At 42.1% G+C, this 1153433-nt stretch overlaps 7 protein-coding genes across 26 annotated transcripts; 4 read left to right on the plus strand and 3 right to left on the minus strand.

Annotated features, from left to right (window-relative positions):
* Nucleotides 1-44172: 44172 nt before the first annotated feature.
* FN1 (fibronectin 1) lies at nt 44173-122861 on the plus strand. Of its 8 annotated transcripts, none has more exons than XM_053364369.1 (46): nt 44173-44349; nt 46793-46921; nt 48748-48885; nt 50664-50795; nt 51441-51578; nt 56078-56236; nt 57812-58003; nt 58528-58707; nt 62818-62994; nt 63508-63660; nt 67434-67562; nt 69952-70095; nt 73645-73766; nt 75167-75344; nt 76675-76851; nt 77333-77461; nt 77581-77670; nt 78058-78252; nt 78642-78914; nt 80656-80922; nt 84442-84536; nt 85609-85777; nt 86891-86977; nt 87658-87849; nt 90679-90951; nt 92130-92312; nt 93279-93368; nt 93869-94138; nt 95554-95670; nt 96726-96890; nt 98457-98612; nt 99808-99921; nt 102194-102463; nt 103515-103702; nt 104875-104962; nt 105902-106078; nt 106439-106528; nt 106765-106944; nt 107703-107792; nt 109088-109527; nt 117184-117322; nt 117888-118052; nt 119666-119791; nt 120515-120621; nt 121382-121492; nt 122110-122861. In XM_053364369.1, exons 1-46 carry the CDS (start codon nt 44199-44201, stop codon nt 122185-122187), a joined length of 7413 nt encoding a protein of 2470 aa, XP_053220344.1. In that variant the 5' UTR covers nt 44173-44198; the 3' UTR covers nt 122188-122861. The 8 variants fall into 8 exon arrangements, with proteins under 8 accessions (XP_053220344.1, XP_053220352.1, XP_053220363.1 ...); XM_053364377.1 differs by having other exon boundaries at nt 122113-122861; XM_053364388.1 differs by lacking the exon at nt 102194-102463.
* A 5762-nt stretch (nt 122862-128623) lies between these two features.
* On the minus strand, nt 128624-160180 carry ATIC (5-aminoimidazole-4-carboxamide ribonucleotide formyltransferase/IMP cyclohydrolase). Its single transcript, XM_053364446.1, has 16 exons — nt 160070-160180; nt 157429-157555; nt 154541-154617; nt 151555-151621; nt 149686-149774; nt 148495-148646; nt 148254-148410; nt 147105-147230; nt 146234-146341; nt 144812-144897; nt 142693-142782; nt 141336-141464; nt 139720-139812; nt 131338-131520; nt 129556-129711; nt 128624-129119 (listed from the first exon to the last, which is right to left on the minus strand). The coding sequence occupies exons 1-16, from the start codon at nt 160089-160091 to the stop codon at nt 129000-129002; spliced, it is 1782 nt and encodes a 593-aa protein (XP_053220421.1). The 5' UTR covers nt 160092-160180; the 3' UTR covers nt 128624-128999.
* Nucleotides 160181-202651: 42471 nt separating this feature from the next.
* ABCA12 (ATP binding cassette subfamily A member 12) lies at nt 202652-306060 on the plus strand. Its single transcript, XM_053377235.1, has 53 exons — nt 202652-202724; nt 208906-209053; nt 212297-212385; nt 213894-214000; nt 215018-215203; nt 219247-219425; nt 220133-220245; nt 220975-221068; nt 222131-226144; nt 228215-228330; nt 229171-229277; nt 230159-230412; nt 230529-230641; nt 231908-232032; nt 233077-233250; nt 236571-236735; nt 238566-238767; nt 240215-240354; nt 240676-240795; nt 245785-245875; nt 246730-246909; nt 248663-248978; nt 250850-250964; nt 256009-256338; nt 257282-257351; nt 257456-257590; nt 258769-258924; nt 260421-260607; nt 261928-262146; nt 262968-263164; nt 264023-264183; nt 266115-266351; nt 267250-267382; nt 271485-271737; nt 273522-273608; nt 275187-275280; nt 278044-278171; nt 279039-279126; nt 280951-281056; nt 284259-284313; nt 284639-284816; nt 287522-287637; nt 288275-288434; nt 290793-291061; nt 292955-293171; nt 293860-293969; nt 295330-295474; nt 297521-297655; nt 299584-299687; nt 301846-301938; nt 303957-304062; nt 304652-304789; nt 305639-306060. The coding sequence occupies exons 1-53, from the start codon at nt 202652-202654 to the stop codon at nt 305756-305758; spliced, it is 11748 nt and encodes a 3915-aa protein (XP_053233210.1). The 3' UTR covers nt 305759-306060.
* Nucleotides 306061-341760: 35700 nt separating this feature from the next.
* BARD1 (BRCA1 associated RING domain 1) lies at nt 341761-399368 on the plus strand. Of its 4 annotated transcripts, XM_053364459.1 has the most exons (11): nt 341761-341931; nt 343423-343479; nt 353861-354006; nt 364692-365662; nt 376977-377057; nt 378726-378898; nt 385708-385819; nt 388383-388518; nt 390653-390745; nt 397318-397415; nt 398794-399368. In XM_053364459.1, the coding sequence occupies exons 1-11, from the start codon at nt 341795-341797 to the stop codon at nt 399124-399126; spliced, it is 2337 nt and encodes a 778-aa protein (XP_053220434.1). In that variant the 5' UTR covers nt 341761-341794; the 3' UTR covers nt 399127-399368. The 4 variants fall into 4 exon arrangements, with proteins under 4 accessions (XP_053220434.1, XP_053220461.1, XP_053220443.1 ...); XM_053364486.1 differs by lacking the exon at nt 353861-354006 and having other exon boundaries at nt 341823-341931; XM_053364468.1 differs by lacking the exon at nt 343423-343479 and having other exon boundaries at nt 341913-341931.
* A 51203-nt stretch (nt 399369-450571) lies between these two features.
* On the minus strand, nt 450572-566473 carry VWC2L (von Willebrand factor C domain containing 2 like). 2 transcript variants are annotated; one of them, XM_053364599.1, is made up of 4 exons: nt 566320-566473; nt 563375-563844; nt 521744-521873; nt 450572-454280 (listed from the first exon to the last, which is right to left on the minus strand). In XM_053364599.1, the coding sequence occupies exons 2-4, from the start codon at nt 563765-563767 to the stop codon at nt 454132-454134; spliced, it is 672 nt and encodes a 223-aa protein (XP_053220574.1). In that variant the 5' UTR covers nt 563768-563844; nt 566320-566473; the 3' UTR covers nt 450572-454131. The 2 variants fall into 2 exon arrangements, with proteins under 2 accessions (XP_053220574.1, XP_053220583.1); XM_053364608.1 differs by lacking the exon at nt 450572-454280 and adding an exon at nt 506901-507761.
* A 1217-nt stretch (nt 566474-567690) lies between these two features.
* SPAG16 (sperm associated antigen 16) lies at nt 567691-963124 on the minus strand. Of its 2 annotated transcripts, none has more exons than XM_053364500.1 (16): nt 963008-963124; nt 956614-956660; nt 954185-954283; nt 951452-951579; nt 942739-942876; nt 939836-939943; nt 937963-938080; nt 934720-934789; nt 926525-926673; nt 902708-902838; nt 779936-780079; nt 755392-755577; nt 723776-723902; nt 684299-684364; nt 668529-668655; nt 567691-567978 (listed from the first exon to the last, which is right to left on the minus strand). In XM_053364500.1, exons 1-16 carry the CDS (start codon nt 963057-963059, stop codon nt 567803-567805), a joined length of 1866 nt encoding a protein of 621 aa, XP_053220475.1. In that variant the 5' UTR covers nt 963060-963124; the 3' UTR covers nt 567691-567802. The 2 variants fall into 2 exon arrangements, with proteins under 2 accessions (XP_053220475.1, XP_053220486.1); XM_053364511.1 differs by lacking the exon at nt 567691-567978 and adding an exon at nt 627309-627383.
* Nucleotides 963125-1003162: 40038 nt separating this feature from the next.
* IKZF2 (IKAROS family zinc finger 2) lies at nt 1003163-1110943 on the plus strand. Of its 8 annotated transcripts, none has more exons than XM_053364532.1 (8): nt 1003163-1003469; nt 1006270-1006318; nt 1006844-1006948; nt 1059628-1059897; nt 1070554-1070721; nt 1089159-1089296; nt 1096456-1096599; nt 1101895-1110943. In XM_053364532.1, the coding sequence occupies exons 2-8, from the start codon at nt 1006285-1006287 to the stop codon at nt 1102617-1102619; spliced, it is 1584 nt and encodes a 527-aa protein (XP_053220507.1). In that variant the 5' UTR covers nt 1003163-1003469; nt 1006270-1006284; the 3' UTR covers nt 1102620-1110943. The 8 variants fall into 8 exon arrangements, with proteins under 8 accessions (XP_053220507.1, XP_053220562.1, XP_053220553.1 ...); XM_053364587.1 differs by lacking the exon at nt 1003163-1003469 and adding an exon at nt 1004473-1004570; XM_053364523.1 differs by lacking the exon at nt 1003163-1003469 and adding an exon at nt 1004644-1004779.
* The last annotated feature ends 42490 nt before the right edge of the window (nt 1110944-1153433 follow it).

The raw sequence follows: 1153433 nt of genomic DNA on the forward strand, positions 1-1153433 counted from the left end.
CTAGAAATTTACAGACTGTTTTCCTTTGAAAGAAAACTATATGAAAATGATGTATAGATGGTATATCACACCAGTACAAATAGCAAAAATGTATAAAACCGGGTCAAATACATGTTGGAAATGTAAAGAAAAAGAAGGTACTTTGTATCATATGTGGTGGGAATGCAGAGAAGTTAAAAAATTTTGGGAGATGATATATAATGAATTGAAAAAAATGTTCAAAATGACATCTGTAAAAAAACCAGAAGCATTTTTGTTAGGGATTTTAGGACAAGACCTGCCAAGGAAAACAAAGAACTTATTTATGTATGCTACTACAGCGGCAAGAGTCTTGTTAGCACAAGGATGGAAGAAAGAGGGAATCCCAACGAAAGAACAATGGCAAGAAAAACTGATGAGCTATGTGGAGTTGGCAAAGTTAACATATAAATTGCGTAAGAAGGACAACCGTGACTTCAAGGAAGAATGGGAACTTTTTACAAACTATTTAAAAAGACAACAAAAGGATTTGGACTCCTTGGCAGGTTTTGAATAAACACCCACAAATCTATTAGTAGAACATATGATAGATAAGGCAGTGATATGTACAACTGTGCAACATGCAGAGAATAATATGTCTAAACAAATTAGAGAGGGAAGCTGAGGGAAGTCTTTGGTGGGCGGGAGAGGGAGGGAAAGGGAAAAAAAGGGGGGAAATGTAATTGGTCATATTGATTTTTAATTTGACTTGTTAAATTTGTTCAATAAAAAATATTTAAAAATAAAATAAAATAAAAGGATTTCAGACCAATAAAAAGAAATGAAATTGAGATCTCTATTTCTTTATTCCATTCCTCCCTCAATACCTGTATATCAAATTGGTTTGATGGTAACAAAGATTTATATATGTTGATGGCCGTTTTTTTGTTGCATATGAATTAATCAACTGCTTCAATATCTCTGGGGTCTCATAGGCTGTAAAAGCTGCTGGTCCGTAGATGGTGGTTAGCAAGTGTTTTATTTGGAGATACTGCCCTTGAGCATTTCTAGGTAATCCCTATTTGTCTCTTAAAACGGAATATGTATAAAGTTCACCTTCTTTGTTTATCAGCTGGTTTAACATTAATATACCCAAATTCATCCACCTCTTCCATACAACCATTTCTTTCCTGATTTTTAAAGATGGGTTTCCCCACAAAGTCATTTTGTTGTAGGAGAAAAGGTCAAATTTATATTTTGGGGGCATGTGGTGCCATATCGTTCAAACTGATGTTATTGTTTCAATAGCATCTCAAGTATTAATGTATTTAGAACCGAGTGCCGCCCATCTTTCTAAAGGTGCTACATAGGAATATTCCAGAGTAGCCCAATTTGGACAGTTGTTTTCAGTTGTGGGTCTCCAGAATTGTGTACCTGACAGTAAAGATGTTAAGATTTTTTTATCAGTGTTTATTGAAGAAATTAGGCAATAGTTGGCACATTGCATTAGGTCCTTGCTGGGCTTTGGAATAACAGTAATATAAGCGGGTTGAATAGTGTTGAGCTGATTCCTTCTCTAAATACAGTGGTACCCCAGGTTTGTCTCTTCAGGTTACGGGTTTGTACGCTTCAGGTTACAGATGCTTCAGGTTACAGACTCCGCTAATCCAGAAATAGTACCTCAGGTAAAGAACTTTACTACAGTGTGAGAACAGAAATCGTGCGGCAGCAGTGGGAGGCCCCATTAGCTAAAGTGGTGCTTCAGGTTAAGAACAGTTTCAGGTTAAGAACGGATCTCCAGAACGAATTAAGTTCTTAACCCGAGGTAACACTGTATCTAGGTCACAGGAGATAAATATATGGTTTATACCATTCCACTGGAAAACTGTCTAGCCCTGTTTGGCATACAGCATTTGAGATTGTTTCCCTAATCTCGGCTTCTGATATTGGAACAAATCAGTAGTTGTTTTTGTGTATTCTCTAACCCTGGTAGTTTAATTTTTTTTGAATTTTCCCCCCATAACGTCTTCTGGTACCTCTTCTGGTTTACTATACAGGTCCAAATAGAATTTTAGGAACTGGTTGTTAATTGCAGTTGGAGATGTCTGAACTTCACCTAATTCACCTCTAATTTATGACATTATTGACTTTTCTTTCTTTTGCATAAGTCGATTCGCCAGAATCTTACTGTCCTTTTGCCTGTCTCCCAATACTTTTGTCTGGCTTTATTTTAAATTGCATTGTTTTAGCTTTTTAATGTTTGTAGCCCTGGGGTCCTTTGGGTTGGGTAGAAACTCAACAGACAGGCCTTGATAGAACATTAATCCACCTGCTTCTCTTTCTCTCTTTTACAGCCTTCTAAGCCAGTGGCCAGCATGTCGTCTGGTGGAGGAGAACTCTACAATGACCGCTCCCCGCTTAAAACGGGGGGCGCCCTTTGCGTGGACGTGTGCAGCCCCTAGATCTGTAGCGGCTCCAACAGCATAGGCTTGGTTTTGCCTTCCCTCAGGTGGGATACCTGGAGGTCTCCGCCTACCTCAGTCAGTTGTCCAATCCCACCTGGGGGAAGCGTTGCCAAGGAGACCAGGCCAGGTAGGGGAGGGATTACCTGCCCACACAATAGAGGGAGGATCTTACCTGGGAATCCTCACTTGGCTCCAGAACTTCTCCCACCCTACCCACCCTCAGTTAATGTCTTATTTTGCAGCTTAACTTTACTTCACAGGTATGTGGGCGCTGCTACGTTAAGGTTGCTGTTAAAGGGCCGGAAAGGAATTTCCCTGCATCGGCAGGTTTTGCCTTTCCCATAGCAAAACGTCACAACTTTGGCGGTATCAGGCCTTGGGCGGAATCCTTTAGTCCATCTTCCTCTTGCGGCGGCGATACCAGGGTTCCCCGTTAAAGGGGTTTTCTGAAGGGAGGCTTTGACCGTACGCCGAAAGGTCGTCATTGCTCTCCCCTGCGGCGGCGGCGTAACGGGGGCGGCTATCTCTGCTTGAACATATGTTCTCCAGAGCCGGCCCATCCCCCCCCCACTGGATAACCCTGATGCTCCCTAGGTCCCCGGCTGGGGACTGGGAAGGGAGAACGCCCAATGCCTGAGCCAAGGTCTACCCACATTTGAAATTTAATAAAGTTGTGGCCAATTTAATCCCATAGCACGTTGTCTTGAGTCGTTATTCCACATGACGGGGGGACCGCGCGGGATCTGGGGACTCCGCCTGTCCACGCAAATTAATTGTGCAATGAGTGAAGATGTACTTCCCTTTTCCTTTCCTGAATCCACTGCCAATTAGTTTCATTGACTGATCTCAAGTTACTGTATACTCTTTTACCTTTTACCTTTATTGTATGAGAGAGCTAAGGGTAAAGAATCTGTATACAGTGGTACCTCGGGTTACATATGCTTCAGGTTACATAGGTTTCAGGTTACAGACTCCACTAACCCAGAAATAGTACCTCGGGTTAAGAACTTTGTTTCAAGATGAGAACAGAAATCGTGCTCTGGCAGCGCGGCAGCAGCGAGAGGCCCCATTAGCTAAAGTGGTGCTTCAGGTTAAGAACAGTTTCAGGTTAAGAAAGGACCTCCGGAACGAATTAAGTACTTAACCCGAGGTACCACTGTACATTTCTGCTGCCCTTCATTCATTGTTTAGTTCATTGTAAACTAAAAGAGCCAGAGTCCACTCACGAGTCTCACTAGCAGAAGCCTGCACAAGGACTCCCACCAGCGCAAGGGGGATTTCCCCCTTCTCCTTGCCCCATGTGCCCTTCCACTTGGCTCAAGGGAGGGGGGATCAGGAGGCCCCTCCAGAACGACCCACAGAAGGAGGAAAAATGCTTGTGCTGCTGGCACAACCATCACAGCACTGCATTGAATTCCTCCCAGTGGCCCCAAATTTTAGGGCTCGGGCAGAACTGTATGCAGTGCAGCTGCACCAGGCAACTTCTCCCGTCTCGTGCATCCATGCAAGTAGGATTATGTCGCAGGGAGAGAGGAGGAAGTGACTAGTGCATTAATTCTGAGGAGCAGCACATTTCTGTACATAAACAGTGCTCATAAGAGTCAATTAGTCAGGATGTATATTTAAACCAAAGACTCATTTCAGCTCTGCTGGGTGTTGCTTAATGTTAAATTATTTTAGTGCTTTGCAGTCAAAAATTCGGCTCCCTTACAGTTGTGGGCGCTATAGATGGGGGTACTTGAATACGAATGGCTGCTATTGCACTGAAAATCAAAGCAAAGTCTGGCAGCACTTGTGAAACCCTGATGCTTTGAAATTTATCTTTTTTTGCTGCAAGTTTCTAGTTCCCAAGCTGATTGAGGACATTTGAGTGGGTGTTTGTTTTTTGCAACTGGAGGCTAGAATAAGTTTTTCTAATATTCGGTAGCTGTGAGTTCTTCTCATGTCCCACCTCCTTGTCCTGCTGCCTTTGCAGAATTACCCATAGTTTTAAAAGTCTTTGCTGCTAATAGATGATTTGTGTAGCTGGGGAGGGGGGAGATATCCTCTTACCTGATAGCGAGATAACTTGTACTGAGAATATTTCCTTGGTTCAAATGTTATTGTGTTGGGACTTCCGGGTTAGCGCCATCGGCAATGGCGGAATTCCTCTGATCCAGAGGAACCCGCTCCGCGAAAATCGGGTCTTGCCGCCGCGGTGAAGGCGGAGACCCTTTAAAAATCCCAGGCGGAGGAAGCCTGGGAACGTGGGATTCGGCTGACACCAGGAGCGCCCCCCCACTCGCAAGGAAACCCCTTTTCCGAAGTGACGTGGGGTGAGCGGCGTGGTGTTTTGAATCGACCGCTATTTTTACGGAGTGAAGCCGCACAGCCGTTGCCGGAGAGCACTGACTTTTTCCTGTGGACAATTGGACTCTAAACAAGTACCCGTGAGTAGAACGGAAAATTGGATTAAGAAACATTTTAATTTGGCACTGAAGCAGGAAGGTTCTAAACAGGAAGTCCGCCTTCCGCTTTTGTAAATAGACTGAAGCAAAAATTGTGCAAGCTAAAGTCAGGAAAGTCGTATATAAAGGTTTAAAATTCCTCCAGTTTTAACCACCAAAACCCCTCTTGGAAGCAGGAGTAAAGAGGGGGAATTTTGATTGTTCAAGCCTGCAGGAGAGAGAGTAAAGAAAGATAAATTTCCACCGTCTCAAACCTGGGAATGGGGTGTCAGAGACAGAGATTTTTGGAGAAGTTCATTGACTGTGAATGGAACGCCTTTTGACAGATAGTTAAAGAAGAGAAACAAATTGATTCCAATGTTGCCTTTTGCATTTAAAAGAAACAAAGTATTTGAAAAATGAAAGTAATTCTCTTTTGTTGGACCTGCTTTCAAAAGATGGATACTCTAGAGGGAGCTTGTTAAATTGTTGCTGGAGTCGATCTGGGGATTTCACAGCTGTGGAGATTAAGATCGTGGGACCAGACTCTGACCTTGAATAAAAATGTGTTTGGAAGAAGTTTTGGTGCTTGCTTTTTGCAAGACAAGCGCTTTGTTGGAGCAGATGCATGAGAAGATGGATTTGATGACTGTTGCAGTCAAAAACTTTGGACAAACAGTGAATATTTATACAGAAACCATTCAGGAGCCAACGCAGGAACCTGTTTTGACAGGGCAAGTGTAAATGCAGAAGATAATGGAGGAGGTTGCTGTTGAACCTCAAGTAACACAAATGGAAAGACCTGAGGCCCTGCAGGAGCATAAGCCGCTGTCCTTGAAGACTGAATTTGGAGTGGGCCGGGGGGGTCTGGAGATGTGGAGGCCCTTAATTTTGGAGGGACTTTGAAACATGCTTTTAAATATTTTCTGGACTACACTGCCGACTGTGGGGAATGGGACTGTGGGGAATGGGCTGATCTGTTGAGGAGAGACGGAGATATTTTTGAGTTGGGGTATCCCTGAGACCTACTCCTCAACGAGAAATAAAAGAAATTAAGAAAGAGATCAACAAAAGACAAGGTAAAGTGCAGGTACAAACAAGAAGAAGATCTGCAGAAGGGACATGGAAAAGACTTAAGAGCCTCGGACATAAGATTACCAGGTTGATGGACTAGATGGAATGGACAGTAAGGCCTGACATAACCCGAGACCAGGAAGAAGAGACGTTGGAGGAAGATTGGAAGAAATTTTTTTAAAAAATTTATTTTGGGAATTAGTGCAAAATTAATGAGCATTAGGAAAAATGTTGGAATAAAAATATTTGGCTTTAGTAGAAATGATATAAGGAATTATGTACAAATAAATATTAAGTTTTAAGCTTTAAGGTATTTTATGGTAAGATAAGGTTAAAATAAATTAAGGTAAATTGAATGACAGAATATAGTGAAAGATGGAAAGGATTTGCTGAGTTAATTAATAGGTTAGACTGTTAAGACAAATTACTCAATAAAAATTGAGAAAGATGGAAAGAATTTGCTGAAACAAATAACTAAACTAGAATACAAAAAGGGAGGTGTGAGGAGGTCGATGAAACAAGTAAATGAAAGATAAAGATATGGAATATTGGATGTGTGTTTTTTATTGTTATTGTTGTATTGATTTTTATGTTTTTTTTCCTTTTTTGATGTATTGTTATGTATGTTTTGTTAAATTTTTTGTTGTTTTCTTCTTTTCTTTTTTCTGTAATCTTTGAAACTTCTAATAAATATCATTTAAAAAAAACCAAAAAACAACAACAAATGTTATTGTGTTGCCCAGGTGAAAACAGAATTTTGAAACTGAGCTTATATACCAAATGTAGTAATGTCAATTTGATTGGGTAAGCCACTTTGAATTGCCCTTGGCAAGATAAAGCAACTAGCAAATATAATAAATTATTATTATTATTGTTGTTGTTGTTATTATTATTATATAATAATAATTATTAGAGCTATTTATTAAACTGTTTGGATTTATTTATTAAACTGTTTGGATCCAAAGCATGTCTGTCTCATCAAGGGAGTTATACTTATCAGAGAATTATGGTGAATTTGACTCAACTGTAACAAGGGTGGCAAACCTATAAGCAAATAAGTAACCAAGACACTTAACTTTTTAGCAGTTAAGTTGAGGGTAGGCAAGCCATCGTAAAGCCAAAGTTGGCAGGCAGAGGCATTTCCTTTCAGTTCCTTTCTTTGGTCACAGATGGATGGTGACATTCAGGCTGAATCCCCATCTGTCAATATCAGGTAGTCAGTTTGAGAAACAGTTTGAGCTTGGTCAGAGGCGTGGCTCCAACTAAGAGGCAAATCACTGCTATCGACACTAGATGAAGCTCCAGAAAAATATTCAAGTTCAAATCCACACTGAACAGTAACCCTGTCTCAAGATTACATGAATTATGGTTTTGGATTATGGTATGCCTGTGTCCAAAATGAATCAAAGAATCATAGAATTGTAGAGTTGGAAGGGACCTTAAGGGTCATTTAGTCCAACCCTCTGCAATGCTGGAATTTCAACCAAAGCATCCATGACAGATGGCCATCCAATCTCTGCTTAGGAAACCTCCAACGAAAGAGAGCCCATCGCCTCCCGAGGGAGACCGTTCTACTGTTGAACAGCTCTTACTGTCAGAAAGTTATTCCTGAAGTTTAGTCAGAATCCCCTTTCTTGTAACTTGAAGCCATTGGTTCAGGTCCTGCTCACTGGAGCAGAAGAAAACAAGCTTGCTCTATCTTCCATGTGACAGCCCTTGAGATATTTGAAGGTGGTTATCATATCTCTTCTCAGTCTCCAGGGTTAAGCATACCCAACTCCATCGACTATTCATCATAAGTCTTGATCATCTTGAATGGGTCTCTTTGCTGCCCATCAGGCAAGGGCTTGTTCTACCTGCCTTGCCCCATCCTCCATCCCTCATGGCCCTAGAAGCCTTCAGAACAGAGTTGTTGCCAAATACACGTTGTATGTGTGCCTTTTGAAAAACTGAGTAGAAGATTATGAGTCACGCAGGTGGGGAGAGTATGTGTGAATTCAACAATGCTTTGCTTTGCTTTGGATTCTTAGTTTGTTAGTATTGTTATTATCATTTTGTGGATTATGAGCGCCTGTAATGCTTTGTGAATTTTATATAATGACTTTTCTTGTGGTTGTGTTTAGCCTATTTTTAAAGTTGTTTTGTTAATAGTGTTTTATAGAAGGTGGTTGCTTTACCGATGATTTGATAGTTATTTTACATGATTTTATATGATTTGTGTTTTAATTGTGATGTTCTACCTTGTTATTATTTATTGTATGTAAGCTGCTTTGTGGTTCGTATGAGTGAAAAGTGGCAAAATAATGATAATGAAGAAATGAAATGAAATAATCTTTAGAAGGAAAGCTGAGGTAAGCATTCAAACAAGTAATGGGTAAAATCCAGTTGATGACCCATGTTCATTCTTTATTTGAGCCAAGGGTGCCCAACATGACAATATCACTCAATCATGGATGAAAAACTAGAAATTTGACCGGAAAAATGATTATCATAGTGCTAACTGAGAGGAATGGCTGCATTATCATGGTAGGTTTTGCCTGCACAAAGTCTCCAGGCTCAATCCTGGGCATTCCCATGTACCTCTGGGAAAGATCCCTGCTTGATATCCTGTTTCCAGTTTTGAGCAAGAAGGACCAGTGGTCTGGCTCCGTATTAGGCAGCTTTCTATGTCCCTACTGATTGACATGGAAAGTATGGGAGATGGTCTTCTTATCAAAGAATTTGCTCCTCAGTCTCCTCTAATCTCTATAAAATATTCAGAGAAGACTTGTAGCCTTCTGTGTATGAGGGCCAGTTTTAATATAGATCTGACCCTTCCTGTCTGTCAAGTGTCAAGTTCTACCATGAGAACAGTGGTGGACAATGGGAAACTGACAGAAGAAAGTGGATCCCACGAGACTGGTGCTCTGCTTAGCTATTTCTCCCATGTTATTTTCTCACGCTGGTTCATACTGCTTGAATTAAATATATTATCATTGGTGACTCATTGCGTGGCTGATTTTAAGCAAGGCTGTGGCCTTTTGTACAGAGCTGCAATTCATGTTGAGTCCTCTTCACCACAGGGGAGGAAGATCCCATGGTAACTGTAATCAGCACTATTTTTCCAGAAAAAGAGGTGCTGGAACTGATCCTTGTTCTCTCAGAATGGCAATAGCACCCACCTGAGAGGGGCTGGTAACTGTGAGTTCTGGCTGAAAAAAAGCCCCGACAGTAATATATCAGATAGCCAAAAACATACAGCCACTAAAATGTGTTGAGGAAAACTCACTTAGAATATGCGTTTTAAAGAGCCAAGTGACTCAGCGGCTTCCCCAGGAAGAATCAAGATGGAACAGAACATACTATTTGCAGGTAACACAAAAGCATACAGTACTTGTCTTGTACTTCACTCCACCAGGTATTTTGCTGGATGGTTCACAAAATTTCATGGTAAACAACAACTAAAAAAGTATGTCTGACTTTTGGGTCTAGAGTTTGCTGAACTCCTAAATAATAAAAAGTCAATTAAACAACAATGCTTCTTTGCATTGTTGGAGTACTTTGAGGATGGTATATTGATATCTATAGACCCATTTCGTTCTGGGTTCAGGCCTTGGTCACCCCGGTGGGTGCTGTGGGGGGGAGGGAAGTGTGTCACTCTTGATTTGATTTGTGCCTCAGTTGCTTTTGTTGCCATCAACCATGGTATCCTGCTGGACTGGCTCTGTGAGCTGGATCTCTTTTTAGATGTTGCCTTCTTTGTGCCACACAGCTGTACACAGTTTGTTTTTTAAATAGGAGGTTTGCTGCGAACCTGGACTAGCTGCAGTCTGATTGCTGAATTTTTAAAATTTCATCTTTCAAATGTGCATCCCATTTTAATTCCTCTCTTTCTATCATTGTGATCAGCAATTTTATTTTCTTGCATTGTATCATATGATTTTGAGTAAAGGGTGTCGAGCACCAAGTGGCCATTTTATATATTTAAATTTTTTAAAAAGAACTTACTGTACTCTTTTATTTCTGATTAATATTTGCTGCTACATTTGAAAGCTGTAATTCAGGATTCTTGTTCTGACAATGCTATTTTATTTATTTAGTTTCATAATGTATATTGTACACTGACTACACACTTACACACTTTCACATACCTGTCAACATTCCTCAAATTTCTTTTTGATAAAGTAATTATTAATACTTTTCACATTACAATAAAAGACAAACTAACTAAATACATAAATAATGATAATAATAATTAGAATAAAAGAACAGAGAAAAGATAGAAGAGCTAGATAAGTACAGAATTCCCTCTCGCAGTTAAATCTGAAATTTTGTCCCATACAGAAAACGGTGTGTCCTGGCCGTTCACATCTGGGAGCACCCCTCTCTTCTCTCAGCCTCTCACCCTGAGAGATTTCCACCTCCAATAATTTCCCCCAGAAACTTCAAGGGTTTTGCCCATTATAATTTTTTTTCATCTGTTCTCTCTGTTCCTGGCATAAATCTTGTAACACTGCCAGGCCCAACATGGTTAATTATATTTAGGCTCTGCTAGTAATGGCTGTTCTGTCTTCGCATTCTTGACATTCTTGGCATTCCTTTCTGCCTGCCCCTGACACTGCAGCCGCCATTCATTTTCTCACAAAATCTTATTTATTTAATTATTAAAGATTTTCTTGGGTTACAAAAGTATGTGCTTTGTCTCTATTTTCAGGTCGCGAACTCATTTCTACAGATCAGTTGCATTCAATGTGAGCCATTAATGTTGTATACAGTATAAGGTTGGGGGAGAAGAGGGTTTTTTGGTAAATCCACATTCTTTTACTTAGTGTATCTGTGAGGTTTTTGTGTCACCATCACTTGGGTAGGTTCTCTTTCCATTCATTTATTATTTTTCCTTGGCAGTGAGAACAGTTGGGGTGGCCCAGGGCATGGCTGCTTACCTTTAGTTGACTGCATTGAGATCCCTTAAAAAACAAACATCCTCAAAAAATAGCAAAATAGAACAAGACATCCTGGCCCTCTCATCATGCTACAAACAGGAACTAAGAAACTCCTTAAACTCATAGAACAAAAAAGAAGGGAAACTGACTCACTCAAAATCAATAAAACAACAATCAACATCCTATACCCAAAATAACACTTCTATGAATATGGAAGGAGAAACTTCAAACTACTGGCCAACAGGTGCAGGAAAAAAAATCACTCAAAACAAGAATACACTGCATAACCAAAAAAACATGGTAACATAACATTCTCCTCCAAAGAAATAACCTCAGAATTTGCTGGATTTTACTCTATACACCTCCCACAACCCATCTGAGCAGGAAATCAGAAACTTCCTAGCAGGGCTGACCATGCCAACCTTAACCACAGAGGAACAAGAATTCATGGATAGTCCTATCACCCTGGAGGAAATAGAGATGGTTCTAAAAACCTGAAACCACACGAAGCCCCAGGCCCGGATGGCTTCACAGCAGAATTTCATGAGACATCAGCCTTTGGGGGAGTGGATATTTTGCCCATTGAGGAGAACACAATGAGACATGCTAAGCATGGATGCTTGTTATCTTAATTAACATTTACCTAGAAGAAAGCTTGCACCCTGGGGCAGTCTATCAAGATACGTTTAAACAAGCTGGAGTGACTATAAACACTTCCGGAAATCACATCTGCCATCTGGTATGTTCCTTGCAGGGAAAGTTTTAGATTTACTATGACATCCAAGAGTGTGACGTTAACCAATGGCCTTTTATCTGTAATCGTCTTGAGATCTGAAGAATCTTGCTTGAAGAGTGACAGTCCTGGAAAAAGTGCTTTAGAAAAGTTCTTAGCCCACTTCAAAGAGGAGGATGGGTTTGCAGTTTAGTGATAAATTTGGGACCTACTGTTCATGGAAGACAATCTTACTTGGCTGTGAGTGATCGCTGAAGAAGAAGACATATTTACAAAAGAGGAAATCACAGATCACTTTAAGGCACTTTAGTGATCTAGTCATGTTCATTCAAATATTGTGGACAGTTTGGATCAGTATCTACTGCCTTATATACTTCAGCTATAATTATGAAAAATAGTGAGTTTTGGAAAGTGTATAATTTGAAGTCACCAAGACTGATGTTTCATAATAAGGAGTCTCTGAAAAACTAGGTCCTTTTAAGGTGTCACATATATTCAAAACCTTGAGTTCTTGAAACCATGGGCCTAAGAATATTTGAAGTTAGAACAGACAGCTGCCAATGATAGCCCATAAGGTTATGCCCCCCCAAATAAAATATTGTTTTATGTACACCAATTTTTTAAAAAAATATTAAGTGATATATATATATATATATATATATATATATATATATATATATATATATATATATATATATAAATCTTTCAGGATCCTGGAAGGATAATATATTAGCAAAATTCTTTCTGAACTCTATTACTGCCTATAAATTCCATCATTAATACTTCTGTTAATATGTCTAATTCCTGAAGAGGAAAGAACAATGTCCAATAAGCCCCAATAAAAAAAAGAAATTGTAAAATGTCCATTTACCTTCAGACATCAAAACTGCCAAGAAAAAAAGTGTAATTTCATATCTAAATACATCAATGAAACATCCCAACAATGGCACTCTGAAAGAGAAAAATGTTTTTATGAGAACAGAAACATTCATCAATCATGTTTTGATGTATTTAGTTGCTTATTTCCTGTATAAACAAGCAACTAAATACATGTTTAGCAGGGAACCAATATGATCTTCCCATTTAGATGCCCAGTAATAATTCACATAATTCTCTACTTGGATTTCAGATCTATGAATTTGTTTATTTTTCAGACAGAAGATACAAGTAAATTTGCCAGTGATATTCTCAATAGGAATTGCAAATGATTAAAAACTAGATAAATCTAGTTTGTTCAGACAAAGACTGGGGAAAAGAAGCAAGAAGGTATTACAAGCAACACACTAGCATTCTTCTTTCCCAGATGTGCTCTTTGATCACTGTTCAGAGCCGGATGCAGGCAAAACCAGCTCATGTTCTTACTAGTGAGCCTGGACTTGTCAGAAAGGTGTGTTTAAGTCAAAAGGTGAGTCCAGAGTGAGTTACAACTCCAGTTAACCATTTTTGCACTCCAGTATTTCCATCATGGGACGCGGGTGGCGCTGTGGGTTAAAGCCTCAGCGCCTAGGACTTGCCGATCGAAAGGTCGGCAGTTCGAATCCCCGCGGCGGGGTGAGCTCCCGTCGTTCGGTCCCAGCTCCTGCCAACCTAGCAGCTCGAAAGCACCCCCGGGTGCAAGTAGATAAATAGGGACCGCTTTATAGCGGGAAGGTAAACGGCGTTCCGTGTGCTGCGCTGGCTCGCCAGATGCAGCTTGTCACGCTGGCCACGTGACCCGGAAGTGTCTGCGGACAGCGCTGGCTCCCGGCCTATAGAGTGAGATGAGCGCACAACCCTAGAGTCTGGCAAGACTGGCCCGTACGGGCAGGGGTACCTTTACCTTTACCTATTTCCATCATATCCATTTCATTGATCTGTTGTGAACATTCTTTGCTGGATCTCAGCTGCAATAATTCACATTATTCACTGCAATATACTTTTATCCATGCAATTGCTCACCAGAACCTTATTATCTCAATGCATATGAAAGTCCTTTTGAGTTCAGTGGGGATTATTCCCAGGTTAATGAAGTTGTGACTGCAGTTTTAGCATGTGTACACACTACACCCTTGTGCAAATTAATTGAAACAAAGCATGTTTTCTATGCCATATCAATCACCATATCAGTCTTTCAAGCACCCACAAAAGAAGATATTTTGGGGATGCTTCAGTTATTAAGGTGTTGGAAGCCTGCATCCAATAGAAGGAATGATGCACTTGCCACAATATATTGAGGTTTGTTTCAATTAATTTGCACAAGGGTGTATACACTTAAATCACATTATTTCCCTCTAAAAATTCTGAACACCCAGCAACACTTCACTAACTACAGGGACCCTCAAATTTGTTTGCAGGAAATAATGTGCTTTAAAGATATAGTGTGTGTACACAGCCTTAGTCCTGAAGATGCCACAAGAACCTTTTGTAAATTTTGCTGCCCAATGACTAAGTCAGGTTAATCCTCTGGAATTTGTCACCTTCATCGGATACGGGGATCCGAAATAGCAGTCACAGAGCAAATTGGAGGGAACAATTTTAGCTTGCAGAGACTGCATGACGGGGACAGCATTTAGCAGCCAGGGGAAAAGACAAATGTCAGCTCACTTAACTTTCACAAATGGGCAAAATTAGCTCCCCACTGCTGTTGAGTTTTATTTCAGAGCTGTCATATGAAAACATTACATTACATAAGGTTTTTCTCCAGCATTCAAATTGTGACCATTATTACTGTATTTCCAGATGAAATTCAATCCCATATTTTCCTCAAATTCCCTACCTGCATATGTAGAGAAAAATCGTTGTTAGCAAATGTATTTAGGTAATGTTATCTTTTATTATCTGTTTTTGTGCAAAAGTAGATGAATAGGGGTATAGAGTGCTTCAGCAGTTGAATCAGTACAAGTTTTTTTTAGAAAAAAGAATCCCACACACATTGTTTGTATAGAAAAGTCGTATGAAATAGTCTCAAGATCTTAATTACTGTTGACATATCTCAACTTTGTAAAGAAAATTTAGTGTCCAGGCAGCCATGTTATAAAGGTGACTCATGAATACATCTGCATGGAAGTTACACCAGAAAGTGTTTTCCTTGTGTATTTCCTGGGGTAAGATTCAGGTAAGATTCTCTCTTTAAAAAATTCATTCGCACAAATAATATTCTTACAAATATTAGAATTTTACACAAGATTCTTTCGAATCCTAGGACTTCCCTCTTCCCCTCCGTTGATTCTTTAAGTAACCTTTTCAACTGCATATTATACGTCCATCCAGTTTACAGTCCTCCATTATATCCAAAGTCTTTGCATCATTGCAAGTTATTTAAAGGCTGCCAACGAGTCCAGGTGTTTCCAGTGGTCTTTTAAATGCAATCTATATTTGTCCCATTCTCTGTTGAAGTTTTGATCCTCCTGATTTCTGATTTTCCCAGTCAATCTTGCCATCTCTGCATAGTCCAATAATTTCATGCGCCAGTCCACCCTCGTAGGTCTCTTGTCATCTTTCCAGCTCTGGGCAAGTAGCATCCTTGCAGCTGTTGTAGCAGACATAAAGTCTTTTCAGTTCCTTCGGTATCTCTACACCTACAATTCCTAACAAAAAGGCTTCTGGTTTTTTAACAAAGGTTATTTTAAACATTTTTTTCCAATTCATTATATATCATTTCCCAGAATTCCTTTATCACTTTACCATTCCACCAGATGTTCCACCACCACACTTTACCGTTCCACCTTCTCCTTACATTTCCAACAAACATTTGAACTTGTCCTGTCCATTTTCGCTAATTTCCTGGAGGTTAAATACCAGCGGTACATCATTTTCATATACAGTAATTTTCTTTCAATGTATAACACGCTGTAAATTTCAAATCCTCTCTCCATAGTTTTTCCCATGTAGCAAACTGTATTTTATACCCAAAGTCTCTTGCCCATTGAAGATTCAGGTAAGGTTCTCATGTTTCTCAGTTTACTCCAACAGATAAGAAGGCATCTCGGGGGACTCCCTCAGAGCTTTTGAAAGGCTCTGTGCCTGTGGCTGTTTCCTCACCCCACTCCAAGAAATGAAACCAGAGATCAACGAACGGGGCATTATTTCCCCAGAACACTCCAATCATAGTAAACATGTTTGCTTGTTAACATGGATATATACCTTTCCTATGCAAGTCAATGGTAGGATCCCCCCCCCAATCCATGGCAAGGCAAGAGCCCACCCGCCACCAAACCTTGGGGTAACAGAGTTTATGCTGAAGAGGGAGTAACACCCTGCTCAGTCTTTCCTGAGGATTTCCCCCCACCATCCTCACCCCCTATGCAAGTCAGTGGAGAGATCTTTCTCTCTCAGGGAGAAGAGGCTGTATCCCTAGTAATTGAAACCCAACCCACACCCACCCTAAGATTCATATGAGTGGTCGGTTTGCTTGCCTCATCAGGGGTGGCCATGCACATCCACACCCTCCCCAATGTATCTGTGTTATTATTCCACACCTCCGGTGCTGCAGATGAGATTGGTGTAAATCACATGCCTGTCTGGGAAGAGTGTTGGAACAGAAGACAGTCTTATCTCTTCCGCTGTATGCACTATTGTACTGTACTTTTGCTTTTACTTCTTCCTGTTCTTCTCTCGGAGCTGGAGAGAGAGGACGCCATGAGTCCTTTTTCTGTACATAGTGTGTAAATAAATACATAGATTAGCTCTACGATGTCTCACGCTTCTTGCTGTGTTATGCTGGAAAATTAGTGTGCATATATCATTTGATATATGTCGCTGAAGCGCACTGGAGAAGAAGGGAAATGCCTTTTCCAGAACTGAGCATATCGGAGAATGCTCAGAGTTCGGGGCTGCAGGGACACCCCCAGGGCGTTTCCCAACAATCTGCTCATAAACTGGCATGCTTAATCCACTCTGTAAGGATTCTACAGTCTATAGAGGTATGCCTGCAAATTTCATTCAGTTCTGTGAAAAGGGGAGAAATTAATAGTAGGTTGAATGCGGATGGGGAGCAGACCCTCATCTTTGATAGATTTAATTTAATTCCAAATAACAGATCTAATTGGAAAGACACATTTTGGATCCAAAACAGACTGTGTTGCTTTCCCAAAACTATAGATGCAGGTTGAATCTTCCACAATCATAGTGGAATTGTTCATTATAAAGGCTATGTGTATACTTTTAAAAAACTAATGATGTTATTGATCAAACTGAATAGATTCACAAAGGCAGCAATTATTGCACTATGGATTTTTAAATGATTGTATTTAAAATGTTGTCTTAATCAGGTCCAGTTTTATTAAGAATGTATAGTTAATGTCTGTTACAGTGCTTGGTAACAAACTTTTATCATAGCATATGGACTAAGGTTGCAAAGGCCTTAGGCTATACACAATTAAGCAACTACAGCAGGGCAATTCAGTCAGTGCTTCATGAGGCTCTTAACCTCGGGGTTATGGGTTCAAGCCCCAAATTGAGTAAAAGATTCCTGCATTGCAGGGGGTAGACTAGATGACCCTGGTGGTCCCTTCCAATTCTTACAATTCTATGATTGCTGTACCAATGGATGCAGGTCCCTGATCAGGGTCACCTGATACCGCATCCAACTCACTCAAGTGAATGGAGAAGGAATGTTCAAAATAAACAATATGGTTTACAAAACATCCCCAGAAAATGGAATGAGTAACTAAAGAGTTAAATATTTCATTTCATTTCTCCACTAAGCTTTTTTAAAAAAATAAAAAAGCCAATGCAATTCTGGGCTGCATCAATAGGAGTATAGCATCTAGATCAAGGGAAGTAATAGTGCCACTGTATTCTGCTCTGGTCAGACCTCACCTGGAGTACTGTGTCCAGTTCTGGGCACCACAGTTCAAGAAGGACACTGACAAACTGGAACGTGTCCAGAGGAGGGCAACCAAAATGGTCAAAGGCCTGGAAACAATGCCTTATGAGGAACGGCTAAGGGAGCTGGGCATGTTTAGCCTGGAGAAGAGGAGGTTAAGGGGTGATATGATAGCCATGTTCAAATATATAAAAGGATGTCACATAGAGGAGGGAGAAAGGTTGTTTTCTGCTGCTCCAGAGAAGCGGACACGGAGCAATGGATCCAAACTACAAGAAAGAAGATTCCACCTAAACATTAGGAAGAACTTCCTGACAGTAAGAGCTGTTCGACAGTGGAATTTGCTGCCAAGGAGTGTGGTGGAGTCTCCTTCTTTGGAGGTCTTTAAGCAGAGGCTTGACAACCATATGTCAGGAGTGCTCTGATGGTGTTTCCTGCTTGGCAGGGGGTTGGACTCGATGGCCCTTGTGGTCTCTTCCAACTCTATGATTCTATGATTCTATTCTATGAATCTCTTAACAACCTTCTTCTCTCACAGTATAAGAAGAAAAATCTTCCCATGACATCCTGCAGTGTTACTATTTTATTTACTTTTGGCTAAATACTTTGCAAACAGATGTTATTCTGAGAATCTGGTCCATGGGAGCCAAAGTTGCTTTCTTCTTCTTCATGCTTCCTCATCCTTTCCTTCTCAGATTCTTCCAAACGTAAGATGATATAAATGAAATAAATGGAAGGCAGGAAGCTCTGTCGCTGAATATATTTCTGCATGCAGAGATCTGCAGAACTTTGAACTGTTGACATTTTACCATTTGTTGCTGGCAGATGGTTGCTATCAATGGCCCATGCACAAAAACATTATTTTCTCCGCATGAAGGCCACCCCATTGGCTGAAACTGGGTTCCACAAGGATCCACTGGAAGAGGCAAGCTAGAACTGCTCACCCAATTTAATCAACTTGAACACTACTTTAGGCTCTGTCGAGACGCAACATTTTTTGTCTGCACTTCTTTGAAATGAATTTGTGACTCAGCAGTGAAACAATGCCATAGCCATACGTGCATAATGATACCCGCCTGTTTTCTGATTTAAACTTTTGATCCATTTCACCATTATGTTTCAAGCGGTTCCACGATGGGCATTTATTGACTGTATGAAATTACTTACAGATATTATTGCCAGCCAGGGAGACCTCGGAGGTGACACCAGATCGTAGCAGCTCTTCAACACTAAGTGGTATCACACAGTTTTACAACAATGGCACAAAACATCAGGAGGAAATAACTTTGCACCCAAACTAATCCCCATAAGTACATGCCCATTTCTCCATATCGCCAGCTGACCCCCAGCACAAGTGTACCCTAAATGTGAAGAACATTAACAGCACTTTCCAAATACAATTTTCATTTTGCTAAGCTGTATGCCTAATGAAAATTTCCAAGCAAAGTTTACTTTTCACTCTAATTCTTTTGTATTGCTTGCCTGTTAGCTTTGCTTATATAGAGTTTGATTTATAAATGTCCCAGGCTTATGGAAAACAGCGGACTAAGGAATGACTGGCACTCCTCCAAGCTTAGAAAACTATTATGCTCATTGAGTCACTTGGGTCTTGTTTCATCCACTTGCATTTCAAACTATTTATTAAATATGGCTGGTTTCTAGAAGCCAAAGTGTGTTCATAAGGTGTCCGGATAAGAATGATGGGAATGACAATAATATTGTGGTTGTAACATTAGTGGATTAACCAATTTGGAATGAGAGGCTTTACTATTATTACTTGAGGGAAGTAACCTTAATGTTACTCATGCCTTTGGAAAATACATCTTCAATAAACCTCTCCGCCCCAGTGCAAAGTGTTCCCAAGGAGACCTTTGTGCCTCAGCCATAGTACAGTCAAGCTTGACCAGAGTCCTCTGAGGGAATTCTGGAACTCCAGAAACTGAGGCTGAAACTCTATCCTGGATTTGGGAGAGAGTAAATGTCATTGGCATTTATTTATTCTAATGTGTGGGGACAAAACCTGCAGCGCAGCTCCAAGACTCACAAACTAACATTTGCATACATGTATCCAAAATTAATGTCTGATCTAAAACACTACAAGTTCCGAAACTATTTATTTCCTTAATTTTAGGGCATAGAAATACTGGTTTGCAGCAGATACTGTTCAGCTGACACAGAGTTATCTTAAGAATGCTAGACTCAGCCAGCCATTAAACACCTGATACATAATAAACAAAGAAGAAATGCCTCTTAAACTGTAGGGATTGCATTTAGTCACTACAGTGCTAATCACTATGTATCTGAGATAAAGCAATATCCTGAGCTCTGGCTGCTTAATCTACCCACAATCCCCGCCCCTAAATCTACTTATTTGACAAGCTTGGGTTGATAATTAAGGTTTGGAATTTTTGTAAATAATTATGCCAATAATGCTGTGCTATAGTTGGCAAAGATGTGTCTGGACAGGACCACTTCAGGACCACAAGTAAGGGTTCACATGATTAAATGCTCCTCCATACCCTTAAAATAGATTAATATCCATGTAGAAAACTAGCATGCAAAGTATAAGAATTCTAGTCCAGCCCTCTTGCTGACATTCTAGTTTTCTATGTGCAAGGAATACATTATGTAGTATATATAAAGTGTGTGCGTGTGTGTGCGTGTGTGCGTGTGGGGAGAGAGAGAGAGAGAGGCCTCTGTCCTTCTTTCCTTCCCTCCCTTCCTCTGATGCGCCTCATGTCTTTGTCTCCCAAAGGCTTGTGCAGTGGCAGTGGCCCTGGCTACAAGCTCCACAGGCAAACGGTGCCCGTGGGGTGCCGGTTCCTGAGGTGGCCTCCGAGTAGGCAAACAAGTGGGTGAGGGAGCCCAGCCAGCCCGTCCGCCAGCCCGTCCGCCAGCCCTTGCTGTTGAGAACAGGTGGATAAGTGGGAGGCCAGGCAGGAATGCAGTGTGCAAGGCCTGCCTGGGAGCTGAGGGTCCGGGTCCGTAGAGGAGCCTCGCTGCCATGCAGGCCTGGCGGCATCTGCTGTTGCTACTGCTGCCTCCCAGAGTGAGTAAGGGGCCCTGGGAGCCCTGCATCATTTTCCAAGACTTGAAAAAAATGCAAAAATGACACAGAGTATGTGGGGTCCGTGAGCAGGTATGCACTCTGGCCCCTGTGAGCCCAGTGCTGCTGTTGAGGCCTCAGAGATGCCTTCTGAGGCCTTGCAAGACCTCAGAGGTTGCGCCGGGGCCCCTGTGGTGTGGGTGCTGAGCCCACCAACAATTTTTTGTGGGGGCTCAGGCACCCAGCCCCCTTTATAGTTGGCACCCCTGGCCTGGGGTGACAGCCCCCTCAGCCCCCTCCCACATGCTATGCCACTGGCATGCTTGACTTGGTAGGATGTTGTGCTGCTACTGAATTAAAGAGCAGCTTGGCATACAGAAATTAACTTTTTTTCTAGCCCAGATAAAAAGTGATAAAAAGGCTTCCTCTGCTTAATTTGTGTCTCCTGTCAGTAACAGTAGTATGGCCAGCTAAAAAAAATTAAAATAAATAAATTGGTCACTGTGTGAATGGATTACACCTGAAATGGATGCAGATGGGATGGGATGCAGTTCTTTTCTGAATGATGATATTTCTGAAGGAGACAATAAAAAGCTGAAAAGGAAATGCTGGACTTTGGCTATCAGGTCAGGAAATCCTCCCGCTTTCTGGTTTGTCAGCATGAGAAAATGTTGCCATTCTATTTGCCCCTTCTTGCCCCGCACCTGCCTTCTCTCTGAGCAGCAGGGAGGAGCAGCTGATACAACAAACGCTCTGCCAATTCCACACACCTTTTGTGCAAGTGAAGAATTTCCTTACATCTGGGGAACAGCCTAGTTTTGAACTTCATTTGGCCTCCATCCACTTTTTCTCACCTGGGCAGCATTGCGCCATGGATGGTATGACACAAAGTATCCAGAGGCAGAACATTTATACTGTGAAGAAAGGTCAGATTCGTTAAATGTTGTCATCCTGGCAGGAGATCTGTTTTCATTCTCATAGGTTTAACAGCTCATTTGCTGATTATGCCATTAAAGTATCCATGTATTTTCTGTCTCCACAGGGTCATTACTCTTGCAAAAGCATCATAAATTCAATTCACTGGAAGGTCACCAACACAATTAAATCCCTATTTAAGTCTATATGCAAGTGTCCACTGGCTGAGAGAGGCGTGGGTCTGTCTGTTCGTCTGCTTAGGTTCAAATTTTTCATCACATGGCAATTTCATCATTGGCTACTTTACTTTTCTGGCATTTCCATATACTATACACGACGTACAGCTTATATGGCACAAATCTGTGGCTCTCACATTCCCTTGCTTGTACATCCCTGATGCCTTGCTTCTCCATCGCTGCTGACACTTCTTGTTTACATTTAGCACCAATTGCAATCACTTTAAATTCAGAAGTTGGGACTAACAGTTGTATTAGTAAGAAGCTAGTCAAATTTGCATATCTGTGTCAGTGAGGCACGGGAGAAGCAGAGCAGTGTTGGAGGGGATGCTGGGGGCAAGATCAGCCCTGGAGGAATCCTCTGCACTTAAGTGCTAGCAGCTGTTTGCATCCAGCCAGAGAGGCTTTGTAAACAGGATGTGCCTTGTTCTGCATCCAGAGAACACAATTGGGGAGCTGACCTGGGACAGAGAGGCTACATTTAGGTCTGTGTACAAAAGGAAAATGTTCCTAGATTGAAAAAAAATGTCCTAGGTCACCCTCTTTATATTAGTAGATGCAACAATGAGTATAAATCACCAACACTGGTGGAGAATTAGGAGTTTTCTCACTGACTCTCAGTATAAAAAGATAAAGAGAAAACAGCTCATAAAGACTTGAACTTTCAGCCCAATTAGGACAAACTAGAGTAGATATGTGAACAGCACCAGATTGATTTGTTTGAATGGATAGAAATGGAGTGCAAGAGCAAGAGCAGCACAGATAGCTCCACTCTTTCCCTTGCCATTCTTTTTGTTCAAAATCATCCTTCCAAAAAATCAAAAAATGACTCCACCACCAAGCAGAGGGGACACAGAAATGTCCCCTAGGACCTCCCTGCTCTGGGGCTACAAATATCAGCTGCCTGACAACTCCCAACAGGCATGTGTGGGAAATGTGAACTGTATATGTTATGGTTCTTTTTGCCATCCTTTTCTTCTTTCCTACCAGTCTTTGCCCCCCTCAATATTTGTTGGAAAGGGCCAGGGACCCCTCAATTTAGACATCACACACAGCACGTGGTGTGCAGCACAGCTTCAGGGGCTGGCTCCTCCACAACACTTGGGCTTCTCCAGACGATGCCACCTCATTAATTTGGTGTTGTTTTCTTCTCCCTTTCTTTTTTCCTTGGCAGATACCTTCAGTCCCTTTGCTTGTCTGTCTGATGCCTCCTCTTACTTCTCAGCTCTAACCCTCCCTCTTTACTCTTTCCCCATCACTGCTCCAAAGTGATATAGTCCATCTTCAGGTCCCAGTTTCTCATTGGAATGTGCACGGAAGCAGATGACTTTCTCGGTGCAATTTTGTTTCCCATCTCCCTCTATTTTGTGAAGCAATTCACCTTATTGTCATCCTCTTTTTCTGAATATCCCAACTGGACTTTTCCATCTGAGATGATGAAGCTGTTCTGGATGAGAAGATTGCAGTGGAGGCAAGTCCATCAGGGGGAAATGGGACACTGCCCAAACTAACTCTGCCCTTGACCATTCTTATTTGCAACCAGTCTATTGGCTTCCTCATCCTTAATTGTAGTGTTGCCCTGTAGAACTCAGCAAGGTGTAAGATGGGGCAACATTAGAATTAGTTGGCTCTGTTTGTCACTGGCAGATAAATGGTCTCCTTGCCTTCTGCCCTACCAACCTAAATGGGCACCAGCCACCACTGGAAGGATTACTATTTGTGCATATTCCACATACCTGTGACTACCCATGACTTAAGTGGGTTACCAAATGGCTATAGCAGACCCAACTCCAAAGTAATGCAGGTTTATATTCTCACGTGGTCAGTCCAAGTGGTCCAGAAAACAACAGAAAAATGTAAGGTCTCTCTAAACATTTTGTCAATCAATAGATTTTGTTGTATTATACTGAGGTTCATAGCGCAAAGGAGAAATATGACTCCTAGCTGCTAAATGTAGTCAAGAAACAGGAGTTGGGAGAACAATAACAAATCCCAGGAACAAGTTCAAACTGAAGAAACTTGCCTGCTGAAATAGGAAATTGGGGGAAGCAAAATGGTGTAAATTGGCTTAGTGCTTTATTTTCTGCATCTGAGAATTCCATAATAAGAAAATTATTGCTCTCAAGTGTTGCTTTTCAGTGTTAATAATAATCGGGGAGAATGAAGTGTATGTTTTATCGCAGGAAAAAGAAAATTCCAGACAGCTAGACAACTGTGTACCAAGGCTCCTATCTCTGGTCTTGACTTGAGCAGACAAAAGATCTTTTAAGTCTGCACTGCTGTTCTTTCTTCAAAAGACATCTTATCTGGCTGGCTATCTACAATAATGCAAGAAAAGAACAGAAAAAGGAAAACCTGAAAGCTTCTCCAGAGAAATAGCTGAAAGTCAGAGCGTGACCTCAGCAGTTGTTAGCTCTAGTTATTTGACCTCACTGTAACTGAAATTAAGTGGTTTTTGGTTTTTTTTAAAGAGATCATTTCTCATGTAGCTATAACTTTCATGCTGTTCCTTATTTGGTATTGTTTCAGTCAAACACGACAAAGAAGATTAGAAGTTTATCTTTGGGTAAGTCAGAGGTGTGCCACATTTAACTGCCATTTGTTATAATTTACAAATCCCCAGCCCTGACAATAGACAGACATTCTGGAGCCCTTGACTTTCTGCACCACAGGTCTATAATGTCTTTCAGATCCATTAATAAATTGCTGCCTTCATAACCGTTTAGATCTGTGATTTTTCTGATTTGTTTGTTGGATTTTGATTTTATTTGGTTTAAATTATGAGTAACAGATAGTTCAGAAAGTAATCAGAGGCGAGACCAGTTAAGCAGCCTTCCTAACAGGGGGCCCTCCAGACATGCTGTGGGGGCTGGTGGGAGTTGTCGTTCAAACCATCTGGAGTGCAAAATGGCAAGAAAGGCCAAATTTCAGCAGTGCTTCTCAAAAAGTGTGCCAGGTTCCTTCAAAACTCCACGAGGCAACCAGTAATGATGTTAGGCAAGCTTCTTTGAAAGACAACTTGCCACAACAGCCATCAACTTTGCAGCCCCAGGAGAGTCTTTAGCATATTTTGGGGGTGCACGCTTAGGTGAGACACAGGAAAACTGTGTTTTGTACATGTTTTGAATTGGGCTCTCATTTGGGCTCTGAGCCTTGGTGCTGTAGGAAGTTGTTTAAACCTTTCCTTCAATGCCACTTTCCCACACTTATCCTCTCCCAGAAACAGCTGCTTGCTGTATGAGGGAAAACAAACACGTACCCACATTTTAAAGACCAGCTTTGAGAAGTAGTTTAGATTTGGGGGCGGGATGGTTGGCAGGTGGTGGTGGTGATTAAACTTTCCCTTCTCAGCACCACGGCCCAGATCTGCTCTCCCTCCCTGATACATTTTTGCTTTTAACTTTAAAAAGATAGATGAAGGTGTAATGTCTCTTGCATTACACCTAAGTTACATTACACCTCAGTTCTCAGAGTGAAGCTCAATATACCAGTAAAATACCTCATGTGAACAAAGGGCATCTTGTATCATGCTGAACTGGGATCTATTAGCAGATGTGACATTGGACCCAATCAAACATTCATGTCAAAATGCAGCTACTGTAGCTCTTGATCTTAAGAAATCCTGAGACTGTCTAGTTCCCTACAGAAAATAATTGTTCCCTCCCACCTCCCATGAGTTTATATTTTTTTTTAACATTATTGATTTTGCCGTGTCTATTTGTCACCACTAGATTTTCACCAGGATTTGAGTCTCACCCATGTTGGCTGGATCTTACATTCACTTGCCTGGATTCTATATTAAGTTGTGCTCTGCAAGATGGTGACAACCCTATTGCTATCTGCTGCATTGCTTGAACTTTTGGCCTCACTTTGTGAATCAGCAATTTGAATTAGAGAACTAAAACAAAAACGTCCACAAATGAAGACCAATTCATTCTCTGGAAGCAGGGAGGAAGACGGCAAACGTCTGTTGCAAAGCTTTGTTTGCTCCAGCAGACTAACTTTGTCTTTAGAGGCACATTCAGGGCAAAGAGTGCTTTTGAGTAATTGAACTACATTATCACATGTAATTCCATAATTATGTTTTTTTTCTGCCTCAAAAAAAATACAGTGAAGCAACTCAAGTTGAGAAAATTGGTGGATGAGGTGGGGCTGAGAGTAGGATGTTTAATCCTTCCTTTGCCAGCTATTTGTCAACTCAAAATTCATCCCTTCTTCCAAAATCCTTCCCACTGGAGCAGGTTGAAGGGACTTGGACAAATGGCTGGCAAGATGAGGGTCAAAAAATATCCTCCTTACCTGCCACTCAACCTGAAGCCACCAATAGGAGTTTTGCTTTTCAAAAAGAAGTTGGGAATAACCATCATGTAAGGTATAGTTAGGCCCCATATGTTGTTTTTCCCAAGCAGATTATGACTGCTGCCCCTCAGGAATTTATCTACATGGTATATTTTGTGTTACAACATTACAGTAGTTGTAATGATTTTCTGTCAGTTCTGGATGACTACTCATTTAATTTTCCTCCCACGTGTACTCATGTTTGTTTACAGATAAAATGCTTCAGGTGTTGAATTTTTCCTTGTAGGGGAGTTGCTTCAACTGCCTGGTAAATTTGAGTTGCCCTTTTCTAGCTCTGGAATATTATTTTTGAGGTACAGCACCAGAATTGTGCACAGCACTCCAAGGGTAGCCACACCACAGCAGTTTGTATAACAGCAGTTTTAGTTTCCTTTCCTAATTATCCTTAACGTGGAATTTGCCTTTTTTCCACAGCTGCCACACACTGGTTTGACATTTTCATTCCGCTGTCTACCAGAACCCAGGATCTACCAGTTCCATGGGATCTATATGTGGATCATTTTATTTTTTGGCCCACTTTACACTTGCTTACACTGAACTTTGTTTGCCATTTCAAGTGCAGTTGTAGAGTTGTGGGGTAAGAGCATCTTCTATCCCTAGGTTGCAAATCTGAACCAGGATATGATACGATATCTTTATTGTCATTGTCCCATACAGAATATGATCATCAATAATATTTGGTTAATACAGACTAAGCAATTTGGGCTTTTTTTTTTTAGTGAACTAATACGTGTCTACTAATACATTACTTTCCGTGCACCGCCCCCCGCTGCATCATACCCAAAACTTGCTGATGCACATTAGAAAAAGGGCATGGGGAATTTGATAACTCATGGAAGTCCAAATTGCATTGCTTACATTACTGTTATGCTGACACAACTGATTAGATGAAAAAACTGCAATTTACAAAAAAAAAAGTACTCTACAACCTTAACAAAGCATTGTTTCAGCCAGTATTGCTTGTTTGGAAAGTATTCAGCACTAGTGTTACTCAGAGTAGATCCAGTAGAGTTAATAGATGTGTGATATTAGATTTGTTAATTCCTTTGGGTTTGCTCAGAGGAGAACTTAGTTGAATACACTCTTTATATCTTATCCCATCCCAAGAGATCAGGGCAGTTAGCTGCAGTTTTCAATGATAGATAAATGATAGATAGATAGATAGATAGATAGATGATAGATGATAGATAGATAGATAGATGATAGATAGAGATGATAGATGATAGATAGATGATAGAGATGATAGATAGATAGATAGATAGATGATAGATAGATAGATGATAGATAAATAAATAACCATGTTCCCTAAAGAGTTCATAAGAAGACAAGGCACATAATTTTTAAAAAGGAAATTAATCAGCCAGCGTACCAGATGGAGCTGGTAGACAGTTGCCCTGGACAAAGAATTAACCTGTGACTCCATGGACTGCTGTCCAAAATGACTTCCAGGCTGCACACCTGATCCTTCAGGAGCACAGTCACCCCATTCACGACTAGAGAGTCTCCCACCCCGCCCACCCCCTGTGCTCCAGGAACAATACTTCTGTCTTGTCAGGATTCAACTTCAATCTATTAGCTGCCATCCATCCTGTATCTGTCTCCAGACACTCACACAGGACATTCACCACCTTCACTGGTTCCAGGTAGAGCTGGGTATCATCTGCATGCTGGTGAACACCCAGCCCAAGCCCCCTAATGATCTCTCCCAGCCACTTCAATGTCATGTTGTGTCATGTTACATCACGTTACGTCACAGACGTCATTGGGCACCCATAACCTGGGGCCAAAGTCAGTACCCCTGTCACCCACAGAGGAGAGAGTCTTCCTCACAGAGCAGTAAATTCCAATACAGTCATACCTCAAAAGTCGAACAGAATCCGTTCCAGAAGTCCGTCTGACTTTAGAAACGTTCGACTTCCAAAGTGCGGCTTCTGAATGCCCCGCAGGATGTTCAGCTTCCGAAAGAACGTTCGAAAACCAGAACAATCACACTTCCCGTTTTCAATCATTTGGGAGCTGGAATGTTCGACTCCCAAGGCGTTCGGGAGCCGAGGTACGACTGTATGTCATTATTGGTTAAATATTGGTGCCTTTTCCTCCTGTTCTCCACCCTGTCTTTGAAAGATGTGAAACGCTTCAATTCTCAAGAGCTAGAAGCAGCACCCCACTTCTGCCCTCATGAGCAGTTTTCCTTTAGATGGACACTTCACATTCCACGATAATCTTGAAGTGATGAAGCCACAGCAAGGAAGGTGGGTCTTGATGGTGGCAGTGGCTGAAAGACAGGTTCTCTTGGGGTCAGTCAATATTGACTGACTTGATTGATTTGGGGTCAGTCAATATTGACCCCAGCCTGGCGTCAGTCAATATTGCTGCCTAAATCCATCTGGGGGTGGAGCCAGCTGACAGCCATCTTCAGTGCACATAATTTTTTCCTAACTAGCTTCCAGTTATTTTACAGGTGATCTACTGGCTTGATCAAAACTTTGCTATGCTCTTACAGGCCTCCCCTTAGAGACAGCTACTTCCGTGGCTGTGGCTCCATAAAGAGAGCTATTAATAATGAGCACACCTCACCAGTCACATATCTTCCAACATTCCTCAGATGAAAATAGGGACATTTCCCACCCCCCGCAACTGATCCTCCATTTTTGTCCCCACTCCACCCCCGCAGAGCATTTCCTATCAGAAGAAGGGCGAGTGCCTCAACCAACACACACACCCTCCACTCTCCTGAGAACACCCCTTAATCCAAATTTTATTTTATTATTTGGTAGATTTATAAAAAGAAAAGCACACACCAGTAAATAAATTTTAGAAAGGGGCAAGATTAGATGTGGACGCACAAAGCATTTATCTATTTTTTTAAAATCAAGACTTCTTGTCTTCCACTCCCTCTTTCTTCCCGCTCAAGGTGGCCCTGTCTTCTGCCTTCCCCTCAGAGCTGGCGCATCATATGGGTCTGGGCTGTGGCGGCAGCAACCTCCCTCCTTGCCCGCTCTTCAGCAGTTGCTAAGAGCTGTCCAAGGGAGGAGGCCAGCAGCAGCAGATAGGATATTTGGCTCTTCTTCCAAGCAGACAGAGCGAATTTGTGTATAAAACAAGAGAGGCACAATCTAGCAGGAGTCCCATTGGCTTGAATGGAAGAGTTCAATATATGCTACAATCTCTAAAGTGCTTAAATGTGACTGGGTGGTGCTGTGGCTGCTTATGTTTGTTGACATCCACCATGGCATTTAGTCCAACAGCAGTCAGGATGAGTTATCATCACAAGGGAACAGCCATATTTTTAATGGAAGTGCATCTGGCAGATGCATGTGACAAATGGTCACAGGAATACAGATGGCTGCTTCCTTCCTTCAGCCTGGATGTTGATTCCAGGTTCTTCAAAGGAGATGTGGAAGTCAGGAAGCCGAGTAGGAATTTCACAATACTTTTGGGAAATATCAAAACTTCACATTTCATACCAACATTTGAAATCTGTAAACTTCAATCACTAGGAATGACATTTCTAGGCTACTGGTAGTAGAAGAGGACACTGTTGATGATGTCAGCGCAAGAATCCAGTGTACTGTCTTTGAAATCTTGGAAGAAAGATGGTCAACAGAAGAATTTCACTAAATGCATATGAAGTGGACATGCAATTAAATATTCTTTTTCCATTGTGAGACATTCAGTGCTATTCTCATGCAGTTATAAAAAATGTTGCTTATGGCTCAGAGACTTCCTTTTCACTGCTATTAAATTATCATGTGCAACACACACACACACGTTTGATACTGGCCATTTTCCAGCTCTAGGTATAACGAGGCAGCAAGTAATGTTTTCAACATTCTGGCAGCTTCAGACATTAATTCATGCTGTAGCTGCTTATGTGTTGGAGTCTTAAGTGAACAGTTTTAAGTCCAACAATTCTGAAAACTACTATGCTACATCCAAGCATAATTGCTTTGATATTGATTGATTTGAATTGATAAAATTGGTGAATCAAAGATGCATTGCTTTTCGTGTTTATGAAACTGATGAGAAGGTTCTGTATCTGCTTAATTGTTATTATTTTTAAAGTCTACAATGTGTAATGGAGTTGAGCCTGCTGTTCTCTAATAATTAATCAAGATACTTGATATTTATGGGGGAGATGAGTGTGTTTGTTTCTAAAAGCAGACAATGGAAGCTTCAGCCAACAATCTGCATGCTTCAGATAAGAATCTCTGACTTCCCTTCTATCTTAATAAGAGACTTCCATTTAAGAGTTTCCTTTAATGGTAATCCAATAAAGATTTTCTCACACATGTGAATGTAATTTAAACAGTCATTAGAGTTTCTGATAAACCTAAATCTCCAATAAATGATTAGCAATGCAATTGTAGGCATGCTTCTTTGGAAACTTGGAGTGTAGCTTACTCCCAGGTAAGCGTGCATAGGATCACACAATGGGAGTCATATTCACACCATACATTTAAAGCACATTATTTCCCCCAAAGAACCCTGGGAACACTCTAAATGAATTACATTTTATCAGCTCCATATTATGGATAGTGCAAGACTGACCCATAGATTTCTTCTCTGTATCTTTTGAAGTCTTCCAAGTTAGAGATTAAGCATGGTAATCGACTAAATTTCACTCAGAGTGGACCCACTGAAATTAAGGAGCATGACTCAGGTAGGCCCATTAATTTCAGTGGCCCCACTCTAAATAAAACTTAGTTCAATACCACTCTCAGCATTTTCACACATTCAAAGTGTGACCCATCCAGCAGAGTAGCAATGTCTGCCAGCACCTGGGGTGGAGCTTTGAGATATGGATAGTGGTTCCACTGCCCTGCATTGAATTACTACCCAGATGCTTAGAAAATTGAGGTCCATCTCATCCGCAAAGCAGACTGGAGCAGTCTGGTGGGGGAATCTAAGGACTGCTGCTACCAGAGAAGTGAAGGGAAGCGCCTGCGGCAGCTTCTGGGTTCCAGCAAGACCTTGTGATATATTGCAGTGCTTTCATGAGATCTCACTGGAGCTCTGAAGCCACAAAAGGCTTTGGCGGGGGTGGCAGTGCACAGCATATCTGCAAGGCAGCACCTACCTGTTTCGCCTTAGGCAGTGATGCACTAATCAAGGTGCAAACAATATCCACTCAGCCCTTGCAGTGGGAGAAATAACTCCTGTTCCCAGTACTAAACATTGTGATCAAAGATGTAATAATCCTGCAACAAGAGCACATGAGACTGCACAACCAAGGAAGAAGCAACTTGGCCTGTATTTAACCAGAGAAATTAATAATACAACCCCCCCCATGTACTCTTGAGCGTTCTTTGTCCAGATCAAGAAGATCAACACAAGATAAGCAGGAGTGAGTAACAATAATTTGTCAATAATTTGTCAATAAACAATAATTTGAGAGCCAGTGTGGTGTAGTGGTTAAGAGTGGTAGACTCGTAATCTGGAGAACCGGGTTCGCGTCTCCGCTCCTCCACATGCAGCTGCTGGGTGACCTTGGGCTAGTCACACTTCTCTGAAGTCTCTCAGCCTCACTCACCTCACAGAGTGTTTGTTGTGGAGGAGGAAGGGAAAGGAGAATGTTAGCCGCTTTGAGACTCCTTAAAGGGAGTGAAAGGCGGGATATCAAATCCAAACTCTTCTTCTTCTTCTTCGTCAGATTTGTAAGATTATGTGCTACAACTCTGCTTCTCGTAGTGAAAACTTAAACCCATTGGCCCAACCGCTTGTTTCAAACTCGTGCATCGCATTTGTGAACATTGTTCACACAGGATAGCAAGTGGAAAGCAAACGGTTTTAAGTCCATTCTAAGTCCATTCTATTGAATGATGAATGTCGCAAATGCTAAAAATTTAAATGACACTTGTGAACATGAATTTAGGCATCAATGGAATTGCAAACCCCAGCCCTAGACAAACAGACAACAATTCAACATGTAGATAAGCTCCCTGATGTAAGTTTCCATTTAATTTATGAACTGTAGACATTACATGGAAATAATCCCCATTGATTCAAGATCACTGATACGTAACAACCCCCAGTGGCTTCTTCTTGGCAAAACAGCTTCTGGAAGAGCAGGTAGCTGTGGAGATGAGGCCAGGAGCCCTTGACCCTTCTCCTGCCAACTGATTTTCTTCTCGAACTCATGCCAGCTGTTCCTCTGCCAATGCAGAAAAACCCTGCACAAAGGGAAAGTATATGGGGGATTAATGATGTTTAGTTGTTATTTTTACTATTTAGATATATTTTCCCCACCCTTTCTTCAAAGAGCTCAAGGCAGCATATATGCTTCCACCATTTCTCCTCACAAGAACCCTGTGGAGTAGGCTAGGCAGAGAGACAAGTGGCTGTCCCAAAGTAATCTTTGTGGCTGATGGAAAACTGACTTGGGCTGACGGAAGTTGTAGTCTAAAACAGGCATAGGCAAACCCAGATGTTTTGGGACTACAATATCCCTCCAGATGTTTTGGGACTACAATATCCAGCATCCGTGACTACTGGTCCTGTTAGCTAGGGATGATGGGAGTTGTAGTCCCAAAACATCTGGAGGGCCAAGTTTACTTATGCCTGGTCTAAAACATCTGGATGGCACCAGGTTGACAAAGGCCAGCATAGAAGCAGCAGCCTGTGGTTGTGGGTGGGTGTGTAACATGAAATTTAACAAGGAATATTTCGATTAAAAGTTTGATCTCAGCACTTACCATTCGGTGCCCATTTAGGCTGCTAAAATCCCATGACAGCTTAATGTTCCTAATTAATTGGAAAGTATTGATAGGGCTGGTACTTTTTCCTCTCATTGCATCTCTCAAAAAAGTCATTGAAAAGAAGTGCCATAATTCTCAGCAGAAATAGAAACAGGAGCTCCATGCTGCCCTCGCATATTTCACTACACAGTTTCTCCTACTTAGCAGGTTACCTTTTAATACATGAATGCGAAGATCTGTAAGATACACTGTTTAAGGAATTTTGTTTTTACCTAGTATGTCCATGATATTACTGTACAGTAACAGACTAGATGGAAAATGTGAGTTTGGACTGGAGAGTATGAGATTTGCTGTCTTTCCAAGTCATGTATCTTCAAGTTAATTCAAAGCAGAAGTACTCTGTATATTCAGGCTCCAAAGCTCTTACCCCATTCTATAATTTTTACAAACATATAGCAGACAGCAAAAAGGGATTAACTAATCTAGCTAGATGAATTGCCAAATGCACCTGAGAAGTTGCATATGGTAAGGCTTATTTTCCTGTTGCCATATCAGACAATATGAAGTTATGTCCTACAATAGATATTGTTCATGCAGGCTTTTCAATGAAAGTGGAGCAACCAAGTAGTCACTGGGGTAACATTCTGAGATTGGGGTTAGACTCAATGGGCTTTTGGTGGCCCCAACCCTGTAATTCTCATCACAGAAAGAGAGTGTTAAGAAGGTCAGATAGGGTAGATAAGCTTCATATTTAAAATCTCTTTTGCCTGCAAAACAAAAGAGCTGGCCAAGTACAAGAAACTTGTTGCCACAGAAACGAAATAGCTGGGGATCCTTTGTGAGGGTCCTTATCCTCCTCTCCCTTGGCTGCAGGTGATGACAACATCAAGGTGTCTGCTTTGGAAAGAGAGCAATCCTGGGATTGGAGTCTGAGAGAATGAAAGTGCTGACTTGCTATGGCATTTAAAAGCTAATGGGAGAGCAGGACCCTTCAATTTTATATCCAACCTATTTATATGTGCATCTATGTGGTTAGGATTGCTGTGTAAACATAATATTGACAAAATACAATAAACCCCATAAAGCTGCACATGCCACATGCTGAACATACCCACATTGGGCATGCCAAGCTACCAAGACATTTCATTTCGTGAACACAGAAATGAGTTATGAGTTAATACGTTTGGCAGAGCTATCCAAACGAGTGCTGCAGTGATTACAACAGAACATGTGCAAACAATTATCAACTTTCAGTGCCAACAAAAGAAAACTTGAACTCCCCATAAGGAATATCTAAGAGTTCAGGACTAATTCAATGCACAAATCACAGAGCAGATATGCGAGGGTTAGAGTTCGAAAGCCTTCTTTCAGGGAAGACTGAGTTAGAAATAGAAATATTTTGACTACCTTGTGAACCTAGCCCAGGTAAAAATGTGTAGAGGTAGGACAGAGGGTTGTGTGCTCAGACCTTGGCCTCTACATGTTCAAGGTGTTATTTGCAAAGCAGGCCATAAGTATACACTAGAATATAGTATACACGTGGCCTTGTTTCCCCCCCTTTTTGAATGGGAAAACTGAACGAGAGGGAGAGATAATGAGGCTACCAGTCTCCCTAGTGAATATAGCATACAGACCAGCTCCTTAGCTCCATTGGACTGAATCACAAAGTCTCTTCACGATAAAGTACGTATTGAAAAAGTGCTACTTCAAATGAAGACTTGAGAAAGAAGGGTTCCTAGCTGTGAACTGGACATGAACTTTCCCTAACTCAGAGGGGCATATTGCTCATCTTGCCAAAACTTGTCTGAATTTCTTCAGTGGTTTGTGAGGCAATTGGAGGAACAGATGTGGCTAAGGGGAAAAAAGACAGTCAATGGTTACGACACATATATATGCTTAAAGGCCCTATTAGGTTTGTGAATCAATGTGCAGAAAGGCTACCTCCACTCTCTGTTTTCCCTGTGTCATCTGCAAGAAACCAATATGTGTGAAGGGGGGTTTCAACAATTGTTCTTCCACTGTAGGCTACAAGAGGACTTTTAATGCACCAACAGCCACACTTAGGGGTATCTTGCTATCTTCCATTCTCATGCTGGGCATGGCATAGCCGCTGGGGCAGAGCTGACCCCTCCCTTCTCGATTGGTTGCCACACACACCTTTCTCCCAATATGGCACTGCTCCTCTCCATGACACTTTGACACTCTGTTTTTGGTGTGTGCTTGTGTGTGTATGTGTTTACAATTTGTGAAGCAGTAAAATTGAATGTGCTTGTGTGTGGTATTGATTTTTAAAAGGCTAAAAGGACCGCAGCTAGGATGATTTCTTAGTAAACACGGTTACAAATTGGGCTGTAAATTTCATCTGAATTTCACATGATGGCGTCTGACCAATTTGTTTGTTTGTTTGTTTGTTTATTTAATTATGAATCACTTACCATGAGGCATCTCTAGGTGATTTACAATATAATAAAAACATACATAAAACAGACTAAAGGTGTCCCATTGGACATCTGATGAGCTAGTCAATGGCGCAGCTGGATCCAGTCATATCTACTCAGTTTCCCTATCCACCTACAAAACTTTTCAGTTTAATTTTCTCTTCTTGGTCACTGTGTTATTCTGCTGTGTGTGATTAAAAAATTACAATAATGTCTGCAGGTTAGCAAATTGCAGTCTTGCAGCTTAACCTACACGAATCTCAGAGATTATTCTGTAAGAAAAAAGATGGACGAACCTTGGGAAAACATGCAAGGATTACAACTGGCTTACAATGTCATTGTAAAATTACATGTAGAAGGCATGGCAAGTGCACGCTTAGGTCACATCCACACAGGACCAGCCCATTTGTGAGGCAAGATTCCTAACTGCCGCAGTGGCAGGGGGCAGTGGATCCCAATGTAGTACTTGCTCCTTATGTAGATCTTGACTCACCCTTCTTCCCTGGCTGGGGTGGGGGTGCCACTTTGTCGTTCACTTCAGGCACCAAAAGGTCTTGGGCTGGTCCTGCATCCACAAGGCTTCCCCTAAGCAGTGGTTTTCAACCCGTGTGCCGTGGCACCCTGGGGTGCCTTGAATGGTAGTCAGGGGTGCTGCAGGCAACACTGGCCTCTGTCGCTCTTCCATTGCCTCCCTCTGATGCCCTCTCCTGTCTCTGCCTCCCAAAGGCTTGCACAGCTGTTTATTGTAGCAGCCCTGGCTATAAACTCAACAGGTGAATGGTGGCTCTGGAAGGCACCTCTCTTTGGAGCAAGGGAGACCAGGGGCAGCAGCAGTTGCCTGGAGGACTCCCAAGGAGAGGGGAGAGGAGAGGGGGCTGAGGGCACACCCCACAAGGGAGAAATTCAAAAAAGGGTGAGAGGCTGCCAGCTCTGCAGGCAAGGGGTGACATAGCAGGACTCCTGAGCCCCACAGGGGTGCTGCAGAAAGAATGTAGTTGGTCAAGGGAGCCATGGACTCAAAAAGGTTGAAAACCTTCCCTAAATAATCCTGGAAACTGTAATTTTTGGGAATTGTATCTCTGTGAGAGGTGACACTTCCCAGAATGCTTTGGGGGAAATCATATGCTTTAAATTTATGGTGCAGATGTGACCCTAGAAAAGGATTCCTGGATCTCCTTTCCAATGGTGAGCCATTAACTCCAAATCTTAGCATTGTTCACAAATTTGTATGCAATCATAAATATTTGGGTGGTGAAGGATGTATAAACTATTTTTTGCCACAGATCTTCTTAGGGTTGGGTTCTGGGGTTTTTTAACAGCATAACCCTATGCATATTTATTCACAGGTAAAGTCCACTATGCTGATCTGAGTTCACACCATAGGAAGCTTATTTAGGACTACAGCCTGATTATATATTATTGTATGTTACCTTTCTATAAAATTATTCTAAGCACCCCTTAAATAGGACAAAGTAGACATATTTTAAGTGCCTTAGAATTATAACATTTAGTCTTGCCCCAGAGAAAGTGGTGCAAGTTAATAAAGTTGATGTGTTTGGCAACTAATGGCTGGATTGCAGCTGGATTCAAGATTACCAGGCAGCAGAACTGACAAAACATCCTGAACCATTTCAACTCCCAAAATGTTCAAGTGCTACAGAAAAAAGTCAAAGACTTTGTATATTAATCATTTTGTTCAAGTGGAACTGCCAGCATTTAATTCAACAGTAGCACCACAATAGCTGGATCTCAAATGTCATCTGTACTGACATCTGCCAGGGTCACTTGTGACACGGGATGAACTGTTTTTCTTCTGCTTCTTTTCTTGAAGCACAGGACTGGATTTTTGGCTGCCACTGAACAAGCAGAACTCTGTTGGACTTCACTTCTGTTAAGTACATGGTAGTAGATAATTTCCTTTAACAGTTCTTAACCTAAGTATTAGCAAGCAATCCAGCTCCTGCTGAAATTGACTGGAGAAGTCCAATTACTTTTAAAGGTTCAGGATTCAGTCCTAGCTGAGTTTTAATTCCGCATAGCTCACTAATCCACAAATAACTTAAGGCAAACTTATTTTAGCTCCATTGAGATCAGTAGGGCTATAGTGCCTTACATACAACTTGAGTATAATTGGGAGATGAAATCAGTTGTTTCAATAACTAAATATTAGTTATTATTGCAACCCACTGTTAAATCAAAGACCAGCTTTTAAAAAGTATTTTGGATGTCACAGAAAAACTTAGATTTCATCAATAAAAACTCCAATATGCTCCAACTGTAACTAATATCTTAAACATTATATGGAAGTTACATTTACTAAGTTACAAAGGAAACTTGCTCTCTAATAATAGGCCTAGTACTCAGTGGTGGAGCTTCATGCTCCAGCACCGGGGGGCGGAGAACAGGTGGGGGTGGGGCGGCGTGAGTCCTGGGGGCATGGCACACTGCCTGCAGGGGCATGGTGCCCAGTGTGGATGGTGGGGGGCAGCCGTGATGGCACCCTACCAGGATCACGCTGCCAGGGGCGGGGCAGTCGCCCCCGCACTCCTCTTCCTCCACCACTGCTAGTACACTGCTGCTGTGAATCATTTACAGGGGAGAATTTGACCAGAGGTTTCACACCACGGTGTAGAAGAAAACAGTAAGTAACTGCAGCCACACTTTTCTGTAGTTGCAGGCAGATAAAAGGAAAATATGTTAAGAGCCACATTTGCATGTGGGGTGAAGTCCCAGGGGGGGTATCCCCAGAGAATTTCATGTACTGTAAAAAAAAATGGGGCTGCCCTGTTAAGCAAACATACCATATTTTTCGCTCTATAAGACGCACCAGACCACAAGACGCACCTAGTTTTTGGAGGCGGAAAACAAGAAAAAAATTATTCTGAATCTCAGAAGCCAGAACAGCAAGAGGGATCGCTGCGCAGTGAAAGCAGCAATCCCTCTTGCTGTTCTGGCTTCTGGGATAGCTGCGCAGCCTGCATTCGCTCCATAAGACGCACACACATTTCCCCTTACTTTTTAGGAGGGAAAAAGTGAGTCTTATAGAGCAAAAAATACGGTATATTTGTGTGTCGAGGCCCTGTGACCACGCAGTTCCCTAGGGTTCAAATAACTTGACAACACACAGAATATTGGTTTTGGGATCAAATAAGGCCACAACTTTATTGGTTACAGATGTGAAGGTTTGGCTATAGGCACTGGGGTAAGCAAATGTGTATATCACTCCAGCCCGTCTGCTGGTGGTGTCACTAAGGGTTAAGCCAGCTGCAAGGGATGCCCTATGACCTGCGTCAAATCGGAGCAGCCCCCAAGTTGGAGGAGTGGTCTGGCCCCAGCCAGGAGCCACTCCTCCCAGATACTTTTAACAGGATACACTTTTACCCGTGGAGGGGCAGGCAGAGGCTAAACCTCCCCTCCAACCAAGACCTATGCTTACCCAGTGCCTTACAAAGTTGTGACGATTGCTATGAGGAAGGCAAAAACCAAATGGCTGGTGCCAATCTGCCAGATGGGGGAAATTCCTGCCTGGCCCCAAAATATGGTGACCAACATCATCCATAGCAAGGTTGTACCATCTGCAACATCCATAATCTGAGGGAGTGTGGGTAGGAGAACCGGCACAGCGAAAAAAGAGGCCAAGATTCTGGCAAGCCCAGAATTTATCCTGGTCCTGGGTGCAGGGCCAAGTGCCACTATCGGGAGTGGTTTCACGCCCAGGGAACGCCCTCCAATTCCTGCCACCATTTGGCGGTGGGGGATGATCTGGCCTGCAGTATGCCAGTTCACAAGGCAGGCCTGGGGCACACCCACAAAGCTGCCCACCCAAGAAGGGATAAACGGATATAGCCTGCAGAGACATTAGCACTCTGCTGGTTGTGAGTGCTAGCAAGTCAGGAGTCTTCTAGGTTTAGTCAAGACATGCAAGAATTTTGACCATCAGAAGGCAAGCTCTAGAGAGGTAATATAATGGGGAAAGCAATAAATCAGGATATGTCCCTGGTTCAGTTCTCATCCCTGCCATGAACAGACTAGTTGGCCTTAAGCAGCAAGTCATTCATTCTGTTTCAACCTGTCAGTCTTAATGTTAGGACAATCATTCTGACTTAACTTGCAGAGTTGTGAGGATTACACCAGGATAACGTACATGAAGCACTTTGAATAAGGAAACTGTGTTATATAAATGCTTATTGCATCCCTCTCAGTACCAATGCTACATAGTTCCAGCAAAACATTTAATCTGCATGCAATGCTAACTGCAAGGAACCCAGAGCTATTTCCCAAAAGGACCAAGCTAAATTGAATTCCACCATAACATCTACCCCAACTTACGGTACTCCATGGCCGAATGTCATTCCACTGTGTGTTTCCACGCCTCAATTAAGCATTATTTGCAGTCACTGATAGTGTACACTGTAATGATGTCAGGACATGAGGTAAGCTATACTGGCTATTACAGACCGGGAGGGGAAAACTTAACATGGACCTGGTGCTGCGGCAACAGCCACCCCCCTTGTCTTCCTTGTAATGTTTAGTTTTGTCTTGAAATCAGAGTGGTAGCATAATGGCATTTGAGAGTTCTAGTACAACAGAGCTCTGGGAACACCAGAAAACCAAACATTTGCTTACATCACTGTGTGGTGGCTGGCGTCCATTGGAACTGGAAGGGCAGAAGGCAGGGAGCCCAACGGTACGTGGAGCCAGAGCCAATGACTTTTATCATCTTTTTTGTTGAGTTCTACAAAACCTAACTTCCATTTGCCCTATGATTTCAAGTGATTTCAAATCACAGGTCTGAGTGGTCCCCACACACTGCCCATCCTGCCACTTTCCCCATGAAAACCTGATGTTTACTTCTGAATATTCAGTATTCAGTTAGCCACTGCCAGGCACCAGAAATGCAAAGATTTCAGCTCCTGGCCTCACAGAGTTTCACTTCCAGCTCACAACAGCGGCTCTTGCAAAACATCTGATAACTCCAGGCAGCACTGCTGGGTCTCAATGTGTCATGGGAAGAAATCCTGTTTTAGTGAGATTTCCACATGACAGGGAGAAGGAGATACCAGATAAATCAGTGATTGCACAATAATTGCACATTGCACAATGATTTCCTGTGCTTGTTCAGTTCAGACATAAGGTTGCCCCTCCACTCTCAGGTTTAAAATTGTCTGCTGCCTGGTATTGAAGATAAGATAATTAGACAACCAACATTATGGGAATCACCACAGGGTTCTAGGCTTTTGAGTAACTAGATCAGTTGATAGATGGCCGTAGCACCGCTATCTGTGTTCCTTTCCTTGTTGGGAGAGACCATTCACTGCTACGTGAAGTGGGGAAATGGTTGCCCATGGGGTGTGATTGAAGAGGCAAAGGTGATGAAGCAGAAGCAAAGCAGATGCCCTTCGTCTACAAAGAGATATTATCTCTGAAGGAAAACCATAAGTGGGAGTTCACCCATACTCATTTGGCCCCAAATACTGCCTGGAATTGATGCAGCCTGAGTAGCTTAATCAATGGAACAAATTGTGCTCCCAGTCACCCACACATGTAATCCCAAGTAAATAAGACTGTCCACTGTGAGTAAGAGAGAAGAATTTATCTTACTGGCTGTGAGTTTTATTGGCAGACAATCCCATTGGGTAAGGCAAGTCAGGAGAATATCTTAAGCATGCTTGGGGTGGTTTCTAGAATAAACAAGGAATCTAAAAGGAAAATGACTTTTTTAAAAGAGTCCCTCTGACTGTCCTGTCTGAAGCCCAAGAATTTGCAACCAGATGAAAAGGAGGGCATTTGACCCCATTAAGGGTCAGGAAATGTAACTAAAAGGTAGTTAAATGTTTGGGTTAAACATTACCATTAAGCAAAGATACAGAAGGTTACTTATTTTTAATCTCCATTGGCTTATTAAAATCCCAGTTGAAAACCAGAGCACACACTACTGACTTTCTAAAACAGGGAGGAGAAAAATCTGATGTCTAGCAGCCCATAGCATTTTCCCACTTAATGCTTTTGGTGTGGTGTAAAGATTAATGGGATCTCCTTGACTTGACAGACCCAAGCCAAGATGGTCAAGCTTGTGAATATCAAAACATTACATTGGTTTTAAATCTAAGGACAATGAGTTAGCATAATGTCAGCAGAAGAATGCAAAAGTCAGGTCACAGATGTGATTTTTAAAAGGCAAAGATTCGTTATTGTGAGTTGAACCCATACCTATGTGAAAAATGCAATTTAAGAATCAGATTATTAATCATCTCTAAAATAGTATTCACTGTGGAAGAGCTTTCCAATTCTAGTTTTGTCCATTGATTTCTCCATTAAATCTTTGCAGGACATTTGACAAAGTTCGCCCAATGAGCAGCACTGCTGGGCAGCCCATCATTTTATCAATTGCATCACATCCCTCTCACATGAGTGTGAGTGAAGAGAACTGCTGCGTGGCATGCACAAGGCAAGCTGAGAACTACGGTTCACCTCTGACTTTAGCCATGAACTCACTTGGTGGCCTTAGGCAACCCACTCTGTCTCAGCCAAGCCTCTCACAACAGGAAGATAACAATAGTGACCTGCCTTGCAAGCTGAATCCCTTTCTCTCCCTCTGACAGACATGTCTAATATGGACTTACCAATATTCATGAATGCTGTTTAAAGACTTCACCTGATATTATAATTTAATTATTTAGCTGTTTCAACATTATACCAGGAAAGAAATTGTGTTGCTGTTAACAATTAGTTTGCAGGAAAAGTTTTCCAAGCTTGGAATCCTAACCCCATTTAGCTGACAGTACGCCTTATTAAATGGAACAGAAATTACTTCTGAAGTGACATTGTTAGGGTTGCAGTGCACACGTGGTATACATGTGCACACTGCAAGGTACACATGTAGAAAAATATCAAGCCATTTCATATCGGAAATTTCTCCAAAATGAATGGTTTTGTATATTAGGAAACATGTGAAAAACCAAGGGAAATTAAGATTAGCATCATGGGTTCTTTAGAAAATATTTCTATATTGCTAATCTCTATGCTTCCTTTTGGGGTAATTCATGGGTTCTGAACCTCCTAGCCATCTGGTATCCAAGTTGAAAGTCTGGCCAGATCAGTCTGCTGTTGACTGTATTTATGAATGGAGCTCCATTGTCTGCTAGCCAATCCTCTGGAACGCCCGTCCCCCCTCCCAATTCAGTTCTGGTAGAAAGTGGCTGCATGAACAGACTGTAACATCACCTCTTCCTTTAGGGCTATGATCCACACATGCAGGTGTAGCGTCTGGTCGCCTTTCCACATGCCTTCCCATAAGACACTTGATGTTCGTATTCAGAGTTTGTAGATGCCACTAACCAAATGTTTTAAATAAATTGTATAAGCAGTATTTCTTTGTGTGGGTAGATGTTCAACTATGCATCTTTTTACAGAAAACTACACAACCAGACTGCAAGGGTTCCATTTCGCAAATGAACGTTTAATCCTAAATATGAATATGTGAGGTATTTCCAGTTCTGGATGGTTTTACATGTCTACTTTTGAAGATATTTTGAAGATTATTTTGAATTAGAGCACAGTTGGCAAAAACAACTGGAAATAATTGTGTTAGAACAAATACAATTTTGGAAAGGATTCTGACAATTATTTTACAACCAAATCATGAGGTTCACTTCTCAGTCATTCCCTCACTGGCATGACTTGGGACAAACCACATTCGCAGTTCTCTTATTTATTAGATAAAAATAAAAATGACGCGAGGATTGCATTGACAGAAGGCTTATGTCAAACTGAATGACATACTAGAGACTGTATCCAAATTTATAATTAATTAATTAATTGCCACTCAAAGCAATGAATTATAAATGTGTCATACACATTGCTTGGTGGGAGCATTTTCAACAATATTGTCAAAGTAGTCAATGAAGTTCTGAAGTTGATCTGGTTTTGAGTTTATTATGAGAATGCAAAGTAACATGGAAAGAAACTTAAGGAGGAGTGCTGCTTGCTTCTCTATTGCTTTGTGGGCATTCTACCTGTGCAACTTATAAGCTTGAGATGAACTGGACCAGTAAAAGCTGTTGAGCTTTTTAAAGTTTCGCCCAAAGTTTGCTTTCTTGCAAAATGTAGAAAAATAGAAAAGTTTTTGAGCTATTTTTATTGACATTCGTCAAAATCTACAGTCCTGGCATAGGTTGCCATACACCCACATTTTCACGGACATAAAAAACCCGATTCCCACCCAAACCCTGTTTCTGACGGCCGATTTCCGTCTGCGTCCGGGAAATCCCGGGCGCAGGGCAACCCTAATTCGCAATGCTCGGGCGGGATTGTGCAAGGCGGGGGGCTGGGCTGGGGGGGGGTTCTAGGGGAAGCCCCGCAGCTCCTGCCTTGCCAGCACAGGGTCTTGGGGTTCATCCCCGGCATCTCCCGATCCCAAACCCCGCCGAGCCACTGCTGCCAGCCCGTGTCCGCAGCCCCGAGCTAGGTGGACCCAATGGTCTGGCTGGGGGCAAGGCGGCAGATCTGCTCCTCTCCTGTTCCGGAGGCGGATCTGCTCTCAGCCCTTTTCCCGGAGAGGGCAAGGTGTGGGGGGAAAGGGCCCTTGGGGGGTCCGGCTCAGGTGCCACAATGTCTTGCTGTGTCCCGCTGCTTCAGGTTGTGCTCTGCCCCCCCCCCCACCTGGGCGGCTTTGATGCTGGAGATCCCTCGGGCGGGGCTGCGGGCTTCGATCGGGCGGCGATCTGGCGTCGGGGCCGCCCCCCCCCCAACTCGGCTCGCCTTCGCCCCTCGCCCGCCCGCCGCGTCTTTTGTTCGCCCTGGAATGCAACTCCCCACGACGTCACCCGCCGGCCCGGGCCAATCAGCGAGCGGCTGGCCCTTCCAAAGGGGTGTCCCGGGCGGCCCCTCCCCGCCCCCCCCCCCCGCGCGGGGTCTCCGGCGCCAGGAGCTCCATATAAGCCCGCCGGGACCCAGCGCGCTGCCCTTCTCGCCAGCTGCAAGGTCGGCGCGCACCCGCAAAGGAGCGAGAGGCAGCCAGAGGAGGAGGAGGACGGGGCCACGGCAAGGACCCCCCCCCCAACCGCGAAGGAAGAGGCGCTTTCTCTGAAGTCCGCTCTGATTCCCCCTCGCAGCTCGCGAAGATGCCCGCCAGCCCGTCCCGCCGGCTGCTTCTGGTGCTGCTGAGCCTCTCCTTGGGGGCCGGAGTCCAGAGCACCAAGGTCCCGGCCGAGAAGACCCGCAGGCAAGCCCAGCACATCGTCCAGCCCCCGGTGCCGGCCGGCCAGAGCAAGCGTGAGTGCTCCGAGGGGTGCCAGGGTAGAGCCAGGACCGGGAACCCTCCAAATCTGAGGCGGGTGAAGGAGACAGAAACTCCTCCGAGGGTCTCTCTTCTTTTACACCCGTTTCTCCCTCGGGGTTTAAGAAACTCGGGAGAGCACAGGAAGTCTGCCTGGGCCAAATGCGCCCCCAAAGTTCCTTATCCCATCCTCCTATTGAGCGCTGTAAACTTGCAATCCTGTAACGGATTACCTGGGAGTGAGCTCCAGTGAACTCACTGAATTGCAGTATTAATTGGTGTTGTTTTAAAAAAAATAATTAAATCCTGATGTTTAGTGTCTCAAGCGAGACGCATCCAGTACCTTGCATGGGGCTCTGGCTATTTTTTAAAATACCGGCAGTGCTGGGGTGTTGCTAAATAATGGAGGGTCCTTTCAGGGAAGAGACATCTGGCAATCCTATTGTGCTTTGGGCAGAGGTGTGAATTGATCTGGAAGTCTTCCTGTTCCTCTCCCTCCCCCTCCCCCCAACCTTGTGCTCTCGAGATGTTTGGGACTAAAAGTCCCGTCAGCCCCTTGCAATCGGAAACATCTGGAGGGCACCAGGTTGGGGAAGGATGCTCTTGCCCAACTCCCTACCTGTTTTCTTATTACTTTAAAAGTAATTGTGCAGTGTGTGTGTGTGTGTGCGCTATTCAACACATGGGGTTGGGAATCCTGAAATATTTGCTTCTGCCTAAAAAAACGAGACATTTGCCAAAGTCCTTCTACTTAAAACCCTCAGAAGTGGGAGAGAAAGCTTTCGAGGAGGTGGCTGTGAGGGGAATGTTTTCTGGCACTCCAGTCTGTTAAACATGAAATACTCATTCTAGAGAAATAGGGTGAATAGAATTTACCCATAACCTCATTACCAGGAGGAAAACCCATCTATGTGTTTGCTTATTATATTTGCATCCCTCATTTTTGCTTCCTGGTATAAACAGGGCTTGCAGACAGGCTCCCATCCAGGCCATGATAAGACCCAGGTCCACTTAAGTCAGAAAGCTAAAGTTAAATATCATTGATCTTAAAGGGAGTCTCTGAGTAAACATGTTTAGATTTGCACTGTGTTGATTTAACTCAAGTTTCCCATTTTTTTAATTCACACACTTCCTGAACACAAGAGTGTATATTAATTGTTTGCTACAACAATTAAACAGGACAGTAGATGGCTAAATAAAGGCTCCAAGCTATCTAGAAGCTTAACCCAACTACTCATGCAGACCATAAAGCTATTGGACTACACAGTGATAAATACTTAGAGAGAAGAGAGGCCACTGGGAAATCCATAAATTTCTGTTTGGGTCTGTTTTCTCATGAAAGGACACTAAGCAAGGTTACTTCCTCAAAAATAAGGGGCCACTGCAGGTGTGTTGGTCTGTGGGGCAGATGTCCAGAACTTTCAAGAAGCAAAATCGGCAGCTGCTCAACCAAACAGTGTTTCTGCATGAAATGGAAAGGAACTACAGTGGTACCTCGGGTTACATACGCTTCAGGTTACAGACTCTGCTAACCCAGAAATAGTACCTTGGGTTAAGAACTTTGCTTCAGGATGAGAACAGAAATCACGTGGCGGTGGTGGGGGGCCCGATTAGCTAAAGTGGTACTTCAGGTTAAGAACAGTTTCAGGTTAAGAACGGACCTCCGGAACGAATTAAGTTCTTAACTCGAGGTACCACTGTATCCACGCTGTTTAGTTGATAGGCCTAAATATCTGTAATATCTGGCTTGCTGTTATAATGCTTCCCTCAGAAATCAAATAATTATTCCTTATGGATTTTCTTCTGCTGCTGCTTAGAAAAGCAGCCTTTAATGCAGTGAGTTTGTTAGAATGCCACAAATTATGTTTTACAAGTTAAATGCAGGATGTAACATTTGTTTTTCATTTTAATAAAAGTTATTTGAAAAAAGTGTCACTCTACCCTGGGAAGTGTCAGTGCTTTTAATGTAAAACTAAAAGTGAGGAAAATGCTTGGAACTGGAGGACTGTGCTGTGTCTTGCCAAAGACACGCCTGCCTGGGAGAGAGAGAGTTTTGTCCAAATGCACTGGGGTCTTTCCATTGTCTTGCATGAAAATTTGGATCAGGCCTCCTAGCTGAGCAATCTTTTCCATCTGTTAATGCATTGCTTCAGAATTTGAAACCTCCCGTGGTTCAATTTGAAACATGGTGGAAAAGAGACAGACAAAATCGTTTTGAATTCAAGCCGAGTGCTGATTATCATGCACCTAAAAACCTTCATCCTCTTACTGAGGTTTCAGGATGCAAAAGGAATGCAGCCTCTGGAGCTAATGTATATTCCATGCATGCCAAAGCTAAGATCCACCCCACCCCATTGCGCACACATCTCCCCCTTGCTTGGAGAACCATTTGTGGTCCAGACAAATGAATGTAATTGAAGACTCCTCTTTCTTTTTCAGCTGGCTGCTATGATAATGGGCAGCACTATCAGATAAACCAGCAATGGGAGCGCATTTACCTGGGGAAAATTTTGGTCTGTACCTGTTATGGAGGGAGCAGAGGGTTCAACTGCGAAAGCAAGCCTGAGGGTAAGCAGAAGATTGCTATTACTACCACCACCACCACCACTCCTACAAAAACAATATTCTGGGGAAACTAGACATTTTTTCAAAACAAAAGATGTTGAGATAAACAGAGCTACTTTGTCCGAAAGTATCTTTAAAGGTAGCCTGTTCATAACTCATTTTACTTCTTGACTATCCTCCCTACAACCTTGTTTGGCTTTGATACCTCTGAGTGTAGGACTGCCATACATCCGGATTTTCCCAGACATTACCGGGATTTCAAAGGCGGAATTGATGTCTGGGGGAAATTCCAAAAGGCAAGGTGCCACTTTGTCCTGGATCTTAGGCAAGTCAGTTGGAAAATCGTGTGTTTTTTTGAGTTTTCATAAAAGAAAGCTCAACAATTTTGGGGGTGTCTTGGTTTTTACTTTTTGAAGTATGGCAACCCTATGTGAGTGTATCTTTGCTTCTCCTGTCTATTGTCATGTGGAAGTCTTCTGGCCAACCACATTTTGTGCTCTGCACTGCTGCTAGAGAAGCGATTTTCAAACAAACTACAGGCAGCAAACCCTCTCTTACAATGATGTGTCTACCAGGGAATCTCTGTGTGGTCAATAGAGAATGTTCCTTTCCCTGCCGCTCTCAGCAAGGGCTGTAGAACATGTTCTAGGGCACACAGAACATTTTGGGCCTCATTGTCTGAGGAGTCTCCAGAAGTTGCAGAGAAACCTTTGTGGGGATGGGCAGGCTCTCTCCAGGAGTTGGTGTTGGTGCCACCTTTGCCTTAAATGTGTGGATTGGCTTACTTGGCTTTAAAGGGGACAAGTCTATCAGTGGCTAATATCTGTGATCACTAAATTGAGCCTCCAGATTCAGAAGCAGTCTACTTTTGCAGACCAGATTCTGGAGACAAGCAATGGGAGAGGGCTTGTTGGGCCTTTGTGCCCTTTGGGACAGCTTCTTGGAAGCTTCTGACTGGACATAGTGAGAAACGGGGTTCTGGAGCAGCAAACTCTTGGTCTGATCCAGTTGGGTTCCTCTTAGGAATGCAGGTGCCAGGTGCTTTGGATGCACTGTGTGCAAAAGGGCACTTGAAATGATAGTATTAAACTAGAAGGAACTTGTGGGGGGCACACACCGTGTGGAATAGATGGCAAGGTGTTAAAGCTAACTGAGTCAGGCTTTTTTATTTTGGGGATAAGATTGGCAGGAGGGGTATAAAGCAGTCAAGAAGGGGAAGTTGAGGAGCAGCATGCATATCAGCTACAGCCAGAAAGCAGATTAGCTGGAGATCAAGAAGCTCTCCCTAATGGAGTGATGGCTATGTACTTTTTAAGAGCAACCAGGACAGTACAAACCATGGCAATGAGGAATGCATGGCCTCTCTTGCAAGAAAACCTAGGGAATATTACTAATAAAGAAGGACTCCTAGTCCATGAGATCGCATCTTATGCCACGAGGGACCTGAGGTGGAACTACTGGGATGAGTCATTCAAATCAAGATGTGAACTTCACTTCTGGGTGGGCCCTGCTTTGATCTCTGCCCATTCCCTTCCTGTTTTCCTTCCCTCTCAAGACCCTTCCCTTTCACTCATACAGGTTGCCTTCTCCGACCCAACTTGTGTGTTTCTAGGGCTCCCTTCTTTTGCTCTTTCTGTCTTAGGCCCTCTAGGATCTAAGAAGCTGAGCCAAGTGCAGCCAGAGACTTTTCTGCCTGCCTCACCTCCTAGGTGACCCAGTCACCACCCCTGATCCCTTTATGCATGACAATTTGAATGGCTGGGGAGGGGGATTAGAACCTGCCTGCAACATATTCTGCTATGGTGATCTACTCTTTCCTTCCCACTCAGCGGAAGAAACCTGCTTTGACAAATACACTGGAGCTACATATCGAGTCGGGGAGACTTACGAACGACCGAAGGACTCCATGATCTGGGACTGTACTTGCATTGGGGCTGGCCGTGGTAGAATCAGCTGCACTATTGCAAGTACGTATTGGAGATGGAGAGGTGCCTAGGTGCTTAGAGGCAAATGTCTTATGTGCTATATGTCCTATATTTACTGACACTGTTGGGGCATTACAGAAGTCCACCATTGCTCACCACCAAATTGCAGGAATAGCAAACAATGTCACAAGTCTGTAAGGAATTTTCTCAGTGGAAAAATTCACAGTTCAGTCAGGAACTTAGCATGTAAATGCTATAGAGAAGCCACAAGGTTTCCATTGTCTATTCATTATTATAACTACTATGTAAAGAGAAGCAACTTGCCTTTATAACATGCAAACTTTATTAATAAGTGTTTTTATTTGTTGATATGCATAAAAGAAAATATTTCTTGAGTCAATTATTTCTTTTTAGTGGACACTTATAGGTATTCTTTCTATCAAATGATTAGCTTTTATTTCCATTTGGTGCAAAGAATTTGAAGCATAAATTTCACTGTAAAGTAACATGCATAAAAAAACCAAGAGCAGAGAGATTATCTATAGTGGAAAATGTGCAAGAAGATCAAGGAGGTGTAGGTTTGGCCTTGTGCAGTCAACCCTTCCTGTGAGTCCTTGCAGGAGCACTCCTGCCCTAGAGGGTGGCCCAACTGGGGCTGGAGTGCCCAGATTGGGAGCCGCAGTCGGCCTGGTTGGGGCAGGTACAAATGGTGGAAGGCAATGTGATCTGAGAGGATGACGGACCAAACACTCCATGCAATTGAATTGGGTGGTGTATGTGGGTGGAGAACTGTGGGAGAATAGTTTCTTTGGGGTCATTTCTCAGTGTAAGAGGTTTTTTATTGCTGTTTAAGAAGGTTTACTGTTTGAGAGTTTTTTGTTGTTGCTGTTTGAGGAGGTTTTCATATTCTGTTCAAATAACACCCCCCTTTACGTATTGTCTATCAAAGATCCTATAAAGAACCTGCAGTGTTAATTGGCAACACAGCAATCTCTGCTACAAATGTAAGGTTTTCCAGATTAAAACATAAGACATTTCTGATATTACAGGGATTTGCCAAGTTGTAGTCATTAGACATTTCTTCAACTTAAGTGATGCGTATTTCTGTTGCCCATTTGGGAAAGAGCTCAGACTGTTCCTCTAAGAAGGACTGCCTGGTAGGACTGTTGAGGAAAATGGCTGCTTTATAAAACACCTCACACTGGTCTGCAGGGCAACTGAACTGGATACAGGATTCTAGGGAGTCATCTATGAGGAGGAGCCATATTTCAATGGTAGGGCATTGGCTCAGCGGTGGAGCATATGCCTGCACATCCCAGGGCGGGCGCACTCCCAAAGGGCGCGCGGTGTGGAGGGTGCCCTCCCAGGCATGGGATAGCCACTCAGGTGCACGGAGCGCTGCGTGTGCTCTGCAGCCAGGGGCGGAGTGAGCCACTGATGGCGGACATTCAGCACACCAGTGACTCCCAAGCCCCTCCCAGCTGTCAAAACGAAGGGGGAAGGGGGGAATGCCGCCGGCAAAGCGGCGCAGCTCCCCCCTTCCCCCAATGGCTTGGGGTAGGCTTGGGAGTTGTGGGCGGGCGGCATGCTAATGTCACCCCCCTCAGCGAAGACACCCGGAGCGGTCCGCCCCCACCACACTCCCTTCCTCTGCCCCTGCATGTGCTTTGCATGCAGAACTAGTTAGAAAGGTCTTGGGTAGCAAGGTTGGAAAACATAATTGCCTAGAAACTTGGAGAGTTGCCACTAGGCAGAGTAGGCAATGCTGGACTGGATGGACCAATCCAGTGTCTGTCTAATTCTATGTGCAATTTTTACAGATCGCTGTCATGAAGGAGGTCAGTCTTACAAGATTGGGGATACCTGGAGAAGGCCTCATGAGACAGGGGGCTACATGTTGGAATGCGTGTGTCTTGGCAACGGGAAGGGCGAATGGACTTGCAAACCAGTTGGTATGTATTGGTTTATGTTTGTTCCTGAGGTATCAAATATGGATCTGCAGGCGCTTCAGATTCAGTAAACAAAGCTCTTTATGGCAATGGTTTGAGGTAGATGTTGGCCTCTTGATTCTTTGACAGGATGCTTTCTTTCAAAGATAAATGTGTGTGTATGTGTCTATTTTGTACACATATCTATTTTTCCTCCCTATTTTATTGATTTGAGTATGTTCTAACATCCTTAGGAAATCACTTAATGTAGCTGGTATGGCAATTGGGCCTATTTCTCACTCAGGTGATCATTCTGAATCTGGGGAGAGTCATGATTGAATGCTCTCAAATACAAAACAATCCCTGCCCCATAGAAAAGGAATACAGTATTCAAGCTACTTCAGAGCATTACTTTTTCTTTGTATGGAAAAGGATTCATTCATGTGATTTCTGAAGTGAAAGGTGAACACCATAGTGAGAACTGGGCCTCATGTTTAACATATTTTTTAGATATCCACATGCTGTTTTTTCACTTCACCTATTAGTGCAGTTTGGAAGGAGATAATGGAAGCAATTTCTCCTTCCCCTCCTCAATTAAGAAATCTTGTTTCTTCTTTTGACTGAAGAACTTTAATAACCAAAGTATCTTTCACAAATATTTTTTTGTAGCTGAGCGGTGCTACGATAATGCTGCTGGGACTTCCTATGTTGTTGGAGAGATCTGGGAGAAGCCCTATCAGGGATGGATGATGGTGGATTGTACTTGCTTAGGAGAAGGCAGTGGACGCATTACCTGCACTTCCAGAAGTAAGTATCACCTTAAGGCAGAACGATGGCCATGCACCAATATGTTTTTTGTGATAATCCAGCTCCCATTAGCTCTGAGCAGCATGGCTAGTAGGGAAGATGGGAGTTGTAGTCCAGCAGTATTTGGGGGGGGGGGGCAAAGGTGTGGAGGTCCTCCACACCTGCTGTAAAGTATTAAGTGGAATGTGCAGGCTGCAAGACTAAGCACACACTTACTTGGGAGTAAGCCATATTGAACATACTGGGGCTTGCTTCTAAGTAAACATGAGTAGGATTGTGCTACACCAGTGCAATCTTGTGCATGTTTACCATGTGTCCTGCTGTGTCCTAGAATCATAGAATCATAGAATCATAGAATCATAGAGTTGGAAGAGACCACAAGGGCCATCGAGTCCAACCCCCTGCCAAGCAGGAAACACCATCAGAGCACTCCTGACATATGGTTGTCAAGCCTCTGCTTAAAGACCTCCAAAGAAGGAGACTCCACCACACTCCTTGGCAGCAAATTCCACTGTCGAACAGCTCTTACTGTCAGGAAGTTCTTCCTAATGTTTAGGTGGAATCTTCTTTCTTGTAGTTTGGATCCATTGCTCCGTGTCCGCTTCTCTGGAGCAGCAGAAAACAACCTTTCTCCCTCCTCTATGTGACATCCTTTTATATATTTGAACATGGCTATCATATCACCCCTTAACCTCCTCTTCTCCAGGCTAAACATGCCCAGCTCCCTTAGCCGTTCCTCATAAGGCATCGTTTCCAGGCCTTTGACCATTTTGGTTGCCCTCCTCTGGACACGTTCCAGTTTGTCAATGTCCTTCTTGAACTGTGGTGCCCAGAACTGGACACAGTACTCCAGGTGAGGTCTGACCAGAGCAGAATACAGTGGCACTATTACTTCCCTTGATCTAGATGCTATACTCCTATTGATGCAGCCCATCAATAGTCCTGTGGCTCTTAAGTGTACATCAGACTGTGGATGAAGTGCTAATCATGCTTTATCTTTTGATGTAACACCTTTCATCCACGCTGTAATTGTCCTCAGCGTAATTTTCCTGCTTGCTCTTTGGTCTTGCACTTCATGCTGGGAAAAGTTTTCCCATTCTAGGAGTATTGTAAAATTTGATCAGGAAAGCTGTAACCAGTCCTTTCTCTTTTAGAGAAACTGGAGGTAGACTTGTGAACTTCAGAAGCAGCTAGAGTGTTCTCCTAATGCTGTTTCCCAGAGACACTCAGAATTACCGACAGATAATTTAGTGCTGCATCAATTATTTTTGCCACAAACTTAAAAGTATCTACAGGAAACCATTGGTTGGAAATTGTGGTTTTGTCTTCATTGGAATTTACTAGGAAGGCACTGCCTTGGAGCCTAGAATAATTTAGAGTGAGGAAGTTCATTGAAGGAAAGTTTCCTGGCCTTTCTCTGCACCAGCCACCTGCGTCCCTCTTCCCCAGAACCTGTCCATGTGGTGCTGGTGGTCAGGTGGCCTCCTAAACAGTGTGGGACTAGGTTGAGGACTGAGGGAATGGGTACTTTTCCTTCCATGCAGTTACTTAAGTTAACTTATCTGAGGACACATTGTGATTAGGACTGGAGTTTGAAAGATAACCAAAACAGTGAACTTCTTGCTACTCAAGCGTTGTAGATATGCAGTCCTCTGTATTTACAGCTCTGAAATGGAGCAGTTACCCTGAGGTGTGTGTGTGGGGGGGACCCCATGTATAGGTGATGGAGCCATTGGCATACATAGGAAGCATTTTTATTCTGGAGTTTGAACCAGTGAAATGTTTACAAGAAAAGCTTCCATGTTTTTCTTTTTTTTTCCTTTAAAAAAAAAGCCACTTAAAAGTGAGATCACTGACTGAATGTAAAACCCATATAATCTGACTTTGGAAACATCTGGTCTTCTAAACTTTGTGTCTGGTAGGTTTTGAGATCTCTTCCTTTAGTTTTTAATTTGTGAGGCAAAGTCATGGCTTTTTACTAACATAAACAATAGGATTTTAATGCCCAAACCCTCAAAGTAGGTTTGCTCTGCCTCCATGGCAATAATTCTTCTGAATACCATGTGACAGAAGCCACAGGTGGGAAGAGTGCTCTTCTCCTCAGGTCCTGCTTGTAGGTTCCTCTCAGGCGTCTGTTTGGCCACGGTGAGACCAGGGTGCTGGACTAGATGGGCCATTGACCTGGTCCTTCAGGAGTCGTCTTAGGTTTTATGTTCATACGAGATTAAACTTTAAAGCCCTGGAAGACAACCTTTCATTTGTAATTGCAGTCTGACTTGTGGTGACAATACATATGCATTACCAAATGGGGAAGACCAGGAGGTATAATGTTTGCAATTACCAGTAAAAAGACATGATCCAATTATTTGACATTGATATAATTTGTTTCATGACATGATTTGTCTATCATGATTTCTCTCCTACAGTTTACTGTAAGAGAGAACAGAAAGTTTCATTATCTTTCTGAAAGTTAATGAAGCATCTTCTACAAATCTAAAATGGAAGCAATGGATTCAGTACAAATGGTGGATACATCTTTGCTAATAATCACAGGTTTTACAGTGTTGCCCCATAGATTATCTCAGTAGCCCTACGGAGTAGGCAGTGACTGTTCCTTGTAGGCAGGCGAATTCTTGGGCTTATATAGCAGGCATGAGGAACCTCTGGCTCAGAGGCCCAGTGTGGCTCTTGGGGCCTCTGTATGTGGCTTTGGGGACTTCCCCAGACCACATACCTCACTGGCCCAGCTCCATGCTGCCTTTGACCACTTTTTTGCCTGGCTTTAACTGTGATAATGGCTCTTGATTTCTTGGATGGAGTTTGAGAAGCTGAGCGATTGTAGAGGAGTTGTAGAAATGCCTGACTTTGTGTGGTTGGCATGTAGCTTGTTGTACAAAACTAAGGGTTATATCCATTGCACTGTCCGTTTTTGCCTCTGGCCAGCCCACTGCTGCCGTGTAGTCACCAGAAAGTCTGCTGATGAGGGAATGTCTCCCGCAGGCTGGAAAATGGACCCAGTTCTTATACGGCATGTGAAAGAGCTGCTTGCAGATGACATTGGGTTTGTTTATATGGATGGATTGGCATTTTGATTCCTGGTCTATGTTGGTAACCATATCTGTGGACTTAAGCCCTTTTTGTATGTTGTTATGGAGTTGCTCCACCACCCACAATACCACAGCCTCTGTTCTCATTTTGCCACACTGCTGTAGTCATTTTGGGGGATCCCCCAAATTCAGGCACCAGTTCTGGGGAGTGAGCCCCACTGAGCTCATTATAACATACTTCCGATGGAATGTACTGTTAGAAAGCTTAGTTTTATTGAAGCTTTTCTGGCCTTTTTATGAAGCATGCAGCTGCTGGCCACCCAAGGATGGAGATCTCCTTGTAAATGAGCAAGCCTCTTAGAACAAACCACCATGTTTTATTCCCACAGAAGTTTCCTTGTTTCCCAGCTCTGAATGTTTTGAAAAGTGCTTTCCCAGGATTCCATTCACACACATGAACTTGGTGTATAAAACCACAGACCAGCTTCCTTGCCAGGCCATGGTATTCTGTCAACCTGATCTCATGGTTTTCTCAAGTATTTCCCACATGTTGGTTTTTGTGGCCAAAGTGCAACAGCTGAGAAACCATTTGGAGTGATTCAGAGGTTTTCTTCTACCCAGCCCCAGTATCTCCAGAGGGTGCCCACCCCATGACCCTGCATTTCTCAAGGGTGGGTTTCAGCTGTCAGGCACAGCGGGCAGGAACTTCCATGTGCCACTTTGTTTCAGGGAAAGCAGATGCATGAATGGTGTGCTTGCACAGAGAGGTGCGGTGAGTGTGGTAATGTGTGCAGGAGAAAGACTTGAAGCTATCAGCATGTGGCAGGAGGAGAGTGGAGGAAGGCGAGCCTTGGAACGGAATATTTATTCACTGGCCAATGGATGGGCCAGTTTGTATCTTCCTTGGGCACTTGCTTCCTAGGGCACAGGAGGTATGTTTTCCAGTGTACATGACCAGTGGCAGATTATGCCCCTCTTTGGCCCTAAGGTATATTTTTAATAGTCTCATACATATGTTTGCCATTACTGGGAGGGTTGCCTGTGTATCTGGATGGCAGGATTTATCCTCTCATAATTGTCCAAACTGCAGCAGGCTGTTGAAGTTGCTCATATGGGCTTTGATAAAAAATCCACAACTGTCCCTGGGCAACTGACTCATCTCTCTGTTTTAATCCTATAATTGCAAAATCAAAATAGTGATTTATCTCAATCCATTGTTAACTAGCACGTAAATTTTTCAAAGTAGTAGAAAAAATAATTCCACTTGATTCTTGGCAACTAAAATAGACTGTTGGTGTTTAATTAGATCAGTCTGTATGACAGATCAATGACTGTGTGAAAAAAAATCAAATGATTTTACCAGTCCAAGTGGATCAAGGTATCTGTAGCACATGGGCTGCTGAAATGGCAGGGGCTTCATTTCCCCATTGTGTGTTTTCATTTCCTTTACAGACAGGTGCAATGATCAGGACACCAGAACATCTTACAGAATTGGAGATACCTGGAGTAAGAAAGACAACAGAGGGAATCTACTTCAGTGCATCTGCACAGGGAATGGCAGAGGGGAATGGAAGTGCGAGAGGCATTCATCTCTCCAAACCACAGGCATAGGTAGGTGATCAACCTGGATATGATCATGAAATCTAAATGCATCACATTGGTGCTGTAACTGATTTGCTTCTTTTTCCTGCCTCCTTCCTACGCCTTCCTCAGCCTCTCACAAAAGAGTCCTTGTTCTGTTTGTGGGACTTAGAGGGACGCGGGTGGTCTAAACCACTGAGCCTCTTGGGCTTGCCGATCGGAAGGTCGGCAGTTCAAATCTCCATGATGGAGTGAGCTTCCATTGTTCTCTCCCAGTTTCTGCCAACCTAGCAGTTCAAAAGCACACCAGTGCAAGTAGATAAATAGGTACCGCTGGGATGGGAAGGTAAATGGCGTTTCCGTGTGCTCTGGCTTTCGTCATGGTGTTCCGTTGCACCAGAGGCGGTTTAGTCCTGCTGGCCACATGACCTGGAAAGCTGTCTGTGGACAAACGCCAGCTCCCTTGGCCTGAAAGCGAGATGAGTGCTGCAACCTCATAGTCACCTTTGACTGGACTTAACTGTCCAGGGTCCTTTACCTTTTACCTTTACTTGTGGGAAGAAGTTGGTTAAGCTGGGATTGTGTATAGAAGGGAGGAGCAGTAGGAGGCAGTGGCACTTGTGCTCTTCATAATTGCAGGCTGTGTGTAGCAGGAGTGGGGATGGGGGCTGGAAGATTACAAAGCCTATGGGCTTTTCAGGTGCCATGGCTGTCCTCTGTTACGCTATATATAAACTACTAGCAGGGAGTTCCTGGAGCGGCCCAGGTATTCAAAGAAACCCAAACATACGATGACTTTTAAATTGATAGTATAATTTGTGAGAGTTTGGGCTGTGTGCACACACATACACCCACACACCAACCCAGGACTCTGACCACGTGACCTTGCCCTGAATAATTTTTTAGGGGTGGAAGAACTAATGATTAATTTGGGTTCATTTGGTCCACCAGCTTGATTAAAAAATGGTACCTGGCCTGCAAACATAGATGAAGACCACCTCCTTCTCCTTGGAAACCCTTGTGCCAAGTTTGGCAATGATGTCTCAAGAGGCATCTGGACTTGCACAGGTTGGAACTGTACCACCAAACTGGGCAACAATATTTTCAGTGGTCTCCAAACTGGCACATTTTGAACTCATTGTGCCAAAGTCACATTTTGGACCCCCATATTGATTCAGAACAACAGCCGGGGTCCCAACATTGATGAAAAGTGAGAACCCTCATGGCAATATATCTGGAGAGGCATTTGAACGCACAGAACAAATGAGCAAACCGTTTCCCAAAATACGTAGAAGATAAGAACCCTTGGTCTGTTCCAGCAAGGAAGTTGGACACAGGAATAGAAGCAAAGGTGCCTCTGAATACCACATGCTGGGGAGAAGCCTTTACTTTTTCTTTAACGTGTTCTAAAAACAAAATAGGCTGAACAGTTAATGACTTTTATTTCCCCATTTCAAATCTTGCAGATTTAATGAAACTTTAATTGGTTGATTAAGTGACTCAAAGGAGATAATTAACTGGCAAAGATGATTTAATCAAGGGACAGCCCTGGCTTTATGCAATGTGAACTGCAGGGTTTAATTGCTATCACACTTTCCTCTGAAGGAACTGCGTCTGCTACCATCACAGATGTGCGAACGGCGCTCTACCAACCTCAGTCCCAGCCTACTCCATATGGGCACTGCATGACTGACAATGGCATGGTCTACTCTTGGGGGATGCAATGGCTGAAGACCCAGGGGAGCCAGCATATGCTGTGTACTTGTCTGGGCAATGGAGTCAGCTGCCAGGAAACAGGTACGGGGCATTTCAGATTCATAAAAGATTATCACTTAGGGATACTTGAGACTAATTGTAGGGGCTAGGTTTGATTGAGGTAGGTCTTTTAAAGATTGGCGCACCTTAGGAGAATGGATCACACCTTAGCTGTTTCACTGCTACCGACCGCAGTAGGACTCAACTGGATCATGTAAAGGTACTGAGGTGCCCTGCCTATTTCTTTGATCTCCTTTGACTACTATGCCTGAGTCACCATTTATGTTACCATGTAACACTTATTGCTACGATGTGATCATAGTTTAGAGAAGCTAAACTAGTTGAGAGAAGCAAGTCTCCCCATTCAACATCTCTCCTCAGAGAAAGAGGAGAATACAAGAGCATTGAATACAACAGTTGAATGGTGCTGTAGAGTAAGTTATGATAGCTTCAAGCTGTAGGAAAAAGGGGAAAGGAGAAAAAAGCTCACTGTTAATGAGGACATTGCATTGCATTGTACTTGTGATTAGATGATAGGATAATGATGCAAAGTTTTCTTTCTAAAGCTGTGACCCAGACCTACGGTGGCAACGCCAATGGGGAGCCTTGTGTCTTGCCATTCACCTATAATGGGAGGACTTTCTACTCCTGCACTTCTGAAGGCCGAACTGATGGGACTCTCTGGTGCAGCACAACCTCAGACTTCGATCAGGACAAGAAATACTCTTTCTGCACAGAACAAAATGGTAAAATTCTTTAAAAGGAATACATACTTGGGAGAAATAAGGTTTTGGGAGGGTAGCACTGTCCACAGTAGCACAGACCCATTAACTGAAATTTGCCATTGCTCCACTGAATTCAGTAACTGACTGTTTTTTCCCTAACGTGACTTGTGAGGATGGAGGAAGACGCAGCTTCAAGAAATACAGAATATAAAAGTCTGGTGGGTGTTGGTAGAGCAGGATGAGAAGTAGGATTTGAATCATAATGACCTCATAATAGAGCCAGTTCAGTGCAGTAGAGAAAATATTTTTCTACACAGAAACCTAGGTTCAAATCTCTTGTCCTTACCAAATAGCCGCTGGCAGGTTATTTATTCTGCATGTTTCCATTTTATAAGACTGGAATTAACAGTAACATGACTCACCAGTTCACTGGCACTCAGACCATAGTCTGAATAGAATGTAAATCTAAATAAACGAATCTGCCACTCCGGTTCACAACTGGTTTCTTCTTGGGAAAACTGCACTTCCAGAGATTGGGTTGGAGAATTCTTCTTAGGAATGATTGGCTGAGGAATGCTTGGAAATTACTCTCTAATTTCTCTCATGTGCTTCTGCCCCCTGTCTCATCAGCTGGTTCCTGGAAATGCACAAGGAGTAGTATGTGAAGTTAGAATATATGTGCATGTGCAGTTACGTATATTTGTATGCTACCTTTTCACAGTTCATTCCATGCTCAGGGCCACTTACGACATAAAATTGCATAACTACAACATAAAATGTAATTATAAACAATAAATAAAACACTAACAAATACAAAACCAAGCTGAACAATTTCCACATAAATCACAACAAATTCAAAAACAAAGATACAAAAGACCAGCAGCAACAACCCTCCCCTCCCAAAGAATACCCCAGCCCCTACGATGGCAGTTTGCTCCTTCTAGTCTTGTGGGGGAAGGAGATTGGATAGAAGTGAAGCTGATAGTTGGAATAGAGCTCTGCATCCTGGATCCAGGGCCCTTTCTCTGTAGTTGTCTGACTGGCTTCTTTTTCTTTTTCCAAATTCCACTAAGACCTATGTCCATATTAGGCTTGAGGGGAAAGATGCCTCATGAGTATGATCAGTGCAATGCTCTGATGTCACTCCTTAGATCTTGAATCTGCAGCCAGGTTGCCATATATAGCAGCAAACAGAACCTGAGTCTTATGTGGCCTTTTCCCCCACCCCCCACCCCCAAGCATTTTGCCTCTGAGATGGGGAGGGAAATTTGCATTAAAGCAGGGATCTGCCTGTAAAGCGAAATAGTGCAGCAGGGAGTGGAGCTACTAGCTTTATAATACCAAGGCAGAAGCTGCCTGTCCAAATGATGTTAATGCTTTTAAACAATTGATTTGTCCATTATACGAAAGAAATACACCCAGTGCTAAAGTGCTTCAGATAAAGGATGCCTGCTGGAGTCTCCTTATCTGAATTTCTCCCCAGATTTTAGGGTTCTCAGTTAATTGATCTTGTTTGCTAATGTGCCGGTGCTGCTCCACAATGTGTCTTTCTTCCATTTTTTATTTCCATTCTTAATGCAGCTGAGCTGGTGTAATTTGCTATAGCTTCCAGTTTCCAGTCCCCCATTACAGGCTATCAAGGTGCACGAGTGTTTATAGAGTATTGCACTAGCGCTGGTGACACCACAGTTCCAATATGCACTTGACCATGAAGCTCTCTGAATGACCTTGAAACATTGTCAGCTCACTGCCTTGCAGGTTTGTAAGAATCAGGGGCAGGAAGCAGGGAGAAGACCCATATTCATCACTTTAAGCTCCCTGGAGGAAAGGCAGAAAGGAATAGAATACCTAAATAAATAAATAAATAAATAAATAAATAAATAAATAATAAGCACACTGGTTAAAAGATCACATGAAAGGGAGACCTGATGTGATTGCATTGTTAATCAAAATCAAAGTTTGTAAATGTCATGATCTGTGTAAAATGTGTTCTCCAGTGCATAATCTAATAATTACTTTGGATCGCTAGTAATCTGCCTCCTTACTTAAAATGAGTATATTCCTAGCTCTTTTAGTTGCAATAAAAAACCCTGGAAGCATTAGAGCTCAGGTGATGCTTTCTAGTAACAAGAACTGCAATAGCTGGTGGCACGCAGCACTGACAGGACCAGTGGTCAGCTGCTTACTGGGAGGGAGAGGAGTGAGGTAGCAGGCAAGACTGGCATGGTGCAAATGCACCAGCGAAACCAGTCCAGTGCAAATGCACCAGCGAAACCAGTCCAGTGCAATTGGGTCTTCCTCCTTAACCTCCATCTCAGCAAGCAGCAGCAATACAACCAACCAGTGGTCAGGTAAGCGCTGCTGCCCCATCATTTCTGAGTTTCATTCCTTTGTTTACTTAATGTTTGTTCATCACTTTCATTTCCAAAAGTAACAACAGCTGCTAACAACAACATACCGGACTCCATACAACCAAGTTCTCATGTGCTTGCCTACTCTGTGGCCAGGAATTGGGGCATTACTTTCATGCTGCACCTACTTTTATCCCACTTTGATCTTTTTAAAGAATGAGCTTCCTTTAGCAACTGGGAGTGGCATTGATTATAATGTTGCCATGTCAAGGTCCACATGGAAGAGGGGAAAGAATAATTAAAATAGAACCACACAAGCATCTGCCTAGTCTTACTGGCTATTTTAAACCATTGGGTTGTAATTAGGGATATAAGTTAAGGTCTTATTTAAAGGCTTAGAGAGTGGTTCTGCTCTCAGGCAATCTGCCCACCATCCCACTGATTTTCCAGGATTTGAGTAAATTTGTCCCTGCCCTGCCCTAGTAGCTACTTCTGCACTATGATGAAGCTGTAAAGTCAGTGAGTTAAGACCTCCCATTGCCTCCAACTTAAAATAGCCCTCTATCTCCCTCTCCTTTATTTACATGATTAAGAACAGAGAGATGTTATACAGCCCCAACCAAGGAGCAGTGGCAGATAAAATTAATAGACTGTGCCGAAATGGCAAAACTCATGGGAAGAATTAAAAACCAGGAAGAGTTAACTTTTAATAAATGGGGAAAATATATAGTTTATTTGAAAAATTATTGCAAACAATTAAATTCATTAGCAGGTTTGATGTAAACTTGTAGCTAAAGAATTGAAATAAGGAATAATTAAGGATTAGTAAAAATTGGAAGTATAAAGGAGATGCAGTGGGGATAATTATAACATAAGGGCCCACAAAGGGGTGGGAGGGAAGTCAAAGGATATGTACTTTGCTTTGGTTTTTTTTATTGTTTTGTAAAATTTGAAAAATTCAAAAATTAAAAGAGCAGAGAGATGTCTCTTAGTGCACATCATCTGCTCCGGTTTCCCAGTGCTCCAGCGATGTGTCTTTATCTTTCCCCGCCCAGTCTCTAGATTAGAGCATAGATGAGGCCCTGTTTTAAAAAAAGCCTGAGGATCAGCTGCATTTCTGAAGCTTCAGGGAATGAAAATGATGACTGTATTAGATTCACAATTCTTGAGCAGAGCAGAGTTTGGTTTTCACATTTGCCAGGAACTTTTTTTGAGAGGGTGGAGAAAACCATTTGTGTACAGATGGAGGACTGCTTTTGCAACTTAACCAGAGTGTAGACCATATTGGTTAGATGCTTTGCATGTTTATTCCATTCACCCACACAACAACCCTGTGTAGGAACCAAAGGCTGTGGCTGAAGATACATGAAGTCTTCTCGCAAATTTATTTTAATATTTTATTAATTTTTTTCTTCAGAAAGAACATAACTTAATCACATAACTAATAAAGTGATGGACATAATAATTGGGGGCATGTGCTTGGTTGAGGGTGACTCTGTATAGGTTTTTTGATCTTGTGTAGGATTAGGACTCTGTAAGGAATGCCCTGCTGAGCTGGAATTCAAATCAAGCTTTCTTAAGAGCAAAGACTCTGTCTTGCAGCAAATTGCATACTCTGAAGTGACATATCAAAAACACCACTATCCTGGATATTGTGATGTTATGGAGATGGGTCTCTGTGAATGGCAGTCATGCTAAGAAGTCAAGATAAGGCTTTGCAAGGTCCACTTGCATGGCTATTTCTTGAATGTCCACTTGAATGGCTATTTCTGTCTTGCAGTCTTGGTTCAGACACGTGGTGGTAACTCCAATGGTGCCCTGTGCCACTTCCCCTTCCTCTACAACAACCAGAATTACACTGACTGCACTTCTGAGGGACGGAGAGACAGTATGAAGTGGTGTGGAACCACCCCAAACTATGACGCTGATCAAAAATTTGGATTTTGTCCCATGGCAGGTATGTTGAACACATATTTAGTGAGAGTCCAGTACTAAGATCTTTGACTGGTGCTCTAATTCTTTGCGGATTGTGAAAGAATTTTGTCTATGTGATGCTGAAAGATCACTAAGCCTCAGCAGCTGTCTATAAATATTAGCCTCAATCATATTCAGCCAATATTCCATTCTGGAATCTAGAATCTTGTGGGACTGCATCTTTTCCTTAATTCAAAATAAGAGTGCAAGCTTCAGCAGTAGCTGTAAATTCCAAATTGCACCCCCCCTCCCAATGTAAATTAATCTCATTTGATATGCATTGCTGAAATAGTTTTACATTACAACTTTAGCAAACACATTGATATCAAAACTCTTATGGAATCAGTAAGACAGAATGAAAATTTGTTCAAATATTTTAACAAAATTGTTTGTTCAAAAAAGAAGATTGCCACTGTACTTTGCTTAATATGAGGTATGGCATACACAAACATAGGCCCCAACAAACAAACCTCACTCTTTATTATTCCTTGAACAGCTCATGAGGAAATCTGTACCACCAATGATGGAGTCATGTACCGTGTTGGAGACCAGTGGGACAAACAGCATGACATGGGCCATATGATGAGGTGCACTTGTATGGGAAATGGGCGTGGAGAGTGGACCTGCATTGCTTATTCTCAGCTTAGAGGTATTTGCCCATTTCTGTTTGTATGCTCAATTTGATACGGCCATTTGCAGTCTGTATGACAAGGATTAATCTAGAGTGGTCCTATGATGTGGGTGCAAGGGGGAAGGTAATCTTCAGATATGATTTTGTTGTTGTTGTTTAGTCGTTTAGTCGTGTCCGACTCTTCGTGACCCCATGGACCACGCCAGGCCCTCCTGTCTTCCACTGCCTCCCGCAGTTTGGTCAAACTCATGTTGGTAACTTCGAGAACACTGTCCAACCATCTCGTCCTCTGTCGTCCCCTTCTCCTTGTGCCCTCCATCTTTCCCAACGTCAGGGTCTTTTCCAAGGAGTCTCATCTTCTCAGGAGGTGGCCAAAGTATTGGAGCCTCAGCTTCAGGATCTGTCCTTCCAGTGAGCACTCAGGGCTGATTTCCTTCAGAATGGAGAGGTTTGATCTTCTTGCAGTCCATGGGACTCTCAAGAGTCTCCTCCAGCACCAGAATTCAATTCTTCGGCGATCAGCCTTCTTTATGGTCCAGCTCTCACTTCCTTGCATCACTACTGGGAAAATCATAGCTTTAACTATACGGACCTTTGTCAGCAAGGTGATGTTTCTGCTTTTTAAGATGCTGTCTAGGTTTGTCATTGCTTTTCTTCAGATATGGTAAAGCTCTCTTAATTCTTTATTAATTTCTAGATTACATTATTCCATTGGCTTCATTGGGAATTGAGGGAATCCCTGCAAAACTCAGGGCATTTGGTGCAGCTATGAGTAATAATGGGCAAGGCTCTTTGCTCTCCTGAGCAAAATCTTATGAGGAGTGTAGCAGTCTCTGGTGGAAAATTTCAGTTCCTGAAAATCGCTAGAGACACATAGACATTTGCTCTGAGACAAAAATCTCACACACAAACTTCTTGAATCCTTCTTTACCATTTGTGCATTTGAGGCCTCGTACAGACCATTTTTGTCTCCTTGCGGTTTCCCACAGGAGAGCGTGAGTCTGGGCTTGGAAATCCGATGGTCAGCACAAGGCAGTGTCAAACTGGCTCCACCATGAAGGGGTGGAAGTTTAGGTGACGCTGGTGGTCCTTTGCCAGTCTGCTGGGATGGTGTAAATTGCAGCAGCTCCACAATATGGCATGGCAGTGGGCCTGCACTCATTTCTCTGCTGCTTTGCCATATGCACCGCAAGCAATCTGAGATCTTAGGCTGATCTTCTGGCTTCTCAAATGCTGCTTTGTACTCCAATGCTGGATGGTGCCCAAAGCCAGCTTTCAGACTTCTGACCTTGAAAAAAGAAAAGAATTGCTGAGTAAATATAATACATCCCCTTTGAAATGGGATAAAGCATGTGCAGATGAAATGCATGCATACTAATTTGCATAAACAGAATCTGAGGCGCTTTAGTATAGGATCTCCTGTATCTACCCTTTTGGTACCATGTAGACACCACTCCCAGATTAGTTTGGTTGGTACAGATGTGCCGAAGGACGAGTGTGGAGCTACTCTCCCTTCTTCAGTGATGTCTTCCTTGGATGAGGAGGAATCACTAATCTACAGGAAAACTGGGTAGGAAATTCTACTGAAAGTTCCTGAGTCTATGGATAGAGAAGTGCTTAGACAGCATGAAAGAAAAATAAAAGAAGGTGAGAGTGCAGACATTTCATCATCTCGCATTTGCCTCACACCAGTGGATTACTGTTTAGAAGAAACAGGGTGGAGAGAAGACTTCCAGCTGCTGCTGAAATGGAATATAATTTATAGGGGACAGTCTGTTCCTGATTTTTCTTTGGCACGTTATGTAGCTCCGTAACTCCCCAGTTCCCTGTGTTAGTGTTGCCCAAAGTGTAGGTAGGCTTAGAGCGATCCCTAGTTGTGCTCGCCCTGCTATGTCACTACTGTACTCTCCACTGAAGTGGTGATTCAGAATTAAAGCTGATTTTTACTGCCACTAGGCGAACAAGTTGTTATTCTGTACACCTGAGGGATTGGTGTTGGAAGGAAAGCAAAATACATTTTAAGATTTTGAATTGTGTTGGCTTTTCAGTCTTTTTATGAAATTCAGTATCCCCTCTCAAACCTTTGTAAAGAAATTGGGAACAGGGCTGGGCAATATTAGGTTTTCAACACTGGGGTGTATCACCAGCCAAACATCATGCTTTGGCGATATGCCGTGATGTTGAAAAAAGATGCATTGTCCCCAGTGCTTTGCTGGTCGGGGCCAAAGCAGCTGAACCAGATCCACTCAGCTGGGGGGTAGGAGGGCTCCTGCCCCACAGCTAAGCGAGCCCATCCTGTGATAGAGCCTGACAGACTCCGACTGCAGGACTTCTTCCGCCTTCACCGGCATGGGCGGGTTGGTGGGCAAGCAACCTCCTTCTCTCAGGAGAAAGAGGCATCTCTCTCTCTCTCTCTCTCTCTCTCTCTCTCTCTCTCTCTCACACACACACACACACACACACACACACACTTGCCCAAAGATGGAGGGAGCCCAGCGATACACCTTGCTTCTCCCTCTGCGCTGGCATGAGGGGCAGACTGTGATGGTGGTTTTACTCAGCAGGATATCTGCTTCTATTGCCCAGCTGCAGCTGTTTCTCCCTCAGCACACTGGGTCCTGGAGGGACTCAGGAGTGGTGGCAGTTTCACTGAGTTAAACCATTATTGGGGTCTGCCCCTCATACCAGTCCTGGGTGATATATTGATATATCACCCAGGCCTAAGACTGATACTGAGAGTAATTATAGCATGAAAGAACCAATGTTAAAAAACACATACACACCAACAAGAGTGTTGGGTGAACAGAAGCCCCTCCACATGCAACTGGCTCCATGAGGAAAAGGGGCTATAGGGGCTGTGCCACTGGCTGCAGCCCATTTGTTGCACCACTTCTTCAGTCCACACACTGAGCTGAGGGGGAATCCTCTGCATGGACTTCCACATGAGTTGACCTCTGGTGATATTGTGAGTGTCTTTCCCTTTTGTAGATGTCCATTCTCAGCACTTGGATGTTGGGGGCAGGGAAGCTGTGCAGCATCGCTGGGTAGGGTTTAAATGCCTGAATCACTTTCCTCTAAAGATGAAATAGGGTAGATTCACAGCTCTGCATTAGGGTGTCAGCTGTTAACATTTCAGTCGATCGAATGAAACAGGGTTCTATTACAGTATGCATGAAGGAGATTATAAGGCTGATGAGGATATAAGTGATGCATACAGCTATTTTGCACCCATAAAACCAGCTTTTCTTTAATATTCAGGTCAAAGGTCTGTATGGGTATGTGCAAGGCCATAGCCTGGATTTGCAGTTGTTTCTATTTCTTCTCTTTAGCCTGCTTGGTTTTTTAACAAAGACTAAGGATTGAAGCAAGAGAGAAAGCACGTTGGTCCCAAATATAATGTTTAGTAGTAGTACTTTGCTGCCTGATGTCTAATAGTCTTGTAGAAGAAACAGCAGGATAGTGGTCAGAGACTTCATTAAGGGGTTTTAGAGAATGAGCCCTTTATAGAAATTGCATATTGTCTAGATTTTATTTCTTGCATCAGAATCTCAGTGCCAAGAAAAAATGCAAGCTTGTGGAGCAGGGGGTATTTTAACCTGATTGTGTAGACCTATAGTTTTCTGTGTTTATGTGAAAATTGGTTAATTCTCTGTAGGTGACTTTGCTGTCCTTTGGAAAAACTTGTGCAACTTGTTTCACAACAGAGCACCATTAATCGGATGAGAGTTCAGTTAGCTGTATTTGTTCAAAGTAATCAATAGCACAAATATTGTACTTGTATCTTAAAACAGACCAGTGTATAGTTGATGGGGTCACCTATGATGTAAACCAGACCTTCCACAAACGCCATGAGGAAGGACACATGTTGAACTGTACATGCTTTGGTCAAGGTCGGGGAAGATGGAAATGTGATCCTGTGGGTAAGTCCATTCTCAGCTGAACTTCCTGAGATATCGAGAGCCAGAGAGAGGGGGAAGGCACTTAATGAACAGTTAGGCTTTTGCCAAACCCCAGTTTGATAGCAGGTATGATAATAAATGGGTGAAGCTACATTTGATGTTAAAAGTCAGCTCACACCATCTTTTAAAGGCTGCATTCTCTGTAAAACTATTACAAAAATCTGTTACCAAATACTGCCTACCTAAAACTTTGCTGAGGGACACAGGAGGCACTGTGGGTAAAAGCCTCAGTGCCTAGGACTTGCCGATCGAAAGGTCGGCGGTTTGAATCCCCGCGGCGGGGTGCGCTCCCGTCGTTCGGTCCCAGCGCCTGACAACCTAGCAGTTCGAAAGCACCCCTGGGTGCAAGTAGATAAATAGGGACCGCTTACCAGCAGGAAGGTAAACGGCGTTCCGTGTGCTGCGCTGGCTCGCCAGATGCAGCTTGTCACGCTGGCCACATGACCCGGAAGTGTCTCCAGGCAGCGCTGGCTCCCGGCCTATAGAGTGAGATGAGCGCACAACCCTAGTGTCTGGCAAGACTGGCCCCGTACAGGCAGGGGTACCTTTACCTTTACCTTTAAAACTTTGCTAATGTAACTAGTATATACCACCTCTTCACAGCATTTGAATGTAGGTTGTTTATAAGCCTGTAGTATACACAAATCTCCCTGCTTGCCCATGAATTGGGGCCATAGCATTTAATTTTCAAAGATGCAAATTGGAATAATTTTTAAAACTACTCCCATGAACATTTTGAGATGACTTTGGTTTCTCTTTGACCCGATCCACCCTCTTACTCACTTTTCTCCAAACTAGAAAGCCCCAAAATAGCATAGCCTCTCCTCATATGGGAACACAGTTTGAAACTTTCACCATGAAGTTTTTCTAGTCTCTTGAACCAAAAGCTTCAAAGCCAGTTCTAGCAAATATTATCTTACCTGAGGCTAAGCCTGTTTTACTTGGCTGACTGCACTCTGCTAGGACTAATGAAGATTTGAATTGTGTGAACAGCACTCTTGAACCTGGTCATAGCTAAGACTATTTCTAAGAATGAACACATGGCTGTTTTCTGACCAAAAAAACATTCCTAATTTTGTTTGCATGTTTAGGCCTGGGTGTTTGATAGCTGATTATTTAATCCCTGGGGAGCTTTAATGTTTTTCCTGGCAAGCATTTATAAGGTCCTAGTGGTTAAGTTCTTCTTCATTTAAAATAGATCTGTGCAGGTTTACTGAACCACATTCTGCAGCTTAGTAAATGTGAGGCTGTTGCAAATGGCTCCTTGGGGGAAAGGGAGTTTTGTTTGAAAATGAGTTAGAAAGTTCTGTAAAATGGGCTGTTTCCATCTTTGCCATGCATTTTTTGGGGGAAATTGCTGCAGTTAGCACCTAGTAAAACTTATTAATAAAGCTCCCATCTGCAATGCACTAAGATAAATGTGAAGCAACATGATTAAGGCTCATTTAAGTATTCTGGAATTTCAGAATCTACTTTCCACTTAAAACTCTGCTCCTAATAGTATAGTTTAGAATTACAGGGACAGTGAATAAGAGAATACAAAGATCTAAATATTGAAATGGCATGATTCTACACCCCTAAAATACATTGAAATTTTGCTATTTCATGTTATCAGCAGAAGCAGAACTGAATTTAAAAGAAAGCAAATTTTGGCCATTGGTGGAGATACAAATGGGATGTATATTTGTCACGTACCCCAAAAGCACTATTGGCTGTTTTCACATTTTCATAATAGAATCCTAGAGAAATACGAGTAAATCTGCTCCCACCGAAACGATTCCCTTCTATACAATTATTTATGGTACATGTGTCCTACTTATCAGACATTACATCAGAAAGCCACAGACTCCTTGACTAAATCCTTTCCTCTCAGCTTTAGTTTTCAGTCTGCATGATAGAATTAATAATGGTAAGTTGTGTGATAGTTGTGTTGAAGGGTTCTCTGCTGTAGTCTTTCTATCTGGCCTTGGGCATGTGACTTTCCCTTAATAGGTGGGAAGGAGCAAGGTTTTGAATGGAATTAATTCCATTCAGGCACAGGAACCTGCTGGTGATAAGGTTCCAACCCTGGGCCAGTGACTCAAGTGAGAAATGGATCCTGATGGGTTGCCCCTCTAAAAGACATGCCAAGGCTATGCTATTGCAACAGATGGGGAAGCCCCAGCTGGGCCCACTTTGAAACCCCACTTCTTGTGAAGAGCACAGGCAAGTTGGGGGGGAAATATGGGAATTTCAAAGGGCCACATGGAAATGTGGAAACAGGAGTGTCGAGTCTGTAAGCCTGAAGAACCCCACACTTGAAATTTCTGTGAAATAACCACACATTCCCCACTTGGTTTTCTGCTTCCAGACCAGTGCCAAGATTCTGAAAGCCAGACCTTTTACCAGATTGGGGATTCGTGGGAGAAGCACGTTCATGGTGTCAGATATCAGTGCTACTGTTATGGCCGTGGCATTGGAGAGTGGCACTGCCAGCCTTTGACCGCATACACAGGTAAGAAGCTGTGGGATGAACAATCGGTTGTTGTTTTTTTAAAGGATCCAGTATGTATCCTTTGAGCATGTTTTCTTGTTTTCAGTGATTCCATGTGAGCAGAACTTTGCATAAGACCCTTTTCTCTTGCAGAGAATCCTGTTTCCTAAGAATCTTATCTTTTATGGTTTTGATCACATTTTTAATGTAAGAGAGAGAAGTTAGAAAGTAATCAGGTCCAAAACATGTGTCCCATGAATTACAAGAATCAAACTTGCATGTCTTTAATGTTATTTCCATTGAATTGTACATTTGGGTCTCTATACTATTCACATTGTGATTTTTAAATTATTATCATTTTAGCATCCTTCCAGCTGCCTCTTCACCATATTGATTTTCAGGGCAATGGTTACTCTGTACTTGCACACACCTTTCCTTCTCTTTACTTGCACACACCTTTCCTTCTTTTAGCTGTCCAGACTGATTTTTTTTTAAAATGGATTTTGAAGCTCACTGTTAGATACTTTTTTTCTCCTGGTGGGACTGCTTCTATGCTTCTAACAGCTTCATGGCAAGGATGATAGCTTTTAGTACCTGGCATGACCAGCTTTCTGAACAAAATGTTTGAACTGTCCTGATCATCCAGTTCCAGGAATTTTGCATAGATGTGGTTGATACGAGTTTGTTTGTTCAGCTCCAGCCTTATGCGCATACATTGATAAGAGAGGCTGCTGAGTTGACCTTTGGGCTTTCAAACTGCATTTGCAGCTTTGTTTTTACTAGCTTTTAAATTTATGGATGAGCATAACAGTGCCTAGTGGTAGGTGGTGGCCTAGTTATCCCACAAAATAAATAACTTGTGAGTAAGCAGGAGTTTATTGCTTCCGCATATTGATTCTGGGATTATAGCCCGGGAATTGCAAGATTTGCTTTGGGAAGTGTGTCTTTTTTCTTCCCAATTTTTTGCTGATATAGGATTAGACAGGGTTTGAGGTTGGACTGGAGCTCTGTCTGAAGACTTGTGTGCAACTCAAGCATAGTTGCCTATCCTACCCCATTGAAGATGAAGGAACAAAAGACACCTCTGTTCCAGGCTGAGTCAGTGATGAATATACAGTATTTTGTTAGGGGGAGACCTAGACAGTCTTGCTGTCTTGCTTTGCTGTGGGTCAGTGAACTTGGCTGCCGGATTATATGGCCAGAAAGTTCTAAAAGGTAGTTAAATCCTATCACTGCAAGGCAGGGTTTCCATTCATCATGTGCTTATCATGTGCTGACCCAAACCACCCAGAGCTAGTATGTGCTCGAAGTGGAAGGTAAGATGTTGCCTACTAAGTGGATGGCTCCCTACCTTAAGCAATATGGAACTCCAGTGTTGTGGGGAAAAACATTCCCAGCTCAACATTCTTTGAGGGGCAGTAGTAGATGGAAAATTAAGGACCTTTTTTCCACCTTGCCTTCCTTCCTTAATAGTCCATTACAATTTTGGAATGGTTTATAGTCATTCTTCTGAGATAATAGTCCATAATTTTGTTAGAGCTTCTAATCTGTTTATTCAAGGGAATATCCAAGAGGTTGAAGAAGGAAGTACATTTTGTTCTCTGGTATAGATAACTGAGTACACATAACTTGCACCAGCTGAGAATGGCATAGTAACACAAACTTTTCTTGGGAAAAGTAAGTAGTAATCAGGAAAGAACTGGGTTCCATTTTTATGAATTTTGTAGTAGAAAGGGGCATACATTTAAACATGCATGCACTATGTTCCACCTGTTGCAAAATATGTATGTTTTGTACTGAGATGGGAACAGTAAATGTTGAATGAGATGCAGCCCAGACCAATTTGACAGCCCCACTCAAGACTATTTATCTGTTGAGTTAATATCCTGCTTTTCCATTGGCATGTTCAAGGCAGTTAACAATGTTGCACAAAACAATTCCTATAACTGTTCACATGGAAGATGGTTCCCACAGGAAGCTGGAGAACTGGATTTGACTCTTCCCATGACTGCTGCCAGTTAACATTCTTTGAGGGACAGTAGTAGATGGAAAATTAAGGACTGATTTTCTTAGATTAGGCCTTCTTTGTGACAAAGTATACTTTGTGGGATTCACAGTTCACCAGAGGAACAAGAATGTTGACTCTGGAGGGTCAGCATGCATTCAGGGCTGAAGCACCCTGGGATTCCGTGTTCCTGTAGGCAGTGTTCTATTACCTCAGGATAACAATTCTGAGATAGCACCCCTGAAAATAGCAAGACTTATTTTGGGGCTGGTTGAGCAGTGAGACTCAGGACATAGAACATGAGGTGGAGTGTGGCCTGCATGAGTGTCACTACTCCAAAGTGATAGCATTCTGTTGAGAGAAATAGTACATCTTGAGGCATGTGAAATGAAAACACAAGTCCTCAGGTTCCTCTGGTTGGCTTTTGCAGTTATAATTGAGTCCCGGTATTCTTGTGCGACTGTTACAACAACCCATCTCAAGGAGTTATGTGAAATATGTGTACCCTCAGAATAGTAGCCAAGGCCTCTTCTTAGATACACGATGGATGGAAAATGTGGGGGTAAATCAAACAACCGAGTTCCTGAGTATCTCTTTGGCAGTTGAGACCATTTCAAAGCTAGCCCCAGCATGGGAGGGGGCTTGTTTATATTCAAGCTTTTAAAAGTTTCCACAGGTATGTATGCTGTACAGTTGTCCAAACAAGTTTGCAAAGGGAAACTTCTTTAAAAGGAAGAATTTAATTGCTAAAATAACAGAGGGTTCCACAGAGCCAGACAGTTCCTTGCTGATGTGCTGTGGGGATTTAAGTCTTGCTCACTAAACACCATATACTCATTCAGAAGCTGTACTGAATCAGCATTTAGCTGGAAATTCGATGCAGGTGGTACAAAACAAACAAACTGAAGGTTAAAATGAGTTGAGCATCAATAAAATGAAAAACAGGGGCTGTGAATTTAATAACTTTTTATGCTCATGGGTGACCTGGCAAATCACTAACTCTCAGCCTGACCTACCTCACCTGGTTGTTATGAGCATAGAAGAGGGAAAAGGGGAACCAATAAGTTCTGAGTGTGAGTTAATTTGGAAATTAATGCAATACATTTGGAAAGCCCTTGCATGTGTAATGCAGCAGCCATATCACACTCCTTTTGTGATGTGCCAACATCACAAAAACTTGTATATATTTCCTGCTTCCACATTTCATTTCCTGGTGAATCCCACCATAAGAATACCATACTTTTCCATGTATAGGTTTTTTTTACTCCAAAAGAATGTTAAAAAACAGGGATCATCTTATACACGGAGGTCATATTCCCTCATTTTCATAAATTTAAGTCCCCCAAAATAGGGGTCGTGTTATACATGGAAAAATCCGGTAACTCTTGAAGATTGTGTTGTGTTTTGCCAAAAAGGAAAAAAAGTTGAACACAATCCTTATATTACTGTACAATGTAGGTGGGTTATGATTATTGGAGACAGGAGGGAAATATGAAAATAAATTTACTTGAAAAAGATGCATAGATGTAGCTGCAAGTAAATTAATGGAAAAAATTATATTTTAGGTTCTACTGGCCCTGTCCAAGTTATTATCACAGATGTCCCAATTAATCCTGATTCTCATCCTGTCCAGTGGGTTGCACCTGAATCCTCTCACATTTCCAAGTACATCATCCGATGGAAACCAGTAAGCACATGTTTCATTTGTAGAACAACTTTTTCTTAGTCCCAGGAATCTAGAAGTCTTGCAAGCAGATGGAAATTTGTTATTGCAATCTACCATGGCAATACAATAGAAGTAATTTTTACTCTTAAGGCTTAATTCATTTCAGTACTTAACAATCTATATATTCTGTAAGTGTGCCGAGGTTGGTGGCCTAGCCTAAACCAAGAGGATGAGTTGGGTTAAAATACCCATCCTCAATTTTGCAGCTGGATTTTGCGTGGAGGACTGTGGGCACTGGTGAAAATGTTCATGGTAGACAGGGGAGCCTTTTCCATTGCTGTGATCACTGGGCTGATGCTTCTTAAGCAGAAGTCAGTAAAAATGGCAGTGTCGTCATTGCCATAGTTACAGGAATATGTTCCTTTCCGTCATTTCAAGCAAAGTCAAGAGATGCAGCTAAATCTGATTGGCTGAGTGGTACTGTGCCATCACATCCACCCAATGACCCATAATTAGTCTGGGTTGTATAGCGAAGAAGGAACCTTTTTTGAGATGAACAGAATGGTGTCAAAGTAGCTGCCAAGGGAGGCAGGGATTAGGTCTTGGAAACAAGCAAAGTTTCCCAAATATCATGTATTTGGCAATGAGTGGCTCAGTCGGGGGAGTTGGGGTAGAGCCACCAGCTTCATGGGGTCAGATGGAAGTCTAGTGGTTCCTTGCTTCACCTCACTCCTGCTGCAATAGGAAACATGCAGCAGTTAATGGATGCATTGCACGTCAGGCCTCCAAGGGGTTACATAGAGGCACTTCAAAAGATCCAGCCTTCTAATGAAAGAGATTGCTAAAGACTGTTTGGGGACCAAATGAAGAAGAGGGCATGTGCTCCTGCACATTTAATAGTTGCACTGAAGAGAGTTTCGGCAGGTGTTGCTTGTCACACAAGCGAAAACTACGCAATTTCCTCTCCTACAAACAAACTGCAGGAGCCTTGCGTACATTGTTCTCTGGCCAATTTAGGGATGGAATATGCACCATGAGGAAAAGAATAAGCCATATATGAACTATTAGGATCTGTTTGGTTTGGTTTTTTGTTTAGTTGGTTTACGGTACATTCCTCCTTTTCACTGAAGTCTTTGGACCGGCTCCCATGACATGTGTGAACTGCAGTGGATATATCACAAACCATGCATTCAAAATGGTGCCTGTGTCACTTGCTCTTCAAAATATGGCTTGGTCCATGAGGTACATGTTGAAAGAAGCTTTTATTCTGTGTTCCTTCCATATCATTGTCCCATAAAGGAAATGCAGATGATATTTAGAAATGGATGCAAATGAGAATCTTCCTCATAATGAAGGAAACACACAGACTTCTTCTGTTGTCATATTCCTGTCCTAATATCCTCTGTGTTTTGCTCCTTTAGAAAAATTCTAGAGTGAAATGGAAAGAGGCCACCATCCCAGGCTATTATAATTCTTACACTATCTCAGGCCTGAAACCTGGTATCGTTTATGAGGGGCAGCTTATTAGTGTTCAGCACTATGGCCAGAGAGAGGTCACCCGTTTTGAATTTACCACCTCTAGCACCACAGCTATTTCAAGTAAGTATTATTTCATTCTCCCAAGACAGACAGATGCTAACGTCCAGGTACAGGGCGGTATACAAATTCAATAAATAATAATAAAAAAGAAATTTGGTTTGCAGTGCTGGTAGTATTCACTTTAATGTATTTCAGTCTTGAAACAGGTGACAGGCATATATCTGAACTTCTGATAGTTGCTGTGTTGCTAGCACACGGCCAGCCTTTGTTCTATAGTATTGTTGGCCATAATATTTCTTATACCAATGGCATAGAACAGTATCCAGTAGCTTCATATTTCACCTTGTCTCTGTGCATTTTTTAAAAAATAACCAGTCTGCTTCCCTGTCACTCTGTGCTTTCTCTGCTTTGATCTAGGGCTGGGTGATATCTGGTTTTCAACATTGTGACACATATCACTGGTATAACATTGTGATATACTGATATAGCACGTGTGTGTGTGTGCGTGTGCGCGCGTGCGTGTGTGCCCAGCCCTACTTTGATCTGTTTCAGGTTCTGTATAAAACAAACCTCTGTGTTCGCCATTCACTATGATGGGGAATCTAAAAATGGCTGTAAAGTTTTCACCTTTTTGCTAAAGTGGAAGAGATTCATAGGCACACAAGCTCCTCCACAATGGATTAAACCTGCCAAACTGCAAACAAGCAAATGCAGGGCTTTTTTGTGGGTGAAGTCAAAGTGATCCACTTTCCACCATAATATCTTGTTATGTGGAGGGGTGCAGGGGGTATTTGTTTTCCTGGTCTTTCTTACCTTAAAGTAAGAGGTCGCCAAGTGGTATGCATATTTGCTTGTACATCTTAAAATTTATAGCTTCCCTTTGATCTTCCCTTTCCAGTGCATGCTTGTGTCTTCCGTTGGCCTTGCAATGTGAGGCTGCCTAGAATGCTGCCTATGGACATCTCAAGAGCTCTGGGGTTTTGCAGTTTTTTGCTAAAAGAACTATGTAGGATTTATAAATGAAGCTTCAAACTTTTTTTTATATAAAAAATAATCTAATGCTGTGCTTTAACAACAACACCAACCCAGAGGCCTTGAGTGTTCTGCCGTCAGGGAGCCAGCCAAGAACACCCCACCCCAAGTTGCAAGGGTTTATTGATGTCATGGTTTCATTCAGGAGGGGAGAAACACCCCCAAATCACCCCATTGTTCAGCCCTTTTGCTATCAGTTTTAACTCATAATTTAATTAACAAAAATAAAAAAGCATTAAAAGTCTGTATTAAAACATACTTTTGCATAAAATCGAAGCCTATGTAAGGCAATAGCTCTTGATTTCTCCTGTCTTTCCTTCCATGAAACTATTGCTTATATATTACTTTTGCTTTGCAGGTACTCATGTGATAGGAGAAACAACAGCACTTCCTTCTGTGGTTTCTATCTCGGAATCCATCACAGAAATTACAGCCAATAGTTTTGTGGTTTCCTGGGTTTCTGCTTCAGACACTGTCTCCGGATTCCGCGTGGAATATGAACTGAGTGAAGATGGGGATGAGCCCAAGTACTTGGGTAAGATTGGATGAGCATCAGTAGCAGATGACATAAACAGGGTTAATTTCATTTCAGCCTATAAAGCTTATCTAGTATGGTTGCCCTCATAGCCATATCTACTCAAAAGTAAGTCCCTTTGAATTCCCAGCTATGTTAAGGATTGCTGCCTGTCGTTCTGCTATTGAAAAATCTAAGTCTCATAATTATAGATATATGAATTATTTAGAATTTTCTGAAACTGCATACAATTGTGTATGGAGACTTCATTCAGGCAGATCATGCCTCTTAATTTCTTGCCAAGTGAGTTTCACTCCAGGTTTCTGGAGTTTTCAGAAGTGCCCAGTGCAGTCCAATCTGATACATGTTTTCTTCAAAAGAATTCCTGCTGAATTCACTGGGGTTTGCACCAAAGTATGTGCATGGTGTTGTAGCACTAGAATCCTGGTTGTTTGTTTGCACATAACTAACATTCCCTGTTTTTCATTTGTTCTTTTTAAAGAACTTCCAAGCACAGTCAATTCAGTTAGTATCTCCAACTTACTTCCGGGTCGCAATTACATCGTCAAGGTCTATGAGGTCTCAGAAGAGGGAGAGCAGGATTTAATTCTGTCCACCACACAGACAACGGGTATGTTGGACCACACAATATTTGGCAAGGAAAGACACACACCAGGCCACCATGTTTTCCCTTTGAAGCTGGTCACTTTGTGCCATTGGACTTTCATATTTTTCTCTCTCCTTAAACAGCACCTGATGCTCCTCCTGAGCACCATGTGGAAAAGGTTGATGACACTTCAATAGTCGTGAGCTGGAACAGACCAGAAGCTCCAATCACAGGTCTGGCTCATTTACTTGTCTTGGTTTTTAAATTTTGGTGCATTTTGTTTTTCTTCAGTTGTAAGAGAGGCAAACGCATGGCGATATAGCCGAGGACTAAACTCTTTATACACCAAAAAGTATATATTTCAGGCATGCAGGAGGTGACTATCAATCCTGCTGCCTGTCTAATAAAAGCAGAGGGCTCTGAAGTATTGTGATTCATAATGTTATAGTCCTCCTAATTTTTAATTTATGCAGGCTCACTAGTCCAGTTTCTGAAATGTGCAGGATCAAATAAAGGCTTGAATAATAACGGTGACTAATTCAACATAGGGATGAGCAGATGTCTCCTATTTGGTTTTGTTTCTGTGCCATGGGCTAACCATGCATTTCTGGCTACCTTAGGTTACCGAATTGTCTATACTCCATCTGTGGAAGGCAGCAGTACAGAACTCAACCTACCAGAGTCTGCTACCTCGGTGACGCTCAGTGACTTGATGCCTGGTGTTCAATACAATATTAGCATCTATGCTGTGGAAGAGAATCAGGAGAGCTCTCCTATTTTCATCCAGAAGACGACCACAGGAGCACCACAGGAAGGTAGTGCCTACTATATTTCCACTGTTCTTCCCTATGTCCCTCCAAAGCTATACCCCCCTCCAAATGTGAAAGAGAAACTGGACTTCCTGGATTCATCCAACTCCACCAGAAGCTAATTGGTTTTCTTGAGTGACACAATGGGAAGGACTTTTGAGGGACGTTGGGAAAGGGAACATCAATTCCTCTATGATATGGTAGTGGGATGTAATGGGCATTCTTTTTACTTAGTTTTGGTTACATTTAAACCATTCCCACCTGGCAGCTACTTTCAAAATGTGGCAGCATGAAAAGGGCAGTTGTACTATGGAGTCCAGGTTAGCCCCCCTCCTTGTCATTGCAGTCACTTTGCAGTTCAGTAAGGGGTGTGCTTTGTGCATCTTTCTGGCTAGGTGTGATTCCTTCACCCAAGGATTTGCAGTTTGTGGAAGTCACAGATGTCAAAGTCACCATCATGTGGACCCCCCCTGAAAGTGCTGTGACCGGCTATCGTGTAGAAGTGATCCCAGTTAACCGCCCTGGTGAACATGGTCAGAGGCTGCCCGTTACTAGGTATTCGTTTGCTGAGGTCACAGAGCTTTTGCCTGGAACAACCTATGTTTTCAAGGTCTATGCCCTCGGACAAGGCACAGAAAGTGAGCCACTGACTGGAGAACAAACAACCAGTAAGTAGATTTCCTTTAACTATGTTTATATATTTGTTCCAACTTCATCCTGCCAGAAATCTCAATATTTCACAAATATTTATTTACAATTAGAAATGTGGACATTAGTGGCCAGGATAGTTCAGCAAGAGAATTTCTTTATCAAAAGCTGCTTTTCTGGTTCAGGAGTTCCTTCCAACTGAACTTCAGACTTCCTTTTTTTGAGATGGAGACTGTTGAATTAAATATTGTGCGCATACATAGGCACTCACACCTAACCTTTAGTGAAGGATTCTTGGTCACAGCCACTGTATTTGTAAAACTCAAAACACATATTAATGCAGAAAGTCAACATGATCTTGTCAGGGTAAAGCAAAATAGCAATCTACTGTGCTGTCATTGTGATACAGTTTTAAAATTGTGTATTTTGAGGGCAGTGATGGACCAGATCCCAAATGTAGTGCTGAGTACAGTTATTCTTAATAGGCATGGCTTGAGCTGGTAACAGGTGTCTGCAACTGTGCTTTCCATTCATTATGATCATGACCAGAATTGCTTCATCTAAACCACAGTTTGACAAACATTCACATAAATCCTGTGATATAATTGAAATACCCGTATTTTTCACTCTATAAGACGCACCAGACCACAAGATGCACCTAGTTTTTGGAGGAGGAAAACAACAACAACAAAAATATTCTGAATCTCAGAAGCCAGAACAGCAAGAGGGATCGCTACGCAGTGAAAGCAGCAATCCCTCTTGCTGTTCTGGCTTCTGGGATAGCTGCACAGCCTGCATTCGCTCCATAAGATGCACACACATTTCCCCTTACTTTTTAGGAGGGAAAAAGTGAGTCTTATAGAGCAAAAAATACAGTATATGGGAAAAGAGAACAGACAAGATTTCCCAATGAATAATCCCCCCCCCAGTCCTTCAAGATAACTAGTCCTTCAGACCAATTGAATACTTGCTTATGAAATCTATGGATTTCATCTATACAACAAACATATATAATCACAATTTATTTTAAAAGTTTTGGAAACATACAAGTATTGCCTCTTTGCTATGCAATGAAGGGATAGAACTGTAGATTTTGTGATCATGGTTGTTAATTGCTGTAACTAAAGACATTCTGCATATGGGGAACAGTACAATAGTTGGCACAGTATGTGTTTATGTAAGAAACAAACCCAAGGAAGGAAGATTAGGTACCTGCGCCCCTTTAAAATACCTCTAAATATCCAGGTGCCAACTTGGATAAGAGCCCAGATTCCAGTGGCTCATAAGACCTTAAGAAGAGACTGCTGGATCAGGCCACTGGCATCCAGTTCTTACAGAGGCCAACCAGATGCCTGTGGGAAACCAGGGAGCAGGATTGGAGCAGGAGAGCACCATCCCATCCAGTGGTCCTCAGCAACTGGTATTCTAAAGCATTACTGCTGCCATCGTGGCTAGCCGTCTTCAAGAGCCCCACCCACCATGAATTTGTCTAATCGTCTTTTAAAGCCACCAAGATTGGTGGCCAACACTGCCTCCTCTGGGAGCAAGTTCCGCTGTGTGAAGAAGTACTTTCTTTTATCTGTTCTTATCTTAACTTTTGGCAATAGATGTGAGGTCGCTGTTATGAAATAAATACTGACTAGTGGTAGCAGTAGCAACTGTTGTGTGAAGCCTTGCTCTATATGTTTAGGGGGGGGGGAGGAGGGAAGAACAATGGCTTCCTAAGAAGATGTAAGATGTTTGTTTGGCTTTCCCTACTAGGACTGGATGGCCCAACTAACCTGCGTTTTGTCAATGAGACGGACTCTACTGTGCTGGTGACCTGGAGGCCCCCCCGTAGCCGCATTGCAGGATACCGGCTTACTGTGAGCCTCACAACAGGAGGGCAACCCAAAGAGTTCACCGTGGGGCCATCAGTCACCAGATACCAGCTGAGGAACTTGCAGCCTGGCTCTGAGTACACTGTGTCCCTAGTGGCTATCAAAGGAGACCAGCAAAGCAACCCGGAAACAGGAATCTTCACAACTTGTAAGCAAGAAGCCGTTTTGGATATTGTTTCAGTTATCCTGATATTTCCCAGGCTTATGATGAGGTTGTGTCTAAAAAAAGAGAGAGAAAAATTTATTAGTATAGAACATGAAGCTGTGTGAGGTTACACGTAGTAAGGTTTGTAGTTGTGTGTGCTGAGATACCTGCTGTCATCAGTGGAGTATAAAAATAATAAATCTGCCAGCTCCTCCCTGTGCCCTAATACTACCAGATCACCTTCCATTAGCATTGGAAATTGCCGCCCATTTTTTACTCCTTTACTCCAGTCTTCCATTGGAACCTCCTTAAGAACCGTAGCTAAGGTGGCCAGTACAAAAGGCAAAGGAGTGGGTCAGGGTCCCTTTCGTTCCTTGGTATTTTGAGCATAGCTTCTGCCTAACACGTTTTGGGAATTACTTACCTGTTAGTTGAAGAGAGAGTTCTAAGTTTTGGTTTCATATCATAGCCTGTAGTAATCTGATGACCACAGCTCTGCAAGATCAACCTTGTTGGATACATATTGCCACCTTGCGTGATGAAATGCAGATTTCTACCACAAGATCCAAAAGCCATCTTGAAGTGCAAGAATCATGTGAATTGCCTGACTCTACTGTGATAGACAGAATTAATGGTTGGATGGCCGTCTGTCATGGATGATGTGATCCAGCCATCTGAGCATTGCAGATTGGCCATGCAATAGCAGCTCATCTGGGGCTCAGTAAATCTCCTGGTTTTGTTGCCTTCCTGGCATTGCAAAAACAAAGCATGGGATTAGGTTTCTCCATCAGCGGCTAGTGTGGTGGATCAGAGTAGCACTGCCACCCTCCCAACGTCAGGGTGGCGGTGATGCACTGTTGGAGCCAACTTGCATGCCACAATATGTGACTTGTAGGCTGCATTTGTTTTGGTGGGTCACAAGTTATGTAGACCTGAGTAGACTCTGCTGGTCACCTGTAGGTGGTGTCTCTGCAATTTGTTTTGAGATGAGACTAAAGCTTCAGGCTGATTCCAAAGCTGAGTTGATCAATGACATAGCACATGTACAAAAGAGCCATATTTGGTTCAGACTTTTAGAATATTTGGTTTAGAAAAGTCCTGATCTTAAAACTGCTGCCTTGGTTTTTTATTAGCTGTCCGCTGGCTTGTATCTGTTCCAAGTTAAATGGGCCTGATAACTAGGATCTAAGTTACATACTTATTAATACTCTAATATTGCTTCCAGTCCCCCCCCCCCCGCCCAGTAGAGTCATTCTGGTCTAGCACTGCTGGAAGTGATAGCAGGCTGTGACTCAGATGTGGTGTGAAGCTTTCACCAGAAGGAACCAGTGACAGATTTTAGAAGTTGTCACCCTGTCATCTGTGTGGGAGGGATGGACACACTTGGTATATAGGTGTCCTTTTAATATAGCTTTTGATTCCTGGGCAGCTGGCTACATTTTTATACTAGCTCAGCTGGCTCACCAGACCTAACTTTGGAGCCACATCCTAAGTCTATTTAATTAAGTGCATTTGGGTGTATACTTAAAGTTGCTACTACACAACAGCCAGTGTGTCTTGCAGACATTCCTTCAGAGGCAGTTAATTAGGGATTTTTATCCCAAATTGGCAACATTTTACTTGTTTACAGAGGAAGGGAACCCGTTGTTTTGGTAGCCATGTGGTGTTGTTTTCTCTGCTGGGTAGTACTTTGAACTCACTTTGAAGCTGATGTAAATAATGAGATCCCTCTACTTTGCAAACCAGAAGTAATGCACAGTGCTCAGGCCTTCTGCCGGCTGCTTCCAGCTTTGCACCCAGGAGCTGGTTTGGGGTTCATATGCATTCATACACGTAAATGTGTTTTGTTGGAATGAACCATCTCCTTTGGTTAGCCCATGACCCTGAGGACCAGGTGGCAGGAAGAAGAGTAGCCTGGTTACTATGGCAATGACTAAATCTGCTTTGGCAGGCAAGAGTTGGGTTGAAATGCAAACTCTTTATCCTGGTACTAAAGAGTTGAGCCTGGCCTACTGAGCTTCTGGGATGGCTGCCTCCCTGTGCTGTCACAAGAACTCCCCTCCTCATGGGAAAGAAAGGAGGTGGTGGCAGGCATGGTAGTAATGGTTGCAAAACAGAGTGGGGATAGGAAGGCCAAGGAGGAGGAATCTCAGGACTTCTGGAAAAGCCTGCTAAAGAGCTTGTGCTGCTATCAGGACAGGAAGACTTTGGGGGTAGAAGTCCTGGGCCCCCATTCAGCAAAATGAGGACAACTCTCAAACATAGCAGACCTGGCTTCTCACATTTTGTACACATTCCCACCACCACCACCAGACCATCAAACCCAGAGTCTCAAATTACTTGACTGCACCATGAACCTGTGGAATGCTAGACCCTCTTTCCTTCTCATGGAGAGATAACTGCTGGGGGCATGGAATATGCTCCTATGCCTCTCTGGTTACCCACATAGTATGCTTAAAGACCATCTTTGTAGGAATTTGGGTTCCAGCTGACAGGACTAGAGTCCAGCTCTCTTTAATTAGGCCCACAGAGTTTGTAGACTACTCTTTATAACAGGACTAATTTCCTGGTGAGAATGCCCACCTCCCGCTGCAAACTTTGGGACTGCCTCTGAAGACTCCAGTTGGTGCAGAATTCAGTGGCCTGGCTGCTAACTGGGCAGGACGGTTCAAGCATATACAGTGGTACCGCGGGTTAAGAACTTAATTTGTTCCAGATGTCCGTTCTTAACCTGAAACTATTCTTAACGTGAGGTACTGCTTTAGCTAATGGGGCCTCCCGTCGCTGGCGTGCGATTTCTGTTCTCATCCTGAGGTAAAGTTCTTAACCCAAGGTACTATTTCTGGGTTAGCAGAGTCTGTAACCTGAAGCACCTGTAACCTGAAGTGTCTGCAATCCGAGGTACCGCTGTAACTCCAATCCTGGCCCGACTGCACTGGCTGCCAATCAGTGTCAGAGCCCAATGCAAAGTGCTGGTTTTTGACCTTTAAGCAGCTCAGGACCGCCTCTCCCCACATGAACCAGCTCTGACCTTGTGCTCAGATTCTCAGGCCCTTCTTTGTGTGCCTCCTCCTTGAGAGGTCCTTTTCTGGGGTGGGGTGTCCTTCCCAGGGAGTATCACCTGGCTCCAGCATTATATCTCTTTAGGCACCAGCCAAAACCTTTCCTCTATAAGCAGGCCTTTGGCCTTTCATTATCTGCAGCTTTTTAGGGTGTGATGTTTTTAATGTATTTCTCTTTCTTTTTGGTTTTAATGTACAGTATCTATGTTGGGTTTGACTAGTTGCTTGGTTGTAAGTCGCTTTGGGTTGCGCTGGGCAAGATAAGCGACTGACAAATTAAATAATTAAACTAGTCCAAGGAAATTCCATGCTACAAATAAAAATATCACAGCAACAGATGTTGTATATGACACTCTTACAATATGAGGCAAACTATAAAATACAGTTCATGGCAAGCTGGCATCTCTAAGTGTCGTGATATTGTTTAAATGGGACCTCTTTTTGTGATTTCGTCTTATAGTACAGCCCTCAGGCTCTGTTCCTCACTATACCACTGAAGTGACAGAAACATCTATTGTTATTACCTGGACACCAGCTCCACGAATTGGGTTTAAGGTAAGAAAACAGCCACAAATTCCCACCCTTCCAGTACTTCAGGTGTCACTTAAAGAGACATGAAAACCAATCTACCTCAGCAGGGGGAGAGACCCCTGGTTCAAAAGGGCTTATTACAACTAATGGCTCGTGGCTATTTGACAACTTGTAGTAGCAATTGATACACTGGCTGAACGTCATTTGTTTTAAGCCTGATGTAACAGATTAGAAGTTAAAGGAGGTGGCATTCGTTCAAAGGTTCCTGGAGCAGCTACAAACATTTGTTTATAACTTATAAAATCCACAGTTAAAAGTGGTTTGAATGTAATCTCCTAAGCAGCTAACAAAGAAGCAAAAATTAACAAGAAATCACACACACACACAAAGCATCCTGATGAAATGAAGTTGTGAAAATGTTGTCTAGCATATGTTATCCTGCTAATGTGGCCTTGGTGCAAAAAGGGAACCTTGCTCCATCGTGCATAAGATTTCATGTTTGATGTTAATCATTCTTAGTTCTGGTAGTTCTTGTGCCAAAAAAAAAAAAAAAAATCCAGGCTGTGTTTCAAGAAAACTCTTAGTTCTGAGTCCAGAATGAACAATTCTACAGTGCATAAAATTGCTTAATAGAAATAATTAATCATTTCCAAACTTGGTATTTCATTTGGTTGCAGATAGAGTTGTTGTGGGTTTGTTTTTTTTAATGGAGTGGTTAAGAAGCCAAGGGAGAAGGGGCAGCAGAGGCAAGATGCTAGGAATGGAGAGTCAGCAGAGAAACCGGAAGCTGTTAGAGCCACAGAACTCTTTCCCTTTTCCTCCCTGCTTTAGTCTCTAGCATGAGCAACTATACAGTAAGTGCCTGTCAATTTCAAAAGATTTCTCTGCAATACTGAGGGCTAGGTATCTGCTTTTCTGAAATGAAAGCCTGAAGTTCTCAGAAAGCTCGGGTTCTACCATGCATATATCTTTGCAGAATTCAAATCCTAATAGTTTTGATCATCCACATTAAGCTATACTGGTGTTCTTCCCAGGAGTACATACTATAGTAGCCATTGTTAGCTGTGAATAATTCTTCATTCTTTTCCTACTGCAGTTGGGTGTGCGACCAAGCCAAGGTGGAGAAGCTCCAAGGGAGGTCATCTCTGAGTCTGGGAGCATTGTCATCTCGGGTCTGACTCCTGGGGTGCATTACGACTACACCATCACAGTACTCATGGATGGACAAGAGAGGATCACACCCATCACCAAGACAATAGTTACACGTATGACATATTTTAACTATCACATAATGAACACTGCTTTTTTAGGCCAAAGATCCCAAAGCCATGATCCCCCACAGAAGTCTGTGGAATTATTTTGGAGTGGTTTCTTTGTAAAATAAATCGGGCAGATTTGAGCCAGTATATGTGGAAGAGGGGGTAGCACAGGTGTATTCCTACCACAGACAAGACTTGTTTCTGGCTAACCTGGGCCTGGTACATCCTAACACCTCCAGCAGACCAGCCCATAAGGATCAGACTGCCATGAGGTGCTGCTGGACTTTGGTAGCTCACAACATGTCATGGCTAGCTTAGAGAGCAGGGGTCAGTCCATGACCCAGAGAAAATAGTGTGAGTTGGAAGAATAGCTCTTGGAAGAAGCTTTTGATGTTCAGGTTTTATATTTCCAGGTGGCTCTGGTGGCGCAAAATGCCTTCCATCAGCTTCAGCTGCTGGCCCCACCACCCCTACCCTATATGGACAGGGATATATTTGTGTTGTCTCTGCTCTGGTAACCTCTAGGTTACTGTAATGGATTACAGTAGATTACTGCAATGGGGCTGCTTTTGAAGATGTTTCAGAAACTGCAAATGTTGGAGAATTCTGCAACCAGGTTGCTCATGATGGTCTGAGCACAGTGTGCAGTGAGCCTGTGTGCAGTGGCTGCCAGATGGTTTACTGGCCCAATTCAAAATGCTGGTTTTTACCTTTAAAGCCATATGCAGTTTAGGACCCCAATGCTTCAAGGACTGTCTCTTCCCACATAATCTGATCTGCACCCTGCATTCCAAGGGAGGTGCAGAGGGTGGCAGTGCGAGAACAGGCTTTCTCTGTGGTGGCCCCTTGTTTATGAACAAGGCGCTGGGCAAAAACATTCTTGTTTATCCATACCTTTGGATCTTAACTTCCTGCTTCTCTTTTAGTGTGGTGGGGTGGAGTTTGAGTCTATTCTATTTATACATGTTATATGTTTGTAGTTTGGGCTGTTTTATCATTGTTTTTAATGGTTTTTGTAAGTCACGTTGAGTTTCGTTTTTGAAAAAAGCAACTAATACTGAAAATTCTTTCTGTTGCCGATCTAGTGAAATCTTAAAACAATGATTTTACTACTTACAGCTCTGTCACCACCAACCAACTTGGAACTTGATTCCAACCCCAAAACTGGAATCCTCACTGTCTCGTGGGAAAGAAGCACCTCTCCAGGTATTTATATTGTGCATGGCTAGGAACTGCCCTTTTGACTGTGCAGCACTGTAGATCCTCAGCAATCCTGCTCATCTACTTGCTTGGTTTATACCAAGAGGAGCTGTCATTTTGGGCATTGTTAACCAGATACTGGATACATCTGTTATAGTGCCATTTCTAGTACAGAGGGAAAGGAGGGCATTTTGAAAAAGAATAGCACCACTGAAATCTGCCCACTAAGAAAACAAGGAGGGTAAGAATATGGTAACTCTTCTACAATGTATTGCATTTCTTTGTGAATGCCCCCCTCAAAGCTATCAAAAACCTTTAAAAGGTTGTCTTTCACAAGATTTGTGTTAAAAATAATGTCTTTAGCAGAAAAATGGAAAATTAACATTGAAACACACCATAGATCTGTGTCTCAGTATGTTCATGAAGCACATCTCATTGGATTATATTGAAAGTATATATTCCTACAATTTCTATAAGTCTATAACAAATGGAAACATCAGAATGCTTCATACTTGCCCCACATTCTGTGAAAACAATTATGTGTCACAGGCAATTGGAGGGGACCTTCTTGCTGTCAGATTTCCAGATTTTAAGACCATTTAATATCTTTAAATAGCTGTGCTCCTGTCTAGTTTTAAGGAAGTACAGTATAAGTGCCAACTAAGCCCTTTACATCTGTGCTTTAGATGTAACTGGATACAGAATTACTACTGTCCCGACAAATGGACAACAAGGTTTCACTCTGGAGGAAGAAGTTGATGCTGAACAGACATCCTGCACCTTTGAAAATCTGAGTCCCGGAGTGGAATACAATGTCAGTGTTTACACAGTCAAAGATGACCAGGAGAGCTCGCCCATCTTTGAAACCATCACACAAGGTAAAATTTAAAAACTCAGCAGCAGATTTGACAAATTTCACAGGGAGCCGTCCTATAAATTTCTGTACTTATGAAAGCTGTACCTGAACATCTTTCGGTGAAGACTTTTCATTGGTTGTGTGTATGTTTATTCATAAATAAATCCTGTTCATTTCAGTGCGATTTACTTCTAATTAGGATCACAGCCCTGGACACCAAGGCAAACATACTTGCTCATTCCATATGGTTTTTATACTATTGTCTTATTTTGCATAGGTATACGAGAGTGGTGAGCAGATTAGCCTTGGATTCGCTGCCTCTGACTCAGGGGAAATGGATCACTAAACATTTTGGTTTATTCATATGTTACATTTTGTGTGGGTTTCCGTGTTGCTGTATCAAATCTAGACAAACCAGATCAAGCGCCAGTTAATAATGGTCAGAGGTGTGAAGAATATTTTAGAAAATAAGGTTCTTATTTGTTCAGGTGACATTGCCCATTGAAAATCAACAGTGCGTGATGTTTAGAAAGATTCTGGTGGAGGACCAATGTTCTCTGCTGCTGGATAAGCTCACTCAAGAGCCAAGTGTACCTTCTGTATATTGAGCTGTTGCCATGCTGATCCCAGATATCATGATATACAAAATGAGCAAGTTGATCCAGTTGATCCCTAGTAAAATATTAAGCCTTCATCTGTGTTTACTCAGATGTTAGCCCTACTGTATTAACAGTGAGACTTGCTCACAGGTAAATGTGCATATGATTGCAGCTATAGACCAAGAAAAAGTATCTCTTTGCTCTTTTTTATGCTCAGAAGTATGTGTTATGACTGAAAATGTACACCCTGCCCTTCTTCTGTTGTAGAAGATGACGGTCTGGGATGTCTCAGTCTAGCCTTGTGCTTGTAGTGCTGTAAAACCCCAAACCTGTCATTATGGGATTTTGTCTTATCCCCCCACCCACCCCCATGGCTCCCAGCTCCTGTGTTTCACAGATGCTTGCCATTAACACTGCTTGGCATTTCTGTGCTCTTGTTGAGTCTCTCTTTGCTCCTATGGGCAACTAACACCCTGGTTTGAGTTAATTCAACAATCAGGTCCTTAACCCAATGCCACTTTCTAACACAAAGAAGCACTGGGGAAAAAATTTTGGTATGTCTTTAGTGCTTTCTTTACAGGTGATATGGTAAGCATATCCCACAAAGATAAGTGGTTATTTGGTAGAAAATTGATACTTTCTTTTTCGGTTCTGCTCAGTGGTTTTCCATAACAGAATGGAAAAAGGTTCTGCAATTATTAAACCAATGTTTTGCACCAGATGTAGACCACCTTTGAAAGATTCCTTATCAATTTAAGAATTGTATACTCCTCCCACCAAAGAAAACATAAAACACACATTTGCCCTGAAACAGGCTGTGCCCCTTTGCCCATCCTTCCCAACCCTCTATAGTATAGTAGCACATAACATATTTTACATAAGCGCCTCAAAACTCTGCTTACATTCAAAGACAAAGTGAGGTAGGACTCTATTCCTAGAGTGATCTATCAACCAGCTTTGCTACAGCTGTTGCTCATAAGTCTTACTTGGCCTTAGAAATTGCCTGTTGAATAATCACCAGGCTGTGTAATATATACTACATGTAGGGCTGGATGTACAAAATCAATATTTTGCTTCAGGATGATTAGCCCATGAAAACAATGTCAGGTAAAGGAACATGTCTCATTCATTACTTGACTAGAATCCTTTGCCATTTTTAACTTCACAAATGACAATTCTGTAAGGATGGCATGTTTTATATTTCAGACTGCTGTACTGTACACAGTTACCTGGTGGGATTAACTCCGAGTAGGATTATGTTTCAATCTTTCTAAAAGTTTGCACTCAGAAAAGAATGGCTTTGTTAGATACTGAAGTTGATAGGAGTGAACGTCTGTAGTGCAGGTCAAAAAAGCAGGCATGAAAGAAGCAATATTAGTCCCGTTACGATAATAATAATTTATTATTTATACCCCGCCCATCTGGCTGGGTTTCCCCAGCCACACTAATGAATCCATTAAAAGTGTTTGAGCCACTTGATCACCATCCTTAGCCGCTCTTTTTTTACAGTGTCTTCTTGGTTGTGTACTGGTTGGCAACTTCCCCCACCCATAAGTCTACAGCCTTCTGGTCTGTGACATGACGCATAGAAACGGTTTCCTCCCCACTTTATCCTAATTGAAAGTAGAATATTTAACCAAGGCAATTGTTTTCGAGTAATACTGCATCTGGCAAAACAATCTTGAACCTGATTATCTGTGTGGAACATGTATAACCCAGGCAAGCTGTCATTAACCACTAATGATTTGTACAAGGAAAACTTGGTACGGGCAAGCATATGTGTTAGTTGGAGAAGCAAACTTTTAAGACTGTGGGGCTCAAGCGTTAGTTGATAGGGTCTCATACCTTCCTGCCAATTTGATTCCCCCCACCCCCCAGAGATGGGCTCCTTTGTTGTTTTACATATGCTGGAGCAGGTGCCATTTTGCTCCATCCTAAAAACATATGTGCTGGTAGAGTGTTTCATGAGAATTGGCTGCAAATCCTGCAGAACATCTCTAATGACATTCAGAAGAGATGTTTTGCAGGTATTGTAAGAGGGTTTAGCTATCTAACCCATTGCTGTACGTTGTAAATGCTGGACTTGCTTTTCGTAGGGAAATATCACATATCACCACAATTACTTCACTAGTTCTTCACTTTTAATTCACTACTGAATTCACTGATGATCACTGCTTTTTCTCTCTCTTCCTTCTTGTTGTATTTTGCCTCCGTTTGTCTTTGGCTCCCTGTTTTGCTCTGTAACACTATAGAGGTGCCCCACCTCACTGACTTAAGCTTTGTCGACGTAACTGATACAAGCATCGGCCTGAGGTGGACCCCACTAAATGCCTCCACCATTATTGGCTACCGCATCACAGTAGCTGCAGCAGGAGAAAGTGTCCCCATTTCTGAAGATTTTGTCGACTCTTCAGAGGGACACTATACGGTCACAGGCTTGGAGCCGGGCATTGATTATGAGATCAGCGTAATCACACTCATTAATGGCGGAGAGAGTGCCCCTGCTACGCTGACTCAGCAAACTGGTGATTGTTGAAGACCTCCTGTGTTGAGAGGACTGTTTCATGCTGTCACTAGCTGCTTGGACGAGAAATGGGCCTTCTTGCTTTGTTTAGGGAGAGGTGGCCAGGGGACATTTTTTGGAAGTTCAATGGGAACAGATATACAGTATTATACACATAATTTCCTTTTAGTATTTCCACCAATTTGAGGTTGAATCTTGCATCTCAATAGCAGGTTTCCAAATCTTGCCAAATTCTCAGGGGATGATAATTTATTTGGCTTTTGCAATTCTATCTCCTAATGTTTTTGTGGATAGAAAACATTTCTCTTTAACATTTCTTCTCACAGCTTTATTATCATTTCAAAGTGCATATCTGAGCTGGGCTTGAACCCACATCTCAGAAGTTTCAGAACCTATGTGATGTATCCACATTGGCTTTCCTAGCCACAGTGGAGATAAATGGAATAATCCAAATACAAAAGCAATATCTTGGAGTCCATTGTCCTAATCCTCACTTAGTGGCCCAAGTGTTCAAGTGATTCCCCCAAAATATTGTGGGGATGAAGGCATCCTTCAATCACGCTAGTGACAGGCATGGCAGTCTTTGAAACCTCTGTAGTGCATGTACAGAAAATGACCTGGGAGTTTGTTTTGCATGGAAAGACTAGTATGTTCACCTTAGCTGGGTAAGGCTTTATAACCTTTTCCTATGTAAGTAGTTGTAGAGTCCTAGAGACTTCACAGCTATTGTTCATCCTCCCATCTGTATGCATGTTTGTGTTATGGAAGTGGTGCCTTTTCCCGTCTCTGAGCTGCTGTGGAGCACATTGGGCCTCTCTGATTTGAGATGGATTGCAAGATCCATAGGCAAAAGACAACAATACAGGAACTCACTGCTTGTCTTTTTTCTTTTTTAAAAAAGTAGTATTATGGAATACATTTGGAATCCATAACGGTTTTGCTGAGAGGTTAAAGGTGCTTTACATCAGCTTTAACTGTGTAGTGAAAGATTGAAAGATTACTGCAGCTTATTTTCGTGGAATGAAACATAGTTTAGTAGTACATTTGCATGGGTTTGATTTTGTAATGGATTCCTCCCCCCCTTTTTTTTGCATGGGATTGTTTGTATATTTTTGAAACACTGTTGAATCGAATTCCGGTGCTTCTAAAATTACTGAAAATATTGTCCTTTAACCTCAGCTGTCCCTCCTCCCACTGATCTGCGTTTTACCAATGTGGGCCATGACACTATAAGAGTAACTTGGACTCCACCAACATCCATTGAACTGACCAACTTCCTCGTTCGTTTCTCACCTGTGAAGAAAGAGGAGGATGTTGCAGAGCTGTCTATCTCACCATCTGACAATGCAGTGGTTTTAACAAGTAAGAGACTGATTCATTGATACATTTTATCCAGGCATCAAACTGATGTGATTTGATATTGGAATTGGTAGACTTTGGGGAAGATGATTGGCTAGACGTCTACTTTAGACTCTTGCTGTCACTCTTTATCTGCATTTTCTATGGCTATTTTTCATTTGTTTTCCCCTCAATTCACCAAATCTCATTTTGATGGCCTCTATTTCATTTTTCTCTTTGTAGTTACTACTTTAAACTCTATGCAAAAAGTCTTATGAGGAAATCATGTACTGGAAGAAACATGTTGTATTAAATTATAAATACACAGTCGGGTAGCCCTGAAAAATTATGTTTCTGTTTGTTTGGAATTTATCCATCCCACAATAGAATATGAGCTCTGTCACCAGAACCTAAGTCCTGGTAGGCCAACAGTACATGACACATCTGACCCAGCCTAAACTCTCTGAGATGCTCTTAGGTTAAACATTTTCTGCTGGCAGTGTTTCTCATCTCTCCCAGACAGTGAAAATGAATGTCAGAATTAAAGAGTTGCTGCCATTTGTACTTTAGTTCTTATGTGCATTTTTGACAAGTACACAATTTGCCAAGACCTTGGTAGAAAAAATTAAAGAGTTTTGTTGATGGAGGTAGATATGGAAACAGTACAAACTTCAGAGCTTTTCCAGTAAAGAATATGGAAATTCTAGCTGGAAATGCTTTGTGAATAAATGACAATCGGCAAAACTGTCAGAGAGTGAGAAACTTGTTTTGTAAGCTGGAAAGATCCATTGGGGGGGGAAACCAGCAATTTTTTTCAGCATATAATGCTGCATGCTCAGGTAATGTAACATTTAGAACTTTGCTAAACAAAATAGCTGGAAATGACCATTTTTGTTTAGCAAAGGAGCTCTGCTGGGTAAAAAGCTGAGATTTGCAATTGTTTCTAGAGGAATTTAAATATCCTAAATCGTTGCTGTTTTAACTCTTCAGATCTTCTCCCTGGCACTGTGTATTTGATCAGGGTTTACAGTGTATATGAACAACGTGAGAGTAAACCTCTGAGCGGAGAGCAGAAAACAGGTCTGTAGAATGACAAATATTGAAAATGTCTTCACTTTCTTTCTACTAGTTTTATTTCAAACAAGATTTGTGTGGTAGCAATTTATTAAGATGGTTCTGCTATTTCAGTTGTTCAAAAATATTAAGGATTTTGAAAATTTTTGTGTAGATTTTGCTTTACAAATTGGTCTTAGCAAGCCAATTTTGGAAAGAACTATCATGCCATGATGGCTCTGTTGAAGTTGGTCCAATACAATTTCATAACTTCAGGACTCCACATTCATAGCCCTATCCACTGTTGTTATTCCTTCCCCTTTCAGTGGAGGAAAGGTTTGGTGTTTGAACAACCTATTATGGCCCACATCTTTAAGAGCTGTGGTTGATGGGACTTTGGTTTGTCTGAATGTTTCCTATCTATTTTAATATATATCCAATGTATATGCATGCTTTTTCTACAAAAAAATGACATTGACTTTACTGTTCAGCTGGTTTAAATCTCCTTTATTTTCCTATGAAAATAGGTCTTGATTCCCCAACTGGGCTTGATTTCTCAGAAATAACAGCCCATTCTTTCACCGTCCATTGGATTGCTCCTCGTGCCACCATCACTGGCTACAAAATACGCCATTCCCTAGAGCAAGGGGGAAGCAGACCCAAAGAAGTCCGCATTGCTCCATCTCGCAATTCCATCACACTCACTGACTTGATTCCAGGGTCTGAGTATGTGGTGAGCATTTCTGCATTCAATGGCAAAGAGGAGAGCTTGCCTTTGATGGGACAGCAAAGTACAGGTAAGACCTAGACAAGGAAAATAAAATACAGCTTGTAAGTTCTTGAGACCAGGTCACGGAGTTAATTGAAATGGAACTTAGATATGGTCAATTCCTCTAACAGCTCAGGGGAAGAAATTGAGTCAAGAAATTTCACTACAGATTGCAAGTGAGGCATTGACCATATAACAGTAAGAACCTACAGGTTTACTGGATGGTTTTGAATGGCAGCTCAAGAGTTATAGGAATCATTCTCAGTTTTATTCTGCTTCTGCTACTCATGGAGTTGTGGAAGGGACTGCAGCCAACTGCTAGGAAGCCAGTCAAGGCCCCTCTTCATCCTTCCTGAGATTTCCTCAGGCACATTGTCAACCCTATCAGTGTGGCCTCCAGAACTAGAAAGTTTTGGCAGGTGTTAAGAAAAGACTAGAAAACAGAACTAAACAATATGCAGCATATGTACACGATGCTGAAAGCAGCAGCTTTGTGTCCCTTGCTCCTCCCAGTAACATGGAGGCAAAATACGTGACATTGTATTGAGTTTCCCAATCCCTTCATGTGTAGGTAGGGACACTCGCAGACAGTGATTTTTGAAGTTGCTGCATTTTTAAAAAACCCCACAGCATTTCTGCTGCTGAAAGTAGAAGAGAGTAAGCAGGACTTTGAGCAGAGCCAGCTCTACAATTGGCGCACTGAGGTGGCAGCCTCAGGCAGCAGAAACCTTCAAGGCGGCAGCCCCACCAGGGCCCCTCTGTCGCTGGTGCAGAAGCAGTGCCAGTATCGGCACCAATTTCAGATGGAATTGTGGGAGATCATGTGGAGCATGCAAAGATATCTTATGACTTTGGCCAGATCTTGCTTGAAATTGATGCCAATGCCGGGGTCACTTCTCTGCCAGCAGCAGAGGTGGCAGGGCAGGTGGAGAAGTGGTGGCGGCAGTGGCAGGGCATTTGCCTCAAGCGGTGAAACAGGACATGCCGCCCCCGACTTTCAGTGACTTTCAATGTTTTATATTTTCTGCTTTGGGCCATAGGTTTTCAAAGTGCTGAATATCACATGTCCAGTACCCAATTCCATGGATTCTTGGTACAATCACAGAATCAAAACCCAATTGAAGATTCAGATATGGGTTTAAATGGCAGCTTTCTAGTGGGCTTGCAGGGTGGTGCTTGGCTAGTTACTTTCCTTCAGAATTATTTCCACTCCAATAAGATGCAAGTGCTAGTGATGCATCTCAGAGGGGGAATACAGTGATGAAACATTGCCTGCCTTGGAACCAGTGCAGAATATAGTTCTAAAATACTACCTTGTCTAGAAAGATGTCTGCAAAAGGAATCTAAAAGCTTTACTGGGCAGTTGCACTGTACAGTATGACATGTGAACTGAGAGGATGTGGAATATTCCTAATTTCCCCTTTCTTAAACCCCTCTGTCTAGTTTCTGATGTTCCAAGAGATCTGCATGTCACTCCCACTGGCCCCACCAGCCTGGTCATCACCTGGGAGGCTCCTGCCGTTACCGTGAGATACTACAGGATCACATATGGCGAAACAGGTCAGTGCTAGGTGGTCTTAATACCTAGTATTAGAAGTTAAAGCAAGACTCTGGAGGCAAGATTTTAAGTGACTTAAGAACACTGCAACACTTTGACTGCTGTGGCTCTGATAGACACTGGATAATTACAATTCAAATACAAGTTAGAAGGGAGGTAAAAGGGATCAGAGCTACTGGCTCAGCCCTGACAGCTGCATGTTCAAGGGAAAGGGGCTGATGTTTACATGGAGCAGCTTGTGGGTATCAAACCCCTTTCACACTAACGCTGAAAAGATGAATGTCTGTGTTGGGGGCCGTATATGTGTGGGAGGGGACATTTGTGTACCCCTTAATTTGTCCAAGTATTGAAAACTTAACATTTGAGAGGACTTTTTCTGCACCTGTTGGTCTGTCATCATTATACACAGTATTAATTGGTACTAAACACAATCTTCATGGGTTTCCCAAAGGCAGTCCCACACTATGTGCATTACAAGGATCTAATTTAGGCATCCTGATGGCATTAATTGCCATGGGGGGATTGTAATGCTACTTTCTATGTATTTTATACATGATTGTTTTATTACTTGTTAATTTTTCTGCAAATTTCTTTGAACCCTTTTTGGGGAGAAAGACCATTTGCAAATTTAGTTATTAAATTTGATCTGCATGTCACTCCTCCTGGCCCCACCAGCTTGGTCCCACACCTGGGACAGGAGTGCCAGATTGAATAAAATAATTGATCACTTGATGTGGTGCACACACACCATTTGAATGGCAATGCCCACCAACTTCAGAGGGGCAGCCCCCTCAAATATTTTAGGGGGGCCAAGACCCCTCGGCTTCTAGGTGTTGGCTCCTATGACCTGGGAAGCTCCTATGACCATTAGCAGGAGAGCTCACTCTTGATCTCAGGGTGGTGGGTTTGGGCAAAATAATCCTGCATTGCAGGGGGTTGGACTAGATGAACCTCATGGTCCCTTCCAACCCCGCATTCCATGATTCTATGTACTACCACCATTGTCATTTTTAACAACAGCTGTGAGCTTTTGACCATCTTCTGCTATTGCTCATAGGTGGCAGTGGGCCTGTTCAAGAGTTCACTGTACCTGGACATGTCTCCACTGCAACAATCCCTGGACTTAAGCCTGGAACAGACTATACCATCACTGTGTATGCAGTCACTGGACGTGGAGACAGTCCTGCCAGCAGCAAACCAGTCACTGTCGACTACAGAATAGGTAAGACCAGGACAAATGGACATTTAAGAACTATTTATTCCATCTGCTCACTTTTTCTTTTTCTTTTTTAAGGGTGGGAGAGCAAACCAAATTATTCACCCCACTGGCTTAATTCAACAATTCTGTCCATCATGCAAAAAGACTTCTAACCCATTTAAAACACTTTCATCTTGCTTTTTGATGAGCTTGAGATTGCTGGCAAAAACTATGGCTTTGTTTTCTACAACTCCTTGATTTACACCAGGATGGCAACACAACAGTGCTTTCCATTTGTTTGAATCCAAATACGTTGCAAATGTGGCCTGCAGTAAATGTTGGCGTTCTTATTCATCTAGTTTAGCGCTCGTTTCCAGCAATGGCCAGTCAAATGCATCTGGAAGACCAATCACCAAAGGAGAAGGACAACAGTGGCCCCTTGTCTGCTTCAACATGTGATATTTCACTATGTTGTGGTCATGTGGAGGCTCTATTCAATTATTGTAGAGCATAGGAGAGGCTTATATGGGATAGGTGAGGTTGAGTGGGTGGAGCCAAAGGAAAGCGCAGCAACAGTGATTTGGAAGAGGAGCAAAAATTTTAGGTCCCTCATGGTGGCAATCCATGGTTTTAAGGATTATGCTGGATCCCAAAAGTGGCTAACACATCCGTGGATTAAAGCAATATTATGCTCAACCATATATATTAATTTTGTTAATATGTATTTTTGAAAGATTTATACCCCACCTTCTCAAAAATGAAGTTCTCAGAAAAAAGACCCTTCTAAAAATATAACATAAGGTAGCATAAAATGAAGTAAAGTGGAACAAATAAATTACATAAAATATTTAAAATTTAGCAGCACCAGTATAAAACAACAAATTAAACATCAGTGCAAAAGCTAAAATGATAAAGTAACAAATAAAGTCTCAGGAGCAATAGCTATTGAATCATTCAGTTATAGGGTAAATAAAATCTTAGACTGGTACCTAAAACTGAACAGGCCAAGCCTGAGGCAGGCTGCTCATGGAAAAAGTGTTCCAGAGTTGGGGTCCATAATAGGGAGAGCTGTTTTGGGGGTAGCCACCCACCTCCCTTCTGACGGTGAAGATAAAGGCCTATAATGATTATCATAGTTGGCACACAGGTTCAAATTTGCCATAACATTTTTGTGTGTGAAGAACACTCGGAGGAGTAATGTATATATATTCCATTATTTAATTCCCCTTCTCTGTTAAAATCCCAAGATCTAGCTTGCAGATAAAAATATTAACACTTTCAAATAGCGCTTTTTGCTGATTTCCCCCCCTCCCACTTTCTTCACGCCAACTTTCTTATCTACAGTTTTTGAATTCTTGTTTCCCAAGACCACATCATGGAGAAACAAGGCTCTGGTGTTATCACTGCAGGTTCCATATGAAATTCAGAATATTGTTTAGTGTCCTTGAGAAATGTCTTCTAATTGAGTTACTTTAGGCCTTGGAGGACCAACATGGCCACACTTCTGCTGAACACAAGGTGGTCAGTCTTCTCTAAGGTCTGTCACGGAAGCCAATGAGAGGTGAATGATTTTAATTCTTTTACGTGCAGAGATTGATACACCATCCCAGCTACAAGTGACTGATGTTCAGGACAGCAGCATAACTGTGCGATGGCAGCCTTCTTCTTCCCCAGTTACTGGTTACAGAGTGACAGCTGTTCCCAAAGATAACCATGGTCCCACAAAAACCAGAGTTCTCTCTGCAGGTAAGAACAGTGCATACATAAAACTCAGAGAGGGACACCCAAGGGAAGGAAAAGTCCATAATCTAAGCCTGACTTACTAGCAAACCAAAATGTTGGGTCACCGCTGCACCTTCCCCATAGGCCAGCTTCTCTCTCTTATGCTTTTTCAGAATGCACTAGCATGAACAGAAATAAAAAAAATTAAAAGCCTACAGGTCATAAGAAGCCTTGGCAGAATAGCAATGTCTTCCTCAGTTACCAAAATTTTCCATGGAGTTCCACAAAGGGCTGAGATAACATGCTAAAATCAGAATTGTGTACATGACTGAGGCAAAACGTGGGCCCTGGAGAGGCACAATGGCCAGGACCTAAAGAACCACGCAGTTAGTTCCACATACCTAGGTGTGTATGCATCTAATGCTAAATTATGGTATAATACTCTATGCACAAGCTGGAATGAGCTTCAGGGAGGCATGCCTCTCTTCTCCTCCCATCGCACTGATGTGTGTGAACCTAAGAATCATGGTTTATTACAGACGTTGATTCTTCCCCCATTCATACAAATCAAGTTCTACTCCGATTAGGAGAAACAGGAGGAGGAGCTCAAACCTGAGGCTTTGCTCAGGCTTGTTCTGGCTCATGCATTTAGTTCTAGGGCAGCCTCGCCCAACTTGGTGCTCCTCTAGCATGCTGGCTGAGGGTGATGGGAGTTGTAGTCCATTTAATAGTCACGTGAGACTAAGGCTCTGCACATAAAGGCAACATCTTCTGGACCAACATGGTGTTTAGTGTACCTCTTCTAGAATGACAGAACAAGTCTGCAGCAGTGGACAAGCATCATGGTCTTGAGATGTGTTGGCAACATCCTAAGAGTATTTTTGTAAAGATTGCAAATATTGTTATTCATCTTTAATTAGACATCTGATTTCCTCCTTGCAAATGTTTGTTAAAAAGCCCCCAGTGTATAATATATTTCATTGGAACTGGCTTATAGAGCAAAGAATTTCTGCATTTTTCATTCTGAAGAAATTTGAGTGTGCAATCCATTAACAAAGCATCTTTTGATCTGAAACTATTTGTGTTAATCGAGAGCAAGTTGCCTTTCCACTTGGAGCACAACTGAATACTTGCACAAGGGTCTCAGTTGTGACAGAATGAGGCCATCCATAAATAATGTTTCATTCCTGATTAATGTTTTATTGGCCTTTTGTTGCAGATCAAACTGAAGTTACAATTGATGGACTGCAACCTACAATTGAGTATGTAGTTAGTGTCTACGCCCAAGGTCAAAATGGAGAAAGCCAGCCTCTGGTTGAGACAGCTGTTACAAGTATGTATTTTGCATTTTCTGAGTTTTACAGCAGGAACACAGTGTCTCTGAATGCTTGAATTCACTGGACATATCTACTTTCAGAAATCTGTGCAAAACACAGAAAACAGCATCATTCCCACTGATACAACCTAGAGAGGCTGCTAAAACTCTGCTGCTCACCCCAGCCTCAGAAGATGTGCTTTGAGTATGGCTAAAAATGGTCAATGCAAAAAATGAAAAACCTTGACTCTTAATTGCTTTTAAGTGTGTGCGAAACATTGTACTTTCTATGGTAAGATAGTAAAGGTGACAGCTGGAGATTGCAAACTCCTTTTACATACTATCTGACAAAGATACCAATGCTGAGGTTGCTTTTTTCTTTTCTTTATTCCTGTCAGCAGCCTGTGGGGAGGTAAATAAGCAATAACAGTGAAATTAAGTCACTTGAAAGCATAAATTCAAAGTTAGAAATCTGCATATCAAATTTTGATGAAAAACAAAGTGGAGGAGGAGACTAGCTCTCTCTCTCTCTGCGTGTAGCACAATCCAGCATTTTCAACCCTGAAGTAAATCTGCACACTAACAATGCACATTGAGGCACAAATACTTCCTGGTGAATTCATCAGCTGGTGAGTTTTACTGCTTGCCATATGCTCTGTGCCCTGACAAATCAGGGCAGACTTGCCCACAGTAATACAGTCAGGATATGATCTTTCCCTGTCCAAACACTCCGGCTGTGTGGGATCAACAGAGCTCTATTTGTTCCCCCCCCCCCACTCAATGTATTCACAGGAGAATGGGAAGTCTATGTGCACCTTCCATATCCCCATCCAGCCTTCCTTCCTTTGCCTGTACATCTTGAACAAGCAGAATGGGGGAAGGATTGGATAATAATATATGAAGAGCATGGCTAGATCACACCAAAGGTCCATTTTATCCAGCATGTGCACAGGTGCTGTGCCCATGAAGGGAAAAATTAACCCAGCTAAGAAAAGAATTCTGGAATTGAAGGAGAAACAAGACAGCATTCTGAAACCCCAGACTTGTGCAAAAGAAGTCACCTTTTCTATCTGGAAAGCATAGAAAATGCACAATTCTAACATCCCTTTGCTATCAATGGTGGCAAAATATGCAATCATTTGAATCTTCTTTTTAAATGAAAAGACTGCTCCTTGGCTCACAGAAACTGGCTGAGTGCTCAATTCTGTGCATACTTACTCAGCAGCAAGGTAAATTGTGTCCAATGGGACTTCCTCCCAAGTAAGTATGTATAGAATTGCAGTGCTAGTTTTACCGACATCTTGAAAAGCGATCCATGCTGCTCTCTGTTGCCTAAGAGCTGCTTCTGATGTTACTGTTTAAGTACATGGAAGCACTCCCAGAAGTTACTTCTGTGTTTGCAAACATCCTGAGGAAATGGAAGAAAATATATGAACTCCAGGACTTCTGAAGCAGTCCATGTCTATCCTGGAGCTGATACTAAGTCTTCCAACAGGCTGTTTTCAGTCATGGAAACAGAATCACTAATACGCTGAAATTGTTACATCAAAAGTAACATCCTGGTCTGCCAAATACTATCTTTAATTTAAAGATAAAGCTTCGTATGCATATTATCTATGCTTATGGCAATAATTTGCAAGAATGGTGTGTGTGTTTTGACAAATTGATATGTGGATGTTAATTTGTTGAAATAGCTACCTTGAGGCCTTTCTGCAGTCACTTACAGCAGTACAAAGACAATGATCAGCTTGAGTCTCTGATCTGGCTGGTGCAGAGCGCTTTTGGGAAACACAGTTCCTCCATCAAAGAGGTTCTGGGCTAGCAAAAATAGTTGCAGGTCCATGGGAATAGTATTTGAGGAGGGTCTTTAGCCAAGGCTATTTTCTGATGGGGGATTGAGCTTGCCAGATTCCAGGCTCCTTCCTTGCTTCTGCCTGTCCGGTTTTCTGGGTTGCAGCAAAAGCATCAATGCAATGGTCAGATCAGGTGTGCTGCTGTAACTACCAGCCATTCGATTCCCAATAAGCTTGTGCTTTATGCTGATTGCTGTTTGCAATAGCATAACATACAGCTGAAAAACATGGTACAAGTCTTAACTGCTACACCTCCATTGTGCTGATGTAAATGGCTCTGCAGGCTGCAAAATAAAATAAATAAATAGTTTCTATTTCGAGATGTGGAGAAATAGAAGATTGCTTTGCATGCCTATAACAAGGTGCTTTGTGCTACCCAAATCTGCTTCCCCACCCTTCCTCTCCACTTAATCTTTCATCATTAATTTGCCTAACAGACATTGATCGCCCTAAAGGACTGACATTCACTGAGGTGGATGTCGATTCCATCAAAATTGCTTGGGAAAGCCCACAGGGGCAAGTCACCAGCTACAGGGTGACCTACTCAACCCCTGAGGATGGAATCCATGAGCTATTCCCTGCTCCAGATGGCGAAGACGACACTGCAGAGCTGCATGGCCTCCGGCCTGCTTCTGAGTACACTGTCCGCATCGTTGCCTTGCACAATGGCTTGGAGAGCCTGCCTCTGATTGGGACCCAGTCCACAGGTACACACATAGCAATGCCTCCCGGTGGCCAGGGCAGCTGCTGCCTTCATTGCCTGGCTGGCCAGAATAGTTTCCAAGTGCTGCTGGTTTCTCATCTATGAGACCCCCAGTTGGTGTGGGGACATAGAGAGATGGGTTTCTTTTGCATGGAAGATGAAGGATATCAGAAGCAACACACACACACACACACACACACACACACACACACATATTGACTTTGGAATCAAGGGACATGTAGCCTTTTCCTCCCTTAAAAAGATTACCTTTGATAAAAGAAAAGGTGATTAGTTTTCGCTTTTTAAAAAAGCCTTGGGCAGGGGTCCTGAAGGTCCCCTGTGACACTTCCATTTGCCCTTTCTCACCACCTTGATCACCATTGCAGCCGATGCCCACAGTCCTTCCTTGCACATCCTTTTAATTTCACTAGTACTCACACAGAACATTTGAGCACAGAATTTGACAGATTTGGGGCATTCCCCTTTGTCAGCCTAGTCAATAAATGTCGGTAAGTCTCTGTAACGTGTTACCGTCATATAATCTTGATTATTGTTGATTCTATAAAATCATCATGATATTTCCAAAATCACATAATTGACCCTGTTTTGGGGCAGGCACAGCAGAATGCTGCCTGGTTATACCTATAACCACTCTTTAAAATTCTAAATCTGTAACCAGGGACATTAGAAAACAGCACCAATCACCTCCACACCTGTGCGTGCGTGTGTGTGTGTGTGTGTGTGTGTGTTACTCAGTTAAATTGTGGCAGCATTGTTTAAAGATGACTTTGTAGCTTAGTTGTTCCCTGTTTTTCCAGCAACTATCTTCCATTACTGATGATCCATGTATAAAAATATTTCAATACATATTTGTCTTGTTCACGGCACCTGGATTTTGAAACTTCCTTTCTATTAGATTTTTTAAAGATACCTGATCACATCATCAAAACTGCAGTCACCTGAAACGATACCGGTGACTTCACAGCAGGGCTAGCCATTTCTGTACTCATTACTACTCCCAAAGTAATCTAAATTTTTAATCCTAAATTTGACAGCAATCCCACCTCCTATGAACCTGAAGTTTATTCAGGTTGCTCCAACCAGCCTGACAGTCACCTGGACTGCACCTAATGTTCAGCTTACTGGATACCGAATCAGAGTGAATCCCAAGGATAAGAACGGGCCAATGAAAGAAATTAACCTCTCTCCAGATAGCACATCGGCTGTTGTCTCAGGACTCATGGTAATTCTTCTTTTATTTTTTTGAAAGGATTTTTTATTTGTGTTTTTACATACAGTTCAAAAAGAATAAGTAAAGAATAAATGGAGAAAATGAAAACAAAACCACTACAAACCAAGGACACAACGCAAAACACCTAAGGACTTCCCTTCCTCTCCTTCTCTGGTATCTTTTCTTTTCTCTCTCTCTTCTGCGTATTCTTAGTTACCAAAGTTCTACTCTTTGTACTAATTTTCTCCTACTTCCTCTTACACTGCTGAATTTTTTCAAGTCCTGCTAATCTGTCCACTTCTTTACACTGATTTTTTAAAATACTCTACAAACATTTTCCAATCCTTTTTGTATTCTTGGGGACTTCTGTTATGTATTCCCAGAAGAAAAACTTCTGGTTTCTTGAGAAATGTTCTCTTAAGTATTTCCCCCCCTTAATTCCCATAATTCCTGGATTATTTTACATGATCACCACTTGCGGTAAAATTCTTCTTTTTAAATGCATTTGGTTTTAATTGTTTTGAAGCCACAACATTATTTGGGGCAGAAGTTCAACCTCTATTGAGCTTGACTACACATTCAGCCCTCTCTCATAACTGCATTTGAATGAAGCAAAAAATAAATACATTACAGCAAGCGGCATAGGCACTGAAACCACCTCCCGTTCCTCCAAAAGGGGTTTCCATTGAAGACAGAGAGTTATGGGTATATCTCCTGACAGGCCCTGGGACTGCAGTCACTGTTGCCATGTGTAACTTTCATTTTATATATCTCATAAAAGATGCATATGGACAGTGGGGTTTTGTTTTTCTGAAAGAAGGTGGTGCTTCTCACCATGAAGTTGTTACAGTAAGTGACATACTTTTAACATTTGGGGGTGGGTGAGTGCTAGTACTGCATACCCTTGAATTCCCCCAGAAAAAAAGCTCTACGTGTGGAATATGCAATTCTCCAAAAGAGCAGATAAAAGCTAATTACCAAGGGATGCAAGTCACTGAAAAATCCTCGTTTCTTTGTGTCATCTGATTTTCTGATTGCTCAATAAGGCTCCCAACACTTCACAATGCATCAGATTAGAGAATATAAATGAAGAGCAGGCTTACTGAAGTGGCTTATGCGTCAGCTTTTCTTGACCTCCTGGAGGATGTAAATCTCTTAACAGTCCATGGTTTTGTTACATCTAGGTGGCAACCAAATACGAAGTCAGCATCTATGCTCTGAAGGACTCTCTGACCAGCAGACCTGCCCAGGGAGTAGTCACTACCCTAGAGAGTAAGTTACTCAACATTTCAAAATAGCCATAGAGTCACTGATTCAAAGGCAAAAACATTTGGAGCTTTTTCTGTTTCGAGAAAAGGCAAATAAGTGGGAAGGGGGAGGAGATGATAGAGGTGTATAAAATTATGCATGGTGTGAAGAAAAAGGATAGATAAGTCCCCCCAATTGCCCAGTATTAGAACCCAGGACCATCAAATAAGGCTGAGTGTTGAAAAACTCAGGGGAGACCAAAGGAAGTTCACACCACAAATAGCAAATTTCCTACCACAATCTGCTGTGAGGCCCACCAACTAAGCCCATGAATAATCCTCTTTTAAAGACATCTATCAACAGTTGCTAGTCATGATGGCTGTTGGAGGGTTGGAGGCAGCAGGTTTCTAAATAGAAGTCATTGGGGGGCACCAGCGGGGCTCTTTCCCTGGTTGTGTCTTGCTTCTTTCCTTTCCACAGACATTTAGTTGGTCATTGTTGGAATACAGGATGCTAGTCTAGATTGGTCCTATCCCTCTTCTCATATTTGTTGGGAGTGCCTGGAAATGGGTTCCTAGAATCACTGGTTCTAATCCTGAGTGAGAACTAGGCAGATTGGGTTTGGAGGTATAAATAAGTGATAGTTCTAAAGCGGCCTTTTAGTGGAATTTGCCTCAATGCATGTTTGCAAGACTGCATGTTTGCAAGCACATTTGAAGCACTATCCCCCACTCCAAAGAATCCTGACTGTTGTAGTTTACCCCTCACAGAATTACAGTTCCCAGCAACCCTTCACTACAGTGCCCAAAATTCTTTGAGAGAAGAAATATGTGTAGAGTGCTTTAAAGGTATAGTGTGTCTGCAGCCTTAAGTCTTCCAAACAGCTGTGTTTGACTGTGGTACTAGCAGACTGTTGTGCTAACGGACGGTTGCCTGACTTTTGGTGTTTGTGTGTATGTGCAGATGTCAGCCCTCCCCGTAGGGCACGTGTCACAGATGTCACAGAGAGGACCATCACAGTCGTCTGGCGTACCAAGACTGAGGCAATCACTGGTTTCCATATTGAAGCTGTCCCATCGAATGGTCAAAATCCTGTTCAACGAACAATTGGCCCTGATGTTAAACCCTACACTATCACTGGTATGTGAACTTATTCACACCACCTCTGTGACTGCCCATCGTCCCATCTGCGCCCAGGCTCCGAGTCTGAGTCTCTTTGGCTCTTCCTTTCCATACCTCCACTACTTTTCAGTATGATTTCAGAATGCAGCAGGGATGTCTGCAACAAAAACTCTGCTCACCTTCAATAGGAAGCAGCACAATAGGCCCTAATTCCCATCCCCGCCATTCATGGTGATGCCACCCTTAGGGCTTGTCAGCCAACTTCCTTGGAAGCCCTTGCTAACATGTTTTTATTGACTTGAGGTGCAATGCTGTTCAGAACAGCACTTTATATGAGCAAGGTTTATTTTATTTTTAATATTTCACTTTGAATCACAGGCTTGCAGCCCGGCACTGACTACAAGATATACATCTACACCCTGAACGGCAATGCTCGCAGCTCCCCAGTAGTGATTGATGCTTCCACTGGTAAGGGTAGTTTATAAAAACTCATATTAACTGAAATGGTGGTTTCCTTTCCTTTGATCATGTAAATCATCTGTGGCATGTTACAGCAATGATTCTCTTCCTGCCGCTTGGGCTTTGGGGAAGAAGCAGAATGTTCTCAGACTTGTAGCTGAAACATATGGAAACTGTATTTCCCCCTTGAGGGATATGATGTCATATTAAAATACATGCACTCAATGGTTTTATTTGTTCCTCAGCCATTGACGCCCCCTCCAACCTCCGCTTCCTTACAACCACAAGCAACTCCCTGCTGCTCACTTGGCAGCCACCCCGGGCCAAGATCACAGGATACATCATCAAATATGAGCAGGCTGGGGGGCAGCCTAGGGAAGTGCTTCCTCGTCCCCGCCCTGGTACTACGGAGGCCACTATTACAGGTATGTACCCCTCCCCAAAGACGTCAGCTGTTCAGCTGAGAGGTGGGGTAAGCCTGTTCCTTGCTTGACCATCCCGGGTGGGTTGGGGGGGTTTGGTAATGACAACCTTTGACCCTGCCTCAACAATTTTGCCTGTTGTCACTAGTGCATTATGTCCCAAAGACCTGAATAGGAGCAGTTGAGAACTAAGCCTGCTCCTACATGCATAGCAACAGTCTGGGACCATATCCTGGCCATGCTAAAATGTAGCAGGCCAATAGACCACTTTGGTTCAGTTGTTTCAGAATATGAACCTTATTAGCGCTTCTTACCTTTTGAAGCCTGCCTCTATCTATTTATCTATTTAGAAACATGTATCTCCCACCTTTCCACTGTGACTGCATTTACAAGATCTGAACTTAAACAGGACAACAGATGAACAGTATTAAATAACAGAGAGATGAAAGTAACAAAACAAGAAAAACAGAGAAATCATATTAAAATATAAGAAGTTAAACCAGCAAAACCTTATCCTGGCAAGATAAATGCCTATCTGAATAATAACTAGATGGTAGTAAATGGGAGCAGTGTGTGTATAGAGTACAAAACTAGAAACCTATAAACACTTATCTGGTAGTAAGCTCCATGAAAAACAACGAGGCTTATTTTTGAGTAAACATGTATAAGATTGCACTGCAAGCTGTTGTGCCGACTTTGAATACTGCTTCTTTTGAATACTGCTTCCTTTTAAAAATGGGCTTCTGCCAATCCTTTGTCAGGTCTGGAGCCAGGAACAGAATATGTCATCTATGTATTTGCTGTGAAGAATAATCAGAAGAGTGAACCATTGATTGGAAGGACAAAAACAGGTAAAACACCTTCAATCTTACTGAGCCCGAAAAAGAAGCTAGGTGCAGTTCTGTTTTGAATTTCAGTTAATGCCATTGCCACACAACTGATGGCACATCACTGCTTAAAATTTCCTTTCTATATCTGGACACAAGTGGAGACACTCATCAATCTGTATACATATATTCAGATAAGTTGGTAATCCTGACCTGCAAAGTACTAATGCAGTTTAATAGATTTGGCTGCGGTTGACAAACCTCCTTTCACCTTTTGTCTTTCCTGTTTCCTACTTTTAAGATGGTTGATTTAATATTGCTGCTTACCTCTGAATCTGTTAGAAACTGAGGGTACACTCCAATCCAAATTAAACATGTCTGCTCAAAATTAAGCTTCACAACATTCAATAGTATATGGGGTGGCATCCTCAGCATTTAATTTGATTGGTGAGAGGTAAGCACTTGCTTAACTCTCCTTAAGTGTAAATCAGTGGAACCTACAAATGCTTGATTTGATCTGGATTGTAAACCATCTAGCTTTTTATAGATTCAAAAGGAGAAATCTATATTGACTAGTAGATATCAGTTGATGCAAGTCTGAGTGACTTGTTCATACATTATTAAGACACAAGAGTTGCTTTTTTCTCAGAAGAAAGGGAGTCAAGAGCTTCAGTCATGGATGATTGACATAACGCAGTTAGTTTCAAACCAGATTCACCTTTGAAGTGTGTGGTAAGTAGTTGTAAAGTAGAGGGGAGTTCAGGTGTTATCATCCTAAGCTAAATGATTTTGGAAATAGGTGTAAGGAGTAATGTAGTATATAACATTTCTCGCCTTTATCTGAAATTACATCAAAGGAACTGAATATGGTGGTCCCAGGACGTAATTTGAGGGTACATGACTCAGCCTGTTGAGAGTCATGTACACACTGCCTTCCATGGTGGAAGAGTGGCAGAATAGAAATGTCCTGCCATTTATTCATTCATTCAGCAAAAGATAATTTGTGGCAAGAAGGTTATTTTGCTTCATAGGGGATCGTCTCAAAGGTACAAAAATTGTCATCACTTTGGCTCATCTTGAGTTCTGTGGGCACATGCTTTTGCCTTCTGGCTGAAGCGCTCTAAGTAGCCTCTGTAGAGAAACTGCATGATGACTTTTCAGGACCATGTAGCACCCTTGAGAATGCTGCTAACGTTTAATTGCTTGAATTAGGCAGTGTTTTTGGAGCAGCTGCTTAGTTTGTTTCACAGTGAAAGCAGCGCTTGCTGAAGGGTGCTTGAGAACCTGGCTTTGACTGCTTCTAACCTCTCTTTGGCTAGATGAGCTTCCCCAGCTAGTAACGCTGCCACACTCTGGCCAAGGTGTGTCAGAGAACCTGGATGTGCCCAGCACTGTGGAGAACACGCCTTACCTCACCAACAACCCGCATGATAATGGAAATGGTATCCAACTTCCAGGGACTTCTGGTCAGCAGACTATACTGAGCAAGCCAGGCCAACAAGTCATTGTGGAAGTATATGGGTCTCGGACCCCTACAACTGCCACCACCCCAGTGGGGCGTAGGCCACATGTACAGCCTGGAGACCTACCAGACGTGGATGAACATGCTTATTATCCCCACAACTTTCTGCCCAAGAATAATCACACGAGGCCCCAGGAAGCAGTTTCTCAGACAACCATTTCTTGGACGCCCTATTCAGAGACCACGGAATACATTATCTCTTGTCAACCTGTTGGTGCCGAGGAAGAGCCTGTAGAGGTAACTTGGTTTTGTTAATTTCTAAAATGTAGTGGTAATTCTGGGAAAGTGTTGTTGCCGTTGTGCTTGTTTAGATAACGCCCTCACTGGCACTTTACCAAGTTTCATAGGCAAACTGTCTTCAAGACCCCATTCTCAAGGAATTTGCAATCTAATAAAGACAATGATGAAAACAGGGATGGCGTGCTAAAGGTAATGGTTAAATGTACCCATTGAAGTTACACCTACTTTAATCTCAGTTGGATATTACTACTACTACTATTTAAATTTCTATACCACCCTTCTACTGAACATCACAGGGCGGTTTACAATATAAAAATACATGTCATAACAAACAAAAACAATACCCCCCCCCCCAGTTTAAAAGGCAATAGGTGGTTTAATTGGAGGCCTGGGAGAAGTGGAATGTTTTTGCCTCAAAATATGTAACCAAAGCACCAGGCAAGCCTCCTTGAGGAAAGCGTTCCACAAATGGGGAGCCACGACAGAAAAGGCCCATTCCTGTTTTGCCACCCTCTGGACCTCTCTCAGAGGAGGTGCACAAAGAAGGGCCTCAGATGATGATCACAGGGTCTAGGTTGGTTCATATGGGGAGAGGCAGTCCTTGAGGTTTTGCGGTCCTGAGGATGAAGGAGAAGGAAAGCAGAGAAATGGCATTAATACACATTTAGGGAGGAAATTCCTGGCATAAGGTGTAGTAATGGAAAATAGGTCATGTAATGAGTCATTGCAGGCAGCTAATTAGTCTGCTAGGGTAATGGTAGAGCTATAGGGAAGAGAGACTACAGAACAGATAGAAGAAATGAGAGCTAAGATACCGGAGAAATGTGTTGAATACTTCAAAAGTAACATGCTTTTGCTGCTGCAGATGGGAATCCATGGTTGTGAAGAGGGTTTTTTCTTGGTCTAAGGCAGAAATGAGGAGCCTGTGATTCTCCAGAAGTTGCTGGATTATGACACTTGTCATAACTGACTACTTGCCATGCTGGCTGGAGCTGATAGAAATTGGAGTCCAACAATATCTGGTGGGGCCACTCAGGTTCCTTATCTCTGTCCTATTGGATAGGAAATGCCTTGTCAAAAACAGGATGGGCTTATCACTCCTGCAAAAAACTGGGACAAATGCTGGTGTGGGAAAGAGACTCACTGTGAGCTCCTCTTTCAACATTACTAGAGCTACACAGGAAGAAGACTTTGTGGCAGCTCCTCGCCATGAAGGTGACATCAAAAAGTGGCCAAGCAGTAAATTGGCTCCTCAAATCTCACCCTGTTCTTGACAACTTGAGTAGATCTAGGTAGCCACATCACTGCATTTGTAAAAGAAGGGGGAAAGGTGCTGGAAAAAGGGAGATTTGTCTCATCTCTTTTTTTTTTAATGAATATTTATTAGATTTTCCAATTTTATATAAACACATAAAGAAAAAAAGAAGAAAAATATTAAAAACAATTCAGTTTCAGTAACATTTTTTCAATCACATGTTTCTTTGACTTCCTCATACCTCCCCTTCTTGTTCTCTAATTCAATTTGTTTATTCAGCAAATCCTATTCTCTTAACATTCCTTTTAAAATATCACCTTATTTTCCACTCACCTTTTTCTTTTTTTAAATTTCATAACAAAAACAATTATAATCCCCATTATCTTTATCATAACAGCTAGAGACCATCAAAGTTCAATCCAACATCTTTTCAAAATTCATTAATTTTATAATATTTCTGTAGATATTCCTTAAATTTCTTCCAATCTTCTTCTGCTGACTTTTCTCCCTGGTCGCGGATTCTGCCGGTCATTTCTGCCAGTCCCATATAGTCAATCAGCTTCATCTGCCATTCTTCCAGAGTGGGTAAATCTTGAGTCTTCCAGTACTTTGCTATGAGTATTCTTGCTGCCGTTGTAGCATACATAAAAAACGTTCTGTCCTTCTTTGGCACCAAATGGCCGACTATGCCCAAGAGAAAAGCCTCTGGTTTTTTCAGGAAAGTATACTTAAATATCTTTTTCATTTCATTATAAATCATTTCCCAGAAGGCCTTAATCTTTGGGCATGTCCACCAAAGGTGAGAGAATGTACCTTCAACCTCCTTACACTTCCAGCATTTATTATCGGGCAAGTGATATATTTTTGCAAGCTTGACTGGGGTCATGTACCACCTGTATATCATTTTCATAATATTTTCTCTTAAGGCATTACATGCCGTGAATTTCATACCTGTGGTCCATAACTGTTCCCAATCAGCAAACATAATGTTATGTCCAAGATCTTGTGCCCATTTAATCATAGCTGACTTAACCGTTTCATCCTGTGTATTCCATTTCAGCAGCAGGTTATACATTTTTGACATGATTTTAGTTTTAGGTTCTAACACTTCTGTTTCTAGTTTAGATTTTTCCACCTGGAAGCCAATTTTCCTGTCCAAATTGTATGCCTCCCTTATCTGAAAATAATGTAGCCAGTCTCGGACTTTATTTTTTAATTTCTCAAAACTCTGCAATTTCAGTCTATCTCCTTCTTGCTCCAAAATTTCCCAATATTTTGGCCAACTGGCCTCCATATTGAGTTTTTTCTGAGCTTTCGCTTCCATTGGTGACAACCACCTTGGGGTTTTATTTTCCAATAAATCCTTGTATCTAATCCAAACGTTAAACAAAGATCTCCTAACGATATGATTTTTAAACGCTTTGTGAGCTTTAACCTTGTCATACCACAAATATGCATGCCATCCAAAGACATTGTTAAAACCTTCTAAATCCAAAATGTCTGTGTTTTCAAGAAGCAGCCAGTCTTTCAACCAGCAGAATGCTGCTGACTCATAATACAGTCTAAAGTCTGGCAGGGCGAAGCCACCCCTTTCCTTTGCATCAGTTAAAATCTTATATTTTATCCTAGGCTTCTTGCCCTGCCAGACAAATTTGGAAATATCTTTCTGCCACTTCTTAAAACATTCCATCTTGTCCACAATTTGTAATGTTTGAAACAAAAACAACATTTTAGGCAATACATTCATCTTTATAGCTGCTATTCGACCCATCAAGGAAAGCTTCAAGTTTGACCATATTTCAAGATCTTTTCTCACTTCTGACCAGCATTTCTCATAATTATTTTTAAATAGGTTCCCATTTTTAGATGTCATATTAATCCCCAGATATTTCACCTTCCTCACCACAGACAGACCTGTTTCATTCTGGAATTTCTCTTTTTCAAACAATGTCATATTTTTCTCTAAAACCTTGGTTTTGGTCTTATTCAATTTAAATCCTGCCACCTGACCAAATTCTTGGATTAATTCTAAAACTCTTTTTGTACTAGATTCTGGCTCCTGTAATGTCAAAACTAGATCATCTGCAAATACTCTCAATTTATATTGTTTGGCTCCGACCTGTATACCTTTAACCAACCGGTCCCTTCTGATCATGTTCAGCAAAACCTCCAGGACCGATATGAAAAGTAAAGGGGAAATTGGGCATCCTTGTCGTGTCCCTTTTTCAATCTTAAATTGTTCCGTAACCACATTATTTACAATTAATTTGGCCTTTTGTTCAGAATATATTGCACCTATACCATTTTCAAACCCTTGGCCTACCCCCATACCCTGTAGGTTCTTTTTCATAAAACTCCAAGAAATGTTATCAAAGGCTTTCTCCGCATCCACAAATATCAGAACAGCTTTAGTATTTATATCCACATCTAGCTTTTCCAAGATGTCAATTACGTTCCTCAAATTGTCAGATATATGTCTTCCCGGCAGAAAGCCCGCCTGGTCCTTATGTATCTCTTCAATCAATACTCTTTTCAATCTCTTAGCCAAAATGTCAGCAAAAATTTTGTAATCCACATTTAATAAGGATATGGGACGGTAGTTTTTAAGTTGGGTCTTTTCAGTCTCTGTTTTCGGTATAAGTGTAATGTAAGCCTCTTTCCACGATTCTGGTGCCTTTTTCCCTTCCAAAATCTCGTTGCAGACTTCCTTCAGAGGTTGTACTATCCGATCCTTCAAGGATCTATAATATCTGGAAGTCAGTCCATCCGGTCCCGGAGATTTGCCCAATTGCATATTTAAGATGGCACCTTCTATCTCCTGATCTGTTATTTTACAGTTCAACAATGCTTTACTTTCCTGTGAGATTTTTTGTAATCCATTTGTTTTCAAAAATCCATCAATGTCCCTTTCATTCTGTGGCCCTTGTGCGTATAATTGCTTAAAATACTTCTGAAAACAATTTCTTATCTCATTTGGGTTGTTTATATCTTTTCCCTCTACTTCCAGATTTGTGATTGTATTTAGTTTTTGTCTTTTTTTCAGTTGCCATGCCAGTAATTTCCCACATTTATCCGCCGATTCAAATGTCTTCTGTCTCATTTGTTTAATTTTCCATTCTATTTCATCAGTTCCATATATTGTGTTTGGTAGATCTTTATTTCTCTCAAAATCTCTTGTGACTTCGGCTTGGCTCTCAATTTTTTCTCACCTTCTTTAATTTTCTCCAAAATTTTATCTTTTTTCTCATTTTGCCTTCTCTTTTTTAATGCATTCTGTTGTATCCAAAAACCCTCTCATCACGGCTTTACTTGCGTCCCAGATTACTCTTTTCTCCACATTTGTTGGCAAGTTTAATTCAAAATAGTCTTTTAAAGTCTTTTGGGCCTTGTTGTATACTTCTTCATCTCTAAATAGGGTGTCATTCATCCTCCATCTAAAGGTACCGGTTGTTGTTGACTTCATCTCCATCTTTACAGCGTTATGGTCGGAGCATGTTTTAGGGCAGATTTCCACTTTTTTTATCTTTGGAGCCATTCCTCTAGTAATCCAAATTTGGTCAATTCTGGTCCATGTCATCTTGGCTTCAGAGAAGAATGTTCCTTCTCTCTCCAAGGGGTTCTTAGTTCTCCAAATATCGATCAAGTCCATGTTATCAGTCATTTCAAAAAAAGTTTTTGGTAGTCTACCATCTTTGGTAACTACCTGTTTTTGGGCCTTGTCCATATTAGTTGATACCACTCCATTCATGTCCCCCATCAAGATTATATTGTAGTCCATAAAGTCCATCAAAGTCTCATGCAACTTCTTGAAAAATTCCGACTTCCCCTCATTTGGTGCATACACACCTACTATCAAAAATTTTTCCCCTTGAAACTGAATTTCAATAGCCAAATATCTTCCTTGCTCATCTTTGAGGATGAATTTCGGTGAAAATTTCTCCTTAGCGTAAATCACCACTCCTCTTTTTTTGACTTTGTCAGACGAAATAAATTCTTGCCCTAATCTTTTATTTACCAATATTTTCCTGTGTAGCCTCATAACATGAGTCTCTTGTAAGCAAATCAAGTCCAAATGTTCTTTCTTTAATATATAAAATATCTCTTTTCTCTTTCTAGGGGAGTTCAATCCATTACAATTCCAGCTTAAAAGTTGCAGAGACATGATTAGTTAATTGGTTTTCCCTCCTACTGCACCAAGTTGTTGTTCTTCTTCTGTCGGTGGCTTGTCTCTCCTTGGGCCGGAGCGTCCAGATAACAAATTTGCAATCTCCAAAAGTCCTTGTCCTGGCGTCAATACGTCCTCAGCAGAGTCCACTTCCTTCTGCAGGTCCTCTTCGTGATCTTTCAAAAACTTGTCCTTGTCATTCACTGTCCTTATTCTTATTTTCTTTCCTCTGTATTTAAAAGATAGGCCTTGGGGGAATTCCCACCTAAAAATTATTCTGTTTTTCCTCAACAACGCAACCAAATCTCTATAGTGGGTCCTTACCTCCAAGATATGTTTAGGTATATCTTTGAAGATTTCCACGTAAGTGTCCCCAATTTCCAGGGTTCTTTGATAGTGTAGGTTCAGTATCTTATCTCTTTCTTCCTTAGTTTTCAAAATTATCAGACAGTCTCTTGCTTTGTTCTTTCCTTGCCTTCTGCCAAGTCTGAAAGCACTCACAATAGTGAATTCTTCCTCCCCCAGGTCTTTTTGCCAAAATTGTGTAAATTCTTTTGTAAGAAATTCTACCAAATTATCTTTCTCACCTTCTGGCACGCCTCTTATTCTTAAGTTTTTCGCTTTTCTTTCAAGATCTATCATCGACAGCGTCAAATCATACTCTTCAAATTTCTTATGTACCGGTGGAATCTGTTCCTGGGCAGCAGTTGCAATTTCCTTGGCTTCCTCAGCAAGTTTTCTGGTTGTCGCCGATTCTTCCAATAATTTTTCAATAGACTGTGTATTAGAATTCACCTTTTTCCCTAGTTCATTTATACTTGAGGTATTCAAATTAATGCTGGCGGTGTTCGCCTCAATTTTTGCACAGGCCTCTGCCACTTGTTTATTTGTCTCTTCAACTCTGTTTGCCAATTTCTCCAGAGATGCATCAATTTTACCCAATGCTTGGGCTAACAGTTCATCAGTTGACATAACCTTTACTTTTGCCTGTGGGGCAACAGCTCCTGCTGTGCCCACTACACCCCCCGTTGAGGGCCTTCTAGTAGTGTCTACTTTATATTGTTTTCCGGACCTGGTAGTTTTGTCCTGTGTCAACTCTGCTTTGTCTGCCATAACACTCACATGCACTCCCAAGGTCAGTCACACACTTAAGGAATTTGTTTTGGTAGAATAGGAATTTTCCCACAGCAAAACTTGCAGTCTAAAGTGTCTTTGCAACGTAGTTGCCACTAGGGGTCTCAGGCCAGCTTCTTATTGCAACTTTATAGCCAATAATGTTCAAAAAGCCCCCGTTTCTTAGTGTCAAATTAGTATCAAATTTTTAGTCCCAAAATGTTGCTTTCCTTTCCCAGCTACTGTATCCTTTGCAGAGCTAAATCAAACTTTTAACTCCATTCTCCATTGACAGTTCCCTCTAATCGGCTTCTCTGTCATAGGCAGTCCGTTCCCAAGTTTTAAAGTCAGCAGATGTATTTTAAAAAATTCCTCTCTTTGCAGGTCTAAGATCTTTCAATATCTCTCCACTGTTCCTGCTAACAGTGGGGTGAGTTTTCTCTTCAGATATTGGGTTTTAATCCTCCCGAAAATCCTCCCGAAAAAGTCTCAGCTTTGAAGTCTCTTTACTTTGATCTGTTAACAGTCCGGGAAGACAGACTTCCTGTTTTTTGCCTTTCCCGTTTTCGGCCGAATTCTTTAAAAAATTTTCTTTCAAATAGTGTCAAATTCCTACTCACGGGTAGTTGTTTTCGAGTCCGATTAACCAGAGAAGAAATCAGCGCTCTCCGATCCTGGCTGTGCGGCTTCGCTTCGCGGAGACGGGTAGACGGCTCTCAGCTCCGCACCCTTTACCCCCGGTCCGTTCCGGAGCCTTTAAAAAGGCTCCTTTGCAGCGGGGGGGGGGGCACAAATGGAGCCCGCCGAGCCTACAGTTCACAGGCTTCCCCACCTGTGATTTTTTTCGGGTCCCCGCTTCGCCGTAGCGGTAGAACCCCAGCTCCACGAAGCCGATTTCCTCCGGTGTTTAGAGGAAATCCGCCATTACGATCGCTGGCGCTGACCGGAAGTCGATTTGTCTCATCTCTATTTGGGTAAAGAGAAGCCATATCCTCATTGGATTGGACCCCAGAACCCTGCTCTCTAGAGAATCAACTTGATATACAGCCATTTCAGAGCCAGTGTCTCATTCTTCAAGAAAGCAAAATTCAACATGTTTCTACATCTTCTCAAATTGTAGCTCAGAGTTCCTGGCACATCGTCAAGTGCTACACTTACTGGTCTTACTAGAGGTGCCACCTACAACATCATAGTGGAAGCAATTAAAAATAGGAAAAGGCACAAAGTCCTTGAAGAGGTGGTCACAGTGGGCAATGTCGGTAAGTAGAAAGCACTTTGGGGGAAGGGCTCCACTCTTCTTTTGTGTAATAACCTTGGTTTAGGATCGCTGATAACTATGGTGTCCTTGTTTGGCTGGATTTCACACTTGTATCACACTAATCCTTCATGGAGTTCAGGATGGCATGCATAGGGGTCTCTGTGCCACATGCCAGTTTAACCTCCCAGGGAAGTTAGTTAGAGAGAAAGTGACCCTGGCCAGCTTCATGGCCTGATCTCCCCACTACTGCACTCTAACCACTGCACCCTTCTAGCTCTCAAACTCCTCTTTCAATTGTGTATATTTCAGCATACATTTCTGCCTGTTCTTTTGCTTCCTCTGAGTTATATATTCAAATAATCTTAGTGGGAAAGGAAGCCTGTTTAAGCAATGAAATCCAGATCGTTATCTGAACAAAGATAATTAAGATAGGTTTTTGTGCTATTTATCGCTGCATGGAGACTTCATTCTTACTGGCACCATTTTGACTGTGTGTGTGGGGGGGGATTGTTTGCTAAGAAGTACTGCATGTTGTCATACTACTTTTCATTCTGTGTCCTTTCCAGTTCCTGGAACATCAAACCAACCAACAGATGACTCATGTTATGATACATTCACTGGCTCCTTCTACTCTGTTGGGGAGGAATGGGAAAGAATGTCTGAAACTGGATTTAAACTCTGGTGCCAATGTTTAGGCCTTGGCAGTGGACACTTCAGATGTGACTCTTCAAGTGAGTAGCTTCTTGAATTTATTTGGCTCCATTTCTAAAATTTGAGGCAATAAACCCCAAATACCTACACCCCCCCCTCAGAAGGATGGTGAGGAATCCCCAGCACAGAACTATACTACATCGCCAACCAAGTGCACCACATAATCCCATGCATTCTAGAAGATGAAACAAAACAATGGGTACACCTGGAGAGAGACATAATCGAAAATACCCCCACCATGGCATACCCATTCCTCCCAAACAAATCCCACAACGCTAAACAGGTTCACACAGACCATGCTTAAAGCATGGAAGGAAGAAGCAGGTAAACTTTCCCCAACCCCATTCCCACTAACCCCCCTGGCTCACTACCCACTATTCCACCACACAGCACAAAACCTCCAGATAAAAACCTGGCAAGCCAAAGCCTGCTAGGCTTCTACAAAAACAACAAACCCACATTGACACAAGAAATACAAGACAAACTAGGGAACACCCAAATGCCCTGGTTAACACACCACCATTTTCATTGTGCTGTGATGTTAGACAACCCAGAAAAGGGGATAGCACACATTTGCGTAGCTGGTTGTACAATGGACAGTATAAAAGAATATGTTCTACTGGGTCCAGCACATTCAAAAAACATCCGCAATGCCTATCGTTTCAGGAGATGTTTAAATATCTGCCCTTAACAAAAGCTGAGGGAAAAACTTACAGTTGGCCCTGCGTTGGACTGGAATTATTAACTGTGAAATATAAGTGACCCTGCTATTTGTTGGATTTAAACCATAAAACATAATCCAGCTAGAGCTGTCATTAATTCTGGTTTACACCAGTTTTTTTCCAATTAAAGTTCAGTATTTTGTTTGCTGCAGGACTTTACCAGCTGACTACCCTGATGCCAAACACTTATATTCTTGTTTCTCCCCAAGATAAAATAAGACACCTAATTGAACATTGCCTCTTCTGTGTGTGCTTCACATTTACAGATACTGACAGCCAAATCAACAACTAAATAAATCTTGATAACTTGAAGACAATTTGATAAAACCGAAATACTATGTCTTGATCATATTGCAAGTTATAGCCCTCATTGCCAGCCTTGTCATATGTATCCTAGCAGCATTAGAGCTTTCTAAAATAATCTTAAAAGCCAATTCACTTTCTAAATATGTTCATAATATGTTCCAGTGGTGAAGCACTGCTCAACCCTTAGCAAGATCAACTGCTTCTAGCTCACCCTGGGATAAGTGATGGTTTAAGCAGCCTCACATAGCAATCACAGTAATGAGGAGACCAACAGCAGGTGGATGTGGCTGAAACACCCTAGAATTATTTTTTGGATAGGCGGAGACTGTTAACCTGGGAACAATAACAGGAATTATTTTTTATGGATACTAAACATGTCAGGCCCCCTTTTACTTCCAAACTGTGCCTAGCTGCCAGTTGACTGAATAAGAGCTCTTTTTTGTTGAAATATTGTTCTTTGTAAAGAGCTCCTTCTACCAATCTGAGGCTTTTGTCTATGGGACCCTAAGCCCCAGAATACATCAAGTGACCAACACATTGTCAGACAGGGCTCAGTGTGGATTCAGCGTCACCTTATTGATCTGTCGTTTCTTTGGTTCATTCAGAGTGGTGTCATGACAATGCTGTGAACTATAAGATTGGTGAGAAGTGGGACCGGCAAGGAGAGAACGGACAGATGATGAGCTGCACTTGCCTTGGGAATGGAAAGGGAGAATTCAAATGCGAACCTCGTACGTATGGACATTACCTTTCTTGATGTATAAAACAACATTCCTGCTGCTTGTGCTTGTCCCCAAAATAACCTAGAAGTGAAATCTAGGGTGCTATTCAACTGGGTTTCACTCAGAGTAGATCCATTGAAATTAATGGGCCAGACTTATGGATCTACTCTGAGTTAAGCGTAGTTAAATGCCACCTCTGGTGATTTATTTTTCTGAATTCACCTCTAGTGATTTATTTTTCTGAATTAAAATGAAAAGTTGGGGTCCGATTCCTGTCCTCTGGGACAATTCTTCTTACAGGAGTGTTTAACTGACAATGAGGGTGCTCTGCAAAGGGTTGTTCATTCTTTATACCACAAAAGGCAAGAAAAATGTGTTCCTGCCATCAGGATAAAGTTTCTGCCCGGTTTAGGTGCTCCCTCTTACAGGAAAGCACTGGCAACTCATGGCCCTACTGCCAATGCTGGTAGCCATAAATCAGCAGTACTCAACTAGGTTTTCTTCCCTCCTCCTCTTTTCCACAGGCTGGCAGGTCGGAGGAAACCTGAACATCCTGCTAACCTGTTGATGAATACCACACTGGAGATAACCTCCTAAATTGTCTTAAGAATCTTCCTGGTATAGGTTGGCACTGTTAAGGTGGATTTAATAGCTGAGATGTTTTGCCCTCCGAGTGGCAAAGTACATGCCAATTATTAAAAGAATTGCTTGTTCCTTGGCTTTTTTTTGTAGATGAAGCAACTTGCTATGATGAGGGCAAAATGTACCATGTAGGAGAGCAGTGGCAGAAGGAATATCTTGGGGCCATCTGCTCCTGTACTTGCTATGGAGGACAGCAGGTAAGCATTTTAATACCGGTGCTGTGACTTATAATAGGCAGCATGGTGTGTGTGAGAGAGTGGGGGGAGGCAGGGGGAGATGTGACAAACTTGCAGAATCTGGACATATTTTGTGGATAATGCCCACTCAGGTACAGAGTTCATTACATTTTAAGTGACTCTACAGTAACAAGCACTACAAATGAAATTGTTAAAGGGGAGCCTAAAGCAGAAATAAACATGTGATATTATGCATTTTTGCCCGGTTTTACAGGCATGCTCAGTATATGAAATCTGATTTACCAATACTAATGTTACTTTCAGAACAAGTACTTTTGCAGCATTGTGGATGAGCTGTTTAGAGCTGCCTAGGTGACACAGTACTGTTCCTGTCTCCTAACATGTCTTTCATTCAGATAGCTTTTGTAGTTGTTGAAATATTATTTCCTAAAATGATCAGTACATCTGTTCATGCAACTTATTTAAGCCTATACTGAAAACACTTAAAACGACCTTGACCTTAAAATGCTGTTAGTTCCTCTGCCTACTAAGACTGTAATCATACACAGTGAGTTCCCATTGACTTAAAATCAGTAACAATTTACCTGTATGAATGAACCCATGATACCTAGTGAATCAACCTCTCATTTTGATGATCTTTTCCCTTAGGATACGATGGGAAACAATTGTGTATGCCACTTTTCTGCAGGGAAAAATTTGATATATATGGCATCTTCCATTCAGAAGCTCATGCTAAAATGTAGTGTTTGTTTATTTAAAGGGCTGGCGTTGTGACAATTGTCGTAGACCAGGTGCTGCGCTCTCACCTGAAGGTTCTCCTGGTCACACCTATTCACAGTACTCACAGAGACAGCAACAAACTTCAAATACTGTAAGTATAGAAGCCCCATTCATCTGACAGCAGCGGCTGTTCAGCACTGCTCACCATTGTTACCAAGAATGCAAATTCCTGGGAGTCTTCCACTATAGACAGGCAGCTTCTGTTGACTTCATGGGTCTCCCAGCAGTTTCTAATCTAAGAGACTGATCAGATGCTTAGCTTCAGAATCAAGTGCTTCTAGTCCAACCCCAAAATATTTAGAATAAGTTAGTCATCTGCATGGCCAGCCTAAAACAGTTCTAAACCACTTTCATGTGATGACTAATCAAACGTTCCTAGTCTGACTGCCACAGGCTTCCACTTCCCACAATATCCTACGGTATGATATGGTATGAAACAAGACTGGAATGCAGTTTGTGTCAAGAGTGAGTGTGTTTATTGGACCATGTCCAGGTTAGCGGCAGAAGGAAGGGAAACCAATACAGCCATCACTTTGATGAATGCAATGGAACAGGAACATTTCCATTCCCTTCAGCAGAACTGCTGCCCATCCCTCCACCTCACAATTCATCTGTTAAGGGTTTGCATTGTGAAATGTCAACAGATGCAAGATACTTTCCACCTTCTAGACCTGCTGAGCTGATTTCCTTCCTCCTCCTTTCTTCCAGCAGAATGTTCACTGCCCCATTGAGTGCTTCTACCCTTTGCATCTACAAGCAGAGACGCCAAATCGACGAGGAGACTAACACCAGCCAAGGAAAGTCTTTCTTGCCAAGACCATCCACTCTAGAATGCTGCTAGAGGAAAGCAGGTCTGCTTCGGGTGGCCAGAGTGCCTTTCTCGGCTTTGCTCAACTCACAGCTTCTCCAAGGGAGGCCACTCTTGGAGCGTCTCAAGACTTCTTTTCACAAAGGATAGTTGTATACTGTCTTCTCTTTTGCTCAGTGTTTCAATACCATTCAGTATTTTCCCTGAAGACAACTCATACTAACTCATAATTTGCTCAGCAACCAGTATCCATAAGGGATTAAGGGGAGGGGCTCTCCTGCCATAGGGAATGAATGAAAATCCAAAGTTCTGTGTTCATCTAATTGTGCAGCTACCAATAGGGACTGCAAACCCCATCACTGTGATATCTAAAAATATGCACAGTCCTAATCTTTCTAAATTATCCTAATTTCTTTCCCTAGCGGTATGTTTGTATCTCGTACTGTTATTTATCAACATTGTTCTTCCTTTCCCTGCTCCCTCCCCTCCCCCTCAGTGTTTTTTTAACAGGAAAATATATTAAAGACACTTAGTACACCATTGACAGAGGAATTTGGTATAATTATGATCAGTGATTATTTTTTATACTGTAAGTGCCAAAGCTTTAACTACTGTGGGAGACAACTCTTTTAATAAAAAGATTTACAATCCAGCTGTGTGTCTAGTTGTCTCTTTCTTCTTTGGATTGTGTAGCTCATCCCTGGAACTGGAACATGGAGCTCTTCTGCATCCCCCTTCTAGGCACTGAAATACAGGTGCTGTATAGCACCATTGGTGCAAGCGTGGATCTATCCCAACATAAAAATACATCACCTTTATATTTTTTGAGCTTTTCATTTTTCAAAACATCACCAGCCATGTCTCCCCTGCTCATTGCCTCCCTCAGTTTAGGCTGATAGGTGGCAACTGGCCTAAGGCTGCCTAATGAGTTTTGTGGTTGAGTGAAAATTGAAACTGGAATCACTAATTCATACAGCAAAGGAAATTCTCTCTCTTAGGCTTTCTTGCTATAAGACACCTGTCTTGTGAAACAGGTGAAGAAAGCCCACCCTGAATTTATCATGGGGGTGAGGCATCTTTAGCCTACCTTGATGGCCTTTTCTCTACTCTTGCCCCATTCTGATCTAGACCATTTGAAGTAGTCAGGGGAGGAGGTGATGGTATGGAAAGATTTTGCTTTAGGGGCAACAAGAGGGGCTGGTGCTGAATGTTGATGCTCTATGCCCAGTGATTCTGACCCTATTTTTAAAACATTTGGCAGCGGTACTCCCTGAGATCTTAACCGTCTTCAGTCACAACATGAAACACAAGGCTAAAAACATACAGAACCCAAGACTGCCATGATTACAACGGCAAAATGCTAATACTGCAATACAGCTATTGTTACACAATATGGCTTGCAATACTGTTAATGTTGCTATCATGAAAATTGTTGCTTGCAGTCTTTACTGCAGGCCAGAAGAAGCAGAGCCAGTTGTTAGTGAAGTTAACTTTACTCAAGGCAACAAACATAAACTCAACAACACTCTTTGAGTAGGTCTTGCCAGGACTGATTGTCCCCACCTTCTACCCCCTCTAAGGCTCCTCTCTGCCAGATGTTTCCAAGCAGTCTCAAACTGCATCTGGGCACCTCTAATCTTTGTTCCGGCCTACGCATCACTCTGCGTGTCCTTGGAGACAAGGGGGAGGGAAGCTTGTCACAGTAGATGTTAGCTATTTGTCATCAAAAATAGTTGAATACATAAATGGTTGAATATAAATCTTTACTTTGTGAAATACATTACAAATGCTAACAGGAGAGGCAGGCTCCCTGTCGTCTTCTGCAGCCTCTTGCCTGCCTCCTCTGCTCCAGCCTCGCTGTCACCAACTTGCCCTGCTCACTAAATCCTGTTGACCCAACAGCATTCCACTCCTTGAACTCTCCTCGGTGTCCCATCACCAATCCCTGGGCTCTGAGCCTTCCTCTTCTGGGGTTTCTCTTGGGGGTTCCTCAGCTGATGGCTCCCACCACTGCTTGTCACCCAGCCGTTCTCTTACAACAGGAAGCTTCCCGGGGGACGGGGAGTATGTTACGGGCCCTGTGTGCATAAGCGAAAGTGGGGAACCCACTGCAGCTTCCCACCCAACAGGGCAGGGATGTTGGGTCCAGAGTGGGAGAGGGAAGCGGTGGGCAGGGAGGGAGACTGTCTTGCCCCCTCCTACCCTTTGCATGGCTGGCGCTGAAGCCACTTTGTGGCTGGACTTCCTCTTTTTCCTCCAAGAGGACAGGTTGTTGTTGGGATACTGCCAGGGAGACAGAGTCCATCTGAGCCCCCAAGCCGGCTGCCGGACGATCCATCGATCTCCCGTAGACACACAGTATCAGCAATTAGCAATTAGCGACACAAAGCCTCAGAAATAGTATTCCACATTCTTAGGCTGGTGCACGCTCTATCAGCAGAATTCACACAGCGAGAGATGCACAGCAGGAGAGCATATTTACAGTTTATTCAGTGTTGGTCAGAACAAAGAAAAACATGACCGCCTGCATCGGTCTGCTCAGGCAACAAGAAGGAAACGAAAGCAACTGACACAACAGAAACATCCTGTGAACAGGAAATACGCAGACTCTTGTGACTCACAAAGCCTGCTCCCTTTTAAGGTGGAGCGGAAATATCCTAACAGTTTTCACCTCCTCTTTTTTCTGCCTCATTCAGGGGTAGGCAACCTAAGGCCCATAGGCCACAAGCAGCCCACGGGGGTTGTTTAACCAGCCCATGAGCCACCCCCAAACCAAGCCGCCCGCTCGGCAAGCCCCCGTGCACTGCACTAAACTGGCGCAGCACGATGTGGGGACTCGCTTCTGCGGCACCAGAAATTGCATCTGCGCAGACAGCGGAAATCACAGGGACGTGTGCTCAGGTGTGTGCGCAATCCAGCCCAGAGAGGGATCTCGAATGAACTGGCCCAGGCGAGGTAAAACTTGCCGACCCCCAATCTCATTGTTGGCGTTTTTAGCACGGTTCCATTTGTGGGGGTAGCGAGATTTGTTAGGTAGCGTGGGGGAGTCTCAGAGTGAGCTCTCTCTAGTCCACCATCTTCCAAGAAGTCCCCGTCGTTGAGTGGGAGAGCGTGGCAGCAGTGAGAGCGTCCGCACACCATTTTGAGCCCTTGGAGTCTTTTTTTCTGGACTTTTGGCTCACCGGCGTACTCTATGGCCTCTGAGGAGTGTCTCCTTGGGGGTCACAAGGACTTTCCAGCTCTAACTCACCATTTCAGGTTAGAATTGTGTTATTTATTTATTTCACAATGCTGCATGTATGCAGTCGCATGTGACTCAATCGTGCACAAGTAAGGGGATGGCTGTATTTGCTCCTAGTAAAACTGTCCTAAAAGGCAGTTTATTTTTTAATCAATGCAAGCCACCAGTTCAATATGTTTGGCACCAAGCTGGTGCCACATATATTGTCCTGCTTTCCTTTGTGCCCCATGAGTGAAGCAGAGAGGGGTCTTTTTGTCTGGGCAGCACAAGACCTCCCTACACACTGCCAAGGCTTGTGCCCTGGGGAGGTCACTCAGTGCTGCAAATGCAGCCGTTTGACTTCACCTCTGGAGGCACACTCCATTGTCCCTTGAGACAGATGGATGCCAACAGGAGAAACCACCAAGCACGTTTTCCTACCTTCATTTGTCATCCAAGGCCAGTTCATACAACCGCATAGTTGCAGGGTCACAAATAGCACAAAGCATTCCCTTTGTAGGCTGGACCATGCTGAACCTTGCTTTCAGAGAGATTCATTCAAGTCCCACCACCTCCAATGGATATTCCACCCAAACATGATTACAGAAGTCTTTCTTTTAGCTGTGCACTTCCAAACAAGCAACTTGTTAGGCAGTGCTGCTTGAACAGGTTGTGTCCCTCTAGCCAACTACAGCACAACTTGAAATGAGCCAAGAGGCAGGGAGGTGGGTGCTCTTCTGTTCCAAGTTTCGTTCTACTTCACTTGAATGCAGCCAGTGTAACTTGGTGCTCTAGATTACACCACACCTGTCTAACAAGAGCCTATGAAGGGTTTTTCTCCAGCAGCTGCAGTTCATTCTCATCTACCACTGCATCTCAACTATACCGAGTGTTAGATGAGCTGGACAGCACCATCTCTTCAACACTTGCCATTGGTTAAATTAAAAATTAAAAAGCTTTAGCTCGCCAGCTATTGACTTTGTTTTTGGTATAGAAAGTAAAGTAAAATCAAAAGCTCTTGTCTATTTAGATTAAAGTGAATTACCCAGGTGAACATACTCACACTGTATTTCCAGGCAAATTAAAGGCTTTCCTAAAGGAGACAGAAGTGCTGACCCAACTCCCTAAAAAAATGAACAATTCTCTCTTAACACTTTGGGGGAAACCCTTTAGAAATTGAGTCAATTTTGTTGCTTGATCACTTTCATGCCTGTAACAAATAACTTCTGACACCAGGAGCCCTTTGTTTAAACTGCGCATCTGATCTGACAACCACAGCAAAACATGCTTCAGAGTATTTCACAGTGGAGATATTTTTAATAAACCACCAAACATGCAGAAACCATGCTGCCAGTTTCCTCCCCCTTGGCAGTGAAAATTACCTACTCTTACCACATATTCTGCTGTCAGCACGGCAGAAGTTATTTCCATCACTTTATAATACACCTCCCCAAAGACAGTTCACATTTAATAATTCCAACTAAGCATAAGGCAAATCTTTTTAAAGCAGCAGATTGAAGCACCACTGCTCCATATTGTAGCTCGCTGTTTTGATTTCAGAGTTTTGAAAACGGAAACAAACATTTAGGAAGATGAGGCTTCAGCTTCTGTAAGTCTTTATCTATCCTGGTCTTATGTGAGAGTATGTAGAGTAGAAGAAGCTGCACAGAGCATCTTGATGTCCCGGTGCAAGTGCTGGAGTTTAACATATTTATAGTTGGACCACAAGTTGGTGTCCAGGTACCTAGCACTAGATACAGAGAATAAGCCTACAGGGGCCCGATAAAAGCTTCAGACTCCCGCACCAAAGTTGTTGCAGATCCTCCCGCAGTTGTTCCCCAACCCTTGTTAACAAAAGAATGTACTGTGGTTGCTTATAACGGCATGGCTACAAACTACTACATTTATTCTATAAATTTAGGTAAAGGTAAAGGTACCCCTGCCCGTACGGGCCACTCTTGCCAGACTCTAGGGTTGTGCGCTCATCTCACTCTATAGGCCGGGAGCCAGCGCTGTCCGCAGACACTTCCAGGTCACGTGGCCAGCGTGACAAAGCTGCATCTGGCGAGCCAGCGCAGCACACGGAACGCCGTTTACCTTCCCGCTGGTAAGCGGTCCCTATTTATCTACTTGCACCCGGGGGTGCTTTTGAACTGCTAGGTTGGCAGTTGCTGGGACCGAACGACGAGAGCACACCCCGCTGCGGGGATTCGAACCGCCGACCATGCGATCGGCAAGTCCTAGGCGCTGAGGTTTTACCCACAGCGCCACCCGCGTCCCTTCTATAAATTTACTCAACATGTATTATATTACTTGTGCTGGACCCCCTTGAAATTCTCACTTATCCGTGTGAGTGCAGCTTCTCCCATGCTTGTAGGTCTATAAATCCTTCCATCCCCTTAAAAAAGAGGTTTAGCTGTTGTGGAGGCAATGTCTGCTGAGGGTGCAGAGTAAGCTTTGTAGTTGCCAGTCACCTCATCATATTTAACCATGATAGGAGAAACCACAGAAGAAGTTGCAATCGGAGTGGCCAGTGAACATCACAAGGGGTCAGACACCCCAAATTCAGAATATCCTGTCTGTACAGTGCTAAGTTTTTGGCACCAATTTAAAACCACCACCACCCAGGCCTTTGCCTCTATGCCTATTGCTGTGAAGTTTACTTATCTTGCTACCATTTTATATTGTTAATGCTTGCTGATGCATTACATTTTGTTTTACCTATTTTATTAGCAATTGTAACTTGCTCTTCGAAGCGTGCAATAGAAATACCATATTTCACCGCATCATTGTTGCATTTTTAATGCTCTTCCCCCCCCCCAAATACCCCATTATGTAGTGAATTACGGTAATGGCTGGAAGCTGTCAAGGTGGGTGGAAGCCGTCGTGTCCCACACGCAGGCCTCAGCGGTTGGGTGTGAGCCAAGTTGTGGGGCGCTGGAGTTCCACGCCTGCCAAGTTTGAACAGGCTCCGGCAGCTCGCATGCCCCGAGGCATGAACAGATGGAGGGGCCCAGAGAGGCAAAAGCAATCTGGCACCCAGGTTGAATGCCCTTCCCAGTCAATAGCCGGCAATCAAGGCCATTGGCAGCCCAGCTCCACAGATCCTCCTGCTGTCGAATTATACCCTGCAACTATTATGTGGGGAAAGCACTGGAAGCAATTTCAGAGCTGCAAAAATGGGGGTGAGACTATTATGAGATTAAATTTGGTATTTTAATATCAAAGTACAATGATTATCTGCTTCCCATTCATACAATGCCCAGCTGATTATCTGCATACTGCAAAAGCCAATAAAACCAATGTCCACACCTTGAATGCATAAAGAATTTGATTTCAGACACATTAGTGACAATCACTTTTGTCCATTAATTTTTCAAGAAATGCATCAGAGGCTAGCTACTTTAGTTTTCTCAAAGCAATGGGTATTATATGTAGAATATAAAGTGAAATGTTCCCATGAAGACCGGCTTTTTAGAAAGCAAGCAAGAACCCGTTAATGAGGATGCTTCCACAAGCAGAGAGACAAGCAAATGAGCAAAGAGGAATGTCTGGCAACGTGGGGAAGCTTCAGTGGTGGAAGAGACGGAGGCTGGTGTGAACAAGAGTTATTCCCAGCTCATCGCAGGCTTCGATCACAACTTGGTCAGCTGCTGAACCAGAAGGGGCAGCAATGAACTGGACTCCACTCTGAGAGAAAAGGAGGGAGACAAATACAAATCAGCTTTATTGAACCATTTCATTAGCTGTTGCACAATTCCGCACATATGGGGTGCCCACAAAAGCTGTCAATCACTTTTAGGGAAGATTGTCCTAAACGGAGGCCGGAGAGGATACTAAGGGTGGTGAATCTTCTCTTTGGAAGGTGCTGAAAGATGAGAATTGCAACCTGTCCGAGTTTGAGTAAGTATCACCAGCTTTCCCCCGAAATGCATGTCTGGACTAAATATCCCTACAGCTACTCCTGCTTCCACTTTGATACCTCTTACCTGCAACCGTAACCTACAAAACAGACTTTAGGGAGCCAGCATGCAGAGCAAGAGCAGCTAATCGGACATATTCTCCTCAGGCCTGTTAGTCATTAAGAGTCACAGTCACCCCCCCACCCCCAATTCCACAGCCTTACCCGCTTTGCTCTATCCACGTTATCCCTGAAAGGGAAGAAAGCATCAGAGCTGAGCGAGACGCCATTCAGTTTCCCAATCCATGCCTTTTGGTCTGCCTCAGTTAGCAAAGCTGGGACTTCCTCAAACAGCGCCTTCCACTTGACAAGATCTTCATCCTGCAAAGGGGCATTTTTGAAATTCACCTGCTTCATTGATGGCATCTAATTCAACAATGCAGGCAAATACGGTGACAAGAATGCAAACATTTCTCCAAGTTCCCCGCTGGAAGGTCACAGCTATGTAACACCTTGCTACAAAATTTGTACTCGGAGGTTTATTAAATTCTAAGCCCCTCTGGTTCCTTTGTTGTTTAAACTAATACATACACGTACCCTTATAGCTTCCTACTACAAAGCACCCTGCTCATTTCAGAGTCATTTGCTTTGCTTGGCCTATTTTCTGCTACTCCAGCCAGTGAGTAAACATCAAAGCACCCAAACAGACCATTTAGTACAAGGAACCCAACACAACATTCAACAAAACAGGATTTTGGCTCACTGTCCTCTGTCTTGAGTGCCACTGATCCAGCTGCCGTTTGCCCCAAGGAAGCAATCAGACTTCTGACATGATTTGCAGAATGTCTGTTTTAACCACATCCCTGTTTGCTTTATTGCATTCAGACTTTATTGCATTCCGAAGGAGTGTGTAGTTTACCAAGTTATGCAACGTTTGTGGAAGCCCTGAACTTGCTAGAGAAGCATTCCAGTAATTGGAATAAGACGTCAAACACCCTTCTGCAGCTAAAGGGGGTGGGGGCAGTGTTCAAATTTGGGTATTTGTTTTTAATGCTTTCGGCACAAGCTTTTCAACCAGAGAGCTGTCACTCGTGGTCCTTTTATTCCCTTAAAGATCTCTGATGAGAACTAGGCAGCAGCTCTGACTTAATTTCTTCTGGTACTTCAGATTGAAGTCTTTAGGAAGCTTCCCTCTTTACGAACCAGACCTTCTCGTGGAAGCAGCTATAAACCGGGTACCCGGTTGGATCTTCTGAAATATCAGTTGATAAATATGATGTGTGACTAACCCAGATCTGGAAGGAAGACACTTGATACTGATCCTAGTTTTATCTGAATCTGACTCTTACCTTTCAGATGCCACATCATGATGGGAGTATTGTTTGCCTCTGAGAAATTCAGAGGTGCCTGGCCTTTTTACTGAGGCTTCCAAGGGGGGGGGCTCTACCCTAAGAAGTCTAACGCACTTGGAACAAACTTGCCTGTTTTTCATACTGTTGTTTTTTGTAATTAAGTACTATATAAAAGCAACAGAGAATTGCAGCTTCAATAACTAACAGCACATAGATCCAGCCACGGCAATCACAACAAAGAGCTCCCACCCCAAGTACACGAATATGCAAGGCACACCCCTTTCTCCCTAGGCTTTGGCTATCCTATTGAATATTTGAATAAGGCAGCCCTTGGCACAGAGCTTTCGCAGGGTTGCAAGCATTCCAAGGTGCCTCCTCTGTGAGTAGAGGTTGCACGTGGCCTAGTGGCCAGAGCGCCAGACTTGGGAGGCCAGAGTTCAAATCCCTGGTTCGGCCAAGAACCTCACTGGGTGACCCTGAGCCAGTCACTGCCTCTCAGCATAACCTACCTCACAAGACTGTTGTAGGGATTAAGTGAGGAGCAGGAGGAATCATGTAAGCCACCTTGAGCTCCCTGGAGAAAGGGGTATAAATGCAAGCACCATTCCTGAAGAGATTCTGGACTTTGTCTCTAGCCAGGTGCCCCCAGGCTTACCTCTCCAATGGTCCCTGTGACATACTGATCAATAGCATTAGAGATTTCCGCTCTTTTCACTCCTGCTTTGAACTTCATGGAGAGCACCCGCGGGTGATGCCTGAGCCACCAGTGGTTTGCCTTGTCTCCAGCCAGTCGGGTGCAATGGATTCGGGACTGCTGCCCTGCCCCAATGCCAACCACCTGAAATAGACAGAGCACTAAAGTTATTTGGAGAAAGAGCAAGCTTCCATGGGCACCTTTTCCTAAGAAATTCACTCAAGGCCTCACCAGAAAAGCCAAACCTTAAACAAACTGTGTCACCGATATGTACCAGTTTAGAAACAAGATTCCTGAACATTACACACCCGCCGGGGGGGGGGGGGTTGGGAAGCAAAATATTTGTTAAGTTAGGAAACAAGACTGCTTTTTCTTCAGTAATCTCTGCATTGAGCCAAGGAAAAGGAAGCACTCAAGTTATGAGAATTTCTAGGCATCTAGCCTGCTCTGGGAAAGCAGTTGCACTGCGTGGTCTGAGCTGTTTTCCAATGTGGGAGTCCCAACCACTATGGAGAAAGCTGTAATATTCTCTACTACATTGTAAGCTATCTTAATTTCCACAATCACTACAGACTTCATTGAAATGGGCAGATGGTGCAGGAGTTTAAGGCAGCCAAAGAGAGTCAATTCTGGCTGAGTAAATAGGTGTCACTGGCCTAGAGAAGGCTCCCTGCAGCCCTGAACCTCTGGAAAAGATTAGGGGCCCCAACCCAAAGGGAGATTATAAAGCTCCAAGATATTTCCTTGGAATTCAGTCTTACCAGGTTCAATAGGCTGTGTAACCTAATGCTGTCCAGCATTATATGAACTTGTCCACGTAAGCAAAACAACATATAGGAAAATTGTCAAAGGTTAGATTTGCAAGCAGGGAAATATACAGCTCAGGAGTAAGTAAGTTTCTAGCTGAAATTTATTCATTACTTTAATACAATTTTGTATACTGCTTGACTGCAAAAAATCCCCCGCAAAAAGCACAAAAAACCCACCATTTTGGTTTACAAAATGCTGGAACATATGATGATACAAGAGTAACATAGAAACTGTTGAGCTTTTTTTGAAGGGGTGGGGAGACACAACTCATAGGCCTCTAACGTTAAGGAGAAAGAAAGAGGGGCAAAGAGATAGAGAATACCAACATCCAAAACTTTTGAGTTCCAATCCCTGCATATTTTTTCCTGCTGTTACCACTTTAGTTCTACATATATTTTCAAACTTTTTTTCCACAACAATGAGGACTAGAAAAGCGGGCGGAATCTAAATGAAATTTAGAAGGAAGACTGGATTTTTATATACTCCAGGTGCTATCCAGTCAGTTCCAGGCAGGAAGCCTGGCTGCGCAGGAGGGCAACTGCAGTCACACATTTTCCACGTTCCCAAAGAGCGCAGTCTGGCTGTTCAGTATCAAGGCTGCCTCCTAAGTCCATTCAACATTAAAGTCATTTGCCTGAGGCACACCATCTCTTTTGGAAGTGATGGCTTGGGGCAGGGAGGATGAGGAGGCAACAGTGGATGTTGTCCGGATGGTAGTGTTGTGGTCATTAGGCCAGAGGAGCTCCAGGGGAGCTGTGGCAGCCCCACAGGTACACACAATGCTGCTGCTTCTGCGAGGTCACAATTTCCCCCCTTCCCCTTACGGAGGCACCTATACTGGGCATTGCCAAAGCCAGTAATAATTAACTGGTGCGGAAAGACAACTTCTTCTGCTAAGCTACTGCCTTTCTGCTTAGTAGCAAATCCAGTTTCTTCCTATCTAAATTCTACCTGCCTGCATGTGCTCAATCTGAAGCAGAAATAGCAGCAATCCATCAGAAAACCCATGCATGTGAAGACAAGTTCTTAAGAAACTAGTCTACTTCAAACGGCTGTCCTGTAAATCCACTAATAAATGAAGAAAGCGAAACGGGGGTCAATCACCCTCACGCGTGAAGTCTGGCTAGCAAGCTTCTTTTAGCATCCAAAGTTTTTGTGGTCTCAGCCCTTCTAATATGCTGTTATATCTATCTAAAACGCTCCGGGAAAAGTCATTACATAATTTATTTTACAGGTGGGCTGGAGAGCAGTTTAGCAGACTGACTGGAGAGGATACTTTTAAGAAGACAATATATGTTTTATTTTGCGTAAAGCCAAGAGCAGCGTTACACCACCCTCCCCCTCTCTACAGACCGGGAGAAATGTTAACCTAAAACCAGGTCATCAATAACAATTTCCCTGCTCATTTTTTCCAGGGTCCGCAATTATAGAAATTACCAGTTATTATTATTCATGACTGCAATCCTATCTAGCAGCAGGGCTTAATAACGTTTACTGAAAGAATAGCATCTGACACTCTAAACTACAATTTGGGTGTAGAAATTATGATTGTTGGTAATGGCAGATGAAGGTGATGGACTATATTGAATTGGCAGAAATGACCGGCAGAATCCGAGACCAGGGAGAAGAGTCGGTGGAAGAAGATTGGAAGAAATTTAAAGACTATTTACAGAAATATTGCAAAATTAATGAATGTTGGATTGAAAGTTATGTGGTTTTTAGCTATAATGCTATAAGGAGTATGAAAAAATGGACTATTAATAAGCAAAAATCTAATGTTACATTATTTTAAGATTAAAGATTAGGATAAGCAAAGAGGGGAAGGATTTGCTGAACTGACAAATTAAACTGGAATACAAAAAGGGAGGTTAGAGGAGGTCCGGAAATTAAGTAAATGAAAGAATGTAATGGAAAGATGGAACTGTTTTTTTTATTTGTATTTTTCTTTTTTCATTTTGTAAAACTTTAATAAATATTTTATAAAAATAAATAAATAGAAATTATGATTGTTGGGATCAGGAGTCAAGGGACCAAATTCAAACAGCCGTTCAGCCACAAAGCTAATGGGTAGCCTTGGGACAGTCACGTCTTTTCAGCCTAAACTACCTCCTGTTTTGAGGATAAACATCCATCGGTATGTGTGTGTATGTGTGTGTTTTACGAACCATGCATTCTGCTCTGCGCACCTTGAACTCAAGAGACAGAATAAAAATCTAAGCAAATCCAGGGAAAGGTGTAAACCTCATTCTAATGCAATGAGGACTCAAAAGCTATGCCACAACTGTACATTCACAACCCTGCACTAATTCAGATAATAATACCAGCTCCATGCTTAGGCAGTGAAACTCTATGCATTTTTACTCTGAAGCAATCTCCATATGCTCAGATCGATCTTATTACTGTAGATTAAAATTCTGAATTCATTTTTAAGCCTGTATTTAAAGGGCAGTTGTTGTAAATAAAAATATGCCCTTTTCCCTTATGGGGTATCCAAAAGCCCGTATAGAGTTCTTACATAGGTTCCTTATTGGTAGGAGAAAATAACAGAGGCCAACCAGAGAATATTGAGAAGCAAAGCAGCTAGGTTGATGTTTTCTTTTCTTCTTTTCTTTTTTTTTGGTATGTGTTGGCTATTTTTCTTTTTCTTTCTTTGCTGTTGTTTGGTTATAGAAAATGAATAAAAAGAAGTTAAAAAAAAGAGAGAAGCAAAGCAGCTAGTAAGCTTTGCAACAGATCAATAAAGATCAAGCTTACTAGCTGCTTTGCTTCTCAATATTCTCTGGTTGGCCTCTGTTATATGGGCTCTTGGATACCCCATAAGGGAAAAGGGCATATTTTTATTTACAATGCAGTAAAAGGCTTAAAAGCAGTAAAAGGCTTACTACCTCCAGTGCCACTGCAACAGGGAACTCAGAGAGCAAATAGTCTCTTAAGTTAAGTGACTGACATCAGGGAGGTAGCCTATAATCTCAAATGGCCAAAACTCAAGAGTTGCATCATCCACATGGATTTCATTTCCAGCTCAATTATTTTTGGGGTTTGGGCCTTCATTCTGCTATGTTAAAAACAGGTTGGGGGGACCTTCCACTCTCCTCACCCCCACCCTCTGCAATATTTTGGGACTGTGTTCCCGTTTCCGCCCAAGGACAAGCTCTTTAGAAAGGAGCACCAGGGGAGAGATGAGTTCCTTGCTGGGTCAAGAGGCCTGGCCACTGCCTCAAACTTTCCAGGCTGGTTAGGCTGCATTTCCAGATGTTAAAGCCCTAAGGCCAAGGCCAAACTGAAAGAAATGAACCATTTGCTGTCTTATTCCTACCGTGATTTCACATCTTGCCAGGATCATTTTAAAAACAAAAATAAGGATCGTTCCCCAATGACAGGGAATGAAAAATCTGGACTTGTGTCCTTTTTTTAGCAGCCAATGAATAATATGCTCCTTGCTAACAAGTCAGCCACTGGCATTACACAACATTGCGCTTGTTTAATATTCCTCAGGGGCTGCACAATGAATGGATTTACAGAGTCCTGCATGCTGGGCAGCTGCAATGTTGTGCCTGCTCCATTAGAAAGGTCTTTTGCCTAACATGGCTTCTCCACTGGCTTCAGGACTGCATTGAACCTCAATACAAGCTGATTTTACACATCAAACAACACTCTTCATCTTCACAACAAACAAAATGCTGCACCTCAAAGCAGTACAAGTGCTTGGTCTATGGCAGTAGCTCTCAAAGGGCAGGCCTTGCCCACGGGTGTACCAGGAGAGGGTGGGAAGTGCGGTGGGAAGATTCAAGGGCAATCAAAGAAACATTCGAACATTTCAGTGTAGCATAGTATCAACTTAAAAAATAAAATAAAATGCAGAATATGGATATCTTTTTAAAATGAGAGTGAGAGCACTGGCTGTTTTTCTACAGTTCTCCACAACATATTGTTGTGAACAGGGATTTTGAACTCTGACAAATATGAAAGATCAGAAAAGAGAAAGGCTTCTTTGTGTTGAAGAGCTGAGTTTGTTTGTATCAAACTACACCTAATATAAATGTGATTACTCATACTTAAGGCACAGATGAAAGAGGCTCATTTATAATTACATTTTGGAAACGATTCATGTTCTTATGAAGCTGCACTGTTTTATACTTTCTGGATGTCTCATGACCATATTATATAGCAGTTGTGTTCTGTGTTATAAATCAAGCACTGCTAGGAGTTTTTTCTTTGTGTTTTCCAATGTATTTATTATCAATAAAAAATCTGATGTGGGGTGAGCTAATTTATATTCTGAGAAAAAAAGTTTGAGAACCTGGTCTGTGGCGTTTGATTTGTTAATTCTTGCTCCTTCGTAGTCACTGAGTGAAAGACAAGGTGTGTGAAGTTGCTTCCCTTCCAAGCAAAGAGTGCTCAGGATCCTGCGTGAGCCTCTACGCTCAAGGAGCCATGCAGCAGAAACCACGACTCCCTCCCAGCACTGCTCCTTAACTGCCCCATGGCAGCTCCTTACAACCTCCACCTTCAGATCTGCTCCCAGGGCCAAAAAGCTTCTTTACCCCTGCATGATAAAGGTAAAGGTAAAGGTACCCCTGCCCGTACGGGCCAGTCTTGACAGACTCTGGGGTTGTGCGCCCATCTCACTTAAGAGGCCAGCGCTGTCTGGAGACACTTCCGGGTCACGTGGCCAGCGTGACAAAGCTGCATCTGGCGAGCCAGCGCAGCACACGGAACGCCGTTTACCTTCCCGCTGGTAAGCGGTCCCTATTTATCTACTTGCACCCGGGGGTGCTTTCAAACTGTTTCTACCAATTCCCCAAGCCACATGCAGCCCCTAGAAAATCTACCTTGCTTTGGTGGTGGCAAAAATATAGGTGGCCGTGGCAGGGGAGGGGGTGGGTCTACAGGAAATTGCAAAAATCACAGCAGGGGTTTCCATTGGATGTGAATGGAAGCAGCCCTTCTGTCCCTGGGGAAGAACAATTCAGGAGCTAAGGCCATGTGCTTCTATTACCTTTACTCCTTCATAAGCATTCTGGGTTGCTTATTATATGCCTCTCGTCTGAGTAACTGAATTTGAGTACCGTGATTCTTAATTAAGGGGGAAAGCAGCAAATCCTGTCAGCTCTGAAGATAAAAACTCGAGGGGCACTTAGGGCTCCCTCCACGCTCCCCCTTGTCCCGTGCCTAGAAACGTGGGGGTCTGAGCTGTTTCCCCCTGCCCTGCACCTTCCCCAGGGAAAACCCTCTAGCTCTGAAACGGAGCCAGCATCAACCCAGAGAAAACCCAAATGGCGGTTTGCTCCAATTGACTACTAAAGAACTTAGTTCTCAGCTGAGTCCTAAGGAGTAAACTCTTTTCCCTGGGGAAAAGAGTGGGGCAAGAGGAAGTGTGGATAAGCCCTCAATATCAGGAGCTGGACAATATTGAAGCACATCCCAAGGTGGGGGGGGGGGAGTCACGGCACACCCCCCTGAAAGTTAAGGGGCCGCTCAAGGGCTTGTTCATTCTGGCTGTGGCCCTGATCCTTTAAGATTTACGGGAGATTTGCCACGAATTTCAATGGCTCTTGAATGGTGCTAAAAGCAACTGAACATTTATACAGCCAATACTATACCAGCCAGGTACAAGGTATATCAAAAGTACCCAATGTAGAGTTGCCATTTCAGGTCTGAATGACTTGTTTATTGCAATGAAGAATCTCAGTGTATTCTAGTTAACTCTCTTGGGATGTTTGCAGAGACTGCAACAGAATACAGCCCTCATGTGTGTCAACTGAAATGACGGTATAAACAGTTCAATCATTTATCCGGAGAAGAAACAGAAGCAGGATTAGAATCCTAAATTATTCCAGAAGCTCCCCCCCCCCTGTTTTTCAGCTCAGCCTAGCCTCTGAATAGCCCCCTGAGCACATAAACAAATCACAGGACGAAGTCAACTAAGAGGCTTTTGACACAGAGAAAAAAGCTCATTGTGTTGCTATAACTGCTACCATTAAAAAAGTGTGTGTGGTGGGGGGAGGGTAGAAGCCCAACATCCAGAGAAAAACAAGCACAGTTCAAAATGTACCATACACAAACAGAATCAAAATGTACACCATTTGCCCCAAATAGCAAAGAGTCGTCTTCCTTCTGCTTGAACCTGAATGGAGTCTCTTACTTCCCCAGCATCACAGATGGTACAGTCATTATTGCAACGCTCCAACAATGGAAAATGCAGCTGCCTCTGCAAAGGCTCTGGAGGAAACATCAAGGAGGGATGCTCAACACCGTTCTTGAAAGGGAGCAGCGGCAAACGCACTTTGTTCCTGGACCAGTCCTATTTATTATGCTTATGGGGAGGACATGAGCTTGAAATGACCTGTGAGACCAGCAGCAGAACAGCTACAGCCCATGAGGCTTCTCTGAAGCACTTTAATAAGGTCAAAATTAAAAACTGTACCACCAGCACAACACCAAGCTCCTCACCCTTCCTGGCAAGCGACAGACCTGCTGGGAAGCTCCCACAATCTCCCACCTTGTAAGGTTACAGTGTTGATAAAGCACAGGACACACGACTGCCACCCTAGACTCCTTAGGAGAGCAGAGCAAATTGGCAAGTTATAAAAAAAAGGTAAAGGACCCCTGGACGGTTAAGTTCAGTCAAAGGCGACTATGGGGTTGCGGTGCTCATCTTGTTTTCAGGCCAAGGGAGCTGGCGTTTTGTCCAGTTTCCCTGACTCACTAGAGGATTTCCCGCCAGTCTGCCCCTAGCAGCACTTCAATGCAGGGAGACATATTGACATTTATGGTGCAGCGGCAGTAAACCTGTATGGCACCACAAACGAGACTCCTTGCAAAGGCAGGAGAACTCTTTCAAAGTCAGCAGATTGGTCCCAACAAGCCAAACCGTCTTTAGAAGGAAAGCAGCAACTCAACAGGACTCAATATCCCAAACACAGTTTCTAGCTCAACATCACCACTCGTAATTGTGGGCAAGTTCAGAACTGGGAAGTATGCAGAAAGGTCTGCCATGCACTTGAAAATAATAAACAAGAGGTGTGACGGGGAACACTTCCAAGGCATGCAAGTAGCACTCTTAAGTCTGATGGGGGAGTAAAGATGGCAGTGCTTGGTGGAGAAGAGGAAGCACTCTTTGTGCACGAAAACACACTCAGATTCCGGATGAAGACACGACTGCAGTGGCAGCGTGGCGTAAATGGTTTGAAAACACATTCACTGTACACCAAGGTATTTCTTTTCTGGGCAGCGAATGTGCCCTCAGTCACTTACAATGGATGTCCATCATCACCCACTATGCTGCTGGCTTCAATATAGTAAACACACACAAGGGAAATTTTGGAGTCTGTGAGCCAGAGAACATAGAAAAAGGTGGGAAGGGAAGAATGTATCAAATGGAACTTAGCAAAACATTTAACTGCAGACCCTGCAGAAAGATGTCTAAATCATTGCACTTGTATTTGTTTCACAGCACCAAGTTTCAAAAGCTGACGTTCTGGCCAGAAAGTACAATGGGATGATCTCCCTTGAACATTTCCAAGCAGTTACCTGTCCATTTTTGGCATAACAAACTGAATTAGACTGGGTGTATTTGACAGCGATGCTGGCAACAATCAGATCTCGGACTGCTGGCTCGGGCAGCTGAAACAACAAGAGAGAGGTGGCTGTGAAGGTATCACTATTAAAGTACTGGAAATTGGCTGCAAAGGCAAAAGGAAAGGAAAAACCCACTTCCTAAGCAGCACTACTCCAGACATAAAACTGAAGATCAGGGCACTTTACTTTAATAACTGTTTTGAGTCTTTACTCTAAACACTCTGCAAACCAATTATCTTCTATAACCTGAGTGGTTAGATGACTGTTGAATTAAAATGAAGGCACAACTGTTTTTTTCTAGAAAAATCTAGGTGGTCTTTAACAGAATTCCCCTGCAGAGCAAGGCAGCTGTCTCCATGAGACACTGACATCTCTTCACCAGCCCTGTGTCAAGTCTCTCCTCTCTCTCTCTCTCCTGACAGGGCTGCCTCTTCCCTGGAGACCAAGAGGGGAGTTGAGAAGAGGGGGGCTGGGGGCCCTGACATTTATTCCCAGAAACAAAACAGAAGATGCTAGAAGCCAGGGCGCAAGGTCACTGTGAAGAATGTCTTTACCCATGCACTCTTCTGTACTGGACAGTTAAGAGATGTTTAGTCTAAACTCTTCTCTCAAACTGTGAAGATGTGAGAGACGGTCTGGCAGTTTTTAGGGCCAGGCCTGAGCATTAAGTTTAAACTGCCTCGATCAGGGCTCTAGTAGAGGCTTTGTTTTGTATAGTTTGTAACAGCCACGCTTAAAACTGACCGTAAAGACTTGTGTCTGTACTCAATCATTTCCTGTGATTTATTTCCACGTGCCGTGCTAGTCTTGGAACTCCCACATGCTGTGGAAGCTGCGTGATTGCTCTGCTGCAGAGCAGGCCAGGTACCTGGAAGTGGGCTGGACCCAAAGACAGCTGCATGCCAAACCCCAACAGGTTATGGAAATATCCAACAAGCACCCAAAGGATTTATCTGAGCAGGAAAGGTGGATTTTCAGATGAGCAAGTTTCACCAATTGGCTTCTGCTTCTACCATCCTCACTACATACAGGATCTCCAGCCCGTCTCCAGATTTCTTGGCATCCTTGTATTACTAGTGAAGATGGACAGTTTAGTGACTGAGCAGTAGATAAACAAGCCTGGGGAAAGCAGGCAAGCAGCGATGTTTAATGGCAACCTGATTAATGGCAAAGTGTTCTGCAGAGCCACCTGCTGATCTTAAGTGGTACTACACCAACAGGTTGGGTGCCTGCCTGTCTTTGGTGAAAATGACGAGGTTCTGAATGGGCTTCTGGACTTGTTCGAAGGAGAGGTGTTTTATTGGGGGGGGGGGGACATCGGCCTTTGGAGAGGACTGGTGTTTGGATGCCACTTTTCAGAACTGATGCTTGGTGTTCTGTTCTTTTCAACTCAAGATAAAGGAGGATGGAATCAGAGGGCTGTATGTCCAAAGCCTGAGTCCTGCCATTCAATTATATACTGTTAAGGCTGAACCATTAAATGGTCTCAATGTAGCGCTCTAATTTCCATTCCTGACAGGAGCATTGTCAGCCAGCTCTCCTATCAAGGCATCCTTTCCTTCACTTACACTTTTATTTTTAGTGACGATGTTTTTGAAGAGAGATCGGTCAATCACGCCATCGTTCCTCTTCTGCATCAGATGCAATCCAAACAGAGTGCGGATTTCGTTTTCATCCGGCTCATAAGCTGGGTCCATCTAAAAAGCAGGATTCTGTTCTTAATACCATGTCGATTTAATACAGTTTCTCTTATTGCTTATTGTTAATGAAGTATTGCACACCTGCTGGAAAGCAGGAGCCAGCAAAAGGTTTACCAGAAATGTTCAACTCCATGGTCCTCACAAATGCCAAAATACACTTCAAAACAAGCAAGCGGCACCTGCTGAAAGTTTCTGTGTGGCGGCTTCCCAAAGTGTTATTCATCTTTCAGGGTTTCTGGCCTCCTTCTCTTAAAGTGACTATGACTGCAGTCCTAGAAACATTTCAGTAGGGAGCAAGCCCCCCTGAACCCACTGGGACTTGTTCCTGAGTAAAAATGTAATGGGCTACCCCCCCAGCACACAGATTGAGGGGTTTTGTATATAAATAGCTATATTTTTGTCATTTTATTTCTTTGCAGAACTTTTGAAGAAGAAGAAGAAGAAGAGGAGGAGGAGGAGGAGGAGTTTGGATTTGATATCCTGCCTTTCACTCCCTTTAAGGAGTTTCAAAGCGGCTAACAATCTCCTTTCCCTTCCTCCCCCACAACAAACACCTTGTGAGGTAGGTGGGGCTGAGAGAGTTCAGAGAGAAGTGTGACTGGCCCAAGGTCACCCAGCAGCTGCATGTGGAGGAGCGGAGACGCGAACCCGGTTCCCCAGATTACGAGACTACCGCTCTTAACCACTACACCACACTGGCTCTCTCTCTTTTGAGTGCAAAATCTGCTTGGTCCTATGCAAGTAGGGAATACTTCCACATTGGGAGATTTGAAACAGGAACTACTTTCAAACAATATGCCATTAAACCCTAAATTGATGGCAATGTTGTATTCATTACCTTTTGGACCACAGCCATATTGTCAGTTTTTTCTTACCGAAGGTTTTTTCTTACTGTCAGGTTTTCCTTACTTCTCATAGTTTTATTAAACCATCAATGCACCGAATACAAATTTATATTGCAAACTACAAGTATACTGTATGGAAAACAGTTTGGAATCACTAAAATGCGTCTCCTCAACCTAAGAGGCAATTTTAAGAAAAGCCACTGCACTTTGAGGTGTTAAGATGTCATGAGTATATCTTTATTGGTTTTTGCTTAAATATCATGCTTTAAAAGTAAATTGAGGGAGGGAGCAGGGAAGTCTGGACGTAGTTGGATATGACTGAGGAGTTGAGAGAAATCAATTGTCATATTCACATATCCTGTAGCAGTTCAAACACTAACCTGGAGGACACAGTAGCTTCCATTTTTCTTTTTGGATAGGATTTTGAGGGCTTCATCATCATAGCCAGGAGCCACAATCCCATCAGATACCTGTATGCACAACACATGTTTGCAACAGATTCCCTTTTTCTATTGGATGAGTCACATATCTTCGCGCTTATTAAGCAGAGGCTACTGGACCATGAAATCCCAAAACTTCACCCCTTCCAGCCTTCCGTATGCTCATCTGCTCACTTAGGATTTCAGCCTCACCATGGAGTAATGCCTAATTTCTTTTATAATTTAGATACTCCATAGCATTGCAGAGCTTTTATGTTGGCTCGTCAAAGGCACCCCCCTCATCTGTCTTGGTTGGAAGGTTTCAAAAGATCCCCTTCCAGAACAGATTCTGCCCCTGTATTAAGAAAACACCAGATAAAATACGTCACATAATCTTGGATTGCCCTCTTCTCGACACCCATCGCAGAGATCTCCTAGTGGCTCCCTTTCAGCTCAAAATACCCACTTATAAAGAATCTATAATCCAATATCTGTTGAGGGATGATAATCCTGAAACTACCAAGATTGTTTCGGGTTATTTAGCCGAGATTTTTAAAGCTAAATCCAAAGTTGTCTGATTTATTCAGCGGTGGCTAGTGAGCCTTTTATATATTGTATGTGTTTGGATTATTAATATATTTGGGTGACTTTGTATGATTTTATTGTTTAAACCTATGCCAATAAAGGTAAAAAAAAAAAAGTTAAGCTAGCCAAGAATGTCCAATATCTTATCAGCAAACTAAATTCTAAGGTAGTGTCAGTCCTATTGCAGCCAGAGCAGAACAGCCACAGATGAGAGGGAGGTGTCAGCATGCTCAAGGGACCCTTAAGGGAAAGCTGCCCAATAAGGAGTTAACCCTTTGAGTGGTCAATGAATCCTGTCTGACATTTGGGAGGGGAAAGTTCAGAAAACTGAACTGAACTGAATACTTTGGAAGACTACATAACTGCTAGCTTGCTAGCACCCTGGACAGGATCCCTGCCACCACTACTGCAACGTTTTGTTGCAGGTTCCACTGGTAATTACAGAAGCCTAAATCCAAGGAGGCTAACTCTGCCCTGCAGGAAGGGCTGGAGCCTCGTTCTAACTGAACCTTTTTGGGGGGCAGAGAGACCGTCCATGGATTTGTTAGACGGCCTGCCTTTAAAACCAAACCAAACACAAAAACACAACTTAAAGCAAACGCTCAGCTGGGGGGGGGGGGGAGAAATCTCAATTGGGATTTCCAGCTTGTATAACAACCTGTCAAACAGCCTTAGGTATCTCCCATGAAATATAAAACAGAAATTGATCAGGAAAAAGGGAATAAAAGTTAGGTATAACCCTATGTCCAAAGGCTTAGGAGTATCAATTTAACAAAGGGCGGGGGTGGGGGAGAAAAGATCAGTTCAAGAATATGTTCTTTATTCTCCAAGAAGTGCACATAGTTAGGGGAAATGATTAGTACGGACTCCCTGTTGTTCCATCTCATCTGCTGCTTTATAAAAATCAGGCTGAAACTGAAATCAGGCTGAAACTGAATCCAAAAGTTTTAGGTGAAGGGTACAATTATGCTCTTGGGGAAAACTGGCAGCCGTGACCAGTTATTCTGGATCCATATTTCAGAACTGTGAAGAGGAGAGGGGATTTCCTTTTTCGTTTTTTAATGGTGAATGGCAGGGGTTTAGTCAGGCATTGCTCTGGCTACAAAGGAGCAGCGTTTAGTGCTCAGCATGCTTACGTTCTGATCAACAAAGCTTCCCAGTGCCTCTGTGTACTTTAGAAACTCCTTCTTCCCAGCCATTCCCTTGGACTCACTTCTGCCCTTTATTGCAACATGGGCAAAACCCAGGCCTAAAGGTCTGGCCTTCCACGCACTACTAGGCTTGAGGGTTTCAAGATCAGGGCAGGTTCCCAGGGCAGCACAGGGATTAGTGAGGAGGACAGGGGGAGAACAACACCCATTATAAGTAAATTATATGCAACAAAATCACTACCAGCCACCTTATCCCTACCCACCATCTACTCTATGGTCACGCAGTGGTCAGGCCAACTCCAGCCATAGTGACCAGAGAGGTGCAGAATGCCACGGGGACTGACCTCTCTGGAAATAATCTTCGCTGTGGGGACGTCACAGATGTCAGAGAGAGCAATGAAGTCACCAAAAGACGACATCCTATCAGCACCTGGGGGAGAAAAGTAGCATTTTGCACCAGAAAGGTCACCTACCAGAGTCAGGGACCCCAGAATTTAGCTTCTTAAGTGTACAGCTTAATCCCAGGTGCATTTACTTTTGAGTAAGTCCCAATGCGTTCAGTGCTCCTTACTCCCTTGGGACTTCTGGCAGGTTTCTTCTTAACTGCAGCCCAAGTTACCCAGGGGGCAAGCAAGCTCAGTGTAGCAACTGAACATTTTCAACACCACAGTATTGCTGTAGGTGGTTCGCTGCAGCATGAATAACCAAGTCGCCAAACCTGTGTGGTACCTGCCAAGCACCACAAGTTAACAAAATTGCTTAACTAGCAGAAGAATCCCTTCTCCATGGAGTTCTTCTGTCTGTTGCCAGGAGCCACAATGTGGGGGGAATGTCTAACCAGCCCGGGGCCATTTCCAACAGATGGGGCACCACTGCCCCACAATGTCATGCTATAAACAGGGAAAACAATAATTCTACACAGGGCAGTAAGATCAAAGGCATGGATGCAACCCTGATATGAAAACCCAGGCTGGATCTATACAGATATTAAAAACACTATTATCAAAAGCTATAGGGGAGAAATGCTCCCAAGGCAATCTGCCATTGACTTTGGATTCTGCTCTACAACGCCATCTGGTGTCACATTTTTATAACACATTTTAATGTTATACCGTATTTTTCGCTCCATAAGACACACTTTTTTCCTCTTAAAAACTAAGGGGAAATGTCTGTGTGTCTTATGGAGCTAATGTGTGGTCCCTAGGGCTGGGGGGGAGAAACGGACAGGCTGCGCGCAGATGCCCCGCGTTCCTGAGCAGCTCTGGGGTAGCCCACGAAGCCTCCGTAGGGCAGCAGGATAAAGGCTCCCCGCTGCCCTGAGGAGGCTTCGTGGGCTACCCCAGAAGCCAGAACAGCTAGAGCAAGCGCTGCACAGTGCTCCCTCTAGCTGTTTTAGTTTCTGCCTTAGTGGTGCAAAGCCCCCGCTGCCCTGTGGAGGCTTTGTGCGGCTATCCCTGGCTTTTGCGGGAGGTGGGGGAAGGGACAAAGCGCGGCTCTATCCCTCCCCCCACCTCCCGGAAAAGCCCCCAAGAGCCGCGCTCCCTTTAAAGAGCTGCCCTTCTCCCTCCTCGGGGAAAAGCCTGCAAGCGTCGCACACGCGCTCCACACAGCTCGTGAAAGGGAGCGCTGAGAAGAGCCGGGGATGCATACAGGCTCTGCTCAGCCCTTCTTTTAAATAATATTTTTTTCCTTGAATTCCCCCTCTAAAAACTAGGTGTGCCTTATGGAGCGAAAAATACGGCAAATTGACCTGAGTCCCCACTCACCTCTTGCTCGCGCATATGCAGATGCCAAGGGTGTCAGCGTGTGGTGCATGTCGTGCACCATGCAGACTTGAGCTTCCTGTTCAGTGAGAGGTATGCCAACAGCTGCACCTGGTAGGCAAAAGAAGTAAAGGCAGTAAGAAGAGCTTTGTAAAAAAATAATAAATTATTATTATTACATCTGAAGGCTGTAATAATAATTCAGGGAAGTTTTTAATATTTAACGCTGTATTGTTTTTAATACTTGATTGGGAGCCGCCCAGAGTGGCTGGGGAGACTCAGCCAGATGGGCAGGGTATAAATAATAAATTATTGTAAATTATTATTTGTTTCTCTACAGCGGCTGTGGCCAATGGGGGCTTTGCAGCCCAACCTCTGGAAGGGCCACAGGCCTACAGATGCAGTACCATTTGTGTATGGCACTCCCCACCTGCAAATATCGGAACCTGAGCTTCAAATCGCAATTCCATTTTTCAAACTACAAGAAAGAACAAAAAGACTTGGACTAAGCTATTTGAAACTGGAAAAGACTGCCTTGGAAGGTGGTGGATTATCCTCTCATAGAGGTTTTCAAGCAGGTGTTGGATGGTGACTTTTTGGAGAAGCTATAGCAGTAGATTTCCTGCATTGGTAAGGGGCTGAGGGACCTTTGAAGCCCCCTGCTAACTCTACGCATACATGCTACTCCAAGAAAGAGAAGTGCACAACAGAGCTCTAGTTCACCTTTCTGTTAAGCGCCTCAGTTCTTCTAGATAGGACATTAGTGCATCTCTGCAGATGTAACACAAGAAATACAGTCTCCTTTAACACAGAGCACAGCTGGAGAAAGCCAAGCAAGTTAACTGGGACCCATCCTTGGAAGTCAGAGTCTTACCTGCTGGGCTGACATGTTTGAAGGAGGCTGCGGCTGGAATGCCCAAAGCCTGTTTGAGCTCCTTGACCAGCTGCCAGGCATTCAGAGCATCACACAGGTTTATAAACCCAGGAGAGCCATTCAGAACTGCAGGCAGAACATAAAAGTAAATTCAGTCATAAAGGCCATTCTTATGTAGGGGCACCAACAGCCAAAGCGGAAGGTGCCATTCAGTTTAGGAACAAAGTGTTATGAACCATTTCTCTTTGCTTTTAATCCTACCAATGGTAAACACAAGGGAAAAGGAAGGAAGGAAGGAAGGAAGGAAGGAAGGAAGGAAGGAAGGAAGGTCCCCCTCCACTTTTACATTAACAAGAGCAATGAACGAAACATCTGAGGGCTTGAAGAACTTGACAGCACTCCAACCACTAAAGCACACTGCCTCTATCAGTAGCATTACTGAGAGCCGGGTGAAATGTAGTGCCTAAGATTAGGAGGTATATCTTAGGTATGCCTAAGATTAGGAGGTATAGCTCCTAATCTCACCTCTTTTACCTGTTTTGAATGTACTGAATAAGTGTTGTTCTCTACAGTCTATGATGTGGAAATATCAATTCTGACCTACCTGATAGTAGTTCTTGTAAAGATTACAGTAGAAATGTGTTCTGTATATTCAAAAGAACTGTTTCCTAGTACACAGGTCCCACTATCAGAACTCTTGTTATTAAAAAAATCTGTTATCTGAACACAAAGGATTATGCCCAAACCTCACTACACGAATGGCTGATTCAGATATCCGAACAGCCAAAGTTTGCCCACTTCCTTGTTTGTTTGTTTTTTGCTGGTTGGCGGCAGCCATTGGGGCAGAAACCGTGGGGGGAGGGAGAGAGATCAGAGAAATCAAGGAGCAGTGGAGATCGGGCAGTTCAGTTTTTCCTTTGTATGACTTTTGCTGATTGGCTGCAGCAGTTTCAGGCAGAAATCATGGAGGAAGGGATGACAAATCACAGGTTATAGATATGTTCCCATAGGAAATCATCAGTTTGCTATGCAAACGTTCACTTAATGAACGATTCCCTGGGAACGCACTGTGTTCAGAAAGGAGGATCTGCGTGCATTGTTACAGTACCATTATAAGGTTATTCAGAACAGACTTACAAGGCATCCTACCTGAAAGAGGAAGCTTAGACCTCAATGTATAGAGCTGAGCAGGAGTCTGGTGTGGATTCATGCCATACCTCAGCGGAAGTTGAGACACCCCTTTGCTGTACTGTTTCCTGAAGTAATCAGAGATGGCCATATCATACTGAGCCGTATGAGTGAAAGCCTGCAGAAAGTACATTGAGACTAGTCAGTCACCAGCATTCTTGAAAAGTTGTGGGAAAGCACCATGCACAGCCAGAAAGCCGACCTTCAGAGCCAGTTGCTGCCGAGTTTCCAAAGTCGTATCCTTAGCGCTGGACGCCTGCATTTCCTTTGCTATGGTGGGATAGTCCCCAGGATCACACACAACAGACACGCGAGCATGGTTCTTTGCAGCAGCCCTCAGTAAAGCAACACCTCCTGCAATTAAAAGGAAGCCAGGAAAACCATCACCATTCCTCTGTACATCACAGATTGGAAGCTTAAGGTCCTACCTTCAAAGACACCAAAAACACGCAACGCGCTGATCCATCCAGGGTCTGCCAGAACCCTCAGGGGAGGTGCCGGAACGAAGTTGAAAAAAAGCCTTGGTCCTCTGGATGTTGCCAGACTGCAAATTCCACCATTCCTGACCAGCAGCCATGCTGGCTGGGGATCATGGGTACTAGAGTCCAATGAAGTCTGAAGGCCCTCAGGTTCCCTAACCTTGCTATACAATATCTCAGACACACCAAATCTAGTCATCTCACATACAACTCATTTCCTCTCGCACACAGGGTTTGCAGGATTTATAGCATGTTCTACAGCCAGCCTTCCAACAACTCAACAGATTGTATGACAACCACTGGGTTGTATCCGATGCACCATATAGGTGCAGTTCCACTATGATGGGATTTCTTTTTATTTCCCTCCCCTCCATGCTCCCTCCCCGCAAAATCTGCTGCAGAGGGTCCTTCAACCCCCTGGAGTCAACTTTGATGGGGGGGGGGACTGGAGGGGACAGGACAGGAGCCGAAGCCACACTGTGTGCATGGAAGTCCATTGAGTCAGCAAAGCTTCATCGTTGGGTAAGGTGGATAATGCAGCGGTTTCTGCACTGGCTTCTCAAAGTAAATTCATCATTCATGAAAATTTCTCTGGCGGAAAGAGAACCTTTAGAAAAATTCAGCTAATTACTACATACAAAATAGATTTTAAGGACCCTTTTTGTCCAAGGAACCATTTCCAATTCCGTTTCTGCTTGCCCAGGTCACAGAAAAGCCACCACGTGGCCAGAAATGCAGCGTTGCAAGACAAACATTGGGATACCCAGCGGTGGTGGGCTTGCACACATGCATCCCTTTCCACACCCCTCCCTGAAGTCTGTTTTCAAGGAAAAGATGAAGCAGTGACAGCCCCAAAGTTGCTGGCACAAAGTTGCAAGGCACAATCCATTCAAACCAATGTTCCTTTGACTTACCTATGTCAATCTGTTCAACTGCTTCTGGGATAGTTACACCTGGAGATGAGACTGTCTTGACAAAGGGGTAGAGGTTGCAAACTACAACTCTGGAAGGAAGAAGATTGAATGGCTTTAAATTGTTCATTTCAGACAGGCAACTGCAGAGCTATGGGGCTGATGGAGCCCACGGCACCTTGGAGCCAGCCCACATCTCCCCAAATTGGCCACAGCCGCCCACTTTAAAAGTGCGGGACATCCTGTTCATGCAAGTGGGAGCCCTGCTCTGCTAAGCCGAACTGCTGTGTGATATGTGTGCGTGTGATTCATAGGGGACGGCAGCTTAAGGAAGGGCTACCCCTCCCCTCCACACATGATCCCTGAGAATCAGACTCCTTCCCTGCACCCACCCATGCCAAGCTTTCTTGTGGAAAGGGGGAATTGTCAACAGGCAGGAAGGAATGAAAAGAGGGGATAAGAGGGTGGCAGAAACAAACAAGGGAGCAACTACAAGCTCTGGCTCTGCTGACTTGTGGCTTTGCCTCCACCGCCTGCATCACTGGTATGCAGTACCCCAGACGTATCCCTCTGAGGGAAAATGTGGTCCTTGACTCCAGGAAGGATGGCAGCTATAATGCAGCAACATCTGTAGGGGGTGCAGTTCCCCATCCCTGCCCTAATGCAAAGCGATCATTTATCAGATCCCTGCTGAAGCAAAACAGAAACAAGACCCTGACATGGGGCACTCAGGACAGCCACACCCCAGCAGCTGCTCTTCCAAAGGGCAGGTTCAAAAGACAGGACGGGAGCAGCCTTTGCAACACTACCTGGCTCAATCTGGCAATCCAGAGTCAGGTCATCACCTTAAAGTTGTTTTCAGGTAGCCCACCAAATAAGAGGAACGTGCATTTCATCCATACGGAACCCAGTTGAAAGGAAGCAGTGGGCAAACAGCAGGTGATCTACACTGCTGAGATTGTGACAGAATGATAATTATCGGCACAATCCACCCACTAGTTCCCACAGGAGATGGGGGAAAGAGTATTACACATATGCTTAATTCTCCTCTGAAATCAGTAAGATGGACCAAATATTTTGGTTGGATTGTGCCCATATTGTCCTTTATTAGGTTAAAAAACCCAGTATCATTAAGATGGCCCAGAAATATAAAACACTAAAAGTCATCTGTCCAGGTCACTGGGTGCTGATGGTACAGAATCAGGTGACCAGTTGCCAGACAGTGACCCACGTTACGTTTCCACTGTGCTTTACACAAAACTGGCCAGTTAAGAATCACTTTTATTTAACTTTGATGCTTAACTTTCTGATTTCCATTTAATGAATAACTTCTGTTTGGCGTCCAAAGTCACACTTTGCACCACTCCCACATCAAGTTGGCCAATCAAACGAAGCTGAAGAATTATTGTGCTGCCTCTAAGTTAAGGGATGGGGCAAGAGGTGCAAAACTGAAAGGGGGCGGGGGGGGCGTGCACAAACCAAGTCTTCAGCCTCAGGGTCCTCAGCCTCTGGCCCTGAATTTATGCACTCTTACGTCTGAAGTTGACTTACATGTTGAAATCTAAACAGTACTGTGTAAATCTCAAAAGGGTATGTTTGCCAGTGTTTCAAAATTAAAACAATGAATAGAAGTATAGAGCCTTTAAGTCTCTTACACTATTTTTTTCCTCCCTTTTCCTTTGCTCCAAAAATGATGACAATGACACCACCTCACAAAATTTATGCATCTGATCTATTTTTTACTCTAACACACAGATAAAGGCTTGTTTATGGAGCAGAAGCCCTGGTGTCTACGGCAAATGAACATTTGATTGGTTGCAGGTTTATGTCATGATTATTCATTAACTCACAGTGACCCTTTAAACATTTTACCTTACAAGACTGAAATCCAATTTATCCATGTCAGCTTTATCTTGTGGGATGTCCCGAGCCAGAATACCTAATGGGGGGGGGATAAAAGAATTAGAGAAAGGAGTAGGAAAACCAATGTATGATTAGCTAAGGCTGAGAATGCCAGATTCTCCTGTAGAGATTTCATAACTGAGATAAGTGCCAACTACTTTCCTAGTTACTCAAATATTACTCATGAACATCCCAGTTAAGTCTTAGCATATAGCTATCGAAGTTGAGACAGCATGAGCCAAAGTATTTTTAAATCTAAGTGAGACCCGCTATGTGTACTGGGCTTATTCCTTCCCAGGTCTATAAAGTGTTGAAGCCTTAAGTCTCAAAGGCACCTACTTGACTCAGACTTTGAATTGCTCTTACAGCACAAGCCTATTCCAGCCTACTCAGACCCAGCAGGTTCAATGGAATACTCCCCAGTAACTGTGCACAGGAATGGAGCTTTAGAAAAAGTTCCCTCTGAATTTTTTAAGGCTTCCAAATTATGACAGAATACTGGCCTACGTTTCTAGCAGTATTTGACATGCCATTTTTTTTGGATTTCTAAACCAACATATTTTCACAACGCCAAGTTTTTCAAAAGGAGGGGGAAGGGAATCCCTCATGTCATCAAGCTCCTATTATAGGAAAGTGGCTGAGCTATGTATAAAGACAAATGACATAGTACTGCCCTGTGGGGACTATATAACTTCAGAACGCAGGTGAGAATCACATAAATGAAGAAGAAGAAGAGTTTGGATTTGATATCCCGCTTTATCACTACCCGAGGGAGTCTCAAAGCGGCTCACATTCTCCTTTCCCTTCCTCCTCCACAACAAACACTCTGTGAGGTGAGTGGGGCTGAGAGACTTCAGAGAAGTGTGATTGGCCCAAGGTCACCCAGCAGCTGCATGTGGAGGAGCAGAGACGCGAACCTGGTTCACCAGATTACGAGTCCACTGCTCTTAACCACTACACCGCAATGGCTCTCAAAACAAAAAAACAAAAACCTGACACCCAGAAAACTCAGCCTAGCCTTTCCCTAATATGCCAATTCCCAACATTCTACCTTTGCAGAGGAAGGCAGTTTTTGACTGGGAAGGGAGACTTAAACAAATATGTAGTTTCTTGCATGCATTTTGGTGAGACACCACTATTCTGAGAGAACTGTACTACATGATCCCTTCCAACTCTTAATTCAGCTGTAAGGAGCCACAAAACTTTTGACTTTATGCTTCTAAAATGAACACTCAATCTTTTTAAGGAGTTGTAAGCAAGGAACCACAAACATATAATCACTGTGGAAAACTTACATAGGCTACAGTGGTACCTCGGTTTAAGAACAGCCCTGTTAACAAACTATTCGGTTTACGAAGTCCACAAAACAGGGACTAGTGTCCTGGTTTGCGAACTTTACCTCGGTCTTCGAACGGAAGCTGAACAGTGGAAGGGCACCGGCGGCGGGAGGCCTCATTAGGGAAAGCGCACCTTGGTTCAAGAACGGTTTTGGTTTAAGAGTGGACATCTGGAACGGATTAAACCGAGGTACCACTGTAGTCAGAATCATGGGCCGCAATAAGGCTCACAGATTATCCTCCAGGAAGATGCACAGTACTTAGGACCAATTCCAGTTTCTAAACACACACACACACACACACACACACACACACACACACACACAATACTGGATCTCGGGGAGAGGGGCAGCACCCTCTTCAGGTTACATGCACTTCAGGTTACATACGCTTCAGGTTACAGACCCCGCTAACCCAGAAATAGTGCTTCAGATTAAGAACATAGTAATGGGGAAGGAATTATTCTGTGAAGACGCATTCAGGGATGGAGGTCCCCATACAGAGCTTTCTCTGTATGGAGCAAAACAGCCCAGACCCAAGTGCATCACCTCTGTGAGAGGAAAGCCTTTTTCCTGGCAACGAGTAATCTATTGAGATTGCATGCTGAAGGTGGTACATGACCCCAGTCAAGCTTGCAAAAATCTATCATTTGCCCGATAATAAATGCTGGAAATGTAAGGAAAATGAAGGCACATTCTTTCACCTTTGGTGGACGTGCCCTAGGATTAAGGCTTTCTGGGAAATGATATATAACGAATTGAAAAAGGTATTTAAATATACCTTCTTGAAAAAACCAGAGGCCTTTCTCTTGGGCATGGCTGGCCAAGTGGTGCCAAAGAAGGACAGAACTTTTTTCATGTATGCTACAACAGCAGCAAGAATACTCATTGCAAAGTATTGGAAGACGCAAGATCTACCCACTCTGGAAGAATGGCAGATGAAATTGATTGACTGTATGGGACTGGCAGAAATGACGAGCAGAATCCGTGACCAGGGAGAAGAGTCGGCAGAAGAAGATTGGAAAAAATTTAAGGATTATTTACAGAAATATTGTAAAATTAAGGAAAGTTGAATGGTGTTGGATTGAAATTGAGGGGTTTCTAGCTGTAATGATATAAAGGAACATGGATGGAAAAAAAGGGTTTTGAAAATAAGGTGATATTATAAGCTGTAATGCTTTAAGTTAAGGATTTGCTGAACAAATAATTTTAAATGGAATACAAGAAGGGGAGGTATGAGGAGGTCAGAGAAATTTGTTATTGAAAAGTATGCTTTATGAACTATATGTGGTTTTTTTAATCTCTTTGTTTGTTTGTTTTTTGTTTGTATAAAAAAATTGGAAAATTTAATAAATATCTTTAAAAAAAAAAAAAAGAGATTGCATGCTGAAGTGGCCACAGCCAATGATGGGAGGAGCCAGAAGCAAAAGCCTTGACTAATCTGGAATAAGTGTTCTCAGGGATGGCATAAAGTGAGATCAGAGGCCACAAATCACTCCCACCCCACCCCACCCCCGCCATGATTTGGACGATGTGCAACTTCAGCAGATCCACCTTTCCCCAGATGCCACACAAATTCCATAAAATACAGCCAACAGAAGCACGTTAGGACCAACCTACCTGCATGAACAGCAGGATGAAGGGTCTTCACACGCCCGCCCAACATTTCCGGAAAGCCAGTGAGATCAGAAACATCTCTGTGCAAAGGGGTGGGGGAGGGGAGGAGAGCAATAGAGAAAGAGAAGAAAGTCAGAAGTCAGTTACTTGATTTCTATAGTACAGTGGTACCTCAGGTTACACACGCTTCAGGTTACATACGCTTCAGGTTACATACGCTTCAGGTTACAGACCCCGCTAACCCAGAAATAGTGCTTCAGATTAAGAACTCTGCTTCAGGATGAGAACAGAAATCGTGCTCTGGCAGCGCGGCGGCAGCAGGGGGCCCATTAGCTAAAGTGGTGCTTCAGGTTAAGAACAGTTTCAGGTTAAGTACGGACCTCCGGAATGAATTAAGTACTTAACCTGAGGTACCACTGTACTCCTTCGGTGCAATAAACCGTTTGACTAAAAGACTGATCTGCCAGTTGAGATGGTATAATAGGTATTTGGTTAATATGGTAGAAGATTCTTTTCATCTCTTCTTCTCTCCATTAAATAACACTTTTAATGTATCTGTTCTAGTGAAGATCCAAAAATTGGTGAATGTAAACAATTATTTCATGAATGTTGACAATCCAATGAATGTCTATTCTGTCTAAGTCTGAAAATGCAGCAGCAACCATTGCCTAAATGAATGTCAAAAAGTCAAGAAGCACATGCTTATTTTCACAAAATGCAACAGGGATTGCCAGCATTGACCATGCAGATACCCACTGAATTCTGGGCAGTCACTGTAGCTATATGAATTGGCTTGGCCAGCCTTGTTCGGCCTGACAATGATGCTGTGATAAATCACTACTTTAAATGTACAGGTGGAATATGGAAGCTGAAAGAGGATTATTTACTCAGTGTCACCCAACGTTTCCAAGCTAGAATTTGAACAAACTCTTCTGAATATAAGCAAAGTGCCTCCTTAGACACAGGTTCTCTGTACAGTCATGATAATGTCTTGGGTATAAAATAAAGAGAGTTCTTGCAGTAAAATGTCTGAGCTTCTCTTAATCTAAACAATGTATGATTTTCCAAGATAAAGGCAAAATTTAGTATTCCCCCCCCCCCAACTTCTTTGCAGCCAGTCATGAAACCCCCAAAACCCAAGTTTGCATTTAGAGCTAGATACATCAGCTACCCATGGCAACTTGACAGCTTCCTCGCCCCTCTGTGAAACACTGGCCGACACCACAAGGTTGGTGGGAAGATAAATTGAAATTTACTGGAAATTGAGGAGAACAAAAATAGCATTAAGGGGCAAATTGCTAAGGAGTTGAGCCCATGCTGCACAGCTCCACACTCTCCAGCACACTACGGTTACACCACTGTTCACCTTTCTTTTTAAGAAATACTACATACTTCGCATGGTACAACAGGATGACCAAAAATCACTTAGTAAAGACTGGAGTTGGAAAATATGAACTTTTTGCCCAGGGAAATGTCCATGGGAGGCACGTGTTGCCTCCTCTTGGACAAATCCTTTATCATGGTCTTGAATGGGTATTTTGTTTAATGCTTGCCTATCTTAATGGATTTCCTTCTCTTAATGGCACACAGCCTCAAACAGATGACAGATGACATGAAAGGGGACAGAAAGGCTTTCAACTGCTCATTTCAGAAAGCCTTTCTAGACATCTAAAAAGCATTAGTTCCCTTTCACATGACCACAACCAACTAATGCATTCCCTTTCCTCTAATTAAAGTAAATTGCACCAGGAAAGGCTATTGAGGAAAGAATTTAAAGGATTCTAAACTCAAGACAACATTACACTCTCTCCCCCCATTTTAAAGTCCATCTTCAGAAAGAAAAGCAACCTTTTCTTGTACCTTGGAAGTCAAACAGCTTAGTTCCTGAACATTTTCCTTCCCGAACGCTGCAAACCTGGAAATGACTGTTCCGGTTTGCAAACTATTTTCGGAAGCCGAACAGGGCTTCCGTGGCTTCTGATTGGCTGCAGGATTCTGTTCGGATTCTGTTCGGCTCCCAACTTACGACTATATTTCAAAGCAGCCATTTTTATGTGGAGACAAACCACACACCTTTAGAAATTTGGGTGGAGAGCTCATTGATATAGTCCATGTTTTGCCCAGAGAAGATGGTTATGAGGACAAAATGGGAAGGGAAAGAACGACATACACCACCATGAAGGAAAGGCAGAACATACATGCCATCATATGTAATATGTAAATAAATGTAAAAATGGAAGCCTCTCATCCCTCCCCCATGAACATTTCTTCAAAATCTTGTACTGGCCTCCTTTTTCACATTCCCCCACATGAATACTTGCAGGATGCAAGAAACCTAGGCAAAAATATGTGCACAACACTAATTTGCAGGTCCTTTGAATCAATATAGTCTACTCTGAGTGGCAGCACCGTCGCCAGGGTTTCAGGCAGGGAACATTCCCTGCCCTGGCTGGAGAATGGGGCTGGAACCTGGGATCTTCTTTATGCAAAGTCCAACGTGAGAAAAATCCCAGAGAACAGGGACAGCACACAGCAAAGGAAATTAAGTTATCATCTAGGATCTGTCAGCTCAATATGCAGAGATTTACTTAAATTTGCTTACTTTCTGGTTTGAACTGACTAGAGTCTGCCACTTCACCCAAACTGGCAAACTAACAGAAAATGATGGATTTATGCAAACTAGCACGTAACTAAGAAAGGAGTGGATGAAGGGATTGCACAAGAAACACAGAATCACAGAGCTCGTTTCTATGAAACAAATCCATGGTTTGACATTAACAAGTGAAGTGGCAAACCCAATCTCAAGTTTGCAATGCAGAAGCAGGCAATGCCAATTACTCTGAAACACTTAATCTGGGGCATGAATCTGTGAACCTTCAAACAGCTTTTACCTGACATTCAGGCCTGCATCCCGAAGGGTTTTTGCGGTTCCTCCAGAAGCGACCAAACCCAAACCCAAGGAACTGAGGCATTTTGCAAATTCCACTAGGCCGGTCTTGTCTGAGACACTGAATAAAGCTAGAAGGAAAGCAAAACATAATCAACATTTTTAAAAAGACTGTTAGCATGTAGCAGAACCCCCAAATACACAATGAGTCACTTGTATTTCCTTGTGCGCAGCTCGGGGAGTCAAGAATGCATAATAAGGCTGCAGTCGTGTGCACTCTTAACTTGGAAGCAGACAGCGGAAATTTTCTAAATAGATATGTTTAGGATCAAAGTGCAAGGTTGCAATCCTAAACACATTTATATGGAATAATTTATAGCCAGCCAGTGTGGTGCGGTGGTGGGAGGCCTGAGAAATCAGGGTTCCAGTTCGCCTTCAGCCATGATGCTCACTGGGCCCCCTTGCGCCAGGGGTGCTGCGAAGATAAAAATGGGGAGAGGAAGAACCAGGCAGGCCGCCTTGAGCTCCTTGGAAGAAAGGTAGGATATAAATGTAAGCTGCAGTCACATAAATGGACTGGCCTTCCGACTAAATGCCTTTAGGTTCAGGCACAAGGCCTGCTTAAGCTGCTGAAGAAACTCCAGAGGGCAAAAGGCAGCCCTCACTCAGAAGCACGGCTCCTAGAAAATTTGAGTCTTCTGTTCCCATTTTAAAATTAAACGAAAGCTGGGGAATCTGATCACAGATCTCACATATCATGTGTGGCTCAGCCCCAAGGAAGAAGGCAGGATGCTGAAGCCCATTTTCACACTCCTTATCAAAGGTTCACACATACACAAAGCACCTCTTCAAGGTCAAGGCAGAGAGAGCACATGGAAGCACAGCGCACTGGAGCCGCCCTGTCACAGAATCATGGAATTGTAGCTGGAAGATCATCTAGTCCAGAGCTCTCCAAACTTTTCATGTTGGTGACACATTTTTTAGACATGCATCATTTCACGACACAGCAATTCAGTTTTACTTGCAAACTGGAGGTGAAACTAACCCCTTTCCAGCCCTCGGAGGAGCACGGGGAGCGTTTGTGCAACACACCTACGCACTGCAGCCGACACACTAATGTGCAGAGTTTGGAAAGCACTGATCTAGTCCAACCCCTTGAATGCAAGACTAGGCATCTGTTCCACGCAGGAATCAAACCTGCAATCTTGGCATTATCAGCAACACACTATTTCTTTCTTACCATCTTCTTACAATGTCTTGTACTGTCTGTCCAGAAACGTAACATGCACAAGTTTTCAGAAGCAAAACGATGGGAAACACTGATTTGTTTTATTTAATTATTTTATTTTATTTATGCCATCCCTACACAAGAGGTTTCTTCAGTGATGACTCCTTCGTTATTTTGCACATTTGCAACTTAGGCTCCAAAGCGTTGCACCTTCTAGGCAATTCCCCCTCTCCCCAACCTTTTGCCTACAGCTTAGTGGCACAGTCCAGAAACAGTTTCACCACACAAGAACAAAGGAGGATCATGCTGGACTAGGAGCACATCTAGTCCAGCATCCTGCTCCCACAGGGGCCAACCAGAGGTGCTCTCTTCTCCATGAATTTGTCTAACGGTCTTTTAAAACCACCCAAATTGGTGATAGTCGCCGTCTCTTGCAGGAGTGAGTTCCATAGTTCCATAGATTGCGCACTGTGCGAAGGAGGACCGCCTTTTATCTGTCATAAATCGCCCAACATTCTCCTTTGTCAGCAACTTCTAGTGCTATGAGAGAGGGGGCAACACTTTCCCCTATCCCAGGGACCAGCAAACTTTTTCAGCAGGCGGCCAGTCCACTGTCCCTCAGACCTTGTGGGGGGCCAGACTATACTTTGGGGGGAGGGAATGAATGAATTCCTGTGCCCCACATATAAGCCAGAGATGCATTTTAAATAAAAGGACGCTGATTCCCGGACTGTCTGTGGGCCTGATTGAGAAGGCGATTGGGCCGGATCTGGCCCCCCGGGCCTGCGGTTGCCTCCCCATGCCCTATCCACTTTCTCCACCCGGAGTATTTCTATAAGCTTCTATCAGCAGGGCTGGTCACCTGACCCCCAAATGGAGCTCCCTCCCTGTCAGGGAAGAAGGGGTGAGGGGGGGGGACTGGGAGAAGGACTGACACTGGGATCTGCTGCCCGAGGCAGTGTCTCACTTGCCTCCTGGGTGGGCTGGCCCTGCTAAAACGGCCCTAATGCTGCCATCTTTCTTCATAGGGGGTGAAGTTGCTCCATCTCCCTGATAATTTGGTCCTGAGCCTTTCGCAACTCTTACCCTAACCCTGGATTCTGCAGCAGAGACGAAAACTTTAACTCTTCCAGCCACGCCACCTTTAGATATATATTTCTTACAAACACGGCTGCTGGGGCTCTGCCCTAAATCTGGGTCCCTCCGGAAGCAACACGGCTCCCTCCGACCCGGACGAGGTTAGGATGTGCAACCCCGGAGCGAGCCCGAGCCGCCCTCCGCCCAAGGAAGCAGGCGCCCCTCGCAGGCTTCCCTCCTCGCCCGCAGCTGCTGCCCAACTTGCAGAAGCGCCCTGAGCTCCCCGTCGCGCAGCCCTAGAGCGCAGCGCCCAGGCCCCCGAGCCCCCCTCGCCCATTACCCAGCTGCTGCCTGGAAGCCATGTTCGCTGCCCTCCGAGGCGCCGCAGGAGAAGGCTCGGCCCCAGCTGGGGGGAAGCGTAAATGGGGCTGGAGGGGGGTGGGCCCAAACGGGGGTGGGGAGGGGAGGGCTCAAGGGGTGCATGCCGGGAAGCGGGGCCGGTCCGGAAAGGAGCTCCTTCTCCGCGGGTTGCATTGGGCGCAGGCTGCCCTGCAGCTGCTCCGTCTGTCTAGAAGTGAAGCGCGGGGCCAAACTTCAAAGGGCGGCCGAAATGCCTGCCCTGTTGCGGGGGGGGGGCGGACTCCGCCTTGCTCTCCAGAAGGCGCGCGGGCACTTTCTGCCGCGGGGCGGCTTCCTTTTCCTTCTGGGGAGGCGCCTAAGGAACGTGGAGCTAAAGGCAACGGGGCGGGGCGGGGAGCCCCCACGGATGCCAGAGGCGCCCTGAGCTCGCCGCGGAGTTGGGGCAAAACCAGCAGGGTTCTCCCGGATAAGAACATCAGGAGAGCCTGCTGGATCAGGCCCGCCTGGTGCAGCATCCTGGCCTCCCAGTGGCTGACCAGGAAACCAGGGAGCAGAGTATGAGCAGGAGCCCTCTTCCTGCCCATGGTTTCCAGCAACTGGTCCAGCAGGTGCGCAGAGTTGGGTCCAACATGGGGGAAGCGGCTGTTGCACATGCATGACATCACACACGCAATCCCCCCCCCAGCCTGGCTAGGCCTGCCAGGACATGAGGGTGTCCCTTCAAGGATTGCCCTCCCCGTCTCCCGCCCCCACCCGGTGGGCCAGCACTCGCCCAAGAACGATGCCTTGGCAGCGCTGCCCAGTCAAGGAGAGGGGTGGCAATGCTGCCAAGAGACAAAGTACGCCTCCGAAGGCGTTCAAAGGCTGTGTTAGCAGCACCAAAGTGACCTCTCTGGAACACAGGCCTGGGCAGTCCTGGGCTGCCCAGATGACAAGACCCCCCTCTTGGCCTCACCCAGGTGGTCCAAAGGAAAGCAGAGCAAGACATTTGGCACCAGCTTGGCTGCAAGAGTTGCTGGAAGCACCATCCAAATGTCTTCAGATTTGTGTAGGGTTTCTTCCTCAGCCTTTTCTTCTGCTGAAGATGTTCCACAAGGCGGTGGAGGTTTAGGATCAGAGCTTTTCTTCTCCTAGGGGGGCTGCCTTCCGTGGCTGACGAGCCCCATCTGCCCCTCTTCCCTCTGCAGCAGGTGAAGAAACTGCCTCCTTGACCATTGGAACCAGTATTGGTCTGCTCAGTCCTCCAGAGCCTGTCTTTGCATGCAGAGGAAGTCTCTCACTTAGAAGGTTTGAGACCCATTGGCTAACCTTACCTGGTTTAGCCAGCCAGTCAAAGCCGTCTGCCAGGTGTGGCCGCTGTCGCATGCGGACAGCTTCCAGGAGCCACCGGTGAGAACTAAGTGCAGGGTAAGGACCAAAGGGACAGAAACTACCATGGAAGGAGCACAATGTGTCCCCAACCAGAGGTATGACCCCTCTCCTAACACCCCAGGCCCCCGTGAACTTGTCTAATTCCCCTTTAAAGCCATCCAAGCTCGTGGCCATCGCTGCCTCCTGGGGGAGGGAGTTCTGTAGTTTGTGTGTTGCGTGAAGGGGGAGGTTTTTTAAAAATCTGTCCTAAATCTTCCAGCATTACTTTGCTAACCCTAATTAAAGAAGGTGCAGTTATAGGGACAGCATCTAAATTTCTGTCAACTGCCTCATTTGGCTTCAGCCCACCCATAATAATCCTCTCTTCACCTAAGAGAATATTGACTGAATGCTACGCTCAGTATGCCATTTAAAAAACCGTAAGAGTCCAGTTAATATAAGAATATATTTACACTGCACCTTTTCCCCTGACAGAGACTAAAGGTGGCTTACAGGTAAAATAAACAGTCAGTTCCCAAAATACTGTTCCAAGGAAGTCCTCACCTGCTGGCGGAAGGCCAGTCTGGCTTCTCCAAGAAGGGAGCAGCCACCAAGAAGGCCCAGTTCTTGTTGCCTCAGAACCAATCACAGTTTGATGATCAGGTTGTGGTTCTTCTGGTCCTGGAAAGAGGAATGACTCTCTGGCCACAGGTCTGTGGGGCACCTGTGGGGCCCTCCAGATATTCGTGGACTCCCAACTTACACCAGCCCCAGCCAGCAGGACTGGAGCTCAGGGATGTTGGAGTTGTATGTCATCTTGAGTTCCATGGAAGAAAAGTGGATAGAAGTGTAGTGTGATATAATCTGAAGCATTGAAGGTTTCCCTGCGTCAAGGCGCAGAAAGCCACTAAGCAGCTTACATTTGCAGTTGCAGTGGCACTGCTCTGTCACTTTATATTACTATGACTAAACCACAATAGAAATTTAAGTGGAAAACTAATCCATCCTCAGCAAGCAAGTGGAGTTGCTTTTACAGATTTAAACTGAGCTGCCCAAGTTACATAACAATGGAGGAAGATACAGGATGTGCAGCTGAGAACCCACTCTGGAGGCAGGGCTGGCCCAGGATACTTTGGCACTGAGATGAACCGTAAAAATGGCACTGCTCCTGCTAGGGGAGGGGGGTGAGGGAAGATCTACATCAGGAACAAGGGCGGGAGGAGACCAGCAGCACCTCCTGTTTGCCCAGAAGCCACGGCAGAGGTGGCCAGGGGGTGGGGGTGCTGAGGACGAGGGCGGCCTTCAAGGAGCGCACCGCAACTGATAAACCACCATGGCGGCGGCGGCAGCAGCAGCAAGTAGAGCACCCCTGGGAGGACAGATCTGCTGGCCTTGTGGCTCTTGCTGCCTGAGACGGGTGCCTCACCTTGCCTCATGGACGGGGCAGTCCTGGTTAGAGGCATCCATAGAAGCTTGGATTACTTCAGCTATCCTCCTAATTGGCCTTCACTGTAATCTTCCCTGAAATAAATGGAAATGGTTTGAGGATTGCATGTTTAGTACTGTATTGCTGTCCCAGTTCATCTGGGGAAGGAAGAGGCAGGCCTCAAATCTGAGCCAGGAAGCAAGTACTGGCATGCCCTTGATTCTACGAGGAATGCCTGATGCCTTTTGACCCTGACTTCACATAAACTCAGGAGGACGAATGTATCTTTTCTTTTTGATACAGCAAAAGCAGCTTGTGACCTGCCTCCTCTTTGCTCATTTAATGTTTTTCTGTTGCCAGGGATGGTTTTTTTGGCTTTTGCATTTGCTACATTAGACGAGCCCTGCTGGATCAGGCCAAAGGTCCATCTAATTCCACATTCTTTTCTCACAGTGAGAAACCCCAAATCAGGACACAAGTGCAGCAACGCACTTCCCATTTGTAATTCCCAACAACTGGCCTGCAGAGGCAAAACACAGCCATTGGGGTTAGCAGCCATTATAGCCTTACCTTTCTGGTCTAATCCTGATTTAAAGCCATCACTACTTGTGATACTGTTCTCTTTTAAATTATATTTGTTTGAGTGGCCAGATCTGGACTTCAGTCTGCCCAGTCCCTTAATCTCAGCCCCACAGTCCACTTCACTTCTTGAGCTGCAAAGGCCTGTAGCCTGAGACCTGGCCCAGGTACCAGGATGTTTTTTGTTTCTTTGAGGAGCAGATTTAAATAATTGGGAGATGCTTTAAACCTGGCTGCTATCCTTGTGTTTGAGCCAAGCGAAAACATACAATTTATGGACATTGCCCTTCTCCAAATAACAGGATAGATTAGAAAGAAAAAGGTCAGAGGCAATTGGAGAAATCAGTCATCCATGAGACAATAGGATTATAACCCAAAACTTTATTTTATTAGATTTCTTACCCACATTTCAACACAAGGCTCCAGAGCTGGTTGCAACAATAAATGCACAGCTCTAAAACAAACAAAACGGGTACATTCATGAAACAAATGAACAGATAGTTAAACCAGGTCCATATCTCACTGTATACAAGTTGTACAAGTGACAATAAAGTATTTAAGTTCAATTTCAATTTTTAATTCAATATGTTTAACAATTAAAAACCATTCCACCTGCAAAAAATAACACATTTTTACAACAACAAACCCGACATAAAAACAGTTAAAATAGTTCCGGTACAGAATCAGACTGGGATAAAGATCTCCATTTAAAATTTTCATTGAAAGAAAAACTCTCAGCAGGCACCAAAGAGACAAGAGGGACAGAACCTGTGTGCCATGTAATGGGAGGGAATTCCACCGTATGAAAAAGCTGAATCCTCTATCATGAGGAATGCACCTCCTGTTAAGATGCATCTGGAGGAGGTCCTCTCCTGTAGTGATGGATTAAGTATATAAGAAATGAGACAATCATTTAAGTGTCCTGGTCCCAAGCTAAATATACCAGCACCTGGTACTATTTAGAGAACACCATCATATCTACACACATGACAGCAAGCCAATAATGTATGCATAGAACACCCTTTGTGGCCTGCAACATGGCTCCTGTTTTTGGTCTCCACTGCTCCATGCACACGTCCCTAAATCAATCAATACATTTGACTTATTAGCAAGCGACTTTGGGAAGGACCAAAGTGTTGTGCCAGAGCACAGAATGGGTATGTCAAAGTTCTGGTGCTAAGTTGTTTGTGCTCCTTTTCCTTATAACAAGGTTGCAGGGGGCGTGGCACTGTTGGATCAGCAATTTGATTATGTACTGCAATGACTTGGGCATTAAAGATTTTGGTAGAAAATGCAACATAAGTTCAAGTTCTCCATTGAGTGGGAGCCACAACAATTAATTTTAATACTAAGGAGAAACAATGGGGATGGGGAAGTCATATATATTGTTTGCAGGTTGACAAGAACACCGCAGGATGCTGGAGTGGTTTCCATTCTGGACCTAGGATGAGTAAGACAACATTAACAATTTCCATTTCCACTGGAATACCCACTGCCAGGACACAGCGTCCAACAGAGTACCACTGATGGAATGTGACCCTTGACAGAAGTACAAAGGTGTTCCCATTCCTGCTTCAAAGAGTAGGTGAACACATAGTTGATGGAATACATGGACTGATTCTGGCAAATGATTAACATCAGTTGGGGAATTTGCTTCTTCCTCTAGGCCAAACACAACACAAAGAAATACAGAGAAATAAAGAGAAACAGCTCACACAACTGTATGCAATTATATTAAACTTCCCAAAGACCAAAAATAAAAATAAGACATTTATATTCCAAGTGTCCCGTTTCTTTAAATACAGCTTTTACATTATGCATGCAATACCAAAATCATTTAAGTTCAATACAAGATGTCTCAAAGCCAAAGTTCCATCCAAATATTCATTTGTTCAATAAAGAATCTCCTTATTGTTAAAGGATAATCCACAGACTGGGAAAAACTGTCCGCATCTCTGGGAGTGTTGTAGCTTTGCTCTCAATCACTCAAACCGCAGTGGCAGTGCCCCGGCTGAGTGGAATCCTAAGCGAATTTCCTTACAAAATGAGTAGAGTGCCTTTTCACTTTTATGGAGCTGACTTATCTGTTTTAGCGTGTGTTTTGCTATCATATCATCCCATTGCAGACTGACCAGAGGAAGACATTTGAAACAGAGATTTGCATCCAGCAATCTTGCCTAGGATTTCACACAAGCTGGGACACAGCTATATTTAAAGAAGCATACACTTGGAGGAATATACCGTAAATGTCTTATTTTTATATTTGGTCATTGGGAAGTTCTATATAATTGCATACAGAGTTGTGTGAGCTGTGTTTATCTAGGCCAACAATTTGCTCTTTTTGAGGAAGTGTAGCAAGGCCTCTGTTCAAGCCGTGTTTGATGGCTTGGATCCAATGAAGTTGACTCTGGTTCACTGGTTAACCTGGTTTAGAAATTTTGTTAGGATTAGGGTTGGGATTAGTGTTAGATTTAGGGATTGGGGTTTAGGGTTAGCAGTTTGGGTTGGGGTTAGGGGTTGTGGTTTAGGGTTAAGGGTTCGGGTTATAGGTTATGGGCTAGGGTTAGTGGTTAAGGTTAAGGTTAGTGGTAAAGGTTAGGGTTAAGGTTTGGAGGTTAGAGGGTTATGGGTTGGGGGTTATGGGTTAGAGTTAGACTTTATATACCGTAACTCCTGACTGAGGAAAAACCTTAAAGTGGTTTATAAAAAAGGATGGCAGCCTAAAATGTCTTATTTCCTTTTTTCTTTTTATTCATATTTTAAAACAGGAAAATTCAGTCTGAGCTGCTGTTCACAGTGAAGGTGCAGGATACAGGATTCCTTTATTTGTGTCCAAGGAAATGAAACATTGCACTCCACTGGAGACTCTTCACTTTTTTAAAGCTCTTTTTGTATTTTTTTTTAAATCAAGCAAATGGAAAAGCTGACGGTCAATCCCTTAGAGGGAGGTCTTACTTAAATCAACGTGAAATGCTTGCAAGTGGGGAGTGTTTGGGGCTGCTTGTCACATTCATTTCCCAAAAAGAAGCAGGTAGTTTCATTTTTAAAACTGTAATAATAGAGCTTCAACACAAGAGTGTGCCAGTGCATTTGAAAGCTGAACTGATTTTCATTTTCAGGTTTCACCTACAAATCCAAGCAACATCAAAGCAGCTGGGATGCCTGCCCAGCCCAGCAATGTATCACAGATGAAAATGCATTGGCAATCTTGCAACACCTCCCTCCTCATAAGGAGAATCACTGTGAACCCTCCTATTAGGACACATTGCTGAAGGCTTTTCTACTCTTTGGTGGTCATTGCCTCTGCAGTAGCCTGTCCTCTTCTGACTTAAAAGCCAAGAGGGTAATACAGCAGTTCCTTTTGCTAAAGACATACCAGAAAAACATAATTGGCTTGCAATGACTTTTTGACAATTAGAAAATATGCCTTTGTATGTGAAATGGCAGACTGTATGCTGCATGGTGCTTTGTGTGATGTGCCTGCATTTCATAGAATCATAGAGTTGGAAGAAACCACAAGGGCCATCGAGTCCAACCCCCTGCCAAGCAGGAAACACCATCAGAGCACTCCTGACATATGGTTGTCAAGCCTCTGCTTAAAGACCTCCAAAGAAGGAGACTCCACCACACTCCTTGGCAGCAAATTCCACTGTCAAACAGCTCTTACTGTCAGGAAGTTCTTCCTAATGTTTAGGTGGAATCTTCTTCCCTGCAGTTTGGATCCATTGCTCCGTGTCCGCTTCTCTGGAGCAGCAGAAAACAACCTTTCTCCCTCCTCTATGTGACATCCTTTTATATATTGGAACATGGCTATCATATCTCCCCTTAACCTCCTCTTCTCCAGGCTAAACATGCCCAGCTCCCTTAGCCGTTCCTCATAAGGCATCGTTTCCAGGCCTTTGACCATTTTGGTTGCCCTCCTCTGGACACGTTCCAGTTTGTCAGTGTCCTTCTTGAACTGTGGTGCCCAGAACTGGACACAGTACTCCAGGTACTGCATGTGCTCTAGACACAAGGAAGGGAGGAAGGGAAAGAGAAAATAATTCTAGAGACTCTGGATACAGCATATCTGCATTAATTCTCCATTGTTCATACCACGTACTCTAAATCACTGCCTTCTCACACTTATCCCTCCCTCCATATGGATTTCCTCACACTCACTCCTTTTTCAGTATCCCTGGTACAGTATTACAAAATCTGGACTGAGGGAAGAGAAAGTGTAGGAAGGCAAGGAAGTAGTTCCTAAGAATGGTTAAAAGGCTTCCTATAGAAAAAGGCAACTGGGGAACCAGAACCTAAGGCTCTTGGTCATTGTCCTTAGTCACCTGTATGACCCTCATGCATGTAAATGAGCTCTGAATCCTTTTGTTGGAGAGGAAGAGGGATGGTTGTAATTCTTTTTTTTTCTTGTTGATGGAACAGGTGAGTGAGCATCTCAAGGCGATCAGCCAGGCCTCCAGGCTCACAGCATAGCAGCAAGTGCAAGGCGATCATAAAAGCTGTCACACATTATTGTTGACACCTGGCACCCGTCTGTCTTGAGAGACAATGGAGTGTGCCTCCCGGGATGAAGTCCAGGTGTTGGAGAATCACAGCACCCATTGTGACTGCAGAGACCGGTAACTTGCAACTGCTGCCTCCCATATTGTTTCTGCTGCTTTAGCAGAACTGAAGTAACCTCCTTGGGCCACAAGCCTGGGCAGTGTGTCTGGAGGTCCTGCACTGCCCAGACGACAAGCTGAGCTGAGCTAAGATGGGGAAATTGAGGATTGCTTTTTACAAATAGCTGTAATTTCAAAAGACTTATGCAGCCACCATATGCTTACCTGTCATCTGTTTCCACCTACAGACTCTTAGCCAACAGGTGGATGCTCACCCCACCCTTTCTAGTTTGTTTCGCAAACTGTTCTATAAGAAGTTGCCTGAGAATCACAAGAAAAGATACCAGGGGAATTAATTAAATATGGTTTTTCACCTTTGGACCTTTTGAAAATATATCACGTGTTTGAAAATCACATCCATAGAAGTCTGCAATTAAGTCCCATATAGATGATACATATTGGATGATACACCTCTGAGATGCATAGTGCAGGTAACTTGCAACTTACCTACATTCATCTTGCGTGTGTTCAGCTTTACATGCTTGGCAAATAAGGCACCTGTCTTATTGCCTTTTAAAAAAGTCCTGTAAAGGCAGATATTTTTTCTGGAACAGGGATTTAGCAAATTTCTAAAGTTTTGATCATTTCCCTCTTCTTGTAATATGCCAACACACCTAGGTCTCATGCTCAGGTTCTGCAGTTCTCCTAGTATCAGGCGGATGTTTGAGATCAGGCAACTTTAAGAAGAGGAAAAAGGAGGCAGGACAAAGGAGCTTTGGTAAGTGGCAAGTTCATTAGCATTTGATATCTGACTGTGTAAATTCCATAAACATGTAACTTAAGAAGATTAAAACCCTGAGCAGAAAGAGCTACAACTTACTGTATTAAAGATTAAAACCCTGAGCAGAAAGAGCTACAACTTACTGTATTATAACTAATTCCCTTTGTGTGTCCAGGGCTTTAAAATGTTAATAAACCTGTTGCATAGAACAGTTCTGCTCGCTGCCTTGACTCATCTCACAATTACCTAGTTTTCCCTCATACTATGTCTAAAAGAGATAGAAATAAACCTCTGATCCAATGTTTGAAATGACTTGCAGGCACAACATGATGTCTGTATGATTTACGGCAGGGATGGGGAATCTGTGACCCTGTGGCCACTTCCTATGCGTTGTCAGTTTGAGGTGGTCAAGGTGGGAAATGGGGCATAACAACTCCCCCCTCCCTCCTGCCCCATCAATTAATGAATTGATTTATTTCAGTTGCTGACCAGAGTGCAAACATATACAACAACAGTGAGCATACAGCTATAAATAGATTAAAATTAAACTCTATGAGCTGATACACGATAAATAATTCACATATAAATATATATAAATTAAAACCTTAATCACTAACTTAAAACATTTTAAGACATTGGCCATTAGATTTATTCAAAGCTTGTCTCCTTAATTTTATAGCAGCAGCACAGAATTTAGCTACTTTTAAGGTAATCTCCCTGTCCTCTATTAAGTATTTTAAGTAGTAATCATCAGTTCTTCTTGGGGTTTGCTGCATGATTGGAGTGATAAATATATAATGTATAGCCTTGTAATAATAACAGTGTAAAAGTAATGGACCCCTGGACGGTTAAGTCCAGTCCAAGGTGACTCTGGGGTTGTGGTGCTCATCTTGCTTTCAGGCCGAGGGAGCCGGCGTTTGTCCACAGACAGCTTTCCAGGTCATGTGGCCAGCAGAACTAAACCGCTTCTGGTGCAAATTCCGGGTTAGCGCCTCCGGCAATGGCGGAATTCCTCTGACTGGGAGGAATCCGCTCCGTGGAAATCAGGGTCTGGCCGCCGCGGCGAAGGCGGAGACCCACCGAAAACCACAGGCGGGAGAAGCCTGTGGACGTGGGAGTCGGCTGGCACCTTTAGCGCCTCCCCTACTCGCGGGGAAACCCGGTTTCGGGGATCCGGAGCGACGTGGGGTGAGTGGCACGGTGCTTCGAATTGACTGCTTCTTTCACGGAGTGAAGCCGCATTGCTGTTGCCGGAGAGCGCCGACTTTTTCCTGTGGACAATTGGACTTTAAACAACTACCCGTGAGTAGAACGGAAAATTGGATCTTTAAACATCGTAATTTGGCATCAAAACGGGAAGGTTTCAAACAGGAAGTCCGCCTTCCTCTTTTGTAAATAGATTGAAGCAAAGACGCTGCAAGCTAAAGTCTCGGAAAGCCTTTTGTAAAGGAGTAAATTTCCATTGGTTAGAATTATTAAACCCCCCTTGGAAGCAGGGGAAGAGGGGGGAAATTTTGGACCTAGCAAGCCTGCAGGAGAGAGTGATGAAAATCAAATTAGCACCACTCTGAACCTGGAAACGGGCTGCCAGTAAGATTGACGTCTTGGGAGAGTTCATTGACTGTGAACAGAACGTATGCTGACAGCTGGCTAAATAAGAGAAATATATTGTTTCCATTGTCCTCTTCTGCGTTTAAAAAGGAGGAAAAGTAACTGAAAATTGAAACTAATTTTATTGCTTAAACTGTGTTTGAAAGGATTGATACAAGCGGAGACTGTTTCCCTCTAGAGGGAGCTTTTGAAACTGTTACAAGAGTGGAGCTGGGGAATCTCCAGCTGCAAGATAAGAAATTGTGAGAATCAGGGATTGACCTTGGACCATGTAAGAATGTCGACAGAAGAAGCCTTAGTGACTGTACTATGTAAGATAAGCTATTCGCTGGAACAGCTCCACAAGAAGACGGATGTTATGACTACTAAAATTGATAACTTGGGAAAAAAGTGATTAGTTTGGGACAAAAAGTGAACATCAATACAGAAATTATTCAGGACTTGACACAGGAATCTACTTCGACAGGACAAATTGGGGAGAAGACGAAGGAGAAAGTTGTTGTTGTTGAACCTAAAATAATACAAGTGGGAGCACCAGCCTTACAGAGGCAAGTTGAGGACTATAAGTTGAGGCCTTTTTTGATTGAATATAGAAAAAGTCAGCCTTTGAGGATCGGAGCCCTGCTTGGACTGGAGAAGGAAAGTTGGATAGATCCCTTCATGCAGGGATTTATTGACTGTTGGGACCTGGATTTGGGTCAGGAGGTGACTGGAGTTGTGGGGGCCTTTGGATTTGGAGGAATTTTGAAACATGTCCTGAAATATTATATGGACCTTAGTTTTAACTATGGAGAGCTGGCTGATCTGTCGAGAAGGAATAAAAGCATTGTTAGGCCGGAGTCTCCCCGAGATCTGCTCTTCAGCATCAAAGAATATGAAGAAGACCTGCAGAAGGGACTTGGAAAAGAGTTAAGAGCCTCGGACAGAAGATCTCCAGGTTGATGAACTATATGGATTTGACGGAAATGACTGGCAGAATCCGAGACCAGGGAGAAGAGATGGTGGAAAAAGATTGGAAAAGTTTAAAGTTTATATATAGAAATATTGTAAAATTAATGTGCGTTAGAAAAATGTTGGAATGAAATGTTATGGCTTTAGTAGAAATGTGATAAGGAGTTAAGCATAAATAAGTATTTTAGCATTAATGGAAAAAAAGGTTAAAAATATGTTAAGATATTTATATGACAAAAAATAGAGAAAGATGGAAAGGAATTGCTGAAACAATTAACAGAAGTGGAATACAAAAAGGGAGGTGAGAGGAGGTCGATGAAACAAGGGAATGAAAGATAGAGTATTGAAATGGTATGATGTATGTTTTTAAATTGTTGTTGTTTTGTTTTGTTTAGTTTAATGTGTTAAGGTTGTGTTTTGTATTGTTTATATATTGTATCGCATTGTTTCTTTTTTTTCTCTCTTTTGTTCTTTCTTCTTGTCTTTTTTCTTCTCTTTTTTTCTTGTAAGGTTTTAAAAGTAATAAATATTATTTAAAAATAAATAAATAAACCGCTTCTGGTGCAACGGAACACCATGATGGAAACCAGAGTGCACAGAAATGCCGTTTACCTTCCCGCTGCAGAGGACCTATTTACTTGTACTGGAGTGCTTTCGAACTGCTAGGTTGGCAGGAGCTGGGACAGAGCAATGGGAGCTCACCCCACCGCAGGGATTCGAACCACCGACCTTCTGATCAGCAAACCCAAGAATGGTTTAGACCACTGCGCCACCCGCATGTGACAGTGTGACAGGGCATGCGTAGCAGTTTCGACTGCCTTCAAACCACATAAGCATATTTGCTCTGAATATGGCTTGCCTTCAAATTTCACCAGCAGTAAAGCAGATGGAAGGACATTGAATCTGGCAAGAGTAAAAATCTCTTCTAAATTTAGGTATTTCTATTTTGGCTAAACACCTCGCTGCAGTAACCCCCCTCGCATTATCTTTAATTTCTGGATACCTGGTCATTTCACTCACGTGGCATTGCAACTCAGCATCCCATATCCACTGGTTATCAGAGCCTAACTCCTGCTCCATAAACATTTCCATTTCAGTAATTCTTGGCTGTCTTTAAGAGGGGAATGTTCAGAGCAGGAGAGAACTCTGCATACTGTTATAGACCCAAAGCTGATTTGCTGACAGCTCCCACTGAGGTGCATCTTATGTGCCTAATGAATCTCAAGTTTCTTTTATTCAATGTATGATAGCAAATATTGGTTGAAAGAAAAGATGGCAATGGATGATACCCAACTATATCATAGGAACATAGGAAGTTACCTTATATACCTTATAAGGTATATACCTTATACCTTTGGTCTGTTGAGCCTTGTATTGTCCATACTAACAAGCAGTAGTTTTGGTTCTGGAATAGGCAGTCCATGGAAATCCCATTGTGTAAGCAGAAGTCTGTTCCACTAGCAGATGGACACAATGGATATTTATTTATGCTATTTATTTATAAAGATTTCTGATTTACAACCACAAAATTGTCATAAAAGTATGAATAAAACACACATATAAAAATCATCAGAAACTTTAAACACAAATAAGGCTATTGGGGAAATATCTCTGGGTAGATTTGCTTCAGCAGGCATCTAAAACAGTTTAGCAAGGGTGCTTGCCTAATATCAATATCACAGTATTACAAATATCCCCGGTATAGTTAAGACCACCAATACTGGTACACAAGGCATTTACTATCAAATATATATATAAATTATATACAATCACTATATTGTTAAACATTTCTGATGATAGACTCAAAAGAAAGTGGAAGAATTCTATATAACTTGTTAAAAGTGGGCAAAGGTTTGCATACCTATTAGCTTCAAAGCAATAGCTGGATGTAAAATCGAATGAAAACTGCATCCAGGTGGTGCACACATAGCATTGTCCACCATAGTAACTATAAAAAGGATTCACAGCCAGTTCTAGGCAATTCTTAGTTCTGGAGGTATAAATAACAGTATTCTAACCTCAAAAAATGTCTTCATGTAAATCTACAACGACTTTTTGGAAACATTATTAAAGTTATTAAATGAAACAGCAGGTAAAAACGAACCCATAAATCTTTTTGTCTCTTTATTAGGACTGTTGCAGCAACCTCTAAAAAAAAACAACTATTACATGATTATACATTTGATTGTGACACCTTGGATACAGATTGCAAAACACTGGAAGAAATCAAGCTTATCTACAACAGATGAATGGCTTTCAAGTGCCAGGCATACGTCAATAATGATAAACATCACACCCTTCAAAATACTCTGAGACAACAGAAAACCTGCACTTATAGGCAACTGTACAAATAAAATAGTGGTTGGAGAAAAGGAAAACGGGGGTCTTTTGTTATGTTGGGATCAAATTAAACCATACAAATATGTATGGAAGAGAATACAAATATTGTTTAATCTTGTTGAATTTCAAGTCCCAATTAATTTTTAAATAGAATCCAGCAGGAATTTTTGTGGGGTTTTTTTGTAGAGATGTTATTTGAAAAGTCAAACACCACCCCTTATCTTGGTAAAAATACAGCAGCTTACAGAATTGACAATATGCCTATTAAAAATATCTCCAAATTTACTACAGGTGGAAATGATTTGGGTGTCAAGATTTAATATAAGTTTTAGAATTGAAGTTTGATCTGTGACCTCAAATGTAAACTGGTTTTTTGAATCCTTCTTTACATTTATTCACAAACTTACACCTTCATTTTTTGAGGGTGATTTTTTTTGACGTTGTGCTGCTCCAGCATCTTTCTCATGCGCTCATTCATTTTCCACATCATGAAATCAGAGCAGTCTAGAATCCATTTCATAATGTGCCATAATAATCCTAGATTGGATCTTGTTTTGTTTTCTCTGTTCAGCAACTTAGGGTAGAATTTGGAATAGGAATTACCAATTGTGTTCCCCATTTGTTGTTTCTGTGAGTATTTTTTAAAAATAGTTTACACCATTGTTTTGTCACAGTCTAGCCCCAGTGCTTTGGCGATGCAGATTTTGGATCAAAAGTTAATACAATGTGACGTATTATTGATTAGGAATGGCTCCCACCATCATGACCGCCTGCACTGCAACTCTTGTCAGTCTGGATTTTGTTTATTTAAACTGAGATCTCATTAGTATTTACATATGCAAGAGCACAATATCCTATAGTCATTTGTCAAATGTTCTGAAATTTGGTCAAGGTGCAAACAAGCTTGCAGCAATTAGGGAAAAATATACAATCTACATGAAAGTCACATTGAAGGTAGAAAAGACGGTGGGCACAAGAATCAAATTCACTTAATTCAAATGCTAACTAGTTGCTGAGAAGTTATTCTTTTGGGATTCAGTCATTTGGGGCATGGCAGCTCATCTCTCACTTTGAATTAATGTGATGAACAGTCATTACTTAAATATAATTAAATGTGTATGACTCACAGAAATTATTGGTGCAGCCAATCACTTCCCTTCCACAAAACATTGAACCAATGCCTAACCACCAACTTTACAAAGTTGTGACGATTTGCTACACGGTAGGCAAAAACCAAATGGCATCAGCCAATCAGCCAAATGGCAAAATTCCTACCGGGCCCCTGCTCCAAAACAGACGACCCCTCGACAGGCATAGCAAGGCCAAAGAACAGCTCTAAATAAAGGGTGGGAGGGTGGGTGATCCGATGCACGGCGCAGGAAAGAGAAAGCTCCCAGCAACGTAAGCAGCTTAAATAGCCCCTCGGTAGCCAATAGACGACCCAACAGGCCAAATTTCTGCCCCAGCAACCAAGGGGCAACCAAGGGGATGTTGTGGCTATCCAAACGGTCCCGCCCCACAACAGGGAGGCAGTTTAGGTGATCTCACCGCAATACGTGCCCTCCATGATGGAGAACACGATTAAGCAAAATTTTGTAAAGCCAGAATGCCCTCTATAAAACGGGAAGAAACCCATTAAATCATTCCAACCTCTTCAGAGGACTCTCCAATGTCCTCCACAAGTTTCTCCTGCCTCCTCTGATCTCTCTCTACACTCCTCTCCTCCTCTCCAATCACACCCATAAGTGAAATCAGTGTAAGGTGTGGTCTACCTGTACAGGAAAGTGCAAATGTCCTTGCTAATTATCTATTTTTGCTAGGGTTCAAAGTTTTCAGTCTCAATATCCCATCCCTGGTGGGCTAATAAGGAACTGGAGTTGCTTCCTCTTTTACAGGCCAGGCGCTTTAGAGAAGATCCCATGTTCCTTTCCTTAGAGTCATGCACTGTAATGGAAGTTGTTATGGTTATATCAGTAATTAACACCTGCCCTTGTCCCTCTATAGTTTATTAAGTTGGGCATTTTTATTTAATGATTTCAGTCATTAGTAAAAGAAGATTGCTGCAGCTTGTTTCAGCTTTGCATGTTCAGTTAAGTATATAATGATACAAAATTATGTCAATGTTTTTAAGCTTTGAAGCAATATACATTATATATATATATATATAATGGTTGAAAGCTTAAATGCTTGTTTTTGGAACTTGCGTGATGTATTTACCCTCCCCCCGCAATACAGTCGCTGATGAAGGCTTAAATTTTATATAGGTCAAAACACATTGGGCTTCTTTGTAAAGAAAGTGTGGCGTTTTTACATGCCATCCCAATCTCCAGGAACAGTGCAAGATTCCAGGGGTTCCAAGTGCACATACCAGGGTCTGTGTTCCCTTTGGGGGCAATGAGGCACAGCGGAGACTGTTGTGTCTTTATGATATATGGTTTTACTTACACATATATACAGCCTGCACCTGTATGAAGGGCTTGCAGAGCTTTCACATCTTACAATGTCCCGAACCAGGTACGTCCTGATAGTGCACACAGTCCCAAGGGCAACACAAGAGAGAAGTCAGACAGTGCAAATGGTCAAATACCAGTGCAGGTCCAAGACAACAAGCAAGGTCCAAAGTCAATCCACACAGTCAGGTTCCTGCCTCTGCAGAAGATCCAGGGTTGGAACACCTGAGGTCAGCCCCAAAATGTGAAAAGTTTGGATTTCCATTTCCATAATATTTCCATTTTTGATTAGCAAGGCTAGGGAAATGTTTGTGGTTTTTGTGTTTCTCTGGGAACTGAAACCCCGCAGGCTCAGTATGTATGTATGTATGTATGTATGTATGTATGTATGTATGTATATTGGTTGGATAGTGTTTTCGAGGTTACCAGCATGAGTTTGACCAAACTGCGGGAGGTAGTGGAAGACAGAGGTGCCTGGTGTGCTCTGGTCCATGGGGTCACGAAGAGTCGGACACGACTAAACGACTAAACAACAACAACAAATGTGTGTGTGTATATATATATATATATATATATATATATATATATATATATATATAATCTACAAAAGTTTATGTCATATTAAATTGGATAGTCTTTAAGATACCACATTCCTCCTAGTCCCCAATTAAAGTGTAGTGGCTAGTGAATAATAAAATAGTAAAAGTGAACCAAAATGGCTCCCAAGCAGGGCTGTGCTCAGGGCTCTGCAGACCATAAACCCACCACTGATTCTGCTCTTTTATAACAAATATATACCGTTATATCTTCTGTGCTTAAAAGGAAGCTAAAATATATCTTTTAAATTGCAAAAGAGAGAGGCTTGGGAAGAGCTTTAAGGATGTAGATTAGATTGCATAATAGCTATTGATTATACAATGCTTCCGGCCACCTCACCATTGCTTGAAAAGTGAGGATTACATTTCACTTCTCCTGTTACCGAACAATCTCATTTATTTTGCAACAAACAAAGCTAGCAGGGAAACGGAAAAGCTAAAGAAACCTTCCAATCTAGTAGTATTACAAAAGAAACAGTGCACCAACAGCTATTAGCCCAGGATGCGTAAGCGGCCAATTTGGGCAATCAAGTGTGATGCCATTGATGACACATACTGCTCTAATTGTGTCAACTTTCACACAGACACAGATTAAGCATTAGGCACTCATCACATCAAAGTTATTGGCATCTTTCTACCACCTGGGTGTAACAGGGCATATTTAGTTTCCCTTTTTATTTAGCAAAAGGAAAAGTGACCTTCATAAGCTACAGGTAGCAAATGAAGACTAACAGTGAGACAGGAAGGGACAAACAAAAAGGTGACAAAATACAAGAGACACTTGTAAGGACAGACCTTTTGTTTCTCACTCTCTGGCCTGGCCTTCAAATCCAACCAACAGAGATGGGAATGAAATGGAGTTATGACGTTGTGTTGTTGTTTGTTTAGTCGTCTTAGTCGTGTTTGACTCTCCATGACCCCATGAACCAGAGCATGCCTTGGAAACTCTCACTTTCTTCTCAAAGCTTCTCCTTTTTATGTCCATGGAGTTTTCTTGGCAAAATACTGGAGTGGTTTGCCAGTTCCTTCTCCATCTGACGTTGTAGAATGGTCTAAAAAGAAAACAGAAAAGATAAAGGACCTCTGGATGGTTAAGTCCAGTCAAAGGCGACTATGGGGTGCGGCACACATCTGCATATCATTCCTGACTGCTTGGAAGCCCCACCCACCCCGCTTTTAAATGTCCTTGCAATTAGAAAACTAGAGCAACAGCGAATGGGCTGACCTTGAACAATTCTCCCTCATGTGCATTTTCCTGCAGCATTTTTTTTTAAAAAAACCATAAGGTCATTAAAAAATAGTGTGTGCCAGATTATAATAAAAGACATGGTTTATAAACCACTGGTAGCATGAAAAAAAGGAATCTATAAAAAATAACTGGACAAGGGTTATCCAAGCTGCTAAATCCAATAACTTTTCTCTGTTCTGGAACCCCATAGTGCTCTCCCAAACCAAAAGACCACCCATGGCAGACTGCCATATCTCCCCAAGGATTTGGGAGGTGTATTTTCAGGAGGCCTATAGAGACACTGATGGTGGGGTAGCAGGGCAAATCTGCTGTCTCACTTGTACCATTAACTACTAGTGAGTTGGGTTGAAGAAAAAGTCCAAAATTTATTTACTGCAGTAAATTGTTGTTTTAGTAGGATTGTTCCACAAAGGCTGAAGGTGGGGGGTGTTATCCACCTGGACTTGTATAGGGTTTACAGACAAAGGATTCATATAAAACCCAATCAAAAATCTCCAGACATCTGCAGAGAGTAGTTGGCAAAATACTTATTGAATACAACTCTCTGTGAAGCACCCTGACATTGCACCCCTTCAAGGGCCCTCTCTTCTTACTAAAGTTCTGAAGTCTTCATAAATACAAGCCTACATACTAAAAGGGAGAATTGTAGTCTGAGATTTATGTTTACATAGATAACAAGCCTACATAAGGGCAAGTCGTCCTTGGTAAGCTGGGACAGCCGGACTCCCAATGGCCAGACTCCCATGAATTTACTTCTTCAGAAGTTCACTCCCCAAATGCCTTATCTTTGGTATTTCCAGCAGACAAGCAGCAACTGGACTTTGTGTCTTTTATGAACCAAGGATTTTAACAGAACCCAGATGTCTCATTCAAAGGTGGCTATTTATAGGTTTCTCACACAAAGCATATTTTTTGGGGGGGGCGGACCCTTGGAGTCCCCCCACAGTGGAAGTGGCCAAAATATCCAAAACATAGAAAGTCTTCCAAAGTGGGATCCTATGACAAGAACAAAAACTGGCAATCTTATAGCTCAACCAAATCAGGGGAAAGCCCTGGGAGAAGACTTCATTCCTGCTGAGGCCATCAAAAACAATTTGGATTTTGGGGCCCCTATCCTGTACCATCCCACTTCCTGTCACATGCCCCCTCCCTGCCTCTGACCCCTTCCTCATCTGCCTGCTTGCCCCCCTCCCTCACCTTTGTTGTCTTCAGCCTCCAAAAGTGGCCTCCGCAGGAAGCTTCATCTCCTGACACTACGCTGCCTTGAGTGGCCTCCAGGAGGTCTCTCCAGGTGGTGAAGCGTCGTGAAACACTGCGTGGCCTAGAGGGGTTTCTGGGAGGTTGCAGTGTGTCCTGGTGCAGGAAAATTGGGGCATTCTGGATTGCTTTCAGGAGCCGGGGCAGCTTCTGTAAATTTGGGGTGTCACCTGCATCGATACCTATGGACCCCCCCCCAAAGATTTGGGACTTTCAATCATTATCCCAATATATTAAAAGATGATCCTGCTAATTATAGGCCAATCAGCCTCCTCAGCATAATCAGTAAATTGTATGCAAGGCACCTGCAATGGAAATTTCAGGACTGGCTGGAGCAAGAAAACACCCTTGCAGAGGAAAAGCCGGATTTAGGGAAGGCTGCTCCACCACTGACCAGTGTTTAGTACTCCAACATCGAATGTTGCTCTCGCAGCACAGCCTCCCTTTAAGCTGTCTTTATTGACTTTAAAGCAGCCTTTGACTCCATATCCAAACTATGGAAAAAATTGGAGGCCTCCCCACTTGACAGGTGCTTGTTATATTTAATACGCATGTTACATGAAGGGACCTCGCTAAAAGTGTGATGTAACCCCCAGGGCTATCTCTCCAATGCTAGAGAAGTAGAGAAGTGCGCCCTCTACTTCTGCAGCTGCCCTACTGCCTATCAAGCATGTTTTATTTATGTATGGAGGTGCTTTTATCTTATGCTGTCCTTAGGACCATAATAAAGATTTGGATTTGGAGATATGGTTTAGAACCAAAGCAGAGTTATGAGTTTACAATGTACTGATATTTATGAAGAAGCATTATGGTAAATAGAAATAGATATCCTTTCTTTATCTTGAAAAGTATTAGTGAAATTGGTGAAACTGTGTTCTTCATGTGTTCATCATTTGAGATTATGAGTATGTATAGGTAGTATAGCCTTATGTTAGGCTACCATGAAAATTTCTGCTCATGGATGAAGCACTATAGCTTCTTTGCTTACTCTTGTTATGATCGATCATTTTAATTATCTTTTCTTTGATATGGAAATATTTATATTGCAATACTAAAAAATAAAATTGATGTGCTTCCTGCAACAATGAAAAGGTAAGCTCCACCTTTAGTCTGAAGACATACAATCCTCTTAACCTCCTCCAGATGTACTGCATGTGCAAAATTTGCTCTGCATACAAATCTCTCAGGGAGATATGGCTGAAGGTTCCACATACATTTTTATCTTCCCTGTTGTTTATCTGGGTCTGTTTTATCCAGAATTGGCTAGAGGTTGGGGTCTGGGAATTGTTTCATGATAATATGACAGGTACTTTCCAGAAACAACTGAAGGCATTTTCATTCTGCCAACCTTTGCAGCTGAATGAACAGGTTTCTGCCACAGGTGTTGCACTGTTTTAAAACTTGTATACATATATACAACATAAGTCTGGATGGAGAAAGGTCAGAACTTGCACATTGCAAGAGGGTCCCTTGCTTCTCCCGTAGATGCAGCCGGCTTGAGTGCAAGAATAGAGTCTTCCACACAGCCTACATAATCCAAACTGAAATCCTAAAGCATTTTTTTTTTTGTCTCTGCCCACTAACACACAGCTGAAGTGGGGATCCATCCCTCTTTGTCTGGCAGAGAGTAACCACTTTGTTAATCGCCCATTATCTTTCTTTTGTTCTACATAATGGCTCTTCTGCCAGGTGATCTCCCAATCAGGAAAAACTAGTGTAGCCTGAGGCTGTTAAATCCAACATCTGGCACCTTCTCTTAATACTCCAAGTATTGGTTAAATTCTAACATTTACGGTACTAATTCTAGGAATTATAAGGAGGATCAGGCAGCCAGGAATTGAGAGGGTCCTTACCCAACTAAACTTAAAACAATACTATCAGATTGCTTTTGTTTTAAAGTTCCCCATAGGTAAACCACTCATGGGCATCATGACCACACTTTTTCAGAATTCTGAGTAACCCATTTTCTTCTAACCTTTGATTAAAAATAAGGCACTAGACATGGACCTTCTGACAAACCACCCTGTTTACATTGTCTCTGATAAGGGTCCCTGACAATGACACATGCCTGGATCATCATTGGCTCGAGATAATGATAGGGAAGAGCAAGGCATCACTGTTTTTGTGGTTAGCGAAGGTGTGTACAAGCATTACTCAATGAAAGGTTCTTAAGACGGCTCACAAGCGACATTCCAAGCATCTAGATTTTCCCCATAACTTCTCAACAGCCACAAAAGAAAAGTCAATGTTTATTGCTCAAACTAGCTTATGCACATGAAAATGAGGACAGAATGGCAGAGCCACATAACAAACCCAGAACTAGTATACTGTATGTGATAAAAAAACCAAGTTTAATCCTTCTCTGAACCACGTGCCATGCTGTATTCTGGACTAATTCTTCTGATCACTGTATTTGATAGTTGTTGTTCTTGTTCTTGCAAGATAATAATTTGTTCCTGGTGCTAAAATTTATCTAGATCCCAATTACTGCTTTGAAAAGCATATATACTCAGTCTATAATCTTGTAGTATTGCTATCATGTGTTCTGTTCTTCAAAGACAGACTACTTTAAAGCTTCTAAATACGGTAGATACAGGCAGGTTCTTTGCGTTGGTAACAGCCAAGCTATTGTCATATAATTTAGGAGGACTGATTCTTCCTGAATTAGTCCAAAACTTGTGCACCTTCTTTTTCTGGGGGTTGTCTATAAAGGATGACAAACCAGCAGTGCACCCCATTTGCAGAATGGCTTTTCGTTTGCTCAGTGACACTTTCATTTCCTCCCCCCCCCACAGTCCCCCACCTTCAGTCTGATGCAGAGGTGGACACAGCAGGGAGGAGATGAAGGGAAAGTTATGTTGTATCAAAAGGCATAGCATTGGATATTGCCCAGTATCATAATATAGTGTTGTGAGTTTGAAGGGGGGGGTGTACGCGCGCCAGACTCCTCTAATCTCTGGATCCAGCAAGTGTTAAAAGTGACTCAAGCCTTCTAGTTCCGGAAGGTGGCCAATCTAGCTTCCTGGTGAGGTGATGGGGGATTAAGGGGCTCACTGTGGGGTGGCAAATGGGTGGGGCCCCCTCCCTCAACAGATTAAGCCAGTGCTGAAAGCAGAGTTGACAGTGATGTGAACAAAAAGCAAAGAAGCAAGCAGGGGAGAGAGCCATGCTGGATCTCTGTCTGGATCCAAAGCTACGGCTATGGGAGAAACGAGACCCTTTGAGGGGTGTTAATGCTGTGAAGCCCTCCATTGTAGGCTGATAGAATCATAGCATTGTAGAGTTGGAAGGGACCCTGAGGGTCATCTAGTCCAGCCCCCTGCAATTCAGGCATCTCAACTAGATCATACATGACAGATGGCCATCCATCCAATGAAGGAGAGTCCACCACCTGCCAAGGGAGTCCTTTCCACTGTTGAACAGCTCTTACTGTTCTCCCTGATATTTACCTGCAATCTGCTCCTTGGTTCAAGTGTCCTGCCCTTTGGAGCAGAAGAAAGCAAGCTTGGTCCATCTTCCATGTGATAGCCATAGAGATATCTCCTCACAGTCTCCTTTTACCCGGGCTAAACATACCCAACTCTGGCTTAAGGACAACTTTTACAAATAGGAGACATTTGCTATAAGAATTCAAAATTTCTGCTTTGTTAGTCACTTCAATAAAAATATGGCTTTAGTGATTAACTGCATTCTGTTTGATGCTTTCATTGGTATCTATCTATACATACACATTCCCAAGTGAGAGAAAGAAAGTTGTATAGATGTGTAAATAAGCCATATATCATAAAGACACCACAGTCTCTGCTGTGCCTCATTCCCAAAGGAAACCCGAATGCTGGGTGGGTGCCTGGAACCCTTGGTATTTCACACTGCTCAGAGATAGGGATGGCATGCACCAATACCAAAAGCGGTGAGACGGCTGGCCAAAAGGCTTTCTTATTTCAGTGCTTGCCCTTGGGTAACATTTCCCTACTCACCTGCCTTTACTTCCCTTTCATCTATTTTCTAATATCATTTGAATTAGCTGCAGTTTGCAGAGTCAGTACAATTTTTTCAAAAGTACCGGTAAGTTGAAGGCAACTGCTCCTTTTGCTGCTGGCTGAATACTTTGCATGTTGAGACTGGTTTCATTTCTTCTCCAGGTGAGACCAAATGGCAGCCAAGCGCTTTTCATGTCTGCTACTTTGCATCTAATTTCAAAAGATACTCCTCTGCATTTTCTTTCATCGTTTATACTCTTATAGAGTAAATAGCTTTTTAGGGTGTTTTCACAATGGACACCAAGATTGGCTGTTCAGTCTGGAATTGGGTGACTTGCTAAGGTGGCTAAAGTTGAATGGAAAAGCAGTGAGTTTTGTCTATTAGCCGTTTATATGAAGAATTTGCATGTGCATCACACAGCTGTATGGCACTCAGCCTGTGTCTGAAAAGGATTGTGTAATTTCATATAGTTCATTCAGCATGCAACCTTGGGCTGAAAGAGCTGGCATTCTGCAGAACCTGCCTGCATCTTGCTCTGCTCACATGAAAGAAGCGCAGGGCACTTCTCAGAAGCTGAGCAGACTTTGCTGATGTCTGATGGCAGAGATCCAATGGGCTGCTTCATAAGCCCAGTGGCAGCAACTGTACCATACAACAGGTACAAGCTCTCTGGAGTACAGCAATCCATATATCTAGTTTCTCCAGGAATGCTGCTGTTTGATGCATTTCCCCTCAATCCAGCTTACTTCCAATCTGAAAATGTGAGGCACATTTGTATTGCAATTAAACTGAGTTGTGCACATTTCAGACAGTTATTAGTTTTATTATGGAATAAAGTCTCTGTTGTTCAAGATGTATTTCATTTTATTTGCCTTGCAACAACTGTGAGTTCTGTTTCTGCTCCTAATATGATTACACCTGTCCTCTTGCTGTTTTGGTTGCTTACAGTATGCTTTTCTCACTCTCTTCTTTTGCCTGGCGGAGTGGAAGAGCCGAGCAAGTTTTATTCTGCTATCACAATGCCATTTTCTTCTTCTTCTTCTTCTTCTTCTTCTTCTTCTTCTTCTTCTTCTTCCGGGGTCACGCACAGTTTCTCTTCTTCCACTGCTTTCCCCACCCCCAGGGGAAATCACTCTTGACTGCCGGGTTGACACTTGATCCGGTTTAGCCCTAAAGAGCAGGTTTTCCCCGAGAAAGGAGTGGGGTGAGACCAAACTGAAAACCACTTGGAGCCCTGCTTTCTAGGTACAGGACCAGGGGAAGTGTGGACGAGCCCAATGTCTCCTTCTTGTGCCTCTTCTTCTTCTTTAGTTCTATGCTGGACAATTGCTGTTCCCTGCAAATATTTATTTGACTGTTACTTATATACATCCTGCCCTTTTGTTTGCTTTTCTGATTTTGAGGTTTGTCATTCAACTTTCTTGGCATCTTCTTCAACTGATTTATTACTTGGTGGTTTTCATTTACATATTGATCAAACTTCCAGTTGTAACACTTTTCTTCTGTTGGGCTCTTGCTATTTTTCTTTCTGTTTCTCCTCATTCTGTTAATTATTATTTTATTGCATTATTCTATTATGTTATTGAATGTTGCCTAGACTTTTTCTGTTGACCTCATTTGATATCATTTCCTTTCTTCTTCACCTGCTCTTTCTAAGCCATTTCATGATTTCCAGTCCTTGTAACTGGATTCCTCTTTTTTTTTTTGGCTCTCTTGTCTTCTCTGTTTTGCTTGAAGTTTATTTGGCATCTTAAGCAGTTGGGGAGGCGGGGTGGTGCTGTGGTCTAAGCCACTGAGCCTCTTGGGCTTGCTGATCAGAAGGTCGGCGGTTCAAATCCCCTCAACGGAGTGAGCTCCCGTTGCTCTGTCCCAGCTCCTGCCAACATAGCAGTTCAAAAGCACTCCAGTGCAAGTAGATAAATAGGTACCGCTGCGGTGGGGAGATAAACAGTGTTTCTGTACACTCTGGTTTCTGTCACGGTATCCCGTTGTGCCAGAAGCGGTTTAGTCCTGCTGGCCACATGACCACATGCTGTCTGTGGACAAATGCCAGCTCCCTTGGCCTGAAAGCGAGATGAGTGCTGCAACCCCATAATCACCTTTGACTGGACTTATCCATCCAGGGGTCCTTTACCTTTTTACCTAGCCCAATATATTAGAATTTGGGAGATTCAGTGGTTGAAGTAGCCAAGCCACATTCTTGGTGAGTTAAGGAGCCCAAGCAGGGTCATTAGTATAACAAAAGGAAGTAGCTTTGTGCCAGAGGGCAAGTGCGTGGGCATGGCTGGTAGGGAGAAGGACAATAGGTATAGTTGAGTTGTGTTAGCTGGGCTAGAAGTAGGCAGAAGACAGTGAGTGAGAGCCATGCTTGATTTCTGCTGAAATCCAAGGCTATGGTTATGAGGGAAGCAAGGCCCTCTTGGGGTGTTAATGCTGTGAACCCCTCCATTGTAGGCTCATGTTGTATATATGTGTAAATAAACCATATATCATAAAGTCACCACAATCTGTTGTGTCTCATTTTGATGGAAACATGAACCCTGAGTAAGTGCCTATAACCCCAGGAAGCTGACACTGCTTGGAGATTGATGTGGAAGGCAACAATACTAACTGATAACATTTTTGGGCTAAAGCATACTTTGGACATAAATAGCCTCTGCATGCTATTTGCATCTCATAAGTTTATAAGGAGTTGTTGCAGTGGTGCCAGATTCAAAACCACTTTCAAAGCCAACATGACTAACTTGGGCCTTTTAAATTTAAGGAAAGGGGAGCAGCAAATTGCACTTGGATGTTCAAATAGAGCAGTGTTTCTCAAACTTGGGTCTCCAGCAGTTTTTGAACTACAACTAACATCATTCCTAGCTAGCAAGGTCAGGGATGATGGGAATTGTAGTCCAAAAACAGCTGGAGACCCAAGTTTGGGAAACACTGAACTAAAGCTTCCAACCTTACAAAGGGATTCAAACGCAGAGCTGTCATCTTCCCTTTATTGATGAGATCCTCTTTGAAGTTCGTGTAGATCTTGAACCAGAATGACAATGTTTTGGTATTAAGACTTGGCCCTGAGAACACTTTCAGATCCATGCTTGTTTCTTCTTTTTCCTACAACCAATCAGCTACCTACCTCTGTTTAATCATTAGCATAATTCAACTGTGGAGAGGAAATTAATTAATGTTGAAGTAGTGTTATTGACCTAATGTCAAACTCTTATAGCCAACCTACATTAATTTAACAAAATTAATCAATTCAACAGTAAATTAAATTTACTTGCCACACTCCATTCAGGACAAAATATGTTGTATGAATGAAGAGTGCAAAGACTCGAAGAATTAAAAGAAAAAAATTGCAGTGCCTATATCCTTTGAAAGGAAGCTCTGAGAAATTGCGCCAGCACCACACTCCCACAGTGCGTTGCAAAGTTACCACGCCCATCCTCCACTCCTGCGTGGTCTCTCCACTTGGAACATTCGTGGCTTGGTGAAATGAATATAATTGATTGGCAACTGTGTTACCACAGTAACTTATGACTAAGGCACACATTCAGGGCTTGGCCACACTTACCTTTGCTCTGTGCCATAGGAGTAGCCAGGATTTTTGTTGGGGGGGGGGACAGAACCTCAGATTTATATTGATTTGTATTTCTTTTGATTGATTCCCCTCTGCCCCCCCCCGGCTACGCCCATGCTCTGTGCTTTCCAGGCTCAGATCTGCGCTTTAAAGCTCCATGTCCGAGGGCTCTTTCCTTTACCCCAGAGCTTTCCCTGCAAAAACAGCAACTCAGGTTTCCCACGGAGTGCTCTGATTTAGCAGTAAAGAGCAGGTTTTCACAGAAAAAGCTCTGGAGAAAAAGAGCACACACACTTGGACATGGAGCTTCAAAGCGCAGACCATGCCTGGAAGGTGTGGAGGAAAGGTAAAGGTGGGAAAACCCTCTGTCTTAATGATTAAGAAGGAGCTGAAACTATCCTGGCATCTATTCACATGCATCCCTAGGAAGGGCCACCATGGTTGTTTTTGTTTTAAGGCAAAAGTTAGAGTCCCTGTTCTCTTTTATAGCACTCCCTGCCAAATTTATATGCATAGGAAAGCAGGCAAAAGAGTGAGACTGGCCACACTGGCTTGTCAAGCTGGTTCCTGGCTCCTTTTCTTTTATGACTTATCTTCTGCAGGCAATATGTGTAGGTGGCAGGGAGTTCCTAATTGGGGAAAAGGTGTGCTGCTTATATCCCAGCAGAAGCATCTTGGAATGCCACCCATTTTTTATCACACAGGTACTGGAGGCAGCTCAAAGAGAGGGAGACAATATTATAATTAACTCAAGATTGTACTGGCTGGTGCTGCTCCCATTCCTTCCTCATTGGAGGAATAACCTGTTGCATTTGCTAGGAGCTATTGCAGAAGGAAAGGCAGCTGTGTGCACAGAGCAGAGACAGGTTGATGAGCAAGCTCCTGAGAGCTATGCTGCGCAGAGAAAGCTCACATTCAAAGGGGTGGGCCACCGGAGCATAAGCTTTTGGACACCTCAAGGAGGGGAGAGAGACGACTGAACCAGTTGGCTTTTGGGGGGAATTCCACGGATGGCTTCACTATTCCAGCACCTGCGGGTGCTGCTGTGGAAGAACTGGCTGGGCATCAAACGGCAAAAAGTAAGTATTTAAGAAATAAGAATAAAATGAGAGAAAACCTTATATTCTTTGCAGGTTCAGACTGAGAAATGGCTTGTGACACTGACCAAAAAAATAAAAAATAAAAATTAAGGTGGAAGATATTTGCTGGTGGAAGAGCCCTGAGTAGGAATGTGGAGGTGTTACATTTTAGATCATGTTCAAAGGTGTGTTGCCTCAGAACAGAAGCAAAGTCTCAGTTGCCTTTATTTGGCCTGCTCAAATTGCTGTTGACTTTTTGTTCCTTAACGGTGATACTTGAGTGGTCTGGTCTACATGTGTAGCAGAACGAGGTGGCAATGAGTTGAAGGGTTGGAAAGGGCTGCTCAAGTGTAGGCTGCAGGTGGCAGGTCACGCTTATGAATGCTCATGTTTGTTAAAAATACCCTTTGCAAAGAGAAAACTAGCAGAGCAGTCAAAGGTCTGGGCTGGAGTCGCGCTTCAGTCAACTGCTTGCCCTTTAAAAAATGTAGAAGAATACTCAGAGATTACTTGCAGTCAGAAGCGATACCGACCATTCTACCTCCTGGGAATTATGCCATCATATCCCATCTCTTTCTGCTGTATGTGTGCAGAAGTCGAACAGGCTTGCCATGCTCCTTACGCATGAGCCAAACGCTTGTTGAGGCTGAAAAGGGAGCAGCGCTTACCTACAACCTCAGCTGGAGGGAAAGTTACAAAAGGAAGAAAAAAACATCCTGGGGAATCAAGGTGGTCTGCCTTTCATTGGTTCATGACTTTTTAGTTTCCACTGCACCTGTTTCATAGGTATACCTATTTAGTGCTGTACTTATTTAGGACTGTACCTGTGCATCTACTTTCTGAGCAGGTGCTGCCCTGGACTGATTTTAGGAAAATTACTTCATAGCTATACAAATTGGGCTGCCAGGATTATGCAAAACTTTCTCCGTAATTTCCCTCAAGAAACTTGGCAGTTTGTGAGCATTTGTATCATACAATGTGATGACAACTAAGCGTTAAAATCTACTTCCTGAGTGGTAGTTTAATGTAGTGAGATATGTTAAAATTTAAAACCATTTCAGCAGGTATCTGTCTGCTTTTTTTATTTTGGGAGAAGGCTAGGAGACTTTCAGCTCCATATTCCCTGATTTTCATCCAATGAACACTGCCATTTTTATTTAAAATCAGGGTATCTTTCTCCCTTGTCAAATGTTAATGTGCATCACAGTCCATTCACAAAACTTTCCCCTCAGCACTCTGCCATCTGAAGGCTTAAAAAAAACCCTCTCTTCTATAATCCCCCCCACTGGATTGTTGCTCAACAGAGCTACTGCTTATGATATTTGTTGGTCCTAATGTTGCCCCTTAAATATGTGGCAGTCGGTTATATCGAAGAGTCTTTCATCTGCCGTGGTTTGACTGCATCAGCTCTACCCTTTGGGGATTCTGACTCAATGGGACAGATACAATGAGCAGGCAGGTGGAGGTGTGTGCCAAGGCAGGAATTCTGAGAGCTGCCTTTTCTTTTTCCTCTTCCCCACCCCACCCCGGCTTCAGCCGGCTAGATGCCTCTGGGCAGATAAGCCAACGTGAATTACCGGTACACCAAACTCCATTCAAGGGTGGGGCTGCTGGTGGCTGGCAGAGGGAAGGCAAGCCTTTAAAATAGAGTTTGAGTTACACCACCACCTTTGGGTGGGTGGGCAGGACAACCCATCTCTCAGACATCTGACATCACAATGACATCAGGATTAACAGGTGGATTGTCCCGCCCACCTGTCAAACAGTGTTGAGCTGTTGAACAGTGTTCTGGCCTGGTGGACCAAAAGGTCTCCCCACCCCTGTTCTCTATGGACCACCTTCTTCCACATGTTCCTTTCTGAATGCTCAGTCCATCATCTGAGCTCCAGATTCCTGGGCTGTCCAAGGAATAAAACTTACTATTGCCACCTTGGTAACAATATGCCATTTGGAATGCCCTCCTGGTTGAGATTCATGAAGACATGATAGTTTATGGCTTGTTTAATAATATATATATTGCATAAAATTCATATACCACATGACTGTAGAAAGAAACCTCAAACTGGTTTATAAAAAAGACAACACAATAAAATTATTACTTAAAAAGTTAAAGCTGTAATTTAAAACATACAGGAAGTTAAAACCACAAAAGAATAGACGGAAACAAACTTTCTAAGCCTCTGGGTAGGTTTGTCCAAATAAGAACGTCTTCATCAGGCACCAAAAAGAATACAGTGCCTGCCTGATATCAATAGGCAGGGGGTTCCAAAGTGTTGATGCTGCCACATGAAACCATTGAATACTTACAGATGCAGAATGGGTACTATGTCCATTGACTGAGGAGGTTGACTGGGCACATGTGGGGTAAGGCAATGTTGTAGGTAAACTGGTCCCAAGTTGTTAAGAGCTTGGCAGCAAATCAGTAACCAGTGCAGAAGGCTGTCAGCTGAAGAATTTTTACTGTTGTGATTATGCTTCCTTTGTTGTTTTTTTGCCTTCATTTGTTGCTTTGTTGGCTTTTGGTTATATGAATTGCTGCTTTTGTTGATTTTTTTTTATATTAATGGCTGTTTCATGCATTTTGTGGATTTGATTTGATTATATTTCTTTAAGCCACTTTGAACTTCTTTTGGGTAAGGGGCATACAAGTTTGCACATGCACAGGCCTTGTTCTGTGCCCAATAAGTGCAGGGTGCCCTTTCCTGGCTGTTGTGGCCCATAGACTGAGCAAAATACTGGGCAAGGTTTTGCCTAGTATCCTCTCTGAACGATGTCCCATGAGACCTTGCAAAGCTTATATACTGTAAGACTGCTTCCCCTGGAGCTCAGAGCTTCACTCCCATGCACCCCTGGGTTAGAGAACCTTCACTGAGCAATTGCATTGCGCAGGGTCAACACAGAATAGGGGCCCCCCCATAAGGGGTCTGAGGGGAGGATTGACCACGGCACCCCCAAGTTTGGGTTGGGGTATCTGCCTGGTTGGAATCTGCACCCTGTTTGCCCAGTGAAACCTTGTTGCTTGGCTTGCACCATGGCAAGGTTCAACACTGGCCAACTCCCATGGAACGGGTTTGGGATGGTCCAAACCTGGTGGACCCGTTCCTTCAATGTGGGGCTTATGGAATGCTGAACTAATCCTGGGACCCCGTGCCATGCCAACCCTTACCCTGCCTGCTTCTGTCAATAAATATTTGGCCTGATTTCATCCTAGTTATTTTGCTGGTCTCATGGGTCACACAATGCGCTTGCCTGGGCAATTGGAATATTTTGGTTTTTGAATCAGAGGCTTCTTTCAATGTCTATATAAAAAGGTCCCAAGGCCCATCTGAGTCCATTTTTGAGCAATTTCAGACTTGAGACTTGGCTAGCCTTTGAGCCTTCCCACTATTTATATAAATATGGAATAATTGCTGATGGAGAAGAGAGGCATTTGTAATGGTAATGACCATTCTAGCTAGTGCAGGCTTCCGTTACAAAACCATTTGATGGGGGAGCTGCTTTAAGCCTCATGCGAAAACACCCTGTGACACAGAGGTTGAAATATAACACAGTGCAAGAAGCAGGGATTTGTGTATGTTTGGATACCACTGAGTGCCATTTTGAAACAAGATGGCAGACTGAACCTTTCAGAACTGTACTGATTTCAACCATTGATTTCACAGCATCACTTAACTTGTTGTTTCTTAGAATTCCTCCCCCCCCCCATTTTTTTTATTGATTTTCACAAAATTATAGACACACAAACAACTAAACAGACAAACAAAAATCAAACCTTATTAAAACTTATCTTATTAACATTGTTAAGTGACTTCCTCGTATCCCCCTGGTTGGGTTTCAATGCATATCATTTTAACGTTTTTCCAAATCAAAATTCTTATATACTTAACTTGATCACTTAACATCATTCTTTCTTCTCAACTCAGCATTAAACATGTTAATTCATCATATTACTTATTTAAATCTTCAGTTACTACATAAATAAGTATCCTTTTTAAGATTTATAAAATCACTCATTGCTATGCCCACTAATTCTTACTACAGTGGTACCTCGGGTTACATACGCTTCAGGTTACATACGCTTCAGGTTACAGACTCCGCTAACCCAGAAATATTACCTCGGGTTAAGAACTTTGCTTCAGGATGAGAACAGAAATTGTGCAGTGGCAGCGCAGCAGCAGCAGGAGGCCCCATTATCTAAAGTTGTGCTTCAGGTTAAGAACAGTTTCAGGTTAAGAATGGACCTCTGGAACGAATTAAGTATGTAACCAGAGGTACCACTGTACCTGTTTTCAGATTTGATACTCATTCTAATTTGTAGCAGAAAATCATTTGCTTGGTATAGGGATGAGGAACCTGTGGCTCTCTAGATGTTGCTGAACTCCAACTCTCCTTGCTGCCATTCAGTAAGTTACTGGCTGGGGATGGTGGGAGTTGTAGAAGAGTTGCATGCCTGGGGACACTGGATGGAATTTGTGTGCATTCCCCAGCCCCTTCCATGTTTTAAGCCCTTGCGCCTTCAGGAGAACATCGGAACAGGGCTGCTGTGTCACATGTAATACTAGAGTCCCTGAAACATCAGCACATGTACTTTTATATGGCAACTTTTATTTTAACACTATGCTTCATCTTACTATCTTCATGATATCAGTAAGTTGGGTGGAAAAAGATTGCAGTCTATGCTCCAGTAGCTGCAGTGCCGCTGCCCAATCTAATCGTCAGCCACGGCTGCCAGCTGTTTCGCACCCCAGAGCAATTGTTGGCCTTTGTATGCCATGTCTGCTCTGCTATCCAGTGGGGTGGGGGCTGGGGAAGTGGGTCTGTAGCAGTGTTGTTATTGATTTTATAAGGCTGCAGTTTCCTGCAAGCCACCCTGATTGCATCATCTACCCAATCAAGCGAATCTAGAGCTGTTTCTATGATTTAAGCTATCACTGAGAGCAGAAAAATTCTCTGTATGGGTAGCCTCAGCACTACGCTGCCATTCTGCCCACTGGCAAACCACATCCATATTGCAACTTTTATATAATTCACCACTTTTCGAATAGTTTACTGGGGCACTGAGACAAAGTCCCATATATTACTGAGCAAGTGATTGGTTGGTTATTCATTTGTGCTGTGTGTTTCAATCAAAATGGGTCCTATGACCATAATGAAGACATTTATTATTTTCCTTAGAATACCTGTGCCTTAAAACATTTCCCATGTTTTTTAATTTGTTGGTTTCCCCTCCACTAAGCATGTATGACATGATAAACCAATAAAAGAGTAAAATGTAGGGTTGCTTGCGCATAAAGCAACATCTGAACTATGGGGAGGTTTCTCCTCAAGTGAAACGACATGCTTTCTAGCAATGGACAAGCGGAAATGTGGACAAGTCCCTAATGGCACATTTTGCTGCAACTGGTCAACAAAGGGCAACTGGGATGGTCAAGGAAGTTAACAGCCCAGTTGTTTAAGCTCCAGCCAGGGAGTCAAATTCCCTCTTCCCTCCCTTTGGCTGTCTTTCAGAACGGGCATGAAAAAAACACCCAAAGGGCTGTCACATTTTCAGTGGAGACAAAAGGGTTCCCATAAACCTCCCTCCCATCCTGCTTTGTTTAACTCAGCACCAGAAAGATTGGGGTGGACTGGGGTGGAATTCCTGAGTTAGACTGGGTTGCTATGTATAAAGTTGTAGGAGTCTTGGTTGACCACAAACTTGACATGAGCCAACAGTGTGACGTGGCAGCTAAAAAAGCCAATGCAATTCTGGGCTGCATCAATAGGAGTATAGCATCTAGATCAAGGGAAGTAATAGTGCCACTGTATTCTGCTCTGGTCAGACCTCACCTGGAGTACTGTGTCCAGTTCTGGGCACCACAGTTCAAGAAGGACACTGACAAACTGGAACATGTCCAGAGGAGGGCAACCAAAATGGTCAAAGGCCTGGAAACGATGCCTTATGAGGAACGGCTAAGGGAGCTGGGCATGTTTAGCCTGGAGAAGAGGAGGTTAAGGGGTGATATGATAGCCATGTTCAAATATATAAAAGAATGTCATATAGAGGAGGGAGAAAGATTGTTTTCTGCTGCTCCAGAGAACCGGACACGGAGCAATAGATCCAAACTGCAGGAAAGAAGATTCCACCTAAACATTAGGAAGAACTTCCTGACAGTAAGAGCTGTTTGACAGTGGAATTTGCTGCCAAGGAGTGTGGTGGAGTCTCCTTCTTTGGAGGTCTTTAAGCAGAGGCTTGACAACCATATGTCAGGAGTGCTCTGATGGTGTTTCCTGCTTGGCAGGGGGTTGGACTCGATGGCCCTTGTGGTCTCTTCCAACTCTATGATTCTATGAAGTTGGGTGCCTCCCCACCCCCTGCCAAACTCTATGGGGTTCCAGGCACTCACCCAGGGTCTGTATTCCTGTAGAGAATTGAGACACAGTGGAGACTGTCATAGCTTTAAGAAATATGGTTTATTCACCCATTTACACCTTCATTCTGCACGAAGGGAGTCCAGATCTTACAGCATGAGGAGCTTGTCCCCCCACAGCAGCACAGCCATGGAGTCTGGTATCTCTCCCAGCCAGCCTTCAGCCAACCTGCCCAAGATGAATCCCAGTCTTTATTCTTCCTTCTTCTTCCCGTAACACCCTTCTAAAAACTCTCTTTTTACCTCATACCCAGTTACACTGCCAACCTCCCAAAGCCCCAGTGTCTGTTCACACCTCCGGGCAAGAGGAAGGACAGTTTTATTGCATTGGCAATGGCTCCCAATGGCCCTGTAATGTTTCTTAATGGCCCTAGCTTGGCCAAGTCATTTTGCATAGAGTAAGCCAGGAATTCCTCTGCAGCTTATATTTCCCCCTTCACATACTAGCTAATCAAAATCCTTTCATTTATTAATTTCTAATGTTTTTTTTGGGGGGGGTTCCCCTTCCAAATCTATAACATGTTCTGTCATGTCAAAGTCTGGTAGATTCTTTGAAACAAAAGAAATCTCTTGGCTGATTTGTTGTTTTTGTAAATTAAGGCCAGATTGTACAATATATTTCACTACTTTCTTTCTTGATGGGTGAAGTTCATTTATCTCTTAATTGGAAACTCATCTGGTATCCAAAGAAACAAAAGTAACTTCTGGTTTGTACAGGGTGCCAGAGATCCACGAGTTTCCAGTTCGCACAATTCAGTTAGCCCATTGCACGGAGAAAGCTAAAACTATCACTAGGATGATTTCCCATAATTCCCTTGGCCTTCCCTCAATATATGGCCTATGGCAGGCATAGGAAAACTTGGGCCCTCCAGATGTTTGGGACTACAATTCCCATAATCCCTAGCTAACAGGACCAGTGGTCAGGGATGATGGGAATTGTAGTCCCAAACACCTGGAGGGCCAGAGTTCGTCTATGCGGCATGCCTGGCTCAAGTTTTAACTGCTTTAGAAACAAGGATATTTTCAAGCTCCCAGTTTCCAGTTACATCTAGTTTTATAGATGCTAAAATCTTGTAAAATTTTAGAAAACTACCTGAGAAGCAAAGGATTGGAATAAAGTGCACCCAACCAAAGGAAAGAGACAGCTATGACACCCAAAAAGACACATTTGGGAACTAATATACAAGCTGTAATTAGCTGTGATATGAGCTTGAGCTTTGAGCTGGAGACTCATGGTTTATTGCTTCAACACATAAGTGAAGCATGAGTAGTACCAGCTAGCAGCCACCTACATTTGCAATATGGGGCAGGAATAATGCTGTTCTACTTTACACGGATATTGTATAAATAACTGAGAAAATGTGCACAAAGTTCTTTTACTGTGAAGATGCACAGTTTAAATATTATTGTTGTTGCCATGATAAGTATGGAAGAAAGGGGTGCTTTTGATCCATTGCAAGTGAACTGAAGCTGCTTCAGTGGCTGCTCCAGCTACTATTTCCAGGAGCTTCCACTTCTTTTTCTATGAATGTTGCTTAACAGTTCTATATCATTTTCAGAGACATTAACAGTTCTGTATCATTTTCAGAGACATTTTTCTGCCTATATAAAATCAGTTTGCATTGCTTGTAGGTCCCTGTGATAAAAAAAGAGGCCCAGGAGTTGATTTGCCGTGTGCTGGTGTAAATTAAATAAAAATTACTTGCAGGCTGTGTAGCAATATAAGAAAATATGGAATTTTCACTGATCCTCTAACTGTTCAATTAGGATAATATCTCAAAAACTATTATAGAATTAGTTTAATATTTACCAGTGCTTTTAAGGATTGAGACTCTCTGGGGAACCTTCTATGGAAGCCAGGCTTATTTGAGCCTAGAATGAACTTACTTATTTTATTATTTGATTTATTTGATTTATATACTGCCTTTCATCACAAGCTCTCAGGGCGGTTCACAGAATAAAATACAAGGTAAAAACACAAGTAAATAGTTAAAAGAAAACCAACAAAACAATAACCCCCCTCCTACAAGCACATTTAAAGGGCTGTAGAATATTAATCAGGCTGGTTGAAGAGGAACTAGGAATTTAGGAAGTTATGTTTCACTGAGTCAGACCATTCAGGGCCAGCCCACCCAAGAGGCCTCAGGCAGCAGGATCCACAGGAGCAGTAGCTCCAGCCAGTGGTGGAGGAAGGGGGGCGGTGGAGGTGGTCTGCCCCGGGTGTCATCCCCGAGGGGGTTGACATTGCCACCCCGCCCCCTGGGACTCCCACCGCTCACCATGGGTGGCACCCCCTTGGGATGCTCGCCGCAGGCACTGCCCTGGGTGCTGGAGCAGCTAGCTGCTCCTCTGGCTCCAGCCGCCAAGAAATGCAGTGCCTACTGCTGCTGCTGCTGTCGCTGCTGCATGCTCCTTGGAGACCCATCTGCCGCCTCCTTGGCAGCGCCTCCCCACCCTGTTTGCCACCTCTGCAGTGGCCTCTTGGCAAATAGGAGGCTCAGCTTGTCTCCCCCACTCCTATGGGGCTGCTGTCTGGGGTCTCCTGGGCTCTGCACCTGCCCAGTGTGACTCAGAGCAGGCCCCTTTCAGCCCTGCAACAGCCTTTGACTCCACTTCAACCATCGGTGAAGGTTGCTTCGATTCCCCCCTTGTTCCTGATGTAGATCTTCACTCACCCCTTCTTCCCTTGTGGTGGTAGCACCGTTTTGTGGTTTGCCTCAGGTGCCCAAATGGCTTGGGCTGGCCGTGAGACTATTGGTCCAATTGGTCTAGCCAAGTATGATCTACACTGGTGAGCAGTGGCCACTCAATGTTTCAGACAGAACTTTTTCTTTCAACCTGGAGATGCTTTCTACCTGAACCTGGGATTTCTCTCTGCAAGGCAGATTCCCTACCACTGAAGCTAGGACAAGTATGACCACAAACAAATAAGGTTTCTAGTGATTATTGGTGAATGCATTGGATTCTGGTAGAAGGAGAATTGGAAAGCTGATATTTTATATATGTGTGTGAGTTGCTTTGTTGAACAGATTTTCCTTTTATGCTACTGACATACACTTTTAACCATTTAACAAGGATTCATACTGCCCCTGCTTCTCTCTCACAGGTTTGGTCACTCACATTAATTGCATGGCCTGTGTTTTTATTCATCCTTATGGCCATCATACGAACCAGATTTCCTCCAGAAGCCCAGCCAAACTGTGAGTAACTTGATCCCCCTATAAAGATGGATATGGGTTTTGTATTGTTGTAGAAAAGGCTCAGGTCCTTTATGTCTAGAAGCTTTAGCTATTTGAAGATAACTATCATTTCTCCTCTCAATCTCCTCTTTTCTGGGCTAAACGTACTCTGGGAAGAAAAAGCTTTTAATAGTTTCTTAGATACCATTGTCCCAGAAGGGTGTTTTCTGTCTACTGCCTCTCTCCCCAATCTGTCTACTGCAACCTCTCCCCAATCTGCCTATTGTCAGCAAAGTCAGGTGCCCAATTTTGTGTGATGGTTTTGTCAATGGGGACTTTATGCACTGATTCTAAGCATAATTTGGGAAGTGTAGTGGTGCCACACCCTCTCCTTTTGGATGACACCAGCATGTGTGTGAAATCAAAAACGCTTAAGAGATAATCTGAATTTACTATATTCAAGGTCAGGTTGGTATAACCTGTTTGCTGGAATGTTTCTTAATAGTTTCTTCAGCATCTCTCTTTCAATTTACGCTCACATAGAGCAAGCTATTTATTTTGCAGACTCACCTAGAATTGTAGGAACAAGGAACAGTGCCTGTAGCAGCATGAAACTAGTTGAACAAGATCCTTCTCCTGTTAGCTAATAGTTTCTGGTCTCTGCATGATATTAAAAAAAAGAAAAGAATTAGCAATTGTGCAATTCAATATTGAAGTAAAACACTATACCAGAATATTTTTCTAACTAATCCTACACTTAATCCAAACTGGCATTGTAGAACTTAGTCTCAATGGTCACTGCTGGACACTTCCAGCATTAGCTGCAGTTGGGGAGTTTAACAGGGACGAATAAACTGCATGGCTACAGTTCATCTTTAAGGGCTCAGAACCCACGTTAGTCTGGCAATTTCCAGCTAATCACAGCCATGACAGGTTTGACATCTTCCAGAGCAGAGGAAGATGGTTATGCAGAGTGGAAGGTATCACCAAATTTTCCCATCTCCTTATTAGAAAGAATTGGACCATGGACTTCATTTCTTTGCTTACCAGAGATGGAGGGTTGGGTAATCTTAAAATAATAAACTGGGGGTAGTATAACTGCCCCATGGCAGGTGTCTAAATTTGATGGGGCAGGGATAAAGGTAAAGGTACCCCTGCCCGTACGGGCCAGTCTTGACAGACTCTAGGGTTGTGCGCCCATCTCACTCAAGAGGCCGGGGGCCAGCGCTGTCCGCAGACACTTCCGGGTGACGTGGCCAGCGTGACATCGCTGCTCTGGCGAGCCAGAGCTGCACACGGAAACGCCGTTTACCTTCCCGCTAGTAAGCGGTCCCTATTTATCTACTTGCACCCGGGAGTGCTTTCGAACTGCTAGGTTGGCAGGCGCTGGGACCGAACAACGGGAGCGCACCCCGCCGCGGGGATTCGAACCGCCGACCTTTCGATCGGCAAGCGCTAGGAGCTACTTAATACTTTTACATTGGACATTTGTCTGCTAAAAACCCTACCCAGCTGCTTTGCTCCCTGGAGGAGAAAAAACCAGTGCAGACTTGGGACGCTCCCAGGCAGGAGGTTATTGTGGAATCAGTGCTGCTCATGCACACAAGCTTTTTTGTAGTGACTAAATGATGTTGTCACCAAAATGCCATTCTGCACTTCTTCTTTTTGGTATGTTTAATTCAGATGACGCCTTACTGTGGGGAATCCAATCAGGAGAAATAGCCATTGTATATCTTCGGTAACCACTAGTGTGGAAGCTCATTAGAACATTTTTGGAAGGGTGGTGGTGGTTTGTCATGTGTCTGCTGGTGTTTCAGTTGGCGACTTCTCATGCAGTACCCTTACTTCCATTTGCTCCTCACCTGAGCATGATTTAGTCATTTCATCTCAGCAGCACCCAATAACACTCCTCTCCCAATTTCCACTGTTTGCTAGACGTTCGTATACCAACAACCCAGCTCAGCAGAGCTGGTCTCTCAAGATATCCACACAGTAAAGTAGGGGATTACCTTGGAGACTGTAACTGCAGTATTCCTAATGTTTTTAGGCGTGACCAGCCTCCCTGCCCTCCCCAAAACAAACAGAAATGGGTTGTGTTATGAAATAAGAAGGCATCTACATATTTTGGAGATCCCACACCTCTTACCTAGAGGGCCAGAGTCATTCATGTTGTCTATGCTTGCAGAAGATAGCCAGGTTACACCTGCTGTTTTTTTGCTCCAGGCAACTAAGCCTCAGCTTGGTATACTTCCCCTTCCACACCATCTAAGTGGAGATTTTGGAGTCAATGTGTATTTTATATACATTCTACAAATGACAGAGTAGTGCTTCCCTTGCAACATTCACACATAAAATAGCCTTGTGCATCAAAGCATCTTTCTACTAACTTGAGTTGCAGCTGCACTTAGGACTTCCATCTCATTCTCCTAACTATACAGTGCCCTGTCAACACATTTCCACCGTATTGAACCTTGACATCTAGAGCTGCTTTGCACATTGTATTTTGCTCCCGACTTCTGTGGGCAAAAGCAGTAACATTCCAGTGGACAATTGTTAAAATGCATAATGTAATTCCTTAAGCTGATGCCTCTTCTCGCAATAAATAAATAATATGATCAACAAAGGCATTTTAAACTGCATACCACTATTTGGTAAACTCTGCCACAACAGCAGTCCTCAATAGTGCAGCACTAGCCCATAAACGTCAAGGGCAGAAGTAAGAGATTTTAGGTATGTTAAAAATAGAAAAGAAGACATGCAGTTTTTGTCCCAGTGAAATATGTCACTTTGAAAATATGTCACCTCAGAACTGATACTTATGTAAAACTCAAGCTGGTGATGTAATGTCTATTTTCACTGTGGGAAAATATCATTCCAGATGCTTTATAAGGAGAGGGGCACAGAGCTGCCTCAACACTTTGCGTCTCCACTGTCACCAATACTTTCCCCTCTCCTTTCTCCCTGATCTGCTGTTGTGCCAGGGCTATCCATGCCACACTGAGGAAGGCGTCCTATGAGGGTACCACCATCATTTTGCTGCAATGGTGGCAAAGCTTGTATAGTTAAATTTTAACAGGATTTGCCTCTGTCATGGCTAAGGGGCAGTGGCACAGGTAACTTCCAGGGTCTCCTCACCTACAATGCCTCACCCTCAGGAAGGGGCACAGATCCAAAATATGTTACCCACAGGAAGGGGCTCACCCTCAGGAAGGGGCACAGATGGGGGCACAATCCACTACCTATCCTGAACCTCTACCTGAGGTGTGCATCAAGGTTTAAGCCCTGCGGTTCCAAAGTCTAACTTATGTAAGTTATTTTCAGGATATGTTCATTCAGAACTTTAAAGCACTCTGCTACTGGAATAATCAGCTCCTACCTATTATATGCCAATCCCTGCCCTCCCCCACCCCCAACTCTGTATCGAGGAAACTCAAGTTCGCTGTCAAATTTAAAATTATCATAGTTTATGTACTTTGTGTTGCAGAATTATTCTCAGTTTTTGAGTTTTTAGTCAACAAGTGTACTATAGTGGCGTGTAGTATTGGGTATGTCAGGACTTGCAAGGCAGCATGTGCAGGAGAACTTATCTTGTCATGAGAGTGAGATACGAATGGTATTGGACTCTGGACAGTTTACAGTGAAAGTTAAAATCATATCATATGGAGAAAACATACATCAGTTCAATGTATAGAACAGAATAAAACAGCAGCTGAATAAAACCAAAGTAAAACCCGAAATGGTGAATAAAAACACCAACACGTTATTCTGGCACTTATGGTAGAAAACTCCACAAGTCCCTCACTCTGGTTATAAAATAAATAAAAGAACTGTCACTTTGCTACCCTTTCATGACACCCATAACCAGCTGCCCGAGGTGGTTGCCTCACTCTGCCTAATGGTAGAGCCAGCTCTGAATGCTATGCAACGCAATACTGGGACCTTGCTCTCTACGAAGAAGTAAATCTGTGCCTAGGCTATGCCAGCTTACAGATCTACAGATAGAAAACTACCATGTATTTAAAGAGATACAATAAAGAATAAATTTCCAAGAAGGGTTAGAAATATGAACAGCAGTCAAAAACACTACTGCAAATATATAGAATTAATTGGGTGGCATAAAAAGGATATGCAGCAAAAAAAAAAAAAGAATAAATAAATAACCATGGAGAGGTGGAGGTGGAAGTCCTTTGAAAGAAATAAGAGAATGAAAATGTAAGATGTGTATACTAAGTTTGTGAACATGCATAAATAAAAAATTAAAAAGGAAGAAGACTAGTTTTCTGTGTCCACCTGTGTCCACCTGCATTCTAAAATAGTACATCCTAGAGGCAGATTTACTGTCTCAGTGAGCACTAGACCCTGAGCCTCATTGTGAAGATAAGGGTTTGGGAAACATGCTTAAAGATTATGATTTTCAGGACCAAGAATGTGATGCGTTTGAAGGCTCAGTTCCACTAATTTTATTTTCAACCTCAGTTGACAGCCAGTTTTAATTTCTTAGAACCGTCATACTTTACTAGATGCTAGAAAATAGATCCTGAAATTATTAGAAGTACCAGAATGGAGGAGTGAAGCAGCATTTTTGAGGGATTGTTTCTCTCAGCCTCTAAGCAAGAGCACCTGACTTTCTGGAATACATGAGAAACCTTGCGCAGGAGGAAGCACTGGGTGTGAGGTGCAGTGGGAGGAAAATGTAGGTCTCTGCTTCTTCCACGGCATCCCAGATATCAGTGAAGAAATTTGAGTATGACTTGGAACCGGAATTGATCTGGGTGGTGTGGGCAGAAAGGCAGTTCAAGCGCTGTGGTGGCAAGGAGGGCAAGCATTTCTGGTGTTTGGAAAGAAAGATCTAATCAGGAACATACTGCCTTGCTTAATGTTGGGAAGATGAAGAATCCTTTAAAAAATCAAAATCAATTCTAATAATGATAAAAAACACCCTTTAAAAACAAACATTTGTGATCAATAACTCTGAAGAAAACCATAGCTGGTGTTACCTAAGTGTGTTATCCTCCTAAAGCAGAGTTGTCCAGCCTAACGCTCTCAGGTGTTTGGATGATAGTTCCCATTATTCCTGACCTTTGTCCATGCTGAGCAAGCTAATATAAATTGCCTGGAGGACACTAGCTAGAGGAAGGCTACCCCCAAACAATGGCGCTTTCAGTCTTAGACAGAACCCAGAACATATTGTCTGTTGCCATGTTTTCCATTGCTAGTGACCAAGGTGAGTTTCACCCTCACAGTATAAATGTGGGATATCTCAGCTCCACATTTGTAAAGTAACAGGTTGTCTGAGGGATTCTGTGTGTGCTTGAATAGCTGCAGTGGCGTAGCAAAGGGGGGCATAGCGGTCATTGACCCGGGTGCAAAATTGTTAGGTGCAAAACTTCAACACTTGGTGCTGCCTTAATACAGGGTCCGTTGAAAACAGCTTCTCCATGAGAATCAGGAAGTGTCGGCTTTGTTCTGGAGCTGATAGCAAGCCGGAGAAGCATTGAGGCTCCTTCAGCTGGGGGAAGGGAGCACTTTAACAGAGCCCCCACCCCGCCACTGGCTCACACGAGCCAGCGGTAGGCTGGGTGTTCCGTTAACTGCTCGGCTGATGGGAGCAGTAACCATGCGCCCCTCAATGGAGCAGTTTCATGGAGCCTGCACACCACCACCGGCTCATGTGAGCCAGTGGTGGGTCAGGGGCTCCATAAAACTGCTTGGCTGAGGCAAGGGCAGTCACACACTCCTCAGCCTTGCCAATGCAGCTTGTATCTCCCTCTGCGTTGGTATGAGGGCAGAGCAGGATGGTGGCTTCACTCCAACATATATCACTAACTGCTGCCAACTGCTCCAACATATATCACTAACTGCTGCCGCTCCTAAGTCCCTCTGCTTCCAGCACCCGGCTACAGCTTGTTTCTCTTTTGGTGCACTGGGCACTGGTGGTAGAGGAACTCAGGAGTGGCAGCAGTTTCACTCGCAATATACTGCTGAGTGAAGCCGCCATCTCAGTCTGCCCCTCAATACATTGCCCAGGCCCACTTAAGGGTACTTAAAATAGTAGTTTTGAGTGCTGGATTGAGACTTGGGAGACCAGATTCTCATCCCTACTCAGGAGTGATGCTTGTTATGAGGATAAAATGGAGAAAGGAAGAACCATGTGCCCCAGCTTGGAGGCCTCCTTCAAATAGAGGTCTGACAGCCCTTAAGGAATCTCCTCAGTGGTCAAAATAGTTAGAAATTCCTGCCTTAGACTGCAAACTTAAAACTTTCTATGAAGTTTCAATGAACTCAGAGGGACTTACCGTACTTCTGAATAAACATGTGTTGTGCTGTGAGAATCTGAAACTGATGTTCCTATGAACTGCTATGTTCTTACTTGCTATTCTGTTCCTTATCTTTTGGTGGAATAAAATTTTGCATTTAACCTTGATTTAATTTTTAATTTTCCTGTATTTTTTGTATTTAAAGCCATTTGAGTGTTTTATATATATTTTAATTCCCCCAGTTTTATACTCTCTCCTTGTTGTTGTTTCAGGGATTGCATATTGGACACTCTTTGCTTTTATTTGTTGGCTACAATTATGGTTTTTCCTGTATTTTTCTTATTGTATATATAGATTTTTCAGTCATGGGACAGAAAGATGGAGTAGAAATGCTTGCATAAACAAAACTTACTGTCCTTACATGATATAAATAGCAAAAACCCATGGTTTCTGTTGCAACCACCATCAGGAAAACCTGCAAATAATCTATATCTATCTATCTATCTATCTATCATCTATCTATCTATCTATCTATCTATCTATCTATCTATCCTTCTCTCCAGTCTCTGAACCCCTTTGTCCACAACTGATGTTCTGCCCTAAGAAGGCACTAATTAACTGCTTTGTCATTTTAATGTTATGTTACTTTAATTACATCAGAATCCACTTCTAGAACAGGAAGGCAACTGTGCAATCATTGTTGCTTTGCTTTCCAACAGTCATTAATTAATAGGTAGCCTTAATTTGTAATTTTCAACTCTAAAGCAGAGTTAACACCCCACAGTCCTCTCCTTTATTAATATAAAGGACTATGGAGGAGTAAACAAGTCGTTTCTGGCTGAATTCTCAAGGGTCATAAGAAGAATCCTGCTGGAAGAGGCCAGCATCCTGTTCTCACAGTGGCCAGCCAGATGTCTATGAGAAACATGCAAGCAGAACCTCTCCATTTGGGATTCCCGGCACCTGGCATTCAGAGGCCTATAGCCTGGGACAGTGGAGGCAGAACGTGGTCATTGTGGCTGGTGGACATTGATAGCCTTTTGCTCCATGAATTTACCTTGTTGGCACCTGTCTGTCTTGGGAAATAAAGGAGGAGTGTGTCTTCAGGGGTGAAGTCAAACTGTTGGGGAGTTACAGTGCCTGTTGTGGCTGTAGTGACTGATATGGGAGAGATTTATGTTGTAGCTGGGCCAGATGCTTTCAAAGCCATCTAACTGGTGGCCATCGCTTCCTCTTGTGGACCCAAATTCAACAGTTTAACTACATGCAACAAAGGTGGAGATTTTTTGGTCTGCCCTGAGCCTTCCAAGATTCAGCTTCATTGGATGTTCATGAGTTCTAGTATGACAAGGGAGAAAAGCTTTTCTCCACACCATGCCAATTAGGCTAAACTAAATGAGCTCTTAGCAGACCTGAATATTTACACATGAACTTTCCTCAATTGAGAGTATGATCTAAGTGTGAACTCACCCCTTCCTTACTTTCCCCCCAGCAGGGACAGACTTTGGTAATATGACATCCTGAGTGAAGACAAATTTTGGCAACTCTCAAAAAGATGTCTAATATTCACAATAATTCATTTTGGTACAGTTGCTTTTTAATGGATCTTCTCAGTAGGTACCCCATATAAATATATTATTGTGTGCCTCCCTCCTTGTCTTGGTGTCCTTTGTGGGGGAACCACTTGCAGTGCCCTAAATCTGCCATTGCTCCCAGCCAGATTCCAGTACCAAAAGTGAGCTGGCTGAGGGTAGACTGCAGGAGAAAGAGAGGGGAATAAGAGGAGGTCGGTTCAGCACATACCTGATATGCACTTTAAACCATACCACCACACGTGTGATAGGGATTAACTCATATTTAAAATATCAACAATAAAGACATAATTTTTTTTAGTTTTTCTAATAAAAAAATTTATGTCTTTATTGTTGATATTATGTCTTTATTGTTGAACTAAAAAACAAAGTGTGAGATTGGCTTCATTATTATCAAATAATGGAGGCATACAATTTGGACAAGAAAATTGGCTTCCAGGTGGAAAAATCAAAATTGGAAACAGAACTGTTAGATCCCAAAACTAAGACTCTGTCAAGGATGTATAACTTGCTGCTGAAATGGAATACTCAGGATGAAATGGTGAAATCTGCTATGATTAAATGGGCACAAGATGTTGGACACAACATTATGTTGGCTGACTGGGAACAGTTATGGACCACAGGTATGAAGTTTACGGCATGTAATGCCTTAAGAGAGAATATTATGAAAATGATATACAGGTGGTGCATGACACCAGTCAAGCTTGCAAAAATATATCATTTGCCTGATAATAAATGCTGGAAATGTAAAGAGACTGAAGGTACATTCTTTCACCTTTGGTGGACGTACCCAAGGATTAAGGTTTTCTGGGAGATGATCTACAATGAAATGAAAAAGGTATTTAAATATACCTTTCTGAAGAAACCAGAGGCCTTTCTCCTGGGCATGGTCGGCCAATCGGTGTTAAAGAAGGATAGAATTTTTTTTATGTATGCTACAGCAGCAGCAAGAATACTTATCGCAAAGTATTGGAAGACACAAGATCTACCCACCCGGGAAGAATGGCAGATGAAGGTGATGGATTACATGAAACTGGCGGAAATGACTGACAGAATCCGAGACCAGGAGAAGAGTCGGTAGAAGAAGGTTGGAAGAAATTTAAAGACTATCTACAGAAACATTGTAAAATTAAGGAATGTTAGAAGGATGCTGGAATGAAGTTATGTGGTTTTAGCAGCAGTGTTACAAAGGAGTAAGTAAAAATGGATTGTTAACAGGTGAGAATGTAAAGTTACAATATATTAAGATAAATTACTAAGATAAAAACAAAGATGGAAAGGATTTGCTGAATTAACTAATTGAACTAGAATACAAAAAAGGGAGGTGTGAGGAGGTCAAGGAAATAAGCAAATGAAAGATAAGATATGGAAAGATTGACTTGTTTATAATTGTTTTTATTTTTTGTATTTTGTATTTTTTGTTTTATTTTTCTTTATTTTTGTAATTTTTTGTAATTTCAATAAATATTTCAAATATTATTGAAATAATAAAGACATAAATTTTAATGACTTTGGATGAACACTTTTTCTGTGCACCATTTAGTCAGCTTTTACACTGGGGTGTAATAGAATCAAATCAAAATGTTTATTCGGCTTTACGCCCATCATGAAACACAACACAACAAAACAAATCAAATAAAACAGCGGACTCATACAAACCACAAGTAGTATAACACAGTTCACAACTCACAAGGACAGATATTAGCCGTTCATTAAAAAAAAAAAAGTTTAAGACTAAGATTAAAAATTTTAGGCACTACACTAAAATCAATATCTGATGTCATTATAGAAAATTCTTATAACCATCAATAATCAGCTAACATTCCATTCCGTCTCTTGTACGAGAGGACGGCTGTTAGGAATTTAGCAACCTGTAGGGTAATATAAGGATCCATATCTTGAAGAACCCAGGCAAACTGTAGGTCTACTGGTTTGTCAGCCATAAGCTGGATTATGGAGTTTAGTATACTAGCACGGGCTGAACTGTACAAAGGGCAGATAAACATAACATGATGTAGAGATTCAGATGTTTTCATTTCACAAGCACACATTGAAGGGACTTGGCCCTTAGTGAATCTATGTCTCAGCACGTTTGTTGGAAAGACATTGAACCTAGCTCTAATGAAGGCATATCGATGAGACGCGGCCATAAGCAAAGTTAAGTAGGACGGAGCGCGGTAGATAGGGGTTATGCCGAAATTTAACGGCGAGCAGGCTCCACCACCAGCTATGAAATTTTGGTATAGCTCCACATCATCCAGCCTTTGATTTATACACCTTTTTGCCACATTTAGATCCAGTTTGAGCAATTCAGTGGGCGAGATCTCATAGGACAGCAATTTGGCATGGATTTTTCCTGACCACAAATTTGTGAAGTCATCTCGCCACATGCATTGAATGAGATAGTGGTTCGGGAGTTTATGCCATAGGGATATCCAATAAATCAAAACTCTCCTCCATATAACTAGCTCCACTGAGGGGATCTTCATTTCTAAGCGAATAGCGGGGTGTAATAGAGTTCATAGTGGGGGGAAACCTTGGTGCATTGCATCCAGGAAACCAGGCAAGGATAAAGTAACCTGGGAAACGGAATGCCAAATGCTCATCAGTCCATTACACTTCTTCATCATCATCATTGTTTATTTGTATGCTGGCTTTCCACAGTTAAACCAAGCTCTGGGCGGCTTACAACATGAAAAGATTTACATAATCACAAAAATATATCAAAAATTTTAATAGCCAATAAATTACATATCAATAGGTATGCAATAAAATTAAGCGATTCCCACATAAGTCATAATAAGGGCTAACAATAATGAATCTTAAAAATACCCAAAACAACAAAATTAAGCATCTCCAAAATTAAATCTTGACCTCAACAAAAAACCCCAAACAATACCCCACACCAAGTGTCTCCAGGTATCCTGAGAAGCAGGTCCTGCTGGACTCACAGCGAAGGTGGCCTCTGGCCTTTTCAGCACCCAAGTGGAGTCCGTCAGGGCCTGGCCCTTCGAGGCCAGGTGCAAAGAGGCCAGCAAGGCAAGGAGCAGGTCTGGCAGGACTAGGAGCAAAGAATAGTATATGATATGTTATAAAGGTTTCTAGAACGATCTGAGTGGCTATATCCACTCTTGCCTCTTCTACTCTTCCTTGATTTATTTTGTTCATCCTGGACCTGCGCACTTCTCCTGTACTCTGTATAAGACAGGCTCTAGATCATGCACAGGGGGTCCTAAGCTGCAGGACCCTCTCCAGATGGAGCCTTAAATGCACGGAAAACAGGGCTGGGAAGTCTGACCCCCTTGATCTGGTTGGCCATCTGCACAAGGCTTTGTTTACTTCTGCCCTTCGAGGTGGCCGCTGGAGATAAATATCACTCTTCTTTGCACTTAGATTTGCTGTCAAAACCTTCATTTCTAATCTATGCATGTTTCTGTTTTACTTCTCTTCATTATCAGAAACTTTTAATAATAAAAAAGGAGCGTAATTTTTCACTGATTCTCATGCATACCACCAAGCCATACTGATTTATACCTATTTCTTGCCTACTTTCCAGGTTACCTCGCCCCCCGGAACCTTCCCAGTGCAGGTTTCTTTCCATTTCTTCAAACTGTGCTTTGTAGTTCAGATGCCAGGTGCAAAAGCACTCCATATACACCTGAAGACCTGCTACCAAAATTGAATGGTGTATCACCCATAAACAGGTAAGGGAGTAAGTCCTCTTGTTACGTAAGAAGGGGGCCAAGTTCTCTTCTAATGGAGGGTGAGGGCAAGGCAGCTGGGAAAACCCCTTGCCTGATGAACAACAGAAAGTATTATTTTTCCATAATACAATAAAATTAGAAATAAACAAAGAAGTGAAAAAGACAATAGAAATAAAAAAGGAAAAAGAGAAAGAGAGAAGAGTAAGATGTAGAAAACAAAAGTAAAACATTAGCAAAAGGTGTAAGAGAACTTCCATGTTCCTTATATAGTAATTATTTTAAACCTTCAGTCCATACAAACATCCATCTTCTCCACTCTCTCTTGAACAATATTTCTTTTAAATCAGGGTGTCTCAGAATCATTCATTTCTTTTCCCTACATTTCTTTTTCCAAGTTAGGTTCTGTAATTATGTTAACCATTTTTAATTTTTTTTTACCTCTGTTAATTCTGACCACCATGAACTCCATATTGCATAAGACTAAATTCTTACGTCCATATCCATGTTAAAGTCTCGCCATTTTGATCACATATTAGATCAACATTCCATTTTTATTTCCCGTTACAATCTGCTTGTTCATGCCCAGTTCTGTATGGTCAGTTCTATTTCCTATTATATTCTATTTCCAGTTTTGTTTATGTTTATGGTGACATCCTGCTCTCCTGCTCTAGCACTTTTCATTTTTGTTTTTTCCAGTCTTTTTCCAGAGAGAGTACCATAACTCAAATACCATCATTCTCTGAATTCAGATCATAGGCAGAGTACTTTTTCTCTGCCAGAACTAAAGACAGGCCAGCACTGAAGTCCCAGATCTTTCCCCCCTTCTCAACTCTATCAGCACCAAGTTAAAATAATTCTCAAATTCACCATTTGTGATTTTATCTTTTACTTCTCCAAATCCTTGTGTGGGAATCATTTCCATTTCTGCATCACCGTCTGCTTCTTTCTGTTTAATTATTTATTAATCCAGTCCTGCCAACATTTCATCAATTTGGTCTGAAGCCTCTGTGCATTCCTCCTCTCCATTTCCATTTTTGACCTCATATTACTCTGGCTCATTTCCCCCCATCATTCCCTTCATCTTCATCAAACATTGATCTGATGATTTTAAATTATTCATCCATCAACTGCTGAACAATACCAACAGTCACTGGGTCATCCAAAGGTACCATATTGGGTGCTTTTAATGTTCTAGATCTTATTAGACATTAAATCCGCCTTAATATTCCCCCTTAAAAGTCCTGGACTTCTGCAGCTGTAACTGTGTTATTTCAAAAGCAGATTCTTATCTGCCTCCTTTCTCATGGCTAGTTATGGCTGCATCACTTTCGATTTCCCCGGTTCTTTAGTGGCAAGAAACAAAGTAAAAGGATTTCCTATCATCTGATTTAATTTTTGTTGTCTACCAGAAATCAGGCTGTCTGCTTTGCTATAACTCTTTAACAATTAGTTTCCTTTCTGTTTTTTCAGCCACGAAAGGTAGTACTCACAGATTTTCAAATTATAAATTTCCCCAAGCAGATGGAAAGGGGATGTGTGATTCTCATTACAGTTTCATTGTACCAAATATGTTTTAAAGGGCTTTTAAAAGAGAGGGTGAGATTCTTTTATTGGCATTGCTCCTTAGCTTGCCAGCTCTTCCTTGCTCCTGTCCAAGGTGCAAGGTGCAGACAACAGGAAAATGGCTTTGATCCAAGTGTCTTGAGGATAAATCCTAGATTACTCTGTCTCCAGAGTGAGTAATAGACCCAGACTATCTGTCTGGCTATTAACAATCACCACAGAGCTAGCAGATAGCTCTCTGAATCGCCACAACTCTCTCAACTGTAGGAAGCTAGCCGGGCTTGATTAGCTTTTAACACTTGCTGAATCCAGGGATCAGAGGGATCTGGCACATACAAACGCATAACAATAGTATCAGCTTGCAGCAAAACTAAGTGATCAATTTTATCAAGCACATTCCTTGCTCCTGTCAAGCACATTCCTTGCTCCTCTGAGACTCTTTCTTAAGATTTGAGATATTTTGATGTAGACCACGCACAGGAAGTTTACCTTACCCCAAGTCCGACCACCTGGCTCTATTGTCTGCACTGATTTGCAGTAGCTCTCCTAGGTTTCAGACAGGAGACATTCCCAGCCCTACCTAGAGATGTTGGGGGTGGAACTTGAGGCCTTCTGCATGCAAACCAGGTGCTCTGTCACTGAGCCACATCTATTCTGCACCCAGAATCTCCTATACAATACTCTAACCCTGCATCCCTGCCTAAAGTCACACGGAATGTGTACACCAAAGAGAGTGGCGGACCATCACATGGTTGACCCTGATTTGGTGGTGTTGGTCAATTAACTTAGATAGGATTCATGAGAAATTCTTATAAGGTCTTGAAAGAGAAAGGTGAGGAAATATGATAGGAGAGTTAATTGTGAATTAAAAATTTCCCAAACTGCCCTCCCCACACCTGGCTTTTATGAACAAATCACTCGAGGTTTTAGCCCAGAAGTGGCAAAACCTTTAGAGCTGGAGAGCCGGATTCTCTCATGGCAACCTTCTAGAGCAGCCCTTCTCAACCTGTGGGTCCCCAGATGTTGTTGAACTACAACTCCCATCACCCCTAGCCAGCAAGGTCAGAGCTCAGGGATGATGGGAGTTGTAGTCCTACAACAGCTGGAGACCCACAGGTTGAGAACTGCTGTCTAGAGGCTGCATGCTCATGGTGAGTCTTGGTTAGCACATTCTGGGGCTTCTGCAGATTCCTTGTGGTTGCAGGGGCTCTGCATCTTGTCATTAAGGTGTGGTTAGACTTGCTGTTGTTCCCAGTCTTCCTTTCATCATGCTCACTTCTACCAGCATTTGTCTCAGTTAAGAGCTGCCATGTGCGCTGGCTTGAACTGTTGCACCTGCAACATGCTGGGTGCTTCTGCTATACTGTTGCAGCATTACCTTGTGATGGAGCTGCAGTCTTGGATCTGGCCCGATCCTCTTTTTGCCTTACCCTATGAGAAAGACCACCGGGGGGGGGGGAGCAAATAGCTTGTCCGTAATGGAAATAACATCAAGATTGGTTCCAGAATGGTTCTAAACAAAACAACAACCCATTGCTTGAAATAAAGGCAGTGCTTTATAAAGAAATTCACATTTTGGTGGGAAGAACTTGGCCTGAATGGTTGAATGCCAGGAGCTTCAATGAAAGGGTAGCTATAAGTGATGATGCAGGATTCTTCTCACTCCTTTTTCCTTATCAGAAAACGGAGAAGGTCAGCTAACCCGGAGAAGGACAGCCATCCATCATCCCAGAGTGCTGATGTTCCCAAAAGCAAGAATGGTTCATTGGGTAGGTTATTTGATTCTATTAAGAGTTTAGCAAACTTCCTCTCTTAGCTGCAGATAAATGTTATAACCATGGAGAAGTATTTGAACAAGGCCCAGGCAAGTTCTATTAAAACAATTGCTTTGTTTTCTATGGGTACTTGAGTGAGTAAGCAATTATTTTAAGCAGCTGAGGATATCTTAGCAGAAGCCTATATGCATGTATATTCAGAAATTCACTGGGTCTTATTTCCAGATATGTGTGCAGTCTCATGTCCTGCAAGCTCCAAAAAGCTCAGTAGGACTTGATTCCCAAGAGGTCATTGATATGATTGTGCTTTATTAGTTAAAACTATTGAGAATAGTTACAGGTATGTGCCTTTATATTAGGGTTGCCAAACATCTGGAATTTCCCAGGCATTGTTGGGATTCGGCCGTTCGAAACAATGTCCAGATGTATGGCAACCCATGTCGGAAGTGTAGATTTCAGTAAATTTGCTTAGAAATAGCTCAAACCACTTTGGCCCTGCTTGCTCCTTCCATGTCTGCAACCGGGGGGGGGGGGGGGGGAGGGGGAGAGAAAGAGAGAGAAGGGGGAAGAGGCAGCAGCCTCTGCTGCTAGCGCTGCCTAAGCAACCACTCACATTTTCTGTGTTTTAATAAAGTTGTGGCCAAAATTATGCCAAAAACCTGAAACAAAAATTATGTATCAATTGTGTTTTTATTGGGGTGTCTTGGGGACCTCGACACACAAAACTAAAGTGCCCTTCCTTCTCTTCATGTATCCTCATTGGCTGGTTAGGGAGCCAAAGTGAAAGTGAAAGTGAAATTTCTCAGGACTCAGACAAAGGCAGAAAATCAATTTTCTGAGCTATAAAAATTTGTTCAGGACTACGGCAAAGTCAGGAAATTGGTTTTTTAAGCCATAAAAATTTGTGGCTCCCTTAGTCCAGTTTGAAATCAGGTAGATAACAGGCTTGCTTAAAATGGCACTAAGGGAGAAAGGAAGTTCTGCTGAAGAAGAAACCCCCTTATGTGAATGGGAGTTGTTTTAGAATCTTTGTGGGAACACCTTGGAAGGCTCGTGACATGAGGTTGTTCCCTGGGGAAAACTGCAAGTCAGGGTGTCTGCGATGGGAGGGGAAATCCTACCTTTACTTTGAAGCGTTGGGAATGAAGTGCAAGTGTGTGGCTGTTGGCTGGATAATTGCCTGGATTCAGGCTTCTGAAATCAGCAGGGGATGACTGTTCAGCTAGCTAGCAATTGTATGATTGCATGGTGCAGACGGTGGTGACCATCAGCTCCCTTATTCAAAGGCAAGAACATGATTCTTGCAAAACAAACTGGTTACTACTGGTTTTGCACCACAAACTGCCTTACCAGTTATTGCTGCTTGGAGTAATGGACTATGACGGCTACATTTATCCATGCCAAACAGAGGCACTGTTTATCTTACGTAGGAGGCGTCATGAGCTCACATTCTTTGGCAAATTCAGCATTTGAAATTTGTATGTTTTTAAAAATCATTGCAGGGACAATTGATTCAACAGTCAATCTGAGCAGCATTGCTGAAAATATTTCCTCATCAGCCAGCCATGCCAGAATTAACTTGCTCAACAAGATTCTCAGTCTGGGAGAGGTAATTTCTGTATTCACCTTCATGAGATCACCTTTGGAATACCATTTTGTTACGTAATATTAGTGTGTGGGTTTATTATAATAAGAAAATGCAAGCATGATTCTAGTTTCCAAAATTGCTATCTCGGTGTGTTCAAATAGCAACAGATCTTATTTTAGATTGTTCCATGGAGATCTGGTACAAATAGATGTGCAATTGAATGTGACTTGACTATGCCTGGTTCACCTTTCATATGAATCCATAGTTAAAATATACTCCGTTTCTCCATTGTTGCTGCTGCTGCCACCACACCAGGAAAAAACAAGCCACAGTCCATCTAATAATAATAATAATTTATTTGTACCCTGTCCACCTGACTGAGTTGCCCCAGCCACTCTGGGTGGCTTCCAGCATATATAAAAACATAGTAAAACACTAACCCTTAAAAAGCTTTCCTATACAGGGCTGCCTTCAGATGTCTCCTAAGGGTTACTCTTCTCCTAGACATCTGATGGGAGGTATTCCACAGGGTGGGCGCTCCTTCCAAGAAGGCCCTGGTTCCCTGTAGCCTCACTTCTCTCAGTGTGGAAACCGCCAGAAGGCCTTCAGTGCTGGATCTCAGTGTCCATTCTGAGAAGAGCCTGGGTTTTGGGCTAGTAGGAGCTTCATACTTTACATACTTCCTGGTTTCCAAATAGAACATGAAGTCTAAGAGAGACGTGTGCATCCCTGAGTGTCTGCATGTGCAAACAAGCTATAGTCACTTGTAGGCTTGGCAGTCGGACAGGCAATGTTCCATATGCCTTTACTGGGAAGTATGGGGTGGGGTAGTGGTGTTCACAGTCCCAATTTAGATGTCTTACAAGTTCTGGTGCCCTGCGCCCTTTTGCTAGCCTCGTGGGTGTAAGAATTGTGATCTTCTAACCTTTGCACCAACAACTGTAGCTGTTCAAAAAATTTGATGAAACCATTGATCATTCACACATTGAAACAAGAACCTCATTTTCAGTTCTTCTTGTACGGAAATTTATTTTATAGATGCAGATGCACAAGTCTTCTGCAGGAAACCTTAAAGCTGGTATTTGTGAAGTCATGGCGGCCGATGCATCATCACAGAATCTCCTTTGGGAAGTCTTTGGAACAAACATCTATCGAACATTTTGCTTCACCAACTTGTCCCTTGTAGAGTCCTTCTTTCAGGAATTCAGAAGTCAGATTCCTAAAGTGAGTATCCAACTCATTTTTTTTGCCTGCTAAATAATAACCTCAATCAAATTGCTTAGAAGAAAAGTTCCCCCTCTTCCCTTATCAGAGTAGCTTTTCACATTGTGCCCATTCACTCACCCTGTACCCTCAGCATAACAGCTGGCAGTTTTGTGAAAGAGGCATTTCAGTTTCTTTGTGCTTCGTGAGCTGCAATAGCTAGAAATGAATGGCAGGAAGAAGCAGGGATGGAATATCAGACTTTGTCTTTGATTGTTGGAAAATAGGCAGGCTGATCTCTCCTTGGTCAAGGGCAAAGGCTGGAGATGGGAACGCTTGCAATATTTGTTACGCTAAACTCAATAGCAGCAGGTGTGAGTGTTTAAACCTAGATTTTCTCAGCCATGTAAAAAGAGGGGAGTTGTGGGGACTGTTTTTAAGAGCAAAACAATTGCATGGGCAGGAAGTTCTAAACCTTCTCCTTTGTGTGACTTCCTGTAGCTTATACATAGTTTATATCATGGATATTTTAATTCTCAGATGATTAGATTACGTTTCCCTCCATCCCTGACCATTGGCCTTGCTGGATTGTGGTGAAGGGAATCAGAATCCAACAAAGACATGAGGTCCACAGGTTTTATAGCTCTGTCCTAGGGGAGATGATGAGAAGTAGGTACAGGGAGAGTTCAGCTCCATCAACCCACATACCTCCATATCGCTAACGCTTGGATCCCCACACCCACTTTTATACAATGATCGGAGCAGATCTGAGTTTCAACAAATAAGTTTGCTGCTGCCCTTTCTAGTTTGACCCTGATTATACCTGACAAAGAGTTCTAAAGGGAAAATTCAACAGGGATTTGAGGGAAATTGAGAAATGAGCAAGCATTACTTACCCATAAAAGTCAGATTATTGGCCCATCTAATCAGGTGTTGTCTACCTCAATTGGTATCAGTTCTCCAATGTCTCAGAGGAAGGGTCTTCATCAGCTGTAGTCGCCAAGAACTTCTGAAGTGGAAATGTGTATTGGTTTGGTAAAAGGAAAAATAGAATATGGTGAAATAAAATGAGAATTCACTGTGTGCCTAGATTTGGGGCAAGTACTGGGCAAATGAGAGAGCCCAGCAGAGGTTTAAAATCACAGAGCATGCAACAAGGTAAAGCATTGAAATATAGGCTGTTAGACCTTTGAAATATCCCCTTCTAAGTTGCTTCCAAAGTTCCCTACTTCCCTTAGCATAGCAAGAGACTACACGTTTGGGAAGCTTAAAATGGTTTACAGTGGTACCTCAGTTGTCAAACGTAATCCATTCCGGAAGACTGTTCGACTTCCAAAATGTTCGACAACTGAGGAACAAAGGGCAGTTGGCAAAGTCAATGGAGAAAATAGAAAAAAATGCAGCGGAAGCCGTTCGACTTCTGAGGCACGTTTGAAAATGGAAGCAGTTACTTCTGGGTTTTCGGCGTTGGGGTTCCAAAATGTTCGGCTTCCGAGACGCTTGAAAACTGAGGTACCACTGTACTTATAAACTCTTCAAAGGTCAGATTCATATGCCTTTCCATACAGCAGCAAGAAAAGATAGGCAGTTTCAAAATGGTAAATATTTCTAAATTATTCATATAAAACCACAAAGATGGCTTGCTTAAGCCAGGCAGTCTAAGGTTGGAGCATCTAGATTTGACCTCCTTACTGGTAGGGTTCACATGATGGAAAGGAAAAAGAGCAAAGAGTTTGGTAACCCTTCCTCCCACAATGAGGGGATGTAACCTAGCTAAGCCTGGCAGGACAGCTTACTCTATGGTCTTAACCCCTTCATGCATTACAGTGGTACCTCTGGTTACATACTTAATTCATTCCAGAGGTCCGTTCTTAACCTGAAACTGTTCTTAACCTGAAGCACCACTTTAGCTAATGGGGCCTCCTGCTGCCGCTGTGCCGCCAGAGCACAATTTCTGTTCTCATCCTGAAGCAAAGTTCTTAACCTGAAGCATTATTTCTGGGTTAGTGGAGTCTGTAACCTGAAGTGTATGTAACCTGAAGCGTATGTAACCCGAGGTACCACTGTAATTAGAGTTAAGCATGTTGGTTATATGAGGCTGGTTATATCCAAGGATCAAACCTGGCACATCATGAATTCAGAGCATGGCCTCTGCCACATCACCATGTTACTTCTTAAAGCTATAACACCTCATTGCCTTAGGCCACGTGTTTGTGTGAACATAGTAGCAAACTTTAAAAGGAATGAAGGCCCTGATTGAAGGCAAAATTCCATGTTCACTGAATCACAGGTGATAAAAGCATCCCTTTCAGTTAATAGAATTAATGCAGACATCCCTTCCATATAGAAAAAATACTTGTGCACCATATATGCACCAACACATGTAACACTTCTATAGGCATCTGTTTCACTGCTTGTATATTTAATATACAAGTCATTAAGAAGCTGCAGACAATAGTGAATTCCTGCTGCAAGTGCATGCAGTGGTCAGCTATATGTTCCCTCCCTTAAAGTGAGTTCAAAAGAACCTCTTATTGGAATCATCAGATTAGGTTTTTTAAATTTGATTTTCCACAAGTGTCTGCTTTCTCCTGTTGTGCCATCATCATGTTTTATAAGGGCATCACCCAGCAACTCTTATTCGTTCTGATGCTCTAGGGCTAGTACAGTACAAGTCTTTGGCATACTTCAATACTATCTGGGAGCCCAAGCCTGTACCACAGTTTCCCCTTCCTATCTGGGAGGTTTTGCAACTGGTAGGGCAAGATCACAAGATCTCCTAGTCATGGAACAGGTTCATGCAGGTCTGTAGTTCTCAGCTCACAGCAGCATCAGCAAATGAAGCAAACCTCCACACCCCGTATATAGCTGGGCTTTCTTGAGGTTTAGCATGGAAACATTTAAATTTTCAACCAGGCCAAATTAATATTTTTACTACTAGTAGTAGTATGGTTTGAAACATGTGTTTCAATACTTTTGAAACAATACTTTTACAGAACAGTAATCAAAAAACCCCAGAAAGGTTTCCCCTGAGCTGAGGAATTTACAATTCAAAATTTATATGCAAAAGGAGGGAGAAAAGATATAGACAAAAAGGAAGAATGTGTATTCAGTTCATCACATGTCTTTACTTTCAGTATGGGATGAGAACGAAGGGGTTAAGCCAAAAGCTACTCAGGAAAGTATGGAAGTGGTTCAGCATTACGTAGGTGATCTGGGAGTAAGTTCTGGGCACGAGGAACAGCAATCAGGAAAAGGGGAAGTTTAAAGAGTACAGTAGTTTGGTGATGAACTTGAAGCACCTTTCTTTGGTTAATGCACACTTCACATGCTTTGTAGGCATGACATAGCAAAGGAGAAATTTCTAAATCAATTTAGGCCATGCTGTGACCCGTTTTACTTATCTTAGGCCACAGTCTTGCCCACAGTTGCTGAAATCCAAACTACAAGAAAGAAGATTCCACCTAAACATTAGGAAGAACTTCCTACAGTAAGAGCTGTTCGACAGTGGAATTTGCTGCCAAGGAGTGTGGTGGAGTCTCCTTCTTTGGAGGTCTTTAAGCAGAGGCTTGACAACCATATGTCAGGAGTGCTCTGATGGTGTTTCCTGCTTGGCAGGGGGTTGGACTCGATGGCCCTTGTGGTCTCTTCCAACTCTATGATTCTATGATTCTATGATTCTAAATCTATGGGGCAACGAGGTGCACTTTTGTGGGCGGGCTGCTACCCTTAATCTACTGTTTTACTGCAGCAGCAGATGCTCTGTAGGACATTTTTCATCCATTCATTTCAAGATTAATTCTTAATTTTGCTGGCTTCTTCTCTCCTGCCTAGTTCTAAAAAGATATCTAGAATGACAAGCGCTGAAGTCAAAGAAGTGACTAGTAGCCAGGATGCCTGCCCAAGTATGGTATCACACACACATACTTTCCCCACAGAGCTGCAGTTTGAAGTTGTTTCCCTCCCTCCATTGTGAGCAAGCTATGATTAAAAGAGAACTGGGGTCCTGTGAACTGCTCTCTCTCTCTATCTATTCCTTTTTAAAGTTTCATTATTGTTTTAAGTTGCAGCAAGATTCTCAGTACCAGGTGGCTTTTGTCAAGGAAACAGTTTCGTTCTTATCGCTCATCTCCCAAGTGCAGAATGAAACTTCTCTATGGCGCATCCTCCTGATGGCCCCAGATATCACTCAAGGTGTCAGTGCTATGAAGGATATGATTGCTGCCCTTCAGAACACAAGCAGGTAAAAGAAAAGGCAAGCTATACACCAAAAACATAATAGCTCTTCCTGGTATTTCGCTGACAGTGATGAAGTGGTAGCTTCCACTGACAGTTATAAAGGGAGGTGTTATGAAAGGAGAGCATGAGATTTCAGTGGCTCAGTAGTAGACTGGTTTATTTGAAGGTCTAGGCTGTGTACATGGACTTCATCTGTAGTGCTTGTTTCATTAAAGTGATTTTATTGTTCTTGGTGGTACAGAATTTTTTGCAAGGAAATAAAAATAAATAGTGTTCAAATGGGGCAGTGATGATACAACAACATCTAATATAACATTGTATTATCAATTGTTATATCAAAGGAGCTAATAGAATAACATAGTGAAAGAAATGAATGTTTATAACAGAAAATGCAAAAAATTAAAGCAAAACAAACAAACAAACAAATGGGGCAGTGATGATTGCCACGTAGAAGTGTCTTAGGGAGGAAAACCCTGACTATTCAGAATTCATAGACTTCATGGCATTCATTTTCATCCTCCCCTTTGTCTCCATTTCTTACTACTTTGGGAATAGGCCACCTGCTTGCCATTTTGTTTTCCTAAAATGCCCTAGACATTGTGCAATTTCTTCCCTTACACTACCTAGCTATTTACAGGAACCAAAGCTGTTTGATGCTCTATAATATGCTCATTCTGTGTTACTATTGCTTTATTTCCCCTGTTTACAAAGAATTATTATGGCTGTGGAAAAGGATTCTCCACTAGTTGCAAGTGACAATGGACTGCAAGCCATACAGAACATGATTAGTGGTCTGCTGCATGCCTTGAACTGTTCAGAGCAAGGTGAGGCTGCTTGCTTATCTCTTTATCAGGCATCTAAGTAATATTGATAGACAAGTTTAAGCTCTTGCAAATCCATACTTGTTGCATCATACAAAAAATGGTTTTTTACTTCAGTTTATAACAGACACTAAGATGCACAAAATAATGAAATGCTTACTGCCAACAGAAAATAGAAGCAACTTTTTCATAAGTTATTCAAGGCCTTGTTGAAGTGTTGTTCTGATAAATGGAAAAGATTAATAGTCATTAGAGATACTGGGGTGGTTTGTATGTAATGTTTATAGCTTAAGAGAGCTAGGAAAAGGGTCTCTTCTCATCTCCTCCTGACACATGCCATCTCTGGCACGTTATTTAACCCAGAGTTCATTTTCTCTGAAACAGGTAACTCTGGTTTCATGTCAGTTTACTAACCAGGATCTTAAAACACGGTTTATTCTTGGATCTTGTTAAGATCCTAGTTAGTAAGCCATCATCACCCCAGTGTTCCCCATATGACACACTGTTTTAAGCAAACCAGGACTGAAGTGCTGAATATAGTTTTGGGATGGGGAGAAATTTGTTTCAGTTTCCATGTAAATCCTAATTGATCAAATTTGCACTTTCCAAAACACAGCCATACTTCAAAATTCACATTTATCCTTCAAATGCTATGTTTGACTATCATCACAATTAAAGTTGAAAGGCAGTAACTCAAATTGTGGATTTATCTTGTTTATTTTTATTTTGTAGATAATAGCAGCTCAGCAATGAATGACATTTGTCGGCTCTCTCTTCACTGGAAAAACAACCCAACTTTAATGACTCAAATGAAAGACATTGTGAGGTGAGATTAGAGTCATAAATTATTTATGGGGTGAAAGTTAGGTTTTTGCTAATGTGAAATTTTATTCTGGGGGGGCAGTGGGAAGGGTGCTTTGCAAAAACTGCATAGCTTTCACTAGATCATATGAACATTTAACTAGCATCTGGTGTATTGTTGAGGCAAAGCTAGTCGATTAAACTCATAACACACTGTGGATTTTAGGGGGAGATGTATCCCTGAGAGTTAGTATTTGTGTAACATTAACATATGCATGATTCCTCAGAAGTAAGTCACCTTGGCCGGGATTTAACTAACCAGCTCCATAAATGGAAGCCTTGAACAAGGATTTCTGTTTGTGCAATAGGGCTTTCCTTCCTCTCCTCTTTCGGCAGGCCCTGTCCCTCAAAATTGGCTTTTGTGTGTATGTGTGAGCATTCCCAGAATAGCACACAAAGGGAGGAGAGGGGCTTGTTCCATCTAGCAAACTGAAATGCTTGTGTAGAGGGAACAATTGAAAGAGCTTGATGTTGAATTCTACCCACAGTGTTTAGCGGGCTTACTCCCAGCTAACTATGTATAGGATTTCAGCCACAGTGACAGAATCCATGACGCATTGGTTGTTCTCAAATGTAGCACAAAACTATGGCTTAAGGTTTATATGCGCAAGTATTGGGCACATGCACTTCCTTCCTCTCTTCCTTCAATGCAGCAGTGAGGTGGGAATCAGAACCCTTTGCTTCTGTTTTTTATGAATGATGATTTGTACTTATATGCAAGCCTAGAAATGCAGCACCATTCAGAAACTGATGGGAGTAGACTTCATTCTTCAAGCAGAAGCAGCATATTGTTTACTGAATTTTAAAGAATTACACATTTGTCATGGCATAAAGACTGACAAGTTTATTCTGCCATGTTCTAGCTTATTGTCTTTTAGTTATTATGTTATGTATTTTGTGGGGGTTTTGTGTGTTTTATGTTGTAAACTGCCCTGTGATCTTTGGATGAAGGGAGATATATAAACTTGATAAATAAATGTTTGATTTCATTTGAATTTGTATTTCTGTATTTTTGTTCTCATTTCAGAAAATTATTACCTCCAGATTTTGCTGGTGAAGACTTCAAAACGCGTAATCTCTCAAAGGATTTAGAAACCATTAAGAAGTCTCTACATCTTTTACCAGAGAAATTTAGCATTGCTGAACTGAACAACCTGTTCAAGCAATATGAGAATAACAGTAGAGTGAACTTGACTGATATCCTTCAGTGGCAAATGGAGGCTGACAGAGACAGTAAATTAAGAGGTGCACTTAATAGGAGAGAAATCAACCAAATCAACAACTTCACATCTCTCCTGCTTCAAAATGACTTTAATAGGCTGCACTTGCTTGATATAATGGCTCACTTGAAAGAAAGTAAAAATGTTCCCAAGTTTAGAAACATTTGGAATCAAACATTTTTAAATAAGACTAATATTATGGTCACAAAGATATGGCAAACGATTAAAACAATAAATTCTCACGAATTATCTTATATGCCTGAAAACCTTAGAAGGTACTTAGCATCAGTCCAAGATGTGCCATCATTGTTTTCAGATTTTCTGTTTAAACCTACTACTATTTACAACTTTCCTGAGAAGTTCTTGACACTCCAGAAAATCTTAAATATGGTAGCAAAAGTTGAGAAAAGTCATAATTACTTATTGCTATCCTTCGTTATTGACAAGATGCAGGACATTCAAAATTTCGTTGGTGAATCTCATTGGAATGAATTCAATCATTATTGGCGTATTACAGAAAAACTGAGGTCTGCAAAATGGAGTGATACAGATATCGTTGCCTATGGGCAGGTTTTAGACATATTGCACAACAATCTTTATGTTCACCACAATGGCTCTGGCCTTCCTTTGAAAAAGGAGCTGGGACAGCTGACCAAATTCGTGAACCATTTAATGAAAGAATACAGTGAGGAGAACATCAGTAGGGCAAATGTCTCAATGTTTTTAGATGCTGCTCTGAAAACTCTAGATGTGCTAGAAGACTTGGAGGAAAGGTACATCCATGAATTAATTCCTGTTAATCCACTAAAGGATGCCAGCAATGAAACTGTCCAGAGATTGTTCCAAATATTCAAGGAAGGGGTAGATATACTTTCTGATCCTAGGCTGACAGAATCATCTAGTATAAAAAAATTGGATACCCTCTACAGTTTTTCACGCATGTTACTTTTGCAGAAGTTGTATAGGACTTCAGCACAGCATGATTCTTCAGGAGAAGCAAAAGTACAGGATCTTTTGTATTTAACATTGACCCCTTTTCTAAGGGAAGATAATCAGGTTAATGAAAGACTGCAGAACTGTACTGTCAAGGATGTTCATCACATTGTTCTTGAAGTGTTGTTGAATAATGCCACCCTACTGGATGCCTTAAGAGGAAGCAGCTGCCATTTCCTCTTTACCTCCACAGACTTGGAAAACCAAACAGCCCACCATCATACATTTACTGAGCGGTTTCAGCTTGTGATAAGAAATTTAAAATTGATGCCAACTTTTCAAACTCTCCACAAAGGCAAATGGAAATACTTTTCAGATGAATTTCAGTGCTTCATCAACTCATTACAAGTTTCGTCAAAGTTTCTCTCCAGACTGAACTATTTCCATAGCTACAAGAATCCCTGGATACAAAAGATGCATAGACGTCTAACAGCCATCTCTAATGAATTCCACCAAAGTAATCTGACCTGCCAAGCACCGTGGCTCGGGCTTATGGACATTATAAATGGACCTTCTGCTTTGCACATTTTAAGCCCTTTTATTCTGAATGAAACAGAACCTAGGGCACAAAATTTATCTGGCAGTGTACCACAAGCCCTTGCATCTTTTATTTTGTTACAAAATGAGCCCTATAAGAATGCCGCTGTATCAAAGATGTTAAAAGTGAGCAAAAATGATGTAAGTCAATCAAAATGGAAGAACTTATCAAAGGTATTGAGTGAAGTTGCAAATATGTTGAGCTCCAATCAGAATGTGACGAATGCAAACCAGTATGTTCGACTCTTGGACATGACCAGGAAAGCTCTACTTCTCGTTGGCGCAGGACTAGCGCCTAATAAAACAGAAACTCATCTGCCCCTTGAGACCTTAAGTTGGCAGATGAAAGCTTCCTATTTAGAAGACATGCTTGCTTCATTAAAATTATTCCTGAGTGAAACCTCTGACATAGATTTCAAAGCTCATTTAGAAATACTTTTTAATAATTCGTCTACACCTGTTGATGTTCTTGCTCAAAGCCTTTTTTATATGAACCCTCACTGGAAAGAAACCAAGAAGGCATCAAACTTAAGTAGAATGATTTGGAATCAGCTGTTTTTAAATGAGACCAATTTTAAATTAGCAACAATATGGGAAGATATCAAAAAGGTGATTTCTATGGCAAATCCACTGTTTCCTGAGGATGTGAAGCAGGACTTTGATGCAACACAGGAAGCTCCGTTGCAGTTTTCAGATGTTCTGCTTAGATCTAAAAGCACAAAAAACATTTTGGAGTACTTCTTAGCACTTTTGAATAAGTATCGTTTTACAGCAAACATGAGCATGAGCCACAATGCCCCCTTAATGGCGTACCTTTCAGGAATAATGCAAAAAATCCAAAACACCACAAATTTTTACACACAGGATAATGGTTCTGATACTCTTTTCAGTGCAGAACTGGAGGAACTGACTAGACACTTATCCCACATTACACAGAAGTATACTGAGGAAGACTCACAAAGCAGCAACATCTCAGAAGTAATCAATGTGGTCCTCAGGAATCTGTTGTTACAGAAAACTTTTGAACACCAATTTAACACCAGCCAATTAGAAGCAACCCCTCAGTTGGTCTATGATAGCAATAAAGCCCTCCAAAGGGTATATGACATACTGAGGCAAGGGACAATAATGCTTTCTGACAGCAGATTGGAAGAAGAAACTGCTAAAGAAAAAATTGCTGCAGTGTATGGTTTCTCACACTTTATCTTTCAAAAAGAGTTTAATGAGTCTTTGTTAGGGCTTAGTACTTTAGCAGAAGCAAAGATAATAGATGTCTTGCATTTATCTCTGAGTCCTTTCTTAGATATTGGGAACCCTAGAGCTAGAAGGCCACATAACTGCAGTGTCCAAGATGTAATTCACGTAATACTTCAGATGTTGTTTAAGAATGCCACTATCCCTGAGTCCTTGAAACAAAGCCATTGTGAACTACCTTTTACTTCCAGGGACTTTGAAAACAGAACAATGCCCAATCAAACATTTACTGAATTGTTCCAGGACTCAATAAGCAACTTAAAGCAGACTTCAGAATTAGCAAGACTTTACCAAAACAATAGTGAATATTTGTCAAGTGCATTGTTATGCATCATCAAATCACTACAGTTTTCTTCGAGCCTGCTTTCAAAAATGGACACCCTCTTCCATTTTAAACATCCATGGATAAGGGACATTCATAAAACTCTAGCAATAATCTCTAACGAGTTGCCCCCAAGTGATTCAATTTGCCCAATCCCTGTTTTTAGTGATACAAATAATACAGTCAACTACGATCCTTTGAATCTTGTCCCGCTTTTCTTTGCCAATGAAGCAGAATTTTATTCACAAAATCTCACAGACAGCTTAGCTGATGGGAATAATTTGTCAGTGTTTTTCAAGCTATTGCAGGATAGCCTTCCTTCAAATGCTGCCATAAATGAAGTGCTACAGATTGCCAGGGAAGCTATCCACAGCCAATCTGGATGGAAGACTTTTTCTCATATCTGGAACATGTTTCTCAAGTGGAACATTACGGAAGTTGAGTATGTGAAGCGTGGCTTGAAACTAGTGGAAAGAGTTCTAGTTGACAATGAAGTACCTGATGCCAGTGTTTTTAAAAATGTTACATTTTTGAATTTACTGAAGGAGCTAAAAGCAGATGTGAATCTACATTTTCTTCAAGACAGAACCAATCTGGAATATCAACTTGACCATGTTGCACACCCTTCTGTCATGACCACTGAAATGCTTCTAAATAGAATACTGCTTCAGAATGAATTGGCGCAAACACTGCCTCCAAGCAGTTTGATTGGACAGTAAGTGGTCAGTTTCATAATTGTAACAATCTGTTGTTGAATTCAACAGTTCAAAGATTATTCAACCTTGTTCTCAAATAGAGGTGGGGTGTCTCTAAATATCAGAGAGTTGCCAAATAGGGAGAGCGCTGTTCCACTCAGGTCCTGCTTGCGAGCTCCCCATAGGCATCCAGCTGGCCACTTTGAGAACAGAATGTTGGTCTAGGTCAGCCATAGGCAAACTCGGCCCTCCAGATGTTTTGGGACTACAACTCCCATCATCCCTAGCTAACAGGACAGGTGGTCAGGGATGATGGGAACTGTAGTTGCAAAACATCTGGAGGGCCGAGTTTGCCTCTGCCTGGTCTAGGTGGGCCTTGGATTCTCTTATGTCATTTTAAGTGAAGGCTGGCCCACTGCCTCCCCCCAGCTGTAGGGTGGCTGAGTGGGAAGAGGCAGGCAGACTCTGGAGCCCCGCAGTGCGCCCCAACCCATGAGTGGCCCGTCCCGCCCTCGCCCTGCCTCCATGGGTGGCTTGCTTTGCCCCTGGGTGCGCCGGCCCAGACGCCTGAGCGGCTTCCTCCTCCGCTGGACGGGGGGGGGGGTAAAATGAATGCACAGCATCTTTTTTTTAAAAAGAGGCTGTGCGATCCAGGATAATAGCAGTTACCAAGACAGGAAAAATATGTAAACTAGAGGAATCTGTGTATGTGTAAGTGATTGAAATAATTGTCGCAGCCCAATCTTAAGCTTGCATATTAAGACACAAGCTTGACTGTTGTTTTTTAACTGTGGGACTTCCTTCTCAGTAAGCAAGTTTAGAATTGTTGCCTGGTGCCCTAATTGTGTACTTAAAGCTGCAATCCTAAACACACTTACTAGAGGGAAAGTCCTATTGAATTGAATGAGGCTCATACATGAGCAAACTTGCTTTGGATTGCATTTGGATTGGATCAATGGGTTTTTAGTTAGCCTGCCTCCTGCTCCCAGCCTCCTAGCCTACGACTTGACATGAGCCAACAGTGTGACGCGGCAGCTAAAAAAGCCAATGCAATTCTGGGCTGCATCAATAGGAGTATAGCATCTAGATCAAGGGAAGTAATAGTGCCACTGTATTCTGCTCTGGTCAGACCTCACCTGGAGTACTGTGTCCAGTTCTGGGCACCACAGTTCAAGAAGGACATTGACAAACTGGAACGTGTCCAGAGGAGGGCAACCAAAATGGTCAAAGGCCTGGAAACGATGCCTTATGAGGAACGGCTAAGGGAGCTGGGCATGTTTGGCCTGGAGAAGAGGAGGTTAAGGGGTGATATGATAGCCATGTTCAAATATATAAAAGGATGTCACATAGAGGAGGGAGAAAGGTTGTTTTCTGCTGCTCCAGAGAAGCGGACACGGAGCAATGGATCCAAACTACAAGAAAGAAGATTCCACCTAAACATTAGGAAGAACTTCCTGACAGTAAGAGCTGTTTGACAGTGGAATTTGCTGCCAAGGAGTGTGGTGGAGTCTCCTTCTTTGGAGGTCTTTAAGCAGAGGCTTGACAACCATATGTCAGGAGTGCTCTGATGGTGTTTCCTGCTTGGCAGGGGGTTGGACTCGATGGCCCTTGTGGTCTCTTCCAACTCTATGATTCTATGATTCTATGATTCTATGATTCTATGACTTGCACTTGGAAGGGCCAGGGAGGATCTTACTGAAGCTGGTGAGATTTCTTAAATCTATGAAGTTTAGACAGACTGTAAGTAACGTAATAAGTGACGTGTCATACAGAGAAATCTGTTTAATTATGGCTACTATCCCAGATGGTGTATCTCTAAATTTGTTTTACTCAAGAAAGCTGAACTCTGCTATCTCATTTGGAAACTAGGAAAGTTACTATGTGCAGTGTTGTTTAAAAAATTTACCACCCTCATGTAAAATTCAGCTGAGCTGTCTGGCTTAAGCTAATTTGGTCTCACTGAATCAAGTATAAGTGAGCTACAGATACATTTTTTTAAAGGATTTCTATTTCACACTATTATGTAATGTTTGCTGCGGCATACTTAAGAAGTCGGAGCATTCCTTTCTTGTTCTGTTTTTTTGTTCTAGGTTTCTGTTTTCAGAATTTGAAAATGTCTTCTTACACATGTCCCCCAATAATGTCTTCAGATCGTACTTGATTTGTGTATTGAATGTCTCTGAAATGCTGGAAAGTGAATTTTCAGGTAATGTATATGTTGATAGTGGCATACAATTTACAGTGATACCTCGGGTTACATACACTTCAGGTTACATACGCTTCAGGTTACAGACTCCGCTAACCCAGAAATAGTACCTCGGGTTAAGAACTTTGCTTCAGGATGAGAACAGAAATTGTGCTCCGGCGGCCCGGCGGCAGCAGGAGGCCCCATTAGCTAAAGTGGTGCTTCAGGTTAAGAACAGTTTCAGGTTAAGAACAGACCTCCAGAACGAATTAAGTACTTAACCTGAGGTACCACTGTACTCATTTTTGAAACTTCCCTTTATCGATGGCTGAACACTTTTATGTATGAATGTGCCATGGCTGGCTGTGTACACACCATACATTCAAAGCTGGTTATCCTCTGTAAGGATTCTGGAAACTGTAGCTTACCCCCATAGAACTAGAATTCCCAGTACCTTTAATAAGCTACAGTTCCCAGGATTCTTTGTGGGGAAGGAATGTGCTTTAAATGTATGGTGTGTAAGCAGCCTTGGACTAGCTGTTATCCATAAGATGAACTCAATATATGTTCGTTCATGTATGCATTTATGTATATGTGCAGAGAGGGAGGGAGGGGAGTGATAGGATTTCCATTTTTGTTTTTACCAAGAGGAGCTGCAGAAGCCGCAGTCTTGATTTTGGGGGTGGCTGCTCAGTATCACCCTCCCCCACCTGCATTTCTACATGCAGGGAAATGGTGGTGGTGAAGATGATGGTGATAGTTGCATCTTCATAGTCATCTTGGTAGCCTCTAGGGCAAAAAAAGGACTAAGAATGCTTGAAATAAATAGACAAACAAGTAATTGTTTGGTTTTCTGTACAGGAAATGCTGCCCTTCCTCCAGGCATAGCACAGCTGAAAAGGGTTATTCTCACTCCCCGTGATACCGACAAGAAGGATTTATCAGTTCCAGAAATCCTGATGTTAAGAGTAAGTGGGCTCATGATGTTGGCTGGAACAGTATGATTGTGTGTGCTTGTAAGAACTGTTATTAAGGCCTCGGTCTGCCCAACGTGCAAGTGTATTAAAAACCAGGAGACTACATTCCCTAGAGAAAAGCAGCTTTGGGAGGGGAAACCTGGGACAGAAATGGAGCAGGAAGGCATCTCACCATTTCCTCACCTGATGCTTCTCTTTTCCAAATCTCTCTTTTCCCCACTGCAAACATACATATAAAATGCAAATGGAGAAACTTTTCCAGCCCCCTTTGAGGACCCCCTGGTCAGAGGCAAAAATGGATGGAGCAGCAAATGTAAATTTTACCTTTGTTTCTACACCCTCACACAGCCCTCTTTATCCTCCTGCCAGACACGCAGAAGGCATTATCTGGGTTCAAGGACATATTCTGGCAACACAACAAAAACGAAGACCACTCAAGGAGGGTGCAAAGCAGGGCTTATGAGCCATGTTGTCTGTGGAGTGGAGGTGTAGTTGGTGAAGGGGCATGGCATGAGGACAGTTCTGGGGGCTCAGTAGAGAGGCTGGAGGGGCACATTTGACTCCCTCCCCAGGTCTGAGGTCCCCCTTAAAGCCGAACTTGGGAAGGTGGGAAGTGGTTTTGGCAGTGGCGGTTTAGAGCAACAAAGTGGCAGGTGGATAAGGGTTCATCACCTCTCCCTTGGCTTCTCTGCTCCAGATTCCCATTCCAAAACTAGGGAAAAGCACCTGTTGGGCCTCTGTCACATCCACTCACAAGTGCATATAACTTGAACTGCCATCATCACCACCACGTTGGCCAGATTTTCCTCACTGGTTTTTGTTTTTTAACCACTCATTTCTGAATAATTTTTCTCTCTTGATTGTATTTGAAGCTAACTCACCTCCAAAACTTGACATCCCTCCTTTGTGACCACGAGAGCATCAGGTCATTGCAGCAAACCTGCCAACTCCCTGGTGTTGGCTTTGCAGAGTTGTGTGATCAAAGTGAGTTCCACAAGAAGCTTCTTCGTGGTATAGAACTAAGTGATCGGATTGTGACCAGTTTTATGAACCATAGCAGGGTGTCTAGAGAATTTCGAGACATAGTCATAGGGGATCCCGAGAAACTCCAGCAGCAAATAAACAGGTAAGGCCTTCTTCAAGGTAATTTGTAGCAGAATATTAGCAGTGTATATTGCAGTGTATTATCTGTAGCAGTGTATATTAGTTTGAAGTAACAAAGTATTTGGTGTTTTTTTTAAGGTTACAAGAAAATGTGCCACAACTTAAATATATCCGTGATATCCCACAGTATATGGCATCTTTGGATTCTATAATGAACATCACTCAGAATACAATACACTCCAGGAAGCAAGGTAAGTTTTACATTCACTTGTTTGTTTCTTAGATTGAATTGCTTATTAAATTTAGTTGTCAGTATGGATCAAACCATTTTCATTGTGAAATTGTGGACAAGGCTTAGAATTTATACATATTTGTATAAAACTTAATTATATTCAACAAAGGAACAGTGACTAGTTACAAAAGCTGTAATTGGTGATAATATAACCTTCCTATCTTTGCTATGCTGATTTATTGTCTATAGTGGGATAAGACGCTTGGTCTCTGTTCAGTCCTGAACAAACAGAATCAAACTTACTCATAAATTTCCTCCTGGAGTCTGGCTTCTGGGATGATGGTGACATTCAGATCAGCAACAGAGCACCCTGGAGAATTAAATGCTCCCCCACTAGTTTCTGAAAGGTGCAGATTTTATATCAAATTTGTGTCCATTTAGTCTCTGTTTGTCCTTTGTAGACAACAGAAGGGCATTCATGGCAAGTGATGGATATATTATCATGTTGGAGGATGGATAGGTGAATGAGCCCCTGATGACACAGCTAATTTTATTCATTTCTGTAATAGTGTTGCCTGAGTGGCTATCCTATACTATTATGGACTAATAACATCAGCCATACCTTTAGGGTCTCATTTACTTGCTCGTTCTAATAATATAAGCCACACCATCCAGGGGCGAAATGAAGTAAGGAAGGAAAATATAGCATTAGTGATTAACTTATTGCTATCAGCTAGGACTGAAATAGCGTTTAAATAGAAAAGTGGTGTTTCATCTAGTGAGGATTGGTAAAGAAGCAAATGGAATACATTGTTGATGGTAAAATAAACTCATTTTATATGATTCGGAGAAGGAAGTGAAATTAGAAACATTTATGGGCAATTGGGGTTTATTGTTAGGCTTTTGAAATACAAGATTTGGACAAAATGTAGCGGGTGAGATTACTGTATTGATTTTTATCAGGAGCTATGCTTTATTAAGACAGTGTTGTTTTAGGTTTATTATTTCAATGTGTATGGAAAATGTTTAAATGCATAAAAGAGAAAAAAGAAGCTATTTGAATACCGAATGGCCTTGAAATGATACAGCCTCAGATCTCTCTGGGCACAGGAATGCAAAATAGTAGAAAATGGGAATGATCCCTTTGCATTTAAATGTACCACATGGTGACACTCTTGAGGCGCTTCCCCCACATCTCCCTGAAGCTCCTTTCAGTGCTCTGCATAAGCAATGTTTCCTGAAGACTGAAATATTTCATTTCGTTTTGTTTTCTGATGTTTTAAAGACATGCTAATAGACCTTTTCAGAAACGTTGACCTCCTCAAAAATGATCTCAGAAATGTGGTAGGAATGTCGGCAGAAAGTATCAATGCTTTGATGGAAATGCCTCTTCCAGAAAACAGAACACAGGCAAGTTTATTATGAATGATGCTGTCTACTTAGCTGGCTTTCCACATGCGGGGGATAAGTGGTAACACTTGCGTGCAGCTCGTGTGTACTTATGCATTATGGGATGTGGTTACACGATCCACATCAGCCAGTAGCTCATGTTTCTTACTGATCTGCTAATGTATGTTCCTTCATAATTCTTTGTCAACAGTTTAGCTTATAGTGCATCTTGTTACAGATTCTGGGTGGACTTAATAGTGTGACAGCCTCTCCAGTGGGAGAAAATATGATGCTGAGACATATATAAAAAGTTCTTCAGATGCTAGCTGCTACTAGTTTAGAGGTGGTTGCTGAGGGAAAGGCTTGTTAAGAGCATGACAGAACATGTGCGTTATTCACAACTGCCAGTAGAAAGCAAGGTGGCCCCCTCCTGTTTCTCCATATAACCTAAGTTAATAAAAGCCTATCCTATCCTTTAGGAGTTTGGGCAACAAAAACTGCTCGTGGCGTATATACAACTGCTCTCTTTTGCCTCTGTTAATCAGGTTGGGCAGCTTTTTGAGTTGTTAAAAATGTGTAAACCTGTTTGACATTGGGGCAAAATAAATATGTAAGTACACCTCAGGAAACAAAACCTCTCCCAAAACACTTTCAAGTCAAAAACTAATATTTGTCTCCAGCCCTGAGCATTGCTGGCCAGAGAGTTGTGATGGATTCACTCACATCGGCTAGAGTCATAGAATCCTACAACTGTAGAGTTGGAAAGGACCCCGGGGTCATCTAGTCCATCCCCCTGCAATGCAGGAATCAATGCAGAAGTCCTTTCGTGGGCTTAAGATGCAAAACAAGTCATGAATATTAATAGTCTAAAGATCCTGAATCTTTTAACTTGTGTTCTTGCATTCAAGAGGTTAAGGAAACTCCCAATTTGTTGTGTGAAGAATTGTATGTTGCTCCATCCTCTACTGTGCTAGATGGCGCTGGTGAGAGAGAGAGATGCTTAATTCATCCTCATTAGAGAGAGCTCACTATTTACAAACTTGCTTTTCCTCTGTGCCAATACAGCTGATTTTCTGGATACTCGAGCTGGAGTCCTGTGATACTAATGCAGCTGGTGCTGAGCTGGGAGTCGTAGCAAAGCAATTCTGCAACCTGCCACTCACAGAAAGGGTCCACAAGTCTTACGTTTTAGGGGTCACACTACTGCATTACCTGGATGTCTACAGTTTCATGTACAAGGTTTGTGTTGCATTTGAATCTTAAAAATATCTCCCTAAATTTTCCAAGCTTGTTTGTATCAGTACAAGTCTTCTGCTTCTTTTGTTGCTTTGAACATAATAGGAAGGAAGTTCAGGAAATCAATCAACCTGGTTTGTGTGCCCACATGCAGCAATGGTGTCATGTCTGTGAGCAATGGATACTCATAAAATGACGTAGGCTTTAAATGGCCATAGCCTTAGTTGGCATAAGGTAAAGGTAAAGGGACCCCTGACAATTAAGTCCAGCTGCGAATGTCTCTGGGGTTGCGGCGCTCATCTCACTTTACAGGCCAAGGGAGTCAGCGTTTGTCTGCTTCCGCAGACAGTTTTCCTGGGTCATGGTGTGCTGCTGACAGCTGACTCCAAGCTTAATTCCCTCTCATTAATGATTGTTTCAGGAATGACATGAGCCTGGGCTCTCCCACCATTATAAAAATAATCATGGTTGTAGCTGTGATGAGGTTCAGGGCAAGCTTTTTCTGAGCCTAGTTCACCTACCAGTGAAAATATATAGCAGTGCAAAGGGTAAAGGAAGACAAATACAACCAAGCCATTGTCCCATCTTCCTTCTGCATGCAGTTCTTTACGGGGTCCCACCCATGCACGGTAACCTCAAGCAATACCCTAAAGGAACCTGTCTTCTAATCATGCATTGTTCAAAGCTTTCATATTGCTATTACGAATACTAATCTGTTGCTGTGCTCCCATGTCGTATATTGTCACAGTCCACCCCAATCTCTGAGCGGTGCGAGGTTCCAGGCACTTAGCCAGGATTCGGGTTCCCTTTTGAAAAAGAGGCACAGTGGAGATTGTGGTGTCTTTAGGATATATAGTTTCTTTACAGATATATACAACCTGAGCCTATGATGGAGGGCTTCACAGCCTTAGCACCCCTAAAGGACTTGTTCCTCTCATAACCGCAGCCTTGGATTCAAGCAGAAATTCTCCCTGCCTGTTCAGTTGCAGCTTTGTCCTCTAGGTCACATCATAGCAAATTCTGCCCTCAAAATCCGCCCTCAAAGAAAGGGTGGAGGAGCTCTACCCATTTGCTATCTAGCATAGAATCCTCTTTCCTTTTGTTCTCTTAATGGCCCATCACCCAGGCTGGCCTGGCTATTCTAGCAATTGAATCCAGGTATTAGAAGGGTCTCCATACTTTCTCCCACCCCAGCCCCTTGCAAACTGGTCTAGCACTCATAACAATGTATTTTAAAATGTAGCCCATTGAAGAATATTTTTTTAACAGATGATTTTGTAGAATTTAATAAAGCAATGCTTAACCTGAGTCCAACTGCAAATTGCATTGAAGCACTCAAGAGTTATTACCTACTTGAAAACGTAATTGCTAAACTATGTTTAGCAATTGTATAATATTCCCTCTTCCCCTCTTCCTTGGCCCAATAAACCACTCTTTCCTTTGCTCTCTGCTTCCCTGGTCAGACCTGCAAAATCTCAGGCCTATCAAAAATTCCATATCCATTTTGTTCCACATGTATATTGACTGCACTCCAAAAGGGACATTTTTATATGCCAATAAGAGCTCCGAACCAGAAGCCAAAGCCAGTTTTTCTCTATCACTGCAATAATGTGATGAGAGGTTACCAGGTTGCCGAAGACTCACATCCTGGGATCTAATGGCAGGTGAGGAGCGAGATCTTAGTTTTGCCTGGTGGGAACAGAGGATGGCACCTGATGTCTCAGAGCCTTGCTGTGCTTGTAACCACAAGATGTACATAGGGTGCAGGGCCACACCAATGCAAGCACCCACAGTTTCTTTTTCAGGTTATACCAGTGGTTTATTTTGGAGTAGCAAAGAGACAGCATTTAGGATGATGGGGAGAAGATCAGGTTTCTGGCAAGAGGCTCCTGTTATTTTGACTCTCCCCCTATTGTGTATGCTATTATATTCTGCAGAAAAGTGCAAATGGTCGTCTTGCAAGACTTGAATGGCCTTGAAATTATTAATAGGAACAATAAGTCGCAGTTGGGGTAGGTTAAAATCCACAGCAGCCTACAGCAAATATGGCTTTGAAAAATGTATTTCGCTGTCCAAAGCTCTTAGCATGCGGCAACTTTTCCCTTCTCTCTTGTTTTACAAAAACACATTTAAACAATACATCTTCAAATTTGCACTGCCTCTCTTAAACCTAAAAAAATTCTGATTTTTTAAAAACTTCTTTTCAACTGGGATAATAAAAAAGGCCACTCCCTTTTGTCTTAAGTTGCCTAAAAGCCATTCTAGGCAAAATCTAAACGATAAAACAGCCATGTTCAGTCATTTGCCTGAACTTGCAGTAAGTCGAAGCAGGGGCAGCAGGCACCCACGCCCCAATTCCCATGTCCCCAGATGTGCAGGCTGCTCTTCAGATCTTTCTGTTAAGCTCTGAAGAGGGTTTTGAAGAGTATTTGATGGAACCTGTTTGATTGTCTTATCAGGGTTTCTCATTGCAGGAAATTTTCTATGCATGTTCAGTTTAACATACTTAACCAGCCCTCTAGATGCTTTTACTGTAATCCCACAAAGATCTGAAGAGCTGAAGAGCAGGCTTGCCTTATCGCCCCCTCCCCCCATCCCATGACTAACAAAAAGAAATAAAGTGATTTTCAAATGCAGCGGAACAAATTGCATGCTGTATCTGGACTTTGGTGTCTTCTTCTTCATATTCTCCTTGCCAGTGTTGATAATCTTTTCGGTGGTCCATGCATGGTAAAAAGGCACCAAGTAGGGCTGGTGTGGGTTTCCTCAAGAATGTAGCACTGTAGGAACTGTGTTTTACTTGCAGGTATATGTTGTTCAATCAATGTGCTTTATCCATAAAGAATGAAAAGATGTTTGGGGCAGGATCTTGGCAAATCATGCCTGTTTTGAATACTTTCCTTCGTACTGAATTATACAAGTTCAACACTGAGCCAGTGTTGATTATTTTACAGACCTAGGAAATGCTAACATATTTGGGGTGGATCCACACACAGGAAAAAATAAGTCAGAAATTAAACAGTTATAACAAAAGAAAAAAACACTATGTAAAAATCACATGGAAAATTTATTTGTTCTCTGGCGCCATCAGGTGTTGCATGTTTATAATGCATTCAAAGCATTTTTTTTTTTACTAATGAATACAATCGCAATTCAGCCAAAGTTAAGCAGTTTTAAGTCCTATTTATTTCAGCAGGAGAGGTTTAAAAGCATGTGCTCAATGCTCCCACTGGGATCATTAGGATCTAGAAGTTCTCTGTTTTGATTTTGTACCTCACGTGCTTAGTTTTGGTTATGATGTTCCTTTCTCTTTGCTATTCTAGGTGCTTTTCCCAATGGAACTTCAAACTTCTTTGGGTAAAGTGCTGGCTCTTCTCAAGGATTTGGATCACATCAAGGAACAGGTTGCATCAGACATCCGTCCACTCTTAGATGCAATTCATTCACTTAAAAAACTACGTCAGTCAAGAAATGTACCACTGTCCAAGGTTGGTTTTCTTCTTCAATAGGCAAAAGACAAAAATTCCTTCTAAATAATAAATACTGTTGTGAAAACTAGTTACTGGTAGAGTTTCCAGGAATGTTAGCAAACATAACTAAAGATCAACAAAACATATATTATGTGTATAAATAGCAAATCATATGTTTTCCAGAAAGGGAAACCATGTTAGTTTGCTGCAGCCGAAACAATAGCCTTGTGGCACCTTAAAGACATAAGGATTTATAACAGCATAAGGTTTGATTTCTGCTACAGCATACTTCTTTAGATGCATAACAGTGTTTTACCCTGAATACATTTTATGCATCTGATGCAGTTACTGTAGTCCACAAAAGCTTATGCCATAATAAATTTACTGGTCTTTAAGGTGCCACAAAACTCTTTTTGTTGTTTTATGGTGTATTTTGGGGGAAGAATTCCAGGTAGGACAGTAGGAGCCATAATGAAGGTGGACAGTTGTATATCAGGTCTTTCTGGACTGTATTTAGCACTAAAGTATGTGCAAGATTTTACTGTTGTTGTTATTTTATTCATTATATTGATTTGTTTAGGTAGTTATTTAAAATAGATTTACCCGCCCCTGGCAATAATATTTTTTTTGGAACTGGCTTTAACATGAATCAAATAAAAATACATAACCATTTATGTATTTAAATACATAACCATTCTGCCACCAGAATGTGGCAGCTAGACTGGTGACTGGGAGTGGCCACTGAGACCACATAACACCGGTCTTGAAAGACCTACATTGGCTGCCAGTACGTTTCTGAGAACAATTCAAAGTGTTGGTGCTGACCTTGAAAGCCCTAAACGGCCTCAAAGGCCCAGTATACCTGAAGGAGCATCTGTACCCCCATCGTTCAGCCTGAACACTGAGGTCCAGCTCTGAGGGCCTTCTGGTGGTTCCCTCACTGCAAGAAGTGATGTTACAGGGAACTAGGCAGAGGGCCTTCTCGGTAGTGGCGCCCATCCTGTGGAACGCCCTCCCACCAAATGTCAAGGAAATAGACAACTACCCGACTTTTAGAAGACATCTGAAGGCAGTACTGATATCCATCTTGCTGTGACTAGGAGGGAGGGTTTTTCTCTTGTGACCCCATCTCCCCTGTGAGATAGAGCAGGTGCCAACTGTGCTTTGCTTTCAGGGCTGGTCAAAACTTAGCTATTTTGCCAGGCTTTCACTGGCTATTTCCACCAACTTAACATGGTTTCCACTGATTTGCACTATATTTTAATGAATTCTAAATGATGTTTTATTGTGAGCCACCTTGAGATTTTTCTTAATGAAAAGTAGTATAGAAAGTAGAAATTTCTTTTCCTATAAAATTCTGAGATTTTTCTTTTTCCTGCCCATCCCCAAAGGAAGGCCATTTAAAAAAAATGTGACTGCCATTTCACTCTCACAGTGTCCCGGAATGATGTCATGTCCAGGGCACTGTGGTAGATACAGAATGGTGGACAGCTGCCATCACAGCAGCTGCTTGCTTCCTGCAACAAATTACAACTACTGTAGGAAAAAAGAAAGAGATTTAGTCCCAAGAAATGTGGTGGACAATTTCTCCTGTCCACTCACTCCTTGTTCCCTGGTGGGGTAGCGGGACATGGGTACCACTTTGTGGTTAATCTCAGGTGCCAAGAAGTCTTGGGCCGGCTCTGCGTAACACCCAGACACAGCACTAACCATCCTAGTCCCATTTTGGCTGCCAATGTTATATGTTGCCACATAAATGTTATGCCATATATAAATTTGAATGTTACCATTATCTCATTTGCCAAAATTTATTCTGTCCATCAAGATGCCTTCTGTTTGCTTCCACAGGCATTGTCTCAGGCGAGCAACTTAACAATGAACAGAGGGACATTTAAAATCATTTCGAAAGCTCTCTGCAATGAGGAAATCACTCCTTTGTTCTTTGAGTCTCTGCTTCCAGATTTTGAAGAGCAGAATGTTCACCATTCTTCAGTACAAGATGAGCAAATACAACATATTATGAATAAATATGGCATCCCACAGAACACCAGTGAGTTGTTAATACTATTGGTATCTGAAGCCTCTTGTAAAACCTACTGGATACAACCCAACAAAATTATTGCGTGGGAGCAAGTTGTAACAAGTCTTAATTGGGAATTAAGATTTCAACTCATTGCTTTCAGGAGAACATAAGCACAATTAGGAATGTGCAAAACTGCATTTGTTTATTTCTTCAGAATTGTCCAATATGTTTTTTAAAAGTCCACTAATAGTCTGCTTATCAAAATCCCATGAACCTCTGCAAGATCATGGTCATGTTTATGTGCGTATTTATGCCATTTACATATCTTGATACGAGGAAACAGGCAAATAAAGATGTCCTAAATATTTTAGACTTTTCCCCTTTCACTCTTTCAACCACTGATCAACCTTATTCCCTTATAAATTAGTTAGAGGTCAATGAAATCTAAACACACACACAATCATAATCCAATAAGATACTCTCTGTGAACACTATTGAAGTTGCATAGGAACTGGTCTAAGAATAGCTTTCTTTTGTCCTCCCACCTGTCTCAGGTAGAATAGAAATCTCGGACCTTAAAGATCAGCTTTCATTCTAACTTTATGGCTTATTAGTAAGGGTAATTAAAAGTCATATTTCTAGAGTTAGAATAGCACTTATATGAGCAGGATTCTGTGCTTTTATATCAACTGAGTAGGAGGATGATCGCAAGAGGGGAGGGCAGAGTGGCCAAGGGTGTATTTTGCATAAGGACCAGATTCAATCCAGTTATAAAGGATTTCAGGTGGCAGGAAAGACCTAACCTTGAGACCTGCTGCCAGTCAGACCATTGGTCCAATGACAATACGAGTCAGAATGGACTCAGTATGACAGCACCATATGTTCATAAGGGCGCTCCGGTCTCAATGAGATCAAATTCTGCAATACATGTTTGTATGTAGTTGGGGTGACCTATTTCAAAAATGGAAAAACTGACTTTGCTGCTGGAATTGCTGAGCTTTCAGCAGACACTTTACAAAGAAATGCAAGGTTTGCATTTTCTTGGTGCAAGAAAAGTTTCTATCTGAAAAGTGAAGCAATGCAGACAGCAGTTGAAGTGGCTTTAATACATTGCCAAATCTAAAGTCCCCAATGTGTTTGGCTTTAGTATTCAGAAAGGTCACTGCTTTTATTTTGAGGAGTTGTTTTTCCATCTGTACTGACACTCGCTCCTCTGAGCTCCAAAAGCTCCATTTAACCTTAAACAGAAGAGGTTTTTGCTAGAACAATAAGAACCTTGTTAGCTGAGTTCAGCTATGGGAGATCTTTGGGGAGGATTAGCTTTGTCAAAAGGCATCACATCAGGATGTGAAGACAGGGCTTTCAAGGGATTCTTCAAGCATCTGCTATCATCTGGCAAGCATCAATATCTGCATCCAGACTGTGCATCTGTGTTATATGTGCTAATTCTCACCCCGACTCTGTCTTTTTCTAGCTTCATTCTGCACATCAATCTTTTTGGACTTGGTGAAAACACCTACAGGGGCTTTAATTTGGACTTTCTTAAAGCCCATGCTGTTTGGGAGGATTCTGTATACACCAGACACCCCTGAAACAAGAGCAATCATGGAGAAGGTAACACCACGCTCAATAAAATCAATAGTTCTTGGTGATTAGAAAACACTTGGTACTTGCAGTAGATACCAATTAGGAGGTTGCTTCTCCAGTGACTTAGGAACATATGGAATTCCTAATGTTAATTTGCCTTCAGAATATGTGACTTAGTTGGGAAGAAGTTTTGTAAAAATAGCAAGAAATTACTATTAACCAGTGTGAGACTGCTCTCATAATCAGGGAGCAAACCAAGGCATCAAAGCACTGTAATTCACTTGATTGACTAGATATGCATTTTTCTTTGCCCATATACTTTTTGTTCTCTCACCTAAATTCTCTTAGTCTAATGCAACATTGAAACTGATGGCTGAACTAACACAAAAATCCCAGGAGTGGCTGGACAATTCACCATTGCTGATGAGCTCACTGAATATGTTAAAGAAAACTATTCCAATAGCAAAGGTATGAAACTTTTACTCCCTATCTCCTTAACTGATCAAGTGTTGATTTTGTCTTGTTATGGTTTTTGTGCTAGTTGATTTGTACATCTGGATTAATAATTATGCTTAACATCTCATAGCATAGGATTCCAGCAAAGCTGACCTTACCTCGGAGGTCCCTGATTCATAGAATAAGGTCCCCTCAGCTGCTGCTTACTTTAAAATGTGTGTGGAAGATGAGAAGTGTTTCCTTCTCTCATAGAAAGGGGAGCATTGCCTACATGCCCAGGCCTGAAAAGCTTTCATGTGCCAGTCTTCTGTCCATGATGAATGATGTGTCAGCCTTGCTGTCAGCATTGCAACCATTTCCACATGTATCATGAATGGGGAAAGGGCCTTGCAGCAAGTGAATGAATGGGTGTGTGTAAGGTTTTAATCAGAAGCAAGAAACCAGAGACATCATGATGATTTCGCAATGGAGTCTCCATTTCCTGTCATCCCGCTATCTCAAGTTCTCTCCCCCAAACCCAGGCTTTATGGGCCAACCACTGTTAATTTCTCAACAAAATGCCAAAGGCATTTTGGCTCAGCTATAGTTGCATACTTCCTATTAACTGTCTCCTCTCACATGGACCTTCTTGCAATTTGGGGGTAGGGAGCGCTTGCTCTCTCTCTGCTTGGGGGCGGGAGTTGGTGGAGCTTTCTCTGCAGTAGTGCTGAGGCTGCGGTACTTTTGACCATCTGGCCCATCACATGGGGTTCTCTAATGAGGAAGGTAGGCATAGCTTTTGGGCCTTTTGCAAGGGAAGGTTAACTGGTCAAACGGCTGACAGAGCTAGTTCCCTGTCTAATTTTAAAGTGCAAATTCACCTGTCTGTACCTTTATGGTGTTTTAATTAAGCTGCTTAATTTTTTAAAAAAGTTATATCATTGTTGCAATTTTGAGGTCTTGTATGCCCCCTTGGAGCAACTTTGTTTTATGGGAAAGTATGCGGTCTGCAAGGTTTAAAATACTTTTTTTTCATGATTAAATTAATATCTTTGAGCCTTTCCCTAAATTGTAGAGATACCTGTGTGCTGACAGGCTGGTACCTGCTCTATTATCTAAGAAAACCGGTTTGAGTCAGGAGGATCAAAATGGCTCTGTAGCATAATGAGTTGAAATATTTGAATTCAAGCTACAAAATTCAGACCTTCATAAATCAGTGCTAAAACTCCCCTCTGGCGCTGAGTCCTATGGCAACAATCATTTTCTTTTTACTATGAAGTTGCAGCTGTCTTCAGTCAAATGATGTCTTTATTAACTCATGGTAGCATGTGAAATTCAAGACAATGTATCTGACAGAGCTAGCTATAACACAGGAACTTATTAACTCATGTAAGCAGTCAAATTCAGTATAACACAGTCAGTATAGCAAGGCTTGAGGGAAACCTTAGGGGTATTTTATTTTTTGTAACATGGAAATAAAATCTGGATGCTAGAAAAATTCATGCATCTCATGATGTCTTAATGGTGGCTTGCTTTTTCTCTCTCAAGCCCATTTGAAAACTTCATATGAAACATGCATATCAAGGCTATAAATAGGGATAAACAAAATTATTAACGCTCATAAAGTGCTATAAAGTGAGCTGGTTTTGTTTTGCTGCCCTTCCGCTTATGCCTGATACAGTATTATCTGCTCCACTGTGTGCTATGGTTTTGTTTTCAATCTGTCATGATCTATGCTGCTGTGCTGTGCTATATTTACAAATCCATTGTCTCTCCTGCATGTTCCCTTTCAAAGTTTGATAAACAACAAATATCCTTGCGCCACCTTAAAGTCAATGTTAGTGAACTGGCTAATGGACCATTACAAAACCATCTATGAATGCAAACCTAACCATGTCTACTTAGAAGTTAGTCATACTGAATTTAGTGGCGCTTACTTTCTGGTAAGTGAGGTTAAGATTGTAGCCTCTCTCACTGCCTTGATTTCACAACTCAGTGTAAACTTGCCATCCTATATTGCTCCCCTCACTCAGTTACCAGAGGTAGGCAGTTGAGTTACAAGTCAAGAAAATTTCAAGGGAAAAAAAGTAAAGGAACTTTAATTTAAATTTCCTTTTTTCCAAATTACTTTATTAATTTTCCAAATTATTACAAATCAAACCAAATTAAATTAATACAGTTTCTTAAAATCAGGTCTTCCACTCCTGTTCCAAACATATGATCATGATCATCATTTCCTCACATTGCCGCATCATTTCTTACTTAGAGTCCAGTTGACATCCTTCACTTGCCGTTAAACCATTCTTCCAGCTCACCTTACAACCAGCACCTCCGTTACGTCTTGTAAATAAGTAATCCATTTCACGTGTGTAGTCCTTCATATACATTGTTGTTCCAGACCTGGTGTGCTGGGAGAGTTAATTACTATCTTCCATTGTTCAGTTCTTTGCAATGTTTATCTGGATGGTACAAGGTCATATTTCATTTTTCCCGCTGTTTACCAACTAGCGTATGAGCTGCAGCCATAAATAACTCACAGAATACATATCCAAACTCTGCCATTAAAATTCTGCTCTGGAGTTCTTCCTCGGCACACAGTTAAAAACAAGATCTTTTCTCAAATTCAGTCTCTTTGCCAGATCTGTTCAGCAGCATTTCATTCTCCCCCTGCTGCATTCCTCCAATAAATCAAAAGCCTCCCCCCTCTTTTCTGAAGTAACAAACAGAATAACATAGCAGTAGCTACACACATCCTTTTCATTATGTGGGAGGGGGCAAGAAAAAATGAGATCATTTGAAAACCATAAGAAAGCACCAAGCACCTTGTCCTCCCCCTTCCTTTCCTGGCTGTTATAAGGATTCTTGAGCTTCAAAGAAAACATTCAGACACCTTCAAAGAGCCAAGCACAGTCCTTTCAGCGGCTGATTGCAGCCCATTAGCATATGTTGATTAATGCCAATTAACCGAATTGTGGAAGAACCAACTACAAATCATGCCAGAGATGGAGGCTCCTCCATGGCAAGGACACACTCCCGGGTCGCACCCGCTCTGCCTTTCAAGTTGGCAGACATGGGCTTGAGCGGCACAGCAGGATGCAGGGAGCCCCCTCGACTCCACTGGGGAACGTTGCCAAGTTTTTTTGCCTCAAAAATCCCGACTATCCCCTGCCTGAACCTCCCCTTTGACTGTGGAGGGCAGCGAGGAGCTACTGCTATTGAGTTTGTGATGTAGCCAGAAACCTAATTGAAGTTTACTTTTAAGGGCATTTTTATAGTGGTCAAAAATCCAGATGGTTCTCCCCACTTTGACAAAGAGGCTAGGACTTTAACAGAGGAAGAAATATAAAATCCGCAGGTAATAAGAGAGATCACTTATTTACATATGGGAAAAAAAACAATTTTGCATTCCATTGACTTCTAAAATTTACAATATGAAGCAGATCAAGGCTGAATCCCTAACTCTATTTACCTGAGAGTAAGCCTCACTGAATTCAATGGGATTTACTTCTCAGGTTTGCAGTCTTAGTGCATATGGGCTGCCTTAGGCAACAAACAGCACTTCAGAAATAAAAAAAGAAAAGCAACAGAGAAAGGTTGTTTTCTGCTGCTCCAGAGAAGCGGACACGGAGCAATGGATCCAAACTACAAGAAAGAAGATTCCACCTAAACATTAGGAAGAACTTCCTGACAGTAAGAGCTGTTCGACAGTGGAATTTGCTGCCAAGGAGTGTGGTGGAGTCTCCTTCTTTGGAGGTCTTTAAGCAGAGGCTTGACAACCATATGTCAGGAGTGCTCTGATGGTGTTTCCTGCTTGGCAGGGGGTTGGACTCGATGGCCCTTGTGGTCTCTTCCAACTCTATGATTCTATGATTCTATGAACACCTGTGTACATCGGTGACTTTCTTACACCTTGGCAGTGCCTCCATCAGCCCCACTTTCCTGTTAATTCTCTTTCAAAGTAAATAAAGCAGGTAATGGCCCATGAATTCACCATCTCCCCACAGGGTTCTAAACATTTATTGAGCTTCATGATAACAGCATTGTGGAACATCAGGTGAAGTGACATGTTAAAAAATTACATTAATTATGTCAAACCTGCGTACTGAAAAAAATAAAATAGATGCCAATGTGAATGTGGGTTGCATTCACTTCAAGGAATTCCATCCCTGAATATTGGGAACAAGAACTTTCCATATCTGCATCTGCCCATAGCAAAACTCTCCGACATCCCTAGCTATTAATAAAACTGATCTCTTGCAGAAGGATAATTTTTGCCATTACTCTGAGGCCAAATTTGCTTAGTACTCAGACCAAGTTTAGATTTACAGTTTAAAAAAAAGATTAAAAAAAGAGGATTGAGCTGTAGTGTTACATATTTCTTCCACTGTGACTCTTTTCTCCCATATGGATTACCTCACCCTCCTCTATATTGTTTTGAATGAAACTAGGAAGACTGATAAGCTCACCTGGAGAACTTTGATTAACAAAAACAGGCCATCATTCAGACAATGTGAGGCACATAAGTTCAGAAGTATTCCTCCCTTCCTTTAAACTGAGTTAGCAACAGTTACATGACATACAGAAACTGGATGCATAGTTTTGGGATGGGCAGATTAATAGGAGTGAAGGGAAGGGCATGCCAGAAATGTAGATATAGGGAGTTTTGGGTTTGACAGTCATCTTTGGATATTGGGGAACAGTTTGCTAAAACCCACTACATGCTCAGCCTTGGTATATAATTATCATGGCAAAATTGTGCTAATCCTGGTGTGTTCCATGGCTTGGTTCCAGTCCAGCCCTGTTTCTTCTACAAATGGAAAGCTTGAGGTTCAGTTCCTGGGCCTGGCCTACATGACACAAGAAACCAGCCACTGAAAGAGGAAAAGCTTGTGTCTTCTCTGGGAACTGACCATACCTTCTTCACAGGGGACTCATTTCCTCCTTTTGACAACTGTGGTTCTAATTTTGAAAAGTGGTTGAATATACTTTGTTTAAGCAAGCTCTCATTCCATTATTTTGTAGAATGCACTGCAGAATCCCTTTGTGCAAGTGTTCATCAAACTCATGGTGAAACTAGATGCTGATGACCTTCTAAACCAAATTGATGAGCTGGGTAAGTTGTTGCACAAAGCCATGCATGCTAACAGTACTAGAGATGTTCCTGATTATACACCTTTACTTGTAGCACATAAGTGGGTGGTTGCCGCTGGTTTCTATAGGAAAACATAAGTGTGTATTACTTGCAGTACCCTGTGGAGACACCTATTTTTTGGGCCGCATACTAGTTGACACAGTACCCACTGAAAGCGACTACATTTTGTGGGGTGGACAAAACACCCCACGCTTCCCTGTTGCTTCCCAAACTGCAAAACATCAGGTTCTTGTGTGAAGTGGGATTGTTGCTCAGGGGTAACAGAGCCCTGTAACCCACTTTAATCATGCAAATCTAAAGTTCTGGTATGCACTTGAATCCCTTCACTTCCACACAATATTAACTGTCTGGAGACACCCAAAATGGGAAGAACCCTAATGTGTGGTTTTATTTGTGAAGGGATTTGCTTTTTGTATGGAAGAGTATTTGGTCATTCAGCCCTCATCTATAGTCTAAAGTGGTCTAGGCCAGATACAAGTTTACCCCTTTCAGAGAGAACTAGGCAATCATTAGATCTTTTTCAGCTTTATGAATCTGTGAACAGAAACTACTAAAAGTAACTTCTGCTAATTTTTAGGTTTACTTGTGTCTTCCACAGGAGAATAGATTATGGCAGAGGTGGTTTTAGGTTGGTGCAACTGGTGTGCTCATCCTGGGTGCCATCCTGCAGGGCTTGCCAAAACAATGCTGTAGAATACATTGTGAGAGGCTGGGGGGGGGATTTTTGTCTCGCACAGGGCGCTGCTGAAATTTGAGAGCTCAAAGTCCACCACTGATTATGGTTCTCTTGCTTCATTTCCCCACCCCACCCCCAGATGATATACGTTGGGAACTACAGAATAATGCTGACATCATAAACCAGCTTAGCGTCTTAGCAGGACTTTCAGTAAATATCTCCTCATGTGTGTTGTTTGATCGTATCCGTCCATTCAAGACTGTAGAGGAGCTGGAAATGGTGGCAAAAGATTTCTTTTTGAAGAATGAACTTCTTGCAAGTGAGTATTGTCATCTGAATTTAGATTTCTTTACTGAAATGAAATAGTTTTCAACCAAAATTCAAGATGAGGTGTTAAAATGTGGATCTTTGGGCTGAGATGATTCATTCTGGTCTGTTACATCGGTGTTTTGAAATACATTACTTGACAAATCAAAGCTGATCCCCAGTTGCATGTGTTCCAGCATCATTCAGGAATAACTTTTAAAACGAACAAGCAGCCTAGGAAGAAAGTGCGTAATGCACTGAGGTTATCTGTAAGCAAGGTCTGTTGCGAGAATCAGCAGGGATTGCAGTGGCCAGGTGTGAATCGGTTGTATAGCTCACTTCAATTTTTAGTTTATTTCTCTTCCCACCTTTTCCCTCCAATGGGCACATGGGCAGCAGTGCCATATCAATTCTCAATTCTGCTGTCCCCAAATCTGATGATATACCTGTGTTTTTATTGTATACTAACTTAACATCCTTAAGATACTCTGCTTTGCAAATTGAGAATAATAGCAATAGACATTATATTAATGCCTGCTCATTTTATTAAAGCATGCTTAAGATCACAAGCAAAATAAAGGGTGTACACAGCTGGAACAGTGAGAAGGCCAGGCAATTGTACTCAACCTGTTTTTGGCAAATGCACAGACTTCTTTTGAGCATCAAACCCAGGGGAAGCCTCTTCTGCCAATTCACCCACCTTTCCCTAGACTAGAGCAATTTTTAAAGTTTGCAGTAACTGCTTTTTATTTCTTAGCTATTTATTCTTTGATAATTTTGTAGTGTTACAAGTTAAACAAAGCAAAACAGTTGAAGTTGAACGCAGAAAACAAAAGAAGTTAGCATTGTCAATTAAGAACTACAGAATCAATATAGCATCTGATACATTAGTGGCATTTACCAGATAAAAAGAGATAGATAATACTGATGTATTACATACTGATAAGATCATGCCAGAACAATTTATGTTGTGTTGAATAATGTTGTGTTGAGTATTAAGGGATCATTATTACCATAAGAAATGAAATGAAACTATCGAGGTACAAGAATTACTTATGACTACACAAATCTGTTGCATCAATTCTTTCATTAAATGTAATCTCCAAATTCCATTATCAATTTTCTATATGACAAAACATTTTCTCTCTCTTCAGTTGGAGTTCTTTCTTTTGTCTTGTAGCACATATAGAAACAAGGTGATAAGGAACTGAGAAACATATTTAACAGGATTGGTTTGGTTTTAATGGCTGACAGATTAGTTTACTTATTTCCAGAATGTCTGTATGGTGATGCATGTGATACAGGGACCCTGGGAAATGTTGTGGATGTTTCCCTATTAAAATGAAGCAATGCATGAGTTCGATTCCAAATTACTGGGTTTTCTTCTTTAGTGGTTACTGAACAAATGTTTAATTAAGGAACTTGCAAGATATCTGAAAAACAAAATAAAAGGTGACCAGTTTGTCTGAAGCATGGTTGCAGGGCTGGGGAGAGAAAAGTAAATGTGTGTTTACTTCAGAGGCAAGTAGACGTGTAATTTGAGGAGGACATTTTGGTGGGGAGGACCAAACTTGGTGAGGAGGACCAACAGCAGACACAACTTCTGATCCCTGTCTATAGGCCTCTGTGTTTGCATCCCAGAGTTCAAGGCTAGTGTCAAGGGTCAACTTGCTGATGGCCCCCACCCCAGTAAGGAACCTACTGACACGAACCCCCCTTAGCCCTGCTGCAGTGAAATGCATTTCTCTCTCGTTCTCTTTTAAAAGGTATCATTTTCAAGCCATTCTCAGACAGAAAGAGGGAGGAGAGAGAAATTCCTGGCAGCCTTTCCCTTCCACCGCTAGTCAACTACACCATCCGAATGAGCAGCAAGATTTCCCAAACAACCAGAAGAATACGAGAGAAAATCTGGACGGTGGGTCCACATAACTCAGCCTCGCAAAGTCAGATCTACAGCCGAGCATTTATCTACATCCAGGATAGCATTGACAGAGCAATCATTGAATTGCAGACCGGGAAAACCGCAGAAGAAATCGCAGTACAAGTTCAGGCTACCCCTTACCCCTGCTACAACAAAGACATGTAAGTCTGCTGACTAAACCACAATAAGCAGAGTGCTTAATAAATGGTAGAGCGTTTATAGCAGTATGCTCTCTGTGGGGCTGCCCTTGGAAGCTCCACCTGGTGCAGAATGGGGCTCCTGGGTGGGGGCACAAAGCCACCAACATGTGACACCACTGTTAAAACATCTGCACAGGCTTCCCACCTACTACTGGGCCACCTTCAAGGACCTTGCACCAATTTACAAAGCCCTCAACAACTTAGGTCCAGGTACCCGAGGGACTGCCTGAACTGTTATCTCCTAGCTCAGTCACTGAGATCATCTGCAGGCACATCATTGGCAACAATAAATTGAGTCTTTGGTATCATCAGCCCAGTGGAATGTTATGCAACAGAGATTTGGGAGGTGCTTTCTGTTTTAACCTTCAAAAACCTGCTGAAAACTGTTCTGTGCCACCAAGTTGATGCAGACAATAAGGAAAACATCTTTCCTCAATAGTAGATGATCTCTGAGTATACATTTTTATGAGGGTTTTTTAATGGTACATAGATATGGTATTATGATATAGTGTTATATAAATATTTTTATAAATAAATAAACATTATAATGGGACATAAATATGGTCACTCACAACCTCACCAGTTGTATCAGGCTTCTTTGCTAAAACACTTCCTGGTCAGATAAAACCACCATAATGTGACAACTGGCAAAGGGATCAAGTAAGATCTCCAAACCAAACAGCAATCCTGATTTGGATGGCTCATTCAAATCACAGTTTGATAGTTTGGATATAATGTCTGTCTGTGCTTTGATCCAACTCATGGATAGTGTGACATCTGAATGTACCCAAGCTTCATTTATCCCCTCATAGGCTGCCTTAACAATATGTAAAACCCTGAAAAACTATGTTCCTTTTCTTTTATGCCAACCTCTACCCACCTCCCTCCCTACCCTCACCCACCCACCCATTGTAGTGGAATCCTGCAACATCTGGTTGCCTGTATCTTAACTTTAAGAATTAAGTAATTTTTACTTCTCAGATAGGAATCTCCCCTTTTTAAATTATTTAACGATAGCCATGGTAAGGTTTGATTTCACACTATCACTGTTTTAGGCATTGCTAATGGTAAATTGTCTTTGATCCAAGTGTTTTGTGTAAGTAAACTCAGAATGCAAGTGGATCCATTCCAAATTCATACTATGTATGCTCTGTCAATAAATGATTGCAAAAATAATCATTTTCAGTGGGACTTAGTTCCACGTAAATATGATTCAGTTTACAAATTAAACCTATGCATGTTTACTTAGAAGTAAATCTAAGTTTGCAGTCCTGTATGCACAGGAAATTGCCAGGGAATAAGCCATGTTGAATACAGTAGGATATAAGTCTGAGTGAACATGACTAGGACAGGACTTGTCTGGCACAGATGTTATTGCTGCTTTCATATTCATCTCCTGAGAAGATCACAACGGCAAGTGATATTTCTGCAAAACATGGCAAAACATAGTATGCTTTGTTTTGAGGCAGAAAATTGAAACTACTTCCAGTCTCTAACTTCATAGAGTTTTGCAAAGGTATAAGAGCCCTTATACCTTTATCCCTACATAGGTTTATGCAGAGGAATATTAAGTATCAGTCTAGGAAGGGTGGGACGCAAAACATGGCTCAATGTAGGGACTCTGAGAGCCACAATCCAGTAGCTATAGTAAAAGCAAAAATTCTTTCATTGAATGTAGTTACCAGTTCCTAGAATGAGCCAAATGTTTTTTAACTATAGTCCAAGTTTCAGAGAAAAAACAAAGGCTTTTATGTTGAAAGTCATGTTAGTTATCCCTCCCTAATCCAACATACTTTGCCTTTGCAGCTAAATAATTGCTTTTCTTTTTACAGGTTCCTAACCAGTGTGACTTACTCCCTTCCATTCATGTTGATGGCTGCTTGGATACTTTACATTGCAGCCTTTGTGAAGAAACTCGTTGAAGAAAAAGACCTGAGGCTTTATGAGGTAGTCTGAAGTTTTGAGTATTCACCACACCCTGCGGCTGTATCTGACAGTCTGAGTACCTGGGTGGAAGGAATCCAGTCTATAGGGTTCCCTGTTAACTTATTCACAGAGACTGACAGAGAAACCACTTATGAAAGCTATGCCCTGAGCTCCTCTCCAAAACAATTCATACAAGCAAATTCAGTGGAAATTGCTCCTGGATAAGACCTGAGAATGCAGGTCTGAGAGTTCATTTTTCAGAATGAGAGATAGACTACCAACAAGACTTGCACCTTTAAAAGCTAACAGAGTTAGTTCTCCAAGAGTGTAGAGGGGCCTAGCAGTTGATCTTGAAGACATTCCAGTCTTATTTGTGGTGCTCCTATGTTGTTTATCACTCCTATGTAGGGATGCAGGAGAAATTCAGTTCCTTTTTCCAGCGAAAGCTAAAGCTATTGAATTTGCACTTTCTGAAACAGCATGTGAACTGAAGCACATCTACATTTTGCGGTGCAGTTCTTCAACTAATGTTTGAAAATATGCATATATTCAGGAAAAGTATCCATAAAAATGAATATATTAGTGAAAACTCCTTGCATTGGGGGACATTGCTTGCAAAATTGTGTACATTATTCAAAACTGCATATAAAATGAGTTTGCATTCGAATGTTGATAGATTTTTACAATTTCATTTATAAATTGATGCAAAATGTGGAGAACTCAATTTAAGATTGGAAAAATGAGAAACCAAGAAAGCAGAAGCAGATCCTTCTGTTCCTACTCCTAATTATGCATATTTAACATTCTTTGTTCTTTGAAATATTTCTTACCCTTCTTTCACCACAACGCAATTCTAGGGTAGGATACAATTAAAACAGATAAATGACAACTTGACAAATAATAAATGACAGGAATCCAGGCACTGGTGTCCAGCAAAGGCCTAGGCAAATAGGCAACATCAGAAGGGTGAGCAGGAGCTGTAGCACAGAGGGGAGGTGCTCCAAAACTGGGGCCCACCATGACAAACCTCCTTGGTAGATCTCAACAGCCGGGCAGATCTATGTGGGAGGAGGCACTCTCTCTAAGTTATGTAGGGCTTTATAAGTCAATGCAAGCACCCTGAAATGGGCTTGTTGGCATATAGACACCCAGTGTTGTTCTGTCAAGATTGGTGTAAATTGTTGGCAATAGGCAGTCCCCAATAAGAGCTCAGCTACCTCATTCAGCACTAACTGCAGCTTCCAAAACAGCTTTCAGTGCACGTTTCAGCAGTCCATTCTTAAGGCTGTTTAGTCGTTTAGTTGTGTCCGACTCTTTGTGACCCCCTGGACCAGAGCATGCCAGGCACGCCTGTCTTCCACTGCCTCCTGCAGTTTGGTCAGACTCATGTTTGTAGCTTCGAGAACACTGTCCAACCATCTCGTCCTCTGTCCTTGTGCCTCAATCTTTCCCAACATCAGGGTCTTTTCCAGGGAGTCTTCTCTTCTCACGAGGTGGCCAAAGTATTGGAGTCTCAGCTTCAGGATCTGTCCTTCCAGTGAGCACTCAGGGCTGATTTCCTTCAGAATGGAGAGGTTTGATCTTCTTGCAGTCCATGGGACTCTCAAGAGTCTCCTCCAGCACCATAATTCAAAAGCATCAATTCTTCAGCAATCAGCCTTCTTTATGGTCCAGCTCTCTCGTTACCTGCACTTGAAGATTTCCCTGTCAAAACCATGTGTCCTGCGTGCAAGTTATGCATCATGCACATTATTAGCCCCCCCCCATTTCATCAATGTGCAGTGTGACAAAATATGTGCAGGAGTATAATTCTCACTTTCCTGGCACTCCCAACAGGGAATATTTGTCTGGAAAAGTTCCATTGGGAACAAACATCAAGAGGAAAACTGTGGGATGTAGGTGGGTAGGGTCTGTTGCTCAATGGAAGAGCACCTGCTTTGCATGCTGAAGGTCTCAGGATCGATCCCTGCAGTGACGGACCTTGGCACCTCAGGTTTCAGTGGCACCCTGTGCACCGCCAAAATCTGGCACCCCTCTCCCCACATCTCTCGCCGTGCAGTGGCAGACCCTGCTGGTGGCAGACCCTGCTTTGGCACCCCAGACGTTTTGCGCCCAGTACTGCCACACAGGTCACACTCTGAGCCCCTCTGATCCCTGGCATTTCCAGTCCTGACTGGGAAAGACTCCTGTCTGAAACTCTGGAGACCCCCTGCCAATCAATGTCAACCATGCTTAACTCGATGTGCGAACGGTCTGACCTTTCGTAAGGCAGCTTCCTGAGCTCTTAAAAACTTTTGCACACAGCAAAGGGGTTCTTTGGATTATGGGCCTCTAAAAGAAAGCCATAGATTATAGAAGAAAGGTCATTAGTAAGATCAGTGATTAGAAGCTGTTCGCTATTTTGTTTAGATACATCAGCGAGTTGTTAAGAAATTATTTCTTTCATAATTGGTTCTTCTGACATGATTCTACTTCCCTGACCTCTTACATACCATGGTGTTTTTTGTGTTATTATCTCAAGTGAGGCAAGATTAGATTTCCTGTGAGACAACATAGCGATCAATGTGAAAATCTTTCCCCTTCTTAACCTGATTTAGTTTTCAAACTGAACTTCCACCAGAGGAGCAAAAGGGCTTTGTAATTCTTTGTCTTGGTAGTCAATGAAGTACAGCATCCACTTCCACAGAATCAATTATTGCCTTAGCCCAACTACTCTCAATTTAGTGTACACTTATTTAAAATATGAGGCTATTTCTGCTAAAAATGGTCCTGTGTGCTGTCCTAACACTCAGTGGGACTTTTAGCACTTTCATTAGCGATTCAATCGATTCCACAGGTTAAACAAAGAAAATTATTGTTTTTGTAAAAGGCGAAAGATTTATACGATCTGAACCCCCTGCAATGCAGGAATCTCAGCTAAAGCATCCATGACAGATGGCCTCCAACCTCTGCTTAAAAACCTCGCATGAGGCAGAGGGCACCACCTTCTGAGGGAGATTGTTCCACTGTGAAACAGCTCTGATGTCATTTGTGTAATATTAGATGAGCAGCAAGTGTGGAGAGTCTTAACTTTTGTAGAGTTATATCTGTGTATCTAATCCTTAAAGTATTTGTAGGGAAAGGGCAGAGTAGTTGTGTCGGAGGTTAGCTTCAGAGAGTCTTGGCCATGCCAGAATAACTCTCTCTTGCAAAATGTGGTAATGCAGGCATGAGGAGGAGGTATAGTGTGATCTTCTCACACCTCTGGTATTACGTTTCTGCCAGGGAAGAAGCTGTGTTAAAGCGGCTCAACAATGTAACATAAGAAGTGGTCCACACATTCTTGTTTATGCTGAGTTAAAAAAATAACCAGGCAAAATATTTGGGGTAAATGGAGCAAAATATTTCACACATGCACCAGTAGCATTCAAGGATATCGTACAAGGAAGTCTACCTCCTAATCCTTGAGTTATAAATGTTCACTCCAAAGGAACAGCCTGGAAATGTTAAATAGAGTGAATTTTAGGGTGGGGTACATGATTTGTTCAGCAGATTGGCAATTTAAAATATTAGAATAGCTGGTATTTTTGAGAAACTTATCTATTTGGGAGGTATCGTAAGTGCCACTCCGTTTGAACTCCACTATGGTGTTAGTTTATTTATTTCATTTTTTTTCATAGCTTAGCCAGTTAGAGATTCCAACTTTTTGATCATAATACGTTAAAGATTTTGGTGCAGGAAACAACACTTGTTGGAAGAAGCTGGCAGAGCTATTGCTGACCTGGCACCAGTCAATAGTCCCTACTGGGAGCACACTTGATAGGTTGGGCCATTGCCACTTGTAAACCTATCAATGCACACATAGCCCACTGGCCTTGAAAGGCAACCTCTACAACACCCAATTTTAAACACACACACACACACACACACACACACAAAACAAACACCTACTTTGCTGTTAGTCAGAGTTTGCAGAAATACGAACTGGAGAGGTAACAGTGGCCTCAAGCATCTGATTTCTCACAATTCATTAGGGTGTGCACATTCAGCTTAGTGGGGCACAATTTGGGCATTCCTGGTAAGGACTGACATGTCCCTCTCAGAGACTGTAAAACTGAAATTAATGCTACAGATCAGCAGTCACCCCTTCTATTTTAAAAGAAGAGTCAATGGCCATCTTACTATGCCTACAGTACATAATTAGAATATCTGGGTGGCACTGTGGTCTAAACCACTGAGCCTCTTGGGCTTGCCGATCGGAAGGTCGGCGGTTCAAATCCCTGCGATGAGGTGAGCTCCCATTTCTCAGTCCCAGCTCCTGCCAACCTAGCAGTTTGAAAGCACACTGGTGCAAGAAGATAAATAGGTACCACTGTGACGGGAAGGTAAATGGCGTTTCCATGTGCTGTGGCACTCATCACGGTCCTCCGTGCACCAGTAGTGGTTTAGTCATGCTGGCCACATGACCTGGAAAACTGTCTGTGGACAAACACCGGCTCTCTCAGCCTGAAAGCAAGATGAGCGCTACAACCCCATAGTTGCCTTTGACTGGACTTAACCGTCCAGGGGTCCTTTACCTTTTTTACCTGGGTGAGCTCCCATTGCTCAGTCCCAGCTCCTGCCAACCTAGCAGTTTGAAAGCATGTCAAAGTTCAAGTAGATAAATAGGTACCGCTCCAGCAGGAAGATAAACGGCATTTTCCCTCGGCCAATAAAGTGAGATGAGCACTGCAACCCCAGAGTCGTTCATGACTGGACTTAACTGTCAGGGGTCCTTTACCTGTTTTAGAAGACGACAGTACTTAATACTTTGGTGTTTGTCTAAATGGTTTTATTGCTTTAAAAATTGCTTTAAATTTAAATTGCTTTAAAAATTGTTGGCTAAATTGAGTTGGCTAAATTGAGTTGGCTAAATTGATTTTATTTTTCTTTGAGCTTGCGTTTCTGCGTTTTAGTCTGTTTTTACCCTGTGCACCTCTTTGAAACTGGCTTCTAAATTTGTTTTCATAATAAATAATAGTAATAACTAATATACATGTTTGAATTCAATTAAGTGGCTATCCTTTTATTATTTCTCCCTCCATAGTATATGAAGATGATGGGTGTCAATTCCAGCAGTCACTTCATCGCCTGGTTCATTGAGTGTGCCACCTTTCTCCTAATTACTACCACGTTTCTCATTGTTATGCTCAAAGTTGGGAAAGTCCTTTCCAATATAAACGTTGTGATACTGTTCCTGTACCTCCTGGACTACAGCTTCTCCATCATCGCCATGTGCTACCTCATCAGCGTCTTCTTCAACAACACCAACATTGCTGCCTTGGTGGGCTGTCTCATCTACATCCTGACCTTTTTCCCATTCATCGTCCTGCTTGTCGTTGAGAATCACGTGAGCTTTTCCGTGAAGAGCCTGCTGGTAAACCTCTCAGCTGTGTTAAGATGCGTGAAGGTGCTGGGGCAGCCTTAGTCAACCTGGAGCCCACAGAAGTTTTGGACTGCAACTCCCATCCACTCCAGCAGGGCAGTGCTAGGTGGGGCTGGTGGGAATTGTAGTTCAAGACATCTGAAGGCTGGGGGAAGGGTCATTTACCAAAGAATTTATGGGGGGGGGTCAACTTAAATACATACATCTCTCAACCACACAATAGCAGTGGTGTAATATTAGGCCCAATTGCTTCAGGCCGCAGGGTTCACAGGGCCAGCAGATTCCAATGCTGATCTTCCTTCCTTCTTATCCCTGACATAGATCTTCCTTCATCTCTACTTCCCTGGTGGGAAGGGGGGGCGCCATTTTGGGGTCTGCCTCAGGTGCCAAAATGTCGGCCCTAGTTAACACTTCTATGTCTCCTCTTATCCAATACAGGGTAAAATAGATGAGAATTGGCAAAATGTCAAGAATATTTGGTTTGGATGTGCAATGCTGGATTCAAAAAAGCACACTGATGTCATGATGCTCAGTCAGTGGTCCCTAGAACTAACTCTCTCTCTCTCTCTCTCTCTCTCTCTCTCTCATTGTGTGTGTGTGTGTGTGTGAGCCAGTTTATAGGGTGAACTGCATGGATGTTGCCTTACTCTCCTTGTAGGAAGAAGAGTCTACGGTGATAATAAGAATGATTCCCAAGGCTTCTTTGTGCTCATTCTCTCAGGAATGCCTTCTTTCTCATCTCCCCACTTTCTCCCTTCTTTTGTTTTAAAAAAATACTTTCATTTTCAGCTGAATCATGGGGTATAATTTTATATCTATACTTACATTTTATATGTCTCTGAAATCTGCATCGTCTTCATATGTTTACCTGGATATTGTATGCAAATATTTCAGTAGGGTTTTTGTGTGTTTGTTTCTCCCCTGCTTTTTCCAGAGCCTGCTGTCTCCAACTGCGTTCAGCTATGCAAGCCAGTACATTGCCCGCTATGAAGAACAGGGCATTGGTAAGGGTTCTTCTTATGTGGAGACTTCTCTGGGTAGCCCTGGTGCAGTCTGTTTCATTGGCTAATGTAGAAATTGTCTCTATCTTATCTTTTCTCTTTTGTAGGCCTGCAGTGGGATAATATGTATAAATCACCTATGTCCGGAGATGAGACTAATTTTGGCTGGATGTGCTGGTTAATTCTGATAGATTCTTTTATTTATTTCATTCTGGGCTGGTACATTAGGAATGTTTTTCCAGGTAAGTAGTACATGCAAGAATTTTCACACACACACTCATACACACACACACACACACAATTACTAGGGTGCTCATAAGGGCATTATTTGTCTATTAAGTTTGTGTTAGATGGGACAGATTGTGGACTGCAGCCCACTGTGTTGTTAACCACAGAGAAGCCACCAAAGACATTCTTTGGTTGGGGCAACCCAGCCAGATATGTGGGGTGTTGTTGTTGTTGTTAATAATAATAATAATAATAATAACAATAATAATAATAATTCCTAATGAGGGCATCCTTTCCCTTGCACATTTGCAAGTGCTTAACAAATGACATGTGCCCTATATGATTGCACTGCTACCATTCTTTGCTTCTAGGGACTGTGCAGAAGGATGTATTTGCATGACAAATGGCCATACAAAGTACTTACAAATGTCATAACCAGAATGGTAACCATATGTAAATTATGTTTTGCTCTCCCACTCTATTTCTAGAGGCAGATGAATTCAGGAATGTATCTGTGTGTTTTAATGTAATTATTTTGACAGCATAGTGGCATCATTATCATCATTTTATTTGTTCGCCGCCTTTCCATAGTTAAAACCATGCTCAAGGCGGCTTACAGCATGACAAGATTTACATAATAACCAACGTAACAAAAGTCATAAGCAATAAATAAAACACATCAAAAAGTACACAACAAAATAGAAAACAACTTCCACATAAATCATAAAATCTAAAACTGAGAATACAGCATTAATATCAGTTACAATTTAAAATGACATAGATAAAAAAAGCAATTTAAAAAACAAAAACGGAGCCCTCTGTGCCCAGATGGAAGGAGGCAGGCGAGGCCCTTCAGGCCCTCAGCAGCAGGCAAGTCCCTCGCTGGGCAGCAGCAAACAGCCACGGTCCTTGTAGAGCCCTGTGGCCATGTGGTCTGGGTACCCTCAGGATACTAACATAATCCTGGGAAATTAGGGAAGAAAACAACACATTCACTTGATCAGAGGTTGCACAGCACACAAGGGCAATATACTCTGGGGAAATGATGAAATCACATTGAACTCACACTACCACATTCTTTGGGCTTGCAGTCTTATAGACCATGTAAACCTAATTCAGAGCGTCACATGCTATAGAGTAACTTTTCCCAACTTCTCAGCCTCTCTCTCTCTTTCTCTCATTTTTTTAACAGGCAAGTATGGTATTGCAGCCCCGTGGTATTTTCCACTCCTTCCCTCTTACTGGGCAGAGCGCTATGGCTATTTCCCCTTGTGGAGTGAGAAGAGGAAAAACTTTCTTTTCACCAATTTCTTCTTGAGAAAAGAGCCAGCATTCCCTGAAAAGATATGTACGTACTCCAAGTTTTTAGATGTGGTGAATATTTATTTCATAGATTCGCTTACTTTAAACCAGGGCACCCAACAAGGTGCGCTTGAGATGTTTTTGGACTACAACTCCCATCAGCTCTGCCAGCATGGTCAAGGATGATGGGAGCTGTAGTCCAACAATATCTGGAGGGTGCCACTTTGCCTGATCTCGCTTTAATCAAACCATTAGTCTTGTACTGAAATGTAACATAGATATTTGCCAGAACTCAAAGCTGAGCAGTTATCTTGAGATGAGGGGTAAAGTTTAATGTTGTTGCATGTTGACCTGATGCACAGAGAAGGTGGTGAGGCTGGACCATGAACAGCTGCAAGTGAGCAACTTGCTCAACAAAGGCTGAGAGCAAACTGCAGCCTTTCAAGGCTCTCTCTGCAGACTACCTCCTCCAGGTTCCACCTCCTTGTAGAAAACCTTAGAAGCTTAAAGGGCCAGCCCTCTGGCCTGAAGATGGACATTCCCTTGGTGTTTCATAGTCTCCTTTCTGTGCTCTCCCAGACTAGTGATGCATGGGAAGCACCTGGCTCTTCAGGCTCATGAGTGACCAGGCTCTGGCCCTACAAGCCCTGGGGGTCAGGGGCTTTCCTCTGAGAGCTCCTGTCCAACCGTCTCAGGCCCAAGGGTCTCCCTATCTTCAGCAGTCAGCTCTGTGCCCTGAATCTGGCTACGCTGCCCCACAACCTCCCACTCCCTCTCCAGAGCACCACTAGAGTCAAGGGTCATGACACAAGGCAGCACAATTAAGATTCCTCACCTGACCCTGACTATATTTGGAAATATGTATGCTGTCATGTTTTGCAAACTTAAATATGGGTAGGTTATTTGGATACTCTGTATTGTAAAATCCCAAAGCAAAAATTACCCTCTCAAGCTGATTGTGCAGGGCGTGTGTGTGATGACTGACAGGCAGGTGAACCAGGGATTGTTTGTCGTTAGATGTATACACACAGTATAATTTCCATATTAATCTTCCACCTATTTAAAGACTACCCATCTTGGACCATATATTTCTTTGGTGGGGGAAGACAACCACAACTCACTGCTCTTAAATTTGCTGCTAAATCTGCTGTTTCTTTAAAACCCACGTTGATGCATTATAGCTTGTTACAAAAAGTTGTGGCTGTACGGTCATGTACATCTAATTTTCATAGAAAGAAGTCTTAGTATCCACCCAAACAGCTGTGTTTTCCATTTCTCCTTTTGACATGTCAAACCTGGGCAGTAGCAGATATCCACAACATACGCCCCTTTCCTCTCCCTAAAACGAAACACAATTTTGAACTCCCAGCTCCAGAGGCCATTCCGCCAGCATACCTGCCTGTGTGGTACATTTTCATGCCACTTAGCACACTTACCATTTTTTGTGTTTTACTGATAGCTGTCCATATAGGTATTCCATATGCAAATTCCCACCATCTGAAGCACAGAGTAAAAGGTTTCTCCGTTCTTGTTGTTTTATAGTTGTTCAAGGTGCTCTGCCTTCTAACCTTGAACCTGAGCCGACCGACCTAAAAGTGGGAGTTTCTCTGTATGGAATAACAAAGGTCTATGGATCCAAAGCGGCTGTCCAGAATCTCAACCTGAACTTTTATGAAGGAAACATAACTTCTTTGCTTGGACACAATGGAGCTGGAAAAACTACCACAATGTAGGTTCTCTTTGAAGAGGAATTGCTTCGAACGGCAAGAAATACCACTTTGTAGCTAGTGAAGATAAATGCCAGAATCAGTAACATCTTTTTATGTTTCAAGACCAGATCAGTTGTTGTCTTTGAGATCTGCTTTTTTGAAGTTTATGCCATATACTTTCAATGTTCTTTATTTATCTCAGCAGGTTTCTGTCTCCCCTTCCTTCACAAATGAAAGCATATTTCTTATTTTTACTGATTTTTCTGCTGGCTTTTCTGCTCCTAGGCCAACAGAAGTATCAGCAGTAACACTTGTGGATGCTAAAGGTTTCCATTTTGTTGAATTATTGTAGAACTGTGTGCTGCTGCTGCTGGGCTTGGTGTTTCTTTTCATGCTCATAGCGGGAGAATGACATGCAGCAACAGCTTGTACTAGTCATCCTCCACACTAACTCAGTGGCTGTCATTTCCCATCAAACTAAGACCGTCTGAATTTGCAGGGTGCAAAAGTCCTTTGGGGTAAATCCAGCAGCTTTTCAGCTTTGCTAGTCTCTAGGAACATCCTGTTCTGTGCATGATATCTCAGTGCGGAGCTCCAGTTTTGCATAAGCATATCTCTGATCAAACAACTTAAATATATTTCAGGATCTGAACTATAGGTTACTGATCAGTGTATTGTGATTGCCTTCTGTCAGCAAAGTGGAGCATTATGACCGAGAGCTGAAATGAAATTTTGTCACAATAGCTTAACATATTGACAATTCTGAAATATTTAAATTCTGATTTTTTAAAAATAATCAATTTGAGAGGGATGCAGACTGCAAAATGTTTTAATTATCAAAGGAAAACCAAAGTCAATGAAAAACTATGGATAATCATCAATAATAGCTTGCATTGTGCTGATCAAAGGGAGACAGGCATCCATCCTCCTGACTCACAGTGTACATGTAAACTGGTCTTAAAAGGATCGTGGCAGAGTGAGGATGTGACTTCCTTTGCAGTGACATTTCATCATCTAGCAGTGTTTGCAAAGATAGTTCTGCTTTAGCGCTTGTGCTTTACATACATTGTCTTGTTGAAATCCTTATAACAATCCCGTAGGACATGTTGTTATTATTAGCTCCATATTACAGATGCAGGGCTGAAACTGAAAGAGGCAGGTTTTCCTAAGGTTACCTAGGGAGTTCATGGCAGAGGGAAGGTTTAAAGGGATTTCCTCATTCATAGCTCAGCCTCATGGCCACCCCAGAGTGTAGTGACTACACTATTCTAGCTCTTATAACTTGTGGGATGAAACGCTGGATATTTGTCTCAACTGTTCCGTATCTCCCCTATTTCTAGATCTATTCTGACCGGCTTGTTCCCTGCTTCATCTGGCACTATATTTGTTTATGGTAAAGATATCAGAACAGACCAGGATACAATCAGGAAAAACATGGGAATCTGCATGCAACACAATGTCTTATTTAGTTACCTAACCACAAAGGAACACCTGCTTTTATATGGCTACATCAAGGTGCCCCACTGGAGTAAGGAGGAGTTACGCGAGGAAGTAGAAAGGTACATCAAAGTAATTATATGGAGAACAAGTGTGAATTTGGTGGGTTCACATTAAAATGAGATCCAAATAAAATTTCTCCCCCACATTCCTAGCTGCAGACAACCAAATCCAATAATGTTCTTTCTTGGTTTTGCTGCTTTGTTATCACAACATTTATTTCCACACTGATTTTCTGTGTCAAGACTTAGCTGACTTCTGTATCCAAAGTGGCATAAAAAGACTGCATGGAGGAAATGATGTTTCCTAAATTACTAGGAAGTTTTCTGAGCAGGGTATACTTTGGATAAAAAATGTGCTTCTTTCCTTTGGCTGAGTCAGAATAATACTGAAATATTGGTGGTGAAATCAGGGTTTCATGACATTAATCCAAGACAAGCTAATCCCTGTTGCCAAGAACAGTAGCTTTTGCATAGTAGCTTTTCCTCATTATTATTGTCCTTTTTGTTTGGTTTTACCGACCAGTTTTTCTAAGGCTATTTCATGCCACTTTAGAGATATTAATCAACCTTTGCCATCCAATCAAAATGAGTTTGTAGTTTCTTTGCGTCACTAGGGGGCTTGGAAGCGGGCCAGAATACATTGTGATTCTGAGCCCTTAACCTTGACACATTGGCTAGAAATTCTGAAACATCTTAAAAAGAACGATAAATGAAATCAAGTCCAAGGAGCATGTTAAATCACAGTTTTGGATTATGCCAATTCTAAGACAGCAGTTTTTCATTTGTATTGTTGGCGCTTTGATATATATAGGTTCCTTTGTTTTAGTTACACACAATGAAACGTATTTTATTCTTACCTTTTCCTGGGCGCTATTTTGAAGGACTTTGAAGGAAACTGGATTATACAACCATCGTCACAAGCTGACCGGCTCTTTATCAGGAGGAATGAAAAGAAAGCTATCAATATCCATTGCTCTCCTTGGGGGGTCGAAAGTGGTGATTTTGGATGAGCCAACTACTGGGGTTGATCCATGTTCAAGGAGAGGCATTTGGGAGATTATTTCAAAAAACAGAAAAGGTAATGTGGGCAGAAAAGTTGACAACCTGGCTGTTTAAAGCAAAAGTAGAAGTTAATACTGTCATACACACAATAAAAAATTGGGTGGGGGGGGGTCAGGGTGAGCTTGCATCATTGTTGAAACTCATGGAATGTTAGGTAATCTTATGAAAAAAGTATTCTTTTTAAAAATATGTATTTTATTGGTTTTCAGCAATAACATTATAAACATTACAGAAAAACACAGAGAGTGCATATTATTGGATTGTTAGCTACAAAAAATAACAGTAAGGTACATACATAATATCTGATTAATTAGTCCTCTGCACAGAGATACATGTGTTATAAGGGGGTTTGCAATAACTGCTGACTTACCAATGTCATCAATCAACAAAGAACACGTGCCTAAAAATGTGTCTTTCTTTGCCTGACCATTATTAACTCTGCTGTGTTGGTTCAAGCATTCAGAAAGTGCTGTTCCCCATACACATGCATGCCAGGATTTTCTCCTGTTTCCCACCTGACAGCTCTCTCCGTCCAGGCAGCAACTAAGAGGAGAGAGACAAGAGTTTGAGATGGAACCTCAGAGTTAGAGTTACTCTCAAGTGACAAAAGCGCTAATTTGGTATTCATAATCAGTGACTTGCAGGCCAAAATGGATTGCCCAGAGGATGCCATTTACAATCGTCTGAGCCCCACACAGCCCTATAGAGCCTCAGACGAAGGCCTGCTTTTCAGTCTGAGCAATTCATCTCCTAGAGAGCAGACACTATCACATGAGTCCCTGTTTCCCATTTCCCTGTCGCATTTCCTGCTGTCTGCAACACCTCTGCAACATATTGATTGATATATGCTGCCTTTTCTGTATGCTTTTTTCAGGCAGAACAATCATTCTGTCTACCCATCACTTGGATGAGGCAGAGGTATTGAGTGACAGGATTGCATTCTTGGAACACGGTGGGCTCAAGTGCTGTGGGTCCCCATTCTACCTGAAGGAAACTTTTGGCAGTGGATACCACCTGACCCTGACTAAAAGAAAGGTTTGGAAAACACTTGAATGTTGTTATGGGGTGTGAAAATATCTAATATTTTTCAAACCTGATGTTGCCCTGAGTTAAGGAGGAAAGTGAAGAAATGGCATCCAATGAAAATGATTTTTTTAAAAGGTATCCAGTGGATGTTATGAATCTACAGGAAATGGTAAAATCGAGAGATCAGATGGCATAACAGCTTCTCCCCATGGTGTCTTTACATTTTGATTAGCTATTTGTATAGAAATGGCCAAGTGCTTGTCCAGTTACACTCCCTTTGAAAATTTAGCTTTTATAGTTTCATTTGGCTGTTTAGAATAATAAAATGTCTCTTCCTGAGTTGCTGGAGGAAGTACATTTTCATGCATGTTTTGAGCAGGGCAGGAAATATAGTGCCAAACCACCCCATTCCCCTTCAGCCAGTATATGATGGTTGATTTAAACTCAAAATCAGGGATGCTTGAGGAATTGCATTTTTTGCAAGTCCTGATATGAACTTGCCTGATCCATAATTCTGCCCACCAGATTTTGCACTCCTCCAAATGTTGCAGCACAGTTCACAGAAATTTAGGGTTACCAAGTGGTGCATTTAAATATGTTTTAAGAGAAATAATTGATTTTAAAATATGTATTTAAATATGCATTTTGTAATGGTTTCTGATTTGGAAGGAGAACAAAACTGAGTAAAAATCTGCAAAAGTGGCATCACCTGGAAATAGGCAGATTTGACCATGGCTATAGTTGGATGGGGTTTTGTGCATCTTGCCTACATTGCTTTTTTAAAAAAGAAAGTTGAACTGGAGGAAGTGCAAGTGGATATAAATCCATGTCAGAATCACCATTCCTGAGTTGCTTTTTTAAACAGTATATCCTCTCTTTCTGAAAGCATTAAGTAACCTCTACCCTGGATGCGGGTGGCGCTGTGGGTAAAACCACAGGGCCTAGGACTTGCCGATTAGGAGGTTGGCGGTTCGAATCCCAGCGACGGAGTGAGCTCCCGTTGCTCGGTCCCTGCTCCTGCCAACCTAGCAGTTCGAAAGCAAGTCAAAGTGCAAGTAGATAAATAGGCCCCGCTCCAGCGGGAAGGTAAACGGTGTTTCCGTGTGCTGCTCTGATTCGCCAGAAGCGGCTTAGTCATGCTGGCCACATGACCCGGAAGCTGGACGCCGGCTCCCTCAGCCTATAGAGCGAGATGAGCGCCGCAAACCCAGAGTCGGTCACGACTGGACCTAATGGTCAGGGGTCCCTTTACCTTTACCCTGGACTACCCTGGATTTTAAACATGTGGAGAAAATAATTTTAAACTTTGCCTAACCTGTAATGTCATTCTGAGATTGATCCAGGGAGTGAAGTGGGAGGTAGCGGAGCAATTCTGTTTTAACATATTTGCAGATTTCTTATAGTTAGGGATGTGCTGGAATGGAAAAGAAATAAAGTAGGTATGCGCTACTGTGTCACATTTTGACTGCCCAAAACAAAACTTTTTTTTATAAAGAAAAGCACCAAGCCACTGCTGGATTAGGCCAAAGAGGCCTTGTCACCCAGCATCCTGTACTTATGAGGAGCCTGGAAGCAGGACTTGCACCCAGCCGCTCCCCCCCTTCGTGGGATCCCCATTAACTGGTATTCAGAGGCATCCTGCCTCCATTGTGGCTAGGAGCCAGTACTAGCCTTCTCCTCCGTTTCTCTGTCTAATCCCCACTTAAAGCCATCCAAGTTGGTGGCTGACACTATATCTTATGGGAATGAATTCTATAACAGTCTACTGTGTCAAGCAGAACTTTCTGTTGTCTGCCTGGCCGGAATGTGCCAGCTTTCAGCTTCACTAAATGCCCCTGGGTTGTAGTATCTTCGGTATTAATAAAGAAATATGTCTGGAGAACCAAATCCTCACATGCAATTGCTTTAGTGCACTGTGTTCTCCTCCCCTCTTCCCCTAGAGTCCAACTCTAAACTTCACAGAAGAATGTGATACCTCTGCAGTGACAGCCATGATCCAGTCTCATCTTCCAGAAGCCTATCTCAAGGAAGACATTGGGGGCGAGCTTGTATATGCACTCCCCCCATTTAACAGTAAAGTTTCCTCATCCTACCAGTCTCTCCTGAGAGGCCTGGACAGTGGCTTGAGTGACCTCCATATTGGCTGCTTTGGAATTTCAGACAGCACCGTGGAAGAAGTGAGCATCTAAACACTTTTAAACATCTGATAAGTTTTAAGTATCTGGCTGTTTTATTGCTATTTTATGCTGAAGTTTTATTGATTGTTGTTTTGTTTCAATTTTGTTGGGCGGGGGCAGTTTAAATCTTGTGAACCACCTGATAATAATTTTACCAAAAGGTTGGATACACATTTATTAAAGAAATAAATCTACTGGGAGCTACAAAGGCGAAGCCAAGGTATTGAACATTTTGCCCTGATTTCCCCTTAAATATATGAACATGCTTTCAATTTATTTATTAATGCATACATCAATCTACATAAAGGGAGAATTACAGTCAGGTGCATAGGACTATTTATAGCCATCTCCATGCTCTACTTTCCAGAGATGGAGCAAAAGATGGTGCAAATTGACTCAATGGCTGGCCAGCGGCAAAGATGCCAGCATCTACAAGCAGCATCTCCATTGGTCAGCAGGGTTTTCTGACCCCTGGCAGAGGGTTATTTACTTACGTCCAAGGCTATTTACTCCAGGGAGGAATAAAAGAAGATGCGGATGATGAGGAAGATGCCAACTCAGGTCTTCCTGTTTCCCCATCTGTTTAGTTTCAGTGGTGATTTAGTGCTAGAAGTTTGTTTGTGTACATATTGAATTCACAGAAATAGTTTTGAATTCACAGAATTATCAGTTGTCAGAAGACTCTGAACGGGCACTGTTCTCTTTTAACAGAGTGTACACCAAACCCTTTGTCCAAAAAACTCAACAAAACTCAAAGTCCTTTTCCTTCCCTTCTATGTGCTCCCCCCCCCACCTCTACCTGGTTTTAATATTTTGCCTGGGCTTCTTCCCCCTTCTACATCTGTAAGAGGGCTTCACGGAACTGAAATAAAAGCATTTTTGTTTTGCCGTTATGCAGGTATTTCTCAATTTGACCAAAGACCTGGCAGAAGATGAGCAAGCTGATGTGGAGTTGTCCCAAGAGGCAGCCAGTTGCAATCTGGAGACAGACGATCTCTCCATGAACGCCGATAACTTCACTGAGAGAGATGGTATTTATCCATGATTAGGTCCCTGGCAGCTAAATAGTTGTCTACATTGTCAACTTGCATTGGCTAAGGAAGGACTCCTGTTTCCTAGGGCAGGCCCCTCTGGGGGTGGTGTTTGTGCTACAAATATGAGGATTCTCAGGAATACACCTTAGAACACTTGCTCCCCCTGCCAACCAAGAATAGTGGATGCGTTTGTCAAATCATTTACCTCATTTCCCCACTTTTCTATGCTTAGGCTCTCTCTCAGCGGCAGAGCACCTGCTTTGCATGTGGACGGTTCCAGGTTCAAAGCCCAGCATCTGCATTAAGGACTTGGAAAGACCCTGTCTGCAACCCTGGGCAGCCACTGGCAGTCAATGTAGACAGTGCTCTGGCATAGTATAAGGCAGCTTCCTATGCTGTTATGAAAAACTTTCAATGAGGAGAGGCTAAAAAAAAGACTGTGAAATCTTACCCCAGTGTACAGTTTTGCCCAAAAAAGTTTCAGGCTTCTAGCATGCAAGAAAGAGCAGTTGCACTAACTACGATGTAATGCAGGCCTGCAAAACTCAGGAACCACCTCCCACAAATTAATGCAGCTCATCAGCCTCCTAGATCCTTGACCGCTACTCTGTTTAGACAAGCTGACTGGGTGGGTCACAGATCTGCCATACAGCTCAATTGTAACCACATTTATTGAGGACTCAATCTCATTTATTTTGGTGGGGTTTTCCAAGTAAATAAGCTTTATATGGATTCAGTCTTAAAGGACACAACAGGCACTTTCACAGCCAACCATTTGGGGAAGGGGTGAGAGTTAAAGTGTAACTTTTGCTTCATTTGTAAACCTAGCAATTCAAGTCCCAACTGGCAACCAGCTTTGCTAGGACCAGAGACCATCAGCCAAAGAAAATCAGAGCTCTGAAGCTGCAAGTTGCTTAAATAATATTTTGCTTGTCTGAAAAAGCAGCTTGAATTATAGGCCTAGTTCCAGCTGAGGAGGTAAACCCCTGCCTGGAGTGTACTACTTCAATGTAGGTGGATGCTCACATGACTGAATATTCCTCCATAAAAACGTTAGATTTCAGAGAAATCTAAAAATGGGCAAATCATGTGAGCTCCCACGTTCGGACAATTACCTCCATGAAAAGAACTAGGGCTTAAATACCTTAGGCGGCTGAGTATCATAATTGACTAGGTAAACCCTATTTTCTGTTGGCTAGTTCGGTACCCTAAAGTTTCTCAAGAGTTTCAAGCAAATAATACAAATACAGCTGTGAGGAGAAAGTAACTTGTGACTCATCATGGCCACACTGATAACTGACGCTGCTTTCCAGTGATTAATCTTGTTGCATTAAAAATGGGTAAATATGTCGGGTAAAAGAAAATAAGGCTCAAATTGTTCACATGAATTACTGCTATCCACATGGTTGTGCCAGATCAGACATCACTTTTTTCACCCAATTGTATCTATGGAGGAGCTCCATGTTCTGAACTGGCCCTATGACTACATGAAATGAGCATTTTAAGGTATGAAAAGCATGATGCAGTGACATATATGCAGCTTCATGGCTGTTTATCACTCAGGCTGGTTGAGAGCTGAAATGCACTTTCTATGTGTCAGTGTAGATAATCTAATGTGGATAGCAGCATATCACCTCAATTAAGATTTGAGAATTTGATTTGACTGCTTTAATTTCTATTCCGCTTAATAGATTTCAAATGTCCCTAAGTGGTGTACAAAAAGCTGAAGCAACAACAGGCAACTGTAAGAAAATATTTCAAAAATACACAGTTACATACAAAAATGTTGCATTAATAAAAACATTACAATATACATTTATTTTCCTTCTGACACACCCTTTCTACTATGGCAAATTTTATATCTTTACATACTAAGAGACAATGTTCTTGTCTTTTTTTGGAGTCCCATGTATTATCTTGTAGTTGCAGCTTGCTTTGTACAAATTTTAAGTATGGCTTATTGCCGATGGATGTAGTTCATAAAGGCTGAACATTTTACCTAGAAAAAGTAAATATGCCTGCCGTTGTTGTAATCTGAAACTTTGCTTCTGTGTTTTCATAATCCTTCAGCCGTTACTTTGCAATGACCCCAACCCCCTTCTCGTTGCATTTGGGAATATTAGTGGGTCCAATGAGTGCTACAATTGCACAATACAGACTGCAATATGTATTTGGGTTGCAACCCCCAGTATCACGTTTTGAACAGCTACAGGATGATCTGGGAGGGAGCGCAGAGCTTTTGGCTTGAGGCTCTTCCTCAGGCCAAGGAAAACGAATTAAGCAGCACTGACCTTTCTGGAGTTAGGCGTTGAGCCAAACTCCAGGCGAATCTTCCTTGCCTGAGCTGTTTCTAGCCTTTAAATTTTACCTCCCAGCTAATGCCCTCTTCGTGCTTCCTTCCCATATAACTTTGTGACGGCCATATCTCATGAGTTTAGAGACCATAGATCAGTGGCAGAGCACCTCCCTCCCTGGCACCTCCAGTTAAAAAGGCAAAATCTCCAGTAGCAAATGATGTGCATACCAGAGATCCTGAAGATCCTGACTGTCTGTCAGAGTAGGCAATATTGAACTAAATGGAAAAAACAGCACCAACATGTCTCTATTGCCTCTCATGTCATTCTTGGGAATGGCCAGGTTGCACCTCTTTTGTGATACTGATGGGTCAGTTGACACGCACTGCAGCACCTTTCCACAATTGGTAGGTTTCCTCCAGTCTTGGCTGTGGGTCTAGGGTGAGCGCACCAACTCCTAGGGGCCGAGGCAGTTTTGGCCCCTCCCTCCCAAGTATTTTTTGAAGGAGCTGAGGCCCCTCAATATTCAGGGGGCATTTGGCTCTGCCCCCTAGCTTCAGATGCGCAATGTCGTGACGTTGCCCCTTCAATCCCTTTAAGAAGATGGCGTCCCTGTTCTAGGGCCAACTTCACACATGTGGAGGAGGTTGAGCAGCGGGTTTGTACAGTTTGGAGCACTGGAGCAGCAGCGTTATTAAGTCACTTTTCATTTAATTTTGTTTGCTTTGTTTAAATGGTAATTTTTGGTACTATTCCATTCCTCCTGCTTTAACCACAGCTGGAGGACATCAAGCATAGAGACTGCATAAGGATCTTAGACCTTTTTTTAAAGATGACTCTTTATCCATGGAACTGAGGATAGTGTATATGCTCCCCTTCCTTAACCTTGACAGCAACAGTGTGAAGTCGATTAGGCTGAGAAAGAGTGATGTGCCCAAGGCAATACAGTAAGCTTTATGGTAGAACAGGAATTTGAACACATGTACCCATCCACCCCAGCCTGTCTCCAAAACCTTACAGAGGTGAGCCCTTACTATTTGGAGCTCAGAAGTTTGTAAAAACTTGATGTTCAGGCTAGCTAATTAATGAACAGCAGGAATTAACACAAAGCTGCATTGTCTGATTTGGTGCTATCTGCACTGGACATTTCACACCCTCTAGTGTGGTGCTTTAGTACAAAACTACTAGTATGGTAAGCAGCACTTAGAAAAAGTTCATGTGAGGCTTCTACATGCCAGCAGAACTCTTTGCCCTGTGTTGAGTGCACCATCCATGTGCAGCACATAATTCTATGAGGTGGCAATTCGTGCCGCAGGTGTCAGAGTGCCAAGTGAGTGCATTTGAGACACTTTTTAAAAAATCCTTTAGAGCAGAGCTTTCCAAACTTTTCATGTTGGTGACACACTTTTTAGACATGCATCATTTTGCAACACAGTAATTCAGTTTTACTAGCAAGCAGGAGGTTAAGCTAACCCCTTTCCAGCCTCAGGAGGAGCGCCGGGAGCATTCACGCCTACACACTGCAACTGACACACTTTGTCGCAACACTCTGCTTTAGACAATGAGCTCGGGCTCTTGGCTGGCCATCAAGCTTGTGGCTCCAGCACAGATTTCTCCTAGGAAAGCAGCACTGGTGCAGAAGCTACCCCAAATCAAGGATTTATGATGTAAATTAGTAAAAGAGAAGTAGCATCATTTTAAACCAACCCACGTGTTTTGGTTGGGTAAACTGGATGAATGCAAGTGTGGGGAGGGAGCAACGCTCAGTACTTATATATCTCGTTCATCCCTTTTTTGCTCAATAGACCAAGCGCTGGTTAAGCCGATGAAGTCCAACAGCTTTCCTCTCTTGCTGAGGAAGGCCACAGCTTTGCTCATTAAGAGGTTCCATCACACACGCCGCAATGTGAAAGGCTTTATTGCCCAGGTCATCCTTCCTGTGCTCTTTGTGACTGCTGCCATGGGCCTCGGCACCTTGAGAAGTAAGGTGGCGGAATATCCAGCGCTCCACCTCTCCCCAGCCTTGTATGGTTCCTCCAAGCAGACGGACTTCTTTGGGTGAATATCCCTTTTTATGTTATTAAAGCTAGCATTGGACCAGGTATAATGGCCAAGATCTGCCATATGGTCAAATGACTTAGTCTGCGGGCAAAAAACAGTATCATAATGAGGTGTACTAGGAATATGGTTGGTGTTGTCTTGTTGCTGAGCAACAACGTGCAGAGCTCAGTGGAATGGGAGCCCAGCCAACCAGAAGTCTCTTAGTCAGGTCCAATCCTAGGGTCGGGCGAACAGCAATCCACGTGTTCAGATGGTCCAAGGGAATATGTTGATCTTGGGGGTCAAAGGTCAAGGTGAGAAGGCAGCAGCATGGTGGGGCCACGAACTAAAAGCGTTGTTACCAGCACCTGACTGCTGCTGGAAGCTCTGCTTAAGAAGGCTGAAGCCAGCTGGTTTTCACCAGCGCCTTCTCCTCTGTGTCCTTGAAGGCTGATCAGCTGATGATGGAGTCAGTCTACCTTCTGCCCCTTCAGGCAAAACTGACTCCTGGCTCATGACAGTTGGAAGAGGGGGTCGACAAAAGGAAGACATTTTATTAAATTCTGTAATCCAGTGTTTTCTAGAGTTGGGAAAGCCTCTGGGATCCTCTTGTGGGACAAATCCTCAGCTTACCAAGTGATGGCCTAAGAGGCTGGGTCAGCAAAGTGCAGGAGCACAGCTGTTGGCTGGTCGGTAGGGTTTTGAGTGTGTATCAGGGCCCTTCAACAACACAACAGAACTCTGCAGACCCAGTAGTCCCACTTCCTCTCACACCTGTTGGTCAGGAACATGAGCTCCCTTTGGTTTCCACAGCCAGGTGTTGCCTTTCAGCTCATGAATTGTCAGAGGCAGCTTAAAGGCAAAAGAGGCTCTAGGTTGCCAGTCTGACAACCTGCATGTGTGCACATGTATACACACACACACACACACTTCAACAATATGATTAGGTCTACTAAGAAATTATGTCTGAATTTTTTTACCTATCAAAGAGATTACCCAGAAATCTCTTGACTGACAAATTCCACAGATTTGAAGCCTCGAAACATTAAAAGTTTAATTCAGTAGTGCACAAATGCGGAGCATCACAATTATTTTTAAACCTTTTCATATCAGCAGCTCTTTAGTAAACTTTCAATTGCTACTTTATATTCTTCTGGATTTCAAAAGTTTTGGCACAAGGCCGGCAGATAGGAAAACTGCTATCACTGTGCATACACCTTCCTGCCCCCCCACACCTTAAAATGAATTTCTATATCAACACATTCCTTGTGCTGAACTGTTTCTTCAGTTCAAGATGAATTGAATTCTAAGCAGCAGTTTGTGGATTCACCTTCAGGGACTGTTTACAGGGAAACACTTCAGAAGAATGACTCCTGTGTACTGTGCAGAAACTTTTTGGAGTGCTCTCTCATGTCAGAAAACGTCACCTCCTGAAAAAGACACGTGGGAGCTGGGAAATTTGCTTCTGAGATAAAAGCTGTTGGTTCTTATTTGAAACGGGACTTATGAGTGATACAGGAAAATTTCTTTAGGGTAGATAATTGAAGAATTGCTCACAAACTGGTTATAGGGTCACAGCATAAATTTTATATGGCAAACCATTAGTTTTATATGTGCAACTTTGAACCTAGCAAACGAATGTTTGTGCCAAAACTTCATATCTATTTCATGTTTTATGCAGTGGGATATAAAATAGTGTTTGACTTTGACTATGCTTATTTTATTCAGTTTATATGCTATGTATCAGTTCTGACTCTAATGAAAGTTCAATTAACAATTTTTGTACTTTTTTAAAACCCTAGAAATTATAATGAGACGACTGATGCTCTGGTTGCTTCGCTGCTTTCTTTTCCTGGAGCAGATAGCACCTGCGTGAACAAAAGTTATTTGTAAGTAGCTGTTTTCTTCTTTTAAATTCCTAATCAGGGAAGGGAAGTGGCCAAAAATTAAGAGTCATTCATTAAGGGCACCCTTTCACCATCTGCCAAGCTATGATGCTCTTAGAAACAGGTTTCCAGCAACCGTCAGATTGTTAAAGAATGTAGTTTTAAAAATATTTTGCATTTACTAAGGCTGATATTTAAAGCATACTTACTTGAAAGGTTCTGTTGGTATCCATTCTGTGTTCAGTGCCTAGATGCAAGACAAATGACTTCAACTAAATTTAAACCTTCCTCACAATGCTATTCATATTTACCCAGAAGTAAGCCCACATAATTCAATAAATTTTATGCAACCCAAAGTTATGCATGTTTACATTGAAGTAAGACTTTTTGCATTCAATGTGACTCAGTCTGAAGAAAATAGGCATAGATTACAGCCATGGATTTCCTGTTCAAGGAGGCTCACTAACAGTTAAAAGTGTGTGGGGTTGTAGCCTTAGCTGCCCAAGCAATATTCGTACATTGATGGCATGGGCCAAGGTGGGTAGGAGATTCTGTGTCACACCTGTCAGGTGCTGATGGTGGTTGCTCGTGAATAACCAGGCAGGACTCCGACCTGTCTTTTACAGGTTTTATTGTGCAAACTATTTACAGTGCAGAGCTAAAAGGTTCATGTCCATCTTAGTCACTTGCAGAATCCGGGAGTGGCCCCTTCCGGCTTCTCCCCCAACATAAGAACTTTGACACCCCAACCCTCCGCCTCCCCTCCTGGCGTTTCAGCCCTCTGCGCAAGCTGGGCGACGGACGTGGCGTGTGTCCCTCTTGACCAGCCAGGCTAGGTGAGGCGCTTGGGCTCTCAGCAGCATCTTCGAGCCCTCTCCTCGCTTGGCTGCCCCCTTTCCTCTCTTCTCCACTGGAGGTGGACGAGGAACTGCTCCTCAGAAGTTTCTGTGGCTCCCTGTATCCCAAAGGCCCCCCTGACTCCCCCTGTTCCAATGGCAGTCCCCTGACAACACCTATTGAAGCACATGTCTCATCTGTGCTGACTGATCTGTGTGTGGGAAAGCATGATGGATTTTCATCTTGGGCCTTGGCAGTAGCTTCTGATTATCCCTGAACCAACTTAGCACAATTCTGTTGCTTAGGGAAGTATTTGTGCAGACTGCACATGATTAAGCAAGTATCACAGGATTATCCAATTAATGCTTTACCCATGCAATGCCTCAGGGCAGGCGCTCCTTAATGTTTTCAAGAAAATGTTGTTATTTTAATGTTAATTTCTAAAGCTTCTTGCTAAGGAATTTAAAGCAAGTCTCATTAGACCTTTGCAATCAATATCACAATTCAATGACTGAAAAGAGATTGACAGAGCAATAGGCAGAACCATTAAGAACTAGACAGGCTGAGTGAACTTCGCTCCCCTTGAAGCAAGTGGGATTTGTTGGGGCTCTCAGGAGAATCAATAAATAAAGGCGATCTCCAGCCAAGTGCCCTGCATTAAATAGGAATCTGCCACCTTCTTACCATGTGTCATCTGCACACCTGCCAACAGGAAATGTCAGTGTTAAATCTGCTTATTTTCAGAGCGTGTTTCAAGGAAGACGTGCCTGGAGAGTGGGTGTTCAGTGGGAACCAGAGTGCTCAGTATTCTGCCTGCAACTGCACAGACACCAGACAGGTAACGTTAAATTAAAACTCAATGAGAGGAGATAAATATGAAATAAACATCAGGGACTTGTGGAACTTGTTCAGGAGCAAGTGGCTGACTCCAAAGGTTGCATATTTGAACATGGGCTACATACGTTGGATAAATTGGTGACAGGAGTTACTGTCCACTGTCTGTCACTACCTGGAATTGAAAATAAGGCTGTGCTTTCAGCCTTTTTTTAGTCAGGAACCAATTATGGTATAAACAGATATACTTCTTTTTATTATATTCCTTCAACTTTCCTCAATCTGGTACCTTCCAGATATTTTAAACTTCAGCTCCCATCAGTCCCAGGCAGCAGAGTTGTAGCCCAAAACATCTGGAGGGCACCAAGTTGGGGAAGGCTGCAGACTCCAAGGTGGCTTGATGTGTTGAATGCTGGACAAACACAGAGCTGGTTCACTCACAAACAAGCTAAAACAGAGTTCGTGGATTTAAACTGCTTCATGGTCTAATCCTATGCACATGTATTCAGAATGAATTCCATTAAATTCAGTTGAACTTATTTCAAAATAATGCTGTGTGGGTTTAGAACCTTGGGTTGCAATTCTATGCACAGTTAGGCTGCTTAAATCCCACTTAGGCAAAGTATCACAGCCCGATCCCACTGGTCTCAGTGGGAATTGCTCCATAATACTATGGACTGTGATCTTAATCTCATTGGAAGCCCTTTTGTAAATAAGGGAATTGCATTTGCCTGTAGAAGATATTAAAGCTGAGGGTTGGACTCTAGTGCTTTCAAGGCTTCAACCAAAAGAGGAAAGATATAATTTGACTTCCAAGTGCTTCTCCTAGACCTAACACTACACTTGGCAGTATATAGTGATATTATTTGGGCATTCATCTCACCTGTCCTCTCTCTCCAACCTTTTGGCTATCCCTGGGTATACTTAAATCCTATTGTGTGCAAAATTTTGTGTGTGCAATCACTGTGCACATTTTTTTGAATGCTGATAAGGGTGGAGTTGCCATAGTCCTGACAAAAAAAAACGGAGAAAAGAATCCTATCTCAGAAGCTGCTACTTGCATTTCAAAGGAAGTTCCTGTTGGCAAAAATGCATTTTTGTTGACAGCATACAGACCTGTCCCAAGACATTTTGCTGCCTGAGGCAAAATACAAGGTGCCCCCGCCCACCGTGCCGTACATGTCATGCAATATTCAGAAGCTCAGTGGGCCTGCAGATGAACTTTAGTACAACAGTGGTGACTTGAACAGTACACGCCCCCCCCCCCCCCCGGAGTGCAGCTGGTTAGCTTAGGTGGTGTACGGCAGGTCATGTGACACACACTGCTCCACCCTTCAGCATTTTGCCACCACTTCCCACCCATAGCAGCTGCCTAACTCTGCTTAATGGAACCATGGCAGGGAATGAAAAATGCAAACTTCCCTGTCCCTCACTCACCCCACCCCACATTTACACAATTAATGCCACTTCCAGTCTGGCCTGCACTGTGCATGTGTGCCTTTGTATGTGTGTCACTGAGTGAAAGGAAGGGTGTAAAGAAGAAATGAATTATGTGCTCCAAATAGACCGTACTTCCTGTGATTGAGAGGGTGCCATATAAACCAAGAATATTGTCTTGTGTTGTCCTTAAGCCTGGGCTTAACAGGGGCTGTAGCAATGCCATGGTGTGCATATAGTCTAAGTTTAAGGGCCTTAAATTCAGTATGTTAATGGCTTTTGATACCATTGACCATGGTATCCTTCTGGGTTTGGGAGCGGGGGGGGCACTGTTTGCAGTGGTTCTGCTCCTCCCTCCTGGGCAGTGTCCAAAAGTAGTGTTGGGGGTGAGTGTTTGGACCCCTGGGCTCTCACTTGTGGGGTGCCTCAGGGCTCCATCCTCTCCCCCATGCTTTTCAACATCTATATGAAGCCTCTGGTAGAGATCATCAGGGGATTTGTATGCAAGTATGCTGATGATACCCAGCTCTACCTCTCTTTTAAATCGGAACCATTGAAGGCAGTGAAGGTCCTGTGTGAGTGCCTGGAGGCAGTTGGAGGATGGATGGCGGCTAACAGATTGAGGTTGAATCCTAACAAGACAGAAGTATTGTTTCTGGGGGACAGGGGGCAGGAGGGTGTAGGGGATTTTCTGGTCCTGGGTGGGGTAACTGTGCCCCTGAAGGACCAGATGTACATCCTGGGAGTCACTTTGGACTCACAGCTGTCCATGGAGGCGCAGGTCAATTCTGTGTCCAGGGCAGCTGTCTACCAGCTCCACCTGCTACACAGGGTGAGAACCTACCTGCCTGCAGACTGTCTTGCCAGAGTGGTGCATGCTCTAGTTATCTCCCGCTTGGACTACTGCAATGCGCTCTATGTGGGGCTACCTTTGAAGGTGACTCAGAAACTACAACTAATCCAGGATGCACAGGCAGATTGGTGACTGGGAGTGGCCACCGAAACCATATAACATTGGTCCTAAAGGATCTTCACTGGCTCTCAGTATGCTTCTGAGCACAATTCATAGTGTTGGTGCTGGCCCAGTGTACTTGAAGCAGCTGAAAAAAATATGCCTAGCTGAAAAAATGGTTTTTTGTACACATTTTATGTATCCATATTTAAATTTAGCTAACATTAAAACAAGAAACATATTTTAAGCTAAATTTTATGATGTGTACTATGAATGACAAGTGATATAGGAACAGTAAAGTGAGTTGTACATAAGATTTATTTGCTAAAACTATATGATTTTTGGCTAAAAAAGTTAAAATTTCTGGTTGCTTCCTAGAAATGTCCAAAAGTTGACTTTTCTCCACCTCACAAGAGGACTTTCTTCTCCCGGACTATTTACAACCTTACTGGCCATGATGTTGAGACATACCTTCTAGTGACTACCAAAGACTTTGTGCAGAAGAGGTACATTGTTTATTCTATTAACCCCTCTTTATTTCTTCCGCATTTTATTCTTTCAGTAAACCCTTTCTATTATGCAGTCTCCAGTTGTCAGGTCATTGGAGTTAATTTACAAGTGTGCTGTGTATTTAATTTTGATTAATTTTGAGGCATTTCCATAGTTCTCCCAGTGTGGGCAATGTGTTTTGACTACAACTTCCATCAACCCTGGCCAAAGTAACCAATGTCAAGAGATTATGATGATGACAGCTGAAGTTACCAACATTTGGGAAATTGCTGTGTGGAATTTCTCTCTATGGTGTCCTGCTCACCTGATTCTACATCCCTGAGCAAATCCAGGTCACATTTCTTGAAGTTCTGGCAAGCCAGAATGTATGAATGACGTAATGCCACACATGGTTGAGGGGGATCAGGCTTGCTCTAGAATATTTTAGGAATCTCAACATTCCTATTTTGAAAAGGAGAAAATTCTACAACTACATTTTTTAAAAAAACAGGAAAATGCATGAATTTTTTTTATTTTATTCATTAATTCATTATAACATTTGCAGATATTGGGTTTTGTAAATGTAGAATTGTAAATATTGTGGCTCTGCTTCCACTGTAAGAGATGGTTAAAATCCTGCAAATCTAAAAATAAAAGAAAATCACTAACAACCTTTTGAAATTGCTATTCTTCATTAAGATTTTAATGTGCTGGCTTGGCGTTGCCTTAATGTAAGTACTTATGCAACCATTGCTGTACATGCTATGGTTGGGCTGCTGAGCCTCAGAGTTTCACCCGCCTTTAAGGAATGAGGCAATCCTGGCCAGCATGTAACTTATGACTGTTCTGGGTATTTCCTGAGGCGTATTTATTTTCCCCTCTAGGTATGGCGGTTGGAGTTTTGGACTGCCTTTGACTAATGACCTGAAGTTTGACATAACTCCAGTGCCTGCTAACAGGACAATAACTAAGGTAAACTGCAGTTGTGGAATGAAATATGGAATGAAAATCTAGAAAAGCAGTTTATTGCATTCAGTTTAAAACAGGTACATAAAAACTAACCTGATTAAAACTGGCTAAAATAATTACATGACAAAATTGGAACATTGGGCTATATTCAACTAAGTGATGGTCAGAGTCGATTCTTTGAAATTATTGAACATAACAAAGTTAGGTCCATTAGTTTCAATAAGTCTACTCTGAGTAAAGTTCAGTGGTCTGCCACCACCGAAATAACAGGGATTACAGTGTTTATGACAGATTATTATTAGGTTCAGCAGGGATTTCATCTGTTACATATTTGAGGTGTTTAATTAAAATGTCTTACCTGTGCCCTCTCAACCATAATGTGTGCACACCACAAATATTATTTATTATATTTGTTAATTAATAAAATAAAAAATATTTATTATATCTTTTCTGGGTGGCTTACAAATACGTAGGGGTGCAGGTGCCATGGGACTGGCTGTGGTGGAAGTATGTGTCACTGTTGCATAGGACTCGTTCACCCACTTGGCTTGTTCTGGTGGAACAGTCTCTTGTATCAGTCATTTTTCCTTGTATCAATAACATTTTTATTATAACAAATAAAAATCATTGTGCAAAGGGATACATAGCTGCTGCCTGTAGCAAAAGAAACATAGGAGGGGCGAAGCCTGTCAAGATACTTGAAATAGTTCCATAAAAAAGACATTTCATGTTTATTGTCTTTTTGTGCTCTTGAGTGAATCTTTGAAAGAGCCTCCCCAGACCCCCATCTTATAGCAGTCCTGGGTTATGGCTCCTCCTGACTGATTCTAGATCATTTGACATCTTCAGGACTTGAGACCTGGGTTTCCTGAGGCAGGAATCTGAAAAGTCTGAGAGCACAGTCCAGTGGGCTTATAGCTATGTCTGCCCCTTGTTAGCACCGTATATTGAAGGAGGGAATGTGACTGGAATAAGTATCAAGACTCTGCTAAATTGGGGGTCTTTTTCAGTCTAATCCCATGAATGTTACTCAGTCAGAACTGAGTCACACTGACGTCAGTGGCATTCATTCCTAAGAAAGTGTTGTAAAATTACAGGCCCAGGCACATTTATAGCTCATTTTATCTCCTCCAAGTAACTCAAAGCACCAATATTAATTTTATTTTTACAGCAAGCCTGAGAGAAAGTTTAGACTGAGACTGAGTGCCTTCCTCAAGGCCACCTAGTGGGCCTCCTAGCTCTGCTGTTGTTCAGTTACTGGAGGGACTAGGAAAATATCTAGGCTGCTTTCTGTACTACCATGTTAAAAAACTTACCCACAGTTCAGAACATCACTCAAGGTCAATCTTTGAGGCACTTCTGAGTAGCGACTGTGAGGATAATACAGGAAAGTGCAGAAAGGCAGTTCATGGAAGAGATTAGAGTTCATGAATTGAATTCAGGGGTACAGCCTGTGAGGGAAATACCATAAATCCCTCAACAACAACAAAAGACACACACAGAGAGACACACACCTGAGAAGCTGGTTTGGTGGCATCCTGGCACTGAAATACATAGCTTTCAATGTTTCCCTTTTTTAAAGGGAAATTCCCTTATTCCGAATAGGATTCCTCGCAAGAAAAGGGAAAAGTTGACAGTGATGCTGATATACGTGTTACTGGAAACTACCATTCACAAGTGCACCTTGTTTGGGTGGCCTTGGGCAGGGAGAAGAAGACACACAGGCCATATGCATAGTGGGTGAAGAACCATTTCTTATTAAAAGCAAAAATTAAAATTAAAAAATGACTCTTCCCTGTTGCTCTTGCCTCCCAAATTTAAATATAGGTCTGGTATAATCCTGAAGGTTATCACAGCCTCCCAGCCTACCTTAACAGCTTGAATAACTTCATTCTCCGTGCTAACTTGCCAAAAGAAAACTCCTCCGGATATGGTAGGTGCTCAACAGGCTTTGGCAACATCCTTTGCCTCTTCAGGCTGAGAGGCTTTCTTTTCTGCCTATTGCCTAATGAATTGTGACATTGTAAAGCATAACACTTTTATTCATGCCCATTAAGAATGATTGGCGTAAAACAGCAAAATGGCTTGTCCAATTTTTAGGCTTCTCAGGGCATCAATTACACTTTCCTTTATGTTCTTAATATGTGCTGCTGGAGACAAAACTAATTAGTAAACATTGTCTTAAGACTCACATCCCATGGTCATGCAGGAATTATTTTCAGTCTTTTCGTTTAAGCTCATTCAAGCACTTGGAACTGGTAAGTGTGCTGTGAACTTGTAACTTTAGATAGGTCAGGCTTATTGAAACCTAGTTGGAGACAGAATTGATGGTATTTTCTTCATGGCACCTTTCAAACAGCCAAAGTCGTTTGTTGCTTTGACAAATAAATGACAGCTTAAGAACCGTTGAAATGGCCAGATAAAAGTTGACTGTCATTTTAGCAATTTGAAATAGGTGGCAATCCTGCTTTTGAGGTTTGACTTAGGCTTCATGTATTTAAAAAAAACACATAAAAAGAGCTTTTTATACTGACACTAAGCAAATCATAATGGCTTTCGACTTATGTATATTGTGCTTCTTTGCCTTCCAAGCCTAAAAAATATGTATTGAAATGGAAATTTTGACTTCTAGCCTAAGCTGCAGTAAAAGGAAAATGGCTTTATAGTGAAGGAGCATTAACAGCTTAGTCAAACTGTATCTTCTTTATTTTTGATTGCTGGTTGGGGGGGCATTGCTTTCTAGTTGTTAGTAGATCTTGTTCTGAACTAGAAATTGCTTTCATTCCTTGATTGAGGCATGAAACACTGCACTGAAGGGGAAATTTTGGGGTTGGTGGGTTTTTTGTTTTTGCAATGAACTGCAAGAAATATCCTGCTATTCCATATTGGCAACCTATTTTAAAAAGCCTACCCCAACTGCAGAAAACAAAACAGGTTTCCCCCACTCTAAAAGAGCAAATGTCAGCCAGGACCCCTGTAAAAATGAATGACACATAAGCACTGCAGTGATTTCGAAATATGTTAAGAGATCAACCCCCTCCCCCGCCTTCAGGCCTCATTTCAGCTCTTGTATAAATGTAAAGGAAAGAAATCTACATTTTTTTAAAAAAATATTTTTTTTGCAATACTTAGAATTTGAAAATGCTATAATTACATTTATATCTCACCTTCCTTTCAAGAAGTTTAGGGCTATGTAAAATGTTCTCTTCTCCAGTCCAATTCTATCCTCACAGCTATTCTTAGAAGTACTTGACTGTTCGAAGGTCATCCAAGGAACTTCATACCTAAGTGGGGATTTCATTTAAGTCTCCCCATTCCTTTTTGTGGAACTCTTAATTACTGCACCATACTTCCCATTTAAAGGTGTTTTTTTTAAAAAATGTAGTTACATAAAACAATACAATTAGCCCATATAATCATAAAGTTGTAGAGTGGGACCCTAGTCCAACCCCAGCAATGTAGGAATCTCAGCTAAAGCATCCATGACAGATGGCCATCCAGCCTCTGCTTAAAAACCTCCAAGGAGTCTGTTCCACTGTCAAATAGCTCTTTCTGATAGAAAGTTCTCCCTGATGTTTAGTTGGAATCTCCAAACCCATGCAAAGTCTAAGAGTTAAAGGTGGCAGTCTCTCCCCTTATCATGCTTCATCACTTTGGATATTTTTGATTTTATGGATTTTTGCAAAATGCAGCTGATGGTTTTCTTCCAATCTGGTACCTTTCATCTGGTCAGTTTAATTCTGACAAGTAGTAAAGGATCATCTTCTTTTTCTGAGTGGAGTCAGATCATGCATAATGATGGCACCTTCACCTGGTGCAAAAACAGCTGGATCACCCATTCCACCCATTCTGAACATGGCCCCATCCTTTTGACACCTGTCATAATTACATGTTTTCCCTAGCCCATTCTAGACCACACCTGGCTGGCTCCTGTAATATTCTCTGGCTCTTGCACCTATCCCCATCTTGCACCATTCATTGTCTCCAAAGGCTTCACTATTCCAGTCCACTGAGTTCTAGCTCCAAGTGCCCTCGCCGTCCTAACTTCTATTCCTACCACCACATTGATCCCTTTAGATCTAAGAATGGAATGCTTTAAAAAGAGACACAGCTAAGGTTGTTCTTGTGGCTTTCGCTCCAAGAACAGAATTGTGAGCACCAGTCTTCAGATGCCTCAAGTAAACCTTGGTTATTATCCTTGTATCCTGCTTTTCATTTGGAAAGAGTGATTTATATGCAACTTCCAGGGGACTTCCATCTAATCACTACTAAAAGCTACAGCTCCCCAGAATAAAACAGCACATGACATTGGAAACCCATTGCTAAAATTGGTTTTGCAGTGCCTCCAAATTCTTGTAAATTCAGGTGGAAGTGCAGGATGGGTGAGCAGGAAAGGGGAACTGAATCCTGCACTCAGTCAGCTCCTTTTACTCTGTAGCTGCTGCATCCTAGCTGCATTCCCACCCACCCCTGGCCAAAGCGGGGCTCCAAAACCAGAAGCTGTTCCTGCCATGAAAGAAAGTGCTGCAGTGTGCAGTAGTGTCAGGGTGAAAAACGTGGCTGGAAGGAGATTTCAGTTCCCTCCTCCTGCCCACTTGAGCTTTACTTTCAATTGCATCTCCTACTTTATAGAGGTTTGGTAGGACTCAAGATAGGTCTGTCATCATAACACCTGGTTTGACCCTTAACTTCACTGGTGATACAGGATTGCCAGATCACTCCTTGGATAAATGATGGTAACAAATACTATTAAAAATACCTAATGGTCATACCTAATGGCTTGCCCAAGATGAAATACATAAGGATTTGCTGAACTAACAATTTGGGGTGGAATACAAAAAAGGGAGGTATGAGGAGGTCCGGGAAACAAGTTAAAAGAAAATAAGTAATTGAAAATGTATGTGTGGTTTTTTTTTCTTAAAAAGTTTCTTTATTCTGTATTTTTGTTATTCTGTTTTTTCTTTTTTTATTTTATTGTAATATTATAAAAAATCTTAATAAATATCTTATAAAAAAATATGAAATACCATGGCATTCAGAACATAAATAGACTGCTGTTAACCTTCCTGCTCCTCAGCTAGCACTTGTGTTCAATGATCAGTTAAAGAAAACCCTAATTATTGTTCTTTATGTAGGCATCTCAGTCGTTGCTCATCCTTATCCTGGTGGAGAGAGTCAAGAACAAGCTATGTAAGAAGTTGATTTTATTATTTATTTTTATGGAATTTAAATTGTAAGTCCCCCTTGAGGGTTGGGGGAGGGTGGGCTGCTGAGCGGCACCAGCCAACTGGACCCAGCCACCCTTTTAATTCCCCACAGTGCCCCAGAGGGGTGATAGGTTAGAGGCAATGTGGGGAATTAAAGGGGTGGCTGGTTAAAGCTCTGGTACCAGAAAGCCCAGCCAGGGTGACAGAAAGAAGAGGGGTTTGTGAAAAGACACTTTACCAGGACACCTATCAAGTCTAGAGCTGGATCTGTCTGCATACTTATTTTGAATATACTTTTGTTTACTCAGGCTTAGTAGTTTACTGGATATCATAGTCTCCATGTCCGTCCTGATTGGCTACTCCATCACGACAGCCAGCTTTGTGCTTTATGTGGTCAAGGAGCATCAAACCAAGGCAAAACAGCTGCAGCATATCTCAGGCATGGGTGTGACAAGCTACTGGGTGACTAACTTCATTTATGACCTTGTAAGTATCTTACCTATTACATATCAGTTTGCAAAATGGTGTACAATGAAGAGCAGCGTGGAGATTGCAGCATTGAGATTTACCTTGAACTCTGACACAGAACACCTGAAAGGAGCTATTAAGTACATATTAAGCTCCTTTCAGGTGTTCTGTGTCAGAGTTAAATCAACACCTGGGGCTGCAGGAGGGAGAGAAGACCAAAGATGAGCCTGCTGGTTGTATCCCATCACCCTTAACTTTTGCAGTGAGCCATCTGCTATACTTGTACAGGTTCCCCATGTGGTTAGAACCTGGACTTTCCAGGTTTCTAAATCACCCAGGTAGCCTCCATAAGTAGTACAGGCTCCAAAAGTTATCCCTTCAACTTGTGCAAGAACGGGAATGAGAGGTGGGCTCAATGTTCTTGTCCTTTCTCTCCTGTGCGTGTGGAACAGTTGAATAGCTGCAATGATCGTGGTGATTCTGACCCACATAGGAGCAAACTAACTTTGTGCGAGGACATTTAAACATATTTAGAACTAGGGCTATTACAGTACGCATATGCTAAGAACATGGACCCCCCTTTTTTTCCTGGCTGTAGCATATGCATAAAGCTCAGCACATTTATAAAAAGATCAGTGTGCTATTAAGGTCAAGACTTCATTTTATTTTTAACTTGTAGGCATAAAAATTGCTTTAGGTTAAATTGCAAAGAGGCAAAGGCAAAAAGCCAGGTCTAAAAGTCATCCAGTGGTATGTATTTTGTTACGAACTATGTGTAATGGCTGCTCATGGAAGACTGTTTCCTGTGACCTTCTAAACTCTGTCACATCTAGGCAGAAAATTTGCTCAAAAATACTCTGAACCATATTTTTCCAAGAAACATTTTATTCTTATTATTATTAAATTATTTTGAAACAAATATGTTGGAAGCTTTCCCTCTTTTCTGGGCTTGGTTACTTTTTTCAGAGTTGTTCAACCTCAAAACATAAAAAATTGTATCAAAAATTTCATGGTTTCACAAAACGGCATTGCACTAGCTTCTCAGGGGAAAAAAGAATATTTTTGATTGCAGCAGAATGAAAATATAACCGGAATAGAATCAATTGGATTGACTTCTGAGTAGACATTTGTTGTATTATGCTGTAGAATGTTATAAAAGTTACAAAAGTAAGAGGTTGAATTATTACAATTAACTGGAGGGATAGGTACCCCAGAGCATAATACAACTTGGTTCAGGAAAATGATAGAAAGGGGTTCAAGATAACAAAACAAGTAGGCTAGCTTGCTGAATTATTCAATTCCTCTTCCCATTAATTAGGATGTGTCAAATTGTTATCTAGTCGCAGTTATTTTTTGACAACCTCTCTCTCTATACATCTCAGTGGCATGCTGAAAACTTCACTACACTGGTTCCTCAGTCAGGCTGAGGCTTCATACACACTCAACATTCAAAGTACATGACTCAGCCCCCCCAAAATCTTAGGAACTTTAATTTGTCAAAGGTGTTGAAAATTGCAGCTCCTTGAGGGGTAAACTACAGTTCCCAGGATTCTTGGGGGGAAGAAGTATAAATGTGCTTTAAACAGAAGCTACTTCTGATATTGTGTGCTAGTGTTCAAGGGCTGCATGACCACCCAGAAATTCGTAGTCTCTCAGCCTGCAGGGACAAAGGAGCCTGCACTAATGCAATGGGAGAGGAGAAGGGGGGGGGTATGAGAGCATTTATGTGGGCTACACTCTTGTTCTCTCTTTTCAACACTTAGCCACCTCTTGCCAAATTATTCATTAGATCTGGGTTGTTTTCTCCAGTGGGTTGTCCGAAGTCACCTCTAACTGGCCTGTGCACCTGCAAGAATCATACAAGCCACTCAAAGTTGGTTAGATCTGAAGAACTTGCCAAACATACTCTTCTGGCTCTAACCTTCATGTAATAAGCCTGCCTCTATCATGCTCCATATGCTTGCCGTGAAATGGCGTATTTATAAATCATCCAGTCGAAAACGTCACAGTGATCTAACTGAAATCAATATTCACCAGACTGAAACTAATGCAGTGATACTCTGCAACCTGATACTTCTCAGTGAATTCCTACTGGCAAACAATTCTCATTTCAAATTAAGGGGAGAGACTGGAATGTCTTGAAGCTGCTGCTAATTAGAATTTGGGTTGGACTCAAGTGATTACACTTTCCCCCAACAAGAAACTATCAGCAATATTAAAAAACAGCAACACCTTGTGGTCATCCGGTGAGCTTCCTGCTCAGTGAGGACCCTCCTCCCTGGTCCTAGTGGAAAGATGCACAGGATGTGTAGTTCTTGCAGAGAGTTGAAAACAATTTGAAAGAGAGAGTTGCTGTTCATGATGTACTTTGCTTAGCCCACTTTTGTTCTTGTTATCAGAGTTTGCAGAGTTTTCAGAAACCACAGGTAACAATGCCTCTCTCAAACTATTTTCAAATCTCTTAAAGACTACTATATGTCTCTAGCAAAAGACTACTCATGCTGCTTTAAAAAAAAAGAAAGAAAATTTCTTTTATTGAAATAAAAAAGCCTCACCAGAAACACAACCTTAGCCCTATGTGTAGTGGTGATTTGAATCCATGTCAGTGACTCTGATCAAACAAAGGGGAGGGAAGAAAAGATGTGATTATATGTATCTGTCCTAAGGATGCTTCATATTTTTCATGCAATAGAAGCTAATTCAGTTCCATGTGTAATTTTCAGGTTTACTTTCTGATACCTGTTACACTCTCGGTGGGAGTAATTTCAGCTTTTCGGATACCAGCTTTCTTCAATGACAGCAACCTGTTGGCTGTATTCCTACTTCTTCTCCTTTTTGGGTAAGGATTTGGTTTAGTTTAGCCTAACCTGAATTTAACACCCCATCCTGGCTCCAGTCGTGAGCAGAACTCTCTAGCTCCTGCCGCCTCACCCGTTCTGGTAATGGAAGCCTTGCCATCAGCTGAACTACACCCGCTGGATACAATCACAGTAAGAAAGGTTGTTTTCCTTTCACTTGGTGCTTTTAAAAAAACCAAACATATTTAAGAACCCCCTTTTTGATTTTGGGATATTATGATTCTGTGTTGCCTTGCTGGCCCATTTGGATATAAGGTCAGGCATAACTAAATAAAGTACAAACTATGAATGGTCAGGCTAACCTCAATTAACAGCTTGATTAATTTAGTAATCACTCTAACAAAGGTCATCCCAGAAACAACATGATCCTTTCCTCATCTTTTTTGCTCTTGATAGATAGTTCAAGGAAGCCGATGGCCAACACCAGCTTTGCTGTTCTTTTTGACTTTGCCCCAAAAAAGATGAATAGTACAGCCTTGTTGTTTTCTTTACCAGAGACAATAATCAGCTCACAGGCTGACTGGACTAGTAGTGTCAATCAATAAAGGACATACTTTGCTGCTTTTGTTGGTCTCTTACTTTATTGTATTTTTTATTCTTGTTGTTGATGCTCTGCAGATATGCAACATTTCCATGGATGTACTTGCTGGCTGGAATGTTCAAGGAAACAGGAATGGCCTTTATAGTTTATGTCTGCATCAACTTGTTCTTTGGCATCAATACGATCATGACTCATTCGATTATGTTTCTGCTTTCCCAAGAAAAGGCCACTGATCAGGTATGAGCCTTGCAAACACACCTTTAACTCTCATGTATAGAAGTTGTGCAAAATTCATTCTATTTCATGGGGGGAACAGACAACAATGCTCTTACTTCAAGGAAGTTTTGACTTGATAGTACCACTTATCTTGGAGGCTGGTTAAATAGAGATGTAATATAATTGCTTAAACTGAGTACTTTAAATCAGCCTGTACCTAAAACGTCTAAATACAATCAGCCAACCTCTTGATGTTGCCTTCTGTTTATGCAAGGATGGCTTTCTCTTTCAGATTACAATGAATACCATCCATAAAAATATCTAAGGGCAATAGATCAGTTCTGTGGGTATATATCTCAGTGATGGGGTTTCCTTCATGTAGGTTTCTCCACTCTGGAGTTCTCAAGTGCCAAACTGCATCACCATTCTGAAGTCTCATTAGTGCATCACAATGGATGGTGCCTGGGACCTTTAGAACAAAGGAAGATATTTCAAGGAAACAGAATGAATTCATACCTTCCCTCCAAAAATGAACCTCCTTGGCCAAACTGGTTGCAGTGGGACCATCCCTGCATAAAGCAGGAGTGGGGGGGGGAATGTCAAAGAGGAGCAGAGCTTCTCTTCCTCTGCCTGGGAATCTCATGATATATAGCTTCAGGCACTTTTTTCTGCAGCCTGAGTTTCCTTCCCTCACTGGATGTGGGCAGCGTAAGAAGTGGGGTGGCCGGCTGTTGCTGTTCCGTGTATTTCTCACCTGCCCTTCACTGGGTGGACTTTTTATATGAATCTTTTGGATGCTGCAAAAAATGTCTTGGCCCATATTTGGGAATTGCCTTCAATACCAACAGCTGCAGCAAGGATAGTCACAGTGTTTGAAATTGTACACGGGGACAAATTGACATCAGTATGCTTCAGATGGTTTTCTGGGACTGTGTACTCATGTACACAAACAGCAAGGTTTTTTTTAGCTGTTCGTATAAATTGGTGACATCTAGTGGAATCAGGTCCATTGCATCCACTGGCACAATGCAGGTTAGCACCTGGTGCTTTTATTCTTAAAGACGCAGTCCTTATTTCTAGTTACAATTTTTTTGCCCAAGCTACTGCACCGTATCTCTTTTTCTCTTTTATAAAAAAAGAAAGCAACCACAAAAACACACATTGTGAAGAAGGATGATAGGTGAATAAAAACTGTGACTGCCCTTGTCATATCTTGTTTAGATAACATCATGCCTGGGAGAATAGATATTTACCAAATTAGGAAAAATGCTGTCCAATTTAAAAATGTAACGATGGGTAGACTAAATTCCTAAATCTAAACATAAAAGCAAAGTACTTCCACTGTAGTAAGAAAGTGTAGAAGCCAGCTCCCTTCTCTAAAAGATAAGCATTGTTCTATAATGGACCAGCTTGTCAACTTTCATTATGGACATAGGTCTTTCCTGAACATGCATTCAGCATTTTCCTTGAAGGCGTTTGATCAGGAAAGTGCACGCAAAGGATTTACAATATATTTGTGCCCAAAGGCAGACAAGAGTTGTTGATTGACATTGATATGTCCCTTTCAGGTGCCTGGCTAAGGCTCCCTGTGATGATTTATTGCATATCTGATGCCCAGCACAAGTGTCAACAGCATTTCTCACTCCATGACAGGGATCAGACACAAAGACCAACTTTTCACTGCTTGTCAGATGGTATTTTCACACACACCCTTCTTGGAACAGCTGTACATAGTGTGGGCCAGATTATAGCCTGAAACCATCTGCAGCACCAGTTTTTGTTGTCTGCTAGCTGACCTGAAACTAATGTCTTCAGTGTATCTGTGTGTTAAAGACTAGCTGAAATAGAAGGTCATTTATGGGCTGTGGCAACAGTAGTACTAGCAAAGTACTAGAGGTGAAGCGTTCCACTGTGCTGAATATGCTACAACCCAGATCTCCAGAAGTCAACCTGAATCATATTGGCCTGGACTACATACCTGTAAACAAGATGTGAAAATAAAGCATACACGATGGGGAAAGGCAAGCATATTGGAAAGTATGGCAGGAAAGGGGGGAAATTACCTTTTCTTGAGATGGGAGCAGGTTAAGCCAGCAAGTCCCTTTTTCTCATATAAGTGAGAGGTAGAGAAAGCCTTCCCCATTCTGGTGAAACTGGCTGACTGGACCTCCACCAAGAAGAGCCTGTTGATGAAGAAGGGGTCACAATAAATTTCTGTGTGATGCACACATACTTAGTAGCAAGATGTGTACAATACCTCTGCACCACCACCACCAGGAGGGACATTTTGCTATAAAACTCAATACATTATTCCTATTTTTTATGATATATGAAACTAGAAAGTAAATGCACATTAAGGTATTTTTTTCTTCCTTCCAGAGCTTGCATGACCTTGCTGAAACACTGAGGCATATTTATCTGATATTTCCACAATTCTGTTTTGGATATGGATTGATCGAACTGTCACAGTATCAAGCCTTGATGGGTTTCCTAAAAGCATATGGAGTGGATTACCCTGACAGAACCTTTGAGTTGGACAGGATAAGTTCCAAGCTGCTTGGGTTGTTTATCCAGGGAACTATATTGTTTTCAATCCGCCTCTTGGTCGATGATGGGACAATTCAGAAAGTCTGGTATAATACATTAGAGTAAGTGACCTGCGGGGAAAGGGTTCTCCAAAATCAGAAGCAGGGTGATGGATTGACAAGGAACAAGATGTGGCATATAGACTTGTGATTTATTGTTTTACATTTACACCAGGGATTTGTAAAATGCTTCAGCAACAAACATGGATTTCTGATTAGATTATGATTATGATAACAGCCAAGCGTAGTTTGCCCCATTCTCTCTTCCTCCACCCCCACATTGCAATCTGCCTTCTGTGCATTGGATACAGGAATTAGAAAATTGTCTTGTCACACTATTGGCTTACTACATAACAGGCACACAGCCCCAAAATTAGACAAATCCAAAAACAAGTAGGTATTTATCCTTGAGACAGGAGAATGGTCCCTCAGCTTGATCCACAAACCAGTATAAGCAGGTAGTTCTTACGCTAAATTGGGTTGCATTCCAATTTCAACTCAATGGTTTTTATTTCTAAGTAGACATGTATATAATAGCTACTATTTCCATTCTCACATTTTTCCATTTCCCAACTGTGGAAGAAGATGGTATATGCAAAGGCATGGTGCTACCTTCTACAGAACTTTCACACATGAAACTATACCTGACCTACACAGAACCATAGAATCAAAAAATAGTAGAGTTGGAAGGGACTGCAAGGATCATCTAGTCCAGGCTTCCTCAAACTCGGCCCTCCAGATGTTTTTGGCCTACAACTCCCATGATCCCTAGCTAGCAGGACCAGTGGTCAGGAATGATGGGAATTGTAGTCTCAAAACATCTGGAGGGCTGAGATTGAGGAAGATCTATTCCAACCCTCTGCAATGCAGAAATCTTTTGCCCAATGTATCTATGGGAGCTGGTCTCTTTTAGCACACCATTTTAAGCAGGAAGTTGTTGCACTAAGCTCAACTAAGGCTGCAATCCTATGTTCACCTACCTGGGACTAAACCTGATTTAACTGAATAGGACTTATTTCTGGGTAAACATGTATAGGATTGCACTGTTAGTCTCACTGACTTCAATGGGGTGGAATATTCCTCTCTCAAGATGGTATCTAGTATGTGCCCCTGGGATAGCTCAGTCAGTAGAGCATGAGATTCTACCAGGAAGCAGGGCATGGAGGCCATAACCCTCTCCTGGTTTTGCTTTGGGTTTTTGTGCCCATCATCTCATCCTGAGAGATACTCCTGGCTCTGATAACGAATGCTCCATTTATTCTCAAAGGTGACAGCTATAGACTGACTTCTTCTCTTTGTCAGAAGTTGCCAATGTGTTGTCATCCATTGTTGTCCCAAGCCAGCATGACCAATGGTCAGGCTTAATAGGAGTTGCAGTCCAAGAATATCTTGAGGGCTGCAAGTTAGCTACCCCTGCTTGCCTCTGCATCTGTCCAATCCCCTTCAGAAGCTGTCTAAGCTGGTGGTCATCATAGCAACTTTTGGTAGTATCAAAGCTGCTTTAAGGATCAGAGTCAGGAACATAAGAATCTCTTGTTTCTAAATGCTGCTTCGAGGGCTCAAGAGTAGGTGTCTCCAACAAGCAGCTGTGCTCCTTCTGAATGGGATGGTTTGTTTGTTAATGTATTTTTATTGTATCCCATTCTGGGATTGCTTTTAGTAATGAAGAGCAGGCTAGAAATATTTTAAATAAATGCATTACTTAAATGTATTTCTTGTCAATCAAACATGACTACAATTTGTGCCATTGCAATCTGTTGTTATGGAACATTCTCCTTCATCCCTTAATTTTCCATTTGTCTTTTAGTGGGGCAGGGCTGAGTTGGATCTATTTTTTATATGGGTGGTTCTTGTTATTACACTTGCTTTTAATGTGTGTGTTGTCAGCCACTTTGAGTTCACCTTTCTGAAAAACAATAAGATAGTGCTAACAGGAGTTGTCTTCCACCATGCTAGATTCATGTATAACAAAGTACATGGCAAGCCACAATTCCACCTGGAAGCCATTGATGAGGAGGAAGACAAGGATGTACAAGCAGAAAGAGAGAGAGTCACATTAGGCTTAGCAGACTGCGACATGCTGCAGCTCCAGAATCTCACCAAAATCTACCATCTTCCCCACCGAAGAATTGTGGCAGTAAAAAATGTCAGTATTGGAATCCCAGCAGGAGAGGTAAGTCGGTACAATTAAAAACACTGCTACTGCCTTGGAATACATTCACAGGCTGGCTGGCTTGTTGGCTGGCTGGCACCCAACACTGAGCAGTTGGGGAACCATTTACGCAGAGCTCTCTGCTGCTACACAGTGTTATTGCCTATAATCAACAGCTCATCCAGGCTACAGTAAGCAGGGATGCAAGGGAGTGAGTGTGGGATTTCTCCCCTAAGTGGCCATAATATTACATTGGAACTTCAAGGAGAAACAACTCCAATATTCTGGAAAATAAGATGATATGGTCCTGTACCGTATTACTGTACCGTATTACAAACAAGATGAAAGGGTTCGTTCCTCACATCAAAAACATCCTCCATGTAAAAAGTGAACGTGTTTCCAGGAGTATTCAGCTGAGGCATTTGACTTCTGCACCTTGGAACTGTGATTTTGATTAATTTTGTCTGAAAATGAACGCATCCAAACACACTCAGGTCCCTTTGCTGAAGCCCATAAATCACTTCCTAGGTTTCTTTTGTTGTTTCGGTTTTCTCATATGAATTAACAACTATGCAAATAAGATTTCAGATTTTGCATTTTCAAATCTGTTTTAGCTCCAGCTATTGGGTTTTCTGAAAGAAATTATGAATGTGTTGATCTTTATTAATACACTATAACTAAATTCTGGTCTTTCCCCCTAACAACCCAGTGTTTTGGCTTGCTTGGTGTGAATGGGGCTGGGAAAACCACCATCTTCAAAATGCTGACAGGAGACATTGAACCATCTTTTGGAAGGCTACTGGTGCGAGATGAAACTGGGTATGGCAAATTAATTCATTTTGGGCAATGAAAGACAAGCAAGTTAGCTGAGGAAACAAGTCTAATGTGACATTTGCTTGGGTTACAAATTTAACCATGAAGGCTGGCCATAAAGGAAGTGCAAACAATATAAATATAATGATTTTGCAGTTCCTTAGGTGTATGACATATGCCCAATTTTACTGTGCTCTCCATTTTATTAATGGGAGATAGAAGCAATGTGGCAGTCTTAATGCAAACTTAGTGGGGAGGCATTCCCACAGAACTGAGTTGAACTTGTTTCTGGTGAAACAAATGTATGATCAGTCTGAAGGCTGCATCAAGTCATTTCTGCCCCAATCAATAGTCGGTTCTCCTTACTCCATGAACACTTACATGGTTACTCAACTACATCTCCCAGTGATTCCAAAGGGCCAGACATCCAGCGAAGTTTGACATATCCATATAAAAGAAGCAGTGTGGAATTTCTGTGGAGGGTTAGGGTGAGGAAACAAGACCAGTCGGTGAGATCTTGCTCCCCTGCTTGCATGCACTTTCACACATTGTGTCTACAAAGTGTTTGCAAAGACATGGCCTTAGCACTGTATCCCTGAAGGAGCATCTCCACCCCCATTGTTCAGCATGGACACTGAGGTCCAGTTCCAAGGGCCTGCTGGAGGTTCCCTCACTGTGAGAAGTAATGTTACAGGGAGCAGGCCTTCTTGGTAGCTGCGCCCGCCATATGGAACGCCCTCCCATCAGATGTCAAACAGATAAACAATTATATGACAATTATACACAGAGATCCAGCACCGAGGGCCTTCTGGCAGTTCCCTCGCTGTGAGAAGCCAAGTTCCAGGGAACCAGGCAGAGGGCCTTCTTGGTAGTGGCACCCACCCTGTGGAACACCCTCCCACCAGATGTCAAAGAGAACTACCAGACTTTTAGAAGACATCTGAAGGCAGTCCTGTTTAGGGAAGCTTTTAATGTTTAACAGACCACTGTATTTTAATATTTTGTTGGAAGCCACCCAGAGTTGGAAGCCACCCAGCCAGATGGGTGGGGTATAAATAAGTTGTTGTTGTTGTTGTTGTTGTTGTTGTTGTTGTTGTTGTTGTTGTTGTTATTTATACAGCCAGATAGATATCTGAAGTCAGCCAGGAAGCTTTTAATGTCTGATGTTTTGTTGTGTTCTATTAATGGTGGAAGCAAGCCAGAGTGGCTGGGGCAACCCAGTCAGATGGGGGGGGGGGCACAAGTATTTATTTATTTATTTCTGCCTGCTGCTGCTACTACTACACGGGGCTTAGGAGTTTGTTTTCTGTTAACCCTAACCTTTATTGACTGAAACCTTTCACATAACTTAATTGCATCAATTCAGGTCCTTGAATGATGTTGATGATGCCCACTGGTCACTGTTTGGATACTGTCCTCAAGAGGATGCCCTGGATGATTTGCTGACAGTGGAAGAACATATGTATTACTATGCCCGACTACATGGCATCCCAGAGAAACATATTAAAGGGGTCAGTAGCTGTACATAAAGTTAGCAGTGAGTCTGTTGTGAAACTCTGCTCACCGTAGTTCTCTTTGGGTGTTACTTCCAAGGAGAGAAACAATAGTAGGGGAAACCATTGACCCTGCCTCCATCATCACATCATCATCTGGGTACTCTGATGTCCAGCTTCTACTTCAGAAGCGGGAGCCTCCTGTAGTTGTAGAGAGACCCCTTGCATTTTAAAACCCTGGAAACAGGAGGTGAACCTCCGTGAGGACAGAAGGTCCCCAGCTTCAAAAGCAGCAGCCAAACATGAGAGCACATAGAAGTTGTGTGATGATATAAAGACTGCCCTCTGTAATCCTGTTCTACTCATACTTCGGCTTTATAGGGATAACTCCTGAAGAGACACCGTGTTTTGGTCAGATATGTACTCTTCATATATCTGTCCAAATTACTAAAGTATTTTGATTAACACTAAATAAATAATATCAATTGTCTTAAATTTTCATTCAGTAGCTGGAATTTTAAACAACTAGTTTCCTAAAGAGGTTGCTAGCAGATCACAAGTTACTGCCTTACAAAGCACAATGAAGCCACCCAGTCGTGGGGACTTAGCCTAGAGTTAAAAAACTTGGGGGACTTTGCTCTGCTGAACTGAACAAGGCTTACTTCTGAGCTAGCGTGTATAGGATTTCACTATCCAAGTGTGAAGATTGTGAATTGAAAGTCAAGTTGCCTGGTGCATTTTGACCTTTTCAGTGTCTTCTTCAATGGCTAATATACAGAGTGTTGTCACATAATTCAGATTCGTCCACAATAAGAGAAAGGACAACTCTTTTCAATTCCCTTGCATATCATGGCTGAGATAACCATGGTCTTCAACAAACCTGCATAATTTTACTCATCACATAATAATGTATAAAATATAATGCCTTATATAGCAGGTTTTCCGCTTCATTGTCCACTATAATCTGGACACATGCAAGCTCTATGGCATTTCTAGGGAGACAAATAAGCACAGTGCCAATTAGACCTTTAATAATTGACGTTCCACTTGAATTTAAAGATGAAGGCTTTGCACTCAACCCTGGTTTCAGCTAAATTTGAGTTCTTTATCTTCTGCTTTGCCACGTCATCTTGGGGAGCCATACAGGATAGCAGCTGCCAAATGTCCAGTCTTCTCCCCTGGACTGAAACCATGGGAGGCCTTTTATTCTGATTTGTGGCAGAAGCTTCTGCACAGGGTGCTGCTGACTGGCTGGGAACTGGTGAGGTTATTAATCCGCTTCCTCCCAGAAGTAATTTTCAAAACTGAAAAAAGCCTCTGACAAAGAAAGAGGAAAGACAGAAGGAAGGAAGAGCTGGATATGCATTGTGATTGCATAAATGTAGATACGGGGCTTTAAAAACAAAAGCGCCGAGAGCCTGCTTGAATCATGGCAGAGAAAGGAGGAGAGACAACCAAATCAGCATTCTCCTCACTGGGCAGTACGTCTGTCAAATCAATGGCAAATGTGGCCTAGGAGGTGGAAGGTAGGAGCCAAGTTCAAGACACGACAGAAAAACACATACAAAACACAGCCTTACAAAACAGCAGAGTTTAACATGAAGGTCTTGTGAATGCTGACCCTGTTTTATTCACCTTCCTTCTTTGCTAACTCCAAGCTGGCAGAGCAGCCAGGCATGCACTGCTTTTGTTTAGCAAAAGAGGCTATAATATGACAGCAGTTTTTAGAGTTCAATACTTATTGCTTAATTTGACAAAACAGGATGAACAAAAATAAGAGGGTTGTTATTTCCATTCATTATAAATTAAGCAAAGTTTTATTTAAATGTATGCAAATTTCAAATTGCTGATTAGCTAGCATTCAGGCTGAGCTATTGAAAAAAAGGGCATCTGAGAGGCAAAATAAATGTTGGGCAGTCTTGAGGCTGGCAAAGTAACTCATTTACCTGAATGTCAGGTGCTAATGGTTTTGTTGTCTTGCTGTCATTGTGCGAGTTGCTCAGTGAGTTGCAACAATGACAACACATCAGTGCCCAATCTTAAAAACAAAATATGTTTCCACAGATTGTACTTCGGCTTCTTTATCGACTTAACCTGATGTCTTACCAACACAGAATCACTTCTATGTGTAGCTATGGTACCAACAGAAAGTTATCAACTGCTCTGGCCCTTCTCGGAAAACCCTCAATTTTACTCCTGGTAAGAAATCAACACCATTTGTGTGTGTGTGTGTGTGTGTGTGTGTGTGTGTGAGAGAGAGAGAGAGAGAGAGAGAGAGAGAGAGAGAGAGAGACTTTGATTCACCATTTTCTCTAAACTGTTACAGAAACAGCAGCAACAAGAAGGGGCACCACATTAATTGTTAGAGTGAGAAGGTGTACTCAGAACATTTAGCCATGAGATTAATGCTCTGAATAGAAACTAAACAATAGGGAAGGCTTGTTAATGTTTCACAATAAACGATCTCTTCTCAAGGAAATCAGAAACACTCTACATTCACTTTTTATAAAATCATTTTTTGGGCTCCAAATTGGAGTGGAATATAAAAGTTTTAAATAAGTAAATACTTTTTCCCCCTCCAATTCACATATACCGGTAACACATCTCACTTCAAGTGCTGAGTTTAAGGGGTAGGCTACAGAATATAGTTTATTTTGGGTGAGAGAACATAGGAGACTTGTATAATCTTTGCAGCATTTACCTTATTTACGAATATATGGGCAAAACCTAATGGAGACAAATACGCTCCTGTAAAGCAGACAGCACAGCCATTAATTCTGGCTCAGATCTTGTACGGAAAATAGCTGCACCCAAGAATGCTTCATCTTCACCCCTCTCCCTCCCTCCTTCCTTCCCTCTCCCTCTCTTTCTCGTTTAATTTGTAAACCTGCTCCAATCTTCTAGCTCTGAAAAACACTCTCTCACCCATTAAGGGGCATTAAGGTTCTTATGTTAAATTCAGGATTGTGCACTGAGGACGGGGCAGCCCATCACTTCCTCTAATATCAAACTCAGCTGAGGGTTGTTGACAGTAAAGTTCAACCCCTTGTAGCATCTGATCAGGCAGAGCCATTGCCTCCTTGCATGGAGTCTCCCTTCCCGTCAGGGGTGCTTGTCACTGTCTCTGCTTCTTGCCCAATTAACTTCTGCGCATCCTGGAATGTAGCATCCAGCATGTCCTCAAGACTCCTTTGAAGCTGCACCACTTGCTGTGGGGTCTCCTGCCTTTGCAGCTGGTCCACTGGCCACTCGAGCTGCTCCTCCATTTCATCCAGTCCTTCATTCACTCATTTATGTATTACATTTATACACCTCCTTTATCTTCCAAGGAGGCACCCCAAGTGATGCATTTGCACTAGAAGTGTGTGTGTGTGTGTGTGTGTGTGTGTGTAAGAAATGAATAAAGAACAAGGATATTGTGTTAATGACGGAACTTATAATAGTTGGGAGGGAGATTTCCTCAGCAGAACAACTGCAAACTCAGCCTGGTTTCTGACTATCAAGCTGTGATGTTCCCGTTTTTAATATCATGTTATCACCAAACAATAACAATTCAAACAATCACGGAAGTGCCTGACAATTTTTGCTGATTATGCCTGCTGAAGGATAATAGCATATGGGAGCTCATCTGTGGTCTATTGTCTGTGTAACACTCAAAGCAGAAACCTTGCTTTAATCTATAAATGGAGTAGTAAGAATGTGCACAGCCCAAGTACTACTTGAATAGAAGTCATGCACATTATCTGCCCCCAACATCATAATATCTGCCCAGTGCTGTTATCTAACAATGTGTATCTATCACTAATATTAACCATTTCCATTGTACACAGTAGCAATTGACTTTTGCCACTCATGATAACTTTTGTGTATTCTAGGAAGGATTCTATGCATCTGTTTAGTCATGCTTCTGTTGCAGCTTTACTATTACAGCATTGCTATTATTATTATTATTATTATTATTATTAACAATAATGTTAATCTTTTCTGGAAGCAAAAGGGATTAATGTGATTAATGTGAAGGCCAAATATTAGTGGGGTTCCCGCTGAAAAAAGAGGAAACAGTGGCAACAAATCACAAGTTCCTCTTCTTTACTTTTTACATTTGCTGTCGACTTCTTTTATTTTAGGATGAGCCAAGCTCTGGCATGGATCCTAACGCTAAGAGACATCTCTGGAAAATCATCACGGAGGAAGTACAGAACCAATGTTCAGTGATACTTACTTCTCACAGGTAGAGTCCCAGGCTTCTAAGGAAAATATTCAGACTCACCTTCCACATTGAGATGAGCCCAGTTCCTCGTTAGGCAAAAAAATTGCATTCAAACCTGTATTTGTTCACTCAGGGTAGAGTGAGCGCAAATAGAGACTACCATGTGCTCCATTGAGCTAAAAGAAAAATGGAATTGAAATGCTGGACTGGCCCATAGAACTAGCCTAGGAAATATCAAATAATGTTTTAAAGTGCCTTACAATGAAACACAGAATGCAACACAAGAACAGACCAATATCCATGGACTAACATGGTGCCTGCCCACTTGCACCATAGAAATCCACTTACGCAACAAGACTTCTGATTTCTCTTCTCTCTCCAGCCCCCGAAACTCCTCGAAAAATATGCACTGCAGTTTCCCACAACGCACTGGTGCAGATTTTGGAGGTGCACAGAGGGCTGGAAGGGGGGGAGAGGAGAAGTCATATTGCATTGCCCACTCCGCTGGGTTTCACCCATACTAAATTACATATTTTACAGTACGTTCCCACTACAGCTTCTCTTGCTGTTTCTAGTGGAGCAGAATTTCTGAGATTCTGATTCCCCTGAAAGACACCTCCTAAAAGCCCCTCATCCTTTGATGGTGCCCCTTCGGCAGCTGCCCAAAGACCTTCTAGTCAGCAACTAAATGAAGGGTCACAAAGTTAAGCTAAACCACTAATTTAATTTAGTTGCTTGTTTCTAAAATCTCTGTACTGGATTCTTTGCTACCAAAGCACTGCCCTTTGCATTAACCAATAAAATGAAATGAAAGTCATTCTAAAAATGAAGAGCAATTTAAATCCAGTTATCAAATCCACACAAGCTTTTATAATAGTTGCAGTGGAAAAAGAATCCAAATTGTATCAACCTGAGCCATCACTAAACGCTTTCCTGAGGAACCATGTTTCAGCTAGTCATTCAATGTCAACAGTGAAGTGGCTGAATGGGCTTCCAGAAGCAGCGCATTCCATTCCAGAGCATGGCTGGTGAGGCGACTGCCTCGGGCGGCAAGCTCCACAGGGGCAGCAGATCCCAATGGAGACCTTTATTTTCCCCGCCCGCCTGCCCCCTCGTTGCTGATGTCGATCTTCACCTCAGGGGCCAGAATGTATTGAGCCAGCCCTGGCTGCCATCTTGGAGAAGGTTGTCACTGTGCTTTCTCAGTCCTCAGGGTGCTGTACTTCCCCCACTATTCTGGCAACCCAAGGTGGGGGGGGGCATAGCATATTCCATAACTCTTACGCGCTTGGTGGTGGAAACTGTTACCATTATTTAAGCAATAATTGCACATTTTGCTGCAGACCTGGAACATTATCAAAGTGGTAAGATGGGAGTCTTCCCTTCCTTTCTCATTCAAGAACAGACAGAATTACAGAGCTGAGGGAAAGCTTTGCTTGATCTAGCCGACTGCCCCTGATGAAACGAAAAGCTAGAGAAGCTTAACGTTGCAGCGATTTAGAAATGGCACTCCTCCCCAAGCTGTTATTTGTGTTTTAGGGCAGGTGCTTGGAAAATGGAAAACTTCTATTAATAACTTTATTTATTTTTTTCGGAATAAAAAGGCCAGACTTAGTTCTGATTTGCTATACAAAAGGACGATCTATGGTTGGGATGGGAAAGGGGTCAGTTCCTGATTATGGAAGACATTCAGGCAAATGGGATAGCAAGCCCCCTTCAGTCCTTTGCACTAAACAAAGTTGGGGAGGGGGCATGTCCAGTGATTTGGGCAGTGGGACCAATATGTGCACTTCCACCCCACTGCACACTTTTGCCCTCACTTGTCCAGGCAGTACACCCAAAGAAGGCTTCTGCTTTCCTCTGAGAGGAAATTCTGCAGGGAATGTTGGAAATGATGGACCCCATGGTCCCTTCTAACTGTACAGTTCTATGATTCTGTGAATGCAGCAGTGCTGCTGCTTGGCACTGCCCAGAGTGGATGACAGTCCAGGGAAAGCCCTTTATGTATAAGCCCTGGGAGGTCAAACAGCTGAATCCCATGCTGCTTAATATTGACTGATGGGCAGATTGTGTGCATTTTCCAAATACACTGGAGATCCACTCCACACACATTCTCACCATCATAGATTCTTCTCGTGCTTCTTGGGGACTTCATTACTCTACTTTCTCCGTTTTTCAGCATGGAAGAATGTGAGGCTCTCTGCACAAGACTGGCTATCATGGTAAATGGATGTTTCCGGTGCCTGGGTTCACTGCAGCATATAAAGAGCAGGTTGGTAAAATGTCTCTCACGAGTTCCCGTAGATTTACTGTGAGACCCAACTGAGCAGGAAATGGTGAAATGAAGACTTGCTTTTGTTACAAAGCCAAAGAAAAAAGGGAGAATGGAAATTGCAGGTTGCAGTCCTGTGCACTCTTCCCTAGAAGTAAGTTTCGTTGAACTCAAAGGAGCTTTCTTCTGAGTAGACATATACAGGACACCACTGTTAGTCTGCACCTGTTATCTCTGAGGATTTGGACAGGCTGGTTGGATGAGCTGATTCTCCTTGATTCTTGCCCATCCTGCCTCGTTATAGCAGCCAGGCTGGGCTGGCCAGGGGGCTCCGTGGGGTGGTGAGGGAGTCTTCCTGGACTCCCTTGAAGAAGCGGTATCTTTGGACCCAGCCATTATGGTCAATTATCGCCCAGTCTCAAATCTTCCATTCCTGGGCAAGGTGATTGCGCGGACAGACGGAGACCCCCAAGCCCCAGGCGACCCCCAGAATGAATAATGACATCTGACAATGTGTTATGGGATTAAAATTGGCCACAACTTTATTAAACTTTCAGATGTATGAAGACCTTGGCTTAGGCATTGGGCATTTATCCCTCCCGGTCCCCGTCCTGGGATCTGGGGAACATCAGGGTTATCCAAAGTGTGTGAGGATTGGGCTGACTCTGGAGAACGTCTGTTCAAACAGAGAGCCCACCCCCAATTTCGCCGCATTGAAGGGGAGAGCACTGTCAACCCATTGGCGTATGGCCAGTGCCTCCCCTCAAAATAACCCCTTTAATGGGGAACCCTGGGATCGCTGCCTCGGGGGAGGCGTGGGTCACTGCTTCATGCCCCCCCCATTGAGGGAAGAGAGACTACAGGATTCTGCCCAAGGCCTACAAACCACCAAAGTTGTGATATTTTGCTATGGGGAAGGCGAAACCTGCCAGTGCAGGGAAATTCCTTCCCGGTCTCTCAACGGCAACCAAGTTTAAACTGCAAAAGAAGGCATAAATTGAGGGAGGGCGGGGGGGGGAGTTCAGGAGCCAACTGAGGACAAACAGGTAAGTTACACCCTCTATTGTGAGTGTGGGCAGTCCTAACTCTACCTGGCCAATTCCCTTGGCAACGCCCCCCCCCAGCCAGGATTGGTTAATTGTTGAGGCTGGGCTGGGGGGGGGGGAGGCGAAGCCAGGCTACCTTGCCGGGAGCCTCATAGTCTGGGGGGGGGGGCTAAGCTCAACCACGCAAAAGCTGCCTCCCAGTTAATGTGGGGAGTGGTCATTGAGCAGGTGGTTGTGGAACAACTCCGGGCACATCTGGAGGATGTGGAACATTTGGATCCCTTCCTCTTGGAATTCAGGCCCCAACATGGGAATGAAACTGCCCTCTTCACACAAGGGACTGAGGTGAAACAGGACTTCAAACTCTGTTTTGTAAATCATCTTCTGGTCAGCCCGAAAATAAACTCTAAATTATATGCAATACAGCTCTCATTTGGAGGGTCACACATTACCCATCCCTGGTGTGGATACTTGGGGCATGTTTTGTTTTAGGTGCAACACCCATACGCTGAAGGATGAGCATAAGGCTCATTAAAGTCCCACTGCTTCTCATTCAGTGCACTCACATTGCAGCATTTAGGCAATGATTAAAACCTGTGTGCACCTTCTGTATCCCCATCCAGTCCTGGGTGTAAAATACTTGACCACTAGCCTATTCCGCCGGATGGTGACCTAGATTTTGTGAGGTGCATGCAAGCTGGGTGGAGGAAAGGAGCTCTGCTGAAGCAAATATTAATTCCTCTTGCACAGATAGTTTGCTTGCGCCTTACTTCTTCCAGACCCTACATGTTGACTATCCCTGACATGGGAGTTTCTGCACATTGACAGTGGCCAGATTTACCCTTAATGTCCTTGCAGTTATTGTAAGAATTTAAAATAGTTTTTGTTTGGTGTCCTAGAAGGACTGCTTGATTCTAGTTTTTAAACCTCTTTTACATTCCATAAAATATTTATTTCCTTTTATCCCCCCAGATTTGGAAAAGGTTTCACCGTGAAGATGCATTTGAATAATAATTCCGACAGTATAGAAAAGCTGACAGAATTTTTGCAATTGACCTTTCCAAATACACATCTGAAGGTAAATGTAGAAGAATGTGCAGGGCATTATGTTGTAGGAAGTGATAAATATTTTGAGTATCCACCTGCAGCCTAAAGTGGCGGAACCCAGATATTGGCAAGAATGAGGGCAAATAGTTTTGAATGCATTTGAGCACTATCAGAATTTTTAAAGTGTCTTGAGTTATTTCAGCAATGTTATCATTAAAGTACTTCCATGATTTAACAGCACCAGCCAAATATTACCTTCTTATTATAAAGGCAAGGGAACTGAGGTGTAAGATTTTACATAGTTCCTCTGCAAGCTCATGACTGAATCGATCTATCATGTCAGTGACAAAATGAGAGAGCCAACATTTGAAACATCTTCCTGATCAATAGCAGCTAGTAACATTAGACCTAACTGATTCTGGTGCTCCTTGCATAACTGTTGTGTGAAGATCCAGAATCAGCAACAGAAGCATTGGAAAAAAGGAGGCCGTACGGAGGAATAAACACGAGCACACAAAGGGGCCAGAGCTCATAAGGATAGCTATCAATCAATAAGATAAACAGTGCCTACCCCCTCTGAATCTGGCATTCATTAGCAGTAAATCTTCTTATTGGTACAGGACCATCAACTGAATATGGTGGAATATCATGTCCCAGTGTCTGCAGGAGGCGTAGCAAACATATTTCAAATGCTGGAAGCAAACAAAGAAGTCTTCAAAATCAGGCACTTCTCAGTGAGTCAAACAACTCTAGAAGAGGTATGGAATGATACTTGTCCAATTATGCTATACATGTATTTATGTATGTGTTTATTTTTATCTTAAATATGTCTACCTTGCCTTTCTAGGCATCCAAAGCAGCTAGCAATTTGATTTTCTTTATAAATAATAGTATACAGCACCAACACCTAAAATAACACAACACAACCTAAACATGTAAGCACTGAAAACATCAGAGAGAAGCCAACAGATCAATATTATTTACTATCAAAAGCCTTGAAGAACATGGCAGTTTTAATCAAGTACCCAGAAAATAGCAGTTTTGGTGGCCGGCATGTGCTTCTGGGGAGGGAATCCGAAATCAGGGCACCACCACAGAGAAAATCCTGCTTTTGGACCCACCTTCTAACTTCCAAAGGCAGGGACACCTGGAGCAGGTTTATGCAGCTGGTGGTATCTTTTAGATATATTGTATTTCCTTTGCAAACTGCTCCATTACTGAACATAGAATATCTAAAAGCAGCTTTTACCAGCTATATCATTCTAAGCTCACAGCCCAAAGCATAGGAACAATATGGCAGATACCAGCTAGATTTTTAAAAAATATAGGTGTACCTGAGATACAACGTGAATTCTTTAGCCAAGCAGTACATGAAGGCTTCTATTTAACATCTAATCTATTTTGCTATCAAAACAAAAAGAGGAATATAGTAGGTAGGAAATTTCAGAGGGATCTGTAGGAAATAGAAAAAACAATAGTTTGCCTGTGGAATATTATGTTTTGCCAAGTCTCTTTACATGCGCATGAATATCCAGCTTTGGGAAGGCATTTGTAAGCAATCCATAAAGCAGGGTAGATTTAATTTCATATATTTTGTTTCATTTTAGGTTTTCATCAACTTTGCTAAAGATCAAGGTGACCTGGATGTTTCGGATGCAAGTTCAGACATAACCTCAGATAGCTCTGACTTAAGCAGCCAAGATTCTAACGTAACTGCTCTTTACTAAGGTTTCATTCTCTCAAGATATTTTAGGTATTCATTTTTGAATCCTGAACACTAGAACCCTGGATGGAAACACCTATCCTTATATCAGATTGGTCTTTAACTTGTTTCCTCTGCATTGGCTTCTGTGCTCATTATGTATAGACACTTTCCTGTGCATGTTGCCCTGTGTGCTTGGGAACTTTCTTCCTCCAAGTACCATATCCGCTAGATGAAAACAACTCTTCTGCATTCAGGGTCATAAGCTAATGCTTTGCTGTGTACAGGGATTACGTCAGTATTAAATAAAATTATTTAAAATCCAAAGTTGTTACCTTTTAATTTCTGTGATCTTTGGTTTTTAAAAAAGGTAAAGGACCCCTGACAGCTAAGTCCAGTTGCAGACGACTCTGGGACTGCGGCGCTCATCTCGCTTTATTGGCCGAGGGAGCCAGCGTACACCTTCTGGGTCATGTGGCCAGCATGACTAAGCCGCTTCTGGCAAAACCAGAGCAGTGCACGGAAATACTGTTTACCTTCCTGCCAGAGCGGTACCTATTTATCTACCTGCACTTTTTGACATGCTTTCGAACTGCTAGGTTGACAGGAGCTGGGAGAGAGCAACGGGAGCTCACTCCTTCACAAGGATTCTGATCGGCAAGCCCTGGACTCAGTGGTTTAGACCACAGTGCTACCTGCATCCCATGATCTTTGGTTAGCCCCATATATAAAACATGAAGCACCATATAAATTTTCCTGAAGAGTGGCCAGACAAAGGAAGTGTAGAATGAAATTTTCTTGGACTGATGGAGCAGAATTTGGTTGTCAGATTCCTTCTAAGAAGAAAAATAAGTTTCCTAATCAATGGAAGGTTTCCAGCAAGGCTCCCAAAGGTGCAAAGTCCCCCTGGTGTAGCTCCCATATCCATATTGATACACTCTCTTGTCTTCTACCATCTTTGTTCTTGCCAAGATATTATGAAATTTACCCAACTTAATGGTGCAGCAATAAAACTGCTAGCGCATTTGCAAAGCTAACCAGGGACCGGTTTCATCTGAGATGGGGGGTTGTGTGCTGAGATTCCTGATTTGAAGGGGGTTGGACCCAACTCTACAATTCTGTGATCCTATCAATCCTCTAAAAAATCAGAAATAAATTGGATATAATATAATTTGATAATAAATTGGATATAATATGCAATATATATTATAGAATAAATTGGATATAATATAATTTTAATTTGTTCAGTCTGGAGGCAGATTATTCAGCTCCTTTTTTATTGTACAAAATTTGATCAGATTTAGAATAATCTCAGTGTAAGAAAATTTGCCTAGTAAAATGTGTAAATCCAGGAGCACAGCAACCTGTTGCTGCTGAGACCTATTACAGAGAGTGATTGCGGGTTTATCCACACTCCTCTGGCCTTGCTGCTTCCCCCACCCCGCAGAAAACAACAATTTATGTTTTCCCCAGATGGACATTTGTTCTGATCTATCACTAAAGAGCAGGTTTTTCCTTGGAAAGAAGCAGGGCAAAGGGGAAACTGCTTGGACTCACGCTTTCTAGGCATCGCACAGGTGGAAGAGTGGCCATCCCTCATCATTTGCTTTTTTGTTGTTATTCCCATATTATTTTAATGAGCATAAAGGGGAACACATCCCACCTTTTCTACAACACTGATTTTTGTATTATTAGAAAGTGAGGTCCTGAGTTAGTCTTGCTATGTATGTGCAAGAGAGAAGAGGCTTTACTGACTTTTTTTAACCCTCCAAGAATTGCTCTTTCAAGCTATGCAGTCTTAAACTTGCTTCCATGAAGGTGACTCTCATGGATACTTTCCTCTTGTGTGCAAATGGTATCATTTTGGGTACATAAGCATCAGCTCTTACCCTGAACATCAGAAATAAGAGGAAATTGTTTTTATTTACTAAGACAGTGAAAGAAATTTTGCACCCAGGATATTTCTAACACCCCAAAATGCCCACAAAAAGCAAATTGTGGTGAAATCAGACTGATTAAACTGTAGTGAAGATTTGCATGTGCAAAGTACTTTAGTACAGAAGTTAATTTGATCAGGATCAGAAACAGCTATTTGTTGAGGAAAAAGTAAGTGTTAGATACATTAAGAAATACTTTCTGCTTTCCCCATTATTACTGTTGTCCCTATATTGTGAATTGGTTTTCGGTTGCATGTCACACAGCATAGACTCAAGTGTTCCTTTGATGGTGGGTTTGCTGTAGCTGCAAAGGGTTCAGAGCATGAATGCTAATGATTTAAATCCAATCATTCATTCCAGGCAGTGCATTGTTTTATGATGTCAGTGGCTTTGCTCTGCTGGTGACAGACGATTCCTAATCCTCAGTGTCCAGGGCTGGCTTTGCATTTGATGTGGGATGGAGAGAAAACTGTCCCTTTCCCCCACTTTAGACTTCTGTAACTAGAAAATAATTTCTTTAAATGCTTTCACATGACTGCCAGTTTTAGCTTTAAAGAAAGCACACTGTGTTTAAGTATAGAACGGATGGACTGGAAATCAGCAAGAAGCAGCATCCCTAGGAACCATTACTCTTTGCCTTTATTGTAAAGCGCAACCTTTTGGCCTCTGTCTTTTAAACCAACTGAGGCTCTTTCCAGCAGATTGCCTTCAGCGAAACAGTTTTTCAAGGTGGCTTCAGGTCTTCTGTCTTCCAAAGGCACTAGGACCAAAATCAGTATTCCCAGAACTTTTATCTAGACTATCAGTGGGAATGAATGTCGAATATGAAAAATCTAGTCAGTCACTCTTGAGTAGCTCAACAGCAACTCTGGGGTTACATTCTGTCAGTGCTATTTTTCTAGAAAAAGAGGTGCTGGGGCTCACCAGGAACGCTTCCCTTGTTCTCTTATAATGACAATGGCCCCACCTGAGAGGGGCCGGGACTGAGTTCCAGTGAGTTCCAGCTGAAAAAGCCCTGCATTTTGTTCATATAAATGTGTTTGCCCTTGTGTCATAGAACAAACACTGTTATCTCCAACCTAAAACATGGAACTGACTTTTAATTTATTAGCATATAGAATCCACCTTGTTCTCTCAGATATGGGGTTATCTCACTCATCTCTGTGACGTGCGTTTCATCTCTGGTCTGACACAAAAGTTGCCTTGCCTTGTTTTTCAAAGCCTTAGATCTGTTCCACATTGACTATAGGAGGACAATAACAAATGCCTAGATCTTTTTTTTTTAAAACCATGGTAGCTGATTTTGATAAAATTTTCAGGAATAATAGGACATTTGGAGGGATGAAGCCTACCAAATTTCAGGCAAACAGATGCCATGTGTCCTCTTTTTCCAGGACATGTCCTCTTTTTCTTGGGTAGAGTCGTCATAGCAATCCATAGTTAAAAGCAGAAGTCAGTCAATGTGTCCTCTTACTGCTCTTCAAAATATGGCAACCCACCCTTCCTCACAGAGCACAGGGCAATCCATAGCATAAAGGTCCTCCTAAAATTCAGAGAGACAGATGCAGAGGTTAGGGATTTATGTATTAAAAAATCAGCAGGCTTCAAAGCAGCCCTTCCCACAGGGGGCTGGGAGAGAAGTACACACTCACTCTTTTCCACCTGGCATTTCCCATTCTTGGAGAGCTTCTGGGAGAGTTCAAAAAGAAACAAGTAGGGTTTTCTTTAACCCACTTTACAAGCTCTCCTGAGGTACTGAAGAGGTTCTGAACCCTTGGAGCCAGTTTGCTTTGCCTCAGACCATCATCCCAAGGCTGCTTCAAATATTTCCCCAGGAAGGTTTGGCTGGCGCCTTCAATGCGTAGTGGTACCTTGGTTTGCAACCATTTTGGATCACAACCACATCAAACCCAGAAGTGCATGTCCGTTTTTTTGGATTACAACCTGGGGTTTTTTGGGAGGCCCCATTGGTGAAAGTGCGCCTTGGGTTACATCCTCTTTTGGTTTACAACTGGACCTCCAGAACAGATTATGGTTGTAAACCAAGGTACCACTGTACACCTTTAGGAAACAGGCCTTTGGCTGATTGACATCTGATGCCCTTTTAAAATGTGTTGTGGATGGAGGGGCTACTGGGTTTTCTTCTTTTTTGTATTTTGTGTTTTTTATCGTGATATGTTGTGAACTGATCTGAAATCTGTAGGTATGGGGCAGCATACAATCAATCAATCAATCAATCAAATCTATCTATATCTATCTATCTATCTATCATCTATCTATATCTATCTATCTATCTATCTATCATCTATCTATATCTATCTATCATCTATCTATCATCTCAGAAGCATGGCTCCACATGTTGGTCTCATGCCTCATCTGAGGGGAATGTATAACTCTGTCACATATGTCCTCATTATTTCTTCTCTTTTCCGACTCCCTGCCCCTTCTCTAAAAAAACAGAGGTAAATACAAATGGTGATGATACCGTTGCTGTGAACCAATTAAAAGCAGAGTGCAACAACCTATTTATTAGCCATGGCCCCGGTAGCTAAAGACCAAAGTTGTAGAAGTTCCCTAGGATACACTGAAACAATTGTGGCACAGCTGTCATTTCTGTGTGATTCTCCTCTGGCAGAAGTCTTGTGCAAACATGTCTTTCACTTCAACGCAGCAGAAGAACTCATTCTTTACTGACTGAAATTCATCAATCTCTCTTTTCCCACCGCTGCTGATCACTGTGGTCCTGAAGCCCTCATTTCTTTTCCATCAATAAGCTTTTGACCTCTGCTCCCTTCCACATTATCTAACTTGAGAACTTCACAGTGCCAGAGCATTTTTCAGGGAATAGGAGAGAAATGAGTGTCAACTAGATGAATCATGTGGCCTCTAAATGTTAATTAGAAGAGGATGGTTGATTGAAGGACACTCTTGTAAATCACAAATGCAAGTGAGGAAGATTTGTACCTTGTGCAATGGCTAGAAAGGTCCAAGGCTAAAGATGTCAAGTAGACATTTAATAATTGACTCACAATGGTGACTTGAATTGATTGAAGTTGATTTGCCTCCTTGGGCTAATTTGGTACTTCAGGTGGCATCTCCCTTTTATTACATGATAAGTGTAGCATCACAGGTTACTTCTGGTCACAACGATTGGGCTCAATCGATTGGGGATAGCCCCTCCATGCCCAAAATAAATAAATCACTATGCCTAGAAAACTTGGTGTTGGGGTGGAGGTTCTAGCCTAGATTTCTCTCTGACATTTAGTTTCTTATGTCTTTTTTGTATGGAGCACCTGCAATTTGTGATGTTATACTCCAGACACAAGCGTAGGTAAATGAGACTCCAATGATTTGTTGATGAACGGGCATGCAATCCTTTCTTTTCAGAGTGCCTTGATCACGTAAGTACTGTGTCCAAATCAGTTTTTATACTTGAATAAATGATTTGTTTCTGAGACATTTCCCTTCAAGATACTCCTTTCCTTCCCTCCAGCCACCACTCTCAGCTCCTCGAAGATATTCTCTCTCTCTCTCATGGTTTGGCTCAATGTATGCTGGATTTTATATATGTGAACTTCCAGAGGTACTGGAGGCAAAACAGGCACAGCCAATAGGTGGAAGTTGCTTTTGTAGACAGAATAACTATCTGAATATGAATTATATATATGTATAAAACTGGTAGCATGTATATATAATTTAAGTTGCATTTGGCTAAAAACATGCTATAGAAGGGCATCTACTAGGAAAAAGGAGGACAGGGAGGAGAGGTTGTTTTTTAAAAAAACAAAACCTGAAGAGCTCAAGGCGCAATAGGAGAAAGACTCTATGGTGTTATCGCACTGGTTCTTAGCATGTGAATCTAATTTGTTGTATTTGGCTAAAAACATATATTCTAGAAGGAGGGACTGGGCTTAAAAAACACCTTGAAGAGTTCAGTAAGTAAAAAGGAGGAGTACTCTATGATGCAATCATACTGGCCATACTGTGGCCTTTTATTGGTTTGGGGGTGATTTTGCATTATAAAATCTGCTTCGTATTAAAAATATGCAGGGACAAGGAAAGGGTGAAGCTCTACAACAAATGAATGGAGGAGGGAAAGGAAATTTGAAGAGTGGTCGACGGTGGTGTTGTGGTCATTTTTGAAGTGCAAGAGCTGGCCATGGCAGTGCCCCAGCCATGCACCCAAGTAGAGTCCAAAAATGGTGGTCACATTGTTCACTCATATATGTGTGTATGTATGTACATACTTATGTTGACATATTCAAGATGCTTTTGTTGACATATAGATCCCTAAACAACTTGGGTCCTAAATATCTGTGCTGCCAGCAATTCACTGAATACTAAATGTCCTGTATTCCAACCTGCCAACATGGCATGATGATGATCCTGCATATGGTGTCATCACTGATGCAAAAAAAGTTCTGGAGATGTGTCTCCCTGCCACCCCAGGTTCTTGCTCCACCAAATCACTGGGCATTCACTTTATTCCCAAATAACTCTCTGCTGGTTATGTGTTAGTTACTGTTAAAATGCAACAGCCAACTTAGACCCTCCTTGTGGCTGGTTGTTGTTGGGGGTTTTTCTCCATCTTGGTTTATCCCCCGCCCCTCACTGCCCCCAATGGATTGTGCTCTTGCTTTCAAAGCAGATTATTTAGGCACTAAATCCAGACAGGTCTATTGAAATCTGATCTGGAGTTCATTTAAACAGGATTGTCTTCGGTGTACCTTAGAGCTTAAGCCATCCTTTGCTGTCAAAATTAAATGATAGTTTAACAACCTTCAAACTGTGCAGATAAGTGCACTGTCATTTCAGATTTCTTGAAAGCACTTTTGGGGGGGGGAACTGTGGACTTCATATCAAATTAGAGTTCTTCTTTAAAGTGCTGGGAAAGCTTTTAATAACTTAACATTTATCTATGAGGTGATTCTCCTATCCCTGCATGATCCTAGACCAATTGAACCTGGAGGTGTGCACAGGGCAAATGAAGCACCGTGCCCACAACGTGCCAGCATGATGCTATGCAGGATCACAACCCCACTCAAGTCTGCAGCCGCTGTAAGCAGTACATGTCTGAAATACATTCTCTGCTACAGAGCATGGAATATACAGAGTTATGATTATTTATGTAGGGATGGGGAGTGCTTAGGGTGGTATAGAATGATAGTACATGACAGAAAATGTATTCTTTTTACCTGTTCCCAGCCTTATTTGCATTTACTGGCATATACAAATATGTGACTTTTGTCATCCGAAATGAAAACACTGAGTCACCGTGTAGCACAAAGCACCTATTAATATGCTAGTCTCATTCTGAACCAAACCGCCACACCATTTTTAGTCTGATGTAGCAACGCATGCACAGACAACAACATCTTCATAGCAAAGAGGCCTTTTCACTTTATGCATTTGACAGTGTGCATCACAGGTTGAGTTCAAAATAGCTTAACTCAGAACTTCCTATTGGATAAATCCAGCCCCATACAGCCAATATAATTTATGCATAAAGGGTTAAGACCATAGAGCAAGTTGTCCTGTCAGGTTTAGCTAGGTCCAACACCCTCACCTTAGAAGGAAGGGTTACAAAGCTATTTGTGTTCTCTCATTTCCACCATGTGAACCCTGTTGTGTATTGAGTCAAAGGATTTTATATGTGTGTTATTATTGTCTGTATTTGCATTAGGGTAAAGTAACTGCCTTTTGGTTCCAGAGGGTACAGCTACTATTGGTTCATTTAAGCTGCTGTATTTGGATCCTCTGTCTTATTGGTTTCCTCCAAAAGGCAGGACTGTGATTGCCTGATATTGTTCCCTCCAAAATGTATCCTTTCTAGCTAGTTCCCTGTCCCTATAAATGTAGCTCTCCCCTCCTAAGTCTCAGTCTTGTTTGCTTTAATAAAGAAGTGTTACTACAGAACTGTCTCCAGCATATTATGTCAAGAGAGCTGAAATCACAAACCCCACGTCACAACAAACCCCACCTGTAAGGCTATCTAAGCTGGGTGCGTCATGCTTAGACCGCATGGCTTTAGCAAGCCATCTTTGTGTTTTATTTTACCTATAGTTCCCCCCTGCTTTCCAACCAAATTACAAAATATTAAAAACCAAGAGCCCTTCCAGTGCTTTCATCAGAGGAAACATTGGTGCATTTTGCTACAACAGGCAGGAGGTCTCAAAGTGCAGGCTGGGCCTCAAACTGCTGCCTTTCAAAATTGCTTCTGAGTGACCTCAGATGTTGATACAGGATCCTTGTAAGCAAGTTTAGTCAAGCACAAGTCTTTGCCTGACAAACTATTTTCTTACAGCTGTGGGCACCAATGAGCTCCTTCTGCGGAAGGAAATGGATGTATGGATTATCTTGAGCTTGTTTATTTGGACTCTTTTATTATTACTTTTATAAGCCCTATGTGCTGTGCAGAAATTGCCATACACTAAGCGCATAATACTTCATATTTCTACCACCTTTGAGCACACAAAGGGCTTTGCATACATTATCTTGTAATCCAAAAAACAACCCTGTAAGGTAGGTCAGTGTTATTACCCCTCCCCCACCGCACTGTAACTTGGGAGGGGGGAACTGAGGTCGAGAGAGTAGCAGCTTATTTAGGGGAAATCATGGTGAAGATGAAGTTTCAGCTGGGGACATCCGCATGCACTGTTCAGTCTCCATTTGTCAGAAGCAGTCATAGTAGTAATTACATTTATTCATTGTAAGCCTAATTGCTTACAGTTAAGTACTGAAATAGTAATACATACTACTGTTTTCAACTTCTGGAGAAACTCACCAACTTTGAAAGAGCTGATTTCTTGAGAGGTTTTCCTTTCAAGTGTCCCTTACTGTTTTTGAGGCTCTAAAGCGTAACATCCCAGCATTAATATCCAGGCTCTGCCTGAGCAGTACAGGTGATAGATTTACTTGTCTACCTTTCCTGGCAGTCTATTTATCTCCTAACCAGCTGCATCACAGTTGTCTTTGTTTTATAGTTATGAATAATGTCTTTGTGATAAGGGAACTCCAAAAGTCGGGCAAGTTTGTTTTTCTTGCACCAGACCAGCTTTTTTCGGATGGTTTAGCGGTGTGAACCTCGTTGGCTTATTGCTTCCACCCCTGACGGCCAAGTGTGTGAGTAAATTAGCAAAAGGAAAATGCATCTGCAACACATTTCAGTGATTGGCACAAGGTGTGAAGTGCTGCATTTTACCAAAGATATGCCAAATGGGTAGAATCAGAGGTATGCCAGTCTTATATGTGACACTACACTGAGAAAAAGAAATGACCCTGCCATGGCAGGGCTTTCTCAGTGGCTGCCCCTGCCCCCAACTCTGGAATCCTCTCCCCAGTGATGGTGTTTGCCCCCATCGTTCCAAAAGAAGTTGAAAACATTTCTGCTCACTCAAGCACTCAGTAGATAAAGATGCTTGATTTGGCATGTGTGAAATGTTTATTTTTGAAAATATTGACACGTACTTTTTTTGTTTACGTTTTGCGTGTTTAACTGAGATGCTGTGTGGCTGCCTGTGTTCCTTTGGGAGGAATGGTTGGATAAAAATTGAAATAATAATAATTTAAAGGTCACAAATCATTATAAGAAACCATGGTTTCCATGTCTACAGGTTCCCTCCACCCCCACCCCCACCATATCCAGTGGCGTAGCATGGGGGGTGCAGGGGGGGGCCGGCCGCACCGGGCGCAACATCTGGGGGTTAGGGTTAGGGGGCGCAAATCCACGGGTTAGGGGGCGCAAATTACTTGCCTTGCCCCGGGTGCTGACAACCCACGCTACGCCACTGGCCATATCAATGGCACAGGATTTAATGAAATGGTGCCTTTTATGCTGTTATTTCTCTTACTGTTACATTTCCCTTATTTGTTAGGAAGGCTGCCTTGTCGAATGCCTTCAGGTATCCATCCTATGTACGCTTACTTCAGAGTAAGGCCAACTGCACTCAGTGGGGTTTACGTCAAGTAAACATGCACATGATGAGCTTCAAAGATGGAAGAAAGGCAAGATAAAATGCAATATATAAAGCTGCAGTGCAAATAAAGCTGTATGCCCTAAGCGAAAGTAATCTATTTGCCCCCCTCCCTCCCAAAAAGGTATGTTGCAGAATTAACATATAGATCATCCACTTGGCAGTGGCACATATGCAGGTATTCACGGGCAGAAGCTTGCCATGATCGATGGGATTCGCTAGTATTTGTAGATTCTGGTAGTTTAAAAAAGATAAAAAAATTGTCGCTAGATGTAACCAGAGTTTACAAGCTTGGAAGTTGGAGCTGCCTAGAGTTAAATCACCACCTTTTCTCTCTCATTCACACATCACAAGCATTGCTTAAAAGGCGGGGGGGGGGGACATCTTTCATTTCTCTTTTAATTTACATACCACCTTTTTATATTCCTATATACAAGGCAGTTTACAAGCAGAAAAAAACAACAAAATATACAACAAGGTCACAACACACAATCTGATCCAATACAAAGAATCATAGAAACATAACTATAAGATAAACAACAAAGCAATATTCACTAACCTATTGGAACAGTAATAACAACAACAATAATTTTATTATCTATACCCTGCCCATCTGGCTGGATTCCCCACAATAGCATACAATAAAATTAAATATCAACAAATAATTAGACAGAAATTCACTATTAACAATTACAATAAATAATGACTGCCACAACCATCAAGCAAATTACTAAACTACAAAATAAAAATAAAAATACAGAATACAAATTAACATATAACATTTAAGAACAATTTTAAACAACACCCCCCCAAATAAAACAACACCCACCCCAGTTAAACCCCATTCTCATTAAACATTAGCACAGGAGTTCCATGGCGGGGGGGGGGCAGGGAATATTTGTTTACAGGTTCTTCAAATGCACAAGGATGGCTTTGGATTCTACGCTATGCAGAAGGTAGGAGGCCACCTTCAGAGCCCCCTTGCGCCAGAAAATGAGGAGAGCGAGAGTAGGAGAGAGGGGTGCTGGACTTTCTCTTAGTCTCAGCACTGCCCTTTACTGACTGGAGGCCTTCAAGCTTGCTTGTACCCAACAGTTTCTTCCACTCATTTCCTCAATTTGTTATTTCTGTAAAGGTTTAATACTTTCCCGCTGGACTAGGTGGTCATTTAAACTTTTTTTTTTTAAAAAAAGTGGTGAATATTCACATTAATAAGGCTGTTCCGTTGCTGCAACAATGCCCTGCAATTTGCAGCTTTAATTTGCTTTCTTTAAAAGCTGTGTGCTTACCTTCTCTGACATTTCTGTGCATGCTCCCCATTTTGTTAAAAAGAAAGGAAGCAGCAAAACCGACGGCTTTTTTGCTTTTACCCACAAGGTTAACCCTCAGCTCCATGACAAGGGAACACAATGTGGTATTTTCCTGGTGCTGGGTCAGCACTAGTGCTAAAACAGCATTAAGCATTTTTTAAATTATTCTTCTCTGGACATGCCTTTAGGTATTACACTGGGGTGAGGTTACGAGAAAGAATTCATGGTACGTGGTTTAGCAGCACAAGCCACACGAACAAAATTAGCCTGCTTTGAAAGTGTGTTTATTTACAATGAAAAAAACCCTCAAAAATAAGTCTCATTAATCATACACAAAGCAATATGTGGTTACTGTTATTTATTATACCAACATAAATCACAAGGCACTGCCTCTGTATTAATTTGGATATACCATGTAATTCTAGAGAGAAGAAAAATGTCCTTCTTTGTACATGCTTCTCAGTTATTTTCTCCTTCCAATCTCAACGTAAGAATTGCTGCACCAGCAAATAAGTACTTTTGTCTGAACTCTGACCACTGCCGTGTTCCAGGACCACACACAAGGAGGTAACATGTGGGACTTGTAGCAAATGTTGCCATGCCCCCTCTGAGCATACTCTGTTCCGTTTCCCACCTCCACCCCACTTTTTCTTGTAAGCATAGGAGCCAACTCCTAAGGGCCAAGGTCCCTTTGATCCCCCAATAAAATATTTGAGAGGGTCAGTCCATTCAAATGTTGTGTGTGCACCGTGTCATGTGATTGATTATGAAGTGTGGGGCTTGCCAGGGTCTCCCCAATATTTTATTCAAATTGGCACCCCTACTTGTAAGGTCAGTCAGCATTTCCTGCCCAGTGGGTTCTATTCCTTAGGGGAGAGGCTGTACCCCTTTTCTATCTCAGTTAACCTTGGGGTTCTGCCAAGCCTGCTGGTACCCCTCCCTTGTGACATTTTGGGCCCATAAAGACCCAGACTTGGAGAAGGAGTTCATTATTCGTAAATGGGATTGACTGGAAGCCTGCTAGAAAGAACAACAAAAGACACACAAACTTGGCTTGGAAGTATGTAAGTGTAACCCTTGCCCCAGATCAGTGGGGCTGTGTAACTTACACCAGCATAGGTTCCCCCAAAAGAGGCCTGGAGCGACACAGGGACCACACAAGCCTGCCTGCTCAGTGGGCGGTGGGGAGTGTAGTCAAAGTGGTTCAGCCATGCTGGATCTGTCCCTGAAATCCATTTTAATTCCCGAAGCAGAGCCTCAAATGGGGCTTCTTTCTTGCTGTTAACATTCAGACACCAGTTCCTGCCTTCATCCATCTTCCACCCCATGATGCGACCAGGAGCAGGTCACTTCCCCCCACTGCATGGTTGGTCTGATCCCAAGTGATTCCCTCTGAAACAATGGAGTGGGTCTGTTTTCAAGCTCCGCCTGGATGGAAGAAGCAATGCTGGCCCAAGACATTTTGCTGCCGGAGGCAAATGATGAAGTGCTGCTCCCTCTCCCGTTCCATCTACAGAGGCTGACTGGACTGTCTGCCCACTCTTGCTTCATCAGTGGCGACAGGACAGCATCTTCCAAGACACCTGGCAGCTGCAGGTGGGGGCTGTGCCATTGGCACACATAGCTCTGATGCCCAACAGAGGAGAATGGCCAGGGGGCTTCGAAGGAATCTTCCACTTTAGGTGATTGTCTCACATGCCTAATGGTAAGGCTTGCCCTGGGAAGAAGGGGACCCTTGCCTCCACCCCCACACATCCCCCAAAAGCTGATTCAAAAATATATTTATCACACTGAAGCTCCTAGACCAGAAGCAACTTCCCTCAAGGGAAGACATTCATCTAAAAATGGGATCTGGGATTTCCACAATTGAAGGGCTAGGGAGGAATGGCGGTGGGGCTAGATATCTCTATCGGCGAAGGGTTTCGAGATGCAGTGATCCTCAAACCCCTTCCAATCTACACCCCATCCCAAGGGATGAGGGTAGGGAGAGCAAGGATTACACACCTCCGTCATTGGTGCTGTGCAATGCCAGGTCCATAGGCAACAAAACCGCCACCATGCGTGACTTTTTTGTCTCGCAGGGGATTGACCTGGCTTGCGTGACGGAGACCTGGGTACGGGAAGGCAAAGTAGTCTCCCTACATGAGATAACACCCCCAGGTTTCTCTGTCCTCCATCAATCGCGGACTGTGAGTCGGGGGGGAGGAGTAGCGTTGTTATTCCGGGAGGATTGCTCTTTCAGAGCTCTGCCATCACCGGCGATCTCCGGCATTGAATGTGTTGGTCTCCTGTGGGGCACCAAGGAGAGCTTGGCTGTCTGGCTGGTGTACCGACCACCCAGCACACCGGCAGCCACCCTGTCAGACCTGCTGGAGGTGGTGGCGGGCTGGGCCTTGGAGTTCCCAAACCTACTGGTTTTGGGAGACTTCAACGTCCATGCCGATGCCGCTCCCTCCTCACAGGCTCTGGACCTAGTGACCTCCATGGCAACACTAGGGCTCTCCCAGTTTGTTTTGGGCCCCACTCATCAAGCAGGCCACACGCTGGATCTGATCTTTGGGGCTGGCATAGATGTGATCATGCTCCCCGCTGTGGAAGTGCCATGGTCTGATCACTACGCTCTGAAAGCCAAGATTGACTTCCTGCTCCTCCCCAGCTCGGGTGGCGAACCTATTTGGGTTCGTCCACGAAAACTGATGGATCCTGATAGATTCCGACAAGCCTTGCGGAACCCTGCTCCTCCTGGCGACTCATTAGATTACCTTGTTGAGGACTGGAATAACCTGCTCTTGGTGGCCATCAATGAGATCGCGCCTAAGCGCCCTCTGCGACCCCGTCGAAACCAGGCCCCTTGGTTTACTGAAGGGCTCCGGAAAATGAAGCGGGATCTCAGACAGCTAGAGCGAGTATGGCGATGGACTTGTGACGGAGCCTCAAGAACACCTTATAGGACGCTTATGAAAGCCTATGAGATGGCTATGAAAGCTGCTAAGAAATCTTACTTTGCAGCTTCCATTGCATCCGCTAGCTCTCGCCCGGCACAACTTTTTAGAATAATTAGGTCAATAACGTCCTTAGGAGGACAACCAAATTTAAGCACAAATTCGACCCACAGCTGTGAGGCATTCGCGAGCTTTTTTGCGGAGAAAGTCCTGTTGCTCCGCCGTGACCTCCCTGCCAATTTAGATACAATGACTGAACTGGAGGCCCCTTGACTGACTTCAGGTCCAGTGTTGGACCATTTCGATTGGATACTCCCTGCTGATGTGGATAGATTCCTCCAAGTTGGTAGGCCCACCACCTGCCTCCTTGATCTGTGCCCATCTTGGCTGATTAGGGAGTGTCCAGATGTTGCGCAGACCCCCCTGGTTGAAATTATCAATTTGTCCCTTGACACGGGGACATTCCCAGGGGAACTGAAGGAAGCAGTGGTGTGTCCACTCTTAAAGAAAACTTCATTAGATCCCTTAGACCTATCCAATTACTGCCCAGTTTCAAATCTTCCATACCTGGATAAGGTAATTGAGAGAGCGGTTGCTGAACAGCTTGGTAGGTTTCTGGAGGAAACATTGGCATTAGATCCATTTCAGTCCAGTTTCCGTCCTGGTTTTGAGACGGAGACGGCTCTGGTTGCCCTAACAGATGATCTCCGTAGACAACTGGATCGAGGCGGGTCAGGACTGCTGATCCTTTTAGATTTGTCAGCAGCCTTTGACATGGTCGATCATGATCTTCTGGACCACCGCCTCGCAGACGTGGGGATACAGGGCATAGCCCGTAACTGGTTGTGCTCTTTTATCTCTGGTCGGGGACAGAGGGTGGCACTAGGGAGGGAAATGTCGTCGCGCAACTCCTTGGTGTGTGGAGTGCCGCAGGGCGCAATTCTCTCCCCGATGCTTTTTAACATCTTTATGCACCCCCTTGCCCAGATTATCCGGAGCTTTGGGCTGGGCTGTCACCAATATGCTGATGACACTCAGCTCTATCTGCTGATGGATGGCCACACCGACTCGGCCCCGAACACACTGACCTGATGCTTGGAAGCTGTGGCTGGATGGTTTCGTGGGAGCCGATTGAAACTAAATCCTTCGAAGACAGAGGTCCTATGGCTAGGTCGGGATGGCATGGGGATGAGGGACTAACTCCCTTCTCTTGCGGGGGCCCAATTAGTGCCATTGCCTTCCGTTAAGAGTTTGGGTGTAATCCTTGACGCCTCCCTTTCCATGGAGGCGCAAGTTACAGCAACAGCCAAGGCGACATTTTTCCACCTTCGCCGCATCAAGCAGTTGGTCCCTTACCTTTCCCGCCCCAACCTGGCCACAGTGATCCATGCGACGGTCATCTCCAGGCTTGACTACTGTAATTCGCTCTACGCGGGGCTGCCCTTGAAGCTGTCCCAGAAACTCCAGCGGGTGCAGAATGCTGCAGCGAGGCTCCTCACGGGGTCTCTGCCATGGGAGCATATTCACCCAGTGCTTTTCAAGCTGCACTGGCTCCCGGTGGAGTACAGGGTCAGATTTAAGGTGCTGCTTTTGACCTTTAAAGCCCTTCACGGCCTAGGACCCTCGTACCTACCGAACCGCCTCTCCCGGTATGCCCCACGGAGAGCCTCAAGGTCCATAAATAACAACACCCTGGTGGTCCCAGGCCCTAAGGAAGTTAGATTGGCTTCAACCAGAGCCAGGGCCTTTTCAACTCTGGCTCCGGCCTGGTGGAACGCTCTGCCTCATGAGACCAGGGCCCTGCAGGATCTGATTTCTTTCCGCAGGGCCTGTAAGACAGAGTTGTTCTGCCTGGCCTTTGGCTTGGAGCCAATTTGATTCCCTCCCTCCCTCCCTCTCTTTCTTTTTTCTTTTCCTTCTCCTCCTGCGATGAGGCTACATTTTAATAGTTTAATGTTCCATTATTTTAATGTTGTTTTTTTATTTTTGTTTTTAAGTTGTAATCATTCATCTTGTTTTTATTATTGCTTGTAAGCCGCTCTGAGCCCGGCCTTGGCTGGGGAGGGCGGAGTATAAATAAAAAATTATTATTATTATTATTATTATTATTGGGAAGTTTTCATGAACTCAAATTTAAATTGGCCTATCCCTCCTTTATTAGGAACTATGAGGATCAAGGTTGGATCCTGCTGTTGTTGCATCTGGTCACACCCTCATTTCACAAAGATGACAATGGCACATTCAGTCTCTCTCAGTTCAAGAGGGAGGGAAGTGGTTTCATGGGGTGTTTTTTTCATATTCATTTGCTCCACATACTTTGTCTACTTTGTCCTGAGAAACAAACACACCAACACCTGCCACTAAGGGAAAGATTGGCCCCTGCAAAGCTCTCAGAAGTTCCAAATTAGTTTGGAACTCTTTCCCTTCCGTGTTGAACGGTTTCAATAAGAAATTGATCATCTGGGTTGCAGATGTAAAATAAACTGTCAATTTAGCCACTTTTTAGTTGTTGCCATTTTTCTACTTCAATTTCCAGAGATCACGTCCTGGCTTGCTTTTTTTTGCAGCAGTGCCCTTTGGATTTAGCAATTCATAGAGTGAAAGCAGAACTGATGAACCACAAGCTCCTTGTGCTGCTGACTTTAATTAAAAATGCCATGTCTAACTCCAGCAGATGTTCCTGCGGTTGAGAGTAGACTAATAATTTAATGCTGCATAATGTGGTGCTGAGTCTGCTGCTTAGACTAAGAATGTACCAGATTTCTGTTCTTTTTTCTTTTTAAAAAGGCATCCTTTAGGGATCAAATCCCCCACCACTCAGACTCTTAAAGTTTGCTGTTCTAATAGAGCTGAACCAATTATGGACTGAACTCAGCTTAGTAAACAGCAGTTCCAGGACTTGAAATCACAGAGTTTGAAGAGACCAATATCACCTAGTCTGCTCCTGCAGAACATCAGCATCCCACCTACTCAGCAAATCTGGCAACTGGCAACCTCTAGAGGTCGTACTGAATTAAAAGCACAGTGTAAGTGGGAGGCAAAACAGCTTTTCTTCCTTATTGCCCTCTTGTTTGGACATCTTGCCTCCACCTTCTCTTACCATGAGCAGAATTCCAGTCTAGCTTGCTATATCAGGTGATGAAGGAGGAGGGGGAGAAAGTGGGAGAAGGTCCAGTGGCGTTTCCCCTTTCTCCTTAGCTATATGCAGAACATCTGCGCCTGTAAGCAGAAGCAGCGTACAATCGCTCAGTGGAAGAGCGCACAAGTTTTGCATGCAAAAAGTCCTAGGTTCTCCAGGCAGAGCTGGGAAACATCCTTCTCTGAAAAGATGAAAGTGTTTCACAAATATGTTTTCAGTAATCCTAACAGCAGTTTTAATGACTAGGCCTTATTATTATCCGCATATTGTGGATTGTGGACTTAGGTTAAGCGAGAATCATTTGCCTATTGGAAGTGATTTGCCCGTTGGGCTTTTAGCTGAAGTGAGCAAGGTGGACCTTTGGTTCTTGCATACGTTGCCAGCTTATTTGCTGGTCCCTACAGTTGTGCTTTTAATGACAACTTGATTGGCAGAAATCAGCCGGTAATGCTTTTGTGGCATGGGGAAAGAAAACACCAACTAATCTCCATGCTGCAAAAGGATTATTTGCTGACTTCCTGCAAAATCAAGCCGCTATAATAATTTCTACAAATAGAAAGTTATGTGTTTTGCCCTAGCCCAACATCCCTTTTCCTTACAGGCACCCCTGTAGTTTTGGGTCAATTAGTGCTGATCCAGCCACACACACACAGGCAGGCAATGTGCCTGCTGACACCATAGGCAAAAATCAATGCAAATCGGCTTTCTCTCCCCACAACTTCTGCATAGGCTGTTTTGTATTGAATTTTGCAGATGGCATGGGTGTTCGCATGACCTTCTTGGCATGTGCAATCTATAATTGGGAGTTGATTCAAAGCCACAGCATGAGAGGGTTGTAATAATTGTTCCTTGGAGGTTTGATTAAGTCCAGAACAAGAACTATGAAGATTGGTACAGAATGGTACAGAAGATAACAATGTTGTGAGTTTGCTGTGTGTGAGAGAGGCAATGGCCCCCTGTACGAGTCATTAAGGTAACCAACGAAGTGGCTCTGTGCCAGATGACAAATGGGTGGGGGCCCCTCTCTCAACTGGCAGTTAGTTAGAAGGACAAAAGTGCTTCTTAAAGGGTTGAGGTATGTGTGAAAGAGCTAGAAGTTAGAAGCCTGTGTGAGAGACACACACCTGATTTCTTCTTTGAATCCAAGGCTGTGGCTATGGGAGAAGCAGTACCTCCTGGGGTGGTAATGCTGCAATCCCCTCCATTGTAGTCTCAGGTTGTATATGTTAAGTTGTGGGTGAACATATCAGACGACACAGCGATTCTTCAAACAGCTCTTGTTTATTCACAGGCCAGAACAGAAAAGAACTGAAGGGTTCAGTCAGCCTGCTTATATAGAGCTCCAGTACATCGTAACTGTAACAACTTTCTAAAACTATCCAATCACTGAACGTCACTTTCGATCCCTTATTTGCATAACTATCTACAGTATCCCCCTGCTGGCCCAGGGTGAGAACTTCAGTACATAACAGTATATATGTGTAAATAAACCATATATCCTAAAGGCACCACAGTCTCTGCTGCCCCCTTTCTGAGGAAACTGAACTCTGTGTAAGCGCTGGAACCCCTTGCACTGCTCAGAGATTGGGGCGGTGTGCAACAATATGGTTTCAAAAAGTTTGGACTGCTCTGCTTTCTATTGAATTAGCAGAAGTTTTGCTTCTGAGGTCAATGATGATAAGTGCTGGGAACATAAGTCATTTTATTTGTCCTCTGAAAGATTGCACTCTCCAGAGGTATCAGTGTTGTTGGTTGATTCATAATGTGAAACGATGTTGTTTTAAAAATGTTGCTCAGTATCTGATTTAACAGGAAAAACCTTTCCCTGTTCCACATGCTCAGGAAGGGGAAAGCAATTGACTTGTCAAACAGAAAGCACTTGCCTCTGTTTATCACCATCTTTCTTACTGTACCCTGTGCTGAGATATGATGAATACGGTAATAACTGTAACTTTACAGAGCAGTTGGGAACTTTCAGCAATGAATAAAATTTCAACTGGTTGAGTGTTTATATTAAAAGTGTATGACATAGGGAGCTCCCAGCTGCAGAATGATGGATGGTCCATGCACTTTCAATTGCATCAAGACCTACCACTAGCTGAGTGTGTGAGAGCAGTGGTGACTGCTTCTCTACACTAAGGTGTGCTTCCACCCTCCCTGAACCCAGTTGTGCTGGATGATTTCCCTGGCTAGTATCTAACGATCCGTCCTTGGAGCCTGGTCTTTCAGCACTTGCATCTCACCTCCAGATGTTCCTGGATGAGGGAGATGATCTAGAGCCATTTCAATCTGGTTTTAGGAACACAGAGTGGTATTCAACTGAGTGTTACTCAGAGTAAACCTATTGAAATTAATGGCCCTAACTTAGCCCTAACATTCATTAATGAGTCTACTCTGAGTAAAACATAGTGGAATACCGCTGCCTTACACCACTGGTCCATCTAGCTCAGTATTGTCAACACTGTTTGGAAGCAGTGCTTCCAGATTTCTTGCAAGAGACTTCCCAGCCCCACCCAGAGAAGCAAGGGATTGGACTTGGGACCTCGAGAACTGCTGCTGGACAGACTAGCAAGATTGCCCGCTTGTGCATTAAAAGAACATATTAGTGAAGATAACATTTAAAAATCCATTGTATTGGGGGAAAGACTTGCAAAACATGTACATTAGTCAAAACTGCATGCAAAAATGGGCTTATTAGGAGAAATATGCACTAAAATGCTGATGAATTTCCATGAGGATTTAAAAAACATAAATAAATCTCAGAACTGAATTTGAGATTGGAAAAATGAGAAACAGAGAGAGCCAAAATTGACAGATACTTCCATCCCTTTAAAAAAAAGAAGACACAAATACTGGAACTATCTAACCCCCCTGAAACAAACAATTGCAGATCCAGACATCACTTCAACCCCATTGTTGGTTCACATTAAAACATTATCAAGTCTAATATAAGTGCTAGAAGTTCAAAAATAGCAAAAATGGGCAACATCTTCGAGCATATACAAAGTTCACATACATTACAACAGTCAGTCCCCTTTATAGCAGACAGCTGGATATTTTTTATTTTATTTTATACTGGTTTTATTTATTATTTTATTTCAGAATTTATAAATTACTCTACATTCAGAGGATAACCATTTTACTAACCTGGGTGATCCTAACCAGGTTACAAAGCTCTTTGTGGATTCTTCGGGTCTGGTCTACATATTATCTTTTTATTTTTTTATTTTTTATTTTTTTTTGCTTTTCTTATTTTATTGATACACCAAAAAAGGAAAAAACAAAACAAAAATACAAATAAAAACAGTGATAAAGACAATATTAATTACAAATCAATAAATGAAAAAGTGGTCACATCTACAGAAAAAAACCATATCATTATGTACATAAACACAAATTGACTTCCTTCCTTTGTTCTAAGACCTCAAAAAATTTACTCTTACTGTATTGTTGTGTCTAATTAGATTACTTCCACCTTGGTACTTATTATTATTTTTTTACACCATTTTTCTTTTCTTTTTTCTTTAACCCTGTAAAGCATCATTCATTACATACCAATATACTAACTCCAGAACAATGTTTTTTCATATACTCTTTAGCACAACCCCATTCTTTTAATAATTTCTGGTCCGATTGTCCCCTTATGTAAGCTGTGAGTCTTGCCAGATTTATGTATTCACATAATTTAATTTGCCAATCTTTCACTGCCTTTTTTTCTGCCTTTCCAGTTTTTCACTGCCTTTTTTTCTGCCTTTCCAGTTTTTAGCTATAAGCATCCTGGCAGCTGTTGTTGCATAAAGGAATACTTTCCTTTGATTTTCGGGGATATCATTTGTAATTAAACCTAAAAGGAATGCCTCCGGTTTTTTACTGAAAGATATTTTAAACATCTTTTTGAGTTCTTCATAGATTTCATTCCAGAATTGTTTAATAGGTCGGCATTCCCACCACATGTGAAACATTGTTCCTATTTCTTTTTTACATCTCCAACAGGTATTCGATTTTAATTTGTAAATTTTAGCCAATTTTACCGGAGTTAAGTACCATTGGTACACCATTTTCATAAAATTTTCTCTTATTGTATAACATGCCATGAATTTAATATCATATTTCCATAATTTCTCCCATTGGTCCAGCCGAATTACATATCCTATATCACATGCCCATTTGATCATAGCTTCTTTTACTTCTTCATCCTTTAATTCCCATTCTAATAATAAATTATACATTTTGGATATATATTTTTTTGAGTTTTGTAATAATACTTTTTGTAATTTTGATTCTTCTTTTTCAAATCCTATTACTTTATCCTGGTTGAATATTTGTGCAATTTGGTGATATTGTAACCATGTGGTACAGTATTGGGTCACCTCATCGTATGGTCTTAGTTTTAATTGGCCCTGTTCTTCCTTTAGGAGCTGCTGGTATGTTGCCATTCTTCCTATAGTATTTTTCTTTTTAACCGATATTACTTCTAGCGGTGAGACCCACCATGGGGTTTTTGGTTCTAACAACCTTCTATGTCTCACCCAGACCTTGTATAATGCATTTCTAATTACGTGGCTTAGAAATTCTTTATGGACTGCCACTTTGTTATAAATTAGATAGGCATGCCAACCATATCTGTTGTTCCATCCCTCCAAATCCAAAATGTCACTGTTATCCAATTTGATCCAATCCTTAATCCAAGTAAAGCATGCTGCATCGTAATATAGTCTCAGGTCTGGGAGTCCAAAACCTCCCCGCTCTTTTATGTTGGCTAATAATTTATGTTTGATCCGTGGCTTTTTGCCTTGCCATATAAACTTTGTTAGGTCCATTTTCCATTTTTTAAAACAATCATCTTTACCTATTATGGGAATCATTTGAAAAAGGAACAGAAGCTTTGGTAAGATATTCATTTTAACAGCCGAAATTCTACCCCAGAGTGTTAATTTCAATCTTGTCCAAGTTTCCATTTCTCTTTTTGTTTCTTCCCAAAAAAATTTATAATTATCTTCAAACAAATTTATATTTTTCATTGTTATTTGTATACCTAAATATTTCCCTTTTTTTACAATTTGTAATCCAAATTTTTCTACCAGTTCCTTTTTCTCTTGATCTCCCATGTTTTTTACCATTAGTTTCGTTTTTTCTTTATTCAAAGCAAAACCTGATACCCTTCCAAAGTTTCCCATTTTTTCTAGAGCCTTTGCTATGCTTTCCTTTGGATTTTCCACCATTAAAACTAAATCATCTGCAAATGCCCTTATTTTGTATATTTTCTCTCCTAGGGATATTCCATTTATTTCTTGATCCAATCTGATTTCTTGATTTAATATTTCCAAAACCAAAATGAATAATAAAGGTGAAAGTGGGCACCCTTGTCTGGTGCCCTTCTGTATTTTAAAATAATCAGACGTGTCATTATTTATTATTATATTTGCTTCTTGTTGTTCATAAATTGCTTTTAGCCCTCTTGTAATTTGGTCTCCCATGTCCATCTGGTCTAATAATATTTTTAGAAATTTCCATGATACTTTGTCAAACGCCTTTTCCGCGTCCACAAAAACAAAGGCTACCTTCTTACTTGGTTTCATGTCTAAATACTCGATCATATCAATCACTGTTCTTATATTATCACTCATTTTCCTGCCCGGCAAGAACCCTGCCTGCTCTTTATTTATACACTCCTGCAAAACTGTCTTTAATCTTGTTGCCAATATTTGTGCATAGATCTTGTAATCATTATTTAGTAATGATATTGGTCTATAATTGGTTATAAACTCTTTATTTCGTCCTTGTTTTGGGATTACTACTATGTGCGCCTGTTTCCAGGTGTTGGGAATCTTCCCATCTTCTAATATTCTATTTAAGAGTGTCTTCATAGGTGATAATAGTGGTTCCTCTAATTTTTTGTAATGTATTGCGGTAAGACCATCTGGGCCTGGGGATTTTCCCAGTTTCATCTTAATTATCGCTTGATGAAGCTCTGTCGTGGTTATTGGGGAGTTTAGCTCTTGAATCTTTTCTTTCTTAATTTTAGGTATATCCTTTCCACATAAATACTCTTTTATTTCAACCTCTCAGACAGCTGGATATTTTAAGGCATCCAGGAAATATGTGCCTCACATTTCTTCTTTATTTAGATTAAACATGGGCTCCAGCAAGAGCGATTTCTTGATTCATGTGTTTGTAGGAACATGGTTATCTCTCTATATCTCACCAGTAGCAAAACTATTTTACTCATTTTCTGTCACATAACAAATTGATTTTAAAAGATGCAGGTATTGTAAAGGCCAGACTTGCTTCGCCTGTGCTCTAAATACTGCATAAACCAAATTTAGGGACCTGCTTATTTTTCACTCCTTGCTTGTCTTCATCGTTTCCACTTCTGGCTGTCCAACTGTCTGAAGTAATTCACCAAGAGGACATTCTTTATATTTTTAGCATCTGCAACACCTTAACCTTATAAAATTAGAAATAATGAATCACTGGAGGCTTTTATATCACGCCTGAATGAAAATGTTGGTTACCTCTCACTAGCTGCCCTATGCTGTAGTTTGTCTTGCACAGTACCTGCTATTCTGACAAACCTTTCTACATGACAGGACTCTTCACATGTGTACTTTACTGAGGAGGCCCCAAATATATTTTATCTGTCAGATGGGGCAACAATGTTATCGTCTGTTTTATGAGCCCATCCAGCATATAATGGCATCCAGTATGCTGCAGATGTAAACGTCTGCTTCACTACGGAGATTCATGGATCATCTGTGGGGTTTTCTTGTAGCCTCTGCTGGGTGTTCTGTATCACTTGTGAATGGGCAGACCTATTGGGGTGTTCACTCAGTGATAAACCTAGGTCAGCCCCTCTGTAATACTGTATACAAAGTGGACTCTCAATATCTCCTGGCCACTGCTATGATAACTCTTCCTTGTCATTTAGCAGGAAGATTAATCTGGTTCTTGTGTTCAGCTTCATGTCTTGCTAAGTTAATTGCTGAGACTCTGAAACTGCTCTTGGAAAAAAAGCCTTAATGAATGAAATACAGCTTCATTGCAAAGTTTCAGCGGAGACAATTCTTTATACTTCAAAGGGACTCAAATATCACCTGGCTTACTAGCAGTGCAGTGGTACCTCGGGTTACAGATGCTTCAGGTTACAGAGTCCACTAACCCAGAAATAGTACCTTGGGTTAAGAACTTTGCTTCAGGATGAGAACAGAAATCGTGCTCCAGCAGCACAGTGGCAGCAGGAGGCCCCATTAGGTAAAGTGGTACCTCAGGTTAAAGACATTTTCAGGTTAAGAACGGACCTCCAGACCAAATTAAGTTCTTAACCCGAGGTACCACTGCACATGTGAAACGATCTAGGGGTCTTGGTGTACCACAAGCTTAACGTGAGTCAACAGTGCAATGCAGCAGGAAAAAAAGCCACTGCTATTCTAGGCTGCGTCAACAGAAGTCTAGTGTCCGGATCAAGGGAAGTAATAGTCCCACTCTATTTTGCTTTGGTCAGACCACACCTGGAATACTGTGTCCAGTTTTGGGTACCATAATTGAAGAAGGATGTTGACAAGCTGCAACGTGTGCAGAGGAGGGCAACCAAGATGATCAAGGGTCTGGAAACCAAGCCTTATGAGGAACCGCTGAAGGAGCTGGGTATGTTTAGAGGAGACTGAGAGGAGATATGATTGCAATTTTAAAATATCTTAAGGGCTATCACAAGGAAGATGGAGCAAGCTTGTTTTCTCCTGCTCCGGAGGGTAGGACTTGAACCAATGGTTTCATGTTACAGGAAAGAAGAATCCAACTAAACAAAACAGTAAGAACTGTTCAACAGTGGAACAAGTCTCCCTCGGGGGTTTCCTTGGAGGTTTTTAAGCAGAGGTTGGATGGCCATCTGTCATGAATGTTTTCAGTGAGATTTCTGCATTGCAGGAGGTTGGACTAGATGATCCTTGGAGTACCTTCCAACTCTACGATTCTATCATCATAGCAGTGGATATGCTCACATGGATGATATAGGGCCAACCTAGCTCTGGTGCTAGAGGTGACTGGAACTTGGAGAAAAGCACCTGAGGTGATGGGAAGGTGTTACTTGTTCCCCACTTGCTAGCATAATAAACTGCAACCCTAACTTACATGTGAACAGGGCAGTCCCACAAAGAACAAATGCAGCCGCCCCCAACACATCTAGTTTGCATCTTAGCACAGGATCTGATGGATGTTCCACAGGTATATTGCATTATTTATGTTTCAGTTCTATATTATGCTGCCGCAGAAAACTGCTAGTTCCTGCATTCCTGCAATAAATAAGCAGGAAGTATTTCTGTCCTGCTGAATAGAAATCAGTGACTAAAGCATCTCTGCCATCTGGCAAGCCGGGGTATCCAAGGGCATTTCTGGATGACAGGAAAAATGTGTTTTCTTCTTATTGCAATATTAGCATTTTCAGGTATTTTAGTATTATATTGTGTGCAGCCAAGAATAAATGTAGCTTTCTGAAGGTAAAAAAGCCTAGGCCAGGGGTCTGCAACCCACGGCTCTGGAGCCACATGTGGCTCTTTTACACCTTTGCCGCGGCTCCGGGGCGGATACTAGCGAGGGGAGGAGGCGCATTGTGCGCCCCGACACTCCCCACTCTGGCGGGCGCTGTACTGGCTGTGACGTCGCATGGGGGCTGTGCGTGCGTTAGTCACGCACCGTCCCAACATCACCTTCCCGCCCGCCCGCCTGCTACATTGTAAGGGGCATGTACGCTGGTCACTGCATTGAAAGGGGGCATGTACGCTGGTCACTGTTTTGAAGGGGAGTGAAGAACACACACACAAAAATGGTAACTTGTTAATTTAACGTTTATTTCTATGAGGAGGAGTAATTTTGAGGGGTCAAACAAAGAAATAATAAAAAAGTGACAAAAAAGTTATTTTTATAATGACGAGTTTTGTGGCTCCCAGTTTTTTTTTCTTCGGAAACGGGTCCAAGTGGCTCTTTTTGTCTTAAAGGTTGCAGACCCTGGCCTAGGCAGTATAAATGACAAAATATAATGTTATTTTAGTGCAGTCAGTTGTCAAGGTTAACACACCAGTGGTAGCAGCGCAAAGGGCTATGGTAGAGGGTTTCAACCTTTTTGAGTCCACAACTCCCTTGACCAACTACATTCTTTCTGCAGCACCCCTGTGGGGCTCAGGAGCCCAGTTATGTCCCCCCTTGCCTGCAGAGCTGGCAGCCTCTCACCCTTTTTTGAATTTCTCCCTTGTGGAGTGTGCCCTCAGCCTCCTCTCCTCTCCCCTCTCCTTGGGAGTCCTCCAGGCAACTGCTGCTGCTGCTGCTGCTGCCCCTGGTCTCTGAGCTGAATCTCTCCTTCAGGAAGCCTCTATTAAGCATTGCCACTCTCCCCTTTGGGGCTGAAGCTTTTTATTTTTAATTGAAGCTTTATAGTTTTGTTTGGTTCAAACCACTCTGCAGGGAGTGAAGGTAGATTGGCAGACCTATAGTTCCTATATTTCCCCAGCAAAGTAAGCTTCATAGTGTGGCATTCCTGGTCGAACCAGGGTTTGGATTTGTTAGGACGTAATGGCTGCCGTGTTGCCTTTTTTGAGTCAAGCAGGCTTGAAGGAGTAAAATCAAGCCCTGAAACAAGTCTCTTCTTGTTTCAGGACATGTGGAATTTAAGAGGTTATCTCTCATAATGAAGTATTTCTCTGAGAACAACTCCCCAAAGATTTCCTCATCCAGCTCGTCAGACTATCTAATAGGTGAAAATCTCAGCTCCATGTTGGTGGGCCTGGGGAGCTCAAGTTTGTCATCACAGGATGGTCTCTGAGCTGCCCCACCCCCACCCCAAAGAGAGGTGCCTTCCAGAGCCACCATTCACCTGTTGAGTTTATAGCCAGGGCTGCTACAATAAACAGCTGTGCAAGCCTTTGGGAGGCAGAGACAGGAGAGGGCATCAGAGGAGGAAGGCAAGGAAAGAGGGACAGAGGCCAGTCTTGCCCACAGCACCCCTGACTACCATTCAAGGCACCCCAGGGTGCCAGGGCACACGGGTTGAAAACCACTGGGCTAAGGAATAGCTAGCTGAGGGATGGGGGCGGGGGCGGGGGATTAGGATCAAACTTGGGATAAGGAGAAAGTGTGATTCCACCACAATTTTGTGAAACTGACCCAGCAGTTCAAGGCATAGCTGACTTTTCCCCTTTCTTGCAAGGAATCCTATTCGGAATAAGGGAATTTCCCTTAAAAAAGGGAAACGTTGACAGCTATGGTTCAAGGTAAAATGGCATCATGAAATTGTATCACTCCTAACTTTGCACATTTGCTTAATAAAACTTATTAAACTCACTGGGGCTTGTTTCTGATTAGACACCCACAGAACTGCACTATAGATCTCTAATTTTCCCCACCCCCCAACAGACACACATACTGCATGGGGCACCTTTTGGGTCTCCTTCTGAATAATGTATCTTTAAGGGCTTTTTCTTCCAAGACATGCTTAATTTTTAAAAAAAGAAATCCAACCATAAAAAATGTATAAAACATCTTTCTGTAACTTTATATTTTTAACACTGCTGTTTCAATCACTGCCATACTTTGGAGGATTGTGTAACACTTCAGCTCCAGTGTGTTTCTGTAGATTTACGCTCACTATCCACTATCATTGTGGCCCCCAGTGAGTAGCAAATGAGGCAGATTTTTTTTAATGGCAGGAGCAGCCACCCTGTCAGACCTGCTGGAGGCGGCAACGGGCTGGGCCTTGGAGTTCCCAAGCCTATTGGTTTTGGGAGACTTCAAAGTCCATGCCGATGCTGCCCCCTCCTCACAGGCTCTGGACCTAGTGACCTCCATGGCAACACTAGGGCTCTCCCAGTTTGTTTTGGGCCCCACTCATCAAGCAGGCCACACGCTGGATTTGATCTTTGGTGCTGGCATAGATGTGATCATGCTCCCCCCTGTGGAAGTGCCATGGTCTGATCACTACGCTCTGAAAACCAAGATTGACTTCCTGCTCCCCCCCTGCTCGGGTGGCGAGCCTATTTGGGCTCGCCCGCGAAGGCTGATGGATCCTGATAGATTCCGTCAGGCCTTGCGGGACCCTGCTCCTCCTGGCAACTCATTAGATGACCTTGTCAAGGACTGGAATAACCTGCTCTTGGTGGCCATCAATGAGATCGCGCCTAAGTGCCCTCTGCGACCCCGTCGAAACCGGGCCCCTTGGTTTACCGAGGAGCTCCGGAAAATGAAGCGGGATCTCAGACGACTAGAGTGAGTATGGCGACGGACTTGTGATGGAGCTTCAAGAACATCTTATAGGATGCTTATGAAAGCCTATGAGATGGCTATGAAAGCTGCTAAGAAATCTTACTTCGCAGCTTCCATTGCATCCGCTAGCTCTCGCCCAGCACAACTTTTTAGAATAATTAGGTAGATAACGTCTTTAGGAGGACAACCAAATTTAAGCACAAATTCGACCTGCAGCTGTGAGGCATTTGTGAGCTTTTTTGTGGAGAAAGTCCTGTGACCTCCCTGCCAATTTAGATACAGTGACTGAACTGGAGGCCCCTTGACTGACTTCAGGTCCAGTGTTGGACCATTTCGATCGGATACTCCCTGCTGATGTGGATAGCTTCCTCCAAGCTGGTAGGCCCACCACCTGTCTCCTTGATCCGTGCCCGTCTTGGCTGATTAGGGCGTGCCCAGATATTGCGCAGACCCCCCTGGTTGAAATTATCGCTTTGTCCCTTGGCACGGGGATATTCCCAGGGGAGCTGAAGGAAGCAATGGTGTGTCCGCTCTTAAAGAAAAGTTCACTAGATCCTTTAGATCTATCCAATTACCGCCCAGTTTCAAATCTCCCATATCTAGGTAAGGTTGCTGAACAGCTTGGTAGGTTTCTGGAGGAAACATCGGCTTTAGATCCATTTCAGTCCGGATTCCGTCCTGGTTTTGGGACCAAGACGGCTCTGGTCGCCCTAACAGATGATCTCCGCAGACAACTGGATCGAGGTGGGTTGGGACTACTGATTCTCTTGACTGGGAGTCCTGAAAGCCCTGCTCCCTGCCTTGCAGGCCTTTCCCATCTGGCCTGGGAGGGTGGGGCCCTGACTGACTCCAGCTACAAAAGCTGAGGCGGCTGATAATTATAAGACAACTTCCAGAATTCAGAATTTTGATTTTATGCTACTCTATAATACATACTTTGTGCTTTCCTATATTATTGATACAATAGAAAATGTAAAAATATTGATGTGTGAAAACAAGTATTACAAAATCAGAGGCTGCAGTGCTATATGTACTTACCTAGAGTAATTCCCATGGAATTGAACAGGGGTTACTTTTGAGAAGACATGTATAGGATTGCACTGGGAAGTACTTAAAATGGGAATATGTTTAGATTGCAAGCCTGCAGGCAAAGCTTTTTATTGTTTTATAACTACATTTTATTAATTTTCTTTATTGATTTTAGCTAGTGTACAGTGCCCAGTACATATAAGGTGTCATAAAATTAACACATTTTCATAGTTAAGGTAATAAAATTGAAGAATATGTTATAATTATGCAACTAATATGAATGTAGGTACTTGAATCAACACAACGGCCGAGTCAATAAATAGCTTAAGCATTTACTCCAGGTCAAGTTGGAGTCATGTCTCTTTACTGACCTTATGATTAATACAATTCAGCCCCTCCACTGGTGGTTTCTCCTGGTTTGAAAAGAAAACTTCAACCAAATTGGCAACCTAATTTCCAATGCTATTCTGGCTGAAATCAAGATAGTTGTAGACATACAGGAAAGCCCAAACCTCAGGGCTAAATGAGGCACAGCAGCAAGAGCAGACACCTTGGTTGCCACACCAGCCTGCCTCAATCACATATTGAAAAGGTGGAATCATAGCACTGTTGAATTAGAAGGGACCCCAAGGGTCATCTAGTCCTACCCCCTGCAATGCCAGAATCCTGCCCACAGCTGTTCCTAGGTGGGCTTCAACTACCAACCTTCTGGTTAACAACCAGGTGCACTGACCCAGCAGCTCCTAGGGTCTGGGGAGCTCTCAGGAGAGCCCTGCTTGCTGGGGCCTGGGAAGGTCATGTGAGGCCTCTGAAAGTTTCTGCACGATCTTGCTAGGCTCCCACAAGATCTCGTTGTAACCCAGAAGCTGTAGCCATGTAGTGTAACATGGGGGGGCATTGCCCTGGGCTCATGTTTTGAGGGGGCACAACCAGGCATCCCCACTATAGTTCCCTCATTGAGGGAAGCCACGCCTGGGCTGGCGTTTGGGGCTGGGACGTGGGTCAGGTCTGGGTCAGGTCTGAAGCATCCACGCAGCGCCCCTGAGGCACCCCAGTAAGCAAGGCTTCAGCAGGAGTGGCAAGTGGAGCAGGCAGCAGGCAGGGCAGCAACTTTCCATTTTCTCAGGTGGGATGGCCTGTTTATGGCTCATCCATTCCCTGATCCAGGCCAGTATTTCAGAATGCTCTGGGGCATTCTTCCGCAACCCACTTGGGGCTCTCCAGATGTTTTGGACTACAGTTTCCACCTGCCTCAGCCAGCATGACCAATGGTGAGGGACGTTGGGAGTTGTAGTCAAAAAGACCTGGAGTGCAGTAGTTCATTGATACTTATTCCCAGGTAAACATATTCAGGATTGCAAGCTAAAGCTGCTAATTGGGCAAGAGATATGGAGATGATATGGTTTCACAGCTCAAATGCAATGGCAGTGTATCCAGCTGAGGCATTTACTATAAAAATTATTCAGACCTGCTGTATTACCAGCTGCAGAAACATCTGTAGTTCTGGCTCTGTTGGAGGACAGTAATGGCAAACACCAATTTAGCAAGCTTTAATGTAAAGTGATATTGAGGGAAATATGTAACTATTTATTTGTAAAATTTCTATCCCAGTCTTCCTCCCAAAGCAGTCCAGGAGTGGCAAACCGCAAAACAGCCAAACAATGCAAAAGCAGTTTAAAAACCTGGAAACATTTAAAAACAATCAAATATCCTCACAGCTAATAATTAAAAGGTTGCCAGGAGCTATATATTTCTGACCCCCAATGTTTGGGTGAATAGGAATGTTCTTAAATTTCTCCTGGATGTTAACAATGAGGGAGGGAGATAGACTTTCCCAGGGAGGGCTTTCCACAAGTTGGGATCCGCTATTGAGAAGGTCCCAGGAGGACTTGGGGGGAAGGGAGCCAATGATTTTGGAACTTGTGGGAATAAGCAATGGGGGCAATGCTGGCTTCCACTCCAATTTTAATTTTTAAAAAATCCCACAGAAAAATCGTATATACAACATATTGGGCCCCTAAGAGACTGGAGGAAACTCTGGGTAAGAGGTGGCCATGCTGCTTAGATTTACAATGATGAAATACTGTCTGTATGAGGATATGCAGAGTTTCATTGGTAGCAAAACTACTAATGCCACAAAATGCAAGGACCCAATACTTCTTACAGGTGCTGCTTGTGTGACACAGATGATAAAGGCAGCTGTGCATAAGAAAATAGTATAGATAACATGGGGGAAACTGCAATAATAATGGAAAAATATTCGTGGGTGTTTCTTTTTATTTGTTTACATGCCTGTGATTGATTGCAAATATTTAATGCTTTATTTAAAAAAGGAAACCATTAGCATCTCTTATAAAATGCTGCATTTCCTTGGTCGTTTCCTTATTCCCATGTTTCCCATCTAAGCTGAGACTGCCTGATACAGCATTGTCATCTCAAGATTGCTTTCTTAGGACTGGTTCCTGTGATAAAAACTCCTGTCCAGACAAGCCCAAGAAAGTTTGGGATGCTTCAGCCACACACCATTTCTAATCACTGAGAAGTCACATTCACTGTATTTCTCAGCGGAACTATGAAATAGCATCCACCAGCCTGTTATCATTTATCACAGGAGAGACTTTTTTTTAAAGTATGTAGGAAGGGGGGGCATTTTTATACTTTCTACTTGTACTTTCACCTCCTGTTCATCTTCTAAATCAGAGGCTTAAAGTAACACCAGTGATGAAGACATATCAGATGACTGACCACATAGCTGGTACAGCAAAATGGTTAAGAAACTAGCAGCACAACCTTGTGCATGTTTACTTTGGACAGAAATTCTACAATGGTGCTTGTTCTCAAGTAAGTATTGTATATATTGGGGAGGGTGTACTGGCTCTTTTGGACAGCGAATAACAAGGTGAATCTGGGTAGTTCAGGATAATCTTTCATGTTACTTACTGTAGGCTATGTACCCAATAAAAGTTCTCGAAGCTACAGTTCTCGAAGCTACAAACATGAGTCTGACCAAACTGTGGGAGGCAGTGGAAGACAGGAGTGCCTGGCGTGCTCTGGTCCAGGGGGTCACGAAGAGTCGGACACGACTAAACGACTAAACAACAACAACAATGTACCCAATAAAAGCAGTGAGGTTGTTTCAATTTCTTACGTCACTAATACATACCAGCAAGGGGTAGGAGTGTCTTCATCCAATGTGCATTACCTGATCTGTTTCCTCACAATTAACTCCAATTCACTGTATCCCAGGCACAGTTCAAACACCATGTTATCCAATGTTAACTTTCTTTTTGGATAAATAGCAGGAGAATGGTCAAGAAACTGGATTCAAGTGCTAAAGGCAAGGAAGCTTAACCTAGGCAGAATCTAGATCACCTAGACATAAGTAAGCCTCTGTCTGGCCTTTTGAAGGTAGAGCATGACATGAATAAAACTGAAATGACAAATGTGTTATTTTGAATGCGCATCAGAATCAGTGTTTCCTTCAATACCGTCATGTGTGAAAACCCAGCTTTTTTATTGCCATAGTTGTTCTTTTGATGGTGATTTACTGCAGCATTTCTAAAATCTGAATGTTTGTATGTTCTTGGTCTTATATGTCGATGGAGACATCCACGTTACAAGTTGGCACACAAACCATCCACTGTCACTGGGTTTATAAGGGAAGCTGTTTGTACGTTCAGTTAAATCTTACTTCAACCCTGGCAATGGGTCAGGGTCCTCCATAGCACCAGAGCACATCTGGCTAGTTTAAGGGGCAGGCCGTGGGGCAGATACAGATTTGTCCTCCAACACTGTGCCATTGCTGTCAGCCACCTGGCATTTGTTGCCGGAGGTGGCTGCCCCACTTTTCTGATACCAGGGCTGGGCCTCATAACACCCACAACGGAAGAAAACCCACATAGGCTCAGAGAATGGAAGTCACTTCACATTGGCTTCTATATGCTGCCAACATGATGTTGGGAGCAGCCCTGTGTGAAATGTGCACAATACTATGATTCAATTCAATGGAAGGAGGTTTTCAGCTACAAACTTTGCTGTTAACGATTAGCCCCAAATGGAGCAATGATTCCCCATTGCACACTTGATATACACACACTAAAAATAACACTTGAGAATACCACTAAGCTCTTTATAAAATATGAAGGAGGTGCAATGTTGCCAGTGCTCTTTTACCAAAATGAACAATTTACCTTAGTCCCAAACAGCTGGTGGCATGGCAAAGGATTTAAAAGAGAGAATGGTTGTACATTTTGCTGACAGCTGTTTTTAATGACTTTTGTCAACCAAATTTTGCTGCTTTGCATCAGAGAATATATTTATGATAAGGCTCCCTCCAAGAATAACTTGCTTGCTCTAATCACGTTTGCGTAGAGATTTATGACTTGGTGCTTATTCACTGGTTAAGGCTTCACAACATGAAATGTCAGTGAGCCTGTTATAAATTGCTTTTGGCACCCCTATTCTATCTTTTATTTGGCTCAGAGTATTTCTACCTGAAAGTGATAAATTCCTGCTATAACTGCTTTATGTGCTCCAGTAATTACAGAAGGGGTGTGTGTGCAGATTTCTGCAGAGGTATCTTTTTAAAAACAGCAAGCAATAAAAAGCAGTAGAATGGGTTGAACCCTGAAACGTTATTGAACGAAAACAATGGCCAGTGAAATATCTGTGTCAGGAAGAATGTGATAAATGAAGGGGGGAAGAATAGAAGCTACAGAAGTGCTTGAAGCCTCTTTAGGAACATGTTAATACTACTGCATTCCACAGGTTTTTCAAACATCAGGCTTAGGGACTGACCACATTTTGAACACACATTTCATTGCCCTCTCCACCACCCCATAGCTTCAGCCCTGTGTCAATAGTTTTTCAGAGGAATTCCTAATTTGGACTTTGTGTAGAAACAAATGAGCTTTACACCCAAAGAATTAGTTTAAAAGCTTTACTGCAGAATAATCTTAAAACTAGTAACATATAAACATTAGATGAACAAAGTAATAAAGTAACACTACAAACATGTAATGTGATTCTGTCCTTTATGCACTTCAGTAAACTTTCAGATGCAATGTTCATCATTGCAGAGCTTCTCTGCTACTACTGGCCATCTCTGACTTCTCAGGTTTCCTCTCTTATATGTGAGAACTGCAGCGATGTGTCATCAGGTAGTTTAGCTCATTGAAATAGAAAAAAACACCAGCCTTCCGCTTTCACCTGGAGCGGAGCCTCTTCCTTAAGGTAAACTTCTCTTTACAGCATTCCAAATACAACCGCAATATTTTACGTACATTAAGCTTACAACATTAACACCGTGGCCTCAAAAGAAGTCATGCAGATCAATATAATTGATGCAAATTGGCTAGTTTTGCACTCACATGCTCAGCTTGTACATTTCCTCCCTGATCTAGGGCTCAAATTTAAGTTTGCATATATGTGTATGGCAGGATGGATATGGTTACAGATAGGTAGCCGTGTTGGTCTGCCATAGTCAAAACAATTTTTTTTTTTCCTTCCAGTAGCACCTTAAAGACCAACTAAGTTAGTTCTTGGTATGAGCTTTCATGTGCGGGTCAGAGAAGTGGGAGACAATCTGGATGCATAAATGGCAAAGTGGGGATGAATTATTGTTGATTGGAATAATTCTTTAGAGAAAATAAAATAAAATTTATATACCACTTGATTATATAATGGGGCATGTTCTGTTTTAACACTTTTTCACATATGGCTGTTTGATTTCAAACCTTGATTTTATACTAATTGAACTCTAGATGTTGTTTTCTTTTGTCTTTTCTGTTTAGTAAAAACTGGTTTCGCATTATGTGACTTAGAATGATTTCTGCAGTCTTCCAGGTTAGTTTAATGTTGGATTCTCACGCCTCTGCCATAGGAAACCTCTGAATCAAACCGAGGGAGGCAGAGCATCCTCTGTTACAAAAGCATACGTCTAGATCTGCTTTTTGCCTTTTCCCAAACATATCTATCACGGCTTCATCCTCACCGGTGCTTTTCCCCCTGGATAAATAATAGGTGTCGGTACTCACCACTAAGTGGCCAGCAGGGGAAGCGCCACACTTTTTAACAACGAAAAGAGGCGCTGGCGCTGCGCACCCCTGGGCACCCTCTGGCATAAAGCACCGGCCACTGACACCTTCAGTGAACCGTCTCAGCCTGTCAGGAGTCCCGGCCGGGGGGACCTCTGCCCGCCCGCCGAAGCCACGGGGCTGCCATCCCGCCCACCGAGTCACCCCGTCCAGGTGCCCGGGAAGGGGGGTCTTCCGAGGCGGCGCTGCCCCGCCCCGCGCAGAGATGCTCCCCGCTCTCTTCCCCGGAGGGCGGCGCCTCCACCCGGAAAGGCCGCTTCGGCTTTTGCGCGCGCAGGCGCCTCCCTGGGCCGTTGGCGCCGGGCGCGCTTGGCGAGGGGCGGAGCCGGCGGGCGGCGGCGGCGGAATTCGAAGCGGGCTGCTGTGGTGTCGCGAGGCGAGGGCGAGCCATGAGGGCCGCGGCGCTGCGCGGGCGCTCCGGGAACCAGCCCGAGGGACGCATGGAGGCCGAGCCAAGAGGCCTCTGCTGGAAGGAGACCGGCGCGGCCCTGGCGAGGCTGGCCGAGGCCCTCAGCTGCTCCCAGTGGTAATCACTTGCCCCGGGGGGGGGGGCGGGAGGGCGGGAATGTATATATACACACACACACACACATAGATATGTATATGTATGTGCTTAAATATATACGGTGTGTGTTTATTATTATTATATCACAGGAGGGTTTGCAATATAAAAACACAAAAATATAAAGCATAATAGCAAAGAAAAACAACCACCCCCACAGCATTATGTGTGTGTGTGTTAAAATACATATGTGTATCTTTGTGTCCATGCGCACGTGCTGCGGGGGGTGCAGGGTGGGGGAGGAGGGTGGCTCTTCTTGCCCAGTGGGACCACCTTAGTTCAAACCACTCTTGAAAGATTCCTGCTGTCTCCCCCCATTTATTCTTGCCCTCCTTCACCAGCTCACCCCAAGTCTCCTCTGTTTTGAATTGTAAGTCTCTTGGGGCAGGAACCTGTCAAACGCCTTCCTCGTAAAGGTGCTGTGTTGTTATTGCTATTTGTTGTTATGTATTAAATTCGTCGGTTGCTTTTATCTTGCCCAAAGCAAGCCAGAACAACTTAGAATCAAAAGCAACCCCTCCTCCATGGATATATTAGAATCAAGAAAGAGAAGAAAAAGCACAATACATTAAAAACATCCCACCCACTTTTAAAGGCTGCAGATAATTAAAGGCCCTCTCTGGGGAGAACATTCCACAAACAGGGAGCCATCACAGAAAAGGCCCTTTCTCATGTGGTGGTGGTGGTGATGGTAAAGCTAGCTTGTGTGTAATAAATCAAGCTGGACATAGATCACCATTACAGATGTATTTATACTCTGCCTTTCCCCCCTTACAGATAAAATAATAACATAATTGCTGTACACTGAGTCAGACATATCTGTCTATCTTAGGGTTGCCTTGTTTCCTGCTTGGCAGGGGGTTGGACTCGATGGCCCTTGTGGTCTCTTCCAACTCTATGATTCTATGATTCTATTTCAAAAAGGGAAAACCAGGGCACTCTGAAAGTTGAGCTGTTGTTCCATTGACTTGCCTAAGATCCAGGACAAAGCACCACATTTCAGAAATTTCCCCCGGATGTCATTTCTGCCTTTGAAATCCTGGTAATATCCGGGACGTATGGCAGCCCTAGTCTATCTAGCCTGCTTCTGTCTGCTGTGAGTGGCCGCTTCCCTCTGGGTACAACAACAACAATTATTATAATAATACTTTTCCTCTGCCACTCAGGGCGGGTTACTAGGTCAAAGGCTTTCCCCAGCCCTGCTTCCTGAAGTTCTTTTACTTGGAGATGCCAAGAACCGAACCTGGGACCTTTCTGCGTTCAAAGCATGAGCCTTCCTTTAAAATTTGTCCTGTTACCATGGGAAAATCAGAAGGGGGAATGGAAAGATAGATGTAAAGCAACGCCACAAAACAAATAAAAAGCTATAGGCTTTATACCAGAAGTTTATTAGGAATTATGTGATTCTGATAATTAGGACAGGAACTTAATATATATATATACTTTCCTTGACAGTAGGGACATTTTGAAGAAACCTGTGAACATAGGAGGCTGTGAACATGTCTTATGCCTGTAAGTAATTCCATATTATGCTGTGGTGCAATAACTCCTCTTCTGGCTTATTGATGAATGTTGAAGATCTTTTCTTCTTCAGTATGCTTTTAGTCATAGAATCATAGAGTTTGAAGGGTCCTGCAATGCAGGAATCACAAGTAAAGGATCCATGACAGATGGCCATCCAGCCTCTGCTTTCTGTGTTCTTGCTTCTGTTTTAAAATGATCTGCTCTTCTGTCTTTGGTATTTTTTGTTTCTTTGTCACATGGTGTTTATTGCTTATTTTAAGCTTTTATAAACCACACTGTTTTAAAAAGTGGGATAATTGTAGAGGAAACATCAATTCACCCTACTTAGGAGTTAATATTTGGAGTCTGCTAGGCTCAGTAATGAGTGTTGGATGAGTGTTTTACATTAGGTGCAATAGTTTGCTGTTGACTAATGAATTATATATATTTGTGGTTGCCTGGGAAGTTGGGCCACTTTCAGACCAAAATAATTGACATGTTTGTTTTAAGAGCTGTTCTGGGTTGCATAAAAACATGCATACTTTTAAAGCAATACAGGCTGATCCAATAATGAAAAACCACTCCAACTTCTCTTGGATAAGGCTTGATTGATAATTTTAATTGATAATTTTCTTGATTAGCTTCAGTCAGGGTTTAGGCATAGTTTTGGCGCATGAACTGCCCAGGTCACCACATACAGTGACCTCTGTTGATTCTCCTTGATCTTTCACCAGCTTTCAATACCCACAACCTCCTATAGAGGCTGCCGAAAGTGGATCTAGGTTCACTGTTTTGAGATGGTTTCAGCCCTATTTGGATGGCCATTTCCAGAGAGTGGTGCTTGGGTGAAGCAGTGGGGTTTCACAGAGGCCAGGCTTCATATTGTTTAGCATCTGTATGAAATGGCTGAGTGGGATCATGCAGAGATTTGGAGTGTGTTATCAATGTGCAGATGACATGCAGCTTTTTTTCTCCTTTACATTTGCAGGTGTGGCAATGGATGTTTTTAATGTTTGATGTATTACAGTATTTTAATATTTTTTTGGAAGCCACCCAGAGTGGCTGGGGAAGCCCAGCCAGATAGGCGGGGTATAAATAATATATTATTATTATTATTATTATTATTATTATTATTATTATTACTAGACTGGTGTCTGCCTGTGGACTAAATAAGAGCCAGTAAACCGAGGCTCAATCCAACAAAGACTAAGGCACTGTTACTGGGCAGTTCCTTAGACCTGAAGGGACACAACCTTTTCTAGAAACAGTTGCACTCCTCCCTAATGGAGCAGGTGCACAGCTTGGGGGGCACTTCTGGATCTATTGCTGTGGTTGGAGGCACATGTGGCCTTGAAATTCTGGTTCATTTTAAAAAATGGTTTTGCCCTACATGGCTTAAGGCCCCTTAAAGATTGTCTCAAACCACAAGAACCAGCCCAGATGCTGTGGTTTTCATCAGGGTGTGAGTGAGGTGGGGAGTGTGGCTGCATGGGAATAGACCTTTTCAGTGGTGGCACCCCATCTATGGAATGCTATTGCAAGAGAAACATTCATGGTGCCATCAGTGTCAATTTTTAGGTGCCAGGATCTTTGATGTTAAGTTAGCTTCTCCTGTGGTGGAGCAGGTTAGGACTTGTCTTTTTATTATATTGCTTTGTCTTCATTTTACAAATTTTGTATTGTGAGCCACTTTACATTTGGCTTTTAGCTGATTTTATTTTGATGCTTTGACACATTTCTTTTTTTGTATAAAGTGACTAAGAAATGTAATTAGAATAACTGACTGCCTTATATTACTTTATCTGATCAGTACAGCAAGAGGTTTCCCTGTTTTTGTTAGCTTACTTTTAAAACATTGCAGGTGGATAAGATCTCCTTGAGGTTTGGATTATCTGTTTTGAACAGACTGCATACTTAGAATCTGGTTCTAAAACAACCTATACCAGTAAGCAGATGCTTTAGGAGAGAGCATAGAGGCTGCATTTTTCTGTAACTGCACATAACATTGCTTCCATTTTACATGTATGTAACGAAGCACAAATACTGGGTCACCTCCTCTTCAGTGGCAGCAGGTTAATTGTGAAGTTGGCGGACCATCATGTATCCTGCATGCCTGTAAAATATGAGGACTTATCAGGGTGCTCCATTTCTAGAGTTTGCAGTGAAGGAACAGGCAAAAACTGAAAGCAAACAAGTAGATCTAAATCATGTGCTTGCTGTATGGTTTTTAAAGCCCAAATCATACCTTGGAACGTAAGCCGTGTAGTTAGCACAAACCGTGGTTTAGTGTGTTGTCTGAAAATTGAGCTTATGTGGCCTGTGTGCTTCTTCTGTTTATCTTATTTTGCCGTTTCTGCCCATCACTGTGTTAGATCCCCCTTTAATAGAAAGCTGTAGCCATGGAGACTTTTAAAAGAAACAGCAGTAAGATGCATTTTTTGTTGTTGTTTAAATGAGCCCCCAGAACTAGTAAACTAAAAGGTGGCAATTAAACATTGTCTATAAGACACCTGGCAACATTTATCATCACATCATTTGTGGAAAGGTTCCAAAGTGACTCCAGCTGCTGCAGCATCTTTTTGGCCTTATTGGTAAAGTAGGAGAGGATACCTTTACAATGTTCTTAAACTGGTGTGGGTTTGTAAGCTTTGCTGGTTCCATAAGTGGCACAGCAATGGGCTGCATTATAAGTTTACAAAGGCGTTATAGGTTTCCAAAGGCATGCAAACATAAGTGAATGCAGGGGAGTTTATATTCTGGGGTGATGGGATTGGGTTATGCAGCCCCACCCATGTGATTTATATCCTCTAGCTGCTGTGGTTGTCCCCCTTAAATTGTCTGACACGTTTCAACATATGTAAGCATGAAAAGCTGTCATACTTTCAGGTGGGCCACTGAGCTATCTTGCCCAGGCTGGCAACATCTCGCATTGAACTTGGGCAGGGGTTTTCTTCTCAGTCCTGCTACCTGGGACTCCTTCTAAATAGGAATCTCTGGGGACTAAATCTGTGAGAAGCATGCACACTGCCACTGAACTGTTTTCTCACTATTCTTGAGTTATTTTAAAATGCCTCCGGAAATAGTTCTAAAATATTCCACAGTGCTAGTTCCTTGAGACTCTTTAACTGAAGTTCTCTTGCCCCTTTCCATGTGATCCGCACCATACAAACTGCTTAATTCCTGCTTTCCTTCAGTTCCCCAATTCCCTTGGACTTATCACCTGATCTAACAGAGTCTCCAGTGCCATTCATGGTATAATTCCCCCACCTCCCCGCCTAGTTTTTACCTTTCCTGGAATGTCCCACCACAGTGGCTCCTGCTTCCTTCTTCATTCACATCCCCTTGACTCACTTTGTACCTTTTCTCCTTCCTTTACTGCTTCTACCAAGGCTCCTTGTGTTGGAGACTTGAGTGAGGGAGAGAACAGAGTGTGCCATATGAGATGGCAGGAGGAGTGTGTCTTAAACTGGCCATTTGACTAGTTAAATATTGTTGAAATTAGTCAAGTCGTAGAACTATAACATGCTTTCATAGATTTGCTCCAGTGACAAAGACCCGGATTAGGTAACTGGTATGGAGACAGATTACATTTTAAACTATTGTAATCCATTGCTGATAGGTGAAAATATCATGCAAATATAAATATTTGTGTGAATAATAGAAGACTGAGCAGTCGTCTTGGCTTTTATCCTTGGAATCCAGGGACAGCCCAAGCAATAACAATTTAAATGGTATGGTGGTTTAAATGCTATCCAACTAACAAAATGGACTTGAATCCACAAAAGCTTATGCTATAATAAATTTGTTAGCCTCTAAGGTGCCATAGGACTCTCTGGGTTTTATGTTTTGCTTAAAATGAAATTAAACAATGGCACATGGAACCAATGAAGACTTGTGGGGGGAGGGAAGAAGGTTGATTTCTTCCCTGCTCCCTGGCACTGCATGGCACTCCCAAGGGTTTCCCACTCTTCCAAGTGGCATTGCCAGGGCTCCAAAGGGCTGCACAGAAGTGAGTGAATATCTGTGTGTGGTTCCATTTATTATACAGGACAGAGAGTGCCTATACTTCAGTTAAAGTGTGCATGGAATCAAGCTCTTGTAAGGCATAGAAAGCTCTCTTGCACTTAAAGTTTTAGCATAGATCCATCTAGCTCAGAAGTATCTGTACCAAGTATAGGGAATATGTTTTCAGCACACTGTGTTCAAGGCAACCTTCTGGGGGCCACTTTCCAGTGGACGGAGGAGCCAGAGGCAGAGAAGTGGGCTGATCAATAAATGTGAAATTTTCCTTTGTATAGTACACTAGTCTCGTCACACTTGCACATTCATCTGCATCCTCTATCCAGGAAAGCAAAATGCATTATTGATGCTCAAGGGCAAAGTTTCAGCCAGGCAAAGACGCCCCAGAAGGGTTCATAGTGGGGCCAGTAGAGAGTGTAGCCCTGGGGAGACTCCTGAGGGCCAGATGGGCCCAGAGGACTGAGGTTTCCCCATTCCTAGTTTATACAGAGGAGCAGCGACCCTCCAGGGTTTCAGTCAGGCAGTCTTTCCTACCCCTACCTGCAGATTTCAGGGGTTGAGCAACGGCCCTGTCCCAGTAGAGTCGGCAGTTTTGCCTTGGCTTTCTGATGGGGCTACTGAGGTGTGTGTAAAACATCAAACTACCTGCTTAACACTATTCGTCAATTGATTTACTGATGTATTAATCCTCACACGTCCACTAAAAGAAATCTAGATGGCTGAAGCAAGGGAGGTGATTTGGAACTGAGACTTATGGATATACAGTATTTCCCACGGTAGGTGTCATGGAGACTCTTTCCAAATCCCAAGTATTGGCATTTAGGTGAAAGCAAAACTCTTGTCTGATCATCCCCAAGATAAATTTCTTAACCCGTAGTTTGGCTGTCTTCCTAAGGGAGAGACCAGCATCTGGAAAGAGTGGGGGAAGGAACTCCTGACCTCAAAAATCTCTTCTGAATCAGCAGACTAAGATCCATCATCCAGCCTTACTTTAGAAGAGGCTGATTTTCGTTCCCCGGGTGTCTTAAAGAAATGATTCTAGTGTGCTCTTCTCATGGTTGGAAGAATGTTGCTTTGGAGAAAAGGCAGAAAAGGAGAAAATATAACAGTAGCAGCAACAACAAAAGCTCTTGTTATGCTGTTTCCTCTTATTGAATACAAATGATAGTCGAGTCTTCCACAGGAGTGCGCCCTGAACACTGCTTAGGGTAGTTAAGTCAGCTGCAGTTAGTTTTCCAAGCCAAGTCAGCTGCAGGTCAGACCAAAATAGTTTTGCTGTGGCATAAACTGTTAATGTGCCTGGAGAGGGACGGAAAGTAAGAGGTGACTGATGTATAAGAGGAGAAGTGTGGAAGCAACATAACTGCAGCCGCTGGGTCATAAGGGATCTCTGAGCACTGGGTAACCTTTTCTGAGGCTTGAACAAAGCTGGTCCCTGCAGCGCTGCAGTTTGGTCAAAGGTAACTTCTGAAAGCTGCCTATGGTTAGCATGCATGACATGCCACCTGAAATTTAGTGCATTCTGACATTTGAATATGCCCTTGAACATCGGTCTTTTAAAAATCACTGTTTTTGTACCAGCAGCCTCTAACAGAGGTCATTTGTGTTGTCCAGACTTCCTCAAGAGGCAGGCCTTGCCCTATAAAAAGAAAAAAATCCTGCTTAAAATCCAAATAAAAAGTGGATCTCTTGGGAAGCAGAAGGTGATAACTGCTGGTGCAGTTTGTTCTTTTTGCACTGTGGTCATTAGAAACTTTCTTTGGTGCAATTTTAACCCATTCTGTCTTGCTCTGTCCCCAGGTTTCAGGACAGTAGTTGTTCTTCCATGTTTTTATGGATGTTTCTTTTTTTTAAAGAATATTTATTAAGGTTTTTAATACAATAACAATAAAAAGGAAAAAACAGAGTAAAAAATAATAACAAAAATATAGGAAAAAAATAATTAAAAAGAAAAGAAAAAAGAAAAAAAACATGCAGATTTTCCATTTCTCATTTTCCTTTAACATGTTTCCCGGACCTCCTCATACCTCCCTTTTTTGTATTCCGATTCAAATTGTTAATTCAGCAAATCCTTACCATTAAGTTTTAACCTGTTTCTAAACCTATTTCTCATGTTTCCTTAAAACATTACAGCTGGAAACCACTTAATTTCTATCCAACATCATTCTAACATTCATTAATTTTACAATATTTCTGTAAGTAATCTTTAAATTTCTTCCAATCTTCTTCCGCCGACTCTTCTCCCTGGTCTCGGATTCTGCCCATCATTTCTGCCATTCCCATATAGTCCATCACTTTCATCTGCCATTCTTCCAGAGTGGGTAAATCTTGTGTCTTCCAGTACTTTGCAATAAGTATTCTTGCTGCTGTTGTAGCATACATAAAGAAAGTTTTATCCTTCTTTGGCACCAATTGGCCGACCATGCCCAGGAGAAAGGCCTCTGGTTTCTTCAGGAAGGTATATTTGAATACCTTTTTCATTTCATTATAAATCATTTCCCAGAAAGCCTTAATCCTAGGGCATGTCCACCAAAGGTGAAAGAATGTACCTTCATTTTCTTTACATTTCCAACATTTATTATCGGGCAAATGATAGATTTTTGCAAGCTTGACTGGGGTCATGTACCACCTGTAAATCATTTTCATAATATTCTCTACCTTTGAATGTGACTCGGAAACTACAACTAATCCAGAATGCAGCAGCTAGACTGGTGACTGGGGGCGGCCGCCGAGACCATATAACACCGGTCTTGAAAGACCTACATTGGCTCCCAGTACGTTTCCGAGCACAATTCAAAGTGTTGGTGCTGACCTTTAAAGCCCTAAACGGCCTCGGTCCAGTATACCTGAAGGAGCGTCTCCACCCCCATCATTCTGCCCGGACACTGAGGTCCAGTGCCGAGGGCCTTCTGGCGGTTCCCTCATTGCGAGAAGCAAAGCTACAGGGAACCAGGCAGAGGGCCTTCTCGGTAGTGGCGCCCGCCCTGTGGAACGCCCTTCCAGCAGATGTCAAAGAGATAAACAACTACCTGACATTCAGAAGACATCTTAAGGCAGCCCTGTTCAGGGAAGTTTTTAACGTGTGATATTTTACTGTATTTTTGGTTTTTATGGAAGCCGCCCAGAGTGGCTGGGGAGGCCCAGCCAGATGGGCGGGGTATAAATAATAAATTATTATTATTATTATTATTATTAAGGCATTACATGCCATAAACTTCATACCTGTGGTCCATAACTGTTCCCAGTCAGCAAACATAATGTTATGTCCAACATCTTGTGCCCATTTAATCATAACAGATTTCACCGTTTCATCCTGAGTGTTCCATTTCAACAGCAAGTTATACATCTTTGACAAAATCTTAGTTTTGGATTCTAACAGTTCTGTTTCTAATTTTGATTTTTCTGCCTGGAAGCCAATTTTTTTGTCCAAATTATATGCCTCCATTATCTGATAATAATGAAGCCAATCTCGCACTTTGTTTTTTAGTTTCTCAAAACTCTGCAGTTTCAGTCTATCTCCTTCTTGTTCCAAAATTTCCCAATATTTCGGCCATTTGGCCTCCATATTGAGCTTTTTCTGAGCTTTCGCTTCCATTGGGGACAACCACCTTGGGGTTTTATTTTCCAATAGATCTTTATATCTTATCCAAACATTAAACAATGCTTTCCTGACAATATGGTTTTTAAATGCTTTATGTGCTTTAACCTTGTCGTACCACAAATATGCATGCCACCCAAAAACATTGTTAAAACCTTCTAAATCCAAAATGTCTGTGTTCTCAAGAAGCAGCCAGTCTTTCAACCAGCAGAATGCTGCTGATTCATAATAAAGTTTAAAGTCTGGCAGGGCAAATCCACCCCTTTCCTTTGCATCAGTTAATATCTTAAATTTTATTCTGGGCTTCTTGCCCTGCCAGACAAATCTAGAAATATCTTTCTGCCACTTCTTGAAACAGTCCATCTTGTCCACAATTTGCAATGTTTGAAACAAAAACAACATTCCAGGCAATACATTCATCTTTATAACTGCAATTCGACCCAACAAGGAAAGCTTCAAATTTGACCAAATTTCTAAATCTTTTTTCACTTCCGTCCAACATTTTTCATAATTATCTTTAAATAAATTCCCATTTTTAGCTGTCATGTTAATCCCCAGGTATTTCACTTTCTTAACCACAGTCAAACCTGTCTCATTCTGAAATCTCTCTCTTTCAATCGATGTTAAATTTTTATCTAAAACCTTAGTTTTTAACTTGTTCAGTTTAAATCCTGCCACTTGACCAAATTCTTGAATTAGTTCTAAAACCCTTTTAGTACTAGATTCTGGCTCCTGTAACGTCAATACTAAGTCATCTGCAAATGCTCTTAGTTTGTATTGTTTGGCTCCGACCTGTATACCTTTAACCAACCGGTCCCTTCTAATCATGTTCAGCAAAACCTCCAGCATGTTTTTATGGATGTTTCAGCACTCTTTGTATTCTCTTCTGCCCATCTGCAGTGTTCTATAAGTTCAACATTTCCATTTCTTCAGTTTCCTCTTGTATATTATTTACGCTTTACTATTATTGTAGTTTTCTCTAGTCCTTTATTAGTGTATCTGTGTTGTTCTTGGACTTTGTCTAGCAGAACTGAACACAATGTTCTTTATGTGCTGTTGTTGGTAGTACAGAATACAGCAAGATGTCCCTGAGATCTGACCAAATGTACTGAGTAGAATTTAACATTGATATTGTTTGTTTTATTTTCTTCCATTTATACCCCACCTTTCTTCTGTCATGGAACCCAAGGTGGCAAACCAAGTGACCACTGATCCAGGCACAGACCAGATCCAGGCCTAAGTTTTGCAAGGTGTTTGACACATGTGCTTTCAGACCATATCCTGTGTCATCAGTTTTTGTGATTTCACTCCCACTCTGCCCCCCACAAATGGTTATTTCTCTGAGTCCAGGGATCCATTTGTGTGCCTGTTAGTTGCTCCTTCTAGCTCACAACATGTATGAGTTATCCAGAACTTCAGACAGAAACGAAAGGTAATTAATTCTCAAAAAATTGTATAGCTCAAAGATGAGGAATTTGTGCCATCCAGATATTTCTGTCATCTTCCCTGACCACTGGCCGTAATAACTGGGTCTGACAGGAGTTGGTGTCCAATAATATCTGGAGGGCCAAAGGTTAGCCATCCTGGTACAGAGCAAGATTTATTGCTAAGGCAAATATTTGATCGATTCTGATAGGTACTCACAAAACTGTTAGGCTATGATCAAGGCAAAATTAAGCACTTAAAGTCTCATGGAAGAGAATTTAGCAGGTGCTGAATGATTTCAGCAGGAGAATTAAGGGTTAATGAATTGGGCTTCCCCGCCAGCTTCCCCCGCCAGCCAGCGGGCAGGCTGCTCCCTGAGCTGCTCCCATTAAAGAGCGCACGGCTCTTGCAGGAGGTGGGGGAAGGGACAGAGCGAGGCTCTCTCACTTCCCCCACCTCCCGCAAAAGCCCCCAAGAGCCCCGCTCTCTTTAAAGAGCCACGCGGAGTGTGTGTGTGGCTCTTGGGGGCTTTTCCCCAAGGAGGGAGAAGGGCTGCCCTTCTCCCTCCTCGGGGAAAAGCCTGCAAGCTCCATGCGGCTCGTGAAAGGGAGCGCTGAGCAGAGCCGGGGATGCATACAGGCTCTTCTCATCACTCCCTTTAAATAATATTTTTTTTCTTGAATTCCCCCTCTAAAAACTAGGTGTGCCTTATGGTCAGGTGTGCCTTATAGAGCATAAAATATGGTAACTTGAAGCACATTTATCCCAAGGTATGACTGTATTATATTATTGGACACCATTCTTCTCGGATGGATGCTTGGTAGAGTTGCTTAAAGCCTACTTCAAACCAGGAATTATCATCCTAATTTGTATTTGACCCTTAACCATGTTTGGGTATCCATACTTTAACATTTTAACTATGATTAAGCCTTATATTTTCATAGGGCCATTGTCACAGGCTGGATAATCTGTAGCCAGATAAATCTGTTATAAGGTGCATGAAATATGTTCAAATCACTGCTTTCATAATTTATTGCAACCAGATTTTATTAGGCTCTTTTCGCTATTGGGCTCTTACTAGCTGGAAAGATGTGGTTTTCGCTGGTTTACAACTTATTCCAAATGTCTGCTATCTTGTCCAGCATTACAGACAAAATGTAAATAATTTATTTATTTATTAAATTTATTTGCTGCCCTCCCTACCAGAGGAGCTCAGGGTGGCAATTATTGCCTTGCTTTGCCATATTAGTACTTCAGTATTTACATAAGACTTATCTTAAGCCACCTATCTTGAAAGCTGTTGCCAGTACTCTGTGTGAAAATGTTTTGCTTATATCTGATTTGCAGAAATTGTGTGGGTGACAGCAGTGGAACAGCCTGCCCAGTGTGTCATGTGCCAGCCATGGTACAAGATGTGAAAGTAAACAGGCAGCTGGACAACATTGTCAAACTGCACAGCAAACTGCAGAGTCTGTGGGGCAGGGACTTATCAGGTAAGTGGAAGGATGGCTGTTTAAAGCATGTGGGGCAGACACGTTTCTGAAATGCTATTAAATGTGAGATCTGGACATTTTATAGCAAAGTATGAACCTCATCCTCCTGAAATCCACTGAGATTTTCATTAGAATAAAGGGTAAAGGCTAATGCAGCATTTATACCTGCAGTTCACTAGAATCTCTGTTGAATTTAGATGAAAATGTCACATTTTGCAGATGTGTGGGGGACTATCTCCTGGGAAAAAAAGCTTAATAAAACTATGGGGCTTCTGTATTCTCATCCTTGCTTAAGGTTCTGAGGGTCAGTTTTCTCATTATGTATTCCAAGCATGGGCCCATTCCTACAACACAGTGCCCTGTTTTCATGATCTTGAAAGACCTGTGGTTAGGTAAGACGTGCAGTGTGCTTTCTACAGAGCTTTTTATTGTAGAGTAGATGTTTGTAGCCCTGTGCCAGGGAACATGGTTTGTAGGTAAATTGAGTATACTTATGCATATTTCCATGCCATATTTTCTGGTTATACAATTACATTCATGAACAAATATTATTCATTTGGAGACCAGCAAACATAGTGTGAGTATTGGCTCTTAGACTGCAGTCAAAACCAGAATCTGTTCATAGAAAGCCTTTTCAAACATTAGTATTGAATGCAGTTCGTTCAGTGCTCTTTAATGCTAGAGGATTGTTCCCCAGGTTAGTGCTTTCCAGATGCTTTGAACTACAGCTCCCATCAAAACATTCTGATGCAGCTTCTAAGATCACAGGCGTTCATTACTGTTGCATTCACATTGGATAACTGGCATTTGTATTTGGTAAATTCCCCCTTCATTTGCCCTCCAAACTCAGTGCGTGGCCTTAAACTAAGTCGCTCTCACGGTAATTGAGGTAGAAAGGAGTGTACCTACATTGACATGGGGAGATTACAGTGGTACCTCGGGTTAAGTACTTAATTCGTTCCGGAGGTCCGTTCTTAACCTGAAACTGTTCTTAACCTGAAGCACCACTTTAGCTAATGGGGCCTCTTGCTGCTGTTGCGCTGCTGGAGCACGATTTCTGTTCTCATCCTGAAGCAAAGTTCTTAACCTGAAGCATTATTTCTGGGTTAGCAGAGTCTGTAACCTGAAGCATATGTAACCTGAAGCGTATGTAACCTGAGGAACCACTGTAATTCAAATGCTGGCAAAAACATCATTGCTGTGCTCTCTGCCAGCCAGTGTAGCACTTCCTTGCCCTGAGCATGTTCGCATTGTGGCAGCCTTGCCGCCTTGTCCTTATCTGTCACCATGCGCTATGGCAATACAGGCCACCAGATGCCAGATGAGTGCTGCTGCACCACCCTGCTATTGATCTCCGCACTTGGAGAGTGCACCAAGTGTTGGTTGGGATATTATTTTAAATGGAAGTGGCTAATTGTGTAGCTCTTCAGCCCTAACAAGCAAGGCCAGTCATTGGGGGTCGTGGAAGCTGTAGTCCACTGGTGTCTGAATAGCCACAGGCTAGCCATTCCAGATTTTTAAATGGCTAGAATAGTAGCTTTGTTAATCAGTTTCATCAGAAACGAGAGTTTCTGTGTGTCAGAGTCCAGTTGCGCAGATGCAAGTGACCGAAGTTCTTCAGTCCTGTAATACTGTTGTCAGGATGGACATGGGGACAGGATATCAGCCACAAGGTTTGGGTCCTTGTTCACTTCCTCATTTTCCAGTGTGATATGTGCCCTTCTGCTTTCTATGCTTGAAAATAGTTTGGTTTCTTTGCAAAGGAAGAAAGTGCAAATCTGGCATCAGAAAAGATAGCATTTTAAAACCAATAGGAGAATATTTTAATCTCAAGGCTTTCTGCTCTTAACCAGCATTCAGCTGGAGTTCCTTGGTTTGAACATAATGGAACAGTGGCTTAATAGAAACCTGAATCTTTGCACTGACGCCAGTGATGCAAAGTCTTATACCATGGTTTTGTGAAGACTCATATAAATTGTCAGAACCAGTTCATGGTGAGTGCAGATCGGAGCCAACCGATCTCCACTATTTTTTCTTTAAAGAGCAACTATTACTTGCAGATTTGCTTATGTTGAAAGTGTAATTCCGGACATAAGACTGAATCCGACCCCCCCCCTTTGTTACCAGATTGCATGGTAGACCCTTTTATTAGTTTCTTTTTTCTTGAGTAAAAAATATAACTGTCCGCTGGTTCATTCTTCTAGATTGAAAAAAATGCTAGCAGTCTGCTTATATAAAGGTTCACGTGTTACAAATTTAAATTAAATTAAAGGAAAACTCCTTCACTGCAACTGTTTTGTGTAGTATCTCATGTATTTGGATGTTACCTTCTTAAGATGACTGGTAGGCAATTTGAAAATTAAATCTTAGAAGGCAAGTGTTAACGAAACCATCTTCAAGTGACAATCAAAATATGTTAATTAAGTAATTGAAAAAGGAAGATTCTTTTTAATTTACATGTAATTAAATTCAGACTAGGGAAGACTTAAATGCCTTTCCTGATGAGCTAGTATTGAACCACAGTGCTGCTGCCTTAGCAAAGAAGGGGTTTGTTTTGTCATAATCTTTACTCAGGGTTTTTGCTGACATATTGAAATCTCTGTCTTGCCAATGCAGTGACTCATGGGAAACCTGCAACAGTGTCTGCATATCAATTGTGGATCCTTTGTCTCGCAGAATTGAACCAAACTAGACTTTAGGAAACAATGCTTTGCCTTTTAGGGGTCAAAACAGATGTGATATGTATGGGAGATCCATGATTGAATTTCCCTTTATTGCTTTAAGGCAGGGGCATGTGGGGGTGTCAGATTTTGATCAGAGCAGCAAACAACACTTGAAGAATGGTTCCAAGTGCTGTTCCTTTATCACTTAACTGCTGCAGCTATTAGACTCGCAGAAGAAAAAAGACAGTGCCATTCTTGAACAAAGAATTTAAGCATGAAATGGTGAATTGCAACTTAGCAGCATGGTGGATAAAAATCAATGATTTTAAAAAATATATATATTAAAAAATGGGATTTTTAAAATTTAAATCAGATTTTTAAAAATAAAATGCTTTTGGAGGAAAAATCTTTCTAAAGATTGTTTTCTATTTAAGTTACTATATAGTCCAAAGGCTATTCATCAGGAAATAAGGATTTGTTTTTAATTATGTAGCATGAGGCTTTATATGCAATGTTTAATTATTATTATTTTGGTAAATGAATTCCATTAATCCATTCACAATGTCATGTTCTTCCAGAGGTTTCTGTAAGATTATTTGGGGCAGTTTTTCTAACGAGAAGATATTATCACAGACACTTGTTTTTGCAGTTCTCAAAAGTGTGAATTTGTGTCTGCAGAGATAACATGCCTTTTCTTCACAGGAAAAATGTTATAAGCATACAGAGTTGAGGAAAAAACCTTAATCCCATTGTTCCTTTGCAAATTTATATACACAAAATCAACCCCTTACATCTTAAATGCTAAGTTACAAGAGGTTCAATGAATAGATGGTTTGGAGGGGAATAGATCTGCAGAAGTACCTAAGTGTGAAGCAGTAAAAATGAAAGTGCAACCTTGTGAACAGAATACTCCACATGTCTGTCAGGGAAGAGTTAGAAGTTTTCAGTTTATCAGAGGGAGAAAGCATTCCCCAAGGGGGGGAGGAGAGCAGTGAATCTAATAGAAGGGAGCAAGAGGAACAACAGGGAGGGACCGGCTGTTCCCAGGAAAGGCAAGGGTTCAGTTCTGGCTCAGATTGGGAGGAGGGGAGATACAAGCCAGCTCTAGCCAGGAGGGTAGGAAAAAGAGCGGGAAAGCGAAGGGAAGGGCGCCTTCGCCATTTTGAGGGTGGCTGGTCACCAAGAAGCAGAGCTCAGAAGGTATCTGAAAGAAGTGACTCTGAGGAATAATAGTTAAGAACCGTTTATAAGAATGTTTTGTTAATACGCAATAAAAAGTTATAAAAGAACAAGAAGCGTTTGTGTGGTGATCTGAAGAGGACAACGACCAGGCCTGACAATGTCTTGGGATCTTCGTGTAATAATTGTGCAAGTCAGTTGCATGTCTGTGCAGCTCAGACTTGAGGCAAGTGCTGAAAGCACTTCAGGGCTGGCAACCTCTTCTCAAACCCACTGGGTCCCAACAACTGCACTAACACTTAACCGTACAGAATAGGAACCTGAATGTAGAAGCAAATCCAAAGGGGTGTTTTTGGAGGAGGAAATAGTAACTGGGATCTTTAAGAACTTGGCAAGACCTTGAAGTGCTTGCCAGTCAACTAAGAAGAGTTCACCGGTTCCAGGCCCTTCTTCCCAGGGCTCACCTGACATTCTCCAAACAATAAAGTCTCTACCTGGAACTTCAGTCCTGCAGCAGGAATCCCTGAAGTTCTCTGCTCCAGTCCTTGATTCCCCTATTCCAGCTTTCCACCAGCCTGTTTCTCCTCGGCCTGCTCTTTCTGCAAGCCTCTTCCAGCCTGGGCCTACCATCTGTATCTCTGCCCCCCCCCCCCCCCGCGAAAAAGGAAGGCCAGTCTCTCCAAACCAGACCTGCTGGGAGATATAGCTCCTATAAACAGTTAACTTATTAAACCTTACAATAATTTCATAATTATCTATGTATTTCTAATAGTATAACCAAATCAGTAATTTTTGATATAACTGTAGAAACTACTCTGAACAATTATTATTCCGAAAATAAAACCTTCATCCGGTTGTAAATATTAAGATTATACCAGCAAGAATGAGTCCTTCTGTAAAAAATGATTTAAAACAAGTTTTACTGACTAGTGATTTAAATAGTGATTTAAATGGATTTGATTTAAATCAAATCCACCCTGTTTAGCAATAAGTTTGGTTCTATCATCTGTGGCTTTAATCATGATTATAATGGCTTCCTATCACACAGCAGGGTTTAATTACCTTACAAATGCTAGGATATTCAGTTTATCAGTTACTGTTGTGAATGGTTACTGTGTTTGTTTCACGTTAACATAATTGTCACATTTCATTTTCACCTGATCTGTTTTTTTCTCCATACTTGTGTCATCTGAAAATATCACTATACCTGCTCTCTGAGGAGATCATCCCATGTGTCTAGTGAGGTAGATTCCCATCCACAAAAGATCGTGCCATAATGTTGATGTTAGTCTTTAAGTTGCCACATAACTTTTTTGTTTGTAAGAAGTGGGAGGGTGTCATGCCCAAGATTATAAATTCAAAAGGGAAAAAAGCCCCTAACTATCCAGGGGCTATGTCTTTCTTGCTTTCCATTTTTAACTCTTAATCTTGTGAACAAATTGGGGACAGAAGTGAGGTATGGGACTTTAGGAGGTAGCTGGCACAGCAAGCTCTTAAGGCCATTGTTGAAATGCATTTCCCTATACGTTGCCTGTGAGCTGTGATCATCACTAGCAATTTTCATTTGACTCTGTTCTCCTCCTCTTTTCTATGTGCTCAAGTCTTCCTCCCCTCCCTAAATGCATGGGAGAAGGTAAACAGCCCTCCTAAATTATTGTCATTATCGGCTTTGTCATCCCCGAGAGGAGCGAGGCTTTTTGTTCCACTGTCTTTGACAGCATCCTTTCCAAGTGAACCTTATTACCTGCATTTACTCTAAAGTGTATAATTACTGTAATTAAGGTGGGTAATTAGGAAGAACTTGTTCAATTGAGGGACATAGTATGTGGCATACTGGAGATAAAGAACTCTGATTTACAGTAATGCTTTTTTCAAAAACGAACTTCCCAGCTACTTTAGCAGACTTTTTTTTTCTTGGCTCAGTGTACTTTAAAGAGACGCAGTTGTCTGCTGTAATTTTTCCTGACCACTGCTTATAGATAATTCTACCATATTCTTCATAATATAGTTTTACTTTCACTGAAGAGTTAAAAGGAAAGCTATTTTCTTTTTAAAGCATGCAGGTGCTGGCCATGTGCTTTTAAACACGCTGGACCAGGTGTACAGGGCAACAAATTGGACATTGCGGAGGTGTGTGTCCCAATTTGGCTGTTATGCAGAGGTGGTGATTTTGACCCCTTTTCTGTTATGGATTGCATGGTGTTGCATGTGTATGATAAGAGTTTTCATAATGGCCAAAACAAGTGTTTGAATAAGCTGGAAAATCCTCATAATTTTTATTCCCCTAGAGCTGAATGCTTAACATACGAACTAATCATTCTGTCATGAAGGTGCTAATGTTGTGCAGATGGTATCAAAGCACTTCCCTTTGGTTTTTAATAAGGGACTAGTTTGTCAAAGAGATTTCTCAACTTCTGTTCTGAAAACTCATAATAGAGAATAATTTCAGCAGCACGCAATGTGCATCATTATATTCTTTTGATACAGATTAATGATAGTTAAACTAGATTTTCTAATTGCTGCTTTTTCCTCTATAGCTTGTTAGTGCATTACAGGAAAACTGTGGATAAGCAGCACTATAGCTATAAATCTTTTTTGATCTCAAATTTTATCTCATCTGACGTATCCTTAAGCGTTGTATCAACTGAGAGCATAAGGAACCTTGGTTCACCTTGTAGAAAATAATTCTGCTTCAGTTTGGGTAGATATTATTCCTGCATGCAACTATATATTAAATACAGTAATAGCTCAGAAGTTGAATGGAATCTGTTCCAGAAGTCCGTTCGACTTCCAGAACGTTCGGAAACCAAGGCGCAGCTTCTGATTGGCTGCAGGAAGTTCAGGTTCCAAAGAACGTTCGCAAACCAGAACACTCACTTCCGGGTTTGCAGCGTTCATTTGCCAAAAAGTTCAACTTGCAAGATGTTCAGGATCCAAGGTATGACTGTATATGGCTAATATGCAGTGTGGCAGTATCATGTAGTTGTGTTTTCTTTGTAAAACAATCCTGTACTATATTAAGATTGGTATGTTTGTGCCCAGTTCTTCAAGTCTCTTGATGAATAAATGCTAGAAATGAGTCTTGACTAAATGCAGTGGATTTAGTCATGAATTTAGAATCCATTAAATGCATGCACAGTTGGAATGCATATTGAAGGGCCCAATTGCTTACTTTCAAGTTGATAGGCACCACCCTTCTTTTTTTATAATGTTTTTATTATATTGATATTGCCTTTAAAAGTCACCTCTCTCCTCTTACTCTCTTTTTTACAATATTCCTCAATTTTTCACAGAGACTCTTGAAAACCAACAAGCGTTGTCTGTTCGTCACATATGCTTTTCAGATAATCTGTAAATCTCCCCCAGTCCTCGATGGACTTTTGGTCTCGCTGATATCGAATCTTCCCTGTTAGTTTGTCCAGTTCTGCGTATTCAGTCAGTTTCGTTCTCCATTCTTCCACCGTTGGAATTTCTTCCTGTTTCCATTTTTGGGCCAGAAGTATTCGATAGGCACCACCCTTCTATGTGGGGGTGAAGCTCAAACTAAACATAGTGATTTCAAACTCATCTCTGTTCCTCACGTCTAAAGTACAGAGTGGAGATTAAATCTTAAGATAGTGAAGGGGTGCTTAGGCATTCAGAGCCCTCTTTCCTGGTCTCTTGTTTTTCCTCTGGACATTTTCTCCCAGCTAGGTTAGTATCAACCTGTTTGGAGCGGGGAGGGGGAGGCGGAATGGGCTTCAGAGGGTGATCTTCAGGAAAAGATCCATCTCTTCCCCCCACCCCCTTTTGTTTGTTAAATCACGCTACTTTCTTTAGGTATTGCAGTAAATCGTAATCTTAGTAGAAACTTTGAAGAAGATAAAAATTGTCTTGCTTGATCAGATCATCTAGTTGAAGTATTCTTTTAAAGAATTGCATACTGCATTCTTTTCCACCTGTGAGCATTTTAGAATGCTGAAAAGGCACACCAAAATTGCCAAAAATTTTGAATCCATGGGGGGGGGTCAGTTTTTTCTTGGGGTTGGGAGGTTATCCAGTCAAAAGTGACTGCTAACAATAATAAAATTACGGTATGTGGACTGTAGACATGTATGTGTGTCTGTAGGTGGATTTAATAGTATATGTAAGAGATTTTCAGAGAGAGTGTTCCATCTCTTGAACCTTGTGTAATTACTTTTATTTTATTCCTTTTTAGTGTTCTGCTCTTCTGCCCATTTGAAATATCTGAATTCATTCATTGCAGCAAACTATGGCCTATGCTAACCATAGGTTAGACCTTGTAGCTTGCATTTTCAAGGGCATTGTAGGCATACCACGGTTTAGAATTGCTTTTGTGTTGCTGTTTTTTTACTTCTCCCCGCCAAGGCACTTTTATAGCTAACTTTCTGTTTTATTAAAATGTTCAGAGTACTTTATTATAATATTATAAACACAAAAAAATTCTCAGCCTCATAAACTTCCTCTTGCTATTGTTCAGCAGCCTCTGGGGGCAGAGCAGTGGCTTTAAGTATTGTATAGTGCATCTTGTAAATTCAGTTTTGCAACTGGCTGTAGCCTAGGGATTGCCAATTTGGCTGTTGCACCAAACCATAGTCACAGTGCTATCCAATGAATACCCATTGTATTCACTGGGGCTTGGTCTCAGGAGAGTAATATAAGACTTCATCCTTGGGCTTCTTTAGCTAAAGCTTGGCATAGTGTCAGAACTGAGCCAGTGCACCTGTAACAAACTGTATAAACCTATTGTAGAATAAACGAATATGCAGTTAAAATCTTGAAGATGCTTCCTACATTCTGTGACTGGTATCCAACTTCTCTGCTTGCTTCCTTCATTGGTGGAATTGTTGAAAGCCCTGCTTATAATCACATACAAAGCTGAGCTGGTATGTCTGCAGTAGCAGTTTTTCCTTCCTTCCCTGAGCTATTTTATTTCTCTCCTGCTTCATAAATGTGAATATTTATATCAAGGTAAATATTTTGCAATTAATCTTGTTGAAGTGTAAACAGAGAAGAAGATAGGAGTAAATATCATTTGCAGAGTGTATTCTTCCCCAATCTGTTGGCAATCAAAGCGTGTAGATGCTATTGTTCAACTAAAATTAGATCTAAGATTTTATTTGGATGGAAAGCTTCCTGGTGAAGAAAAAGAATGCCTTGTTTCCAGCGCTTCTTTTTGTTCTGTCCTGTGGCTTCAGGCTAGCTGTGTAGGATTTGTGCTTTAATGGACTAGCCTTGGTATACCACTGAGGTACTTAGATTTCTTTATTAATTGGCCATCATCACCTGAGGTTATTTTTCTTCTTCTTGGAGTAGGCAGTGACTGATTGGTGCAACATCCTCTCAGCCAATGCAGTAATTGGAGAAGAATGAGATTTGCATTCAGTCCATCATATTAAAGAAATTCCTGTAAGAGCTCAGGAAAGTTGCAGTTGTAATACCCTGTGCTCTGTTAATTTTCTCTGCAATTTTTCATTTGTATTATGGTAACATGGGTTTTTATCTCTCCCATTGCAGGAGCAGTTATGCAGTCTATGCCTCTGGTTTCATGAGAGGGTTAAAAACCCATTATATTCTAAAAAAGAAAAATACAACTGGAATTTTAATGCTGTGAGGTAGAAGTAATGTTAACTGTATGTAGTCTCAAAGGGCTATCATTTTTAAGTATTACACATTTTGATTTGCACGTCCCTGTTCCCAGAATGTTAAGCAGCTAAAATCTGCCTTAGAAGAAAGGATATGTCTTGATCCTTTAAAAAATACTCTATATCAAGATTCATTTATATGTAGTGCATGATTTCTTAAAATTATGATGTGGGGGGACGGGACATGTTCCCTATAGTGGCACATTTAGTTGCAAGCTTCTCGTGGATGCAATTTTTCTGCATTTTGTGTCCATCTTGAGTCAGCTTATGGATCCTCTTGGAATAAGAGTGACAGTGGGTCAGTTCAGAGGCATAATGCGAAAACATGGCTTTTCACTTCAGGCACAAACCGTTGTCTTGTGTGTTGAATATTTGAAGCTGCTTTATACAGAGTTAGACTATCGGTCCATATAGCTCAGACTTGTCTGTACTGATTGAGAGCATCTCTCCCTAGGTCTTTCCTTCCTCTCCCTGGAATTGCCATAAATTGGACCTGAAACCTTCTATATGCACAGCATATACTGTGCCACTGAGCTAAGGCTCCTTCTCTTGGTTTGGAGGGCGATCACTCACCAGAGTTTGATGGTTCAAATGTAATGCAAAACTATGGTTTGTTGTGAACCAAATTGATTGGGAGCCGCCCAGAGTGGCTGGGGAAACTCAGCTAGATGGGCGGGGTATAAATAATAAATTATTATTATTATAACCAGGGAGCAAACAATTAAGCAGAGTATTAGGGTGGGATGGCAGTGTGTGACTGAACTATGTATGGTTTTAGTGTTGCATTTGAATTGACCTTGTTTGCATGGGTGAATTGTGCCAACTTTTTGCACAAAGTCCACAAAGGAATCTTAATTGTGACTGGTTTGGTGTCTGAATTGACTGTCTGAAATCACTGTTGCAACTCACTAGCCTACCAGAATAACAAACCATGGTTTGAAGAAATTTATTGCGAATGGAAAACCAGTAAACCATAGATAGATAGATGGATGGATAGATGGAAGAAAATTTCAGAATTAATAAAGCTTTCCATCTGCAGTCTGAAGTGGGACAGCCCAATCACTAGTTTGTCACCTCATTGAAAACTATACCTTAGTGTTCCAGATTATTTTGAGTTTAAACTGGCCACACACAATGTTATAACGTTTTTTTTTTGTTTTTTTGTTTTTTTTTAACTTATTCCAACTTCCTTTGCTAGGTTCAGGAGAGACCCTGCCTGACCCTGGAGATGTGGTTTGTGAGACAGGAAGTAAGAAGCAGCAGCTAAAAGAGGACTTCAATCCTCGTAGGAAGAGCAAGAAATTGACCATGCAAAAGAGACCAGAGAAGACAGAACAGGCTGTGAAGGGCCAGGATGGCCAGCCTCATGCCCCAGCTTCCACTCATGATTTTTGTCTCTCCCCCACTCAAGAGCCTTTTAAAGAGCAAAAGAAGCCTAATCTGAAAAAGCCGAGGAAAAAGACTTTAACAGGCATCAACAGCCAGCCGACATTGCTCAAAGAAAGACAGAAAAAGACCAGTGGACATGATCAAGAGAGCACAAGCAAAGCAAAGGTGGTGTTTTGCAGTCCGTCATTGGATATCCCCAGTCCAGACCCCAAAAGCACATCGGAGCACAAGTCTGTAATGGGGACAGAGCTTGCACAGGGTGAGAGTGAAGTCAGTGTGGATGCCATTGTGAAACTTACAGAGAAGAGCAGCAAGGATAACTTGTCTTGTTCATGTGGTGTTGTGGAGGAGAACTTGAGTTCTGAAGAGTGCCTCCTCTTCAGAGGGGAAATGGCTCCACTAAAACGTAGAAGGCAACAAAGCAGATTGCCTACTCCTTTACACAAACAGCCCAGCAGGAAAGAGCCTAGCACCCCTGGAAGTTTAGCACTGCTGAAGTTGTCCCCAAGGCCATCACCCAAAGATTCCCTTGGGGATTCTTTGCCCACCATTGACTGTATAAAGTGTTATCCATCTACACCATCTGCTAGCTCTTCACCAACAATGAGAAACTCTGAGGATGCATGCAACGAAAAAACTTCCAAAGCAGCACACCTGTCCAATACTGCTTATCAAAAAGAGGCACAGCTAACTGAGTCTTTCTCCAGGAAATCTCCCAATAGCCTGCCAGCCAAGAGAAATCATAAAGGGGAGACTTTGCTCCACATCGCTTCTGTTGAGGTAACGTAAGCTTTTTGATTCACACACTGTTTCCATTTTATATAGCAATTGCAAAATTTATTTAGCCAACTTCATTAGCTGTATTTCTGTTTGGAGTGCAGGCTTCTGAGTTGCACCATTCTGGAGGATTAGCAAAAATTCTGTTGTCATCATTTGTGTGCTGTATATTCATGTGAAGCTTATGGTATACTGCATGGTTTGTGGTTGGAGGGGGTGGGAATGCACATCAGTGGAAGATGCACAAGATTAAGGGACTGAAAGCTGCAGCAAACCAGGCATGCTCCAGTTCAATAATTAAACCTGGAAATAACTGAAATTCCAAAGGAATGAATTTTAGAGAAGAGTGAACCAGAGGAAAACCAAGGAATGGCTTGCATGGTGTTTAATAACCACCAAACCCAGGCCTTGTTTTTCTGAACAGGGTATCTCAACTTGTGTGGAGGTTGTGGGGCTGCAAACACTGTCCTTGTCACAATGTCCCCACAAGGGCTGACCCTGCCTGTCCCACTTGCAACTGTTCCATGTTGTGTGGGAAGGCCAGAAGAAGGTTTCTTAAATCTACTTGTGTGAGCAATGCAGGGTTTTCTGATGGCGGGGAGGCATATGAACACTTCCTTCAGACCTTCCTGCTCAACTCTGAAAGGTCAGAGGTGGTGCAGATGTGCACAGGCCTTGCTCCAACTTCCCCGCATACATTTCCCCTACATGAGTTGGGATAACCTGTTCGGGAATGATGCTAAAACTATCAACTGATCAGGCTTGTAGGGTGGACAAACTTTTGTGTCCATCTATGATCATCAGGAACGTTAACTGGGTACTTAAACCCAGTTTGCATTTTCTTAAAAAAATGAATGTGCATATGGAATTCACAGAATTCCATATTTGGTATTTGTAGATTTTGGATGGTTTGTCAATGTAGCTTTGTGTGAATGACATATGGGAGAAGTGAATAGCTGTAGCTCCAGAAGGGGGAATAGATTGCTGTGATGAATGCACATGCTACTTTCCTTTAACCGAAGCCCCATCTGTCTAAATGAATTTGGTGTGATTGCTTCACAATAAATATACATGTGGATTTTATCATAAAAAACTATTTGTCTTCCTTTTCCCTCATGGAGTCAGTATAGCATTTTTTACCATGTGTTTATGAAACCAAACTTTTCACTTTAAATGGAAGTGGAAGCTGCATGTTATTGCATACAAATTCCCTATCTGAAATCACTTATATTTAATTAGTCATTGGGGGACGGAATTGTATCGATGAGAGTGCTTCTGCTTGGAGGGAATTGCTATTCCTTCACTTCATTGAAATCAGCATTTTCTTCATTAAAATGCTGTGTGCCAAGTATCCCAGGACTCTTTCCACAGGGATATTTGCGAAGGAGATGTTGAGCTAGGTTGTTCTGAAAAACTCACTTAGCTTAGCAGTTTTCTCCTAATGAGAGTCCCTTTCCTTTTCAGATTCACAATAAGTTTGTATATTTTAAGGAAGCAAGTAGTTCTGGTAGGAGTGAGATAAAGCAGTTAGGTTATTATTCCAGTATTCAGCTTTTTTGGGGTGGGGGTGAGAATTCACATGGAACTAGGTGGCAAATTAGTTTTATTAAATCTAACAAAACTCGGTTGAGCTTCTCTGCCCTTCAATGCATCTCTTCATATTTGTAAGTTTATTTATAAAAGTAGATGATGATGATGATTTAAAAATTGTATTCTGCCCTATACCCACAGGTCTCAGGGTAGTTACAACATAAAATCACAATATAAAAATGCAAAATTCTTAATAAAAACAAAAACAAAAGCAACCCAATAACCTCCCCCCCCCCCCACATTTTAAAAGGGCATTGAATGTCAATCAGCCAAAGTCCTGGTTAAAGAGAAACATTTTTGCCTGGTGCTTAAAGGTGTCTAATGTAGGTCTTTTTGTCCAGGACTGTACAAATGTTACCTTGAATGTGTGGAAGGAAGGGCAGCGTATGCTATCCTACCTCATCACACACAGGTTCAAAGTAACTTCTGAACAGTTCAATGGACTGCTTTGTTCAGTTGTGTGTCTGTTGATGTTGAGACTTCTAGTTGAGGTCTTCAAAAACGTGACTTCAGATGATTCCTAAATCAAAGTTTGAAGGTTTGGAAATAAATGGCAGGCTTGGGACATTTGAAGTAGGTTTATAACTAAATTTTTGGAGAGCAAGAACTAACTTGAGTTTACCAATATTGAAGCAGCCTGATTAGTGCCACACAGTGAAATCTTGCAGAGGAGGCATGCCTTCCCACTTGACTTAGGATTTGTATTTCTAGCACATGCCCCTCTTGCCCCTCCCACGCTACATTGGTATCATGATTCACACCGTCACTAAAGAAAAAAATCAGGTCTCCTCTGGGCCTGAGTGTTACATATAATCGAGTGCAAGAAATATCAGCCACAGTAACAAATGTACTGTGTAAACAATACATGGAGTGCCCCACCCACTCTGGGTGGCTTCCAACACGTACAGTATAAAAACATAATAAAATGTCAAACATTTAAAACTTCCTGATACAGTGGTACCTCGCAAGACGAATGCCTCGCAAGACGGAAAACTCGCAAGAAGAAAGAGTTTTCCGTTTTTCGAGGTGCTTCGCCAGACGAATTTCCCTATGGGCTTGCTTCGCAAGAAGAAAGCCCATAGGGAAATCTCCGGGGACCTCTTTTAAAATGCTGGTGGTCGGGAGCAAAGACTTTCGCCCACCGCCGGCCTTCAGAAGAGATCCTGGACCTCTTCTGAAGGCCGGCAGGGGGCAAAAGTCTTTGCTCCCCCCCGCCTGCCTTCCCGGGACAGTGGAGACTTCTTAAAATGCTGGCGGGCGGAAGCGAAGCCTTCGCTGCCGATCCCCAGCATTTTAAAAGCCCCCGGGACAGCGGAGACTTCTCCGCTGTCCCGGGCGATCTTAAAATGCTGGCGGGTGGCAGCGAAGCCTCCGCTGTCCCGGGGCGATTTTAAAATGCTGGCGGGCGGCATCGAAGGCTTCACTGCCGCCCGCCAGCATTTTAAGATCGCCCGGGACAGCGGAGAAGTCTCCGCTGTCCTGGGGGCTTTTAAAATGCTGGGGGTTGGCAGCGAATGCTTCGCTGCCACCCGCCAGCATTTTAAGATCGCCCAGGACAGCGGAGAAGTCTCCGCTGTCCCGGGGGCTTTTAAAATGCTGGCGGTCGGCAGCAAAGCCCTCCTGTCCCCGGAGCTTGCGGGGCGGGAGGTGGGGAGAAGGGCTTTTCTTCCCACCGCCAGCCTTCAGAACAGCCTTCTGAAGACTGGCGGTGGGAAGAAAAGCCCTTGTCCCCCCCCCCCAGCCTTCAGAAAAGGTCGGGGGACAGACTGTCCCCGGACCTGGTCTGAAGGCGGTTTCCATAGGAACGCATTGATTGATTTTCAATGCATTCCTATGGGAAACGGTGCCTCGCAAGACAAAAAACTCGCAAGAAGAAAAAACTCGCGGAACGAATTAATTTCGTCTTGCGAGGTAGCACTGTACAGGGCTGCTTTCAGATGTCTTCTAAAAGTTGTATAACTATCTCCTGCAAGAAGTGAGGTTACAGGGAACCAGGCACAGGGCCTTCTGGGCAGGGGCACCCTCCCTGTGGAATGCCCTCCTAACAGGCGCTTTAATGAGAAACTGTATGTGTTGGAAGCTGCCCAGAGTACCTGGGGCAACCCAGTCAGATGGGTGGGGTATAAATAAAATTGTTGTTGTTAGGACACAGTTTGGGTGGGCACGCATCATTTCCCATGTATTCACAGCCACTAGAGGGCTGTGAAAATTTGTGTTCCTGACTTTTTAGACTCGTCTACTCCTGTACTATCTGAAACCAAAGGGGCACTTTGGTTGCCAGATGTGAACTATCTTGGTCTTATTTTAAGCTTTCCCACCCCACCCCACTACACACACACACTGCACATAGAATAAAATTACGTGATACTTAACCATAGCCCTGGTCCTTCTATTGAAGTAAAGGAGTTGGTTGTTGAGGATTAATATTCATGGAAGGAAATCTAGGTGTCCCATTGATCAACTAGCAAAAGTATTTTTCTTTCCTAGTAGTTTTCCTATCAAAGTTTTCTGAATTACTTAACCAGTCGTGTTTCTCGATTTATCTGTGTAATGGAAGCAGTATTGTGGGAGGGTGGATGAGAATTACACTTATTTCTTCTGGGACTTCATTAATTATCAGGATAAATCCATATTATTTTCATTAGGTTGTAGGGCTTAATATACCAAACTTAATGAAAGTTAAATGAGTTGTACATTTTGGACTCTTAAAAGAGAGTATTAACAGCATTAGGCATTTAAAATTAAGTATGTTGTGTTGTTCCAGATCAATTTAAAATGGAATTGCGGGAAGGTCTTTCCCATTTTACTACTTTGACACTCATAATAAACATCCTAAAAGCACATTGGCTCTGAAAAAGAATCCTAGAGTTAGATGAGTTTGAAGCTGAAATGCATTAATAAATTGAAACAAATGTAGCCATTTGCCTAGTAAACTGGAATCCATGTTTTTTTTTATTACCCACCATACTCATTAAAGGTAGAATAAAATTAGATAAGTACAAACAGCAACCTCTTGTACTTCATGGGGTGAAAATAATCAAAGATAGTTGGGTAAGCTCTCTGTCACAAGCTTAGTCAATTTTAATTATCCAAATGTCATTCCCATAATTTTCTTAATAGTTTTTTTTTTCTGATAAGCAGGGTGTTAGTTTTTGATATATTACTTTGCTGTACAGCTTAAAGTTAAAGAAAAGTTAAAGTTTATATCTCAAATGATATTGTGTGTAGATTTATATATCAAATGATATTGTGTATAGATAGTTTGTTTTAGGGTATTATGTATCCCCTGAGCTGAAGGAACACATTTTGAGCCCCTGCTACCTAAGGTATAGCTCTAAGAGGGGCAATGATGGTGGAAAAGTTTGTTTGGAGTGTCACTCGATATGTTTTGAGTCCTTATATTGTGCTTGGTCACTCCGAGTCTGCTGCGGACACCGTAGGTGCAATCCCTGTGACATGCAGGCTCGTGTTTAATATTCCCCAGTGTCTTTAGTTGTTCTCATGCCCCTGCCCATTACCCACCCAGTGGGAATAAGGGATGTGAATGACCCCCCCCCCATCTTCACCCTATAGAAGCAGGCCCCATCATAGTGCTGACGTGTCCATGATGCACCTTTCTCCACCTGCCAAACCAATGTGACTGCCCTCCCCTCCCTTGACAGATAGGGGCACATTTCACAACTCCATCATTCTGTGGTCCACATTTTTAATTTGCTAGTAGAAGTATGTGTATGTGACAGCATACATAATCTACATCTGTGTCACAGTTAAGAAAGCAAATAATAAAAAAGCATGTACACTGACACATTTTTAGAGCATTTGTTACAAACAGCATTTTTGCTGCATCTGTTCATGGTTAGAAAGAGGCATTTTTACAGATAGGACCTCAGCATTTTTAGGTACTCATGTGCATGCAGTCCCCTCTGGTCATAAAACAAACCACATTGTGGTGTTGAGAAACAAACACATGCATTGTAGACCTAGAAAACTCATTCTCCAATAAAATATTTATGGTGTCTCCACTTTGCTATGAACTCTGACTATGTGGTTGCACCTTTTAAAAAAGTTCATTGTGGTATACATGTCAAATTTATTCTATAAATACTGAGAAAATAACACCCTTAACTAACTTCTGAGTCAATTCACAGAAGTTATGAGAAGCAATGAAAACTGAATATTTTAGTCACTTGTGCTTGTTTTTTCTGCTTCTTCATAATGTGCGAAGAGAGAGAACTTTAATATCTTGTTGCAATAGTGATGTATTTAAGGGTTGAGTACCATTTAAGTGTCTGTTGTCATTTTTAGGCTACAATGTGACAAACCAAGATTCTCAGTTACAATTTCAGCCTTTTTGAATCAAAGCAACATCTAACAGGCAGCTTAATGTATCTATAAAAGGAGCAGAAGGCCCATAAATGTAACATAGCACTCTCGCTCCCAGTTACTGATGTTTGTGCCCCATAATTTTATACACTTCACTCACCAATATTTACTTTCATTTGAGGGTAGGTTAACAGCTTTCTGGGATGTTTTGAATCAACTAAGATGTCAAGTGTGATCCCCCGCAGCTGCTAATGAGGATGAGCATTGAAACTGGATGAGATCTCCTCTCGCTATAGACACATGCACCATTTTAAAATGTGTTCTAGATAGTTAAACCAATTCAGAATCTTAATACAAGGTGTGCTGCCTACCCAAAGATCATAAAACAACTGCCCCGATCCACTTCTAAATATAGCCTCTGCTGTAATCAGGAGTGTGAAGGAGGCCAAATATTTAAACTACCTCATTCCGCCCACCCCCACCCCCCGCCCCGCCCCGTCAAAGCTCCAGCCCCTTACCCATTCCAGCTTTCTTTCCCCACCCAAAGCTTATCTTGCTGTGGTGACAGGCTATCATTCCTCCGTGGCCTCTTGAATACTGCAATGGCAGCATCATACTGTGCTTCTTTAGAAAGCTTATTTCCCATGCTAGGAATTTAGGAACACTGTGGAACTATATTTTGTGCAATGCCTGGGATGCTGCCTTTGTAACATTAAAGACGGATGGAAAAGATGCAGAGGGACCACTTCTCTGCTGCAGCCATTGGGGAGATTTGTGGGAAAGAGGTACCTCTAGTGGTGGGGTATGCGTTCCAGCAAATTCATGACCCAGCCCATGAGTTTTTTGAGTTTGTGCTTTGTCTCAAAATGAATTCAGGGTGTGTTTGAACTTGTAAGTTTGCCATTTTATGCCTCTGAATTCTGAACTTTAGTTTCATTGCAGGTTAGAGACTAACCCAACTTACCAACTGGCCAGCCATTACAACTCTCCACTTACTGTCCTGTTCTGACTGGACCAACTGTTTGGCAGCCAGGTGCCCTCCACATATTTTGGAAAAAATCTCACATCAACCCCAGCTAGCACAGATGGCTGGGGCTGTCATTTAAAACATCTGGAGGGCATCAGAGCAGTTCATTTCTAACCTATTGACAGGCACTTCATTCTTTCTTGTGGTGTCTCTGAAAGCCACAAGGAATTTGAGGAGGTTGCTTCTCTCCTAGATATTTTGTTCATTTGTTTGTGTAGTGCATATATAAGAAGAATCAGGGGAGAGCCAGTTGAACATGTAGAGGTGGCTCTATGTCAGGAATGGGCTGGACTAACATGTTAGCAGTAGACTGTCAGATGATCTCCTGAATTGTTTTCATTTCTAACAACCAGCTCATTGTATGTGCCAGATGAAGGCCTGATGCACCTTTCCCCCATGGATTTGAATTTCAACATGCATAATATATTCCATCCTAAGGAAGCTGAATGTATTTTGTTAAAGATACAAAATGAAAAGGGATGGCTCCTGTGAGAGCTTTTGCAACTTCTTTGGCTGCTGCTGACATTTTCCAAAAGCAGCAGATGGAGGAAGTTTAAGTGACTCATGCTTCTGGGTCATATCTGAAGGGGGAGATGTGCCCCCTGCTCTGGAGATGTGCTTCTCCTGCTTGGGAGACAGAACTTTCATTCCCCACCCCCACCATGCCACAAAGTGGTGTGTAAAGCAATCTTATTGCTTCTGCAAAACAGCCACAATAGCCCTTAATTTCAACTGGAATTTCACACAGCTATGTTACTTTACCATTATGGACAATCTAGATTTGATTGAGTAATGGCTTTTTTCGAAGCTTCTTTTGTTTAATGTTAACTACCATGTACAGGTTAGATTACCCAAGTTGTGTGGTTTCTTTCCCCATATCATTTTTGGAAAAGAAGCTCCTTTTTGTTGCATGCTCTGAGATGTGATATACTCATAATGCAAGCACACCCACCCCACCCAGCCACACACACACTCTGCTATTTATGCACATTTAAATGTATCAGCATCTACCTAATATAAAAATTAAAATAAGTTATTACTGAATACTAATCTGCAAAGTGCATATCAACATTGCAGTCCATATCTGAGCCTAAGGAAACCCATTGGAACCTTCCACAGCCCTCTCCAGGCCGCATTACAAACACTTCCTGAAGTGGGATGAAAAGGCCATGTCTGATATTTTTGTTCGAACTTCAAATGTATGCATGATGAGAACAATGACCAGATGATAATATTTGGCAATAACAATTCTTGCAAGGCAGTAGCATGTTAATTTTAACACCCCCTAGTGGGAGAGAGGGGTGTATAGGGTGATAGGGGAGGGCTAGTACCTCTGGACTAAGGTATGCCATGCTCCTTCTGGAGTAGTCTGTCCACCTTTGGTCCCTACCTTGCATTCAGCTCTCACCTTTGGCTCCTAGAAGCTGTCAGCATGGAACCGTGGCCATACCTCAGGAACAGCTTAGGAGAAGGAAAACTCTGGTCCTAAGTCCTGTTGTCTGGGCAGCCCAGGACCTCCATACACACTGGCCAGGCCTGCACCCCAGTGAGGTCAGTTTGGTGCTGCTAATGCAGTCGTTTGACTTCACCCCCAGAGGCGCACTCCACTGCCTCTCGAGACGGATGGATGCCAACAGTAGCGGGAGAAAGATCTTGTGTCTCTCAGTTGCCTCAAACTGTAAATTAGCTTTGCATAGATGTTGCAGACAGCACCCTTGTGTTTCTTGACCTTTGACCCCACAGTTAGCATCTCCCCAGCCCTCACTTGTATTGTACATATATGACAACTGATTATACTTTTTATATATCTGATGACTGTAGCCAATGAAAAGCTGATGCCACAAATCTGTTAGTTTAAGATGCCCCAAGCTTTGTTTCTCTTGATTCTTGTATTCTGCCTACTGAGTAATTTATGTATTTTGCCTAAGGATGGAGACAGACCTTGTGTTTCCAGAGATGGACAATTGGCCACTGTTATGCTTCTTGTTCTAGCAGGCCTTGGTGCAACATAGCATCTATATGAACATCACTTTGAATGTTTGCTACGCTTCTGGCATACCATCTTAAGATTGTGACCAAATGCAGTCTTCAGCTTTCTGGCTTCAAGATCAGCAAAACAAAAATTTTAGCACCAAATTAGTCTGCTTACCATAAAGCCTACTGAAGAGTTCTAGAGAACTCAAAAGCTTGCACATTATTTTGTGATATTTTGATTAGCCCAATAAAGGAATTGCTGTAATGTGGATTTTTGCACAATAGCCTGTTTCTTGGTGTAGCAACTTGATGCACCTCATTTGGAATTTAGTTCTCTTAATTGTGGTTGTAGTATTTGCTGTTAACATGGGTTTTGAGACACCCTTGATTAAAATAAATCCTATTTGTTCTTAATAGCTTTTGTTTAATATTCGAATAGTAAACTCATTAATGGCACATTAAAAACAGAGTATTTTAACTCTCACTATTTTATTTGAAATGGAGATAAGACATGGGCTTGTATCCAGCGTCTACAGGAGCAGAAAACAGGTCATGCAACCAGTATATTTCTATATAAAGAGGGTACCTCCTGACCCATCCAGGATCTCCCCTGGACTTTCCCCATCAGTTTTGGGTTGTTGTTGTTGTTTTGCTTTTCTGCTACATTCATTTCCCATCACATTTATAGTATTTGAATATTATATATATGTTTGTGTGTGTATACGGTGCTTTTTTAAAAAAAAATGTTTAGGGGTACTCTCATTTTGTCTCAAGAAAATCACCATTTTATAGTTCAAATTGGGAAAAATAAATACAATAAATGGACATAATACAAATACAATAAATGGTGTTTGTAGGTAATAAGTATAGTCATTACTTGAAAATGTAACGGTTATCCTGCTTTTTGGTTCCCCACTCCATGCTTCAGTTTATCATGAGAATATTTTGTTCCATTATCGTAGGATGGAAATGAAATTATTTGGTTAAAATAACTGCCAGTAAGATAAGCAGTGGTGCCATCTCACTATGGATAGTCACTGAAATATTAAGCAGAAACTATCTTGTTTCCTCTGCCTATATTTTTAATCGTGCAATCTGGCTCATTGCATAATGTGTGCAAACACTTCTGTGGGTATTCTGGATTGGGTAGGGTTTTATTGGTTGGGGGGGATACTTTGATGAAAGACGCTTTATTTTATGACAAACAGTGAAACGACAGTTGATTTTAACTTGGTGAAGAATACATCTATGCTAACCTGCCCAGTTAGAGTTCTGAATTATTGGAACTGCCAGAAGTGACATTAGGGTGATTTGTACAGTGTGGATGAATGTTGATTCAACCCATCAGTTGAGGTGGGTAGTCCAAAACCTTAGGGGAGCATCAGGTTGGCAAAACGAGCAATACATGCCTAACTTGGAACCCAAACAATAATAATGTAGACTGTTCTTCCCAGTTAATTATTTTGTTCATTTTTTTTAATTATAAAAAATAAGATCCTTCCTTCTAATTCAAATAAGCTTCACTTCATGTGAGTTTCCATTCCCAAGTGTGGGGCAAGGGTGAGAATTGCAGGTGCCAGTCTTTTTGGGCAAGTGAACCATAAGCTTGGAAGTGTGGGATGGTGCCACTCCAGTGAGCCCTGTGATACGTAAGCAGTCCTTCGCCCCAGTGCCTTTGGGGGCTTTGCTGTCAGGAGTCTCAGGCAGGAGTGCACACTGGAGAATATATAGGCCAGGTGTGTGGGGTCATGCCGCATCACAATCGGCATTCCCACACATTATGCTTGTGCTGCAGTGTTGCTAACTCTGTTTTACAGCAGAGGGAACCAATAGTCCATTCATATGTGGCTCTTGGACTGATTTCAAAAGCCCTCTCTGCAAGTAGTTCAAACTTGTAGCAAAAGGAATCTGTCCACTAGGAGCTAAAGGGGTGACAGAAAGAGGGGGCCGGTTGCAGAACAAGATGCCTACTTGCATGCAGCACCTGACAAATCACCCGCATTGTAATTCAGCCCTTGCAGAGAAAGGTTTGCCACCTGTGTTCTATAGTGAGCCCAGGTACCCATCTTTCCTCTCTAAACAGTGGAGATCTGGCTCTTTCTAGTATTCGTTGCAGTGTTCTTTGTAACTTGAAAGCTTGTGTCCTTTCTCCATCAAATTATTTTTGCAAATAAAGACACCTTTCACTGAGTGTAGAGGGGAAATGTTAATACTAAGAGGTACAAAAAAGAAGATACTGTAACAGTTTACAAATGCGGCCTGAATGAGACAGTTATAAGTAATTCTCAACTTTTCATATTAACTGATTTTGGGGGGCTGGAGTTTTTATTTCCTTCCTGACAGGTGCTTTTTTGTGTTGCATTTCCTTGAGAATTAAATGGTTCCCTCCCTCCTCTCCTCTAGGGTGATCTTTCTGCTGTTAAGCACTTACTGAAAAGTGGAGCAGATCCCAATGTTAAAGACTATGCTGGATGGACTCCACTGGTAAATATCAAGTTTTCTAAACATGTTCATTCTTTTTCATTCTGTGCCACTTTTCTTCTCTCTCTCTCTCTCTGTTGCATTTCAAATGGAAAAAGTGGCTTTCACATGACAATGCCTTGGCTGGTATGATTTCCCAGGAAAAAATCATGCTGAAGCTTTGCTGGATTTTAATTCAGTACTCCAGTAAATCAGCAGTTTGGGATATGAGGCAGCAGGCTCATTGGTTTTAGAATAGCATGGTTCCCATAGACGCTTTGGATGGATAGGGGACCCACACAAGATGAAGACTCTCATTCATGTGAGGCTTCGTGTGTGTTGGATACACATCAGTTCCCCTTCAAAACTAGCATACAGAGATTCCCTGCTCTGCAATTTGTTGTTCCATAAGCTTTCCCAGACTATGGTCCACTTCATGAGATGGACCAACAGGGCTAGTGGGCTCTAGTTTGCAAAGGGTCATGTCATGCTAAAGGCTTTATAACCATCTGCTTCCTACTACAGTAGTCTTTGTTGTGTTTGGTGTAAGAGATTACAGTAGACTAGCTTTCTAGAACTTCGAGTCATGGGTAGCCCATCTGGTACTCCCATCAGCTGCACTACCCTAATGAATGGTCAGTTGTGATGGGAATTGTAAGCCAGCAACAGCTGAAAGGCATTATGTTGGCATCAAAGGGAGAGCTTAAGTAAAAAGTACTTGGTCCTAGGAAACACAGTGTTGAGTACAGTATCTACAAAGGATGCACTGATGGTTTTCGTTAACAACACATGCTGTTGTTATGTTTTCAGATTTTCCTTGTACTGGAAACAATTTTAAAAGGAGATTCTCAGAATTCTTGCAGATATGGCTGGTTGCCGTAAAAACACTCAGTCATCAAGGACAGGGAATAGGCCAGTTTGGACATGATTATATCCAGTGGTTTATTATGTACGTGAGCCGTTGGATTTCTGTGCTCCCCAGTTAGAGAGGAGTTCATAAGCTTTTAATTTCCAATGTCAGTTAACCACAGTTTAATGTTAAGTTGTCATTAATTGTAATTGCGGCTAATTAAAACAATCTGGTCTCATGGGTTTGAGGTTGGCTAATTTAACCTAATCATAGTTAAGACTAGCTGCAGTTGTCTTGATTCAGATGTAACACTTAACTGTGGAAGAGCAAGCTTCCAAACCTCCTCCTCCTCCTCCTCCTAGCCATGCCAGAGGAAGAAGGAAGTAGAGAACAGGCGAGTCTGAAGGTCACTGCAGCTCATTTCTCATAACAAGAAGCCATGGTTTATCATTAACATCCAAACGAGGCCAATGTCTGTGACAGCTGATATACTTTTGTATTGCATTTTCAAACTCAAGGGAAATTGAGTTTAGAAGTAGTCTGTGTTCATCATTGCTAGCTGTAAAAATCCATTTATGATGGATGTTGTATTAAAATGACTTCATTTTTACTGCCAGACTGAGCTCGTTCACATACCTTTCCCATCATTTATGTAACAAAGATTCCTAAAATCGATGACCTTTAATTGTTGTAAGCTTCTTTGAGAGTAAATGTAGTGATTTTTAAAAAAGTTCCTTTGAGCAATTCTCATGCATTGTCATGGAGATCAAGACTCACTTTTTAATAATGCAGGTTCTTAATGCTTTCTTCTGTGTTTTCCTCTTATCCAATTCAACACTTAGCATGAAGCTTGTAATCATGGACATAAGGAGGTCGTGGAGCTGTTGCTACAACATGGGGCACTCCTGAATGCGGCTGGGTATCAAAATGATTTGCCGCTTCACGATGCTGTCAAGAATGGACATACAAGTATTGTTGAACTGCTGCTTCTGCATGGAGCTTCTCGAAATGTAGTGTGAGTACAGGAGAAATGGATTTATCTCTGTATTTTCAAATGAATGACTGGAGGCATACCATTAGATCCTGGTGTTCAGGAATCTTGGGGAACCTACCACCTTTATTCTGAAGTGGTAAACATGACTGAAGTGCACTGCTTCATCCTGCAGGTAGAATGTTTTCCCCTCTAATTAAAAAAAATCCTATACATAGTAAACCAGGGAGAAAACTAGGCTTAGAACAATGCCGTCATCCCCACCTCAGATTCAGGGAGGTGGTCTTGTTGGTCTGACGCAATCGGAAAAAAATTAAAAAATTGTCCAGTAGCACCTTAGAGACCAACTAAATTTGTTCTGGATATAAGCTTTCATGTGCATGCACACTTCTTCAGATACACTGAAACAGAAGTCACCAGACCCTTATGTGACCCAGACATCGTGGGTGAGATTCAGCTAACAAATCCTGGTAGCAGCAAGTGCAAGGACTTCCACTAAAACAACAGGGCTCTCCTCCTCCCATGCCATCTGAAATTTGTTCAGGGGTGTGTGCCAAGAGAACCCCAGAACAGCGCACAGGGGGAGGTGAGAGGGGATTGTTCCATCTGGCAGGCTCAATTCCTCCCCTCATTTTCTATGTGGTGGGAATTTGTATGGAGGGACATCTCATCATGTGGACACTCGGCTGTAGTCTGAAAGTGTATAGCCAAGTCACAGGCTTACCCCTTCAGGGAAGAAAAACCTGACAGAAAGTTGACTTGCTGGAAGCTTCCCAGGGACCTTTATGTCATGTTATTAGTTTTGCTTAGAGCATTTTTATCCCACTCTTCACCTGGAGAAAAAAAGGCTCCTGGAGTGACTTACAGAGGTCAGAAATAAGACAATCCCTGCTCTCCTCAGACCTGCAATCTGAAAGACCTAACACAGGAAGAAAAGGTATGGGGAGAGATGAGAAGGGAAAGCAAACTCCCTTTCTTCAAAGGGAGATGAAAAATCTGATGGGGTGGTTCTGTTTTGTTTCTCTTCCTTAAACTTAAAAGGTAAAGGTAAAGGTACCCCTGCCGGTACGGGCCGTTCTTGACAGACTCTAGGGTTGTGCGCTCATCTCACTCTAGAGGCCAGGAGCCAGCGCTGTCTGAAGACACTTCCGGGTCACGTGGCCAGCGTGACAAGCTGCATCTGGCGAGCCAGTGCAGCACACGGAACGCCATTTACCTTCCCGCTGGTAAGCGGTCCCTATTTATCTACTTGCACCGGGGGGTGCTTTCGAACTGCTAGGTTGGCAGGCGCTGGGACTGAGCAGCGGGAGCGCACCCCGCCACGGGGATTCGAACCGCCGACCATGCGATCGGCAAGTCCTAGGCGCTGAGGTTTTACCCACAGCGCCACCCGTGTCCTTCTTAAACTTAGAAAGCCCCAAATGTCTTGCACCTTAATATTGCTTCTTACCTGTCCCTGCTGAGGTACAATATGCTACTTCAGCCTGCCTGTGCTGTCATCAGGCTCCCTGCATTTGCAAGTGCCTGCACCACGAGAGCCAGGCTCTTCAAATAGCAATCTAGCTATTTTAAGAATATTGGGCCTTCAGGTGCCTTTTAAAAATGTGTTTGTGCTTTTCTAGTGTGTTTATATAAATTCTTAGTACTTTTGTATGCTTCTTCATTTCTGATTGTGGTGAATACTGTGCCTGAGAAATGTTTCAAATGCAGGTTTTGAAGTGACTTCTCTTTGTGGTCACCTCTTGGTGTCAATGACTAGCCTGCATTTGATAGCCCCTGCCCCAAAGACCTAATTTCTCATTAGTGGTCAGGAAATAACTGTTTGGCAATGCCTTCTAAATGCCATATGTAAGTGATAAAAAGCATATATATATTTATTTTGGCCAATAACTAGTAGAGAAGATAGGAAGAAAACAGAGCACATAAAACACAATATAATACGTTAAGTATACTATTAATTGTAGAGTTAAAACAATGTAAAATACTAAAATACATATATTAAAATGGTATAATTATATTTAAATGTTAAACTAGCATGCTTGGTGGCTAGTCTCCCAAATAGTTGAAGTCACCTGTACTACTTCTGAAACTGGCTCTAAGACCTTTAGAAATTAGCATGTATTTATTGGTTTGGGATTTACTGATAGAGGGCTGTGTGCTTGTGGGTGTGGGTGTGTTTATGCGTTCACATAGATATGTATTTGAAATACAATTTTAGGTCTGAATTTTAACACAAATGATAGGAATTGCAGCATTACAGTAGCGACATAGAAAGTACGTAGGTTGAGAGGTAAAAAACGAGTTCTCTGAGTACAAGACCACTTTCAGTTTGCACCCCTTGGAACAGCAACCCCTTGGTGCCATTAGCCTGAAACCGAGGGAAGCAGATTGTGATTTATTCAAAGTAAGGTAATTAAAAAAAAGTGTGCTAGGTATGTCTAAACTCTCTGATATGCCTAAAGTAGCTCTCTGGATCCCAACCAGTATAATAACTTGCATGCTTATATAGGCTTTAAGCACGTGCATCTTGTTTTCCATGAGGAAAACCAAAATGTCTATTCAGGAACTTAAATGAAGAGAGCAAAGATTAATTCTAACACCCCCAAACCCCCCCCCAAAATCTTATTCTGTAGGAAAACGCCAGAAGGCAGATACAGTCATACCTTGGGTTACAGACACTTCAGGTTGTGTTTTTTTGGATTACAGACACGCCGAAATCCGGAAGTACCAGAACAGGTTACTTCCGGGTTTTGGTGGTCCGGCATGCGCAGAAGCAGTGCTGTCGGTTGCAAATGCTGCGGGTTGAGAACGTGCATCCCGCATGGATCACGTTCGCAACCCGAGCATCCACTGTAATGTATGTTTCTGTGGAAATTGTCAAGTTTTAGTAACTGCTTTCCTAGTTTTTTAACCTTTTCTCCATTTAGCAGAGATGTGAAGCTACAAATAGAAAATATTATATGGACCAGTGGACCTATTAATTGCCCTGTTGGCCTAGTTAATTTTTTTAAAGTTAATCTCCTGCACATAGCTAATTCATATTTTATAACTGGCTTTTTTTTATGTGTTTGCTCCCTTGAATTTCCTGTCTGTCTTGCTTCACAGCCAGCCAAGTGACGTGAAAAATTAGCTCTCTGCATTTGCAATTTCAGTTGCTCATAAAGGCTTTCACTCAGATGGACTGTATTGCCAGTTTTTCCCCATGCACAATAAGTTTAACAATGGTAAAAGCTATCTTGTTCCCTTTTTTCTGCATAGAATAATGGGTTCCATCCAATGCAAGTTTGAATTTGAACACAGTCGAGCTGTTGGGAGCATTTGTTTAGGACCAGATAGTGCTTTTAACAACAAATCTGAAGAAGGAACATCTTCCCTTTGCTTGGAAACTTTTTTACAATCCTTACTTGTCTTTTTCACTTGACTGTACCTTGCGATTCCATATATCATTTGGCCACAGTTTCTGTCCCCTTTTGGCCATGGACTTTTATCTGCTTGTGGCATAGCTGCTACTGAGTTACTACTGTGTGGAATGGGGAAGTATTTTCTGCAAAGTGGTTCATATGTGGTGTGAGTCCATTTAAATCCAACCAGTGAAATCCCATGAAAACTGGAAAATAAAATGGTGGCCCGGTTCAACTCTGTTCATTCTGCCCCTAACCTTAGTGTTGTGAGATCATTTTGTCATCTGAATGATCATTCATAGATCCCTACCTATAAATTGCTGTGCTTCAAAGCGGGGTGGCTGGTTGGGTTCTTTCTGACGTAACAAAATCAATGAACTTGTCCAACAAATGTTTTATTCATAGTTCTTTAAGTTGCTGCTAGTTAATAATATTCATATTTTAACTTCAGTCATAGGCAATACATGCCTTCATGGCAGTTTTGTTGACTTCTCACTCACAATGCTATTTTAAAAACGCGGCTCTGAACTGCAATACAAAAATTGAACACCAGAGATTCTCCTAGCTTAAGGGGCTACCTCTAGCATTGGCCAATGCTAGGTTTTTATTAGGAAATATATACAAGATATGTCACGTAGTAAGTTAACTTTGTGCCGAATTCCTCATGTAATTACATAAAATTATCCTTAATTGTTAAACTGAGGGTTGAATTGAACACCTCATTCTTTATCGAATACACATTCGGTAAAGCTAACAATATCCTACCATCTAGGCAATGTAATCTTCCTTGTTGGCCTTGTGTCCTTTTCATCTTACATAGATTACTGAGTCTGCATCCATTCTGTAGTCTTATAGTTGTTGATAATAAATGTTTTTAAATGATGTCCAAGTTGAAGCAGACTTCATTCCATTGATTTAAACAGGTCTGCTCTCAGTATGATCAACACTGCATATTATACTTAAATAAATATAAATATTAATATTAAAGCATGGCTTTGATATTGTGTGTTTGCCTGCTCCTTGCTCCCCTGCCATGACAACTATATGAGGTATGGTAAGCTGTGTGTGTGACTGGCCCGGCCATCCAATGAGTGACTGGGGATTTGAACCTGGATCTCCTCAGCACCTTGACCACTGCACCACACTGATTTCCTTAATTCTTCTCTTATTATTTTTTACAAAATATTTTGCACGATTTAAATAAATCTGACGAATATACCTTCAACTGCTTGAGCACCAGAGCCTGCCTGTAATCTGGGAGCATGGGCATAATTCTGCTTGTGGGGTCCATAGTGATTCAGAGTATGATCTGAAGGCACATGAGGCTGCTACCTTGCTGAAGCTAAGCAGATGTGGGTCTGGTCAGTACCTGGCTGGCTGGCCGCTCTGTATGCTGCCTTGGGTTCCAAGGTGGAAGAAATAAAATAAAATGCAAAATGGGTGGTGTTTACTTGGTAAGTGTCTGGATCAAAATGTCCACTTAGACAAGTGTTTCTCAAACTGTTGTTGGACCACAACTCCCATCATCCCTAGCTAGCAGGATCAGTGGTCAGGGATGATTGGAACTATAATCCAACAGCAGCTGGGGACCCAAGTTTGAGAAACACTGATCCTAGGCTGGGAGCATCTGTGGATGCTGCAGCACCCCTGCAGGTGAAAGTATATAGAATCACAGAATTGATCCTTTTGGCCTTGTATAATCTGTCCTCAGTGGGAGCTGCTTTTTGCAGCTTCAGAGCCAGTGTGGTGTAGTGGTTAAGAGCGGTGGACTCGTAATCTGGTGAACCAGGTTCAATTCCCCGCTCCTCCACATGCAGCTGCTGGGTGACCTTGGGCCAGTCACACTTCTTTGAAGTCTCTCAGCCCCACTCACCTCTCACAGAGTGTTTGTTGGGGGGAGGAAGGGAAAGGAGAATGTTAGCTGCTTTGAGACTCCTTCCGGTAGTTAGGGATTAAACCCTTCTGAGCTGTGGTCTCTTCCTTCACATGTCAGGGATGTCCAACAGGTCGATCACGATCTACTGGTAGATCCCTGCAAGGTTTTGGTAGATCACAGTCGATCTCTGGCTCCCTTTCCTTAGCGTCATTAAAACTGACTCCTGCCTCGGCCCGCCCTCCATTGTTGTTTGATCTCTGGAAGGGAAGACGAAGCTTTCTCTGTGCTGCTGTTTTCATCCATAACGATCTTATTGTGAGTGACCTTACCCCTTTGTCCCTTGCCTTTAACCCCCCAAAAAACGGAAGTCCTCCCTAAAGCTTTTTTTAACCCCTAAAAAATGGGGTTTTCCTCCTCCCTAAAGAAAGCTCAACAACTTCTAGCCTGGCCACCCGTGACATAAGTGAAAAAGAGCTTATGCTTCTCTCTCTCTCTCTCTCTCTCTCTCCCTCTCCCTCTCCCTCTCCCTCTCCCTCTCCCTCTCCCCCCTCCCTCTCCCTCTCCCTCTTCCCCTGCCCCCACCTCCTTCCTACTATGAGGATGCTATAGCAATATGTCAAAGCACTTCATAGATAGAAGCATCATGCCATCTGTTGTGGTGTTAAGCCAGTGCTTTTATACATAAACTAATATTTGCTTTCTCTTCTGGGCATGTCATCTGAAGTCTATTATAGCAGTTGATGTTAAATATAGCCCCTAAATTAAAGTGAGGCCAAATGACTGTGCTGGTGATTTATACTGAAATAGAGGCAACACGGCAGTCCTTAGTGGTTTGAAACTCCCAAGAGTGAAAAGGATTTTAAGCATTGCTGTTTTCATCAGACGCATTTATAATATAACCTGCTCCCGTCTTACAGATGTCACTGGGGGCTGGCAACGCTGTGAAATGAGATGTGAGCCAAGTCCTAAGTAAAATTGTTAAGCAGCAGCCGAGTTCATGGGCTGCTGCGTGTGCTAGAAGAGCAAACAAGTTGGTGGCTGAGCTGGAGCAGATGGCAGTGTGGATCTTTGGGTGGTGGTTTTCCTTTAGAGCCCCATGCCTCCAAGCTCAGTCAGCAAAGGAAACGAGACGCAGCCCAGGACCACTTGGGAATGAAAGCCACTTAAAACTCTTGGGCAAGGGTTCTAGAAAATGGTTTTCCTTTTTCTGATCCAGTGAATACACTTTCTGTATTTTTAAAGCTTGAATTCCCACCATATCAGAAGTTCCAATCAGTGTATGATGAGTGTGCAAACAGTAGATCATTGGCAAGGACTGACTTAATTACAAAGTTTCAAGCTTGTGTACCACCTCCTGCTTTTTATGGTGAATGCAGCCGCTTGTTATGCTAAATCCATCTGTCCTAAATTTAGTGCTTTAATTGGGTTTTCATTCAATTTTTCTGTAAACTGCATATTAAGAAGGCAGAAAATATATAGTGCAACTGTTTCCAGATAGTTAAGAGTTCAGTCACAACACTTATTTACTTGAAATCCATCTGTCCTTGTTTTATTAGTAATATATTTGGTCACAAACCTGTGGATTATGCTGAAACAGAAAATATGAAATCACTTCTGATGCTCCCAGCAAAGAATAACTCTTCTACTACTACTACTCAGTGTCCAGAAGTAAGTATTAAAACCTTTTTTTATTTTTTTAAAAAAACTCCTTTAAACTGAACTTTGGAATTATGTTTTAAACTTAGCTTTATTGATTGTGCATAATGCAGAAATTGAAGCACTCAAGGCAGCTTTTAACAATAAAGGCCACACAAAAACTAAAACAACAGAAGTTAGGTGGCAATCTGTGAAGCAGAAGCATAAAACCTCATTTAAAATAATAGCCAATCAATAAACAGAGTAAAAAAAAAAAACCAATACAAGGGTAGTAATAATATAAAAGCATCCAAACATATTAGGAACAGGTAAAGTAGCTAAATACTAAGGGGAATAGCATAGCCAATAGCAGCACTATGAATGCAAGAGTCATAAAATTCCACACAACTGGCAAAAGTGTTTTCTTTGCTGACTAGGTCAAAGTCATCACAGAAATGACCCAGTGGACTTTCTTTGGCAATGAATTCCCCCCAAAAGCTTTCTTAGTCCACTTACCGACGTACTATATACATATGTTTTTAAAATCTTTTTTGGCAAACTCACCCTGAAAGAAGGTACCGTAACTACTTAACACTGTTCCATAGAAGTTTCACTATTTGTTCACCAGAAGACTGCCCCTCTGATTCACCACATGTGGCTAAGCAAATGTCAGTTCAAAAGCCTGCTGAATGCGCTCCTGTCATAGAGCCCTAGATCCCGATGAGGCAGTGGACGTTGCCCAGTGGATACATCGCCCCTCTGGCCCTAAGAGAGAGCTGCTGTGGTCTGTCCTTATGCTGCCAACAGCAGTTGTCTTTAGGTGCTGCCTTTTGGGGTTTGGAAAATGGGACCCGTGGAATGAGTGTGCTAGCTCCGCCTCCATTCCACCATTTTTTCCACCACCATCTCATGGAGGGCAACTGTGTGAAGTGGGGACCCTCCATCATCTGTGAAGGCTCCCTGTATGTTTTGGAAACCTGGCAAAGTTTGTACCTTCTGTTCCCCACAGGTACTTTTTGAACTTGGAAAGAAGATAATGCCATAATACATATTCCTCTCTGGGAACGTATTGATAATTTATATGTCGTTTAATGCCATAACAGACAATACTATTTAATGGAACAGTCCAGTAAAGTGGAATAGTGGCTTCATAGCTACTTGCAGTGTTGGTGTGATATCTAGCTACATGCAGACAGTTTCAAAATCACTTACCTTCAAAATGACTGCCTAGGATGTGAGAAAGCAAATGTAATGTGTGAGGTTAGGTGCTGTAAGAATCTGCATGACTTAGATTCTTTTATGTACTGATAGAGGGATTAGCCAGCTTCATTTTTTTTTAAAGTCCTGCACAATTTCATCATTTGCTTAAAATGATCAAGTTCCTTATGTTACTATACATATAATTATCATTAAATGCTCATGAATGTGTCCTCATATGAACTGGAATCTCCATGAATGGAGTTGCCACAGGTCACAGAACTGACTGCGAGAAGCGACAGCTGTATCTGTGGAGAGCCTAGCTTATGCTAGACATTCTCAGGGGAGGCAAAATTTATTCTGCTCAGGTCTTTACATGAGGGATGGCTACTGTCTGCATCCTGCCTAAACTGAGGCTTCATGACTGATCGGGAGCCATTAAAAAGGTGATAACACGTAGCAGCAAGGCCCAGCCAGAGTGTATTACAAGAGCCCAGGCATAACATTGTACACAATTATTTGTATTTATGTATACAGTACATGTGAAATGAAGAAAAAGGCAGCACTCAATAGCTCCATTTCTTACATCTTGCAAAACTATTTTATTTTTCTTAACATTGAAATGACATGCAAACTCTTAGCTACATCTATATAGGCACCAGGCAAGACCATTCCTCTTCATTCAGGCCTTTGTCTGGCTGAGCAATCTATGACCTGTAAAATGTGTCTGTGGGGGTTGTTATTATTAGTTGTTGTTGTTTTGTGGTGTATTTTGAATTTTTATACTGTAAACTGCCCTGCGATCTTTGGTTGAAGGGCAGTATATAAATGTAATTAATAATAATGCACCTTGATTACTGAGGACCAGGTAAGATTGCATTGGGGACCAGTCGTTGGCTGTCCCTGGCTTACACTTCTGCCTTCTGGTATGGGTGTATTTTGTCTCATAATTTTATGCTGATTTTCACAGGCAATGAAATCCAGCATCATGTGACAGACTTCATCTCTTGCAGTGGGATGTCTCCTTCCTTTCCTCCTCCCTGCAGCCCACTGCTCTTCCCAAAATCTACTCTGGGTCCCCCAATCCTCCAGAGTAGGTTTTGGTGTATCTTCCTATTAAAATTGTTGCTAGGTTCAGAAGGCCAGCTATGTAAAACTTAAATGACTGGAAACTGCCATAAGACCCTTTTTGTCCCTTTAGTGCTGCTTTGTTAGATTTCATCAATATTTGTTTTTCTGTCTGTTTACGTCCTGCAGTGCTCCCATGAATTATGTTCATGTCAAAATAGTTATTTCTTATTTAATAGAAATGTCAAGTAGAGATTAGTTGCTCCTTCAAAAGGAAAAGATGCTGGCTTTATGTAGGACTTGACGCTTTCCCCTTTTTGTCCTTGCAAAGCAATTAAGCCTAAATCAGCCGAGAGAAGGACCTGTTGTTCTCCTTGGAAGTGGTCTTAATCCAGTTCAGCAGCAATTGTTGAGCAAATTGGCAAAGGTTCTGAAAGCTAGAATATGTACGGCATTTAACAGCACAGGTAAGTTTTATGACTGTCTCTGCCCTTTTTATTTAAATTTAGTTTGTTCAAGGACTTAAGAACCTCACTTTCAAAATGTTAATTAAAATATTAACAATTAATTAATTAATTAACAAACGGGGGTAGTGTTTTGTTTGCTATTATATTATATATTTTTGTGTTTTTATACTTCAAATTTCCCTGTGATTCTCAGCTGAAGGGCGGTATATAAATTTAATAATTTAATAATTTTAGTTAAACAAACAAAGAGTCCTAAACAGTCACAAACGTTCTAATTTCTGAGGACATTTCCTCCCTTTCCTTGTGTTTCATACTGGTCTCTTAAAGTGCCCTCTGTACATTAAGGAGGATATGCAGAGAGATATTAGGCCAAAGTTCATCTCTCAAAGACCTTCTATCTCTGTGCAATTATAGACAGGGTCTAAAGTGTAGTGGATTTTTCAGCTCTCCCCCTCCCCACACTTTGGGCTGCTGGTGAAAGGAATATTTCCTCCCCTTCTGCACCTCTGGAAGCGCTTTCTACTCATAATTGGCAAGCTTGCATCATGGCCTATGTAGAGCTTTTTATTTAGACCTGGATTTTATGAACTGAAAAAATAGGGGATATATATTTTAGCTGTATTTGCTTTACAAAATGAGGGCTACAATCTTATGCATGCTCTCCTGGGAGTTATTTCTGAATAAACATGCATAGGATTACACAGTAAACCCAGAAAAGCTCTTTGCATATGTCTAGTTGGTTCCCATCCTTTCCCGTTTTTGTCGTTTCTATGGACCATATTCAACTAAATTGTTGCACTAGCCGAAGCCAGCACAGTTCCCACGAGTGCAGTGGGAGTTCCTCCCTCTCCTCCCCACCTTCCCATATCTACCCCAGAAGGTCAGGAGAACCCCCAGAACAGTGTGTTGGGCAGGGGGCAGAGGACTAGGGAAATGGTTTCATCAGAAAAGCAGAAAGGCTTGTGCAGATGAAAAAAATCTTACTGCTACATTGAATACAAGCCCCTGAGTTTCAAAATTCCTGTGAACCTTGCTGCATGTGGGGGCTACTTTTTGGAGAAAGGGAGTGCAGCCCTCACCCCCCATAGAGCAATCATGTCATTAGTTGGACGTTCATCTGCATTGTGTATTGTAGTTTACAATTGGCCCATATGATGCATTTTAAATAGTCTTATAAATGATTGCATACAATAATTGTGTTTCGGAAGGAAGTACTTCCGGGTGAGTATACTTAGCCCATTCACAATTTTTCCAAGTATGAATAATGATGCCTGCGATAGGATTCTAGTTTTGTTTTGTTTCAATTCTATGGGATGAGTGCTTTCAGAAGAAGGATATACATCATTATGTTGATCATTTATTGATTACTATTTTTATGTGCTGCTGCATTTAAAAACTTGTCTAATAACTTAATTATGGGCTTCTGAAGAGAGATGTTGAAAGCCTCAAAATAATAGCCAAGTTCCAAATGGCACTGTGTGATGGTCTGCTGATGTATGGCAGCCCCCCCAAAGCCTTCCCCCCAAGGTCAGAGAGATCAACTCCCCATGGGGTGCAGAAAGCAGCCAGCCTAGAAAACTACTGCTCCTCTCCCTGTGCATTATTTCTCCACTCGTGTGTGAGGATGTTTTTGCCACTGAATGGCATTTTCCTATGGACCTGAAATAGCAGCGGTGACTCCTAAACAGGGATCTGACTTGCATCTTACGTTTTTTTACATAATACGTGGCTTAAGTACTGTATTTTTCGCTCTATAAGACACACTTTTCCCCTCCTAAAAAGTAAGGGGGAATGTGTGTGCGTCTTACGGAGCGGGAGGCTCCGCCCAGCACTCCCTTTAAAGAGCCACACACACGCTCCGTGCGCTCTTTAAAGGGAGCACGGCTCTTGGAGGAGCCTTCCTCCTGCTGCCCGGGAGAGGCTGCGTGCGGCTATCCCATAAGCCAGAACAGCAAGAGGCTATCCCAGAAGCTAGATCCCTCTTGCTGTTCTGGCTTCTGGGATTCAGAATATTTTTTTTAAGGTTTTCCTCCTCCAACAACTAGGTGCACCTTATGGTCTGGTGCGTCTCATAGAGTGAAAAATACGGTAGTTAATATTACTGGGGCTTCATATAATCTGTCTTCCGTTTTAGTGACACATGTTGTTATCCCTGAGAATTCTACATGCAGTACTATGAAGTGCATGCTGGCTGTTTTGACTGGATGCTGGATCTTGACATTTCAGTGTAAGTAACCAGATGGTCTTGTGACAAAAAATGTACATGTTTTGACATAAGGAGTAAAGACAATATGAATACATCAATAATGCTTTAAAAGCCTGGGGTTCTTTGTTAGGTGAATGACAAGAATTCAGTGCTAAATGTTACTCCATCTGTTGAAAATGTGTAGTGCCTCCTATTATTGTTAATGGAATGCCACTGAGTTAATCAGAGCTTTTTGCTTGTAAGTAGGGAATGCAGCTGTTAACTGCTTGGTTTATTAGTGAAGACATTTGACAGCTTAAGGGGAAAAGAACGAAAATACAGTGGTACCTCAGGTTACATATGCTTTAGGCTACATATGCTTCAGGTTACAGACTCCGCTAACCCAGAAATAGTACCTCGGGTTAAGAACTTTGCTTCAGGATGAGAACAGAAATTGTGCTGTGGCGGCGCAGCAGCAGCAGGAGGCCCCATTAGCTAAAGTGGTGCTTCAGGTTAAGAGCAGTTTCAGGTTAAGAACGGACCTCCGGAACGAGTTAAGTACTTAACCCAAGGTACCACTGTAATGAATCTGCTGTTGAGCGGAACATCCCAGAGGCTGAGAGCTTTGCTTCCACCTGAGGTTGTTGGCATCTGCCTGTCTCAGGAGACAATGGAAGAGTATGCCTTCAGGAGTAAACCATCAGAGCATTACAGCACATGCTGTGGCTGAGCAGGTTATAGATGTAAGTAGAACTGCTTTTCTTCCTATATCTTCTTTTTTAGCTGATGCTAAAGATCTAACTATGCTGTTTTCAAATGCCAAATGGGCACCACCCCTTTCCATATTAATTGCTCTGTCGTTTTCATTATTGATGTGCTATGACACAGTGAAGTGCAGTTTTTAAGATTCAGGGTTACTCCTTTGAGTTGCTGCCCAAAAAGATTTGGCACACAGTTTAAATGAGTGAAGTTCAAGATTTTTTAAAGAACGGTTTAATTGAACAACATAGAATAAAAATAAAATGTGAAAAAGGAAAAAAGAAAAGGTATACTACATCATTATAAGAGTTAACAATTACAATTCCTTATATACTTACCTAATAAATAGGTATCATTATTATCTGAATACATATATGTTTATTTTTAACCTACTATGTTTTGTATAAATGCGTTTCAGAGGACATTATTCTTGTCCATGAAAAGTCTATGTTTATAAAGCAATCTGTTCATAAGTTGCAAGTGTAGTCATATATTCAATCCATTGTTTAAATGGAGCTGTACACATTTTTTCCCCAGTGCATCAGCATCAGTCTTTTGACCATAGTGTGGTGGTGGTGGTGTTGTTAATAATAAAAATGTTAATTAATTAATTAATTTTGTATATAGCCCTTCATTCGAAGATCACAGGGCGGTTCGCAACACAAAAATACAAAATGAGAACACAAAATACATAACAAAACAAACTGATAATTCCAGTTCCACAAACACATTTAAAAAGCCATAGATTGTTTAATCAGCCCAAGGCCTGTTTATCGAGAAAAGTTTTTGCCCAGCACCTAAAGATACATAATGAAGGCTCCAGGCTATCCTACTTGGGGAGACCATTCTTCTTAAAGAAGAGATTTTCCTTAAAAATGTAAAGCGGTATAGAAATGTAATAATAATAATAATAATAATAATAATAATAATAATAATAATATTATAATAATAATAAAAAAAACAGGGAGTCACTGCCCAAAATGCCCATTCTCATGTTGTCGCTCTCTGGACTCATGGAGGGGGCACACAAAGAAGGGGCTCAGCTTGGGTCAGTCATATGGAGAGAACTGGTCCTTGTGGTATTGTGGTCCTGAGCCTTTTAAGGCTTTATAGGTAAAAACCAGAACTTTGAATTGGGCCCAGAAACTATTTGGCAGCCAGTTGGGCCAGGATCGGTGTAATATACTCAAAACATCTTGCCCTGGTGAGCAACCCAGCTGGCAAATTTCTGCACCAGTCATACTGATCTTGACATCAATGAAGTGGGGAACTTCAGGCCTCTCTCCAGTTCATAGATGGAGTGTGGTACCACTTTCAAACAATGCATCCAACATAGAGTTTTATACTCATTTAATGAGGTATGGATTTACTTATTAGTCCAGTTCTGCCTCTTAATATTCTCAGCTTAGTAAGCAACATGCTACTTTAAAAAGTCAGTGATTCTCCTCCCTGGTGGGAAATGTTAGGAATAACTCATGGGGTCTGATGCAGCTAAGTGCCTGTAATTAACACCATGGTTCCATCTGTTCCCACCAGTCTTTGTTATTAGTCTTCTTCAGAGTCATTACACATTAAAGATTGTTATAACAAATAATTGGACTCCTGCTGATGAAACATTTGTCTAGGAAAAATGGTTCCCCTCTTACTCTTGCTTATTTATCATACCTTCTGTTTGGCAATTGCCAAAGTCCACTTAGACATAACTGAGGAATAAATCTCATCAGAGTGCGCACACAACATTTTATGATCTTAAGACTTGCTGTGCCAGCAAATAAGTGCTTGGGAAAGGACATAATGGGTGCTGCTTAGAGACACAACTTGCCTAAGTTTAGTTGAAAGCAATAGGATTCCAGCTGAATCCCTTGGTTTCATCTAGAACCTAATGTTTCCTAAAATACTTTCAAACAGCACAACACTCTTAAGTCACCACGTCATGCCATCATGTCATGGACATCAGTAACTGAGGAACTCATTTAAACAGTGATTGGAATGCTGAAGCCAGGGTATTAAATGAATACAGTGGTACCTCGAGTTACAAATGCCTCAGGTTACAAACGTTTCAGGTTACAAACTCTGCTAACCTGGTAGAGTTATCTCGAGCTGAGAACTTTGCCCCAGGATGAGAACGGAAATCGTGTGCCAGCAGTGCAGCAGCAGCAAGAGGTCCCATTAGCGAAAGCACACCTCTAGTTAAGAACAGTTTCAGGTTGAGAACGGACCTCCAGAACGAATTAAGTTCTTAACTAGAGGTATCACTGTACTGGGGTGCGGGGAGAGAGAATACATGAGCCCAATGTTTATTATGGCTGAGCAGGCACATGTTATTGTATAGAATAATATCTGAGTCAGGAGAGCCTGTGCATGATCAGGACTGTTGTTGGGCGCAGCCATGGATTCAATGAGGGCCAATAAACTGAGCTTGAACCCTGGGAAGATGGCGGCACTGTGAGTTGGTAGTTCCCATGTCTGGGAGTTTGGCCAGTTGTCTCTTCTGGCTGAGGTGGTTCTTCATCTGAAAGGAGAGGCTTGGAATATGTGGGTGCTCCTGGATCCATTTTTATCACTGGAGGCTGAGGTAGCCTCTCTGACTAGGAGTGCCTTTTGCCAGCCAAGGCTGGCATGCCAACTACAGTTGTTCTTAGGCAGTCCTAGTCTGGCCCAGTGGTTTATGTTTTAACAGCCTCAAGACTTGGTTATAGCAATGTGCTCTATGTGGGCTACCCTTTAGCCTCATCCAGAGGCTTCAGCTGGTGCAAAATGCTATGGCTAGACAGTTGATGGGAACAGACAATTGCCAGCTGATAGCTCCAGTGTTTAAAACCTTGCACTGGCTGGTCATATGCTACAGGGCCAGGTTCAGGGTTCTTGCCTTAGTTTAGAAGGCCCTTGAGAACATGATGCCTAAGGGTCCACCTGATTCCTTATTCCCCTGCTTGGTTATTGAGGTCTTTGGGGAAACTACTGTTTGGAGTCCCCACTGACTCAGATGCACCTGCGTTCAGTATTGTGGGCCCAATTTTAGGGAACTTCCTTCCAGTAAAGGTCAGGCAATCCCCCTTCCTGTCGAACTTACAGGATCTTACAGAAGGCTCCATTTTTATTCCAACAGGCATTTTAACTGAGTTCTGATTTTACAATTTTAACTGATTTTTATTAGCATTGTGTTGAGTTTCTTGTACGCAATTTATAGACAACTGTAATTAAATTGTATATGAATTGTCTAAATAAATAAACAAATGAATACATTGAATTAGAGCCATCAAAATATTTTTGATAATTTGGGGATCCTGGAACTGCCAGTAAAAAAAAGATATTGAGTATCAAAACTGAACTAGACCTCAGATAAAACTGAGCAAGATGGGCCAACAAGACAGCTCAGTGTTTGAGCACGGCTCTCTGGAATCAGCAGGGCCAGGGACTTCAGTGCATTCCAAGTCTACTGTATTTTTTGCACCATAACACTCACTTTTTTCCTCCTAAAAAGTAAGGGGAAATGTCTGTGCATGTTATGGAGGGAATGCCTACGGGTGGCATGCCTACGGATTTTCCTCCTCTAAAAACTACGTGCGTGTTATGGTCAAGTGCGTGTACTTTTTCTGCTCCCTCAGTCTCAATTTTGCGACAAAGTTACCTTGGCTGCCACTAGCATAGTCAGTCCATTTTTGGGTGGATGAGCTTCTGCTGGAAGTGTGGCTTCCCCTCCAGTGAGACACAATGGTTGTATCATATCCTAATCCTCATGGATTTGGATCATGAATCAGTGAACAGTGGTAGAGTATGTTTTGTGATTCCATTATCAACACTAAATGTTCTTAGCATGTGATTAGCTGTTGGAATTGAGCCAATGCTTACAGTTGATTTAACTTAAGAAATCAATGCTTGGATAACTGAATGCTGCAACTATCTCCAAAATCTCATAGCTAAAATGCAGCCATTTTTTAAAGAATTTCTTTTTTAAAGAACAAAACATCTTACTTGCATCATGGGCACCAAAGAAGGCTGCCGGTATTATAATTTGTGCTTCTGATCACCTTCCTTCTTGGCAAAAACTCAGCAATGTGTGAAGCTTCATCTCAACCTGGATGCAGTAGAATAATGTATCCTGTATCCTACCCTTAGCATAGTCCCAGAAATAGTCACAACAATGAAATAATGGGAAGGAATATAGAAGGCATGCCCCAAGGCAGCAGAGGCAGACGACACTGCCACAATTGAATTTATGTGCCTTTAGCAGTATAGTAGTTACTATACTGCATCAGGGTTACATAGAAGTGGGGAAGAAGAAAGAAGTTGAACCTTTTGTACGACCTACTGTACTGTTTCACATTGTTCATACCATTACCATCATAATTTGATGTTTTTCTAAGCTGGAAGTTTCTTACTTGCATCAGGTGCTGTAAAGAATATAGCCTGAATGCAGATAATTGTATGGTGTTCTGTGCAGACAGTGCTGCTTTCCTATCCCAGCCACGGCCAATCCAGTGGTCTGCACCCACATTTCTCCCAAAGCTTCTGAGCTCAGAAGTTTCTCAGCTGGAGCCAGAGTGGGGGAAATTGGTAAGACTCCCCTTGTGCAAGTAGAATTTTATAGCCAAGCCAGTTGACCCTTACATTGCTACCATGATTCATACCAGACCTTTTGCTTTTCTTCTTGAACAATGTTTGTATGATACGGAGACAGTACTATATAAAACATCAGTGCATTCATTGCCTGCAAGCCCTGTCAGCTAAGCTGACTCCCACCCTTCCCCATTATGCAAAACTGAATTATTTAAAGTTGATTTCTAATGCAGCAATCCAAACCCATCATCTGTTCAAACATAATTCCTCTTAGGACTAATTATCTGAAGTGCAAAAAGAATCAGTGTGCTAAAAATCATGATCAAGGCCAACTGACTGGTTAGGAGAGTTTGTCCAGAAATAGAAATCCAAAAGCAAACCTAGCCATCAAGGGTGGGCACTCAAGCTCAGGCACACACACTTTGACTTGCAGTTATTTCAATGCCTGTAAAGATTCACCCATCTTTTTTGTTTAGATTGTGTTATGTCCCCTCCATAAATCCCTACTCTTGCTAGTCCTGGATCAAGCACAAACACCTTCACCCTCCATTTAAGGCCCTCTGTGGCACTGCCCACACGATGGCCATCCATTCCCATGTGAAATATCCCAATATCTGCCTGCTTATGGCATTCTCTTCTTAAGCTTCTCAGGTCCCCTTCTCCATCAAACAACTCTGCTCTTTCTTTGCTGTATGTCTCCCAGAGCCACCTACATGATGCTGCCGCCTAATCTCTTCCTTCAAATCCTACTTAAAATAAAATAAAAACCCTTTTGTCGAGAAGCTTTTGACTTACCACTCAGCCCTGAGAAAAGTGTTGTTGTGGCTCAGTGATGGAGCATGTGCTTTGTATGCAGAATGTCCCAGGTTCAGTCTCTGAGTAGTGCTGGGCTATTTAAAACTCCTGTCTGAAATCCTGAAGAGCTTTGCCAGCCACTCTTCTACTGTACCAATGTTTTGACTTTGTATAAGGCAACATGCAGTGTAACAAAGAAGTTCTTCTACTCCCGCTATTTATCCTCTCCTCCTTCCTCCCTTCCTCCCTTCTTTTAATTTATTTTTTATTGAAACTTTTCAGCATAGACTGCAACAATTGCTTGACATAAAGTCCTTCTTTCAAGCCAACCATATTCCATTCTGTTCCGTATCTGGTCATTCTATCAGGGTTTGATTTTTGTCTTTTGTTTTCAGCATGACTTTCCCTAGTGTTGCTATCGCTTCCTACAGTGGGTTTTTTATCAGCATAAAATAAATCACTACATTTCCTCTCTGTCCATCTTTTCTTCCAAATTTCAGGGGTAGATGCCTGTCTGAAGACAGGTGCTCGGGAGCAAGAAGAGAAGTATGAAATAGATGGTGGCCCGCGCCAAGGCCGACTGAACAAAGAGCAGCTGGTGAGAGCTTCTTTGTTAACCTTCAAGTTTGCTTTTGTAGCCCATATGATGTTGTTGTAGCCCTTTACTATTTTCCACCTGTGCAGGCTAAGGGGGAAGTAAAGGTGTATACTTTATTCCAGCACTTGCTTTTGAGAAGTGGTGTACAGCTGCTAACCAAAGCGATTTTGACCTGTTAATGGATTTCTGTTGTCATATATGCTGCTAAAACTTTAGAGTGCTTTCAAGGTAAGTCTGGGAAACATTTATACAAGATGCTGCCTGAACAACCAAGAGCTGAAGCTTTCACCTTTCACCAACCCTTGGTACCCCAGGGGTTTTGGTTGAGTGTTTTTGTCCTGGTACACTCAGGTACCAGTTTTCAGTTCTTACTGAGAAGAAATTGCATCTGAAATGGGGAAATATAGCTTAAACAATTTCCTGTTTTGCTTTCCATTTGGTTATTTTCTTGATTGTGAAATCTCATGAGAGTACTTTGTAACCCTTTTTAGTTAATTATCTGTGACTAGAGGCTAAGATCTGGGTGGTTCTTTTTCATCAGTGTATGAAATTCCGCTCTTCGCACTCTCTGCATGAATTCTCAACAACAACCATTTCTGTTCTGATACTCTGTATCAGGCATGTCCAACTCCCAAGACACAGTGAGGGCAGTGGGGGGCGGAGAATTTAAGTTGTTTTTTTCATCATGTGATCAATTGGCATCCCAAGATCACCCACAATCAACCACAATCATCCAGGGATTTACCGGCTGATTGCGGTCGACTGATTGGACAACCCTGCTCTATATTGTAACCTTTGTCCATTCTATCTGTCTCCCGCCTTTCCCACACCATAGCACAACTCCTCTTGATGTTCCTAGGGATGCTGAGACCATGATATCTCCTATTGCCCTTTTCCACCCCCCCTTGGGGTTTCCTGTCAATTAACTCCCCTATTTAATATAACGCTCCCCCCCCCAAGCAATTCTTAGTCCTTGGCCTCCCTTACCTCCCTTAGGCTCCTGCCTCTTGTCTCCTCTCTAACTTCCTTTCAACGGTATTTTTTCCCGGTCAATCTGACCTCATTTTCCAAACAAAAGTTGCACTGTTTGTCAGTATTCTGTTGCTGAGCAATTGCGTTCCTGCTGAGCAGTTACTTTGCAACCATGTCGGCCACATCAGCCTGTGGCTTGGCAGAGTGACAGGTGGGCCAGAGCCAGCTGCTGTTTTTAAGACTGCTGCTCATACAGAGTATGATGGGGGACTTGACTTTGGACATCAACACACACACAGAGAGAAAGATGTAATGTAAGGAAACGGTATTACAGCTTCTGGTTTTTAAAAATCTGGCTGTTTGTTTGTGACCAACTCTTCATATTTCCCCCCTTTCTTTATTTCAGTTACCAAAGTTGTTTGATGGCTGCTACTTCTATTTTTTGGGGATGTTTAAGGAGCACAACAAAGATGATCTGAAGGAATTGGTGAAAGCAGGTGGAGGACAGATACTGCTGAGGAAACCCAAATCGGATAGTGATGTGACACAGACAATCAATACTGTAGCCTATCATGCTGAGATTGCTTCTGACCAGAGTTCCTGCACACAGTATATCATCTACGATGGCTCTTCTAACTACAAGCCAGAGAAAATTCGGCAAGGAAAGGTTTGGGAGGCACCGTCTAAGTGGCTTATAGACTGTGTGGTGTCATTTCAGCTATTACCTGTTAAGAAATAAAAAATTCCAGCATTGTGATGCTAGAATCTTTAGCTCCGCCCTGCTTTTCAGACAGATTGAAATTATGTACCTCAGCCTAGAAACAACTATTAAGCAACAGATTCACTTCATTTATATCATGATTTTGGGGGTGGAGGACACACATTCCAGATTTAGTTAGACTTGATACAATTTAGACCCCTTTAGTGGCAGACATATTTTTTTAAAGGAGGATCAATTGAAATGTTAGTTCAAGTTAGCAGTAATATTTAAATTAAAACCTGAGTTTGTGCAGAGGTGAGAAGGTATGGCCCTCAAGTTGTTGCTGGATTCCAGCTCCCACCAGCCCTCGTGGCCAATGATCAGGAATGATGGGAGTTGTAGTCTAGCTGAAGAAGTTGTAGTCCAGCTGAGTTGTAGGGCCTCAGCTTTTCCATTCCTGAATTGAAATACAATTTGCATGCAGTTTATCATTGCTGGTTTTAATAATAGTAGTAGTAGCAGCAGCAGTGGTAGAGTAAATTTCTGAGCACACAAGTCAGTTTAAAACTAACATTTTTAAGCCTTTAGCACATGTCTGCACAAAATATCTCCTGTGTGCTTACTATTATGGGGCATATTCTGAAATGATGGTCATTTCACACTGAAATCCTGTGTTTGCCTTTTAAAACCCACCAGTATCACTTTGGCTGCTCTAATCTCTTTATTAGATAAAGCGCTGCAGGCAGTGATATAAACTACCTACTGAAACAGTTGTTAAAGCTTTTCCCCCTGTTTTGCTTATAGTGAAACAGACACTAGCATTGCTTTTGCCAAATGTTTAAATGGGTTATTCTTATGTTTGTAATCATGATTTCTGTGTTCTTTCTTATGCTGCGATTATGTTCAGTATGTCATCAGTGATAAATCATGGCTTGAAGCATTGCTCTGTGAGTCTTTTTGTATGTATGAATGCTGTGTAAGTGGCAGGTTGGGAGAGACAGGCAAATCGCCCCACCATCCTTCCAGTCATCTGCCAATACTGAAGTAAATCCATCTCCACTCCAAGACCCTGCTCATTTGGAGAGTTGCTACAGCTCAGAGCTGTCACACCACAAGTAATGCTTGACAACCTCTGTGCATTTTTGGGCTTAGTTTGAGGGGAAAGAATGAGTGCAGCGTCTTCTATACCTTTTCTCCCTTTGATTCCTCATTCCAGAGAGCCTTTCATTTACCCTGAGCTGCTATGGAAGCTTCTGAATCCAGAGCATAATCCTTAGGCAACATTCATTCACACAGGTCCCTGGTGAAACCTGTATCTAGGCTTTACTAAGTCAGAATGTAGGTGGGAGCTCACATAGAATCAGAGAATTGTAGAGTTGGAAGGGATCCTGAAGATCAACCAGTCCAACCCTTTGCAATGCAGGAATCAATGCAGGCGTCCCATATGGGGATCAAACCTACAATATTAGCATGTTTTCCCCAGCATTTTTAAAAAATAAATCCTGCACACAGGAGACTAGCATGTTGCAGAAGGCTAGGGTAAAACTGTTCTCCTTGACATACTAGTTCTTTATGTGCAGGGAAGTATTCAGTCCTGTGAGTTCCCATCTGCAGTTAGAAGGCAGATAGGTTAATACTCTCAATGAGAATTAGGCCTACATCTGTGAAGTAAAATCTTGATACAATAAATAGTGTAATGGCCAAAAAATAAAGGCAATAGTCATTTTGCTCCATGTTTCACAGCTCATCTCATCCCTTAAGATGAAGAACTGCATTCAATAAGAAGCAAATCCTTGGTGGGCAATAAATCTTTGCAATAGTGTTTAATTATATGTCTATATAATATCTGACAGGCTGATCACACCCATAGTGGACTGCTAATTTCCCTCCACAATAAAAACAGAAGCAGTCAAATTTTGAAGCTGGAGTATAATGGCCTCTCACCCGATTCACAGGTGGACGGCAGTTGCAACCCAACATGGAACTCCTCCATCTTCCTGCAGCCACACCGTTTCGTATTGGACTGTTGCTACGCTTCCCCGGCCGTCGCAGTGGCTTCTGGTTCTCGCCAAACCCTAGCCTATCTCTGGCAGCCTGGGGGGCAGGGCAACAGCAGGGACCATGTTGAGGGAGACTTCTCTCCGGTCCGCTCACGGAGCTTAAAAGGGGGCCTGGGCAGCCAACAGCAGCGCGGTTGGTCCATGAGAATCACCTACCCAGCCCTCCCTCTAATCTCGCTTTTCTTACAGGCTAACCTTTTCCTTTACAGGAATACAGGCGTTGCTTTGGGCGTACAATGGTTGCTGTTTTTTCAGAGCCGGGAAGAAATTTTCCCTGCTCTGCAGGTTTAGTCTTCCCCATAGCAATTGTCACAACTTTGGCGTGGGCCTTGGGCAGAATCCTTTAGTCCTACATCTGATGAAGGGGTGAAATGGTGACTCACCCACTTTTCATGGCGGTGGTAACAGGTGTCAGGGAACTGCCATCGGAACTAGAGGAGGAGGCGAGGCTCCACAGCGATGCTGGAGAGGGGCCAAGCAGGGAGAGAGGCAGGTCTCCGGTTGGGGAAGAAAATCAGCGCAACACCAGGGATATAGGGGGGCCAATGGGGGAAGCAGAGAGCAGGCTCCGGGACTCTTCACTGGACACCAGCGGGGAGAGCACAGGTCCTCCGCTACCCACGCCCTCCCTGCGCAGAAGACTTCCGCGCAGGGAGAGTAGGAGGAGACTGGGCGTCAAACAACTTTTATGTTGGAAAAGGTTTAAGAAACGCCCACTGACGGATTCTGCCAGCAACTGAACAGCCACGGAATGAATGGCTGCCCAGAGAGAAACGGTTTAACCAGGCAACCTAACCCAGAGCAGCGGTAACTTATGCACAAGCAACCCCCATACACATTACAACAGGGTACCCCGTTAAAGGGGTCTTGAGGGCATCTCTGTCCACAAGTGCATGGCAGGTGGGCCATAGAGCTCCCCTCAGCGATTCAGAGAGGGACCAGCTGTGTGAATTTGTGTTTTGCCCTGGACCCATCTTCCCCTAACTGACCCTGTCATGCCTCAGATCCCTGGCTGGAGACTGAGAGGGATACAAACCCATGCCTATGCCAAGATTTCCTACATCTGAATTTAATACAGTTGTGGCCAGTTTTAATCCCATAAAAGTTGTTGTGTTTTCCCTTTGTGGGTCTGGCTTCCAGGGGATGGGGTGCTGCACCTGCGTATGCAATAAGTTTATTCTGCCACTGTACAGAATCAGCTTAGTTTTACCAGTGGTTTAACTAGTGCTAAGTCACCCTTAAAAATAGCAGAGTGCAGTGTATATACAGTGCCTTTTTTGGAAAAGAAGAAACAGGCTCCACATTCGTGAGGAGGAACAAGTAGTTTCTCTATCTCAATCTAACTCCCAGCAGGAGGTCAAGTCTGATGTATCTGAGAAGTGTCAGTGCCTGCTGGGAAGAGAGAGGAGGGGCCGCACAGTGCAGCATGGTGATGTTGAAACGGCGACAGGTAACAAGGTGCCACCTGTTATTCAGTGCAGCATTTTGTGTTAACTTCTTTCCAGTTCCAAAAATGTGCATGCTTTGTGGCTGTGGCAAGTTGTTTGTATGTGTGTTGCAGATTTTAGCATGGGAGGTGGGGCTCTTTTGAACTAACACCAACTATACTTAAGAGAACAAGAGATATTGTAGCTTTCTCTTATTATCTAGAATCAATTTTCTGTTGTAACACACTTGAGAGGTGAGTTCTCTCATTAAGAGACCTTAGAATTACAACCTATGCATGCTTAAGGAACCAATGTGATGATGCGCACACTCTGAATTTCAGAATCTGGCCTTTTGATACAGAACCTTGGCAGCTCCTGCAGCATACATATAAAAACTTTCAGCTTTCAAATAGAATTTTTAGACACGTGAAAGCAGTTTCTGCTTCAAAAGCTGTTCATTTATCAGAGGCAGCCCATTGTTTCCTACAGGACGTGGCCCCACGCACTGCCCTTTCGGCTGGCATAGTATCCACCCAGTCACAAGGGCGCATGGCTATGGCGGCTCAGGATCTCCCCCAGCCTGGCCCCATCAAGCCCCTTTCTTTGGTGGGTTATGCTGGGTGGATTGTCGGTAGGTGTGACTTCTACACACCCAGGCGGCCTGTTGCCAGGTGGAAGAACTTCTGCTGGAAGAGGGGGGCTTACACCAGTGTAGCTTCCCCTCCAGTGAGGGCCCAGTGGTTGTACCATATCCTAATCCTCATGGATTTGGACCATGAATCAGCAAACAGTGGGAAAGTATGCACAAACCCGGTTGCATGGTATTAACCGTTCAGTTCTCACCTCCTGCAATTCAGCTTAAGCTTCACAGGAGGTAGGTTTTGTGGAAGCGTTTGAAGGGGAAGAGAGGTGGCAACAGTAAACACTGTTACGAACAATTGAGCCAACTACTTGTTTCCACAGTCTGTAAAGTGGTTGTAAGGACTGTAGCAGAGATGAGACTGGGAAGACTGCACTAATTAACAACGTGAAAAGGCCAAAATCATGTTTTGCATTTTGCAAACTGCATCTACTGTTGTTGAAACCCATCAGATAAATTGTCTGCATGGGCCAAGAAGAGCTGATTATTTCAGCTTTTTATTTCCTCATCAGTCAGGTGAAGGGCAGCAGCGTTGTCAGCATGGAGTCTCATTAGTGCTGTTGACAGCGGGGTACTCCTTGGTTGCCGAGACAGAGAGCTGCCTTTCAGGATCTACCAGTCTCAATGCACTGCTATCACTATGAATATTCATCCACTCATATTTCTCTGCAATTAAACAGGTAGAAGTACAGATACTCAAACTGAACATACACTAATGGAACTGGAAGAGCAGGCCACCCCGATAAACCAAAGTAAACTGAGGACATTACAGCATGCAAACACACACACACACTATACCTTGCTTGCATTCATCCACGAAAGACCAATTCTTTCCCCTCAGCTTCTTTGGCAGCCTGTCTTCACCCCTGAATTTATTGGGGGAGGGGAAGGAACCAGGGCTTGGGTCTCAAAGCAGCCACTGAGTTGGGTGAGTTTTCATTGCAACCATCACCACACACACAAATCCCAAACAAAGCAAGGGGGACAAAGGGATGAAAGGTGCCCTTCATTTCTTTCCCCAGAAGCTGTTTGCAGTTTCCTCTGTGTTACACTAATTTATGTGAAATTGGAAGATTAATCTGCAAATCTGCACTATCTAAAGTGATATTTGGATATGTGAACACACGCACAAGCACCCACTAGGGGCTAAGGGCCACTCCACCTTCCCACTTTCCCCACATTAATCCCCAGAGCTTCCCTTTCCCACCCCATTTACTCCTTCTCAACCCCATTTCTGGCCATGCCTCTTCTATTCTGCAGCCCCACTTTGCACCCCTTTCTTCACCTTCACACCCACACCTATGTCTCTGGCTTCTCCTCCTCTTGTGCAACCACCCCTTTAAACACAAGCCGGCCCCCATGATAACCTCCTGCACCTTCCCATTCTGCAACCGCTATGCATAGTTTTCAATTTCTACCCAGTTATGAAGCCCCCATCCCTGCCCATTCTGCAACCCCTTTCATACTCCAGGTTTCAGCTTCACTCCCGTTTCCATGCTGTCGCCTCCCTCTTTCGCAGCCCTCCTTTTCCTTCTCCCCTCCTTCCTTTTATGTGAAAGCTTCTCATTTCTTGCTGGATCAAGGGAATACTAACATGGCCGTTGGCCATGCTAGCTGGGATGGATGGGAGTTATAGTCCAACAACATATTTGTTTGTTTAAATTCCTGCAAGTAGAAATGTAGCAGAGCAAGGAGAGAGTGAAAGTAGAACATGCCTCCCTGATGTGCCAGGGGATTTTATGTTTCCATTTAAAAAACAATGTGATACCATCACCTGCGGTCTAATGTGGTACAGTCCGTTCTACACTTCACTCAGCTTCATGGTTCTAGTAAAGTTCCAAGAGAATAGCTGGTGGCCAATTAAGTTACATTCATCCCTTTCTTGAAAACATTATTTCTCCTAAAACTATCGTTAGTCATGAGGCTGAATCACGTTTTTTCTTTCTTTCTTTTTCCTTTTTAGCCTAGAGGGAAATAGATCTCTCTCTCTCTTTTTCATTTTACAATACTTGATCACTTTCAATGACATGTACCAAGAGCAGAGTAACTAAAGCCAGTTATAATTAGACCTCTGTGTGCAATTAATAATGCCTAAGTGAACTATGAGTGCTCATCAGAACACCCCTATACTTATTAACACAATTAAAAATAGCATGCTTTGGTGATCTGCAGTGATAATGATGCAACAGAGTTCATGAGAAATAGCCCCCCAAGAGTTCATTTCCTACCGATGCAAACTTAAAAGATGGTGGCGTCCCAATGGCAAGCTTTGTTAATTGGTACAGTGGATGATTTCCTTGTCAAACAATACCATTTAAATATAACCACAGTCATTAAACCAGGTGGACCATCCTTTCAAAAATCTAAGCTGAGTAGTTTATGAGCATTTTCAAATTGGTCTATGGAAAGGGGACACCTGCCAGCTGAATTGAAAGCAAACAGCAATTTCAAGGCGCTTGTTAGCAGTGCATGAATCAAAGCAATCATTTCATCTGTGCATTGTTGAACTGTGCCAATACTTTTACTTGAATTTTGTCCATTTGTCTCCCTTAAATGCACTTAGAATTCTTTTTCTAAAACTTTATTATGAACTTTATAAATAATTACAAAAAATGACTCCTTTCAAACCTTACATGTCCATAGCTTGCATTCCGGTAATTGACGAAACAGCAGCTCCCCTTGGACAAAATTTCTGTCCTATTCTTCACCCAACAAGACAGAAGTGGCTAGGCCCTTTGGATGATTGCTAGCAATTTTTTGCTTGCCATTCTCAGCTCATTTTTTAAATAAAGATTAATATCCAAGAACAGGCATAGGCAAACTCAGCCCTCCAGATGTTTTGGGACTACAACTCCCATCATCCCTAGCTAACAGGACCAGCGGTCAGGGATGATGGGAATTGTAGTCCCAAAACATCTAAAGGGCCGAGTTTGCCTCTGCCTGTCCAAGAAGCTTGACAACTAACCATTCTCCCTCTAAGAACAAATGCCATGTTAAAAAAAAGCCTTGCGCGTGCACACACACACACACACACACACACACACACACACTGCAATATTCATTGGACTCTCATTATTGATCCAAATTTAGCCCATTTTATCATTATGGGCTGGAGCAAGACTCTACCTTTAGGCTTCCTGTTTCTTTCCATCTTTCTCCAGAGTTATTTCAGCAACAATCAGCATTTTTGCCAGCCTGCACATAAAGTGAGTCGTTTTATTTATGTCCATCCTACACGGAAAGATCCCTAAGGGCTCTCATGCCTGGTTGTCACTGAGGTTGTCAGACCTGTGTCCAGGTGAGAAGGCACCACTTCAGACTGCGGATGGGACCAAATGCTTCTCCATATCGGGTTCTTCCCCTAACATGCTAGTTTTCTGTGTGAGGATATTCTTCTGTACAGAGGAGTCTTTATTCATGTGAGTCCCTGCTCTGGAAACTGAAGCCAAGCAGCCCAGACACAGCTTGATCCACCTGAGTGAGAACTAGGTGCATTTATCTGTGTGCATCTTTTAGTGCAGTGGGAATTGCCGTGAATTAGACCTACTCAAAGGTAAAAGTAAAGGCACCCCTGACAATTACCGTATTTTTTTGCTCCATAAGATGCACTTTTTCCCTCCTAAAAGGTAAGGGGAAATGTGAGTGTGTCTTATGGAGCGAATGGTGCTGCGCAGAGAGGGAGAGCTATGCAAAGCCCGTTCAGTGAAGTGGGAGGAGGAACAGAAGGAGCCCCTGGGAAGGAGAGGCGCTGCGCAGAGAGGGAGAACTGTGCAGCACCCCTTCAGCGACACGCCTGTCCTGGCTTCTGCCTTAGCCGCTGCCCTGAAGAGGCTTGGCGCGTTTATCCCAGAAGCCAGAACAGCCACATGGTATCCCAGAAGCCAGGTCCCTCTTGCTGTTCTGGCTTCTGGAATTCAGAATAATTTTTTCTTGCTTTCCTCCTCCCAAGCCTAGGTGCGCCTTATGGTCTGGTGCATCTTATGGAGCGAAAAATATGGTAAGTCCAGTCGCGAACAACTCTGAGGTTGTGGCGCTCATCTCGCTTTATTGGCCGAGGGAGCCGACGTTTGTCCACAGACAGTTTTTCCAGGTCATGTGGCCAGCATGACTAAGCCGCTTCTGGCAAAACCAGAACATCACACAGAAACGCCGTTTACCTTCCCACCAGAGTGGTACCTATTTATCAACTTGCACTGGCATGCTTTCGAACTGCTAGGTCGGCAGGAGCTTGGACTGAGCAACAGGAGCTCACCCTGTTGCAGAGATTTGAACCGCCAACCTATTGATGGGCAAGCCCAAGAGGCACAGTGGTTTAACTCACAGCACCACCCGCATCCCACTACAGACCCACTCTTAATTATATTCAAAGTAGATGCATTGAAATCAATAAGATTCAGGTTCTTCATTACTAACTTACATCACATTAATTTCAGTGGGTCTACTCTATGCACCACTAAATCTGGATCTACCCCATGTCTTTAATCCAGCAACAGAGCAGCATGCCAACAGGATTTCAAAGAGAAGGTTGCGTGCTCACTTGCATGTTAATTAGAAAGGAGCCAGAAAGGTAACATTTTGCATACAGATGTGGAGACAGGGATGAATATCCATGTGAAAAAGCTTTGATGCAGCACCAGGAAACCAAGGACAAGAGAAATGATACCGTCCTACAGAGGATACGTTACATTATCAGTTGTTCTGGAATAACAATTATTTAACTTGCTTTAGTGATGGGTTGGCTTGTATAAGCAAGCAATTAATCAAACTAAAAGCAAACTAAAAAATGAAAGTGGGAGGGAGACTTTTGCCTCAGTTATTTTTCATGCTGAGATAAATTAAGGACACCACATTTGCTGCATTGTGTGTGCCAAGGAGTGACCTGAGTGGTATGCAAAAGAACGATGAGCAACACCCCCCCTCGTGGTTCCTGGTGGCTCAAACGTGTTGTGGACTCTCTTGCGGTGCAGTGAAGCAAACTGGTTGGTGATGGAGTGGGCGGGTGTCATTATTCCTTCTAGGGTGCTTTCAGTTGCAAAAATGCCTGGGTTTTGTCTCAACAAAACGGACAAGTCAAAATGTGAACAACAGCAGCAAGTCTTGTCTGTGGGGGTTTTCCCCACCAACATTCCAAATTTTGGATGCATTTGGATGGAAGGATTTGGGGCTTAGTCTTTGCGGAGTACAGGGACGCGGGTGGCGCTGTGGGTTAAACCATAGAGCCTAGGACTTGCTGATTGTCTGAAGTGGTGGTCTCATCCCACCTAATGGCTGCGCTGGCCCTGGGTATGTGACCTTTGTCCCTCCCATCAGAGTCCCTTCCATCATCAATCATCAGAAAACCCTGCAACTGACCGTTTATGCTCTGTTACTTGTGAGTAGACCAAGAAGTCTGTCTGTAAGTTCCTAGGTCAGAATAAGTAGATTTGAGCCTGCTTTGTCCATCTGCCTCCTTCTATCCTATTCCTAATAACTCTTCATCCAATCTGGGTGTTGGGGTGTGGGGCGGGTGTTTGCCAAACTCCAGGATTTGTATAATCTCCTACATGCCTAAATGCTCGGTATGTTCTACTGCATGTAAGTTTTGGAGTGATAGAGAAAAGCAGGAACTTCTGATTTCTGGGATAGAAAGCTGGACAAGTATGTCCTAAGTCTCCCACTATTCAGCTTCATTGGATGTCTACGAGTTCTAGTACTACAAGATGGGTGTGCAATAACCAGCCTCGTATAACCAAGGTCTAATTAATGCATGAAGGGGTTAAGACCATAGAGTAAGCTGCCCTGCCAGGCTTAGTTCACCTTTGGACTATTGGTCTCCTTCAGTCTAGCTTGGTATGTAAAGAGGTCTGAGTGGGTTGCTCCAAGCTCAGACCACATGGCTCTAACAGGCCTCCCTTGAGGATTTAGGAACTTTCACAACTGTAAGCAAGCCAAGTTTTACTGCCTGTGTTTTCTGAAGAGGGACAGTAAACCATTTTTAAACAAATATGTGGTCTTTTTCTATGCTAGGGAAATTTTGGAAGGAACTTAGGACATGTTTTAAAGGTCTAATAGCCTATTTTCCTGTGCTGTACTTTGCTGCATGTTTGTGATTTTAAATCTCTGCTGGGTTCTCTCACCAAAGAGTAATTGCCCCAAACCTGGATCTTGGCATCCATGGAATTCTCCTTTTATATACCTATTTTTCCTTGCCACAAACAAGAGGAAAGCAGAGCAAATATGTCTTACTGCCTTTCTTCACACACCATGCATAATTTCACACACCCCTGCTGTGTCCCCCTCCTTACCCGCCCCTCCTCTAAGCTACAAAGCCTGAGATGCTTTTAGCCTTTCCTAGTAAGAACACTATTCTGCTCTCTGGGTCACTAAAGTTGCTCTTTCAGGTTTTTTTCTAAGTTGTCTTAGTAAAGACTAAAGGCTTCTTCTACTATTCTTAACACACTAACATAATTTCAAGTATAACTTGCACATGTTTCCTTAACCCCTCCACCCTCATTACACCTCAGTTCACCTTGGCTTGGGGCACTTTTGCAGACTAATTCTCAAGATTATACCACAGTGCATCGTTTCTGGACATTTCCTGCTAATGCCTTTTACATTTGTAGCTAGTATCGGGAAATCTAGTACCAAAAGGTTAATGTATATCCATTAGTTTTGTTAAATGTGCTGGTAGGAGACAACCAATTTCTGTAAATTCATTAGGCCTGAAAAGGCACATGAGGCGCTTGAAATCTGAAGTGCTATTACCTCCATCTTGCCTGAATATCAATGGAAAGCTTTGGTTGTTTTTTAAAAAAAGATATTGAAGTATTAGTCTCTAGATTTCACAGCAAGGGAAACCCGTTTAATACTAACTGCAGCATACTCTGATGTGGGGGGGGGGGGCTTGAAAAGGCTATAATACCAACAGGGCAAGAATCAGGGTTATGGTCTCTGGATTTCTGGTATCTGCTAAGTTACAGTAATGCTAGTTCTAGCCCTGTCTGTCTGGCTTTTTATTTAAAGCATGTTTACTTGTTCTTCAGCTGGAAAAGCTTCCAGAGTGGCTTCCAGATCAATAAAAACAGGATAGTCTTCAGTCTTACAATCTAAAAAGACACTGCACAAAAGGAAAGGGGATGGGGAGGGAGGAGGAAAACGGCAGCAAACCAACCAAACTCAGGCACTTAGTTACAAAGTATATTTTCCTAAGAATGGGCAGTCATACATTCCCAAAATGTTGGCTGAACCTATATTGATGAGGCAAGGATGGTGAAATCTGTCACGCCTTGACAGATGGGAAATGGCACCGGATTCTCCCTCTGCTTCCTGCCTTGGTAAAGCAACAACTGCCCATACGGCTCCCTCACTATACAACACTCACATGTTTTGCTCCCTCCTGATTGGTAAAGATTTGTAGTATGTCTTCATCTTCTTCGAAACATCATGGACATCCATGCAGTCTGGTATGTCAGCTGAGAGCTTGCACAGTATAGGCCAAGAGAGGTGGATGGTGTGTGTCTGTGTGCAGACCTGTATCATTATTATTTCTCTCTGAGCTTGCATCTGTATTGTAAACCACCTTGTGATCCTTGGATGAGGGGTGGTGTCGAAATTTAATAAATAACAACAGCGGCAACAACAATGTCTACTTTAATACATTTGACTGCTTACTGTGAACACCTGATGGAAGAGTATCCCACCCGCCCAGCTGCTCATGTCATGATGCAAAACATTTTGAGCTAAAGGGCATCAGAGGAGGCAGAAGAAGCACAAGCTTAGTGATGTCTGTTGTTTCAGCTTGCTGCTAAGCCCTGCTCCCATGTTAAATTAGTTGTGGGGTCACTGGTCCCCCATCCAAGGGGGAGGAAGTGCAATGTGGTGGCAGTCCTTGCATGCCAAACACTCACCTTAAAAAAAGAAGTCTTTCAAAATGGTTGCACAATTATAGGATACTAGAACAGTGAAATTTTCGTTTTGTTTTGTTTACAATGCAAAGCTGCTAGGTTTGTGTTTCCTTTCTAACCCCTATTTTGTCTCCTTTGCTTCTTGTGGGTGCTGACGGGGAAAATGGCTCAAAGTGCTGCTGGGCAGAATGCAACCCTCTCCTGGAAGGCAGAGTCACAGTGCAAGGTGCTCACACTACAGCGCATCGTTTATGCAACCAAAGTGTAGATGAGCACAAAAAGTGACATTACATGAATCCAATATTCAGGACAAATATGGTTGTGAAAGTGAAGAAGTGGAAGAACACACACTGTGTGTCTCATTAGACATTGAGGATGTAATCACATGTGTCGACTTCCCATCCTCTTCAGATGCAGACTTTGATGCCATGTGACACATACATCACCCAAGCGATGCATTTCCCTCCGAGGAACATGGAGTGTTCTCTTGTATCACTTCTCTTCCTCTTCATGCTCACCCAGTTAAAGGACTGATGATCTGAAGGCACGCTCCAGAATACTGCATTTGGAGAACTGGAAAGTGGTGGGTGGGTGGGGTCCCTGGCAAATTATTTTTAGGCCCCGGCAAGCAGCCCCATGAACATGGGGGCGGGGGCTGCGATCAGCCCACTTTCATTTGGAGAAACTCTTGCACACTTTACAGAGGGGGAATTTTCTCCTTGGGAGTCTGCACCTGTGGTCTCTTAGGAGCTGGTGTTCAGCTGTGCTTATACAACTGGGAAGGACCCCTGCTTGAAACCTCAAAGTGTTTCTGCGAGAGAGACAGATGGTCTGCCTTGGTTTAAGGGAGCTTCCCACACACCTATGTTTCTCCTCTACTGGATACCCACAGCCCTGCCTATTTGCCCCTGCTGGGCACTTTAGACAGGGCATGCTGCATAGGACGAAAGGCTAAGAAAGGGACATGTCACGGGGCACCCCTCCGTGAAACTGCCAACGTCTTGCCATTAGTGTACCACAGTGAATGGGTGTCCCTAAGAGGGTGGGAGGCTTGGGTTCTTGTCCAGTAGCCTACTGACTTCACTTCAGGCACTGAGGAACATGTGGCCACTCAGATGTTGCTGAACTCCAACTCCCACAGGCCCCAGTCAGCACGGACAATGGCGTTCCAGTAACCCCTAGAGGTCACATGTTCCTCATGCCTGCTTTACTGATTTATCCTACTTCCTCTGCCTAAATATTGTTTCCAGGAAGGCAATACCCATAAGGTGTTGCCTGCCACCCCAATGTCTGAGCGGTGCAGGATTCCAGGACTTCCAGGCATTTGCCCAGAATTGTGTTCCCTTTTGGAAATGAGGCACAGCAGAGACTGTGGTGTCTTTAGGGTATATAGTTTATTTACACATATACGTATACAATCTGAGCCTAGGGTGGACGGGCTCATAGCATTAACACCCCAAGAAGGCCTTGCTTCTCTCATAGCCACAGCCTTGAGTTCAAGCAGAAAATCAAATATTCCCAGGGAAAGCTTCCTACAGCCAGGGAGCTGCCCCTGATAAAAGCCCTTTCCCCAGTTACTAGCTGTCTCGCCTTGGGAGGTGGTGATACCCAGAAAAGGTCCTTACAGAAGGATCTTTTAAGTAGGAGCTGACAGGTTTGTTTACAATGTCAGCCTATAAGTTCCTGTCATGAACCATCCTATAGGGCCTATGTACAAAAAAGAAAGAGAACCAGAGCTCTTGTCTTAACCTTGGAGATTCAGTATGGCTCAGATTCTGGGTCAAGCCCTTTCTCTCTCCTTCAGAGGCAGCAAGAAAGAGCTCCTTGCAGCAGCAGGGTGCTGGGCAGAGTTCCTTAATAAGATAGCCCAAATCTCTGAGAGAGCTCCTAATTTCTGTTTTAATATAAATAATTAGCAATCGAGAATACTTTCTTGCCAAACGCAATTTGTTCATTTTGATTTGACCACCACAGCATCATTTTAATTATTAATGGTCGTACCTCTTTGCAGTCTAGATGTACTATGCAGTATTTCACAAAATAATGAAACCTTCGTAATAGGAGGCTTCATGTCAGCTATTAAATCTTTACTGAGAAAAGGGACAAACTGCACTTGGTGTCTGTGAATTATGAAGAGAACAGACAGGCAAAATGTAGATTCTTGCTTAGCTTGACCCTACCTATGTTGTCTTTGAAATTCCCAAAAGCATGTCTTTCTGCACATCATTTCAGTAACTAGCAGTTGCAATCAAAACCTATTTCTCCAGAACGTGGAGGGTACAACTTTTGAATTTATTTTATTTCTTTTCCTTACCGGGTTCCTTAAGCACCCTTCATCACGTCCAGCATTAAAACAAAAAATCATAGACATGGAACATTAAGTAGCAACAAGACATTTCCTCCAAAGGCCTGAAAGAACAGATATGTTTTAACTTGCTGATAAAGCCAAAATGTCTCCAGATGGAGGGAATTCCGCAGTCAGGGTGCCAAAGCAGAGAAGGCCTCCTCCCATAAAACTGCTGCAGGCAGGGCTGGCCCAAGACATTTTTGCACTTGAGGCAAACTACAAAATGGTGCCCCCCCCCAAGAAGGGGTGAGTGAAGATCTACATCAGGAACAAGGCAGGGGGGAGATATAAGGAGATGATAGATAGATAGATAGATAGATAGATAGATAGATAGATAGATAGATAGATGATAGATAGATAGATAGATAGATGATAGATAGATGATAGATAGATAGATAGATAGATAGATAGATAGATAGATAGATAGATAGTTGATAGATGATAGATAGATGATAGATAGATAGATAGATAGATAGAAATAGATGATAGATAGATAGATAGATGATAGATAGATAGATAGATAGATAGATAGATAGATAGATAGATGATAGATAGATAGATGATAGATGATAGATAGATGATAGATAGATAGTGTAGAGGAGTCTGCTGCTGAGGAGGCATCAGATCAGCCTCCAAAGAGTGCACCAGAACTGTTGCTGCTACTGTGGCAGTGGCGGCAACAGCAGCAATGCATTGCCTTGGCGGCTGGATCTGCTGCCCCTGTGGATCCTGCCACCCGAGGCAATTGCCTCACTTTGCCTCATGGCAGAACCACCCTGATGCAGGAGTGACCATAGCTGGAGCTGAGAACAGACACTCCTTGCCACTGAGACCACCTGGATCTCGAGCGACAGTGTTGGATCATCTAGGCATATTCCTAGAGGACAAATGGGCTTTGTCAGGGGATGGCATGACTCTGTCAAAAGCAGGCTATCTATCCAGCCACCACTTACTAGTAGTGCCTCCATCTTGTCAGGATTCAGGTTCGGTTCAATTGATGGAAAAGTTTCATTAATTTCTTCTTTAAATTTACTTTCAGCATTTTGGAACCATGTGGATCATGCTGTGTACAACTTTTGTTGGACACTGGGCCATAGATCTCTTTGTGCTTATGTGGTGTGGGGTATGTTTCACAGAAAGGCTGAAGTATCAGGTTGCCTACCCTGCTCCTCCTTCAAGTTGTAGGACTTCCGCTCGGCGCCGGCGATTAATGGCGGGTCCCCTCTGAGCTCCGGAGGGAACCGGCCCCGTGGAGCGTGGGTCTGGCCGCTGCGGCAAAGCGGAGACCCGAAGAAATCGCAGGCGGTGAAGCCTGCGAACGCGGAGGCTCGGTGGGCTCCATTTGCGCCCCCCCCCCACTGCAAGGGAGCCTTTTTAAAGGCTTCTGAACGGAGCGGGGGTGAGTGGCGCGGAGCTGAGAGTCGCGCACCATCGTACCGTCTTCACGGGGCGAAGCCGCAAGCCATTGTCGGAGAGCGTCGATGCCTTTCTGGAAATTCGGACTGAAAACAACTACCCGTGAGTAGGGGGAAGAAGATAAATTTATACAAATTTTTTAAACAATTCGGCACTGAAAAGGGGAAGTACCAACAGGAAGTCTGCTTCTCCCGATTTGTAGACAAGACAAAGCAAAGAGAATATAAAGTAGAAACCTTGAAAGTCATACTGGAAGACTTTAATTCAGCACTAAAGAAAAAGGATTCCCCTCTGCTTAGCAGGGGCAGAGGGGAGAAATTTGATCACTATCTCTCCTGCAAAGACAATGAGAGGCATTTCCATCGGCTGCCTCTAAAACCTGGAACGGACTGCTTTTGACAGCTGTCAAAAGTGCTAAGTGTTAAGAACGTTGATACTCTGTGAAGGGAATAATTGCTTATAAAGAGATTTTGGACAGAAAAAGCTATTTTTGGTGGAAAGTGTGCTTGACTAAAGAACAAAGAGGAGTTATTAGGACTATATTTGTTACCACTGAAATTGAAATTGAAACTGTGTCCCCCTAGAGGAGATTTGTTGCAATAAGCTTAGTGCTACAGAATAACAGAGCCTGGAAATCCCCTTTCAAAACAAAGTAACTAAGCGTGAGACTGACCTTGGACTGTTGTATGGGAGTGATATGGCAGATGAGAAGGGAAAAATAGAACAAACGGAAGAAAAAAAGCTTAGATCTGGGAAACAATATCAGCAGAGAAGGGCCTCAACATCTGGTCCAGCGGGTTCGGCAGGAGTTATAGTTCCACAACAAAAACCAAAAGTTATGTCATCGCAAGATCCAATCGCCCAGGCATTAAGTAAAATTAATACATCATTGGAATTCCTAGCTAAACAAGTTGCAGAGACAAATAAGCAAGTAGCGGAGGCCTCAGCAAAAATTGATTTGAATACTACAAGTATAAATGAATTGGGGAAGAAGGTGAATTCAAATACACAATCTATTGAGAAACTTATAGAGGAATCGACCTCCACTAGGAAATTAGCCGAAGAAGCAAAAGAAATTGCAACTGCCAATCAGGAGAGGTTTCCACCGGTATATAAGAAGCTTGAGGACCATGACTTGACCCTATCTATGTGGGAACTTCAAGGAAAAGAGAAGAATTTGAAACTTCGGGCGGTACCAGAAGAGGAACAAGATAATTTGGTGGACTTTCTTATGAAAGAATTTACTGAATTTTGGCAAAAGGATTTGGGAAAGGAAGAAATTAAAATAGTGAGTGCTTTCAGGATTGGTAGGAAGCAAAGAAAGAATAAAGCAAGGGACTGCCTGATCTCGTTAAGATCAAAAGAAGAAAGAGATAAAATTCTTAATTTACAGTATCAAAGACGTTTGGAAATTGGAGATTCTTTCGTGGAAATTTTTAGGGATATCCCTAAACTCATCTTGGATGTCAGGGCTCACTACAGAGATTTGGTGGACCTACTGAAAGGAAACAGAATTCCTTTTAGATGGGAATTTCCTCAAGGCCTATCCTTTAAATTTAAAGGAAGGAAAATAAGAATAAGGACTGTGGAGGATAAAGATAAATTTCTTAATGAACAAAGTGAGAATCTGCAGAAGGGAGTGATTGGACAGGACCCAACTGACTCACAAGGAACTTTGGATGTAGCAAATTTGTCATATGGACTTGCTGAACCAGGGAAAGACACACTACCGACTGAGGAAGAAGAGCAACTCGGGGCAGTAGGAGGGAAGAACAAATAATCAACCATGGCTCTGCAACTTCTAAGCTGGAACTGTAATGGGATCAATTCCCCTCGAAAGAGGAAAAGTGTTTTTCATATATTAAAGAAAGAACAACTGGATTTGATTTGTCTACAGGAAACACATGTAATGAGGTCACACAGGAAGTTGCTCATCAATAAGAGATTGGGACAAGAATTTATTTCATCGGATAAGGTTAAAAAAAGAGGAGTTGTGATATATGCAAAGGAGAAACTTTCACCGAAACAAATTTTTAAAGATGAACAAGGAAGATATTTGGCTATTGAAATTCAACTTCAAGGAGAAAAATTCCTGATTGTAGGGGTGTATGCTCCGAATGAGGGGAAATCTGAATTCTTTACGAAGTTGCATGAGGTTCTTCTGGACTATTTGGACTATAATATAATCTTAATGGGAGATATGAATGGAGTTGTCTCTACAAATATGGACAAGGCACAAAGACAAGTAATCACCAAAGATGGGAGATTACCAAAGACCTTTTTTGAACTGACTGACAATATGGACTTGATTGACATTTGGAGAACTAAGAACCCTCTAGAGAGAGAGGGAACTTTTTTCTCTGAAGCAAAAATGACCTGGACTAGGATTGACCAAATTTGGATTACTAGAGGAATGGCACCGAAGATAAAAAAGGTAGAAATCTGCCCCAAAACTTGCTCCGACCATAATGCAGTAAAGATGGAGATGAAACAAATGACACCCGGCTCCTTTAGATGGAGGATGAATGACACCTTATTTAGAGATGAAGAAGTATACAAAAAGGCCCAAAAAACTTTGAGAGATTATTTTGAAGTGAATTTGGCCACTAATGTTGAAAAAAGAGTAATATGGGATGCCAGTAAAGCCGTGATGAGAGGGTTTCTGATTCAACAGAATGCAATAAAGAAGAGAAGTCGAAATGAGAAAAAAGACAAAATTCTGGAGAAAATAAAAGAAGGAGAGAAGAAACTGAGAGCAAAGCCAAAGTCACAGGAGATTTTGAAAGAAATAAAGCTACTTCAAGTACAATATATGGAATTGATGAACCAGGAAATAGAATGGAAAATTAAACAAATGAGACAGAAGACATTTGAATCAGCAAACAAATGTGGAAAATTACTGGCATGGCAACTGAAAAAAAGACAAAAATTAAATACAATTACAAATCTGGAAGTGGAAGGGAAAGACATACATAATCCAAATGAGATCAGAAATTGCTTCCAGAGATATTTCAAACAACTTTTTGCACAAGGGCCACAGAACGAAATGGATATAGACCGATTTTTGAAGACGAATGGATTACAAAAAATTTCACAAGAAAGTAAATTTATCCTGAACTGTGAGATAACTGACCAGGAGATAGAAGGTGCCATTCTAAATATGAAAGCGGGCAAGTCTCCAGGACCGGATGGATTGTCTTCCTGCTACTATAGACTGTTGAAAGAGTGGCTAATGCAACCATTGAAGGAAGTTTGTAATGAAATTATGGAGGGGAAAAGGGCACCAGAATCGTGGAAAGAGGCCTACATTACACTAATACCAAAAACAGAGACTGAAAAGACTCAACTTAGGAACTACCGTCCCATATCCCTATTAAATGTGGATTACAAAATCTTTGCTGACATTTTAGCTAAGAGATTGAAAAAAGTATTGATTGAGGAGATTCATAAAGACCAGGCGGGCTTTCTTCCGGGTAGACATCTTTCGGATAACCTAAGGAATATAATTGACATTTTGGAGAAGTTGGAAGTGAATATAAACACTAAGGCTGTTTTGATATTTGTGGACGCGGAGAAAGCCTTTGATAACATTTCTTGGAGCTTTATGAAGAAGAACCTACAGGGTATGGGGGTAGGCCATGGTTTTGAGAATGGTATTGGTGCAATATATTCAGAACAAACGGCTAAACTAATTGTAAATAATGTGGTTACAGAACAGTTTAAGATAGAAAAAGGGACACGACAGGGATGCCCAATCTCCCCTCTGCTTTTTATTTCGGTCCTGGAGGTCTTGCTGAACATGATTAGAAGGGACCGGATGGTTAAAGGTATACAGGTCGGAGCCAAACAGTTTAAATTAAGAGCGTTTGCAGATGATTTAGTCTTGACACTACAGGAGCCAGAATCTAGTACTAAAAGAGTTTTAGAACTAATTCAAGAATTTGGTCAGGTGGCAGGATTTAAACTGAACAAGTTAAAAACCAAAGTACTTGAGAAAAATTTAACACCGATAGAGAGAGAAAAGTTCCAAAATGAAACAGGCCTGACTGTGGTTAAGAAAGTGAAATATTTGGGGATTAATATGACAGCTAAAAATGGGAATTTGTTCAAAGATAATTATGAAAAATGTTGGGCTGAAGTGAAAAAAGATTTAGAAATTTGGTCAAATTTGAAGCTTTCCTTGTTGGGTCGAATTGCAGCTATAAAGATGAATGTATTGCCTAAGATGTTGTTTTTGTTTCAAACTTTGCAAATTTTGGACAAAATGGATTGTTTCAAGAAGTGGCAGAAAGACATTTCTAAATTTGTCTGGCAGGGCAAGAAGCCTAGAATAAAATTTAAGATATTAACTGATGCAAAGGAAAGAGGTGGATTTGCCCTGCCAGACCTGAAACTTTATTATGAATCAGCAGCATTTTGCTGGTTGAAAGACTGGCTGCTTCTTGAGAACACAGACATTTTGGATCTTGAAGGTTTCAACAATGTTTTTGGGTGGCATGCATATTTGTGGTACGACAAGGTGAAAGCACACAAAGCTTTTAAAAATCATATTGTCAGGAGAGCACTGTTTAATATTTGGACTAGATATAAAGATTTATTGGAAAATAAAACTCCAAGGTGGTTGTCACCAATGGAGGCTAAGGCTCAGAGAAAACTTAACATGGAGGCTAAATGGCCAAAATATTGGGAAATCTTGGAACTAGAAGGGGACAGATTGAAATTGCAGAGTTTTGAGAAATTGAAAGATAAAGTGCGAGATTGGCTTCATTATTACCAAATAATGGAGGTTTATAATTTGGACAAGAAAGTTGGTTTCCAGGTGGAAAAATCTAAATTGGAAACAGAATTGCTAGAATCCAAAACTAAGACCTTGTCAAAAATGTATAACTTGCTGCTGAAATGGAATACTCAAGATGAGACGGTTAAATCTGTAATGATTAAATGGGCACAAGACGTTGGACATAATATTATGTTTGCTGACTGGGAACAGTTGTGGACCACCGGGATTAAATTCATGGCATGCAATGCCTTAAGAGAGAATATTATGAAAATGATATATAGGTGGTACATGACCCCAGTCAAGCTTGCAAAAATCTATCATTTGCCCGATAATAAATGTTGGAAATGTAAAGAGACTGAAGGTACATTCTTTCACCTTTGGTGGACGTGCCCAAAGATTAAGGCTTTCTGGGAAATGATATATAATGAACTGAAAAAGGTATTTAAATATACCTTCTTGAAGAAACCAGAGGCCTTTCTCTTGGGCATGGTCGGCCAAGTGGTGCCAAAGAAGGACAGAACTTTTTTTATGTATGCTACAACAGCAGCAAGGATACTCATCGCAAAGTATTGGAAGACGCAAGATCTACCCACTCTGGAAGAATGGCAGATGAAAATGATCGACTGTATGGGACTGGCAGAATTGACGAGCAGAATCCGTGACCAGGGAGAAGAGTCGGCAGAAGAAGATTGGAAAAAATTTAAGGACTATTTACAGAAACATTGTAAAATTTAAGAAAGTTAGATGGTGTTGGATTGAAACTGAGAGGTTTCTAGCTGCAATAATATATAAGAACATAGATGGGGAAAAGAAAGGGTTTGAAAAATAAGGTAATGTTATAAGCTGTAATGCTTTAAATGAAGGATTTGCTGAACAAATAATCTTAATTGGGATACAAGAAGGAGAAGTATGAGGAGGTCTGAGAAATTTGTTATTTAAAAGTATGGTTTATGAATTTTATGCCTGTGTTTAATGTCTCTGTTTGTTTTGTTTGTTTGTTTGTTTGTTTAAAAAATTGGAAAATTTAATAAATATTCTTTAAAAAAAAAAAACAAGTTGTCTTACCAGCAGCGTATTCAGCTGCCACATGAAGTAGCCTTCCACATGCCCCAGCGCCTGTCTGTAGGGCTCCTCCATGACAGTTGGAAGCCTGAGGCAGTCAAGATGTGTGGCTGGAGAGGAGCATGCCAGGTAGTTGTGGTTTGGTGGCAGAGGCTGGGGCTGGCAACTTCCTCACATCTGCTTTCAACATATGAGCCTTAGTCTCCAAAATCTTACCTGAACCTGTCTTATACAGAGTCAGACCACCAATCTGTCTAGCTCAGAACTGTCAACTCTGGCGGGCAGTGGCTCTTCAAGTCTAATATCTGAGTTCCTTTCACAGCTGGAGATGCTGGAATTGAAACCTGGGATCTTGCCAAGGCTGGCCCAGGGCAATTTGGCATCTGAGGCAAACCACAAGATGCTGTGCCCCTGACCAGAGAAGAAGGGGTGAGGAAAAATCTGCATCAAGAACAAGGGAGAGAATCAAATGGTTGAACTGGAAATCAAAGGCCATTGTTTGGTGGTGGTGGTGAGGAAAAGGCCTGCTCAAACTAACGCTGGGTGGGTGCATGGCCCAGGAGACCCCAGAGGACAGCCCCTGCCATTTCCTCCCTAGGGATGGGAGACCACCAGCGCCTCCTTTCTCTGAGAAGTCACTGTGGAGGCAGCAGATCCAGTCTCGAAGAAGCGCGCTGCAGCCATTGCTACTACTGATGTGTTTCTTGGAGGCTGGATCTGCTGCCCCTTTGGATTCTGCCACCCAAGGCACTTGCCTCACCTTGCCTCATGTGTGAGTCGGCCCTGGATCTTGTGCATGCAAAACACAGTAGATGAGAGGTGTGTGGGTGATGTTTCTAGAGAGAACAGCCAAGGAAAACAAGTCCACTAAAATATTACTGCCATGAACTTGGATATGTGAATAGGATATTTAAAAGGTTGCATGGCTCTCTCCTCAGCAATTGCTAGGAGTATTTTAGATGTGGCAAAACACCTAAACAGAAAGCACTTCTCAGGGGAAGGATATTTAGATCACTGTTACTGACTGAAAGTAGATGTGTTTCACAAAGTGGGTGCACATCATCCATGTCACCATGTGGCTAGTCTCAGTTTTGCAGCGCTTGTGACATGCAGGTTACATATCAAATCCACTTGTCACACAGTATGATCTACTTAGGACTTGCACATAAATTCCCTGTTGGTAAAACAATGCATGGAGTGCCCTGATATGGATAAAAAAGAGCCAGCAAAGACCTTGGCAGAGTGCTCTTAATAACTTGTGGGCTTTTAAAATCCCTATTTGAGCATGGAAAATGTAAGTGACCTGAGAAGACATTAGGAGAACTCAAAATACAAACTGGTAATTTCCCCAGCAAAATATATCACTGAGTGAAAGTTTTATGTCCTCTGAGCTTACTGTATTAATTTTATGCATGAGTGCTTTATTTTTGCCACGTGAGATATATCACTGGCTTACTAAAGCAAAATGTCATTTGCCCCCAGAAGGGATTTGGCCACTTACACTTTGTCACCAAGGATCACTGCAGAGAGATAATGTAGGGCTGTGACATGCAATTCCTCATATGTTTATTAAGTGATTATATATCTATAGCTATATCTATGTGTTTGTTTTGTGCGCGCAGGGTTCACAATCTCAGAAAGAGATTTTAAAAAACAAGTTGTTATCATTATCCTTTATTTTGAGTATGAATTCAACTGAGTATCTCCGGCACTCCAGCCCTGCTACGCATCAGCCTACACATGGGACTGCCAGGAAATGAACCTGTGATTTTTCTAGACGCAAAACATGTATTCTACCACTCAATTATGATTCACAGGGCTGCACAGATGCCATAAAGAAGGAAACAGAATGATTCTTACTTGCAACTGCTCTTCTCTCTATGCAGCCATGCAAGTTGCCTTCCTTCCTTGCCATAAAGTGGTTGTTAAGACCATACCATCACTGGCCAGGCCACAACTTTTCCTAATAAATTCTTAGCTTCACAATGTCATAACCATCCTTCTATTTTTAAAATATCATTACATCAAAGGAATATTTTTATTAAATTTTATTAAATTGTGTATTCCAAAAGGTGACCAATAAATTCCAACTTTGAGCATACTGTTTATGCTTATTACACCCCTCCTTGCCTTAGAATGATAGAATAATAGAACTGTATAGTTGGAAGGGACCCCAAGGGTCATCTAGTTCAACCCTGTGCAACCCCGTGGAGGAATCTCAACTAAAACATCCATGGCACATGGCCGTGCAACCTCTGCTTCAAAACCTCCAAGGAAGGAGACTCCACCACCTCCCAAGGGAGTCTGTTCCAATGACAAACGGCTCTTACCACCAGAGGAACACACAGTCTACCACTAAGCTGTTGCTCTTCTCCAAGGATGAGAAGATGGCAAAGTTTGGAAAAGGAATTTGAGTAGGAGCTACCAAAGCATTCACTTAGTTTGGATATTCTTGTCACTGCTTATCCCGAACTTGCATGCCCAGTTTCAACCCCTGCTGAGTTTTCTTATTGACTCCAGCAAGAGCAAAATCTAACCTTAAAATCTCATCTTTTCTGAAGTAGGAACCTCATTTACTTTCATGCCATTATGTTAGTTCCCTTGGCCCTGCAGCCATATGAAAGAACATTTTAATACCTTCTTGTTTTCTAAAATGTTCAATTTCTTTCCCTTTCCAGAACACAACTCCCAGGAGTTGGCGTGTTCCGAAAGGAGCTGTTAATAGCTTTTAATGATAACGGAAGGGCTGTGATAACTCTGGGTTTCTCTGTAGCAGGGCCCCCAAATTGCTGACCATTGATCCCGCAATATGCATTGGCTTGAGAATGAAAGTAATTTCCTCTTTTTGATGTTCCTTGTGCCTTACAGAGATGGAAAATGTCTGCTAATGCATTATATTTCTAGGCTTGTTTTCATTCCATCTCGTGAAACGTGACACATTATACCGTAGGGAATCAGCTCCATGGTGAAATCTCCTTAAATGAATCTGTGATGAAGTGACAAAGGAAAAGTCAAAGAATGAATTTGCTGCATACACCAATTCCCATCAATCCCAGCATATGACAAGGAAATGTAACAACTAATGAAACGGAATAATCTACCCTTGTTAGACGCTTCGTCTTAGCAATTGATGTCTAGGGAAAAGGCATGCAACTGACAAGCAAATCTCTATATTGGTCACCAATCCATCATGACTGCCCCTTGAATTATAACAAGTCTGGATTAGGAATGCCATCATTCTGCTAAAGGCCACATGGAAAGATTGGCTACGCAGCATTGTATGACCAACTTAGGTCAAAATCATGGCATCCTCCAGTTTTGAATGAGATATATGACACTTCCAGAAACAACCATTGCATGCCGTGGTTCAATCCTTGCATCTTCAGGCAGAGCTGGGAATGTCCCTTGTCTGAATCCATGAAGAGGGGCCACGAGTCAGTGCCGAAAAAGCTGAGCTAGGTGTACCCGGGGCCTGTTTTGGTGTAAGGCAGCTTCCTATGTCTCAGTGGCCACTTGCTAATGCCCAAAATGGTCCACCCCTGACTTCAGTCACCTGTTACCATTGTGAAATCAGGGGGTTGGCAGCTGGACAGCTCCACCCACCTGTCAGGTTTGGCCCACAAGGCTATGCTCTGGCCTGCAGAGTCAAAAGTGATTTGCGCAAAATCCCCTGTATGATAGAGGATTTTGTGAAAAGGATTTTTATTAGCCTGCTCAGTCCTCTGGCAGCTGGACACAATCTGTCTCCCTGAGGCCTTCTCAAAGTTTTATAGATTTACTAAGAGCAAAAAGAAATTATGGCCTCCAGCATTTCTAGGTCAGTGCCATGTGTCAAAGGAGCTTAGCCTTTGCGTTTTGTGGCACTCCCAGCAAAGCCTACCTGTCTGTCTGTCTGTCTGTCTGATGGGTAAAGCTGCCCATCAATAAATATTCTCTGGGTGACCTGCAAACAAAACAGTATTAAAAATTCAATTTAAAATCAATGACAGATAAGTAAATACAGCCCCGCACCTTGCCAATCCTTATAACAGAGACAACATAAAATAGTTTACAGCCTGGATTTAAAACAGAATTAAAAGATCTTGGTGAATAAAAAGGTCTTCCCCTGATGTCCTAAAGACCACAGAGGTCTCAGGGTATAGTCTGAAGGCATCAAACTGAGCCCCTCTGGGGCTGGTCAGGGTCCAGATGGGAGAACTCTTAGAACTCACATGGATGCCACCTTGTGCTCCATGAGGAGATATAAATGTTAGAAAATAAAATAGAGAAGATGTCTGACGGGCGTCTCTCTGTGGAAGCCATTCCATATCTACCTGTCAGGGAACTGCCATCGGAAAGACAGGAGGTGAAAGGGCTCACAGAGGCTGAGAGAGACTTATCAGCTGAGGAGGGAACCAGCAGGGGGAGAGGAGGAGCTCCAAGGGAAAGTGAGTCGGAGGGATGGCTCAGAGACACTTCTAGCGAAAACAGTGGGGAGGTTTCAGGACCTCCTATAGGGACACCCACTCCTCGCCGGAAACTGTCACGCCGAGAGTCCAGAAGACACGTTTCCGTTAAGGAACTTTTATGCTGGAAGAAGTTCCGTAAACGCCCACTGTTGGATTCTACAAGCGACTGACGGAGCCATGCTTAAGGAGCTCCGTTACAGACAGAGGTTTGTGGACTTAGCCAAACTCTGAGGGACTAGGATTTTACGCACAAGCAGCTCATCTTCCCATCACAGCAATCCGACAGTCTCTGAAAGCAGCTTGTGCAGAGAGGCATCATGAGCAACCCAGCCGGAACCGGAGAAGCAGGAGGAGCTGGAGCGGGTCCAAGCCTGGAAGAAAGGTACCGGGTGTTGGAGGTCCAGCTAGCGATGCAAATGGCGAGGCTCGAGGAGAGGAGGGCGCAGAATGCAGAAAAGGCAAAGGGGACCCCACTGGCAAGAAAGATGCCAGGATTGGTGCAGAAGTTTGGGGGGGACCCCAGGAACTATCAAGCCTTTAGGACAGAGATGCAGTATGCTCTCAATCTGCAGTTTGACGACTTTCCCGACGAGGAATCGCGAGTGGCGTTTGTGGTTGGCCATCTCGAAGGGGGGGGGGCGAGAGACTGGGTTAGACCCCTGATGGCAGGGAATAATGAAATCCTGAAGGACACGAGGAAGTTTTTTCGCGCCATGGACCTGATGTTTTCCAGCGACATTGAGCAGGGAGTGGTGCGTAGACAGTTGATGGCTTGTAAACAGGGGAGCCGATCTGTCCGTGAGTACTGGACTGAGTTTACCATGTTGATACATAAATTGGGGTGGGATCTATAGGCAGAACCCATTCAAATGCTTTTCGAAGAGGGGCTTTCTTCGGCGGTGAAAGACGAACTTTCCCGGGCGCCCAGGGCGGAGTCTATGGACCAGCTGACCAAATCAGCGCTGACCATTGGAGCGCGCCAGGAGGCGAGAGCCTTGGAGAAGCGGGAAGGGAAAGGAGAGCGTTGGAGGGATTTCCGCATTCCAGAGATTCCGGAGCCAACTTTCCCGCCAGGAGAGCCGATGGAAATTGGAACAGCGCGCGCGCAGTTTCAAATCCCAGTGAAGGGCGGAAGAAGGAGGGGAAGAGCGCCAAGAAATGTTATCTCTGCCAGCAGCCAGGTCACTTTGCCAGAGTCTGCCCGCAAAGAAAGGAATGGCAAGGGATGGCGGGAGCTGTTGGGGGAAAGGAGGAGGAAGTCCAGGAGCAAGTAAAAGCCAACGCCTGGCTGACACCGTCAGGGCACAGCAGCCAGGCCAAGGAGCAGTAAAAGTGCCCACGCCGGAACCTCCAAGACCAGCACTAGTAATAGAGGTGTTGCTAGAGCTGGCAAACGGACACCCACTAAAGATAAAGGCGCTATTGGACTCAGGCAGCTCCTGTAATTTTATGAGTAAGGAGTTTGCAGCTGAACACCAGATACAAACAATCCCTTTGAGTAACCCCCTGCAGGTGACCACGATCGATGGGAGGGAGCTGTTGGGAGAAGTTAGCCTACAGACCGTCCCAATGGTTATGAGGGTTGCCAGGCACGCCGAAAGAATGGCGTTCAATGTGGCCACCTTGGGAGGGGCTCCCATTATTTTGGGAATGAGCTGGCTAGCGTTGCATGATCCGCTAGTGGGCTGGCATCAGAGAGTGGTCTCCTTTGGGTCAGCACATTGCCTGGAACACTGCAAAGAGGGAAGGCTCCAGAAGGGGCAAAAGCCTTTCTAGCAGGGATGGAAGTAACGGACAAAGGGAAGGTGCCCAAACAATACGCTGACCTGAGCAATGTCTTCAGCGAAAGGGAAGCAGATAAACTACCACCGCATAGAGCCTTTGACTGCCAAATCAATCTAGTCCCTGGGGCCCAGCTCCCAGTGGGCAAGCTGTACGCCATGTCAGACAGGGAAATGCAGGAGTTAAGGGAGTTTATTGATAAAAACCTGAAGAGAGGTTTCATCAGAGAGTCCAGAGCGGTGGGGGGGCAGCCCAGTGTTTTTTGTGGACAAAAAAAACACGGATAAACCGAGACTTGTAGTGGACTTTCGGGCCCTAAATGCAGTGTCGGAACCAGTGGCTTTCCCCATGCCCAGAATTGATGACATTTTGACCAGGGTGAGGAAGGGAAAGATATTTACTAAACTGGACCTGAGGGGGGCATACAACCTGATACGGATAAGGAAGGGGGATGAATGGAAAACCACCATGTTCACCCCTTTGGGGGCTTTTGAATATCTCGTTATGCCCTTCGGATTACAAGGAGGCTCAGCATTTTTTCAATCGTTCATGAACCACGTCCTGGGACCTCTGCTCTACAAGAATTGCGTGGCCTTCCTAGATGATGTGTTAGTATATTCAGAGAATGAGGAGCAGCATGTAAAGGACGTCAGGGAAGTGTTGAGCCAACTGCAAGCAAACCAGCTGTGGGTGAAATTGGAGAAGTGTCAGTTTCACACCAAGGAGGTGGAATTCCTGGGGTACCGCTTGTCAGACAAGGGATTAGCCATGGATCCAGGCAAGGTCCAGGCGGTGCTGGAATGGAAGACACCGAAAACGAAAAAGGATGTGCAAAGATTCTTAGGATTTGGGAACTTTTATCGTAAGTTCATCAAGAACTTTGCCCACTTAACGGCTCCCATCACGGACTGTCTCAGCAGCAAGAAGAAATTTGTTTGGACGGTGGAGGCGGAGCATGTCGGAATTCAAGCCAGCAGAGCACAGCTTAGTCCAAAGGAATTTGGCCACCCTCCAGGTGCCCGGCTTGAATCCTTATGACCTCCTGTCTGCGACTCCCGGCAAGATCAAAGGAGGTCTCCAATCGGCGATTCTCCTCAACGTGAAGAAGAACACACCATTCCTCCCACTCCTCTCCCAGGGAGGGGGAAAGAGACAGACAGAAATATATTTACATGTCTTTATTCCTGTCTTTCACCAGTACAGAGAAAACATGTCTGCACACTCTGATTCCCAACTGCAGAGAGAGAATAAACTCCACCCATGTACTTCCAGTACAGGGTCATGTGCCACTCTGAGGTAACATCCGGCTCTCAGAGCACTTGACAGACTGTCCCTGGTTCCCACGGTACAATCCAATAACATCAGCTTCCTGTTTACCATTCCAGCCACCTGGAGCTCGCTTCTGCATTGCTGCTTTTTCGTAACAGAGCAAGCATTTGAGGAATTGAAAAGGGCATTCGCTTCGGAAGAACAGCTCCTGCATGTGGATTTACAAAAACCAATGAGAGTGGAAACTGATGCATCAGACCGGGCGGTGGGGGCGGTGCTTCTTCAGCCGGGGAAGAATAAGTCGGAGTGGAGACCGTGTGCCTTCTTCTCGCGTAAGCTAAACAAATCCGAGAGGAACTACACGGTATATGACCGAGAACTACTCGCCATTCACGAAGCGTTCCGGAGATGGAGACACTTACTAATTGGTGCACAACATAAGGTGCAAGTGTGCACGGACGACAAGAATTTAGAGTATTGGAGAACGGCACGAGTGCTCAACCAACGACAAGTGAGGTGGGCCCAGGAGTTCTCCAAATTCCATTTTGAAATTTGCTATGTGCCAGGTCCAGAAAACGTCAGGGCGGACGCTCTCTCACGCAAACCTGAATATTTGGAGGGGGAGGGAGCACCCGAAGAGAGACATATCATCCCAGAGGACTGCTGGGTGTGTGGGGCGGCCTTGGTGGGGCAAAGGGAACTGGTAGAGGGAACGGAGAATGATGAATACGCCCAGAATAAGCTCAGATGTTTAAGGAGGGAGGGAGAAAACCCCGGAGGTTTTGAAGAAAGAAACGGGGCATTGTATTACAAAGGGGCACTATATATACCCGAAGGGGAATTGAGAGGGAGAGTACTCAAACAGCTGCACGACAGCCCCACAGCGGGGCATTTTGGGCAACACAAGACCATGTGGTTGGTTACCAGGGAATTTTGGTGGCCCAAGGTGAGGGAAGATGTACGGGAGTATGTAAGAGGGTGTGACCAATGCCAGAGAGCCAAAGGAGAAAGGCGGGCGCCGGCGGGGTTATTAGAACCGTTACCCACACCAGAACGACCGTGGGAGGCGGTATCGATAGATTTTATGACTGATCTGCCGAAATCCAAGGGGAAAACCGCCATCCTGGTCGTAGTAGACCTGTTAACTCAGATGGGCCACTTTGTAGCTTGCTCACATGCAGTCACGGCGGAAGAGACAGCGAAATTGTTTGTAGAACATATTTTTAGGCTGCATGGCGCCCCCTTGAGGGTGGTCTCAGACAGAGGCAAACAGTTCACGTCCAGGTTCTGGAGGAAGCTCATGAGCTTACTGCACGTAGAGGTCTATTTTTCGACTGCCAGGCACCCTGAAACCAACGGGCAGGCGGAGAGAGCAAACGGTATCCTCCAACAATACCTGAGGTGTTATGTCAATGACAGAGAGAACGATTGGGTCGAAAAGTTGGCGCTAGCGGAATTTGCCTACAATAATGCGGAGAATGTGTCCACCGGGATGAGCCCCTTTTTGGCTAATTATGGGTGCCACCCCAGGGCGTTTCCAGGGGGAGGAGGGGAGAGATGGAGTGTCCCGGCCGCCGAACATTTTGTAGAAGAAATGGAAGCGATCCATCGTCAACTCCAACTCAACTTAGAAAGGGCCAAAGAAGAATATAAGAGGCAGGCAGACAAGAGCAGAAGGGAAGGTGAAACCATTAGGGTGGGGAGTCAGGTGTGGCTGTCAACCCAAGGGTTGCCGTTCAAGGGGGGTTGCAAGAAATTGAGACCCAAAAGATTGGGACCATTTGAGGTCATTCAACAGGTCAACCCAGTGGCTTTCAGACTCCGGTTACCGAACCACATGAAACTGCACCCAGTGTTCCACAGGTCATTACTGTCACCGTATAGGGGGGAAGGTGAAGGGGTTTCCACACGGGGGCCAGTCTTAGAAGAGAGGGAAAGCAGCAATCATGTGGCGGAAATCATCGACTCCAGGTGGAAGGGTAATCAGGTGGAGTATTTGGTAGCGTGGGAAGGGGAACCGGAGTCGGAAAACGCCTGGGTGACGGCAGAGGAGGTCAATGACGAGATCTTGATCGAAACGTTCCACCAAAGGTTCCCCAGGAAACCTCAGTCAGTAGCGAGGTTCCGGAGGGAGTACTTTGGCACCACTGACGAGGAGGAGGAACTGGAAGGATTCAGGGAATCGGAGTTGGAAGAAGGAATAGACTCCGATGAGGAGGAGTACTTAGAAACCAGAAACAGCAACCGGTGGAGGGAAGTGTTCGAGACTTCGGAAGATGAGGGAGGTTCTTTCAGGGGTTTTGCGCCCTCGCCGCCCACAGAGGAGGGGAGGGGAGGTGGTGAAGGGGGCCCTGGAGGGGAGGTGGATGTCAGGGAACTGCCATCGGAAAGACAGGAGGTGAAAGGGCTCACAGAGGCTGAGAGAGACTTATCAGCTGAGGAGGGAACCAGCAGGGGGAGAGGAGGAGCTCCAAGGGAAAGTGAGTCGGTGGGATGGCTCAGAGACACTTCTAGCGAAAACAGTGGGGAGGTTTCAGGACCTCCTATAGGGACACCCACTCCTCGCCGGAAACTGTCGCGCCGAGAGTCCAGAAGACGCGTTTCCGTTAAGGAACTTTTATGCTGGAAGAAGTTCCGTAAACGCCCACTGTCGGATTCTACAAGCGACTGACGGAGCCATGCTTAAGGAGCTCCGTTACAGACAGAGGTTTGTGGACTTAGCCAAACTCTGAGGGACTAGGAATTTCATGCACAAGCAGCTCATCATCCCATCACACTACCCAAAAGGCAGTCAAGTGTGGGGCAGGTGGCTGGGGCTGGGTGGGGGAATAACACTGCAGCCGAATTTGGCCAGCTGACCAGAGGTTCCCCAAGGCTGAGGTAGGCCTATGCAGGAGGCAATGTTCCTTCAGGTTACCTGGCCCTAAGCTGTTTAAAGGTTAGTGCTAGCACTTTAAAACCAGCACTATAAATCCCTTTGTCAATACTGTTTTCTCATTAAGTAGAATGAGCCTTAAATACTTCGTTGTGCAAGCAGCTGTTTGGGGGATAGATTAGGGAGGCAGTGGTGGCTGAGGGATGGTGTGTGTGTGTTTTCAGATAGCAAAACAGGCTTCATTTCAAAAACATGTTACAGATTTAAATGTCTGCAAAGGGGGGGGGGAATCAATGCCTGCCTGTTACTTGTCTAGATGCAAAATTAGCTGGAATCTATGGGACTTTTAATAATCCATGACAGTAACCTTGAGTCTTGTGAAAGTGAGGGAAAATTGAAAGCCAGGACTGATACATCTGCAATTGAAATTGGTCCCAGTGCAACCCTATTGCTCTCAGATTCAGCTCATGCTGATAAAATAGCAGAAGACACATAATACAATGGAAAATGGGCTCTTTGGGTATCGTAGAATCTAGCCTTACAATTGCCTTAAAAGTGCTTTAACCTTGGCCTTATGCTTCCTGCGGGTCCTGTTGCTCTTGCTGGCGTAAGTACTGATACTACCAAGTAGCATATTAGATTTTTCTTCTGAGTAAAGTTAAAAGTGAAATGTTCAGGATCCTGTTGATTCTGGTATGTTCTGTATGCATCTGGTTGAACTGAATGGCTTGAAAAAACATGCAGATTTCAAAACACAGAGGTAACATTATTGTGACACCATTTGTGCAAGTGTGAAGTGTGTGTCTGTACATGCTTCTGTGCAAAGTATGCGTGCGTAGCACTAAGTCACACATTTCTGTTTATTTTTATTTTATTTCAGAGCAACATTGCAATGTGCATATTAATCAGATAACAATCATATAACTCAGAAACTATGCAGAGGGTTCCTAGTTAAATATCAATGGTCACTGAATATCAATTGAACTTCTGGGTTTTATATGTTTCCAACAACATGGTCCCCCCCTCATTGGAAGGACAGATCCTGAAGCTGAGGCTCCAATACTTTGGCCACCTCATGAGAAGAGAAGACTCCCTGGAAAAGACCCTGATGTTGGGAAAGATGGAGGGCACAAGGAGAAGGGGACGACAGAGGACGAGATGGTTGGACAGTGTTCGCGAAGCTATCAGCATGAGTTTGACCAAACTGCGGGAGGCAGTGGAAGACAGGAGTGCCTGGCGTGCTCTGGTCCATGGGGTCACGAAGAGTTGGACACGACTAAACGACTAAACAACAACAACAACAACAACATGGTCCAGCTGATAGCAGATGGAGCTTTAATTGGGAGGGCTTGGTTTCACTCTCTCAGTGCCACACCTGTAAAATGGGAATAAAAATAGCCTACCTTATATGCTATTGTGAAGAAGAACAGTATAAACACTTCAAAGCACTTTGAAAATCAAGGGGCTCAATCAAATCCTAGAAGTCTGCCGCCTTCCCTTTCCCTACATAGGAAGGCTGCTGACAGGCAAGAGAGGGTCAAAAGGGGGACACTTCACCCATATGGAGCAGCACCCATAGGGCCGAGGAGGAACCTTGTGCTGGTTGGGTGACAGGATCATCTACAAAATTTGCTACAAAAATAATAAATAATAATACAGTGGTACCTCGGGTTACATACGCTTCAGGTTACAGGCGCTTCAGGTTACACACTCCACTAACCCAGAAATAGTGCTTCAGGTTAAGAACTTTGCTTCAGGATAAGAACAGAAATCGGGCTCCAGGGGCACGGCGGCAGCAGGAGTCCCCATTAGCTAAAGTGGTGCTTCAGGTTAAGAACAGTTTCAGGTTAAGTACGGACCTCCAGAACGAATTAAGTACTTAACCCGAGGTACCACTGTAGTGCAAAATGAAAAACAATGAAAGTTCTACTTTGTGCTATCCATGTGTTACTTCTGCCCCTCCTTGGACACTTCAGCCTTTGTAACTGGATGGGTCGATTCTTGGAGACAAGGCCCTCCATGTTCCTGCCTGTGAATCTGGGAGTGTCTACTGTTGGTTGTCTGAACATGCCAAATATCCAGCCTCTAACTCTGAGAAGCTGCTGTGCCCTCCGGCTGATGTCTCGAGCCATAAAGCTGCTGGTGAATTGATGGTCCATTGTCTTCTGCTGCTTAGCTAATGGGCAAGGAATAGCTGGGCAATTGAGGGGGGGGAGGTTGCACACCTCTCCTCTTTTTTCAGCTGCTCAGGTGATTGGCAGGAGGAGCTACCACGTCACATTAAATTAGATAGCGGATTCTTTGTGGCCTGCAGAGGGTGGATTGCCCACTTCTGAACTAGAGGTAGAAACAAATGGCGTGTTTCTTGGCACCTGAGGCAGACCCCAAGATGGCATCTCAGTCACCACCAAGAAAGATCTGCACCAGGAGCAATGGGGGGATGGGAAATCAACATTGGGATCTGCTGCCCCTGTGGATCCTGCCACCTGAGGCTTCACCCTGCCTCATGAATGTACAAAAGCTGTTGAAATATGCACATTCCACAAGGTCTATTGGGGAATCAAGGTCTGCCAATCAGGAAATGTGTAGAATTGAGAGACAGATTATATGCACATACTCCATATGGAGTGCTGGATGTGTCTAATGGCTGGTTGCTACACATATCAACTTCTCCACTCACACGACCCTTAGCCTGAATGAAGGAGAGGACCATCTGGTCACATGGGCTTCCACTGCCCTGACCCAGGTTGACATATCTCAGTAACAACTTGGCAGTAGATTAGTCATCTGCCTCAGAATATTCAGAATGATCTGAATAATGCGCAACATTGTCATTTCCATCACTACTGCTAGTGATATCATCATCTCATCTTATATATGTGCCTGAGACATATTATGCCCAGAAACATGCAAAAAGAAAAAGAAAAAGCTTTCTGTAATGGCTGGCCTAATTTCGGAAAAAGCTTGCTTTTTTGTTCACAATGAACTTGTCACCTTCTCTGGTGAAATGCCTTTCTAAGGATTTCAAAGGATTCCACCCACTTTCATTTCATGTGTGTGTGTGTGTGTGTGTGTGTGTGTGTGTGTGTGTGTATTTGGTGGCGATGAACAAAATTCAGAAAGGTTCTTAGAGAGAAGTTAGATTTATTAGAATCACAGATACACCAATTGAGTTATTTTAGGGTATGGCAGAAGGCCTGCTATACGTGTGTATCTGAAGTTATGCATCAGACAGTGGAAATTTTCTGTTGCAACACATGAGGAAAGACCAATCCCCTTCCCTTTCTATAGAAAGCCCCTGACCATAGAAGCCTGCTGAGACATCTCCCAAACCAATACAGCCACCCAAATCTACACCATGGGCTCCCCTTTTCCCCACCCCCAATAATTCAGCAAATTGTTAACAGAAGTACCTTCAAATTCAACCTAAAGGAATACCTTCACCCCAGCAGGCTATCTGACTGGAACATTTGAATTTCCCCCACCTCTTGGAGAGCTCCCACCCTTCACAGAATGATCTAATGTTCTTAGTTCTTTGAAAAATTGGCAGAGAGTCCTGGCCAGAATCTGCAGCCATGAAAGCGGAGGTGGATCTCCATTCACCTGCCTGTAAGCCATTTCGTTGTCAGGTTTTCTGATAAGATGCCAAGTGAGCCTCTCTAGGGAGAGCATTCCACATTGGGGAGCCACCACAGAAAATGCCATTCCTCATGTTGCCACCCTCTGGGCCTCTCATGGAGGGGGCATATGAAGAAGGGCTTCAGATGAGAACTGCAGGGTTTGGCTTGGTTCATATGGGGGAGGCGGTCCTTGAGGTATTGCAGTCCTGAGCCATTTAAGGCTTTATAGGTCAGAACCAGAAACTAAGTGACAACCAGTACAATCAGGCCAGGATCCATGCTCAAACCACCTTGCCCCAGAAAGCAACCTGCCTGCTGAATTCTCACCAACTGAAGTTTCCAAACTGTCTTCAGAGGCAGCCCTAGGTATAACACATTGCAGTGTTCTAACATTGAGGTTACCAGAGCATAGACAACTGTAGTTAGGCTATCCCTGTCCAGATAAGGGTGCAGCTGGGCCACCAGCTGAAGCTGAAGCTCTCGGAGCCACCAAGTCCACCTGAGCCTTGAATGTGCATTAAATATAGGGTGTGTATGTAGCCTTGCTGGCAGCACTAAATGGCCTGCCAGTACAGAGAAACCACAGGGTTGGAGTTCATCAGCAACCTAATCCAGTTCTGTATTAGGACAGGTGTGGGGAGCCTGTGCCTCTTATCAGCCCCAGTCACCATGGCTGGTTGTCAGTGAAGAGGGGAGCCACAGGTTCCCCTTCTCTGTGCTGGGAGACGAGGTCTTGCTAGTGCTGTCAAATGCTGCTGGATGGAGAGCCCAGCGCAGAGCATGGAGGACTGCCACTCTGTGCCACTCAAGGCTTCCCTGGTAGCTTTCAGAGGATCATGCTGGCATTCCAAAGCACACGAGAAGGCTGGTCTTTTGGCAGCCATGATTGTATATGCCTCTAATCAAATGTATTATTTTCATCACGTATGGCATTACTTTAGAAGGCATAAGGGGAGAGTGTCCAGCCTCTTTGCTTTCTTTTATTTTTTGCCCTATAGGGCTATCTGACCATAATACTAATAATGGTAATAACAAGCATTTATATAACTGTTGTGAATGTTCAAAGCACTCTGCATAAATAATTGTTAATCTACCAGTGGCAACTGGTTGTTAACCAGAAGGTTGGTGGTTTGAGCCCCCCCAGCAACAGCCTTGAGCAGGATTCCTTCATTGCAGGGGGCTGGACTAGATGACCCTCAGGGTCCCTTCTAACTCTACAATTCTGTGTAGTTGGTGGATAACAAATTGGTCACTCTAAGGGATACCAAGCCTCTGGTTGAACCCATTTCTGATCTCTTCTGAATGTGCCAGAACTGCTGATTTGACCACACTCTTGGTTTTTCCAAGGGAAATCCTGGCAGGGTGGAAGTCTGGTCAGGCCCTAAAAATCTCTGTTTTAGAGTGAGGCTGCGCCTTGGAAGTGAGGTGCGTGGAGAGAAGAGGATCAAATGAGAAATCTTTGTTATTTTGCTCCCTTGCACAAAGACAACAGGCAGACAACACCAAAACGCTAAGCAGCGTGGATGAAAAGCGCATTTATGCCAAGAATTCAGTACCTGGTGCACTTTGCTGCTTCCCGGTTCATTGTCAAACTGCTCTCCCCTTCCCCGGTGACAGCTAGAATGACTTGATTCTCAGGCTGGCCAGATGAAAGGGAATGTGTGTCATGACACGGCCAGGGAGCCAGAGCACTTGGTGAGTCAGCAACCTGCATAGGGAGCCAAGTGGCCAGTTTCCAGGGGAAGACCGGAGAGAGCTGGGAGGCCTCCGGGCCCCAGTGGGCTGAGCCTGAGAGAGCCTGCCCTCAGGGCCAGAGCTCCAGCTGCAAGGGCCAACAAGGGAAATGAAAGATATGAGGAGCAGGACCTGAGAACGAGGTAGCCCTGGCGTGTATTTGCTGAATGAGTGAGAGGGTTGGGAAAACACACAAAAGTTATCATCAAGGACAGGAGTCCCAGTTCTAATTTGGGTCTTTCTTCAAGTGGGAAATTTATAAAACAACAACAATCAAAGTTTTATTATAAGGGGTTATTTTTGTAACCCACTATGGGATTGATTTTAATGAAAAGCAGGCTAAACGTGGCTCAAATAAACAGAGTGGCAGCAATCTGCCTGCTTCTCCATGCAATTAAGTGCTTGATTTGGCCTGGGAGAACAATTCAAAGAGCCCTACCTCTGGTCTGCAGTATTAGCGGCAGACTGCTGTTGTTGATGCAAGCTACCCTTTCTCAGTACAACTGTCTCCCACTTGGAATAGGGGCATAAGGGGGAACTGCACCACAGGGTTGTTGTATTTTTCTTTATCAACTTATCAACCCAACTGTTGTGTGCAGATAATTTACCAGAGGAAAATAGCAATAGCAGCCATTGGTATTGGGGGTGGGGTGCTAGTCAACATGGCCCCACGGTCCCCTCCACATGTGTATTCAGCTTATGGAGGGGACCCCTGGGTCTGTGTCTGAATATTACAAATTTAGGTAGAAAAGCCACTCTTTTAAAGCAAAGAGCTTGTTGTTGTTTAGTCGTTTAGTCGTGTCCGCCTCTTCGTGACCCCCTGGACCAGAGCACGCCAGGCACTCCTGTCTTCCACTGCCTCCCGCAGTTTGGTCAAACTCATGCTGGTATCTTCGAGAACACCGTCCAACCATCTCGTCCTCTGTTGTCCCCTTCTCCTTGTGCCCTCCATCTTTCCCAACATCAGGGTCTTTTCCAGGGAGTCTTCTCTTCTCATGAGGTGGCCAAAGTATTGGAGCCTCAGCTTCAGGATCTGTCCTTCCAGTGAGCACTCAGGGCTGATTTCCTTCAGAATGGAGAGGTTTGATCTTCTTGCAGTCCATGGGACTCTCAAGAGTCTCCTCCAGCACCATAATTCAAAAGCATCAATTCTTTGGCAAAGAGCTTAGCCTTGTCTATAAAGGAAGTCCATTTAACTGCCCACAAGAATTGACCCACACGCTAATCTTCATGTAGCTTGCTGGTGCCTGGGGGGGGGCAGCCCAGTCCATGCTACTGAAGTGACCCCAGCCCCACCAGAGCAATGCGGGCCACGCTGAGCCACCTGCCTGCCCCCGAGGTGGCCTTTGGCAAGTGGAGAGGAGCACCAGGCTGGGCCACACTGGGGCTGCCTGTGTGGGTGCGCCTTGCTCGCATCCCCTAAAAAATTGTGTGCTCAAAGTCACTGCCCCCCCGGCACCCCCCCACCACGATACCCCTGTTATGTGTCTAAACAAGCATGCTTAACTTTGCCACTCTTATTTTACAGAAAAAGCAATCCAAAACATGCCCTCGATACAGTATTATGTTGGAAATCGGGGGCCCCCAGCAGTGGATGGTGTGACGTGCATAAATGGAAGGAGGGGAAGCAGCCCATCAGCTGCCGAAGTCCGTCCTCACAGAGCTGTGCCTGGTACCTTCATTGTACAGTTTCTGTCATAGACGGAAGACACACGGCTTTACTGTGGCCTTTGACACCTGAGATGTATATTTTTAGAACCCACCTTACTTGCGTAATTTAAAGGGTTTTTATACTGTTTTTAATATTGTGTTTTAATTGTGACCTTAGGGTGAATGCTGGGAGGAACAACAACAACAAGAAGAAGTTCTGTAACCTGTCCTGGGAACATATGGTGAAGGGCGGGTAAGAAAACTAACTAAAAATAATAATACTTAATAATAAGAACCCATGAGCTGGCCAGAAATATAAGTGCTCCTTAGAAATAATCATGTATGACCTGAAACACACCCACACCCAAACAATGTACTTGTATGTTTCTGGAGCCTCATTGGGGGAGTGATAAAGCAGTTTAGAACTGGCTTTAGTTTATAATGTATTTTGGTCCTGAATATTTTTTTTTGATGGGGGATGGGTCTTGGCTTCCCATGGACAGGGAGAGAACAGCTGATTTTAGGTGTGGGGAAAGCAGCAGGGGCAGGAGAAGACCATTTGCCTTTTGGTCTGTTAAATCCACTACTGAATAATAATAATAATAATAATAATAATAATAATAATAATAATAATAATGCAGGTGTCCAGACTGCTGAGCTCTTAGATCTGGCAATATATGTATCAGTCCCTTGTCTCTTGAGATGACAGCTCTTGGAAGCCAAAGAGAAACCTTTCAACTAGATTAAAGAGGTGCTATTAATTGCTATTGATCATGGGTCAAAAAATTAAATTGCATCTGCAACCACATCTCTGAAAGGTCTAAATGAGAAAAGCAGTTAATGGGTCTGGCTGGCCCCGTTCTGTAATTAATTAAAAGGGATGAGAACATTACTAAAGAGAGAGAGAGAGAGAAGATTGAGATCTGAGTGGATAGCTTTGGAAGTACCAGAATTAAGACAACTCATATCCACAAAGCAATGTAAATTACAAGTTAATTGTAAGTGGTCTGAGAAGTTATGAAGAGGAAAATGGGCATACCTTTCATTCATAAATTTATTGGAAAGAAGACTGATAAACACCTAAGTGGCTTAGGATAAAAGGTTCCCTACATCTCTTTGGGACTGGCTTGCATCTATTACAGGCAAATGTGCATGGCCAAACCCAAGTGGCCCTTTCCTTCTTTGGGCAAAAGCCATTTTAGCAAAGGGTGAGTTGGAAGGGGGAGGCAGTGGGGAGCCGGTTCCTGCCTGCAACTTCTCTGCTCTAATGTGACCCCCATCAAGCTGCTTGTCTCCCCACTGCTCTGGGGTTCTCAGTGTGGGTTTTGTGACAAGTAAAGACTTTTGAAATGTAACAAACATGGGGGTGAGTATTTGGACAGAAAGGGATGTTGCCCAAGTTAGGGGCTTTCCCTTAGGCTCCTTTAACTCCACTGGTTCCAGAATCCTACCCATGATATGATGAGGACTGGAATGAGTAAGTTTCCATTTCCTTTTAATTAGTGACCTGGTTATATATAGTGTGTGTGTGTGTGTGTGTGTGTGTTGTTGTTGTTGTTGTTGTTGCCTGTATTTTTAGCTTTAGAGGAAATGCATAATCGAAAAAAGCAGAAACAAATTTGCAAATGCTAATTTAGAAGCAACTTTAGAAATAATACTATAATCTAGCTAGAAATTCATCTTGCCATAGTGGGGAAGGCCATGACTAAGTGACTTGTCTGCCATAAAAACCAGACCCACCAAGTACCCCTATTTTCCAGGGACAGTCCCACATTTACAGAAGCCATCCTGGTTTCTGATTTGATCCCAGAATGCCCCACTTTTCCTTAGGATGTCTCTATTTTCATCGGAGAAATGTTGGAGGGTGTGGAGTTATGTGACCCCCCTGAGCCAAAGAGATAAGTAACTATACAACCTTTAGAAGATATCTAAAGGCAGCCTTGTACAGTGGTACCTCGGGTTACATACGCTTCAGGTTACATACGCTTCAGGTTACAGACTCTGCTAACCCAGAAATAGTACCTCGGGTTAAGAACTTTGCTTCAGGATGAGAACAGAAATTTCACTGCCGCAACGTGGTGGCAGTGGGAGACCCCATTAGCTAAAGTGGTGCTTCAGGTTAAGAACAGTTTCAGGTTAAGAATGGACCTCTGGAACGAATTAAGTACTTAACCCGAGGTACCACTGTATAGGGAAGTTTTTAAATGTTTTATTATGTTTTTATATATGTTGGAAGCCGTCCAGAGTGGCAGATGGGCAAGGTATAAATAATAAAATTATTGTTGTTGTTATTGAATAGGATGCCCCTATTTTCATCAGAGAAATGTTGGAGGGTATGAAAAGCCTTGGAGGAGCTTGCTGGTATTCATCTCTGACCATGGAGACAGAGCACAGCAGTGTTGCTAGTATCCCTTGATTCACCTCCATGTATTTATCTAATTCTCTTTTAATCACTACCTCTTGTGGGAGCCAATTCCATAGTCTAGCTATGCACTGTGTGAAGAAGTGCTTTTTCTAATCTGCTTTGAATGCTCCAACATCCACGAGTCCACACGTTCTCGTGTTCTGAGACAGGGAAGAAAGCTTTTTCCTATCCCCTTTCTCTGTGCCAAGCATAATTTTATAAACTTCCATTGTCACCTCTTACCTGCTTTTCTCCAAACTAAAAAGTCCCAAATGTGGCAACCTTTCTTCACAGGAAATCGCTGCATCCCTTCAGTCATTTTGATTGCCCTTTTCTGTACCTTTTCCGACTGTACAATTTTCTTTTTGAGGTCAGGTGACCAGAATGCCTGCTGTCCTGGTGCAACTTCAAGGTCTCCCCTGTTGCTCTCCCTTCTTAGGGTTCTCTCTCCTTAAACCAACTTGGACCACACAGCTCTTTCAAATAGAGGACTGTCATATATAAATGTCCAACAGTAAACCTAGGCTACAAATTCTAATTTGAAAGAGCTGCAGAATGCAAAGGATCGATTTTCAACCTTAGGTTTGTGTTATGCACCATCATCCTTTAATCCTGGTTCTCAGGCCAAGTGGATTGGTGTAGATAAAATGCATAAGTGTGGGTTCTGAAATCAGCTGCAGACTCTAAATGACTAAAACCTCCCTGCCACCTCGATGGAAATCTCCCTCCCTGCAATGGGAGGCTGGAAGTGAATAGAATCTGCAAAATCCTGAAATGCTTTGCAAGCACTTTTTAAAACTTTGAGACTTTACATACAGAATCCAAGGATCAGCATGTACACACCAATCCAATGGGCACTGATCCTGCTTCCCCCATTTTGATTTGGAGCCAGCAGCACTCTGTTGTTGCCAGGAGTGAGTGAACATCTGTTCTGCATTGGGAGGCTTGAAACAGTTTTGTTCTTGAAAGAGGCTCACCAGCTCTTGTAAAGTTTGAGGGTACCTGCTTGAATAACTCAAACACGCTCTAGTGGAGCTTGACATTTCTTAACCTTACACAAAATTGTTCTTCCATTTTCATCCACTGCACTCTTCCAAGAACCTCCATTTTCCTATAACAATACAGCAAGACAGCAGCAAAAGCCATTTATCAATCTGGAGTCTTAAAAAAATCAAAAAACAACCCCCCCAACAAAGTCTTGTAAAATATGCAGGCATTGCTTGACTCTTTAGCATTTATATAGTGCTTTTGAGCATTCAGAGCACATAAATAACCCTGCAAATACAATCTGTATCCTTATCCCCATGTTGTGGGTGGGACAGCGGAGGCAAAGAGTGGCTTGCCAAAGGCTTCCTTGAATTGAAATGGAGGTTTTGCAACTGAAGAGTCAGCCTTTTAGACAACAAGCTACACCAGCCTGCAGTGCTGCCTCTATGAGGTTGCTGACCTTGAGGAGTGGACAGATGCAAAAGGGGACAGGGCTGCTGCCCCTTTGATACCTGTGCACAGAGGAAAATCCTAGTGCTTCTAGCTTCCATGATATGCTACACTTGCTGAACCCCCTAGAATCCACTTTGATTAAATGCCCTCTTTTTCACTGAGCCATCCAATGACCTTGTGGTTGTTCCTCTTTCCCAGCCAGCATGGCCAATGATGGGGTGGTGGCAACATTTGGAGGGCTACAGGTTCATTACCCCGGTGTAGACTGACCATTGTCATAGCATTTCATAACTTTTTGGAGGATGACTAGCGGTTGTACGGATACTGCTTAAGTTTGGGGCTTTCATTATAAATGTTTGCTTGTGTTTGCTCAACTGTTCCTTCAACCCAGACGGAAAAAGCCCTAGGGAGGAATTCAACAGCATGCTATGGTGTTTGCTGCATAATTTTGCCTTGCCAGATGGAATTGTACTTGCTGTTCTGGCGGTTCCCCTGACCCAATTTCAGGGGGCACATAAAGGAGGTGAGCAGAGGAAGAAGCTCCATTGTGCAAGCATAAGTCTTTGCGCAGGGCTTCCACTCTTGGGACTCATTAACTGAATCCTGCCCAACTGAACCTCTTGACAGTTGAGCGCAGCCTTGACCAAAACTGGCAGGTATCTTCTATGTAGAAAAGTAGTAGTCCATATTATATATATATATCTATCTGTATCAGACTACTGCACATAATATGCTTGGAGCTCCATCTTGACTAGGGCAGCTAAGTCTGTTATGGGTCACAATCCCAAGTGAATCCCATTGCATTCAGCTGACAAAAGCAATAATTGGTGCAATTGAAGCAAGAAAGCAAATGGCCCCATTGGATAAGGAATAATAACATGAAAGCAAATTGAGATATTCCCTTAAATTGTTCTGAGGATTGTTCTGTCAGAGGATTGTTCTGATAATTGTTCTGTGAGAAATTCCCTTAAATTGGACTTAACCCCTGGATGGTTAAGTCCAGTCAAAGGTGACTATGAGGTGCGGCACTCATCTCGCTTCAGGCCCAGGGAGCCAGCGTTTGTGCACCGAAAGCTTTCCAGGTCATGTGCCCAGTCTGACTAAACTGTTTCTGACACAACAGAACACCGTGATGGAAGCCAGAGCACACGAAAACGTCATTTACCTTCACGCCGCAGTGGTATCTATCTACTTGCACTGGTGTGCTTTCGAACTGGTGGGTTGGCAGAAGCTGGGACAGAGCAATGGGAGCTCACCCTGTCACACAGATTCGAACCGCCGACCTTCTGATCAGTAAGCCCAAGAGGCTTAGTGGTTTAGACCACAGCACCACCCACATTCCTTCATAATAACATAAAGACTTATTAGTATCTTATTGAGTCACATTCTAAGGCCATTTTTCATCAATTGTTTTGTGTGGGGACGTTGACATGGTACATTATTTTCATGTTCTGGAGTTAGGTTGTTGAAAATGTATTTGGATTTCCAGTGTTTACTATTATTATTTAAAAGATGTATAGTCCACCCTTAGTTGGTACTGATACCAGGTAGTGCACAATCTGAATAGGGGCACCTCTGATTTACAAGGAGATGCTATCTTCTGTTGAGTTATTCCTCAGATGCACTTTTGCGGGTCTTCAGTTTTCAGGGTAAAGTATTTCTCCAGGATTTCTGAGTAGATTAGAAGCTTTTGTGATTGTGGTAGTGCCTTTGAAAGCTTTCTTCAGTTTCCCTAATACCCAGTAGGCTAAAGAAACCTTTTACATTTGAAACTGAGCAGCCTCTACGGTTAATGTCTGTGATTGGGGATGAACTTTTTGTTGTCTGGGAAACCAACCCTGGAGTGGGATCCCTGCAGTTCACAACAGGGAGGTCAATTGTTTTACCTGAGAGAAATCAGGGAGGGAAAGTGAAAAGGCACAGGCATGAAGGTGGGAAGAAAGCCACAATTCTTCTACTCAGGAGATAAATTACAGTGAGTCTGTTGAGAACTGAGTCCAAGGAGAGTAGTTGTACCTAGATGTGTGGAAGTGACTTTGGGGGTTTAAGTAAGTGAAGATGACTGTGTACAAGATGATGTCTCCCTTTGCCCAAATATTTTGAATAACAAATGCCTTTGGGGTGGACTAGGTGACCATTTGCACCTACAAAGTTATGCTCCTGCAGCATGTTGCTATGTGCAAAGCAACTCTCCGTACAAGGAAAATGAAGCGACATAAAACAAATGAGCACTATGCCCTATGGTGGATTTCCATGTGCACACCATTACACCAAACCCACTTTGCCATGTCATGATTCTCACCAAAGAGGTAAACTGGTGATGCTGCTGTACCACTTCAGATTACGAAGCTAATGGCAGAATGGGTCTCGATGCAAACAAACTAAAAACACTATTAATTTATTACTTGTGTTTTTATACCACCTTTAATTATATTCCGAAAGGTTAGGCTAGGCACCTACTTTTCTGGGGAGCAGGGAGAGAGAATTTTGACTGGAGTTCCTCCCACCCTCCAGTTTGATGCCATGCAGTCCAAAAACCACAAGTTAGCCACCGTGGTGTGAAAGTAGACACCAGCAGTCTTCATCAGCATCTTAAACAACCTTCAGCCTTTTTGGACCCATGTTCAGTACTTCAAGACCCATGTTTTAGCATCTATTTGTATAGTAGTAATTCTGCTCTCTCAAGCCACCTTAGGTCAAGCTGCAACCCTGTAGAACAGGTGGGGCTAACCTGTGGGCCTCAATATCTTGCGGAACTCCAGCTCCCACCAGGCCTAGCAAGCGTGACCACGATGTGAGTTGCAGATCAACAATGCACGGTGGACCACAGGGATGCAGTAGAGGGTCCTGGCTTAGGGTGGGCAGGTGGAAAAGAGGGCAGGGCTTCTCCACATTTAACAGTTGTCTGGAATAAGGAATTTTAGCTTGTATGACACCTCCTGAAATTCCCTCTTCTACACAAGTGTTACAAGGACACAAAAGCTGTGTAGGCATTACCCCAGTCACTTGAAGGCTACCAAACCAAAACATGCAATGAAAAGGAAAGTTGCAATGATAGTAACTTTGCAATTTATGCAATATTTTATGCATTTGTAACATCTGTGTTGCTACACAATATAGGTGTGTCAAACTGATAGCTTTTTGTCTAATGTATTTATTTTAACATGTCCCCAAATCAACAAAGAATAATAATGTTTTTATCATATTTAGGGTTGCACATATTTAAAGTACTGTACAAACAGTAGTGATAGCAGTAATTACTCAGCAAACCATTACAGTAGTTAGTTTAAATGATTAATGGCACTTCCCATCTTTCCCTACAGGTATCAAATGCATTCTGCAATGTGGAGGCAAATTATTACTCTGATTAGGCTGCATTAAGGTTAGAAATATGGTCCAGGATGGGAAAAGCTAGCATTATAGATCGAGAAAAAATACTTGGGCTTCTCCTTCACAGTATAAATTTGTCACTGATTTTCAGAATGATCATAATCCAACTATGCAACCCCTAGGGTGTTGTCATACAAGCTAAAGCTGCTGAAATTCCCTCTCCTATTAAAGGTGCAAGAGCGCTCTCATCATTTGCATCTGCCCACCCTAGAGGACAGATGCAGCCCCTCTGAATATTCAAGAAATGTAGGCAGTATTGCCAACATGTGGGACACAGGCTGCTAGAGTGTCCGGGAAGTCAAGGAAGATGAGGCTTTTGTATCTTTAATTGTTGTGTAGGAGAAATAATTTTGGCAGATACAGCTTTTGTCATGCAAGCAGGGATGAGAAAAATGGTGCACTGGCTGAAATTGTCCCCTATTAAGGTATAGAATTCCTGCCCTGCCCAGATTTGGTTACTGTCCTGGCTATAGTAACAAATTTAAAGGTGGAAAGAGAATTGGAAATAAGGTTTTGTGGATTTGATCAAAACCAGTCAGGGATATTCATACTGAGATATTTTGCTTCTTTGTTTTCCTGTTGCAATTTTATTTTGAGCTGTGCTGTAAAACCAAATAAGTGTTTATTTGCATTCTCTCCTGCTTCTCCTAGTTGACAGTAGAATTTCTGTCAGTGCAAGTATGCAGCATATGGGTCACACACGGCAGGAGGCAGTGTTTTAAATGTCTAGACCCCAAGCTTTAGAGGTAAGAATTGAGCCTGGGAAGGAATAGGCAACTACTTTGATCAATTTTGGCACAGCAATCAAAGCTGGTAAAAGACACCTGGAATCCCCTTTGCCACCTGAATAGCCCTGGATCAAAGTGTGTCCCAGACTGCAGACTCAACTCTTCGGGGGGAGGGGAGGAAGGGTAATGTCCAAAACAAAGCAGAACCCCAATTTCCAGACTGATCCCTCCCAGGAACCAACCGTACCTCCATAATATATGGATTAAGTTTATTTTATTTGTTTTAAGCTTCAGCTTGTTTCATCCCATCCAGTTCTTCATGGCCAATTAGGTTGTGATTGTTTTAAAACAAAATAGCAGGGAAAATCATGATGAATTGGAAGCATCAGCCGGTAGGTGTGGAGATGATGAAAGACACCAGAGACATTGTTTGCTGGATAACACACTTTATATTTAACAAAATAATTTTTTAATAATATATTTTTTTTCAATATTGTATTCTAGAATCCCATTTTTTTACAGTAGAGTGTTTGTTTTTGTTTTCACTAGTTTTCAGGCACACTATTGTTTAAAGGTGTAAAAAAAATCTGGCTCCTTGCTGACAGGCACCCTCTTAGCAAAAGTCCTACTAAACAACCCCCCGCGTTTCAGCAACTGTTTGAGTTCACAAGTTGGTCTCTGCAAGTGGGATTTGGCATAGCTGAGGCTGGGGGCACCTAGCTGATGACCTGGCCCTAATGGTCTGGCTTGTGTGCACTGTTTGCCCACCTGATGCCCTCCAGATGTTTTGGACTACAGTTCTCATCAGCCCCACCCAGCACAGCGGCTGATGGCAGTTCTGGTCCAAAATACCTGGAGACCATGAGACTGGTGAAGGCTGATCTAGAAGCTTTGCCCTGCCTTCCTCCAGAGCACCCACCATCACTCCCATATCATGGTATTCATTTGCACACTGACACACATGCTTTGTAACCTTTGAAATGGTTTGACTTGATGGAAAAAGTATGTGCAGAGGGATCAAGGTCAGGATCTGCCAATCATATGATTTTCAGACAGGGAATAACTCCCCTGCCCTGGGTGGGCAGACTTGCGAGCATGGTTTGAAGGCACAGGGTAGAGCATCATTGCTAGAGCTAAGCAGGTCTGGGTCTGGTTAGTGCCTGGATGGAAGAATGCCTGAGACCACCTTGATTTCCAGTACAGAAAGGCAGGATGTAAATGAAATTAATAACATAACTTGTTGGAATGGTTAAGAAGCATGGCCGGCCCCTGCAAATTGCAACACCATTTCTGGTGGGTTGAAGTTCACACTGCGCCAGGAAGCCAGTCTAGATGATTTCTAGATGTTTGCCGCTGTATGAATTTGTGGGAATAATGCACGGTCCTTCAAACAGGGTGGTGTAAGTGTAGCTAGGTTGTCGTTTGAGGTATGACAAATGAAGTGCTTCCACAGCTTTACTCAATCTGGCAGTCCTCCCCATGTGCAGAAGCCAGAAACCATATGGGACATGACCTGTGTGCCCTTAACTGCACAGTGCAAGAGCCCTGACTGCTACTGAAGCTATCCAGCCACCCATGTATTTTGATGGCCATGAGGAGGGGAAACTAATGATCTCCATCTCTGCCTCTCTTATCTTCACCATGTTTCAGAGAGGGTGTGCAGGATATAAAGACATTGTCTCTTCAGGGAAGTGTACAAGGTGCAGACCCTAAGGGGGCTCCTGTGGTTGCAGAAACACACCCATTCAGAAAAAGAACCTATTCCAATCTTTCTGAGGCTGAATCATGGCAGCTGCATGTTTATAGGTTTTCCTCCCACATACGAAAACCTGCCTAAAGTGTGATGGCTGGGACAGAACCCGTCTCCCTGGCATGCTAGCTTTCTGCTGGTGCAGGGAAGCATCTATACTGGCCCTCTAAAGTGGTGTACCTTGTGCTTTTTCTTAAATGTGTAGAGCAGCCCTCGGAGAGGTACAAAACAGGGGAAATGGTGGCATACAAGAACATTCAGGTCCTTTTTCAATTATGAGGAGGGTGCTCTTTTCCTTGGAGAAAAAAACGGTAGTGTTTTGCAGTGACCCCTGAAGTGGTCAGATTCCAGGAAAAGGCTCTTTGCTGCTACTCACAGTGGTCCTGCGTAGCAGTTGGCACTCTCCAGCTCCAAGAGTAGCTGCTTTCTAAAACTTGCTTTGTGGTGTGTTCAAGCTTCTGTGCCTCAGTAAATTATTTGGACAGCTCTTAGTGTGCCTGTGCTTTGATGGATCCCAGCCAATTGCATTTTTTCTTTCAGTTCTCTCCCCCCCCCCCACGCCCCACAACCCCAATAGGACATGGTAGTTCCTTAATAATAGATGGGCCGCTATACTTCATGGCTCCACTTAAGGTTTTCATAGTGTTTCAAACGCCTAGGTATGTCATTTATTTTTTATTCCAGGGATTGAGAATGCTCAGGCCTGCACTGGTCTTAGCTCACTTGTGTGTAGAAGGGGGGTTGGGGTTGGGAGAATGAACAAACCACAGAAGACATTTCTCAGTGAATGGCAAGTGTGGAAATGTTTCTTTCTGCTCTTTGTGGACATGAATAAATCACAAAGAGGGGTGAGGGAGGAGGGAAGCAGCTCATGAATGATTTACAAATGCGCATTTGTGAATTAATGGCCACAACAGCAAAGTGCCAACTTTGCTGCAAATTGGTGTATTAGAGAAGGGCTGCCTGATATGATGCAGGATGATGAGGGCCAACGCTGGCTCTGGCTGAGGAAATAAACTTGCCAAGCATCCAGGGAAGCTGTCCTCAAGGTACCTTGAAGTCTGCCTCTTTGCCTGCCTAGCAGTGCCCTTCCCACACCAGAACCCCTTGCTCTCTGCCATGGGAAAAGGTTCTGCAGGACAAAACCTGCCCACATGGTCCAGTTCCCCTAAATGTAATGGAACGAAGCACCAGGTAAGTGCTACTGAAATATATGAAAAGTTGAGATGGGTGAATTCATCAGTTTGGGTTTCTCTCTCATTTCTTCTCATTTTGGTTTGCCCTGTTTCTGGGCATATATGCTTTTTTGAAGTCCACATGGAACTGTGTAGGCACATGTCCAAAAACATGTACATGCACATCTCCCATCGTATGCATATTTGTAACTAGCTTTGCCATTTAATGCATCTTGCAAGTAATTTCCCCCTAACAGAATGCATTTTTGCAGGTTATTTTCAATAAAATAGACATTTTTTTGGTTATACATTCTTTGGCTGCAGGAACTGTATTGCAGATTTCAGAGAAGTCCAAATTTCAAAGGGCAGCTGCATTTTGGTTTAAACCCCACTGCTGTCCCACTGCCTCCCTTACTCAGGTTGTGAAGCAACAATGGCAACAGTGGGTTCTGGCAAGATCTCATGTGCTCCATGAGTTCTTGCGAGATTTCAGTGATATTTCATGAGCTCGTGCCAGAAACTGGCACCATTTCTCTGCTAGCAATGGCAGCAGTGGGGAGCAGGGCATCTGCTGGGGTGCTGCCTCTGGGGCTTCTGCCACCCAAGGCAGCTGCGTCACCCTGCCTCATAAGTGAGCCTGCCCTGGTAGGATGAAGTGACCTGTCTCAGGCACACCTCTAAAGAGCGGAGGAAATACCGGTATATGAAGTCAGGAATTGGTGTCCAATATGATTCTTTAAAGTGTTGACTTTAAACTGCTTTAGGCAGCCAAATATCTTGGGTGGGCACTGGGCGATCCTATCCCATGCTGCCAGCTGTCTTATGTTGACTTTTGTGCTGGTTTTGGCAGAACTTCTGTCCTGGTTCATTTCATTGCAGTCAGTTTTCCTAGCAACCCTACCTTTGTTTGATGGGATTCTTTTCTCTCTCCCTCCATGTTTTGCCTTCTCCTGTGGGATATATCATAGCTTGCTTTAATCACCAGCACTGCTCAGTGAGACACACATTTAGGGCTACCAAATGCATTTATGATTTCAAATGTATTTCTCCTATGAGCAGAATAGGCAGGGCAGAATTTGGTGGGAGGAGAGTGTTACCAAATCAGCTGGGTCATGGGTGGACCCTGGGAAGAGCTAGCTTTTGAGATCCAAATACTGGTTACCTGCCAGAACCTTGTTCTGTTGTTCAGACTTGGCAACTTCACCCTCTGCCAGGTGTGCTATGAGTATATGAAATTGCCTTATGCCAAATGGGACTGTCGACCCTTCTAGCCCATAATTGTCTACTCCGGGGAGGCCAACATGGTTCCCCTTAGATGCCCCTGAGTTACGGCTGATAGGATTTGTAGTCCAACGTTTAGCAAGCCCCATGTTGGCTATCCTTGGTCTACCCTTTTATTTTGTGGTTTTATATTTTGATTTTATTCTGTGAACCGCCCTGAGACCTCCAGGTATAGGGCGGTATAATGATGATGATGATGATGATGATGATGATGATGATGATGATAATAAGGTAGAAGACTTTCTCAACTCTACATCTCAAAAGACGTTTGAATGAAGTATCAGCTCATGCAAGCAAAGCATCTGCACTATTCTAAGCCTCCCATTCCCTGACCTCCTGCACTGCAGGGTCTGGTGTGCTAGAAGAGGGAGGGCTCCACTTTAAGGTTAAAGGTTTGGTTTAGTGATCTTTTTACTGCACCCATGATTATGTGGCTGTAGTTAACAGCACATAGGTTCAAAAAGCCTTCTTCTATGACTTGATAAACCTGGGGGCGGGGGGGGGCAGCTGAAAGCAATGAAAAAAATACTGAGAAGAGGATGCCCTTAGAAAGGAGGAGGGAGAGCTCTGAAGATGAAACGGCATTCTTGCTTGCAGGGTGATGCATGACGCACACTCCAAAATGGGGGGAAATTGCTTGCTTATGTGTGAGCAGCTGCCTACATACTCCTGACCTGCATGCCAAATCTTACAAACTAATTTCTGTCAACCAACCAACCAACCAACCAACCAGTATAGTTAGAAACAGGCCCATGCAGAGCTTGTCTGGGTGGGAGTTTTGTCTTGGCATGACAGCGTAAGTCCAAGCGAGGCACCTGGCCGGCTGAGCACTCTGAGGCCAGGGGCATGGACCTGGTTAGAAACAGAAGGATGTGACTTGTGGGGAGGGGAGAAATGCCTGTGGGACTGGACTCACTCAAAACTTAATAACAACACTAACATTGGAATGGGGTAGCCCCAATTGAAAGAAAAGACCAGGTGGCTAGGAACTGAAATCAAGGTGCTTATTGCATGTTGTGTGCGTATGTGTGAGAGACAGATGAGGGAGAGAAATCATGAATGGTCTGGCAGTCATGGTGAGGAATGGTTGGATCTGTCAATTTTGGTTTCTCTCATTTTTTCCATTCTCCACACTTCCACATTAATTTCTGAATCTTTTTAAAGTCTTCATGAAAATTCACCAGCATTTTAATGCAATTTTCTCATAATACACACATTTATATGTAATTTTGCCCAATATACATATTGTTGCAAAATAATGTGATTCATTTATGTATGCTATTTTCACTAATATATGTGTTTTCAGATGCATTACATAGCTGGAGAACTGCACTGCAAAATTTGGAGATTTGTGGATTTCAGAGGGTAACCATCCTTTGAATAGTTTCAGAAACGGCCAATTAAGTAGGTTCCTCTCTAAATTCAAACGGAATTGGCTTTCTCGACCATCCCTTACCATGGCTTAATGGGGTTGGAGGCAAGACAATGGCAGCTATGGCCTACTGGAGAAATGTGGTTTGTTGAAGCAAGGTGTAGAGGTTGTATTTTAAGCTGGATCTAGTTCCCAACAAAGCAATCCTACCCACAATCAATTGATTTTGAGGAAAACCCAACTAATATCCCCTCCATCTCTACAAACATTTGCTGCAGGCGTACTACAAGTCCTCCACAAACTTGGGCCCTAAATACTTGCCTTCTATTGCAAAATCGTCCTTCCCACTTAGCAAGATGATCCTACTCTGAGACAAGAAGAAGACCAAGGGCATTCCCAGGAACACAAATCTCTCTCTGTGGAGCATGAGGCATACCTCACCAAGCTCTTAAGAAAAACTGTGGGATATGTTAATTGTGGACCTGGTTCCAACCTGTTCCATGCTGCTGCAAGCTAGCTGTTGCCACTAGGCTTTCCAGAGTGGCTTTGGCAATTACAGGCTTTGGACACTAACATGTTTACTTCATCAAATATTTTACTGCCGTACAAGAAAATGCCAGCAAGCAGAGCTGTTTCCTATTCAGATCTGCTCTTGAGGAAGAGCAGTGTGCCAAAACCTGGTCTTACTGAATTAGTTCAAAATACTGCCATTACCTTCAGTGAATGCTGGAAATGGCACACAGAGGACCAGTCTTTAGAGGCAAAACCTAGATGATAGTGAAACAAGGTAAATACAGATATAACTCAGGAAAACTGCCGAGAAAATGGAATTTTAGCTTTGGAGGAAATCAACATTGTATTACATGGGATTGTTTACTTTGGTTTCAGACATCACAGATGGTCAAACCAGTCCCTTATGTGAGCCTGTTGAAGTCCCATGCCTTAGGAATTTGGGATGACGTGTATTTTCCATAGTTTCCCCCTTAAAGTACTGATGAAGAATGTAACGGTTAGTCATGGATGGAAACCCTTTCATTGATGTTTTCCTGTTCCAACATCATTTCAGATTCAGGTGGATAGCTGTGTTGATCTGTCATAGTCATAATAAATATGAAAGATGAAAAAATCTTTTTAAATAATTCCAGTGGCACCTTTAATATCAACTAAATATAAGCTCTGAGACCTTTAGGTATAATATCCAAATTTTTGCATTTAGTTAGAAATAAAATATCAGTCTGTACCTGTGCGAGTTTTTTTTATAAGGTTGATGGACTTCCATTTCATGCAGCTCAATGTGGTGCCTTCCATAACTACAGATTCAGGTGGATAGCCATGTTGATCTGTCATGCCCTTCCCTGTGGAACCAAGTGCCATAACAGTAATCAACAGTTATAAGGTTGAAGCGACCTCTGCTTCAGAGTATCTGACAAAATGTGTACTACACACAAAAGCTCATACCTTGAAAGCTTATATTGTTGATCTTAAAGGTGCCACTGAAATTATTAAAAAAGATTTTTTCATCTTTCATCTTGTTATTTATTACAACATCATTTCATTTATTATCCCATAAAATCTGTTGATTGCAACTTTCAATATCATGTTACTTGGTATGTGTGGGAGGGCAAAGAAGGTGCCATTATTTCTGGAGTCTACTTGTAGCGTCTGACTACATGCCTCAGGTGGGCTTCCTCTTCCCTTCTCTGACAGTCAAATAGAGGCAGGGAGCAAGCTGGCAATGTAGAAATCTAATGTTCCTTCTCCCCTTTCCTCCCTTACAGAGCCTACAACAAAATAAGTGGAGTGGGAAGAAACAGGAATGCAACATAAGGGGAGGCATTAAGGTATATGGAGGGATGTCAGTTAGTGCTGGCTTTCTTGAGTCACATAAACTATTTCAAGGACATTGAGGTTATCTACCTATATACTGGTTGCCTGACACTTTAGCCTGTATCCTTTGTCATTATGATGTATACATTTCTTCAATTCAATTGTCCCCACGTGGTGGAGAAAGCATAACATATACAGAAGGCTCCTAGGGTGCCTGGTTGCTGTATATCTGTGCATCCATTATATTCTTGAAGGTCCTCCTTCTTCCTGCATCCTCTCTCCCACTGGTTTTAAAAAGTGCATTTCATTCCTGAACCATCCTCATTTAACTTGCGTGTTCCAACTACCCTGGCTCCGAGGGGGGAAAAGAAGATGTTGAAGCTCACAAAACCATGAATGATATTGATGTCACAGATGTGAAGAGCTAAAATGAGCTGTAACTCAGTTGGCAGGTTGGAGGAAGAACCTCTGTAGGATGTCCTTTTGCTAGCCATCAATCTGTGCTGCTTGCTGTGGTAGGTTAAATATCTATACAGGGAGAAAACTTGCCCATTAGTAAAATATTCACTTTTGTTAAACCCTTAAAGGTTTTGCTGGTGACCCTATTGCAGCTGGCAGATTTAACATGTGCAGTGTAGAAGCCGTTACATTGGACACACACTCCTTGTTGCTTGGGATTTTGCCCTATGCAGTCAGCTTGCCTTGGCATTCGCGTTTGGAACACTGAGCAGGCTTCCACCAGTCCCCGTTGTGGCAGTGACAGATGTTGCACTCGTCCACTTTCACTTCGATGCCAGCCGGAATGATGGTGGTTCCTGCAAAGCAGTTTGGACCTGGAAATGTACACACATAAATACATTAAACAGTGAAGCAGATTGGGGAATATGGATGTCTTTATGATGGGTACAATTCAGCCAAAAGTGGTTCACTTTTAAGCCCCACTGATGACAGAGCGCAATAGTTAAGCCCATGCTTAATTCTCTTCCATTGAAACCAGTGAAAGTTACAAGTGCCTTACTTGGGCGGTATTGAGCCCACTGTGATTACCACTGAATTGGACCCCCTGCCCCTTTCTTTGTTCCTTGCTGTCAGGGTAGCAATAGGGCAAAATGCCCCCACCCATTTACATTCAGAGTGGCAGCACAACCTTACTAAAATGACAGTGCTAGGACAACAGTCCTCCACCACACCTCAGAGCAGTAATTAACACACGGGGCACATGACATACACCTCTGTGCCAGCTGAGGCAGCTGCCTCACTCTGCCTAATGAACAGTCCTAGGCAGAATAACTGATCAGTAAATGCTTGGCAGTCTTGAGCTCCACTGTTCTCACAGCAGAGTGTTGTTTAGGGGCAAAGCTTAAATGCGAACCAGTCTTTGGGTTGGGCAATGTGGTCACAATCTATTAAGATGAAGGTCAAAATCAGGGCCTTTTTTCAGGGGATACTCAAGGACACGCAGTACTGGCACCTCTTTTTGTTGTTGTTAAAAAGTGTGGCACATACTATAACAACTTCATGGTGAGTACCGGCATCTATTTTTCTAGAAAAAAAGCATTGGTCATAATTACAGTGCAAACATCTCTTTCTAAACCTAATACTCTATCTACTTTACTCATGATCCAACACCCATGGAAGCAGCGAACAGTGGAAAGGTTCCATGTACCAATATAAACACTGTGTTGACAAACAGTAGAAAATCAGAAAAAAGACTGCTGAGCTGGCATCTAAGTAGACCCCAGACCATATGGTTCCGATCAGGGTCCAAATGCATGAATGTGAAAAGAGGATGCTTCATCACAGCCACATTTCCATAGCTGCTAATGGAGCATGTACTCCAGGGGTCAGCAACCTTTTTCAGCCGTGGGCCGGTCCACTGTCCCTCAGACCATGAGGTGGGCTGGACTATATTTTGAACAGAAAAAAATGAACAAATTCCTATGCCCCACAAATAACCCGGAGATGCATTTTAAATAAAAGCACACTTTCTACTCATGGGATCCAGCCCCCGGGCCTTAGTTTGCCTACCCATGATGTACGCCTTCCTTGATTACATACAGAGTATGGCAAAAGAGTGGCGCAGCAGAAAACAAAATGACGAGGAGCAGGTCTAGAACTATGGGTTCCTGGTTTCTTCTTATGGACAAGGCTATCATGAAATGCTGGCAAGCAGGAAGTGGGACATTACAGAGGCCACAACATTTCCCATCACTTTGTCATTGAAAAAGGATGGTGTCTGATGTCACGCTAAGGTGCTTTTTCCACTAGCACAAGCATTTATGCTGGCCAAATAGAACAATCTCTGGACCCGGAGATAATCCTCTGAGTCCCTTCTTTGTGTGCCTCCTCCATGAGGGGTCTTGAGGGTGGCAACACATAAACGGACCTTTTCTGCAGTGGCTCCCCATCTGTGAAATGCTCTCCCTTGGGAGCTTTGGCTGATACCTTCATTAGACACCTTTAGGCGCCTGGTGAAAATGCTCCTCTTCAATCAGCCCTTTGGCTGATTAACATCAAATGTTCTTTTAAGTGTGATGTGGGAGGGGAGAGTATTGGTTTGCTGTTTTCCTCCACTATGTATTTTGTGGTTTTTATTTTGTAATTTTAGTTTGTGAACCACCCTGAGAGCTATGGATGAAGAACAATATACAAATTCGAGGAGGAGGAGGAGGAGGAGGAGGAGGAGGAGGAGGAGGAGGAGAAGAAGAAGAAGAAGAAGAAGAAGAAGAAGAAGAAGAAGAAGAAGAAGAAGAAGAAGAAGAAATCTCCCTCCCCCCCATACACTGTTCTGGGAGGGTGCAGAAGTCACAAGCAAGGAGTGGGGGCAGGGAAGGCTATTGCACTAGCAAGACTCATTGTACTGGTGTCTGCTGGCACAACAAATTAGTTGAGTATGACCCAATGTGTGTTGGAGGGGTGCAGTTTCTGAACTTTTCTTTCAAATGTCTATGGCCAGCATCTTTACTGTGATCCTGGACCAGTTATTAATGGCATGGCTGGTGAGAGTGGAACTGAAGAAGCTGCAGGATGATCATGAATGTGAAGTCAGTCCACAGCATTCATGGGACATCTTTTTAAAATATAAAAAACAGATTTCTAGGTCCTATCGTTGTAGAGAAAACAAACCAAGCAGAGGAAAATCATATGGAAAAGCACAAAAACCAATGCTTAGGGTAGGGCTTCTTTTAGCACCACCCCCCTTTCTCATTTTCTCTGTGTACAAGTTGCAGACTGTCAAACTCTCTGTTTGCGCCCTCTACTGCCTTCCTATCTATTCTTCCAGGCCTCAGCAGTCTATATATTCTGCAGATTTTAATTTTCACTCAAGTTGGCAGGAGAGAGGAAAAGAGAGCAGGAAGTACATCCCACTTTTGCCATTCATTCTAGTTGCAGAATCTCAGCTTTCAGTTGCAGAATTATGATTCACAGTATAGGAGAAGTCTAGCTTCCCTTTTGTGTAGTCTTCCTCCAAATTCTCTCTGTATATTATGTGAATAAAGTTTCTTTTCTCCAAATGGTTTTAGGAGGAGAAATCTAATAATGAACATGACACATACTGGCAATTTACAGTGATTGCACTCCTATAGAAGTGCTTGCCTACTGCAGTGAGAGAGGTGGGGTCAAACTCTCTGGGGATGGAAAAGGGCACAGCTCTCCCAAAATCTCTTTAGAGCTGCAAGCGGGGTGGGGTGGGGAGATATAGTCCCTGAAAGTGCCTCCTTCCTTCCTTGGGTCCTGCGCTTGTTATTTGAGAACAATGAATTATGTATGGCAGAAATGATTTATTCATACTCCAAACAAGATTTATTATGGATTTTTATTTTATAAAAGAGATTTCTCTAATCTGCTTATTATCTTTCCCCTCCCCCAACTCCATTTATTTATGAGAAAATATCAAAAACCAAACCACTTCTAAGTCAGCAGGAATTTGTCTCTCATGCTCATAAAAGTCTTACTAAAAACAATGGCCCAGATGTTTATATACATGCATGCTATGTTAATCTCAGACTCACGTATACATAATTGCACTGTGCCTCCGTTAATACCACAACAAATACAAGGGGAATCAAAAGTAGGAGTTTGGGCAATGCTATTTTATTTATGTCTAGGGGCACAGACCAAAACCTGGCGGATCATTTAACTGCTGTTCTCCAGCGATTTAAATCTGCACCCTACTGACTCCCCCTTTCCCTGGCCTAATCTAAGTGCCAGCCAGATCGTGGGTGATATTCATCTCTCACTGGAGATGGGTAAGCAGCTGGAGGGTGGCAACTGTGGCCCTGGCTGGTGCCCACCAATGATAGTGAGCAGGAGGGACCAAGGGTGGGCTCATGGGGAGGCAGGTGGAAGACTAACTTGCAGGTCCAGACCCTGCAAGTGCCATTTCAGTCGCTCCAGGAGTATCCATACTGGACGATTGTGCTGTTGTTTTGGCATATCTAATATGGCACAAAGGCAAAGAAACGAATAAAAAATGAATAATTTTGGGAGTACAAACTCATTGTTAGAAGCCATATTCTATCTTCTGCAGTGTGATTACACAGAGATTCATAGGTTCACCCCATAGCCATATGTTTGAAAAAACCCTTCCCGTTTGAGACTACTTTCTGAGAAGATGGGCCCTGTCCCTGAAGCAGTTGCGGAAGTCCAATTCCTTTCTCATTTACATTTTGGAAATGTATTTACACTCGGGAGAGTTGTTTACATTTCTCTTCTTGTTTTTCTGGACCAAAGGCAAAGGAAATGATGATGGATTTCACACTTAGCCCCCTCTATTTTCTGCTCAGAATGCTCACCTGTAAATGGAAACTATTACAGGCAAATAGTTCCCATCTGCTCTGTCTAAATTGTAGATGAGCCTAAATTAGAGGTGCCAGTCTGTTTAATGGGGAAGCAGATCCAAAGCTGTGTTTAGCTTGGTCATACTCACTGGCCTCTGTGTGCCTCTCCCATGTACTTTTGTGAATGGGGTGGGCTGACTTTGGTCTGCTTTCCACGCCAGAGGCATTTACATTTTATAGCATTGGAAACCCATTTCTTTCATCTCATTAACTTTATGATCACCATGGGCTTTATTAGTGCACTTCTACAAGAGCCCAGGTTTTTTAAAAAAGAAAAAGAAAAAGAAACCCCTACCGCAGGCCCCAAGTCTGAAGTTGCCAGTTTTAACTACCTCAATGCAATTTAGATTGCTGTCAGCCAAGATAATGGATGGCTGCTAGATATTGTTCACATTAAAACGATGCCTTCTGCTTTGCTTATAAGCAGCACAATAAATTTTGTTCCCATTTGTATTGGCTTTTACAGCCCACCCACAATAAAACTGTGTGAGTAAGACATCCCCGGGTAACTGTCAAACCATCTTTCTGGGCTGCTTTGCACATATCCATCAGTTCCTGTCCAAGTGGCAGAAACCATATTGCTCAGCACTCTGTCTTCTGCTTATTGTTACAAATTTTGCATGCCTCCCCCTCTCTCTGCCAAGTGGTGGCAAGAGCCCATGGGGTTTCAAGCACTCACCCACGGTCTGTATTTCTTTGGAGAATTGAGACACAGCACAGACTGTTGTAGCTTTAAGAAATATGGTTTATTCACCTATTTCCACCTCCAGCCTCCATGGAGTGAGTCAAGATCTTACAACATGGTCATTTCACGAGGGGCTTGTCCCTCACAGAAGGGCAGCCCTGGGGTCCAAGACCTCTCTCCTAGCCAGCCTTCAGCCAGCCTCCCAAGATGGCTCCCAGTCTTTCCTCTCCCCTCTTCTTCCCAGCACACCTTGCTAAAAAAAAATCTTATAAGCAGCACAATAAATTTTGTTCCCATTTGTATTGGCTTTTACAGCCCACCCACAATAAAACTGTGTGAGTAAAAAAAACTGAGAACCAAACCAAAGTCCAAGGAGGTGCTGAGAGAAATTAAATTCCACCAAGCAGAATACTCAAAATTGATTAATCAGGAGATTGAATGGAAAATAAAACAGATGAAGCAAAGATCTTTTGAATCAGCAAATAAATGTGGAAAGCTGCTAGCTTGGCAGCTGAAAAAAAGACAAAAGCTAAACACGATAACAAATCTAGAGATTGATGGAAGGATCGTACAGAAACCAGAAGAAATTAGGAGGTGCTTCCACAGATACTTCAAAGAACTGTATGCACAGGGGCCCCAGAAAGAATCAGAGATAGATCAATTTTTAAAGATAAATGGACTATCAAAAATAACTCAAGATAAAAGATCAATCTTGAACTCTACAATAACCTCACAGGAAATTGAAGGTGCCATTCAGAATATGCAACTAGGCAAATCTCCAGGCCCGGATGGACTTACCTCCAAATATTACAAGGTTCTGAAGGACTATTTGATACAACCTTTGTTGGAGGTATGTAACCAGATTATGGATGGGAAGAGGGCACCAGAAACGTGGAAAGAAGCCTTCATCACATTGATACCTAAGTCAGAATCTGAAAAGACTCAGCTTAAAAACTACCGTCCCATCTCACTCCTAAATGTGGATTACAAAATATTTGCAGACATTTTGGCAAATAGACTTAAAAAAGTCTTAAATGAAGTAATTCATAAAGACCAAGCTGGCTTTCTCCCTGGTAGACATTTATATGAGAACACTAGAAACATCATTGACATTTTAGAACTTTTGCAGACTAACAGGAACACAAGGGCGGTGTTAATCTTTATTGATGCGGAGAAAGCATTTGACAACATATCTTGGATGTTTATGAAGAAGAACTTGGAAGGGATGGGAGTGGGACGGGGGTTTGAGAATGGATTACATGCAATCTATTCAGAACAAAAAGCTAAATTAATAGTGAACAATGTGGTGACGGAGGAATTTAAAATTGAAAAAGGGACACGACAAGGGTGCCCTCTATCCCCTCTGTTATTTATTTCAGTCCTGGAGGTGCTATTGAATATGATCAGAGAGGACCGGTTGGTACAAGGGATAGAGGTCGGAGTGAAACAATATAAACTGAAAGCTTTTGCAGATGACCTAGTTTTGACACTGCAGGAGCCAGAATCCAGTACAAAAAGAGTTCTCGAACTTATATCTGAATTTGGTCGGGTGGCGGGATTTAGGTTGAATAAACAAAAAACTAAGGTTCTGACCAAAAATTTAACAATTACAGAAACAGAGGGGTTTCAGAGAGAAACAGAACTGAATGTGGTTAAAAAAGTGAAATACCTTGGGATCTATTTGTCCTCCAAGAATTTGAATTTATTTAAGGATAATTATGAGAAATGTTGGTTGGAAGTTAAAAAGGATTTAGAAATTTGGTCAAGATTGAAACTTTCCTTGTTGGGAAGAATTGCAGCTATAAAAATGAATGTGTTGCCGAAAATGTTATTTTTGTTTCAAACCTTACAGATCGTGGACAGAGTGGATTGCTTTGGAAAATGGCAGAAGGATATATCTAGATTTATCTGGCAGGGCAAAAAGCCCCGAATAAAGTTTAAAATATTAACAGATTCGAAAGAAAGAGGGGGGTTTGCCCTGCCGGACTTGAGGTTGTATTATGAAGCTGCAGCCTTCTGCTGGCTGAAAGATTGGTTTTTGTTGGAAAACACCGATGTCCTAGATCTGGAAGGTTTTAATAATGCTTTTGGATGGCACGCATACCTATGGTACGACAAGGTTAAAGCACATAAATTGTTTAAAAGCCACATTGTCAGAAAAGCAATTTTCGCAGTCTGGATGAAATATAAAGACTTACTAGAGAGTAAAACTCCGAGGTGGCTATCACCAGTGGAGGCCAAGGCCCGAAAAAGACCCAATATGGAGGCCTATTGGCCGAAATATTGGGAATTGACTGAAAAAATTGGAGACAATTGGAAGTTGCAGAGCCAGGACAAACTAAAAAATAAGGTGCGAGATTGGCTACATTATGCTCAAATTCAAGAGGTTTTCAAAATGGACAAAAAAGTTGGTTTCCAGGTGGAAAAGTCGAAACTAGAGACAGAATTGTTAGAACCAAAGACAAAGCTGTTATCTAGAATGTATAACTTGCTGCTTATGTGGAATTTACAGGATGAGACAGTTAAATCTGCTATGATTAAATGGGCACAGGATGTTGGACACAACATTATGTTTGAAGACTGGGAAAGGTTATGGAACACCGGAATGAAATTCACGGCCAGTACGGCCTTGAAGGAAAACATTATGAAAATGATATACCGGTGGTACATGACCCCAGTCAAGTTAGCTAAGATACATCACCTGTCTGACAATAAATGTTGGAAGTGTAAGGAAGCAGAGGGGACTTTCTTTCACCTCTGGTGGACATGCCCAAAGGTTAAGGCTTTCTGGGAAATGATTTACAATGAGTTGAAAAAGGTATTTAGGTATACCTTTCCCAAGAAACCAGAGGCCTTCCTGTTGGGCATGGTAGACCAGAAAGTGTTAAAGAAGGACAGAACTTTGTTTATGTATGCTAGTATAGCAGCAAGAATACTCATCGCAAAGAACTGGAAGACACAAGATTTACCCACGCTGGAGGAATGGCAGATGCAGTTGATGGACTACATGGAGATAGCTGAACTGACCGGCAGAATCCGAGATTTGGATGTAGAAACAATTGAGGTGGACTGGAAAAAGTTTAAAGACTACTTGCAAAAGTATTACAAACTGTATGAATCTTAAGACGGTGCATGATTTGGAAATGATATGCTTTAGCAATTATGATTAAGTAAATAGTAAACTAAGTGATAAAAGAGAAAAGGAGATAATATGAAATTGAACATGTTACGTTTATTTTAAAGGTATAAAAATTGTGACATAATACATTGAATATAGATATATAACATGTAAAAGTTACAATAAGGTATGACATAAGGTAACAAATTGCTGACATTGTTAATATAAAGAACGCAGAATCGGAAGGGGTGGGGAAGTCCAAGTTGGGATTTTTGTTAAAAAAAAAAAAAATGGTTTCTTGTAAACTCCTTATTTGTTTGTAATGTATAAAATTTGGAAAGAAACGTAATAAAAAAAAATATTATAAAAAATAAAACTGTGTGAGTAAGACATCCCCGGGTAACTGTCAAACCATCTTTCTGGGCTGCTTTGCACATATCCATCAGTTCCTGTCCAAGTGGCAGAAACCATATTGCTCAGCACTCTGTCTTCTGCTTATTGTTACAAATTTTGCATGCCTCCCCCTCTCTCTGCCAAGTGGTGGCAAGAGCCCATGGGGTTTCAAGCACTCACCCACGGTCTGTATTTCTTTGGAGAATTGAGACACAGCACAGACTGTTGTAGCTTTAAGAAATATGGTTTATTCACCTATTTCCACCTCCAGCCTCCATGGAGTGAGTCAAGATCTTACAACATGGTCATTTCACGAGGGGCTTGTCCCTCACAGAAGGGCAGCCCTGGGGTCCAAGACCTCTCTCCTAGCCAGCCTTCAGCCAGCCTCCCAAGATGGCTCCCAGTCTTTCCTCTCCCCTCTTCTTCCCAGCACACCTTGCTAAAAAAAAATCTTTTCTTGTCGCCTCAAACACACACCCCATCACCTTGGCAACATCTGTCTCCCCAGGCCAAATAATTCCTCTCAGATGGCCCATCAACACCTTTTGTCATGTTAATGGATTTGCTCTTCACTAGGCCAGCCAGGGTGGTTTGCATAAGCCAGCCCAGGGATTCCTTGTCTGGCACAGCTCTGCAGCTTATACTGTCATCCATACCCCAATTAATCAAAATCCTACCATTTATTAATTTTTCGTGTTTAGGGGGTCCCCCAAAATCTATAACAATATTGTTGTGTGTGGTTGCTTTTCAAGGCATCAGTCACTGGCCCAGATTTTCACACCATACATGAGTTGATCACAGAGTATTGCTGTTGCCCTACGTGTAGGCCCTGTTATGCAGAATTTTTCTTTTTGCCTGAAACTTTTGGCCAGGAGTAATCCCAACTGTTTCACCACATTTCTCATTTTGCCCATGAAATGTCCTCATTTCAAGAAATTAAGGCAAAGGATGCATTTTCAAGGCAGTTTAATGCAAACAAACAAACAAACAAACAAACAAACAGAACAAAAACACACCCTGAAATCATATACACAATCTCATTGCTGTACAGTGGAACCTTGGGTTACGTACTGTCCTCCTTATGAACGCTTCGGGTAACAAGCTCCGTTAACCCAGAAGTAGATGCCCCTAGTTGCGAACTTTGCCCCAGGATGTGAGCACAAGTTGCGCAGTGGCAGCGCAGCAGCAGGAAGCCCCATAAGCAAAAGCGCACCTCAGGTTCAGAAGGGTTTCAGGTTAAGAACGGACCTCCAGAACAAATTAAGTTCTTAACCGGAGGTACGACTGTATGTCAAAACAAGGCTCAAGCCCAAGATACATCAAGAAAAAGCTGGGATTAAGCATCTGATAATATACCAAGAGGGACTGGTTGAATCTTCAGTGGAGTCCCAGGGAAGCATTACTTATGTGTAGGCTGCACTTTCAGCCCTGCCCCTCATGTCAGAACTTCTATTTTTATCAACCACACACTGTGTGTGGGTGTCTGTATTGAAAGGTCAACATACAAGTTCCTCCTCATATGTTGGGCCTACGCAATTGGTACACCCACACAAGTAAATATCCCAACTGCATAAGACAGGATGTGTGGTGGCCTTTTTGAAGAGAGACGAGTGTGCTCAGTGTGTGGTTGTTAAAAGAAGACTTGGTGTCAAGGGTATGGATAATGTATTCCTAGGACTAAAGTTAATGGAACTGAGCCAAAAGTAGCCCTCCTTGACCCTGACACTGGGGTCACCAAGGGCAGAGTGCCAGTCCAGCTCTCACTCCAATGATACCCCTGAGTGCATGCTGGACAGGGGGGTGGCTTGAGTGCTTGGTGCATACATGGATATGTGAGAGTGTGGAGTAACTGTGATTACCTTTTCTCTGCAGCCACTAACAGCCTGCAGCCTCCAGCGGGATTGCAATGAGGCAATGCAGCTCTCAGGCTGAAAACAATTCCCCTCCCCCTTGCACCAGCAGACTAGGCTAAAAATGACCTATACTGTGGTATCTCAGGTTACAGATGCTTCAGGTTACAGACTCTGCTAACCCAGAAATAGTACCTCGGGTTAAGAACTTTACCTCAGGATGAGAACAGAAATCGGGCGGCAGCGGTGGGAGGCCCCATTAGCTAAAGTGGTCCCTCAGGTTAAGAACAGTTTCAGGTTAAGAATGGACCTCTGGAACGAATTAAGTTCTTAACCCGAGGTAGCACTGTAATTCTGTGCTTAGCCCAGAATACTGGGCTAATTTTTGGTGAGGTGATAAACCACCACAGACTGTACACAATTCTCTGCCCCTAGAAAACTAGTATGCCAAGGGGAAAACTCAGCTTGAAACCTTTCCTGTGACATACTACCATTTTCTATATGATTTGTGTTTTGTAAGGTGGAGCTTTCAGTCCTGCGAGTTCCCATCTGCAGTCTGAACTGGTTCAGCTCAGGCACAGATTTTCTACCTCAGTGAGAAATGGGCCCTTGCTGCAGTGCTGTGATGCCATTCTGATTAGGCAGACACATCTCCCGCTTTTAAATGCCTTGGGTCAAATAATCTAGGAAAGGCAATAACTGTTTGTAGTTGCTCTGTGAGCAGCCAAGCCAATTACCTGTGCCACTTTAATGAGAGGCATCCTGATTGCTTGCCAGATTGCCAACAAAAGGAGGCTGTAGTAAGGTTCCAGCTGTCATGTGTGGGGGTCTTGGGCAACAGCTACTCAGCCAGCTCACTCGTCCCTGGGATACTGAGAAAAATCCTTTTCATTAAATCTAAGAACAAAAAGATTCCTCTGGAGATCACATGAAGACGGAAAATAGGGGACAGAAGAGGAGGAGACTGTATTTTCTGTGGTTGCCCTCAGGCAGGCTGTTAATTATTTTATTGGAAAATTCAATATTGCTCAGACTCCCACACACAGTTGAAGAGTTCTCTTGGCACTTAAAACTGTGATTTGCTGCATTGGCCTCCATTTAACTATGCCAAAAGGAATAAAGGGAGGAAGCTGGGATCTTTTTTCTCTTCCCCACCCCCTCCATTCTGTGACAAGAGGCTGAGGGAAACCTCTGCCTGGCATATACTGGCGCTGCATGCCTTTGCACCTGTTGCCTGCCTCTCTGTAGCAAAGCCTCACTACCTAAGGAGGCCTTTGGCCATGTCTCTGGCACCAAATGTTGTGGGGGCCAGATGAGACAGTATTCCAGGCCCACCAAGCTTCAGTCGTGATCTGGATGGAGACGGACATTTGACACAGCAGAATCAGGGAGGGTGGTACATAGCAATCAATTGGCATACTGCCTGAGGCATATATTTTAAGGACTGGAGCCCAGTGATTAAACAAAATGCAAAAAAGGGGCAAAGGGCTAGGCCAGGGGCCTCCAACCTTGCCACAAAAATGGAGACATGTCCCAATGTTTTTTTTATTCTACCATCTACCGTATTTTTCGCCCTATAGGATGCACTTTCCCCCCTCCAAAAATGAAGGGGAAATGTGTGTGCGTCCTATGGGGCGAATGCAGGCTTTCCTTGAAGCCTGGAGAGCGAGAGGGGTCGGTGCGCACCGACCCCTCTCGCTCTCCAGGCTTCGCGGACCTCTCCGCAAGCAGCAGGAGCGCTTCCACTGCTTGCGGAGAGTTGCCTGCATGCTGAAGCCTGCCCTTGCTGAGCTCAGCGCGTCCAGGCTTCGCGGACCTCTCAGCAAGCAGCGGGAGCCAGCGCTTGGCTCCCACGGCTTGCAGAGAGCTGCCTGTTTGGGGGCTGGGGTCGGGGGAAGCTCAGGCCTCCCCTGCCCCAGCCCCGCGCCTGGGGGGGGGGGAATAATTCCCCCCCTTTATTTCCCCCCAAAAAAACTAGATGTGCCTTATGGGACGTTGCGTCCTATAGGGCGAAAAATACGGTACTCTCTCCCCCAACCCCTTGTTTCTGTAGTTGTGTTTTCTCCTGCCTGGCACTGCAGTGGTGTAGAATGGGTTGCCAGCACCCAGAGCCAAACGGGTGGGGGGGGATGGGAGGGAGTTGGCATACACATGCTCATTCAATGGCCTAACAGCACCCCCAACATGTAGGAGATCACAGCTGCATAGATAAGAAAATTGGAGTTGTTCCATTGTCTGGAGAGGTCATTTCCTGGTTCACACAGAGAACCTATTTTCAAAGGAGCCCAGCGACAGAAGCATGCAGCTGCACTGAGGCAGCTCTGGGTATTTTGCACCAGGGGCAACCACCCCTGTGCGCCCCCCACTACGTCACTATGGCATTGTCCACCCTACAGTGGCCATGTGTCCTGGTTCACAGAAGTCTGGTCCAAGTCTGGCTTAAAGATGAGGGATTCTAAAAAAGGGAGCTTCGGGGCTTTGAGCTTGCCATCAACACATTACAGGAAGATAATGTAGCGATGTTATTTGTGTCCAATGTAATTAGCAAAAATGTATAAAAGTGTATCAAATATCTGTTGGAAATGTAAGGGAAAGGAAGGTACCTTCTACCACATGTGGTAGACCTGTAGAAAAGTAAAAGACTTCTGGGAAATGATATACAATGAATTGAAAAATATGTTTAGGATAACCTTTGCAAAAAAACAACAACCCAGAGGCCTTTTTACTTGGAATAACAAGGGAGGGAATTCCAATGGAGTTAAAAACATTATTTATGTATGTGACAACAGCCGCAAGAATATTGCTCGCCCAGAACTGGAAACAGGAGAAGAAGAATGGATAATTAAGATGATGGACTATGCTGAAATGGCAAAGAGGACCTCGAAGATCAGAGATCAAGATGAGAAAAAGTTCGAGTTGGAATGGAAGAAATTTATAGACTATTTGAAAGACCAAACTATATTAAAACGCTAGCAGGTTTGATATAACATTTATGCAATTATATAATTGGAATTAAGATAAATTAGAGAAAATAATGATATTGGAGATACAATTAGATGCATGAATTTTTTTGCGGGGGGATTGGAATCCGGGGTGGGGGTGGGGAAGTCCATTTTGTTTTATATTTGGAGAAGTATTGAAATGATGAATTATTGTGATTATAAAAACTTTGAAAATAAAATTATTATTTTTTAAAAAAAGAGATTGCCACCAACACTTAGCAGCACCTGGTCAGCAGACTGAAAAAGCACATCTGCTACCTGGCTGGTTCTAAATGTGCGCCTATGTGTATAAATGATCATATGCAGATTGCTCTCCTCTTTTGTCTTTTTTTTGTGAGGTAGTTTTTATTTTTTGGTAATGCATAACTAGCCACCCCTAGTCAATTTGCTGTAATAGTTAAGGAATGTCACACTAGAACTGGGGCTATGCAACTTCTTTCCCCTCCCCTCTCATCCATGAAGCCATGACCTAAATTAAAGGTAGATGAAGGTAATGATAAATATATTTTTAAAAATCAATGGGCTATAAAATAGATTGAGGAGGAAATGGGAGGGTTCTAGGAGATCTGAAGCAGGGGACCACTCTCAATGGAGCCAAAGTTTCACTTAAAGATCAAACCTCCTTAAAGGCTTCCAGCTTCCCAAAATTTATCCGTTCAATCAGCACTAGGTCTATCAGGTTGCCAAGCCAGCCTTGACCATCCAGGGGACATTTCTATATTTAGCTGCTAACACTGCTCTGTATCCAAACCTGCAAGCCAGGAGAGGGTCTGCCAGGGTCAATAGTGGCAGCAAAAATCCAAACACTGAATATATAAAATGAAAACCATGAGCAATGCCCATCTCTAAATGTGTATACCTAACACCGAAAGATTAAGCCAGCAGTGACAGCCATTGCCCTCACTTCTTTGTTCCCAAAGAACTGGCAGTTCTCAGCGCCTGCAGCTGTGCAATTATTGACAACCCGTTCCAAATACCTGGGCAATCCAGAAGCAGAAATGGAAAATGTAGCATGTTGGGATTTAATGTGGAATTGTGCTGTTCCTTGGAGGAGTGGCTGCTGTTGATGGATGGGTATTATGTTTTGTAGTTGCATCCAAGATAAGTGGGCGGCACTGTATGTTGTGAAACTTTGCATTTTGTAGAGTTAATTGCTGGGGTGATATTGTGTATAATTTGACATTGCTGCTTAGTATGTATTCGTTATGCATTATGTACTATTAGGGATTATTTATTTCCATTCATTGCTCATTATTATGAATTGTACTTACACAGTCATTTTAATTATTTGTATTGCATGGGTATTATGATATGTATTGACATACATTGTTTATTAGGTGAGGGAGAGTCATTTTGTTGTTGCCATTATTAAACATTTAGGAGTCAGAAACCTTTGCTCATCTACTGCAAATCACTCAGAGATCTACCAATAGGTTACAAACTACCTTGTGCAATGTATTCGACTTCTAACATTTTCACTCTGATCCAGAGACTCCTGTTGTGCCTGGGCTTCTGCACTCACTTTGACTTGAAGGACTTCACCATTGAGTGCTCTGATCTGTCTCCACCACTGAAACGAATAAGGAAGCTTCTGCACTTGCAAGAGGTTTCTTCAGCTGTCAGAACCACACAGATCTGAAGCAGTCTATGTGTGATTTGGGAATGATTTGGTTTATTACTAATATATAAATATATTAAAGCTTGAATGAACTATTTCTGGAAGACATTTCTCTGATATAAATTATGCCATGATAACAAGTATCATATTATTTGGGGCCATCATAGCAAGAACTATGTCCCCCATGAATCCTTTCAGGAAGCAACCTTGATAAACTAATCATTTCTAGAGCCAAAGAGGATGTAACTGCAACAGTTGATCTAAGAGGAAGAACAGGCAAGTGGTGTCTGTTGTTCATGTCAGTGAATTTATTAGGGTTCACAGAATAACCCCAGTTAATGGGAGCAATTATTGTTAATTATATGGATATTTCAATACAGACTTTTCTTCACTGCCGTGCACATTTCCCTGAACACGATGCATATTTTTTGGATTGCACATTCTGGCCTTTTGGACACAGTATGCTCATAAGTTATGCCATGTTACTGAAAATTGCAGCGGAAGTTCTAAAAATATTCCAGCAGAGGTTATCATTACTTTATCTAGCCTAGTCCTGACTGGTAATAACTTTACATTCAATGGAGGCACACTATCTGCAACTACAAGGCACAGCTATGGGCACTTGAATGACTCCATCTTACGCAAATCACTTTAGGGCAAAATTTAAACAAGAGATTCCCCATTGACTGCTGGATATTGTTCCCAGCCAGAAACAAGATCACACAACCAAGAAATCAGGATTTCGTCCCCACTCATTTGATGAGTGGTGATAAAAGCCCCATGCAAAAGCACTCTTTGAAGCAGCTCTCACGTGGGAGCCCGTTCAAAGAGGGTCCCTGCCCCCCGCCCAAGGCTAAAGCTCATGAGCTCCTGTGTGCTCAAAGGCCACCTTAAAGCCTTTTTCACATCTTCCACCTTCCCCATTAAGTTCCTGACACTGGAGACAAGGGGGGGGGATTTGGAAAAGTCTTTGCAAGTCTCCTTCCCTCCTCCTTCAAATCCCTGATGTTCAGAACTTAAAGTGGGAAGTGGGGAGACTTGCAAAGGCTTTTCCAAGTCTCTCAAGCCCCCAATATTCGGGAATTTAATAGAGGTAGAGGTGGGGACTTGGAAAAGCTTTCCTTCTTTCCCTTCTGCCACAGGGATGCGGGAGAAGCTGTCTTCCTCTACTTTGTCAGGGTTGAAGGAGAGGAAAAAGCTTCACTCCACTACAATGGGAGAGAAGGAAGCCAGAGGGGTTTCCAAGCAAAGCGCCAGAGAGAACTTCTTTCTCACTTTTCTGCAGCCGCAATGGGTGATAGGTTGTTAGGAGGGCGGGGTCTGCCCTCTTGTCAATTGCATGATGGCATAATAATGATATATGATTGACAGGTGGGTGGTTACACCATCCTTCCTGTCCAATTTGGCCTGCAAGTCTGATCCTGATCCCTGACCACTTTAGAGAGTAAAGGCGTTCTGAACATTCCAGCTGCAAAGCTCGTGTCACTGCCACTATGGTCCGGTTGAATATGGTAGGTAGAAGTCTCCTGGGACTTTCACCAAGTATAAATCCCAGTATTCTTTCTGTTAAGTAAAAATTGGTATCTGCTCCAAGAAACCACTAGCATGGTAGGATCCAAATTCCTGCTTTGAGGAGACTCCATTGTCTTCAGCTAGTGGATTGTGACTCATAACTGGATCTTGCCCTGACCCTGCTGGTCAAAGGCTCATCTCCTTTCTCTCATTGGTCCACCAGTTGCATATGGGAAATTCACAAGGAGGATATGAATACAACAGCAGCCTCTCTACTTCTTATTCCCAGCATACTGCCTCTGACAGTGGATGTAATGCAGAGCAGAGTGTAGGAAAACCGAGAGAAGGAGTGGGGGGGTGAGAGAGAGCATGCTACAGCTAAACTTAAATAAATAAAAGCTGGCCTGATCTTACAGGCAGGGGTCAAAGTTGCCCTAAGACTGAAACAAGCCCTAAGACAACCATAATCTATTTAATTTTGTACTGTCAAAGGAAGCCTCCCTGTTACTTTTTTTTGGCTCCTTTTTTTTTACTCAACCAAGTCTCAAATAAACCATCACAATGCTATTTCTAGCTCTGTCAATAATCAGTGTGCATTCAAATAATGGCATTATTAAAGAAGCAGCTGTATATGTTGGTAACACAATGGGGTAGTTTGCATCCACTGAAGACATTTTATTGAATTAAAAGCCTATGTATTATTCCACTGAGGCAAACAAACAGGCTTCCACAGAGACCCACTGCAGGTCTTGTTTTCTTAATACACCAGGGAGCAAGACCTGCCTGGATTTCTATACAATCTAGTGGAGGATTAGCATGGACTGGGGAGGGGGTAGGGGGCGGGAGAAAGAAAACAGTGCCATTCAAAGCAAGGCAGGAGAGCATCTTCCTTGCATTGAAGTCAGAATAATCAAAGCTCAGGGCTGGCAATAGAAAATCACCAGAGCAGATTTTAGGTTCATCCTGAAAATATACATAGAATTTGAACGGTCCAAAACAGGGGAAAAGGTGGGGGTCAGGGAATGAAGAACACTGGGAAGTAATATGAAGGTCAGGAAAAAGAATGCAATACAAGATACTTTACTATCATACAGAGAGCATATAAGCATGTATTTAAAAAAGAAAGAAAACTGAAAACACAAAATACAAAAAAACCTTTTCAGCATGTTATTCAGTAAAATGATGTCTGTTATAAGAATTTTAAGGTTATATCTATATCTATATCTATATCTATATCTATATCTATATCTATATCTATATCATCTATATCTATATCTATATAAAACCTTATATATACCGTATACACCACATGTCTGAAAACAGTACACGAAAAAGTCCTGAAACCATTTTGTTTCTCCCGAACTCACCTCAAATGTTTCTCTGCAAGGAGGGAGGAAATGAGAAAACCTACCCATTGTCTCTTTGCTCACAGACCCTGCCTTAAGGGCACATTTAAGATATGAATAGGGCAAGCCTGTAACCTGGATACAGGAATTGAGTAGTTATCATAACAAAAGAGTGGCCAGGATGCCCAAGTAATCCAATCAGGTAACCTGGCAGACAGGATAAAAACAAGGCACTCAGATTTCTGTTGTCCGCCCCTTCTGTGATGTATGTATGATGTATGGAGGGGTGGTCTTGGGCTCCAGGGTGGGCAGTGCAAAAGTCTATATAAGGGCTTGCACACCTTTGTCCTGGGTCCTCCTCCTCTCTCCCGCATGTGGGGGGAGCACCCTGTTGCAGCAGTTTTAATAAAGATCAGGCTTACTAGCTGCTTTGCTTCTCAATATTCTCTGGTTGGCCTCTGTTATTTTCCCCTACCAATAGAGAACCTAAAAAAGGACTCTATATGGGCTCTTGGATACCACATAAGGGAAAAGGAGCAGTTTTTTCTTATAACAATTTGGTGAGCCAGGCTACATGAAAACCCCCAGCATACAAAGTATGATGAAGACCAATAGTTGTAACTGCCACACGTGTTTCAGTTTTATGGTCTTATTCAGTGGCATATATGCTGTATGGGATAAATTGGCAGTTTTTCATTAAAAAAACACACCAAGATGTGTGAAATGTATCATCCATCTTGACTCTGGATTTCTGTGAAAAGTTTAAGCGAAAAATGATTCCATGGTGTGTGCTGCACTAAAATACAACTCACTTAGCTGTAAAGGGAGCTAAAGTGGATTTACACTTTTGACCAAAAGCAATGGATTCAATTTGGGGTGTGTGTTTGTTGAAATCTACCCCTGGGCAGACTTGGTATAGTCCAGCTAATGTCTGCTTTGAAGTCTGGAACTTCAAATAACAGTCTCTGTGACCATCAAAATATTGCATATGCAAGCCAACCTAATCAAAGCCACATGGCACTCACATTGCTAAAATAGCATTTTAAAATACCACAATTAAAGTATTCTACTTCCCTTTCATGAGCCCAGAGCAAGCACCATAATTGAGGGCAATTGTGCTAGAACAAGCCTATTTTGTTGACACTAACGCTTCTTTCAAAGTAAAATATGAGTCAGTCCCAATCCCTGTTAGGGTTTCATTGAGATGCAGAGTAAATTGTCAGATTGCTATGGCATCTTGGAAGGACTATGTGTGAAAGCAAGCTGGAAGCAAAAGCATGTGGCTTAATTGTCTTTAGAGCTCTGAACATATGGCATTGTGCTGGCATTGCTCACATTTAAGCGGTCGCATGCCAAATGCCATGACAAATCCTAAACGCATTGGCAGGTTAAACATCCCACTCTTACAAATCTCAGGAAAGCCTATAGAAATCAATGTGTTTGCCCGAGGGCTCCACCAGTACAGAACCTAACCTTGGGTGTTGGATTGAATTCTGGTATAAAGGAAATCAAAGAGTAAACACAATGGAAAATCAGGGTGATGCCCTCAGCATTGAATAGTACATTGCAGAGTTAAGAATTAGCCCCGGGAGTTCTTATGGAATAAATCACTTTTGAGCATTAGTAAAAGCCTTGACCCCATTCCGGGAAGCAAAGGGATTTCCTGCAGCTGAGTTGTTTGTATTCACCTGTTTTGTTTCTTTGTTCCTCAAACATAACTATTAGTGATATGATGGTGTAGCGGAACCCACCAGTGTTACCAAAATGTTGAGGATCCCCCTCTCTAGCTACTAACTGTGGCGGATCCCACCTATGTAGACTCTATATATAACCACCACAGCTTATCTTTTGGTATTTGTGTGAGGGTAAACTTAGATCCTTGGAGACTCAGGCAAAAGTGGAACAAATAAGAACAAAGCTGATAAAACAAAGGATGTGTCAGGAGATAATGTTCTTTCAGGAAACAGTTAATAGGGCTTTTTTCCTAGAAAAAGAGGCGCCAGAACTCCTCTCCCCCCCCCCTGCTTATTAATAATTATACTAAATCTAGTGGATATACAGGCTTCTAAACAAAGTAGTAAACACACAACTTCTTTTAAATGTCAGTTGCTTAATTCAGTTATTACTTCTCAGTTTGACATTACAGGTTTATAGACTAGATGGTAAATTCTTAGTTCCTTAACTTAGTTGTTGCATAGGTTTTACAGCTTAATACTTTGGTTCTTAAACAAGGTGGTACTTTCTGTCTGTTTCCCAAACTTTTATCAGTGTTACTCCTGAGGTACTTCAGGCAGGGTAACAGACCCAGGGGATCCCCACACCTGTCTTAACTGGCCTGGGAGTCTTCTCTTTCTAGAAGATCTCTCCCCTCCTGACTGACATGAGACCAAAGGAGACTTTATCCTCACAACTTCTCCTTCTCAATCTCAGCCTCCCAGATAACTCTTGTCTGAATACTTTCTCAAGACACAACACTTTTATGCAGATTTTTAAAAATCTGCATAATGTGGACATGGAACAGAACAGAACAGACTTATAAATGTGAACATGTGAAATTGACATGGGCCTGAAATATGCAAATCTCCCGCTTCCCCACCCCTAATTCCAGCATTACAGTATGGCAAAGAACAAGTATGCACATTCATAAGCATACAAAATCTCTGAAGTTCTGCCCTGGGAAGAGATGTGCATCTATATATAAAACTGTAATGGAGAAACGTAAGCAGTCTAGGTAGATCTGACCAAAGGGCTGTCTATTCCAGCATTCTGTTTTCAGCAGCAGCAGTAGCCTCTGGAAACTCAGAAGGAGGGTGTGAAGGTGATCCATCTTATTGTTTTGCAAAGAGCCAGGTTATTTGATCATGCAAATATTTTTGAGCCTGCTTCGGTAGCTAGCGGATAATCCCATGGTTTATTATACAGTGTTTTGGACGTGTCCATCATATCGCTAATAATATGTTGAGGAGTCATGTATAATTTACTCAGTCATGAATAATACAATGCAGCAGCCAGAAAGGCATTGCATGCCTACTGGAACACCCAGCAAAGTAAACAATATCCAAAGAATGTACCTAAGAGCTGAACAGCACAGCCACTCTGTTGCCAGAGTAGCTAAATTGCACCTAGGAAGCCAAAGCTTTCCTTGAAATTAAAACAAAGTCCAAATCCTTGTTAAAATATTCAAAAAGCTTTTACTTGCAGAAAATATATCTAAAGAAGAATGTATGCAAAGTGTTTACATTCACATCCAAGTATAGGCTTAGTTTTCCTTAGATTACAGCTTCTTCCTGAAACATTCAAACAAATGTTTTGTCTTTCTCTCTTTCAGTACTTGCACTCAGCCTTCTGGACATTACCCAGCGAGGCCGTGCAGTTCCTTCAGAGAAGTTTCCACGTTCTCCTTCCAGCAGACTTCTCCTGACCGCTTCTTTGGGAGAACACCAACTTCCATACTTCTTTCTGTCACACACATTTGCACAGAAACATTAACACTCCTCTCCTCTATTGTGTTGAGAGTTCTCTAACACTATCTCTTCTTCAGTGTTCACAGAGATACAGTCACTCACACACAAAACAAAATGAAAAATGTAATCAAGACACCTCCAATGTAACCAAAATGAACCAATCTCACAAGAGTTACTGGGGAACATTCCAGAATTAAACACACAGCAATGCATTTAGGTAAAGGTACCCCTGTCCGTATGGGCCAGTCATGTCCGACTCTAGGGTTGTGCGCTCATCTCACTTAAGAGGCCGGGAGCCAGCGCTGTCCGCAGACACTTCCGGGTCATGTGGCCAGCGTGACAAAGCTGCTCTGGCGAGCCAGCACCAGCGCAGCACACGGAAACGCCGTTTACCTTCCCGCTATAAAGCGGTACCTATTTATCTACTTGCACTTAAGGGTGCTTTCGAACTGCTAGGTGGGCAGGAGCTGGGACTGAAAGACGGGAGCTCACCCCGCCGCGGGGATTCGACCCGCCGACCATACGATCGGCAAGTCCTAGGCACTGAGGTTTTACCCACAGCGCCACCCGCGTCCCTAGCAATGCATTTAAGTATTCCCAAATTCAGTAAATTAAATCACTATACTTAACACACTCTGCCTACAGCCAACTACTTTGCCAACCTTACTCATGGCAACCAAGGTTATTTGCAAATGGGTCCTCAGTGGTGGCAAGCAAAACTGTAGCAAAGGCCTGGAGGCAAAGAAAAGTGGTGGACCATAAACAACATGCTGACTTCATTTGGGGCGCAGTCTGTTTTAAAAAGTTCTATCATGCCCAGAATTGGTCCTGCCTTGAAGCAGACAGTGTCTGTGAGGGTATGTGGATACAGATGAAGACAGGAGCTAGTATTGGGATGGTGCAGACTGACTTGTGAAATGGTTGGCCCTAGCTGGGATGCGAGTGGGGTCATTTGGACTCTGCTTCAGGCAGCTAAATGTCTTGCCAGCCCTACTGCCGTTAGGCAGAGTGAAGCTGTTGCCTCAGGTGGTAGATAGTGAGGGCTTGAGAATAAACAACTGTGTGAGCCATGTGGCCTGCCTTGTACCACATCTAGTAACCAAACATCCAGGCTAGCTTGCTGTCTTCAAGTGTGTCAGAGTCAACTGCCCATTCGGCTTGGTTTTTGTATATGAAATGGGGGGGGGGGTGCACAGTCTTGGCTTTCCCTGCAGGCAGAACAATACCTTGATCCTTGCCCTGGCCTTTGACACATGAGAGATGTGCTTTCAGATGTGTAGTCCTGTGATCGCAATCTGCTTTAACTGTTTTTAATTTAAAATTGTTGCAACTCACTGCTGTTGAAGGACAGGTAACAGATCTAATGATAGTGACGGTGATGAAAATGATGCCCATTATTATTATTATTATTATTATTATTATTATTATTATTATATTCCCAGGGTGGCTAACACATAAACATAAAACAGAATTAAAACAGAAGCAAAAAACCTAAGGAATTAGAATATTCACATATGGGATAAAAGCAGCAGGGCAATATCCATCATAGGATGGGCTCGTGTGCCTGGCTGCTGACCAGAAGGTTGGGAGTTTGAGTCCCTCCAGGGGCAGCTGTGGGCAGGAATCCTGCATTGCAGCAGGGGGTTGGATTAGATGCCTCTTGGGGTCCCTTCCAATTCTATTATCCTGATACTATGATTCTGCTGTAACAATCCCATTCTCCCTTCCTGTGATGGTACTGAGAACCAAAATGCTCCCTGAGTGGGTGCACACAGAGGAGCAATTCTGTGGAACTTCAGCAAAGACATGAAACAGGTGATGTCTCTACAGACTGGGGGGGGGGGCAAATGTTGTCCCCATCTTCACAAAGGAGAAAAAGGAAGACCCAGGTAACTACTGACCGGTGAGTTTGACATTGATACCAGGGAGGTCCTAGAACGGATTATTCAACAGTCGGTCTGTGAGCACTTAGAAAAAGATGCTGTGATTACTAAAACCCAGCATGGATTTCTCAAAAAAAAAAAGTCATGCCAAACAAATCTTACTACTTTTTTTGATGGAGTTACAAGCTTGGGGAATCAGGGGAATGCTGTGGACATAGTGTATCTTGATTTCAGTAATGCTTTTGACAAAGTCCCTCACAATATTCTCACAACAAAGCTGGTAAAATGTGGGTTGAATGAGATAACTGTTAGGTGGATTTGTAGCTGGTGCCCTGGCATTCAGGAATTTAGGGGAGTCAAGGCACCCACAAACTCATAACAAAACAGTTCTCCACACATATGAGCCAACTCATAGGGTCTGAGAGGTCTTTGGCTGCCCCAATAAAATATTTATGGGCATTGTTATTCAAATAGTGTGTGTGATCATCATGTGATCAATTATGCAGGGTGGGGCTTACCTGCCCCCCCAGTTCAAGTTGGCACCCCTGTCTCCACAAGTAGGTCTAAGATGAAACCTGTTCCACACATCAAAGGATATATATAAATACCAGCAAATAAAATACATCCCAATCACTTTGATACTGATCAGCCTGTTTCAAGCACATCAGATTACAGAGTCTGAAACATAGCAGGCTGTCAGCTGCATATTCTCATCTGGATTTCCATTCTCTCTCCCCCAGCCGCTTCTCTTTTTTCCCTTCTATTTGTGACACTTGCTTATGGCAGGAGAGATCCGGCACAGCTATTTCCCGAGTGCTCTCGCCACCCCCGTTTCAACTGCCAAACAATTCATTCTGGGAGTTCTGTTGTCATCTAGGCAGGTGTTATCTAATCTCACAGACTAGCTATTTCACTTGCTCTGTTCATATCCATTTCGAATTCTCTGACCCACTTACTTACCTGTCTTTTTATAATGGTCTAGATTCCGATCCCCTTATGTGCATAGAAGATTTATTTCCTGGGTACAAGTCACAGCTCTGAACAAACAGACGGGGAATGGAGATTGGCACAGACTCCATTGTGTTCATTACCCAAAGGTTTTGATTAGTTAATCTTAGTAGCTCCTGTAACTACTCCACCTCAAAAAAAAAAAAAAGGTATTTCATGGCAAAATAAATTGTGTTAATTAAAAACCTATGCTCAGGTTTCTGTATCCCAGTACACCACTAACTGGAGATTATACAGGAAACATGGAAGCTGGCAACACATTTGAAAAGGATTTGCAAAGATAAAAAAGTGTGTGTGTGTGTGTGTGTGTGTGTGTGTGGAGAGAGAGAGAGAGAGGGAGAGAGAGAGAGAGAGAGAGAGAGAGCAGAGAAGATATATCTCTTTCTCTGTTAGCATTGTTCCCATTTATGAGCCTTGGAAACTGTGGTGGGGAGGAGTGTGGGGGTGGGGTGGGAAGAAATGCCAAGTTTTTCTTGGCTTGAGATGCTGAAAGCTTCTTTCTTTATTTTTTTAAAAAGATAATGCCATTTTGATCCAACCAGTTCTCACTAATGTAACACTTAAAAAGCAGTGGATCTTGTGTCTGTCTCCCTGTGATAATCATGAAAGAAAAATTGTTTTTAGACTACTGGAGGAGAAAAAAAATACCATTAGCAAATTATTTTCAGCTACTTCACACAATATTCTTGCAAACCTATAGTACAGAGGACTCAAAGGGGGGGGGCATAGAAGTGGCTATTTCCCATTTAGGGAGTATCTGTAAAACTTACATTATGTCACATCAGCCAACCCCTCCCAAATATGCTCACTCGACTATTCTAAATTGTCAAATTTTACCAGCCAGACTAGGTAAGAGCCCCGCCACCCTCATTTATGATGTCTCCAATGATTCAAGTAGTTTCAAGGGATCTCCTCGATTCCATGTGTAGAGTATTCCAGTTTCCCACCTTCCCCTTGAGGAAATGCCCTGTTCACCTCTCTCATGACCCCTCCCTCATTTGCTGCCCTCTCCATCAGTTTTTGGAGTGGAAGAGAAGGGAAACGCAAGTGGGGTGTTAGGGAACCTCCTCTTTGGTTGAGTAGCTGCTTCACACATCCAGTTTTTATTCTGAAAATTCTGCCACAGCAGCTCTGTTAACTCCCTGTGCATGAGTGTCCAAGAGGAATCCCTGTCAGGTTAAACAACTGGTCCCAGGGGGACAAACTGAAAGACCAATTCAAAGGAATTGGTACTTGGGCTAGAGGAGGGAGAGGGACTTTCAGGCTAAGTTAGTTATGCTCAGTAGCCAGAGGTATGATAATATAAGTTTCCACCCACAGGACAATAGGGTGGTCTTGGAAGGCAATGTGCCAATCAGGACAAGGATCCCAAGTCCAAATGGATGCTGAGTTCACAGTAGTGAGGTGATAATGGAGTTCTGTGTGCAAATGGAGGTGGAGAATCAAATCCTTAAGGGGTGCAAACAATGGTCAGTTTATCAGTAGGGGGAGGCTGGATGCAGAAGCTGCTGTGTCCTGTCCTGTCACAGATAATTAATAGCCAAATTGAGGTGTGTGCTTATGTTGGCAGTTGCCAAATGGATCAGGTGCAGAGTTGCACATTTGCAAACATATGGAGATCTTGCTTGTCCCAGACATTGGACTCAGCTACGTTAGTCAGAAAACAGTGTTTTAAATGCGTTATATCCAGGTGTGGTCTGACCAAGGCAGAAAAGAGTGGTACTATTACTTCCCTTGATCTGGACACTATTTACCATTGGATTCTAATGGACTATTGAATATTGCTTTATTTATTGGATATAAGTTGTTTATAAGTTGTTTATTTATCACAGGGTTATTACGAGACTAAAGAGGGCAGGGGAGACCATGCACACTGCCCATGGCTTCTTGGAGGAAGGGCGTTGTAAAACATGTAATGCATTAGACTAGGGTAGCCAACATGGTGCTCTCCAGATGTTGTTGGACTATAACTCCCATCCACCCCAGCTAGCATGGCCAATGGCCAGGGCTGATGGGAGTTGTTACAGTTAACAACATCTGGAAGGCACCACATTGGCTACCCCTGCATTTTTTGATGGGTAGCTTTCTGTTCTCTTGACTGCAATGTCATTACCCAGGCTAGTTTGCTGCTCCACACCTGCTGTGTTGGTAAGTGGTGATCAGTGTGATTGTATCCAGCAGTGCCCTTCCATGAATGGAAGGAGTCCTTCCATTTGCAGAAGGGTCTTTGATGTAACAAGGCCTCTGCTAATAGGAGGGAAAAATTATTTGCAAGGATTAAAAGCCCTCCCAAGAATAGAAGGTGCCCGTTGGCTGCACTGCATGGACTCAGTGTGATTATGTGACCAAGATTCTTTTCTGTGCTGTGATTTAATCAGTCTGCTTTTGCATTGGTGCAAACTGGTAACCTATAAGAAAACACACACACACTGCAACAACTTACAGTGTGCCTTGAAAACTGCAACAAGCAAAGCAAACACAGGAGTCTCTGAGCAGAAATCCAGAAGTCCAGATTTTTATTTATAAATGGGAAAAAATACAGATTTCTAACTCATAAGTAATACCAAGCCATTCAGAATTTCAAAATCTAAAAAGAAGATTAGTCTGTATTCTGTGGAACCTACATATGTATACTAATGTACACAGGGACTTAACATCTATCAAACTGCATCATTTTTAATGCTTCCAATTAAAAATCCTTACAGCCGGAAGGAGAGGGATATTGTAGGTGTAAATCCATACAGCCATAGGCAAGTTTCTTGCCATCCCATCTGCCACCACAAATGCTAATCCTCAAAACACTGCCACTTGCAAGCTCTGTCTGTTGTATGTAAATATTTTCAATGCATTCCGGGGGATAGAGCAAACAGTAAATGTGTCTGTTCTGCTCTGAAATGTAGACGTGTTTGATTGCGATTCTATCTCCCTTTTGCCAATGGCTGTCTCAGTTAGAAATGTGTACAAGCCATATGGGATCATAGAAAGCGACAGCGTGTTGTCTACCGAGTAGCACGGATAAGAAAACGGGAAGTCAAGCAAGGCTGAACTGTTCTGGCAAGCATCCCACGAGCAAGAGAGTATTTCCATATCTCTGACAACATGGATTAAATCGTTATAAATCCTCTTAGCTTACCCTCTAGAGTCACTACTTGGAGTTTGTTTTTGTTTTTGGAAGGAAGGAAGGAAGGAAGGAAGGAAGGAAGGAAGGAAGGAAGGAAGGAAGGTGCCTTATATACCAAGCCAAACCATAGCTCCATTGAACTCAGTAGTATCTACACTGATTGGCAGAAGCTTTCCTAAGGCATTTTCCCAGCCCTATCTGGAGATGCCAGAATTTGACCTGAACTGGACCCGGGACTTCTGGTGTGCCAAGGAATCACGTATAACTGCCCCAATAGTATCATGAGCACATATCATCATGAAGGAACAATAAAAAGGACTTCTAGAGGGGCCCTTTATGCCATTCTGCTATTGGAATGTTTCAATCACCTCTGCTGCTAGAATGTTTTAATAATTTTGCTTCAGTGCTCTTGTTGTTGTTGTTGTTGTCGCCGCAATATTAATGCATTATTAGCATATGCCGCCTGTTTGAGGGCAGAAAGGCATAGAATAAATCATTATTTGCATAAATAATCCAGATGGTGAGTGGACTGGATTTGCAATATCATTCTGTTTGGGAGCTAGATTTCCAGGAGGGCTGCATCAAGGATCATCCCAAAGTTTGGCCTCCAAACCTCACATTGACTCATAACTCCCTGTGTGTCCTTAAAATTTTCTATGCTTTTGCTTCCTTACTTCCACTGACTTGCCCTATTTCTGGTCTCACCTTCTCATTGCCCACCATTCAGGCTAGGGAGCACGTGGCTGGGTGTGGCATGTGGGGTGGTGATGGAAGAAGTCTTGTGAAACTGGCAAACCAGATGGTGGTCATTCACTGGGTGATGGGCACCAGAAATTGCAAATTTCTCCACTAGAATTTAAACTGATCATTTGGCGGTGGGGTGAGGACAGGGGAGTATGTAAAAATCACCTCTACATGTGACTGTCATAGTACTTTGGATCTGGGCTCCAGTCTCCATCTCCCAGCTGAGTATTTGTAGCCAAGTGGAGATTCCTATGACACGCCTAGCCTAGGGAGAATCAAAATGAGGAAAACGACGACTGTGAAACTAAATAACTCTCTCCACAAGCTTATCTTAAATTATCTCCCATCTTGTAACAAAACTTTTTAAACAGAATTTCTGGAACTAGATTACGTGGTGAGATTAGAGAATAACAGACTCTATATAAGAGAATTATCTGTAGCATCTTCTTTATCTAATCAAAATCCAGGCAGCCCTTGCCAGTGAATTACTTAGTGCCCCTTTGAACATTATGTACTGTACTTGGGAACTATTTCAGAGCACAAAATATATTTCATGATTTATGAATGGCACACACAATATGCAAATTACATATTTTGTCAGCAAAATATACAGGAGCATCAACTGCTGTGCAGTTTATATGCCAGTCTTATAAATGTTGCCATGCACACATGCACCGTGTACTTGGGAGATCAGTTATTGAGAACAAAGTTGCTAAACGTCAGGTACATACCAAAGACTTTCTTGTTCCAACAGGCATTTTAAGGTAGTGCTTGTTTATATTAAGACTTTTTATTGTTTTATTCTCTGTATTGTTTATTTTTATGTACACTGTTTAGATGCCAATGATTCAGTGACATATCCAGGCCTTAAAAACAAAAAGAAATGAATGAATGAATAACAAAAATGTAACATACAAAACAAAATTAAAAGAACCTGACCCCATTCTAGTTCAGACTAGACGATGCCTATCTTTGAAACTGCACCAGAACCATAAAAGCAGAAGTATCAGCTATGCTATGGAGTATGTATACCGTATTTACTAGGTGTTCCGCAAGGAGTATGACTTCCAGTGCAAAAATATAAGCATGCACAACGTGTGTGGCATAGTGATGAAAGTGTTGGACTAAGACCTAGGGGACCGGAGCTCAAATCTCAACCATGCAGCTCACTTGAGATCTCCTACTGCAAACCATGTTCCTGCAAGAGAAGACAGGGCTCCCCCGCCTTTAATGGTTGCATGGGAGAGGGAATTTCAGCAGGGGTAGTTTGCATGGCAAGCTACAAGTGCTGAAATCCTCTCTTCTACGCAACTCTTAAAGTCCCCTCCTTTTCCCCCTCCACCTTTACTCACGGGTTCTGATCAGTTTTTTCTCAGAAACCTGAATTATGAGTAGACCAGCTTCCCTGAAATACAACTTTGCATACTGTCACCCATTATGGATAAAAGTCTGGCTGCAGGAGAATGTTGGGTATGTTGTATGGAATCACTCTCAGTCCACATGACTGAAGTGGCACACACGTGAGCACCAAATGTGCACCTTGGAGCAATCCCCAGAATTCTTTGCAATGTGTAGAGGTTGCTTGGCGGTCATCAAGTTTCCCTTGACAGGCAGCTTGATCTAGAGAAAGGACTGCATGAAGGCAGAATATTTGAAAAGGATTGTCCTATCATATTATATTCCTCAGCAGCCATTAGTCCCGTACATGTGTTTTGATGAAGCTTTGTAAACCGAAGGCAGTACCAAGACCTGATTTTCTCAGACAGCCTCAGAAGTCAACTCCATTTGGGACTAATAAGTTGAGTCATAATAAGTTTGCATTTCCTAAATGGTGATATGGCTCCCTGTGACACAGACTGATTGTGCCTCAGCTGCTTTACATCGAGAGTGGAATATTAAACACTTGTGTGTTATCATTCTTGATCAAGAGCAATAGTCCCCAAACAAATCCAAGGTGGGAAGGCATCCAGATGGAACAGAATGAATTACTCCTGTTTATTGTTAGCATTCTTGCACAGTGTGAAGAGGAGGCATAACTGGAGGCACCAGTAGATACTGAAACAGAAATGTTGGTGCACAAAAGACCCATAGCTGCATTTAAAAAGCACTTTGTCAGCTTCCTCTGGCAGACAATGCTGACTGGGTGCAGAAAAGCAAGCTCCAGGTCATTATCCAGTCAGGTGAAAGACTACGGCATACATTCCGATACATTTTAGGCTGAAAAGCTTCAAATAATAAAAAGTTTTCCTCTCCATCTGATTCATGACAGGAGTTCAGCCTAGTCCAAGTAAGTTTCCAACAAAATTGCACCAGCAGGTAGAAGGCATTCCCCTAAATCAATATGCCCTGGGAAAGTGAAAATTCCCACTAGATCGAGGCCAAATTGTCCCTGATTTGTATCATCTCCACCCACACACCCGTGCCTGTGTGTGTTTAGAATGTAGAAACGCTGTGGGTGGGTTTGAGGTGGAATGGAGAGGCTGCTGAGTCTTGGCTCTGCTGGTCATTTGTCTGCTCAAAATTGTCCCAGCGCAAGCTGCTTTTCTCTCTGCATGGAAAAAGATATGGGGATCTCCAAAATGTCAGGTCAGGGGAGGGGAAACCTAATATTTTGTTCCTCTGTGATTGCAAGGCTGACTGGGTTGCTCTATACTTAGGATGGGAAGTGCTGCAGTGCAGTTTGCCTTTTCAACTCCTGTAATTATCATGATTTTCACATAGGCTGCTGCGTCTTCAGCTGGAGCCTTAAAACTGTGAAATTGGAGCATTGGACAAGGCTGTGGTTTCAGATGGGCTCTGAGGTCTTTCTCTTGAGTCACTGGCATTTTGTTCTAAATTGATGTAGGAGATTTCATGCATCTCTTTGTATACTTGTGTGGGAGCAACTCCCACGAGAATTATTTCTGTGTCAAAATTGCGGAAGACTGACTTGTTCAGCAGATTCACAAGCAGAAAGAAGATGAGCTATATCACATGCCAAGGATTAATCAGTGATCTTTGAGAGTTAAAAGTGGAGGCACTGTTTTTTGGCATAATTAAACAGAACTGAGCATATTAAAGGTTTAAGGTAGGCTTCACACTGCATTCCGTGAGCATGAAGAACCTATTGAAAACTATGGCTCTGGTTCACGGCTGGTTCTATTTCATTGTATCTGAACAGTCATGCAAACAATTGCTGCTTCTATTAATTTTAGTACTTACAGACATAATCTTGTGTCATTGGAAGGCAGGATGACATATCATTTGCATCTTCTTCATGAGTTAGAATCCTATCGCTGTGGAATAGCCGTATTTTACTTCTGACAAGGCAAGGGTAGATATCTGTGATGAAGAGCCAAAGTCACCTCCACCAAGGGCTTGTCTCCCTTAAAGATTCCTATATCCTCCATAAGCTGACTCCTTCCATAAGCTAACTTCCTGCCGCAGCAGTACCTATTTTGAACTGCTAGGTTGGCAGATGCTGGGGCAGAGCAACAGGATTTGAACCACCGACCTTCCGATCAGCAAGCCCAAGTTGTTTAGACCACAGCACCACCTGCACCCTCATAACTTAGTCTCTGCTGTCCCTCATTCCGAGGACACCAAACCCTTGCTAAGTGCCTGGAACCCTAGAATTTCACACCACTTGGAGATTGGGGTGGCGTGCAACAGTATCAAGAAGGCTGGTGGCAGATTTTTGTTTAAATTGTGTGTAGCAAGTAGCAAGGGTTTATCTCCACAGAGTTCTACGGATGCTACAAGTTTCATGAGTGTGGCTTTCCCTCTTCATAAAAGGCAATGCAGAGAGAAGCCCATGAAAGTCCAGGGCTTTTCTTACACACTATACCTTTAAAGCACACCTTATTTCCCTCAAGAGAATTTTGGGCAGTGTAGTTTATCACTCAATTCCCAGCAACCCTTAACAAACTACAGTGCCCAGAATTCTTTGAAGGGGGAGAAGGGTTTTGAATGTGCTTTAAAGAAACAGAACTAAAGGCTCTTTATTGTTTTTATTACTGCTGACTATTAGGCTCACTTTTCTGGTATGCAGGCATGGGCGTAGCCAGGGGGTGGGGGGATAGCTCCCCCCCCCCATCCAGTAAGTAAATAAAAATACTTAACTGACTGACCAATTGCATTGCAGATAACTCAGTTCTGCTCTCCCTAACTTAAAGCCTGCCCCCCCCACCATAAAATAAATTCTTGCTATGCTCATAGATGCAGGAAAATCTCCTAGCTGCAAAACCTTATTCAGAAAATGGCATCCCCCCAAAAAAAAATTGTCCGTCACTTACACTGAATAATTGGTTGTCCTCCCTATATCTACTTAACTACACAATGACCATGCTATTATTTCTGCATTCACGTGTTCACAGAAGCAAGCAAAGAGCCATTATGCATCTCTTCCCATGCTGGGGAAAGCAGTGAGTTGAAAGGCAGTGCATCCATTGATGAAAACAAGCACTTGGTGAAGAGTCCCATGAATATGTCTGGTTATAATTTAAAACAGAGCTTGTGAAATGTGGGTGTGTTTGATCACTGGCTGTAAAATATCAGTTTTAGGGCTGACAGTTCTAACAACAGTTGTTTTCTTTTCCACAAGTTTCTTCAAGCTAGGCAATAACCTTCCATCAGGTTTCCGACTCATAATGAAACGCCCAAAGACAGAAAGGCACTTTGCATCAGGTTGCAGCTTTCTACCTGTGGACCACATTATTGGTTGCAGTGTGCTTGCACATGCTCACAAGAGTGCTACACATGGTTAAAACTCCTTCATTCAGCATCTAGGGCCAGAAGGCTGGTGGAATTTCCAGGCATGCCAGCTAAATAAAGGGTTGGCAGTGGTAGATTGACCTGTGTCTTGTGACGGGTGGAGGGAGGAGGTCTGCATATCAGGACCTTCAAATCTTCTTCCTATACAGCTGAGTAGCATTTTCACAGCTGGCAGTGCTGACCACCTGAAAAATGTGTGCGTGTGTGTGCGTGCGTGCGTGTATGTGCATGCAATCTGCTGCTATATGCAAGGAGCTGGAGAGTGGAACAAATCTTTCCACCAACCTGGTGCAAAAACCCCCACCATCAGCCCCTGCCCTTACATTTTGTAGCCGGAACATACCAGAGAAACAAGATCCTGAGAATTTTCACATTTATCTCAAGTTCTAAGTTTACAAGGTGAAATGACATTAATGTAGTTTGTTTTGTTTTGTTTATTCAGTCTGCATTAATACTTGTGGGGGGATTTAATGGCATGTCTCATATTTTAAGTGGGTGATATATACACAGTGGTGCTGGCTGTGAGTCAAGTCAGCATAAAACCAACATTTCCCTCTGCTTTTTTCCACCTACAGCTGTGCATGATATTTTATGCATTTATTTTATCTCACTCATAAAGAGGGCAGAAGCTGTAATGATGCCAATTTCAGGAAGACAGAGCTCCCATCCTAGTGACTTCTTTCCCTCTACCACTCAACCCACCAGTTGACATCAAACAGCAAACAACTGTAACCAGCCCAGTGTGAAATGTATGAACAGACGTGGTGGAAAACCCAATGGATTCTTTTGATATTGTCCTATTATAACAGCCATACATGATGAAACACACTGAGGTCTATCCTGGGCTGTCTGAGAAACTAGGGCATGAAAGTCTTGGGTGCCAGCCACATATGCAACATGCCCTAGAGTCGCAGATAAGGGGCAACAAAGTGGCTGGAGCACCTTCCCTACTATGGCAAGGGGGCAGAGGGTGAAGTCAAGGGGGGTGAACTACCTTTTCATGGGTTTGGTCATGTCCACAGAATGGAAGATGGCAGGATCCTCAAGAATGACCTATGGGGATCTGGCTTCAGGCACCAGGCCTGATGGCAGATCCACTCTCTGTTACAAAGAGGTCTGCAAACAAGACATGAAGGCTGGCAACATCAATCCTGCCATGTGGAAATCCCTTGCAGACAACCACAGTGCCTGGAGACACACAGGTCAAGCACGCATAGCAGTGACCAGAAGAGGAATGGCCACTGGGAGGAGCACAGAGAGAAGAAATGCCATGGCACACCTGCAGCAGCACAACTGGATGCCTTCCTCTGCCCCAGCTGCAACAAAACATGTCTCTCCTGTGTAGGTCTCTACAGCCATGGCAGGCGCTGTAACTCTCCAACGGTTTAACTTTACCCCCAAAGGTGTAAAGTCTCCTGCGACAGATGGATGCCAACAGGCTGGCTTATGCCAGGATGGTTCTTCCCTCTTCCACTGCTTTTGTGACTGTCTTTCTACAAAGCTCCAAGCTGGTATAGGTTCAGAGGTATGCTGTGGGAATGGGAAAGCTCTGGATCCAGTGGATCCACACCCAAACTTGGCATGCCTCCTCTTTGTCCTCTCTGAACAAGCATGGACTGAAGTCCATTCCATAGCTCCAGCTTAGCAGGATTGAATGGCCAATTCTCCTTCTCCAATGGTGGATCTTGCCACCCCCCAGAGAAGAAGATCCCTGGGGAATCCTTTCATTCAGACCTTCAAGCGACACACCCACAACTAGCACCCCTGCGCCCCCACCTGGTTGGCTCCATCTGAGCCAGCGTCAGTGAACTGCAGTGTCCACAGGGGAAGAGGCGAGGTCTCCAAGAATGCAGCTGCAGTCATCTGGTCAAAGTGAGGGCCTTAAATTTATTTTAAGTTGTGAATATTTAAATTTGCAAGAATAATTGGAGACCCATTAGAAATGACTTGATGTACAAATCACTAGGAAACGAAATAAACAAAAATATATACTCTGGTCACATTTCACTTCCAGGCTGTTACTTTCAGTAACTGGTGCTTCCTAAAATAAATTATTGTAATAACTCTGCTTGGATAATTATATAGCTCATCTCATTATTCACTCTTATTACAATGTTCTTATTTAAAATGCCTAACATTACAAGTCATGTTAATATTTAGGTGCCTTCCATAGTGACAAATTCCAGATGGGTAGCTGTGCGGCAGCGAAACAACAGAGTCCTGTGGCATCCCAAAGACTAGCAAATTTATTGTGACAAAAGCGTTTGTGGTTCAGAACCTACTTTGTCAGATGCACACATAAATTACTTATGAAAGCTTGTGCATAGTTGAAAACTATGGACTTCGTTGCCACACCATGCGGTGATGGTGATGGACTTAGATTACTTCAAAAGGGGATAAGACAAATTCAAGGAAGATAAGGCTCTCAATAGCTATTGGTTATGATGGCTATGAACCAGTATCTCCATTCTCAAAGGCAGCAGGCCTTTGAATACAAGTCACTGGGGAACAACTATGGCTGTTGGGCTGTGGGTCCTGCCTGGGCTTCCTAGCAGCATCTGGGTGGCCTTGAGAACAGGATGCAGGATTAGACCACCTTGGACCTGATCCAGCAGGGTTCATCTGAAGTTCTTAGGACTCTCTCCCCTTCTTTTGGAACTCAGAGGACCTTACAGAGCTAGTTGAGAAAGACTGTGATCCTCTATAGGATCTGAATATATAGGATCTCTATATATACTGAATTCAGTGAGACTTCTAAGTAAAGATGCCTAAGATGGGCTGAAAGTCAGACAAAACTGCATGTATAGATTGTGTCAACTTGCCCTCCCGGGAACTATCCATGTTTGCAAAAACGATTGCTTGGAAAACTGGCTGTCTGAATCCAGCCGCAGTATATTTTGTGTTCTCATTTATTTAACCATTGTCTGCTGTAGTTCTCTGAAATGGTGTCAGAAGTAAATGTAAATGGAGACATTAATGGCTAAACATATATGTCCCAGAAACCACAGTGGTCTCTTGTATCCTGAGGTGCAGGCATTTCTGTGCCTTGGTTACCTCAAGTAAAAATTCTTTATTTCAAAATCCATTTAGACAGCATAGTGATGGATTGTGCCCCATAGCCTAAGCTCCAAAGATGCATTAAAGTTAATGGAAAGACTTTCCGACTGGAGGCTAGTGAGTGGTTTCATTGTCCAAACCTCCTTCAAACAGAATTAACAAAGGTGTTAACGATATCTGATACCCATTCAGGCTGTTGGAGAGTTTCTTTAACCCTTCGGTCCACTCATGGCTTTTTCCTTTGTGAGCCCTTGCCATTTAATTAATTAGATTCATGGCATTCATCTATGGCTTTATTGGAGTGCTATGCAGAGAATCAGGTTGCTAATAAAATGAAATGAGCATATGCCACTTTTTGTGAGCATGTAGTTCCCTTTTAATTAAATGAGTAGATGAAAGCTGCTGTTGCATCCATGGGCTAATAATTCCTGGGTTTCCATTGAATTGCAAAGGGCCTGATGCTTCATCATTGCTTGTATTTTGCACAACCATGTTGGGATAGGAAAAGATGTGACTCTACTGGCCTTGGCCATTTTGGCACCTCAATCCAGGACTGCCAAGTCTCAAGATCTGATTTCATTTCCTTCTCAGGGTCTCCAGGTGAACCAAGGTGAACCAAAGTAGTGGGGCAACTCCCCTCCACCAGGCTTCAAGTGATGAGGCACAACGAGGCTCTTTTCTGATGCAGCAAGTGCGGGTCTCTGCCCCACACAAGGTGCCAGCAAGCCCCACACTTACCAGACCACGATCAAGAGAAACAAGATACTGCACATCAAAATCAGAAATGAGCTTGGGCATACCATTTGATAAAGGGACACAGCAGGCTACTTAGCATATATGGATTAGATGTTGCAGAATAATATGCAGACATATTTTATGTCAATATAAAAGTGATATCATTCATAGGCACAACATTGTTATAACACAAATATTATACAATATGTAAATGTGTTGTAACAATGAGCTAGATTTTATGATAGCAATGTAAGAAAAGCCCAAAGGTCCATTTAGTGCAGCGTCCTGTTTCTTCCATGGTGGCCAGTCAGATGTTTCCAGGGAACTCAACCAGCAGGGAATGAAGGCAACACCCCTCCCCCTTTGTCACCCAGACATTGACTTTCAGGGATACAGTGCACATGATCATGGAGGTTCTGTTGACCTATTGTGGCTCACAACCATTGATAGTCCTATCTTCCACGAACTTTTATTTATTGAATTTATATACCGCCCTATACCTGGAGGTCTCAGGGCGGCTCACAGAATAAAACATGTCAAACTTTGTTCTTAAAGTTTTTAAAGTTATCTGAATAGGTGGCTGCCACCCAATCATGTGGCAAAGTTGTCCTCACTGTGTGTGCTGTGTGAACTAGCACTTTCTTTTTCCACTGGGTGACACACCCCTCAAAGTGGTAAAAAATGGAGAAAAATATATCTCTGTCAATACGATTCATAATATTACACAGTTCTTTCATGATGATTAGAAACACCAGGGAGGAAAATGTGAATGATCCACCAACAGTTAAAAGTGAAATATCCCACTGGTGTTTCAGTGGAAATTATTTAAACAAGTGCTTGTTTCCTAGTAAAATAAATGAGAATTAAACATTCTTAATTATGACTTCTTTGCACCCAAAATACATTTTCAGTCTGCATTTTCCTCATTTGAAGGCTTTTTACAAAGAAGACTCTGAGATCCCATGGAAAGGGAGATATAAAGTCGGCTTTCTTCCAGCCAATATATTCTCTGGCACTGTGTGCTGGGCAAATGAGTCATGTGATCTATGGCCCCTCATCAATCTGGCCTGCTGAATGGAAGTGTTTGCAGTTATAGTATCCAAGAATGACTGGGCATCAAAACAAAGAGATTCTCTTCCATCAGCATCTGACAAAGTGGGCTCTAGCCGATAAAGGCTTATGGCACAAACAATTGGTTAGCCTTTAAGGTGCCATGGCTTTCTTAGCTCTCTGTCCATTCGTGTGAAGCAGTTCCTCATTCATGGATGGTCCAACATAAGGAAGCAACTGACACTTGCCAAATCCTATGATCCAGAAGCAGAGTGGAACTCCCTATCCATGGTATAGCAGGGCAACACTGTAGTCATGGCCTGATGTGAGCAGATGGTGAAATATGTGCATGTGTTCAAATGATGCTTTTTGGAAGAATGAGGACAAAGTTTTCTGCCTTTGCTGACCATTGGTAGCACCAGTGCAGACAAAAGAGATGCGCACTAGCCAAAACTAATTTAGACCAATGAATATCTTGTAGGACTATTTGACCATTTTACATGTAATAGATGATGGATTGTCCTCCTTCTGAACCATAGCTATAATCAATGGTGGTTTTAGCATGGAATTCAGTGGGATCTGCAGGGTACTCATGGAAGAGTTGTGATCAGCACTTATTGCTTGCAACCATCTGTGTAACCAGGATATTGCTCGAAGAAAGGTTGATCACTAATGTTGCCTCTGAAATCAAGGAAAGGGTTACAGCAGAGGTATTTCCACAAGGAAAATCACACATGAAAGAGACAAAAATGTATGCATGTCAGACACTGAAAAACCAACTAAGTTGGGGAACATGTTGACTTCTGCATGAGACCTCGGAGAGCTTCTTGTTCCCAGTGTACACGGGCTAGATGGACTAACCATCTGGCTCAATGTTAGTGTTGAAATTTTGAAGATTGAGAGTTTTGCAGGAGGTAGGGAGATGTGCACATATTGTGCATAGCAAATAAGATAATAAGCGCACATAGGCATGGGAAACATTATGTATTTCACACCTGGGAAGAATCACAAAGATGTGGAATTTGATTAAAGGTCAATGAACAATGAATTGTTCAGGTGTGCTGTCTGATTATTATAAGATTTTTTGGAGTGCCTGCAGCTTTAAAGGCTTGCAAACAAAAATATAAAATATCTAATCAAGCTGCTTAAGTTGCAAACATGCAGAATTGCAGGTTGCTTTGGTGAAACTAGAGGAGTGAAAAAAGAGAAGGAAAAGTGAAACCAGATCTTTCCTGAGGACCAACAAGCTGGGAAGAGTCAAACTTGGTGCTGCCTGATCACATAATTAAGTGATAGGGCAGAAGCCTCAATACTGTACAAAATACTGATATTACTAAGAGCTAACATTTCAAAATGATTCTTGCTAGAATGAGGCAACCACAGATGCTCAGCAGAAATGTGGAAGTACTGGATGTTGAAATATGTCAGGGCCACTAAATTTTTGTTTTTGTGAAGAGTTTGTTAGGACATGACCTAAGATTGTGGATTTTGGCCAGGATAGAAGAAGAAGAAGAAGAGTTTGGATTTGATATCCCGCCTTTCACTCCCCTTCAGGAGTCTCAAAGCGGCTAACATTCTCCTTTCCCTTCCTCACCCACAACAAACACTCTGTGAGGTGAGTGGGGCTGAGAGACTTCAAAGAAGTGTGACTGGCCCAAGGTCACCCAGCAGCTGCATGTGGAGGAGCAGAGACGCGAACCCGGTTACCCAGATTACGTGACTACTGCTCTTAACCACTACACCACACTGGCTCACTGATTATTTTAGGAAGTCTAGCATGCCAGGATATGAAATTTGTGCATTTAGTTCTTTCTGCCTAAGTGCAGAACCTCCCTACTGAAATTCATTTTGTTAGCTTGCGCCCAGTTCTCCAATCTGTTAAGATAATTTGGAATCTTGATTCCGTCTTCTGTAGCATACACTACCCCTCCCAGTTTGGTGTCATTTGCAAATTTGATGAGCATCCCCTCCTTCATCCAAGTCATTTATAAAAAATGTTGAACAACGGACCCAGGACAGATCCCCGAGGCACCCCAATTGTCACTTTCCCCCAGGATGACGAGGAACCATTAATGAGTAGTCTTTGGGTTCCGTCAGTCAACCAGCTACAAATCACCAGATAGTCCCCTCATCCAGCCCACATTTTATGTTTCATAGGAGTCAGAGGCAAAAGGAAGATATAGTGATTCCCATATACACTTGAGGGTATTATGAAGCAAAAATTTAGTCCACATTTTAAAGCAATCGGAATTGGATCTGCCATTTCTGCACCTCAACCAGCAGCAGGAGAGGAGCAGTAACTGGGTCGACTACAAAGCAGGCAAAACTTTTGTTACCATCTTCCTGCTTTGTTTTGCTACTGCTCCCCATCGAAGGGAGAGGAGGGATGCTGGACCATCCCTGAATGACAGTGGATTCACCCACCACTGATTTGTAGCAGTTGGGCTTGACACCAGACTTCTGGGTGGGGTGGGGAGGTTAAAAGGGGGAAATGCTTGGTTTAATGTGAATTATTTTTGGACTAGGGGGAGGTTGAGGTTTTGTTTATTTGTTGATTAATTAATTAGCATAGTCAAGACAGTAAGAGCTGTTCGACAGTGGAATTTGCTGCCAAGGAGTGTGGTGGAGTCTCCTTCTTTGGAGGTCTTTAAGCAAAGGCTTGACAACCATATGTCAGGAGTGCTCTGATGGTGTTTCCTGCTTGGCAGGGGGTTGGACTCGATGGCCCTTGTGGTCTCTTCCAACTCTATGATTCTATGATTCTATGATTCTATGATTCTATGAATTATATATGGAGATGTGCAAACTTTGAGGCAGCTGAGTTTCAGGTACTGTATTGCTTTGGGAAGCATGAATTAGATAAGATCACACAACAGTGCTGACCATCTCTATTCTGAGGTCACGTTGCCCCATACCTTGTCAAGGTATTCTCCAACATGATTTGGGTTTTTTTAGAAAAGAAATGCTTATATGCAGACCTACAAAACTTATTGCTCATTTTCTTTTGAAATCCTTTTCTTTCTCTGCTGATGTTGGCATAAAACAGAAATGTTCCATAATTTAAATCCTGATGAAATCTATTTCCAAAACAGTTTTTTTAATGCTTCACTTGAAAAGATTGATGTTTTTCTATTGTATTTTTCAGTGCCAATTAATTACTTAATTCATTAGCAGTGTAACACAAGAGTAGGCTTTGAAAAGCCATGCTTTGTGTAGATGCCTTTTATTATGGCTAATTAAGTACTGTGGAAGGACCTGATTAGACCTCTGAGCATTTCCTTATCTTGGGGAAAAAATAATGCACCCAGTCCTACAATGTATGTAACAAAAGCAGAATTTGACAACTCCGTAGCTATTTATGAAACAAAAACTATAGCGGAATGCACCAAGAAATGCAGTGGGGGGGAATCTATACTCCGTATGCCCACTCATCCCCGTGGAGACGTAGCTACAGTAGTGCTAATTATTTTGGCTATTAAGCAGAACATAAAGAAAGCGGTGCATTCAGTGACTGAAATGAACAACGGTGCCAATGAGTAAACGCAGCCTTGGGACAAATTGATGTAATGCTCACTAAAGTTAGGAACAGATTTCCAGATGGCTATTGTACATATGGCTAAGGCTACAGTGGTAGCCAAAAAAGGCAAGAGAGGAACCTTTTCCAAATGAAATCAGCCCCGACCTTGAAACAAGAATATTTGCCAGTGTGACAAGTTACTGGATTTGTTCAGCTTCTTAATTTCTCCTTTTTACCCTTACTCTACCCAGCTTTTCCTATGATCAGATTTAGGCAGCATTTGCAGCAAGCACTAAATATTGCTCACAGGGGGTCAGATTGTGTCATCTTCTGCAGTTTACAAAGCACTTTGTGAACCCATCTATTCCCCTGCCCTTGGTTGATTTATTTGTGCAGGGAGACCCAAAAGGAGGGCCTTGAGTAATGCAGGAACACAGAGCAAGGCAATCACCCCTGGAATGTATTGATTCACAGTTAAGTACATAAAAGGAAGAAAAGGTGATGCACGTATTACAATTGCAGCAGGTGGCATGTACAATTTTACAATTTGCATTCATAGAACAGAATCAGGCTTGTCGAGTTGTGAACTACCATTGTACTCATATATGGAATTCCAGACATTAATAATGTGTCTTAAACCAAGTACGAGTATATTAAACCAAGTGTCTCCACTGAACTGCAAATTTGACATCTGCTATGTCAGAATGGATGGAGTCTCCTGCTAAATTACTGCCCTCCTCAGTTGGAGTCCTGGGGTCTTCTTGGACAATGCAGATTAGGGATTTTCACATGACATCATAACTTTTACTGAGTTCTTAAAGCTACTGCAAGTCTATTTGCAAATGTCTTTGTATTATAGGAGTTTATTTCCCATTGGTACAACTGTAATCCTGTAAAGGTGTGGGGCTGGTATACATCTCCCCCTTTCTCTCATTATAACATCTTGAGCTTGTTACAAATTGAGATTTAACTAAGAGAATTGCTTGCGTCTTTGGATTCATGCAACATGGTCTCCATGTTGTGAAAACCTGTTCTATTGATTGCCTCGGTTCCTTGCCAGAATGTTATTGTTTTAGGCACATAACTTTTCTTCTGCAGTTTATCTTTATTTTTATCTTTTACCTGCCTGTGAATCTATACAGGCATGTAACAAATCAACATACAGTCATATACCAGAAGTGAGGGTTTGTTGTATTTTATGTGTAGGTTCACAGGTGTCCCAATTAGGGAAGGGCTGTGGTACAGTAGTGGGGCACGTGGTTTGCGTGTTTAAATCCCCAGGTCCCATGCTTGGTGTTTCCAGGGCAGGGAAAGACTCTACCTGAAACCTGGAGAACTGACCAGCCCCATTGAAGTCAGTGGGACTTAATTTCAAGCAAGCACATAAAGATACCGTTGCACTCACAGGAAGTAAGTCCCATTGAACATAATTGGACTGCATTTCAAATAAATATGTTTTGGATCAGTCTGCTTAATGGAAAACCTCCCTGCCTTGCGCATCTCTGCTAAAAAAATACCCACACTGCTGCTCTTTGTAGAGTTATAGTTTGCCATTCAGAAATCCCAGAATTGATATGTAAAGTTGAGACTCATGCTATCACTGGCATTTAGGGGTTTTTAATCCTCCTTATGAATGCAGTCAGTTAGCATCTCACCTGGGGGGGGGGGATGTTGCTTTGAATTCCAGAGCACTGTGACAGACAGCAGAGAGAATAATGATGAAATCCTGCTTTTCTTTCTCTCTCTCTTTCTTTGCTGCAGTTGTGTTCTGTTCTGTCTCTCTGTATGATTCGTTACTATGCCCATGCCTCTTGCTCATTGGCATTGTGTTCTCTGACTGCCACTGCAGTCTGCCTCAATTAAAGAGAGCTGGGTGAGAAAAAGCTCCCTTTGCTACTGGCAAAGTCAGGTCTCACTGGATGGCAGCTGACTATTGCCGCTGGGGAGACTGATTCAACTTCTTAATGAATACCAGGTTATCAGAGTGTCGGTTATGCATGACCCAAAGCAGCACTTGTAACCAATTCAGCACAATGTGTTGTCAGGCAGCAAGACGAATGCTTAACAACACTCCAGTTCTGTCCCTGTTTATCAGTGGCAGACCCTGATTATGGATACCTCTCCCCATTTTGTGGCCCCCATTTTGTTCCTATTTTGTTTTTAAAGATCCCTGTTCAATATTTTGTTTAGTGAGGGGCCAGAATAAGATGTAATATTAAATGTGTTTTTGCACTCAGCATGTTTAAAAATGCTTATATTGGATCCTGATAATTAATGGAAGCCATTGGGAGATTTTCTCCCCATGCAAAATAGAAGGCTCAAAGAATGGTTTGCAACATATTTCCTAATATACTGTATTTCCCCAATAAATGACAGGATATATATGGGCTGTGACCAACATTGTGTGTATATCACTTCTCAAACCAGCAGCAGGAGTGTACTGGATGCAGAACAACAAAGTGGGTGGGTGAAGACAGCCCTTGTCTGGCCCTGGGTTACCAGGGTTACCATTCTTCAGGCTTCAGCTCCATACTGCAGATGAGCCTTCCCAACCTGGCACCCTCCAAGCTGGGCTACAATGCCCATCATTCTTGACTGTGCTGGCTGGGGCAGATGGAAGCTGGAGTCCAAACCTCCGCATGGGCCTTCTCAGACTGGGTCCCATTGAGTTAAATGGGGCCTGCTTCCAATTAATTGTGATTAATATTGAAAGCGAAATCACTGAGTTGGGGGCAGGAGGAAGGAATCTTGCAATATGTGAACACAAAGACACCATGACGTGAATGGCTTGCAATTTCAAATTCCGGAGAAACTCATTTTGAACTGTTGATATCTGATAGTAAGTCAATTATGTTTCTCTAGCATATCTTTAACCAGCAGAACAAACACATTTTTTGGTTTTTAAAATGGCTTAGGGCAGGTGATAGCAAAGTAATTGTATGCAGCATACGGCAGGCAGAGAAGAGAAGAGCCACCAGCCGTGTGCAAAGCAGGCAGAGGGGGTGGAAGCAGGACTCAAACAGTGATCCATGAAGGTATGGGAAAAGGTCACTATAAGCAGGTTCCTATTATGATTATGAAATGTTGGAGGATATGCACCGAACGCGCACACAGAACCAGTGGCACAGCTGATGTAGCGCAGCAACTCCAAAGCTGTTTGAATCTTGCTTCAGCTCACCAAGATGGCCTTAGGCAAGCCATTCTTTTGTGGCATCAGTCTCTTGCCTTCATCTCCAAACTTTACTGGGTTGTTGTAAGGATCACAGAAATGCAATGTGTGCAAAGTCCTTTATAGTTGCACAAATGCTAAGAACTGTTAGCATTTAAAATACCGCTGCATGGTGGCTTCTCCAAATGCAATAGCCTGTCATGCAGGATACAGCCATTTTCTCCATACTCCTACAAGCCACCTTGAAATAAATGCCAAGGGATGGCATGGCAGAAATGGCTAGATCCACATAGAATTATAGAACTGTAGAGTTAGAAGGGATCCCAAGTGCCATCTAGTCCAACTCCCTGCAATTCATGTTCAGCTACTGCAGCCAAATGGATTGGTTCTTAGCATATGCATTGAGACAAAGGAACTATCTGCATGTTAGTTTTTATGGGAAATGGAATGTCTCCCATGAATATTCTCATAGCTGTTTGGGAAAGAGGTTTTCTTAACTTTACAATTATATTTAATTTCCCTTTGATGCCATGATATTCTCATACTTGCCTTTCCCATTCTTTACCTGCAGCAGGCAGTGTTCTTTATGCTTTGCCACTGACTGCTCTTTGCCAGTTTCAGAGGGTGTTACCCTCCATCTATCAGGTAGAGCATAAAAAGCCCATCTCTGGGCAGGAAGGTGGAGCTTTGGGGACATTTGGACTTGAAAGGATTAAGAAACAAGATTTAGGCTCCACTTTTAAAAATGGAGGTCTGGCTGGAAGAAACATGGACCTTATTGGGCTAAAGCTTCTCCGAGATTTGGTGTTTAATACTAAGGACTACCAAAAAAACCGGCAGAGAGGAATTGAGAGAGAATTAAGAGCCTCGGACGTGAGATCTCCAGGCTGATAGTAGATGGACTGATGGACGTTTGTTGGGGATTGAAACCGGGAAAGGGGGGGGTGGAGTCTGGGAATCCAAAGGGTGTATAATTTAACCTGTTCTGTTTTTATTTTGTTTGGATATTTGTCTGAAAATTGCGGAAATCGTGGAAGGGAATTTAGGTCGACTTTAGAAAAAGGTTTAAAGAATAAGCAATGATGTATAAATATGAAGTCTATAAGGCAAAATTGACTTTTTTGAAAGATCTAAATAAAAAAAGGTTTAAAAATAGGGATAAGAACTTGTTGAACCAACAATCTGAACTGGAATACAAGAGGGAGAGGTGTGGGGAAGTCAGGGAAATATGGTATAGAAAATAAGGATTCTGAACTTTATGTGTTTTTAAACTTTTTTGTTTTTTTCTCTTTTTTGATTTTTTATTGTATTATGGGAAAATCTTAATAAATATCTTTAAAAAAAAAGTCCATCTCTGGGCAATAGCAGTGAGATTCACTATCATGAATCCACTATCATGGTCTTTAGCTGTGTAAGCCAATATGCCACTCCACTACCCTAATCCTTAGCTCAGATGACAACTTTACATAGTGTATCCTAATTTGGTCTAAAGAACTATCATGCCCCAATTCATTAATCATAATTTACATCACCTGGGGTTAGAAGCTTAGAGAACAGCCTAGTTAACTTTAAGAACATTAAAGATCCATTGATTTCAAAAAGGGAGATTCTCACACTGAAATTAATGGGACTTCATTCATTCTGGATCATGATCTTAGTTTTTACTGATTCATGACAACGTGTGCTAGCTGGCAATTTGACATTGTAGCCAAATTCTATAGGGGAACAAAGGGAAATTCAACCTTAAGTCAACTGTTCTACAGCACCTTTTAAAGTGTACGCTGTGCTTCACAGTTAAGATCTCTCATCCCTTCCCTCAGTTACCTTGTGAGGTAGGACATGCCATGAGATAATGACATGCCCAAGGGCTCCCAGGATGCGCTGTGGTCAGATAGAGAACTGAACTGGCCCACTGAGCCACAGGATGTGGTCTCTTTTATTCAACCAACTTCAGGAAAAGATACTCCCCAACTTTCAGTTTTTCCTTTATGAAACCATGAGAACATAAACTTCCTACAGCACAAATGGGCAATACTAAGCCCACCAACCATAAAGTTTGTGGTCCATCCACAAAAGGTTTCAGCATCACATTGGTTCATGACTGTGTCATTCCGAAGAGACACTGTCCATCTTCAGAAGTCTCTATTTAATTGCATTTTACAAAGTGGGGAGTTTTCCTGCTGAATGTCAACAATACTTTTTGAAATTAAAGTAGTAGCCCTTTGAAACACAGGTTCCCATTGTCAAAGGAAAGTGGCTCAAATCCCTGATTAAAATCTTTTAGTGGAGTAACATCCACAAAAGAGGCAGCTCCAATAAAAAAACTTTAAAAATATTGAAATGCTAAAACACCAGCCTAGTTCCAAAGGCAGGCCTCTGTTTTTAATCACATTTCCCCCTTCAGTTCTCTAATAATTACTGTTCTGTATTTCCTGTAATGCATTTCTTGTTTGCATTGACATTGCTTGAAAGGTAACCGAAAATTATCTCTCAAGCCTTTTGCCTGCAGCTTTATCACAGCACAGGAGTCTCATGCAAATTAAGTGCAGTGCCTCAAATAAAAGAAAACTAAATTCTTTCATTAATATTTGGCGTTTGCTCCCCTGGTCTGTAACCTGGGAGGACATCTGCAATTACTATGCAGTTCTGAGCCAGGCATCTGACTCTGAGCTACAGTGGCAGCTTCCATTCCGCTGCTTCCTTTCCTGGGCATTAAACTGCATCCCATAGAGCTTCCTCAAACAAGCAATCGCCGCTCATGTGAGACGCCTAATTGACTTCAGAGGGCTCCTCATGTGGGCAAGAGTTACTCATGCGGCTACTGTACCCAGGGAAACGTGCGCAGCGAGAACGCTCAGGCCGGCACCTGCAAGGCTCCTTTCAGAGATGCAGATAGGCAAATGCATTGATTTCAAAGATACAGTGTGTTCCTCCCAGACTGAAACACGGCTGACTGCGGCATCGCTCCCTGACCAAAATCAATCAGCAGGATGGCTTACTCTGAGTTCTGAGCTCTCTCACTCTTCTGGTGCTTCTAAATGTAGAAAAGGAAGGAGGTACAGGGTTTTGCTTAGATCATAAATGAGAAAGTACTGCATTCCACAGAGATGTGTATTGATCTGAAAAGGAGAGTGTCAAAAAGCAATGCTGCTGTATACATATCACAAGGCACACAGCTCACTGCGAGGAGGAGAGTGTAACTAAGGCTGAAATGATGCCAGCTGAAAACCTGAGCAGAGATTTACATGCATTAGGAGAGCACATAAAAGGCAGAAACCTTCTTTAAAGCAAGTGCATCAACTCTAATTAGGAAACATTCTCTCTACTCTCTGGAAGGTGTGCATATGTACCTGGACGGTTTTATTTATTCTGGAAGCCTTTCGCCAGTGGAATAAACAAAGCATGTTCTCTCTCTCTGTGTGTGGTTTGTGGATCACTATCAGGGGGCAGGGTATTAGGATGAGACTGTGGGAAGACAGGATGGAAAGGAACCCTCCCCCTTTCTCCCCACATGTGCACACACACAGATGAATGGAAATTTAGCACATTATTGATATGCGACAGAACACTATGTAACTGGAAGCTTTTGGGGGGATTCTGTCAGTGTAAATATTTTTATTCATCTTGACAAAAATGGCTGGAATTATATGACAAAATCCAGTACCCTCCACATTCATTTTCACTGCAACGGACTATGGCAGGAATGGCCAGTGTGAATTCCCAAATGTTTCTGGACTACTATAACTCCCATCTTTCTTGATAATTGGCGATGGTGGCTGGGGCTGATGACAGTCTAAAGACTTCTCACACTGACAATATCTGAATTATGGGATTTTCAATATAAAACTTGCACAGAGATTGACTGGGTTAGTGGGAGCTGTAATAGATTTTGACAAAACAGCAGTATCACAGGAAAAGCCACTAGAATCAGGCTACATTCCTATTGTCCTTGGGAGGCTATCCCCAAAGGCCACCAGCTGAATCAGATCCACCTTTCTGATGTCAAAGACAGATATTGGAAAGGATCTGATGTTGGCATCCCTCTGGAATAGTTCCAGCTTCTCCAACATATTTTGATTTTTTTTATATGGTTATTTACTTTGGTTTGAAGCCACTTTGATGTATTTTATGAAATAGTGCTATATAAATATACTTCTGAATAAATAACATATCAGCGCTCTGAAGGCCCAAGATGGTGGGAACCCTAGAGGCATGCTGGGAAATGGCTGGAATCCCAAACTAGGGCAAATTTCTGACCTGTTCTTCTGGGAGCAAGGAGAGGGGAAACATTTCAATAAGTTTTTTTTTAATGGACAGAAGAATGCAGAACATTCCTCCACCCTCCCTTCTGCTTTGTAGGCTCAAGCCCAGCAGGACTTTGCATAAGGCAGTAGAACCACCTTTGGATTCCTCCTCCCCCTTTAGGATTGCATCCTTATGTGTAAATCACTGTGTGGAAAAAGGATGAGCAGAGAGGCATTTTAGTGCATGGGGCAATGTCAGAATCAAAAGGCTCAGCAGAAAAGCACCCAGTTCACAAGCTGAAGTCCCAGGTTCAACATGCAGCTGGAAATGTCCACTTATCTGAAGCCCCGGAGAGCCACTGCCAACCAGGATGGACACCACTGAGTGAAGTGTACCAATGGGTCTGAGGTGGCTTCTTATATTCCTAGCTGCAGCCAGACATGAAAAACACCTAAGGGTGATTTTTCTCTAAACAAAATCATCCAGAAAACCTCCCAGGCTTTGCTCCCTAATGGCTGTGATTAGCCCTAGAAATTTACAAATCACTCCTGCTTCTACAAATCACTCCTGTGTCTGCAAATGTAATGTGGGAAGAGTAGATACGTACAGCTTGTGGTTGGAGTGATGTGGGAATGCAGGAGAAACATGACAGACCACACACAGGATTCCTTTTGGGAGAAGAGGTGGAGTTGGAAGGCAGAGAGTGACATGTACGTAACACAGAGAGAAGCAGCAGAACTACAAAACCAACTGCATTTCTTCAACATGAGTCCAGGTGAAATATAAAACAATATAATCATCTCCAGAGTGTGTCTGACATCCTTTTATTCTTCCAACTGGAAGCGTCATTGAAAATTGTTGGTGCCTCTGGCAAAATAGTTCTTCAGTGCTCTGATGTTGATTTCTGCCAGGCCCGATTGTTCCTCTGTCACCAAAGGAACTGTGCTAAAGCGAGAAGATGAGGCCAAGGGAAATTGCCAGCATTCTTGACCTCAGTGATACCCGCTCAGTTTGAAATTTTGTTAACCTTGTCCACAGCCAACAATTCCTGACTTGAGGCAACTTTTCTGCTGCTGGGTTGAATTATACTGTGTTCATGTTCTCACTTGACACATAAACATATCTCTAATGGTTGTACTCATAATCAAGATAGCATGCTCTTATCAGATACAGTGAGAAAAAAATGGTTTCTGTGACCATTAGGCCCTAGTTATCCTGTGCAAAATACCAAAGTTTAATGTGTCTATTTTGCTGGGCATAGTCCATCACCTGAAAGTGCTGCCCCTCCTTCCTTGTATCAGGCTTGCTCCAAGTACTTTGACCCTCCAAGATCATTCAGAGTAGCTCCAGAGAGCATCTCACCTGTTAGAGAAGTCCACAGAAGACTTACTAAGTCTTACCTTGATGCCACCAAATGAATAAGAAGCATTTCAACCATAATCATGCTGCTCAGTGTCTCACTTTGTGAAGTGAGTTTTATGAAAGTGCTGGGGATTAAACACAGTCTACAAGAAATCACTTCATCAGCCTCAGTCTGCCGTGTATAAAACGTGACTTCCTAAAATTTTTATTATTATCAACATAGCTGTTGCATACGTAGGATTGGAATACATCTTTCCTAGATGCAAGCCAATGTATTATACCATTGGGTAAGGGGCAGCTTACCCTGGTGCTCCTCCCAATGTTGCTGGACCTCCATTAGCCCCATGGAATGATGGGTGTTGTAGTTCATCAACATCTAGAGGGCACCAAATTGGATAACCCAAGGGCTAGGGAGCCCGGGGGCCTCCAAATGTTACTGGGCTACAGGTCTTTTCATTCCTGACCATTGGCCATGTTTTTTTTTTTTAAAAGGTAAAGGTACCCCTGCCTGTTCGGGCCAGTCTTGCAAGACTCTAGGGTTGTGCGCTCATCTCACTCTATAGGCCGGGAGCCAGCGCTGTCCGCAGACACTTCCGGGTCACGTGGCCAGCGTGACAAGCTGCATCTGGCGAGCCAGCGCAGCACACGGAACGCCGTTTACCTTCCCGCTGGTAAGCGGTCCCTATTTATCTACTTGCACCCGGAGGTGCTTTTGAACTGCTAGGTTGGCAGGCGCTGGGACCGAACGACGGGAGCACACCCCGCTGCGGGGATTCGAACCGCCGACCATGCGATCGGCAAGTCCTAGGCGCTGAGGTTTTACCCACAGCGCCACCCGCGTCCCTGACCATTGGCCATGTTGACTGGGGTTAACGGGAGCTGGGGTTAGGCAAAATCTGGAGGCCCACTGGCTTCACAACCCTGCTTTAAAGGGAAAGAAAGGTGCAAAAATGTCTACATAATTAAAAGTGCAATCCTATACATATCCGCTCAAACATAAGTCTCATTGAATTCAATGAGGTTCCTTGTAGGATTGCTGCTAAAAGACAGTGCAGATCCTTCATCCAAATGCATCAAGATAGCTTAATTTGCTGTGAAGTGGAAGGTGGAAGAAATTTCTCATCATATCTAATTTAAGGGTTCATAATATGAAAATACTTAGTCTATGGCTGTCATGGATGAGAGACTTTGACGCTTCAGCACTACTCAAACATATGGTAATGTCCAGGATGAGATTTCAGTAATGATCTCATTTTAAATGGTGTGTGGGTGTAGGGGGCGAGAGAGAGAGAGAGAGAGAGAGAGAGAGAGAGAGAGAAGAGAGGAGAAAGACTATCCCTGGTTTAGAATTAATGAGTACAGCAGAGACACAGAAGCTGGAAGTGGGTGGGAAACACAGAGAAAACTTTTAAGTGCCTTCTTAATCTTCAGTTTGCCAAACTCACTTAGCTGTAATATTTAATTCATAGCTTTATTACACCCTTCACTCAGCAAAGTCTCAATTTAATATAAAAAGGCCAGATCAAACATTCAGCACTTTACATACTAGGATTCCTTTTACACATTCTCTTTTCTTCCCTTATGGAGAACCCAACAAGAGAGAATTAAATATGTCCTAAATCAAAAGCAAAGCGACTCTGCAGCTTTGCCTAAACAAAATGCTTGATGAACCAGCATCCATACCCAGCTCAAGGCTTAAGATGTACAACTGAATCTAAGCATTTAGAAAGGATGGCTCCTTTCTCCTCTAGACCATTTACAAAGGTGAGCTTCAATATATAAAGAAGCCACTGTGGGGAAATGGATGCTGGACTAGGTGAGCCATTGGTCTGTTTCCAGTGGCACTGGATCTTCCTAACAGTATCATCAATCTTGTATTGTTTGGAATGGATATACCTCACAAGGCTAAGAGAACCCAGATTCAAGCTCCCATACTCTTCTTCTTCCTAAGGTGTCAGAGACCTGTCCTCTTTTGAATCTGGTCTGCCCAAATGACACCCTCCACTACTCTCTTCCAATGCCAGCCAGTTATTATACTTAAAGCAGGGGCTTCCAGACAACTGCTCAGTAAGCCTCTATAAGTCAAGGGGAAAGAATCCCTGCTTGCGGATTTCTTTCCTACCTTGTCCACTTTCAGGTAGAAACACACATTTTGACCACACCTGCAGCCTAGTTCTTAATGAGGCGGTCAGTCTGTGCCTGGGCCAACCTCCAGCCTGGTATCTTCTAAGTCCTGGGATGGTCAGTGTTGATCGGCGTTATTCAAAACATCTGGAGGATTCCTGGGGGTTGAGGAAGCCTGTTTTGGTCTGTACAACTTCAAACTCAGGTAGGGGCTCAACATGAGCAAACATTTCTCCATATACAAAAAGTCCTTGCCCAATAAAGTACACAGGAAGAGGCTAGGCCAAAACCTTCATGTCTGACATGTTGGTGTGGAAGGGTTACTATTTTTGGTACTGAGGAGCATCCAGAGGCATATTGCCTCCAATCCTGAAGATTCCTTTTAGCTACCACGTCTAGTTACCATTACTCCAATCTAACACCACAACCCAATGCCTATTTCCACAAAAGAAAGTCCCATTGAGTTCAATGGCACTCACTCCCAGGTAAGCTAATACCCTCCTGCAAGTTTAGTCCATCTGGCAACTTGAAGTGATATAGTTCAGACGGCTTTATCATCTCAGTGAGAGCAAAAATGTGATAGGTACACACATGTACTTCACCATCTGTTTCCTGAGTCAAGTTTGACTAAGTTGCCCTACAAGACCATCCTCTTCAACTTTGATCCCACATATATGTAACAGTGACAGCTCAAACTTTGGTGTATGTCAACACGGACATTTGAAAGTTGATAAGCCCAAACAGACTTTTGTACACCTGCAAACTCAAGTCATACTCCAGTGAATCTTGACAATCACCTAAACATAAACATTCACAACTGTATGTGTGAAAAGTGAATGCACTATTTTCTGACACTATTTTCTGGCAATTGTAGATATAATAATGAATTTATTGTGCTTGTAAAGGCTCACAATATACAAGGGGTAGTATTAACTGCAACAACAACAACAAATTGAGTGAAAGAATCATCTGATATTTTTCACATATTATTCTGCATCACTTCCTTAAGTCATCAATATCTAACTATGGCAGCCAAATGGGGAAAGGGGGAAGGGCCCGGGCACCTTTAATAGCCATGCAGAGGAGATAATTAAAGGTACGGGAGCACGGTCCTCTTTGCCATCTGGTCACCACTCCCCACATTTAATCCTAGCAGCTGGCATTTCAATGTGATCTTTCCATCTCTTTGGATTACCTGAATAATGTTATGGGATGGGGTGGGAATAAAGTGGTGACGGTAGCTTTATTTAGTATATTATCAGGTAGGGATTCAAAATGAGTACTAATTGCTGGAGTAGTACTGAGAGAAGACCACTATAGATTTCATCATAGCACCATGAAAAGTATAAGATCAGAAATGAACAGTTGGTTACATTTCTTTGATTACAATCATGAAAGAAGGATGCTGTTAACTACATTGGATGAAATCTCTGATAAGATGAAACAGGTTTTTGTAAATAAAGCACTGCAAGAGTCAAGTTTCGTCACTAGTAATGAGTAGTACATTTCAGGGGTGGGTGAGAATTGAAATCCCCAAATTTGGTTGCTTAATATTTGATCCACATCACATTTTTTTCCTTTTTAAAAAAGTAATTGCTGACTTTTTTGTTTGTTTGTTTCTAGCGGGATTTCCCCAGGGATCCAAACAACTCTTCAGAGAAGTGAATGAAGTCTTCTCTCATCTCTTGTCCTCCCAAATTTTCAGGGTCTTCTTTATCCTGCAACAGTTGTATATAATCAAATGGCAGCTAAAACATCTCCGAAACATCTTTTCATTCTTCAAAGATTTTCAAAATATTTTTGAACCTTGTGAACCATCCCAGAAATAATTTTGGCAGGGAAATGAAAAAGCTATGAAGAGTTGAGTTTAGTCCAGCAGACAATGAATTACATTGGGATCTGGGAAATTTACAAGTGCAATTGTATTCAATGGGGCTTACTCCCTAGTAAGTATAATATCTCCTCTCTAATTCCACTAGAGACTCATATCCTAATCCTACTCTGGTGATCTGCCTTGCACGTGACTATTTCGCTCTGATAATGATGTTCATCTACCACACATTAAGTTCAACAGTACATGGATGAGCCTCATCCCATAGATGGCCATTCTTAAGGTCTCCTTTGCTAGATCAGGATATCACCGTAAATCATCCTGCAACATCAATTAACAAGGTGACCATTTCCTATAGCCTATATACCTGAGGATGTTAGTCCCACACCTGTATAGACCAATGATGTACCCATCTTGGATGGATCAGGTACTCATTTACAATAAAATGGGAAAGCAGTCAGATGCCTTGCAATAGGAGTGTGGGGTATGTGACCCTCCATATGTTGTTGGATTCTGAGTCCCATTAAATCCAACCAGCATGGCCAATAGTCAGTGATGATGGGAGTTGTAGTCCAGCAAAGGTTCCCCACTTGCTTTACAATCTATATTTACCAAACTGGGCTTGATGAAGCTGCTGCTGTTGAAACTGAATATAAAGGGAAGGGACCATCTGTATTATCTGGTGACTGAAATAAAAAATAAAATAAAAAATTCTCCAGTAGCACCTAAGAGGCCAACTAAGTTTGTTCTGGGTATAAGCTTTTGCATGCATGCACACTTCTTCAGATACTGGACAATTTTTAAATTTATTTTTGACAGCGTCAGACCAACATGGCTACCTACCTGAATCTGGTGACTGGACACTGCACTTTGAGAGATCCTAAATATTTTCATATTCCATCCCCATAGGCATTAGTAGCTTTACTACTCTCTGCCAGTAGGTTAGACCTGGTAGCTTTAAACAAATATAACTTTGGCTATCATCTTAAAGTTATCACTATTAGAAAGAAAACAATGTCAGTTAGTACACTGAAGTGTGAAGTGTAGCCTTCTGAATAACCAAGTAAAAACTCGAAAGTGGAAGCAAGTCAACTTTTGAAATTTCCATCCTTCCAAAGATTGCTGTAGACTGCATTTCCCAATCAGATGAAATCTTTGATCAGATGAAACAGGTTTGATCTTTGCAAATGACACCAAATCTGTAGAGACAACTAATTTGCCACACATTTGTACCAACTGGTGGTACAAATTCTCCTTACTGCTTGGCAGGACTGATGCAGGCCTATCAAATGGGCTACATCAAGACTGTGCTGAAGTTACTGCTTAGCTGATGGTATCCAAACATTCTGTCTCGCTACCACTCAGTCTCTTTAGAGAGGAAACTTTGATAAAGTTTGCTGAAGCTTAGGGCATGGAGAGTGCCTTCAAATGCTGGGTCACACACTCCAGAAAGAGGGAGCAGCAGCTGCAGGATTATTGCAAGAATGAGATGGGAGATGCTCCATTTGGGAAACATCACTTAATCCAAGACTCTTAATACGGAAGTGAGTCTGTGGGGAGTCTATGGATTGGCTTACCACAAAACATGAGGAATCTCCACATTAGTTTACAATTAGGATGGCATGAAATGTCTGCCCAGGTGGACATACCTGTCCATGCACAAAGCTATTTGCCATATAACCAGAGAGTACTGAGTCTTCCCCAAGCTTCTACTTCCTCACTCTCAATTATGCTAACATTCACAAAGCCTGAGGCAAAATATTAAAGACACAGAGAGCAATTAGGCAGCCAACCCACATTAAACTACAAATAGACACTCCAATGCCAAATTAGGAGTGGGCTCTATGTGCTTGTCATCATCACACTTGGGACTTTCCAAAAAGGTCTTTCTGAAGGTTATATAACTTCTTACAAAGAATCAAGGAGTAAAAATATCCTTTAAGGGAGGTGGTGGTGAAGAAGACCAACCATGAATACACATACTATTGATATGTCCGAGTTGCAGAAAGATTGGCCCATGGATCTGTGGTGCTTTGCAAGTATATCCCTGTGAAATAATGAGAAGGAGATGTGCTCACAATTAAGGGGCAAGTCAGAATCTCCCATCTTCTTTCAGTTTGGGAAAATGCAGCTTGGGGTGAGTTTTTACAGCCTGGCCAGCAGACAGACATAGACCCAGGTTAGGGGGGGCATCCTATTCATGATATTCGATTGAGCAAGCAAATACCAGGATTACTATCCATCTGAAGCAGGACAAGTGTGCACCCAGAGGAGGATGGATCAGGAGATAAGCAGCAGGGCCAAGCAAGGTGAATTATTTAGAGCAGAACGTACAGCAGTTGCAATGCAAATGTCAATTTCCAACTTTGAATGCCACAGAGTGACAGCTGGCCTAACCTAGGAAGTAGATATATGGCCAACCCACTAGCTGGATGAATGGACTGGAGGTCAGTTGGAACTTGACACTTCCGTGGTATTATTGTGAAGTGAAATCTTTTTACCTTGAAGTTCCCTCAAGGCAGTGCTTAAGCACCAGAGAACTTTCTTGATTTAATTTTGGGGCACACTCTATCAAGCTGAAGGAAGAACACCCAAGAGCTTGCCTTGGGATGCCATAGATAATATTCATAGGTGAAGCAGCATGCAAAGTAGCCTGAGCCCCAAGACAGTCATATTATTAGAAAGATGGGAGAATACAGCTACTCCTACTCAGTGTTAGGTGAGCAAGATATCACTTCTCCCCACCCCCCTTATCCCAACATGTCCTATCTCTGCCCAGATCTGTAACACACAATGGCTTCAACACCCCTACTGAAGGTCACAAGACCCAGTCACTTGAGTGATCCACCTGTCCACGTCAGGCCACACCACCTCTCTGAGGAGGGCTTAGGTCACTTAGGTCACTCTGTTCGCATCCTGAGGATTTCTGTGCCAGATATGGGCAGCTCATTTGTGTCTTAAATGTTGATTTTAAATTAATTCAGTAATGAGCAGGAAGTTTATATTTGTTAAGTAAATTAAGAAAGAAGCTTTGGTAAACTATAGAAATGCCATGCACGGGAATAAATGATTATTTACTGTTATTTCTGCCAATGCCCTAAAAGCAGAGGTCATATAAATATTTGTTGCCTATTAAAATAAATGTACATAACAACCACACCTGACCTTTTGCTCCTTGCACAAGCAATGCTCTGGCAGATATCAGCAAGAATCTCAAGTGAGCCTTGGAAGGCAGATACAGGAACAGTATTTTCAAAGTCCGTATCAAGTTTGATAATTTACAACTTTAATTATAGAGTCAATGAGAGATTGCCTATGGAACATCTTTCTTCTGTCTGATATTTCATCATGATTCTCTCCACTAGTCTTTGCATCAAGTGATTAATGCAGTGGCCAGGAAGTTTTTCACTGTCAGTGTGTTTTGGTTTTATCTATATTGTAGTGTGATGGCAACAAGCTGAAATTTGCTAAGACCTAAGACTGAAACTACACAAATGGTAGCCCACCCTCATTCCTCACTAACACACTGGCTCCCATTGAAGTTACTGGGGATGTAGCAGAATCCGGTGCACACCCACTCAACCTGCCTAAAGGGTGATAAGTGATGTTGATAGCTGCATAGGTGGTCAGGGTGAAGGAGGGGGAAGAGAAGGAGGCAGTTTTATGTTACCTCCTTCCCCGTCCTCACTGCAGGGGGAAAATGGCAAGAACAAAAGCCAGTTGTTGTTGATGATGATGGCATACCCTCCAACATTTCTCTGATGAAAATAGGGACGTCCCGTTCCATAATGATAATTTTACTATTTATACCCCACACAGCTTACTGTGTTGCCCCAGACACTCTGGGCAGCTTCCAACATATTTAAAAACATAATAAAACATTAAACATTAAAAAACTTCCCTATATAGGATTGCCTTCAGACGGCTCGGGGGTCGTATAATTCCATACTCTCCAACATTTCTCCAATGAAAATAGGGATATCCTAAGGAAAAGTGGGACATTTGGGATCAAATCAGAAACTGGGACGGCTTCTCTGGATCAGGGACATCCCTGGAAAATAGGGACCCTTGGAGGGTCTGTTATGGTCGTGGGGGAGCAATGAGCAGACTGCAGCAGACGTTAAGTCACACTTATGGCATTAGTTGCCTATTGGAAGCAACGGAGTGGGACTTATTCACTTAATTACACATTAATTACAATGGACCTTGGTCAAAACATAGGCTTCAGTGAGGTGCTAAACCTTTTCCTGGACTTCACCACTCCAGACTTTATGCGGTGGCTCACACAATGCGTTGGTCCTCCTTGCCAGATAAAACTGCTACAGTACATATGAAAAATAGCATGTCAAAGGGAAGGTGCTAGCTTTTTTATTGCCCTGATATGTTAGTTTTCTACCTAGAGGGTGGGAGAGCCAGAGAATGCTCAAACACCTTCCACTTGCCCTCCCCCCAGTCTTCAAGAACCCTTATTTCAACCCACCCACTCACCAGTTGGGCTCCTAACCTTCTCCCTGTTGCTACCCACCTACCTTGCGTCAAAAACTCTGGTGGGAGTAAAGGAATTAAAAGAAGGGGGGTTCCACTCCACACCCACTTCTTATGTGGCTCCTGAAGTCCTGCTCCACCAGTAACTAATGTAGTGACTAGAAAACGTAGCTATTCTAGAGCTCTTGATCCCCCAGGATGTCTTATGGACATTGGTAATTCTTGGGAAACTGACACTTATCATAGCTGTGCTTCAGGAACTAGAGGAAGAAGGCCTGGGAATATTCTAAGATAGGATAGAGGTCTATTACAATAATGATGGTAAGTTGTATTATCATAAGCGGCCATGATTGATAGAGCAACAGATATTTTGAGGATTATAGATATGTACTTACTTATCTGTACTATATGAGTATATTATGCATGTTCTCTAGGTTGTCTTCATTAAAATTTGTAAAAATAAAAAATGAGAGGAAGGAAAAAAGAGAATCACTCACTGCCAGAGCAGCAAGAGCAGCCAGTTACACTAGAGGGTGGCAGGGGTTTGGGGGTAGAGAAGTGTTTGGGTGGTTACTGGGGGGGGCACATAACTGGACACATGACTTAGAACAGAAATAGTTAATTTACCAGCTCAAGTTATGATTCACACTGGAGGATTATTGTTGTTGTTGTGGTGGGGTTTTTTAAATTAAAAAAATCTGCACATATTTGTCACCTCATTGAGAACTAGATGTAACTTTTGATGGGTTCTGCCCAACTCCTGGAACCCTGCACAGTAATCTCACTGGAATTTAAGTAATCTAACTGAATGCATAGTTGCAGCCAATTTGGCAGTGCTCGTTATTCACAGCAGTGTATCCCCCCCCAAAAAAAAACCTGTTTCTGTTCTAGTTATGACTAAGTCAGGGATCTGCAGAAGGAACCAATCCACAAGATCAGAATTTCTGCTTACGTCGAGCTATTCTGTCATTTAAATCTAATGGCAAAATGCTCCTTTTGTAACATTTCTCCTCTGCTGATTTAAGCAGCATGGAGAGAGAAAAACAAAACAACTCCCCCCCCCAATATAATCTGCAACTATCTCTATTTACATGTACATTTACATGTCTTTGAGCTCTGATATCATACCCTCTAACATTTCTCTGGTGAAAATAGGAATGTCCTATTCTACCATTATTAATTTATTTAGATCCACACATCTTACTGGGTTGTCCCAGTCACTCTGGATGTCTTCCAACATATATATAAACACAATAAAATATTACACACTAAAAAACCTGCCTATACAGGGCTGCCTTCAGATGTCCTCTAAATATCGTTTAGTTCCTTATATCCTAGGCTTGGGGATCACATAACTCCCACATTTCTCTGATGAAAATAGGGACATCTTAAGGAAAAGCTGGACATTCCAGGATTATAGCTTCTGTAAATCTGGGACAGTCTCTGAAAAATGGAGACACTTGGAGGGTCTGTGATATATAAACTGTGATTTGTAGTCAGAGTTAATCCCAGTGAACTGAGTGGTGCTTTGGCTGCCAAGGAGCCCCTTCCCTTTGGAATGCAGCCTATGCTGGGCAAAGGAAAATGGAAGAGAACACTTGGAACAATCTCACAGTGCCAGACTGCACTCAGGAGGATTAAAGGCACCATAAAGATCCATCTCTCAATTATTCCAAAGAAAGACTTCTAAAAAACATACATTCCACTGATATAAAACTACAGCTCCATGATGCACTTCAACAGGACAGAGCTTGAGCACAGTTTTTCCCATGCAAAGGGGGATAAATAATAGGGATTACATTGCTTTGCAAGACAACGCTGTGAGAGATCCCTGTGTTTTGTTCTGCTGAGGCCAGGAGTAATCGAGACTCTTACATGTGCCTCCAGGCTATGTGTCAGTGGAGACTAACCCTTCAGGGTGAATGGGGCACTGACCCACCACCACCAACTTACCCCCCCTTGCTTGCCTTCTTACAGCAATTCAGTCCAGGGGGTGGCACTGCCTACCAGCTTCCTCTTCCCACACCTCGGTGCTGCGCTTGTACAACTCAGCATGGAGGTGGGAGGGGACAGACCTACCCTGGTTGGTTCTGCCTGTCATTGACTCTGGCGCCACCTGCTGTTGGGCTCCCTGACTTCTGCCCTACAAGTCCCAAAGACAGACCCTCCAAAGGTCCCTATTTTCTAAGGGCGTCCCTGATTTAGAGAAGCCATCCTGGTTTCTGATTTGATCCCGGAATGTCCCACTTTTCCTTAGGATGTCCCTCTTTTCATCGGAGAAACACTGGAGGATATGGTATATACAGTATATTTTATAACAGAATAAATAAACTGAAGGTTTTTCTGTATTTATTTACCCTGCAATAGTAAATAAACTACTCTAGCATCTGTAGCAGACCATGTTAATAAAGTGACCAATATCAGACTCCTTATAAATAATAGAATATTTAATGGATTGCTTAATCTCAAAATGGATTTGGTTTGATCTATGGAATAGCTCAGCTGAAACATCCAGCAACATTTACTATAGATTATGGGGGTAGTGAGTGCATTGGAAGTGAGTGCACTATTTCACGTGTTCAAACTTTCTGAAATGGCACTGGCACACACACACACACACACCCCAATCTCTAACGAAGATGAAAACAGCAGCAAAAAGGGGCCAGACATTTATGAGGGAGTCTTAGGAGAAGATAGGGGCAGTCCCTGGGGAATGGACACTGTGAGTATGTAATCCCTGGGCACAAGCTAAGTGGTACATTCCTACAATCTGACAACTGCTTCAAATCCCATGTGCTGGTAACTTCTGGCTGATCACATGACTGCAAATTGACTAACCTTTCAGTTGGTTACATCTGTTAAGAGGACATTTTTAGCAACTTCAACACAGCTTGTGTTCACCTCCTCCACCCCGACCCCGCACCTTTTGAAGCTTTTGAAAAGGCAAGCTTTTGAAATATTTCCTCATTGCAGGAAAAGATAAGTATTGGACCAAGCTGGCAAAGTGTCTTTCGGAATCTTACTGCCCCCTGCCCTGTTCCCTCTTAACATTATAGGACAATATACCAGCGATGAGGGACAGGAGACCTCCTAGGTGCCTCCAACTCTAGGAATGGAAGAGACATTTTAATGGCACCACTTCATAGTTACAAACAAAATTAAATTAAATGAAGAGCTGAAGATGCAGTGAGCAGTCCTGTTCACATAAATCTGGTGAAGCCAGACACGCAGAGCCAAGCAATGGGTACTTTTTTGTAGCCCAGCTCTATAATATCAATGCTGAATTGAGACGCTGATTCTCCCTGACTACTAAATAACCCTTGTGATGTGCCTCTTTCTTGCTGGTGATGAATAAGCAGGGCCTATATTAAATGAAAATGTGCCAAGGTAATCCAAATTGCATGAACTCTTATTTTGGCATGATTTATTCTGTGCTTGTTAGTTACAGGGAAGAGCAAGCAGCTATACAAGGCTGCTGGAATCCCCAGTGGCTTTGGAAACTTCAGCAGGCAGTGCCCACGTGGCTGCGCATATCTGCAGCTGTTTGAACTTTAAAAAATAAGGAAGTTGAAATACATGCTCAGTGGCATATTCTGCCCTTTTTCTGTGTTCCCATAGAACAGGGGCACTCCCACAGCCATGTATATAATCAATAGCACTGCTGATTTATGCTGGAAGGAAAACACTGGCAAAACAGTGCTGCTTGCTGCTGCTGCTGTTTGGATTCAGATTATGGCAGTGCTATGACTCTACAGGGCATAAGCATTGAATGAGGTCTTGTTGCACTGGATTTGTCACCCTCCTGCTTGATCTTTGGATCTCCAGAGCTTACAGGCCTGCTCACAGCAGTGCAGTGGGGGAAGGGATGATTCTTCAGGCGGTCGTTCCTCTTGCACCACAGTGCAGTGGGCAGGGAGAGATCTTTCTTGGTAAGTTTAAGTGCAGCCTGTGGGAGTCAGGGCCATCACAGATTGTGACAGTTGTGAGCTTGATTTTAACAGAAGGAGGCAAATTTTAGACCACGTAAAAGAGGGAGTTAACAACACTTGACAGACTTTTGTTTCAAAAAGTCACGATGAGTAGGAATAACAACTTGGGGCAATGATTTTGTATTCTATCAGTGCCGGGAAACTTGAAATTAAGTGACCTTTCCTCTTAAGACAGAAATGTTGCACATCACCTGGAGCCATCGTCCTTAACATTTGCAGTGACAAATTAGACGATGAGACTGGAAAGGAGGCGCATATCTCTCTGCTCTCAGATTTTAGCCTTTCCGCAGAGTCTGCCTACTAGATGTACAACTCGATTAAGTGCAGCCAGCATGGCAAGCGGAACTGCCACTGACATTCTGCAAAGCACAAAATGGCCATTCAGCTTCATTTGGGGAAATCCTGAGAGATCCTGGGGCTAATTCACAGAACCACTTGAATGTGGGAGTGACACACAAATTAGCATGAGAGCCCATCTAGGACAGTCAGGGATGGCCCTACCATTAGGCAAAGTGAGGCAGCTGCCTCAGACATCTGATTTTTGGTATCGGGAAAGGGCAGGGCTCCAACACTGCTAGTTTATGTTTTCTTTTTTGGGGTGCTCTGGCAAGTCTTCCCTCTTAAAGCACAAGCAGTTCTGACAGCAGCACTGTTGGGATCTTTGGAGCAATCAGAACTATTCTTGTGGTTTCAGAATGCACTACAAATTTCAGCTGCTATCTGCAGGAAGCAACTGGAGGAAGAAGGAGAAGAGAAGGGGGAGGAGGAGCCTCTTTCATAGCTTGAACCAGGAGGCTGCAGCTCTGCCTCCAAATCCAGTGGCTTTCCTAGCAGCTGTCCATGAGTGCCTCTGTTTCCCCTTGCCTCGTGGAGGAGGCTCTCCAGAGATGTTTATCCCATGCGCCAATCTACTGGTGGGGCTTCCCAAATGGGGAGGACGAGAGGGAAAAAGGAGGTGGCAGCTTGTTCCCAACGCTGAATTTTCTGTATGGGTGTGGTTGTGTCTGTGATTGTGTGTTATGTTATGTGTGTGGTTATGTTAAAGTTTGTGTGTGTGTTGAGAGTGTGCCCGTGTCTATCTTTGGAACTGTGTTAAATGTAAATGTGTGATCATTGGTTCAGGAAGTCTGAGTTAGGTAGGTTTGCATTAAAATGAAAAACTGAACTAATTTCTTCCTAATCCCTACTCACAAGAGGCAGCTACAAAAAAAAAGAAAGACAGAAAAAGTAAGAATGGCTTTACATTTGTTTTCCTTCATAGAGCCAAATACCAATTCCTTCCCACGTATCCTGGTTTAGATGGTGTCGTTAGTAAAAGTTCCACCATCACTTGATTGTTGCAGTTGTCACATGAGAAAAATAGAGTGTAAATTAGGTACCAACTCATGAAAGATGGCAAGACTGGAGGGGAGAAGATGTTGGCTTTTCCCTTTTCCTTTTCCCTTTTAAAAATGTGAATCTTCAGGTCAGGAATGCTAGACTCAACAGCTTTCTGCATTAACCTTACTGCTGCACAGCTTTCTGCTCTTGGCCATTTATAATTAAGAAAGGCATAAAAATCAATCTCAGTGTATTGAGAGGAAATTATTGGCCACTTAACGGCCACAACAGTTTTGCAAGCAGGCATGCTAAACTGCTTAGTGCAGAAAGCACAGCAAAATGCTGAAGGGCTCTTTCCTTGCCACAAAATGACGGTTGTTAACATTAGATTCGTAAGGAACAATCTTTCTAATGGGAATTTGCATCAAACATTGCTCCTGGGATATTTTTTGATACTATAATAGAGAATGAAAATGACATTGTCAGGACTCGGTCACAACCACATTATTAACTCAGACCTGTCATGAATATATTATCTGTGCCAACCCTCAGCTCTACAGGTAATAAGAAAGAGATTGTCTCTGAGCATATCTAGAGTGTGTTTTCCTCCCCTTTGAACAGCCAGCAACACATATTGGAGATAAAGAAGCAGGGCTTCAGAGTTGTGAGCTCCAGGCAGCAGGTAAAGGTAAAGGTACCCTTGCCCGTACGGGCCAGTCTTGACAGACTCTAGGGTTGTGCGCCCATCTCACTCTAGAGGCTGGGAGCCAGCGCTGTGCGCAGGCACTTCCGGGTCACATGGCCAGCGTGACAAAGCTGCTCTGGCGAATCGGCACCAGAGCAGCACATGGAAACGACGTTTACCTTCCCGCTATAAAGCGGTACCTATTTATCTACTTGCACTTAAGGGTGCTTTCGAACTGCTAGGTGGGCAGGAGCTGAGACCGAACGATGGGAGCTCACCCCGCCGCGGGGATTCGAACCGCCGACCATGTGATCGGCAAGTCCTAGGTGCTGAGGTTTTACCCACAGCGCCACCTGCCACCAGGCAGCAGGTATGAGATGCCAAAAGCTCTCTCCTTAGCAAGAGGCGCTGACACATGGACTAGGATTTCAAATGGTGTGTTGACGGGGTCACCAGATAAACAGCTAACCTGTGGCATCCCAGATGCTGCAGAACTCAAATTTCTATCAGCCCCAGCCACCATGGCCATAGGTCAGTCAACACTGCTCTTCAGAAATAACTAGAACTAAGCCCTAACAGTCTTTGAAGATTTGCTTGAAGATGTGCTATTTTTGAGATGAATTTGTAAGTCAGCTGTTGACTGGTCCTTTGCAATTCCATCTATTTTACATCCAATCACTGAACACGTGTGAAGAAAGTGCACAAAAGCACCAGGGGTGTCTGAAAGACCATATTCCCTCATAAGAACCTCATAAGAACCTGCCTGGACTCTGAGATCTTGTGAGAAAGGCCCTTCTCTCGGTTCCTCCGCCCTTACAGGTGTGCTTGGTGGGGACGTGGAACAGGGCCTTCTCAGTGGCTGCTCCCAGACTTTAGAACACTTCCTTATAGAAGCTAGACTGGCTCCCTCCTTGCTGTCCTTCCACCAGCAGAAAGGGAAAACTTTCTATTCCATCAGGCCTTTGGGAACTAATTGTTTTTGAGGAAAAGGCTGGTGCTGTGATGTTTTTATTGTTGTCTGTTTCTAAAGGATCTTTTTATAATATTTGAATTCTATTCGTGTTTAATTATATTTTAATTATTTACTTTTTAATGTTTTTAGTTTGTTCTTTTTTATCTGTGTACGCTGCCTCAAGTCCCAGACTGAGAAATAGTTGGGATATAAATAAATATAATAATATTCATTATTATAGACATCATCATAGCTATTAAAAGCTGGCACACTTACTTTCCCTCCCACTGGGATTGCCGGGGGTGTGTGTGTGTGCAAGGGAGAACTGTCTGGAAAAAGAGTCTTCCCTCCTGCTCCACCCTCCGGCACAAGAGCCCACCTTTCCTCAGGCTTAAGGCCCAGGCCGCAGACAGCCACCACAAGACAGCAAGCAGCCTGTAGCCCCTCCTGTCTTTCCCATAACATTGAGCAAAAGCCCTGTTCAGTCTACATATGTGTTAAGGTGTCCCGATATGAACAGTGTCAAAGCTATTTCCCACAGCTGCTCCCTCCAGATACGTGAACCTTATTCTGATGAATATTCTGTGGCAAAATTCAAACCCATCTGTAGGAGGAGGCTGCAGAGAGGATCTACATTGGGCAAAAGATGCCAGCATTTCAGGGGGCTGGACTAGGTGACCCTGGTGCTTCCTTCCAACTCTACAATTCTACGATCTACAATGAGAGAACGAATGGTGGGACATTCCACTTCTGCAAGTCCATAACGCAGAGGCTAGGAAGATCCTTGATTCATCAGGGGCCTTCAAATATAGCGTTATATCATCCTCAATAGATCCCAATAATGTTCATTTACTTCTAAGTAATTCATACTGAAATAAAGGAATAAGCAGGGTTCAGAAGCAGGGTTTTGAATGTGATGTTTTACAGCTCAATTACAGGATATTTACTTAGCACAGATGGAGTGGGATTTTGTGGTGAGCCATGGCCAAAAGAACGGAAGAGGAGAAAGTCTGCTGCCATGCCTGAGGATGGGAGGGCAGCACTCTGCCTTCCAGGTTTCAAAGCACAAATAGCAGCTCCACTTTAAGACTGCATGTAACAGCCACCCCAGCGTGGCAAACAGCAGCAGCAAAGCCACCCTCCTCCCCTCGGCTCTTCCATGATGCAGGGACAGGCAAAAAGTGCCACACAATTGATAGAATAGAAGCCCCCGCTTACTGGATGACTTTAAGCTCAGAGGCATCACTGAAGCTCCTTTCCGTGGCTTGAATATCAATCTTGAGAATGCCTAATGTTTGCCGCTCTTTCCCCCACCCTTCCGCCAATGCCTGGCACTTTGTACTGTCATAGCAGTTTCCCCAACGTATCTGATGGACTTCGGGGAGGAGAGGGTAGGGAGCGATTGGAACCCTGTTATACTCTAGATAACGTCCCTGAGGTGTGAGAAGGGCCAGTTGGGGGTCATAACTGGGCTGTGAATGAAGCAAGCTCTCTTACAGACTCCAGTTATGAACTGAACCAGTATTGCCACCCAGCATTCTTTTCAGACTATACTGAAGATGGTTCTAATCATACAGAGCAGTAAAAGTAAGCTTCTGGTCCTCATGTTTGCTAAGGCATGCAAGAAAATGTTCAAGCTGTCTCAGCTACAGTTTGAGGCTTAATCACCTTATTCCAGGAGTCTGGCCATTACTTGCCTTACCCAGTTCCTTGCTGCTTCCCATTTTCTCCTACTCCTGCCACTCTTCCATGCATCCTCTGCCCCGGGGCAGAAGTAAAAGCATAATGCCATCTGGCAGCTTGACCTCTGTATGGCTGCAAAGTGGAGCATGTGTTAACACTGGCATCAGGATCTATTATCCCAGCAGCCATGAATCAGATTGCTCTTAGCCAGGGCTGGATTTAGGTTTGATGAGGCCCTCAGCTCCTGAAGGCAATGGGGCCTTTTATATGACCAGCTGTCCTTTGTCAACAACAGATTGTCACTGTTTTTTGTGTTGAATATATGCTATATGGTAAGTTATGGACCATTTGCACATGTTGCCCTGCAACCAGTCCATGCAGAATGTAGGCACCCTATATATAGAAATGAGCAAACCAGTGATATTTTAGAGAGCAGGCTAGCAGGCAGGGCCCATTACTTGCATCATAGGAGCCTACATAACACAAAACACTGTTGCTATATGTAGGTTTTATTTTATTTGTTTTTATCTTAAATTTTGGAAATTTTTTCCCTTAATTTTTTTGGGGGCCCCCCCCAAGAGAGTGGGGCCCTAAGCTATAGCTTGTTTAGCTTATATGTAAATCCTGCACTGCTCTTAGCACAAGCTTAGTCCCAGCTTTTCCTAATGAAGTTAAGTTTCTAAGTGATGTACAGAAGGTTTTTTTTTTTAAAAAAAGAACACACACACATTCTTTTTTATGTATTGAAAGCTTACCATTTTTGCAGACTGGACAACACTGTTCTGGTTCATAGACTGGGTTGACACATTCAGGAACGGCACAGTCTGCTACAACACAGTGAACTTCATTGCTGGGCTCACAGCGACACCATTCACATGGAGAGGGCTAGGAACAAAGCTCAAATTAGCCCATTTTTCCCCCTTCTAGTAGCTCCATCAGTTAGTATTATTTATATCTCAAGACATAAAACCCACTTAGCTTATTCATTTGACAATATGGCACATGCACACAATGTAACAAAAATGAGCTTTACTTTATTGACAAAGTTCTGACAGTTCATGCTTCCAAGGAGTCAACAAAAGTTCCAGAGGAGGGAAGGGTGTGTGGACAAAAATGCCCCTTTCTTCTCCCGCCACTGCAATACTGACCAGATAAAGAGTTAGGATTTCACCATTGTTGTTTGACACGAAAGCCAACTACTCCAGCCTAAAGGAACACGCATATGTCCTGAGGCTGGGAGGACAAATTAACACTGGGCAAAGCCACGCCATATACCCAATGCACAATAATCCTGGATACTGTAGCTCCCCCCACCCCGAGCTAGAGTTCCCAGCACCCTTAAGAAACCACAGTTTCAATGCTTCTTTGGGGGAAGTCATGTGCTTTAATGTGTGCTAGAAGTGCCTTAAATCTATGGTGTGGATCCGGCCAATATTGAGGAGAGGCTGGAGCAGAACATGCAGTTACATTTCCCATAGTTTTCATACCTGCATTTTAGTCCTGAGCTAAAATTGCAGAAGGACCACAAGTGCTGTTGCCGTCTGCTGAATGTGGCCCAATTCTACTTTGCAATGGGCAGCTGTGAGCTGCCTGCCATTTTAAATTCCCTGCAGTGCTATATTGGATCATTGCTGGAAATTCCAAGTGGCCAGTCCAATGGTCTCGGTCTGCAGCAGAGTGCAGTGCACTGCTGCTACCCACTGCCAGTGAGCCCATGAGCATGGGCCCTGACCTTGGGGGGGGGCACAAGTTGTCAGGTAACAAAGCAGGTAGCACTTTGCCAGGGGCCACCTCAGACCTGGAGCTGGCCTGGCTAAAACAAAATTCCCTGTCTCATTTTCAGTGTTGTACAAAAGCTCCCCTGTTTTCAGTGGAGTGCTGACTATGCACTTCAGAGTCTATTTTTCATCCAGGTTCTGACACTAGAAGCATGGGCATAACCAGGATTTTTGTTGGGGGGCAGGCTTTTGTTGGGAGGGCAGAACCTCAGATTTTTATTGATTTGTATTGATTTGTGGGGACAGCTGCCCCCTGCCCCCCCAGCTACACCCATGACTAGTAGGCTGGTTTTTAAGACTTCAGAGAACTATGCGCTCCCTGATCAAGTCAGCAGGGAGATTGGCTTAGCTGTTAAACAAAAGGTTCTTTCTGATTGAATATGCAAATTCTCGTATGAAAACTAAAACTCACAAAAAATTCCCTCAGCTCTACATGTCAAACTCTTGGTTATTCATAGAAATATCTAGAAATTAGATCTGTAATAAAAACCACCTTATTTGCTGGTGCCAGAGTTTCCCAGACGTCCAGTGGTGTCCAAATTTTTGATGAAGTGAAGGGCTGTGGGGGCCGACCAAAATTGTTGAGCTTTTATTTTTTTAGGATTGAAATTGTTGAGGTTTTTTTAGGATTTTACCCCAGGAAATAAACTGCCACAGGGGCCAGATTAAACCGACTGGTGGACTTTGGACATACAGGATGAAAATGTGTGACTCAGTTTGAAAGGCCCTCTGCCTGGACTCTTCTCCAGCCTCCAAACCACCCTTCCATTGATTACGTGCAGATACAACTCGTCTCATCTAAATTCTCCTGGCTGCCTCTGTTGCTTTGCAGGAAGATAAGGCACCTGAACTGTACTCCAAATCAAGTAACCCAAACGGGCATAGGGTGCCTCTGGGGGGGGGAGTGCACACACCAAGTGTGCACGCTGGGGGACAGGGCAGGAGGAGCCCGCCCCTCCAGCCCATCCCTCGCCGCCGCCACGCAGTACTGGCACTCTTGAGAAGCTCACTTGGAATCACAGGAGAAGCAACCCCTCCCTCCAGCCAGCCCTGTTTCTTTGGTGGGCCTCACTCGCCTCCCGGGAGACAGAAACCCCGGGCAATGGATGGAAGCACTTTGCACACGCTCATCCTGTTTCATGGTCTATTGACCACCGATGGCAATGTACCAAGAGCTTGTTTTCACAATCACTACCTGAGGATAGTTATCTAAGGATCCCACTCTGCCTGATGCACTTTACAGAAGTAATAGCTCTACTGTTTTTTTAAACTTGCATTTTTCTAGAATAGTGTAATATGTATGGGAGGGGATGCTTCAAATCCATACTCAGCTATGAAATCCCTTGAGTGACCTGGAATACTAATATCTCGGTCTAACCTACCTCACAAGGTCATTCTGAGGGTGCTCTGATCTATCTAATATTGCAGAGTTTTTACTGGGACAGGTCAGTCTGGAAATGACATTGTTCTTGCAGCTGACTGCACTCTTGCATCTAGACCAAGGATGTAGATGCACCACAGTCAATGTCTACCTAAAATCACTTTAAAATCACTTTAAAACATTAACACTTACTTACAAAAGTATTGTAAACAGGTTAATACATTGGTAGGATTTTAAGAACACTTGTAAATTTAGAAATAGTGTAGGAAATCTGAGGTAGAAAAATAATTTGGAGTAGAAAGCATGTGCAATTGAAAAGGAAATTTAAGGAACCAGGGAGAGGGGGAGGGAAGTCACAGGATCTGGAGATTTGATATTGCTTTTATGTATATTTTTCTTTGTTTGTGGTTGTTGTGTTTGTTGTTGTTTGTTTTTTATTTTTGTTATCTTTGTTGAAAATCTAATAAAAATATTATCAAAACAAAACAAAACATTAACACTGGTGCCATGAACAGTTTAAATTAAACTGGAACACAAATGAAGAAGGGGCGAATATATATATTATGGCTTTACAGTTTTTGAATGGTGTTGCTTTCTCTGCTTCATGAATTGCAAAACAATGCTAAAGTCTTGCAGACATAAAGCTCTTTGCAGTTCACCTCAGATATGCTCCATATGTCTGGAATCAAACAATCTGTTCCTAAGAAATTCATGTCTGCCCTGAAATGAGCTAATTAAAGCTTCGCCTCCTTTGTCTCAGTGTCTACAGTCTCTAATCCTTATCACCATTCTGCTTCCTTGTGACTCTGGCAAATAATTAGATAAGAATCAGTAGTCCTTAAGCAAAAGGAGGAATCTGTGGGAGGTGGATCACCCTGTCTAGTTATCATTCTGATTCCATGTTCCCTCTGATTTTTGCCATAGAAAATTATCACATACAAACGCACACATGCGCACACCAGGGATGCTTTCAGCAAGTTTCTGTGATATAACAGAGACCTTCCTCTATTAGCACATCCTGTGGGATTTCTTTTTCACGAGAATATTACACTCGTTTCAGAGATGTCAAGAAATGTCTTGCAAGTTTCCAGTGGTGCTACAAGCTAGCTGCATATTCTGGGGATGGAAGAGCATCAAATGGATGTGGAAAATGCCCCCGAATGACTTTGCTCTGAGTAAATGAGACATGACAGATGCATCTTTTTTTGCTTCTGTGGTGTTAGTGTTACCTGAAAATGACACCAGAGAGAAATAGGATTTTGTATGACACGGAAAGCAACTGTCGGGATGAAAGAAAATCACACCACTGTATGGCATAAGGAAATGTTCAAATCTTTGGAGAAGGAGCATTTTTGGAACCAGTTCTGGACCTTTTCTCTCCATTTATTTTCCACACCATCAAATCTTGAGCTGTTTTCTTGTGCCATGCAACCATATAAATCTCCCCCCCCCGCCCCGTTCCAAACACATACTATTTTCTCACTCTAGAAAATTTTTCCATCATCCATTTCCAATATCATTGCTGAAAATTATGAAGCCTTTGCAAAAGAATCAATACAGGCCCTTATCACTCTACTCCCAGGCCTCAAGAAAAAGAAAGATGTCCCTCTCAAAGGCTTTCATAGGTCCTAGGCATAAGTTAAAGATGTTCAACACCTTATAAGAGATAACAATTGTCCACATGTACTTAATGGGGCAATGGGACGCGGGTGGCGCTGTGGGTAAAACCTCAGCGCCTAGGACTTGCCGATTGCACGGTTGGCGGTTCGAATCCCTGCGGCGGGGTGAGCTCCTGTCGTTCGGTCCCAGCTCCTGCCCACCTAGCAGTTCGAAAGCACCTCCGGGTGCAAGTAGATAAATAGGGACCGTCTACCAGCAGGAAGGTAAACGGCGTTTCCGTGTGCGGCTCTGGCTCGCCAGATGCAGCTTGTCACGCTGGCCACGTGACCCGGAAGTGTCTGCGGACAGCGCTGGCCCCCGGCCTATAGAGTGAGATGGGCGCACAACCCTAGAGTCTGGCAAGACTGGCCCGTACGGGCAGGGGTACCTTTACCTTTACCTTTTTACTTAATAGGGCACACCTGGATCTCACTCACAAGTAGTCACAGCAGCTAATAGCTGCCAGTTGGATGGAAAAGGCTGAGAGGTGATGCTTCCCCCCCCCCCAAGAAAAATAGGTGTAACACCATGAAGTTGTTACAGTAAGTTAACAACTCGGGCCGGCAGCCCTGAAGAGATGCCACACACAGAACAAAATGCTAGGCTGTGGGAGGGTCTCCTCCACAGACTTGAAGCAGCCCCGCTGCAGTCAGGAACCTAAATTGTGTGACATGTCACATATGCAACAGCCTTTACTGTACTGTAGCTTCCCTTGGGGAGTTCTTGGACTTCATCCACAGTTCCTTTAAAGAGTCATCTTGGACTCAGTTACATTAGTAAAAAAAAAACCACAACCTGTTTTATATGCATTATAACACTGTGACACCAGATGCTGCTGTGGAGTCCTGTCTTTCATCAATGTGATTTCCCTTTATGAGGTTTACAACGCGTTTTAACTAAAATGCTTCTTTGATGTGTCTAGATCCAGCCCTTGCCTTTGCTCAGCTAAGAACTCTGTATCATGGATACTTTGCGCCAATTCCTTGCCATCATTTTCTCTGTGCTCAGCTGAGGTGCGAGTTTGGATGAAAGTTACCTCAGAACCAGTGTCCCATAATCCCATCGCACCCCTCCTCACTCCCTCTCAAAGCCTCCATATAGCCCCTGTCCACGTCCTCCTGGACTCTCCAGACCTGCAAGACCTTGGCTGGTCTCTCAGGCTGGCTGTCATCAAGGTCTGTGGGCAGGTTTTGACTCTTTAACCAATTTAACATTTTTAGTTGAAGGTGTATTTCTAGTCTTCTCCAATTTTGGAAAATAAGTCCTTTCAAAACTAATCAGAAAGGATCTATATCATTATGCCTCTGGTATCTGGGAATCTTCCCCTGTTCCACTGAGAGAACTTGCCCACTTCTCTGTGGTGCGAGCAACTCTGCCCAAAGCTGTATCTCCTGCATTTTAAAGCTAAACATTTCTTTTTCATGCTCCCTTTCTTTTTCCTTTTCTTCTACCTGAATTCTAGCTAATTTTTCTCTTTCCTCCACCTGTATTTTCGCTTGATTTGTTTGACTTCTAGCCATCTCCAGTTTCATTTTCATCATTTCTAACTCCTGACTGGAACACAACACAGTCTTCCTTTCTAACTTACAAGGCTCCTTCCTCTAGCTATAGAAAGCGTATTTTTATGTGTATAAGATGCCCCCATGTAAAATATGACCCCTATTTTTTTGAACCCCAGATTAAGAAATCAATATTTTAAACATCAAACAGAAGAACTTTGATATTTTATTAAATATTCAAAGCACCAGCACCTTGGGCTGGGGTGGGGGGTGAGCACAGGCAGCAAGCAAAGCAGGCCACACCAACACCCGATAATGCTCCAAAGTTGTGGAGCATTCTGGGAGGGACAGTGGCTCCAGCCCCCCTGCAGCCCCCATGCTACCCTATAGCCACAGGGCTGATCTGCAGCCCCTGCAGGCAGAAATGGTAAGTGAAATGATTGGCAGTTCCGGCAGCTTCTTCACGGCATCCATGGGAAGGTAAGCAGTGTTTTTTAACCCCAGAGCGGGTCTGTATGAAAGGAGGTGGTCTTTCAGATATTTGAGGTCTATGTTATGTTAGCGGTCCTGCATGGGAGAGGAGTCTTTGCAGTGTAGCCAATAACATGCATAGCATTGCAAAATGCAAGCTGTGTTTCCTACCATACAGACCCACCTTCATGAATATAAAAATAAATAATATTTTGTGGGCAAAAGAACTCCTGGCTCTAAAACCACAGGGCCACACTCTAGGTCCAAGAACTCCAATTAATCCATACCGTGCTATGTATTTTTTATGCTGTAAACCGCCTTGTGATCTTCAGATAAATGGAGGCATATAAATGTAACTTTTTTTAAAAAAACCAGAGTTGTTTTAATTACATTTCCACTTCAGATCCGCTGTCCCAGAATGACACGCAATCACAGTGAAGTGTGTGTCCTTTATGCAATATTCACTACAATGCAAAGAGGCTTTTGCTGTCCAGAACTTTCTCATTCCCGCAACAACCTTGAAAGGGAGGTCAGAATTATGTCCTCTTTACAAGTGGGGAAATAGGTGAATGGCCCAAAACCACTCAGTGAATCCATGGCTGTCCACTAAGGAATCCTGTGACTGCCCTGAAGATTGAATCCTGAAGACTGAAGTTCAAATTCTCCTCCAACCACAAAGCTCACTGGCTGAGCCTGGGTTAGTCGCTGTCTCTCTTGGGTTGCTGGGAGGATAACATGGCAGGGAGAACCATGCAGCCCCTGCTTGAGTTCCTTGAAAAAGAGTTGAGCTATAAATGTAATCAATAAATCCTCTGTGACATGAACTCCATGAACCAATTAAGAAGAGCATGCAGGGATGAGACTAGAATGAATCCTTCCCCCGACACGTTTATTTTCTATGTGAAGTGTGTGTATGTGTGCTGTGGGTGTGTTTCAATTAAGAATTATGCAGCGGGGCAGTCAACCATGCAACCTGAAGTGCTATGTCCCAAAAATGCTTTGCTGCTTGACTCTGCATAAACTAGTCTTGACTTCTCATTCACACATTCAGATCATCAATTAATGCTACAATAAACTAGAAACAAACATATATGTATGAATGAGTGCACACCCTGATACAAAATGTATTTCAATCTATATACATTTAATTGTGGTTTAAAATGTATCAGAGCATGATTTTTTTGCCAGATGAGTGGCCCTTTAGTCCCATAATCCCTTCTTAATATAGCAACTGGTTTGAGATACATTAACAGAATATATAACAGAACCCCATGGTTCTGTTCAAGTTTCTGCGAATCTCAGATTCAGACCAAATACAACGGGTTTCAAAAACAGGTTCTCAGAGAATAGCTCATACCTTTCAGGAATTTGTCTAGACTGTGTCAGTAAATGCCAAAATCTTTACCATGGTGCACATGACGCCCCCCCCCAATAATAATTTAAGTTTGTTGGGTGCAGATCCTACAAAGTTTTCTGTACTTCTTGTGGTATACAAAGATAATAACTATTCCCACCCTGTGCTTTTGGGAGAGCAGCAAGTGAACTGGGAACTTTGATCTTCGTAAGCCTCCATCATGTTTGCCTTTAGCTTTTTCTTCTCTGAGCCAAAGAGATCTCATATTTTAGGCTCTGCCTAGGAGGAGAGCATACTCTATTCCTATTCATTTGTATTTTTCCTTCCAGGAAAAAACGTCCAGTTGAATACCACTTTTTAGGTTGGACGACTAGTGCATGCAGTATGTCAAAGAGACTCATGACATACTTAATGGTCTCATGATATTTTCCATATTATGCCTTAATTGCGCTAATTGTACAGTTGCATTTGTTTCCTAATTATACTTCATCTGCCATTTGACAGCTGCAGCATATTGCAGTTCTTCCTCTTTCCTAAACCTTCTGCTCAAATCTGTGCTGTTTGCTATGACAGGACATCGGCAACAGATCACTTTGTTAGTAACCACTGGATTAGCCTCAAAAATCTCTCCTGAAGACAGGCTTTAGAGGTAGGCTAAAGAAATGCTTTATCTTGAAGATAAAGTTCAGTGGAGCTTACTCCCAAGGAAGTATGTACAGGATTGTAGCACAACAAACAATAAGTCCTTCATTTCTATGAATAGGAGAGAGTCACTGGCTGAAGAGCTGAGAAATGGCACAGGAACTGGTAGGGAGGGATATACCCCCCCCCTCTCTCTCTCTCCCACCCCCGATTTTCATGTCAACTCCATCTGTTTTCATTCCCTTTGGACTTCTCATCCTCAGCTACAGTTCAACTCCAGCTGCCATGGCTGTTTCCTTAACATTCCCAGGCAAATATCACACATGGGTATGTGCACACTGTGAGGGTGAAAAGGTGTTTTTCATAAATTGTGTATGAATCAAGGTGTTATGTTAGTATTAGGGGTGTTCTTTCAATATGGTTGGTTTTGAGTTCCCCAAGGTATCAAACAACAGCATTGATGTAGGGTTGACGCTGTTCCTTCGGTTACAAAACAGATGTTCTGACACACTGTGTTATATTCTTATAGGGATATGAAGGATGCCATTCATATGTAGCACTTATAGGTGATAAATGACACTTATCCACAATACTAATGTTCAGGTATATGTTGAATCTCTTATATGTGATTCACTAAGATGTTTTTAAGTCACAGGAATAGTCTGAGAACCAAATGTGATCTCATTTTATAACTGATGATACCTTTAGTATGTCTAATGGGTCTGAATGGAGTTATGAATGGAGATATGTCAGAAGGAATGAATGAGAACCAGATGGTTAGTGGCTTTGAAGAATTAAAGATAAAGAACTGAAGAATTAAAGATAAAGAACTGATTGAATTTCAACACATAGGACTACTGAGTTGAAGGCAAAAACAGGATGGACGAAAATGGACTGCAATACTAAGAACCATCATTAAACTATTGAATATTGCACCAGCTGAACAGGATGGATGAACTAGTGAACCAGTTTCTGGATTGTGCAAGACAAGATAAGCAATATGACAGTATGTCTGGGTGAAATAGAGGACAACCTGTTCTTGAAAGATGATTGAGACATGACTGTTCTTAGAAGACATGTTGAAAGAAACATGCTATTCATAAAGACAGTACGACAACATGCCGGAAACCAAGGTGTTTTCAACTATAACTATTCATATATATTTGAGGAATCAGCATGCCGACAGCTAGTCCAACCCCTGCAATCAAGACAATGTAGCTATATGGGGATCTGAGACTATATAATGGCTAGGAAACCCAGGTAGCATCACATGCTGTCCTACCTGCAGGAGGATGCTGTCCAGAGACTCATAAAAGAACCTGATCAATTCTTTTAGTGGGTCTGACCATCTGGTAGGTATGAAAGGAATGAATGAATGGAGTGATGAATTAATGAATGAGTCCTTATTGCTTATTGCTTGTTAATCAATAAAGGGTTGTAATCTGAAGGGAATTGTGTCGTTTTGTCTTTCTTGAAAATGCTCTGATAAAGGTAAAAAGAGACTTAACTCTGTTTTTCACACACCAGCCAACACTGCCATGTTTCAGGAATGACTGGTATCAGAGCTTGAAGGTGTCTCAGTTGTGGATCGAGGGCCCGACCCCCGCTAAGTGAAATAAATACACAAGGACACGTGATATAAGGTTAATGGGCAAGGAAAGGCCACAACTTTATTGATTACAGCAGTGAAAAGGTATTGGCTTAGGCATTGGATGACTATAGGAGGTGGGTTTATTCAACAGTAGGTGGAGCCTGTTGGTGCTAATCCAACTATAGGCTCACCCCTGATGTCACCGAGGGTCGTGCCATGGCCTCCCGCCAAGCAGGCATCGGACGGAATACACGACCGCCAGATTCCTTTAACGGAATAACCCACGGTAGATAGCATAGGCGATGGCCACACCTAGCCCTTGACACAGCACAACACATGAATCCAATGCCTAACCTACCCACCAATACCACAAAAGTTGTGACGATTGCTACGAGGTAGGCGAAAAAACCAAAAAGCCTAATGCCAAATGGAAAAATTCCTACCAGGCCCCCCAGACAACCGGGGCGACCAACCTAAGGTCCATAGCAAGGCCAAAAACCTAGACCCTGAGCTAAATGGGAGTGGAGGGTGGGTGACTCGCTGAGGGACGACGACGAATGAGGAGGAGGCGGAGCTGGTGCCACAGCATTAAGCTGCTACACACGCCCCCCGGAGGCACCTGGTTGGCTGCCTCCGGTGGGCGTGGGCGCCAGCCAGGTGAGGAGGGGCGGGGGCTAAGGCCCCCTACCAGGGGCGGAGCTCGGTCTCCCGCCCACAACCACTCCCCTCTCTTCCAGGGAGGAGAGTCTTTATAGAACAACAAGACCCCTTGGAATCATTCTGCATGTTTGCACTGAGTGAAGCTCAGTTCGACTAATACACACCACCAAACATATCAATAAGAAAGAACTATAACGTACTTTTAACACTCAGAAGTGCTACAGAAATGTCCTGCATCATATTTATGCTTGTGGCAGGGAAGTGAACTGAGCATGCTCAGGAAACAAGCAAGAGAGATGAACAAGAGATGAATGCAGTCTAGGGGCAACTCATTTGTTGTTGTTGTTGTTGTTGTTGTTGTTGTTGTATATTTACTGCCAGGGAAGGGGGCAGACACCTGTGGGGTTTTGTGCCTCAGGTGCCAATGTACTTTGACCAGCCTTGGGTACTCTGTGGTACACTTGTGGTGAGGCTACCACTGGATGCTTTGCCTCAGGCAGCAAAATGTCTTGGGCCAGCCCTGATGCTGCCCTTCTTCCTGCAGTTCCTTAGTTGGATAAGCAGGGAAGGGAATTGGGTGGTTGTCCAGGACACTACATGGACACACACAGAGAGAGAAAAACACTTTATAAATTCCCAAATCACTTGCTGCTCTCCCAGTGACACAGGAGCTGGCAACATCTTTAGACTGAGGGCCATGTGCCAGTGGTGGGTGCGGTGTAGGAATTTTGGGGGGTATTTTATAATATAGCGCCCTGGGAGTGGCCCCCAGATGTGACTCTTACAGTAGGCTGCATTAATGCCACACAAAGCCAGAGGTTTCTACATACCCACCCCATGCCTCACCAGGCAAGCAAGAGGCATTACCACAGTTTAAGAATGTTCCAGCCAGTCAAGCAAAAGCACCCAAGGAGGGCATGGAGCAAGGAGAGAGAGAGAGAGTCCTGTGACAGAAGAGGGTCTTGGGACTCTTCCCAGCACCAGGTAGAGAGCCTTGAGGGGCACATTCCTCTCCCAGGCCTGAGGTTCTGCATGGCTGTGATAGTCTCCACACCTTTACCCTTCCCTTTCCAGCCCATGGATAAAGAGCCACTGGCAACCTTTCTCTAGTCACCAAGAAATAACAAAATTTCCCACTATAGGCACCTTCTTCTGGATCTCTTAACTGGTCTGTTATTGTATGTTGGCCTCTGTTATCGTATGTTTCTGCTCCCAAACACTGAAAACCCAGAAGTAAATGCTCCGGTTTTCGAACGTTTTTCAGAACCTGAAAGTCCAACACGGCTTGAGTGCAAGAAGCTCTTAAACCAATCAGAAGCTGTGCCTCAGTTGCTGAATGTTTCAGAAGTCGAACGGTCTTCAGGAACGGATTACATTTGACAACCAAGGTTTGACTGTATTATGTTTTTCTATATGTTGGAAGCTGCCCAGAGTTGCTGGGGCAACCCAGTCAGATGGCTGGGGTATCATCATCATCACCACCATCATTGGATAGGATGTCCCTATTTTCATCAGAGAAATGTTGGAGGGTATGGTTTGCACATCTGCAGTGTGTGCGTGCTGTGGAAGGCGAGGGGGCTCAGTGGCTTTTTGCTCTTCAAAATATGGCAACTCTAGGAAAAGCTGTATCTCTTGAACCATCCCTGGTTCTACACATGGCGTGAGGGCCTGCTCTCTTGCACCTGGTTGTGCCCAGTCACTTGTTTATTCTAGAATTTGTCAGCAGTGGATCCACAGAGAACATCTTTAGCAAGACCCCTATGCAGAATCCTGCAGGGCCAATTCTGAAAGAGGGTTCCAGCTGAAATTCTGCTTGATGTCAGTCTCAGGTTTGACCTGAACTTCCAGGGTTTTTAAGTTTCCTTCTCCTGGTCTTTATGAGAAAGTGCAATAACTCAAAAGTGAAGCACTTGGTTCATGTGTTTCAGATTGCGTATTTGTGGGAGATTTCCTGTTTTCTACTTGTTTTGCTCTTCTCTTTGAAAGCTGAAAGCAAAATGCATGGGTGTATATGCTCCATTTTTTTGCTTATTTGCTTGTTTTTCTTTGCTAAGGAAAATCTTAATAAACTGTTCCTAAAAACAAGAACAAGAAAAAAGAGTGAAGCAGTTGACTATTACATTATTATTTTTAAAAAGATCATGTCCATCCTCCTGATTGATTTCCACTGCAGGGTATTGCTTTCTTGGCCATGTCATTTTGAAATATATTTATTTAATACATTTACTTACCATTAATGGAACACTCATATAAAGCCGATGTGTGAGTCTGTAGCGTAAGCGTGGCAATATTGGTGGGAGCAGTTATTTTGTCTCTTTCCTCTTCCTCCTGCTTTCCTTCACATGCCACACTGATTGGGAGCATACGATCTGATCCATTTCGAGGATGGGTTTTCATTTTTATCAGGTTGTTGATTCTTTCTGCATCTCTTCCCAAGTCAGCCAAAGTTGTCTTAACGCACCAGATTCTACTTGACACACTTCAGCTGGCTGCCGGCAGACAGGAGCTGACATAGCAGATTCCATTTGCTGAGGTGACTATGGATTGATCTCCCCCAGAGACTTCTCACCATATGTGCCAATAAACCAATGAACACGTTAACCTGATACTTGCTGGATAGGAGGGTTGTAGAGAGATGGTGTGACTTCTTGTACTTCTTCAAACCGCAATGCGTCCAATATGTCGCCTGATCTCTGCTTTAACTGAGCCTCCACCATCCTTCTTCCGAAATATCCTCCCTCTCTTTCCTCTCCCTGGAGAGGCTTTTCTTGACACCTACTTCAGACTTCCTTTCTTTTTAAAACATTCTCCCAGGTTTTAACCATCAAGGGCTCCTGTATCATTGGTTTCAGCTCTCCTAGCTGGTTTTAGCCGTTTTATATGCTAATCAATTAATTTGCTGGAGGGTGACAATTGTCTATTCTTTTATGGTGCATTTGGTTTTAATGTTGATTTGTTTTAATTTCTTGTATTGTGTTCCCATTTTGCGGATAGCAGCCTGCATCCCGAAGCCTGGGGCACGCTGAGTAGTGCGCCCCGGGCTTCAGGCAGATATCCGCAAGCCTGGGGAGACCAGCGGGAGTTCCCGCCGGGTTCCCTAGGCTTGAGGATAGCAGCCTGCTCGGGGGGGTTGGGGTCGGGGGAAGCTCAGGCTACCCCCGCCCCAGCCCCGTGCCTGGGGGGGGGGAAAATAAAATTGTTTTTCTTTATTCCCCCCCCCAAAAAAACTAGGTGCGCCCTATGGGCCGATGTGCCCTGTAGGGCGAAAAATACAGTACTTTATGGTGATAAATAAATAAATATAAAACCTTTACTTTATTTTATAGATCTTGCACATTTTAATTATGTATCCAGGCGTAGTACAAATGCCTAGTGTTTCTATACTGCCAGTGGAGAATCATAGACTCAAAAGCCCCCCCCCCCATACCAGTGCACTGACGGTGCAAGAGACCCACTCCTATTGCATCCCTGATAGGTGGCCATCCGGTCTTTGCTTTTAAACCTCCAGAGAAGGAGAGTCTATTAAGTAAGATCATCTAAGACTGATCTTTTCCACTGCTGGATACCTCACACCTCCAGGAAGTTATTCCTAAGGTTTAGTTGAGACCCTTTTTCTTGTAAGTTAAACCCAGACTCAGAACTATCTTCTGGAGCAACCAGAAACACATCAATGTGACAGCCCTTCAAATATTTAAAGATGATGGCCATATCACTTTCCCTTATTTAGATTAAAGATACTCAACTCATTCAGCTTTTCTTCATAGGACTTGACATATTCCATCTTGCTGATGTCCTTCTTTTTTTTTTATAATATTTTTTATTAAAAAGTTTTTATAACCACACAAACATAACATAAATACAACAAATACATAAACAAACAAAAACAAAAACAAAACAAGAAACAAGTACCATTTCATATCTTAATTTCTTATACCTTTCTTCCCCGACTTCCTCATGCCTCCCTTTTCTGTATTCCAGATTCTTATCAATTACTCAGCAAATCTTCCCTTATTTTAATTTAGATTTAAGCTAATCTTCCTTATTCTCCTTGTCTTAACCATTGCTAATAGTAACCATTTACTTTCCAGTCCATCATCATTCTAACTTTCATTAATTTTGTAATATTTCTTTAGATAGTCCTTGAACTTTTTCCATTCTTCTTGCACTGCTTCTCTTCCCTGGTTTCGGATTCTGCTCGTCATTTCTGCCAAGCCCATGTAGTCCATCACCTTCATCTGCCATTCTTCCAGTGTGGGTAAATCTTGTGTCTTCCAGTACTTCGCAATGAGTATTCTAGCTGCTGTTGTAGCATACATAAAGAAAGTTATATCCGTCTTTAACACCCCTTGGCCGACAATACCCAAGAGAAAGGCCTCTGGTTTCTTAGGGAAGGTATATTTAAATACCTTTTTAAGTTCATTATAGATCATTTCCCAGAATGCCTTAATCTTCGGGCACGTCCACCAAAGGTGAAAAAATGTACCTTCCTTTTCTTTACATTTCCAACATTTATTATCAGGCAAATGGTAAATCTTTGCAAGCTTGACTGGGGTTATGTACCACCTATATATCATTTTCATAATATTTTCTCTTAAGGCATTACATGCCGTAAATTTCATCCCGGTGGTCCACAACTTTTCCCAATCAGCAAACAAAATATTATGACCAATGTCCTGAGCCCATTTAATCATAGTTGATTTAACCGTTTCATCTTGTGTATTCCATTTCAGCAGCAAATTGTACATTTTTGACAAATTCTTAGTACTGGATTCTAACAATTCAGTCTCCAATTTTGATTTTTCCACCTGGAAGCCAATTTTACTGTCCAATTTAAACACTTCATTTATTTGGTGATAGTGCAACCAATCTCTCACCTTCCCTTTTAATTTCTCAAAACTCTGCAATCTCAGTTTGTCCCCTTCCCTTTCCAGAATTTCCCAATATCTTGGCCACTTCGACTCCATATTTAACTTTTTAACTGCCTTAGCTTCCATTGGCGACAGCCACCTTGGAGTTTTGTTTTCCAGCAAATCTTTATATCTGATCCAGACATTTAATAGTGCTTTTCTGACAATATGGTTTTGCTGATGTCCTTCTTAAACCACGTTGCCCAGAACGGAATTCAAGTTTTCCAGATGAGAACCAACTGAAGCAGCATTACTTCATTCTGAACAACTGGATGATGGCTTCTATTCACTCCACCATACCGGCGATTATGCTTTTTGTTTCAATTGCTTTCTCTTTTATCATATTGCCATGAGCTTTTATTCTTTTAAGATACATTCTTACCACCTGACACCGTGAAGTGGAAAGAAATGGCTTTATCAACTATTAGAAACTTTTGAGATTTTGAAGAAAGGACTCCAAAGGTTGCCATAATGTGCTGAATCATGTGCCATTAACCACATATTTATGAAAAAGCCCTGTACAATATTATAAAAACAACCTGCATAAAACAATGAAACAGCAGACAAGGAACAGGGAATGTGGATACAATCCAGGGGCAGATCTGGTTCCAGTTGCTGGGCCGGCTGGGTAGGGCAGCTATAAACAAGCATTTGCAAAGGCAGACACTTCCTGTTGGCTCTGGTGCCTCTAGTTTCCGGCAGGTTCTACAGTTACCTGAAGCCCAGGATCTCTTAGAAAAGATTGTTCTGGAAGCACAAGTGCACTGACTTTTTTGCTCTCCTTTGGCACTGCAAGAAGACACATGCGCATGCACACACACTGCCATAGGTAGAGGTGGAAAAGGGCTTTCTGCATGATTTGTTAACCCTGTAGCTGCCACAGCATCAAAAGCTTCTGACCACATGTAATTCTCCTGTGTGAACCAGGCTGAATTTCAAAGCACATTTTACTTCTATTAATATCAGTAGAAGGAAGCTCACATTTAGCACTCTCCCATAGAAATGAATGAGCATTTTGCATGCTTCACTTGGGGTGAATTGTGCTCTGTATTCCTAATTGTTTCACATTTTATGGTGAATGTTCTGGGGTCACTATTAGCTAACTTCAGAATTGAAAAGTCATGCATGATATAGCTGCTAATGCCTGTTTTAATGTGACTTACACTGTAATTAAACCAGCTTGAGCATTAGGACAACATTCTCTGGTAGCCCTCTCTAATTACAGCCAACAGCAACAGTTCACAGTGTGAAAAGAATTCATAACTTATTTCCAGGAAATAAACAGTAGAAAATGTTGCTTGTCAGTAGAAGGGCACTTCTAGTTTTACTTTTAAATAACAGGCTTTCACTCCCCTCATAGCACAGGACTTGCCATACTTCTCTCACAATAACTGAACCTTCCCCTCCAGCAGGGCAGTCCAACCTCTCAGAACAAATGGGCCACAAGAGAACTTTGGCACAGAACCCGCAGGCCACAGACTGAATGAAAATGTCCTTATTGTAAATTAATATTCTTTAAATCAATATATTTATTAGAATATATATAAAAATACACAACTAATAGATTTTATATATTTATTTATAAAAGGAAATTCAATACACAAATAGATATGTGTGCTTTCCTTAACAATGCAGTTATTGAATCCTCATCAGAATAAAAAGGTGGGGTATGACAATAATAATAATAATAACAATAATAATATTTCAGAAGGCTTCTAGTCAAAACGATTCGAGCCTCTTTTTAAGCCAGTAAATAAACAAAAGCCTGAGATGATGAAGAATAAATAGTGCACAGCGCCGGCTATAGGGGGCTCTAGGGGCTCCAGCCCCATCAATATTTTGAATCGGGGCCAAGACACCCCACTATTGAAGGGGGCAACACCCCCTGCCAGAGCCCTTGGGGTGCCCCACCCAGGAGCTGGGAGGGGGCTGGGAGAGCAAAAGTGGAGATCGCCCTCTGTGCATCCCAGTCACATGCTGTGGGGAAGATGCAGCGCTGCACCACAGTCCGCCTCCTTCTCCCTGCGCGGGGAGGAGGAGGAGGCGAAGTGCAGCGCTAGGCTCCACACTCCACGTCCTTCTCCCTGTGGCATGTCCTACTGGGTGGGACATGTCATGCGACATCATGTGATGCACCCCCCCCCCCAATGTGGAAGGCAAGTTGTCGCCCCTGGTGCATGGGATGTGCAATGGCCACTTCATCCTCCTCCCCTGCCTGACAGTTGCCGTAGTCCTGCAGCATGGACCACCATCGCCCTCGCAAGGGCTCCATCCCTGCTGTGGCCAGGCTGCCTTCTCCAGAAGCTGCCACCTGTTCTGGGGCCTGCAGCGTCTTCTGCTCCTAAGAGAGGGACAGGATGAGGAGCAACTCTCGCCTCCTCCTCTGCCAAGTGAGGAGAGACCCCTCAGTTGTGCTGCCTTCTAGACTCCCTTGGCCAGGGAGGGGAGGGGGAAAGCCCACCATTCTCCAATTGGCAGGAAACCAGTTGATGTGTCCCCCCACTCCAGAAAATGCATGGCGGCGGGGGGGGGAGCTGTGCCAGCTGCAAAACACATGCACACACAAGTATAGAAGGAAACAGAACTGAGCTCAAAGTGCCAGGGACCCCAGCATCACACACCCCTCTCCCATATCACAGCACCAAGCTCAGAATGAGCCAACCATGGTGTCCCTGCCCACTCACCCCTGCCCTCCACCAGCCCGGGAGGCTGATCCTGCCCCCTTCCTTGCCATTGCCCGCTCCCTAACCCACCCCTGGGCAGTGTTTGGATACTCTCCTGACACCCACATGCCCCATTTCTAAGTGCAAGGCTGGAAGGCGGAGAAGAGACTGCCCAAGACAAGAGCACCCCTGGGAGAGGAAGGAAAGGAAGGTGCTTTGGCCTGGCAGAAGGCAGCCACCGGTGACAGTAGAGCACATTCCAGGGCTGCTGGCCCAAGGACCCAGGCTGGGGGGGGGCAGGAAGCTGGGAGGTACAAGCCTCCAAGGGGAGGGGGAGGGGAGCAAATCAAGACAAGACAAGGAGGCCATGGTGCCCAGACTCAGCATTGCCTTGCAGGTGCCCCAGAGCAGTTCAGCCCCCGCCCCCAGGCATTTGCCTCCCGCCCTCCAGACCCAGCCATGGACAGGAAGAGCAGAGGGGCGGCAGCAGGACCCCCCGCCTGGGGGGACAGTTTAGGGTACTCCATGGCACGCCATAGCCAATCAGGAGGAACCCACACTACCAAAAGTGTAGCCACCTTCCAATCACCTGGTGCACCTGAGCTATTGGAGGTTCCAGGTGTTAAAAATAACTGCAACAGATCTAGAGCTCTGTCTATCAGTGATACTAATTAATGGCAAAAAGACACTCAGGTGGTTGAAAGAGACTGAAAACCCAGCAATATGCAGGAGCTAAATGCCACTCTGCCTAGTATCTGGTGTATGGCGTACTTGGGGGCTGATCACACAATACACCCTTTCATGCTCTTCCTCCTCCTGCGAGCTTTGATGGAATTGTATTTTATGCAGATACATCAGCAAGAAATTCAGAAAGAGGAAAAATGAGGCATATCAAAGTGTACATTTATACCTGTAGAGTAGCTGTAAATATTAATGATGGCCAGGACAATAGCAATTCTTAAGGGGGTGTTTATTGTAATGGTAATTCCAGCTGGTGAATGTATAGTGGGAAAAGCGTGGTGAGCAAGCGGAGTCTGAAAATGAAAAAATGAATGAGACAAATCAAGGGCAAAGGGGGCTTTAAAATTAGAGCCAAGACAGAAGCAGATAAACTAGAATAGATGGTTCAGGAAAAAAGCCATCTAACACAAGGCGGCACTTATTTAAAGAGCAGAAAAGAAGACTTTGATGTCTGCTTTAGATTGTCTCTGATCTTGGGTAGAATAGCTGGGGATTGAAAGGAATCTAGTGCTCCAGAATTTGAGATTTAGTAGGTGTTAAAAACTATCCAAAAATAGATGAGTTAGTTTCACCTTCACAGCAGGCATGCAAGTTGAACTGATGATAAGAGAGAAAAAAGGGCCGTTTGTTTATAAACTGATAAATGCTAGCTGAATTGCTAGCAAGAAACATATTTTCACGATTCACAGAAGTTACTGGCTGTTTGAATTGGCTAAAATTACTGGCTACACTTATTGAACTGACTACACACACTTGAATGGCCTTTACTTATTATTATAATACTATTGTCTGCCCTGCTCCCTGGACTGAGAGTGTGTTGCGGCCATCCCCCAGCAACATACAGTTATATTGTCTTCCTTGATAACTCCAAATCTGTGTAGCTGGTGGGCTTGTCCTATATAAGAGGCCAACCTATTAAAATAAAATAAAAACATTTATCCCTAAAGATGTACAGTGATTAAGGAAATGAGGTCTATCCATACCTCTTCCTTGAATAAAACTGAAGACAGATAAAGAACAAAAATTGCAAATGGTGCTCAGAACAGCAGCCATTGTGTGTCGGGTAACATAGGCTTATACCTCATTGTTGGCAGCACATTATTTAAGATTGGATTTATGGAGCCAGTTTAAATATAGTCTCCAAAATATCATTTACGGGTACAGCCATCTCTTGTTTGAATGAATTTAGGCAGAGGGTTCCCACGCTAAGCAGGTGTCCTTTTCATTTTTGCTCAGAATACATGAAGGAGCATCTCCACCCCCATCGTTCAGCCCGGACACTGAGGTCCAGCGCCGAGGGCCTTCTGGCAGTTCCCTCCCTGCAAGAAGTGAGGCTACAGGGAACCAGGGCCTTCTTGGTAGTGGCGCCTGCCTTGTGGAATGCCCTCCCATCAGATGTCAAGGAAATAAACAACTATCTGACTTTTAGAAAACATCTGAAGGCAGCCCTGTTTAGAGAAGTTTTTAATGTTTGAAGTTTTATTCTGTTTTTAAGGTTCTGTTGAATGCCACACAGAGTGGCTGAGGAAACCTAGTCAGATGGGCGGGGTAGAAATAACTACTTCTTCTTCTTCTTCTTCTTCTTCTTCTTCTTCTTCCATGTAGGAACATGATGCGTCCAGTTGAGCTGGAGCTTCCCATGCCTTGCTCAGGAGGAAGAGGAAATGTCTTCTAGCTCGGCCCAGAACCATTTCTTCTTTCAAAGAATTTTAAAGCAATTTTGGGTGGATGGAAGATAGCATTTGGGACTTCTTTATAAACCTGCAAGTGGCGCTTGGAATAGTGCCAGGTGCCTGGGAAATACGGCTAAGAAGACCTCTTCAGTGCAATGCATGGCTGCGGCCTAAAACTTTGTGGCTGCAACAGGAGATAGTCCCTTGTTTCACTATGGACACTTCTCTCCCCCCCCCCCCGCCCCCCGGGGAAATCCACTCTTTAGTACTCATTTGCAGCAAGTGACAATTCAGGTTTTCCAAAGATTGCCATTTGTTCCAATTTCTTGCTAAAGAGCAGGTTTTCTCTGAGAAAGAAGTGGGCCAAGGGGAAAACTGCTCAGACCTGTGCTTTCTAGGCATGGGACAAGCGGAAGTGTGGACAAGCCCCACGTCACACCACTGGTCCATCTAACACAGAGTGGCAGTAACTCTCCTAGGTCTCTGGCAGGGATTGTTTCCTGCCTCATATCCAGAGGCACTTTCAAGTGCAGATGCCAGGGATTGAACACAACAAGAGCCCTGGCCTCTCTGATCCAGCACCTTGCTCTCACAGTAACTAGCCAGATGCCCATGGGAAGCCCAGAAGCAGGACATCAGTGGAATGGCACTCTCCTCTCTTCTGCTTTCCAGTAATGGATATTCAAAAGAAATTTAACAAGCCTCCCTCCCTTTTCGCTGATCTGCCCTGCTTCCTTCAGCTATTTGGAGTGTTTAGCCTCTTTGACTGCTGCATATTCCTTTCACCAGCAGCAGGCTTAACACCTTTTCTGTCTTCAGGCGCTGATTCTCTCTGTCCCCACCTTTCTCCCTATAGTTCCTTCTTCATTAGCTCCTTCCCTTCCCAGGTGTCTGCTTCTTCTGCTTTTCTTTTCCTTAGGACATCTCCATCCTCTGCACTCCACCCACCCAAATAAGGCTTTGAGGTTTTGTCCTTATAATGTGTAAACCAATGTGTTCTAAAGGCCCCCAAGCCATATTCATTTATTCATCAATTTTCTCAAGGCACAACACAACTTCTTGGTGAGCATTTCAAATTCTGCAGAACCTGAAGTATCTGGTTCAGAAGAACATTATATAAGCAAACCTTATATAATTCTGTGCAAAGGGTCTGAATTTCATGAAAAAAATTCTTGACCTGATGACCCATTTAAGCAATCCCAAAAAACCAACAACCATGCACAAAATTTGCATTGTCTCCCTCCCTGGGTGGATCTGTGCTTTTGAAGGGAGGAAAAGGTTTTATAGGATTTTGATAGTTCCCTTGTGGGTCAGAACAGCTCAGAACCCTTCTTCATTATTACAACTTACCTTGCTGTTGCCTCTTACTACCTTCCAGTGGGGTGCAAAAACTAGAGAAGCACACAGAGGGTAGTATCCAATGCTTGCTTTGCCTTAGCAGAAACTGCTTCTGTTCACACAAGTTGAGGTACCCAGTTTTTGCAGATTCTTCCCTACCTACCAGGAGCAACCTTTGGGAGGTGATAAGTGGATAGGCAGGGAATCACAGGAAACTAGCTGTGAACAGAAGCACTTCCACTAAAGCAAAGTCACCATAAGACGCACACAACCCTACATATAACATGGAATACACATTAGGTAGCTGATCTTATTTATGTAAGATTTAAAAAATGATTTGGGCTCTTAATAATGCCCTCACCTAACCCCAAATGTTGTATTGTATTATAATGACCAATTCTACTTAATATTGCAAGAGAGGCAGCTTCAGTTTGGATGGATCAGTGATTGCATGGATTACAGATAGGTTTGTCTGTATGTTGGTTGTTTGGTTGGTTTTAGCAAAGGATGGTTTCATCTGCTGTTTCATCCTTTGCCTCTGTAAAGTGAATATGATAGCTGAGCTCCACAGAAAACTCTAAGGAGACTGTGAGCTGGGCTGCCATCTTTCTTTTGTAATTGTGGCTAAAGCAATGATAAAAATAGCATGTCCACTTGAATTTTTCAACCTTTATATTTTTGGGACCTGATCTCCAAACTATGAAAGCTAATCGAAACTGGGCTTTAAATTGGTCCTTAAACACCTGCTGGGTTCCGCTACAAAAGGCATCTCATGCCAAGGGTTCCGTGCAGTGCAGTCCAAAATGGCAGTAGTCAGAGGGCTGAGGAATGATGTTATAATTTTGAACCAGTCATACTATACTGGATGGATTGCATTGTAAAAGAAAAGCATTAGGTATCAAAGTTAGTGCAGAATCAAAAGTTCTCTAAGTTTGAACTGCCTTCAAATGCCTTATTTCTTTCATTCCTCCTCTTAAAAAACTCCAGCTACTCAGATCATGCACTGAAATGTGATGATATGTCACTATGCAGCTAATCAGAATCAGAACAAATGCAAACAATGAATTGGAAATGCATAACACATTATGCAGGGGTAGCTAATAAAGAGTAAGTATTCAATATGACCTTAACAGATTTGAGAACTGGGTCCAAACTAAGAAAACGAATTCCAATAGGGACAAATGTAAGGTTCTGCACTCAGGCAGGAAGAACCAGATGCACAAATATAGTATGGGGGACACCTGGCTTACTAGCAGTACATGTGAAAAGGATCTAGGGGTCTTGGTGGACCACAAGCTTAACATGAGTCAACAATGTGATGCAGCAGCAAAAAAAAAGCTAACTCTATTCTAGGCTGCATCAACAGAAGTATAGTGACCAGATTAATAATAATAATAATAATAATAATAATAATTTTTATTTATACCCCGCCCTCCCCAGCCAAGGCCGGGCTCAGAGCAGCTTACAAGCAATAATAAAAACAAATTGAATGATTACAACTTAAAAACAAAATTAAAATACAACATTAAAATATTGAAACATTAAAATATTAAAATGTAGCCTCATCGCAGGAGGAGAAGGAAAGGAAAAAAGAAAGAGAGGGAGGGAGGGAATCAAATTGGCTCCAAGCCAAAGGCCAGGCGGAACAACTCTGTCTTACAGGCCCTGCGGAAAGAAATCAGATCCTGCAGGGCCCTGGTCTCATGAGGCAGAGCGTTCCACCAGCCGGAGCCAGTGCTGAAAAGGCCCTGGCTCTGGTTGAGGCCAATCTAACTTCCTTAGGGCCCGGGACCACTAGGGTGTTGCTATTTATGGACCTTGAGGCTCTCCGTGGGGCAGACCGGGAGAGGCGGTCCCGTAGGTACGAGGGTCCTAGGCCGTGAAGGGCTTTAAAGGTCAAGGGAAGTAATAGTACTGTACCACTCTGTTCTGCCTTGGTCAGAAAACACCTGGAGTCTGTTCTAGATGCGTCCTGTGTCCAGTTCTAGATGCCACAATTTATGAAGGATATTGACAAGCTGAAACATGTGCAGAGGAGGGAGACCAAGATTATCAAGTATTATGAGGAACAGTTAAGGAAGCTGGATATGTTTAGCCTGGAAAAGGGAAGATTGAGATGATATGACAGCCATCTTCAAATATCTCAAGGACTGTCACATGGAAGAGGGAATTAGCTTGCTTTCTCCTGCTTTGGAGGGTAAGAGTCAAACCAATGGCTTCAAGTTAAAAGAAAGCAGATTCCAATTAAACACGAGAAAGAACTTTCTGACAGTAAGAGCTGTTTGACAGTGGAATGGACTTCCTCAGAAGGCTGTGGTCTCTCCTTCCTTGGAGGTTTTTAAGCAGAGGCTGGATGGTCCTCTGTCATGGATGCTTTAGCTGAGATTCCTTCATTGCAGGGGGTTGGACTAGATGACCCTGGGGATCCATTCCAACTCTATGAGTCTATGATTTTTGTTCTGCAGTTCCAAAGCTATGCAATTTCCACTTTTGCTCTTTTAATCTAATTACCGCATTTTTCGCCCTATAGGATGCACCTTTTCCCCTCCAAAAATGAAGGGGAAATGTGTGTGCATCCTATGGGGCGAATGCAGGCTTTCGCTGAAGAGAGTGAGAGGCGTCGGTGCGCACCGACCCCTCTCGCTCTCCAGGCTTCAGGAAGCTATCCGCAAGCCTTGCGCGCCCGGCCGGAGGTCCCACTGGGTGCACAAGGCTTGCGGGCGGCAGCCTGCCACCCAAAGCACAGGGTGCGCTCCGGAGCATGCCCCGTGCCAAGCCTTGCACGCCCGGCGGGCAGCAGCCTGTTCTGTTTTAATTTCCCCCCCAAAAAACTAGGTGCGTCCTATGGGCCAGTGCGCCCTATAGGGCGAAAAATACGGTACTTTGGCGGCGAATACAAGTTAGGATTTATGGGAAGTAAAATCTTCAGGTAAAAAGTAACTATAATTTTAAAAGGAGGATTGGCTCCGCTGAGAAGCCAGCACCATTGCCTTTTCCTCCCTTGCCCATCAGCTGCCAGTCGCCATTGCATCCGGCTGCAGCAGGAGAGGGAGAGAAGGGATGCTGAGCCCCTCTATCAGCTCTGCTGAGAGACCAGCAGGATTTGGCTTCTGCCCAGTTGCTCATTGTAAAAAATACTAGTTAACTTTATCTATTTGTGTGCGAGTTTCGTTCCCCCTCTTCCCTCTTCAATCCTTTTCCCTTTTTGTGTTATGTCCTATAAGTCTGTAGGCAGCTGCAGATTGGTTATAATTAATCATAACCTGTAATATTTTTTGGTTGAAGAGCAGTATAAAAATACTTTAAATAAATACATAAATAAATTACTCTAATTTAGGATTTTTGAATTACGAGTGCCCCACAACCAGCATTTGACATCAAGCAAAACATATATATGTCCCTTTTAATTATTATTCAGTTAAATACCATCTACTGCATTTTGTGAAGGTTTTGCTTTTTGTTTCCATTTTTACTCTTCTTTAATCCTTCCTCAAAATCTTGGCATTTTTGTTTTTGCCAAGATTGAAATACCTGAAATCTAAATTTCAAGTTTTTGTGGGGCAGCATCTGGAAATTAGATTTTTGAGGCTGGCACACATTCCTTCATACCTTGAAATTCACTTCAAAATATTTGTCTTCAGTCTCAGTCTGTAGTAAACCACAGCTTGGATTATGCTGCAGACTTTTAACAGTTGCCAATATTTTATTAGTTAGGAAATGGTGTAGTTCTTGTGCACCATGTGAACTGGAAGAGCACGTAGCTCTTTGAAAACGACAATAAAGATAGACAAAAAGCATAATATTTCCTTTTTCTATTTTTTTGCTATTCTTTTACAAAACACCCCCCCAATAGCTTATATAGTCCCTTAGACTGCAAACTTGTCCCCATGCCTGGAAGTAAGCCATAAGACTTACATATGGCATGATGCACATAAGAGCCCACTGTTTGTTCCTGCCCTTACATCATTTTTGCAAGTTAGGTGAATATTATCCCTCCCTACTTTGCATTTGGGAGCTGAGGACAAGATAATGGCAGCCAGCCATAGGCCACACAGTGAGATCACCACAACGGTGAGATTTAAACAAGAGGCCACTAACATGCACACCACTGGCCAGTTAAAATCTTGGAAATTAAAAACATACAAAACAAAAACAAATGCCCAAAATCTGAAATGCACATTTTAAATTACTTTAGGCTCTTATGGACAAGAATTATGGCACAGACATTCTTTGGTGAAAGCATCAAGAAGGCAATTCACAATTCAAAGGAGGTCCCTTGCTTTTCTCCTGTGGCTGGGTGTGTAACAAAACTATATATATTAAAGGCAAATTGGAGCCAAGATCTCTTAAATAGTTGTGAATGATTTTACAATGGCCTTTTAAGAAGTGCCCCACATGGTTTTGTCTTGATATCTTTTCCATTTAATTTTTAGCTAAGTGATTTGGACAAAGGGCTAAACTATGGTCCCCAGAGATAGAGAAATGGCATAATGACAGCAGAGGTTAATGACACTATAGAGAATGCAAGAGAAATACAACAGGGTTTTGAAAACCTTGGCCGATATGTAAAAATACTGGCATGTGAGAAGTGAGTGTTGGTAGCTTTAAAGTTTCTACCCAGGAAGAACCAACACAAGCGGCAAATGCAATTTTGGAGCATATATTAAATGACAGAAATAGGAAATGGCAAGGACTGGAGGGCAGGATTAACAGTCAGAAAGTGATAGTTGGGGGCCAGGCTTTGACACCACTGGAAATACAGAGCAATGTTACTGCACATACTGTGCTTAGTGCTGATGGAACTATATAAATAAGACTGACCTGAGAGAAATCGTACCAGAAATTAATTGCTGGGATATAGGCCGATAAATCACTGATCACTATTATTAAGTCATAGCATTAAAGAGCAGGGAGAGAGGAAACTGTGAGCTATGTGTCCTTATAAACATCATACAGAGTAAGAGGTGATGCAGAGTAAGTGTCCACAACACTTTAGCTGAAGGTAGGGGGCTGCATTACAAACAAACAAACAATTCCTCCTCCTGCACACTTTTCATATATAGCAAAGCAAGAGGTGGGAGCTTCCCTGTATGCTCACTAGATACACATGGTATTTTATATACATGGGGGGGGGGTGTCCCACAGAAGCCTACTTCCACAACACAAGATTGAAGATGATACAATATTGCTCTTAAAAACGTAAATAGCGCTACCATGCCAGGGTGGAACAGAAGGTGGAGAGGGGGACAGTAACTCTCCGTCATGACTCTGGTGAAAAAATGCTGCCCTGATGCTGCTATTTGCATTTTGATGGAAGCAAACAGCCGTTTGTGTGTGTGTGTGCTTGCTTGGTCAGAACCATAGTGAGGGAGGGTAGAAGGGTGAAAAAATTCTTCTCCAGCCCTTGTGGTCTCTCCCCCCCCCAAACACTCTATGGCTATAATTTTACATTTTTAAATATGTGTATTTTTAAAATATGTGCATTCACTTGATTAATGTATTGTCAAGTTGCTGTATTGTCAACTTAATTAAGTATTGGCAGGGAGGAAATACAATGTTCAGTCTTGAAGCATGTTTTTCTCTGCTATGTTGCTTCTACTTTTACTGTACGACTGGGAGGGCTCTGACATGACTTGGAAGCTCTGCAGTCCTTCTGGGCTCCAGGAGATGCAGATGAGATCAAGGCTAAGTTCAGGAAGGGGCTTGACAGGAATGTGTTTGGTCAACTCTTGATAGGTTTGTTTATATTTACCAATCACATGGTGTCATTGGATATAGTGCTTGGAGATAGATAAACAGAAACTTTATTTGTATCAGCCACTAGCCACAGCAATAAGATAAAATATACTGGGGATAGAGATAAATAGTTAGCTATACAAAGTTCACATCAATACAAATGACAGAATTGATACATGATCCTTTTGCCACAATTAAAACATCTGATAATAGTGTTTTAGAAACAACATGAGCAGAAAGAAAAAAATGGAAATGTGGGAGTCAAATGCTGAGATTTTCTTTCCTTTTCTTTCCATCTGGTCTGTCAGTTCAGGGCAGCTATTCACCTTCAACTCTTGTATTCCTAGTAATACGGAGTTGTAAGTGGTTTATTCCTGTGCTGGTGAGGTCTGAGTCATGCCCTTTCTTTTCCTATAGCTTTAGAGCCTAATATGGTTATTTTTAGCTAATTATATAAAATCTGTCATTGGATGGCTTAATATGTCACAGTCCTTTAAACAATTAGTAGGATAATTATATACTTTGCATTAAATTAATTCACAGACACTTCCCCCAGCCTAGATATCAGCACTTTCCTGTCACTTTTTATCAGTGCCTACATTAAAATTGCTTACATTAAAAATATGTGGGAATTTTGTTCACAGGCTAAAAGCACCATGGGTACCTTAAGAGCAGAACATCAGGACTTCCGGGTTAGCGCCATCGGCTTATGGCGGATTCCCTCCGAGCTCCGGAGGGAATCGGCTCCGCAGGATCCGGGTCTTGCCGCTGCGGCGACGTGGGGACCCTCAGAAATCACAGGCGCTGAAGCCTGTGAACTTGGTGACTCGGCGGGCACCATTTGCGCCCCCCGACCCGCGAAGGAGCCTTTTTAAAGGCTTCGGAACGGGGGATGGGGTGAGCGGCGCAGTGCTGAGAGTCGACTGCTTCTCCTGCGGAGTGAAACCGCATGTCATGGTCGGAGAGCGCTGACTTCTTCTTGTGAACAATTGGACTCTAAAAGCAACAACCCGTGAGTAATACGGAAATTGGATTTGTAAAGAAAAAATTCTTTTTGAATTAGGCACGATCGGGGAAGGCGCAAACAGGAAGTCCGTCTCCCCGTCTTATAAATAATCTAAAGCAAGGACTAGCTAACTAAGGTCAAGAGAATTTCTTCTTCTTTATTGGGTAAAAGACATTAATTTCACGATTTGGCAGTATAAGTAATTTCACTGGAGGATAAGAGCTAATTTTGAGAGCTGAAGTGCCACCCCCCCCGGACCTGGGAGTGATCCGCGAGAGAGCCTGTTGAGGAGATATAGAAGAGTTTGACAGCTGTCAAATTAGCTGTCAAGAAGGAAAAAGAGAACTTTGTTTCTGCTATCTCTGCTGGATATATTTGCTACAATTTGGTTATATTTTGTTGAAAACAAGGAAGAACTGATACAAACTAACTTGATTTTTGGGTTTGAACTGGAAGGAAGATAAAGTAACCAAAATCCCTCTAGAGGGGATTTTGGGACATTACAAGAATGGCTGAAGGAGGAAAAATTCAAGCTAAATTGGACAGAGTGTTTCTTCTCTTGGGAAAGTTACAAGGCCAAATTGATGTTTTGGCTACAAATGTTGCAACTCTGGACTTAACAGTAAACAAATCCATTGAATTTGATAAGGACTTGACTCATGAAGTCCATGCAGCTGGACAAGAAGAGAAACTTGAAAGATTTGAGAGTGTGGAGAAAGAGATATATGTTGTTTCTGAGGAAAAGGAAGGAGGAGATGTAATGTTGCAGATGACAAAGGAGAGCCAGAGGCCTGACATGATGGCTACAAAGGAAAATAAGTACTGGATGATGAAAATCTGTTTTGAATTGAAGATTGAAGAATGGAGAGATCTCTTTATGTGGAGATCTGAAGACCTATGGATTACAAATTTGATTAAGGTGAAAGTTGGAGCTTTTGGGACATTTGGACTTAAAAGGAGTAAGAAACAAGATTCAGGCTCCACTTTTAAGTATGGAGGTCTGGCTGGAAGAAATATGGACCCTATCGGGACAGAGCTTCTCCGAGATCTGGTGTTTAATATTAAGGACTACCAAAAAAACCGGCAGAGAGGAATTGAGAGAGTATTGCAGTATTAAGTATTAAGAGCCTCGGACGTGAGGTCTCCAGGCTGATAGTAGACTAAGACTGATGGACATTTGTTGGGGATTGAAACCGGGAAAGGGGGGGTGGGCTTTGGGAATCCAAAGGGTGCAGAATAATAATCTGTTTTTTTTAATTTTGTTTGTTATTAGTATGAAAATTGGGGAATTCGTGGAAGGGAATTTGGGTCGACTTTAGAAAAAAGTTTTAAGAATGAGCATTGATGTTTACATACTGATGTTTATAAGTTAAAATTGGTTTTTTTTTAATGAATTAAATATAAAAAGGTCAAAAATTGGGGACAAGAACTTGTTGAATTAACAATTTGAATTGGAATATAAGAAGGGGAGGTGTGGGGAAGTCAGGGAAATATGTTATTGAAAATAAGGATTGTAAACTTTATGCGTTTTTAACTTTTTTGTTTTTTCTTTTTGATTTTTTGATGTATAAAGATGGAAAAACTCAATAAATATCTTTAAAACAACAAAAAAAAAAGGAGCAGAACATCACAGGCAAACATGTAATCTGTATCTCCAGATACAAAGTAACGCCATGTTATCCTTATGACGTAGCAGCTGGTGATGACTGTCCAGCATGGACACATTGTCTGTCATTGGATGACTGGCATCTAAGGCTGCTCTTCCAAAACAAGAAAGGCTGCATCCTTGAATTTAAGCATTCTTGCATTCTATATTTGGATTTAAGCCAGACAACGAACATCATGGATGGCAATGTGATTGAATTGGTTTAACAGTGTTGCAAATCCAGCTGTCTACTTAATTTCAGTGGAAGCAATACTGCAAACAAATAGAAAAATAAGGGAGGGGGGAGAACAAGCTTGGAGGCCATATGCAGGTTCTGCCATAGATGGATCCTCTCTCCAGTCCAGGTGGCTCAGAAACCCTCTTTTCAAAGCAATAATGATACTTGTGATTATATGACTGTATTTAGTTCCTTTTGCCCTGCTGAACGGCTAGTCAGAGCAATGACTGCTTCTTCAACAGGGCTTTGTGTGCACAGTTTTGGACAATGAATGTATTCACACTTGGATTATGTGCATAAGTCAAGAGCAACATAACTAGAGAAACATTCAATGTGGGACATGTGGCAGTTCTTTTTTTACTGAACTGCCTGCACATTTGTAATCCAATTTAGCTATTAGAACTAGTTTATGCCAGAAGCAGAGATGCTATCATAGTCCAGCAAGTCCAGTATCTGAAGCAATTATTGTAGTTCAGCTGCTATGTAAATTATTCTTTTTGTCCTATTCTGAGTTACTGTCCATTGTGTGTGTGTGTGTGTGTGTGTGTGTGTGTGTGTTAGGGTTGGATGCACAAATGAGGTGGGGTTTAAAAATTCAGATATGCATCCAAATGTCCATCTGAATGTGCATTCCACTGAGACCAAAGGACAACCTTTGAACATATTTATGTCGTCAGCTCCTAAATGAAAGACTGAGACACTAAGGATCTTTCGAAGGCCATGGGCCAGGAAGGCTAAAGCTATATATAGGGATAGATTTTATACATCCATAATGAGTACTGTGGCCCACAAGAAGACCTCAGCAGTGCTGGCTAGGAAAAGAAGTGAAGGCACGAAAGGTGCAGTGAATACATTGAAACATGTCACTGTTGAAGGATCCACACTCCGTTCCTTATATGGCCCCTAGGCTGGTTTTCCATTACCAGACCATCACCACTGCTATGCATGATTATAATGCTGGATTTCTGTATGGTATAGAACCAATGCCTAGACAGATACTTGACTACTATAACAACACTAAATAAATGGCTTACTTTTTATATAGGTACTATTCTAGTTATTGTCTGACATGCCCTTCTACTTGAATATGTATTGCTTTTATCAGCCATGACAGAAATATAGTAAGTCAGTAATTTCAGACACTGTTGCATAGGCAGCGTCACTGTAATTTTGCCAGGAGGGAGATAATAAATCATACTTTTCCATTTGACTGATGTTCTGTTTCTCTTGTCTGGTTTCAGCAGCTGAGTTCTATCTGGCATTGTTCATCGTTTCTCTTATTAAAGGATACGGCACATTATTGAAAATGCTTTTGTCTGCAAAGATTTTCAAGCAGTACATGAAATTATAGAACACATAATGAAAAGGCATCATTGATCCTGGTTGCAGGGGGGTTCACCATGCCCCCACCCTTGGGTGACTTTATTAGTCATCATTTTTGTAACTTGAGAACAGCTTAACATTCCTTGTGACGCGCACCACTGGTCAGTCGACCGAGAGCCAAGAGGTTTTCCTAATGTTTGCTTAAGCCTTTATTAACTTACTTTGAGCTGAATGCCTTCTAGAGCTCAGCACAGAAATGATTTGAGCATTTCTGCCACTCAGTAAGCAAACTGGGGAAGGAAGGGTGTGTTTGGAGAGAGATCAAAGAATTGCCAATATGCTTAAAGATTTCTAGTTGCAAGGTTGTTGGTTTTTTTTAAAAAAAACTATTGTTAGAAAATAAAGCACCTCTAGCAACTTAAATTAGCCAATTATGTAGATATCAGTTTGAGGAAAATAGAGAACTGATATAGCTCACATACGTCCAAAAGATATGTTTTCTGATATCTGATTCAGATACCTTGTTACTTATAAGACTACCCTGTTTGCTGTAGAGAAATTAGGATACAGAAGGATGTAAATTGAATTGTTGTTCTGTGTTGTGAATACCATTTGCTGTGGAGATATGCTGAGTTATAGAAGAAGCAAAACATTCTCCTCTTATCCAGTTTGCAGACTGATATTTTTCAACATGTAACTTTGAAGTCATTTAGGGAGCACTGTGTAGACTGGATTTCATATGATAGTTGTGCATTGTGGAAGGGATGTGCTTTTGCCCCTGCCCCTTATGCTTCCTTCCCACCTGAAATGATAGATTCTGGCTTACTGCAGACCTTAAAAACAACATTTCAGTCTTGAAGACAGAATGGATATGATATTTGCAAGTAAGGCACCATGTAGTATGTGCTTTCAATCTGCATCAGAAGGGGGGAGGGAGGGAAGAGAACACTGGCCTTAGATAATTTAGGCGCCGCTGAAATGCAATAATGCACAAGTGGAAAGCAATACATATATAATGCAAACCTTCTTTAATATAATTGCATTGATTGAAACCTGTTTAAGGAGAATTAACAAAGGAGCAGATGTCTAGTATTCCCAAAACAAATGTTCCTACAATTAATAGATCATCAGTGCTTGACAAGGTTATTAAGACAGCTATAAATTGGATTATAAGACCATACGCAATAGTCAAAACTAGCCAGAGACTTTTTTATACGTATCTGGCAACAATGGCTCTGCATACACAGACCCCCTATTTTAAAACTGTGGTGATGCTTGGCTTGTCATCACTAAGGTCCAATGGGATTTTGTTGCAGGTTTCTACAGAACTGAGAGCCAATCTAATATGCTTTCTTGCCATTTTAAAATCATAAGTAGAGTATATCTCTTATAGCATTGGACAGGAGACATTTATTTTGTTGGGTTCTTCTTTGGCTGTCTTTACAGCAAGAATGATTAATATGATTAATATGAATGTGTTGCTTATAGACTATTGGTAAGGTGAGGACATGATGCTTCCAGTGATGGGGTAGTGGAAATAGAAGTATGTGTATGAGGTTAGATAGAGGTTACAATAGGAATGCCTGGCTCCAATAAGTTTGAACATGGAAAGAGTCTGAGCGATGCTGGTTTGCATAGAATAAACAAGCAGCAGAGAAAAGTATTGAAAAAAATAAGGTAAATTTGGATAAAACTGGGTTTCTTCATAACTAAGATTCTACACAACATGGAGTATTTTAAATTGCACAATCAGAGCATGGCTAACTCCTTAAATTGCACTCAGCGTGAGCTGTATCTAGGTGTAGAACTGGTTTCTCAAGTGACTGTTGTTCACCAGGTTCTGTTTAATCATATCATTGCAACATCACATTTGGGTCGTCTTGCAATGTGCTAAGACTAGGTTTTCCCATGTGGATGGTGGTTCACGCCAACCATAAAGTTTGCCACCCTGAGGCATAAGAACATAAGCACATAAGAACAGTCTGCTGGATCAGGCCAGTGGCCCACCTAGTGCAGCATCCTGTCCTCACAGTGGCCAACCAGATGCCTGTGGGAAACCAGGAAACAGAGCATGAGCACAAGAGCCCCTCCTGTGGTTTCCAGCAACCACAGGAAGCATTGCTGCCTCCAAATGTGGACACAGAGCATAGTCATCATAGCTGGTAGCCGTTGAAAGCCTTCTTCTCCATGAATTTGTCCAAGCCTCATTTAAAGCAATCCAAGCTGGTGGCCATTGCTGTCTCATTGGAGAGTGAGTTTTATAATTTGACTACACACTGCGTGAAGTACTTTATTTTATCTGTCCTAAGTCTTCCAATATTTTATGAACTTTTATCATGTTGCCTTTTACTTGCCTTTTCTCTAAACTAGGAATTCCCAGTGCTGCAACCTTTCTGCATAGGGGCGCCACTCCATCCCTTTGATCATTTTGAGGTGAAGCAAGCAGAACTGTACGCAGTATTCCAAATGCAGTCACACCATAGATTTGTATAATTGCATTATGATATTGGTAGTTTTATTTTCAATCTCTTTCCTAATAATTCCTATCATGCAGTGTCCCTATGTCACAGCTGCTGTACACTTGGTCAACATCTTCACTGAGCTATCTACTGTGACCTCAAGGTCATTCCTGGTCTCCAGTGCAGACCCCATAAGCATATACGTGAAATTCAGGTTTTTTGCTCCAACGTGCATCACTTTACACTTGTTTTCGTTGAATTGCATTTGCCATTTTACCATCCATTCACTGAGTTTGGAGAAGTTCTTTTGGAGCTCTTTGCAATCTCTTTTTGTTTTAACAACGCTGAACAATTTGGTGTCATTAGCAAACTTGCTCACCTCACTGCTCACTCCTAACTCTACATCATTTATGAACAAGCTGAAAAGCACAAGTCCCAATACCAATCCTTGAGTGACTCCACTTTCTACTTCTCTCCATTTGGAGAACTGTTCATTTATTCCTACTCTTTGCTTCCTGAAACTTAACCAAGACCTCACCCATAACAGGACCTCTCCTCTTTCTCATTAACTGCTAAGCATACTCAGGAGTCTTTGGTGAGGTACTTTGTCAAAAGCTTTTTGAAAGTCCAAATACACTATTTCAGCTGCATCCCCTCTATCCATATGCTTGTTTAAACTCTCAAAGAGTTTAAACCCTTGCAGAAGCTGTGCTGGCTCTGCTTCAGTAAGCCTTGTTCTTCTATGTGTTTGGTTATTTACCTTTAACATACTTTCCACCAGTTTTCCAGGGACAGAATTAAGCTAACTGGCCTAAAATTTCCTGTATCCCCCTTTTAAAAACTGCATTGTTTTGGCTACTTTCCAGTCCCCAATATGGAGGCTGAAGCTAGTGACAAGTTACATATTTTTGTTAGAAAACCAGCAATTTCACATTACAGTTCTTTGAGAACTCTCAGGTGGATGTCACCCAGACCTAGCAATTTGTCAGTTTTTATTTTGTCTATTAGGCCTAGAACATCATCTCTCATCACTACTATCTGTCCTAGTCCTTCAGACTCTCCTCTTGAACTGGGATCTGCCCTATATCCTTCATTGTGAAGACAGGTGTGAGATTGTAGCTTCTCCACAATCTCTTTATCTTCCTTTACAACTCCTTAGACTCCGGCACTATCTACCAGGCTTTTGAGATCATGATCCACATCCTTTGTACTAGGAAGGCAATTCATGCTGCTGTCTGTTATGTCCACCACATACCCGACTACCTATATTCCTAATGATTGAATCACCCAATACCACAATCACTCCACCCACTGGACAGGTATCCTCGGCATGAGAGAATACATTATTGTCTCCCAAAGAATTGGTCCCTTCTAAACGAATGCCTCTCTCTTCCTCAAGGTGATGTTCTCTTTCCTTGAGACCTTCATTCTCCCTGATAGGAGGGCAGCTGCCATCATGGGAGTGGCACCCAGCTACCACATTCCCGAAGACCTCCTCCACTCCCTCTCTGCCTCTTTTGCACTTTCCAGCTCTGCCGCCTTGGTCTCAAGGGAACAAGCTTGCTCCCAGAGAGCCAGGAGCTCATTGCACCTCTGACATACCCATGACTTCTACTGCATGGAGAGATAATTATATATATGGCAATGGGTGCAAAACACTGGAAAGCTCTCATGCCCCTGCTGGCTTTCTACTTGCCTGGTTGCTGTTGTTTGTTTCATTGTTTCTGTTACCTAACTAAGAGTTGGGGATTACTTTGGGCAGAATGGGCTGCCTTGGCCTCTTCACCCTGTTGCCAAACTCACACGTCTGTTTAACTCACCTTGATAAGCAGCCAGGGCCAAGTCACTTTGTCAGCTGAGCTCATGGACTGGGTTCCGTGACTAGCTGGTTCAATCTGCACATGTTGACAGAAACCACTTCCCTTATATGCCCCCCTTTCTGTCTAATATTTAGAACTGGGGTTTCCCTTTCTAATTTAGTCTATAACTCACAAGCTTTTTAACACCATGGTCCTTTCCCCATCTTTATCACCCACCAATGTAGATATTTTCTCCCTTGGAAACTTAGAACTTCATGCTGGTTTTCCAGGGAAGAAAGCAAAACCCCATTGAGCAGGGAAGAAATGCATAACTGAAACGGGCCTTGTAATGGTTATATGGGGTTGCTCGTGCATAAGTTGCCGCCGCTCTTGGCGAGGTTGCCTGCTTAAACCTTTTCCTGGCTGGACAGCCCTTCACTTCGTGGCTGTTTCAGTCGCTAGCAGAATCCGTCAGTGGGCGTTTCTTGAACCTCTTCCAGCATAAAAGTTCTTTGACGCCAAGTCTCCGCCTACTCTCCCTGCGCGGAAGTCTTCTGCGCAGGGTGGGTGTGGGCAGCGGAGGACCCGTGCTCTCCCCGCTGGTCTCCGGCGAGGAGTCCTGGAGCCCCCTCGCCGATTCCCCCATCTGCCCCCCTTTCTCCCTGGTGTCACGCTGATTTCCTTCCCCAGCTGATGAGTCCCCTCTCTCCCTGCTGGGCCCTTCTCCAGCATCGCTTGGGAGCCTTGCCTCCACTCCTGGCTCCGATGTCAGTTCCCTGACAGGCCTCTTGTTTCAAAACAAAAGCTGAGTTCAGGGCAAGTTTTTCATCATCTTGAAGATGAATCATACAAAACAAATCCAATATAATAAATTAGCTGAAATCCTCCACTGAACTGGATAAAGCATAAAAAAATAAAAATAAAAAATGCTGCCACAAACTCTCCCATGAAACTGGATGAAGCTATTCGTTCATTATCTTCCAATGCAAACTTCATACACTTGAGACTGAATGGAATTAAAAATGAGAGCTTAGAAGGCAGTAGCTTTGGATCAGGTAACAAAAGAGGGGTGGTTTTTGTTGTTGTTGTTGTTCTGCCTCTGCTTAATTTGAATTCAGTTCATGACATTATTATTACAGTCATAGCTTGGTTGTCGAACGCCTTGGAAGTGATTGTTCCGATTTCTGAAAGATTTGTGGAAGCCAAATGTCCGGTGTGGCTTCCGCAGCTTCTGATTGGCTGCAGGGGCTTCCTGCAGCCAATCAGAGGCCGCACTTTCATTTCTGAACATTTTAGAAGTTGAACGGACTTCCGGAATGGATTCTGTTCAACTTCCAAGGTACGGCTGTATTATCATCATCGTCATTATTATAATTATTATTACTTTTTTATTAAATTTGTATATTTCTGTTCATCTGAAGATCACAGGGTGGCTCACAACATAAAAATACAAAATGAGAACACAAAATACATAATAGTAAAAGAAAAACAAACCAATAACCCCCCTCCTACAAACACATTTTAAAAGCCATAGAATGTTAATCAGCCCAACCCGGTTGAAGAGGAAAGTTTTCACCCGGCGCCTACATTTATGTAATGTAGGCATCAGGTGGGTCTCCATGGGGAAGCATTTCAAAAACAGGAAACCTGCACTGAACTCATAGGTTTTCACATAGGTTGAGGTCACAAGAACTTGGGTTTGAGCGTATATCACATTAACAATTAAGGCCGCTGAGACATGAGAACTAGTTGAAGGGAGCAGGGATATGTGAAAAACAACAACACTCCATTTCAATTAGCCTTTCAATATACTTCAGTTGAGATCCCTGCATTGCAGGGGTTTCGACTAGAAGACTCTACAATTCTATGATTCTATGAGGAACCTCAAAATTTGCCTCAAAACTTCACTTTAGCTGCAATTTGGTGTCGATGTGAAATGTTTCATTAGATGTATAAATATGGCCACCATCCAAAAAAATTCTTTGGATGCCCTTTACACAAGCAGGATTCTCCAAAATCACCTTGATATTTTTCTTTAATATAGATTAGGGTTACCTGTATACCCAGCAGCTCTTCCTAGCTGGAATAATTTATAAAGTAAATGAGCTCTTTATACATTAGTAGCAATGGGCAAGCCATCTCTATCTTCATTCAGACTGAACTGGGCCAAAATAACTCTTCAGTTTTGTCCAGCTCTGTGGTCCACAGACAGGAGCAAAAGAGCTGGCATTCAACACTGCAGAATCTTGTTCTGCGTTGGGAGAATCATAAAATAATTGAATTGTATAGTTGAGGACTACAAAATGTAAGGACAAATAGTAGGTCATGCTAGAAAGAATTATTTGAAATTTAACAGAGTGCTGTTAATCACGTCTCCCTTTCCCTTCAAATTATGTTTTATATGTGAAACATATTTTAGTGGCTAAGTAATTCCACCAGTTGTCAGCACTATTCACCTCACCCAGATGAAGAACACTAGTCCCCACTAAAGACAACAAACTAGAACAAGAAATGAGTTTAGCTCACACTGTCTTAACATTGCAGTAAGATACAAATAATTTAGGAATAGGGTGAATAATAAAAGCCTTCATTTATTTTTGACTAGTTTTTATACATTTCCAGAATGGTTTCTTTGTGACTGTTTAATGATAAGTTGCAACTATTACTGTGGCACCTTCACCTGCACTGTGGTAGGTCAATGTTGTTATAATCCTCATCTTGCAGAGGGCTAAAAGCGAGAGGCTTGTCAAAGGGCACCTTTTCAGTTGCTGGCTGACTGACACAGGATTTAAAGCAGGGAGTTCATGAGTTGCAGTTCAATCTCTTGGCCATTCTGACTCTTGCCTCATGGCTGGTACAGTTCCCCACAAATCACTGGTCTGCTCTCCTGAGTAAGACTCCAGTCCTCCTTCCGTGTCCTGCCAGTTCCTGACACCCTACCATCACCCTGACACCTGATAGTCTTTCAAAAATGCAATCATAGGTAAGCTGTGCCACATGTGTGGTGACTTCCTACACAGATGTGGCAATCAGCACCATGCTATCCCAAACTGCACAACAGAGGGGTTTTGATGGGATGGTGACAATTTCTGGAGCAATGTAGAGAATAATTTGACATGACATGCCATGCGGGGCAATCTTCATGCAGCTGTGCTTTCATGGGACTATTATGCTGCTAATAACACATGTGAATTTGGACATTCAAGCTTTTCCAGCAATGTTGCTAACAATTTAACTGATGTCAATTACTTTGACTGAAGTATTCTATGGATAAGATGGGATAAGCTCCACCCGGCCATTCTATTTCCTGGAGTGCCTTAGCACCTAAGCCTAGCTAACATATAGCTCACATAATCAATTATCAGAGAGTGGGCCTACTGGTGAACCTAGCAATATCCCAAAAGTGGATACACATATAGCATCCCTCCAGACATGTGAGCAGTCCTGACCATTCCATAGTATGCAATTCACATGGAGAAACAGAAGCTTCAGTCTAGCAAAGTTGAGTGCCTTTAAATCCTACTTATTCTAATGGGAGAATACTCCAACTGAAATTTCATTCTTCTAACCAATTGTTGTTAGTTGACCTTAAGTCCTACTTGCAGTCACCATGTTCAAGGGGTTTTTTAATGGTCCATGTGAATGTATACACAGTGTGGGAGGCAACTATATGTGGTGTGAACAGATCTTACTATGAAGAGATCTCACATCTGTAATAACAAGTTTTAGAAAAAAAACTAATGAAACGCAGTCAATAAATCTGAGTGGTACACGTTGCTCTTTTGCTCCAGCAGGGGCATCTGTTAACAGAAGAGGAGGGGTGGCAATTTTTACAAGTTTGTCCTCCTTCCTGCAGTCCCTCACCCTACCTCAACACACACTCTGTTCTGGTGGGCCCCAACCACCCAGAGCAGATTTTCAGGGGAGACTGTGGAAGGCGGAATTGGAAGTAAATGCTTCCCTTTCTGATCCATTAGTGGACAGCTGCGTTGGATATACAACCCCATCTTTAGAAAGATAGTAAGACAGTAAGAAAGGTGAGGCCCTATGATTATTGCTTTTTCTGGGCTTTATATGGGTTTTATCATCTTTGCACTAATAATGCCAGTTGAAAAGGCTGAAGAACCTCCATCTGAGGTTCAGAAAAACTGTGGATGGGGTTGAGGAAAAATCCCTTGAGCTAGTTGGACCATTGATCTACTCTGAACAGGGCAATTCATTTTTCCACTTCGTAGGTACTCATTTCCAGACTTACTGAGGCTGTTTCATGCCTAAGGTTACATGTATGAAAAGATTTGCTTCATGATAATTGGAGCCTAACTACTCAAGAGTGCTCCAGTTGAAGAGAACTAGATCTTCAGACTGTCAGAAAAGGTAGGGTGATTTCAGTCACAGAAAGTAACCTAGGCATTCATAGCAGTCAAAACTAATTCCTGCACTAGAAATATATACCATACTTCAAGCCATTTAGAATATAACCCTATGATCCCTGAGAAGGCATTTTAGAGGCCGCTGGATCCATTAGATCTCATTTTCTCTATTCTCAGAGATCTCATGTTGGAAGCTGTGGGAAGATCAACTATCAGTCCTGCTTCAATGTCAGAGCTCTAATATCAAAGATAGTGAAAAGAAGGCATTCTGGAGAGGGTGTTGCCTTCCTGTTCTCTCAACAAACTCACAAAGTGGGGTGGGAGCAAACTATGCCAGTCCTGGAGCTGGAGTACTCCTTACCAATGTTTCCTTGGGGGGGGGGACCTTAACAAAAAATTAGGAGGGAGAACAAAATGCCATTAGTGCATTGGGAAATATCGTTCTTCAACTTTCGGTTGTCCTTCACCTGCGCCTTTGGATTGCTCTGTAAACATGTGGAATGGCAATGGGGTCAGCCTTTCTTGCATAATTATAGAATATGAATCACCTCTTATCAGTTTTGTTTGTTTCCATAGGCTTGGAGTTCTTCAGTCCACCATCTTATTGTGGATCTTCTCATATGTTTACCCATCCTTGATGAAAAATGGAAATACTGTGGCCTTGATCCAGAGAAACACAAGTGGAAATGAGGATGGCCTAGCCCTAGAGTGACTTTTCAGCACCTCAAAAAGCTCCACTTGAGCACTTGGGGACCCTCTTGAATGAGGTGTGTTGTGATGTGAGGGGCTGGGGTGGAAGGGGGAGACACTGAAAGTTGGGTGAAAACACCTTCCATGAGCAGGAAGGTGCCTGTCTGATTTTTTGCCCATCCATCCTTTCCCCACAGCAACATAGCCCACCTCATTTATAAGAATCCTCCAACCCTCAGGAGAGAGGGCTGCCAGGAGAAGGGAGGTGTAGGGAAGTCATCTGAGGTCAGTTCCACTTCCACTGACACTTCTCCACTGGTACAATCATTCTAGGTTAACCTGCAAAATTGATTGTTTCTTTTCTGGTGTTCTTCATTAATACTAGATACAGGTCAGTCAAAGTGCTTAATTGCTGGTTATACTCCTTTGCAGCATGAAAGCTACAACACGTTTTCCAAAGGAGATAGATGGACTTGTACATATCTCTAAGGAGTCTCATATTTTGGAACCAAAACAAGTTAAAATCTGACACTGAAGGGAACATGCTAGTTCTAATTATCTCTAATGCACCTCCTATTCCCACCCACCTGACAATGATAACACAGAAATTGGATATTTATTGACTAGCATGCCACATCTTTTCTCAATATCAATTAGACATCAAATTAATGCATGATTTTTAAAGTACTATATGTATTTCTATATCTAGATGTACATACACAATGAAATAAGGAATCAATGAATTAATATGTATTGGTCTTACCTTAAATTCCTCCAATATTTTGTAGCTTTTCCCATGGTATTCACAAAAGTTCCTCACTTCTTTGCATTCCGGACAGCATCCATTGTGTTCTACTTTAGTACACTTTGGGTGGATTTTGGGGCATTCTGGTTGGTCACAAACAGGTCCATCCTCAGTACAGACACATGGACAGTTGGAATGCCCTGGAAAAAACCGCTCTCCCAGTTTGTATACAAAACCACTGTCATCCACACAACCTTTCCCTCGATAGTCATCAAATATCAGATTATTATCATTATTTGAGATTTGATCACCTTCATCAGCAGGGTAGTCTTCATGGTTGAAGGCAGCTGGAGTGACCAAACTAGGAATTAGCAACAGAAATATGCAGGCTTCATGAATATGAAGAGCCATCCCCCTCCTCAACTTCTGTATATGGTCCTAATATCAGATATACACAGATGCTTCCATGGAGAGGCCAGAGTGGTGGGCTGAAAACAAATATTTTAAATAGGTACAATTTGAAACATGTATAGCTATATAGCAGCTGACAAACATTAACTGATTAGAAATCCTGTCTTTTTAAGAACAATGGGGTCAAATCATTAGGTCATGTATGTAATACTAGCATAATCAACTGGAAATACGTGTACATAATTTGGATAATCCTCAAGCTATATTGGCTCTGTCTAATGCCCGGAATTGGTTGTTCATCTAACTTCATCTGGATAGCACGCACAATGTGTACCTCAATATAAACATTCTCCTGGTAAAATTAAACAACGTTCACACAACAGAATGAAATTGTATAAAGCAGTGTATTGCTAAATCTCAATGCCTTCAACTTGTCTCCAGATAACGCATCCATCATTCTAACTAGAAAACTAAAAGGGAATGCTAATCCAAAATGGATTGGACAATATGCCTATTAGCCAAGCAATATAAGAATTGATACTTCTTGACGTTAGTCAGACTTCTGTGTGACAAACACATGAGTCACATGTTGAATATTTCCCATGGTGTTTGCATAAATACAAGGAATTTGTTGTTTACATCTAGGTGGCATGCACATTTGTTTACTCACTGGTGCAGAGATTTTTTTTTTAATTGTTATGAGGATGAATTACAGGTGAATGAGACTTTAATGGAATTCAGTCTAGAGACCATAATCGTTTCTACTGGGATCACAACCCAGCACTGCTTTCAACCCACCTCAATTGGTTAATTAAAACAAAGATGTAAATATGCCAGGTGTTTTTATGGGAAGCAAGAGGTTAAAGAGAGAATGATTCTGAAATGTAATTACATTTAGACTTCGAATGAGAAGAAAATGGTGTACCAATTCTACTACTGAGTATAATGAAAAACGTTTGGTTGTGGTACTTATCTGACAGAAATCAAAATGTGTATTTCTATATGTCTTTTCTATATGAACTGATTCATATGGCTTCTTTTTCTTAGCCAGTAGCCTCCAGTGTGCCTTACAGGGGCTCAACATCACTGTAGCACTCATATGTATGAGTCCTGGTGGATCCTGAGTGGCTGTGTTCATACTGATTATTTTTCTTATTTTACATTTCCCCTTGCCTTATCTTAGGGCATCTAATATAATCCCCCCTAGTTTTAGGGCATCTAATATCATATCAAAATATACAAGGAGCATGTACAAGGAGAAACCTATTAGGCACACTTAATTATTTCAATAGGCCATGTCAACTTAGTATCTCATACACCACCATATACGCACAGATAATCCACAGAATTCATAACAGAAGGCATGTACACAGATTGCCTGGTTTCAAAACGAAGGGGAGTCCTGCCTTTCCCTCACACTCTACTTCTGTTTTGCTGCTTTACTATTGGCTGTGCTCACTCTGACAGACTTACTCCTGTAACACTCTTCTTGCCCAAGAGCAAGAGAAGAAAAAGGTGGGAAGAAAAAGGTGGGAAGGAGGGTTTTTATGAAATTGGAGAGAAAACAGAAATTCTATAAATTCTAAATTTATAATAAAAATCTTCTATGGCAAGAGTTATTTCAATTAATTGGATGTGTGGCATAGAGTTAAAATCAAAACAATAATCTTACCTCTTTTGAATCTCTTGCTGTCTGGGACCAACTTAACAGTGGTCTATATCTAACTGATATAGACATGCTAATAATGATAGGATATGTAATTTTTATATCGACATGTACACAATGAATGTGTATCATTTATATGCACATCTGTATATGCATCTATATACTCCAGGTTCTTTTAAAAATAAAATGCTGCCAAGCAAGAATGACTCAGGGAAAAAGCAAGCCTTGCATCTTGCAGAACAAACTAGATGATCCTGTTGACAAAGCAGTTTATTCAGTGCTGAGAGAAAGCAAAGAAGGGGATTGGGTGTTTCACATGTCTGCTCAGAATGTTTCATTACTTGAAGTTCAAGATATGCTTTTACCACAAGAGTACATCCTACAGCAGTGGCAAGAGCATTTGGCTCTGTTTTATTTGTGTTGCAGAACTGTTTAGCCTGCCTTTCGGATTCAATCAGAGAGACACTTACATGCTACAGGTAGGCTCCAGTGAGCCCATGCTTAAAGCTGTGGAAACTTTAGAAAACAAGCAAATTGCAAAAAAACTGATTTATAGTGGGGACAACAGAGAACAACCTATTGAATAAAATCAAGCATTATGAATAAAAAGAAAACAAATTTCACAAAGGATTAACATTGTTAACAATACTTTCCTACAGCACTTGGCCATTGTGGGTATTTTGTTAGAACTTCATTAGCCTTCATTAGAGAGAGGAGGGATGGAATAGAATGAAAATCATATTCTGTTGTTTAAAAATTCAACATAAAAATAAGCTCTGGAAAGCTATCACAGTACAAATTTATTCTCTTTTATTATTTCTGATTTTAAGGGATTTTAAATTATTGAGAAGTCTACATTTTATTTCATTGTAAAATGTATACGTACCTATTCCAAGTGAAAGCTGGAAAGGGTTACAGGCCACCATAGATTAAAATTTCAGCAAGTCCTCTTAATTACACTTCCAAGAAAGAATCATGGAAAATCCCGTTCCCCAATGCCTCCCATTTCACACAGGAAACCCGGCAGATACACCAAGAGACTGAAGCTTTAACCCTGTGTTCAGAATTCAAATCAACAACCATGAGGGGGTCCAGAGGTGAGGCTGCTTGCTATAAAGCTACACTCCAAAATTATGGTCATTGTTGCTAGATTGCTCTTTTATCTCCTTATATCCTTGGTTGCGATCTTCAGTTCCACCCCCCAGCAAAAAATACCCCCACCAGATCACGCCGCTCTGTATATCTGCAAAAAAGCAGGCAAGGGTGGAGAATGTGCTACGCTTCCAGTTCCAGAAACAGCAACAGCAACAGCATGCTGGAGCTTAGAGCCAATCCAGACCGAAATGCAGTCAGCAGCACCATCGTGTCAGTGTGGCTTTCCAGAGGCTCTCCCCAAAACAAATGATAGGGGACGTGTGGGTTTCAAGCACGGCAGCAACTTTTGGCAAGATTCAGCACTGAACAGCAGCACCTTCGGAGCACAGTCTGTCGAGCCGAGTCTGGGATCCTTCAGCACCACGGACAGCAGCCGGCGATTCGCATTTTGCATCATGCAGGCGGCGGAACGTGCCGCTCCTCTGGGCGAAGAAAACAAATCCTACGCTTCTACTCAGTGGGTCCACGTTCACTCTGGGAAGCTTTCCCTAGACGGAAGGTATTTTCTAAATTACCCATAAATATACTTTTGCATTTGGCAACTCCCTTCCAAAGAAACAAAACAGAAAGCCTGCCGATTTCAAAACGGCAGAATCAGACGAGACTGCAGGGCTACGTTCCAGGAAGTGGCAGTCGGTAGATTGAGGCTCTCTGCAGTTACTGAATGATGAGGAAAGGGTATCTGTCAAGGCATTGGTCTGAAACTTGCACATTCTTGTTTTGCTGTCAGTCAGAATTACTACTTTAAAAAATACAGTGTGTGTGTGTGTGTGTGTGTGTGTGTGTGTGTGTCTGTGTGTAGATCTGTATTGAACGCTAAAGTGTAGTTGAATTTAGAGGTTAGAACAAGTTAAATATAGCACCACTGCCAGAAAAGTATATTTTCTCTTCTGCCTTGTGCTGTAGTACCTTGGTGGTGGTGGTGGGGATAATTTCCCCTGCAATTCATCTCCTCTGTCATTAGGCGTCATTGTAAAGCTATTTCTCGAGGAAAATGCCAAATGATATCTCCCTTTCATGCATTCTTTATTGCCAAATAAACAGGCATGATTGCAAAAAGATAGTGTGTGTACATATATATATATATAAAATTAAACTAACATATGAAAACTTTGCTTTATTTCAGATAATGGAAATACAGTTTAAGCCACCGGCACTGCTAGGAGGGTGCAGAAGAATTACTGTGAGATTTAGTAAAATAGTGGGCAAGCGTCTCAGTTCCAAATGCGAACGGTACCATCAGAGCCACCCGAGACCAGATGTTCTGCCTTGTGATCAAAAACGATGCTCTGAACTTCATCTTCATGGCCCAACAAGCTGGACAGATGACCCGATTTGAGTTCTAAGGTCTTAACAGTTCCATCGTTGCTTGCGAGAGCTACAATACGACCTATAACATAGAGCAAGGAGATCAGAGGTCCAGAAGACAAGAGTAAAGAAGCAACTTTGGCAGCTCCATGCCTGAGGCTGTAGACTCTCACGTTCAATTTATCCATTTTCTGCACATAACTGAGACTCAGATAAGAAAGCACTTTTACCACAAAGTACATAAAATCAATGTTTAAAAGAGATTAGATCTGCGAGTGATTAAATAAACCTGAGGATTTCACACTGCCATTCAAGTAAACAAAACTGTGGGGACCATTGTTTAATATAAGGCTGAAATGCCTTTAGTCCAGTCATTCATATTCTGTAATAAGGAAGCAAAATTATGAATTAAAACACAAAATAAATCTGTAAATTAAATATGCAAATCAATAAAATGATTTTTTAAAATAAACCATAAGTTTTTTGCATAATATTTTTACCATAGGTATATGTATAAATAAAATTTAGATTGTAAGCGGCCATAAATGTTTAGCAATGAGAGCATGAACGTTTGCTGTGCATTGAAGTCAAAAACTGCCCCCCAAACTGAAGACAGCTACTTATCCAGCAAACCCTTGGAAGCAGAGGATGCCCAGTATGTACACAAAGAGGTCCATTTCCTGCAATACCCCTCCTTGCAATGGAGTCATAGAATCATAGAATCATAGAGTTGGAAGAGACCACAAGGGCCATTGAGTCCAACCCCCTGCTAAGCAGGAAACACCATCAGAGCACTCCTGACATATGGTTGTCAAGCCTCTGCTTAAAGACCTCCAAAGAAGGAGACTCCACCACACTCCTTGGCAGCAAATTCCACTGTCAAACAGCTCTTACTGTCAGGAAGTTCTTCCTAATGTTTAGGTGGAATCTTCTTTCTTGTAGTTTGGATCCATTGCTCCGTGTCCGCTTCTCTGGAGCAGCAGAAAACAACCTTTCTCCCTCCTCTATGTGACATCCTTTTATATATTTGAACATGGCTATCATATCACCCCTTAACCTCCTCTTCTCCAGGCTAAACATGCCCAGCTCCCTTAGCCGTTCCTCATAAGGCATTGTTTCCAGGCCTTTGACCATTTTGGTTGCCCTCCTCTGGACACATTCCAGTTTGTCAGTGTCCTTCTTGAACTGTGGTGCCCAGAACTGGACACAGTACTCCAGTTGAGGTCTGACCAGAGCAGAATACAGTGGCACTATTACTTCCCTTGATCTAGATGCTATACTCCTATTGATGCAGCCCAGAATTGCATTGGCTTTTTTAGCTGCCGCATCACACTGTTGGCTCATGTCAAGTTTGTGGTCAACCAAGACTCCTACATCCTTTTCACATGTAGTGCTCTCAAGCCAGGTGTCACCCATCTTGTATTTTAGTCAAAAGCTCTTAGTCAAAAACACCTCACTGTGTGAAGTGAAGTTACGGGGAACAAGGCAGAGGGCCTTCTTGGTGGTGGAATGCCCTCCCTTTGGAGTGCCCTCCCATAATAAAAGTATTGTTGCTGTTGTTATTGCTGCTGCTGCTGCTGCTGCCGTTATCCCTTCTCCTTAATTCATAAATAGTCCCAGAAGCCAATAGTAACTTGCCATTCTGAGGATAGGTACACATGCACAGATAATAAATGTTGATCTGATTGAAGCAGTGGGGTTTAACATTGAAACTATCTCACTTCATAGTTTCAATGAGACTCACTGTGCCAACACATTTTATCTTATATACTCCTTTTAAAACCTGCTCTATCGCCCCATGCCTCGGGGTGCATTTTCACAATTCAGAATGGGCCTTCCTGCATGACTTCTTAATACTAAATGGGTGTCCAGCAGATGCTTCTAATTACCAACTTACCTTTTTAACCTTATTTCTTGCATCTTTGCAACAGCTCTGTGAAGTTGGATACTATTAGGGAAATTGACAAAAGCTACCCACTACTTTCAATGGGTTCTACTCTATTGTTTTCAATGAGACTTTGCCATGGCTAACGTCAGTAGAAGAATTTGAGGTTCTGAATTATTACATTGATCCCAGACTTTTATGTGAATTTTAGACAGAAGCTTCAATTGACAATGAGCTAGAGTTAATCTAGCTGAGGGTGCAGCCACAACCCCCTTTGCACCAGGTTGGTGGGTGGGTGCTGGATTGGGCAGAAGTTCTCCTTCACCTAACCCTGCCAGGCTCCCCCTGTGGGGTGATGCCAGCATCAGCCTGCTGGCATGGAGCTCCCCTTCCACCCACTGAATGTGCAGACAGGCAAGATCCCTGTCTGGTGGCGACTAGTGGAAATCCCAAAATGGTGCACCCCAGAGGTGGAGAGGGCCTGAGATGGCCCTCTGTGCAGTCACGTGATGGCACTGGGTTCAAACTGGCACAGGGCACTGAGCACCAGACACAGCCCTGCCTCATTTCCATCCTGGCCAAGATGAGCAGCAGGGCTATGGGTAAGGCAATAGCACAACTACTGTGTTAAACCATGCCAGGCACTGGCCAGGGTTTAGACTGCATCCTTAAATGCACTTAAGTCTCATTGAAATGCGTGGGACATAGATCATGAACCATGGAGTTCAATGGAACCTAAACTCAACTAACTTAATCTTGATCCAACCCAATGTCTGTTCCCTTTCTTGAGATGTATCCTGTTTTCCTCTGCTTGGAATTCTATTAGTGATGGTTTGCAGAATTTGCAAAAATGAAGCAGAAAACAGAACAATTAATTCTGCTATAGGATATGCTGTACTAAATTCTGGTTACACAACTCAGAGAATGGAGAAAGGAATTAAACAAGTAAACAGAATGAGGATGAGGATGGAATAAACAAGCAAAGCATGAAGGGGCTGAGGAAAATTTGCTTTAGATTTTGAATTTGCTAGAGGAGAAAGAGCAGGCTTAACTTTCCAAGTTATTTCAGCACATTTCTGCACACTCCACACTTAGAGGAGGGACACTGATATAAGTACAAGAGAAGCCAGTCTAAGCATGATAAATATGCCCTAATTTGCACACATTTATAACTACTGGGCTACTTCATCTAAAACAAAGCCTGACACAGCAAAGATCTCTACGATGGATTAGGGTGTCCAAAGGAGCAGATGTGAATATCTATTATAAGCTCTTTTCTAGTAAGGCTTTGCTGACAGAAGTATTACGTATGGATTTCACTTGCAGCCAGGCTCCATGGGCAATCACTGAGAGGGGAAAAAATGCCCCCCATGTGTCCTAAAAATACTATGTCTGGAAGAGGGCTAATACCCTTTCAGCTTTTCAAACCAGTAAAATGTATTTTATTTTATTTTTCTTAGTAGGCTGTTGGAAGCTGCATTTTACCTTGAGAAACAACAATAAACAAAAATGGATATTTTTGAAACACTATATATTTAATTAAAACTTCAATTGCCTTCCAGAGGATTAGGAATATATTCTTATACTGCAACAGACTAAGCTCTACATTTCCTACTGCATGAAGTTATTGGTTTAGAATGTGGATTGCTCTGCACTTGGAATCTCAGGGTTTTTAAAGGACAATGGGAATGATTCATCCAAAGTTAAACACCTGTCAGTTCAACCAATTTCACTGGAAGGCATGAAGCCCTCTGAAATAGATGGGACCTCATAATGTATAACTTGGTTTTGTAGACAGACAATCTGTGCTCAGAAAGGAAGGCACACCTGGATTCGTTCCTCTAATTGAAATAAGCGAGAAAGCTGAGAATTGTAGCTATAAGAAATATTAAGTGTACTGGGTCATATCCCACACTGCTGTTCTGCTAGCTAGTGCAGCAGACTTCCGTGTGTGCAATGGAACTTGCCCACCCTCTCTTCTCCCCTGCAGCTCCCCTCTCTCAAAACCTGCTCCAGTGCTCCAGACTGGAGCAGATTCTGAGGGAGCAGGGGGAGAGGATAGGAAGTCTCATTGCATGAAAGAAACACTGTAAGTGCAATGTCAGAAACAAACTAAAGTCCCCAGCAAAGCCACTATTAATGTATGCTTAATTTTGTAGATAGTGATGTATGGAAGTGAAAGCTGGACCATGAAGAAGGCTGATCGCCGAAGAATGGATGCTTTTGAATTCTGGTGCTGGAGGAGACTCTTGAGAGTCCCATGGACTGCAAGAAGATCAAACCTCTCCATTCTGAAGGAAATCAGCCCTGAGTGCTCACTGGAAGGACAGATCGTGAAGCTGAGGCTCCAATACTTTGGCCACCTCATGAGAAGAGAAGACTCCCTGGAAAAGACCCTGATGTTGGGAAAGATGGAGGGCACAAGGAGAAGGGGATGACAGAGGACGAGATGGTTGGATAGTGTTCTCGAAGCTACCAGTATGAGTCTGACCAAACTGCGGGAGGCAGTGGAAGACAGAAGTGCCTGGCGTGCTCTGGTCCATGGGGTCATAAAGAGTCGGACACGACTAAATGACTAAACAACAACAGCAATTTTGTAGAGTTGGCAGTACTGGAAAGATGGACAGAAATTGTATTTAAAACCTATTTTATCTGTAAGGTGATCTCGTGCTAGTCAGTGGAAAATCCATCAAACAGCAGTGGATACAAAAGAGTAGTTTCTGCTTCTTCTGAAGCTAACAGGTTACCAAAGGACTCAGATCAAATTGATAACGCTTGTGCAAATATAATGAATCAACTTTCTGTAATTGATAATAAATTGACATAGCTGAATCTCACATATTTATGTTCCATACGCAGCATTTTTACCCATAATATTCCGTGTTTGAGTCATTCTTCTGCCTATGCATTATATGGGCTGGACACACATCTTTGGAAAGCCATTCAAGGCAGGGAGCATCACTCATGCCTCATAACTACCTCAATCAAAATTTGGAGAGCCTGTCAAAGAAGTGAGTGTTCAAGGCATCACTCTGTTTAAGTTGCAGATTCGGTCTTCCTTTTCTTCACGAAGGCCACCCAAACGCCACACCAACTCCCACCCATGGTTCCCTTTTCCCATCACACCTTTACAAAAAAAATAAAAATAAACACCACCCCCTCTATTCTACAACTATTGAAATATCAAACTAATAACACCAAAACACATTTGTATAAAATTCTTTTGCACAATTAACTTTGAAGAATTCCATATTCCATATTCAGCATCCTTGGCATACAATATTTGAAAGCTGCTTTGAATTTCATTTTTGGAAGGGGGGGAGACTAATAAATAAATAAATAAATAAAAATGAGGGGAGTTTTACAGATGTGAGTAGCATTATCATGTGGCAATTAATTAATTAGACTTAATGAATGTCAAAAGGCAACTGTTAGTTCTGACCAAGTGTCTGTCTTGTCCAGCATCCCATCTCCAACGGTCATCACCGAGATGCTTCCACAATCCTCACAAGCAGATATGAAATCAGCAGGTTTCCCATTTTTATTTGCCCCCAGGTACACTTCCCATGAACACGGAGCTTTCACTTTTTAGCTATGTGGCTAACGCCCAATGAAAAAGTGAACATCCATGAATTTGTCTAATCTTTTCCAAGACAGCAGTCATTGTCACATCTCTGTGTTAATTATACAATGTGTGAAGAAGTACTTTCTTGCTTTCTTTCTTTAATCTACTGCTCATCGATTTCTTCCCTTCAACCCTTCTTTCCAGTCACTATCTCTATACCAGCCTTCTGCAACTGGATGACACCCCTCCTCCAATGGGACCAAATCTCCCATAATCCCTGTCCTTTGGCCACCCAGACTGCAGTTTATGGGGGTTGTATCCCAAAGCATCTGCTGGGCACCAGGTTGGACAAGGCTGCCATATACCGTTCATGATTTTATAAACCTCAATCAGGTTGCCAATTAATCATTTGCTTCTGTGCTAAAAAATCCCAAACATTTAAGCATTTCCTGGAAAGCTGCTAACCTGGTACTGTATTATAAGAAATTAGGAACTAAGTAGCAGCAAGTACATTCAGTGAAAGATTTTGTTGCCTTCGTGTGTGTGTGTGTGTGTGTGTGTGTGCGCGCGCGCGCGCCTGTCTGCACTGACAGGGAACAGCTCTCCTCACACGCATTCAGTTCTAGCCAACTTAGAATGCTTTGCAATTGTATGCAATGAATGAATGAAGCAAGTAACGTATTTCCTCAGCAGCAGGAAAGCGAATATGTAAGACAGAGAATGGAAATGAAAGGACTCAAAATGGGAATGTCTCTTTTCCATTACCCTTTATGTCAACACTGATCTACTTGCTCTGAAGAATTTGCTCATTATAATGTAAATTCACTCCATCCTTTCCTCCAAAAAGAGATTTTCTTGTTGAGGGGAGTGAGAACAAATTGGGATTTCACTGCTGATTAAAAACGTTTTCAAATTAACAGCTCCAAAATGTCCTGTGAAATTATAATGTAAGAGTCTAGTCTAAAACAGGGGTAGCCAACCTAAGGCCCGTGGGCCGGATGCGGCCCAATCGCCTTCTCAATCCAGCCTGCGGACGGTCTGGGAATCAGTGTGTTTTTACATGAGTAGAATGCGTCCTTTTATTTAAAATGCATCTCTGGGTTATTTGTGGGGCATAGGAATTCATTCATTTCCAACCCCCCACCCCACCCCACCCCAAATATAGTCCAGCCCACCACATGGTCTGAGGGATGTGGACCAGCCCACGGCTGAAAAAGGTTGCTGACCCCTGATCTAAAATATGCTTGTGTGTGTGTGTGTGTGTGTGTGTGTGTGTGTGTGTGTGCGTGTGTGTAAGTAAGTAAGTAAGTAAGTAAAATACATAGAAAAGGGTAAAGGATCTATAACTTGCATGTATCTTTTATAGGGCTGATTCATTATACCAGAGCTTTTCAACCTTTTTGAGTCCACAGCTCCTTTAACCAACTACATTCTTTCTGCAGCACCCCTGTGGGGCTCAGGAGCCCAGTTATGTCACCCCTTGCCTGCAGAGTTGGCAGCCTCTCTCCCTTTTTCAAACACCCTCCCTTGCGGAGTGTGCCCTCAGCCTCCTCTGGAGTCCTCTTGACAGCTGCTGCTGCTGCTCCTGGTCTCTGAGTTGCCCCCCTGCCCCAAAGAGACGTGCCTCCTCACACGTCTCCACAGGGGCCTGGCACTTGTCTGTCCATTCCCAACAGCAAGGACTGGTGGACTAGCTGGCTGGGCTCCCTTGCCTGCTTGCTTGCTTACTCTGAGGTCGCTTCAGCTCCTGGTAACCAGCACCCAGAAGCACCATTTACCTGGGGAACTTGTAGCCAGGGCTGCTGCAACAAACAGCTATGAAAGCCTTTGGGAGGCAGAGATGCAAGAGGGCATCAGAGAAGGAAAGAGGGACAGAGACCAGTGTTGCCCGCACCCCAGGGTGCCACAGCACACTGTCTGAAAACCACTGCACTATAGACATAAACTGCAATCATCCCAGTACTCAACAGGAGTCTTTCTAATTTGCACCCCATAAGAACCTGTCCTATGTTGTGAAGCCTTCTGTGTCACTAAACTGCTGTAAGTTTCAATTACTTTATCTTGTACTGAAGGCAACACAACTTATGTTCATACATGATTGAGATCCTATGAGCAGGATGTGAAAGAGGAACCTGCATGTATAAAAAAGTCATCGCAGATTAATAGCCAAGACAGAATTTTCACATCTTTCTCAGGTGCCTGTAACTAAAAGCTTTTCCATATAGCCAGTTTGCACATTCAGCTATAAAGTGTACGGAAATCAAGCAATCTAGTTGCATGTATGAAGCAGACCTTCAGAGCAGGAGTGAGAATGAACCACCTTTATGCTGCCAAGGGATGGTTGTAGCAGTGGGTGGCCCCTTCAGGTGCGCATACCAGTGGGGGTGGCTAGCAGTGAGGGTGGCCACACACACACACACACACACACACGGAAGAGGGAGAATGCTACCCTATGTTGCTAAATTGAGAGTCTTGGGAGAAGGTGGCAGATCAAATCTCCCCAGTGCTCCTGGTCCAAAAGATGGTTATCTTCCTGGTGCCATAGCAGCAGAGATAGTGACTGTGGCTGAATCAGGCTTTAACCACCCCACCCTCAGGGCTGTTGATGTCCAAAAGCTTACTGGGCTGCTCTTAGCAGGTCAGAGACAAGAACCATGGCTGGATCAGGAGTGCAGGGTTCCCCAGAAATTGTCAGGCTATCTAGAGAGTGTCCAAGAGCTGTATGTTTTAGAAAGTATGTAGCACCATCAGTCTTCATTTTCATTCTCTCTTCATTTCATCTTTCCTTTGAAAGACTAAATGCCTGCTTTCTATCATATTGTGTACGCGAAAGGAACATATGAACTTTGCATAACTGATAGTTCCTGCATGCTAACTTGTCACTTCATTGGTAAACTTCTCATGTCCTGAATCTTCCCCTTAAACAAAAGTAAATATTATTAATTTAGATGTTACTTGTAAGACTAAGCTGAGATGAGGAACTGTATTTTGTTTAGGGGTAATGCAGCCCAATTTAAATAAGGCATTGGACCCAGAAATATCCAACACATTCTCATATGATTACATATATTGTGGTTTTATATTTTGTTTTTGTTCTGTGAACTGCCCCTAAGCCCTAAGGGAGGTATATAAATTCAATACCTATACTCCCATACTTTCCCTTTCTTTCAGTTTCATGCACACTGGAGGTATAAATCTCATTTGCTTATGCAAACATGCATCTTGTTCTTCCATCAGCAACAACGTGGAATGAAGGATGAACATGTTTTCCATGCTCATCTTCCATGCTCAACTGATGCCAAATAAGTAAAAAGTAACAGAACCACTTTCGTTATATACAATATGCAATCCTTCTCCTCATGAGAACTGTTTGCTAAAACAAAAATCATGCTGGTATATTGAAGCTGTTTAATTTAATTTGTTACTGCATGGTAGATTCCTTGAGAATGCAAAACTAGACAAGATTAATTTGCTGGGTTGTTAAAGCCAAATTACTGATGGCGGAAGAAACGAGGCTGCATTTGTCTCATGATCCTGCCACCTTCCTCCCCCATCTCATACCATGAGATCCTCACAGATAGGATACAAATTAGTTTTCGCTATATTAGTTCTCAGTTGACATCTTCTAGGCAACTAACATTTAGTAGTTGAGTTGTTCTTAGCAAATCCTTAGTGCATTTGGAGCTTACATCAGTACCACATGACCAAATCACAGCCAAAGTTGCATGTGGGGTGCAGTTCCTCCAAACCCCTGGTTTCAAAGGGCCTTCAAGGCACATTTCATGACATGGAAACCCTGTGCCTTCTGCTAGTTGAAATCACCCCCTCCCCAGTTCAGCTTGCATAAGCATGTAGGTGTCAGTAAGCATGCCAGGAACAACTGCATAAAACCTTCATGCAGCAAGGCAGGATGCCTCTGAATGCCGGCTGGTGCATGCATGTTCAAAGCGGGGGCGGCCTTTATGCCCTGCTTGAGTGCTTCTCAGAAGCCTTTGGCTGGCCATTTTTGGAAACAGGATGCAGAACTGCATGGACTCTTCATCTGATCCAGCAGGTCATAGGGCCCATCCACACTTTCCTTTGTTCCCTGATTTAAAGCCATGGGTCCAAGAGAGGGTTTTTTGTCTCACTCTTTCCCCTGGACAAAGCCTGCTGTTTACTGCTGAATTGGAACAAATGTCAATCTGCAGTGGCGAGGCTATGGGGATGCAGGAGGGGCCGATCTCACTGGGTAGCACTGGGCCTGCAGGGCACGCTGCCACGTCCTTCCCGGGCATCATGTCCCTTTTGGGCCCAGCGGTGCCTGAAAAAGCAGCGCAGGTACCTACCAGCTGCCTCCCTCCCATGTGCCGGGTGCCTGGGAAACAATCGCTCTGGCCTGCGACCCGCTTCATGGCATGCCCAACCCCCATGGCACAGTGTGCATGTCCCAGGCGCTGGTGGGGCTTCCTGCACCGCTGGACGTTTGTTCTGATTTAGCTGTAAACAGTGTTTCCCCCCAGGTGAAACAGAATAGGGTGGGCCATCAACACACAAGTCAGGATATGTTTAAGAGCTGTGTTTGGGACTCTTCAGACCTAAGACACAGTTGGACCCACATGGGACTATCAGGTCAAATTCCAACCATGGGATTTCCCCCTACAATACTAATGATGTTGCAACACCTTTTCTTCAGGCAGATTTACATATAATTTTTTTTTACAGATTTTTTTTTAGCAGTCTATTTCAATGGATGCCACAGTATTTTTATAGTGCAATTGCTAAAAAGAGAGAGAAAATGTTCTAATGAGTGCACAAGAAATTGACAATTTACCATAGCATATTAGACTGATGCATTAATATGGATAAACATGGATGTAATTAGGTTTTTTCCTATATTTAATTCTGTTATTTACATAATGGAATTATAACAGAAGTAAAGCCTCTTTAACCTAAACACTGTACATAAAACTGCAGATTTCCTGGTTCTGCAGCACTTACCCCCACACTGGTATCAGGAATGGAACAGTATATGAGAATAAGAAGCCAGAGTGGGAGCTTTTCCCCACTAAAAGGAAGAAAGTAATAAAAGGCATTAAAATGTCATTTAGAAATAAATCAAAAGAATGGTTTTTCAGATTTTGCTCAAATGCATAAGCAAAACAGTCTTCAAAGGGCCCAAAACAGTCATTTCTTCTAATTCCTGCTCTCCTACATGAATTTTAGTTGCCTAGTATACCATAGCTGGACAGAGAAGGAAGCCAGCATCTATTATGTGTAGTGGATATGAAATAACATGTCATGGGGAGAAAGAAAAGCTTTGATCATTAAGGAAATGATTTTTATACACATCAGAACCAATTTAAAGCAATTCTGGAGGATCACTATAGATAGACAGAAACACTGCTTGGTATTTTATTACCTGCAGAGGGGGATATTGATAATCTGCATTGATTTCTGCTATGCATGTGGAGAGGAATCTGTTGTTTCTCCAGAAAGATGTAGCAAAGTAAAAAGTATCAGGGAAGTGCTTGAATTTTAAGGATTTATTATTAATAGCTCAACCTGTACCATTATTCAGAACTTTTCAGCCCAACTAGAGGAAAGGGACAGTAACTTGTTAGCCAATACACTATAAGAAAAATGTTTGGGAAGTTTGTTCATAAATGACTGTTACTACCATATACAGTCGTACCTCGGAAGTCAAACAGCTTAGTTCCCAAACGTTTTGGCTCCTGAACGTCTCAAACCCGGAAGTGACTGTTCTGGTTTGCAAACTATTTTTGGAAGCTGAATGTCTGACTGGGCTTCCGCGGCTTCCAATTGGCTGCAGGAGCTTCCATAAGAAGCTGTGCTTTGGTTTTTGAATGTTTTGGAAGTTGAACCGACTTCTGGAACAGATTCCATTCGACTTCCAAGGTCACCAAGCGGTGACCATTTTATGCGCATCCAATTGGCGCACAATCACTGAAATGCGGGTCCTTTCAGGGGCATAATTGGCCATAACAGGGTATGCTTATAGATGCTTATAAACATGGGGGCCAGGAATGGAATCCCCATGCGAAATGCGTCCACCATGAGCTGTGTGTTGGATGAAGCATCCTCGGGCTGCAGTTGCTTCCACTCAGAATCTGAAGTAGGACTAAGTGCTTTGCTGCCCACTGAAGAAGCCTGTTTACTTCCTAGATGTGTTGCTTGTAGATTTGTAAATAATGTCAATTTTACAAAGAAACTGCACCCTCGTGATGCTTTTGACATTATTTCCTTAGGTGAAATCACTGGGGCACAACAGAGAAGCCCCAGTGCTGCTACTCCCATCTAGTCACCATTTAGTTAGAATTTGACTAAAACAGTTTGACCACAATTCCACAAAACATGCTCTCCTTACTCTCACAAATGTGCTCTCTCTCTCTCTCTCTCTCTCTCTCTCTCTCTCTCTCTCTCTCTCACACACACACACACACACACACACGTGTGTCACATCCCTATTACCAAGGGTTTAATTTGTGTCAGAGATTAGCCATGGCATTTCCATACAATACAAGGGGCCAATGGTTCAAATCCTGCCAGATTTTGTTTCTTCATTTTTTAAAATTAGGTTTGTTTGCTTGCTTGCTTTTTATATTAGGCTACTAGCTTAATGGGCTGTGGGCAGAAACAGTTTGCCTGGTGGGATGGAGCTGCTACACTAACTTCCTAGCAGGTAGATTGCTACTACTTACTGGGCAGGTGATGCATCCCAGCAGCACTCTTGCCACCACATCTCAGCCAAGGTCCTTCAAGAGGCAGCCTGAGAATGGTGCAGCAAATACTAGAGCTGCTGATCACCTTTTTTATCCTTTGTGCTTATCTTATCTCTCCTTAAGCAGCTACTTTTCCTTGGGAGCTGGGAGGGGAATAAGCAGAGACAACTAGCTGCTGAGGAAAGATAAGCATGGAATGGAGAAATGTGTCCATGGCAGCTGTCTACCAGCTCCATCTGGTACACCAGCTGAGACCCTACCTGCCTGCAGACTGTCTCACCAGAGTGGTGCATGCGCTGGTTATCTCCTACTTGGACTACTGCAATGCGTTCTACGTGGGGCTACCTTTGAAGGTGACTCTACAACTACAACTACAACTAATCCAGAATGCGGATTGGTGACTGGGAGTGGCAGCTGGGACCACAGAACACTGGTCCTAAAGGACCTTCATTGGTTCCCAGTACATTTCCTAACACAATTCAAAATGTTGGCGTTTACCTTTAAAGCCCTAAATGGATTTGGAGCTGCATACCTGAAGGAGCATCTCCAGGCACATCATTCAGCCTGCACACTAAGGTTTAAAAAACTCCTCAAAGAGATTTACAAAAAGTAAAATGATGAGTGCAACATACAGTGAAGATTTCAGCAACGGGCTGAAGAACTTCATAGGGGACAGCTGTTCCGCTCAGGTGTGCTGTGCTTGAGCCACAACCATCTCATCAGCTGATATTGATCTAGTTTGCTGATTTACATCAGCTGAAGATCAAGCACAGAACTTTGATTTTAAACACTGTAATATCAAATATTAGCATACTTGCCTCAGAAAGAGTAGATAAAACATAAAACAGCTGTTGCAAACTGTGATTTTAGTAGATGTAGATAAAATTCCTCATTACTGTCACACCATGCAGAGTGTTATTTACCAAGCAACTGATTTTCACCCTGCAAAATATGTTTTATATATTTTTGTTCTATAAACAGCTCTCAACAAATGCAGTAATTATTTCTTGTCTATGTAATGTGCACCATGTTTTGCCAAGGAATGCACTTTTCCTTCAGTGCTATAATTCCTAAAATCTAGAAGGTGAATAAATCTTTTATGTTCTTGCCAATGAAAACACATTTTCTTCTTCTACCGATTTAGAGTAGCTTTGTTTGGTTTTTTTGTTTTAATAATCAAAATGTTCTTGAGCAGGTATTTACACAACTGGAACTCTTGGGGAAATGGGAAATACTAGAGTACATACAGCAAACGAGTAATATTCTCAAAGCAACTACAAAATCTATGAAGAGAAATAAATTTCAATTATTAGAAAAAAATTCAAGAAAATTATTTTAATCAGTCCTTGGATTTTACATGATTTACATCCCAGTCTTAATGCTCATTAATCTTATTCTTTCCCAGTCCATCTGCATTTTTTTCAGTTCAAAGAATCATAGTATCATAGAACTGCAGATTTGGAAGGTACCCCAAGGGTCATCTAGTCCAACTCTCCGTATTGTAGAATCCCAACTAAAGCAGGGGGTTGGACTAGATGACCCGTGGTCCCTTTCCAATTCTACAATTCTATGGTCTATGACAGATGGCCACCCAACTTCTGCTTAAAAACCTCCAAGGAAGGAGAGTTCACAACCTCCCAAAGGAGTCAGTTTGACTGGCAAACAGCTCTTACTGTCAGAAAGTTCTTCCTGATGTTTAGTTGAAATGTCCTTTCTTGATTCAAGGTACAAGTCCTATCCTCCAGAGCAGGAGAAAACAAGCATGCTCCTTCTGTACACGTTCCAGCTTGTCAATATCCTTCTTAAACTGTGGCACATGTGTGGTCTGACCAAGGCAGAATAGAGTGGTACTCTTACTTCCCTTGATCTGGACACTCATCTGTTGATGAGTCATCTCACTGTTGACTCATGTTAAACTACTAAGATCCCTAGATCCCTTTTGCATGTACTGCTAGTAAGCCAGGTGTCCCCCGTCTAATATTTGTGCATCTGGTTCTTCCTGCCTAAGTGTAGTCTGAGCACATTTGGGCGTAAGTCCCTTCTGAGACAGACATGCCACAGGGGGAAAGCAGCCACAGAGCAGAAACTCCTGCAATATGCTTCCCCCACAATCTCTCTTGGGGATGAAGCAGCTCCCTAGGAAGAATGGCTGCAGTTTGGGGGACTTTTCAAGTTGAGAGAAAAGGTGAGCAAGAAGTGACATGATCAAAGTTTATAACATTATGCGTGGTATGGGGAAAGCGGGTAGAAAAAAGCTTTTCTCCCTCTCTCACAGCATTATTACTTGTGAACCCCCCACGAGGCTGAAGGCTGGAAGATTCAGGACAGATAAAATAAAGTACTTATTCGCCTAGCAGTTAGAATCACAGAATTGTAGAGTTAGAAGGGACCAAGAGGGTCATCTAGTCCAACCCCCTGTGGTGCAGGTTGATCTATGGAACCCCCAGGAAGCAGCGATGGCCACCCACTTGGATGGCTTTTTTAAAGAGGATTAGAAAATTCGTGGAGGATAATGCTACTAATGGCTACTAGCCATGACGGCTACGCATTGCCTCCATGGTCAAAGGCATCAATGCTTCAGAATACCAGTTGTTGGAAACTGCAGGATCCTGCTTGTTGGCCACTGTGAGAACAGGATGCTGGACGAAATGGCCCACTGGCCTGATCCAGCAGGCTCTTCTTATGTTCTTAGTAGTTACAAGAAAAATGTTTGCTGTCCAGTTCAAGTGTAGAGAAACAAACTTCTCCATGTCACCCAATATCCATAATCTTGCCCTTTCCATGGCTATTCGCAACCACTGTTTTGCAACTCCTGCCCCCACATGATTTGGTGAACATTTAATCCTGTTTCATTTTTCCTCATGCAACTGTACCCAAGAACAAGTCAAACAATAAACCAATCATATTACTAAGGGGAAATCTTTTAGTGATGGAAAATTTACTCTGCTGGTTAAAGAAGCAATTCTAACCAATCAGGGATCACTGCCAGATTCTTAGAGAGATACTCAACATTTTCACAACTCTTCCATGCCCCAAAGTGAGGATCCTTTCCATTTTGTCATTTCCTGCTTCAGCTTGGTGTAGGTGTGGAGGGCACTCCGCAGCCAAAGAAATGAGCACAGCAGATGGTTAACTCTTTACTGTATGGGCGCTGCCTCTGGTGCAGGAGAGGTGGGAAAGAAACCACCCCTTCACATGCCTGACCTGACCTGACTCTTTCTCCTCTTCTTCTGACCCATCCTGGCTCCATCCTCCAGCTCTGAAGCTTCCCCTGCCTCCGACTCACTTTACAGGCTTTTCCTTTCTGGGATATCTTTGGGAGCACCATGGAAGCTGCTTGAAATGTTGAAGAGATACATAAAGATCAAGCAGGCTTTCTCCCGGGCAGACACTTGTCTGATAATACGAGAAATATAATTAACATTTTAGAAAAATTACAAGTGAATATTAATACCAAAGCAGTTTTGATATTTGTGGACGCGGAAAAAGCTTTTGGCAATATTTCCTGGAGTTTTATGAAGAAGAACCTACAGGGGATGGGGGTTGGTCAAGGTTTTGGAAATGGTATAGGTGCGATATATTCAGAACAAAAGGCTAAACTAATTGTCAATAATGTAGTGACGGAGGAATTTAAGATAGAGAAAGGAACACGACAAGGTTGCCCAATTTTCCCATTGCTTTTTATATCGGTCCTGGAGGTTCTCTTAAATATGATTAGAAGGGACCAATTGGTTAAAGGTATACAAGTCGGAGCTAAACAGTACAAATTGAAAGCATTTGCTGATGATCTAGTATTGACATTACAGGAGCCAGAATCTAGTACTAAAAGAGTATTGGAACTGATTCAAGAATTTGGTCAGGCTGCGGGATTTAAGTTGAACAAGTTAAAAACGAAGGTTTTAGAGAAAAATCTAACAGAGGTTGAGAGAGAGAGGTTTCAGAAGAAGACAGGATTAACATTGGTTAAGAAAGTGAAATACATGGGGGTTAATATGACTGCTAAGAATGTGAATTTATTCAAAGATAATTATGAAAAATGTTGGATGGAAGTGAAAAAGGATTTAGAAATATGGTCAAATTTGAAGCTTTCATTGCTAGGCCGTATTGCTGTGATAAAAATGAATGTATTGCCAAGAATGTTGTTTTTGTTTCAAACATTACAAATTTTGGATAAAATGGACTGTTTCAAGAAGTGGCAGAGAGATATTTCTAGATTTGTCTGGCAGGGCAAGAAGCCCAGAATAAAATTTAAAATACTAACTGATGCAAAAGAAAGAGGTGGATTTGCCCTGCCAGACCTTAAACTTTACTATGAATCAGCCGCATTTTGCTGGCTGAGAGAATGGCTGCTTCTTGAAAACTCAGACATTTTGGACTTAGAAGGTTTCAACAATGTATTTGGGTGGCATGCATATCTGTGGTATGATAAGGTCAAAGCACATAAAGCATTTAAAAACCATATTGTCAGGAAAGCATTGTTTAATGTCTGGACAAGATATAAGGATCTACTTGAAAATAAAACACCAAGGTGGTTGTCACCGATGGAAGCAAAGGCTCAGAAAAAGCACAATATGGAGGCCAAATGGCCGAAATATTGGGAAATTCTGGAGCAAGAGGGAAATAAATTGAAATTGCATAACTTTGAAAAACTAAAAAATAAGGTGCGAGATTGGCTTCATTTAGTCATCAAATAATGGAGGCATACAATTTGGACAAGAAAATTGGCTTCCAGGTGGAAAAATCAAAATTGGAAACAGAACTGTTAGACCCCAAAACTAAGACTTTGTCAAGGATGTATAACTTGCTGTTGAAATGGAATACTCAGGATGAAACGGTGAAATCTGCTATGATTAAATGGGCACAAGATGTTGGACATAATATTATGATGGCTGACTGGGAACAGTTATGGACCACAGGTATGAAGTTCACAGCATGTAATGCCTTAAGAGAAAATATTATGAAAATGATATACAGGTGGTACATGACACCAGTCAAGCTTGTGAAAATGTATCATTTGCCCGATAATAAATGTTGGAAATGTAAAGAAACTGAAGGTACATTCTTTCACCTTTGGTGGACGTGCCCAAGGATTAAGGCTTTCTGGGAGATGATCTATAATGAAATGAAAAAGGTATTTAAATATACCTTTCTGAAGAAACCAGAGGCATTTCTCCTGGGCATGGTTGGCCAATTGGTGCCAAAGAAGGATAGAACTTTCTTTATGTATGCTACAAGAGCAGCAAGAATACTTATTGCAAAGTATTGGAAGACACAAGATCTACCCACCCGGGAAGAATGGCAGATGAAGGACTATATGGAACTGGCAGAAATGACTGGCATAATCCGAGACCAGGGAGAAGAGTCGGTGGAAGAAGATTGGAAGAAATTTAAAGACTACAGAAATACTGCAAAATTATTGAATGTTAGAATGATGTCGGAATGAATTTATGTGGTCTTAGCAGTAATGTTATAAAGGAGAATGTAAAAATGGGTTGTTAACAGGTGAGAATGTAAAGTTACAATATATTAAGATAAATGATTAAGATAAAAACAAAGATGGAAAGGATTTGCTGAATTAACTAACTGAACTGGAATACAAAAAAGGGAGGTGTGAGGAGGTCAAGGAAACAAGTAAATGAAAGATGAGATATGGAAAAATTGATTTGTTTTTAATTGTTTTAATTTTTCAGTATTTTGTATTTTTTGTTTTATTACTTTTTTATTTCTGTAATTCTTTGAAATTTTAATAAATATTACTTTAAAAAAAGAGAAATGTTTCTTTTGCCAATAAAAAGTTAACTATCAGACGTGTATCTTCCTTATCTGGGATCAAATGTGTTGAGAATGGCTGAGGAAGGGAGAGAGTTCATAGGAGACCAATACAGCCATTTCACAAATGTGTAAATTGCTGTCACAAGCAGGGAGCTCCTTCTGTGGCTGCTAGTGCTAAAACAAAAGGTCAGAATTACCAGCCACTTAGCTGTTGCTTAATTGGAAAGTAGTTGTTAAGAGCAACCATCTGTGAAGCAACTGCACCACCCAAGTGTATCGGCTGACTCCAAGTACAGTTGGAGTTGACATGCTTAAATTTTTATCAATGGAAAATGCTATGCAGGCCTGTCCACACAAAGGCTTGGTCAATAGCTGTGGCCTGAGTTACAGCTGCAAATGTGCTGCCTGCAATGGAGTGTGCAGGAAGAGTCCTGCCACTGGGGGCAAAGCGATGACAGAAAAATGTCAAATGTTAAAATGCTGCCTGAATGGAAGGTGACTGAGAATGAGAATAAAGTGCAGCATAATCTGCTGACTGAGCTTCCTAAATGAATTAATCACCATAAAATTACCTTTATGAGATTCTGAGTTGAAAGACAGATCACTGAGAAACTTTCAGAAAGTGGCGGCAGCAGGGGGCTGCCCTTGAAAATGGCTCAGAAGCTTCCATGAGTTTCCATGCAGAAAGCTGCAGTTAGCTGTCTCCTTGCTGGGATGGCGAGGCTGGAATGGTGGCGTCCTTGACAGAGAAGGCCTGTGGGAACCACTTCCCATTGTTCATTCCATGTCCAGGGGCGTACAAAGGTGCTGTGACACCCGGGGCGGGGCGTCGTCACGTAGGGTGCATGTGTGGCATCGCTACGTATGATGCATGCGCTGTACGTAGCAACGCCACACATGCGCTGTACATAGCGGTTTGCCAGCGGCGCTGCTCCAGCGCCATATGGATGATGCTGGGATCCTCTGCTCATGGCTGCAGCCGCGAATGGAGGATCTTCTGTTCGTGGCTGTAGTGGCGAAGGAGGGATTCCACTGCCGTCCGTACAGTGCTCAAGCGGCACCAGTGGCAAATTGCTATGTACAGCGCATGTGCGGAATCGCTACGTACAGCACATGCACAATACGTAGCGATGTCACACATGCGCTGTACATGGCGGTTTGCCACCGGTGCCGGTATCCTCTGCTCACAGCTGCAGCCGCAAACAGAGGATCCTCCACATGCGGCTGTGGTGGCGCGATGGCTGCTCGCGCCGCCGCGCCCGGGCCGGGGCGGCAGGGCAAGCACCCTCCCTTGTCACCCTCCCAGATGTGGAACCCGAGGCACACCGCCCCCTGTTGCGACACCACTGCCCATGTTGTCGCTGCATCTTTTAAAGGCTAGCAAGCACATGGTCAGAGCCGGGTGCTTATTTCGTGGTAAAGGAAAATACATTTGATTAGCTCCATCAGTGAGACTGCTGGCCCTTTCAATGTTACAGCAGGACCGTAGGAAGAACCCATAAAAAGGCAGCCCCTAGGACCCAGAGTGTTTTGGCAGCAACACTGGCTGCCTATCAGCTTCCAAGCTGAAGTCACAGTGCTGCTGTTGGCCTTACACGGCTTGAGACCATGAAACAGGACAGCAGGCATGACATCACAATGCATTTTCAAGTGCTGCACAAGCTGTCTTGAAAACAGATGAATCATAATGCATCACACTTTATACATCGCCCCACCTTTTGTCCCAAGAAGATCCAATCCATTAGACAGTTTGTGTAAAACAATAAATTACAACTAAACTAGGGGTGCTTTTTTCATTTTTACTCAATCATGGCCGTTTATCGTAATACATCATTATGATAATAAATTATTCTGTTCTATTATTAATTATTAACTTTTTAATCTATCTTCTAAATATTTCCTAATACTGCTAATATTCTAACATTCAAAATTTTCATGATGTTATACATAAATAATTGTAGCTTATACTGCTGCTTCATATAAATCAGAAAAAGTTGTTGCTGCTGTTATTGTTTTAAATTTGTTAGTCTCTTTATCTTTCCCAAGGCAACCCAAACCTTATGGCCAAACAAACAGATGAACAACCCCCCACAGATAACATTAAAAGAAAGAGGTGGGGGGAATGAAAAATATCTCACCCACTCCAAAAAGTCCACAGATAGTTAAAAGCCAAAGGCCTGGTTATGGAGAAACACTCCAGAAGCAGGAAGCCACTGCAGAAAAGATCCATTCTTGTGTTGGCGACCTACAAGCGTCTCATGGAGGGCCTCAGCAAAGGGCCTCAGATGATCATCACAGGAAACAGGTATTAGAAGCCAGCCCAGCACTGGCCCTATTGAATATTTTCCAAGACAATAACACACACTCACACTACAAAGAACTCATCAGCCACCTACTCTCAGCACCCAGGAACATCATAGCTAAACACTGGAGAGACCTGCCAGGAGTCTCCATGGACCACTGGTACCAATCCGTATGGCAAACAGCTCTACTAGAGAAGCTAACCAACAGGCTGAAACTGACAGAGGGACAAATAAAAGAGGATGCCTTCACCCCAGTGTGACTCCCCTTCAGCACATACACAGTCCCAAAAGGCAACAACAAGAACCCACTGGCAGCATACAAACTGATATGTCTAACTTGACCCAACAAGCTTTCACCCCTCACACCAAAACAAAACTCACTGCCCCCCACCTCTCTTACTGCCATTGAAAACTAATAAATGAATAGAAAGAGAACCTATCCACATGACATTGACACAAAAACCTTGCACATACCCTATTAGGGTTGCCATATTTTGAAGAGCAAAAAAGAAGACGCTATGACAACTCTCATTTTAAATACCCCTATTATATGTAGGCTATAGAAGCTGTGATATATTGTGGGGGGCAGGAGAAGAAAAATGGAAAGCAAGTCTTCAGCCACCAGTTATGTCTGTGTCTCATCCAGAAAGTAGAGCCAGAGAGACTTGGCAAATTTAAAAAATCCACCTGGACAGAAATTTTACCCCTGAAAAAGAGGGTGTGCCCTGAAAAAGAAGACACATGGCAACCCTACATTATGTAAAAGAATTTAAGTTTACTACCCCACCTTCTCTCTCTCCCCAGCTCTCTTCTCCCCCGACATTACAGTGGTATCTCGGGTTAAGAACTTAATTCGTTCTGGAGGTCCGTTCTTAACCTGAAACTGTTCTTAACCTGAGGTACCACTTTAGCTAATGGGGCCTCCTGCTGCTGCGCGATTTCTGTTCTCATCCTGAAGCAAAGTTCTTAACCCGAGGTACCACCGCATACTGTCTATAACATTTGTGCCTTACATCAAATATAACTAGTGCTATTTTTCAAGAAAAAGAGGTGCTGGAACTCACCATGAGCTCCTCCCTCCTTCTTTTAGATAAAATGCTTGTGCATGTCCCCAAATGCCTCCTATCTATGATATGCAATGGAACCCAGGCATTATTTTTTTAAAGGGAATATGCCTGAATTTTTTGTTTTGTTTTTGTTTCTGCATTGCCTCAATCCTCAACTGTAGGATGGCTTTAACAATAACACTCCCTCCATCCCATTTTATGTCTGCCTTATCTATTTAAATTGTCAGTTATGCCACGTAGGAATGATGACCTTTTTATATTCATAAAGTACTGAACACAATAGTGTCTTGACCTCAGAGAGGGTCATCAGGTGCAACGATGCTATAAATAATCCCAGTAAATAATAATTGGCTTCAGATGCTTCCTGAAATGCAGGCTAGTAGAGTCAGACTGGCAGCTACATTTTCTGTCCTGAAAACAAGTAAAGCGTGGTTTGCCATAGCAGCGAAAATCAGAGATTTAGAAAATGGGATGAGTAATCTCTCTCTCTCTCTCTCTCTCTCTCTCTCTCTCTCTCTCTCCAGCCTCAGGAAAGGTTGAAAGAGAAGAGGATGCCTTTAACATAAGCATGTAATTGTCAGCAACGGCATCTCTATTAGGCTTGTTCTCTTAGCGAAACATTCCTATTACTGTCACTTCTCAGGGTTGTCATATTCACTGCTTTGACAGCACGAACACAGCCCTGTAGAACCTGTCAGAGAGGCCAGTTGCTTCCCTACATCACCTGACATTTCCTGCTCTTTAATATCAGCCTGTCAGAACACCTAAGAGGGAGCCAAGAGTTCGCTTGTTTGCCACTGTTGCTGTGACTACCCAACAGGCATGCCTCCCCCATTAGCCCCTTACTGGAAAGCAATTCTGAATTTTACACCCTTAAGAGCTTTTATGCACTAAAATGCTGCTGGCATCAATCTACCACACAAGTTAACTAGTTCAATCACTCCAAAAGTTATATTCACCAAAATAACGCATTGTGTTTTACAAGGAAGACATTGTTTCTCCAGATTTTCTTTCCTGATTTTCTTTCACTTTATGTTTTAGGGATTATTATTCTTTTTTCCTTGGGAATCGCATATTACTTTCATATCTTATCCCTTTGTGTTCCAAGTTCTACACTAAGTAATGGGATGTACCTTTTCATTGCTATGTCAAAATAAGGACTAGAGATTCAGGCAGCTACAGTAAAGGGGCAGAATATCCCAAATTCAGTCCCAGATATCTATGATAGAGCTGGCAGAGACTCTTGTCTGAAATCCAAAGAGCCACAACCAGTTAGTCTAGAAAGTGTTGAGCTAGAGCGACCAATGGCAGACTCAGTATCAGGTCCACTCTGGTGTATGTTCCTAGAATCGCTAATGAAGGTGCTTTAACTGAAAATACATAATAAGCCAAATTCATACTTTTTGCTATGTTTGATATTGGTATTGGCTATAGAGACGTAGTTCTTAGGATCAAAGTGAATGAGTCAGTGGGACACCTGAGACCAGATCTCTGGTATTGAGCCATTTCACCAAGAGTGATGAGTTAACTTTCCTGCGCCAGTTTCCCCATCTAAATTGCTCCCTCCCAAATTACTGCACTTTGCCATAAATGGCATGGGGGAAAGGCAGCTCAGTCTCTTCCTTCAGCACATCCTTGGCACAATGTAGGCACCCATCTAGCTGCTTTTAACCTTAAAAACATGACAACACTGAGATATTATCAATGATCTCCTGCCATCTCATCTAGCTCACTGAGCTTACAAACCTGTATTTGGTCTGTACCACTTCAAAGTGAAGGTGGGGCTGAAATATAACCATCCTGATCCTGAACCTCATTATGTTGTCAGCAGTGCTGATGCCACACAGCTCTACTTCTCTTTTACATCTACCAACATGGCAGTGGATGTGCTAGACCTGTATCTTGCCTCAGTAATGGACTGGGTGAGAGCCAATAAACGGAAGCTCAATACAAATAAGACAGAGGCACTGTTAGACCGGATGGATGGGAGATGTCTTGTTCTTGAGGAGGTTACACTTCTTCTTAAGGAGCAGTTATGTAGCTTGGGGTGCTTCTGCATCCATTACTGTCGCTTGAGGCCCAGGTGGGCTCAGCAGTGTGGTGTACCTTCTGCCAGCTTCAGCTGCACTCTTATCTGGACCAGGATAGCCTAACTTCTGTGAGCAATGGTCTGGTAACCTCTAGGTTGAATTACTTCAATGTGTTATACATGGGGTTGCCTCTGAAGATGGCTCAGAAACCTCAGATTGTTCACCAGAAGAAGACAGTTTGAGCATATAACACCAATCTTGGCCTGACTGCACTGGCTGCCAATTAGTTTCTGGGCCCAAATAAAGCCTTACGTGGTGCAGGACCTCAATACCTTAAGTATCGCCTATCCCCATAGGAACCGACGTGGACCCTACACTTGCTATCTGAAACGCTTCTCTAGGCCCCTCATCCCTAAGAGGTTTGGAGGGTGGCAACCTGAGAACGGGGCTTTTCTGTAGTGGCTCTTCATCTGTGGAATGCTCTTCAATAGAGGCTCGCCTGGCACCACTGCTACATCTTTTTAGGTACCAGGCAAAAACATTCTTCTTTACCCATTTAATGGCCTTTGGCTATTAAATAATCTATCACCTGTTAAAGTTTGGGGAGGGGTGTTATTATGATTATTTTATTATTATACTATCTACTATTATGCCTTTTATTATGTTTTTTATTATGCTCCATAAAATGTGTTTTTATTGTTCTATGCTGTCCTGGGATGGTATATAAATAGCAACCACCACCACCACCAAAACAACTGCAGTTCTGATGTAATGTTAGCCACTGAGAGGAAGGTGTAAGTCGGAACTGCATGTGTGAATGAGCAACAGCACAGAGCAATGCTCCAAAGAGGTCACCTGAACAAATTGTATCAGACAGACATGGGTTCCAAATTCTAAGCTCAGTTGCATAAGCACATTTAGGGGCATAGCTGAATACAGGCCACTCTTCTGCAGGAACACAAAGGGGGAAAATACAAAATGTCATGCAGGGCATGATGTTAATCTTCCTGGGAACCTCCACTTTCATTTAAAAATGCAAGTTTCTAGTTCCTATGGCTATAAAGACTAGGTAATACCTGATTCAGACTCAAAAGCCATTTAAGAGCTCCAGTAAATTGTCTGATAGATTCAGTGACCTGCATAGCTCCCTTCCCTGCCACATGAATAGCAAAACAGGATTAAATTATGCAAAGTTGTTATCATGCAGAATGAAATGATGGAAAATAAAAGAAAGTATGCAAATTCCAAATTTTTCACAGTTTTTACAGACTGGAGAAGTTGGCTTATCTTATGTTATAATATCCTGGACACAGGGCTTGTGCACACGCCAGAGGGCTTCCAAACTTTCTTGCTCCTGTTTGTTATGCCACATAGCAAGACATCATCAAAGTTACAGTCCCTCCTAGCTTTAGCAACACAGCTATGGGTAAGGTACTTGCATTTTCTTATCTATTAGGTAAAACATTTAACATAGTTCATTTTTAAAATAGCAATGATGCTCTTGATTGTTCTCATGAAAAGCTTTTTTAATCTTTCTTTTTTACTTTTTTCCCTTAAGGTTGCAGCATGTCTTAAGATGTGGATGGTCAAGGATTTCATGCGGGCCCATATTTTTAAGGAAGTTAAGCTGATTCACTCTTCCCAGATTAATACATAAATCAGAAATGCTGTTATTCTTCAGTTTTCACACTTTTCTGAATTTTGCAATAGAGTTCTTAGCTCAAAAATACACAGCAATTCATGTAAAAATGTGTGCTTGAGGTTAGAATGTGAACAAAATAAATATGATAAAATGCATTTAATACTGCATTTTTTTCCAAGTACAGTGTTACCTCGGGTTAAGTACTTAATTCGTTCTGGAGGTCCGTTCTTAACCTGAAACTGTTCTTTACCTGAAGCACCACTTTAGCTAATGGGGCCTCCCGCTGCCGCCAGAGCACGATTTCTGTTCTCATCCTGAAGCAAAGTTCTTAACCCGAGGTACTATTTATGGGTTAGTGGAGTCTGTAACCTGAAGCGTCTGTAACCCGAGGTACCACTGTCAAAGGAGTACAAAAATGCATATGTGGGCTGTGTGTGTTAAAAATGAAATCAGTAGTCCTCTAAGGAGGAGATAGCAGAATCCACCCTACCAAGATGGTGAACAATACAGAAGATCTGAACCATTATTTATGATATGCCAAAAAAGAAATTATAACCATGGAAGAAAATGGGTGAACTCTGAATCTCAGATAATTGAAGAAACTCCAGGTATAGTTGCTGACATATACTTCTCCACTAGCAATGCATTTTTAGGGAATTCCGGCTGGTTGAGCACAGAAAATACGAGTAAATCTGAAGGATTTTTCAATGCACTTTTCTACTGTAGTGAATATCAGAGGTGATGCTCATCTTTTTGTTTGATAGATCTATAGGTTGCTTGCTTTTTATTTTTGTTGCCAAATCTAATCTTACTAAGGCAGGCTGGGAAATATCCAGAGTTATGGAGAAACAAATTGCTTTTCAGATCTCTGTTAAGCCATAGGATTTTATTTAAAAGCATTAAAAGAAGGCACAGTTGTCTGCAAGGACAGTGTAATCCAGATATATAATACTTCAGTAAAAGGTTTCTATCAACTTTGGCCTCTCCTGATCTTCACTACACCATCCTGTCTAATGCTAGGTATTCTCGATATCTCGTATTTTATGTTTGCAGGCTCTCAGGCTCAGACAATGTATTACACAGAGTTGTATGCTTCCCCCTCTGCATTTTTTTAAATCAATGCAGCCTTGGGCAGGATGTATATGAGATGTGGAACAGCAGGTGAGGAGGATGCCAAGCTATTCCTCTGATCATTTTCCAAACCCAAGTCATCCTTCTCCAGTTGCTTTTTCATCTATGAGGGTAAACTGGAAACCCAGTAACTTTGCCACAAAGATGAAAAATCAGCTTCGGGGTGATGATTTTGGGCTGGCAGAGGAGACCTTTCTTCATGCATCTTCCTTCTGCTCTGACTTGCAGCCTGCCTAAGTTGCTTTGGTTTTTTTAAAAAATATGGTGGAAAGAAACACAGAACTCTGTGTAACATAGTTTGAGCCTCAGTTTCTTGCTTGCTTCTTGTACAGTTTATGCTGGACTAACAAAGTGAAAGTAAAAGAGGAAGCGTGATGTATAATTTAATACCCCTTAAGAGTTTAGGAGCTTTCCTTGGCATCATTATTTAAGGTACAGTGGTACCTCGGGTTACATACGCTTCAGGTTACAGACTCCGCTAACCCAGAAATAGTGTTTCAGGTTAAGGACTTTGCTTCAGGATAAGAACAGAAATCGGGCTCTGGCGGCGCGGCGGCAGCAGGAGGCCTCATTAGCTAAAGTGGTGCTTCAGGTTAAGAACAGTTTCAGGTTAAGAACGGACCTCCAGAACGAATTAAGTACTTAACCCGAGGTACCACTGTATGTCACATTCTGAATTGTTTAGCTGCTTTGCAGAAACTGAACTGGATTTAAGATTCTAATAATGGAAAGAAGTAAAAAGGTAAAGGTAAAGGTACCCCTGCCCGTACGGGCCAGTCTTGCCAGACTCTAGGGTTGTGCGCTCATCTCACTCTATAGGCCGGGAGCCAGCGCTGTCCGCAGACACTTCCGGGTCACGTGGCCAGCGTGACATCGCTGCTCTGGCGAGCCAGCGCAGCACACAGAACGCCGTTTACCTTCCCGCTGGTAAGCGGTCCCTATTTATCTACTTGCACCCGGGGGTGCTTTCGAACTGCTAGGTTGGCAGGCGCTGGGACCGAACGATGGGAGCGCACCCCACCGCGGGGATTCGAACCGCCGACCTTTCGATCGGCAAGTCCTAGGCGCTGAGGCTTTAACCCACAGCGCCACCCGTGTCCTATGGAAAGAAGTAGGTATCCTTTAAAATGTTCTTGTAATGTTATATACATACTTTTGTTGCCTGATGTGCAGAATAGACCCACCAGATGGTAGAAGGTGGAATCATAATCTTAGTAGAATTCTCAGAGGAAAATTGAAGTATGGCCATCCCAGCTCTTCCCCTAATCAGTTTATATAGGGAAAAAACTCCATAAAATTCCTGGCTAGATGTTGTAATGCAAGATCAGAGAAAAACTCTATAGTAAGAAAGGGAAGGTTTTGCACACCTAACGAAAACCACTTTTAAATTTGAGGGTTTGCTTTCAAAAGCAATTTGAGATATGAAAACTTATTATTCAAAGAAGAAATTCTCACTGCTGATTATGCCTATGTCAACCTGCAAATACTGTAAGAAGAAGAAGAGTTTGGCTTTGATATCCCGCTTTATCACTACCCGAAGGAGTCTCAAAGCGGCTAACATTCTCCTTTCCCTTCCTCCCCCACAACAAACACTCTGTGAGGTGAGTGGGGCTGAGAGACTTCAGAGAAGTGTGACTGGCCCAAGGTCACCCAGCAGCTGCAGATGGAGGAGCGGAGACGCGAACCCGGTTCACCAGATTACGAGTCTACCACTCTTAACCACTATAACACACTGGCTCTCCAGTGTAAGGGTTGGATGGATTGTAGGTATCAGACAGACAGACACATGCATGTATGTATGTATGTTTGTCCCACCCCTACAACTGCTAACATCAGGCATCCATAGCCAATGTCCACCATCCATATAGAATCTTCAGGCAGCTGAACATGCCTTAGGATTCCACTCTTTCCTGAGCTGCTGAAGGACTATATTTTCAAGAGCTAAGTTGCTTTGTTTCTGAATCCATGCCATTTAATTCTTTTTATGACAGGACCCTACTTTTGCACATCTGCCCCCAAACTTCTCAAGAACCAAAATAGCACTGCAAAACTATGACAGCAGCCAACCATTTATTTTGACTTGATATTTGCTAGTGAGTAAGAATCAATGTGTTTTCTCTTCTATTGACTAATGGATTTGTTCTCTGCAGGTTGCTGTCTGCCACAGGATAAACAGTTGCTGGATTACAGATCAAACCCTCATTGCCACCAAAGAAAGAACTATAACCCAAAAGGTAGTTACACTTTAAGATCTGGCAGTTTTGATAAAATGTGTAAGGCTTCTGGTGCTGATGTAACATGCAGTCCCCACTGAAGAGCCCCAATCTAATTCCCTCTATTAAAAAGTAATTAGACCAAAATAGCACATCAGAAATTTGTCAGGATTCAGACTTTACTGAAATGCCTGCAAATCCAAAAATTAGCAAGGAAAAACCAGTTAATCTATTTAATAATTTACAGTCCTTTAATTTAACTTCAGAATACTGATATGAACAAGAAAAAAGTTAGAAGTGACGTGATAACAAGGAGTTATTTTGACGAAAAGTGTATGTGGAGGCATCTGTTCAGGGTTGTGCAAAATCCACTCATATTCCTTCAGTAACTTGGTAGAAGAAGCTGGAATCCCACTGTTTGGCAAAGAAGGGGACTGACTCAACCCCTACACTCCGCTCAAATACCTGAATGGTAGGATTCCAGCTTTGTTCATTATGTCCCAGCAGCCCCACGTTCTGGCCTGGCCTGGCAATTTCCATTAAAAGCTTTGTTGAAGTGAACTGTCCAAAGTAGGGAATTTCTGTTACCCTATGCCAGGGGTTAGCAAACTTTCTCAGCAGGGGGCCGGTCCACTATCCCTCAGACCTTGTGGGGGGCCAGACTATACTTTGATTTTAAAAATGCAAAGATGCAAGAGCGGCGGCAGAGGGTGGCGGCGGCAGAGGGACAATGAGCAGCGTGCAAAAGGGCTCCAGAGAGGGGCAGCTTAAAATGGCGGCCGCTTGAGTGCTGCTGCTGGCACCAACAAAGCCCAGCCCCCTTCCTCCTCTAGGCAGGGCAGGGAGAAGCCAGGAGGAGGGAGGAAGGAGGCGCCACTGCCGTGTGAGAGAGAGGGAGGGAGAGGGAAAGAATGTGTGCACTGGCAATCAACGCGCCGATTCCCGGACCATCCACGGGCCAGATCCAGAAGGCAATTGGGCCTGATCCGGCCTGTGGGCCTTACTTTGCCGACTCATGCCCTATATGAAAGATGGTCAGTTCAGCTTGGATTTTTACACTCATCAATTAACTGAAGAAAGCCATACTTTGCAACTCTGCTTAGATGGGTTCCTCCAGAGTTGCAAAAACAACCACAATCCCTTGTATGCACTTCAGCTTATCACTGTAGGCCTGCACAATTTATGACCCATGAAGCCAGAGGCAGCTCTTACCCAACTGCTGTTTCTGTCATTCACCCATGACTGCAAAAACTGGGAATTGTCAAGCACTACAAGTAAAACAGCTTCTTTCAGGCATTTCATTTAGGGTATGAGTCACTAATATTTGGAGGCACATGGGAACATTTGCAAACTAGACAAACTGTTGTGGACACCACAAAAACAGCACAGGCAATGCTATTGTTGAATGCTTCTTTCAAGCCTCCTTTCTAATAGCAATGTGGGGGGAGGCAGTGGGGGGGGGATGCTGCCGTTCTTCCTTGAAGATACTTTATCCTAGTATTTAATGTCCCAAAGCGCCTAAGTGAAGTCAAATAGCTACTGATTGTGTGTCTGTGACATCACTTGTGTTATTGTAACTCTTACAAGTGCTAAAGCTGTCTCTGCTTGTTTTACCCCACCCCATCCCCCACTCTGGAGTAATGCAACCCCCCTGCCCCCCCCCATATACTCTCTCTGCTCATTGAATATATTGTTGTTATGACTACAGGCTCCATTTTCCTTTTCCAAGTTTGGTCTGTTATGTAAATGAAGAAGACTACCTCAATTCTTTCCATTTCAGCACTGTGTGGCACTATGATTAAACCGATTGTGACTTTAAGTATAGAACAATGATTGCAGAAACTTGGTTTTCAGATGAACTACAGTTAGCTTATTTTCAAATGAGTTACTATTAATAGTTGAATTCAGAGCAGCTCTCATTTATTTTTAGAAAAGAACTAAGGCCTGTCACTTACTTGGAAAAGTTAAGTTACCCTGAAAGGTTTCAAGAAATGTCTTGTGATCAGAAACATGGAGAGCATGAAAAAATATTTTCATTTAAAAGCTCCCACTGCTTTGGGATGTAAGTGGGTATACAGTGGGGCAGGGGGAGAGAAGAGAAGGAAGGTGGAGGTACAGACAAATCATTAATGAACAGAGCAAATATAAGGGAAGCACAATATAATAGAAGAAACTGGGTAACAATTTGTTGAACTTGACAAGCTGAAAAGTGCAGAGAAGGGCAACCTAGATGACCAAGGGTCTGGAAACCAAGCCTTAGAGGAACATTTGGAGGAGCTGGGTATGTTTAGCCTAGAAAAGAGGAGAGGAGATATGATAGTCATCTTCAAATATATATTTTTGGGGAAATCATTTTAATTTGATTTTGCTAGTATAAGTTAATCACAATACCAAGACATATCCATAAAATGAGATTTCTCTAAATCTCAATACTCCTCCCCCATCCCCTCGATGGGTCCTACTGTCAACATTTTCAGTTCCATATTATTTCATAGTCTATGTTTTGTATCTATCCATATTGTCCATGGTATTTGTTACATTACAAGTGAGGTTAAAAGCCTGCTAATGTTTTCATCTGCTTACAGTGGTCTCCTAAATAAATTATAATTTTTTCCCATTCTTTCTTAAAGTTTTTGTCTTCTTGGTTTTTGAACTTTCTGGTCAGCTTTGCCATTTTGGCATAGTCTAACAGCTTGGTTTGCCAAGTCATCTTCAAATATCTAAAACCAAGTAAACTTCAAGTATCTAAAGGGCTGTCACATGGAAGATGGAGCAAGCTTGTTTTCTCCTGCTCTGGAGCATACAAGAAAGGAGATTCTGACTCAACATCAGGAAGAACTTTCTGAAGGTAAGAGTCCTTCAACAGTGGAACAGACTTCCTTGGAAGAAGAAAGGAACCTCCTTCCTCAGAGTTTTTTAAGCATAGGTTGCATGACCATCTGTCATGGACGCTTTAGCTGAGATTCCTGCATTGTAGCAATTAGACTAGATGACCCTTGGTGTCCCTTCCAACTCTACAATTCTATGATTCTATGACCAAACACTCTCATATAGTATGATACTCAGCCTGAAAACATGAGAATACATGAAGGAGGAACAGTGTAGCTTCAAACTAAGACTGTGTTTAAGTGAGTCACTATCATTCCTTCTCTACAACCATTCCTATTTGGGATATTGTCTAATGAATGTGGATAAATAGCAGTATGCCTTGTGACATGTTAAAGACTACCATATTTTTTGCTCTATAGGACACACCGGACCATAGGATGCACCTTGTTTTAGAGGGGGAGAACAAGAAAAAAAAATCTGCCCCTCTCTGCTCAGCGCCCCTTCAGTGAAGCAGCAGGAGAAATGGAGCCCCTTCCTGAAGGGGCACCTACCCTTCAGCAAAAGGAACCCGAAGCCCCCGCTGCGCTCCGGAGGCTTCAGGCGGCTATCTGGAGAGCGAGAGGGGTCGCTGCGCACTGACCCCTCTTGCTCTCCAGGCTTCAGTGAAAGCAACGCAAAGCCTCCGGAGCGAGGAGGGAGCGCTCCCTCTGTGCTTCAGAGGCTTCGCGTTGCTATCGCTGAAGCCAAGGAGCCTGCATTCGCTCCATAGGACGCACACACATTTCCCCTTAATTTTTGGAGGGGAAAAAGTGCGTCCTATAGAGCGAAAAATACGGTGACAGATTTTTTTGCAGTATAAACTATTGTGGATTATACTCCACTTCATGAAAAGTAATCAGTTAACCAATGAAATATTTACTTATAGAGTACTGCCACCCACACTTAGATACATAAAATGGTAAGCAGTAGTGAACCAAAATGCTTTAAAATATAAGCTGTACAGGAAGTCTGATACATTTGCAGCAAAGCCTAAATGGAGAAAAGAGTGGATCATTCATAGCAGCAGTTATATATAATACTATCCTTCTAGCTATGCTATACTATTTAAACATCTATAGTGGAAAAGAAACCCATTGGAATGATTAAATCAGATATGAATAGAATCAAATTCACTGATAAATTATAGAGCAGGAATTTCATGCTGGAACTTCCATTTGAGGTCTTTTGGTGAAGAAAAGTGACTTTAGTGTCAGTAGCAGACTGTCTGGGGGACATATCTTTTCTTACTGGTTTCTCAATCCTGCTTTTTTTTAAAAATGTGACTACTCAACTGATTCATTTTCTTGCCATATGGACAGAAATTTATTGCTGAGTTTAAAGCATAGTGCAATATTATGTATAAAAAAACCAGAGAAACCACTATTGCTAAATCTTTATTGTCATGTACATAAATCAACATGGAGATAAAACAAAAGAAAACAATGAGCAATGTTTGCTTTTACCATGCATTAGATGACATAAAGCTCAGATGAACAGGAACTGTGCTCTTCACTGGAAATATTAAACTGCTGGCACCTAGGAATACAGTATTGTTCTGGTGGATTGAAGCCAATCCAGTACCGATCAGTGGAGATGGCACAGCTCAGTGCCTTGGTCTTTTGTTTTTAAGAAAAAATGGTGCCAGTACTCACTATGAAGTTGGTACAGTAAGTGCCACACTTTTAGCATTTGAAGAAAACTGGTGCCGGTGCTGCATACCATTGAGCATCCCCAGAAAGAAAGCATTGGTGTAGTTGCACTGAATGTTCGGTTGTTTGGGGAATTAGTACAGCTTCTGTTAGAGAAGGGAAATTAAAGTCTTACACAGCGGCAGGCTCACAACTGGAAAGGGTTTCCAGTATGTAGGGAAACCACAGGAAGAAGATCCCAGAAGCAATGAGACTGACATAAATAAGGATGCAGAGAAGACATTGGTCTGAGAAAGGGGAATCTAAGAGAAGCACAGCTAGAGGATTAGGCTTGAAGTAAAGGTCAGAGACAAGGAATTAAGGCAAGAAGAAGCTCCTCAGAAAGTACAGCCCCAAGTAAGAGCCAAGAACTGGAGCAGAACTATACACAGGGCGTTGATGCAAGATGGGGTGTGTGAAATGCTGGCATCCTGGCAAGGCCTGGGAACAGGGGACTAGGAAGCTACGTAGATACAGGCTGCAAGGCCAAGAATCCAGGCCCTAAGAGGGAATTTTGCCAGTTGTAGCTTCTACTGCAATGATTCATTGTCTTGCAGAGAGGGAGGGAGGGAAGAATTAAATTTCATATATTGCTTTCTTTGGGTGCAAGGTTCTAGTCATATGAAAATGGTCTTTGAACAAATGTTTAGGATAGGTATTATATTCATAGTATGCAGATAACTTTATATTTGCCAAAAATTGTATCTATGTTTTCACTTGATATGGGGAAAAATAAATTCCACTCACTATCTTCTACAGGCTTTCAGCATCAATGCACCAACAGAATTTTATTTTTTAAGATAAATTGTGTGGGTGCACTCAAGGAGATTTAGAATTTAAGAAGAGAATGTATTAGCCTGTCACTTTAGAGACAGAGACCTTGAAAAGTAGTAGTCTTTCTAATGACAGCATAATAAGGACGTCAGCCTCCACTCTCTCCCTCTTTTTGAATGACTTTCTTCCCCAGCAGGGAAAATGAATACGTTTTTTAAAAAAATGTAAAGTACAGGATAACACATGCCAGTCACTTGGAGAATTTTCTAAAATAAAAGCATGAAAATTATATAATGCTAATCTCTTTGATAAACTTGACTGTTTTTATTTGGGGGTGGGGAAGGAAAAATATGTTTTAAAACTCTAACCCCTTCCCCAATAGCATTCATTCGCTACTGAGGCATAATTATTTTTATTTTATTTTTGTTACTAGACATTCCAAGGCACATTCCCCAGGGCTTCTCTTAATTCTGTCATTTGTACCTCTGGCAAAGGTTTTCTTAAAAACAAAAACACTTAGGCAGCTATATTGCCCCAATTGGATGCTAACAACAGATCAATCAAGATGGCAGATGCCATACATAATGCAAGCTTTGGGGGAGACACCAGAAGATGTTTGTGTTTTATCAGTGCTTTGGCTGTTTTTGTTGCCAATTAAGGACTGCTTCACTTAACAAGCAGGCAGACTTTGACATTTAGGATGTTTTGTGCTCTTCAGTCTTGCATTTTGCATCTAGAGAAGAGAGATGTTCTATAGGCATCATGAGCTGACTCTGTAGTCCTCCTGACTTCACTCCTGACAATCACCAAGGCAAGGCTTCTCATTTTAGCTAATGTGGCCAAATTGATGTTCAACAATTAAAACCAACAATCACACATTACAGGCATTCCCCCACTTATGTGAGACCGACTTGCATGTGACCGCATATATGCACAACACCGGGAAATAAATGAATAAATAGATTCAAAACAGGAAATGGCGGGAGAGAGCTGGAGAGCTCTTGTGAGGAGACCATCCCCAGAGCCCAAAGAGGACTCCAGTGCGGGTGAAGGAAGCCCCAAAGAGACCAGAAGAATAGTGTTTAGGCTGCTCAGCCTCCCCACCTAGCAGCTGATATGTGTGGTAGCACAGCTGCAGCAGCAGCTGTTTTTCTGCACATCCTCCAGCCAGCCCCAGAACTTCAGCTCTAGCTGAAGAGAGAGTTGTGTGGAGAGTTGGAGAGCAAGAAAAAAATTAGCATTTAGAAGCTTATGCACATGGGCCCCAAGAACACAACCCCCACATAAGGGGGAGGGAATGCCTGTATCTCAAACATACAGGATAGCACGTTGGTCAGCCTTCTAGATTCCTCAAGGCATTCATATAGCAGGCCCATGGTGACTCACACAATATATGCAGGGAGCAGTCCAATACACAAGAAGCTGGAGTAAAGCAAGCCGACTAAGTTAAGCTGGCAAGAAGTTACCCCACATCCATTCAGCAGTGGGGCTACTGCTGGCTGAGCCAGCCTAGCAGGGGGGAAACAAGCCTTTAAAATAATGTTTCAGTTACACTACCCTTTTTGCCAGCTTAACGTGTGCTGCATTGTCAGGTCACATGACTGAGCTGAATGGGCTTAGGATCCAGCCCAAGCTGGCCTGCCCATGCCACACCCACAGAACACCCCTTTTTAAGGGCTTATGCCAGTTTAAGATCTGCCAAGCTTGGCTCAGCTGGCTACATCCAGTCTAGGAGAGGATGAGGGAGATACACAGGTATACCTCCAGCTGAGCCAAGCATGGAGTGTTATACTGGCATGGCCCAGCTGTGTTGGGAACCTCCTGGCACAGCCAAAAACACACAGGATCCTAACCCTGCTCATCTCAGTGGACCTTGTTATAGGATTGCTCTCACAATCACCAAACTAGTACTGCATAGTGTTCAATAGGTCTTGCTTTGGATATTACACTACAATCTATTTTTCATATTTACTTGGAAATAGACAAAGGGGTCTATTTGGGATTTGAATTTGGAATGGAAAAATCTATTCTGAACATGTGTATGGAATTTCATTCCAGCAGCAATGTTCAACAGAGATATGAGCAAAATGCTAAAACAAATGAATCTATGAACAAATGGAATGTCAAGAAGTGAGTTAAAAGAAAGGTATTTGGCAATTATATGGAATCTCTGGAAATGAAGAGAATACTTTATGCAGATGTATTGGTGGATAAAATTAAAGAGGTTGCATTTAAATGAGAGAGGCTGAATTTGATTTTTTTTTCCTTTGGAGGTAAATAATGTTGTAGTTAGCATGAAAATTAATGGCCAGCTGTAAAAGTTACTGTAAACAAGTTATGCCAGATGTCTGCTGAATTTTCATGGTTCTGTTTTAAAAGTCTAAGTAGCTACTGAGAAACAAACAAAGTGGGAGAAGGGGAGACTGAAATTACAGCCGAAACAATACTCTAAGAAAATTAATACAATCCTAAGTGCATTTATGCATGCATAAGCCCACTAAAATCCACTTGTGCATGTAACTAGGAGCAGACCATAGATGCTCATTCTGTCTTCCTGCTAAAAGTCTTAGCCATACTTTCAACATGTAAAGATAAAGAGGCACTCCTAATCCTCAACTGCTTTTTAAATCTTTGAGTGCAACTATATAATTGTGGTTGGCATCTGTCTGTCTCAAGAGACAATAGAGTGTGCCTGAGGGCATGAAGTCAGACCACTGTGTTAGCAGCACCAAAGTGACTTATCTGGGGCACTAGCTTGGGCAGTGTGTATGGAGGTCCTGAGCTACCCAGTTGATGACCCCCCTTTGGGCCTTGCTGATGTTGCTGCAGGAGTGGACAGAAGGTGTACAAGGTGCCATCCAACCATCTTGATTTGGGTAGGATTTACTCCTTGGCCCTTTCTTCTGCCGAATATGTCCCAAGGGTATCAGAGACTTAGGATCAGAATTTTTCTTCTGCTATATGGGCTACCTTCTCAGATTGACGAGCCAGAGCATTTCTTCACATGCAAGAGAAGCATCTAACTTACTGAGAGTGTGAGACCCATCAGCTACCCTCATCTGGTCTAGCCAGTCAGTCAGGGACGGAGAACTTTAAAGCGTTAAGACCAGAAGGCGGAAAATGTGAAAACAATGAGAAGAGGCAGGACTGAAGATTTGGAGATATGCTTCAGAGGTCCAGACTATGGGGAGCCCAGAAAAATTAATAATTACAATTTGGATTACAATTTGGTCTCTCTCTCTCTTTTTTTAGTTTCTTATTTTTAATTGGATTATGATGTGGATACATTGATTGGCTGTTTTTATTGGAAATTCAATAAAAATGATTTTAAAAAAAGATTTTGGAATGTTCTGAATCATGAAAGGCCATATGGACCCTTCATTGGTGCCTGGACGCAGGAAAATAAACCAAGCCTGGATCCCAACATGATGGAGATGATGTGAGTGAGTGGTTTCCATGTCGAAAAAGGAAATGGTTAGAGTTGCACTCCCTCTGAAGTAGCAGCTATTCAGTGTGGGGAGGTCCATCTTGGTCACAGGAGGTCTACATGGCCTTGGTGGCAGGGATCACCTTTTGCCATCTGTGGCTGATAGCTGTGCTCATTCCTGGCCTGGGACAGCTTGACCACAGTGGTCCAGGCACTGGTAACTTCAAGAACTGATTACTGCAATGTGCTCTGTGTGAAACTGTAGGAAATGCAGCAAGTTGAAGCATGGTTACTGGCGATACATTGGCTCAGAGATTGCACTGGCTGCTCATTTGTCATCAGGCAAAATTCAAGGTGTTCCTATTAGCATAAGAAGCCCTTAACAGCTTGTGACCAGTTTACTTAAAGGATTGCTTGACATTTCACGTGCTTCAATGTGCAGAACTGGCACCTTTATAAGTGCCACATGACATTCATTCTGCATTTGCAAGGCATCTATCCTTCAGTGTAGAAGCACCGTGGAACTCTCTGCTCATTGATATTAGGCAGGTGCCTTCTAAAAGCTTTTTAGTTTAAGCACATCTTCCCAGACATGTGAATTTAAATTATGTATTTTAATATGTAATTTTATTTTATAGTATATATATATATATATATATATATATATATATATATATATATATTTGAAGTGTTTTAGGTTAACTTGTTTTTAGTTTCCGATTTTATCAGTAATTTTAATGAACAATTTAAATTGCTTAGAGGGTTTGATGATTAAGCGGTATATAAATCCTGTTAAATAAATATAAATAAAACAACTCTGGAAGGCACAAAAGTACCCACAAGATTCTCTCAAGAGGTCATTTGGGGTCAAGCGAGAGGAGCAGCCCTGTCTCTTGGTCACTTCATTGTTCTAAAAGCAGTCTAATTTTTACATCAAAGGGATGTGCAGATATGGGGAGTTCTGATCTTACCTGCCCTACATACAGTCTGTCATCCAAACTGCTTTTCTTCCCAGCCTCATTACAATATCAGATACAATCTGGGCTGGGAGGAAAATGCCTGAAGAGAGTAAGGTAGTGAAGGAGAGAATTAGATTCCGCTCCCATGATTATCTTTTGCTGCAGAAGTTAGACCCCTCTCCCACTCCCTGCTTGATACACAAATGTGGAATTTACACGAACAAACGTAAGTAGCTGCTTGTTCCTATTACCTCCAGATTGGATTATAATCAAACCTCACATCCCAGTAGCTCTTTCTTGATGAAGCACACCAGTTGGCATTCAGGAACTGGCCTAGATTTTTCACAGTTTTTCTGCTAGCGAGCAAGATGTGGCTCCTCATCTCTTAGATGACACCTTTGAATCTTTAACAGCCTTTCCTAAAAGAGCTTTTTGGAAATTATTTCAATGGCCCATACATTGCAGGAGGAAAGGGGGTTGTGGGGTCCTGGGAAATAAAAACCTCTCCCCTTGCAGCCTTCCCTTCCTAAGGAGGGTGTTTACTAATCAGAAACTGCGGAGCTGGTGAAAGAACTGTGAGCACCAACTGATTTATACTTACAAACTGCTCTTGCTGCCAAGAACCTTGCTAACAGGATCTACAGACACAGGGATAAATGAGGCTGTCTTTCAGTTTTGGCCCCTGAGAGGCTTGTCAATCCATCAAAAGCATTTGGAGAAAGTTTCAAGTAAGGAAACCACTTTTGGATAGCTATTAAATCACTATAACCTCAGATACCAAGATGCAACCAATTGGCAGATGTGTAGCATAAGAAAGTCATAAGGAGTGAAATGATGTGAAAATAGGGAACACCGGAGGGACCTTTTTAAAAGAAAAGAGGGAAGGGAAGTAATATGAATATCACCAGCAGTTATGTCAGTGACGCTCAAAATACCTAGCCATCAGCCTTTCTGCTTCAGGACATCATGTCTTTGTTACTTGCCTGAGACAAGACACAAAATCCCTGATGGGACTGTTATTGTTAAATATCCCTCTTTCCACTGGCTGTGGCTCAAGATAAGATTTTGAAGTACAACCTCTTAACTATTATAATACAATTTATGTGTGTACAACTCTACATATATAAAATGTAAGCTCTAAAATCCAATTTCTGTTGTCTTTTTTAAAGTATGTACAGCAATTTAGAAATACTTGGTGCATATGCACAATATAAGTTCCAAGGCTCTCTGTGGGCAAATAAGGAATTCTCTATTTAATTCACGATGCTGAAAGCCTCTATTTTGCTTATTAGGCAAAGGAAGCACAATAATGGAACAGACTGCAGATAGTTTAAAGTTTTGTCCTCAGGAGCTAAGACGCTGGTTTTCCTAAATGCTAATCTAGTGCTAAGAGAATTGCTTCATTTTCAAAAGAGTTCAAACATTTATTAAGCTGCAGATAAAAAGCCAGGTACAATCCATATCAAGAAATAGCTCCATATCTCATGCAGAGATGCACAGACACCAGATATCTGATATCAGCTTCCTTCACAGTTGGTGGAACCCCACTGGAAGTCAGAGATGCCATACTCCACATTAGGCACAGGTAGATGACCTCCCATCATCTTCCCTGCTCATTTAGACATTCCTTTCCTCCTGTTTGTTGTGTGTGTGTGTGTGTGTGTGTTTGGTCCGGAAATGTATTTGTTTCTGAAAATCTTTGAAATGGGGCAACAGTTCCTTTTGAAAGGAACCAGGCAAATAGATGATATTACAAAAGAGATGTGTTAATATCTAACTCCATCCTATGTCTGTCTTTAAAAAAAAGATTATCAATGTATTGTCCAGAGATTAAGAACAAAACAAAACTTCCCTTCAATATTTTATGTGGCAGTATGGTAAATCCTTTCTGTTCTAATACCTCAGAGCACCCTTGACATCCCTAGTGGATAACTAGGATAAAGTATAGCCCCTGATTTATGGATAAAGGCTTTCTAGCTTTGCTGCTGGCTTTTAAAAAGGCACTGTGTATATGACATTGTGTATCAAGATGAGCATGTAATTAGGAGTGATCTTCCTCCCTCTCTTTTGACCTCCAGACATCTTGATAGAGAGACTCAGAATGGAGATAGAAGGTACCGGCTCAGAATTGTTTTGTCCCCCCGCCCCCATAAGGCTTTTAAAAGTCAACACCTTTACTTTATATTCAACAGAAAGCTGCACTGCCATGTATACCATTCATGGCTTCACGAAGAGTTTCCGTGGAGCTTTTTCTCCCAAGTTCACTAACAAAATTATCAATTCAAATCTTTTACTTTAATTAAATTGATTGGTGTTTTTAATATATCTTTAAAGGGACTTTAATTAAGCCAGAGTTTGTTACCAAGGGCAGGGCCAGGACTGGTGTCCCCTGCATGTCTTGCTTCCTTCATGCACACACAGCCACAATGCCCCCCCCCCCAGACGTACAGCCTTCCCTCCACACAATCTCTCAGGCACTCACACTTCCACTTGCTTTTTCACAGACACATGCACATTTTAACTTCCCCTTCAGCTATACTTAACCTGCACTCCTCATTGTTCCTGCTACAGCTAATTGCCACTGTCTTTGTGCTGCTTAGCAATGTGGGAACAGTGATTTGCCCTTTTGTCCAGCTGATCAGCTGGGCACTGGGGAAAAGAGTGTGTGTGTGGCTTGGGGAGCTGCACTGAGAATGGCCATGGGCTACTTTTGTTCCAGGCTCACGGTTCAAGACAGAATCAGCCATGACCTCTTTTTCAAAAGTCTGGAAGTCCATTCCCACAACTTGCTTTCAATTATGTAACTCTCTGTTAATCGAATCACAGTTTCCTAAAAGGTTTCCTAAAATCGTTTTATAATCGATCAAACTGCTGAAGATAGTCAACTATATTCAATGAAATCTTCAGACTGTTTCAGTTTGCTTTAACAGTGTCATAAACATTAATTTGGAAATCTAAAGAAACTGAATGTGCAGTCATTTTAGAGAACTTTGAATGCAGACAGACTTTTCTATAAATTGTTTGCCATATACTGTAAGTATGACTCTTCCCTGTGCATGTACAAAGCTTCTTTGAATTATAGCTTTCATTTCGATACAAAGCTTAGATGACAAATCAGAGATTCAGGGATGCTATATTGTGCATATCTTAGATATGGATATATATCTGACATGAAATAAGATATTTAATGCCAGTTACAGTTTTTGATGGAGCATAGCATAGACAAGACATCAAAGTAACAAAAATTGAGATGTGGAAACCGTGTAAGTGTGTTTTATGCATGCACATAAGTGAGCATATCTAAAGAAATACATTCTACATGCATACACTTGCAAAATATGCTTCATCAAAATATAAATGTAGTTTACACATTATAGATACCAGCAAAGAAAAGGAGCAAGCTCTTCCTTCAGTTATAATTCATATGTAGTGAAGTACTTGATGTACCTGGTTTCTGAATAAACATATTAATTGTGTGATTTCAAATGCTTATCGCTGTGCCTGACCTAGCTTTCTTTCACTCTGTGTGGATTTCAAAGATATAAATAAGAGATGACAATGTGAGCAGGTTGCAAAAGAAATCCACAAAACAAACCTTGTTTATTGGCTGAAAGAAGGTCATCCTGACCTAGTCATAATTGAACCGTAAAGTGTGAAATGTTACAGGAGGAGAGAAAATCCAGCTGCAGTAAGCTTATAAAAGAAACGTCAATAAGGAAAACAAAAACACTGCCCATGGCCTTCAAACTTCAAGAGGTTGTAAAGTAATGCAAATGAGCATCGTTCATGCCTAGCTAAGAAAACAAAAATACAAGCATAAACATTTCAAAGTGGCTTAAATGAGAACTAGTTGTACACACCAATTTTGCAAAAATACCAATTTACAAGTTTTCATACTGAAGGAAACACAATGGAGCATCATAATGATAAGGTCACTCAGTTAATGGAACTGAGTGACTGCCATAATAGTATTGTATTATATAGATGGGGGGGGACCCATCTAAACCCCATGATTTTGATTAACTGGGATATGGATTAAAGTACAAGCAGCAGAGCTGTGCCAGACAGGGAATTCCTGGGCTGACTTATGCAAACCAGCCTGGCTGGTTTAAAGGTAAAGGTAAAGGGACCCCTGACAATTAAGTTCAGTCGTGAACGACTCTGGGGTTGCGGTGCTCATCTCGCTTTACAGGCCGAGGGAGCCTGCGGCTTGTCCGCTTCTGCAGTCAGTTTTTCCGGGTCATGTGGCCAGCATGACTAAGCCGCTTCTGGGGAAACCAAAGCAGCGCATGGAAATGCCGTTTACCTTCCCGCCAGAGCAGTACATATTTATCTACTTACACTGTGTGCTTTCGAACTGCTAGGCTGGCAGGACCAGGGACCGAACAACGGGAGCTCATTCCGTCACGGGGATTCGAACCACCGACCTTTCAATCGGCAAGCCCAAGCAGCACAGTGGTTTAACCCACAGCGCCACCCGCAAAGAGCAAACCTGTTAACATGACAAAAGGTCTTGATGGGCAATTGGGGGAGTAATCCTTTAGCTTGGTGAGTGAGATGTTACTAAGGTGATGGGGGGGTTTGAGGGGACAATAAAATTGAGTTTTTGCTGGGAAGGAGAAGCAGAAGGAAGAGCTGAGATCCATCTTGGGTAGGCTGGCTGCAAGTAGCTTGTTTTGTTGCCTCTTGAAATAACCATGCAGTGAGATCTGGACTCCCTCCCTGCAGACTGAGGGTGTAAATAGGTGAATAAACCATTTTTCTTAAAGCCACAACAGTCTCTGCCGTGTCTTCCATTCTCAAAAGGAGCACAGATCCTGTATCCATGAGGCCCGGGACCCCATGGGCTCTTGCCACCACTTGGCAGAGACAGGGGCAGGCACCGGACTTTTGTAACAATATATAGCAGAGGGCTAAGCATCCAGTGAAATATAGGCCATGAAATGGTAACTTCCATGTGATCTTAATGCCTTTACCATAAAATATTGGTTGTTAACCTTACTAGATTGAGGCCCCTCCTTCAACCTGCAACTTAGTACCTACACTTGATATCTCTCTCTCTCTCACTCACTCACTCACTCACTCACCCCCCCCCCCAGAGTTTCTCCTTCTCTTCTTTTATTTTAACTTCTCCTGCATCTGCCATTCCTAGGTTGCTTTCAAACTTTTCACACTCAAGTCCTTTAGGACTGTTTTGGCATTGCTGTTCTGCTATTCACTGGGAGAGGAATTAAAATGAAGGTTCCACACAAAACTTATGATAATGCTACACTAAAGATGTGCCCTTTCAAGACTGTTCTGTAATATTTACTCATAAGTAAGTCCAGTGCAGCAAAGCTTCCCAGCAAGTTCACTAAACATTTCATCCTTGTAGGTTCAGTCTATTTACATATGAGGTTTTTTTAGCATGACCGAGGGATTAGAGATGAATTGTCCCTTAGTTAGTCATCTTTTGTTCCCCATGAGAGGTGAGGGGGGGTGGTTACTGGTTTCTCTCTATATCCCTCCTTTGCTATGAAACAAAATTTGGAAGGAAATCAGTAATGTGACACACACACCCTGCAAGGAACGAAATCTGATTAATGAAGGGCAATTCATCAATAAACTTACTAGCCACTGAACAGGAAACAATGAAGCAGGCTGAACTGGCAAACAGGAAGCTTTCACTTAAATGCATAATGGTTCTTAAATATTTCAAAGGCACTGTGCAGCACTTACATCTTTAAAAAAAACTGGTCACAAAACAGATTTGAAAATAACATGAGAGGGCAACAGACAGTGTGGGATGCAATGACTCAGCAATGATGTCATGAGGACTCATCTTATTATGAGAAAATAAAGGTTGGTGATGCCAGATGAAACAGCTAGTGCAGACGCCAGCTCACTGTCCCTTCATTTTTCTCCCTTAATTTCTCGTTTTCTTTTTAAAGAATGAAAAAAGGTGTTGGTGCTTTGTTGCAAATCATCTTAGACCAAGAAACAGCTCATAGGTCATCCAGATTAAAGCCGTGCCTTGATGCCTAAATGAAGGGCTAGCCCCTGCTAGGTACAGAGTCCAAGAATTAAATGTAATTCCAAGGAAAGAACATATGGTTCACTTACAGTGACAGGGGAGGTAAACCTTAAGATTACAGAATCATAGAACTGTAGAGTTGGAAGGGATCCTGAGGGACATCTAATCCAACCTCCTGCAGTGCAGGAATCTCAGCTGAAGCCCTGCTTGAGGACTCCATTCCAGACACTTCAGTGTGACCAGCTGTCCCTCTTCCGCAGGATGAAGAGAATGCTGGAGTGGGCTGAGCCCCTGCAGGTGAAGAGGCAGAGTGTGCAACTGGAATACAGCTGCTGCTTTTATATAGGGACTGGCCTAAGTCTGACTGTTGCTGAAGCAATTCCAGAGCTTTACCCTCTGTTAGTATTCAGCCTGAACCTTGCAAAAGATAGCCTCATCACAGAGCAGAACAGGGGGATCTTTGCCTTTCATCCTACAAATTTATTCCGTATTCTCATTCCCATTCTGAACCCAGTGTATCATAATGTATGACAAGGTTAAGGCTGGGATATCTTTGCTCACCAAAGAAGAAAATGGGATAGAAAGCGGGAAGCAATAAGAATACTGCGAAAGAAACGTTGGATTGTCTGGTTCCATAGTTAATTTCTTCCTGAGATGAAGAGAACAGAGGAAGAAGCATGAAAGTCAGAAGTCTATTCTCAGTCTCATCCTGCAAGATCCAAACAAGTCTCCTATGAGGTTACGTTAAATCATCGCACAGTAATTAGCCATGTGTAAACCAGGTTCTGACTATTAAGAATTCTGCAACAAGACAGGCTGTTATAAGTTTACGCTTTGCAAGTATAATATCATTAACAACAAAAATCAGTCAACATATGGATAGTGGCTATGGCTAAAATTGAGAAATGTTCAACTGCCAGTTTCAGTCATGAAGTTTTATGTATCCTTGAGATATTGAAATAGAACATGGAATCAGATGTGCCATAAATACGTGCATGAGATATTAAGGCCTCACATATCAAATTACAAAAGCACACGAGACAGAATCAGATATGTAAAATAGACTAAGTCAATCTGATTAGGAACTATTAATATGCTGTTGTTTAAACTCAGCAGCAGCCTGATTGGAGATTATTAGTGTTGTATTCCATGATACTCCACAGTATAATCATGAAGAAGAAGAAGAGTTTGGATTTGATATCCCGCTTTATCACTACCCGAAGGAGTCTCAAAGCGGCTAACAATCTCCTTTCCCTTCCTCCCCCACAACAAACACTCTGTGAGGTGAGTGGGGCTGAGAGACTTCAGAGAAGTGTGACTAGCCCAAGGTCACCCAGCAGCTGCAGGTGGAGGAGCAGGGAAGCGAACCCAGTTCCCCAGATTACGAGACTACTGCTCTTAACCACTACACCACACTGGCTCTCAATCATGGAGTTGACCCAATACTCTAGCAGCTTCGAGCAGCACTCCCCAACCTGGTGCCCTTCTGATGTGGCTGGACTACAGCGCCCATCACCCCTGGCCATTGGCAATGCTGGCTGGGGATGGTGAGAGATGCAGTCCAAAGCACTGGGGGTGGGGGTGGGGCACCAGGTTGGGGAAAGCTGCCCTGGAGCTTTTTAGCCTACTAGCAGGACTTGCAAGCAGCCTGTGGTGAAAAAGCTGCAAATACGAGGGACTGCAGTTTAGTATTAACGTGACTTAATTCTGTAGTGGGAGAGGATTAAAAGAGATAAACCAAAGATCTTTGGAGGAAATGCAGAATACAACTACAACTAATAATAAAATCCCAATTCAGCCAATAAACAGATATATGCAATTATCTACTAGATCCTGAATCACACTTAGCCAGGACATGTTGAGGGGGGGGGGGGAGAGAGCAATGCTGCATGTGGGGGTGATGGCAGAGCGGGGAGGGTAAGTAGGCCTGGCATGGCAACCGGGCACATGGAGGGGCAGTGCAGGAGCCACCCGCCAAAGATGCAATCCTGCAGGTTACAAGGGTCTGCTTCACTATCACCCAGGAGGATTCAGCCCTCCTGTTCTCTGCAGTACAGTAGCTTCGGCGGCGATGATGATGATTTATTTATTTATTATTTATACCCCGCCCATCTGGCTGAGTTTCCCCAGTCACCTTGGGCAGCTCCCAACATAATATTAAAAAGCATATTCTCCCTACTGAGTGTAGGGATTAACTCGCCTTAACACCAAGTTGGTCTGGGTCACATTCTCTCTTTGAAAAATCTCCATGGGGGGGTTGTTTCTTAGAATTCCCAAGCAATGTGGGGCACTTTCAGTTATCAGTAAATGTTGCTGAAGGTGTTCAAGTTGCATCTATTCCATGAGGCAGCCACAGAGAGATAAAACATGAGCAAATAAATAGATGCGGTCAACTTGCTAACACAGCCTGCTTCAAACTCAGACTACTGTAGAAAACATGAACAGAACACGCAGCAGGTATAATGGGGGTGAGTTTGGTCATAATGGGGGGAGGGCAGAGAGGCGGTGGCCGCAGGTGCAAAATTATAAGGGGGGGGTGCAACCAGGTGCAAAGCCCACATGCCCTGCCTCTGAGCTGGCCGAGCTGGAAGGTGGAAGAGGTGTCAAGCAGAGAAGGCATGCAGCCACCACCACCAGTAGAAGCACCAGCAGCCATGTGTCTCGTGGGATCTGTGCATGTGTGGCATGGCACATGCCTCCACCCCAGCTGCCCAGTCCCCCCCGGGGGCGCGCGCAACACTTTCTCCACCCTGGGTGCTGGCAACTCATGCTATGCCACTGGGTCAGGTGTGTGAAACTAGACAGGGGTTAAAAATGCACACGTGTCCCTGTTTTAATCTATAAAATGCTGGAGGTTATTATATGTAGAAGACAAGGGAGCCAACTTGAGCCCCACACTGTGAGTGCTCAACATCAGCATGCACTGCGCCATGCCGTGATGTTGTTGTGACGTGACATCATCATGTCACAGTGCACCATTATTGTGGTGAAGCATGGGCCAGGGCCTGTGCCTCTGCTGGGGGGCCCCATGGTGGTGAAGTGCCAGAGCTAAGGCAGCACTCTGCCATGGTGGCTGTGACAGGTGGTGTTCGGCTGCAGCAGGCAGCATGCAGTAGATGCAGTGTGCAGAAGTTGCAGCCACAGCGCACCGCCGCGGCAGTCGTGTGGGGGCACATGAAAGCGGCTGCAGAGCCGGCAGGTGTGGGGGACAGGCAGAGGCCGGGCATCCACAGCAAAAGTTTTGCAGGTGCCTGGGCCCCTGAAACCCCCTGGAGATGGTGGCAGTGGTAGAAGCTAACAGTGTAAACTTGCAAGGTGCAAATCTGATTACATGTCCTCATGCACTCATACAGACCATAATAGGGTGCTGGCTTAAAACATCTCTGCACGGGACATTACAAGAATGGCTGAAGGAGGAAAAATTCAAGCTAAATTGGACAGAGTTTTTCTTCTCTTGGGAAAGTTACAAGGCCAAATTGATGTTTTGGCTACCAATGTTGCAACTCTGGACTTAACAGTAAACAAATTCATTGAATTTGATAAGGATTTGACTCAGGAAGTTCATGCAGCTGGACAAGAAGAGAAACTTGAGAGATTTGAGAGTGTGGAGAAAGAGATATATGTTGTTTCTGAGGAAAAGGAAGGAGGAGATGTAATGTTGCAGATGACAAAGGAGAGCCAGAGGCCTGACATGATGGTTACAAAGGAAAATAAGTACTGGATGATGGAATCTGGTCTGAATTGGAGATTGAAGAATGGAGAGATCTCCTTATGTGGAGATCTGAAGACCTATGGATTACAAATTTGATTAAGGTGGAAGCTGGAGCTTTCGGGACATTTGGACTTAAAAGGAGTAAGAAACAAGATTCAGGCTCCACTTTTAAGTATGGAGGTCTGGCTGGAAGAAACATGGACCCTATTGGGACAGAGCTTCTCCGAGATCTGGTGTTTAATACTAAGGACTACAAAAAAAAAACCGGCAGAGAGGAATTGAGAGAGAATTAAGAGCCTCGGACGTGAGGTCTCCAGGCTGATAGTAGACTAAGACTGATGGACATTTGTTGGGGATCGAAACCGGGAAAGGGTGGGGTGGGGTTTGGGAATCCAAAGGGTGCACAATTATAATCTGTTTTTTTTTATTTTGTTTTGTTATTAGTATGAAAATTGGGGAATTCGTGGAAGGGAATTTGGGTCGACTTTAGAAAAAAGTTTTAAGAATGAGCACTGATGTACAAATATTGATGTTTATAAGTTAAAATTGGTTTTTCTAAAATGAATTAAATATAAAAAGGTCAAAAATTGGGGATAAGAACTTGTTGAACTAACAATTTGAATTGGAATATAAGAAGGGGAGGTGTGGGGAAGTCAGGGAAATATGTTATTGAAAATACGGATTGTAAACTTTATGTGTTTTTAACTTTTTTGTTTTTTGTTTTTTGATTTTTTAATGTATTAAGGTGGAAACTCTCAATAAATATCTTTTTTTAAAAAATAAAAATAAAACATCTCTGCACGGAAGTTGCTCCACGTGGCAAGTCATTCATGTGCAAGCACTTCAGCTTGCAATTCCAACAGTTGTCTTGAAGCCACTACATATATTTGTGAGCAAAACTGCAGAATGTGAGCTGCTGCATGTGGAAGATTTGCTATTTGGTGTTTCACAACTTTCTGACTAGTTGCAGGACCTTAGCCAGACCTAGCAGTGAAAATGCAGAATCCACGGAAGCAATTGGCAACTTGGCTGCAGACAGGATAGACGAAGCAGGAACCAGGAACTTGTAGTTAGGTGTTTATTATATACAGTGGACTATGTACAGGAACAGAACACGGATCTTTTGCTAGCTCTCTCATACATGACTCACAACTCCTACACTGACACAGAACAACTGAACTACTGAACTCTGAACTAACACATTCCAGTTAGTAGGCCATTATCACTCCCTTGAGAGAGCTTGACCAGTCAGGGAGCTGTCTCCATGTCTCTGTTATCACCAGGCAGACTTACTCCTTCAGAAAGCCTTCTGGCTGTCTGCCAAACCTTAATTGACTCTGTGTGAGTAGCTGCACGTACACAGATTCCCAACAGAACAAGCAGCTTATACCTTGTCAGCTGTATTCAGACTAACACAATGTGTTTACTTCACTTCCCCAATATGGGGTGTTACTATAGCTTCCTTAAAAGAATCTACACTGTGTGCTATCAGTGTTAATAGTATCCTGTGCTCTGGTTTCCAGGAACTCAACCTCAGCCTGTGTGGGTAGCTTTGCACAGGTTTTCTTACCAAAATGTAACAATGCTTACCTAATTAGGCACTTACCAACAATTAGAGTGAAACAACTGGATACAATAAGGGACTACAGCTTTAAATGTATTTGCTGCTTTGTGTTGTGCGAGACAGTTGTTTAGAAGGCAATTAATCAACCAGTGATTCTAATGAGGAAGAGGAGGATAAAGGAAGAAGGGCAGAGCGAGACAGAACACTAGACTTTCGGGGGGGGGGAAGGTCCCAATAATCCTGCTGGATTAGTAAATGCGTAACAATGGCTGGATTTCCAACAACAAAGATTCATGACATTGCCATATATTGAAAATATGCTGGTGACATTTTAGATGACTAAATTAACATTTTAATTTTTATCAACGAACTGCAGAAGAGTGTCTAAGGATACAGAAGTAAGTCTTGCCTATAATTATCTATAAACCCTAGTGCGAAAGCCTTGTGTACTAATTGAGTGTAAAGGTTACTTTGCTGCTATTTTAAATTTATATGATGGAAGGCTTCCTTCCGTCACCAAACTGTTCTGTGTTTTAATTTTTAAAAGTTTATGGCTCAGAGGAAGGAGAATCGAATTAATGACCTTCTCATGAAACTGCTTTTGCTCCTGTCTGGTGTGCTCCTGACCTTTGGCATTCTGCAGACGTCCCTAACCCATTGCCCTCCAGATGTTTTGGATAGCAAATCCAGCAGCTCTAGCCGGCATAGTCAATGGAAAAGGATTGTGGGAGTTGTAGTCCAAACCATCTGGAGGGCAGCAGGTTGGTGGGGAAGCCTGGTATATACTGAGCTGGAACAAAGTTTAAGAACAAAACCAAGAATCTTTTGTTCCTAAGTGCTATTATTGAATACCAGGATGTTATCTAACATGCTAAGGAAATAATAATTTGCCATCAAGAGGCTGGGAGAATTTTTGTTTATTAGCTCATTGTGATTCAATTTAGAAGACTCTGCTTCGTTGATCTTTGTGTAAGAATTTTAATTGGAAATGAATATCACAATCTATTTATCATCTCACACCACTAAGCACAAGATACAGTTCATTTCAGCGCTAACACCTGCTACTTAGCTTTGCAATGTAAGAAAACAAAATTAAAGCATTTCCCCATTTTTATAGGGCTAAAGGATCCCTGGACAGTTAAGTCCAGTCAAAGGCAACTATGGGGTGCAACACTCATCTCGCTTCAGGCCAAGGGAGCCGGTGTTTGTCCACAGACAGCTTTCTGGGTCATGTGGCCAACATGACCAAACTGCTTCCAGCGCAACAGAACACTGTGTCGGAAGCCAGAGGGCACGGAAACACCATTTACCTTCCCACTATTTATCTACTTGCACTAATGTGCTTTCAAACTGCTAGGTTGCCAGAAGCTGGGACAGAACAACGGGCGCTCACCCCGTTGCACAGATTCGAACTGCCAACCTTCTGATCGGCAAGCTCAAGAGGTTCAGTGGTTTAGACCACAGCACCACCTGTGTCCTATATATTAGAGAAATGAGTACCTCACCCCATAGTCGTCTTTGACTGGACTTAACCGTCCAGGGGTCCTTTACCTTTATTTTTATAGAACAGCTAGTATGTAGGATATAGACTATTTCTACACTGAAACATGAGGTAATAAAGAATGGATGTATCCATAAGACTGAGACAGTGGTCTGACAAACATATATATCAGCTTAAGGTAGGTATACTTAATTAGGCAAATCCATGCCACTGGTAATTTTTATGAGTGGAAGGGACTGAAAAGGAACGAAATACTTTTAAGGTATGTGTTTATTGAATCATGTTGAGTGTTGAATCTGATATTCCACTTATGAAATGGTACTCCAGGACGCCCTGAAAGTTGTTGAGCTTTTTAGGAAACACAGTTTTTTGAATGACTTGCCTAAGATCCAGGACAAAGTGCTGCCTTTTGGAAATTCTCCCTGGATGTCAATGGTAGCCCTACCATTACCACTGATATATGCCATTTACTTGGAGTTTTTTCCCCAGGGTGTGTGTGTGTTAAATGGACTCTATACAATGCACCCCTTCCCCCAATTCAGTGATGCATAAGATTTGAATCAGGCCCTACCCCATAGAAAACAAGGAATTTTCCTCAGCTTGTCAAACCATTTCCCATTCATTTTCTATCTTGGATGGAAGACTAGCATTAAAGCCCTTATTGCTGTTTCTCTGTGAATGTCAGAAATTTATAGTTCTCCCTAATATAAAATGTTTACCTTGATTAACAAAAGTAAGGGTACAGAAAAATGCTTTATCTTTCTTTATAGTATCCTATTTTGGTTTTAGCAATCTAACTAATTAATATAATCCTATTAGTCTGAATGCCCACTGTGTAATATTTCAGTACTTCAGGCAAATTGATTTTCCTACAGATTATGCACACAGCATCATAACTTCCCATTAAACCAACTCCTTCGAATCAGCTCAAGCTCCCACATTTTTTAAAAAAACAAACCCAAGCCCCAAATATGACAAATATTGTAGTACTGGATTCAGATTTTTCTGCTATTAGGGCACAGTTCAGTCTAAACGTGATCACACTTACGGCTTCAAAATACTAGTTGCTGGGGATCGCAAGTGCAGAGGGTACCAGAGTTGGCTGGCTACCTCCAGAACAGGATGCTAGACTAAATGGGCCATAGGACTCCAAAGGAACTTAGAACACTGCCTGGACAGTGGCTCTCCAGAATTCCAGGCAATGGTCTCTCCCAGCCCTATCATGTGCTGAGGATGCTTAGGATGCAAGCAAAGTAGATGCTCTAACCCAGCCTTTCTCATCCTGTGGTTCCCCAGATGTTGTTGAACTACAACTTCTATCACCCCTAGCTAGCAAGGCCAGAGTTCAGGGATGATGGGAGTTGTAGTCCAACAACATATGGGGACCCACAGGTTGAGAACTGCTGCTCTAAACCCTGAGCTATGGCCCTTCACCTCAAAAAGTCCTTTTCTCTTCGATACCACATGGGACACCCGCTTCCTGTACAGTCATAGAATCATAGAATCATAGAGTTGGAAGAGACCACAAGGGCCATCGAGTCCAACCCCCTGCCAAGCAGGAAACACCATCAGAGCACTCCTGACATATGGTTGTCAAGCCTCTGCTTAAAGACCTCCAAAGAAGGAGACTCCACCACACTCCTTGGCAGCAAATTCCACTGTCGAACAGCTCTTACTGTCAGGAAGTTCTTCCTAATGTTTAGGTGGAATCTTCTTTCTTGTAGTTTGGATCCATTGCTCCGTGTCCGCTTCTCGGGAGCAGCAGAAAACAACCTTTCTCCCTCCTCTATGTGACATCCTTTTATATATTTGAACATGGCTATCATATCACCCCTTAACCTCCTCTTCTCCAGGCTAAACATGCCCAGCTCCCTTAGCCGTTCCTCATAAGGCATCGTTTCCAGGCCTTTGACCATTTTGGTTGCCCTCCTCTGGACACATTCCAGTTTGTCAGTGTCCTTCTTGAACTGTGGTGCCCAGAACTGGACACAGTACTCCAGGTGAGGTCTGACCAGAGCAGAATACAGTGGCACTATTACTTCCCTTGATCTAGATGCTATACTCCTACTGATGCAGCCCAGAATTGCATTGGCTTTTTTAGCTGCCGCGTCACACTATTGGTTCATGTCAAGTTTGTGGTCAACCAAGACTCCTAGATCCTTTTCACATGTAGTGGTCTCAAGCCAGGTGTCACCCATCTTGTATTTGTGCCTCTCATTTTTTTTGCCCAAGTGCAATACTTTACATTTTTCCCTGTTAAAATTCATCTTGTTTGTTTTGGCCCAGTTCTCTAATCTGTCAAGGTCGTTTTGAAGTGTGATCCTGTCCTCTGGGGTGTTAGCCACCCTCCCAGTTTGGTGTCATCTGCAAATTTGATCAGGATGCCCTTGAGTCCATCATCCAAGTCGTTGATAAAGATGTTGAATAAGACCGGGCCCAAGACAGAACCCTGTAGCACCCCACTAGTCACTCTTCTCCAGGATGAAGAGGAACCATTGATGAGCACCCTTTGGGTTTCGGTCAGTCAGCCAGTTACAAATCCACTGAGTGGTAGCATAGTCAAGACCGCATTTTACCAGCTTCTTTACAAGAATATCATGGGGCACCTTGTCAAATGCCTTGCTGAAATCAAGGTAGGCTACATCCACTGCGTTCCCTTCATCTACCAGGCTTGTAATTCTGTCAAAAAACGAGATCAGGTTAGTCTGACATGACTTATTTTTCAGAAATCCATGCTGACTATCTTCCAGCTCATCTTCCAGCTCTTCCCTGCATGATGTAAGCAACTGAACCTAAGTTATCTCACATCATACAATGACAAACAACTGGGTGGGAATCTGGGACACTCTCTGAAGTACAGCTTTTGCTATTGCCATGGCTGTGCCTAATATTCTTCAATTTTTATTTGTGGTCTGAACAGACTAATTTCAGTGGGGTAGAAATGCCCCCACCCACACAAAGCACTTTGTGAGTTTTCATTGCTATTGCGACCCCTGGCTACAACTACTGGAGTGCCATGTTTTTTCATCTGGTTGTTGTTTTGTCCTTCCCGAATTAGTCACACAAGAGATCCCATTCAATCAGAAATCATGTAATGAGATGATGTCACTATGCAGCATTGCCAGTCAGATCTGGCTACATTACGAGTGGCCACATGTAATTACTACATTGCATCTGCCTATATCACTAGTGTTAACCAAGAATAAGAGAAAGAGAAGGCTATGCAAATTAATTGTGCCAAAACATCAGGGAGAAAACATTGCTGAAAATGTTCAAGAAAAACCCATGTAATATTAGGTCGGCCTTAAATGTTATCCTTTGATTTTACTGAAGGAAGGACTGAGGTTGAAAGACAATGAATTTCCCATTTCCCAGTGAATTCAAAACTAAGCTTGGATTTAACCATAGTATTTTAGACCTACATTCATGTTTGCCACTCTACCCACTAAACAACACTGCCTCTTTATAAACACCAAGCTCACATTCCCAGCATGTTTGCAGTCCTGTCTCAGCGACGTCTACACTGCCTTGGTCATGTCCACAGAATGGAAGATGGCAGGTTCCCAAAGAATGTGCTCTGCGGGGAGCTGGCTTCAGGCACCAGGCCTGTTGGCTGACAAACTCTGTGTTACAAAGATGTCTGCAAACATGACATGAAGGCTGGAAACATCAACTCTGCCATGTGGAAATCCCTTGCACACAACCGCAGTGAAGACAGGCAGGCAACTCGTGTATCCACAGCAGTGACCATAGAGGAAACAGCCGCTGGAAGGAGTGCAGAGAGAAGAAATGCAGCAGCAAAACTAGACATGTTCATCTGCCTCAGCTGCAACAGAACATGTGTCTCCCACATCAGTCTCCACAGCCTCAGCTGGCACTGTAACCTTCCAGCAGTTTGTCTTCATCCCCAAAGACACACTACTCAATTGTCTCCCAAGACGGATGCCAGCAGCAGCATACACACAGCATAGCAACAGAACTTGCTCTAAAGTCTTACAGGGATCTATCTCACTGAAATAATTCCCTCTTGGATAAGTCTAATATAACTAACTTGCTTGGAGTTATAGGGCTTTGTGTTATTTGGCCATGGTTAAATCACACATTTCACTCACTGGGCTGTTAATATCCTCTGGGTACAAACTGCATTTACTAGAAGGCTTTCTATTGTGAATTTCATCCATTGCTTGCCTTCTTCTGCTCCAGTTTTAAAATATACTATTGGGAACAATTGTCAATTTGAAGAGGGAGATGGAATAGTTGTTGGAAAGCTTTCTGTATACAGTATGCTGATCGTATTTCTGTATCAGTACAGAATCCCTCTAACTTTATCTCTGCATTGTGTCCTATTGTGAAAGAATTGTCTTTGATACCTTGATGCCACCTGAACATGTTTAAATCAGAGGTATTTGAAGTGGAATAATGGTTCTGTCACATAACTGGAGATTCGAATTGGTGCAGAATTTAGTCAATTTTTTTGGATTAAAATTGACTATCTATTAGTACAGATTAACACATATTTAGATAACTGGGGTAACTTGAAATTGTGGCAGAGTAAAACAATCTTGTCCTGTCCTCTTCTGGTTTAGGATCGAAGGGAAGGCTGGGCTGACACCAGGAGGCTGACTGATAGGCTCCACTTCATCCCAAAGAGCAGGATCATAGCAAGGAAAGTCTGTTAGTCCAAGAAAGAATGGATTTTTGGACCAAAGCTCACAATTTGAAAAAGAACTCTTGCAAGACAACGATGATAATTTTTTTGTCTAAAATGTATAATCTGTTATTAGAATGGGAAACTAAAGATAAGCTTGTTCAATGGCACACTGGGCAATAGATACAGGACACAATATTGATCTTAACCTCTGGGAGAAACTCTGGAAAAGTGACCTGAAATTTACAGCATGCTATTCATTGAAAGAGAATTATTTGAAAATGATTAATAGATGATAATTAACTCTGAGTAGGTTGGCTAAGATTTTTAAGACAGAATCAGATAAGTGTTGGAAGTGTAAAGAAGTAGAAGGAACATTCTTCCACATGTGGTGGACATGTAAAAAGGTAAAAGAGTATTGGTAAATGATTTATAATGAATTGAAGGAAAATGTTCAAAATTTCCTTCCACAAAAAACCAGAGTCTGTTTTGCTGGGGATAACCCAGACTGAAATTACCAGGTGCCAGAAAATTTATGTATGCAACTACTGCAGCCTGTTTTTGTTAGCCCCAAAATGGAAAGTGAGCGAGGATTGGCAACTTAAGTTGACAGAATATGCACAACTTGCAGACTTAACATATAGAATAAGAGAGCAAGAAGAACATATGTTTAAAGAAGATTGGAAAACATTTATTGAGTATATGGAAAATAACTGTGTACAGCTGAAAACACTGGTAGCATTGAGATAAATTCAACAGAGTAAATAATTTTTGATGGATGTAAAAGTGGAAAATTGATTGGAATGGTTATAGTAAAATATGCAGGTATGTATGATATGTAAAATGAACCATAGAAACAGAAGAAGGGAAGTAGGGAAGTCATTGGATATTTTAAAGTTTGTAAAATGTTTATTTGAAATTGTAAAACAGGATTTAATAAAAAATATAAAAAAAGAAAGTCTGTTAGTCCCATCAAATCTGGTAGGCATTACCAGATCACCCCAACCAGGGCAGCAGGGCAAAAGGGCACCTTATCAACACCCTGGGGAGAAGACAGAAGACAGTACTTGCTAGGACTCAACACAGAAAAACCTGTTGCCTCTGCAGCGTCCTGTACCTGAAGCCTTGTGAGCACTTGGAAGACTGTCTGTTTGAGCCTCCTATTAGTCCTTTCATTCCCACTGTCTGAAGAGTCGCCTGTTACTGTAAAGGATCGTTGCCATATGCTCTAGCCACTGGCTCATACAGTGTGAAGGTGATGAGGAAGGAATGGAGGGGTGTCCCTTGGGGTGGAGAAGTCCAATAAGGCCGAACTCTCAGGTTCAGATGGTCTAAAAGGGAGGGGATGTCTCTGCAGGTGATTCCTCCCCCCACCCATCAGTCAGATGAAGGCTCATGGCTGGTGAACACTCTTCTTTCCATTCAAAATGTCAATTTTACAAATCGGGCCAGAACTTCTATTTCCTATAATTGATATTTCTTTAAGGGTTCACTTAAGAATATGATAGAATCTGACAAATACGTTTGTGACAAAAGGGAAATAATACTGTGTATAGCATTCCGTCTATGTGGTACAGTAGGAAAGGCCCTTTACTGTATGGTTTCTAACTAACCACTGAAATAAATAGACATGAGTAGCTTAGATGTTGTTGTTTTTTTAGGCAAGTCTAGCCAAACATGTAATTTTATTATACACATATGTTTTAAAAATCTGTTGACTTGATTTATATTTTGATAATGTTTCTACATCTATTGTTTTTAAAGTCTGTTTGTATCGCTGTTTTAATGAATATTTTATATCAGTTTATATAAGCTGCTTAGATATTTTTTGATGAAGCAGTCTATAAATCTTGCTAAATAGATAAAGTTTATCTATTACCGCATCTCAAAAAGGTTATTGTAGAGCTGGAAAAATTGTTGAAAAGGACAACCAAAATGTTCGGGGGGTGGAGCAACTTCCCTGTGAGGAAAAAGGTTACAAGGTTTGGGGCTTTTCATTTGGCGCTTGGAATGATAACTGCTGTAGCTTTCTGAGAAAGATGAATCAAACTGTAAGAATCTGATATCTACACATATTTTGAAAACTGCTAATAGATATAGGAAGGATGTATAATCAGATATCTAGTTTTACGTTTCAGTTATTCAAGATGCAGAATTTAATCTAAATACGATGCGAGATGTTTTTGCTATTTGGTAAGCAAATGGGATAGGTTGCTGTATTGTGAATATGTGATTATTTAATTTCATCAAATTTGGGGGAAATGTTTAACAGCATTGTCTATTAATATTTGCCGGTTCAATGTCTCAATTTGCCTATTTTATGGTTTTTTATATTTGGTTATGTTTTTCAAATAAGAAACAGAAAGTGAATGCAGTGGCAGTGAATGCAGTGACAAAAGAATGTCGGCAAAATATAAATATAATTATTTTGGATTCTACTCTAAGGGAAAAGTTCAGGTTTGCCTAGAACAAAGACAACTGTGGACTGGAAGTTTAATATGTTCAAATGTATCTGAAACACAAACACACCAAATAAAGATAAAATCATTTATTATGTCATTAAATTTGAGGAAGGTATGTATCTTATACCACTAAGTTAAAAGATTGATAAAAGAGTTCAATTTAAGAACAGAAAGTGTCATATGCTCAACTCTAATTTTATGCATATGTAGTGGGAATACTCCTGGGTTAATAGGTTTTGGGTAAAGGTTATGCATGCCATTATATTAATAGCAGAAAATAAGTTGAGGTCAGATGCTTGATAATTTTGTTCAACTGCCAGAAGGATGCTGGCATGGGGCTCTTATGGTAAATCTCCTTGTTTCTGTAAAGATTATTATTGCCACATGCTGGAAATCTAACAACTTAATGCAAATCTAAGAATGGTTGACAAAAGTGTGCACAGTCATGAAAACAAACATACAACTGGATTGATGATTCTGGTCTGAAACTGGAAACAGGGGTGGATTGCTTCAGAGATTAGTTTCTTTTATGCTGCATTTGAATAATTACTGTAATTGTCCTCTGTTCAAGGAACAATCCCTACCCTGTAACATACTTCTAGTATTTCTAGCACAATGATGTATATTATATATATTTTTAAGAAACAAAGCATGGGTGCATTTTTAAAAGCTCCAGCTTTGTAGTTGACCCATTCCCCCATAATTCTTAACTATGGACCTTCAATATGGATGGAGCTCACTGCTTGTCTGTGCTCATTTAGTGCTCACAGTTTTTGTCACACTGGCTCAGTATGTGTTGAGAAATGGCCTGCTTTAGCTTGGGTCACAGTGGGTTCATTAACAGTGAACTCGGCCCTACTGTTGAGCCAAAATTGTCAAGCTGCAGCTCAAAGAAATCAAGCAAATACAACAACACGATTAAAAGCTGAATTCAACATCATGCTATGGTGAAGGGCCTGTCAGCACAAGCACTGCAGCTTGCCAGATGGAACAATGATCCTTATCCTGCATGCTTTTCTGGGGCTTCTCCTGCCCCCCCCTTGCAACTGTGGGGGTGCCAGGAGGCTGAGGGTAGGAAAGGAGGAAAGCTCCAGATCATCCCCTGGAGACTCTTCTACCTAAATGCTCAACCTTCTACAGGAGCACAAAGATTCCTGTTTCCCAGAGTCTCAACTTTTAGACCATGGGAAAGGAGCAGTACCAAGTTCTCAACGTGTGAGGTCAAAGGGGGAAATGGGGATTGGCCAGATCACTCCAAGAAGTAAAAGTGGGAAGCAATGGTACAAGGAGCAGCAGACCAAGGAAACAATGGCTGCGAACAGTGCTGGGGAAAGTATATACAAAAATGAGGACTTGAGGGGAAACTGTTTCAGCCCCCTGCCCCGTGCAATGCTCATTGAGAGAAGGTTTGTCAGTGATCGGTCAGTACAGCCCCAGTTACATTTCATTGAACTGCTCCTGTCTTTCCTGAGGTGGTTTGTCCTTAGTTGATGTGCTGACACCATGTGGTCTTTGTGCAGATCAAAAGAAGAAGAGCCCTGCTGGATGAGAAAAAGGCTTAATCTAATCCAGAATCCTGTCCCCCCTAGTAGCCTGTTCAATAGCTCCATGAAGGCCACAACCACCTCAGTAAATAGCATTAAAATGTTCTGCTTTGAAACATTAAGAATTCTGTTATACTTGATTATTTTATTTGTAAACAAAACTTATTCACTGAACTCAACATTTTCTTCCTTTGATAAGGAATATTGCCCATATACTATTTGGAATCCAACATTGCACGACACTGTTCATCTTAGGAAATGCTGCAGACATAGTACCAGAATGACAAGGAAAAGTAATATTATTAATAATAACATACTACTCAGCCTTTAGCAGCGACCAACTGATCCCACACTACTGAAATTTTGCTTCTTTACCTTGGCCTGACCCTGAAGGGAGGTTCAAGAGCCATAAACCAGCACTACCTCAATGCCTCCCTATTGGCAGGTGGCATAAGGACCCTGCTGCCACAGCTCCAGGCTGCAGCCTTTTTTTTTGCTCCACCATAGCAAGGGGATGGAGGAGAAGCCACCCTGATTTACCCTGACTGCAGTGGGTTTAGGGAGTGTTGTTGGTGGAAAAAATATTTTGAACATATTATTTATATCTGTTTCTACCAACTGAAAGGTTCAAGGCTGAAGTAGGAAGACTCCAGAGCCATTAGCTCAAAAAAAGTGGGCCTGAGTTTCTTCACATAAATGCAGATAAACCAGAGAACAAAACCCTCAAAGAGAAACGAAATGATCCATCTTTAACACAAAACACATATTTTTCTTTTATTTCCACCCCAGCCTTTGCTTCTTTTCTACAAAAATGCATCTTATGTGTTCTGGAAAGAAAACATACGAAGAAGGCAATGAAAATGTTGCCTGCCAAATTGATTTCCAAGAGCAGGGTTGCGGACCAGGGTGGAAAACAGTCTATAGCACTTGTTGAAATCTAATGCAATATGAGAAAACCTGGAATGAAAAATGGGCAGGGTTTTGGATGCATTCAAATAAAAGGCTAAACTTCTGACCCAGGGCCCTGGCCAGACCCCAGCCTGGGGGAAATGATTTTCTCTTCTGCTCAGAAAACTGCTCCAAGATAGCTGCCCCAGAAAATTTTAAACAGCCATGGTGATGATGTGATGTGATGATGTTGTCGTAGAAAGGAGAGAGATGGAAAAGGGTGGGCATTTTGAGTGAGTACACTGCCGCTGATTGGCCAGCAGCATCCCACATGGGTTGACAGTTGGTTACTCAGCAGAAAACAGCCTAAATCGTGTTGACCTTGGAGTGCCACTATGAGAGGAAAGTCAGCAGAGGTTGTGGCACCCTCCGCCTCTTCAGTTGCTGCTCAGAGAAACCACCACCTACCTATGGTCATAGTTACCCTCGAGTTGGTTTTCCTGCATGGCATGGTTGGAAAATTCTGCTTTCTTGCCTAAGTTCTTTGCTAGAATACATGGTTATGTTAATTTCCCAAGGTCAGGGAGGGTAACTCTCTTTCCTGATCCTGCCAATAAGGGGCAGTACATGTCTGCAGTGAGCCTTGAGTTTTGGAGAATGCCATACCACTGCAACCTTCCCTGGCAATGGTCCAGAAGAGGGAAGATAAAAAGTGATTCGGTGAAGTGTTCAGGGTTGACACTACCTCAAGGCAGGGTTTGGCAACTGATTTTCAACATCATTGAAGGGCAGCAAACTTTTTGTTGTTTAATTTCTTAATGTATTTTTACTCCTGGGTGATGGTGCAGAAATGTTTGTGCTTCCAATGCAAAAATAACTTGGCTAACCTTGAGTGAACTGCACCTTTGCTTGGCGGGGGGTGGGGGAACTTCTTGTTCTCCCCCAGGGAGCAAAAGATCTTCAGCTGGTCCTGGAAGTGTTACTTGTGACTTTGCTCTGTGGCAACTGGGGCGTTCCCTGCACAATTGCTTGGGGTGTTGGCAGTTGACGATGGCTGGATTGATGAAGGAACTGTGGAGTCTGCGGGTGGTTTGCCGAAATTTCTGCATTAATGCTCTGTAGCTTGTGCTGATGCACAAATCTGGAAGGTTAAAGGTGGACTACTCATAGCACAAAATAAAAACAGTTCTGTGTTGATTGGGGGGGGGAGACTTTTCCAGACTTATCAGTGGATGCCAACAAGGCAGAATCTTTGGGCAGTGAAAAACAAAGTCATATTTACATAATCTTTTAAGGTGATTTGGTTTAGCTGAGTAAAATGGGACTTACTCCTGGGTAACTGGGTATAAGATTGCAGCTTAAAGGGGCTCAAATCCAATTTAAATGGCTTATAGAGTGGGGGGAAAGGGAGAACTCACAATATTTTGCTAATCATATTGTATTCGGCTAGGAATAACATTTTTATGGCATGCATTAAAGGTTTGAATCGCTTCATTAATCATGCTCATTTCTCCTTCACTGATCTAGATATGATTCATACCTTATTTTGCAAAGACTAATGCAAAAGGCTGGGGGCTTTCACTTCTTTACTCGAATGTTTTTGGCTGATGGTTATGAAAATTGTTTCTACCTTGCTTAACCATTTTGTCTCAGAATATGCAGGTTATAATTACAGGCACCACCCCTAGTCTACCTCCAGCTCCATTTTTAATTTCTCTACTATAAATTGGAAATAAGGAGCATGATTTATTATTCAGCTCTATAAAAGAAAGGAAGGCTACAGGTCTTGGTTTAAAGAAAAGATGAGAGGGAGAGGGAGAGGGAGAGAGAGAGAGAGAGAGAGAGAGAGAGAGAGAGAATAGCCTTTTTCTAATCTATCTATAATTTACTTCTGTAAGTAGTCAATTTTTAAAATTGTAGGTATTAATCAAAGACACTCAGAAAATCTGAGAGACACACTCAAAACTAACCAAATAATTTGGGTGCATAGTTTAATAACACACCTCAGGTTTCAGTCCAGATTCTTGTGAACATAAATAAAATAAAATAAAATAAAATAAAATAAAATAAAATAAAATAAAATAAAATAAAATAAAATAAAATAAAATAAAATAAAATAAAATAAAATAAAATAAAATAAAATAAATAAGCAATGCCACTGTAAGTACTGGGAGAACATAAGACAGTTCTGGCAAACTACATTATAAATTCTAGCCTTGGGTGTGTGATTTAAACACATTTGCTGCCAAGGAAACGCCACATACATGTATACGCTTGCTGCTACCAAGAATGGAAGCATGAGAGAGCTGCTGCTAATGAAAAACAATCAGCTGAGAAGCAGCAAATTTCAAATTTATGTCTGTGTCATGGATGCCTGGAAAGGGAAGATGCTATATCCATAAATATTAGTTTGTGATTAAGAGCAGGTGAGCCCGGGGCGGGGAGTATTCTCCATTTACTTTTCCAAGTAGCATATTAACCTAGCCTATTGTGCAGCCTTTGAAAAAGGAAAATTATCCACACACTGGCATTAAAAGTCACATTAGGGTTTGCTTGGGAAAATAGTTCACCTTTTGCAAATTGCACACACAAAGTTCTGAACACCTGCAAGTGGTATTGCCCTCTTGATTCAGCTCTGTGTTGCTCAGGCAAGACCATCACCAAGATGCAAGGAATTATACAACTGGTTCAGTGTAGCCAAGTGAGATCTGGATTTTTACTTCTCAGGCAGCACGTTCCATGCAACATGTAAAACTCAATTAAAATGGAAGGTGCTTTCAAAAACCATGTGCATAGGCCTCTGAAACCAGAGAGGCTCTGAACCAGGTGAGCCTCTGAAAAGTTGTCACAATGTAAACCCCTCAGCCAAGCCTGGAGGCTACAGCCTTGTATTCCGCTTGTCTTATGTGAGTGTTACTGGCCCACTATGGTCCAGCCTTGCCACAGACTCTTCCCCACCCCCTGGTGGGAACAAGCTGCCTGGCTTTGGAAGGGGCTATCCATCTACCATAATCTCAATGGTTAAGCTGAAGCAGCATCACGGAGAGCAGCTTGCAGGGAGAGACCTAGAAGCCGTTAGGGACCTCTCCTCTCCACAGGAAAGAGGGCCTACAAGTGCTGTGGAAGCGATTGCTCACTGAGGGAGGACCTAATCCAGGCGCCCACAATTTTAGAGGGCAAATCTCTCAACATCAGATTTATACACTGGAAATGACTATCATTCTAGTGCACACTAGGAATACAGTGGTACCTCAGGTTAAGAACTTAATTCGTTCTGGAGGTCCGTTCTTAACCTGAAACTGTTCTTAACCTGAAGCACCACTTTAGCTAATGGGGCCTCCTGGTGCTACCGCGCTGCCGAAGCACAATTTCTGTTCTTATCCTGAAGCAAAGTTCTTAACCTGAAGCACTATTTCTGGGTTAGCAGAGTCTGTAACCAGAAGTGTATGTAACCTGAAGTGTATGTAACCTGAGGTACCACTGTACTTGGAATAGAAGGGTCAAAGGCAGGAAATTTCCCAGTTCTATGTAAAGAGTAAACATTCATAAACTACTGTCATGATGGGGTTGTGAAGTCTACCTAGCATCCAGTCCCCTTTAAGGGCAAGGGTAGGGTTTATGTTGCTTTAGCTATAGAGGTCAGATTCCTGGAGGAAGCTCATTTAGGGAATAAGATTACTTGGGTTCAGCCATGGCAGGGCTTTTATTTTCTCATTTCCCCCCGGGTAAATATACCATAGAAGAATTGTGGAAATTTTACAGCCTGATCCTTATGAGAATGTTTCCCTGGGTTTAATGTGGGTTAAACCACAGAGCCTAGGACTTGCCAATCAGAAAGTCGGCGGTTCGAATCCCCGCGACAGGGTGAGCTCCCGTTGCTCGGTCCCTGCTCCTGCCAACCTAGCAGTTCAAAAGCACGTCAAAGTGCAAGTAGATAAATAGGTACCGCTTTATAGCGGGAAGGTAAACGGCGTTTCCGTGTGCTGCGCTGGTTCACCAGAAGCAGCTTAGTCATGCTGGCCACATGACCCGGAAGCTGTCTGTGGACAAACACCGGCTCCCTCGGCCAATAAAGCGAGATGAGCGCCGCAGCCCCAGAGTTGTCCACAACTGAACCTAATGGTCAGAGGTCCCTTTACCTTTACCTTTAAGGCTTTAGGATTGCTGTGTTTACTTGATAATATGTCTCATTTGATTATTGGAGCTTTTATTTATTTATTCAGGAGTAAGATTGTTCTCCTAATCTAATTTACCTGAGTGGAAGCCCCACTGTATTCAGTAGGGCTTGCTTCTGAGTAGGGTTGCACTGTAATGCTTGCATGCAGACTGATTAGCTGATAACCTGCTCACTCAGGCCACTAACTCACTTGTTCGCTGCCTGCCCTTTCATTTAACTGGGGCATACATCAAATTAAATGGGCTTAGGACAGCAGCAAAACAATTGCTGCCTATATTAGGTTCTGAGGGAGCTAAAAAAAATTCAGATTTATTTTTTATACATTTGATTTCAAGCAAGCTGACACAAGGAGAAAGCAAATAGGCAGTTGTGAAAGAAAGACATCCATAAAAAGTGCCAGAAAAGGGGGGAGGGACTGTAGGAAGGGGAATGAGACTCCACTCCCAAGACCCATTTATTTTAATGAGGCTTACTCTCAAGTAAGCATGCATGGGACTGCAACTTTAGTATTTCATTGAAGATTTGGAATGAAAATTGATTTTAGTAGTTGCTTTCTAAAAAAAGGCAAGATTTTACAAATTAAGGGAAACCCCCCCCCCTTTTTAAGAACTGTTAGCTACTTCAGGGTGGGATAATCAGATGAGTTTCTTCTATTTTTTAAACCTTTTTTGCCTGCACAGTTTCAAACCATGCAGGCAAATGCATAGCCCTCAAAGACCCTTTCAGCCTGCTCTTGACATTAAGCTGATTGTTGGGTCTTGTGGAGCCCTTGTAGAGTGCTTTGCAAAACCCAGCAGTAATTATTACTGGGTTCTGCAGCAACCTTTGCACAGGGCTTTGCAGGCACCACCCATCAGTTGATCACCAGTGCCTGCAAAAACTTTTAGGATGAACAAGGTCTTTATCTGCCCCTCGCCTGACATCATACATGACATAAGGTGTAGGACAGGGGAGCACTGCTTGGCTGAAATGGGTGGATGAGCCAGAGGTTCTCCTCCCCTCGTCTATTGGAAAGCTTCCGGTGAACCAACCCAAAAAATAAATTCCCACAAGGGCTGCGGTTTTTATGTATCCTTGAACCCAATTTAGATATATTTTCTCTTCCACTACTAGGATCAGCAACTGCAGTTCTCCTTCACTGCAGATAAAGAGAGCTTATGTGATAACAATGGTATCAGTTTTATATGTGATGTTTTACAAATTTTGAAGTGTTAAAGTTTTAAAACACAAATGACAACCTCGAGAGGTTTCTGTTGTGCCCTGTCTCAGGAAAAATAACTTCTAACCTCTTGAAGCAGGGTCAGGCGTCATATGCCACTTCTAATCCATATAACTGTTATAAATGTATACTCTGCACCAGCCAAGCCAGGAACATGTGATATCATTTTCTTCTACAACAACAAATTGTCACATCGTTTGACTATTCAGAACTCTTTCCCAAAAAGCTACTGTAAATCAATATTCTCAAGATGGCAATATGTCACTTTCACTCCTGCCATAGTTCTTTGAATTAGAGGCGTTTCCTTCTTCTTAAGACGTATAAGGAGATATTAAGTACCTGGCAGCTATACCTGACAGCTCATTTCTGCCATATAAGGTAGTATAACTATACCCAGTAGTTGAAAACTGGTCATGATAAATGACAAAAGGACATCATGGCCACTCAGGTTGGAAGTCACAGTTGATGTGTAGCCATACCCCAGAGCAGTAGCCTAGTGTATTATTGTGTGCCTCCCTCAGTCTCCATTTAGAGTTTAGTAAGGTAAAATGCAGGACACGATGTCATCCTGTTACGTGTTTCCCTGTCCTGGTTCCATTTCATTGCCTGTCAATTGCAAGAGATGGTAATGCAATGACATTATTTCATGTATTTTGCAATACTGAAGGTGACAGGGGAGAGAAAAGGAGAGGATGTTTACATAGGCACCAAAAGGAGTAGTCAACAAGGCAAGTGTAATTCTGGCCAGAATTTATGAACGATAAATTGCTCGGCTTGGTTCTACAACAGTTGCATTATTTGTCTTTTTGTTGTGAAAAGCGGTACTGGCTATGCTTTCTGCTCATCTGAAATATGACACAAAGACTAGCTTGGTGTACTGTTCTAAAGCTTTTACTTTAAAAGAAATGGAAACATTTATAATAATCCCTATTTTGCTGCTTTCTTGTTTCCTGTGCTCTAGCTCAGCCTTTGATTCATTTTATTTACTGAGCTACCAAAATTCATTTTTTCCCATTGGTCATTTATGCATGCACACCACTCCACTAAAAGCTTCACACATTGAATTTTTATTCATTTATTGTTATGCTGAGTTTAAATTGCTGCTTATATAAAACGTAATCACAAATAATAGAATCATAGAGTTTATAAAAATATTTTTGTCTACAAAAACATACTTAAGTGCTTTGTCATTATATTTGAAAGATTGGGGTGGGGCAAAAGCTTATTGACTTCTTTCAGGAATCAATGCTTTGGAAGAAAGATGTCTCCTGTCCTTCATCTCTGCCCCTGCGCTCCAGTCTGCGCTCATGACCAAAGGAGATTTGACAATAGCAACCATCACATATGTTGTTCCTGTGACTTTCCTGTGCACATATAAAGCAGGAAGGTGCTGTCATGCTCCTATCCTGCTCGTGGGCTTCCTAAAGGCAGCTGGTTGGCCACTGTTAGAAGAAGACGCTGGCTAGATGGGCCACTTCTTATATTTTCAACTGACCAATAGTGTGGGGGAGAGAGGGGGAAGTGGTAGCTTCCAAGCTGCTTAGATTGAGGAAACACAGAGATCTGAAAGTTTTGCAGCAGACAATGTTATAGGGTTAGTTCTTTGGTACAACTCGACTCCTCGACCAAGAGAATTCTAGGCTGCAGATGTCCCACCATGTCTCTGGTGGTGCTGTGAGCTGGGAATCAGTGCCTTAGACAGTTCATGGGTTGAGCTCTATGGTGCTTCACAGTTTTGCCTTTGTGAGTGCTGTAAATTGCCATAACCTGGACAATTATATTATGCTGTAATTTGGCATCAGGTTCAGCCAACATCGTCTATCAATTTTTCAATGGCATGTAACTGCTGTGATAATTTCATTCTTTGGCTAACCTCTCAGCCTAAGGTGAAACTTGTTCTCTCCATTAGTAGTAACAGTTATGAAATCATTTCAGGTGTTACAACAATCGATCAAGAGGAAAGAAACCCAAGTTATGTCTGTGATAACATTGGTTTGATGCCTTTCATTTCTCTTCAGGAATACTGACAGCTTTTGAGGAAGCTGATAGTTAAATAGAGCCATCTGTGCAGCAAGGGAAAACAACTTTAAGCTCACACATCTACCGGCAGTAGGTGCCTTCATCTCCTGAATATGGAGGCCTAAGATCTCATTAGAGCTGCTTCAATCATTATAAATACTTCTCCGAACATTCTTTCAAATTTTGCATGAAATATTCATGGCCTTTAGCATTTTGGTATAAGGAAGGTAAAAGGACTGCATAGCCAATTGAATTGCTCCTAACATTTTCAAGAAAAGAGGTTTTCAAAATCACACGCATGAAGATTTCTCACCCTGCTATATAAAGGAATTGGTATAAATATACTTGTGCACCCAATGTGCACTTTTCACCAAAAGAAACACAGCTACATGAGTTATTCTAGTCATCATTAGTGATCCAAGGCCATTTGTTTTATTGGTACGGTTTAGTGAGAGCTGCCAGCTTTAGCTGGTTGATAAGTACAGTAAAGGTTTTGTCAATTAGTTGGTGGGGCTGTAAATTAAGGGCACACCAGTTTCATTTTGGATCTTACATTCATAAAGAACGAAAGTTCCCTGAAGAAAGTTCTTTAGCCCAATTTCTATGGATGAGCAGTATGAACATTTCTGAATTAAACAGAACTCTTTGTAAGTCAAAAGGTGAACCTCATCCCTGGATTGTAGGGATGAACAGCAACAGGAGGCTGAGCTAGCTTCCTTCCTTAAACTTTGTTGTTGTTGTTTAGTCGTTTAGTTGTGTCTGACTCTTCGTGACCCCATGGACAGAGCACGCCAGGCACTCCTGTCTTCCACTGCCTCCCGCAGTTTGGTCAAACTCATGCTGGTAACTTCGAGAACACTGTCCCACCATCTCGTCCTCTGTTGTCCCCTTCTCCTTGTGCCCTCCATCTTTCCTAACATCAGGGTCTTTTCCAGGGAGTCTTCTCTTCTCATGAGGTGGCCAAAGTATTGGAGCCTCAGCTTCAGGAACTGTCCTTCCAGTGAGCACTCAGGGCTGTTTCCTTAAGAATGGATAGGTTTGATCTTCTTGCAGTCCATGGGACTCTCGAGAGTCCCATGGACTGCAAGAAGATCAAACCTATCCATGGATCACTGCCTTGTCGTGGCAAAGGGGCTCGAATAACTCAGAGAAGCTATGAGCTATGCCGTGCAGGGCCACCCAAGATGGACAGGTCAAAGCGGAGAGTTGACTAAACATGATCCACCTGGAGCAGGAACCAGCAAGCCACTCCAGTATCGTTGCCAAGAAAACTCCATGGACAAAGACAACAGGCATATATTCATGGATCACTGCCTTGTCCTTAAACTAGCATGAAGCTATTGAGACAACTCCAAGGCCACTGAAGCAAAACTATGTGCTGACTCCTACCATCTGTTTTCTGGAACAGTACAAAAGTTTTGTCTAGTTTTGTGTGTGAAAAGGAAGGGGAAGGAAGGATAAGGAAACTCACAGAAAGAAACTTAAAATGAAACTACAAAATCAGTTAAATTTTACCTATTTGAGGCAAGTGCTGGGTTTCAAAGCATGCCCAGAGTTCTCTACAGAAGAGAGGTTCTGAGAGAGAACATCTCTGAACATCCCAGAAAGACAAAGGACAAGGATGCAGCCCTTTACGGAGACAGACTTGTTTTTTCCTGTAGCATCGCGACAGCTATTTATGCCCTTTGTTGTATTATCGTTATTCATATTTATGACATACTTTCTCCCATCCACACACATTTCTACCTAGTCTAATTTACATTTCTAATTTAGCCTCTTTTCCACAACTCTCCACCCCAAATAGCACTTCTTTGTATTTAGCATTTTGTCCACCCTCATGTTCAGAAAAAATGATTTTTCCCCCAGAAATCTGCTCCAGCATAAAAGGTTGGCTAAAGCAGCCACAAAGCTCTGTGTCCTATACATTTCAAATAGGATTTCTCCACTTCCAGCTCAAAACTGCATCTCTGTTCCACTGTGATCCAAGCACTCCACAGCAGGACCTGGGGCCTTGCAGAGAGGTTAGAAAACTTTAAAGAGATTAACGGTACAACAAATTCAGTATCTCAAAAGCTACTTATAAAGGGAAGGGGGAAAGAATCCCCTCATATTTTTTATTTGAATACCCAAGTGAGATCAGGTAAAGTGGAAATGTCAAGTGGGGGTCCTCAGTTGTGGAGATCTTTGGAAAGCAAAAATAGGAGTGTTTGCCTGCTTACAGTTTGGAAACTGCATTTTTCAAGGAGCAGCTCTTATGTATGAAAAGAAGAAAAAAGAATGCAACCCCCCCCCCAAGATATTTTCCATGTCTCTGTTGGTGGCAGTGGGAGTGGGGGGGCACCTTGTCCAGGGCTCCTCACACCCATCAGCACCACTGGGAATTAAGGTTCTTCTGGGACGTTTTCACTGCATTTGAGGTAAAATTAAAACCTGAAGAACATTCAGCTCAGCACTTGTCATTTCTGACCTTGTCCGATTTCACTGTAAGATTTCATAAAATTCTCCCTCCTCCCCATATCTACCCTCTGGCGGATTTGCAAATTTCAGTACTTGTCATATGTATTTAAGCTCTCACTAGAAAATAAGTGATTCCAAATGTTTCCACTGTAGCTTTAATCAAGCCCAAGAGTTCATCGACTTACATTTTATAAAAAATGCATTTGGATATGAATTAAATATATGTATTGTTACACAGAATCTTGGTCATCCATTGTTGTACTTTTTGCATATACTCCGTGAGTTTAAACATTTATGTGATCTCTTCCCCTTCAAAGTACCATAGTAGCTAATTACTTATTCCCTTTTTCTTTCCACCTGCATTGTAGATGCTGAAGATCATCGAAGGACACTATCCTAGGGGAACTCTGCCTAAACATTCTGAAATAAAGGTTGCTTTATTATACTACCAGTAGGGAACTGTCCATATGCTTATGCTAAGCTTGAAAGATCTTCGATCACCCCTTCGTTTGTAGTTATAGTGCTGGAATGCAGCTGATACACATTCAGTAGCTGTTAGTTGCTTAGGACCTTGAAAAGCATCAGCCAAGGTTATTTTGTAGTATAATGCAATAAAATAAAACAGACTTCATCATGTATGCAAAAGTAGTCTGTAAATCTCCTGCTCGTTTTAAGATGCATGGTTTTGTGAAGTGCTTGGAACGGAAATTTCACTGCTACACATAACACACACACTTTGCAAGCTGCAATAAACAGGTAAACAAATAAATAACCAGCAATTAGTTGTTCTCTGACGATGTTAGGGAAATTATGCAGATTAAGAGGGATGGTATGTAAACATATATCTGGCAGAGCTGGAGCCAGAGCAACTGTGCTCTAGTAAGGGTGAGTCAACAATTAAGCTCCAGGAATGAAAGCAGAATATTAAGATCCCTGGTGTCTGATCTACAGAGTACTGATCTCCAGCTTTGCCCATTCACTTTTGTGCAGGAGTTAGGAGTTCTCAGAAAGTTTGCAACTAAAAGCTTCAAGTCAGATCTGGGGGGGGGGGGGCTAATAGTCCATGAAACCACCTACCCCAAACTCTAAACTAAGGATGACTCCAAGGTTGTATTTTTTCACAACATCTGCTTTTTATATTTAGATGATGCAATGCAGTTCCCACCACTGTACTGCTTAGCACTCTGTTTACAGGATGGAGTGTTTTTGGTGCAAATGGATAAACTTTGTTAAGTTAGCATGAAGTTACACACTTTCTTGCAGCTGGTCTGGAAAGTGGACTCCTGTTCCCAGCCATTGTTGCAGCTCCTCCTCTCATGCATGTTTACTCAGAAGTAAATCCCAGTATGTTTGCTAGGCCTTATTTGCAAAGTCTGAATTGGACTGCAGTCTAAAATACACAGAAGAACCAAGGCAATCCACTGAGTGTCAATTGGATTTTAAATTTTAAATCCACATTTTCAACCATCCACTTTTACAGTGTGGGACATGATGCCTGGTTCTCACATTTGCAAGTGTCTTACCAATGACATGGATAAGGGAAGTTACAGAAGAGTTAGATACAACCCTCCCCTCCTGAAATGGCCAAAATAATCCATAGAAAGTAGCTCTTAATGATTTGAGAAAAGCTTTATACCACTTTATTGAGTTACATGAGTTCTACCACATTGAGTAATTTAAAGCCTAACACTGATGCAGTTTGTCAAGAAATTGCATAAGCATATTGTGGCTTTTAAGTTAAAATTTAGAAATTGTGGCTAAAAAATTCTATGTTAATAGCACCAGAGACTAATTACACAATATAATAGAATGATCAGCTTTCTATTCAATAATAGAGCAAATGTGCTCAACAGAAGGTAGAATGGACTGTGGCCTTAAAGCAACAGGCCTCTGTCCTACCTGCTGTTTCCCAGCCTGTGAAAATGGTAAGAGTACAATGACCTAGGCCAGGCTTCCTCAACCTCAGTCCTCCAGATGTTTTGAGACTACAATTCCCTGACCACTGGTCCTGCTAGCTAGGGATCATGGGAGTTGTAGGCCAAAAACATCTGGAAGGCCGAGGTTGAGGAAGCCTGGCCTAGACAAACCTAAAATGTACAACCCCACCCCCAATACTGCTCATAATACATTTGGGGTGGTGAAACAGAAGTAATAATATAAATAAATAAATATTCTGAATATGAAGCTTGATTTTTGTTGTTTTGTTATGGCTTGAGACTTCAGGTTCAATTCCAGAGTGTTTGTGACAGGCTTTGATCCAGATTTCAGTTCGGGCTTGACTTCACTCCATCTTTGACACAAACTGGTCAGGCTTTTGCCCATTATAATTTGTGACAATGGGCCTGATTATGTAGTATTTGCTTATGTAATATTGTATCAGGTGGTCTGAGGGCAAAAATAGATGGCCACATTTGTCTATCCTCTCTCATGAAATTAGGTTTCTCCATTAAGATGGTTTATAGACTTTGGCTGTTATCCTGAAGACACTTGCATATGAATAATTGGCCTTGAAACCAATTGGATTGACTAAAAGTTAAATAAGCTGCAGCTTACACCGTTTGTGCCTACATATCTACCGTGAAATATTATCACTGCTGTTATACTGATAAAGCAGTTTATATGCCCTTTTTCCTAATCACATTCCTGATGGCACAGCAAGTGTGAGAATCATACCTGAAGGAGACACATTTATCATGTAAGAGAATCTATGGCCAGGATCTAAAAATATACTTTAGTGCACCCAAAGATTTGGGCAGGCATGTCTTTGAACAGCAGATCCCCATAATATATCCACATCTTCTTCTGAAGGGCTCCTCAGTTTTGAAAGTACTTTGCAATGCAGCCTGGCTCATGCTATTAGAGAAACAGGACTCCAAAGCCACATTGGGCACACAGAACTAGATGATGGGAGGCTCTTTGGATACTGAGCAGTTTAATTAGCATTCTAACAAAATGACTTTCTTAAATCTGAAAACAGTTTGGGCAAAAAGCAACCATCACCACAAGCTACTCTTCCAAGCGAAGGCTGCAATATTTTTTTATGATAAAATCATTTCTTCCCATGCTATCAGGGAAACTGTGGGTTTTAATTCCTTCTCAAGATTCTTTAATAAACAGAGTAAACTAGAAATTAGATGCATGGTCATTTTCCAACAGATTTCTTGTATATCTACAATTAAGCATTTGAAAAACTTACACACTGCCTAAGATCCTGACAATTCTATTCATTAGTTACACTCTAACAAGTAAGGTTTAAACCCCAGAGCCAATTAAATCTGCATAGTTGTATTTGGGAGTTAATTAATCCCAAACTTCTGATTTTCATATGGATTTCAGATCCATGCTGTTAAGTACACTTAAAGGTCTAATGGTGGGCACACAGAAAACAATTTTCTGTCAAGCTCATTTCATCTAAAAACTAGGCAACTAAAAATGTTCTTACTGCCTCATTTCATGATGACATTGAAGAAATTGTCTATGTTCCATTTCTCATCATTTTGAAAGCATGCTTTTTCCTCCCAAAGAAAAGTTTGTTTTAAATATTGCTTCTGCAAAGGTCATACATCACTGCTACTACATCCACAGAGAAACTAAAAATATCTCCTATAGATCCAGATTATTTATTAATTTCCTCTCTTGCTTTGACTTCTATTTGTGGGTGATTTTCATAGACAAATGTTACGTTTTAGGTGTCAAAACTTCACATTCTGGCCCCAAAAGTGAAAGAAACTAATTCCAGAAGCCAGCAGCCCTCATTAACGTACACTTCTGATTATTCTTGTCCTACTATTAGTAGACTTTATCACTAGGCAAGCCCAAGTTAATGAGGCAGCCGTGCCTCCTCTTTCAAACAGCCATTTCTTCAAATTAGCCATTCTGTAAATTGAAGAATAAATACCCATGACATCTGACATTCCCACTTTAAAACAGCTGCCTAGTGTGAAAACAGTGGAGGGAAGGTAGGGTTTGGCTGGAGAGGGTATAAGGAAAGACTCAGCTGCAGAATGTACTGCTTGGTTCCTACTGATCAGAAGAGTCATAGGTCAGCTTCAGTCGTGTGCCTGCTGCTGGATACTGCAATTTGCTGAGTAATGTGCCATAGAAAGCTTATAAATGGGACCTTTAAAGGAATTACATGTGCTATTTGCAGTGGCACACTACAATTATATAAAGCAGAATACCCAAATCCTCCGGTTTACTTCTATATCAGAAATAGTCTAAATAGAAAGAATTTTATACATGTGACATTTACCACATGGATCAGAAATTTAACCTCGCCATTTGAAACTAATGAAAAGGAAATGTTACCTATAGAAAGTGTGGAGGATATTATGGAATCCAACAAATTACTTAACCTTAAAAGATGAAAATATTTTTAGGAGAGGGAAAATGAGGAACCCAAAATATCTAAAACAGGCATATAAATAAGTAACAAAATGGAACTGCTGGAACACACAGAATTTTAGAGTTGGAAAGGACCCTAGAGTCGTCTAGTCCATCCCCCTGCAATGCAGGAATCCCAAATTAATATGTTTCACTTTTTAGTTGGATTCCAAAAGGAACCTGGATATGGCAGAAAGTCCACAGGGAGTTAGCATGGTGGGATAAATATGGAATAGAAAAAATCCAAAATGGAATCTTCGTCCATGTACTTTTAGGGATATATTATGATCCTACAACAGCACTGTTTCTCCATGCAGGAAAAAATAAGAATAGTAACAATACTTAGGCACTATAGAGCATTTCCTAGTTATCACAAATACTCAAGGAAGGTCTGTGGTGTACTGACCTGGCCATTAACAAAATGTGCAGAGACACAATGAACAAGGAGGGATTCCTTATAGCATAAACAGGCACAGAACTCACAGAAATGATATACATATATAGCAATCTTCACACCATTATGAAATTCATTCTTGTGCTAGAGAATAATGTAAAACAGTAATGCACCTAACTCTTTCTGTTCACCATTTTCTGCTCTGATACACCCTCAGAGATATTTGCCAGACCAAATTTAGGAACACAGGAAATTGCTGTATACCGAGTTAGACCATTGATCCACATAGCTCAGTCATGTCTGCAATAGCCTTTCTCAACCTTGGGTCCGCAGATGTTCTTGAACTACAACACCCATCAGCCCCAACCACTGACCATGCTTGCTAGGAATGATGGGAGTTGTAGTCCAACATCAGTTAGGGACCTAAGGTTGAGGAAAGCTGGTCTACACTGATGCGGGTGGTGCTGTGGTCTAAACCACTGAGCCTCTTGGACTTGCCAGTCAAAAGGTCAGCAGTTCAAAACCACATGACGGGGTGAGCTCCCGTTGTTCTGTCCCAGCTTCTGCCAACCTAGCAGTTCAAAAGCACACCAGTGCAAGTCAATAAATAGCTACCACTGCGGTGGGAAGGTAAACAGCGTTTCTGTGAGCTCTGGCACTTGTCAAGGTCCTCCATGTACCACATGACCCAGAAAGCTACCTACACTGACTGGCAATGGCTCACCAGAGTTAGAGTTAGGATTAGCAGACATTCTGAGCCCTACCTGGAGATGCTAGTGATTGAAACAGGGCATTCTTCACTGAGCCACACTCTCCTGAAGTTAAGAAAGCAGAGCTAAAGTCATCTAATCTCAAATAAGTCTGATGCCAATCCTTCGTTAAAGAAATAGACAACCTCATCAGACCCTGAAAATGCATAGAATGGATCTGAAATGCATGAGCTTATATAAATTTTCAATTTAGGTATGGTTTCCAGAGAACAATGAGCAAAGCAAACCATAATTAAGTTTTCAACAAATTTGCTTGGAACTAAATCTATAAATCTCTGTTGTAACAGAGAAACTGGCCCCAAAAGTGATGACTGTAATTAGACAACAATTTTTGTATAATGTAAAAGGGAAAATAGACTGCTAGTGCTAGGAATACAGTTTGAGTAAATCGAGTAGATTAGGACATGGATTGGTCAGTTGAAAAAAACAAGAGATCATCAAAATGTGTACAATGTGAGGCTTCACTGAAATTTATGTAAGTCATATCAACAGAATTCCAATTAAGAAAGGCTATAACATTAATCTAGCTAAAAGGGGAGGAAGAATGTATCAAAATTTCAGATTAAACTGTAATTACATACTATTAACCTACACCTTAATTTGGCTGTGTCATTAACGAAATACAGTACATCAATTCATATATTAGTTTAAAAGCTTATATTTTCTACTGGAGGTCATGTCAGTCATGGAATCAAATCAAACTTGTGTTACAGTTGTGGGGCCCAGTTCCCCATAACTCTCTAAAAGAAAGTAGCACCCAATTAGCTTTGATTCAACACTATTAGTACAAATTGTGTCTAGAAGGCAGAAGTCTGTGTATAATGAAGGAATGAGTGAATGCTTTCCTCCTTACTCCTCTAATACACTATCATGAATTGTAAGGCCAGTATTGAGTCATCAATTTCTGGACTCATCTGGAACATCAATTGTGCAATTCTGCCCTATGTATATGGTATCTTATTCAAACTTCATGCCAACACATGGTTGCCTGGTGTCACAGGTGCACCAGGGAGGTGGAGCAGGAAGGCGTGATCTCCCTCCTTCTAATGCACATACAGAAAATATTGGGAGACAGTGTTGTGTGACCCAGGCATCAGTTTTGCTCCACATTAAGGGAACAAGGGCTAGATGCCAGCATCTAGATGTTTCAGTTTCTTCTTGATCTCTCCCAGTCTGCTAGTGTTGCAAGCATTACGATGTCAGCATGAAGTGCACTACCCTTTCTTTTCCCAGTGATTTCCTTATGGCGAACTATGGGCACAAAGCCATAAGAGTCATTTCCCTAGTGGGAGAGATGGGAAGCAGAGTTTGCTCCATCAGCTCTGCTGTGACAGGCCAGCTCTCTCCCTCCACTATTGCTTAGGATCACCTACTGCATCAGACGTAGGAAGCAGGGCTCATTCCTTCAGCTTTACTGAAAGCGTCTCCTACCCTGAAGTGTGCTAGCTGGTCACTGTAAGAATAGCTGTTTAAGAATTGGTGCTTGGGCTCAATATTTTCCTCTTCCCTCCCAGTCTCCTTGATCTTGTGTGTCACTTTTTTTATTGCGAGCCTGTGGACAGGGACTGTTTTGTTTGGAGTGTATGTAAGCTACTCTGGGACCCTTTTTGGCAGAAGAGCAGGCTCCAAAGCTCTAAATAAACCTAGATCAGCATGTGGGGAGATGGTTGTCATTAGCCAGTTAAAGTAAGGGGACTCTGCATATGCTCCGATTCATCTGTTTCTACAACTGCTTCACATATTCCAGACCTGAGCCTTGACACAGAGATAGTCCTTGAGCTAAGCCCTGGCTCACAGCAAGTTCTGATGACCAAAGAAGACCATATTTGTCACCAGTCTTGGTCTTTAGGTTCCCTGGACCAGCATCCGATGTGCTGATCACGCAGTTTTGTTTGGAGTGGGGTTTTTTGCGCACCCTGCACCCTGAGTTACAGCCAAATATATCCCACAATGCTTCCTCCCCACTTGCCACTTGCCTACTTCAGGCAGTGTGGACTGTTTATATTCATAAGTTGCTTGTCAATTTCAGTGAAAATGTCTGAAGTGACTGTTTCCAAAGAAGCAGTAAATTAGACAACTGAAAAAGAGCAGCATGGAATCATGCCACATAAAACTACATTAAAAACAGTAACTGGGTAAAAAAACAACTGGGTTTCCAAAATAAATTTGATTTCTACATCCTTTTCAGATTCAATATCATAACATAGCTGCCTCCCAATTTGCATCTTCCTGTGCTGCAGGGAAATTACTTTGCTTTTTCTTATGTTTTTGTTTCAGAGGAAATCAATGAAAATTCCAACCAGGATGTCCAATCATTTCCAATGTGGGCTGTGGTCATAGCTTGTAATTGAAACCTCCCACAGAGAACAGGCTGTATTTTCATGAGAGCTCATAATCTCTTTCTTTGTGCTTACCAAGGACTGAAATGAACAAAACTGGTCAAGAAAATCACACAAGCCAAGGACATTCATTATCACGATCCAGATTGTACTTGGATATTCCAATTTTGAAAAGACTACAGTGCAGCAGTTTCAGCCACATTTGTCCACTAAATATTTTCTTCTGGGGAAAAAAATCATAGCAGCAAACAAGTCAAAAATAAGCTTGTATTGACAGAGTTCTGGAATGACTTTAGTGCCTCCAATAATTCTCAGGATTATGACCCTGAGCTGTTGCTAGTTCAAAGAATATTCAAACACCACTTGGCATGCAAATACTTTCAAGAGTAAGACCAATGCAAAAGAAACAGAAAAGATTTCTTTGTTGCTGATCTACTGATGAGGCTAAACATTTCATTTCCTTTTTGGGGGAACTCTCTTGAATGCCTTTTTGCTTCTGTCCTCTTCTGCACTGTGCTTCCTGTCAGTTCACCCCATCAACATGGAAAATTCAGCAATAGGAAGAAATCACTCAAACTAAAGTAACTTGATGACCTTAATGTTTTTTTTAAAATGACACAATGCATTGGCAGGTAAGGAACTAATCTCACCAAATAGCAGTAATCAAAATAATTTCACCTAATACCTCCCTTTTCCAGACACTCTTCTACTACTAAACTTTACAAGAGATTATATCTCAGTACTTGTACAATATCCTATAATCTTCTTGTTATATAACATTGATTCCTATGGACCTTCCAAATATGTGTAAGTAAACTTGAAATCTGGATAGCAAAAAGTGCCAACTAATCATTGCACCCCAACAACGTTTTACTAGGTAACTTCTTTGGAAATCTGGGGGGGGGGGGAATCAACAAAAAATCTGTAAAAAAATTAACATTTAAATTTTTGACATTTAAAAATTCATTGTATATGAAATAATAATGATTGTAATAAACATTGTATATGAAATAATGTCATAATAAACAGGACTCGGGTACTGCCAAATGTCATTTTATGTGGTCTGCAGAACCTAACTGATTTTTCCGTCCTCTCTGAAATTGTACTGATGTGTAAAATTTGTTTCTCTGAATTACAGCTGAATTTGTATAACGCCAAGTATAAAAAAAATCTGAAAACTTCCTTTCCATCAGTGTTTCCTCCTTCTTGTTAATTTCTTGCCCATTTTTCCTGGCTGTTAAATTGTTGTCCTCCTCTTTCTATGCAGTTTCAGAGCAATTGGTAGAAAGTGAAACAATGTTTTATTTGAGAAAAATAAACAGCACATTTGTGGCACACAAGTAAAAAAAATACCAGAACAATACAATAGCTGTATTGATTGGGGAGGGGTCTTGCTACAAGACTGCTAATGACCATTTTCAGAGACTTCAAGTCAATGTTATTATTAGAATTAATTATTAAATTTGTATACTGCCCTATAACCATAGATCTCAGGGTGGTTCACAACATAAAATCACAATAAAAAACCACAAAATGCATAATAAAAACAAAAACAAAGACAACCTAATAACCTCCCTTCCACATTTTAAAAGGGCATCAGATGTCAATCAGCCAAAGGCCAAGTTAAAGAGAAATGTTTTCACCTGCCCCCCCCCCAGGCATATAATAAAAAGAAGGTGCCAGTTGAGCCTCCCTGGCAAGAGCATTCCACAGATGCTCCAAAGGCCCATTCTCATGTTGCCACTCTCTGAACCTCTCATGGAGGAGGCACATGAATCAGGGCCTCAGGGTCCAGGTAGGTTCATATGAAGAGAGGCAGACCTTGAGGTATTGTGGTCCTGAACCATTTAAGGCTTTATATCTCAAAACCAGCACTTTGAATGGGGCCCTGAAACTAACTGGTAGCCAGTGCAGTTGGACCAAGATCAGTGTAAAGTGAGCAACCTGGCCACTGAATTATGCACTAGCCAGATGTTCCCACTCTCTAGGCAAGTAACCAAAGGTGGACAGACTACCCCAGAAGGAGCATGATGTGCCCCTCCGTAACACACAACAACAACAACATTTATACCCCGCCCATCTGGCTGGGTTTTCCCAGCCACTCTGGGCGGCTTACAGCATATATAAAACATCATAAAATATCACACCCCTTATACATTTATACATACATACATACGTGTGTGTGTGTGTGTGTGTGTGTGCATGCCCTGATATGTCGTTACCCTGATTCTCTGCAAGACATCTGAAAGGTCTTTTAAGCCTTGAACTTTATTTCATGTGAAGTTTATAAACAAACAAACGTCTCCACAATGTCTTTTGGTTTTTGGCACTACTGGAGTAAGCATAGATCATGAATCTTAACAGCTTGATACATTTAATCTACTAGGCCCACTTTGCTAATTAGAATGCACACTTGCGGCATCTTATGTGACAAACTTGGTGAAATATGGCTTCCTTGGCAGGGTATATTCAATATTCAATTATTTTCCTGTTAATAATTTATTTGGTATAATAAAGAGAGCATTGTAAATAAACACTGCCCCAAGCTTCGGTGTGGACTCACAGAACATGGAAAGTTAAAATGAAGGGTGTTTTAGCTAATCCTTTTGAAATATTGGAAATGATTCTGCACATACCCAGACATAACTACCACTGGAAGGAAGCAAACTGAAACCATGCTTGGAAACTATGGCTGGAGGTGGCAAGGAGGTGCCTAGGCTGGCTATACTACTCCAGACTGCAAGCTAGTTCACATGATCTAATGCTTCTTCATACCAAACCCCACCACCAGAACTGGGATAAGTGAAGGATAAAACTATTTCCCATACCTTCCTAGGTTTTTTATGTGGAGGGAAGACCAGTTGACTTTCCCAGCTAGGGAATGCCATGAGTGTCTGTTTTATATTGTTTTTGTTTAATTTTAATATATCTGCTAGATTTTTTTGGTTTTGGTTTTCTGTTTTTATTGATGATTGTGTAGAAGGCAGATATCATCATCATCATTTATATACCACCTTTTATCAGATGATCCCAGGGCAGTGGGATCACTAAAAACACATACATTGGTACCTTGGGATAAGAACTTAATTTGTTCAGCAAGGTCCGTTCTTAATCTGAAACTGTTCTTAACCTGCTAATGGGGCCTCCCGCTGCTGCCACGTGATTTCTGTTCTCATCCTGAAGCAAAGTTCTTAACCCAAGATACTATTTCTGGGTTAGCGGAGTCTGTAACCTGAAGCGTATGTAACCCGAAGTACCACTGTATTACAGAGCATAATAATATGAACATAATAAAAAAGTATAATAGATAGCATAATAAAACAACAACTCCAGTTTAACAGACCATATATGATTTAATAGCCAAAGGCCTTGGTAAAGAAGGTCTCTAAGATTTGCCTGGTCTCTAAGATTTAGCGATGGTGCCAGGTGAGCCTCCCTAGGGAGAGCATTCCACAGAAAAGGCCCATTTTCATGTTGCCACTCTCTGAACTTCTCAGGGATTGAGACAGAAAGAAGGGTCCAGGGTCCAGGTCGCTTCGTATGGGGAGAGGCAGTCCTTAAGGTATTGAGGTCCTGAGCTGTGTAAGGCTTTATAGGTCAACTCCACCACTTTGAACTGGGCCTGGAAATGAATTGGCATTATATGTTCAAACCACCTTGTTCTGGTGAATAATCTGACCACTGAATTGCACCAGCTGAAGTTTCCGCACTGTCTTCAGAGGCAGTCCCACGTACAATGCATTTTAGTAATCCAACCTAGAGGTTAGCCCTATCTAGATAGGGGCATGGCAGGGCCACCAGCTGAAGCTGACAGAAGGCACTCCACGCCACCGAGGCCACCTGGGCCTCAAGTTACAGTAGTGGATCCGGGAGCATCCCCAAGCTGCGTACTTGCTCCTTAAGAAGGAGTGTAGCCCCCTCAAGAACGGGCAGTCTCATCTGCTCAGTCCACTGGAGACTGTCTTCACATGCAAGGAAAGTCCCTCATACATCTCGGGTTTGAGACCCATCAGCTATCCTCACCTGGTCTCGCAGGCCAGTGGAAGCCACTGTCACATGCTGACAGCTCCTGGAAGCCACAGGTGAGAGCTGAGTACAGGATGGGGACCAAAGGTGGAGCAACAACCCCAGAAGGAGCATGACGTGTCCCCTACCAGAGGCACTATGTCTCGTCTCCCCTCCCCCCCATACATGCTAGTCTAGGAGAATAGTACCTGCCATAATATGGTTAATACCGAGGCACCCAAACATTTCTGTTATTATACACCCTTACAAAATCTTCTGCAGTCTTTTCTCCCATCTGACAAACAGCATGACTGTTTTTATTTGGGGCAGGGGTGGTGAAGACAGAAAATATATTTTCTTATCTGTGCATTTGAGATTGGTTTCACTCAGTCCCTTGTACCAATGAGTACATGGGTTTCCAGTGAGTTCACTGACTCATGCAGCCTCCCACTTGGGCCATGAAGGTCTCCATGAATTAATAATTCATTTTTAGCAGAGGGCACACAGGAGCTTTCACCTGAAGAGATGTGTAACAAGATGCCTTATTTGCATTTAAATCTCTACAAGTAGATGGTCAAAGCAGACCCAGCTGAAAGAATTGAATGTAATGGAACAGACTCAGGAACTGGTTGTAGAATAATATAGAAAGTTTCACTTAAGCACAAATACTGCTGGCTTGCAAGAGAACCTGAAACAGGGAAAATGAGCACAATCTAAGTCTTTTTCAAGCATTGGAGGAACCAGGGCAAAGCAACACGTGAAATTCAAGAATTGAGGTAAAGCCCATGGGGATGAGCGTGGGAGCTCTGTGCCTTATCGCCATTGCCCTCTGAGTTGGAAGGCAAATGTGTGAGTGGGGAGCCTCCTTCTACGTCTATACGCTCCTCGTGTAATGCAGGATCCTGGATAAGCATGTTTCTACACTGATGTGGTGAGCAGGCCCCCCTCTTCAGGCAGCTGCCCTCCAACTGATGAAGGGCAATGTGGGGTGGGGGTGGAGCTAGCATGCACATCTCTACCGTTAACCCCAACTCCTGGATGCCTGAAGAGGGCTACAGTCACAGGGAAGCACTTCCAGGTTCAGAGGTATCAATGGGAGAGTCCAGCATATATGTAAGTGGATCCATGTATTCAGCACAACTTTAACAGTGGAGAGAGGGGAACGGGGGGGGGGGGGGAGCCAACAAAGTGAGAACAATGAGAAACCAAAAACCTGGAGAGGAACAGAAGACTAAACACGCGCACAATAAAAGGAGAATACAAGGTGAAAAGAAAGGCAAAAGTCAAACACACATGAATAGAAAGCAAAAAAAGACAGAACTCTAGAGCTTAGGGCAGGCCCAGCCTGCTCTGACCTTAGGAAGGGCAGGTACAAAAGGCAGGATGGCTCCTTCCCCTGGAGAGGAGGCAGAACTCTGCTTAATCTGCCCAGCAGGAGGTGCCATTCAGTAGGTTAGAAACGCCTTCTAGCATTATTTGGCAAACCATGCCAGATAATAAACCATGCCACCGACAACTGGGAAACACTGGCCTGCGAGCGCTCCAATTTGGAGAACAGCCTTTACCAAAGGTGTCATGGGCTTGGAAGACACTCGAACTCAGGACGCAAGGGAGAAACGTGCTAGGAGGAAGGCATGCTTGGCAAACCCTCACCGTGATCAACTCCCGGCTGGAAACCTATGTCCCACTGTGGAAGGACGTGTGGATCCAAAATTGGCCTCCACAGTCACTTACAGACTCATTGTTAAAACCGTGTTTATGGAAGATGATCTTACTTGGCTACGAGTGATCGCCAAAGAAGAAAAAGAAGAAGATACCAGAAACTTCATGGTAACTGAACAGTCAAAGATGTGATAGATCACTAGTCCTTCTAAATTAAATACAATTTGATTTTCTGGCACCCGCCTAAGCACATGCTAACTATATACCTTTTATGACAAATGCTTGTAGGAGGATTGTTTGCCTCTGCTCCTGAAAAAGGCAAGTGATGATACATGGGTGTAGCCAGGATTTTTGTGGAGGGAGGGTTAGGCTTTTGTTGGGCAGCAGGCTTTTGTTGGGGCGGGGGCAGAACCTCAGATTTGTATTGATTTGTATTGATTTTGATTTAGGGGAGCAGCTGCCCCCTGCCCCCCTTAGCTATGCCCATGAGATGATAGCAACCTATTTTAATGTGAAATGTAGCAAAGAATCATTACTGAAAAGTGGAGTACTTATTAAATCAAAAGTGCACAGCATCAATGGATTTAACAGCTGATGAGAGGGAAAGCTTATAAAGATTTTTAGCAATCCATTTATTTGTCAACGTGTGCACATTAAGCAGCCGTGTTTCAGCACTTGCCCTATTCCTTACTTGCCTTGCTGCCTGCTATCAATGCTCAGACTTTTAAATTCCCCCGTTTGCATTTTAATTGGCTCTGGGAATAAGCAGCTAGAATAAGGAAAAGTAGTGACATTAATGTAATGCTCTGAAATCCCATGACATATAGCAGACATGTAACCAACTCCCAATAATCAGGGCAGGCAGTTGTTCTGATGGTCTTGAGTCTGAGATGTCAGAATCCAAACATTTTTATCTTAAGAATGGCATCTCCAGATCTATTGTGTTTTGCGTGCTCTTGTATGCTCTTCTGCCCATTGCACTGCTCTCTATTCCAGCTGTCTTGTTAAAATGGAAAACTTAAGCCTTGTAAACACCAAGGAATTGAAGCATCACGAGGCAAGACATCTATCTGCAAGCTAAGCTTTTTTTATTTTTGTCTGCAAGAAGGTGCTCCTACTACTCCTAACAAATAAACTCCACAGCAATGAGGGGAATATTTTCTGGACTGAGGGCTGTATTCCCAACCCTTCAAGAACCATAAGCTAATGATAAGCAGGGTCCAAACAAGCATCAGTATGTCGACTCTACCCTCACTCTCCATGAGCATAGCCAAGTGCGCGGCAGGGAATGTAGATGCTGCCCCTAAATCAAGTAAATAAATAAAAATACTTAACGAACAGACCAATCATGTCGCAGATAGCTACGTCCATGTCTCTCTCACACACATAAAAGAGCACCACACACAGAGAGAGAGACAGATTCTCACTCATGCCCACCCAACAATTAAGCTTGGTGGGGAGCATGGTAGGTTTTCTCAAACCTAACTGTTGTGCGTGCAAGGGGTGATCTTCATGGACATCAGTAATGAAAATAGCCTTCACTGGTGCCATTGGCAAGCTATTTTCAAACCTCTTTGCAGCCCGCAGTAGTTTTCAGAATGCCTTCACTTTGGCATTTAGCACTGCACCACTGGGTAATAGCAATGCTAGGGTGAGGGATGGGTGTTTTCTGGAGAGAATTATTATTCTGGGGAAAAGGGTTAATCACCTCTCCCCCACCTGCCGATGCTCCTCTGCAAGTGCCCTACACCTCAGCCTTTTGACAGTGGCAGTCTTTGGTCTTTAAATTTCAGTGGCACTCTGTGCAAGGCATCTCTCGCCTTCTGTTCTGCTCAGTTCACTATGTTATAGTTGCAAAGCCCTGCGGCAGCACCCTATACTGTCGGCACCCAATGCAACAGAACCGACTGCACTGCCCAAGCCCACCTCTGCTTTTGAACGCCATGTCTGCCTTGTGATTGTATAGTTCTGCTCTTAAGTCACATAAGCAATCTCACTGGATCCTTGCAGAAGTGATCTAATTATCTGAACACACACATTTGGGTCTACTTTTTAAAAAAAAACAGAAAAAAATATGGTTTTCATTGCAACTCTCTGCAGATCTGCTCTAGGTAAGGTTAACTGAATTCAATGAAACTTACTCCCAGGTAGAAAAACGAAGACAGCATGACCAAAAAAGACGAGATATTGGGTTCTACATATTTCTCACCGTAACCATAATGCATATTCAGTCATTTTCATCCTCACAATCCATTTTATGGAACAGTAGAAATATAGATATCTGAACTGAAGATAGGCCTTTAAAAGAAAAGCTTTTACATGTCTAGTATTCAAAACAGTGTCAGTAAAATCCTCAGTCCAATAGGCAACTGCATCATTTTGAGTCTGAAAATCATAAACGCTCTGGAACATATAATGATAACCTCCACTGACATGGTGAATAAGATGCATTCAGTTTTAAATGGCTTTTGTGATTTTGCTCCTGTGAGCTGCATACTACATGAAATACTGTGTGTCCTGGAGTACATGGAAGCAAGCGCTCCCATTATTATTCAACATTAGCTCCATTTGCTGATTCGATGACTAAAGGCCAATCGGCCAGATGCAAATTCCCCTTTCTGATGTTAATCTAACAAGCAGAAAAGCCAAGGGCCTGTCATTCAACACCCAAAAGCCTGTATGAATCAGGAGAATCATTTTATGAAGTACTGTGTGAGGCTGAGCTGGATGCAGTAATTATCTGAAGGAAGTACTCAGTTTTGTAAGGGAACATTTGCATGAAGAAAGAAAGAAAATGATCTTATTTTAAAGGACAAGATTAATCTTCAGATGGATATTCAGCATTTTGCCCATCAGAAGGGTTCCAAGACAGCATTGAGAATTCTGGACCTATCCCAGATTCAAACTTAGGAAAATGATGAGTTGCATATAGGTTAGGAGTGCTATTGACATCAGTAGGAAACTGAAGGAAAATTTACTACACAATCCTATGCATGTCTTCTGAGAAGGAAGCCTGAGTTCAATACAGTTCACTTCCAAGTAGACGTATATACAAAGGACACATATTATGCATTCCAAATAATATGAAAACTTAGTCACAAGATGCAAGAGTGATATCTGGGAAACATAAAATAAATTATAGCCATTTACATCCAGAAATTTGTAACTAGCAGAGTTCAAGCTTTGTTGGTCATATTCTGAGTAACAGAAGCAGAAGTTCAGTGCAAATCTTCTAAATTCTATGCTCAAAATAAATTGGAGATATAATTAAAATTATGTAAACAACAATATGCAGACAAATACACTGATTACATTTAAGCTTACAAAAGATTTTCCTCAATTTTAGGTATCCTCTCTAGGGAAAAAAACCCAGTTAATTTTTGGCTTGCAATTATAATCTAAGTTCTTAGCAGATACTCCTTTTATTTTTCTCATGTTTATTTGTTCTCATTAAACATAGAAAAATGAAATTAAAATATTGTTATGAGTTTGTGGATGTCAGACACCAATGGTCCTAGCAAATGCTAAAAGTTAATCAAGCCAGGCTAGCTTCCTGATGAGTTAATCACCTGGGTGATAGGCTGTTAAGAGAACCAAGGAAAGGAGCCTCTGTGTCAGATAGTAAATGGATGGGGCCCCTCCTCCAGCTCTCAGACAGAAGGACAAAGCCTGAGTTGCAGAGCAGTGCAACTAAATGTAAATGTAAAACAGAAAGCTGGGAAAAGACAGAGACAGAGCGCAATGGCTGATCTCATTTGGGGATGCTGGTGCTGTGAGCCCCTCCACTGTAGACTCAGGTTGTATATATGTGTAACTAAACCATATATCATAAAGACACGCTGGGTAAGCGCCTGGAACCCCTGGAATCTTGCATTGCTCAGAGATTTAGGTGGCGTGCAACAATAGGTAAACAAAACATTTAAAACATACGGTACTTCTGCAGTACCTTTTAAAGAGATGGTGTAAGTCCAGTCCATTAGCTCCCTTGTGGCAACATGGGAGGGCATAAAAATATAAAATTTTAATCCATGCACATTGATGATCACCAGACGTCAGTGATCTCCACCAGATCCTCAGGTTGGTGGGCAGTGGTGGCAATTTCAAGGACATGGGAGTGGGCCTCATTTGCTGATTTTAAATTTTTCTTCCTCCCCCTATCCTGTCCTGTCCTGGGCTGAGCCATTACTGGCTGTGGCAGGCATACCACCAAGCAGGGGCAGCATATGTCCAGCCCTATAGGACTGATATGTGAGCCCTCTGTAAATACTGAAAACTAAAAAGGAACCAACCTGTAATACTAAGCACGCAGGGACATAAATGTGAAAATGTAATATCAAGGGAGGACTATGATTTACAGTTGTCTTATTGCTATGACCGAGAGAATAGAAAAATCCTAACCCATTCAGAGGCAACATGAAAGCATATATTTCATCAGTTTAAGATGAGATAAAAATTCTAATTAAATGCAGAAGAAAGCATTCCTGATATTATTAATGAGGTGCTAGTAACTTTCATTATTATTAACCATTTGTGTAGTTCTGAGCCAGGTAATTTATATTTGTTATCTCATTCAGCATGGAGATATGACAGAATTACTCCTGTTTATTATATACATGGTTGGAATTGAGGCCCAACAATATATTTCATTAGTACTTGGCTTATCCACAAACTGCAAGCTCCAATACTTTATGCCTTCCTTACCTTGGTGACACTGGTATTACGAATCACACATCACCTAAATGGGCTATTCTCATAATTACTTTGACATATGGCCATTGCAGGGGGAGGCAAGCAGACCCTGCGGATTTCCAGCCCTGAGATGTATGAGACCGGACAGTGTTCTCCATGTGCATCTGGTAACAGGCCACCAGCATGCACAGAATGCAACCCTGGAAGTGCTAGAAGACACCCCAAACCGTACCAAATAGGAGTGATGTTAAGCCATACTGAATAGCTATTAAACATATGAAATTGCCAGTAGTGAATGAATTTAGACTTAGCACAACAATCATCTATGGAGGCAACTAGGGTTGCCAGGTCAGAAGCATCCCAGACCTTGAAGTTTCAGGGCCCAAACCTGAGATCAGGAGGTTCCATCTTCAATCCAGATTTTAGGTTGTACAACCCGGATTTTCTTACATATGCTTCCCCCCACTTCAACCACTCTATTCTTTTCCATATCCAAAGTGATGTCTTATCCCCATTCCTAGGGTTCCCAACTGAATTATGTTTTGTGGAGGGAATTGGGGAGCTGTCCTAGAGGCAAAAGGGGGGAAATGGTGGGATGCAATTGGGAACCAATCCAGGGCCTTCTTTCCATCTGCTTCCAAGGCAAACCCTACCTCATCTGGTTCCCCCCTGACATCATAGAATGGAAGGGACAACAAGGGTAATCTAGTCGAACCTCCGCAATTCAGGAATCTTTTGCCCAGCATGAGGCTCATGCTCTAGCAACTCAGCAGGCGCACTGATCCAGTGCTGAAAATAAATGCCTCCTCCAGTTCAGTCTCCACCCCTGTCTCTCAGCATTTCATATGCTCTGCCTGCTTCTGAAGCACCACACCTTGTTCCGGGCATGCATATGTCTGCATAAACTCCTCCTCCTCTTGAGCCCAGCCTAGTTTTCTTTCTTTCTCTGTGTTCCCTCCCACCACAGCCCTTAAGGAGAGGTAAAACGCCTGGAGAATCTATGCAATAATTTGCAGCTGGCTCCTGCTAGGTTGAAGCTTGCAAAATGCACACAGAGCAGTCTTTTTGATTTAAAAAGTGTTTTAAAATATGCTTTCACCTACCTTGAAATTTGAGCCCTTTACCTACTTGCTGGAGGGTTCTAGGCAAACCTGGATATCCCAGGTCAGACCTGGAGATCTGATAACTCTAAAGGCAACAGAGTTGTACAGTACTGGTAAATGTGGATACAAAATCTTACTTGTAGTTCTTTCCATGCTCACCCAAAAAACATTTCAATGCCTGACTTGGATGTAAACATAACCTCAATAGTAGTAGTATGGTGAGCTTTCCCAGACAACATAATATTCACAAATTAACAGAACACTTTCCATGTTTTTCAGTATATTGAAAGAATATTACTACAAAGGAAAGAATGGGGCTTCACCTAAAAAAGTGAACTCTTGGCAGACTTTTTGTGTGTTTGTTTTCTGAAAGAAATGTGATGAAGACTAATGGGTATCATTCCCTGAGTAGATGCAAAGCAGCAAATGAAAACAAACCTCCACCATCTGAACTTGAGGCCCTCATTATTGATTCTAAAGAATTTCATTCTTCACACTGATTTTTAAAAAAAACATTTTCAAAAGGCTTTATCTACTGACTCTTTAAAAGAGATTGGTTTGCATCAGAAAATGTTATTTTAAGAGGGGATAGGTGGTGGGTGAAAGGGAACTAAATTCAGGATGAAGGAACACTGATCATTCAAAGACTTATGGTAGAAACACAATTATTAGAGTTGTGAAATTATGAAACAGCTTCTCAGAATAATTATGGCCAATATAGTGATTTGCTGCTATGTGTTTTTAAAGTATTGCATGATTTTATGCATTTTATCTGTTTGCTTTGCAAATTGCCCTGTGGCTTCTACAAAGGGTGGTAAATAAATCATCTAAATGAAATAAATAATCATATAGAGCCTTATGAGTGCGGAAGTTCTGAAGGGGATCAGAAAAAGTGAGTAAGAGATGAGGATGAGACGGAAAGCCAAGAGTTTTTGTGAAAAGATGAACTATTTTAATACAATTTGATTTCATTCTTACAAAAGGAAAACAATGGCTTTAAAACCAATACAACATACAATTTCTTCCCCAGTTTTCTGACAGCTCACTAGCTTCTAAATTTTAGTTCCCTCATGAACCCTGCTCTGCAATCCTCAGGTGAGTGCACCTGATCCCATATTTCTTCCATGGGATCTTCTTCTCCATCCAGATTCTATGCCCTGGTTCTGTTCACCAGCCTATTTGACTTCCTGCTTTGCTCCAGGAAAGGGTAACCTGTGGCCCTCCAGATGTTGTCAGACCACTGGACCAACATGACCATTGATCATGCTGGTTAAGACTATGTGAGCTGGACTCCAACAACATCTGTAGGACCACTGGTTACCACTCCCTGTTCTGTCTCAGTGTGAACTAATTGGGAGTAGCAGTCAAAAAGACTTGTGAATCACATCTGTACAAAGGAGATTCCAACTAAACATCAGGAAGAACTTTCTGGCTTGTAAGAGCTGTTCAACAGTGGAATAGACTCCTTCGAAAGGTGGTGGACTCTCCTTCACTGGAGATTTTTAAGCAGAGGTTGGATGGCCACCTGTCATGGATGCTTTTGCTGAGATTCCTTCATTGCAGGGGGTTGGACTGGATAACCCTTGGACTTGGAGTCCGTTCCAACTTTATGATTCTATGACACTATTATCTCCCTTTCAATAAAGCAAGTTTCTGAACCACAGGGCTTGTGCACTATACTTTGGAATTAGACAGCAACACTTTTAAATCCAGAGCTGGAGTATATCGCCTTCCTCCTTTTGGGGGGTTATGTGTTGGAGTAATGGGAAGAACTCTAACTCAGTAATGGAAGGGCTGTGGAGGTTTCCATGGCAGTGGGGAGGGGCTTTGGGGGTCAGATCTCTGTCTCTGAGGGTGGAACTCTGGTTCTGCCCTTTGGGAGGGACTTCTGAACCATCCTGTGGCCCTTGGGACACTCTTCTGGGGACCAGGGTACTGCAGCCTTCGTTTTTCATGAGGGTTGTATTACAAATAGTTTTTTTTAATCTCAGACACAGAGGAAAATGGTGATTTCAAACAATGGCAGAAGTTTGAGTACAGCAAGCCGAGGGTGACAATGAGAGGAAAATAGATATTTTAAACAACATCAGAGATCTGAGTAGAGCAAGCAGAGGAGGGAACACTACACACTCAACTGGGCAGCCCAGGACCTCCATACACACTGCCCAGGCTTGTGCTCTGGGGAGGTCACTTTGGTGCTGTTAACACAACAATGTGACTTCACTCCACAGAAGTGCACTCCACTGTCTCTTGAAACAGACGGATGCCAACAACATACATATATTATATGCCAATAACTGCATTCCAACAATTCAGAGAAGTGAGAAATCCAATCTGCGGATTATTCTGGGAGTTAAGCAGCCCCAGGAAAGTTATTCTCAACTGCACAGCTTTCTGCCCTTAAACAATGCCACAATGTTGTACATGCCACTAGTTCCTCTCTCAAAGTTCCTTAAGAAATTCCAGTTTAGTGAGACAGAGGAATCCATGGCTTGACTATTCCACACACTTCCCATCAAGTCACTTCCTGTAGTGAGCTGGACTTGCATCCCTGTTGCCATAGCAATGGTTTGAGCATGCCTCTTCCTCATGGCAGACAACAGACATTTCCCCAACACCTCCTGCCTGGCTTCAACATGAGTCGACTAATCTACATACTGTATTTTTCGCTCTATAAGATGCACCCGACCATAAGACACACCTAGTTTTTAGAGGAAAACAAGAAAAGCCAGCAAGAGCCGCAGACACGCTCACTCACACGCTCACTCTTTAAAGGTAGAGCGGCTCTTGCTGGCTTTCCCGGGAGGTGGGAGAAGGGACTGACGGGCTGCCCTCCGTCCCTTCTCCCACCTCCCAGAAAAGCCAGAGCAAGCTGCGCAGCTATCACTGAAGCCAGCACAGCAAGAGGGAGAGCTGCGCAGCGCCTCTTGTTCTGCCGGCTTCCAAGCAAAGCAGGAGGAGGAACGGAAGGGGCTCCATAAGGGCTCCCTTCCTTCCCTCCGCCCACTGGGAAACCAGCAGAACAAGAGACGCTGCACAGCTCTCCTTCTTGCTGTGCTGGCTTCAGTGATAGCTGCGCAGCTTGCTCTGGCTTTCCCCCTTACTTTTTATTAGGAAAAAAGTGTGTCTTATGGAGTAAAAAATACGGTACTTATCACCCTATCAGAAGAGACACTACCACACACACATGTGAATCAATCTTAAGTGTTCTTCATATTTTGTATAAGCATAAATGAGATATCAGCTATAATTTATTTACTCCGGCACTAATTTTATTGGGGAATCTTCCATGAAAAAGCCTTTAAAATTGGAATGCAGGTTTAAATATATATTTTTAGATTTTTATTACTTATTAAATTGATATCCCACCCTTCATTCCAAAGGAGCCCATATATATCTTTTACATTCTTTTAAAGTTCATAGAAGCAGAAAAGTCTGTCACTCATGGAATCAAAGGATTATGTCTCTTCACAGTTATATAGTTCACAACAGCAGTAATTCATGATAATTCACCTCTTTTTCTAATTGTGATACACCTCACACAATTACATTCAAATTCATCTCGTTGTTTCCATGCCAAGAGAGCTTTCAAAAATATTAAGACAAAAGAGAAAAGTTAACTTCAAAGTCTTAGTGCAAAAGGGATTTCTCAAGGAATAAAATTACAATAACAAATTAACATTATTAAAAGAAAATTTTCCACAGGGAGGGAAAAATATTGCATTAGAAATAGCATAGTATATAAACACAACCATGTTGCCCTTCAACAATTCCTCTTAACTTGTTAAAAAATAAAATCTGATGAACTCAAGGGAGAATCTTCTTCCCCTGTGGAATGTAAGCCCAGACAACCTATTCAATCCTCAATGATTAGAAACAGTCTTTTCTATATATTTTATGCTATTTTTTAACCATTCAGTATAAATTAATAAACTAACCTAGTAAGGAGATGATGTGTGAAATCTGGAATATTAAGATGAGGTTCAGGGTGATGCCCTCAAGAGGAGGATTGTTTTTTGTTCTCTTAAGGCATTGCTACATGCTCCCCCAACCCCTCCTGACATGAGATACAAGGCAACAGATTCAGGACAGAAAAGAAAGGCAGTCCTCCTTTAAAAATGCGTAGTTAACCAAAATAATTGGCTGCCACAAAATATAGTGATGCGCACTGCCTCAGATGACTTTAAAAGGGGATTAAACCAAGTAATAGAGTCAGGATAGAGTCTGAAGGGGGCAGAGGAGGCAGGAGGGTGATCCAGGGGTAGGGGCCAGTGATTTGTGGGGTTGTGTGCCCCCTGTGAGGCAGGGGAAAGAGTCTGGGTGGTGAGAGATGGAAGGAGAGGCGGTGGGGGAAGGTACTGTAGCAGGAAGGCACAGAGGTGGAAGAAATGCTTCCAGAGAGTTGGGCCTTTAGAATCTCCTCCGTCCCCTCCCCCACTGTGTCCAAGGACAAGGAGGGGCTTAAAGCAGCAGCAGCAGCAGCTGGGATGCTGTGCAAAACTCGCCAGTTGCTTGCATGCACCATGTCCGGAGTTGTGGCACAACTGAGTCAGAGAACAAATCTGAAGAAGGAGCTGCATAGCTAGCTATTTATCAGGAGTGGTGCATGTGATTCTTACACCTTAGGAACTGATGCAATTGAGTGTTTTGCCAATAAAGAATTAAACTTCCAATTGGGGTCCTCATTGAGGGGGCTAGGGGTGTTTGGGACATCTACGCATGGCTATTAGGCATTATAGGTAAACAGGTGCTCTCTGTTCAGAGATAGAAAACCTCTGAATACAAGGTGCTGGTAAGCAAACAACTGCAGGCTGCTGTTGCCTTCATGTTCCACATGCTGGCTTCCTGACTGGCCATGCTTGGCTTTGGAAACAGGAAGTATGACTAGATGGATCTTGCTCTAATTTAGGAGGGCTCATCTGATGTTGTTAAGGTTTCCCTATTAATCTAAATCAGTTTGACATATTCGTGATCTTTTTGTCAAGTGTTGTTGGACTACAACTCCCCTGAGCCCTAGGCACCAGTGGTGGAAATTCTGCACTCAAAGTTCTGCACCTAAAGTAAGTCTAGTACAGTAGCCTCATGTGTCCAAAGGGAGTGCAGATGGAAATCTGAACTGATAGCTGCTAAGTTAAAGCTGTTGCCTTGTATCTCACTCCAGGGGATATATTGTTTGATCTTCATCATCCTAAGCATTTGGCAATTAGCATTATTTCCTTTTTAATATATAACCGCTTGTCTTATGAGGTGAATTCAAGAGATGTCGTCTGCTGAAGTGTTATTATTAGTATTATTATCATCGGATGAATATTATCAGATTAATTTCACAATACAATATATTGTAAATCCCTTCTTTTATTGTATTATACTGCAGAAGGCAATTGATTTCTTTTTTTAATATAATGGAATAAAATCTACTCAGTGCACAGAAGCTGTCTAAGCTGTTGATCTTTTTTTAAAAAAAGCTTTCACGGAAGAAAGGATAAGATGACCTTCAAGGATCTATAGTGTCTGATTGTCTGCAGGAGTAAGCTAATCACAAGATGAAGCTCTTGAATCTAAGCCAGACTTTGAGATGAAACCATGTAGCTTTCAGCATGAAAGGAAGGAATTTTCATCAAATAATTGGAAATACATCCAAAGTGGGAATTTACTAATCACAGCCCTCTGTGAGCTAGGATGAATATAAATTCGAGAATGTATGGAGCTAAAATATTCACTAGAGGAGAAATGGAAATGAGAATGTGTTTTTGTAATTTCCCATACCTTCAGTTTTAAAATGCCTCTTTTTAGATTAAGTGTGATTTTAAAGCTTATTTAGAAAATAAGATAATTTAGTATGTGATTTGTGGACTCAAAATTAGTTGTGACCAGACCCCACCCCCCCAAGCAATGATCAAACCTTTCAGATTTCTTTAGTTTCATATGGAGAAGTCAGAAACTGTGAGGATATTTCCAACACTTACATATCCAGGGCAAACTATTTTCCCATTGAGTTGATTTTGGCATAAATCCAGTGCAGCTGCAGCTGTTTCATCTCCTCAAAGGATACTGTTTAGCAGCAATCAAATATTGCCACAGTCAACTAAGGGCCTGCAACCAACATAATGTGCCATATATTGCCCTAAGAGGTACCCAGCCGCTTCTAAACCTTCGTTTTATGATGGACTCATGCAGTCTTGTGAGATGAAAACATTTAATTCCACTGAATTGTGTCACAAAAGCTGGCTCCATTAAATAACTGTCCATCTTGCTGCACTCAGGGGAGGGAAGTGTTCCTTTTCTCACAAAGATAAAGAGAATATCAATGGGACTTATCTCTTCAAAGTACCGAAAAGCTCAAAGCAATTGCCTAAAGTTATTCACTACTTTGAATCCAAAGATCCACTTGCAAAAGGAGAAGATACTTCCCACTTGAACTTGGGGAGGAATCAGTGATTTCCATTTCTCCCCCCACCCCATCCCAGTTCAGCCCCCTCTACCACATCATGGCAGACTTTAGGGGTGGGCAGATTTCAGACTGGGTTGGTGCATCCTGCCCCCCCCCACCTGCCAGCACCTGCCCCAGGCATAATTGAGACACGCTCTGACTCTCTCTACAAGGGCTTGGCCTGCTGTCAGCCTCCTGACACAGTTTCTTCCCTGGATGTTTGCGGATAACAAACTGAATACCTAAAAACAAGAGGTAACTAGTCCTCATGGAATCTATCGCTTCTCGGCCTTTTGGCTAAGATCAAGTGTAGTCCTCATAGAATCTATAAGGAACCACTCATCTACTCCCTGTGCTCTGGAACATAGGACAACACCCAGAAGGACTGCAGACCCCTGAGGAAAAGCCCTTTCACCTTGGAACAGATATTTTGCACTCTAGCTTCATTTCACTCTTTAATTCAAGTGTGTGTATGGCGGGATGTTGTTGTTGTTGTTGTTGTTGATTAAATTGGTATGCTGCCCTATACCCGTAGATCTCAGGACAGTTACAACATAGAATCACAATAAAAAACCACAAAATACATAATAAAAACACAAACAAATACAACCTAATGATCCTCCCTTCCACATTTTAAAAGGGCATCAGATGCCAACCAGCCCAAGCCCTGGTTCAAGAGGAACATTTGCCTGGTGCTTAAAGGTGTATAATGAAGGTACCAGTTGAGCCTTCCTGGGGAGAGCATTCCGTAAACAGGGGGCCACTACAAAAAAAGCCCACTCTCATGTTGCCACCCTGTGGACCTCTTTTGGAGAAGGCATACAAAGAAGGGCCTCAGAAGATGATCTCAGAGTCCAGGCTGGTTTATATGGGGAGAGGCAGTCCTTGGGGTATTGTCGTCCTGAGCTGTTTAAGACTTTATACGTCAAAACCAGCACTATAAACTGGGCCCAGAAACTAATTGACAGCCAGTGCTGTCTGACCAGGATCAGTGTAATATGCTCAAACCGTCCTGCCACGAGCAACCTGGCCGCTGAATTCTGAACTAGCGGGATGTTCTCTCTTTCTATGTGCTGCTTCAAATAAAGTGTGATTTTCAGTTTGGCACCATTGTTGTACCTACCCAGCCTTGTCCATGTCCTTGCCTTCTTTATCAATTTAACCCAGTAACTGCTGGTCCAGCCTATAGGTTGTCTGTGTTTTGTAATAAATGACCAATTCAATTACTCTAAGCTCTCACTTATTGCCTCATGGCCCCCCTAAGAGAGCCTTGTTGTTTCTAAGATGCACTGTGACTCTCAAAAGACCCTGATGCAGGCATAGGCAAACTCGGCCCTCCAGATGTCTTGGGACTACAACTCCCATCATCCCTAGCTAACAGGGCCAGTGGTCAGGGATGATGGGAGTTGTAGTCCCACTACATCTGGAGGGCTGAGTTTGCCTATGCCTGTCCTAATGCATGTAGATGTGTAGCAGTGATACATAACATAGACAAGGACAAGTGGTAAGAAGTGTGTAGCAGGCAGATATGTTTTCCCAGAACCTAATTTGAAAACGAAGATTATGTTCAGAGAATATTAACAAACCTGCTGTAATATTTCTCCCTATTGCTTGGGAGTTATGACTGCATTGTTTTAAACTGAACTTCATTCTTGGTCATTGACTCAAGCTTGCCATTCCTTCTTTGGCTTTTTACTGTAGTGACAGTTCTGGATTTTATCCAAATTATAGGATTGTTCTACCTATTTAAATTATCTAGATCTGACAAGATTTTTTTTTCTACTGGAAAGTTCCCCACTTGGCTCAAAATAGTCTTTCAGAAGTGAGCAGTTGGTAGATGTGGATAGGAGATATATACTAGCTAGGGTGAGGTTTTAGTTTTCATTCTTAGCAAGGTTCAAAGACTGGCACTTGGATTAAAAAAAATGTACCTCAAACCATTGCACACCCCAGAAATATTTGCTGAAATTAAAATCCAAGCTGAGGAAGAAACACATGGCCAAGACAAAGTACTCTGCACAGCTAGGACAGCAAAGTATCATCAGCCAGGAATAATGAGGACTTTGGCAGCCAAATATCCAGCAAGTTGCCAGAGCTGCCAGTGCACAGGGTTCTTGGCTGTGGAAATTCATACCAGCTTCTTAATTTGATCCCATTTAATATAATGTCCCTACAATGAGTTGGCCTGGAATATAGAGGGCTGGGCAAGGAAAGCCCACCCCCTTGTGAAAAAACACAGGCGATTGGCTTCTATTCCCTCCTTGATTTTTGACCCCATGCTTCTTTGTTCTGACCCTGTTCAGTGTCACAGAATGTCATTACATTGAATAGGATTGGAATAAAGAGGTACATTAGTGAAATTCAGGCTGCCTTACCGCACATGTGCCCACTCAACCGCTTTGATTGGCAGAATTGGCACTACAGCTGGTGCTGCGTGATATCCATTCAGCATTTGTAGAAATTCAATCATTTAGTGTAGCAGCACCTACACTTTGGAACTCACTGCCTATTGATACCTCACTCCTCATATTTTGCATTTTATGAGGAACGGCTGAGGGAGCTGGGCATGTTTAGCCTGGAGAAGAGGAGGTTAAGGGGTGATATGATAGCCATGTTCAAATATATAAAAGGATGTCACATAGAGGAGGGAGAAAGGTTGTTTTCTGCTGCTCCCGAGAAGCGGACACGGAGCAATGGATCCAAACTACAAGAAAGAAGATTCCACCTAAACATTAGGAAGAACTTCCTGACAGTAAGAGCTGTTCGACAGTGGAATTTGCTGCCAAGGAGTGTGGTGGAGTCTCCTTCTTTGGAGGTCTTTAAGCAGAGGCTTGACAACCATATGTCAGGAGTGCTCTGATGGTGTTTCCTGCTTGGCAGGGGGTTGGACTCGATGGCCCTTGTGGTCTCTTCCAACTCTATGATTCTATGATTCTATGATTCTATGTACAGTGTCTTTCACTGTCCCACATAAGTAGATTATATTGTTCCCATCTCTTTGGTCTGGCTTGGAAGTATTACCCCCAAACCTGAGTAATTTCTAGACTAATCCAAGGAGAGTTTTGGAAAGCACACTTATCTCTACTTTGACAAATGTGGTTCACATGTGCAAAAGGGTTCTGAGAACATTTTTTTAAAGGCGTATCAAGATAGCTTGTGCTGTCAACTCTAACACCATCCATCACCTGTTTTCAAGAATGGTAGGATGAATACAGGCTAGAAATGAGAACTCTTGCCAAAGGTGCCAGTACCCCAAGCATTTTTATATGCACCAGCCTTTCTTGCACATGAATTTTGCCCTAAAATATTTCTAGCTGAACTTGCAGATTCCTGCTTGGACAAGATCAGAGGAAGTCTGAGAGACACACAAAGAGGGTTTGATAAAAACGACTGATATTCCAAAAGACAGGTCAGTGCACATACATTCCTATGCGATGAATTTCTGCACCCTGAGTTTAAGCATACATTTACGTGGGGGTGGGGAGTCTTAGAAATCGCAAAAAGCAGCAATGGTCCCTATTTTATTACTCCAAATCCACTATGTATTTGAAGAAAACACAAAGTAAAGCATATGTGCATTCCTGTATGGGGTGTGTGCCTGTGTTTTATGCTGAGCAATTACTTAGCTTTTGGAATGAAGATTAATGTCCCACATAAAATACATTTATTCTATTTGTACCTTGGCTACTTTTTAAAATAAAAGGAAAGTCATTCACAATGCAGGTGACATATTGTTATAAATAGCTGAGGATGCAAAAGTGGTTGTGCTCTACATATATTTCATTTCCTTGTGAGTTGCAGACCATCTATTATGCTACAAAGTCAGCTGTAAGAGTAATAGTACTTATCAGTCGTGGCTTATGAATACTTGTATAAGTATTTTAATGGCAGAAAAAAGGGAAAGTATATAAAAAACCCCGTGAATAAAAGCTTTTTGTTTTCTGTTTAGGTTCAAACAACTTTTAACACCACTAATTTAAATAATAGCAAGTATCTTTCATACATATTACTTTTTTTGCTCACCTCTCAGGTCTGTTCTATGCATGCCACAGACTGGGGTGGTGAAATGGACTGCACCACTTTAGACTATAGGTACAGGACTTTTTAAAATGTTTGTCTACACTGAAAGCTCCCTATAAATAGAAAGGGAAATATAGGGAGAAGGCTGGTCTAAAACCTTTCCTCCTGATATTGTCTATTTACAGGAATTTTTAATACTTTTTCTTAAATAAACACAATTTTAAAAACATTTTATGGTGGTCTTCATAAGTAGTATCTCCAACCTGTAGCCTAAGTGGTATAGTGTACTGCACCACCTCATTTTGATGCATGAACAATCCGAGCCATTATTAGGCAATGGCTGACATGAAAGGTGAGTGTTCAATGAAGGCTAATTTGAGATTAAAGTTTCATGCATTTAAATGATGGTGTGATCTCTGAAAAAAACTGAAATGTATGAACTCGGCTGAGGTACATGGGTAATATGTGAAAGAAACAGAAACTAGTGGAACTAAGTTAATTCTTTTTTAGCATCAAATTATTTTGAAAGAAAAATAAATCAGGAAAAGAAAAACAGTCAAAGCCTCCAGTTTCTAGGAGCATCTTACCAGATGGGTCAAAGGCCACTTGGTTGCCAGGATGTGGGCCTGCGTCAATTGAGACCATTGGTACGCCTCTCCGAATGTCCCACAGTTTCAACACTCCATAAGAGTCACAGGAAACAATGGTATCACCCTGGGAAAGATGAGGAAAACGTTAATTCTGGAAGCCATTGTAATACAACATTAATTGTAATACAAAGGAAGCCATATTAGTAACTAACATTTTTTCATGACCCTCTCCTTTACCTTAAGGAACGGCTTTAGGAAAGGCATATCCCATATGTAATAGAAAAAATATATTTCAGAGAAAAACCAAAAATCTGTATTTGGAGTTGAAATGGGGGGAAAAAGTTATCTGCACAAAAATGTTAACTGGAGATCGATTTGGAGGCATTTGACATAAACCAACAAGAATACATCTATATTATGTTACATTGATATTAAGATATGCAGGATTGCAGTGTACAATGTGCCTTTTCCACAAACATTTCGGTTTGATTCTTAAGATTCTCTTTCATGACTACCATAGCTGGTTGCCCAAGGCCAAAGCAGAAAGTGAGAGGGTGGGTTCTCTCAATCTTATAGGAGGTCCTTCAAACTACACCCATTCTCTGTTCTATCCCATCTTCATACTCCCAAGTAGACCCTTGCTCCCAAGCAGGTTTTAGCCTTGGCTGGGAAATTATTTTGGCTTGCAACAATGGTAGCTTTGTGTCCCCTTAGTCCTACTGCTGCTTTCATGATTTGCCATTTGCCTTGTCCCCTCATAAATCTATTCTACAGCTTCTTTAAAACAAATGAACTTGGACATGAAACAAGGTGAAAACTTTTCAGTGAGCTAGAATAAAAGGCTCCAAAATAAATACTGTTAAAAAGGAAGAACTTTTAATGCTACATTTTGTTCTAGACAAGAAACTTGGTAATTTACTGGATTGGCATCTTCAGGTACTGATAAGAAATGGCCTTCTGCCTCTGGCAACAGTATGGTTTTCTTCCTTCCACAAAATGTTGAAATCAGAATCTAGCAACCTTGCTGAAGCCTTCTACATTTTCATCTCCATAAGTACTATTATTTAGTAAGGCTCACTGCCCTTCTCTCTGTTGTCTTCTATTGATGCTGTATGCCACATAGTAAAATTAGTTTTACACAACAGCATAATGGAGCACTGAAGCAGTGAGCTGTGTGATTTTCTTGTATGTTGTGGAAGAACGAAATTAAATACAAGGCAAAAAGCTCCTGCTCAGACCCCAGTAACCTAAGAGTAATGTTCTCCAGAATTATCCTTCTTCTGGGTTACACGCTCTGCATAATAGAAATATCAATTCTGCTATTTTATATGGTCAAAGAGCAAATAACAGATGAATCTCTGAATCGGTGAGGCAAATGTTGCAAATCTCTTCTTAGTAAAATTATCCTTTCATTATCATTTTCTTTTAAGGAATAATTAAAATAATGGCAAGCTTGACCTTTGGTCAGGTTTGTCACTGGTAATATAACTGGTCTGTCCAATCATAGACAGGAACTGGTTCATCTGGCATGAACTCATGGAAGTAACTACTTATTTCATGAAATGCACCAAGTAGACTGAGATAATTTAGGCATATAACCACTAACAAATAGTTCAGTAGCTGACCCATATGCAGCACAACCCTATATATGTTTCTTACGTTCAATGGAATGTACTCCCTAGTTAGTATATTTAAGATTACAGCCAGGTGCACCAGTGGAACTAAAGAACTGTTAGAAAACTGAAATAAATAGTACTGCAGAAGGAAGGGTGAATGCTGTAACCTACCACTGTCACATCGGGGGGGGGGGGGGGATAAAGAAAAGAAATATTGCTTCCTTCAGCATGTGTACCAAACCTAATCTGTACAGCACATAGACATCAGTTTATGTGTATGCTGTTTTTCCATAGTAAGTCATGCTCATAGTGGCTCACAACATCAGAAAACATCATTCATTCACAATTGCAAGGCATATAAACAAAATTTAAATCGGCCAAAGTATGTCATATTAACAAATATATAGCAACAAAAGTACAAGAACATAATGCAGGGCACAGCATAAATAATACATCTCGTCGAGAGCAAAATGTTGGCCCCAGCAGCAACACCTAAACAAGGCCTCGTGCTAATCTTCTCCAGGCACTTTGCAGCTGAAACAACAGACCCTCCAAGTGTCCCTATTTTCCAGAGATGTCCCTGATTTAGAAATGCTGTCCCAGTTTCTGATTTGATCCCAGAATGCCCCACTTTCCCTTAGGATGTCCCTATTTTCATTGGAGAAATGCTGGAGGGGTTGGAGTTATCTTCCCCCCAGCCATCTGAAGGTAATCCTGTATAGGGAAGTTTTTTTAAAAGTTTAATATTTTATTATGTTTTTTATATATGTTGGAAGCTGCCCAGAGTGGCTGGGGCAACCCAGTAAGATGTGTGGGGTATAAATAGTAAAATTATTGTTATGAAATGGGACATCCCTATTTTCATCAGAGAAATGTTGGAGGGTATGAAGGAGGTCTGGGCCTTGTGTTACCAGACCAGGCTGAAATGAGCCACATGAAGAGCAGAAATCAGATTTGGCAAGACTCACAAGTAGATGGATACACATGAATATTATTTTTCCAGCAATCAGGTAAAGAGTTCATGAAGCACTTTTTGGGCTGAGGCTTCCTTCCCTTGTTTCCTCCACTGCTTTTCAGCTCTGGGTCAGGATCCACCTGCTCTGCCCATCACTCATTACACAATACCACAGGAAAAGGAAGGCTAAATAGGAGCTGAAAGCCTATGGAGGAGGCTCATGGAACCTGCCAGCCAGAATCCAACCCTCTGGGAAAAGAGTCCAGCCAAATTAGAAATCCACCTGGTATACAAAACTGAAGTGGAGTCAAAGGGAGTGGGGCAGGCCTTTACACCACTATCATGATAATCTAATTTCTGTCAGATTGGGGAATCTAGACCAATGTGCAAGCTAATGGGTTTGCCTGTCCAATGTGATTTTCAGATATTTCATATCTTGCCCTTATCTTAGTAGCAAAGATGTTCCACACTGTAGTCTGGAGTCAGTCACAAATAAGTTCTGTTTCAATTCAGACTTGTAAAGTTAATAAAGTTATGGCGCATAGTTGAACCATATCCCCGGTAGACAGTCTATCCTCCGCAGACACTTCTATTTAACAACTGCTTTGGGTAACTAGAAATCACGTTCAAAGTTTGTGCCTGGTTACCTGCTTTCCGTTCCTCTGAGCAAAATTTAATTTGGATAATTTCTAAAATTAATTTTTAATAGGTGGGTGTGTAGTTTGCCACAGTTTGAAGTTAATATCTTTTTTCTCATTGCATGTTACTCATGTACACAAGCACATGCACACACTGATTGAAACCCTGTTCAAAGCTATGTCAGGGCAGTCACACAATCATAGCAGGAATCATTTTTTGCTTTGACATACATGTGTGCTAGTACACACTCTGGGGGGAAAGGTCATCAAATAAAAACTGTGAAAAGATGCCCACCTGCAGCAGGCACAATGAAGTCTGGAAATCAGAAACAGAAGAGAGGTGGACTTTAAAGCAGCACTGCTGAGCAATCAATCAATAGCAAGTTATTCAGAAGCCCAAAATTCAAGGAGAAACTTGGATGGGGAGAAATTTTGCAAGCATTGCTCTCTTGTTGGCATGATTACTTCTGAAAGTTATCTCATAACCTGTCCTGTCCTCACAAAGAGTAGGAGCTTACAGGGCATGACTGACACTTCAGTGTGGCTTAACCACAGCCTTTGCTAGTGGAAAAACTGATCACCTCACATTTATGCTCTTCTTGTTTCCCTGGTTGCTTCAGCTGCAGATCCTGCAGTCCACAAAGGAATGAAACAGAAGCTGCTGCTTCCTTTCAAAAACACAGCCTTGACAGCAGTCACAAGTTTTCCCTTTCATGTGTGCAAGGAAACAACCACCCTGATTGATAGGCATCTCTGTAATGAGGACATAATAGTGTGGCTGTTTATAAAATGCATGGCGCCCTTGCTGAGCCCCCCTCCCCTCATAAATTGAGGTGCAGAGCAATTACTGCTCACTCATGCTACTAGGTGAATCTTATTAGCTTCAGACAAGATAAATGAGGGCTTTGGGTGTCTCTTGGCAGTGGCATGAAGAACTGAGGAAGCTGACCATAAAGGACCAGCAGCTCATCCCTCCAGGACCTGGACAAATGTGCAAGCCCTATTCCATTATTATTTGCATGAGGGGGCACTACCAGTACAAGGAGGCTGCAGGGTTGGGGCTTTAGCATACTGTATAGTTGGATATATTCTTCTGCCTTCTCACATGTTCAGTACAGGGTTCATGGCTTTAAATCAAGTGCTGAATAGACATAAGGAGAGTAGGGTTACCACTGCAGACATTTGCCCTGATCACATGGGAAGCTGGAAGGAGGCAGGCAACAACAGCATGTGTATCCCTACAAGACCTCTGGACTCAGGCAGTGACTGAATAATCTTGCAGAACAAGCAACAAATGAGCTAAGTTGAAGTGCTGAAATGCATGGATTTCTGTTTGTGAAATGCAATGTTTTTACCCTCTCCACCCTGTGTGCCCCCAAAGTCTGTTCTAGAGGTTTTCCCCAAGCCTCTGGAACAGTTTGGGGAGGAGAGGGCAGGGAAGTCCTGTTGTGCAAGTGGAGATTCTTGTTAATAAAATACTGCCCATAATTATTAGTGATTTTATCAAAACTTGTATGCCTGGGTTCAGAAACAGAGTCTCGTGACTTTGATATGTTCACCTCAAATATGAAACATGCACCACAAACTCCTGGTCAGGGTTTGATCTCATCCAGCAAATTATCTTATCAAGTTTGCAGGTCCGGTTTTTATTCAGAGAACCCCACATTATATATATATATATTCTTACTGAAAACATGAATGAAAATAAGGATCTTACCCTTCCCTTGAAATGTTTCTAGCACTTGAAATTGTCAAACAATGGTAGATTATTCTCTTCTTGTTTGTTTAAAATCACTCCACATGATCCCTCCTTGCTGTGTGAAACAGAGGAAATATTTCTGCCTTTTACCAAATCAAGGACTAAGACATTTCTTGTGGTGTTTGAAAAGAAGAGGACATGCTAGGCTTGCAAAAGTTCTTTGCATAAATTTACATACAGAGCTCAAGATCACTGCACACCCTGCAGAGTTATTGCTATACAGAGTTGACACTGCACTTTATGCAGCAGTTTTCTTTGCTACACTTTTTTTCCCAAGGAGCTTAGTCTAATCAATTTATTTTTCTTTTTATCTATCAAAGCAGTGCCTCTCAATTGCAAACAGTTGTGCAGTCAGATGAGGAGAGGAATGATAATTGCCAAAGCTTTCTTAAGATGGTTGTGAATTGGATGCTATCTTTACACCAAAGCCCTGATAGTGGCATTCATAAAGGACTCATGGGTGATGACATCTCAGATGGTACTCCATAAGCACCCCAAGCGTAAAAGCACCTTCAAGTGTGCTCCTGACCAACATCAGTAGGTGTGAATTCACACATGCCTTTTGGGCTTATTTCCCACTCCATGGCGCTAATCCATCTCCTCCATAGGAAGTTTCAGATGATGCCACATGTGCTGAAGCAACGTATGTGATGGAACTGAATGCCCTTCTGCCACCTGTGCATTTGGCTGGCATGTACAGGGGCTCTGTGTATGTGAGTAGACCTTTTCCACACAAGGGTAGGAGATCTTTGTCCAGTCAGAGTCCCACTTTGCATGGAGATCTGCACAAGTACATCTACTTGAACATAGAAACCTTGAATATTCAGGCAGCCAGGCGTGCAGTTACTGGGCATGTTAGCAAAAGGCAGGACTAACTGATACAGCCCATACATGCTTTCTTTCAATGTGCTGAAGGGCAAGTTGAACCCTTCTCATGAGTGATAGTAATATAAGGTAATGGGTGGGATGCTTCTAGTAATCCTTTGAAACCCAATATGTAATATCTGTTTTCTTCAAATATCTGCTACTTTGCTCATTTTATAAATTGACTAGCTGAAAACTCCACAAAGATTCTAGATTTGCTACCAAATCCTGTAATTATTTGAAGTTCACCCCAGATTTCTCTTGCGGGTGGCTGTCTTCTACCAGCAGATTTATTTTGAATTAGATTTCAAATAATCCAGAGTCTGTGTCAGAAGGAAATTTATATAGACTTCCAATCTCTGACTCCACTCCCATCCCACTGTGCTTTACTGCATTTAACAAAAGTATGGCCTGATAGAGGCAGCCCAGTTAATACGAAACACATTCAAAGTGAATTTGAACTTCAGATGGATTCCAAATTGAGCAGGTACCTAGTACTTATTCACTGAGTATGCTTTAAGACAGGCAACCAGTCCACCGTATCTCTAGACTCTTTTCAATGACCCACCAGGATGCAAGAGATAATTGTGGGTGCTTTTATTTATGCTGAGAAGAAGTCCAGCTTCATAAAGTACTAGGATGAGCCAGGGTGGAACTAGGGCTCCTAGAACACACAACCGCCCCAAGAGTAACCAAAGCTTCCAAGAAACCTGTACACCCCTCTCTGCATAACATGTGTTGTCCCTGGAACCTCTTCTCTGGCTTCCTCAAAGAGGATCCAGTGCATAACCACCCAACAGCCTTACCTACTCTAGAGGGTTGCTGTGAGGATAAAATAAAGAGGGAGAGTACCATGACTGCAACCTTGAGCCCCTTAGAGGAAAAGGCAGGATATAAGCAAACCACCACGCAAGCCTTTGAGAGGCAGAGATGCAAGAGGGCATCAGAGGAGGAAGGAAAGAGGGACAGAGGCCAGTGTTGCCCACGGCACCCTCACCATCATTCAAGGCACCCCAGGGTGCCAGGGCACACTGGTTGAAGACCACTGATATAATCACTGTCTTGATCCTGAATAAAATTTATTTAAGCAGTCCCTAGGAAGGGCTCTTTTTAATACACATTTTATTGCTTAATGCAACACCCATATTCATAATTTTGTTCTGTTACACTTTCATACGTGAATATTTTTAAATTTTTCATTTTCAAAGCACCTTCTGTACTAGTCTTAGTCTTGTGTTAAATAACAAGGCTAATATCTGTATTTCATTATAACCTTACTTTGTAATTACACTCTGCAAGTAATAGCATCAATCATCTAAGGAAGACCCTATTAGCCTTTCTGCATCTACAATTGTACATATTTAAAATTATTAAGTAACCTTTGCAAATGACTGACTTTGAGTTTATGCAAAGCGCTGAATACTCTGAATACATAAATAAGAACCTCTGGTGCCTTTTCAGTTTTATATTCTATTCTATTCTCTGCTTCTGTCTGTCAACTGCAGGCAGGCTGCCCCTTCTTTATTTTTGCCATCCGTAGAAACATTTAAAAGATCTGATTCTTGAATCGTTTGGCTCAGTAATGAATAAGAACTGACATCAAATATCAATACTATTGGCCTAGCTAAATGGTAACTGACATCAAGCTGGACTACTGAAGAGGTAAACAAAATTGAAATTTTGTTTTGGTATAAGAACTGTCTGACATTATTTGTCCTTTGGTAAATCAATGGAAAACTGACCTGAAGTGTTTGCATTTCAGCTGGGGATTCCCCCTCCCCCATTTTTGGTTTGGGCGGTGGGGAAAAACAAAGAAAGGAGAATGGGTTTCCACAGACCGTGAGGTGATAAGATAATTGCAAATACAAAATGTTTGAATATTAATAGGCAAAGTATTAAAAATATAAAGAAAATTCAGCCCCTTGCACATCACCAATTTGGAGCTTAATCTGATGCACAGACTGCAGCATGCCTAAACCACTGAAATCAATGGGCTCAGGCATGCTAGATCTGCAATAGGTTCAAATGCTTTAAGACTCTGCTCTTGAGCCTAAGGCCAGTTTAAATATGAATGTAAACAACAGGAAATAGCAAAAATAATATTATGCATTATGATTGATTATTCTGTTATATATTTTTTAAAATAAATCTTAAAAAAATATGGTTGCAAATCTCTCGTATACTCATAGGCAAACACACTGCTCCTTGCATATCATTATGTTGATCTTATTTGCAAACCCTCCAAGAACCCCCATTTTCCAGGGACAGTCCTGAATTTACAGGTATGTATTTTTGTTTTATAGCTACTGGATTCAGTTGGAGTTAGTTTACTTGAACGACTGTCTGACCCCATATGTGCCTACTCATCTGCTTCAATCTGTGGACCTGGCACTTTTTCCAAGTGCCACAAAGCCTTCACGCCATACTTGCAATTGACCCTTCAGTGGGCACCTACTGTCTGGAGCTCTCAGTCCATTAATATTAGGCAGATTCCTTTGTTGCATTGTTTTCAACATCACTAAAAAGCATTTTGTTTAGACAAGCCTATCCAGACATGTGCACAATTTGTTTTGAAACTGCTGGTTTTAGCTGCATTTTGATAAAAAATTATGTCTACTTATTTTTAACATTTGATTTTATTGGCATTTTCTTATGTATATTTTATAAGCAGCTTAGAGATTGTTATATAAATCTTGTTCAATGATAAATAAATAAATGAATAAATATTATTTTAGCTATCCCTTATTAAATATTGCATACAATTAAAATGGCCTTGATTATCTTGGATGTGATAAACTTAAAGGGCAGAGAACTGCAAACAAAGGACCCATAGTGTGCATGTACGCTGTAGATCACCTAACAAATATAGCTCTCCAAAGAAATTCAACAACCATTGGGTGCTCGGGTATTAAATGGGGTGCTCCCTTCATTAAATGAGAACTCCCCTCTCTTTTTCTAGAAATAAAAAGGAGCATGTACAAAGACAGATCTAATTATTGCTAGCTCAAGTCACATTTAGAATTTTTCTTCCTTCATCTAGCCCAGGCATAGGCAAACTCGGCCCTCCAGATGTTTTGGGACTACAACTCCCATCATCCCTAGCTAACAGGACCAGTGATCAGGGATGATGGGAACTGTAGTCTCAAAACATCTGGAGGGCCAAGTTTGCCTTTGCCTAATCTAGCCAGTCGATATTCTACTAGTCACAGACTACACTTTCTCCAAATTACTGGGATAACATGTGACTGGCTAAGAGGGGACAGAAGCTGGATATGGATGTGGATTCAGGAGAGGCAAATTAATGAGATTAGGTGACATCTGGATTTGGAAGGCTGCCCATTTGAACTTTAGTGACAGGTATTTAAGGAGCTTTTGTGGAATACAGTGGAAAGGATCGGTCCTGGTTTGGGTGGGTTGTGAAGCAGAGCATATCAATGAAGGCCTCCGCCTGGGTCTTTCATGACATGTAAAGTCAACTGGGAGGGGGAAATGGCCTACTGGGATTTTAGCAGATGAATAAAAAGTTTCATCCTATTTTCTTCTCTAGTCCACAGTATCTGGAGAGATGCCATGTTGTTTTTGAGAATGTCTTTGGAAATTTGCTGAAGGCACAGTATTGCATTTTTATCTGGATATCCCTACTTACTAAAAGTTTGAGCACCATGTTAACAAGGACCTTTGCAATCTGCTATTCTGGTCAGCTTCAGAGCTATTCATTCAGAACTTTTTGAAGAGTGTGTGCCTGCACTGCACTGATCTCTCTAGGGAAATAGGCAAGGCTGTATTTTTCCTTATGTCTTACTGCTCCAGGTTTTTTTCATTTCCTCCAAACAACTAAAGGACCAAGCAATAGCCATCTTGAATACTTTAAACTGCCCAAGCTCAGGTCTCCTAAAGTCATATGAATAAAACATAGGAATAATATAATTTAACTACAAAAGCAAAGTTATCTTCTTACCATATTTCCATAATTAAAAACGGCTGTACAGATTCTGAAACTCTCCAAATTAATTTTCACCTTCATGAATGTTGAGTTAACGTTCTCAATGTTACAGTCCTACCATTCCAGAATTTTGACTGGAGCTAATTTTAACTTCAGAGAGAGCAAATAATACATCCAATTTGGATATCCAATTTTAACAGATTGTGGGTTGTTAACTGACATGGTTTTGTAATTTTTTACTCCTAAAAGGTTCTTGTTGCAAAAAGATTGACCCTTTCATAATTTGACATATTTATCTCCCAATTAATTGCCATTCATTCATCCATTCATTCAGATATACATACATACCCTAGCCCATCTCCTTAAAAACATTAGCCTACTCCCTTCCAACTTCCTTCCTCATCACATCCAGAAATGATCCTTGCTGCTTGGCAGGTCTGAAGCACCCCCTTAAACTCCCATACATTTTTACTCAGTCTTCCTCTTAATTCTGCTTTTGCTGAAAGTATAAACTCATAAATCCTAAAATTCCATGTAAAGTTAAAGGTAAAGGTACCCCTGACCATTAGGTCCAGTTGCGGACGACTATGGGGTTGCGACGCTCATCTCGCTCTATAGGCTGAGGGAGCCGGCGTTTGTCCACAGATAGCTTCCGGGTCATGTGGCCAGCAGGACTAAGCCACTTCTGGCAAAGCCAGAACAGCACACGGAAATGCCGTTTACCTTCCCGCCGGAACGGTGCCTATTTATCTACTTGCACTTGACATGCTTTCGAACTGCTAGGTTGGCAGGAGCTGGGACCGAGCAACGAGAGCTCACCCCGTGGCGGGGATTCGAACCGCCGACCTTATGATTGGCAAGCCCAAGGCTCAGTGGTTGCATCTTGTAACTTGAAATATGGTTTTGGTAAATAAGCAAACATAATAAGCAGAAGCCCTATGGCCAGCTTGTGTATTTGACAAACTAGGAAGTTAATGTTACAGACACCTATTCATGTATTTTTTTTTATGATATGTCCACACAGCATGCTTTCCAAACATGTATCAGACTTCTCAAATTCTATACTATCCGTTCATTATTAGTAAAGGCTGTGTTGGTAACTTAGTTAAATGTTTAACTTTTGCAAGAAGATATTCAGCCTTGAAGTTTAGCTACTTCTTGCTTGAGAACAATAGATAAGCTCTAAGAAATGTTTCAAGTCTAAGTGACTACATCATAACCAGAACGGAACCATTCCATTTGTGTGCAATACCCGCAGAACTCTGGGTGTCAAAGTGATGGGTGCAGTCATAGGTATATCAGTGTATTTAAATCAGAATTGTCAGATTGTGTTATTATTGTTATTATGGTTTTTGTTGTAGTGTCTTTTGCGGTTATTGTTTGCATCGAAAAAATGATTAAATATTTTTTAAAAAAAGTGTTGGGTTCAAATCTAGTATTCTCCCTGATATACTAGTTTTCTATGTTCTTTTAAATAGAAGAAATTTTATGTAAACTGCCATTTGCAATCTAATGTGGTATAGCCCACACATCTTGGATTTCGTAGATCTAAACTGTGTTGTACTAAAGAATCTGGAAGTTTAGAGGTTCATAATTCTTCATGATGTAAAAGCTTTGATATCTGATTAGATATCAGATTCCTGATACAGCTTTTGTTTTAACTGCTTCAAAACTGATTGCATTTAACCTTTTGACAGAATACATCCCCATAGAAACTGTCCCAGACTTGGCTTCTGGTTCTGGTCTGCCTTAATGGATGCTGCTCCCATGATAGCAGAACCGTTAGTAAAGATAAACAAGGATTATTTGAGGGTAATTGTCCTTGCAAGCTCCCCCCAGGGACCGGAGGAGTGTCACTCACAGACCATTTCGGTACCTGGCTCTCGCTCTGGCATGGAATCTGGGAGGCAGGGAGGCATTGAGTGCAAAAACAGTTCACCTATCGGTAACCCCCCTATGCAGCCATTAAGAAGCAGAAGTACACACTGCCAAGGAGTGTGGTGGAGTCTCCTTCTTTGGAGGTCTTTAAGCAGAGGCTTGACAACCATATGTCAGGAGTGCTCTGATGGTGTTTCCTGCTTGGCAGGGGGTTGGACTCGATGGCCCTTGTGGTCTCTTCCAACTCTATGATTCTATGATTCTATGATACTTCTGTTTATTAGAGTGAAATTAGGACTAATATGCAGTCGTGTGCTGGAACAGATGGGACAAGATCATAAACTCCTAAATTGAACCTGCTACAAAGCCGTAATGTTTTGAACTGGAAAGAAGACTTTGATGCAAAATATGGTATGTGAGGGGGTGGGAGCATTTACCCTTTCTTTATATATACCATGTTTGCTACATAAATGATTATGGCAACCCTCCCCCCCCCCCAAAAAAATGCTAACAAATTGGTAAAAGGCAAGAGAAGATAAAAGAGAACAGGGCTATATTTATGGATTACAAAGAAAAATAGAACTGTGTGAGAAAAGTGAAATGGATTTTAAGCATTGAACTTTCACTGTATTGCTGGCGCCTTCATTATATTTTTAGGCACCAGGTGAAAATGTTCCTCTTCTTTGGCTGATTAATATTCTACATCCTTTTAAATGTGTCTGTGGGAAGGGAGGGTTTTGTTTTACTTATTTACTTGTTTTTATCCAGTATTTTATTCTGTGGTCTGCCCTGAGTTCTTATGATGAAGGGCAGTATGTATGTATGTATGTATGTATGTATAAATCTCACTGTGTAAAAATTGCATTCCAAACTTATCAGACCCTAGAAGGGCACAGATAGTTAGAGTGTTTTGCTAGGCTGTTTTAACACTGGAGTGCTAAGCTAGGAAGAAAGGTATGGGAATGGAATGTCAATAGCCCCTCACTGTAGGCCTGGTTGTATGGCGGAATCTACACAATCCTTTTTGTTAGGGAGTAGGAATTAAGAGAAGTCACACTACTTCTTTCAAACTACATTTTGTTTTGCCTTATAAATCACATTTATACATCTGAACTCCATATAAGGGTATAAATAATATGCAGGAAAAGAGGGTCAAAGGATGGATAGAACCCACAGGGAGCTCTTCCCACATACAAATCTGTGGAAATGAAGCAGGTTTTTAATTCTTTTACAAATAACTATTTCAGACTAGATTATTTTATATTAGAATGAAAGGATACTATATAGAGTGTATATTGTAAGACAGCAAGAGTAAAGAGTGATAGGAATGGGACTCAAGTGATGCTTGCCTAGCTGATCTCTGCTTGTTTCTTTGTCTATTACGTTTAAAAGGGTAGAGAGTAGTATTTTTTTATTTTCTATTCTGTCAGACTTTAATGGAGTCCAAAGTGCTCCTCATCAGTTGTGCCTGATGCAAAGCCTATAACTCTCTCCTGCTCTTTTATTCAGATCTGGAAACCACAATTCCTGCTTTGGCAGCCCAAATCATGACTACTCTTCACACCCTCTATTGCAGCGGTAGAGAACCTTTGGCTTTCCAGATGTTGCTGAATTACAACTCTCATCAGCCCTGGAACACGTGGCCAGTAGTCAGGGATGATGGGAATTGCAGTTCAAGCAATATCTGGAGGGTCAAAAAAATTCTATATCTGCTTTACTGGGTCTCCCATACACTATTATTTGGACATTACCGCCACTAGACAGATGCTAACTCTAGGGCTGCCATACCTCCAAGTTTTCCCAGACATATATGGGATTCGTCCTCTGGAAATGGCATCTGGGAGGAATTTTCAGAAAGAAAGAAAAAAGTCCAGGAAAATCCAGATGCATGGCAACCCATATCCGGTTTTTCACTTTTTGAAATATAGCAACCCTAGCTAACTCCTCTGAAGCTTGCGGCAAGTGGGCTTCAGTGGAGAGGATTTTCCTGTGTCACTCTCAAAAACATAAGATCAGCTGTAAAATAAAATACATGCAATGAGGTAATTGCATGTGCTGTTATGCTGAAACCACTAACTAAAAAATAAATATATCAAAGATGAACACGTGGCAATTTATTTGGCCATTCTGCCTCCTCCTGAGTAAGCACATGCATTTGAAAAACAGTCTTGCATCTAAATCCGAAGCATATTTACTCAGAAGTAAGTCAAACATATTTCAAAGGGAATGGACTTCAGTGAAAGTATATACAGCACTGCAGCTTTTAGAATGAAAAAAAATCAACTTGAATAATTTGATGTCTATGCACCTACAGTTCAGCTGCCTGCCTTCCATGTATCTGCGATTAATTTATATAACTGTAATTACAGCTTCTAAAATTGCACCCCTCACTCTGTTTAATCAACCCTCTACTGGCAGTTTCCATCTTTTCTAATTAAGTTACTGAGGATGTCAAGCCATGATTCCAACACAGCGTTTAATGCCAGATGCAATATTCTTTATCAAAATAATATGCTAATCTGCAAAATCATCAGCATACAAAAGCTTGCTTCATTTAATCATGTTAGGTCATGAAGGATACTCTGCAGGGGGAAAGTTGGTATCTTACTTGAGAATGTCTTAATGGGCTCCTTCAACAGGAAGGGTGGGATGTACATCATATAATAAACAATAAGCAATAATAATTGTGCAGGGGTCTGTGGAAAGAGGCACATCAAGCCTTCTAGGTTTCGTTGACTCCACAAAGAAATGAAGAACCTTGCTGAGAAGACAACACATGTTTATTGGCTTCCCCTAGCTATGCCACTGGGGAGCTGGCAGTATTATTTGCTTCTGAACTCATCAATTCTGTTGCCACCTGAGTACCAGGGAGTTAATTTATATATATATAAATCAGGTGACAAGAGGTAAGAAGCCTGACTGCTGCAGTAGAATTGTAATTGCCCCTTCCTCCCTGTTAAACAGGGGTAGGCAACCTAAGGCGCGGGGCCCGGATCTGGCACATTCGCCTTCTTTATCCAGCCCATAGACGGTCCAGGAATCAACGTGTTTTTACATGAGTAGAATGTGTCCTTTTATTTAAAATGCATCTCTGGGTTATTTGTGGGGCATAAGAATTTGTTCATTATTATTTTTTCAAAATATAGTCCAGTGCACCACATGGTCTGAGAGACAGTGGACCGGCCCACAGCTGAAAAAGGTTGCTGACCCCTGCTGTTAAATATGTCACCCTCCCCTTCTGTTTTGCTCTGGGTTTGGGGGTGAAATACCTTTAAAAATTTGACCCCAAGAAAAATTAACAGAGAACACAGTAAGGGGGTAGGTGCTGCCAGACCACCTGTCATTTAAACACTGGTTTTAAAGAATGTAATATTAAAGTAGCTGTTTTAGTGCTGAGCCAAAGGGGGATGCTATCTCACGAAAAGGTTCATCAGAACTGACACTTCTCTCTCTCTCTCTTTGCAGGGGCGGATATTAATGCAGAAGCAGAAGGTCTGCAAAACTATCCATTTCTGATAGTAGTCTGTAATTGACCAGGTCTGATTCTAAGGGGCTTTCTTTATCCCTAGTGACACTGACATATAGCTAAATCTGAGTTGCTACACAGTGTAGTGAAATCATCCCTTCTGGAGTGTGACCTCTTGTTTCGGATGACTTTGGGAGGAATGAAACATATGGTCTGAGGAACAGAGTAGCAAAACAGTAGGGATACAAATAGCTGTGAATGGCTATGAAGAAGAAAGGCTCAACGCTCTTAGCCACCCACTCCCTAAAATCATGAAGACTGACCTGAAAACCGGGTGACGTGGAGATCAGGTGGCCAGATGCAAAAGATGGCAGGGCTCCTATGCCTAAAATACTTGCGTAGACAAGAAAATTTCAGCAGGTGTAGCTCTTGTAATGGAAGCCAATTCTGCTGAAATTCCGTCTCCTACACAATTATTACACATGCAGGAGCCCTGCCTTCTTTTTGCAATGTGGAGAACATATAGCACACCATTCCTCTATTCCCATAGACTCTTAGAGGCTGTGCACATGACATATTCAGCTGTAGTGTCATTCATAGATATATTCTGCTCTAGGCTACCATTTACTTTAGGGTTTTAGAGCTTACCTTCATGTTGAATGTGGCATGGTTGCAGGAATGCATGTGACCACAGAAGGTCTGAGCACACAGCCCCTTTAAAAAGAAAACACACAAAAATCAGAACAGCAAATCAGACAATCACATGTGCTGTATAACTTCTTTATAAACTTGTTGAGTTTGATTTTGTGCTGTTCCAGCTAGATGAATGGATGTTTGTGCAAACTGATAATATGTTATCCTTGTGTCTAATACCAACCAACTCTAGAAAGAGAAGGGAAAGGGCACCTAGATATCATTGTACTGGCGTTGAATGAACTTTTTGTTGGACAGGTGGAGTGAACAACCATGTCTTTGAAGGTTTATCTATTATCCCATGGAGGTCCTATGAAGCTGCATCTGCATTCTAACAATATCTGGATATTCCTGCCATGCCCAAGAAGAGACATTGCATGTTTTGAACACTTATCTGCAAGTATGGGTATGCATTTTTTCTGAACAGCAGATTTTTCTAAATTGCTATTTTGCAGATTAGTTTGGATCCTAAGCATACTGCACATTGTTCCTCATTAAAGATAGTCAATGGCAACTGTTCAAGTAACTTGCATACTGTGTACAACCAAAGCCATATATTTACTTTAAAAAACAGGAAAGAATTGGGTTGGAACAATGATGAATAATATACATGTAATTAAGAGAAGCTAAAGTGAAGTATATATATCTTTAAGGGGGAAATAAACATTATTTTATGAGGAGTACATTGCTATAAATCTAGCATTAGCTACTTGATAGGAATAATCATGTAATTTATGGAGTAAAGCTAATCTTGTTAATTGAAGTGAAGGGGATAGCCAAGGTACTGGTAGAGATGAGTATACAGCTCATTTATCTTCCTGCTGTTAACTCTTAACTCCCATCATTTCTCCAACATATACTGCTGTTTGGTTTTGCTCCTTAGGAAATAGACACAAAGAGTGGAAAGGGAACTGCAAAAACTCTATATATGATCTTAGCAACTCTAACGGCTAAAGTCAAACTTATCTAGATGTTTTATATTATATAAAATCTCCCATTCCACTATAATGTACAGTACTTAATTTAGTTTGCTAGAAGTCAAGATGGCAATGGCTACTGAAATTCTGGTTTTCTTAATTGATCTTGTGAAAAACCTCAGCCTTGTAATAGTGTAATGCTATTTATTTGTTTATTGGTTATTTATTTATTGTGTGAACCAATTTAACAATAAAAACTTATATAAATGGAATTTCAGTCCAATGCAGATAAAATGTGGGGTAAAACTCCCCACTTATAGGGCTTCTTGGAAGAGGAACATCTTCATCAGGCACGGAAAAGACAGTAAAGATGGCACCTTTCTGATATGTAATGGAAGGGAGTTCCAAAGGGTACATGCAATCACATAGAATCATAGAATCATAGAATCATAGAATCATAGAATCATAGAGTTGGAAGAGACCACAAGGGCCATCGAGTCCAACCCCCTGCCAAGCAGGAAACACCATCAGAGCACTCCTGACATATGGTTGTCAAGCCTCTGCTTAAAGACCTCCAAAGAAGGAGACTCCACCACACTCCTTGGCAGCAAATTCCACTGTCGAACAGCTCTTACTGTCAGGAAGTTCTTCCTAATGTTTAGGTGGAATCTTCTTTCTTGTAGTTTGTATCCATTGCTCCGTGTCCGCTTCTCTGGAGCAGCAGAAAACAACCTTTCTCCCTCCTCTATGTGACATCCTTTTATATATTTGAACATGGCTATCACACCAAAGGTTCAATTCCCACATCGTAACAAATGGACTTCTTCATGAGATGGTACCTGCAATAGACCTTCTCCTACAGAACACAGTGAATGACTGCAAATTTAATGGGTGAGATGATCTTTTAGGTATCCTGATCCCAAGCTGTATAAGGTTTTGTACACTAGAACCAGCACCATAAGCTTAGCCCATAAGCTAATTGGCAGCCAGTCTTTCAGCAGTGGTATAATGCAATAGCAATATTCTGCCCCAGCAAGTAGGTGAGCCACTGCATTTTGCACCAGCTGCAGTGGTGCACAGAGCCATACTCAGAGGTAGCCCCACATAGAGCGCATTGTAGTAGTCTCAGCAGATGGCTGAAAGTGGTCAGGTCATCCTGGCCCAGAAATGGCTTTAGCTGTTTCACCAGCCAAAGATGGCAGAAGATAGGCATGCCAGGTTACACCCAACATTGTGGGTGTCCGGCAAGCATGTATGATGTCACTGTCAGGTGTGGGCCAGCAGCTAGCTTGATAACAGCACACAAGACTTAATTAACTGGTAGATTTATTGCAAGCAGCAATTAGTCTCCGACCACTCTATTGGAGCATCCATTCATCACAGTCAAGTTGACCCTTCTGAAGAGTGCTTCCGGTTTCTGCAGCACATCCTGAACTTCAACCCTTACGTTCTGGGGCTTGTTTTTTTTCTAGGACTTTCCCTATTCGCCTAGTTTGGGGACTAATGGCGTAAGTTGCCTCCTCTTCCTGTGAGGAACTGCACACCTTTGTGCCAGGTATGACTGTGCCTCTTGCGAGAGCAGGCTGCTCTCCAGCCTGCTCTGCCGAAGCTGATAAGCTGCATTCCTGCCAGCTCCCGAAAGAGGAGGGGTTGACAACCCCCCTGTTTCAACTGTCTGAGAAGTATGCACGCCTCTCTGTTCTCTCTGCGTCTGCCTGCTTTCTATTTCAGGCAGCTTTGGGCTGGCGTGTTGATGACAGTCACACACTACCACAGCAGGAGGGCCTGACGGAGTGTCCTGCTGCAGCACGTGACACATTGGGTCACCCAGCTGGGCACCCACAGTGAAAATTTGTGGGTGCCTCATCATCCTCCCCCCCCATGGCATCTATGGCAGAAGGCACACCTAGCCACTGAAGTCACATCAGCCTGTAGAAACAGAGATGCAGAGCACTGCCAAGTTAAGAACCTGCTCTTTCAGGAAAGTACAGCCCCATCCAAAGCAGGCAAATGACCAGTTATCTGGACTCAGGAACATCTCACTCATGGTGTCTCCACCTTGCCAAGATTCAGACTCAGTTTTTGGCCCTCATGTAGCCCACCACTGTGTCCAAGCACTGGTATAGGGCTTGCATGGCTTTTCCTGATTCAGAAATTACAGAGAAATAGATCTTGATAATGTCAGCATATTGATGACACCTTATCCCAGATCCTAATGTGTTCATGTAGATGTTAAATAACATTGGGAACACCATAGTAGGCAGTGGCCCCCTATGTGGGTGGGTGGGAAAGGACCCAATGCTATTTTCTGAAATCAATCCTGGAGAAACAGGGCCTTCAATGCCCAACTCACTGCATTGGTTAAAGAGACCATGATCAATGGAATCAAAACCCACTGAGAGTTTAAACAAGAATAATAGGATCACAATAACATTCTTCTCTCAATACTGGTCATCCATTAGGTGGGGCAGCTGATTGGGACAGCTGCTGCCATGCACCTGGCCTCCTGTCGGCTGTGTTGCTGTGCTTACTATGATAACAGGATGCCGGAATAGATGAGCCATTAGCGTGATCCAGCAGGCTCTTCTGTTCCTGCAGCTGTCACACCACAAATCTTTTGATCACATACAACAGAAAGGGAGTATTTGTCACTGGGTGGCAGTTGTCAACAAGTAAGTTGGATCATAGGGATGCAGATGGCACTGTGGGTTAAACCACTGAGCCTAGGGCTTGCCGATCGGAAGGTTGGTGGTTTGAATCCCCATGATGGGGTGAGCTCCCGTTGCTCGGTCCCTGCTCCTGCCAACCTAGCAGTTCGAAAGCACGTCAAAGTGCAAGTAGATAAATAGGTACCGCTCTGGCGGGAAGGTAAATGGTGTTTCCGTGCGCTGCTCTGGTTTCACCAGAAGTGGCTTAGTCATGCTGACCACATGACCAAGAAGCTGTCTATGGACAAATGCCAGCTCCCTTGGCCAGTAAAGCGAGATGAGCACCGCAACCCCAGAGTTGTCCACAACTGGACCTAACGGTCAGGGGTCCCTTTACCTTTACCTTTAAGTTGGATAATTGCTTCTTTCAAGACTGCCATGACCACTCTCTTACACAAAGATGCACCTGTCATGTACCTTCAACATGCTCTGTGAAGCAAAGGGTCAAAGGAGCATATGTTTAGGCACATTGTTGCAAGTGCCTTGTCCGTGTCATCAGGCCACATCAAATAAAACTGATGCCATAATATCCTACTGTGCTGAAGACTATTCTGGAAATTGCAAAAAATGTGGCTCCAGTAAAATTGCTATGGAAGGGAGCAAATCTATTCTGAACGGGCCTTGCAAACAGGTCACAGTGGGCTTTGAAGGCCCAGAACTCTGCTCCTTGGGTTTCAAGGGCTTCAAAGGGGTTATCTGCTCTATCCAACAGAAAACCGCCAAGAGCATTTCCTGAAGGTGCACCATCTGAATTGACTTTAAAGAAGTCCAGTTCTACCTCTTACTATTGTAATTACACCTACTATTCAATTAGACAGTTGATTTAACAACTATCCTCATCAAAAAAATTATGATGAAATAGTAGGGTTAAAAGAACCTCCTTTCCATTATATAGATTCTATCATTTTTTTAGTGTTCCTGACTAATCAAGTTTATAAATTTAACTTGGGGCAACATTAGACCTTGCCAAGGAATATTCTCAAAGCTAATTTGCAAAAGCAACGTTCTGCATTAGATGTAGATTTACATATGAAAAGAAAGAAATTTATAATAACTCCTAGCTATTGATAGGGCTACTAAACTATGCAAACCTTACAATTCAATTCTCTTAAGGGTGCCGTCCATATCTTTTCAGCTACAAGCCTGAATTAAATCTGGAGACGTAAGTTAGGTCATACTATTTCCATCATACTTCTAAGTGCATCAACATTTTATCATCGATAATGAACCTTTTGGAACCATATATATATAACTAGTGTGCTTTGGACTGATATTTTTGGCTTGTTGCTTTTTTATCCAAATATCCTAGAAACTATTAGAGATAAACGTAAACCAAAATTCTGGAAATAGGTCCTTATAGTTCCATGGATCTAGATAAATGCCTGGCTTCACACATTAACTTGGATGGCTTTGAAGGGGGACTAGACAGATTCATGGAAGGCAAGGTATTTGTGGATATTAGGCCATGATTGTTAGCTGGAATCTTCATGCCCAGAAGCAGAGTCCCACTGTATGCCAGTGGGAGGGGAGCAACAGAAAAAAGCAACTAAAAGGATCAAGGGGATGGTGAAACTCCCCTATGAAGAAAGGTTACAGCATTTGGGACTACAGTGGAACCTCAGATTACGGCGGGGATCCGTTCCGGAGGCCCCGCCGCAACCTGAAAATGACGCACATCAAAGCGCCGCCTTTGCACATGCACGAAGCTCGATTTAGCACTTCTGTGCATGCGCAAGCAGTGAACCCGGAAGTAACCCATTCCCATACTTCCGGGTTTGCCGCGGACGTTCGGATGCAAGCGGAGGCGGACGCAGAATGAGGTTTGATTGTATTTAGTTTAGAGGAAAAAGTGAAAGGCAGTTGTGGCTGCATAATTTTTAGTGTTAAACACCACCCCATCTCCAATTGGAGTGAGATTCCAGGGGCTCCAGGGTATGTGTTTTCTTCAAAAGCACAGACTGTAGTGTCTCTATGATATATGGTTTTATTTATACATATATACAACCTGCACCTAGATGGAGGGATTGCAGGTCAGTCACATCCTATGAGGGTCTGGCTTCCCCCTTAAGAGCAGCTTTGGATTAAAAGGGCAGCAAAAAGCCATCCTCTGTCTCTCTTAGTTCCAGCTGGTCATCCCCAGCTCACTTGGAGTTCTGCCCCTCCTCGTCCTCCTCGCTGCTCACCAACTCCAAAGACCTCCCCATAGACATGTGTCATTCAAAGTTGAAACCCTAAACCTGGCCTTTGCCTTTGCCCACTGGCACCCAGCAAAGAAGGGGCCCCTTGCCTGGCAGCCTTGCCCTCTGATGGGCCTTGTCCTTGATGGGCCAGCACTGGCTTTTGTCCCCTGCTAATGGGTTAAACCACAGAGCTGGGCTTGCCGATCAGAAGGTCGGTGGTTCGAATCCCCGTGACGGGATGAGCTCCCGTTGCTCAGTCCCTGCTCCTGCCAACCTAGCAGTTCGAAAACACGTCCAAGTGCAAGTAGATAAATAGGTACCGCTCTGGCAGGAAGGTAAACAGTGTTTCCGTGCGCTGCTCTGGCTCGCCAGAAGCGGCTTAGTCATGCTGGCCACATGACCCAGAAGCTGTATGCCAGCTCTCTCGGTCAATAAAGTGAGATGAGCGCCGCAACCCCAGAGTTGTCCGCGACTGGACCTAATGGTCAGGGGTCCCTTTACCTTTTACCTTTAATGGCCCATCCAACTTGCTAGCATAACTAAATCCAGGGCATTTCCCTGTTTGGCAAAGATTAATCAAACCTTCATTAATTCTAACTTTTGCTAAATCCAGGAATTATGAGGAGGATCTGGCACCCAGGAATGTATGGCAGTGGTTTTCAACCAGTGTGTTGTGGCACCCTGGGGTGCCTTGAATGGTAGTCAGGGGTGCTGCGAGCAAGACTGGCCTCTGTCCCTTTTTCCTTGCCTCCCTCCTCTGATGCCCTCTCCTGTCTCTTCCTCCCAAAGGCTTGCACAGCTGTTTATTGCAGCAGCCCTGGCTATAAACTCAACAGGCAAATGGTGGCTCTCAAAGGCACCTCTTTTTGGAGCAAGGGAGACCAGGGGCAGCAGCAGCAGCAGTTGTCTGGAGGACTCCCAAGGAGAGGGGAGAGGAGAGGAGGCAGAGGGAACACTCCTCAAGGGAGACAAGGGTGAGGGGCTGCCAGCTCTGCAGGCAAGGGGTGACATAACTGGGCTCCTGAGCCCCCCAGAGGTGCCATAGAAAGAATGTAGTTGGTCAAGGGAGTTGTGGACTCAAAAAACGTTGAAAACCTCTGATGTAGGGGAATTTGGGGGAATAACATGAGGATGTGACTTTTTTGCAGTTCAGTTGCTTATGTGTAAATGAGCAAAGGAAAGCAACCAAATAGCTTAAATTCTACAGCCTACCTAATAGCAGATTAGCACAGATGAGCTTCATATCCACGAAGAGGCAATTTTCTATAAGAAATGTTTCCTCGTTTAAACTTTGTGTGAAGAGAGAGGAGAAAGGTGAGGGGTATGTCTGTCTGTCAGGGCCACCAGTAAAACCTGAGCTTGCGCAGCTGACACTCTCTCAGGAAAAACAAGAGCAGGGAGAAAGGAATTGAATGCTCCGCCACTCCTTCCCTGCTAGACAGAACAATTAAGGAGGTTTTCCTGACCAGATACATGTCAGATGCTTTGTATGTGAGGCGGAGTTCCCTGTGTAATGGAGAGCTAAGCCATCTGGATAGTAAAACAATGGCATTTTATAGAAAAAAGCTTTCTGAGCTAATATTTTCTTCACAGTTCAGTTCAAAAGGAACAAGGAAGTGGGAAGTTTGGGAGCGGGGGCCGTGTAGGTGGGGGAGAGATGGCGGGTGATGCTGAAGTTGGACTGGCTCAGAAAACCAGAGAAGTCATTTTCTCTCTCTCTCTCTTAAAAAACACAATTTGGCTTATTAGCCAGGAGAATCACTAATCTCTAGCCATAAAACAAAAATAATAATTAATTGCAAAACATCTATAGGAATTGTATGCAAGTCTTAGTCTCTGAAAGTAGAACCTTTCAGATCTAATCAAATTAAAACCAGAAGATCCCAGTAAAAATTAAATAACCATTATTTTGGAACTAATAGCTAGGAAACAAAAGTGATTATATATGCACCTGAGGGTAGATACTGGTAGAAGTATTAAATTAGGTGAGAAAATATTATTAGAAGGTATGTAGCATGTTGCTGAATATTTATCAGAGGACAGGTCTTCTGTAGGTAACTATATTATTTGTTAACATTTGGTCAGCCTAAGTCATGGTCCACATTGCATTTTCACAGCTGAAGCAATAAGGTTTTCATTATTCTTTTTCATTGTAATCAAAGTATCACTGTAAATTAACATGCACCTCTAAACTACTCTGGTTGGATAAATACAAAAGACTGCTTCTTTGTAAATATTTAAGGGAAATTTTGAATATCTATCCCCAGAAAACCCCCAGAGCAGCTCCACAAAGAATTTTCTCTCTCTTCTTACACCATTGGGGTAGCAGAGGGGAACAGGTTTCTAACCTTTCCTTTTCTCTGGCCCTGTCATTTCCTATTTGGAGATGAATTTTGAATATATGGAGGAACACTCAGTAATGTCAGTCTCCATCTGCAATCTGAAATGCTACAGCCCAGTCGGAGATTGACTGCCCCTAAGAACTAGGCCTAAATTGCATGTGAGGTCTTCTATATGAAGGTCACAAAAGGGAAGCCAAATTTGCTCTGCAGCTTTAGTTACAGCTAGCCTGTTGAAAGTGATTGTTTCTTTAATTGAAGGGAATTGCACTAGTCTTGCAAGGTTTAGTCTTAATAAATGTAAATAATTTTAAAAATTTCCAGCTTGTATCCAGCCTGCTAGTATTTTATTCTATGAACCACCCTGAGATCTTATGATGAAGGTTGGTGTATAAATCTTAATAATAATAATAACCCAGCCCATTTTCACTGACTGTTTTGCAGTTTAGTTTTGTATTTTTCAGACTAACCAAACTAACCCTTGGTCTTTCTGCTTGCCTTTTTAAACTACAGGGAACGCATTAGCTCTCCTCCAGTCTTCACAAACTATTCCAGTTCTCAATGGGTTCTCCGCTATATAATGCCTTGGCCTTTGAACTCTCATTGAACACAGCATGAACAGAGTTATTACTCTGTGTATGCCACCAAACGAGAAAGATCCCAATTGTTCTTTCCTTAATTAGGAATTGGGGTGGGGGATAAACCATGTTCGTAGGCCAACATACTGAAAGTACGTGAAAGTAATTTAAGTGAGCCTTTAAGGCTCTCATTTAAAGCCTCAAAAACAAAAATTTATAAGAGAAATGCTGACAAGCCACATCTGTGGTATTATAATATAACCTGATAGCAAGATAAATGTTTCATGAATTAGGAAGTTGAAAAAGCTTCTCAGTTCAGCTTTGTTCTCCAGATTAAAGTGAAATATGTTGTCGTCTTCTATCAACACTTGCATTTCAAATACTGCAGCTTCTAAAATTCTTTAAAAAGATGGTACTTGACCAGACAGAAGGACTGTTTCCTCTACTTAGTACTGCAAGACTATTCAAATTCTAACCAAGACAGAAAGTTCAACAATAACAAAAACTGGGATAAGAAACTGAGCAGTCAAGAAAAGCTTAGTACATTGAGCAACCCTATTCCCCAGACAGCATTTTAAAATGGAAAAGCAAACAAACATGCCATTTCCCCCAACTCTGCCAGATTCTCAGTCCATCCAGCCCAGCATATTGTCTGCTCCATTTGACAATGCTTCCCAAGGTCTCAAGCAGAGGTTTTTCCTAAACACAGTTCTTTCTCTTAAATGATTAAGAGATATATAAGTTCTAACATGGTGAAGGCTAACATTCCTCCACCTGCTGTTCATCTATGTATATCTTATTTTTCCATAGCAGCAAATTATTCCTAGTCCTCCTCATCCCGAATTTTAAAGAAAACATGCCATGGAAGTTGCAACATTATACACACTTATTGCACATCCCCAAAGCCTTTTGCAAAGTCCTACTGAACCACATTTGCTTCTGAGTAAACATATAGAGGATTGCACTGGAAAGCACATAGGAGATGACTGCATGTAGTGGCCAGTAATTCTCCAGCTCTCTCCAGCATTCTCTGCCAGCCTCTTGGGGGCAGTGAACTGAGGGGCTCCATAATTCTGAATAGTCAGACTTACATGTGGATATTTTTGATGTGATGAAGAGAGTAATACATAGCCAGGATTTTACTCATAGGCGTAAAGTTAAGTCCATGGTTTAACCTGCAGTTAAATGGTGAACACACTGGCAGAGCACATTAATGTTTTACTTCCATATGCATATTATCAGTGGTCTGGAAAGTGCATATCAGACTGTTAGATCAAATCCATACAACTGCAATCTAGCAAATGTATCAACATTAATAATAAAAACCAAATTTAAACTTTATTATGAATCAGCAGCTTTCTGCTGGTTGAAAGAATGGCTACTTCTTGAAAACACAGACATTTTGGATTTGGAAGGTTTTAACAATGTATTTGGATGGCATGCATATTTGTGGTATGATAAGATCAAAGCGCATAAAGGATTTAAAAACCATATTGTTAGAAAAGCATTGTTTAATGTTTGGATAAGATATAAGGATTTATTGGAAAATAAAACTCCAAGATGGCTGTCACCGATGGAAGCGAAGGCTCAGAAAAAGCTCAATATGGAGGTTAAATGGCCGAAATATTGGGAAATTTTGGAACAAGATGGAGGTAGACTAAAACTGCAGAGTTTTGAGAAACTAAAGAACAAAGTGTGAGACTGGCTTCATTATTATCAGATAATGGAGGCATATAATTTGGACAAGAAAATTGGCTTCCAGGTGGAAAAGTCAAAATTAGAAACAGAACTGTTAGAACCCAAAACTAAGACTTTGTCAAGGATGTATAACTTGCTGTTGAAATGGAACACTCAGGATGAAACGGTGAAATCTGTTATGATTAAATGGGCACAAGATGTTGGACACAATATTATGTTTGCTGACTGGGAACAGTTATGGACCACAGGTATGAAGTTTACAGCATGCAATGCCCTAAGAGAGAATATTATGAAAATGATATATAGGTGGTACATGACCCCAGTCAAGCTAGCAAAAATCTATCACTTGCCCGATAATAAATGTTGGAAATGTAAAGAAACTGAAGGTACATTCTTTCACCTTTGGTGGACGTGCCCAAGGATTAAGGCTTTCTGGGAGACGATATATAATGAATTGAAAAAGGTATTTAAATATACCTTCTTGAAGAAACCAGAGGCCTTTCTCCTGGGCATAGTCGGCCAATCGGTGTTAAAGAAGGATAGAACTTTCTTTATGTACGCTACAACAGCAGCAAGAATACTTATTGCAAAGTATTGGAAGACACAAGATTTACCCACCCTGGAAGAGTGGCAGATGAAGGTGATGGACTATATGGAATTAGCGGAAATGACTGGCAGAATCTGAGATCAGGGAGAAGAGTCGGTGGAAGAAGACTGGAAGAAATTTAAAGACTATTTACAGAAATATTGTAAAATTAATGAATGCTAGAATGATGTTGGATTGAAATTAAGTGGTTTCTAGCTGTGGTGGTATAAAAGAACATGAAAAAACGGTTTTTTATAAGTAAAAATTTGATGTTATAATAACTTAAGATTAAAGATCTGGGTAGAATAAAGAGGGAAAGAAACTGCTAAGTTAAATAAATTGAACTGGAATACAAAAAAGGGAGGTAAGAGGAGGTCCGGGAAACAAGTTAATGAAAAATAATGTGATGAAAAGATTGATTGTTTTTAACTATTTTTATTTTGTATTTTTTCTTTTTTCTTTTTCTATTTTGTAATGTAAAAACCCCAATAAAAATTTTATATAAAAAAATAATAAAAACCAAATTAAGAGTTATTTTTTAAAATAAAACTTTAATTATGAATGTCAAATTTGCTAGAACTCCACTGTGTGTCTGTGAAATTTTGTATGCCTACCCACTGTTTCAAGCTGAACTAATGGACCAGAGCACGCCAGGCACTCCTGTCTTCCACTGCCTCCCGCAGTTTGGTCAAACTCAGCTGGTAGCTTCGAGAACACTGTCCAACCATCTCGTCCTCTGTTGTCCCCTTCTCCTTGTGCCCTCCATCTTTCCCAACATCAGGATCTTTTCCAGGGAGTCTTCTCTTCTCATGAGGTGGCCAAAGTATTGAAGCCTCAGCTTCAAGGATCTGTCCTTCCAGTGAGCACTCAGGGCTGATTTCCTTAAGAATGGAGAGGTTTGATCTTCTTGCAGTCCATGGGACTCTCAAGAGTCTCTTCCACCACCATAATTCAAAAGCAACAATTCTTTGACGATCAGCCTTCTTTATGGTCCAGCTCTCACTTCCATACATCACTACTGGGAAAACCATGGCTTTAACTATATGGACCTTTGTTGGCAAGGTGATGTCTCTGCTTTTTAAGATGCTGTCTAGGTTTGTCATTGCTTTTCTCCCAAGAAGCAGGCGTCTTTTAATTTCGTGACTGCTGTCACCATCTGCAGCGATCATGGAACCCAAGAAAGTAAAATCTCTCACTGCCTCCATTTCTTCCCCTTCTATTTGCCAGGAGGTGATGGGCCCAGTGGCCATGATCTCAGGGATAGCACAAGGCTTCTACATACAGTCATTCAAGCACACATTTCTCAGGTGACTCAAGCACATACAGTATATAGGGTATATATGGATACCCTATATATTTCAGTAAATAATATCAAAGTAGCCAATTTCTTGATGCAATCCCCAATCTCTCTCATAATTCCCATCAATAAGTAAACAATAAAGTTATAAAACATATTCTAGATCACATTCTATCTTTCTGTCAATTTCAGACAGATCTGATCATTGGTTATGGAGAAAATAAATAAAATGTACACAAGGCCGAGGATCTCAAGAGGGACAGAAGTGTAAATTTCATGAAACTTTGAAGTACTATAAAATTAAAACCGTTTGAGATAGAGGGGGAAAATTAAGGGGGTTTATTTCAACCATAAGGGAAGGGTGTACACCAAGTTTCATCAAAATCTGAGACAATGGGTGACATGACCGCGTTAAACTGACGTGGAATGACCCCAGTGCTAGTACGTATCGACCATATAATGTTTCGATTCTATCTGTTTCTTGGTTTCACCAGATTTGCAATAATAATAATATTTTTGTGTTTTTAGAAAAGACATAAACATGTAGAGACTGGAGGTGCAGAATAGCACGGGAGAATGTTCTTATGTTAAAATATCCTTGTATATAAATAACTAGCATATCAGGAAGGCACTAGGATAGGAACATGTTTGCTGGGTTTTGTTTTGTTTTGAAAGCTGTTTTCTGTTGAGGAGCATTTAGTAATGTGAACCCCCACACTCTAAAGTGTCACAGCTCAGACAACGGGCTGACCTCTTCCACCACAGCTAAACCCAAACTGCTTGCCTTCATATACATCTGTTTCTTGACATTCTTATTTCCATTTGCTAATAACTTTATAATTTCAAATATTATTTCTGTGTAAAAAAATTACATAACATTTTGGGTGGCTGACAATTCAGAGATTGACAGGAAAATACAAAAAGCACTGTTCATTGTTAGAAAAATAGTCTCATTGATACAGGTTAAGGAACAGAGGGCTCCTTAACAATAGCTAAAGCCCTTATTAGATCATATAAATAACCAAGCCAGCCTGCAAAAGATTGATCATAGCTTTTAAAACATTTGCAAAATCTGTGTTTAATTAAAATCATTTTAATATGCAAATGAATCCTAATCACTCTCATTTTTTAATGTTAGTCCGCCTGCGGGGGTCCTAAACAGCTCTAAATAGCTTCAGCTGTGAATATGTTTAATAGAATCACATTTGTTACTGCAGAGGAAACATTGCAGCTATGCGTGTACTAAAGCTTTCAAAACTGCTTTTGTGTCTACAATTTAGCCATGAAGGTCAAAAAAGTGTTCAGTGAAGCATAAATCTAGATCTAGGCGCCCCTTCGTACATTTTTATACAGGGTAATAATTAAAACACTTTTCGATGCAAGCAAAACCTCTGTGGGCTTCTTTTGAGAAACAATCTGCCCTTGGTGATTGTAAAGACTGGTCTATAATATAGAAAACCGACAGTAAGAAACTGATATGTCATCGTTTCTCTCAAACATTCCATCTTTGCAAATATAAGAATATTAGCTGTGAGTTTTAGAAACAGAGGCACCATATCTGAAACAAAGTGGAAGTATCCACTTTTCCTTTCTTTTAAGCAGAATAGGCCTAGCAGACTAACTGAAATGAGATAAGAAAGGACTTCCAGGTCAACCACCCACATGGCAAGCCATTTCTCTTGGTCAGGAGAAAACTCGTTTGACAATCCAAGAACAGGTTGTGACGGCAACACACCCTCAAACCCGCTGGTGGTCTTGGGGGTGTGGAGAAGATCCACAAGCTCACTGGAAGCCTCTCCTTGCCACAGATGGTTTCTGGTTTTGAAAAGGTTTTGCTTGAAGGAAGAGAAAATTTGATTTCAAAAATGTGTAAACTGTTACTAGAGTGGGAAATGATTGATTAACTGGTTAAATCGGCAATGATACAATCTAGGACATAATATAGAAATGGATGCATGGGAGAAGTTGTGGAAAATTGACATGAAATTTACTGCCTGTTGTCCTTTAAAATAAAATTATATGAAAATGATGTATTGATGGTATCTAACACCTAACAAATTGGCTAAAATGTATAAGAAGGTTAGAAATAATTAATGGAATTGCAAACAGGTCGATGGAACTTTGTTTCATATGTGGTGGTCCTGTAAGAAAGTGAGAGCATTCTGGGAAATGATATATGATGAGATGAAAAATATGTATAAACTGCTTATACAAAAAAACCCCACAAAAAACAGAAGCCTTCCTCTTAGGGATTGTTGGGAAAGAAGTTCCAGAAAAAGAGTGGCTTATGTTATGTAACAACAGTGGCTAGGATTCTTTATATAAGTTCCAAAGAAGAATGGATAAGGAAGGCGATAGACTGTGCTGAACTGGCAAAATGAGAGAATCTAATGATGATTGCTTTGTGGAACAACGGAAACCCTTTTCGGACTATTTAAGGAAATAGTGATGCAGGTGGCACTGTGGGTTAAACCACAGAGCCTAGGACAAGCTGATCAGAAGGTCAGCGGTTCAAATCCCCGCGATGGGGTGAGCTCCCGTTGCTCGGTCCCAGCTCCTGCCAACCTAGCAGTTCGAAAGTACGTTGAAGTGCAAGTAGATAGATAGGTACCGCACCGGCGGGAAGGTAAACGGTGTTTCCGTGCGCTGCTCTGGTTCGCCAGAAGCGGCTTAGTCATGCTGGCCACATGACCCAGAAGCTGTACGCCGGCTCCCTCGGCCAGTAAAGCGAGATGAGTGCCGCAACCCCAGAGTCGGTCACAACTGGACCTAATGGCCAGGGGTCCCTTTACCTTTTTAATGATGATTGCTTTGTGTGGGAAGAGCAGGGAGCACACAAGACCAGGTCACTTGTTTAGCATTATATGTGAAAGTGGCCAGTGGATGATCCTTGCACCTCCACAGACATAATATACAAGTCTTGCCTCTAAGAGCCACAGGTTAAAGAAATAGGCAAGGAGAATACCAAAGCTAAACATCCCACAAGAATGCGCTTGAGTGCTCTCTTCCACACTATAAATAATACTCTCATTAAAATTTTGCCTTGGATGAAAGGCAAGTCCATTAGTCTGGCAGCTAATTTTTACTGGCTCCTGAGATGTATGCATATTAAAAATGCAGCTTTTGTAATTGCCAGACATCAACTACCTAGTCAACGCTCCTCTTGGATTTTTTAATTATTTACTTCATTTGCATATACATTCCAATTTATGATCACTGTTTAGTTATCAAGGGATCTTTTTGGTAATTTCTCTTTTGAATTCTATTTATCCCTTTGGCATCCTTGGCAAATGTTCTGAGACCGCTTTACCCCAGCACTAAATAACACCAGGCAATATGTGCTCCTAACCCTTATAGCACATTTCATCATAGATACTATTCACCTCTATTAAATGTGTGCTATAACCATGGCTAGTTCAGCATTAGTTACATTCTGAAAAAACTTCCTTCAAATTCATATTTCCTTCTCCCCTCAAAACGCCATTTCCACATACATAACTGTGTTGGCACACTCCTCCCATTTTCTTCAGCTTTACTTTCTATTGGTGGGACAGAACTATAGAGCTCTGACTTAATTTCATGTAAATAAAAACTGAGGGCAGCTGGGATGGTCCCGCTCCAGCAACCAACTGCAGAAATGTTAGAGAGGGAAAGTAAAACATTTTTTTTTAGAAGATTTGTTAAGTTGTGGGTGAACGTATCAGACGACACAGCGATTCTTCAAATAGCTCTTGTTTATTCACAGGCCAGAACTGAACTGAACTGAAGGGTTCAGCCAAACTGCTTATATAGAGCTCCACTAGAACGCAACAGTAACCATTTTCTGTAACTATCCAATCACTGAACGTCACTTCCGATCCCTTATTTGCATATGTGGACCTGAGTGAAAACTATCTACAGTATCCCCCTGCTGGCCCAGGGTGAGAACTTCAGTACATAACGAGATTAGCAACATTTGCAGGCGGGGGTAGGATGAGAAGGGCTTCAGCTATATTTGCAAGGAATGAGCTTTGCCAAAGGAACGACCTTATTATATCAGAGTTGCTAGATCTGACTCAGACATCTCTTTCTGTTGAAGCATCCATTATACACATTATACCCTGTCAGTAACAAAGCCTCAATAGCATCTTCACATAGGTAACCCTACCTCCAGAATATACAGTAAGAATTTTCCTGTTAAATGTTTAAATTGCACTTGAACCTCTCTCAAGGAAATGCAAAAGTACTTGCAATTCTGAATGCATATTCTAAAAGCACATTCTAGCTAATCCCAGAGAGAAAGCCAGTGTTAGACTCACATAGCCAAAACAACAAATGGCCTTACAGCATCTTAAAGACTAACAAGTTTATTGTGGCATAAGCTTTTATGGACTTGAGTCTACTTCATAAGATGCATGATGAAGGGGATGCCCATGAAAAATTATGCCAAAATAAATTTGTTCATCTGTAAGGACCTAGATGACTCAAGCTCTGACAGGTTTTAAATCCGAACGTGAGAAATTATGGATCCCATGTGTAACTAATGTGAAGCAGAAATGTTATATTAATATTAATGCCTATAAAGCCTCAGTGTTGGTGTCAATTACTTTTGCATTTTAAGAATTTTGCATTGGAAACATGATTACTTAAGTATACATTTTTATTGTTCAGAAATGAGGATAATGTTAGAACAAATATTTTGTGACATCTTAATATGAATGAGTAATGACTACTGATATATGGATATTTTTGTATGCTTCATATGCTTATATAAGTATGTTTTACATTCAGACCACTAATCAATTCAGGGAGGAGGAGGAGAGACATCCCTCACCCCACAAAGCCTCTTTTGAGTCTCATGTGACAGGATTTCACTGGGACCATATTTTGTACTAGGTATATTCACTACACACTTGGGGTACAACATTTATGAGTGCCACTAAATTTTATGAGACATACACCTAGGTTGCCATATTGGCCTGAATATAAGCTGCAGTTTCCCCCCCAAATTCTGATTGTGAAAAGAAAGCAGCCTGGGAGCGCAGGGCAATGGTGCGCCAGCCGCAGGCCACTCCCAAACCTCCCCCGAGCTATCGGGGGGGGGGGAGAGGGGATTGTGGCTCCACCCCCCAGAAAGCAGCATGGGGCAACAGCACCTGTCCGTCCGTGGCTCCCAAGACACTGACTTTTAAAGGTGTGGCTTATTTGCAGGTGTGGCTTATATTCGGGTCAATACGGTAAGTAGATACAAGACTGCAGCCTTATCCAGTTAACTGATTACTGAAATACAAATATTTTGATAAACTGAATACATGTCCTTGCTTTTAAAACTCTTTAAATTATTTTTTAATAAAAGTGCTTATAAAAGCTCTGTAGCATCTTAAACGTGCCTCCCAAGTGATGGCAATACCACTTCTAAGATTCCGTCTGGTATGTAAATGCTAAGCCCCCTGCCCTCCACTGAACTATTGATTTTCTCACATGCATCCCCCCCCTCAAAATATAATAATTAAAACTAACAAAACATTTCTTCTTTAAAGTGGTGACAACCTACTAAACATGCAAAAATGCCTATAAAAGTTATGCCTCTGCAATATAAGGGACAGGTAAACCCACAATCCGCATTTTACACTTATCATAGAACTGTAGGGTTGGAAGGGGTGTGAAGGGTCATCTAGTCCAACCCCCACAATGCAGGAATATAAATAGACCTTTGGGACCTGAGCAAGTAATTCTCATGGGAATGAAACCAAAAATTACAAACCCATGTGAAGTTTCCTCCCTCTTCCCTTAGATATTATGATGTCATTATATAGTATGCTTCTCTTTTTCAGGCTAGGGGGAAAAGAGCATATGATTTTATCGCAAGTTTGACTAAATATTATTGGAAAGAGTGGACAAAAATTGATATGATGATGATGGTAACCCTTTGTCAAGTGTTAATTCCACACCTATGAGATGACTGCAATGTACTTGTTACAAAATGAGTTCCTAATCAAGTCAGTATTACATTAACCTAAAGTTGATATTTTTAATGAAGTATCCTTTGTATTCTGTATCTGCCCCAATGAACCTCACACTTCTACCCTACAGTCTAACTTGAGAATTAAAGTAGCATAACATGACCTGGGGCATGTGTACAGCTTCCACAATTTATACGTTAAATGTGCTCCTAAGGTGAAGAATATTGATCTCGCTCTCCTGATTGACCTGTGCAGTAACCCCCCTTCTCCCAGTTTACAGCTTGTAGCCCCACAGGAAGATTCTTCGATGACTACATGTCATCCCAACAGCAATGATTTCTTGAAAAAAAATTTTTTTCCTCTGCTTCTTAAGAAAGAGTTATAGTCTTCGACAAATACTTCCTTGGCCTGTCATTGACATTCACCTCCCAGCTCTAACAACAATAGAAGAGATTGATTTGTAAACCCCATTATATGTGTATTCCCTCCCTTTGGTACTTATGGAGACTTTCTGTAGGAAGGAGACTGAAGAGTAAATGTGGGCAGAGCAAATGTATCTTGCCTGGCAGGTAGAAAATTGATTACCAATTCCCATCTCAAACTTCCCCAGGGATTTCTCCAGATAGTCCCCAGCTGGAAGCCTAAGTGGGTGGCGTGAATAGCGAAGGTACACCAGAGATCATAAATCAATCACTGTTATACAACCTGCAATTAGATAACAAAGTTTTGTCTACAGAAATATAGTGCTTTTCTTGGTTCTTTCTGAGATTCCCCCCCCCCCATTGCTCTATACAGCATCCCCTTTCTATGCCCATTGGTAAGGAATTACCAGTGCCACACACTGGAAATGGAATATGGAAAGAAACCTGGAATCAGGCTGGTTTTTTTTAAAAGAAATAGAACTCATTTATTAACAATAGTAATAAGCTTCAAATCTATCTCTAAGTTGCATCTGTTGTGTGGGGTAAAAATAACTCCTAAACCCCCTTCTGTTGGCACAGCAATCCTGCTTTACTGGCAGAAAAGATACATAAGCGTAGCAAACTCCACCAGCTGGCAGGAGTCTAAGGACTGCTGTTTAAGCACAGGATTGTGAGTGCTGTAGATCAGAAGTCATGTTACCACTAGTGTAGTGGCCACAAGCTGTATGGGTTCATACTATTGCCCTGATAATATTTAAAGAAATTCATATTTGAATAAAACATCCCGTGAGCAATATACTGACAAACAGTTTTTTTTTTATAAAGAAAACAGATCCCCAGAAGGAGGAGGTAGAAAAACCATTCCTTAATAATTTCTCTCTGGAGCAGGAAGATCTGAATACATGGTACTGTAATTATAAACCAGCTGCAAATCTCCCCTATCTCTGCAAATTTATTGAGTACGTAGCCAGAAACCAGATCCAGGTGCTCTTGTATAAGGCTGATTTCCTGAATCCATTTTAACTGGGATCTTGAGTGCATTTTCTTTACATTTTATGGGCACTATGCGCACTCTGCACTTCCTGAACTGCTTCTGCTCCGCTTCCTGATCTAACAAAGGCCCTCAGTATACCTGCCCTGCTGATCTGCTGGAAGAAGGGGTGGAGCGCCACTAAAGATTATGGCAGTCCAAGCTCCCTTTCACCACCCAGCTGCTCCCCAGCAAACTGAGCAATGCAGAGTCGATCAAAGTTTTAAACCTTCCTTATCACTCCCATAATTCTGATGGAAATTGCCTCCCACCCCACCCTAAAACTTAGGAAGAAGCTTAAAGCAGCATGGGGTCAATCAGGGTGCCAACTTGACTAAAATATTGGCAGGTAAACCCCAGATTACAAGATGCAGCACACACACACCCTTTGATTGCCAACACCCATCAAATATTTTATTGAGGACACCGAAGGCACCTCAGCCCCAGGAAGTAGGCTACTTTGTGGTCCATCATCATAGGCATTCAGATTAATCACACGATTAACATTCAGACAGATAGACACACACAAGCTTGTATTTAGGAATATCAGCTCACTTATCCACTTGCATTATGAGGAAATTATATATACAGATACATGTAATTATTTTATTTGTTTTTGAAAATTAGTATAAAAAATAAATTGCAGTCAATTATTTTAATAAGTCCCACACAGTCTTAAAAAACAATTTTTATTGCTAAAGTCAGCAGCAGTTTATCTACTTTAATAAGAACAGTAATTATCACTAAACAATGCCATTAGGAAGGACAGCTTGATGCTATTTTCTGAGTTTATGCCTTTCAGATAATCTAAGGAAGCAGCACACATTTTAAAATGAATGTTCTAAATTAAATTTGGATCAGTCATACCATAGTTAGCTTCTTTACAAGGGTACACTAATAATATATGTTTAGTCTCTGATGGTAAACATGGAGTCTGTCTACTCTCCCAAGGCCATGGAGGACACTGCCTTGCATATTCCATGGCTCTTGCAGTCCTGCTCCTACATTCCACAGGGTTTAAAAAGCCTCTGAGATGCTGTACAAAGAAATTGTTGGAGTGCTAAGAGCATTTTATTGTTGGAGTGCTAAGAGCATTTTATTTAGCTAGCTAGTTTTCCAAAAAGTCCAGGGGGTTGTCCCTAGGTGGTCTTGGATCCAGGCAGATTACTAGGCCAAGCCTGCATAGTTTAGCAGGTACAGTGATTAGTTTCTAGTCCTAGTTCTAAACCTAAGAAATTTAGGAAGCAAAAAGGAAAAGTAGCCTTTCTAGGCAATTTCTGTGAGATGAACTGCCCTGGCTACTCCTGGCTTTCAGCCAATGAGTGAAGTGAGATATACGATTCATAGGAATCCTGGGGTCCTCTTTTACTGTACCTTTCTGCTTTCCTCATCTTTATGGGATTCACTAACATGAAGAGTTGTGCTTGGCTTCCTCTCTGATTGATTTTAAATGAGTTCTGAATATCTTGATCTGCTTTTTAATTAAGGTTTGCATCCTGAAAGTTGCAGTTTCAACTGTTGCTATTATTTTATTTATTTTTGTTTCCTACTGTTTTGGTGAATTGCATTTTCTACAGTTGTTTTCTTATTTTGTTTGTGAAGCAACTTGGCAGATTTTTGGGGTGGGTGTGCCAATTTCAGTGAGTCTACGCTGAGTTTGACTAATGTCTGATAACCCAATGATGAAATACTGCACGAGAAGAAAAGAGAAGAAACTGAAAATGGCAGCAGACTGCACATTTTTAAGTCTGTACAAAGCCAACAGATCAAAACCCAAAGAATGGTGGACTGCTAACTCATTGGAATCATTCCACAATCAAGACTAGCTAATTGGGGATTCCAAAATCCATGGAAAAATTTGGATGTGGAGAATTCTGTAAGCATCTATCTCTACTTCAGACCATTATCTGGGCCCAAGCAGATCCCAGGAATTTTTTCAACTCCAGCAGTTAGATTATGAATCTTAAAAACAGCTGTGAATATTTTTCAGGGGTAGGGACATGCTATTTCTGATATAACAACCCCAAATAATAAGAAGCCATCATTAAGGATGAAAACATAAGATAATACACATGTCAATGAAGTCCTCACTTCATTGACATATATATTATCCTTATCTTATCTTCCAAAGACAATTTCGGAAGGGAAGAAACTACCAGAGTGTAACATCACACTAGCTACTCTCTGACTTGCGGCCCACTGTGCCAATGGACACCTCTCCAAGAGGTGCAGACTTGTGCATAATGCACTCTCTTTCTCCAAAGTGACATTAGTCTGACAGTTTACTTGAAAGCAGTGTGAGGGTTGCTCCTGCTTTCCTCCGTCTCTGCCTCACAAAATGGTCCAAGGATGCCTTTAATGGCATGCAGCTGGCAATACTGGGACAGGATAACAATCAACTTAGTGGCAGTTGCTGGCACCATGCTCTTCTATGTGTGGCTAAATGGCTGTTCCTGCATTGTTGCTTTTCATCTGGTAGTCTTTAATGGGCCAATCCCACTCAGATACATGTACTGGGTATTTCTTGCCTTAACATTAAGGGAAATAATGTTTTCCCTGTTCACTGACTCAGTGAACTTGTTTTATTTTACCAGACGAAAATTGACAATGATATTAGCAATATGAAAATGAAAATTTTGTCATGGGGAAAGGGAGACTGCTTAGCTAATCTTCACTTTTGAGTTGAACGTCTATATATAAGGTTATCTCTAATAAAAAAAAACAGTAATTTAGATTACATTTTATTGCACTATTTTCAGTTCTATCCCATTATCTAAAGTCTACTAATTGTGTTTTTAACAGTTTTGGACAAAATAAAATGACAGACAATTTTAAGTCAATTACAATGCAGAGATGAAGTAAAATATATAAAGATGCACATTATCAATGAAAGAGTTTAAGAATTATTTCACATAATGCTCATTTTTACCAGACTTTGTAGAGCATGTTGCACTAATAACACGTGCAGGTTGTAGATAATTGAATGAAGAGAGGAAGGCAAGGTTGGGGGGATAAACTGCTAAAATCTAAAGAATGGGGGAAGTCATACTGCAGCCCCCAAATAGCTTGTTTATATATTATTTCATAAAATTTATACACCACTTGACTGTAAAAACACACACCCTTAAAGCTGTTTACACAAAGATAAAACAAGAAAATCAAGGAAATATTACAATACTTTAAAACATACACATTAAAATATTAAAACAGATTAAAATTCACATAAGTGTTTCTGAGCAACTGGGTAGGCTTGCCACAACAAGAGTGTTTTTAGCAGGCAGAGAAAGGAATACAGCAAAGGTGCCTTCTTGATACCAATAGGCAAGGACTTTCAGAGTGTAGGCACCGGCACAGTTCTTACAAATGCGGAACAGGTACTATGTGGCACCTGTAGTAGTGCCAATTTCGCCGACTGAAGCAGTTGACTGCACATGTGGAGTAAGGCGATCTCATAGGTAAACTGGTCCCAAGTTATTAAGGACTTAGTATACAGTTGTACCTTGGTTGCCAAATGCCTTGGAACTTGTATGTTTCAGCTCCCGAACGATCGGAAACCGGAAATGAGTGTTCCGGTTTTCAAATGATTTTCGGAAAGCCAAACATCTGGCACGGCCTCCAATTGGCCTATCAGAAGCTGCACCTTAGTTTTCGAACAGTTTTGGGAGTCGAACAGACTCCCGGAACACATTGTGTTTGAGAACCAAGGTACGACTGTACTAATAGCAGCAGCTTGAATTTGGCCCTGTGGCAGATTGGCACCCTGCACAGATCTTTGAGCACAGGTGTGTTACACACACACACACACACACACACACACACACACACACACAATCTAAAGCACTGCAGAAAACCTTTGGCTACAATCTTAAAACAGCTATTAGTAGGTCCCACTGGAAACAACTGAACCTCCTGCCCAGGCCTCTACTATAAAGAATGGAAGGTTGGTGTCTGCACCAGGCATTCATGGGCAGCTGCTAGGGCCCTGCACCTTGGCGTGGCAACTGCCACTGTATGCACTGGCATATGCACTACAAGAAAAAAATACTGTGACAGAAGCCAGAGTGCACAGAAACACCATTAACCTTCCACCACAACGGTACCTATTTATCTACTTGCACTAATGTAATAAACTTATTAGTAATGTAATCAACTTGCACACAGTAGATTTATCCCAATGTGAAATCCTGTTCCTCTTTTATCCCAGCGATAGTTTTTGGTCTCTTAGGGACAATGTTCCTCACTATAAACCACTATGATTCAGGAACCAGGTGGGAAGCCTCAATCAGCTGAGTAAGAGACTGGCATGTAAAGCACCCTCATTAGCAAAATACTCTTATGAATTTTCCTTGCAGACAGGAATGTTGGATGCAGACCAATGTATAATATCAATGGAAGTGAAATTTTATATATTTCATTGGGGGAATTTAAAAGCCAAAACAAACTTTCCAAATGGTGTTTACCAGCACTTATTTCATGAGATTGGAAGTCACAGTTCAGATCTGAAAGAACAGCCAGTTCTCAGTGGATCAGCCAATGGCACCTTCTTGGCAGCTCACTGTTCCTTCTGCATGCTGTGCCAGTGCATGCCATATTCTGCAACAATTAATTTCAAATAGGCTACTGCAAACTCTTGCCAGAGACTTAGGGACTTAAGTCATTAAGCCCCTAAGCTTGGCACTGTTTTCAGCATGTGATGGGTTTTTTAAGGCATAGAGTGATGAGACATTGCAACAATCATAGTGGAATCTGCATCTCAACATCTGGCAGAAAAATACCTAAATTTTCATTAGGTTGCCAACCTTTTGCCATAAATCTTTTGACCCCTGGACAGGGACAAAGGGTAGCATGGTTTTGCATTATATTGTACTTTTATGGCTGTACACAGCCACCCCAGAATCTGTTGCATGAAGGGTGGTCTAGAAGCTTTTAAAATAAATAAGCAGGAGCAGTGAACAGGTCAGAGGGCAAAACCCAACTCCACCACTAGTGGAACTAGCTGCAAAGATTTTTTTCCATCTGTGGCTACAAATGTGATACGGTGTGTGTATGTTTGGGTGTTAGTGCAGGGTAAGGGAGCTGTGCAAGTAAATGTGAACAAGATCAGTCCTTACTGCTGCTGCTGCAGAGCCATCACCCACCCTGCCTCCCTCAGCTCAATACACCCCAGACCTGGTGGCTATGCAGCAAGTCTTTCACAATGCAGCACTGGAAATGGTGCACTAGGGCTCAGGTGAACCATTTGTCTCCTTGTTGAATGTGCAGCACAGCTCCAGCATGAGCTCTCAGCAGAAAAAGAGATTGTGCTGACTTTACTCAAAAATAAACAAAAACTCTGCCAATCAGCTCCAAATTCTGCTTTCTTCCACACATGCGCACACACACACACACACACACACACACACACACACTATGTCAACTAGCCTGAAGGAAAAACCAAAGAAGCAAGCAAGCAAGCAAGGTCCCCCACCTGGTAGACTGGCAAGCCTAAATGTAACTCAAAAGAAACATCTAGTGCGTGAGCGATGCATCTGCTGTCTATGTCTCTAGGCAACTGTAAATGTCTCTAAGCAGCATTTTCCCAGCTGTGTTCTGTCTGTCAGCTGTGGAACTTCCAGATTCAGAGCCTTTGAACATTAGTTGCTGGGCAGAAAGGACTATAGCATTGTCAGCTTCTCCCTGCCCACTTTGGGAAGAAGGTTGTTGGACTATACCTTTGGACTATACCTTCACATGTGATGTGCAAATCTTCTAGGGTTCTTCAGAAGCATATTGCAGGGTCCATGAAAACACAGCTTGCCCACAACAAACCATCTACCTCTGGAGGGTACAGCAGCAACAGTCTATTATTTTTGCTGCCTTGCTGATTAAGCCATTTTCTTTAACCGTCAGCCCTTCCAACCTTCCCTCTCCCTGCAAGCCTCCTGATTGCCAGGCTTTCCCAACTGCCACTGCTTGAAGGTGAACCAAGCAGGTTCTGGCAGCAGGCACCCAAGCAAGTTCATAGAATCATAGAATCATAGAGTTGGAAGAGACCACAAGGGCCATCGAGTCCAACCCCCTGCCAAGCAGGAAACACCATCAGAGCACTCCTGACATATGGTTGTCAAGCCTCTGCTTAAAGACCTCCAAAGAAGGACACTCCACCACACTCCTTGGCAGCAAATTCCACTGTCAAACAGCTCTTACTGTCAGGAAGTTCTTCCTAATGTTTAGGTGGAATCTTCTTTCCTGCAGTTTGGATCCATTGCTCCGAGTCCGCTTCTCTGGAGCAGCAGAAAACAACCTTTCTCCCTCCTCTATGTGACATCCTTTTATATATTTGAACATGGCTATCATATCATCCCTTAACCTCCTCTTCTCCAGGCTAAACATGCCCAGCTCCCTTAGCCGTTCCTCATAAGGCATCGTTTCCAGACCTTTGACCATTTTGGTTGCCCTCTTCTGGACACGTTCCAGTTTGTCAGTGTCCTTCTTGAACTGTGGTGCCCAGAACTGGACACAGTACTCCAGGTGAGGTCTGACCAGAGCAGAATACAGTGGCACTATTACTTCCCTTGATCTAGATGCTATACTCCTATTGATGCAGCCCAGAATTGCATTGGCTTTTTTAGCTGCCGCGTCACACTGTTGGCTCATGTCAAGTTTGTGGTCAACCAAGACTCCTAGATCCTTTTCACATGTAGTGCTCTCAAGCCAGGTGTCACCCATCTTGTATTTGTGCCTCTCATTTTTTTTGCCCAAGTGCAATACTTTACATTTCTCCCTGTTAAAATTCATCTTGTTTGTTTTGGCCCAGTTCTCTAATCTGTCAAGTTGTCAAGTTGGAGCAAGGAAGCCCTGCAAGTTGTTTGGGGACTTCTTTTTCCTGCATGACCCATCTCCCAGCCTTCCTTGCAGCTCACGGAGCTGGGAAAGGGACAGGGATTGCCACACCTAACTGCTGGGATGATCCCTGCCCACCTGTGCAGCTTCCAAGTTGGCAGTAAGGCTGATGACTTGTCATGCTCTCCAGCTGACAAAGCAACATGCACCATGTCAGGTGTCACAAGTGTATCTGACGATGCCTGGTTAAATAGATAGGATTTTCCAAAAAGTGACATTTCAAATTCTGAAACAAAATGGCTAGCTGAATTGCCAGTCTTCTAACTGAAATTTTACTGTCGACCCATATACTCGTCAACCATACATGAAATTTATTACGGTCAGAGACCAGCTTGTGAAACACAAACACATAAAAACTTTAAGATAGATTACCATAGACAAATGACCCAGAGTCGCCCATGGATCCAAGTTTGGGAATTTTCTTAACAAACTATATTGAATTGGGGGATGGTCTATGCCTACAGATCTGTGCGCAGAATCTGGCGACCATCCGGGTCGTCTTGTGATTTTTGCCTAACAGGAGAAGATTGAATTTTTGCTTTATCAGGAGGTCAGCAAGCCTCACCAGCAGGGGGTCAATAGTTTCTCTACGTGCCTTATCGTAAAAGGGACATCTAAAAAATATGTGTTCGGGGCTTCCTATACCCCCCAATGGACAAGCACAAATTCTCTGGTCATATGGGACTTTTTTAAAGGATCCCTCCAAGACCTGCAAAGGCAGAGCCGAGCTTCTGGCAAGTGTAATAGCCCTTCTTGCATTTTTGGCTACAAGAAAAAAGAGATATGCTGCCGGTGCATATCTCTCGATTTCTACAATTTTGTTTTTTTTTTAAATGATATTTATTAAGATTTTTCCATTATCCAAAAAAAATCAAAGAAAAACACAAAAACACGATTAAGAAAACAAAACAAAACAAAATTTAAAAACACATAAAATTCAAAGTCCTCACTTTTAATAACATATTTTCCTGACTTCCCCCCACCTCCCCCTCTTGTATTCCAGTTCAAATTGTTGGCTCAACAAGTTCTTATCCCCAATTTTTAACCTTTTTACATTTCAGTCATTTTAGAAAAACCAATTTTAACTTTTAAACTTTTGACTTATAAATTTATAACTTATAACTTATAAAAATCAATAATTGCACATCTATTCTCATACTTAAAGCCTTTTTTCTAAAGTCGACCTAAATTCCCTTCCACGATTTCCCCAATTCTCATACAAATAACAAAACAAGATAAAAACAAAACAAATTATAATTATGCCCCCTTTGGATTCCCAAACTCCACCCCCCCTTTCCCGGTTCCAATCCCAATAATCGTCCATCAGTCAATCTACTCTCAGCCTGGGGATCTCACGTCCGAGGCTCTCAATTCTCTCTCAGTTCCTCTCTGCCGGCTTTTTAGATAGTCCTTAGTATTAAACACCAAATCTCGGAGAAGCTCTAGTCCAATAAAGTCCATATTTCTTCCAGTCAGACCTCCATACTCAAAAGTGGAGCCTAAGTCTTGTTTCTTACTCTTTTTAAATCCAAATGTCCCGAAAGCTCCAACTTCCCTCTTAATCAGGTTTGTAATCCAAAGGTCTTCAGATCTCCACACAAGAAGATCTCTCCATTCTTCAATCTCCAATTCAAACCAAATTTTCACCATCAAGTTCTTATTTTCCTTTACAGCCATCTTGCCAGGCCTCTGGCTCTCCTTTACCATCTGTAAAATTACAGCTCCTCCTTCCTTTTTCTCAGGAACACCATATATCTCTTTCTTCCCACTCTCAAAACTCTCCAGTTTCTCTTCTTGTTCAGCTGCATGAGCTTCCTGAGTCAATTCCTTGTCAGATTCAATGAATTTGTTTACTGTTAAGTCCAGAGTTGTAACATTTGTAGCCAAAACATCAATTTGGCCTTGTAACTTTCCCAAGAGAACAAAGACTCTGTCCAGTTCAGCTTGAATTTCCCCTCCTTCAGCCATTCTTGTAATGTCCCAAAACCCCCTCTAGAGGGATTTTGGTTACTTAGTGTTCTTTCCAGTTCAAATCCAAAAATCAGATTAGTTTGTATCAGTTCTTCCTTGTTTTCAACAAAATATAGACAAATTGTAACAAATATAGCCAGCAGAAGCAACAGAAACAAAGTTCTCTCTTTCCGTCTGACAGCTAATTTGACAGCTGTCAAACTCTTACAATACCTTCAGCAGGCTCTCTCGCGGATCGCTCCCGGGTCCGGGGGGGTGGCACTTCAACTCCCAAAATTAGCTCTTATCCTCCAGTAAGATTTCTTCTAGTGCCAAATCGTGAAATTAATATCTTTTGCCAAATAATAAAAGAAAAGATTCTCTCGACCTTAGTTAGCAGGTCCTTGCTTTAGATTATTTACAGGAGGAGGAGGCTGACTTCCTGTTTACACCTCCCCCGATCGTACCTAATTCTTCAAAAAAAATTCTTTAAAAGTCCAATTTCCGTACTACTCACGGGTTATTATTTTGGAGTCCAAATCACAAGAAGAAGTCAGCGCTCTCCGGCCATGGCACGCGGCTTCACTCCACAGGAGAAGCAGACGACTCACAGCACCGCGCCGCTCACCCCGTCCCCCGTTCTGGAGCCTTTAAAAAGGCTCCTTCGCAGGTCGGGGGGCGCAAATGGTGCCTGCCGAGTCTCCAGGTTCACAGGCTTCACCGCCTGTGATTTTTAAGGGTCTCCGCGTCGCCGCAGCGGTACGACCCTGATCCTGTGGAGCCGATTCCCTCCGGAGCTCGGAGGGAATCCACCATTAGCCATTGGCGCTAACCCGGAAGTCCCTGATTTCTACAATTTTGTAGTCGGGGGCACCTTAAGCAGTCCTGTTGTCTCTTGGTGTCTCTAATTCTTTGCCTAACTATAGCTTTTGCTTGGCCCAAGCCCAGACTTAGAAGGGCTTGAGGGACAAAACCCAGTTTCTGAAGAGTGTTTACTTGTCAACCAAAATGTTCAGATTTGAATTAAAGTGAATGTTCAGGCTATCCTAAACAACAGTGAGTTGGATCCAAAAAATGGTGCGCAGAATGAAAATAGCTCCCAATACTTGCCATGAGCATTAGAGGAAATGTTCATCCAGTGCCATAGTAGGCAGATACACTTATAGCAGTTCTCATGTTTCCCCTTCTGCAAACTGAGGAATATATTTTGCATTTCCTATGCAACTATGGCAACCCAACTTGAGAAATTACCATTTGGCACTGGTATGCTCTCAGAGACCCATAAAGTATATACTGCATACCATTTTCTTTTCAGATAATAATGCTGAGAAACAAAACATTTTCATTCAGATTCAGGTAACTGCTGAAGCAGAACATTGGTGTTTTCTGAACCTGTAAGCCATTGTTTCATATGTAATATTATTCACTTCTCAACACTATTGCTTAAGTAAAAAAGTAATTTCATCTAGATTACTTATCCCTTTGGTATATGCCACTTTACACACTTTTATGTTCACAGACCATTGACATAATAGAAAGGAAAACATTATGTGTTGATAGAAACAGCTTGATCAGAAAAACAAGCAGTTCTTTCAAGCTGAAAAGAATATTCCAGTTATTATCATATACATTCAAGGGATTCAGAGGGGTGGTGTGTAGTGTATTTGTTTTGGAGATGTGCAAAGCATGCTAAATATTTGTAGGTTTGTAAAAAGGCATGTTCTCAACTTTGAACACACTGCATATCACAGCTGGATAATCTGGAAGGAACCCAAAGCTTCCTTCCAATACCTAGATCTAGTGCAAATGGAGAATGAGGATTCCCTCTAGTGAAACTGGTGCAGTGTCCCAGTGCTCTTTGGTCCTTACCTTTAACAATCCTTACCTTTCTGAACTCATATCTCAGTAGATACCTGTCTGTGGCCTTTAACCCTTTAGTGTCACTACCCTCAGCTGCCCAAAGGACTTCTGCCTCCTTACTGGCTTTTGTTTCTCCCTTGATGCCCCTTTATGCCTAGAACTCTCTCACAAACATCTATTTGGCATAATGCATCTCACTTTCTCTTCAAATCCTTCCTTAAAACCCACTAGTTCTGCCAAGCCTTTGGCTTGACCCCTGCTGAATCAAGGGGTATTCAGTACAGTCGTACCTTGGTTGTCAAATGCCCTGTAACTCGGATGTTTTGGCCCCCGAACGATAAAAACCCGGAAGTGACTGTTCTGTTTTTTTTAATGTTCTTTTGGAAGCCAAAAGTCTGGTGGGGCTTCCGCAGCTTCCGAGTGGCTGCAGGTGCTTTCTGCAGCCAATCAGAGGTCGTGATTTGGAAGTCGAATGGACTTCCAGAACAGATTCCGTTCGACTTCCAAGGTACAACTGTACAGGGATTCCTGAGCCCTCCTCAGCTCCAAAGTTGAGAGAAACGTGTCCAGAGCTGCTCAAACTATATGCAGTTTTCCCATGTGACTGGGATGAAGGCTGAGATTGACATAAACTGGCAAGTCCCCTAACTGACCTGTTGTCCTTGTGCGGTGGGGGGAGGGAAGCAAATTGACCATGGAAATGGATTAAATTTACACCTTTTTCATTGATTGACGTAAATGGGAACCTTCTGGTTAGCAGAAAGAGTATGCATCACTCTCAAAGCATATATATATATATATATATATATATATATATATATATATAGGCTGAAAAATAATGAAACCAGAAGACTTAATCCTGTTCAACACAGGCATGAATGGTATTCAGTAAATGCTTCAAAAGCTAAAGCAACAGGTCACAAGTTGAAAAACTAACATGGTCCCTGGGAATACCCAAAAAGGCAACACAGGAGGCATATGATATAAAGGCCATCCTCATCAGCTATCATACTCCTGCCAATGTCTCTGGAGTTAAATACTGAGTAAACAGGCTTCAATCCACCATAGAATTTTGTAAATACTATTATTCTTATTTACCCTCTGCTTTCGCACAGGAATCTGCACTATGAAGCTAGAACATAATGTAGTTAGTTATGCAACAGCACATGAAGCAATAAGGGCTCAGTCCAGAGGAGCACAAGTGGATCTGCCATGTGTACAGGAGTCCTGTCCTCTCTGCCAATGGGACTGCATGGACATGCATGCTTTGAAAGGAGAGAATGAGGGTTCTAGTGTTCATATTGGTGAAGAAGAATGGAATGGGATTTATGTGCATTTGGGTAAGATCTGGGCTTAACTGGACTGAGATAGATGAGAATAGGAGTTATCCTATCCAAGGCTTCCACCAGCCTAGAAGAGAAGCCTTGTATTTGTGTTCCGTCATGGGGGGAAGTTTTAAGAGCCAATAACAGGGAAAGAAGATATTTCCCCATTTTCCATCCCCCAAGGTCTGTCCCTGCTGTTACAGTTGGCTAAGATCTGTTACCTCTGAAACTTATAAATACCCACCAACATTTCTCTGATTAAAATAGAGAAGTCCTATTTAACAACAACAACAACTTTTACTATTTATATCTCACCCATCTGACTGGGTTGCCCCAGCCAGCTTAGGTGGCTTCCAACGAATATAAAAACATAATGAAATATTAAACATCAAAAACCTTCCCTATACGGGGCTGCCTTCAGATGCCTTTTAAAGGTTGTATAGTTATTTATCTCCTTGGCTCCGAGGTCACATAATTCTGTACCTCTCAACATTTCTCTGATGAAAACAGGGACATCCTATGGAAAAGTGGGACATTCCGGGATCAAATCAGAAATGAGGATGGCTTCTGGGACTACCCCCGGAAAATAGGGACACTTATCGGGTCTGCTTATATACCAATTGTCAGGGAACTGCCATCGGAACTAGAGGAGGAGGAGGCGAGGTTCCACAGCGATGCTGGAGAGGGGCTAAGCAGGGAGAGAGGCAGGTCTCCTGTTGGGGAAGAAAATCAGCGCAACACCAGGGATAGAGGAGGGCCAATGGGGGAAGCAGAGAGCAGGCTCCGGGACTCTTCACTGGACACCAGCGGGGAGAGCACAGGTCCTCCGCTACCCACGCCCTCCCTGCGCAGAAGACTTCCACGCAGGGAGAGTAGGAGGAGACTGGGCGTCAAAGAATTTCTTTGCTGGAAGAGGTTCAAGAAACGCCCACTGACGGATTCTGCCAGCGACTGAACAGCCACGGAGTGGATGGCTGTCCAGCGAGAAATGGTTTAACCAGCCAACCTAGCCCAGAGCGGCGGCTATTTACGCACAAGCAACCCCTAAAGCCATTACACCTATATAGTGAGGAATGGGGGTAGATCTGGAGAGCAGAAAAAGAAAAGTGTGTCAAAGTGTGTGCTAATTTTTATTATTATTTTTTTACAGTGTTATATACTGTACTTCTGCATACCTAGAGAATCCCTTGAGTATGCAGAAACCACTACAGTGGTACCTTGGGTTAAGAACTTAATTCGTTCCGGACGTCCGTTCTTAACCTGAAACTGTTCTTAACCTGAAGCACTACTTTAACTAATGGGGCCTCCCGCTGCTGCTGCGCTGCCAGAGCACGATTTCTGTTCTCATCCTGAAGCAAAGTTCTTAACCTGAGGTACTATTTCTGGGTTAGTGGAGTCTGTAACCTGAAGCGTCTGTAACCTGAAGCGTCTGTAACCTGAGGTACCACTGTACCTTACTTTTGGGTGGCCCATTTTGCTTCCAAATTGATAGGCATTCAGTCACCTGAGTTTGCTAATAGAGAGAATGATGATTCTATAGCACAATCCATGCCAGTGCTCTGCCTGAGTTGTTTCTCGCTGTTTTCTACAAAAGTTTGGGTTATGAGCTACAGTCTGGCTCTAAAGAAAAGCATTATCATAATGGGAGTTTTATACTTTCGTCAGGGTTGGCTAGTTTCACTTATTCCAGTACCTGCAGTCCATGTTAAGGGTATTTCAGCTGGTGATACAGCTGGGGAATGAGCAAACATACTTATTCAAGTATATGTGAATGACTGCCCCTAGGGATTGGGGTGGGGCCCCCAAATGAAAGAAAATAGGTCCCATATTCTCAACTCTGATCTATGACTGTGTGAGAGTGCCTCAGAATATCTGGTATAGGAGAAAAGGTAAATATATACTGTATTAAGACTGCATCAAAACCTTCGTTAGTGCAACATTTTGATATTTTCAGAAAGGTTTATTAAATAACTTTGATTATGGATGTTAAAATGTAGTTGTTTTACTATGTATTTTAATTGCATGTAGCTGTACTTTTGTTATGTTTTTATTCTTGTTATTTTGCTGTTGGCTTTTATTTGTTTGCAAACTGCATTGATATTGCTTCTTGAAATGAAAGGTGATATATAGATTCTAATTCTATTAAATAGTAATAATAATAATAATACTATGTAAAAGTGGATTCAAAGATAATAACAGCAACTGTCTGAAGACTCAGCTGGTTGAACATTTGGATAGAAGTGAGAAAAATAAAGGGTGGGGTTCAGCTGTGTTGTGTGTGTGGAATGAGGTCCACTTGTGAAACAGGACTTCCCCCCACCCCAGTGCCCCCTAAGTTTGCAATGTAGGGTTCAGGGAAAGTCCAGAATAGGTTTAGTGGATTTGCAGGGGTCACACAGGGGGTCACTAACTGCTATGTTGAATTCCATTCAATATATTTAGATGCATAAATACATGCACAGTATTGCAAGGTATAGGAGCTAATCATTCCAGATGAAAATACTTTGGGGGATGTCTGCAGTTCACAGTACCTCTTTTCTTCAGGGTGTCTGCCAGTGACTCTTTGTGGAGTTCATGCCTCATCTTAGAAGTGGTCCTAATGTGGATGCGTTGGGAGGGAGGAACCTGTACACTTTATAAAAGAGGCATTGACCTCTTCTACAGAGTTTACTGCAGTGCCTGAAAGGTGTAAAGAAAAACATTGCCTCCCCCCCCCCACTAGTGGATTTCCTACAAATGAGACACACAACTCTCCCTCTCCCTCACACAAACGCGCATGCATGCAGAAGAGCCAACATGAAGAATGATTTTAGTTGGACCATGCGCTGAACACATTGCCGCTTCTCCTTAGCAGCAGCAAAGGAAGGGTACAAGTCTTCACTGCCTGCCTATGGGCATTGTCAGGATTTCTGTTGGGGGGCAGATTTGTATTGATTGGGGGGGCAGCTGCCCCCTGCCCTCCCCCTTGGCTACCTGCCAATCTACTGGGGACATAGTGGGGCATGGAGTAAGAAGAAAAGAGGAACGACATAAGAATGGAAAAGACAGCTATTTCAGCTGACCAGTGTTTAGCCATCTGTTACTTTTATTTCTGAAGAACAGACAAATCCTAAGCATAACTTTTCTCCCATATAAACGTATTTCCTGTTTCTGATACAATGGAACTGACATAGTTGAGCAAGTTTATAAGGAATAATGACCTGGAACCAGATTAAACTAGGAGGATTTAGGCCCCACTGAAATCAATGGGACATGTTGTGACTGAAGTTCCGCTGATTTTCAGCAGGCACGTGACTATTAGGAGGCCACTCAACAGACACCCAAGTTTCTCTAGGAATAATATGACTGCTGCCTGAAGTTAAAAGATGTGCTGTGCCTTTGTGACTACAGCACTGGTGAGTGACATTATCTATATGAAGGAATGGAGGAGCAGAAAGAGAGATGCCACCATGTGTGACCTTAGTTTGCATCAGTTTTTGAAACCTCCTGCTTCACTTACCATGGCAATCTCAATATTCATGTATTTCTATTCATTCAGTGCACACCAACTATATATTCACAGAAGATTCAGCTCAGTCTTTCTGAAGCTGTGGTCCATATCCTGCTGGCCTTTTTTCTCATTTTCAAGGTTTCTACACATAATTATTTTTACATCAGCTACCTATCATCTGTATCAAATCCTCACTGCCCAGATGACAACATTAGACTGCTCTGTGGAAAACAACAAAGATAAAATTCTTGTTGAACTAGTCAAAAAGAAATAGAAAAAGGTGGAGGAAGAATATAATGATGAAAGCATAATGTACTAGAGTAGGTATTCTATGTTTTTCACATTCTCTGTGTTATGTACTGAAGTTCTCACCCTAGGCCAGCAGGGGGATACTGTAGATAGTTTTCACTCAGGTCCACATATGCAAATAAGGGATCGAAAGTGACGTTCAGTGATTGGATAGTTACAGAAAGTGTTACAGTTGCGCTGTAGTAGAGCTCTATATAAGCAGGCTGGCTGAACCCTTCAGTTCTGTTCTGGCCTGTGAATAAACAGGAGCTGTTTGAAGAATCACTGTGTCGCCTGATATGTTCACCCACAACTTAACACTCTGAAAAATTCCTTAATGTATTCTCAAACCCATAGTTAACCTGTGTACGCCTGGAAGGATTTAAAAGAGTGAACTACATTTTTTAAAAGTCCAGTTAAGACTAGCAATGATATCATAGCATGGTTCATCAAGTCCAAACCCCAGCAATGCAGAAATCTCAGCTAAAGCATCCTTGACAGATGGCCATCAAGTCTCTGCTTAAACCCCTCCCCCCAAGGAAGGGCAGTCCACAAGCTCCCCAGGAAGACCATTCCACTCAAGGGTGAAATGACCCACAACTTATTAGAGTGAACAATGATACCCACATTTAAGTTTCTTGTTGCTTTCTAAATCTTGTTCTTATTTTTCTATTTGGCATTTTCTCTTAGTATAATTTAAATAAAATGTTATTGTTTAAGGAAAGTTATTTATAGAGCCTATAAGCCAACACAGATATATCACATAAAGGTTCGATGAAATCATCACATTCATGGTTAAAGAAGAAAAAGTACAGCGTGGAATGATTTAGCAAACCACAGTCTGAGATATGCCAACAAACCAGAATCAGACACCATAATGTGAAGTGGGTTTGTAGAACATGGTTTCTTACAATGCCTGATGTATCTAACAATAGTTACAGCCACTGCTTCATCATCAGAGGCTGCTGCATATTGCAGAAAGAAGTAAATATAAGAGGCTGTGTACTTAAGGAACAGATATTAGCCTGGTTCACACAACTAATTAAGTCAAGCCTTGGCTTAGCAAAACCACATGTGCATGTGGGTTCATCTGCTTTACTCCTTCCTGGCCCTTTTACTGACAGGTAGGGATGGTGACAAAATTTGTTAAAAGTAAGCAGAATAGCAAGTTTTGACAGAGCTTGGCTGCTCATGCACGAAACGATCTCCTGCCATACACGTGAGAGCTTGTGAGCACTCTTTGATACCAATCTTTTGATAACTTTTTCACTCCGTATTTCTCATCACTGTTTTCAGTCTCTGAGCTTAAGATCGTCACTCTGCTCATCTCACTGTCATTATTTCTGTGGTCCTCGTCTGATCCAGCCAAAGTAAACATGTATTGGAACTATGTGTGTGCTCTGTCTGTTATATCTAGACGATGATTTCTTAATATGCTGTGCAATGCATTGGCATTACACAACAAATTTACAGAATGCTTTTTTAAAATGCAGATTCTCCCCTGATGTGACTGTCAGCAATCAGCAGCATGCATTGTCAAAAGCAGAAAGAAGAGTTAGTATTTCTTATGTGAAGATGCCATTTCATTTGCAACATGCACACCCTTTTCTGCTTGGAAAGGCAGCCAGCTACCAGCCACAGTTAGAGTTTCAGACAGTAAAACAATTTTTACTGAAGTGATCTGAATTCAGGCAAATAGAACAGTTAAAAGATTAAGTGTCCATCTCTGAGCAGTGTGGGGTGGGGTAAGTGTAGTGAGTGGGGGCAGTGACTGTGGTTGGTACTTTAAGTAATCATAGGTAAAGGGACCCCTGACCATTAGGTCCAGTCATGACTGACTCTGGGGTTGCGGTGCTCATCTCGCTTTATTGGCCAAGGGAGCCGGCGTACAGCTTCCAGGTCATTAGGCCAGCATCTGGCGAACCAGAGCAGCATACGGAAACGCCGTTTAACTTCCCGCCAGAGAGGTACCTATTTATCTACTTGCACTTTGACGTGCTTTTGAACTGCTAGGTTGGCAGAAGCAGGGACCGAGCAACGGGAGCTCACCCCGTCGTGGGGATTCAAACCGCCGATCTTCTGATCAGCAAGCCCTAGGCTCTGTGGTTTAACTCACAGCGCCACCCACGTCCCTGTTTAAGTAATCATACAAAAGAAGAAAAGACTACCCAGACCATGACAAATATTGATTAGGGACTTCTGCACAGACCAGTTCCCCTCTAGGCAATTCACAACCACACTGTCGTCACTGATGTCCTCACTAATATGACCCACTTCATTTCTTGCCAGAGAACCCCAAGTACCCATGAAATAGCAACTCTATTCCATCTACATGGATTCTTGGCCCATACTGTTTCAGACCAAAGGCCATAGTTCTGCCATGCCCTATGCAACCTGCTAGAAATCCATGCCTATATTTCAGCCAATCATCCTCAAAGTGATGGGCAGACAGAAGGGATCAGCCCTACATAGGAGCAACATCCCATCAACAGCAGAACTGGGTAGATCTGTTGGGCATAGCAGAATTTGGCCTATAACAGCTCTCAGTTTTTCCTCAGCAATACTTCCAAACCCTCTATTTCCCAGCTGTCACTTCTTCCACCAATTTCTAGCTGCTGGTGCCTCTTATCAGGCTATCCAGGAGGACCTCAGAGTCAAGTTGAACCATGCCAAATGCAAGGCCTATGCTGACCGCAAATGGCAGGCTGAGAACCCTCTTGAGTATGCTCATCAACTCTCCAACTGACACTGAATGCCTATCTAGTAAAATAGATTGCAAGTAGGTCCCCCCACCCAGCGGCATAGCTGGTATGGGGGCGTGTCCTGCAGCAGGGGGCAGGGCAATCTGCCCGTGAGGGCGGGGTGAGCTGCCTGTGGGGGTGGGGCAAGCCTCTCCAGCGCTTGGAGTCTCTCCACCACCTCCCCCTCAGCTGTAGGGCGCCTGAGGGAGAGGAAGTAGGCAGGCACAAGTCCCATGCTGCCGTTGCAGGAACCTGCAGGCGCCTAAGCCACCACGTCATTCCTAAAAAGTTTTGTGAGCCCAATTTATTATTTTTTTAAAAAACTCATTTTGTCACACACCCCCAGTGATGACACCTTGGGCGGACCACCCCCACCCCCCGCACACCCTTTCTCCGCCACTGCCCAAACTCTGATAACAGCTTTGCCCCTTTCTGAAAACCCTGTTGCTTACAGGCTTCAGCCACCTTCAACATAGTACATCCAGTGTTTCATCTATGCTAAATCCAGATCCTGAAAGACACCAACCTCCAGCCACACCACTCACGGACAACAGGCAGGAGGAATATGAAATAGCTCAAATTCTAGACTCATGAATGACTCTTATAATGCCTCACTGACTGGAAGCGCTACCTACCCAAGGACTGTTTGTTTCATGACCATGTCAGCAATTCCATTGTGGCTATCTGCACAAGCCGAGCCCATTGGATTGAGACCATGGAGGGGGAGGTGGTGTCAGAACCTCAAAGTCCAGCGGCCTTTAAAACACAGGGTTGGAGGCCTCAGAGTCACCAGCTAAGGAGCCAACCAGAATCAGGGCTGAGTCTGCTGTAGTGGATCAGGAGATGACTGAGCCCAAGACTGATAGGCAGGAGTCCACAGAGCAACCTCCCAAAGCACCTGGCAATGGAAGGAAACTTACAAAAAGTTGGTGTTCAGTGTTCAGAAATATTATATATTATATAAGTCATGTTTACGTAAAGTTCAGTGGTCTCTAAATGCATAAGTTATTGGAGTCCAGAGGGGGAAATCACCTTTATTAAACTGGGACATTCCTCATTTCCCTCCTACTTCCTCCCTATAACTTGACGTCATCCACTTGATTGAGGTATTATTACAAAAGATTCAAATATTTCCCATCAAGCAAGCACTGTGTTTGTCCAGCTTTTCACCCAGTTCCCAAAGCAATAAGTTAGCTTACTGTTCTGGCATCCCAAAGCGACAATGTCTTGTCTGCAGAGCTGGTGAGAATGATGTTGGAGAAAGGAAGAAATTCAATGCTGTTTACTGAATCCTTATGGCCACGAAAGGTGTATCTGCACCGCTCACTGCAAAAGAACACAATGACACATCCTAAGCAACTATAGTGGAATAACTTGGCAATGTTTTCCAACAGCAAAAGGAAGCATAACTACAACTGACCGACAAATTATAATTTGGCATCAACACTATTCATGTTGACAAAAAAAAAAAAAAAACACACTACTTACTTACTTACTTACTTACTTACTTCCAATATTTATATCCTGCCTTTCTACATAACAAGGCCACTAACAAGCTCATTAATTGTGCCAGTTAGATTCACTTGAACAAACTATTTCCAGTTCTTTGACTTTGGTTTTATGTTCATGCACATTCTTGCATTGCAATTACAATAAACGAATGTCATAGAAAGGCATGAAATGTTGATATTTCATAAAACGATGGAGCTGCTATCCCTACCTGTGAAACTGAAGCCCTGTGACCCACCGAGCCCACCTTACCCTAGGCAGATAGGGAGAACAAAGGAGGTTAAGATTTAATCCCACGAAGATCACTGTGTTTGTGCTACTATTAGCCTCACAGGAAAGTGATCTGCCACATTTTAATAGAAGATACAGATATGGAAATAACTCTTCCCTGTTTGGCAGATGGGAGATGTGGGCAGGCTGTGTGTGTGTGTATTTAAATGGAAAATTGGAGGAAGAAGTTATGTTACTACTAATATTTATTTATTTGTTTATTTATGTCTTACATTTATGTTATTTCCCCCTCTTAATATCCTGAATATGACTATAATACAGTATGCAATGATGATATGATAAAACAGAAAAACAAATAAAAAGAGGGGGTTTTTAATAGAAAAAAAGGCAAATGGATGCATGGCAGTGACCCTTCCCACATGCCTCTCTCTCCATGACTGTGCAAGAATGCATGTGTGTCTCCGTGTTGCATGTGCACACCTGTCTTCCTTTGCGTGAGAGTGGGCAATGAGACGTATGTGTCTCTGCATGTGTGAATGTGTAGTCCACCACCAATGTGGCTTTACAACTGAAGACTATCAGTGTTTCAAATTGCCTAGAAATTCCTTAAGAATTTACACATAGCCCTGTTAGATCTGACCCGGCATCCTGTTTCCAATGGTAGCCAGTCCTGTATTTCCTAGAAGCCGTCATGCAGAGCAAAGAGATAGCAACCCCCCCCCCCCCGCCGTCCGCCTTCTTATTCCCCAGCAAATGGTTTTCAAAGGTATATTCTGTCCTTTGTGGCCAATTCTCAAGCGGGAGTTAACTTCTGTTTTGCAAGTCTGGAATGCTGTTTATATTTATCACACCCAGCTGTTTAAATCCTAATGGCAGTGGCCATTTTTGTAAGTCAATAATCAATTACACAGTGAATTGAATAGGTTATTAGAGATTCAGCACATCATTACATTTCTAGCATTAGAGGAGAGTCCTGGAACGCAGGCCCCGTGCAAGTACAGTACAGGCTGTGAGAGCTCATTCCAATTAGACACAAAGAAACAATCTGGGGAAATGGCAGCCTGCATGTTCACAGGATATGAAAGGTGGTTGAGTCACATTAGCACAAGATGACCTGTGTGATTCCTTTCAGTTGTCACAGTCTATGCTCCAAATTATAACATGAGTCTTCGATAAAGCCTGTATTTGTGGCAATAGTGTTTACATTATCTGAATAGAGAAAGATGTAGGTAAAATAGTTTGAAATAATCAATTAGCAGTGAACAAATTGTGTACTCCTAACAATTACCATATCATACTTCTGACAGAAATGCAAAGAGAGAAAGAATGTGCTGGAGACTGCTGATAAATTCCTGTGGGGTAGAACAAGAAGAACACATTGATTTATATCAGACAGTTCCCAATAGAGAAATTGAAAGCTGCATCTTCAGGGGAAAAGACAGCCCAAGAAAGGAATATATATTATGAGTAACTCAGATGCGACGGGGGGGGGGGGGGCGGGTGCAGACAGACAGGCTGCAAGAAGAGGCTTGTGAGAGATTAATTAGGTGTCAGCACAGGGAGGCCCATTCAGAATCCCTTAGCAAGGTGAAAATGGACTAAAGTGATGGACCACGACAACTAAAGGAAGGAAGGAAATGATTTGTACGTTTCCATCAAGAACATAAACACTTGGGCCTGTTTCAGCTCTCCCTCTTTGGCGCTTCTATATCAGTGTGTAGTGATGAGCAAGCTCCCTTCACTCTCTCCAGATTTAATTTACCATTCTGGTAGCTCAGTGACTGATATTGTTCTGAACCTCTGACTGCTACATAAAACAAACTCATCTTCTTCCAGCTGAGACATAATTTAAATGAAAGTGTGCAGCCACACTCAAAGCAACTGCTGAAAAGAAGGGAAAAGTCTTATGATTTTCCACAAAGAAAAATGCACATTTTGAAGCATACCTCTGTCTCCCTGACCCTCTTCCCCTTCTGTCTTCCTTAATGGACAGAAGAACAATTCTATCAAGAATGGACAAAATTCTTCTCCCAGACACACTTTTTCCAGTATAGAATAATTTTTTACATACAAATTAATGCACTTCACACCACTTTAAAAGAGGCAAAATGCCCACTTACCGCCATCCCCACTAATCCCCCCGGCACACCACCCACTATTCCACCACGCAGCACAAAACCTCCAGATAAAAACCTGGCAAGCTGAAGGCTTATACTGCCTAGCAGACCTACAAAAATAACAAACCCACAATGACACAAGAAAAACAAGACAAGCTAGGGGGCACTCAAATGCCCTGGCTAGCACACCACCAATTACATGCCCTCTTAAACAATCCAGCAGTAAAATCAGCAGCAACTAGGCCCTTGACAACCTTTGAAAACCTCTTCCTAACAACAAAGGGACACAGCAACGGGATGGTATCCACAATATACAAAATACTGCTACAAAATCCCACAACCCCCCTCGACGTAATCAAAAAACAATGGGAGGACGACGTAGGCCAGTGATGGTGAACCTTTTAGAGATCGAGTGGAGCAATACAGTGGGGCCTCAGTTTTTGAACAGCTTAGTTCTCGAACTACTTGAAACCCAAACACTTCAAACCCGGAAATGAGTGTTCCGGTTTTCAAACTTTTTCCGGAAGTGGAACGTGCTCTGTTCTGAGTATAACTTCCGTTTTGAATGCCACACTTCCATTTTCAGAGGGAGGGAAGACGGCCTGGGCGGCAAGTGAGCAAGTAAGAGATGTTGCCGCCACCCCACCCCTCCAGCCTGCTCCTGCTCGCAGCCAAGTAGGAGTGGGATCGGGCTGCTCTGCTAGGCAGCACTGCTGCTTGCACGGGAACAGGAGCTGGATCGGTGCAGGCTCCGTCGCGCTTTCCATTGTGGGGTTCGTGGCTGCACTACCCTCAAGAGAGAAAAGGAGCCCCCACTTCTGCATCAGATCCCCCGCACCCCCCCCCCCCCGTGAAGGCAGCTAAGCTGAATAGCTGCTGGAATTGGGGAAGGTGGAGGCAGCCTGGAACTGCATCTGAGAGCCCCTGCACCACCTGAAGGCAGCCAGGCGCTCCTCAGCTGAGCTGCCCAATCCCCCTCCTACGTGGAGGCAGGAGTGGAGGCGGGGATCTCTCAGAAGAGGAGGCTTCGTGCTTCCTAGCTGAGAGATCCCCGCCCTGCTCCTGCTTGCACGCAAGTAGGAACGCGAAGCCTCCACTCCACTTCTGACTCCACTCCCATTGGATGTGTAAGGCCTCAACCTTGCAGCAGCAGCAGCAGCAGGAGGAGGAAGGCGGCTGCTCAGAACTCTCAGCGGCCCACCAACCTGGAGGTTGTAGCTCCGTTTTTCACGTGCGCACACACACGATACCCCATCCAAGGCACTTCTACTCAGATACAAGTTGAGCTGAGGACTCAAAGTGCTGCCCTCGCCTTCTGCCGGCTCTGTGCTGGGCACGCGTGCCCACAGAGAGGGCTCTGAGTGCCCCCTCTGGCATGCGTGCCATAGGTTCACCACCACTGCTCTAGCCTATCTGACAGTTTTATGAGCCCCGAACCACATAGGTCGTAGCACAGGTGAAAAAGATCCCAGAGAACCAGGAGAAGGGGACGTAGGTCCAGGAGGGATTCCTCATGCAAGTCTGATTATTCTGATAGTGACCACGAGGACCAGATTAGGGGTACTGGGTCACGACAGCTAGATCGCCTGGACTCCCAAAGTGGGTCTGGATACAGAGAAATAGGAAGCACAGGAGTGATAATGGAGGCACAGCTTCTTGTGGCGAGGAGGGTTTAGACTCCAAGGGGTGTATTAGGGAGTCTACTTTTAAGCTTTAAGCACACAGACCAACCCCCAGAATTCACTTACGGGGGGGGGGGGAATACATGAGCGCATCCTCAATGGTGAGTTTATAGACATGTTTTCCCTGCTGTCCCTACCTCCTCTTATAGTATAAAATCAAAACCGGATGAGTGGTAAAAGAAGGAATAGAAGATAACCACTGAATGCAACTACCATAATTGGATTACTGTGTTTTCCATTTATGCGGGAGTTATATCCTCAGCCTATCCTGACAGAGGATGGCATCTGTTTAACTATCAGCATATCATCCTCAAAGCCAAATTGACAGCTGGGGAAGAAGAAGAAGAAGAGTTTGGCTTTGATATCCGGCTTTATCACTACCCTAAGGAGTCTCAAAGCACCTAACAATCTCCTCCCCCCCCCCCACAACAAACACTCTGTGAGGTGAGTGAGGCTGAGAGACTTCAGAGAAGTCACCCAGCAGCTGCATGTGGATGATCGGGGAAGCAAACCCGGTTCACCAGATTACGAGTCCACCACTCTTAACCACTAGACCACACTGCTGCCCTAGAATATGCGGAGGAGTTCAGAGAAAGGGCCGCAGAGGACCCCACAGCCTAATGGGATATTAAGAACAATGACACAAGAACCTGTGTTAATGCGAGCCTTGTTGGTCCTTTAATGAGTCTGCCCCAATGAAACAATGAAAACAATGACTTCTCTTGTGTTAATTACAGGGAATGTTCCTACAAAGGGTTATGGCAGCAGGTCTTGTGTGCTTTAGAACAGAAGACTTCTGTAAGCAGATAACTAGAAACAGTATCTTAATGTGCCTTAGTATGACACATTTTTGTATGTACTAAAATACTAACTCGTGATTGGGGAAAAATCGATTTGCTATCATCTGTGACCTTGAAATACAAATTTTGGGATTATTTATATTATAATTAGGATTTAACAAGGCGGGGTGGTGGTGAGATTTAATTATGAGAGTCTGTGATCTCATTCATGTTTTTATTGTTAGAACTATAAATGAGACTTTTACTGATTATTGTAATGAAGGATTAGGGAGATAATGTTTTATGCTGTTTGAACATGTGATGTGCTATGAAAGTATATCATCATTATTTGCTTGTGATGAAGATACTCCTACATGAAATTGAAACAAAACCAAACAGAAAACAGCAAAAGACAGGTTTGAGTTCTATACACAAAATACAGGCAGATACAGTGGTGCCTCTGGTTACAAACTTAATTTGTTTTGGAGGTCTGTTCTTAACCTGAAACTGTTCTTAACCTGAAGCACCACTTTAGCTAATGGGGCCTCCCGCCGCCGCCGCACTGCTGGCACGCAATTTCTGTTCTCATCCTGAGGTAAAGTTCTTAACCCAAGGTACTATTTCTGGGTTAGCAGAGTCTGTAACCCGAAGTGTTTGTAACCCGACATGTTTGTAACCCAAGGTACCACTGTATACAGAATTATTTAAAATAGTTCTGTTCGAATACTTAAAGCACATCTTAAATCTCAGAATATGCTGGGTTGGATCAGACAGCTAGTTGCCTTTAGGCCCAACTAAAATCAATGTGAAATGTTAGTCACAACAAGTCACATTGAATAGGAACATAACTTGCACCGTATTCCTACCTGCATTTAGCGTACTTCTGAGCAGACATGCATGGAATTCTGCTGAAAGTTGGGGTGCAACCCTTTTGTTGAATCTAGCCAGCAATGCTCACCCAGGATCCTTAGGAACTGTTTTTAGAATAATGAATGTCAAAAGGTTGTTTGGAGGACGTTGAGCTACCGTGACTTAAATCACTGTCTACTGGAGTATGATATATGATTATGATGATGTTATTGTCATCACTGCCAGCACTCTGCATTAGTAAGAAATTCACATATTAAACCTCTTGCATATTTTGATCAGATGTTAGATGTAAGGATGGAGGCAGAGATTGTGGTCACATCTGCTGGTCCTATCCTCTCAACATGTCTCACCTTCTATGAGATGAATAAACCCCAACATAAGCTCCAAAGTAAATATGCTCCAAGTCTGCAGTCTGTACACCCAGAAAAATGTTGGATAGGGAAGCTTCAACAATATTGTGACAATATTGCCACAAAGCTTGCTGGGTGAACTCAGTCAGTCACCCTCAGACAAACCTATGTGACAGGATTAATGTGAAGAGAAAATGGAAGACATATGGGACTGATAAATAAATAACTTCATTACTGATATTTTGCTGAATACCCACTGCGCATCTTTGTCTACTTGAATACAAGCGTGTTCAAAAGTGTTATTTAAATTAGCTATTCTCCAATGAGCCAAATATCTGTTTCCACATCTTTCAAATCTCTTCAGGCTCTTCAGGCTCTGACTGACGACATGATGAACAAATGCAAGAGGAACACAACATGAAGGGTCCTCTAGGTAAGCCAACCAAAACTCTCAATGTGTAGCTTGAAACACAGGCAGATTTTCTTTGGACTGGATGCATATTCCATTTCAAATCAAGTCAGTTGAAGCCCATTGACATAGCAAGTATCAAAGCACAGACTTTGTGGGTGAGTGCTCATATCATCTCTGTGAAATATAAAAGGGCTTCGTTTTTAGGTCTGTCATACAAACTTCTAAGTATGTTCAAAAAGAAAAAAAGCTTGAAATATATAAATTTTCATGAGTTGGAGCGGAAAGGTCTGAAGTAGGAATGTTTGTTCCCTGTATGTAGGCTCTGCACAATATTTTGAACCCAGATGGGAGACAACACATCCAAACCTCAGTTCTACCTTCAGCTGTCTTGTGGATAGGATCCTGATGATGCTGATATTGTTTATTATGCATCTTTTAAAAGCTACCTTAAGGCAGGATTTAGATAACTAAAACAGATAAATAATACTAATGGGTCAAATTAGGCTATTAAAATGGAAATATAATCCTAGATTAATTTATTTTCTCTGCCAACCTTGACATGGTGTATGAAATGTTAAAAAAAATGATATTTGCCAGACTATAAAAAGCAGTCAAATATACCTTTGGGATTCACTACGATCCCTTCCTTAACTAGATCGTTTCAGTTACAGAAAGGTAGCCGTGTTGGTCTGCCATAGTCAAAACAAAAATTTTTTTTCCTTCCAGTAGCACCTTAAAGACCAACTAAGTTAGTTCTTGGTATGAGCTTTCGTGTGCATGCACACTTCTTCAGATACACGAAAGCTCATACCAAGAACTAACTTAGTTGGTCTTTAAGGTGCTACTGGAAGGAAAAAAATTTTTTGTTTAGATCTTTTCAGTCGGTGGGGAGTAACTAGGGATGTCTCCAAAACTCCTAAGTTTCTTATTTGGAAAAAAGATTGGCCTAACATGTAATACTTGGAAGCTACATGCATCAAACACTATTTCCCTCATAAGTTAGAACGCCTCAGCATTCAATGCAAATATTTCTGAATAATTCTTCTACAGCTTCCACAATTTTTAGAAAAGGTATGTTGATCAGAAACATCAAGAACTGGGCTACCTTAGCTGCATATCCATATTTATTACTGACAAATTCATTATTTTCATGTTTAACATGCAGTTGCAGGTCCAGGCATTATGGTCCCCGTACCCCAACCCATATAAATAAGAGACCAATAAGACTGGTTTGGATCAAAACAGGCCACAATTTTCCTGAATACAGATGAAAGAGGTTTGGCTTAGACATGGGGCCATCAAAATACTTTTTGCCCGCCTGCCAGAAGCAACATGTGGTCAATCTGGGTGGGGGTTCCTATGACTTACATCAAATAGGGTGACCCCCGCAGGGACTGCTATCTGGGGGCAGGCACACAGACATGACTACTCCCCCCCCAGATCCCTTTAACAGGATACCCCAGCATTTGGAGGGGCAGGGGGAGACTACAACCTCCCCTCTATCCAAGATAACGGATTCCCCCAATGCCCAACCGCTGAAGGAACAAACAGGTAGTACCCTGGATGCAGACTGTTTAAATGGCCAAATCCCAGCCTGCAACCCCATTCACCAAAGCAGGGTGCAGACTAGGATCTGGCTCCTGATAAGCAGTGGGGGCATAAGACCCCACCGCCTGTCAGGAAGGGCACTGAAATCATTGTTCCATCATTGGGGCCCCAGTGGAGCCTCCGCTGTTCTGCAACGCTGCCGCACCAAGAGGGGTGAGCGGACTTGTGGTGGCAAATCAGTGGCCTGATTCACCATCAGCATCGGGCTCAAATGCCGCTGCCTCACTTCTCCTTCTCCAGCACTTTTGCCTGTTTTCAACTTACAGTCTGAATCAAGACAACCTGCAGTTGGTGTTAACTTTATTGAAACAAGATAGCTTCAAACAGTAATTAATGATTCTGAACATAGTTGAGACTAACTAATGTTTCTGATATGGACATAGTGAGAATAGACTAGAGCGGGTGGCACATGAGCCCATTGTGGGAAGAATTCAATGTCATGCTATGGCAGGGGTCAGCAAACCTTTTCAGCAGGGGGCCGGTCCACTGTCCCTCAGACTTTGTGGGGGACCAGGCTATATTTGGGGGGGGTGAATGAATTCCTATGCCCCACAAATAACCCAGAGATGCTTTTTTTTTTTAAAGCACACATTCTACTCATGTAAAAACACGCTGATTTCCGGACAGTCCATGGGCCGGATTTAGAAGGCGATTGGGCTGGATCTGGCCCCTGGGCCTTAGTTTGCCTACTCATGTGCTATGGCATTTCTGTTTGCCAGATGGAATGATCCCCTCTTCCCCCACACTGTTCAGCAGCTTTGGGGAGCTGCAGGGGGCATGTGGGGAGAAGCGTGCGGAAATATTGTTGCAATAGTGGACTCTTTTTGCTCACAGTGTTCTCAGTTCTGTAAAACCAAATGCTAAAGAGGTTCAGTCCCACCCCACACCTGAAGAGGGTGAAAAAAGAACGAACTCAGGTTGTGGGAGCAGCATGGACAGCTTCCTTCTTGAAGCAGATATGTGATGCCTCTCTTTTCCAGAAGCATTACCTGGACCTACAATTGGCTACTGCTGTGTCAAACTAAAAATGCAAATGGATAGACCAGATCTGAAATTTAACAAAGTACAAACAACTAAATCATCCTTAAACTGTGCTGTTCTCTTTTGTCTAGTTTTCTGCTCAGCAGTTTAGAAGACAAGAATTAACTCTGCCTCCGTGTCAGTGACAGTAAGGTTATCATGAGTTACCACAGCAGCTGAGATCAGCAATGAGATGCACTTTCCCCTCTAACTCTTCTGCAAGGCTTATATAGCAAATTATCCCTCTGTGTTATCCCTTCACAGCTACAGATTTCATTTCTTGTTCAATACTATTAATTAGCATTTATGTAATGTTTTGAGTGTCCAAACATTAGCTTGTTGCAATCCTTGCAATAGTATTAATTCTAGAAGTGAAGCTGAGAGAATAGAGGCTTGCCTTAGGCTACTGATGGTAGAGGTGAAATTCAGGACCAGGAACTTCCTGATTTATAATTCAGTCTCTTAGGCTGAATGGCTCATATGCATGGATATATAAACTTGTTTCCCCCTGAATTCAACAGTGTTTATGCTGCAACAGTGTTATCCTGCAACAATTATATCCCAGAATGACCAAAAACTCAGGATGGTAGCCAAGTGGTATTGCAGTAGAAAGTTCAGTTATTATAGACAAAAATATTTTTACTGTAGATTTTTGAAGTGGGTTGAAAATAATAATAAAGGGTAGCATTCAACTAACTTTTACTCAGAGTAGACCCATTGAAATTAGCATGATTAACTTAGGTCCATTAATTTCAGTGGGTCTACTCTAGTAAAAGTTAGTTGACTACAACCCAAATAATGTAGAAAAATGTTTCATTTTCTGGGGTTGTTGCTTTTTTAAAAAGAAAAAAGCTGTAAAACATCTCTGTCTCTCTCTCTCTCTTTTAGCTCTCTACTTCTAAACTGCTTTATTTTCTGATGTATAATATGTGTATATCGGTTTCTGAATGCCAGAACAAAGATAAAAAGCAACACATGAATAACTCAACTTGCTGTTTGCACCAAAATAAAACCCAGTACCATTTATTCACATCTATCAGGCAAGATCTTGATTAAACAGGAAAGTCCTGCAGCATATCTTGAATGGATGGCTGCCCAGTTTTATCAGGTTAATCCAATAATTTACCTTTTATCTCAATTTGCCATCCAAACATGGTTCAATATTTTCAATTGATGAATGTGTTGTTAAGATTTCTGGCCTGCTGACTTCAGCAGGAAGTGTCTAATCGTGTTTCAAAATTAGTGGCAGGCAGCCTAGCTGGCCCTCCTCCTAGCACTGTTTTTGGGCATGGCAGGGATAAACACCCCACACTGAACAGCAGAGCCAATAGCACATTCCGAAATTATTTGACATCTACCCAAGGAATTCTGAAACCACATCTCAGCAAAAATCCCACAATGTTTCTCTTAATGGTCACAATCAACACAGATTAATTCCAGATGAACCAGAATGCAGTGTTGAAACTAGATGCAAAAATATTCATGTCATAGCATCATAGAATATCAGAGTTGGAAGGGACCCAAGGTAAGGTTACCAAATTTTTTTCAATGAATCCAGGGACACTTTTCAACTTCCTACTAAATAGATTTTGTCAGGGGACTGATTTGTAAATCTGGGTACTGTCCCCGGGAAACGGGGACATCTGGTAACCTTAACCCAAGGGTCATCTAGTCCAACCCCCTGCAATCCAGGAATCTCAGCTAAAGCATCCATGGCAGATGGCCATCAAACTTCTGCTTAAAAACCTCTAAGGAGAGTCCACAACCTCCAGAGGGAGATTCATACATGATATTTATTTATTTAATGGCATTTATCTTGGTGGAATCCCAGAGCAGGGTAAAAGACAACCATAAATACAACCATAAATATTAAAAACTGACTTAACAGTTGTTGTTGTCGTTTAGTCGTGTCCGACTCTTCGTGACCCCCTGGACCAGAGCACGCCAGGCACTCCTTTCTTCCACTGCCTCCCGCAGTTTGGTCAAACTCATGTTAGTAGCTTTGAGAACACTGTCCAACCATCTCGTCTTCTGTCATCCCCTTCTCCTTGTGCCCTCCATCTTTCCCATCTTTCTCTCTTAACAGTAAGAGAGACTAAAATCAGATGAGTGCTACATATCACAGTTAATACTACACAAACCAACACTTCAAATGCCCAGGGCAGAAAGGTAAGCCTTTTCTTAGCAGCAAAATAGCACCAATGCTTAGCACCAACGCCAAGCACACTTACACTGGAGAGCATTCCACATAATAGGGTACCACTACAAAAAATTGTGCACAAAGAAGGAAACAGAAACTATCCACTGAAGTGGTCTGCTGCTTAACTTTCCTATTAACAATTAGCTCTTACTTCAATGGAAGATATTACTTACATAATCTCCTTCTTGCTTTTTAAAAGGAAATAATTTTGCTGATGGAAGGAGTTGCTATGCTGAAAATGAAGGCACATTCTTTCTTTTTTTTCATATAATATTTATTGGAATTTTACAAAAACATCAGTTTACAAAATACAAAAAAGAACATATGAAAAGAACAAAATAAAAAAAGAAAACCTAAAAAAATACATAAAAAAGAAAAAATACAAATAAAAATACAATATACAAAAACCGAATAGGTAAAAGAGAATTAAAAACAAATCCATTTTTTATAACTTTATGCTCATTAACTTGTTTCCTTGACCTCCTCACACCTCCCCTTTTCGTATTCCCATTTAGATAATCAAATCAGCAAATCCTTACCCTCTTTCATTTATCTTAACTCTATATCTTAACATATTATAACTCTATATTTTCATCCATTATCAATTCATTTTTGCATATTCTTATTAACTTTGTTGCTAATACCCCCTATTCAATCCAATCATCATTTTAACATTCATTAATTTTACAATATTTCTGTAGATAGTCTTTAAATTTCTTCCAATCTTCTTCCACCAACTCTTCTCCCTGGTCTCGGATTCCGCCAGTCATTTCCGCCAGTTCCATATAGTCCATCACCTTCATCTGCCACTCTTCCAGGGTGGGTAAATCTTGTGTCTTCCAAGGCACATTCAAGGTATTTATAGTATTACAGTAAATACAATAAGAGTGGTTTGTCAAACAGATGATGTTGGGCCACAACTACCATCAGAAGCAGATTTGGGGCAGCACGCCTGGTTCCTGCACTGGGCGCTGAGCCTAGATGATGCCACAGAGTGTTGCAACTATGTCATAGTGAATGGAGCAGAACAGAAGGCAAGAGGCTGGGGGTGTCAAATTCCGGCCTCACACAGGGTGCCACTGAAATTTGAAAAACCAACGTCTGCGTTGTACCCATCCCCCTAATCATTGGCCATGCCAATTGGGAATGATGGGAGTTGGACTCTAATAACATCTGGAGGGCTACAGATTAGCCACCCCTAATATAAAAATATATTTGAAGTGTTTATAAAATAAAATGACTAATTCTCAAGACAGAATATTAGCTTTCCTGGCCTAGGAACAGTAGCCAGCTTCTGCCAGCCTAGCAGTTCAGAAGCATGCCAGTGCAAGCAGATAAAGAGGCAACACTGTGATGGGAAGGTAAACAGCATTTCTGTGTGCTCTGGTTTCTGTCATGGTGTGCCTGTTGCACCAGAAGCGGTTTAGTCTTGCTGGCCACATGACCCAGAAAGCTGTCTGTGGACAAATGTCGGCTCCCTTGGCCTGAAGAGAGATGAGCGCTGCACCCCATAGTCACCTTGGACTGGACTTAACCGTCCAGGAGTCCTTTACCTTTACCTTTTGCTCCACACCCTTCTCAAGTGCTTTTTAATCATTCAAATGCCTTGAACTGGGATAACAAATCTTGCTTGCATGGATGGAAGATGGGAGGGGTGTATGTGCGGATGCGGAAATGTCTGACTTTAGAATGGAATATAAGGTAAAGGTAAAGGTACCCCTGCCCGTACGGGCCAGTCTTGACAGACTCTAGGGTTGTGCGCCCATCTCACTTAAGAGGCCGGGGGCCAGCGCTGTCCGAAGACACTTCCGGGTCACGTGGCCAGCGTGACAAAGCTGCATCTGGCGAGCCAGCGCAGCACACGGAAACGCCGTTTACCTTCCTGCCAGTAAGCGGTCCCTATTTATCTACTTGCACCTGGGGGTGCTTTCGAACTGCTAAGTTGGCAGGCGCTGGGACCGAGCAGCGGGAGCGCACCCCGCCGTGGGGATTTGAACCGCCGACCTTTCGATCGGCAAGCCCTAGGCGCTGAGGCTTTTACCCACAGCGCCACCCGCGAATGGAATATAGCCTGCTGTAAAAAGATAAGAATCACATCCTTTGTTCCACTTATTATTGCCTCTGGATCTATGCCCACCACAGAATACAATGTCCTGTACACCAGAGAGTGCTATCTAGAGAAGCTCTGTTTGAAAGTATTGAAATTACATTTAGACTATGCCAGTCTAGGAATAACTAGAACATTACCAATCAATGCCCACATGTTATTTCAACACTCTTTATATTGAATGTTTCAACAAAACTCATTGAATTAGAAACCTGGACTTGCTCCCCAAAGGCCTGCTTGCACATGGTGTCCCCACAGCTGACTGCTCATGCTTACAGCTATCTGGCTACCTGTACTGAGAGTTAAATGGGTATTACAGGATCAGTAAACAGTGCACTTGCTAAGCCTTGCTTCTCTATGCTCACAACACTGTGTAGTGAAGTAAAGTTGGTAGTGGCAACCATTTATTAAAGAGGAGTCCTCAACTGTGTATGTTTGTTGGTTGGGGAACCATCAGCTGAGAGCACTGGCTTTTTGCTATAGTGAATCAAAATATTTATTGGTACTCTAGGCCCACAAACACCACAACAGTTCTCTGTTCCTTAACTAGTATCAGTGCTTTTTTCTGGGGGTACGCAGTGGTACGCATATTCCTAAACATTTTGTGAATCTAAGTTTGGCCTCATTGAGGGGCAGTATTTCAATATGAGTAGGAAAATGAGAGTACCCCTAAACATTTTTTTTAAAGAAAAAAAGCACTGACTTGTATTTTTGGACACATGATCTGGTTGCCACAGCAGCAGTGCAAGGGACACCAACCTTCCATCTTTGTTTAAAATAATGGACTTTGGATACAGATCCATGGGAGAAGGAAGTATAGCAACTTGTTTTTACATTCTAATAGAAGCTTAGAATATTGATACATTTATTTGACAGAGTAAAAACCTTTCTGTCACAAAGTTTTCAAAACAAGGAGATTAAAGTGTACATGGCGGCTGATTCACTTTTCTCATCAGCACTTTCCTGAGCTTTCATTATTTTAATCCAATTGTACTCCACACAAAAGCTAGATATAAAGCATTTCCTTCTATTTTATTAGCAATTATCTTTTATTCCAATCGATGAAGAAAAGCCTTCTAAACTATGGCAATGTGTGAAATTCAAATTGTACAGTCCTAACAAAATTAAAGTTATGATTTGCTTCAGATTGGCTGTTTATTCATACACCCTTTGTGATAAGGTTCTTCATCAGAAGGTTTAGATAGCCAGTTCCATTCAGCACAAATATTTTGTCAAAAAGTTGTTGTTATTTATTCGATTTATATACCGCCCTTCATCACAGGATCTCAGCGTGGTTCAGAGGATAAAAATACAAGGTAAAAACACAAGTAAATTGTTAAAACCAACAAAACAACAAACCCCTCCCACAAACACATTTAGAAGTATTAATCGGTCCCTATTACAGGTCCCAAACTGTGTCCCAAATTCAATTCTATTTCTGGAAACAGGTGAATGCCCATTCTCCATCAAAGCATGGTGGGCTGCCTTGAGATCCTGGCTCAAGATCTCAGTATTCGGCCTGGGGAAGGGATTATTAGTACATTTAACCAATGAGAGCCCATGGCTCAAAACTATGGCCAGAAAAGCCATCTTGATTGGACTGCCATCATCCCTCTTATATCATCTGGGTTACAACACTGCCCTTAAATCCATGAGGCAAAGGCTCTGAGACATCTCACATAGTGACCTGCGAGCCCAGTCTTATGTAATTTGTAGCCCAGTCGCAGCTGGAATCCAATACGGGTACGACTTTCAGATATCCTCATACCTTAGGAATTTGTCTGTACCTACCTATTGGCGTTTAGTTACCAAAGCCAGACTAAATGTATTTCCTTTGGAAGTGCTAAATGGTAGACTGAGAGGCATCCCATAGGCTTTGTTTATGTTCCCAGGACGTTGATTGTATGAAGCATATCCTACTGCATTGTGGGCAATATGAGCAAGCAAGGGACCAACTGATCAAACCCCTACTGGCAAATATGCCGGGAAAATCTGAAGCCTCCCATATTAAATATCTTTTGGATGACAGGTCTAATGATATTACACTGGCCGTGGCAAAGTTTTTTTCAGAAGTTATAAGGAACAATGATGACTATGCCCCAGATAAAACAAAATGACTGCCTTGGTTTCTTCTAGCTGTCTGTCTGGTCATTTTAACTGTATCTAGTTTTGAAATTGTTTTGTGGGTCTTTGGACTGCAATAAAGATTGATAATCAGCCTTAAAAAACAAAAAAATACAAATACATTTTCAATATGCAAATTGACATATAACTCTTAAGAATAATTTAAAATAGGTAAAGGTAAAGGGACCCCGACTGTTAGGTCCAGTCGTGACCAACTCTGGAGTTGCGGCGCTCATCTTGCTTTACTGGCCGAGGGAGCCGGCGTACAGCTTCTGGGTCATGTGGCCAGCATGACTAAGCCACTTCTGGTGAACCAGAGCAGCGCACGGAAACGCCGTTTACCTTCCCGCCGGAGGGGTACCTATTTATCTACTTGCACTTTGATGTGCTTTCAAACTGCTAGGTGGGCAGGAGCAGGGACCGAGCAACGGGAGCTCACCCCGTCGCAGGGATTCAAACCACCAACCTTCTGATCGGCAAGTCCTAGGCTCTGTGGTTTAACCCACAGCACCACCTGCGTCAATTTAAAATAACCTCACCCCAAATAAACCACACCCACCCATGTTAAAACGTCATCCCCGTTGAAACCAGAACTTTAGCACAAGTGGGCTGGCCCATGCCCTCGTTCCACCCCTGAAGTCCAGCCCCCAAAGACACAAACTCCTTTGGTGGTGGCCCCACCCCCAGGTCAAGCAGGCTCTAGAGAGCTGCCCCAGCGACTCGTGCATGCCTAGGTGTTTCCAATGCTGCCTGCCCACCCAGGGTCCTAGTCCCTGCCCTATTTGCACAGATACAGGCAGCTCCTGGTCTGGAGATCCAGTAGAGGCCACAGGTCCAGCAGGTGGGGGGGGGGGAGATGGAGGTCTCCCAAGAAGCAGCTGCAGGCAAGTTCTAGGTTAAGATAGCCCATTCCATTCGGCACTCATAATACATAGCCAAAACAGAGATCCTTCAATATTCTGTTGTAAATTAGCATGAAGATATAGTTATATAGTATATTAATGATTGTTTAATCTGCCTTCTAGAGCACCATTACATCTTACAATCGCTAAATATTCATTATATATTATACTGCAATGTTCACAAGTTTCTCTCTGTCTTCCCCCTCCTCAACTAAACTTGACTGAAATTGCTTAGCTCTGTTCAATCGGCAGCTACTTGTGAAAACAATGCAAATGGTTAAAATGCAATAAATATCAACACTTAAGCACTTAAGTGAGTAAAATGAATTTCAGGGTGTTTTTAAATTGCTTTTCTTCGGAGTAGAGTTTAGTTATTTATCCCAATAAGCCAGATTTCAAGTGGGTGGCATTCTTCAGAAAAACAACCTTCATTGTATCAATGGGCCTATGAATTGGAAGAGATATTATGAATAATGGATTTGCTGTGCTCTTTGACACAGTACCACAGCAAATAAAACTCATTCTGGTTCTTCTAATAAGCAACTGTTGAAGTGCAAAATAAAACATTCACCAACTATCTAACCTACAGGTGAAACCATTTTCATTAATTTTGTTTTTCCAGTAGCTATTGCAGCAGATGACTTCGTGGGGTATGACTGCCCATCTTTTCAGCAGAAGAAGTGGCTTTAAAAGGACAGTAGATCTAAAATATAGAAGGCATATTTCATTCTTCTCATCTGCTTGTCAGCTCTGAAGGAGATGATTTGTCTAAAAGAAATGAATGCAATCTATGTTCTGATTCCAAAAGATATGCTTGCATCGAGCAACTGAATTTATAGATTAAAAATTTAAAGAATAAGGAGGCAAATCTGAGGTTGAGCTGAGCTGAAAATGTAGGAATGAATCAGTATGTTGGAATCCACTCACAATTTTTAGGATAGACTATTTTTTGTTTCCTTGTTTGTGTCCAAAGGTATGAAGTCTGTTTCCAGACATAAATCTGTTATTAAAGTAGTAAATGGAGGAACCTTTTAGTTGCCATTCAGGAGCCTTGCCTCAATGAAGACCACAGCTGTAGTGGCTATGATAATATTCAGAGTGTATAGCAGAACAGGGGAGGACTAGGTTTTTTAGGGCTGAGGTAGCAAGAGATTGAGGAAGCCACAAGTCCAACTGCTCCACTTCAGATTTCACCCCCATGTAACATTGTTCCCAAGTATGGGGTACTATTATTCCCAACAGAGTAAATAACAGACATTCTCTGATAGGGAAGGGAATAGTGCCAGTGATCTGGATCAACACAAAAAGGACATAAGATCAGCACATAAGAGGACTCCATTACCCACCAATAGTCATTTTATAGGTGCTATATTAATATTCTTGGTTTTCCATTGAGGCTGAATGCTGACATGTGGCAGCTGGTGTATTCAGCAATTCATTGGTTCTTGGCTATGATTGGTGGTCCTCACTGTGTAATTTGCTGTCAAACATTTTTAACAATGGATTGTGATGGCACAGAGACAAACCATCTGCTCTGAGAGTGGGGATGATCCATAAACTAAACACAAACACACAAAATGGTTCACCTCATGGAGCACTTGTCATGCATAGCTGTTTGAAATAGGCTCTTTGTGCCAACTATTTCATGAAAATCCAACTGTAATCAATTACCCCTTTGATTGGTTTATCTTGTTAAAGAAATTTTGCATTGATTTATTTTCATTCTTGGATCAGCATGATTCCTCAAGTGGCTTGTACTTTACCTGACTAAGGTCCCATCACAGAGTTGTTTTTAAGAGTTACAAAGTCTGCCTGCTGCTAAGCCAAAAATAATGATATACAAGGTTCTGTGTAGGACCACAACTCCCATCAGCCTCAGCCAGCATGGTCAAGGATGATGGGAATTATAGAAATTACAACTAATCCAGAACAAGGCAAGTAGACTGGTGACTGGGAGCAATGACTGGGACCAAGTAACACCAGTCCTGAACATAGCTGTCAACGTTTCCTTTTTTTAAAAGGGAATTCCCCTTATTCCGAATAGGATTCCTTGCAAGAAAAGGGAAAAGTTGACAGCTATGGTCCTGTAAGACGTACAGTGGCTCCCAGTACATTTCTGAGCACAATTCAAAGTCCAGTATATCTGAAGGGGCGTCCCCAGCCCTATTGTTCAGCCTGGACACTGAGGTCCAGCTCTGAGGGTCTTCTGGTGACTCCCTCACTGTGAGAAGTGAAGAGAAGGGAATGAGGCAGAAGACCTTCTCAGTAGTGGCACCCATCCTGTGGAACATCCTCCCATCAGATGTCAAGGAGATAAAGAACTATGCAGCTATTGGAAGACACCTGAAGGCAGCCCTGGATAGGGGAGTTTTTAAAGTTTAATGTTTTATTATGTTTTTGTATATGCTTTAAGCTGCCCAGAGTAGCTGGGGCAACCCAGTGAGAGGTGGGGTAAAAATAATAAATTTATTATCATTATCATCAGTTATTATTATTATTAGTAGTAGTAGTAGTAGGTAAATAACTTTATTGTACTAGTTGTTGGCCATGACAAATCTGAATCAAAAGTAAATACAAGTAAAGGTATGCTGCCCCACAAATAATAGTCTCTATTTAGATCTCTATTTAGATATCTTATTCTTTGTGGACTTCAACACCTGCAATGGAGGGAATTTTACTCCCTGAAGGAATAGACTTGGAAGAAATCTTCACATTATCTCATTATTCTCTGGACAAGAAAATCAACCCACAAGGCAAGACACTACTAGAGTGGGTTTACTCACGTGATCTTTATATCCTGCTTGGGAGTCCTATTGATGTCACAATAGAATAGAAAGCGATCATTTCCCATTACTAGTTACAATCTATCCCCTGTTAGAAGCTTTCCCCCTGCCAGAGCCATCAAGTCCTTCTGGTGAGCTTGTGAGTACAAAAAGAGAAAAATGGTCACTGACACTAAGTGACAACATCCCAAAGAGTTTAGCCTCTGATGTGTCTACGCCAAGTCCTTCAAAGCAAAACATACCAACAAATAAGAGCAGAAATCAAACCCTGTCTGATTAACACCAAAGAACCTAGTATTACTATTTAGCAAATTTGTATACCACCCTTCCTCCGAAGATCCCATATTCACAATAGAAAAATACAAAATGAGAATACAAAATTCATAATAAAATAAAAACAAACCAATAACCCCCCTCCCACAAAAACGTTTAAAAAGGCATTTAATGTTAATCAGCCGAACACCCGAATGAAGGCAACTCAATTTTATCAATCCATTTTTTAATAGATGATGTGACTGTCAGTCACCACTTCTTAAATACAGTATCATGGTGGTTGTCACCATGTAAATAACATATTATTTATTGCCCCACCTCACTGAACCTTCCATGCAAGACAATTTAAAAAGCCACACACAATGTAAAGGACTCCTATCTCAAAATACTTATTTGCTTTACAAAACATTCTTACTATCTCTTTCCCACCACTCAAAATAATATTCCCCTGACTATGAGTGAGTGGTCTGCTTCCATTAGAAACCATTTCAGAGTTATTTCTAGAATTTTGTTGGAAACAGTTATCTTTAATTGCTTCCTTACTATCTCCACAGAGTTTAACCCCATGCTTCATGTATGTACAGTAATTCCTCTTAAGACCCCTTCTAGTTCTTGTAAAAATGACAGAAATTTGGTTTGAAAGCTCTGGAATTTGCTCGTTTCTACTGTCCTATCCCTGGCATAATGATTTTATTTATGATAAAATTCCATTTCCGTAATCCAGCTGAATAAAGGCCTAAAGTTTTGTACAAAGCACCACCCCTGGCCTATGTTTGGGATTTAGACAGTGCTTTTTTCTGGGGGGACGCATACCCCTAAACATTTTTTAAAAAAGAAAAAAGCACTGGATTTAGTTAACTGAATTCATGTAGCGCTCAAGGCCAGAATGTGACGTCAAGACAAATCAACACATTTTCTCATTGGGTAGTATGCAGTACATATAAATCAGCATTTCATTAAATAGTCTGGCTTTGATTTTTATATATGAATTTCTGTGGAAAATTCTTGCTAAGGAAAAAGTTATACAGAAGTACTGTGAATAGGAATAATGCCAGCCAGGCTACAAAAGCATAGAAATGTGGTTGCTTGTTCACTTCAAAATGCAGGGCAGTGGTGGCTTGAGACAGAGTGGGGAGCAGTTTGAATGGAAATTGTATGCATGAGGCTAGAATATATTCTTATACAAAATGATTCTTATCACATTGTCAGGAAGTGTAAAAATCAATATATTATCTCCTAACTTTGCAACCTCTTGGAAGAACTTTTTTATCTTAATAGTAAACTGTCTGAGGGCAGCTGTGGGACTCTTGCTCATATTTCACCTAATCAAATATTAACATGGGATGCTTTTGTAGGGCACATAAGAAGTAGAAAAGACAAGACTTTCAGCTATTCTGGAGAAAAAAATCTGACAGCATACAATTTTATGCAAAGTTTCTCCTTTCTGAATTCTCAGCAGGGAGAAGAAAGACCAATCTTTGAGGAGCGCCTGGGGCTAAAAGAACTAGGATTGAAATAAGAAGAATTGATAAATAGAGAGGCATTCATTACAACCATCTTTCGATAGCAAATGACCAGCTCATCTAATTTCAAGCTGGAATACATTACGGTTTACAATGGTTTCAGGAGTCTGCTTGCTGCCACTAGCCATGTACAGCTTCTGAATCAGAAATGGGAGGCTTGTGTCATTCAGCTGCTGTAAACAGAGGAGCCATTTGAAATTGCGTTTGATGCAACATTGTCTTCTTTTGAATGAAACAGCACTACTTGAAGACAGAACAAAGGGTGTGTACGTAAAACGTGACTTGAGTGGTACTGACAAAGTATTGCTGCGATGATTGAAATACTTAATCTTAATGAACTGTTGTCTACACTGAATATATTACAACTCCTGGTGCTCTGCAAATCTCTCTCTCCATGTGCCTCTGTCTCTCTCCACAACAATTTCAGTTTTGAATGCAGTGAACGACAAATGTTCTCTAAAAGAAAAGGAATGGGAAAGAAAATAAAGGGCTACAAAACTAGAAAGGATATAGCCAGAATCTGCTTTAAAAAACCTGAACCTAATTGGAAAGAGCATGCGAGCTATAATTATTTAGTTCAGTGGTTAAGCGTATATTATTCAAGGCTTTAAAAAAATCTGATAGTTAGATTTTAAAAAAACAGAGCAGCAAAATATTTGCAATTATTTGCTTTTTTATTTATTAGGTAGATTTCTCCAGCTTTTTCCCTCCACAAAAGATTTGCACAAACTGGCTGGTGATAAAAAAAAACCTCATTAATACTGTATCTGCCCCATCTCCACTGTGGGGGGATTCTCCAAGCCTGGATCACACAAGCTGTACCTTCAAACTTCCATTTAGATTGTCTGCAGGTAACTCAGAGGTATCTTAAGCAATTAAAAATATTAACCATGCTGGTGCCATGAGATTCTGCCCACCCGGCATCTGATGATTTCAACCTCAAAGGGACCTTTCCCTTTTGCTTTGCAGCCCTATCTGTAATTTAAGCCATGGCAGCAAAGTAGGTAGCCTTACAGCCATTGCTTGAATTCATGCTGGGGTCACAAATATTCCTGCTGAAAGTGGAGCTTTTAGTTGGCACTGGATTCATGCATGGAAGTAAGTCAGAAAGTGGCCCACTATATAGAGCAGAACTGCATGTTACAAGGGGAACTCTTGGGTTCCCCTTCTAATATGAATGCTTTGGCAGGGCCATAGGGGAAACTGACCGGAGGGCTTCCCTTAACCTCTCCCCAGCCTCAGTTTTAATCATTTTCATGGCTGGACTGTAACACAAGAATTAAATTCAGCTAACAGGAAATGTGGTTAAGCACACATAAGTTCTCCCCTGCAAGGGTCCCTAGCCTTTCTTCCTTGTTCCTCTTCAAACCCCAATACAACTTGCCTCCATTAGTCCTGTATATGCTTTGTTTCCTTGGTGCATAAAATTACCCTAATCTAGGTCTCTGCCACTTTCTTTTCTCAGCTGTACCAAGTACTGCTGCAGTCATCTATGAATTGCAGCTTTAGAAGCTGACCCCATGCCAGGATATTTTTATTCAAAGGATCGTTTTTATTAGCTTAACCCTTGTTGATGCCCCTGATATCAACAAAGATAGGCTCAAATTGTTCCTAGTCCTTGTTGCTTGCAATGCAATCATCTGATACAGAGTTGGCAAAGACTATCTAAAAATGGTTCCAAATATGAAAGATTAGAAGAAACAAGCAGAGATATCAGAAGAGAGGAATGATACGATCAAAGCAGTAAGAAAGCTACATAATTTTAGCAATTGGATTTTGAACAAAAGGTGAAAAACTCTTAAGATAGACAAGAAAAATCAAGTACGGAATAAATTTCTGTAGTCAAAATGAGACAAAATAAAGTGCAAGAAATTCTAGAAGCAGGGAGTCCAAGCCAAAGTGGCCTGTTTGCGACATTACTGAACCTCACATGTGCTGACAGGCCCTGTGTTGTCCAACAGAGCAGTGAAACAGTTCCAAACCTGACAAGGTACGGGATTCTATAAATTTGTAGGACAAAATATGAGTAAAAAATGACTTTGCAAAAGAGAGAGAGATCTCTTAATGAAGGTTCTGGATGCACAGAGACCATAAGTAGGAACAGAAGACTGAAAACAAATATGATGATAATGAAAAAAGCTAAGAGGGAGCTCCCAGAGGTGCTCCTTTGCTATTTCTTTTTCCCATTTCAATGGAAGCTCACTGTGCTGAAGTGTTCAGATGTAGTCAAATTGAAGGAAATAAAATGTGCTTAACTGTCTGCAGAGCCAGTGTGGTGTAGTGGTTAAGAGTGGTAGACTCCTAATCTGGGGAACCGGGTTCGCGTCTCCGCTCCTCCACCTGCAGCTGCTGGGTGACCTTGGGCCAGTCACACTTCTCTGAAGTCTCTCAGCCCCACTCACCTCACAGAGTGTTTGTTGTGGGGGAGGAAGGGAAAGGAGAATGTTAGCCGCTTTGAGACTCCTGAAGGGGAGTGATAAAGCAGGATATCAAATCCAAACTCTTCTTCTGCTTCTGCTTCTGCTCTTCTTCACATAGTAGCCATATCTGCATGTAAGGCTATATCCAGCCATGGCTTCATGTAAATGCATGGTTTTCTGGAGAAAACTACTCTACCCTGGTTCTTTCAACAAACACATGGCAGTTAAGCCAAGGTTTTGTTTAGTGTGTTGTCCCAACCTGGGCTTGTGGTTAAGCTCTCTTCTCCTTAACAGGAGCTGTAGCCAAGGTTTGCTCTTGGCTACAGATTGTGATTAAGGAGGAGAGAGCACAATCCTGGGTTTGGATGACACCCACTATGCTAAAGGGACCAGGAAGAAGCAAAGTGAGTGTGAGTTCCCCTGCAGGACCAAGCCTGTTTGTGTGGCCTGGGGAAGGCACAGCTCCACTTACGGTGTCACGCAAACTAGGTCAGTTTCTGAGAGTAAAAAATGTCAATTTTAACACTTTGAACATGCTTCATAGGTTGCTTTTTGAATAAAGAAATGAGGCAAACCTTTTTTCCAACCTCCTAGTTTTGTCCACAGTTTGCTAAATCATATACCAAACTTTACTCAGACATTACACTAATTAATATGAGGTCATTGTTATTGATTACATGCCCTCACAGCACTGACCTGGATCCAGCTACTCTGCTTTTTAAAATGTAGATTTCATTATACAGGCAGGAGAGTAGCGGTAGAATTAAGATGGAGGTAATTTTCAACATTATACAGGTTCATAGTCATTTTTAAATAAACAATTTCCATATAGGCAAAGGTACTTCTATAATTCACAAAAAGTATTAACTCTAACACCATTCACAAGCCATAGTAGCAGAGGTCCAGTTTATTACATTCTTCATTGTGATAGAAACAAGGCATGAAGCTGGAACTGGTTTAATTAATTATTTGGTTTAGAACTAGTAACTGTTTAAAGCTGATGGTTGCAAACTAAGACATGGTTTTATTATTTAGCTGCATGGGTGAGGGGCAGAATGGCTATTGAGAGATAAACCAACAAAGATAATTAAAACAATATTTTTACTGCTCAATATGATCTGTTGAATTCCTAAACTCTAAATACTGTGACTTAGAGGCAAAACAACCTCAGATTGAACATTTTAAAATGTCACTTTGCTTTTTATTCACTGTGTGCAGTATGTGCTACTGAACAAGATAACTGACGGTCTTTGTCAGGAGTAAGCTAAGATTGATTTGCATTTCTCAGATAAGTCCCTTCATCTCTGAAGAGATTTATAATTGCAATTAATCTTGCCATAATGACTATGACAGCCCTGGATTTATGGTCAGGCAACCCAATCCTCAAACTGTTTGCAGATCTATTAATATGCATAGCTATATTTTTTCAATCTTTGTTACACTTATGAATAATAAAATAGTGATTACTGTTCCCACCCATCCTTTTCACAAAGCTTTTTTTCTGTGGTTATTCGTGAGAGATGTCCATTTCGCAGGGTTCTAGTTATTGCTGAATATGACATCACTGTCAATTTTAGAGGGTGAAATAAGGCGGGTGTCTTCTCCTTTAGAGTGGGTATATGGCACGCTTCCCAGTCTGAGAGCCTGTATGCTCCAGTTGCTAGATTGAGAGCAACAAGTCTGTGAATGGCCATGGAAAAATCAGTCTAGTTTCCCCATTCATTCAGTGGGCAGCTATGCACAAATTGCTCCCCCTATATTCTTTCTATGATGGGAACACTACACTATACATATGAAATAGACGGTTGCAGTCTAAGCCTAGGGGTAGAAGAAATTACTTATTCTAAACCTTCCATCCCACCTTTTTGCCAAATATGGGCCTCCGATGCAGTTCACAACAAATAGTTAAAAACAATTCAAACAATAACAAAAAATAAAACAGGCAAATCCACCAGTGAATGATAACAACCAGACAAAGAAAGCCAAGTTCAGTCAAATCATTGCAAAAGCTTACGTCATGGATAGCCAATATACCCAACAACATTGTTGAAGTACAGATCCCATCACAGCCATGCTGGTTGAGGCTGATGAGAGTTGTAATTCAACAAAATCTGTAGCGCCTCTGGCTACCTCTGTCTCAGCCAAATAAAATGTGCTTAAAAAACAACCCAAAAGCACTCAAAAGCTAACAATGACAATGCCTGATGATTAGTGCATGGAAAAGTGTTCCAAAGTCTGGATGCTAACAGAAAGGCTGGACTAGATGACCCTCGAGACGCCTTCCAGCCAACAATTCTATGATTCTGTAGTCTTAAGCTTCTCCTTCCCTGTCACTGTAATTGAACTATTATTATTATTATTGTTGTTATTATTATTATTATTATTATTATTATTATTAATGCATTAGAAGCAGGAAAGGGAGGCTTCTGGACTTTTGGACAAGGGAATCAAATATTTGCTAATGGAAGATACTGCAGCAAAGATGAATGATTTATTCGTATTTATCTTCACTGTGGAAGATGTAGGGCAGACTGCAGTGCCTGAACTAACTTTCTCAAGAAGGGAGTCTGATCAATTGAGGCAAACAGTGGTGACAAGAGACAAATTTCTGGGCCTTATTGGCAGTTTTTAAAAATCAAGTAACCAAGTCTGAGTGGCATCCACCAGAGAGTTCTTACAGAACTGAAATGTGAAATATGGATCTTCTAATAAACATATGCAACTTGTCTCTAAGACTGGCCACCATGCCTGAGAATTGGAAAGTGATCAATGCAACACTGCTTTTTAAAGAGGGATCCAGGAGATGTCTGGGAAAGGACAAGTTAGCTAGCCTAATGTATGTTCTAAGAAAAGTGGTGGAAAGCATTATTAAAGATACAATTACCAAGCACAAGTCTTGCTGAAGATGTACTGGCATGGCTTCCACAAGTGTAAGTCCTGGCTCAATAACATCTTATAGTACTTTGAAAGTGTTAATAGGCATACAAGTCCAATAGTCACTGTGAATTTAGACTTTCAAAAAATGCTTTCTATACTAAGTCCTTCACCAAAGTCTCCTGCGTAAGGTTTGCAATCATGGGATGAGAGGACAGATCCTCTTATAGATCAGCAACTGATTAAAGACCAGGATGAAGAAAGTACAAATAAATGGACAGGGTTGGTTTTTTGGGGGACCCTGTCCTTTTCAAAGTGTTAAATGGTGAGCAGTGCAGTGGCCAAGTTGTTGAAGGTGACAAGAACAAAAAAGCCATTGCAAGAAGCTCTAAAATGATCTCTCAAAACTGAGTGAATGGGCAATAAAATGGCAGGTGCCGTTCGATGTAAGCAAATGTAATGTGATACACATTATGGATGAGAGGATCCTAACTTCATATATATGGGATCCAAACTCACAGTGCCTGTTCAGGGAAGAGACATTGGAGATGTGATGGGCAGCTCAATGAAAATGACCCAGTATGCAACAGCTCAAAAAAAGGCAATTTATTTAATTATAAATGAGCAAATAAATGAATAGTCTCAGACTACTTACAAATATTAAAAATCCAATATATAATTCAGCTGTTAAAACCAATGCAACCCAAACAACTAGGTGATGAAAATAAATTCCTGTATTGCACAACACAGCCTTGGCCAGCAAACAAATAAATACTCACAAACTATCTCTAAATGCAGCTGTAGAAATAAAATAAAATAGAAATACAACAGTAACATGCCTTAGAGAAGAGAAAGTCCATGAGGAAAGGAACTGAAGTAAAACTGTCAACTTCATAAAGTCATTATACAACTCTAAGATGCAAATTAGGAGAGTGGGCTTGCTTCATCACTGTTGTTTAGGCACCTGTGCAACAGTGCTAGCAACTATTTCCCACCCATTCACAGTTCTTCAGATACATCCCAAGGAGTAATATCTCATTCCTAGTATATGTTGTGTATGCTCAAATATTTTCAAAGTAGACTGAGTTGAGGAGTTTTTCCCTAATTGAAAATTGTATAATTAATATGGAAGCCATATGTAGGTTTGTTAGCCTACTTTCTCTGTGCTACCATTGGAAGGTTGCCTGATAGTAATCTGACAAACTTTTGCTTTTCTAGAGCATTCATTTCATCACAAGAAAAAGTTTTATACTGTACTGAGTTACTTTATAAATCTATTCAACAGAAATCACATTGTTTCACTAGAGCCTCCTGCCTTTCCTTTGTATATATTGCTTTCTCTTTCAATATCTGAAATGACATCACATGTGAGAGCAATTAGCTTTAAACCTGGTTGGAATTTATTGGCAATGTTGCAATTCTATCTCTCCTGAGTCTGTATCATGCAACTCAATTCTGTGTGGGATCCCTGCTAATGCCATTACGGTTAAGCATAATGGTCAAGTCCATCTGATTGTATTGCTTTTGTCTGAAATCTCAGAGTACGTCCTACATTGCTGCAGTCCTTCTTTAGCATCCACTCATGTTCTGTATAAGGTTGCATTTGGAGCTTTCTGATAATCAAATCCAGCCCTTTCAAAAGTAAAACATATCTTTAAATCAACCATCTGCTGATGAGCTACTAAAGAAATGATGGCTTGGCAGCTCAGACTGAATGGAAAAGCAGCTCCTTCCCTAGTGAAATTTAATGTGCTTTCTTCCTGAAAGAAAGTTGAACTGGAACCCTGAGTACCATGTGACATGAAGTAACAAAAACAAGAAAGTGAAAATTGAAAGTGCCAACACTGTCAGATTGGGACTGTCAAGAGCGATGGTGAAGATAATGCAGAAACCAGAAAGCACATTCCCTGTTGAGTTCTGCTCAACTCAGCAACACTTGGTTCAAGACCTAGGACACTTTCCCCAATGAATTTATGTCAGAAAAAGTTATATTCTCCACCATCTGGGCTTCTGATTGCATTTGCAAACTAATTTTATTGCCCGTACTGCAGTAGCAAGCTATTGTACAAACAAACATAATGAAACATGTCCCCACAGTGAAGAAATACCATTATAAGCATTACTTACGGTATTTAGTTTAAAATCTAACTTAAACCACTGATAGAATTCCATTTCATAGATTGCAGAGAATCCATTCAAGTCCAACCCCTTTGGAACAATGCCACATAAATGATGATTTTGTGTGAAACCTCTGAAAGCTGGATCCAGCCAAAGTTAATGTAAGGTTTAACTACCACTGAAATCAACAGCACTGTCAAGTGCTTACCGTGGATGGACTATGCCATATGTCTTTGGGTCGTTCTCACACCGGGAAACAGGCTGAACCACTGAACCCTTAAACCAAGTATACATGAAAGAGGTCGTCTAGACATCTGGAATGAGATGGCATCAGGACACTGATGATACCCAGCTCTATTTCTCCTTTTCATGAGATTCAGGTGAGGTGGCAAAGCTACTGAATCAGTGTCTGGAAGCAGTAATAGATGGAAGGCCTATAAACTGAGGATAAACCCAGATAATATGGAGGTCCTGTGAAAGAACGCTTTCACTGATCAATAAGATGCTCAACCTTTTATGAATGGGGTTGTGCTCACCCTAGTTCAGCTTCACAGCTCAAGGATACTACTAGACTGATCTAGCTGGAAGCCCAAGGAACATCCACGGCATATAATTATCTCAAGCTCTGCCTGGGGCATCCACTGCAATCCCTCCTACAGTGATTCATGCCATGGACATCACCTGATTTGCCGAGTTCCATACAGATTCAGCAGGCACTTTTTATTTCAGCCTTTAAACAATTGCTGATTTCCCCCCCTATTCTGCCAGGCATATACAGACAATTAAGAATACATCTGTCCACAATAGTTACCTGATTTGTGATATAGTTTCTATTGATAAAAAATATAAAAAGTGCCAACACCAGAAGGGGGAGGAGAGAAGACAGAGCAAGACAAAGGTACGTGGCTCTCGTGCTTTTAATGATAAACCATGATTTGACTTTACATCCAAATGCACTCTGTGTACACTAACAATTTTACAGCTGTTTCTATTAGCTGGAGCCTAATGCAAAGTAAACTTTGATAGTATTGGGTCGTCTCTAAGAAACTGTTTAGTTGATCAGCACTGCCCTGACAAGGCTAGGCCACAAAAATGCAGATCACGTATCACTGTCCAGATAACAATATATAGTACAATCTGTATATAGTACAATATATAGTACAATATATAGTACAATCTGTACGGCACAATCCTGAACACATACCAAACTGAAACATTAAACAATCTTCTGAACTATGCCTATTTACGCAAATACATGACTCTACAAATAAATGATAAATGATTGCTTGATCATATTCCAATTCCATAATCAAATTTATGTTGTGAAGAATTGTGGGGATGATTACATGCATCAGAAGGAATATGAGCTAGGAAATTCTTTGTAAATATGAAGAGCATATGCAATACAGCAAACAGCTCAAAATTTATTTTAATGATAAAATGCAAGTTTATTACTAGAAAAGGAATGAAATACTTTTATTATTCAGTCACTCTGAATTTCCATTGAAGACTCTTTGACCCTGAGGGCTCTTTCAAGAAAGAACAAGTAGATATAAAACCAAAGCATTTATAAATCCTGAGGTTGTTGGGGTTTTTTTTAGGATTTTACCCCAGGAAATAAATTGCCACAGGGGCCAGATTAAACCAACCAGTAATGGGATTAGACCCCCAAAATGGACTTTGGACATGCCTGCTCTAGGCCAAGATAATGGCTTAATTCTCTTTGTCAAGTATCCATTAGAAGTAGGATTTGGGAAAAATGAAGATGCTTTCTTCCTGGCCGTAAGAACACACATGGTGTCTTGTGCCAGTCATTTCCATAACAATCACCAAGAAACAAAAGAGTACTTTTAAGACCTAATCCCATAGGTCACTGCAGCAGCAAAGAATAAAGAAACCCAGAATATTGTGTTGGTACAATTACATGACTGGTACTATTACGCTGTCATCACCAGATGGTGCTAGTCATTACATAGCTCAGAAATGGACAAAAAAGAACTGGAAGTTGTAGAACCAGAGATGGGGAACCTGTGGAACTCATGATATTATCACAGAATTGACGAGATGGAAGTGACCCAGAGGGTCATCTAGTCCAACCCCCTGCAATGCAGGGATCTCAACTAAAGCATCCATGACAGATGGCCTCCAACCTCGCAAGGGAGTCCGTTCCACTGTCCAACAGCTCTTATTGTTCGACTACAACTTTCATCAGTCCCAGCCATTATGGTCAATAGTCGGGGATGGTGAGAAATTTAGACCCAGCAACACCAATAGAGCCATAGGTTTCCTGCCACTTGCTATAAATCACCTATTCCATATTCTACCACAGATCTTTCCAAACTTTTCATATTGGTGACACACGTTTTAGACATGCATCATTTCGCAACACAGTAATTCAGTTCTACTAGCAAATTGGAGGTTAAACTAACCCCTTTCCAGCCCCAGGAGGATCACAGGGAGTGTTCGCGAGACATACCTACACACTGCTGCAGACACACTAATGTGTTGCGACACACAGTTTGGAAAGCTCTGCTCTACCAGAACTGTTATAAAGGGAAATCCTAAAAACCCCATGGATGTAAAAATAACTTACAACCAGAAAAATTGGGTGTAATCATGACACAAATCTCTTAACTGTAACAATCGTGACACTGAATCCAATAGGCCTTCATACTGAATAAAATAGGTATGCACACACACACACTTCATAGAATGTGACATATTTTTTATGATTATTCATTTTATTTATATTGAGTAGATTATGTTTAATATAGTGTAATATTATTTTGGTGTTTTTGAAAGCATCTGAAAATTTTAAAAGATCATTTGTCATTTTCCCTAGCCAACCTTCCCCCCCCCCCCCAACATCTAGAATCTGTTTCAACATACAAATGATTATAAATTATCACATACCTGTTCAGGTCCCATATTTTGCTAGTTTTATCCATAGAGGCAGAAGCCACAAAATCTCCACATGAATGCCAGGAGCAGTCCCAGGCCGCATAGCTGTGACCTTCCAAGGTCAAAATGCAGCCGCCCTTTGCAAAGTCCCATATCCGAACAGTTGCATCTCCACTGGAAGTGACCAGTTTTGTTCCACTGTTGAAAATAAGAAATCTGGATCACACATGTGCAACATTTCAGGTAACACTCTCAAGTCAATATGATGAAGTCCATGGGTGGTATTCTACTAAGCTTTACTCAGAGATGACCCAGTGAAATTAATGGACCTAACTTAGTGATGTTCATTAATTTCACTGAGTGGAATTCACCCAAGTTTTTGCATGTTCAAATTGAGATATGCTCATGCAATGGGACTTTCCATGTCCCTGGGCCCCCTAAATCTGCTCTGGAAGGCTGGGAGATCCTTTAGCATTGGTTTGGAGCACATGAAGGAGCACAGGAGTGAGCAGGGGCTGGGGGGTGGAATACAGTAGCATTTTGTGGAATTATAAAACTTTGTTCACTTGCCTTCAAATCTCCAATAGGACTGACAGGGTAAGCAATGTTTCTTGACTATGAGCCTAAAGTTTATGTCAAAGTATGAAAATAATAGTGCTTTATGGTATTCAAAGCAACAAGATACATTTGTTGTTGTCATCCATCTGTCTTGAGAGATAATGGAGTGTGCCCCCAGGGGTGTAGTCAAATTGCAGCACCTAAGTGACCCCCCTGGGGCACAAGCCTGGGCAGTGTATATGGAGATCCTGGGCTGCCCAGACGAGGAGACCTCCCTCTCAGCCTTGCTAATGTGGTCCGAAGGAAAGCAGAGCAGTGTGTGTGGCACCAGCTTGGCTGCAGGAGTTACTGGAAGAAGGTGTGCAAGGTGCCATCCAACCATCTTAGGGACTCCGGATTTGTGTAGGTTTTACTTCTTAGCCTTTTCTCCTTGTGAAGATATTGCACAAGGCACAGAGTTTTCCTTCTTCCCAGGTTGACAAGCTCTATCTGCCACTCAGTTTCCTCTACGGAGCATGAAAAAACCACCTTCTTGACTGTTGGACACATTATAAGTCTTGTCCACTCAATCCACCAGAGTCTGTCTTCTCATGCAAGGGAAGTTCCTAAATCATCGAGGGCTTGAGACCCATTGGCTACTCTCACCTAGTTTAGCCAGCCAGTCAAAGGGTGTAGCCACTGTCGCATGCTGACAGCTTCTAGAAGCCACAAGTGAGAGCTAAGAGCAGGATGGGTCCAAAGGTGGACAAACTACATGAGAAGGAGCACAAGCTGTCACCCACCAGAGGCACTGCCCCTCCTCTAACACACACCAACAAGATATATTATGCTGCTATAAGTCTTAAAACAATTCTGGAAGAGGTCACAAACATTATCTCCATACTGTAGATAGGGAGCTTGGGAGGGGCTCCCCATTTGCAGGCATAAACAGACTTCATAGGAGTTCCCTCTCAGAACTCATAAACCGATCAGTGTTGAAAGCCAGCTTCTTTAAAGGCTCTCCTCTGTGCCCATCAGCTAATGGACACTAAGAGGGAGCCCCTTTGAAATCTGTTTTTCAGGCACAAATGGACTTCAGAAGGGACTCCCACACAGCACCCAGAGGTGGGGTGGTACCAAGTGGTCATCCGCTTCCCCAGCCACACAGGAAGATGGTGGCCTCCCAGGACCAGCCACGGCTGCCCCATGCAGCAAATGCTGCTCCTCCAGAGCCCCAGGTGAGTGGAGATTCCGCGCTGCTAGAGCAGGACAGGGTCCAAGTTTTGGAATTGGGTTGGGGAGGCTGTGGTGGCAGAAGTTACATTCCTCTGTTGTTGTGTTTAATTGTTGGAGTCAGCCACATATTCAAATTTGTACAAATTAAATGTCAGCAATATTTTAAAGGAATTTCCATTACAATATTTAAAAGTTGGACACAATATAATGTTGGAGGATTGGGAAAGGTTGTGGAAGAAAGGGGTTAAATTTACTGCAAGTACGGTATTAAAAGAAAACATCATGAAAATAATTTATGTATAGATGGTATTTAACCCCAGCAAAATTAGCAAAGATATACCATATGAATGATAATTTATGTTGGAAGTGTAGAGAAAAAGAAGGCACCTTTTATCATATGTGGTGGACGTGTCCCAAGGTGAAAGACTTCTGGGAACAGATTTATAATGAGTTGAAAAAAAATGTTTAAAAATACATTTATTAAGAAACCATAAGCCTTTCTGCTTGGAATAATAGGACTGGAATTGCCCAAAAAAAAGATGTTAGATTGTTTTTGTACGCCACTACAGCGGCAAGACTTTTATTGGCCAAAAATTGGAAATCACAAAAATACCAACAGTAGAAGAATGTTAGACTTTTTGGAGCTGGCCGACCTGACTGGAAGAATCCGTGATCAGAAAGAAGAGGAATACCAAGAAGAGTGGAAGAAATTTAAAGACTATTTAGCTAAATATTGTAAAATACGATAAGTAGAAATTATTTGAAAGTACCAAATGGGCCTAGGACTAGATTAAGAATTAATTGTAAAATACTATGGATTTGGATAATTTGAAAAGAGAAGAACATTGTAAACTAAAGGTGTTAATTTGATTAGAAAGAGGATATTGGAAAGCTGTTAAAAAGTGTTTCAATGAAATTCAGCAAGGAGGGATTTGAGGAAGTCAGTTAACAATGCAATATAAATTAGGCTTTAAAGTATTAGGTATATATATATATGTTTGTTTTTGTTGCTTTCTGTTTTAGTATTACAATGTTGTTCTCTTTTTTCTTTATTTGGATGTCTTATTTGTTATAAATTTGAAAAAATAATTAAAAATATGAAAAAATACAATATTAAAAAGTCTATCAAGGCACAGTCAAAATAATAATTGCTAAAGAAAGAAAGAAAGAAAGAAAGAAAGAAAGAAAGAAAGAAAGAAAGTCAGTCCCATCTCTAGTTAGATATTCTCCATGTAATACATCTTCATGTATTAGTATATTGTGTGTTTAATAGAAGTATTTATGTGCAGTATTTGATAAAAGTATTATTGATTTAACAAAAGCTGACAAATTAATTAGAAGTGCCCCCATTCCTTCTGCCAGCCTCGTCCAGTCTCATATGATCCTCCCCACGGTTACATTTTAGAAAAGGTGAAGGGAAGATTAATTTAAACTTAAATAATAATTGTATTTATTTTTATTTATTAAATATGTATACCATCCTTCATCCAAAGATCACAGTGTGGTGCACAACATAAAGGTGCCTTTTGATCCATCATAAATGACAACAATATTTCAGTGTATTATTAATAAAGCCATAGACAAAGACCGGTTAAAACACACTTTGAAATACCTTCATTTATTTTCAATGCACTGAAAAACTTATATAAAGTAGGGTTGCTGTTATAAGACATGAAACATTATCCAAAGTAACTTAATGTTATTCAAAAAAATTACAACTTTGCAGACAGTTCTCTGTTCCTCTGACAGGGAGGTTTTATTAGGATTATGTAATAAATTACATCAATTAATTATATAACTGTCTGGAGAGAAAATGTCATTCATAGAGTGCAGTGTCTCAAGGCCACACATGCAGTGCAATGCAGTCTTGGGCATATATATTTGGAATGAAGTCCCAGTGTTCAAGATAGCTTTCCCAGATAAATGGGCAGTGGAGTTCTCATTAACAGCACAGTCCTAACCATGGACTCCTGAAATTGACTGTGATCAATTAATTACAATCCTAACCAACTACATTTTTACTCAGAATATACTGATTGAAATTAAGTATCCTAACTTAGTCAATCAACATGTTGAAATACCACCCCAAGTCTGCTGACAAGTCTTACAGCTAGGATTGCAATCTTTTGTTGATCGGCCTGCAGCTGAAGTAGAGAGAGAGAAACAGGGCTGTTACTCCCCGAAAGTGTGGGGGAAACGTGAAAGGACCTCAGTTATTTAAGGCAATCATATCATAGCACTGCTGCTTTCTAAAATGACAAATTATTTAGGGGACAACAGTTACTAGCTCATTGCCAGAGAATGCTAACCTCTCCCCACACTATCACAGCACTGGCACAGTGTCAGCACTCCATGTTCTCCCTGCAAGCTACTTGCATAAGAGACTGAGGCATAAGAAGCCCCATGAGAGAAAAGGCCATACCAGTCAAAGAATACTTCAGTCAGACTGGGTTTATTCACTTATATTTAAAATGCAGGAGGTAACAAGAAGGTGTTTGGACAAATGCATAAAATGCAAAACATGTCAAATTACTTTTTCAAATGCTGACAAGTGCCTGAAATATTCCTTCTGATATTTTCCTAAATCAAACATACCTGAGGGGAGCAAAGAGCTCTGCATTAAAGGTTGATAATCTCTGGCTCTGAAGGTGGAGGGAGTTTTCCCCAGAGATTAGAACTTCTGAACCACTTTACAAGGGTTAGCATTAAAAGTCTGTGAAGTGAGAGTAGAAGGGCTGACCTCAGCTGCCACAGCAAGACGTTGCTAGGAGGGAAGAAATGTCTGCAGGTTGATGCCAAAGTAAGGAAGTAAGTTCTCTGTTGTCTTGTAAAGATGTGTTGCGCGTCGAGGTCCCCAAGACACCCCCCCCCCAAAGAAAAACACAATTGACACTTAGTTTTTGTTTAAGGTTTTTGGCATAATTTTGGCCACAATTTTATTCAAATTACAGCAATGTGAGTGGTTGCTTAGGCATTGGTAGCACTAACTGACCCCGCATGGGGACAGCTCTGACATTCGCACCCCCCGTGAAGTCAGGAAGGGTAAGTCACCTGGGGAGAGAGACGGGACTGGGAATCATGCCTCACCTCTCCCCAGAATGCTCCCAGGGGCTTGCGTGGCCCTAGCCCCTTGCCAGGGGGTTTCGGGCAAAAGCATGGGGAGCCCCTGGGTTCCTTTAACAGAAAACCCTTGAAGCAGCAGCAGCATTTTGGAGGGGCAGGCACAGCCGAATCCATACCCCTCCAGCAACCAATTCCAAGACCAATGCCTAACCGCAAACCTTACAAGTTGTGACGATTTGCTACGCAGTAGGCAAAAACCAAGTGGCACACACTAATCAGCCAAATGGACAAAATTCCTACCAGGCCCCTGCCCCAATGCAGACAACCCCATGACAGGCATAGCAAGGTCAAGCAAACAGCCTAAAATTAGGGAAGGGAGGGCGGGTGATCCGAAGTAAGCAGCGAAAAGAGGAACAACAAATGGCAACATCTAGATTTCCCCAGTAACAGCCCGCCCCTGCTTAAAGGATGGCCAAACCATTTGCCTAGTAACAGTGAGGTGTCTTGTCAGCCCCGCCCGCAACCTGTGCTCTCCATGAGGGAGAAGACACTTTCCTTAAAGAAATCTAGCTTCCTCCTCCCTCTCCCGAGAAACTGACTGAAACAGCTTTTATCTGCTGAAGTTCAAGTTTCCAGAAGCAGAGACACTTCTTCATCTGCCTCCAGACCTTTCACTACCCAAACTCATCGCATATGGTCATCCCATTGCTCCATCTGATGCCCACGTACCTCCTGCCTGCCCTCTGCCACTGCGCCCTTGAGCTGCGCACTGCGGCAGGGGAACCCAATATGCATGAGACACAAGCACTGACGGCTTGCAAAGCTTTCATCGCAGTTTGGTATCTGATTTCAGTCCAAAGAATCACATGTCACTGGCATTTTCAGAGGTGTGCTGGGGCAATGCAGCCAGATGGGGGAGGTGGTATTATTATTATTATTATTATTATTATTATTATTATTATTATTGACTCAATTTATTCATCTGTTTGAATTATTACTTTATTAATTTATTTAATATGACCATTAAAAATCTAAAATATTCTTGTTCCATCTTCCCTCCAGTACCTCATAACTGAAAAGCTTTATTAAGAATGCAATATACTTTATCTGCATTAACAGCACTGCTTCACATATTATCTTAATAGAGATCCCATTAAATGTGTAAGCCCCTTCATACTTTACAGGGTGGATTTTCTTTTGTTCATACATAATATAAAGATATTTATAATCTTAAATATCCAACTATTTCCAATGTTTGCTGAAAAATTATGGTGATTTTCAAGTTAGTAGAATAGAAATATTTTAGGATTGTCCATTTTAAATTTCTGAGTCAGAAATGAGCCATTGCCCTCACAAATTCAGAACTCCCGCCTAATTTTTAGTCCATACTTTTCTCAATTAAGTCAGTAAAAAAATTTCCATAAACCAATTACCAGTAGCTTTACACCAAATAGAATAGAATTTCCAGATTCTGACTGAGATACTTTATCTGCAAGAGATGCAAAGATTGCAGAATTGCAATCATGAAAAGAAGGCTAGTTGAACCAAGAGTATCCGTTTGCAAATACATTCATGCACCATGAATCACCACCCCTGAGACACACACAAATACATTTTAGTGAATTATAGTGGGCATGTGAAAACTGCTATAAACAAAACAAATATATTTTCTGTTTACAAAATGCTTTTTGGAAAAGGTTTGCATTAGAGCTGGGATAGCTCAGTCGGCAGAGCATGACAATCTGAATCTCAGGTCTGTGGGTTTGAGCCCCACGTTGGGCAAAAGATTCCTGCATTGCCGGGGGTTGGACTAGATGACCCTCGTGGTCCCTTCCAACTCCACAATTCAATGCTTTTATGTTAAAGAATTGGGTTTTTTGGGGGGGGGATTCTAACACCAAGACTGGTGATTCTGATACAAGGAAATAACCATGGCAGAACCGAAAAGCCCTTACATTTGTTATTCTCCTTATCCCATCTGTAGCTAAAAATATACTCAACCACTGGTGCCATCTCCAGGGGGGCCCAGGAGCCCAGTCACCCACAAAAATTTTGCTGCCCAGCATCCGCCCCCCCCCATGGCCTCAGTGCGCCCTGCAAATGCTGCCTTGGTGCGCCACGGCTGCCGCTTCCATCCACCGCGGCCAAGCACCGCCTTAACTTTGGTGCCACAGCGACTGAGTGGGGGCCTGCGCCTCTGCCATGGGGCCCCGCGGGAGAGGCACAGACCCCAGTCCTGTTGCCAGCGTGGTGCCAGAGGAAGTGTGTTGCGCCATAATGATGGTGCACCATGGCATGGTGATGTCACATCATGCCATGACGTCATTATGGTGCGGTGTGTGCTGACATTGGGCACCCACAGTGTGGGGCCCAAGTCGGTGCCCCTGTACTCAACCTGGAAGTTTTATAGAATGCAGGACACCAACATGGCATTAAGCCCCATATAGGACTTGCTCTGCTTCGTGTTTTGAAGAATCTAACGGAAAGCTCTCTAACACATTAACATATTATCCAAAAAAATTAAATTTCTACTCCTGGTCTAAGCAATCCACTCATCCTAGGCTTGTAAAAAAAAAAGAAAAAAGCTGCCATTCTCAACTAATCAACTGCCGATTATGATGGCTTTACTGGCTGCTGCTAGAAGCAATATCTGAAGCGAAATCTGTTTGTTACTCCCTTGTTAGTCTTTATTGAGAGAGGGAGGAGGTTTAAAATTCCATTCAAGATAAAAAGAGCTATGGGGATGATAGCATAGAGTGTTCTCCTTAATAGAGAACGCGGGTTGTGGTGGGGTCTGCCAGGCCGCCCCTCTGTTGCCAGGCAGGATTGGAAGGTTGGCCTGTGGCAATGATTGGATGGTCGTGTTGCTGGGGCAATTTGTGTGTTGCAATTTGGTGGGAGGGATTTAAGGCTTTATATTCTGTGCACCCAGCTTTGGAACTTTCTCTTTTGCTGTGTGAATCAGAACACCCGCCCACCCGTCCTGTAATTACCTTGCTATGCCTGTCATGGGGTCGTCTGCCGTTGGGGCAGGGGCCTGGTAGGAATTTTTCCATTTGGCTGATTAGTGTGTGCCATTTGGTTTTTGCCTACTGCGTAGCAAATCGTCACAACTTGTAAGGTTTGCGGTTAGGCATTGGTTATAAAGTGGTTGGAGGAGGGGCAAGGATTGGCTGGGCCTGCCCCTCCAGTGCTGCTGCGGAAAGGGAATTCCGCTAAAGGAATCCAGGGGCTTGCCATGCTTTCGTCCGAATCCCTGGAAAGGGGCTAGGGCCGGCAAGCCCTGGGGAGCATGTGGGGAGAGGTGAGGGTCTGTGCCTCAGCTCCATTTCTCCCCAATATTGTTTTCCCTTACTGGCTTTCGGTGGAATCCGGAAGTCAGTTCTGTCCCCAGGCGGGGGAGACAGATAGTCTTAACCAATGCCTAACAATCATGTATGTTAATAAAGTTGTGGCCAAAATTATGCCAAAAACATTAAACAAAAATTACATGTGTGTTGTGAGTTATTTGAGGGGTGGCTTGGGGACCTCGACACACAAATAATTTTCTATATATGTGTGTGAAAAAATGCAGATCCAACTAGCGTCTGCCCCATCCCTACTAGCCATAACCTATAAAAGCTCTAAACAGTTTGGGATCAAGTTACATTTCTCCCGTATGAACCTGCCTAGGTTTTGAGATTTTCCAATAATGCCCTCCTCTATATGATGTACATTTGGCAGGAACTTGAGACAGGACGTTGGCTGTACCCAGGCTATGGAACTATATTCCAATGGTGGTTTTTAAATCACAGCTCAGTGTGTTTTCAACCAGCTGTCATTGTTGATGTTTTATCTGCTCTTATTTAACTGTTACCTTGTTTTTCTACATTACTGTTTTCTCTGGATCAATGGACTTTAGTTGTGTTATTAATTTCAATTAATTTCAATGGGTCTCCTCTCAGCATGACTTAGTTGGATGCAACCCCTTTTTATGGTTACGTTAATAGGTTGTTATTTTTGTGTGTGTTTATTTTTGTGTGTGTTATTTTTTGTGTGTGTTATTTTTGTGTGTGTTTATTTTTGTGTGTGTTTATTTTTGTGTGTGTTTACAGCAGGGGTGGCGCTGTGGGTTAAACCACAGAGCCTAGGACTTGCCGATCAGAAGGTCGGCGGTTTGAATCCCCGTGACGGGGTGAGCTCCCGTTGCTCGGTCCCTGCTCCTGCCAACCCAGCAGTTCTAAAGCATATCAGAATGCAAGTAGATAAATAGGCGGGAAGGTAAACGGCATTTCCGTGCGCTGCTCTGGCTCGCCAGAAGCGGCTTAGTCATGCTGGCCACATGACCCGGAAGCTGTACGCCGGCTCCCTCTGCAATTCCAGAGCCGTCTGCGACTGGACCTAATGGTCAGGGGTACCTTTACTGCAAGCCAGTTTATGCACTGCACATGGAAAAGTGGGATATAGAGTTAACAGACAATAAATAAATCATGCACCATCAAGCCAACTCTCAGGAGCCATTATAGATAAAATCACATGTCATAATGCAAGCAGGACATGCAAAATGTCAATATGGAAACACTTAGCTTTGTGTACAATGCACATCTGTTTTGGGGGATGTCAGGTCACTTTTTGAGTGAAGGATAAATATATCCATGAATCATGTGCATGCCTACTGCAAGGCTGTATCTGCTGCTACACATCAGGAGCTAAGCTGAAAGTGGGAAGAGCTGCCATAATGGCAGATACTGAGGAAAAAGTGGGGCTTGTAATGAAAAGTGACCATCGCTGGAGTACTTTGTGCAAGAATGGTTGCCTTACTCACACAGCCTTCAGGATTTCATGGTAAGCTGGCAATGTGCACCCACGAAATGCATGATCCTATTTTCAACACAGAAAAATCAACCCAAAAGTAAGTGAGGTATGTGAAATGTAGTTAGCAATAGGAAAAATAGTTCAGCCATTCAATATTATTTCCAAATCAAAAATACAAAGACAATTTTTCATTAAGATAAAAACCAATTAATACTTTCTTCCTGAGAGCTCACCAAGTCTTTGGAAAGAAAGGTTTACTTGATATGTATTAAATTATGCTACTAGATCTCTATTTACAGTGCCGCTGGCTAACTTGCTCAGGGGTACACCATAGCTGTGTTCCAAAATCAGCATGCCCCAGCTTTAGCATGCTACCTTAAGCACAAAAGCACTCTGGTATCACACAGCAGGGAAGGGGAAAAAAACATTCACATTAGTAGGGAAGTATGACCATTTTTGTTGAAAGCACAGCACATAGGGTTGCGAATCCAGATCCTGACATGACTTCTGCAGCTTTAAGAGTAGCATAGAAAAAATGTTAACATAAGGAATAACACATTTGATAAAATTCTCCTTCCTTTGCAGCTTTGGAAAAGTACAAAGGTTCTCTCAGAGTCGACCTGACAATCGTAATAGCAAAACAATAACTAACTTCCCACAAACACCAGCCAGGATTTTTGAAACTGCCTAGGTACTACCAAAAACAATATTTCAATAAACTCATTAAAAGCAGAAGCCAACCCACAGATGAATGTGGATGGGAAGGGACATTTAGCATTTTAGTTTGAGCAGGAGGAGGGAAAAATAAACATTTTAATCAAATCCATTACCTACTTATTGATTTCTCTTTGCCAGGCAGGTCCTGCAGAAAATTTATATAGCATGTGACATTGAACCATTTGGCCAAAGATACTAGATTAGTCTGAGTAAAAAAATTTAACTTCTCTTACAATTTCTCAAATTTCACTATGGATCATTGTTCAAGTGTGATGGAATGAAGTGAGATACCACACTACTACATTTTAGGTGGACCTAAACTTTAGGTCCCAAACCACCCCACTTCTTTTCAATGAATACCTAGCCTACTTTGAAAGAAAACAATCCCACTTCAGCTTCTGTTCAGGAGTGATTTGTTACTTTGGCTGAGGAAAGGACTTTGGGTTCATTTTTAAAAAAGATGTTAAGGATACCAAAAGGAGAGCAGATCAATACAGCTCAGGAACAACCAACATGTGCTCTCCAGACATTGTGGACCTCAGCTCCCATCATCCCTGACCATAAGCCATGCTGACTGAGGCTGATTCGAGTTGTACTCCACAACATCTGGAGGGCACATGTTGGGTACCTCTGATCAAGCTGTAAGAGCAAAACTGGTTTTTATTATTATTCCTTTGGTCCTGAAATAGAATTTTCAGGGCCACCCCCCCAAAGTTGATGGGCATTGCCATTCAAATGGTGTCCGTGTGCTGTGTTTTGTGATTGATTATGTGGGGCGGGGCTTACCTGCCCACCCAATATTTTATTCAAGTGTTTGTAAAACTTCCCTGTTGCTAAGTGTGCCATGAGAGTGGAAACAGACATATTTGAAACCATTTTTATTGCGGTTGTCTTAGCCCAGGCCAAATGGGTCTTTTGAATAGCCCCACCCAGTCAGTAACTTTTGCCTCGTTTCTCTGAAGAACCAAACAAGAGGGGATAGATATACTTGGGATATACAGAAAAATCTTCAAAATTAAATAAAGTTGTTATCCTTATTTAAGTATGCAGGTTGAACTGGTTAGCCAAAATGACTTATTTCCGGAGAGTCTTCATTTCCTAATCTGTGAAGTCAATATGGTTGCAAGCACTAGTCTTTCACAGCAGAATTTGTCACTTTGTGTGGAACCAAGAAACAAGACTTAAATCAATGTCTTTCTTAACGACTTTCTCACAATATGCCTCAATAGTGATAGCAATATTCAACTTGCCTTTCCCAACCTGGGTGCTCTCCAGATATAAATAGTTCAGATTATTACCTCCAATAATCTTCATCATCAGCCAATGGGCATTGTAGTCCTTTCTCTGGACTGCAGTTTCTTTTAACTGATTTTAATGTATTTTTAACTTGTTGCAACCTGCCCTCATGCTGGAGGGCAGGTAAGAAATTAGAATCATGGAACTGTAGAGGTGCGGAGGACCATGAAGATCATCTAGTCCAGTCCTCTGCAATGCAGGAATCTTTTGCCAAACATGAGGTTCGAACCCACAACCCTGAGATTAAGAGTCTCATGTTCTACCGACTGAGCTATCCCAGCTTAATACAGCTGGAGGGCACCAGGCTAGGGAAGGCCACAACCATTTATTTTGTAAATGAGGCAGTGAATCCAGACTGATCTGAAGTTAGGTACTTGATGGTTACACCCAGTGCTTTTTTTCTGGGAGACCGCAGGGGGACGCACACCCCTAAACATTTTGTGAATCTAAGTTTGGCCTCATTGAAGGGCAGTATTTCAATATGAGTAAGAAAATGAGAATAGCCCTAAACATTTTTTAAGGAAAAAAAGCACTTAACACCCAAAATGTTACCTGTTTATAGGAACTTAGTTGTTCCATGAAGATACATCTTTAATACTTAGGAATTAAGCACACAGACTGTGTGGTACTTAGTGCAGCCTCCACGGTCAAGTGCGCTATTAGACAGACCATGGTCATCTAATCTGCTGTACAACAGGACTTTGGAACTCACTGTTGTCTCCATATCTAACAAATTTTCCAGAGACCCTGTGGAATAACTGCCATTAAGAACAGCAAGGTCAAATCACATAAGCTAATGCTTTTTTCACAGCTTCAGAATGGATAAAAGTGCTCTACTTAACTAGGGCTTTAAAATTGTACTTAGGTTGTCTTTTTAGGAGGTTCTTGAGTCATGAATCTGACAGGGCAATTTTGACCACTAAACCTCCTAAGCTGCAAAAAATGCTTTCAAATGCAAATGATACACTAAGCTTAAAGTCTCTCTTTTGAAGTCAAGGAAAAGACAAAGTATTCGGATATTGCAGTATTCTTCCAAGCAAATAGAATAATCTCATAAAACATTAGAAATTATGCATATATTAAGGAGGGGCCGATCTCTTTAAATACAGGAAGCTATCTTTCACGAGCCTGAATCACTGATCCATCTAGCTCAGTATTGTCTTCTTCAGGAGAAGGGAGCCATTTTTGCCTGAAAACCACATTGCCGTCGTAATACCATGCGCACCCGTAATACTAATGCCAAATACCAAAGCTATTTCCCATAGAAACAGAAGTATAGATTTCATTGTTAGTAACTCTATTCCTGAATTTTACTTTTGCTCCACACAATCTCTCCCCTCCCAACAGCTGCTTTCAGCTGAAAAGCTTTTGGATAGGAGGGGACACAGAGTGACAGGTGAAATCCAGCTGAGGACCATATCTGGCCAATAGATCCAACCCTGGTTTATGGTGACTGCCAGTTCTCCCAGGACTGAGTCAGCTGCTTTTTGATGCAAGTAGATGCAGGAAACTGAATTCTGGGACCATTTGCATGCAAAATCTATACTCTGCCACCGACGTGACTGCAGTTCTTGTTCTTGTAATGCAGGAAGCTTTCCAAACGGGCAAGTGACAGCTAGCAAGACAGCAAGTGTATTTATAACTGGTTGACCCCTACACTCTCCTCCTTTTTCAGGGATCCCATTCCATCCTACTTGGTTTTCAGCTTTTCCTCTGTCAATAGACAGGGTAGGATTCTACTAAGGACTTCCAGTAGTGTAGCTGTGCTTCCCCCCTCCCATACAATCCCCCTGCAATTTGCTTAGGAGGTCCATATATTTACCCAGAACAGTATGCGGTGGAAAGAGGGTGGATAGTTCCATCTGGCAAGGTGAAATGTTTGTGCTGATGGGATGACTGCCATGGGATTTAATAAGTGGTGCTGAGGTCTAAACCACAGAGCCTAGGACTTGCCAATCAGAAGGCCGGCGGTTCGAATTCCCGCAACGGGGTGAGCACCTGTTGCTCGGTCCCTGCTCCTGCCCACCTAGCAAGAATTGTGCTGCCTCACACTTCATATAAACAAAAAAAAAAAAAGCTTATATATTTTTGGCATCAGCTTAACTTTTTGAGTTCTCAAAAGATTTTTTTCCTCACCTGACATTGATTTATGAGGGCATTATCATTGTCAAGAAGATTGATTTAGTGTGCTTTTGGGATACCTGTTAAAAATATAACCAAACTTACTCTTTGAGTGGATAGATTTCACAGCTCTACAGCTTGTGATTGGAAGGAAGGAAGGAAATGCTGTATTTTAATTTTCAACACCACACATCTTCCTATACAGAAGTAGGAACAGGAAACAGACCATGGATTTTCAAAAATTTCAGGAGTGTACAGCTATTATCAGATTAGTGTACTAATGTTGAAACCAAAACCTTGACAGAGCAGGGCCTATAATGTTTGTCTGGCACATATGGCCCTTTAGAACAAATATGACATTGATATCTTAGACCTTTCTGTCATCTAAAATGACTCTCCTAAGATAGATTTTATACTGAGTCCTATACTGAGTCACTCACTGGTTCATTTAGCTCAAAATTGCCCAGCGGTGCACCTCAGGGTCTCTTTCCATATTGTTATATGCACTCCACCCTCCAAGTGCTGAGAGATTTCAGGGATGTCTGCATACATTTTGGGCTTTGTTTCCTTGGTAACTGAGATGGCGGTATCTTTGTAGAATATGGCTTTATTTACACATGTATACAGCCCTAAGCCTAAAATGGAAGGGAACACAGTATTAACATTCCAAGAAATCTTGCAAGAAATCTTAAGATTTCTACAGAGCCCCCCAAAGTCATAGCTTTGGACCCAGCTCAGGGAGCAAATCAGGTCTCTGGGATTACAGCCATACCATAAATTTAAAACACATGGCTTCCCCTAAAGAATACCAAGATCCATAGTTTACCCCTCACACAGCTTCAATTCCCAGAAGCTTTAACAACCATAGTTCCCAAGATTTGGGGGAGAAAGTGGTGTGCTTTAAATGCATGTTATGGCTGTAATGTGGATCTTCTGAGCTCCAGTGGAGACTTGCCCCTGGTCAATTGTTCTCTTTTACGTTTACCAATGACTAGGGAAGAAAGAATCTGTCAGTTATGGTTGTCTGCTTTTATTCATTTTTCCAATCTTAAATTTAATCCTGCACACTTTTCAACAATTTGCAGAACTGTTTTTAAATCTGTCAGCATTTTAGTGTGATTTTATTTTAATAAGCACATTTTTTAATGCAGCTTTGACTAAAGCACACATTTTTGCAAGCAATTAGCCTATATATAGTGGATTTTTTATGTTCTTTGTGGGTAACGTTTTTAAACACATTTCTCTCCTATTATTCTTCATTTTTGGAAACCTTGATTAGTTGCAGAACTGTAGTGCAACATTCTGACAAATGTCAATTTCAAAAGATGGCTATTTTGGTTTGTGTATTAATTTGAGAAGTGCAAATTAGGTAGTTTTTCAGTAAAATGCAAACAAAATTGAATTTCTCCCCCCATCCTTACTAACATGAGCAATGGGGAGGCCGTGTGGGTGGGGCTCCATTGCTCTCCCAGTTGCTGCCAGTTACTAAGAGAAGGAGGACAAGGCACAGGGCACATGGGATGATGTAGCATGTGGTGGCTGGAGAACAGGCTTGGCTCTGCTGCCATGCGCTGCAGAGCACCAAGTTCCCTGTACCTTACCCTTCTCCCTCTCGGTAAGTGGTTGTGACCTGCGGTGTTGGTAAGCCAGGAGAACAATGGACACCCCCCCCACCTGGCACTGCCTACCAATTAGATCACCCACATCTGCAAGTATCTTCATTATCTTCAGCTAGTAGCTGGCCCCTAGCTAGCTTGGCTCACGGATTGGTGATTCCCATCCCTGACATCACTAAAAAGAGAATTGGAATGGAACATAATCTTGAGATAGCCACATAGGAAGGGTCAATTTCCAGCCTTAAATTGTTTAAATCAAAATAAAAGCTTCAAAGCTTCTCTTCTTGGAAAGCGCTACACAGAAATATGGAGAACACAATACTGAGGTCTCCCTTTGAAGTCTGACCATTTGTTACCTGAAATTCAACAAGAAAGGAAAAGGTATCCCTCCACCTCCAGTTTTTTTCAGCTACTATACTCTGCAAATTATTAACTCTGTTTGAAGTTTTCTTTTCCTTTATAAAGCTCAAGGCAAAATTCCATTCTCAGAGCTGCACAAGGGATCACACTATAGACATCCGGTCTACTTAACTGCAGGGAACTTGTTCAGCTCTTCTTTACAAATATCGTAGGGCCCACAGATCTTGTGAGGAGACTGAGGTGGTTTTTAACACTGGCTTAGTATTCAGCAGATCCCAGAGCCCAAATAAGAATGGAGGTTAGCTCTTTTGAAGGCTCAGCCATAATGTGGCAGGTGAATATTTTCATTCGCTGTCCATAATCCATAATTTCAAACCACTGCCAGAAAAATGGCTATGACTTAAAATTCCTACATGATTCCCTTGTAATTGTAATAATGTGATATAAAAATAAGGATTGGGAACATGAGGGTCTTGGAGATTTAAACTGAGGTCTACTTTTTTCTTAAGACATTTACTTTGTAAGTGGTTGCTCAACCTTCTCCCATTTCTCACACCAAGGACATTCACTCGTTTTTGTTTTTGGCTAATGATGTTCTAAGAACAATGTACATATTTCAATGTCAGGCCAAAATTAACTGGCCCAGTTAACATGCACAGGCCTATGTAAAAAATCATAAAGTATACAGGCCTACATAATATATACAGGTGTATATAAAAGAGTGGAGGAACACACCAAGTTTGAAAGCAGAGAGAGAAGGCACTGACTTCTCCACCTACCTCCTGCCTCTAAACTTTCAGTGGTTTGTCTGAATAGGGCTTTTTCTCAGTTTATTTCTCTTCTTTTGTGAAGCCAGTATGGTGACAAACAGAAGTATGATTTCATATTTTAGCTCTAGGTTTGGGGTTAGGGTGGGGGAAGAGCAAAGAGCTTGTAATCATAGCATTGTTCACAACCTTGCACTTATTCAAGACTACTTTGCAAAACAAAAATCATGTGCATTTAAAGGGCATTTGTTGTGGTCACTTTTTAAAGTGGCATAATAACCAGATATGCACCTGATAAATTATGACATTTGATTTTAAAAGGGAGGAGCGATATCAGAAAACCTGTCCTTGATTTGTAAATGCCATGCCTGGTTTTACACCTCCAGAGAACTCTGAAGTGGCGACTCTAGTTATCTTAATGACATTTCATTGCTCCTGGCTTGGCCCTTCCACCCAGGCAAGTATTTCAGGACCAGAGATGGCCAGAGACTTGCAAGTCCCAGAAGAAAGAAGAAAGGAGGCAGACCTCTGCGCCTCCTTGATTGGCAGGATCACCTACCAATACCACCAGACCCTTAGTGCTGTTTTACAACCCTGGGAAGACTAAGAACTCCAAGGCAGCCACTCTAATTAGCTAGCGATTCTAATTACTTGATAACTAACATTTCTAATTCTGTCTGAGACTTTGCTGCTATTTCTAACAAAACTTTTCAGTATCTTGATCCCAAGACATTCATAATGATTCAGCTAGTTTTCATGATCCTGGACATGAGGAATGAATTGGATGAGCTGATTGTGAATGAAAATAAAGCATTCCCAGTGAGATATTTTTTTTAAAAAAAGATTATTAAGTCTCAGTTATTAGGAAGTATTTTTATTTAATGAATTCAATGGTTGTTATGTGTAATAACCGAAAATTAAGCAGTGTAGTCCATATATTCCACAAGGGGGATATAAACTGTTCTTCAAAGCATAGACAAATTAGCTTAACAGGTATTCTGCCTAAATTCTATAGACCTAACACAGCTTAATTTGTATTGGGGCTAAATTTTACTACTTAAATTAGAAATCTGGGCAGCTTTTGCTGTCTCTGATTATTTGAGAACTGGCTATGTCACCATGGTCACTGTTTTATCACTCACATTTACACAAGTATGTGACAGTGTGTAAGACCACTTGCTTGCCTCCTTTGTAGATTTAAAGGCTGTTATTGAGACTATTGATACAGCAATGTTATTTGCTTCTTTATAACATATTTTCCCCGTGAAACCTACTTAAATCTGTAATTTATTTATGAATCTATTTATAACCATGTGCATCCTGCAGTGGCAAAGTAAGCTAAGCACCTTATGTCTGGCTTGAGATGGTGACCTTAAGATTCCCCTATGATATTGTTCTAGATAGAGGGGAGGATCACACAGCAATATTGTAAGCTTGTAGCCTGCAGTGCATGGCAATTTTCACAATTTTCAAGCAAGAAGCTGTGACTAAAGATGAAGATGTTATTTATTGTTAAGTGATAATGTGTCTCAAAAACCACTAAAACCAGCACACTTTTATTTGGAAGCATTGGGTAGATACAGAAGGGGAAATTGCAGGGTATAGTTAAGATTTGGTAAGTATTTTTCAGTGCATAGTAATTTTAGCAATTTAAGGTCAGTAGTTGTATTTGAAGGCAAGGACGCCTATTAGGTGACAGTGTGGCATTTTTAATCCTGTTGTTTTCTCTAATTCATTTCTATCTTTCTCCCCCATATTTTTTGTTAACAATTTTGACTTGTCTTTATTCAGTTTAAATTCTGAGACTTCACCAAATTCTTTCATTTTTATTAGTGCTTTCTGAATGCTTTCTACTGGAGTTTCAGTTGTTATGATTACATCATCTGCAAAAGTTTTAACTTTGTAACATTGTGTTTCCAAATTTATACCCCTTATTTCTTTATCTTTCCTTAATGCGATTAGTAATGTTTCCAATACTGTAATGAATAGAAGTGGTGATAGGGGGCATCCTTGTCTTGTCCCTCTTTCAATATCAAATTCCTCCGTAATTTCATTATTTATAATTAATTTAGCTTTTTGTTTTTTATAAATTGCCTGAATTCCATTCATAATTCTCATTCCTATTCTCAAACTTTCACAAGTTTTAATTAAAAAGTTCCACGAAACATTATCAAATACCTTTTCGGCGTCTACCAGCAGCATTGCTATTTTCTTACTTGGTCTCATTTCCACGTATTCTAGTAAATCTATGATAACTCTGGTATTATCTTTAATTTGCTCTCTGGTACAAACCCGGCTTGGTCTTTCTTTATTATTCTTTTTAACAAAATTTTCATTCTGTTTGCTAAAACACCTGTGAAAATTTTATAATCTATATTTAATAAGGAGATTGGTCTATAAGTTTTAATTAATTTCAAATCTGCACCTTGTTTTGGGAGTAGGGTTATTAACGCTTCTTGCCAAGAATCTGGTATTTCTCCTTTCTCTAGTATTTCATTCATAATTAATTTTAATTTTGGTGCAATTATTTCTTCTAGTTTTTTTATAGCATGTCCATCTGGTCCTGGTGATTTCCCTTCTTTCATATTTTTTAACACTTTTTTATTTCTTCTAATTCAATATTTGAATTTAAGATGGCATATTCCGTTTCATTAATTTCTGCTAAGCTGTTCTCTAACAGATATTTTTGAATTTTCTTTTCCTCCTCCTGTTCCGCTTTATAAATTTTTTTATATTTTATAAATCTGTCTTTAATCTCTTCCAGTACAATAATTTCTTTTTCCTCATCTATAATTCTATTTATTACTCTTTCTATTTGCCTTTCTTTAATAAGCCATGCCAACATTCTGCCGGGTTTATTTGCCTGTTCAAAGTATCTTTGTTTTGTCCAGATAATTTTTTTCCCAACTTCTCTATTGATTAAATTGGATAAATGAGATTGTAGATTCTTGATGTGCTGGAGTGTGTCTTCATTTTTTGGATTTTTTACTAGTTCTTTTTCTTTCTCTCTTATTTGTTTATTTATCTCCATAATATTATTTTCTTTATTTCTCTTTATTTCCCCCATTTGTTGTATTGCATATCCTCTCATGTAAGCTTTACTTGCCTCCCAGATTATTTTCTTGTCTGTACCTTGATTTTCATTTATTTCAAAAAATTCTTTCAATGTTTCTTTTGCTTTTAATACACTTTGTTTGTCTCTCCATACCTCATCATTCATTCTTCACCTCCCCTTAGTATGACTTTTAAATTTCATGTGAGCTGATACTGGGTTATGATTTGATATGGATCTGTTCAATATTTCCGCTTTATCTAAATTCAACATCAATTTCTTTGATAACCAAATTGCATTGATTCGTCCCCCAGATTTTTTGCTTCTGAATAGTAAGTTATATCCTTAACACTTGGGTTTTTTGTTCTACAGGCATCATATAAATTAAAATTTTCAGTTAAATGAAAGGAGGAGAGTGGCAGTCTACCTGAATTAGATGTTCTGTCTCTTTGTGTTCTATCCATTTCTATAGATGTCACCCCGTTTAAATCCCCCATGATTACTATATTTTCGCCCACATAGTCCCATAGTCTCTCTTCTAAATTCCTAAAAAATTCATCCATTCTATTGTTCAAGGCCTATATTCCCACCACTATAATTTTTCCTTATTTTGTTTGAATTTCTACACCTAAAGTTCTGCCTTCCTCGTGCTGAAATAAGAATTGAGGCTAAGCCAATACCACTCATCACCTGTAACCAAGTTGTGGCCTAATTTGGCCCATTAACTTTAATAATTGTGTCATGTGTCTTTATTTCCGGGGGGGGGGGGGACTCACCATGCAAACAAGGAAGAAAAGACAATCTGTATCATAAAATATGGTTTCAAAATTAAAAATAATGCTCCTGACAACATGTTAGGGTCAACTTCCCTTAATTTGCTATGGATCTCTGAAAAAAAGCCATCCTGATTGTAGCAGCCGAACCATTATTTCCCTTCAGTCCTTGCTAGAAAAGCCCACCTGGTTGCTGCTCAGTCACTTACAAGGATACACTTAGAAACCAAACATAAAGTTAGAATTTAAATCCTATTAAATGCTGCATTCTTAGTAAAACCCTAAATTGGAAGAAATGTGTGAATTCCATATTCATATATTGAATGACTTCAACGACGAACAAAAATAACAGCAGCTTTTTTTCTATTCTTTCAATACCATGCGGTGAAAATAAATTCAGACTGGCTTATTTTAATTTTAATAACTGAGTGAAAAAGAGGAAAGCCTTTTGAAAAGTGTGTTGGTCAAAGACTAATGAGAAATCCTGGGAGGCCGAGTCACTGGATGCCATGGCAACAATACAGGATCAAAATCTTATTAGTATGCCCAGCAGCGCTACAAGGGGTAGTGTTCTCTTTCAATTGCCCCCGCCCCTTTATTCCATAAATTACTTTGATGTTCTCAAGACTGGTCCAGTAGGAACTACATTACATAATCAACTAGAATATTTTGACAGACCTGCATCTATGCACCACCCTCCCAGAAGCAAAACAACCAAACATACTAGCGACATGTATTAAAATGCTTAGTTCTCACTGAAGCATAAACCTCTGTCAAGAGTACGGCTGGTGGGAATCACATGATGGATAGCTCCTCCATATTAAAACACTCTGCCCATAGAAAACTGGTGTGTCATGTAAAAGAGTTCTAGTTTAGCCTTCTACCTGAGATGTTAGTTTTTTATGTGAAGGGTTCCTCGCCCTGCAAAAAAGTGGAAGAATGTTCAGTCATAACAGACCCGAAAGGTAAAGGTAAAGGACCCCTGACAGTTACCGTAAGTCCAATCACAAACGACTCTGGGGTTGCAACGCTCATCTTGCTTTACAGGCCGAGGGAGCCGGCGTTTGTCCGCAGTTTTTCTGGGTCATGTGGCCAGCAGGACTAAGCTGCTTCTGGCGAAACCAGAGCAGTGCACGGAAACACCGTTTACCTTCCCGCCGGAGCGGTACCCGGTACCTATTTATCTACTTGCACTTTGATGTGCTTTTGAACTGCTAGGTTGGCAGGAGCAGGGACCGAACAACGGGAGCTCACCCCGCTGCGGGGATTCGAACCGCTGACCTTCCAATCGGCAAGCCGTAGGCTCAGTGGTTTATACCACAGTGCCACCCACGTCCCTACCTGCCACCTTAAGGGGAGCCCACAAACATTTATACCTCAACAGTAAATGGGACAATGATTTTGCTGGTTATTCATATGTGTAATTTAACACAGAGACACACGCCTATATCTTAGGATTCATTGCTTCAGTGTTTACAAGTCCCTCAGTCTCGGAGTCATAGAATTGCAGAATAGGAAGGGACCCAGAAGGGTCATTTAGTCTAATCCCCTGTAACACAAGAATCTTTTGCCCAACATGGGGCTCAAATCCATGTCGCTGAGATTAAGAGTCTCGTGTTCTACCAACTGAGCTAGCTCTCAAGCTTGTCGGCAGTAACCCAACCCTTTCTGCCATGTGTGAAGTCGCTCAACAGTAACTCCTATCTACTCTTCCTTTCCTTGCCTCTTTTCCCATTTCCCTTTGGGCTCTGCCTCTTCCAACTACAATAATAATAATAATATTTTTTTATTATTCTTTTATTCTCAACTATTCTTCTAATTTATTGTTATTATTCAGTCATTCATAAAACTTACAAAACGCAATAATACAAAATGCAACTTAAGCCCGTGACTGCTAACCTTCCTCCCTTCTTTCAGTCACTCAGCCTTTGGTCCACCTCCATGCTCAATATCCAAGCTCTCCCTGCCTCTCTGCCACCCTTCCTACCTACAGTGAACCATGGCTCATGCTCCAAGGTCCTGTGATAGACTCCCCACTCCCTCCATCAAATTGACCATACCCTTCCTTCATAGAAGCTGCAATGTTCACAGCATCAAACAAATGGAAGTGGGGTGTATTGGGATAGGAGATCTTACCTCACAAGGCAAGCTCTAACTCCTGATCTTGTGAAGGGACAGTGTTCATGGGATGGGGGGAGAATTCAAAACAATCCCTCACCTCTAAGCCTCCCTTAATTCAAATAGCCCATAGTTAACAGTTAAATTTTAGCTACAAGCCCCAGGAAGGACAGCCCACTGCCAAAGTTAACCTACAGATGCAGCAGCTATAGCTACAGGATGGCTTGAGGAGGAAGCCTACTATGTTGGGGGGGGGGGAGGAAGGAGAATGCCTTGTTACCATCTTCTCTAATTTGCCTTGTACACACCTTCTCTGAGTAGAATAACCCACCACCCACTGCTGCTGCCACACTAAAAAGCTGCTTCCTCTAAGTTTGTACAGAAGTGGCAGTGACCTGCTATTTTGTCCAGATGCCATTTTGTTCTTAACATTTTTTTAAATCTCCAAAAATATTCCCAAACATTTAATGTCATACACAATTTTCTGAAGAAAAAGTACTTCTAGACTTCCCACCTCATCTCACCTGATGTTTGTTTTTTTACTTCTTTTTATTAGCTGTTTTGCAATATATATATGTTTATATTATCTGAACTTCACTATCATTAAATCCACTGCTTATATTTAAAATCCTGCCCACAACTTCATGTATGGGTGATACTTTGATAGATAATCCATCAATGGTGTTCCTGATGCCTTTTCAATGGAACATTTGATCCTACTTATACTGGGTAAGATCATTGGTCTAGTACTGTCTACTCTCTAGGGGTCTTTGGAAGAGATCTTTCCCATCACTAGAAATGCTGGGGATTTAAGTTGGGAGCTTCTACATGCAAAGCACATGCACAGTGTCTGAACTATGAAGCTGGGAAGGACTCATCACCACCAGATCCCAGATGCTTTGGTAGTCTAGCAACACTAAGCATTGGTTCCTCCTATCCACTACCTATCCTATCCACTACCAAGATGTGGAACTGGAGAGAAGACAGACTCTGTCTGTTGCGCACAAGGAACCTCCCGGGTAAAGTGACAGTCTGCAGCAGAAGCAGATGCCATTTGGCCTGATGTTTCAGTGAACAAGCAAGTCAAAGGAGTGTATGTCAAGGTGCCGCCAGTGCAACCAAGGATTTCCCAGAACAGGGCAAACAATAGGAAGTAGCAGTGGCAACCTTTGAAGAAGCAGGGGAAAAATAAGAGGCAAGCAGAAGCAGAAGGAGGGCTGAGCAGGAGGGAAAGGGTAGCAAAGGAGTGGAGAGAGGGTATCAGATGAAAGGAGAGATCCTCCATCCCCACCACTGTGTGTGGTGTGTGTGTGTGTGAGAGAGAGAGAGAGAGAGAAAGAGAGAGAGAGAGAGAGTGTTGACTAAGCAACTAATAATGTCCAATTCAGATGACTCTTAGATCTGCTTGTCCTTAAGATTTTGAATGAGCTCCTTTCTCTGACTATAGAGTCTTATGCTAATAAACCACTCACATGCCCAGTTAATTGTGCAAATAAGCAGTCAAAAGGGTTTATGAAATTGCCCTTAGTTATACTGAGAGAGAGAGAAAGAGGAATGAAGACTGTCTTTTCCCGAGTAAAACTGCATTACCTGTCTGATTGGTAATTAAATGCAATGAGTTGTTGGCTATCTCAGTGTCTTAAATCACTGCTTCTTTTTCTTAAGTCATGGTGGGAGAAGTTTTAGGGAAAGGTTGATGCACTTGTTCTCTAGGTAACATGGGAGAGAAAATAGATACCATTTGGACAAATTAAATAAACACTTAAAAAGCCAATTGCAGTATTTATAGGTGATTTTAAGTGTGCATCTAATTCAGCCTTGTGATAAGCAGAGAGACTGGCATGGAGAGATCTGAAAAGCTTATTACACTTTGTGAGATGCACAAGCATGTGGACAAAAGTCTGAAATGTACAAAATACTGAAAGCAATCAATCTTAAGTCAACACAGTGAAAGGCAAAGGAACATTTATCTACATGTTTGGAAATTCAGTAGAAGGATCCACTCAGAATAGAAAGTCATCAAAGCAGACTGGCTAGAAAAGGCATAGCAAACAAGCACTTTCCCAGAAGGGATTAGTACTGGTTCACAATGCTGCTTTTACTGACCTTGGATGGAAGCAGCACCCAGAAAGCCAATCGGTATGACCTTCACCCTTCATGATGATGTTCCCATTGGGAAAGGCCCACATCTTCCACAGGCGGTCATCACTTCCAGTAACAACAATGTCTTTCCTCGGATGTAAAGCCAAACTGTAGAGAGCAGAAAGTAGGGGTTGAGAAACGAAATCAAAAGAACCACAGAACCCCAGCAATTTGTTAAGGCATTTGCTTCAAGAAGGAAGTTCCATCAGCTACATTATACCTACCATACAAACACTCTAGAAACATTACAGATTTTTTTAAAGCTAAGGTTCCAAATATTAATAAATAGGAAACAACTCACTCCTAATGTCAATGTTTTGAATGCTGAACCCAGCATAATCATTCACAACTTCAAAATACAATCAAATTTTACTTGATGTCCTCCTCATACATCATATGTGGCAAGTACTCTGAGAAAGGTACTTGCCCTTTACCCTGGGAGACTGTGAAGGAGATCTCTGCCCCAAATCCTCTAATCTGAACTGGCACCTAGGCTAAGGTTATCAGACATCCCCGTTTCCCAAGGACAGTCACAGAATTTACAAATCAGTCCCCATACAAAATCCACTGAAGTTGAAAAGCGTCTCCAGGTTCATTGAAAAAAATCTGGTGACCTTAACTTAGGCAAGGAGGGGAGAATGCTTGAGAAACAAACCAGTCCTCGGCTTATTGCAAACTTGGGTGATGGGCTGCAGGAAAGGGCTCTTCTCTAAGGTCCCGTTTGTAATTTGTAATAACTTCCTTTACTCTTTACCCCCTTTCCCTTCTTAAATTGATATTTTCCTATTTGAAGAATATTAAAAATAGATAATTCATTTCTCTGAATCCAAGTAAAAATGGGACAAGTCCTTTTTTCAGCTTGCGCACATCCCACTGTCTTCAATAAGCTGTGTGTATATGGAACATTATCTTCTCCCTGTCTTTCTCTAGACTTGCTTTTAAACACTTTTTAGAAAAAGAAAAAGCCACAACTATTTTCTCAAAGTGCCTTTGTGATAATCTGTAGCAACTGGTTGGTAAAAATAACATGTATAGTATATCAGAGAAAATAAGCTCTTGCCACTAGAATGTAACACACAATGCAGAATTCATAGGGTTTCCCCCCCCCCCCGCCTTAATTACAGGGCTCCTACAAAATGCGAAAGCTGCTCAAGAGCCGTACAACCAGAAGCGGATACCATTTAATTAGCAGCTGGGTTGGTGACACAAGTATGGTCGGGCTGCCACTTGCAAAAGGGAATCACATTCATTCCTCAAAGGGTGCCATATGTGTAACATTAATTAGGAGCCCTTGCTTTTCTTTCAGCAGCTTAGCAATGTAAAAAAGTTTTGCTTTCTTTTTGTTCACGGGATCTAATTATTTCCAGTACAGAAGCCCCTGTAAACTCAAGGGAAAGTATTTTAAGAGGCCATGGCACATGTGATATCAGCATTCTCCCCCACCCCCAACTGCAGAAGGACTTAGTCCTAACGTAAAGCGGCAATGCAGAGGCTGTCATAGCCATTTTCATCTGATGCATTTATATGCCCATTGCATTATTTGGAATTATTTAACTCTCCTTAAAAACAGGGGTCACTAACCTGCAGCATTTCACTTGTTGGACTCCAACTCCCATGAATCCTGGGCAGCCTGGCCAAGAGTCAGATACATGGCAGGAGTCAGAGTCCACCAAGAGCTGGAGGGACACAGGTTAGCCTCACTGCTTTAGAACATGAATAGAATGGGACATAGCTTATTACAGTGGCCAGTGTGGGTGTGGTTTTGTTTACAAAGCTAGGACTAGCTTCAGTTTATGCTACAATTCAAGATATGTTATCAACTCTGAAGCATAAATATACCAATAACTGAAACCGCTTCCACCTCCAAATTGAAAATCACTGTTACTTGGGCTCAAGTAACACCCAAGCGGTGCCACCAGATTCAATGGAATTGTCTTCATGGGTAACATGTATGTCTAAGGTATCTGTGAATGAGAAATATCCAACACAAGGCTACATGGAATTGCACCGATTCCCATCATTTCAGCAGAACACTTTGGGCCACTGAGAGAGACTGCATAAAGGTCTACTCAGACAGATGTGCGCAGGCATGAATTGTGTGATCCTAATCAGATGTTTAAGCCTCAGCGCAAACCTGCTTCTACAACTGTGATTCCCCGCTCCGCATTACTTTGACACTGAACATCTACACAAGACTACACTGGGCACCTGAGTGTTTGGATGGAACAGAAGCTAGAGATGCTCAATATACATAATCAGTGATGAAGTCATGATAAACAGCCTGTGGCATCAGTTGCCTAGATCTCATCCCACCAAAGGCTTCTGTGTCTTTAAATTATTGTAACCTTGAAAAAAGCTTCACATCTGGTGGGGAAACAACTTGATAAACTTATCGCTGCCTCCAAGTTATTAAAGGAATAAGAGAAAATAAAGGAAAACATTTCCTGAATCACACAAATTTCACATTCCCCCCCCCCATGACTCCCCATTATTTTTCTCAGGAAGACAAGGAAAAGAAAAGCAGCTCCATCAGTGGTTTTCCCTGATGTCTACGACCAATACTAAAAGCAGACTTCACCACCTTTAAATGGGTCTTAAAGTCCCACCTTTTTATTGCTGCTTTTAGCGGCTAGTTTGTGTTGGATTTTTTTTGCTGGGTATTGTTGTTTTATACTAATTTTAGTAATATTTGAAATGTAATGAGATCTGGTTTTATATTATTATAAAATTGAATTATGATTTGATGTGCATTGACCTGTCTTGAGTATCACACTAAGCGAAACCAGAAGCACTGATCTGGAGCATTCAGAAGTTTAGTCTCATTGTCCCAAGAGAGGCTGCATTTTTTCCTATTTCATGATTTTGCACTGAAATATATAATTAGACTTTGGTACTTTGTGGTGGTTGTGCACCATATTGTGACCAATGATCGTTCTACAATTTACTGTTGAAGGTAAGGGTATCTATTAGCTTCCAGTTTAAAAAGCATGACAACTTATATTTTGTCTGCTTTCAACAATGGTTACCTCAGCGGTTACTAATAACATTCATCAGGTTCTGCTGGAATATATATATTTTAAATAGAACTGGAGTGTTCAAATGTGAAACAAAACAGACATTTTGTGAGGTAAATTACAATGATTATTTGACTTGCTAATAATTTTTATTGTGTGACCTTTGGCACTTTTCAATGTATATGTTTTTTGAGAGCACAGAAATATTAAACTGTCTTCTTTTTCAATAAAAGGAAAACAGCTGTTCCCAAATGCAATTTTAGCTTGACCAACTTGAAACAAGGCAGTTTCTATCTCTAGCTTGTTTGAGATTAACATTCATCATTATTGTTAGCAATCCCCAGGTTTCTCTTGCATGGCAGCTTTTTCACAGATGGTTAGAAGCACTGCTGCGTTCTGTACACACTTAGAAAGAATGTGACACAAAACTTGCCACTTGGCAAGTTCTGCTAAATTACAAAGGTTTATACAAGAAGGTATTTCCAAATTGATTAAAAAATACAGCATTGACTTGCCAATTCAAATTCCTAAATTAATATGAAAATTTAAGGCATTACCCTTCTCAAGGTCACCATTAGAATTGGAAAAAGATATATCACTTCCTATTTTCAATATATGGGGCCCTGATCCTGCGTATATGCATTTAATGGCCTATGTTGCTTCTGTGCACGTACACCCCCCCCACACCCCTTCCTATGCATTATGAGATTAGAAGTGGGCATCAGGCGTGTGTGACATCTCCCCTTTCCTTCCTGCCCCTACTTCATACTCTATGAGCAGAAGGTACTGTCCAAACTGCAATAAACCTTAATTTGGTTACTTGACCGAAAACTTGTAGTAAAAGTTCGAACTATGGATTGACAAAGGATTTATAAAAATAGTTATGAAAGAGACGCAGAGGGGGGAATCATTACATTAAGATCCACAATGCGGGGAGGGGGGTGTCAAAAGGGATTATATGTTTTTTAATTCATTTGTTTATGTAAAATGAAAAATGCAAAAATAACATTTATAAAAAGGAAGTATTTTGATAGCAATGATATAAAAGATCCATGGTCAGGATAAGAGAGGTGCAAACTCTCTTCCTATGCAGCCTGGCCTTCCCACTATGACAGGCTGAAAGAAGAAGATGGGGCTGTTAGCCATTCAGTTCAAACAAACATTGGTTACAGAGCCTGCTTTGGAGCAAAACAGTCACAATCCACAGCTCAGACATAAGCCAGGGATCATTGTTTCTCCCATATGCTTAGCAGGAGCAAATTGCCCCTGTTCAGAGTGTTAGCCAAGGTTTACTGGGTTACTGGTTTAGTGGGACTGGAGAAATGGGGTCAGAGTCTGAAGTGGGTTGAGTGACTGGACTTCTGCTCAAGAACTAATGTTCCCTTCAGCACACAGAACTGGTTGGGCAGCACACTGGCTCTCTTCCTTGTCCAGTAAGGTTTAATCAATTATAAGGAAAGAGTAATATGAAAGAAGGATTTCAAATCTCAGCAAGCAGAACAGGACTGGCACATCCTATAATTAACAATGCCTTTATGAATGGATGGGTTTCATTTCAGCTTGAAACATTTCTACCTTCATTTAAATCTAATTTTGGTGATGAAATAACTTTTTTTGCTTTTATTCAGTTGGAGGTTTGACATTTTACAGATCTGAAAACTGTTGTGTATGATATCATCGAAAACATTTCTTTTAAGGTCAAAGAATTACAGTTTTCTGACATTTACAGTGATAATAAATTCTGTATTTCTAGCCATTAGGTAACAAGGGTTTTCAACTACCTCATAAATTGCCTCATGATTTGACATTGCCCATATTGCACAGATTCAACAGGACTCTCGTACTGCATGTGCATTTCTCCTGTGTGCTATTATTTCTGACAATGCCTATTCACACTACCCATACAGATGCTACTTATGTGATGAACATATTTCCCAATAGCCTTGTCTCCATTGTTCTATGTTATATTTTTATTACACTTATTTAAAATATTTTAATCCCACTCATTCACAATGTTCAAAGCAGCATCCAACAAAATTTCAAATCACATTAAAATGGCAATAAACAAACTGCACGACACTTCTAAAAACTTTTCATTTCTGCTGAAACAGAACATTGTCATGTTACCTGCTGCTGCCCAGGCACAACAGACCTCAGAGGCAGGAGAGGCCAGCCAACCAACCAAGTCTCAGGGGGCCTGGAGGCAGAGTCCATATACAAGGTTTAGTCAAGTCCTAAGGTCAGGGGTATTTCAGTTCACATAGTAAGACGGTCCAAGGGTCAAGAAAGCTAAAAGTCCAAGGTCATGAGAAGCAAGAAGCAGCAAGGTCTGGTCAGGAACGACATATGTTGTTTCCAACAACTGGCTGAGGCTGGAAACCCTGCTTAAGAAAGCTGGAGCGAGTTGGTTCTCATCCAGAGCAAGAAGGCTGATCGAAAATACACCAAGGAGAAAAAAAACTGAGAACCAAACCAAAGTCCAAGGAGGTGCTGAGAGAAATTAAATTCCACCAAGCAGAATACTCAAAATTGATCAATCAGGAGATTGAATGGAAAATAAAACAGATGAAGCAAAGATCTTTTGAATCAGCAAATAAATGTGGAAAGCTGCTAGCTTGGCAGCTGAAAAAAAGACAAAAGCTAAACACGATAACAAATCTAGAGATTGATGGAAGGACCGTACAGAAACCAGAAGAAATTAGGAGGTGCTTCCACAGATACTTCAAAGAACTGTATGCACAGGGGCCCCAGAAAGAATCAGAGATAGATCAATTTTTAAAGATAAATGGACTATCAAAAATAACTCAAGATAAAAGATCAATCTTGAACTCTATAATAACCACACAGGAAATTGAAGGTGCCATTCAGAATATGCAACTAGGCAAATCTCCAGGCCCGGATGGACTTACCTCCAAATATTACAAGGTTCTGAAGGACTATTTGATACAACCTTTGTTGGAGGTATGTAACCAGATTATGGATGGGAAGAGGGCACCAGAAACGTGGAAAGAAGCCTTCATCACATTGATACCTAAGTCAGAATCTGAAAAGACTCAGCTTAAAAACTACCGTCCCATCTCACTCCTAAATGTGGATTACAAAATATTTGCAGACATTTTGGCAAATAGACTTAAAAAAGTCTTAAATGAAGTAATTCATAAAGACCAAGCTGGCTTTCTCCCTGGTAGACATTTATATGAGAACACTAGAAACATCATTGACATTTTAGAACTTTTGCAGACTAACAGGAACACAAGGGCGGTGTTAATCTTTATTGATGCGGAGAAAGCATTTGACAATATATCTTGGATGTTTATGAAGAAGAACTTGGAGGGGATGGGAGTGGGACGGGGGTTTGAGAATGGATTACATGCAATCTATTCAGAACAAAAAGCTAAATTAATAGTGAACAATGTGGTGACGGAGGAATTTAAAATTGAAAAAGGGACACGACAAGGGTGCCCTCTATCCCCTCTGTTATTTATTTCAGTCCTGGAGGTGCTATTGAATATGATCAGAGAGGACCGGTTGGTACAAGGGATAGAGGTCGGAGTGAAACAATATAAACTGAAAGCTTTTGCAGATGACCTAGTTTTGACACTGCAGGAGCCAGAATCCAGTACAAAAAGAGTTCTCGAACTTATATCTGAATTTGGTCGGGTGGCGGGATTTAGGTTGAATAAACAAAAAACTAAGGTTCTGACCAAAAATTTAACAACTACAGAAACAGAGGGGTTTCAGAGAGAAACAGAACTGAATGTGGTTAAAAAAGTGAAATACCTTGGGATCTATTTGTCCTCCAAGAATTTGAATTTATTTAAGGATAATTATGAGAAATGTTGGTTGGAAGTTAAAAAGGATTTAGAAATTTGGTCAAGATTGAAACTTTCCTTGTTGGGAAGAATTGCAGCTATAAAAATGAATGTGTTGCCGAAAATGTTATTTTTGTTTCAAACCTTACAGATCGTGGACAGAGTGGATTGCTTTGGAAAATGGCAGAAGGATATATCTAGATTTATCTGGCAGGGCAAAAAGCCCCGAATAAAGTTTAAAATATTAACAGATTCGAAAGAAAGAGGGGGGTTTGCCCTGCCGGACTTGAGGTTGTATTATGAAGCTGCAGCCTTCTGCTGGCTGAAAGATTGGTTTTTGTTGGAAAACACCGATGTCCTAGATCTGGAAGGTTTTAATAATGCTTTTGGATGGCACGCATACCTATGGTACGACAAGGTTAAAGCACATAAATTGTTTAAAAGCCACATTGTCAGAAAAGCAATTTTTGCAGTCTGGATGAAATATAAAGACTTACTAGAGAGTAAAACTCCGAGGTGGCTATCACCAGTGGAGGCCAAGGCCCGAAAAAGACCCAATATGGAGGCCTATTGGCCGAAATATTGGGAATTGACTGAAAAAATTGGAGACAATTGGAAGTTGCAGAGCCAGGACAAACTAAAAAATAAGGTGCGAGACTGGCTACATTATGCTCAAATTCAAGAGGTTTTCAAAATGGACAAAAAAGTTGGTTTCCAGGTGGAAAAGTCGAAACTAGAGACAGAATTGTTAGAACCAAAGACAAAGCTGTTATCTAGAATGTATAACTTGCTGCTTATGTGGAATTTACAGGATGAGACAGTTAAATCTGCTATGATTAAATGGGCACAGGATGTTGGACACAACATTATGTTTGAAGACTGGGAAAGGTTATGGAACACCGGAATGAAATTTACGGCCAGTACGGCCTTGAAGGAAAACATTATGAAAATGATATACCGGTGGTACATGACCCCAGTCAAGTTAGCTAAGATACATCACCTGTCTGACAATAAATGTTGGAAGTGTAAGGAAGCAGAGGGGACTTTCTTTCACCTCTGGTGGACATGCCCAAAGGTTAAGGCTTTCTGGGAAATGATTTACAATGAGTTGAAAAAGGTATTTAGGTATACCTTTCCCAAGAAACCAGAGGCCTTCCTGTTGGGCATGGTAGACCAGAAGGTGTTAAAGAAGGACAGAACTTTGTTTATGTATGCTAGTACAGCAGCAAGAATACTCATCGCAAAGAACTGGAAGACACAAGATTTACCCACGCTGGAGGAATGGCAGACGCAGTTGATGGACTACATGGAGATAGCTGAACTGACCGGCAGAATCCGAGATTTGGATGTAGAAACAATTGAGGTGGACTGGAAAAAGTTTAAAGACTACTTGCAAAAGTATTACAAACTGTATGAATCTTAAGACGGTGCATGATTTGAAAATGATACGCTTTAGCAATTATGATTAAGTAAATAGTAAACTAAGTGATAAAAGAGAAAAGGAGATAATATGAAATTGAACATGTTACGTTTATTTTAAAGGTATAAAAATTCTGACATAATACATTGAATATAGATACATAACATGTAAAAGTTACAATAAGGTATGACATAAGGTAACAAATTGCTGACATTGTTAATATAAAGAACGCAGAATCGGAAGGGGTGGGGAAGTCCAATTTGGGATTTTTGTTAAAAAAAAAAAAATGGTTTCTTGTAAACTCCTTGTTTGTAATGTATAAAATTTGGAAAGAAACGTAATAAAAAATATTATAAAAAAAAAAACAGAGCAAGAAGGCTGATCAGCAGCAGATGGAGTCACTTCAGGCTCAGCAGGTGAAGGCGACTCCTGGCCCATGACACAGGAGTCCACAAGTTACTGTATATGCATGTACAGTGGTACCTCTGGATACGAACAGGATCCGTTCCAGAGCTCCGTTCGCATCCTGAGTAGAACGTAACATGCGTCTGCGCGTCTGCGCAGGTCGTGTTTCACCACTTCCGCGCATGCACGTGACATCATTTTGAGCGTCTGCACATGCGCGAGTAGCGAAACCCGGAAGTAATGCACTCTGTTACTTCTGGGTCGCCATGGAGCGCAACCCGAAAATACTTAACCTGAAGCTACTTCAACCTAAGGTATGACTGTATACATATTGTATTTTCTTCATCCTTATGGAAAATATGTAGATCCAGTTGACATTCTGAAATTTCTTGTATTACTATATTTTTTTAAAAAAAAAACTGTGTCCACCAAAAATATAAATATGTGCCTCTTTGTTACATTTGTTTCCAGGTTTCACTAGAACGCCGCTCAGACTATCCAAAGTAAAAAGCGCAAAAATTCATTACCCTGAAATCACTTACTTTTCTTATGTTATTTATTAAAATATTTATAGTCCCCTTCTCAAAGTTTCCTGTAGCAACTATATATATTTTAAATGGACAACTTAAACTGTAATCCTATACTCACTTACCTGGAAGTACCATTGTACTTAGTGGGGCTTACTTCTGATTGCAGTGTTAAAAAAAAATATGCATGGGGGCAACAAACCAGATAGCAGACCAAGGATAAGAATAATAAGAATAATAAGAATAATTTATTTGTACCCCGCCCATCTGGCTGGGTTTCCCCAGCCACTCTGGGCAGCTTCCAACAAAGACCAAAAATACACTAAAATATCACACATTAAAAACTTCCCTGAACAGGGTTGCCTTAAGATGTCTTCTGAATGTCAGGTAGTTGTTTATCTCTTTGACATCTGATGGGAGGGCGTTCCACAGGGTGGGTGCCACTACCAAGAAGGCCCTCTGCCTGGTTCCCTGTAACTTGGCCTCTCGCAGTGAGGGAACTGCCAGAAGGCCCTCGGATAGCATGAGATACATTATTCTAATAGTGTTTTCCATTTTAGGTTCCTTATATGCCCACATCCATCCCCACACATGTAAAGCTTCCATTCTGGTAAATTGTTCACTTTATTTATTTGAAGACAATTTTGTATTTGCAGATACTCAAACCATTGTCATTTAGCTTTGTTTGCTTTTTTGTAGCAGTATACAAATAACAGTAATAATACATGTACCTACTATACTCAAGATGCATCTGTCAAGAGACCTGAGGCTCAGGGCTGAAGCTGCCAGTGTTGATCTTTGACAAATGTGAAAATCTCCCTCTCTCTCTCTCTCTCTCTCTCTCTCTCTCTCTCTCTCTGTCTCTCTCATACACACACCCGCCTCCTTATGATAAATGTTTTATTAGAACTTGAGTTATAAATAGAAATAACCTTCACAGAATATTACAATATTAACTTCTGGTATATTAAAGTAAATAAAATTGGCCCGAAACGTATGACACTGGCTCTGACTAAGATCTTTGGTCCATCTGGCCACATGGCAGTGACTGGCAGTGGTACTTCAGAGTCTCAAGCAGAGGACTTTGCCAGCTCTTCTTCCTGATGCCAGGGACAGAGGTTTCTGTATGCAAAGAGAGGAGCATCACTGAGCTATGGAAATCTTCACACAAGTAGGGATTTGGAAGGGTCCCTGACCGAATGCAGAAAAAAGACAAAAGACTGGGCGAACACCATTCTGCCATGAGAGAATAGAACAAATCTGTGTTGAACCTCATCCTCCCCCTGCCCAAAAGTGAAGAAACCTTCCACCAGTCAGGTGAAGGGAAATGCAGAGGTGGTGGCAAATGCAGGTACTGTGTTCTCCCCAACCTTCTCGCCAAAGTCTAGCAATGGGGCAGGCCCCACTATCCCTGGCCTGAAATGACCCATTCCTACTAGGAAGACTTCCTAGAAAAAGAGGGGGGTCTGACATATGCATGCGGATGCTCTCCTCAGGCTCTCAGACTGTGTATCCTGGAACCAAGTGATAGGGATTCAGCAGCAGAGCACATTGTGCACTGAGAGATGCCCAACACGCGCACGCGCACACACACACACACACACACACACACACACAGAGTACAGGTTCTGTGCTGCTGCTGTTATGCTAGTTCTTGGCTGTGGGGATACAAATTTAAATCACTAATTAAATATTTGAACAACACAGAAATGCTAGGAAAAGAATACCTACATCACCTGCCCTATCAGAAAAATAAAACAGTCTATAATACCTAATGGCATATCAAAATGTTACAAACTTCAAATCTGTGTACTCTGGAAAAAAATAGTTTTAATTTAGATGTGGTGCAGAAATGTGGTTAAGAAAGGGATATTCATGAATAGAAATATCACCCAGATGAATGCACTAATAATTAAATAAAATGTATGTGAATACTCCTTTTACTGGCACAGCTATGTATAAACTAAACTAATTTAAGATGTGCCCCATTAGTCTTCTTACCATGTGAAGTAATATTTATTTATTTATTTTGCTAACATTAGTCTTTAAACTGTGTATTGCATTATTCTACAATTACCATGCTGATGATATTTTTCTATGACAAATAGACTGTGATCCTCTCTTTAAAATAAAAAAGGCAACCATTAAAAAATAACTTTCATTATGCACTTCAGTAAGGGAAGTAGACAAGAAATGCGGAGATGAAGGTTTACATTTTTAGTCTTAAATAGCCACCCACTCAGATAAAGTTATATCAAGAAACTATAGGGGGATGTTAGAACATTAGCTCTAATTGAAAAATGAACTAGAAGGATGTTCAGACTCAGCTATGTGAAAGCATCATACTTTTTCTTTCATTCTTTCCTGTGTAACCTTATCATTATGCACTTGACATCCATCTAAGCAGGGCAGATTTCAACAAATAATGGACACAGAATGTGTAGGCAGTCTGCCATCAAGTTCCACCTTGTCCCCCAGAATATTATTTATATTATTTATATATATATATCCCACTAGGAGGGATTGGGAATGCAATGTCTCTAATATAACTATAAAAACAAATAAGTAAGTGAGTGAACCCTGCCTCTCTCTCTCTCTCCATTCCCCATGAATCAGGAAAGGCTGTGCAAGTACTGAGCCAGGTGGGCCAGATGAAGGCCAATAAACTAAGGCTGGTCCTGATAAGATGGTATGTATGTGTGTATGGAAATCAGGGAGGCAGCCTAGCACTTCCCCTGAGAGAAGAGGCTCGTGGTCTGGGGGGTGCCTCTCAACGCCACGCTGCCATTTGAGGCCCAGGTGGCCTCCCTGGAGAGGAGTGCCAGGATAACGATACAGCAGTTATCACGTCACACTAGGATCAGGGAGAACAAGGTCCAAGCCCCTGCTCAGTCATAAGCTCATGGGGTGACCTTAGGACAGTTACTATCTCTCACCCTAACACACCTTGGAGTGCTGTGGTAAAATATCATAGGATGGGGGAGGCCAGGTGGGATAAAACATACTAGCAGAAGCAGTAACATTAAGATTTACATACAAACAGTTCTGCGCATTCCTGCTCAAATATGCTGCTTCACATCTATTGTTCAATAGCTTCCAGTGACATATTCTATTCCTGCCCCCCACTGGACAAAGCTGAGCAGGAAGAGCGAACCCCACTAACCTCCCAACTCATTTTAGTACTCCTGCAGAATACAAAGAAAAGAAAATGAACAATAAAACATCTTGGGTTTTCTACTCCTTTAGATTGATCCCAGGAGAAAACAACAACAAAATCCATTTTTGCACTCAAGCATCTGATGTTGCCAGTTTTAGATTACAGGCTTTTTATAGCTCATTTCTGACTGAAGAGGTTGAGCACCACAACATCTCTTTCTTAGAATACACAAATACTGTCATTTCCAGCTGTTATTGTCCTCAACTAGCTATAGATTCTAAACAAACACACCCCAGCCTCCTCTTTTTTAACAGGACATTCTCTTTGTTAAAATCTCCTCTTGTCAGTAGTTGTAACCTTGGTGTTATATACTGTCAAGAAAGCAAACATTACCTCAAAGCTTTCTGTAAAAAATGTGATTGCATTGTACCTCAGGAAAGGAATACTGTGGGCATTAAAAATATATAACATACATGAATCTAAAAAGTACTGAAACTAACATGCATAAATATTTTATTTTCCCCCAACCTTTGCCCTATTTGGGAATTAATACTCTCATTTTCATAGCATGGGAGCCGGGAATGGGGGTGCACCGTGCAGCTCTGCCCCCTAGTGTGAAATGCGCAAAGGTCTGTAGCAACTGGGAATGGGAAATTTATTTTGATCTCCATTTTAGAGAAAAACCATACCTGATTCACCCTTCCAATCATTGTCTCCCTTTACTGCTCTCATTCCCACTTCCTAACCCCCTACCAAAGTCTCACCTACCAAGTCATCTCAGCATTGCCCTAAATCAGAACTGTATGATGGAGTCAGTTGCCACTCCAGGAAAATCCTGCCTGCACCCCACAATCCCTGCTTCAGTGCCTTACAGCTTATTAAATCCTAAAAAGGTAAAGGTAAAGGACCCCTGGCAGTTAAGTCCAGTCGCAGATGTCTCTGACGTTGCGGCGCGCATCTTGCTTTATTGGCCGAGGGAGCCGACGTTTGTGCACAGACAGTTTCTCTGGGCCATGAGCCGCTTCTGGCGAAACCAGAACAGCGCATGGAAATGCCATTTACCTTTCCGCCAGAGTGGCACCTATTTATCTACTTGCAGTTTTGGGCGTGCTTTTGAACTGCTAGGTGGGCAGGAGCAGGGACCGAGCAATGGATACTCACCCCGTAGCAGGAATTCGAACCGCCAACCTTCTGATCGTCAAGTCCTAGGCTCAGTGGTTTAGACCACAGCACCACTTATTAAATCCAATTTATTAAATCCTAGAACCGCTAGCTGGCTGAACCATGAACAAGAGCACTGTTAGAAATTAGGGTCCACAGCAAAAATTGCTTCCCCTTACAGTTGCGGCCTGGCATGGCCCCTTGGGGAGGGGCAGTCACCTCCTCCTTCAGAGCTGGCTACTTTGCTTTGGCCTCTGGCCGGCCACAGAGGATGATGGGATAGCCTGCAAAAATTTAAATCAAAATTGGCCAATGAAGACCTTTGGGGTGGGGTGCTTTGGCAGAGGACCAGAGGGCTCAAGACTTCACTCCAGTCTAATACCAAGGGGATTTAAGCTGGTCGTGCTGAGTGCCAGCAGTGTCATCAGCGGCAGATCAATCCACTAGCCACATGGGCATTGCATTCAGAAGATTTTGCTATGGAGAAAATCATCATTTTTGGAGCCGGGAACAAATTGGGCCGTTTGAGGATTTTGCCTTCCTCATAGCAATTGTCACAACTTTCAGCAGATAAGGCATTGGATTGAATCTTTAGTCTATTCTGGCACGGGGGGGGGGCGGGGGGCAGACAGGTGAGATGGTGCATCATCTGCCTTGAGCAGATGCTGTATCTCAGGGTACCTTTAAGAAGAAGATTCTGTCCAGAAGCCAAAATGGGGAGCAAAAGGGCCATACAACCTCCAAAGGCGGCGGGGGGGGGACACAGCTTAGTTGACCTGTGTTTTGAGGTGACCCTTAACCCAAGCCTGACCCTGTCCAACATCAGCCTGCAGGCAGGAGGCTAATTCAGGATACATGCCCAATGCCTAAGCCAAAGCCTACCGGCATTTGTAATAATAAAAGAGTTGTGGGCATTTTCAGTTCCAGAACGTTTTTACTTCTGTTCTGCTGCCACTTCCTCCTTTCCTGTCCCTCAGGGCACACTGCACACGGGCCCAAAACATTTCTCTTTCTTTCTTTCTTTCTTTCTTTCTTCATATCCTACTTGTTTCGATAAAGATTTGAAAGTGGGCCCAATGCAGCACTGTTTTAGGAATGATGAAAAATCTATGAACCAGATCAAAATGACTGCAGGGAGAAGGAAAATAAATGCTAGCATAATTCCACAAATTCCATGCAGTGCTATAATAGTAAGGCTCTATAGCAGTTTGTTTGCTTTATTTGTGCCAAAGGCCAAAGAAAGCTCTTAGGCAATTCATTAATTTTAAACACAATCAATTAAACTCTACTTTTTGAGACAGAATCATAGACTCATACAGTTAGAAGGTACCACAAGGGTCATCTAGCCACCCCCTGCAATGCAGGAATCTTTTTGCCCCATGTGAGGCTCAAACCCACAAACCTGAAATTAAGAGCCTCATGTGCCACTAATAATAATAATAATAATAATAATAATAATAATAATAATTTATTATTTATACCCCGCCCATCTGGCTGGGCCTCCCCAGCCACTCTGGGCGGCTTCCATAGAAACCAAAAATACAGTAAAATATCACAGGTTAAAATCTTCCCTAAACAGGGCTGCCTTAAGATGTCTTCTGAATGTCTAGTAGTTGTTTATGGCTTTGACATCTGCTGGAAGGGCGTTCCACAGGGCGGGCGCCACTGCCGAGAAGGCCCTCTGCCTGGTTCCCTGTAGCTTTGCTTCTCGCAATGAGGGAACCGCCAGAAGGCCCTCAGCGCTGGACCTCAGCGTCCGGGCAGAATGATGGGGGTGGAGACGCTCCTTCAGGTATACTGGACTGAGGCCGTTTAGGGCTTTAAAGGTCAGCACCAACACTTTGAATTGTGCTCGGAAACGTACTGGGATCCAATGTAGGTCTTTCAAGACCGGTGTTATATGGTCTCGGCGGCCGCCCCCAGTCACCAGTCTAGCTGCCGCATTCTGGATTAGTTGTAGTTTCCGAGTCACCTTCAAAGGTAGCCTCACATAGAGTGCATTGCAGTAGTCCAAGCGGGAGATAACCAGAGCATGCACCACTCTGGCGAGACAGTCCGCAGGCAGATAGGGTCTCAGCCTACGTACCAGATGGAGCTGGTAAACAGCTGCCCTGGACACAGATTTGACCTGTGCCTCCATGGACAGCTGCGAGTCCAAAATGACTCCCAGGCTGCGCACCTGGTCCTTCAGGGGCACAGCTACCCCATTCAGGACCAGGGAATCCTCCACACCTGCCCGCCTCCTGTCCCCCCAAAACAGTACTTCTGTCTTGTCAGGATTCAACCTCAATCTGTTAGCCGCCATCCATCCTCCAGCTGCCTCCAGACACTCACACAGGACCTTCACTGCCTTCACTGGTTCTGATTTAAAAGAGAGGTAGAGCTGGGTATCATCCGCATACTGATGAACACCCAACTAACTGAGCAATGCCTTCACCCATAAATATTTCCACAGAACACACCCAAAGAAAAGTTTCGTTTCAATTTTCTTGAGCTCTGTCGTGACGTGCAAGATCTCTTCCATGAGCAGAAAGCATTTTTCACATGCAGAAAAATACTTCTGACTCACCCACTCTGGTATTTGTACATTTAATGGCTTATAAACAATGAATTCATTAATGTTTATTAATATAAGAAACTATAATCTATTTAAAATGTTCTATTTATCATTCTGAGATTTGTATTCTATTCTGAAATTTATAATATTATATGTTATAATATTAATTATAGGTTAATGAAGCAATGCTAGAGAGTGTGTGTGTGTGTAGAATGAACTTTAGCAAATTAAATTTTAAAAAGAGGAGGAAGATATCTTTAACCCATTAATATTATTGGGCTTAAGCATTAGTAATGTGTTGCTGTATTATGGTCAAACGATATTGATAATTATGGGTGATAGTCAACTAAGCTTCACGCAGTGTTGGCCCACAAAAATGAATGAACATGGCTAAGTTAGGCCATTAATTTCAGTAGGTCTAGTTTTAGTAAAACTTAATTGAATACTACTTTATGATAATAGGCATTCATAATAAACACACTACAGAGAAGTTAAATTCTTTGATATCAATTCTTAGCACCCCTTACAAAATCCCTATGATGCATCCTATGCTCATTCTACTCAGAGCAGAGCCACTGAAGTTAATGGGCATGTCTAACTTAGGGTGATTTATTTCAATGGGTCTTCGCTGAGTGCAGCTTAGCTGCCTACATCCCCCTGTAAGTTATATCAGCATTATTATCTCCACAATGCATATGGTGAGGCTGAGAGATTAAGGCTTGCTTAAGGAGTGTGTGCATAGCTGAAGCATGATTTGGCAACTTCCTAGTTCACATTTCAGTCATATTTGCCCAAATCAGTGTGAGGAGCAATAGGGAATAACATGTGGAATTACTTTCCTTTGCATAATAATTTTACTGCCAGTAGAAAGCAAAATCACTGTAGCTTATTTCAAAAGTAATTGGTTGACAGGGTTCAATTGTCATGAGCCCCACAGCACTGCTGGGCTTGGGCTTGGGCTGGCAGGCTCTGTTGCAGGAGGAAGAAACAGAAGGGCATTTTAATTGTGGGGGCCTAGGTTGGTAGAGAGGGCATATCTCCTTTCCACCCTGATTCCAGTCATTTCAGAAGGCAGATCTGGGATGCCGCCTCTCCCCTTCCCACAACTTTCCTGTGGAGCGGAGAGCCCCAGTGGAGGCTGGGGAGGGCCTTGATCAGCCAAGGGAGGAGGCTGAGTAAGGGGTGGCAGCAAGCGAACAGGAGAGGGCAGCCTTCTTGCCTCGCCTCGAGTGCTGCCTTCACAGCAGAGCATGCATTTGCAATTCCAACATTTCAGCTAGGTGAGTGAGTCTCATGAGTCAACCATGTCTCATTTTTAAAAGCTTGGCGGGGAAGCCTTGGGAACTTGTTGGGATTTTATCACTTCCATCCAGTTCTTGCCCTGCTCTCGAACTCCTGAACTCTAACACCTGAGCCCTGGGACTTCTGATCAGCCTGTACCATTAGTTGCCTAAAGAAAGATCTCTTTCTTACTTACAAACAAGAGCCTTTGCTTGCATTTTTGGTGCTGCAACTTATAATAGGCAACGTAAGTTTAAAAATCCAACGAAATTGTTGAGAATACTGCAGGCGTTTTCATTTTAAATAAGCTATACAAATAAAACTGCTGACAATTATATTGTAATTCACTTAACTTTATGTTAGATTTTTCTTTGCCTTTATACCACTTAGTAATAAATACAATGAGAAAAGCATGGTTCCTTACAGAGAAATATTACTGAGGCACTCTATTTAAATTAACTTAGTTTTTGTTAATAAAAATGTATATTTAGAGCTTTTATTTCTGTATGTAGAGCTCCTTATTAATTTATTGAATACAAATGCAAGTAGCAATTGCTAAGAGGATTCCCCGCCCCCCAATGTATTTCCAAGAAAAGGAGAGTAGGAAAGAGGAACAGAGAATGAATATTTGGAGTCTGATATGTGAAAGTACCAGGCCAATATAGTTAATCTATTTCTATATCTTTCCTTTATAGGAAATGTGCTAATAAAAATAATATCCCCCTTTTCCCCAAAACAATAAGGACAAAAGAGAAATTAAATGAGTGTTGATCTGGTTGCAGTCCAGATTCACCCCTTGATTTAGTTTCCCTTAAACCTTTTGGTTATGGATATTAGGAAATCAGTGGTAATAATAATCCACCTCTCCCCTCCCCACCCCTGCTCACTTAACATCCACATCACAAGTGCAGCATCTGCATTCTGCTTTTTCTGTTTAGAGAACATGATTATTCTTCAGGAAGAACAAGATTGGCTGCCAATGGCCTGATATACAGATGGAATAACATACTTTCTCCCCTTTAAAAGGTCCATGTTTTGCTCGCATAAACAGGTTAAAATATGTTCATCCTTTCATGTTCTGCTGGAAGAATAGAAGAGCTGTATATAAGCATTGCTCCAATTTTTTTTAATTCAAGGTATTGGTTTCCTTCCCTTTAGCGATAAAAGTAATCATTGACATCTTGTTATTTCAGATAAACTTTGCAAGCAAACAACTTGTAGAAGTCTGCAGGGTAAAACAGATAATCAGAAGGAAAATCTTTGGAATGATGCTTATTTCAGTTTTGCATATTCTGAATACATATTCTGAATGCATATGTAGAAATCCTTGCATGAGGAATTGATGAAAACTGTGTGGACGAGTTATAAAAGATTTAAATAAATATGTGAGCAAGTTCATCCAAACTGGAAGGAATATCAAGAGAACACCATACAATATTTGTGAACAACTGTTTTGCTGAATCTGTTTCAGGGTCATGTTCAAAGTCCTCCATGCCACCTTTCATCATGTTCAAGAGAGTCCCTGAACCCTCTGCAGCAGTTTTTTTGGAGGTGGAGAGGCTAGCAGAGGGAAGGAGGAATTTATGGCTATTGCTTCCCTCCCTCTGCCCCTGGATCAAAGACCCTTCCATGAATGGAAAGACAGCATTAGTTACGTCTTATTTGTTTTTGAAGCTTACGCTTCCTGTATCTTTAATTATTTTAGCAGAAAGAAGCCTTCTTGAGGCAAAGGACCTCTTACTACTGGTACATTCCCTGATCATTTAAATAACTATTAATAGACTCAGAGTCTCTAACATTTCACAGAGGTAAATTGCACAATGTGGGACTGCGATACGTCTGGAATTTCCTGGACATAGCTGGGATTCGGCCGTCGGAAACAGTGTCTGGGCGAAAATCGCAAAAATGTCTGGGAAAATCTGGATGTATGGCAACTCATGTCAGCGCTGTTTTTGGCGATTTTCCACTTTTTGAAATATGGCAACACTAGTATAATGATGATGAAAAGTGGATAGGACCAGAGTCCAGCAGGCTGGTGGTATGGCCCAGTGTGCAATAGCTTGAACAACACAATCAATAATGGGATGTGTCCCATGGAGGGCTTACATAATGATGTTGTATCTTCAAAACAGATTAAAGCCCCAGCATCTCTCTCTTTAGAGATTAAGCACAGAACCATTATTGAAAGGGTCGATGGCAGGGAGGGGGCAAGTGATGGGGTTGGCGGAATGGTGTGTGTGTGTGCGTGCGTGCGCCCTGAATTGCCCTCCCAATAACAGGACATAGGTATTATTGACAAAACGAGGAAATAAATATTTGACTATCACCTACCCCAAAGTACTCAGAGTATTCAAATATAGCAACCTAAATCCAAACTTAAGTCAGGGCCCAGCCAAATTCAGAGTCCAGTGAGAGGGAGAAAAGCCCCCCCTTGGTGACTCCAATCACACCAGAGTTCCTGCAAAGTTGCTGAATGAACCACAAGCCACTTCCATTGATGTTCCGTCGGCGGCATGGAAGCACCACAAACTTTCTGCCTCAGCCCTGTCTATTTATGTATATTCATTCATTTATTTAAAACAGCATTTATACCACCATCTCAAAAGGTATCAGGTGGTGCACAACAATATCATAGCCTCCAACATTTCAGGAGGGCAAAGCAGCGCACACACAAACACACCGTGCCTCCTGCCCCATCTCCGTGCTCCTTCTGCCCACCACCCACCCAATATTCCCGCGGCTGCTTCCCCAGCCCCCACCTCAAAAACCCTCAGAGTGGCTGCCACTGAGAAGAGAGGTGAATCCAGTTTGCTTCAGGGCTTAGTGGCAATCTGAGCTAATGTTAGCACTCTATTCATTATACCATACTTTGTGTGTTTGTACGTGTATGTTGTTTCCACTATTTTGCATGAAAGAGGAGATGTGTTGATTTTTGTAAAAAGAAAAAAAATGTGAACAACCTTTAAAAAAAAACCCCTTCTCTCATATCTATTGTTCTAAAATTCTTGGCTTTGTAGCCATTTTTAAATGGAAAAGGCATGCAAGTATATTTATTTATTCATTCACCCTGTGTATGAAATTTCAATGAAAAGGAAATGGATTATTAGCTCCCTCGCTATTTCTTATGCTGAGGGCCTGAGTTCAACAAACAATGAGATGCACGGGGGGAGGAAAGCAAAACTGAGGAAAGTCTGTCTGAGGAAAACCTTTTATGCACTGACCTCCAGTAGTATCCTTTTAAAATCTCAAAGTGGAGACGCAACCATGGTTTCTTTTCTAGGTCAACAACCTTTTTGATTAAGCATTAAATGGGCCTTCTCATCTCTTTCACATCACAGATTTTTTCCAAGGCTTTGCTCTTCTAAATTACCATCCAGCTCTCAGTCTTTTTCAGACCGTTCCTTTGTGTCTCCATTTTCTGACTGCCAAACTACTGCAGGTCCTTTACTTTCTTTAATCTTGTTGTTAGTGCTGACAGCCCACACTTAGGCTGCTTCCTAGAATGTATGTGTCAAGCAAGAGAAGATGCTGGAGAGAATTTAGGAGCATATAGATATAATTGGTCTGAAAGGCTTACTTTATGTAGAATAGCTGAATTTTATACATAACAGGTGGAAGAGAAGTTAGCAGGACTAGATTAATTGCTTCATGTCCTTTTTCTAGACGTTGCAACAACAGGTTGTTTTATACATGGTTGAAAACAGAATCATGCCTGAGTAGAGTAAATAATATGATGACTGTGAACAGAATACATTTTGTGGAGGGGGGTAAGACACTTTTGGGCTAGCACTGAAACAGGGAAATAAGAAAATATGGTGTGCAAAAACACATTATTCTCCCATCTTACTTCTCCACCTCAAAATTAGGTGCAGTACAGAAAGCAAAACAATGCCAAACCTAGATAGGGGAATGTAGCGACAGGGACAGTGGCCACCAGGCAATGGCTTTTCCCACCTGCCTTACCCCCCCCCCCTCAGCCCAGACCAGGACTTCAGAACAGCAGCTATGAAGAGAGAAGAGGAGTTCAGGGATATTTTTTGAAATAATTTTATAAGTTGTGTGTCTTTGTTTCTTAATTTAATAATTTTACATGTTTTTGTATGTTTTATGGTATTTTATGCAATGTGACTTGTTATTTTTAATGATTATAGTTTAGTATTTCTTTATTGTAATTGATAAGTATAAACTATTTAATTATTATATGCTGATATTTAATTCTACTGTTTACTATTAGATTCTACTGGAATGTTGAATATTGCTTTATTTGATGTAAGTTGTTTAAGGTTATTGTGACTTATTTGTATTGGATCAGATTGTTATTATTATTGTTTGATGTTTTATGATGCTTATATATGTGTTGGAAGCCACCCTGAGTGGCTGGGGTATAAATAAAATTATTACCGTTGGTGGTGGTGGTGGTGTTTAAATTTGTATAACCGCCCTATACCCATAGGTCTCAGGGTGGTTCACAATATAAAATTACAATATAAAAACAGAAAATACAGAATAAAAACAAAAATAAAGACAACACAAGAATCCCTCCTTCAACAACACATTTTAAAAAGGCTTTGGATGTCAATCAGCCAAAGGCCTGGTGAAAGAGGAACGTTTTTGCCTGGCCCGTGGCTTGGTCCCTGCTCCTGCCAACCTAGCAGTTTGAAAGCACATCAAAGTGCAAGTAGATAAATAGGTACCACTCCAGCGGAAAGGTAAACGGCATTTCCGTGCGCTGCTCTGGTTCGCCAGTAGCGGCTTAGTCATGCTGGCCACATGACCCGGAAGCTGTACGCCGGCTCCCTCAGCCAATAAAGCGAGATGAGCGCCGCAACCCCAGAGTCAGCCACAACTGGACCTAATGGTCAGGGGCCCCTTTACCTTTACCTTTAAAGGTATATGAAGGCACCAGTTCTGACCTTAGCAAGCTTTGCCCATTACCTGTTCCTTGTACTGAGTGCTTTAGGTAAGCTGGAATGTATGCACATATGTGTGGATAATATCACATTTACAATAATGCATATAATATGTGAGAATTGTTTGTATTTTTAGTAGATCTGGTTAAAAGGGGGGGAAACCCACTTCAATTGACGCTGAGATTTTCAGAATATTCCATCCCAACAGGTGGACAGCCCATGACCCGCATTACATCTCCCTTGAATCCCTCCAAATGTTCCCTGCTACCATCTACTTAGGAGAAAGAAAAAAGCCCTAGATATCTTTTTTAAGGTTACTCTGTAAGGCTCAAACCACTGTTATCCATTTCATGGTCTGCTATTTAACATAAGTTATGCAACTAATTACATAACTTAGATAACTTACGTTCATTTCAATGTAAATGAAACACTAAAATAATGTAAAAAGTTACTAATTATACCATACTTTTCTGTGTACAAGACTAGGTTTTTTTTACTTTTAAAATAAGCCTGCAATTTAAAATAATTTTAGGAATTGTAATTATTTCATTAGACTAACATGATCAATAGTTCATAATGTTATTTTAAATTAGATAGTTAACTATGACATATTCAGAGTAGACTCACTGAAATAAATAATACCAATACTAATACTAATACCAATAATAATTCATTATTATTTATATCCCACCCATCTGACTGGGTTGCCCAGCCATTCTGGGTGGCTTCCAACAAGTTATAAAAACAACAGTAAAACATAAAACATTGTTAGTTATTTAATTTACTTTTGCTTATTTAAGTTATTTTATTTTTGCTTTCAATAGACTTCACAAACTTAAAAGAATACCTACCGCTCAGCTTTCATTTCAGTCCACACAATATAAATGAAGCATTTAATCTAAGAGGAAAGCTCAATGTTTACAATACTTTGGGCAACATTCCAGCTTGTCAGCTTTAACTGTTTCCTCCAGGCTGCCATGCATCACCAAGCCTCAAGTTTATCTTTTGATTTTGCAGCTGAGGTTCTGGCAAAGTGGAACTTCCTCTAGGCAAAAATGATGGTAGAATCCAGAAACGGTTGGCATCCATGCAGTAAAGTGCATCAGCAAAACACATGTGCTGTGTCTGAAAGTCTCATTTGATAATCAGTATGCTAATTAAGACAGTAATAACTATCTTCCTCTTGATAGAATAAGAAAATATTTCCATACAAGTGCACAATATTTTATAAGCATGATCCAGACGCTGACTCAAAGAAAATCATCAATAATTTTAAATAGAAAATACCCCCCTCAATTCACCTTTATTTGTTTTAATATTTTTATTAAGTTTTTCTGTAACAACAAATGTCATATACCATTATCCAATCCAAACATACCTTTACAATCCCTGCCCTACACCCTGACTTCCCTCATCTTCCCCTTGGGTTTATTACGTTGTTTGTTGTATTCTGCATGTATATGTTCTATTGAATATTGTTACATTGTTATCCTACATATTTTAATTCATTAAAGTTGTGAAAGTTTATTCAGATCCTGCCAATGAGTCCATTTCTTTTTGTTGTTTCTGCAGATAAATTTAAAAAGTTCCCATTCTTTTTTAAAGTCACTATTGTCTTTTTCATGTAGTTTGTCTGTTAACTTTGCTAACTCTGAATAGTTCATCAGTTTTTCTTGCCATTGTTCTTTCGTTGGTATTTCTCCAGTCCTCCAACTTTGAGCTATTAAAATTCTTGCCACTGTTGTAGCATACATAAATAGTTTACATTTTTCTTTTGGCAATTCTTGGCCTAAGATACCTATCAAGAAGGCGTCTGGGTTTTTTTTTACAAATGTCATTTTAAACATTTTTTTTTCCAATTCATGATATATCATTTTCCTTTTTTTATAATTTTACATTCCCACTACATATGCTAAAAAGGGCCTTCCTTTTCTTTACATCTCCAACAATAATTCTATTCTATTCTATACATTTTTACCATTTTTACCGGTGTAATATACCAACTATACATCATTTTCATGTAATTCTCTTTCACACATCTTCAAATTTTATATTATGCCCCAAATCTTGTGCCCATCTGATCATTACAGATTTGACTTCTTCATCTTTAGTTTCCCATTCTAATAATATATTATACGCTTTTATAAAATGATTTAGAGTTCTCCTCTATAATTTCTTTTTGAAATCTGGAGATTGTATAACTAAATCCTTTTTTGTTATCTTCCTTAAAAATCTCATTTAGTTGTCTATGATGCAGCCAAGTCTGAACATACTCCTTTAACTCTTCATATTCTTTCAATTTTAACTTTCCTTCTTGTTCTATTAGTAAATCCCTCAATTCACATTTTAACACACACACCCCAAACTGATGAGGCAATATTCATGGACAAAGCATCCTTTTCTGCCAACTCAGTGACTTTGCAATGTACTTAGAAGTCACTGGGTGGAGATACATAGCCCAAATGGCAGCCAGGGCTCCGATACCTGAAAGATGATTGGTCTCTTGCTGGGGACTTGACTCCAAGCATGGGCAGTAGAAGAGTAACAATTGGCACGGGAATCCTACCCAGGGCCAGCTTAGCTATTCCAGTACTTTAGATAAAACTATGGGTTATTTTCATTCAACTCAATGATAGTGGTGGTGTTCCTTCCTTTTTCCAACAGAATCTGAATAAAACATCATGTGAATACATGGAAATAACTGCCACTAATTCAATAACTAAAATGCCTGTTTCCATTGTTAGTAGGTATACTCTATTTATTTTGTGATATTGGTGTTTTGGTAAAGTGGAAATATCTTTACGCCTTTGTTTCTCATCCAGCTTCACAAAAGTAATTTAAAACAGAAATTGCAGGAGCTAGGATCAAGTGAGAAACCAATTTCCTTATTCAATTTGTTACATTGAGAGCCCTGAAATATTTGTGCTGGGAATGGAAAGCTATTTCTACATTACTGATGCCAATGTATCGGCATCAAAAACAGCTGGGGCACCTGGAACATTTTGGAGCCAGGCTTTATGCAACCTAAAACCATAATTTGCATTTGATTTGCTGTGTGTAATAGATATGCCCTTTCCTCATTTTGATGTGCTGAACATGAAATCAACAACATGGATTCTTCAGAGATTCCTTATTCCGTTTAGGGATCTTATGGTGTGCTTTGAATACAAGAGTAAATGCTGTTTTCTAGCACCTTTTACATCCTGAATGGTAAAACTGTCTGCATTTTTAATACACACCAGCTTTTTGTGTTAAGTCCTTGGCAGAAATATAAGGCAGACTGTACAAGCTGCCCTATAAAGAACAGTGTTCCTTTTCTAGCACCATTTAGAACAAATCTTTTGTATTTTGTGCCTTACAAAAAAACTACAGCAATTGCCCTAAAAGGCTGTCAGTTTTGCCTCATACACCAAATATTCCAAGGAATATGAGGTCAAAGTATCAATAATTTAGCATTCGCATAAACACAGTTTTTTATTAATCTAGACTAGCTGCTTTCAAACTATTCAGAATATATTTCAGGAGGAGTCAAATATTGAAGGAATGGATATACAGTGATGTATCTTGCCTCACTGTGTCCCAGGGCAGGATTTCCTACCTTTCTACTTTCTACAGTCCTTTACCATTCTATTTAGATTAAATTCAGGTACTTTTAGTTTGTTTAATTATTATTATTTATTAAATTTCTATACTACACTTCATGTGAGGATCACAGGATGGTTTACAATACCCAAACACAAGAACCATACCATAGTAACAAACAAAACCAATACCACAGTTTAAAAGGCCACAGATTGTTTAATGAGCCAACGGTTGGGGAGAAGATATGTAATGAAGGAGCCTGATAAGCCTCTCTGGGGAGAGCAGTCCACAAGCCATGCATCGCCACAGAAAAGGCCCGTTCTCGTGCTGTCTCATGTTGCCACCCTCCGGACGTCTCATGGAGGAAGCACACAAAGAAGAGCCACAGACTTTCTTGGCACTTGACATTTGGAAAAATCTGCTTTTTTCATAGCAGTTTTTGTTAGTAGTAGTACAATGGGCTTTTGTGGCACTGAGGCAGCCCAATCACCTTCTTTGGCAACTCACGCCATGAGAAGACGGGGAGAGTATGTCCCTACTGATACTGCTTAATATCTAGGCTCAATTCTCCCCAGGGAGCCACACCAGAACTTCCTGGGAAGTGTTTAAAATTATTTATTACAATAAATAATATAAAAATATAGATGAAAGATAAAATTTATAAGCTAAAGAGAAAAAATGTAAACCCAATCCATCAATGCCAAAACATAACAAAAAAATAAAGAATAAAGGAGATGTCAAAAAGTCTAGTTCACATTAAACTTAATGCTTGTACTGTAACAGCATGCTGTTACTTCAACAATGAGAAGTAAAAATATTCTAATCTTTACCAAAACAGATTTTTCAATGGAGTTCTCCAGCCAAGAAATGTGTCCCAAAATGCATATACTACAAAAAATTGCTATATATTAGGAGAAAATTGTATTAAACAGCTGTTAATATTTATAAGGATTATTTAAAGAATAAATAATTTTCAAACTGATACGGAAATGTGGAGAACTGAATACATGATTGGAAGAATGAGAAAGTGAAACTGACAGAGTTGCTCATCCTTAGTCCAGAGCCACAAAATCTGTCAGTGTAGCCCAAGTCCAAAACCTCTAGGACCTTTTGTTTCTTTTAATGTAATGAATTCCAAGGAGTAACATTGCTGGCTCTACTCTGGAATAATTAATGTGAAATTTACTTTTATTTGTGTACCACATATAGCTGTTGTTACTGGACTATGATTCAAATCAGCATTGTCTTTTCAATGTAATTGTAATGTAATACTTTGCCAACCACTCACTGCTCTCTCTAGAAAAACTAATCAAATCTAATGGAACAACTTTCTCAAAGACCAAAAAACTCCGTTGTAATATATCAAGCGCATGTCCTATAGTCAGCAGATTGTGAAAGTAATTAAACAAAGCTGGCGCATCTAGAGTACAAGGTTCCGTGTGTTTACAAGGGAGCAGAGATCACTTAGCATGATATGTATATAAAGTCAGGAAGAGCTTACTGGGTTCAGAATTAATTTTCTTCATAGGATTTTTGAAGTTTAAAAGCAAATAAGAAGTAGCAGACATATAGTGAACAGAGGTTGAGGGAAGCTAGAAGGTTGTGGCTGTTTCAGAAATTACAGAGAATTATTGCTACTGTTAAAATGAAACTGTCATTCTGCTTTGCTACATGAAAGTGAAATAGAGTTAGAGCAACCAGACATTTGCAGAACAGTTAAAGCAGCATTTCTAAAACTGGAAGGCAGAGTAGAGTAGAGTACAGTATTGGCACGGCACAGCACAGTAAGCTTGACTGTGCTAGATTGGGCAGTTGCATTATCACTTATAATGCATAAGTAAAAGCAGGAAACATTCTGTAAAAATGTAATAAAGAGCAGTGGTCTGAGCTGAGGTATGAAAACAGAATGGTCTATATTCTTTTTGTTTCTTAGTTGATTAGATTGGGCAAAACCAAAAAAATACAACAAAACAGTTATGAGTGATCCATGCAGGTGGTGTACTAGACAGAGAGTCAATTCAATTTCAGCTTTGTTTTTGGCCATCTGTACTCAGTAACTTTTCATTTTACAAACTGTGTGCTGGGTTGTACAAGTATGCTTAAGATGTATACCTTGAAATAATAAGCCACTGTTTTGGATGCAGCTAAAATTTTGTGCATCTCAGAATGGGAAGACGCATGTGGTACTGATCCTCACCCTGCCCTGGGCAATGACAAAGAAGAAAAGACCCGCTAGAAGTCTCAAAATTTTCCCACACTTCAGTTTGTAGGCACAGGGAAATCTCAGAAACATCACCAATGGTCAGATCCTTAGCTACTGTAGTTTGACATTTGTGCAGCTGGCAGTTTGCTAAAGGAAATATTCCTTTGGCAAATGCTCTTTATCATGACTATACATTGCTTTTCTCAAATGCTACTTATTCCATTATCATCATATCAAAATGCTCCTCCTTTTGCCATTTTTTTTCTGATCACTTTTAGAGATCCATTTTTGTTCTGTTGTTTTTTTTTACTCCATGCAACTATTGGCACTCTTGGTTTGGTCCTGTCTTCATTTTTGAAATACATTGTTCCACCAATTCTACCTTCCTTGTTTCATATTCACAATTATTCCCTGTCTTCTAGTTCTATGTCTTCCTTTAAGTCTGCCCTTGTTACTTCATAGTTAAGTCTGCCCTTCTTTTAAAAACAAAAAATAAAAACCATTCTTCTAATCTTTTATCCTTATTGTACTATCATTCTCTTTCATTTTCTTTCTGAAGTCCTTGAGTGCATTGTTCTCTCTGTGTCTTGCTTTAAAACAACAACACAATATTTAATTGTTTTTAAACAAATACAAAGACTATTAAACACTTGTACAGCATTCAATATTCAAACTCCCAGTGTCCTACTTTCGCCTCTTCTTGATCATTTCCAATGTTTCTATTCATCTTCTGGCAATCACTTTTTCTGACTCAGCAAAACATGTCAGTTATGTATGCTATTTCTGCACACTTCCTGTGTGACCCTCACATCACCACTTGCAATCAAAACTGCTTTCCACTCTTCCTTGAACAAAGAAAAGCAGAATTTGTTCCTCAAATAATGAGACAGAAAATGAAATCCAACATCCGTTCCCATTACTGCAGAACCTGGCATAGACAGACAGATGCTGTCTGAGACTAAAGGTGTGAAATTTTGATTTGATTTTGATGCACAGAATTTTAGTTTAAGGATTAGAACTCAGGTAGTGATATAATTAGAGGTTCTGCAGAGTTCATGTCAATGATCTGCTCAGGGCAGATGTAATACACATTGGTGCCAAGAGAACAACCAGAGTACCAAAGTCTGCACTTAAGTGCGTCATTATCTTCTCAAGCTAACATTCTATGTTTCTGGCCTTTTGAAATTATAATGACTACCACCAAGGACAGTCATCATAGTCACCCCATGCTTATACACCGGCCTGCTGTCGCTTTTTCCTTTTCAATTTTGGTGGTAGTATTATTAATTCTTGAATTTATATCCTACCCTTCTTCCCCAAGGAGCCCATAACAGGGCAGTATGAGGTGTGTTCATTTAAAATCTCACTTACGTCTTGTATTACTACAAGGATGTCACTGGTACAGTAAAAGATTCTATGTGCCTTGTGTTGAGGGTTCAAAAAACCCTGAACATGGACGCCCTTTATTCCCTCTGAGGAGCTGGGTGTTCCGTTGGCAGTGGATAGGACAGTGGGTCCTACTGCCCCTTTTTAACGTATTTGGGGGCTAGCTAGATACCATTGCTCAAACATCTGCTTGCCTGTGGAGAAGCTGTTTCCCTTGAAGGAAGTTATTCTTGTAATACTTCCTCTGAAGCAAGTGTTGCTTCGTCAGATCCTATCATTGCTAGGTCAGTTAAATTTTGCATGCAGGGTGGTTGCTTCAGGCTGCCCCTTCCATCCCTGCTTGGCCAGGTTGTCTCATGGCCCGGGGTCCCTTCATCATCATGTACACTGGCCTTGAGACTGGCAGGGCAAGGCAATCACATGTGACTTCACTTTTCTTGAGTTTTCCCCATTGTAGTGGCGGCGCACATCTGGACTGAGGAGTTCAGGGACCGTCAGGTCTGTCTTGGTCTGATAACCAGGCAGGGTGAGCGTCCTGGCAAAACGGTCCTCACGCTCTGGCAGAGTCTCTTCCCCTTTTATGTGCTTTCCAACTGCACTGCTTAAGGTTTAATATTGTGTTTCTGCTTGCTTTATTACGGTATCATCTAATGTTTTCGCTGACGCTCTACCCCGTTTTTTCAGTTGAAGAGCTTCAGATCCTGGGCTCTGGACACCCAGCTATAGACGGATTTTTCTGGAGCTCCTGTGGCACTTTGCCAATAATGAATTATTACGGGGAGTAGTAGCTTACGTTTCCCCTTCCGCTTTTACATCTTATGAGAAGGCCTGGACTGATTTCTTAGCATTTAGCTGGCAGTCCTCGGCCATTCAGGGGAACTTGCCCCCATCCTCTGAGAAGGTCCTGCAGTACTTGGCCCACCTGCTGCAGATTGGATGGGCTGTTAAAACTATCAGAATTCAGTCCGCTGCAATATCTGCTATAGTAAAGCTTTAATTTTTCAGAGACCCTTGTAAAAAAGTGTGTCGTGCGCAGGGCCTTGGAAAGTTGGAATAGGCTCCAACCTTCACAGGACAGCAGGCAGGAAGCCGGTCAATTTTTGACCTATGCAGTATCCGCAACAAGTTAAGACTTGTCTGCTGGTTCAAGATCAAGGCGAGACTTCTTTCAGTATTCCATTGCAATTTTGGTGCACTGAGGGTTGGGGGAATTGTGTTGGAGCCAGCACGGGGCTGAGAGTCTGGAGGCTTATTGCCTCAGGACTTTTCCTTATCTGCTTTGGAGCTTGTCATTAGTGTCTGGAGCTCTAAGTCAGACCTAGTGGGCAGGGTTCTATTCAAACCTTTATTGCATTAGCATACAGCCATAGCAAGATAAGACAAAAACGCTAGAGAGCAGCAACCTGATAAAACAGAATTCAAACGATATTACTGGCATTGTGACATTTAAATTACCCTAAAACAATAATATAAAAATTTAGTTGCCAGCGCCAGGAATCTAAAATGCAGATGTATATAATGCAGATGTATATAAAACATATAAAATGCAGATGTATATAAAACATATAATGGCCCCAAAATAGGCTCGGCACATTAGGTTAAAAAGGTAATACAAAGAATTAAAACAGGTCCAGGTCTGGGACACACTACCCAGTCAGTGTAGCTCTAAGTTTCAAAGCCTGCACTATAAAGATTGCCACCCCACGTGAAATTTGGGGATTTGCGTCCACAAGAAGGAATTTCAAACAGTCTTCCTTAGATGTGATGGTGGGCGGGATCAAGAGGAGGAGCTTAGTTCTTATTAGCTCATAAATAGGGCAGTAGAAGAAGAAGTGTATGAAGTCCTCTACTTCATTCATTGTGCATGGACATAGACGCTGAGTAATGGGGGTCTTAAAGTAAATCCCCTGCAAAAAGGCCGTGGGTATAGAATGGAAACGGGCCATGGTAAACGCTCTTCTCAAATTGGGCTCCGTCAGGTCTATCAAGTAGTTGGCAAGTGATCTTACCACTTTCACTTTAGGGAGCCACTTGGAGAGGCGAGCTGTGGCGGACTGTGCCCGGTCCATGGCCTCGTCTCTTGTAAGAATCCAGGCCCGGATATTATGATGGTCCCAAGATGACAGCGTGTCAAGATCTGGGAGGGAGTAGCGTGCTGTGATAATCTCCATGGCCTTGGACCATTTGTTGTTATAAGCACAAGTTAAAAAGGCTTGCCTGGCTAGTAGGGAGCCTGGGGCTTTGATTAATTTACAATAAAAACTAATTATTCTAATGTGGGCTCTCGCAACAATAGAGGGGAGGCCCAGTTCTGTTCTTAACTGTGCAGCAACCGAGCCCCTGGGGAGGCCCAGTAACTTTCGTGCAAAAGAGTTTTGTAGAATCTCGAGCCGTTGTAGTGTTTTTAAATTCCACCCCCAGATTTCAACCCCATACAGTAACATCGGGAGGACTTTGCTGATAAATGCTTTTCTGATTGGAGGAACCAACTGGCCGCCTTTTGCATAGAAGAATTTCTCCAAGGCTTTAATGGTTCTACGGGCAGCCAGGATGGTCATATTTAGGTGAGCTGACCAACTAAGCCCATGCTGAAAAGTGATGCCCAAATACTTGAATGCTGAACAATATTCAATAGAGTGGCCCTCAAAATTCCAAAATGGCTTCCGAGTTTTCGTGCCAAAAGTAAGAATTTTGGTTTTGGCGAAATTGATTTTGAGGGAGTTGGTATCACAATACTTCATGAGTCCTCTGAGCATGTCGTTTAAGCTTGGTTAAAGACAGTATCACCATGTCGTCCGCATAGAGTAATATGGGGATCTTGCGCTGTTGTAAAGAGGGGGCAGATTGGTTTAGGGCCTTCATGGTTGTAACGATGTCATTAATGTAGAAATTAAATAGAAAAGGGGCCAAGAGGCAGCCCTGTTTGACCCCTTTATTCAGAGGAAAAGAATCAGAAAGAGCTCCCAGAGGGCCAAATTTTACTCTGGCTGATATGTCATTATGAATTTCCATAAGAAGGTGGAGGAGTCTCTTATCTATGTTGGTGTAACTAAGCTTCTGCCATAGCCTATCTCTAGGGATGGAGTCAAAAGCGGAGGTCAGGTCCACAAAAGCCACGTGCAGTTTGCAGTTGAACCTGTTTAGGTATTTATCAATCAATGTAAATAGAACAAGACATTGGCCAGATGTACTATGACCTTTACGGAAGCCAGCCTGTTCCGGATGGAATAGCTTTGTTTCTTCAAGTGGGCAGGGTTGCCACCGTCAGGCTTCTGGTCACAGGTGAGGCGGGCCCTTGCCCTGTTATGGATACCAGAAATATTTGGCTTTTCATTCCCCTGGGGACTGGCTCACTCCTAGTGCACGAAAATGGGTTCCTGTTAGACAGGCATCTAATTGCTCACGTTGTGTGCCAGTTATTGCAGCCTGCAGCTTGCCTGCCGCTGAACACGCCTCATTCCTTCCGAATAGGTGCTGCTGCAAAGGCTGCACACTGGGGCCTGTCAGTAGACAGGATTGTGAATACGGGTCATTGGAAGTCTGACACTGACAAAGGTTACGTCAGGAAGCGTCGCCAATGATGCCTGTGCTGATGCCTGTCTGTTATTTCCTTTTTTCATAGGAGCAGCTGTGCACATGTGGATTGTCGGCCACAGCATCATGCACTGAACTGGCAAGTGCGCTGACGAGTCTGGACGGGGGGCGCCATCTCGGCCTTCCTGCCCATGTCAATGTATCCCGGATGTCCAGACGGGAAATGCTTTGGGAGGAATTCCTTCCTTTGGTGAGGTCAAGTGTGACTTGTGTAGGTCCTCCCGCAGCGCTGGTGGTGCAGCTGGGCAAAAATGATTTGCCGTCTTCCCCCGGCATTTAGGTTTGCATCCCACATGCATGAGGACTTGGATGAGTTGATGGCAGCTCTCCCTGGACTCAAAATATTTCGGTCACAATTGCTTCAGCGACGTGTGTGGCACGGTAGCCACTGCCCAGCTGCCACCGAGAGGGCCAGAAAGCACGTGGATAGCGCAGTGGCCATGAAGGAAAATAAAAAAAGATTCCTCACCCGAATATTACTTTCAAGGCTGTTGCCCTTTACGGAATTGATGGGGTGCATCTTTCCTCGTTGGGGAATGATGTTTGGCTGAATTCGGTGGCGGCAAAATCGAAGATGTGGTTGGGTATGTGCGTGGTTGGTGGCAAGCATAAAGGGGCTCAATTGGTGGTTAGGCATTGTTTAAAATATTGGTTGGTGGAGGGATAAGGATTGGCTGGGCCTGCCTCTCCAATACTGCTGCTGTGAGGGAATTCCGTTAAAGGAATTCGGGGGCTTGCCATGCTTATCCCTGGAATCGGATTTGGGCCATGCAAGTCCCTGGGAACATGCGGGGAGAAGGTGAGGGCCTGTGGCGCAGCTCTAGTTTCTCCCCAATATTGTTTTCCCTTACTGACTTTCGCTGGAGTCAGTTCTGTCCCCAGGTGGGGAGACAGATAGTCCTAACCAATGCCTAAGCAACCACTCACATTCATGTATGTTAATAAAGTTGTGGCCAAAATTATGCCAAAAACCTTAAACAAAAATTCTGTGTGGTATGTCTTTTATTTGGGGGGGGGTGTCTTGGGGACCTCGACATGTGAAAGCCCTTATTGTCAACTAAGCGACACTACTGGATACAACCTATTTCAGAGAAGAAGTTGCTAGACCAGCTGTATGCTCATGCAAAGCCAGAATGGTCTCGTCTCCTCCGGAGAGCTTATGAGCCATTGCAAGAGCCCTAGAAAGAAGGAACCAGAAGAAGACAGATGGAAGATAAAAGAAATAGAATAAAGTGGCTGAATGGGCTATCTGTTTCCTTCCCTATCATGAACAGGGGGTTTCTCTGGTCTGATGGGAAGTCAGAGAAGGGACAGCAGCCTGCTCCTATTGGAGCAGCAATAAGACTGCTTAGCACATTTGCAATATGAGGCAGAGTCCAGTATGGTTTTAAATCGGATGGGGGACGGGGTGCTGAGATTCCCGCATAGCAGGGGGTTGGACTAGATGACGCTTGGGGTCCCTTCCAACTTTCAGCTGGTGACCCCTAGGACTGCGACAGTCATTGTAATCTGAGACGCAGGTGCAGAATCTACTCTGCAGTGTACAGTTTCTGTTCCAATATTTGTGCTGAAACCCATTTTGCTCATTATGTTTAATAACTGCTATAATCAAACAAAATTCCCAGAATAATTCCCCAGAACATGCTAATACTAACAAAGGGTTGTTGTTTTTTTACAACAAGTGGTAAACATATAATTCCAAGCAGTAGCTATTGTTTTTATCATTAATGTTGGCCCTTTCACTCTGGGAAATTTGAGAAGTTATGTATCTTTGCTCCAAAAACGTTTACTCCTAAGTCCCAATGAGTTCAGAATGGCTACTTAGTAAATATGCATAGAATTGCAATCCTATAAATTATTATCTTGGGATATTTTCACATTGACACTAGAAGAGAGGTTTGCAAACTCACTGTGAACCTCTCAATAAATATTAAAAATATACTGTCAGACCCTACATAAAGTTAATACCAAAAATATATATTTATACTTATTAAAAAAGAAACAAAGTTACATAAAGAATTTCATCCCTCAAGCAAAAGGAAGAATTGTGTAAAATAAATATGTCCTATTAATGGAATTTGTACCTTCAAGCATATAAATTTCTGTTACTTCTGGGTTTTGTTTTTCCTGTGTGTTTACATCTTTAGAATAGACTTGGGCCATGGATTTAATAAGCCCAGCCAAGGAAAACCATAAACAGAGCAATTAGATTAAAATAAAAAGAAGACATTTTTATCTTCCCTTGGGAAGAAAATGGGTATTTTATTTCATGTAGGGAAGCCTAACATGGATGCTAACTGCATACCTCTTTATGACACACATTTAAAATATCAGTGCTTTTGATGCTCCCAGCAAGGGAGCTCTTTTATCATTCAGTAATGTCTTTTCTTTTATATGCTGGCCTCTATTTCTTATTCTGCAGACTAAAGCAAGAAAGAAAAGGCATGACTGTCTGAGGAACAATCATTAGTTACAATGTAATGAGAAATTTCTTGAGAGAGCTACAGGAACAAAAAATACAAGATAGTACTAAAAATCCATTCATTGAACAAGCACTTTGTGCTCTACCTGCAGAAGTCTGCCACAGTATGTAAGAGAAACAGAGATGGCGTGTTCTTCCTTAGTAGAGCTGTGTCACAGAGAAGAGCACAGGAGAAAATATAGCAACTGGGATACTCCCTAATTGAAAACATCAAGCAGCTTGATCCTAAGCCTGGCTATTCCAGCAAATACTATTTTAATATGGGGCACATCATCTGAAACAACCTTACTGCTACATAAACCCATTACCACGAAAGCTACACCAACACCAAAGAGATGCTACACTACATTCGTTTGCAAATGTTTAAGATGAGTAACTTTAGTAACTTCAACAAAAATCACTCTTTTAAGTAAATAAACAAAACTGTATGTTAGTGAGTTACAATCTGACAAACCAAGCAACACACCTACCTTCCTGACACTATGGACTTCAGTACTAATTTTGGGTACACAGCATAAAAAGCATCATTCACTTAGGTGTGATACATTCCAAGTTAGTTGGGATCTGCCCTATATGTTGTGAAGACTTACACAAAGAATCCATACAGTTTCTCTGTAATCTCCTTATCCTTCTTTAGCATACCTTTGACTCCCTTATCATGCAAGGGTCCAACTGCCTTATTATTATTATTATTATTATTAGGCACATAATTTCAAAACTACATCATAAGCCCAACTGTGATAATGGGCCCTAAATGTTCCAATCTTTTAGCCACCATTTGCAAGCCAGGAACTAACTTAAGGACTACTTCCATCCTGCTAACCGGTTAAGATTTGCCATTCAGATCCTCTTAACATGTGGCCTAACCCTGCTGTTCAGTGGGTAGGTTAGAAGCAATGCCCTACATAACACTCCCTTTTCCTGACTGGAGGACCATGAGTGTGAGGCAGTAGCGGCAAGGAACTCAAGTATGTTGAGGAACAGGGACTAGTGTCCTGACTCAAAGTATTTCCTCTTCCCAAATGTGGTGGCACATAGCACAAATATTATGAAAACTGGGCTTCAGACATCAATTATGTATTTAAATTGATTAAAATGATATATTTCATACAGAAATATATTAGCTATAGATTAGGGTGTTACACTATGACTCCATAAGGAAAAGGTGATTGAAACAGAAAATAAAATACTATTGGGGTGGGGACATGGTGGCAACGGGTAAGAACAAAGGGACATTAATAATAATATACTTTTCAGCCACATAATCAATAGAATATATACAAATAAGATTAAGTAAATCAATCCCATTTAAACTCCTAAATTACATGCTTTCACCAGCTGTAGCCCACATAAGTGAAGCAATTCATTCTGTATGTGATAGAGAAGAAATACTATTCTGGTGATACAGTATTGTTGTTCAGCATAATGAATTGCAGTAATGTCATATACAGCATTTTCAAATGTAACTCAATATATGCAATGTTAGAACAAATTAGAGAAGCCCCTTGGTCGATAGAGGCATTATTCTAAATTCTTAATATATAGAAGTACATGATACAGTAACAGGATCATAGACCAATATACTTTCAAAGGTGCATTCTTGATTATTATTATGGGCTCTACGTGAGGCTGGAGAAAATGTTTGCAGTCTTGGGCTCATATGCTTCCTCCTCCTTTGTTGTAGGTGTGAGAAGATCAGAAGCGTCCACTTCTGGTGTAGATTAAGAGCAGTTTAGAATATCATCTGAACTCTAAACCGTAGTTAATATTAGCTATCGGTAACTGAAATTAAGCCAGATTCATGAACTATGGCTCAAAGCTGGCTTGTTTCCACTAACCATAGTTTAGATTAGCCTTAGATTGCCAGGATTTGGACAACACAACAAGCTGCAGTTAATCTCAAACTGAAGCAAAAGTGTCCAAACTCCTCACAGCTACACTGGAGAAGAAGGGGGGGGGGAGTAGACAAGCCCAATACCTGCTTCAGCTCACTCTCATAATGCTAAATTAATTTGTGGAAGAGAATATGTATGGATCCAGACTCAATGGCATATTTATGTCAAAAAGCAGTCATCAATCCATCTAGATGAATAAAAACACTGGCTGAGGGAAGGTGATCTGAAGGATATCCAGCAACATATCTTTTAACCCATTATTTCACCATATTTATTCATCACACTCAAACGTACATTATTCACTTAAATTATTGATTGTATTAATAAAATTACCATGGGCAAAATTGTAAGAGCTTGCATTATAACATTAGGAGTGCTATTGTTTTTTAAAAAGACAAATACTTAATGCTAAAATTGGAACTTTATTGCTGTTTTAACACCCTGGGGACGGGCTGCCTGGACAGGGAAGCCGGCAGTAGGTTGTTTGCACGTTAAGGCAAAGAAGTAACTTTTGAGCAACTTTGGAACTAACTTTCTGATACAGTGTCCCTGGTATATGGACTGTGTTGCATTTAAATAAATTCGAGGATAATTGATACTGTGACTTTTGAGGAGATATGGGGGACTTTTAAAGAACACTTGGTTTCAAAAACTTTAAAGTGAAGCTAGAGATTTCCCCCTCTAGAGGAGACTTGATTGTAACAACAACAATTGAATTTCTAGCTGCTGAGCCACTGGAAAATTCCTATTCCAAACAATCTTTTAAGTACATGACTGACCTTGACTTGGCATGAGAGTGTTATGGCAGATGGTAAAGGGAAAGTAGAGCTACAGGAAAAAAGCCTAAGATCTGGTAGACAATACAAAATTGATATTCCACAACAAAGAAGGGCCTCTACATCTGGAGGCATAGGAGCAGCTGCTGCCCCACAAACAAAAGTAAGAACTATGTCATCTGAAGACGCTCTGGCTAAGGCACTTGGAAAAATTAATGAATCTTTGGAACATTTAACGAAACAAGGGGCAGAGACAAGTAAACAAGTGGCTGAAACTAACAAGCAAATTGCAGAAACTAACAAGAAAGTAGCTGAGATTTCAGCAAAAATTGACTTAAATACTACAAGCATAAATGAACTTGGAAAGAAGGTGAATTCTAACACAGAGACCATTGAAAAACTGCTAGAGGAATCGACTACAACTCGAAAAATTGCAGAGGAGGCCAAGGAAATTGCGACTGCTGTACAGGAAAAAATTCCACCGGTCGTTAAAAAACTGGAGGACCATGAATTGGCACTGTCCATGATTGATTTGCAAAGGAAAGAGAGAAATTTGAGAATCAGAGCAATACCTGAAATTGAAAAGGACAATTTGGCGGACTTTCTTACAAAAGAATTTTCTGACTTTTGGCAACAGGACCTTGAGAAGGAAGAATTCAAGATAGTGAGTGCATTTAGACTTGGTACAAGACAAAGAAGAAATAAGGCAAGAGATTGTTTGATAACTTTAAGATCAAAAGAAGAAAGAGACAAAATTTTGAACTTGCACTACCAAAAAGCATTGCAAATTGAAGATTCTTATGTGGAGATCTTTAAAGATATTCCGAAGTACATTTTGGATGCAAGAACCTACTATAGAGATCTGGTTGTTTTATTGAAAAGAAACAGTATACTCTTCAGGTGGGAATTCCCTCAAGGCCTATCTTTTAAATATAAAGGAAGGAAAATAAGAATAAGGACAGTGAGCGACAAGGACAAATTTTTGAGTGATCACGAAGAGGACCTCCAGAAAGAGGCGGAATCTGGACAAGAACCAATCTCATCAAGAGAAGGAATACTGGATATAGCAAACTTATCATTTGGACTGAAACCACCGACTGAAGAAGAATTACTTGGAGCAGTTGGAGGAAAAAGCAAATAATCCCATCATGGCTCTGCGACTTCTAAGCTGGAATTGTAATGGTCTGAACATACCCCGAAAAAGAAAAAGCGTTTTCCATATATTAAAGAAAGAACAATTGGACTTGATTTGTCTACAAGAGACACATGTCATGAGGTCACACAGGAAAATACTTATTAATAAAAGATTGGGTCAAGAATTTATTTCATCTGACAGAGTAAAAAAAAGAGGGGTGGTGATATATGCAAAGGAAAGATTGTCGCCGAAATTTATCTTTAAAGATGATCAAGGAAGATTTTTGGCAATTGAAATTCAAGTCCAAGGAGAGAAATTTTTGATTGTAGGGATCTACGCACCAAATGAAGGGAAATCAGAATTCTTTAAGAAGCTGCATGAGACTTTGTTGGACTATTTGGACTATAATTTAATCTTGATGGGTGACATGAATGGAGTAGTTTCTACAAATATGGATAAAGCACAAAGACAGGCAGTCACTAAAGATGGAAGACTACCAAAAACTTTTTTCGAAATGACTGACAATATGGACTTGGTTGATATCTGGAGAACAAAAAACCCTCTAGAGAGAGAGGGAACCTTCTTTTCTGAAGCCAAAATGACATGGACAAGAATTGACCAAATATGGGTTACTAGAGGAATGGCTCCAAAGATTAAAAAAGTGGAAATCTGCCCAAAAACTTGCTCCGACCACAATGCTGTAAAGATGGAGATGAAGCAAGTAACAGCTGGCTCCTTCAGATGGAGGATGAATGACACCTTATTTAGAGATGAAGAAGTTTACAAAAAGGCCCAAAAAACTTTGAGAGACTATTTTGAAATAAATATGAAGACTGATGTTGAAAAAAGAGTAATCTGGGATGCAAGCAAAGCCGTTATGCGAGGATTCTTGATACAACAAAATGCTATAAAGAAGAGAAGTCAAAATGAGAAGATAGACAGGATCCTAGAGAAGATAAAAGAAGGGGAAAGGAAATTAAGATTAAAACCAAAATCGCAAGAGATTCTGAGAGAAATAAAGTTATATCAAATACAATATATGGAATTGATGAATCAAGAAATAGAATGGAAAATTAAACAAATGAGACAAAAGACTTTTGAATCAGCAGATAAATGTGGTAAATTGTTGGCCTGGCAAATGAAGAAAAGACAAAAATTGAACACAGTGACAAATTTAGAAGTGGAAGGAAAGAACATTTGTAACCCAATTGAGATTAGAAATTGCTTCCAGAGATATTTTAAACAACTATATTCACAAGGGCCGCAGAAAGAACTGGACATAGAACAATTCCTTGAGAAAAATGGATTAAAAAAAATTTCTCATGAAAGTAAAATAGTTTTGAATCAGAAAATAACTGAACAGGAAATAGATGGTGCCATTCAAAATATGCAATTGGGCAAATCTCCAGGACCAGATGGGCTGACTTCTAGATATTATAGATCTTTGAAAGAGTGGTTATTACAACCTTTGAAGGAAGTCTGCAATGAAATTTTGGAGGGGAAAAAGGCACCAGAATCGTGGAAAGAGGCTTTTATTACACTTATACCGAAGACAGAGACTGGAAAGACTCAACTCAAGAACTACCGCCCTATTTCTTTATTAAATGTGGATTACAAAATCTTTGCTGATATTTTGGCTAAGAGACTGAAAAAAGTTTTGATGGAGGAGATTCATGGAGACCAAGCAGGCTTTCTTCCAAGAAGACATTTGTCAGACAATGTAAGGAATATAATTGATATTTTGGAAAAACTAGAAGTGAATATAAACACTAAAGCAGTTTTGATTTTCGTGGATGTGGAGAAAGCCTTTGACAATATTTCTTGGAGCTTTATGAGAAAGAATCTCCGGGGGATGGGGGTAGGCCAAGGGTTTGAAAATGGTATAGGTGCAATTTATTCTGAACAAAAAGCAAAGTTAATTGTTAATAATGTGGTTACGGAAGAATTCAAGATAGAAAAAGGGACACGTCAGGGGTGCCCAATCTCTCCATTACTTTTTATATCAGTCCTGGAGGTTTTGCTGAATATGATTAGAAGGGATCAGCTGGTTAAAGGGATACAGGTCAGAGCTAAACAATACAAATTGAGAGCTTTTGCAGATGATCTGGTACTTACTTTACAAGAGCCAGAATCTAGTACTAAAAGGGTCTTAGAATTAATTCAAGAGTTTGGTCAAGTAGCAGGATTTAAACTGAATAAGTCAAAAACTAAGGTATTAGAGAAAAATTTAACAGCTATTGAAAAAGAGAGGTTTCAGAATGAGACAGGTTTAACTGTGGTTAAGAAAGTGAAATATTTGGGGATCAATATGATAGCTAAAAATGTGAACTTATTTAAAGATAATTATGAGAAATGTTGGGCTGAAGTGAAAAAAGATTTAGAAATTTGGTCAAATTTGAAGCTTTCCTTGATGGGTCGAATTGCAGCTATAAAGATGAATGTATTGCCTAGAATGTTGTTTTTGTTCCAAACATTACAAATTGTGGACAAGATGGACTGTTTCAAGAAGTGGCAGAAAGACATTTCTAAATTTGTCTGGCAGGGCAAGAAGCCCAGAATAAAATTTAAGATTTTAACTGATGTAAAGGAAAGGGGGGGATTTGCCCTGCCAGACTTTAAATTATACTATGAATCGGCAGCTTTCTGCTGGTTGAAGGACTGGCTGCTTCTTGAGAACACTGACATTTTGGACTTAGAAGGTTTTAATAATATATTTGGATGGCATGCATATTTGTGGTATGACAAGGTCAAAGCTCATAAAGCCTTTAAAAACCATATTGTCAGGAAAGCATTATATAATGTCTGGGTTAGATACAAAGATTTGTTGGAAAATAAAACCCCTAGGTGGCTTTCGCCAATGGAGGCAAAGGCTGTGAAAAGGCTCAATATGGAGTCCAGATGGCCGAAATATTGGGAAATTATGGAACAAGAAGGGGACAAACTGAAACTGCAGAGCTTTGAAAAATTAAAAGATAAAGTGCGAGACTGGCTTCATTATTATCAAATAATGGAGGTTTACAAGTTGGACAGGAAAATTGGCTTTCAGGTAGAAAAATCAAAATTGGAAACAGAATTGTTAGAACCCAATACTAAAAATTTGTCAAAAATGTATAACTTGCTGTTGAAATGGAATACGCAGGATGAAACAGTGAAGTCAGCCATGATTAAGTGGGCACAAGACATTGGCCATAACATTATGTTTGCTGACTGGGAAAAGTTGTGGACCACCGGTATGAAATTTACGGCATGTAATGCCTTAAGAGAGAATATTATGAAAATGATTTATAGGTGGTACATGACCCCAGTCAAGCTTGCAAAAATTTACCACTTGCCTGATAATAAATGTTGGAAATGTAAAGAAAATGAAGGTACATTCTTTCACCTTTGGTGGACGTGCCCGAAGATTAAGGCGTTCTGGGATATGATATATAATGAACTGAAAAAGGTATTTAAATATACCTTCCTGAAGAAACCAGAGGCCTTTCTCTTGGGTATTGTCGGCCAATTGGTGTCAAAGAAGGATACAACATTCTTTATGTACGCCACAACAGCAGCAAGAATACTCATCGCGAAGTATTGGAAGACACAAGATCTACCCACCTTGGAAGAATGGCAGATGAAGGTGATTGACTACATGGGACTGGCAGAAATGACTGGCAGAATCCGAGACCAGGGGAGAGAGACAGCGGAGGAAGATTGGAAGAAATTTAAGGACTATCTTAAGAAACATTGCAAAATTAATGAATGTTAGTATGACGCTGGTTTAGTACTTATGTGGTTTTCAGCTGTAACGGATAAGTAAAAAGAAAAGAAAGCTAAAAAATTAATTGAAACTTAGGGAAAGGATTTGCTGAATTAACAAATTGGAAATTGGAATACAGAAAAGGGAGGTATGAGGAAGTCGGGGAAGTAAGTTATAAGAAAATAAGGGATAGAAAGTATACTTGTTTTATTTTTGTGTTTTTGATTTTATTTTTGTCTGTTTCTATTTTTGTATTTTTGTATTTTTGTTTTGTTATGTTTTTATATAATTTTTGAAATTTTAATAAAAAGCTTTATTAAAAAAAAAAAGTAAGACACAGCATTCAGTGTCTTACAGCATTTTTTACCATTCAAAGTCCTTTGTATTTCTTGTTGTCATCCTTGCAACCACACTGTTTGGTAGAACAGCATTATCTCATCTCCATATTGCAGATGAGGTACTAAGGCTGTGAGAAAGTAAACGGCGTTTGACTACCTAGCGAATTCATGACAGAAGAGAGATTGGGGACTTCTAGATTCATAGTTCAGTCTCTTAGTTTTTATGCTAGACAGCTAACGTATGGCTGCTTCTACTGAAATACTTCTACTGAAATACTAAGACATGCTTGATGGAGGAGATGTGAATATTTGAAGAGCTGGGTAGAGAATGAGATCTTAGGAAAATCTCATCGGTGGGGGGCGGGGATGGTGTAAATTAATTAACATGTGTTTGGGGACCAATAAACGTAGGTCAGCCCAGCCTGCATAATAGGTACTAGTCAGGCTGAAAGAAGAATTTTAAGATTAGGTGATAAATGAAACCTTAAGCATTTAAATGTGTAAAGTTCAAGATGATGAGAACAATCTGGTCAGATCTTAAAATGGCACTGGGGACCAGTTTCTCACATTTTTATGATAACTGTATCAAGAATATTCAACCTCATTCTATGGAGCTAGCAAGCTAAGAAATGTTTCCTGAAATCGTGAATGGAAAAAACTGAAAAATCACTGCATCCAGACAGATGCCCAGTTTAACAAAATCAAAACTATAATGTCCATAATGTTTTTTATGAGGTTTTTTTCAAAGGGTGTCATTCATACAGAATGATGAGAGGAATGTACCATGGGGAAAGTATTATACAAGTGCTCCAGAGTCTCCTTGAAATGTGGTAGTCTCATTGCCAATACAATTCTGGTCCATGCCCAATATTTTCCAAATGACCTATAAAGCCAAAAACGACTTGGGACCTATATACCTGACGGAGCCCCACTCCTAGTGTGCCTGGGAGTGAAGGTTAATCAGGAAAGCCCTGCTCAGCATCATGCCACTAGGAACACAGTGGTGCAGAGGTGGGTCTTCTCTGTGGCAGAACCCTGGCTTTGGAACGCCATGCCCCCAAATCTGACAGATGGCTACAGTTGTCATTTAGACACAAGCTTACAACTCGGTGGTTTATGCAGGCTTTTGATACCTAATGGATATGTAAGTTCAGTTGAGAGGGGTTCAATATACTGTACTGTGGGTTTTATTCACCATTTTTATTATCTTGTTATTCTTGGTTTCCTAAATAAGATTAGGCAATGATCAGAAAGGATGGGGTTTTTAGCCCAACAACATCTAGGGATACAAGACTGAAGAACACTTTAAATCATTCGTTTGTTAAATTCGGAGTGGTTGCTATGACTTATAAAGTATAAGTCAACCAGATCAAGTATGCACTTGCATGAACAGAATATTTTATTACATTTGTTTTAAATTTGAGCTTTCAACACATTGCTGATTATCAACCTGATTCTTATGTCCCATTTTAAAACTCCACACAGTTATTTATACCTCCTGCATACCCCTTCCTTATCAAAGTCTCTTCTAAGGAGAACCCCAAATATTGTGATTTTCCCCATAAGGGAAGTGCTGTCATTTTCTATACATTTATCCTTTTAAGCTCTGATTTTGACAAGGGCCTGATATTTCCCATATTATCTTCAATCAACTCCATTTCCACATAATGATGGGACATTTTGTAAGTGGAAAAAAATGACCCTTAGCAGCCCTATATATTTATACCAGTGTGATCTGAGAGGGAATGAAAGTCAAAGACTAACACAGATATTTATAGAAAACTTGGTAAGTGAAGATAATGGATCAAATCCTTCAGAGTTGCTGGAGAATACTCATATTCTATTATAAGAACTTTTACTAAAAGGAACAGAAATGAAAATTTTTCATTTTCACAGTTTTAGAGAAAACTGAAAGCATTAAACATTCTGAAACTAGAACAGGGAGCCACAGGACACCCACGAGTAGCATTCCACCCAGCCAGATTCCCATCCTTGTGGTCCAGATTAAACATTTTTATGCCTCTATGTGCTTGTTTCTCTAAAAATGTCCTCTGGCCTTGATCCCCAAACTTTTTCTGTATGACCAATAGGACTCAAAGTAAGAAATAAAGCAAGAGGGATTTCAGATTAGGCCAGACTCAATTATGTTCATCGAAAGGATGTGCGGTGGGCATAGGACCACCAAAATGAAACGGAGAAGCACCCCACCCTGCTTTGAGCATGCAGACACAACTGGTAGCAAACTGTTTTAGAAAATTTCCCTGTTTCAAAAGCTGTTTATTATGTGGCATGAGAGTCCACTATTCAGGGAAGGTGTATGTCTATTTAAAAAGCACTGGATGCAGCGGCAGAGCGTATGGAAATGCCAAGGGGGAGCCCACTGCAGGGCCCTTGCCTTGCAAAATGGCACAGGGGGTGCACTCGCACACAACACCTCAGGAGAGTGGGCAGCAGCACTGTGGGGAGCAGGAGACACAACACCCAGACCGCAAGGGATGCTGGTTAACTGAGCGCACAGATTGGTCAGGGGTGGGTGGAAAAAAGACTGCACAGATGTCCTGCTTTCCCATCTCCAAAAATTTTGATGATATATTATTAGAAATGCTGCTTTAAAAACCTGGACATTTTGGCGATTTCTAAAAATTCCCCGGACGGTAATTTCATCTCTGAAAAAGAGGACCTGTCTGGGGGAAACCAGACATATGGCAGCCCTAGCTCTGGATACTGTAAGTCTACACCTTTCTGCAATAAAGCTTTAGAACTGGCCATTCTGGTGCCTTTAGAATCCTTCCTTGGAACTCCTGAGTTTTACAAACCCCCACAAGCTCTCCTCCAGTTTGGGGGCTGTGCTTTGCAACACCTATACGTCCATACTTCTCTTTGGGGGGGGATGAGGGGGAAGTGGAACAATAACAAAAAATACACCTTAACTTTTGCACTTCAAAAAGACATTGTCCTGTCCTGGAGGAAATGAGCTGAGTTGCAGTCCAGAGTATGTAAAGACCAAGAGTCAGCAGAGCAAATTAAGAGGTCAAGCACCACTGACTGGTCCTTTAGAACCTTGGGCAGGTCCCAGAGAACAGACAAGTTCTTTCATGTTGACAGAGTTCTGATGTAGTTCCTTGACCCACCACTTTGGTAGAGAATGAAGAACCTCAAGGAACTGCTCTGAAGTCTGGCATTATCTTTCCTGTATGCTAACTCTCATAAAATATAGCACCTATGATCGTGCACAGACCAACCATGCACTGACTCTGATCACTGTGAGGATGCTACCTTGGGGTCCAGCTCAGGGACAGTAGTGAGTGGGGCTGCTGTTTTAGGGGCCTCTCATTCAGAATGTTCCTAGTTGCTGGACTCCAGACTGGAGAGGTCAGAGTCCAGATCTAATGCTTCTGTGGATTGTGTTACTGGCACACCTGATTCTACTGACTTTATCCCTCCAAGTAAGTGTCAAGTTGGTTCCGGAAGTCACAACAAATGGAATAATTATTGGGTGCAACCCAGCTACATAAAAGCCAACAGGATTGCTTCCATCATGGACTTCATTCAATCTAATAATTACCAGCAATGGGGGATTGCCCAATTGTTCAAATTGTGGGTGGAGTCACCAAAGAAGCCCCTGTACGAGCACATAAGCTTGAGCAACAGCTTACCTCTCCTCCCCCTGCACCACCCTAAAATTAATTGGCTGTGGAATCAGGAGAACCCCAAGAACAGCATGCATGGGGAAGAGAGGGGGTTGTTCCATCTGGCAAGCTGAAATATTTGTGCAGATGGAATGTTCATCATAGTGCAAAGCTGAATTCTACCCTAAGTATATTTATGCAACTTTGGATAAGCTTGCTGTAAATTCCAACTGTAGTGTAGACAACAATATTCTGGTGGCTGTATGTACGTACATATGTACGTATGTATGTATGTGTGTATTTGGCTGGGGGGGCAGATCCAATTTTTCCAGTGCAGTTCCTGATTCCTTGTCTGGAATAAGGGCAGAGCACAAAGAGTCAATTTGGCTCACAGTGCTAGAAAAGTGCAATACAGCCTATGGCTATTTTGCAAAAGTCCTGCACAATGAAAACATTTATACATGTTTGCATATGCTACCAATCTTATGCTCACTTTGCAGTCTATTATCAACTTCAAAGCACCTATAACTTTATACATAAATCATATCTACAGCTTTTGTGAAGGCCATTAAGCTTCATTAACTTTATTGTAAGTGGCAGGGTATTTTGGCAAAATCATTGCTACAGCTGCTATACAATCAGTGGCGGAGCTTCATGCTCTGGCACCGGGGGCAGAGAGCAGGCAGGGTCGGGGTGGCGCGCGTTCCGGGGCAGGGTGGGCCACCAGCAGGGTCGGGGTGTACATCCAGGGGATGGGGTGCACCGCGCCGCCTGCGGGGGCAGGGCACCCAGCGCAGGTGGGGGGCAGCTGCAATGGCACCCTGGGGGTCGCACTGCCGGGGGCGGTGCGCTCCCCCTGTACTCCTCTTCCTCCGCCAGTGTATACAATGAATGAGAATCTGCATAACATGCTTCATAATTTAAAAAAACATATCCAAAGGTTCTTTACTGAAGAGTAATATGATGATAAACAGTCTGCTTTGTTCTCCACATTGCAAAATAGCCAGCTGTAACAATCTACAAAGTGTGAAAAAGTAGAATGTGTATAATCTGCATTAAGATGTTTGCCCTTGAAAATGAGCCTAGAATAAACATAATTTTACTAGGGAGCACCTAACAAGGACAGCGAGTGAGCAGATGAGTGAGCGAGTGAGAGAGCCAGTGTGGTGTAGTGGTTAAGAGCGGTAGTCTCCTAATCTGGGGAACTGGATTCGCATCTCCGCTCCTCCACCTGCAGCTGCTGGGTGACTTTGGGCCAGTCACACTTCTCTGAAGTCTCTCAGCCCCACTCACCTCACAGAGTGCTTGTTGTGGGGGAGGAAGGGAAAGGAGAATGTTAGCTGCTTTGAGACTCCTTAAAGGGAGTGAAAGGCGGGATATCAAATCCAAACTCTTCTAAAGACCAACATTCACAGAATAAAAACTTTCACTTTTATGGCCTAGCTGTTCCCAGTCAAGTGAACTATGTTATGTATTAGTGGAATGGCATTTCCAGACAATTTGCAAACAATTCCAGAGGGAAAAAGCAGTAGGTTGGAGGCAAAACAGCATCTTCTTTAGCTACATGAAGTTTATTTTTATTCTATTTATTATTATAAAATTATGGGTCATAATTAGTTTCCCATTTTTCTTCCAGTGTTCCTACAGAGTAAATTAAAACAGATACAACTAAAATATAAATTCTTTAAAAAGTAAATGTCAGGGAACTGCCATCAGCTGCTCAGAGGCGAGAGGTGGAAGGGCAGTTGGGTTACAGGGAGCCTCCAAAGATCGTGAGAAGCAGCACTTCCTCCGCAGAGGAGGGAAGCCCCGCCTCCAGTGGGGAAGGGGTGCAGGGCTTGGAGGATGCAAGGGAGAGACACAGCACCAAGCATGAACAAAGCGCGAGGGGAGCCAGGTCCCCCTTTGGCCATGCCCTCTCTGTGCAGTAGGTTTAGGCGCAGAGAGGGGAGGCGTAGGATGGGGGTCAAATGACTACTCTGCTGGGGAAAGTTTAAGGACCGCCCACTCCCAGATTCTGCTAGTGACTGAGCAAGACATGGAATTGAGACAATCTGCATTGTGAACATTTTGTACAGATAACAAAGCCTTGGAAAGACCCACGGGGAGTCTTGCCTGTTTGCTCTCGAGCAACCATGCCAGCACACATAACAGTAATGAAAGAACCCCCTTAAAACACAGCACTGCAAACACTTAAAACCATTTAAAAGCACACACACAAATTTAAATTAAATAAAGCAACAGTTTAAAATACAATACTAAAACTGACAAAAGGTAAAATACAACTAAGAAGTAAAGTCACCATCTGTTAAATATTAGAAATGAAATGACCAAAAGATCGACAAGACGCCATTGGAAGCTCAGACTGGAGAATGTTGTGTAATTGGGCAGAGGTGTACCTAGGGTCCCTTGAGCCCTTGGCAAGGAGCTTTAACCCCCGCCCCCATCACTTTACCATAATAGCCACATTATAAATTAATACATTTTATACAACCCAAGTACTTGAAGCATCTGGAGTGAGGGCACAGCAAGGAGGAAGGGTGAAAAAAAATGCACATCTTTGTGCCACGGTGCAAGAAGGACAAGAAGATCTTCCTGCATTTGATCTTGCTGCGACAGCACGGTCATGTTGCCACACATATATACATTATTTACACCATAATCTGATAAGTGATTTTTGCATCCCCATGGGCCTGCACCTCAGGAGCCGGTCTTGGCAACCCCTAGTAATCAGGATACGATTGCTGAGAAGACCCTCTGGCAAGTTGTAGTTCTCCTGACCTCCCTCAACAATGGCATCACCAGAAGAGTTTCCCCAGCTGAGCTCCAGTCTTATTCATTATTGTCTCCAGACACAGATACAGCACCTGTCCAGCTTCAGGATACCCCAGATGGCAAGAAGAAATAGAGCTGAGTATCATCCGCATATTGATAGTATCGTGCCTCAAATCTTCTAATGACCACTCTCAGCAGATTCATATACACACACAAAAGCAGGAGCAAGTGCTTTTTACTGCTGCTGTCTGGAGCCAACCCTTCTGGTAGGAGAGGAACCACCAAAACACTCCCAATGCATCCAACCCCCAATCTACAAAGTGGGTCCAGCAGAATACCAAGCATGGTGGTATCAAAAGCCGTTCCTCATCAGGTGCGACCAAAATGGTTTAAGTGCTGAAACTAGTTCTGAAATGGGTCAAGGTAATTAGCTTCCAAAAAGGACATCTAAAGTTGGACAACACCTAGTTATTTTTCTTTCTTTGAAATTGTTTGCATTAATTTCTTGTGTGAATTTTCTATTGGCGGAAGTATTAGGCCCATGTCATTAACAGAATTACAACACCTGTAACAGCAGCATAAAAAGTAGAAATCCAACAGACACCATTTCAAGGTGTCTCCACACAAAAAGGCCAAATCTATGCCTACTCTAATGTCCATAAACGTTCAGGATTCTTACTAATATAAATATGAGTAAAAACAAACCCAAAAACTTTTTCTGCTACACATCAAATGATGGAATTGTTTATAAGAATGTTGTGTTTGTAAATCCCCTTACAGTAAACTCAGCAATCTTTGAAAACTTTGTACTTGTTATTTTAGGAAAGGTAATGTAATTTCATCAGACATAATAAAAAAAAAATATTCCAGGTACTCCTTGTCTTTTAGAAAATCTGAGTGTACTCATAATAATAAATTAAATTATCTCTCTGAACAATAACTAAAACCTGGGGGGGGGGCATGGACATGTCAATTTAATTTAGAATTGCTACTATCTGTACTTCGTCCAAACAGAATAAATTACATTACTCTGGAGAAACAATTGTTATCTGAACATGTTGCTTACACTCTTCCTCACCCCTATTTGCTCAGGGAATCTTAACTGTAGTTAATGTGTCTGATGTCTCAGAGTAAAAGGTGAATTCTCCAAAAGTTTCTCTTTAGAGGAGCAGGTCAGTCAAAAGGTACAGAATTCTGAAAGCTTATCAGCTCCATGCTCTATATGCATTTGTTTGGCACTTACTATTTATGTGAGTTAGATGCCTCACAAATAAGTTATTTAGGCTTAATACAAAGTCAGCTATACAAACTGGATGTAAAATTGATCTGATGTTTTTGTGTGTCATGACCCTGGAATCTAGGAATGACCAGAGCACCAAATCAGAGGCTGCAAGGCTGAGGAGCTGGGCCAGGTTCCTGGCTTTGTGTCTGATCATGGTGGTCAGGAGCCCACGTAATATGAGGCTGGCAGGCAGTAAGCCCACAGCACCAAGACCCATAATACTAGAGCCAGGACCATCATAGGGCTCTTCTCCTGGACCTGACAAACCTGACAAATTGGACCTTACCAGTCCAATGGTGAAGAGACAGCACCAGGCAGGAGGCCATGAAACAATGCCTGTCTTCAAGCCAGAGGACTGACTTTTTAAGAGTCTGCATTTGCCCAGTGAAGGGGGCAGAACACAGGAAAGGTGGATTGGAGGCAGAGCCTCAAATGATCTCAGTTCACCTTCCACCAGTTGGCCACACAGAAATATCTGTGCTGTTTCACCAGTCACCCTGTCTTACCTTGCTGAGCCGTGTGGGCTCCTTCTCAGAACCAGAGCAGAATAATGAGCCATCCAACAAAGAGCATGGCAACAATTAAATATGGTGCCATAGATATAAAAAAAATGTTTCATAGCATGTCAGTGAGAGTACTGAAACAGAACTAAATATCACAAGAAAAGAGCAGTAAACTAGGCTCTGACACAACATTGGGTTGTTTTTATTTTAAAATACAAGAGATGATCTTGATTTGATCACTGTCCATAATTGTCTTGACAATAAGAAGTCAATATGTTGCTGTTGTTTCTCACCAGTGGGTGGGAATAGTTGAGTACTTCTTTTCCATTAAGCCTCAGATAGGATTGCTAATAGCAAAAGCAGAACCACTATTAACAGTGGATGACAATACTAAATTAAAAGAATAGAGGTCACAATGGCTGTTCTCATGAGCCATTTATTAATTAGATGCCACATTAATATTTGACAGATGACTGAATAACGTGACATAGCACTGAATAATGCCATGGCTTAATGTATACAACTCTTTTTAAATGTTCCCCAGACAAATCTGCATGGATTTTTGCTTAATTAAATACACCTTATTTTCACATTTCCATGTTTCTCATGGTTGATAGGCAGGAAGCCTCTATGTGTCCATGTCTGGCAGAGAGAGAGGAGAAGGGCGACCAACGTAATGTCTAAGTGAAGAGTTGATCCGGTAAAACAAATCCTATTGCACTTGCAGATCACAATCAAACCACTGCTGCCCCTAGGGATTAAACTGTAAACAATTACAGATCCAGTGATTACCAGTACTGTGATGGAACATAAAACATGGGTGTGAAGCACAGGTCCTTACTTCATGATTTTGATATAACTACCAAATCAGAGGTCCCCTCTGTCCCCACAGATGTGATCTGAGTTTTGATGGAGGGAAACCATAAGACCTGTGCCTTGCACCCTTGGTTGTGTACAATGGTGGATCCACACTGGAACCACTATTTTTACTGTTCAGTCCATGGAGAAAAAAGTGATTTGGGATTTAATCATGATCCAGCCAGGTACTATGTAAAAACCACACACCGCTTCTGCCCCCTGCACTGCCCGTTCCACCACCACCACCTAAACAGGGCACTCTGCTGCATCCACCTCTGGCGGAGAAGCGCCATCAGCGCTGATTTGGGGTAAAATCTCACCGATTTAGGGCAAGATATCACCTAAAATGGATGCTATCTCTCCCAAAATCAGTGCCATTGGCAGAAATGGTCAGGCGGGGCACCTGCAGGGGTGCAGCCTTGGAAGCTTCTGTCACCTGAGGCAGTAGCCTCACCTTTCCTAATGGTTGAGCCGGCCTTGTTTCCCAGCCAATATACATACAGTGGTACCTCGGGTTACATACACTTCAGGTTACAGACTCCGCTAACCCAGAAATAGTACCTCGGGTTAAGAACTTTGCTTCAGGATGAGAACAGAAATTGTGTGGTGGTGGCGGGAGGCCCCATTAGCTAAAGTGGTACCTCAGGTTAAGAACAGTTTCAGGTTAAGAATGGACCTCCGGAACGAATTAAGTACTTAACCCGAGGTACCACTGTAATTTCCAAACGGCCTTTAGGAATGTGCACATCTAGATTCCATTTTGGGCATTATCCAGGCAACATGAACATAGTTTCCAAGAAACATGATCCCCACCATCACATCTCTAGTTCAGATGTGTGCATTCTTTACCACCTAAATTTGACCACTTCTTGGGTTTAAGTTAAATGTCCAAAAACTTTTAAAGGTGAATAGAGCTATACAAAGCATGATTGGAAAGACAGTGCAGAGGTGCACTCACCACAAATAAATACATACCGAAAATAAAAAGTGTGAGCAGATAACAAGCTAGGGTCAGGGGTGGTAAAACTTAGCAAATACCTTGTCAGAAATATGGGAGGGTTGCAGTGGTGTAGCGTGGGGGGTGCAGGGGGGGCCGGCCGCACCAGGCGCAACATCGGGGGGCGCTCGCACTCGCAGCTCTCTGCCCCTACCTGGCTCACTCACTCTCTCTCTCACTGCAGTGCTGGCTGTGCGAATCCGAGCCGAGCCGCCGGGTCACCGCCCACTGTGGAGGGGGGGGTGCTAGGCGTGTGGTGCGGTGCAGAGAGAGAGCGAGGGACTATCTTGCCTTGCCCCGGGTGCTTGACAACCCACGCTACGCCACTGGAGGGTTGTGTGAAGATGACAGCATTTGATTCAGAGACTCTGCACATGTCATTGCAAGAGTGAAGGTGGTGGGTAAAGAGGCAGGGCTGGGAAATATTCCTGCCTCAAACCATGGAGAATGGGTGCCAGCTAGCATAGACCAGACTGAACAGGGTGGACTGATGGCCAGACTCAATATAATGCTGGGTTTTTCACATTTCCATGACTCCCCCCCCCCATTTAAGGGAGGAAGAATCCTACCCTTATGTGACTGATCAACTTATGCATACATTATTCACTGCATACATCTAATAACGGCGTCAAATAGTTCAGCTCAGTCTAAGAATGCCCTTCTTCTTAGTCAACAGCTACAATTACCCCCTCCAATCCAGCTCCTCCTTCTTCCTTCCTAGTGAGGTTGGCAGCTGTCACAGCTGTTTCTACTATGCCTGCTGCCTCCCATTAGTCTCCTCCACCAGCACTGAAAGAATTCTAGACAAAGCACCAGCAGCAGTGAGGGTGCCATAATACACTATTACAGACTTTCCAGAACAAAATGGAACAAAATTTCATTAATTGCTTCTGATATATCCAATATCAATAATGGCAATAACATTTTCAGTGAGGGTGCCAAGCAATTAGCTGAGGCTTTCCCCCTCCAATGTAAACCTTGGAGAAGAAATAGCAACAGCCTGGTTGCTGACAGAAATATTCTAGCCACAATGAACATTATAGCTGTTTTATATATTGAATCCGATTAACAAAACAATTTTTTTTATTTGGCTTAAACATGTTTTTATGGGGTTTCCATGTTCACCCGAGCTCTGAAATGCTGGAAAATTACAGTGGTTAAGGGCCATGCCCTTGCAAGAGGTGTCCTTTAAGCAGAATTGATACATTATAGTATTCTGTCCTGTTGAGAGTACCAGCTTCAGCACTACCTTGGAGCTGGAAGACTGTCAGTGGCAAAGTGGTGGACCCAAGGCCCAGATCTGAGTCTTCACTAGCATACCTTAAAATTGATTACTCTCCTAATTCTTTTGACTTATACATTTCTACCCTTTTCTGCACAATATCCATTAATTATTCTATCTGCTATCAACACAGCAAAACCAACATTAACTACATGAAAGAAAATGGAAAGCTTAGTATTGAACGCAGGGGGTTGGGGGTGGAGAGATCTTATAATTTCAATCTGTAACTGAAATCATATTGCCCTTTCTTAATTAAGATGTTATACACTAATTTTCCTTGGGTGCTTACAATGATAATTACTCCATGCATGGGCGATCCTTTCAATTAGTTATAATAGAATTTAGCATGTTTAGTGAGTGTCTCCAGAGCAAAAAATATAGGAAAAGAGAATGTTCTAGTATCAGTGTAAAAATTGCACGTATGCAGGCTAGGAATCAGCTAAAAGTTCACTGTAACTAGTTATTAGGATTGCTCATTTTGAGGAGAAATGAACAGCAGAGCAAAAAAGCAGCAGCAGCCCTGCTTGAAAAGGTGGGAGATGGGTAAGCAGTGGCAGGAGAATGCAGAAGCATTTATGGCACAGTGGGAGAAGATGGAGTCTGGGACAGATTGTAGACAGCATCAGAGACAACTGCAGTCCTCCCAACCTTCCACATTCCCGGAGAACAGGGAAGCTGATCTATGAATCCTTGTGTGGGAAAGAGACAGCCCAAGAGATGGAAAATGGAGGCAAAGAAACAAAAAGAGTAAGAAAGAGATTGAATTTCTACAACATAATGCATTCTGCTATGAAATGGCAGCCTGTTCCCTCCCCGTCTTCTTAAATGGGCAACTACAATCTGTTGCCTTCTCATATCATTCAAAATAAGTAAGATTTACAAGGAGGTTGCATATATTATGTGCTACTCCACACAAAAATCCACTCTTTGTTTTTCACTTTCCTTTCCTTGCAGAGAATATTCGGAAAAACAATAGCTTTCATAAATCTCCCTCTCCCTCTCTCCTTTACTTGTCATAGGTAAAACAAGGAACAAGGTGTCTCTGAAGCCAAGGAATCTATTTTCAGTACTAGAACTAAATCCATAGTTCTCTTACTCCATATAAAATCCCATGCCTGTTCCCCCCACCCATTCCCTTTGTTTCAATAGCCCTACTCAAAAAGCCACAATTTTGTTGTTGCTCTTGAATACAGTAATTTACCAGCAATGGCAATGAAACAGAAGAGCAGGTTGACTGCAGGTATTTGACATAGGTTGTTTCCAGACAACCTGTTGATTGAACATTCATTTTGTTTGAAGGCAGATAATGTTATCTATTTACTGAGCATTCTTTCGGATGGGGGCAAGTGTTGGATAACACTGCATCATGCAAATTTTATCCAGTGCAACATTTTCTGATGCATTTCCCCATCACTTTGCTTATCGCAGAAAGTCTGTTTTGGCAGGGAAGAGCTCCAGATCAACTCATATTGCACCATCTGAATTTTCCACTCTGCAATGAATCCCACATGAAAATAGCAACAGTCTGGAATTGCCCACGGGTTGGGGAGGGAAGAGGGTGGCACCCTGGAGTGGCTGAACTGCAGGTAGATATTGGTGAGGGTGGGGAGCAAGAGAGGCTGGGTGGGGAAAGTGGTTCACAAGCACATTAATGAGGGGCAGCTTCTAAAAAAGCAATACTGAGCACCCAAAAAGAAACAAAAAAATGGGATTGCCAATATGATGTCCAGTCTTGGCTGATATGGAAGGGGCCAGAAACTCTTCCTGAATTCTTTATATACCACTTTTCATCCCCAAGGCCGCCAAAACACTGAACGGAATGTTAAAATAACAAAAGAGTACAGAAGACCCCACTCAACTTTTGCCTGCTTCAGCATCCATAGGTTTTCAAGATTTATCCACAGCAATGGGAAAAAGCCATTTTAAAACGATTCAAAAAAGAAAAAAAACAGCAATGGAGTTTCTATGATAAATAATACATTCAAAGCTCTATTGTGTGTGACAGAGATGCTATCTTTTAACAGCTGCATGACAGGCAGAAATTAAACAGGTTAGGCTATCTGCCGTGACTGCATTTTCTTCACATAATGAACCACTTCCTATCAAACAGGAGTCCTGTCAGAAAACAAGGGAACAACCTTAGACTGAGACAAAATGTATTCTTAGACCCTCACTATATAAAATCCCATTGCCAAGTGCCAGAAAATGTGGCAAATTGGATAAATATTTTCATATGCTGCTGTCATTTAATATGTCTGCTTTTGTTATATAAAATCTCAGTTTGAGCAGTCAGCTGTCTGAGCATTTTAAAACTTGCTTGAAAGAAGATACACCCAAAGACTTCAAACAATAAAGCAATTAAATTCAATGCTATTGCTAACAAAAGTCCTAGTTTATTTTTTTAAAAAAAAGAACAGAACACCAAACCAGATGCTGTTGGTTTGTTATTCAGCGCAAATGCTTTCCTATGTTACCATAACTATGCCAGCACCGTCAATCTATTCCACTACATTTTTCATTTTGACAAATGACACTTGCAGTAAGGGGGCAGGAAGATTTTTATTCTTGTTTGCCGTTTTCCACATTGTATTTCATTGTTCTCATGTCTGAAACCCTGGAGAGCTGATATTAGTCAATGTAGTACACAAAACTGAACTAGACGGACCAAAGGTTTGATGCGGCATAAGGTAGTTTTCTATATTCCTAAGTCACTCTTAGACCTTAACCTAACCAGCACATAGATGATTTGTCTGGCAACACTGTTCTCAAACCAAGATTCTTATTGCCAGTGAAGCACATAAGTAGGGAAGTATAGAACAAAAAACTTGTTTAAAATAAAGTAGTTTTCAGATGTGGATATGTTAAAGCACACAGGGAAATGTATCAACTGACAATTCTACTCTTTTGATGTGTGGTCAACCAAAGCACATATATTGGGTGTTATTATGTGGCCAGCATCTAAAGCAGGGATGGGAAACCTGAGGCCCAATACATGTTGCTGGATCCAATTCTCATCTCGCTCGGCCAGCATGGTCAATGGTAAGAAATTATGGAAAGTTTAGTCCAGGAACATCTGAACAGCCAACTTCATGAGGGGTGTGTGGGTGTGTAATGAGTCATTAACCTTTTTATAAAAGGATTCTTTTCACTACAGGTGGTTGCTGTCAATAAGCACAATAGTTATCTTGACTTTATGCAGTAAACTAAGTCGACTCCCTTCCTGCCCTATGAAGGTAAGACCAAAAAAAAAGAAAATCTGGTAGATCCTTGTAGAAAAGTTATGAGTTTGGGAAGATGTGTACTAGAAAAATGAGCAGAATGGATGCCACTGAATATTTTAACCAGAAAATGAAAATGTCCCAGAGGAAATGGAGGACCCTCCATCTACAAAGCTGAAAAGCTACAAACCTTTCCTGACTAAGCAAGGAAAACCATTGGTGCCATCAAAGTCTTTCAAAAGAGAGGAGCTGGAAACTGGTTTATTGACATACTGATATAAGGAGAAAAGATATTGGTATACAGAAGCAGCTACGTTACTCTGCAGCTTCTTATTTTGCCCTTTTCATTCACAGACAATAGCAAGAGGGAGTGAAAGAGCCCTGCAATGCCAGTAGGTCTGCCACAATAGGAGATGACAGGTGAAACTGCCATCTGTGTGAACATGTATGCAGCAAGAACTTGTGAAGTATGTTCTTGGCACAAAATGGATTATGATAACCATTCCAGTAAAACATATTTTAGATTGACTGTGTGGGACAGGGACAATATGGGGCTGACATCGTGTGTATAGCACCCCAAAAAGGAACCTGCATTGAACACTGAATGCACATTATTGCACAGTGTACATGGCTTGTACACTGTTGTTGTTGTTGTTGTTTAGTCTTTTAGTCGTGTCCAACTCTTCATAACCCCATGGACCAGAGCACGCCAGCCACTCCTGTCTTCCACTGCCTCCCGCAGTTTGGTCAAACTCACGTTAGTAGCTTCAAGAACACTGACCAACCATCTCGTCCTCTGTTGTTCCCTTCTCCTTGTGCCAACATCAGGGTCTTTTCTAGGGAGTCTTTGCTTCTCATGAGGTGGCCAAAGTATCGGAGCTTCAGGATCTGTCCTTCCAGTGAGCACTCAGGGCTGATTTCCTTCAGAATGGAGAGGTTTGGTCTTCTTGCAGTCCATGGGACTCTCAAGAGTCTCCAATTTGAAAGAGGCGTCAGGTAGCAGCAAAGATTGTAGCCATGCCAGAGCCTCAGAAATGGAACCAATGAACTGTGTGTGTTGCAATAGGCTGTGTGTGACCATAGGCTGGTCATGAAAATTCAGTTTATTTCATTGATATATTGAACTAGTTAGAACAAAGCAGTATGTGTATTGCAGCAACTGTAACAAATTTAGTAGGCAGGAAAATAAGATAAGAGAAAAATTAAATCCTCTTACTGAAATATTTGAGAATATGTACTGTACTACCACACATCTACCCAGCATATCAAGTGCTGCAGATTAGACTAGATGAGCCTTGGGGTCCCTCCCAGCGCTACAATTCTATGATTCAAACTCTCATATTGTTATTAGGACACAACAAAAATCTACTTTTCTGCTTGTTTCTTTACTTGTATGCACTGCAAATTGTTCTGAGTAGTTCTCAACCCAGAGGTGGCTTTGGAAGCAAAAACACCCCCATTGAGGCTGATTAGTTTTCTATGGAACTAAGTATTATGATTTTGGTTTCAATCAAATGGAGAGGAAGATAAGCTTAAAGAGAAAAAAATTGCCTTAAAACTGCAGCACTGATAGAATAAAATTAATGGTGTGAACCAAGAAAATGAGTAGGTCAAATACACAGTTTATAAAAATCACATTTTATGAGAAGTTACTAGTGTCATCCTGCTGTTATAATGCATTATGACAGCACAGCAAAATAAACACAGAAATGGGTTCACCTTTACAAACTGAGAAACATAAATAAAAGCACAGAAACGTGGGAGGTGGGGCAAGATGGCGCCAAGGTAAGATGTGCTTATCAGAGCTCCACATATTCCCTTTCAATTACATGGGGGGGGGGAGTTGCTTTGCTGGCTTCTCTCCCAACTCCTTTGTTCTTTTTAAAATTCCACTTATTGAAGGCAAGGTTGTTTTATGCGTTCCGGCAACCCCAGGAATTTGCACCACAGAACTTTGTGAAGCCAGCGTTGTAAATTACCATATTTTTTGCACCATAACACTCACTTTTTCCCTCCTAGAAAGTAAGGGAAAATGTCTGTGCATGTTATGGAGGAAATACCTACGGGTGGCATGCCTACGGATTTTCCCCCTCTAAAAACTACGTGCGTGTTATGGTCGGGTGCGTGTTATAGAGCGAAAAATACGGTAGTTTTAACGAAACCTAACAGCCTTGCAGCCATCGCCCTGGTTTCCTGTTGGCTGTATCTCCACGTTTTTTAAATTTATTTTAAGGACTTCTAACCTTCAAAACCTTTTAATCTTTTAAAATCTTTTTAAAATTCCTTTGACCTGCTATATTTTAAACAAACTGAAGGGGAGGAAAATTGCTGTTACTGAAGAGGCTACGTTGAAATAATGCCCCGTTTGGTTTTTGCTTTCTCTCTTTTTAGCCTCCTCTCTATTACCTTGCTGCCCACAAAGTAGCTGTAGATCAATCTAGACTGGATGAGACTGTGGATCTGGAACTCAACCAATTGACCCAAGAAGTACAGTTTGGCTGATTCTTGTAGAATTCCAGAAATGAGAAGATGGCTTCTTGCCATCAAATAGATCTGTTGTTAGGACTAGTCTGGAGTTGAGACTCTTTACGTAACTGTAGCTCGACCAACAGATTGGGTTGCATCCATGGAGGCCTCTGCCATGAAGGCAGAAGGAATTAACCCATTGTTCCATGATGGCTATGGACCATTTCTGATAACATCTGATTTGATTATTGCAATGCACTCCATGTGGGGCTGCCCTTGAGGTTGGCCTGGAAGCTACAGCTGCTCAGTGGGGCAGACTGTTGCCACTATATTGTGTTGCTGCTGAAAAAATTGCAGTGGCTGCCAATTACCTACTGAGCTAAGTTCAAGGGGAGGGTACCGATGCACATATACAGCTTGAGAGCAAGATTCATCGGATATAAAAGGTGAGATGATTACTGTTCTTTCCAGGAGAGGGCCTCATGAAGATGCAATCTTATCAGGAGGTCTATTCCATGTGATATAAGAACCAGGCCTTTAGTACAGTGATACCTCCCCTTTAGAATTTCCTCCCATCACATATTAGACAGCCACTGTCTCTACTGTCTTTTTTGGTGCATGCTGAAGACCTTCTACTCTCAACAAAACTTTTAAGTGGAGATCTTTATCCCAATCCACATCTGTATTACAACTATTTTCACCTGTTTCTATATGTGGAATCCCATTATTTTTATATATGGAATTGTTTTAAATTATTTTTACACTTGTTTCATGGTTGTAGCTGTCTTACTTGTTTTATAATAGTGTATTTTGTTGTAATCTGCCATGTGACTTTGTTGTTATTTGCACCACAGCAGGTTTCCTCTAATTTGGGCTAGCAACAACCACTGTTCCAATCAAAACCAGCAAAGCTTTAACAAAAACATGGGAATATCAGGCAATACAGTCACAGCAACCCCACATATCATGTAATCTTGCCCTCAAAGAGTTATCTGAAACTAGACCTGTCCTAAGGGTACTTGTACCTCCACATTTATTAGCATAAAACTTTTTAAACCCAAAAACATTTCAACTCCCTACTTCTAATGCTTGATTCCCTGATTATAGACTAATTCTTGCTAGTGATGACTATAATTACCACAATGATGTTGCTTCACTAAATTATTTTTAAATTAAGAAAGACTTATTCTAGGCCATAATCATCTCATTATTATTTTGAGCACATAGGCAGTACAGCAAGTTAACTATCAAACTAGAATAAAAAGACCAAGGTTTTTGACTTTCTTTTAAAGAACATTTAGCTATTACATCTATTCATTTTAGGGTTTTTTAAAAAAGAAATTGGTTGGTTTGGGGGTGAAGAAATATAACCAAAAGTTCTCAACAAAAATGAAAACTTCTGTATAGAAGATTCTAACGGTCTAATATTTTCACAATTATGATGTGCAAATTTAATCTTCAAGCTAAAGTGAGAGAAGAACATTGTCATGTTTGGGAATCACATTACTAAAGCTTCAGTCTTAATGAATGTGCATGCTCTTACATGAGCATTTGGGTTTACTGTTTCTCATACATGTGTCCCATAAGCATGGTTTCCATGGGAAATACAAAAGCAGCAGATTCTCTCTTGCACAGAGACACCAACCCAGCCAGATGGCCAGAGTAAAAATATATTATTATTATTATTCCTCTTCTCTTCTGGAAACAAGAGTTTTTGGGGGACAACATGAGAGGCTAGTTCAAAGATAAAAGTTTCATTGTACAAATGATTGCTCATTGTCTATTTGAAGCGAGTGGCGCTGTGGTCTAAACCACTGGGCCTCTTGGGCTTGCCAATCAGAAGGTTGGTGGTTCGAATCCCCATGACGGGTTGAGCTCCCGTTGCTCGGTCCCAGCTCCTGCCAACCTAGCAGTTCGAAAGCACGCCAAAAAGTGCAAATAGATAAACAGGTACTGCTTCGGTGGGAAGGTAAAGGGTGTTTCCGTGTGCTACTCTGGTTTCGGTGTTCCGTTGCGCCAGAAGCAGCTTAGTCATGCTGGCCACATGACCCGGAGGCTGTCTGCGGACAAACGGTGGCTCCCTCGCCCTGTAAAGCGAGATGAGCACCGCAACCCCAGAGTCGTCTGCAACTGGACTTAACTGTCAGAGGTCCTTTACCTTTACCTTTTATGGCTTTATTCTTGGAAAGAGCTGCTTTAGTATATTTACTTCAGTACAACACATCCTCCATTGATTTAAGTCCTCATTTGCTCTTATTTTAAAAAATAATTTATGTCTGAAGTTCAAACTCCTATGTCCAAACATGGCTCCTAAATGTGGCTTTATTTTTCGGTGTTAACAGACAGATATGTTTATGAATTGGGTAGATTTTTGCAAGTGGGGGAAAGGTGTTATGCACTCATAGGAGTCATGACTGGTAAGTCATCACTTATAACCAGCTGCACAAATATAAGATGGGGGACACCTGGCTTGCCAGTTGTACATGTGAAAAAGATCTAGGGGTCTTAGTAGACCACAAGCTGAACATGTCAACAGTGTGATTCAGCAGCAAAAAAATTGCTATTCTAGGCTGCATCAAAGTCATAATGCCACTCTATTCTGCCTTGGTCAGACCACACTGTCCAGTTCTGGGCACCACAATTTAAGAAAGATGTTGACAAGCTGGAACATGTGCAGAGGAGGGCAACCAAGATGATCAAGGGTCTGGAAACTATGTCTTAGGAGGAGTGCTTGAAGGAGCTGGGTATGTTTAACCTAGAGAAGAGGAGACTGAGAGGAGATATGATAGACATCTTCAAAGATCTCAAGGGCTGTTACATGAAAGATGGAGCAAGCTTATTTTCACCTGCTCTGGAAGGTAGGACTCATACCTTGAATCAAGAAAGGAAAAACTTTCTGACCGTAAGAGCTGTTTGACCTCCCTGGAGGTTTTTAAGCAGAGGTTGTACGGTCATCTGTCATGGATACTTAACTGAGATTCTTGCATTACAGGAATTGGACTAGATGACCCTCAACAATTCTATGTAGATGACAAGTCTACGATTCTATGATTCTATGCACCGTTATAGAAATAAAGAAAGAGTTGAGGAGTGCATCCAGATAGGAAGTAATTGGAGAATGGAGAATGATCGAAGAATGGAGAATGAAGTTAATGGACTATGCAGAACTAGATAAACTAACAGGAAGGATTCGAAACCGGCGGGACCATAAATTCACGGAAGACTGGAGTAAATTTACGGACTACTTGAAAAGTATTTGTGAAGATCAGACGACGTTTGTAGGTTTGCAAGAAGTTTTGTGATGAGTATTATTGGAAATATTGCCAAAAATGGAGAAGGGGAAGGATGATTTGTTAAGAGATGTAAAGGCAATATAAAGTTAAGAAATACATAATAAGAAGTGGTTAAAACTGTGGATCATCATGCTGATGGAAGTCTAAAAAGATTGTATAAGTGATAAGTTTTGTGGTACATTTTATAATTTATATGTTAAAATCAATATATATATATATATATATATATATATATACACACACACACACAAATATATATATATATATATATATATATATATATATATATATATATACACACACACATATATATATATATATATGAAGTAATGTCCTGTTTTTGTGGAAAGAAAATAAAGCCATGTATGCTATATTGTAGCAAACACATATAAATTTAGGAAATAAAGGAATGAACATCACCAGGAAAGAGCCAGCAGCTTCCTTCCTAGCTTCTGAGAACTCACACAACATCATTGGGTCTGGTCACTGTCATGACAGCAAGGCAACTACTTGTAATTAATTGCAACAGAAAGATCTAGGATATCTTTGTATCTCTTTTAATCCATTAATGGATAATATTGTGTACCTGAAGAGATAAAATTGCACATAACACTGAGAAATGCTTATAGGACTGCCCCCCTAATCCTTCACTCTTGTGACTTTATATAGTTCCCTGTATTTGGCAAAGCTGCAATTCTTTTCTATTAAGTACAGTTTTGAATATCATAGTAATCAAATAACTGGAGGATACATTTTAAAAAATAACTTCTTTTCTGTTAACGTATTTTATACTGCTGAAATGTCGTCTTTGTTTACATGAAATTTACAATCAGATCATGCCTAATAGCACTGCTTCAATATATATATAGTTATGATATTTATACAGCTGTAGAACCAAAGCCTATCCAATCCTTTTGAATTCTATCCTGCATTATGATCAGAAACACAAAATACAGTGCCGTTTAACCCCTTTATGAATTCCCCTTTCAAAATGAAGCTGAAAAGGAACTGCAAAACAGGTAAGTTTGGCATAGTTCATGCTCAAGCACCCTGAGCCTTAGGAATCTACTTGTGTGAATAGTGTCATTATATAGTTTAATCACTTAGGTGGCACTGGACTTAGTATCCAGTATCAAGGTAGGATCAGAAGTTTCCAGTTGCTGTTCTGTTTTTACTCAAGAGTAATAATAAAGTTCTTGCCTAGATTCCTGACTGGTTTTCTCCAAGCCTTCCTTGACACCATCACACAGTTTCAGTTTCGGTAATACTAGAATGCATAAACCATATTGCATTCATAAACTTTCATAAGCTTCATAAACTTTCAATGTACTTTCTGCTAGTGAAAAACAGTCTTCAGGCTGTCTCTATGAAGTTTCTTATCAAATCATATGTATTTATTTAACGTAATTTACCCCACTCTTTGTCCAAAACAGCTCACAGAGTGCTTTAATCAATAGTACTTGACTAACACCTAAACAGAAACTCTGATGTGATTCCAACAGTATTTGAAAGCTGCTGGGAGGAGTGATTTGTCATGAAGCTACAACTTAACTAGAATCATAGTGTCTTGGAAGGGACCCCAAGCATCATCTAGTCCAACCCCCTACAATGCAGGAATCTCAGCTAAAGCATCCATGACAGATGGCCATCCAGCCTCTGTTTAAAAACCTCCACAGAAGGAGAGTTCCCTCGCCTCTCTTTGGAGTCTGTTCCACTGCTGAATAGCTCTTACTGTCAGAAAGCTCTGGGTGTGGCCTGACTAAGGCAGAATAGAGTGGTACTATTACTTCCCTTGATCTGGACACTAGACTTCTGTTGATGCAGCCTAGAATAGCATTAGCTTTTATTAGGTTTTTTTTTTATTTCGTCTTTTCATATGTTCTTTTTTGCATTTTGTAAACTTATGTTTTTGTAAAATTCCAATAAAATATTATAGAATAGCATTAGCTTTTGTGATGGCCTGGGAATCCGATTCAGAGGCTGAACCGGAGGAATCCCAGCCTGCACAGGAGTCCCCGCCTCCAGGGCCAGCTGAACTGGGGCAGGGCCTTGATTCTGAAGCGCCTGCACCTGTGCCGGATCCTCAGGAGCAGGCACCAGGTGAATGCACTCTGGCTCCGGAGGTGGCTGAGGACTCAGTGCCTACAGGTGAGTCTCCCCCTGGGCCCAGTAACCCTTCAGCCTCTCCTGAACTGCAGAGGCTCAGGGCAGAGAGGCGAAGGGAACTGGTTTCTCCCAGGAGGAGTGCTCGCCTTAAGGCCAGGAGAGGCGGGTCTCCTGGGGGCCGGGACCGCCCCTGGCCTCAGAGAAGATAAAGGCCAGTCAGCCCGGTCCCAGGTTGCAGGAGCAACGTCGTTGATGAGCTGTTTCGGCCAGCATCCAGTCCTGTTCCCCCAGAGTTCCTGTCCTTGCACGGCTTCTTGCTGTGGACCCTGCTTTGCCCGAGGACTGTCTGGCGACCCTCAACTCAGGTCCTGGACCTCGCCCCACGGTAACCTCCTCCCTGGACCAGCACAGTTTGCTCCCACCCACCCGCACTCCCCCTTCGTTGGGGTGCGTTCGGGAAGAGCCAGAGGCCAAGGCTGACCAGGCAGCTGCGCTGGTGGCATTAGCCCAGGAGAACCAGGCCTTGACTCACACCGTGCAGCAGCTCAGCGATGCGGTTACGGCACTTCAGCAGCAGTTGGACGCCCTACCGGCTCCTGTGGCCGACGCCCCAGCTCCAGGCAAGTACCCAGCGGCCTTGCCAGAGAAATTTGATGGGGCCCTGGCCAGCTTTCCCATGTTCCTCGCCCACGCCAAGTTGTATATTCAGGGGCGAGCCCGGAACTTCCCTGACGACCGCACCAAGCTGCACTTTTTGATCAGTTTGTTAAAGGACCAGGCGGCCAAGTGGGCATTGCCGCTGCTCAGGCAAGACTCCTCCTTGCTGACAGACTATATGGGGTTTTGCAACCATTTGTAGGCCGCATTCGGCAACCCCCAGAAGGAGAGTCAAGCCAACCGGGCAATTAGGCGTTTGAAACAGGGCAAGTCCACTGCGGCACCCTACACCATGGAATTTCGGCTGTTGACGCAAGACTTGTCTTGGAATGACTCTGCACTTCGGGACCAGTATCTTAGAATCACAGAGTTGGAAGAGACCACAAGGGCCATTGAGTCCAACCCCCTGCCAAGCAGGAAACATCATCAGAGCACTCCTGACATATGGTTGTCAAGCCTCTGCTTAAAGACCTCCAAAGAAGGAGACTCCACCACACTCCTTGGCAGCAAATTCCACTGTCAAACAGCTCTTACTGTCAGGAAGTTCTTCCTAATGCTTAGGTGGAATCTTCTTTCTTGTAGTTTGGATCCATTGCTCCGTGTCCGCTTCTCTGGAGCAGCAGAAAACAACCTTTCTCCCTCCTCTATGTGACATCCTTTTATATATTTGAACATGGCTATCATATCACCCCTTAACCTCCTCTTCTCCAGGCTAAACATGCCCAGCTCCCTTAGCCGTTCCTCATAAGGCATCGTTTCCAGGCCTTTGACCATTTTGGTTGCCCTCCTCTGGACACGTTCCAGTTTGTCAGTGTCCTTCTTGAACTGTGGTGCCCAGAACTGGACACAGTACTCCAGGTGAGGTCTGACCAGAGCAGAATACAGTGGCACTATTACTTCCCTTGATCTAGATGCTATACGCCTATTGATGCAGCCCAGAATTGCATTGGCCTTTTTAGCTGCCGCGTCACACTGTTGGCTCATGTCAAGTTTGTGGTCAACCAAGACTCCTAGATCCTTTTCACATGTACTGCTCTCAAGCCAGGTGTCACCCATCTTGTAATTGTGCCTCTCATTTTTTTTGCCCAAGTGCAATACTTTACATTTCTCCCTGTTAAAATTCATCTTGTTTGTTTTGGCCCAGTTCTCTAATCTGTCAAGGTCGTTTTGAAGTGTGATCCTGTCCTCTGGGGTGTTAGCCACCCCTCCCAGTTTGGTGTCCTGCAAATTTGATCAGGATGCCCTTGAGTCCATCATCCAAGTCGTTGATAAAGATGTTGAATAAGACCGGGCCCAAGACAGAACCCTGTGGCACCCCACTAGTCACTCTTCTCCAGGATGAAGAGGAACCATTGATGAGCACCCTTTGGGTTCGGTCAGTCAGCCAGCTACAAATCCACTGAGTGGTAGCATAGTCAAGACCGCATTTTACCAGCTTCTTTACAAGAATTTCATGGGGCACCTTGTCAAATGCCTTGCTGAAACAGTCTTGAGGGACTGTTGGACGAGATACTGGACCAGTTGGCTATGATGGATCGTCCCACCACACTGGACGCCCTTATTCAGCGGAGCCTGCAGATAGACGATCGGTTGGAGGACCGTCGCCAGACCCGGGACCGCCAGCACCCCCGGCTCCTGGCTCCAGTCCTTCCCAGCAGGTCCACGCCCACAGCCGAGTTGCCGGACGAGCCAACGCAGCTCGGGGCTGCGCGACCTCGCCTCTCCCCCTCGGAGAAGACGCGGCGTCGGGAGGGGAACCTGTGTCTTTACTGCGGTGGGAGTGGACATTACGCCCGATCCTGTCCCAAGAAGTTGCCCCCCGAGATTATTTACTTAAACATGTGTATCTTCAGGAGCTTAAGACCCCGAGATCATTTACTTAAACGTGTGTATCTTCAGGAGCTTAAGACCCCGAGATCATTTACTTAAACATGTGTATCTTCAGGAGCTTAAGACCCCGAGATCATTTACTTAAACATGTGTATCTTCAGGAGCTGGCAGAATGCCAACACTGGTGGCATTTTGTACTTCAGCAAACAGGGCATTCTACAAGACTGGTGCCACCAGTGAAAGGGATCTCATTCCCAAAGCCCCCAAAAATATAACTTTCCAGACATAAATATGCATAACATAAATATGCTGTAGGCATGTAATTTCATGTGGATTAAAAACGGTATGGTGAGCAAGAAGAAACTAAATTACGGTACCGTAATGAAAACATTTTCCCAAGATGCTATTTAATACTATTTATAGCACCAAATATATTGAAGATACATTTGAGAGTGAAATATCTGGAAATTTCAAGTTGTAAACAGCAACTATTTTGAAGAGGTAGAATGTCCAGGCCTTCAAAATGTGGCAAACAGAATTGCTTGTTGCATATTTGTATTGTGTATGAAGAAACTGAGAAGTAGTTATGCACCAAATTAACTGTCTTAAATAATTATAGACGCTTTTTCATGAAATAAAGAAGTAATATAAAACGCCACTATATAATTCAACCACAGTATTTTAATTGCTTTTAATTAATCTTCCAGCATGTATCTTTGTTTTAACTTCAGCCCCATTTGCCAAATTCATAGCAAATACATTCAAAATATTTGCTAAAGTACAATTCCTTTGAGTGTGGCCAGAGCACAAGATTGATGGGTCTTTTAAAAGGTTATATTGTTATTTTACCTTTACAAAGATTATGATAAATTGCTTGAATTAAGCTTCAAAATAGCTATCCCTTCTTTAAATGGAGAAATTATCATAATGTACTGTAGTTTGTTCAAGTACAAGGCACAGACATTTTGGTATGCTAATGCAACCCTGACACAGATGCATTTCGGTGCCAATAGTTTGCTGCGATTTGGATAGTAAAATGAGCATTCAAGTATGTCTAAATTATTTGTGACATTAAAAAAGCAGCAAGGTGCTAAACATTTTTTTAAAAAACTAACTCATACACATCACTAGGTAAAACAAAAACATTTCTGCAAACCTGCTATATTAGAAATTCACTTATGGTAGTATCTTCCTTTGCCTGGTTTGAGAGCAAAGGTAGCCAACATGGTGCCCTCCAGATGTTCTAGAGTGCCAATCATCCCTGACCATCTTTCATGCTGCCTGGGATGAAAAAAAGTTATAGTCCAAAACAGCTGGAGGCACCATGTTGTCCGGCTCTCTAGTCAGACCCTGGCCAAGGCAGAACTGGGGCAGGTCAAGGGGATGGAAAGTAGGGTCAAAACTTGAAACTCAGCACATGAAGATTTCAGTTTCCAGGTATTTGTTTATTTAATTGCACCTGATGGTGATTCCAAGGGAGAGTGTGGATTATGTTAGTGCATTGTCAAATCCCTGTCCAATGGTCTCTTCCCCCCCCCCATCAAGTGGTGGGGGTGGTCTCACCTATAGTACACTTCTTGATTAGTTTGCAAGGCTGTTGTTGTAGAGAGCAGAAAGGCATGCTGTGAAAGCAAAGTGAGCAAATGACAGCAGGTGGGGGCAGGAGAGTGTGAAAATAGCAGCAAAAAAACACAAGGACAAAGAGTTGTTGGTAAGGGAATAAGAAGCACTGGGCAGGGAAGGGATCTGTGCTCCAGTCAAGCTGCTGTGAACTGTCACAAATACTACAGAATATTACACATACAGAAATATTGTCACAGCATGGAGAGTTGAACTTACTACCAAAGTTCCATCAAGTTCAACATTGTATATGGCAGCAATTACATTTGTAATGTGAAAAAACTTTCCCACTTAAACATAGGTGCCAAGCTAAGCAGGGCACTGAATAATGTTAAACCCTCATTAGAAGATTCAGCTCCACCCGTTCAACATCAGTTTTTCATTCTCGTATGTTGCGTAGATATTCCTTGTTAAAATGCTTGTTGCTTCTAGGCACTATACCGTGCAAACCTTTTACCTGCTTGAAAAAGTTGAATTCATCATCTTCTAAAGAATATTGTGCGATTTACCATTTTAGGGGGACACACAAGATGTATCAGTTCTAAACTGGGCAACATTATTTTTCTTAAAAATTTCTTATCAAAAATATTCCATTTTTTAAAAAGTATACAAAGCAATTGATACAATAGGACAGTTTGGGCTAAATGGGGATTTTGGGATAAAGGTCTACATAATTCCTGGTCTGGACATTGAGTTTCCTGAATTGCCATGGCAATTTCCATATCTAATCTTAAAATATAACATGCTGATCTATGAACAGGTGAATGTTGTTTTTAGGGCAGCTAGAGATGAAATGATCCCCCCCCCCGAATCATTGGAATTTCATTGGAATTTCAAACTTTGACTTTTTGCAATTTAAAATTATCCTACATTTCCTTTTATGTTAAGGGGGGAAATGTTTGGGTGCTGGACTTCTAAACTGTAAGCTAGCTGGAGCTTTAAACAGGAGGATGCCCATCACAATGTGTATCCCAAGGATAGATTCTGTATTTGGATGTGTGTCCCACTGAAAGCAATGGACAGTATCTGTGTTTAGATGTATATTCACTTTACAGTTCCTAAACCAAGGATATCCCAGGGATTTTTATTTATTTTTTAATATGCAAGACCATGGAGTAGAAAAGCAGAAAATTCCATGGGAATAAAGGGACAGGCTTATCCCATTCCTAAATGATCTATTTATGCAGTGTCTATCAGAACCATAATAGGATATGGCAACAGAGTTATTATTTCCAGAACTGATGATGACATCCAAATCAGCCCTTAACCAAAAGGCAATCAGCAGCCACTCTAGTAAATTGAATGAGATACACATAATCCTGAAACTATTTCAACTAGTTAGTCAATTCAATGGCTTTCAACTTCACTTAGTAGAAGTCTCTCAGATGGTCTTCGTAGAAGTTTCTCTACAGTTAGTCACCTGGAGCACATAACATAGTTTTAGGACAGCTAGGAGAAGCTGGAAGTGTTTTTGAATAAGTCTGCAAAGAGGAGGTAATACTTTGTGAAGGTTCCAGTCATTTGAGTATTCATATTTCCAAGAAGAGTGACATCCTCTCAAGGCACATGTCTAATCTGAATGTGACTGGATTTCATTTGCATTCTCAATACAGATAAGTATTGCAGAGATTGGCAAAACAGCCATTCTCAGGGGGAAATGTCAAAGCACACTCATACGCTTATTCAAACCAGTAGCCTGCCTTTCATGTTCCTCTGAATTTCTAGAAAGCTTCAGTCAATGAAAAGAAGAATTTTATTAGCATGCATGTCCCAGAAATGTGCTGGGACATCAACAGGATACCAGGAGTCAGGACTATACTCAGCAACACTGCTAAAGTTCTAAAAATGGAGAAGAGACAGTTTTTTGTTTTTTTCCTCACCCCTCTGACATAAGCCTTTCATTCAAACATTGGAAGCATACCTGAACTAATAAATTCTGCCCTCTTGAATTGCTTTGTCTTTTCTTGGCAGTAAAGGCATTTGTGAAACTGAAATTGAATTGGAGGTAGATGCTTATAGAAAAATGGGGTTGAAAATGGGGGGGAAATCAAGTAGATACAACAGTAGGCACAATCAACAGGAAAATAAAACATGAATATTTGTATAGCTAATATCATACATAGCAAAATTTACTAAAATGTTCACTCCTGACATGGAGTTTCTCAAGTTGATTGCAGGACAAGGGGACAATGAGGGACATGGGCATACAAGTACCGGATTAATAGTTATAGTCTTTTGTGCCCAAGTGGCTTTGAGTGACATGTTGCTAAGCCCAAAATATTGCATATACTCCAAGGAAGTGAGCTTGAAAACTTTGGGAAATTGGGAGATGGAGCTGTCCAAGTATTAACTTCTGCCAATGTTGTCTAACTTCCCAACTAGACAGCCGCCTTTCCTCAGCTAGTGTATCAGAGGGGGAGATGTGACCTCTCTACTTTGACATGATGGAGGACTAGAGAACTTTGGTATCTTAATGGGATAGACAAGTGCAAGGTAGGTCTGTGCCACACCTACTGCTCCCCCTTCCCTTCCCTAAACAGGAAAATCCTTGGGGAGGGGATTAGAAATACCTGGCACCTCCTCCTTCTTCCCCTTTACCTCTGGAAAGTGGCAGAGGGATTGACATGAAGCAGCCCAATGTGAACCCCAATTTAAGGAGAGACTGCTTAAGGAGAGACTGTACCAACCCTGAATTCATAGGAAGTCAAGGAAATCAGTAGATAAAGGAAAATGATTATTAAGAGTCTAATGAATATAGCTTTTCAAAACTACTAAAACATAGTTTGCTTGAACTACTAGACTGGCTCTCTTAGATAATTGAGCTGAATTCTAGTCCCTGTCATCTTACACAAAAAAGGTATCTTCCTGAGTAATCCCATATTTCATTCAAAGCTTCTAATGCTCATGCTTGTAAAAATAACATTTTAAAATATACACACAGTGTAATCAAATTCTACTCCAGTAGAATTTCTGTATACTGTGTGGTTTTCTGTCTGCTCTTCACCCACTGTTGTCAAGACACCCAGTACTATTAAACTCTTACCCACACTCCACAACACTAGATCAGATCTGCATCACTATTTTGTTAGATGCAGTCCAATACTTCCAGTTATGTTGGAGATAGGAGCTCAGTTCAGACATCACACCAAGGAAACGTAGCCATGCTTTGGCATGATGTTTGAATTGACAAACCATGGTTCACAACTGGCTAGAAAAGTAGATTCTGTACTATATAATTTCTTTAAAAAAGAGAACCCTATCCACGCCCAAGATTCACAGAAGATATCAAGAGTTCAAGGCATGCTGATAAATTTAGAACTTTTGGTGAAATGAAGGAGTGCCGTGGTCAGCTCCTCGACTAGAAACCTCGTTACCCATTGGAGAGCACTGCCGTAGCTCCATGCTTCCCCATGGGGGCCTAAAGGCAGTGAAATATACTCAGTCGCAAAGTGATTTCATGCTCTTTATTCAGCTCATAGTGAATGAATGTCCCCTCAAAGTATCTGCTTTATATACATTATTTACACAATGGGCTGCACATGATTGGCTAATTCCGGAATTCTACTGTAAGCCAATCAGGTTGTGGATTCACTTCTATCTGGAGCATGATTGGGTAGTTCCTGCCAACCAATCATACTGCTGCATTGTTCTAGGACCAATCAGACTGCTGCATTCTGAATCCTATTGTTCTAGGACCAATCAGACTGCTGCCTTTTGGATCCTATTGTTCTAGGACCAATCAGACTGCTGCAGTTTGGATCCTATTCAACTCAGTACATAACACCCCTCCCCTCTAAGTTCCAGTCCTGCCCGGGAGGTCTCATTCATAGTCCTCAAGGTACGCCGGCGGCCTACGTGTGCGTTGCAGCCTGGGGTGTTCCCTGGTCCGGGGTTCAGGTTCTGGCTCGTGTTCCAAGGATGCTGGCTGTGATGGGGCTGTTTGGTCTGGCGCAACCGGCTCGCTCAGTCGTGGTTCTGGTTCCGGTGTCCTTTCGGCCTCACGGGTCCTCTCTGTATTTACTGATTCTGCCTCTCCTGCTTGCCCCTGCTGCTCTATGGGCCTCACTGCCCCACTGTTCCCTTGGGACTCCTCTGACCTGTCCTCCTCCTCCTGGTTTTCTCCCGGGAATCGTCGCCGTATCTGGTCGCAGTGGCGGCGCCAGCATTGCCCCCCATCTGTTAGCACCTCGTACGACACGGGGCCAGTGACCCTGGTGACTCTGGCGGGTACCCATGCAGGGCCTGCCCCAAAATTATTTGCGTACACTGGGTCCTGGGCCTCGAAGGTCCGGGGGTTCCTGCCTTCCCCCACCATTACCTCATCCTGAGCTCTATCGGGGTGAAGGCGGTCCAATCTGATTGCAAGGCGCCGACCCATTAGTAGTTCAGCGGGGCTCCGGCCAGTCGTTGAGCTGGGGGTGCTGTGCTGTGCTAGAAGGAATGTGGCAAGGCGGTACTCCCAATCCCCTTGCGTCATGCGAGGCCTGCTACAATTGAGACACTATTTCAAAGCATAGCTTGTTGGATTGAGTCAGAATTCAGTTTCCAACTGCTAAATTCCCAGAAACCAAGATTGCTTTTACTGGCTGGTAGGCAATTTTGGGATGAGCTCAATAGCAAAGAAAAAAGCTCAATTCTTTTCTGAAACCATACTATTTTCCCCTTTCATGCCTGCCTCCATCCCTTGCGGCCTATTGTTTTGTACTCTAAGTTGAAATTGGAAAGGCCCAGGGGCTTCTGCTGTCTCTGACACTGTTACTGTTAATTTGACTGCACGCCAGTGGTGAGCTAACTGAGAAAATCTACAGCTCTTGTCAATCACAAGCAGGCGAAGCACCTAACAGTGTTGATTCAACAGTGCCTGGGAATAGAAGAGCGTACCTCAAAGACCAAGAGAAGCAGAGCCAGCTGCAGAATTCAACCAGAAAACAAACTGTTCTTTCAAGATGTCCTTCAGGAAACTCACGGACGACACCAGTATTCAGGATTTAAAACTGACTTGCAAATTAATGAGAACGGGGTAAATCTACCTCTATAGTGGATTGAAGATTGTACAGAAAACAATTCCACTCCCAGCTTACGTATGTTCAGAGCTGGGCATGTACACAAAATTATAAAGCACTGCAGTCCCCCTTCATATATTTAACCTAGATGCTTGTGGTCTTTCATGCCCCATGATGCACACAGCTTCTTTCCTGGTGCTCTCTGCTTTGTCTCCTCCTCGCACTCTTGGTACATTTTGCACAAGCTTCTCCTTTCTCCTCCTTAACATCCCGCCTCAAGACCCACTATTTCCATTCCTGAACCACCCACACCAGCCTTAGCATTCCCACCTGTACTGAGGCTCTTCCAGTAGAGTTGCCAGGTCTCAAGCTCTGGTGCTGAGACTCGGGTTTTAGGATCCATTCTCAGGGCACCAAGTGCAGCCTAAAGGCAGACGATTCGTGGGCATATGCAGTAGCTGCACAAGTTAAATTAATTGTGTGTTACCAGCTCTTTACTGCTAGGCTCAGTATAGAGATGTAAGATTTCCAGAATTTCCTCTAATGTACAGCATTTTTGTATGCTATTTCCACCAATATATGCATTCTGGTGCACATTTTATCCTAGCATGTGCATTCCTGTATGCATAACGTGGCTGGGGAAATACATTGCAAATTTTAAAGGCAACTTCTGAATGATGACTGTTTTTCGGTTCACTTATTCCCCCCCCCCCCAAAAAGTGAATTTGACTTTGACAGGCTTACCTTTAAATGCAAACTAACTTATCCCCTTAGTAAGTGAGAAACAAGAAGAATCAGAGACTGAGCTGTACAAAGCCACAGCTACCATTTTATAGGAGCAAATAAGATCCTCTGTATTCTGAAGCTGTTGAAATAACATCTCTAGTATCAAATCCCAGCAGTGTTGCTTAATAATTCAGACAAACGCAGCAGAAATTACATCATTACTAACTTTACCACCTTTGAATCTTGGATCTAGACATTTTGCAACAGTACAGCCAGCACTGACATTATTTTAAAGTACTGCTTTAAAAAGTAGTCCATGCATTATACTGAAAGAGAAAATGTCAAACAAAAGGTTTTAGTTTCATTGTAAGTTTCTAAACTTTTCAGTGGAATAATTGGAGGTCCCCAAATATAGGAAAAGGTAGGTCTTCCTCTCTCCCCATTCCCCCCCGTTTCCAGGTTTTCACATCTTTAGTTCTGCTTTTACCACTCAGCTCCACTGCTTTACCACTAAGCCAAGCTCTCAGGCCAAACCACGTATCAGGTTTTTTTAAATTTACATGGCAACCATGTGACACTGCCACGTCGCTCATCATGCGCTGCATCTTAAAAAATAGAGTTTTGGATTCTGGAAACACGGCAGATGAATCTGCTGAGACACAGGCAAAAGTATTTCCTGTTAGATATCCTAAGACTAATGGTAATCCCTGGACAAGGGTTAAAACCTTCTCTATAGCCCTCACTGGCTCCCAGTCTGGCCTAAGTGGTTCTGCCAGTGGCCTTCCTTGTTATTCTGTGACCAGATCAGCTTCTCTTGGCATCCACTACCCACTGGCGGAGGAAGAGGAGTGCGGGGAGGGGGGGAGTGCACCCCCCCCGGCAGCGCGATCCCAGTGGGATGCCATCACGGCTGCTCCCCCGCCCGCGCTGGGCTCCACGCCCCCAGGATGCGCGCCATGCCTGCTCTCCGCCCCCTGGTGCTGGAGCATGAAGCTCCGCCACTGCCACTGCCCAGCTCCCATTCTCATTAGTCACTGCCTTAGCTTACACGTAGTACAACATAGCCCACAATAAAATTACTAGCCAAACTTGCTACCCATATTTGAAAGTACAGCCAATCATTGGGGAGGGGGGCAATTGTTTCTACACCAGGATTCCTTCCCTCTAACCGGACACCAATTTGTGGGTGTCCTGAAGCTATGCCTAGACAACTTGGGACTATCTTTGGGCAAGTAAAGTACTTACTCCTTCAGGATAGAAGCTGAAACCTCCACAGCCAATTCTAAGTTCCAGAATCTGCAAATCAAAGCCATAGGACACCACTGACCCAGTGTGTGTATCCACTCACAGTGGATACACCATGTTTCTCATGCTTATTTCTTCAGGCCAAAAGACTGTGTGGATATAAGGTCACAGCACTGAACATTGGATGAGGACCAGGCACTTCTCAGCATGCCTACCACCATTCAGCAGTTTTGATTCACAGGGATGGCAGGAAATGGGATGAACTGAAGCTAGCCTGCGTGAGAAGAGTGAGAAGGCCCTCCAGACCTGTTGACTATACACTTGGGCGAGAAGGACCTATGCAACAGACGCAGCTTCAGCTAGAGACTGGCAATGGTGTTTGCCTAGAATCCTTGTGCTCAAGTCTACTACACTGGTTGCAACAGTAGAGTTGGTGGCGAATGGTCTGATATGCACCCACTCTTGTGGCAGAATTGGTATTGAGCGGGCTCTCAAACATGGAGTCCTAAGGTAACACGCCACTCCTTCATTAGCTCAGGTAGGGACAGTTTGATGTCACTATCCTCAAGTTGGGTCCTCTCCACTGGTCAACTCTCATGAACATTCCTCAGTAGCTGTGCTGGTATAGGTTAGGTATTTTTGAACATCAAGGTACCACAATTCCACTCCAAAGCTGCTTCCCTTGCTGTGATCAACAAGGTTGTGGCCTCTTTACATCGTACATCTTATTTTTACACAACCCTTGTCTCCGGAGGGGTCATGGGCCAGGAGTCGGCTTCACCTGCTGAGCAGCAGCCTGAAGGAGCAGAAGGCGAAGTGACTCCTGATAACTGCTGGTTATCAGCCTTCTTGCTCTGGATGAGAACCAACTGGCTCCAGCTTTCTTAAGCAGGGTTTCCAGCCTCGAACAGTTGCTGGAAACAACATTTGTCATTCCTGACCAGACCTTTCTACTTCTTGCTTCTTGTGACTTTGGACCTTCGGCTTTCTTGACCCCTGGTCTAACCACATGAACTGAGATACTCCTGACCTTAGGACTGGACTGGACCTTGCATAGGGACTCTGCCTCCAGGCAACCTCCTGAGACTTGGTTGGTTGGCTAGCTTCTCCTTCCACTGAGCTCTGCCATGGCTGGCAGCACAGGACTACGACAGGAAGCAGCTTAATGTACCTACTCCACTAATGTAGCCTACATTTGATTAGTAATTTGGACTAATTTAGGGTTGCTTCCTTGTTTCTAATGCTTTAGGCATAGCCTGTCAAAATACCTTTCTACAGATGTAAGGTAGATTTTAAAAAAGTGAAACCCAGCTTAAGGGCTGGACAGAAAAGTTCCTCAGGAGTGTAAAGGCTTCAGGAAAGCTATTCCTCCCCCATTTGCAGCAAGAGGAGAGAAAACAAGATCGAGTCCTTTTTAATGAATTTAGTCATTCCTAATAGCAAGAGACGCAGCAAGCATGACAATGGCATTGCTCCAACTGGCTCCTCCTCCCTCTTCCTAGCAAGAGCACCTGCCCTTACGGTGGCCACTGGTGGTCAAATGTCTCTGATTCTGTTGTTCCTGCACTCTTAATGAACATTGAGCTCTGGGAGAAGGGGGGTCAGAAATACTCTCCAGTGACAATGTGTCCGCTGGTTGCTCTGCCTTCTAACACTGCCAAACTCTTCTGTTCGTCTGTCTCTGAGCTGTGACCATCCTCAAACCCCTCAAACCCCTGCTGTAAATCAATGCTGCATCCCTCCTCTCCTGCAGTGTCAGATGGGGGAGGGGGGCAACCTCCACCATTCCTCCTCCATCTTGCCCTCCTGAGTTCAATCCCTGACAAGGAGCTAGCTTAATTTACAACACCAATTGTATTATGTTCCTTTACAGCAGGAAAGCTTACTTTGCACAGCAATCACATGGTCATATATTAGAAAGGAATAAAAAGGGAAAATATGTGCCGGTTTGGGCAGGGCTTCTAAACTTTTAAACAAAGACTCTGCTATACATCACTACTAGGATAATGTAATTCATTTGTTTGGCATTTCTTCTAGCAAATATCAATAAAGAGCAGTCAAAATTTTATACTCCACTGAATCAGACATCTGGCAGTCTTTGCATCCTTATCCAGAGCATTTAAATCTGACATATCATTAATAAAGATTAATCTTGTTGCAACTAAACGTATGAAAACTATTCTATGCCTAACAATAAAGTATCATTGGGGAGTCTGCCACTTTTGCCCTTTTGCAAAATTATGTTTGATGAAGATCATTTGTAAGAATTTGAACTACTAATGCCCTCTAATTCAGAACATGTAGTGACAGGTGTCAAGCTTGCTTTGGAGCAGTGACTGTTTTCATAACTCAACTTTCCCTGCTCTAGATAATGGTTATAAAAACATAAAACCACAGCAGCTAGATAGATGATACTTATACAGTGGTGCCTTGGGTTACAGACGCTTCAGGTTACAGACGCTTCAGGTTACAGATTCCGCTAACCCAGAAATAGTACCTCAGGTTAAGAACTTTGCTTCAGGATGAGAACAGAAATCGTGCTCCGGCAGTGCGGCAGCAGCGGGAGGCCCCATTAGCTAAAGTGGTGCTTCAGGTTAAGAACAGTTTCAGGTTAAGAACGGACCTCTGGAACGAATTAAATTATTAACCAAGGTACCACTGTACAGTAAAGTTAATGAGTAAAGTTAATATTAAGTATTGAGAAGAATTACTTTAACTTACATTGGCTTATCTCAGAAGAAGCACAATGAAAGAAAACAGCACAAATACTGGAAGACTTGATAACAGCTTCCTATAGAAGCACACTAAACCTGGTACTCTGACCAGATGCTAAAGAATAGGTGCAAGAGTCTTGTGCTAGCAGATTTTGTCCATAGTTACAAGATACCCTAGTTCTATGCACATTCCTACAGTAAAGGCTGTAGTGCAACATTAAGCATTTGCTAGAAAGCTTAATAATAATAATAATAATAATAATAATAATAATTCATAATAATTTTATTATTCCCAGTCACTCCGGGCGGCTTCCAGCAAAATATATAAAAATAAAACATTATAAACTTCCTGATGCAGCGCTGCCTTCAGAAGTCTTCTAAAAGTTATGTAGTTCTTTATCTCACTTACATCTGATGGGAGGGCGTTCCACAGGGAGGTGCCACTACCAAGAAGTTCCTCTGCCTGGTTCCCTGTAACTTCTCTTCTTGCAGCGAGGGAACCGCCAGAAGACCCCCAGAGGTGTCCAGGCTGAACGATGGGGGTGGACACACTACTTCAGGCATACTGCGACGAGGCCATTTAGTAGCTTCTTGCTACTAATGTGATTACTAGAGGTAGGATTCAAAAAATTACAGGCTTCTGTGTGCACACTAGAACTTTAGCCACTCCTTCGTTTCTTCGTCCCATGTGCACTTTGAAAAACCACTCTAGAAAGTTAAGGGGGCTCTAGAATGATGAGATGCCATTGAAAAAAGGAAATCTGGAGAATCCAGATGGGCATGGTATTCTTTTGATCATAACCGATCTGTCTATTTACAATGAAGGATATAGTTTAAGTTAATTCATTACAATAATGATGGAAACAGGTAATAGGAATAATTTGAATACTATGTGATCCAGTAATTAATGGTAAGACACATCTTATGGAGATTGACACCTGATAATTGTCTAATTCCAGTCCCTCATTCACTGATGAAGCCCAAAAGCAAACAGATTGAGTTAAAAAAAATACAGTAGTTACAATGAACATTCCAAAATCATATCATGGAACAATTACAGTTAGAATAACTTGAAACACAATTCCAAAAAAGAAAACAAGTCGAGCCAGGATTTTCAATAGAATGAAAGTTCCTCATTATATATAGTGAATAATTATTGTTTCTGTCTGGGTATTTAGTATTTAATCCTCCATTCATTTTCCAGTAATAGCTCAGAAAGTATTCTTCTTGAGAAAAACAAGGAATGCTGAACTAATGTTGGCAAATTTCAAGATTGCTTAAAGTACAGAAGCTGCTATACTTTTACAATACTAATTAGTATCATATTTCAAGCTTTTAGCATTCATATTTTATACAAAACTATTAGTTCAACAAGAAGAATGAGGCAGGCATTTAGTGGGGGAGAGTTTCCATTTAAACCTTCTTCCCAAGATTAGCAGCAATTTTTATTTTTCTATCAGTTTGTAACAATCATGGGCTGCTGCAATATTTATTCTCATAAAGAGAAATAAGCACCAACATCTATTCCCTCTTAGAAAGGTATTGTCTTCTACAGCTGCTTTTTAATATGAGTCACTCTGATGACATCTTATCTATAAACTTTCTTAAATTACTCTTAAAAAGTAACAAGAATGTCAGATTTGATCTATCAAAAATGAAAGGCTGCCTTTCTTCTTAAGTTAATTGACAGTAAACAGACTTGCCTGTCTATCTATCTTTGTCTAACTTTTTCCGGCTGGATAAACGCAATCACTACTAAACTTGACAAAAGACAATGATATTATTAATGAGAGCATGTACGTGATGTTAAAACTTTTCTTTACAGACATCCAGTGAACTCCAATTAACAACATAGTTCTTATGTTTAAAAAGGCTTCGGGAGAAGAGCAGAAAGGTTGACTGAAGGAAAAAAGAAAGATGAGTTGGGTACAAATGCTCTAAATAAATAAATAATGTTCCTATTCTGCCTCACCACAGATGGTTCTTCTGTTTGCCTATGATCCATACCACTTTCAATACCTTGCTATCTAGTTTGGCCTCTACTCAACACTGAGCGTTTTCATGAAGGTTATAGTTATCCCAGTGACACATCTTCACTTCTAATAATATCCATCTACCCATATCTAGGAGCTATTTTGGTCAGAGCTGAGATTCTAAATTAGGTTCTCAGTTATGTTCAGAAAACTCTCAATGTCCTGGGGGATCATGGGTTCCTGGTGAGTCGGGAAAAGGGTCAGTTTGTTCCAATCCAACACCTGCAACATCTTGGGGCCATCCTAGACACTGTTCAATAAAACATTTCCTGTCACTGAAGAGGGTTCACAACACCACAGATATGACAAGCATGCTGCAGCAGAGTACCTCAGCAAACCTCACATTTCTGGTCAGGGCCTTGGGATTTTCAATTCAACCATCCAATTTTTCCCCTGGGCACATACATCACTTCTCTGTAGGCCTCCCACAACAGATGTTCAAAGAATGACAAGAGAACAGGCTTTTTCTGTGCCCCTCCACCAACAGTAGAATGTTTTCCTCAGCATGATTCAACTGGTGTCAACACCTTTCTGGCATAATGCAAATAAGTTTTTAATGGACAACTGGACAGCACTAATGGCCACGCTTTGGTGGTTTATTTTTGGTATTAATTCTTAGATGGGTAGGAGGGATGGCTATATGATGTTGTTGAGTGAATTTTGTGGATGAACACTCTTGGTATATTTCTTTATATATATATATATTATATTTTATTTGTATGTTATTGTCCATGTGAAAGCAATGGGTCTCCCAGCATTGTGAAAGAATACCTGAACTGCATAGACTTGAGTTCACTTTAATTATAAACAAGCTGATAATTATGACCATTTAAAGTTGACTTATATGTGATTAGTCCTCAAAAGGTTCAGGCATAGAGAGGTGTTTTCTAGATATGTTACATCAGACCATTTACCTGAATGTGTGAGGAACTGAACCTGAGGTCTTCTGCATGCAAGGATCTTCTTCCCTATTGATCTACGGCCTCTCTCATTATACTTTGCTACAGAAAATGACTGTTTTAAAATAGTTTGGTACGAGCAACCAATTACTAATTGTATTTCACTTGAAATTCAAGAGGGGGGGGAACATGAATTATTTCTTGTTTTAACTCTGACCTGTCTTCCACCTTTCTTTTATAGCTCCATATAGTTGTGCTTCTGAATTTAATGGATTTAAATGTGATAAAGATCTAGATAAATGATGGAGAACCTGTGGTCTTCCTGATATTGTTGGGCTCCCATTAGCTTCAACCAGCATGGGGAATGGTCAGTAATGATGGGGGGCTGACCTACATGACATACCTATTTCAGACACATTTGATGGTAATGTAAAGCCTTCTTTTCTGTGGTTCCATGCACACTGCAGAATTTGCTGCCCCAAGACATCTGTCTGGCATGGTCTTCAATGAGCTTTCACCATCTTTGAAAGAACTTCTACCTGCTTGATCTGACTGCATTTTTGTCTACTATCCTGTCTGTTTTAAGCTTGTATTATTTGTGATTTTATATATTCAGTTGATTATTTATATTTGCCACCTTCAGTATCCTCAGATATAAAAGGCAGGGTATGAATTTAGATACAATCTTGATTTGTTGTTCCACTTTGCTTTTGCCTTTGTTTACTGTGCACACTCACTGTCTAACTAATTCACATTTGGAATTGTAAGTTGTTGTCTTTTTACCAGCAATGCATTCCCAGGCCACACAAAGTAAGTCTCTTTTGAAACTGATTGAATTTTTCAAAAACAGCTTGTAATAAGAAGGGCCTCTTCAAAGGGAGGGAGTAAAAAATTCCAGTCTTTAGACATACCTATGGTGGCTCTTTAGATCTCAGTGTAGAGCCTTTATGTCCAAAGAGGTCTCATTTAATGTCTGCTCTGTCAGATAATTTGTATTTTACTTCCAACTTTTACTTATGTAATAACATTTCTTTTAATGTCAGTCATTTTGCATGTATAGCCTTCAAAACTGAATCAAAGAAAAATGGATGTGGAGCATTATCAAACTTATGGCTTTCACTGTAGATATCCAGTATTCATTAACGTACTAAGGGCAGCACATCTTTTTTAAAAAAACCACAATAACTTTTCAAGTAGCATAGCTAATAAACATTAAGTCTACATTCTGATGGTTTATATTAAATTTCCTGTTAAAATAAGCATTATTTTTCTATAAAGAATTCATCATATTGATGACAATGGAATACATATATGTGTTAAAGGATAAAAAGAAAGTTAAGTAACTGAAGTCTTTTTTAGTCACCTGTGTACCATTTTTATGTATTCAGTATGGCACTTACTTTAAAACATTTTACTTCATACAGTATACACAGTTCATGTTTTAAAACAAATTTCTCAGTTGAATAGGCTCTATTCCTCTCTGGCCGTTCTCATGATTGAAAGAAAAAATCACGGAGCATAAAAGATTATCTAAATATACCCCATCTAAAAATCCAATAGCAATAGATATATTGCTAGACTAGCAAATTTTCTTACACACCAAAGTACCTAACTTACTTGGACAACTGCTTTATTCACAATCACCAGAGCTGTATTGAAAATGGCATGGCAGCCTCAAGAAGCTGTACTGAAAGTAAAACTTTTCTGTGCCAAGAGTGATGCCAGAATGAAACATGTGTACTAAAATGCCCACCTGGAAAACTCTTCTAGTATAGACCAGTTTCCAGCCATGTAGCTTGCATTGGGGAACATTGACCCCTGCATTTAAAACCCAGATTTTGCCCTGAAGGCTGAAGCTCAGGACATGTGACAAACTAAGGGTCATGCCACAAATGGCTCTCTCTCTCTCTCTCTCTCTCTCTCTCTCTCTCTCTCTCACACACACACACACACACACACACACAGCTGTATTTACATGGCATCAACATTCTACAGATTTAAAATTGTATTTTATAATTATTGAGAAATCCCTCAGTGATTAAACAGATATTCAAAACTATTCATATTCATTTATTTTCCTTCTGAGCTCCCCCACTGGTTGAGTTCATTCTCAAGAAGCCTACCTTGGAATTCCACAATTCAGGATGTGAGGGCCACTATGATAGAAAGCAGGGTTTTCTGGACAGTGCCACCAATATAATCCCCCTCACTAGGTGCCCTATGCACCTCCTACCTGACTTTCAGACAGCTTGATTTGAAACTGTGTGTACAACCTGGGCTAGTAATGTATACATTTTAGCTAAATAATAATATATATTTTAGTAAAATAGTATCTGTATTCTATCCAATTGTGGACCTGATCAAGCTGAAATTTGCTCACTTTGTCCAATTGCTTTCAGCTGAAGAGTTATGTTTCTCACACTAAAAACAATGAAACTTAAATGCTTAACTATAGCAGGATTGGGCAATATATCTAAATACGAATTACATCTAAATACAAATTTAGTTTGCTTCTTGCTTCACTTACTTGAGAGACAGAAAGGCTCAGCTCTATGCACATACCCTACTAGCAAAAGGACAGAACCAAGACGCTGGAAGATCTTAGTTCTCAGGTCTGAATAGTTTTGTAGAGAAACTAACGTGTCATGTTTTTAGCCATGACTCTAGTATTCAAGAGGGACGCGGGTGGCGCTATGGTTTAAACCACTGTGCCGCTTGGACTTGCTGATCAGAAGGTCAGCAGTTCGAGGCCCTGCGACGGGGTGAGCTCCCGTTGCTCAGTCCCTGCTCCTGCCAACCTAGCAGTTCAAAAGCACCTCAAAGTGCCAGTAGATCAATAGGTACCGCTCCGGAGGGAAGGTAAACGGCATTTCCATGTGCTGCTCTGGCTTTGCCAGAAGTGGCTTAGTCATGCCGGCCACGTGACCCGGAAAAACTGTCTGCGGACAAACGTTGGCTCCCTCGGCCAGTAAAGCGAGATGAGCGCCGCAACTCCAGAGTCGTCTGCGACTGGACTTAACTGTCAGGGATACCTTTACCTTTACCTAGTATTCAAGAAAATGTTTTCCAAAATTCAGCCAGCAAAGCTACCTAAATTTAATAATGTACTTGCTATTGCCAGAAAAGGTTTTCCTGTTCTCTAACATCACAAAGATTTCATTTTACTCTTGTGCAGCATCTGAATAATGATCAAAGATCCTAATTGATTTTCAGTCAACAGATAAACCAGATGTTCTGCACTGAGTTAGGGTCATTATCCTTTTGTCAAAAATTTGTAAGAAAAAGGCAATTTGTTCACAATTATAATTTTTAAAGCTATGAAATGTAATTTAGTGCCTGAGCCTACTTAACACATCACTGAACACTTTCTGTACATTTTCATTTCACTTAAGCCCTGACCCCAAATCAGACATGCTTGCTTTTCTTTATACTTCATTTCAGAAAATGCCACCAACCTAACAAAGCCAAAATAAATGTAATTCACTTTACTATGAGATTTAGATTACCTTTATAACTAATAATTGCAAACAGAGTTGCTTACCTGGTAATTCATGTGCCCATATGCAAGCACATCAGAATAAATATTGCAAAAATCTAAGCGACTATGTTTGCAATTATTTTACACTTGGGAAGAACTGGGGAGCAGGGAAGCTCAGGAGATTCTTCGGAATTCTCTTTCTATGTTGGCTGTTTGATAATTGTTTGTAAATTTTTAAAATCTGAAAAACTAAATAAAATTTAAAAAAAGAACTTGCTTATTGGTGGCATTTTCTAAAGCAGCATATATACTGGCAGCACTATAACATATATATTTATTTTTTATTTGCAGACCCACAAAAAACATTATCAAAATAAAAATCAAACAGAAATAGAGGGAAAGGCAGTCACTATGTCCAGTGCATGTAGGTTTCTATTTCTTATTACTTCCAAAAGGAACTTAGCCATGGTCAGGGTAGTATCATTTGGCATTTAATAATACCTCCATGAACGTCTGCCTCGTCTAGCGTCCATTCTGGCGAATGTCCATGGCAAATCCAGAAGTACCGGAATGGGTTACTTCCAGGTTTGCCACTCGCACATGCACAGAAACACAAATCGCTCCGTGCACGTGTGCAGGCGTGGCACTTTGCCCTGTGTCTTTTTCGGCTAGCGGCTGGGGCTCCGGAACGGATCCCGGTTGCAAAACAAGGAGGTACTTAAGGTGGAGCGGGGCACAGGTGGCGCTGTGGGTTAAACCACTAAGCTTAGGGCTTGCTGATCAGAAGGTTGGTAGTTCAAATCCCCACGATGGTGTGAGCTCCCGTTGTTCAGTCCCAGCTCCTGCCCACCTAGCAGTTTGAAAGCACGTCAAGTGCAAGTAGATAAATGGGTACCACTCCGGCAGGAAGGTAAACAGCGTTTCCGTGCGCTGCTCTGGTTCACCAGAAGCGGCTTAGTCATGCTGGCCACAAGACCCGGAAGCTGTATGTCGGCTCCCTCGGCCGATAAAGTGAGATGAGCGCCGCAACCCCAGAGTCGTCCACTTTTGGACCTAACTGTCAGCGGTCCCTTTACCTTTACGTTTACTTAAGTTGGATGGTTTCAGATTTCCAGTTAAGTTTACCAATAGGGGTTTTTTATTAATTGATCCCTGGCTTGTTTGAACTGCTCACAAGTATAGTAGGATATGCTTCATAGAGAGCATAAGCAGAGCCTATTCTGATAGGATATACCAGACAGTTAGTACTTCTGATGGAAATATGTTTAGTCTGGCTTTGGTGAATAATCGACAATAGTTAGGTACAGACAGATTCATATGATGGTAACTGAAAATCATGGCCATAGTGGATTTCAGATGCAAACGGTCCACAGGTTACATATGATCTAGAGCAAAGATTGGTGTATGAAATCTTTAGCCAGCATTTCAAGGGTCTGCCAGTGGCAATCCCAGGACTTTGTGTAGTGAAACACCAGCCCTAGGCACCAGAAGCTTTTAGTTGGCTCTAGATTATGACCATCTAGTACCTACTGGTATTTACCAGGGGAATAGCTTTTCTTGAAGACTAAATTTTTTGACTTCTCATAGATGATGAATAACCCATTTACAAAATAGTAATCTGACAACTTCCTTAGTTAGTATTTCAAGCCAGGTCTGGAGCGAGAGAGGATGGCCACATTGTCCGCATATAACAAAAGAGGGATCTTTCTGATTCCTATTTTTAGGATATGACCATCTGGGTCCATTAGACTTTCCTCTAAATCATTTGGGAAAAGGCTAAAAAATGTGGGGGCCAAAATACAGCCCTGTCTCACTCCACATGCCATCTCAATACAATCCGAAAGTTGGCCCTGCAACCCACAATTTGCTATCACTCTACAGAGATTTAATAAGGAAGAAGAGTCATTTATCCTGCAGTAAGAGATGTAATTTGGTCTATAGTTTCGATCTGGGAATACAGTCAAAAGTGGATTTCATGTCCATAAAGGCCACAGATAGTTTTCCCTGCAGAGGTCTAGTGCATTTCTCTGCTAAGTTGTGCAGCACGAGGCAGTGATCTGATGTTGAAAGGTTATCACAAAAGACAGCCTGGGCTTCATATGTTGTATTATTAGCATTTTTAAAAGTTGTCAGTTTTATAGAGAGGAAACGAGCGTAAAGCTTTCCCATTATAGAAAGCAGACTAATTGGCCTATAATTTGAAGGCACATTAGATTGTCCTTTCTTAAAAATTGGGTGTCTCCAGCTGGTCGGCACTTTGCCCGAGTTATTAACTGTTGTAAAAATCACTGCTAAAAGAGGGGCCCACCATTACTGGTTTGATGTGATCAACTCAGCTGGAATTTCCTGGTGTCTTACTGCTTTTCAGATTCCTAATTAGCGCACAGACTTCTTCTGCTGTAACCGGGTTCCCAAGTGGGAGCTTTGTCAATTCTGGAAAATAATGTCGCAAATGGGGGGGGGGAATTTGAATTGTCAGTAAATATTGTTTTAAAATGGTTCTCCTATACACGGGCTGTGATAGAGCAGCTAGGGGCTGGGGGGTTACTTCTTAGCATACCAGAAACCAGTTGCCAAAAAAGTTTGACTTCATTATTTAGTGAAGCGTTCAGTAACAGGGACCAAGAGTTGTGTTCAAACTGCCTTTTTTTGCAGCCAATAAGGTTTTATACTCCTTTTTTATTTTGAGATAGGTTGGAGGTAAATAGTTTAGACCAGCATTTTTATAGGCCAAGTAAGAATCCTGTAAGGCTTTCTTCTTCATGTGGCACTCTTGGTCAAACCTTTACTAATATGGGACTTACTGCCTGAACTTACATTGATAGAGACAACATCCTGCAGGTGATCAATGAGATTATTGTAGGCCTCCAGGGACGAATCTACTGAGGGATCTTTGATTGTTATTTATTTTAAGTGGATTGCGGTTTACGAGTTCAGTCTGGCCTCAGCTGAAGTAGCCAAGTCAGGAGTCCATTTTTTCCTTCACTTTACTCGACCTCAATTCATATATATATATAAAAACTGAGTGAAAAACCTTTGAGTGCAACCCAATTAATATATAGAAATACAACAAGAGTTGGTGCCAGATTGACTGATTCCATTTTTATTTTTTTTATTTTTTTATAATATTTTTTATTACGTTTCTTTCCAAATTTTATACATTACAAACAAATAAGGAGTTTACAAGAAACCATTTTTTTTTTTTTTAACAAAAATCCCAACTTGGACTTCCCCACCCCTTCCGATTCTGCGTTCTTTATATTAACAATGTCAGCAATTTGTTACCTTATGTCATACCTTATTGTAACTTTTACATGTTATGTATCTATATTCAATGTATTATGTAAAATAAACGTAACATGTTCAATTTCATATTATCTCCTTTTCTCTTTTATCACTTAGTTTACTATTTACTTAATCATAATTGCTAAAGCGTATCATTTCCAAATCATGCACCGTCTTAAGATTCATACAGTTTGTAATACTTTTGCAAGTAGTCTTTAAACTTTTTCCAGTCCACCTCAATTGTTTCTACATCCAAATCTCGGATTCTGCCGGTCAGTTCAGCTATCTCCATGTAGTCCATCAACTGCATCTGCCATTCCTCCAGCGTGGGTAAATCTTGTGTCTTCCAGTTCTTTGCGATGAGTATTCTTGCTGCTGTACTAGCATACATAAACAAAGTTCTGTCCTTCTTTAACACTTTCTGGTCTACCATGCCCAACAGGAAGGCCTCTGGTTTCTTGGGAAAGGTATACCTAAATACCTTTTTCAACTCATTGTAAATCATTTCCCAGAAAGCCTTAACCTTTGGGCATGTCCACCAGAGGTGAAAGAAAGTCCCCTCTGCTTCCTTACACTTCCAACATTTATTGTCAGACAGGTGATGTATCTTAGCTAACTTGACTGGGGTCATGTACCACCGGTATATCATTTTCATAATGTTTTCCTTCAAGGCCGTACTGGCCGTGAATTTCATTCCGGTGTTCCATAACCTTTCCCAGTCTTCAAACATAATGTTGTGTCCAACATCCTGTGCCCATTTAATCATAGCAGATTTAACTGTCTCATCCTGTAAATTCCACATAAGCAGCAAGTTATACATTCTAGATAACAGCTTTGTCTTTGGTTCTAACAATTCTGTCTCTAGTTTCGACTTTTCCACCTGGAAACCAACTTTTTTGTCCATTTTGAAAACCTCTTGAATTTGAGCATAATGTAGCCAATCTCGCACCTTATTTTTTAGTTTGTCCTGGCTCTGCAACTTCCAATTGTCTCCAATTTTTTCAGTCAATTCCCAATATTTCGGCCAATAGGCCTCCATATTGGGTCTTTTTCGGGCCTTGGCCTCCACTGGTGATAGCCACCTCGGAGTTTTACTCTCTAGTAAGTCTTTATATTTCATCCAGACTGCAAAAATTGCTTTTCTGACAATGTGGGTTTTAAACAATTTATGTGCTTTAACCTTGTCGTACCATAGGTATGCGTGCCATCCAAAAGCATTATTAAAACCTTCCAGATCTAGGACATCGGTGTTTTCCAACAAAAACCAATCTTTCAGCCAGCAGAAGGCTGCAGCTTCATAATACAACCTCAAGTCCGGCAGGGCAAACCCCCCTCTTTCTTTCGAATCTGTTAATATTTTAAACTTTATTCGGGGCTTTTTGCCCTGCCAGATAAATCTAGATATATCCTTCTGCCATTTTCCAAAGCAATCCACTCTGTCCACGATCTGTAAGGTTTGAAACAAAAATAACATTTTCGGCAACACATTCATTTTTATAGCTGCAATTCTTCCCAACAAGGAAAGTTTCAATCTTGACCAAATTTCTAAATCCTTTTTAACTTCCAACCAACATTTCTCATAATTATCCTTAAATAAATTCAAATTCTTGGAGGACAAATAGATCCCAAGGTATTTCACTTTTTTAACCACATTCAGTTCTGTTTCTCTCTGAAACCCCTCTGTTTCTGTAATTGTTAAATTTTTGGTCAGAACCTTAGTTTTTTGTTTATTCAACCTAAATCCCGCCACCCGACCAAATTCAGATATAAGCTCGAGAACTCTTTTTGTACTGGATTCTGGCTCCTGCAGTGTCAAAACTAGGTCATCTGCAAAAGCTTTCAGTTTATATTGTTTCACTCCGACCTCTATCCCTTGTACCAACCGGTCCTCTCTGATCATATTCAATAGCACCTCCAGGACTGAAATAAATAACAGAGGGGATAGAGGGCACCCTTGTCGTGTCCCTTTTTCAATTTTAAATTCCTCCGTCACCACATTGTTCACTATTAATTTAGCTTTTTGTTCTGAATAGATTGCATGTAATCCATTCTCAAACCCCCGTCCCACTCCCATCCCTTCCAAGTTCTTCTTCATAAACATCCAAGATATGTTGTCAAATGCTTTCTCCGCATCAATAAAGATTAACACCGCCCTTGTGTTCCTGTTAGTCTGCAAAAGTTCTAAAATGTCAATGATGTTTCTAGTGTTCTCATATAAATGTCTACCAGGGAGAAAGCCAGCTTGGTCTTTATGAATTACTTCATTTAAGACTTTTTTAAGTCTATTTGCCAAAATGTCTGCAAATATTTTGTAATCCACATTTAGGAGTGAGATGGGACGGTAGTTTTTAAGCTGAGTCTTTTCAGATTCTGACTTAGGTATCAATGTGATGAAGGCTTCTTTCCACGTTTCTGGTGCCCTCTTCCCATCCATAATCTGGTTACATACCTCCAACAAAGGTTGTATCAAATAGTCCTTCAGAACCTTGTAATATTTGGAGGTAAGTCCATCCGGGCCTGGAGATTTGCCTAGTTGCATATTCTGAATGGCACCTTCAATTTCCTGTGAGGTTATTGTAGAGTTCAAGATTGATCTTTTATCTTGAGTTATTTTTGATAGTCCATTTATCTTTAAAAATTGATCTATCTCTGATTCTTTCTGGGGCCCCTGTGCATACAGTTCTTTGAAGTATCTGTGGAAGCACCTCCTGATTTCTTCTGGTTTCTGTACGATCCTTCCATCAATCTCTAGATTTGTTATCGTGTTTAGCTTTTGTCTTTTTTTCAGCTGCCAAGCTAGCAGCTTAATTTCTCTCAGCACCTCCTTGGACTTTGGTTTGGTTCTCAGTTTTTTTTCTCCTTGGTGTATTTTCTCCAATATTTTATCCTTCTTTCCGTTCCAGAGTTTTTTCTTGATTGAATTCTGTTGTATCAGAAACCCTCTCATAAGAGCTTTGCTTGCGTCCCAGATCGTTCTTTTTTCAACTGTAGTATTCAGATTTATCTCAAAATAGTCCTTTAATGTTTTTTGGGCCTTTTTCACAATCTCTTGATCTCTTAGTAGTGTGTCATTCATTCTCCATCTGAAGGAACCGGGTTGAGTTAATCTAAGTTCTATTTTCAAGGCGTTGTGGTCGGAGCATGTTTTTGGGCAGATTTCCACCTTTTTAGTCTTGGGTGCCAGCCCCCTGGAGGTCCAGATTTGGTCGATCCTTGACCAAGACAGGTGGGCCTCAGAGAAAAAAGTTCCTTCTTTACCTAGGGGGTTCTTTGTCCTCCATATGTCGATCAAATCCAGATTGTCAGTCAGTTCAAAAAAAGTTTTGGGCAGTCTGCCGTCTGATGTTAAGTTTTGGTTGTAAGACTTATCCATATGTGTAGACACCACTCCATTCATATCTCCCATCATTATGATGTTAGCATAATCCAGATAGTCCAGCAACGTCTCATGCAGCTTCTTGAAAAATTCTGATTTCCCGTCATTTGGGGCATAAATTCCTAATATCAATATTTTTTCTCCTTGGGTTTGAATTTCAATTGCCAAAATTCTTCCTTGTTCATCCTTAAATAGAAATTTGGGTATCAGGCTCTCCTTAGCGTAGATCACCACTCCTCTTTTCTTTACTTTGTCAGACGAAATAAATTCTTGGCCTAATCTTTTATTTACCAAAACCTTCCTGTGGAGCCTGGTCACATGGGTTTCTTGTAGGCAAATAATGTCCAATTGTTCTTTCTTCAATATGTGAAATAACCTCCTTCTTTTCTCCGGGGAATTTCCGCCATTTATATTCCAACTGAGTAGCCGCAGAGACATCCTGAACTATTCTGCTACACCTAGAGCGGTGTATCTTCTTTCTCCTCTGGTTCCGGAGGTGCAGGTATTGCTCCACCTGGGTTGGGTATAGGCCAATTAGCTGCTGCTTCTTTTTGGAGGTCTTCTCCGTGATCGTGCTGGAACTTTTGTAAGTCCTCTGGTGATCTTATTTTAACCTTCTTCTGTTTGTAAGTGAATGATAGCCCTTGTGGGAACTCCCACCTGTAAGGAATTGTGTTGAGTCTCAGCAACTTAGCCAAATCTGAGTAGGTGGCTCTCAAGTCCAATAACTGTTTAGGAATATCTCGGTAAATTTCCACCCTTTTCTCTTGTATCACAATTGAGTTTTTGAAGTGTAGGCCTAGTATTTTGTCTCTCTCCTCCCTTGATCTCAAAGCTATTAAGCAGTCTCTGGATCTATCTTTTCTTACTAATCTTCCCAACCGAAAAGCCGATACAATTTTGAAATCAATTTCTTCTTTTAAGTCCCAGAACTTTGTAAACTCTGTTGTCAAAAGTCCTTTCAAATCTTCTTGTTCAATTTCTGGGACTGCCCTTAGTCTGAGGTTGGTCTCGCGATTTTTCAATTCCACCAACGAGAGATAGGTTTGTTGGTCCCCTATCTGTTTATGAAGAGGCTTGACTTCCGCTTTAACTTCCTCGACTTCTTTTTTAGCTGATGTTGCAATTTGAACGGCTTCCCCTGCCAGTTTACGATTCTCTTCTGTTGCTCCTTGCAATTTTTCAATTGCTTGGGTATGTTGGGAAACCTGATCTGTCAATTTCTGGATCGAGGATGTTGCTTGGTCAATTTTTGTTGATTGGTTATCAATTTTTTGATTTATTGCTGACAATTGTTCCAAAACTTGTTTCAATACTGCCTCAGCTCCTCCTGCTGCCATATCTTCCTCTTCAGATTTTTCAGGCTTTTCGGTTTCTACTTTTTGTGTCGCAAGCACAGCTGGAACTGATAATCTACGTCCCTGAGTTAAAGTTGTTTGCAAAAGCTGTGCTTGCTTTTTTGCTTTCTCTTTCTCCTTAGCTTCCTTAGCTTTGGCTGCTCTTGTCTTTCCTGTGCCACTCATCAGTCAACGTTCAAGGTCAAGTGTTGTAATCCCATGGGAAAGGCAAGTCCAGAATTAAAAACAGTCTATTGAGAGAAGGTAAACAGAGAAACTTTCCCAGGCCTCTATATTCCCAATGTCCTCTAGGGGGAGTGCCACCAAAGTTTTAGTAAGAAGAAGGTAACTTTCCGCAATTAAAGTCTCTTTGTTCCAACTTTAAAAACAATTTTAAAAGCAAATTAGTTCCAGCACGCTAAAAGAAAGGTCCTGCAGAGCCCTTTTAAACATATAACAAAGTTCCAGCAAGGTGCCTGCAATTGTATCCACTTCAGCTAGGTGAGCTCAAAATTACACTATCCAGTTACAAAAGTATCTGGAAGCTTGCAACAGTTCCGCAGTTTAAACAACTTTACCCGGCCACCCGGGAATTTGGGGTTAGAGTCTTCCCTTGCCCTTGGGGTGTCCGCTCCAGGTCAATTTTATGCTGTATTTATTCTTTAAAAGTAAAATTCAAATGTGCACGAAAGTCCCGATTTAAAGCTTCAAAGCTTCCCTGTTCACAGCGCTTTCCGCTCTTTAGACCGTCTGCTTTGATCTTGAAAGCAGTGTCGGAAGACGGACTTCCTCTTTCTCGTCTCCCGTTTTTAGCCAAATTTTCCGATTTGATTTGTAGAATCTTAGGTCCTTACTCACGGGTTTGATGTTTCAGCCCGATGTTTCTTGGAAGAAAGGTCAGCGCTCATCCGTGACAGCCGCGCGGCTTCGCCTCCGCAGAAAGAGCGATGAACCCACAGCACCGCTCCCCCTCCTTCACTCCGGAGCCCCTTACAGGGTTCCTTTTGTGATTTCGGGGTCGCTCCAGGTGCCCGCCGGGTCCCACGGCCACGGACTCACTCTGCCCGTGGTTTATCTTGATGGGTTGCCGCTGCGCCGTCGCGAGCAACCCTTTTCTGCGGTGCCCCTCTTCAGAGCTCGAAGAGGTCCGCCATCACGGTTTTGCGCCGCCTCCGGAAGTCCGACTGATTCCATTTTTATTCCATTCTGTCTAAGAACTCTGGGCAGTATACCTTTTTTTCCTCACTTCCCAATGCTCTTCAAGGCTATGAGAGGATTTGAACCTGGGGTAGTAGTCAATAAAGCTTTACTCAGAGTAGACCAATTAAAATTAGTAGACCAAACTTAGTCATGTTCATTAATTTCAATGGGTATACACTGAGCACAGCATAGCTGAATGCCACCCTATTTCTCCCAAGTCCTGTATTACATAATATGGTAATCACTACACCATACTGGCACTTTTAACCAGCATAGGAGGTGAAACTAGTGAACAGCTATCAGATAAGTACATGAAGAGAGTGGAGAATAGTGGCTGGTTAATATGAGAGGCTGACACCTACTCTCTAGCAAAGCCTTCTCTACTGTCATCCTCCAAAGTGAGTTTCTGTGCCTCTGGGTAATTCAGAAAGCTATTGCTATACTGTATAAATCAGGAAAATTGGAATACATGGAATATTATTTTCAAAAAGCCTAATGTTTGAACACCGCATAATTAAATATGATACAAATATACTAACTTTATAGAACATTAACTTTGAAACAGTAGTTTCTAATGTATTTATATAATCAGGATAAGCCTGAAAGATTGCATTTTAAACACTTCCTAGTACAAATAGCACCTTTAAGAACAAACTTTTATTACTCAGCTGACCTTGTCCTTAGTTCAGTGATCTGGAAGCACTTTGCTATGTGTGTAGCTTCCTTTTTAATAGCAATGACCTTCATAGAACTATTACTGATTAATGGGCCTATTTTTGAAGGAAGCTTCATCCATAAGTCTGTCTTCTCATTCTTTTAATTAGAACCACTTTATTCAGGGAATTTATTCACTGCGGGTTTTGAATTGTTAGCTGCGTCTTTATAGTCTAATATATATTGTTATCTATTCAGAATTTAGAATATTTTAAAATAAAAATTTAGGCCATTTTCACAAGTTATGTTAACTTCAAAAAAGCCCTTTGATTTAACTTCATCACTGTATTATCAATAAAATATACTTTATTTATTTTTGTGTTATTTATTTATACCCTGCCTTTCCCCCCGAACCAGGATTCAAGGAAGTTCACAAAAATAAAAACTAATAAAGATAAAACACAGAAGACTAAAAACATATAAAAGATAATAATTAAAAAGTGATTGAACTACAATGGAATTAAAACCATGTAAAAACAAATTTAATTAAAATACAGATAGAAGAAAACAGGTAATAAATACAGCACAGTGCTATTAAAAGTCATTTCCTTAAAAGCGGTCAGTTCCCCAAAGCCTGCCAGAATAAAACCATTTTCACCTGCTGGCAGAAGGACAATAAGGAGGGAATCTCGGTCTAACCTCCCTAGGACGGGAGTTCCAAAGTCTGGGAGCAGCCACTGAGGAGTCCTTTGCCCACATCCCCAGGAAACATGCCTGTGTAGGTGGTGAGACTGAGAGAAGGGGATCCTCTGAAGGTCTCTGAGCCCATGCAGGGCTGTAAGGGAGTACAGAGTCCTTCAGATAGCCTGGGTCTAAGCCGTATAGGACTTCATAGTTCAGAACCAGCCCTTTGAATTGTTCCCAGAAACAAACTGGTAGCCAGTGGAGCCCTTGTAACAAGGGAGTCATATAACCAGCCCTGGTCAACAGTTTGGCTACAGCTTTCTGGGTCAGTTGAAGTTTCTGAGCACTTTTCAAAAGCAACCTCATGTAGCGTGTATTCAGTAATGCAAACTGCAACAATATAGAATCAATTATTTCTCCAATTCATTTGACCCATTCCGTATCACCAGTAATTCTAATGAAGGGATTGGTATTGGAATCTAGATTAGATATTCAAATTAACAATCCCCTCAGAGAAAATTTATGCAAATGCTATCCAAGCAAAGACCAAATGTCACCTAGTTAGGCACCCGTTTGAGCCCTTCTAGCAACAGACCAAGTTTCATCCATTGTTCCTGAAGGACTTACTTTCCTACTGCAGAAATAGGTTTAGACATACATACAGTCAAGTGTCCCAACTAGGGATGTTGGTGAATTCTGCCAGAAGTGGAAACGGAAGGGGGAATTGCCACAGGGTGCATGTTTGTTAGAGGTCAGGGATTGAAAACACTCAAGTCAATATGAGTACAGTAGACCCACAACTTGAATGTTTGCAGCTTTGAGCAGGTAGTGGGAAAACAAATAAATGGATTACAAGGGGAAACAGATGGAAGGGGCTGCCTGAGATCTCGTGCGACCTTCCCAGAGCCTGTTAAGCAAGGTGAAGGGCTTAAAAAGCTCTTTCCATGTTGGGCTTTCCTGCCATGGAAAGGGTTTTATAAGCCTACCACCTTCCTTACTAGGCTTTGGGAAGTTTGCATGAGGCCTCTGGAAGGCTGTGGGTGGCTCCAGAAAGATCTTGTGGAAACTACCCACAGTCTTCCAGAGGCCTCATACAACCTTCCCAAAGCCCAGTAAGTAGGGATGGTCATGTGGGTGGGTGGTTCCAGGGACATTCCTGACTTTGTGCAATTTTTGACCTTGTGTGCAGACCTCTGGAATGTAACCCCCATCTAAGTTTCAGGTGAACAGTAATATTTGCAATTTCAAGTGTTCAGCTCAGCTTGCTGCACCTCCTACATTAACACAATAATATTTACAGTAATCACATGAAGTAGTTCAGCATTCTCATCCTCATATTGTAGATGAATGGGAGAAGGAGCTGGAGCTGAGAATGTCTTGCATCAGGCCACCTATAGTGATTGCATGGCAGATGCAAGATTTTAACCAGTAGCTGCCTGGTTCATTGGGCATTCTTTTAGACACTATATACACAGCTCTCATTAGAGCAGCTATCATCTATTCAATACTATCAGGCATAAGCAACAAATGCAGTTTCATTTTTTCAGTAAAAGCGTGGTATCTATTACTTTCGTACAATGTGACAAAGAGTAATGCAAAGTCAGAAACACTGTATTCCTGATGTATTTTTAGAATCCATCTATGCTATATTGCCTTAATGGTTTGTGTCCCAAAGTATTCAACCTATTCCACAGAATGCCAGAGTTTTCAGTTCTAGACTTTCTTTGCCAGGATATTCTAATCTATCACTATCACATTATCAACATTAATAACAAATAATCACACATTTGAAACACTGAGAAGTGCTTTCAGAGCTGCTAAACAAGTGTCACACAGGCAGCACTGTTACAACAAAAGAGAACGTTGTGGGAGACGAGCGTTTACAACAGGAAGCCCAACATCTCAATGCCCCTTTTAAATTTAATATCACAGAGTCATGATTGCTTTGGGGTTTGCGCTTGAAACTCCATTAATGGCTCTCCTTTCATTCAGTCTGTCGTGTACTAAATACACTGTGCTAATGGGAAGCTCTAATTATTTTTATTTTGTGTTTCCTGAGGGCTGAGAACAACTGTTATAGGCAAAAATGTCATGGTGCTAGTATAAAAAGACTGATAATGGGAAGGGATACAATGTAAGAGGGGATTAATATGTCCTAATTTTTCACAGAACCACTGTCATTTGCATCAGCAAATGTGCATAAAAGCCTCATCAAACAAGAGCTTTTGAAATCATCTCCCCCACCCCCCAAACAGGAACCCAATATGTTTTTCTTCTGTATGTTCCTGTATATGTATTAACTAGGAAAACTTTCAATGTAAAACCTTTTCTTACATATTACTGTGCCATATCCAGCAAAACACTACTATATATTGCAGCCTATCCGCAGACAGGCAGCAGCTTAGTTCTCTCTGTGGTGCCAATGTGTCTTGCATGCCTGAATGCTGAGCCAGAGGCGGCTGCAAAAGAGGGACATCCTGGCTTTCTAACAGAAGCTGGGGCGGCTTCTGTATATCTGAGGTGTCCTGCTCAGTGCTTTTTTCAGGGGGTACTCAAGGGTACGAAGTAACAGCACCTCTTTTTTGTTGCTACAGTTGTTACTTACTGTAACAACTTCATGGTGAGGATTGGCACCTATTTTTCTAAAAAAAAAGCACTGGTCTCACTCAAATTGGGACATTTGAGTGGTCTGCAGTCAGCCGGTCAGGCACTGGCCAAGGGCCCCAGGGTCTCAGAAGGGCCCTCTTCCGTCTGCCCTGCTACTCACCACCCTCCCCTGCAGGCCCTATGTACTCTGGTGGGGGGCAGGGGGCAGTGCCACTTTTGTATGGCAGCAAAGCTCAGTTCACAGCTGCAGAAGCTGCTCACCATCTTAATTTACCCAAAATACAATGCCCTGGCCTATGGATCTAAAAATTCTATAGGCCACAGTACTACTGCATTTTGGGCACATATAAGAAGACAGCCAGCCACCACAATTGAAAACTGAGCCTGGTGAATTGTCCCCTGCCTGCCTACGATTAAAATGCTGCCTGGAAGGGGGTGAATTGTGTTGTGCTTGCTGCTTCTGTGGGAAAAGGATGACCATGGGGAGGGGTTGGAAGGCGTGGGCCTTGTTGATGACTCTGTGGCAAGAGTCCCGTGAGATTTATTTAGCACCGGCCCTATGTCAGGGAGAAGATTACTAGCACGGCCTTTGCTTTGACATGTTTTCATATGATTTTTATTAAAGAATTTTTTATAGCCACAAAAACATAACAATACAATACAACAAACACAACAAATACACAAACAAAAACAAAAACAAAAACAAGTACAATTTCAGATCTTAATTTCTTATACCTTTCTTCTCCGACTTCCTCGTGCCTCCCTTTCCTGTATTCCAATTTCTAATCAATTATTCAGCAAATCTTCCCTTATTTTAATTTAGTTTAATCTTCCTTATTCTCCTTATCTTAACCATTACTAATAGTAACCATTTATTTTCTAGTCCAACATCATTCTAGCTTTCATTAATTTTATAATATTTCTTTAAATAGTCCTTAATTTTTTTCCATTCTTCTTCCGCTGCTTCTCTTCCCTGGTTTCGGATTCTGCTCGTCATTTCTGCCAGACCCATATAGTCAATCACCTTCATCTGCCATTCTTCCAGAGTGGGTAGCTCTTGTGTCTTCCGGTACTTCGCAATGCTGTTGTAGCGTACATAAAAAAGGTTATATCCGTCTTTAACACCCCTTGGCCGACAATACCCAAGAGAAAGGCCTCTGGTTTCTTAGTGAAGGTATATTTAAATACCTTTTTCAGTTCATTATAAATCATTTCCCAGAATGCCTTAATCTTCGGGCACGTCCACCAGAGGTGAAAGAATGTGCCTTCCTTTTCCTTACATTTCCAACATTTATTGTCAGGCAAATGGTAAATCTTTGCAAGCTTGACTGGGGTTATGTACCACCTATAGATCATTTTCATAATATTTTCTCTTAAGGCATTACATGCCGTAAATTTCACCCCGGTGGTCCACAACTTCTCCCAGTCAGCAAACATAATGTTATGACCAATGTCCTGAGCCCATTTAATCATACTTGATTTAACCGTTTCCTCCTGTGTATTCCATTTCAGCAGCAAGTTGTACATTTTTGACAAATTTCTAGTGCTGGATTCTAACAGTTCAATCTCCAATTTTGATTTTTCCACCTGGAAGCCAATTTTACTGTCCATTTTATACACTTCATTTATTTGATGATAATGCAACCAATCTCTCACTTTCCCTTTTAGTTTCTCAAAACTCTGCAATCTCAGCCTGTCCCCTTCCTTTTCCAAAATTTCCCAATATCTTGGCCATTTAGACTCCATATTTAACTTTTTAACTGCCTTAGCTTCCATTGGCGACAGCCACCTTGGGGTTTTGTTTTCCAACAAATCTTTATATCTAGTCCAGACATTTAGTAGTGCTTTTCTGACAATATGGTTTTTGAAACCTTTGTGTGCTTTAACCTTGTCATACCACAAATATGCATGCCACCCAAAGATATTATTAAAACCTTTGCCTTTGCTTTGACATGATACCTTTCTTTCTTTCAAAATATTTTTTTTATGCTATATTATTACAATTTATTACCAAAACGGCAATATATCAAACATCCTTGTTTCCTATGAAGAAAGAGAAAACAAATGAAATGGGACAGGGGAGAAAAATGACATGCTGCCTTTCTGTGTGCAGGACACTTCTTCGTCTATGGAGCAGTCCATCACGTGCGGCCAGGTCAGCAGGTTTGAGTTGGTTCAGCCCAGGCATAAACCACCCTGTGATCCTTGGATGAAGGGTGTTATAGAAATTTAATCAAACACACAAATAGACCTTAGTAAGAATTACTAAGCTCAACAACTCTGGCCACTCCCCCCAAAAAGCTGACAATGGGTAGATCACTGCCAGTTTTTTTGTACTGGGAGTAGATCACTGTCTTTTGGAAGTTGGACGTGCCTGTCCTATACTATGGCCACACCACCTTTTCTCAAGATGAAGCTGTCCCAGTTTCAGCAAAGTTGCTCTACTGGGAGTGACGATTTCTTTTTGTTTGATTACATTCTCCAAAGGAAGTTTTACATGCCAATTACTGTCCTTCATTTACAAGTGAGTTCAACACATGCCCCCCCCCAAGACTACAGCATACATCTTTTTAATATTATTAACATACAACAGAACTAATGAGAAAGATTCCTTCATGCTGTCATTTTATGTCTACAATGTGCTCTTAGATTGAGCTGTTCTATACCATGAACCATCCAATAGACTGGATGTTAGCACCCAAGTTAGCAACAAAGGCATCCTTTACCCACATTGAACAGTTTGTCATTGGTTCTGTAGACTACAACCTCTCATTTTTGCCTTATTAGGAGACTGTATTTGAATACAGCTGGCCCGAAGTTTTACATGAAATATAATCAATCAGTGTCCTCCACCAATGCAAAGAGTTTGAGTGGCAGCCTGCAAGCAACCTGTAGTTGGAGCCAAGCTGAATCCTTTGCTGGCTGGGGAAAATCAATGCTTCCCTTAGGGATGACAGGTTTCTGTATGTCTTTGGTGATAATATACTATAATATACTGTAGCTCTATTTTCTAATTAAAATGCAATACTATTTGCATTTTTAAATGATTGCAATTTGTCCTGGGCTTAATGGCTTAATTGCCAGAATCAACACTGAAAGGTACACACCAAGTCAGCACTGGGGGAAGAAAAAAACATTTCTGAAATATGCAGTGAGAATTATAGTCTGGCAGTATTTTGTGTAAGTCAAGTTCATGAGAAAGTTCTTGGGAATCAATCTTGTTTGATTAGATCATATAGGAGTGTTCCCTGTGCAACTGTGGGGTCTTTTTTTACAACGAAGCAGTATGTAATGTGTATGAAATAAGCTAAAAAAATAAAAAAATTGTGCTATAGGTTTGGAATCACACAAAAGACATTATTTTCTTTCTCCATTTAATTAATCCACATTGTTTTTCTTCTAACCTTCCTAAACTCACTCAAGGAAGCATGCTTTGGAAGATTCCAAACATATAAACTGATTTCAGAAAAAAGTCACCTAATAAATTCATGTTTCTCTTGAGCCTATAGCTCCGTCAGTCCAGCAGGAGACTCTCAATCTCAGGGTCCCGGGTTTGAGCCCCAGGCTGGGCAAAAAGATTCCTGCACTGCAGGGGGTTGAACTAGATGACCCTTGTGGTCCCTTCCAACTCTGTGATTCTATGAATCTTAAAATAACTAAAGCTGACTGTGCTTAAATCAGCAGAATGGTGCTGCTGATTCAGAACAAGTCATAATGTAATCAGAAAACATAACTTCAACCTCTTAAGCAAGTGACAGTTTGGACTCCTTTTGGCACCATGCATTCATGGATAATCTATTGAGATACTATATTTTCTTGGCTAAAAGTCATTTGTATGATCTTCCACATAAAATATTGATTCAATGGGAAAGATTGCACTGAGGTGTTAAATAGTTTTCTGAGACACTGAAATCAAACACCTACCAATATCGAACTATGATCCAATTCACCACCCTTTTTCACTGGGATTAAGAGACACTAAAACACCTAATTACCACTGCTCTGTTTTGGGAATAAAAATACTGTCTGCCTTTGAATCTTTTCATGTGTTATCATTCATAAAAAGTTATGCCAAGTATTACTATTTTTTAAAAGCAACTGTTCACTTTTACAATATATGTGCATCAGAATCCGGAAATGAGATTTAAAGCAGGCTGGGCAGGCTGAAAGGCTAAGTGGTAGAAGGTATGTGGAGAGGAATGGATGATCCTGTTCCCCTCTAGTTCCTTTTTCAGCTCATCACCACCACCCTTCACCAAGCCACAAAGGAAAATGACATGGTGGCTGATAAGGTAGCAGACTGAGAAGGACTATTTTAAGTTGGAACAAACCTGCCCTGCTCCTGCTCCTGAGTAGGCTGGTAAAGTGCTGATCTACTGACTAATTCAAAGCACAAATTAAAATATTACAGTAACCTCTCAGGATATATATTCAAATATTTACAATGATGATGTTGAACAGCTTAAAGGGACAAGCAAGGATTTCTCATTCATCTGGTTTTACAGCCACTGTGGAGGCTTTGGTTTTGTTAAATCCCATTATATACTTTAAAATAAACAAAATTGTGTTATATAGACTGCCAAAGATGAACCCTTTAACTTTCCTAAGTGCTTAGGCTATGAAGAATAACATATGCATAAAATATAGAACTATTATGCAGTGAAGTGTCAATGCTACTGAATGTGCTTAATAACTGAATGAACACCATCTGAAATAAGAACTGCTACATATAATGACCACTGCATCTCTTATTCCAATACATTACAACATCCCTGAATTGCTATTCTAAGCAAACATGGAACCAATGGATTACAAGCTCACTGAGAACAGCCATTAACCCTTATTGAAGTTCCAAATACAAACTACAGGGGATATGTAGCTGATACATACCCAAGTTTCCATCATACCTCTTACTGTTAACCTCCAGAAAAGAGAGTCAGGTTATGACATCATCTTGATAAGTGTTTCCTGCCCCCGGGGAGCAGCAGCGATACAGAAGCACTCGGTACTTTTACACTAGAGTTTCTTTTACTTGACATTACCAAGAGACAAGTGAGGAAAATGCAGGTTGGCAGGTCACACACCTCTTATAACATTTATGCGGGTCCTTCTTCATTTGCTTGGACAACTTCCATATTTTGCTCAATAATGCAATTTTACCTATTTCTTTCTTCTGAAAAAGCGAGACAGATAAGGAAGCCAATTAATACATATAGAGAGGTGCTATCCTCCTGGTGCACCTGGTGGAGTTTTGCTTTTCAGTCACTAATTAATCATGTTTTATCTTGTAAGCCTTTGTGTAAATTGAAAGAAAGTTAGTTTCAACATTATTGCAAGTTCTCAAGTGGTTTTGATTGTTTATCTTGGAATGGCTCTTCAGAATGAGAACAGGGAAGCGAGGTCCCAATGGGTCACATTAATAAAATGAATCAAGTAATTTACAAAATCCAAGTCAGCCTGTACTATTTTGTATATAAAGTAACCTTTAAAATAAAACTATCTATGCAACGTTAAATAACTCCTGTAGGAATTTTAGACAAATTCTACAGAATGAACTGGTTGCATGCCAACATTGGGGGTGGGGTGGGGGAGTAGAGCCTATCACCACAAAAATGTCTTATGGATCTTTGGGATTTATAGTTTTGAAGTATGACTTGCTAAGAGAATGTGTGTCTGAGTCATCCACAAAATCCAGTCCTTCTGCTGACCTCTGGTGTTTAGTTGAATTCATAACACATTAGCTATTCTGTATGCACAAAAAACAAAATGAAAGCTTAGACCTAGAAGCAGGGCTGTCTTTAGCACTGAGCGCCGGGGGGGGGGGCAAAGATCCGCCCAGCGCCCCAAAATTTAGTTTAGCCCCCAAATTAACTTTTATTATGCTTATGTCAGACACCACACTTACGCCTTATCTCTTGTTTGCGAAAGAAGGGAAGAAAAAGGAAGAAACTTTTTTATTTGCTCATTTATTTACAATACACTTACACTTAAGTATACGGCATGCTCTGTGGTTGCTGCTAAGGGGAGGATGTCGTGAGAAACCCAAAGCTGCTGCTGCTGCTTCCCCCTCCTTCCCACCGCCCACCATCTCCCGCACACACAGCCAGCCGGGCCTCGCACTCTCTCTGCAGCTACGTCAAGTTGTTGCTATGGCAAGAGGGTGCCACATGATGCACCTGGTGATGGCTGCTTGGCAGGGAGCAGGGTGGTGGCAGCAACCCCGCAGCACCTGTGCACGCTTCCCTGCGCCACCACCTCAGGCGTGCCAAAGGCTGCCTCATCCTCCGCTTGCTCCTCTGTCCTCTCGCCCACCACCTTCACCTTAGGTGGCTTCAGCAGCGGGCACCTGGCACACCCCAGAATTCGGCGCCCAGGTGCCCTGCACCCCTTGCACCCCCAGGTAAAGACAGCCCTGCCTATAAGATCACTTAAATATTGTGTGGGCCATACAACAACCAAGTGTTGTTAGTCACAGCCCTTCACGTCACATGCTTGGAGACAAATAAGACCCCATAAGAAGAGCCTATAGGATCAGGATCCTAGAAACATGAGGCAGGGAGAGGCTAATTTCAAAGGACTAAAGACTTCCACATGCCTTGCCCCACTCCTACCTGCCTAGAATCACCATTGGGCATACTTTAAAAGTGGCTCTTCAGATATAGTTGAACATAATAATGCAAACTACAGGCTGCCCAGTTAGCAAAAATTGAATGTGGTTAATATAAAAGTGTTAAGAGTGTCCAGTAAATAAATGTTATAATTTGCTTTCATATAATATACTAATAATGCTCCTAAATCCCACCAAACAACAGCAGAGATTTTAGAATTTGAAGCTCATTTATATTCCAAATAGGCTTCGACAACATATTTATTCCCACTGAGTTTCATCTTTATTATTATTATTATTATTATTATTATTATTATTATTATTATTAATCTGGCTGAGTTTCCCCAGCCACTCTGGGCAGCTCCCAATCAAATGTTAAAAACAGTACAGCAGTAAATATTAAAAACTTCCCTGAACAGGGCTGCCTTCAGATGTCTTTTAAAGATAGGATAGCTGCTTATTTCCTTCACATCTGATGGGAGGGCATTCCACAGGGCGGGCGCCACTACCGAGAAGGCCCTCTGTCTGGTTCCCTGTAGCCTCACTTCTCGCAATGAGGGAACCGCCAGAAGACCCTTGGCGCTGGACCTCAGTGTCCGGGCAGAACGATGGGGGTGGAGACGCTCCTTCAGGTATACAGGACCGAGGCCGTTTAGATCAACCATCTTCTAATATTGCATTTGCTAGCAATCTTCATTAAAAAGCACATTCCCAAAGGACAAGCTTTTAAACATGCACATGTTAAAATGTGGCTATTGACAGAGCTGCATTGTAATATACTAAGTAATATATAAAGTACTTCAGGAGCTCAGTGAAAAGTTTTGAAAATGTAAACTAGATATATAGATGATGAAGTGTGGGATACAACACTCGTGCTATGCAACAGCAACTAATTCTCCTAAATTATTATTAGTATTTCTTTAGCAAATACTTTTAACTTGTGGGGGCTGCTCTTCTATGAACTCCACATTTCATTCAAAAAACACAAAATAGCACTCTAGCACAGGAAACAGCATTAGGTTGGACCCCAGTGCTGAAAATGCTTCGCCTCTAATACATGGGGAAACAATAGTAGTTTGCATTTACAATTTATCAGTCATGCTTGTTGAAGTCTTTACATTGTGTTATTTGCTTTTTCTTTAAATGCAAGAACTCTTCCTTGTAACATGAATAACAGATGTCTCAAAAATAAATAAGAGAGATGATAGCTATTTTAAGTTTTCTTAATTAAAAGTTATTCTGTGGGGAAAGGTAAAACAGAATTCTGTGGAGAAAGGTAAAACAGAATGAACTGAGATGTAAAATTCACTTCTAAAGAATCAATTCAGTACAAAATTGTTCAGACACATTAACTAATCTAAATGAACTGAAAAGCATCCAGTTACATAACTCATTATAAGTTACAATGAAACAATTTAGATTGGGCCCCCTTATTATTCACTACCTGACATCTTTAATGGGTCCTGAATATTTTAATAGGTAAATGGACAACCCTTTAAGTTGATGCATGGTACATTTGCCCATTTAGATAACGTAATTCACTTGTGTGGTATACACTTCCGCCAAATGATTATAAATACATTGGAAGTAGGTAAAGTAGATAAGACTTAATGGAAGAACTAATTTATTTCAGCTGTAGTCTTCTGCAACATTTTTGAGTCTCCATTGTCTCCCAAGGACTGTCATTTCATTGACCTAAAGTACCTAAAAGTCAATGAAACAATGCCAGACAAATGGTTCTATGGCTGCAGCTCAAAGTGACAGACAGCAATATTTAGAATGGAATGCCAATTTGTTCAGCAGATACCATTTTCTAGTAGTATATGTGTCACTGACTTACTCTTCTACTCCTGGAGTTTCACTAAGTGGTGACAGAGTTAAAAGTTGTGGTTGCTGAACAGTAAGGTTTGGGGAAACGGCCAGAGAACTGGATACCGAGGGAGGGAAAAGAAGGCATGACAGCAAAGTATGCAAGGAATTAAAAGAAACAGGGCATATGGGGGAAGTGTCCCCAGACAGGAACATGAGTAATGGAGAGCACAATTCCCAAAGCACTTGACGTAACTATTTTAAGTCTTAAATAGACGAAGCTACTAAACATTTGCACTTCTATAGGAGATTTATGCCACCTGTTATTTCTTATAGCAGTAGATAGCTTTTATCTCTTTAGTTTAGAAGTATGAATATACTAGGATAAAAATTAATGCTGCCATGCATCCAATAATTTTGTGTCTCTCCAGTCATCTCTTTTCTTGCAATAAAAGAAAGCTTTGCTTAAGTCTGGTGTGGATCTACATTTTTGGGTTACTGAAACAATAGTCAGGCTCTGTCCCAAAACAGTGCTCAGTTCATCTCTCAGAAAATATCTCGCTTCTCTCTAGGGGTGTATGTGTTTGGGACAAGATGTATGTGGCAGGTACACACACACAAACAAGTTCCAATCAGACACCCATAACAGGAGACATACAAAACATCAGGCTATACTTAAAAAAACATACCAAAAAAACCAATTGTCACCATGGGATAATAGTTTGAGACATAAAACAGGGATGATAGAGGTATCTAAAAGATAATAAGGCCACTTCACATGGTTTATGTATGAAAGGAGGCTCATGAGATCAAGCATCAGCGGTGGTGCAAAGCTTCCTCGTCTCTGCCCTTGATGTCTACATAATAAGCATGGACACATGAAGGAAGAAAACCTAGGCACCATAGGCTTCTTCAGGAGCTGAAATCATGTATAGTGTTTCAACTCCTGGTTAACTACATGCACGAGCTTTACATACAATTGAGATGTTTACACCCAATATATGGACATCAAAGATATGGCCAGGAGAATCCTGGCAACCTCACAGAAAGGGCCAAGACTGCAGCCCCACTACCCCTTTGATGTGCAGGTGGCTATACTCGGTCAATTAAATGCCTGAGTTCTAAATATCTCCAGGGTTAGGTGGAATAAGTCTCTATAGGCAACAGATTCCAGGATATGAGTCTATGAAACTCTTCTCTGGATATATCTTCATTTCACTTTGCTCACTGAAATGTCCCTACTTAACACCAGAGGCGGAGCTAGCTGGTCTGGCACCTGGAGCAACCTGTGGGGATGTGGCTAGCCGCCCATGGGGGTGCGCCGGTAGCGAGGAGCATCCTAGGGGGGGGCGCCAGCATCAGAGAGCGTCCCAGGGCCAGCGCCGCCCACGGCAATGTCACCCCCCCAGGGATGCCACCTGAGGCGGACCGCCCCCACCTTTCTCCGCCTCTGCTTAAGACTCTAAGCAAAGCTCCCACCCACCTTATTCCAAATTTCAACTAGAGGAAATGCTATTAGTGAAACATATAGTCTCTAAAATAATCTAGCTGCATAGGGCTTTAGAAGTTAAAACCAGTACCTTGAATTGGACATAAAAACAACTTGCATAGACAGCTATTATCATATTGGTAATAGAGTGGATTATAGCGAGCTTCCGGGTTGGCGCCTCCAGCAATGGCTGACTTCCTCTGATCGGGAGGAATTTGCTTCGTGGAAATCAGGGTCTGGCCGCCACGGCGAAGGCGGGGACCCACTAAAAATCACAGGCAGGAGAAGACTGTGAACGTGGGATTCGGCTGGCACCTTTTGCGCCTCCCCTACTTGCGGGGAAACCCGGTTTCGGGGATCCGGAGCGACGTGGGGTGAGCGGCGCGGTGCTTCGAATTGACTGCTTCTTTCACGGAGCGAAGCCGCATGGCTGTTGCCGGAGAGCGCTGACTTTTTCCTGTGGACAATTTGATCTTAAAACAACTACCCGTGAGTAGAATGGAAAATTGGATTTTTAAACGTCTTAATTTGGCACCGAAACGGGGAGGTTTCAAACAGGAAGTCCGCCTTCCCCTTTTGTAAATAGACTGAAGCAAAGAGGCTGCAAGCTAAAGTCTTGGAAAGTCCTCTGTAAAGGGTTAAACTTCCATCGGCTAAAATCATTAAACCCCCCTTGGAGGCAGGAGAAGGGGGGGAAGTTTTGGAATACGTAAGCCTGCAGGAGAGAGTGTGAAGAAAGTTAAATTACCACCGCTCTGAACCTGGAAACGGGCTGCTAGTACGTCTGACGTTTTGGGAAAGTTCATTGACTGTGAATAAAACATTTGTTGACAGATAGTTAAATAAGAGAAATACATTGTTTCCATTGTTTCCTTCTGCGTTTAAAAAGGAGTAAAAGTAACTGAAAATTGAAACTAATTTTATCGCTTGAACCGTGCTTAAAAGGATTGATACAAATAGAAAATGTTTCCCTCTAGGGGGAGCCTTTGAAACTGTTACAAGAGTTGAGCTGGGGGAATCTCCAGCTGTAAGATAAAAAACCGTGAGAACCAGGGATTGACCTTGGATCAGTAAGAATGTCGACAGAAGAAGCCTTAGTGATTGCATTATGCAAGATAAGTGATTCATTGGAACAGCTCCATAAGAAGACAGATGTGATGACTATCAAAATTGATAACTTGGGACAAAAAGTGACTAATTTGGGACAAAAAGTGAACATCTATACAGAAACTATTCAGGAATTGATACAGGAATCTACTTTGACATGGCAAATTGTGGAGAAGGCAAGGGAGAAAGTTGTTGTTGTTGAACCTAAAGTAATACAAGTGGAGAGGGAGAGAGCCCCAGCCTTACAGAGGCAATTTGATGAATATAAGTTGTTGCCTTATATGACTGAATTTAGAGAAAGTCAGATTTTGAGGATTGGAGCCCTGCTTGGACTGGAGAAGGAAAGTTGGATAGATCCCCCCATGCAGGGATGTACTGACCTTTGGGACCTGGACTTGGGTCAGGAGGAGATTGGAGTTGTGGGGACCTTCAGATTTAGAGGGATTTTGAAACACGTCCTGAAATATCTTTTGGATTTTAGTTTTAATTACGGAGATTTGGCTGATCTGTCGAGAAGAAATAAAAACATTGCTAAGTCGGAGCTTCCCCGAGATCTACTCTTCGGCATCAAAGGAAGGAAATTAAGAACAAGATCAGCAGAAGACAAAGTAAAGTGCATGTATAAATATGAAGAAGACCTGCAGAAGGGATTTGGAAAAGAGTTAAGAGCCTCGGACAGAAGATCACCAGGTTGATGGACCATATGGAATTGACGGAAAGGACTGGCAGAATCCGAGACCAGGGAGAAGAGACGGTGGAAGAAGATTGGAAAAAGTTTAAAGTTTATTTATAGAAATACTGTAAAATTAATGAGTGTTAGAAAAATGTTGGAATGAAATTATATGGCTTTAGTAGAAATGTTATAAGGAGTTAAGAACAAATAAGTATTATAGTATTAATGGAAAATAAGGTTAAAATAAGTTAAGAAAATTATATGACAGAAAATAGAGAAAGATGGAAAGGAATTGCTGAAACAATTAACAGAAGTGGAATACAAAAAGGGAGGTGAGAGGAGGTCGATGAAACGAGGGAATGAAAGATAGGGCATTGAAATGGTATGATGTATGTTTTTAAATTGTTTTTGCTTTGTTTTGTTTAGTTTAATGTGTTAATGTGGCGTTGTGTATTGTTTATATATTGTATTGTATTGTATTTTCTTTCTTTTGCTTCTTCTTTTTCTTCTTTTTTGTAAGGTTTAAAAGTAATAAATATTATTTTTTTAAAAATAGAGTGGATTATAGCAACTAAGCCAAGGTATCACAGAGCCTGAGGATACTTCTCATATCCTTTGAGGTAAAGGCACAGCTGGTCAATTACCAGTAGGTAACTATCTGGGTCATGATGTCTGCTTCTTGGAAAATGAGAGATCCAAAAACCATCCTTGACTTCACGCCTCTTTTACTGGGTGCAGTGGGGTTGCCTGGTGCAGTCCCACTCACCCACCAGAATAACCACTAGGGTCTCTGAATTTTACTTCAGCCAGTCAACCAGGACTTCCAAACATATCTTTATTTTGTACTAAATTCAGCCATCAACTCATATAAAATCATAAACATAATCTACCAATATAGAATGAATTATCTTTAGTTATTTGTTTGTTTGTTTTTAAATTGCCAGCCAAAAATGATAAGAATTCAATTGGTATTATGAGGAACTTTAAAGTAGGGTGTATATTAATCTATTTTACGGACATGGTGCACATAGAATCGTGTGTGCAGGTTTTGGTTTCATTTCACTGCTGAAGCTGCCCTGGCTGCAAATAGCCTGGAGAGAGATAGAAAATGGTGGTTTCTGTGCTGCAGTCCATTAACTTGCATGATTAAGAATATGCAAACCACGAAGATGCTCACAACCTTGTAAAGACTTTGACCAGAGCAAGATTTCTAAAAGCAAGTGCTGACACATGCATACACAGGGTAGATTAGAAATGGCAAGCATTATCTATCTAGCTGTGGTTAAACGTTAATTTACAAATATTATTTGATCTGAAACTAAACAGCATGTTGCACTCACTCTGGTAACATTTTGTTAGCATCATTTAATAATTCCAAAATGCAAAAAGAGACTTCTTTTGTCTGAAGTTACATTATAAACAATTTACTTCTTTGTTTTGGTAAATATGTATTTTTAAAATATAAAAAATGGAACTGGATTGACTCTTTTAAATTAAAAAGTGCCACCATATTTTCAGGAGTGCTGTGCAGGAAAGAATAGCTCAGGACAGCCAGTGAGATTTGTACACATTAGAGGCTTAAAACACAGTGAGGCTGTTTTTTCTTGCTGCATTTCAAGTTTAATTTTGCAAATCCTGGTACACATCATCACGGTCTCACGTGTTTCCACTTCATCCATTGTCTGCCCTCAGTTTTTCACCCCTTCACCCACCCCAATTCTTATTGGTGAAGTTTTCATTCACCCAACCTTTTCCTCCTAGAGGTCATCTTCCCGTGGCTGCAACTATGATCCTATACATCTTCAAGATGCAATGAGATTTACTCCCAAGTAAGAAGAAAAAGTCTAAGTGAACTCATTGCAGAGTGAAGTTTAACTGTTTCTTAGCATTTCTAGCCCCTCCTTTGACTGACAGATGGACACACACACACACACACACACACACCTCCCCCCATGTCACCTTTCTAAAAGGCAGCAGATTCTTTTCTGGTGAGCTGCAGCTGGTGAACCTGGGGCACTCTTGTTTGGAGAGGGGATGTAGGGGACATGCTGCTCAGGCATACTATGGTGCCTGTGTGAAAAACCCAGCTTTGCGGAATGCCCTCCCATCAGATGTCAAGGAAATAAACAACTATCTGCCTTTTAGAAGACATATGAAGGCAGCCCTGTTTAGGAAAGTTTTTAATGACTGATGTTTGGTCGTGTTTTTAATATTCTGTTGGGAGCTGCCCAGAGTGGCTAGGGCAACCCAGTCAGATGGGAAGAATAGTAGTAGTAAGTTTTGTCTTAGTTTGAGCAAACTTTTTTGAGTAGTAGATCCATCAGCATTGGAGTGACTGTTTGACTCAAATTTCGGGAGTTTGTTAATAAAGAGAGTATGACCTTTCTTGGTAGAATACTACTGGGAATCCCAGACATCTTCAAAAGGCTTATTGCATTCACCTTCCGTCAAACAATTGCTAATGGGCTGACTTAAAAAAAAAGAAGAGGACTGTCAACAGTCTATACCTGAGATCTTCACCAATAAAGGAGAACATAACTGGTTGCTTCCATAATTCAGTATCATCTGAGCCACAAGCTCTGCTGCACTGCTAGGATTCCATGCTCCTTCCCATCAAATAAAGTTCAAAGGGCATTAGTTATGTTAGCAGTAAAATGGAACTCTTAGGTGCACCATGGTGTAAGGCTGATTAGTCATTGCTGGGCATCTCTTATGACAACTGTAAATAAAAATGAATTCTCATTTTATGTGATGTGCCAAGGAATAAGAAATGTGAGACTGTGAGCTGTTTCTCATTGTACAGCAGAACACTCAGGTTTGCCACTGAGTATACACTCTAAGGTGCAGCCAATCTTGGCTCCACAGAATGCACTTGTAGGAGACACAAGTGTCAAAGCATGTGGGATGCTTGTTGTTATATTTTTAGATACGCACTTTAAATTTCTATAACAATGTAATGTATTGAGTAGCCCTCACCCGTGACCTCACTGACCCCAATTCCAAAGAATGGCTGCAATCCTGCACACAATCTCCATAAACCTCAAGCCAACAGAAGCTAAGCAATGCAACTCTGAACAGGTTTGCAGTATAGTGTTATGAGTTTGTGGAGTGCCTGGAGTCCCTTTCCAATTCCAGGACCCTTCTTCTAATTCCTGGGTGCCAGACTCTGGAATTAGCATGTTAAAATTCAAGTCAGGAGCTAGCCTGGTAATGGCCCACTAAAGATTTGTTGGGGGGACAAAGGGAATGGATCTGTGCAAGATGGCAAATTAGAGGGTCCCCTCTCATAAAATCATAGGATTGTTGAGTTGGAAGGGACCCTGAGGATTATCTAGTCCAACACCCCTGCAATGCAGGAATACAGTATGCAGCTATCCCATAAGGGGATCGAACCTGCAACCTTGGTATTATCAGCACCATGCTCTAACCAACTGAGCTAGAAAGACAAAAGTCTTTGAGGAGAGCAGTTTGTTTTAGGATTGCAGTTGGGGATGATGTGGGCTAGGTAAAAGTAGTTGCAGTCTGTTAAAGGCAGCAAGCTAGAGCAGAGCCACAGAGGCTATGGCTCATTTCTGCTGGTATCCAAGGCTTTGGCTATGAGAGAAGCAATACCCTCTCGGAGCGTAAATGCTGTGAACCCCTCCATTGTAGGCTCAGGTTGTATGTATGGTAAATAAACCATATATCATAAAGACACCACAGTCTCTGCTGTGCCTCATTTCCAAAGGAAACATGAATCCTGGATAAGGCGCCTAGACCCCTATAATCACACAACACTTGGAGACTGGGCTGGTGTGGGACAATACTTTTGACCCAGGAGCAAGTTGTGGCAGTTTTTTCTTCTAAAAGCAGCAACGAAATTTCAATGCACTGCTGATAGGGAGTTTCAGTGAAGAACAAACACAGCCCAACATTTTCAAGAATTTTCAGGGCACCTTTAGATCAGGCTTCCCCAAGTTGGTGTTCTCTAGGTGTTTTGCACTAAAGCTTCCATTAGGCCTAGCCAACATGCTGCAGTTCAGGGAGGTGCAACTTGTGCCACCCCCCACCCCCCGCCATGGGACTACAACTTCTATCACCACTGGCCATGCTGACTGAGGCAGATGGGAATTGGGAGTCCAACAGAATCTAAAGGTAACAGTTCCACATTCCTTCTGGTAGCCCATAAAGGATTAATAAACTATTTAAAATATGATAAATGAGGATGCTTAATTGAGAACTGTGTTTGTAATATGTTACATTTACTAAATCTATTTTTGAATAGGGTACACGTGTAGTGCGATCCTATTCACGAGTAAGGGCTGGTAAATTCAAGGGCCCTTCCTCCCACGTAAATATGTATAGAATTGCAGCTCTAAAAGCAAATGGAGTACCCTGGGGGAAGTAGCTGTTGCTTGCAGTCATTTACATATTCTAGAACGTCTACTGAGACTCACTTAGCCTCTGGCAATTTGCAAAACTGAAAAGTAAAAAGATGGGGGAGGGGAAACACAAATCATACAGCATTAAGCATGCATTCCTCTTAAGAGTTAAAACCAGCAGCAGAACAGACTACGTGAGAGCAAACTACTGCAAGGAAGGTCTGGTTTGATTTTGCAGTTCACAAACAGCTCTAATTCACTCTGCTCTTAGCCTTTAAAGGAGCTCTGTCAATACAAAAAATTGCCTTCTTATGGCAAAAAGTTTTCTGTCCCTGATGTATTTCTATGAAACATTCTTTGTCAAAAGCATCGCTAAATAACCCAGGTCCATCCTGGATTCCTCTGTGAACATGAAGCTGCCTGTTTACTATTCAGTTTAAGCCTTTATGCTATTTCTATTTACTAGGAAATATTCTATTGATTAGCATGTACAAAAGACCCGAGCCTCGACCATGTTACTAGAAGACAAGAAGAAAAAGAAGAAACAATGTGGTGTAACTTAACCAAGACTTTCCTGGCTTAGTCATACAAGGCAAACATTACAACCCCTAAATTCTTCTACAGCTTAGATTTTAAGATAACAAGTTTTAAGAAGGAGAGTTATTTTCCAGCTTTAATTTATTGTTAAAATATGCTTTAAAAAGTATCTATGTATTTTAAAAGTGGCAAGCTCTGACACCTATACAAGGAATATGTGGCATCCACATATGTGGCGTCTCCACCCCCTTCATTTTGCCCGGACACTGAGGTCCTGCTCCGAGGGCCTTCCGGCGGTTCCCTCACTGCGAGAAGCCAAGTTACAGGGAACCAGACCTTCTCAGTAGTGGCGCCCGCCCTGTGGAACGCCCTCCCACCAGATGTCAAAGACAACAACAACTACCAAACTTTTAGAAGACATCTGAAGGCAGCTTTTAATGTTTGATATATTACTGTATTTTAATATTTGGTTGGAAGCCACCCAGAGTGGCTGGGGAAGCCCAGCCAGATGGGCGGGGTATAAATAAATAATTATTATTATTATTATTATTATTATTATTATTATTATTTTGTATGGCAGATTTCTAATTCAAAAAAGGTTGATAAATTATCCATAAGATGAATAAAAAAAATTCTCTCACTTACTTTCCTAGGATGCTTAGACCATTCAAGCCATAATCTCTAGGGAGATTATTCAAAGGTTTAAGAATGACATTCTCAAGATGACAAACTAGAAAAGCATTCTATTGGGAAATATCCAGCAGGTGAAATGTGCTCAAGAAAATTAGTTTCAGGCAAACCCAAAGGAATTCGCTTGCTTCCTGTTTAGGTTGTGTTTGTTGTTCTGTCATTTTTTTAAAGTTGACATTCCTAAACTGGAGAATACGGTCTTGTAATCACACAAGTGTTTGGTCAACCTGTGGAACTTCTAAAATCTATATTTCTTCCATATTCTGGTATTTCTGCATAACAACTAAGAATACTATAAACAGAAATAACCTCTTACTTAAAATAAAATGTGGGATCAGAAGAGACGCACACATACAGGTGAGACTGCAAACACAGCTAGAGCTTTGTGATCCCAGTCACACTACCTCCCCAGCCTATCTCCTGCTCTCATTCTATGGTGAAGTGAGAGAGTACAAACACAAGTCAACAACTGTCTGAGATTTAAAAATAGCCACAGGTTTATTGATTAGAGGTGTAGGTTGAACATTGGCTCAGACATTGGGTGTATATCCATTCCAACCTCCTACTGGAGGGATAGAACTGCTTAAGGGTCATGCCACGGATTATGGCCTCCCCAAGACATCGGTCTACTGAGGTAGCCATCCTAAGGCCACCACTGGAAGCCCTGTGGACCATCTGCACCACACAAGCTTCTGGATAGGGACACCCATTGAGACCCCTTTAACGGGGAACCCTGAAAACACCGCTGATTCCATACTGGCTAATACAACACTTCACCCAACGCTCAAAGACTAGGAGTCCACCCAATGCCTTAACCACCCAAAGTTGTGACATTTTGCCATGGGGAAGGCAAAACATCCTGACCGGCCAATTTACCGGCTACAGGTAAATCCCTTCCTGGCTCCAAATACAGCAGCCACTAGTAGCCATAGCAAGGTCAAGAGGTAAGAAAAAACAATTGGTTAAGCTGAAACAACCCAGGAAAGAAAAGCAATGATAATGTGGAACCTGAAAAGGAAAATAATATTAGCAATGTGATAAGAATTTACTTGAATTAAACAACCCTGGACCAAAGCCTCAAGCTCTGAGCAGTCCAAGGGGCTTTTATATCTTTTCACCACCACCCCACCACCCACACCCCACTATCAAAGAGAGAATTCCAGAGGGCAGCAAGCAAAGACCACCTAAAACCCTGTGCTTAAATACGTTAATATTGGTTACTGTGTTCTTAACCTGTGTAATTGAATGCTACTTGCAAGTTGCCTTAACAGGATTTCTATCTGGATAGGCAAGATATAAATAATTATAATAAATAAAAATTTTAAAAAATCATGAAACACATAAGAAGCTTTGTGGAACATACCAGGGAAACCTAGGTTTCAAGCATGAATGAAATGCTTCACTCCTCACCCCAACAAATACAGACAGTACCAGACTAGCGATTGCTTTAAAAATACATTATGATTTGAATATGTGAAGCAAATTTCAGCAATCAAGGACAGGTTTATTTGAGAAGGACAAACCAATTCTCCCCATGCACTGATGCTGCCTAGTCTGCTGAATGGAAAATTGGCACCTAAGCTCATAATACATCTGTGAGGCATTTGTTTTGTATAAAGTGACTAACAAATGCAATAAACAATTTCAATTTTAGAGTTTCAGCAAAAAGATGGCTGATTCGCACTACTATTCCAAACTGAGAAAATTCCTATTTTGAACATTTTTTTTAAAAAAATATTTTTTATTAACCGACCAATCAAATCAAATCACATCACATCACATAAATTCTGAATGACAAAGCCGAATTTTAAATTTTTTGTTGGGGGACCCATATTTCAAGTTCCGAAGGGGATTCCAATCATCTTGGACGCTGCTGCGTTAATATCCACAAATCTGTCCAAATAATGTTCATAATTCTATCCAGACCTATCTTGCTGTTCCCACATCTCATCTTATTCATATATTTTTCTTTTTTCTTTATGATCTCTTCTGATAATCTCCTTAAGCAGGTAAACACCAATCATAATCCTGTGTGAATTTTTCCGTTCGTCCAATCACCATATCGAGATGGTTTCCATATATCATCACTTCCATAAATAAAAGCACTCTTTCCATCATTAAACTTCGCAAATCTGTTGCCTTCTTTAGTCCCTCTGAGGAGGCTCGCCCACAATATGAAAACAGATCCATTCCTCCTCCCAGACATAAGTCTTTCGACAGAACTTGCCAAAATGGCGACACTGTTTTTTACTGCGTCATCCCAAAGTTCTTATACTTTCCACGACCTCCTTAAAACATGCTTTTGGTTAGAAAATTATCTCCACACAGTCTTAAATCATCAGCTTAGGTCATTTAAGCGGCATTTCTGACTTGTGGGGGGGGGATTCTTGGTTAATCACATAGGGAAAAGAAAGGAAAGTTCCCCCCCATCCAGTCCCGTTGCCGACATACCGAGCCTTGGTGTGTCTTCTCATGATATATTCCTGTTTATCCGACCCGTCTTCTTTCTCAGAGATCTCTTCGGTTAGCAGTCTTTACTCCCCCTTCTTCCTTGAAATATGTGCATTAGCTTCCTCCTAATTGTTTCTTTTGAAGTTGCTGCAGCTAGAGGCGCAAATCAGAGACAGCGTCCAGGAGATCCGAAGTCCACACAAGGGCTTTCTGCCTAGTGTCCCCACCCCCTCAAATTCGGGGGTCGTATAGGCACAGCAGGCAAGGGCAGTCCCCCCCCCCACTCACTTGGGGGGGCCGGGAGGCTGCTTACTCCCATCACAGCCTCTTAATTACCTCGCGTGGGTCGGAGAGATGTTATTGTCGGCCATCTTCCAATGCGCCCCTAGTGGCCCCCCCCCCATTTTGAACATTTAGTTATTTTCAAACTGTGGCAGCATCAACTGTATCAGACTTTTAAATTTAGAAAAAAACACACTACATTACAGAGTTTTAGTGGGAAATGCATAATGTGGAAAGAGATTTTGCTCTCTCCTATATTAATGGAACTAAAGATCATCCAGTTCAATTGTTTGCAGTAGATTTAGGAAAGACAAAACAAGACACTTTCTCAACAAGGCAGAATTACTTCATGGAATCCACTGTTACAAGATCTAGTAATGGTCGCTAGCTCAGATGGCTTTAAGAGGGTACTGGACAAATCATAGAGGAGAGGGTTATGAGCAGTTATTAACCATGGAAAACAACTGGAGTCTCCATATTCAGAGGCAAAATACCACTAAATACCTGTTGCTAGGGGTAAAAAATGTGAAAGGCTTATGAAGTTTTCTTCATGTTCTGACATCCTGTTAACCACTGTGGAGAAATAGTTTGCTGCACTAGGTGGACTTCATTATGGTCAGCTATATAAAATCATTTCATAAATGAAAACAATAAATTATTGGACCTTCAATCTAATGACTCATCAAGGTTCTTCTTAGGGTTTTAATTTAATTTAATTTAAATTGTTTGTTTGTTTGTTTGTTTATGAGCACTATTTCACAGAAAAGAAACATTTCAATAAAATTGTATCACCACACAACTTTAATTAACTGCTCCAATGTTATGTGACATAGCATTAATAAATGAACATGCTTCCAGAGTTCCTGGAAAAAGCTCATATGAGCTGAAGTAAAATGGAAACATGTGCTACTCCAGGAATTCACCGCCAACATTTCACATGAAATGTAAGCAGAAATGCAAAATAAAATATAGAAGGTAAGGACTCTAAACTCACAAACACTGATTTTCTGACAGATAAAAAAGATCAGAGGAGAAATAAATTATTTTGTGGTCTTTAAAAAGCATGTATTATCCTGCTGTCCAGGGAGTCATTTGGAATAACAAAAGGTGTCATATATTTTATTGTTACGTCTTTACTGCAAGAGGTAACAATGCAATCCCACATTATTAAGTCACTCCGGGCAGATATACACACACTTCAACTGTCTTCTTACATGAAAACACATTGATATATTCATAGAATTGCAAAGAATGATCCTGTGAATTCAAAATGCAATTATATATCAGCTATCATGCTGCTTAGAGCATCTTGAAAATCTGTAGGACTTGCTGATCTGTAGAAACAGTGTTTTAAAGGAAAAACAAGTATTTGCATTTTTGTGCTTTGTTAAACCTAACTGTAAAAATTCTAACTCAGTATAACAAAACACCTGACAGGTTCTTTATAGCAAACTGCATTTCTTGAATTAAACTTTTGCTTACCTTTGAAGCAAAATTCTAATAGTTAAGGTTTTAATAAGATCAAAAAGAGTGGATAAATCAAAGTTCCCAGACCCTGATTCTACCAGAAGGCTGAGAAACTTAAACACACCAAGGTCTCAAAGATACTGAATCTGACTTCCCCACAAAATGGCATGTTTTTGTGCATAGAAGTGTTGAGAGCTGAGACAAGGAAGTCAAGAAAGCCAAGGTTATGCTATTTTAGTAACCCTTACTGACGCCCTGCACCCAGGAGAATTGAGATAAATATTTGTTAGGGCTGCCATCATAGCCTAGATTTCAAAGGCAGAATTGACATGGGGGGGGGAGTTATGAAAGGCAGAGCTTTGTCCTGGATCTTAGGCAAGTCAAGCACTTTTGGGGGGCGTTTTTGTAAAAAAAAGTTCAACAACTTTATTTGTATATGCGATGGTGATGATGATTAGTATTACTAGCTGTGCTTAAAGCTCTACATCCATGTCATCTGCCAGTTCTGTGCACATCTCTTTTACTGAGCTAAAGGTCTTCTCACTAAGTTCCCTTACATCTAATTTCACAAACTGCAGAGCTTGGGTGAGTGGCTCTAGCATTTAAGAATTTTTGCTTAAGATCACAAGACAAACAATAAAAGCTGATGTGCAAGAGGTGCACAACAACTGGTACAAAAGCTATCTTGGTGTTGCTTGAGTTGTGATATAGTACTTGTGTCATTTCAATTGGGGTTTAGGCCTGGGTTTGGCATAGAAACTGCTTTGGGTACCCTTTATGGTGACAGGTGTCAGAGGAAAACAGGGGAAATGTGTCCCTGTTATCTCTCCTTGACCTCTCACGGGCTTTCAAAACCATCAGCCATGGTATCCTTCTGGAGCAGCTGTCCAAGTTAGCGATAGTTGGTGTCAGCTGGCGCCTTTATTATGCACCTTTAGGCACCAGGCAAAAACATTCCTTTTCAACCAGGTATCCTATATCCTTTCAAATGTGTTTGTGGGAGGGAGGTGGAGGGGGCTATTGTTTTGTTTTGTATTATGTATTTTGTGTTTTTATCTTGTATTTTTATGCTGTAAACCACCTTGAGATCTAAGGATGAAAGAGAAATTTGAAAAAATAATAATTATTATAACTTTCTGTAGGGGTCCAGCATTGTGTTTTAACACATCTGATGGAGGAGTTGCTTTGGATGTGTAGTTTGCCATATTCAGCTTTTCCTGTTGTTCAGGTTGGACAGTCCCGGTAGCTTCCTCAGTATTTTCAGTTGGGATGTTCTGGTGCCCTGCCCCTGTCTATTGCTGGATATTTTCTGCCTCTTTTAAAGCAGACACATTTGGTGCTACTTGCATGATTGCTGAAGAACTCATATCTTCACTATGCGTCTGCAGCTCACTAGCTGTCTTCTGCTTTTTGAACTAGTTGCAGATATCCATAGCTAAAGAAACAAAAGCTACTCTTTGCTTTCTCTCTAGCAACCTTATATAGAAAGCCCTTCTGCCTTTCAACCTTCAAGCAATCAAAACAGTAGCACTAAGTCTCTGTTTCCAAATGAAGTTATTTTTGCTACCCATTTCCTGAGAACCACAACTCCTTCGTTCATATTATCTTTGCATTTTGGGGGTTTCCAAATTTTTAGAATCAGAATTTGATTTCAAATCTTGTAACATTTCCAGAAGCAGCTTTTGTCTGAGCTGCCTTCAGGCCCAGGATGTTTTTCCTCTAGAAAAGTGCAGAGAGTCAAAGTCTGGCAGCCACTCTCAATAGGGCCAGTGTCAGAGATCACTCTAAATCTCTTGCTGACTAGCTGGCGTATGTGTGTGTGTCTGTGTATATCAAAAGAAATAAATGCATATAATATTTGGGAGTGGGGGTTATTTCAGATGCAAGGGGAAATACCTCTACACAAAAGGGCCTCATAGAACCTACATTCTCCATGGTCATTTTCACCTCCCGCTGTACCATTTATTCACGGGGTCCCTACCCATCCATTTCTTTTATTTCACTGCATATAGAAATGGTTGCATTGTTACGAGTAAGTATTTGGCAACTAGCATTAAAAGTTAATTATTCTCTATGTTAGTTTAAAAAATCAAACACATAAATAAGCAATTTTAGAAGGTAGTTCCTACCAGCTCACTGCCAGATCATGTACTTTCAAGGTGTTGCTCAACCTATATATTCCAGACTTTAGAGGGCGCAAACATTCTTTTGCATGAGCAAGGTAGGGATTCACTTGAATATCTTCAGGAAACTCTGAATCCTAGAACAAATACACAAAAAAGCAAGCATATAAGTAACCCTCAGTGCTTATATAGGTTCTGAACAATATTTGTATTTACAATTTAACCAGAGATGGTAAACACAACAAGCTGGAACCAATGCTTTTTTCTTACATAATGAGATTCACATAAGTAAGAAATACATGTGGAGTCAATTTCATTGAACAGTGTGGTCAAATATTTTCTAAAGATAAGTCAGCAGGCTAGAAAATTTACTATTAACTCTAATTAACCAGGCTAAATAGGCTTTATTAAAAATTGATTGTAATTTAACAATGTCAGGAGAGAATTTGACCTTATATAGTATACCTTAAGCAATAAAAAGAGAGGATTAGAGGGTTTCGAAACTCAATAATGTTTGCAAAATTGTCACTCAACATTGTTAAATAGTGATTTCATTTAAAAAAGATAAAGAACATACAAGTTCCTCTCAAACTACTATCACCCCTGGAGATTAAAAATACCAAAAAATTAAAAAAAATCTCAGTATCTGAATCTCCATGCATAACAAAGATGCTCATTTGTAGCCATTTCATTCTGAAACCCTTCTGGTAGTTGTTCAATTTTATGATTAAACACAAGGAATACACCTAAAACAATCACATTCTACAACTGCAAAATATGAGGAAGATATAACTTAAAACCTCAATTCATATTCTACGTCTTCAAAGGATCAGAAAGCGCAAAACAAAATTTCTCAAAACTAGGGAAAAAATGAAAGAGGATTATAACATTCTTGTTCCATTTCCTCATTCTGTCCCTGCTTTTTCCTTATACAACAGAACTATTTGGATATACGGTACAATTTTTGAGGTGCATAACTATAATGGTTATTTCACAAGTTAGCTGTAGCTTTTTTAAAAAATGGACATTGGTTTTACCATGCATTTCTGTTTGAAGGATGGACTGCAGGACATTCACTTAATAGGATTACTTCTCCCACTGGACTGGATAGGCAGGGTCTTTCTTTTGCCTCCTCTTCCAGATTACCTTATCATGGGACCATGGAAGCCAAGAGGGTGACTCAACCTGGGCCTCAAACTCAAAGGGGACCTCAACTTCAGACACTTGTTGATTTGGGGTATTTGATAAGGTCTGCAACTTGTGTGGTGTTGTGGTTATGAACGGTGGACTCGTAATCTGGTGAACCAGGTTCGCTTCCCCGCTCCTCCACATGCAGCTGGCTGGGTGACCTTGGGCTAGTCACACTTCTCTGAAGTCTCTCAGCTTCACTCACCTCACAGAGTGTTTGTTGTGGGGGAAGAAGGGAAAGTAGATTGTTAGCTGCTTTGAGACTCCTTAAGGGGAGTGAAAGGCGGGATATCAAGTCCAAACTCTCTCTCTTTCTTTCTTTCTTTCTTTTTATGCACATTGGACAAAAATGTGACACACTCTCAGCTTTAAGCTTCAAATTCTGGGTACAGTTCAAGAAGGACACTGACAAACTGGAACGTGTCCAGAGGAGGGCAACCAAAATGGTCAAAGGCCTGGAAACGATGCCTTATGAGGAACGGCTAAGGGAGCTGGGCATGTTTAGCCTGGAGAAGAGGAGGTTAAGGGGTGATATGATAGCCATGTTCAAATATATAAAAGGATGTCACATAGAGGAGGGAGAAAGGTTGTTTTCTGCTGCTCCAGAGAAGCGGACACGGAGCAATGGATCCAAACTACAAGAAAGAAGATTCCACCTGAACATTAGGAAGAACTTCCTGACAGTAAGAGCTGTTTGACAGTGGAATTTGCTGCCAAGGAGTGTGGTGGAGTCTCCTTCTTTGGAGGTCTTTAAGCAGAGGCTTGACAACCATATGTCAGGAGTGCTCTGATGGTGTTTCCTGCTTGGCAGAGGGTTGGACTCGATGGCCCTTGTGGTCTCTTCCAACTCTATGATTCTATGATTCTATGATTAAATTTAAGAAAATAATAAAAGTTATCTGGTAAAAGGCTTACTTTTTTTGTAACTGATATAGAGGTTATCATATTAAAGAGCATAAAATGTCAATAAATATTCATTAAAATATATTGGCTCTGATGGTACAAGGATGAGATGATGGATGTGTCTTCTTAGATCAGCTGATTATATTAACAAACCTCTCACATATGTGTGTGTGCATGCACCTTATTTTGTGTTCATGTATTGACATTTTTAAATATTTTTTATTATAGCTACGGTCCTCAAAAGGTGGAAGTGGCCTAGGCCTCTCTGGACCTCATAAAGTGCACCTTCCCTTGTTTGTGGTTATTCTTGAATCACTGAAGTGGAAATTCACTTAGAGGACTTGGATAACTTTCGCATCCCCAATGAAAAAGATAAACATGTAATGCTAGCTTTCACTCTCTGCCTCTGGCCTTAGGGGTTCCTGAATATCAATAAAGTTCTCCTGTTACCATGACTGGACTCAAGTCTCCAGCTTTACAGTGTCTGCCCTTCCAATGTACAATATGTGAGAAAGCCACAGGATTTTCTGTTGCTCACTAAAAAATCTATATTACATCTACAATTATATTATTGTCCAGGAAGGAGGGGAAGGGGAACACAGGCTGAATTCAAAGTACCCATCAACAGAATGATTTGAAAACATTTGGGGACTGTACTAAACATTTACTAAACATTTTAGCACATCTAGGGGGTGTATATAAAGGGCATCGGAGCAAATAGTGTTGAATGTCCTCCACGTCTCCCGACTCACAGATACAGAGACTTTGGTACACAGGGGTGCTATTGAATCTTCCCATTAGATATGCGGAGGGCATACACTGAATAGGCAAAGCTGTAAATGCTTTTCTAAGTGGTGCCAGTGTGAGATTAGTAAAGTGCTGCTCCAGCCCAAAAGATGTTTCATATATTGGATACCAGGATGAGTATGCCATCTGGGAAAGTGAATGAAGGTTCCTCCATTTAGAGTCCAAATAAATTTTTTCTTTGATGAGTTGTTTAACACTGTTAAAGGCTCCAAAATTAATTGATTCATTCAATGCCAGAATTTGATTCTTTCTCTTTCTTTTTTCTTTCTTTCTTTCATATCACTTAAAGTGGTAACTCGGGTTAAGAACTTAATTCGTTCTGGAGGTCTGTTCTTAACCTGAAACTGTTCTTAACCTGAAGCACCACTTTAGCTAATGGGGCCTCCCGCTGCTGCCACACCGCCACCATGCAATTTCTGAAGCAAAGTTCTTAACCCAAGGTACTATTTCTGGGTTAGCGGAGTCTGTAACCTGAAGCACCTGTAACCCGAGGTACCACTGTATACTAAAATTATAATCTGCCTGTGTTAGCAGAGTCAATATATAATATGTCTTTAAAAATGAAAAGAAAACAATGGATTCATACCAATAGGCAAGAAAATGCACCTTTGAAAAATGCAAATGCTGATTTGGGATTGAAACCTTTCCCATTTAAGTTAAGGCCAATGATAAATTTACAAGTACCTCTTTCACATTGAAAGGTAAAGACACAGGTTAATGAATCATTAAATTATCAATCATGCTGTTATACCCAGCAGGCTGAGGTCCAGGTGAAGGCTCCGACCTTCTGAACAAGAAATGAGGTCTTCACTCTCACTTTTTATACTGCATCATCCATGCTTGTGTAGAAAGAGAATATATAAAGTAATTTAAAATAATGTTCATTACCACTTGTGTGGTACCAAGTGGCATGTTTCTTTCTCCGGGTAGTTTGTTTTTCTCTCTCTTTCTCTCTCTCTCTCACACACACAGTATTTCAGCCATTTTTGTGAATGGGCACCCCACCCTCCCCACAGCAGCCATTTTATGACAGCTTCCAAGGCACTCTCTCAAGATTCCAAATGTGCTCATTACCTAATCTTCCAAGATTGGGACACTTAGTGTTCATCTCAATGCTAAATTCTCTCCCTTGGAAGGAGGAGAGAGAGAAAGTGGAAGGTTAGCCAGAGAACAGCTCTGACCCAATGAAAACCAGCTCTGCTCTCAAGTTTCTTCCCTTTCATTGAATCACAGAATTGTATAGAGTTGGAAGAAGCCCTTAGGGTAATCTAGTTCAATCCCTTGCAGTGCAGGAATCTCAACTAAAGCATACATTTATATTCTTTTATAATACTGATGGTGATGATGATAATGTTACATTAGCTTCCTAATAAACCTCACGTGACGGGGTGAGCTCCTGTTGCTCAGTCCCAGCTCCTGCCAACCTAGCAGTTCGAAAGCGCGCCAAAAAAAGTGCAAGTAGATAAATAGGTACCGCTCCGGCGGGAAAGTAAACAGCGTTTCCATGCACTGCTCTGGTTTTGGTACTCTGTTGAGCCAGAAGTGGCTTAGTCATGTGGTGCTGGCCACATGACCCGGAAAAACTGTCTATGGACAAACGCCAGCTCCCTCGGCCTGCAAAGCGAGATGAGTGCCGCAACCCCAGAGTCATCCGGGACTGGACTTAACTGTCAGGGGTCCTTTACCTTTACCTTTTTAAACCTCACACACAAATGTGTGGTGATTTGTGGGTGTGCATTTTTCTGGTTGCAAATTTTTGTGCTCATCCAAAAGTATGAGCATAAGCCAAAATAGCTGAAGACCTCTGGTTTAGGATTTGAATGGCATGCTAAACAGTGGCTGATTTAAAATGGAAGTGGGAGCTTCCTATCTCCTTGTGGCCACATCAGAGGAAGAATGGGAAGGGGATGAGCATACAAATCGGGGGCTTACTGTGCTTCATGCTCAATATGAATGCAGCCCTAGAGCTGAAAACATCTTCAACATGCAGAAAGTGTGTTTGATTGTTAGAAGTGCTATCCTCTAAGCTTTATTCTTCATTTTCAACTTGGGTCAATATAAAGCATATATATGATACTTCAATATTATGTGTTGCCATTGTAAAAAAAAGGTAGCTGTGAAAGGAAGCCCCATGGAAATACTTTTGAATACCAAAAAAAAAAAAAAAATCTCATTTAAAAGGTTCTACAATACTTCTTGCAGACACTTTGTAGTGCAATGTGATTTAACCATGAGTGCAATTATTTTATAAACATCTGAAATATCAGGGGAAAGTTGAAAATCACTGCAGAAAAAAGAGCACAGTAAAAACTTTATTATATACTACACCTTGCTTAGCTTGCTAATAAAACTCATAAAAATCATCCACAAAGGCTGTGGCTACATAAATCCTCCTTATTCAACTTTATAACCCTGACAGATTTTCTTTTCTTTCTTTTTTAATAAACATCAAGATAATATGCAGTAGATAGTAAAAGTTAAATTAATTAAAAAAGCCATTGTAAAACTGCAGTAACTTCATAGACAATGACAACTGTGCTCATTCAACTGTTCATACAAAGCTTGAGTAATAATGCCAACAGTAAAATGAAAACTGAAACTGCTCCTTACACAGTCCCAGTTTTAAAGGTCTGTTAAAGCAAGTGAAACTTTCTTCAGCTGCTGCTTATTCTGCAGAGATGAAATGAGAAGCAAAATGTGCTACAGCTACAGCTGTTTCTTTTCTGCTTGACATAATCTCCCAATCTGAAGCTACATGAACAATGCCACGAAACATCTCACAAGACATCATACTCTAAAAAGTATGTCAAATAAATTCTGATGACCTTTCCAAATGGTGATTTTCTATTATTATAGCAGTTTGAATATTTTTTATGACACAACAGACGCAGGAAATCGAGGAATAAGATCAGATGTGACAATGTTTTGTAAGAAATCTTATATGCATAAGGCTAATTTACAATACTCTTTAGATTATTAGAATCATTATTGTTTATTGGCATGTCATTACATGCCTAGTTACCTATGCATAAGTCACATTTGAATCAATGAGATTAGTCTTAAAGATGAAAGGATTGCACCCCCTTTCCTACGTCTGAAATAAGTAGGAGCCCCTATGCACAGATGAAGCTTCAAAAAGTGCCTTCGTATTCACTATGGTATCAGGAACACCATCAGTTGGGAAGCCCATTCCTGCAGAGCTATGAATTAGTAGCTTAATACTAGGTGTCTCTTGGCTCAGTAAGTAAAAGTAAACGCCAAAGCAACTGGCAATTTCTGTTGCCCATGTGCTGGTAACCTCCGTTACTACAATGTGCTCTATGTGAGGCTGCTCTTGAGCTTCACTTGGAAGCAGTGGAAGATTCTTGCTCCAGCACTGGGGGCGGAAAGCATGCGGGGGTGTGGCTGGCGTGCATCCTAGGGGCGTGGCGCACATCCCAGGGGTGTGGTGCGTGTCCCAGGGGCAGGGCGCACGTCCCGAGGGCGTAGTGCGCTGCCCACAGGAGCATGATGCGCCTCCTGGGGGCGTGGCGCGCTGTGTGCTGTGGCGTGGCTCCCAGCATGGGGGGGCAGCCGCAATGGCACCCCACGGGATCGTGGTGCCGGGGGTGATGTGCTCCCCCTGCCGCCCTCTTCCTCCGCCAGTGCTTGGAAGCTGCAGCTACTGCAGAATGTAGGAGATAGACTGCTTGTTGGGACAGAACATCCCCATCACAGAATGTTGCTGTTGTAAGAATTGCACTGACTGCCAAGTAGCTAAAAGGCTATGTTCAAGGAGATGGTACAGATGTACAGAAGTCCTATGCAGCTTGGGACCAGAATACCTGAAAGATTGCTGCATCCCAATCAATCACTGCACTCTACAGGAGAGGACGTCCTGCAGGTACTATCTTATCCGGAGAGCCATTCCACCTGTTGTAACAATCAGGACTTTACCCCTTTGAGCTCAATTTCATTGCATTTCACGCCCTTTTACTGTCTTTTTGACACTTGTTGAACACTTTCCTATTTCAGCAAAACTTCTAAGTGGACATTTATTTACCCCAGTTGCTATCAGTAGTAGATTTGAAATTATTTTTATATATGTAATTGTTTTATGTAGGTGATATTCAACTATATTTTACTCCTAATAGACCCAAAAGACCTTACTTCGTCGTGTTTATTAATTTCAGTGGGTCTGCTCTGAATAAAACTAAGTTGAAAACTACCAGTGTGTTTTCTTGTATTGTGAAATTGCTTTCAGATGCCTCATTATTACCGTATTTTTCGCTCTATAGGACGCACTTTTTCCCCTTCAAAAATGAAGGGGAAATGTGTGTGCGCCCTATGGAGCGAAGACGCCATAGCCCTGCGACCCTCTCCCGGCTGGAGAGGTAACGCGGGGCTATGGCAGGAGCCTCTATAGCCGCGTGTCAACTCTCCAGCCGGGAGAGCGCGCGCAGGGCTAAAGCAGCCCCCCCGCGACCCTCTCCCGGCTGGAGAGGTGACGCGCGCCTATGGCAGGAGCCTCCATAGGCGCGCGTTACCTCTTCACCTGGGAGAGGGTCGCGGGGGGCTTCTTTAGCCTATGGCAGGAGCCTCCATAGGCGCGCGTCACCTCTCCAGCCGGGAGAGCGCGTGCGGGGCTAAAGCAGCCCCCCGCGACCCTCTCCCAGGTGACGCGCGCCTATGGCAGGAGCCTCCATAGGCGCGCATCACCTCTCCAGCCGGGAGAGCGTGCGCGGGGCTAAAGAAGCCATAGCCCCGGGACCCTCTCCCAGCTGGAGAAGTGACGCGTGACTATGGCAGCAGCCTCTCTGCTGCGCCTTTCCGCTGCTCCCTGACCTGCTCTTTGGGGCTGGTGGTGGGCTTCCCCCCGCCAGCCCCAAAGAGCAGGTCGAAAGGAACCTGAAGCCTGGAGAGCGAGAGGGGTCGGTGCGCACCTTGTTTTAGAGCGGGAAAACAAGAGGGGGGAAATTCTCCCACTCTCTGCGCAGCGCCTCCTGCCGCTTCACTGAAGGGGTGCTGGGCAGAGAGCGGAAGAATTTTTTTCCCTTGTTCTCCCCCCTCTAAAACAAGGTGCGTCCTATTGTGCGAAAAATACGGTATATAGTTATATAATAATTATCTAGAATTGTAGGCCTGCTACATGTTGAACGCTTGAAGTGGTAGTGGAGTAGATTTTTTACAATGCCAGATTTTATTATGACTGATATGGTTCCATCTATATGAAGGTACTACACTTTAATAGACCTATTGGCACCCACTGTTTTCCTGTCAATCCATACAAATGCCATATGCTGCATTTGGTGGAGTCTTAAGGTCAGATCCAACAAAGATGCTGTGCTAGTGGAAACCAGTGAAATGAGTCCCACTAGCTCAACAGGATTCCCCACCCCTTTGCCTGTGTGTTCCTACTCCCTCACCAAATCTGCTTTGGGGGGTCAGGGTATACCTCCAGAACAGCACACAGGGGGAGAAAAGGAGATAGGTGACAGAATAATTCGCTTATTATCACTATTTTAATTCCACCCTTGATTGTCTTTAAATCTTTTCCTCCTCCTACTCAAATTGGGAGGAACATTTTTTTAAGAAAGAAAAAACAGTCAAAGCCTTCCATGCAACTATAGAAGGCTTCCAAAGGATTGAGAGGTTTGGGTTTTCTTTTACATAAAGTTGTCCAGAAGGGGAAGAATATTTTCCCCTCAACTATATTTCATAGGTGAGACTATTTATAAAAGGGCAGTCAAAAAAATCAATCTGTAGCAGCTAACATTTTTTCCTATATTAGTACAGCCAGTATGCTATGGGTGCAGACTGCATGAAAACAAGCAGAGGGACAGAACAGCAGGCCTCCCTTGATCAGTCCCCCCCACAGCATGCTGATCACATCCCTGAGGAAGAAGAGGAAGCCTCTTAAGAGAGCTAGCATTCTGGGTGTGCACTCTGGGCCATGCAGCACTGATGTCTGATTCTCGCAGCAGAAAACAGCATGCGTAATTGGCCAACTGTAAAGGTTTAGTGAACCAAGGTTGATGAGTCCACAAATGAGTGACAAGTATTCTGCTGGAAATCTTGTGTGACATACCTGGACTGACTGAATATACGGGGTATCATCAGCTGAAGCAGATGTATCCAGAACGGTGTCTGGCAGATAACAAAGGCTGGCATGCAGTCAAGTAAATGCCGTTCTGCCCAAATGGCAAGGTAAGAGGGACAATGGCATCTACACAATTGCAGGAAAGGCATACATGGCAAGAAAAAAAAGGCCAAGATTGTTCCATTGAATTGATGTTACTGAATGGAAACGCGACATAATTTGTCGACATTAATAAACAGCTGAAGTGAGCACAGTTAAGGTGACATATGAAACCCTTCAGGGGGGCTTGTCTTGGTACTGCGTGCAAAGAGGCAGTCATATATAAATGAAAAGGCAAAAATGCCTAGCTATGGCCATTACATGGCCACCACTAGCATACATCTGGCAACATGTGAGGTGCTGGGGTGAATCTAAATCACAGTATCCAGTATCATAAGCAGGCAGATTAACGGCAAAGCTCAGAAACATTCTGTACTGAGGCTGAACAGAAACATGGGAATAAGCATCATTTAGCTTCACAAACATGGCAAAGAACGCATATATGACACAAGTGAAATGTATTTTAGAAGAGGAGGATGTTGGTCAAATAAATTATCCTGAACACTTTGGTTCTTGGATAGTAATTGCCACCTCCAAGGTGTAAAATTGAGCAGATGTTGCCATCCTTCTTCAGCATTACAAACAGAAGTACTACCTGAAATGCCATGAGGAGGCAAGGCTAAAATTTCAGTAAGAAGGCAGCAGTGAAGGCTGCTGGAACCTAGACCTGGTTAGGTGCCTAGGAGGTCACGCAGGTGGCACATAAGTCCCTATCCTCCTCCTTTGTCAGTAATTTTGTTGTAATGCAAATTCAATCACTCCATGACTTGTTTCCCTGTCAGTATTAGGCAGGCACCTTTACTGTGTTACTTAGACTGCCTAAACATGTTCTATTTGACCTATCTTATTCAGACTTGTAATTCTGGCATGTACTTTAACGTGTGTGTGTGTGTGTGTGTGTGTGTGTGTACACACCCACCCACCATGGATTTTACAGTGGTACCTCAGGTTACACACGCTTCAGGTTATATACGCTTCAGGTTACATACTCCGCTAACCCAGAAATAGTGCTTCAGGTTAAGAACTTTGCTTCAGGTTGAGAACAGAAATCGTGCTCCGGCAGCGCAGCAGCAGCAGGAAGCCCCATTAGCTAAAGTGGTGTTTCAGGTTAAGAACAGTTTCAGGTTAAGTACGGACCTCCAGAACGAGTTAAGTACTTAACCCGAGGTACCACTGTACTTATATTTTATAGCCCACTTGTTTTTAACATCTGATTTTATTGGTATTTTTAATGTTTATTTTACACTGTGATTAAGCAGTATGTAACTTACAAAGCAATGACAAACCTAGACAGCATCTTAAAAAGCAGAGACATCACCTTGCCAACAAAGGCCTGTATAGTCAAAGCTATAGTTTTCCCAGTAGTGATGTATGGAAGTGAGAGCTGGACCATAAAGAAGGCTGATCGCCGAAGAATTGATGCTTTTGAATTATGGTGCTGGAGGAGACTCTTGAGAGTCCCATGGACTGCAAGAAGATCAAACCTCTCCATTCTGAAGGAAATCAGCCCTGAGTGCTCACTGGAAGGACAGATCGTGAAGCTGAGGCTCCAATACTTTGGCCACATGAGAAGAGAAGACTTCCTGGAAAAGACCCTGATGTTGGGAAAGATGGAGGGCACAAGGAGAAGGGGACGACAGAGGACGAGATGGTTGGACAGTGTTCTTGAAGCTACAAACATGAGTCTGACCAAACTGCGGGAGGCAGTAGAAGACAGGAGTGCCTGGCGTGCTCTGGTCCATGGGGTCACGAAGAGTCAGACATGGCTAAACGACTAAACAACAACAAACTTATGTTAAATAAATGAAATACCATTCTGAGACTGTAGTTCCCCATGACACATCATACACCACTTGGGAGTACCTTAACTCTCCCAAGAGACTTTTTGGAGTATATGAGGAACTATACTGAGTGTGTGTGTAAAGAATTGGTAGCATTCCTTATGCCTTAGTAGAGATGTTGACATTGATGGGGTTTAGGTTCCAACTTATATTTATTTTTAAAACTAAATATATTTCATAAGAAAATGTAAGCAAGCACTAGATTGTTTAGTGTGTGTTCATCACGCACACACAGTTATTTTTCCAGTGGGCTCACACACTATGTACTAAAATGAAATTTTAACTGAACCACTTCTTAAAGTCTTTTCAAAATCTTCCTATTTATTCTTGCAACAGAAATATAAATGAGTCTTTAAAGGGGTTCTTGAGACAGATGAAACTTAATAATACTAAGCGTGAGTTTCTATGTTCATCCTAATGATCTCAATAAAATTATAAGAAGTGTTTATTAGTACCAAAATAAACTGGTAAACACATTTCTAAACAATTAATGATTTGCTGGCAATTGTATCAGAGATATCTCCCAGGCTACTAGTTTTTGTATAAGAGTAGCCTGATAAGACACAAATATCAACAAAATACAGCTAATATATAAGAATGTGGACCTGCCATTTTTCATAGAGCTGTTCTGAAGTAGGAACAGACAAGCAATAATGTCCTCACATAGCCAGCAGTCTGAATCCCAACCATTATTGGTGGTGGGTGAAGGAATTACCCTAGTAACAATTCAGTGAGACAATTAACAGCAGTTGGTTTAGAAAATGCAATTGTCTATTGCATGATTAAGAGCTGAGGCTGATTGGCTCCCAGAAATATTTTTAGAAAGAAAGGAAACCACACTCCATGGGACCCTGCGTCAATAATGATCCCCATCCTGTTTGTCATTCTGAGTTCTTGTTTATGTCCAAACACATCTGCAGTAATGACTGGTTTCATTTTAAACTTCCTTTCCCAGTTGAACACTAAGCTGCATGCCTGGCCCCATACCAGAGTCTCAAAGGCATTCTTGGGACAACTACATTTCAATATCCTTCAAAAACCTGCAAAGCCGCTAGCTGAGGTGTGCCACTAGAGGTATAAGGACACTATTTCCTTGAGCCTCTGTCTGGGGTGCCAAACAAAAAATGCTGGGCAATTCTAAAACTCATTTCTTGCAGAAATACAAGGATCCTGTAAGGGGTGAAAATTAGCTGAGTGGGGAGGGTGATGGAAAACTCCTGTAGGAAAACCAGATTTTAAAAAACAGCTGCTGTACCTAAGTTTATTTCATAAATAAGAGTGAGAGGTGCTGCCCATTTTCTAGGATCCAGTAATCAATTTGCTTGCTGTAGCAGAGATTTGCTGCAGTGGGAAGGGACCAAAGCTGGAAGGAGCCAATAGCTAATTTAAGTGGAGAGATAATATCCACACCACACATTTAAGCTCGTGGCTTCCGCTAAATAACCCTCTGAATTGTAGTTTACCCTCAGAGAGCTACAATTCCCAGTACCTCTAACAAACTACAGTTCCCAGGATTCTTTTGGAGAAACTATGTCCTTTAAATGTATGGTGCAGATGTGACTAGGGCCGGGGGAAGATGGGTGGATGAATTTGGGAATGAACAGGCTAAGCCCAGAACATTGTTTCTAATTTTCCAATAATTCTACAGTATTCATTAATTGTTTCTTTTCAGGTGAGATCCTTTTGAATTTAAATTTCAGTTTAATACTGAACCACCTTGACCTCCAACCATCACACATACACAAACAAACACAAACACACACACACAAGACAAATCCAGAAACCCTGTTGAAATGTGCCTGCACTTGCACTTCTTTCAGAGTTTTTTAATACCTTCCCAAAAAGTTTTCAACTATAATCTCACAAAGAGTTGGTACACTCATTTTGTTTTACTGTGGATCCATTTCCTGGTGCAGAAAAAGCTGAAGAAGAATAAAATCAGTTTATTACCACCTGGCCTCTATACAACAAAATGTAATACCATATGCTTTTGTGGCTATCCTAAGTGCAAATTGTTATTCAAGAGCTGTAACTCACTCTAAAATCTCTAGACAGGGGGATAAATTATTTATGGGGGCTACAGCAGATGGCATGGTGAGTTAAAAATGAATTGTACTCTAAAAAGTGCCACAAACTTACACAAAAGATTTGTTATTCTGGTGCACTCACAATAATCTCTTCTAAACTTGCAGTCTTGACAGAATAGAGGTTCTTTCTGATACCTGAAAGAAGTGTCTGAAAGATACCCTATTTTTCCTTGATTAGCTCTCAGTTAAGATTCAGAGTGTGTGCAGTGGGGCAGGGGAAAAGGAAGAGAGGGGATAACGACATGGAAAGAAAGTTGTTTCCAATTCCCCTAAAGGAATCTGCTGGAAATGACATTTTCTCTGAGGGCTCATCCACATGTACCTTTTGCCCCATGCTTTCTAGGCATAGGCCCGTGTTCTAAAGCTCCATTTCTGACCGCTTTCCCCCTTTTTTTGCCCCGCAACTTTCCACAGGAAAAGCCGTTCTTTAACGCTAAATCAGAATAAACGACAATTTGGGTTTTTCGCAGATTGCTGTTTGCACTAATTCAGCAATAAAGAGCAGGTTTTTGCAGGGAAAGCTCTGGGGCAAAAGAATAAGTGCTTGGATATAGAGCTTTAAAGTGCAGACCTGAGCCTAGAAACACGGCACAAAAGGAAGCATGGATAAGCTCTCACTAAACCAACAGCTGAAATTTGGCGCTGAGAATCTTCAGACTTATTGTACTGCAAGACTTCAGCATTCTCTGGAGAATTACAGATTCTATGGTTCCAAATTTGTCTGGTTGGGGCACCTGCCCACTGATGTCAAGAGCTGCTCAGTCAATGGCATAGCTGAAAACTGACCATGGCCATTGACTCAGTAGCTCCTAAATGTCCTGCACAAAATAATGCAGCTATTCTCAGCATGAATGTGGAAGGAAAGGCTTCAATTCAAATAAAGAGCCATTAATATGTGGGGAAATGCAACAAAGTGATTACCGGTAGTATTGAAATAGCCATGGCAGTTGAACCCCATGCAATGACATGGGGAAGTCAATATTAATACATTCTCGGTTTCACTTAAGAGGTCTAAATTTAATCAGGGTAAGTTTCTAAAATAAATCACACATTGGAGTGAGCACCAGGAGTGCCAACTTGAATAAAATATTTGGAGGCCCAGGTAAGCCCTGCTCCACATAATGGATCACATGACGCAGTGCACACGCGCACACACACACACACACACACACACAGACCATTTGAATGATGATGCTGATCAGCTGGGGGGGCAACCCCCTCAAATCTTTTATTGGGAGGGGTTGAAGGGACCTCGGCCCCAAAGAGTTGGCATTTATGGAGAGCACAAAGAAGATAACCAACAAATCAAAACACAGGTGCATAGTACATAGTGAAGTGGGCTACAGCCCACAAAAATTCATACCAAAACAAATCTCTTAGCTTTTAATGTACCTCAAAACTCTTCATTGCTTTTATATTTATTAATATTTTATATTTATTAATTGCCTCATGTGATTAGTCACTTGGGTGTGTACAATACAGTAGAAAACACACAGCAGACTAAGAGATATACTCCCTCCTCTCTGAATTTGCCACAATAGATTCTGGGCTTTATTCAACTTTTGGTGGTGTGGGGTAAGGAATTTCTCTATATTTATGAAAGAATGATTAAAAGCTATGTGGACAAGGGAGACTAAATAGAATTCTGTGTCTTCCACTTTTTCATAGACCACTCTCAATATGAAGTTTCACTGTAAAAGTACTTTGGAGTACTTTCTAATAATTCTCAACATGGAGATAGTTTTCAAAAAATTGAGGGACCTCTTTTTTGCTGTTTCCAAATACCTCAGCACTGTACCACATGGAAATCCTTTTCAAAATGTGAGATGATAAAGCTTGGAAATCTTGTTGCTGTTTAAAAGCATCCTATTACTGATTCTGCTAGTGAGTGAACAACAAAAGACAAGCTGAGCCATCCCCTTGGGCTAAATGCATGCAAGGAGACACCTTTAAGTACCAGAAGCATCCAGATCTGCTGCTGCTGTTTGTGTAATTGCTAAACTGATAAAATAATAAATGAACTCATTCAATGTTAAGAACTGAAGACCTTATAGACAAAGTGTGGAGGTTTAGTCCTGTTTGAAGGATGACAGGTATGCATAAAAAATTCTTATGCAAACAAGTAAGCACTCATACTACGTGAATGTTTTTAAAAGTATCAGAATATGGGGATTTCCCCTCGCTATTTGTTTATTGTTCTCTTTACTTGTTAACCTAGGGAAACCTGGGGAAATTGCTTGCAACAGATTCAAATCACAGGAGACAGTCTCAATTTGTCCTCTATTACTTCATGGCTACAATTTGTTTACAGGTGCTGCAGAAATGCTTTATGGGTCTACAAAGATGTTTTCTTTTGCAGACTTTGAAGGGGAAAGCATACTAACAAAAGCTGAAGCTTTCATCCACAAGAAATAATAAATGTGACAGGATAGTCTCCTTACAAAGTGCTGGTGTGACCAATTGTGGCTCATAGTAGGTTCAAGACAATGCCTTAAAATAGAATTTAGAAAGGAAGGAAGAAACTGTCAGCATGTGAATGTGCTAAGAGACTTGCCGTTTTAAAGCATTACAAACATGGAAAGCCTATAATCAGAGACACCCGCAGGATGAGTGTACACGCTGGAGTCAATAATGCCTCTACAATGTCATTTTCAAACTTGAAGAGAAAAGGGAGATACAAAAATGTGATAGAATCATAGAACTGTAGAGCTGGAAGGGACCAAATGGATCATCTATTCTAACCCCTCCAAATGCAGAAATCTTTCGTGGGGCCTGAACTCACAAACTGAGATTAAGAGTCTCATGCTCTACCAACTGAACCATCCCTCATCATGTAATGTCCAACATAGAAGGGGAAAGAATAGCAAATCTGCAACACGGAACACACTGCCTGTTCAGCCTCAAGCTGACTAAAAAAGAAATCAACAGGATATATTCATACTTCTGCTTGTCCCATGACTAGAAATCATGGGTCTGAGCAGTTTTTCATTTGACCTGCTGTTTTTAGGCATGGGTCCCCGTTGCCCCATTCCTTTCCCAGGGAAAACTCATCCTACAGTGCTAAATCAGAGCAAACATCAATCCAGAGAAAATCAGAATTGCCGTTTGCTCCATTTCATTTCTTTTAATTTGTATACCGCCTTTCTATATTACTATACACAAGGTGGTTTACAAGCTGAAGAAACAACTACATAGAGAGCAAAGATCAGACACTTAATAACAATCTTATCCAATACAAAAAGTCATAATAAAAACATAACTTTGAAATAAATAATTTATATCAAATAAAACAATATTCAATAAATAATAATAGTAGTAGTAGTAAACAGTAACATTAAATATCAGCAAATAATAATTAAACAGTTTACACTTAACAATGACAATACAGAATTACTGAACTATAATCAATAAAAGTAACGGCAAGTCAGTGCATAAAATACCACAAAAACTTACAAAATGACAAATACCACAAAACCACGCCACATGATTTAGGTGCTTTATATATTTTTATCTTATGCTGGTCTCTTGTAGTTGAGAGAATGAGTATGTGTACTCCTTACTTCTACAGTTGCCCTATTGCCTATTTAGCATGCTCTACTTCTGTATGTAGGGACGCAGGTGGTGCTGTGGGTTAAACCTCAGAGCCTAGGACTTGCCGATCAGAAGGTTGGCGGTTCGAATCCCCACGACGGGGTGAGCTCCCGTTGCTCTGTCCCTGCTCCTGCCAACCTAGCAGTTTGAAAGCATGTCAAAGTGCAAGTAGGCAAATAGGTACCGCTCCAGTGGGAAGGTAAACGGCGTTTCTGTGCACTGCTCTGGTTTGCCAGAAGCGGCTTAGTCATGCTGGCCACATGAGCTGTACGCTGGCTCCCTCAGCCAGTAAAGCGAGATGAGCGCCGCAACCCCAGAGTCGGTCACGACTGGACCTAATGGTCAGGGGTCCCTTTACCTTTACCTTACTTCTGTATGTAGGTACTCTTACCTTATGTTGGCCTGTGTGTGTGTGTGTGTGTGTGTGTGTGTGTGTGTGTGTTGAGAAACAAGGATACACACTTATAAAAATATATATTTTTTAACATCTCTACTCCTCTGAGCACTAAAGAGTGATTTTCCCTGGGGCAGCAGGGAAGTGGGCAGAGGAGTATGAATAAGCCCTTAGTCAGAAAAGCAAACATCTACATCAAGCCAGTCCACTCTGGACAGCATCAGGGCATGCCCAGACAGCATACGCACCTGGTTCTGCCCAACTTTGGGGAGCCTGGCACATGTGTGTGATGTCATGTGCCGGGAGGACGCCCGGCAGGGTCCGCTGTGGCTGCATTTAGGCCTGACAGGGCCTGTCACAGGCTGTGCAATATTGAGGGGGCTTCAAAATTTGGGGGGCCTTGCCCCCCCCCATGGCGTCCTGCCAGAAAGTGAAGACCTGTTTTGTGTTACACTGGCTCTGCTGCTTGAAAAAGCACTTCAGAGAAAGTAGAAGCAGGGAATCAAGCTAACAGCTCCTACAAGTTCAAACTGAAGTTTAAGGAGGTATTGATCTGCAGTAGCACCCTTTTGAGCCTTTTAGAGACTTGGGTACAGGCTTTTGCTGAACCCAGGACCCTTTCTCAGGAATCAGATTAACACTTAGTCCCAATGTAGGGGGAAGACAAGGGCTGCAGCATGAACTACCTCACCTTGCTCAGCACATTTCCATGCTGTAATTCAGAAACAAAGGAGCATCTAGGAATAAGACTGCAGGAACTGTTATGTACTGAAGTTCTCACCCTGGACCAGCAGGGGGATACTACAGATAGTTTTCACTCAGGTCCGCATAGGCAAATAAGGAATTGGAAGTGACGTTCAGTGATTGGATATGTACAGGGAGTTGTTACTGTTGCTTTGTAGTTGAGCTGTATATAAGCAGGTTGGCTGAACCCTTCAGCCCTGTTCTGTTCTGGCCTGTGAATAAACAAGAGCTGTTTGAAGAATCGCTGTGTCGTCTGATATGTTCACCCACAACTTAACAGGAACAACAGTGGGACTCAGTAATTTGAATTCAGCATTCCACAGCGAGGTTTTTGGCGATGATAACTCTTAACCTTTTTTGTGAGAACACTAAAAATGAAAGGATGGCTGCTGAAGTACCAGACAAAGAATTATTGTGAATAAAATATAGAAACATTTACTAGTCATTTATCTACAATCCTTTAGAATCATAGAATCATAGAGTTGGAAGAGACCACAAGGGCCATCGAGTCCAACCCCCTGCCAAGCAGGAAACACCATCAGAGCACTCCTGACATATGGTTGTCAAGCCTCTGCTTAAAGACCTCCAAAGAAGGAGACTCCACCACACTCCTTGGCAGCAAATTCCACTGTCAAACAGCTCTTACTGTCAGGAAGTTCTTCCTAATGTTTAGGTGGAATCTTCTTTCTTGTAGTTTGGATCCATTGCTCCGTGTCCGCTTCTCTGGAGCAGCAGAAAACAACCTTTCTCCCTCCTCTATGTGACATCCTTTTATATATGTGAACATGGCTATCATATCACCCCTTAACCTCCTCTTCTCCAGGCTAAACATGCCCAGCTCCCTTAGCCGTTCCTAATAGGGCATCATTTCCAGGCCTTTGACCATTTTGGTTGCCCTCCTCTGGACACGTTCCAGTTTGTCAGTGTCCTTCTTGAACTGCGGTGCCCAGAACTGGACACAGTACTCCAGGTGAGGTCTGACCAGAGCAGAATACAGTGGCACTATTACTTCCCTTGATCTAGATGCTATACTCCTGTTGATGCAGCCCAGAATTGCATTGGCTTTTTTAGCTGCCGTGTCACACTGTTGGCTCATGTCAAGTTTGTGGTCAACCAAGACTCCTAGATCCTTTTCACATGTACTGCTCTCAAGCCAGATGTCACCCATCTTGTATTTGTGCCTCTCATATTTTTTGCCCAAGTGCAATACTTTACATTTCTCCCTGTTAAAATTCATCTTGTTTGTTTTGGCCCAGTTCTCTAATCTGTCAAGGTCGTTTTGAAGTGTGATCCTGTCCTCTGGGGTGTTAGCCACCCCTCCCAGTTTGGTGTCATCTGCAAATTTGATCAGGATGCCCTTGAGTCCATCATCCAAGTCGTTGATAAAGATGTTGAATAAGACCGAGCCCAAGACAGAACCCTGTGGCACCCCACTAGTCACTCTTCTCCAGGATGAAGAGGAACCATTGATGAGCACCCTTTGGGTTCGGTCAGTCAGCCAGTTACAAATCCACTGAGTGGTAGCATGGTCAAGACCGCATTTTACCAGCTTCTTTACAAGAATATCATGGGGCACCTTGTCAAATGCCTTGCTGAAATCAAGGTAGGCTACATCCACTGCGTTCCCTTCATCTACCAGGCTTGTAATTCTGTCAAAAAACGAGATCAGGTTAGTCTGACATGACTTATTTTTCAGAAATCCATGCTGACTATTGGTGATCACAGCATTCCTTTCTAGGTGCTCACAGACTGTTTGCTTAATGATCTGCTCCAGAATCTTCCCTGGTATTGATGTCAGACTGACTGGGCAGTAATTATTTGGGTCCTCTCTTTTCCCCTTTTTGAAAATAGGGACAACATTTGCCCTCCTCCAGTCTGTCGGGACTTCGCCTGTTCTCCAGGAATTCTCAAAGATGACTGCCAGTGGTTCTGAGATCACATCTGCCAGTTCTTTTAATACTCTTGGATGCAGTTCATCTGGCCCTGGAGACTTGAATACATCTAGACTAGCCAAGTATTCTTGTACTATCTCCTTAGTTATTCTGGGCTGTGTTTCCTCTGCTGAATCATTTGCTCCAAATTCTTCAGGTCGGGCATTATTATTTTTTCTTTCTTTAAAACACTCACTAATTATTTCAGGAATACATTTAAATTCTCTTAGTGCTTGATGTTGAATATAGTATTCTTTTTGAAATTCTATTCTAAATAAACACGAAGGAGCATTTGGCAATGTATACAAGAATTAGTAACATTTCAAAACTGAATGAAGTGGTAGAAGCAGATATCATTTCAAGGCAGCAATCCTACACAAATATACATGGGAACTCAACTGCGTTTACTTCTTAGTAGATATGTATAGGATTGCACTATGAGCCAGCAAAAGCAGCATGTTCTGCTAAAATAAAATTAAGCACTTGCGTTGTTATGGACCAAACTGCAATACCCTTACACACTGGCTTTTGCAGTAGAAGGATAAGGATTTAGTAATGAAAGCTGCTAGTTAACAAATGAACCACATCCATAGCTAATCCCCCTAAAATCTGTGAGGTCACCTCTTAGACCTGTAGAGAAACAAGTACGGTATGTTGTTAAACTGCGGTCAGAACACAGCACACTGGAGAACTAGAACCTGTTGTGAATCAATGGACAAGAAATAAGTATCTACAATCTTGTCAGAAGGAAAACCAACTGAGGAAAGTGACAAATTATTTTTAAGACCAAATATGCATTCCAAGGGTTGACTATGAAGCAAACTAATCCTGCCAATTATTAATTCATAAACCAGTTGGCATGTAGACTTGGCATCTTCTTGCACATATAGTTTCAGCACAATATGAAAACAATTAAGATTTAATTTTATACTCCCAGGAGTCAAACAGTGTTTAAAAAATACAATGTAAATAACACTGGGTATCAGAAAAAGTAATATTACGTAAGTCCAATTTACTTGTGGCATATTAGTGTGATTCAGCATCAGGAAAAACTAAATGCTAATGCTGATTTTATTTCTTTTGGATATATTTACATATGCAGAGCTTTGTTTAAATATTGTGAAAAAGATTTAGGAGGAAAATCCATAATTCAGGATAGAATTATTAATTTCTAAAATAAATACTGCCATAAATGAGCACCTGAGCCCTTTTTAGTTAGCGGTCCTACTTGGTATTTGAATCACACTTCAGTGGTGGAAAACCATTCATGAATAACTTATAAAAAGAGGCATTAAAATGGAAATAAATATTAACAATTATCATTGTTAACTACAATATCACATAGAGGTCCAAAAATTGTGGCTAATTTACTAGCTAACTATTAACTGTCTAGCAGCAAGCCACAATTTTAGTGGGCCTTAGTTCTAGTTAATGGCCCTTCAGATTATTTATTTATTTAGCATCAGCTACGCAATGCAAAAGGCACTTCACCCCCCAAAATGGTATGATAAGTTCTTTTCCCAAGGGACTTGAAAAACTAAAAACAGACGCTGGAAACAATAGAGGAAGAAAATGGAAATAGAGGCAGAAGTAATTATTTCAGTCACACATACTTTGGCTTAGTCACAGGGTACTGGGCCTAGGGCAGTTTCCCCCAACCTGATATTCAACAGATGTTTTCGACTTCAACTCCCACCAGCCCCAGGAAGTATGGCCAATGGTCATACCCTAAACATCTGGAGAGCACTAGGTTGGGAACGGCTGAACTAGGAGGTGTTCCGAAGATGCCAAAGCAAGAAAGGGTGGACTTGTTTCAAAGAGCAGGAGATATTCAGACAGTTGAAAGTGCTGGAGTTGGAGATTGAGGGGGCCAGCGCTGTGCAACGTGTGTAATGTCAGCATGTTGCGCAATGTGCTGCGGAATTAATGTGAGCATGTTGTGCAGTGTGCATGCACAGCCACTGCAGATTTTGGGGGAGGGGGCCCTTGCCCCCCCAGGACACCCTAGATGGCACCTATGGGCAGGGGTGTGTCTGGGTATATGGAATTACACCTTAAAATTGATAGCTAGTTCTATTTAAATGCTTAACAAACATATATTGCTATTTGTACATAGTTCAGCGGGGCTTATTCTCAAGCAACTGAACGTATGATTGTAGTCCAAGTAGCTATTAATAATTTCCCTCTTTTGTTCTCTAACCTTTCCCAAACTCTGGGTAACAAGGACAAGAAATAACATAGTGCAGTGTCTTTGATCTGGCTAGATCCACTCACACAAAGACAGTAATTTGTTGACCTATTTAATGTACTGGTCAGATATTCTGCAAGCATAGTCTGCAATCTGAGCTAAGTAAACATGTGTCTCATAGGAAAGTTAATTCCCTCAGATAAACAACCCTCTTATGGTTCAATTTAATTTTAAAATACCAAAAGGAGGACATCATTCTTCATATATTCAAAGTTCAGCCTGGCATCTTTTCTAAAGATTACATCATAGATCTTAAAGTCAGAAATATCCTGAGATGACATTACAGTGCAAATTGAATAAACGGACATCAAAAGACAAACATATAGGATTAAAGAATTCTGAGCTCAAATGGGCATGGCTCGTCTGGCAACCAAGACAGATGCTTAATGTGAGAGCTCTCCTGATTTTGAGGCCTATGCCACTTAGAATACAAAGCGCTAAGGTAAAACTGATCTGAAGAAGATCTATTTCCCTCAAGTCTGACTTCTGTTCCCCAAAAACCTCAGACAGTGAAGAAGACCCTAGCAGGGCTAAAGGTTCCACTAACACACACACACACACACACACACACACACCGCAAACCAGTCAAGATCGTACAACTCTTCATATGTGGCAGAAAGGGGTGTGGCTCGCACACATGACAGGGCTATGCAGTGCAACCCCCTCATGCAGGCCTTTCAAAATATGAAGGGGGTTGAGAAAGTATCCACCTGATGCAACAAGCAAAAACACCTCTTCCTAACACAACTAATATAACCATGAATGTAAGCCGGAGGAAAAAGCCAAAAAGGACAACGTTAAGCACAGAAAAGGAAATTCCTGGGTTGGAGTTGTACTAACAGAACACCGCTTATTCCATACACACAACTTTTGTTGTAACAGAAAGGAAACAGATAATGCTTCAGAAAAACATAGAATGGGAACTTGAACATCTTCCTGGCAGGAGAAACATCAAAGGTGTGCCTTGGCCTGGACAGCTCAGCTGGTTAGAATGTGGATGAGACAGTGTTACGTACTGGGTGAACAGGACTTGAAATCAATAGAATGTACTTTATGTTGGACTGGATTGTGACTATTTCATAAATAGAAATATATTTTTCAAGTTCTCCCTACCCAAATATAATACAGGCAGCAGCCATTTTGTGCACGTTCAATTTGTGCACAACTGCCAACACCACTGTTTTCGGCCCTGGAAGGGGGCTGAATGGGGAGGGAGCTACATGGGGTGGAGGGGGCTCTGCCCTCTCTGCCGATGTGCACGATGACCCAGAAAGCAACCCCCGCACATCTGAGGACTTGCCTGTACCTTTACTCCATTATCCTCTGGGTACCCCCTACCAACTTTCTCATACAATGGAACCTTGGTTGTTGAACGTAATCTGTTCCGAAAGACCGTTCGACTTCTGAAACGTTCAACAACCGAGGCACAATTGCCGGTTAGCAAAATCCATTTAAAAAATGGAGAAACGTGCCTCAAAAGCTGTTTGACTTCTGAGGCGCGTTCGAAAACGGAAGCATTCACTTCCGGGTTGTTGGTGTTAGAAAGCCAAAATGTTCAATTTCTGAAGCATTCAAGGTTCCACTGTATAGCTGCCCCCTTTAACACTTCTGAACCATCCTCTGTCCACATAAAAAAAAAATTAGAAGAGCCAGTGTTTCTCAGCTGTAAGCCTCAGAATCCAGAACCAGTTTACACCAACAGCACTGGTGCTACACAGGAGTCACCAGTTGGCTTCTGGAATACAAAGAGGGAGAAGCTGTAGGAAGCTACAGAATCTTTCAGCAAACAGCGATATGGTTAATCATGGTGGTGTTTGCTATCACATGAACCCAATACTTTTTGTAACAATATTAAAACACTGAACATGAGGCCAAATTCTACAAAAATAGGCAAAATGAGAATTGGCATACCTTTGGATATCTCTTGCCCATCTGTTTTGTTGGATCTTTGGCTGAGTCATACGGATTAACACCAGTAAATACTTTGTGTTCCTTGGCTTCTCTGAGAGCTTTCTGGGAAGGTCCCTGTAATCCATCTTCTCTTTCACACTTACGGCCGGCTATGAAATAAAAGCAGTTTGGTTTTTACATTTTTTAAAAAAAATCATTTTTTGGTAGAAATTAAGCATGCATAAATTTGTTCTACTATAAAACAAATTAATCCCTGATTAATTTGCCCAACTTGCTTGTGATTTCAATCCAATCCAACAAGGATTGGCAATCTAAACTGGAATATCAAACGGAACAGATAGGACATTGGCCCTCATCCAGACTAAATAAACTCTTTTGAACATTCCTGGCAACTGATCTGTACACACCCAGAAGATGGCACTACTAGTGTCAATGTGGGCACCATTATGCAGAGCCTGAAGAACCACAGAGCAGAAGAATCCATATTGTTTGAAAATCAACAGTGTTTGGGAGAAGAGGACTGCAGTCACAAAATTAGAATCTTGAGGGGTTTTTTATTTAGCAGAGCTCTAAAAATGCAAAGTATGAAAGTATATCTGCATGTACAACTGCACACCCACAAGTCACAAGTGTCTCATTATATTCTCTCCAGTTAAAAAGCTGGTTGAGAAGGCTATGCTGGATAGCAATTTGAGAATGACAGAAAAAGCTCTGACTAAAAAGAGCACCAAATGGACTACCTGCATTGGGGCTACTGCCTTTAACATGAATGATGATGTAACATTCACATTTACAATAGCAAAGGGAACTAATATGGACCAGATCCTTCTGTGTTGCCCTTCATCACTGATTCCATGGGCAGTTCACAACAGTACAAATACATTACTAAGACAAATGCTACAATACAAAACACTTCAAAATCTTCATACCATGCATACTTTTATTTATGGATTTTATTTTTAAATTTTTATTAAATTTTCTTGAATACAAAAAAAGAACTTTTATTTATTTATTACTTGAAGTGGTACTACATAGATAATACAACGTAACATAATATTACAAACCCATTTGAAATAGCATTCAAATGCAGGTTTTATGCTTGATTTTTTTCTAATATAAAAAGCCCCAAACAATGTAATTGTTGTGACGTGGGGTTTGTGATTTCAGCTCTCTTGACATAATATGCTGGAGACAGTTCTGTAGTAACACTTCTTTATTAAAGCAAACAAGACTGAGAACTGAGGAGGGGAGAGCTACATTTATAGGGACAGGGAACTAGCTAGAAAGGATACATTTTGGAGGGAACAATATCAGGCAATCACAGTCCTGCCTTTTGGAGGAAACCAATAAGACAGAGGATCCAAATACAGCAGCTTAAATGAACCAATAGTAGCTGTACCCTCTGGAACCAAAAGGCAGTTACTTTAACCTAATGCAAATACAGACAATAATAATACAGATATAAAATCCTTTGACTCAATACACAACAGTAATGTTCCTTCACAGGTGAGTTGTACCAGCCACCTTATCACTTTGCTCTTTCCCAGCTTTGCAATATCCTTTTTGAGATGTAGGTACCAGAACTGTACACACTATTCCAAGTGCAGCTGCACCACAAATTTCCCTTTCCTAATGCTCCCTAACATGGAATTCATCTTTTGAACAGCTGGGTCAACATATTAAGTGAGCTTTCCATCAACAGTCCCCAAGATGCCTTTTCTGGTGGTCAGTCTCTGCCACTGAACTGCTTTTGCCATTTTAACACCATCTTAATGCTTACGGGATGCTGGTGGCGCTGTGGGTTAAACCACAGAGCCTAGGACTTGCCGATCAGAAGGTCGGCAGTTCGAATCCCCGCGACGGGGTGAGCTCCTGTTGCTCAGTCCCTGCTCCTGTCCACCTAGCAGTTTGAAAGCACGTCCAAGTGCAAGTAGATAAATAGGTACCGCTCCGGCGGGAAGGTAAACGGTGTTTCCGTGCATTGCTCTGGTTTGCCAAAAGCGGCTTAGTCATGCTGGCCACATGACCCAGAAGCTGTACGCCAGCTCCCTCGGCCAATAAAGCGAGATGAGTCCTGCAACCCCAGAGTCATCCGCGACCGGACCTAACGGTCAGGGGTCCCTTTACCTTTACCTTTAATGCTTAAGGTCAGCATCATAATTCCTGTCAATTTCCTTGTGCAAAATTCAACAGAACTGTTAAGTTTGAAGGTTACAAATGCTGGAATAATGATTACACATGAGCAGTACTATTATTCTAGAAAAAGAGGTGCCGAAACTCACCATGAACGCCTCCCTTGTTCCATATTGATGGCAATAGTGCCCACTTGAGAGGTGCCAGAACTGAGTTCAAGTGAGTTCTGGCTGGAAAAAGCCCTGCACATGAAGCTGATGGAAGTTGCTGTAAATCCAGCTGTACCATTAATTTTTTGATTATTTTAAATATTATTTATTTTTATGACTTTTAAAATATATCTGTAGGACAACCTACTTGAATCTTTGCTGGCTAAGATTTTTAATGTTTCTGTTAATCAGGAAAATTACTTTTCTTCTTTCTTTTTGCTCCTGTTCCTTTTTATATTAGATTTCAAAAATATTTTTTATTCTGGTGTATTATAAAAAGATACTTTGTATTGTATATGAACTTTTGTATATCTTTTGATAAGTATCAATGAATATATATATATATATTCTATAAAAACTGCAAGCACCAGTGGGGAAAACTGTTTGTTAAATCAAGTCTGTTTAAAGATTTAGACCAACCAGCCTATGCATGTTTTCCAGATAATATATACCTTTTTGCATTGCATGCTTCAGTGTTCTGTAAAATTGACTGTGATGGCCATATGGGTAAACTGAAGTCATTTGAATTGTCATTCTTGAAAAGTACACAAAATCCAACACTAAAATAAAATGTGCATCTAAAACAAATAAATTGAAAAATCCTTTCTGCATGTGAAATTATTCTCTCATTTTTACTATGAAGCCTGCATCCAAAGGGCACAATCGACCTTGCAGAGCCAGGCAGAGGCCCAGGCCAGGTAGATCACGTGGCCCCCTTTGCGCCTCCGCGTTCGCCCCAGTGCATCCCCTGAGATTGTGAATATGCTGACCGAGGCCCCCTTTGGAATCGGAGGCCCGGGCCAAGTGGCCCATATGGCCCCCCCTCTGCCTGGGCCTGCAATCGACTAGGAATTAAGCCCCACTGAAATAAACAGCTATGTTCTCTGCACAGTTCCCATTCATGGGACCTGCCCCAGAATAACTTCTCTTTGAGCTAAAACCCTTAAAATAAAAGTAATTGAAGCGTATGGCCACCTTAACTAATTTATTTGAAGGGACGCATGTGAAAAGAACTGTTTCTTACACAAGATGCTAGCCTTATAAATACTTTAAAAACTTTTCAACAACTGTTACAAGTATCATGTCTCAGAGTATTTCCCTAAGCATCACACATTGCAGAAATGTTTTATTTGTCTGGAAGCTCTTCTCTCACTGGCAGTTACATTCCTCGTGGGATTGTGTTCGTTTGTGAAATATACATACTTGCAAACTGCTACAGAATTAGGAAAGCCCAGAGGTTTAAATAGCATCTTCTGATCAAACACGTTTCCAAGTTCTACAAAATCATTACAGTTACCCAGTATAATATCTCAGAAGCATTTGCAGACCTCCTGTTTTGAGTGCCTTTCAGGTGGGATGGAAGGTATGTACTGTATATGCAGCAGAATTAAAACAGGTGCCTCTTCCTATTCAGTCATTCAGTCATTTTGCATTGCATACCAACCAGGTCATTCTGTATTGCATGATGACTAAAACGTTTTAAGACTGCAATTCCTTTTGGAAGGAACTTGGCTAATAAGCTTTAATGCAGGGGAAGGTTTACAGTGAGGGTATAGTGAGGGTTAGACACACATAGATTCCTCATCTCTAGTTTACATAAAATTTTGTTGTGGCACAACCAGGTGACAGGACAGGGTTAGCAGACAATCTTAATGACCTGAACTGGAATAAGTTTTTCCCTCAGGCAGCCTAGTCCAATGTTGTTTAGGACTTTATAAGTCAGAACAAAAATCTTAAACTAGGTTGGTCACATATAAGAAACCGGTGCTGCTCCTCTTTTAAAAGTGACATAACTTGTGCTTGGTATGGTGCCTTACTCAGCAACTTAGCTGCTGCATTCTGTCCTAGTTGCAGGTTCCAGACCAGCCTTAAGAACACTCCCATATACAGCATATTACAATTGTCCAGTTTTCAGGTTATCAATGCATGAGTCACCATGTCACGGCTATCCCTGTCCCAAAATAATCATAGCTGTCAAAGGGAGAGAAGCTGGCAAAACTATACTGAAGTCACTGAAGCCTCCAGCAAGAAATGTGAGTCAGGGAGCACCCCCAGACTATGCACCAGCTCTTCTGAGGGAAGAGTGCAACCCCATCTAGAAATGAGTACAACCAATGTCTAGGCAATTTGGGTTTGGGGAAGCCTGTGTATAAACTTGCATTATTAATCAACTTCCCATTCTGTAACATTGCATTTGCCCCTTCAAGCAGCAGAACCATTTTACTCACTGCCCACTATCTTAGGGAAAACAGATAAATAAATGAATGTTTTCTTACTAAGATTAATACTGGAATTCAGTTGCTGGTGCCCCAACGTAACTAAGTGTATACTGGCAAAGCGCAAGAATCCAGTGACATGTAATATTTTCCAGATTCATTGTAAAAAAAACCCACACATCCGCATCTCCATAAATATGTATGTAAGCATATGTATGCAGTATGTAAGTTTGCATACAGGTATAAACAGGGACGTGAAAAGGCTTGGTAGCAGTTGGTCCAGTTGATGGGTATCTAGACCACTGCTATGTGATGGCTGGGGGACAAGAGTAGGGCATCCAAAAAGAAAAAAGCTTCTTTTTTCCCTACTTGATCTTGTTGTAACTACAGCCTGCTGATAGAAGGCTCCTTCTGTGCTTATTTTCTGTGGGCTACAAAAACAGTGTGGCACCATGGCATAAGTAGGATGGTGGAGCGAGGAGAGCGTCCAGCCATGACTGCTGCATAACCACCACTGCTGGTACTCCTTGCCATATAATCCTTGCTCATTCACTCATTTCACTGTTCCACTTCCACCCCATCCCACCTACTAGAGGTACTTAAGAGATTAATTATAAATAACAGTTTTCATCTCCCAAAAACTTGTTTTCAAAAATGAATAGAGCTTTTCGAAGAGCCACACTGAATAGCAGTACAGAGTCATTCTGCTGTTGTGAGTCTGGGCTGTCTTGATTACTGTAAATGGGTATCATCTGAAATGTTTCCTGGTGGAGAACAGGAATATGACAAAATAACCTTAATTCCTCTCTCTAAAAATAGGGTTGGCTTACTATCTGGAGTGCTTTAGCAAGGTAGCATTTGTTCATAGCCTATAACCCTAGGAACTGTGCTGGTATATAAAAGTGGAATGCTATTGTTTTACCCCAGGAATGTTACCTCAAGAGAGATATAACAAGTCACTCACTAGAGTCAGCAGGCAAAATGAAGAAAATCTGGTGTATAATATACAGGAAAAAACACTGCCTCAGCCACTACAGACAATTAGGAACATTTTTACTGAAATTTAAGAAAAATATTTTCCCATGATTTACAGGTTTTGCACTGTTCGCTCTGCATCTTTTCAGTGATGTTCCTGAAAATCACTTCAGTAAATTGTGTATCTGTTCTGTTAACTTTGTTCCATTTAGGTCCCAAACTGAGCAAAAGCGTGAAACATACAGCCCCAATATTAACACTAATTATCCTCAGCTATTTTTTGTACACAATTAAAGTCTTTTTTCAATGAAAGCTACATATTATCAGTGACCAACATTGCTAAAAATTTCACTAGGATCACAGCCTTAAATAAAAAAATGGCTACATCTTGTTCAATCACTTCAGACTGTACCAACATATAAGGAGATTCTGGATGGACCAGACCAAAGTTCCATCTTGCATCCTCTACTCACAATGGTCAACCAGGTGCCTGTGGGAGACCTACAAGTAAGACATGAGCACAACAGCACTCTCCCCACTTCTGTTCCCCAGCAACTGGTACTCAGAGGCATGTTACTTTCAACATCAGAGTTATGCACAAGTCCATCAGGACTTGTGGCCAAATTCCAGTGTTTATTCACAGTATGAATAGTGCTTCCCTTTTATCTGTCCTGATCTTCCAACATTTGGTTTCACTGTGTGGCCCTGGGTTATAGTATTATGTGAGGAGGAGGAGGAGGAGGAGGAGGAGGAGGAGGAGGAGGAGGAGGAGGAAAACTCTCTAGCCACTTTTTCCAAAGGACCTCCATGATGCAACCTTTCCTCATAGGAGTTTTTCAGCCCCTTGAACCTTTTGGTTGCTATTTTCTGATCTTTTCCAGCTTAACTTCAACGTGCTTTTTAAGGTGCAGCAACCAGAACTGTATACAATATTCCAAATACAACTGCAATTTAGATTTTTATAACACCATAATAGTTTTGGTAGTTTTGCTTTCAGTCCCTTTCCTAATGATCCTTAACACACCTCTTTTACAGCTGCTGCACTCTGAGTGAACAACTTCACTGAGGTATTCCTGGGACCACACCTTCTACCTACAATGGACCTGCTATCAAAATATGAAATCCAGCAGCGTTTCTGGGGAGGGGCACACTAAACAGCATTCTAACACATCAAGGAGAACACTTGGCTACCATACTTCTCCTTATTGGAGCGACAGATTTTCTGTGTCGAGGTGATGTGGTGTGTATGGAGTTCAAGCATGTAAACTCCAACCTACAGTCTGAAATGGTACACCCCAGTGAGACCTCTGCCTCTAAAATAAACTGCGTACCTACTGATTGAATCAACCAGAATCTAAATCAATGTTTTGTTACACACACACACAACCACTACAAAAAATTATACGCAAAAGGGTTTAGCCATGCAACTATCATAAAATATTATGGGTGGATGCTAAACAGTTTACCCTGGAAGGAAGTCACACTAAGTTCAATGAGACTTCCTTGTGAATATGCTTAAGGCTGCAGCCTAATCACATTTCACTGCAGTTGCTATTTATTTTTATAGTAAGTCATTTCTATTAGACTTCTGGAAGGTGAGTAAAATGATAGTAATGCAGCAGATAGGCTGAAGGGCTCATAAAATAAAAATATCAATGTTCCATTGCCAAACCTGCAAATATATTTCATAAAGCTACTCAAAGGAAAAGAAATGTCCATGATCAAGATCTATAAAACTTGACATATGCTATGACTTATTGCCAACCTATTTTCCAGTTAAAGAATAGTAGTAAAGTGATATTGCAAACAGCATTTGAGTTTCCTGTTTTGATTTTCAAGTCTCCATCCAAACATGAACACCCTTAACCTTTTAGTGAATTTGCTAATACAAATAACATATAAATGCTGCTCCCTAGTATAAAAATGCAAATCCCTCAAAAAGCCTCCATATTTCAGTTTGTACATATTCAAATTTGCTTAACATTAGCATCTTGTACTTCAAAACTTGGTAACAAAATGTTTTTTAAAACAGAAAAGCTCAGAGTCAATTCAGCCTGTATACAGAGGAATCCTCATGGAGCCAACACTCCCCCATTCCTCAGCACATCCACTCAACACACCAAGCCATTAAGGGAATGAGATGCCTGTAAATGGTTCCCATATCAATGTCTGGCCTGTAACAGGCAGTGTACTGACCATGCACACACCCTGCAGGAAGGAAAGCGGATACGAAACTCTGTTGATTCCTGCAGGAATCTCTCTTAGCATGGAGGACTGTTTCTATGGTGGACTAGACAGAGTCTGCAGTATTTATTTAATGATATGACCTCATCCCCAGGGCAGCCTCTGCTCCCAGGCAATCAGGAAAGAGAACTGACACGGTATTAAAAACCCACTCAGTGACATCTCAACTCCCACAGTAGCTCAGAAAGCATTTCATTCATTTTGCAGATTTAACAATGTTTTCCCACCATAGCCCTTCAGAGCTCACACCCATTTGCCTCGTCCATGTGAATCGCTGTGTCTCAAAGCTTAACATTCATTAAATCATTTTAGGGTTTAACATGCAAGAGAATTTTGAATGCCTAACCATTTGCACAATCTTTGGAAAGCATTTTTTTCTGTTCAAGTTCGGGATTTCAATATATAGGAAAACGTTTACCTTTAGTGACAGGAATTTGAATGTAGCTTCCAGACTCTAAGCTTCGTAAAGTGGCTTGTAAACCTGTAATCTGAACAATGAAGGAAAAAAGACATTGAGAACTTTCATTTCTCCCATTAAGAAAATCAGACATATGTGTGAATGCATGCAAAATAATCAGTCTAAAATATCTCAATGTGGTAAGAATCTGAGTGTCTATAGAAATCAATATATTAGTTATCCTTCAACATACTTTTAAACAATGCTTTCCTTGCACTCAGTCAGGGTAATTAAAGTGAAGTAAACAATCTTTCCACCTTCTCAAGATCACTTCACATAGTTCATCAGTAACTCTCAGGCAAAGGGGAACCAGCACTCAAGCTTACAGGTGGCCTAAATTATCCAGCAGGAATTTAGCCTGCAAATTACCACCACACTCTGGCCAAAGATGGGAAATGCAAGGAAGCCAGTTGTAACAACTACAGCTGAGCCAAAATTTATCAAAAGCCATTTATTCTTCAAAAATATTAAGACTTCTCATTTTCTCACAAAAATGTCACTTTGCAGTGTTTTTCAAAATACTCTCCACCATCTACCCTTCATGGTGCCCTGGAACATAATTAAGTTCAAATATCTTAAGGGTTGTCACATGGAAGATGCAGCAAACTTGTTTTCTCCTGCTCTGGAGGGTAGGACTTGAATAAATGGCTTCAAGTTACAAGAAAGGAGATTCCAACTAGACATCAGGAAGAACTTTCTGACATTAAGAGCTGATCGATAGTGGAACGCACTCCCTTGGGAGCTTGCGGACTCTCCTTCCTTGGAGGTTTTTAAGCAGAGGTTGGGTGGCCATCTGTCTTGGATTCTTTAGTTGAGGTTCCTGCATTTCAAAGGGTTGGACCAGACAACCCTTGGGGGGTCTCTTCCAACTCCATGATTTTATGATTCTATGAAGTCTGGAGCATTTTGGTTGATGCAAAATTGTGGCCAGGCTACCCAAAAACAACCCAAACATTTAAAGCGCATACTCCAACCAGGAATCCTAGGAACTGTAGTCTGTTTTGGAAGCTGGAAATTGTAGCTCTGTGTGGGGCTAATTACAGTTCTAAGGATTTGGGGGGGGGGAATCAAATATGTTTTATTTGTATCAATAAGGCAGAGTGATCCTGTGAATGCTTCCAGGGCTGTCTTGCTCAACAGTCTGAGCATCGAGGAGCTCTGCCCTTATTGCATATAGGTTGCCTTTGCCTTCTTGGCCCTCTGCTTTTGCCATGCTCTGTCCCACAACTGAACAGGAGATGTGCCTGACAAGGAGGGAAATGAATGTATCAGATCTGTCCCACACGGGGATAATATGCATCAAACATACATTCTTCACACTGTGCCTAGAAGTGAGGTCACGTACACGTCTATGAAATATATAACAACAGTTGTTTTGCATATTTATACTGAAGACACCTGAGGCTTTAACTCTTGCAAAATCTACCAAGTGCCTCAATCGTTTTAGTGAGGCTAATAAAGGGAATGATGAATTCTGCTCCTTTTCTTGAAATAATGTTATCCATCTATTTAATTGTGTCAAAATTGGGAGACCCTTGACATTAGATGCAGAACAGTGTTATGAATTTAGCAGCAGAACACATTATTCATTTTCTCAAGGCTTGTTTGAGGCATAAACCTCACTGAAATGAATGGAGGCGGCATAGCAGTGACACTTGGGAGATTCTGCATGGCTGACAATAATATCAGGATTCACCAGTGTGAAAGAGTGAAACCATTATGCAGTGGGTTATATTATCCTTTTACCCATTGTATAAGTAGGTTGAAGTGACAGAGACACCACCTGCCCTACACATAACCTTGCATTTTCCAAAACTGAAAATAAAAAATAACCTCATTTAAACATGTTTCAGGGTCTTAACTGAAAAGCCAGATATCAGCTTGCTGAGAGGCTTTGGAAAGGAAACAGGCCAAGCACAGCAGCACTCTTAGAGCTCTTTCATTGGCATACAGCCTAACACAGTCCAGCGCATAGATCCAATTCTGCTAGAAGGCAGAAAGAACTCGGAGACATGCAATTCTGGCCAGCAACTGTTGATTTAACAGCAGCTGCCAGCAGGACATATTTTAATTCATTTTATTCATAGGTATAGATATATAAGAGAAAAAATCCTTGTGAATTTGTATGCTGCTGGGGTCTGGCGTAGTGTGTGTGTGCGTGTGTGTGCGTGTTTGTGTGTGTGTGTGAAGAGATTGGTTTATTAACCTGGCAAAGAAATGACAAGCTACCAATTACACCTCTGAAGAGAATTTTGATGGACAGGGAGGCTCCTTTCACTTTAAGAAGTGGCTGCTTGCCAATCACCAGATCCAGCAGATGGCACTTGCAAGCAGCAAGCCACAGCTTTCTTCAGAATACAGAATTATCTGTATTCTGTAGTAAAATGGTAATCTCTCCATTTTATATTCAGTGATATGACCCATTGATTTTAAACTAAGAAGAGCTCTGTGCACTTGACATCCAAGAAAAACTCAAAATCGCTAATGCCCCACGTTCTTTGTGCATTGCATATTTTTGGGTTTTATACGTGGTAGGGACACAGGTGGTGCTGTGGTCTAAACCACTGAGCCTCTTGGGCTTGCCGATTGGAAGGCTGGTGACTTGAATCTGTGCAATGGGGTGAGCTCCCATTGTTTTGACCCAGCTTCTGCCAAGCTAGCAGTTCGAAAGCATACCAATGCAAGTAGATCAATAGGTACTGCTGTGACAGGAAGGTAAACAGCATTTCTGTGCACTCTGGCTTCCATCATGGTGTTCCATTGTGCCAGAAGTGGTTTAGTCATGCTAGCCACATAACCCAGAAAGCTGTCTGTAGACAAACGCCGGCTCCCTCAGCCTGAAGCGAGATGGGTGCCGCACCCCATAGTTGCCCTTGACTGGACTTAACCGTCCAGGGGTCCTTTACCTTTTTTACCTATATGTGGTCCACCTTGTGTTTTGAGGATAGAAATGGAAACTTATGATCTTTCTTTATTTCCCTTCCTTATTTCATCCTCAACACAACCCTGTCAGGGGGGTTAAGCTGAGAGAACGTGACTGGCCCAAGGTCACCCAGTGAGTTTCATGGTTGAGTGGAGATCTGACTCCTTGTCTCCCACATCCTAGTACCACACTCTAACCATGACTCTACATTAGTCTACATTAGACAGTAAAGAGATCAGTGCTTTCTGAATCTCTAGGTTAAACACACTACAGGTTTTTACCTGCCCAACCACTCTGTCTCTTTCTAAGCTTGTGAGCATCTTCTCTCGCAGTAGAATCTCATATTTTTCATTCAACTGCTTTAACAGTGGCTCATATGATGCATAATGTGTCTTCAGTCTACAGAAAAAATAAAGAAAAAAATTATACAATGGTCACAAGGCAAGAAATATTCTGTAGCATTTAATTCTCAGAAGAAAGACGTTTCTTGGTTACCTGTAAGAATTATAAAATCCAAGTTCTTTCAAACTAACCCAAATGTTCAGGTCTGAAGATTGGAAAAATATTGCTTAACACAAAGTAGAATAGTTGGATATCATCCTAGAGTGAATGTTTTGAATAATTTATTTTATGTAACTGACAGACAGAAAATCAGAAGTCATTTTTATTTTATTTCTTATCTCCTTCTCTATCCTTTTGTTTTTTCTTCTTTGTTATCCTCTGCTCTGGCCATTATTGGGATTCAAGGACGGTTGGTGGAAGGACTCTGAGTGAGAGGCAAAGAAGTGAAGATCTCCCAGGGTGAGAGATTGGGAGGAAAAAGGAAATCTCCCAGGTGAGAGCTGGGAGGGTCCATCACTTTCTGTGGGTGACAAGGGTTAAGAGCTACCTTTGAGAGAGGACTCTGCATTTTCTTTTCTCTTTCCTTTCTGTTTTTGTTTTTATTTAGATTAGTTTCTTTTATCTTAGTGAAAAAGCGTTAATAAAACCTTATGAAAAACAAACTATTCCAAATGTTAATAATAATAATAATAATAATAATAATAATAATAATAATAATAATAATTTATTATTTATACCCCACCCATCTGGCTGGGCCTCCCCAGCCACTCTGGGCGGCTTCCAAAAAAATATTAAAATACTGTAATACATCAAACAATGTTGATGGAGGTGGGAGTTTTCATTTTCCAAATTATCAAAGTACATTAAATGAATTAAATATGCTGGTCCATATTAAAATTTGTTTCTTTCTTGCAGATGAATGTTATGTCTATCCCTGGTGCAAACAAAACATATGAACTGACAACCAAGCAAATTACAATTAAGAAAGATCAACTAAAATGTATTTCTCTAGTATTAATTACAACAGAACCTAAATTTAGAATGTTCCACCAAATTAAGTAGAAAGTCAAGTTTTCATTATGGATGGTGAGTCTATTTGCTATGTAATTCACAAGAAACTGTTTAGCACACATCATTAAACAAGTTCAGAAAGTCACAATATTCTTTTTCTGACTTCTACATAGAAAGGCAATTTCTAATATAGGCAGGTTGCTTAGATCTAACTAATCCTCTGCATGTAATCTGTGCAATCAACAAATTTGCCTGCAAAGTGTTTGAAACCTTCTAGAGCTTATCAGTGATGACCTTTTTTTTAATGGGAGGCCTGCCCCTTAGGCTGTTTGTTCAGGTGAACATAGCCCCTGTTGTTCCACTCAGTTCCTAAGAGATTTTTTTCGGTCTAAATATGAATGTCTTCAGCAGGTGCTGAAAAGAGTACAGTGAAGGCACCTGCCTGATATCAATAGGCAGGGAATTCCAAAGTGTCAGTGCTGCCACACTAAATGATCAAGTTTTTACAGGTGTGGAACTGGTATCATGTGGCACTTTTAAAAGTGTCAATTCTGCTGATCAAAGTGGTTGAGTAGGCACATATGGGGTAAGGCAATCTCATAGGTAAACTAGTCCCAAGTTGTTAAGGGCTTTAAATACTAATAATAACACCTTGAACTGAGCCCAGTAGCAGATCAACAAGCAGTACAGACATCTGAGCACAGGTCTCACTCCTGTCCGCAATTATGCTGCAGCATTCTGCACTAACTGCAGCTTCCGGATCAAACACGAGGGAAGCTGACCCCGTTTGTAATCGTTTACCTTTTAATGTCATTAATGAGCCTGTTTTTTTCTTGCACCACTCGTTTATGATGCATTCGATGGAAGTCACGCTCTTTCTGCAGTTTTAGCAGTGCTTCTTTAGCTTTGCTGCATGAAAGAAAAAAAAGAAAATGACTGCTTTCTGGATGAAGGAATATAAGACAAAAAATGCAGGGGGACATTGACTAGTGAGGAGATTCTGACAGAGAGGATAGGACAAGCACCAGAATGGTCAGGAAAATCTAAATCCCACTTTATTTTTTGCCTTACAGCCCCAAGAGTCTCTCAAGTCAAGAACTGTTCAACTTCAGGCAAGAAGAAATGGTAGGTCCAAAATGGCAGTTACCACCTAGATCTGCTTTTATTTGTTATGCCACTAACACCTAGATGTGCTTTTAGTGGTAGTTTTTTATTGGCAGTTAGTAACTAAATTGTATCTCAATTAATCTGAGCAATAACTAAGTATTTAGAATAATATTTATTAGGTTTGAGTATTTTTAAAAATTTGCATGATCAATTTGGAACTTTCTCGGATTTGAAGCTGTCATGAAAAAGAATAAAACTGCTAGCACATTTGCAATGCTAAACAGGATATAGTATGGTATCAAACTGGATGAAGGATAGCATTCAAGATTCCTGCAACTGCAGGGGGTTGTACTAGACAACCCTCGGGGTCCCTTCCCTCTCTACAATTCTATGCGTCTATAAGTGTACACTACTTTTGGACATTCTCTTTCTGACATTTTGCACTTCAGCTCATTTAGATGGTTCTTTTATTACACCCTCCCCATGCACAACACTGCTAACTTACTACCTTTAACAGCATGCATTCAAATCAGCAGGGAATACTGCTGAGTAAACTTGCTTAAGCACGCACTGAAATCATGGTCTCAGACGAAATTAATGGACTATGCAGAATTGGACAAAATGACAGGAAGGATTCAAAACCTGCGGGACCAGAGATTTACAGAAGATTGGAAGAAGTATATGAATTATTTGAAGAGCAACTGTAATCAACAAATTACGCTAGTAGGACTACAAGAAGTTTTGTAAGGAGAAATATACGAAGTGTTACAAAGTAGAAAAAGATAAGAGATATTAGTTATGAGTTTGAAATGTAATAGGGAAGATAAGAAATGCATACTGAGAGATTAGATTAGAAAATTTTCAGACAGGATTGATGGAAGTCAAAAATTTAAATAATATGTAAAAGTATGTTTAATTACTGTTGAAAATGATATGTTAAAAAAACTAATAAAAAATTATATATAAAGAAATCATGGTGAAATCAGCTTCCGCATTTGTGCCCCTTCTCTTTCCTATTTCCCTTTGCACTGGAATACATGCTAACACTCTTATCTGATATACTGTAGTGCAGCCATTTCCTGTTACTGTCCCTCATACTGAAGCTACGTACTTCAAGTACTCTAGACCTGAAGCTGCTAGATCATATTTTGATTGACATTATACTTGTTAACCTTGCTGAGTGTGTTTCTGGTCCTGGGTATCACAAACAGGGACAACTGGTCAACATATCTCATAGTAATGTCTACAAGGAAGCGTGTTTCCAAAGAAATATTAGCACCTTGAATATCAAGCCCACAAAACTACTACTGCCTAGGACTTCCCCCCTTTAAGTGCTAATGCATTTCATTTTCTGTTCTGAAGGAACATACAAGACAGATGCAGCAAACATTTTAAGGACAAATGCTTACTGCTGCCTCTCACCAACACGGTAGATCTCCCTCTCTCACATGAAACATGTAAATTATTTAGTGTTTTGTGATTTTTTTCTGTATGGCATGCATTCTCAAAAGCAAATCAATAATGCTATAAAGGTTCCTGTTCCTGTATAGCCAACTCATAGATCCAATATGGCCTTCAAAAATTGTTAAATGTAAAATTTAGCAAACATACATGCATTCATTAAAATGGCTGCAGCATGCAATAATTTCTTTTGTAAATAGTTATGCTTTTTATTTGTACCCTGCAATACCTTTTAGGCTCAGAAAATTGAAAGGATTTAGTTACATATAAACATAAACTGCTTAAGTAACATGGCATGTATCTCTGGTCAGTCTGCATTGCCATCTTTTCTAAACACAGTGGTTTACACCTATATTAACTTCAGCACCACAATGTTATTATTTAGACCTATTCATATATAACAATCCCAGTGCAATTAAACTACTGCTTATCTTTACATGGTTCCTGTTCTGGATATTTTTTTAAGTTGATATACTATATGTCTTTGTATAGAGCAAGGAAGTGTAGCAAATAAAACTTTTTTAAAGGCATGGTACCAAGCCATCTTCCGTCCATTTATTTTATTTTACTTAATTATACAATTAGCTGAGAACCATTTGAACTGGAAAGCCTGGACACCTTAAGAAGGCTGAACAAAAGCTTTATGGGTTGATTGTGTTTCTGATTACCAGCCACAAATACACACACACACACCCTGCCCATCTGACTGGGTTGCCCCAACCTGAATACTAGCCTTTCTCCCCATGAACCCACTTGATCCCTTCAAGTTTAGACCCATGAATTGTGATGGGTCTGCAGTTTTGTGTAATGGCTTGGTACAATGTGGTGGCTTTCCCAGCTCTCTCCTGTCTGCTAGCCCCAACAAGGTTCTTAGAATTCCATCAATCTGCTCACTTGGCAGCTTATTATAACATGTTCATGTTGGGCACAGTCTAGTCAGACATAAGCACTCTTAAATCACTTTAACTTCAATGCTCTTTGCAATTAAAGCTGTAAGTTCTGTAAATAAATACATTCAAATCTTGTTGAACACATACTTAACTTTCCCTTTGAAATTAACAGAAATTGTGGTTAATTCGGCAGGATCTTTCCCCAGGTGAACAGCAGAAAACCCATTAACAATAACAAAAACCTACTTGGCTGCTATTTTATAGCTCTCCATTTCCTTCTTGAGATATTTGTTTTCCCTTTCCAAATGTTGATTGCAGGTGTATGCATCTGGAACAAATCCAATGTCTTTAGGTTCAAGTATACCTCTCTGCATTAGCTCATACCTGAAATTAAAATGAAAAGTGTTTCTTTTTCTCCCTCTCTTCCTGGCCCCAAGGATTAGAAAGATCCATGAGTGGAGCGCCCAGTTGTGGACTGATCAAAATAGAGTTTACTACTTGATGGGAATGTTAAACACAGCAGGAGACCCATAGGTTAAAATACAATATACTTCCTCTTTCTAGAAAGCTATTACAATATTGTTGTCATTGCTTTAGAAAATTCAAGAGGAAAGGGAACACTTAGCAAGAAATGCATTAAAATTAAAACATGTCACAGTTTGGGGGTGTTCATTGAACCAACACTGTCATTAGATTCTCAATGCCTCAGTGGCTCAAAGTTGTTGCTTTTTTATCAGCTTCTGCTGACCATACCTAAATGGAAATAGCTTGGTCACAGTTCACCATAGTCTAGTAACCTCCCTTTTAGTTTTATTGCAATGTGTTGTACATGAAGTTGCCTTGAAAAATGATACAGAAACTGCAGCCGGTCCAGAACAGGGCTTCTACTCAAGATGAAGAACTATCCCTTCTACCAACCAACAGGTTTAGGGCTGCCTTGTTAACGTGCCCTGTAGCAAAGTAGAGCTGCTGTTTACCGGTTATTCCAGGTCATCCATGAAAACTATCATCCATGATTTAAGCTAGGATGAGCAGGCTGACCTGGCCTGTGTCACCAAGACCTGAGGAAATGAGCTGGGTGGAATTGATCTTTGTGGGTCTGGATAGCTTAGAGTGTTAGAGTGTGGTGCTGATAACACCAAGGTTGCAGGTTCAATCCCCATATGGGACAGATGCATATTCCTGCATTGAGGGGCTTGGACTAGAAGATCCTCAGGATATGACCCAGCCTTCTCTGTCTATATTATCTAGTTCAGAATCAAAAATAGGTGGGAGGGTAAGGGAAGCAAAGATGCTATTTTGCCTCACCAGGAGATCAGTTTGAGTTTGTGTTGGACCAGAGAGACAGATCACAAATTCCACTGGTGTTCCAATCATCCCACTGCCCAATAGTCTCCCTTCCTGAATTGGCTGATAGGCCCTCAAGAATGCTGTCCTGTGGGTTTTAAATAGTTATGTTAGTAGTGTCTGGGGTTGGGGCAGGTGGCCATTCTGATAACGATGGGGCTGTCACAAAAATCATCGTCCAACACATTTTGCAACACACACTCTTGAGCCAATATTTTCAACCAAGTGGGAGGTTGTTGGTCTGGAATGAGGGGAGGGGCTCTGTAACCCTGTTGTCATGATCAGACCACTTTTGAATGTTTTTTTAAAAAAGGCACACCATGCAAGACTGAACTAAGCCCAAGCATACAAAATACAGGGCAGGAGACACATTTTCCCCTTATACCACTGCTATGTAAGGACTCCTAAACTGGATCCTGAAACAGTTCACACATTCAAGTCTTTGAATCCTAGGAACAGAGAGGTTACTACAAGAGCTCTTAAAATGCCATTTTTTATACTTATAAACTGAGAAATGAGCCCAAACTAACAAAATGAATTTCAATAGGGACAGATGCAACGTGCTGCCCTTAGGCAGTAAGAACCAGATGCGCAAATATAAGATGGGGACACCTGACTTGCCAGTCGTACATGTGAAAAGGATCTAGGAGTCTTGGTGGATCACAGGCTTAACATGAGTCAATAGTGCGGTGCAGCGGCAAAAAACAAACAAAACCCTAATACTGTTCTCAGCTGCATTAACAGAAATATAGTGCCCAGATCAAGGGAAGTCATAGTGCCACTCTATTCTGCCTTGGTCAGACCACATCTGGAATGCTATGTCCAGTTCTGGGCACCACAATTTAAAAAGGATATTGAATGTGCAGAGGAGGGTAACCAAGATGATCAAGGGTCTGCAAACAAAGCCTTATGAGGAACAGTTGAAGCAGCTGGGTATGTTTAGCCTGGAAAGGAGGAGGCTGAGAGATGTGATAGGTAAAGGTCAAGGTACCCCTGCCCGTACGGGCCAGTCTTGACAGACTCTGGGGTTGTGCGCCCATCTCACTTAAGAGGCCAGGGGCCAGTGCTGTCCGAAGACACTTCCGGGTCACGTGGCCAGCGTGACATCGCTGCTCTGGCGAGCCAGCGCCGCACACGAAAACGCCGTTTACCTTCCCGCTAGAAAGCGGTCCCTATTTATCTACTTGCACCCGGAGGTGCTTTCGAACTGCTAGGTTGGCAGGCGCTGGGACCAAGCAACGGGAGTGCACCCCGCCGCGGGGATTCGAACCGCCGACCTTTCGATCGGCAAGCCCTAGGCGCTGAGGCTTTTACCCACAGCGCTGTGATGTGATATACATCTTCAAATATAGTAAGGGTTGTCACATGGAAGAGTGAACAAGGTTGTTTTCTGCTGCTCTTGAGGGTAGGACTCCAAGCAATGGCTTCAAGTTACAAGAAAGGAGATTCCAACTAAACCTCAGGAAGAACATTCTGACAGTAAGCGCTGTTCAACAGTGGAATGGACTCCCTCAGGAGGTTGTATGTAGACTCTCCATTGGAGGTTTTTAAGCAGTGGCCATCAGTCATGGATGCTTTGGTTGGGATTCCTGCATTGTGGGGGATTGGATTAGACCCTTGGGATTGCTTCCAACTTTATGATTCTCTTATTCAGCTTTCAGAATGAAACAGTAACTTGCTCTTATACATGCTGTGCCTGACCTCCAGATCAAAGTATCAAAAGCTTCAATGACAGGAGATAAAAATTAATTAGATTCTGAAACTGTAGCACCCCCAGCACCCTTCAAAAGTCAGAACAGAACAAATACATAGTTAAAATACACTGAAAAACTTATAAGCATATTATTGGGGAGGGGTGTTGAATGCTAACTATTTTGTGCAAAATTTTATTTGCTCTTGTTCTAGGCTTGTGTAAGCAGCTACAAGCAGACTACAATTCTGGAAGTAATAACAGAGTCAGGCATTGTATTAAAAGAACACAGGGACGGAGCCAGAATTCATTCATCTTTTAAATGAAGCCAGCACCACTCTAATTTTGCCTTAAAGTAGGTAGTGGACAATTTGTACTGCTTTTGACCTTCTTGGAACCTCATCATGAAGGCAGACACATCTCTGCTGATTGTATCCAAATCAATGTATAGGTAAAGGGTAAAGGGGACCCCTGACCATTAGGTCCAGTCGTGACTGACTCTGGGGTTGTGGCACTCATCTCGCTTTATTGGCCAAGGGAGCCGGCGTACAGCTTCCAGGTCATGTGGCCAGCATGACTAAGCCGCTTCTGGCAAACCAGAGCAGCGCACGGAAACACCGTTTACCTTTCCGCCGGAGCGGTACCTATTTATCTACTTGCACTTTGACGTGCTTTCGAACTGTTAGGTTGGCAGGAGCAGGGCCCGAGCAATGGGAGCTCACCCTGTCGTGGGGATTCGAACCACCAACCTTCTGATTGGCAAGCCCTAGGCTCAGTGGTTTAACCCACAGCGCCACCCATGTCCCTAGAAATCAATGTATAAGAAAGGCATAAAAGCTGCATTAAATGGGAAGAAAATATTAAAGCAATATGTTAAAACAAACACAGCAGCAAGTCTAAAAGTTGAAATCATTTGAAAATAAGTGTGTTCACTTCCTGGTTGAAGCAGCATTTTAAGGCCTGTTTCTTTAGGTAAGGTGGTGTAGCTCTGGCCATATGATTTCAAGTAAATGAAAGGAAGCTGAGCTGGTGTACAAAGTGACTAAGAGCTATGAATCAGGAAGCTTCCAGTTTGAAACTAACTTCTACCAAGATCTCATGAGGTGGTCTTCTGTAAGCCATGCTCAGCCTCAGTCCTCCCCATCTGCAACATGGGGGATAATACAGTACTGATTTTACCATACAAGGTTGTCACCAAGACAACAACTAGAAATACATGTGTAGCACTATGGGATCTGGAAAGCAATATGTGAAATAGTTATGATGATTATGAAAAAGTTGACACTCAAAGCAACACATCTCCAACAATGTATGGGCAGAGAACCTGGTGGCTTGAGTATTCTCACTTGGTGCACAATTTCTGGAGAAGCAATAATACTGCATGGCAAACAGAAGCCCTTTCCAGGCTTTCCACTCACTTAAAAATCAATATGCAAGCAGGGAAAGTAAGGAAGAGCATGCTGAACTAGGTCCTGTCTCCATCTCTATCACCCATCATGAGTGGGAGGATGAACATTTGAGGCTCCTTGTGCAATTTAGACGGGTTCAAAACTGTGTGCCAAAGTTTAGAAGGATGACAACAGGGCACAGAGCTTAGCAATGCTTAGCCACCATTCTTGTGCTGGTTTTACACATTAGTAGAATAACTAAGAGGGCTTGAGTCTCATAAAACCTCTGACTTTCCCAGAAGGCCCTTACAAAGATTCCACCAAAGGTACAGTAATGTACAAGGGACTCAGGCGGCAAGGGGTGGGGTGTAGTTTTAAGGCTGCCCTTTGCACTGGGTTTCAAGCTGAAGCTGCAGAACACTTGTGATGATTTGATGAGCCCAACCTTTCCTGAAGACTGAATGTAAGGACTGAGGATCAGGAGACTGGGTAAAGGAACAGAAGAACCAGGACTATTATGGGTTGGGAGAGAAAAGCACAAAGTGGCAGCTGAAAAAAATTAAGAAAGTGTGGAGAATACAACAAAAAGAGGAACACCATGTATCTTGGAGGAAAAGTGGAATATAAATGTAACAATAAAAAAGGAAGATTCCTTCATTTAGCACATTCCTCAGCCTGTACCTATAGACTCTCAAATGCACTCCTCCCTCTTCTATTCCAGCCCTTCTCACAAATACAACATTTCTACACATAACACATAGTGTAATCTTGCAAATCTGGTGGCAGCGTGGGTGCCGCCTTCCCTGGGCTCTGCCTTGGCGACCTGCTCAGAAGCCTCCTGCCCCTTGGCTCCCTTGCAGGAGCAGCAGCCTCTGCCACCAAGGGGGAGTGTGTGGTGCCCCAGCCACTGCACCTCATGATGGAAACTTAGAGGGCGCTTGCCCCCAAAAAGCTCAACAATGCCAATCTATTTTAGGGTTTTGTTGTCTTAAGTTTGGGTTCAAAAAAATAGGGGTTGTCTTATACATGGGGGAAAATACAGGAAAATCAGGGGGGGATTATTATATCCATAAAAAATATGGTACTTATACTGAGTAAGAGTCAGGTAAGAACAGCAGAAGGGGGCTATTGTCCTCATTTCCTGCTTGTGGTGTCTGATGGGCACATGATTCATCACTGTGAGAAAGAGGTTGCTAGACTAGTTAGGCGCTTGGTCTGATTTAGAAGGGCTGTTCTTGCAGAGTTTATCAACCCTAAGGCATCATTCTTCAGATCTGATGTGACAGGAATTTTGACAATCCATAGAATTGGCTGCCCACCCACTCCCAGGGTGGGCGCAGTTGTGGCCCCTTGGAGTAGGGCCAAATCCTGGGTAAGCAACGCTGGGCAGCGTGGCCGGCAGGTGGCTGGTGGACTTTCCTGTCAGCCAGGTATTTGAATTTGGGCCAGTCAGGCCAGGCTGGGCAGGCCAGGCTTGGGAGAAGACCAGAGTAGAGCAGGCTTTCCTTTGGTCCACCCCCATCCACAGAAATGGAAAGCTCAACATTACAGCACATAGGTAAATTTCCATGTATAGTCTTAAACTGCAAAATATAGATTTGTACAAATGACAAAAACTGAATTTATGCAATATACCACTCATTTTATAAAGAAAATATTCTAATTGGTTCATACTTTGGTTTTATTCTTCTATTAAAACAAACTGAAAGTTAAAAGATGAAACTTTTATATAAAATTAGATACTCGAAATACTCAGAATTCTCAAGCTGTGAGATAAACACATTAATTACCTTGCCTAATTTAATTAAAGATTAATTCTTAAACAGGCTTTCATATCTAAGAGGTCATTTAATAAATGAGCTGAGCTCTTATAGGTGCAAATGAATCAACTTTCTCAGCATTAATTATTTTCTCATTTTGAATCCCATTAGAGTTTGATCACAGCATGGATCTGCTGTATATTAGCAAGAGAAAGATACTTGTACAAAGAAAAATGTGATAAATGTAATTTACTTTCAGTTATTAATGATGTTAATTAACAATGTAAATGCAATTTAAAAACATTCATAAAGTACATGTTTAGGGCATCAGTTCACAAACCATTAAACATGATGCTTTAATACCATAAACACTAATCAAGAAATCACTTGTCTATGTGTGTACCCTCAGACTCAAAGTAGTCTATTAATTTACTTACTACATTTATATCCCACCTTTCCTCTGAAGTGTTCAAGGTGATGTATACAGTTTTCCCCCTCACCATTTTATCCTTGCAAAAACCCATTGAAGTACGTTGGGCTGAATGACTATGACTACTAATCCAACGTGAGCCAATTAGTTTCCTGGCTGAATGAGGATCTGAACCCTAGTCTCCCAGTTTCTTGTTCAACATTCTAAACATTATTAAAAGATAATAGTCTCATAGAAATACAGAAAAACAATAGAACTTTTGAAAAACAGAGTATTTCCCCCTCTGTAGAGGAAAAGGTTTGAATTAAAATAAAACTTTTTTCTGCACTGGGGAGCGGGGAGAAAAATGTGTTTGGCCAGTCCTATGCTTAAAGGTAAAGGTAAAGGTACCCCTGCCCATACGGGCCAGTCTTGACAGACTCTAGGGTTGTGCGCTCATCTCACTCTATAGGCCAGGAGCCAGCGCTGTCCACAGACACTTCCAGGTCACGTGGCCAGCGTGACAAGCTGCATCTGGTGAGCCAGCACAGCACACGGAACGCCGTTTACCTTCCTGCTGGTAGACGGTCCCTATTTATCTACTTGCACCCGGAGGTGCTTTCGAACTGCTAGGTGGGCAGGAGCTGGGACCGAACGACGGGAGCGGGGATTCAAACCGCCGACCATACGATCGGCAAGTCCTAGGCGCTGAGGTTTTACCCACAGCGGGCTTTCAAAAGTGCATAGGCATGAGAATACAGGAGGGCAGCTGCCCCTCTAAATCAAGTAAATAAATAAAAATACTTAACTAACTGACCAATTGTGTCACAGATAACTCCCTTCTGCCCCCAAACATAAAGCCTGTCCCCCTAAAATAAATTCTGGATACACCCATGAGCATAGGGCTGGCTGCGCCACCAGGCTCTGTGGTTCCTAAGTACCTGGTAGTCAGTTCGCTGTCAAAATACCTTGTGTGGAACCATAGCCACCTCAACACCAAGGTGAACAATTAGTATTTATTGACACTGTCAAATAGCTCATGCATTGTAAGTCACAGATTAGCATATATGTGTCATTCTCAAAGATATAGGCCACAAAAATAGGTTTCAAAGTGTGGGGAAATATGACTTTAAAAGCTAGGCGCAGGGAGAGCTGAGGAACATTTTCAGTGGTTAGGTGTCAAGCTCTATCTTTTGTCCCTTCCACCCAATGGCAAGCCAAAACCGAGTAACTTATGAAAAATAAGCAAAGAAGCATATATCTGCTTAATTAACATAATTACACTGATTTTAGAATTTCGATCATCCAGACACTTATTTGAGAACAGAGTATACAGTTCTGGGTCTTAACCACTTGGTTCAGGATGCTGAACAAATAAGGCGGAAACACTGAAAATTGGCTTGACATTTAAAAAATAATGTTATGGTCTTTGCACTTTAAAAATGTTTGTGTTTCACTTAGCAGTAAATGAAGTGTGTGTGCAGGCCTAAAACTTGCACTCACATTGGGGAAAGGTCCTATTATGAAAAAATAAAGACAAAAATTAATACTTAAGTTTTCCAAAAGTTATAATTTGCCATAAAAACTGTCAGCAAAAAGGCCTAGATGAGGCATAGGCAAACTCGACCCTCCAGATGTTTTGGGACGACAACTCCCATCATCCCTAGCTAATGGGAGTTGTAGTCCCAAAACATCTGGAGGGCCGAGTTTGCCAACGCCTGGCCTAGATGGTTTCCAGAAGGCTGAGCTCATTTGCGGGCTGTTGGACAAGAGAGGCTGAGCAGGAAAATCCTTGGCACAAATTGACGCATTCCCAAGGTGATTGTAGATTTGTTTTTTGCCTACTTCACACTGTTTTTTGCCTACTTCGTACTGACAGAATGCTAGATGGATTTCATCACTTTGGGCAGTTTAGGTGGGGGGTGGGGAGGAATAGTTTGCTTAAGCCTGGTGATGCCCCTTAGGCATCTTTCAGGTGATGAGTCGGCCCCAAGGCTCACTTTTCAGACTCTGCAGTTCAGAGGGTGACATAGGGGCCTTCTTTGAGACCAAACCCCCTCATCCACCTAGGGTTCTGCAGTCCTGGAGGGGGGTGACCAGGAAAGGCCTCCCTTCCCACCTTCAGGATGTGGCCCAGGAATCTGGGCAGTCTAGGAAGCCCAATGGCTATACACAGTGAAGTTAGTTCCTGCCCCATAGTCATTCCCCTCTGCTGATTATAATTTAAGGTTTAAATAAAAGTGGCGCAGTTCAACCTCATTTTACATGTATGCCTCTTTATTTGCCTATCAGGATGCAAAATATGTCATACATATTTATTTCTGCAGGTTTGTAGTTGGAATACTTTAAAAAAAAAAGGGCATACCATTCAGTTTGAAAGCAGTCTAGTGTCCTGTTCATCCCCATTCTAATCAGGAAATTGCAAAGAAAGTCATCTACAACTTCTGGCGTTTCAGACAAGGAATGTTTAGCAATCTGACCTGGTCGCTGAGCCTAGAAAGAAAATTCAAGAGCTACTGTTAGAAATATAGCCTCCCTGTTTGCCTCATTATTGCTTTCAAGAAAGCACATTTCAATCACAGGCCACTTGGATTCTTTATCACATAAATTACAGCACAAGACAACTATAGCAATTTAATTATCATGGTCTGGCATATTAAGGAAACTTTATGGGAACTGTCAGGAATTTCTCTTGGTTTTGGTTCATGCCTCCTACATAATGTGCTCAACCAGCATAGTGGGATGATATACCACTGCTCAGTTGCTATGCAGCTTCTTTACACAGAAGGAAATCCCACTTGTTGGTGTAATTTAGAATAATGAGTGAAATTGCACTAACTTCTTGGTCCATGTCTTGAGTTGCCCAACCTCCACATCTGGATTCTGCTTAGCTGGATGCAGCTGTACTGGGCTTTAGAAGCAGCCTAAGGCCAGAAGGCCTAAAGTATTACTCATCCACCCTCCCGTTCTCTAAGGAATGTGCATAAGTGCAATAGTGGCTATAAAGCAAAGGCTGCATTCACCAGCATTAGTTAAGTGTGCGGTATCAGTGGTGAAGCTGAAGGTTACATGCTATATGGTAACAGTACAGCATGGTGAGCTAACACTGAATGCGTCTGCTGGAGCTTTGCATACTCTGCTGATCACACTGACTGACATGTGATGAAGAATCAACAACAGATGGTTGGCCCAGTGTAGCAGATTATGGGCCAACTGACTTCACAAGTCTAACACCACTGAGTTCCAAGTGTTTATGCACAGGACTATATCCTTAAAGTAATAACTTACCCGAATCTAGTTCCAACAACATATAACTAGTTTCATTCAACAACTAGGGGCTCTGGGTGGGGTATTTATTGTTATAGCCACATCAAAACACGCATCCAACCACTTTGTTGAGGCCCAAATGAGCACCATGTTAGCCAGCTACACATGACTGACCCTGTTTCCATAAGAAGACAAACACGTCTTTGAGTTGTAAAGCTATGGAAAAACAATTCCAAACTGAACCTGAAAATAATAGTTAGTCAAGGCACTGGTTCAATTGCCATTAAGTATTATTTACTTATTTGTTTGTTTTTTGTAAATAATAATATACCATCTTTCTGGGTAAAACCTTCCCAAACATATTTCAAGCAAAGTAATAACATTTGGATCACCAAAAATTTATACTACGCTATGATATATTAATTTATCTAGCCTTTGCTTTCATTTTCAGTCATCCCTGGTCCAGCAGTCTTGATCTTTACCCACTGACTATGTTTGCACGTAAGCTGCAGTGAGCCCAAGCAAAGCATTGCACTCATGCACTCCTCCCTTCTCCTTCCATGGAGTTGTAAGGAGGGCCAGTTTCACTTTTAAAATGTTGATTTGATCTGTTTTTACATCTGAGGAAACCTGGATTACAATAAACTCCAGAAAGTTTCAAAACAAGAAAACACAGTGGGTAAAATAAAATAAAGGGAAATAGAAAGTTGCCCTTGGGGGAAAGGAAGGTTTACAGAGTTACCAAATCCAAATACAGCATGCATCGACACATAGTTACATCCCATAATGAACTGCAATAAACTCCTCGTCATTAATTGTAATAATTAACTGTGCAGTAAACAATTACTCCAATAGCTTGGAAATTGATAAAATACTTCTGCTTTTCAGGGTTTATGACTACAACAGAGAGCTTGATTGTGCACACACAGCATGGCTTTTGGCCTTTTTCTTCCTGTTCTTCTGCACCACTCTTCAAGCCACTACTTTTAAATTCCATGAAGTTTCAAAAGAAGTATGTGTGCCCTCTGAAAGGGGCCTATGTTGCAAAAGTAAAAATAGAATCAGTTGAAAGGAAAAAGGAGCTTAAGGATCACTTCACACCTTCATTGAGATGAGACTTGAGTATTATCCCTGTTGGCTCATTTTTATCTGTTCCCTTTAAATATATATAATTACACATGAACACAACTCACAGATTCTATATAATTTATGTCCTAGATCTAAAGAAACACTTTCAGGTTGCATGTGCTCAAAGAAAGTTTGGAGTACTGATTTTCAAGCAGCCTCCCTTCCTTTAATAGCATCTCTGTTGAAGCTTAGGGCAGTTTCAGAAACAGTTGCAGTAAAGCACAGAGGTCTGACATGCAAAGGAATGTATTTCCACTGGGAATGTTGAATGGCTTTAGCCTTCCTTAAGGAAGTGTTTTGAAACTGTCCAATAACATGTAAATTGGATGACAGCTGCACTGGATTTATTTCCACTAGATGCCCATTATTTTCATTGCAACCAGATGATAAGTCACCATATCTGAATATGAAATATAGAAAATGCCAAGTTTATTTCAGCTTTCATTATGGACACTATTGTAAAATTTGAAAATGGGGGTGCGATTAAACTACTTAGTTTGGTTCAGTTTTGCCACTTAGATGCAACATAATGTCACCCTTTTCAGTCTAGAAGTTCTCTGCTCTCTCTCACACATTAGTCTTGAATAATAATGCATTTGCTGTAACATTCTGTTAACCACCACACTCACATGCATATTACATTAATAACTGTAAAGTCATATGAATCAATGTAGTCACATATTTTGAAAAACAACATATTTACCATAATTTGGGCATCAACAGCCTGTTCCTGTATAGTGTATAAAGCCTTTGCCAGATCTTCATCACCATCTTGCAGGCTAAATTCATCGTCAGCTGGTACCTAAGACAAAATTATAAATACATATACAATGAGCACATCCACTGACTTGAGGAAAACTGTTTCAATCCCCAAGATTATATAATCTATTTGCCACAATTCAGCAATGGAATGGCTTTTTGTATATGTCAGATCCCTGCTTCAGGGCTGTATCCAACTAAATCATACTCACAATAGTCCCACTGAAATGAATGTGCATGACTAACTAAAGATCATAATTTCAATGAGTCTACTCTGAGTATGACTTAGACTTATTTCGTTTTTGTTGTTGTTGTTGTTTAGTTGTTTAGTCGTGTCTCTACCTAAATAAGGGTCTTAGGAGATAGAACTAGGAAAATCCGAAACCCCAGCGGAGGTATTGCTAGACAGCATAGGCCAGAGATCAGATTTAGTATAAGATATCTCCTTATATCTTAATACCCCTAACTAATATACCTTCTTTATTCATTTGCATCAGGGGACCCAATCTGCATAAGTATTTATGGGATGGGGAAGCTATAAGGTCCATCTATTTTAATGAGCTGAGAACTCCATATTCAAATGCAATATATACACGATATTCTAGATCAGGACACTTGGTTGCCAGTTTAATGGGGTACTATGTTTGTTTGTTTCTGATAATTAAAGACTGTTGCCAGTTTTGTACAGGCGAACTTGGTAAATGCACAAAAATGCCTGTAATGTTTTCCTTTGCATGAGAATACAACTTCTCCACATACGTTGCTTTGGATCAAAGTCTACATGAAATTACTGTTCTAGAAATGTGTACCAAATCATGGGATATTAAAAGTGAGAGCGTACTCTAGACCATGGTTTTACCCGAAGTTCAGAAGTCACTGAGCATATTTATCTGTGGAATCAGTAGGATTTGGTTCATATCAAAGTCCTGTTCCTGAGCAATTTTACATGGATGTTTTTACTTTTCAGCAGGAATAAATGGAAAAAACTATAAGCAGGATATTTCTTATTATCTTTCATTGTCATAGACACCTAAGTATAAATGTGCATGCACTGTTTTCAGTGTGAGAATGCCTATAAATTACTTGGGATAAACAGAGTCCATGGTACATTACAAATTATGTGCACTTGCATACATAAATGTAGGCTTGCAACTATGAACATTCAGGCACCAAGTGGCCAGTACTATCCCAGAATGGATTAACCGGGTGCATTTAACTGATTTTAAATTAAGATAGTACTAATTAACAAATTTCTGCTTAAAGTCACCAGCGTTCCATTGATCCAACATACTTTTTTTTCAGGCACCAACTGTGCAAGAATAAGATTAAAAACATTCAGATATTTTCTATCCTAAATCAGGCCAATTCTATTTCCAGATTATTTACAAACTTACTTAATGTTTGACTGTATTATTTACATTTACATGCATGGAATGGGGATTGTTCATTATATGTCTTTTTAGAAACCACAATACAAAGTTAAGGAGAAAAAAGAATTGCAAAGGAATAAAATAAAACCAGGCACAGCGCTTGTGAAAAACTACAACAGGCATTGTTTTCTCCTCTCTCCACATCAGTATGCAGTGAACAAAAAACAAAACCAAACCTTTACAGGGTCAGAAGATCAGTTCAGTGTACACTTTTATCACATTTTGTCCTAGTCAGATCTACTGAGTTTAGGGTTTAAGTAAATTACATCTGGGCAAGAGGGAGGGCAGGATGGAGGATAATGAAAATACACAGTGCACAGAGACCTTCTAATCTGTGTGGGCACAAAAGGTGTGTGAAAATAGGGATCCATAGAATCCCATGTCAATATCCCTCTTGTAAGTAGGCTTGAAGTTCATATTGTGACATCGGTTTCATTTTTTTTGACCTGGCAATATATCACGAATAATGATGATGATGTTGAAGTTGAAGTGTGTGTGGGTGTGGGTGTGCATGCACTATGCAACAATCACAATGTGAGAAAAACAGTGAAACCAGCCAATGCTTCTCTCAATTCCTGCAGCCAGCTCAGCTCTCCTCTGCCTCATGCAAGGCAAGAATCACAAGAACAGGCACTGGCAAAAATCAAGATGTGGGATAAACCATGAAGCCAGCCAATGCCTCTACATAGCTCCATCCTTATTTCAGACATTGTGATATATCGGTATATCGCGATGTTTTGCTGGTGATATAGCACAATGTTGAAAACCAGATATCACCCTAGTTCTGGGATAGACCTTGCCCTTCATTTATAAATAATAAAGCATGTAAGACTATTTTTTGTGGCTAACAATAAAATAAATTGTATTGCTCTGTCACTTATCAATATCACAATTTGTACTTAAAAATAAAATAGGTTACAATTTTTGTGTTAACGTCTCTTACCTCTTCATATTGGTAGTCATCTTCAGAGCTTTCTGCTACTGAAACCTCTAAATGTTAAGTTAAGTATAAAACAGTAAACAGTATTTACTGAGCAACACATACTCTGCAATTCTTGGGATAAGCAAATTCTATTCAGAGCTGTCAGTTTGCTGCTTGACTGCCTACACACACAACAGTGAAAGCCACTATACATCTGGCAACAAAATTTAGCTCTCAAACATTTATGAACACCATTTAGTGAATATTTGCTTTGCTTTGCTTCAGGAATTCAGGTTGCTATTTTCTCCAGGGATGCTGGAACAGATTCTAATCTCAGCTTGACTGTGTTACAAACTCCCAAGAGTTATCACATCTTCCAATAAATATCTGTATTTATTCATAAAGTACCTGTCCATTCAATTATCATTTCTAACTTCATTGCTGGGAGGGGGGGTTGTCATTTTTGAGCTTGCCAAAAATATGCTTCTGTTATGAGATATAAATATTGTTCACTAGGATTAGGACTGTATTTTTTTAATACTTCTACAGGAAATGCCAATTCACTGATGCTGTGATGTGAAGCACTGTGTCAAGAGGATGAGGGTGAAAAGACTTCACAAGGGCACTATTTTCCACCTTGGTGTTTCTGGTGTTAAAACTTCTTAATGATCTGCACAGTGCACAATTGCCACAGAAGTCTGCTATCTGTTGCCCCAGCACCAAACAAGTCATCCTGATTGGGTGTTTTAAAAGCAAACTTGTGGCTCTTTTTACTGGGCGGTGAAAGAGGGCCTTTAAAAAGTGTTCACAATGCCTGGCAGAAGCCAGAAGGTGGGTAGCAGCTCTTTGTATCATGCTATTCCTTTGTATCAGCAGACTCTCTCCCACCTACAAGCTCCTCTCTCAGGTTTACTGCAACCCACAAGATGCAAAAGGGGGCTAATATCTCTGGACAAAACTGTAGGGTCCCTATAACTAGCCTGGCAACCATGGGTATAACCAGAATTTATGTGGGGTGGGCAGGCGGGGGGGGGGGGTACACCCACCTGTCATCATCCTGTGTCTGGCTCTGTCTAGCAGATTAGGAATGAAATGTCTCAACAACAGTTGTTTTAAATTAATTTCTTACGGCAGTTGTTTGAAATTACTTTTCTTTTGCTCAGAAAAATCTGTCAAAATCTTCAGTCATTTGAAAATTAGGAAGTCAAATAAAAAAATAACATCAGGGAGTACCTTTCATGCAGTTAATGATTATATTTTACAAAATTACAATGAACATATATATTTCATTTTATTTTTTAAAAATCTAAACTAAAACAAGTTTTCTTGGCTTTGCTGAAAACCTTTTCAGCACTTCCTTCTCAAATTTCTCCTTTTTTCTGATGCAGTTTTTCTGTGCACACTCAGTAGGCATATCCCATTGAGACGCTCCTGCCACTGTCGACCTTAGCCAGGTCTTTGCTCTCTGTAAGGTACTGAATGATCACTCTACAGTACAAGTGGTGCATGACTGAGCAAGAGAGATCAGAGCCTTTTTGTAGTAGGGTAAAAGATTTCTGCCTCTTTTACTAGGACTGCTCTTTGCTGAGTTTCTTCTCCTTCCACATGGTGTCCCAGAGTTCAGCTTCAGTCGAAGTCTTGCAACTGATAAGAACTGCTTGGCTTTCATGTTGAGGGGTCATCTCCAGCATGATACAGGGGTGTAGGGCCAAAAGTGAAAAAGCAGGTGAGAAATGATGCTCTAACAAAGACACTCAAGTGTCCAGGTATTGAGTTATAAATAGCCTGGGGAAAACTTCCAGCTGACAGGCCTTGCAGGTGCACACTCTCAGGAGAAAATCATGGAAACTATGAGAAGCTTCCAGAACCGAGCTACCTGCAACATGATTGGTCAGTTTGCAGAAGCCACACCTATCACTCAGTCAGGTTGCCAGTTGTGTTGGCAGAATGCATCACAACATCATCCAAGTGACCTTAGTGAACATTTCAATTTCCAATATTCTGATTATTTCTACTTTTAGTTAAGTATTTTTATTTATTTACCTTATGGGGGAGCAGCTGAACCCCCACCCCTCGCTACATCCGTGCTGGCAACCAAATAATGTATTTCAAAATATCAGTGGTTCATTCACGTACTCATCTTCCAATGTGATACATGCCATCATCTGCCAACAATGCCCTTCTGCACACTACACAGAACAGGCTTGTCCCTACACAGAACAATAAACAGGCACTAATCTGACATCACAGGTGGCAATATGAAAAAAATGTTCCTTTGTACCTTAAACAAAGGAACTTCAAGGGGAGATTTGCAAAGGAACCACAATTCATAGAATCATACAGTTAGAATGGACCCAAGGGTCATCTAGTCCAACCCCCTGCAATAAAATTCATCAAGTGGTTACATGCTCTCATTTGTGAAATGAATTGAGAAAAAAAGATTTCTGTCATGTGTCAATTGGCTCACCAATGCCTGGACATCTGTATCAACAATAACTGGGTTTTTTGTGGACAGCCACTATTGACTGTTACTCTCTGTACTTTACTGCATTTAATTTCCTTCTGACCTTACTGTTTATACCACCACCTGCCCCATTACGCATCCTTGGACAGATATGCATACAGCTCCGGATAACATTTCATGCAACTGATGAAGTGGACTGTAGTCCACAAAAGCTAAAGCTTTAAGGTGCCTCAAGACTCTTCGTTATAAGAAGCTACCAAATGAGTCAAAGCCTGTTGAACAACAAGAGGCAGTCTGTGCTGTGGACTCTTTCAGTATAGTCTGTAGTAAGAAGACAATAGGAGAGGCACAAGTTTTACTGGGGCCAGGAAGGAGATGCAATATGGTACAAATAATGTTATCTAAAGTAAGTTATAGTACCATTCACTGCCCTCCCCCTTTTGAAATGTCTATTAAATGTTATTAGAAGATGCTGCAATGCTGACAAATATGTCACAACACCAAATCCACCCAATATTTCAAATAAGAGCAGCTGAAGAAAAAGCTTGATGATTTAGGGCACTTCAAACCAGAAAGCATTCTGTACATTTTTATAAGGGCATGGGACTTGGCAGATCCTTTAAGCTACTTCATTGTAGACTCACTGTGGAGACTACACATTTAAGGCAAGAAAAAGACACTTTGTAGGGATGCTATATAGCAGGGAGTGGGAACCTCAGGGTCTGGGGCAAAATGTGACCCTCCAGGACTATCTGGCCCTCCAGACTCTCCTCAAGTCACACACCCTCCAGATCCCTCACTAGACCTGCTTTGCACTCTTATTGAGTGTTTTTGCCTGGCTGGAATGTGTCCTTAGAATCGCCAGATCTCCGAAGTCTCAGATACCAACAGCCACAGCATGGAGGCACAAGCCTGGGACTCAATGAAGCAGTGGCAGAGCAAGGTTGCACTTCAAAATTTCAAACCTCTCCTTCTAACTGATATCCAGTGTCACATTACTGATCTCTTTTCAATGTGTTTTGACATATATTTATGTACCTGCTTTGGTGTCTACTTGAGTCACAAGCTCTTTCCGAGAGAGAGAGAGAGAGAGAGAGAGAGAGAGAGAGAGAGAAATATTGTACTGGAGGAACACGATGGAAAAGGTGGTGATGATTTAAACTTTATTATTGGGTAAGCTGGGTCCTATAAAAATAAAAGCCCACCGTGCTTTTGCATCCTAGACTTCAAATGTAACTCATTTCCCTGAAGATCCTGAATAACTAACCTAAAAGAAGGAAGTATGAGAAGCCTAGGTTCTTGCTAGGCCTGCCTAGTTAGTTGTGATAAGCTCTGACTAGGTAAGCAAAAACTTTTCACGATACCATGCAGATTTGCATTGGGAATTCTGCATTAACTACTCCAAAGCCATCAGGTTGCAGCCTGAGTATTGTGCATGCCTTTAGTTTATCCTGATAAGGTGACCGTCGTTCAAATAGCAGTTTAATATATTTCACAATTCAAGGCATATTTATTGAAATTAGATGGTATTTATGCTTTAGCTCTACAGAGATACATTCTTCTAAAACAGCTGACATGTGCATTAGTCAGAAAAGAATAAAAGGGTATGCTGTCACTGCCTGCTCCCCATCGCTTTATCTTTATATTTAACTTCCCTTAAGAACTGTAATGGGGCAGCTACAAAACCTGAAACTATGAGTCAAGTTCCCTGGAAGCTGGCAAACATTGTGGTGGTCTGTTTTTGCTTTAGTATCAAGTTAATGGGAAAGATGAACGCACTGTCATTCATCACATGGAAATATGAGTTCTACCTACATGGCAAAGCCTGCAACATTTCAGTCCAGAGTACAAACCTATGCAGGGACGTGGATGGTGCTGTGGTCTAAGCCACCAAGATTCTTGGGCTTGCTATTCGTAAGGTCAGCAATTTGAATCTGAGCAATGGGATGAGTTCCCATTGTTTTGTCCCAGCTCCTGTCAACCTAGCAGTTTGAAAGCATACCAGCTAGAGTAGATAAATACTGTACTTTCCTGCTTATAAGATGCCCCCTTGTATATTTTAAGAAAAGGAGGGGAGATGGCCCAAAGTTGTTGAGCCTCTCCCCCCACGCAGCTGTGGGCAGGAAACACTCCCTAGCCTAGATCGTTTCCCATGGGCAGCGGCATCGGGTGAATTTGCATTCCCTCTAGCCATCAGGTTTGCAGGAGCACAACCTCCCCCGATGCCGCCACGCATGGGAAACGATCCAGGGAGTGCTTCCCACGCACAGTGGCATTGGGTGGATTTGCGCTCCCATCAAAGAGCTGGCCAGCGGTGTGCAGCTTCTCCCCACCACGCAGCTGCGGGCAGGAAACACCTTCCAGATGGCTCCCCGCTTGCTGCGGCATCGGGGGAAGCCATGCTCCCGCCAACCGAATGGCTGGCGGCACGCCGCTTCTCCCCGCCATGCCACTATCCGTGTATTGGACAGCCCCAGTTTTTTTACATGATTTTTGAGAGAAAAATCCTCATCCAATACATGGAAAAATACAGTAGGTACTGCTGTGGCGGGAAGGCAAGCAGCATTTCCAGGCGCTCTGGCTTCTGTCATGGTGTCCCATTGTGCCAGAAGCGGTTTAGTCATGCTGGCCACATGACCCTGAAAAGCTGTCTGTGGACAAACACTGGCTCCCTCGGCCTGAAAGAGATGAGCACTGCACCCCATAGTCAAATTTGATTGGACTCAACTGTCTAGGGGTCCTTTACCTTTACCTTACAAACCTATGCACACCTACTTAGTATTTACAGTACTTCTGAGGACTGAGTTGCAAAGTTGCAACCCAGTGCCTATTTTTACGGGATCAGTCCCCTCCCACTAAACCCACAAAAACCTTTCTATCATGCAAAAGGTCCAGCTGCAAAATTTCAAGGAGACCTTTTGCCCCAACTCTTGGGAAAAGCAATCCTAAGAAGACTGAAGGAGGGTTCAGGAAGATAAAAGGTGCTTTAAAAAATTACAACATCACCTTATTATTATTTATTAAATTTGTTAGTCGCTTTATCTTGCCAAAGGCAACCCAAAGCAATTTACGAACAAACAAAACAAAAGGGGTTTGCTCCCAGGGCCTTCAGAAAGCAGGATTTAAGAGAAACATGTTTTCTTACATCACTTGTTGCTGTTACAACTACGCAAATTAATGACAGGGATCATCACATTTATGGGGAAATAGAAGTATGAAACCGGATGTGTGTGGGGGGGGTCCCAAACGGAATAAAAGTGCCGAAGGGACTTAAAGCACAAACTTTTCCACCTACAAGGACTTGGTTTGAGTTAATCTATATTTGTTTGCTCAAACCCGCTTAAATAAAAGCAGTAAGAACTTTCCCCCCTGAACATAGACACCTACACCCATATTGATCCCTGTGCCCCTATTTATAGATAGAAACATAGGGACGCAGGTGGCGCTGTGGGTTAAACCACAGAGTCTAGGGCTTGCTGATCAGAAGGTCAGCCTCCTGTTGCTCGGTCCCTGCTCCTGCCAACCTAGCAGTTCGAAAGCATGTCCAAGTGCAAGCAGATAAATAGGTACCGCTCCGGCAGGAAGGTAAACGGCGTTTCCGTGCGCTGCTCTGGTTTCCGTCAGGGTCTTCTGTTGTGCCAGAGGTGTTTTAGTCCTGCTGGCCACATGACCTGGAAACCTGCCTGCGGACAAAGGCCGGCTCCCTCGGCCTGAAGCCAGATGAGCGCCACAGCCGCCTTTGACTGGACTTAAACTTCCAGGAGTTCTTTACCTAGATTATGGGATGCATTACAGGGTGGACAGGGGACCAATGATAGGCGACAGATAGATGCTAGAGAGGTGGAAGGCGACAGATAAGGACAGCCGACAGGAGGCCGGACGTTTCTAAAGAATTACACGCGCGACGGTCCTGCTGGGTTTGCGTCTCCCCCTCGCTCGGCCCAAGGATACGCTGCAGGCAGAAGGTGCCCTCCGTCGTCGTCACCGTCGCCGCCTCCTCCATGGCCGCCGCCGCCTCAGCCCGTCCCGCCGACCAGGCCGCGCGCGCGTCGCTCCGTTGCCCAGGCGACCCCGCAGCCCCGCCCCCGCCCCCCGCCCCCTCCCAGCGCGCCTCGCTCCGCGGCCGCGTAAAAAACACCCCACCACGCAGGGCTCGCATGCGCAGTGTAAACCGCGCCCGTGCGTTGGCCGGCTAACGTGGGAATTCACGCGTCACACACGTGTCCTGACGGTGCTGCGTGCATTCCGAGAAAGCCGTACTTCTCTGTATCCTTTATCTGGCTCAGAAGGTTTATACACCGCTCGACTGTAGAAACATAATAATAATAATAATAATAATAATAATAATAATAATAATAACCCATCCCGCAAAGCACTTAACGAAAGAAAGGTAATAAAACCGAGGAGCAATCCACAGCCCTGTCTTGAAAACGTGCAAAAGTCAGAATACGACAATGGCTCGAAAGTCACCTCAGCTTTCTAAAGCCCTGCTCAGTGGGCAAATGAGACGAAAAGGTTTGACACGATTACAAAGGTAGCAAAAGGAGTCCTAAGCAATTAATGAAGCACATCGAAAAGCATGATCCAGCTCGGACGACTCCACATGAATCCGGTGATCCAGTGCCGGATTTACCTATAAGCTAAACAAGCTATAGCTTAGGGCCCCCAAAAAATTTAAAGGGAAAAAACCTGGATGTACATTTCCAAAATATGTTCTGTTCTGTGCAAATGGCTTTAGATACCTATTAGGTCCATGCAGCATATATTCCACACAAAAAACAGCGACAATCTGTTGCTGACAAAGGACAGCTGGACATATAAAGGGACCCATTACATTGAGGAGCTGAGGCTTCATCAAACCTCAATCCGGTCCTGATCGGGTCTATATAACATCTAAAAATAAAGGCACAAAAGAAATGAAAATCAATGGCAGCAACAACAACAAAACCCAGCAACACACCTTCAACAATAGCCCAGCCCAAGAGTCCTGACACGGCTGTCTTTCAGAGGGATTTACTACTACTATTACTGATTGATTTATATCCCCACCTTTTTCCCTGACAGGGACTTGAAGCAGCTTACAGATAAAATTAAGGAGAGATTTAAAAACATTGGGGTGGGATAATATTTTTTTAAAATTAAATATTAATAGAATTAAAACTATACAGATACAGATATAAAGATCTATTAAAACCATGCAGATAATTGCAGTAAAAACAGCACAGCACCGACCCTTTCATTAAAAACAGACTGTGATGAGACAGCAACACTTTCCTCCAGCACTTTGAGAATAGCAAGGGAGGATGATCTGGGTGGGCAGATTTCTACTGGTCCCAGGAACAGAATTTGAAATCAACTACCATTTTGTTATTTATCAGTGGTCAACTGAGAAAATTCCTTAAAATGGGTTCATAACTGTGGTACCTCTCAGAGTGGCCCATGTTAGAAGTGCAGGGAGTGACGACTGCTGCAGATGATGTGAACAAAGCACTTTATATATTCATATTCTGTTTTTCTCTGTTTTATGTATTTTATCTTTTGTAATGGTTTCAGCTATAATAATGATGATGATGATGATGATGATGATGATGATATGTGATAATGTACCGTGAGACTTTTTTAAATGGGAAAAATAAGAAAGCAGTCTATTGTTACGTCACCAGTGTTGACATTGTTAAACATTTGGGAGGAAGAAACTGAGGGGTGGGAGAGTTACACAGATCATTCATTGGTTTCATGTTAGCAGTTGCCTAAGTGGAAATGGCAAAGAATTGGAAGCAGGCTGACCATTGAACAGTGGGGAACTGGACAAAACACATCTGGCATATTGCAGTGGCCGAGAAGCTGACTTTCAAATTGAAATTGGCAAAGGAAAAATCATTAACATTGGATATGCAATATGGAATACCTTTGTGGTTAATATTAAAGAGTACAGACAAGGCTGTCCTCAAGGCAGGGACACATCACTGGAAATCCTAAATGTAGTTATTTATTTATTTTAATGCACACAGACACACACAACTCTAACTAGTCAACAATTTAGAGACTGCACCTTTTAAGAGTGGCTGCCAGACTTGGATTTGCACTTTTCTGGAGAACAGCTTTCCTGGGACCACAGGCAACTCAGATGAATGTTGCTGCTTCTGATGTAATGATGCTGCTTCAACAAATGTTACAATATTGTTACAAATGTTACAATATTTCAAACCCTTAAAGACCAGGTGTGAAATTCACCTTAGGGGTTTTTAATTTGATTTACAGTATTGTTGTTCAACTGACAAATTAGAGTTGTGTGTAAAGCCTTACTCTGTTATTGTTAAATGGGTGAATAAAGCAATTTGTGGCAAACTAATTCTGAATAGGTTTAGTCCCATACAAAATAGTAGATCACCATGGTTTCTCATTGCTTCTCTTCAGCACCATGTTGTGGTACAATGGGGTCCACTCATAAGTCAACAACCTGTTATTACAAGTCATACATAAAATGATGCCAATGTATCATGTAAATGCAAACTTTTAAAAAGTAAATCACAAGACCAACCATTTGGAAGAGAAAACAAAAAAACATTGGATACTGAACAACAAACAACCAGTGTACAGTACACATTATTTCAGACTGTGGGGGAGCAAACAATGGTTGGCAGCCGATAATGCAGTCCAAACACCCTCCTGGAGCGCAGACTATACCACCCATTCACAGTGCAGGGACAGCAGTCTTCACAGCACAGGTCTGATCCTCACAATTTCCTGTGCATGCAAAGCTACCACCCGCCCTACATGCCAAAATATGTGCAATGTGCAAAAGTGCTAAACTAGTAGAAGAACTATGACCAATTTAGAAGGCAACACTAAGTTCAAATTTAATATCTTCCGTTTCTCATCCCACTGTTTAAACAAGCAGTATGGTTTTTTAAAAAATCTCAGAGCTGCAGTTGACATTTAAGCCTACAGTATCAATATGCCATGCTGCAGCTTTCATTAGCAATGCCAGCCCCCGCATGGTTCCACCCACCCACATGAATTATAATCAATTGGATGTTACAAGCAAATTGCTTCTTAGATTTCAACTGGACTCCTAGCAGCTACAGATTCTTTATCTATATTCAATTTCTATACTGAAGTAATAGCAATAGATTGGTACCAGGTGCCTATTGTATTTGTTCAGCTACCTTCTTTTAATATGCCTTATATTCAATCCAATGCACAAATTATTCCAGCTGGAGTACTTAGATTTAAACTGATTCCTAGCCTGATTCTAACACCTGGTGCAGTGCCACTCTGATGCTGATGTGATATGTCTGGGATTGAGTCTCAAATTCCTTTTTAAAGCATTACTAGTTAGAAAGGTGTCAGGTAAATTTCTAGATGTCTTGCAATCCAGGCACCCCCACCCCCACCCCCACCCCACTGCCTCTTTCCTCTTGCTTCTTGATGAAAATTTACATTAAAGAATCAGCAACATTTTATTGGACATTGTCAACAAAATGCAAGCCTTATTAGACATTTCTTTCCAATACATAGATCTGAGAGAGTAGAAAGCAACAATTTAAACTAGTTAAAGGAAGAGCAATTGTTTATTTCTGGCTTGGGGACTGTTTAATAAGAAGTGAACCTAAAACATTAGATGTAACAATGAATCATCCTTAGGCAGTTCTTTAACCCTTTAGTTTAACAGGGTAGCATCAGCAAGCCACCAATAATCTTCAGGCAGTTTCAACTTTTGGCATCTACACCAGCAAAGGGGTGGGGTAAACTAGTGAATAACAGAACTAATAAGGGCAATAAACAATCAATTCACACATTGATGTTCAAGGGACAGGGGGTCATTTACATTTCCCTGCAAATGTCATGAGTGAAGGTTTCTGCAATCCATGTAGCTGTCTGCCTTTCTTATCAGAAATAATCTCTGCAGGGAATACATGTCCATTAATGATGAACTGAAATGGGTGTTTGTGCGTTTAGTAATTTTTTCCACCTGTGAAACAATCCCCTTTCCAGCCATTTAGACAACTCTTTGTGAAAATTACGCGCCAATCTGTAAGGCAGCAAGTGCTGGCAGAAGAGGGGGTGCAATCCTGCTGCCAATGAAACCAGCTCAGCAAGACGGTGCCCCAACTGCAGGCAACAGGACGTGTTTCTTTCTAGCCTGTGTTGAAGATGGAAGCGATGCAAGGAATGTACTTGCTCCATGTCTATAACTTTAAATGGCTTCTTCACAACACTTCCCAAGGTAGTCAGGGATTATATGGTGAAGACAATGCTATCAAGGCATCTTGTCGTGAATCACATTTGGCTACATGATCATATCACTGAGTGAGCCCCAATTGGTTGAAATAATGAAGTGAAGAAGTCTTTTCAGTAAAAGCAATTGTGCCCAAGCAGCATTTTATATTTATGCCTTTATCCATGAGAAATAGATTAAAATGATTCATAACAGTCACATGCTCAGCGTACAGCCCCCCCCCTCCTGTCTCTTTCCTTTCCCTCCTCAACTACTAGGGCTTGCCCAGGACAAACATCATAAACACTTAGAGTTAGCAGAATACAACAGAGCAGCAGACAAAGAATAATGGTAGTGGGCAATCTTGAAAAAAGATGTGAAATGCAGGAAGTAGAGGGCTTTTTGCGTGAACAATTTGGCACTCCTGAAACAGCATCTTTCACAGTGAAAACTGAATCTTGTGAAAATCTTTCCAGTAGCACCTTAGAGACCAACTAAGTTTGTTATTGTATGCATGCATACAAATCACTCCTTTCTGTGAAATATAGTTTATTAATTTTGCTGTACACACACAGGTGTGATGCCAGTGTGTGATATCCTAACATACATATTCATGACCAGGCAAGATAGCTATGCTTTATGAATGTATATGGAAAAATTCAGCTGACATCTGGAGAATGAAGAACCCTCTGGGAAGAGAGGGAACTTTCTTCTCTGAGGCCAAAATGACATGGACAAGAATTGACCAAATTTGGGTAACTAGAGGGCTGGCTCCGAAGATCAGAAAAATGAAAATTTGCCCTAAAACTTGCTCCGACCACAATGCTGTGAAGATGGAAATGAAACTAACACCAATTGGTTCCTTTAGATGGAGGATGAATGACACTTTGTTTAGGAATGAAGAAGTGACTAAGAAGGCCCAAAAAACCTTGAGAGATTATTTTGAGAGTGTTTAAAAACCATATTGTCAGAAAAGCACTGTTTAATGTTTGGATAAGATATAAGGACTTGCTTGAAAATAAAACCCCAAGGTGGTTGTCACCAATGGAAGCGAAGGCTCAGAAAAAGCTCAATATGGAGGCCAAATGGCCGAAATATTGGGAAATTTTGGAACAAGAGGGAGATAGATTAAAACTACAGAGTTTTGAAAAATTAAAAAATAGAGTGCGAGACTGGCTCCATTATTACCAAATAATGGAGGCATATAATTTGGACAAAAAAATTGGCTTCCAGGTGGAAAAATCAAAATTGGAAACAGAACTGTTAGATCCCAAAATTAAGAATTTGTCAAGAATGTATAACTTGCTGTTGAAATGGAACACTCAGGATGAAACGGTGAAATCAGCTATGATTAAATGGGCACAAGATGTTGGACATAATATTATGATGGCTGACTGGGAACAGTTATGGACCACAGGTATGAAGTTCACGGCATGTAATGCCTTAAGAGAGAATATAATGAAAATGATCTACAGGTGGTAGATCAAGCAGTCAAGCTTGCAAAAATCTATCATTTGCCCGATAATAAATGTTGGAAATGTAAAGAGACTGAAGGTACATTCTTTCACCTTTGGTGGACATGCCCAAGGATTAAGACTTTCTGGGAGATGATCTATAATGAAATGAAAAAGGTATTTAAATATACCTTTCTGAAGAAACCAGAGGCCTTTCTCCTGGGCATGGTCAGCCAATTGGTGCCAAAGAAGGATAGAACTTTCTTTATGTATGCCACAACAGCAGCAAGAATACTTATTGCAAAGTACTGGAAGACACAAGATTTACCCACCCGGGAAGAATGGCAGATGAAGATGATGGACTACATGGAACTGGCGGAAATGACTGGCAGAATCCGAGACCAGGGAGAAGAGTCGGTGGAAGAAGATTGGAAGAAATTTAAAGTTTATTTACAGAAACATTGTAAAATTAAGGAATGTTAGAAGGATGTTGGAATGAAGATATGTGGCTTTAGCAGAAATGTTATAAAGGATTAAGTAAAAATAGATTGTTAATTGGTGAAAAGAGGGAAAGTAAAGTTACATTATATTAAGATAAATTATAGGACAAAAATTGGGAAAGATGGAAAGGATTTGCTGAAATAGCTAACTGAACTAGAATACAAAAAAGGGAGGTGTGATGAGGTCAAGGAAACAAGCAAATGAAAGATAAGTTATGGCAAGGTTCGTTGTGTTTTTTAATTGTTTCTATTTTTCTGTTTTTTCTTTCTTTTTCGTTTTTTCCCCTTTTTTCTTATTATGATGTATTGTACTGTTTTTGTTTAATTTGGTGTTTTCTCTTTTTTCTTTTTGTAACCTTTAAAATTTTAATAAATATTACTTTAAACAAAAAAGGAAAAATTCATCAGTGAAGCAGGTCCTGTTTCTCATTGAACTGAAGGTAAGATACAGTCACAATGGGGCAGAGGACACACCATGATATTTATGACACATGATCCCTGGGACTGATAGCAAAGTCCTCATACATGGACCATTAAAATTATGTGAACGGAAAAAGAACTAGCTTTCAAAATTCACACTCCTCCACATTTTGAGATACAGTTCTTCTACAAAAAGTGTGCACAAAAGTGTAAATATTTAGTGAAAATAAACAAAATGCATAACGTTAAGGGAAGATTGCTTGTAAAATTGTGTGTTTTAGTACATATGCACACTAAAATGTTGATGAATTTTCACAAGGACTTCTTTTTTAAAGAAAACAACAACCCCACGATTGAGGAACTGTGTCCCTGCTCCCACTCAGACTATGGTGACACAGGCTCTTCCTTGAGAGGAAGGAAAATATCTTTATTGATTAAAAGTGCAGGTTCTGCAACAGGTAGTGGGTCACAGCAGCCTTAATGCTCAGGTTAGCTGACAGGGAAGTTGGAACTATCTCAGCTAGAAGCAGCAATCCAAGTTTAAGGCATCCAAGATTTAGGCAAGGAGGTCAGAACTGCACAGAAGCAACAGAGTTGTCCCAATAGGCTAACCCACCCACCCACCATGTGAGCTCATTGGCAAGACTCCTGTGCCTTGTGAAAATGTCAAGTTCCAGATGTGCACTGTATTAGGGAGGGATGGGGCTGATCCGCCCCTTCTTAATCCATTTCTTCTACCTGCAGCAGTTGGTTGACACCCCATTGAAGCTTCCCTGGGGAGGGGGGGAGGGAGGGGGGAGTCCTGCTCCCCATCTGGAGCAGCCATATCCTGCCTCCTCCAGACACTGTTGCTTGGCCTCAGCCCCCCCCCCATTTCATCCTCCTGCTCCCCCTCCTTGCTTGTCTCTGCCTGCCACTCTATGCCTGAGCCTGGTGGCACCATGAGGCCCGTGACAAGGGGTGAACTGAATTTGAGATAGGAAAAATGAGAAACACAGAAACCAAAACTGACAGGTTCATTCATCCCTACATAAAATTACTGCAAAGTGCCACAAGAAGCAGGATCTTGACAGGGCTTTTTTTCAGCCAGAAATTGCTGGAACTCAGTTCTGGAACCTCTCAGGTGGGTGCCGTTGTCATTATAAGAGAACAAGGGAGGCGTTCATGGTGAGTTCCGCCATCTCTCTTTCTAGAAAAATAGCACTGGTTATTGTAGCCCTGTAGTCATCACCTTTCCTAATTTGCACTGATGGGAAACTCTTGTTGTCTTAGGTTATGTTGATAGCTTGATTAATGAGTATACCCTCACCGACTCTGTGGCAGCCTTTGATTCCCACTTCAACCATCAGGTAAGGTTGATTTCACCCCCCCCCACCTTGTTCCTGATGTACTTCTTCACTCATGCCTTCTTTCCTGGCAGGAGGGGAATGCCCTTTTGTGGTTCAGGTGCCAAAATGTCTTGGGCTGGCCCTGATGTGCTGGATTGTGTTGTGTACAAAGTGAATATCTTAAGCATTCTGATAAAAGGCTGTGGCTCAGTTATTAATCGGCTTTCACGGCTCAGCTATAAATTAGTCAAGCATTCCAGGCTTTCCTATTTATTTAGTGCTTGCCTCATGAATTCAATTTTCAGGACCACATTCACATAAAGCCTTGTTTAGTGGATGACAGTTTGTCTATATTACCCTTTTTGCATCTGCCCCATGTTCCTTGCACTAAAATAAATTATATCCACAAATGGTTTGAGCAGTGCTTTTTTCTGGGGGAACACAGGGGTACGCATACCCCTAAACATTTTGTGAATCTAAGTTTGGCCTCATTTCAATATGAGTAGGAAAATGAGAGTACCCCTAAACATTTTTTTTAAGAAAAAAGCACTGGGTTTGAGAAGACTGTAAAAGGCTGGGTGGGGGACTTTGGGAGGTATTCAGCTAGGTTATACTCAGTGTTAGACCTGCTCAAATTAATGAACATGATTAAATTATGTCCATTAATTTAAATGTGTCTATGCTGAGTAAAAGTTAGTTGAATACTAGCCTTTAATGTTGAAACAGTAAGCAATATCTACAGTATACCTTGTCAATGTGATGATTTTTTAAATGCAGTTTATCTTGGCTACAAATTCGTTGAGAGTGAGGAATACTGGCTAAACTGTTGTTAACAGTACACTGTGAACTTTGGACTGTTTAAAAAATGTCCATGTTATCATTCAACATTTTCTGCGTCAAAACAGATTCACAGGGTATCATATACAAGCTGCTTTTAACTTTTCTTTCTCTCATTGGAATGACAATGGTGACATCTACTGTTTAAGGGAAGGAACTGTTCAACTAGGTGCAAATCCACAAAGATTCAAATCTTTCCCAGTGGTATGCTGTCTTCCAGCGCATTGGCACATATCCCAATATACATTCTGATGAAAACCCAGTGCGCTCACTGCCCTTTTTTCCAGACACCCCATGTTTAGGCACTTATAACTGAAGGCTTAATATCTTGCAGAGAAAGTCCCAAAACTCAGGAGCAGAGAACATACTTTTAAATAGGGTTGATCACACCAGGAATAGGGCAACTTCTAACCATTCATTCTGGCCAAGTTGGGTTATTGTTTAGTACTTGAGACAAGACCCACATCAGACATTGGCATACATATGCAGAGTGCCTCTGGGCAAATGAAAATGGTGGGTGGCTAGGGGTCTCACCAGCACTGTACTGGGCATGCACGCAGCTCAGGACCGGCACAGCCATTAGGTGGTGCCTAATGCCATCTGCTGCCTCTGCCATCTCCAGAGAAGCGGTCCTGGCATTTGCTCTGATTTTGGGTGAGATTGTGCGTATTTCCGGCAAGATCTCACCAAGAGTGTGATATCTTGCATGATTTTGACAGGATCTAGGTGGAAATTGGCACAATCTCATTTGAGACCAGCCGGGGCTGTTGCCCCCTGTCTGAGTGTGGCAGATGTTGCAGGGTAAGTGATGGCAGTGACAGGGCAATTTCTGTTTTGCCTCAAGTGGCAACACAGGCTGTGTGGTCCCTGGTTCAGCTGTCCTGTAAGCAAAGTAGGAAAAAGAAGTTGCGTGTGTTTTGGTTTTTTAAGGGAAGAGCCAGGAAATCTGTTGTCTAGCACAGAGCACTGGGTCTCCGGTCCCCTAGACCACCCCCTAACAATGCCCATGTAGTCAATATTTAGTGACATTCTGGCATTTTTCTTAGGGAGGCAATAATAACTCTCTAGGATCATGCTCAGTCCCAGGGGCTTTCCACACGGGCCTTTATAGTGGTATAATCACTGGTGGACCAGTGGTCAGGGATGGTGGGAATTGTAGTCCAAAACATCTGGAGGGCCGAAGGCTGGGGATGCCTGAGTTTCAGCATTCTCCTGATGTCTCTTTGAAGGCAGTGGGGCTGGTGGGCATGATTTAGGAGACATCTGACCAATGTAAGCTTTCAGTTTGGGATATTCTGAAGAGACTAAGGCAGATCACGACAAGGGTTCTGGGACGAGGTGTAGAGGCACATGCCACCTCTTCTAATCCCACAAGGTTATAATACCAGGCATTATATACCATAAACAAATGCACAAAAGCAACAGCATGAAAGAGCTATCCCCATGCACATGCTCATAGCTGTTACTTTTACTGTCTGGAGGAGTATGAGGATATGCAAGGGTCAACATGACAGCCATGGAACTTTTCTCAATTCAGGCACAAGCCACCATTAGTCTGGAAGGGGAGAAACCACATTCATTTTCTAATAACAGCAGCATGTGACCCCAAATGCAGATGGTCAGCTCCAAATTCACTCTTACAAACATCAGAGCAAACAGCAACTATACCACTCTAAAAGGTAAGTGTGGAAAGCCCTTAGTTCGTTAAACTCTTTAGCCACTAGGTGGCAAAAACAAATCAACCAGCCATACAATGGTTTGCATGTAAAAAGTTCCAGGTTCAATCCCTGTTATCTCTGGCTAAACAGATGAGGATGGGAAATACCATCTAAATAACAGTTTGTCTCAAGACAGCCTTTTCCACTACAAAGCAAAAGATCAGTTTTTTAAAACAAAAACAAAAACCCACACCTCTCCCAAAGTTCTTAAAATGAGTATCACTATTCAAATTTTCTTGCAGCTTACTTTGTTGTTGTTTTATCCACCCATCATGAGCAGGTCCCATGATTTAAAATTGAGAGTAAAAAAAAAAAAAAAACCAGATTAAAAATAGATTCTAGTCACAGGCCCTGAAAACACACACCTCAGGTGTCAAAAGTCAGGGTATAGAATCATAGAACTGTAGAGTTGGACGGGATCCTGCGGATCATCTAGTCCAACCTCCTGCAGTGCAAGAATCCTGCCCATAGCCTTCGCTGGGTGGGCTGGAACAACCAATCCTCTTTTTAGCAGCCAGGGGCACTGACTCATTGCGCCACAGGGAGGTGTGGCTTCAGCATTTGCTGAAAGCTGTATAGTGAAGAAGCCAGGTGATCCTTTGAAGGGAAGGAACCCTATAACTTGGGCGCTGCCACAGAAAATGCCCTCTCTCAGGCCACCCAAACTTCTGAGGAAGGTTTAACTACCAAGAGGACCCCTCTACTGCTCTTAATATTTAGGAGGTTTCCTGGGGAGAAATTTAATTCTGTTTGCATTTAAAGGCAAATCTAGCAATTTTGGAGTGTTCCAAAAAATATGTGAGCTGAAACATAGCTATAGGACATCAGAATCTATGTTTTTCTGAATTTTGCAGTGCCACTTTCAAGCCAAGTAAGGTGTACCAAAATTTGTGTGCTGGGGTAAGATGTGCATTAAAAATGCACATGTTAGTGGAAAATAAACTGATGCCAAACTGAATTTAAGTCAGAAACAAGAAACGTAGTAAGCCAAAACTGACAGATTCACTCATCTCTACCTTCTGCTGAGTGATTGTCCTCCAAACTACGACCAGAACACATGGTCTGAATGAAGTGGCTTTCTCATTCTGGTTTGGAGGGCAAGGGCTGCTGCTATTGAATCCGATGACATCTAAATAGAAAATGGAGTGGGAAGCGGAATTAGAAAACCATAGAATCTTAGAATGGTGGATTTGGAAGGGATCCCTCCAAGGGTCATCTAGTTCTACTCCCTGCAGTGCAGGAATCCTGCCCACAGCTGTCCCTGGGTGGGCTCAGACCTCCAAGCTCCAAGGGAGAGAGAAGGAAGGAGAGGGGGTGCAATCTGATGGTTAATTTATGGTCCTCAGCATCATTTGGCAAAACACACTTTTCACCTACATCTTATGGTCTAGAAGAGGACCACTTGAATTGGGCAACCACTACATAAATCAAGCCTAATATATCAACGGCTATTAGACATGATAACTAAATGGAACCTCCATCTTCAGAAGCAAATAGCTTGGCATGCCAGCTGCGGGACTGCAGACAGTGGTTGTTGATTTCATGCCCTGTCCATGGGCTTCCCAGAAGCATCAGGCCGGCAACGGTTGGAAACAAGACACTGGACTAAATGGACCTTTAGTATGATCAATCTAGCAGGGCTTTTTATGTGCAAGAAACATCAGCCTTAATTTCAGCTGAAGCCATAGTGGAAATAAATTGCTCGGATTTAGTGTTGTGGAAATTATCACATGCAAATGGAACTTTCACAGTTGCAATTTTGAATATTTGTGAAATAGAAACAATTTGACATGCAATTTTTTTGGGGGGGATATTCATTACACTTCTCATTTAAATCTAAAAGGAAGCATAACACCTGAATATATTTGAACAATAAATCATTAGCTGCATAAATACGATATACCTAAGGAGGGGGAAAGACAGAAAATCTCTTTCAAGCTTTTAAAAATTGCCATAACATTCCAATATTCTAAAGTACAGCCTCCTAGATTTCTCCCAGATTAGCCTCCCTTTCAGAGTTTCCTTTGTTGTTCCCTTCTGAGATATGCTGCTGAATACTCCCTTCATCATTCCTTGAGATATTTTCCAGATTCTTTTCAGTGGACTGTGGGCAGGACTGTGCATTCTCTGAAGTAGAAAAGAAGACAGGCAGATAGAAAGCAAGCAAGAGAATTCCATGTCAAGAAAGTAATGTTAGAACTTGTCTGATGTGATCCACAGGAAAGCAGAACAATGTTGAACACCACTCCTAAACACTGCCATGCAGTAGCAAGACCCCCGGGGGTTCCAGGCGCTCACCCAGGGTTGTGTTGGCCTTGGGAAAACCAGGCACACATATTTATACCTGGAGTCTTCAAGTGGAGGGGCTACAGAACATGATACCCCAAGAGTGTCTCTTATTGCCCCTCTCACAGCTTCTGCAAGCTTGGGTCCAAACCAGTAGTCAGTCATGGCTCCTGGACTCTTGGTGCAGCCTCCTCCAGCCACATGTCAAATCTGTACACACCTGGTTTAATCACCGCATAAGTCTTGTCTTAAGAGAGCGATCACATGATGTACCAAGGCTATCTTGTGAATTCAGTGGCTGTGTCTTTCCCTAGTGTCAGTTGGCATGCTCAGTTGGACTTTGTCACTGTGGACTTGCTAGCCTCTCTTAGTAGTGACACACAGAGTAGTAATGGAAATTTCATTGCAATGCGAACCTCCATTGCAAAAAAATTTCTTCAGTGTATGACGTAATGAACATCTTTAGCACTTAAAGGTGATGTGCAAACCTGCAGGGTATGAATGAATGCCAAGGATTTCTGAAAAGGCTGGTTTTACTGCCAACATTTTTTTTAAAAAATCCTTGCAGTTTATATTAATAAGGCTGGATATTATTGCATGTCAAAAGTTATTGTGATTTATAAAGTATTCCTCATCTAGTGCATAATAAAAATACTTGGCTCTCAAATCCAATAACTAACAGATGATAGTAGCTTTATCTTCAATATTTAACATGACCTGGAACTTTCTGTCATATCTGATGACATTTTGCTATAATATTTTTTTTCTACTAGTATTTTAGATTGCTTGAACTACTACAGAACAAGGAGACATCAGGAGGGAGGAAGGGAGGAAGGTATAGATTCTATATTATTTTATCTCAGTCCTTGAAAATGTTGGCAGGTGCCAACAATTACGGTAATTAAAAATACCGATAATATTCCTTGTTCAATGTCACTCAGCATATTCTTGTATTTAGGAAGCCCCAGTATTTAACAACAGCATAACACACACACACACACACACACACAATGCAATAAGGAGTTTTACTTGGTAGAAATTCTTAAATGCCTTTATGAACTACTAGTGGCCCACAATACATTTTCAGGTACCAGTAATTCTTGTGACTAGGAAATTATGGGAGGCCTTTTGTACGGCAGTGAAGTGACACACACTAATTTAAACACCAGCATGAACTCACGAGGTGGGGCTGGATTGGGGCAAGCAAGTACCATGCATTTCCAATGACCCACAATGATTAAATTTTAATAAATTACTAACCTTCCTGACAGAGCACCATCTGATATGTCTCATTCAGTTCAATGGGACTTACTCCCAGCTCAGAGTGCATGGGATTGCAATTGAAATGCACTATATAGCCAGGCCATTGGTTGGTGTGCGCCTTTGTCCTCCTGGTGTTTATCTTTCTTTCCTCCACCACTTTTAAAAATATGTATATTACTGTTTTGCAATAGCAAGTACAAACCAAACCACACAACAACAAAATAAAACAAACTGTGGAGTACTACGATATTGACTGAAGCACTTTAACTTAGGCCCAAAAATGCACTAGCAACCAATGAAACTAGTACAATATAGGTATTGCATTCGCCAACGTCAACTGCCCTGGAAAAAATGGGACACGTCGTGAGAGTTAAGCAGCCAAAATTTCAAGCTGTGCTTTCTTCGGTCATGGTGCCCTAAAACACACATTTTTGGGCACTGCACCAAAAATGCACATTTTCTGTGCCCAGAAAAATCACTTTTTGAGGGGCCGCAATCTCACACAGGTCATATGACTTGTGCAGGAGTGCCGCCCTGGAAGATGGTGTCCCAGTTTTGGACCACTTCACGTTGGAAAGGATGCTCCAACTGCCTGGCTTCCACCAACATCCCAGCATTTTGCACCAGTTGACCATCTTCCAGACCATCTCTATATCTTTATGTTTGCCCCACTTCTCCATCATATTTATTTTCTTTGGGGTGCTGGCTTCTATAGGTGATAACCATAAAGGTGTTGTCCTTTCCAATAAATCTTGATATCTGCTCCATACTCCATATATTATTATTCTTCTTCTTCGTATGCAATTATTTAAAAATTCTTTGTGTATTTTTACCTTATCATATCATAAATAAGCATGCTACCCATCAGCAAGGCGACTATTATGGGGGTAAAAAAAAATTCTTCTGTATGTTAAGTTACAAGAGCTTACATCATCAGACAGCATTCCCTGTGCTGGCAATAAAGTGTGTAAAAAAAAGTGTGTAAAATAGCAGGAGGAAGGATTCACAGCTTCTAAACACAGGTCTGCCTCTCACACCTGTGTGACATCTCCACCCTTTGCCTGAAAGGGGACATGTGCCCTTTGAAGGGGACAAGAAGCAGAAAAGGGTGTCAGAAACTCAACACACAGCATGCAGAAAAGCAAGCAGCTCCATGCATGACCTATTATTATTATTATTATTATTATTATTATTATTATTATTATTATTATTATTTTCTTTATTCCCCCCCACCTTTTCCCCAGACAGGGACTCCAAAGGCAATAAAAAGTCATGATGCACTAGACTAGCAACTTGAAAGAACACACTGAAGACAAAAATGCATCCCAAACAGGAACCTGCTAAAGTTTTAACAAGTATTGAGACAAGGAGTGCCAGCAGGACAGTAAACAGAGAGTTGCCAACAGTTCCCATAACAACGTGATTTCCAGTGTGGATTTGTTTTGTGTACAGCTTGATTTGAAGCACAGAAACATTATTTCATGTGCTAATGATAAAGGTAAAGATAATGTCCATAAACTTCAAAGTTTAAAGGCGGTGTAGTTTTTTTAAAAAACCTGGGTTGGGCATGGAATGGAATGCGTGAGAGCAAAAGTATCCTGACAAGTGGAACAGGTTGAGTGAAACAAGAGGCTGGAATTTGGGGGCCATAGTATCAGTTTTGATAAATGGCCCAATAGTGAAAAAGGCAAGAGTTGCTTATCGTTTATGGGATGGGATAATTTGTGTGCTGGGTGTGAACTTACATCTGGTGTATGCAGTCCGAAGGAGCAGCTGAATGTGGGGCATCTGATGACCCATGTGGTGGAGCACTGAACTCTGCCTGGTAGCTCCCATGGAAAGTCAGCACAATCTTAATTCCCCGTATTAAGCACACTTGATGGGCACGGACATAGAGCTACATCAAATTAGAAAAGGTATTTCAAAAATGCATATTTATTTATTTATGGTACCCCCCTTCCCCCCAAAACCCACCTTTTAGTCCAAAAAAGACTTCCAGAACAACCAGTACCTGGACAGTTCCTGCACTCAGGCTTATAATCTGGGCCTGTGCTCAGACTTGCATGATACGAAAGGAAAAGTGATCAGAAGGGAAGAGGTGGGGAATTGAATGAAGATACTAGTTCTTTGTTGAAAACTTATTCCTAGCATATACTGAATAAACGGCAGAACACGGTGATACTGTGCCACATTGATACCATTCCAATTATCCCTGTTCTTCAACCCTGATGACTGTTCTTCCTCCCCTATCAGAGACTTTCCTTGGGAGAGGGCCATAGTTCTCATGTCATGCTAATGCATCTGATTGATCACTGTGAGAACAGAGTGCTGGACCAGAAGGGGCTTTGGTCTGATCCAGCAGACTTTTTGTTGTGTTCTTATGAAGGCTCTAAGATGCAATGCACAGGTATGCAGTTTAATTTCACCGTAGGCTTGCAGTGTGCGCATCCTTCCACCATGTCTACAAATAAAAGCAATTAATTGAAGTAGAGCTCATATATGAGCACAGTGTAATTAACTAAAGAGAGGCACGTACGTTACTAATTTAACCTCCAAAGGTAAGGCTGAAATGAAGATGACTATCAAACTGAATTATTTCTTCATTAGCAAAGCTCAGGGACAATCTCTGCTGTTGAGTAATGAATTTTAATTGTGTGTGAATGCTTCCATAACATAAGTCCAATTACTCCACAAGGGAGGGCATTATTAATATGGGGAAAAGTATAGACAACCAAATAGACGTGATTTAAGTAATATATATATATACATAGTATTCCGGCTAGCAAGGCCTTCATACTGTTATCTTGCTGTGCTACCATCTAAATTATAGGTGTTACTGAGAAGCACGTTCATGGGGGGGGGGGAGAATAGGTCTGCAAACCCACAAGCTATTCTTTCATCACATATTCATATTAAAACAGGCTCATGTTTCTCCCCATACGTTTATATATCCAGTCACAGACGACTCTGGGGTTACGGTGCTCATCTCTCTTTACTGGCCGAGGGACCCGGCGTTTGTCCGCAGACAGTTTTTCTGGGTCATGTGACCAGCATGACTAACCCACTTCTGGTGAACCAGAGCAGCGCATGGAAACGCCATTTACCTTCCCGCCAGAGTGGCACCTATTTATCTACTTGCAATTTGGGGTGTGCTTTCGAACTGCTAGGTTGGCAGGAGCTGGGACCGAGCAACGGGAGCTCATCCCGTAGCGGGGATTCAAACTGCCAACCTTCTGATAGGCAAGCCCTGCTGTTAAACTGTGTGGCTCAAATTCTTCACATCCCTAATTGTGTGGCTGTAGTTCTTTGGTGGATAAAAATAACTTGCCTCACTCCAGAGAAACTAGTAATGTTTGGGTCTTACCAAAACCAAGAGAACAAAACTGCCTCGGTCCTGTATACCTGAAGGAGCGTCTCCACCCCCATCATTCAGCCCGGACACTGAGATATACAGTAGATTTCTAATGCAGCCACACAATTGTTAGGAGAATGTGAGCATTTGTGTTTTCAAATTAAATCTTATTTCACTTGGCTCCCTGGCCCCCTGCATTATGTTACAATGCTTATTGCTTATGTCTTTGCAGAGAAACTAACCATTTGTCCATTAGTCAAAGGCGGGTAACAACAAGGCCCAGAACCAGGAACCCTAAGGGAGCTAAAAGCTACCTATCCAAACCTCCTTTGAGCACTTAATGTTATGTAATGACACTTGGGAAATAGGTTTAAAAAAACAACAAAAAATGGCTTCGCCATTATGTAAACTGACATATGGTTGTATAATGTTACAATATTCAAAGTGCAAGCTGCTGGGGAATAAGGTATGGATATCGAAGGGAGAGAATATAAATATAAATAAACATACATTTATCCTTAAGACTCCCTAAAAATGGTTCATTTGCCCCTGAAGGGAGTCTAATTTTGGTGTCTGGGTGTCGGAAGGACCATCATAATGCATCAAATTGGAAGGATGTGTGAGGCACATGAAGGACGTGTGACAGGACCTGAGAGCCAGGGGGACCATCATTACAGAAGGTAGTCTTCTATTTGAGGGTTAATCAGCCCCAGTCTGGTTTAAAGTTAAGGAACCATATGCTACAACAGCAGCAAGAATCTTAATAGCTCAAAATTGGAAGACTGGAGAAGTATCATCAAAAGCACAATGGCAAGAAAAGTTGATGAACTATGCAGAGTTAGCAAAGTTAATGGACAAACTGCGTGAAAAGGACAATAGTGACTTTGAAAAAGAATGGGAACCCTTTACAATATATTTGCAGAAACAACAGAAAGACATGGTCTCGCTGGCAGGATTTAAATAAGCATTTACAATTTTATTTACAGAGAACAAAAGTACAACAATGTGATAACATAGTATTGTATATAAACAGCAGAATGTATCCTCTGATATAATACAATAGAAGTGGTAGTTGAGGGAGAGGGGAAATTGGAAAATGTATGTTTAGCAATGATATTGAGAAAAGAAAATTAATAAAAATTATTTTTTTAAAAAATAAAAAACTTAAGGAACCATAAAAAGGAGCAGAGGAGCCTTGGAAATTGCACACAAGTCAACTGAAATCTAGTGTATATCTATTTAAATTATAGTAATTATTTCTAAATTTGTGTCTATAGTTAGGGATATAAATTACTATTTGCAAACTAACACCCTCTTTCCCCCTTTCCTTTGGTACCACAACTCCTCATGTTTGGCATTGCATAACTGCCCAGCCTGGTCAAGTTGAGGGTGCACAGCCTGTGTTGGCAGTGGCTCACCAGCTGCATCTGAGAGTGCAGCCACAAGAAGGGCTGTCTTAAGCATATGCAGCGCCGGGGTGCAAAGATCCGCCCGGTGGTCCCCCCGGTTGCCCAGTCCAAGGTGCCGGCCGGCCGCCTCAGTGTCTCGCTGGCTGGGTCGCCCCCAAACATGGGGCGCAGAGCCGCCTGCAGCAGAAGAGCCCACTGCAGCACTCTTCCCCCAAGAGGCGGGCTCTTCCCCAGACTCAACTCTCAGGCCCTGGACTCTTGGCCTGGCGCCCCTGAGAGCCCGGCGCCCGGGTACCTCGCACCCCTAGCACCTATAGGTAAGACGGCCCTGGCCACAAGCACCTGTCATGATCCAGCCCCAAGACCTTATGTGGTACCGCCAACAGTTGTGCCAATAACTGTATTACATACAGTTGTAACTGGGTTACATACGCTTCAGGTTACAGACGCTTCAGGTTACAGACTCTGCTAACCTCGGGTTAAGAACTTTGCTTCAGGATGAGAACAGAAATCATGCTCCGGCAGCGTGGCCGCAGCGGGAGGCCCCATTAGCTAAAGTGGTGCTTCAGGTTAAGAACAGTTTCAGGTTAAGAACGGACCTCCAGAACAAATTAAGTACTTAACCCGAGGTACCACTGTACTGCAATTTCACAAGGGAATCCTTCCCGAAGCATTTCAGCTCACTGTCATAGTAAGTTGCAGTGCTTTTCTTTCTAAAAAAATGTTTAGGGGTACTCTCATTTTGACTCAAGAAAATCACCATTTTATTGTTCAAATCGGGAAAAATAAATACAATAAATGGACAAAACTACAAAGATTCACAAAATGTTTAGGGGTATGCGTCCCCCGCGTCCCCCAGAAAAAAACCACTGGTAAGTTGTACCCACCGAAATTCCCTGGCCAAGATCTACGGAGCTACTATGTGGACACTAAGGGCTTAGCTGTGCCCAATGCGGTTTCATACTTTTCCTCCACTGATATGCCCAATGGCATATCAAAAAAATCCTTCCATTTAAAATGTGGCAATTGCCATGTGACATAGGGGGCTACTCTTGAAGAAACAGCAGCCCAAAGACCCCTTGGAGGGGGAGTACAGAACTGACTTGCATGGATCTTTGGATCCTGCCGTTCCTGCTCCACAGCTATAGAGAAGACCTCAACCTCATGCTCAAAAGTTGACCATTTCTGGGGTGAATGCTTAACAAATGAATTTGCTGATTCTTTATTTGGGCATTTCATATGGGGGGAAATGACAATAGGAAAAAGAAAACAGGAATATGTAAAATATCATCATAATTTAAAAAATTCCTTCCAGTAGCACCTTAGAGACCAACTAAGTTTGTTATTGGTATGAGCTTTCGTGTGCATGCACACTTATTCAGATACACGAAAGCTCATACCAATAACTTAGTTGGTCTCTAAGGTGCTACTGGAAGGAATTTTTTTATTTTGTTTCAACTACAGCAGACCAACATGGCTACCTACCTGTAACTATCATCAATTGAGTAATAATAATAATAATAATAATAATAATAATAATAATAATAATAATTATTTATACCCCACCCATCTGGCTGGGCTTCCCACTCTGGGCGGCTTCCAAAGAAATATTAAAATACCGTAATACATCAAACATTAAAATCTTCCCTAAACAGGACTGCCTTGAGATGTCTTCTAAAAGTCTGGTAGTTGTTCTTCTCTTTGACATCTGGTGGGAGGGCGTTCCACAGGGCAGGTGCCACCACCAAGAAGGCCCTCTGCCTGGTTCCCTGTAACTTGGCCTCTCGCAGTGAGGGAACCGCCAGAAGGCCTTCAGTGCTGGACCTCAGTGTCCGGGCAGAATGATGGGGGTGGAGACGCTCCTTCAGGGATACTGGACCGAGGCCGTTTAGGGCTTTAAAGGTCAGCACCAACACTTTGAATTGTGCTCGGAAATGTCCTGGGAGCCAATGTAGGTCTTTCAAGACCGGTGTTATGTGGTCTCAGCGGCTGCTCCCAGTCACCAGTCTAGCTGCTGCGTTCTGGATTAGTTGTAGTTTCCGGGTCACCTTCAAAGGTAGCCCCATGTAGAGCGCATTGCAGTAGTCCACGCGGGAGATAACCAGAGCATGCACCACTCTGGCAAGGCAGTCTGCAGGCAGATAGGGTCTCAGCCTGCGTACCAGATGGAGCTGGTAAACAGCTGCTCTGGACACAGATTTGACCTGTGCCTCCATGGACAGCTGTGAGTCCAAAATGACTCCCAGGCTGTGCACCTGGTCCTTCAGGGGCACAGTTGCCCCATTCAGGACCAGGGAATCCTCCACACCTGCCCGCCTCCTGTCCCCCCAAAACAGTACTTCTGTCTTGTGAGGATTCAACCTCAATCTGTTAGCCACCATCCATCCTCCAACCGCCTCCAGGCACTCACACAGGACCTTCACCGCCTTCACTGGTTCTGATTTGAAAGAGAGGTAGAGCTGGGTATCATCCGCATACTGATGAACACCCAGCCCAAACCCCCTGATGATCTCTCCCAGCGGCTGCATGTAGATGTTAAAAAGCATAGGGGGAAGGACAGAACCCTGAGGCACCCCACAAGTGAGAGCCCAAGGGTCTGAACACTCATCCCCGCTACCACTTTCTGAACATGGCCCAGGAGAAAGGAACGGAACCATTGTATAACAGTGCCCCCAGCTCCCAGCCCCTCAAGACGGTCCAGAAGGATGTTGTGGTCGATGGTATCAAACGCCACTGAGAGATCCAGCAGAACTAGGAAACAGCTCTAACCTTTGTCCCTAGCCCGCCGGAGATCATCAACCAGAGCGACCAAGGCTGTTTCAGTCCCATGATGAGGCCTGAATCCTGACTGGAAGGGATCCAAATGGTCCGCTTCTTCCAGGCATGCCTGGAGTTGTTCAGCAACCACTCGCTCAATCACTTTGCCCAAGAATGGAAGATTTGAGACTGGGCGATAGTTGGCCATCGTGGCTGCATCTAAAGATGGTTTTTTAAGAAGCAGTTTAATTACCGCCTCTTTCAGCAGGTCTGGGAAGGCTCCCTCATGGAGGGAAGCATTCACCACCCCATGAAGCCCATCTCCCAGCCCTTCCCGGCTTGCTTTTAGAAGCCAGGATGGGCAAGGATCAAGGAGACAGGTGGTTGTTTTCACTCGTCCAAGCAGCCTGTCCACATCCTCGGAGGTAACAGATTAGAATAGATCCCATGCAACTTGACTAGACAAGACTCTAGCACTCTCCCGCCCCGGCCCTGCTTCCACAGTGGCGTCTACCTCTTCCTGAATCTGAGCGATTTTATCTGCAAAAAACTTTGCAAAATCATTGCAGGAGGTCATGTGGCCCGTACTGGGCCCCGATGTAGCAGGTGGTTCCGCTAAATTGCGAACCACCTGAAAAAGTCTCCTGCTGCTGTTTTCTGCAGATGCAATAGAGGCGGTGAAGAAAGTCGCTACCGCCACTTGGTAGGCTTGACATTGAGCTCTAACCCGTGTCCAGTCAGCTTCAGAATGAGTTTTCCGCCACCAGCGCTCTAGCCGTCTCAACGATTGTTTCATTGCCCTCAGATCCGTGGAAAACCATGGGGCTGTCCGGGCTCCATGCAATCAGAGAGGGCGCTTCGGAGCCAAACAGTCAATAGCCCTGGTTAACTCCACATTCCAGCGGGCCACTAGGGAATCAGCTGAAAGGCCATCAACATGGGATAAAGCATCCCCTACCACTCTCTGGAAACCATTTGGATCCATTAAGTGGCAGGGGCGGACCATCCAAATCGGTCCCACCTCCCTGCAGAGGGAAAGGGTGACAGAGAAGTCCAGTTGCACCAGGAGGTGATTTGACCATGGCACTTCTTTTGTTTCACTTTTACTTAATGTCAGATCACCAACATCCATAGAGGTGAACACCAGGTCTAAGGCATGCCCGCGGCTATGGGTTGGGCCAGACTTATTCAGGGACAGCCCCATGGAGGCCATGCTTTCCACGAAGTCCCGAGCGGCCCCTTGTAAGGTCGTGTCGGCATGGATGTTAAAATCCCCTAGGACAACCAAACTAGGTGTCTCCAGGAGAACATCCGCCACGACCTGAAGCAGCTCGGGTAGGGAATCCTTGGTGCAGCGGGGAGGTCGGTACACCAAAAGGAATCCTGTACTGCCCCTATTGCCCAACTTCCAGAACATGCACTCAAAGAACTGAGTCTTCCCACTAGGATGCCTGGTGCAAACTAATGACTTCCTAAAAATCACTGCAACCCCCCCTCCCCGCCCACAAGGCCTGGGTTGCTGTGCGTAAGAGAAACCTGGTGGACAAGCAGCGGCAAGGACAGGCCCATCTGCTTCATCCAACCAAGTCTCTGTTACACATGCCAGGTCAAGTCCTCCATCCATGATCAAGTCATGGATGGCAGTGGTCTTATGAATAATTGACCTGGCATTGCACAGCAGCACCTTCAGGTCATGTGGGTATCCCTTGCTGAGTGAATATATGTTCCCTTTATTTGTGAAACAGTATAAATGATCTTTGCAGCAGATGCTTTTGAGCCATAGAAACAACTTTTTTTCACATTCATCTTTTCAAAAAAGAAGACGGGGGGAAAGACTTTTTGCTTGATTTGTTTCTTAAAGGGAGAAAGGATACATCACATGTGTTACATTTAACTGATGTTACTGTAAAATACTTATTTGTTTGCATTTCTAATTGGAGAAGCACAGATGGCAGAGACGTCTGTTAAAATCATGCACTCTTTAAAATTTCTGATAATATTACAGCGAAGTGTAATCATTAAATAACTGTGCAGCTTGTATAAAGCCAGAGTTTAATTCACTGGAACCACATTTTTGCTTACTAGGTGGGAGAGAATCTTTATGTAATCTGGTTCATACTGACAATTAGGACAATGGCTCAAATACAGATCGGCAACAGAAATACTTACACACTATTGTCTGAAGACACAGTTGAACAGAGTTAGAAATCTCCGCTTGGAATCCTATTTTGACATTAAGTAGTGTAATAATAAATTAAGCTATGGCCTTAGAACGTTTTATCTATCAGTCATGGCAAGTCTTTGTGCGAATGGGTTAGTGTATGGGAGAGACACAAAGTGAAATTTGAACCAGAATTCTAGTGGCCTAAAGTCATGGACTGGAAGCATCTAAAAGTCTTTGCAAACATTTAATTCTGGGTGCACTTACCTGGAAGAAAGTCCCATGAAACTCAATAACACTCACTTCTGATTAGGATTGCACTGCAAAACATATTTATGAATTAGAGAATTATTAATTAAGCTGTCCTAGAACTGGGATAAGGGACGCGGGTGGCACTGTGGCTTAAACGACAGAGCTGGGCTTGCTGATCAGAAGGTTGGCGGTTCGAATCCCCGCAATGACGGGGTGAGCTCCCATTGCTCGGTCCCTGCTCCTGCCAACCTAGCAGTTCGAAAGCACATCAAAGTGCAAGAAGATAAATAGGTAGCGCTTCAGCAGGAAGGTAAACGGCGTTTCCGTGTGCTGCTCTGGTTCGCCAGAAGCAGCTTAGTCATGCTGGCCACATGACCCGGAAGCTGTACTCCGGCCCCCTCGGCCAATAAAGCGAGATGAGCACCTCAACTCCAGAGTCGGTCACGACTGGACCTAATGGTCAGGGGTCCCTTTACCTTTACCCTTTACCTAGAACTGGGATATGTACAGTTAGATCATATTTCAATGACTTGTGATCTGCCCTGTGATCTTTGAATGAAGGGCGGTATGCAGATTTTAAAAAGGAATGAGTGAATAACATTTTCTTTATTAACTTTGTATACCTTTATCCAAAGATCTCAGGTTTGTTCACAGCATAAAAATACCTGATAACACCAGAGTTGTGCCTGGATAGCTCAGCAGGTTAGTGTGGTGCTGAAAATGCCAACGTTGCATGTTTGATCCCCTGCATACTCCTGCATTGCTTTGGGTTGGACTAGATGATCCTTGGGGTCCCTTCCAACTCCACAATTCTATGATTCTATGATACCAGATAAAAACACAAAATACATAATAAAAACAAGAAGAGTAACACAAACCAATACCCCACAAACAGATTTAAAAGGATGTAGGATACTAATCAGCCTGCTTAAAGGCTGCTTAAAGACCTGCTTAAAGAATAATGTTTTTGTCTGGTGCCAGGCGAGCCTCCCTGGGGAGAGCATTCCACAATGAGGAGCCACAACAGAAAAGGCCCATTCTTCTGTTGCCACCCCCAGGACCTCTGGCAGAGGAGGCACATGAAGAAAGGCCTCCGATGATGATTGCAGCGTCTGGGTCGGTTCATATGGGCAGAGGCAGTCCTCATATGAGGTACTGTGGTCCTGAGTCGCTTAAGACTTTATAGGTCAAAACCAGCACTTTGAATTGGGCCCAGAAACTAATTGGCAGCCAGTGCAGTTGGGCCAGGATCGGTGTCAAATGCTCATACCGTCTTGCTCTGGTGAGCAAGCTGGCAGCAGAATTCTGCACCAGCTGAAGTTTCCAAACTGCCTTCAGGGGCAGGAATCATGCCTTCCTTGCCCAACAGTAATCTGTTCCTTTGTCTGGCCTCTGTCTTGTGTTCTTGTAATACTTCAAGAGGTACTTAGAGTTAAAACAAGGACTTAGTTCTCACTGAGCTGGTGAAGATAGGAGCGTAGGAAGCTGCCCCATCCTATACTGCGTGTAGCCATTGGACCATCCAGCTCAGTATTGTTGATACTGTCAGCAACTTTCCATGGTATCAGGCAGGGAACGCTGCCTGCCTGACCTGCGGTCTTCTGCATCTGAACCATTTTAAGAAGGATGTTGACAAGCTGGAACATGTGCAGAGGGGGGCAACCAAGATGATGGAAACCAAGCCTTATGAGGAACGGTTGAAGGAGCTGGGTATGTTTAGCCTGGAAAAGAGGAGACTGAGAGGAGATATGATAGCCATCTTCAAATATCTCAAGGGCTATCACAGCAATTCATAGAATCATAGAATTGTAGAGTTGGAAGGTACCCAAGGGTCATCTAGTCCAACCTTCTGCAATGCAGGAATCCCAGCGAAAGCATCCATGACAGATGGCCATCCAACCTCTGCTTAAAACCTCCAAGGAAGGAGAGTCCACCACCTCCAGAGGGACACTGTTCCACTGGTTTAATTAAAGACCCAGTACATCTTACTTCAACCTAGGAACAGAAACTGTCATTGGGGCAATTAGGAGAGACTATTCAAGGGGCAGGGACGTGGGTGGCACTGTGGGTTAAACCACAGAGCCTAGGACTTGCCGATCAGAAGGTCAGTGGTTCAAATCCCCGTGACGGGGTGAGCTCCCATTGCTCGGTCTCAGCTCCTGCCAACCTAGCAGTTTGAAAGCATGTCAAAGTGCAAGTAGATAAATAGGTACCACTATGGTGGGAAGGTAAACGGCGTTTCTGTGCGCTGCTCTGGTTCGCCAGAAGCTGCTTAGTCATGCTGGCCACATGACCCGGAAGCTGTATGCCGGCTCCCTCAGCCAATAAAGCGAGATGAGCGCCGCAACCCCAGAGTCGGTCACGACTGGACCTAATGGTCAGGGGTCCCTTTACCCCTTTACCTTTACCTATTCAAGAGGCAATGAAGAAGGTATTCCTTATTAATCCTCCTCCCATCATGTTAATGATAAGAAGAGGAAGTAGCAGTGGCCGGAAAGTAAAGTCTTTAGGAAATATGATTTATTTACACAACTCTGGCTTTTGCCTTTCTAACTAGCGGGGAGTTGAGGGAGGGGGGCCCACCCTTTTTCGTCTGGCACAGAGACACTTCCTTTGTTACCTTAATGGCCCATACTTGGAGGGCCAATACCTCACCAGGAAGCTAGCCTAGCTATTCCAGGAACTGAATCCGTGCTGGATCCAGGAATTAGAAAGGGGCTCAGGCATACAGCCTACCCCTCTACTAAACTCTACTAAACTACTAACACTATATATCAATAAATCAGAACTGAAAAACATAGAACAACAGAAAAAATAACAGGCAGCAATGATTTGACAACACTGACCAGAAGAAGATATGTAATCTTGTTCGGCCAAAGCTGCTAGGCAGAGGATCCCTCCGACAGCTGCCTTGTTAGAGTAAGATCTGACTCTGCCTGAATATTAGGTACAGTGGTACCTCGGGTTAAGTATTTAATTCGTTCCGGAGGTCTGTTCTTAACCTGAAACTGTTCTTAACCTGAAGCACCACTTTAGCTAATGGGGCCTCCCACTGCTGCCGCACGATTTCTGTTCTCATCCTGAAGCAAAGTTCTTAACCCGAGGTACTATTTCTGGATTAGCGGAGTCTGTAACCTGAAGCATATGTAACCCGAGGTACCAGCGTACAGGAAAATGCACTGGAAATGTATTTGGAAACACTTGTTAAACCTGATGAAGTGAGTTCTGTTCTGGAAAGATTGCAGAGCTCAGCTTCTGCATTTTCACTCCTCTAGACCTGACCCTTTATGCGGTTTAAAGCAGCAATTGACAAAAAAGAGACACTTTGAAATAAATCACATCACTTCTAATAGGTTTGTGTGTGGAGTGGGCTTGGTTTAGTATTGAAAGAGTTACTTCAACAGCACTTTTTAGATATATAAAAACACACCCTGGTAATCTACTTGTCTATCCTAAAAATTTCATTTTTAAAATTCAGTGCAGCACTGAGTTTCATTAAATGTTTACGATTCTATTACATGATACATTTTTAGATAGCTGTAATAAAAGGGAGTTGATAAAACTTCATTATCTATAGTGTCAGAGGGAGAATAAAATCTAATATCTACAAAGTTTGTCCATAATATTTGTTGCAATAGTGCTTCAGGGGGGAAGCCTTCCTCTAACTGCATTTAATGTCACAGAAAGAAACATCTTGGCCCTTTGAAGTTAACTGCAAAAAGAACGTGAGGAAACTTTACTAAACAGTCTGAACATCATTGTTCCATTAGCTGAATAGAGGTGGATAGCTGTTAGCCGTCCTGACAAATTGTCACAGAACAAGCTGCCATAGTAGTTAGATTTTTTTTTCTGTACTCAGCAAGCAGAAAGAATATTTTAAACAACCCTCAAAATTTAACAACACGGTGATAAGAAGGCTGAGCTTATAAATGTTTTGGGGTTTGTTTGTTTTTTGCAAAATAGAGCTTTGAAATAATACATCCTCAAGTGGCTTGTTTCTGATGCAGAGAGTAGGACTACAAGATTTCTGTGTTGCTGTCACCCTACCCCACTTTTTTTTTTTTTGGAACCAACATCCTCTGTTTATTTGCTTTTTTATATACAGAATCTAAAGCTCATGAAACGAGCATTGGTCAGGATAGCCATTCCATATGAAGCTGCTGATGCCACAGCCGGCTTGGGCCATCAGGAATCGCCCAGGAAAAAGAACCTTCTCAGAAGCTGCACCTGGACTGTGGAACAGTCTCCGCTTGAGGATCCAGCCGGCACTTTCAGTAACGTATTTCTGCTGAAATTCTTATAATATTTCTGTTCACCCAAGCATTTGTGGATTACTGATCATTAATAAACAGATCACTTCTGCAGTGTGATTTTTTTGGTATATTTCAAACAACTTTAATTGAATTTATGATATTGCTTTAATAGTGTTTAACTTTGTTGTACACCACTTTGCTATGCCATCGGACAAAAAGTTTCCTGCATTGCAGGGGGTTGGACTAGATGACCCTTGGAGTTCCTTCCAACTCTGCAATTCTATGATTCTATGTGAAAAGAAATATATAAATCTTTTTTTTTAATTAAATAAGTAAATGGCCCAGAGTTTTTGTTGAACTTGATCTATGTCTGGACACAAAGGAAAACAAGGGTCTTCTAACTTCAGTTATCAAGGCAAAGCAACACACCTTAGGCAATTCACTCAAAGTTCAGCACATTTCCCATCAATGGGAAATTTGAGTACATTTTAAATCACTCCCAGTGAAATCAATGGAACATAAAAGTGTTTAATGTCAGCTGGAATTTGCCCAATCACTTTCACTATAGAAAATTATAGAATTTTGAAAGAGATCTATGCAGCAGCACATCCAAGAGAACCAAATCTTCCCTGTTCCAGATTATTTTTAAGCAGTCTTCATGATTACTTTAAAATCCTGCCCCCCCGATTAACCATACTTGTGTGTCTTAACCATACTTGTGTTGTTGATGTGCACACTAGCATAACTTCCCAACATTTGCCATAGGAAAATCCTATTATAAGGTTGGGGGCAGGAAGACCCCCCCAAGAAATTAATAAAAGTTGGGATCTAGGTATTATTTGGAGTATTGAAGGGAAGATTCCAGGCCAGTGGAAAAATGCAGGCTAAGCTTCATTTCCAACCCAGGAAAGGAATAGAAGCATTAACATGGCAAAAAGTGTTGATGGCTCCCATCAGAGAGGAATCCTTGGGCTGACAGGTGGCAGGGAAGGGGCAGACTGTGCTTGGAGGGGTCATGCGGATTGCTTGGGGCAGGGGATTCCTGACTACCTTGGCTGCTGATGGGAGAGGCTACACTGGAGAGAGCGGGGAGCATGGCAAGGTGTAGCATAAAAAGCCACAGCCTCCTCCGTGCCCTGAATTCACAATGGAAACATGACCTTGGGTGAGTGCTGGGAACCCCTGGAATCTCATGGAACTGCTTGGCAGAGATTGGGGTGGCCTGCAACATGACTGATTTCACAAGGTGATAGAAAGCAAACTATGGCAAATGATTCTTGGTGACATTCTGTTATTCCCAAGGGGGGTTGTTTGGGGGGAAAAGATGTCTGCCCCCTTGTAAACACTGAATATGCAATTGGTTTAAAGGGAAATTTGAGTTGGTGGAAAATTGAGTGTGCTACCCTCAGATTACTTCTTAAGTTGTTTTTACATATATCTTTTTGAATGGATATTTTTAGGCAGGGTGTTTTTTTCCTTAATTCCCTTAAAAATCCACCTGGGAATGGGACCAGACAGATTTGTTCCATCCCCTCTGAAAGCTGTCATGGACCAGACTTTAATGGGCCCATCCTGCCCTACTTCCCCTCCATCTCTACACAGGCTGATACCTAAAACTATGATACATAAAACTAGTTGGCAGGGTTGCAAAAGGTCCCACACACAATCCCTGGCATCCTCAGGTAAAGCTGGGAGGGACTCCTGCCTGAATCTCTGGAGAGAGCGTGCTGGTCAGTGTGGAGAATCACAACACTAAGCCAAATAGTCGGTCTTGCTATAGGGCTGCTTCCTATCTTCCTATGACCCCTTTCTGCCAACATGATTTTGGTTGGTGAATTCTGGAATTCCAACTGGAAATATTTCTTTTCAGGTCAGGTTAAGAAATATCTTGGACATTTCTGGTGTATGAAAAGATTGAGAAAACTTACAACAGGATAAATATGGCTAGAGACACATTCCCCATAGGGCCAAATACGATGGAGGGAGCGGGCTGGGGAGATACATAAGGTTCAAATGTTTATTCGGCTTTACGCCCATCATGAAACACAACACAACAAAACAAATCAAATAAAACAGCGGACTCATACAAACCACAAGTAGTATAACACAGTTCACAACTCACAAGGACAGATATTAGCCGTTCATAAAAAAAAGTTTAAGACTAAGATTAAAAATTTTAGGCACTACATTAAAATCAATATCTGATGTCATTATAGAAAATTCTTATAACCATCAATAATCAGCTAACATTCCATTCCGTCTCTTGTACGAGAGGACGGCTGTTAGGAATTTAGCAACCTGTAGGGTAATATAAGGATCCACATCTTGAAGAACCCAGGCAAGCTGTAGGTCTACTGGTTTGTCAGCCATAGGCTGGATTATGGAGTTTAGTATACTAGCACGGGCTGAACTGTACAAAGGGCAGATAAACATAACATGATGTAGAGATTCAGATGTTTTCATTTCACAAGCACACATTGAAGGGACTTGGCCCTTAGTGAATCTATGTCTCAGCACGTTTGTTGGAAAGACATTGAACCTAGCTCTAATGAAGGCATATCGATGAGACGCGGCCATAAGCGAAGTTAAGTAGGACGGAGCGCGGTAGATAGGGGTTATGCTGAAATTTAACGGCGAGCAGGCTCCACCACCAGCTACGAAATTTTGGTATAGCTCCACATCATCCAGCCTTTGATTTATACACCTTTTTGCCACATTTAGATCCAGTTTGAGCAATTCAGTGGGCGAGATCTCATAGGACAGCAATTTGGCATGGATTTTTCCTGACCACAAATTTGTGAAGTCATCTCGCCACATGCATTGAATGAGATAGTGGTTCGGGAGTTTATGCCATAGGGATATCCAATAAATCAAGACTCTCCTCCATATAACTAGCTCCACTGAAGGGATCTTCATTTCTAAGCGAATACCCGCATTACTTACGCATGTTGGTAATTTTAGAAGTCGGCGTAAGAATTGGCTTTGAAGTGACTCTAAAGGTGAGAGGTTTGCAAAGGCAGCCCATAAAGGTGCAGCATAGGCCATTGTGGCCATCACTTTGATGCTAAACACTTTCAAGGCCGCAGGGATGAATAAGGCCCCCTCAGAGTAGAAAAAACGGAGGAGGGAGTGTGATAGGGCTTTTGTCTTGTTTTGAAGATATTCAACATGCGCTTTCCACCCTAAATTATATTGAAAATAAATTCCTAAATATTTAAATTTATGTACTTGTTCGATTTTCGTGCCCTCCAGTTTCCATGAATAAAGTTTTCGACTCCTTGAAAATATCAGTACTTTGGACTTGGTGTGGTTGATAGACAGATGATTAGAATGGCAATATGTCGCGAAAATCTTTAGTGCCCTCCTTAAACCCACTCTGGAGTAAGAGAGTTATAAGTTATTCAAGCAATTCAGTGTTGGCCATGTATATTGACTGGGTCCTACAATTGTACAGCAACATTTAAAAATATGTGATGGCTTTCCAATTTCTTAATTTACCATTTTATTTATCTATGTATTTTATTTCTTAACTTTTTATTAAATAAAATTTCTTCAGGTTCTAAAGCTTGGGGGGGGGGTCATAGTTTGTCAACAATATTCCTGCTTGAACCATCATGCTGGTGAAGTCAAGGGCAAGTCACGCCCAGCTATAAAGGTTGTCAGTTGTGACAACCAGTATAATTTGCAACATCAGAAATCGGCAGAGGGGATAAACAGACTGAGGGAGGAAGGGGCCAAAGAAAATGTGACTGCCTCATATCTCTAAAAACACCATGCAGAAGTCTGGGTTACAAGGATATGAACAAAATATATCAATGGAACAACTAAGATCAGAAAGCTGTTTTGGAAATAAAACACAAAAAATAAAAATAAAACAATGGGTGATTGGATATCATGCTTGGAACATTTGTATTCTAATAATAATTTCATGATTGTGTAAGATAGGTCTTGGAAATCCCAGAACACTGTTACAGAGTGAATCTTATTTTTTAACATAAAAGCAATTTATAGCAGAAACGCTCTACGACAAGAGGGTTTTTTTATATGTTGAGAATCATAGCTAAGCTTTAAAATACCAAAATCAATACATGGTGGATAGCCATCGGCAGCGCATACCATGTTGCCTAATGTGATTTCAGTAATATTGTTACCATGCAACAGGAGAAGACGGTGTGTCTGGATCAGATATGATAGCCACTTACATTCAGAAAGTGCAAACAGCTGTAAAGGATATGTCTCTAGTTGAAAACCTTTTGCAAATTGAGAATTTTAAGCTCCACAATGAAATTCTAATGATAATTCTGATATAGCTGCAATATCTGAAATTTATTTAAGCAAATCTATCATAGAATAACACTGTCCCACTAAGAACTAAAAAAATCTAGATTACTTTTTAATCTTAGCATTACTTTACTTCCTTAGTGGCAAATATATGCAATTCCATGGGCAAAAGCATTGTTGTAAACCAAATATCAGCAATGGATATGAGAAAGTAGAGAAAACACAAATCATGTAAATTGCTTTCACCTTGAAATGGTAAATCTGAAAAAGACTAACAATCAGAATAGGGTGCCCTGAATGAGGACGACTTGTGCAGGGAAACCAGCCTCCAGTGTGGCTTCTTTAAACGCAACTGCATGCATGGTGAACAAAGGTCCTAAGGATTTGCTCCTGCTCCACTCCATGCTTCCTTCACCCATTCAATATAGGAAAAAATATAGAAATGTTTATGGTTTTTTAAAATTAATTTTTAGACAGGATTGGCTGATGTTTGCAGACATAGTAGCCCCTCATGAGTGAATAGAGCCTGCCAAATTACAGACAAATACCAGTAGATCCAGAGTTCTTTGTACTGGCCACCTTTCATCTCCACCCCCCACCCCCAGGCAACCATTACTTTTTTCTTTTTTTCTTTTTTGGAAGAAAAGAATGAAAATTTAAGCCACGGTAGCTCTTTTCCTGCCACATTTCAGAAGGAGAGTTGTAGTGGCTTTCACAGTTTTGGGGTGGCTAAAGTATTCACTTACCGGTAATCTTTTTTTTAACCTATTAAAATAGTATACATGAAAGAGGTAGAACTAGGTAGGAAACCTGCCAAATTTCAGACAAATGGGTCCAGCAGTTTTTGTTTTTTTGTCTTAGGTACCTTTGATGTTGATTTGGGGAAAACAAAAACTGATTTACTTTCTTTCCTGTGGTTTTGTGGGAATAAAAAGAGGGGGGCAGTAGAAGCATAAAGAGAGGAGAAAATTTTGAAAAAAACATCCATGCATGTTTCACCTGTTGTTTAATAACGCTTACTGCCAGGACGGTGACAATGCCTCCCCTGGATCCGGCTGGAGGCGAGGGGTTTCCTGGGCTTGGGGAAACCCTTTTTGGCTTCACCCAGGAAGTGGATTGCGGCTTGCCTGCCTATTTGGCAGATCAGACTGAGCCGGCAGGCTTCGCTCCAGTCCTCCCCATGGGTTTTTAATCCTGGGGCCTAGTCCACCTAGCCCGGGGGGGGGGGGCTATGAGTAATTATTTTTTTAAGGGGCAGTAGGCCAAATAGGTTTGGGAACTTCTGATCTAACTGAAGAGTAATAACTAAACAAGCAACTGAAGTTTAAACAGAAGCTGCGTGTTTACTACCTTCTTAGAAGCCTGTAACATCCACAAGTTTCAGTATAATTATTAGTTAACTGTTTACTAAAAGAACTTTATCTCCTGACAAATCATTTTGTTATACCAACTTAGTTCTGCAAAATAAATCCTTACTTGTTCACCTTTCCGGAGTCTCCAAGTTCCAAAGTTTTACATCATGTAAAAACCATAAGAGAATCCATGGTGGTTATAGTGTATGTAGGGTCTATGGAGGGGGGTTTCCACATTTTCGTGGTAGCGGTGGGATCCGCTTCAATGCTTACAGCTCCAATAGTTATGCCAAGTGACAAGACGGTTCATTGACTGAATTCCAAGTTTTCTAGCCACACTGTTGCAAACTTTCTTCCTATTACAGTCAGTGGTACCTCGGGTTAAGTACTTAATTCGTTCCGGAGGTCCGTACTTAACCTGAAACGGTTCTTAACCTGAAGCACCACTTTAGCTAATGGGGCCTCCTGCTGCTGCCGTGCCACCAGAGCACGATTTCTGTTCTCAACCTGAAGCAAAGTTCTTAACCTGAAGCACTATTTCTGGGTTAGCGGAGTATGTAACCTGAAGTGTATGTAACCTGAGGTACCACTGTATATAGAACAAACTTTGACAAACCTAAACAGACTAAACTCAGATTATCGTACAGGCAGTACAGCACAGCCTTAAATACTTCCAACAGTGGTCTTCCATTGTACCAGAGGTGAGTGGTTTTCTCCAGAAGTTTTTTAAGGCCTGGTGATGACAGAACTTTTCCAGCCTTATAATCTATGAAGTATTAAGAGCAAGTTTAATATGCAAGCTCATAACAAATATGCAAGCTCCTAACAAAAGATATGAACCACTCCTCCATCTAGTGTCACACTAAATGAATCCAATGCTTCACTATGAAAATTAAAATGCAGATTTAAAAGGTTGTGGTTCAGTATTTTTAATAGCTATTTAACAATTTATTTATTTATTAACCAGAGCTGAGGGCAATGAAAGGAGCTGAGAAATGGCTTGAACACAAGTGGAGGAAAACTAGTGAGTGGTCATTATTGAGCCTTCTCAATGACAGTTGCTGTTTCCGTGGTCTCCTCGCTGTGTCATCCGGTGGAGCTTTTTCAGGTATATGGGGCCTTTTAAAGTCTGGCCTGAAGGAGGAGGTTGAACCAATGGTGTCCTTCTGTGACATTTTGAGGATAACATCACTTGCACCCACAGGTACCTTGATTCTGCTCTTACAGCATAATCTCAAGAGGTGTATAGAATCTAGTACTGGTTTTTGGATAAATTTTGGTTGGTGTGGACATGGACAAGGCACTTGGATTCATGCGGCTGACTGTGTGTGCTCCTGAGACTCTTGTCCCTCATGGCCAATTAAAAATAAGAATATCCATTATTGCAAGAATCAAACGCAACATAACATCAATGCAACCTTTATTATTTCCCCAGGAAAACTTGGCTCCTGGTCATTGTGAAGTATAAAAATTAACAACACGTTTTATTAAAATGCAGCACTTTTTTGCAGTTAAGCGGAATACCCTCCAATAAGTGGATTTTTGATGATTAACTTTTCAAACAGTCTGCTCATATTGACTGATCATGTGCAGAGAACTCTGTTTGTACCAGGGCTTCCTCATTCTCTTGTATGCTGTGGGAAATTCCCATACAATTATAGGAAACTTTCTTCTCTCTTAAGACAAAAATGTGGTGATTGGAAAGATAAAAATAACCTTTCGATACTAGCGTCTCTCTCTGTATATCTGTCTATCTAAATGAAATACATACATTTCCAAGCTGCCAACGGTTTCAATGAAAATAATGATTTATAGTAATAGAAAACAATTATTGCATTGTATAGCATCAACTTAAAAATTAATAAGACAGGCTCAGCAAATATTAAGGAGGCTCATTATTGTCTTTATAGGTATTTTTATTGATACTGCTGCATATAAACATAAAAATGGAATACTTTATAAGGAGTATATAATGTGGGGGTGGGAGAGATTAATGTACAGATTATTAAGGCCTATATAGTTTTACATTGTCTAGTACAGAGAATAAAGTGCAGCCACTGTGGGAATGCATCCAGCCCTGTTTCAGCACCCAAACTGCTGCAGAAGGTGGACTGAAGGAAGTTTAGAGCAGGGAGGAGAGCCTGTAATGTAATCCAAATGCTATTGAACTTCAGCTTCCATCAACTTCAGCCAGCATGGCCAACAGTTTAGGGATGATGTGACCGGGGTAGTAATATGGCACCACGAATGAAGACAAAATTTGGTGCCCCCCTAAGTATTTCTTATTTTCACAATAATTCTTTTTGGTATAGTTGCTTTTTTATGGAACTTCAGCTGTGCACCTTGTGTGGAGAAACCACCCGCACCACCTTAAATCCTATGCTGATATGAGTGGCAGTCCCAACACTGATCTAGATAAAACGCACCCTTCAAACATTTCTGGAATTGAGTTGCCAGCTACTCAAGCATTCACAGGGGATATTTGTGACTAGATATTAGTTGACACGGTCATCAGGCTTTAGGAGCAGCCTGAAAACTTCAAGGAGGTTGGAAATTTCAACCATTTTTTCAATCTAGGTTTTACAGTCCCTTGGACCCATCCATTCACGCCTTTGTTAAGATGCTATCAGCCAAGAATCATAGAATCATAGAATCATAGAGTTGGAAGAGACCACAAGGGCCATCGAGTCCAACCCCCTGCCAAGCAGGAAACACCATCAGAGCACTCCTGACATATGGTTGTCAAGCCTCTGCTTAAAGACCTCCAAAGAAGGAGACTCCACCACACTCCTTGGCAGCAAATTCCACTGTCAAACAGCTCTTACTGTCAGGAAGTTCTTCCTAATGTTTAGGTGGAATCTTCTTTCTTGTAGTTTGGATCCATTGCTCCGTGTCCGCTTCTCTGGAGCAGCAGAAAACAACCTTTCTCCCTCCTCTATGTGACATCCTTTTATATATTTGAACATGGCTATCATATCACCCCTTAGCCTCCTCTTCTCCAGGCTAAACATGCCCAGCTCCCTTAGCCGTTCCTCATAAGGCATCGTTTCCATGCCTTTGACCATTTTGGTTGCCCTCCTCTGGACACGTTCCAGTTGGTCAGTGTCCTTCTTGAACTGTGGTGCCCAGAACTGGACACAGTACTCCAGGTGAGGTCTGACCAGAGCAGAATACAGTGGCACTATTACTTCCCTTGATCTAGATGCTATACTCCTATTGATGCAGCCCAGAACTGCTTAAAAGAAGATTTTAAGCAGACCTCACCACTCATTGTCGTGTTCAGGACAGCTCTGTGCAGTTGTGACCCTAAAATATGTTCTTTCTACCACCATTCCTGCCACAGAGTAGGTTCTTATATTAGCATACATTTGGTCATATTTATTCTGAAGTTCTTTCTGACTTTATTCCAGCTGTCTCCTCTTGTGTTTCATTACCCAGATTCTCTAGAGAATGTGGGGCTGCATGTGGGGAAGGGCCATGGCTCAGAGGGTGAGCATCTGCCTTGTAAGCCAAAGGTCCCGGGTTCAAGCCCCAGCATCTCCAGGTAGAATTAGAAAGACCTGCATGAAATGCTGGAGTCCGTGTAGACAATACTGGGCAAGATGGTCTGACTCCGTAGAAGGCAGCTTCCTATGAGCTTCAGGCAACACCTTGACCCAGTTAAGGCCAGATCTACATATGTGGCAGAATATGTTATAAACTAGTGAAGTGGATGGTGCACAATTAGTACCTTCCTCAGTGGTTCCCTACTTGCAGACAGTTTTTTTTTTAGAAAAACAAAAACAAAGGAACATAGAGCAGCATTCAAAAACTGCATAGGTGTTCCTTGACAGACACGTCTGTGGAGAAAGTGCTATGTGATGATAGAAAGCCTGAAAGCCATGATGATGTATGATCCACCATTAATGTCAAATATTTAATGTTGTTGCATGTCAGCTATCAAATACTGCCAAGTATCAACACTCAAATATCAAATATTGAAATGCAGTATACTTGCACGTCAAAAGTTTAATAAACAAGAGAGCACTCAGAAAATACCTGGATAATATTTGGCATTGACGTTCACAAATGAGAATTTACAGAACAATTTCTGAGAGCCTTTTGGTTTTAAAAAGCACTGTATGTGTGTGCCTTTTATGTATTTATATTCTCATTTCAAATATTCTAAGTAGTTACATTAATTTACTTATCTCATTTGCATCCTGAGCCTAATTATACTTAATTTAAAGTAAGTCCCCTTGACTTCAGAAGGACATCCTTCCACATAAGAATATTTAGGATTGTAGCTTTGGCATCAGTCCTGCGAGGAAGGCCTCTACAGTTTTCTTTTTCTAGACCTGTGTCCAAGGCAAGTTTTGTGATGGCCTATCACAAAATGCAGGTGGCGCTGTGGGTTAAACCACAGAGCCTAGGGCTTGCCTATCAGAAGGTCGGCGGTTCGAATCCCCGTGACGGGGTGAGCTCCCGTTGCTCGGTCCCTGCTCCTGCCAACCTAGCAGTTCGAAAGCACGTCAAAGTGCAAGTAGAGAAATAGGTGCTGCTCTGGCGGGAAGGTAAACGGCATTTCCGTGCTATGCTCTGGTTCGCCAGAAGCGGCTCAGTCATACTGGCCACATGACCCGGACAAACGCCAGCTCCCTCAGCCTATAGAGCGTGATGAGTGCACAACCCCAGAGTCGGGGTACCTTTACCCCCCAATTACAGCTATCTTAGATGATCCAAATCCTGAGTTGGGGGATCAATAGTTCTGAAGTAACATAATCTGAAGTAACATAATTTGTTTTAAAATGATTTACATGTCACAGGACGTACAAACTTAGAAGATGTTGCTCCTACACATGGATCTTCTCCTTACTCTGCTAAGTTAGGCTGAGGCACTGACTGACCCAGGAGCACACAGTGAGCGTCCTGGCAGAGTGGGATTTGAATTCGGGTCTCCCAGGTCATAGTTCAGCACTCTCTAGTGTACTGTTGATTGTGTATTTTTAAAAATTCACTTTAATGTTTCTTGTCAGCTGCCTTGGAAGGACTTGTAAACAGGATATAATTGTAATGAATAATAATAAATAAGAAGAGGCATAATCTCCTAAGTAAGATAAATGGAAGAAAGCCTTTTATAACTGGTACTTGCCCTCTGCAATTTTAAAAAATACTTGGATTAATAGTATTTTTCAATAAAGAACTGGAGGCCAAATTAATCTAAGAAATTAAAATTGATTAATCTAACCAATATACTCAATTAAATGTTTTAGGCCTAATGAGAATTCCTGTTTCCCGGCAAAGGCAGCTGCTGAAATCCTATGCACATTTCCCCAGGAGTAAGCCCAATTTAACACAAAGGGGCTGATTTCTGAGGAGACATGCTCTGACGACTGATGCACAGCAACTACAAATGCACCCATTTTCCCCATTTTTATTGCCAGTTACCACTTGAACAGCAGAAGTACTAAAAGGAGGGTGCCTCTGAGATTGAGCAGCGTAGTGCAGTGGTTGGAGCGCTGGACTAGGAAGCTGGGAGACCAGGGCTTGAATCCCTGCTCTGCTGTGAAACTCACTGGGCTACCTTGCCCCTCACTGCCTTTCAGCCCAACCTACCTCACAGGGTTGTTGTGGGGTTTAAATGAGGAGGTGAAAAACTATGTATACCAACTCGAACTCCTTGGAGGAACAGGTGGGATATAAATGCATAAAATAAAAAAATAAAAATACCCCCCATCATGAGATGCTGGGTTTTCCATGCAACACACACACAACCAACAAATACGCACGCAATTTGCTTCTTTTTCTTTCTTTGTTTACTGCCTAGAATCAGCTGGAGGAGGGGGGGGGAAACCTTGCTCAAAAATAGGAGGCACCTGTCTCCGTAGCCCTGCGCTTAGCAGGGAAGGAAGGAAGCAAAACACCCACCAACTTTTATCCCGGCGCTGCTCTTGCTTCCCTCCTGGAGGGAGGTGGGGAAAGAGCGCGAGAGAGAGAGATGGAGGCCGCTCTCTTCCCGGCGCGCCCGGCCGAGGAGGCTCCGTGATCTGGCCGGCACCTCTGGGTGCGGAGGAGCCGCCTGGCCGAGGCGCGGGCGGCGCGCGCGCGGCGGGAGCAGCAGCAGCTGAGCACTTGTCCTGCAATCGATTGCCGAGTCTGCTGAGCGGCTCCGCCGAGCGCCCGGCGACGCGCCCGCCCGCCCGCCCGACCTCGCGCTCCCGCTCCCCGTCTCCTCCCTCGCCGGCGCCTGGCGAGAGATGTGCGCCGGGAGGATGTGTGCTGCGCCTGTGCGCGCCTGAGTTCCCGGGATCGGTTTCTCGGGGTTTGACCAGCTGTCCCAGGCTAACCCTGCTCTCTGAAGATGGAGGAAGTAAAAAAAAAAAACCATGCAGGATTACCCTTAGCTACAGATCCACTGCCTTAGTTTCCATAACCAACTGCGGCGCGCAAACATACGAGCGTTACGCGCAGGAGGAGAGGAGGAAAGAAAAGGAAAGAAAAGGAGGGAGGGAGGGGGCTTAAAGAAGCTCATTAACAAAACAAACAAACAAGGGTGATGGAACTGATTTGCAACATGCTCTGCTGCTGAGGTAAACCTTTGCTGGGGGCGCTTATTTTGGTGGGAAGGGGGGGGCAAGAGCAGCTCTGCAAAATCTGTGTGCAAAACGCGACCTCTGTCTTCCGTGCATCTTGTGTGTGTTTGTGTGTGTCTGTGCTTGGCAAAGGCGAGGGGGAGCGGGCCGGAAAGGGGAGGAAGGTCTGTCAGAGCAACGCGTAATAACGGAGCATCTCCGGAGCCCCGGGAGTCAAATGACTTGTTGCTGTTTTTACCCGCTCCCCCCCCCGCAAATATTTATAATGGTGCAGGAAGGCGAAGAGGACTGTATGATGATGATTTTTCAAAACATTCTTCTTCAGCGTAGATCGAGCGATTCAAGAGACCAAAAAGGCAATATCTATTAAAGCATAAGTCAGGGTTTTTTTTTTAAAAAGCAAGGAATCTGCTTTCTTGGGTGCTCGATTGATTAGTCAGCCCTCTCCCCCCCCCCCGCCCTCATTCTTTGAAACTGACAGGGGCTTGTCACCGTTTGCAACTGTCTCCCATGCAAGATGCATGCAAGGAAACCCACGATTAAAGATTTCTCCGAACGCAAACGCGGGGTTTTTATGGCATGGCACGCATTGCATTTGAAAACGCAGGGCTTAAATTACTTTGACAGGTTCTGCTATGGACTCGGGAAGGAGCACAGAGAGAGAGAGAGAGAGAGAGATGAAATTAAGATCTCCTTATTTCGCCCAGGGCCAAAAAACAGTTCTTGTGAAGCTGGCCTTGGTTTCTTGCTGCTTGGCTCCCTTTCCCTTTTAAAACTCCCTGATCCACGCCTTCCAAGCACCCCCTTTCTTTTCCTCCAAGATTCCCCCCCCCCCGATTCTTAAGGAACCGGTGGATCAAGTTTTCTCTCGTCTAGTTAATCGCATTGCTTGTCGCTTTGGCTGACCTCTCTCTCTCTCTCTCCTTTTTGTTCTTCATCTTTCCTGAAAGTACGTGCCATTCCAACAAAACCATCCTGGGGAAGGGGGAGGAAAAAAGGTGGGTGGGGAGGACAGAGAGGGAGAGAGAGAGACGCTCCTTTCTCCTGCCTTGTGCTTTGTTTCCCCACCGATCCATTTGCTCTGAATGTGACCTACCTGTAAGTTTTCTTCCTCTTCCCTTGAACTCTGGAGGCGGGGAGGCGAGAGGGAGGGGGAAGAAGAAGAAGAGGAGGAGGAGAAGAAGGGGCTGGATCATTTCAAAACGCTTCCCCATCTTGCCTATACCTCCAGTGCATCATAATCCCCTCTGTCTCTTCGCTCTTGGCAGGGAGGAGGGGTTAGAAGCTGCCACCAGAAGCCAGAAATGGTGAACAAACTTTTATTTTAATCATAGAACTTTTTCTCTCTCTTCTCCCCCACCCTGTATATTTCCTTTCCTTTCTTCCCATCTCATTGCCTGGGATAGTATCTCACCACCCCACCAAAAGCTTGTTGTTTTCAGACAACTCCCCCCCCCACTTGTTACCGGGTGTGTTACCTGCAGGAAAGGGAAGATAAGGTAATTTTGAAGAGGCAGGAGGGCACGGCGCTTCTGCTCAAGCATTTAGAGCTGGTGTGTTATATTTATTATTATTAAAGCCATGTAGGCAAGCATCAGTTGGATGGCAGCTTCGCCTGTTGAAATGTAAGCGTTATGTATACTGAGTGTCTTAGGAATTTGATCTGCAGTTTGCAGAGTGGGGGAAGAAGGCAGAGAAAAGTGTATATCTTATTTATTTATTTAAAAAAAAGAGGGGGATGAGGTGAAGGGAAGTGGTTTAGGAGACAAGAAATGAAGCTGCCTGTTTTCCAGTAAGTAATGGAGAAATTCCAGGAGCTGGGTCTAAATATACTTGGCGATCAATACAGAAATGGCTCATTGTGAATAATTTAACTGCTTGGTGTAGCAAGAGTTTTGAAACTAAAGGCAAAAGGGAGCTGGGGACTGAGAGGAAAAATTGAAACTCTTCTTTTGCCATTATTTCCACACACACCCTTCATTTTAAAGTTTCCTCTTAAAATGATATGGTGATGATGACCAACCTTTTCATTTCATTTTATTTTTAATCAAGTCTTGAGTTAGTGGGAGTCATCTAATACAGTGACTTAGGTTTCTGGAAAGTAATAGCTTGTTCTCTGCTAGTAATGTGCTTCAAGAAACTTTTTGAGATTACTACAGTATAGAGCATGTGGTCCGAAAGTATTTTGGAAGGGGCTCCAGGGTTGGCTAGAATAGATAAGTTAGAATGAACTGGACCCTGGGTGAAATAGTTGCTGCAACTCTGCTTTTAAAAAGTATGGACTCACCTACTTGTTCTGAAGCCGAGGACACCACGGAACTGCGGTGCAGGAAACCTTGCGGTGCCGGCATCCCACAAGACGTTCAGCTCAGTATCCCAAAGTTCTCACTTGGCAGTTAAGCCCCCTGAATTCAGTCAGACTTACTAGCAAGTACACTGTGGACTGAAGAATAGGAGGCTGTTTACTGATAAAGCATTGGCATCTTCGTTGAAATACACCCGACACAAACAGGACTTATTTAGAAACAGGGAAACGGGGATTCAGGTGTGTGTCTGTTTCCCTCCCGCTTTCTTTCTTCTGCACAGGGTTGTTTCTGGCATTTAAAGTTTTCTACCTGCCTCAGCACTTGGATGCCTGCAGGAAGATCCTAGGCAGAGACACTTGTGCTGCTCAAACACTGATTAAATTGATAACAGCAGCAGCAGCAGCAGAAAATGGGCAAATGGCTTAGGAGCCCAGATGTTTAATAACTGACAGAGCGAGGGCAACTTTGACAGTGTACTTTTTGCCTTGCAGCACTGCACTTTGACTATGGAAGCAGAGGCTACTGATGGATACATGCCATGTAAGTATTGCTTTTATTTTCTTTCGTGCCTTTTGCCACTTAGGGGCCACAATGTTCTTTGTCTTCTTATTGAATTCATTATTTTAAGGCAGCATGGGTTGGGTGACTCTTAATACTAAATACAGTATTGGGCACTTCAGTGTAACTGCACATATGCTTTGGATCTGTGCATTGAAGGGAAACAGGGTGGACTGTAACTTTTTCATGTGTGTACTCCATATGTTTTTAATGCTTCCCTGTGGGATGACATTCTGCTTTTAAAATTATACATACTATACAAAGTCAAGTAACTGAGTATGACATGAAAAGGGGTGTGCGTACAGAGTGATATCTGTCCCAGAGCAGCAGCTAATATATTTTGCCGCAGAAAATGACCCTTCCTAAGCTGTGGAAGAATCTAATCAGGCTGGGAACTGAGTTTTCAAATATAATCTCCCCTCCTCTTCGCAAGCACATGTTCTTACTTGAACACAAATGTCAATTTTCCTCTGTGAAACTGATAGAAGGTTTTCTTCTATGGAATAGGTGACAATGAACTTTCGCCCGAAAGGGATCACTCCAATATGGCAATTGACCTCACCTCAAGCACACCCAATGGGCAGCATACCTCACCAAGTCACATGACAAGCAGTAAGTCACCTTTCATACAGCTTTTGCCTAGCAGGTTTATCAATCTTGTTCGATCTACGTAGTTTGCAAATGCAAGAAGAGAGGACAGGACAGATTTGTTGTAGTTCATGCTAATGTCTTGTCTAAATCTGAGCTTGATTGCCAGTCTCAGTTATTCCGGGGGGGGTGGGCTAGTACTTATCTGAACCAGGTAGGAAAAACCTAGGCTTTGCTAGTTTCTTTTGTCATCGAAGCAGTTTTTAGGCATGATTCCAAAGCAAAGGCAAAATGAAGACAAAGAGCCAAGAATATTCTAAAGCTATATTCAGTGAGCTGAATGACTGAAGGCTTGACAAACCCCCAACCGTATTCTCTGTGGCTGTTCTGTCTTCCTTTCACTGCCTCTGAAATGGTATTATTTGTAATAACTTTCTAATTGTTGAACCACTTTAAACTTTTTAACTTAGACTCAGGCTTCATACACACTATGCCTTTAAAGCACATTGGAAGCACATTTCCCTCTGCCCTCAAAGAATTCTGGGTGCTGTAGTTTATTAAGAGCTGCTGGGAATTGTAATTCTCTGAGGGGTGAACTGCAGTGCCCATAATTCTTTGAGGGAAATAATGTGTTTCAAGACCGCTTTAAGTTTGCGAACACTCCATACCTTTAGAGTATTAAATACCCACTGGATGTAATTGCATGAGATGATTTTATTTTTTTAAGGATTGTGGGTTGCTTTTGATGTTGATTGGAATGTCTTAATGGACCTTTAAAACTGAGAAACTTGAATTTACAACTTTGTTTTCCATCTGCCCACTCTTACTGTGCACTTGCTTGGGGATTCCTGCAAAGTGGATTTTTATTTTTTGCAAATAATGCTCTGCTAGGAAGGTGAAGCTTTAAGAATGAACTTGTTGTAGTAATAAAGTATGATCTTCATCTCACCGCTGGCTGAGAAGAAGGTGTTACACTCAGGCTTTTCTCCTGTCCTCCGGGAGGTTATGAGTAAAACACAGGTTTTATGAGCCTTTTAAATTGAGAGTTACTATGAAATATCCAATTATTATATATACGTTGCAAAAGAATACGATTGCTAGTACTCTGAACTGAACTTTACATGGTAGCTTCTCATAATTCAGACATTTAGACATTTCCAAACCTGTGGAATTGGAGTTCAGATATGCATTTTATTGAGCTATGAAACTTTACTGCTCACTTCCTTCATTTTTTTCTTTCTTTTTTTATCAATGATGAGAAAGAAAACTCCTGTTTTATTATGTCGACAGGAATGCTTGCCCAAATTAGGCTGCAGTTCAGTGAACACTTACTTGGGAGTAAGCTTCACTTAACTCAGTGAGACTAGCTTCTGAGTAGGCATGCAAAGAGTACACTTTTAATTGTTGGGTGAAAATGAACATATTGAAATCGGGCAGTTGCTGTTTCATAGAATGTTATCATCTAAATTCAACTGTTACCCTGTGCTACCCTGTTAACCCAAACCAGCAAGTACAATGCATAATTTTGTCTAGATTTAAAATAGATGGCTGTTCCAGGATGGTGGTGGTGGTGGGGGGGAGATATCTTTGTGCCTCTGACTTGGCCTGTGAATACAGACCCAATTCTGTTGCCAAGCACCAGGGCTTTTGCCTGAATACAGAGGACTTGGGGTTTGAACCTCAAAGCAGTTTATTCTGAGACCTTCACTAGAATCTTCCACTGATCTTAGGTGCCCCAGCCACCTGCACCAGAGATCCTGTTGACAGTGTGGAACATGCAGAGGGTGCTGTGCGCACAGCAGCACCACAGATCTTTTGAATTCCCACGCCTGCATTTTCACTACCATTGGCACCAGGGTCTCAGTTTATGCGGCAGGGGAAAGGCCAGGGGGATGGAGTTCAGGAGGGGCCATTGAAGTGGAGCATACCTGAGTTGTTGCCTCCTGTGATCAGGAGATAGAAAGGGCCACCAGTTTCTAAAGCTCTGAGCATTTGTAACTTCTTCAGGTTTATCAACAGCAATTTGTGTCCATGGATTGGTGTTCTGATGAAAGAAGCATATTTGTGTGTGTGAGTCGCAACCAAGTTGTGACTGGGGTTCTCTGCAGGGTTTACTGTAGGTACTTTCTTTCTCCCATTGTTATTTCAATAGATCTTCTGCATTTTCTTTGGAGAAGATGCCCTGGATAGCTCAGCTGGTTAGAGTGTGGTGCTGATAACACCAAGGTTGCAGTTCGATCCCCATGTGGGACAGCTGCATATTCCTGCATTGCAGGGGGTTGGACTAGATGATCCTCAGAGCCCCTTCCAACTCTACAATTCTGTTAAAACCAGCTAGGTGGCAGGGCTTGCGTATGCCTGTCAGATCCCTAAAAATCTGTTCCATCTGAAGCAAGGTCTCCACAGAAACCTCCAGAGAGTCCTTCAACTGGCTTCTTTGCTGCTGCTATTTTTGTTTTCTCAACTTCATATTTAGAAATGAATTGTTTGAAATTCTATCCTACTTTCTCCCAAAATATGTTTAAAACAAAATATAATGACATGTAAAACTATCAAGACACTAGAAGACAGGATGCTTGCTGAGTGCATTTTGATGCATGATACATTGATACAACGATACATTCTGATACATTGTGTCGCTGGCAGGACTGGATGATATGTGGTTTTCAACATTGTGATATATATCCAGCTAAACATCACAATATATCGATTTATCACAATGTCTTAAATAAGGATGGAGCTATGTGGAGGCACTGGCTGCCTTCACGGTTTTTCTTGCATCAAGATTTTTGCATAACACACACACACACACACACACACACACACATCATCATCATCATCATCATCAGGCCAAAAATTATGAAACTGAGATCATGATATGGACTTCAAACTGGTTTTGGATTCTATATATGTATATTTGCCCAGCCCTAGTTTCTGGAATCTGGACCTAGGCAACAGGCAATAGTGGTGGGGTTAAAACTTTCTCAGACATTCATATTTGGATCATTAGGCTCACCTGGTATGGATGGGCTTATGGATTTGGGCTGTTTCCTATGCAGCATTTCATGCACTTGAAGGCAACAGAAACTTCTTTGTGCTTGTTGCATTTCTGACCTGTGTTGGCAACTTAGTCCTGTGCTGAAAGGCTGTCTCATGCTGGTATGTTGCATTAATACAAGAATTGCCAAACATTTTGGATTGAACGGTTGGGGTGGATTTGAATTTTGAGAGAGTTCTGGGGGCACCAGTCAAAAAATGGCTGCCATGGTGGGGGTGTTGGCATAACAGTCATGATGAAGCTTTGCTCATGATCATATTTCCATATGAGAAAAGTTCTAACCTTTTGAATTTCTGCCTAGAAAATAAGTGCACCAAGGAGAGGGGAATACAGCAACTCTTTAGGAATCCAGAGATTCCTATTGGCTGGTGTCCAAACAAATCACTCATCCATCACCCCGGGAGCAGCACAGAAATCCCTTAGGAAGGTTCCTGCACATTTTGCTTCATGACTTTCTTTCCAGGAGGGCTGGAGACTTCCTTTGGGGAAAAAATGAAAGTTCAGAGTCTGGGAGCCCTACTTGGGGTCCCGCACTAATGTGTGTGGGACTGAGAGCTTAACTTTTTAACTTTAAAAGAAGATTAAATGCTATATAGAGCTGTTTTTCCTTATCTAATGCCCACCCCCACCCCGAAATCAACAGTATTGATTCTGTTACTCTTCTGGGACTTGTTCCTCCAAAGTATAATAGAAGCTTTTCCACTGTGGCTTTCCTGAACAGATCAATTTAGGACTACACCCCTTGCCTCAGTCTGGCTGTATTTGTATCCAGTTGAAACAAGGAAGAAGCCCATAACAGGCAATTTTCTTGGCTTTTTTGTGTACCGTAAACATTGTGTGTACCAGACAGGAGAGAGAAACAACTGCTTTCGAAACAAGCCACTCTCACCCAACTCTAGTAAAATTACATGCTTGGGAGAGAGGGTTTTTTCCCTTCATATTTATTAGCCTGTGGCAATTCCAGGTGAGTAAGACTTGGCTAAACTACTAATGATTTCAGGTTTGCTTCCAAAAGGTTGCAGGTCAAATATTTTTGGCACATGTTGCGTAGATGTCAGTTTCATCTTTTCATTACCACATCTATAATTACATATAGCATACATAGATTATAGATGAAGCCAAGAGAGCAGTGATATTTGCAACATGAGATTGTGTCTGCTAACTAACAATATTATATATACTGTGCAATATGTGTCTCTGAGAGAGAAAGAGAAAAATACTGTGTATTCTTTGGTGGGTGATCAATTTGAATACCATCTTGAAAGTTTTATAAGTGAGTGCTGAGAAACAAATTTAGTGAATAGGCACTTTTATCCAGCTTCAAGCCCTCTTGGCAGTGGGAGCCACTGTGATGTTGCAAAAGGGTTTTGGGGCACATTCCCTGCTTCTGAGGGGAACCAGCCATGCTCATACATGAAGATTTGGCACTCTCCTGTTGGCATGGCAGGTGTCCTAGGCAGCTGCCTAGCCTGCCTCTGTAACTGACCTCTCCTTGCCCTAGACCAGGCATAGGCAAACTCGGCCCTCCAGATGTTTTGGGACTACAACTCCCATCATCCCTAGCAGGACCAGGGATGATGAGAATTGTAGGCTCAAAACATCTGGAGGGCCGAGTTTGCATATGCCTGCTATCCCATACTGCTATCCCAAAAGTATGCCTTTTGCCCTGTACCCAAGGTGAAGGGCTGGTGAGACTGTTGCTCACCCATGTGATTTATCTATTTAAGAGAATTCTTTTTTTTTATAAAGAGAATTCTAGGCTGCATTTTTAAACTTTTATTATTAAGATGTAGAAAGGACAACGGAAGTAGTAAGTTGCAATACAATAACTCTGAATGTACTTAAGGGGGAAAAAACACCAGTCACTGGAATGGTGAGAATAAAGCAGCGAGGGAGTCGTAAGGCAATGAACGAAACGGAGGGACGTTGTCTTGTTAATCTGGGTCGGGTGTAGCAGGGCATGGTTTGGGCCGACCAGACAAACAAAGTCATATGTCATTGGTTGCCAAATGAAGTCATACTTCACAGGGATAAGTGGCTTCATATGTTGCTTGTCCATAGCCTTTAAGTGGCAGCAAATTCCATTAGTTTAGCAGTCCCCTTCAGAACCTTAAGATGATGGGTCAATTTTTCAGAAGCGACTAGGGACAAAGCTTCCCAGCTGTTCATGGTAACAACAGAAACATGCTTCTATCCCTGTGTTACTGTCAGTCTAGTTACAACTAAAAGGAAAAATACCAAAGGTAATTATGCAGAGGGAGGTTGGTGTTAATTCCTGATAAAATTGTGAGAAGAAACAATTTGGGGTCTAGGACCAGTGAATGCTGATTCCAATTCCCTTAAGAATTTGTGCCCAGAAAGTAGCCACTAGGAGACTGCCTTTTAAGTAACTTCAGGAAGTGGGTGTAAGGCTGTAACACACTCCAAGTGAAGGGAGTGGGCATTATTAAAACTCTGAATGGTAGCAGTCCCTCGCTTTCTGCCATTCATGCATCCATTAAGACTGCCTCTGTAGAAGATTCACCACATTGACTGAGCTGCTGTGCAATGCTGGTGTAACAGGAGGGCACTGTTTGTGTGATGCTTGTGTCCTGTGCCCACCCCACCCCACTCCCCGCCCCCAGTTGCACCAATAAGCTATTTTTTATTTGGGGTGATTTTGGATGCTTTTGTTTATATTCTGTGTGCTTAGTGTATGCAGCAAGCTTATGCTCTTTCAGCTTCCAAAGAGAGAAATACAAGTCACAAGTATATAGTCACTTGTCCTATTTTCCTCAGAAAGAAATCACAGATGTTGTCAAAATACTTAAAATAATTTTTTTACTGATAATTATTTTTAAGACACATAAAGTTTATTTTTGACAGACTATATCTTAGTTCACTCTCACCAGGTAGCAGTGATGTTATCTCTGTGGTATCCAATATGGTACTTTACACGCAAATCTACAGATAGATGTACATGTCTGGAACGGCACCCTTGGAAGCAACTAAGCTGGCAGGATGGTGGAGAGGAGGGTTGTGACACAGTGGCCGGTATTCCTGAATGAGACTGATCCACTGCAATCTGTGTTCCGATCAGGTTTTGGAACTGAATTAGCCATGGGCGCCTTGATGGATGACCTTCATTGGGAGAGAGACGGGGGAGTGTGACCCTGTTACTTCTGCTCAGTCGCTCTGTGGCTCTCAGTACCATGGTCTCCTTTTGGACGGACTCTGTGGGATGGATGTCAGAGGCACTGGGTTACAGTGGCTTCATTCTGTTTTGGCAACTGCAGCCTTGGTTTAAGGAGCCATTTGGTGCCTAGCTCGTATATCTGAGTTTCTAACACTGCTGTTGAGAGTGGACAGCAGGAGGTTTGGAGCAATGTTTCTTAACCTTAGAGAAGATTGTTCACCCTCCCTCATATTGTAAATGATGACTGTATTTTATTGTGGGAAAGAATGTTTTCCCAGGTCAGATTAGTTTGTGACTAGAGTAGCTTGTGACTTGTCTTGGTGATTTTGGGTCAGTTGATGCTCTTTGTTTTGCTGTAACAGTTATCAGGTGTACCAGTTCCCCTCTTGGTGCCTTGGCCTAGTTCTCATTGAGGTGCTGAGCCTGGATCTGGGCTGTACCACTTCAAACTGCAGGTGGAAAGTCACACGACTGAATGGTCCTCCACATCAAAATCCACAGTGCATAGGAAACTTTGTGCCCCTTAACATACTATTTCCCCATGTGCAGGGAATGTTTTGGAATGGAAGAGAGTGTAGTCATGTGAGTTTCCACCTGTCATCTAAAGTGGTACAGTCCAGACACAAGCTCTCTGCTTCAGTGGCCTCAACTAATGCCATTTCATCTGTTTTCATCTGGGGTCCTGCCTTTTTGGAATATGTTGGCTTTAAACAGACTTCATCCATTCCAACTTTGGAAAAATAATTAAATATCTAAATCCTTTCCCGGCCATTAGTTAACTGCACAATAATATAACAAAGCTATTTTTATTTGGTGCAGTGGGTCTTAACAGCCATGATCCATTTTTTCCAATCTATTGCCCATCTTTCCTATTTTATTTGTCACTTTGTTTAATATTGACAACTTTAATTGGTTGTAAATGTCTGTTTGCAAACTTTAATTAGTTATAAGCTATGTTTGCATGTGTACTATGAATCCTCAATTTTATTGCAAAACATATTGGATAATGTTGATTGAAAGATTAAAATGCCAGGGTACTGTTAGATTTTGTATGAACTATAAAATATCTATAATGGAATAAGTATTTTGCAAGGTTGTTCTGATCAATTTGGACTATATATATATATATTCTAGAGCTGAGCTGAAGTGTTCTGTTCTGATTTCTGAAAAAAAATAATGGCAAGGAAAGCAAAGGAGTGGGGGTTGGAGGACGGAAGACTGAAAAACCCCAAAACTGTTGGAAGGTGGGTGGGGGAAGATGTAGCTTAAGTCTATGTGGTGGCAGTGGTTTTAAAATTTTGTTCTTCAAATCTAGAAGCTCTGTCACCCCTTGAAGCAGTAAAACTGCAACCCTCAGCCCAGCAGACTTGCCATTTTCCTTGTGCTTCTATCAGTGACACGTCAGACTGTAGCATCATCCCAGTGACATTCTTTAATGGGGAAACAGAAATGATAGCACAGTGCAACTGCCCACTGCCACGCTTCATTCACATGTAAGCCTAAGCCAAATCATAGCTTTGCTCCTGGTAGCTGGAGCTTTGGTAGAAGGAAGCGGCTGTGATTTTTGCTCCTGGTGCCAGTGTGCTTGCTCATTCATGCTAAACCATAGTTTCGCTCACCCACACCTGCAGAGTGCACAGGGCCCTGACTCCAGTTCTGCAGGTAGCCTTCACGTCCACAGGGGAAAGGCACTTGCAATAACTGAGAACCATTCAGGTCTTACCTCCCATCAGGCAACACCTCTGGCAGAACTGTAGTGGTGCCTCCACTGTAAATGGTTGAAACTCAGAATAATGCTGTTCCAGGGGGAAAATCATTGCAATTTAACAGTAGTTTGAAGTTTCCAGTGCAGGGTTTTGAAAACAGAGGAGAGGTAATACTTGGTAGGGCGGGGGGAGGATGAAGAACTGTGAATTAAAGTGCCATTCTGGACCACCATCTATCTACTTTCTAACTTCTGAGAGCCAGCAGGTTGTTTTACAGATGCTACATTGCTGCGTCTGGTGGCTTTCTCCATATGGCAAAAGACATGCAGTTGATTTCCTTTATGCTACTTGTTTGTGGGTGTTTAGCAGGACTGTGGCGAAAATGACCTTATTTTGCATTGTGAGTCCCTGTGCTGGAACTGCTTGCCTTTTGGAGTCAGCAGGCACATGGAGCGTTTTGGAGAAGCTTCTGTGTGGTTGCTGTAATCTGGCCATTGGCTATCAACTTCCATGAGATAATCCTTACATGCTTTCCAGCAATTCTCCTGCAGAAACAAAGAATAAAGGTTTGGGGCTCCCTCTACTTTTTTTAAAAAAGAAAAATGCTGAAATTTAACATTTCTTTAAACTGAGCTAGGCCATGGTCCAAAACAGCACAGTAGCAACTGGTAGCAGGTCTCCAAGGTCTCAATCCTTCCCAGCTGTGGCACCTGAGATCCTGCAACTGGAGTGTGGGCTTTTTGCATGCAAAACCACCTTCCGGGCTCTACCTCTGAGCTCTGGGCCTTCCCTGCCGAAGGGAATAGGTTCCATTCTTGGGTGGTGATCCTGCCAGTATGCAAAGTATACACAGCCCTCGGAAGACTTCTATACGTGCCAGTTACGTAGTTGTTAGACCACTCTGCTCTCTTGCTGAAGGTTACAATGAGGGTGGAGTTGAATCATTGGTTAATCTGCGGCAGAACTATTATATTCACATTAATGGCTTTTTGGGGAAGATTGCTTTGTAATAAAGCACAACCTGTCACACCCTCTCCTCCCGTATGTGTGCATAACAGTCATCCTGTCAGTTTCTCCCACACCCTCTTCAATCACCTGGAGGAATACCAGGTAGCTTGCTGTTCATTCAGCTTTTTAAACAGCTTCCTTTGGCACCTTAGGCAGCCATGTTTGTTTCTCACACACCTGCCCTGAGACCAGAAGTGAGCCATGCTATGGGGGGGGGGGAGTGCCTGAAGCAAAGAAATGTAGCAAGGGTGGGGGCATTATTCAGCCCTCCTCGCCTGCAGGCACAGTGTTGTTGTGAAATGTAGCCTCTTCATTGTCTCAGCGTGTGAATAAACAGACATCAACCACCTCAAGCTTGGACTTCTTCCCAATGGGTGGCTCCTAGCTCTACCCAGTCAGTACTCTAAGCGATAAGTGAATTTTCTCCAATATTTGGAGTCTTGCCCTTTAAAAATGTACAAATACTGTCCACACCAGTGGCGATGCGGCACACATTCACTATAACCCTTGTGGTTGGTGCCATTTCAGTACCTTGTTTATTTTTGGCACTCAGGTGTTCTGTGATATGTGTGTGCATGAGAGAGACCTCTAACATTTCCTCCTCTTTTTCCAGCCTGTAAGACTTTGGTGCTTGCGAGAAACCTGCATGCTGTTGATTTTTACCAAATGGCTTTACTAAATTCATTTCCTGCCACCCCCCCCCCGGTCTCTAAAGGGCAAGGTGTCTCATCTAGTTAACATACAGTTATCTGCAGCTGCCTTCCTTGAAGGATCCTTACACCAGACATGACTCATCCAATTGGCATATGACATGATTCCACTTAATTTGCATACTGTAATTGTACAGCATTGTTGTAAAACTTGTTTGAGACTATTTCTTCCCTCACACCATAAGTTTGTCAAATTTCATTACTGGGTGTAATGCTTGTTAAATACAGCTTACTAGTAATAGATGTGAAATTATATAGTATGCGCGCGCACACACACACACACAAATAAGTGCTTGCCTCTTTCTCACTAGGGCATGCTTTCAGGTTCTCCCATTGAGCATGCAGTCCTGATTACAGTGGGAAATCTAGTAACAATATTAAAACAGTTTTTTTCTTCTTTTTAAAAAAGTTTTTATTGAACTATTTTCATGGATGACAAAACTACATACTTCAGGTTAAGAACAATTTCAGGTTAAGTATGGACCTTCGGAACGAATTAAGTACGTAACCTGAGGTACCACTGTATAGTATCTCTGTTTTCAGTTCATAGAGTTTTCTACAGGTCAGTTACATCTGGTGTGAGACATTAACACAGTTTTTCTTCTTAGCGCTATATCTTTGTTAGTCTCACCACCTGCCCTGCTATATCCTGTCTTCATGTAAAAAAAGGAGGAAAGGCCTCTTAAACCATGCTGCAAACATGACTTGCTCTGTGGATAACTGTACTTCTGTTCTTTAAACATGAACTTAAAACTCCCCAGCTCATGCGAGTGGTGTTGGCCCTAGGATTTCACCGGGGGGCAGGGGAGTTCAGGCACAGTACTCTTAAGTGAGATCTAACCTGGAACAACATGAAAACAGAATTCCCATGGACTGCCTCTGTTCTTATTGCATGCTCTATGCAAGGCAGAAATAGTGATGCCTCGACCTGTCTTGAATGTCCAACCTTGCCTTCCTCTCGAGTCAGCACTGCCAGGAAGTGAGGTCTCATTGAAATCCCTAGGGTTACTTCTGAGTAGACATGCATATGATTGCACTGCACAACTGTAGTTAGCTGCATTTAATAAGGGTTTGCATCCTAGTAAGCCTGCTATGCTTGGGATTGCAGCCTAAGTCTCATTTAAAATATTTAAAATATTGGACTTCTGAGTAGACATAAATAGAATTGGGCTATAAATCTACTTCTACATAGCGGTTGTCCACCAAAGCCCTGGAAAGGGGGGAAGGCGGGGCCTCCATATAAACGATTAAAATGGCAAAAGGCTATACAGTGGCAGTTGGGGTTTGCCACTTTAAAACAACAGCAACATGGGTATGTACCACTGTGCTTGAATGATATCATGAGATGCTCTCAGCTTCAAGTTATTAAAAAATGAAAAGAAAAAAAGATAAAGTGCCAGCAAAATGGGGTGAACAAGTATCAAAGTGATAGTAAAAGGTAAAGGGACCCCTGACCCTCAAGTCCAGTCATGGACGACTCTGGGGTTGCTTACTCATCTCGCTTTACTGGCCGAGGGAGCCGGCGTTTGTCCACAGACAGCTTCCGGGTCATGTGGCCAGCATGACTAAGCCGTTTCTGGCGAAACCAGAGCAGCGTACAGAAATACTGTTTACCTTCCCGCCGGAACGGTACCTATTTATCTACTTGCACTTTGACGTGCTTTCGAACTGCTAGGTTGGCAGGAGCAGGGACCGGGCAACAGGAGCTCACCCCATTGCAGGGATTCGAACGCTGATCTTCTGATTGGCAAGCCCTAATGTGCTCCACTTGGGTGCCCATGCCTTTCACGCAGCTAACTTTCACAGTGCATGTACAACATGTTTGAAGTGGAAAGAATGGAATGTTCCCAGTGGGAAAAACCTTATGGTCTGGTTCCTCCAGTAGAAGTGCTACAGTGAGAATGTCCCTCCAACCGAAGGGCTACCTAAGAAAGATACTCAGACCTCTGCAACAATCTTCCATTTATTGGGCTGGGGGTGGAGAGATGATGACATAGTTGCAAAAATAAAAATTATAGTGCAGTTGTGAAAGATGTAATTAGGAGGGGTGTTCACCAACCACAAGATTCCGTTTAGATCCAGATTCAGCGCAAGGTGCTTCGTAGCTTGCTCTGTTTGACTCATCTGCCCAAATCTGCTCCGTTTCCTCTCCCCGCCTTCACTACTGGGAAATCAAAAGACGTCTATAACCGTTTTCCTTTCAACAGAAATTGGCGAATTTGCAATCATGGTGGATAAAACCTGCCAAATTACTGCCAAATATGGTCTGGGCTTTTGAACAGGACCTTTTTAAATTCTGGTTTTTTGTTTTAAAAAGGAAAAGTCTCTAAATTTATTGTTTGGGGGCAGAACTGGATAAAATTTGCAGACATTCTCATAGCATGAATCCTGACAAATTTAAAATGGGCATCTGCAGTGGTTTACCAACAAGGGCAGCTATTAATTTGCTGGAATCTGCTCAGTTTCCCCCCCTTTCTGTATTGGAAAGCCAAAAAAATGACTATAACTCCCCCTTCCACACCTTTGCTTGAAGTGGATAAAATTGCATACATACTAGCGCTTGCAAAGTAGATGACTCTTGCCAAATTACAGACAGAGGTACAGGAGCTTTTGTGCTGGGCACCTGTAATAAGTCATCTTTTCCAAAATGAAACAGTCTCTAACTTTTTAATTCACAGCTGTCAGCCATAATGGAGCCCTTTCACTGACCTCTCTCCATTTTGGCATCTTCCTTGAGCTTAGAGCAGACACGTGTTTTGCTGTTGCAAAATTCTTCCCACGCCCAGGTGCTCTTCCCCTCTCCAGATCCTGGTGTTTTCCTTAAGCTAGAGACGCAAGTTTGATTTTGCAAACTTCTAGTAGTTTTCCCTGCAACATCCTGGCTTTAAAGCATAAGCTTGGAGACATAATTTCATGTACAGTGGTACTTCGGGTTACAGACTCGCTAACCCGGAAGTAGTACCTCAGGTTAAGAACTTTACCTCAGGATGAGAACAGAAATCTTGCTCCGGCAGCAGCCGGAGGCCCCATTAGCTAAAGTGGTGCTTCAGGTTAAGAACAGTTTCAGGTTAAGAATGGACCTCCTGAACAAATTAAGTTCGTAACCCGAGGTACCACTGTATATTTCTCTGCAGGCCAGGTCAGGTTGGGATCTTGGATAAGGACTATGATACTGGTTCAGGACCAAGTTAGTGGTCCTGCAGCTGACGTAGAAAAATACAAGTTGTCTCAGCAATACCTTGGGGAAGCTGCCAGAGCTTTATAGCCAGGGCTAAGATAACCTAGATAGAAACTTCACTTCCTGAGTGCTGCATCTGGCTCGTAAAAGGGTTTCAACCTGTTGGGGTGGCTCCTTACACTGTTCCAGATCTCCCAAAGAATCTGTGATCCGGTTGTTGGAGTCTGGTAGCAGAGGAGTCCCTCTAGGGTTCAGGGGATGGAATATGAGCTCTGGTGCCATCAGATTGACACTGAAAGGCTGGAGGTCGGATCTATCTTATCCTTGGAGCTATTGCTGTTGAATTGACCTGGTTTATACTTTTCAGGCTGAAACATGGACCAGAACACATTTATCCTTTAGTTTTTGCACTTCTCTGAATTTTGTGATTCAGTTCTCTACTCAAAAGCACTAGAATGCGTATTTTAGGTAACAATGCATACGAAATAATGTACTTTGTAAAAATAAAACGAATAACATAATTTTTTGTGCATTAAAAAACCACAGGCTGATGTGGAACCATATGGAACAGATGCATGAATGAACACATGTGAAACTAATTAAATATCTGCACTGCCTTTCTGTCCAAATGAGCCCAGTACATCAAAAAAACCCAAGCAGTAAAGCAATACAACTAAAATAAAATTTACAAACATTTTTAAAACAGTAAGAACAATTGAAAACGTGTTCGGAACATGTATAGAAATATGTGTACAGAAATTTCTCTATAGTTGTTAAAAGATAGCTGGTCCTTGGCTACAGGCTCAGAATCCAAGAGACAGGGTGTAAAGGAAGCATCAGTAGGGAAGAAAGAGAAAAGCAAGGTTGGAATAGCTGCTCCATTACTGGCCAATGGAAAGAGCCTGGGGGGGCCTCCCTCCGCCATGATGGTCTTTCTGGGAGGCAAGGAGTGCAGTCTTATGGTGGCCCTAGGTTTCCTGGACACTAGCTGAAGCCCTACACTTTGATTTGAAGTTGGGTCACCTGATATCACCGTGACATCAGGAGATTGGCAGGAGGGCAGGCTGCCCCCATGTCAAAGTGGCCCATGAGGTCACTCGTTTCTCTTGAAATTTTTAATCTGAAAAACCCAAGCAATATGATCTTTCCTGTGGAGGACACAAACTTACTAGTAAATATATAGATGTATCTTTAAAGCACCATATGATGTTTATGTTTCTGCACATATTGGATTTTTCTCTCAGTGTCATGTGTCTGTTTTCATCTGGATTTAACTTTGTTTTGTAACTGAAGATATATTTAGGAATATGCAAGTAGTTGCTGCAGAATGGCTTGATGGTCACAAAAGAGAACTTTGGATGGGTGTAGAACAAAGCAGAACTTCTTCATGAGGCCCTCTGTAATCATAGTGCTTTCTCCTTATATGCGTCTCATTTCCCACATTTCTTCTGCTACTACTGCATCAAGACTGTCAGTTTCTGCAAAAGTTTCAATGCTGACATAAATTTATAATCAGTCATGCACTGAGCAATTTTAAAATATACATTTTTATATTTTGTGTATTGGTTGTATAATTTATGATGCATGTGGTATCTGGGTTGCAGGGCAAGTATGTTCATCCCAATTGTGATTAGCCTGGTGTCGGGGCGTTTACATCAGATTTCCTCAGTACACCTTTGATAAGGAAGACTGCCTGCTGTGGAGATTGCCTAACTGGAATACTAATGTCAACACTGATAAATATCTACTGAACAGAATTTGTGTGGGAGTAATAATTCAGTAATAAAATAGGTCAAATTAATTTTACTGCTTAAGGGGATCTCTTACAATAACTATTTTGTAACGCTATCTTTGACAGCTTGCTCGGTGTTACAGAGTAGGTAGAGCTGGGATAATGTGATATATTTCCAGCTGTAAATGAGCTGTTATAGCAAGGTGCCTATTGGTTGATGGTTCAAATAATGTCTTTCTGCTTTTTGTAGGGTCCCAGGGGCTCTTGGTACTTTATTTCCTGCCATTTTGTAAGGAGACACAAGATATAGAAAGTCAAGTCAAGTAAAAAGTTACTAAATAATACTGAGACTATGAGAAAATGAGCAGTGCAGTCAACTAACAGCACAATCTAGAACATGTCCACTCAGAAATAAGTCCCACTGAGTACAGAGAGCTGAGATATGACTTTCAGAGTTAGACAATTTCTCTCAAGGTTAAGTAACAACAGGGAAGACTCACACACTGGGGATCAGCGGAAAGAGTTTCCAGAGTGACTTGCGCCTCAGCATTGCTTTTTTTCTGGAAATTAAGCACCGCCTGGTCTATATTCTCTCTTGGAAGTCAGTACTAACCTACTTGCTTGGATCCATCATGTGCTAATCTTTAACATTTTGAGAGATTACTTGCACATATTCTGCAGTGATAAAAGGAGTAAAACAGTGAGGATCCTTCCTCCATTGTGCTTTAAACTTCTTCAGCATCTAATTATCTCTTTCCTGTGGACTTCTTGTTTCTGAGGTACTTAGACTTTTTTATTATTCATTCTTCTCTTCCAGTTCCTTCTCCATCTGACTTGAATAGAATTTAACTTGCTAGAATTTCTGGCTCTTCCTATTTCCCCTTTGGTTGTGGAAAATTTCTTCCTTTTAAAAGTACCCCATGCCTAGCCTTCTGCCGTGGTGCAAGACTTGTGAATGTTTGCATTATTCCCATGGGATTTACAGAAGTATGCTTTGACCGTGAAGTTACATTTAGAGTTGGGGATTGTCAAGAATGTGCTATTAGAAAAAATGACTTTTGTCACACACAAAAAGCAAGCAGAAGCCACAGGTGACCTGTGTGGAAAGTAAAGGAGATGTTCTGCAACCAAACCCCCCTGATTGCAGAGGCAAACTTGCAGTCTTCACATAATTGTACTTAGGAGCGTAAAGACCACTTGTATAAGTCAAGTTCATGAGAAAGCAAAGAAATAAAACATAAAATTGTTCCAGTGCCTAGTTTAGTTACTGAAGATATTTTGAACCTGCTCTTCATTGTTTTCTGATTCCAGGGCAGGTTACAACTTAAATCATGACATCAAAATGCAGATAAAGTACATCATAAAGATATCATTTCTTTACAAACCCAACCCAAAAGGGGTGTTCAGCCCCTTTCCAGCAGAAGAAGGATGAGTAGAGATCAGAGCAGTCTTATATTTCCAAGGTCTGCTCCCTCATGATTGTTCAACTATATCCCAGTGACTTCATTCTCCACTCCCCTTAGGGAGTCGAAGGGAGTGTCCTTTGAGTAAGGGAGGTTGGGGTGGCAGAGCAAGTTTACCATTGCTAAAGGTGAAGCGCCAATGTCTCAATGTCACAAAGGCCAATCACATATAGTTATGTACTGATGTCATTAAAGGGAATGAAGCTCATGAGAATTCGGTCACAGGTGCCTGTATTGGGGTCAGATATTCTCAGAAAATGTAAGCGCTTTTTAACCATCCTTGAAAAATTAACAAAAGGAGCTCCCGTTGATTGCAGCATTTTGCAAAACTGCCTCCTGTCCTGAATTTGATTCTGCACTAGTCAGGAAAGATACCTTTTTTTACATCTGAATCTTGAACTATACAATTGAACCTTGAGGGCTTTTGTTCTTGTTAATTTGAAACTATAATCCTTGGGCCTTAGTACTGTAATAAGGACCATTAATTGTAAATGTTCTGATGATGAAGATAAACAGTCCCCATCCTGCAGTATCCACAAAAGGGGCCTTTCCTGAGGTTTTGCAGAACAAAAGCATAATAATTTATTCAGTTAAAAACTAGGTAGTGAATGGAGTTTAAATGTATAGCCCTATTGATTCAGGTGAAGGCATCTAATCTCAACATCATCTTCTCTGGACCTAAAGGGAAGCACACTTTGGTCCTATCCAAAGGTAGGGGCTTTTGTTGTCTGTGTGTGTGTGTGTGTGTGTGTGTGTGTGTGTGTTTATGTATGTATGTATGTATGTATGCGTGTGTGTGTGTGTGTTGTTACAGTCTATTGTAAAACTGCCTTGGGGACCATTTGATTGAAAAATGGAATATTAATCTTCTAAATGTTGTTTCCCACACTTGCCTGCCATATATTTCTTGAAAGCCCACAAGGAAAGGAGAGCAAGGCTAGAACTCAAAAGTTTTTTGCCCACCAGAAATTGGAATTCAGAGATAGACTACCTCTGAATCTGGAGGTTTCATTTAGTTACCATGTATTCACCATGAATTTGTCTATTCTCAGTACAGAACAATCTAACCGAGTGGCCATCACCATTGTGTGTGACAGAAAATTCCAAAAGTTAATTATGCATAGTGTGACAAACTAATTTCTTTTTCTGTCTTGAATCTCCTCCTGGTTAATTTCATTGGCTAAGCACGACTCAGTTCTGTATTATGAGAAAAGAAGAAAAGTGCCTTTTTCTCACCTGACATAATTGGTTGACACCCCTAATTTTAATGGTTAAATGCCCTTTAAATGCCTTGATTGTATAGACCATAATTAAAATGTGTTAACTGTTATCATACATGTGTTACATTTTTCTGTGCTTGCTGTCTTACATGAGAACAGTTGAGGTGAGTGAAGATACTGGAAACCAGAGTTAAAGCCTGGCTGTAACTTTTGTTCTTCTTTTTTAAGCAAAAAAATCTAGAAGCAGCTCTTGCGGTGGGTGTCACTAGATGGCAAAGACATGCTTGCCCTATTTAATGGGTAATTATGAGTTCACATAATCACCTTTCTAAAATTTTCAACCGGATACCTTCCTTATGCAACCTTCTTGCAAAGATATGTGTTTCAGCTTTTTACCTATAATAATAGCATATATTTTAGATGTGTTGCTGTAATGTGGTTGGGACAGGAGAAATAGAAACACAGCCATTTCCCGGCAGATAGTAATAAGATTCCCCCCCCTTCCCTCAGGATGCTCAGTGCGCTGAGAGAGGTTTGTAATTATTATCCCAAGATTGATGCTTTTGGCGGGAGTGTAAATTTTGTCCAGTAGTAATCCATTAAGAAATCAATAATCACCCTACCCTGAAATGCAGTTTGTTTTCCTGCTTGTGTATGAACACCAAGGGCCCCCCCTTTCTTCTAAGTCAGTGTCTTGGACTTTGTCAGAGAAGTGATGAATACAAGAATGGTCAGCTGAACTTAAATAATTCTGAAACCTATTTAGTTTCTAGTTTTCAGCCTTGTATTTCTGCAGCGATTGTTCTAGAAGAGGGATGAAGAACTTGTAGCCTTCCCATTGTGCTGGACCACAACCCTCACCATCCCAGACCATTGACCATGGGGGCGGGGGCTAAGTTGGGACTGGCCCAACTTCAGAGGGGCCATGGATTCCCCAGCGCTGAGAGACTGGGATTGCAAGTTCTCCCTCCACTTGGGCTTCTCCCAAATCGCACCCACCCCCTTCCTACTCCTTGATTTGCCACCTTGATGTCCTGCTCTAGTGCAGCAAATTCCACTAGGGTTCACAGTAGCCAAGAATAATTACTGGTGCTACTGTAATTCATCAGAGATCTATTGATCAATGCAGTGCGATGAACTAGAGGCAAAATGATTTTTTTAGAGAGGTTTGAAAAATATTTTCAGATGAGCTTTTATTAAAGCATATCACATTCAGTCAATATTAAAAAAAAACAAGAATAAAGCCCCCAGAGCACACCAGGCGTTCTTAATTTCCAGTGTCAAGTTTGCTTTCATTTTAGCAATTACACAGTGAACTCTCTGTAAGATGCTTGCACCAGCAGCTTAGAACTCAGACCCATAATAGAAGAAATAATAATATTTGACATTTATGTAACACATTTCAGGTGTTCAAAGTGATTTATATCTCAGTTGCACTCTTTGGAGCTTTTAAAATATTATCTGTAAGCTGCTTTGAGTCTGGGAAAAAGGTGGGATGATGATGAATAATAATAATAATAATAATAATAATAATAATAATAATAATAATAATATGCCCCATAGAAAAAGATCTCTGTGATTCTCAGGATTGCTTTCTGTAATTCCATTTGCACATTGCAGTGCTGACTCAGCAGGGAACATGGCTTGTTGCCCTATGGATAAGAGCAGAGTAAGGAATTGGGTAAAACAGAGCAGATATTGGTAAAGTAGGCCAATTTCTAAGCCATCTGTAATTTTCCCAGGATTCCTGTACTGCCACTGGTGAAGGTTTTTATACCTGTCAAGGTTTTCATGCACGACTCCCAGAGCCATTTTTTGTAGTCCTGTGGCTGTATATATCAGAACATTATTCAGTTTTCTAGATAATTTCCCATGAAACAATAGGTAACTGTTTCTTTATCTCTTGCCACTGTGCAGAGGAATGCTTGTATTTGGCAGCTAACTGGGCACTCTGAAATGAACCGAGAGATGCTTGATCTCAAACTAAAGTTCTGTGCATGCATTCATTTGGGGTAGATAGGAAGAGGGGCCAGAACGATGCCACTGATCAAACGTCCGTGTGTTCAAGTTTCCATTGGCACATTTGGACTGTGATTCACACCTGTCACAATGGGGGGTATGGGTCTTTATGCATGGAGCCCCCTCTGCAAATGGCATCTTGAACACAGGCAGGTTTGAGCACAGGGCCAGCAAGAACAATCCTTATCTTCTCTCCCAACATGTTAATTTCCACATGAAATGGATGCACAGAACTCATGTGGTCTCTGATTAACAAGGAAACCCCTTGGAACAGCCCCCCATGTGTACATGTAAACAGTAAACAGCCTAGATGCCCAGTGGCCTCAACCTGGTGCCTTGGGCTGCAACTCCCATGACTCCTGATCGCTGGCCATGCTATGTGGGGCTCTGGAAGTTGGTCCAGCCCCATCTGGAAAGGACCAGACCTGTTGCTCAGTGGTAAAGTGTCTGCTTTGCATGCAGAAGGTCCCAGGTTCAGTCCTTGGCCTTTCTCAGTAGGGCTGGGAGAGACTCCTCCCTAAAGGCAGCTTCCTATCTCCCTGTGACCTGGATTAAAAAATGGGGGGGAAAGAAATAAAACCAGCCATATGGTGGGCTTATTCCTCCCTCCTTAAATATTCTGATTGCTCATCCCATGCACACATTCATACGTCTGCTTTGCTCTGGTTTATGCAGCGGCTAAGATTTCTGTTTAGTTTTCAGCTGCTGATTAGTGTGTTCCTCTAACCAAACCAAGAATGGTTCTAAGAATGGAAACAACTAATTAAACCACCATATAATAGGGGGGCGCGTCAGCTGAAAGCTACAGATCTTAAGGGGCATCTTATTCTAGGCTACTAGTTCTAAAGACTGTTGTATCAGCATTTGTGCCTCTGTGTTTAATTCTTCATTTCCCTCCCACATCTCAAAATGCCCTTCAACAATTAATCGCAAACCTACAAAATAAGCGTGAAGTGAATAGCAATGGTCCTTAAACAGTCATGGATGTTTCGTTAGTGCCAGTCTGATTATGAAGCAGGGAGACATGATCCAGAGCTTCCCTTGTGCTTGATCCAGAAGTTGCAATCAGTGCAGGCCTTGTCAGCGTATAACACCTGTGCTTGGAGATCTGCACCAGTTGTTGATTTTCTACCAGGCCAAGTTTGAAGTGTTACTATTAGCATATAAAGCCCTTAACAACTCAGGACCAGTTTACCTATGAGGTCACTTTATCCCTTGTGTGCCTGCTCTGACCACCTTGATCTGCAGAATTGGCACTACTTCAGGTGCCACATAATACCTGCTCCTCTTTGTAAGAATTTGATCATTTAGTGTGGCAGCGCCTGCATTTTGGAACTCCTTGCCTATTGAGATCAAGCAGGTGTCTTCGCTGTCCTCTTTTCAGCACCTGCTAAAAACATTCCTGTTTAGGTAGACCTACCCAGATGCATAGACAGTTGAAGTAATTTTAGTATTTTAACTTTGTATGTTTTAAAGCAGGGTTGTAATTTTATATTGGTTTTACTCTTATCTTTTGTAAACTGCTTTGAGACGTTGTTGTTGTTGTTGTATAGCAGTGTATAATTTTTTATGAAATAAATACAATAAATAAGTTATGCAACACAACCTGTCCCACAAAACTTGATTTAAAAGCCTCTTCTGTGGCAGCCTAACTAACATTTTCTTTACTTTTCTATTTACTTTTTATTTTTTGTAAATGGATGGTTATGCAGAAGGTTGGTTCTAATTTTTAACGGATTTTTTTTGTAGCCCTGATGGTTAAAACCCACCCTTAATGCCAAATTTAATGTGTCTTGCTTGCACTCTCCTTAGCCACCCCCCCCCCGGCCCTTGCATGCTGCCGTTAACAACTTTAGATTCTCAGCAAACCATACTTTGCAGTTTGTCCCAATGGCCAATGTATGGTTTGTGCTTTCCTACAAACCAGGATCAATTGCAGTACTCAAGGCAAGGGCAACGCATAATTTAGTGTGGTGTAAGAGTATTAGACTGCAGAGACCTGGATTCAAATGCCCCCTCTGGGATGTGGCTCACTGGGTGGCCTTGGAACAGGAGTTATCTGTCAGCCTAATATACCTCAGAAGGTAGTTGTGATGATAAAAGGGGTGTGGGGGGGGGAACATGTCTGCTGCTCTCCACACCTATATATTCAACAACAACAAAGGATAGTTTGGATGAATAGTATGGATGAATCGGCAGACTCGTTTGACTAAGACCGGAAGTTACTGACTGTGGTTCACAAGGGCAGGAGGGAGCGGGAGATTGGCCTGCGTGAGCCTCAGACTTGACATTGCAAACCATGTTTCAGCATTTGATCTCACCTTCCCCAGCCTCCCCCAAAAGCACCAAGATGTAGAGGTTGTAGGTTTTGACATTTTGAATTCTTTCTTTCCCTGCATTCCCCCCCTTCCTTCTATGCTCATAACATTATTCTACATGCTTAGCAGCAGCTCCTGGCAGGCTGAATGAATAGACAAATCCTCCAAATGTGGGCTTATCAATTATGGTTGTTTACTTGCACATTTACTTATTTCCTCCTTTTACTTTGAGCATTGCATTTGAAGTTTCTGGATGAGCAGTTAAAAGAACTCAGAGCAGAGATGCATAAAATGGCAGACAAAAATGAACTAGACGAAGCTGAGACTGAAGTGGACACTTGGAAAATGATATATAGTGGTACCTTGGTTTACGAACTTAATTCATTCCTGAAGTCTGTTCTTAAGCCAAAGCATTCTTAAACAAAGACGTGCTTTCCCATAGCAGCGGGGGACTCAATTTACAAATGGAAAACACTCAACGGGAAGCGGAACATGTTCAGCTTCCAAGGCAAAGTTCACAAACCAAAACACTTACTTCCGGGTTTGCAGCATTCTTAATCCAAGTTGTTTATAAACTAAGCTGAAATAAATAAAAAAAATGTCCAGTAGCACCTTAGAGACCAACTGAGTTTGTTCTAGGTATAAGCTTTTGTGTGGTCTCTAAGGTGCTACTGGACAATTTTTTTTATTTATTTTGACTGTGTCAAACGGCTACCTACCTGAATCTATAAACTAAGCTGTTCTTAAACCAAGGTACCACTGTAGATGGGGGACTGCCAGAGTGGGAGAGTGGATGCAGTGGATGCTGAATTGCAGTGGACCTCTGCTCTGGGTCAGTGAAGGGATTGTATGCAGATTAAAGTGATGGTTGTTTGGCGAAGGACCCTGTGGGAGAGGAAGGGAAGGGAAGATCTCCCTGGGTGGGAGGCTGGGAGAAGAAAGGGAAGCTCCCAGGTGAGAGCTTGTTTTGTTTATTGTATTGTATATGAAAAGCCTTAATAAAATATGTATTTTTTAAAAGAATTTGAAGTTTCAGTGGTGATTCACTTGTCATCCAGGCAACCACTGCAGCATCTTATTAAATGAGGCAAACAGTTAAAAAAAGAAAGAAAACTACCTAGTGGGATGTTGGCCTGCGTGTGTGTGTGTGTGTGTGTTCTGTGTTACAAGTTAAGTCTCTGTGTTTTGGCTCAGATGAATGAGCAGTGGGGTTTAGAAGACTGGTAAATGTGTGCATTAACTCTAAAACTCTTGGGATGTTTTCAAAGCTTCAGTCACTAATCCTGTTACAAGTAATGGGATTTGTGAATGTAACTCCCATGCAGGACTGTTTTTGAAAATGTATCGTTAAGTGTCAAAAAGTTTCAAGACTGATGTTTAACTTTGCACATGATTTTATTACCGTATTTTTCACTCTATAACACGCACCAGACCATAACACGCACGTAGTTTTTAGAGGAGGAAAACAAGAAAAAAAATATTCTAAACGAAACAGTGGATGTATGATTTTTGTGGTTCATGCTATGGCCACAGACATGTGATCTGACAGTGAATTTGGAGTAGCCCAATGCAAAAATCCTGAGGATCCATGTGGATCCATGCTTTGTAACCACGTTTTAAGTGGGGAGGGAAGGAAAAGCACTCAAGGGACAAGGAGCACGCATGGGGTGTGTGGAGAAGGATGCTGCTAATAATGCTATTTAGCGAGCTGAGTGGGGAGGAGAGAGGGACAGAGAGCCTGCTTGCTTTAAAGGAACCAACTGGACAGGAGCCGCTTACACTCGTGTAAGCGGCTCCTCTCCTCTCCCGCTTTGCTCCTTTAAAGAAGCAGGCTCTCTGTCCCTCTCTCCTCCCCACTCAGCGGCTCTTCTCCCGCTTTGCTGTTTCAAAGCGAGCCTCGGAGGAGGGAAGGAAGGGGAACCATGGATCCTCTGCTCACGACTGCAGCAGATCCCCTCTGCCACCCGTAGGCATTCCCTCCATAACACGCACAGACATTTCCCCTTACTTTCTAGGAGGAAAAAAGTGAGTGTTATGGTGCAAAAAATACGGTATATCTCTGGCTTGTTTGTTTTCCCAGTGCTTTAATTTGCACTGGCTATTGGAATCAACATAAGCCTGAAAGATTGGTGGGTTTTATAAGCTGTAATGCAAACCAAGAAAAATATGATCTAATGGTAAAGAAGCTTTAAAAAAAAAGTCTCATAAGATTTCTATTACAATACACTGTGTAAATTTTTGATAGTATATTGTTTTATTTCGACACATTCTGGTAGCCTAAACTTGTCAGGCACGGGTTTTCAAAATAAATATAAAATAAATACAAAGCAAGTGAAAAGCTTGGGTGTCCTGACATGTGCTGGTGCCAGCTAGAAAGTTAAAAAGTTTTTTTCAGCCTTGAATAAATAGATTTATATTTCACATGCTTATAGCTTCATTGTTTTATGACATAGAATAGAATCATTGAATCATAGAGTTGGAAGACACCACAAGGGCCATCGAGTCCAACCCCCTGCCAAGCAGGAAACACCATCAGAGCACTCCTGACATATGGTTGTCAAGCCTCTGCTTAAAGACCTCCAAAGAAGGAGACTCCACCACACTCCTTGGCAGCAAATTCCACTGTCAAACAGCTCTTACTGTCAGGAAGTTCTTCCTAATGTTTAGGTGGAATCTTCTTTCTTGTAGTTTGGATCCATTGCTCCGTGTCCGTTTCTCTGGAGCAGCAGAAAACAACCTTTCTCCCTCATCTATGTGACATCCTTTTATATATTTGAACATGGCTATCATATCACCCCTTAGCCTCCTCTTCTCCAGGCTAAACATGCCCAGCTCCCTTAGCCGTTCCTCATAAGGCATCGTTTCCAGGCCTTTGACCATTTTGGTTGCCCTCCTCTGGACATTGTTGCCAAGCAACCCAAAATGGGTAGGGGGGTACTTTTTTGAGTGTGAGGGAGAGAGAGAGAGAGCACACACACATTTTAAAGAAAGTATACGTTAGAGGTTGCTAGGAAAGGCCAGAGGATACAGAATCGTTTTAGATGCCAGGAATGTATAAACTTGGTGCTATAAAAGTGTAAACTTCCCTATGCCAGTAATGTAACATCACAAATAGATTCTCATTTAGGCCCTAGGAGCATGGGACATTTGAAAAGTACAGTGCAGCAGGTGAAAATATGGCAGAGAAGAACGGTTGAGAATTTAGGCATTTGTAGCCTGGGAGAACAACAAGGGAATTGGGTCTAGATTCTACATAATTAAAGCAGTTATGACTGAAGTTAGCCTCTATGAGGATCCTTTGAAAGGAAAGGTCATAGCAAAAATATCCCCAGTTCTATCAATCTTGCACAGAATCCTTTGGCAAAAGAACATCTTTCTGTGCCCTAGAATTTTCTCCAAAATGGGATGGTGATAGGTCTAGTGCAATGCGGAGGATGCAGAAGCACTGCCAGCCTGCCAGCACAATTGCTGCTGCCACTGCTAATGGTGAGCTAGGTCCCCAAGACCTGTTGGAGAAAGTGGAGCTTTCAGATTCAGCCAGGCACAAAGCAGCAAGAGAAGATGAGGACATGGGAAGGAACTGGGCACGCCAGCCTTTTCCTGTGCCCCAAATTGGTCTTCCAGCTAACGTCCTTGTTGATTACTAAACCTATATGAACTGCTTCCCCACACATAAGAGACTAAAAGTCTATCTAGTTCAGCAATTTATGGGAGAGATACTGGCTAACTTCAATCTCCCTTGCTCCACTTTTATTTCATTTAAAAGAACCTCTGTGGTCCACCCTATGTCTTGGTGGTCTGGTAGAAACCAAGAGAGTACCCTCAGAATTTCTTAACTAATCTGTGTTAATTGATCCTGGGTAAACATCACACTTTAGTTAGTAGCTATTAACCGTGGTAGCTATGTTCTACCTCCACTGTCAGAAGCAGCAGGCTTCTGAACAACAGCTGCTGGAAACCCCTGGAGGGGAGAGGGCTCTTGTGCTTGGGTCCTGATTGTGTGCGTCCCACTATGAGCATAGGATGCTGGACTAGATGGACCTTTGACTTGATCCCGGAAGGCTCTCCTTATGTGGTTCTAGGTGAACTGCTATAAATTGATCAATAGATCACCAACAGATTCCTTCACCTTCCCACCCATCATTCTTAGAGTTCTTTTCACGTGCTATCTTGTTAGTCCTCACAACAAGCCCTTATCTGCTTTACCTCACAACACCCCTATGATTTAGGACCTTATTCCAATATTGCTGTTGAGCAGGTTAGGCGAGAAAGTAGTGGACGCTGCCCCACCAACCTCAGCCTGTCTTTAGTCAGCCCCACCTGCCCACTGCCTTTCTTATACTCAGCTCTGGCCTGTTTGTCTCCCCACCTTCCCCTCCACCAGTCCCAGTGGCTGCCAGCCATCACCGCTAGAAAGTGTCTTGTCTAACTGAGCTATAAAATTGCCAGTTCCAAAGTCCTTACTATCACCCAGACCCCGCTGCTCTCAAACAAGTTCATTTGTTCAGTAATCAAGACATGATGTCAGGGACTGGGTAGATGAGGAGGAATGGTGGAGACCGCCACCCCAGGCGCCGCCCAGGGAGGAGGAAGGGGCAGATAGCATAGACCTCCAGGAGTGGTTTGGCACAGGCAGAGGGAGATGAGGGCAAAAGCTGGGAAATAATGGGAGACGAGGAGGAATTGGATAGCATTCAGCAGGCAGAGCCTGAGCAGCAGTTGAATGAGATGCTGTTGCTGGAGAGCATCCCAGAACCCGTACCCTCCTCCCAAGCCAGGTGTTCGCTGAGCATAGCAGAACAGAGAGCTCAGAGGCAACTGTCACATAACAGCCACAATCAGAGGCAGCAGGAGGAGTCTAATGAATAGGGAAGTAGTGGAGAAGGGGAGGTGGAGCTTCACTCGGGGCAACGTTAAGCATTACGGTTCATCTTGGATTCATCTCTAAATCGTATTAATAAACAGAACTGAAAAAGCTTGCTGTTTCTCTTTCTCACTTTTTGAAGCTGCCGACAGCACCCTGACACGTGGGTTGTAGTTCCAATGTTTCCTATCCAAGAAAGTTAGAGTGGCGTTTGCAAAGCTCTGCGTTAATTTTGTTTACGAAGAAATATACAGTATATACCCGCGGGGAGAGCCTGTCTGTGCATCTGATGATGCCTTTCATGTCAGAAGTGAAGGAGGAGGCAACTAGAGAGAGGGGGTCCCCCCCCTTGTTTTTAAAAATGTTTTTCTATGCCTTGGTGAAACCATCCTGTGGCACTTAGCCAAAAGTCAAGGGGAAATCTTGACTTAGTCAGAGCAGGAAACAGTGAGGAACACTGTGGGCTGATTCACACATTACTTTTTCCTATGTGGAGATTACTGCTTCATAGGAAAACACAAGTGTACCATAGTGCGCGGATTGTGAAATTAATTGTGTGTCGTTGTCCCCACCTCACAAGTACACAAATCAGGAGACCTGTGAAATTGCTCAAAACGAAAAAGGCTGCTCCAGGAGATGAAATTTAGCAGAAACTCTCCTGCCTTACATTACTAGAACAAGAGAAGAGTGAGAGAGCTGCTGGGGTTCATGAGGGTTATTCCATTATGTATTACCCCCACACGCACCCTGTATTGCATTAATAATATTAGTGAGTTTGAGATGTTGTAAGCCTTAAGGCCAGAAATAAAACTGGTGAAAGCCAAAGGGTTTGTGCTCTCTATCCAAGGAATCTTCCATTTGTCCTCACAATAGGCCTGCTGAATAAAATAACTTGGCAAAATTGAAGTGGCCGCAATACAGAAGCTTATATTGCTCCTCTTTTCCATAATAAGCTTTCTTTCAAAGTAAAAGAACTGTGAGTTTTTAGTATGGGAGAAAGAAGAATAGGAAGCCCAGAAATAATCTTCCCTTTTTGCTGCTCCTTGAGGTGATTTAAGTCAGCATGAATTGCATGCATTGGAAACAAAATAAAATAAAACTGCCATGTTTGTTTGTTTGTGATGTACAGTGGAGTGGGGACCTGAAAGCAAAATAGTATGGGATAATGAAGAAAATGCAACCTTATTTTCGAAGAATAGCTAAAGATAACATATGCTAGTTTTTAACCAATTATAGTTGCTAACAGTAGTCCCCCTTATGCATAGCAAAGCAGCCATCCGTCATGTATGATCTAGTTGAAATTCCTGCATTGCAGAGGGTTGAACTAGATGACCCTCAGGGACCCTTCCAACGCTACAATTCTATGATTCTGTATAGTCTGTGGTTTTGCTACCAGCCTCAGTAGTTTATCTGTGCAAACTATCTCAACGGCATAAGCTGTACACAGTACATCTGTAGTCTTTCCATGAGGTGGGCAGGTTGGAAATCCAGGAAAATTAGATATAAGACAAAGCCAAGTTATGGCTGTCGTCTCTTGTTGGAGATATCTGTCCCCATTTTGTAACCTTGGCACACTGGGCTCCCTTTCAGCCAAATAATCTCCACTGCTCATTTCTGTGGATCCAGAGCCAACTCTGGGACACCCAACCACCTGAGAAGATTCTCAAAAGCATTCTGGACTGACTTTTTACATGAGCAAGAGTAGAATAACCAGATCTTGCATGGGGGCTTGTCACTACAACATTATTTCTTTCTGTCCCACCCTTTAGGCCTCCTAAAAGCAGGACATTGCTGGTGGGTGAGAGAGATTTCAACTTCCCCGACCAGTTTTGGGAAGGCTGGTATATATCATATTGGCATATGAGCGAATTATGGTCAAGGTTTTTAAGTCCTATAATAGTGTTGCTTGAGTAGGACCTGAGTTGGTATCGGATTTGCTGCAGGTCTGTGTGCTTGTGTGCTTGTGTGGCCTGTTGGTCCTGGTGAGTAGCTGTTTTAGATTAGAGGGCTTCCAGTATTCAACAACAGACCTATGGCCCAATGTCTGTGAGAGGGGAAAAAAATTATACTAAAGAACAACACTGACAGCAGGAATGACCACACGAAGAAACTAGTGACTTCTCATAGGCTTCTGGTTGTCAAATATGAGAACACAATGCTAGACTATACAGTGGTACCTCGGGTTGCAGACGCTTCAGGTTACAGACTCCGCTAACCCGGAAATAGTACCTCGGGTTAAGAACTTTGCTTCAGGATGAGAACAGAAATCGTGCTCCAGCAGCAGCAGGAGGCCCCATTAGCTAAAGTAGTACGTCAAGTTAAGAACAGTTTCAGGTTAAGAACAGACCTCCAGAACGAATTAAGTACTTAACCTGAGGTACCACTGTATAAGCCTTTTGTCTGATCCAACAGGACTCTTCTTATGTTTTAAAGTTGTTATAAAAGGAATAATCTAAATGAGCTATAGAAGAGCTACCGTATTTTTCGCTCTATAAGACGCACCAGACCACAAAACGCACCTAGTTTTAGGAGGAGGAAAACAAGAAAAAAAATACTCTGAATCCCAGAAGCCAGAACAGCAAGAGGGATCGCTGCACAGTGATCCCTCTTGCTGTTCTGGCTTCTGGGATAGCTGCGCAGCCTGCATTCGCTCTATAAGACGCACACACATTTCCCCTTACTTTTTAGGAGGGAAAAAGTGAGTCTTATAGAGCAAAAAATATGGTAATTAGTTTTGCAGTGATTTTTATTTTCTACTTTTCTGTACTACTTTAAAAATATTATGAGGTATCAGCCAGAAAACATGAACATTTAGATTATTTAAGGAGATGGTAACAATCAGGGTTCAAAAAATTGAACTGAGTTCTGTTCTGAGTTTTAAATAATGTAGTTTTCAAAAAAAATGATGAGATATTTGTGGAAAAAACTGAAGGTACTGACCAGGGTCTAGTAGGTTTTAGTATGGATTAAGTTCTGTTTATTAGTTCTCTGTGAGTGTGAGTACATGTGCTTGCACTGCACACATTTGGCTATGAGAACAATATATATTTTTATAGGTCAGAAGCAGAATTGATGTAAACATTCATTTTCAGATGGCACTCTGCATGTTCTGAATCTTACTTGCTCTGAGGAGGGACTCGGGCACAAGGGCTGGCTTAACTCCTGCTCCACTTCAACTAGTTCTGTTGTCTCCACTTTGTAAAAAGGAATGGCAAGAAAAGTTTAACATGCCTTATTCATGTTAAAGTGTGCATGCACATGAAAGCTCATACCAATAACTAACTTAGTTGGTCTCTAAGGTGCTACTGGAAGGAATTTTGTTTGTTTGTTTTGTTTTGTTTCGACTACGGCAGACCAACACGGCTACCTACCTGTAACTCAAAATATCACGTTTTGTGTTACCAGTGACATAAATAGTGGAATTGTTGTTGTTGTTGTTATTTATTATTGTTATTAAAATTGGGCAGGTGTGTGCATATCTAAGTTGATCTATCAGTGCTGTGAAATTGTACAATTTAAAAACACAAGAATAGAGAATGTATGTAATAGCCCATTCAGCTGATGGACTTCTAGCATCTGTTTTTCTGTTATTGTAAATAATTGGAATTTCAACTTAGTCCTGCTTATTCATAAGTTAAAGGCACATGGAGGGAAAATAATATCTCAACCAGCCCTGAGTGACTTGACTTTTTGAGGTAAATGCCTTTGCTATGTTTTCCTCAGAGGACCAGAGATATAAAATAGTTAGTATGTGGCACCTCGGGTTAAGTACTTAATTCGTTCCAGAGGTCCGTTCTTAACCTGAAACTGTTCTTAACCTGAAGCACCACTTTAGCTAATGGGGCCTCCTGCTGCTGCCGCGCCGCCGGAGCACAATTTCTGTTCATATCCTGAAGCAAAGTTCTTAACCCGAGGTACTATTTCTGGGTTAGCGGAGTCTGTAACCTGAAGCGTATGTAACCCAAGGTACCACTGTACCCTACTTTGTGCTGTGGGTAGGAATCTATAAACTTTCAAGTGATATGGAATATTTAATCAAGCAGAAAGGAAACGTAGCTAAAGTCTATACAATATATTTAAAAGGTATTCTTGGGCTTTCACCACAGTCTGCAATGTTCCATTGTTGAGTTTCTTGTTTCATGTGTGTTTCAAGTGCTAAAAGCCTCCCCAGACTGCCCATATTGCTTGCATTAATAAGCAGTTGGTTATGAATGCAAGCAATTAATAACCATGTGTAGGTAAGAAGCAGCTTCTTTTACTCTCTGTCTAGCGAAGGTTCCTGAGCAGCTCAGAAGTGTGCATAATCTTCCACTAATGAAATTTAGACCAGTAAAAGACACATTTCCCTCTCCTTCTGACATCCAAGGCTGTGGGTGCCTTGAAATGGGGACACCAGCGGAAACCAAACACCAGAGGAAAGTAGGCTTGGCAGAACCCTGAAGTTTGTGGGAGTCAGATAATACAATAATTAGTAAAAAGAATCACTAGGATTGGGCATGCTCAATGACTGACAGTTTGAGGGGGAAATGGAGAACTGGAATGGGTGGGTGAGAGAACAGAATGGAGATGACTGAAAACCTGAGCAGGCCTTTCACACTGCAAAATATTTTGTCACAAGTCCCACGTGCCCCTTCACTATTATGTGTCCCTTGACTTGTAGGAATCCTATTTAGGTATGCCACATTTATTTCATTGTTTCACAACTGAGTCGTCTTCTTTCAGTATAAAATGAACTGTCTATAACTAGGAAACCTTGAAGGCCATTATCCCACGCTCAGCATAATTTTAGACCTATTTCATGGTGCAATTTATTCAAGTGGGGGAAAGGGATGTTTAAAGGCACCTTTTTGAATGAAATGCTATGTGTATCATTTAACTGAGCTTTTAATGAGATAAGTACATCATTATAAGGATGAACTGTAAACTGAGAAAGCATCATTCTTACGAGATCCTTGCGGATATGCCCTTGGGATGATTTCAGGCTGCTAGAAAATGTGGAAAAACAGGAAGATTGCACTCAGGGATGGATGTAAACCAGCGAGGGGGGTGGGAAAAACACTTTCCCCCCTTTCACAATGAGAGTAAGATGACACTTTTGGCCTCAGGCCTGTGAGACTTCAGAGATCTGGGATAGTGTAGAAGGGAATCAGGGCCGGGCTGGACTTGTGCAGCTTTGCCTCTGCTCAACAGCTTGCTTTGAATGCTCAGGCTTAACTATATCTTTGCTGCTTTCACAAAAAAAGTCAATGAGCTTGTAGAAACTAAATCACAAAGTTGAATAGTTGCCTAAATGGATGAAAATGCTGTGGGTTTTCAGCTCAGAAATGTTATATCAAGGATGTTATCATAAGCTTCTCCATGGATTTGTCACATCAGTCTCTATTCATCCACAGGCTTCATTTGCCACTTCTGGCATTAGCCCCTTATTCCTGCTTTGAAAATGGTCAAAGGGGCTGACAGGGGAGCAAGTTTAGCCTCCTGTGAACGGAAGGTGACAGAGCTCCACGGATGGGATGCTCTTGCTGGCTGGGGTGGGTGGGAAAGAGTCTGGATCCAACCCATGGTGTTTTGTAATGTTTCATCCACCAGGACTGAGCTTGAGGCAATCTTCTTGGCACTTCATGTGCTGCCTGCCCCACAGATTGATGAAGGGGAGTACGGACATAGAAATTGCTTTCTGGAGGCAATTTCAAAACAAAGGTCATTTATGTACTGGATTATCATGTACTAATGGCCATAGAGCTGAGTGTTTGAAATGTGAACATATAAAATCTGAGTATCTTTTGCTCTCTATACAGCGGGGGCTGTATTGTAGATGATGTAAAGCCTATGCCAGTTCTGTGTTCCTTCAGTTTCTTGTCATGCTAGGATAGCATGTTATTGAATTAAAAAATATACATTATTTTAAACAGTATAGAATCTGATACTGAACTACCTTTCCCAGTCATTCAGTTAAAATTTATATTTTGCTCCAAGCTCCTTGAATTATTTTTTGTAGGACCGTGAGAGTGACTTCCCTCTTATTATATCAGCCCAAGCTGTGATACAGCCTGATAGTTCTTGATAATTCTTGTACAGGGAGAATTATTGGTAGCAGGGAGCTGTTTTCCCACATTCCCATGGGCCATTAGCATTAAATTTGCAAACTGCATGTAAATTGGTGTGGCAATAAAACTGCTGGCACATTTGCAAAGCTAAGCAGGGTCCAGTATGGTTTCAAACTGGATGGGAGATTTCTTCATTGCAGAGGGTTGGACTAGATGATCTTTGGGATCCCGTCAAACTCTATTATTGTAACTGGCTTTGTTGAAAATTATTCTTGTTGAAAAGTGACGTGGGATGTTTTTTATATGCCGTCTGTTAGTGAGATCATGTGAAAGCTCTGTCATCACTTACTGTTACGGCCATCAAGTGATGAAAATTACTTGTGTGAATTCATTCAAAGGATTTGGTTTCTCAGTACAACACATTGTGTGAACAAACTCTTAAATTATTTTCTCTAACAATGTTACTACACTTGGAAACTATCATGTTTTATTGGCTCGTGGCCAAATCCTCCCCCCCTCACAAAAAATGACAATAAAGACTTGGAATGGTGAAAAGCGAAGTGCAGCATTGTAAACTGTTTCAAGTGAAGTGTTGAATATAAATCTTAGTGGAACTTGATTGATCACTAGTCATTGCCATAAGAAAGCCAGGAAGGTCCATGGGGAGATCTGGGTGATACATGAATTTATCATCCGCTGTGAAATAAAAGTGACTGACAGTTACCTTCAGCCAAGGAGCTGCACTTAAAGAACATTAGTGAGACAGATTAAAATGTTATATCTTGCTGACAGTGGAAATTGATTGGAGTTGCTGGATGAAAGCAGCCAGTCCTTGTGTTATGCAAACTGTCAGATCAGTCTATGCTCAATTCACCTGTTTCCATTTGTGGCATGCATGGAACAGTGAATTTCCCTCATTTTAATTGTGAACTAATTTTAATGTTATGCTGCAAAGTGTTAGCAGAGAGGTCAAATTTCCCTTTAAATCCCATCCTTGTTACATGTGGGAAGACCTGTGATGGGGAATTTGGAACTTGGCTACTGCTCTGTTAAATGTGCAGAAATACTGAACTAGAGAGTACTTCTGAGCATGGCAAGAGCAATGACTCCATACTGGTTAGTAACAACTCCTCCCCTTAAACATCTTTGAGGAATTAGGATTAGGAGAATTTCTAGATTGCATAGCCTGGGGGGAGCACTCAGCCCTGCACTGCCCATTTCTCAAAACCAATCACTTCTGCCTGTGACCAACAGCAATTAATTGATAGAAGTTCATGCTAATTAACTACCAATTCAGTTGGAAAAGAACACGTTTTGCACATTAACGTGAAAAGCAGAGAGCTATGCATAGACGTTTTTCAATGGATCTTGTTAAGTCAACAAGTACTTCTTCCAACCAAAAGGCGCCATATCAGTAATTTTATAAAATAGAAATAAATAAACAAGTGGTAAAATGAACACGTGTAAACGGGGGGCGGCCTGCATTTCTTTATTTCTTATGCAGGACCCAGAAGTTCCACTTGGTGCCAGTGATAGTTTTGAGCAAGTAGTGTTTATATTTTCAAAGTGAGAGAAGATACAGCTTCTTAGTTCCAACTTGCTTCTGAGATTTTGTTTTTTGCAGCAGACACAGTTCAACCTAATTAGGGCTACAATCCTGTGCATTTACCTGGGAGTAAGTTCCACTGAATGCATTGAGATTGATGTCTGAAAAAGAAGGGTGGGATAACACGATTAACTACTGAAATGTTTTCCCCATTCTACCAACAAGGCATTCCAGTCTGCCCATGGTCCCACCCCAACCTTACCATCCTCTTAGCATTCATTCTGAAGCAGAATACCAGTGAGCCTGAAAATTTACACTCTATCTTGCTTTTTTGATTGGTCTTAAAATAAGTCATTGTTTTTACAAGGTTTTGTAGAGTGTGTTGATACTGAGTACCGTACTTTTCTGTGTATAAGACTAGGTTTTTATATTTAAAAATTATGTTCAAAATTGTGGGTCGTTTTATACACGGATACAATCTTCCCCCATTTTCTCAGTTTGGAAACCACAAAAATAGTGGTCTTATACATAGAAAAATACGGTATATCTAACCTTAATAGGCTGGGGCTTCGTTACCCACAAAGCCTCCCCACAGACATCTCATTGTTCACCCCTCTTAATAATTATAATGTTATAAACAACTATTATTGCTGCTGCGTTTGCTTGGAAAGAGATGAAACTGTACTAGGGCTTTCGTAGAAAGGCTTTAAAAATGTGTGCGCATCTTTCTCTCTCTCTCTCTTCTCGGTTGTTTCCCACTAGACAGTCCTCCCAATGGAATGAGAGAAAACAAAAGGCCTTGTTTTCACCACAGCGGAGAAGCATCTGGCATTCTTAGGGCTGACTTTTCAATTTTCAAAATTGCGTTTGTAGTTTGAGGACTGTGGACCAGGAGCACTTAAAGCCCTTCTTCTAGCCTCCTGCCTGCCCACCGCTGGGCTGATTGGTATTAATTTTTTAAAGATCAGCATAAGATTACAACAGTATTTGAGTGTGCCTTCCCCCCACTCCCAAGTGGTCCTAGTGAGTACTATGGCTGAGTTTCGTGATTTGTGACCACCAAACGGAATGAGCACCCAAACTCAACACCTTCCTGTGCCTACCAGGGGCTTGACCAACTTTCCCTACTTTTGCAGTGCCAGCCAGGCAGCAAAAGAAGATTTATTGAGCACTTGATTCCCACCACCCAAAAACACACAGTTATGTTTAACCAATCTCAGGTCATTTCCAGATCGTCACTGTTTTCAGGTGGGATTCAGTCATATCCTGACAAATTCAGACACTGTAATTGAAACTGATTTAGAGCTCTTGTCAAACAATCCTTTTCCCTCAAAAGATTGGCTTGCATTTATTTATTTATTTATTTAGAAAAGTAATGGGGAAATGCACTGGAAAGTGTGAGATTACACATTTGCTTGAAGCAGTGGTCTAATCTCCCCACAAGCAAATCAGGACAAATGTTCATTAAATAGCCAATGTCAACTAAGCTCTAACAAGCTTGTTAAACAGAAGGAGAAAGAATTTATTCTGAGTACTGGAATGATTATCATTGTCACCTTAATTCCAATTCAGATGTACAAAAGTGTGGCATCCAAAGCTGGACACAGATAGCCAAGCCAAGCATGACACTTTGCCATAGACTCAGCTGCTTGCGTTTGATGCCTCCTTGGGGAAGGCGGACCTCTCCATGGCAGGCCACAGTAGAAAGCTGCTGGTGCAGCTTGGTGAGTCAAGACTGCAGGTCTGTTTGCATTAGATTGGGCTGACAGGGCTATAAGGATATAAGGAGCCCTGCTAGATGAGACCAAAGGCCCATCTAGTCCACCATCGTGATCTCAGTGGCCAACCAGATACCATCCAGAAAGCCCACAGGCACCCCTATTTTCCCCAGTTGCTTGGCCTACTGTTAATAACAGAGAGTTATTTGGGCCCGGTGAATGGTGTATGAAAACATTATGCTTCAGTATTGCTGAAACTAACAGATGTGGTTCTCAGCACAAGTGGATGCACCATGCAAAGGTACAATACAGTAATATTTTTCTTTAAAAACAACCACCACCACCAGTCAGTGGGATTTCATGTTGAGCTATCACTTTCTAATGGCTTTTTCTAAAACTATGGGAACATTCTTGGTGGTGGCTCCATCAGTACCATTTGTGGGGATTCCTTCTCCCATACGGACTCCTCTAGTTCAGAAACCATCCTGCAAGGCTCTCATCATCTACTAGAAATGAATGTCTTTTTGATGGTGGCCCCTATTTCATATTTCTGAAAGAAGCTCACCAGAGTCATTGCAAAGGTTTGGACTAAAAGACCCTTGGGCTCCATTCCAAACCTACAGTTCTATAATTCTGTGCTCCTTTTAAAAGACCAGTATTGCCATTTCTGCATACCTTCTCCCCTCCCATTGTAGATAGTATTGATTATTTTGATTTATATCAATGTACTTTAAAATAATAATAATAATAATAGCTGTAACGTGTTCATAAGAAACACAACAAGATATTTAGCAGTGACTCGTGATTGTGGTTTTCTGCCTTGGTACATCTTTAAACATGCAGGATCTGGAAACATAATGTTGCTTTTGTGTTTGACAATAAAGTAAAACAATGCACTGTGGTCAATTTTTCCCTAAGTGGAAAATGTTGTTTTCTGATACCATAGTGATAAAACCATCTAGTGTTTCTGATCATAGGACTTATTCCTTCCTATTATCTATTATTTTATTAAATTGCAATATTGAGCAGTTGAGATTACTGTTTCTGATCCAAAGGAGCCAGTAATACATCTCTCTCTCTCTCTCTCTCTCTCTCTCTCTCTCTCTCTCTCTCTCTCACACACACACACACACACACACACACACAGGTTTTTTCTCCTGCTTTTGCAAGTAAGCTATATTCTCTTGAGTATAAGAAGTGGCTTTGATCTGAGAGCTGCTGCAACTAGTAAAATCTCATGGGCTTGTACCCATCTGGTGCATATGGTTCTGGTGATCATGATCATTATGTGTATTTTCTTATTGTTGCCTATCACACTGCTCATAATCCCGAACTCTTGGTGTCATTTCAGTGTCAATAATTTAGGATAGGAATGCATGTCTTGCTGCGGGGGCAAAACCTCAATGTTGGCAAATGCCTCTCAAGAACTACAGTTATAATTAAAACTTCAATAATGCCTGAGGCCATTAACCAAAGCAGAAGGGGGGTGAGTGTTTTCCATATTGTACTGAACAGGCCTGCACAACTTGTGAAATTCGCAGCCCCCCAACCAGCCACATATCAGACTCCACATGAGCTGCCACAGTGTTCATCTTGGTGGAGCAAAAGGAATTGGAGCTCGTGGAGCTGGATCGAAGTGCAGTGGTGGAAGAGTTGCTGCCTCGTCTTCCCCAGTGATGGCAGGTGGTAGCTAGAGAGAAGCAGGGTCCTCTTCGCTGGAGCTGTCTCCACACGCAGTGGAGTTGGCCTGACGGCCACTTCCTCTCCCTCTGGTGGCCTCAGCACTAAAAATAGGATAAAATAAATCAAGAAAGCTTTACATTTATTTGTTTAGACTACTTGAGTCCCAGTTTTAGAAGAAATAGAAGGCCAGGACTAGGAAGGAGTATATTGTCTATAACGCAATATAGAATCCAAACTTGGGAAGCTCCTGTGCAATTCCAACACATGCCCACCCCACCAAGCCTCCAGGGTTTGCTTTTGTTTCTTTAAAAACTTATTTCTTAGCCCTTTTCAGGGGGAAACAAAAACAACAAAGACAAAAAACCTACCGCTGGAGTATTTGCTTAAAACCAAATATTAAGTAAACTTTTGAATGAACGTCTCAAGTGACTTAGCCTTATTCCAAAAGTCTCTATTTCGTTTGTGTTTGAGGTTTTTTTTAAAAAAACCCACACATTTTTATCAGAAGATTCATAAAATTTTATCTGTCTCAGATAATTTCATTTTATAAGATCTAGATTTTCTAATGAAGGAATTTGCACTTTTTTAGTGCAGAAATTAGTTAGGATAGAATCTTGAAAAAAGTATCTGCTGCTCTTTTGGACTGCTCCCATGGGGTGTTGGTTTTTTTTTAGAAACATACTGGGAGTCATGGAATTCTGGTATCATTTGAAAACAAGAGGTCCTTTGTTCCTCTTGCCGTGCTGATTGTAGGGAACAAGGCGGGGGGAGTTTCTGTGTGTTGCCTGGATTTTGCTGGTTAATCCCAGTTGCAGCAGGGAGTTAAAAGAAAATCATACCAGCATCTGGAAAGCTGGGAAAGCAGGAGTGAGCAGCAGTTCAACCAGCCCATCCCCAGGCAAACTGGTTTCAACCAGGAAAATGTCAAAGAAATTCAAAGAAATTATTTGCACACCACCTCAGGCAATTGAGTATTCTGTTTTCTAGTGACATTTTTCCTGGTATCAGCTCCTAAATGACTACATTCCTGAAAAATAACCCTTTCATCTGCTAGACCAAATTCTGATCTGCCAAGGGCAATGAGATTAGAAAAGAATGTAATAGAATTTGGGCATTATTCCATTTCTATGTTATTTTAAGTAGGCTGAAACAGATGCACCATATTTGGAGGGGTTAGTAGCTCAGTGGCACAGCAGCACCCACAGAAGGACCCTGGTTTGGTCCCTGGCATCTTCAGTTCAAAGACAGGTTTTTGGTAGGGCTTCCTAGCAGGGCTGGGGAAAAGCTTAAGATTAAATAATTGCTTCCAGAATAGATTGAACCAGTGATCTAACTGAACTTCATATTACAGATTAATAGAAAAGTAGTTTCCTGTTGAAGACATTAAGTTAGGGGAATTTCTTGATCTTGGTTCATTTGATTATGGTGAGATAATGTGACCCCATTTCCTTTCATAAAAGTGCTGAATGTGTGAAATCAAGAAAGAAAGAAAGAAAGAAAGAAAGAAAGAAAGAAAGAATAGTGGTACCAGAGAAGAGCAGCAAAGTCAAAGGAGAGGAGAACGACAAACTCACCCCTGAAGGAATTTATGTGTGTTGCCAATTAGGTGCCAATGACCCTACTGGATGATCTCATGGTCCATTCAGCGCTTGTGATACTTTGCATGCAAATATACCCATTTGCCAACAATCCAGTATTTTTTTGGCATAGAATGTGAGCACTTAAGAATCTGTTGGTTTTGTTTATAATGAAACAAGTTTTTATTGCTAATGGTAACGGAATTGCATTTTATATGTGTGTGTGTGTGTGTGTGTGAGAGAGAGAGAGAGAGAGAGAGAGAACTGTTGGCTAAAAGTTCCAGCATTCAAGTGCAAGTGACGTGTCACACCCTTCTGCCCTTTCGCCACATCCTTCTGCACAGCTTTACTAACACTTTAATTAGCTATGTCTTTTCTTGTGCCCTCATGGCAGCTCTTTATTTATTTTGCGAAAATGCAAATGTTGGGAATGTAGAAATGTTAATATGAATGATTTGTTTGGGATGTCATATCTTTCAACAGTCCTCCACTCAGGGAATTAGTCACTCAGAAAGAGAATGAAAGAAAGGAATCTTATCCCTTAGTGTAATTGTCTTCATTACCCGCCCTCCCCCCGCCATTCTGCCCAAATGTTACAGGTGCAGCAGGGAACGTTCAGTCAAGACTTATTTTACCTTGAGAACCGCCTTTCTCAACACACTTTAACATTCAAAAAACAGTTGAACCATTGACCCATAGATTGCATAAACTGAATTAATAAAACAGAATAATTGTTCCATGTTTTCACACTAGTACATATCTGAAATATTTTTAGAGGTCAAATTTCAGAAATTTAAATTTTGAAATGTGTACCTAGAAAATGCTGCATACAAGAATAATCTTGATAAAATGCTATGATACCCAAGCGCTTTCAATTTCTTTCCAGTTTCATGCAAAGAAATGTAATGTAATGCTTGCATCCCAGACAAGTCCCCCTGCCCCGCCCCACCCCTGGGTGGAATACCGTCCTCTTCTGATTTTAGCTCAATCAATTAATGCCAAGAAAAAGGACTTGGCTCTGCTCTCTCTCACAGTACATGCAGCTTCTGCAGTGCTTTTATAGTATCATTCCCTGGTCCGGCAGAATAATTTATACATATTTCTGGTAAAACAGTAAGTAATGCCATATATCTCTCCCACAAATTCTCTTGCCTGAGACATCTCTTCAAGGCTCCACTATTTTTTTATTTTTTTGCTAGTATAAATATATATGAATCAATCTAGGATGCAATGCTATGTGCACACTTACCTGACAGTAAGTCCTTTTGAACTCAGTAGGGCTTACTTTTCAGTAAGGAGTGTAAGGAGTGTAAAATAGAATATAAAAAATAGAAGAGAAATATGTTGACCAGTTATGCTTGTGTTCACATAGCATTCAAGACCTTATTTTGAATCTCATACATTGTAAGGGTAACAGCACCCCACAGTTGAGAAGTGGTATTCAACTAAGTTTTCCTCAGAGCAGACCTGCTGAAATTAATGACTCTAATGTGCTCAGGTTCATTAATTTCAGTGGGTGTACTCTGAGTAAAACAGTTGCATGCCAGCCCAGGCTCTTATAGGATAGTTGATCACCAGAGCTTTAAGATGAGTAGTCCACAAGCGCTATGTTAACTCTTTGGGGCTGATCAAGACTCAGTGAGTCATAGACATTTTGCCAAGGACTGGCTGCAACCTGCAACGGTTGTCTAGACTGCCTCATCTCTGGCTCATCTCTTGCTCTGCTAACGAACCATGCTTCTCTTGCACACTCTCATTTCAGGGAGCTTTTTTATTCTGGTGTTTTGGAGGAGTATTTACTTAGTTTCTAAATTGTTGTGGGTGTGTTTTTTTTAATAAAATATTTATTAAAGTTTTACAAAATGAAAAAAGAAAAAGAAAAATACAAATAAAAAAACAGTTCCATCTTTCCATTACATTCTTTCATTTACTTAATTTCCGGACCTCCTCTAACCTCCCTTTTTGTATTCCAGTTTAATTTGTCAGTTCAGCAAATCCTTCCCCTCTTTGCTTATCCTAATCTTTAATCTTAAAATAATGTAACATTAGATTTTTGCTTATTAATAATCCTTTTTTTCATACTCCTTATAGCATTATAGCTAAAAACCACATAACTTTCAATCCAACATCATTCTAACATTCATTAATTTTGCAATATTTCTGTAAATAGTCTTTAAATTTCTTCCAATCTTCTTCCACCGACTCTTCTCCCTGGTCTCGGATTCTGCTGGTCATTTCTGCCAATTCCATATAGTCCATCACCTTCATCTGCCATTCTTCCAGAGTGGGTAGGTCTTGTGTCTTCCAATACTTTGCGATAAGTATTCTTGCTGCTGTTGTGGCATACATAAAAAAAGTTCTATCCTTCTTTAGCACCTGTTGGCCGACAATGCCCAGAAGAAAGGCCTCTGGTTTCTTCAAGAAGGTATATTTAAATACCTTTTTCAATTCATTATATATCATCTCCCAGAAAACCTTAATCCTTGGGCACGTCCACCAAAGGTGAAAGAATGTACCTTCTGTTTCTTTACATTTCCAACATTTATTATCGGGCAAGTGATAAATTTTTGCCAGCTTGACTGGGGTCATGTACCACCTGTATATCATTTTCATAATATTCTCTCTTAAGGCATTGCATGCCGTAAACTTCATACCTGTGGTCCATAACTGTTCCCAGTCAGCGAACATAATATTATGTCCAACATCTTGTGCCCACTTAATCATAGCAGATTTCACCGTTTCATCCTGAGTATTCCATTTCAACAGCAAGTTGACAAAATCTTAGTTTTGGGCTCTAACAGTTCTGTTTCCAATTTTGATTTTTCCACCTGGAATCCAATTTTTTTGTCCTGATTATATGCCTCCATTATTTGATAATAATGAAGCCAATCTCGCACTTTATTCTTTAGTTTTTCATAACTCTGCAATTTCAATTTGTCTCCTGCTTGTTCCAAAATTTCCCAATATTTCGGCCATTTGGCCTCCATATTGAGTTTTTTCAAGGCCTTTGCATCCATTGGTGATAACCACCTTGGGGTTTTGTTTTCAAATAAATCTTTATATCTTATCCAGACATTAAATAGTGCTTTCCTGACAATATGATTTTTAAATGCTTTATGTGCTTTGACCTTATCATACCACAAATATGCATGCCAACCAAATACATTGTTAAAACCTTCCAAATCCAAAATGTCTGTATTCTCAAGGAGTAGCCATTCTTTCAACCAGCAGAAAGCTGCTGATTCATAATACAGTTTACGGTCTGGCAGGGCAAATCCACCTCTTTCCTTTGCGTCAGTTAGTATTTTAAATTTTATTCTGGGCTTCTTGCCCTGCCAGACAAATCTAGAAATATCTCTCTGCCACTTCTTGAAACAGTCCATCTTGTCTACAATTTGCAATACTTGAAACTTGTTGAGTCTTGGGTATGAGGTACGAAATGCAAACAAACCAACGTCCCTGAAGACTGAAGAAAGTGCCAGAAGGAAGGCAATTTGCTATGTTAATCTGAAAATTAAGCAAAAAGGGAAATGAAATGCATAAGAATCACATCTTTTATAAACTGCTCCTTGTGGAACTTTGCCTTCTCAAGGCTGTCTATTTCCATTTGGGGTTTTCCTACTCTAATGACCCTGTTCTCAATGACAGCAGATTATATCCCATATGACACACATTTATGGAAAGGTTCCAGTTCAGTAAAGCAAATGGTGTAGAATAGACTTTCATTCAGCAGGAAGTAAGATGAGTCTTATCTCTCATATGATCCCATATTTGGAATTTCTTGTACTAATGGTTGGCCCTGGAGCACTTATCCTGTACTTTCAGGTGATAACAAGATATCTTGGGGGGTTAGTAGGTCATATTGCTGAGTCACTTTGGGTTGATCTTCATGTTGTGCAAGAGTCATGAAATGGCTTGCCGTGGCCACGATCCAAAGAAATATTCAACTCATTCCATGTGCTGGAGGGAGACGAGGGCTCTTTTATTCTCCTGCTGCAAGTTTGTAATTTGTTTTGTAGGCCTGTGCCTGAGTGCCTTGTGTGACCATGCCACAACCCTGACTGAATTTATCTCTTCCATTGAATTTAAAAGTTTGGGTTGGATTGTACTCTGAGTTGCTTTACTTTTTTTAATTGTGGAGATAATATTGAAAGTCCTCACCATCCCTTTATTTGTATGCTACATTTCCACAAAAAATATTTCAAAAGCAGTTGATTTGTCTGAAATGTGGAAACTCTGAATTATTTTAAGGGCTGCCAATAAGGCAGAACAGCTTTAGAATTTTGTTCTGGATGTTATGTACATAAGTGTGTTTGTGCGTGTGTTGGTTGGTTTGGTGTTGTTGTTTTTAAGTAAAGATTTCTTCAGCTAAACATTTGGATTAGTGAAGACATAATTGCAGCTAGGCATATTATCTTTAAAGAAAAGCCGAGAAGATGAATGACAAATACTCTGTATGAGCAATTCAGAAATATTTACGGTATGGCTTTGCTTTTGTTTGCCTTTCTTGTGGCTTAAAGATGCCATTGTGAGAAAAGAAACATGTGAGCAAAAGCTGTTGGTTTGAACATTATGTCAGAAAATATCGAGAAATTGCAAGTTGCTACACAGATGTATAGATTTAATGAGATACCACAATGCCATTTATTTATGCTAAGGACTATGACACACATGGAACTGAAGAAAAGTTTGCATTCTGAACTATTTTATATTTTTTGCATTGCCATCTGTTACTACAGACAGAAAACTGCCATAGCAAGGAAGCCTGAAAGTTAAGGGCATAAATAAATAAAATAAAATGACAATTTATTTCCATATTTTCAATGTGTGATAGCTGGTGCATGTAAGGCCTAGTCCAGCCATCTGAAGTGGTCTTGGCTCAAAAGCAGGACAAAACAGAAAACTGTAAGGTTTTCATCTGAAGATTTTGTAAGATGAGTGTGAAATGTGTAACAACCCACTTAATGTTGTGCAACTCTTACTGCAACAACTGCTCTCGAAATGTTGCTACTCTGCGTTTCCGTATTCTGCTGCTGATCCCTGTATCTGCTTCCCTTCACACTCTCCCTCTTGGAACACTTTTTGTGCCTCTTACTGTTACAGTAATCAAAGTTAAAAATGGCTTGATCCTTGTCTGGGGGTTATTGTGACAATATAAAGAGCAAGTGGGTTGACTTTTCGCCTACTGCTAAACCCCAGTCTGGGGACAGGCTGACAAAGAAATGGTAAATGCCACATTTAAGTTCCCAAAAGACAGAGACAGAAAGGCAAAAGGGCCATGGAAAATCTGCTGGATCACATAATTGATTGCCCCAATCCAACTTTATTTACATGTTTGGCAAGACAACTAGCTGCACCAGAATGGAGATGTGCATTTAAATATGCATTTATCAATCCAGGTGAAAACAGGGCAGTGTGCATAGCTGGCACTGTAATTTGGATGTGCACTCTGAAGAAGGGTTAGATGGGCATCAGATCTGCCCACATCTGTTTAGTTAGGTGATACACGTGACTGGGTGGGGAAGGGTGTTTATGCATGTGGATCTCCTTCGCTGGAAGAAATATGTGTGTACTGAATTAGGGGTTTGTGCCCCCCCCCCACTCAACTGCATGATCTTAATGATCTGACTCAGATTTGAAAACTGTGGCTTTTGAGTACCCTTTTTGATTTACCCTGGCTGTGTTACTGTAGGTACGCATTCACCTCAGGAACACTTTTGCAGGATTAGTTGTGCTGGCCGCACACAATGGAATTCTACTTTACAGTGAAATCTTAGGGTGGGGACCTTTATCTACCTCCAGTAGATCAGTGTCAAAAATTGACAAGATTCCCACATGGTTTGGGAAGCTTAAGTGTAGTCCTATATCAGGACTATCCAACATGGCGTTGTTCAGATGGTGCTTGACTATGACCATTGGCCATGCTGGAGTCCAAGAACTTCTGGGGGGCACCATATTGACTATCCTAGCCTATCAGATTCAGTGCTCTGCAGGAGGCCAGATATATCCTCACCATGATGGATATGTTGGTGGAACACCACAAATAACAACAGCAGACGACTTTCTGTGACCGCAGCTGCAACAACTGTTGTGAAGAAAAACCCAGGCACTTTCCAGCTAGTTTTGCTTATTATTGTGTTGACTTTTTATACAGTGGTATCTCGTGTTACGTACCGTACCTCTTATGAATGCTTCGGGTTACAAGCTCCGCTAACCCGGAAGTAGATGGCCCTTGTTGCAATCTTTGCCCCAGGATGCGAGCGGAAGTTTTGCTCTGGCAGCGTGGCAGCAGCAGGAAGTGCCATTAGCAAAAGCGCGGTTTCCGGTTACGAATGGACCTCCGGAATGTATTAAGTATGTAACATGAGGTACCACTGTATTTACCATATTTTTCGCTCCATAAGACACACTTTTTTCCTCCTAAAAAGTAAAGGGAAATGTGTGCGTCTTACGGAGCGAATGCAGGCTGCGCAGCTGTTGCTGAAGCCAGAAGAGCAAGAGGGATAGCCACGCAAAGCCTCTTGAGCACAGCCGGAGTGCTCCTCCCTCTTCGCTCAAGAGGCTTTGTGTTGCTTTCTTGTTTCTTGTTTTCCTCCTCTAAAAACTAGGTGAGTCTTATGGTCGGGTGCGTCTTATAGAGCGAAAAATACGGCATGCTAAGGTTGTCAATGGATTAAAAAACAGTTTCCTTGAACAAACATTTTACCTTTTAATTGACAGAGGTTGTGGTGTGATTTTATTTTAAATTAAAAATAAAATGAGCTGCCACTACATAGATTTGGAGCAGGCATCCCCAACCTTTGGCCCTCCAGATGTTTTGGCCATGATCCCTAGCTAACAGGACCAGTGGTCAGGGATGATGGGAACTGTAGTCCAAAACATCTGGAGGGCCAAAGGTTGGGGATGCCTGATTTGGAGTGTTGTCCCTGTTTCCCACTACTACATCCACCCTGGCCAACTTAATGGTATTAATAGTCCTTGAGGGAAGAACCTCAATATTTCTTCAATATTTGTTTAGTGGAAGTATAGATGCATTGTAATCTGTCCATGTCTTCAGGAAGCAACCATGCTTTCCCTACTGATTGTATGTAACATTTCACAAAAGAAAGAAATGTCAGTGGTCTTGAAGAGTTGGCTATGTATGCTTGATTTTTAAATAAAGACTTCATCTAATCTGTTTGATTTCAACAACCGCAGCCTGATTTCAAATATCTCATGTTTAGGAAGTGTGATTGCATTGGGCGTGCTGAAGTAGCTTGGAGGGTTTGTGGATGAAATTTAAATACTAGACCTGTTCCAATCTGCATTTAGACTGGGATTTGGAATAGAGATTAGTTTGTTGGCTCTGGGGGCAGGGATGAGCATCATCTGGAGCTTGGCAGGAGAAGTCTAACTGTGAAATTCCTTGCTTTGAAAGAGGCGGAGTTTACACACTTTTTCTAAGCTCCATATCATAGTCCGTTCACTGAAGAACAAACGTGGAACTGAGAAGGGAAAAAGATGATCTGCTGCTTACTGGAAAGACAGTTTAGGTTGTGAATTAATAGGGAAGAATGTAGCAATGAGAAAACACAGGATTATATTTTAAGTTCTCACTAAATTGGGTTAGAACAAAAGAGTCCAACTTTAGACTACAGTATTCATATGACTTAATTTCATTCTCTCACTAGATAATGCCACTCCTTGTTTATTTTGAGGACCTTCTGACTGCAAGTGTTTTTGGATGGTTCCAATTAACTAGGTTCACAGTGCTCAGCCATTCTGCTGTGCTTTGGGAAGGGGAACCTGTGTGTTACTATAGTTCCCATTAGCCCAACTAGAATGGCCAGTGGTCAGGGATGATGGGAGTACGGCAATAATGAAATACATCTTAGGTCTCTAAATTGTTGTGGCCTTTGCATTTATCTATGAGTTCCGTTTGGGTTTCTATATTCTATAGATTCTATATTCTATATAAAAAGGTAAAGGTACCCCTGCCCGTACGGGCCAGTCGTGTCCGACTCTAGGGTTGCGTGCTCATCTCGCTCTAGAGGCCGTGAGCCGGCGCCATCCGAAGACACTTCCGGGTCACGTGGCCAGCGTGACGAAGCTGCAGCCGGCGAGCCAGCACCAGCACAGCACACGGAAATGCTGTTTACCGTCCCGCTATAAAGCGGTCCCTATTTATCTACTTGCACTTAGGGGTGCTTTCGAACTGCTAGGTGGGCAGGAGCTGGGACCAAACGACGGGAGCTCACCCCGCCGCGGGGATTCGAACCGCCGACCATACGATCGACAAGTCCTAGGCACTGAGGTTTTACCCACAGCGCCACCCGTGTCCCCTATATTCTATATAAGTAATAATAAATTAGACATCCCTATTTTCATTGGAGAAATGTTGGAGGGTATGAGGTAGGTCAGGCATGTCCAACAGGTAGATCGTGATCTACCAGTAGATCACTGGACGTCTGCGGTAGATCACTGGTAGATCATTGGCTCCCCCAAAGAAGCTGAACAACTGTGGCTCCCCTAAAAAAAGCTCAACATTTCACCTCCTCCCTGAAAAAATGCAACAACTTTGACCTGAACCTCAAAAAAGGGGGTAGATCACTGCCAGTTTTTAATTCTGTGAGTAGATCGCAGTCTCTTGGGAGTTGGTCACCCCTGGTTTAGGTGTAAATCCTGTCATTTCCCCCCACAGCTATCTCCTTGGCAGTTACCACCTTTACAGCTTTGTCTCAAATCAGATCCCTATCTGTCAGTAATTGGTTCTGGGTTTTAATACTACCAGCTCCACAAACAAATCTGCCTCTTAATATGTCCTCCAGAACATTCCCAAAAGAACAGTGTTCAGTGAGTTTATTGAAATCAGGCCTATTCTCTTTCTGCTATGGAATTTGAAGCATTCCACAATTGTACTTGGCTTTGGACAACAGTTTTCAGACAAGAACTTTTGCACCTCTGCCAAACTTTTATCCCCTGGCTATTGTGGCTGCAATAAACTTCTCAAAGGGGAATATGTTTTCCTGCCACATACACTGAGAAGTATGGCTCTTTGCTTGTCTCCATCAATGATTTCATTAGCCAGAAAATGATGGCCCTATCTCCCCATTGCTGCCATTCCCAGTCTCTGGATTAAGTTCCTTGTTTTTTCCATAGGATGACACAGTCAGATTTTCTCACTGCTATTATTAATTTTCTTCAAAAGAAGGCAGAGTTTACTCACTTTTGCAGGCCCCAGATCACAGGTTATTTGTTAAAGAGCCAGCAAGCACATAACTGAATAGGAAAATGGAGGAAACCACAAGAAGAGTGGGGTCTTTAACATGAACCAAATATTGGAAAGACTAGCCCTATCATTTCCCTGTTAGTAATTTTGTTGTTGTTGTTGTTGTTGAGTCGTTTAATCATGTCTGACTCTTCATGAGCCTATGGGTCAGGCCCTCCTGTCTTCCACTGCCTCCCGCAGTTTGGTCAAACTCATGCTGGTAGCTTCGAGAACACTGTCCAACTATCTCGTCCTCTGTAATCCTCTTCTCCTTGTGTCCTCAATCTTTCCCAACATCAGGATCTTTTCCAGGGAGTCTTCTCTTCTCATGAGGTGTTAGTAATTTTAGACAACTCTTTAGTGTTTTTGTTTTTTGATGCAACTGATAGTTAGATACTTATGGGCTGGCAAGAGTGGCTACGGATAGGATGCTCAGTCGGTTGGCAGTTCTACTTCTAACTGATGGACCAAGCACAATGGATAGTATTGGATAATTGCTGTTTTACTTGATGGCAGTGCTTCTCAACCCAAATGCTATGGCTGCCAAGCGGGGGCCACTGTCAGGTGGGCCTCAGTGCAGCCTCCACTTGCCCACACCATCCGCTAGCCTTGCCATAGCATTTTGGCTGGGAGAAAGCCAGCACCAGAAATCCCTTGCATGCTGAGTAGAGGTGGCCAGGAGACAGATAAGTTTTGGGGGGAGTGGAAGCAAGGGTGGTGTTGGAGGAAATTAGAAAGTAAGATGAAAGGTTAATATTTATTGTTAAAATAAATAGATAGCTAGGCAAGGAATAGAAAGGAAGGTGATAAGAGGGAAGAGAAATGCATAAAAGGACCAGTTATGTCACACTCTGCTGCCAGCTGCCACCATTTTGTGACTGGCTCTGCGGCTGCCCTACATCACCCATTTGCGACTGGTGGGCCTCAGTAATGTTCAGATGTCTTAGGGGTAGAGAGTTTGAGAGCTCCTCCCTCATGAGATTTGTACTGTGGGTTTCTGCAAAGTACCACAAGCAGAGGCTGGACAACTGTTATCTGTTAGGGATGCTCTAGCCTGGATTTTCTACCTCTAGGAAGGGATCAGACTGGATGTCCAGGCATAGGCGAACTCGGCCCTCCAGATGTTTTGGGACTACAACTCCCATCATCCCTGACCACCGGTCCTGTTAGCTAGGGATGATGGGAGTTGTAGTCCCAAAACAGCTGGAGGGCTGAGTTCGCCTATGCCTGTTCTATGGTTATGAGGTTCAGTCATGTTTGTAGTGGCTTTTAACATCCACGTGCAGCCAGTGAGAGCAAGTTGTCCTGAATTTTAGACTGAACTTTTATGTTATTGGTAAATTCTGTTTTTCATTTACATTAGACTCAGGAGCAGCACTCACTTCTCTGAATAAGTGCCTGAATTCTGTTATGGGATGAATGAAAATTAAAAACGTGACCTTGGTTACCCTGTTTAGCATCATGAATGTTTCCCCTGGTTGTTCACACAACACTCTAACCCAAAATTGAGTTGAGGGAGGCAGCACAAATGTAGCATCATACTTTATTTGTCTGCAGCCTTTCCATAGTTAAAAGCTTGCTCATGACAAGATTCACATAATAACAAAAAATGTCATAAATGATAAATAAAACACAACAAAAAGTGCACAACAAAACTGAAACATTTCCACCTAAATCATAAGATATAAAAATACAAAAAGTATCAATAACAGCAACCCCCTATCCCCAGCCCAGCCCAAGAGTCTGTTCAGCAGCCTCAGCTTTTGTAGTTTTGAGTCAGTAAGGGCCCCCCAGACCAGGCGGGAAAAGGCCGGCCATAGCTTCCAGAACTTCCAGATAAGAAAGGTCTGGGCCCCTGGCGAGAAACTTCCAGCCCCTTTACTTATCCCCTGCTCATTTTTGCTGCTGCCCCAAGCTAAGCCAAGCCAAGCCAAACTCTGAACTATGACTTGAGCCAAGGTTTGTTCTTTGTTACCGCTCATCATTAAAAACAAGCGTGGGGCTGGGGCTGCATTTACACTATGCATTTAAAGCACTTTGCTTCCCCAAATAATCCTGGGAACTGTGGTTACCTCTCACAAAGTTACCATTCTCAGCACCCTTAACTACAGTTCCTAGGATGCTTTGGGGGAAGTCATATGCTTTAAATGCATGGTGTGTATGCAGTCTGGGTTTCGACAACACTCTAAGACAAACTGTGGCTTTGCTCAAGCAAAGCGGCAGCAGAAAGGACCACTGGCAGCGCCTCTCCTTCAGCCTGCATGTTCACTCAGTCCCAGTAGGTGTGAACCAGGCCGTTGTGTGGTCTTGGATTAGTCACGGTCTCACACCTCCTCCTCCGCCTCCTCTTCTTCCTCTTCTTCTTCTTCTTCCTCTTCTTCCTCTTCTTCAACCAAACAGGGTCAACCAGATAATAATGAGTGCAACAAAATTCACATGTTTAGGAAGTAAATCCCATTGAGTTCAATGGGGCTTACTTCCAGGTAAGCATTGATAGAATTGTATCCTGAATGTAAAGACTATAATTCTGGTCTTGATCCAGCCATAGTTGAGCACAGTGACTTCCCAGTGATTCAGAAGATGCTAAAACCTCCCCCATTACCACCAGATGATCCCCAAAGTGCTTAGTAGCTGTACCTCAAATAAATAAGACCCTCGTCTCTCTCTCTTTCTCTGTGTGTGTGCCTATGTGTGTATGAAGTAATGCTAAGGCAGAGGGAATTCCCTAAGTAGCAGGGCTACTTGTCAAGAGCTGAGGAGATCCCTGCTGTAGCAGCATTTCCCTCCTTGGAGACCTGCAATTCTTCTCTTAGTCCCAGATGGAGAGGAAATCTTCACACAGCAACAAGCTCTAATGGCAGGTTCCTGACAATGGTAAGGACTGAGAAAGGGGAAGATGGACATTTTTAAAACTGTGTGCACAACTTTGCTTAGTGACCAAGGTGATTTGCAGTGGAGCATGAGACCTGGCAGTTTTTATTCCTCAAGTGTGTGGGAGTCTTACAATGCACTGCGTTCAAACAATCTGCGTGTGTGAAAGGCTGTACTTCAAAGCTAACTGGCAATCTTTTGTTTTGCTGGTTTTTACAAGCGGATCCAACTGGATTCTCGCCAGGGTTCAGAAGGGAGCGCTTAATATCACAGGTGAAGTCAAGATGCTGCTGCTAATACACGTTTCATGTCAGCTCTGTTGTCAGCAGGGCTTCCTCTTCTGAAAATCAAACCTTTTGTTATTTAAGGAGTCAGATGCCCCCACCCCAACCTCATTTCTTAAATAACAAAAAGTTTGGGAACAACATTGGGAGCAAAATACAAATGTATATTCCCAAGAAAAATATGCCTTTGCTTGCCTTCTCACTAGGCACACAATTCTTTGCTTAGTTAGGTAATCTTTCCTTAGCTAGTTAAATAAATAATTAACTTTTAGGCAAAAACACTTTCAGTGCAAAAGGCTTTAAGGGTCAAGCAGCCACTCTCCTACACCTGCATCTTGTTTTTATTTATTGGGGCAGCTGGGGTTGGGCTGGGGAAGCTTCTCTAATAGTTCAAGTCCAGTACTGGAAGAGAGTTCAGCTTTGAGTGATGCTACATATTTCCTATGGGAGAGGCCGCCATGTGCTTTGGGTGCAGCAGGTTCACTTAAAAGAGGTTCAGAATGGCTTTTCTGTCTGAAACCTTGTAGTCATGCCTCTGTCATCCATTGGCCACTGCTAGCCAGAGTAGATACTTTGGGGCTAGCTGGACCAGTGATCTGGCCCCATATAAGGCAGCTTCCCATGTGGTCAAGGGGAGCCTTCACACAATTACTGTCCCAGGCAGCACAGCACTGGGGCAGGAGATACCAATGGAGTGGTAGAACGCATCTGGGTGGGAGAGTGCTTGCTGGTCCTGTCTAGCTCCTGTGTCTAGTTGGCCAATTCAAACACTAGAGCAGAGGGGTATTGTAATTCTGAATTGCTCAGAGCGTTGACATGCCTTGATGACATCTTGCTGACCATAACTTTGATTGCTATGGGATAGAGACTTATCAGCATTGTTCTTTGTAAAGCAATATACACACAGATGGTGCTGAAATTCTTTTTTTATTTGTGTATTTATTACATTTCCATTCTGCCCTTCATCTCAGGATAATAATAGCTAACAATGAGTATTAATATTATATAGCAACAACTGCTTCTTGGGGGCCTGCTGTGTCAGTTCTTGACTTGCTTACATGACTATGCACACAATGTGTTCCACATTTGCTGCTTTGTATTTCTGTTTCCTGATTGGTTAGGCCATTATAGCAGATCAGCAAACTTTCAAGTTAAACAAAGGTTGCAGGAAATGGAAGATGTCCTGTGAACCTTTTTGAAATTAGTATTGTTGCTCTTTATTACAGTCGCTAATGAAACAAAAGTTAATTTTCTTAATGTGCTATTTATTTATTCGCAGCAAATTCCATAAAGCTAGAAATGCAAAGTGATGATGAGGATTCTGACAGGAAGCCCCTGAGGCGGGAAGATGGGATCAGGGGTCATAATGAAGGGAGCAGCTTGGAAGAGCCCCTTACTGAGAACCACGAGATGGTGGAGAACAGAAAAATTCAGGAGCTGTCAGGCGAGGGAGGAATCCGGCTTCCGAATGGTAAACTGAAATGTGACGTCTGTGGCATGGTTTGCATTGGGCCCAATGTGCTTATGGTACATAAAAGGAGTCACACTGGTAAGCAGCTGAAAGAAAACGTGATGACTGCCTTTGGCATCTGATGTTGATATTACCTGACATCTGTTCTCTTGCATTTCTTGATTCACCAATGATAATCAAGTGCAGTAAGGAATATATTCAAAAATCCTTTCAAAATATGTCAGTCTGTTGACTAATTGGGGAGAACGCTAATAGCACAGATTTCTAGACTTACCTACTTCACGGTAATGAATGCATTTGAGAGAAAAAAATTCCCCTGCCAAGTGTCCTTCACTATGAAGGGATATCCTAAGCCAGCTCTTTAAAAGTTGACCTCCCTTTTTTCAGTAGCTTTACCAAGCCCTCACCTCCTGTTTCTCAAGTCATTTAGCTTGCACCAAAGTGTAAGTAAGAGTCTTTGCTAAAATCAGGACATCTCTCACATGGCAAAGTGACTGGCCTTCATGGTGGCTAGGTCTTTCAGTAGCTATCAGCCATGATACCAACTATTAGCTTCCATGTTTGGAGGTGTCTGAATACACTGGAGAACCCAGTGGATGGCTTGAAATTATGTTGGACTCAACAATTCATATTTGTGAAAAGCCTAGAAAAACGGAAATTGTACATTGGCCAGAGAGCACCTGCTTGCCTCTGCTGTTTTTCCCATTTTGTTTGACTAAACCCTTTTGTAAGGTCACCCCCTCCCCAGACTTCCAAGGAAGTAGCAGGACCATGCCTGCTTCCTAGATCACATAAACATGCCCGGCACCATCAATATCAGCTTCTAGGGGCCAGCAAAGACATTCCTGTTCACCCAGGCACTTGGCTCTTATTTAGGGTAGCCTAGCCAGGATTGCTGTTCATCTTTTAGTAGGGTATGGTAGGATCTGTCCTTTTTGTTTTATTGAAGGATGAGCACTTTAAGTCAATAGTATTATTTTATATTTCTGATGTATTTAAAATTTTGTATTATGTATGCTTTTGTAATTGTAAGTCACCTCGAGACATTTGCTGCAGTAAGCGAGGAGAAAATGCAATGAATAATGAGACTATTAAGTGTGGAGCCCTAAGGAGTAAGGTCGGTCATGAAATACCTCTCACTGGTGTCAAAGGCCAGGCTAAAGAGGTGTGTCTTCAGCATATATGAAAGCTGTATGATGAAGGTGCCAGGTGTGCTTCTTTGGGGAAAGAATTCCACAGCTTAGGGGCTGCCACAGCAAATGCCACTCCTGAATCACCAAGGGCTGTTGAACTCCCAAGAGAGCCCCCTTCTAAATGCACGCTGCTATTGATAAAAGCAACCAGGTTGCTGGGTTTCAGTTGTGTTTAGGTGTGTCTGCTGGATTAACTGGGTTTAATCCAAAACATACTTCCATGGAAATGTGTTCTATTAGTGTTGGTGGAATTTACATACTGGTAGATGCGCTCAGAACTGCAGCCTTCGTTTTGAGCTCTGTGGGCACTGCAGTATAAAACATAGGTTGGATAGTGTGGGTGTTCAGTCTGCCCCCCAAAGTCGACATATTCCCAGTATGACTTTCACAATAGCATTTGTCTAACGGTAAATCCAAACCTGGAAAAACTGATTTCTAAGGTAGGGCAGAAGTGGTTCAGATATGTTGAATAGAAATAGCTGATTATGACATCTTTGTGAGGCTCCCCTCCCTTTTTTATGCATTAAAAATAAATAGTTTGCTTGTTTAATAAGAAGCAACAACTTTCGTATTGTTCAAAGTCCTGCACCCAAACAGAAGCAGGAGGGTCTTGGAAAGTGGGCTCCTGCCTGGCTCTCCCTAACTGGGTAGCTAGAAGACAAAACCGCTCCCAGGCTCTTGAGTGTTGGGGTGGCATATGCACTGCTGTGAGCTCCTTGGCACCTAACTTGTGATATGACCTGGCAGCACTCAGCATCTGAAAAAAAACCCTGTTCATAAATCTACATGATATAGCCTGAGGCATGACTACATATCAGATTCAAAAATAATTAGCAAAGGGGAGCAGGAGGCAAGGAAGAAGAACAATTACAAAAACGAAAAAGGTTGGGGGTGATAATAGGAGGGATATAAGAAAAAACAAGTTGGGAAAATCCTGTTAAAAACTCATTGTCTTCAACAAGGTGCAACTAGGGTGCGACTGGTGCCTCTCAGTATACCTCTCAGTATTAGGGCTCATACTTTGCATGCAGAAAGATTCAGTTCTTGACATCTCAGGAAGCAGAGCTAGCGGAAAACTCTGCCTGAGAGCGTGGAGAGCTGTTGCCTTTCAGAATAGGTAACGCTGGGCTAGAATTACCAATGGTCTGACTCAGTATAAGGCAATTTCCTATGTTTTAAGGGGCATGTGTGTGTGTGTGTGTGTGTGTGTGTGTGTGTGCGCGCGCATGCATAGAGTGGGAGTGTAAAGTACCTGACCCTGAACTGAACATGGAGGTAAATCACAGGTATTATTATTATTTGATTTATTACAGTGGCAGTAAATATAGAGACAATTTGGACATTTTACCCTTTAGGCACTGCAGAGTTGTTGGCTCTCCACCTCCACCCTCCGCCCCATAGCATTGTGACCCAAAAAGGAAAGAGAAAGAGATTACATAAGACACTGTCCTTTTGTTAGAGCCATTAGAGTTCCTATATTGAGGAATAGTGCTTGTTCCCTCTCTGAAAAAAGGCAGTGATGCATTGGCTATTCAGATGTTCTCAAGCATATAGAAATGACTTCTCTTTCTGTGTGTAGCTTTGTTCTCTACTTTGGCTGACCCCAGATGTTGCTTAGCTATTTTATTATATGGAAGTTTCCTTTTTTGTGGGGGAGACAGGGGAGGTTTTCCGGTACATGTTTAGAAATGGTACCTATAAAAGGTAAAGCTGAATCTCCAACGTGGGATAATCATGTTGTTACCTCTAATAGGACAGTTGTAAGGATCACTCAGGCAGAGTCTACGCATGACATAGAATGCGGGGATGGAGTTGTCAGGAGGTAGAATAGACTTGTACGACTTCAAAAAACAATTGTGATCCCTTAAAAAAACGACCCCTATAAGAAAAAACACTGCACAGTTAAAAACCAGTACGTACAATTGTTTCTACCCAGTCTACTCCATTTCTTACTTGTAGGGAGTAATTCTACCTAGTGGAACATTCAGAAATGGTATTCACCCCACAGTTTGAAGTGGTACAGCCCATTTTACCACCTCTTTTGACCTGGCCTGAAATAATTCAAATGCTTTGAATCTTCTAAAACACTGAATATGTTATTTTGATGCATTAAAATCTCCTTGCAAATAAGCACCAAAAAACATACTGATAACCCTGTAAGCCTGTGGTGCATCAAACAGCATGAGAATAAAAACTGAAAGGTGCGGAGGGGAGGAACAGCTTAACTTTATTTAAAAAATAAATAAAAATACCCTACCTCATCTGCTGGATACAGTTCTTGTGATGTAAGAGGCACAGAGTAAGCAGATAAGTAAGCAGTAATTGTGACTGGGAAGTATAATTAGCTGGCTAGCCTTTTTGGGAATGATATTAATGTGCACCATGAATTACTTCTTGGCCTTTTGTGAAACTGTTCCATACCACAAAACTTGGCTGCCAAACCCTACAAAATAGTTGGTCTAAATAGATACGTGTTGGTGCGTATCCAAGCATAGTATTTCATTCTTTTTAAAAAGGAAGCTCACTAAAAGCATTGCCCAGCAGACTCAGAGCTGTGTAGATGTTTGAAGCTCCCAGTCATCTGATGCTCAGATTCAGGGGGGCAGAGAATGGAGCATGGGAGGGGAAGAAGTGGTGCCTGGAGCATCTGGGGGATGAAAATTGCTGAGGGGTCAGATGGGTTGATGCAGATAATTGTTCCTGGTGGCGGAAAAAACCTGAATGTGTTTGGGGTCTTGTTCTGGAGGCGTGAGGGCCATGTGTGTGTAATGAATAGCAGAAACTCTCAAGCTATGCAGCTTATACCCCTTCACCCTCATTCAGGTCCTTCAGCCTAAGATTTCACTCCTCCATCTAGAGCCCTTGGGAACAGGCTAAATTTCAGACTGTAAATTCTAACCCTACTGTACACAGGGGGGAGGGGCAAACGCAAAGAGGACAGGTCTCCTGTGCCTTTGATGGTTGTGTAGATGAGGGAACTAAAGCAGGAACTAAACCAGTGGCCCTCCAGATATCAGAGAACTACCATTCACATCATCTCCAGCCACTGGCCACGCTGGCTGGGATTGATGGGAGCTGAAGTCCAACAATATCTGGAGGACCAGAACTTCCCTACTCCTGTTGTAGGGGACTTACAGCACAAGTGGCTGTTCCTGGCTCTTAGCCAGAGATTTTGTGAGGTGGGAGCCACTAGGGGCAGAGAGTAATTACAGAACAGGCAGGCCATAAAAGCAGATAGCCTAACATACAGGAAGTTATTTAATCCTTGATTTAAAAAAAAATTAAAAAATGAAAGCTTAAGGTTGAGCAGGAGCCTGAAATATCCCCTGAGCCAGGGACAAGCCTTATGACTATGATGCTGCACTACTGGATCTTGAAACTACATTCTCATGAAAGCTACTCATGAAGATGAGGAATAGTTATGAGAAAGGATGCTCCTGAAAAGACTCGTGTACACTCCTAGTTAGCTTTTTGAACCTTCCACCTTGCTCTTCCTTTTATAGGGCTTTAGGTTTATATGTAGGTACAAAAAATAATCTTATACCTTGATCCCCTTATACCATAAACCAAATCAAGTGATAATGCTTCTTCTGGACTGTACTAGTTCAGCCCACAGGTTGGGGCCAGGAGGAGATTGCATGTTTGAATTCTGTCCCATAGGGGTAAATCCCTCTTTCTGAATAGTGAACTGAAATGTTAGGAAGAAAGATTCAGCTTGTTGTTTTCTGTAGGTGGCATGGGGTTGTTGTTGTTTGTTTGTTTGTTTGTTTGTTTGTGTTTGTTTTGGTTGTTTTGAGATCCGAACATGCAAACTCACAGTGACCCTGAGCCTCCAGTGCAACCCATAATGGTAATTTCTGAAAAGATTACCTTTTTGATTCATTTGGATCTGTAAATTGGTCTTAATTTGGCCTTATTGTCTAGGAGCAACACCTGAATTGTGCATAATGAAGTTGGGGCCGAGGGAAGGTTATAACACAACACATTTTAATCTTTAGGATGCTATAAATATTATTTCTGGGTTTTGACCGTAACTTATGAATGTTTCACAAATTCTAAACTGATTTCCTGATTGTGAGCTTTGGAAACATTCCCATCTAAGGTCTGGGATTCCTCCCCTTTTCCCAAGTGGGATTGTAAAAATCAGGGGTCATTTGGGCTGAGGCCTAAGATTCTCTGTACAGTGGATTTGTGCTCCATATGTGAGACAAATCAGCACCCCTCCCCCCAAAACACACACGCTGTTCTGTTAAGAAACTGATGCACAGGATGGTAATTTGCAAGAAGGCTTATAAGAAAAATCGAAAACTTGTATAACATATCATGATCTCAAAAACCTATCTAAAATCGGCAAGACCTTTCCTTCCCCCTTTTCTTGCTTTTTCTCCTTTAAAACTACTACTCCCAGCAAAGAGCTTTTAATCCATTTATCATTTCCAAAATGCTTTGACGTAGCCTTTACAATCATTGATCATGAAATGCAAGCTTTCTGTGGACCATCATTCATCAAAGAAGTTTTATTTACAGAAGGATGTGAAACTGTAGACAACATGTAAAACTGCTGTTCTACAGTTTGTTTCACAGGAGTACCAAATCAGATTTGTCACTTTTCAACTTAACTTCTTGATTACTCAAAGACTTGCATTGCACAGCCTACTTTATAGAATTTTTCATGATTGCAATAGCCAGGTAATCAGGTAATATTGTCACTGAATACTTAAGGTACTCTTTGGCCTAGTTCTCACAGAGGTGGTCTGTGCATATGGACTGTGTCATATGCAGATGAGGACTCATGTGACTGAATACTGTTTCATGTAAAACATGTCTCTGCACACAGAAAGCTAGGGTTTGAAGAAGTCTGGTCTGGACCCTTCTCCCTCACATGCTAGTTTTCTACATTATGGGTGTGGGTGTTGGGTGGGTGTGTTAACGAACATTCAGCTCTGTGTGAGCCACAGCTGTAGCTTGAAATGCTATAGCCTGGACTCAGATTTTGTTCATCGGTGAGAATCAGGCTTTTGTTGTGGAGCTTATAGAAGAGATTTCTGGGCGCCAGTTTGGCGACCACAGTTAAAAAACTTCTGCCGTAGTTCATAGTTAGTGCCATTTCCATTTTCCCTGTGTGTCTTTCTCCTTCTTGCATACTGGGGCAAATTGTTGTGAGAGCAAACTGCAGACAAGCAATGTAGTTGAGATCAGAGGATCATAGAATTGTAGCATTGGAAAGGACACCAAGGGCCATCTAGCTCAACCCCCCACAATGACATTCCGTTGTGACGACTGAAACCTAGGTGGAAGGTGTCATTTGGCACCTAGCTTATATTTCTAACACCGATTCTATGAAAGTTTATGCAAAGCTATGTGCATCACTTGCTCTACTTCAGGTGGATCATTATTTTAGCAAGGGCAAATAGTTTCACTAGATTCAGAAGGCCTTTATTTATATGGAAGGTAGTACTCAGGATGGGTGCTGCACAAATTGCCTGATCAGGACATGAAACAAATCAGCCCAGGAAATCTGAAGGCCTGGTATAGGTGACATAGCTAGGCTTCCCTGGTCAGCAGGGCTTGATGTGAACCAGAGTTTAGACCAAGGCTGGTATTCCAGTACCAAGCCTTGGAATATATGAGGCAGCTATAAAAGGAAATGAATCTGAGCCTATGCAGTCTTTACTTCCCCACCCACTAATGATAGCAACCACCCGCCCACCCACACATTGATATGGGTTTTAGGGTTTAGAGGGCCTCAGGGTCAAGATGAATCTCGCTTCAGATTTCCCTGGTCTGCTCAGAACAACATGATGCTTCCCAGTTCAGATCTTCTAGGCAGGTATAAAGGTTTCCCTTTGAAGGCAAATGTGCAATATCAGGGTATGACTGTTGGAAACCTGATTGAGAATATTAAAGCATTAATCCACTTGCTCAGTTAAGCTCATTAATCTCCCTATTAAGGTAGTTTTAATGACTATTCTGCAGATGACATATGTGAGAAGGGGGAAATGATGGGGATGACTCTGACATGAGTAATTAAAGCATTCTGTCAGATGAGAGGGAAAGCTGGCTACCCTGAAAGTTCCAACTGAGGTAGAATAATGAATACTGACTCTGGAATTTGCTGAATTTAAAAGTTTTAAAGATATGGATGTCTCGTACACCCCAGGTAGTGTGGTTGCTGACCTTGAGCCAGACATCCTGGAAAGTGAAGTCAAATGGGCCTTAGAAAGCACTGCAAATAACAAGGCCAGTGGAAGTGATCGTATTCCAGCTGAACTAGTTAAAATTTTAAAAGATGCTGCTGTTAAGGTGCTACACTCAATATGCCAGCAAATTTGGAAAACTCAGCAGTGGCCAGAAGATTGGAGAAGATCAGTCTACATCCCAATCCCAAAGAAGGGCAGTGCCAAAGAATGCTCCAACTACCGCACAATTGCACTCATTTCACACGCTAGCAAGGTTATGCTTAAAATTCTACAAGGAAGGCTCAAGCAGTATGTGGATCGAGAACTCCCAGAAGTGCAAGCTGGATTTAGAAGAGGCAGAGGAACCAGAGACCAAATTGCAAACATGCGCTGGATTATGGAGAAAGCTAGAGAGTTCCAGAAAGACATCTACTTCTGCTTCATTGACTATGCAAAAGCCTTTGACTGTGTCGACCACAGCAAACTATGGCAAGTTCTTAAAGAAATGGGAGTGCCTGATCACCTCATCTGTCTCCTGAGAAATCTCTATGTGGGACAAGAAGCTACAGTTAGAACTGGATATGGAACAACTGATTGGTTCAAAATTGGGAAAGGAGTACGACAAGGCTGTATTTTGTCTCCCTGCTTATTTAATTTATACGCAGAATACATCATGCGAAAGGCTGGGCTGGGCTGGATGAATCCCAAGCTGGAATTAAGATTGCCGGAAGAAATATCAACAACCTCAGATATGCAGATGACACAACCTTGATGGCAGAAAGTGAGGAGGAATTAAAGAACCTTTTAATGAGGGTGAAAGAGGAGAGCGCAAAATATGGTCTGAAGCTCAACATCAAAAAAACGAAGATCATGGCCACTGGTCCCATCACCTCCTGGCAAATAGAAGGGGAAGAAATGGAGGCAGTGAGAGATTTTACTTTCTTGGGCTCCATGATCACTGCAGATGGTGACAGCAGCCACGAAATTAAAAGACGCCTGCTTCTTGGGAGAAGGGCAATGACAGGCCTAGACAGCATCTTGAGAAGTAGAGACGTCACCTTGCCAATAAAGGTCCGTATAGTTAAAGCCATGGTTTTCCCAGTAGTGATGTATGGAAGTGAGAGCTGGACCATAAAGAAGGCTGATCGCCGAAGAATTGATGCTTTTGAATTTTGGTGCTGGAGGAGACTCTTGAGAGTCCCATGGACTGCAAGAAGATCAAACGCATCCATTCTTAAGGAAATCAGCCCTGAGTGCTCACTGGAAGGACAGATCATGAAGCTGAGGCTCCAGTACTTTGGCCACCTCATGAGAAGAGAAGACTCCCTGGAGAAGACACTGATGCTGGGAAAGATGGAGGGCACAAGGAGAAGGGGGCGACAGAGGACGAGATGGTTGGATAGTGTTTTCGAGGTTACCAGCATGATTCTGACCAAACTGCGGGAGGTAGTGGAGGACAGAGGTGCCTGGCATGCTCTGGTCCATGGGGTCACGAAGAGTCGGACACGACTAAACGACTAAACAACAACAACAACAAGATCTACATTTACAATTTAGCCTTAACTTTTAAGAACTAAGCTCAGTCCTAGGCTCAATGTCTACTCAGAAGTAAGTCCCATGGAGTTATATGTGTATAGGTAGGTGTGTGTAAAATTGTAGCTGAATTCTGTCATTTGTTTATCAATAATCAGGGCTTTACTGCTCAGAAACTTGAAGGTGCTTCATTGTTAGCCTACCCAGCTACTGAGCTGCTTTAAATTTAAACAACCCAACAATAAGCAGAAATGTTGCCTCCTTCTGTTCCTGAGTTCAGCATCTATTCGCTTGTCAAACACCTTGTGGCATTGTTGTGTGTGAGAGAGACTTCTTTGGCAATGTGCAGGCTGCACTACATGTTATCTGTGTATAAGAAAAATTTAGTCTTTATAGAGAAAAATGTCGATCAGCTGCAATATAATGCAAGCACGACTGTTATATGGAACAACTTAATTGCCATATTTATGAAGTCAATGCAGGAAATCCCTCATGTGTGCTTTAGACAGTGGGAAGATCCACACCGTACATTTAAAGCACATGACTTAGCACAAAGAATCATGGAACTGTAGTATATAGCTGTGAGAGGGACACTACTGTTCGCAGGATTCTTTGGGGGAACTGATATGCTTTAAATGAGCACTCATAGTTCTTTAAATGTATGGTGTGGCTCTGCCCATTGTGGTATACCTGCGTTTGTCTGAATACATATATAAAGCCCTATGCAGCTTGCAGTCAGGATGCTTGAAAGACGTTCCCTCCCCTTGTACTCCCAAATGATCCATGTGCTCTGCAGGCGGGGCTTCCTGTGCAATCCATTTTATCAGGGTGTCTGCTCTGCACAGTCTAGGAATCTGGCCTTTAGTGTTGTGGTACCAACCCTTTGGAATTCCCACCTGTTCAATATTAGACTATGTAGTGTCCATAGTCTCTTTGGTGTCTTCTGAATGCCTTCCTTTCCCAACAAGCTTTTTTTAAGTAGAGTTCTTTCCCTATCTGCATCTGTATTGGAATTGTTTGTAGATATTTTATTTGTTTTACTATTTCTGTGTTTGCTGCCCTGAACTCCTTTGGGAGGAAGGGCAGGATACAAATTTTTATAAATAACTATTAATAAACCAATGGCTGCTGATTCTGCTGATCACATGTGGTCTAAATGAGTATGGGTGGGTAGGACTGCATAATTATTTGGTAGCCCCAGCTATGGTGATAAAACATAAATGGTGGCCACAGAAGTGTCCCACATAAGTGTATTCCTGTTTTGTTGACCTCCCTGGTCTCCCAAAACACAAAGTGGAATGAAGACGGGGGAGCAAAGAGAGACAAGACGAAGGAGCGTTAGGTTGCTGGGGAAGGATCGGGGGGGAGGAGCCTTAGAGAGTGGTGACCTTCAGTCCTTGCAACTGCCTCATTGGGGCAAGACCTGCTGGGAAGAGTTGCTAGGCCTGAATTGTTTTGGTTTCTTTGAATGAAGAGTATTTTATTGCTGACCTGCTCCTGACTCCAGCTCCTGACACTATATTTGGAGAAGATCCGTTAAAAAGCAACAGTACCAAAATGAATTATTGTGAAAATAAGAAATGGGTGTGTGATTTGGTCCTCACCCAGGGTGCCATATTACCAAAGTGTGCGCCTGCTGCTGGTGCTGAAAGTTTTTCTCTACTATTATGTAGCATTTCAGGAGGGGTAGATTCGAAGCTTTCCTGGATTTCATTGTCTCAGATATTATATTTATGAGAGCACCCTTGTTTGAATATTGGGAGATTGGGCATGTATATTTGTTGGCCATGGTTTCTCAGACCTTTTCTCCGTTGTCTTCTCCACTGCAGGTGAACGTCCCTTTCACTGTAACCAATGTGGAGCTTCCTTCACACAGAAGGGGAATCTACTGAGGCACATCAAATTACACTCTGGGGAGAAACCGTTCAAATGTCCCTTCTGTAGCTATGCTTGCCGGAGAAGGGATGCCCTCACAGGACACCTCAGGACGCACTCGGGTGAGTCTACAACACCTGCTCTTTAACTGCAGTGCTTTTAAAAGCACTGAACATACATCACTAGCTACCTTATAGCGAGTTATTATCTATACTGACTGGCAGTGCCTGTTCAGGATTTCAGCCAGGATTCTCTTTCACAGTGGCCTGGATTGCTGAGTTACTAAAATGGCAGCTCCCCATGTATTGGGGGTGGATCTTGCCCACATCCACTGCCTGCAATCCTTTTAAGCCAGCAATGCCAGGGATTGAATCTGGCCAAGGCATGGCTTTCACCTTTTACCTGTGGCTCCTTTGTCCTACTGATTTGCTTACTGATCTGGAGGCAGCCAGGTGTCATTTATGTATTTGTTACAAAAAAGCAAGCACTGCTTCTTGGCCAGAGCTCAAAGGGAACAAGAAGGGAACCTGTGTGCAGGCAAATGGCTTATCCATACCTCAGCTTATTAAGCCAATCTATGGTTTTCTGAGTGTGGCTAAAATTTCCAGAGTCTTGAATGTTGCAAAAACTGTGTTTCTGTGCCCTTCACACATAAATTGGACAGGCACAATAATGGATCCACCAAATTATGATGTCAGCTTAATGGTTCCAAGGAAAATTGATTCCATTAGGCCAAAGGAAGATACATTATTTTAAACAGACTTCTATGGATACTCTTGACAAGCTTTCTGTGCCCCACCCCCGACCCCATGGTTCCAGGCCTGGATAATGTCAACCAGAATTTTTTCTTTTGTAACTTCAGCACTTCAGGTATTAAGCCCACCATTATCTGTGATTCAGTAATCCCCAAGTATCAGAAAAACGCAGAGGTCCAAAACCTTCCCAAGCTAGTTTTTCTGATCTGTCCTACAACTGTGAGGTTATTGATGTGTATGCGAGATGTAAGACACAACTGTTAGGCGTTGGAAACTTGACTAGGTATTTCAAATTACTGTTGAAGAACTAGAAATAGAATATTGTGAGTGTTCATTATGTTTTAAGAAATGGAAAGTCTTCAGAAGATTCCCCACTAGATGTGGAAAGTCATAAACCAAACCCCAGCTGTTTAACCCTAAAGATCTGTTTCATACAGCTAAGATAGAGAATACATTTAAGGAGCGTCTCTAGCAAGTGTAGGTTGGACCCTCTGTCTTCTAGATCACTTTGTCACTGATAATGATAAACATTTGTTCTAAAATAGAAATAATGTTTTAAGTTTTAACATCATAGGAAATCATGGTATTTACATCATAGGAAAAAGTTATGAAGCTATGCAGGAAGAAATAAATCATCTAAGCAACAGACTACTCAGGTGCAGGTGTATATTCCAGTACACAGGGGATAACATCATCATAACAAAACAGTTGGCCTCTGTTGCCTTTTGATTTTGCACTTTCATCCTAAACTGGCACAGAGAATGTGTTTTCTTGTATCAGAAGTTGAACGTCAAATTACCATGGTCCAGTTTCTGCTTACAAAAAGGTACACCTAGCGATAATTACCTAATTCCTTTCTCTTCTGATCTTGCTGTTTACAATTAACTCACCACAATCATGTTTAAAAGTGCCTGCTACTCAGAATAACACTTCATGCATTTGATGAAGTAGACTAGTCCATGAAAGCTTAAGCTATAATAAATAAGTTAGTCTTTACGGTGCCGCAAAACTGCTGTGTTTGCTTCAGGAGACCAGCACAGGACCCCTTCTAGAAATTGTTTTTCTTGGGTAGATTCCACATCTTACATTTTGAATAGGTGTTAAAATAGGTAGTATTTTCTCTCACTATGGGAAACTATTCCACTACTCAAATTATAAATGGCTTAAACATTCCTTTCTTCATGATATCTTTGTCATGGATTCTGCTCCATACTGATCAGAGCAGACCTCAACATATTGTTAGCAGAGTAAAACCATAAACATGATGCCGGGTTCCCCAAAAAACAACTCAGAGGTAATCAACTTCATTCAGCAGAGTTTATTACTGAAGGTAAATGAGCATAACAGTCACAAATCAAATTCTTCAGGATTGGCACAGTCCATAAGAAATCCAGTTGCATCAGACTTAACTTAAACTTCAGTAAGTCTAAAACATACACTTAGTACTATGTACAGACCACCATGCCAGAAAGAAAGAGAGACAGAAAGTGAAACCCAGGCTCCTTATGGCCTATTATTAGGAACCTTCTGCTTGTTTCCAGGCAGAATAGAAGCTTCTAGAAACTTCTAGCTTGCACCAGCTTGTATCACACAGAGAAGCTTTCAGAACCCTCTAGAATTAATTAGAATAGGAAAAATCTCTACACTTTAAGCGAATACTTTCGGTACCAAGAAATGTAAACCTGACAATCTTTACCTTTAAGTTACTCCCAGGTGGTCTTTACCCCATGTGAAGGCTATCCTGAATATCAAACAGACTTGTACACAAATCCAGTGTTTGGGGATGAGATGGGGAACAGTCTATCACTGAATCACTGACCAATTTTTTTGTGGATCTCATAGTGCCTGGTGGCTTCTGTTATTCTTGCTACAAATACAGGATTAAGTAATGTTTGCTCTGATCCAGCAAATCACTTTTTATTTTCTTAAGCTAGAACATATATTCCAGTATTAGTGAATACAGATTAGTTACTTTTTATTGTCAACAGATTCTGAGTATGCATCCTTATTTTCTAAATTAAAACATATTTGTGGACCATAGGGATTTCACTTATTTTTTTTAAAATGTTGAACCATGCAAGATGGAAGTCAGACTGCCTCATTTTAGGGTGAATTACTGTATGCTGTCATTCACATTGTAATCTTGGTCAGTCCTTTATAAGTTGAGTACATAAAAAAGCTTCCTATCAGCAGCCATATCCTGAGTCACTATTTTGTTTGTTCTCACAGCACTGGGCACAATGTAAGCCAAGATCAGAATTTCTGAGAAGGGAGTACTAGTTACTGACGTTACTTTAAGCATGTAAAGATGGAACTATGGTAAAAGAATTAGATTTACAGGAGATGTGGAGATTCAATACAATGTTTTACTTCTCAGTTGAAGAGCACAAAACGAAAGCCGAGAATTTCCATCCCACTCCACAACCCAAGAAAATATTTAATTTTATGCTTCTTTCTCTTAAAATTCATTCCCACTGATTCTAAACAGAAATATTAGAAGTGAACCCCATTGATTTCAATGAAACATGCATGTCAGTAGTGTTTTTAGAACCCTTCTTGAAGCCCAAATCACCAACGCCCAAATGCTGAAGCATGCTACAGGTAACTTTATATGGGACAACATGGCTTTATGCTATGCTACTGATACTGAGAAGCTGAGCTCCTTAACGGGAGCCAAATGAAAACCAGGGCTTGAACCTGGACCTGTTGTGAACTTTGCTTGACATTCCCCGCACACCTACATTTTATTGTACACACAAGGCAAAGAGGTTTTATCCTGCAGGCTTCCCGTCTTAGGGAAGAGCTTTTAACTTGATTGCTGCTCTCTGGCCGTTTCCCCATTTCTCTGTTTGATAAGTGTGGCCTTTTCCCGCCCTTTATCTCAGCCTTCTTGCCCTGTGGTGGCTAATGGAGATTGACTATGCAATGGGTTACACAGGATGTGTCATTTGCATACATAGGTTTTGCTTAATTATGCTGCTCTGACTGCAGGCACAGACACATAAGTTTCCCTGCTCTCTGTGTAATAAAATAAAAGATTTATATTTTCATAATTAAATGTAGGGCTCTAGTCCTTACAGTGCTAAATGAGCATTGGAGGCCTGGGCAAAGGCAGTTGTTTGAGGGTGACATACATCAAAGCAGAGAGGAATTAAAAAACTGAAAAGGACAGAGAAAGAAACCTTCTTGGAGACTCATAAACATATTTATGTGGTAATCCTATGAACTTAGTCCCTAACCCTCACTCCACAGTGATCAAGATGGCCATACTCCCATCAGTACCAAAGGTCACAGGAGGTCTCTCTCTCCCCATCCCCTTTGTTATATCCTGGGAATTCCTAGTGTTCTAACGTTGCTGTTGGTGTTTCAAGGGCCTCAAGTCCACTTCTGAAGCATTGCCTTAACTTTTACAAAAGTTTTTTAAAAATCAAAACATTTGCATCCCTCCTTTTCTTCCAGGTAGCTAACAACAGCAAGTTATAAAACTGAATTACAAACACATGCACACACAAATATAAAGGTAAAGGGACCCCTGACCATTAGGTCCAGTCGTGACCAACTCTGGGGTTGCGGCGCTCATCTCGCTTTACTGGCCGAGGGAGCCGGCGTACAGCTTCTGGGTCATGTGGCCAGCATGACTAAGCCGCTTCTGGCGAACCAGAGCAGCACACGGAAACGCCGTTTACCTTCCCGCTGGAGTGGTACCTATTTATCTACTTGCACTTTGACGTGCTTTCGAACTGCTTACAGCTAACTCAAGCTAAAAGTCTCCATTCTCCAACTGTTTTGGTAAAAATTCATTAGTTATTTATTAGTTATATCCACATTTCCTACAAGATGCAGCTTAAGGTGGCTTACATGCGGCTAAAATCAGCATGAATATGTGTGTGTTGAGGCTTGTGTTTGCATAGATATAGATAAAATCACTTACTAAATTCCGTAAACTGCAGAACAACCAGCAGATTTGTTAACTAGAAGAATAAAGACCCATCAATCAAATGTCTGGCAAAATACAAAAATCTGTTACTTGTATTTTAAAACTATCTGTATTTGGGGGGGGGGTGATGGGAGTTGTAGTACAACACCTTCAAGGGGGCCATAAATCCCCATCCCTGTTTTAAAAATCAAGGAAATTAAGGCAACATTGCCACTCAAGAGCTAATCTCACAGGGATCAAGGTGTCAATGTCAAAAGCCATTGGGGTATTAGCCTAACTAATATACCTTCCTCTGCTGCCTCAAACTGTCCCCATCCACCCCAAAACAGTCTCCAAGCAAATATATTGATTATTTATTTATTAAATTTCTATACTGACCTTCTGTTTACAATAGAAAATCACAAAAAATGCATAACGTAAGAACAAACAAAAACAATCACACACACAGAGAGAGAGAGAGAGAGAGAGAGAGAGAGAGAGAGAGAGAGAGAGAGATTGATTAAAATGCCATAGATTGTTAAATTACCCAAAGGCCTGGGAGAAGAGGAATGTTTTTGCCTGGCATCCAAAGATATATAATGGTGATGCCAAGCAAACCTGCCTGGGCAGAGCATTCCACAATCAGGGAGCCACTGCAGAAAAGGCCTTTACTCATGTTGCCACTATTCAAGATTCTTGTGCAGAAAAAGGGCCTCAGATGATGACTTCAGAGTCCGCATCGGTTCATGTTCCTTCTCAGTAGTGCCACCACTACACATGTTTTACTTTTATGGCCACATCTAATATGGCAGTGTTCTGGTTGGTATAGTTTCTCAGAAAAATGTGTAGAACCAAGGGGCACAGGATTACAGGAACTTTGGCTGTGTTGATCCCTCTTGTGAAATTTACTGGCAAGAATAAAGACTGAAGATAAATATCCATATGGCTCAGTATAAGCTTTCTTACACTTCCTTATATGTCGGAACAAAGGCTATCTTTTTATGTTCATGCTAATTACATAACAGTAGCTCAGTGAGTCATAGTTGATAGAATTGATTTCTAAAGCTGTCACTAAATAAATAGCATGAAATATTTTTGGAGCGAATGTGCACCAGAAATCGGATAACCCAACTGCTGTTTGGTACATTTGAAAGTGTCTCCTGGTTGTTCATCTGCTTGCCCTTCTAAAACAGGGTGCCCCTCAGCTATTAAGATACCTGAAATACTAGTTTTAGCTGCAAGGTATGGGATTTGCTCCATGCAAATAAACTGAATATGTAGGAGATTTAAAACATTGAAAATGGATTTTCAGCACAGCATAAAACTGGCATTCTCTTCCAACAGATACAACAATGGCAAACTCTGCGAATGAGTTCAACATCAAACACACACACACACACACACACAAAGTATCATTTATTATTATTTACCAGGTAAATATTATTTACCAGGAGGGAAGGCATTATTCCTAATTAGGGCTGTGCACAAAGGACGTCTTGAAATTCTCCACCCTCTTTGTGGGCAGAACAATTGGAGAGACCATTTCACTTAATTTCTCCAGGGGGAGGAAAATTTATCTAGCAGTTAATAGGGGGTGGGGATTAGTGGCAGTTGCACAGTTAATTTATTTTTTCCTAACTTTTTGTCTCCCTTTTGCCTTCTTCTAAGGGAGCAAGAGAGCGAAAACTCTGGACATTTTTCAGGGGAAAAAAATATTTGGAGACATTTCAGCTCAGCTGTAATACTAAATTTCAAAGTCTCAGATACTGGAGTAAGCAGTGGGGGGGAGTGAAGGATTTCACTTGAATAATCTAACATTTAAATGATCTGTAGCATTCTGGGCACTATGAGAAACACTGGCTTCCCCCGTCATAAAGATTGACATGTGACTGGATGAAACCTCCAGCCCACTTCATTGTTCCCCAAAGAGAGCTCGCCAAGTAAGCTGCATACAACTCTTAGCATTTCTTGTACTTCCTCCTGTTCCCTTCATCCTGCCAGAAAGCTTCGCCTGTGGGACTGGCATGCTCAGAAGTCAGTGGTGGTGTGGCAAGGCTCAGTGCCAGCTCCATTACTCACACTTTATCCTGCAATTTCTCCCTTGTCTGTAATCTCCACCCGCTACCCTTTTTTATTTTTTCCAATTGATCCGTGCAGGTGAGTCAGAAAAACCTGCTTGTCCACAAACCTGTTCCTTCTTGCCAAACATTGGTCCTGGTTCTTGTAGATTCTAGGAATAGATTATCAAAATAAGATGTCAAGTAGAGCTTGTGTGCGTGTGCAAAACACCCCACCCCCAACTGTGCATTTCATTAAATATAAAATAAAGGTCCTCTGGATATTTAGAAACAGAGCTCCCATTTGCACACTCCCTCATAGTTGGTGTTTTACTTTCTCCTTTCCTTATTTTATTAATAAAAAAGTTTGTTACCCTCCTCTTCAGTCATAAGGATCCCAGAGAGATTTATAGATTAAAAATAGAAATAATGTAAGACATAATTAATAAAGAAGCAGAAGATTTGTTTTAAGATAACACAAATGACTCCAGCGTTTAAAAAAGCAGCTTTTTTTTATAAAGATATTTATTAAGTTTCCAATTTTATACAAACAAAAAGCAAAAAGCAAAAGAAAAACACATACAATTCTGAATACTTAATTTTCTGTGACATATTTCCCTGACCTCCTCATACCTCCCCTTCTTGTATTCCAATTCAAATTATTTACTCAGCAAATCCTTATCTCATAACATTACACCTGGAAACCCCTTAATTTCAATCCAACATCATTCAACATTCTTTAATTTTACAATTTTACAATATTTCTGTAAATAGTCCTTAAATTTCTTCCAATCTTCTTCCGCCAACTCTTCTCCCTGGTCACGGATTCTGCCAGTCATTTCTGCCAATCCCATACAGTCGATCATCTTCATCTGCCATTCTTCCAGAGTGGGTAAATCTTGCGTCTTCCAATACTTTGCAATAAGTATTCTTGCTGCTGTTGTAGCATACATAAAAAACGTTCTGTCCTTCTTTGACACCAATTGGCCGACCATGCCCAAGAGAAAGGCCTCTGGTTTCTTCAAGAAGGTATATTTAAATACCTTTTTCAATTCATTATATATCATTTCCCAGAATGCCTTAATCTTAAAAAAGCAGCTTTAAAAGTCAAAATAAAAAGCTTGTTCACCTGGTGCCAGAAAGGCATGAGGTGAGTCTCCTTGGGGAGAGCGTTCAATAATGGAGGGGCCACAACAGAGAAGGTTCTCTCTCCAGTTACTATGTGTCTCATTTCAAATGGTGGGGGGACACGGAAAAAGGCCCTTGAGGAAGTGCTTAAAACTCTGATTCCTGTCCTGCCTACATAAATGGGTCTCTCTCTGCAACAAAATGTCACAGTGTGTGGAGTGCGTTCAGGGTTCTAGTCATTCCATTGCATTTCCCCTCCCCTCTGGTGGCTTTTGTTTTTCTGTCCATTAGGGTTTGGGGGGTGCTCATTTGTGTCCATTAAAATTATTGATTTATTAATAATATTTATTAGCTGCTTTTGCCCCCCCCCTCTCTGTGTGTGTGTGTGTGTGTGTGTGTGTGTGTGTTGGAACTTGACTGACTGTACAAAGTGTTAAACCAGGAGGGACACATACAGGCCCTGAACCACCAGTCCTTGGGTGAACTACCTGCTCTTCAGATCTTTGAATGATTAGTGCAAATGCCTGGTTAAGTTTAAGAAACCACCTTGTGCATGGAAACATGACTTATCAGAGTTTCTGATCATAAAAAGAGTTCCTAAATGTGTTCTGTTGAATATGCTCTAAAGCCCACTGAAGACCTTTGCACTAATCGCACAAAGATCTGACGAGCAGCCAGGCTTCCTGTGGGTCTTGGCGACAGGCTTTGCATGCACACTCATCACTTCACATCTTGAGATGAATGCCTGAACACATTGTGTCAGTCGCTCACCATTCCTTATCTTTGAGTTATTATTGAGCTGTCTTGGAAAAGTGTCCTCTCCCGCTGGAATTTTTTCCTTAAGATTTTTCTTGCCTCTGGTAACCTCAGGGTTAGCCCAAATCGGTTGGTTATTTATGGGTGGGTAGTGTGCCTTGGCTACGTGTGTGGGAGCACAGGAAAACTTGAACTGATATTGGGTGGAATGGTAGAGACTTTGCTATTAGACAGGCTTCCTCAACCTCAGCCCTCCAGATGTTTTGAGACCACAGTTCCCATCATCCCTGACCACTGGTCCTGCTAGCTAGGGATCATGGGAGTTGTCGGCCACAAACATCTGGAGGGCCGAGGTTGAGGAAGCCTGCTATAAGATGTAAATGCACCTACCCTCTAAGTTTGGAGGCCCATCAGACTGCCACTTGTGGAGGCCAGACAACAAAAGAAGGATGTTCCCTTTATGCTCCTCATGTGGAAGCATCTGGCTGGCCACTCTTGGAAAGGGATTAGGTAGACCTCTGCCTGATCCAGGAGAGACTCTTTCTGCCTGTTATGTTCAAGGATGAAGCAACACTCTTGACCTCCTGCTCACATTGCTTTTACACAGCTATAAAACCTAATGGTCCTTTGCTCTTAAGTTCTTTCATTATAGCAGCTTTCTCAGACTTGTTCAGTAACATCCTTACTTTCCACATTTAGCACATTCTTGTTGCATATGTCTAGAACCAAGAAGACGGTTTTATACTCTCAAGGAAAATACAAGTTCAAGCAAACATTTTGGCAGGCTTCTGCAGATAAATGAAGATTTATATTCAGGTTGTGGCCCTCAAGCCCTTGGCAAATTGCCCATATGTTCTTTGATGTTAAGAGAAAAACCTTACACTGACATAAGTTAAAGAGCTGATGTAATCAAAAGCACCTGTGTGTGTGTGTGTGTATAGGCAGGCCTATTCATCTTCTGCAATTCCATGCTGGGAGATATATGGAATTACATATACAAGGGGCTTTGAGAACCTCAAATTCAGTGCCAGGTCCACATTTTTTACCCCCCCCTTCTCTGTTGCCCCCCATTATGCAGCACTTTTGAGTTCCAGACAGTGGTAAAGAAGATGGGGGTCTGAATGAGAAGACAGGTGAGGAGTGGTGGCTGCTCACCTGTGGTGAGGTGAGTGGTGATGGCAGTGAAGAGGGGGCTCCAGGTGCTTTTGGTGACCCATACTAGCGTGCTGGAACCTTGGCCATTGCCCAAGGATGGCCACCCAGATACCAGCTCTGCTCAGAGTCCACTTATTTTTTCTCCTTATTATTCATTCATTTGTTAATCATTTTCCAAGCCTATTTGGTTGTGCACAAGCACCTAAAAACAAAATGGTCAAAAAGAGGAGTAAGATTTGTAAATGTGTGGAGATATGGAAATTTAGATTCAATCACTATAATCTAAATAGAAATGTGGTACATTTCACCATAGAGGAAAAGACTGACCAGGTGATGTGCGTATCTGCTCACTCAGCTGTCTAGGTGCAAACTGTAGATGGGCAACTTCCGATCTTTTCTTTAAACTGGACTCCTTTAGGGAAGAAGGTCCTCTGGCAGCTGTAAAACTACATTGAAACTACATTGAAAGTACATTGAAACTACATTTGAAACTACATTTGCCTGTAGTTTCTGCTCAGTCCTTCAGGAGCCTTTTTTGAAGGTAGAATGGCTGCTTTTCTTGTTTGTTGATGTTCCCTCTGCTCCTGCATATTCACCAGTGTTAGTTAGATCCAGCTGATTATTTACAGCCAACTTACATTCATCACATTATTTTCATTAAATTATTCATTACATTATTTAATAGCCAACTTACAATTTACATTTAGAGAATGTTTATTTTTTCCATGCAGAGACCACTGACCATTGGTTTGAAAGATATGGGTTGAGTTGTTGTCTTAAAATTCCTCTGTCTGAGCCTTTCGTTCATGATATTTTGTGTCCTTTGGTCTGGTTTTCATCACACCTGCATTTTCCCCCTCTCCATTTGCTTTGTATGGTTTTACTGTCTGAGTTCCTTCTGCCTTTGGGTTTCACAACTGTATATAATTATGGAAACAACACAGACAAACCTGTGATCTTTTAAGGAATGGCAGGAAATTCTCCAGAAGGATTGGGAACAGTACTATGTTGAACAGGAATTGCTGCATTTCATACAATTCAAACAAATAGCCAGCACGTGTAGACACAAAGTCAGAAAAGCTAAAGCACAGAATGAACTCAGGCTTGCTATATATAAAGGGAGGGTCCATATAAAGAAAGAAGTTATTTGTCTAAATTTTTGCTAGCTTCTTTCTTGATACCTATGAAAAATGAGGTATCCCATTCTGGGGTGTTTTGGCAGGCCTAGCTAGATTCACTATACTAGGTATAAGTAAGAACCAAATATCCTGTGAATGGGTGCATGAAGCAAAGTTCTAGAGCAGGGTTTCCCAAACTTGGGTCTCCAGTTGTGTTTGGAGTCCATTTTCCACCATCCCTGACCGCTGGTCCTGTTAGCTGCTAGGGATGATGGGAGTTGTTGTCCAAAAACCGCTGGAGACCCAAGTTTGGGATACCCTGTTCTAGTGAATGTCACAGATAATTAAAGCTTGTGACAGCAGCCATTTTGTGTTTAGCTGTGAAACTAACTACACAATTTTGGCTGGTGGGAGAGAGTTCTATTAATCAGTCTCATTTACAAAATGTACAGCAGCAAAAATATGCTAGCTGATATATATAAAATATCTAGAAAAGAGAACTGATTTGTCTGACAGCATTCCTGATGCTAACTGAGGATTCCAAGCCTTTGTTGGTTGTGTGTTCTGTAAATCTCCAGTTAGGAATGGTCAGTGTCAGTGCAAATGAAAACTGAGTAACTTCAGCAAGTTTCTTAGTCATGATACGCTAATGCAAACAAACAAACAAACAAACAAACAAGAATCAAGTAACAAAGAAACCTCTCTTCCCTCCAACAGTACACAAACTTAGGATCTTTCATGCATCTAATTGTTCTAAAAATGATCAAGGGTTTGGAGTCTCTTCATTCTTAGGAAAGACCAATGTGTATTTCAATATTGAGACTCACAGAACATCCACCATCATCTGAGAAATTTCACAAACCTAAACAAATTTATCTTCATCACATAGATGTGAACCGTAAGAAGAAAACACCCCTTTAGCAGATAGAGGAGCAATGACTTGCCTAAGCTCACATAGTTTTGTCACAGGAATTATGTTCAGATCTTCCAAGACATCATACTATTTTAGCCAAAATGAGTTTTCTAAGTTTGACCTTGCTACATAGCGAGTGCTGTTGCAGACAGCACAGCCAAACCTATGAAGGTGGACAAACTGAACAGGACAACGTTCTGGGATTTTAAAATAGGCTACAACTTTATTGATTCCAGATGTAGGTTAGATTTGGCTTAGGCATTGGGTGTACAGTATATCCCTCTCAGCCCCCCGGTTGGAGGGCTGATGCCTTGGCTTTTGGATGGAGACTTCGGGTACCCTGTTATCACATTGTTCTGAGGTGGGGATGGGATTCCACCCAATGCCTTATCTGCCAAAGTTGTGACTTTTCCTATGAGGAAGGCAAACCCCTCAAGCAGGGCCAATCTGTTTGCACTCAAATTCCTTCCCAACTCTGAAAATGGCAGCCGTTATAGAACCACAACAAAGCCAATACACACAGTATCTAGGAAGGGAAAAGTTAGCATACAAAACCCACAGCATTTCTGAATAGAGTGGGAAGGGAGGGATGTTCTTTGTCCAACTGCGGTCCTTGGGGTTAGCCACAGCCAGCCTTTACACCAGAGTGAAGCCTGCTCCACCTCAGTCCGTTGTCAAGCCACGCACACTCAGCCTGGCCAGATTGGCCACCATTCAAATAAACAGATGGCGGAAAATCTCGCCAATCCAATGGCTGGCCTGGGAGTTCCCCAACTGCTGGCCTCCTAGCCTTGCTCCCCAGGGATTAGAACCCACCACAATGGGCTGCAACAGCCACCCACCCCATGACTGGGTAAGCAGCCATTCCCACCTATTCTGAATCATTGTTTTCAACTTCTTAGTTAATTGGGTTGTTTTTTGTCAGGTTTTATTATAAGGATCAGATGTTCTAGAACGGTTACTGGCAAAGGATGAGCAAGAGCGAATGGACAAGTTCCTATGTTCTGATCACAGAGAAAAGATGGGTTCAAGAGTGATGTGTTGCCTTCCCTTCTTGTTACTGTTCAAAAGCTGCCACCTGGCAACAGGTCCATCACTCAGACAGTGGGATAAGCACTCTCATATACCCAGCATGCTTAAGTCTAATTAGCGTATGAGAGGTCTAATACCACAGAGAAAGCTGTTCTGCCAGACTTAGCTATGTCACTTCCCCTTACTTTGGGTAATCAAGCTTATTATCATAACCCCAGTGAAGAGGTTTGAGTTGGTTGCTCCAGCTCAACCGCATGGCTCTCATCAGCCACTCTTAAATTCCTATTTGGAACTTTCACCACTTTATAATTAAGGTGGGTTTTACAGCCTGTGAAACTTTTCTGACTGATGTGTGGAAAAACAAATGAATCTGACCTTTGAAGAGTGTGTAAGTAAACTATTTTTAACTTCAAAAGAAAAAAAAAGACCAGAAGTTCTAGAACCCAACATTTGCATTTAATTAAGTGGTCTCTTCCAACTCTATGATTCTATGATTCTATGATTCTAAGTGTGTGTTTAAGGTGCTTCAAGCTTATACATGAAAACATAAATTGTGAACATGACAAGGATGTGTTTGCTTTTATGTTTATCATACACAAATACTCGCCATGGAGCTACCACTGACTTTAGTTCCCTGTTGAGTGCACCCTACCCTAAATGTTAATTATATATATCATTATACCTCCCTAAGTTTGCCTGCTTGGTATCAAACTGCCTGTTAAACCTTGAGTATGTTAAGTGTGAGTTTTTCAGATTTACCTCCCCAGCAACAATAAAAACTGGAAACTTCCACTTCAAAGATACAATACAATAAAATGGATTCTGGATTTTGGGTGGAAATCTATGATAACATAGTGATGGTTTTCCTTTTTCCCTTGAGCATGGCAGCTAGTGTGGAGAGGGAAGTATGGTGAATAAAATCAGTTTCTCTTTTTCTTTTTGACAAGCAGATATAGCCATCTTGCTTGCTAAGCTTTTCTGCTAACATATATGTTTGCAAATTTGTACTTGTCACCTAGAAAGATGGTGATGATAACATAGCACCTGCAAACCTTACAGAGGGCCAGAGTTTCACACCTAAACTAAAGTTCACTCTGAGCAGTTCAGGATGTGGTATTGGAGCTGCTTTTGAGTTGAAAAAAGGTATAACAAACATCTGCTTGAATCTATTCATTTCATATGCAACCATTTCCTTACACGTCCATCCAGAGTCAATTACGGTTTGTTAACTTAGATACATCCAAACAAATGGCTGTTTTAATTCAAACATTTTAAGTATAATATTTAAGGCTCACAATACTATTGATTTGTAAGTTTTGATACTGATTTCATATCAGTATTTTACCTATATAGTTATCACTTGTTACACACCAGAACTAAAGCCATTAATTAAACTGAATAATTCAATGGCTACGTGCCAGTCAATATGAAAAGTTTAATTTGCTTAAGAGGAATCTGTTTCAGCCATTCATCCTAATGCCAGAAAAAGTATAGGAGGAATTCTGTGTCATACTCTTCTGATCGTACCATAAGCACAAGCATTTTGGATCACCAGATTAAATGATTCTCCGTCTTCTCTTCCCACAAGCTGTTTCAGAGGTTCTTCTGATGTCCCATTCCAGGGCCAATTATAGGGGTCACATAGGGGGAGAAGAGGGGGGAAGCGGAAGCCCTTGCGTAGGGCTGCTGCTCAAAGGACTCATTACAGTTGTATCTCGGGTTAAGAACTTAATTCGTTCTGGAGGTCCCTTCTTAACCTGAAACTGTTCTTAACCTGAAGCACTACTTTAGCTAATGGGGCCTCCCGCTGCTGCCACCAAGCGATTTGAGACGTTTTGCCACCCCCACCCCCTCTTCTTGGTTCTGTGCAAACCCTTTCCAGGAGTTTTGATCTGTAAATTTACTCCCAAGTAAGCTTCAACAAGATTCCTTTCAATTTAATTTTTGTTTGATTACTCATTTTAGGAAACGGTAATTTTGTAGTCATTTTAGGCTCCATGTAAGGCAAAGAAATACTTTTTGTGAGTCTAAAGTAGAAAGTGCCCTCGCACTACAATCCTAATTCAGCCGGGCTGAGCGGAGCTTGCCAGGGAACCACCTCTGGCAGGGAAAATGCTCACACACCCCTTACTTTCCTGTGTGTAGATCATGTATAGTCTCTAAAATGCCTCAACCTTAGCTATTTAAACACATTCAAAGTTCTGAAGGGATCATAGAATTGTAGAGTTGGAAGGGACCCAAAGATCATTCTAGTCCCACCCCTCCTTCCGTCCCTCCAGAATTTCTTTCTCACACAGTAGCAAACCCACAGGGGATCCCATCCTAGGCTTCGCTGGGGAGAACCACGCAGCCTCTCCTGATTTTCCAACTCTCCCTGCATCACTTTGTAAATGAGCCTCCTTCAGCTTCACGGGTTTGCGGCTGACCTTCACTTTTTTCATCTTTCTCTCTGGCCCAAACCCAGACATGTGGGGAGGCTGGGGGCCTCAATGGCACCCCCCTGGAGGCTTCACCCGGGGCAGAAGCCCTGGCTAGACCCCACCCCCAGCTGCAGCTCTGCATAATTGACACAGTGCACCCACACCATTTGAATGGCAATGTTTATCAACATTGGAGGGGGGCCCTTGAATATTTTATGGTGGGGGTGAAGGAACCTTTGCCCCAGGAGTTGGCTCCAAAGGAAGGGAAGGAGAGAGGGTACTTTTCAAAAGCACCACTGAAAGCTGAAATTCACTATGCATTCTTCTAACAGTTCCTTCACACTGGCAGGATATCTTTTAGGATTTCTAGCCTTTTCGAGCATAAAAACAAACAATCCACAGTCTGAGTTCTGATCTTCTCTTTCCTCTGATCTTATAGGCATTGTTAAGTGTCTGTTGTTTTGTGATGCAACAGTAAAAGTAATTCAAATGGCAAAGGACACTTCTACAAAAGTCTGATGAAAACAGACATCAAAATCGGACACCCAGACATTCTATTTACCGGGGAGGGTACCTAATTTCTGGTGCCTGTCCCTAGTAATCTGTATCTTTATTCCTGTTCTGCCTTTGGGAGAAAATTTGAAGATGCCCTTTTTTAAAAAAGTGTGCTTGCGTATACACACACACACACACACGTGCCTGCATGCACAAGTTTCCCTATTTTGATCCCTTCACAAGACCTAGTCCATAAAACATTAAAAGCAATCCAAATATGTTTAAAAATCAAAGATAAAAGATAAACACACAATCAAACTAAAACAGAAAAAGGAACCAAAAGAGCAGAGTTAAATATGTACTAAATAACAGTACTATAAACACTTGCCTGGGAGAAAGAACCGTTGAACTCAATGGGGCTTACTTCTGAGTAGATAGAAATTGATGTCATTGTAAAACAGCCGCAGAATTAAAAGCTTGCTGACAAAGATAAATCCTCAGCTGGTGGCAGAACAAAACGCTGCAGATTATGTTTTGATTTGCAGGCAATTGAAGTACAACTGCATCCACTGCAACATTAAACATTTTAGCAAACTTGTGTAAGTTTTTAAGGGAACAATAATGTTTCAGTTAGTAACATGTGTTTCTGAAGCCATACAGAACAAGCTATTGCAGCATAAATGACAACAGTGAAGTTTTTAATGTCTGATGCTTTATTATGTGTTTATATTTTGCTGGAAATCACCCATAGTGGCTGGGGCAACCTAGTCAGATGGGCAGCATATAAATAATAAAATTATTATTGTTATTGTTATTATTATTAGTTATGCTCAAGCAATTGCCCTCAGTTTGAGAATGGGGATGGTATATGTACACAATTAAGATGTTAAACATTTGTCTAGTTCCAATGGTCTAGTAATCTGGAGGGCATTTCACTCTAGCCTTTTTGTTAGTTCTGAATAAACTTTACACCTGGCAGTGAGCTTTTTCCAGACCAGTAGAAACGAATTCAGTCATTAACTGAAGGCATTTGCATGAACTTCTGGGTTCCCCCTCAGTGTCCATAAATCAAATTTAAAAGTTACACTGATTAGACTGTACGTCATATTACAAAAATCACTCCTTTCTCTATATATTGGTAAATATTGCTTTGTCAGAAGTAATACATTCCAGACTAAAAGGCATTTTAGGCCCTTGTTGCACATTCCATAGGAGTGGGAGCGATTTGTGCACCCTCCCCCCCCCACCTGGAGTTTCATGCAAAGGGGGAGGGATGTCTCTCCCCCTCCCACGGGACTTGGAAAAAGGGAGAGAGGAAGCTTATTTGTACTTTGTCTTTGAAATATAATGTCAAAAGAAGTAGGAAGGTAGTTCCATCTAGGCTTCCTCTCTTGCCACTTCTTGGACTTGAATGTACTTTCTAAGATTCAGTGGAATTTGCTGCCAAGGAGTGTGGTGGAGTCTCCTTCTTTGGAGGTCTTTAAGCAAAGGCTTGACAACCATATGTCAGGAGTGCTCTGATGGTGTTTCCTGCTTGGCAGGGGGTTGGACTCGATGGCCCTTGTGGTCTCTTCCAACTCTATGATTCTATGATTCTTTATCTTTCAGAGTTTAAGCAGTACAAAGCATTGTTTTCCTTACTTCAGTTTATAAGCCAATTTGCTCTTGGTGAATTCCATTTTGTGCTTTCCTGTTTCAGGGTGATTATCTAGCATAAATGGAAATATTATTTCTGCTGCATACATCCAATGCCCTGCTCCCTCCAAAATTAAGAATGAATGAGAAAGAAGGCTTCTTCCTTACCAAGAAACATTAGCAAGAACTGCAAAAGCTTGTAACATAAATAGCTTCCTGAGTGCAAGGGTGCAGACGCTTACCTTCTGAGAGGCAGGTGCCAGTGATGTGCAGGTCCAGAGGGCAAAGCAATGACTCTAAACTCACATTTCATGCACCCCTCTCTGTCCTCCCATTATCAGAGTTCAGGGACACATTCCAGCCAGGCAGAAACACTCAGGATATGAAACAGGGTTAAATGGGAGGTGTGATCAGGGGAGAAGGCTGAGGGGCACATCCAGCCCACAGTCCTCCACCCTTGCTTTAGATGGGAGATAACAGATCTCCATATCTGATTTCATATGACTTCAGGTTACTGGCAGGGGAGTGTGGCTTGCCCAAAATGGTCTCCTGGACCAAATTCAGAGGCCTAATTAGTCTCATAGCCTGGAGACCCTCCGCCACTGGCATAGAGATCATGACATGCTTCCCTTCCCTTTCATAAGGACATAGACACCCCTCAAAGCTGCCACACCAATGTAATAACTGATAGTTGTACAGATGCAATGCAACGTCTGGTGTTGCACTTCATCAACACCTCTTGCATCTCGTCCCTGTCTCCATTTTGTTTTGCAAAACCCTTAGAAACATAAGGATGTTCTGATATTATCCCATAGCCCTGCTTTTAAAAAGAGTATAGTCATAAGAGTCTCCCCAAGCCCCTGTGACATGTCTTGTAATCTTTCCCTCATTGTTATTTCGATGCAAAGGAAAAATTATTTGTGGCTACAGGTAAATGTATTTAAACCACACTGTGTTGGCCTTTGTGGGTACTACGCATTTCTGTAACATTTCGTTGCTATATATTCATGGTGTGGGTGAATGACTGGTAGGGTAGTGATGAAGTGAGGTAGAGAAAAGGGAAATGTGCAAAGGTTAGAGGGTGGAATAACTTTTGTAGGCGTTTTCCTATTCTATTTTTGTCACTGCAAGGTGCCCTGGCAACACTGATTTAACCTGAAGCCTCTCTTCTTTCCACAGTGGGTAAACCTCACAAGTGTAACTACTGCGGACGGAGTTACAAGCAACGCAGCTCTCTGGAGGAGCACAAGGAACGCTGTCACAACTACCTTCAGAATGTCAGTATAGAGGCTGCTGGGCAAGTCATGAGTCACCATGGTGAGTGGAAGCCTCAGTCCTGAGTACTTTTGACAGCACTCATCTCCCTTTCCCCCCTTTTTGTGCTATTCCTAGCAATCCACAAAAGTGAAAGAATTGGGAACATGTACTTAAATAGACCCACGATGATCCAAACATTAAATATAAACTCAAGCCTTAAAAAAATAGTGTAACAAAGACTTGATGTGAATTATGTTTATTGTTAATTTAGTGCAGTAAGTAGCTATGAAAAGGAAAGCTAGCTGCAATGTGGGGGGGGGGAATACCCCAGCAAGGTCAAAGGGGAGGATATAAATGAATTTATCCTGGTCAAGCTACGAGCCATTGGCACACATGATCTCTGAGGAAGCACATGGAGCTGCTCCATGTAATTTAAGTGAAATGTCTGGGCAGCCAATGCAGACAGAAACTCTGTACATGACAGTGCACATGAGGCCAGATCAGGACAACTGCAGATTGATAAAAAGAATGGGACATTTTGAGGCATGTAACAAGTTATTCATGTGTCTTCAGATGTTAAACTGCACAACAGTTAATATTGCTTTTTGGATACTGAGAACAAATTTCCATCCATTACATCAGTGTCATCTTAGTAAATGTTGCCCCACCAAAACTTTTAATACTGTGGGCACTGCCTGCTGTGCCAATTCAGAACATAAAGCATAATAGGAGGCTGACAATTTATAGGCAGCTACTGTAAAAGCACCCGTGAAATATTGCACACAAGTCATCTGGATAGTGATGAACTGGCCTGGGCTGCTGATGGAAGTCTGTCCCATGGGATGCTATGAGCAGGGGTGAGGAGTGAGGTGTTGGACCTTTGCTGTAAGTTTGTACCCTGTGCTAATAATCCATTAGAGCTGATCACTCTGATGGTTTGGGCATCTTTCTTTTGGAATTCCTGTGTATCTGAACTCCTTTGAGCCCTCTGACTCTGCAGGACATTTCGAAAGACTCAAATCAATGAGCCATGAACAGAAAATCTACTGTACCCACTAACTCCATTCAGACATAATACAAACTGTGGCTTTGCAATAGGGCACACAAGGGATCACATGCTCTCTCTTCCCTGCTTCTGTGCAAGTTCCTTTCCTCCTTGACCTGCTGACTGTCTTCTGCTAAGTATGGTTTGCTGTGATGTCCAAAACCGCAAACTGTGATTAGCACCTTTCTTGCAAACCATGGTTGAAAACACATTTCAAATTAGGGTTTCAAGTTGTGGCTTGGAGGCAAGGTTCTAATATTCTTTCAATATGGGCATCATGGCAAACTAGTCAGCAAAAAGAAAGACCCCAACAAACCCAAGTGAAGGAGACATGCAAGAGGGAAGAGAGTGGGAAGCGCAGGTGCCCATTACAAATGCTCCCAATTGCCAAACCATGCTTTAATGCTAAGTGTGAATTGAGCCACAGTAGCCAATGCTTTGGGGCAACAGTAGCCAGTCCATCAATTCCACTTCAATGAATAGGATTTAAGCTGTGCTGTACTGTGGGCAACTTTGAATCAGGCAACACAAGAATGGGAAAAAGTCACCCCTTCACAACAACTTTTTCTCTAGAACTATGAAGAGAACAGGAACCATAAGTCTGTCAGGAACTGTGGCAATCACAGTTAAATGAAACCAACTAGGCTTTAGTGCTATTTCAGTTTTGATTAATAAGCTTGTTGTGCTGCCCATAGAGATTTCTGGAGCCAGAATTCACAACCCACCATCACTGCTGCACTGGATTCTGGGGGCCCTCTGAATATTTGTGGAATGTCTGATTTTGTTCTTCGTTTGTTTTATTTTTGTCTAAAAAGAGTTGCTGAGACTCTTAGCACTCCCGGAAATCACACATCTGCCCTGAAAGACCTTCTCTCTAGTCTTTGATGTGTTGTACCTGGTTGTACCTGGATGATAGCTTTTCAGAGACTCAGAGGTCATATAATAACGGTAATTTCCTGCAGTACACAGTCATGTTTCCTCTCCTGCTATGGTTTCTAGTCAAACTGCTTTATTTATGGAGGCTTGTAATGATTCAGTCTATGATTCCCCTGGAAAGCCCCCAAAGCAGGAAAATCTGGAAGTATATTTATCTATGTTTCTGGTCCAGCTTTTGTGTGCTGCTATTGGATAGTGCCCATGAAACTTCTCCACCTCTCCAGCCTCAGAGCAGTTTATTCATTATTTTCAGGGGTTAATTTTAGGTTTTTGTAGCATTCAAAAGGATTAGTTCTTATTTGAAGAAGCCCTCATGTCACACACACACCCTTTAATGCATTTGCCTGGGGAAATGTGCTCAAGAGACATACTTGTGCTTTGGGCCATTGTGTTGGTACATCAGTCAATGCACTCTGGCCCCAGAAATTATTGGCTGGCATGCCTAACTTAAATCCTGAATTTAAAGTCTTGTTTCAATATTCTATGACTGCGGTTACACCTGGGCAGGGGAAGAAATAGAGTAGCAGTGAACCTCTGTGTCCCACATTATGAGCAGGACTGCTCAGAGACTCAGTCACTATCATTGTGGTTTTCTTTGGTTGTGTTTTATTATCTTGTTGTGCTATGTACTAGCATCCTCAAACATATGTGCATTACGCCTTGCTCGATTGCATGTCCATTGTAAAAATGAGCATTGTAAAAAATGTTGATTTAAATTAAAAACCTAATGCTGAAAACCTCTGCACTCTTACTTCATTGGGAATAAGACCTGTTGAACATAGTGGGCCTTATTTTTAAGAATGCATAGGCACAGGCTGCACAAATTCATAACAATTGCTTAGAAACTTTGAGTTGGTTTTGACTTAAACCCCACACCATCAGAGGGAAACAAGGATGCAGACTTTAATCATCTGCATATCTCAGTCATATTGAAAGAAGTAAATATGAGTTCTGGTTTTTATTGTTGTTATTTGAGCTTTCCAACCTTCCATTTATTTCTCTACTGGCAGTTGGACTCCTGTGGCAAATGAGCGATCTTTGTGTGTCTCAGCAAGAGCATACTGTGCAATTAAAAAAAAGAAAGTTTACAAAATAAATGAGGTTCTAACATTTGGCGTTCCTTGGCAGCCAACCCACAAATAGATAAACGGAATGGATTGTCAGTTGGACAGTTTCCATGAGCCAGAGATTTCCCTCCCACCCCCAGGAATCTTTTACCAGGAAGAGAAAGAGAAAGAACACACTCGTTTGTGGGTTCTCCTGCCCCTTTTATTTTTTATTTTAAATTTCCAGTATAAAGCTGTGATCACGTCAATGAAATCAGCGTAAGATGGGATTTACCTGTATTCATAAGCAAAAGGTACTTCTAAAGTTTAATGTGGAAGATCAAATCTCTCCGCCCTCTAATATCAGACATGGGTTGGACCAGTTACAGGTGTTCAGTGGTATTAATAGTTTCTGGGTTTCATAGCTAGGCCTGGCTCAAATTAAGTCATGTTTATAGCTCTCTTCTGAATTCCTGCTCTTTTGTCAGTTTCCCCTTTTAATTGTGGGAGTTGGGGGTTCATGAAAAGCCATTAGTAGGCAATGAATAATAGGAACTAATCAAAAGTAGTATTCCCTGCAAATCCTTCTCCACAGCCAGTCCCAAGCCAACATCAGACCCAGTTCAAGAAGAAGTGTCCCCGATGCAGAGAGCTTGTTGTGCTACAACTGAGCCTTCATAGCAGAACTCTCCCTCTCTCTTGCTGCTCCTTTCGCCAGCTCCACATGATGAAAATTTACAAAGGTCCTCAGAAGAGAAAATAGTCCAAACAAGATGTTACTGTACTTGGATAACCTGATTAGCAACTACATCTGGGGCATTAAAAATTAAATACCATGGGTAGTCGGGTGGAAATGACGGGTTTTAGCAAAACTGCAGCATGCAGGGAGGGGAGGTTAATTCTTCCCTCCCCAGCTCTGATCCCAATGAAAACTGCACATGTACACGCAGCCTAGTATTTCATTTTTGAAAACCCCAGATGTGGCAAAGTGTGTTGTTATCTTTTCCCAGGTGGTACTGAAAACGGGAATGAAAGAGGGAAGAGGGTGTTGGGAAGGGAGGCAAAATGGACATTTTTAATGGTTGGATATGCATACTTAGTTTTAGCAGTCTCAGTATGAAATAGGGGTTTTGATGAGACATTTGAAGGATGAGAGGGAGAGGCAACGTCACATAGGTGTATTTGGAGGAGAGAAGCTCCAGTCCTGAGATGAGCAGCAAAGGAGGAAGTATAGAGTCTTCTGCAGGAGTGGGAGGTTTCTGGGAGGCTAAAGGCCTGCTTTCACCTCCAGAAGACTAGCTCTGCCTATCTAGAGGTGAACAGAAAAGGAAGGAAGACAGAGAAAAGGTTGGGGGCTTCTCTCAGACGCAATCTTCACTAAATAAGAAAGCTCCTGGATGACATATAAATTAGAGTGATTTATCAGAGTGTTTTCCTGGAAACCTGTTTTTCTTCTGTGCCAAGTTGTTGTGAGAAGTGCAAACAGAACAAAAGCAATGGGTGGGGGGTGGGCGTATAGCAGCATAGCTTTATACCAACTTCACAAACACTTACAAAAAAAAAGTTCCCAAGTCATTCTAGCCTAAGTGTTCCTATTTTACTTCCATAGCCTCTGGAATTTAGGAGGACTGAAATGGCTTAAACAATTGAGCTGCTTTTCTGCCTAAGGGAGAAAAAAATTCAGTACCATTGCTCCACCCTTCAGCTGTATAGATAAATATCGTAACTATTTCTTTATAAAGTATTTGCTATGAGTATCTGATCAGAGGCAGGGCATCTAAAGAGGACTGATTTTGGGGAGCTGCAAGTTGGATTTTCAAAATGTGTGTCCCACAAAATGTGTGTCCCACTAAGCTGAATGGAGCCCAGCCCTGTTCGGCAGCTCTTCAGGGGCTTCCTAAGCCACCTGTGCTTGTTGCAGGCCTAGAGCTGCAGAAACTTGCAAACATCTGGCAAGCCACAAAATGTGGCTGGTGACACACTCAGCTTGATGGGTTACGTATTGTGCAGGGATATCTTATGTTCTGTTGGAAGTAACAGAGCAATATGAAATTGAAAATAGTTCAGATGATTTTAGGGAGCCAGTACATGGATAAAACTTCTGGATAAAACTTTTTCTCCAAGGTAGTATTGTCATTGTAAAGGGGACTGTTTTGTTGTTCTGGTGGTGGTGACTTCATTTGGAAGAATTATTAGCCAAATACATGGGGAAAGACGAATGAATTCTGCATTTTCAATTGTAGTCTTTAGCTTTGTTCCTCTAGTCATTTTTGCTAGTTTCATACTTTGAACTATCTTGTCTGGATCTTATAGAATAGTCAGTACGAAAGTGTTGCAATAATCCGCATTTAGTGTAGCCCTATGTCCTACGTTCAGTCTGAATTCACTAAGCCAGGAGGGCAGAACTGTGGTGGTGGTAAGACCCACTTCCAACCTACACACAATTCAGGAAACTGTCAAAACAGACCCTATGCCAGGACAAATCGTGAGACATACAGGTTTTGTTCTGACTGTCAGCTTTCTAGTGTCTGCACATGACTCAGAGGTGAGGCTGGCCACTGTGGTATTGTTCTTCGCTCTTGTGCATTATACCTAACATATTAACTGTCTAAAAAGGGTGCCCCTTTAACCTAAATGTAAATGGTGTGCTTATCTCAGTAGTTCCGTGGTGTGCCCCCTCCCCCTGCCATTTTGTGGGATTCTTGAAGGGCTGCTGCCATGTTGTCTTGATAGCCAGTTTGCTAACAGCCCCTTGTTTCGGAAGACGGGGCTCACTTTGTCAGGATAAAGGAATCCTGTATGCAGCAGGCAAAGAGGAGTTTTCTTCAAGGGTCCTGGTTCAAGGAGTGACCCTTGGTGTCAGAAAGGCTGGTAGAAATGCACAAATGCCCCTATTTTCATCTCTGTAATGCAGGATAGGCTGTTTTGCTTTGCAAAGAAATATACTTCTCAAAGTTCTTGACATAATCATTTTTTCAGGAAATATGAGTATGTAATTCTGATGGCCTTACGGTCAGCATATCCAGCCTGAGAGAGCATGTGCAGAAGGAGGATCGATGAATATATTCGTATATACAGCTGCACACAAGGGATCTCTCCTGGCAACTGGGAACTTGCTTGTCTAGGTTTCCATCATGAAGAGGGAGTCAGTGTACAGTTGAACATATGTCTACTCCATGCATGCAATTTACAGAATGCGCATAGATCGGGAGAGATGGATCCAGCCAATGTGATCGTGTCTCTCTCACTCCTGCATCCATTCACTCACCCTGGATATGTTGTGAGAGCAGGGCTATAAACCTGGGATGTTTTTCTTCTTCTTTCTTTTCTGTCTGAAGAAAAGGTTACATACCTTCACTCGCTCACTCTTTCTTCCTTGGTCTACCCCCACCTACTGTATCCAGTCCCTCTCCCACTATGCCTTTGTTTAGATTACTCCATCTAGGCTTCATATTTTTCACCTTTCCAGGCCCTTCAATACTCAGGCAGTCTAGGGTTGTCAGCTCCACTCACTACTGGGTAGAGGAACCATAGAATTTTGGAGCTGTACTGCATGCTGGTGAACGTGGAACCATTTTATAAATAAGCAATTGCAAACAAACAGAAATATTTTTTATTGGCTTCATTTCAGATAATAAATACAAAAGTATTTTAAAATGGCAGTTTCCCATTGTGTGTGATTAACCTTAAGCATCATTTCTTTGATTCATAAGCAGAATTAATAAATTGGGGGGATTCTGGAAAACATGTGGCATGTTATTTATGTAGTGCATAAACATGGTTTCAGTCTGATGTTGCTGGACTTCAACACCCACAATCCTTGACCACCACATGCTGGAGTTCAGGAACGTTTGGAGTGCACACCATGTTGACTCCTCATAATGTAGTGGCTTCACATATCCGTAGCTTTTAACCTAGCTCACCAATCCCAGATCTCCTTTCCCCAATAGTGGAGTTGTTTCTTCATGCTCCACAGCCACCTTCAGTTGCAAAGAGCCCTTGCCCAGAAGGTTATTAGAGCCAAAGGCCAAGAGCATCATTAAACGACTCCCCAGACTTTCTAGTGCTTCTATGGGCACGCATTGACTAATTATAGTTTGCAAACCCCCAAAATGTTGACCACTTTTATTTACTTAATTTCTCCTGGAAGTGTAGGTAGCTCTATCTGATTTGGCTTTTTGGTTTTATGTAGTATCTACTATGGAAGATGGTAAGGAGCAAGATCCTGGGATGGACAACAATGTTACTCTGGTGCCTTTTGAAAGACCTGCTGTTATAGAGAAGCTGACAAGCAACATGGGAAAGCGTAAAAGCTCCACCCCACAGAAGTTTGTGGGTAAGCGTCAGATGAGCATGTTGTTGTTTGTAGCAAAAAAAGGGGGTAGTTCATTGTTATATCCTAAGCTCTTAAATGTTCTAATGTAGGGATGGCACAATCAGAATGAGACATACCTGGGGGAGGGGGGAGCTGAGGATTAGAGAAGTGCATAGGCTATGGGGCCAGAGCCATGCAATTTGACCTGCAGTATAGAACCCAGGAACTGCTGAAAGCCGAAGATTCATTCATATATATATATATATATACCAGATTGCTTAAGAGCTCCACAGAGAACATTTGCTTACTCTGTGATAGGCAAAATTTTAAAAACCCATATTCCATTTCTAGTAGTGTTTCCCTAACAGTGTTATGTGGTACAACACTGTTCTGATGCACACTGTTAAAAGAGTGCTGTTTCTTTAGTTCTGTCTGAACTACAACTGGCCTCTTCTTCGTGTAGAATGACATTTTCTCATATATTTCCAGAGCTATCAGCGATATCGGATAGGCTGCTCAATCAATTGTGCACACGCACACATTTTGTTTCTGTTATTCAAAAGACCTAGAAAGGTGCAGGAGAATCTTTGAGTTTCCAGGGACACAATCGATGGCCAGGAGTGGCCGGCACAGTGGGCCAGAGCTGCCACTGGCCTCCGGACAGCCAAGTCATTGCTGCTTACCACAGTGGTTTGGGGGCAGGGCAGCTGACCTCCCCCCTGTGGGAGGCAACACCACACCAGCTACTCCTCTGGATGACTGACATGGCTGGCCTTTGTATATGGCCATATGAAAGCATATAAGATGTTGGGGAATAGGTAAGAAACCCAGCTGGATGGACTGAGCGGGATAGATAGTGGGGAAAGACTAGGAGTGCAGGGGCATTGCTAGGGGGTAGCCCACTGGTCCCTCCCCCCCCATTTTGTTTTGTTTTACTTTTTAAGAAGAAGCTACTTTGCTTTACAGGCCTAGTCACCCACCATCTTACTTTGTTCAGAGAGCTGAACTTACATCTATATATGCAAGTTAGCATATATGATTTTTATAAAAATTGTTGTTGTGCCTGTGCCCTGAGTCTCTTAAGCTCCTGGGGGGAATATCTTAGTTGCACTTCAAGTAAATGTTGGGAAAATCACACACTTAACAGTTTTTGCATGAAGCCTCATTGCATGCTCTGAATAAATAGAGGTATAAAAGAATTTCCCCCACAAGATGTTCACAGCCCCAGTTCTCTAGCTGTGTGCGTTCAGAGGAGACGGGAGTCCTTCCCACAGGACAATTAGTAATAGATGGCCTTGTGAGCAGTGGGAGGAGAATTTTCAACTAGAAAAGGCTGTGAGGTGAGCTTCACTTGTATCCCTCTCTCTTACTTGTCTTTAAAGATTTGTTCTGTTGACTGAGTCACGTGGTGGTTCAAACTCTAGTCTTGCATTTATGTAGACATTTTGCCTACCCTGTCATTGGGTGCTTATGCTGTCCTGGCATGTGAGCCATAGCAACGCCGTTCCATAATGCGAGAAACCCAGAACCACGAGGGCAGAATCCATATTGGGATTCCTCCTCCTCCTGCTCCTCACATCAGCACTAGCCCATTTTCCAAATGTACTTTGCATGTTGTTTTGATGGCAAACAACAGATCAGCACTACTGAAGTTCCCATGCCATCAAGGTAGCATAAGAGCTCCGTGTGAGGTTCAGTATGAGTAACAATTTTTACCTTATCCTTGTGAAATTTAAATCATAATTATGGCTGTTTTATGGATGAGGAATTGAGGCGCCAAGAGTTGTATGTCAGCCAGTAACACTTGGTGTACATGGAGAGGAAATGACCCAAGTCAAAGTTGGTTTCATGTTCAGTGGAGTAGACAATTTTGTTCATAATAGATAATCATGTGTAAAACAATGTGCCCAGTTCTTTTTTAAAAAAAGTTTGCAAATTCCAAAATGGCATCATGATAATTATGAGAAGGGCCAGGTGTCTTTCAGGAATCATTTATACTCCCTTCTTCTTCTTCTTCTTCTTCTTCTTCTTCTTCTTCTTCTTCTTCTTCTTCTTCTTCTGCGATCACTCGTAGCTGAGTAAGATTGTCTTCCATAAACACGGTTTTAACAATGAGTCTGTAAGTGACTGTGGAGGCCAATTCTGGATCCACACGTCCTTCTACAGTGGGGACATTGGTTTCCAGACGGGAGTTAATCATGGTGTGGATTTGCCCAGCGTGCCTTCCTCTTAGGACGTTTCTCCCTTGCGTCCTGAGTTCAAGTGTCTTCAAAGCCCATGACACCTTTGGTAAAGGCTGTTCTCCAACTGGAGCACTTGCAGACCAGTGTTTCCCTGTTGTCAGTGTTTATACTACATTTTTTAAAGATTTGCCTTGAGACAGTCTTTAAACCTCTTTTGTTGACCACCAGCATTACGCTTTCCATTTTAAAGTTCGGAATAGAGTAGTTGCTTTGGAAAAAGATCATCAGGCATCGGCACAACACGACCAGTCCTTAACAACACATTAATGTTCAGAACCCATTAAAAAAGGTGCATTATTTCTTTTTAACAAGTAGGGGAATGAAGCTGAGAGACAGTTACCTTTCTTGCTTTTATCTACTAGGTGCATAGAGCTTAGGTGAAATTTTATTTCAGATTGGTTAGCCAGCCACCCCCAACCCCAGCACAATGGGCACCAACTAGCAGATGATACAATAGATCTGGAATTTCAGAGAAAGGTGTCACACTCTGGCACAGAGACAGCTAGAAGCGCAGGCCCTTCTAGTCAGTAGACTGACCTTTCACTCTCTGGTGAAACCTGCCGGTGGTATTCTGAGCTGAGCAATCTCAGTGTTACGGTTGAAATTTCAGAAGAAAGGAAGGAAAGTGTCATGCTTCCAATGTAGGAAAAAGTTGAAACAGACTAAACAAGACCTGGTAATCAGTATTCATGTCACAGAGTGAAACTGCGTGAAACTAATGTCTGTTCCCCCACCTTCATAATACAAGTTTAACCCTAAAACCTTCACAAGACAAGGAACAGTGTGCATGTAAATTTCTTCTGATGCTGTATTAAAAACAGTCAGTTTTAGCAACATACTAATACAATATTTTTACCTTTTTCCATTGTACAAGGGTCATTCAGTTAGAGAATTACAACTATACAGTGATAGCTATAAAAAAAATCCTTCTGTGGTAGCATTTTAGCAGCTCCTCTATGGCAGCATGTTTCTGACTAAAAACACTTGTGAACATTACATTTGTTGAAGGGCACCAGTGTGAATTTATGGGTGCAACTTCACCTTGGAAGCAAGGGGATGGGAAGAAGGACAGTGTTTTCCAGATGGCATAATATGATGTGGTTAATTGGATCTCAGTAGCTAGTTACTTTAGCTAATGGAGCAGTTATTATGGCAGTAAAGGATAGAAAAGTATATCATTTTAATCATAGTGAAAATTCCTCAACTAGGCAACATATTAGGTTTTGAAAACCTGCAGTGAATAATGCTCTTCAGACTGATGAGCTTGCTTGGATTTATGAACTAAAAAATAGTTTACCTTTTATGCATATAACATAGTTTTTTAAAAAACTTATTTTCTTGAATAATTTTGTGGTTTTTATGAGGTGTGTGATTAGCAGCCATCAATTTATTAATGACTGCTTCTGAATCATATTGGTACCCTGACCACTTTGGCACACAGAATCTTACCCATGTTACAATCTGAGATGCCAGGGCTTGTTTCAAAAGTTGATAATCCCAGGTCATTATCATGAATCTTAATTTAAAGGGGGAGGGGGACAAGATGATGTCCCTGTGGCACTTGAGAGCATTGTTACAATCCTTCTGCAGTCCCTACTGGAATGAAGACACAAAACATTATTTGGTGATATTTGGTGTGTATGGCACCCAAGATTCAGCTTGTATCTGTATTTGTGAAGTCTTTTTTTTTTTAATCCAATATATTTCTGAGTTGCTCTTTGCTCTCCCTGCTTCAGTCTGTATCAGGTTCCAAGCTGATGTGCAGAAAGGATTCCCCCTTCACTGTAATGGTGAATCGGAAAATGACTATAATAACTGTTCCCTCTTTTGGCCAAAGTGAATAAAAGTTTCAGGCACAGGAACCTCTCCAGAGTATGTTAAGCCTGCCAAATTGCAGACAAATAGGTTCAGGGGCATTTTTAAGGGAAAGAAAAGTGATCATTTTCTTCTATAATCCATATTAGTTTCATATATTGGAAGTGAGGGCAAGGGTTTGTCGCTTGGTCTTCATTTATTATAATAAAGAGGTAGCCATTCTTGGTGTGTATTCTTGCCTGAACATTAAAAAGAAAACATCTGCATCTTCACACTGGCATTTCTAGTGCTAGCCCTTGTAGACCTTCAATCCTTGCCCCAGGTTGGTCAGATGTTTCCTGCTGGATGTCCCCTGCCTTGGGGTAGTTGCATTGCCATCCGTGTGTCCCCATCCCAGCTAAAGGAGGGGGGGGGAGCAAAACTGCCATTGGTAGAGGACCAGCATTCCCATCCACTATTTAGGAGTATTTTAAAGATATACATGGTTATGTTTGTATGTTTCCTTCAGATTTGGCAAGAGGCATGGAAATATAAATGTGAAGTGAGAATTAGCTCACATTGATCCTATCCACATTTTGAGCAAAGTATACTGAAGTGCATTAACCACTTTGTGGAACCTTTGTATTGGTTATGGACTGAAGTTACAAGCTCTAAATCACAGAAACTGTATTCAGACATTAGCAAGGGGAAGAAGCAACACGGGGTCAGCCAGGTCATGCATTCAGCACCATTCCCAAGGCCATGTAAATCTCCCAGCTCCTCCTGTAATGAGAATGGACTTATGCAGCAGGAATCCTTTCGTGTCCATTGATACTTCCTATGAAGCTGAGAACCCCTAAAATATCAGGGTTCTTAGTCAAGGGCGAAGCCTTCATGGATGCCTAAGGCTCCCTGCTACAGAAATTCACTCTTATCACAAGAGAGGCCAAGAGCGACCTTGGAAATGGGCCTAAACACACAGTCCCATCGCTCCACTGCATTGCAGTGCCACAGAAAGAATGTAGTTGGTCAAGGGAACTGTGGACTCAAAAAGATTGAAAACCATCGGGCTAGAGTGTTAAGTCAAACTGAAAATCCATAGGATGATTTTCCCCATTCCTTTTTCACTTTGATTCCACTCTTGCTAATTTAGTGTAATAAATATAATTTAGTTCAGAGTCCTGCCTTACAAAATGGATGCACAAAACATCTCTGTATTTTCATGTTTAATAACAGATTGTTTCCTTATTGTTTCTCTATTGTTGTTCTTCTCATGTAGGTGAGAAGCTCATAAGATACGGTTACCCTGATATACATTTTGACACGAACTTGCCCTATGAGAGAGATACTGAGCTGATGCAGACTCACATGATGGACCAAGCGATCAACAACGCCATTTCTTACCTTGGGGCAGAGGCACTTCACCCCCTGATGCAGCACACGCCAAGCACAATTGCTGATGTAGCCCCCGTCATAAGTTCAGCTTATGCTCAGGTCTACAACCCTAACAGGATAGAAAGACCAATGAGCAGAGAAACTACTGACAGCAATGAAAACAACATGGATGGCCCCATCTCCCTCATCAGACCAAAGAGTCAGCCCCAGGAAAGAGAGGCTTCTCCCAGCAATAGTTGCCTGGATTCCTCTGACTCAGAGAGCAGCCACGAAGACCACCAGTCCTACCAGGAAAACCCTGCCTTAAATCCCAAAAGGAAGCAAAGCCCAGCTTACATGAAGGAGGACTCCAAGGCTTTGGATGTCACGAAAGCATCTAAGGGCTCTTTAAAGGATATCTACAAAGTTTTCAACGGAGAAGGAGAGCAGATAAGGGCCTTTAAGTGTGAGCACTGCCGAGTTCTTTTCCTAGACCATGTCATGTACACCATCCACATGGGGTGTCATGGCTATCGGGACCCATTAGAATGCAACATTTGTGGCTACCGGAGCCAGGACCGCTATGAGTTCTCCTCACACATTGTTCGAGGAGAGCACACGTTCCACTAGGCCTTCTCTTCCAAAGGGGACTCTGAGGTGGGGGGCGGGGACCCGCAGACACTGCACATGAAGAAATACTGCACTTACAATTCCACTTTTCCTCAGACGTTGACACACCTTTTGTTGTTGTTATTATTTTTGTTGCTTTTTTAAAAAAAACCTTTATTTTTGTTGTTAACCTTACTGGACCCAGTCTCACTTGGTACCAGTGATAAGGAAGAAAGGAAGGAAATAAGGAAGGCAAGGGACTAGAGTAGTTCTGTTGTTATTGTTGCTTTTGCTCTGAAAACTGGTGTTAACTGTTTCAGTGGAAATCGAAAGGCAGTCCATTTCTGTCAGGTTTTTTTCTCTGTACGTTTTGTAATACCTTGGGTACTGCTGAACTCTACTAGGTGCTCTAACGTCTTAGCAAATTGTCAGCTTTTGGTAAACAATTTCAGGTAAACACATTTCAGAGGAAAGCCCTTTCAAATATGTAGATACATTTTGGGGGTTGAGAATTGGGAGTGGAATATTATTTTGCAAAATTGTCCATCAAGGGTGTGAGGAGGTTTAGTATAAAGCTAACCCAAATTCTTTAGATTTAGGAGCACAAGCAAATACCATTATTCACTCAGACATTACTTCCTACAGTGAACTACTTTCCTTGGGGTTCTGTGTTGCTTTTCTTGAATATAAATGAAATGCTTAGGTTTAATACTGAAACAATAAAATAGAAGCTTGATTTTATATTTATGACGAGACATCCTGCAGGACACTTGGAAGTCCTACAATATTATTTTACTCATCCTGACATGCACTTTTAAAACAAAGGGCAAGAGAATTACTGAGATGTTCTTGTGTCATAAATATTAATTTCCCAGCTTCATCCAGGCACTTAATTTAGTTGGGCCCTGTGTACAATGAAAGATATTTTCAAAACTAGTGGAGATCTATGCATGTTTACTCAGAAGTAAGCTCCACTGAGTTCAGCAGGAGTTTCCTTCCTAGTAAGTGTGCTTAGGAATGCAGTTTTAGAGGTGCAAATGTCACGTTTTATGTAACAGATTCTGCTGCTTAACAGTCTTGGGCATACTAATCAGAAATGCATTTTAATGATGAAATGTTTCTATTTTTCATTTTATTCTCTGCAGTGTTAATTGCTCAACAGCCATCTAAAATTAGACTTAAACTTAGCAGAGCATCATGGATTGGGGGTGCTTCTGTCATTCTGAATGCTGTGTGGCAGTTGCTGGGGTGGCACTGCTTATTTGACCTTCTGCCACTGCTGTTGCCGTCGTGGCAGCAAGCTCAGTGTGGTGCAAACACACCAGCAGGAGAACCCGATTGGCTCCACCATTGCCTCCCCCCCTCCCACTCCTGGTATGTCCCAGCAGCTTCAGGGACAGGATGTCTGGGAAGCAGCCCCACCCCTCCAACCTGATCTTACTGCAGTGGCGGTTGATTCATGTTTCAGTCAACATTTCTAGTTTACATATGCAAAGATTTCCAGAGAATATTAGAACTGCTTCACACATGGTATTTTTTCTACACAAATTTTGGGTTGGGGGGCACTTCCATGTTTTGTAAAAAATTCACAAATGTCTATTTTGCCACAAGTAAACATATGAAACCCATGGTTGTTTGGTTTCCATCTATCTAGCCATAATAAAATAGATACTTCTTTCGTGAATGACAGTATATGTAAGGATAAATGGAATTCTGACAACATACAGGAAAACAATCGTGTGTGAAGCAATCTTAATTCCCTCTTCTCTCTCCCTCTCTAGTGTCTCTCTCACACACAAACGTCTCCCATCTTGTTGCTGTGTACTTGGGAGTTCACAGCCAGTTGTAAATTCTGCTCACATTTGCAAATGAGAGATACTGCCCTCATATTGTTTAAATGACCATTCATTTCAAGCTAAAATAGAACTAAGTCAAGAACCCTAATTTATCTGGAGGATAATTTATTGACTAGCAACTCACTTCAGTTTCTAGTTAATTCCCTGATCATTAGCATATGAGAAATTAAACTAAATTAAGAGATTACAAATCTTGAGGTTGTGTAAATGAGCCCTCCGTTGGCTGTACTTAGGTGAGCTAGATTCTGAACTTTTATTTTTAATAGGTTTGTGGTTTTTTTGCTTAGAGATACTGTTTTGCTTTAAAAAACAACAACAGTGGCTACCTCACTTTTTTTTTTTACATCCTTAGTTGTTTTCCCAACCTTTGGGTTGAGATGTTTGCACATCTTGTTGTTAAACAAGGAGAGTAGTTAAAAGTGGTGCATGCAATTGAATTAGATAAGGTTTTAAGGTTGTTTCTTAAATCTTGAGCAGACTATTTATAGTTTTTTGTTTTTATATATTTTTCTTCAGCCTATTAGAATAAACACAAGGTAGTCAACTCATTCAGTTTTTAAAAGTATCTGAAGAATGAATCCTCTCAGTGCAAGATGAGAAGGATGGGCAACTGTCCTAGTTTGCTTTATGTGGGTCCACGGCAGCATTGATTCAAACTCAAAATGTCCCATATGGTGGTTGCAAGTGGAAGTAGTTATGGATCTTAGAAATGTGTTTCTAGACATGTTTATGAGCCATCTGACTACAGTAAAACCAAAAGGGTGACTCTTGTCAGTATATGTGCTCATCATCTATGCCTCTCTGGTAGGAGGGCTTGGTCGTGTTGCTTTGCTTACCTTTCCAGGTCTGCAGCTATAGCAGAAAGGAACTGTGTGATTTAAGATTTCCTGCAGGAAACATGTTTGGCTGGTTCAATCTATGTTTCAAGGGTAGAGCATTCTGCAGTTGTTATGCAGAAGCTACTAAAAGTTTCATTAATAAACTCGTCTAAAATGCAAGAAGAAATATTGATGTGATGTAAGGATTTCCTGGCAGGAAATCTTAGGGCAAAATGGTGAGTTCTGACCACATTTGTATAGTTGGCCTCTTAATTTTTACTTAATCTTTTATTCCAGGATGAAAAATTACAATGTCAAAGCCCTGAATTATCCAGGTGCTCTTTTATTGACTGACAGCTCACTTTGACTTATGATTGCTCCCTTAAGCATGTTTTAAATGAGAGTTTAAATTAATTAAGAGGTTACTATTTTCATATTGTGATGGTGTAAACAAATTTTCATTTTTTACTGATCTACTTTTACAATAGATCTACACACCCACACCCAAATTGCTCTTTGAACTATTCTTAACCCAACAAGCAGCTTGGCAATCAGGCAAAAGGCTTTTCACAAGGAAAAAGCAACCAGTTCCTTCTGTTTCCACTCTTCCCTGGTTGCCAGTCTGCTTTATGACCTAAAGCAGGTTGGGAATATTCTAAAAAAACGCCGCTCAGAAAAAAACAAAACAATGGGTGCACACCTGAAACACACTCAGTTGCCTCTTTGGATTCCAGTCCCTGTCTTTTTCAACCGAATGGTTTTATAATCTCCCTTTGTCCTTGTAATTTGCAATCATGGTACAGGCAGAGCTCAGGAAAGACTATCTGCCACTAACACTCTTCCTTCTTGCTCTCAGTCGTGCAGGTCACATTCTGAACGACCATTTCCCCCACTCCCCCAACTGATTCCACTGAAAAGCTTCCATGCCTGAAGGGAGCTGTCAAAAAGCTGTTCACAAAGATGACTATTGAAAGTAAAGTTGTGTCCGCACCGAATCAGCCCCACCATTGCATTGCACCGCATGATGTGCACTTTCACAGTTGTTGGAAGAACTCAGAGAGCAAGAAGCTTATACAGTCCAATCACAAAATAGGTCTTTGGGGGGCGGGCAGCTCTAGCATGCTTTTTGTTTCCCATAGAAATGTGTCCATCAGCATCCTTGAAGGGTTTCAGAAGGACAGGGTGTGAGATCCCGGAATGGGGCATATGTTGCCAGGAACTCCTCTGTCAAACTGGGCTATATGAGGCAGGTGGGGAAGTGTCATTCCTGCTGATTAACGTTAGAGATGAAAGTAAAGAGGCATCACTTTCTGTACTGATCTGTTTTCAATAAGCAAAATTATTTGCTGAAGAAAAAACAGTATATTTGACATTGGTCTTCCTGGCTTAGCAATATCTGAAAACCTTTGTTTTATGTAAGATCTGTCAGGAGAGCAATACTATGGTCTGGAGAGAGCTGGGTGCAGGAATCCTACCTCTGCATTACATATGTCCTTATAACCTCCCTATTTGTTCTATTTGGCTCTGTGTCAGTGCTGATTTAGCCACAGAACTGTGAGTCCATTGACCTGATATATCCCAGCCTAATAAAATACAGGCTTTCTGACACCTCCTGCACATAAACAAGTCATTATATTGGCAGTTTGAACAATGGGAGGTAACCACAAGTCCAGGGGTTTTAGGGGGAAAGGGGATCTATTCAGATATCTTACTTATCCTGGAATTAATGACCAAATCTACAAATTACATGGGGATACTTTTTAAGTATCATGTAAATTGAACATTTGCAGAAACTCATGCAATGCCTAGATGATTCAAATCTGATAATGTTCAATTCTGAGATTGAGCATACATTTTCTTCAAGTCTTTAAGGAGTAATAGATGTTACTGCATCTGTTACCTTTTCAAGATTTTCTCATTCGTTTTGTATTTATCACACACACTCACTCACAGAATGCATCTCCCAACAAGTATTTATTGGCATGTTTTAAACAGTGAGGGTTTAGATTAAATTATATTCAATATTCTTAAAATACTATAGTATATTGATTAGAGCAGTGTGAAGTATTATTGCAAGAACAATGATCAAAGAATTCAATGTGGCAAACTTGTATTCTGCAATGTTTTAATAAGGCTGCAGTCCTTAAAAACATATTGGAATACTTTGGTTGAAGGGTCGGCTGAGCTCAGAGGCACTAATTGTGGCTTGCAGCTTGGCTGCTTTGAAGCTTGGCAGCATATAAAGTGAAATCTTCAGTATGGTCAAAATAAGGGTGAAATACCGTAAGCTTGTAAAAAGAAGAAATTGAATTTGAATCTTCATCAGCGTGAAATCAGCATAATTATTTTAAAATTTGGGTTGCTATAGGTTCTATGTCAAGCTTGAAATTTGAGGATCTCTGGCAGTTCTCAAGAGGCAAAATTGCCCACAATTTAAGTTCAGTTGATTACTTAACATTAACATAATGGAGGGAGGGAAATTGCTTAGGAGATTTTTGTTTTTATTAATAACAGTGCTTTGAAACTGGAAGATCTTTCTGTTTTCCAAACAGCGCATGCTTCTGTTGTGAAAGTAAAACAAAATGGAAATGTTTCTATTGATTTTGATCGGATGGTTCAATTTTAATTTGACTTTAAACTATTGTTTCAGTAAAACCCTTGAAAAATTCACTAAATTTCACCTAAATGAAAAGTTCAAACTGACAGAAACCTAACCTTAGGCTTCTTAGAATTACAGGCTATGATGTATACACATTTAACTGACATCAAGACCCATTGAACTTATGGGACTTACTTCTGAGAAGACGTATGTAAGAGTGCACAGTTAAATGGCTGCTTAGAGATACAAAAATATGTTTTGTTACATCCCTCATTTTTCATTCACTTGTTTTGTATTGGGTCTTGACTGTACAAATTAGCAATTTCCCCAGTTTTGGCTTTTGATTGGTAGCAAACCCTTAGTGCGTTGAGTTTTCCAAGAACCTTCTAAAACCTTGTATGCCTACCCATGGATTCTGGGGCTTGTTCCAGTGGTGCATGCAATTTATGCTATGCACTGATCAAACCTGTTGACCCTCACAGTTGGCCTTCTTGGACTGAAATTGTGGTCTAGAACATCTGTACAACAGCTGCAGGCATGTCCAACAGGTCGATCACGATCTCCCCTGGTCACTCCTGGTCGATCTTTGCAACCCCCCCCCAAAAAAAACCCCTCTGGAAATGGGTAGATCACTGGCAGTTGCCTTATACTGTGAGTAGATCACAGTCTCTTGGGAGTTGGATGTGCCTGCTGTAGAGGAAGAGGAGCAATGGTGGTCAAACTGTCTTTCGATGGCCTTCCATTCAGGAAACCCTGCAATCAGATGCTCAGCAGGGTTCCATGGAGCACTGTTTGAAACTCCTTCTCATAAGCTTTTTTATTTGTTGGAAGCCACCCAGAGTGGCTGGGGCAACCCAGTGAGACAGGTGGGGTACAAATAATAACATCGTCATCATTCTTATTATTTCTGGTAGAGTGTTACAAAGAGAGGGTGTTTTTTTTATTGAAAGTTGCATGCCACGTGGAGAAGCCTCTTGCAGTAGAGATGGAATGGGTGTGTGTCTGTGCTAGCTTCAAAGTAACTAGATTGCAAGAAAGTTTGCCTTGGAGTGGTGGCGGGGCTTTTAGAGTTACACAGAGGGGGGAACCCTGAAAGTTAGAGATTATCAAATGTTTTACTGTCTGCTACCTGAGACACAATATGGCTAGAATCCAATGTAGCTCTAAGTCTCTTGTTCCAGTGCAAGGATTTCATCTTGTTCAAATGCTTTCTCCCTCTCCTACCCCTGCTTGCCCCCGAAAATCTGATCTAGGGATTTCTGTGCAAGCATAAGCATGGTAACTGAACACCACCATAAATACTTATATAAGAAACTAAGTTAAACACCAACCCAAAACCAATAGCTTCAAGTTACAAGAAAGGAAATTCTGACTAAACAACAGGAATAACTTTCTTGCAGTAAGAGTTGTTTGACAGCGGAATGGTCTCCTTTGAGAGATGGTGGACTTTCCGTCCTTGAAGGTTTTAAGCAGAGGTTGAATGGCCATCTGTCATGGATGCTTTAGCTGACATTCCAGCATTGGGGGGGGGGGCTAGATGACCCTCGGAATCCCATCTAACCCTACAATCCTATGATTCAAGGATTATTTATAAATTCAAATTGTAATTCCTAAAAAAAAAAAAAGGGTTTACAAATAGGCAATAGGATTAGAAAGCCAGTTTCGGTGCCAAACATTTTATTTTTCAGAATTAAACTCTAAGGTCCCCGTCCCTCTTCTTGAGCTTCTCCTTCCTAGCCCAGTGCCTCCAGAACAGCCACCAGCACATTAAGTGGAGCTGCAGCTGGAGTTGGCAGGATCGTGGGCTTGCAGAGGAGATTATTGGCTCCCAAGGCTTGAGAACTAACCCCCAAAACCGAAGTTGAAAGGTTGGGTTTTTGGAAACCAATTGCAAATATTTGTGCTAAATAGTATCTGGATTTAATTTTTAAAAGTTGGGGCGTGATCCAGCCAACACGAAGCTCATTGAAGCCCAGTTGATTTCAGTGGGAAATATTTAGGGACTTAGCTCCCATGAGAGCCAAGCGTGGAATCAGGCCTTTCTTTTTCAGATTTATTTCTGCTTTACAGTACATAGTAGAACTTGATGTTCATGTCTGTGAGGGACTGTAACAAAAGAGAAGGATTTTGGTTATTTTTGTAGTAATTCAGATTTTGAAACTGTGATTACAGATTTGACCTATTATCAAGCACTCTCAAATCTTGACCATATTCATGTTTCATGTCACATGTAGGAATTTTTTCTCTGTTTTGTTTTGGTCTCATGTTGTAGTTTGTTTCCTGTAGCTTTGAGTTGTATTGTTTTTCATTTTTAATTTGTTGTTGGTTGTACAGTCTGTTTACATATTTTTGTACTCAAGTGTAGTTTTGTATTAAAAAAAGAAAAAAGCAGTTGATCTGAGATATATATATATATATACACAGATATATATTGAGATATATATATATATAAAGGTAAATAATCTTTGTAACTATCAAACATAGGTTACTTAGTGATGGCAACGCTGTAGAATCATAATACTGTATATTTGCCTTCCTTTAAATTTTTGGTTGTGCATTTCTCTTAAAATGTGTATCATTTTATGACCGACTGGAAACTTTTAATGCATAGCTGATTAGAAAGATTTAAAGTATGTCACTTTCCTGATGCTTTGAAAGAAAGGTTTTGTGTCTGTCCCGTTGCTGGGCATGGTTTCTGCCTGCCAAATCTGCTCTTGATGCTTCATTCTCGAACTTGTTTTTAGATTATAGCCTGCTGCGCGCAGGCTTGGACCCATCATTCATACAATTTAGTTTAAGATGGGGTGTGGGGGAACCTGTCTGGCTGATTGTCCCATTCATGTGCAATACTTTCCCCCTTAAAAGTCTTATGGTGCATTAAATATTTGAATTATTACTTCAAAGTCTTAAACAAACATGCGAGCAGGGAAGTAAATGTGAAGGCTATTTTTTTTAAACGAAAGTGGTTTTAAAAGAACCTTCAGAGACCTGTTTCCACTTCAGTTCCTCTAATGAGGAGCCCCAGGCACACCTGCTGTTGAAATCCAGGCGCATTGTGCAGTTTGTGGAGCACACTTAGTTCTTATGGAGCACTGGCTAGTCCTCTTGGACTCTGCCATTGCCTCTCTCTCTTGAACCGTGCAATCCGATGCGTGTCTATTCAGAAGTAAGTCCTGTTAAGTTCAGTTTAACTTGCTCCAAAGTAAACGTGCATAGGACTGCAGCCTAAGACTAAGAACATTCCCAACTCTGTCCTACAGATGCACAAAGCAGATCTGTGTGATTGGTATGCTGTCCTTCAAGGGTTTTTTCTGCCATTCCTTGAAGGATTATCTGGATCACAGTTAAAACAAGTCAGTTTTAGCAGAGACTTTTGTTCAGAACTAGATGTGGTACAATGGTTAAAATAGTGGGCACAAGCATTCCAAAACTGCACCTTCCCAATTCTTCTTACTTTGCGGTGCAACAGTAGATGCTGAGCAAAGGCTAGTGACAACTACCATTAATTCAGTGGTGGGGATGCAGCTGAGGGAGCCCCAGTTCTTCTTCACGCTTTTCTTCATAAGTGTGCCTTTGAGCAATGCAGCCTCGGCAGGTTGCTTGTTAAGGCCATGCAGTTTGGTTTCCTCCCAGGTTCCCTGCAATCGTTTCCTTGGGTAAGGCACTTAACATTGCTTATGTCCTCCCTCCCCGAATGGGCCTTGTCCAGAGGTTGCAGATGCCCATTGAAAACGTCTTTTGGATTGGAAAATTCTGGGTTAGACTCAGAGCACTTAGTGTAGGCTTTGTTTTGGTAGGAAATTTGTTTCTGGAGAGGAGTGCAGGCAGACATGCTCTGACCAGGACAGCTGATTTTGAATTCTCCTTGCCTTATCTGTTGTGATAGGACTTGTTTTATATATCATGCTTTATTTATATATCTAGTGTATTTTAATGCCTATTTCTCAATAGGTGGGATCTGCTGTGCTGTAAATATGTATTTAGGTACAGAATGAAAATCCTTGGGAATTTCTTTGGGAAACTGTTACCGAGCATGAAAACCACATAGTGGTTGCTGGGGGTTTTTTTGGGGGGGGAGTTATGTGGGGGGTGTTTGTGTGTGTGTGTGTGTGAGAGAGAGAGAGAGAGAGAGAGAGAGAGAGCGAGCGAGCGAGAGAGAGCGCACATGTGCAAGATTAGCAAAATTAATCTTGTATTTTAAGCACTTGCCAAAAGAAAAGAAAGTTTAAGAAGCATTTTTATTTAAAGAAGTCAAGTGCATTCAGAAGAGGGAGTCTCCCACCTGATTTTAAAGTATGTGTTTTTCAGAGCAAGCTGAAAATCTCTGCTCAACTTTTATTTCTGTTACTCCATAAAGATTTCCATTTGAGTTTGACGGTTTATTGGAGGGACATCCACCAGTTGTTGGGTTTCTAACTTAGTGGGTCTTGCAACTGAGTAGTTAGTCTTCTCTTAGCTTAATAGAGAAGATAAGAAACAGCAGGAATCAATCCTACCTCTTGAAAGAGACTTCTGCTGCTGCTGCTGCTGCTGCTGCTCTGCTTTGGCAAAGGGATCTGTGCTGTGCTGGGCCAGGAGAGGATCTGGGTTCTATGTGTGCTTTTAGTCAGAGAGCTCTTGGCTAGCTGGTGCGTGGATAAGTGGATTCCTGTTCTGGAGAATTCTGGTGCTGCTATTCTGCATGATTAAATGCAAGAGTGCAAAGCTAATTCCTGCTGACATTTGAAATATGCATATTCTAGAACTTAGTGCAGAATTCAGATTCCTGGGAATCTTAGTGGGTGCATATGAACTTAAGAACTGGCAGCGATTCCTGTCGTCACTTCAAGAGGGAAAAGAGTTCACCCAGTTTGCATATTTGAAGTGCCTCCTCTGAAACGGTTTTTATCTATCACAGTGGCAGAAAGTTTCAGGAGGGAGATGTGCTGCATTTTGCATTATGTGCACTTTGTCCACCAAGGTTTCTAATTATGTTCTTCTTCTGAATTAACCTGTAACTTTGCTCTTGTCACCACTCAATCCTCTGTCAAGTAGTACCAAAATTTGCAGTGGCTTCAATATAAATTTTATTATCTTATGTGATTCCCCATCCCCTCGAAAATCTTGAATATTTACATCCATTTTAATTATTTTTGTAATGTATTTGTAATTTCTTGGCAGAATATTTAGAGATGTTTGATAGGGGGAGGCAGAATATGAACAAGTCAGTTCGGGGAGTTGGAAGATATTGGGATTCCATGGATTCCTAGTCTGCCTGTGGTTGAATTTGACATGTATCAAAATTGAACGTGACCTAATGCTTTCTTCCCTAGCTTGTGAGTGTTTGTGCAAATTCTCAGTTATGAGCAGGCGATTCATGGCGCAAACATTAGAGCTGAAGGTGAATAAAAAGGTTTGAAAGGGCTTTAGATCAGGTATTATTGCAATAGTGCTGAACAGTGGATCATTTGGAACTGGCCTTACTGAACAAATTCAGGTATTGGGAAATGCTTGGATGAATGACTTGCAGTCACTACCTACCCTTCCTCGTCATCCTCCTGGGAGAGGTGTGTCCCGATTTTTAGCTTGGCCACAAAAGAGGTTTCAACATTCTCTTAAAACTGGGGAAATTATCAGTTGGCCGATCCATCCCTTACTAGGTATGAGAGATGTAAACCCATTATGTCTTCACACACACAAAGCCTGGGAACCTAATGATCTAGCACTAGTTCTGGAAGCATTCTAGGAGAGAAGGTGGCAAAGCTAAAAATAAATGGTACTACTCTAGAGTAAAGGAAGCAAGGGTTCCTTTAAAAATGGCATCTACAACTGCTATATGGCATAGTTCTTGAAACTGGCCATATTTCCCCCCTTTGCTTACATGCATACAAATGGTTCAGTACATATATGTGTGCACTGTATACAGATATGAGTGCAGAAAGTGCATGAGAGAGAGTGTCTGACTATGTATATAAACAAGACAAAGCTGCAGAAACTTTGTAATACTTTGTGAAAATGATTATATTATGGACGTTTGTACTGTGCACAGCTACTGGAATTAAATGTAGGGAATCTCAGGAACAAGCATAAAATTTGTCCAAGACTTATTTCTCAAATGTGTATGTGCAGTTTTTAATTCTGTATACTATTTAATATTTTACCAATAAAAATAAACTTCTCACATAAAAGACTTTAGTCTCTCTTGTCATGGACATTGCAGAAGTTGGAACAAGTGTCTTAGTACAATTGATGCTTATCTATTATATGATAGCCAGTTAAAATATATGGAAGACACTGATGGCAGACTGTGTGCAAGGCCAGCTTCACTGTTGAGAGCAGAGCTTTCCAAACTTTTCACGTTGGTGACACACTTTTTAGACATGCATCATTTCGTGACATGGTAATTCAGTTTTCCCAGCAAACTCGAGGTTAAACTAACCCCTTATAAGAGATACGGACACATATTGCATGATACACCTACACACTGCAGCCAGCACACTAACATCTTGTCACACACAGTTTGGAAAGCTCTGGTTTAGAGAGTATCTCAGACAAGGTAATTTTAGTAGTGTGCTCCCTTAGCTGCACAAGCTCCATCAAGGCTGCACTTGCAAGCTCAAAAATTTCTTATAGTACCTATAACCTTCCTTTAGGCTCTGCAGGAAGGGAGAGTGGCGAGAATTCTTGTGGAGGTCAAAGGGGATGGTCCTCTGGTTATGGAAATATATGACATTGGGTAGCCCAAAGAATGCTTTTAGAGAACATGGGCATATAAACTTCTGTACTGAGCCTGCTCACCTTGTTTCAGACTTCCAAATAAGCTGAGAACTAGGCGTAAGGAACTGGAAACTAGTGTCTAACTTCAGCCTCATATCTTGAAGCTGCTAATGATCAGTGTCATCTGCATGTTGATAACTTCACACACCCAACCCTTTGGATGACATCACTCTGTGGTTTTGTGTAGATGTTAAATAACAGGGGCAACAGCATAGAACTTGCAGAGCCCTACAGCATAAATGCAAAGGAGCTGAGCTCCCGGAATTATCACCTGGAATATGCCATCCAGGCAGGATCAGAACCATTACCACACAGTGCCTCCAATTCTCACTCCATGCTCCCAAGTCCAGAAGGCATTTCTTTGAAGTGCAAATGATTTAACTAAATAACTGTAACATGGTTAGTGGCATCAAAAGCTCCTGAGAGGGCCAAGAAAATCAGGAGGGTGACACTCTTTCATCTTTTCCCCTGGTATAGGTAATCTTTTAAGGCTCTCAAAGCAGCCAATGCCAAATCCAGACCTGAACTTTATTGAAATTGATCTGGAAACTGCGGGGGGGGGATAATTATTACATTTTTCTGAATCTAGAGTTGAGTTCTTAAAAACAGCAGTTGGACCACTGCCTCCATTAGAGCAGTTGAGAGCATCATCTCCATTAAGGCAGTTTTCAGCTCTTGGACCCAGCTAGTCAATCCCACCCTGAGCAAAGAGGGATTAGGACTGAGTACATGCAAAGTGGATCACACACTTGACCTTGTCCATGTCCTCAGGCCTCAACAGCTGAAATTCATCCAGCAGAGCAGGACCAGATTCTTTTTTTTGGGGGGGGGGGACAGTAGGTTGAGCGAAAGAAATACTAAACTAGGAGGTCAAAAGACCATGACATTTGAAGCACAGCATAATGTGTGGGGGAGCTGTAACAGTTTCTTTGGCACATGGGGACAATGCATTCACCTTGCCCGAGAAGCAGCAAGAGATCAGAGCACCAAAGCTATGAACAGCTATGGGAAAATGCATGAAAAGCATAAGGAGGGGATATGTTGGACACATTTCCCCCCCCCTCATCCCCTGAAATATGAAAATCAAATCTCAAGAGAAGAAAATGTTTATTTCCACCGCCCCATATAAGAACATCTGCCCCATGTCCCAGTGGTGCATTTATAAGTGATATATTAATACTTGTTAAGAATGAGCATGACGTTTCAGTGTTGGCTTTTTAAAAGATGAGGAAAAGAAGAGTGCTAGCTCTTCTTGAGATGTGTGTTTGCTGCTTTCTACCTCTTCCCAATCTGCTAGTCTTAGTAGATCTCTGTTTAACCAAATCTGATGTAAGGATGACGCAACTGGAACACAAACAAACCATGGGAGATTACGGAAACCTTTTCCTTGGAGAGTTCCAGGGAAAGGCAACTCCCAAGGGTTTCTGTGGGGGTTTAAAACTCATTTCAGAGAAGTCGTAGAGGCCACTGGAGCAAAAGTTTCTGAATTCTATATGCTGATCACACGTCACTTAGAAAACAATGAAAATTAGCAGAAGGGTAATTCTCACAAAACCAAAAAACCAAAGGTAGACTACTACTGCAGCCATTTTGAAGGAGCAGGGTAAAGAATCGTGAAGCCCTTGTATTTCAAGATCTTGTTCTTCATCAGAAACATAGCTAGAAGCATCCAAAATGTTTTATCTAGTGAACGTTGCTAATTTGCTTTCACTTTGTTAATGAGAACTTTTTTGTCCTTTAGCACAAAACCCATGCAAAGAACCGAGTGCTTTAATTCAGAGATACGTGCTTTGGTGATTTCATGTGTGTTTTAGAACCTGGTATTATATGCACTCCTAGCCAGATACGTATATGACTGTTTCCTGAACTTATCAAGCCTACCTGATAATCATGGAGTAAAGACCCTGACACAAACTTTCCTCTAGTGGTTCTTTCTCTCTTGGTAAAAAAGAAGAAGTAAAAAATGTCCAATCTAACACTTATCAAGATGGAAACGTGGCTAGGCCTGTTCTTTTAGATAAAATGTTTTGGCTTCCAGCTGCCTAACAACTTATCTTTCATCCTAACGGTCTTAACCTAAACCTTTTTCCTGATCTTTGATACTTCTGTTTTTCTGTAGAACTGCAAGGAGTTATGAGTACAGGGATGGGGGCAGTTGAGACAGGGCAGGAAATGTGACTGTCATTATTTCTGGAAATCTTTTAAACTAGGAAAGGTGCACCTGTACTCACAATAGGCTGGAAGACATCAACCGAGGAGAAAAATGAATACTGGCGCTGGGGGGGGGGAGATTGTTTACAGATCATAGACATAAACCTTCAGTACACCAGGATTTCATTTCTATTTCTTTATAAAAAAATTATAATCAGTGGTACCATAAAACACACACACACAAAAATAATAATCTGTGATTAAAGCCTCAGGATTGAATCCTACAGGCTTGGCAGGGGAAGTGAAGGCACCTCCTCTGCTTATCCAATCCTTGCTGCCGCTGCCACCGCTCTCTCTCTCTCTCTCTGACCAGGTAGCACCACTGAGCTCTTTCACTCTGTTGTTTTCCAGGGAGTTGTGATATATCTATATAGATATATCTGATTTCCCTGCTATTGGAAACAATGAGAAAGAAATAAGCTACACCTTTCTGAAGGCTGGTGTCCCTGGTTGAGGGGCATGTCCTCTGAGCTTTATGGCTAACGGGGGGGGGGTGGGTAAAAATGAAATAAATAAAATACTTCACCTTATTGGGGGCACACATCACAGAGTGATATAAATCACCGACTATGGTATCTCACCTCATGGTGAGAATATTGACCGCATGAAATTACTCATGGAGTCTTTAAAGAAAAAAGGAAACAAGAGGGGAGAATGTGACATAAGGCAAACACTATATGTCTCAAACCTCCAGAACTCTATCTCCCACTTGGTATTTTCTGTTATTCTCTACTTACTTTCTGGCACAGACCCAGTACAGGGACAAATTACCTTAGTTGGTGTGCATTCACATGAAATTGTGGGGTGAAACTATTGGTGCAAAGTAGCCCAAGCTTCCCCAAATATTAAGGTGAAAAAATATGGCTCTTTTCTCACCTTCCCCGACTGACCAGGAGAGAAATTGTGAAGGAAAGATGTTGACCCTATCTTTCCTTCAATGATTTGCTGTGATTTTACTCCCCTGCTTAAAGTCTGACCAAAAATAAGGAGGTGATTGTCCTCAGCAAAGCTGTGCTTTCTGTACAGCATTTTTAGTCAGCAAAGATAGCCACTGCTTAATCACTGGGAAACAGGAAAAGTGAGTGCATATTCCAGTTGCCTTAAGTAATCATTGACCTGAGGCAGCACATGACATTTGATGTTACCTCTCATTATGGAATTAATCATATGATGTTATCACTGTTCCACCTACTCATTTTCAAAGGTGTTTTTCCCATGACAGCTTGGAGGTATTCCTCCAAATATGTACCCTTAAAGCTTTCATTGGCCACAGTTGGAATGCTGCCTAGATAATGCAGACCATCTAAACAGGGAGTCAGTGTGGCATAGCAATTAGAGTGTCAGACCCGGACCTCGCAGACCAGGGTTCAAATCTTCACACTGGGTGACCTTAGAACAGTCATTGCCTGTTAGTCTAACCCGCCTCACAGAGTTGTTGTGGGGATTCAGTGAGGAGGGGAAGAATCATGTACGCTGCCTTGAGCTCCTTAGCGAAAATGGTGGGATATAATGCAATAAAAAAAAATTGCATGGTGAACTTAAGCCATTTGTTACAAATGCTCATCTTCTTCAAACTGCTTCTTTTTATTTTATATTCTTTATTTTTATTCTTAATTGCTCATTACTCCCAGGTGATGCCCCGAATATTCTATAATAATGAGTCATCAAAATATTATTAAAGAACCAGATATATCCTTTGGCGAAACATGGTATAAATCACTTATGTATGTTACTGTTGCATGTAAGTGTAGGACTTGAGAAGTTTATCACTCTTTAGTACACATATCACAAGCTTGATTCTGTTTGATATATCTAGAACATGAGCAGTATAAAATATTTCATAAACTGAAAAAGGAATACATTTTCAGACACACGTTGCATTTGGTAGGCAAACTCAGATTTTCTCTTTAGGGAAGATTTTCTTAGTGGGGAAAGACAAACAACTCCAGACATTTCTTTCTTGCTATGAGGCACAGCAGCAACAGCGATATAGATTGTTAATGGTTGTTAATGATATAGGTTGTTAATGTGTAAACTTCACTGAGCGCAGAGGACTTATCTCCAAATTAACATTCATAGGATCTGGCAGCACATCTATTCTTTGCTTGCAGGTACAAAAGGTATGCTAGATCTGTGAGATATACTCATATAACCAACATGCCTAACTCTGATTAATGCATGAAGGGGTTAAGACCATAGAGTAAGCTGTTCTGCCAGGCATAGCCAGGTCACCCCCCTTCACCTTGGGAGGAAGTGTTGCCAAACTCTTTGTTCTCTCACTTCCATCATGTGAACCCCACTTAAGCAAGCCATATTTGTGTTTCTATTCCAATAATGTAGAAACTCTTACCATTTTGGGACCTAAGTTATACTGCCTGTCTTTTCTTGCTGCTGTATGGGAAAGCACATGAATCTGAAGAATTTGTAAGTAAAACATTTTTAACCTACCAAACGTGTGGTCTCTCTTTCTATGCTAAGGGAAGTGGGGGACTTTGGAGGCAAACTAGAAGGGGATATTTTAAAGATCTAACAGCCTATATTTCCACACCTTTGCTGCATATTTTGTGATTTTAAATCTCTGCTGAGTCTCTCTCACCAAGTACTCTTGCCCCAAGTACTCTAGGCACCCAGGAAATCCTCATTTTATTATACCAGATCTACATTTTTCCCTTTTAACCAAACTAACCAACAAAATCTTACTCTTTGCTTGGGATACATCATATTTTGAAAGGTGAAGACATGCAGTAAAGCTATTATACAAGATAAACTGTTAGGAATTCTTGTGTTTGGAACAGTTTCAACAGGATGGAGAGGGAAACAGATGACCTTCTGACACCTTCCATACTTAGAATTATGATTCTTTAAAGCCATAGTGATACTGTCACAGTCTTGTCATGTCTTCAAACCACATGAATCTCTCTTGCATGCGAGGAAAAGATAAAGTGATAATAAAAGTATGATGAAATGGTTATTATCACAAAGATGGTTGCAATACTGGGGAAATAGGATTCAAAAACATGGAGTAACTGTACACATAATAGAATGTTTGGATAAGATTAGGAGAGTTCCTTGTTTCAGCTGACACTATCAGTACAAGAAAAGAAATATTGCTTTAAAAAACCCTGTAAACTGAAAGCCTGAGAAAGTTCTTATGTATAGGACCAAGACAAGAATACTCCAAACCACAGATAGGAAGATTTAGAAATGTCTTCATGTGCTCCAGATATGAACAAAAGTGGAATAGGAAAGTACTGAGAGCATTTCTGCCTAATTTATATCTGTAGTTTAAGCCATTACCTCCCATTTAAAAATGGCCTTGGATATTCATGGTATTAAATAATAGAAAACAATAAATAAATACTTGTTGGTAAAATAAATTCACATCTCAAAGGTCTGCCTTTGAGACACAGTTTTCAGATGTCTAAAAGAACACAGGGATGATTTCTGCCCAACCTCTACTGACAGGGATTTCAGCAAGACAGGGCCGGCCACACGGAAGACTCGGTCCCTAGCAAAGGGTAAGCAAAGGGGCCTTGGGAACCACTAGTTGTGCCCCATCAGAGAATCTCAGTGACTGAGAGAGAACATAAGCAGCATGATTATCTTGAAGCTACTTTGGGCCCAATTTGGGGGGGGGGGGCTTTGAAGTTGGCACAGTAGCAAGAACCTTAAACCTGCCTTGGTAGGCAACTGGCAACCAATGCAGCTCTCCCTGTTGCCAGACCTTGCACTTGTGAGCAGTCTGGTCTTAGCAATCTGCACTAGTTGCAACTTCTGGACTGGATACAGAGGCAGCCGCACATAAGGCATGATGTAGTAATCGAGCCTTGCGGTTACTGTGGCCAGGATTATCTTGGTTCACGTAGAAGGCAGGCCTGGCCACAGAGTTCACTTGAGACTCTAGTGACACAGGTGGCTCAAGAAGTGCCCCCAAGCTGCAAACCTGCTTCTCCAGAGGGTGTGCAGAACAGGCAACTGATAAGCACATAGGAAGAGTTACGTTGGCTAAGCCCAGCATCCTGTTTCCCAAAGTGACCAACCAGATGGACAGGTCATGAACACAACTGGTATTTTCTAGCAAATGGTATTCAGAGGCCTTTGGTCCTGGAGGAAGGACCTTCGTGACTGCCAGCCATTGATGCCTTATCCTCCATAAAATTGTCTAATCCCCTTTTGAAGCCATTCAAGTTGATCACTATCCACATACCTTGTGGTAACCAAATAGATTGTTTAGAAATGTGCCATGTGAAGAAGTACTCTCTCTTGTCTGTATTGAATCTCCCCATCCACTTTCTTCACACCATTTATAAATGTCTGCCATATCTGTCTGGCCCCTCTACTTGCCTTTTTAAAAAGATGAAAAATTCCCAGTCATTTTAATATTTCTACATGGAGTTGCTCCAGCCTCGTAATCATTTTAGTTGCTTTTGCAGTGTGTGTGTGTGTGTGTGTGTGTGTGTGTGTGTGTGTGTGTTGTTAACAGACACTATTGGGGGGCTCTGACTTTATCCCACCTCATCCATCACCCCACAATTTTGAGGTGGGGTTGCTGGAATGGAAATGTGCTATATTTACTTTTCAGGTCACAGGGCAGAAAGGAAGCAGCTGAAAAACAGTTTTTGTTTCTAGAAGTGTGTTGGGAGAGGATAGGTTGATAGGCATGCAAAATATCTTTCATTCAATGTGTGACATACAAACCTCTTTTTAAAAAGTAGCCTGGTTCCTCAGTTCAGTTCAGGCCTGAGACTGTCAGTGGTGTGGACATGATTTCCCTCTATAAATTCTGCCTGTTCCAAAGCTATTATAGACATAAAGGCATTGGCAGAAAAAAGACAGAGATTGAGGTTCAAATACCTGCTCAGTCCACAGATTCATGGGAATAAGACCCTCCCCACCAACCTGGTTTTGGATGACAACTTCCCTCCTGAGAATTGGACATGCTGCCTGGGACTGGCGGGATCTGTGGTCCAATGGCTTATGGAGGGCACCAGGTTGGGTATGATTGTGCTATACTTTGCACAGAGGTATTGTGAGGACAAACACCCTGAAGACAAGTGCACTCGTATATACAAAAGGTCAGGGCAGAGTATGAAAAGTATGAACTGAGAAAAAAGATCCCAGGAGTTTTGTAAGACATGTTTAGCACACAGATTCTTTCCCCTTTACCTCTCCAGAGTGCTTGCTCTCGCTCTCGCTCTTGCTCTCTTGTTATGAGTTTGGGGGAGGCTGTATGCCAAGACCCTTCTAATTCCTGGATCCAGTGTTAAAATCTAAGCACGGATTCAAATTTATGGAATAGCCAGGCTAGCTTCCCAGGGAGGTAATGGCCTAAATATGGGTAGTTAGGGTAACAAACAAAGTGGCTCTGTACCATCTGGCAGCTGGGTGGGCCTCCCTTCCTCAACTCGCTGGTAGTTAGAAAGACAAAGGCCAAAGCTGAGAGTTGTGTGTGTGTCAACTAGAAGCAAGGCTGCAGGCTGGGCAGCTGGGAGACAGAACCATGCCTGATTTCTGCTGGACTGCAGGGCTATGGCTATGTGAAAAGCAAAACCCTTTTGGGGTGTTGATGCTGCGAAGCCCTCCATCACAGGCTAAGGTTGTACATATGTGCAAATAAACCATATATTCTAAAGACACCACAGTATCTGAAGGCAACACAAACCCTGGGGAAGTGCCTGGAACCCCTGGAATCTGGCACTGCTCAGAGCTTGGGGTGGCTTGCAACAATAGATAAAAACATTCTGACAATTTACATGAAAACATGACTTCAAACATGTAGGATTAGAATCAATCTTGACGTTGTTTTCAATCCCGGTGTCATAATTGTTTATCCCTTTATTAAAATAAATAAACACATGGTTTCTCAATCCAGGTATCTCATCAAACCATGATTCAGGAAGCTTGACTGTATGCTTTAAAGTGGACTTCCTAACCCTGGTGTGTGCTAACTGTTGCTTGTTTGATGTGGCATCTGAAATGACGAGCCTCATCATTGCTCCAGGGAACTTGAGACCAAACCAAAACAGGCAATCACCTCTAAACTATGATGTGCCTGTAGATTTGAAAACTCAAGCTAGGTTCAGGGTTCTTCTAAACTGTGGTTGGTACCAGCAATCATCTGTTTGATGTGATGTCTGAGGGCCAAACCAGATACGATGCAGGAGAACTCGGATGAGGATCTCCTGTAATTTGCCATTAAAACAAACAGCTAACCCTGCATGGCTGCTTTTAAAACTATGGAAGTGGCGCTCAGAGACCAGGATAAGGTTTTTAACCCTTCTTTCCTTTGGCGGAGGGCTGCATACCAAAGGTCTCCGGTTTATTTTTGGTGTCTCTAGGTAGTGTTGGGAAAGGCTGTTGACGGGAACCCTGGAGAGCTGCTGCCAGCCAGTTTAGAGACCACAGTGAGCCACGTGGACCAAAGGCCTGGACTTGGCAGAATGAAACAACCTTTGGTTGCTGTCAGCTTCACTGAAGGTGGACAAAGGTTAGTTAGTGGGGGGGCTGTCAATTCTGTCGTTAAAGTGTGGAATTTAATTATAAATGGGTAGGATCCTGAGGTGTTTTTGTTTTTTGTTGGAATGAGGGTGTTGTTGCTTTTTTATTGTTGTTGTAAAAGCTATTCAGTGTTGCAATGGATTTATTTTAATTATATTTTGACTGGTGTCCTGCTTTTTATTGATAGGCACAGGTGCTGTACCTTTTACTGGTCCTCCACAGATAATAGCAGCTTTAAGAGGCCTTTTTCACTGAGGTAAAGGCAAACGAGGGAAGGGTTAAAAGTCTCCCCCAGAGCATCACTTCAAAGAAGCTATGGAACTAATAACTGATAGAACAACACCACGCAACCAAGGAGATAAAAATCAGCGATCTCCTGAATGCATCTAGTTTGGCCCTGAATTGTCTTAACAGCCTTGGTGGAACAAATGCAATCAAAGTTCTCTATTGCACAGAATTGTGTGCTTTTCGTACCATAGTTTTGGGGGTTTTTTTGTTGTTTTTTAAATAGTAATAATTAAAAAGTTGAAAAGAAGTTGAAAAGAAAATCCTGGGCTGTCAACTTCATCTCCCACGATCTACAAGGTTGAGAACTTGACATTGGGGTTCAGGTGGTAGCCAGTCAAGCAGGGTCTTACTTGCCCTCTAGACACAGGACTGGCCTGTTTCAGGAATTCCTGATAATTGTTGTTATTGTTGCTCTTTGCAGCCCTGAGAAATACACCTGCAATGTCTCACAGAATACGCCTTGTAGCGAGAGGCCATGGCCCCAGTACACAAGAACATAGTCTGGTTATGTAAAGTGTGATCTATCTCTCATCTGTTTATTGCTTTCAATTTGTTTGTGATTCATATTTTGTATGTACAAATGCTTGTTTAATTCCTGGCACAAGGACTGTGCTCATCAAAAGAGAGAGACTAATAGCATTGCCTGCAGCAAAGCAGTAGTAAGCCAAGTACAGGGCATGTTAACACAAACAGCTTAGTCAAAGAGATCCAGGTTCTGGCATGTGGCTTCTCAATGGTCCTCCTGTTCAACCCATTCTATGTCAAAACCATCAGTTATGCCAAATCATGCCATTTTATGGCAGTAGTTGGATAAATATTGTGTTTTCTTCACTGGTATTGGGAACAGTTCGGCCAATGTTATAGCATTGTAACCTTACTTTTTTCTAATGATCTTTTACAGTTTTTCCTATAACCATGTCTTATATAACAATGGAGACAAAGAATTACACTAAAGTTCAGAGGGCCACTTGTGAAAGGGGGGCAATTTTCATGCTAAACCATTACAGAGTGTTCTCACTAACTGTACATCCCACACACTCAATAGACAATGGGAGATACTAAAAAAAAAAGATTACTCCAGCCAGAGGAATTAAAGTGGTGCTCTTTTCCCCACCCCACCCTATTCTAACTATTCAAGGAAGATAGCACATCCCATATTAATATTTGCCACAATGGGAGGGAACCCAACACCTCATCCTGTTTTTTCTTGCTTTCCTGGCAAGTGCAATTGCACAAAAGCCTGAGTGAAAAAGAATGTGGTGTTGTCCTCCTGTCAACTTGACTGGGTGACTCAAAGTGGCAGCTTTTGCCCAGCGATTCACTTCCGGGCTTAAGAATTACATGCACAGGTCATTACATGGGTGCACAAATGCAGTGTGATTTGGATAAGAGCGGACCAATATTTTCCACACTACATTGCGTGGATGGGGCTCCACATTTCCAGGCACTTTGCAGTGAAAATGGCAAGGTATATCCCCCACAGCTGGCACAAGTTGACTGAACATTGGAGGAGGAAAGGATGCTATGAAAGGGCACGGGGTGTATCAGTTATTCTCACCATTAAGGTTTCTTCCAGTGGTTCCCCAACTTTGTATACGATGAATGGGGAGTATAGGTTTGTTTTAGTTTTTATTATGTATTTTATGTTTTTGTTTTGTATGTTTATGCTGTGAACTGCCCTGAGATCGTTGGATGAAGAGCAGTGTACAAAATGAATGAATAAAATAAGTAAAAATAGCTCAGTGGTACAGCATTTGCTTTTGAATGCAGAAGGTTCCAGATTAAACCTACAGCATCTCCTGGTAGGGCTGGTACCATCCCCTGCTGAAATCCTGGAGAGCCACAGTCAGTCAGTGTAGGCAGGGGGAGGAACAAGGGCTTCTCGTGCCTTGGCCTAAGAAGGCCTGGCCTGGCTCCTCATTTTGCCCCCCAAACCATGCCCACCTACCCTACACTGGATGTCGTTGTTCATAGGCAAGAGAGGCTTGCCAATCAGCTGACCAGTACTGAGAACAAGCCAGCTGGCATTGGCTTCACTATGGAGACCCCATGGGGCACTTGGCAGCGAAGCCAATCCCTGACATCAGCGCCTATCAGCTGATAGAAACTGACTTCAAGCCCCCTGAATCAGCTGTGCTCCTGAGGTCTCCATGGGCTTGTGGGTATGTAAAGCATGTGCCATGGGGAACTCGGCAGCACAGCCAATCCCTGCGGAAAGCAAGGCTTGACGTCACCGCCTATCAGCTGATGGGTGGAAACTTCAAGCCTTGTTTCCTTTGTAGAGCAGTTTGTATGGAAGATGAGTCACCTAACGTCTTAGTGACTGACACCAGGTGATCAGCAGGTGGGTGAGTCCCATCCACCTGTCAAAGTGGCCTGCCAGGGGTGGGGGAGCCCAATCTGGTCCAGTTGTCAGATCCAGTTCTCCACCCCCGGTGCAGACAGTACTGAGCCGGACAGGTCACTGATCTGATGCAGCATAAGGCAGATTCCTATGTTCCTATGAAACCTCTGATTCATTTTTCCCAAGCAGGAGCCAAAACACTATTTCTCAACTAAACAGCTCTGTAAAATAAACTGAAAATCAATTACTTAATGCTGGATTGTACAAACCTTGAGGGAGGGGAGAAGGGAAGTTTTTAAAACTCAGACCCCCATTCATGTTAATTTCTGTTATGAAATGATTTTGGACAATTTGGCTGGATACACACTCTACCTTTATATCACATTCAAAGCACGTTCTTTCCGTCAAATAATTCTGGGCACTGTAGTTTACCCCTCACAGAGTGACAATTCTCAGCAGCCATTCAAAAACTATGACAGGGGAGCATAGGAAGGTCTGGTTGCCCCACCCCTCCTGCCCACTTGCCCAAGCAAATGCAGTTGGCCATCAGTGTGACGACTGACGAGTGTAAATATAATATAGAGAGATACTGGGCATTCCGGGATGTCAGCTAAAGAAGCCTCTTTTCACTTAGGCCTTTGGGGAGCTTAAGTGAAATAATATTGTATTGGAGCTGCTGCTGGAGTAATTGTTTGGAAGTTATTCTTCATATTGGAAATGCAATTGGGTTTTAATTGTATCTGCTGAGTGATGTTTTTTAAGCCACTCGAGGAGGGTTTTTTTTAATGAAGAGTGATATATAAGTTGAACAAATAAATACTGTACTGTTTGAGAACACTGTTCTATAAACCGTAAGTGGGTGGCCACAATTGCCAGATACCCAAAATGTGAGCGTCACTTGTCAGGATTGAGCAAGGCTGCTTGCACCACACACCTCTTGTATCTAAGTTAGAATCTGTACCATTTGTATTTTGTTTCTGCCTTCCAAGCCTAGGCCACTTTTTAAAAAGATGAGGAAAACCTGCCCGTTCACTTTTTTTAACCCCAGAGGAAAGAATGAAACAAGTGCCAATTTATTGTTTCGGCATTCAGCACCGTAAATCTGTGAAAGAAATACAGTCCAGACAGGTGTGGCACTTTTTACTTAATAGCGCAAGGTTACAGAGTTCAAGTCTTCCATGGAAAGAGAGAAACACGTGAAAACTGTATTTCAGGTTTACTTATGTGACTTGTAACAGAAAACTGATGTTGATTTATAACTTACTGTAAGTTAATGTTGAAATGCTTGGTGGTTGTTTCAACTCTGAAATTCAGAATCAATGTACACACTAAGGATGCTTTCAGACAACTGTTTATTGAGCATTCATTCTGATCTGTTTGCAGGCAGATTAAACACTGTTTTACATTTAATGTTTGTGGGGAGGCTAATTGTGATGGCCTCAAAGCAGGTGTTCTCCTGCAATCTCCACTTCATTTCCTCGTCACTTTTCTTTTCACAAAGGTCCAGTGTTTGGGGAAGTGGATTTATTGGGCAAGAACTCCAAATCAGCTTTATTTGGAGCAGCCTGATTTTGCCAATATGTGATTGAATGTGACCTAAAAATAATGAGCACCTGGAAGTGTCCTTAAGAGAGTTAAACCTCTATTAGCAACTCTGAATTAGTTCCTGGTGACCACCTGCCCCGCTCCAGCACATTTTGAAAGACGCTTTTCCTCCAGCAACTTCTCTTCACATGGTAGGCATCTCAGAGGAAGAAAAAGCAGCCTCTAGCTTTATGCCAGGTGCAAGAGATCCATCCGCTTCCTTCTTCTAACTCTTCTACCTTGTGCAGAGTCCCAAAGAGGAATCAACCTTTCCTTTCATGCTGTGGTCTGATGGCGCTTTAAACCAACCTCCCACTGCCCTTCAGCATTTGCGAGGCTAGAAGCAAAGTGAGTGAACCAGAGGACATTTATTTGGATCAGCACTTGGAGGGCACTTGGGAGCAGTGAGGAGAAGTCACCTCTGAAAAGCCATAGCCCCGATCAAGGTGAGAGGCCAGCCTTCTGCACACACCAGGACCAAACATGATATATATGGATTCTCTAGCTATCCCACACAGCATAAAGCTGCTCTCCAGACAGTTCCCTGAGTGCAGGGGTGGGGAGCAAATCTTTTAGTCCAAAGTACCTGGATGCCACCAGGCTGTTGAAGGCTGTCTTTTACAGGCTTTTCTTGAAATCTGACTTTTGAGCTGTTGACTACCTCAATTACAAGGCAAGGGAATGCTGGAAAGTGGTTGAAACTGGTTTGAGTCAGGGTAGACCTTTGCTGGAATCCTGCCTTCCTTTGGTGTGCATGCAACTAATACTGCTCACAGTTGATAAGGTATTAATGTACACCATATAATAGTGCACGCTGAAATGCCAAATGCTACAAAGGTATTAGCATTAGGCACAGTGAATCATTCATCACTGCACAGGAGCCATTGAAACATGTGTTTTGGAGTTCTCAGTCTCCCCGTTTTAAAGCATATCAAATTGCCCAGCAGCTCCGGTGATGCTTGTCCTTGCCTTCTTGCTTCTGTTTGTCCCCTTGACCTCTTGCAGTGAATTATATGAAAGGTAGGACTGATATGTGCTTGCTGTGCCAAAGCCTCTTCAGAACTTGCAATTAGGAATGTACATTTAAAATGGTTGGAAAAGGGATTATGGGGATACTTTACCCTTTGTATGTCAAGCTAATTTAATTTGCAATAGCAGACTGAGAACCATTTCCATTTGACTCCAATGTACCAGATTTTTCTAACACGGGGCATTCTTTATGTGTTTCCAAAACACATTTAATCTTTCTTGCACATTTACCAAGAAGTTTTATGAAAAGAGCAGGCCTATGATTAGGGGAGCTGTGAAGAATTGGATTTACAAGAAAGTGGCCTGAAAAACAATTGGTGACAGCACAAACCTTATAGGCACAGATGCAGTGTTGAGAATCATATCAGTGCCTGAAGGAAGAGGACTTACTGCTATATAAATGCCCAGCAGATATTGATTGAAGGAACACTCAGGCATGCAGCCTAAACATATCTATCTCCATGAGAATAAGCCTTGGACACTTGGATGAGTGTGTGGAGGAGCTTGCGTCAATTCCCCACAAATGCTTCTTCCTCAACATTACTCTTTCACATCTGGCTTACCAAACAGGGAACCAAGGCCAGATTTGGCTCCAAGTCTGCTAGTTGTCGAGCCCCTCCCCCCGGGGCGGAGATAGAATCTGTAACACTCAAATATTTAGCTGAGAACTGTCTGAAAAAATCTAGAACCAAGACTGAGGGAACCAGCAAACAACAGACAGATAACATATCTCTGCTTGTCCTGGGACCTAGCTCATTCTAGAATCCTTGAGATGATGACATAGCTAAAATTACTGCATGAAGTCAATGTGTGGGTAATATCCATCTAAACTATACTCAATTAAAGGGTCTGTTCCATGAAATATATGGTCTGCTCTGAATATGACTCAGCTAGATAGCTCAATTGGTTAGAGTGCGATGCTGATAACACCAAGGTTGCAGGTTCAGTCCCTGTATGGGACAGCTGCATCACAAGGGGTTGGACTAGATGATCCTCCAGGTCCTGTCCAACTCTACAGTTCTATGTCTTATATACTTTACGACCCCTCTCTTGTTGTATGTGGATGACGTGACCATCCTCTCCCGAACCAGACCTGGTCTGAACTACCAACTAAGGAAATTCTCAGACTACTGCTCTGGTAATGGGTTATCCATCAATTACGAAAAAATCAAAAGTCTTGGTGTTTGAGAAGAGATTCTCCCCGAGTAAATGGGTACTGGACAGTCACACACTAGAGCAGACCAAATTCTTCTGATACCTAGGGCTTCTATTCCAACATTCCAAGTCCTGGAAACATCATTGGCAGACCGCCTATCAAAAGGCAGAGGTAATCAAACTGGCTATAGTTTGATTCTTTTATACAAGGGGAGGCCATTATGTTCCATCAACCATTAAGGTATTTAATGCAAAATCTGTCTCTCAACTCCTCTACGCCTCAAATGTCTGGTTCAATGGCTCATTCTCCAGGTTCGATGGCTTCCAGGCAAAGTTTTTCCGGTCCCTCCTACAAGTTCCAAATTGTGTTCCAAATGCAATACTATTTTTAAAAACAGGTGAATGTCCTCTATCAACTAAAGCATGGTGGGCTTCCCTGAGATACTGGCTCAAGATCTCAGTCTTTGGCCTAGGGAAGGAGTTACTTCCATACCTAAACAACAAGGAGTTTACCAGCTCATGGATGAAAATTATGGTTAGAAAAGCCACTTGGCTTGGTATGCCACCTTCTCTCCTGTACCATCTGGGCTATGATACTGCCCTTGAATCTCTGAGGCAAAGGCTCTGGGACATATCACATAGTGATCTCCGATCTCAATCTCATGTTATCTGTGGCCCATTAGCAGTAGGAATTCACTATGGGTTCGAGTTTCAGATACCTGCATATTTTAGAAATTTGTCTGTACCAACATATCAGTGTCTTTTCACCAAAGCCAGATTAAATATATTCCCATCAGAAGTGTTAAACGGCAAACTGAGAAGTATCCCTTATCAAAATAGGATCTGTGTATGCTCTCAGGACGTCGACTGCATGAGGCATATTTTATTGCATTGCGGTCAATATGATCATGCTAGGGAACTATTGATTAAACCACTATTGACAAATCGGCCGGGTCAATCTGAAGCCTACTATATCAAATATCTTCTGGACAAGTCCAATGATATCACAGTGGCTATGGCAAAGTTTCTTTCAGTAGTCATATGAATCCAAGATCAACATACCCATGACTAAACAAATACAGTGGTACCTCAGATTAAGTACTTAATTCGTTCTGGAGGTCCGTACTTAACCTGAAACTGTTCTTAACCTGAAGCACCACTTTAGCTAATGGGACCTCCTGCTGCTGCCACGCCGCCGGAGCACGATTTCTGTTCTCATCCTGAAGCAAAGTTCTTAACCCGAGGTACTATTTCTGGGTTAGCGGAGTCTGTAACCTGAAGCGTATGTAACCTGAAGCGTATGTAACCCGAGGTACCACTGTAACGCTTTGGTCTCCCTTCCCTGGGGGGTTGTCTGTATGAATCTGTATTTTATTCTGAATCCATGTTATGGGTCGTTGGACTGCAATAAAGATGATGATGATGATGATGATATACTTTACTGAATTCTAGTGTTGCAAAACTGCAGCAAAACATCTCGAACTCACTAGTGTTGCATTTTGCCATAAAGCACTACTGCTGAGAAGATAGGCATCACCCCCTCATGATCGCTTTGGCTAGAGGTGGTTTTAGGGGAGCGCAAGTGGTTCCGTTGCGCTGGGTGCGGAGCCTGGGGGGTTCCACAGGGGGTGCCACAACTATGATATAGAATGGAAGGCAAGAGGCGGGAGCACCAAATTTTGGCATCACACAGTGCGCTGCTGAAATTTGAGACCCCCAAGGTCCGCCTACTGCATTTGTGCCATTCAAAGGAGTCCTTACACCAGCCTGGTTCTCACAGCCCACTCCAGCAGGAGCATGTGCTCAGTCTGCAAATCAGTAAAGACATTTTTATAGAATGTCAAAGTCAATCTAAAACTTGAAATAATGACAGAGGATGGAACAAAACCACCTCTCTGCTGCCTTATTGTTACCTCTCTCCTTTCTTTGGGCTCCGTGTTCCAGTTTTGGTTGTGTGTGTGTTTTTCTCTTCTGGCTAGGGAGAATGGGCCTGCAGTGCTTTTTCTGCCTGTCAGCAATGCTCTTTAAACTGAGTAAAGAGATCCGGAGTTGATTGATTTGAGCCACTCCCTTCTCCTCCAGGGGCTGAGAATGCTTCTTAATCTGTGTTCGCAGTCTCTGCTGGCTCAGTCAGCGGGAAACAAGGGCAGGAACACCAAGTTCTGATTTCCCAGTGTCTCAGCCTAAAGGAATATAACCAGGATACCTGGTTTGTCCATCACACATAATCTCCTACTGAAAAGATGACCCTTTTCTATTTCTTCCTGATGTTTTTGCAGTGATGCAGCTAATAAGGGGAGCCTTTGGTTCCTGCTCACCAGTACCAACATGTCTGCTGTTGTTCACATAATCATAGGAACACAGGAAGCTGGTTTATACCAGACCCTCCAAGTTTCCCTATTTTCCAGGGACAGCCCTGGATTTACTGAAACCGTCCTGGTTTCTGATTCAATCCTGGAATTTCCCGCTTTTCCTTCGGGTGTCTTTATTTTCATCAGAGAAATCTGGGAGGGTATGGAGTTATGCGACTCCTGAGCCAAAGAGATAAGTAACTATACAATCTTTAGAAGACATCTGAAGTCAGCCCTGTATAGGGAAGGGAAGCCAATCAGAATGACTGGGGCAACCCAGCCAGATTGGTGGGGTAATAATAATAATAATAATAATAATAATAATAATAATAATAGTAATAATAATAATAGAATAGGATGTCCCTATTTTCAATGGAGAAATGTTGGAGGGCTCATCTGGACTTCCATTTGTCCTGCTGCTTTCCCCCTGGGAAACCTGATCTTCATCGCTGAATTGGAGCAAACATCATCTGGGCAGGGCTGCTTCCCAGCTCTCTTAGCACTGGCGGCAAGGACTGCTTCTGTGTGCTCCTCCAGTGGTGCAATGGGTCTGTGCGCCTGGATCTTAACCAGAAGGTTGGTGGTTTGAGCCCACCCAGGGCAGGACTCCTGCATCTCAGGGGGTTGGACTAGATGACCCTCGGGATCCCTTCCAACGCTACAATCCTATGATTCTATGACTATTGAGCTGTGGCTTCTCATGGACTCATGGGCTTAACACTGGAGTGGGAGCAGAATAACCAGAGGTTTGGGGGGAGGTGGGATTTAAGAGAACACGTAAGTCAAAAACTATCACAAAGCTGTATATCTTGTAACTAAGAAATCAGAAGGTGTGGGAAAAGGAGGAATGTCAAGGAAAGGTCTGGTATGGATTTTGTTATTTCTGCTGTTGAGCCTCCCCGTCTTGTTTTCACCTCACCTGGTTTGACTGTTCTGCATTTCTCCTTGCTAGGGGCAAGCAGGAGCAGTTAACATCTCTTTCACCTTTCATGTGACCCTTCCATTGCCGCACCTTAGTTGGGTGACGATAACAAAAACAGAGCTGAGAATTCCCAAAAGGGCGAGGTCCAGCTAATCCTCTCAGAACAACACCAACCTGATACTTCATGGGTGTGTCTCTGGTAGTCTCAGAGTGAATTAACGTCTCCTATTCTCTTCCTTATCCACTTCTATGACTGTCTCTTTTCCTCCCTCCCTTCTATTTTATTAAGGCAGTCATCTGTCCCATTCTCCAACGATGACTGCTACGCCTCTCCTGCTTACGGAGTTACTGCCTTGAAACGAGCATTTTTTCCCCACCCTCGAATATTTTTTACCCTCCACTGGCATGTGCAAGTCAGTGGAATGTATTGGAGCAGTTTTCAACCGAGGCAAAGAAAGGATATATTTTTATATTGGCCAGTTCATACATTACTGAGAAGCACTTTTGTATATTTGAATTCCATGACGCTCCACCTTTGTAAGAAGAACTGGCATGCCAGCTGTCCAACACGAGACTAGATGACCCCTGAAATCCATTCAGACTCTGTGATGTTTTTACACTTTGGTGGGGCTCTGGTGTATGATCTCCCACTTTGGTTTTGGGGATGCACATAGTGTTTTCAGGGGTGCAGCAAGGAAGGATGGTTAATCTGCAAATTATCCCACAAACACTTTATTAAGCCTACTGTATCTCATGGCTGTTCACAGCCATCATTTCCCTTCTCTGCTGCTGCATTGATGCCATTTCTCTCCATTCATTCACCTTCCCTAAGTGATCCCTGACAACCAGAGATAGTAAATGTGACACCATTACAGTACTGCACAGGTATTCAGATTCCCTATGTAAAGATGCCACTGAGGCCAATGCATCAAATCCAGACAAAATCTGTGCTTTATGGGCCAGTAGTCAACCAACTGCATCACAAATGTCTTAAATTTGATATCAGCTTGATGTGGGCAGGCCTTAACTCTATTGTGAGCCACACCCCAAATTGCCAAAAATGTTCATCAAAATACTGCAACTTTTGCCTCAGTTTAGGATTGTTAGTCTTGTATAATTTATGCTGTGGAATCCTGTATAATTGGGGAGTAACCTCTACTATATTCTTCCTCTAAGGCAAGAGCACATAGGACAGCAGCTCTAGTTTAAAATCTCCAGGGAAGAGGAAACTGTGATATTTTTCTCTCAGTGATAAAAATGCAGCCCTTTTCTGTGCACATTTTATGTAGATAGAAACAGCTACACAAGCCTTACCAGGCAAACCATATCTCTGTGTTCCAGGTTAGGGACTGATCTTTGGATCAACAAAGGCCTACCCATAAGAAGGTCGATTTAGCAAGCCTAAAAACTTAGCAGTGAGACTTGGGTACAAGCTCCTAACCCACTTGACACCTCGCCTCACTTGGGTTTTTTTCTGTTAAGGTTGCCAGCTTATCATATTTTCTTTTTTAGCAATGGACAAACAGAATGTTGGCTCTGTATTGCAATCTTGGAGAAGACATATCCACCTGGCAAAGACTTCCTGGCTGTGCTCTTCATTCATTTGCCCATTTGCAAATGGAAGAGAAAAATGCTGTTGCCTTTCAGAGATGTCACAGGGATATTTTAAAAGAGGTTATGGAATATCTTTATGTTGTCATAATGCAGTTTAGGTCAGTGAAATGATTTATCTGCTCCCAGATGCTAATCTTTTCCGGAAAAGTGCTTAACACCAACAGGAAAGGTTGGTTTACAAACTAAGAGTCCAGTAGTTTTGTAACATTGATCATTTGTTTTCTATATGGATTAGAGAAGATGCTAACTGCCAGATTAACGTGGAATAAAACATAGTTTATTACTGTGTGTGTATCAGGAAACCTCAACATTCAGACTCATTATTTGACTGTTTCTTTAACCACTTCCAAACTTTTCTCTGAAAAATGTGCTTCACTGGATATCACAACCACAAAGCCAGATGGATTTAACAAATCACATTTACATGATCAAAATGAAATACTGATCACTTACTAACTGTGTTAAAAATAAAGCACCTTAATTGCCAGTTTAACATGGAATAATACAGTACTTTGGGTAGCTGAGGGTTTTTTTAAGTTGCAGTAACATGGGAAACCTTAACTTCGTGATAGATTTGAATGCTTCTACTTCTGTATTGCAGGCTTCTGCTCTGAAATACATGCTTCACTGGACTTAGGAACACAGGAAGCTGGACTTAGGAACATTGGCTCATCTGCTCAGCACTGACTACAGTGACAGATAGTAGCTCTCCAAGATTTCAGACAGGGCCATTCCTAGCCCCACCTGGAGATACTGGGGATTGGACCCGGGGTCTTCTGAATGCAAAATGGTTGTTCTCTCCTTGAGCTACAACTCTTCCCTATCAGAGTCACAAAGCCAGATGTGTGAGAATACAAATTTCATGTGTTAAGTCAAATTCATTCCAAATAAATTTTAAATATCTTCTACAATGATGCAATAAATCATTTCCCCACTTTGTCTACATCTGCCCTCCAAAGATTCAATAAATTAATATAGCATTTCTGCCCATCAAAAATACTACAACATTAAATAGTTTGGGTTCTTTTTCATGGTCTGTTATTTACCTGTGTTGCCTGCATATGTCTAGGACATTGCAAAAGAGTGTTCTCCTTTCCAGGTCCTGTGCTTAGAAAGAGATTGGGTGTGCGTGCATGCCGTCATGTGCATTCATGCTCAGAGTAGAAAAGGGCAGGCCAGTATGTACTGTGGGCTTAGAAGAAGCATTCTGATGTGTATAGATGCTAATCTGCTACCTCATGAATGCCAAAACACCTTAAAGAAGTAGAAACCAAGCACTAAATACAGGGAAATAACTTTGTCCTCTACTGGTACGGGTATCATGGTGTCACGTTGTTTTCCAGTTCCTCCCTGTCTTTGTCCTGCGAAACCCAACTGGAAAACTCCACTCCACACAGTCTAAACCAGATAAGCAGTTGGAAGAAGGAAGACAGGCACAGCTGCTGCGGCAAAATCTGTTTCGACCACAACAAAATGGACAGTTGTTTGCAGAGTGAATTTATGTTTCCATTTTATCTGTACTTTATCCCATTTTTGATCCAAGTTTCACAACTAAGATGCATTTTGAAACTGGAATGCTTACCCACCCACATCACGTGAAGCTGGACCAATACAAGGTATTGCCACATCCTCACGTATGTAAACACCATTATGCACCTAAACGCTCCATTCACCTGGTGGGTCAAATAGAGGCAATCAAAATTTTCTGCAGTGATTGTTGTATGAGTTGCTATTGCTCTCTTGAGTGAGTCTTAGGTCGATGTAAGGGATTGTCCTTTGGGCCTATGGTGAAATTGTCTACCTAGAGTGGTATGCACACAAATGCACTGAATTTTAAAATTCAAAATTAATGTGTGACAAAAGAATTAGGGTATGCTTTTATGATCATGTCTCTGCCATGAACTCACAAGGTGTGCTCTTTCCCTCTTTCCCAGAACATTATACCTGTGAAATGCTTCTGAACACTATGAAGCCTATCATCATCATCATGACCACCACAAGGGAGCTTTTAAACATTCAGTCCAAACTTACAGTTTGAATTCTGATCAGAACCTGCTAATTGTGTGTTGCGGTCTCTAAGACTCTCTGGACCTTATGTTGCCTTGGCTGGCCCACTTGCATGAATGGATCAACGTTGTATAGACCTGGAAAGGTTTTGAGAATCAGCTCTAGCACCATCGCTGTAGATGACCACCAAAAAAGGCAAAAAAGAACTCTTTTGAATAATGACAGCAGCAGTAATGAAACAGGTTAAACTTTTAATATTAAAAATGACTGCAATAAGAAAAAGATTTTTTCCTGTACATGCTGTTCACCTTTATTGATCTAGTCATCAGTTTGAAAGTTGATCTAGTCCAAACCTCTCACCTTAATCTGGGTATCCTTCATCTGAATATTTGCCCATCTATCTAACTCCATTTTGGAAACCATCCATGAAGGAGATTCTGCAACCATCCTGAGCTGTTACAATTAAGGAATCCTTCCTAATGTTTACCCTGAATCTGTGTACCTGTAGTTCAAAAACTGTGGCTCTGTGCCTGATCTCTGAAACACATGAAGTTGTTATAACTGGTCTAGAACCAGCTGGTTTTGTATGTGTGTTTGTGTGTTTAAATTATCTGTTTCTTCCAGAGATGAAATAACAAAGCACAAGCTGAAACAAGATGATACCTGAATCCATGAAAGTCACCCTGCTGTTCTGCTCATTGTGTTTATACTGTAATTACAGGTAGACTGCAAAGGAACTGGAGCATGGCACCTCTGACTGATTGTCACATTCAAGAAACTGGGAACATGAAAGCCACATTGTTACATGTAGGCATTGGCACTGCTCTGAGTCAAAACTGTCATCTCCAGCCAAGGTGGAGCTGAGAAAATGTGAACCGTTCATTTCTGCATATAAATATGTCACTCAGTGTCCTCCAATGCACAGCAGCCAAATGCCATCAAAGATAAGGAAATTGATCTAATGACAGTTATTTTTCCTGGTTGATTATGTAGCCACTCCCCAAAAAGCCATTTCCCCACTGTCAGGAGTGGAGAGCATTCTGCAGGACTCGAAGAGGCTGGAGATGTAACTGGTGTAACATTGATGGTAACTAGATCTGTATAAACTGAGTCTGAACATTGACCACTGGAGTTACCATACATCAAACTGGAGATCACTTCTGTGCCTTTGAAAGCTTGAAAGTAATGGCAGAGCAGAGCCACTCCATATCCTGCTCCAAACCTCCACTGGACCTTTTCTCCATCCTTATACATCAACAAAAGTCTAGTGTTCAGATCAAGGGAAGTAATAGTACCATTCTATTCTGCCTTGTTATCTCCTGCTCTGGAGGGAGGACTCAAACCAATGACTTCAAGGAACAAGAAAGGAGATTTCGACTAAACATGTGGGGAAACTTTCTGACAGGAAGAGCTGTTTGACAGTGGAACAGACTCCCGTGAGAGATGGGGGATTCTCTTTCATTGGAGGGTTTTAAGCAGAGGTTGGATGGCCATCTGTCAGGGATGCTTGAGCTGAGATTCCTGCATTGCAAGCGGTTGGACCAGGGGCATAGGAAGGTGGGCGGTGGGGGCAGTCCACCCCAGGTGCCCTCACTGAGTGGGGTGACACTCGGCGCGCCACCCAGCCACATCAGGGGGAGGGGGGAGCTGCTCTGTTTTGCCGACGGCATCCCCCCCTTTCCCCTTCATTTTGACAGCTTGGGGGAGGCTTGGGAGTCGTGGGCGGGTGGCGTGACAAATGTCTGCCACGGGCGGCTCGCTCTGCCCCTGGCTGCAGGCCATGCACGCCACTCTGGGCACCTGAGCGGCTATCCCGCGCCTGGGAGGGCACCCTCCGTGCCACGCCCCCCTCGGGAGTATGCCCACCCTGGGCAGCGCGGGCATACGCTCCACCACTGGGTTGGACTAGGTGACCTTTGGGTTCCTTCCAACTCTAAGTTTATATGATTCTGTGATTATCCCTCACCTGCTGTAGCAAGCCTGATAGTAGCTTAGCCCCACAGCAGGCAGGAGAAGGAGAAGTTTAGCAAAGGGAGGAAGATGTGGGGAGCTGCAGTGATAGCTTCTTCTCTCTCTATTTCAGAGCTTTCAAAGCAGCAGGTGTGACCTCTGGGCTCACACCAGGTTGACGTACTTGCCATTAGCAACCTGTAGGTGAGCTTTTGAACAGGAACTAATTTATTGAGCATTATTATGTAGCAGTTTCATACTCCACATCTCTCTAATTTCCTCAAGTTCTGTCCTCATACACACACACATATCAAAATCCTAATTATGTTGCTCAGATCGGTATCTTTTTCTCTTGAGTTTTGTGTTTGTGGGTGGGTGGTTATTGGTTTGTTTTTGTTTTATTATGTATTCTGTATTCTCATTTAGTATTTTTATGTTGTGAACTGCCCTGGGATCTTCAGATGAAGGGCAGCATACAAATTTTAATCATCATCATCAACAACAACAACTGTTTCACAAGCTGCTAGCAAATTAGAGCCTAACAGAGAAATATTTGGTTGTGATCAACTATGTTTTTGGCTGTGCTGTGAGAGGGCTGGAGTCCTTCATTTTGAAGCAGGCTATAAAGGGTTCAAATACATACAGACAGACAGACTTTTATTTTAGAGGCGATTGCTGGGAAAGCCATTTAACCCTGAAGGATTTTGTTATTATTATTTTGCAGTCTGATCTTGAGTAGCACCTGCTGTTGCATTCCCACAAAGCTTGAAAGGGGGCTAACCAGCATGCACTTCTAATAGGACTTGCGACTTTATGATTGCAATTAAAGTGGGCGGGAGAGGACCCAGTTCTTTCAGCCTCTCTCCCCTACCTTTCTCCCTTTTCAAAAAAAGTTTCATTTTGTTTACAAAGATATGGTCTTTGTTGCAATTAAAGGATTCCAGTGTGGCAGCCCAACACACCAGCGGAGCAGCATTCCAGCTTTCCATGGTAACAGTCGCATGTTTAGCCAATCCCACCCAGACAACCTTAATCCTACCTTTGTGGTCACCCTGAAAAAGCTTCTAGCTCTGCTATCAGATGCAATCTTCCTTGGGTAAATATTTACTAGAACCGGCTCAGGTCTTTCTTGGGGCGGGAGCAAGGGAAAGGTTTGTTCTATTCCAAGCCCTTGGAGAGATTACTCATTCTGTACACCAGATTTTCCGTATCCAGTTTACATGTCTCCTGACTTCCTGGTTGAAAGCAGATCAAAGGGAGGGAGGCTGTATCATCACCATAATGGCGGTCAGGCTTTGCCACCACAATTTTCTGATGTGTTGACCACGGTTGCTTTCAGGGGCCAGACTGTGGCAGTGGAGGCCAACTGGGATAGTGCCCTACCAGGCTCCATCTGCCCTTCCTGCCTGCCTTGTTTCTTATGACTAGTCCAGAGGCTGGCCCTGGCTGTCAGCTTCCTCCTTAGCCCCCGTGAAGAACTCAGCAGAGAGCAGGAGGAAGACGAAACTAGAATTCATTGGTTTTGCCTGTCATTGGCTCTGTCTTCATGTACCTTTGGCTTCCCTGCCTTCATCCTACTGGCCCAACGGGCACCAACCACCACTGGCCCAAGGTCTAGCTAGTCTAACATTAACGGCAATAAATCTACCAACCAGCAGGGAAACCTGTGGCCCATCACAGTTCCTGCCCAGTGAGACTGGAAGCACAGTGGCCTTTCTTACAGAACAATTTTGCCTCTGGTTCCGCCCATGATTGGTTCTGGCTCTACCCACTACCAGCATGCAGGCCCTGAGAGATTGCCACCCCGCAAAGGAATAATGCCCCCAGCAGAAAAGAAAAGTTGCCTGCTCATTGCCTGACTGCACAAATTGCAAGGCCACCAAAAGGTTCTTGTTGCCAGATCCTAAAAAGAAGGCAGACCACACTGCTTCAGTTACTCTGGGCCCAGACCATGGGCGTAGCCAAGGGGGGTGGGGCAGGGGCACCTCCCCCTCATCAAGTAAAAAAATAATAAAAATAACAATTAACTAACTGAACAATCACATAGCAGATAGCTCAGTTCTGTTCCCCCAACATTGAGCCTGCCCCCCCCATATTAATCCTGGCTACGCCCATGGTCCAGAGCACCCATTGCCACCTGTCCCCAGAAAAACATGATTTTCCTTTTTTGGAGAAAAGTGTCCCCTGTCCTGTTTGGACTTCAAATATTTTCATGTATTCAAGCTCATCCTCAAAACTTTGTGGGCAGAGGGTGGGGCTGGGGGAGGAGTTTGAGACAGAGTTTTTGTGCAGGCAGAGTGTGGGTCGCAGAGAGCAAGAGAGGGAATGCATGGGTTGGCTACAGTAGTCTCAGGGGGGGTAGCAGGGGGGAGAGCAAGAGAGGGGTTTTGCATGGGCCTGGTGGGGAGTGAGGAGAAAGAGTTTTTGTGCAGGCAGAAGTGGGTGGGCTGGAGACAGAGACTTGGTTTCTGAGAGCAAAGAGAGGGGGTTTGCACAGACCTGGTCTGTCCATCCGGTGGAGAGTGGGGGGCAGGTAAAGTATTTTTCAGCCCCCAATCCTCCCCTGACTGTCCTGTATTTTGGTGGCACCCCTAATTGGTAAGTACCAGCACTTTGAATTCAGCTAAGAAAACTGATCAGAAATCAGTAGAGCTCATACAAAACAGGTGTTCAGTGTTCCCTGAGGCAAATTCTGGAGATTAATCAGGCTGCCAGTTTTTGAACCAACTGCAGATTCCAATCAGCGTCCAACAACAGGCCACAGAGAGTGCACTGGAAAAGGAACCAGGCTTCCTGTACAGCCCAACTGAACACTGAAAGCCATCATGCCAGACATCCTGGTCGCCAAGGGAATGAAACTTACCTTGGGTACCAGGGTGGGCATGTAGGCTTCAGCACTGGTTCCTTTCTTGGTACACAGTTTCTCTTGGTATTGTGGGCTCAAACTACATGACCCCCAGGCTGTGTTCACATTCATGATTAATGTGCATTCACTGTTCCTGCAGTGCTGGATTTTTGTTCCGTATTCACACCACGCTATCCAAAATGTATATGTCTCCTTTATTTAAAGTTATAAGATGCTACTGTTTAGTATACTTATTTAGATGTACCCTTTAGCACAGATTTTCATGTGAATTGTGTGTGATGTTTTTAAATCACAGGTTGCTGGAGAAAAGGGATGGAAGACACCTGTCAGTGAAGAAAGGCAACAGTGACATGGATCAGAAACATAAAGGGGAATGAGTCTAGGTGTCGAAGGAATCTTCTGAACCAGAATAGCTTTTTTTAAAAGCAGCAGCCCAGAAATATTGCATATGGAGCAGGAGCAGAATTTATGAACAGCGATTACAGGTTTATGGCTACATGCTTACCTAAGGGCAAAATGTGTTTTGCTTTTCCCCATGATAATCAAGAGCACAGATGATGCAAAGGAAGGTCCGTGAATGTTGATTCAGTGTTGATTTGTGTGAGAGAGTGTGAACTTGACAAATAGTTTTTGAAAGGGTATGCTCAAGCCCAGTGGGTCACATGGGAGGCGACACACAGACTCCGCAAGAGCCTCTCGCATCTGGCGCTGTTGGCAGGGAGAAGAGGGCTGGGTGAGCCCGAAAGGTCAGCTGCAAGCAAGAGTGGCAGGACACAGAGGCTGCCAAGAAGGGTGAAGGGGGGCAGCCGAATGCTGGGGTGTGAATAACAGGCAAGGAATTGTTTTGGCAGCAAACTCTTGGAGAGGCAGGAAGGAAACCAGTTTTTATTTTTTGGTCGCTGGACTTCCTCTTTTCCTTAGCATGCAACTTTCACAAAAAGGTACTAATAAATAAATAAACTTTGTGGTATCACCCTGGGGACTATGTAGCATCTCCATTTGTTTGTTTGTTTGTTTTGGGAGGCAATAATTAGCCAGACATTTCCCAGAAAATTTACTGCAGTTTTTCCCTACCTAGAGCACATTTAAAAGTACATCCCTGAAACCCAGTTGGCATGAGGGACTGGGGCTGTAACTATCATGCCCAGTTATGGCTCCAGAAGATTCAAAATGACTGGAAGAAGCCCACAATGTATTAAGATAATTTGCAGAGCTCTATGGGAAAGGTGCAGAATATGTTATGCAAATTTTATTTATGTATTCATTTAATATGCTGTATTTTATCATAAACCCAAAACTGGTTTCCCTATAAGAACATCAATAAATAATCATACAATACAGTTAAAACATAATATGTGATTTATTTATTAGAGACTTGTGTATGCCACTTTTTATCATAAAGAATACAAGAGCATCAATAAAAAATCATAGAATACAATTAACAACTAATATGACATTTTAAAAAATGTGCGTAATGCATATGGATTAAATCTTGTATTCCAGAGTTCACATAAGGGGGAGAAAGAACCTAGAGTCCCATGGCTTGGTCTGTTTCTCCACTTATCAGAAACTATGCAACTGTCAGACACTGCAGTATTTGCTAGGACAAAACGTCACCCACTCCTCTCCTTTTCTACCAACATTAACACTCACACTACTTTACCGCTATCTGTGTGCCCCATTTTCCCTCCATGTAATGTGGTTGCCTGGGCATTTCAGAATAATTTCTTTTTAAACAATGACAAGTACGTGTTTTTCCATGAGAAATCATTATATTTTCCTTAATCAGCAGCACTGAGGAAAAAATGTGAAATGAAAACTAAATTAACATGTCTAGCTATATAACAGAGGAGGTCTCAATAAATTAACTAGGGAAATAATATTCTTGTAAGCTGTATAACTTTTTAATTTTTGCTCAATATTCAGCTCCCTGTGGGCGACGGGTTCCCATGACTGATAAATTAGTCAAATGTCTGCCCTGGATGGGGTTGCGTTCCCCTGAAGGCCCAGTCTGGGCTGCTTCTGGATCCAGCACTGTCACCGGAGGCCCAGCACCTTCACTGTACACTTTCTGCACCTGCTTAAAACATTTTTGGTTTAAGCAAGCCTATTTGGATATGTAGAAGTTCCATGTGTTTTATCCCTTTTGAACTAATGTCCATTTTAAATCATATTTGGAATATTTCTAAATAATTACTTTTAACTTTTTAATCAATATTTGTAGGGCTTTATTTTACATATTTTTGAACTGCTTCAATTCTTCTTACAATCAAGTGTTTTTTAACAAAAAAAAGGTTAACATAATAATAAATAAGTACAGTTATACCTCAGGTTACAGCCGCTTCAGGTTGCCTTTTTTCAGGTTACGGACCACCGAAACCCGGAAGTACCGGAACGGGTTACTTCCAGGTTTGGGCGGACATGCATGCGCAGAAGCGCTAAATCACAAGCCGTGGACGTGCAGACATGGGTTGCGAACACTGCGGGTTGCAAACGTGCATCCTGCACGGATCACATTCGCAACCCAAGTGTCCACTGTAAAAATAAATGTCTATGTCTGTAGTTGTGATTGGTTTGGAAACCAATGGATGGATGGACATCCTGTTGCTGCTACAGCAGAAGGACAGAGCTGCTTGGCTTTGCAGCCAAGAAGTTCTGCTTGTCTGTGCAGGGCAGCCTTGCTGGATCATGGCCAATACCTCAGAGATACAACACAGGTACATTAAATAGCAATGAAAAGCAGGTCTTCTTGAAAGAACTGAAAGATGAGTCATATCCCCTGAATTCATATGAAAAGTGAATCTAATAGCAATTACCAGGGTGTGAATTGTTTTCCCTTAATTACCTGACAGTTTTGACAGATCTGTGATTTGTGTCCTTAAGCTGTCTATCTTCCAACATTAAAGTTAATTCTGCAATTAATTCAATCTTAATAGTAGCCTCTGAAATGCTTAAATGCGGCCTATGAGTTAATGGGGTTCTCACTAAAACAATACAGGAATTTTTAGAACACTTTTACAAAACAAGATCAGAATTTGGCTTCAAGGGTTTGCCTCTCATTTTGCAGACGGCATTTTGGCAATCGTTTCTGCTTCCAAATTTGCTGTTGCAAATGGCACCATTGACATGTATTTTTCTCTTAGAACTTCAGTAGACTTATTCACTGACACACATTGATCCAAGACATGTTTAGCCATGATCTCTGTAGATGCACCAAACATATACTCAACACTATCAGCTTCTCATCCCTCTGTTGTAGGGCAGCAGTGGGGCCTGGATGCAATCCTGTTCTCCAGCATCTAAGCAGACATATTTCCCCTAACTAAACTCTAGTGGTCTATAAAGATCTTCTTAAGCAATCTGTATGTTCTAATGATGCCTGGTTTCAGCAGCTTATGGCACCTGTGAAAGTTGTCAGTTTCACACACACAGCCAGCTATCTTTAATCTATCCAACCAAAGGTAGATGACACACAAACTTTTGGGCACAATGCATTAGGCCATTACGTCATGAAGGGATTAGCAGGGACTCTCTTTTTAGTGCTCCTGGAGTTTTCTGCATAAGGGAGTCTAGAATGGGAGTAAGTATGCATGATCTTATATTATTGGGAATACAATGCCCCAGAATGAACTTTCCTCCTGATGGTTCCTTGTGAATGCTTCTCCCTATATTTCCTGAACTATCTACTGAAGAACAAGAGAAGTAGAAAAGAACCATTTTGCAGTTGAATATATCCTGACCCCATAGAGATGCCCTGAAAGGCTTGATTCTTACCCAGTTTAAAGATACCCTCTTCCCATCGCAGCCTTCAAGGTAAACCTAAATAGCTTCCTGATACTATGGTATGCCAAGTTCAAAGGTCAAGGGAATGCAAAGGGGCACCGTGGGCTGCTTTTCTCACAGCTATGGGAAGTCATTATTTTAGAGGTTCATCAACTTGATCCCGTAGCATAGGCTGCCTTTTGCCAACCAGGACTGAAGCAATTTTATAATTTAACTACCGTATTTTTTGCTCTATAAGACTCACTTTTTCCCTCCTAAAAGTAAGGGGAAATGTGTGTACGTCTTATGGAGCGAATGCAGGCTGCACAGCTATCCCAGAAGCCAGAATAGTAAGAGGGATTGCTGTGCAGCAATCCCTCTTGCTGTTCTGGCTTCTGAGATTCAGAATATTTTTTTTCTTGTTTTCCTCCTCCAAAAACTAGGTGCATTTTATGGTCTGGTGCATCTTATAGAGTGAAAAACACGGTAGTTTTTTTTGTAGATTTTCACTAGATACAGTTAAAAGCATCATGTTGTCCCTCCCAGAGGATGGGGATGGGAATGGACCAATAGATCAACTCACCCGTGACTTTCTCTATGGGACAATGATATGATGATTCTTCCTTATTAACTTGACGAGCATTTTTTCAGCATAAAGAACAACATTGAGACTCTGAACATAGCAGAGGAACACCTTTGCTCTCCACCACATTTACAGCTAACAGCATTGTCAATGTATGTTCAGTATGTTGAGAAGCTCCCTGTTGATAACAACAGAAAACCTACAAAAATGTCCATTCTATCGGGATTTTTTTAAAAAAATGTTTTCAAAAAGAAAGATGATTGCTTCCTCGAATGTGCAAATAGCTGAGATAAGAAAAGGTGGGGAAGAACCACAACAGGTATGTTCCTGCCCGTGAGACCGGTGACAATCGGAAACAGAAATCTGTGTTGGCCTCAATTCTCAGGACAGTCACTATTTGTACCTGTAGCAACTTCAGTCCTTTATAAGCACTCTGGAACTCTTTTTCCAGTTCTGAATTGCTATTACTCTTTTTCTTTTAGAACAGCAAGAAACGGGAAAACTGACTTTATTACTAATGGGTGACTCCCAGTGATTTTTTTCTTCTTCAGTTGGAGAGCTAAGCACACAGAATTGCAGAGTTGGAAGGGACCACCATCTGATTCCATCCCAACCCCCTGCAATGCAGGAATCTTTCACCCAGAGTGGGACTCAAACCCACAACCCTGAGATTAAGAATCTCATGCTCTGCCAACTGAGCCACGTGTTTAATTCTTCATTTGAAAGGAATGACGCTTCAGTGCTTAATTTTAGCTGGACTATGCCCATTGTTTTGGTGCATTTATGTAGCTATTTAATATTTCTAGATTACCTTCCCTTATCCTGAAGAGTGTGGGCTGTGTTGTATGAGGCACCAGTGAAAGGGAAGCGTTGCTTGAAATCAGGTGGAGGACCCTTGAACTCATTTGGTGCAAGGTTTGCCTAACTCCAGGCAACTATGCCTCCAACTGTGATGCCCACATTGTCTGCTAGATCTTCCCACAAACCTCCTGGAAAGAGTTTGCAGGAGATACTCAGCTCCTCCTCGCAGCCCAGTGTAAGGTGTTTCTGCCTGAGATGCCTTCTGCTCACACAACATTGGACACAAGCTTCTATTTCTTCTTCTCTGCAGTAGAAAATGGCCAGCTGATTCACACATGGGAGAAAGCACACATGGGAGCATCTCCTGCATGAGGCGCTTGTCACATGGAGCAGGAGTGCAGTACACAAAAGTCCTTCTAGAATCATAGAATCATAGAGTTGGCAGAGACCACAAGGGCCATCGAGTCCAACCACCTGCCAAGCAGGAAACACCATCAGAGCACTCCTGACATATGGTTGTCAAGCCTCTAGTTAAAGACCTCCAAAGAAGGAGACTCCACCACACTCCTTGGCAGCAAAATCCACTGTCGAACAGCTCTTACTGTCAGGAAGTTCTTCCTAATGTTTAGGTGGAATCTTCTTTCTTGTAGTTTGGATCCATTGCTCCGTGTCCGCTTCTCTGGAGCAGCAGAAAACAACCTTTCTCCCTCCTCTATGTGACATCCTTTTATATATTTGAACATGGCTATCATATCACCCCTTAACCTCCTCTTCTCCAGGCTAAACATGCCCAGCTCCCTTAGCCGTTCCTCATAAGGCATCGTTTCCAGGCCTTTGACCATTTTGGTTGCCCTCCTCTGGACACATTCCAGTTTGTCAGTGTCCTTCTTGAACTGTGGTGCCCAGAACTGGACACAGTACTCCAGGTGAGGTCTGACCAGAGCAGAATACAGTGGCACTATTACTTCCCTTGATCTAGATGCTATACTCCTATTGATGCAGCCCAGAATTGCATTGGCTTTTTTAGCTGCCGCGTCACACTGTTGGCTCATGTCAAGTTTGTGGTCAACCAAGACTCCTAGATCCTTTTCACATGTAGTGCTCTCAAGCCAGGTGTCACCCATCTTGTATTTGTGCCTCTCATTTTTTTTGCCCAAATGCAATACTTTACATTTCTCCCTGTTAAAATTCATCTTGTTTGTTTTGGCCCAGTTCTCTAATCTGTCAAGGTCGTTTTGAAGTGTGATCCTGTCCTCTGGGGTGTTAGCCACCCCTCCCAGTTTGGTGTCATCTGCAAATTTGATCAGGATGCCCTTGAGTCCATCATCCAAGTCGTTGATAAAGATGTTGAATAAGACCGGGCCTAAGACAGAACCCTGTGGCACCCCACTAGTCACTCTTCTCCAGGATGAAGAGGAACCATTGATGAGCACCCTTTGGGTTCGGTCAGTCAGCCAGTTACAAATCCACTGAGTGGTAGCATAGTCAAGACCGCATTTTACCAGCTTCTTTACAAGAATATCATGGGGCACCTTGTCAAATGCCTTGCTGAAATCAAGGTAGGCTACATCCACTGCATTCCCTTCATCTACCAGGCTTGTAATTCTGTCAAAAAATGAGATCAGGTTAGTCTGACATGACTTATTTTTCAGAAATCCATGCTGACTATTGGTGATCACAGCATTCCTTTCTAGGTGCTCACAGACTGTTTGCTTAATGATCTGCTCCAGAATCTTCCCTGGTATTGATGTCAGACTGACTGGGCGGTAATTATTTGGGTCCTCTCTTTTCCCCTTTTTGAAAATAGGGACAACATTTGCCCTCCTCCAGTCTGCCGGGACTTCGCCTGTTCTCCAGGAATTCTCAAAGATGACTGCCAGTGGTTCTGAAATCACATCTGCCAGTTCTTTTAATACTCTTGGATGCAGTTCATCTGGCCCTGGAGACTTGAATATATCTAGACTAGCCAAGTATTCTTGTACTATCTCCTTAGTTATTCTGGGCTGTGTTTCCTCTGCTGAATCATTTGCTCCAAATTCTTCAGGTCGGGCATAGTTTTCTTTATCGGAGAAGACTGGGGCAAAGAAGGCATTGAGGAGTTCAGCCCTTTCTGTGTCCCCTGTTTGCATTTCACCATCTTCTCCTCTGAGTGACCCCACTGTTTCTTTGTTCTTCCTTTTGCTACGAACATACCCATAAAAGCCTTTTTTGTTGCTTTTAACCTCTCTAGCAAGCCTGAGTTCATTCTGTGCTTTAGCTTTTCTGACTTTGTGTCTACACGTGCTGGCTATTTGTTTGAATTCCTCTTTGGTGGTTCCCCCCCCTTTTCCATTTTTTGTACACATCCTTTTTTAATCTTAATTCAGTTAAAAGTTCTTTAGATAGCCACCCTGGCTTCTTTAGGCACCTTCCATGTTTCCATCTCATTGGTATTGCCTGAAGTTGTGCTTTTACTATCTCCCTCTTAACAAACTCCCAGCCATCATGAACTCCCTTTCCTTTTAGTATTACTGTCCATGGGATCTCACCCAGCACTTCACTAAGTTTTATGAAGTCGGCTTTCTTAAAGTCGAGAAACTGAGTCTTAGTGTGCTTGGCTGCTCCTTTCCGCTGTATAGTAAACTTCAGAAGAGCATGATCACTCGCGCCTAATGATCCTTCCACTTCTACCCCACTAACCAGGTCATCAACATTGGTTAGGACCAGATCTAAAATGGCTGTTCCTCTTGTTGCTTCTCCCACTTTCTGGACAATGACGTTGTCTGCAAGGCCAGTGAGGAATCTGTTTGACCTTATGCTCTTGGCTGAGTTTGACATCCAAAAAATATCCGGGTAACTGAAGTCCCCCATTACTACTATCTCCCTTCCTTTTGCATGCTTGGCCATCTGTTCCAGGAAGGCATCATCTATGTCCTCCGTTTGGCTTGGGGATCTATAGTAAACTCCCACAATGAGGTCACTGTTATTCTTCTCTCCCTTAATTTTGACCCAAATGCTCTCACTTTGGCTTTGAGGTTCTAAATCTTGATCTCTTCACAGGTATACACATCCCTGACATATAACGCCACTCCTCCTCCTTTCTTGTCTGGTCTGTTTCTCTGAAATAGATTGTATCCTTCCATTATTACATTCCAATCGTGGGACTTATCCCACCAGGTTTCAGTGATGCCTATTATGTCATATTTAGTTTGCTGTACCAAGAGCTCAAGCTCATCTTGTTTATTTCCCATGCTTTGCGCATTAGTGTACAGACATTGAAGTTCATTAATCATTCCCCCATGTCTCTTATTTAAGGATTTTTTCCTCTCACCACTAGGTCTGCGTGCTGTTTGCTCCATTCTGTCTATGACATTTGGATGATCATCTTCATCAATTGATAGACTCCTACCTTCAGGAGCACTGTCTCCCTCCCCCACATTAGTCAGTTTAAAGCCCTCCTGATGAGGTTTCTGAGATTTTTTTGCAAAAACATTCCTCCCAACCATTGTGAGGTGCAGCCCATCGCTTGCCAGAAGTCCATCTTCAAGAAACTGCATTCCGTGATCTAAGAATCCAAACCGTTCCTGTTTACACCATTTGCGAAGCCAGTTGTTCACTTCCACTATTTTTCCCTCTCTCCCTGGGCCACGTCGTTCAACTGGGAGGACAGATGAGATGACAATTTGTGCATTTAATTGCTTCAATTTCCTGCCCAGAGCCTCGTAATCTCTTTTGATCTTCTGGAGGCTATTGCTTGCAGTGTCATTGGTTCCCACATGAACCAAGAGGAAGGGGTATTTGTCAGTGGGTTTTATGATTCCTTGCAGTCGTTCAGTTACATCTTGGATCTTAGCCTTGGGGAGACAGCACACTTCCCGAGACATCTTGTCAGGCCCACAGATCACTGCTTCTGTTCCCCTCAGTAGGGAATCCCCTATCACCACTACACGCCTCCTCTTAGGTCTGGTCAGGGTTCTTCCATGAGCTGTCCGTTCCAAGGTCGCCTGCACATTCCCTGAGGACTGACTTTGCTGCTCGTCTTCATATACCTGATCGACTGTAATGAGGGAGAGATCCTCAAATGGAGTCTGCTCTTCGTCTTCCATGCTAGGGGAGAGGACCTCAAAGCGATTGTGTATTTCTAAACAATCAGAGCGAACCCTGGGCCTCCTACTTCTTTGAGTCACGTTTCTCCATATATCTGGCTCCTGTGTTGGTGAACTAGCCTCCTTCTCAGGGGAGTCCCCTGTCTCCTCCTTGGTGGAGACGGTGTGCTCTGTTGCTTCCAAGAAGAGCTCCAGCTCTCTAATTCTTTGGAGTGTAGCTACACATTCCTCCAGTTGCTGGACTTTGTCTTGTAAGAGGGCAATCAACATGCAATTGCTGCAGGTAAAGCTGCCTGCAACCTTTGGCAAGATGGCAAACATTGCGCAGGAACTGCAGGCGACTGCAGCTGTTCCCTCACCCTCCATCTTGAGAACGTGTCGTTGGGGGTGACTACAGCGGTCCTCCATCATAAAAAGCGTGAAGACAGGACAAATAATTCCCCCCCAAAAAACCTAGGTCTCCCCCAACAAACGTTTGAGACTAGCTCCCCTAAATCTAAAAGATGGATCAAACTGCCCTGCAAGCTCTGAGCCTCTTTCTGACCCTGCACTGCTATTTCTTTATTATCAAGGGTATGGTGGTCTATAGAACTCCCTGCCCTGAGAACCTTCATTAATTTTGTCAATGCCCTTTTTGCTTCCTTCCATGTTCCTCAAAGTTTTTGCCAAGGCAGAAACCATGGTCTTTGAAGTGAAATTCCAATGAATTGCTAAAGGTGTCATTTAACTGAAGAGTCAGCAGATGGCACTGCACTCGTGATGAAATTCTGCATATATGATATATTTAAAAGCAGGATTAGAAATCCTTGCTGTCTTTCACAGGCCTCTTGGCCTCTCAACTAAGAGCTCCTTCCTTCCTTTGCACTTCACTCCCTCTTGACAAAGTTATTTTCTCGCCCATCTTTCCTTCCCCCTTCATCCTGCCGCCTGTCTGCTCAGTCCAAATCCACAGGAGATACTTCCCGCGCCCCCAGACGCCCACCTCCCAACAGAATTCCTCACACCATGCATTCATTTTGAGCCCACACCTCCACCCCACGCAACCAACGGAACAAAAATGACAGGATAATAATGATAGAACAGAGCTTCTGGGCAAGAGAATAATGCCATTGACATAGTGCTATAATTGTAATTTTATCCGAAATTTAATAAAGAGGTGGACTCAGTACAAAAAAAGAAGAAGTAGAGAGATAAACAGCTACCTTTCCTTTTTTGCATTTCATCTCTACAACCGATGCTTTTTTTTAATGCCCAAGACCTACAGCCCTGGCTGTCCATGTTTAATCAGAAGTAAGTCCCAGTTTGTTCCCTGTGACCTACTTATGTGTAATTGTGCACAAAGGCTGTAGCCTTAAACTATGGATTGTTGAAGCTGGAAAGCGATTTTCTCCAGAATTTCAATTCCTTCTTGAAAGTCCAACAAAAGTGCTTTTTGGGGGGCGGGGGGAAAACATGTTTCTAGCCCACATTATATTAATAATAAATTTCAGAAGATGAGGGCAGTGTGGGAAGGACAGAGGCACGCAGGAGTGGTATCACTTACAGTATGACATTCTCCCAATCTAATGATTTCCTGAACCAATGATATAATTTTAAGGGTCAGAATAAAGATCCCAGCAAGGCAAGCCCAAGACAGTTTGATGTATGAGGCAAAGGATAGAATGATGCTGCTGCTCCACATGCAGAAAGTGGCTGGACTGAAAGTTAACTCTTACTCCAGTACTGGCAACAGGACAGCGTCCTCCACCACATCTTGGGGAACCAGGCGACCTTCAGGGGCACAGAGCACCGTCCTGCAATGGAGGGGAATGGCTTAGGGGCTCAGGAGGAATGGCAGGAGGGCTGCCTCTCCCCAGCATCTGCAGCCTGAGGAACCCCTTAATAGTGGCAGTATTTGGAGTTAATAAGAGCATTGGCAGGAGGTACTCAATGCTAAGTATGCTCATTCACGTACATAATCCAAGCTAATAGGTTCATTAACTTCAGTGGGTCTACTCTGAGCAATAGGTCATTTGAATCACACCCTTGGTACCTGCACAGTGCTAGCGTTAAAGTTGCATGAGTCTGCCCCATTCCGCGTCAGAATCCCAAAGCTCAAGGGCAGAGCACATGCTTTTCCATACAAAAGATCCCAGATTCAGTTCTTGATTTCTCTAAGCAGACCTGGGAAAGCTCTCATCTGAAGGACACATGGACAGTGGCAAAGCTGCATGCTCCGCTACCGGGGGCAGAGAGCAGGTGGGGGCGTGGCGCACATCCCGCGGGTGTGGTACGCTGCCCACGAGGGCGTGATGCACATTCTTTTTTTTAATAACTTTTTATTCAAAATTAAAACAAAACATATTATCCGGAAACATATCATCCTTTTACCCCACCCCATTTTTCCTCCCTCCCTTTTTAAAAACAAGCCTTCTTAATTTGCAGTCAAACTACTTTATACGGTAATTAGTCACTTTGGCGTAATTAATTGTTCATCTTATCCATTTAACTCAGCCTTACTGTTCATTGTTCATGAGGCTTACCAGTCGGTGCAATATTGAATCAGTTAATTAAAATGCAGAAGCAGAAATCTAACCCAAATTTCTATTTGGCAAATGAAAGTGGGAGCGCTGACACTTCATGCAAAGGATAGTTACATAATTTATCTTAGTTACCGAAAGTTTATGGAAACTTACAAAGCACACCTGCTTCACAAATAAAGTGTGCTAGCAGGGAGTTGGGAGAGCAGGACAGCTCTTTTGGGCCTCAGGCAAGGA

Source organism: Podarcis raffonei, chromosome 1, assembly GCF_027172205.1.
Source record: "Podarcis raffonei isolate rPodRaf1 chromosome 1, rPodRaf1.pri, whole genome shotgun sequence".
Classification (NCBI taxonomy): Eukaryota; Metazoa; Chordata; class Lepidosauria; order Squamata; family Lacertidae; genus Podarcis; species Podarcis raffonei.

Excerpts from the sequence above, each read along its gene's own strand:
- FN1 (XM_053364369.1), top strand. The coding sequence starts at position 44,199 with ATGCCCGCCAGCCCGTCCCGCCGGCTGCTTCTGGTGCTGCTGAGCCTC. Across the intron at positions 46,922-48,747 it reads CTGCGAAAGCAAGCCTGAGG|CGGAAGAAACCTGCTTTGAC; the intron begins GTAAGCAGAAGA and ends CTTCCCACTCAG. Across the intron at positions 85,778-86,890 it reads CACCAAGACAATAGTTACAC|CTCTGTCACCACCAACCAAC; the intron begins GTATGACATATT and ends TACTACTTACAG.
- ATIC (XM_053364446.1), bottom strand. The coding sequence starts at position 160,091 with ATGGCTTCCAGGCAGCAGCTGG. Across the intron at positions 157,556-160,069 it reads GGCTTCCAGGCAGCAGCTGG|CTTTATTCAGTGTCTCAGAC; the intron begins GTAATGGGCGAG and ends CTTTCCTTCTAG. Across the intron at positions 129,120-129,555 it reads ACGTGGATAGAGCAAAGCGG|AGTGGAGTCCAGTTCATTGC; the intron begins GTAAGGCTGTGG and ends CTTTTCTCTCAG.
- ABCA12 (XM_053377235.1), top strand. The coding sequence starts at position 202,652 with ATGGCGCTTTCAGTCTTAGACAGAACCCAGAACATATTGTCTGTTGCC. Across the intron at positions 295,475-297,520 it reads CAGAGAAACATATTAAAGGG|ATTGTACTTCGGCTTCTTTA; the intron begins GTCAGTAGCTGT and ends ATGTTTCCACAG. Across the intron at positions 304,063-304,651 it reads TTCCAAATACACATCTGAAG|GACCATCAACTGAATATGGT; the intron begins GTAAATGTAGAA and ends TTATTGGTACAG.
- BARD1 (XM_053364459.1), top strand. The coding sequence starts at position 341,795 with ATGAGGGCCGCGGCGCTGCGCGGGCGCTCCGGGAACCAGCCCGAGGGA. Across the intron at positions 341,932-343,422 it reads GCCCTCAGCTGCTCCCAGTG|TAGGGACATTTTGAAGAAAC; the intron begins GTAATCACTTGC and ends TTTCCTTGACAG. Across the intron at positions 377,058-378,725 it reads ATGCTGGATGGACTCCACTG|CATGAAGCTTGTAATCATGG; the intron begins GTAAATATCAAG and ends TTCAACACTTAG.
- VWC2L (XM_053364599.1), bottom strand. The coding sequence starts at position 563,767 with ATGGCTCTTCATATTCATGAAGCCTGCATATTTCTGTTGCTAATTCCT. Across the intron at positions 521,874-563,374 it reads AAATATTGGAGGAATTTAAG|CCCTCTCCATGTGAATGGTG; the intron begins GTAAGACCAATA and ends CTTTGTTCCTAG. Across the intron at positions 454,281-521,743 it reads TTGTCCAGTCTGCAAAAATG|GTCCAAACTGCTTTGCAGGA; the intron begins GTAAGCTTTCAA and ends GTACATTTCCAG.
- SPAG16 (XM_053364500.1), bottom strand. The coding sequence starts at position 963,059 with ATGGAGGAGGCGGCGACGGTGACGACGACGGAGGGCACCTTCTGCCTG. Across the intron at positions 938,081-939,835 it reads CTCATTAATGACATTAAAAG|ACTGAAGACACATTATGCAT; the intron begins GTAAACGATTAC and ends TTTTTTCTGTAG. Across the intron at positions 668,656-684,298 it reads ATGCCACATTCAACATGAAG|GGTGATACCATTGTTTCCTG; the intron begins GTAAGCTCTAAA and ends CATCTTTCCCAG.
- IKZF2 (XM_053364523.1), top strand. Across the intron at positions 1,006,319-1,006,843 it reads TACTGATGGATACATGCCAT|GTGACAATGAACTTTCGCCC; the intron begins GTAAGTATTGCT and ends TCTATGGAATAG. Across the intron at positions 1,070,722-1,089,158 it reads ACACCTCAGGACGCACTCGG|TGGGTAAACCTCACAAGTGT; the intron begins GTGAGTCTACAA and ends TTCTTTCCACAG.